Source organism: Canis lupus, chromosome 12, assembly GCF_011100685.1.
Source record: "Canis lupus familiaris isolate Mischka breed German Shepherd chromosome 12, alternate assembly UU_Cfam_GSD_1.0, whole genome shotgun sequence".
In the NCBI taxonomy this organism is placed as follows: Eukaryota; Metazoa; Chordata; class Mammalia; order Carnivora; family Canidae; genus Canis; species Canis lupus.
Genome location: NC_049233.1, coordinates 19,278,536 through 20,200,991, shown reverse-complemented (window position 1 = coordinate 20,200,991; position 922,456 = coordinate 19,278,536). Strand labels below are relative to the sequence as shown.

Sequence of the window (922,456 nt, the reverse complement as noted above, 5' to 3'; positions counted from 1 at the left end):
TAGTAGTACTGATTTTTAGATTTACCTTTGTGTTTACCAATTTCTTTGCCTACCTTTGTTTTTTTTTTCCCCTTACTTTTGTATTCAATTTCCTTCCTTCTGAAATTATCCTATAGGAGTTTGCTATGGACTGAATTGTGTCCTGCTCAAAATTCATACGCTAAAGCCCCAAACCCCAATGTGATTATATATGGAAAAAGGTCTTTAGGAGATAATTATGGTTAAATGAAGTCATAAGGATGGGGTCTTAATCCAATAGGACTGGTGCCCTTTTTAGAAGATGTTCTGTAGGGATAGATGTTTTTGTGATTTGTCCCACATAACCAACCACCTGGACTAGCATATACACAAGCAGGCTAAGGAGTATCGTTTGTGATACTCATGTTGTGTGAATAATCTTGGGAGCCTAGTTCCTTGAAATATATTATGTAGCCTCCAGGTCAGACTGGCCCTTCTGTTCTGGACACCAAGAGCTACAATTTTGTCTCACATCCCCTCCTGCTTCAGTCTGGGATGGCCCCCAGAATGGCATCAGGGAGGGGAGGCAGACACCTATAGCTCAGGGTCCTCAAAAATACAGAAACATGATAACATAGAAATATAGCTTGCTCCAAACTGCATGTAGGTGAACAAATATTTAATTTTAAACCCTGTTGTCTGCCATATGAATATGGCCCTTATGGGGACGATCAGTTGGAAGTCTCACCTGAAGGGAGAATGCTCTGCCCAGGCCTCTCAATCGGTACTCTAACCTGCTGTTTCCACAGAATTTCCCCAGTTGAGGCTGGATGCTGTAAGTATCTGATCTGATGTAACTTTGTCTTATTATCGTTTCTTGCCTTCATCTATGTATAGTCTCCTTTCCTCTTCTGTTTCTCTTAGGTTTCAATAATAATAAAGTTTTCTTACCTTTTTGAGACTGAAATATGACTATTATGAATCTATTATTCGGAACAGAAGAGGAAGAGAGACCCTTCTTTCCTTCTCTCTCTCAATTTCTCCTTTTCCCTCTACATATGCTTATAGGAAAGGTCATGGGAGGACTCGGCAAGAAGGTGGCCATCTGCAGGCCAGAAAGAGAGATCTCACCAGAAACTAAACCCTGTCAGACCTTGATGTGGGACTTCCAGCCTCCAGGACTGTGAGAAACAAGTTTCTATTGTTTAAGCCATCTAGCCTGTGGTATTTTGTTATGGCAGCCCTAACAGACAAATATAGTCTGTTCAACAAAGGTCTCAAGTGTTATTCTGAAAGTCTTTATTTTGCCCTAACTCTTTAATAACAGTTTAGCACGGTATAGGATTCTAGGCTGTCAGTTATTTTCTTTGGGAATTGAAAAATATTATTCCATTGTTTTTTAGCTTTTGTTGTTCTAGTTGAGAAATTTGTGGCCAGTCTAAAAAATTTTTTTGGATTGCTTTTAATATTTTCCCCATATTTCTGGGTTTCATTACAGTGTGTCTAAGGGAAGATATGATTTCATATTCCTTGCTTCAGGTTCATTGTAATTCTTTAATCTGAGGATTCTTATTTTTTTTTTGAGGATTCTTATTTTTGATCAATTCTGAAAATTTTTCACATATTATTTATTTTTTAAATTTTTCTCCATCTAGAATTCCCATTAAATATATTGAAACTTTTCATTCTACTATTAATTTCCCTTAACTGCTCTTTATATTTTTCGTTTCCTCTACTCTTCTGCATTATGGCAATTTCTTTATCTCCACCTTCTAGTTTACTAATTCTCTTTTCATATTTGTCTATTCTGCTTTTAACCAGTCCATTAATTTATTCTTCCAATAACTCTATTTTGCAATTCTAAGAGTTTGGTTTGCTCAAACCTATCTTTCTTTTGGGGTCTTGTCGTGTACTGAGCATTTCTCTACCTATTTATTTTAAGTGTATAGATTTTAGAATATAATTGAATTTCTCTGGACTTTAGTTGTCTAGATTATGAACTGTGGCTTTAAATTAAATGGCCTCTACAACTCTGCATTTCCAATCAATGAAGGTGGCATTGGAGCCTGGCAGTGAATAAAGAATGATTATTTTAAAAGCCACCTTCCCCAGACCTCTAGGGCTTTGTGCCAACATCTTCCATTTTCTCATCTCCCCTTCCTATATTAGCACAGAAAGAAACAGGTGGCTAACCAGCTGAAAACAGGCCAGGAAAAATATCCATCTGGGTTTGGTTTCAGATCAGAGATATTTTTTGGAGACTCATCAAAGAATCCAGTTGAAAGGCTGGAAAAGAGATAAACACTACACCTCTCAGCTTTTCAGAGATTTTTGGATTGATTGTTGTAGTACTTAAAATATAAAATTAGAGTGTTCATGGTTTTTCTACACTCTCTGGAATATTGGAAGGCTCAAAGAAGGATAATGAAGGCCTGTATTTCTTTTTATATAAAGATTACCACAATTGAGCTAGAAGAATATAAGGTGCTGGAAGTGAACTATGGATTATAAATTGGGGTGAAGAGCGTAGGATGTGATCTTAATATATTTCTATAAAGGGAAAGTGAGTGATCAATACAACCATCTCTGCAGCTTGTATCTCAGAGTGCCTCACAAGCATTTCAGATTCTGCTCCTATGATGTCAAATGTTCAGTGAGTAGAGGATGCAATGAGACTCAATCTGTGAATGCTGTGGATACGACCTGTAGGTTCTTAGGCAAATGGAATAGAGCCAATTAAAACTGATGTTTGGCTTACTTCAAAAGGCACTGGCTTCCCCCAACATCCCCCTCACCTGACAGGATGCAGTCATGCTGCTTTTATGATTTATTTCCTCTGCTTAGATTTTTAGAATAAAGTTGATTGAGGCATAATTTATGTACACTTTGCTTTACTGAGGTATAGTTTATATATACTTTGTTTTAAGATTCAACAAATATAATTTTCCTTTCTATTCCATGCTGTACTAGACAAAGTTTTGGAACTAAATGTCAAAGTTGTATTCCTCTCCTACTGATGTTTTGGAAGAGGTGGCTGCCTCTTAAATTTCTCTGAGTCTTAACTGTGAAACAATTATTCATTCTAAACAGAGATCTAAATAAAGATCATTAGCAACTAAATGCTTTTTATAAGCCCTTGAGACATTGTGTGTGTGTGTGGCATATGTGTTTATTCTAAACCAAGCACAGCCTTACTCTGCTGGTCAGTGTCCTCTACAGTCAGGTCCAAGGCAGCCCTGCTTCTAGTCCTACAATGAACTCACTTGCCTTTGTACTTTGCTTAGAATGTCATTGCTGTCACATTTCCCTGCAGGAAATCTTGCCCACCTGTTGAGGCTCAGATCAAATCCTATCCCTTTTCTTTAGCTTTCCATCATCACTCATCCAAATTCATATCTGCCATTTTGAAACTCCTAAGGCACTTTGTACCTCGCCTAGAAGACATGTTGCCTTTTCCCATGATAATTTATGCTTGTGCCTTATTTTTCATACTAGACTGTAACCTTGTCATCTTATTCATCTTGGTATCCTCCTAAATACCTTGCATATAATAAAATACTGGTAGTATTATTTGTAGTATGAATATTCACATCTCAAAGCTCTGTTGGCTGAATAAAAATAGGCATTTAAATAATTTGAAACTTCAAAATTATGATATACAGTTTACTTGAAGGGTAAGATAGAATAAAAACTGATGACAAATAACATCTAATTTACTGTGCCATACATAACTGACACATAATTGATTAAATGAATGAATAAACAAATGTTATAGGACACATATAGACACTAGCCTATCTGTAAACTAACACAAGGTATTCATCATGTCCAGAGAAAGTCTCTTTGTACTTTAAACAGTAAGATGAATAAGAAAAAGTATAATGCACTATGGTAAAATATAATACACTGTCTTTTTAACTCAAGTAAAATATTTTAAAATACTAAATATTTGTTTATTTTTTTTTAAGATTTATTTATTTATTTATTTATTTATTCATGAGAAACACACACACACAGAGACAGATAGGCAGATAGGCAGAGACACAGGCAGAGGAAGAAGCAGGCTCCATGCAAGGAGCCCGACGTGGGAATCCATCCCGATCTCCAGGATCACACCCAGGGCTGCAGGCGGCGCTATACCGCTGCGCCACTGGGGCTGCCCTACTTGTTTGTTTAATATTTAAATAAATTCTACTGAGTCTGCTGGGTCAGATTCTGCATTTGGATCTTAACATACTCATTTGTTCTTAAATGAGTATTCAATATAGCCATACAGGCCTGGGTTTATATCCTACCTCTATCCCTTACTGGTATGGGATTCTGGGATCCTTAAAGCTGTAAGTCCTCTCACCTGTAAAATGAGGATTAAATATAACCACATTACAAAGTATTTTAAAGATTAAATGAGATTATATAGTAAAGTGCTTAGCATAGTGTCTGGCATATAGTACATGTTCAATAAATGGTTGCTATTCTTTTAAGTTAAATTATAACCTATTTCAAGAGATAGATTTTTGTATTCTAAAGTTGTGCTGTCCAATGTGGTAGACACTACCCACATTTGGTAATTGAGCATTTGAAATGTGGCTAGTCTGAATTGGGATGTGGCTAAGTATAAAAATCACACTGGATTTTTTTAAGACTCAGTATTAAAAGGTAAAATATCTCAGAAATACTTTTTATATCAATTACATATTGAACTGATAAATTGGGTTAAATAAAATGTATTGTCAAATTAATTTTCACCTCTCAAAAGTAAAAACTGTTTTTAATTAAAAAAATAGGTACTAGAAAAAACCTTACATTATATATGTGTCTTGTATTTCTATTGGGCAGCACTGAGCTAAAGTCTCTGGTCAAGAAGAGAATTAGGTATACAGATGTTCCACTAATATTTGACTGGTTAGTCGATATGTCTAAACCTCTTCATCATTCATTACAATGGCACAATTAAAAGCACAAGAAACTGTATTTTTTTAAGTGCCCACAAATCAAGACAGATTTACAGAATGATTATTATTAGAGAATCTCATGTGTAAATGAGTTATTTACTCAGTAAGTTTTTGGTGATTTTCTCCTGCAAATCGTTAAGCACTGAAGCAAAACTCTTCAAACAGCTTTAGTGAAATTTTTGCAGTTAAGAATGGGAATGACGTTTTATTTGTCAATAATACCTCAGTAAGGCTGAAAAAAACAAAAACGAACAGAGATGACCTTTCCAGGACTAAGAAACCCAATTGCTGAAATTAACTTTGGCCAATGACAATGAATCACAATTTGAATCACAAATTGTCAGCAGGCCAGCTATGTTGTCAAACCTAATAGGCAAATCAGGATCACTGAATGCCCTCTGGCTCCTGTATTTTACTTGTATTTTACTTTGATCTTTATAGCATGTCTAACTGGAAGGATTCCAGGAAGCAAAGGATGGGGGAAAATGCTGAACACTCTCCTGTCAGTATAAGACATACTGGCTAACTCCAGAGACCATTTGGTCTTCTTCCATAATGTTCCTTAAGCATGGAGCATGCCTCTGATGGTTTTCAACACAGGCAGAACTGGAGCCAGATAACATTCTCTGAATGTATTACTCCTTTGCCGATTGTATTTGCAGCAAACAAGGTCTCACTGAAAGAAATGCCTGGATTGGTTCCATCTAAGCTTTTGCTGGGAGTGGAAACGGGCTTCAATATGATTGAATTGTTACAGAATGCACCAGGGTGCATGCTCCCCTTTCCCCCCAACATCTCTTGACTCTTCCCCAACCACTAATGCCTCTACCACCATCTCACCACCAACACCAGTGGTTAACATTTACTTAATGCTTACTACATGCCAGGTACTTCTTTCTCTCTCTCTCTTTCTCTCTCTCCCTCTCTTTCTATATATATAAATTTTTAAAAATTTATTTATGATAGTCATACAGAGAGAGAGAGAGAGAGGCAGAGACACAGGCAGAGGGAGAAGCAGGCTCCATGCACCGGGAGCCCGACGTGGGATTCGATCCCGGGTCTCCAGGATCGCGCCCTGGGCCAAAGGCAGGCGCTAAACCGCTGCGCCACCCAGGGATCCCTCTTTCTATATATATAAAATCTGGTTATTACCTCACTGAATACTCAAACTGTCCTTTAAACTAGATACCAGGGCAGCCCAGGTGGCTCAGCGGTTTAGTGCCACCTTCAGCCCAGGGTGTGATCCTGGAGACCCGGGATCGAGTTCCACATCAGGCTCCCTGCATGGAGCCTGCTTCTCCCTCTGTGTCGCTGTCTCTCTCTCTCTCTCTCTCTCTCTCATGAATAAATAAAATCTTTAAAAAAATTTAAAATTTAAACTAGATACCACTTCTAATTTTCAGGATGAGGAAACTGAGGTACAGAGTAGTTAAGGAGGCTGCCCACAGTTGCACAACTAGTAATTAGAGCAGCCAGAAAGAGAAATGAGCCTGCTGATGTAGGTTCTCAAGACCCTAGACCACAGCAGCTGGAGAAGATTATGACTAGTCCACAGAACAGAAGAGGACAGATGGGCTTCATCAGGACAAGCCTGGACCTGTAGATTATTCCTTAGGCTGCTCTGGTACCTAGAGGTGTAGGGTTTTTGACCTCTGGTTTTTTGTGGCCTCTGAGTGAGTGCCAAAGTTCTATAATGGTATATGCTATTTTCCTGAATGCCTAAAGCTCCTTCTTAATCACAGAGTATGGTTTCAGGTTTTGCAACACATGATAATTACTCATTGGTTTGAAAAGAGGTACATATCATTTAGTGAGAATAAATCATCTTATCATGGTACCTTTGGGTGCCATAATATCCCAAAGTTTTGTGTCCCTAGGACATGGAAAATGGAAGTATTACATACACTTTGCAATCTTTCTTTCCCACCATCTTCCTGCATGTTTTTGCTCTCCAGGGAGCCCCCTAGTGTTTCTTTAGCTTGGAGACTGGCAAAGGCCCATCAGACAATTGGGTGGAGAGAAAATGGATACAGAGGGAAAGCATGAATGTGAGCAATAATAGAAACCATTGATCCACTACTTCATCAGGTTACATATGCTTCCTCATTCTGAGTGAGTAGTAGAGGAAGGCCTTTGGCTAAGTTCAGGTAGGCTCTGTATGAGATGTGTTATAAATGCTTCTAAAATTTTTTTTTTTTCAGTAACAACCTGATTTTTCTTTCAGAGTAGTTTAGAGGAGTAGGGAATAACAAATGAAACCCTTTCTTTACTCAGAGATCTCATGCCCTCATGAAAGAGAAAAACACCAATTAAATATCCACATGTCCTTCATGATGGAAGATTATGACATTAAGGCAAATGAAGTCTGTATCAAGGACCACAGCATGATTAATTTTAAACTGAATTGTCTTTACAGTTTCCAAGTTTGCCTTGGGCTCATGGAATGTTAGAATAGGATAAATCATTAGGAATTTTCTAATTTCCTCATCTTTTATATGAGGAAACTGAAGTCAGCAGAAAAGTGTGTTAGAGTCAAGGATATGGTTTTCATACTTCCACTCCTTTGGGCTTTTACTTTGAAAATGAAATTATTTGCTTAATTTGTTTGCTTCAACTAAGCATCCTGGTTCTTTTAGTATTAATTTCAACTTGTTTCCAGAGCTGAGAATATTGTCAGTACCACCTTCAATATATTAATAAAATGATAGCTATGATCAAGGGATAAAGGCACTCTTAAGTTAATAAGTAATTATTTCTTACTGTACAATTGCGAACAGATCCTCATCTAGAATTTCTATTTTTTAAAAAATTTTTGCCTGTTAATATATACAAAAGCCAGCAGTCAGATGACCAGCTTTTATCCTTGACTAAGGATCAATGTATCTACCCACTATGATGACACCGAACACATAGAACTATAAACTGTAAAATAACTAAAAATGCATGTTCACATACAAATAGATGCTATATATAAATTTTTTTTTTTGTTTAGGCAGATTATACTTAGAATACTTATTAGGTAGGACACAGTGAGTCCTGGAGACCTTTGAACATAAGCTGATAATTAATTGGCTGACATTTCAGATATAGAGTTAACAGGTGTCTTGTCAGTCACTAAAATTAAAGACATTCTGGAGACAACGGGACTGTTCTTCACGGTGCACCGGGTGGGTATACACATAATAAAAATCATTGAGCTGTACACAAGATTTGCCCATTTTACTGTATATAAGTTATGGCCCAAGAATAAACCTAAAAAATATAGACCACAAAAGACTAAAAACAAGCAACAAACAAACACAAATCTTGGACATGCAATTGATCATCTAGTTGTTTGTCATTTCAGATTTGCTGTCACTTAGTTACGATAGATACCTAAGAGTGGCTTGAAAACACTTTTCTGTTTGTTTCTTCCGTGTAATTAGGTGTCAATGAAGTAAGTTACATTAAAAGATCTTGTGATCTCCTTAGAAGGAGAGAAAGGCTTTAATTTACCCACTTGCAAGTAAGATGGTGCAATGATCCTGTGCAGAATTTTGTGGACTAACACGAGGCCCTCCCTAGGGAGCGGAGTACAATACTGAAAATGTTTCCTCACCTCGCCCTCCGCCGCCGCCTATTTTTACGCTGAACTAAAGAACCTTTCCCAAAGATGCTATTATTCTATGTCCATCCCACAGAGTCTCAAAATTCACCTTTTTTTTTTTTCTTGGAACGCTACTTGCGGCCAGTTGCTTGAGAAACGCATCCAGCACACCTGATTTGAATACGCTTAAAAAACGATTTGCTTTTATGTTTTTATCTCCTTGTGTATAAATTCCCATTCTCTGACGTTTAGGTTGCTTTTATTTTTTTTACATTTTTAAAAATTTTTTAGTTTTTTTTTTTTTTTTTTTTTTAGAATAGGTTACTTTTAGTAAAACCGCCAGGCTGGGGTCCTCTGCGGCAAGTCAAGGTACCGCATCTTGAAAAACAAACAAAAACAAAAAACTACAAAACTTCCGGCAAATGGGGAAGACTACGACTCCCAGAATGCAGCGCGCGCCCCGTCTGGCCCGGCGGCCCAATGACCAGCCTCCGCGAGTCTCCTCTCCGCCCCATTGGTCAGCTTTCCTGTTCGTGAGGGGGCAGAAACACAGGGCTCCGGAGGTCCTGTTTCCCGCCACCGCGAGGCCCGGCTCGGGAAACGCCGAAGAAGAGCAAGCTCTCGATTGGATGCTTGCTATTCTCGCGTAAGAGGAATCAGCCAATCAGAATGTGTATATTCTCCGTGAACCCCTCGCCCCTTCGCGACGTAGCCTCTGGTGGCGGGAAAAGTCCGCAAGTTTTCGCGCCGGGGCGGGGCCGTGTGGAGACCCTCGGCGCGGAGCTGGAGGAGGCGGCTCTGTGGCGGCGGGCATGGCGGGGACTGTGGTGCTGGACGACGTAGAGCTGCGAGAGGCGCAGAGAGATTACCTGGATTTCTTGGATGACGAGGTGAGGGAGGCGCGGGGGCGCGAGACCCTGGCGCTTGGAGCCCCTGGGGCCGCTCTGCTCCACGCCGAGCCGGGTCAGGCCCGTGAGCCCCCGGGAGGTCCGCCGGGGCCTCCGGGCTGTGGCGGCCGGCCGGCGCCTCAGGACTCTTCCGCCCGCGACCTCGCCACGTCTCGAGGTGGAGTCGGTCGGTGGTTGGTGTCCTGTGGGTGCAGCCTTGCGGGAGCCATCCTGTGTCGCTGCTGCGTGCAGGTGACCGCGGGGTCTCGCGAAGGGCGAAGGGTTTCTTTCAACTGCCAAGAAGGTGGCAGAGCTCCCTTTGACCTTTCCTAAATCCCTCCCCACTCTGGATTTGGAGGGAGCGTGGGGGAAAGAATGCTGAAGAGCGGTAGTGACCAGCCACCTTAAAGACCTGCAGGTTTTGGGGACGGACTTCCTTCCGGGCGGAAAAGACCTCCTCATTTGGCCATATCCCTTTTCAGTGCCCAAGAAGGTGCAGAGGAACAGTGTTTGCTAAGCTGGGAAGGGGGGGGGGGGGGTTTGTACGCCACCCAAGATTGGAGGCCGTAGAATATTAAAAAAAAAAAAAATTTTTTATTGGAGTTCAATTTGCCAACATGTAGCATAACACCCCGTGCTCATCCCGCTGAGCGCCCCCCTCAGTGCCCATCACCCAGTCACCCCATCCCCTGCTCACTTCCCCTTCCACTACCCCGTGTTCGTTTCCCAGAGTTAGGTGTCTCTCATGTTTTGTCACCCTCACTGATATTTTCACTCATTTTCTCTTCTTTCCCTTTATTCCCTTTCACTAATTTTTATATTCCCCAAATGAATGAGACCATATAATGTTTGTCCTTTTCCAATTGACTTATTTCACTCAGCATAATACCCTCCAGTTCCATCCACGTCGAAGCAAATGGTGGGTATTTGTCGTTTCTAATGGCTGAGGAATATTCCATTGTATACACAGACCACATCTTCTTTTTTTTTTTTTTTTTTTGTAGGTTTATAGTAAGTCTTTATTTATTTATTTATTTTTTTATTGGTGTTCAATTTACTAACATACAGAATAACCCCCAGTGCCCGTCACCCATTCACTCCCACCCCCCGCCCTCCTCCCCTTCCAACACCCCTAGTTCGTTTCCCAGAGTTAGCAGTCTTCAGACCACATCTTCTTTATCCATTCATCTTTCGATGGACACCGAGGCTCCTTCCACAGTTTGGCTATTGTGGCCATTGCTGCTAGAAACATCGGGGTGCAGGTGTCCCGGCGTTTCACTGCATCTGTATTTTTGGGGTAAATCCCCAGCAGTGCAATTGCTGGGTTGTATGGTAGGTCTATTTTTAACTCTTTGAGGAACCTCCACACAGTTTTCCAGAGTGGCTGTATCAGTTCACATTCCCACCAACAGTGCAAGAGGGTTCCCCTTTCTCCACATCCTCTCCAACATTTGTTGTTTCCTGCCTTGTTAATTTTCCCCATTTTCACTGGTGTGAGGTGGTATCTCCTCGTGGTTTTGATTTGTATTTCCCTGATGGCAAGTGATGCGGAGCACTTCCTCATGTGCTTGTTGGAGGCTGTAGAATATTGGTGGGTAAAGCACCTTGCAGCGTTGTTAATGCTGTGTCTGTAGACAAATAGGAAGGCTCCCTATTCCTTTAAGTCTGGATGTGAGCGAACTCTTTCCTTACCACACAGCTGATGGGAAGAGAAAGTATTTTAGTTCCCTACATAATTCTTAAATGAAAAGGCGCCTTAATATGCAAGGTAAGGTTTTGACAAGATTTCTACTTGTCCCTTTAGATTTCTTGTGAGCTTGTTTTAATTCTCCACTAGAAGTGGAAAAATGACTGCATACAGGAAAGCTGCAGATGATAATAGAAAAATAATAGCATGGACATTGAGGAGATCATTATAACTCCTGCAGCTGCATTTGGAATCTCAGGCTAGTGAGTGAAAATGTGAAGAAATTGGAGGTCAGTTCTTCTGCAGAGATTGATTGATTGATTGATCTTGCTGTGGGAACCACCTCTGTTTAAATACTGTCGTTTTTTTTTTTTTTTTTTTGGATTTGTGGCTGTGATACGTAGTGGTTATTTTGCAGGAAGACCAGGGAATTTATCAGAGCAAAGTTCGGGAACTGATCAGTGACAACCAATACCGGTTGATTGTCAACGTGAATGACCTGCGCAGGAAAAATGAGAAGAGGGCTAACCGGTAAGTGGCAGGGCTTTCCAAGAGGATACCCTGGCTCTGAGTGATAGTGGCTCCCTTTCTCTTCCCCGGATTGATTGGAACAGGCTTCCCAGGAGAGGACCTGGATGAAATGCTTTTGATCCTTGTTGCCTCACCAGCTTCTGTTTTTTTTTTTTTTTTTTTCTTCTTCCCAAAGTAGGTGGTGGGTGTTTTCCTCTCAACAGCTCCGCCTTCCATGTTTAACTGAGTATCGTTTCTGCATCTTTGAGAAGTTGAATTAAAGTTAACTGTCAGTTCTGATGTATTTTCCCAAGTCTTCTAGAACGGCAGGAGAAACTAGGAACTAGATTTTCTTACCACTTTTGGTTTTGACGGTCAATTTTTTGAAATTTTCTCTCTGCCTAATTATTCTCTCTCTTGCCGATGTGCAGCCTCCTGAGCAATGCCTTTGAGGAGCTGGTTGCCTTCCAGCGGGCTTTAAAGGATTTTGTGGCCTCCATTGATGCTACCTATGCCAAGCAGTATGAGGAGTTCTACATAGGATTGGAGGGCAGCTTTGGCTCCAAGCATGTCTCTCCTCGGACTCTTACCTCCTGCTTCCTCAGCTGTGTAGTCTGTGTGGAGGGCATTGTCACTAAGTGTGAGTGGCTTCAAGTGGGGCCAAGGGAACGGAGGTGGGATAGACTTAGAGGGCTGGGAAAGCAGGAAGATAGAGCTACTGAGTAGAGCTAGGTAGTGTAGGGCCTTAAACTGACAGAGGGGAGCTGGAAGCAGCTGTGAGCATATACAGTGATGAGGGGGTCCAGAATGGTGAATTCTGCTGAGCGTAGGGGAGTTTCGGCCCTTGGCAATCTCCTCATTCTTAACTCTGAACTATTATTTCTTGGTCAGGATTGGTTGTACTTGAGGTTTTATATAGAAATGTTGATGTTCTAAATATAAAAATGAATAAAACAAATATTATGGAAGTAGCTTAAACTAGTCAGAAGAACACAGTATTTAGAATCAAGATAGACTTGCCTGGGTCAAGTTCCACCTCTGTTGCTGTCTAGTTGCATGACTTTATATGCATGTGTTCCTTTGCTAGGCTCTCTAGTTCGTCCCAAAGTCGTCCGCAGTGTCCACTACTGCCCCGCTACCAAGAAGACTATAGAGCGACGTTATTCTGATCTCACCACCCTGGTGGCTTTTCCTTCCAGCTCTGTCTATCCCACTAAGGTGAGGGGAATGAATTACTTGGGGTTCTTGGGAAGTTGGAATCAAAGATGTCTGTTTTAATGCAAATAATTGATATCTGAAGTCTTCTAGAAGTAAATCAGATGAAAAGTAAGGATTAATCTAAAGGAAAGATTGATTGCTAGCTAGAGTTTAATATGGAAAGTCTTCAATTCTTTTTTTTTTTTTTTAAAGAGAATAAAGATTCACTTTAGAAAACCTGGCAAATTATAGAAGGATTGAAAAAAGACACTAATCTACATTGATCTTTTAGCAGGGTTATATATAACTTTATCATCTACCTAAAGTAATATGGGAGAGTGTTTATGCTATAATGTTACCATGAAATCTTTGCAGATATTTTACTTTGGGTTTGGGAGAAGAATGGCATTGGGAATGGCTTTTTACTTAAGTGTTCAGATTGGCCTGAACTGAGAACAATGGGAGGCTTTCTTAATGAGACAAGATGATTAATGTTGGATACTTATCTGAATTCATTCTATCAAAGAATACCTGTCCCTGCCGTCAAATTTTAATTGAGAGCCACTGTATCCAAATAATTGTTAAGCACTGTGGAGGATACAAATACGAATGAGACCCAGTTCTTATTTTCAACTCAATTGGTGCAGGAATCTTAACATAAAACAAAAATGAGTATCTTAGAATTATAACTAAAGCATACTTTAGAATCATTGAGTCTATCTGCAGGTGAAACGCTGAAATTCAGAGAGGTTAAGTGACTTGCACATGGTTCCAGTTAGTGATGACCCTAAGGGCTAGGATTCATGTCCTTTTACTTTCAGGCCATTTGCCTTTTTTAAGTCATCCTCTTTTTCATTAAGATCCCTCCTTCTAGAGTGTCTTCATAAGTACTCAGAGAGTACTCTTCTGATGATTACAGGGGCCAGGCTTCTTTGCTCAATACTTGAAATACGTTGGACTCCTGGAGGTCGTCTAGTGTGGTACTGAAGAATATGGCTTTGGAGTTAGACTTGTCTCGAGTTCTGGTTCTGCAATTTCCTATGTGACTTGGGGAACTTACTTAAACCTTGCCAGCTTCAGTTTCCTTATTTGTTAATGTGAAAAATATCTGCTTTACTGAGTAGTTGGGATGATTACATGAGATCATCTCATAAATAACAGCACAATGCCATCTACATAGTAAGCACTCAATAAGTGACAGCTGTTTTGTTTTTAGAAAATTCAAATAGCAAGCAAGTCAAAGTTTAAAATGTTTTTACTAAAGTTTAATATACATACAGGAAAGTTTATATAAGTATACACTAAATATATACCTATAAAATCAGCATCCAAACCAGGAAACAGTACCTTCCTAGCACTCAGATATTTGAGGACCCACACTCCCAAATGTTAACCCTATTCTGATATCTAGCAACATGGAGTACTTTTGCCTGCTTTTATATTTTATCTAAATACTCATATATTGGGCTTCCTTTGTTCATCAGATGTTTTTGAGATTCATCCATGCTGTTATAGGTGTATTTTATATCTTTTCATCACTGTATAGTATTTTTTTTTTGGTGGATATACCACATTTATTTAACCATTCTGTTGATGGCATTTGGATATTTTCTAATTTTTGGCTATTGGGAATAATATTGCTATGAACATTGTAGTATGTGGCTTTGGATAGATGTTTCTGTTGGGTATTACCTAGGAGTGGGAAATACTGTGCCATAGTATAGGGGGAACAGGAATCTTAATTTAGGTGTTAATAGAGCCATGGTTCCTTTAGGATATAGTTGTCCCTTCCATTAGATGATTTGTTACTATAACAGATGGGAATGGAAAAAAACTGGAGAAGACATTTGGCTTTTTTTGTTCCTAGATACTAAAATCTCCGGAGGTCATTTCCAAATTATATTTGCTTCCTATAAAAAATGAGTACGGGGATGCCTGGGTGGCTCAGCAGTTGAGCGCCTGCCTTCGGCCCAGGGAGTGATCCTGGAGTCCCTGGACTGAGTCCCACATCGGGCTCCCTGCCTCTCCCAGGCAGAGAGCCTGCTTCTCTCTCTGCCTCTCTCTGTCTCTCTCTCTGTCTCTCTCTGTCTCTCATGAATTAAAAAAAAAAAAAAAAATCTTTAAAAACAAAAAAGTGAGTATGGCATTTCTAAGACTGGGGTGAGATAATGATGCTTTTCTGTGTGTCTGTTTCAGGACGAGGAAAACAATCCCCTTGAGACCGAATATGGCCTTTCTGTCTACAAGGACCATCAGACCATCACCATCCAGGAGATGCCGGAGAAGGCCCCAGCAGGCCAACTTCCCCGCTCTGTGGATGTCATTCTGGATGATGACTTGGTAGATAAAGTGAAGCCTGGTGACCGAGTCCAGGTGGTGGGGACCTACCGTTGCCTTCCGGGAAAGAAGGGAGGCTACACCTCAGGGACCTTCAGGTAAAGGGGCAGTTGTGAGGTATTTGACATGCTGCTGGCAGCTTGCATTTCTGGTAGTATTCTTGCTCCAATTTTGCCATATTCTGGAGCATCACAACAGACAGGTGGAACAACCTTGCTGCATGGGAGATGGGATACCTCTTTTTCATCAGATAAAACTGGTAATAGTATCTTATGCTAAAAGTGGGAGTTACTGGTAACATGGTCATAGCCTCATGGCTTACCTGGGAGTTCACATATTCCCACCTCCGTCTCATCCACACTTCTGTCCGAAGATCTGTGTGGCAGCAGAGGATAAATTCCGAGGTGAAGAATTATCAGCATATTTGTGTCACAGACTAAGATTAGTCAGTTGCTGAATTCAGAACAATTTGTCTTTTTTCTTTATTGTTTTCCAAATTGCTATTGGCTCTGATGTTAGGATTTGAAAACTGCAGGCTTCCTCTTATTCCTATCTTTGTCCCAGGACTATCCTGATTGCCTGTAATGTGAAGCAAATGAGCAAGGACGTTCAGCCTTCATTCTCTGCTGAGGATATAGCCAAGATCAAGAAGTTCAGTAAAACTCGTTCCAAGGTCTGAGCATCTTTTAGGAATTTGAGGGTGGGGATGGATTTGTTAGGGTTGTGTTTGGCGTAGGACACCTTTTATCTTTGCACTGGATCACGAGGAGGGTCAAGGTTTTTTCTCTGAAGCATGTGGTGTTAGCTTTTAGTTTGACCCAGTCAGTAAGCAAGAGGGTGTTTTTGCTGTTCAGTATTTCTTTTGTGTTACCTGCTGGGTTGCTAAGTGAACCTAAGACAAGTACTAGAATAAGAAAATATCAATGTACCAATAAGTCCATGCAGAAGACAGTAGTGACGCATTGTTACCGAAGTTTAAAATAGGTTATTTTTTTAATTCTCTAATTTGTTTTTCTTAAAGACAGAATGTCCACATTTAGAGTTGAAGAATATACAGTTGACCCTTGAATAAGAGTTGAACTGTGTGGGTTTGCTTACTTGCAGATTTTTTCTGATAAATTCAGTGCTATAAATGTATTTCTCCTTCGTATGATTTTCTTAGTGACGTTTTCCTTTCTCTGACTTACTTATAAGAATACAGTATATAGTACATACCATACAAAATACATTAATTGACTGTTTTTATGTTATTGGTAAAGCTAGTCAACAGTAGGGTATTAGTAAAGGTTTTGAGGAATCAAAAGTTATTTCTTTTTTGTAGTCTGAATTTTTGATTACATGGGGGATTGACACCCCTAACTTCTGTATTGTTCAAGAATCATCTGTATATGCCTGTGTGATAAAGGTTACTGAAAAAACAAACCCAAACCAAACCAAAAGGTTATTGGAATCACAATGCACATTCTTATTAAACCGAAAATGTTTTGAACCCGGCAATACTCTTTTCCTTGAAGATTAAACCTCTAAGCAAGTTTTGGAATTCAGACTTTCTCTATATCTGTTCTGTTAACGGTCTGATCAATGTGATTTGTCATAAGAAAAGGTTTTACAATTAGAAACAATGTCTACATTTGTGGATTTCTTCAAGCATTTTTATAGACTGAAGTATGAAGCAGAGTTCAGCTTCATTGAATCTCACCAGGCTTTTGATGCCTCTGGTAATTCCTTCTTAGGATATCTTTGATCAGCTGGCCAGGTCATTGGCCCCTAGCATCCATGGGCATGACTATGTTAAGAAGGCGATTCTCTGCTTGCTCTTGGGAGGGGTGGAACGAGACCTTGAAAACGGCAGCCACATCCGTGGAGACATCAATATTCTCCTGATTGGTATGGCATTGGAGATTTACATCAGACTCTTGGTCTTCTCTTGTGGAGTGTGGTTGTGGGAATCTATAATCTGTAAGATTGTGTATTCTCTTCCTTTTTTTTTTTTTTTTTTTTTAAGATTTTATTTATTCACAAGAGACACACAGAGAGAGGCAGAGACAGAGGCAGAGGGAGAAACAGGCTCTATGCAGGAAACCTGACGTGGGACTCGATCCCGGGTCTCCAGGATTACGCCCTGGGCTGAAGGCGGCGCTAAACCGCTGAGCCACCTAGGCTGCCCATGTATTCTCTTCCTGGTGTATTTCAGTTCCATCAGAGGGCAAAAGGCTAAAATGAATCTTTTCTTATTATTATTCTCTATTTTTGGGTTTCTTTATTTATAATGTCTAGAATATATTCTTCCATGAATGTTAAAGCAAAAGTGAAAGGATACTATTTACAACCAGTTACTGTAAATTTCTATTATGGCAGGAGCTGTGCTAGAAAAGTAGAACTTGCTGAAGTAGGGGTGGGAGCGGGGCTGGGGGAGGGGTTTCCTAGCAAGTCACCTTGCCCCCACCCAATTACAGGGGATCCATCGGTTGCCAAGTCTCAGCTTCTACGATATGTGCTGTGCACTGCTCCCCGGGCTATCCCCACTACTGGCCGAGGCTCCTCTGGAGTGGGTCTGACAGCTGCTGTCACCACAGACCAGGAAACTGGTAAGAGTTTAAGGGTCTTTGGCAAAGGTCTCACAGTGAAACATGTATAGTTTCTTTGAGTTTGCTCTCAGTACTAGCTTGTACTGGGAAGATACACTAGTAAGGTTAGTTTGAGCCAGACTGTAGAGGATTGAGTATTCTCGGGCAATAGGGCACGAATGATTTAAGTCTTTGGGTGGCCCTCTATGGATAAGAATGTCTCCTAGAAGATACTTTTTGAAGGAGAAAGCTTTGCAAATTGGAAAGAAAAAAGAAGGTTGTGCTATTTTATAAATCAGAGGAAGGGATTGGAAGACTAGTGAAGAGAGAGCAGAGATCCAGCTAGAGAATCACTTGAGGATGAACATAAAAAAAAAATCTATGAAAGAAGTTTGTTGGAGGCTGACTGCTTGGGGATTATTCACGTTGGAGCTAAAACGGTTGACCCACTAGGGTATTTCTCTTAGTCTCTGGGAACTATTGCTCCTCACTATGTTCTCATGAGCTGCAGTGAGTGTTTAGGACGGAGATTGAAATCTCTCCCCTGGTCCTCTACAACCTGAATAGTAACACATATCTTTATTTCCTCATTTTTCTAGGGGAGCGCCGCCTGGAAGCAGGGGCCATGGTCCTTGCTGACCGAGGTGTGGTTTGCATCGATGAGTTTGACAAGATGTCTGACATGGACCGCACGGCCATCCACGAAGTGATGGAGCAGGGTCGAGTCACCATTGCCAAGGCTGGCATCCATGCTCGGCTGAATGCCCGTTGCAGTGTTTTGGCAGCTGCCAATCCTGTCTATGGCAGGGTAAGTGGAGTCAGGCACTTCACTGTTGTCCTCACTTTTGGTTTTGCTGATTAGGTGGGCCATGAAGTTGATTCTTGGTGCCTGGGAGGAATAATAAGCCAAGGACTAATAAGCTCATCCAACGTTTTGTTACTGTCCTTGATTTAGGGCAGTGGTTCCTTACCTTTTCATCCACATCGGAATCCCCTGGAAAGTATTTATTTAAAGTAATTTTAAAAATACAAAGAAGAAAATAAAAGCGACCTGCAGTCTCAACCTAGTAACCTGTATTGTCATTACAGCAAAAATACCACCTGCAGATGTTAGGATGTATAAAGAGAATATAGAGTGCAGTATAGACATTAAAAGCCTTCCTTTTCTCTCCTATATCTTCCCTAAGAGATAACTGCTAACAACTCTTGACGTGTTTGGAAACAAAAACTTAAGTGGGTACCAACAACTACACTGGCTCCTTGTTAACAAATTAGTTTGTTTATCTTTGTTTTTTTTACTATGATGATGATTTGCTAAGGTGTATCTTTTATCTAGCTTTGGGGTTGCTGAATTTTGACTTTATTTTTTCTTTTGGGGGGGGCAACTGTCTTATATTCCATTGTATGGATTTATAGTAATTTGTTTAACTTGTTTCCATTTGATGGGCATTTGGGATTTTCCTTTTTCCCTCTTGCTAATTATGAAATGGAGTTGCAGTGAGTATTCCTTTATGTGCATTTTGTTATACATTTAGGAATATATCTGTATGATATATACCTAGTAACAGAATCACTAGATTAAAGAGTTACATGGATTTTCATTTTGGTAGAGATTGCGAAATTGCCTTTTAAGATTGTACCATAATAATACTTTTAAGTAAGACTTACAAATACTTTATATTTATCAACTTCTTTTATCTTCACAGTAACATTGTAGGTGGTAGTTATTATCCTCATCTTACAGCTGAGAAAATGGAGGCATAAAAGGTTAAGTAACTTACTCAAGAGTCACAAGCTAGAAAACAGCTGAGACAGAATTTGAACCCAGAACCTAACTGTGCTCTGGCAATTTATGATTGAACAGTGTATGAGGATACCGGTTTTGGTGGAGTTATTTATTTATTTATTTGTTTGTTTGTTTGTTTATTTATTTTTTAAATTTAGCTTTTTTTTTTTAAATTTTTTATTGGAGTTCAATTTGCCAACATTTAGCATAACAGCCAGTGCTCATCCTGCCAAGTGCCTCCCTCAGTTCCCATCACCCAGTCACCCCAACCCCCTGCCCACCTCCCTTTCCACTACCCCTTGTTCATTTTCCAGAGTTAGGTGTCTCTCATGTTTTGTCACTCTCACTGATATTTTCACTCCTTTCCCTTTATTCCCTTTCACTAATTTTTATATTCCCCAAATGAATGAGACCATATAATGTTTGTCCTTCTCTGATTGACTTACTACACTCAGTATAATACCCTCCAGTTCAATCATGTCAAAGCAAATGGTGGGTATTTGTCGTTCCTAATGGCTGAGTAATACTCCATTGTATACATAGACCACATCTTCTTTATCCATTCATCTTTGATGGACACCGAGACTTCTTCCACAGTTTGGCTATTGTGGACATTGCTGCTACAAACATCGGGGTGCAGGTGTTCTGGCGTGTCACTGCATCTGTATATTTGGGGTAAATCCCCAGCAGTGCAATTGCTGGGTCGAAGGGCAGTTCTATTTTTAACTCTTTGAGGAACCTCCACACAGTTTTCCAGAGTGGCTGTACCAGTTCACATTCCCACCAACAGTGCAAGAGGGCTCCCCTTTCTCCACATCCTCTCCAACATTTGTTGTTTCCTGTCTTGTTAATTTTCTCCATTTTCACTGGTGTGAGGTGGTATCTCATTGTGGTTTTGATTTGTATTTCCCTGATGGCAAGTGATGCAGAGCATTTTCTCCTGTGCTTGTTGGCCATGTCTGTGTCTTCCTCTGTGAAATGTCTGTTCATGTCTTTTGCCCATTTCATGATTGGATTGTTTCTTTGCTGTTGAGTTTAATAAGTTCTTTATAGATCTTGGATACTAGCCCTTTATCTGATATGTATCTGATATGTATCAGATTTGCAAATATCTTCTCCCATTCTGTAGGTTGTCTTGTAGTTTTGTTGACTGTTTCTTTTGCTGTGCAGAAGCGTTTTATCTGAAGTCCCAATAATTCATTTTTGCTTTTGTTTCCCTTGCCTTTATGGATATATCTTATAAGAAACTGCTTTGGTCAAGTTCAAAAAGGGTGTTGCCTGTGTTCTCCTTTAGGATTCTGATGGATTCTTATCTCACATTTAGATCTTTCATCCATTCTGAGTTTATCTTTGTGTATGGTATAAGAGAATGGTCTAGTTTCATTCTTCTGCATGTGGCTGTCCACTTTTCCCAGCACCATTTATTGAAGAGACTGTCCTTTTTCCAGTGGATAGTTTTTCCTGCTTTGTCGAATATTAGTTGACCATAGAGTTTGAGGGTCCACTTCTGGATTCTCTATCCTGTTCCATTGATCTATGTGTCTGTTTTTGTGCCAGTACCACACTGTCTTGATGACCACAGCTTTGTAGTACAACCTGAAATCTGACATTGTGATGTCCCCAGCTATGGTTTTCTTTTTTAATATTCCCCTGGCTATATGGGGTCTTTTCAGATTCCACGCAAATCTTAAAATGATTTGTTCCAACTCTCTGAAGAAAGTCCATGGTATTTTGATAGGGATTGCATTAAATGTGTAAATTGCCCTGGGTAGCGTTGACATTTTCACATTCCACGGCATATGGGGATACCTGTTTTGGTGGAGTTTTTAAAAATGCAGGTGTCTAACTCCAGTCCATGGTTTCTGAATTCACTTTGGGTTGGGGCTATTGGTCGCTATGGTTTAGAAAGGCTCCATAAGATTGGTAATAATGCATAGCTTGGTTTGAGAACCTTGGTTTTTAGATTAATGGTAACATATTTATGTCATTCTGAAGAATTATATTGGGAAATTTGGGGAAAAAATTGCAGGTCCTGAAATGGGAGTGTGGTCAGAATCATTATTAATGTTACCCACATGGTTGTTAGGCCCTCTGACTGTGAAGTTTCTGCAGGTGGGTAGCCTCATAGGCCCAGAATTGAAAGATGAAGAGGTATACAGGTTCTTGAAGACATGATTTATAGATTATTGTCCATTTTTGTTGTGATTTTACTCATTCCTTTCTGAGTAAGGGACTCTAAAGTTTCCAAATGTTTTTGGCTGAGCCAGCTTGTCAGCTTTATAACAGAGGAGGAAGGAATCATCTTTCAGGGGTAGTCCTATCCTGGGAATGACAGGAGCAGAATAAAGCTTGGGAAGGAGGAGGCTGGTTTTGAGATCTATGATTCGCCTGTTAGAGGCACTTCAGCTAGAAGGTGGGGCTCTTGAGTTCTCACAGGTCTCCCAAACTTCCTTGAGAGAAGGGTTGGTTGCAGGGAGGCTAACTGAATTAAGTATTTTAATAGCTTTAAATAGCCTCCTTGTCCTCTCCCAATTTGATTTTGCCTCCACTGTCCTTTTTCCTTCCATTTCACAGTATGATCAGTATAAGACACCTATGGAGAACATTGGGCTGCAGGACTCACTGCTATCCCGATTTGACTTACTCTTCATCATGCTGGATCAGATGGACCCAGAGCAGGATCGAGAGATCTCAGACCATGTCCTTAGGATGCACCGTTACAGGGCCCCCGGGGAACAGGATGGAGATGGTGAGTGAGGCCATGGGAAAAGTCAGGCTGATTAATGGAGGGGGACGTAAACAGTTGCGGTTATCTTAGACTTGGCCCAGGTCGTGGTGGGTGTTGCCCTTTCTGGGTTGGTGTTGAAGGTGTCCTTGCCTGCATGGCCACTCTTCCTACTCCCTGGAAGTTATCCTGAGGTGTATCTTTTGTCCATTTCTGGGTCTAGGAACAACTCTGAGCATCTTATGTGTGCCAGGTGGTTCCACTTTTCTTATTTGTGGGTTCCACATATCTGTGTGACTTTGCTTTGTTAGAAGCAAATTCTTACTGTCCTTTCTCCCAACTTGGGTTTTCCAGCCATGCCTTTGGGTAGTGCCGTGGATATCCTGGCCACAGACGATCCTGATTTTAACCAGGAAGACCAACAGGACACCCAGATTTATGAGAAGCATGACAACCTTCTGCATGGAACCAAGAAGAAAAAGTGAGCGTTCTTCACACTTTCTCCCTTGAGGGAACCTGAGATTTGTGTCATATTTGCATGTTTTTATGTGCTGCCCAGGCGAGGTCATGCTTAGATTCATAGCCATGTGAGCTTGTTTTCTTTGCTGGATCCCACACTTAATATACCCCTTTCCCTGGCCAGTTACTTGTGTTTGTGGTAATTAGGCTTAGGTTCTAATCTTTTCCTAAAATGAGAAGTTTTGATAACATGTGCTCAACTGATGGTGGGTATTTATGTTGTCCTCATATGTGAAGTACTGCACAAGTCTTGTAGCTGTTTGTGACAAGCTTATGTTGAAGGGACAGCAGATGACAAGCCCTGGGTGCTGTGTAAGTGGATTTGGATAAAGGAGATAAGGGATCAAGTGTTTAAAGCATGAAATGTGAGATCTTATACCTCTGTTTAGGGTTATAGTATGGTAGAAAGCATATAGTTTCAAACCTATCATTTAAGAAAATAGAATTTAAAGTCAGCAAACTGAATTTGAGTCTTTTCTGAGCCATTGTTTTTACCGATTAAATAAGGTAATACCTAAACTCCTACCTGTACTGTTTATCTCACAAATAATATCTAAGTAATAGCCACAGAATTCAATAAATATATGTGAAAAGGTCTTATACACGTTCTGTATGAGTGGGATTTATGATAATGGATTTTAGATTGTATCTCTACCACTTGACCTTGACTTCTGAGGAGAGGCCAAGCCCCCAACCCCCAGTCAGGTGCCAAGGTATGGCAGAGAAGAAGAATTCACTGTGTGTGCATCCAGGGAGAAGATGGTGAGTGCAGCATTCATGAGGAAGTACATCCACGTGGCCAAAATCATTAAGCCCATCCTAACTCAGGAGTCAGCTGCCTACATTGCAGAAGAGTATTCACGCCTGCGCAGCCAAGACAGCATGAGCTCGGACACTGCCAGGGTGAGTCCCCACAGGGAAGATGGGCCTAGGAATTCCTGAAGTAGAAGGCTGGGGAGTCCCTCTTATCTGGGAGCTCTAAAAGCATTTTAACTTAGTGGTTCCTTACCTTTTTCTTTCTGGTCTGAAGGACTTCCTGTATTATAGTTCTAATTTTAAAAAGGAGAATGAAGTGAGAATACCAGAGTTACCTATAACTCATTAATTCAGATGACATTGGCCTCCAGAAGCTATGATTCATTCAGTAAACATAAGGAGCAACTTTTGGGAACTGAACTGGTGTGTGTTCTTAACATGCAGGGTTAAAATAGAAAGAACTATCCTCAGATACCCAGAGAGCTCAGATCTGGGACTAGCAGGCAGGAAGGTAGATGGAAAGATCTTATATGCATATTTATATATATCTACCACAGGGTGGTACCTAAAAGAGAACTAATGTGAAAGATGATTGGAGTATAGATGAAGAAACTATTAGTTTTTCCTTTAGATTATAGAAGGGGTATGAATTTGAGGGAAGAAAGGGTGATATTTGAGCTAGACTTTGACAAGTGATTAGTTTGGTAACCATAGTAGTTATCCAAAGTCATTTCTAGAAATCTGCCTGTGAATTTATCTAAACTTTTTGGGGCAGTATAGTTCACACTGGATTTCATGGCAGCAAGACCCAAGTCTAAGACCATTATTAGGTGCTATAGACATAGACCCTTGGATTTAGACATGATCCTAGGTCACCTATTCCACCTTCACACCCAGACAGGACTTCTACCTTCTGGAATTTCTGCTAAGACTTCTTGACATCTCTAGTGGCAACATGCCTGGTACATCACTGCATTGAAATGTTAGAACATTCTATTTATTAGGCTTAAACTTACTTCCACATGACTTAGACCCATGGGTCTTAATTTTGTTTTCTGGGGATTGTGTATGACCTGTCTTCTTCAGATTAAGCATCCCCTTTCTTTTTAATTGTTTCTCTTGCCACGTGAACACATTCCAGTGTGTCAAAAAGCCTTCTATTGAACGTAAAACACTTGAAAGGAGAAGTGACTAGATCAAGGATCATACAATGCGAGATGTGGGTGTGACAGAAAGAAGTAGCCCTCTGTACTGGTCCCAGGTCTTTTCAGCTAATATTTGGGCCTTACACAAGTCTCTTCACATCTCACAGGTCATAGTTTTTTTATCCATAAAGTGAGAATGTTGGATAATGTTAGGGATGTTTAACTAGGTGAGCACATCACAATCACCTGAAACTTAAAAAGAATACATGTACAGTCCTAAACACATACATTCTGACTCATTAGACCAGAGATGCCATTCAGCCAATAACATGTAAAAATGAAAGAAGCACACCAGTTGGTATGCATCCACCCCCATGAGAACTGCTTGATGAGAACATGCTAGATTTCTGCTCCTCCTCTGGACTTGAATTTATCCAACTTCAGATGACCTCTTCCACACTCCTCCCCTAGTGTGACCTTGCACAAATTACTTGAAGCCCTGAGTCCCATTTCCATCCCATTTTCATCCATAAAACTTGGAGAAGTTAAATGGCACAGTTGATATAAAAGCAAAGTTCCTGGAGCGCTGCAGGCAGACAGTAAAGGATTATTTTTCTTCCTTATTGTAGTCTTTCTAGCCTTTTCTCTTTCCAGCTATAAGATGCCTCATTTTCTTCCCTGTTCTACTATCCCTTTGTCCCTTAACACTCATGTTTCCTTGGTTATTTTTATCTTTGTGAATTTTATGTGGTGTTTATACAGAATACAGAGGTCTGAATCCTTTGCTTTACTTCCTAGAATCATTCTGGTACTATCTTGACATTTTCTGTACAGTGGGAATGATGGGCATGCTTAAGGAATTCTGGACAAATAATCGTCCCTTGTTTTCTTCCCTAGACATCACCAGTTACAGCCCGGACGCTGGAAACTTTGATTCGATTGGCCACAGCCCATGCCAAGGCTCGCATGAGCAAGACCGTGGACCTGCAGGATGCAGAGGAAGCTGTGGAGTTAGTCCAGTATGCTTACTTCAAGAAGGTGAGGGTTCCGATGCTTGTGCGTGAGAGATTTTTCTGAGTAAATGTTGGTGCTTGGGCTGCCCAGCCCTCCCTGGTAACACTTGCATTTAGGTCATCAATGGAAAGCAGCATCTAGATGCATGCCAGGACCAGCTGGAAAGCTTTAAAATACTGATGCCAGATCCCCTAATGACCCCAGAGATTCTGATTTAATTGATGTGTTACATAGTCAATTGACTGCTTCTCTGTCTACTCATACTTCCTTTGTCTCTTAAAAAAGTAGATATTTCCAGAGGATTGATGTTGGTGATCTTCCTCTTCCCTCTATACCTTTTGCATTGCCAGTCTCTTCAAGTATCCCACTGGCATCTCAACAACTCGCATCAAAACTCTCAATTCTCAAACATGGCCTGTCATTCTGTTTCTGCTTATGACATTGTGTTTCTGTCATTTTAGACACCAAGCTTTGGGGCCTTCATTATCTTTTCATTGTTGCCCATCCCCTCCCCATTTTAGTGAATTGTAGCCCTTGAGGTTTAGTTATTGGTCTGATTGGCTTTTCCTGCTTACTCTTTTTTTCTAGGGTGGGAGTTGTCTTAAATTTAAATTAACTACCTGATCTATAAAGAAATGAATTATTTTCCACTTAACCATTATGGGCTGAACTTTCTTTTCATTCATTTCTTTGTTCCTTAAACCATTGAATACCTACTATGTGAAAGGAATTGAACATTCCTCTCAACATTTTTTTTAAAAGATTTATTTATTTTAGAGAGAGCACAAGAGCAGGGGCAGAGGGAAAGGGAGAGAGAATCTCAAGCAGACTCCCCACTGAGTGGGGAGCCCCAAATGGGGCTCCATCCCACAACCCTGAGATCATGACCTGAGCCGACAATAAGAGTTGGATGTTTAACTGAGCCATCCAGGCACCCCACCTGTCAGCATTTTTAAAGATAGGTAGCAGCCTGTTCCTCTGTCCCTGGTTCTGGGATTCAGGGACAAAAGAGGCTCAGTCATTAGACCCATGGAAGTTATTTCTGCTGATGGTGTAGAAGGGACTCTTACTCAGAGTTCTTCATTTAGTTTCTTGGCATGATTGACCCTTTCCGCCCACTCATACTTGGTCTTAGGTTCTAGAGAAGGAGAAGAAACGAAAGAAGCGAAATGAGGATGAATCAGAGACAGATGATGAAGAGGAGAAAAGCCAGGAGGACCAGGAGCAGAAGAGCAAGAGGTAAGACAGAGCAAAGAGAAAAGAGGTAGACTTCAGTTGGCGTTGAGGACAAGGGAGAGGGGTGGATCTGTACTGCTGGTTGACATCAAGTTTGTTTTGGGAAATTCGGGTGCCAAAGACAACCTAGGCAAAGTAGAGAGCTTAGCTAGCTCCTCTATTCTCTGGTATGATGCTTTTTTTTTTTTTTTTTTTAAGATTTATTTATTTATTCAAGATAGAGCATGTGCATGTGTATTGGCGGTTGGGGGCAGAGAAGGAGGGAGAAACTTTAATAGACTTGTGCACTGAGCATGGAGCCTAATACAGGGCTCGATCCCACAACCCTGAAATCAGGGCCCTGAGATCACGACCTGAGCAGAAACTAAGACTAGGATGCCTACCTGACTGTGCCACACAGATGCCCCTGGTATGATGCTTTTGACCTCTTTCTGCTAAGGCAATGTTAAGTGGCAGGAGCACTAACTCCCACAGGTTTTTGAGTGTATCTTTCAAAGCCCTTTCCTCATGGTAACCCTTTCATGCCTGTGGTTGAATTTCTAAGTGGATGATAGAGAAAAAGAGCACTGGGAAGTGGGGCCTGTTTGTGTTCTGGTCCAGAGACCTTTGGTCTCTTTTAAGAAAAAAATTTTTTGGCCTAGCATTTCACTTTGATTGTAGATCTAGTTCTTTTTCTCTAGTCAGAGGTACAGGATGGGTTTCCCAAAGCCTTTCTCTTAACTGCTGTGGGTATTCTAGGAGAAAAACTCGTCACCCTGATGCTAAGGATGGGGGCTCCTATGACCCCTATGACTTCAGTGACACTGAAGAAGAAATGCCTCAAGGTGAGTGAATGTCTCCTATTGATAGAGTTGGTTCCTTTGACTGCTGACCTTAGTTGCTCTGTGTACTGCATTTTCTGGTGGGTGCCCATTTCGTTCCCTGCTCAGGGCCCTGTGTCCAAGAGGTTTGTCCCAAGAGAACCTCAGGAAACCCAATCAGAACTTTGGAAACTGGGCTTTGCTCAGTTGTTTGCTTCCTTCTTGATGAACTGTGCTCTTTGCCAAGCCTGGCATAAGCATCCCAGATAACATGTTGAGGATCTTTTGTGTGACTCAATTTCTTTACCCTGGCTGGCTCCAGAAGAACCCTAGGAAGTGAGGCTGGTCAGACTCAGTGAGGTATGGGCAATGGAGATTACTTGTCTGGTGTTTGTGGAAATGGCCTCACCATATTGTCTTCCCATTATCTGCAATCATTTATCATCTAAAGTGCACACTCCAAAGACAGCAGACTCACAGGAGACCAAGGAGTCCCAGAAGGTGGAATTGAGTGAATCCAGGTGAGTAGGAAATGAATGCCACATGCTGCTGAAGCAAGGACTTATTTCTGGGGAGAGGGTATGAAACAAGCTGGCTATCAGCAGAGCTCAAAATAGTAGGCCCAATGATTTTTAGGACAGTTTATATTCTGATTATAATTTTGAACTTAAGAAAAATTACCAAAAAAGTAGCAAAAATAGTATCAAGAACTCTTTTATACTCTTTACACAGAATCTCCAGTTGTTTACATTTTACCATTTGCTTTATAAACAGTTCTCTGTGGGAATTTTAAATATAATGTCCTTGGGAGTTCAGGTAGGAGGAGAGTAGAGTCTTGAAGCAAGGACAAATTTTTTGTCTTACTGTAACCTTGGGTTCTTTCAGTAGGGTATACACACACATACACACACAAATTTTCTTCATTGAATTGTTGTCCTTTGTTCTGGGGTGAAAAATTGTTACCACTAGAGGTTCAGAAACTGTTTTATATAAACATTTTTTTAGAGCTTTTTTTGTTTATTTTAGAAAGTGTACATGGGTCAGGGGAGGGGGAGAGGGAGAGAATCTCAGGCAGGCTCCTCACTGAGCACAGTGCTGGATGTGGTCCTGAGATCATGACCTGAGCTGAAAGCAAGAGTTGGTCACTTAACCGACTGAGCCACCCCTTATATATAAATTTTTGTGTTTACTGAATACCAAACAAAATCTATGCTTAAGGTTCACTTTTTTTTTATTATTTTGAACTATATTTTAAAGCGCTTTCTGAGTCAGCTTATGTAGATTTTTTTTAATGACTGCGGTTTTTTCCATAGTATAAATATATAAAATTTTATTTGAATTTTCTAATGATGGGCTCTTAGGTTCTATAAAGCTGGTATTGACAGTAAAACATACTTATTACTGTATTCATGCAAATGTGTAGCTATAAAGTTATTTTTAGAAATGGACTTCCTGGGACAAAGGATATGTACTTAAAATTTTTAGTGTGTGCTGAATTGCCTTTCAAAGGTGCTGTTCCAGTTTATGCCCCCCCCCCTTTTTTTAAAGATTTTATTTATTTATTTATTTATTTATTTATTTATTTATTTATTTATTTGAGAGAGAGAAAAAGAGGGCATGCGCTGGGGGAGAGAGGATCAGAGGGAGGGGGTAAGAATCTCAAACAGACTGAGTGGAGTGCAACTCGGGGCTTCTCATAACCCTGAGATCACGACCTGAGCCCAAGAGTTGGATGCTTAACTGAGACACCCAGGTGCCCCCCAATATACATTTCTATGGAAACACCAATTTCCCACATCTTCATAGGCCTCTGGTTTTTAAAATGGTATTATTTCTTAGTATGCAGGAAGCTCTTTAATAGAATGTTGAGGGGATGCCTGTACTATATTAATACTTACATAGATCTTGCCTGAGAGCATTTGGGTTTGTTGACTTTTCACCCTCACCCATCTTTTCCTGACTGGGTAGGTTGAAGGAGTTCAAGGTGGCGCTCTTGGATGTGTTCCGGGAAGCTCATGCACAGTCGGTGGGCATGAATCGCCTCACAGAATCCATCAACCGGGACAAAGAAGAGCCCTTCTCTTCAGCAGAGATTCAGGCTGCCCTGAGCAAGATGCAAGATGACAACCAGGTCATGGTCTCTGAAGGCATCATCTTCCTCATCTGAGAACTTTGGGGCCCTGCCAAGAATGTTTTTTCCATATTCCTCTCCCTGTTCCCGCCAGTCTTTGCCTTCATTCCCTGGATGACAGTGTTAATTGAATGGAAATTGAGGGACATGTGACAAAGCTGAGCTTTGGGAATGGGTAATGAAAGCTGCTGTAGGATAAAAAGAAGAAAGTGGGAAAGGACTATGACTATTTTATCTTCATTCATTCATTCTCCCTATCTCCCACCCAGAATAAATCAAACTATTGTTTGCAGTAAATAACATCTAACTTCTGAGAATATGGGGGGAGCACAGCTGGTTTCTGCTCATCCTTGTTTGTTGGTTGTTTTCACTTTCCTGGGCATGTCTGTCTAGAACAGGTTTGGGGGGCAGCCCTCGTGGCTCAGCGGTTTTAGCGCCTGCTTTAGGCCCAGGCTGTGATCCTGGAGAACCAGGATCGAGTCCCACGTTGGGCTTCCTGTGTGGAGCCTGCTTCTTCCTCTGCCTGTGTCTCTGCCCTCTCTCTCTCTCTGTTTCTCATGAGTAAATAAATAGATAATTAAAAAATAAAAATCATTTAGAACAGGTTTGGGCTGTTTTATGCTGGTAAAGTTCTGAGGCAAGTCACAAAGGCCAAGAAGGCTTGCTTTTTTGTAGCACCAGTGAAAACTAATACATACTTCTGACCTAAATATCTGATACACTGAATAAACTTACCTATTTTTAAATTATACACATGGTCTTAATACTTTGTGCTTTTGTGGTCAGGTTTAATTTTGTTATCCTTGAAAGCTCTGCCCTGCAGGATTTGCTGCTTCCACATTTGCACCAAGTCACCACGTGGTGGCAGCAGGCTGCTGTGCTGTCCTTGGGGGTTAGGTCTTTAGGCAATTTTCTTCCTCAGGGACACCAGCATTTATCAGTTAAACTTGTGCAAGCCAAACTTTGCCAATTCGGAATACCTAAATGGCTACAGGAGGCCAGTGAGTGAGAGTCCAGGAGAAATTGACCCTTTGCCTGCCTTTTTTGAGCATAGATCAAAACTCATATTCATTACTTCACAGAGAAGTAATACCTGGTATATCAGACATCTCAGTATTGTGAGTTCTTACTCATAAAAAGATCCCCCTATGGGGTCTTTTTGAAACCACTTGCGCCTGGATGTTCAGCTCTTAGTCTTTTTGCACAGAAGTTTATGGAGAGGTCAGGATGGGTTCTTCCTGCTGTAATCCTTTGAGTAGCTTCCAAGGAACTTTTTAAGATTACTTAAATTAAAAAAAAGAAATGTGACTTTATTGGGGCCTATGTCGCATGAACTGGAGGATGCTCTGAAAAGGAGGTTGTGTTGCTTCTCCACTCCAAGATTGGTGTACTTCCTCCTCCCTTTTTTGATGAGGGGAACATCTTACCCTGAAACCATGGGGCAGAAAATGGAGAGTTCTAGTTTCATCTTTGATTTTTTTTTTTTTTTTTTTTTGCTGATGTGAAAATCCAAGTCCTATCAGAAGTAATCTAGAGAGTCAGGAGAGGGCATTTGTATCAGGGTGAGGAATCTGAAATTAATTGAGCACTGGCAATGAGTCCTATGTTGTGCTGTACTCAGCAGTGGGTGCAGGTATGGGACTATTTGCTCTTGAGGCCTACCAGTTGGGGATTCATATCTAATGTGACCACAAGAAATTTTAAAATATAATGAGGGATCCCTGGGTGGCGCAGCGGTTTAGCGCCTGCCTTTGGCCCAGGGTGCGATCCTGGAGACCCGGGATCGAATCCCACGTTGAGCTCCCAGTGCGTGGAGCCTGCTTCTCCCTCTGCCTGTGTCTCTGCCTCTCTCTCTCTCTCTCTGTGTGACTATCAAAAATAAAAAAAAATAAAAATAAAAAAAATATAATGAGAGCATATAAAATAACTACAGGAATTGAGGGGGCTATGAGAGTATCAGGAAGGGGTGCAGACTACCATGGGGTACTGGTGTAAAGAAAAGCCTAAGGGCTTTTAGGAATCTCCTCAAATGATCATTTCCAGAAAGGTCCAGCATTTTGTCAGTAATACTGACTCTTGCTCTCCTTCATGCCTGGAGAAAGTGAAGTAGAGTAGGAGAGTAGGAGGATCCAGCAGTCCGAGATCGCTATAAAGGCAAGTTTCCCTTGCTAACGTTTCAGTGCTCTACAAGCTAACCAAAAGAATTGAAGGAGAAGACCATGTATTCTGCAGCCACAGTAGATGCTAATTGTGTTAAATTAACTGTTAGGAACTCAGTAACTCTTTACACTGGGTTTTTAAAAACGTGTGTGTGTAGTTTCCCAACTTACAGAAACATTAAAAAGGTTGGTAAGCATTTAAAGGATATGTTCCTATTCAGTGTCCTTATGTCCTCGTTCTGCTGCAGGAACTGACAGGCTGCTTGTGCAGACATTGACTTGTCTGCAGGTCATTCCCCCTGAGAGTGTTGCTGTGCCACACAGCACTGAGATGTATGATGGCCCAGATTCACCAGGACAAAAAAATACACACTTCATTATCTACATGCTTCCCTCAAAAAGAGATGTCCGTTTACATTTAATTTTGCTATTGAAATAGTTAAAATAATTTGTGGGCCTTAGAGAGATATGTCCTATCTTGGAAAATTTTATGCTAGTTTATCCCTTAGCTCTCCTGGATAAATGAAGTGTCAATATGAAAAGATAGTTGTCAAAAAAGACCATTTAGTAAGAGTTGCTGGAATGGGGTCTCTCCTCTGCCACATACCAAATAACCTAGGGTAAGTATTGAGCTACTTGTTATTTTATCTGTAAAATGGAGGTACTTCATGCCTTGAAGGGTGCTTGTAAGACATAACAGCAAGTGGTAAGTGCCTGCCAGCATGGAAATACTCCATGATACTTCCTGTTATTACTGTAAATTCCAAGTTTCACTAAAAATGTTTCCTTTTAGTGTGTTTGCAGAAAATATGATCCTTTGGTCAAAGCTACTTAAAGCAATCACCCTCTTGTTGAGTTCCTGAATTTTGTTCCTTTCCCTGCCCTTCCATATGTGGCTCTGACTCAGGTACTTCTCACAGGGATGACCCTTACCTCTAGCTCATGAGCCTTCTCCCAAGGATGAGGATCCATCTGCCTGGTGTGGGCAGCCCTCCCCAACAGCCCTGTGAAGTATAGTCATTAGGAAAACACAGAGTAGAAAGGTAAGGAGGAGAAGGGCTCACAGACACCAACAATAGGTTATGCACTTCTCATTTTTCCTGAGTTTTCATACTATACTCAGTGGTCCTAATGATGCCAGAACATTTTTTTTTTTTTAAGATTTTATTTATTCATGAGAGACCTAGGCAGAGGGAGAAGCAGGCTTCCCTGTAGGGAGCCCAATGTAGGATTCGATCCCAGGACTCCGGGATCATGACCTGAGCCAAAGCCAGACACTCAACCACTTAGCCACCCAGGTGCCCTGATTCCAGACTTTTTGAGGCCAGATTTATTCTGTGGGTTTGGTTGGTGGAGTAAGGCAGGTCTGAGTCCCCTGTTTGCTGGCCACCTCCCTAATCCGTCCTGGCAAGAGCTCTGTGGGAGATGTCTACCTCCCCTCCCATCATCGCTCCCCAGGAGCCAGGTATCACCACTTGAACTTCAGAGTCGGGAAAGTGGCGAGTTGAAGTGCTGTGCACAGTTGCACAGGAGATCTCTTCTGAGAGCCTAGACACAGGAAATGAGCCCCCTCTGGGAAGCAAGGGAACTACCTTCAAGTCCCTCTTCTGACAGCATGTGGCTGAGTTAGTGGGCCAGGCTGGGCAAGCCACTTCCTTAGAGGGAAATGCTTGGTTTCTTTATCTGGGAAGGGAGGTGGTTGAAATAGGTGATCAGAGGTCTCTTCTGGTAATGCATGACTCTTAACACCCAGTGTCAGTTCTACCCACAAGACAATGCTCTTGGCCCTGGCACCACTTGGAGGCAGGTCAGAATGAGTCTTCTATCCTCTTGTTAAATATCCTTTTTGAGGGTAGTGATTTTTGGGTTTCTCTGTTTTGTGGGTAGAACGCTGGATGTTTCCATTTATCTCAAGGGGTTTTATTTAATTCCTAGAAAAGTTTTAGAATAAAATCAGTTTTTGCTTAATTTCATTTTAATTTAATGAAATATAAACGTAATTCACTTTCTTTTTCAGATCTGGTGCCTCAGTGATGAATGCTGGTTCCTGCCTGGTCCATTATTAACCAGCATATAATCCTGGCTCATTCTCTTCAGTCTTTTCCTCAAGGGAGGGAATTAAGATTCTAAATTCTTTTCCTAAATATTTTTACTATTAAACCCTGAATATGTTCTCACAGCCTGTAGGAGGATATTAGCCTCTGCTGAGATCTACCATACTGGTAATAGTTCTCCCAGCAGGTACTTTTGATAGTAAACTTAAGCCTTTCTACCTTTAAGTACCAACATTTAACCTTCACATAGAAAGGTCGGCTCATGCCATCTTACATATATGTGCTGCTATTCTATTTAAGTGGATGGAGCCCTGAATGAGAGCTGTAATAAAGCTGGATAAAACCTGCAAAAATATAGCCTAAAGTTGGAGTTGAACTATGTGTATAGATTTATTTTTTAAATATGTTACTGTGACTAATAAAAGATAATGGACTGTTTAGGAAAATAGAGAACAAAAATTATTTTATCATCTTACTATAACTATTATAACTTATTCTTGATAAATGTTATTTTTAAAAAAGATTTTACTTATTCATGAGAGACACAGAGAGAGGCAGAGACATAGGCAGAGGGAGAAGCAGGCTCCCTGCAGAGAGCCCAATGCAGGATTCAATCCCAGGACCCTGGGATCATGACCTGAGCCAAAAGCAGACATTCAACCACTGAGCCATCCAGGTGCTTCTATTCTTGATGAACTTTAAAACCAGTTTTGAAAGTGACACTCTTCCATATACGCAGCAGTACCAGCAAGTTACAGATTAGGCATTTGAGATTGAGATTAATGAATAGTGGTAGGGATTTAGGGAGTAAGAATGTTTTGAAACTTTGATTTTAAAGTCAGAGTTCTGAAAATCCTGCAGAAGAAGTGAAAATACATGTCACATTTAACTCTAGTGGATAATAAAAAACTTAACAAATTAGATTTAACATAGGGATGCTGTGTACAGGTTCCAACCTCCCAAGCAAACTAACTCCCAGACAGCAATTCCATGCACTTAGTGATTGTGGCAGTTGAGGAGGGGTGGCCCTACTAATAGGTGGCCCTACTCATTTGTTAAGAGTTTATTATATGTACTAAGTACCATGTAAATCATCTCATTGAATTTTCCTTACCATCCTCTAAAATGAGTTTTACTCTCCCAATTTTTCCAAAGAGGGAGTGGCCTTAGGTCAGAGAATTAATCCAGGCCCCCTTAGTTAGTAGCCAGTAGATTCCAGATTCAAATTCAAGGCTGTCTTGATTCTTATTCTTTTTTTTTTTTTTTTTGTAAAAATTTTATTTATTTACTCATGAGAGACACACAGAGAAGCAGAGACACAGGCAGAAGCAGGCTCCACACAGGGAACCCAACATGGGACTCGATCCCAGGTCTCCAGGATCACACTCTGGACCAAAGGCAGCACTAAATTGCTGAGCCACCCAGGGATCCCCTTAACTACGGTATTCTAACCATGCTATTGTTTTGCTGCCTTCAAAGGGCTGAAACGGCTCTAGGGAGCTGGAGGTAGCCACAGTGACATCTGTTAGTGGAGCTGGTGTGATAGCCCAGGTGCCAGTGTGCAGAGTTGAAACTGAAGACTTTCCATTATTGGTGATACTCTCAGCAATTTGCCCTTGGAAGTCTATTTGGTAATGATTGGTATTTGCTATTTCCTACCATCTCACAAAGTTTGCTCTGTGGTGAGCCCTCCAGTTGCCAGGACATTACTGTTCTGGAACCTGTTTAAAATTTTTTTTAACTAAAACAACTAAAGTATCATTTTTTTTCTCATTATGAAAACAATCTTGTCATTAGAGAAATCCTAGAAAACAACTGTAAGAAGTAAATAGGAGCACCTGTAATCTAGTTACCCAGAGAAAATATATTTTGGGTTCCTCCCCGACCAGATAAGTCTATGTATATGCCTATACAGTTGGGCACTTGTTAATTAATTTTTCATGATTATAAATCATACTGTAGTGAACAGCCCTGTTGCCAAATTTTTATGTACCTACTTATTTACTTCCTTTGGATGATTTCCTAGAAGTGTAATTGCTGGATAATATGAACATATTTAAAGTTTTTTGATATGTTTCATTAAGTTATCAATTTATACCCCCACACATATCCAACATCCTTGCTGACATTGGATATCTGCTCATCCCCACCCACACCCTATTTATTTATTTATTTATTTATTTATTTATTTTTCACACCCTTCTTAAATTGCCAAATTTACTCTGGTTAGGATTTGAAATTACCTTTTTAAGCTCTCATACTATGTACTTACCATATAATATCTTTAGTAGTATTTGCAATTCAGACTTAATAGAATAGTTAAAAAAATTCTCCCTATCATTACAAGCAGTAAGTGCAAAGAAGGCAACTTCCCACTACCATCTAATCTTTGAGAACTAGAGATGAAAAGTTGGTAGAGCAAGGCATCTTAAGAGCTGTCACCAAAACCATCTGGCCTGCCCTTGTTTCCATTTATCTTGTTTACATCCAGATAAATGTGTGTAAGACAATGTACAAAGGCTAAAAATAAAAAGGGCAGAATAAAAAAAAAATCAAAGACTGATTTTATTTCTTCTCCTCTTCAGAGAACAAGCAGAGTCATTCAGGTGTCCTGCTTCCAGTCCAGATATCACTTAGAAGATGCTGCTCACTCTTCAAGTCTTATCCTCTGACAACTGCTCTCTTCTCCACTGTGCCTTGGGCATCTTTGTTTTAAATTTTTCTCCAGCCTGCCTCTGCACTGCTTCTCTGGGCTTGGGGTCAGAAGCCCTGGTTTGTATTTCAAACTCTGTTATTTGATAGCTGCATGGCTTTGGACAGTTGTCATGCACTTTTAGGTCTCAATGTCTTAAACTTGTGAAATGGAGAGATTTATCATCTTTTCCTCATGCAGCTGTGAGAATCAAATAAAATCAAATATATGAAAAGGCTTTGTGAGCTGCATGGCTTTACCTACAATGTAAGGCTATTAATATTATAATCATTTTCCTTCCTTGACAGCACTTTGTTAAAGAGAAAAATGGCTCTAGAAGAGTTGGAGAGAGGGGCCCCTTTATTTGAAGATAGATAGTGGAGGGAATCAGGAGGCCTTAGTCCAGGCTGGGCTCCTCCAGCAGAGGGGGTCTGGAGGGAAGCCATCCAACCTCCATCAACAGCTGAGAGGGTTGGACTCGATTACCTCTAAAGACCTGCACAACTCTGGAAATCTGTGATGCAGGCCAACAGCAGAGGTAGAGATGCTTCCCTGCCTTAATGGCTACTGTAATGGCTGTTAGGTGAAGGGGTGCTCTGGACACACACATTTGCAGATGTGACAGGTGTCATGCAATAAGAAAGTCAGCAGTTTTGTTCTCTGGGTTATTTGCTAGCATAAAACCTGGGTAATGGGGGCACCTGGGTGGCTTAGTGGTTGAGTGTCTGCCTTTGGCTCAGGGCATGATCCCCGGGGTCCTGGGATGGAATCCCACATCTGGTTACCTGCAGAGAGCCTGCTTCTCCCTCTGCCTTTGTCTCTGCCTCTTTCTCTGAACTGTCCCTTGCAGGAAACCCATTTCATCCTGCCATTCTACAGTGTTTCTTCCAAAATGAGGGGAGCCCTGAGATAATTCTGAGTCAGCCAGTCACTGAGTGAAAGTAAGACATTTTCCAGAAGTGTAGTTACAGTGCTCTTTCTCTGGTCTTTCCCCCACCCCCAAGTTATTCTCTTCTTAACTTGGATCTTTGTGGGAAACATACTTAGGAGTTTTAGCATTTTGGAGTCATGTGATTGTTTTCCATAGAAAGAGGAAAAAACTGAGGAAAAGGGTAGAAGATACATTACTGTATCCACCCACATACACATTCATAAACACCCCTACTCCAAAGGCTGAGATTGTCGGTATGTTTAATTAAAATATCTCTATCTTCTCTCTCTCCCTTCCTTCTTCCTTCCTTCCTTCCTTCCTTCCTTCCTTCCTTCCTTCCTTCCTTCCTTCCTTCCTTCCTTCCTTTCTTTTTTTTTCTTTTCTACCTTTCTACCTAGTTTTCATAGGATCCCAAAATTGAAGAGACCTTGAGGGAGATCCAGGGTAAAGAGCCCCCTGATATACAATTGCCCTCTGGAATGTCTCTACCTGATATTCACCAACATCTTGGTATGACCTTCTGGTGACAGTCTAATCTCTCTCCATTCTATAAAACTTCCAAATACTTGAAAACAATATTATGTGCCTGTTGTTTTCTCTTGTTCAAAATAACCCTCTTTAATAATTTATTGGGCAGCCCATCTGATCTATTAGGAATTGAAAGTAATGTAGGGGAAGAAAAACTTTCTTCTGCACCCTCTTAGGTTCTTGTCCCGGGTCCTGTAATTTAAACTGACAAAAACAGATTTTTTTTAAAAGATTTTATTTATTCATGAGAGACACACACACAGAGAGGCAGAGACACAGGCAGAGGGAGAAGTAGGCTGCATGCAGGAAGCTGCTGTAGGACTCAATCCTGGGACCCCAGGATCATGCCCTGAGCCAAAGGCAGACGCTCAACCGCTGAGCCACCCAGGCATCCCCAAAAGACAGATTAATAGTAGAAGGGGTTTGTTATTTATGCATATGGAGGCCTTATAGAAGAGATACGAAAGACCAAAGAAGTGGTCAGACCTGGGGACTCATTCTATTTTAATGAAGAGTGACGAACTATGGAGAAGTAACTAGACCAAGGGTTGGATTTCTAGGGGAAGTAAATTTTGGGAAGATAGGTATATGGGGGAAACTAATAAAAGATGAGGATAATTAGTAGGATTTGTTATGCAGACTCAAGTTGCTACCTTCACTATTGATAAAAGTTGCCTCCCATGATTAAGAGTTATCCTCTCTCCCTAATATGAGAGAGGGAGACAGCTTTACAAAGGGAAAAATTTATGCCCTGCTTTTAGACAGGGGGAGGCCAGAGAATTTTTCCTGCATTTTATAGTGGCATACTCTGATCCCCTTCATTAGCAAGAAACTGGAAAGAAATAATAAACTAGTGTCAACATCAAATTAAATCCAGTGAATAAGCACTCAGAGTACTAGTTATGAATAGGATATTTTGCTAGGGATGTGGGAGTGGAACATAAAGCAGAAGTCACAGTTGTCTCCTTGAAAGAGTTTAAGATACAGAAAATAAATAAGACCCAATAAACACTTGAAAACTTAAAAAGCCAAAGCACCTACAAATAGCTGTTCAAAGGGACAGTAGGAAAGTTGTCTCTAAGTAAATGCAAAGTGAAATGCCATGAGAGTAAGTTGAGAGATCACAAAAAGAAAAGATACCAGTGGGTTACCAGTCAGAGATGGATTTTGAGGAAGAGGCTAAGAATTTGCAGAGAACCTAAATGCTAAGCAGAAAGAACTGAAAGGTCAGTCCAGGGAAAAGGAACTGGCCCAGAGAAAGCAAGGGCTCAGAAACAACATTCTGTGGAGCAGAAGCTGAAAATTGAGTTTCCCCTCACGTGGCAAGTTTGGAAAGGTGACTTTATTTAATGAACTGGGCTGGTTCCACGCATTAGACTTGGACCAGTGTCTAAGGAATTGGAAATTTAAACTAGATGCAAGAAAGGAGGGCAAGGTCATCTTTCTGATGCTAGACATGCCATCCCAATTCTCTACTCCAGAATACTGCTGGTTGTCAGTGTGACAACAACGGGGAAATCCAGGAGCAAAAGTCACTGATCCTGGTTCCTGTATGACCCTGGTGGAAAGAAGCTGAGGAGAAATTTTAGTGAGAGGAAGCCAGGAAAATTCGACAGCATTTGATAGACACTCACTCGGGCTTTCCCCAGGCATCGGCACCCGGGTCTTATGTTGACTAATTCCATCCACCTCGATGCAGGAAATCAGCTTGGCTGCTGAGTAAGTGAAAGTCTGCACGAAACCTGAGTTGCTTACAGCTAGCCTGTGGGTAGCTTGGTTAGGCCACCCCAAAGCAGCTGTTACGGAATTATGACATGGTACAATCTCACTGTCCTGTATTGCCTTCATCCTACCCTCACCAAGGAACGTTATGGTTCTTAGCCATGAGGGTGTACAGCTTTGAGATTTAAGGCTCAGGTTTTCCTATCCCATTCACTTTTCCAGGGCACTTGACTATTTTTGTTTCAGTGAACGTAATGCATCTAGTGACCCCACTATGATTTTACGGGAAGTCTTGCATTTCTTAAATGTTCCGTCATAAAGCAGTGCGTCCCAGACTTTCATGTGATGTGATTCTTGTGAAAAATACAAAGTCTGACTTAATGGGTTTGAGGTGGGGGACAGAGATTTTACATTTTTTTGCATATATTTTTAGGCACTTTTCTATGTACCTTTACACTTCTGTATATACACGTATACATATATAGTATGTATGTATCTATACATACAGGGTAAGGTCATGCATTATATGAATTGTGTCTTGATATTTTCAACAAATGTTAGAACAGGGGTATTTTTAAAGTTATTAAATTCTCTTGGAAAACAATTTCTTTTTCTTTAATTTTTATTTATTTATGATAGTCACAGAGAGAGAGAGAGGCAGAGACATAGGCAGAGGGAGAAGCAGGCTCCATGCACCGGGAGCCCGACGTGGGATTCGATCCCGGGTCTCTAGGATCGCGCCCTGGGCCAAAGGCAGGCGCTAAACCGCTGCGCCACCCAGGGATCCCAGAAAACAACTTTTAATGATTATTTCTATTTCAGTTTCTAATGGTTGAGTATCTGCCTTCAGCTGAGGGGTCCTGGGATCTAGTCCCACATCAGGCTCCCCACAGGGAGCCTGCTTCTCCCTCTGCCTATGTCTCTGCCTTTCTCTCTGTGTCTCTCATGAATAAAATAAATAAAATTAAAAAAAAAAAAAGGAAAACAGAGAGAGAGACACGCACAGAGAAAAAGGAAAAGAGGGCTTTTCCGTATTTTTTTTTCTTTTTTAAGATTTTATTTATTTATTCATGAGAGACACACAGAGAGAGGCAGGGACACAGGCAGAGGGAGAAGCAGGCTCCATGCAGGGACCCCAATGTGGGACTCGATCCCGGGACTCCAGGATCATGCCCTGAGTCAAAGGCAGAGGCTCAACCACTGAGCCACTCAGGCATCCCACTTTTCTGTGTTTTTTTTTTTTCCCATCCCTGTTGTCCTAAGTCCCACATAATTTGTATGCCCACAAACATTAGTGTATGAAAACCCTGGTGCTGTATTTTCATCTGACAAATGATCATTATTATTAGCCCTTTCTCGTGGTTAAGTCAAAAGTAAAGTTGTTTTGTTCTTGAAAGTCTTTCACAGTAAAAATTTGTTCAACTTAAAAGAGGGGAGTTGGTTGCTATGAAGTGTGATTTTCTGGAGATTCTAGAAAGCACATAATGAGTCTGAATTTGACTTCAAACAAAATAGGTAAAACTCAATTAACAGGCACAAAAAATCCTGGAGCCAGAAATAACCCTTTGCATTCAAAAGGGAGAGGATTATGTGGAGTTTGTAGAGTCTGTAGCTTCACGTCTGTAACAGATGTGGTCATATTACCACATGGTTTTCTTCAATAGGGAACAGAGAAGTAAGGTTATAAAAGGGAATGGGGCATGGACTTTCTGAATGATCTAGAGGTTAAAAAGACAAATAAACCATGTATCTGATTAGTTTGAATAACCTAAGCAGAGGAAGAATTTTTATGATGAGGAGAAGAGCTACAAGAAATTTGAGGATTGGCATTAAAAATCATACTTGAAGGCCATTCTGACCCAGTGTTTTTAACCTATATTCAGTAAGATCTGATTCTCATATAAATAAGTGCTTCAGGGAAATTAGAAAGAAGTGTTTTAACATCATTTGGAGATAAGACTGGGGTTAAAGTAAATATATACTAATAGCCTGTGTTTAGTGAATAAGATAGTGAATGATGGTCTCAGTTTATTTTTTTGTATTTGATTCCTTACAAATATTTTTTAGATTTAGTGTATGATAATATTGTTTAACTATTTTGATAAGGAGTCAGAGCACTGATAAAAAATGAAAATAAGCAGAAAATCTGTAAAATTATTTAATATTCCTATCAGTCAGTTGAGACTGGGATAAAATACTTCGATTTGGAAAGAGAAAGAATGGGAGGTACGTAATAGTTTTGGTCTGGGGGTGCCTGGGTGGCTCAGTGGATGAACATCTGCCTTTGGCTCAGGTCATGATCCTGGCGTCCTGGAATCGAGTCCTGCATTGAGCTCCCTGGAGGGAGTCTGCTTCTCCCTCTGCCTATGTTTCTGCCTCTCTCTCTGTGTCTCTTATGAATAAATAAATAAAAATAAAATCTTAAAAAAATCGTTTTGTAGTAACTTTGAAGACCTGCTTGTGGGGATCCCATAGCCAGCGCATGTGGGATGTTCTCTGATTAGACCCTGATTTTGTTTTTTGAGAGGGGCTCACCTCCCAAGTATTCATATGGTCCCCGGCTCTATCTCTCGAAAGTATATCTCCCCCAATAATATCTGGCCACAGCTGAAATAGTATGGTGAATAAGCCTTCCTTGGGGTCATACTTCCTGCTCCTAGATGCTTACAGGACTGAGAGTTGGTTTGTGACTAACTTTCAGAACTCTCTCGAAAACTTAGTAAACTTTATGTAAGTAGTTCTTTTTGTGGTAGAATTTCCAGGACATCGCCATTTCTTTGCTTTTTCATTCCTGGAAATCTCTCTCCCTCTTTGATTTAGCAGTAGATTACTAGAACTATACCCTTAAATACTCCACAAAAAGAACTGACATTACCCAATTGAAAGGAGTTACTAGATGCTTCATTTTGATTTTTGCCTGTAGGAAGTTTATTTGGTTGAAAGGTGTTACTGGGCATTACTCTCTTAAAGCCTGTTGCAATCTCATCTTTTGTTTTTAGGGGATAGATATAGTTGGGCTTTTTTTTTTTAAGGCTTGAATTCTGGACTCTCTTCATTCTCTTGCCTTTTATTTGTACTCTTGCCAACTCTTTCCTGTATTACCTTGTCAAATGCGGACAATAGTATCTAACATACATAACTGACATTCTGATTTCCAATATCTTCTTCTAGAGCTCTTATTGTACCTCCAGGTAACTGCAGGTAATAATTTTACTAAATGTTTTGCCATTCCATAACATAAGTCATGTAATGTTATGCAATGACCTATGCCCTCTCATTGCATCCTGGTGCCTGACCATTAGTGATCATGGCACTCTTTTAGCTTTTTGTTGTACTCCTGACAACATATCTTGATCAGAGCCAACTTTTTTGAGGATAAAATCTCTCCAATGTAAACTAAATGTGTACATTTAACTATCAATATCCCCAACAATCTCATGTTATTATCGTATTGATTAATATATGTATATTTACTTTCTTTCCCTAACTAGATTTTTTTCAGGATTTTATTTATTTATTCATGAGAGAGACACATACACACAGAGGCAGAGACATAGGCAGAGGGGGAATCAGGCTCCGTGTGGGGAACCTGATGCGGGACTCAATCCCAGGACCCCAGGATCATACCCTGAGCCGAAGGCAGTTGCTCAACCACTGAGCCACACAAGCGTCCCCGCAACTAGATTTTAAACTCAATAAGGTAGAGACTATAATAGTACAGTCTATTTCCTCCAACAGTAGCCCCAACAAACATGTAGCATGACTTCTGTCACATGGTAGAGCATAAAAAGCCTTGCTAGTTTGGATGTTTGACCAGCTATAATATTTTACCACACGTGAGTCTGTAACTCATTTTTGGAACTACGACATCTTTTGCTGTCTCCTTCTGTGGGTTCTTGGACTTGTGTGTAGAGTGTCCTGGTGGTCAGTGAGTTAAATAACAGTTCCACTTGTATCACTGAAACTTAGAGTTAGGTGGTAACAGCTTTGGTTTTGGTTAACAGCTTTGGTACAGGGATAGTCAGTGAAGGGGTTCCACCATAACCAGCTGTGTGTGTTAATCATATATTCATTATTGTGTCCCTAGTATTAGCACATAATTTACAGTGTAAGAAGTAATTAGTAAATGTTAGATGAGATAATGTTCTGGATCTGTTGATTAAGTTTGAACTTGGGGATAGATGGTTACTAGTTTGACATCTTGATGAGTTACTTGTTTTTACCTTAATGAGGGAAAACTGTGACTTCTGGGTATAAAAGGTCAGTTTCCTTCTTACATAAAGGGCCATTTAATTCTCTGCAATGCAGCAAATCCTCTTGTGTTGAATCAGGGACTTTTAAAAGAGTTTATTTATTTATTTACTTAGAGAGTGAGAGAGAGAGAGAGAGAGAGAGAAGGAAAAGGGGTAGAGGGAGAGAGAATTTCAAGCAGACTCCCTACTGAGCCCAGAGCCTGTCTTGGGGCTCAATCTCTGGACCCTGAGATCATGACCTGAACTGAAATCAAGAGTCAGATGCTCAGCTGACTGAGCCACCCAGGTGCCCCAAATTAGACATTTTTAATTCAAAGTGACTTACTTGTTCCTTCTTTCAAGAGAGCTAATGTAGTCTTCTATGTATTGAGATACGGCTCTGTATACAGAGGAGACCACCAAAGAAAGTGAGTCACTCAATACACTCAATTTACTATGCTCTTAAGGGTCTATTGCATATATTGCTTTGGTAGCATGACTGATAGATAATTAGCTATTTTGAAAACATGGCTCTTGATTTAAGTACTAGCTTCTCTGAGTATATGGAAGGGCCTTGGAAATTCTCTATATAGTGGGCTTAGGGACTTCAATCTGCTGGAAGGGGCTGTCTAGGGGACTCATCTTGAATCTATATATGCATAGAAAATGCACTGTTTTAATTTAGGTCTTAGACTTGAGGATGTATATTTAGAGAAGGAGGCTGGTAGAGATCATTGAGAAGGAGAAACTGAAGTTACCCTAAGTCCATGAAGACCTCAGAAAACCATTCTAAAATATATACACAAGTAGGAGAGAGACTAAATATGAGCACCCGAAGTAACAAGGAAGGGAAAGATACCTGAGGGGATAATTCAAGGAAACATTCTTTGGGAGTTAAACTTCTCATTGATCCAGAGGAGAGGTTCAGAGAAGAATCTACAGGTATGGGAAGGAGAAATATGGATTAAAGGATAAATATGGATAGAAGAATTTCTATCAGTATTAGAGGGGCTTCCAGTGATCCCAAGAACTACTGCCTTTTCATTGCCTTCATTTAAAGAAAATGGAGGAAAGTTGTTCAAATATGTTGTAATAGAGGAAAATGACTTACCCTGCTAGAATGTACCCTGCCTTTTAAAAAGAGCATGTGCAATTTTCCCTGATCTTACTGGGGATAAAAAAAAAAAAGGTAAATTACTGTTATTTCAGAAATATCTATGTATCCCTAGAATACATATACGAGACATAGAGTATGTGCTTAATAAATGTTTGTTGACTTAAACAGAACTGAGAAAAATTAACTTTCTGTAGGTCATTTAAAATTATGTTAGAGCATTTAAACGTTCCATGTGCTAATTCATTTTTGTTAAAAAAATCTTCAATCAGAGAGGGCCAAGATAATGGTCATTTATGTTTTATGAAAATGATTATTTATTAAGCATCAGCAGGATTTTAAGCATGAGGTTAAAATAGAATTTGTTCAAGGAGCCTATGAAACCACCTGCAGATATAATTCTGAATCTCTTACTGATGTCATGAATTTCTTTGGATTTGTTTTCTCATTCATAAAATGGAGCCAAATATAGTCCTCTCATTTAATACCAAGGACCCTCTAAGGATGACATATCTCCCACTTAAGTCATGGTTCATATTGCATGACTGGAAAGTAGAACATACGGTATGTGACGAGAGTCATTAGCCATTTGTGGAAGAATGTGAAAGATCATTACAGCAATTTGTAATTTGGTTAATCTCTGTAGTAAATTAGTTAAGAATTTTGCTGTAATATGAGGGCAGTGGGGGTGGAAGAAAAGGACCAAATCTTCCTTTGGTCCCTCTCTGATTCCCCTTCAGGAAGTGGAATAGAAAAAAAAAACCAAATACATTCGTCAGTAACTCTGGGGTAACCACAACTTAGACAGTAAGCAGGTCAATCGAAATAAGGACAGTGATTGCTATAAAACCATCAGGTACTCCAATTGACACAGCACAAGCATATACAGCCTGACACACACACACAGGAAGAATTTACTAACACAAAGCAGACAACCAGAGCAAAATGACAATGGCCATCCTGCGCAACACAGCTATGGTGAGTAAAAATCGTTCCTGTTTAGTAGCAGTCATCCTTAGGATTTTAAGAGAGCAGATTTCTAAGGAATTAGGCTTGATTGGCATCTTTTTTTGGGATTATTTCTTAAAAACAGAACCAACTTTAGTTTTGACCCCTGTATAGTGGAGAAAAAGAAAAAATAACTAGAAGTTATAATGGGGTACAAAACATAGCTCCTAATATGGTGGCTTTTGCATAGGTAGTTGATAGCTTGTTCACCTCTGGTGTCACAGACGTAATCTCCCCTGTGGCTGAACATGATCTCCCCTAAGGATCATGATCTGAACATGCTCTTCCCTGTGGCCATTATTATAGAGTTAGATTAGTCTAAAACTCTTATCTCATAGTGAGGACTTCTAGCCTTTTAGGATATGTACATATGTATTTTAGCCAAGTAAAGTGGGGCCCCAAAAGTTTTAATGATTCCCCAAGACTACAAGTAGACAAAGAGTGCCCAGGATGAAGGAAGTAAAATCACTCAAAGCTGAACTTTGGATAGCTCCCAGAGGAGGGAAATTTGCAGTGTCTCAGCTGATTATTTTGTCTTAGTCCTCATGGAGGAGAGAGGGATGTTAGTATGATGGAAATCTACCTCTCCTGGGTCTAGAATCTTGCCTGGCATTAGTCCGGTAAAGCCTGGGAAGAATCTAATTTAGAGGAACTTGAAAACACGGTTTGGGAGGGTGCCTGGGTGGCTCCACCAGACGGGGGTCTGCAAAATATAAAAAGGAGGTCCTTTAAATAGACATTTCTAATTACCTCCCCTCCCCTCCCTTAACCTGTAAAAAGTATGAGCCTGAGCAACATTAAGCCCAGAGAATGAAAGCAACTTACTTTCAGCTCTTGTTCTGCATTACGTTGAGAGTGGGTGATGGGCTTTATCCGTCCCCAGTAAGAGTTGGTAGTGATGGTGGGGTGAGTAGAATGTGATTTTGACAAAGGGAAACTGGGGAGATTTTTAGCTCTTCTTTTAGGTCTTCACAGAGCACTTTCTTTGTGCATTACTGTAACATCAGATAGACCAATATTTTGATGTAAGTATAAAGAATATATGTTCCAGAGCTAAAGACAAAGAGTTTCCATATTTTCTGTGGTTGTACATAATTAGTGGCCCTGCTTCTTTCAATTAGCATGGATAATTGGAACTTTGCTGTAGTTGGTTTTGTGCAGTGTTTTTCTTAATACTTTGGGTTTAACTGTATTGTTCATTCACTCACCCACTCTTCCATTCATCAGAAAGTATTTGTAGAACATCTGTTCTATGATACACTCTCCTGCAGGAACTTACAATCCAGTAGGTGTCTGTCTGACCTGAACACAAATAGTACCTTTCCAGACAATAAAGAAATGGCACTTGAATGCTCTGGCCTTCAATGCTAGATGGCAAGTGCTTTATGATTCAAGGAAAATGAACATATTCCTAATTGAATGACTTTAGAGGCAGTTCTTGGAGAAGACCACTTCTGAGTGGGGCCTTGATGGAAGGGTAGAATTTGGATAGGTAGAGGTGGGGCAGTATAGTCTAGGTGGACAGATGGCTGGGAGGATGGATTTTGTGGGAAATTCATGAAATACAAAGCTGTGAATAAAAACAAGAACTATCATTAATCTCTTATTTTTATTAGATACATTTATTGGTGATTTACATAGAATATCACAATCTTGTGAATATTATTATAAAGCAAGTATATATATATATATATATATATATATATATATATATATATATATTTCCAGTTGGAAAGAAGAGAAATCCAGAGGTTCTGGGATGAGGCCAAGTCAAGATTAAACCCAGTCCTAGATCCTGATACCTTTCTATCCCACTGTTGAGGAGCTTTCAGACTGTTGGAGGCTCAGTTACCAGGCTAATGAATTTACAACTCAGAGAGGCACTCTAGTACCTTCCAGTATGACTGTTCCCATTTCCAGGTGAGGACCTGAGAGAGCCGTGGTCCCATAAAAGACTGAGGATCCTGAGTTCAACTAGAACATGGGGTGCCTCTTGCCAGGAAATAACACCAGGGTCTCTAACCAACTCAACTGTCTCCATTTTCCAGGCCAAGTCCCTGCTACTGTTGGTGTTGGGGCTCACTCTTTTGAGTGAGGTGGCAGCTCGGAAACATCTAAAGGCAGGGGAAACTGCTCTGTGCCCTCCTCTGGAGGATAATAGTGTGAGGGTTGACATTCGCATCCTCAGGCAAAACCGGGGTATTTCCATCTCAAATGATTTCCAGAATCGCTCCAGCTCCCCCTGGGACTACAAGTAAGTGTAAATGAGACTGATCTTCACATTCTTTTGAAAAAATATGTTAACTTATTCTAATCATAAAGTAGAAAATTTAGAAAATGTAGAAAAAAATAAAAGCCCCAAGATTAACTCTTAAAAACAGGAATCTCACTTTGCCTGGGAGCTCATAATTTTTTCCTGCTGTTTTGGGTGAGGTCCTTCTATGTGGTCAGAGGTCCTGCTATTTTGCTTCCAATTTCTCATTGACTCAAATGCCTTTTCCTGCTTCGTGAATTCCCAGGTTGGAATTTACAAACTTTCTGTGTTGGGAGAAGGAGCTCTTTAAAGCAGCCCACATAATGATCTTTGCATGGGGATATGTGTGAAGCAGAAAAGTCAGTGTGGAATGATCCAGTCAGATTAGAAATCAGTCTTCAAGGAATGGGGAGCAGGGAAGAGTGGACAAGAAAGGCCAGTCTGGGAAAGGGGATGGGAGATGGGGATGAGATATTTGGAGTACTCTCCGGTGATATCGTCTGATGTGTCAGATCTTAGAATACCAAGCACTCATCTATATGCTCCAAATAGAGGCACAAAAACAGATTCCAGGGATAATTAGAAGTGCTTCTGGGGCTGCCTGCATGACTTCCTCCAGGAAGGAAGTGTGTATGGTGGCAAGTTGGCTGGTGAGGCTTTGCTCACTTCGTGACTCTTGGTAGAGAGGGCTAAGAAGGGAGAAACCTAGAAAATGTGCTGGATTCACAGGACCTCTGGGGCTTTGTTTTTCCTTTCCAAGCAACAGGCTTTGCAGACTGTATATCAGGAGACCCACTCGTATTGTCCATAAATCTACGCAAAGGATGAATAATAATTATAATAATAGCAGTGTAATGAAAAATGAAAGATCTGCCATTTATTGAATGCCAACATGTAGTGTTTCATGTGCATTCACATCACTGAAAATTGTCAATAGTCAGATGAAAGAGACCTGTGAGAATCCCCATTCTAGAGTGGAGGAAACAGGCTTAGGCAGTTAAGCACCTGCTGGAGGGCAGTCATGAATCCAGGCCATCTGGCTGCAGCCCTGGGTTGCTCGGAAATGCCTCCCTGCAAGCGAGTGCCCAGTGCTGTGGGGCACTCCTGTCCATCTCTCTCTCCCTTGTCTCACCATCTGCTTTTGTCTGCTCCCCCTGCAGCATTACCCGCGACCCCCACCGGTTCCCCTCAGAGATTGCAGGAGGCCCAGTGCAGGCACTCTGGCTGCATCAATGCCGAAGGGCAGGAAGACAGCTCCATGAATTCGGTTCCCATCCAGCAGGAGTTCCTGGTCCTGCGGAGGGAGCCCCAGGGCTGCTCTCGCTCCTTTCGCCTGGAGAAAGTGCTGGTGACCGTAGGCTGCACCTGTGTCACCCCCATCGTCCGCTATGTGCGTGCCTGAACATCAGCTTGGCCGAGGAAGCCCTGAAATGCCCCTCCTTACCCAGCGCTCTGCAGCAAGTCCAGTGTGGTCCCAATTCTCTCCCCTTCATAGGCTTCTTGGTAAGACCTGCCTGGAATTCTCAAAGCTCTGTATTAGATATAGTGTTAGCTTCTGAATCATAACGTAGTCCTGAGCTGTTCCATCGTCCCAACCCCTTGAAAATGAATGGAGGAGAATGAAGACGCCCATGCCCTCTCTGTTTGTGGGCAGTGATAACTACTGCTTAGCGTGGCAGTCACTGTGATACGGGGCCATCTCCTGGGAATTCTGTTGGGAAAATGGGGCTCTGATTCTGTGTGGATGAAAATGTAGAAAATGTAACCACAATATGGGTATGTGGGAGGGCCTGTGCAGGGTGGGGTGGGAAGGATGGGGATAAGGATCTAGTACACATGTTTATTCAGAGTTGCTAAGTAAAGAGGTTGGCCTGATAACTATAACTCATATTTGTAAGGAAACTGTCCATCTATTTATGATATATTGTTATATAAAATTTTAGGAGAAAAATTAATATATCAAGTACTAATATAATAAAGTATTAATGATTGAAAAATTCTTCAGGTGTTTGTTTCTTGTCTTGGCTTCTATTCACAGAGCTCATACTGCTCAAGATTTTGAAATTCTAAACTTGTCTTTTGTTTTTCATATTTTCTCATCAATTCCTTATCAGAGGACTACTGTTAGAATTGTTTTATTATTATTATAAATATTATATTATTATTATTAGTAGTAGTAGTATTGTGTGCATGTGTGTGTGTATATAGTGAGAACATTTAAGATCCACTCTCAGCAAATTTCAAGTATACAATACAGTATTGATAACTATAGTCACTATATACACTAAATCCCAGAACTTATTCATCTTACAAATAAGTTTGTACCTTTCGACCAACATCTTCCCATTTCTCCACCCCCTCCCCCCAGCTTCTGGCAACTACCATTCTACTCTGTTTCTGAGATGGAGAATGATTTTATTATTAATAGTACTTGGGGGCTACATGGAGAATTAAGGAAAATGGTGTAAGCTGAACTCAGTTTCCCTGGTAACTCTTTACTGCTCCATGTTCCTGGCTACATTATTTTACAAAGTGAACATTTATTGGCCACTGAGCTAGCCACTGGAGATATAGAGACACGTAAGAAATGCATATGGAAGAACCACAGTGTTGGGACTCGCCATCCACAGAGCTCCGGGTCACTGGGGCCATGCAGTCTCTTTGTGTTCTCCTCATTCTGACCTCTGAGACCTTAGGGTTACTAGTTGTCTTTCATTAATATCTTATGCTTCCTGGGGGCACAGGAGCTTCCAGATTCTGGTCTTCGTGACATTCTGGGGAAAATTCAGAGGTTCTCTCATACAACCTTTGCTTCTTTGTGGCACAGCACATTTTCTCCTTAATGCTACCACTGGCTCAGAATACAACTACATTGCCCCTGCTTTTCAGATCCAAGAGAGGAAGTGGGGCACAAGTTCTCACTCCCACCTGAAACTTGGCTTGAGGATAGGCAGGTGGCAGAAGCCTGACACCTATTTTTAACTGGGGTGTGGGCAACTTTATTCTAGTCTAGGTGAGAGTGGGAATAGAGTAGCTGGGTATGCTGGGTCTTCACCGTTGGCTGCAGAATCTTTTGCTTATGGTATAAATATTGATATTTGTACTTAAAATATTCAGGCTTTTGAAATCTAAAAAACATTTCCTGTCATAGCTTGCATCTTCATAAGTTTGCTATGAATCTCACATGTCCATTTTGGTGCTCAGATTTGTGTAATGAATCCTCCTTTCTCTGTTGATTTTAGCAGTAATTGCCTTATCCTGAGGGTAGCACATATAAAAAGCCTCCAAGTGGTAGAAGTATACAGAGGAAGGAAATTGTAGAGGGAAAAATTAGTGTGTGTATCTGAGTGTATCAAGATATTATCATGTTGGGGCACCTGGGTGGTTAGGTGATTGAGCATCTGCCTTTGGCTCAGGTTGTGATCCTGGGGACCTGGGATCGAGTCCTGCATCAGGCTCCCCACAGGGAGCCTGCTTCTCCCCCTGCCTCTTTCTGTATCTCTCATGAATAAATAAATCTTTTTAAAAAAGATATTACCTTGTACACATATACACATGTCATTTTTTTTTTTAAGATTTTGTTTATTCATGAGCTACAGAGAGAGAGAGAGAGAGAGAGACAGAGACAGAGACATAGGCAGAGGGAGAAGCAAGCTCCATGCATGGAGCCTGTTGTGGGACTCGATCCTGCGATGCTCTGGGCTGAAGGCTGGTGCTAAACTGCTGAGCCACCCAGGGATCCCCCAACACATGTCATTTCAAAACAATGTGCTACATACTATGATCAAGGCATGAAATGTTAGGAAGACACAGAGGATGATAGCTCTCCAGGAAATTTTGGAAAGGAAAAGATTTACACTGAGATGAATATGTGTCAGTCTGGTGGAAAATGGGAGAAATGAATTCATAGCACAGGGAACAGTATAAGCAAACAAAGAGGCATACAGAAGCCTGGCATGTTAGGGGAACAGTGAGTAGTCCCATGTGCCTGGATAGTGTGGACATGGGGACATGGTGGGGAATATGTAATAAATATCTCTTGAAAGAATGATTGAATGAATGAATGTGGAACAGTAGGCAAATGGCCCGCTTATGAATGGTTTCGTGTGCTGTATTACAGATGTGATAAGAGCATAGCTGTATCTTATAGTTTTAGCAGGAGTGAACAAACAGGATCAGAAGCTGAGGCCAGTTAGAAAACCAGAGAGGTGGCAGTTTCTCTCCTGTGGTAGATTCACACTGTTAGAACTGGATGGGCTCCTGCAGATCACCTGGTGGACCTTTTGCATTTGCAGATGAGGCCCGAGGAATTAGGGGACTTGTTCAAGGTCACGTGTAGTAGTCAGTGGCAGAAAGGAACTCAATGACTCCAAGTTCATGACTTTTTATGTTGGATTTGCAGTACTCGATCATGTTTCCAGTAAATATCCGTGATTTTTCTGTGCGGCCTAGGGCTGGCTCCGGGAGTGGGTGCAGAAGTACCTCCATATCTCACACTTCCAAGTATGTTGCACACAGTGCCCCCTGGGGTTTGAGGCCTGCCTTACAGCTGCTCTGAGGGCTGGATGTCATTCAGGAAACTGCACATTGTCTCCAGCTCACAAGGTGGCACAACACACCCATAGGTAAAAGGCTCCCTTTGTGGGGCAGAAATCCGTCTCTGGTAGCCAGTTGAGGCACTGCTGAGACAGAATGAACAGCCTGTGTTCTTCAGGCTGAGCCTCGCTTTGTTTTGAATGCAAGAGAAAAGGTCTACGTTGAGCAGTCTAGATGTTCTAGAATACTGCATTGCCATCATAACGTGCAGAGAGAGGAACTTCTCTTTCACATGGAACTTGAAAGCATATAGTCTTTTCTTTCGATATCCAGTTCTTATTTATGACAGCTTGGCTGAGGGGAAATACGTATTCTCTCTGTCTGTCCTTCCCTCGCCCTCCCTCCCCTACTCCCACATCCAGACAAAAATCACCTATGTTTGTAATGCTCCAGGGGCGAAATTTAACTGGTAATTTACAGTGAGGAAAATGGTCACAAAATTGGTTTTCTATTCATTCATTCGTTCATTCATTCATTCATTCATTCATGAGAGACACAGAGAGAGAGAGGCAGAGACACAGGCAGAGGGAGAAGCAGGCCCCATGCAGGGAGCCTGACATGGGACTCGATCCTGGGTCTCCAGGATCACGTCCTGGGCTGAAGGCGGTGCTAAACCACTGAGCCACCCAGGCTTCCCTGGTTTTCTATTTTTTTCTTTTTTATAGAAAAAAATGCATTTAATACTTAGCTTTTGGCTTTGAATCCTGATTCTGTGATTTTCTGGTTATATGAATTTAGGCAATTTAGTTCTTCTGAGAATCAGCTTATTCATATGTTAAATGGGAAATAATATCTATTTTAAAGAGTAGAGTGTAGGGATGCCTGGGTGGCTCAGTGGTTGAGCATCTGCTTTCAGTTCAGGGTGTGATCTTGGGGTCCTAGGATTGAGTCCCACGTTGGGCTCCCTGCAAGGAACCTGCTTCTCCCTCTGCCTATGTCTCTGCCTCTCTCTGTGTATCCCATGGGGAAAAGAAAAAAAAAAAAAAAGTAGAGTGTAAAGTAATTGAAATTTAAAAAAAAAAAAAAAAAAAAAAGACGGGATCCCTGGGTAGCTCAGTGGTTTGGCGCCTGCCTTCGGCCCAGGGCGTGATCCTGGAGTCCCGGGATCGAGTCCCACATCAGGCTCCCTGCATGGGACCTGCTTCTCCCTCTGCCTGTCTCTGTCTCTCTTTCTTTCATGAATAAATAAATAAATAAATAAACCTAAAAAAATAAAAAATAAAAAAAAAGACTTAATACAGTACCAAGGAAATAATAGGTTCTTAGTACCTGGTTGTCCTTAGCCCAAGAAGTACAGAACTTATGTTTCCCATTTGCTTGGCCCCAGGAAACTCACAACCAACTCTTTTGCTTAAATACCACAGCTCTATTATTCCTCGTGGTTATTAAGTTTTCGCTCTTCATTTAATCTCTCTATATACACATATAATTTAAGGCGGTTTAAACAAAAGATCTAGACATTGTTCATATTATTATATAGATCCTTTGTTCAATCCACTTTAAATTAATTTGACAGGAATAGAGGAACTTATAGATTTGAGACATTGAAATAAAATTCCCCTTGGCCCGAAATGTTCATTGTAGTGTACTCCACTGGTATAAATGGGAAGAAAAGCATTTTTTGGTCCAATTAGTCCCAGGAGCTGTACACTTCCCTCAGGGTATGAAACAATACACCATTTCTCCAACACTGAAACATTCTTTTCCACAGGCTGTTTGGTGCCACAAGAATCGCTGAGAAAGTGGTAGCTTCTGAACCTTGTTTGTACCTCTCCATGTGTCATAAAGGACTACAAAGACCCAGCCCTTCCTCCTTGAAGCATGCCTAAGAAGATAGAATTCCTTCAGTTAATGAGAGAAATCACATGTGGGGTGTTGGCCCGCTGGCAGTGAGGAGAAACAGTTATGTATGGAGGGTTTTCCTTCATTTGTTCCTTATGTTCGTGAATATGGTAACCAGGGAGGTGGCACTTACCAACTTATAACTCTGCATCTTCTTATGTTCAAGGCAGGATTAAATTGCATTTGCAACAGAACCTTACTTTCCTTTTTCTTTTCTTTCTTTCTTTCTTTCTTTCTTTCTTTCTTTCTTTCTTTCTTTCTTTCTTTCTTTCTTTCTTCTTTTTTTTTTTTTAGATTTAGAGAGAGTGCTCACACCCGTGTGCAAGCAGAGTCAGGGACAGAGGGAGAGGGAGAAGAGAATCTCGAGCAGATTCCATACTGAGCGTGGAGCCCATTGTAGGGCTCCAACTCATGACCCTGAGATCATGACCTGAGCCAAAATCAAGAGTTGGATGCTCAACCAACTGAGTCACCCAGGCGGCCTGTCAGAACCTTACTTTTCATGTCTGGAGTACTAGTGTGGCCCTGGGGGCTAAATTCAATAACAGTTCCATTGAAGGTTATTAAACATAACAACAATAGCAGCTCATATATCCTCAGTGTTGGCTATGTATACTGTTTTATACACATCTTAATCCTCACATGGCATGAGTTTGGAAAGATTATTATCCCCTTTCTACAGACGAGGCAACTGAGGAATTAATTACTTGCCCAAAGTCACAAGAGCTAGTAAATATTAGCCTCAAGGTTTATTTTTTTATTTTATTTTATTTTATTTTAGCCTCAAGGTTTATTTTATTTTTTTTAACTTTTATTTATTTATGATAGTCATACAGAGAGAGAGAGAGAGAGAGAGAGAGAGAGAGGCAGAGACACAGGCAGAGGGAGAAGCAGGCTCCATGCACCGGGAGCCCGACATGGGATTCGATCCCGGGTCTCCAGGATCGCGCCCTGGGCCAAAGGCAGGCGCTAAACCGCTGCGCCACCCAGGGATCCCTAGCCTCAAGGTTTAAACTTGTATCTCCTGGACTGAAGACCCTCTATTGCCTGATCATCTCATTGGTCCATTTGTGTAAAGTTGAATAAATTACCTAGTACTTCTTCACTTGATTTTTTTCTGTCAAAAATTAAGAACGATTACATTTCTTACATAAGTCACTCACTGGAAGTTCTCAAGATTCATTCTTGATTTACAAGGACATTGGAGATCCACTACTCACTGCCTTTCCAGAAATACATATCTTTTTAAAAAATTATTTATTTATTTATTTATTTATTTATTTATTTATTTATTTATTTATGAGAGAGAGAGAGAGGCAGAGACACAGGCAGAGACATAGGCAGAGGAAGCAGGCTCCATGCAGGGAGCCCGACATGGGACTCAATCCCAGGACTCCAGGATCACGCCCAGGGTCGAAGGCAGGTGCTAAACCACTGAGCCACCAGAGATCCCCAGAAATACATATCTATTTACTAGTACCAGATGCTTGACCTTGATCTTGTAACTTTATAATAGGAATTATGTGAAATGTGTGGTTTAAAAACTGTGATGTATTGGGGTGCCTAGGTGGCTCAGTGGGTTAAATGTTGGACTCTTGATTTCTGACTCATGGTCTCAGGGTTGTGAGATCAAGGTCTTCATCAGACTCCACACTGGGCATGGAGGCTGCTTAAGATTCTCTCTCCCTCTGCCCCTCCTGATCTTAAAAAAAATTTGAAAACTGTGATGCACTACTCTTTCACTAATAGCCCTTAGTGGGTGCTGATTTTAAGAATTTTGCTCAGTAGTGAAAAGAACATATGTTGAAACTAAGATGTGGTTTATGTATACAATGGAATATTACTCAGCTATTAGAAATGACAAATACCCACCATTTGCTTCAACGTGGATGGAACTGGAGGGTATTATGCTGAGTGAAGTAAGTCAGTAGGAGAAGGACAAACATTATATGTTCTCATTCATTTGGGGAATATAAATAATAGTGAAAGGGAATATAAGGGAAGGGAGAAGAAATGAGTGGGAAATATCAGAAAGGGAGACAGAACGTAAAGACTGCTAACTCTGGGAAACGAACTAGGGGTGGTAGAAGGGGAGGAGGGCGGGGGGTGGGAGTGAATGGGTGACGGGCACTGGGTGTTATTCTGTATGTTAGTAAATTGAACACCAATAAAAAATAAATAAAAAAAAAGAAACTAAGATGAAATTTAAAAAAAAGGATGACTCTCATCTGAGCATTAAGGTTGCCTACACAATGGCCACCTCTTCTCTTAAAATATAGAGACATCACAGCAGTATCAGAGATCACAGAGTAATGGCTGAGCACATGGGCATTGGGGCTAGATACCAGGTGAAAATGCCAGCTCTAGCACTTACTAGCTACACCATTACTAGTGACCTTGGGCAAGTCATCTAACCCCTCTGTGCCTTTCTTTTCTCTACTGTAGAATGGGGATGATAGCAGTACCTACTTTTTAGGGTTGTTGAGAGGCTAGAGTGAGATAATATACATAAGGTGCTAAGACTAGTACCTGGTATGGTACATGTATTGTCCAGTATGTTATTTAAAAAGCGAAAAGTCACCCAGTATCGCACCCCAATTATGTATTAGTTTTTATATCTTGTTTTCTCTTCTGCTCTTTTGTCTCATCTGCTTTATACACTGTAACCATAATATATATATACAATCTGTATTTGATATTTTTTACGTTACATTTTACACATTTTCTATGTTTCTGTATAGTGTTCAAATAATTTTTAGTTGTTTCATACTACTCTTACAGATTGATGAACCAGAATTTATTTATTCCTTTTTTTAAACCTTTATTTTCCCCCTTACAAAAGTAGATGCTTGTTGCTATTTTAGTGTCTTTTTATGATGAACTATATAATGTGGATGGAAGAGTATATCTTTATATATGTACAGTTGCCTTCCATGTTAAAATTTTATGTGTGTGCATTTTCATGTCTACAGGCTACGTTGGGCCAGTTACTTAATATCTTTGAGCCTTGTTTTCCTCAACTATAAAATGCGGATGACAATAATACTTGTCCCCTAGGGTTTTGTGGTGTAGATTAAAAAAATAAATATAAATCATTGCAGTAGTTCTAAGTTTACACTAGCTGTTACTAGTAATGTTACTAGTAATGTATTTACTGGTTTAATACACCACCTTAAGCAGAGCCTATGGATACATACTCTCACCCTTTAATTCTTGTTAAGAATTAAGTAAGTAGGGATCCCTGGGTGGCTCGGTGGTTTAGTGCCTGCCTTTGGCCCAGGGAGTAATCCTGGAGTTCCAGGATTGAGTCCCGCATCAGGGTCCCTGCATGGAGTCTGCTTCTCCCTCTGCCTGTGTCTCTGCCCCCCTCTCGCTCTCTCTGTGTCTCTCATGAATAAATAAAATCTTAAAAAAAAAGAATTAAGTAAGTAAATCAATGCATTGGACAAAGATGGATTTATGAGTTGTTCTGGGGTTGTGGCTGTCACAAAACTTAGACTTCCTACTCCACTGGCTTACCTCTGTGGTTTCCTTACATGCTGTCTGTAGGTGACATACCACAGCCCTTTGCATGGCCTAAAGGCAAGGGCCAGACCTTGTTTATAGTGGTGACAACACCAGAAGCCATGCAACCATCTCCCACAACCACATTCTCGTGACTTTGACAGAGATCAGATCTGGAAGGCACCGTTCTGGATGGGCTACATGTGCTGGATGTTGGAGTGAGTGCACCTTGTTTCTTCAGATGGGATACCTTGCTCATGGGAAACTCCAAGCTTCTGGGGTCCCAGGCATTTGCCAAATCCACACTCCTGGGATTTTCAACATCTAGGAGAAAAAAGACACAGATTTCTTGTCAGATCACTCGTCAAAAACCTAATTGCCTTTGATGGTCACTCCAAACCCTAAGTGAGATCCATTAAGAAAACAAGATTTGCTTCTACCACTTGCTTTGGACTGTGTGTGCATAGGGGATGCCAAGCTTCTGGATACTATATTTGAAAACATGTAGAAAATAGAATGAAGTATAAAAGAAAACACATCCTTTGGATCTATGGATCTAAGCTGCTCAGCTTTTGAAATCTACTACTATAATTTAGGTTTAAGAATTTAGATGAATTGAGGTTGTCATATGAGACATATGAGGCATTTACTGGGTGAAGAAATGGTTGAATTACTTTCATTGTACAAAGGTGAATACTAAGAAATTCCCAATTATTTTCATTAGTAGCAGAACCCTTTATAATAAAAGCTAAGGTTTGTTGAATAGAATAGACTCTCTTCTAACTTATATACATTTACTCATTCAATTATGAAAATGCTTTGATTTAGGAACTATTAATTAGAAGTGTAATTGTACAGGAGAAAATGAAGGCACAGATTGAGTGAATACCTTTTATGAGTTTACAATAGACTCTTGTCTGTCATCACTAAGCTACATTGTATCTCTGTAAGAGATCCACCAGGAATCCCTTGCCTATACTGAAATGTCTCAACCATGGAATCTTCTCAGAGGATCCTTTTCTGCAAGTGGTCAGAAAGAACAGGTGAATTACAGTATTTGGTCATTCAATTATAGAATTTTATGGGAAGCTCCCTCCCTGGAAATGTAATCAATAGATCCTTGACTTTACCAGCTTCCATAAATACCTCACATTGTAGTGGCTTTCATCTTGTTTGTGTATAGGAATTCTAGTCCTTTACCAGGTCTTCTTCCTCAGAGGTTTCTGGGAATCTCTGAGCAGCATCCTCATGTCTCTCTAATGTTTTCTGAGGTTGCTTACTTACCTTGGTCAATTGTCTGGCTTTGAACAACCAATCTCTGCCCTCCCATCCTTCCCCTCTTCTCAATGCCCCCTCTCCCCACCAGAAGAGGCCTGGTAACTTCTGTCAGGCTTTATGATTTTCCAAGGCTAGGCTATCAAAGGTTATGCAGCTTCCATCCGGTTTTCTTAAGAAGCTGATTCCAGTGGAAGGCAATCGCCATGTAAGAAGTCAAGCTACCCCGGGAATGCCATGCTGGGAAGGCCATGCATAGATGCTCTAGTTGACAGGCTTGATGAGCTCCCAGCCAACAGCCAGCATCAACTCCTAAGCATGTGAAAGAGCCACCTCAAGCACTCAGCCTAGCTGAGATTTTTTTTAAAAAATAACAATCAAACTTTATTTCCTTGTACATAATATTGATTGACAGGAAGATTTCTAAGTAATCATCCCTTTATTTGGTTTAGATAAAGACTTCCAGTACAGAACACTATTAGAAATTAACCATTAGGAACCATGTAAAAGAGATGTAAGGCACGTACCATATAATGACCAAATAGATAGAAGTAGTTTTAATTTTTCTACAGAATTTACTGCGAGTTACCATGTAATGAAAACAAAAGTAGGTTACTCTAAATGTGTTGAATTTGTTTAGTAATTTAAATAAAATTACATGGCTCCCATTACACAGATAATTCTAAATCTACTCTGAAAAATAAATCAAGAAATATCTATCGGAAGATGACATACCTATCATAGCATACCAAAAATAAGGCTGCTCTCTTCACAGAGTATATGGAGAATGAGTAATCAACCATCAACACAGTGAATGTTCTAATATTTGGGGGAATATTGGAAAACTGTTTGTTAAAAAATAAATTTCTCTCAACATTGTTTATCTCGTCCTTGTAGATCCAGATGAGATTAGTCTAGAAAAGCAGTCTTCTTGAGTCCAGAAAAATCTTCAGTCCAGGATAGTTCCAGGCTAATCAGATACTAAAGAATCTTTACAAAGACAAACAGGCTTGGAAATCACATAGTCTTATTTTGAATTAGCTTCCTTAGTCAAAGGTCTTGGAATTAATGATCAAGTACCAGGATTTTCTGTAACGCACCCAATGCCAAATGACTACTGACTGACATTCTACTTCCTACCATGATGAGTCTTTGATTAGAGGTAGGTGGGAGGCATAAAGAATATGGTGAACTATAAAATAAATTGTGCTCCAATGACCAAATCTCTAAAGATAAATCTTGTTTTTTAATATAAGAAATTCACTGAATCTAATGAATGCTGATTAGAGCAAAGGTAGTGTAAGTAAAACAGGGGCAGGAGATCTCTAATTGCATTGGAAATATATGAAAGAATGAATCATTGTAAGAGAATCATTCTAAGAGAATAATAATTTTCCCAGTTGCCCCACTGCTGTGGATGATATTTTCGTGAGCCTGGGCCACCTTCTCCAGTGAATACTGAGAACCTATCACAGGTTTCAACCAACCAATTTCCATTCCAGCTTTAAGGGCCATTGCAAATTTCCTAAATTCCTCCTTAGTTGATGAATAAAGAGCAGTTTTAATTATACTGGTTTCCTTTGGGATGGTATCCCATGGGTTTAAATCAATAGGACCTTCTGCTGCCAACAACTATTATTTGTCTTCCATAGGACAGACAATCCAAATCATTACTAAGATTTACATTAGCTAACATTTCAATGATCACATCAATGCCTTTTCTCACCAACAGATTTCTTGATTTTATCAATATATTAAGTTCTTGGTGATTAAACACTTCATGGCCTCCATTCTGCAAGACAGTGTTTTGTCCTTCCTCATTACCAGCCATACCCAAAACTTTTAGGCCATAAGCCCTGGCAATTTGGCACACTGCTATTCCAACTCCTCCACTAGCCCCATGAACCAGAACACTTTCTCCAGCTTTCACACGGGCACTGTAGAGCAGAGCTCGGTAAGCAGTAAAATATGGGACGCCGATGGCAGCTCCTTGTTTCAAGTCCAGTTTCTCCCGCAGTGTGTACACAGTGTGTGATATGAAGCAAGCGCATACTCAGCATTGCCCCCAGAGATGGTGGCGGTAGTGAAATCTTTATCACCTTTCTTGAAAGTAGATACATTATCTCCAATATTATCCCAGCCACATCTGAACCCGGTGTGTAGGGTAAGAGTGTTTTTTTTCTGTAAGTACCAGACCGAATATATGTTTCCATGGGGTTTACACCACATGCGTGGACCTTGATTAGAACCTGATGGTCTTTTGGAATTGGTATTGCAACATACGACCGGAGTTTCAGCACTTCTGGTCCACCAAATTAAAAAACTCCAGTCGCTCTCATCAACTTTCCTCCAGTTGCCATGGTGATCTGGTTCTAGAGTGGGGGAGGAAACCTGCGGATGGCTCACTGGGTGAGATCCCGCCTAGCTGAGATTTTTAATTCACTTCAGCCCCAGTCGATATCAGAATGCAATCTCATAAGTAGGCCCAGTGAAAAATTAAAGCACACAATTCCAAGATGTCAAGCAGAGTATTAAGCCAAGTGTGGGGTTCATTTAAGAATAGGGTCCTATGCAACTTCACAGGTTGTACATGCATGAAGCCGGACTGCTCACAAGATCTCCAGAGAACTCCGCTGAGCCTTTCCCAAAGTTTTGTGATCAAAATAAATCAGCACAGATTTATGCTAAAAATCTGTGCTAGAAAGTTGTTAAACTTTCTAAAAGTTCATTTAGCCTTAAATTTGTGAGTGTAAGTGAGCTGGGCTATACCTATAGTCCAATTCTTTTTATTGTTCTGTCCTCGAGTGGGAATTGAAAATTGTGCCTTGGTATCTTTACTGCATTTTTTACTATTTCAACAATATTGCTAGTTAAAAGCTTGCAAACACACATTTGTATGGTAACAAGTAACAGTGCACAGCAGCCCAGGATATTGATAGTTCAAAAGGCATTTTTTTTCTACAAAGGACATAGTCTACAGAGATACAACTCTGCCAACGAGATAAATGGCCTTCAAAATCACCTTCTACAAAGAGAAATTTAATCCCCAGGTACCACAGCTTCCCCAAGTTGTTCCACTTTATAGCTGCATAATTAAAAGGCCTAATTGCATGCATTTCTTAGAAAACAAATGGGAGTTTCAAGACACATCTTGTGCAAGGCAAAAAAAAAAAAAATTAAAAAAAGCTTGCCTCTTGGAAATGCAGATTTCTAGATTCTACTATTTGCACTAAGCTTTCAAAGATTTTAGGGAACTCTTATTGAAGGAAAACATACCTTGCAGTTTATTCTGAAATCGAATAGAGCTGACTCTCTGGTTTTATTTATTTGCCAGAATTCTGCATTAATAAGCACTTTTGTGACCTTAGAATCTGATGGTAAATTAATATTCATAGAGAGAATAATTTTAGGTGTTGCTTTCTTTTTTTAGGTGTTATTTTCTAAATAATCAAGAGATTATTATGTTCCATTGTGTTAGGGTGCTGTAGAATGTCTCTGATTGCTTTCTTCTCAGAAAATCTTGCATGGGAAGTAGGCTCAATATTGACCTCCAAATATATCCATGTCCAAATCTCGAACCTGTACTTGTTACCTTACATAGCAAAAAGGTCTTTGCAGACATGGTTAAATGAAGGTTGTTGAGATGTGAAGATTATCCTGGATTTTTATGGTAGACCTGAAATGTAATCACAAATGATTTTGTAAAAGGGGTACAGAAGGAGATTTGACAACAGAAGAGGATAATGTAATGGATAGAGGAAGGGGCCACTGATCAAGAAATGAAGTTCTGGAAGCTGGAAATGGCAAATTCCCTGGAGCGTTTGAAAGAAGCATATCTCTGCTGACAACTTGATTTTGGCCCAGTGAACTGTAAGGGAATAAATATGTGCTGCTTTAAGCCACCATGTTAGCGGTAATTGGTTGTGGCACTGGTAATAAACTAACAGAGTGGGTGTCTGATTGTTTATTTCTTCTTTGAAAATTTTTCTTGCATGGGAAACTCTTCATCAGCCTGGTTGTTTGATTGCCCCTAAGCATTGTATTCCTGGGCTGGAAGAGCACACATTAGGAATTATTAGGCATGATTTACCTGTTGGTGATCTCTGGGCCACTATCCTTGATGCAGAGCAGGAATTGAGTTTCATTGTGTTCAGGCCTCTTGTTAGCCTATTCTGGACAATGTGTTTTATCTCATGGCCAACCCAATTGAACAGAGTCTTGGGTGACAGCAGGAGGTGCAGACTGGGAAATGCCTCTGACTCACCCCTGTGGTGGGTCAGAAAAGGTGCAGAAGGATGCTGTTTCAGGTTGACTGCTATGTGCCCCGTGTGGGAGATGTATGAAGAGCATTCTGGGACACAAAGTTGGCTTCTCACCATCTGATCGAAACGAGCAACTTCTTACAGTAAGCTCAGGGGAAGGAAGTCAGTGTTGGTGCAGTGCTCCTTCCACGAACTTAAGCCCAGATGTCTGACCTACATTTTCATCCTCCAAAATGACCTTCCTTCTACTGTGGTGGTTCAGGGTTCAACACAGAGAAGTAAACAGTGCATAGTAATCATGTTTGATATTAAGATTATTTGAAATTCTTTGGCTTCTCAAACTCTTCGAGTTTGATATATTAAAAGGCAATAGGGCAAAAAGTTGAGTGGGTCATTATTTGTCTTGGTGGGTGTGATATCTTTTAAGGAAAACTTGCCTCCCTCCACTTCCAGAGCTTCTCATTCTTTGTTTCTGACCTCATGTGGGATTGTCAGCTACGATTGGGTCTCAGGCTTAGCAAAACAGACCATTTTCTATGTGTTGTGGTTTGTGGAGCACTGTGAAGGCATTCTGCCTCCAAAATAGATCTTTGTGTTATGCTCAAATCCTCTCTTCGAAAAATCACTTTTGAGGGCTCCCCTTTTTTAAATACACACCTCCAGGAGGTTGACACATTGGAGTGGTAAGGTAGGCTAAAGTTTTGTGACATCCTCCCCAAACTCTCCTCTTAAGGGTCCAGCATTGTACCAACTACTGGGGAATCAAAGATCAGGAAGCCACGTCTGGTGATATTTTTCTACCTCCAGAGGGATTGCCAAAATTGATATCTTTGTAAGAGATCTAATGTGCTTTTTGTTTATTGGTTTGTTTTTGTTTTTTCTTTTTTTTAAAAAGATTGTACTTATTTATTCATGAGAGACACGGAGAAAGAGGCTGAGACTTAGACAGAGGGAGAAGCAGGCTCCTTGCAGGGAGCCTGATGCAGGACTTGATCCCTGTATGGGGATCATGCCTTGAGCTGAAGGTAGACACTCAACTGCTAAGTTGCCCAGACACCCCTGTTTTTGTTTTTTTTCCAACAAACTACTAGAAATAATAAGGGTGACTAGAAAAGAAAATGACTATATATGATAGAAGATAGAGAAAATAGATGTGGCTTTTTTGGAAAAGGAATGGTATGAAGGGTGAAGTTTCTCTTTTTTAAATTTATTTTTAAAAATATTTTATTTAAATTCAATTTGCCAACATATAGTATAACATCCAGTCCTCATCCAATCAAGTGCCCTCCTTAATGCCCATCACCCAGTTGCCCATCCCCACACTGTCTTTCCCTTCTGCAACCATTTGTTTCCCAGAGTTAGGAGTCTCTCATGGCTTGTCTTCCTCTCCAATTTTTCCCCACTCAGTTTCCCTTCCTTCCCTTATAGTCCCTTTCAGTCTTTCTTATATTCCACATATAATTGAAACCATAAGATAATTATCTTTCTCTGATTGACCTATTTCACTCAGCATAGTACCCTCTAGTTCCATCCATGTCAAAGCAAATGGTGGGTATTCATCCTTTCTCATGACTGAGTAATACTCCATTGTGTGTGTGTGTGTGTGTCTATATATACACAACATCTTCTTTATTCATTCATCTGTTTTTTTTAAAAGTTTTTTTTTTTATTTATTTATGATAGTCACACACACAGAGAGAGAAAGAGAGGCAGAGACATAGGCAGAGGGAGAAGCAGGCTCCATGCACCGGGAGCCCGACGTGGGATTCGATCCCGGGTCTCCAGGATCGCGCTCTGGGCCAAAGGCAGGCGCTAAACCGCTGCGCCACCCAGGGATCCCTATTCATTCATCTGTTAAAGGACATTGTGGCTCCTTCCAGTTTGGCTATTGTGGACATTGCTGCTGTAAACATTGGGGTGCAGGTGTCCTGCCATTTCACTGCATCTGCATCTTTGGGGTGAATCCCCAGTAGTGCAATTGCTGAGTCATAGGGCAGTTCTATTTTTAACTATGGAGGAACCTCCACAGTTTTCCAGAGTGGCTGCACCAGTTCGCATTCCCACCAAAAGTGCAAGAGGGTTCCCCTTTCTCCACATCCTCTCCAACATTTGTTGTTTCCTGTCTTGTTAATTTTAGCCATTCTCACCTGTGTGAGGTGATATTTCATTGTGGTTTTGATTTGTATTTCCCTGATGGCAAGTGATGCAGAGCATTTTCTCACATACTTGTTGGCCATGTGTATGTTTTCTTTGGTGAAATGTCTGTTCATGTCTTCTGCCCATTTCATGATTGGATTGTTTGTTTCTTTGCTGTTGAGTTTAATAGGTTCTTTATAGATCTTGGATACTAGCCCTTTATCTGATATGTCATTTGCAAATATCTTCTCCCATTCTGTAGGTTGTCTTTTAAGTTTTGCTGACTCTTTCTTTTGCTGTGCAGAAGCATTTATCTTGGTGAAGTCCCAATAGTTCATTTTTGCTTTTGTTTCCCTTGTCTTCATAGATGTGTCTTGCAAGAAGTTGCTGTGGCCAAGTTCAAAAAGGTTGTTGCCTGCGTTCTCCTTTAGGAGTTTGATGGATTCTTGTCTCACATTTAGATCTTTTTAAAAAATTTATTTATTTATTCATTTTTTTAAATTTAATAATACATTTATTTTTTATTGGTGTTCAGTTTGCCAACATACAGAATAACACTCAGTGCTCATCCTGTCAAGTGCCCCCCCTCAGTGCCCATCACCCATTCACCCCAACCCCCCGCCCTCCTCCCCTTCCACCACCCCTAGTTCGTTTCCCAGAGTTTGGAGTCTTCATGTTCTGTCTCCCTTTCTGATATTTCCTACCATTTCTTCTCCCTTCCCTTCTATTCCCTTTCACTATTATTTATATTCCCCAAATAAATGAAAACATATAATGTTTGTCCTTCTCCGATTGACTTATTTCACTCAGCATAATACCCTCCAGTTCCATCCACATTGAAGCAAATGAGAGACACAGAGAGAAAGACAGAGACACAGGCAGAGACAGAAGCAGACTCCATGCAGAGAGCCGGACGTGGGACTTGAACCTGGGTCTCCAGGTCCAGTATCACACCCTGGGCTGAAGGTGGTGTTAAACCACTGAATCACCCGTAGTACCGGGCTGCCCACACATTTAGATCTTTCAACCATTTTGAGTTTATCTTTGTGTCTGGTGTCAGAGAATGGTCTAGTTTCATTCTTCTGCATGTGGCTGTCCACTTTTCCCAGCACCATTTATTGAAGAGACTGTCCTTCTTCCAGTGGATAGTCTTTCCTACTTTGTTAAAGATGAGTTGACCATAGAGTTGAGGGCCAATTTCTGGGTTCTCTATTTTGTTCCATTGATCTATGTGTCTGTTTTTGTGCCAGTACCACACTGTCTTGATGATTACAGCTTTGTAATACAACTTGAAGTCAGGCACTCTGATAACCCCAGCTTTGGTATTCTTTTTCAACATTCCTCTGGATATTCGGGGTCTTTCTGGTTTCATACAAATCTTAAAATGATTTGTTCCAACTCTGTGAAGAAAGCCCCTGGATTTTGGTAGGGATTGTGTTGAATGTGCAAATTGCTCTGGGTAGCATAGACATCTGCACAATATTTATTCTTCCAATCCATGAGCATAGAATGTTTTCCATCTATTTGCATCTTCTTCGATTTCTTTCATAAGTGTCTGAGTTTTTAGAGTATACATCCTTTACTTCTTTGTTTAGTTTTATTCCTAGGTATCTTGTGCTTTTGGGTGCAGTTGTAAATGGAATTGACTCCTTAATTTCTCTTTCTTCAGTCTCATTGTTAGTGTATAGAACTGCAACTGATTTCTGGGCATTGATTTTGTATCCTGCCACACTGCCGAATTGCTGTATGAGTTCTAGAAATCTTGGGATGGAGTCTTTTGGGTTTTCTATGTACAGCATCATGTCATCTGCATAGAGGGAGAGTATGACTTCTTCTTTGCCAATTTGAATTCCTTTTATTTCTTTTTGTTGTCTGATTGTTGAGGCTAGGACTCGTAGTACTACGTTGGATAACAGTGATGAGAGTGGACATCCCTGTCTTGTTCCTGATCTTAGGGGAAAGGCTCCCAGTGTTTCCCCGTTGAGAATGACATTCACTGTGGGCTTTTCCTAAATGGCTTTTATGATATTGAGGACTGTTCCCTGTATCCCTACAGTTTGAAGAGTTTAAATCAGGATGCTGTGTTTTGTCAAATGCTTTCTCTGCATCTATTCAGAGGATGATATGGTTCTTGTATTCTCTTTCATTGATGTGATCTATCACACTGATTGTTTTGTGAATGTTGAACCACCCTTGCATCCCAGGGATAAATATCACTTGGTCATGACAAATAATCCTCTTAATGTACCGTATGATCCTATTGGCTAGTATGTTGGTGAGAATTTTTTGCATCCATGTTCATCAGAGATAGTGATCTGTAATTCTCCTTTTTGGTGGTCTCTTTGGTTTTGGGATCAAGGTAATGCTGGCCTCATAGAATGAGTTTGGAAGTAGTCCCTCCATTTCTCTCCTTTGAAACCGTGTTAGTAGAATAGGCATTATTTCTTCTTTTAATGTTTGGTAGGATTCCCCTGGGAAGCCATCTATCCCTGGACTTTTGTTTCTTGGGAGGTTTTTGATGACTGCTTTAATTTCCTCACTGGTTATTGGCATGTTCAAGTTTTCTATTTCTTTCTGCTTCACTTTTGGTAATTTATACATTTCCAGGAATGCATTCATGTCTTCCAGATTGCCGAATTTGGTGGCATATAGTTGCTCATAATACATTTTAAAAATCGTTTGTATTTCCTTGGTATCGGTTGTGATCGCTCCTCTTTCATTTGTGATTTTATTGAGTCTTTTTTCTTTTTAGTAAGTCTGGCTAGGGGTTTATCTGTCTTATTAATTCTCTTGAAGAACCAGTTCCTGGTTTTGATATCTGTTCTACAGTTCTTCTGGTCTCTGTTTCATTGAGTTCTGCTCTAATCTTTATTATCTCTCTTCTTCTCCTTGGCTTGGGTTTTATTTGCTGTTCTTTCTCCAGTTCCTTTAGGTGTGAGGTTAGCTTGTGTATTTGAGATTTTTCCAATTTTTTGAGAGAGGCTTGTATTGCCATGTATTTCCCTCTTAGGACCACCTTTGCTGTATCCCAAAGATTTGAACAGTTGTACTTTCATTTTTGTTAGTTCCTTGAATCTTTTAAATTCTTCTCTAATTTCCTGGTTGACCCATTCATCTTTTAGTAGGATGCTCTTTAACCTCCAAGTGTTTGAGTTCCTTCCAAATTTCTTGTGATTCAGTTCTAGTTTCAAAGCATTGTGATCTGAAAACATGCAGGGGGTAATTCCAATCTTTTGGTACTGGTTGAGACCTGATTTGTGTCTCAGTACGTGATCTGTTCTGGAGAACGTTCCATGTGCACTTGAGAAGACTGTGATTTCAGTACATTAGGATGGAATGTTCTGTATATATCTGTGACATCCATTTGGTCCAGTGTGTTATTCAAGGCCCTTGATTCTTTGATGATGTTCTTCTTAGGAGATCTGTCCTTTGCTGAGAGTGCTGTGTTGATGTCTTCTACTATTAATGTAGTATTATCTATATTACCTATGTATCTCTTTATTTTGACTATCAATTGATTGATATACTTGGCTTGTTTGATTATTGGCATAAATATTCATAATTGTTAGGTCTTCTTGTTGGATAGACCCTTTATGTGTGATTTAGTACCCCTCTTAATCTCTTATTACAGTCTTTGGTATAAAATCTAATTTATCTGATATGAGGATTGTTACCCTATATTCCTTTGGAGCGCCTTTTTGAATGGTAAATGTTTCTCCACCCCCTCATTTTGGGCCTGGAGGTGTCCTTAGGTCTAAAATGAGTCTCTTGTAGATAGCACAGAGATGAGTCTTTCTTTTTTTATCCAATTTAATATCCTGTGTCTTTTGATTGGGTCATTTAGCCCATTCATGTTCAGATTAACTATTAAAATATATGAATTTAGTGTCATAGTATTACCTATATAGTCCCTGTTCCTGCAGATTTTTGTTGGCTCCCTCCTTTGCTTACAGGGTCCCCCTAGATATTTCTTACAGAGCCAGTTTGGTGGTCTTATATTCTTTCAATTCCTGTCTATTCTTTCAATTCTTTACTCTTTAGAGATAAAGAGATCTCTCTTTATGTCTCCTACTATTCTGAATGACAGCCTTGCTGGATAAAGTATCCTTGGCTGCATGTTGTTCTCATTTAGTACCTTGAATATATAATGCCAGTCCTTTCTGGCCTGCCAGGTCTCTAGATAGGTTTGCTGTTAATCTCATATTTCTCCCCATTAGATTAGGAATCTCTTGTTTTGAGCTGCTTTTAGGATTTTCTCTTTATCTCTGAAATTTGCCAGCTTCACTATTATATGTCAGGTGATGATTGTTTTTTGTTGATTTAGCGTGGTCCTCTCTATCTCTTGGGTATAAGTGCCTATTTCCTTCCCCAGGTTAGGGAAGTTCTCAGCTATGATTTGTTCACATACACTTCGTGGTTCTCTCTTTCTGTACATATTCTGGAATCCCAATAAGATGAATATTATTTCTTCTCAAGCTATCATTTATTTCATGAAGCCTCTCCTCATGCTTCTTAATTTTTTTCACTTTTTTCCTCAGCTTTCTTCCTTTCCATCAACTTGTCTTCTATGTTATTCACTCTCTCTTCTATCTCCCTAACCCTAGCAGTTAGAGCATCCAATTTAGACTGCATCTCACTTAAAGTATTTTTAATTTTGAGAATCTCCAGAGTCCTTTATGCTTTTTTAAGAGCCACCAGTAATTTTATAATTTACCTCTAAACTGTATCTCTGACGTGCTCCTTAAATCCACATCCATTAGGCCTGTGGCAGAGAGTATTACTCCAGTTCTTTCTTTTGTGATGAATTTTTCCTTCTAGTCATTTTGTACAGTGCAGAATAGCTGTATGAGCGAGCAGAGTCAAAAATATCAATCACGACCTAAGAAAAATACACCCTAGACAATTCTGAAGAAGTCAGGGATCAAATAAAAGTGAAAGAAAGGAAAGGAAAAAAGACCATTAAAGTGAAAAACAATTTTTTTAAATAGAAAAAGAAAGAAAGAAAGAAGAAAGAAGAAAGAAAGAAAGAAAGAAAGAAAGAAAGAAAGAAAGAAAAGAAAGAAAGAAAAAGAAAGAAAAAAGAAAGAAAGAAAAAGAAAAGAAAAGTGGTGGAGGAGAGAGAATATAGTGTCACAGAGTGGACCAAGAGGGTGATCCTCTTGGTCTGAGTGTATTTTGTTCTGCATGTTAGAAGGTGCTAAATTCTATGTTTATATCAATCAGCACAATAGCAACCACAAGAACGAAAACAAGATAAAAGAAGGAGGCAGAATGAGAAGGAAAAAGAATATAATTTCACAGAGTGGACCAACAGTGTGCTCCACTTGGTTTTGAGTGTATTTTGGTCCATATGTTAGAAGGTACTAAATTCCAAAATTAAAAAACAAAACAAGACCGAAAAAACTCAAATCCATAACATATATCTACAAATTTAAATTTAATACTTTGAAAGGAATTAAAAAAATAAAGACATATCTATGATATAATTATAAAATATGAAAGCCAAAAAGGAAAAAAAACCTTAAAAATGAAAAGTTGATAAAATATTGTAGTTAAGGCAGGAAAAAAGAAATAATACTGGAAATTTTTAACCCAAAAGAAAAACCTCGAGTTCTATTTGCTGTTTTCCCTCAGTCCTGGAACTATCCAGGGCTGCTTGGTCAGTAAACTTGCTCTTCCCCTGTTCTTCCAGCACTTCTTCGGGGAGAGGGGCCAGCTGCACTGATTCTCAGGTGCCTGTGCCTGGCAGAGATGCTGTGCCCTTTGCCAAGTGGCAGACTCCATGTAAAGCTGCTTGTCCTGTGAGGCCTTTGTTCCCTAGAGGCTTTCCTCTTACAGATGAAGGGAGAAAAAAGAAAGAAAAAATGATGGCAGCCAGATCTCCAGCTCCAGAGCCAAGAGCTCCCCTCATGTTCCGAACTACATTCTGTCAGTGTACACTGGCTTAGATCCCCCCTGGGGCAGGTTCAGAGGCACTGATCTATACCAATTGAAGGACACCTGGTGATGGGAGAGCTTTCACCATCTTGAGCCCTTCCTGGTTCTGCCTGTCCTGAAGGGAACGGGGAACAGAGCATAGTCCACTTCTGTCCACTGCCAGGCTCTTATAAGAAACAATCACTTTTGATCACTTTTCTCTCTGTGGGGTTCCAGCTGTTCTCTCTTTACATCTTAGGTTGAATTCCAGGTGTTCAGGATGATTAGAAAGTTATCTAGGTAACTTGGGTACCATATGAAACGAGGATCCCTACTCTTTTGCCATCTTGCTTCCTCAGGTAGGTTCATTCTTTCTCTTCTTTCTCTCTCTCTCTCTCTTATTCTCTCTCTCTCATTCTCTCTCTCTCTCTATGTCTTCTCTTTTTTTCTTTCTTAAGGAAAAAACAAAGTAATTTTCTCCTAAAGTGAAATGACTGTCCCAGGATGGAAAAAGTATATAAGACAAAGGCTGAATGGATATGGAAATTTGCAGATGGTTTGTGGGAAAAGAATATATATATATAAAGGAATATAATGTGCAGTTAAAGTAAGATTGGAATGGGTTTGTATAAGTTAAGAAGAAAAAAAGAGTTTTAACATCAAATGCATACTGATACCAAATTAGAATTTTGTTTCCTCCCTGTTAAAGGACAAAGTTTTCTTGGACTATTGGTCTGCTCTTGGTAAGAAATTGTAAACAAAGGTTTTTCTTTACCTTTAATGGTATCTACCTAGGAAACAAAGGTGCTGTGTTTTGTCTTTACCTGGTCTTTGATTGCTTAAGAAACTGAGTATTTTCTATTAAAAAAGATCAAGTTTTTTTTTTTTTTTTACAACTATGAGACTTTTTGTATAGGTTAAATTTCATGGGAAACCTTGTCTAATAAGAAACAATGTAGACTTTCTTTAGAGTATATTTGTATGAAATTCCTAAATCTGATATGCCCTGGTATCATGTGTCAGTCATCATTTGAAAATGTATGTCAAAGAAATAACCAAATTTCTTGCCAATTGGGAAAATGAGGAACTCTTATCAGATCCTTAACCATGAACATTTTAAGGCTTCTGTCATTTGCAGACAGTTATTGCTTTACTCTGATGCTTTGGCAAAAAGTATTTCTGCAGAAGTGCCTCATCTTCAAGGAGATTCATGGAAAAGACTTTGACAATTACAGATTTCTGGTAATTAAGATAAATTTGCCTTCTTGTGGGAGGGACACTAATGAACCTTTCAAGTATTTCCCCAAGGCTACCTGCATAGCCTCCCAGTACCTATGTGATGGTAACTTAAGATGTGTCCCTATTCGCTTTCCCTATATCTGTCAAATGGACCCCTATGTCAATGATATAAAGTTAACATGTGAATGTTTGTCTTTGTTGCAGGACAAAACCCTGCAGGCTTTTCTGGAACATCTGTGAGGGAGAAGATGTGTCAAGAATCCACAGAAAATTCAAGGCCCAGGCACTGCCATAAAATTTGAGAGTTGTATGGTCAGGTAAGGTGCATGTTGTCCAGAAGCTGTGTTTTATAAGATGCAAACTTATCCAACCCCTATGAACATAAAGAAGATACAAGTCTTTGTAGGGATTTTAGGGGTTTAGAGGTCTTCTAGTCAATCAGAAAACTGATGCCATTGCTTATCTGGATACAAGCCCTAGCTGACCCTTCAGTAGATACAGGAGACTGAGTGCATAGGAAGACTGGCCACCACAGTTCCTGGGTGGGATGGTGTTTTGCCAAAGAAGCCAGATGGCCTTGAAATACAGTGACGTGTTTAATGCAGTAACAATATGTTCTGTATGTTCCAAACAATGTCTAAGGCAACTGTTAAAATGGTCTGTGGTCATCCACTAGAATTCCCAACTGGTAAGGGATTGGTAGATTGATTATATTGGTCACCATCCTTGTGAGTGAGGATTCTAAATATGCCTTGGTCTGTGTGGACACTGCATCTGATTTAACTCAAGCTGTCTTTAGTCACTGTGCAAACCTGGCTGCTGCTATGAGGGGATTAGAGAAGCTGAGTACCATGTACAGATACCTTGTTGAATAGACAATGATAGGAGGTCACATTCCAAAGGTCATGATACACAAGACTGGGCAAAAGAACGTGACATTGAATGGAGGGTCCATCTCCCCTATAACCCTCAAGCAACAGAGTTGTAAAAAGGACAAATGGGATATTAAAGCAGGAGATTAAATTACTAAGAGTTAAAACCACCTTGGCCTGGTGGATTAAAGTATCATCCCAGGCTTTAGTACATTTGAATGATCCTCCAGTAGGACTTCATATGCCAGACTTCAGATCCCTGCCAAGGCCCCATAAAGACATGGAAGTCATGGAAAACATGTATCACCCTGAGTCACACCATGGATCAAGGTGCTATACTGCTGAGAACACCGAGCCCCATCATGCCTGGGAAAGGCAGTATCTACTGGAATTTGCAATTAAATGTCCTACTGGGATAGGTGTTATTTCACACCCATGGGTGAGGGGGAACTACTTTTTCTTACTGGGATCCAGTTGTCCTGCTACAAGTTAGGCCTGTTGAAATGTACCATGCCTGGAATGGGACACATACCATTGGAGAAGGCAAGAAGGTGGGGGTCTCCTAGGCCACTGCCTCATGTCTGTTAAGGCTGTCTTCCCCAGCCAACATGTATGGTATATACAATCCGGTCAAGTTCCTAAAGCTGCCAACTTCCCTCTCCTCAAAGCCACATTCTATTTTCCATTGGTATTCTTTCTCTTCCCTCCCCTCCCCTCGCCTCCCCTCCCCTCCCCTTCCCTTCCCTTCCCTTCCCTTCCCTTCCCTTCCCTTCCCTTCCCTTCCCTTCCCTCCCTCCCTCCCTCCTTCCTTCCTTCCTCCCTTCCTCCCTCTCTCACTCACTTTCTTTCTTTTTTGTTTAGGGCCTCTTTGAACTTGCTGATCTGCCAGTGTTTGAAGAAATTTAGAAAAATTACAACTACAGTAGCAACTCAGGGGTATTTCAGGTTGGGCCATGATTATGAAAGCTTTAACTTTTTCTAGAAGTAGAGAAAAGTTATTTCTGTTTAATTTTTTCTTTAGCTCTGAACTTGAAGCTGATGCTGAGGGCAGGCAAAGGGTTCTAAAAAGTGGGGGAAAGGTCTCCAAAGAGATGGGCATCAGACTAGCTCTCTTTCTGGCTGTGCTAGATTCACTCATATTATTATTCAAGATGAGAATTTTGACTTCGCTGCAATGAAGACAGCACAAGATTTGTTTCTTCCTCTTTCTCTCTGGATCTGAGAGAAAGGGTTATCACCTTCTTGTGGTAAGCAACACTATAGTGAGGCATCAACTATTCAGGAGGGTGTAGAGAGTCTGGTTAACCACACAGCTTACTGAGACACAAGGAGACAAAGCCTGGAGAGGACAGGGCTTGTGGGAGGAGCCTTTGTTGTGACACAGAGATAAAGGCTAGATTATCTGGGACGGGGAGAACTTTATAAATAACAACAGTATCTATTCAAGGACAAAAGTGAAAACCAGATCCTGTACTGTATAGTCCTCTGTCATTTCAGAAACTTTGGCAAATCATCTGAAACCCTTGGTTAAGGAAATATTGAACAGATGTATAAGTTTAGTTGCAGATACTGCACTCCTGGTAGAAAACTGTAATTTATAAAATTAAGTGTAACCTGCAAATATTTCTGTTCTTCTTTTCCAAAAATTTCCCTGGGGCAAAATTCTTTGCTCATCACAGTCACAGTGAAATGGTAGACTGAATGCATAATTTCCAAATATAATTACAATGACAGAGCTTCTGCTAAAATTTGAGCAGCAGGTAATATGAAGGTATATTCTTCAACAATTGACTACTTTCATGTTAGCATGATGCTTTTTAAAAAAATATTTATTTATTCATGAGAGACACACAGAGAGAGGCACAGACACAGGCAAAGGGAGAAGCAGGCTCCATGCAGGGAGCACCACGTGGGACTCAATCCTGGGTCTCTAGGACCACACCCTGGGCTGAAGACAGTGCTAAACCACTGAGCCACCTGGGCTGCCCAGCACGATGCTTTTAATATTCATTCATATTGTTGTGCATCAGTGGTTTGCTCCTTTTCACTATTGAATAGTATTCCATTGTATGCCTGTGCCAAAATTTATTTTTTCTTATACCAGTCAATAGGCATTGAGTTGTTTACAATTTTTGGCTACTATGACTAAATTTTACACCTAAATCTTTGAGTGGACATACATTTTCATTTCATCCTAAGAATAGGATTGTTGGGGCTTATGGTAGTGTATGTTTAACTTCTAAGCTATTTTTAAAAATGATTGTGTCACTTTGCATTCCTGCCAGAAACATATGAGAGTTCCAGATGCCCCCACATTCTTGTCAGCACTTGGTATTGTTAGGTTTTAAATTCCCATCTCTCTAGTGGGTGAGTAATTGTATTTCAATGTGCTTTTCTTTTCTTTCTTTCTTTCTTTCTATCTATCTATCTATCTATCTATCTATCTATCTATCTATCATCTATCCATCTTATCTTTTTAAGCAGGCTCCATGCCAAATGTGGGGCTTGAACTCATGACCCTGAGATCAAGAGTTGGATGCTCTACCAGCTGAACCACCCAAGCACCCCATGAACATGCTTTTATTTTGCATGTCATACTATATTGATTTAAACATTTGGGACACCAAAGAGCTCTGTCCTTTCATTTAGGTGTTATGGTTTATAGTAGCTTGTAAGCACAAGTAGTCAATCCCATGTACCAGCAGTTCTGTCTTAGAAAATTCTTTATCAGAAAAGTTGATTTTTCATCTTTTATGTCAACTTGTCCCGATCTTGTGAGGATTCCTTTGAGCTTCTTCACAGAATATATTGCATCTTGTCATGTGTCCTTCAGTGATCAATCCGGTTCCAGTTTCATCCTTTTTAAGTACAAGTATACCTTTCACCTTTATCTTTCCTCCTGATAGACTGGCATTTATCTTATTCTGAACTCACCCAGGTGATACAGGGCTTTTCTGGCTTTCATGTTTGTGCCACAGTCACTCCACCATAGTCCTATATTGAAAGCTTCAGTAAGTCATCACTGATTCTCTTTACTGATTTGGTGTTATTCACAATGCCCAGTGACCCTAATGGATCTGCTCCATTAAAAAAAAAAAATCTTAAGATGGGAAGCCTAAACAATAGAGTCCTGGACAGCTGAAGTCAGATAATAGGGATTGAAATGTAAATTTTTTAAAACATTTTTATTTATTTATGATAGTCACACACACACACACACACACACACACAGAGAGAGAGAGAGAGAGAGAGAGAATGGCAGAGACCAAGGGAGAGGGAGAAGCAGGCTCCATGCACCGGGAGCCCGACGTGAGATTCAATCCTGGGTCTCCAGGATCGCGCCCTGGGCCAAAGGCAGGCACTAAACTGCTGCGCCACCCAGGGATCCCTGAAATGTAAATTTAAATGCCATCTTTATATAGAGACAGCTGAAGTCACAGATCTTGGGAGTATATCCACATTTAGGGCACAAGACAAAGAAGTGAAACTGACATGGAAATAGAAGAAATTAATAGGGAGATGAGGTCAAATGTCACAGAAACCAAGCCAAGGGAGAGTTTTCGGAAGGAGAAGGTGTTCAATAGGGTTAATCCTGCGCAGAGGCTTAAAAGGAGAGAACCAAGAAGATGCTGCTGAATTTGAAAGTGGGAGGTTATTCAAGATTTTAGAATGTGCAGTGACAGCAAAACAGTGGAGTCAGAAGCAAGAATGCATAGGATCAAGTAATGAGAAAGTGGAGGAAATAAGGACAGACATGTCTTTCAATAACCATGGCAGACATAAAGATACTTCCATCTGAACCATCCTTTGCTTCTTCCGATAGGGGAAGAGGTGGACATCTTTCAGTGCTTTGGATTCTATTTTCCTTTGCCTGAGGAAACTTACTCTCCTAAACTGTCCTCTGTCTTCAACCTTTTGTCTTGAACTCACAACCCTGAGATTTAGAGTCACATGGTCTGCTGACTTAGGCCAGCCAGGTTCCCCTCATATTGCTTTTGATCCATGGCTCTATGTATGACAGTTGTTACATATGAGGAAAAAAGTAAACTGTGTTTGGTCATTTGGATTTGCCTTCAGGGAGAATAACCAAGAAGAGCTGTTCAGTTGAAGAAAGCAGCTGCTCTGTGACACTTTGTAAGCTCTGCTCTACCACCAGTGTTTTAAGATGCTTCCATGTGGTTCCAGCCCTCGTTGTCTGGGCCCATCTGTGTGCTTTCCTTATTCACTTCTGTTTTCTCACAGTGCCCCACCCTCCATCCCACCCGAAGACACAAGAGCACAAGAGGTCTGAGATTTGGATCTCCAGGATGGATGTTCCCCATGAATGTGAAGGGAAGAGTCATTGTTTTTGTTGCAGAACACAGAGTCTGGGGCTTGAAGTGTGAGGATAGGAATGAACAAAAGCAAACATAAGAATGTTTCTTACAGGGCCCCTGGGTGGCTCAGTTGGTTGAGCATCTGCCTTCAGCTCAGGTCATGATCTCAGGGTCCTGTGATTGAGCCTTGCCTTGCACTCCCCAGTTAGTGGGGAGTCTTCCTGTCCCTCTGCCCTTCCCCTTGCTCATTCTCTTTCTCTCTCTCAAATAAATAAGTAACATCTTAAAAAAAAAAGTGTTCTCAGAGAATCTGTCATTCCTTCAGCATAGTCCATCTGAGGTTCTCAGTGACTGAGCCTTGGAACTTAAAGGAAGGAGATGCTATTTTGAGACAGGCCCTTCCCAATCTCAATCTATATCATATTTTCTATTTAGTTCAGAGTAAGTTGGCTGGGGACTCTGTGTACTTTAAGACTCTGAGTGAGAAAATTTGGAAAAACAGTCATTGAGCTGCTTTTGGATGAAAGTAGTGGGCTCAGAGCTTGCTAAGTTATGTCTGAGTGGGTTCATTTGACTGATAAGGTGATTGATGTTCAGAGAATTTAAGTAATCTACCCAAACTCATAGAGCTAAATAACAGATAGATATGGGCTAAACCTAATCCAGCCAGGGCCGTTTGTCGTTTAAGCTCTAGTACATAGTGCTCAGGGTTTATAAACTTAGCTGGAGCCTAAAAAATGTTTGAGATGTGAAAAAAGGAGTTAACTGGCCCCAAAATGTTAAAGGAAACAGATATCAAAAAAGCAAAGTTAAATTTTATATTGTCTTTTTTTAAAAAAATTATGTGCCTTCACAGAATCAAGCATCATGTCAATTAGTTGCATTTTATCACGTTAAATAATTCTATGTAAATTATATTTATTGTTGGATATAGATGAATTTTTTATGGTTGGATCTCATGTGCAGTGAGGCTTCAAAAGGAAGAGTGCCTAAGGCTTAGGAAAGTTGTAACATGGACCTATCTATTCACCCTACCCTCTGGAGAAGCTGTTATCTTTTGCCCTTCTTGGAAAACTTTTATTTCAGACAAATAAAAAGCAAGCAAGAAGGAGAAGATGAAGTAGGGGCAAGGGAGGTGAGGGATAGGAGAAAAGAGAGGGAGAGGTAGGCACGATCAACTCTAGGAAGATGGTCTTATGTTTCCTTTTTACTACCATAAATGCTTAGTTCAAATTAGGCACAGATTAAGCAGCTAACAAAAATACATGAAAGAAGGAGAAAACATTGATTAAAAAAAATTGATGCGTTAAATCTCCCAGTTCCTCTTACTGGAGTTTGATCAGGGCTGAGAAGAGAGCAGCATTCATGGTGCAGACTGACCTCCAGATGGGACCCACATCCAATTAGAAGGGAGATGAAAGGCTTTTCCAGCAGAAGAGGAAAACCCACCCAAGGAACAAGACCAAACATATAATGGCACACATTGACTCAGCTGTTTCTTAGTTTGGTCCCTGTACTCCACCACAATATTAGTGGGGGTTCAGAATTTTCTGCTGACCACTTTTATATATAGTATAGCCAGGTGGCCAGTCAATATAAAGAACAGATGCAATAGCAAATCATTTAAGTTTATTGAGCCATTTCTATACCCTAGACACCATGACCATGCCAACAGTGTAATGAGCATTATCAAGGATATCCAGAATGACTAAAGCTGAGGCCAGGTGTCAACCAGGGCTGCCAAAAGCAAGTTTACACTTGTTATCATATGCTCTGAAAAAGGTAGATAGTTATTTAATGTGAATTTATTTGATTATTAATGTTGGTTAATGTTTCTGCATTGGTTTCAAAGACATTTTGATCCTTTATTATTTTTTCAGTTTACATCTTCTGTCCTTTGAGGAGATGTTCTTAATGCTTGCCTTATCAATTAACATGAGCTTTTCATATTCATTCAGTCAACAAATGTCTACTTGTAGTACAGTATAAGTGTCTACTAGAGTTGTAGTTGGGATGCTTCTGCTCATGCAGGGGTCTCATTTCCCAGCACCCTCAGAATCCATCAGAGGGAAAGAAGACTGGGTTCCCAGATTTCCACATCCAGGACCACATGGAGGTCCACCTGCAAGGTGCCAGACATTGTTCAAGGCACTGGGGAAATAGCATTGAACAAGGCAGACAAATATTCCTTCCCACAAAGAGCTTTGATTTCTAGTGAGGAGAGAGAAACAAAACCAGAATAAATAGGTGACATAGTACACACCATGGAGAAAAAGAAGTCATAGAAGTTGGAGGCAGAGTGCCAGGGTGGTCAGAGAAGCCTTCACTGAGAAAGTGACATTTGCCCAAAGACAAATTCTTTTTTTTTTTTTTTCCAAAGACAAATTCTAATAAGGGAAGAGAAGTTCATGAGGAAGAAGAGTGTACTGGGAGAGGGAACAGCAAAGATGAAACCCTGAAAGTGGGAGTGAGTTTAGTTCTTGGACTAATAATCCAGCTATTAATGTCTTGCAGTATTTGTGACAAATATTTTCTCAATTTGTGGTTTTCCTTTCAGTTTAATGTTTCAATATATAAAAGATTTACAGTTCTGTGCAGCTGAATCTATGACTTTTCTCCTTTGATTTTTCCCATATCTTTAAAAAACTTTTAATTGTGAAATACATAATGTATACAAAAGAATGAATAAAATAGTATGTGTACAATTAAAGAACTAAATAAAAACAAACAAAATCCCAACACCTGAAATCATGGTACCCTAGTTCAGAAGTGAAATATTACCAGGACTTGAGGTTCTGGTGCCCCTCCCCTCCTCCTCTTTCCCTCTAGAAGGAGCCGGATTTTCATGTTCCTTTTGTTCTTGCTTTTAAAAATAGTTTTATCACACTTATGTTTACATCATATACATATATATATATATATTTTATTTTGTTTTTTTTTGTAAATTTATTTTTTATTGGTGTTCAATTTGCCAGCATAGAGAATAACACCCAGTGCTCATCCCATCAAGTGCCCCCCTCAGTGCCTGTCACCCAGTCACCCCACCCCCCCTCCCACCTGCCCCTTCCCCCACCCCTAGTTCATTTCCTAGAGTTAGGAGTCTCTCATGTTCTGTCTCCCATTCTGATATTTCCCACTCATTTTTTCTCCTTTCCTCTTTATTCCCTGTCATTATTTTTTATATTCCCCAAATGAATGAGACCATATAATGTTTGTCCTTCTCCGATTGACTTATTTCACTCAGCATAATACCCTCCAGTTCCATCCACGTTGAAGCAAATGGTGGGTATTTGTCGTTTCTAATGGCTGAGTAATATTCCATTGTATACATAGACCACATCTTTATCCATTCATCTTTCGATGGACACCGAGGCTCCTTCCACAGTTTGGCTATTGTGGACATTGCTGCTAGAAACATAGGGGTGCAGGTGTCCTGGCGTTTCATTGCATCTGTATCTTTGGGGTAAATCCCCAGCAGTGCAATTGCTGGGTCGTAGGGCAGGTCTATTTTTAACTGTTTGAGGAACCTCCACACAGTTTTCCAGAGTGGCTGCCCCAGTTCATATTCCCGCCAACAGTGTAAGAGGGTTCCCTTTTCTCCGCATCCTCTCCAACATTTGTGGTTTCCTGCCTTGTTAATTTTCCCCATTCTCACTGGTGTGAGGTGGTATCTCATTGTGGTTTTGATTTGTATTTCCCTGATGGCAAGTGATTCGGAGCATTTTCTCATGTGCATGTTGGCCATGTCTATGTCTTCCTCTGTGAAATTTCTGTTCATGTCTTTTGCCCATTTCATGATTGGATTGTTTGTTTCTTTGCTGTTGAGTTTAATAAGTTCTTTATAGATCTTGGGTACTAGCCATTTATCTGATATGTCATTTTCAAATATCTTCTCCCATTATGTAGGTTGTCTTTTAGTTTTGTTGAGTGTTTCTTTTGCTGTGCAAAAGCTTCTTATCTTGATGAAGTCCCAATAGTTCATTTTTGCTTTTGTTTCTCTTGCCTTCATGGGTGTATCTTGCAAGAAGTTACTGTGGCCAAGTTCAAAAAGGGTGTTGCCTGTGTTCTCCTTTAGGATTTTGATGAAATCTTGCCTCACATTTAGATCTTTGATCCATTTTGAGTTTATCTTTGTGTATGGTGCAGGAGAGTGGTCTAGTTTCATTCTTCTGCATGTTGATGTCCAATTTTCCCAGCACCATTTATTGAAGAGACTGTATTTTTTCCAGTGGATAGTCTTTCCTCCTTTGTAGAATATTAGTTGACCATAAAGTTGAGGGTCCACTTCTGGGTTCTCTATTCTGTACCATTGATCTATGTGTCTGTTTTTGTGCCAGTACCACACTGTCTTGATGACCACAGCTTTGTAGTACAACCTGAAATCTGGAATTGTGATGCCCCCAACTAAGGTTTTCTTTTTTAATATTCCCCTGGCTAATTGGGGTCTTTTCTGATTCCACACAAATCTTAAAATAATTTGTTCCAAACTCGTTCTATGAGGCCAGCATCACCTTAATTCCAAAACCAGACAAAGACCCCACCCAAAAGGAGAATTATAGACCAATATCCCTGATGAACATGGATGCAAAAATTCTCAACAAGATACTAGCCAATAGTATCCAACAATACATTAAAAAGATTATTCACCATGACCAAGTAGGATTTATCCCCGGGATGCAAGGCTGGTTCAACCCTCGTAAAAACAATCAACATGATAGATCATATCAACAAGAGAAAAAACAAGAACCATATGATCCTCTCAATAGATGCAGAGAAAGCATTTGACAAAATACAGCATCCATTCCTGATCAAAACTCTTCAGAGTGTAGGGATAGAGGGAACATTCCTCAACATCACAAAAGCCATCTACAAAAAGCCCACAGCAAATATAATTCTCAATGGGGAAGCGCTGGGAGCCTTTCCCCTAAGATCAGGAACAAGACAGGGATGTCCACTCTCACCACTGCTTTCAACATAGTAGTAGAAGTCCTAGCCTCAGCAATCAGACAACAAAAAGAAATAAAAGGCATTCAAATTGGGAAAGAAGAAGTCAAACTCTCCCACTTCACCAAAGACATGATACTCTACACAGAAAACCCAAAAGACTCCACCCCAAGATTGCTAGAACTCATACAGCAATTTGGCAGTGAGGCAGGATACAAAATCAATGCCCAGAAGTCAGTGGCATTTCTCTACACTAACAATGAGACTGAAGAAAGAGAAATCGAGGAGTCAATCCCATTTACAATTGCACCCAAAAACATAAGATACGTAGGAATAAACCTAATCAAAGAGGTAAAGGATCTGTACCCTAAAAACTACAGAACACTTCTGAAAGAAATTGAGGAAGACACAAAGAGATGGATATATATATATATATTCCATATATATATATATATATATTATTTATTCATGAGAGACAGAGAGAGAAAGAGAGAGAGAGAGAGAGAGAGAGAGAGGCAGAGGGAGAAGCAGGCTCCATGCAGGTAGCCCGATGTGGGACTCGATTCTGGGTTTTCAGGATCACACCCTGGGCGGAAGGCAGGCACTAAACCACTGAGCCACCCAGGCGTCCCCTTATGTTTATATCTTAAATAACATGTTGTTTAGTTGTGAAAAACCAAGGGGCAAACACAAACCTAGCTAGTGAGAGGCCACATCACCACTATTGCAGGAGGCACCCAGGAGCTGTGCGATCCTTTATCTTGTTTAGAATCTGCCTTTAGCTTTCCTGAGAGTTTGCAAGAGCACCTGGGGAAGGCAGAAGTGGACCTGGGAAACTGAGAGTTGTGGGGTGGGGCAGGGAAGCCAAGTGGCCAGCTGCCTCCAGAATCTGGTACAGAGTTCTAGCTGGGATGCTTCTGCTCATGCAGGGGTTTCATTTCCCAGGACCCTCACTATAAATGAAAGGGAAAAAGGACTGGGCACCCAAATCTCTACATGGAGAACACAGGCACAGGGACCAGGAACACTTCACTTGAAATCTCGTGTGATATTTCAGTCCACCTGGGCTGATGTAACAGAATACAAGATTAGATGGTTTATAAGCAACAGAAACTTATTTCTCACGGTTCTGAAGGCTGTGTCCCCACATGGCAGAAAGGATGAGGGAGCTCTCTGGGGCCTCTTTTATAAGGGCATTAATCCCATTTATAAGTGTTCCACCATCATGACCTACTTCAGTCCCAGAGGCGCCACTTCCGATACCATCACACTAGGGATTAGGTTTCAATGTACAAATTTTAGGGGAAGACAAGCATGTCTACCACATGTGAGTGGGGATAAAGTTCTGTTCTACCACTAAGCATTCTGGATCTTGCCCTCAGCCATTTAGTCTACCCTAACAGATACTGCACATTCTCCATGTCCGTTGGAAAGATAGTCATGGTAAGCAAGCTGCTCTGTATTGTCTATTTCTGAGACTACCAGGCCCAATCTCCAGATTTTCAAATGTAGATCAAAACAAATCCTTTGGTGACAGGGAGATGAATGTCTTAAACCAATCCAGTCAACAGAGAAAGGAGCTCATCAACTCATAGCCAAAGAAGCCAAGTACAAATAAGAATCTGGGATAGGCTTATCCAGCTATTCTGTTCTTAAATTCAAAAGAGAGCTCTGTGGGAGTGGGAATGTTACTGCTAACAGTCTTTACTATGTGTGTCTCTTGAATCATATGGCTCCAATCTAGAATCGGTGCCCTCCATCCCTGGTACACAGCTACCATTCTGGCATCTTCTTTGCCCCTTCCCTATGTTGATTCCCTTTTCCCTATATTTCACATCTTCTATGTCTTACTTTATGCTCTTGTTTTGATGCAGCACATTGTTATTATTTTTTTAATTTGACTATAGTTGACACACAATGTTACATTAGCTTCAGGTATACAATTTTGAGGCTTGACAAGTTTATACATTATGCTGTGTTCACCCTTTACCCATTTTGCCCATCACACCATCTTCCTCTCCTCTGGCAACCACCAGTTTGTTCTCTGAATTTATAGATCTGATTTTGCTTTTTGTTCATTTTTTAAAGTTTCCATTTATGAGTAGAAAGATGTGGTACTTGTCTTTCTCAGTCTGACTGATTTCAATCAGCATAATACCCTCTAGTTTCATCCATGTTGTCTCAAGGGGCATGATCTCATCCTTTTTCTGTGACAGTGTAATATTCCATTATATATATCCCACATTTTCCTGTCTCTTATATCTACTATCAATTTGTATTTGTCATCTATTTGTTACTTTGGTACTCTTCTTCTGTATTCCCAGAGAACATCTCAAATTGGTCTTCTCCAACAGTCCTCTCAAAGACTGGTCTGTAGGTGGTTTCCAGACAGAAAGTACCACCTAGGGATTTTTTTAAAGATTTTATTTATTTATTCATGAGAGACACACGCAGAGAGAGAGCGAGAGAGAGCGAGAGAGGCAGAGACACAGGCAGAGGGAAAAGCAGGCTTCATGCAGGTAGCCCAATGTGGGACTCGATCCTGGGGCTCCAGGATCATGACCCGGGCTGAAGGCAGGTGCTAAACCCGCTGAGCCACTCAGGGATCCCACCTAGGGAGTTTTTAAGTATAGTTTCTCAAACTCCATATCCAGAGATATTTATACCCTTTTAAAGGTGATGAGAAATAGATCAAGAAGGACATTCCAGATCAGCAAGAAGTATAGGCAAAGCCCCACATGTGGGAACAGTTATGCATAGCAATGAGTGCTAGTGGTGGAGAGGGATAAAGTGATCTAGAGCACTGTGAGAGATGGCTTGGGCAAGGTCATGCAGGAGCATTTTTGTCATGCAGTAGAGTCTGTGCTTTATAGTAAGGCATGGGGGTGTTACTGAGGAATGATCAGGGGAGCTATGTGATCAGGTCTGCATTTTAGAAAGAACACCCTTGAACTATGGAGAGAAATGGAACAGAGCAATGATTATTGCATGGTAACAAAACAGATTTGGTTGACAGGTGCATCAGAAAAGTTGGTTGAGAGGTGTAACAGCAATGTTACTTGTTTTGTAGTATGTTAAAACACCAAAACTCGTAAAGAATATTTTTTAAAAATTAGAGTAGATTCAAGATTATTTATTAATAATATCACTCTCAAGTGCAATGTAGGCTTTCTTACACTTGAAAGTGGCCGTGTAACTGTCCAGCTCTTTGGAATCGTATAACTGGGAGTATATCATGACTGAACCTTCACTCATATGTCCTGTGGCAGACGAAATGCTCTGTCTCACTAAATCCCATTTCATTTTCCTTTTTTTGAATATGTAGAAAGGCTACATTTCTCAATCTTCATTGGTATTTGGGTTTGTGTGACTGAGTTTTGACCAATGAAATTGGCTCTTAAAAACTGTACATATAGTTTTCAGCCTTCTCTTTTATTTCTTTGGCTACATGTCCAACAGAAATATAATGCTGGCCACATTTTTAATTTGAAATTTCTAGTAGCCATATTACAAAAGTAAAGGGGCACCTAGGTGGCTCAGTTGGTTAAGAATCTGACTCTTGGTTTTGACTAGGTCATGATCTCATGGTCATGAGATCAAGCCTTGCATTAGGTTTTGTAGTGAGTGTGGAGCCTGCTTAAGATATTCTTCCTTTGGGCTGTGGCCCCCCACCCAAATTCTCTCTCTCTCTCTAAAAAAAAATAATAATAAAATAAAAAGGGAAAAGAAACATGAATTTCGAGTAATTTCAGTTTTAATAATATATGTATATATATTTAAGATTTTATTTAATTATTCATGAGAGTCACACACAGAGAGAGCAGAGACATAGGCAGAGGGAGAAGCAGGCTCCCTGTGAGGAGCCTGATGTAGGACTTGATCAGAGGACCCTGGCATCAAGACCTGAGCCAAAGGCAGACGCTCAACTACTGAGCCATCCAGATGCCCCAGTTTTAATAATATATTTAACCACCCCAGCACATCTCTAAAATATTGTCATTTCAACATTTATTAGTATAAAAGACAGAAAGATATTTTACATTTAAAATATTGAAATGGGTGATGGTGGTCAAAAGGTACAAACTTCTAGTTATAAGTTAAATAAATCCTGGGGATGTAATGTACAGCATAGTGAATAGGGGTAACAATACTGTATTATATATTTAAAAGTTGCTGAGACTGTAGATCTTAAAAGTTATCACCGTAGGAAAAAAATGATTGTAACTGTGTGTGCTGATGGACACTAACTAAACTTATTGTGGTAGTTTTTTTGCAATACAAACATATATCAAATCCTTATGCTATGCACCTAGCACTAATATAATATGTCCATTATATCTCAATTTTTTTAAAAAGAGGAAAATACCAGAATCGCCAGAACTAAGGAGCCAAAGTGGAAAACAAGCATTGCAGTGTTCCACAGCACTAACTCCTTCAAAATATTAAGAGTATTTGTCACAGTCCCCCTAATATCTTATATCCTTCCCATCTGTAATAAGATTGCTCATGCTTTGTATTTAGGAAGAACACATGCTAAGTGTACTGTCACCCTTTCTGTATGAGCCACATATGAAATTATGACCTTCACAACTAATAATTGAGCTCTTGCAAAGAATTGCTCTCAAAAATAGCAAAAAAAATTCTTTGAAATAAGTGTGTATTTTACATATAACACAACTCAATTAGGATTAGCCACATTTCAAATGCTCAATAGCCTAGTCTTTCTTTCTTTCTTTCTTTCTTTCTTTCTTTCTTTCTTTCTTTCTTTCTTTCTTTCTTTCTTTCTTTCTTTCTTCTTTCTTTCTTTCTTTCTTCTTTCTTTCTTCTTTCTTTCTTTCTTTCTTTCTTTCTTTCTTCTTTCTTTCTTTCTTCTTTTTCTTTCTTTCTTTTTCTTTCTTTCATCTTTTTTCTTTCTTCTTTTTTTTTTTCAAGGGAGAAAGAGAGTGTGCTTGCACTCCCAAGGGGGTAGAGAAGGGGTTGGGGGTCAGAGGGGAGAGAGAATCTGAAGCAGGCTCCAGGCCCAGCACCGAGCCTATTGTGGGACTCAATCTCACAACCCTGAGATCATGACCTGAGCTGAAGTCAAGAATTGGACACTTCACTGATTTAGCCACTCAGGAGCCCTGAGACAGTGCAGTTCTAGGTGGTGCTACTACAAGAAAGCAGAACCTCTGTCAGCCTGAGTTCCTGAATGTCTGAATGGAGCAAAGCTCCATGAGAATCCCTGCTGGATAGAAACAAGAACAAGAAATAGACTTTAGTTTATTTGGGCATTGTCTATTACAACATTTTTTTAAAAGATTTTTATTTACTTATTTGACAGAGAGAGAATGAGGAGGGGGAGCAGCAAGCAGAGAGAGAGAGAGAGAAGCAGGGTCTCCATTGAGCAGGAAGCCTGATGTGGGGCTTGATCCCAGGATGCTGGGATCATGACCTGAGCTGAAGGCAGATGTTTAATGGACTGAGCCACCCAAGCACCTCTGCAACAGTTCTTAATTATTTACACTGACCAGGTCACAGAAAAGTTTGAGAATCATTGAATTATGAACTGTAAGAAGCAAAGCCAAGAGACCATTTAGAGCCATATTACAATGCAACTTTCAGTAACTTTGGAGTTAGAGAAGGGAGAAAAGACATAAGAGAACTGATGAGAGGTTTGTCACAGATTGGCTGAGAGGAATGAGTGACAGAGAAATTGGATTATTTCTTGCTCAGATGAGTAAGTAGTTGCTGACATTTGAGTTGATTAAAAAAGGCAGTAGGAGAACTAGCTTGAGAGTAAAGCTAGTGAGTTTAGTCCCTGTTGACTTTGAGGTGCCTATGGACTATTGGTTCAAAGTTTACTTCATTATTGACTGTCAACTACATGCCAGGTCAGGTGCAAAAGGTCTAGCTCTCAAGAAACCACAAACTGGTGAAATAGATAAATCCAATATAGTACATATGAGGAGTGATAAATGATGCCCACAATGCTCTTAGACCCAGAAGAGAGGGCACTGCTCTGGAGTGATGGCTCTTTAGAGGAAATGATACCTAATGGAGTCTTCAAGCATGTGTGGAGCAGTGGAATAGGGCAGAGGGGTCAGGGCAGGTGTTTTAGGCCATTTGCACTTCTGTAAAAAAATATAACATATGAGGTGGCTTATAAATGACAGAAATTTATTTCTAATAGTTCTGGAGGCTGGAAGTCTGAGTTTGAGGGGCCAACATGGTTGAATGAAGGCCTTCTTCCAGGATGAAGTCTTCTTGTATACTCAGCTGGCAGAAGGAAAGAGGGAGTTCCTGGGGTCTCTCTTATAAGGATGCCACTCCCGTTCATGTGGGCTCTGCCCCATGATCTAATCATCCACAGTGGTTCCACCTCTTAATCCCATCATGCTGGGGGTTAGATTTCAACACATGACTTTTTGGGGAGACGTACACATTCAGATCGTAACAGAAGGGGATGAATGGAGGAACAGGAGGGAGAGAAGGTGATAAAGGCTTTCAAGGTAGAGAGGATTACATGACACAGGGCATTGAGTTCAAGAAAAGCATGGTGATCACAACAAGGAATTCACTATGGCTAGAGGGTAAACATCAAAGAGGAAGCAGGAGATAAAGCAGATGTAGGGGCAGGGCCAGGTTACAGAGGGTGACTATTGTTGTGTCTGCTTTTGTGCCATAGACAGATGCTGGAGGAGGGACTGGGGAGGATGGGAGCTATAGCTGCCAGGACATCTGGAAACAGTTGCAGTAACTAAGGAGAGAAATAAGAAAAGATGATGACTTAAACCTGGGCAGGGAGGGAATTAATTTTTTTAAAAAGATTGTATTTATTTATTCCTGAAAGACACACAAAGAGAGGCAGAGACATAGGCAGAGGGAGAAGCAGGCTCCCTGTGGGGAGCCTAATGTAGGACTCGATCACAGGAACTGGGATCACACCCTAAGCCAAAGGCAGATGCTCAACCACTGAGCCACCCAGGTGTCTCAGGGAGGGGGTTAATTTGAGAATGTTCAGAAAGTGAAAGTTAGAGTTTCTTGATGTGTGGGCATTAGGCCTGAGGAGGTGGAAGAGGGAAGCCTCAGGGATGCCTCACAAATTTCTAGGTGACTGGGTAGATGCTGGAGCTAACAGGGCAAGAGGGAGACAGAATAAAAGCAGCACCTACTGGAGGGAGATGCGGGAGGTAACTCCTTCTTCCCACCCATAGAACTCCCAGGCATACAGTCTAGTGGGAAAGAGTCGATCAGGACTGTGGATACATTTGCCCATTTCCTGCTTCCATCCCAAAACAGAAACAAATTTTTATTTTCACCGCCATCATTCGGGGAAAACTGGGAAATGAGCAGCAGGATTTAAACACAAGGTTGGGAAGTATGAAGGTGGTAAGGAACTGCCAGGGCCAGCTACTTGTGGACCTGTTACGTGAGGACCAGGACAGGAGATGGCCAAATCAATGTGGGCACACAAATGACACCAGAAGGAGGGACCCCTGGGTTTGGAACTGGAAAAGAGCAGAGAGAAGTCACGGACCTCCTAGTGGGGCTGGTGCATGTGGGAGAATGAAGGATCTCACAAGATAGACTTTACCAAACAGAGAGAAGTTGGACTGGCCTGAGAATTTCCAGAGGCCTCTAGAAGTAGGGCAAGATAGTGTGTCAGGCCATGGTGGGGGAACAGGATTATGACTTGAAACCTGAAACTACTCTGGGATTGAATATGATTCAGTTTTTATTTTACTTGAGCTAAACATTTCTCATACTTGAAGTTTGTTTTGCCTCACTGGCTCTTTTTTTTTTTTATCCTGGGAGCATTGGATCAGAGGCCAGGAGCAGGAGGGGTAGTCCTGGGGTGTGGCCTGAGGAAGAGGAAAATATTCCTCTCTAGATCTCCAGTTGTTGGCATTAATTTCAAAAGAAGCCTAAGTTTGGGGAGAGAATAGACATTCTAGTCTGAAAACAATGTTATTTTTTTTCCCCTCAGCCCTTCTTCCTGTCAAACTTCAGGTCATATTTTTGGGATGGTCTTGTCTTGTCTTTGTAAGTTCTTAAATAATGATGGGCTGTTTTCACAGAGCCCTTATTTTTACTTGCTTAATTCATTTTGGAATGCTTGTGTCCTCAGCATGGGCCAATAGTATGAAAGCCTCAGTCCTCTATTGTCTGGAAGGCTTATAAAATTGAGTACTTGGACTTGGGTTGGGTGGGAAGCTATTACTCAAAGGCATGCCTTGTTTTGTTCTGTCAGCAAAATTTCAAACTCTTTCAAATAGGGAAAAGCTGAGTTCTCTGAAGTACTTTTAATGAGAAAAAATGAGAAACCAATTTTCTTTCCAAACTTTATTACAAAATTTTTTTATTATGAGGGTTTAACAGAGCAGTTAGACTTGCCATCTCTCTTGTGAAACCTCAACAATTTACAAAATTAATAAATATGAAACTAGGTTTAGTCTTTAGTCATTTTTTAATAGCCATGTCATCCACTTGTAAAGCACAAAGAGGAAAAAGAATCCTTTATCCATGTGTAATACAAACTCAGAAATTTTCAACCGCCATTGAATTCTCTGTAGGATTTCCCTAGGCAGAACAGATAATCACACTCTTTCACCTTTCTATAAAGACCTAAGAAATATAAATAGATCCATAAATAGTTCATATAAATAGAGATTTTACCTGTTAAATAATAAAATTATCAAGTCTGGAATCTGGTCTTAAAAAAGTACAAAATAAGGCATGTAATTCATTAAAATGGAAACTTTGGCCCCCAAGTTATCTCAGGGTCTATTAAATACATAAATAACTTAAAGCCCTTAGAAAAGCACAATAAAAAGCAAAGTGGTACTCAGTGAAAACTTTCATCTTTGGGGAGAGGGAAGGCTCATTCAGATTTTATCTCTGCACAAAAGTGTTACCTCTGAAACTTCAATTGGATGAACTAGTTTAAGAACCCTAATGAGTTTAGTCAGAAATGGGGCTGGGTCTACTTTCCCAGAAAGTCTGCTCTGGGGAGCTGGGATTAGATCAGAAGCTCTTAAGCCACATGGCGAACAATAGGGGTGACACAGGTGCAGCCCACAGCCACCAGCATCTTCTCTAGCCGGAAGGAGTGGGGGCAGTGCTGCGACTCCCTTCGCAGAACCAGGATCTCTTGCTGGATGGGGACGGAGTTCATGTGGTAGTTTATGTTCCCTTCATTATTGACACAGCCCAAGTGGCGGCACTTCGCCTCCCAGATCACAGAGGGGTATCTCTCAGGGTCCTCATTGCGGCTGTAAAGAAGACAAAAGCAAGGGAGGAAGTGAATACCTGGTAAAGCAGGAAGGAAATCAGACAGGAATAAATGAAGGGAGGCAAATTCACAGGGTGACAAATGATAGGCATTGCAAATTCTTGAAGTATTGCTAGTCTGAAAAAGTAGTTTGGGGAAAACTTGGAGTTGTAAGCATATGAAATGTTACAGAAAAGAATGATCCATTTTTCCCAATTTCTTTGAACACCAAACCAAATAAGATAGACTGAGACTGCAGAGGGAATTTCAGTTTGATACAAAGGACAATTTCTTAGGGTCTGTTTAATAGAGAAAGGCCAAGGGAATCATCTAAGATTATGAGAGCCATTAATCTGATTTATTGAAGACTGTCTTTGAAGCAGGGAATTTTATCTGAAAGCACATTCATGGGAGAAAGCCCAGATCTGACACGAAGGATTGGAATCTCTATAACCTTCTCTTCCCTCTCTTCTCCAGCTGAGTGAATGACTTGTTTTGGCTTTTGAACTGACTTATTTGAACTGTTCTTAGTAATGGGAGGAGAAGAAACCACAGTCAGGTGAATCTATAGTCATCACATAACTGAGGCTTATTTGCATGAAATCAAAGCACTATAATCCATTTTGTATTTAGTCCTAATGGGGTCTAAATATTGGTTGTATTAAGGTCATGGCAAATATAATAGGTCTGTTGGTGATATAGATAAAGACTATATAACTCAAAAAGGGGTGGAAATATTCAACATGATATTTTTCTTCACTGGGATTCAAACTATGTTATTCCACTGCTAATCTGACAAAAAAAGGCACAAAAATCCCAGTTAATTACTAGTTACTTTCAACAAATCATCTTAATGGTAGGTCTGGTAAAGAAAATTCAAGCATTAATCCTCTATGATAAATTTCCATTTTTAGGGCAGCCCGGGTGGCTCAGGGGTTTAGCCCCCCAAGGTGTGATCCTGGAGACCCGGGATCGAGTCCCACGTCGGGATCCCTTCATGGAGCCTGTTTCTCCCTCTGCCTGTGTCTGTGCCCCTCTCTGTGTCTTTCATGAATAAATAAATAAAATCTTTTAAAAAAATTTCTATTTTTAAAAAATAAATTAATAGATTTGGGGTATCATAAATATTAGAATAATGACCACCATTAATTTGAGTGGGTTTTTGGTGTTGGTGACACTGAGATCTAATGGATAGGTATTATGGGGGAGAGGTGGTCCTATGCTCTATCAAAGAAGTCTATCGAATAAAGTTTGAGAATCCTTGCTTTGCACAATGGCCATTCCAGATGTGATTGATGATTTTGAGTAAAATAATCCTCAAGGTGACTTAACTGTCAATCTGATGCATAAAAGATAGAACAACACAGAGATTTTTATCTGGGGCCATTACGTACTGCAGATTCCAAGGTGAGGTAGATCGGTTGTAGTAATCTGAGGGCCTTCTGGAGTTCGTATTCCGGTTAAGGATATTTAGATTGACCTTCACATGCTGAGGAAAGTTCTTGTCCTCAGTATTTCGGCATCCTGGATTTTGTGGGAATGCTATTCCTGCCTTTATGATAGCCACCAGGCTCAACAGCAGCAACAGTGACTGGAACTGAATGAGAAGGAGAGGTAGGAGATTGAATTAATGTATGGTTTTTGTTAACAAATTGTGCCGATCACTGTATTGTTAATCATAGAGAACGTACAGTCTGTAATAAATTTTCAGATCAGTAAGATGAAAAACTGGTTATATGACCAATTATATATAATAATGTTATAGACCATGGAGTGTTTACCAGTCTTAAACATTCTCCTTTCAACTGAGGAGAGATACCTTTTTTATTGGTTGGCAGTAATCTTAGTAAAAATGACAAGTCATCATTCTGTCGGTACATGGATCTCTGTCAGGCCATTAGATTAAAATGGCTTTGGTTTTCTGAGAGAAAATGTCCTCCTATATCATTTATCTCTGTCCTAGCATTCTTGAAGTCCTATGTGAACCCAAATGCTCACCTTAGAAGAAAGGCCTGAAGAAAATTCATGTCACATCACATCAGTATTCATGCAAGAAATGCTGGGCAGACGTTCCACCCCAAACTGATCCCCCCCCTTACAATTTAATAGTGAAACCTGCAAATTCCAAAGATAAAGAGAAAATTCTTAAAGCAGCAAGAGACAAGAGATGCCTAGCTTATATGGCGAGAAATATTAGATTAACAGAAGACCTCTCCACAGAGAACTGGCAGGCCAGAAAGGGATAGCAGGGTATATTCAGAGTACTAAATGAGAAGAACATGCAGCCAAGAATACTTTTTCCAGCAAGGCTCTCATTCAGAATAGAAGGAGAGATAAAGAGCTTCCAAGAGGGCAGCCCAGGTTGCTCAGTGGTTTAGCGCCGCCTTTAACACAGGGCATGATCCTGGAGACCCAAGATAGAGTCCCACGTCGGGCTTCCTGCATGGAGCCTACTTCTCCCTCTGCCTGTGTCTCTGCCTGTCTCTCTCTCTGTGTTTCTCATGAATAAATAAGTAAAATCTTAAGAAAAAAAGGGCTTCCAAGGCAGGCAGAAACTGAAAGAATATGTGACCACTAAACCAGCTCTTCAAGAAATATTAAGGGGGAACTCTGTAAAAGAAAGAGGACACCCAAAAAAATACTTCACAAAAACAGGGGCTGAATAGGTATTATGATGACACTAAATTCATATCTTTCAATAGTAACTCTGAATGTGAATGGGCTTAATGATCCCATCAAAAGATGCAGGGTTTCAGAATGGATAAAAAAAAGCAAGGCCCATTTATTTGCTGTCTACAAGAGACTCATTTTAGATCTCAGGACACCTACAGCCTGAAAATGAAAGGTTGGAGAACCATTTACCATGCAAATGGTCCTCAAAAGAAATCAAGGGTAGCAATCCTTATATCAGATAAATTAAAGTTTCTCCTAAAGACTGTAGTAAGAGATGAAGAGGGACTCTATATCATACTTAAGGGATCTATCCAACAAAGGACCTAACAATCATGAATATTTATACCCTTAATGTGGGAGCTGCCAAGTATATCAATCAATTAATAACCAAAGGAAAGACATACTTAGATAATAATACACTAATACTTGGAGACTTCAACACGGTTATTTCTGCAAATGACAGATATTCTAAGCACAACATCTCCAAAGAAACAAGAGCTTTAAATGATACACCAGACCAGATGGATTTCACAGATATTTACAGAACTTTACATCCAAAAGCAACTGAATACACATTCTTCTCAAGTGCACATGGAACGTTCTCCAGAATAGACCACACACTGGGTCACAAATTAGGTCTCAACTGACACCAAAAGATTGGGATTATCCCCTGCTTATTTTCAGACTATAATTCTTTGAAACTTGAACTCAATCAAGAAGAAATTTGGAAGGAACTCAAACACATGGAGGTTAAAGAGCATCCTACTAAAAGATGAAAGGGTCAACCAGGAAATTAGAGAAGAATTAAAAAGATTCATGGAAACTAGTGAGAATAAAGATACAACCATTCAAAATCTTTGGGATACAGCAAAAGCAGTCATAAGAGGGAAATACATGGCAATACAAGTATCCCTCAAAAAATTGGAAAAATCTCAAATACACAAGCTAACCTTGCACCTAAAGGAACTGGAGAAAGAACAGCAAATAAAACCTACACCCAGCAGAAGAAGTGAGATAATAAAGATTCGAGCAGAACTCAATGAAATAGAATCTAGAACATATCAACAAAACCAGGAGTTGGTTCTTTGAAAGAATTAATAAGCTAGATAAACCATTAGCTAGCCTTATTAAAAACAAAAGAGAAAAGACTCAAATTAATAAAATCACGAATGAACAAGGAGAGATCACAACCGATGCCAAGGAAATGCAAACGATTTAAAAAACATATTATGAGCAGCTATATGCCAATAAATTAGGCAATCTAGATGAAATAGACACATTTCTAGAAAACCACAAACTACCAAAACTGGAACAGGAAGAAATAGAAAACCTGAACAGGCCAATAACCAGGGAGAAAATTGAAGCAGTCATCCAAAACCTCCCAAAACACAAAGTCCAGGGCCAGATGCCTTCCCAGGGGAATTATATCAAACGTTTAAAGAAGCAACAATACCTATTCTACTAAAATTGTTCCAAAATATAGAAAGGGATGGGATACTTCCAAACTCGTTCTATGAGGCCAGCATCACCTTAATTCCAAAACCAAAGACCCCACCAAAAAGGAGAATTATAGACCAGTATCCCTGATGAACACAGATGCAAAAATTCTCAAAAAGATACTAGCCAATAGGATCCAACAGTACATTAAGAAGAGTATTCACCATGACCAAGTGGGATCTCCCAAGGATGCAAGGCTGGTTCAACACTTGTAAGGCAATCAACATGATAGATCATATCAACAAGAGAAAAAACAAGAACCTCTCAATAGATGCAGAGAAAGCATTTGACAAAATACAGCATCCATTCCTGATCAAAACTCTTCAGAGTATAGGGATACAGGGAACAATCCTCAGCATCTTAAAATCCATCTATAGAAAGCCCACAGCAAATACCCTTCTCAATGGGGAAGCACTGGGAGCCTTTCCCCTAAGATCAGGAACATGACAAGGATGTCCACTCTCACCACTGCTATTCAACATAGTACTGGAAGTCCTTAGCCTCAGCAGTCAGGCAACAGAAAGAAATAAAAGGCATTCAAATTGGCAGAGAAGAAGTCAAACTCTCCCTCTTTGCAGATGACATGATACTGTACATAGAAAACCCAAAAGACTCCACCCCAAGATTGCAAGAACTCATAAGCAATTCAGCAGTGTGGCAGGATACAAAATCAAAGCCCAGAAATCAGTGGCATTTCCATACACTAACAATGAAACTGAAGAAAAAGAAATTAAGGAGTCAATATCGTTTACAATTGCACCCAAAAGCATAAGATACCTAGGAATAAACTTACCCAAAGAGATAAAGGATCTATACCCTAAAAACTACAGAGCACTTCTGAAAGAAATTGATGGAGACACAAAGAGATGGAAAAACATTCTATGCTCATGGATTGGAAGAATAAATATTGTGAAAATGTCAGTGTTACCCAGGACGATTTACATGTTCAATGCAGTCCCTATGAAGATACCATGAACTTTCTTCAGAGAGTTGGTACAAATCATTTTAAGATTTGTGTGGAATCAGAAAAGACCCCAAATAGCCAGGGGAATATTGAAAAAGAAAACCATAGCTGGGGACATCACAATGCCAGATTTCAAGTTGTACTACAAAGCTGTGATCATCAAGACAGTGTGGTACTGGCACAAAAACAGACACATAGATCAATGGAACAGAATAAAGAATCCAGAAATGGGCTCTCAACTCTGGTCAACTAATATTTGACAAAGCAGGAAAGACTATCCACTGGAAAAAGGACAGTCCTTTTAATAAATGGTGCTGGGAAAATTGGACATCCACATGCAGAAGAATGAAACTAGACCACTCTCTTACACTATACACAAAGGTAAACTCAAAATGGATGAAAGATCTACATGTGAGACAAGAATCCATCAAACTCCTAGAAGAGAACACAGGCAACACCCTTTTTGAACTTGGCCACAGTAACTTCTTGCAAGATACATCTACGAAGGCAAGGGAAACAAAAGCAAAAATGAACTATTGGGACTTCATCAAGATAAGAAGCTTTTGCACAGCAAAAGACACAGTCAACAAAACTAAAAGACAACCTACAGAATGGGAGAAGATATTTGCAAATGACGTATCAGATAAAGGGCTAGTATCCAAGATCTATAAAGAACTTATTAAACTCAACAGCAAAGAAACAAAACAATCCAATCATGAAATGGGCAAAAGACATGAACAGATATTTTACAGAGGAAAACATAGACACGGCCAACAAGCACCTGAGAAAATGCTCCGAATCACTTGCCATCAGGGAAATACAAATCAAAACCGCTATGAGATACCACCTCACACCAGTGAGAATGGAGAAAATTAACAAGACAGGAAAAAACAAATGTTGAAGAGGATGTGAAGAAAGGGGAACCCTCTTGCACTGTTGGAATGTGAACTGGTGCAGCCACTCTGGAAAATTGTGTGGAGGTTCCTCAGAGTTAAAAATAGACCTGCCCTACGACCCAGCAATTGCACTGCTGGGGATTTACCCCAAAGATACAGATGCAGTGAAAGACTGATGAGACACCTGCACCCCAATGTTTCTAGCAGCAATGTCCACAATAGCCAAACTGTGGAAGGACCCTGGTGTCCACTGAAAGATGAATGGATAAAGAAGATGTGGTCTGTGTATACAATGGAATATTAATCAGCCATTAGAAATGACAAATACCCACCATTTTCTTCAACATGGATGGAACTGGAGGGTATTATGTTGAGTGAAGTAAGTCAATTGGAGAAGGACAAACATTATATGGTCTCATTCATTTGGGGGAATATAAAAATTAGGGAAAGGGAATAAAGGGGAAAGGAGAGAAAATGAGTGGGAAATATCAGAGAAGGAGACAGAACATGAGGGATTCATAACTCTGAGAAATGAACAAGGGGTAGAGGAAGGGGAGGTGGGCGGGGGGATAGGGTGACGGGGTGACAGGCACTGAGGGGGGCACTTGGCAGGATGAGCACTGGGTTGTATGCTATATTTTGGCAAATCAAACTCTAATAAAAATATACAAAAAATAAAGATACTTTACTCTAAACCATAGTTACATGTGTATCTATTAGCATAAGTAGGTTTGGCATATAAGACTATGGTATAATAGGAGCACCTGAGTGGCTCAGTAGGTTCAGTGTCTGACTCTGGATTTTGGCTCAGGTCATGATCTCAGGGTCCTGAGATTGAACCCTCTGTTGGGCTCCATGTTCATTGGGGTTTCTGCTGGAGATTCTCTCCCTCTCTTTTTGCCCCTCCCCCATCTCCCTTCTAAAATAAATAAATAAATCCTTTTTAAAAAGGCTGTGGTATAATAATAGAATAATGGAAAGGAAAATCAGTGCTGCAATTAGTTAAATTCTCAAGGATACTGTCCTATTTTATTAGGGAATAAAGGAAAATGCTGTGGGAGAATTATATTAAGTCCCTTGTACTCAGAAAAGCAGATTTTCAATAAACAATCTTTCTCACTGCACAGCATCATGTGACACTTCTCATGTGGTTTAGCCTTAATCTAGCTATCTTTCAGTTTTCATCTCATCTTTCAAACTGATGTATATCAGTTCTTGAAAATGCTATAAAATGACAAGTATCTACCAAAGCTTTTGTTTCCTATCCTGTGTATGCAGCATTCTTGGATCTCCATAGTTAGAATCCAGAATATCAAGCCTGCAGTCCAAAAACATTATCTGGTCTAAATCAACAAAAGCATTGCATATTAGTGTAGGACTCACCATGGATGAAGTTGTCACCAGAGTCATTGTAGTTTCTCCCAATTGACTGGAGATGGATGAGCTTGTGCCTGCTGCGAAATGGACAAAGTGTAGCGCTATCTTCTCCGTTTTTATAGGACTTTGCTCCTCTGTGGTCACTTACGTTGACGTGTTGAAGTGGGTTCAAGGATGACACCATTTTAGTTCAAAGTTCCATCCTCAAATGAGGTCAGAGAAATTTCCTTTCGTGATGGGTAAAGAAGAAAACGTAGCTGGCTCAGGTTTGAATATCTCTTGAGATGGGGGAATGCAGGATTGAGAATTACGATGCCTGGGACACTGGACAAAAGTCACTTTTGTGTTCATTGCAGCTCTGCCATTCATTACACATGCCCTTGGGTACCTCATTATCTTGAGGTTCAATTTCCATTTTAATAGAGTGAGTTTTTGGGGCACCCAAACTCAAACTGAGATGGCTCAGTGGTTGAGCATCTGCCTTTGGTTCAGGTTGTGATCCTGGGGTCCTGGGATCGACAGAGACAGAAAGAGAGAGAGAGAGATTGAGAGGGAGAGACCATAAGCAGGCAGAGCAGGAGTGAGAGCAGGAGAGGGAGAAGGAGACTCCTCACTGAGCAGGGAGCTTGATGTGGGTTTCGATCCCAGAACTCTGAGATCATGACCTGAGCCAAAGGCAGATGCTTTTGAGCCACCTAGGTGCACTATTCTACAGCCTTTTTAAATAAAAAATAACAATAGTCTGTCTCAGTATAGGAAGAGGCCCTGTGCCATCATTAGTGATCAATATGTGTTAACATTTGAGGTGATGGCTATCCAAAGATGTGCATGCCATTTTATTTAATGCCATGAACGTCAATAGTAAAACTCCTTTTCTCTTGATTTTTTAATTTTTTTAAATTTAAAAATATTTTTTATATAAATTTATTTTTTATTGGTGTTCAATTTGTCAGCATATAGAATAACACCCAGTGCTCATCCCGTCAAGTGCCCACCTCAGTGCCCATCACCCAGTCACCCCCACCCCCCCTACCTCCCCTTCCACCACCCCTTGTTCGTTTTCCAGAGTTAGGAGTCTTTCATGTTCTGTCTCCCTTTCTGATATTTCCCACTTATTTTTTCTCATTTCCCCTTTATTCCCTTTCACTATTTTTTATATTCCCCAAATGAATGAGACCATATAATGTTTGTCCTTCTCTGATTGACTTATTTCACTCAGAAAATACCCTCCAGTTCCAATGGATAAAGAAGATGTGGTCTATGTATACAATGGAGTATTACTCAGCCATTAGAAATGACAAATACCCTCCATTTGCTTCAATATGGATGGAACTGGGGGGTATTTTTAAATTAAAAAAATATTTATATAGGAGATACACAGAAAAAGAGAGAGAGAGAGACAGAGAGAGAGAGAGAGAGGCAGAGACATAGGCAGAGGGAGAAGCAGGCTTCATGCAGGGAGCCCACTGTGGGACTCGATCCCAGAACTCTGGGATCATGCCCCAAGCTAAAGGCAGTTTCTCAACTGCTGAGCCACCCAGGCGTCCCCTTTTCTCTTGATTTTGATCTAATAGAGAGAGGAAATAGCTGTAGTGTATCCTCTTGAGTTTTATTTATTTTTATTTTTTTAAAGATTCTTATTTATTTATTCATGAGAGACACACAGAGAGAGGCAGAGACAAAGACAGAGGGAGAAGCAGGCTCCCTGCAGGAAGCCTGATGTGGAATTTGGTGCCAGGACCCTGGAATTACAACCTGGGCCAAAGGCAGATGCTCAGCCACTGAGTCACCCATGTGCCCCTCCTCTTGAATTTAAAATGTGGAGGCCAGATTTTACTTTGAAAATAGGCTAACATCATCAAGCAACATCAGACACTTCAAATGAAAACATGATATTAAGGGAGAATGTTTGTGATAGTCATCTGGAAGGCCTTGGAGAATTGCCAAAGTCAGGATTTAATTGAGATCCAGATTTATATTCAGCTTATCAAGGTCTAGATTATCTATCCCCAACTTCAAGATATTAATGGTATTATGTACCAGAGGCTCAGCTTTGAGCTTAAAGCCTTTGTCTCATAAGAAGCAGGACTTACTATATATGAATTTAATATGATTTATTAACTAGGAAATAACAATCTTAATGTCAACCTGATAGTATCTTTGTTCCTCTCCAGCATATTATTGTTAGGTGTCCACAGTGGCTGTGTTTCTAAGGACCAACCTGAATGATGAATTGTTGGGTGGGGATATTGTAGAGGTAGATACAGGCTTCCTCTGGAATCCCTGTTGGAGGAATTTCTCCTCCTTAGTGACATGATGGATTGAAGAAATGATTGACAATGAGGACATCTGAACAGGGTGATTGTTAATAGGCTGGTGAAGGCTGAGAGATGAGGGATAGAGTCCTCTTCAACATTTGGATTCTGTTTTATCACCATTGGTCATTCCAACTCTTGGGGGGTTGTTCTTCCCTGATGAAGATCTGTGTGAGCAGCTTCTTTGAGGACTTATTTTCTTCTACTTTTGATTTTTGATACTGCCCCATATATGGTCCAGAGAAGACTACTTTATCTGATGGAATCAGATCATAAAACTGTTTGAACATCTTTACAAAATAAACCTAATCTATATGGTCAAAACAACCACTACATTATCCATGTGAGATATTTGATTCTGTTCCTGGTAACTTACAAATAATGCATAATGACTTTATCATTTATCTCAGAAACAAGACTCTCTTTACACATCTTTTCCAGCCCTAAAGCACTGAGATAATGCCTGGAATCTCTGTAAAAGACCGAGTCATGCAAGAAGGAAGATACCTCACAGTACGTCATCTTAAAACAACCGCAATCTATCAGTGTTTCCCCAATCCCTACATTAAAATCCACAATCAAACACATCATATAAGCATGTCAATTTCTCCTTTGAGTAATAACTGTTAACCTCATGGAAACCAAGCCTCCTCCTTAGGTGGGTTTCTCACTAGCCTTTTACTGAAACACTGATTTAAAGTGGGTCAGGAAACTTTCCATTTCTTTTTCGAACAAATAAATTTAGAATTCTATAACTATACATTAGCAGGCACATGCAAATTTGTTTTACGGTGGCCTTCCCTTTGGTAATGCTGACTTCATCTTATACCCCGAGAATCAAGGTCAGCAAATGATTGAAGTTTCAAGTCTGAACGGATGTCGCTGAAAAGTAAGGTCTAAAATTAAACAAGCAAATCAAACCGCACACTAAGGGTGGGCTACCAAGATAACATCGTTATTTTCTTTTCAGAAATTTTGAAGCTAATGTGATTTAGAGACAACCTCAGAACGTATTTAAAAAGAAGCAGATAGCATATGAATTGCTGACTGGTTTTTCTTCTCTAGGAAATACAAAGCATGATATGGTGATGTGGCAACTCTGTGACTAGGAAAAATGGTAAAATCAATAGACAAGTCCAATAAAAGCCAGTATAGTTACTCTAGTTGAGGTTTACATTTGCCTCTGAGCTTCCTGGTAGCCAAATCAAAAAAGTAGATATACTCAGTTACATAGTTCTCATTATGAGAAAGGAAGAAGCTAGCTAACTTCTTAGAGGAGATGGGAGTTTTTCCTATAGTTAAATTTTGAAGAGAAATTTTTGTCTGGGGCTTTTAAAGGGCTCTTGTTTAGTATATTGGTTAAGGACAAGTTTTTGACATTAGACATTCCCGTAATCAGATCTCAGCTCCATATTAGTAGCTGTGTGCCTTTGGGAAAATTATATCCCCTGTGACTCGGTTTCTATACCAACAAAATGGAGATAATAATAAAACATGACTCATAAAGAGTGGTGAGGAATGAATTAGATAATATTTGTGGGATAATATATATGTGTATTAAGTGCTCACTCAATGTTGGTAAAATGTTAACTTATATCAGAATGTCAGGGCATGAGAATTTGTTAGTTTTTGTCAAACTTTTTTTGAGAAAAGAGCCATTAGTTCTGAGGGATACTACATGTCTGATCACTTGAATGTCTATTCTGTGAGGATAGGGGAATTTCTTCAGATTTCATAATGGTCTGGATGAAATAGCCATCCATCCAATGAATGTTTCTCAAGTACCCATTACATGCCAGGCACAGTGCTAAGCTCTGAGGATACAGTAGGGTAGAAAGAGAAAAGGTCCTGTTTCAAGAGGCTGACATGCAGGGTAATTCAGGACCTATATTCATGTTCTGTGCTTATCAGACTATTTGCTAATAATAAAGTAGGCTTTTTAGGTGTTTAGATAACCTGAAAACCAGTGCCCTGGACAGTAGAAACAGGAATTCTGATTAGTACAAAGAATAGTTCCTGTTATGACTTATTAATTTGTCCTTCTGGTTTATATACTATTGTACTGTCAATAAAGGAATTTCGAGGTTTATATATATTGTATTGAACTTAGTGAAAGGGAATATAAGGGAAGGGAGAAGAAATGTGTGAGAAATATCAGAAAGGGAGACAGAACATAAAGACTCCTAACTCTGGGAAATGAACTAGGGGTGGTGGAAGGGGAGAAGGGCGGGGGGTGGGGGTGAGTGGGTGACGGGCACTGAGGGGGGCCACTTGACAGGATGAGCACTGGGTGTTATTCTGTATGTTGGCAAATTGAACACCAATAAAAAATAAATTTATTATAAAAAAGAGCTGCCATCCCGTATATATTTACCAATATATTTTCTATTATCTATCTATCTATCTATCTATCTATCTATCTATCTATCTATCTATCTATCATCTATCATCTATCTATCATCATATACCTTTCTACACATGTACATACACACACACACACACACAGTTCTTTCAGACCATGAAAGTGATATATGCTCATTTATTATACAAAATAGTGAGGTGGGGAGGGAGGCAAGAAGGCAGAAGAGTAGGGGTCCTTGTTTTATCGGGTCCCCCAAACTTAAGCCTAGATAACTTTCAAACCATCCTGAACATCTATGAATTCAACCTGAGATGTAAAGAGAGAAGATCTAGAAGCTACAGAGAGAAAAGTCCCCTACAAGTCCTACAAGGTAGGAGTGTGGAGAGAGGAACAGAGTGGATATATCAGAAAATAAACAGCTGTGGCTGGGAGGGAGCCTCGGTAAGCCACTGCAGGAAGGTGGTGCGGTGCACAATGGGGAGATTTAGAAATCTCCTGAGAGTGTTTTCCCTGTCTGAAAAGTGCTCAGTAGGGAAATAGGGTAGATCACAGGAGGGGCAGTAAAATCTCAATATTCCTGGAGAAATAGTAAGAATAGGGTAGTCTGGGAGAAAGCTCACCACAAACTGTGGTCAGATCGTAGAACGGATGCCTCCTACGTCCTGGTAAAGGGCTGGAATGCAGCCACCCTCCAAGGGCATCTGGGAGAGGCACATCAGAGGCTCAAGTCCAGTGGTGCAGGGCTCTCTGTCCCAATGCCCAGCAGTGGATAGAAGTGAAAAATCCTCTGTTCACTGTTCCCTCCGGTACAGGCAGAACCAGGAAGAGCTTAAGATGGCAAAAGCTATCCTGCCGCTAATCGCCCTTCATTTGGTGCAGATCAGTGCCCCTGCACCTGCCTCCAGGGGGATCTAAGCCAGTGTGCACCTACAGACTGTAGTTCAGGACATGAGGGGAGCTCTTGGCTCTGGGGCTGGAGATCTGGCTGCCACCCTTCTTTCTTTCTTTTTTTCTCTTTTCATCTGGAAGAGGAGAGCCTCTAGGGAACAAAGGCCTCACAGGACAAGCAGCTTTACATGGAGTCCTGCCACTTGGCAAAGGGCACGGCATCTCTTCAGGCACAGGCACTGGCACCTGAGAATCAGTGGATCTGACCCCTCCCCCAGAAGAACTGCTGGAAGAGCAGGGGAAGAGCAATTTTACTGACCAAGCAGCCCTGGAAAATTCCAGGACTTTTCTTTTTTCTTTTCTTTTCTTTTCTTTTCTTTTCTTTTCTTTTCTTTCTTTTCTTTCTTTTCTTTTTCTTTTCTTTCTTTCTTTCTTTCTTTCTTTTTCTTTCTTTCTTTCTTTCTTTTTCTTTTCTTTTCTTTTTTCTTTCTTTTTCTTTTCTTTTCTTTTCTTTTCTTTTTTCTTTTTTTCTTTTCTATCCAACAGTTTATTAGTTACATTTAAAGTTACAGGCAAAAAAATCAAAAAAATAAAGTTACAGGCATTCATGTTGTCCATAAATTTTCCAGAGAACTTCATTCTAGTTTTAGCTAAGTCAATATTTGCTATCTTGTTAAGTACCATGCACACTTCCAGATGCTAATTTTTGGTTATTTTACCATTCAGTGGGTAAGGAGGTAGGTATTCACCTCTAAAAATGAAAAACAAGAGAACAGCACATTGATAAACCAGTCCCCCCCCAAAAATTCAACCCAACTTTACTAGTGTAGATCTCTCTAAACTTGTTAACTCATACTTAATTCTGCAAATCCACTCAGTAGTAATTGCCAATGTCACCTCTGCCTTCATCCAGTATTGACTTGGCTGTTTTAGAACTCTGTAGAAATAAACATTAACTTATAGAAAACTCATAGCAACACAAATAATTCTTTCATGTAGACATGTACATAAATTTCATTCAGTGAAATTTCAAGTGAACACCCTGAACAAGAGGATCCATTTCCCAGATGGCTTTTCCATTCTTATGTCTGGTGCTTTGGTGTGGATGGCTGGAGGACTGGACTCAGCTGCTGCTGTTGACGAGTGAACCTACATGTGGGCTTTTAGGTGGTTTGGAATTCTCAGAACTTCACGGTTGTGTCTTCAGGAGAAATCATCAAGAGACCAAGTATTGCAAAGGACCAAAGCAGAAACTGCAAGTCTCATTTTGACCTCACTGCAGAATTTGTATTTCTTTCTGGTCAAAAATTTCCAGTATTATTTCTTTTTTTCTGCCTTAACTACAGTATTTTATCAACTCTTAATTTTTAAGTTTTTTTTCCTTTTTGACTTTCATATATTACAATTAAATGTCATAGATATAGTCTTCATTTTTGAATTTCTTTCACCTATTCAATTTAAATTTGTAGATATATAAGCTATGGATGTGGGTTCTTTTTGGTCTTGTTTTGTTTTTTAATTTTGGAATTTAGTATCTTCTAGCATATGGACCAAAATACATTCAGAACCAAGTGGAGCACACTGCTGGTCCATTCTGTGAAATTATAAATTGGATGCTCTAGAGGCTAGGGTTAATGAGGTAGAAGAGAGAGTGAGTAACAAAGAAGACAAGTTGATGGAAAGGAAGGAAGCTGAGGAAAAAAAGAAAAAAACAATTAAGAAGCATGAGGAGAGGCTTCAGGAAATAAATGATAGCTTGAGAAGGAATAATATTCGTCTTATTGGGATTCCAGAAGATGTAGAGAGAGAGAGAGAGAGAGAGAAGTACATTTGAACAAATCATAGCTGAGAACTTCCCTAACCTGGGGAAGGAAATAGGCACTTATACCCAAGAAATAGAGAGGAACACCCCAAATAAACAAAGAACAATCATTACCCCGACATATAATAGTGAAGTTTGAAAATTTCAGAGATAAAGAGAAAATCCTAAAAGCAGCTCAAGACAAGAGATTCCTAACCTAATGGGGAGAAATATGAGATTAACAGCAAACCTACCTAGAGACCTGGCAGGCCAGAAAAGGCTGGCATGATATATTCAGGGTACTAAATGAGAACAACATGCAGCCAAGTATACTTTATCAAGCAAGGCTGTCATTCAGAATAGTAGGAGACATAAAGAGAGATCTCCTTATCTCTAAAGAGGAAGGAATTGAAAGAATAGATAGGAATTGAAAGAATATAAGACCACCAAACTGGCTCTGCAAGAAATATCTAGGGGGACCCCGTAAGCGAGGGAGGGAGCCAAAAAAACAATCTCAAGAAACAGGGACTGTATAGGTAAAACTATGACACTAAATTCATATATTTTAATAGTTAGTCTGTACATGAATGGGCTAAATGACCCAATCAAAAGACACAGGGTATTAGACTGGATAAAAAAGCAAGATCCATCTCTGTGCTATCTACAAGAGACTCATTTTAGACCTAAGGACACCTCCAGGCAAAATGAGGGGATGGAGAACCATTTACCATTCAAATGGCCTTCAAAAGAAAGCTGGGGTAGCAATCCTCATATCAAATAAATTAGATTTTATACCAAAGACTGTAATAAGACTTAAAGGGTCTATCCAACAAGAAGACCTAACAATTATGAATATTTATGCCCATAATCAATTATGCTAAGTATATCAATCAATTGATAGCCAAAGTAAACAGATACATAGGTAATATAGATAATACTACATTAATAGTAGGAGACTTCAACATGGCACTCTCAGCAAAGGACAGATCTTCTAAGAAGAATATCATAAAAGAATCAAGGGCCTTGAATAACACACTGGACCAAATGGATGTCACAGATATATACAGAACATTCCATCCTAATGAAACTGAAATCATAGTCTTCTCAAGTGCACATGGAACGTTCTCCAGAATAGATCACACACTGGGTCACAAATCAGGTCTCTACCAGTACCAAAAGATTGGGATTACCCCCTGCATGTTTTCAGATCACAATGCTTTGAAACTAGAACCCATCACAAGAAATCTGGAAGGAACTCAAACACTTGGAGGTTAAAGGGCATCCTACTAAAAGATGAATGGGTCAACCAGGAAATTAGAGAAGAATTTAAAAGATTCATGGAAACTAACAACAATGAAAGTACAACTGTTCAAAGTCTTTGGGATACAGCAAAGGTGGTCCTAAGAGGGAAATACATGGCAATACAAGCCTCCCTAAAAAAATTGGAAAAATCTCAAATACACAAGCTAACCTCACACCTAATGGAACTTAAGAAAGAGCAGCAAATAAAACCCAAGCCAAGCAGAAGAAGAGAGATAATAAAGATTAGAGCAGAACTCAATGAAACAGAGACCAGAAGAACTGTAGAACAGATCAACAAAACCAGGAGCTGGTTCTTGAAAAGAATTAATAAGACAGAAAACCCCTAGCCAGACTTACTAAAAAGAAAAAAGACTCAATAAAATCATGAATGAAAGAGGAGAGATCACAACCAATACCAAGGAAATACAGATGATTTTTAAAATGTTTTATGAGCAACTATATGCCACCAAATTCGGCAATCTGGAAGACATGAATGCATTCCTGGAAATGTATAAATTACCAAAAGTGAAGCAGGAAGAAATAGAAAACTTGAACAGGCCAATAACCAGTGAAGAAATTAAAGCAGTCATCAAAAACCTCCCAAGAAACAAAAGTCCAGGGATAGATGGCTTCCCAGGAGAATCTTGCCAAACATTAGAAGAAGAAATAATACCTATTCTACTAACACTGTTTCAAAGGAGAGAAATGGAGGGACTACTTCCAAACTCATTCTATGAGGCCAGCATTACCTTGATCCCAAAACCAGACAAAGATACCACCAAAAAGGAGAATTACAGATCACTATTTCTGATGAACATGGATACAAAAATTCTCACCAACATACTAGCCAATAGGATCATATGGTACATTAAGAGGATTATTCATCATGAACAAGTGAGTTTTATCCCTGGGATGAAAGGGTGGTTCAACAGTCACTAAACAATCAGTGTGATAGATCACATCAATAAAAGAGAATACAAGAACCATATCATCCTCTGAATAGATGCAGAGAAAGCATTTGACAAAATACAGCATCCATTCCTGATTTAAACTCTTCAAACTGTAGGGATACAGGGAACAGTCCTCAATATCATAAAAGCCATTTAGGAAAAGCCCACAGTGAATGTCATTCTCAATGGGGAAACACTGAGAGCCTTTCCCCTAAGATCAGGAACATGACAGGGATGTCCACTCTCATCACTGTTATCCAACGTAGTACTACGAGTCCTAGCCTCAACAATCAGACAACAAAAAGAAATAAAAGGCATTCAAATTGGCAAAGAAGAAGTCAAGCTCTCCCTCTATGCAGATGACATGATGCTGTACATAGAAAACCCAAAAGACTCCACCCCAAGATTGCTAGAACTCATACAGCAATTCAGCAGTGTGGCAGGATACAAAATCAATGCCCAGAAATCAGTTGCAGTTCTATACACTAACAATGAGACTGAAGAAAGAGAAATTAAGGAGTCAATTCCATTTACAACTGCACCCAAAAGCATAAGATGCCTAGGAATAAAACTAAACAAAGAAGTAAAGGTACTATACTCTAAAAACTCAGACACTTATGAAAGAAATCGAAGAAGACACAAATAGATTGATAACATTCTATGCTCATGGATTGGAAGAATAAATATTGTGCAGATGTCTATGCTACCCAGAGCAGTTTGCACATTCAATGCAATCCCAACCAAAATTCCAGGGATTGTCTTCACAAAGTTGGAACAAATCATCTTAAGATTTGTATGGAACCAGAAAAGTTTCCGAATAGCCAGAGGAATGTTGAAAAAAGAAAATGAAAACTAGGGGTGTCACCGTGCCTGACTTCAAGTTGTACTACAAAGCTGTGATCATCAAGACAGTGTGGTACTGGCACAAAAACAGACACATAGATCAATGGAACAGAATAGAGAACCCAGAAGTGGGCCCTGAACTCTGGTCAACTCACCTTCGACAAAGCAGGAAAGAATACCCACTGGAAAAAAGCAAAACAAAACAGTCTGTTCTATAAATGGTGCTGGGAAAATTGGACAGCCACATGCAGAAGAATGAAACTAGACCATTCTCTGACACCATACACAGAGATAAACTCCAAATGGATGAAAGATCTAAATGTGAGACAAGAATCCATCAAAATCCTAGAGGAGAACACAGGCAACACCCTTTTTGAACTTGGCCACAGTAACTTCTTGCAAGATGCATCTATGAAGATAAGGGAAACAGAAGCAAAAATAAATTATTGGGACTTAAGATAAAAAAGGTTCTACACAGCAAAGGAAACAATCAACAAAACTACAAGACAACCTACATAATGGGAGAAGATATTTGCAAATGACTTATCAGATAACAGGCTAGTAGCCAACATCTATAAAGAATTTATCAAACTCAACACTGAAGAAACAAACAATCCACTCATGATATGGGCAGAAGACATGAACAGACATTTCTCCAAAGAAAACCTACACATGGCCAACAAGCACTTGAGAAAATGTTCTGCCTCACTTGCCATCAGGGAAATACAAATCAAAACCACAATAAGATACCACCAAACGTATATATATTTATCCTGCAATATGTGTGTGGTGTGTGTGTGCTTGTGTGTGTGTGTGTGTTTCCAAAATGCTGGGCAGAACTCTCCACATGCCACTGGTAGCACTGGAAGCTAACTCTGAGCGCTCACCATTTTTCTAGTGGAGTATTACAATGGATTATAATAACCATGTATGCTAGTGGTTACAATGGAGTATTAGTCAATCATCAGAAAGGATGAATACATACCATTTTCTTCAATGTGGATGGAACTGGAAGGTATTATGCTGAGTGAAATCAGTCCATTGGAGAACAACAATTATCAAATGATTTCACTCATGTGTGAAATATAATAGTGAAAAGGACTCTAAGGGAAGGAGGGGAAGCTGAGTGGGGAAAAATTAGAGAAGAAGATAAACCATGAGAGTCTCCTAACTCTGGGAAACAAAAAAAAAAGGGTTGCAAAGGGGGAGGAGAGTGGGAGGATGGGGTAACTGGATGGTGGGCACTTGATAGGATGAACACTGGGTGTTATACTATATGTTGGCAAATTGAATTTAAATAAAATATTGAAGAAAATTTCCCCAAATACTGGGGTGAATGTAGAAAGTAAAGTAAAAAAAAAGAAGAAAGCCAAATTAATCCATAATCCTAATTCTTAGAAATAAACTTGGAGTATACTGCTCCTGTAATTTTACAAGACTGTGATCATTTTAGGTGTATTGTTCAGGTTTTGTTGGTGTTGTTTTAGTTTTTAAAAATACATTTAAAAAACTATGAATATTTTATGTAATGAATTGGGCCATGTTATAATACTGTTTTGTAACTTGTTTTCTCACCTCACAATGCATTCTAAACATTTTGTCCTCATAAGCTTCTTTTGGTTTGTGTGTGTGTTTGAAACACATTGGCTACCTAACCTCCTGAGAAATGAGTGAACAGCAAACCATTTAACCGATTGTCAATTGTTAAATATTTTAGCAGCTTCTAAATTTTCATTATGACTCTGACTTCCCTATTTCATCCCCCCATAGCAGTGACATTCCTACTACCTGGGTGCTCAGTAGAATTCCTGTGGAGTTCTACACTTCCAAAGTGACTGAATTTGACTGAAACCAATATTCTCAGGATGTAAAAACAATGAAATAGAAAGGCCCACAGGGTTAAACATGCTTGGTTGTGAAAGTAGGGTGACCTTTGTGAATTCATAACACTGGCAAATTACAATTGCCTTTGATGATGGCTTGACTCAGAAAGAAGCAACTCCAACTCAAGTGTTAGAAAAGAACAATTTAATCACAAAACCCAACAGGATGGGTTAGAAGAGAGAAGTTTGCTCTGTAGTTACAGTAGTATGAAAAGTGTAATGGTAATAGGACACATTCAGTATTTTAATTGTTATGTCAGATAAATCATTAAATGAAAGGATTGATTTGTTCAGGCATCACTGCATTGCAATTTTCTGACTTTCCTATGGTGGAGAAAGGAGTGAATATTTTGGGTCAAAATACTTCCTCAGCAATTTTTGCTTGGTAAGAATAAATAGAAATTGTGTTAATGTTAACAGATTTGTTAAGGAAAGTACGCTATCTGTCCACAACAATATAATATAATGTATTGAATCTATTCATAGATGGATGACAATAGCATATAATAATAAAAATAATGCTGAAGATAAATTGACAGAAATCTATAAAGCTTCTTAAAAATCCTAGGTGGTTTTATTACAAGGGCAATAGCCATTAAAGTCATCAACAAAAATATTGACGTCGGAAAGGCCTATGAGTATGAAAAACAGTAGCCAACATAAGGTAGGTATCCAATGTCAATAATATACATTTTGTAATATCACAGAGCAAGACTTTTTTGGTATTTATCTATTCATTAATTTAATTTAATTTCTACAAAAATCCTATAGTATATTATTATTGAAATTTATAGAAAAAAGAACAAAGTTTTGGTGAGTTTCAGTAACTAGTCCAAAGTCACCTAATCTGCAGGTGGCCCTGAGATGGGTCACAGATAGGGTTGATTCTCAAGTATGTGGTCTCTTCATTCTGACAAACTGAAAACACTGATAGTGAAACTTTTTTTTTGCAATTTTATTTTTTAAAAATTTTAATTCCAGTATAATTAACATACAGTGCTATATTAGTTTTAAGTGTACAATACAGTGATTCACCAATTCTACATATTACTCAGTGCTCTGCTAGATAAGTAGATTCTTAATCCCCTTCACTTATTTCACCCACCCCCATACACCTCCCTTCTGGTAACCAACAGTTTATCCTCTATAATTAAGAATCTGTTTTTTTGGTTTGTCTCTTTTTATTTTCCTTTGCTCATTTATTTTGTTTCTTGAATTCCACATATAAGTGAAATCATATGGTGTTTGTATCTCTCTGACTGACTTATTTCATTTAGTGTTATAGTCTCTAGATTCATCCATGTTGTTTTAAAAGACAAGATTTCACTTTTTATGGCTGAATAATATTCCATTGCATATATATATGCCACATCTTCTTTATCCATTCATCTACTGGTGGGCACTTGGGCTGCTTCCATATCTTGGCTATTGTAAATAATGCTGCAGTAAACAGAGGGGAGCATGTATCCCTTCAAATTAGTGTTTCCATATTCTTTGAGTAAACACCCAGCAATGGAATTACTAGATAATATGGTAATTTTATTTTTAACTTTTTGAGGAACCTCCATACTGTCTTTCACAATGGCTGCACCAGTTTGCATTCCCACCAACAGTGCACGAATGTTCCCTTTTCCCCACATCCTCGCCAACACCTGTTGTTGATGTTGAAACATTACAAAAATTTATTCTGCAACTTACTCTACTTCCTAAAAGTAAATTTCTCTTATTTTTGGAGCTTCAAAATTTTGAAGTTTTAAAAATTATAAAATTATCTTTTGTTCATCTACTTGCAGGTATCAACCCCCTTCCATTTACCCTTATCTATTACCTGTGTTTTATGACAATTTCTCTCTGTCTGGTGTAATGACCATGTATAGATTAAGATATCTCTAATATACATTTATTTAATGACCCTCCCCCAAGGTGTAGATTTCCATAAAAATAAATGAAGGAGGAGCATAGAGAGGTGTCTATATTTCTATCTTTCACTGAGGGTGGAGGTAAAACGATCAGTGCTTAATTATCTGGCTTAATTTCTGATTAGAAGATTAGTAACCTTTATTTTTCTTTTTCCCTAAAAATGGGGGCATTAGAAGTATAATTTAAGTGTGAGAACCACATATTACATGTTGACTATGAAAGAGATTGTTTTTCTATTTGACCTGAAGAACTAGAACATTACAGTCATTATACATTTCTACTATGGAGGAAAACTTTGCAGGAGTCATGGTTTAGAGCATTAGACTAGTACTGAGCTGAAACCTCATGAACCTGATGCCAAGTGTAAGATGATAATAGGTGAAAAACAATTTTGAAAAATATCTGATGTACATATTATTAAAAATGTTTAATCAAAGTTCAATTGTATTTATATATCATTATTCATATATTTAGTCTGTTATGAATGTGCTTTAAATTCATTTCAAATTATTCACTATTAATACAGTGATAAATATGTTATTAGTTAGATCTTTGCTCAACTACATGTTATTATTATTATAGGACACATAGGGGTTGTATTATTGTCTCTATTTCATTAAGAAAATTTGCAGATTATATAGTTTCTTTCCCTATACTAGAAACTCAGTTGAGCTGGCTTAAGCAAAAACATGAAATAATTGTAAGGATATAAAGATGGCTCAAGGAAATCAAGGATAGGAATTACAGCATGCATTTAGGAGAGTACTGGGACAAGAGCTAAAAAACAAACAGGAGTCAAGCAACTGTTTCCTCAATCTCTCAGTCTCCTTTTTTTTTTTTTTTTTAAGATTTTATCTATTTATTCACGAGAGACATAGGCAGAGGGAGAAGCAAGCTCCATGCAGGGAGCCCGACGTAGGACTCGATCCCAGGTCTCCAGGATCAGACCCTGGGCTGAAGGTGGCGCTAAACCACTGAGCCGCCCTCAGTCTCCTTCCTTAAACTATGTCATTACTCTCTGTGAATACCTTTTCTCTATACTGCTGACTCTCCAAGTTCACATATTCTCAGGTCCACTGATAGGCATTTCTCCAATCCATGCCAGAGTCTCAGGAAAGTCTGATTGGCTTAATTTGAGTCATGTATCCAATTGGCTATCCTTGTGAGGGATCATTTGGTACAACCAGTGCTGCTGGGGGTCTAGCCTTGTGGTTCAGTTAGCCCTATTCTCAAAGAAAAGGGCTGTTGGTTGGGAAGACATTCTAAGTAATGTGTATACTCTAAGTAAATTCCCCCCTATGACAGAGGAAAGACATTTGTAGGTGACAAGGTAGTTTCATCCATACCATCAAATCTTGGCAAAGATGCCCATAGTTCTTTGAGCTTTATTATTCCTGGTCAACCTGAAAATGATTGTTTTTATTTTGTTGATGGCATTATTTTTTTTCAAATTTTTGAGTTCTAGTTAACATACAGTGTAATATTAGTTTCAAGCATATGATACCATGATTCAACACTTTCATACATTGCCTGGTGCTCATCACAAGTTCACTCCTTAGTCCCCATCATCTATTTCACCCATCCCTCCACCCACCTCCCCTCTGGTAACCATAAGCTTGTTCTCTAGAGTCAAGAGTCTGTTTTTTGGTTTGTACTCTCTTTTTCCCCTTTGCTTGTTCACTTTTGTTTCTTAAATTCCACATTTGAGTGAGATCATATGGTATTTGTCTTTCCTCTGACTTATTTTGCTCAGCATAATACCCTCTAGCTCCATCCAACTTGATGTAAATAGCAATATTTCATTCTTTTTTATGGCTGAGTAATATTCCATTGTGTGTGTGTGTGTGCATGTGTGTGTGTGTGTGTGTGTGTATACCATATGTATATCTTCTTCATTCATTCATCAGTTGATGGACACTTGGGCTGTTTCCAAAATTTGGCTATTGTAGATAATGCTGCTATGAAGTTGATGGTATTATATTTTAAATATATATGTATATACTTTATATATGTATGTATATATAGAATTTATATGTATATATGTGTGTGTATAGCCACATATGTATCCATATTTTATATATAAAATATTTTTAGTCTATTTTCATGAGACTTAAACTTATTAAGTTGCAGTTCTTAGCATTGTACAAAGCATATATGGTAGATGTTTAATACATGCCTGTTTATTATATTCTCAAGAGCATTTCCCTGCCTGAAAAGGCTAGCTGTAGACCTATTATCTATCACTTTTAAAAGTAATTATGTTTTATATAAGTCTGTGTAGATCTTGCTGAACCTATGTGGTTTTTAAACTTTTCTTTGATAAGATCTGCTGCATAAAGCATGGGGACCAAATGTGGTAAGCTTAATACCTGAAAGTGAGATATAGGGAACCAGGGTCATATGTGGGCTCAACAGAACATCTGCTAGACATGATGAGTAAACAGCCATCAAGGAAGTGGTTGACAGACCATTTGACCAAGGTGAAAAACTCACTTATCTTCCTTATGCTCGTTGCCAGAAAAGATACTTTGGCAGGGTGCCTGTTGTATACATAGGAAGGCTCTAGAAATGCTTTGTTTTTGGGAGCTAGGATCACAGCAGAAATATATTGCTTAATTTGTTAAATGTCTCCATCCATCCATCCACCCATCCCATCTATCCTCTAATAAACATTTATTGAGCAATTATTATATAAAAAGCAGCAAGAATTAGTTTTAGAAGGAGCACTGGTTAAGACTCACTCAGAGTTCACAAATACATAGGGAAGCTTTGATTAGACACCTCTGTGACCATACTCAAGTTACATAATATTCTATAAAAATCAAGTTTCTCATCTTTAAAATGGCAGTAATAATAATACTTATAAAGTCATGGTAAGGGTTGGAAGAGATACTGCATGTAATGTTTTTTGCACAGAGCCAGAAATATTAAGTATTATTATTTTTAATCATCAAAATCAAATTCATCATCGACTACAATGAGTTCTTATAGGAGCTCAAACTTTAATGCACTGTGAAATATATAGAAAGAAAAGTTCTGCCTGCCACAAGTCATCATTCTAAGGAAATTGCTTCATGTAGGATGTGCCCATAAAATAAAAAGATATCTGAAGGAAGAAAAGATAATCAGAATATTTTGCCTATGTGTTGCCAAATACAACTTTATTTCTACTACTGTATCCAGATGGGCTAATTTTTTCACTTTGCATTTGAAAATATGGACAGTATGTGAACATGGCCTTAGACTTAGACTTACAGAATGAAAAATGGAAACAATTCAGAGAGCTTATCCAATCAGTAGGCATTCTTGAAAACTTGTCTGAATATCTATGCTTTATCTAAACACATTCAGAAAGAGAGATGTTATAACTGCCTTTGAAATTTATCCTTATTTCTAACCAAACTCCTCACATATGTAAATTCAATTAATTTGTTTTGTTTTATCTTTAAGGAATATCTTCCAAGTTAATGAGAACGCTTCTGCTTGCAGACTATCTTGCTCACCAAAACCACATCCATCTTCCTTAATCATTGCTCTAATCAAAGCATTTTTTTAAAAATGTGAAGCTATTATAGGATAGATGAAGTCTGGACTTCTCTGTCATACATCAAGGTCTTCCACCTGAGGGACCGTCCTTCTTGTCCAGCTCTGTTCTTTTTAATTCTTAGCGCTGCCTCTGTCTGGTCATTTTCTGTCTTGCAAACATAGAGCTCCCATTCTTTCAGCAAGTCTTTGCTCCTGTAATTTATTTCTGAAGAAACTAGACAACCTCTCACTTTTGAATAGTATGTGGCTAAATGGTTTGAAAAGTGAGCAGTTATAAATGTTTAAACATTTGCTAGTAGTTCATTATGGAAGAGAAGAGTTGAGAGGGTAAATGACAGAGTTTAGGGATGATAGTCATCTGTTTACACATGAGCTGGGAACTGTGTGTCTTTCTCAGACCAGGACATGGGAAAGATGGGAGGTTCCAAGACAGGGATTCTTAATTTACGGTCCATGGATTTCTAGGAAGTCTATGGACAGGATTCAGAGACCTGGGAACTTACAAAATTACAAGGAAAGATTTATGTGTATGTGCATGTATTTCAGGGGGGAGGATCCATAACTTTCATTAGGAGAAACAGGACATTTGATGAGAAGCAGCTTTGGTTAGGGATTTGACCGGCCAAAGGGATGTAGGATGAAGCTGGGACTGAGCACTGCCAGGATGAAACTCGTCACCTTGTACCACACCGGGTGATGAAGTCTTTGCTTGGATACTGGAGAGAAACTCAAGGGGCAGGAACCAAGGGTCACTAGACTACACCTGTCATCAGCGCTGGCCAGGAGGAATCTGTACAAAATGATCTTAGAACCTCCTGAGTGTCAGAGTGCCCAAGATTAGGCTGAGACTAGAAAAGGGTTTTTTCTTAGTTCCAGAAGTCAGAGATTAGGCAACCACAATTTGGGCTGGTTTAGAGCACTGATTTTGAAGGCAGGATGGAAATTCTGGTTGGAGGAAGCAGGGGGCCATATGGAACATGCTTGTGAGATTAAGAATTGAATTCTGGAAAAAATGGAGATCCTTTTTAACAGGGCCACCCACAATGGTTTCAGGTGGGAGTATCCTTGTAGGTGGAAAGAAGAGTAACTTCTATGTATGTAGACCATTTTGTCGATTAAGAGATTTGTGATGAGGGTTTAGCTATCCAAGTTTCCTATTATCTTATATGTTCAACATTTTTTCTGTGTGCACATTATGTTTATTGTAATTCCTCCTTTCAGTGTTTTGTAAGACTTTGAAGTTGTGAATCTAAGCTGTTTTGAAGAACCAGAAACTTAGGAAAGTGATAAGGTTTTGTGGGGCGGATGAGAGGTACTATCTTATCTGGGCAATGGAAAACATGTGGTGCAGTTAGGAGACCCCTCTTCCTGCAGCTTCCCTCCATGTATGCCACGTGGGTCCCCCACTTACAGCTCTCCCACCCCCAGATACCCACCTGTTGCCTAACTGTCCTTCTGTCATATTTAAATCCATGAGGCTGCAACTCCTTACTGAATTTCTGGCAAATCTCTTGTTTTCTCTTCCTAGAGCAGTGGTTCGTCATCATAAAATAGATTGGGGAGATTTTACAAAATAAACCCTTACCACAGAGTCCAACTGAGGACACATATTGTGTGTATCACTTGTTAAAAAAATGATTTGACATTTATATGTCTGTAGTTTATTTTCCCTAATAATACCCTGAGTATTCACAGGGTTGTTGGAGGCAGACACATGGGTTCAAATCCTGGCTTTTTACTCTGTGCTATTTAATATGAGGTATGCAAGCTTGCTAAACCATGGTTCTTCATCTATAATTGATTAAGTGCTAATAGATGGTAATGTGACAATCACATTATAAGCATTTAAAAATATTAGGTACTGGGGTACCTGGGTGGCTCAGTAAGTTAGGCGTCTGACTTCTGCTCAGTCATGATCCCAGGGTCCTGGGATCGAGCCCTTCATGGGGCTTCCTGCTGAGTGTGTATGTGGGTGTCTGCTTCTCCCTCTGCCCCTTCCCTCTGCTGGTGCTCTCACTCTTTCTCTCTCAAATGAATAAAAACAAACAAACAACAACAACAACAACAAAAAAAACCTTTAAAAATGCTGAATACTAAGAAGAATTGAGTTGGTAATATTTAAGGGTAGAAAGAATATACTTAATATACCTGAAACAATGTATTCTAAATTTGCTATCTACTAAATATAAAAAAAGGAAGGCTTTTTTTTTTTCCCTCAAAGAGATACTTCAGAAATAAATGAATCTAAATGAACTAAGTGGAATTCTCTGGCAAATTAGATCCTGTGTTAGACTTATAAGGTATAAGAGGAGAATGGCTAACAGGTTTCAGGCAATTAAGCCCAAATTAGGGCAAGAAGAAGCATTTAAAGTTTCTTTGTTAAGAAACACTATTAAAATTAATAAGGGAAGAAGGATCCATGGTTTATATCTCCTAGCAGGAAGATCAAGTGTTGCTGAGTTAACAAAATAGGTTAATACTATAACTTAAACTGCCAGATTACAACAGCAGTTAATCTTTGAAGGTTAGTGAACTAACTGGATCAGTTAAGATGATTTTATGACCTATTTTCTAAGGAAATAAAGTTTCAAGTTTACTTACAGAAACTATGCAAATGAAAGAGATCATAGCTCAATAATGACAAACTGAGAGAATGAGAAAGGTAAAAAGATTGTAATTTCCCTACAAAAAGATTTTCCGACCAAAGTTAAAAATTTGACAATCCAATCTCCACGAGAAATAAAAAGATATACATTGATGAAGTTAGCAGATGGTTTAGAAGCTCTCAAGACTTCTGAATATAAGAAAAACAGCATGTAATGGGAAAGATATATTGAATAATAAGAATCTAATGATTCTGAATTTATGTTTCTAACAAAATAGCAATTAAAAAGACAGCTTGGAAAACACATCAAAGATAAATGCTGGAAATGTAGGGAGGAATGAAATTTAATCGAAATTACGTCTTCCCTGTTAGAACAATAAAGATTTTATGATTCGTGTCTAATAGAAATTGAAATATTTACTTGATATCAATACAAATGGAAAGGAAAAATGGTCAGAAGATACAATATTTTGCCTAAAACTAAGAATCTGTTATAGAAATGGATGTAACTGTGTGCTTTGTTCTTCAGATGCCTTTTTTTTTTTTTTTAGATTTATTTGTTTATTCATGAGGGACACACAGAGAGAGGCAGAGATACAGACAGAGGGAGAAGCAGGCTCCTTGCAGGGAGCCTGATGCAGAACTCGATCCCAGACCCTGGGATCATGCTCTGAGCCAAAGGCAGATGCTCAACCACTGAGCCACCCAGGCGTCCCTTTCAGATGCCGTTGATGTAATATTTTGCAGAGTACCAGCATTTTAGCACAACACAGGAGAAAACAATCCTCTTTCTTTCCTATGACACATTAGGAAGCACCAGGTACTCTTATATGTCCTTCGGGCATCTGAGCGAAGGACTGCCAGGCCCCAGAGCCTGGGTTTACCCAAGGCATTCATGGTCATCAGAATACATGCTTCCATAATAATAAGAATCTTCTGAGATGGGGGGGGGAATCCTCTTGGAAAGCCATACCCATCTTTGTTACTCTCTTGTAGCTGCTGAAGAGTGAAAACTTTGTTGCAGATGTGCTTGATTAGGTACATGGCTCTTAGGTGCGATGCTGTAGGAGGGATCCTGAAGGGGGCTGGCGATGGAGGAAAACCAATACAGTTGAGTTTTCTTCAGTGAGATTCACTCCACATTTGAGTGAGTCTTGAGGATCAGAGTGGAGATTGAAAAGTCACATGGGTGAGTGAAACCTTCTTGTTGTCCACAGAGAAAGGAGTCTGAATGTGCAAAGCGCCCGACACCACAGCCTGAGGCTGCCTATGCATTTAGGGAGACTGGAGGCACATTTTCAAAGGATTGTCTGGTCATGACATTTCTGTCACCAGGCAGTCACGATAGTGTTTGGAATGATGTTGTTGGAGGTAAATTTCTTCGCCTATAAGTTTTGCCCAGTCTCTGAAATTCTTTTATTAAAACAAGTGATATTAGGGGTGCCTAGGTGGCTCAGTCAATTAAAGGGCTGCCTTCATGATCTCCGGGTCCTGGGATCCAGCCCCACATGGGGCTCGTTGCTCAGCAAGGAGTCTGCTTCTCCCTCTCCTCCCTGATTGAGCACACTCTCTCTCAAATAAATAGATAAAATCTTTTAAAAAGTGATGTTAAATTAAACACATGGTGGTGGGTGCTCCTTTCAAAGAGACTTTCTTGATACTCCAAGGGCACCTAAGGAGCCAGGAGAGAAAGCCTGGGGGTAAGGGTAAGATGAGGGAAGGTGCAGAGACAGTATTGAAAAGGTAAAGGATAAATTTTCCTGCTCCTTGGTTGGTTCTGAGACCTGTCTTTTGTATTCCCAATTATTGGGGTTGCAGGCTTGAATTAGGCACTCCATGACCTGTAGTTACTCTTTCTTTCTTTTTTTTTTTGTTTTTGCAGTGACTATGTATGTATATATGTATTTATTTATTTAGCTACTCTTTCAAGGTCAGCTGATTATAATCCTGAAAATCTTTAGTCACATGCCCATACCTATTGTTACTAGCTTGGAAGAACATTAAAACAAATAATACTTCTATGTGCATTTTGAAAAACTGGAACTGGCAGAAAAATATTCATGTGAACAAAAAATTCACCAATCACCCCATCAGCTCACAAAAGCATCACAGCATTCACATCTCTTATGTCTATCATCATATGTAGCTGAAATTAGTCTGGATATACAATTTTATATCTGACATTTTAAAAGATTAAAATTTAAAATTGTATGATATAGGTTTCCCCATATGATTAAATATCTTCGTGAATATTTTAGTGAGTGCCTAAAATTTCTTTTTGTGGCTATACCATAATTTAATATTTCCATATTATTGCATAATTAGACTATTTCTAGTATTCTGCTATAATAACACGATGAACATCTCTGCATATAAATCTTTGTCTCCACTTTAGATTATTTTCTTAGGATTCTAAAAGTGAAATTGATAGAGTATAAACATTTTTGGAAATCATGTTACATATTGTCAACTTACTTCCTGAACACCTGGGTTCCAATTTCTATTACTACTACCAAGGAGAGTACACACTATTTAATTTATTGAATGAATTGAATTGAATCCTTCCTGGCACTTTATCATAAGCAATCCACACTAAAAGAGAAAAAGCATAACATTAATAACAGTACATTTCTAGCTAATTGATACAGAAAGAATTGCATTTAGCTATTATGATTGACATTTCCTTGAAGACTAGTATACAGGGAAAATTTCCTTACATTTATTAGTCCTGATTTTTGCTCTTCTGGGAATTATCAGATGCTTTCCTGGGTCCAAATATTTATGGAAGGAACTGATATCTGGTGCTGTTTGGAGGAAGGGTAGCATTTGTAATTTGTATGTGGGAGACTGGCTCTTCTTCAACTTGCTGTTAGTAAAGAAAGTCTCTAAAATGGGCTTGGTCGCAAATGGATATCTCAGAGATCTTCAAAATCTATTGGAATCCCCAATGATAGCAAATCCTTGGGACATAGTGCTTACTTTGTGCCCAAGGATGTTCTAATTGACCCACTAACTCCTTCCAATCACTCTCATGGGTAGATAGTATTATTATGATCATCCCTATTTTTCAGGTGAGAAAAATAAAGAATAGAGTGGCTAAACAATGTGCTGGAAATCACACCACTAGTTGACCACATGACTGAGTGTTGAACCCAACAGTCTGCACCCAGAGTCTAATTTCTTCATCACTATTCTGCTTTGGCTTGCCAAGCATGTCAGAAAGATCTCCCAGACAAGATGTGTGATCCTGTTCTAAGCCTTCTTGGCATCCAATGTTTCTTTTCCCTACTTTGTACTAAATTAAATATGATCTATGCAGTGTTTTCTTAAATGTCTCTTCTGCCAGAAATTAAGCACCCTGAGGGCAGGAAGCTTTTCAGTCTTATTAACATCCTATCCCTAGCATCTATCATGTGCTTACGTACGGTATATAGGCCCAAAATATTTTCTAGATGAATGAATGAATGGTGTCAAGTGTCATCTTTCGGTGGATCTTTGGCTAGGGATTGGGTTAATATCTGTGTGTGGTCAGATAATGAGGATGTGTGTGTTGGGGGGGAGAGAGCTGTGTGAGCACCCAAGTGGATGAGTGTACATACTTTGTCACTTTGTCACTCCACTGGGTGAAGGTCTTGTGCTGGTTTTTCCACTTTCTGTCCATGTTCTCCTCCTTCACTGCCAAGGGCATCTCCAAAATGTTATTTTGCTGTATTCGCAATTGTGGACCTGCTTTTCTCTGGCCTGGAGAAGGATGGATTCTGATAAGTTGGTTTAATCATGAAAGATTACAATATCAACAGATCTTAGTAAGCATCTAGCCCACCTGGAATGAGGAAGCAGGTATGTCACTACAGAATTTGGTGGCGGTGCCTAGGGTGGCTCAGTTGGTTAAGTGTCTGACTTCAGCTCAGGTCATGATCTCAGGGTCCTGGGATCAAGTCCCATATCAGGCTCTGTGCTCAGCAGAGAGTCTGCTTCTCCCTCTCTCTCTGTGCCTCCCTCCCCCCAAAGACCTCTGCTGGTGCATTCTCCTTCTGTCAAATAAATACAATCTTAAAAAAAAAAAAAAGAATTTGGTGAAGGCTAAGGCTAGTTTATGAGCTTCCTGATGTCTGACTCCCTAGTCAGTGCTCTTTTTACTGTAACACATGGATTTAAGTAGTTGTGCTAACAAATTTAAGCTGATTTTTGTGACTTGTTCTAATTCAAGCTTAAGCAATTCACACATTATAAGCACAAGTGTGTAGTACCTGGAGTGTAAGGGGTCAAATTCTCTGTCTCAGACTCTGTTGATGATGGGATGGTGATTCTGAATGTAACCTCCAGGGCATCCTTTAGACCAGTATTGTGCCATAGAGAGCATATGAGGCACATGTGTAATTTGAAAATGTTTTTAAAGTAAATAGAAATAGGTAAAATGAATTTTAATAATAAAAAATGATTAAGCCCAATACATGTAGAACATTATAATTTCAACATGCAATAATATAAAATTAATAGGGGCGCTTGGGTGGCTCAGTGGTTGAGTGTCTGACTTCAGCTCAAGGTGTGATCCTTGAGTCTCGGGATGGAGTCCCGCGTCTGGCTCCTTGTATGGAGCCTGCTTCTCCTCCCTCTGCCTATGTCTCTGCCTCTCTTTCTCTATGTCTCTCAAGAATAAATAAATAAAATATTTAAAAAAATTAATTAGCAAGAAATTAGAAAAGACAATACTTGCCAACACGTACACACTACAATACAATGTCTTATGGAATATAGCAGTTAAAGGGAAATGCAGTTCTACCAAAACAATAAATCAGAGTTTAACAGAGAAGTATTGTACACTGCTTCAATTTTTAAATTTAAGTTTTAATTAAAATTAAGTAAACATAAAATTCAGCCCCTCAGTCCTATTAGCCACATTTCAAGTGCTGAATAACCATGCATAGCTAGTGGTTACTGTATTGGAGAGCATGGCTTTTTAGAGCTCCACGAGAAAGGACTTTGTGGCAACAGATGGCTCTTGCTATTTCCTTGGGGGCTCGTGTGATCTGAAGATATCCCAGGGGTTCTGGGCAATCTGTGGTTCATTCTCAGAACTGATGGCTTCAGAGAGTTGATATTAATTCCTGAGTGCTCTTTGATGGGGTTGGAGATCTGTGTTTTAGTTTGTGTTGGTCTTTTGGGGGTCTCTCCAAACTTACATTAGAGAATACTCCAATATAGCTTGTTCTTCCTAGACAATGGAGCCTAGTAACAACTCCTTAAAAGTCAAATTTCTGGAGCCAAATCCTGGCTATGCAATTTACTGGATATATGCCTTCAGGCATGTGACCTGATTGGTCTTCTACCTCAGTCTTTTCGTCTGTAAAATGGGGATTGTGATAGTACTATATTATGGGGGTTATTATGAAGAGCAAATGCATTTATACATGTTAAGTATTTATGAGTGTGCTTGGCACATACTAAGATCTTGGGAGGTGTTAGCTATCATTATTTTTAATCATAAGCTACATGCAGTCTCTGAAATCCAAGATTTAGCAGGTGCTGTTCCTTCTGTTGTAAACACTCCACCCTAATAAAGCTTTCTATCCTTTAGTTCCCAATTTAGATTTTACTTCTCTTAGTTTTTGAGGGTCAGCCCAGGTGGCTCAGTGGTTTAGCGCCACCTTCAGCCCAGGGTGTGATACTGGAGACCTGGGATCGAGTCCCACGTCTGGCTCCCTGCATGGGGCCTGCTTCTCCCTCTGCCTGTGTCTCTGCCTCTCTCTCTCTGCTTCTCTCGTGAATAAATAAATAAAATCTTAAAAAAAAATAAATGTTTTTGAGAAAGGTAGTATCATTTCCATTTCATAAACCAGTAAACGAAAGATAAGCTAGGTGAAATAAATTTTTTAAGGACAGCCAGATAGCAAATGGCAAAGCCAAAATTTTTTTTTTTTTTTTATTGGTGTTCAATTTACTAACATACAGAATAATACCCAGTGCCCGTCACCCATTCACTCCCACCCCCCGCCCTCCTCCCCTTCTACCACCCCTAGTTCAAATTTTAACTGGACTTGTCTGATTCTGAGCTCATATTTTCAATGGATGGTCTGGTGTACTCCATGAGTTGTACGCTCCAGTGGAACCTTGGACTTGTTAGCCTAGAATTCCTCATGTCTGGCCCAAGGGCTCAGGAGGCTAATTTGTATACCAGCTCTCTGGAGCAAACTTCGTGGCTCCTTCTCTCTTACTCTCTTGAGTTCTACTAGTAGCCACTGACCCCATAATTTAGGCTGGAAGGACTGAGCAAAATCTGGATTCACTCAATTCATTGGGTTTAATCAGATTCATACAACCCTCTGTTCTATATAAACTCTACTTTCAATGCTTCAATTAAAAGACAAATGGGGCTAGAAGCTGCTTTCTTTTCGATGCTTGGGATCTTATTTTGTAAACAACTGCTCCTATTGCCTTGGACACAGCTTATTCACTGTGATAATCTGTGAATTGTATGTATAGTTCTAAGTATTTATTAGCATTATTCCCTAAGCGTAAATTGTATGTATAGTTTCTAAATATTTATTAGCACTATTCCCTCAAAATGCATATTATTAGAGTGTGTTCTATGTTTAAACCTTTGTTATCTGGACACACTTTAGAGTAGAAGCTCTAGAGAGAAAAGGACATTGTCCTACTCTTTGGCAAAGCTTTACAAACATATGTCTGTAATTAGGCATGAAGGGGTGTTCTTTCTGATATTACAAATGGAGGAAGAATTAATCACTTTGTTGTCCAAACTGTACTTCCTATTATCAACTGCTATCATCTGGTGGCAAATTTTTTAAAAAAATTCTTTTTATTTTTATTTTTTGTATATTTTTATTGGAGTTTGATTTGCCAACATATAGTATAACACCCAGTACTCATCCTGTCAAGTGCCCCCTCAGTGCCTGTCACCCAGTCACCCCAACCCCCCACCCACCTCCCTTTCCACCACCTTTTGTTTGTTTCCCTGAGTTAGGAGTCTCTCATGCTCTGTCACCCTCACTGATATTTCCCACTCATTTTCTCTCCTTTCCCCTTTATTCCCTTTCACTATTTTTTTATATTCCCCAAAAGAATAAGACCATATAATGTTTGTCCTTCTCCAGTTGTCTTATTTCACTCAGCACATTACCCTCCAGTTCCAGCCATGTTGAAGCAAATAGTGGGTATTTGTCATTTCTAATGCTGAGTAATATTCCATTGTGTGTGTGTGTGTGTGTGTGTGTGTATATATATATATATATATATATATATATATATATATATATGCCACATCTTTAACCATTCATCTTTGATGGACACTAAGGCTTCTTGCACCGTTTGGCTATTGTGGACATTGCTGCTATAAACATTGGGGTGCAGGTGTCCTGCCATTTCAATGCATCTGTATCTTTGGGGTGAATCCCCAGTAGTGCAATTGCTGTGTCATAGTGCAGGTCTATTTTTAACTCTTTGAGGAACCTCTACACAGTTTTCCAGAGTGGCTGCACCAGTTCACATTCCCACCAATAGTGCAAGAGGGTTCCCCTTTCTCCACATCCTCTCCAACATTTGTTGTTTCCTGTCTTGTTAATTTTCCCCATTCTCACTGGAGTGAGGTGGCATCTCCTTGTGGTTTTGATCTGTATTTCCCTGATGGCAAGCGATGAGGAGCATTTTCTCATGTGCTTGTTGGCCATGTCTATGTCTTCTTCTGTGAGATTTCTGTTCATGTCTTTTGCCCATTTCATGATTGGATTGTTTGTTTCTTTGCTGTTGAGTTTAATAAGTTCTTTATAGATCTTGGATACTAGCCCTTTATCTGATAGGTCATTTGCAAATATCTTCTCCCATTCTGTAGGTTGTCTTTTGGTTTTGTTGACTGTTTCTTTTGCTGTGCAGAAGCTTTTTATCTTGATGAAGTCCCAATAGTTCATTTTTGCTTTTGTTTCTCTTGCCTTCATAGATGTATCTTGCAAGAAGTTACTGTGGCCAAGTTCAAAAAGGGTGTTGCCTGTGTTCTCCTCTAGGATTTTGATGGATTCTTGTCTCACATTTAGATCTTTCATCCATTTGGAGTTTATCTTTGTGTCTGGTGTCAGAGAATGGTCTAGTTTCATTCTTCTGCATGTGGATGTCCAATTTTCCCAGCACCATTTATTGAAGAGACAGGTCTTTTTTTCCAGTGGATAGTCTTTCCTCCTTTGTTGAATATTAGTTGACCATAGAGTTGAGAGCCCATTTCTGGAATCTCTATTCTGTTCCATTGATCTATGTGTCTATTTCTTGCCAGTACCGCACTGTCTTGATGATCACAGCTTTGTAGTACAACCTGAAATCCAGCATTGTGATGCCCCTGGCTCTGGTTTTCTTTTTCAATATTCCCCTAGGCTATTTGGGGTCTTTTCTGATTCCACACAAATCTTAAGATGATTTGTTCTAACTCTCTGAAGAAAGTCCATGGTATTTTGATAGAGATTGCATTAAATGTGTAAATTGCCCTGGGTAGCATTGACATTTTCACAATATTAATTCTTCTAATCCATGAGCATGGAATATTTTTCCATCTCTTTGTGTCTTCCTCAATTTCTTTCAGAAGTGTTCTGTAGTTTTTAGGGTATAGTCCTTTATCTCTTGGGTAGGTTTATTCCTAGGTATCTTATGCTTTTGGGTGCAATTGTAAATGATATTGACTCCTTAATTTCTCTTTCTTCAGTTTCATTGTTAATGTATGGAAATTCAACTGATTTCTGGGCTTTGGTTTTGTATCCTGCCACACTGCCGAATTGCTTATGAGTTCTTGCAATCTTGAGGTGGAGTCTTTTGGGTTTTCTATGTACAGTATCATGTCATCTGCAAAGAGGGAGAGTTTGACTTCTCTGCCAATTTGAATGCCTTTTATTTCTTTCTGTTGCCTGACTGCTGAGGCTAGGACTTCTAGCACTATGTTGAATAGCAGTGGTGAGAGTGGACATCCCTGTCTTGTTCCTGATCTTAGGGGAAAGGCTCCCAGTGTTTCCCCATTGAGAATGATATTTGCTGTGGGCTTTCTATAGATGGATTTTAAGATGCTGAGGATTGTTCCCTGTATCCCTATACTCTGAAGAGTTTTGATCAGAATGGATGCTGTATTTTGTCAAATGCTTTCTCTGCATCTATTAAGAGGATCATATGGTTCTTGTTTTTTCTCTTGTTGATATGATCTATCATGTTGATTGCTTTACGAGTGTTCAACCAGCCCTGCATCTGGGGGATAAATCCCACTTGGTCATAGTGAATACTCTTCTTAATGTACTGTTGGATCCTATTGGCTAGTATCTTGTTGAGAATTTTTGCATCTGTGTTTATCAGGGATACTGGTCTATAATTCTCCTTTTTGGTGGGGTCTTTTTCTGGTTTTGGAATTAAGGTGATGCTGGCCCCATAGAACGAGTTTGGAAGTATTCTGTCCCTTTCAATCTTTCAGAACAGCTTTAGTAGAATAGGTATTGTTTCTTCTTTAAACATTTGATAGAATTTCCCTGGGAAGCCGTCTGGTCCTGGACTTTGTGTTTTGGGAGGTTTTGGATGACTGCTTCAATTTTCTCCCTGGTTATTGGCCTGTTCAGGTTTTCTATATCTTCTTGTTCCAGTTTTGGTAGTTTGTGGTTTTCCAGAAATGTGTCCATTTCTTCTAGATTGCCCAATTTATGGGTGTATAGCTGCTCATAATGTTTTTAAAATCATTTGTATTTCCTTGGTATGGTTGTGATCTCTCCTTTTTCATTCGTGATTTTATTAATTTGAGTCTTTTCTCTTTTGTTTTTAATAAGGCTGGCTAATGGTTTATCTCTCTTTTTAACTCTTTCAAAGAACCAACTCCTGGTTTTGTTGATCTGCTCTACAGTTCTTCTGGTCTCTATTTCATTGAGTTCTGCTTGAATCTTTATTAACTCTCTTCTTCTGTTGGGTGTAGGTTTTATTTGCTGTTTTTTCTCCCATTCCTTTAAGTGCAAGGTTAGCTTGTGTATTTGAGTTTTATCCAATTTTTTGAGGGATGCTTGTATTGTGATGTATTTCACTCAGGACTGCTTTTGCTGTATCCCAAAGATTTTGAGTGGTTGTATCTTCCTTCTCATTAGTTTCCATGAATCTTTTTAATTCTTCTCTAATTTCCTGGTTGACCCTTTCATCTTTTAGTGGGATGCTCTTTAACCTCCATGTGATTGCATCTGGTGGCAAATTTGAGGAATAGCAGAAACCTTCAGTAAGTAATTCCATAGTAATTTTCTCTTTTCATGTTCAGCAAAGTGTATTGAGTGTGGTCATGTGTTTGCCTATAGTATATGATCAAATGAAGCATTTTTTGACAAAGCTAGCACTTATCATAAATTAACACCTTCAATCATTTTTCTTCAGGTTATAATAATAACCGATATTTAATGAAAGTGTATTAGACACCAAGACCTGTTTTAAGTGCTTTTCATGTATTATCTTATTTATTATTCATGAGACATCTGTCAGGTGGATATCATTATTCATTTTATCACATTGTGGCATCCACAGGTTGACTAATTTGTCTACTCACACTGCTGATAAGTGATAGAGCTGGAACAGTAACCAAGAGATCTGTTTTCTGTATGCATGCTCTTAACCACTACTTTACAATAGATGCATAAACTAAGATGGCCAGGGAGGGAGAAGATACTGGAAGTAGGAGATTTGGGTGTGAATTTTAGCTCCACTGTTACCTTGTTAATAATAATTGCTTGGTCCAAAAATGATTTACCTCAACAACATCTGACCTTGGTCTTATTTCCCTTCTCTGGGTCCCATTTTATTTTCTATAAAATCTTGGAAGTGGACGGGATCATTGGTTTTCAAGCTGGTATTTGTGATGTGCTGGTGGTTCCACATGTGATGAGACCAGTGGGAGGGGGATGAGAAGGAAGGGAGTGCTTGGCTGGTGGGATTGGGACCCTCATTCCTACCACTTTTGCCTCCACTTCTGTTACATAGTAGCCTTTTAATTAAAGTTTTGGTTCTAAAAAGACGTTATACTTATGAGAAAATTTAGAAACTACATGCCCCAAGTCTTTTGGGAACTCTCAGAAATACCTGGTAGAGAGAACATGGCCAGACAATTGTGGAGAGAGTCATTGAAACAAAGTTCTACTGATCTTCAGGAGAGAAACAACAGAAACTCCATTTTCATGTGGATTCTTCCAGCCCAGCATTCTGAGATATTGTTGCTTCTCTGGAATATTAAGAATGTATATTTATAATATGCTCAAAATATTATAAAGAGCTTTGTCTATGGAGAGAACCTAGTTCTATATTTGGAATAGGAAACAGGTTTAAAGGCAAAACTTTTACATGAAGACCTTTTAAAACTTTCTCTTTGCAGTGTGTGGGGTGCAGGCTTTAATTCAATAGAAGAGAAGAAACAAAGCAAATCATGTACTATTTGTCTTAATGTTTTTGGCAATTTTTTGCCTACCAAAATGCATTAATAATTATAGACATATTTATATCATTAAAATTTTTAGACATATGTTTCTTATTTTATGTAGTATTTCCTCAGTTATGCTAGACTTTGGTTGCTGATAAAGTCTGAGAGTTTTGGTCCTAGGTGTAGATTTTATGTCACTGTTGAAATCTGTGCACATTCTTACCACAGTACCTAGTGCATAGTAGGTGCCCATTAACTATTGAAGGAATATTGCTGGCTTTGCATGAAGGAACATGCTAGATTGGAAGCTACACAATTTAATTCTTTGGCTTTTGGGCCTACTGAATATTTATTGGCTTATAAAATTGATTTTTTTCCCATTTACTGCTTTCCCCAATTTTATAGATCTGGAACTGATGCCAGGGAAATGGCATTGTTTCAGAATGTTATGGGAAGTTGGTTAAAGAGAATCAAAACTTAGGTTTTCCTAATGCCTCTATGTCAACTTTCCAAAAATCAATTTCCTGAAAGTCATTCATCAATTGATCAGTGCACCACATTTACTTGCTTTTAAATATTCAGTTTTGAGTGACCTACTTTCATAACTTTGTTTTAAGGGTTCTTAAATTTGCTCTGGCCCCAGTTCTTGCTGCTGCAGTTGATTGACATGGAGTAGAAAGAGGTGGAAGATGAATGGAGATGTTGGAGGGCAGGGGTGGTAGTGGTAGTGGTGGTGGTAGTGGGCTCAGTCATTGACAAAAGAATGTAAGGAATCTTTACTTTCAAGAGTATATTAATGTTTCTTTGTGAATGTATTTTCTTTTCCCCTTCTTTGGAAAAATAGGATCATAGGATTCTCAAATTATTAAACATTCTCATTAAATTGTCTCAAAACCTCTCTCTCTCCCTCTTTCATTTTATTCACACTTCTCATCTTCCCCCATGCCATCCAAGGCAAGCATTAAAATGAGCTTAATTTATATCTTTTTGCTTTTGTGTTCTTGTAGCATGGGTGTTGTTTGTGCATGTGTATTTTTCAGTTACCCAAATGATATTATGTTGTAAATTTCATTCAGTTTCTTACCAGCCCACTCAGGATTCCATCATAAAAGGCATTCAAATTATTACTAGCACCCTTTGACCAGTGTTTCTGACCTGATGGTGCACCTGTTCCACATTTCACCCAGCTCCTCTCTCAGTGATGGGTGCCAGGTTGCAGTCAACTCTCCTCTGCCTACCACTGCAATAATAATACCCTTGAACATGTGCTTCTACAGATTCTGGGTGGGAATTTCTTTAGGCTCTATGTCTAGGAGTGGAAACTCTGCATCATCAGGTGTGGTTGTATCAGTTTTACTGAGACTTGCCAGAACTCTCCTCAGCCTTTATTTCTTTCAGAACACAAGGGTTTCTCTGTGCAGATCCAAATGTTTTGCAAATCTAGTATGTGTTAAGTCATATCTCATGGTTTCCATTAACACTTCTGTGATTACTAATAACTTTGAACATCTCTTTTGAGGTTTGTTAACTTTTTAATTTTTTTGTTTTATTGCTGAGCGGTGGAATTTCTTGTATACTATAAATATTAGTTGTTTAGCCTTTGCAATACTTGTTTTATAGTTTGCAAAGCACTTCTGTGAATTTTTCTATTCGTTAATATTTCTGTGGAGTTCCTTACTGAACAGAAATCAGTAATTTTGATGTAATTTGATTCATTCCCCCCTTTTTAATTTTCTGTTTGAGACTTTAAGAAGCGCTTCCTCACACCTAGGTATCAGAGTGTTACTCTGTATTTTCTTCTATTGACTTTAGAACTTTACTTTTAGCAGGTGAGTTTTTAATCTACCTGGAGTCTACCTACCAATTGTATTTCTTTCTATAAAATGATCTGTTTTCTCTACATAATCTTCTTAATAATCCACCTTTTTCCATTCAATATGGGAGCTATTTTGATAGCTATTAAGTTTTCCTATGCAGAGGTGTGCCTCTGAGTTCTCCAACTGTTTCATTGGCTTATTTCTCTTTTTGCATAAATACTACACTGAACTAACTTATGGTTGTGGCTTTCTGATAAGTACTTTCTTTTCCTTTTTCAGCTTCGTTGAGATATCATTGTCAGATAACATTGTGTAAATTTAAGGTGCACAACATGATGTTTGATACATGTATATATTGTGAAATAGTAGCAAAACAAGGTTAACAATTTCATCACATAGTTAACTTTTTTTTTGTGGTGAGAACACTTAAGATTTATCCTATTAGCAACTTTCAAGTATATGATATAGTATTATTAACTATAGTCATCATGTTGTACATTAGATCCCTGGAACCTATTCTCTTATAACTGAAACTATGTACCCCTAGACCAACATCGCCCTGTTCACCCCATCCCCACTCCCTGGCAGGCATCAATCTACTCTCTGTTTCAGTGAGTTTGGTCTGGTAGGCCTTAATATCTAGCAGGGCAAGATATGTACCTGTTTTTTAAGTTGACTTAACTTGCTATTAATAATTATTCTTTCATTATTTTTGGACTAAATGCAGTTGGTTCCTAAAAAAATAATAAGTAATGCACCCCAATGTTTATATCAGATTTATAAACAATTGCAAAAATATGGAAAGAGCTCAGATGTCCATCAACAGATGGATGGATAAAGAAAATATGCTATGTATATACAATGGAATATTATTCAGCCATCAAAAAATGAAATCTTACCATTTGCAATGATGTGGATGGAACTAGAGGGTATTATGCTAAGCAAAATAAGTCAATCGGAGAAAGACAATTATATGATTTCACTCATAATGTGGAATTTAAGGAGCAAAACAGATGATCATAGGGGAAGGGAAGGAAAAATAAAATAAGAAGAAATCAGAGAGGGAGACAAACCAGAAGAGACTCTTAACTATAGGCAACAAATAGGGTTGCTGGAGGGGAGAAGAGTGGGGAACTGGGGTAACTGGTGATGGACATAAAAGAGGGCACTTGAAGTAATGAGCACTGGGTGTTATATGCAAATAATGAATCACTAAACTCTACCTCTGAAATGAAAAAAAAATTTTTTTTGACTTGAAAAAAAATAAGTGATCCAAACTTTATTTGAGATTACATTAAATGTGTAGATTAATGGGAAGAAGAGATCTCTATATGATATCACCCATATGGGTCAAGAGCAAAGAATGCATCTCTACTTATTGAAATCATTCTCAATGTTTTTTTACTGAGCTCTTAATTTTTCAGAAATAAAACATTTCAGTTAAGAGAGTAGTTTTATTGTAACACCAAATGGTGTCTTATTTCTAAAACATATTTTGCAGCTATGGCTGATGTTGAAAAATTCTGTTGCTTTTCTTCTTCTTTTTAAATCTTATATCCTGCTACCCTGCTGAACACTTTTTTTCTTTTCTAATAGCTGGCCTGTTCATTCTGTTAGTATTTATAGAGGTGGGTAATCATATTATCTGCAAATACTCACAGGTTTATCTCTTCCTTTCCAATTCTTAAACCTCTCCTTCACTCTTTTTTTTTTTTTAAGATTTTATTTATTTAATCATGAGAGAGAGAGAGAGAGAGGCAGAGACATAGAGGGAGAAGCAGGCTCCATGCAGGGAGCTGGATGTTGGACTTGATCCTGGTACCACAGGATCATGCTCTGAGCCAAAGGCAGATGCTCAACTGCTGTGCCACCCAGGCATCCATCTCCTTCACCCTTCTATGTCATCTGGGACCACCAATGCCATGTTTGACTGTAGTGGTATGGAGGAGTTTCTTTACCTTGTTCCTTATCTTAAAAGAAATGGAACAAAGTTTCTCCTTAAAGTATTTGGAAGAGGTAAATAATTGTTTTTAGGTGTATAACTTTTACCAAGTTAAAATATAACCTAGTTTGTTAAGAATTGTTTAAAAGTTATGAATAGTTGATGAAATCTGCCAAATGCCCTTTCTGCACCTATTGGGATAATTAGATAGTTTTGCTTTTTTACTGTATTTTGTAGTAAATTATATTGATAGATTTTTAAAATGTTGGACTATGCTTGCATTCCTTTGGAGAGGGAGGAAATGTACCTGTTCATAATATATTATTATTGTTTTATTACTCTTTAGATTTGCTTAGCTGATATTTTACCCAGGATTATCACGATTATGACCATTATCCATAGTCATAAATGAAAATAATAGAATTTTATTTATATCATTCATAAACAGCTTCAGAGTCAAGATTATACTAGTTTCATACAATGAACTGGAAAACATTTGCTTTTTTTTTTTTTTTTACTTTCTGGGCAACTTTAAATTAAATATTAATTCTGTTTTGTGCTCTTCATCTGGAGAGGCTTTGGCCTTTTGGGTGTTCTTAGACCTCCATTTACATTTACTTAATACTTTCTTATTTCATGACTATATTTATCACAAATATGCTTATAAGAAAAATGTATTCATAGGAAGAAAATACTCCTTGGATATTTTTTTCCTTTGGAGATTTTTGTAAACAGTTGGCATGTAGATATTGGTGAAATGGCCTGTTTCTTTTCTTAGCCTTCTATTGAGATACACATTTTTTTGTACATTGAAAACCGTTCTGTTATTATTTTAAGGAAAACAATACTAAAAAGTAGTACTTTTCAATAAATCTGAGAATGCAGGTTCTATGGTATTCATGTATTAACATGAGATGGAGGGAAAGATTTGCCCACTGGATTCTGGTGAGTCAGATGAGGTTGAACTCCAATGGTGCCCTGGCTCTTTAAGGAATTTCTTTCAGCAGATTTCTTTCTATCAAGCAAATACATATGATACCTTAAGCAATAGCACTAATGATTGAAAAGTTAAGCTATTTAGTTTGTTGAATTTTGTTGTATTTCTGCCTGGCTTTGGCTGCAAGAATGCTCCTGGTCAAGTTCAATGCCTGATTGTAGTGCACGTCTTTTCCTGGTTTGGGTTACTTTCTTCATGTACGTGTTTCAGATCATGTGCTCTCCTCTGACTTTATCTTGAACTGCCCCAGAACCTTTCAGACTACCTAAATCTCAAGTACCTGCTTTTTTTTTTTTTTAAAGAGATTTTATTTATTTATTTGAGAGAGGGAGAGAGCACAAAGGGAGAGTGAGAGGGAAAAGCAGACTCCCTGTGGAGCAGAGAACCCGATGCGAGGCTCGGTCCCAGGACCCTGAAATCATGGTCCCACCTGAAGGCAAATGCTTAACTGACCAAGCCACCCAGGAACCCCACAAGTATCTGATTTTGTAATTTCATCATCTTTAAATGGAGATAAAGACACCTATATTGTTGTGAGGCTTAATGAAACTATGGAAGAAATGAGAACCCCCAAGCTGAGGGGCAGATGCAGGGCAACCCCTTGGGGCTCACTTACTTCTTAAATGACTCACTTCCATACACTAGCCTCTGGGAAGGAGCACAAATTCCTGTCTCAGAAGAATTATGAATCACTACATCATGGGCTTTTAGAGTCAAAAAACCCAAAAACCCAAACTACAAAACTGAAGGTTGAACTCTATGTGTTCATTGGGAGAAGTAGGAATGGCATAAATGATAGGAACCATATGTCCCTGTTGGGGGCCGTGGAAGTAATGGATGCCCTTAAGAGGCTCCAGCTAATGCTCACCTCAGCTCTCACCCCCAAGGACACTTTTGGTTTTTCCCAGTCTAGCCTTATTTGTCCTCCTTCTCCTTTAGCTGATTAGAGGGAAGAGTTTCTGGCTCAGCTTCACTATTTCAGCCAGTTGGAAGCTTGGGGATGTCCCCGCACATCACTGCAAGGCTGAGGACTGGATGGGAACCCTGGGGGTGATGCTCAGACTGTGACCTGTTAGGGCATGTGGAATTGAGGCGGAGGCCTCCAGACAGCCAGGGAAACACAATGGGAAAGATGCAGGGGGTGAGCAAGACAAGTGAGAGGAGATAATAGGGTAATAGAAAGATCTAAAGCGAGTAATGTCTAGGGCAGTTTTTAGTGTTTATTCCTCACGCTGGGTTTTTCTTTTCTGAATGTCTGCTTCCATGGTTCCCCTGATCCATTTCCCTAGAGATCTTTCTGAAATCCTTTTCCATCAAGAAGGACTTCTGTGGATCAAGTAGAAACACATTACATTGTTGGAATTTGAGAATTGGTGTTTGAGAAGATATTATTGCTTCTGGCCTAGAAACCCATGTGCAGCGAGGTATTTGGAAGATCTACAGTTCGAGAACACAGTGTCTGTTCTCAATATTTAAAAATATATCCCTTTCAGGGCGCCTGGGAGGCACAGTCTGTTAAGCATCTGACCCTTGATTTTGGCTCAGATCATGATCTCAAGGTCATGAGATTGAGCCCTGTGTGGGGCTTTACACTGAGTGTGAGGCTTGCTTGAGATTCTCTCTCAGTCCTTTCCCTTTGCCCCTCCTCCCTGCTCATTCTCTCTCTCTCTCTAAAATGAATAAATAAATCTTAAAAAACCTGTCCCTTTCTTTTTCTCCAATTTCTTCTCTATCCTTCTTTCTTCACTCTTCTGCACCTCAATTCACACCCTCCTGCCCTCACCCCCTCCTCCCATGTATGTCCATGGTGATGAATAAAGCACATTGATCAGATTCAACAGAGAGTGACTGAAGGCACCATTTGCCACTTGGAAAGGCTGGGAGCCAAAGGAATGTCTGTAACACAAGAAGCATTTTTTTTTTTTTTTTTTAAGGATTCTCTTTCTCTTCCCATCTCTGGGCTTTATTTCTCTACCCTATATATGTGTGTGTATGGGTGTGTTTGTGTGTGTGTATGTGTTGGAGGGGTTCTATTGCCACAGGCAGTGGAAAAAGTTTCTCTTTGTTGTAGAGTGTGTTTTATTTTGGCATATGCCCTTAGCCACCATGCACATTCCAGTTTGGACAAGTGAGGCAGAACAGTGGTCACTCTGGCTAACATGCTTTACTGAGTGCCCTTGGTTGGGGGGTGAGGTGTTTTAAAGTTCAGCAAAGGCAGTCAACAGGTGGCTGTTTTTCCAGGATGCATTTTTCCAGTTCTCTAAAATGCCCACAGTTACTACCTCAGGAAGAGGATGTGGAGGCTGGGGGGAGGGCAGGGGGGAGTGCGGGGAGGATCAGAAAGGAGACAGAGGTCTTGAGGACCATCACATATGTTCAACAGCTGAGTCTGGCAGGGTCAGGCAGTAACAAGGATGTCACTCTGAGCTTAGGTCACTGGGTAGAAGTCTTCTGACCAGTAGTCTGTCTCCATAAAACCTAAAAAATAAAGGAAATGGGGCACCTGGGTGGCTCAGTGGTTGAGCATCTGCCTTCAGCTCAGGTCGTGGTCCTGGGGTCCTGGAATTGAGTCCCACATTGGGCTCCCTGCAGGAAGCCTGCTTCTCTCTCTGCTTATGTCTCTGCCTTTCTCTGTGACTGTCATGAATAAATAAATAAAATCTTTAAAAATAAATAAAGAGAAAAAAGTGTGCAAATTCCCTTAGAGGATACCACTCTACAGACTTCAGTTGCTGTCAAACAACATTGGGGTTTCTTCCTTCAGGTACCTTCTGAGGTCCTGGGCCCTAATTCCACTTTTGGATATGTTGACTGAAGGAGTATTTTTAAAAACCATTGTGATGTGGCCCCTGACAATTCCAATGAGAACAGAGAAAGGAGCTTTGAACCTTTAGCATTTTTTAAAAAAATAAAAACATAAATTACAAGTAACCTGCCTACATCACCTTAATTACATCCTTCTTCTCTGAATGACCCCATAGGGGTGGATACAAGTCTGGGATTGGAGGAAGTTCAGGGATGGGGTGTGGTAAGGCTCAGGGAGGGGTGAGTGTGGCTATATATATAATTTGGTAACAAGGAAAAGTCAAACATTTATTTAATTTTATTTATTTATTTATTTATTTTTAATTTATTTTTTATTGGTGTTCAATTTACTAACATACAGAATAACCCCCAGTGCCCGTCACCCATTCACTCCCACCCCCCGCCCTCCTCCCCTTCCACCACCCCTAGTTCGTTTCCCAGAGTTAGCAGTCTTTACGTTCTGTCTCCCTTTCTGATATTTCCCACACATTTCTTCTCCCTTCCCTTATATTCCCTTTCACTATTATTTATATTCCCCAAATGAATGAGACCATATAATGTTTGTCCTTTTCTGATTGACTTACTTCACTCAGCATAATACCCTCCAGTTCTATCCACGTTGAAGCAAATGGTGGGTATTTGTCATTTCTAATAGCTGAGTAATATTCCATTGTATACATAAACCACATCTTCTTTATCCATTCATCTTTCGTTGGACACCGAGGCTCCTTCCACAGTTTGGCTATCGTGGCCATTGCTGCTATAAACATCGGGGTGCAGGTGTCCCGGCGTTTCATTGCATCTGTATCTTTGGGGTAAATCCCCAACAGTGCAATTGCTGGGTCGTAGGGCAGGTCTAATTTTAACTGTTTGAGGAACCTCCACACAGTTTTCCAGAGTGGCTGCACCAGTTCACATTCCCACCAACAGTGTAAGAGGGTTCCCTTTTCTCCACATCTTCTCCAACATTTGTTGTTTCCTGCCTTGTTAATTTTCCCCATTCTCACTGGTGTGAGGTGGTATCTCATTGTGGTTTTGATTTGTATTTCCCTGATGGCAAGTGCTGTGCGGCCCGGGAGCGCGAATCCAACATTTATTTAATTTTTAAAAATAAAAACAATTTTTAAAGAGTCATGAAACAGTGTAAGTGTCCAAACATGACTAGGCCTTGGGAATAAAGGGGTCCAGGACAGCTGCTCCAAAGTGACCATAGTAAAATGTGAGGTACTCAGGATAACATGAGAAATTTTAAAGGGCAACATTCAAGATGCATAAAGTTATTTCTCTCACACTGATCTTTTTTTTCTCCTCAAGAACTATAAGAAAACAGAAATTACTTTGCATGCCTGCTAACAGAAAAAGCCCATGGAAGTATTTAAATCTGGGAGGAAGAAACTACTTGGGCATGGCCCCCTGGGACAAGCCATGGGATATCAGGAAGTTCAGGATGCAAATACATGTGCTTCTGTATTTTCTAAGTGTGCTCTCCTTAGAATACCTTTTATTTATAATAGTATGCTTTTCTGTGAAAAGAACAAGAATTCCTAATGTTTTAGTGGAAAATTCTATAAGTATGTGAGACTTCCTTATTAGCTCTCTATGAAGAAAAGACCAAAAATTTGGAGGGTGGGGGTTGAATGGAAATGTGGCTACTATTGATTTCCCCAGAGAAAAACTTGAGAAGAAATGAGTTTACACAGTAGGGGGGATTTTAGGGGAATATAATGAAGAGTTTTCAGCAGTAACTTTCCTTCAAGAATGTATGAAGCTTCTTTCCTTAGGTTGTAGGATGGTCGTCTCGGCAGGGTCCACATTAGGCCACAGAGAGCCCTCTTCAGTGACCCCCACCACCTTCTCCCAGGTCCCTCTGCCTGCAGCGATTCCAGGGGTACTCCAAGTGCTGGAGTCATGTCCCAATTAAGCCCTGCCCTTTGAGGAGCCATCAGGCTTTGCCCTACATAATGGTTATGTTTGTAGCAAGGATGGCCTGATCTGACTCACAGAACATTCCCAAATTTCATTTCCAAAGACCTATCTCCAATGACCCATGTTTTTGTCCAAACAGTATTTTCGATTGCTTTAGATGTGGATACCTATGTTGGAAAAGAAGCTGGGGATACCACAGAGCACTACCGTTTTTCATGTAAAGCTTTAAATATCTAAACTTTGTACACGTGTGCCTTTGAGAAAAATTTAAGAAGTATTTACAAAAATCTCTGCTGCTTTTTGTTATATAAGTAATACATGCTCATTGGGCAAAATTAAGAAAATTTAGAGAACTACTCTCGAGATGCACCATCTAGAATTAGTTACCATTGAAACTTCTTTGTAGATGCTTTCATATTTTTCTCAACACACACATAGATGTATTTTTTTTTTAAACAAAATTGGATCAGGTTATTTTGCTTTGGTCACTTAACCATATTTATTTTGTTTACAAGTGAAAGAATTTCAGTAGTAAGTGCCGTAATAGGGATACAGGATATAGGGACTGGGCTTTGGGAATAAAGGGGTCTAGGACATAAATGCCTCTGGGACTCTATATCTCTTCTCATTATGTTTTTTCAAATGCAATTGGTTTATTCTTCTCTCTTAGTGAATGCTGGGAGGGACATACTAGGACTAGTTATGGAGCTTTCTTTACATCTTCCCAAGTTAGCTCTACAAGGAACTATATCCCTTTTTTACAGACCACAGTCCAAATTCCCACAAAAGGCCTCCCTGGGATTGCCTAACTGTGTGTAAGAGCTCACCAGGATTACTTAGCTGTGTGTAGTCATGAAAGGTTTTTGTAGAAAACTGGTGAGTGGAGTGGAAGAAGAATGTTAAGGAGAATTTTAAGGAGAAGGAAGAGGGTCTGAGCTGTTAACAGAGGCAGGGAGGGTTTGGGACAGGGAAATAATAGCATCCTCAATGCATATGTGTTGATAAATTATACTCTAGAGAGTATCACCAATACTCACTCCCCACTGCAGTGTATGAGCTGCCTGTTGGCCAGCAGTCTTGCCAAGGATGGAAATTATCATCTAAAGGAAGGCCTTGATGAATTTTATCTAATGGGATCATCCTGTTCTGAATCTCTTCAAGATACGTAATAGCCCCAGCACTATTTTCTATCAACTCCTGTGGGAAAGAGCGCCTTCAGCACTTTCCATGCTATCATTATTTTCTTCTTAGAGATTACGCTTGCCGGATGTGGGGGGTGGGATCCATTTTGAAAGTGAGCCAGAGTTGTCAGTTGTGACCACCGTGATGTCATGTGCTGCCTCTTCCTGGCACAGGAATGATAAATATACAGGAACATTCATGAAGGGACACAGGCTTCATGTAAGTACAGCTAGAGCAAAACCACATGCCCCACTGGGTGGCCTAACCTAGATTTCTGCCCTGAAAAGGGGCTGTGGCAAGATGAGCAAGAGCAAACCTGGGGCATGATGCCCCAACTCTTGTGACTGAACTGAATTCCTTACCTAATGCAGAGTTCAGTCTTGTGACACTGCCGAGCAAAGTCATCACGAACATTCAAACTTAGCAGAAAATATCCATGTTCTGATGGGTTTTGCCTTTCTTTTTTAGTGGCTAGCAGAAGCAGAGATGCATTTCCTCTTCTAGTTTTATGAAAATCATACAGAAACTTGCATTGAAGTTGTATTCTTGGGGCCAAATACATGGGGCCAAGAATGGAATCTTGGATTTGGAGGCAGGCTGTGGCTGGAACTGCTTTCACGCTGTGGGAAGGTCAAGGTCAAGGGATATTGGGATCGACATATTTACCCCATGTCTTCTGACCCTTGTCAGAAGTCCTATGACCTGCAATAGGTACATAGCTGCTTCCTAAATCACCCAGTAGGAGGGGGTTTTCAAGTCGAGTTGCGTGTGGGTTGCTTCTTCCTAACATAGAGGAAGACGTTATTTATCTTAGACTTACATGGTCCTGTCTAGTTTCATCAGGTATTTTGGCCATAAAATCCCCAATTTGAAAGTGGCCTTTTCTCCTACCATGTGCACCTGCCATCCTTTAATCTTTAGTGACATGACTTCTGCTCTCCCAGAGGTAGAAGGTCTTGTCAAGTCCATCTAGTTTTTGACTATGTCATATTTGTTTTCACATCATTTAACCCTTCTGTTCTTCTGGGTATCTGCTTCAGAGCTCTATCACTGTGCTTTAGGTCCCCTAAGAGGCATGTGTCTAGCTCTGGGGGTGGCTCCATCAGAAAAAGGAGAGGGGACTGGCCAGTATCCCACTCCTTACTACTGGTCTGCACCAGTGTACTGTGTTTAAAGAGAACAGCAGAAATAGTTGAACCAGAAATTCTATGATCCCACAGTTTGTGTTTAGAATACAAAAAAAGAACAGGTGATTTATTAAATAAGTGTTTATTGAACACCAATTTAGTTCCAGGAACATTTCAGGTACATTATCAAAGATAAAAATCCTTAAAAACATATTATGTACCCATCACTAGTTTTATTCATTTCCATGTATTTTTTATTTCATTCTTACGAAAACCCTACAAGGTAGATGCTATTATCAATATCTCCATTCTACAGATAAAGAAATAACCAGAGAGGTCAAGCAGCTTGCCCAAAGTGGCGCAGCTGGTGGGAGTGGGTAGGAATTCTGGGATTTGAGCCCAGGCACTCTGCCTCCTGTGCTTATGCCTAAACTCCACACCTTTGGAATACACACTCTGTGGCCTTCATGTACTCAGGAGGACGTATGGTTACAGACTAGCATCTCAGCACTGCTCACAAATGAAGGCTTCCCAGTCAGGATATTTCTTTAAGATCAGTCCCATGTATGAAGCAGTTTTTAATAGTATATTTTATTACATACTAGTAACACATGTAAGGGTGAATGCATGCTACATGATAATAGAATTAATAATTGGAAAATAAAAAGATCCTGTAAGGAGGTTTTATTTATTTTTTGAGTTCTTTTTTATTTTATTTTAAAAATCTCATCTTCCCTTTGTCAGGTGCCTGAGGACCCAACATCAGCCTTGAGCTGTTGCCATGTACAATAGCAAAACAACAGGTACTGTTTCTTGAGGGCTTATATTTGGCTCTTTGTAACCATAACCTTTTAAATCTTTAAATCAGCTTTAAGTATCATTGTCCCCATTTTATGGATGAGGAAACTAAGGTTTCTGCAATGTTAACTAAAGTTCAGAGAGGCTGTCGCAGAGCTAAAAAGTGAGAGGGGCAGGATCCAAACCTGGGTCTCCCTGACTCCCAGGTATGTACGGATAAGCACCACATCCCCTGTGTGGAGGTGTGGTGGGCTCTTGGCATTGAGACCACACTGTCAGAGCACAGCATGTGAAAACACGCATGCTTCTGGAATTCAAACAACAAATGTTATGAGCTTTAGCTAAGTTCTGGGTACACTCCCAGGTGCACTGTCAAAGAGATACATTTTGGAAAAAAGACAGGTCAGGATAACCCCCTTAATAATCGATAACAATTATTGAGAGCTTTCTAACTCCTTTACATGTATTTTCCTTTCATTCCGCATAAAACCATATGAGGTAGGTGGTATGTTTATTATCCCCATCCCATAGATCAGGGAACTGAGTCATGTGCATATTGCTTAGTGAATAGATATTTGTGCTTTGACTCGCAATTCCACAAATAACCATCCACCTCAGGAAAAGAACCTTACCAATACTGCTGAAGCTTCCTGAAGCCATTTCCCAATTTATCTCTTTAGTTTCACCTCAGAGGCAACTATTATTCCAAATTCCTTTTTAAAAAATAATTTAAATGTTATTTTTAATAGTTTTATCATTTATGCATTTATTGCTAAACAATATATTGCTTGTTTTTTATATAATAGTACCATGCTGCAGGCAGTCCTCTATGACTTGGTATTTTCACTTAAAATGGTATTTGGGGCTGTATGGATGGGTAGAGATTTGATGGCGTGCCATGTGCCAGGCATACTTGGTGGACTATGTGAGAAGAATTATGTTTTGGAACTATCTGTGCTTTGACTCGCAATTCCATTGAATTGTGCCATATTCATGTGTCTAATTTCTTAGACTGTTGGCCCCCTGTGAGCAGGAGCCCTGTCTTCTAGGTCCTATACTCTTCCCCTGGCTGGCACAAATTCCATCCTCAAAATCTTTGCTGAATGCGTGTGTCAAGAGCATGGGAGCGGTTCTAGTTGTGGTTGCAAGGGCATGGACCTCTATGTGCAGAGCATGAGACTCCTCTTTGCTTTTGAACCCAGGGCTCCTCTCTTCTCCCTTCCCAGGAGCATGAGAGTATATGACAAAATCAGAGTCATTCCTTAAGGGAAGCATTAATAAGTAATTTCAGCTTCAGGCGAATCTCTTCTGTTTCTCCAAGGACTGGGTATTGCCAGCCCTGCTGTAGCTGGTTGAAGGGGACCAAACCTCTCAGGAAGACGGACTTGGTTCCGTTTGACCAGCCAGAGCAGGGGGCAGCTCCCTTGGGAGGTGACCGTAGCCTCCAGGGTGTAAGGATCCTTTGGTACCTCTGAGTATCGGTTGTACAAGCCTGCAACATAGACAGAACCAGCATTAGCATGAATCAGATCCCAGTAGCTCACCATGTCCAGGACGCTCTCTCACAGGGCTTGTGAAAGCCACACGAATTTGTACTTTGCATTACATGACTTTGTTTTATCTTCTGTCTTTGATTCTTATTCATTTTCAAATAGAAACAGTGTGAAGAACTGAAATGATATCGAATTGTATGATATGAAAAACGAGCCTTCCATAATTCTCTCTTCTCCTATATTCCAAAATAAGTGTAATATTTTGGTCTCTATTCTTCTGAATATTAAGATTATTTTAAATATTTATGTAATTTATTTCAAAAATTAAAATGTATAATTTTTAATTCAAATATGATGTACAAGTAAAAAAAATCCATGTCATGCATATGTAAGCTATGACATGTAATGATGAAACCAACACCCACAAATAACCATCCACCTCAGGAAAAGAACCTTACCAATACTGCTGAAGCTTCCTGAAGCCATTTCCCAATTTATCTCTTTAGTTTCACCTCAGAGGCAACTATTATTCCAAATTCCTTTTTAAAAAATAATTTAAATGTTATTTTAATAGTTTTATCATTTATGCATTTATTGCTAAACAATATATTGCTTGTTTTTTATATAATAGTACCATGCTGCAGGCAGTCCTCTATGACTTGGTATTTTCACTTAAAATGGTATTTGTGCATTTATCCATATTGATGAGGCAGCTGTAGTTTATTAATTTTCATTTTTTATGGTTTTCTATTATGTGAATATATTACAATTTATTTAGTCATTCTCCCAGCAACAGACATTGAGATTGTTTGGTTTGACAAGTGGGTAGAATTGGCAAAACAGTTCTCAAGGGAGGTGGGGAAATCTTTGATTTTTGTAGTTTCTAAGGGAGAAGTCTGGATTCCAGCCTGTAAGAATTGTATGTTGCCCTTGCAGAGGAAAGCAACATTTATGAGTCTACAACGCTGGGGGTGAGCCTGGGCATTTGTGTAACCTGCCCTCCAGGAGATTCCCATGCAGCTGAAGTTTGAGAGCCCCCGGACTTGTAGAGGTACCCCCTGGTTTCTGCCTATTTCTGGGAAAGTGTGATCAAGAGGGCAGGAAGCTGATGAGGAAGGAGACCTTCCACAGAAAGGCCTCCTGGCTATTGTAATGATGTATTTGAGTGGGTAGGGGATGAGGCAGGCAGAAAGGAGAGTTTGAAGAATGCCAGAAGGCTGTCCTCCTCCCTTGGGGGATACTCTTGCCTATTCTTTTAATTTCCTCTCCCTGATGAAGAGAAGTGGAAAGCAAGTGGCCTGGGAGTCACACTTATCTGGGTTCAAATCCCACTGATGTTTCCTGGTTCTTTTGCTTTGGAGAAGTTACATAAATTCTTGAAACCTCGATGTCTACATCTGTCCAGTGGGGGAGCACACCTACCTTGTCTCCTCTTATTAGACTGAATGATAACAAAGGCAAGGTGCTCAATACAAAATGGGGGACACAGTAGACAGTTTCAGGGGTTGGGGGAAAAGTCCTAGAGACAATCATGCCTGCTTTTGAGGCCAAAAGTTTCATTCTCCACTTCAGGCTGTTCTTCACATATTTCCCTTCCCAGGGCTGCAAGTATTTTCATTTCATCTCTGAAGTTGTAAAGACCACTGATGAGGAAACAGAGCTGGTTTACCTGGCCAAGCGGATTTCTGCCAAGTGGACTGCACCTGGGGGGTCTGTCTGAAATAAGTAAGTTATTGCAGAAGTCAGTGCAGTCAATAAGGCACCGTAGATGTGGCGACTGGGGAAAAGCATGTTGTGGTGTGGTGGTGGTGGTGGTGGTGGGGGGGGGGGAGAGAACAGGAGCTGCAGCAGCTATGGCTTGGCTCTAGATGGTTTGTGCAGGGCCATATTGCAGCTACTTTCTTGTGTGAGTCCCCTCTGCCTTGGCATGCATCCTGCAGCTCTGCCGTCAGGCATCTTACTTTCTTCCTCCACCTCCTGTCAATGACATAGGGGTCTGGGGGCTACGGCCCACGGACTCTTCCTCAGGCTAACCTAGTTCTTGCCCAACCCTCCTTCTCAGCTGCTCCTGGGGAGCAAGGGAGTAGGCAGCTGTGGGGACGGGTGGGGGGGCAGCCAGGCACTACATGTGTCCCACTCATCAAGTCAGGACAGACCTCTTGCAGGGCAATTTCTTTGAGTCAGGACAGTATCCCTCATCACCTCTCCCCTCTCTTCACTCATGTCCTACTCCACCTGCACTACCAGTTTCTGGGTAGATGACATGAAATCAATCTCAGGGGAGGAAAAGGAGAACTATCTTTGGAGCGGGTTTGATGTAGAAGAAGGAAGGGTTGTCACTGGGAAGTAGAGCTTTGAGTCATCTGCCTATTTTAGAGACGTGAAGCCTGACCAACATCTGGACCAGAAGGGTAGTAATTTTCTTTGGAACACTGAGTGTGCCATACTATGCCGACTTCAGAGGCTTTGTTCATTCAAAGCATCGCAATGTAGAGCAGGGTTTCTCAATCTCAGCAGAGGGACACTTGGGGCCAGCTAAGCCTTTGCTGTGAAGGACCGTCCTGTGCATTGCAGGGTGTTTAGCCACTAGATGCCAGTAGAATTCCTTAGCTGTGACCAGCAGGACTGTCCCCCACCCTAGGCATTGGCCAATGTGCTCTGAGGGACAATGCCTCCTGCAGCTGAGAGCCACTGATCTAAGGCTCTAAGTCTCTGTGTTCAGTCCTGCAGCTGCCCCATCCCTGGTCAGCCCCTCACGTTCTTCTGAATTCTCTCTAGTCCCCTAGGAGTACAGGCCAGCATGCCCTGGAAGGCCATTAGACCCCCACCCCGTGTCTGGAAGAGGTAGTGGGTGGCACTGCCTGCGCTGCAGCAGCCTGATGGGGCCCCCGGCCTGGTGTGCTGTGGTGCAGTCACCTGTGAGGGGGGTGGTCCCCTCTGCCTCCTACCACTCTGCATTCGCCCTTTCTTGTCCTCCTCTGCCCCTGCCCTTGTCTTGTGGCTTCTCAATTCTGTCTCACAGTCCCCTCCTCTGCATCTGGGGCATCTGGCCTTGTGTTGGTCAAATCCTATGCTTCTGCTTATGAACTCACAGTAGAAATTCAGAGTGGCCCAGCCCTCATCTCTCTCTCTCTCTCTCTCTCACACACACACACACACACACACACACACACACGAACAGCACGACAGGAAGCAGAGCTGTGGAAGGCACAGGCCCTCCTGCAGCTGGGGTTTAAGTGAGGGAAGGGGTCCTTTCAGCTTCCTCCCTTATTCTGAAATGCTGGGGTAGGTGATAGCATGAGCCTTGGGTGACTGCTGTGTCTCCTCGCGCCCAAGGCTTCACTCTGTGAGTCCAACTCCTTCTGAATGTGGGTTCGGGCCCTCTAGGGTCAGGGCCAGAGATGTAGGGGTTCAGGGAAGAGGAGGGGAAGGAACTCAGCCACCTGGATGAGTGACTTGCTGTTTGAGTATTCTGACCTTCTTGGCAAGCAGCTTCACCCAGCACTGCTTTGCAACAGGGCTGTGATGTGAGGTGGAAAAGGTGGCAGAGCAGGGCCAGGAGGCTTCTAGAGACCCAGACCATGGTTTCCCCATCCTCACAGCACCTGCTGACCTGCAGGGAAAGCCCTGGAGCTGCGCAAAGTGCCATAGACTTGATGGTCCTAAAGGGAAGTGATAGAGATGGATGTGAAGGAATCACAAGTCAGTTTGGTTAGTAGAAAACTCTTATTTCAGGAGCAAAATGACTGGAAGGAGGAATGTGGAGGGTGAAGGCTGACTGTGTGAAAAACTTTTAGGAAATGTGATCTCTCTGCCAATGGGCATGGGGTGGGGGATAGTCTGGGAGGCTGGCACAGCCATCTGCGTGCCTGGAACCTGGCCTCAGGAGGGAGAGAAGGGTGAGTGGGAGAGGGCCCCACAAGATCCAGAGGCTCCTGCTTGGTTGTAGATGGAAATACCTGGGGGCACAAAACCCCCAAGAGGAAAGGGCCAGACCTGTGCCAGGGGCTGGTGTGGGCCTGTGAAGAGGCACTTGCCGAAACCACACACTTCCTTACATTCCATAGCAACGTAATCCGTATGGGGATATAAAGAAGCATGTGGCCTCGGGAAGCAGTCTTGGCCCTGGCCTGGCTTCTCCTGTCATCCAGATGCAGCCCTGCACATCTAATGGTATGGTACCTCTCCACCCTCAGGAAATGGGAACTATCTGGGGCAGGACCACTGGGAAGTACCTCCACCATCCTATCGTGGCCCCCCAGATCATCCTGGAATAACATGCTGTGGAACGGTGGTGCTCTGCAGGCCCAGTTTCTTTCCCTACCTTTTATTCAGAAATAAACATCACCCAAGTGGCAGTGGCCTACTTTGGTGCAGCCATCATCTTGTTATTGTTATTGCTATTATTTTAATAGCTGCTGCTTTATATATGTCGATATGATTCTTTTTTCCTGTTTGGAACCCTACAAAGGCAAAACTTTTTTTTAAAAAAGAGAGAGAGAATACAGCAGAAAACTGTTCTTCATGCGTGGGGAGTGCATCTCCCACGTCGAAACACAGCGGGCCCTCCTGCGCTGCCTATTGTACAGTTGTTGTGGGCACACGTTGATGGGCCGCAGCTGCTGGCCCAGCATTCCAAGCACGATTGTTCATTGTGGGAAGGATTTTTTTGTTTGGCTTCTGCTCCCCCTGGCCCGTCACCTGCCCCACAGTCTGGGAGGCCAGGGTGAGGGTGAGGGATGCTGGCAGCTGTCTTGCCACTCTGGGTCTGGACAGGCCACCCTGGCTGGAAGGAGATGGGGTTTTCAGCTTCATGGCATCTGATTCTCTACTAGGAAACGCGGAGGATGCCTAAAGTAGAACTGCACCCCAAAGGAGGTTAGAGGCTCAGGGCAGTTAATGAACTCTACTAATAAAAGTACTGAACATGAGAACAAGCTTTTTTTTTTTTTTTTCCTGAGCATATTCTGTGATGGGGATAATTTTCTGTGCTTTGCAAACACAATCTCCTTAAATCTTCACTACTCTATGAAGTAGCTATTATTGTTATCCGGCTTCATAGGTAAGGGTCATAGAAACAAATTGGTTTACAGATATATACATGGTAATCCTTAACAAAAAACTAATTTGGTTGGAGGGACAGTCTCAGTCAACCCATGGAGACAGGCCTGGAAGGTAAAAGTTGAGAAAGAAGAAAGGGAAAGAAACACTATGGGCCTTGCACTCTGTACATTTAATTCCTCTGTATTTGTGTACTTGGGGTGCTGCTGCTACTGCTGGTGATGGCTTAGAAACCATAATTTTTTCTCAGGAAAATAGGAAAATGTCCTAAGTGCCCCATTCAAAACCTTTACTGGCTGGTCTTGGGAATTATCCATTTAATCCAATCCAATGACTATATAAGCTTCTGCTATGAGAACTTGGCTCTCCCCCATAGTCAAATGCAAGCTTCATATGAGTGAGAATGTGGGGTTGTTCTTCCTCCCCCAGGTCTGGGGTGGTGGTCAATCAAAAGCAGGGGCTGATGAGAGGAAAGAAATCGGGGCCAAAGGAGATGTGGCTGAAAAGAGGAGACTGTCTCATCTCTTCCAGTGAACCAGGGAACTTACCAGCTAAGTAGTTTCATTTTACCGTCAGATCAAGATCCTCCAAAGTGTTTGGCGTATCAGTTTAAGGAGTGAGGGTTTGCACAGAAGAGAAAGATCACTGTGTTTTTTGGTCCAGAAAACAAGAAAGACTAGCTTTAAAAGACTTGCCATTCATGAGTAAGCTGAGATCCAAAGGTGATTAATTCATGTAAGAATACAAAAGAAAAGATTTCCAGAGAAATAATGTGAGATAAGCAAGATGTGATATGAGATAACTTAACATTAGGGTGTGAATTTCTTTGTCTTTATCAAGTCCAACCTTATATGGTCAAGAGTTTGCTAAATTAAAAGTTTACTTCAAAATCTACAGGAAAAAAATAATAACAAAAAACTTTTAATAATTACTCCGTTGTTCTTGAGTCCAGGAAACTAATTTCTTTTCAACTTAGAATGCACAAAGAAGTGGCACCTGGGTGGCTCAGTGATTGACCATCTGCCTTTGGCACATTGTGATCCCAGAGTCCGGGGATGGAGTCCCACATCACGCTCCTGACAGGGAGCCTGCTTCTCCCTCTGCCTATGTCTCTGCCTCTCTCTGTGTGTCTTTCATGAATAAATAAATAAAATCTTTTAAAAAAAATACATACACAAATAATTTTGAACCTGAAGGGAAAGTTTGAAACGGGAACAAATGTGTTGTCTAAACCCTATGATAAAAGTGTTGTCTAAACCCTTGTGACCCTTTCCCTGATCATCCAATTTAACATGCAAGGAAAGAAATTCATGGAATGGCTTAGAAAATGGAGCACAGGTAGGCTGGAAAGACAAAAATGAAACAAACAACCGCAACAGAATTAAACTGTTTCAGGTCAAGCATGATTAGAAGTAAAAAATCAAGTATGGGAACATAAAGACATGTTTCTCTGAACTTTGCAAAGGGCATTGATATGGAAATTGAATGTAGGTTTTTTTCACACTATCATTTAGTGTCCTGCCTCCCCAAATCTTCTGACTTTAGTAGATAGTGTTAATAGGAAGAATGGAGAAGGATGATGTGTCTCCTGGCCACTTTGTGCTGGGTGGTATTGGTGACCTTTCTGTCCCTTATCCCTGTACCAGATCCCATGCCAGCTATCTGCAAATAACTGTGTAACCCCATCTGCCCACCACAGGATGGGTTGAAGATTAATGGGATAACACATGCAAGGGTCTTGAATTTCTCAGAACAGACTGATGACAATAGAAAATGTCACTCAACATGTTATTGAAAACAAGATTTATTTCTCCCTCCCTCTGTCCTGTAATCAGACAAGTGTTCAAAACCTTAAATGAATAATAAACAGTCCTTTTCCTCGTTCCTGGGGAGCAAGTATCGTTTTAAAGCTCCCAGAATTTAAGGAACAGTAAAAGCAGGATCTAAAGTATAAGTTGCAATCACATGCTTTTTTCCCCCCTTTCCTCTATTTCTTTCTCTGAGCTGGGCAGCATTTGCACATAAGTGACTAAGGCACAGCACTACGGAGAAGTGGGGATAGGGATTTCCCATTCATGGTCAGCAGAAAGACTCTTGGATTTGGGACAAACCTAGGATGTGTTAAGACAGGGAGAACACCGTGTAACTAATGTAAGTAACATGATGTACTCTTTAGGCAGAGGGCAGTAGGAAGGAAGGCCATGGCGTGGGCACCGGTGTATCTGTGCCTCTAGCTCTGTGACCTTGAGCAAACTACTTCACCTCTTTGAACCTCACTCTCCTTATCTGTAAAGTGAGGATAATAATGCTTACTGAGTAGACCTCAATGAGATAGATTTCTGTAAGGTGTCATGAACAGAGAATTAACAGTCTAATAAATGGTCTCTTACTGTGATTACTATTATTTGATATGTGCTTACTACAAAGACGGCAACCAAAACTACTCACTGCATGGAAGTCCCTATATATGCTCTACTTTAAAGAGATTCATTGACATGATAATTGTTATTATGAAAGGGGTGGTTCTAAGATACTTGAGAAAGCTTAAATATTATGAAAAATATTTCCCCCCACAATTTTGGTTTGCCTGTTTTTTATTTAATTTTTTTAATTTTTACTTATTTATGATAGGCACACAGTGAGAGAGAGAGAGAGGCAGAGACACAGGCAGAGGGAGAAGCAGGCTCCATGCACCAGGAGCCCGACGTGGGATTCGATCCCAGGTCTCCAGGATCGCGCCCTGGGCCAAAGGCAGGCGCTAAACCGCTGCGCCACCCAGGGATCCCTGGTTTGCCTGTTTTTTAAAAACAATGTTTGATATTCTCCAATGTCTGAAAAAGATTTGTTAAGGATTCATCAGTGTCATTTCTGATAACAATTATTATAAGGTTCTGAATATCCGGGGCTCCAGTCTCACTTGCAGGACTTTTATGAAAAGAGAGATATGGTGAAATGCTCAGACTGTTCCCTTATTGGCCACAAGGCCTTGGGCCTCTGGCGACAGATCCTTACTCAGTCAGCCCTTTGCTGGATGAGGGAAGGAAAACAGGACTTTTGGCAGAAAAATCACCTGTGTCAACTCTGAGTATCTAATACAGGGAACTTACCTCTCTCCCTACTCCTTCTCCACCCCACAGTCAAGCTTGCAAGTCTTAAATAACCAATAACTATCTCTATTCTTTTTTTCTTCTTAGAATATAACCAGAATTGTATGCTTTTATGGGAACTAGGACCCTGCTAGTGTCCATAGGAGGAGTGGCCTGCTCAGATGCATCCACCCCCAAACCTGAGCACTTGTGACCTTCTGCACCAGTATCATTACTCATGTTCTTGGTAACTGTCCATGAAAGAGAAGCTATTCTGGAGTTCACCAAGGTACAGGCCAAATTATTTGGGGCTTACCATCATCTGGCTGAGGAGGTAGGAAATAAAGCAGAGGCCCCTCCTTTTAAGGCTAAGCATGGGGTAGTATGTCAGGAGAGGACCTTATTTTTCCTAAGGCTCAGCCAGAATGTCTAGCTATTTTTAGAGGCCTGGCCAGTTCTGGGTGTTGATTCCATCATGGGCATGAGTCCCATTTTAACTTCCCAGGGCAGCCAAAAGCAAGGCCACTCCAAGAGCCCATCTTGTCTCCCTGCAGGCATCCTGCCACCTTTCTCTGCAGAGGTAAGTACTGATGGCCTTTCACCATCACTGTTGTCCTTGCCCTGCTTCTCATCAGAGCTGGAGAGCCAGAGCTGGGACTTCAGGGGAGATGGAACAAGGGGTAGAGAGGGAGCCAATGTTATACTAAGGCAGTTACTTATTTATGCTTCCAGCAATTCTGTGAAGCACATTTTATTGGACAGGAGAAGGCTGTCTTCGGCAGGTGAAGAATTTGGAGGCACAGAATAGTTAAGAAACTCACCCAAATCACACAGCTGGCAGATGGCCAACCTACGACTTACAGTTGCTCTCTAACCCAAAGGATACATTCATTCTAACACGCGGTGTTTTCCAACGTTGCCTGATCCTTAGTGTCACAGAGGCACTTATTAACACCCCTTTCCCTCTACCTCACTCCACAGCCGTGAACTTGGAATCTCCAGGATGGCCAGGTGTCCATATTTTTAACAAGCACTCCCAAGCGATGCTCCGCAAATTTGGCTAAGAAGAACTCCTGAAGCATTGCTTTCAAACTTGTGTGAACAAGAGGATCACAAGGGAGCTTGTTAAAATGCAGATTGTTCTGACTTGCTCTCAATAATACCAAAATAAGCCAGTTGGGCTAGGGCCCAGGAATCTGCACTTTTGCAAGCACTTCCAATTTATTCTGTTGTAAGTGGACAGAGGACTTTGAAAATCATTGACCTAATAATATATATATATATATATGAGAGAGAGAGAGAGATGAATGTTAAAGTAAAAAAATTGTTAATACTGGAAAGGACTCATTTTACGAAAGTCTCAGGAAAGTTGTATAGTTTGGATTAAAGGAAGATTTTCTGCAAACATTGTGACAAACGGTTAGACCCAGACACAAGGTGATGCCCCTCCGCAACATGAATGGCTACCTTATTAGTAACAGAAAGGGGAGCGGGCACTCAGGAGCCAGGTGCTCAGCAGCCACCTACAATGTTCTTTTCTCTTAGCCCATCTCTGCTCTTTAAAATTTCTCTCTCTTTAAGCCTCAGTTCAAAAGACACATCCGCCACAGTTTTCTCCCAGTTGTCTCGTTCTCTTCTTAGTTCTTATTGTGTGGACCTGTATCGTGTCTTATTTTGCTGCTCCATTCCTTGTGTATTTACCTCTAATTTCACATACCTCCTCTCATGGGACCAGGATCCTGGCTACTTCCTTTTTGACTTCCTACACCACCTAGTGAAGGCCTTTTGCACAGGAAAGGTGGAACAGGTAAAACAACCCCCACCTCATTCAGAGAGCACTCACTGTACACAGGTACTGTTCTCAGTGCTGTAATAAGTAACTTCTATCAGAAATACTCCTATTTTGCAGGCCAAAGACACACAGCATTGACTGAGAGGTGGTTATTTGTGGAGGGGTCTCTTGAGAAGCAATAGCTCTATCGGCAACTGGAATCACCCGTGTAAGGAGATGTGAGCTCTGTGTGTTATTTTAAAGCATTGTAACCTCCTGATTCAGTGTTTCAGAGTCATCTGGAGGTCTTGGTCAAGCACTTGTGCCTGGCCCCAGCCCCAGAGTTTCTGATTCAGGAGTTCTGGAGAGGGATCTGAGAATTTGCATTCCTAACAGGGTTCTCAGGTGATTCCAATGCTGCTTGTCTGGGGACCACACTTGGAGAACCACTGCTCTAGTTTAGAGTTTCTGATGTTGAACAATTCGAGGGCCAGGAATCGGCCCTTACATTGTGAGCTTCCTGAAAATGGGGAGGTAAGGAAAAAGAGTAAAGCCACACAGAAGCCAGGATGATGTAAATCCTCTTCAAGGTATGATTGTAGGAGCTTTCACCCTTGAGGGTATAGACAGATGATCAACACCCCAAAGAAAAAAAAAAAACACCCCAAAGAGAGGGGAACCCCTGTCTGTGAAGTTACAAAGTTGCTAAATGACCAAGTCACTGAGAATTTTCTGCTTGGGGGCTTGTACACGACTGGGGATCGTCTCTTTGGCTCCCAAATCTTATCAAACAAACCTTGGCTGGAGTATGGTGAAGAATGGATATAAAATGAAGCGCATGTTTTTCTTGGGAAAGACAGCCCAGCAGGGGGTCCATTGACTCACAGGATCTCGTATCATATTTGCAAAGGGATGGCGATGATTATATAACATAATGTAATAACACAGAATAATGATAAAGCTCTTTAGCTCCAAAAACTCTTTTTAAAAAAGTACACCTATTACATTGAGTGAGTAGTAAGAATTATTTCCAGGGGCCATGTCAGAGAAACTGGTTCTTGTCCTAGTTTTCCAAAGAAATACATTGCTCAGGGGCTTAGCTTCTTAGTTTTTCAAAAAGATGTAACAGTTCACGTTGTTTTAGTGAGGGTGTCTTTGGGGTCATCCGAAGAAACCACTCTTTTTGCTGATGGAGTATTTGAGATAAATTACATATTAGAAATAAAGTCCTTTGGGTTACTTTGAAGGAAATTTCAACACACATTCAAAGTATTTTACCAAGGCACTGAAAAGACGAGCCGAAAGTTCAAGGTCATATGCTGTCAAATTTTAATAGGTCACTCCTAAAACCCTAGCTCTTCTTTAGTAATTGACTAGCTCCTAGGGTGCTTGTGCCAGGATCTCCCCCCTCGAGCTGCCCTGCGTTGCCCTGTCCCCCTGTCTCCACACACACCCTCCTTGCCTCTGCCTTTGCTTCAGATGCCCACACACGGAAACAAGTCCACTGTCAGCATAGCCAACAAATCATTCCTACGCACTGAGAATTGGGCAGGGGTGATTTCTCTCATTGATTTCCCCTCGCCCAGCTCTGCCTCATGGACCTGGATTCCAGCAGTCCTCCCCCCCCCACCCCGCCCATGTGATAAGCAGAATGTGGAGCTTCACCTGCTCGCATAGACACTGCCGTGCTGGCTTCAGATGACAGAAGCAGATCGCCTGCAGGGCTTCCCAAAAATTCACAAAGAAAGCAAGACAGATGGGCAAGCAGGAACGGCCAGGGGACAATTAGAGGAGAAAGCAGCACAGGGAACAGCTCAGTACATACCTGGGGGAAAGTTGCAGGCAGGTCCCTCTTCCTCTGTGCGCCTCCTTCCCCTGCAGGCTTCGGCCCCATTGAGGTGTTTAGAGCATGGGTTGTTATTATTATTATTTTTTTTTTCAGAGCTGGCAGTGTTGGCTTGCATTTCTATGCCTTCTTGTCAGAATTCTCTCAAGGAAACAGCAGCTGGTGAGCTCAGAAATGTCAGTCAGAATCTTGGCCTAGTTTGGGGCCTTGAAGATTCTTACAGAAAGTTAAAAAGGTTTCTGGGCCAGTGTCTCCTTTGGGTTTTCTTTCTCCTGCTTCTCACCTTTTCCATCTTCTTTTTTTTTTTCATTTTTTTCATTTTTTTTTTTTTTTTTTTTTACCTCAGTAGCTAGCTACTTAAATTGCCTGCCTGTGTCTTTACTGATGGTCCCCTCCTGGGTATGGCTGTGGGGCTTCTTCAGCCTAACAGCCTGGTGATTTTTGAAGCATTTAACTGGTACCTGTACTCTTATTACTTATTTTGTCTCCTTACTTATTCCCTGTTTTCTTTCCTTTTACCCTTATCTTTCAAATCCCTATCCTAGCCATCTTTGTCTTTTGGTATATATATATATATATATACCCCCTGCCCCGATGAACTGTCATCTCTCCCCGGGCTCTGTCCATTCATCTGTCTTTTGCACAGGTCTGTCCTTTATTGTTGCTTTCTCTCCTTTTGGGTCCTGTTTAGCTGAGATCTTGCCCCCCATCTCCTCACCCCTCCTCCTGCTCCTTGCCAGCCTCACACTCTGCCTTCTCTTGTCCCTGCTCTCCAAGCGAGCCTCCCCCTTTTGTACTCCCCAGCCCTCTGCCCACCCCCAGCACACTCTCCACCTGTTTGTGTCTTTTAAGGGCCTTGGTCATGTCCATGCCTTCTGTCCACCTCAATCACCCCAGTGACGGGCCTCTGAAAGCCGTTAAATTACACCTCTTCAGCTGTCCCATGGCAAGGAGAAATGTCCTTTGCTAAATCCCTTTGCAGATAGGCAAATCTATATTAATGCTTCAGTTAATGGAATATACTGAAATGAGGCATGTATTATTTTAAGGAGTGAGAATATTCTTCTTTTTTTTTTTTCAAGTGAATGAATCCCTATCCTTTGATACTGGGTTTCTTTTAGGCTATGTCAATATATACCACTTCAGATACAATCATTTCAGTTTGTTTCTAACTTGTTTTGGTCATCTTTCAAAGGGGAGGATGGCTGTAGTAGAGCTATAGAAAAAATGGCTAATTTCTGGCTTGACTAGATTCAATAATTTATGTTTAGTGAATGTCTGCTAATCTTGGTGTACTGTGCTGAGCCCTGGAAATGCAAAGACATATCCATGTTCCCTTCCTTGGGAGGCTTAAATAGGTTCTTTTGGAGCTAGAACCTATATCTAGAAAAATATACAAAAAAAAAAGAATATGATAATTGCAAAGTGATAGTACAAAAAATAAGTATTATTAGCATTTAGAGGCAGATATTGTTAAGTGGTGAACCAGGTAGTGACAGCTTAACAGAGGACATGTGGTTTCAGCTGTGTCCTAAAGATAGGGAGGCCTTACATACCTGGAGGGGTGACAGAAAGCCTTTCCTAGATGGGGGAACAGCTAGAGCAAAGGCATGGAAACTGGAATGTCCAGAGTGCTCCAGAAATACTAATTAACCTGTGGCTGGATCCAGTGCTTTGTAGAGGGGTGACCCTGGGGAAGGCCTTGGGCACAAAGCAGCCATGTTGAGGAAATATACTCATAGTAGGAAATCTCTCTCTCTCTCTCTTTTTTTTAAAGAGTCCTTTGGACCACACATTCATAGGTAACCTAATTTTAAAAGAGTAATGCTATGTTGGTATGATATCTACAAATTAAACAAATATAAATTTGGATTCTTTGATAATCATCATCTGGAAAATCATGGTCTGAAATCTGTTGCTATTGAATATGGAGATAAATAAACATTCTATCTCCAAATTCTTTTTCTTATTTAATTCTGGCATTTGTTATGAAGGTCTGCTGTTGAAACTGCTCATCCCACTCATTCACAGTCTGTCTCCAGTTCTATCTTTTTCATATAGCTTGTCCCGAATGCTAGTTAACACCATCTTTCCTCTTTCTGAAGACTCCATCCAACCTGGCTGGGTTAAGTTATTTGCTATAGGTCTATATACACTTTACCATGCCATTATACTGTTTTTTTTTTTTTTCCTTTTAAGATTTTATTTATTTATTTGAGAGAGTGAGAGTGTGTGCAAGCTCACACACTGGGGGTAGGGGCAGAGGGAGAGGGAGAAGCAGACTCCTCACTGGACAGGGAGCCTGGTGGGGCTGGATCCCAGGGTCCTGGGATCACCACCTGAGTTGAAGGCAGATGCTTAACTGATTGAGCCATCTAGGCGCCCCACCATTATATTGTTTTAAAATTTGTTTTACAATTTTTTTTTGTGTTTGTGTAAGTCTTGAATTCACAAGACTATAAGCTCCTGGAAGTCAGATTTATACTCATTTTAATTTCTTGCCTTGTCTTTAGTACAAGGCACACAGTGGGCTCCCAATAAATGTTAAGTAAACCATGTAAAGAGGTTTGCTAAAATTCTACAACAGATTATAAACCCACCAGCCACCCCATTGATAGGTAGACAAACATCTTTTTAATGTTGTATCAATCTTTCAGTTTCTCCGAGATTTATCTAGGATCAAAGAGGGAAGTGATTTTAGGTGAGGAATTCTGACTTCTCTGATAAAGTGCTACTTTTGTTTCCTTAAAATCTTCAACAAACCAGATCGTTGTTTTTGTTTTTGTTTTTGTTATAACGTGGGACTCAATCCACAGTCTCCAGGATCACACCCTGGGCCAAAGGTTGTGCTAAACTGCTGAGCCACCCGTGCTACCCAACCAGATTGTTTTTTTAACCAGGAAAATCGATGAGCGAAGTAGAGACTGGAGTGAGGGGTGACTAGGGTCTTTTGCCGAGATCTTTCCTAATGAGATGCTCTTCCCTGTGGAAATCTCCAGAAGCCAGGAAAAGGGTAAAATTAAAGCTGGTCTGAGCAAGATTGTATTCAAAATTAATCTTGAAGATAATCCCATTTACCTCATTTAATACAGGAAGACACCAAGACTCAGTTAGCAGAGACTTGCCCTCCATCACAGAATGAGCACCTCTTGACTGCTAGGTCAGTGCTCTTTGTATCGCATCCTGACTGCCTCCTATTTGGTAGAGAGCCCTTGAAGAGGTCCCCTCCCAAGCTCCCCCCACCCCCACAGGGTGACACTGGGACAGGGCAGTGGTGGCAGAGGCAATACTCAGACTGACCTGTTTCTGACTGCAGGGTACCTCTTAGAGCCCTCCAACAGTGAGCAGAAATGAGGGGAAACCCCACAACCGTGGAAAGAGTGTTCCATGTTAAACATGGGTCCAGTGCTTTGAGTGGGATCAGCTACTGAATTTCATAAGGATGATAATAATAATAATGAAATCATGGGATGATAATAATAAATCCTTTGAGATGCTGCCAGAACTACATATCACAAGCTTTAGATGCCAATGGGCAGCTGCCTGGCTAAATGTGGTCCCCGGTTGTCAAGGAGAGACCCACCCCGATATGGGAGAAACAAATCAACAAGGGTGTGCAGGGCACACACAGGGCAAAGCCACTTGGAGGTGAAGATTTCAATTTAGACACCACTCCTTAAGGAATTAGCAATTTGAAAATGTGCTCAAAATGTCAAGTTTGACAGAGAGGCATTTATGACTCCATGAACTGGCTTGCATGGATCTGAGATCAAATAAAGTATCGGGTGCCCCAGTTGATTATCTTGTTTTCAACCAAACAATTGACAGTTGTCAGCATTGAAGAGGCTGGACACACATGAAGGTGGTGTTGGCAGTCAAGTTCTGTTAACTTTTTTGTTTCCAAGATGGTTTGATTTCCTCAAATGTAGAAGATAGGACTTTGTTACTTTCTGTGTGATTGCTAGAAATTCCTGAATCTCACCTCAATTTCTTCATCTAAAAAATTGATGTAATAATATCTGAATTACTTCCCTTGTTAGGTTTGTTGGGAGGAATAAATGAAGTAGCTTATTTGCTATGAGATATCCCAAAGTGGTTCTTGGTTGGTTGGCTTTGGTCATATTGGGGTGGGTAAATATTCAGCAGTATGATAAAGGTAAGTTTGAATTTCATTCGATGGTGGATGGAATTGATGGGGTGGGGGTGGGGGGTAGGTTGCTTTGAAGCATTTGTCCATAAATGTTTATTCTAAGAGGAGAATATCTAGTATAATCTTCTCCTTTTGTACTAAAGGAATAAAGTCCTGACTGAGTCTTGGAGTGATTTTGTCCCCCCCTCCATGTTGTTCATGGAATAAGCATCAGAGCTAGGGTCAGAACCCAGGCCCAGATCTTGGGCTCCTGATTCATAATGTTACAGCGTCTGCCAGGTTTGTTCAAGTGAGACCAAAAGAGATAAACACTTATGAGAATTATCTGTCAGTGAAATAATACTACATAAATGTGAAGTGTTATTTTAATGAAATGTGTCCCCCCAAATCCCTGTACTGCAGACAATTACTCTTTGCCCTGGGTAAAGGCAGAAATGTGGGGCCTTGGACACCAGCTGTTCCCCAGGAGGTTTTCCCAGCTGCTGCTAGGGCCAGCTCTGTGGTGGAGGAGCTCAGCAGTGGGGGATTCCAAGAGTGCAGATTCTATATAGGATGGAGCCAAAGCAGGTCAAAGGCAGAACAGTTGAAGCTGTTTGCAAACAGGTGGGAACAATGGAACATTCATTTGGTTAGATGTGCCCTTAAATCAACACAAAGGTTATCCCAGTTGCTTGGTTTGGGAAGACACTGCATATAGTGTTTAAAGGCTTTCTCCTTGTTTCCTTTTTCATTTCCTTCTTTCCTTCCTTCCTTCCTTCCTTCCTTCCTTCCTTCCTTCCTTCCTTCCTTCCTTCCTTCCTCTTCCTTCCTTCCTTCCTTCCTTCCTTCCTTCCTTCCTTCCTTCCTTCCTTCCTTCCTTCCTTCCTTCCTTCCTTCCTTCCTCCCTCCCTCTCTCCCTCCCTCTTCCTTCCTCCTTACTTCCTTTTCCCTCTTCCTTTCTCCCCTTTCTCCCTCTTCTTTTCTTCCCTTCCTTCCTCTCTCCTTTGTCTCTCTTCTCCTTTTCCTAATGTTTATAAATTTAACATTTGAGGCTTGATCAGAACTTAAAAGAAACTATAAAGGCGATTTCACTCTCTTTAGCTTACAAAGGGATGTTAAATGAAAGTTGACTACCAGTCATTGATTTTCCCCCCTGTTTTATAATATGTGATTTCAATGCAGAAAATTTTTTTTTAAAGATTTTATTTATTTATTCATGAGAGACACACAGAGAGAAGAAGAGGCACAGGCAGAGACAGAGAAGCAGGTTCCTCAAGGGGAGCCCGATGTGGGACTTGATCCCAGAACTCCAGGAGCATGCCCTGAGCTGAAGGCAGATGTTCAACCACTGAGCCACTCAGGCACTCTAGAAAAAAATTTTTTTTGTTTTGTTACATATAAAGGAAACTAAGTTCTATCAGGCTTTTGGCCTGGGACAGCTCCATGCCTTCCCACATGTTTTCTCATTTAATCCTCACAAAACTGTTTACCCCAAAGACATGTTAAACTCCCTAACGGCAGAGTTCTTTATCTTTCATATTCTGTCCTGGCTTTCAGCATTTAGAGTATTATTTTATTTTATTTATTTTTTTAAGACTTAAAAAAAAGGTTTTATTTATTTATTTGACAGAAAGAGAGAGAGAGAGAGAGAGAGAGAGAGAGAGAGAGAGAACGAGTAGGGGGGAGAGGGGCAGAGGGAGAGGAAGAAGCAGGTTCTCCGCTGAGCAGGGAGCCAGATGCAGGGCTCCATCCTAGGACTCTGAGCAGAAGGCAGACACTTAACCCATTGAGCTACCCAGGCACCCTTAAGTTATTATTTTTAAAAATGTAACCTATGTCATTTTTATCCATGCACCAGTTAAAATAATTTTGAAAAAAGACATTTTCTCAAACACATTTTAAAATTTATATTTGGGGTTTTAAATGATAATTACTTAAAAGACTCAATTTTTGGCCTATTATACATACTTATATTTTAAATTCAAATAGTATATCATTATTTTAAGTGTATCCAGTGAAACCTAATCCATAGCAATTTGACACTCATCATCTCTCACTAAAGGAATACAAAAGTAAGCTCTTTGAAGCAGTTGAAATTTGGTAATATTCATTCTCTTTCCCTGAAACCTGTTACCTTATTTTATTTGTTAACAACACATTTTATCCTAATGCAGTGCATTATGTTTGAAAATATTTTATTTATTACTCTATCAGATTTTGCTTATTGGTACAAAGCTTGAAATTAAAGTAAACATAAAAAATATTTATTGGAAATATATCTCATGAAATTGATAGGGCTTTAAAAACTTTCCAAACATTTCCATGAGTTCATCTATCCCTGATGGATATTACCAATTGTTGGGGGGAGGTTTGGCATTGACTCTCTTTTATTTTTCCACCTATATTTATGAATATTGAGAGTACTTGATTGCATAACCAAGAAAATGGGAGGGGAAGGAATTTTATGATGGCAATTTCTCAAAATTCTTTGATCCGCACTTGAGTTTTATGCCAGATATTATGCAGTATTCTATTATAAGAATTATGATTCATGATCCTTCACTCACAACTTGCTGAGGTACTCCTTCAATTTTGTTGAAAGCTAGAAAATGGGACCTATACCATTTGCAGAAGAACCTGTTACCCAATTATGAGAGTATTCTGTTGGGAGAGGCAGTCTGCTTGGGCCCTGAGTGTTCCTGAATATTCTTGCGGGGTCTGCAAAGAATGCAAGGCTCCTGCTGCTTTATATCTGGGCCATTTCTCAGGACAGTGAGCAACCTTGAGATGAAGTAACAACTCTCCCCAGATAAAGAGCAGGCTTGCTTCTGCTTGCTATAAGAGTGTTGAATCCCCCAGGCTTCGTGTGATACAAACCCACAGCGTACACAGCATGCACCTAAGTCCACCCACTGACGTGCATTCCCTCCACGAGATTTGGAGGACACCGGAAACCAATGCAAACCAACCAAGCTCATGCTTCTCACTGTGCTGAGGGTATCAAAGGTCATAACCTCTGACCATCAAGTTTCATGTCTTTTGTCTGCTTCCATGAAACCCTCACAGATTAGTTCATTAACTTTTAAGTACGGTAAAATCCCAGATCCTTCACAGACCCTGACATATTTATGTTTTTAATTTCTGGGAACACTACCAAAGAAGACATTATCATGGCTCATTGAATGACTCTTAATTATAGTAGTTACTGTTTCACATGGAGGCAGCCTGATGACTATAATACAATCAAAGTGTTGGGAAAAATAATCTAAATATTGTTAAGTTTAGTACACACTTGTCAATGCCATAGTTTTGAAAAACTCTTTGCAAATTTTATCATGTATTTTGAATATACAGTCCTTAAAAATTGGGAACCGTAAAAAGAAAATTGGAGCCATAGATTTAATTCATTCAAGTTTTAGGAGTCTCTGCCATTATAATCTATTGGCAAAACCAGCCTTTCTAGTCAAACCAATCAGTTAAGATAAACTTACTCAATGTGACCTACCTGTCTTTATTTTTTCAATACAAATAAACAAGTTAATATGCCTTTCTGGGGCACCCATTTTATTTCTGAACACAACAATAAACCATCTCAAACAGCTCAAATTGGTATTATCTCAAACATCTCAGGAAGACAGAATTCAATGCCCCTAACTTCACACCATTCGTTATCCGGGAGATCAGCATCCAATGCTATCCAAAATTCTGGAAGAATTCAGATTCAACCATTTGGTAAGTCAAGCTTGTTCATGAATAAAACAAGGTTTCATTAAGTTTTAAAGCATAGATCTGAGCAATGAAGCCCCTGTTGTGCCTGGGCATTGCAGAGACTCTAAAGGTAGACATTCTTATTCATTCTCCCCAAAGAAAGCCCAAATCAACGCAAATAAAAGGAGGGAAATTTGAAAAATTACATCTTCAGTTACAAACCTAGAAAAGCCTTTGCGTGCTGTAGCATTTAACAGGATTGTTAAATACAATGTTGTTTCTTTTGCTGGAATGGTGGACGTATATTATTAATTGAAAATGGTTGGAACTGTCCTTCGGTTTACCAATCTGTAAGGCAAATATTTTTTATCTCCTTCAATTTTCAACATAATCTGCTGAATGGCTTTTCAGTGAATTACCATTATATCTGAATAGAGAATCAGTTTAATTGTAGGAATGCTATTCCTTGAATTCTGGAACCATGCGCTCACCTGCCTGCTGAATATCTTCCTCCTCATTTCCAACAGATACTGCAAACTTGAGATCTCTAGAACTGAACTAATTTTCAATTCTAAACTCATTTTTCATCTTCAGCCTTACTGATCTCTGTTGACAGCAACTCCATCCTTCTAGTTGCTTGGGCCAAAATCCATCCTGGGAGTCATCCTAGAATCCTATTTTCATTTTTATCCCAAGTCCAAATTATCAGGCAATCCTATAGGCTGGACTTCAAAATATATTCAGAATCTGGTCATTTCCCCCAACTTCCACAATCTCTGTCCTGTTCTGAGACACTGTCTTTTTTTTTGCCTAAATTAATGCAGGGCAGCCCGGGTGGCTCAGCGGTATAGCGCCCCCTTCAGCCCAGGGTGTGATCCTGGGGTTCCGGGATCGAGTCCCACGTCGGGCTCCCTGCATGGGCCCTGCTTCTCCCTCTGCCTGTGTCTCTGCCTCTCTCTCTCTCTCTGTGTCTCTCATGAATAAATAAATAAAATCTTTAAAAAAAGTAATTAATGCAGTAGCCTCCTAACTATTCTTGCTGCTTCTGCCTGTGCCCCTCTACAGTTTATTCTTAACACAGCAGCCCAAGGGATCATTTAAAAACATACATCCGGGCAGCCCAGGTGGGTCAGCCGTTTAGCGCGCCTTCAGCCCAGGGTGTGATCCTGGAGACCCGTGATTGAGTCCCACGTCGGGCTCCCTGCATGAAGTCTGCCTGTGTCTCTGCCTCTCTATCACTCTCTCTCTCTGATGAATAAATAAATAAAATCTTTAAAAATAAATAAAAACATACAAGCAAAAAATAATAAAAACATTTTGCCCATCCTCCACCTAATGCCCTGAAATGGTGCCCATTCACCCAGAATAAAAGTCATTATCTTTACCGTGGCCTACAAGATCCTCCTACATGATTCCCCCCTACCCTTAATCCCCTGACCTCATTCCCTACTATCCTTCCTTTTTGACTTCTCCTCTCACCACTGACTAGCCGCCTTGATGCTTCATCTGCACCCCAAGGGTTCTCCCATTGGGAGGGGTCTTCATTCTCACTACTTCCTCTGCCTGAACTGAATTCCACAAATATTCATATGGCTGACCCATTCACCTTCTTCAAGCTTCTGTTCACTTGTCACTTCAATGAGGCCTACACTGAGAGTGCTATTTGAAATTGCTACCCATATTTCTTGGCTTAGCATGCCCAATTCCCCTTTATACCTTTGGCAGGCTGCCTCAAAGATAGCCCCTGCGATCCTCACCTCCAGGTATTCAGGCACTTGGGTAATCTCTTTCCTTCAAGTAACTTGTTCCTAACTAATAGACTATGGCCAAGTTGAGGAAATGTCACTTCCATGATAGGATTATATACAATTTTAACTTCTATCCTGCTAGCAAATTTTTTGATTGCCCTCTTGACTTGCACATTTTGATGTCAGAAGCTGCTCTGTGGGAGAAGTGTGTGTGTGGCAAGGAAGTGAGGAGCCTCCATCAGCAGCCAGATAGTAACTGATGATCACAATCAAACAATCTGCAAGCAACTGAGTGCTGCCAACAACTGCTGAGGAACCTCAAAATTGGATCTTTCTCTGGTCAAGCCTTCAGATGAGACCACAGACCCTGTACTCTTTGATTGCAGCCTCATGGCAGACGTGAAGCAGAGGGTCCAACTAAGTTGTGCCTGGATTCCTGATCCACAGAAACTTTGAGATAAAAAATTTGTTCTTTTAAGCCACTAAATTTTGGGAGTAATCTGTTACTTAAATAACAAATATATCCTCTGTACCTTTCCCTGCTAGAATATAAGCTCCAGGGCAGAAATATTTGTTTTATTACTAATGTATCCTAATTACTCTGAATAGTGCTTGGAACATAGTAAGTTCTTGTATTTTTTTGATGAATAAATGAATGAATCATTGAACTAATGAATGATATCTTGGTGTCTAGCTATTAAAAATTTCGTCAACTTTCTAGCTGTCACCACAGTATACCAAGAATTAGAACTTTTTCAACAATCATGTAACACTTTCCATATTTTGCAATGAACAGTGCTAATTTGTAATAGGTTATACAAAGTTGACTTTGATGACTATTTGAAAATGTTAAAGTCATTTACATTTTTGCCAATGCCCTTAGTTTTCATCAACAAAAAATGTGTAGTTTTAGTTTTCAAATCCGGATGTTTGAAAAGAAGAGACTGCAAGATAAGTTTGTACCACCCTTAATCTCTAGAGTCACAAATTCCCCATCAAGAGCAGTGTATTTTTTAATAATAGGGGATCAGAGAGGACATTAAGATAAAATTGGCATCACCAGTCTACTTTATATCTAAATTCAACACATCCACATATTGGCCCAAGTGCCCATTTCTTATGTTATACTTTGCAGTGACAGAATTATATCAAGGAAAGAAAGAGAGGCAGCTCTATGACAGTTTCATAGGGCCTTGATTGAAGCAGGTTTTGCAGATTTCTAATATTTCAAATGCCCCCCCCCTTTTTTGGTCATCTTTGAGTTTTTTTTTTTTTTTTTTCCAACTCAGGAAAATTTGCCCTAGGAAGAATCAGGTGGAATTAAATACATGATGTCTTTTTGTTGAGTGCAAAATATCAGGCTCTGAAAGTAGTATAAGAGAATTGGACCAAGGTGGTAAGAAGAAATGAGATTTAGCAGAGTATATGTAGGAGCCAAGGATCTGGGAGTAGTTTCCTAGAACTTTCTATATCCATGTATCTGTTAGGAGATCTTTGTTTACATCCATTTCCAGCACTCTGATCTAATCAACTGAAGAGGGTTTGCTTGGGGTTAGGGTGGGGGCCAGAACGGTTGAGGAACCAAGTGGCTGTTTTCATAGTACTCTAGGCTGACTGCCTTCAAATGAAAGGCTTACCCTATTGTGGCATGGAGCTAAATGAAGAAAATGTTAATCATTCTCATAGCATTTGAGAGTCACAGATTTTATAGAATTAAATATATTTGCATCTAAAAATGGAGAAATAAGTTCACTCCAGTAGAAAAAAATGTCTAAGGGTACAAAAGCAGGCAGAAGTCTAAATAAGAGGGAAAGTCCAAGTGACTAATTTTTCCTTTTTTCTTTGTTTTAAAATGTTTTATTTATTTATTCATTTTAGAAACAGAGAGAGAGAGAATGCATGGTGGGGAGGGGCAGAGAGAGAGAGAGAGAGAATCCTAAGCAGACTCCACACTGAGTGTGGAATCCGATGTAGGGCTCAGTCTCACAACCCTGATATCATGCCCTGAGCAGAAATCAAGAGTTGAGTGTTTAACTGGCTGAGCCACCCAGCCACTCCTGCATTTTTCAATCACAATCAAAAGTTGACTTTATTCATAATGTCAGATTGTCTTCCACTGTTTTGAATTATACTTTTTATTTCAGTAACAGAATGATAGTTTCACATATCACTAACGCCTCCTGCGAGAGTTGTCACATAAGTATAAACAAGCCACATTTCTATCTTTCTAATTTTATTAATATTTAATGTATGTATGATGAACAAAAATTAAGTTTGGAGAATGGTTTGGTCAGAGGGGTATATAAATTGTACACAAGGCAGTATGGCACCCATTTCTTAATCTGTAGTTCTCAAGGATCTGTCAGTAGTATCTGGCAGAGGCCTTTGGTAGCTGGAGCACTTATTTGTGAATAAACAAACAAATACATAAAAATCTCCCTGGGGAGTCTCAGAAATTTTGACATACTTGGGGGAGAATCATCAGAAGTTAAAGTCCTGATGAGCACATAGGTAAGGGCAAGGCACATGACATTTGGGTTCATGACACCTCATTTGTCATTACATTCCAATGTGTGTGGCTGTCCAGTGAAAACTCAAGTTACAGACAAAAATCTTAGTTCTTGTTGAGTGGCAACTGTTGAAACCCCTTCCTTCTTCTCTCTCAGCTGCTTCTGAGTTACCACATCCCACACTCCTCCCCCACTCTTTCCACAAGTGGCTAGGGCTGAAAAGTACCATTTTGGCAATGATTTGGGGGTGAAGTAAACCTTTTTCGTGTTGATTTTTTTCTCAACACAAAATCTATCATCCCCTGTCTCAGGCCTCTGATAGACCTAGTTGAGATGGAGTCCCAGACCTCTTGAAAATCATTTCAAGGAGAAATGAGGGAGTGGTTCTTACAGCAGCAATAGGAAAATGACTAGTACAGCCTGCCTGCCCTTACTCCATTGACAGAAACCAACACTCCCACTTGTTCCCCAGACTTGCTCTGCCCTTAATGCTCAAGACCAGTAAGTTGCCTAGTTAATGTTTAAAACAAAAACCTGTTCAACAGAAAGAAATTCTCCCAAAGGGCGAAAGGCCTTCATGCAGAAACTCCCTTCAAAGTCTTTCCTGGGCAAAGAACACTAGATGTATAATCTCAAATAACTTTTGATGAGATGGAATTTTAGTTTCTCAGGGAAGAATATTATTAGAGTTTAGGTCAGGAAAAACAAGATTCTGAGTAAAAGCCTAGAATTTCTGTGCAAGGGGAGGGGGGTACTGAGAAGATTAGTGGACCCTAGACATCAGTGTGTTCAGAAGAGGGTCTTGGGCCCTTTGAAAACAAATCACCAGATTGGCCATGAGTTGGGTCTACAGAACAACTGGATGTTCAATGGAGAAGTCAGTCAAATAGATTCTGAGAAAGGCCATCTTCTCTGCTCTTTTGTGATACACAAATCATTAACTAGCTCCAACCACACTGGAAGAATGTTTGGGAATTTTATCAACTGTGGTTAATGTGGGCAGCAAGAAAAAAAATACCCAAGTAAATATTTGACATTCAGCCTGTGATCTGAGGAGAGGAGGCAATGGAGGATCCTACTAAAATAAATGGTATTTTATTTTTAATTGCTTGATAAGAATGAAAGAACATTGTGAGAACATGTAAAGTCTATAGGCCTTCATTCTCAGCTTGGAGTGCCTTAACAGACCCCTCATGAGCATTCTTACTTCCCTATTCTGCTAGGAGTTAGATATAGTCCCCTAAGGGATTATACATGACTGGGGTATATCAAAGATCGACCCCACAGCTGGACAAATAAATAGTTATTTGAGGACTTTTTCCTGTAGGATCACATTTCCACCTATGCCGTATCTAGAGAGTAGATAGGTAGGGCTTGTATGCATAGAAAGGATGATAGCTAAAATATGAATTCTTTATTTTGTCCATGGATATATCCTAAATGCTTAGAACATCTCTGTGTTAAATGAATGGCTCTATTCATATGATGAGATGGATAGCCTACCAAGACCAGCACAGTTTCTAATGCATAGGTGCTTCTTAACAGTAGTTGCTTTCCTAGAACAATGCTCTTGTATCTTTCAGGTCATGGCTCCTTTGCCCCTCATCTTAGCCTTTTCCCACTAAAAAATCAATGAAAGGGTGACTCTACCCCCTTTCCTTCCTTCCTTCCTTCCTTCCTTCCTTCCTTCCTTCCTTCCTTCCTCCCTCCCCTCCCTCCCTCCCTCCCTCCCTCTCTCTCTCTCTCTCTCTCTCTCTCTCTTTCTTTCTTTCTTTCTTTCTTTCTTTCTTTTTCTTTCTTTCTTTCTTTCTTTCTTTCTTTCTTTCTTTCTTTCTTTCTTCTTTCTTTCTTTTAAAAATATTTTATTTATTTATTTATTTATTTATTTATTTATTTATTTATTTATGAGAGACACACAGAGAGAGGCAGAGATATAGGCAGAGGGAGAAGCAAACTCCTTGCAGGGAGCCTGATGAAGGACTTGATCCCAGGAACCTGGGATCACACCCTGAACCGAAGGCAGATGCTCAACCACTGAGCCGGTCAGGTACCCACCCCTTCTTTTCTTCTTTTCTAACTGATAGCATTCCTGCTCTCTGTCTTAACGTAGTTGCCCCAATCCCTGCATATATACCCAACCCAAAAGGGAACCACCTTTATAGTTTTACAATGAAGAAAGGGGGAAAAAAAAACCCCACAACTCTATCAGGATACTTGCCCCTGTGAAGTCTGAGTGTTCTCTTCTGTGTGCTCTTATCCTTCATTGCATTTCTAAAGGTGCTTAGGGAACAGAGATGCTACTTATGGAGTGTTTTATAGGGTAGAAGAAGTGAAAAATCTTTATTTCTAAGGAATAATACTTGGCTTAGTATCAGTCACGTTGATATGTCATGTATATATCCCATGCTGGTACAGAATTCAGGAACAGGAAAGAAGAGAGAAATTATAAACTGGGAGAAAATATTTGTAACATGTATATCATCTGAGAAGTAAAATATCCACAATATGTAAAGAGCTCCTATAAATCAATATCATAGTAAAGATTACAGGGTAAAAACAGACAAAGGTTATTTTATTGGTCACTTCCTAGCAGGAAATAATGGCTTACTCAAAGATTTCAGTTAAGAAGTTTAATGAAGGGACTGTATACAGAGATAATACCAGAATTGAGGACAAAAGTAATGGTACTAGCAAGATTAGGAAGCCATTACCACTCCTAGCTCTGGAGGCATAAGGGGAAGGAAAGGTTTTTTGAAGCTTGGAGAGAGCTGGGGTTTCCTGCAGGTTCTGGGTCCTGGATCTGAGCCTGAGCAGACATGCAAGGCAGGGCATAGAAAGGTAAAGAAAGGGTCTGTGGTGGGGCTGGAGGAACAAAGAATAAGCAGGATAGTCATAAACAGAAACCCACAGTTTAAATATAAATTATGTAATAAATATTTAATTTATTTAAAACTCAACCTTGTTAATGAGCAGTGAAATATAATTTTAACAATAAGATACTATTTTCTCACATCAGACTGGGAAAATTGAAATAAAGTATTTAATTTAGTTGGTGAGGATGGAAAGAAGTCAGAACTCTCATAAATTATTGGTGGCATAAATTGATAGTTGTTTTGGAAAGTAATTTGGCAGTAATTATCCATGTAAAAAATACTCTGACCAAGCTACCCAACTTCTAGAAGCAGCTTACCCCCTGAGAGTGTATTAAATTGTTGTGTTCAGAAGGAGACCCCATCCCTGCCCCACTCCATTCCTGGAGACTATAGTCTCTGAGGGAGGATAGCCATTTCTCACTCATTGTTCACAGCTTGTGTCTCAAAGATGTAGTTTAGCAAATATTTATGGAGTGTCTACTTTGTGCTAAGTTCTTTACCAGGCACTCAGGATAGAAAGGGAATACACACGGCTCCTCTCTTGGAGGGCTTATGATCAAGTAGATAAGAAGGTTACATAAACAGATAATTTGAATAGGAAGTGCTAAAAGGGGACACCTGGTTGGCTCTGTGGTTGAGCATCTGCCTTCAGCTCAGGGTGTGATCCAGAGTCCTGGGATCAAGTCCCATATCGGGCTCCCCTTGAGGAGCTTATTTCTTCCTCTTCCTATGTCTCTGCATCTCTCTCTGTGAATAAATAAATAAATAAAATCTTTAAAAAAATAAAGTGCTAAAAGAGGAAACAGACATATTCACAGAATAATATCAAAACAAAGAGGTGGAAGAGTGTTACTTACATGGAATATGTCCTCAGAGAAGTTACACATTTCTATTGAGTTTTGAGAGACAAGCAAGATTTACCCAGGTGAATAAGGGATCAAAGGCACTCCAAAACGAGGGGAGAGCATGAACAAGGCATAAAAGCAGGAAACAGAAGAGTATGTTGGAGAGACAGAAAGTCAGCTTAGTACAGACTAAGATGGAGTAATAGGGGTCAGACTTACCCTCCCACCTTTAAGAAACAAAACACCAGACAAAATATATAAAGCGTGGTTTTCAGAACACCAGATATCAGGTCATGGACAGTGATCTCTGAGAGATGGAAACAAATGAGGCTTGTTTTAAGATTTCCTCAGCTTACTGCTTAGAGTCAGGCACCAGGCTGTAGTGCAGGGACAGGGAGCCCAACTGGAGCCCAGCCGACTCTGAGATGAGGACACAGTGCTAAGAATCCTAGGAGACCAAGCCCAATTTCACTGGAAATTACAAAACACTGCTGAAAGAAATTAAAAGGGATTGGATAAATGGACAGGTATGCTTTGTTTATGTGTTGGAAGACTCTGTGTTTTTTAGATATTAATTCTCCCCAGATTAATCCATAGATTCAGTGCAATCCCTCCAAAATACCTGCAAATAGAGATCCCAATAGAAAACAACAAGTTGATTCTAAAATTCACAAAAGTGAAGTCATAACAACTTTGAAAAAGAAGAAAGTTGGAGACCTGGCACTGCTTGACGTACCTATAATATACCTATAATACTCCCTACACAATAAAGACTTACTATATAACCATAATAATCAAGACAGCGTGGTATCTGGCATTAACACAGACATTGGAACAGAATAGAGAGGTTGGAAATAAACTATATGTATTTAGGACTGATTTTTGACAAAGGTGTAAAGGCAATTGAGTGGAGAAAGGATAGTATTTCAGTGGTGCTAGGACAGAATGGATCATAAGCCTAGATTTAATATTTAAAACTACACAACTTGCAGAAGAAAACATAGAAGAAAATCTCTGTGACTTTGGGTTATAAAAAGATTTCTTAGATACAGTACCAAAAGGACAACCCATAAAAGGAAAAAAAAAAAGATAAATTAGGCTTTATCAAAATTAAAACCTTTTTTTTTAGAACCCACTGTAAGAGAATGAAAAGTAAAGACATAGATTGGGAAAAATATTTGCAAATTTTTATATCTCATAAAGAACTTCTATTCAGAATACCTATAGAATTCTCAAAATTCAACAATAAAAAAACAAACAATGCCTCCTACCACCCCCTCAAAGTGGACAAAAGATTTGAAAAGAATTTAAATTTGAATTTATTGAAGCAGATTTATGGATGACAAGCACATGAAAAGATGTTCAATCTTAACAGTTATTAGGGAGTTGCAAAATAAAACCATAATGAGATATCTATTAGAATGTTTGAAATAAGAGAAGACTGACCATATCAAATATGGGTGAATGTGTGAAGGAAATAGAACTTAAACATTGTTGGTAGGAATTTAGTACAACCACTTTAGAAAACAATTTGATAATTTCTTAAAAAGTTAGACATATACCTACCATGTGATCCAGCTATTCCACTTCTAGGATAAGAGAAAAGAAAGCATATGTCATTATAAGGTGTTTTCAGGTGCTATGATAGTCTTTAAATTCTTTACTCTTTTTTGTTCTTTCCAATTTTTACCAGAAAAGTGGTGGATGGCTGCAATGAGCATAGCATGTCTTTCTGACTTTTCTGGTTTGGGAGGAATGTGGAGAATAGGTAGACTAAATTAATTTGCTCATTCATTTAAGAAATGCTGTGTGCCCATTTTGCTACCTGCTGGTTGGGAATACAGGCAGGTAAAGGGAAAATTATGACAGTCTAGTAGGTGTGGAGACCATGGGAGTGGAGAGCACCAGGCATGAACATAGCAGGGCTATTAGACCTCAGCAGGACAGGGAAGTAACAGGCAAGTAGGAATCAGCCAGTGACAGAGAAGAGGATAGTCAGGCAAAGTCCTAATGGGGAATGCACAGGTGCCATTTTGGATTTCAACCTGGAATTCAACCTGAGGGCTCTAAGGGGTTGTTAAAGGGTTGGAAGTGGGGAAAGCCACTATCTTATGTGTGCTTAGAAAGAACACACCGCCTCAGGGTGACAAGGGTAGAAAGGAGACAAGGCTTGGGGAAGTGAGCGTAGTTAGGAGGTAGGCAATGAGGGTAATTTAGGCAGAAGGTGATGGTATCCACATGAGGGAATGGCTGTGGGATGGTGAGAGGTGGCTGGGTTGGAGAGACAGAGGTCTTGGCTACTATAAGGCAGTTGGAGGGGAGGGAGAAATTCATGAAGACACCCATTTGGGATGGGAGTTATGAGGGCAGATTATGGGTTCAGTTCTAGCATGGTGTGATGATATCCAGTAGGACACATGATAAATAGTTTGAGTCATAAGAGAAAGAGAACATTGTTGAAGATGAATGTTTAGGAATTAGTAAATCTTCACTGTACCATAGGCAAGGAAATTGACTGGAAATTGACAAGTTTTTTTTTTAATTTTTTTAAAATTTTTTAATTTATTTATGATAGACACACAGTGAGAGAGACAGGCAGAGACACAGGCAGAGGAAGAAGCAGGCTCCGTGCACCAGGAGCCTGACGTGGGATTCGATCCTGGGTCTCCAGGATCACGCCCTGGGCCAAAGGCAGGCGCTAAACCGCTGCGCCACCCAGGGATCCCGAAATTGACAAGTTTTAAACGACCAGTATACTGTTCTCTTTGGAAATCAATGCTGAATATCTAGTGTAAGGGCTTTAGCCATGCAGGAAGCAATGACTTTCTGTGAAAGGCCCAAGAAAGAGTTATAGTGGTAGTCTCTGAAGAACAGCTCATCCCATCTATTGTTTAGATACTCTATTTGAACGGTATGGGAGGGAGGGATTGGAGAAGGATTTTTTTTTTCCTTTAAAAGTTTTAATGGCCAGGAAATGGTATAGAATAACTGCCAAGTCACATAAATTAACTTTTTTGTTCAGTTTGTGATCCTGGAAAGAACACTCAAACAGCCAATGCAAACTGCATGGGAATTTCATCAGTGGTCGTCTGGGCATGTGACTGAGCGTGGGCCATGGACCAATCTTTACATGGTCCAGAAAAAAAGGCGGCTGCCATGTTTGGCAGGCTTCAGCTCTCCCTCTATCTCAGGGTTCGGCTCTGGTCTTGGTCTTGAGTGATAGGGATTCTCCGGTAAAGGCTGATCTGTTTTCACTTTGGTGACCTTGGACAGCTCTCCCAGGTCAGGTGGTACCCAGCCCGGTTTGTCCAGCACATACTCAGCTGGCAGGTATTGACTTCTGACAAATGATGTTGACAAACTAATAGAGGATCGCGGGGGTGAGGCTGATAATGTGTCAGGCAGTCACAAAAAGAAACATACAAACAAGACCACCAAAACAAAAGAAGCTTTAACAAACTCAAGAAAAAGCTGCTTTTTATTCATTAATTTTGTCAGCTGTTTCTGTATGTTTGCAACCAAGAAGTAGCAAATGTGAAAAATTTAAGAAAATGTTATATAATTAAAGCAGATCAAGGGGAAAAAACTATCCATTGAGATAAAAAAAAAAAGTTCCACTCAGAGGCACATCTTCCATGCATTTGTGTCAAAATAAACCAAGATGTGGGTAGCACTATCTATGCCACTGAACGGTGTAAGTCCATCTTCTTAGCTTCTTCCTGACCATGGCTGCAGAAAGCCAAGTTCATACTCCATGCTATTTGATGCTAGAGTGGAGAGGGAGAGACCCATTAATCTCACATGTAGAACATCTGCTGTCCTTATGATGGGGGTAGCTGGGAGCACACCTCCTAAGCCCCCACAGATATAGGAGGTCTGCATGGGGCTGAGCTGATGGCTGAAACCAAAGAAGTCCCAAACCTGTTGTCAAAGCAGCTGCACGAGCCATAAATTGCTTGCAGAAGCAGACTCAGTGGCTTTCTAAGGGGAGAGAGTGAAACGGGAGCAGCTATGATTGAGATAGATTTCTCTTTGGTTTTCTTATCCAGCTCAGAGCTACAGAATTCCAGGTTCCTTCTTGGAGACAAAAAAATCCATAGGCTGTATTTTCCTATAGATTCCCTAAGTCAGGCTTGTTTTCACCATCACCCTGGTGAGTAGTTCCACCACTGGGCTGATTACCATTTCCAAGAGAGCATTGAAGAGCCTTCTCATTGTGAGGTCAATAACAGAGCATCCCTTCTCTGGGCCCTGCAGGGGCTCCTTATCATATTGATCTTTATGATGTCATACATATGTTTTTACAAATGAAGAAGAGCAATCCTGTAAATTTATCTCTACTTCATTTTCTTCCCTGGCAGATTACAAATAAAGATCTTGGCCATCCAAGTGGGGTCTCATACCTATCTCTATGAGGGCCACACATCATACATAAGTTGTGTGTTTTTATGTAAGGTGTGTATGTGTGTGTGTGTGTGTGTGTGTGTGTGTGTGTGTTGAGGAGGGATGGCTTATTCATACGTTTTAATTTTATTTTTATTTTTTCACATTAACATTAAACTAAGAATAGTTTATTAATCCTCTCGTGAAAAAATCTGCACAATCACCACAGATAAAGCCACTGCAGAATCTTTACTCCTTCTGTTTCCAATCTCCAGCTCACTTCTTTTTACCAGCACCAACATTGGCTTTTGCAGTCCCCCTGACTTTCTTCATTCTATTCTTGCATTCCTTTCACTGTTTTCTTGACATCTTTTTCTTCTCATTTAGGTCATGTCTTGCAAGTCTATGTTTGGGTTCATTTTTTTTTTTTTGCATAATCCAAGGAATCATAAATCATGCCAAAGCCAGTTGTCTTGCCATCACCAAAATGGGTTCTGAATCCAAATGCAAATATGACATCTGGTCTGGTCTTATACATTTTGGCTAGTTTTTCCCAAATTTCTATCTTAGGTACTGTCACTTTTCCAGGATGAAGAATATCAATAACCATCTGTTTCTGCTGAAGTAGTCAGTTGGTCATGAACTTCCTGATTCGGGTAGTTACTGTGTCATTCATGATGGCAGCCGAACTTCAAGAAGCTGGAGAAGAAAGAAGCCATACATTTGAATTTTAATGAGTGTTTTAGTTTATTTCCTGTTACTGAAGAGTTTTAAAGAAAGGAGACATATAGAAACTCGCACTGGTCATGAAAACTATAAGGGCAGCAATCTTGCATCTTACATAATTCCTTGGCTCCTTTTCCTTCTGTCCTTCCTTCCTTCTTTCCTACCTTCCTCCAACAAGCTACTAAGTAGTCCCCATGTGCCTGTTATAATCCTAGGTGCTGTGGATATTGAAATGAATTAGGAGACTTTCCTATCCTTGAAGAATTGTCTACACTTGTGTATTGAGAGCATTCCCTAAATCCAGAAGGAGGCTTATTTTGTGTGTCAATGACCAATAACCAGCTGCCTATTACATTGGTGCTGCTGCCAATCCACCCTCTTGGACCTGTATTTGGAGTTCTTTCCCAGTTGAGCTAATTGTTTTGAGGTGATCCGTCCGTACTCTAGCATCCGGTTACTGGTGACTAAGGACACTCTTCTCCCCTGTGACTGGCCACAGCTGGAGGCACAATCTGTGGTTATGGAGGTAGGAAAATGAACTGGAATACAACCTTGGGAACTTGAAATTAATTAGGACAACGCCTGAACACAGTGTGATGGCCCTTGTTGAGAATCAATTTCTTTCTCTCCTGCATCATCTATTTGTGCCATACAAGTGTGCTCCAAGATCACCACTAGCAACAGCAAAAACCTGTCATAGAGGCATCTCCATGTGTATACACCTAATCTCAGTTGGTCCACTTGAGACCCCCTGAGCGCCAACCCTATTCCCCCACGTGGTCCCATTTCTGCTCCAACAAGATGAAAGAGACTATCATGAACCAGGAGAAACTCGCCAAACCGGAAGCACAAGTGTGCATTGGTGGGAAAGGAACTGCTCGCCGATAGAAGAAGGTGATTCATAGAACAGCTACAGCAGATGATAAAAAAAACCTTCAGTTTTCCTTAAAGAAGTTAGGGGTAAACAATATCTCTAGTATTGAAGAAGTGAATATGTTCACAAACCAAGGAACAGTGATCCACTTTAACAACCCTAAGGTTCAGGCATCGCTGGCAGCGAACACTTTCACCATTACAGGGCAGGCTGGGACAAAGCAGTGGACAGAAATGCTACCCGGTATCTTAAACCAGCTTGGTGCAGACAGTTTGACTAGTTCAAGAAGACTGGCTGAAGCTCTGCCCAAACAATCTATGGATGGAAAAGCACCACTTGCTACCGGAGAGGATGATGATGACGAAGTTCCAGATCTTGTGGAGAATTTTGATGAAGCTTCCAAGAATGAAGGAAACTGAAGTGAGTCAACTTCTGAAGAAGATAAAACTTAAAGAAGTTACTGGGAGCTCCTATTTTATATTATGACTGCTTTATAAAATTTTGTTCATGGATCTGATAAAATCTAGATCTCTAATATTTTTAAGCCCAAGCCTCTTGGACACTGAAACTCTTTTCAGTTTTTGCTTATACACAATTCATTCTTTGCAGCTAATTAAGCTGAAGAAGCCTGGGAATAAAATTTGAAACAAGATTAATAAAGTTCTTTGCCTAGGAAAAAAAACCTCCAGAACCTGTCATAGCAAAACTTCTTGAAAAAGATGTCTTTTGCCTCCTTCCCATGTTTTTACCTCTTATTCTCTTCTCTTCTTAGCAGTTGGACTTTTTTCCTCTCTGCAGTGAAACTCTTGCAAGGTCACTAATGATATTTACCCTGCCAAATTCAACTATTGCTTTCTAGATCCCATTCTGGCTTCTCTGCAGCCACCATTCACTTGCTTACTCACTGCCTCTTCTCAGTTACTATGTCAGCTCTTTCTTTTTTGCTTGGTCTAAAAATATTAGAGTACCCTGCTGACCCCTAACTCTTCTCTAGTTGTAATATCTCTCTCTTTTTTTAAAAAAGTTTTATTTATTTATTAGAGAGAGAGCATGAGTGTTGAGGTGGGGTAGGGGGGAGGAGCAGAGTGAGAGGGAGAAGCAGGCTCCCCTCTGAGCAGGGAGCCCAATGCAGGGCTTGATCCCAGGAGCTCAAGATCATAACCTAAGCCAAAGGCAGACATTTAATTGGCAGAGCCACCCAGGTGCCCCTGTAGTAATCTCTCTTGGGGGTAATCCTGTATAGCCCTGTGCCTTGACCAGTATTCATCTATACAGATGACCCCAGATTTACCTCTCTCCAACTTTCTACCTCATATATCCCACTTCCCACTTGACTTGTCCATTTGGATGTCAAAGAAGTATCTCAGATTTAACATGGCCAAATTGTAACTCTTAACACTCTATTTTATATTTTTCCCTTTCTCTTCTCCACCTCGGGAGATAACATTCAGTAGTTTAGGCCCCAAATCCAGGTTGGTGTCATCTTTGCTTTATCTTTTTCTTCTCTCTTCACTTCTGGTCTGTCAGCAAGCCTTCCCAAATATATTCTATATCTGTCTCTTGTGCATCACCACTTTATTCCAATCCATCAGTAAGTCTTATCTGGGCTACGACCACTCTTTCCTCCCTTTGATCAATTTGTAACTAATTAGCCATGAGATTTTGCAAAACACTAATCAGAATGTTTTATTTTATGGTTTAGGCCCCTCTAATAGAGTTACATTTTATTTAAAATAAAATCTTAAAGCCTTACCATGATCTCTTCTATAGCTTATGCAAACCCCACCAGCTTCTCTTACGTCAACCGCTATCACTTCTCTCAATGCTCTATTCTCCAGCTACACTGACTTCCCTTCTGTTTTTTAGACGTTCCTGTTCATGTCCACTTCAGGCCCTCTGCAGTTGTTCCTTCATGTGGAATCCTCTTCCCCCATGGCCATCTCCTTCTGGATGTTTTGGTCTCTGCTGATATATCATTGCCTCAGAATATTCCCTGGATATCTAAAGCTGCTAGACAACCTTGTAACCCCCATTACATCATCTTGTTTTATTTTAATTTTAATTTTTAAGTAATCTCAACACCCAGTGTGGAGCTTAAAGTGGAGCTTGAGCTCATGACCTTGAGATCAAGACCTGAGCTGAGATCAAGAGTCTGATGCTTAACCAACTGAGCCACTCAGGCTCCCCACCTTGTTTTATTTTTTATTACTCAGGTTTCTCAAGTTCTGAAGTTATTTATTTATTTATTTATTTATTTATTTATTTATTTATTTTTACTTCTCCTGTCTTCCTCCAAAAGAATGTAACCTTCATGGGAATAGAGACATTGTCTCATTTAATTCCCTATCTCCAGTGCCTACAATGGTCCGTGGTGCATACTGGGTGCTCATAAGTCATTTCTCTGCTCATTATGTTTTACTTCTTTTCATTTTAAGGTAAGTCAAGGTCTTGTGCATTTGAAGACCTACAAGATCCTATACAATTTGCCACCCCGCCCTGTTCCCCAACCACCAATGCCCTGAGCTCATCTTTCTTACTCTACTCTGGTCTCATTGGTCTGCTCACTAAATATTGAACAGTGACACCTGGGTGGTGCAGTCAGTTGAGCATCTGACTCTTGCACCTGACTTGGCTCAGGTTGAGGGTCCTGAGATTGAGCCCTGCCTTGGGTTCTGTGCTGAGGGCAGAGCCTGCTTGAGATTCTCTTTCCCTCTCCCCCTGCCCCTCCCACTGTGCACATTCTCTCTCTGAAATCAGTCAATCAATCAACCAATCACTCTTAAACATTGAACAGACACACACACACACACACACACAAAACAAAACAAAACAAAACAAAACAAAAAAAACAAAAAACATTGAACAGACCAAGCAGATGCTCTAGGGGATTTAAACTTGCTGTTCCTCTGATGGGAGTTCTCTCACCTGAGCCATCTGTAGGCTTGCTCTTCATCTTTCATGTCTTCATCTGGGGACTTCCTTCCCTTTCCTATCACAAATTTTAGCTCCTACCCTGGCATTTCCTTTCTTCCTTCCTTAATTTTCCTCCTTGGCACTTAACACAATCTAACTTGGTATATATTGTTCTCACTGTCCTTGTTTATTTTCACTCTCTCCAGCTAGACTGCAGTTTCTAGGAGGGTTAAGGTTTTTTGTCTGTTTTGTTCACTATTATATCCAATGCTTGGGTAGTGCTTGGTATACAGTCATTCTCAAATGGCAAACATTCGTTGAGTGGATGAAAAAAGGAAGAGCCTGGTAGGTTCCATTACAAATTCTGGACTTTATTGGGAAGCCATTGAATGATTTTAAGGAGATGAATGTCAGATTTCTATTGAAAGAAGATTGCTTTGGAGATCTGTGACAGATGGGGAGAGTAAATATGGTAATTAGGTGACAGGGTAGAAGGAACTTGCAGTAGTTTGGGGGACAGATATTCATAGCCTGGATTAGGGCTGTGGCAGAGGGGATGGAGAAAGGGGGTGAATCTGAGACAGTCAAGAGGCTGAATGTATAAGAACTGGTGAGTGATTAGAAATGGGAAGCTGAGCTGCATCAAGAAACAATCTAAGGTTTCTAGAGTGAGTACCTGTGTGAATGGTTGTTCTATTCCTGGAAACAGAAAACCCTAGAGAAGGAAGAGACTTCAGGCAGAAGATCAAGGGCTCAAAGTATCTGGACTCGCTGAGTTTCGCATGCCTGGGAGATAGAGGAGTGGAAATACTGTGTTGGCAGTTGGATATTCAGGTCAGGAGCTCAGAATAGTTGAGTCATCGGCACATAGATAGTACATGAAGCCATGGCCGTAGGTTATAAACAAAAACCAGTATCAGGTTGCGCCTGTGAGACCAAAAATTCATCGAACGTTTTTATGGTTCTAGCATTTATGGTTGTTTTTCTCTGAGAAGATTTGTTTGCTATGTCACTCCTATACTGAGTGTCAGAGTACTCTTAATCTCCAACCGGAGCCTTAAACTTTCTGTTGAGTCCTACCTGTGACCCTCCCACCAGGGTTAGTCTGGACATTAGTGCAACTCTGTAGTCTCTTCACTGCACTCTGTTTTCGGATTTCCCTGCTGCATCACTTCTGAGTTTTCTCCACCAACCAACCTGGCTGTGAAGAAGATACACGGGGATGGTGATAGTCATCTAACCCAGCTGCAAGTTGGAGCAACTTTTTCTCAAAGCTTTTGGAGCTGTGCTTGGACCACAGTCATTTGATGTTATGTGGAGGCAGAGGACACACAACTAAGAAATGAAGAGCACAAGGCTAATGGAAATGCCTTAAATTGAACACAGATTTTGCTATTGCTCCATAAACATCTTTGACATTATCGTATCTTTGTTTCATTCTGAATTAATGGTGATAGGAAACTATGCATTTGCTTTAGGCTTTTTTATCCTTTTTCTTTTTAAAATATATTTTTTAATGATGTATTTACTGTAAAAAGTTCAGTATAGAAGGGTATAAGTGAGAAATACAAGTCCTGTTTCCTCCTCTCCACCTTTTTTCTTTTTTAACTGGTTCAATTGGTTGTCTTGTTAAATTATGTTTTAAATTCAAATTTGGTTGTGTTCAACAGCTTAGCATGATTCACTCTGGTTCCACTCAGGTTTCTTTGTAGCAGCTGTTTGCCATGAATGAATATCTTGCTTGTGCTGGGGTCTTCTATGTGGCTTCTCTAGGCAGCTTTTGACTGAAAAGCACCTGGGAGTACAATCAGATCTTAATTCTTGGGCAGGAGGTGGTGTGCTCTGAGAACAGGCAGCTGCCTCCCTTTGGGAGGAGTGGGAGCAGGTGGGGGCAAGAGGGCCACATGCCACCAAATCCCTTGCAAATTTTCCCCCTTCCTCAGCAGAGGCTGCCAATAGGGCTGAATACCATAGGGAGATTTTTTCCACTGTGAACAACTGTCCCAGGACAGCAAGCTGGGATCATGTTTCAGGAATCTTGTGTTGCCCTTGAGAAGCCATGCGGATGGCTGTCAAGTGTGTTGGGGATAAGAAGGCTCCAAAAAGAAGTGATGAGTCATGAGGCACTGGGGTGAAAGGGGGTCTTTTGGTGGGGTTGGGGGCAGAGTGCAGTCAGATACCTCCAACTTCTACTTCAACTTTTTGTGAAAGTGAATTATCAAAATGGTAATGACTCACACTTTAAAAAATTAATTATTTGTTTCATCTAATTTTTTCCTTTCCTTGAAACTTTTTTATTTCAATTTAGTTTCCAGTCAAGTTTGAAAGATATGAAATTTATTTAAATTTGAATTATGAAATATATCATAAATGTAATTTCATAAATATGAAATAATTAGGAAATATTTCATAAGTTCAATTATGAAATCTATTTATATTTAATAGTTTATTAAAATTAACTGGACACATAATAATATCACTGTGCTCATTTTCTTTCTAATTGCTCTTTGGCTTTGAACTATATCATTAATCCCTTCATTCCTAGGACCATCCATCCCTTTTTAAAAAATTACACACATTATGCATGAATACATCTTATAAAATTTTCCAATAACACCAGTTCTTTGCATTTGAGGGCACTTTACAGTTTGCAAAGTGTATCACAATTATTTTCTAATCTGATCTTCAAAAGAAAAAAGTCACCTTTATCTGGTAGATGAAGATTCTGAAAGGCAGAGAGATTGAGAGATTTGCCTATGTTCATGCTGAAGTAGGAGTCAAAACAAGATCTTCTGTGTTCTCTATAGTAGCTTCTCTGCCTTTATGCGTACAGAGTGGATCAGATCCCAAGAGGGTCATTTCTCTGGTTTTGGATATCCTTGATTATGTTTTTGTTTGATATTTATTTATTTATTTATTTATTTATTTATTTATTTATTTATTTATTTTTAGAGAGAGAGAGTGCACACGTGTGTGCGTGAGCATGCAGGGGGCAAGAGAGAGAGGAGGAGAGAGAATCTGAAGTGGACTCCATACCTAGCATAGAGCCTGACATGCAGCTCAGTCTCACAACCCTGAGATCAGAACCTGGGCTGAAATCAAGAGTTGGATACTTATCTGAGTTACCTAGGTGCCCCAGCCCTTGACTACCTTTTGCTTTACACCCCCCTGATGCCTTCCTCCCCTCTTCACCCCAGGCTCCTTTACCCTGCCACCCATCACCAGTGAAGATCTAGCCACACTGTTCCTCTTCTAGACCTAACCCCTGTCATTCGGATGCTCCATATCCTCCGGAAATGGCTCTTGCTAATGGGCTGCCTAGCAATGATGACTTTGCTAAGCTGCCTCAATTTCTTCCAGTGATGGAGAAGGACCATCTGAAGAGATACACTGGAGCCAGCACACCTTTTTTTTGACCACCTCTTTGTAGAAGCATACTTAGACACATGGGGTCTTCCCGGCTTAGAGTTCCATGAGAAGAGTCCTATTTGTAGGAAATAGTGGTGGCATTTCATTACCTACTTCTCAGAATGTCTGTAAGCTCTTGCATTTGTCCTATATGCCAGGACTTTTAAGATCAAATATCTCTGCTCCTAGCCCATCTCTTAAGCTCTTTGGTAAATAAAGGATGCACTAGTAATCAGAAGGGTAGACGTGGACCAGGCACCTAGTCCTGGAGATGATGAAACTCTACCAAACTATAGAAAAAGCAATTTCTGAAATCCCAACTGGTGTTTGTGGAATACGTTGCTTCTCTCAAATTAACATACTGGGGCTTTTTGCATTTAACTCTACATCAGATGAGATGAGAAAACATTCTCCTAGGTACTTACTCTCAACATTATACTGTGACACTACTTCATTTTGACACCAGATGTGCAGGTTTTCCCAACATTAAGCCATTCTGTTATACCAGCGGGGTGTCCTACAATTTAACTCAGTTCTAATACTATTTATCTGGAGACAGTATCAGATCCCACAGGTTAAGGCATCAGTCCCACAAGGCTGCTCCCACATTAGATGCCAATTGCAAATCCAGGTTATTACCTGTAGTTCTGACCAACTGGCTATAAATCAGAAGTTCCCGTGATCCCCTCTTCAGGCTCAATTAATTTGCTAGAGTGGCTCACAGAACTCAAGAGAAACATTTCACTTACTAGATTACCAATTCATTATAAAGGGACATAACTCAGAAGCAGTCAGATGGAAGAGGCGCATAGGGCAAGCATGTGGGAAGGAGCAGAGAGCTTCCATGTCCTCTCTGAGGGCACCTCTCCCCTACACCTCCACCAACTCAGAAACTACCTGAACTCTGTTTTTTGGGGGTCTTATGGATGCTTCATTGCTTAGGCATGACTGATTAAATCCTTGACTACTGTGATTGAATTCCATCCTCAGCCCCACTCCCATTCCTGGACATCAGGAGAGTGGGGCTGAGAGTTCCAACCCTCTAATCAGAAGATTGGTTCCCTTGGAAACCAGCCCCCATCCTTAGGAGTTTTTGAAAAATTATCTCATTAACATAATCAGATGTAATTGAAAGAGGTTTGTTATGAATATCAAATGACCTTTATTGCTCTTACTACTGTGGACATTCCAAGGATATTAGGAGCTCTGTGCCAGAAATGGGAAGAAAACCAAATATGTATTTCTTTTTCTTAAAAAAATTATTTATTTATTTTAGAGAGAGTCCATGAGTGGGCAGAGGGAGAGAGAGAATCCCAAGTGGACTCCACACTGAGTACAGAGGCTGACTCGGGGCTTGATCTCACCACCTTGAGATCATGACCTGAACTAAAACCAAGCCTCAGACGGTCAACCGACCAAACCACCCAGGCACCCCTCAAATATATGTTTCTTGTTACAAATCACAATATTACACCAGAAATTCCCGAGAATGTTCAGAAATCCTAGTTGCAGGCAAAATGATAGATCTGTGATGAAATTGTTGTGAGATACTGGAACATCTTAAGTAGGATTCCTTTCTGCAGGACTTCTCAGAGGCTTTAATAACTCAATCTACTTTGTAAGTCTTTATGAGAGGGGATAGTTCTTAGCATTTTCCAAACTTATTTGTCTGCAGAACTTGTTTTTTTATGGATTTATATGTGTATTTATATGTCTTTCTAAATTATTCAGATGTGCAAAATATACTTTCTAAGACTCCTTCAAATGAAAGAAGTTGCTCTAATGCTGCTCTGTGAGGTTGATTGGTGTGTAGATATTTTGGGCTAGACTGGGCACTGAGGTGCATGAAATTTCACATTTTGAATGCCTATCTTTTCCTGATAGGTATTTGCTCACAGCAGTCTGGTTCTGTGTTTATCTTCAAGGGTTCAATAGTGCCCCCCAGTGGGTCCAGTTAGATCCTGGCTTTTCTGTGCAATAGTCCTATGACCTTGGCAGTTTCTACAAAACAAAGTCTTCTAAAGTCCCAAAAAAGATAATACTGTTATCATACAGGATATCATTTAAACAATAATATGACACAATAATATGAGCTTGTTTTGGAACAATAATATTAAGCTAAACAAAATAAGAATAATTCACGATCTTACGGCTCAAAAATCAACTATTAATCTTTAGACATTCATATCCTTCTAGTCATCTTTATTTATATGTATACATAAAAATACATATCTCTCCTGCTCCTAAGTGAAAAAGTTTTTTTCTAGCTTGTGTGTGTGTGTGTGTATTCATTTAAACATCATTTTGAATATTTTTGGTCCTTTTAAAAGAGGCAGGAGGGGACACTTGAGTGGCTCAGTGGTTGAACATCTGTCTTTGGCTCAGGGTGTGATCCTGGGGTCCTGGGATAGAGTCCCACATTGGGTTTCCCATGGGGAGCCTGCTTCTCTTTCTGCCTATGTCTCTGCCTCTCTCTGTCTTTCATGAATAAATAAATAAAAATCTTTAAACAATAAAGGAAGCAGGAGGAGAGAGAGGGTGAAGTATTGATGGAGTAACTCAGGAGCTAAGTAGCTTGCTATGTTTTATGGGTAATTGCATCAATGTCTTCCAAGAGAAACACACTTTATTTTATTTATTTAGTTTTTTTAAAAAATTTTTTATTGGTGTTCAATTTACTAACATACAGAATAACCCCCAGTGCCCGTCACCCATTCACTCCCACCCCCCGCCCTCCTCCCCTTCTACCACCCCTAGTTCGTTTCCCAGAGTTAGCAGTCTTTACGTTCTGTCTCCCTTTCTGATATTTCCCACACATTTCTTCTCCCTTCCCTTATATTCCCTTTCACTATTATTTATATTCCCCAAATGAATGAGAACATACACTGTCCTTCTCCGATGGACTTACTTCACTCAGCATAATACCCTCCAGTTCCATCCACGTTGAAGCAAATGGTGGGTATTTGTCATTTCTAATGGCTGAGGAATATTCCATTGTATACATAAACCACATCTTCTTTATCCATTCATCTTTCGTTGGACACCGAGGCTCCTTCCACAGTTTGGCTATCGTGGCCATTGCTGCTATAAACATTGGGGTGCAGGTGTCCCAGCGGAGAAACACACTTTAATGGCACCCAAAGACAGCTTTCCTGGCTGTGTCAGTTTCCTGTGGCTGCTGTAGCAGTACCACAAACCTAGGAACTTAAAACAATATGGATTTATTATCCTATAGCTCTGTGGCTCAGAAGTCCAAAATCAGTCTCATGGACCAAAGTCATGGTGTTCTTAGAGCCGGTCCCTTCTGGAGGTTCTGAGGGGATCATCTGTGTCCTTGTCTTTTTCAGCTTCTAAATGCCACCTGCATGCCTTGGCTCATGGCCCCTTTCTCAGGTCATGTCAACTTGGCTTCCATTGTCACTTCTCCTACTACTGACTCTGGTCCTCCTTCCCCTTCTATAAGGACTCTTGTGATTACATTTGGCCCACATGGACAGTCCAGGAGAACCTCCCCATCTCAGGATTCTTTTTGAAAAAAGTAATTTTATTTATTTACTTGACAGAGAGAGAGGAGAGTGAGAGAACGAGTGTGCATAAGCAGGAGGAGTGGGAGAAAGAGAAGCAAGCTCCCTGCTATGTAGGGCTCAATCCCAGGACCCTAGGATTATGACCTGAGCCAAAGGCAGACACTTAACTGAATGAGCCATTCAGGTGTCCCCCATCTTTGAATTCTTAAGCACATTTGCAAAGTCCCTCTTGGTGTGTAGGGGAGTATAGTTCCCTACTATGAAAACAGGTTCCAGGGATGAGAATGTGGGTATCTTTGTGGGGAGAGTGTTATTCAATCAATTCAGTCTACCACACTGGCTTTTTCTTTCTTCTACTGCTTCTTATTTTATTTTTTTACAACTTCAGGTAAGAATTATATATTTTTTATTTTCTGGAAATCATGGTCTCTAAAGGCTTGGATTAATCTGATAAAGATGAGATTTTGTCAGAAGGTGGCAGTAAGTCAAATAAAGCTCTCTTGCATCACCTGCCTTGGCTGAAAGTCGCACTTCTGGGATTGACATAAAGGGTTTGGCCATCTATGCACAGGGTTAGGGGGAGCAGACAACTGAGCATTCTTGGCATGGTTCAGAGCTGGAGTCTAGAAGTCGTTGTGTACCATCCCTTCCATGCTGTATTTGAGAACTTAGCATTTCAGAGTGTTCCTGCCACGTCTCTGGTTTGGCTGTGTGCCCCCTTTGAAGCTCTGTAGCAGTTGCTGTCCATAAATAAGGCATGCCCGGCACCATCAAAGTTCTGAGATGAAGGGCATGACTCACAAGAACACTGGAAGTGCAGGGCAATGTTAGGGAGCCATCCTGGTTTCATTCGTCTTCGCCCACCTCCCCTCTATCCTCCCACCTCCAACTTTGTGTAAAAAATACATGAAGGCCCCAGAGAGAATAATCAAAGCTCTGTCACACTTGGCAGACTCTCTCCTGCTTCCCTTTAATGAGAAGGAAGAGGGAAGAAATGAGCATTTGGATAAGAGCCCAGTAGCCAACATCAGTTCAAACTTTTCCTGAGCCGCGGTGCCTCCTGGATGACCCTCTGGGTGGTAACGCTAATGATAACTGCATTTATGGGGGCTCACTTCTGACTCGACTATGCTAGGTTTTCTCTTCTCATCTTTATGACATCCCCCTGGAGTTGAAGTGTAAGAATTTCCATTTCACAGTTGAAAAGTCAGGGCTGCAGGGAGGTGAAGCAGTGCTTTCCCCAATTTTTCACTCCTAGGCACACCATAGACAGTGGTAACATTTGAACTTTACCCTGAGGGAAAATGATAGAGATGCTCAGAGTAAAGGTGGTGGGCCTTGGCCTCCAGGTGCTGAGGTACTATCCGCAGTGTGCTGAAGTGGGTGAGACCTCAGCATACCTTAATTTTCCCAAGACTCCAAGGCTCAAAAGTTGTAGATTGGAAGCCATGTTTGTATGATTCTTGAGTCCAGATTCCTTTGTGTGTGTGTGTGTGTGTGTGTGTGTGTGTGTGTGTGTGTGTGTGAATACTAGGCTCTCTGGAAGCATCTTGACTAAAATAACCACTTTGTCTTTAATTTATCTTCTCCTTCCAGTTATCTTATCTTGCTGCCTGTCTCAGGTCAGGTTCCCAAGAAGCAGAGCCTGTGCCATCCTTGGGCAAGGTGCTTTTTAATACGTGACCGCAGGAGATAATGTGTAAAGAAATGCGGTTGAGGATCCTGCAAGGCAGGCAAAGATGTGGTTGAGCCTGATGGGGGAGCTCTGGAATACCACAGTACCACAAAGCCCTTTTAAATCCAGAACTGGCCTTTTGAACTCCACATCCATCAGTCAGTGGCTTTGGGCTGCTTTGGGAGGAGGGTGTAATATCCCAGGCATTCCAGGCAAGGTGGCTCCCCGGGCTGTGGGGTGGGCACAGCTACAAGGGAACCTACACTCACAGCAGCAGGGGGACAGGTGCACCAGCCTGGGATCTGAGTTGGGCATCACCAGCCTCTACCTCTTGTCTCGGTCATCAGACAACCTTTTGTCCAACAGCCCAAATAGAAACGCCAGGCTCATCGCTGTTATTTCTTTCTGTTACATTATGTCACTGGTTAAGTTCTCTTGAATCTATATTAGAAATGCCTTTCAGGGTGCCTGGGTGACTCAGTTGGTTAAGCATCTGTCTTTAGCTAAGGTCATGATCTCAGAGTCCCAGGATCGAGTCCCATGTCGGGCTCCCTGCTCAGTGGGGAATCTGCTTCTCCCTCTCCCTCTCCCTCTGCCCCTCTCCCTACTTGTGCTCTCTCACTCATTCACTCTCTCTCAATAAACAAATAAAATTAAATTTAAAAAAAAGAAAAAAGAATTCCTTTCAAACTTGTTCTTCTCTGGCTATTGCTGGAGTTCAGGCAACCACTATTTTCCTATTAGTCCATTTTCCTTGAATCATTCCCAAGACCTCATCACATCTCTTCCAGCATCCATTTTCTTCTCCACCGGCCTACACAGATGCCAGTTATTCTTTGTGTCAGTTGATGTCATTTGATGGCCTGAAAAGGATTGGCAGCTTTCCAAAGCCTATAGGATAAAATGATTGTTTCTGTAGCATGGCCAAAAATGCTCTTCACAATTTGGCCCATCCCACCTGTCTATCTGTATCTCTCGCAATCTCCTAGGGCACCTCTGGGTCACACAGAAATGCTCATTTTCCCCAGACATCCACTAAGTTTTTGTTGGATGAATTAATGAATGAAGACTAATGGTTTTGTACAGAGATTCACAGTTCAGGTTAATATGGATAGTTTGTCTCTTTCTGAGGGACTATTTGAAAACCAGGATACCAGGACTGGAAGCTCTGTTTTTAATTCCAAGTTTGAAACGTGTTACCATGGCATAGACTCTACTTTCTCATATGTTCCATTTGTTTTAACTTAAAATAATTCCATGAGTGTCTTATCTGATTAAGGTTTATTTTCTTGCAGGGCACCTGGGGGCCTCAGTTGATTAAGCATCCTACTCTTGATTTCTGCTCAGGTTGTGATCTCAGGGTCTTGAGATTGAGCCCTGTGTGGGGCTCTAGGCTGGGTGTGGAGCCTGCTTGAGAGTCTCTCCCTCTCCCCACTCATGCTTTCTCCCTCTCTTGCTCACTCTAAAAAAAAAAAAAAGGTTTATTTGCTTGCTTGCTTCTTAAATATGAAAAAGTTGGAGATTATTCTATAATGATCAGAATTTTGGCTATTTTGAATCTGCACAGTCTCTGCTTCTGCCCCAGCAACGAAACCATTCTGCTTAACATATTTTAGGGGTCCAAACATGGTTATCAATGTCTAAATTGAAAAGATAAAGAGAAATAATTTATTTCTCAAGGCGATGCTATTGGTATGTACAGGTAATAACAAAATAAAGAGCCAAATATAATAATTTCCCTGCAGCTTTGGTGAGGAGTGGGTGAGCCTGGGCGAGTTTTCCAGGGTGTGAAATTAAGAAGAAGGTGGGAAATGCTGCCCAAAGGTGAGTGTGGGTCCAGTGCCACATGAGCCACCCCAATGCAGCATTATTTTGAAGTGGGCTAGAGGGTGAAAAGCAGGTCTGAGTTAAATAAATCTGTGACCACAGACAGATGTACAAAGAGAACAGGTTTGTGGGGACTGAGGAGGGTCTTTGCCTCAGGTTTAGGGAGCTAGCCGAAGCTGGATCAGGTCACATTGCACCTTTCTTTTTTTCAATGATCTTTTTCTCTATGTATCAACCTGCTTTTTAGAAAAGTTAATTTGCAATGTTAATTTTTTTCAAAAACAAAGATCTTTTGTTTCTTTTCTCTGCACATATAGCTGTAATGTTCATGGCAGTTTAGCTGTTGGATGGGACCACAGAAATCTCTGAGAAAGCACAGGGCTGAGGTTTGGATGTCCACACCACACCGATAAGTTTCAATGTCCATACATTTAAACCTTCCACTGCTGCCTCTACCCAAGACTAGCTGACCCTGCCCTAGTTCTGCAGCTTTCTTTTACTTTGTTTCTCAGTATGTAGCTTTCAACCTTACTTTTGAATTTCCTTTTTAAAGAAAGTCTTTCTCCTCTGTCCATCTGTAGAAATCTCACCCATCCTTTCACATCCCACATAGGTGTCAGCTGCTCCAAAGGCCTCCCTGAAGTGATTACTCTGGATCTATCACTCATTCTTCTTCTATGGTGTTTCCAACATCCTGCCTTATGTTGCCTTGTTTGTAAGTGTTCTATTTTTTTCTTTCAAGTAGATTGAAAGCTTCTGAGGGCAGAAGTTACATTGTGGCCCTCACATCACAGGTACTCCATCAACATTTACTTTTTTTTGCTTAATGGGATTGAGTTAGAGTTAGAAGTTATGAATTCAATTTCTTCATTAAGTGAGAAACCAACAAATGCAATTAATGACAGCACATTTTCCTTATAGGGCTAGTTCTTCAGGACTGCTGCTGAGTGTCTGTCTGCATTGGGATATTCATGTGGGCTAGGAAAGAAGTTTCTTTCTAAGTGTATCTCATTCCACGAAGTCAGCCCTAAGACCACCTTATGCATTGGTGCCTATTGGTCCTCACAGCAGAAGGCATATACCAAATTCAGTTGGAGAAACACATGGGGGTCTGTGATCCAGGGATTTGGGTTTCTAGTCCTTATTACACATGAATTAACTATGACTTTAGAAGAGCTTGCTTCATATTTCTGAGAGTCACAGTGAGTACAATAGCCATTGGACTGTAGTAAGGATTATATGAGTTAATGTGTGAAAAGAAAAGAAAATCTTGAAAAAGTAAAAAAAAAAAATTAGGCATTATTTTAGGATATGAATGTTCCCAGCATGATGTGTCTCAGTGCCTCAGACATAGTCTACATAGCAAATGTGTTACTATAAATCTTGTTCATGGTCTGTGACTTTATTAATTTATCTATTCATCTGTCCATCCATCCATTTGTTCATCCACTATTTCCTTTATTGAATACTTACAGTTTATCACATATGATGTACCAAAATAAATAGGCTTACTCAGCATATGGTGAGCCTGGGTGCCCCACCTGTGGAAGACTAGCTAGCATTCAGACTAGTGTTCAAGGGCAGTAGTGCTCCCCCTGACAGATTACTCAAGGTCAGGATGAAGCGTGGTTCAGAAACCTGATTGGCCAGCATAGCAAGGACTCTCTGCTTCTCAGGTGAGTTTTAATTCACTGAATCCTAAGTGACTGCTCAGTTATCATCCAATGCTCATTGATTTGCTCGTGATAAGGCAGATCCTGGCTGGCGTAGCTCTCCTTTTACACCTGTACCCCAGAGCCAAAATATATGCTTGGTGGCATGGGAATCAGTCCTGGGGACTGGATATAGGATTTGAATGTTTCAGGGCATCCGGTACTACCTGATGCAACTTTCTCTACACGAAGTGGAACACATTAAGATGGACTGGATTTTTTAAAATATACTTTTATTTTTAAATAGTATAAAAGGCAAGAAATTACAAAAATCAGAGTTCCTATGTACCCTTCATCCAGCTTTCCATAAGGGTAACATCGTACACAACTATAGAACCTTTATAAAACTAGGAAATTAACATAGATACAATGCTTTTAACTCAACTGCATGCTTTATTCACATTTAACCTGGTCTGGATTTTTTTTAACAAATAGAAATAAGGTGCAAACTATGAGATACACCTGAAGTGTTATTAAAAAAGCAATAATAAAGATTTGATGAGCATGATTGAAGGCTTTGACTAGAGCAAAAGAAATCCATTTCACCTCCATCAATAATGATGTATACAGAGTTTAATACATCAATAATAATTATTTAAATATAATCAGATTAAGTGCTACAATGAAGAAAAAAGATTTAACAAGTATACAGAATGGAGGAACTCATCTGGCCTTGGAGGAAAGCTTGGGGGGATAGTCATTTGGAGATCTTAGGATGAGTAGAAATTAATAGTCAGGTAACAGGAGTACAGAGTGGTTCTTAATTCAGAGTTTAGAAGATCACGTAAGTGTTTATCCCTGGACCCACCTATTTCTAAGCTTCTTAGGGCTGATTCTGGTTACTATTGCTTCATAACAAACCACCCTACAAGTAGTGGCATTAAACAGCAGATTTATTGTAGTCACAGATTCTGTGAATCAATGCTTTGGAAAAGGCATAGCAGGGAAGGCTTGTCTCTAATACACCATGTGTGAGGCCTCTGATAGGAAGATTCAAAGGTTGGCAGTGACTGGATGCCCAGGGTCTGGAATGGTGTGAAGGCCCATTCACTCATGCGTGTGATGTCTGGAACTGCAAATTGGAGTACCTACAAGAGGTGTCTCTATGTGGCTTGGCTTCCTCCCAGCGTGGCAGCCCCAGAGTAGATGGAGTTCTCACAGGGGTGACTCAGAGCTCTGAGCGTAAGTAAGTGTTCCAACATACAAGGCAAAATTGCATTGTGTTTTCTGACTTAGCTTTGTAAGTCAGGCCGCATCATTTCTGACACCTTCTATTAGTTTTAAGTGAGTAACAAGCCCCTCCGCTTCAGGGGGAGGGAGACGTGGACTCTGCTTCCAGTGAGATAGCTGACAGAGAATTTGTGACCATTTTTGTAGAACTGCCACATTACATATCTTCACAAGTAGGCCATCTGAATGGTGTTCTTTAGATGACTAGCCATAAATCTCACTGAGCAATTTGATCCATTATCTTGTTGTTTTATTGTTGAATTCTGAAGGCAATCTTCTTTCTAGGTTTTTGGAATCCTGTCCTTTTGATCACCTGTATGTCCCTCATAGTAAGTATTGCACTCTCTGCTGTTTTATCAGCTGTGTAACATTTGCCAGGGAAGGGGCAAGTGCTTTTTTATCTTTCAAACAGTTTCCTCTAAGATATAGAACTTGACAGTATCAGAATATTCTGCTGCTAAAGCAAGCACTCCACTGGGCCGCAGAAATGTCTGACTTCAGTGTCACTCATCATTTTAAAATTAAGCATGAGATACACTTCTGAAATCTCAGCTGGGCTTCTGGACTCAGAGAGTAACATGGTACCACACTAGAAAAAAATTAATTGCTTCCGTGTTGTTGCTCCCTGCTGGTATGATTTATTTTAAATTCCACTGAACCCAGGGAGAAGGAGCTTTCCTGTAATTCAGAAACTGACATGTGCTATTTCGCCCACATCTCTCACAGATGCTCCAAATTCAGAGCAAAGGATGTTTCGGCAGTCTGGAAGATGTTGGATATTGCAACATCTATTTTATCCGACAGGACAAGGATCGAGTTACTCCACATAAGTACATTTTATGAGCAACTGAAGTCTACCCCCTTCCAGTGCCAATGTATTTTTATAAAATATTTAATTTTTCTAGAATAAGGTCGAACATGTACTATACTCATTTCCCCATTTTCTTACATGCAGCATGATCAACTGTCTTGCTTTGTCTGGGACTTGCCCTGTTTTAACATCAGAAGTCTCACATTCCAGGAAAGGTCCTAGCTGGGATAAACTGGAAGAGGTGGCCACCCTCCACTTAGATATACACTTAATTTCACTACTTTCCAATTGCTGGGTTTGGTTGGTATGAACATTCAGCTGTGTTGAATGTTATAATCCAATGATGCCCTCAGGGTGATTGAGGCATATCACTATGTGTCTTCAAACCCTATGATGTTAGAGTCGCTAGTCAGCTCTGCTCATTTCTTTGAGGAACTATCTACAGTTCAATGTCACTTCCAAGTGTGCAGCTTTATAAGCTACTGTTCAATGTCACTCCCAAATGTCCAGCTTTGTAAGCTGTTTTTGCCTGTGCCCCACAGGGGCCTTGTTGGTTTTCAGGATTCTCATTGAGATGATGGAGATCACTACAGTTTGGCTTCTGGATAAGTGGGGTCATTGTTATCAAAATAATTTAGTGAGCAAAACTGACTTAAGACAGAGGCAATAATGACAAATTACTTTTGAATAATTTTATTTAGTGGGAAAGAAAATTTTCTGAAGAAATTATGAAGCAGGTATGTCACCTGTAACTTAGACCCTCTGGTGGAACAGATTTGTTTCCCCCCAAATTGGAATGCCTGTATTCATTTATCTTTAGGATCTCAATTTACTTAGGAGTATGATATTAAACCAGAGAGAATATCATTGCTTTAGTTTTGTTTTGTTTCTCCATGGAGAAGGGATACCAGGAAGACTTGAGGAAAAGGAAGGAGGATAAGGGGTCTATTTTAGACAGGTGGAAGAGGAATTGCCTGGGGAGGATTCTTCCAACACAGAAATAGCATAGCAGGGCCATAGCTCCATGGCTGGTCACATAGGACCTGTCCCTGGAGAATGACAGCAAAGTTTGCTTCAGAGCTCCTCTTCCTCATACTTCATCTAAGTAAGATGAAGTTCTTACTTAGACTAAGGGGCCATGTGAATGTCCTGCTCCATGCTCTGCCTCTGCCTTCTATCAGAAACATGTGCGTAATTTGAAGAGCATATAAAAACCAAGTTCGATGGAGAGAAAGCAAAAAAGCAAAATGCACTGAGCATTCTCGGTTTCTACTTAAAACCTAGTTTTGGCTTTTGCGGCCTTCATCTACTCAGTGTTTTTTCTCAGATGGATTTACAAGGCATTCCTGTATGTTTTATTATGCCTACACTGTATAAGGTACAGTGTAAAATGTTCTCTGGGTACAGAGAAATAAAGATAATTATTTTCCTTAAGAAATGCAGCATCTGGTCTGGAAATGACATGTATAGCTCAAATGTTGCCAGGCATCACCAGCCTGTGCATATTCATGAGGTCATATTTACAATAGCATCTAATTTTTGATGACTTGGAACTCTACATTTTCCCACTTGGGAAATTAGTTATCTCTTAGAGCTTATATGTCAGTTAGGTTTCCAGTAGGAAGCAGATGGACATTCAGCCTGAAAAAATAATAAAGGAACTATTCTAAGAGATGTGACCAAGGCTTAGGAGAAGCAATAAAGGATGGTGTGGTACGTGCAAACTAGCAACAATAGGAGCTGTTAGTCTTGGGCCTGAAGGGACAAAGAGAAGGGCTACCAGAACTTGCAGAGTGTAGGGAGAAAGAGAGGCTACATGAAAAGGGTACCCTATCAGAAGCTAAGATTAGCTGGGAAGTAACTGGGGGAAATACACCCCTTTATCAAATCTTGCCCCTCTCCACCTCCCCCTGGGCTCCTGGTACTGTCCTCCATTTGTGAAATCAACCAGAAGCCAATGGGCAAGGAAGACCACTGGCATAGTCCACACAGGTCACCCTTCCAGGGCACAGAGCAGGGTGGAGAAGGATAGAGAGTAGATCTGGGGGGTCAGATGGAAGATCTTAAACACACTGATTTCAGAAAGTTCCTAAGATGATACTCCCTTGTTCTTCTTTTGTTCTGGCTTCCTCTGTTTAAGAACCACAGCCTACAAAATGACCTAGGATTTTCACCACTGACTGACACTTCTGCTGAGGTGACTAATAACATGTCTGAAGTTCTTGCCAATGTGTTTTCTTCCAGTGTACCTGTGTTAGTCTGAGTCCTCTGAGAAATAGATGCTAAGACAGGATTAAATGCAAGGACTTTACTAGGGGAACTGCTAAAGAGAGAAAACAGGGATGAGCTGGCAAGGCTGGGAGAGTTGTCAGACTGACCCTAAGTGAAGGAGAGGTGGATAGAAGTATCTTAGGCTGCTATCTAATCTAAGGAAGGTTCTGCAAGATTGTTGGGGAGCCTTCAAGCCAAAGACCTTATGAGAGGAGTCCTGTACCTTGCTAGGCCTGTCCCATTCACTCCTTGGTTGGGAGCAGCCTATAGAGTGTGGCCTTGGCCAAATGTGGTGATGAACTTCAGGACACAACAGCTAGACCCTTATTTGATTATACTTTCCATAATTGGGGATCTGTAAAGTGCTTTCTCATGGGCCCCCCTCCCCCCACTTCCCAAAGCTGCTAGTCCCCAGGAGTTCAGAGTGATGTTAGAATCCAATAGAAAAGGGTCAGAGAATGACTTTCTCCCTTGACCTCCCTGAGTTTGTTTCATAGCCCTGAACAAAAATTTCTGTGCCAAGGTTTCATAAACTCTCATAGACATGGCTTCCTGTAGGATGGTGTCAATGTCTGGGAGTGGGCATGGCTACCTGTGTTGAGGTGGCAGGGGAACAAGGGTCAGGCTGCCTTCTGAGGAACATTTGTTTTCAACATTGAGTCACAGACCTGAGCTCAAGACTTTATTTAGATTTTCTCTATGAGAGGGAATTTGGCGTATGTTTAGATGTCTAGAGATTGTGTTTGCTTGGCAGACTTAGATCTGTACCTAGATTTGAGGCTCTCAGGTGGACCCGGGAACTCACAAAGGGGAGTACTTGATGGTCCCCAAGCTTCAGGTGGTATATTACTCCCTGTAGAGTTACTCCAAGGTCTTAGAGCAGTAAATGGCTCATTTCTCTTCATTTCTTTAACAGTAGAGCTTGATTGCCCACCAGGAGGCTCGTAAAGCACAGAAGCCAAAGTTATTAGGATTCTTTTGATTAAGAATGGAGAAGCAAATCCACCCATAGGAAAAATGGGGTGCTTTTGAATAAAATCTTGACAGTAAGGCTGGCCAGAAGAATTACAAATATCTATTTTAGGCTATTTACCCAAGAATAGATGAGATTAATTTTTGGAAACCTTTAGCAATAAAGAAGCTGGTGATGTATATTGGAATGGATGGTAGGACAGAAACAGAGAGGTCAGACATGAACCAATGAAAAAAGTGCCTGGTGTTGACTTCCTGGACCTATTCTCTGATTCTTTATCAGGAGTCAAACCAATGACTGAGACCCATGGTCTTGGTCCTACTAGAAGCTGGTGAGTAAAGGTCAAGGACCTCATCTTCTTGGTCAAGAAAGTGTGGTCAGAAGGGAGGGAGGAAAGTACAACAAAGAGGGCTAATGTGCCCTTTCTTAGGATGACTTTGAATAAATTACTTCTTTTTTCTGTTTCTCTAGCCCCACACCCCTGTAGGGAGAGTGTCAGCCCATAGCAGGGAACTCACAAATCATTCCTCTTGATGAAAAGAGGACTAGCCCTCCATTGGCCCTTTGTCTTGGGCCCTGTGTTTGGTCACTGACTTACTGGCAAATTCTTTCAATCACTGAATGCCTGTTTGTCTCACTGGGTGGACTTTTACTTAAAATTCTTGTCTGGGGCACATGCAGTAAGTGGAGAAAAATGTAAGACAGTCTTTGGTCATTAATAAAAGTCCCCGTGGTAAAAGCCTAAGTAGCTTGTGTTAATCATTAAACTCGCCCTATGGTCACTTCTGAACTTTTATTTTGGTGCATTTTTGGCCAGGACACAAACGAGTTAGGTGAGTTACAGTCCAACACGAGGGGTTACCTGTACAGTAGCTACAGGCTGGGCTCTAACCAGATAACATGGCCATGGGTTCTTATCAGAGATAAATGAGGTTATTTAGAAAGGAAAGATCATCTCTCCCATGAGTTACAACGAGACAGAAGCAGAAAAGGTAAGTGCAATTCAGAAATGTCTCTGCTCTCCATTCTCTAGATACTGTACTTCTTGCCAATGTCCTGGTGAACAAAAGGAAATGGAGGATCCATATTAGCAACCTTACTGCTCTGTCTCTGAGTTCCAGAGGGGAAGGTGACAAGGAGGGAAGAAAAGAGGAAGGGGAGGAATGGGAGCAGAGAAAGACAAAGTGAGAAGAGGACCAAAAGCACACAGCTCTTGTTTGGTTGGAAATTCTCTGGTTAAGAGAATTAAGTGGAGGCTGACTTTATCCTTAGGAAGAGTAAGTAGATTCATCATGTTGAGAAAAATTACACTTATTATTGATTTGATTGCTCCATTCTAGAGGAAAAGATGCAGGTCTGAGGATAGAACTTTAAGAAAACCAATGTGTTAAGTATTTACTTCTGTTGTTCCGAACTAGGAAGCAGAAAATATTAAAATCATGCAGTCAGATTGAAAATAGACTCTCCCGTGCTGAGGATATTCCATTGGGTGTAATAGGCAAGTCAGATCCTGTTCTTTTGACTGAGTAGCAAATACTCCTGGGTACCTTTCCCTATGCAGTAGATGTATTTCTGAACATCGGATGTTTTAAAATAGAATTCTATTCCAAATAGTTGTAAAAATGTAGAGAATTTTGCAACTTATAGGAACACTTGTTGAATCCTCTTGGATATCATAAATCTCCTTTCATAAATGTTAAGTAGCCTCCATTCCTATCCCACCTGCTGGGGACTTGAAGGCACATACTCAGATTGTTTCTGTTTTACCAACTCCTAGCACAGTGCCTAGCATATACTAGGAATATAATAAATGTTTGTGGAGCTTAATTAAATATAGATTATTTCATATATTGGGTTATCTTAATCAGGACATTCCTCTAAGTTCATTCTAAGTTCCAAGCAGATATTCTTTTATCTGGGAGTTTTTTGTGGCTTTTATATTTTCTGAAATGGTATAACTATTTTTGCTAGTCTCAGTGTTTTCTTAAAAATGTAAATTAGACATATATTTAGTAATATACACATTTAATTCTGTAAAATTTTAAAACTTGTTATTATTTTTAAATTTAAATTTTAATTCCAGTATAGTTAACATACAGTGTTATATTAGTTTCAGGTGTACAATATAGTGATTCACAATTTTGCATATTACTCAGTGCTTATCAAGATGAGTGTACTCTTAATCCCCTTCACCTACTTCACCCATCCCCCCACCCAACTCCCCTCTGGTAACCATCTGTTTGTTCTCTGTAGTTAAGAGTCTGTTTTCTGGTTTGTCTATTTCTTTCCCTTTGTTTAGTTTTATTTCTTAAATTCCACATATGAGTGAAATCATATGGTATTTATCTTTTTCTGACTGGCTTATTTTGCTTAGCATTATATTCTCTAGGTCTATCCATGTTGCTGATGGCAAGATTTCATACTTTCTTATGGCTGAGTAATATTCCATTATATATATGCCACATATTCTTTATATATTCATCTATCAGTGGACACTTGGGTTGCTTGCACAATTTAGCTATGGTGAATAATGCTGCAATAAACATAGGGGTGCTTATATCCTTCCAAATTAGTGTCTTTGTATTCTTTGGATAAATATCCAGTAGAATTTTTGTAACTTTTAGAAAACTTCAGTGTCAATATATTTCAGAGGATTTTGTCTGTCCTCTGACTTGGGTATGCCAGGAGGGGGTGGGGGAGCTCAGCAGCCTCTGTAGAGCAGTCATTAAGATGTTATCTAAGGCATATGGCTTTTTAGCTGGACTTCCATGGATTCTGCTCATCTTACATGTGTGAAAGCCATTTCTTTCAGATTAGGTAAACCAGGCATAGAGTTTTAAAATATATATTCACCAATTAGAATTTACTGAATACTATGTGGGACCTTTGCATAGAGATGATTGTGGAAATAGAAGAATGGGCTGTAGACCTCTTTGAAGAATGAATAATTTAAAAGAAGAAGTGTATGTGCCACCCTGTGGCAGAGAGAAGAAATGAATATTTGCTGCAGTGGGCTGTCTGCTGTGGGCAGTTTGGCCAGATTACCGATGTCCAATTACAGGTGGAAGCTAAAAGTTAGAAATTGGAAGAAGAGCTCACATTAGAGAAAGATGTCCAGGTGTCCACTACTCTGCTGGCTCTGTGGCTGACAGACAAGGTGGAAGAGCAGGATAATAATAAGGATAATAAGGATAATAAGTTGGAGAACTTTGTGTGCTTTTTTGCAAAGCTAGGAGGGCACAAAATGCCATGGATTAAGATGCCAGCACTTATGACAAAGCCTGATTGGGATCCTAAGAGGTGGAATCCCTGTGGAAGTGAGGAGAGCAAGGGGGAGGATGTTGAGGGGGATGTTGTGAAACAAAGTGACCCATGACATCCTACCTCTGATACAAAGGAAAGCAAAAGCACAGCAACAGCAACCCCAGCCAGCTGGAGCAGCCACCAGTTCAGGAAACACTCAGGATGAGAGAACATACTCTACTACTGAATTTATTGATACAGATGCCAAATTCCAGCAAAGGATAAGTATTCAGGCATGGTTAGTGTGGCAATGGGATAGATACAGGAGGCCGTGTCATTTCTCTGAACAGGCAGGAGACAGAGAAGATGAGCAATGTTGCCATATACTTTGCCTTCTAGCAGTGCCTGAATGATGTTCAGGGGCTCAAGGGACTCAGTTTCTCATAGGTTGGATTATTCTAGCCTGTAGGGAGGCTTAGCCTAACAAGGGGACTTTCCCTGGGCACAAGGTGTCATGGAAATCTATAGACAGGGTATCACAAAATCTTAGGGGATTGAAAATAAGACAGGGAATCTATCCCTCTGTCTTTGAAGGCCCCAATCAGGCCACATTCACTGCAAGGATGAAAGCCAACATACTTCAGTGTGCCCTTAGCACCTGGTATGGGACACTGAGATCCATGCTGAGTCCAAAGGTGGGACAAGACATTTATGATGTTGGGCAAGCCATTGATGATCTAGGAGAAACTGAAAAATCCTGAGAATGGGTATGGGCTGTGGGAAAAGCATGAGACAGAAAGGGGATTTATAAAGCTGTTCCAACTGGCTATAAAGGGTCTAATAAAATTAATGAGGATGTAACTGTGGTTTGATGGGACTCCACCTGAAAAAATTGACTGGCAATCCAATGCTGTGTTGGTCAGCCTGGGGGAAATCCTTAAAGCCTGAACAATAGTTAAGCCCAGTTCCATTGGCCCCTACCATCCCTGGTGCCCTGGCTCCGCCAGCAGAGGCCTCAGGGATACAGTCCTATTTGGGGTGGGTGCCTTCCACACCTACTGTATAGGATGCAGTCCAGGATTGCCTCCAGGTGAGGATGCTGTAAAGGATGTTGGAGGCCTCATGTTTAGCTGACTGTTCAGAGATTATCAAAAGGTGATGACTCCGGTGGATACTGGAGCTGAATGTACTCTAATACATGGTAACCCTCAGAAGTTTTCTGGCCCCCTTAGTGACACTGAGGGTTACAGACGACTAATATTTATGGTTAGAAAGTTCCCTTTGCCACTAAAAATTGGGCGTTCTTCCCCCAAGGATACAAGGTTTTTTGTTTTTTGAAAGATTTATTTATTTGAGAGAGACAGAGACAGAGAGAATGCATGTACACGGGCACAAGGGGGAGAGACAGAGGGTGAGGGAGGGAAAATCTTAAGCAGACTCTGTGCTTAGGGCAGAGTCTCACATGGGAATTCGATCTCATGACCCCAAGATCATGACCCCAAGATCACGACCTGAGCTGAAATCAAGTGTTGGATGCTTAACCGACTGCACCACCCAGGTGCCCCAAAGATACAAAGTTTTAATCTCTTCAATAACGGAACATTGGGCATCTGTATCCCACAAAGTCAAACTCTGCGAACCATAATCGGTGAATTCTGCCTCCAGGTTAGAGGAATCAAACTAATGCCGAGGGGAGATGCCAGCTGGAAATCGGTACATCTATCACCCACTTGAAAATGCTAATTGTCAAACAATTTACATTGAGGGGGACACAAAGAAATAGAAAACCTCTCCAAGAACTGCACTCAGTGGATATTATATGCCCTGCTTGTAATGCTTTCAATAGCCCTGTATGGCCAAGGACAAACATTATATGTTCTCATTCATTTGGGGAATATAAATAATAGTGAAAGGGAATATAAGGGAAGGGAGAAGAAATGTGTGGGAAATATCAGAAAGGGAGACAGAACGTAAAGACTGCTAACTCTGGGAAACGAACTAGGGGTGGTAGAAGGGGAGAAGGGCGGGGGGTGGGAGTGAATGGGTGACGGGCACTGGGGTTTATTCTGTATGTTAGTAAATTGAACACCAATAAAAAATAAATTAAAAAAAAAGCCAGATGGTTGATGGAGGATGATAGTAGATTACCAAAAATTGACTAACGTCATACCCCCCATCCATGTGGCTGTACCCAACACTGCCACCATCCTAGATACTTTGGCCACAGTCCTAGGAATGTACCGTGCTGTTCCAGACTTAGCAAAAGCCTTTTTCAGTATACCACTGGCCAGAGTCCCAAGATCAATTTACCTTCATGTGGGAGGGGCAACAATGGATAATTCAGGTACTTCCCCAAGGCTACTTGCATAGCTCCACAGTATGTTACCAAATGGTAATCTCGGACCTGTTCCTGTTCTCCTTCCCCACATCAATAAAAATGGGCCTTTTACATTGAAGATATTATTATTTAAAATGTGAGGACTAGTCTCCACTGCAGGACATTTTGCAGGATATGCTGAAACATCTTTGTGGAAGAAGATGGGCAGTGAACCCACAGAAAATTCAAGCCCAAGGCACTGCCATAAAGTTTTGGGGAGTTGTTTGGTTGGGAAAAATGTATATTATTCTGGAAGCTATGATTGATAAGATGCAAGCCTATCCAACCCCTAAGAATATGAAAGAAATGCAAGCCTTTGTATGGATTTGGGGGCTTGAGGGGACATTTATTCTGTACCTGACATAGTACCTCAATCCCTTGCACTGCTTAGTAAAGAAAGGACACATATAGAACTGGGGATAGAAACAAGAAGCTGCCTTTGAGAAAGTGAAAATATTAGTGAAGCAGGTTAAAGCTCAGAGCCTCTCCTGTTTGAATTAGAGATGTCTGTGGCTCCATAAGGTAGGGACTGGGCACAATTAACAAAGACAGTGGAAGGACAGAGTACCTCTGGGATATTAGTCTCAGCCCCAGAAGGGGGTAGAAACCCAATTTACCTCCATAGAGCAATAGCTCCTAGCAGTATACCCCATGCTCTTCCAGGTAGAGCCTCACATGAAGGAATAGCATATCATGGTAGAAATTTCCATTCCCATCAAGAGATGTGTTAAAAATATGTTCCACTGACCCACCTCTGCCATAGCTCAAACCTCCACTTTGAGTGGTGTGCCTGTTTGCAGCAGAGAAGCAGCCCACCGTCTCAAAAATGTAGGTGCTACTAGGCCATGTAGAGTATGTAGAGCCTCCAGAGCTCCCCACATTCCTCCTAGGGCTGCCCCTGAGGCCCAGGCAGCCTATAAGAGAGGACATGGGGGAAATTCCTGCTGATGCCTGTATAGGGATGGGTCTGGTCAAGGTAACTTTTCTATAGAGACTGCAGCTGCCATTCAACCCAACACTGACACCATCTGGATGGAAACCGTAAGGAACCTCAATAGCTAGCGGGCTGATCTCAGTGGTTTGGCTGGTGATCACTTATGCATCTTGCCTGTTAACTCTTTGCACTGACAACTGGACTTTACAAAGAGATGAATCCTATGGCTTAAATAATGGGAAGCCATGGGATGGATGATCATGAATAAGCCCTTGAGGGGTCAGGATATGCGGAAAGACATTTAGGTTCATCTGCAAGAGCTGAAATAGTCCTCACTGTCTTCCACATCCCACATAATAAGGCACTGACATCCTGTGGCAATCAGGAAGCTGATGCCCTAGCCCGGGTACAAATTGTAGCAACTGATCCATCAGTAGATAAAGCAGATTGGGTACATATGAAGAGAAGTCATCCTAGCACCCGAATAAGATGGCATATTGCCAAGGATTCCTATTGCCTCTGAAATACAGTGACATGGTTAATGCAGTAACACCATATCCTCCTGTATGTTCTAAACAACACCCAAGACAACTACTAGAGGAGTCTGGGGCCATCCACTGGAGTTCCCAACTAACGAGGAATTGGCAAGTTGATTATAATGGTCCCCTCTCTTTGAGTGAGGGTTCTAAATATGCCTTGTTTTATATGGAAACTGTAACTGGCTTAACTCTAACTATCCCCTATTATAGCACAAACCAGGCTGTTATTATTAGGGAATTAGAGAAGCTAAGTACCATGTACAGATACCCTTACTGAACAGACAATGACAGGAGGTCACATTTCAAAGGTCATGATGTACAAGCCTGAGCAAAAGAACATGACATTCAGTGGAGGGTCCATCACCCCTGTAACCTACAAGCGTCAGGGCTGGTAGAAAGGAAAAATTTAATATTAAAGCAACAGATTAAATTACTAACAAGCAAAATTATTTGACTGGGTAGGCTAAAATACTATCCCAGGCGTTAATACATTTGAATGATAAATTGGTAGGTCCCATTGCCCCATATAACAGACTGGGAACCTTTACTGAGACACCCAAAATGGCAAAGATATGGAAGTCATGGGAAGTAGCCATTGCCCTATCTCTCACTGTGGATCAAGGTGCTATGCCGCTGAGAACACCAAACCCCATCATGCCTGGGAAAGGCATTACCTGCTAGAGTTTACAATGGGATGCGTTACTGGAATGGGTGAATTACTTCGCATTCCTGGTCAATGAGAACTACTCAGTCTCCCCTGGGATCCAACTGTCCTGTGGCAAGCTGGACCTGTTGAAACACACTGTGCTTGGGATGGGACAGGCACCATTGAAAGAGGCAGGTAGATGATATGCACCAGATCAAGTTTCTAAAGCTACCAACCTCCTTCTCCTCAAGGCCAGGTGAGGATGTTCTATTTTTCCACTGGAACAATCATTTGCCCACCCTTTGTCCCATCATTGGCCTGGAGGACATCATAGCACACATAGAAGCCCTTCCTACATTCAGCCAGCAAACCTTAAATGATAACTGGCAAAGTCTGTCCTTACTGAACATAGAAATGTCTCTAATGAGAAAAACTCCCCCACAATAGGAGGGCTTTGGACATTATAATTGCCTCAAAAAGAGACACCTGTGCCATTATCCAAATAGAATGTTGTATGTTCATACTTGTTAGAGTCTGCTAATTAAATCACAAAGACACAAGTGAGTGCTCTGAGTGATTGACCCCTAGTCTAGGGGACTTAGTAAATGAATGGTTTAGATCATGGAGCTCTTGACGGAAAAAAATTACTTATTTTGGAAATCATTATCTTAATCTATGTTTTCTTTTGCATGTGCCCATAGTGTTGCTGCAGTATCTGCCTCTAAGTGCAGCTGGATAGCTGCCAAATGAGCCACCCTGGTGCTAGTGGAAGCCCCTGCTGACTATTCAGGGCACACTGCAGAAGAAGGGGCATGTGAGATGGTTAGGAGGGGTGGAGTGCTGGGAGGAGGAATCATGGAGGGGATGAGACCTCCGGTTGACCAGAGAGCTGACCCGGGCAATCAGAGTTTCCTCACCCCCTTCTCTGTCCTTGAAACGTACACTCCGCCCACCTTTCCCACAGTGACAACCATTTTCAAGGACACAGCCCTGAGAGAGGAATGTGGGGCTGAGACTACCTGCCTGTATAGTTTGAACCCAGTTGAGGCCTCTATATAAACATTGAAGATTGTGGCAGGCAAGTGAGGAGATCTACTCACACTGAGGATGCCCAAGACAAGCCTGTCTGTAAGTTTCTTTGCTTGTTGAACCTGCTGCTTTCCAGCCTGGAGTGGTGTGTCTGTCTTTGCCTCCATCTCTCCTTGCCTTACGGGTAAGGGGGCAGCAAACGAACTACCCAGGGGGACACATTCCATGGAGGAGGTAGCTCCTGAGCAGGTCGTGAAGAAGGCTGGGGTTTAATTACACTATGAGAGAGTTTGGGGAGTGCAGAAGGTGGCCGCAGGAGCCAAGGAAGGGGCTGACCTGACCAAGGTTTGTCTGAGAGGTGATGGGGAGAATCATCTGGCGGAGTGCAGGGTTCACTTTGGAGAGCCATGGCAGGGAAAGTTGGAAAGGCAGGGACCAGATGGTGGCCGACTGGAGAAGTCAGAGACAGGGTTTTGGGTTGGAAATAGAGAATTCCTAAAAGGAAAACTAACATCCCTGAGGTGTCTCCTTTGTGCCAGGCCCTGTGTTAATTTCTTTGTATATATCACCTCAGTTAATTTTTAAAAAATATTTTATTTATTTATGAGAAACAGAGAGAGAGGCAGAGACATAGGCAGAGAGAGAAGCAGGCTCCCTGGGATCACGCCCTTAGGCAGAGGCTCAATCACTGAGCCACCCAGGTGCCCTACCTGAGCTAATCTTTTTTTTTTTTTTTTTAAGATTTTATTTATTTATCCATGACAGACACAGAGAGATGCAGAGAGAGAGGCAGAGACACAGGCAGAGGGAGAAGCAGGCTCCATGCAGGGAGCCCGACGTGGGACTGGATCCCGGGTCTCCAGGGTCATGCCCTGGGCTAAAGGTGGCACCTAACCGCTGAGCCACCTGGGCTGCCCTGAATTAATCTTAATAAAGCCACACCTGGGTGGTTCAGTGGTTGAACATTTGCCTTCGGTTCAGGGTGTGATCTCGGAGTCTCCGGATCGGGTTTCGCTCTGGGCTCCCTGCTTGGAGCCTGCTTCTTCCTGCTTCTCTTAAATAAATTCTTTAAAAAATATATCTCTAAGGTCAAATAAATGTCTTTAAAAAATCCTGAGTATTCTTTTTTAGAAAAATATTTTATGTATTTATTTTAGAGAGAGAGAAAGAGAAAGCAAGTGCTAATGGTGGAAGGGACAGAGGGAGAGAGAATCTTAGGTGGACTCCACGCTGAGTGCAGAGGCCAGATCAGGGCTCGATCCAGTGACCTTGAGATCCTGACCAGAGCCAAAATTAGCAATCGGCTTGCTTAACAGGCAGAGCCACCCGGGTGCCCCATTGATGGCTTTTCTTACCATTTTATGAACGATGGAAGTTTTGCACTGAAAAAACAAAACAAAACAAAACAAAACATTAAGCAGAACAACTGCATGATAAAGGCAATGTTTGAGCAGCCCCAGTGGCGCAGCGGTTTAGCGCAGCCTTCAGCCCAGGGCGTGATCCTGGAGACCCGGGATCCAGTCCCACTTCGGGCTCCCTGCATAGAGCCTGCTTCTCTCTCTGCCTGACTCTCTCTCTCTCTCTTTCTCCCTGTTTCTCATGAATGAATAAAAATATAAAATCCTAAAAATAAATAAATAAATAAATAAAGGCAGTGTTTAAGGAAGATAACCTGCTGAACTGGGCCAGGATTCCACAGGAATGGGGTAGAGAGACCCTGGAATCATGTTGGGGGGGGCAGTTTGGGAGGTCTATTTTGGAGGGTCCAGCTTTTTCTTCCTGTTTTTTTCCCTCCCTTTCTCCTCTGCTGCGAGGACAAGACAGTTTATCCCCCAAATTCCTGATGAAGTTTTGGAATGTAGGTGAAGTTTGATGGGGTGAGTTCAGGAGCCAGTGACCAAGAAGAAATTCTTGAGACATCTTTGGTGCAAAATGATGGTTTTATTAAACCATGGGGACATGAGCCGTGGGCAGGAAGAGCTGCTGCTCTGGGCCTGTGAGGGGAAGCTGATTATATACCTGGGAGTTGGGAGGGGTTTGAGGATAGTGTACTCTCGAAGGAATTTTGGAAGAAAGGTTTCCAGGACCTAGAGGCAGAGAGCTATTGTTGGGAAAATGTCACTTATTACTGTCTAATTAAACCTTAGTCATGAGACTCTTCAGATATATATTGCTGGGCCCTGTGCTTGGGAAATGATCGCCAACACATACCTTGGGGATTTAGAGATAAAGGAAATTTCTAAAGGAATTTTTATATGTTAAAGTAGATTTATAGGATCCTGGGGGTTGGGTTAAGATTGCCTTTTGCCCCTACCAAAGTATTAACATTAAGGCAATTGAGTCTGTAGAGGAATGTCCCTTTGCCTATTTCAAGGACTTGTCAATGTGTTGTCTCGGGCTCGTGCTTTGTCTTCAGCTGGCCCTGTGTTCCCCCATCATTCCCATTAGTACTATTTTTTTTTTTTAAACCCAGTACCGTCCTTAACATTTGCTTTGTTAAACTTTTTACTTTTTTTTTTTCAAAGATTTTTAATTTATTCATTCATGAGAGACACAGAGAGGCAGAGACACAGGAAGAGGGAGAAACAGTCTCCCCAGAACCCAATGTAGACTGGATCCCTGGACCCCGGATTCACGCCCTGAGCCAAAGGCAGATGCTTAACCGCTGAGCCACCCAGACATCCTAAACTTTTTTGTATTGATTGGTGTCTTGGAGGACGGAGACTCTTCTAGAAACAAAACAAAACAACCTCCCCATCCCCCCTCCACAATCACTATGTAAGTATCTTGATATCTAAAAAAATATCCAAAATAATAAATTCTAGGTATTTTTAAAATTAAACTTTTGTTCAATAATGAATTAATTGAAGAGGCTGTTATTATTTACCCATCTCAAACATGCATAAAATTAGTTGATGGGAGGGGGGATGGGGTGGAATAGGGATGATTTTATACAAGATTCTTAGATTATCCTTTTCTTCTGAGCTTGGGAGGATGGTAGGTCCCCATGAAGACTCTAGGGCCATGTTGGTCTCACTTCTTTAATTTCCTGAGTTTTGGCATAGTAAAGTAATTGTATGAGAACAAAAATGATAGTAATTTTTATTTTATTTTTTTATAAAGCGCAAAAGCTACACTGCTCCTGCAAAATTGAAAAGGCTTTTAATGTCTGAGCCATTTTGAGAGAATTGATTTAAGTGGACAGGATGATTGTCTGGCTGATCTCACTGATGAGTATTGAAATACTACTACTGGCAGGTGAGTAGGTTGTATTCTGAAGGGATTATAGATAGAACACAACAAGTTACACTGAGAACCTGTTTATCAGTATTTAAAATATTATTCAGGGGAAAATCTTGAAGTATCTGCTCTGGGTTTAAATTTTCACTGCTTAAAAAGTATTTTTTCTGTTTAGTAATTGAGGCTATATATTAGTTATTAATATATAATTTTATTTTTGAATGGCCAATGGAGGTTGCTGTTATAGTCTAGAGCTTCTCATAATGACTTATAACCTTCTTTTTATAATTCCTTTTTAAGCCATGTGATATAATTCTTTTTAGATCTTATAGCTTTATCTTCCCAAAGAGAATAGCTTATCTTGTCTTAGCGGTTAATGACTGTTGGTATCAAACTCTTCTTTTCTCAAATCATGTCTCTAATTTTCTCTGTGAATTTGGTTATCCTCGCTGTCTTTTTATGGCATTTGTTTTTTGCCTTCTTTAGAAGTATCTAATACACTTTTGAAGGATAAGCATGGGCTGATCTGGCAGGGGCTGCTATAAATAATTGTGCTGATGTGAATGATTCCCCACCAGCCTTGGTTATGCATTATGCCACCTACATAACTGCACATGGAAGCCCTGAGCTAAGTGGAGTTAGCATGGCCTGGATTATCCTTGATCTTTTTTGATATAGGAAATGAAAATGGTTCTATAGATAACATTTTTTCTATATGATCTCATTGAGATACTGACTGATTTTTGATGGCTCTTTGAATTGTCTTTGCCTTGGCTAATCCACATCCATGAGCATCTTCAAAGATAAGAATTTGATTATTATGCTCAGCCAATGATCTCTATGGGAGAACCAATCTAGCCTAGCATGTATAGTCTATAGTGCTGCCCCCCGCCAAGGAAATTCCAGCACTAATCCATGCCTCAGCCTCTCTCTAAGAAAGCAAGGCAGAAATTTGGTATCCTTTGTACAGAATTTTGTATCTATCTGGGAGTCATTCTGGTCATGCATTCAAAAGGAGGAAATCAGAGGATGGTATACTGAGCAGGAGGATTGAAGTAGGGACAGCTTCTAGAAGTTTCTCCTCTTCTCTGAGAAGTAGAATTACAAGAAATAGGAGGTGATTTTACAACTAATGTATGACTACCTAATTAAAGAGTGAGAAAGAGAGAAGAGGTATTATGGGTTTAGTTAGGAGCCAAATGTGTCCTTGAGGCCCTTTCCAAAGGACCTTTCCTAGTTCAGGACATTGAGCTTTTGGATGTCCAAAATAAGAGGATCAGTCAGAAATTCTCTAAAATGAGAGTTTTGAAGGTGTGATCCCCAGACCAGTAGCAAGAGCAGTGCTTGTTCAGAACTGTAAATTCTTGGGCCTTATCCTATACCTGCTAACTCAGAAACTCCAGGGGTGGGGCCCAGCAATCTGTGCTTTATCAAGGCCTTCTGGTGATTCTGAGGAATGCAAACTTTTGTTTTTTATAACATTGGGGAAGCAAGTGTATTGAATCTGAGCTTCAAAACCAGTGTTTTTCTTACTTATCTACAGGGCCTGCCCTGAGTTTCCACATTGAGCCCAAAGAAGGTAGTCTTGCAGGAGGAACATGGATCACAGTCATTTTTGATGGTAGGTTTGTGTCTTACCAAACACAAGTTTCTTATGTATTGATATTAAGAATCCTAAATAAGATGAGTCTTTGGCTAAGGACAGGTGTAAAAGAGGGCCTGAAGGGTGTTGGACCCACTGAGTGACTTCTGTGTTTCCAGATGCTTGCTTGCTGATGTCACAGGTCCTCTTTCTTCTCTCAAACTGTGGGATGGGACCTTAGGGGCCCTAAATGACACGATAGGGAAGCATGTGGCAGAGTCCTTGGCAACTGTTCCCCAGAATCTTAGTTATCTTCCTTGCAGATGGTTTTATATGTGGGAATTTCAAAACTGCAGCTTAGCTGACCCATCTGTACCAGGGTAAAGTGTCATTTTGAGGGCTGAGAAATTCCTGGGTTTATGTGGATGGATCTAAAGAGAGAAAATCCTTTTAACAAACTCATAAATGAGAACATTTATTTATACAGCAGTCATAAATGCATTTGGAAATGAGGAGTAGTAATTTAATCCTTAGGCAAGCTCAGCATGTCACATTGCCCCTGTGCGGCCAAGTTTCTATATTCTCCTATATAGATTACAACTCTACTCAGCCTGAGATTCCCCTTTTTCTTGAGTTTAGGTTTGGAGTTGGAGCAGCTCTATCCTACCAATGGCTCTCAGTTGGAGATACACCTGGTGAATGTGGCTGTGCCTGCCCTCCCGAGCATCCCTTGTGACGTCTCTCCTGTCTTCTTGGATTTGCCAGTGGTGATGTGCAGGACCAGGTACACCTGTCTGGGTATGAGAAGATCAAATAGGGCGAGTGCTTTGCTTATCTTGAGAGTTTTTGGGGGCAAATTAGAGCAACTCCTGCTATGACTACAGTTATCAGCTATTGCTTTAAAGATGTTCCATGTGAATATATTTCTTAAAAGTCCCCTATCAGGACTCTACAGCTTAAGGGAAGATGAAGGTTATAGGAAAGAATTTTGAGAAACTTGAGATATTTATAAGGAGGGCTTGGATTGTGTTTCCAGCTGTGTTTTCTTCTTGTTGTTTGCAAGGAGCTCTATCGCTATTAAAATTTCAATAAGTGGGGGATCCCTGGGTGGCTCAGCAGTTTAGCGCCTGCCTTTGACCCAGGGCGTGATCCTGGAGTCCTGGGATAGAGTCCCACATCAGGCTCCCTGCAGGGAGCCTGCTTCTCCCTCTGCCTGTGTTTCTGCCTCTCTCTCTCTCTCTCTCTCTCTCTCTTTGTCTCTCATGATGAATAAATAAATAAAATATATTTTAAAAATTTCAATAAATGTTACCATTTTGCCATCAAAGAACTCATCTAATGATACACTGTATGTTAACTAATTGAATTTAAATAAAATAAGTTGAAAAAAAGAAAAAATAACTCATTTGAAATAGGCATAATTGTAATGATTGGGCATAAACCCAAAACTAGATAGAAAGGAAATTTGCTTTAGTCCTCAGTGTATTTTGTTTTGGGTATGAATTGCACAGGATTCCGGGTAATCTGTCTTACTCAAGTTTTTGTTGACTTATGAAGTTTCCACGAATTCATTCTTTCCCTACTTATATCTTAGAGATGCTGCGTGAAAGTGGATCACTGCTTAAGAGAAAAAAAAAATGGTCAGTTTCTTCTATTTTCTTCTTTAGGAAGTCTCCCTTTCTTCCATCTCTGCCTACTGAAACCCTAACCTGCAAATGTCACCTTTTCCCCGAGCATACAGATGAGTGTGATCTTCCCCTTCCTTCAGAGGGGGACACATAGGGACTGAAATCCAGGCACCTTCTATAATTTACACAGAAGCATGGCACATTTAGCCTCAGTGGTCCCGTTTCCTCGGCCCTATGTTTCTTATCACACTTATGTCAGTTGTTCCCTTGTTAGCTTCATCATAGAATTAAGCGCATTGGGGACAGGGGATGTATTGCTACCACTCTTGCAGTCCTTATGGTGCTTAGCACAATACCTTATGAGTAGAAGCTGCTCCATAGGTGTTTTGTGAACTGAACTTCTTTACAGCCCTTAAAGCTCTTGGTTTTAAAACCTTGTGGTATGTTTTACTTACATTTTTTGGTCAATAGGGACATAGAGTTCCTGCAAGAACTTGCATGAGAGAAATCAAAACTCTGAAGTTTTATATGCTCTATCTCCTCAATCGTGTCACACTAATGATTTTCAGGTGCACCACTGATTTTATATAATCTTTTTAGAGGAAAGAAAACAGTACGCTCTTACACTTACTCATTGGTTGCAAGCTGAATATCAAATTCAGTTAACACTTAAATGTGAAAAAATGCACATTTCATCATCAATGAAATACCGTCCCATTCGTTATCATGAAGACATATCTGCTTTTACCAAAACAGGCATTATAGCATCTAAATCAGCACTGTCTAATCAAAACATTATGTGAGCCACAAATGTGATTTAAAATTTTCTAGTAGCCACATTAAAAAATCAAAAGAAACAAGTGAAATTAATTTTAATAATATATTTTATTTAACTCAACACATTCAGAATATTATTGCATATGGAATCAATATATAGATTATTAATGATATACTTTATATATTTTTTTGCACACCAAGTCTTTGAAATCCAAAGTGTATTTTACACTTACAGCATATTGTATTTGGTACTAGCCATATTTCGAAGTGGTCAATAACCACATATAACTAATGGATAACACATTGGATGATGCAGAATGAAATACTTAAAGTTATACTGAAGATTTTGGTGAGAAGGTTTGGCGGGGAGGCGCTTCTTAACTGTAGTTCCTTATTCATCATATTCCCGCTCTTAGAAAAATCAACTTGAATGGTCACATGAAAGAGGCAAAGAAATCACTCTGATATCTGTGAAAAGAGAAGAGGAGGTCCTGGACCCCCTTGATATATATATATATATATATATATATATATATATATATATGAAGTATTAATGGACTGCTTGAATATTATGAAGTCAAGAATTTTTTTGGCAATATGTAAAATCAATGCCTTTTATCAGAAAGAGTCTAGGATTCAAGCCCCACATTGCCCCTGACCTATAGTATTTGCATACGTAAGTTCCTTCACCTATTTGGAACTGTCAAAAAAAATTTTAAGGAAACTAGGATTAGATTTTTTATCAATGTCCCTTCCAACTCTTAAAGTCCTAAAAGTTCTATGGTTCTGAGGAACAAGACAGACTTTTTTTTTTTTAATTTTAAAGACTTTCAGTAAAATATAACATTTTGCTGAAGGATCCGATGTTTAAAGTCTAGTAAGTGAGTGGATCTAGATGGTGAAAAATAAACATAGGAATCCTTGTTTAGCTCTGTTTTGAAGGTGTGGGAGGAAATTTGAAGTGGGAAGTGAGGCTGCTGGCTTTGGTAGTACATAGTTTTTGGTTCACAAGGATTTCCACTTTCTGCCCTTAGATCGCTGCTGCCTGAAGTACACGAGGGTCTGTACTACCTGGAAGCGCACACTGGGGGACAGGTGGTAGGCAGCCCAAGTCCAGGACTGCAAGACTGTTGTACTTTCAAGGTGGGTTCTAAGGATGGAGAAATGCATGTTTGCCTAGTTTGAGGGTAGGCCTGTAGTCTAGACAAGCAAGTTATAAATCAGTCAGAATCTGTTTTGTAAGGGTAAGAAGAAAGAGGGATGGTAGTTGTGGGGTTTCTGAGACTATACCAAAGAAAGTTAAGTATTGAGCACTTGTACATCAGGCTCTGTGCTTTATGTACATTTAATTTGATGCTCACAACAATTTTATGGGGTAGCTATTTTTTATTTTGGTTTTACAGATGAGTGACTTAAGGCTGAGAGATGAAATAATGTGCTTATCTCATCATTAGTTTGCCTGTGTCATCCAGGTAGTAAATGGCAGAACTAGGATTTTTAAAAATTAGTTTAATTTTTAATTTTTTATTGACATATCATGTCCTATTAGCTTCATATGTATATGATAGTGATTTGATATTTTTGTACATTGGAAAATGATCTCCATGATAAATCTAGGTTACCATCTGTCATTGTATGGAGTTATTACAATATTATTAACTATATTCCCTCTGTTGGTGGGAATGTAAATTGGTGCAGCCACGGTGGAAAACAGTAAGAAGGTTCCTCAAAAAATTAAAAACTGAAATATGATCCAGCAATTTCACTTCTGGATATTTACGTGATAAAAATGAAAACACCAATCTGAAGAGATGTATGCTCCCCTATATTTATTATTTATAGTAGTCAAGATATGGAAGCAGCCCAAGTGTCTACCAATAGATGAATAGATAAAGAAGATGGGGTATATATACATAATGGAATGTTACTCAGCCATAAAAAAGAATAAATCTTGCCATTTGTGACAACATGGATGGAACTAGAGTATTGAAATAAGTCAGATAGAGAAAGACAAATACTATATGATCTCACTTATATGTGGAATCTAAAAGAACTAGGATTTGAGCCTGCATCTGACTCTAAATCTTCACCTAAATCGAAGCCCATAGAGGAGCCACAAAGATTATCATTGTGGGTTAGTGTTTCATTCTATAGCTGCAATTCTCCTGAGTCTCAGTAGGAGGAAGGACTCAGAGATGTAAAATTTACCTCCCTCTCTGCTTTGTGGTTATTTCTGCTACTCTTACCAATCCTAGATTGAAAGGACATTTGCTGGTGCCATTCTTCTTCAAGTGCAGAGCTGAAAGGAAGCAGAGATAGGGAGACTTTGAGTTCGTGCCTAACTTGTTTTGGAGAAGCAATACACATACTTAATTTTATGTTTGATTCGGCCTGTTGTCCATTTCAGGTTAGTCTTACACTAATCTCTGAAAGGGTAGGTCTTAGACTTTTCATAAAAGGCTGAGGTTTGACACTGCTCCTTTGTCATGGTTGTCATTCCATAGGTTGCCTCTGTTAAAGAGCCATTCATAAAAGCATTACTGATGAATGAAGGCTCCTTTAGAACAAGCCTTCACCTCCTAAATTCATTCCTGTTATGATCCACATTTTATATAGGCGATCCACTTACAGATTAAGAATTTGCTGTCAGTTCACATTTAACAACTTGTTTCTGACTCCAAGAGACTCTTGTTTTCTGGAATTTTGCTTCTGTGAATATGCGGCAGAAAGAAAAAACAAAATCGTTCTTTCTTATTAAGACCCACACCACCACCTCTCCACGGTCTCTGTGAATGTAACAGAAGATGGATGGCCAAGCCCCCTCCCTAATCACCATGTGGTTTTTGGTTTTGATGTTCCTTTCACCCCAGATAGTAGTTTTCCTACTTATTAAAGATCGGAAAAGAGAGCAAGGGGAGACAAGAGAAGCACTTCCTAAAATTGCACATTAAAGAAAACAAGTCCTCGAGTGCTTCTCCTAGCTCGGAGAGCTGATGAAAAATCACCAGGGGATGCAGTTAATGAGAGGCATTCCAAGCTAAATAAAACACGGTGTGTCTCTTTGTTTTGGGACTGGGACTGGGGGAACCATGAGTATTAAAAATTAATTCCATCTCGCCAGTCCACTTCAAAGAGCCAGCTGCAGGCGCTGACAAGTTTGAACAACTCGCAGAAGGTTTATCAAGCAGCTGGTGGCTGTGGCTTCCCTCTCCTAATCTGCTGCTTTTCCTTTTCCCCATCTCGCTGCCTCTGACCTCACTGGGGCTCAGGGATCAGCATGCGGGAAGCTTGATTTGGAAGCTCATTAATTTTTCACTTTGTCGTGTCTCTAGCTTGGTGGGTGAACACGGCCCATTTTCCTCAGAAATGTACCATTTTTATGTCGTGTCAGCTCAGAGGGAATCACAAGTAAAGCTCTTTCAGAGATTTAACTCTGAGCCACCCCATGAGGTGGAGGAATGAGAGGGAGTGATCAAGGAGTCACTCTATTGCCCCCACACTTCTGGTGCAAGGCTCACACACTGAGTGGTAGAGCTTACATTTCAAGCTGGAAGTCCAGAGGCACGTTTCCTTATTTGGTTTGGACTTGATTGTTCTTTTGCCTCAGTTTCTAACGTCTGTGAGAAGGAGCAGTAACCACTGCTCTACCTCACGAAGCTCCTAGGATATACTTCCAATGGGAATGACAATGGCACAAAGGGCGCCCCAGTGAGAGAGAAAGGTGGGGGGGGGGTAGGAAGTTAGGACGCTGAGGTAGGGAATTCATGTTTGGCAGGTGTGTGTGGAATTGGATTAATCCTTATCTTTTGGTGAGATCGGAGCCTGCTCCCAATCGGTGAGGTCACAACATTCTTACTTTGACCTCCTGACTGTACATAATTTCTGTGACCTGTTCTCTAACCGTCTCCTTTAGAAAGGAGGAAACTAGCCTTGATGGCAGGCTGTACAGCCATGCCGATCAATACTTAAAACTCACACTTGCCAAGCCACTGTCAGCTTTGTTGAAATGTCATTGGCCCTCCCCTCTGCTTAGGGCTGTCGATTAACAATGGAGTTATTCTTTGTTAATATTCTTCCTGGGAAGGTGGACTCCTGGAATGCTGGAAGCAGACCATGCAAAACAATCTGCTGTCATTGGATTTACAAGTGTGAAGCAGTGTATTTTATGGGGGAATGAAGGCAATCTAGGTATTTAGAGGAGGTTGGGGGTGAGGGTGGCAGGAGGGGGAGACCAGGTCTTTTCCTGAGTGACATTGGCTCATGGGTCAAACCTTGGTCTGGTTAGTCCTTCCTTCTGCTTTTCTATTTGTTCACACTGGCCCTGGCCATGTAATGCACTATTCTTGGGCTAACCAAGATGCCAGGTGAGATGGAATTTCTGGAGTTGTCCTTTTCTCTCATCTACTTCCAGGCACCGTATCAATCATCTCACTTGATGCCACTCTATTCATTCACAAAAATTTGAATATCTTCTCTATCACAGGCTATGCATAAAGATATGATCGTGACTGAATCCAGCATCGTCCCTACATTTCTGGAGCTTATAATGAACAGAGAATGTGTTTTGGGGGAGGGGGCATAGAAAGATGATTTAGAATGCCATGAGCAGGCCTCCACCTCTTCCATCAGTGCTCTTTTCCTTCTTCTCAAAGAGTAAGGCTGCTTCCCATTCCTTTGAATCATTTGAATCCATTTGAATCACTTTTCTCCCAATAGGCACTGTCCATTTCCCCAACAAACACCTCACTTGTGTGCCTACCCAACTTCCAAATTTTTGTAGCTCGCTAATTCCTGCCAAGGTGTTGGGTGATGATAATTTCAGTTGCAGTCCTTTCAGTTTAAGTAAGGAAACTCTTTAGAAAAATTTTAGAAAAATCCATCAAGATTCCAAGATACCAAGTTGCAATAATGGAATTCTCAAGTCTGGCCTACCTACCTTTCTTCCTGGTAAAATGTGTTCCTGGGTATGGCAGGTGGGCAAGTAGAAACAGACTTGCCAAAGTTTGGACAATATGGTGCAGGACAGAGAGCTATGTGACCTTGTTTAAAATTCCTTTGGAAGAACTAGAACAGTATCTGTCATTTCTGCTTCACAAATAGATTATGAGGATAAAAAGAAATAGGTGTAAGTTGATTTGAGGAAACATAACCATTTACCACCTTAGACTAATATTTGATGAGGAATGACTTTTGCTTCTTGTTTGTGGTTGTGATATTCTAATGAAATGCTCCCTTGGGATGGCCTTTCCTGACAGTTTTCCAGGGAACAGACACCCATTGTTTACCAAGTTACACCACCAAGTGGAGTTCCAGGTAAGAAATCTCCTAAAATAGGAATAATTATGGATCCCTTTGCCAAAGCTACTGCAAACTCTTCTACCTAGGGGGCTGCTTTCTATAAATGGGTGCTTTCTTTCAAGTGCTGTTTTGAAAATAAGTGTCAATCTCTGGTTTATCTTTAACTGGGCTTGGTTTCACCTCTGGACACTTTGTCTCTGTTACTTCACTGATAACAAAAGGAACCCAAATATGAAAAGAAAAAAGAGGCAGGCAAAATCAAACCAGGTCCTGCCAGAGAATGGAGGGAATAGAAATCATCATCGCTCTTAATCTTATAATCATCTGCATGATAGCAAACCTTCATTGAACCTTACTGTGAGCCAAGCACTGTTCTAAGCTTTTGACATGTGTTATCTTATTAGATCCTCACAAGAACCTGATGACATAGGGATGATTATTCTCATTTGCAGATGAGAAAATGAGATACTAAAAGGTTAAGTAGCTTGCTTAAAGTCTGCTAGTCTGCGTATGGCTGGGATTTGAACCCACATGGGCAGAATCCAGAGTGGGCAGGTATATCCAACATTTTGTTCTTCATTGAACAGTGTTGCATACCACATGGGAGGCCAGCAACCCTGATAATTATCCTGGGGTGGTATTTATGAGTTAGAGGGCACACACACATGCCAAGGCCAGGGGCTAGAAGAGAAGAGAGAGAAAGCTGAGATTTACATAAAAGAGGATTGTAGGTAAGAAATAGATTCAAGAATTGCTAAGCCTGCCTTACAACCAACTAGTAAGCACAACTAGGATTATATGTAATCCGCTGTCTGATTCTTGGCAAATCCCTATGTCTACTTCAGATTTTTCCTTTGTTCAGGGTTTCCAGATGGTGTAATTACGAAAATATAAGTCGCTAAATGTTTATATATAGTTGTGTCTAAATGCATAAACTGATCTAGTTTTGAATGGCTTGCTCCAGAATGTCAAAATGAATATCTGAGTCGCTGAAAAATGTTTGTACTTTCGTGTGTGTGTGCATGTGTGTATAGACGCAGATTATGTATGCATGTATTTAAATTATATCCTGAAGAATATATGAATCTGGTATGATTTTATTAATGCAGGTTATTCAGAGATCTGTTGCTTTCCATTTGTCTGAATGATCAAGGCATGATCATGTTTTATTAAAAAGACATGCATGTGGTCTAAAAATCACATGCAGATGTTTGGGTCCCTGCTGGTCTGGGGTTAGAAAGCTCTTGTTTAAATGGCAGAAGGCCACAGGGTGAGGGATGAGGAAGGAGCCTGCCATCAGAGGTGTGAAATGGGATATTGGCTCACCCAGATCTGTCAGGCCCGCCTCTCCTGCTGAGTCTGAGTGTCGCAGATGGTCTCCTCCACCTTCTGGGGGAATGATTGGTGACTGGCCTGGGTGGAGTGGAGTGCTCCCTCCAGGCAGGATCCACACAGCGGCATCTTAGAAATCACTTTCCAGACAATTACTCTCGTTTCATTTGGGAAGCCTGCCCAGAGTGGCAGCCAGGGAGATGGGGGAGGTGGTGGGGACAGGAGAGGTGGGTTCCATTAGCAGCTGAATTTCTATATGTGGTTAACAGTCCTCCACTGTGACATGGAATCCCCTGGCACCATAGGCAGGCTTAGCCATTTCTCAGCTTCTATTGGGCTTCTTTGTTTAGAAATAAGACAGAAACTCACAGAATTCCCAATTTTAGAACTTGTTACCAATTTTTAAAACTGTGCCCATCAAAGCTAGAAATCATGCTCACCAAAGCCAGGAAACCAATAACTTAGCTCTATTCAAACAAAGGGAAATTATTTTGCCAGTTGTTAATAGTAGCAGAGAGCTCCGGACTCTATGCTTTCTTTGTGTCCATGACCTTTGGCTAAGGTCCCTTTCTACCTACTCACCGTACAGTGGCTCTCATACTTCTTGAAGTCTCCCACGCTTCCAGTGCCAGTCATCCTATGACCCCGTATGAAAGTCATCTTGTATTAATAAAACACAAGCACAATGTGAAGGAAACAACTTGGTGATGTTCTTTTGTGACTTTGAATGTGGCCATGAAGAGATTCAAAGCCTACTGCACTCGGTGACCTCATGAGCCCCCCATAGGTATTCTTTTCTTTTCCAACTTTCAGGTTTTACTTACTGACCAAAACCTCTCTCACCTCTTAACATCATTTGTGATGCTCCAAGACTATGACAAGCTGGTCAGATTCTCTAATTATTTGGAAGGCACACATTTCCAGGCTGTAGGGTTGTCTGGTGAACTTTAACTACATCACCTAGCTATGGTGTGTTTGCTTAAAACCTTGCCTCATGTAGTTCCACAGAGCTGAGTTTAGGTATTTTCAACTGTGGAAGAAATCAGCTCATATAGCATCCGGGAGGGGCCCCCAAACTCTTTTTGAGAAAGAGTTACATCAGATTCCTTTCTCACCTCCTGTGAGCAGAGTGGGTAGGGACAGTACCGAGAATGCACCTGGCTGAGAGGGGATTGCTGATGCCTGCACTTCCTCTTGAACTTAATTCAAAAGAGGGGAGTATTAAGGCAATGCTTGTTACCCAGTGGAAATCCCTGTGAGTCACATCGAGGAGCTCAGCAGTAGAAGTCAACTGTTTGTCAGTGAGCAAGGCAGACACCAGCTGTTTGCAGATCCCCAATTTGCCCAATCTTTGAACATGAGCATATGGGTTGAATGAATATGTGCAATTGTCCATCCTTTAAGCCATAACTCTGTTCTATTTCATTCTCTCCTTTCTCAGTTCCCATCCTTTTGGGTCATCCTTGACATTTCTCTTTTGTACTCTGAGATATGGAAACAGTTTAACCAGATTGTGTGATAGGAACCTTCTCGCTTGTCCATATTAACAAGTGTCCAGAGGAAAGTCTATAGAAATGTGAGGCACCCCAAGGCACATTGTCCTTAAATCTCGTGTTAAGTGGATGGTCTATACATAGCCAAGAAAGTAGAATGAGGCAGTGTGTGGAAACTGATACCTTCCTCCTAAAAGCCTCATACTTTATGGGACTGTGAGGAAGACCTGTTATTGTTTCTATGTTCCATACATAGATGATTATGTCAGTGATTGCAATAATTGGTTATTTTAGCCTTTCTAACACGTAGTGTTGATCACTGGATCATACTTGGCACTCTTTTCCTGTTGTACGGTTTTTAAAAGGCGTTAATATTCTGAGTCATGACCAATGCGGCTGTATTAAATAGATGAACCAAAAAGAAATAGTTTATGTTATAATTTATGTTTTGAGCTAAGTGTATTAACTCTTTAAAAAATCTTAAAACAGGAAAAATGATACATGTGTATGGCTGGATTATCACTGGAAGATCAGAAACCTTTGATTTTGATGCTGAGTACATTGATAGGTAAGTGTATGTTTGTTTCGGTGTTCAACTAGTTACAAATATGCTGGATTGCTTCCTGAGACCAGCTTCCCCAATAGCAATAAATTCTGAGCAGTTGGCACAGAATTGCTGTTTTCCTCTTTGCGGTTTATGGTCCCTGGTGAGCTGGGCTTCAGCAAACTTTGTTAATGTAATTGCAACTGGTCGATTAAGTCAGTCCATTTATTTACTGACAACTAGTCACTCTGGGCTCAGCGTGAATCGTGCTGTAATTTCATCTGTGGGTTTTCTTTTGCGATTCTTACCCTGTTCCCCATGTTTCTCAGGCTGAAATAAATATTTTATAAAACGATGTGTGAACCCAAAAGACCATCATAACTTCCTTGTTTGGTTGGTATGCACTTGTGCATTTAGAAACTGTGTTAGCGTGATCGGAGGAAGATATGGGAAAAGGTACTGAGAGTTTTACTGTTTTCTGGGAATGATTGGGATTGCCAACATGACTTTCTTCACCAGAGACTCTTTAAATGGAAAGTGCTACTATTAAATCATGTGTGTTAGGAAAAGAGGAGAACCAGAGGGTAAGTATTAAAGTTGTGTTTGGCGGCAACTTTAGCAACTGTGATTACATGACATCTGAATTAGTTTCAGTGAGGATTGATAAAGTCGAAGAAAAACCTAGTGTTACTATAGCTGAGCAGATTCTATATACTGTGTCTCATTTTCCTCGTCCTCCTAGATGGGGATCTCCTCCTCTGTTCTGTTCCTTCTCTGTGATTCTGCCCTAGTGGAAGAGGACATGATCTGGCTACTCTCGGGATCTAATTCCTGCCATTAAGTCATAGTCTACTTGTCTTGAAAGGAAATGACTCTTTCTGTGGAGTCTAGAAGGCCCAAGTACATACATAATATGCCACATTCACTGCTTGGTCCCATGTCAGCCTGGGTCTGGGATAGAGCTTTGGGAAGTAGGAACATAGGCATAAATTCCACAGTAGTTCTGTGTAGACCCAACATAGCCAATGTAGACATGACGAAGATTTGGGGGGAAAAGGGAGATGCTCCTTCTGCAGTGTCAAATGTGGCCCATGCAACAGTGCTATGCACTCCTACCTGCAGGCCGAGAGTAGATTTAACATCTCCTCAGGGGACAGGCTTCGGCCACCTGCAGAATGCCCCATAAATCCAGAGAATGCTTATAACAATGTTTCCTGTGAGTTTTGCCAGGAGTGTTTACTGGAGCCTTACACTATTGTCTCATGTCTTTTTTCCCCATTTAAAAAAAATCAAGCCCACTGATCTTGGAAGCTCAAGGAGACAAATGGGTCACAGCCTGCTCTCTTATAAACAGGCAGACAGGAAGCTGGTGAGTGTCTTTCCTGCCTACATACATGCTATTAGCTTCTTCCATGTGGGTTTCTTTCTCTCTCTCTCTTTCTCTCTCTCTAGCCTTCTCCCCACCCCACATCTATTTTTTTTTTAAATATAGATAACCCATAACTGCTGACTGCCTTGTTTTTAGACTTACTGGAAAATACATGGTAATTGATTGGAAATGCAAATTGAAGTGAATTCTGAAACTGTTCTTAAGAACAAATAGCTAACACTAAGTGCTCATTCTAGGCCACGCCCTGCTCTAGCACTTTTACATTTAAGTTACCCAATAGCCTTATGAGGACATATAGTTATCCCACTTTATAGAGGAGGAAACTGAGGCACGGAGGGGTCTAGTAACTTGCCAGACTCCAAGTTCATGCCCTTAACCGCTCCACTATAATGACTAGCCAAAGGGGAAAAAAACCCTACGATTTGTTTGTTTATGTATTATAATGACAATTTTTAAAATGAGTGTCTACATCTACATGCTTACAGTTTAGCTAACCAACATTTTGCTGGATTTTCACTTCACTTAGGACTGAGTAGATTTAACCTTCTTGTGAGGCCATCACAAGGCCATTATATACTCTATGGTTCAGTTTTTTAGGACTGGCATTTTGTAGAGCCAAATTCTATAATATAGTTTCTTCCTACTGTCTTCAGTTTGTTTGCTTGGAATTGTTCTTTTTTTGGGCTGACATTTTTTTTCTCCAAATTTTTGTTTAAATTCTAGTTAGTTAACAGTGTAATACTGGTTTCAAGAGGAGAACTTAGTGATTTATCACTTACAATATAATACTCAGTTCTCAACATAACAAATGTCCTCCATTTTAAAAAAATTATTTATTTATTTATCAGAAAGAGAGAGAGAGAACGAGCAGGAGGGAGAGAAAAACGCAGACTCCTTGTTAAGCAGGGAGCCTAATATGAGGTTCAATCCCAGAACCCTGGGATTATGACCTGAGTCAAAGGCAGATGCTTAACTGACTGAGCCACTCAGGTGCTCCACAATTGCTCTCCTTAATCCCTATCACCCATTTAGCCCATCCCCCCACTTTCCCTCCATCAACCCTCAGTTTGTTCTATAGTTAAGAGTTTTTATGGTTTGCCTCCCTCTCTTTTTTTGCCTCTTCCCCTAACTATTGTGTTTCTTAAATTCCACATATGAGTGAGATCATATAATTGCCTTTTTCTGACTGATTTATTTTGCTTAGCATAATACACTCTAGCTCCATCCACATTATTGTAAATAGTAAGATTTCATTTTTTTAATGGCTGAGTAACATTCCATTGTGTATATATGTCTGATAATTCTCACCTCAGGTTTTGATTCTTTCTTTAGCTATCCTCTTCAGGAAGACCATGGTCTTGGGACTCTGCAGTGCCGTGTGGAAGGCAACTACATAGGTCTGTTCAAGAAGTAACACAAATTTAAAGTCTTACCTGTTTCTTTTTTTGTAACAGAAAAATACGATTTTAAGAATTTGTTCTCATAACGATGATAATAGTAACTACCACGTATTGAGAACCACTTAAAAAGCTATACAAACAGCTTAAATAGAAACTAATGTAATCCTCACAATAAGTGGATTGGTGAGTTGGTAGAATTATTTTCACTTTATAGGTGAAAAAACTGTGGCTAGTAGCCAGTGCAGCCAGACTTATGATGTTTAGTGTAGCTGCAAGCCTGGGCTCTTACCTGCTATGCATCACTACATTTATCCCTTATTGTTGTGAGTCAGCACTGATGGTGCTAAGTCTCGGCAGTGTTTCTTTTGGGCACTATTAAAGAAATTCCAGGTTTAGGTGGTCAGTTGGTGATACCTGGTGACCTTGGGTTTATGATAGCAATGGCATGTCTCATACATGGTGATATATGCAGACTCTGGTGTTAATGTCTGTTTATTTTTGTTACAGGTTCCCAGAATGTTAGTTTCTCAGTATTTAACAAAGGAAAGTAAGTAACTGGAAGCAAGTAAATTTATTGCCACCTTATATTATCGATCTCTTTCTTTTTTTTTTTTATCAATCTCTTTCTTATCTTGCTTATTTTTTCGAACCTTTTATAATGTAAAATTCCAAACATATAGGAACAGAATAGCATCATGCATTATGATTCTGAATGATTTTTGCATGCTTTACCTAATGTTGAATTTGTCAGGGGTTTTCCTGAAAAGCGTACTATATTATAGCTGATATTCATCCCATTATGGGACATAATGTGACACATTGCCTATAGCTCACAGCCCCAAGTATGGAGGTTCTCTCTTTCTCTCAAATTTAGGAAGTAATAACACTAATTATCTATTAAAGATCTATTCTAAGCCAGCTACTTCCCAGGCCCCTTTATGCTCATCTTTCCCTAATGCTTGTGATTCTGTGAAGTAGGTATTACCATCACCATACAAAAACTTTCTAAGTCACAAAACACATGTCACCACATTGGTATCGTTCTCTACCAGTGGTAAAGAAACTGTTCTGAAGATCAGGAGACATTGGCCCCCAATCTTTATTTTAGGTAGCCAGTTTAAGAAATGCAATCTCAAATGCTTTTCTCATCTAAACCAAAACTTTGTCTTGGAAGGTCCATGGTACACAAGAATGCATGGCTGGTCAGTGCTAAACTGGACCTTTTCCTATACCAGACATACTCAGGTATGATTTCCTCGCTCCTTCCCTCATGCCTCACTCAGTGTTGGATCCTCCTTCCCTTTCTCCTGGCCATTTCTCTTGGCCTTGGGCACCTGAAGGTGGTCCCATAATGATGAGTGATCCTTGGATTTTGGGTGAGAAGTTGCTTGTGTGAATGTCAGCTTTATTTATTTTTTATTTTTTGGAGATTTTGTTTATTCACGAGAGACACACAGAGAGAGGCGGAGGCATAGGCAGAGGGTGAAGCAGGCACCCTGGGGGCAGCCTGATGTGGAACTCGATCCCAGGACTCTGGGATCACTCCCTGAGCCAAAGGCAGATGATCAACCATTGACCCACCCAGGGGTCTTGTGAATGTCAGTTTTAGTTGCTATGTTATCTATATTTAGTTGCTTGATCATAGACTTCTATACAAAGTTTGTGAATATAAACTGAATGGAAGAAAGGAAGTCATCCTTGTTCTATGTTCTGAGAAATAATAGAAAAGAGGTGGCTCCAAAAAATACAAAAGTGCATCTTTCCAGTTACTTTAACACCACCTCTGAGCATCACCCAACAAATTATGACTGGCTGATACTGATGCTAAATTATAGGGTTGTTATCTGATGAGCAAACCTCTGTGTTAAGAGATGAATGCTGAAAATTGGCAACTTGCATGAAATTGTGAACCCAATTCAATAGTAGAAAGTTGACCACTCAAGAAGAGTGCTTAGATTTGAGTCTTGAAGATGATCATAAAGCCATTGAAGACGAGTCTGTGAGGAAGGTGCAAATCCAGGGACAGCAGGATCAAGCCTTTGCCAAAAGTGCAAGAAGTTTCACAGATCATGGGGCAAATGCCTTTCCCTCTCTAAATAGTCTAATTGTGTAAAAAGCTGAATTTTGACCATTGTCTTTATTTTCTTTAAACAGTGTAACTAGTCTCTTTGGGAGTGACTTTGAAGAAGCCACCTGAGGGGGTGGTGATGGCAAGGGCCACGAGAAGCATGGCTGGCCCTTGCTGACTGTTTTACATGCAATCTCAATATTTATTTAATTCAACCATGAGATAGCTATAGTACTAGTCTCATTTTACAGATCCTGCAGAAATAGACCCAGAGAGGCAAAGAAACCAAAATTCCTAGTGCTAGAAATGCAGATCCAATTCAAAATCTTATGCACATTACCAAGATACAATGGGAAGTACACTTGCCTGGCCACCCAAAGCTTCCTGGTGAATGTGCCTAACACTATTGAACCCTGAATGCCAGACAGGCTGACAGGTATCTCCAATCACATAGCTATTTTTGGCACCAACATCGTCGGGTGAGGACTCTCTTGCACCAGAACTTTCTCATAGCAGAGGAAGCTACAGGAGAGGAGATGTGGACAGTGACAAAGTGCTCTGGGCAGAGCTTCTAAGGGCTGGCATTCAATTACACCTTGAGTTTGGTTAGGTCATTGAGCCTTTCTGAGCTGTAATTAAGTATCTATGAACTGGAAAAAATGGTGTCTGTCCTAACTCAAAAAACTGTCAAAAGAAGTAGATGAGCAAGAGTCTTGGGATTCATCTACAGTTTTCTTCCCTTCTCCTGTTTCTAATCCATTTAGTTACCAGTTTCTGCCAGCTTTACCTCACATCCATTTCTTGATATGGTTTTATATTATTTACTGCAATTAGACCTCCCATGGATTTCTTAAATATGATGTATTCACTCTGTCTCTACAACCATTGCCTCGAATCAGGACCCCATCCTCTCTTGCCCAGCCTGCCACAATGGTTCCCAGGGGCCCTGATGTACCATCTGTCCCCTGATGGTTCATGCTTTACATCGCCACCACCATGCCCTATACCAAACATACATCTGATGCCTCTCCCTTGCTGGGTGCCCTCTATAGGAAAGGGTACCAGATACCACACTCTGGTGTCCTCCTCATCTGCTTCTCTTGCTCCTTCTTTCTTTCTTATATTCCAGCAACACTGACATGAACTTTAAATGCAACTTCTCTCCATACTCAGGCTATTGCTTGCCTTTAAACACCCTTTCCCTTCTTCTCTTTCCTCTACTTGGCCAGTTCTAATTTATGCTTCAAGATTCAGCTCAGGAGTCATTTCTAGACATTTCTTTCTTTCACCAGACCCTCACTCTACTCCTAAACCTCCCCTGTGCACTTTCATGTGCTCTCTCTAATTTCACTACTCCAGAATGCCCAGATAATTATACTGTGTCATGGGCAAAAGCATTGTGTAAGAAATGTCCTGATAAAATCCATAACCATTCATGATTAGCTTCTTTGTATCTTTAGTTTATTGGAGAACACAACTCCTCTTTCCTCTTGAGGGAATGGAACTCAGAATGGTCAAAGTTGGATCATAGGAGAGGAAAAGATTAGAAATCTTACATTCTGGTAGATGGATGGCATATGACAGTGAGGTTTTGAAAGCAACCAGGAGGCAGCATAGAACAGGTTTGAGGTGGTGAGTGCACATGGGGGAGGAGCGTGTGGGTTGGGGAGGAGGCAAGTTTCCCGAAGACAGTGGTGGAATTCATTCTTTTGCTTAGTGCACACTGCAGACTCATGGGTGAACGGAGGTCTTGCCTGGTACATCCAAAGTTGATTCCTCCATAACATATAACCTACTATTCTGTGACTTATAAATTGAGTACTTGAGATCTGGTGACAGATTTCCTAAGAAAGCATCCTGGTATGTAGGGATTTCTGCTGATAGCATGAGTGATTCAGTCACTTTGAAATATTGATCCTGTATTATATGTATTAGTGCATATTGTTATAGATGAGACTTTATATTATGCGTTTTAAATAGCTACTAGAAAAAATTCTAACCATTGCTTGTCTTAGAAAGTTCAAGTAAGGAATACATTATTGATAGCTTTCTATTATTATACTATTCTCTGTGTCACATTCTGGCCTATATTCAGAAGCTTACTCTTTTTTTTTCTTTTGCAGAAATACTATCAGTGTTTCCAGAAACTGGAAGCCTTGGGGGAAAAACAGATATCATAATTACAGGAGACTTCTTCGACAATCCTGCCCTGGTTACCATAGCAGGTAACTAAGTTGAAATGGCTGAAAATAGTTCATAGTTTTAACTGCTGTAGGAGATTATGTATTTCTAATGATATGGAGAGGGTGGGGGAAGCAATTTTTGCCTCCTCGGACTCATCATGCCACCCTGTTCTATGGTATTTTACCTGTTTGGTTGAGACTATGTGGGATCGCAGTCCTGCAGGAACAGAGTATTCTGTGGACACACTCATAATTCATGGGCAATTCCCTCAGGTGTCCTCATTCTGGGAATGAAGAGAAGGGAATAGTATAGCTGCATCTTCACAAACGTCTACTCCTGCTGCAAGGCAACCTCTCTCCCCACTCTCCTTGCTTAGCTCTCTCTATAAGTTGAAGTGGGCAGGAGTCTGCTAGGCAGAGTCTTCTGGAATGCCTACTTGGCTAATCCTTTTGTGGGATTCTTCTAGAACTTTCAGTTCTGCCTGGTGGGAGTTTCCTTCAATTGGCAACACCAACGGTGCAGGAAAATATCCTCACCATCTCATGTCACACTTAACCTCCTACACTCAGCTGAGTGGTTTGGTGCATTCTCAGTGAATGGCACTGCTTAGCCTGTTTTCTTTCTGATTACTGTAAGCTGCCCTGTGTCTGGTTGCCCTGAACTCTCCCTTTCCTGGCCCCCTTCATTTGGGAGAACAACATCCAGTTCATTGCCTGATAATAGGAGCTGTCTACTTCAATGTGGTCATGTTGTCCTGCCATCTATATACCTCTATATACTTCTATATACATCTATATACCTCTCTCTTTCTCTTTTTATCCATTTTTCTAATTTCAGAAATTCTCCTTAGGTGTTCCATGTGATATCAGACACATGTCTCCCAGGAAGATTGAGTGTACCACTAGGGCTCCAGGAAAACGGGCAAGACTCACTGCTCCTCAGGCAGGTAAGGAAGCCACCATAGCTGTTCAGTGACCTCCAATCATGACCATGAGAGACTGGGAAATAGAAATGAGTGTTTGCCGTCTCAGCTGTTTGAATGGTTAGCTTGGTGAGCCCTGGGCCTGTGATACCACTGTCAGGGCTTTCCTTTCAGAGAGGCTCTGAGCTTTGTTCCAATATTGAGTGACACTGTACTAGCCCCAACCAGATGAATGGCCAGGGGAGACCCGATCTAGAAAGCAGAATGGCAGTCAAGACATTGTGGTAGCTACTGGTGGGAAGACCCTAACTTGCCTCCCTTCATGCCATGGGTCAGTTGTGAGCCCTTTGTCTAAGAAGTCGGGGCGTTAGAGTGCCCTCCTGTGCTCATCATGACAGCAGTAGGCAAGGCTAGGGAGCAGGGCACAGTGGAATGCATTTAAATGCCTTTTCTCCTTCCTCCAGGGGCAGCTGTCTGTTTTTTTGAAAAGTAGGGATGTGTTGCACCATTGACTCAAGTTTATGCCTGGTGTGGGCAGAAATAGAGGAGGCAAGGTGGCAGGTTCTACTTGTTCTTTTCTGTTTAAAGCTTGCATGTCATGGCTGCAGATCAAAAGCACACCACCAACGCACCTTTCTGGTAAGTGTTAGAATTGGAAGCTCAAGCATAGTTAGGGACTAAGGGTGGTTGGCATGTCACGTAGCCTGGAACCACAGGCTGCACATCTTGTGTTCCTCACCTGTCCCATGAGGGGCTGACTTCATGGTTAAACTATAGACAGGGAGCTCAACTCCAGGAGCTCAGCACTTACAGGGAAAGTAACCCAGCGTGGGGCAGAAGAAGCCTTTCTAAAGAAAGGCCATTCAGGTGTGAAAATGCATGCAAAGCTTTGGTTTGAGCATTCCCCAGGTCCCAGATCTGCAATTTTTACTCAGGGAAAGCTCCCATCCAAGAAAAGGAAACTCCTGAAGCAAATGATAGGGAGAATGTGTGTTTCCTGTCAGGAAATAGAGAGCTATCCCCTATTTGAGTGGTTCCTGCTTCAGCTACTTGGGTAATGGTAGGATAATTTCCTGAATGCAGCTGTTCTTGGGAGTTAAAGTCCTTTATGAAGACCTCTTGAAGTTTCTTCTGTGAAACTAGGGCAAATTATTATGTAAAGCAGGAGTGCTCTGTGGCCTACAGGGGATGTTTGGCAGCAACTGGTTGTTACAGCTGGGGTGATGGTGGCGGTGGTGGCACAGCTGGCCTTTCTTGAGAGGAGGCTTGAGGTGCCCAAAACATCTTTCCTTGCACAGCACAGGCATGAAAGGAAGCTCTCCATTAATCTAAGTTCTACATTAAAATATTCTCTTATTTAAAGGGGAGCCCTCTTGTACTGTTGGTGGGAATGTGAACTGGTACAGCCACTCTGGAAAACTGTGTGGAGGTTCCTCCAAGAGTTAAAAATAGACCTGCCCTATGACCCAGCAATTGCATTGCTGGGGATATACCCCAAATATATAGATGCAGTGAAACGGCAGGACACCTTCACCCCTATGTTTATAGCAGCGATGCCCACAATAGCCAAACTGTGGAAGGAGCCTCGGTGTCCATCAAAAGATGAATGGATAAAGAAGATGTGGTTTATGTATACAATGGAATATTACTCAGCCATCAGAAATGACAAATACCCACATTTGCTTCGATGTGGATGGAACTGGAGGGTATTATGCTAAGTGAAATAAGTCAATCGGAGAAGGACAAACATTATATGGTCTTATTCATTTGGGGGATATAAAAATTAGTGAAAGGGAATAAAGGGGAAAGGAGAGAAAATGAGTGGGAAATATCAGAGAAGGAGACAGAGCATGAGAGACTCCTAACTCTGGGAAACAAACAAGGGGTAAAGGAAGGGGAGGTGAGTGGGGGCTTGGGGTAACTGGAGGACGGACACTGAGGGGGGCACTTGACGGGGTGAGCACTGGGTGATATGCTATATGTTGGCAAATTGAACTCCAATAAAAAAATTAAAAAGGGAAAAATATGCTCTTATTTTTCTGCTTGTTCCGCATCTATTTCCTTTTTTTTGGATTTAACAAGGAAAAACAGTAGGAGTTTAAAATAATAGCTACCCCAGCTCTCCTTTATTGAGTACTTACTATATTTCAGGCTCTTTGTGTATATATTTTAAGCTCCCTTAGTCTTTTTTTTTTCTGAAATTGTCAAATTGACTCATTTCTTCCCCCAGCCTTATTGAGATACGATTGACTTATAATTCCATCTACCTTAGTCTTTAGTGAATGATCTTGATATTGTTGACCCCATTTTGATGCACAAGAAAATGAAGGCATTAAGAAGTTTGCTCAAAGCTGCACATCTAGTTAGTGGCAGAGCTAGAATCTGAGTCCACAAACAGATGACTCCATTGCTTGACTTTCATTCCGAGTTAGCATGCAATATTGATTATATTTGTACCTTTGGTGTCAGGGTTTGCTTAATATAAAACACAAATTAATAAGTACAATATCCTTGAAAATGTCATGTAATGGTAGCATGCTACATAATTTGTCCCACAAATAGGGGCCATGACATGTGAAAAAATTTAAAGATTGCCAATATTCTGGAGGAAAAAGTGTTGTAGGGAATAGGATTCCCAGGCTGAGCTAGACCTTAAAAGATACTGAGGGGGCACTTGGATGGCTCAGTGGGTTAAGCTTCTGCCTTCGGCTCAGGTCATGGTCTCAGGGTCCTGGGATCTAGCATCAGGCTTCCTGCTCAGTAGGGAGTCTGCTTCTCCCTCTCCCTCACCCCCCAACCCTGTGCTTGTGTGTACGCTCTTTCTCTCTCTCAAATAAATAAATAAAATCTTAAAATACTTAAGCTCATTCTTGAACAGAAGTCAGAGCCCATGATGACGTTGTCCTCCTTTACTCAGTCATAGTATTTGTTTGCTCTGTCAGTTCTCCCCGTGATTGGTTTCTCTTTCCTTGACACTCCCATTAAAAAGGGCTCCCTACCCTTCTGTAGTCCTCTGAAAATATTTCCCCTTATTGCTCCTTATCAAGCATCTTTTTTTCCCAAGAGACTCCGTCCTACAATACACAATATTTACTGCTTTCCAGAACATTTGTGTTATCTGTAGAATTTCTCACGGGACTACTCCCTCTAGGTCTCAGCTGACTCACCTTTGTAGATAGTATCTGGATCAGCTTCACTCTGTTGTCCAAGGTAAAGTAGTTCCCCAATTTGGGGATGGAAGTCTTCTGATGCTTATGAGGCATGCATGTCTTACAGGCAATCGAGGGCTTCTGTTTGAAGTTGGAGAAGCTGTCGAGGGCTTGGATCTCACCGTAGCCACCCCTGGATACCGGTGGCAGATTGTCCCTAATGCCAGTTCACCGTTTGGATTTTGGTTCAAAGAAGGGCAACCTTTCAGGTATGCTGTAGGAAAGTGGGAGTTCATATCAAAAGTGTCTTTACTAGCCTACATGAGACTAGGAGAAAATAAGCAATGAAATTTCCAGGGGAAGAATTCTAACAGCTACCAATTCAACCACAGCTCATGCTAGTGTAACACAAGCCTTTTATAGTGCACACGAAATTTTGATCAATAGATATAATTGATATTTTCTACAAGTCTGCTTACAGTCTGCTTTGGGAGATGACTATTAATTGGAACATTAAGCTGGATAAGCCCAGAAACTTGGTAGAGAGCAGGGTAAAACTTGATGTCGGTACATGGCTAAGACATGAAATCAACATGTTGTTGATGCCAAAGAAAAAAGCAAGAATATGCTCTTTGGTCATTTGGAACAACCACCCGGTGCTGAAGGTCAACCAAATGGCTGGTGCATAGCAGAGGAAGCTATTATGGGTCCTAAGAGACATTGTTTTCTACAGCAGTGACGGCAAATGTGAGTATGGTTTTCCTATTAGTGTTGTTCTGAATATTTTTAATCCCTTCAAGGACATGGTCAAAATGTCTAGCTTTTTAAAGTGGTCATAAAAATATAAAAAGTTGAGAATTGCTTAGACACACTGTTTCCTTAGTGTGCCCTCAATGTATATACAGAGGGATGGATTCTTTACTGTGTGATGAATCTCTTCTTCTTTCAAATCACTTCTCAAAGAGGTTGGTCATGACCCCTGAATGTGAATTCCAGCCATTCTGGGACTTCCTCCAAGGATTTGGCCATTTAAATTTCAACTCAATTGTGGAATGAAAGACTTTGTTCCTTATTCAGGGTATTACAGACATCAAAGAAGCCAAGTAGGGAAGAAAATCTTTGAACAGAAAAGAGTAGTTTCTATTGTCCCAGAAGCCTAACTAACTAGGTATTTAACCACCAATGTATAGTTTTAAAGTGGCAATCGTGTGGTCCCTTGTGGCACCTAATGATACATCTTTATCATAGTTTTTGAGAACTAACAATAATCTTCAAAGGAAAACCTTTCAGCTATATTCAGTATGTGGGAGAATGTTAAGGAAAGAGTCAGATCATCTCAAAATACAAAAGGGCATTTTGACTGTATGGTATCACCTGCAGGGAATTTTAACTGCCATTTGGGGGTGCCACAAGCCAGAGTAACTCTTCCCATTCTTTCTGTCCTTCATTTCTTTAAAATTGTTAAAGCATTGAACTATTTATCAATTAATTGATAAATTATCATTTTGATGAACCCTTAAAATAGTTATTTTCAAAATGATTTTCAGAACATATTCTTGGTATTTATTGAGATAGTTTAATAATTTTCTTAACCATATCTCTAATACTAAGGTCTCTACAATTTATCCTTAAACATTAAAAAATATGGTCATGTTTTTAAAATGTTTCATAAAATTACCTGCAACCTTCTTTGAAGTTGTATGATGTCTTTTAATTCAAAATCATTGACTCATTCGGCTGACTTTTCTCTGTGGGCCATAATATTTTTAATTGGAAAAATAGTCTCTGTAGGTAGTGAGGTATCTGGTAAGCTCCCAGCAAATCACCCCCCTCGTTTGTTGAGATAACGTTTAATGGATAAACCTTCAGATAATGAAAAACTGCTTACATTACGTACAACATTGTGTTCGGTATTGAGAAGTTTAGAAGGTAGAGAGCAAGGTCATGATCTTGAAGAATGACCAGCCTTGTCATGTTCATGTACAGCCACAGAGCAAGGTCAGGCAGCATGTACTAACATTCCTCAGAGTATCTGGTGTGTCTGCTCGTCTTCTGATTCAGTTCAACTGATGCTCATTGACTTATTTCCATGCTCCAGGCCTTCGAAGACAAGTTAGTTCATGAGGAGCAATACTGAGGAAGTATTTATAGGTCTAGTTTGCAGATGAGGAATCATAGTCCCCAATAGGTAAAGTGTCTTTCTAATATTATGCAATTGTCAAACAGCAGGACTAATCTCTGAATTTTTGGGATTTCAAGTCTCATGATTTCTCTGTAAATCCACCTACACCCCATTATGCACGCATCCTTCTTCACCCATAGGAATACGATACTTTAAAGAGACACACGAGTCTGAAATCTCACATAAACACCTGCTTCTGTGAAATTAATGGCTAATATGAGGAAGACAAAACAAAAGCCTCTCTTAATATCACTTGGGGCCATGTCAAGTCTATTACTCCCTTCAAAAAGAACTTCAAAGTGTTATCTACCCATCAAGTAAGATTATTTGGCAGGAAACACTCTTGTTGATTTATGATTATCCACGTATACTTAGAGCTGTGCACACACACACTTGTAATGTGGCTAATCACTGGCTTTTGCCAGAGAGATTATCTAACACACATCATGAAGTATGATGCATTGGAGTAGGAGACAAGGAACAAGGTTTCTAGAAGTCAGAGAAAATTCTGATTGGTGATCTCTCTTTATTTCTAATAATCAGAATAATATTTATTATTAATTGAGTGCCTATCATGGGCCAGGCCCTGCACTGTTAGTAAATGTTCTCAGCTAAGCTTCCAGGCAGCCCTGTGCTGTGGCTACAACTTTCCCAAAGACACATGACTGCAAAGGGAGTCCTGGCCATTGTGAAGGGTTGGGTTGAGATATTGACTGCAAGTGCCACAGGAAGAGCTGTTTACAGAGTACCCTGACTGCTCAGGTGGCACAAGAGTTAAGCGTTTCTTCCTCATTTTGCCATAAAGAAAAACAAAGTATGAGGGAGTCCATTTGTTGGGTCAGTGTTTCGGGTGTGGGTTTCTCTCACTTCTCTCTGTTTCTGTGCTTTCCAGAGCACGGCTCAGTGGGTTCTTTGTGGCCCCAGAGACAAATAATTACACTTTCTGGATCCAGGCTGACAACCAAGCTTCCCTATACTTCAGCCAGTCAGAGGACCCAAGGATGAAGGTATTCACCTCCTTCTTATGTTTTTTTTTCTTCTTCCCTGAAAAGAAAAAAAAAAAAAAAAGGAATAAACTCTAAAGCTCTCATATTCTACTAATAGTTGTAACATGCCACTAAGCAACCAGGGGTTTTAACATTTCATTTTTTGTGTGTGTATGTGTGTGGGGTATTTTTTTTTATTAATTTGTTTTGAAAATTGAGATCTAATCGACATGATTTTAATTATTGAAAAAGAATTTGGTTGAATGTGTTGGCATGTTTTTAAGTACTTACTATAAGCCAGGGCATTAAGCTACCTCTTTTATGTACTTTGTGTCTCATCTTCACAGCATCTCTGTGAGCTAAGTATATTTATCTTCATTTTCCAGATAAGCAAATTGAGACTGAGAAGGATTGTATGGCCAATCCAGGGCCATGTTCAAATTCCTATCTGTCTGCCTCTAAAACTTGTGCGTTTTCCACTGATTTTTGGGTAGAGATGTAACCAGTCTTAGTTAGGAATTTCCAAGTCAGCTTTGAAGGATAAGAAAAGGTGCTTTTAACAAAAAGCCAAAATTCACTAGCGCCATGGACAGAGAACCACATTTCCTCCCTCAAATTATTAACATGCTTCTATGAAATTGCTTTGTAAGTTGGCTAGAGGAACATCATAGATTTTGATGTGGTCGAGTCATTTTAGATTTCTCTAAAATGTCTTTAGACTGGCTTAGTACTATTTTATCCATAGTATCATGTAAAGCCAGGCTTTTAGGTTGGCTGGTTCTGCTCTAAACATGATCCATCCATCCATCTGAATACAATTTATTTTTATTTTTTAAAGATATTATTTATTTATTCGTGAGAGAAAGAGAGACGCAGAGACACAGGCAGAGGGAGAAGCAGGCTCCATGCAGGGAGCCCAATGTGGGACTTGATCCTGGGTCTCCAGGATCACACCCCAGGCCAAAGGCAGCGCTAAACCGCTGAGCCACCTGGGCTGCCCTGAATACAATTTAATACACCGAGATAGAGTGAGGAGGGAAGAAGCATACAAAATCACAGGCTAACTGTTGGAAAAGCAGACCAGTCCAAAGACCCTGTTAGTAGCTGTCCAGACACTTTCTGTTTGAGAAAGAAATGCCCATAAGCTTCACAATGTTGATTATGATATGCTTCTTGGGCCACAGGTGAAAGTGGCTTCTATCAGGGTGGGTACTGCTGACTGGTTTGACGCCTGGGAACAGGACAGGAATGAGGGGGTCTGGCAACGGAAGACTCCCAAGTTGGAGCTGGTTGGTGGTACCAGGTACTACCTGGAAGCAGAGCATTATGGGAGAACCCCCAGCAGGGGGATGAGAATTGGTGTCCAGATCCACAACACCTGGCTGAATCCTGATGTGGTCAGCACTTACCTCCGGGAGAAGCATCAAATCCGAGTCCGTGCCCAGAGACTTCCGGAAATCCAGGTTTGTGTCTCTTCTCTGTGGGGTTAGATTCAGAGGCTCAACTCTGGAAGGAACATAGTTTTGCCTAGTGGAAGGATCACTAGCCAGGAGCCAGGAGATTTGAGTCATAATGATAAATCTGCAGCTAAAGAGATAGGATATCTATCCAAAAGGGTTGTGAGGATGTCTCAAAAAAACGTAGTGTCGGGATCCCTGGGTGGCGCAGTGGTTTGGCGCCTGCCTTTGGCCCAGGGCGCGATCCTGGAGACCCGGGATCGAATCCCACATCAGGCTCCCGGTGCATGGAGCCTGCTTCTCCCTCTGCCTATGTCTCTGCCTCTCTCTCTCTCTCTCTCTCTGTGACTATCATAAATGAATAAGAAATTTAAAAAAAAAAAACGTAGTGTCTTATTAAGATAATTTTAATCATGGTCTTAGTTTTAGGAATTTAAGTTCCAGGTAAATCTTCTTCTGGAAACTTATTCCCCAGAGTAGAGATAAAGTCCTCTAAACTAACACACCCATGTATGCATGCACATTAGTGTACACACAAGTGATTGCATTGTTTTTACTGGTTCAAGTCCTATCTCCCTGTACATGGCGTTTTCTACATCTACTTTTTAAAGGTCAAGGCCTTTAGGTCTCTCCACTGTGCCCCATATTTTCATTGAACTATATCAGTGTACTTTCAGTTCTTCACTTCTTGATATACAAAGATGAGTTGATATGGACTCTGCTTTCTTTTAAAAAAATCAAATTATTTGTTTATTTATTTATTCATGAGAGACACACAGAGAGAGGCAGAGAGATAGGCAGAGGGAAAAGCAGGCTCCCCACAGGAAACCCGATGAGGGACTCAATCCTGGGACCCCAGGATCACACCCTGAGCTGAAGGCAGATGCCCAACCACTGAGCCACCCAGGCCTCCCATGGACTCCGCTATTAAAGCTTACAGTCTAATAGTAAAATATGTACACAAAGAACCATAGAACAAAGTAGAAAGGAGCGAGTGATATAAGATGACCAATCTTACTTCATAACTGAAGTACAGTGTGCCTGTCGGGGAATGTGCTAGGAGCAAAGCAGAGACTGAATAAGCTCTGAGAGAGTGTGGCGTGCTGCGTGGCTGCTCCTGCCCACCAGGCCACCCACCCTGGGAGAGAGCACTTGGTGATAAAGGCTGAACCGGGGCCATTCAGTGGCAACATTGGATCTCACACCCTAAAGGAAACAGGAGACACAGATGAATACAGAGATAGACATATAAATGTTTTCATTTGGTGCTGACCCTTGGGTTTCCAGATATTTGTAGATGATAGTGAGTGTAGACAAAACTGAAATTATAAATAAAAGGAAATAGCCAGTGGAGGAGATCGGGCCCGAGTTTCTCCAGCTTAATTGGTTCACGTCATTTATTCCTGTCACTCTTGACATCTCAGATGCTGACTGTGTCTGGTAGAGGGAGCTTCTTCCTTACTTGGGACAATGTCACTAGCCAGCCAATCCCTGAAAATGCCACAGCCCATCAGGTAGGAACCTTCTTCAAATAATGACAAGTAGGGGAGCTGGGAGGTCTTTATGCCCATGGTATAAACCCTTGAGGGGTTTTTTGGTTTGTTTGTTTTTGTTTTTTAAAACAGATTCAAACAGCCATTGAGGAGTTACTTGCTGTCAAATGCAAACTGGAACCGCTTTCGGCTAACATCCTACTCTGGCTTGGGTTTGAGCAAGGTGTGCTTTCCTTGGTTTGACAAATGCTGATCCTCTTCACCACCATTGTCTTCTCTTTCTTTTTTTTCTGTAAAATGGGAGCAATCTTCATTTCCTACTACCAGAGTCAAGCAAATATATGGAAAGTGGATCTGGACACCTAGTGGTTAAGAGGGTGACTACACGCGTGGGAGGAAGCCACTTGGTGTGGGAGTCAGAGAAAGAAAAGGCATCCTCCCTGAGCTGTCCGATGAAGCCAAGTGCTACCATTCTGCACAGTGGGGAAGGGGCAAACCATACAGGCGGAACAAAAACAGCAAAACAGCATACTTTATTTAATTCAAATTGTATCCAAATAAAGGAATTGTTACATGGAACAGTTGTTTCACCAAATTCTAAAAATGTGAGGGCATGTTCAATGTTAAATATTACAGTGAACTAAATTACAGTCAGCACTCCTTGTATTTTTGCTTCTCAACAGTTTTTCATGCCATAGGACACAGAAAAAATGGTAATAGATTTTCGATGCTCCATGGCAGACAGAATGGGGTTCTCACATCTTCAAGTCTTCAAGCACAAGCCTCACCCGGGCTCACCCAAGGGCTCAAGGGCTGCTGCCATGGTGAACTCATAACTCAGCATGTTGGTAAGCTCTGTCTTATGGATCTCTATGCCAGTCGTCCTGTTTTATGTGCATCCAGGCCCAGAAGGATCCAGCTTTGAGGGGGACCTCACCAGTGGGACAGAGCCCTTCTGTGGGAGGTTCAGCCTCCATCAGCCTCGACGACTTGTCCTAACACCCCCAGCTGCCCAGAAAGACTACTGGCTAGATCGGTACACACATGTAAGTAGCAGTGCTCACGCTCCCAGGTGAGGTGGGTAAGGAGGGGTTGGCATTATTTTCTGGGGTTAGACTGAGCTGTGATTTGCCAATGCATTTTGAGCTGAGGTTCCAGGTTTCTTAACTGCTGTTTCAAATAGTGAACAGACACCTCTGATCCTTCATTAGTTATTACATGGAAATGCCTTTGTCTTAGCTGTGAGACCTATGGATGTTCTTATGTCCGCCAGTATCTTTGCTCGCTAGGTAAGAGTGTGGACCCTACAGTCAGACTATCTGGCTTTGAATTTTGACTCTACCCTTACATCTTCTCAGGGTTTCACTTTAGTTTACTCTTCTGTGAAATGGATAGTCATCTGGTCTAGAATTATGGTGGATATTAAATGAGATAATCCACTGACACACACTGGTTAGGATTCTGTTTAATGCTAGTTGCTGTTATTTATTATAGTTTTTTTTTTGTTGATGGATTGACTGGCACATTTCTTGAATAACTTATATCCTTTGTGTCAAGTTCTAGCAACTTTCAAAAAAAATGCAGTCTGTTTGCTCTTTGGGATCCAGATGGAGCCTAAAAGTTTGGCTAAATTAATGGCGGTGCTTAGGGGTGGTGGCAAGAGGAGTCTCTTTCAGCTCTGAGATCATGTCATTCTTTGATACCCCCTCAAAATTCCATCTCCTATGTGTTTCAGTGTTCAGTCGGTTCTTTGTGGGACTGCAGTGGGACCTGGGATTAGATGGGTCAGCTTGGGGCACCACCCATCTTCCTGCCTGTCTTAGGCAGTACAGGCCCCCAATAGGGGCAATTTTGCCCACTTGGGAAAGGTTGGCAATTGTGAAGACACTTGGTTGTCACACCAGGGGAAGTGCTACTGGCATCCAGTGGATACTTCCTAGGAATAGTGCTAAACATCCTACAATGCACAGGGAAGACCCCTCACAGAAAAGAATTATCCAGTCTGAAAGGCCAACAGTGGAAAAAATGCTAAAATAAAGTCTTCTCGTGACAATTTTACTTAACTCAGAAACCAAGGATGCCACTGAGTTTGAGTTCAGGACTGAGGCTCAGAGGGGTCAAGTGGCTTGCTCAAGGTTGCACAGGTAACTGGGTCGGAACAGGGGTTTTCTACTCGAGATACTCTGAAGTCGTAACTGCCAAACACAGTGGTAGGCATTTACTAACTCTCTGTGGAGTCAATAACAATTTGTCTTTCTCGGGAGACTAGTAAGCTCCAGGAGGAAGGGAACTGGGCTAACTCTACCTCTCACAGCACGAGGCGGTCTCATAGGGAGGGGGTTCTCCTGACTGCTGGAATGACTGCTTCCTGCACTAATCAAACTTGTGCACTTATCTGGTATCCATAGTTGTGCATTGCATACAAAGGCCGGATGAAAAACATCCTGAAGGTGACCGTGTTTTTCACAACTGATTTTCAAAATTTCATTAAGAAGAACATCACCTGTGACTGGAATCTTGTGGGGACTCGTCCCAACAGGTAGCTAATCTGTGGGGAGGTGTGGTGGGCATTCTTCCAAATGGGATGATTAGCTCTCTTGGGGACCGGGGCCCATATGAGGTATTAATGATGTCTTATTCTGGGCCTCAGATACTAACCTGGGGTTCTTCTTCTTCTTCTTCTTCTTCTTTTTTTTTTTTGAAAGATTTATTGATTTATGTTAGAGATAGAAAGCACGCACACAAACAGGGAGGGACAGAAGGAGAGGGAGACTCTCAAGCAGGCCCCAACTCACCGCTGCGCACAGAGCCTCGATCCCACCACCCTGAGCTCATGACCTGCACTGAATCAAAAGCTGGCTGCTTAACCGACTAAGTCACCCAGGTGCCCCTTGACTTGGGATTCTGAACACATTTTATTCCACTAAGAAGTTTGATTTAAGAGCAGTTCGTTGTTAGGAATATAATACTTAGAAGTACTCTGACACTTTTCGCAGGGAGAGAATGATAGAAGATCATATTTGGAAGAGATTTTAGAGACTGTTCCTTGACGTTACAGATGAGGAAAATTGGGACCCAGGGAATTTGTGAATTATCATAATTTATATAGCAAGTAAACAGAGACTCTGCAATAAAATACAGGCCTCTTGATCCCTTGGTTCTGTGTGCTTTCCACAGATGCCTTATGGGTTTGTGAGTGGTTTTAAACTTGAGTGAGTCCAGGAGTATTCATCTTCTCTGTGGTTAGAGCCTAACATATGCCCTGCTTAAGATACATAGTTATGTTGTAATCTGAAAATGCCGCTGACACTGGGTGTCATGAACAAATAATTGCCTTGAAATGTGACTCAGTTGCATGATACCTCAAGCTGAACCAAACCTGTCTTGGTTATGATGCCTGTACCTGTGGCACACAGGGCTGTTTAGGTGCAGGGGTCCTTGGGGCGTCTCTCCTGACCGCTTAGTCCTCAGGCACCCAGGTTTGTGAACTTGGCTCCTTGGGAAAGGGCTGCAGGTGCACACAGAGAGGTCCATTTCTGCTCTGGGCTTGTTTTTCAGCTGGCAATTCACTTGCACTGACCTCTGGGAGACTTGTGTGCACCACTCCATGTATCTCCAGCCACCTCTGGTAGACTCCCCTGTGCTGGTTCATCGGATTGACCTCTTCCCTCTGTCTCAGGAGACAAGTGGGTTCTATGTGGATGAAATTATTATTGCGGACACAAACATAACAGGTGATTATCGAATCTGCTCTTGTCAATGAGCCTATCAAATGCTGACCCCAAATTTTTCTGCTAGGGGCTGCTCTTCTTTTAATGCAGAGGGAACACATGCTTCCCCATCTTGTCTGCCTTGGTTCTGGAAAGACGATGCATTCAGGATTGTGTGCCCTTGGTCCCTTTCTCTCTCTAGCTAATTCCCTTTTCCCCTATTTATCCAATGCTTGCTCTTGCTTCTGTTCTCTTACACCAATTTTACCACTTTCATCCTGAGAAGGCTTGGTTTCCTCATCTATAAAATGGGCATAATCAGGGCCCCATCTCATTGATTTACTGTGAAGGTTGATTGAAATATAGCATGTAGTGAAGTCATTACAGGTCCTGGACCATAGTAAATGCTCAATAAATATAAGCAATTATTATTACTATTATCAGTATTATTATTAGGCCGGCAAGATTTCTTCACCTGTCCATGAATTAATATTTGTCACTCAAAGTGCTGGAAGGAACAAGACAATATCTGGCCTGTAAATGTGCTAATGGTCTCATTTGCACCTTTAAGGCAGAAAAGATAGAGAGTAAGTAACCGCGTCCTCATGAGAATAGGCTTGTCCTGCTTTCTGCCCATCCACATTCCTCCTACTCACCATTTGGAGCTCATGGCCCGTTCCTCCATGAAGTCCCCCTTGATGTCCCTTAGGCACAGCGGCCTCCCCTGGCTTCGCTTGTCCACGAGTCTTAGGGACAGAAAGCTAGCTCATCAGGGGTCCTCCTGACGCTGGCCCAGTATGACATGCACTCAGGGAAGAGAAGCCCATGGCCAGGACAGAATGGTGTCATCTGTTTATTGGGGCTTTCAGGCTTCAAGCTTTTGCTCACTTCCCCTTTTCCCACGTTAGTCTTTCATCTGAAAATTGTAGAGCTGAGGGCAGGAGATCTTGGGGGTGGATGGCAAGAGGACTCACTTTCAGCCCCGAAATCTCATCATTCTGTGATACTCAAAATTCCATCTCTTATCTGTTTCACACACTTAAGCGTTTTGGGACATCTGCGTTGGAAGGAGGTATTACTGATTTCAAACGCTGTTCATGTTATTTCACACTTAGATGATGATAATATTCAAATGATGTGCTGGGGTAACCACCTGAATTTCTCGGGGCCCAAGGCAACTGGCTGGGTCCCTTGGTGTACCCATCCTGGACCCTAAGTGCTGTGCGGATTCCCGGAGTGCTGAGGGGATCAATATTTCAAGCACTGACTGGGAACTTGGGACAAGATGATAAATACTGTTTCCCTTCTCTTCAAACCCCTGAAGCCCAGGAGCCAGAGCCCCTTCTCACTGCCTTTACCCTTTAGCCACCAAATGCTCCAGTACATGGAACCATCCACAGGTGAGGTGAGTGGGGAGGGAGGGAGACAGGGGCGGGTTAGGTGAAACAGCCTCCTTCCCACTTTGTCTAGTTTCCCTGTTGGTGATGATTTTGCTTTGAGGATTATTTAATGGCAAGATGAGCCCTAAACAATTGGGCCAGAGAGTCATAGTTAATTGAGATTCATCTCATCAGCTTCACACTTTATATTGCTTCACTTAATCTCTTCTATGAAAGTTCCTTTTTATCTACTGATGCCTACCACTTACTTCTCATTGAGATTTTGGGAGTCCATGAAGTGGTCCTATTATCTCTGTTCTGTAGAGGAGGAAACCAAAACTAAGAAGGGTTGAGTATCTTGTCCAAAATCACAGAGCTGGGATGTGGGAGAAATTGGAATCTGGATACCAGAGGCAAGCCTTCAATGATTCTATCCCCAGCTGAGCAAATGAAACATTTATTGAGCCCTACTGTGTGCCTGCTACTGTGCTAAATAAGCATGGGACATGCAAAGATGCTGCCTTTACACTGTCCACTGTTTTGATTGTACAGTCTTAGGGAAGATGCGTCCTTTACCCAGGGGAAGAGGATATTCTATTGTGCTGCTCATTTTGAATCTGTGATCCTACTAAACTCTCCCTGCCATGCAGATTGATGTGTTATGATCGCCACTTTACAGATGAGGAAACAGTCTTAGTAGAGAGGTTATGTTAATCAGCCAAATAGTTACCTAATGGAAGTGGAAAATCAGGATTTGAACAGTAGTTGGTTTTAAAGTTTGCACTTTTTCTGCACACATGCTGAGTCCATGCTGTGGATGAGCACCCCCATCAGGTGCCTGTGTGCTCTGTGTTCCTGAAGAGGATCAGCTGTATGTACCCAGAGTTGCCAGAGGCCTTGGGGAGGAAAGGAAGTAGGGGAAAAGTCCACACTGCAGTAGATCCTCTGTGTGGAGGTGCCTCCAATAGTATCAGGAGGGACATTTGCCTAGTGTGAGGCTTATTAAACTTTGCTATGGAATTAGTGTTTGTCTCTCTAAACCATGACCTTACATTTTCCTTTTGGTATCAAGCCGAGTCCTACTGCCTCCTCTTCCTTTGATTTTCATGGTGGCAGATAGGTAGGATCTCTGCTTGAAGTGTGAGTGGAGATCTAAGTAACTCAGCATCTACGGTTAGGATTTTCCACCAGACATCAGCTCTTCCATCTTGAGTCACTTGCTAATGATTGGATCATTGGTCTCTAGTTTCTCAAGCAGATTCTGAAACAGCTCACCCAGGTGGGAATCTGGTAGAGTCGCTCTGTGTGGTGGGATCCCCTCCAGTCTACAACATAAGCTTCTGGTTGGTGGGGTGCGGCCAGGAGCTCCCACTCATCACCGCAAGGTAGGGAGCAGTCTTTGCTCATTTGTCCTTTCTTAGGATTTTTCATTGGCCTTTGGGGACACAGAGGTTGGGACTTTTATCAGAAAGAGCCACCTGACTTGTTGCTTAAGACCATGGTTCTCAGGATTCTCAGTTGTAGGAATGCAGCAACAGACTCACCTGGAAATCTTGTTAAAATGCAAATTACTGGGCCCCAACCACTCTGTCTTTAACTCAGTAGGTTTGAGCTGAGGCCCAAGAATTTGCATTTCTAATGAGCTCCCAGGCAATGCTGATTCTACTGGTTTAGGGACTACACTCTGAGAACTAGTTTCTAGTGAATTTCTGTGTTTGTTTTTTTTAAGATTTTATTTGTGTATTCATGAGAGACACACAGAGAGAGGCCGAGACACAGGCAGAGGGAGAAGCAGGCTCCCTGCGGGGAGCCTGTTGTGGGACTCGATTTTAGGACCCCGGGAACACACCCTGAGCCAAAAGCAGATGCTCAACCAGTGAGCCACCCAGGTGTCCCTCTAGTGAATTGTTTTAAAGTAGTTGTATTTTTATGCTATTCAGAGTATCCCATTCCCACTGTTTACATCCCTCATTCCATCTTCCATATATTAACCTTATTGGAATCTTTTGAGGTGAAAGGAAATACGCCAACGGACTAAACCAGCTATTTCTAAGAACTTAACACCAGATGGCACTAAAGGCCCATAAGAGTGGCTTCTCCTTAATTGTCAACAGAGTCTAGCTGCAGTTCATAAAGCAGTAACTACGGATCAGTCTCCTCCCAACTCTTTGAACACATGTATGCTCTAATTCGTTCTTTCCATTTGTCACTTAAACCCCAATAGGATGAAAGAATTGAGATGCTCTGCCTTTAACATTTTTCTTTCCATCTTTTTCTAACGTGTTCCCAGTTGAGTTCTACTCCTATGACGTTTGGGATGGTGTATAAAAGGCAGGTGCAGAGAGCTTGAATCTGTGGTCTGCCCTCTTTGACTTAGTGTTCCAGGGCCTGTTGGGCAGGAAAGATGTGAAAACCATCAGGAGAATCAAGGAGTGAAGGAGCTATGGCGGTGGGGAGGGAGCCTGCCATATTAGTCAGCCTACAGTCCTGTATTCCAAGTGCCTAAGCTTTAACTCAGAAATGCCAGAGGCTAATTTGGGTTTCTCTGAACAGGTCCACAATAGAATGGTCCTGACAATCTTCCTTTCTGATATTTCCTCAAGTCCCTTAAGTCCTTCTGGAAGCCTCCCACCTCAGCAAGATAGGACCCCCTTGGACTGGCCCCTACTGGCTTCATCCCCCAACACAGCTAGTATCACTCTGTTTCTGTATAGTTGTAATTATGTATATCAACATGTGGTTCTTAAATAATATTGATAAATATAATATATGCTCATTGTTGAAAATTTGGAAAATACAGAAAAAGACTTAGAAGATAAAAAGTCACTCATAATCCCTCTCCTTGGAGATAACTTTTATTGACATGTCAGATTCATATTCTAACTCCCTTTTCTTAAGCAGCTTTTGTATACATATATATGTATATATTTACTTTTTAAACCTCAAATTGGGACCATACATTGCACACTATATTTGGCAACATGCCCATTTCACCTAATGGTATACATTGAATATTCCCCTGTATCATTAATGGGGAATGGTAAGATTTTTCTAAAATATTATTTTATTGGCTGAATGGTATTCCATCTCATGGTATGCCATGATTCATTTGACCCATTTATGGTACTAAAGCAAGATTATGCAAGCAGTGTGTTTGCAAACAGGCAGTAGCTAAGAAGTGGGCCAGAAGGAGTGGCCTGTGTTTCAGGTGGGGATACAGAGTGGAGAAGCATCTGTGGGACAGGTACTGATTCCTCATTTCATGATGCAAATAGCTTAGAGAATATCAAATTCTTTTTTCATTCTGTGCTTCAGGGCCAAAGCTGTGGAGGCTGAAGTTACCACTTTTTTTACTCTGGGTCACTGTGCTTCCAGGATCAGTGCAGGGGCAGGGTGGAACATTCTGTAAGAATCCTAATATTTACACTACACTGTATCTGCTGTGATGCGACAGGGATATATCTGGGAGGTTGACATTGTGTCCTGGAAACATGGCAGACTATATGGTCTTTGGGATGAAGTTAAGTTCTGTTTACAGTGACACTTCTGGATGCTTACTGTGGTTAATACTTTGTTTTTGACATCCCACAGCATTGTGCCCACTGGAGGAGAAGCCAGAAGATCTGGGTTGGTCCAGGTGACAACACAGAGAATACAGAAGACAAGCCCACCTTTAGGAGGATACTTTCACATCCAACTTCCTACTTCAGTGATTCCTGGTAAAGAGGCAATTAGAGTGCACCGATTTCTCATTTCCATTTTTAGGGGCATTCCCAGGCAAACAATATCCTGAGAGATTGTCAGGCAGAGTGATAGTCTTAAAGCTATTTTATTTTCCAGTATTTGAAAGTGACCCTCATAAAATTAAAGATCTATACAATAACCATACCATATTATTGTTAATATGACCCAACATTTGGTTTTGTAGGTGTGGTAACTGAGTGAATTAGCTTCCTGGGGCTGTCATAACAAATTACCACAAGTTTGGTTGGTTAAAACAACAGAAATCCATTCTCTGACATTTCTGAAGGCTAGAGATCCACAATCAAGTTGTCAGCAGTGCCTCGCTCTTTCTGAGGGCTCTAGGGAAGGATCTGTTTCCTAGCTCTTCTAGCTTCTGGTGACTTCCCATATTTCTTGGCCACGTCACTCCCAGTCCTGCTGCCATGGTCACATTGTTTCTTCCTCTTCTTTCTCAAAACATCTTGTCTCTCTCTTACAAGGATACATATGATTGCATTTAGGGCCTACCTGGATAACCCAGGATAAACTCCTCCTCTCAAGATTTTTAACCACATCTTTTGCAATGTAAGGTAATATACACTTTTTTGCTTTATAAGGAAATATTCATAGGTTCCAGGGATTAGGGCATTGACATATCTTTCAGAAGCCAAGTATACTAGAGCTTGCCCAGAGGTCATACAAATAGTTGATGGCAAAGTCCGGATATGAACTCAGGTATTTGACTATCAGGTCAGTCCTATTCTCTCTAGAGTTTCCTAGGCCAACTTCCATGGTAGCCATGGTCCATCCAAGTTAAACTCCATAGTGACACCATATACTATTGAGAATTTTAGTGGTCATAACAGTGTAGAAAGAGGTTTCAGATGTAATTTGCATGACACCTTTTCTAAATCTTTAAGGGTATGCACATTTTACAAAGGATAAGGAATAGAAGTGATTATACTATTTATTTGGTAAAACACAGAAGAATCAGAAAGGAGGCTCAGAAGAATTCAAGGGTGGCTGTATAAAAATTGGCACATGGTCCAAAGTCTTCCGCCTTTGGAGAAGAAAGATGGCTGGGTTTCCAAGACTCTTTTTGTGTGGAAGGAATGGTGCTTTTACCCTAACAGAGCCACTTAGGACAAAATGAAGGCCACGGACTATTGGAGACTGAAAAATGGCTGTGGAAGCGGTGCTCTGTATTTATGAAGTCCATCCCTGGGTCATGAGTTTACCTTATCATGAGCTGCAGTCTGTCTACTACTACATCTACTCTTGATACCACCATGTTCTGTCATGATGCTCTTCACATCACTGCAAAGCAATCCAGGAAAGGCAGCCTTAACCTAGCCTTTAGAAATGATAACAGCCTCAAATTATGTAAATGTAGAACAAGCTTTTTTTTTTTAAAGGATAATTTTGTTTGCATGGTAGAAATTCAGTGGTATTTTATTAACACTCCCTGGCCATGTGGAATTCAGGAGGCAGATCCTTGAGTAGTTAGGAAGCATCCTGGGTTAAGTGTGAACCCATCTTGCTTGGTTGGCAAGCTGAATCTCCTTGAGTCTCATTTTCTTCATCTCTAAAGTAGGCATGAGGATACCTAAATGGCTCACTCACAGGGCTTTTGGGAGTAGCTAATGAAATGGAAACTTTTGGTAAAGCGAGAACTGGGGTTCAAACGCAGGCAGGGCTTAAGCACAGAATGCTATTATTTCTCTGTGGGGATGGGGAACAGGGAAGCAGGTGGTTGGGCTTAAAAGAATTCTAATAGAGAAACCAAAGTTAAATGCCAACATTCCTCAGCTGGGTTGGCTAAGTTTTTATGGGTGTCAGCTGCTGTGTGCCTCCCCGACTCCCTGTGAAAAGTGGCCAACTTTTCTCTGTTCACAGGGCCAGCTAAACTTTTCCAGGGAAAAACCACTGTTTAATTAGGTTTTCAGGCATTACCAGGGTGTCTGGAGTGTACATTTGGAGTTGACAGTGGAGATAGTTTTGTCTGATGTGCCTATGCTCCCTTCTTGCTGTGAGATGGGATACTGATTAAAGAGATCACAATATTTAAAAAGTAGGCATCTACTTGTATTTGCCTTAGGAAACACATGGTTAACTGGACTGGGGTTTCTCTTGAAAGCATAGTTTGAACTTGAGGATCTCCTGCATAGTCAGTAGACATCTTGACATTTATTCTCTGTTATTTTAATGATTAAACCCCATGCTGTGGAGTAATTAGTATCTTTTTTTAATATCAAAACTTGTCCCACAGATGTCCCTGTGCATATTTCAGCTAGTCACCTTCGCAAGCTCTTGCAGAACAATGCTGATAACTTTACATCCAGGTACCTCAACAGCAGTGACCTCACTGTAATGGAGGATCTAAAGTCTTGCTACGAACATGAGTGGACCCTCTCCTGGTCCAGCCAAGTTGGAGATTTGCCCAATTTCATTAGGGTATGTATGGTAGTGGTGTGGATTTGGTGTCCTAGAGCAGTTTTGTAAAACAACAACAACAACAACAACAAAAACACAAAAAACCCCTCAGAATTATCTGAATGAAACTGTCATGAATTATTAATTTTGTTGGAATATTCAAGTAAAGGGGTTCGGTGATCTTCTTTTGGGAAGTTTTCAAGGCATGTTTTGTATCTCATGTTCCTGATAAAGCAATTGCAACCCAACATCTCCTTTCCTAACAGACTATAGGTAGAAGTTGTTGGTCAGTGTCCACCATACAATAATTCTACATCTGTTATTGGATAATTTAAGCAGATGTGATTGACTTAGATTATCATGGAGGCAGATGGCATAGCAGAAGGAAGTTTAGAAAAGGATTTGCTGTCTGTGGATAATGATAAAAGCAGATGCTCTTGCATATTTAGGGTTTTAAAAAATAATCTAATGATCATCTAGCATTTGGTTATTATAAAATGAAACTCAAGATAAAATTTTATCCCTGTTATATGATATTGTGGGTCATCTGGTTTTCAAACAAAATACTGGGATGGAGATGGAGGATGGATGAGGAGTCATCTCAGCACTTTTTTTCCCTTACCTTTTATTTTAATATTTTGGATTGCAAACATATAAAATAGAAAAGCACATAGAAACAAAATATCTCAAGACAGAGAGAAAAGATTGTTTTATGTGCCTTTTTTTTTGGCCATTCTACTTGCAGATAAATACTCCTCTAGTCTACTGGGGCTTTGGTTAGCTGTTACTTACAGTTAGGTTTCTAGGCCTCAACCCCTGTCACCCTATCTTTGCTTTCTAGCTATCTGGTTATCTTAAATAAAATGTGAAAAGACCCTTTATCATTAGATTTAGACTTCTGTTAGATTAGACTTCTATTCTATGACAGAATTCACCAGAAATTTAACCATCTCAGGTCTCTGATGCAAATCTAACTGGAGTGAACCCTGCTGCAACCGTGCGTGTAGTATATGATGGTGGAGTTTTTCTTGGACCTGTATTTGGAGACATGTTGGTTACTGCCAACCAGCACACTCAGGTGAGAGTAAATGGGCCTCTCAAAGTGCAAGTACCAGTTGCAAGTGTCTCAGCCCCTTCCTGATTTGTAATGTGAGCCAGTTTCAAGGATAATTTATCCAATCCATAAAACAGAGACAATTATGCCTATCCTCTTTCTCTTCCATAGTGCATGAAAAACCTTTGAAAATAGAAATGCTTTGCAAACACAGCATCCTACTATTATAATTATCAATGCTATTATTATGGTACAAAAAATGGGGAACCTCTATAGCTACCTAGAATTTATACTTCCAGACAGTGATCCCAGAAAGTAAATGAGTTAGGTCAGTGCCTTTTGTCTTTGAAATATATTTTTTTTAATCTTTCCAATCTGCCCAGTTCCTGTTATAAGTCATCTGCTTTTAATTTGAGAACATTTTAAAAAATGAAAACTATAAAGAATAATGTAACCATCACTTGGGTACCCAAACCAAAGTTTAATAATTGCCAACATTTGGATAAGGTTTTTTGTGTGTTTATGAATAAAAGAAAACATTAAAGATAAAATTGAAGTGTTCTTTGTCACCTATGCCTTCATGCCATCCCCCACCTCTTCTCTCCATAAGCGAACACTATTATAAATATAGTGTGTACTTTTGATCCATGTTTTATAGAGAGAGCATCAAACAAGTCCTATCTTTTTCACTTTCTCCATCCCCAAGTATTGTACCAGATTAATATTGAGATTAACAGTGAGAGGAAGAATCATATAGTCTGTTATTGAGGACTTACCATTCTAGGACAAAAAGACCCCAACCGAATAAATGCCCAAATACACTATTTTCCATTTACATATCCACATAGTATAATTGAAGAAAGGTGCCTATTTTGTTGGCATGTACCAGCAAAGAAAGGACTTTTTACAGGTATCCAGTTGAGTATAATCTCAAGTGATTAAAAGTCCTTGGGCAGTTTGAATTTTATTAAATTTACTACAGAAAGGAAATTTTCTCAAGATTTAGGATATTTGATTATAGAAATGTTAGGTTTCAGCATAACTACCATCATTTTAAGAAAACCTAACATGTTCTGATTCATTCACTAAAGTTTGTACTGGGAAATAGAAGAAAGAAAAAAATGAATCCTTAAACATGTTAATTTGGACAGATTTCAAAAGTGCTTTATGAATACTCTTGAGCACATGAAATTCACACATTTGCGTTTAATTCCTTTGCCTTTTTTCAGGTGGTTGTGCGAGTGAATGACATACCAGCTCATTGCTCAGGTTCCTGTTCATTCCAGTACCTCGAAGGGTCAACTCCCCAGATCCACTCTGCATGGTATTCCCTTGGTATGATTTATGATTTGGCATTGAGATGGTCATGAACTTCAGACTCAGAGTGATTTGTTAGAGGCCATGTACCTGGTGATGGGTGGACAGAAGGTGCATCGATTCATGGGGTGGATGTTGAGTGATGCAGCAGAAAGTATATATATTTTTTCCATCTAAATAAATGGAGACAGGTGGAGGTTTTTTGTTTGATTTTTTTTTTTGAGAGAGAAAGAGTGTGTGAGCAGAGTGAGCACATGAGCAGAGGAAGGGCAGAGGGAGAGGGAGAGAGAGAATCCCAAGCAAGGTCCATGTTGAGCATGGAGTCCAACATGGGGCTCAGTCTCACAATCCTGAGATCATGACCTGAGCCAAAACCAAGAGTCAGACACTTAACTGAGTCACCCAGGTGCTCCCAAGACAGGTAAAGTTTTGATGACCTAAAATATCTTATTCTCTTTGTCCCTTGTTTTGAAATGTTGTTTGATATGTTTTCACTCTTTAAAGTTGATTAGTGATCTCTTATTCCTAGTTTACTAAAATTTCATATGGGGGCTGTACATTGCAATAATAAGTATAGGAGCTCAATATTTGAGTCAGCACTCAACTCTGAATTTTGGGAGAGGTAGGTGAAAGAGAATGAACATTTGACATAGAAAGAGTTTTCTTAAATGAAGTTACATCACTGAGAGATGACTTTGTTCTTTTATTTTTTTTTCCTACTTTAAGATGGTGACATCAGCCTACTGATTTATATTTTTGGAATCAATTTCTCTGGTGACCCCCAGGCCTTGGAGATTATGGTGAACAAAACGAATTGCAAAGTTATTTTCTCAAACCAAACAAATGTGATCTGCCAGACAGATCTACTACCTGTTGGAATGCATCGGCTCTTCATGGTGGTAAGGCCTTTTGGTCGTGCCATCAACACTAGTGGAGAAGCCCTCTTCCTAAGTGTGGAGCCCAGACTGGATGCTGTGGAGCCTTCCAGAGCTGCAGAGATTGGTAATCTGGGGAGCACCCCACATTGCATCTGACCCTCTAAAGCTAACACTCTTTAAAATTTTTTTTTTATTGGAGTTCAATTTGCCAACATATAGCGTAACACTCAGTGCTGTGCTCATCCCACCAAGTGCCCCCCTCATTGCCTATCACCCAGTCACCCAACAACCTGCCCACTTCCCCTTCCACTACCCCTTGTTCATTTCCCAGAGTTAGGTGTCTCTCATGTTTTGTCACCCTTACTGATATTTTCACTCATTTTCTCTCCTTTCCCTTTATTCCCTTTCACTAATTTTTATATTTCCCAAATGAATGAGACCATATAATGTTTGTCCTTTTCTGATTGACTTATTTCACTCAGCTTAGTACCCTCCAGGTCCCTCCACATTAAAGCAAATAATGGGCATTTGTCGTTTCTAATGACTGAGTAATATTCCATTGTATACATAGACCACAACTTTTTTATCCATTCATCTTTCGATGGACACCGAGGCTCCTTCCACAGTTTGGCTATTGTGGCCATTGCTGCTAGAAACATCGGGGTGCAGGTGTCCCGGCGTTTCACTGCATCTGTATCTTTGAGGTAAATCCCCAGCAGTGCAATTGCTGGGTTGTAGGGCAGGTCTATTTTTAACTCTTTGAGGTACCTCCACACAGTTTTCCAGAGTGGCTGCACCAGTTCACATTCCCACCAACAGTGCAGGAGGGTTCCCCTTTCTCCACATCCTCTCCAACATTTGTTGTTTCCTGCCTTGTTAATTTTCCCCATTCTCACTGGTGTGAGGTGGTATCTCATTGTGGTTTTGATTTGTATTTCCCTGATGGCAAGTGATGCGGAGCATTTTCTCATGTGCTTGTTGGCCATGTCTATGTCTTCCTCTGTGAAATATCTGTTCATGTCTTTTGCACATTTCCTGATTGGATTGTTTGTTTCTTTGCTGTTGAGTTTAATAAGTTCTTTATAGATCTTGGATACTAGCCCTTTATCTGATATGTCATTTGCAAATATCTTCTCCCATTGTGTAGGTTGTCTTTCAGTTTTGTTGACTTTCTTTTGTTGTGCAGAAGCTTTTTATCTTGAAGTCCCAATAATTCATTTTTGCTTTTGTTTCTCTTGCCTTCATGGATGTGTCTTGCAATAAGTTGCTGTGGCCACATTCAAAAAGGGTGTTGCCTGTGTTCTCTTCTAGGATTTTGATGGAATCATGTCTCACATTTAGATCTTTCATCCATTTTGAGTTTATCTTTGTGTATGGTGTAAGAGAATGGTCCAGTTTCATTCTTCTGCATGTGGATGTCCAATTTTCCCAGCACCATTTATTGAAGAGACTGTCTTTTTTTCCAGTGGATAGTCTTTCCTGCTTTCTCGAATATTAGTTGGCCATAGAGTTTAGAGTCCATTTCTGGGTTCTTTATTCTGTTCCATTGATCTATGTGTCTGTTTTTGTGCCAGTACCACACTGTCTTGATGACCACAGCTTTGTAGTACAACCTGAAATCTGGCATTGTGATGCCCCCAGCTATGGTTTTTAAAAGCTAACACTCTTGCTAATATGCAGGAATGTAGTCCTGTCACTTGATAAATTCCATATCCCCTACAATTCATAGCTTTTTGTTTTCTGCCAGCAGCAGTTTTTAAATGAGCAATAGACTTTTGAGCCCTTAAGTGAAGTCACTTGCCACATGAAGGATCATAGTTCACTGATGGTGTCAGGCATAACTCAGTCACTGAGTCATGGGACAATTTGGTCTAGTGGAAACAACACTAGATTGAGAGTTAGGACATGTGCCTCGATTTTTGTCCTGTGAAAGTCAGTTGTGTGACCTTAGGAGTTTTGGTTACTTTTATGGGACATAGTTTCCTAGTAACAATGATGATAGGCACAGTATCATTTATTGAGTACCTCTTCTGGGCAATCGCACTCTCTAAATGTCTAGAGCTGCCCCATGGAATGGAATTGTTACTTATTTCTTTTAGATGAGATGGAATTGTTACCCATTTTTTTTAGATGAGATAATGGTGGTTTAAAGAAGAGTGACTTGCCCAAGGCTTTCCAATGGAAAGAAGTGGAGCTAGATGCAAACTGGGATTTTCAGAAGCTCAGTCTCCTGCTTCTTCCATGGTGCCATGCTGTCTTAGCTATGCAGCAGACCTAATGATGCCTAATTCACAAGCCTCCTACTTTTGTGTGAGATTAAAATGAGTCAACAGGTGGGATAGTACTTTGAAAAGTGAAAAAAAATTGCAAATATGAAGTACAGGTCTTATGTACACAAACGTTTGTGGACTGATGTACAGTTGAATACTTCGCTAGCATGCAAAGCCAACTACTATTTGAGTAGAGGGGTATACAGAGGGCAGTGGGTCTTAATAAGTATAGACCCCATAGATTGTAGGTTCGTGCCATGGAAACCAAGGATCTCTCCATGCCTTTGAGGGGGCACAACCAATTAAAAACAACCCAGCCAGGTTGTAAGAATGTCAGGAACATTCATGCTTATATGTGTTAATGTATGATTTTTAGAGCATAGAACTACTTTCCTTAATGTCTCAGATTTTTGTCATTGTTTGTTCACTTGGTCAAAGAACTGTGGCTTAGAACACTTTCTTAAAGCAACATTTCCGGCCACAGAGTCATTGCAAAGGAACAGCTCATTTCTGATTTTACTTTGCCTAATAGAGTGAATTATAAGGTCCCCCCCTGCCTCATCTCTGCACAGAAACAAAGCAAGTTTGCTTTTATTTCTTGGTGGTTTCAGGAAGAGGCCAGATGATATGTGGTGCTCAGGGTGAAAGGTTATATTCTCTATGAACTCAATAATTATTGGTTTGAATTTAGAGTTTAAAATAGTCTTCTCCCTAGATTTATAAGGGGCTTTTGATCTTCCTATAAGATTGCTTTTGAAGTTCAGGTCATATAAATCTTCTTTGCCCTAGCGTGCTTTGCCCAAGCAGGGTGGCCAGCTGTCCTGTTTTCTTGGGACTGAGGGGTTTCCCAGGATACAAGACTTCGAGTTTTAAAATGAGGATGTGAAACTCTTAATGCTAAAATTTGGAAAGTCCCAAGCAAACCATGATGAGTTGGTCACCCTATTAGGGTATGCTGCATCAGCAATGCATAGTGCAGGGATTTGTCTGGTAGGATTGAACTTCATCCCTAGAGACCTTAGTAAATGGTGGAGAAAACTCCAAGAAGGGTTAGTGTCTTATGGGTGCAAGTGAGCTAAGGAGAAAGGGCAGGAGAGAGAGAGAGAGGGAGGGAGGGAGAGGGGCTCTAGCTCCTACTTTTCTAATTATTGGCTATAACCTTCCTCTTCCCTGCCACTTATCTAGTATCAGCTAGTGTCAATCAGTTAATCAACATTATAAAGCCCTGCGCTGGATGCTGAAGATCTTGGCACTCAAAGTGTGGTTCTGGAGCAGCAGTATCTGCATCATCTGGGAGCTAGTTAGAAATGCAGAGTCTCAGGCTCCACCCCAGACCTCCTGAATCAATTTACAGTTTAACAGCATCCTCAGGCAATTTCTATGAATAGTACAGTTTGAGAAATGTTCCTACTGGGGGTTTAAAGAGAACCAGATCAAGGCCTACCAGCAAAAAATTCACAGAATAGCTTAATATGTAATGAATACCTAAAGTAATGTAATCAGTAACATTTTAAATCACCACTTGCGCATATGTCAAAGCACCCCTGAAAGGTTTTTTTTTTTTTAAGAGAGAGAGAAAGTGCAAATGGGGAGAGGGGCAGAGAGCGAGAGAGCGAGAGCAAGAGAGAGAGAGAGAGAGAGAGAGAGAGAGTCCTTAAGCAGATTCCCTGCTGAATGGAAAGCCTGACATAGGGCTCTATCCCAGGACTCTGAGATCATGACCTGAGCTGAAATCAAGGATTGGCTGCTTAATTGACTGAGCCACACAGGCCCTCTTGAAAGGGTTTTTGAGGGAAATCTCGGTATTGTCTTACGTACTTCATTGGCCCATTTCTGTGCTGAGATAGAGTTGCCTTCTCCTTAGGTACAGATCCTTGTGAGGCACCTCAGCTTTCAAAGGGAGTGGTACAGTTTCATCTCCTCTGCAACTTTTAATTGTTAACACCAACAGTAACAATGATAACAATTGATTTAGCTCTCATTCTGTGCCAGGCACTACTAGTACTGGGGATACAGTCCATTAAAACTAAGTACCTGCTCTTGTAGAGGTGATGGGAAGTGTGTAAGAGAAAAATCAAGCAGGGAAAGAGTGGGGGAGCGGTGGTGGCTGTGATAGGATGATCACTAGCTTTGGAGGAGTGACACGGTGGCATCGGAGAATGGAGACACAGATGAAGTCAAGGAATGAGTCCTGGGAAATCTTGAAGAAGAGAGTTTTAGGCAAAAGAAACACCAAATGATAAAGTCTTAAGTCAGAATGAGCTTGTCTTCTTCCAAGAGGAGCAAGAAAGTTGTGGCTGGAACAGCTTGAGCAGAGGTGAGGAATAAGAGATGACTGGGAGCAGGTCAGATGGCTCCAGGGACAATAAAAGGTTACTGGCTCTTGTTCTGAGTGAGATGTGGGCCGCTGGAGGGTTTTTAGTGAAAAAGTAACATGATCTGACTTAGGCTGCTGTGAGAATATTCTGTAGGGAAGCAAAGGTGGAATCAGGGACACCAGTTAGGATGCTATTGCAATCATCCAGAGGTGAGACAGTGTTGGGCTGGACCAGGGCAGTATCTCAGAAATATATAGAGTTGCCCTGGGGGCATTCTCATTTCGGCTGAGGTCTTCTTCTTCTTTTTGAAATTAAAAAAATTGAGATATAATTCCCATGTCATAAAATTCCCTTCTTAAAAGGATACAGTTCAGTGGTTTTCAATGTAAGTATATTTGCAAAGTTATGCAACCTCACCATTACCTAATTGCAAAACATTTTCATCACCTTGAGAAGAAACTTTTCTATCCATTAGGAGTCGCTCCCTATTTCTCCCCTCTCCTGATGTCTGGAAACCACTAATATATTTTCTGCATCAGTGAATTTGTTTATTCTAGACATTTCATATAAATAGAATCACACAGTATGTGACCTTTTGTGTCTGGCTTCTCTGCTTAGGATAGTGTTTTCAAGGTTCATCTATGTTGTAACATGCATCGTTCCCTTTTATGGCTAAATAATATTCCATCATAGAGATAGATACACCATGTTTTGTTTATCTCTTCATTTCATGGTGGACATTTGAGGTGTGTCCACTTTTTGGCTATTAAGAATAATGCTGCTATGAAAGCTTGTGTACAAGGTTTTGTGTGAATGTACATTTTCCATACTCTTGGGTATTTGCTTAGAAGTGGAATTGCTGGGCCATGTAGTAACTCTATGTTTAACTTTTAAGAAGCCGTTAAACTCTTTCCAAAATGACTGCATGATATTGCATTCCCACCAGTAATGTATGAAGGCACCAACTTTTCCACATTGTTACCAATACTTGTTGCTGTTGTTAGAAGCCATTTTAATGAATGTGAGATGGTATCCCATTGCGTTGTTTAAAATTTGAGTATTCTTGACACACAATGTCATATTAGTTTCAGGTGTACAGCTTAGCTTATACATTATGCCAAGCTCATCACAAGTGTAGCTGCTATGTGTCCCATTACTATTACACTATCCCTGTATTCCTTACACTCTGCTTTTTATTCTGTGACTTCCAGAACTAGAGGCATGTATCTCCGCCTCTCATTCACCTATTTTGCCCAACCCTCCCACTCCTTTCCCTTCTGGCAACCACTAGTTTGTTCTGTAGTTATAGTTCTTATTCTGCTGTTTGGTTATTTTTTTTAAATTCTATTTATGAGTGGAATCACATGGTGTCTTCTCGTTCTCAGTCTTCTCTCACTTAGCTTAATACTCTTTGTGTCCTTCCATATTGTCTCAAATGGGGCGATCTCATCTTTTGTTATGGCTGTGTAACATTCCATTATGTATATATACATATGTATATGTATACATGTCATATTAGTTTCAGGTGTACAGGTGTAGCCACATTTCCTATCCATTTGTCTGTTAATAGACATTTAGGTTGCTTCTATGTCTCTGTTATTATAGATAATGCCCCAATAAACATAGGGGTGTATATATTTTTTCCAAGTCAGTGTTTTCATTTTCTTTGGGTAAATACCTAGTAGTGGAATAACTGGATCATATAGTAATTGTATTTTTAAGTTTTTGAAACTTCCATACTGTTTTCCACAGTGGCTGTGCCAGTTGACCTTCCCACCAACAGTGCACGAGGGTTCCTTTTTCTCCACATCCTGGCCAATATCTGTTGTTTCTTATCTTCCTGATTTTAGCTATTCTAATAGACATGAGATGATATCTCAGCGTGGTTTTGATTTCCATTTCCCTAATGATGAGTGACGTTGAACATCTTTTCATGTGTCGGTTTGCCATCTGGATGTCTTTTTTGGAAAAATGTCTATTCAGATTCTCTGTGTATTTTTTAAACAGATTGCTTCTTTTTTGGTGTTAGGTTTTATGAGTTCTTTATATATTTTGGATATTAACCCTTTATTAGATATATCATTTGCCAATATCTTCTCTCATTCAGTAAGTTGATTTTTTTATTTTGTTGGTTGTTTACCACATAGAAGCTTTTTTATTTTTATGTACTCCCAATAGTTTATTTTTGCTCTTATTTCCCTTACCTCAGGAGACATATCTAGAAAAATGTTTGCTAATCGTTGATGTCAGAGAAATTACTATCTGTGCTTTCTTCTAGGATTTTTGTGGTTTCAAGTCTCGTGTTTAGGTCTTTAATCCACTTAATTTTATTTTTGTGTGTGGTGTTAAAAACTGGTCCAGTTTCATTCTTTTACATGTAGCTGTCCAGTTTTCCCAGCACCATTCATTGAAAAGACTGTCTTTTGTATTCTTCCCTCCTTTGTCATAGATTAATTGACCATAAAAATGTGGATTTATTTCTGGGATCTCTATCCTGTTATATTGTCTGTGTGTCTATTTTTGTGCCAGTACCATACTGTTTTGATTACTACAGCTTTGTAGTATACCTTAATATCTGGGACTGTGATCCTTCCAGCTTTGTGTTTCTTTCTCAAGATTGCTTTGGCTATCCAAGGATCTTCTGTGATTCTATACAAATTTTAGTATTTTTTGTTCTAGTTGTGTAAAAATTAGTATTTTTATTTTGATAGGGATTGCATTAAATCTGTAGATTGTTTTCATTAATAGGGTCATTTTGACAATATTAATTCTTCCAATATATGAGTATCTATGTTATCTTCAATTTCTTTAATCACTTTTATAGTTTTAAGAATACAGGTCTTTCAGTTCTTTGGTGAAGTTTATTCCTAGGTACATTATTCTTTATGGTGCAAGTGTAAATGGTGCTGTTTTTTAAAATTTTACTTTCTGTGATTTTATCGTTAGTTTATAGAAATGCTACCAATTTCTGGGTATTGATTTTGTATCTTGCCACTTTACTGAATTTGTTTATTATTTCTAGTAGTTTTTTGGCAGAATCTTTGGGATTTTCTACTATAGTATCATGTCATTTGTGAATAATGACAGTTTAACTCCTTTACCAAAAGGATGCCTCTTATTTCTTCTTCTTGTCTGATTGCTGTGACTAGGACTTCTAGTAATATATTGAGTAAAAGTGGCAAGAGTGGACATCCTTGTTTTTTCCTGACCTTAGAGGGCACTCCCTCTTCACTTTTTTACTATTGAAGATGATATTAGCTGTTTTTTTTTTAAGATTTTATTTATTTATTCATGAGAAACACACAGAGAGAGGCAGAGACATAGACAGAGGGAGAAGCAGGCTTCTCACAGGGAACCTGATGTGGGACTTGATCCCTGGACCAGGATCATGCCCTGAGCTGAAGTCAGACACTTAACCACTGAGCCACGCAGGTGTCCCAGCTGTGGGTTTTTTTTTTTTTTTAATATATAGTCCTCTATTATGTTGAGACATGTTCCCTCTACCTCCACTTTGTTGAGAGTTTTTATTGTCATTTTTTTCCTGCATTTTATTAGGATATCATATGATTTTTATTCTTCATTTTGTTGATGTGGTGTATGATGTTCATTGATTTGTGACTTTTGAGCTATCTTTGCATCCCAGGAATAAATCCCAACTGATTGAGGTGGCTGATTTTTTAATGTATTGTTGCATGTGGTTTGCTAATATTTTGTGGAGGATTTTTGCTTCTATGTTCATCAGGGATATTGGTCTATAGTTTTCTATTTTTTTTTGTGGTTTTTATCAGGTTTTGATATTAAGGTAATACTGGCTTTGTAGAATGCATTTGGGAGTTTTCCTTCCTCTTCTATTTTTTTAATAGTTTGAGAAGAACAGCTATTAACTTTTTTTTTTTAAATTTTTATTTATTTATAATAGTCACACAGAGAGAGAGAGAGAGAGAGGCAGAGACACAGGCAGAGGGAGAAGCAGGCTCCATGCACCGGGAGCCCGACGTGGGATTCGATCCCGGGTCTTCAGGATCACGCCCTGGGCCAAAGGCAGGCGCCAAACCGCTGCGCCACCCAGGGATCCCTATTAACTCTTTTTTAAATGTCTAGTAGAATTTACTTATGCATCTATCTGTTCCTGGACTTTTACTTTTTTGTAGTTTTTTGTTACAGATTCAATTTCTTACTTGTAATTAGTCTATTTAGATTTTCTATTTCTTTCTGGTTCCGTCTTAGAAGATTGTATATTTCTAGGAATTTATCCATTTTTTTCTGAGCTGTGCAGTTTGTTGGCCTATAATTTTTCATAGTATTATTCTATTATAGTCCTTTGTATTTCTGTGGCATCAGTTGTTACTTCTCCTCTCTCATTTCTGATTTTATTTATTTTGATCCTTTCTCTTTTTTTCATGATGAATCTGGCTAAGAATTTGTCAATAAGTTCCTGGTTTCATTGATTCTTTTTCTTTTTTCTTTTTTTTTTAAGTTTCTATGTCATTTATTTCTGCTCTGATCTTTATTATTTTCTTTTTTTCTACTTGCCTTGGATTTTGTTTTTTAAGTTACCTTAGGCATAAAGTTAGATTTTTTATTTTAATTTTTTCTTGTTTCTTGACATAGGCCTGTATTACTATATACTCCCCTCTTAAACTGTTTTTTTTGCTGTCCTGGAGACTTTGGACTGTTGCGTTTCCATTTTCGTTTGTCTCCATGTATTTTTATAAATTTCTTCTTTGATTGCTTCATTGATTTATTCGTTGTTTAGTATCATGTTGCTTGGTCTCCATGTATTTTTTTTTTCAGTTTTCTTCATGTGATTTATTTCTGGTTTCATACCATTATGGTGGAAAGGTGCACGTATTTCAATCTTCTAAAATTTATTGAGGCTTGTTTTATGGTCTAATATGTGATCTGTTCTGGAGAATGTTCCATGTGTACTTGAAAAGAATGTGTCTGTTGTTTTTGGATGGAATGTTCTGTGTATATCTGTTATGTCTATATGGTTCAATGTGTCATTCAAAGACATTCTTATCTTACTGATTTTCTGTCAAGATTATCTGTCCATTGATGTAATTGGATTGTTAAAGCACCCTACTATTATTGTATTACCATAAATTTCTCTATGTCCTTTATGTATTTAGGTGCTTCAAAATTGGGTTCATAGATATTTACAATTGTTATAACTTCTTGTTCATTATGTAATGCCCTTCTTTGTCTCTTGTTACAGTCTTTGTTTTAATGTCTATTTTGCATGATGTAAGTATTGCTACCTTAGCTTTTTTGTTCACTTCCATTTGCATGGTGAATATTTCTCCATCTCTTCACTTTTGGTCTGTATGTGTCTTTAGGTCTGAAGTGAGTCTCCTGAAAGGCAGAATATAGATGAGTCCTATTTTTTTTAAAGATTTTATTTATTTATTCATGAGAGAGAGAGAGAGAGAGAGAGAGAGAGGCATTCAGGTCTCCAGGATCAGATCCTGGGCTGAAGGTGGTGCTAAACCACTGAGTCACCTGGGCTGCCCCCTCCCCCTTTTTAAAATCCATTTAAAATCTATCTTTTGATTGGAGCATCTAGGCCATTTACATTCAAAGTAATTGTTGATATTTTAAAATTTGTTTTCTGGTTGTTGTTATAGTTCTCTCTGTTCCTTTCATTTTCTCTTTTCTTTCTTTGTGATTCCTGAGTATCTATGGTGTTTTGTTTTGTTGGCTTTCCATTTACTTACTTATTTATTTATTTATTTAGGTTTTATAGAGGTTTTGGGTTTGTGGTTATAATGAGGTTCATATATAACATCCCAAGTAAATAGCAGTTGATATTAATTTGATGGTCATTTATGTTCAGACACATTATGAAAAAATAAAAAACATAAATCTCATATTTCATATCTTTTTATTTGTATTTTTATGTCTAATCATGACTATTCCTTTTCCACTTAAAAAGTCCCTTTAACATTTCTTGTAAGCCTGGTTTAGTGGTCATAAATTCCTTTATCTTTTGTTTGTCTGGGAAAATCTGTATCTGTGCTTTAAATCTGAATGATAACCTTCCTTGGTAGAATATTGCTGGTTGTAGGGTTTTTTTTTTTTTTTTCCCTTTCACACTTTGAATATATCATGCTCCTTCTTCTGGCTTGCAAAGTTTCTGCTGAAAAATCAACTGATAGTCTTATAGGTTTTCCCTTGTAGGTAACTGTTTGTGTTTCTCTCCTGCTACTTTTAGGATTCTCTCTGTCTTTAACCTTTGACATTTTAATTATTATGTGCCATGGTGTAGACCTTTTAGGGTTCACCTTGTTTGGAACTTTTTGTAGTTCATGGACTTAGATGTCCATTTCCTTCTGCAGGTTAGGAGAGTTTTCAGTTATTACTTCTTCAAGGAAGTTTTCTATCCCTTTCTCTCTTCTTATTCTGGGACCTCCAATGTGAATGTTTGTTCACTTGATATTATCCAAGAGATTTCTTAATCTACCTTCATTTTTAAAAATTCTTTTCTTAAAAAAAGAATAAAATAGAGTTTTTTTTTCTTTTTTTGCTGTTGCACTTATATGCCTTCCATCATCTTGTTCTACCCTATGGCTGATACATTATTCTGTATCCCCTAATCTACTGTTGATTCCCTCTAGTGTGCTTTTAAATTTCAGTTATTGTATTCTTCAACTCTGATTGAGTTCATTGAGTTTTGCTTCTTAAAATATATTCTATTTACTGAAGCTCTACTGAGTTTTTCCATTCTTTTCTCCAATCCAGTGAGTGTCTTTGTGATCATTAAATTCCTTATCACATATTACTTATCTTGGTTTCACTTAATCTTTTACTGAGTTTTTTTCTTGTTCTTTCTTTTGGAGAGCATATTCCTGTCTCCCCATTTTGCATGACTTACTATGTTTGTTTCTATGGATTAGGCAAAATGGCTACTTCTCTGTGAAGTTGGGTATAGTAACCCCTGTGCAGACTGTCTGTGCTTCATGATTCTTGCTGACTGAAGCTGTGGATGTATATGCTAGTTACTCTTTTAAACAATGAGTTTTTACAAAGAGAATAAAGAAACAAATAATAATGAAATTAAAAAAATACAATGAAAGCAGAAAAAAGAAAAAAGAAAAAAGGAGAAGAAAGGATGAAAGAAAAAAGAGAAAAGAAAGAAAAGAACAAAATAAAGAAGAAAAAATAAAACAAAACAAGACAAATTTTAAAAAGTAAAAATAAAATAAGACAGTATAAATTAAAACAAAGAAGCCTTCACACAAATCCATGACTTGTTTTCTTTTCTTTTTAAATTTTTTGAAAGATTTTAATTATTTATTTGACAAGAGAGGAAGAGCACAAGCAGGGGGAGCAGCAGGAGAGGGAGATGGGAGGCTCAATCCCAGGATCCTGGGATCATGACCTGAGCTGAAGGTGAATACTTAACTGACTGAGCCACCCAGGGGCCCCTCCCTCCACAGCTTGTTTTCTGTGCCCCAGCACTGCAGAGTGGCTGGTGCAGGCTTGTGGCCCTTAAACTTGCTGAAGTCACAAGTTCACCAAGATGACTGAATGTTCCACTTATGTTGTCTCAACCCTATTCTGGTCTAGGCTTTTGTGGCAGGATGAGAATGTAAACTGTGTCATTCTCCAGTCCCTGTGATCTGAAGAGCTTTCTAGCAGCAACTTGACCACTTGGCAGAGTTCTTGTGTTTCTTTTTTATATGCTAGCTAGATGCTCTTTTAAACTACAGATTTTTTTGGTGTCTCCAAGGACAGAGGGATCTGTTCCTGTTCCTTCAGTACTATTCCTCTCCACAGCCATTTGCAGCATTGGGAATGGGGGTTCTTTTTGTTACTGTCTTTCCATATCTCTTATTGTTCTCTTGCTATTCTCTGTCTTTTGTTGTTACTGTTCAGTCTGCTCTCAGTTCTTCTTCAGGTGGGACAGGTATATTAGCAGGTATAATTTAGTATGTTTTGTGGAGGAGGTGAGTTCAGAGTCTTCCTACATTGCCATCTTGAACTGGAACCTATCTTCATTGTGGTTTTGATTTGTGTTTTCCTAATGACTAATGATATTCAATATCTTTTCATTTGTTTATTAACCATTTGTATGCCTTTGGAGAAATGTTCACCCAAGTAGTATATATGTGTGTATATATATATATATATATATATATATACACACACATATATAGTATATATAATATATATATTATATATACTACTATATTACCTACTATATATCTTATATATATAGCAGGTAAGAGTCTCTTACCAGATATGTGAGTTGCAAGTATTTTTTTTCCCATTCTGTGGATTGTCTTTTCATTTTCTTGATAATATTCTTTGGAGCACAAAAGTTATTTTTTTAATTTTTAAAAATTTTAATTCCAGTGTAGTTAACATACAGTATTATATTATTTCAGGTGTACAATATAATGATTCAATCATTCTATATATTACTCAGTGTTCATCATGATAAGTGTACTCTTAATCCCTTTCACCTATTTCACTCATTCTCCCACCAACATCCCCTCTGGTAACTGTTTATTCTCTACAATTAAGTCTGTTTTTTTGGTTTCTTTTTTCCCTTTGTTCATTTGTTTTGGTTCCTAAATTCAATATATGAATGAAGTCATATGGTATTTGGTTTTCTTAGACTGGTTTCTTTTGCTTAGCATTATACTTCCTAGCTCCATCCATGTTGTTGCAAATGGTAAGATTTCATTTTTTATGGCTGAATAATATTCATATATATGTGTGTGTGTGTGTGTGTATATATATATATATATATATATATATATATATATATTTGGAAAGATGTTGTTATAGCCAGTGACAGAGAAATGACCACCTGTTCTCTCTCCTAGGACTTCTGATGACACATTTAGGTCTTTGTTCCATTTTGAATTTATTTTTGTGTATGCTGTAAGAAAGTGGTCCAGTTTTCCAGATCTTGTTGTCCAGTTTTCCCAACACCATTTGTGGAAGAGACTTTTTTCCCATTGTATATTCTTGCCTCCTTTGTTGAAGATTAATTAACCATATAATTGTGGGTTTATTTATGGGCTTTCTATTCTGTTCTATTCATCTATGTGTCTATTTCTGTGCTTACTATACAATTTTGATTACTACAACTTTGTGATATAACTTGAAATCTGGAATTGTGATACTTTTAGTTTGCTTTTTCTTTTTCAAAATTACTTTGGCTGTTCAGGGTGTTCTGTAATTCCATACAAATTTTAGGATTGTTTGTTCTCATATGAAAAATGCTTCTGATATTTTGACCTGAATTGCATTAAATCTGTATATTGGTTTGTGTAGTATGGACATTTTAACAATTTTTGTTCTTCCAATCCATAAGCATGGAATGTCCGTTTATCATTTTCAGTTTCTTTCATTAATATTTTATAGTTTTCAGAGTACAGATCTTTCACCTATTTGGTTAAATATATCCTTAGGTATTTTATTAATTTTGGTGTAACTATAAATGGGATTTAAAAAAAATTCTCTTTCTGTTACTTCATTATTAGCGTATAGAAATGCAATGGATTTCTGTACATTGATTTTGTATCCTGTACCTTTACTGAATTTATTTACCAGTTTTAGGAATTTTTTGGTAAAGTCTTTAGGATTTTCTACATATAGTATCATATCATCTGCAAATAGTGAACGTTTTATTTCTTCCTTGCCAGTTTGGATGCCTTTTATTCCTTTCTCTTGTCTGATTGTTATAGGTAAGACTTCCAGTACTATGTTGAATAACAATGGCAAGAGTGAACATTCCTGCCTTGTTCTTGACCTTAGGGGAAAAGCTCTTAGTTTTTCACCATTGAGGATGATGTTAGCTGTGGATTTTTCATTTATGCCCTTTATTATGTTGAGATATGTACCCTCTAAACCTACTTTGTTGAGAGCTTTTATAAATTGATATTGTACTTTGTCAAATACCTTTTCTGTATCTGAAATGATCATATTGTTTTTATCCTTTCCCTTATTGATGTGATGCATCATTTTTATTGATTTGTGAATGTTGAACCACCATTGCATCCCAAAAATAATTCCCACTTGATTGTGGTGTATATTTTTAATGTATTGTTGTATGCGGTTTGCTAATATTTTATTGAGGACTTTTGAATCTATGTTCATTCAGAATGTCAGCCTCTAATTATCTCTTTTTGTGGTGTCTTTATCTGGTTTTGATATCAGAGTAATGCTGGCCTAATAGATTGAATTTGGAGGTTTTCTTTCATGTTCTATTTTTTTGGAATAGTTTGAGAAGAATAGGTATAAACTCTTCTTTGAGCATTTGGTATAATTTGCCTGTGAAGCCATCTGGTCCTGAACTTTTGTTTGTTGGGAATTTTTTGATTACTGATTCAATTTCATTGCTGGTAATTGAGCTCTTCAATATTTCCATTTTTTTCATGCTTCAGTTTTGGTAGGTTATATGTTTCTAGGGATTTATCCATTTTGTCTAACTTGTCTAGTAATTGACATATACCTTTTAAAAATAATATTCTTGTCCAATTCTTTGTATATCTGTGGTGTCAGTTGTTATCTCTCCTCTTTTATTTCTGGTTTTGCTGATTTGAGTCTTCTCTTTGTTTTGACAAATCAGGCTACTGGTTTATCAATTTTGTCAGTCTTTTCAAAGAACCAACTCCTGGCTTCATTGATCTGTTTTATTGTGCTTTATGTTTGTTTGTTTCTATTTCCTTTATTTCTGCTCTAATCTTTCCTTCTGCTTGGTTTTGGGCTTTGTTTGTTCTTTTTCTAGCTCTTATAGTTGTAAGGATAGGTTGTTTACTTGGGATTTTTCTTGTTTCTTGAGGTAGGCCTATATTTCTTTAAACTTCCCCCTTAGAACCCCCTTTGAACTGCTTTTGCTGAATCTCAAAGATATTGGACCATTGTGCTTTCATTTTCATTTGTATTTTTTTATTTCTTGGTTGGCCCATTCATTGGTTATCAACATGTTATTTAACCTTCATATATTTGTGATCTTTCCATATTTTTTCTTGTGACTGATTTCTAGTTTCATAGTGTTGTGGTCAGAAAAGATGCATGGTATGACATAATCTTTTTAGATTTGTTGAGATTTGTTTTGTGGCCAATTGTATGATCTATTTTGGAGAGTGTTCTATGTGCATTTGGAAAGAATTTGTATTCTGCTGTTTTAGGATAGATTGTTCTGAATATGCCTGTTGGGTCGATCTGGTCCCAGATATCATTCAAAGATACTGTTTCTTAATTGATTTTCTGGATGATTGGTCCATTGATGTAAGGTGACTATTAAAATCCCCTACTGTTATTGTATTAGTATCTACTATTTCCTTTATGTTTATAATTAACTGTTTTATGTATTTGGACACCCTTATGTTGGGTGTATAAGTATTTATAATTGTTATATCTTCTTGTTGGATTGTTCCCCATATTATTATATAGTGTCCTTCTTTGTCTCTTGTTGTAGTTTTTTTTATAAATTTATTTTTCATTGTTCAATTTGCCAACATATAGAATAACACCCAGTGCTCATCCCATCAAGTGCCCCCCTCAATGCCTGTCACCCAGTCACCCCCACCCCCCGCCCACCTTCCTTTCTACCACCCCTAGGTTGTTTCCCAGAGTTAGGAGTCTCTCATGTTCTGTCTCCCTTTCTGATATTTCCCACTCATTTTTTCTCCTTAGTTTTTGTTTTAAGTCTATTTTTTTCTGATATAAATACTACAATCCTGGCTTTCTTTTGACATCCATTTGCGTGGTAAATGTTTCTCTGTTTCCTCACTTTCAATCTATATGTGTCTTTAAATCTGAAATGAGTCTCTTGTAGGCAACATAAAGATGGGTCTTACTTTTCTATCCATTATGCCACCCTATGTACTTTGATTGGAGCATTTAGTTCATTTACATTCAAAGTAATTATTGATAAATATGTATTTATTGCCTTTTTGTTACTTGTTTTGGTGTTATTTTTATAGATCTTCTCTGATCCTTTATTCTCTTGCTCACGTCTCTCACAATTTGTATAGCACAATTTGTGCTTTTAAATTTTGATGAAATCTAGTTTGTCCTTTTCTTGTTGGTATTTGTGCTTTGGTGTCATATCTAAGAAATAATTACCTAGCCCCTTATTACTAAGATTTATGCATATTTTTTCCTGATAGTTTTATAGTTTTAGCTTTTGTATTTAGCTATTTTATTTATCTTAATTTTTGCTTATGGTGTGAGGTAGGGGTCTGTGTTAGTTTTCTAGGGCTGTTTATCCAGGTATCAGAAATTGAATGGCTTAAACAACAGACATTTATTGTCTCACAGTTCTGGAGGCTAGAAATTAAGAATCAAAATGTTAGCAGAGTTGATTCCTTCTAAACCAGCCTATGAAGGAGAATCTGTTTTATGCCTCTCTCCTAGCTTCTGGTGGTTTGCTGGCAATCTTTGGTGTTCCTTGGCTTACAGAAATATCACCCTGGTCTCTGCTTTCATCTTCATATGGTGTTCTCCCTGTGTCTTTTCTGTGTCCAAATTATTCCTTTTTATGAGGATGTCAGTCATAATGGCCCACAGTTCAGTATGACTTCGTCTTAATTGATTACAAGTGTAATGAGCCTATTCCCAAATTAGGTCACCTTTTGAGGTACTGGCAGGTAGGACTTCAACATATGAATTTGGGGGTGGGACACAGTTCAACCCCAAACAGGATCCAACTTCACTTGTATGTGGAACTGTAGTTGTTCCATTTTGTATATATGTGAAAATAGTAGCATAATTTCTTAGAAGTGGAATTTGTTTAGAAGTGACTTGGAGGGCAGCCCAGGTGGGTCCATGGTTTAGTGCCGCCTTCAGCCCAAGGTGTGATCTTGAAGACCCGAGGTTGAGTCCTGCATCGGGCTCCCTCTGCCTGTGTGTCTGTCATGAATAAATAAATAAAATCTTAAAAAAATAATAAATGACTTGGAAGTCAAGAGGTTATGTACATTTAAAATTTTGGTAATACTAAAATATTCTTTTAGAGGTTTTATAGTTTATTCCCTGTAGCAATATATATGACTATATACTTACTACATCTATAGTAGTATAGTATACTACTATATACTTACTACATCTTCCTAGCAGTGTTACCAATTTTTTTTGATATTTGCCTATTTTATAGAAGAAAAATAACATTTCATTATAGTTTTACTTTGCATTTACTTTAAGAGAGAAATTCATAAATTTAAGAAGCATTGTATTTTCTTTTCAGTCACCTGTCTGTTCATCTCTTTAGCCCACTTTTTTTCAATTGGGTTATTTTTCTCTCATTGATTTTATGAGCTTTAAAAATACATCATGGATACAAGCCTTTGTATGTTTGTCTATTTGTTTACCATTTTTGTAATTTATAAATACTATATTTATACAGTAAGTGTATCAATCTTTCTTTTATGGCTTTAGGATTTATAAAATACTTAGAATGGGCTTTCCATCTCTAAATTTACATAAAAATAAGTTTTCCCATTTTGCCTTCTCATTCTTTAATGATTTCCTTTTTTATGTTTAAATATTTGATCAGTTTGGAGTTTATTTTGATGCGGATGTGAGGTAGGATAACAGATTTGATTTTTTCAATACTATTCACTTATTTTATTTACTAAAAAAATTCATCTGTTTTTCACTTAAGTGAAATGCCACACTTATTATTTCCTATAGCCTCTTACTTTTTTGGGTTTATTTCTGAACTTCCTCTTCTGCTTATTGATTTGTCTGTATGTGCATGTTTTATTATTACATTTTAATTATAGTTGTTTTATAAGATATTTTAATGTATGGCAGAAGACCCCTTTGCTCTTATTTTGAAATTCTGTATTCTGTTTATTGCTTTTAATTTTTTAAAAATTTAAAGGTAGCTTATCTAAGTTAAATAAAAAAATTCTGTTTATATTTTTATCAGGATTATTTAGTGCTTTAGTTTATTTAGAAAGATATACCACCCTCATGAGGTTCACTATTTCTACCCATTTTTTAAAGTTTTTTTAAATTTAAGTTTTAATCCATCTATTAAATTCCCCAGTGACATTTCAGAGTTTTCTTCAAATTCTTCATGTTCTTGAATATTTCTTGTCAACATTGTTTTCAGATATTTTATCTTTTATGTTGCTATTATAAATTGCCTCTTTTCTTCAATTTTATTCTCTTCCTCTGAAGATAACTGCAGTCTTGCTCTGAATCTTTAGGGCAAGTTCATATATTTAACTTCAAGGTTTAATTCCATCCACTCACATTCTCCTGAGAGGTGTTCATCAGATTAGATGTTTTGCTCTCTAACCCTGATATGCTTGGGGAAGAAAATCTTGCTTCTGCATCCATTTCCCACTCTCAAGGTGTATGTGTCTTGATTTGGTGGCTTTCCTGCCTCTCTTGTATCCTCTTTCTGGGGAGATGGCAGACTGGAATCATTGCCCTCAGGAATAATAGGTGAGCTTTCTGTTTGTTAGCTTGATTAAGTGTTGGCCCTCCACATGTGTGGCATAATTATCAATATGATTGGTGCCATGACTCTGCTTGCTGATGTCTGCAGCAAGGAGAAGTTTATGTGTTTGCTCTTTAGTGGTTAGTACAGAAATCCTGATGGTGGTGGGTGGTGGTATCAGTCACCTTTCCAGCATCGTGGAGACTAGAGCCTAATATGTATGGTATCAAATCATGAGGTTGGAAGGGCAAAGGCTGTCATTTAACAATGAGGGAACAAAGGCAGCCCGGGTGGCTCAGCGGTTTAGCGCCGCCTTCAGCCCAGGGCATGATTCTGGAGACCGGGGATCAAGTCCCACGTCAGGCTCCCTGTATGGAGCCTTCTTCTCCCTCTGCCTGTGTCTCTGCCTCTTTTTCACTGTGACTCTCATGAATAAATAAATAAAATCTTTTAAAAATTAAAAAAAAAAAAAGATGAGGGAATGAGAGCCAGTGAGTTCAGGGACAATGCTACAAATGATCTAGTATAAGTGGCAGAGTGATCTGTGGCCCTGACTCTGGGTCCAAGTTCTTTGTACCATGATGCTCTCTTTTTTAAGATTTTATTTTATTTTATTCATGAGAAACACAAAGAGGCAGAGACATAGGCATAGGGAGCCTGATATGGGACTTGATCCTAGGACCCCAAGATCACAACCTGAGCAAAAGGCAGACGCTCAAAAACTGAGCCACTCAGGTGCCCCCATGATGCTCTCTTATACTTGAGTCCTTAGAGAATAAGCTTTATAGGATTAGGAGGGATAATATTTAAAACTCTAGGGAAGGAAGAGTTTTCAGAGACCATCTACTTTACTTCTCTGACACTTGGTAGTATTTGTTTTTTTTTAAGATTTTATTTATTTATTCACGAGACACACACACACACACACACACACACACACACAGGCAGAGACACAGGCAGAGGGAGAAGCAGGTTCCTTGCAGGGAGCCTGACATGGGACTTAATCCCGGGTCTCCAGGATCACGCCCTGGGCCGAAGGTGTTGCTAAACCACTGAGCCACCTGGGCTCCCCTATGTTTTATTTTTAAATATTTCCAGGACGTGTTACTCCTGTCTGCCCTTTAAGCATCATTTCTCCCTGTTTATATACTAGTTTATATATTTAGCATCAGTCTTTTCCTGCAGTTGGAGTAGGACTTGTGTTTTGACTAAGGAGCTTCATATTTTAATTAATTTCATTTTATTTCTCTTGTGGATAATTGCTTTTTGTCTTCCTGTATGGCTCTTCATTCCACCTGAAAATGCTTTCTTTATTGCAGGAGGGCTCTGGGCCACCATCCAAGGCTCTGGTTTAGAAGATGTGAGCCTGGTGTTATTTGGATCTCAGTCTTGTGCTATCAACATTACCACAAGCAATTCACGAAGAATTCAATGCAGAGTTCCACCCAGAGTAAGTGGAATCTCCTCTCTGGGTGGGTGGCCATTATTAACATGTAGTGTAAGGTTTTTCACGAATCTTTTCTTAGAACTTAATTAACATGACTTTTTCATCATGAGAGTATGCTAATATTGTTTATATTGCCTATGCTGCAAAAAAGTGGGAGGCTAACTCCAATAGTGGAACTTGCAATTAACATCAGTTGATCTTTTTTAAAAGAAGATACCAGGCAGTCCCAGTTCATATTCTCAATGAATAATAATGCCACAGAATAAATGAATTTATGTAGTGTATATATTGATTTGGAAAACTTCCATATATTTTCATCTCATTTCTCTTTCAAGCAAGCAAGAATAACTTAGTTTTTACAAATAATTTTCTTTTTTTGGCATGGATATGAATAGTGGAAATTAGAAACTTCTAGAATGCCTCGTTTCTAGAAAATATTTTCCTAATTATTCTCTACTGCTTCTTTTTTCCCTTAAAAACAAGTCCCTTAGCTTTCTCTTTCTTCTTCAGTTAGTGCTATCAAAGCCTACTAGGAGATTTGAGTCCACATTCTTCCCTGGTGCTGTTGGCAAAAGTCATGCTCACAGTGGAAGTTGAACTATCTATTCACAGTTCAGTGTCATTAGCATTCTCAGCACATTCATGACCCCAAAGGATGACTGTTTACTGAACAAATAAAGACCCCTAGAAGAAAAATTTCAGAATCATCTTTGATCTCTGGCCCCACATTTTTATCTTATCTAGTTATTCAAATATTATGAAATGCTCACATTTACATATAAACCACATGGAATTACAATATATAGTTGTATGGTAATTTGTTTAACTCTTCCCTATTATTGGACATTAAGATAATTTTCAAAATATTTTATTTTAACAGAAATTTGAGCATCCCACTAACTATATTTTGGAGCATATTTATTTTTCTCAGGATATATTAATCTAAATTCTAAAGCTTTTGGTATGTAGTATCCAGTTATTTGAAATTTCTTTTGGTAAGATTTGCATGGTTTGGATTCTTTTGCTAGAGAGAATAAGCATTAAAAAAACTTCAAATTTTGATCAAAGTAATACATGCAAAGATTAAAAGAAAAATAGTAAAATAATCCTGCTCTCCTGCCCCTCTGGACTCTTCTTCAAGTTCCTTTTTTGGAAATAACTACTTTTAATTCTTTTGAATGTAGTTACAGTACCATTTCTTTGTTAAATCAACAAACTGTGTTTACATTATCATAACTATTTTAATGATGTGGGCAGAATCAGATAATGTATTTTTTCTTTTATAGTTTTTTTCTTAGAGTTTCTAATTTTTTATCCTAATATGTTTTCCTCATAATAAAAATCCTCTATCTTAAAAAAATTCCATCACATTAATTATTCTTTTTCCTTGAGGTTTTCTATTCTCTTGCTTCATCTAATTTTTTTTTTTTTTTTGGTTTATTCTACAGATTTCATCCTAGCACTTCCCTTGATTGCTCTTGTGGGTAGATTCACTCTTTTGTGGCTGTTGTTTATGTTATGAGGCCACAGCCTGAAGAAACATTCTATGTTTCTATGTGAGAGGGAAGACTATGTGAGAGGGAAGTTTTCTGAGTACTTACATGTCTGAAAGTATTCTCACACTTGATGGATAGTTTAGCTAGGTATAGATTTTACTTGAAATTGCCACTTTTTCCAAAACCAATTGGTGTGTTAATTGCACATAATTCTTATTTAATTAGTTGGATGCCACACTCGCCTATTCTAAGTAATTGTCACCATGTATATGTGTGTGTGTGAAAGAGAAAGAGAGTGAGAAACTTGAAAGTAGCAATATACTTAAAAAATAACTTTCTTAAAATTAATCTTTTAAACTAACTCGATATAGGCCTCTCTCAAGTTAGAGGTTTGATTTTAAAAACCATTTTTTCAGGGGAAAGATGGACCCGTTGTGAATTTGACTGTGGTTTCAGGGGACCATTCTGCAGTTCTTCCCATGGCATTTACATATGTCTCCTCTTTGAATCCAGTGATCACATCTCTGAGCAGAAACAGGAGCAACATAGCAGGTAAATACATGATACTGCAGCATCTTTTTCTTTTTAGACCATTGATCCTATAAGAAAGGCAAATAGTGGTCTCAATTATATTGAAGATAGCATTATATTTTGAATGGAAATTATTTTTCTGAAAGCTGGACTGCTGCTATTTTCATTTTAGCTATCACTGAACAAATCTCCTTATATCTACTTTTTTCCTCTGTAATATTGGGACCATTTCCATCATGAAATTGGCATGAGAATTTAAAGGTAACAATTCAATATATACTTATGGAGCACCTATTATGCTGTAATGATAGCACAGACATTTAATAGACTTTAATCTCTGCCACTAATTTATAGGATGATAAGTGGTTGAAGCCACAAACCCCTATCACAGAGGCTAATGGATTCTCTTTAATGCAGGAGGTGATACCCTTTTCATCAGAATGGCACTTTTGGTGAACTACACAGACCTGGATGTGGAGGTTTGCATCCAGAACACGTTGGCTCCAGCTCATGTGCAGATGCCTCAGGGCCTGGAGGTGGTACTGCCCCCATTGCCCGCCGGTCTCTATAGCATCTCAGTCTCCATCAATGGGATCAGCATTCGCTCACCAGGGTGAGGTGGACACTTGCCATTCACTTAGGTCTGCTGAATGGTCTAGTGATTTAGTTGAGGAAATCTGGTTTTGAGTTAGGTCTTCACTTTTTCCCCTTCTTCTGAAGTTAGGAGATAAACACAGGAGAATCATACAGTTGGAAGAAGTCCTAGAGACCCTACTGGATGATTTGATCTCAAGACCAATCCAAGGGAAATGTTTGGATTATTAGTTGGGGAACAGAAAACTTTCTGAGATGAGGATGTCATGGCTTTTGATTAAGGTGGGGGTGAGGTGAGCATTTATATGTATTGGGGGGGAATATTCTGTGCTTTAATTAGAATCTGTGATTAAATCTGACCTTTAATAAGATTGTGTCTAGGATTTTGAATAAATGGCTTACAATTATTGCACAAGCTATGCTCAGATCCTTTTTGCCCCAGAGTCCCCCTGCCTGGTATTTTCCCAGAAGTTTCCTCTTCTCAACCAGGAAGTTAGCTAAACTGTATGGGGCTGATGCCACCACCAGATACCAGCCCAGGAAAGTGCCCCACACAACACTTTCCTCCACCATGTCCTTTCTTTCCTGTGAAGCAGTGCCATTCACATTTGCTTTCCATCACTGCTCTCTGGGTCTGTTCTCTCCCAAATACATGTCTCTTTGTCTTGCACCTCCATTCCTCTCTTTCTAACTCAGTTATTTTATAACAATCTTCCCATTCTCTACAGGGTTGATCTTCATATCCAGTATATCACAGAAGTTTTCAGCATTGAACCTTGCTGTGGGTCCCTTCTGGGTGAGTGGCTCTCATATCACTTATTCAGCAGATCTACTCACTGGATATTCAGGTTTTGCTCCTGGATTTGAGTCAGTGAGACCAGAGATGGGGCAACAGGGAGAGGAACCTTCCTTGTGCTCTGGGAATTGACTGGTGTACTTTGAAGGGTGTAGAAACCGCTGATTTGTTAGCTCCGTGAGCTCAGGAAATTGAAAAATTGGTATGACAAGAAGATATGCCTGGTTTTGTTTTTCCAATGAAAAGAGGCTGAAACATCCAATGGGTAACACGTCTCTAGAGGATATTAGAAAAATAAGAGAAGAGAACCTTATTTTATCCTTTTAGATCCTGGATGTGCAAGGGGAGGAGGAATGAATCTGGTGTCTTCATTTTCCTCTAGGGGTGCAGATGAAGGACCCAGAAGGAGTTAGAAACACAAATGGTGATATGGCAGATGTAAGGATAAGCCAAAAAAATCTGAAAAACTATGCATTTTTAGAAAAAAAAATTGAAAGCTATATATCTGCATGTGAATCATCATTGTGACAGTGCATGCAGTAGTGCTTTATCTTTTTTTGAGTATAGGAAAATCCTTTTTAAAGCTGCCTGTCTAAAATTGAACTCCAATTAAAAAAAAAAAAGCTGCCTGCCTATACCACAGGTTTGGTCATGATATGACCAACCCCTATCCTGAAGACAGGGCTTGCTTGTCCCTCAATTAGAGAGACAAAATCTAGGAATATACTAGCAGGATCACAAGCGTATTTTAATATTTCAGTGGCTCTTGATATATCTCAACATATACACACACACATACATACACACACAGACATATGCCTATATAATATATAGACTATTGGAATATCACATAGAATAATATAAAAGATAAGTATAAGACTTCAAAAAATTGGATTTTTATCAGCACATAAGTTGAATATATACAGAAAAATCTATATATACTCTACATCATAACATATATAATAATATGGAATAATATGTGAGATCATATGGCAAATGACAAGAAGACTAAGGAATTTGATTTTCCACTAATGTAGACATTATACTATCTTTACATGATTATATAGAACGTCATTACAGACTTAACATGCCAGATAACATAGCAGTGACAAGAATACTTCAAGAAATTAGATTTTTCCTTAACGTATAAATTGACAAGAGTGGATTCTAGGATCTATAAATATACTTGAAAATTTTGTCTTAAATATTATAAACATCCTTTCCTATATAACAATTTATATTGTTTTACTATTCTGTGAATTTCAGCTCATCTAAATCCTGCCAAAATGATCACAAATGGAACACTGATGGGGTGAGGTGAAGTCACTGAAGTTTTGCTAACACCCCACCATCCACTTAAATTGCACTGGGGTTTGTGCAGGTGCTGTGAGTTCATAGTTCTGAATATTCACTTTTAAATTTTGTTTTTGATGTTCATGCTTTAGGTGGAACCATCCTCAGCATCTCAGGAATAGGGTTCATCAGGGACCCCACTTTGGTTTGGGTGTTTGTGGGTAATCGGTCCTGTGACATCCTGAACTCAACGGAGACAGTCATCTGGTGTGAGACCCCGCCTGCTGCCTTGCTACCTGATTCCAACATTCCTGCTATCCCAGTCCCCATGGAGATCTGGGCTGGCAATGTGTCCTTTGCCAGAGAACCCTTACTGAACCTGAGTTTCACCTTCCTGTATGAAGCAGCAATGACACCAGTGGTCACTGCCATGAGAGGAGAAATTATAAACAACAGCCTGAGGTTCTATGTGGAAGGAAATAACCTCTCCAACTCAGTGATCCTTCTGGGGGTCTCACACTGTGATCTCGAGACACAGACTTTAAGGAACAACGTGAGCCTCTCTGGGTGCTCCTTTCCTCTCCACAGTTTGGAGGCAGGCTTCTATCCTCTCCAAGTACGTCAGAAGCAGATGGGATTTGCTAACATGTCTGCAGTGCCCCAACAATATGTGATAACACCTTGGATAATGGCCATCTCACCGACACATGGGTCTGCTTGTGGCGGGACTGTACTCACAGTGAGGGGGTTGGCTCTCAGCTCTAGGAAGAGGTCAGTTCAAGTTGACCTTTTGGGTCCATTTACTTGTGTGATTTTGAGCTTGGGGCACCAGACAATCCTCTGCCAGATTAATAAGGTGAATGACTCCTTCCCTGATGTTTCCTTCACTCTGAACGTCACAGTCATAGTCAATGGGCTACCCAGTGAGTGTCAGGGGAATTGCACTCTTTTCTTGCAGGAAGAGACAACTCCCATTGTGGACTCCTTGACCACCAATATCAGTGGGTCTCTGACCATGGTGCTGATTAGGGGTCGGAAGTTAGGCATCACAGCAGTTGAGCCAATGGTGTTTGTAGATGATCACCTTCCCTGCATTGTAACTTTCTTTAATGCAAGCTATGTGATCTGCTGGATAAGTGACTTGACCCCAGGACTCCACTACGTATCAGTTTTTCATGCAAGAAATGGATATGCTTGTTTTGGTAATGTTTCCAGACACTTCTACATTTTACCTCAAGTGTTTCATTATTTCCCCAAGAATTTCAGCATACATGGTGGAAGCCTCTTGACCGTGGAGGGCACAGCTCTGAGAGGAAAGAACAGCACACTGGTCTATGTTGGCCAGCAGGCCTGCCTGACAGTGAGCATCAGCACCGAGCTCATTCAGTGCATTGTTCCTGCAGGGAATGGCTCTGTTGGCCTGGTCATCGAAGTAGATGGACTTTCATACCAGATGGGAGTCATTGGTTACAGCAGTGCCTTCACTCCACGATTACTCTCTATTTCTCAGACTGATGACGTCCTAACCTTTGCAGTGGCTCAGGTCTCAGGAGCTGAGAACGTTGACATTTTTATTGGGATGTCACCCTGTGTGGGTATCTCTGGCAACCACACGGTACTCCAGTGTGTGGTTTCATCCCTTCCTGCTGGGGAGTACCCAGTCAGAGGGTATGACCGCATGAGGGGGTGGGCCTCATCTGTTCTGGTGTTCACATCAACAGCCACTATTTCAGGGAGTGACTGAGAACTTTGGTAAGTCAAGCAAATAAGGCAGGCCTCTTTTTCCTATGTAAGTGAATTAATAGCTACAACTCTAAAAGATAGAAAATCAACCACAGTCTAAAAGACAAATGGAAAGAGAAGCCTAATTGGAATCTTATAGTCCCCATTTTCTCCTCAATCTTGCCTTTGTCATGCACCCTGTAGGAGGCTTTGTTTTTTTATCAAGGAATTTGTGCAGATTCTGTAAGTGTGATTTTATTTTAAATTGATTCCTAAACCCAATTTAATTTGTGTCTTCAATTTCATCTCTAAGAGCTCATAATTTAATCAAATGAGTAGTACATAGATGCCTTCACCTATTTTTAGACCTATATGTCAATTTGAATTATTTTAAGTTTATTAAATATCATTTTTATTGCTTTGGAATATTTCACAGATGAATTCACATTCTAGCAATTGTAGGCCAGTTAGTATGATTGCACTGGTTGAACTTTGTTCTCTTTATATATATATATACACTGAAATTTGCCTTGCCTTTTCTTCCAGTGATGGTTTCAGTTTCTGTTCAGTAAAGCCTTACTACACTTGAGATAGCTCAAATTTGATTGTGACGCAGAAGGTACAGAGGAAATTATGAGAGCTGAATCCTACACTGATGAAGTGCTAGCCAAGCCAATTCTTAGAACAAATTTGTCTGGTCTTGGCTGGGTGGAATGCTCTAAGGCCTGGGATTTGGGTCCTGGTCTGTTAGCAATTGAGCTGGGTACTTTTTCTAAGGACAAAGGGGTTTGGGCTGGATGCTCACTAGTTCCTCTTTCTTCTAAGATTCCATGATTTTTATGATGAGAGAGCAGGGCTACGAAATGCACCCCAAGCAAAGTGGTATCCCGAGGCTTGTCAGGTGGCTGTGAGCACCATCTGGACTTGACCTGAAGGCAGTAGATACTGGAACTCTATCTCAGTGTGGACTAGAGGTTGCCACATGTCTGAGAGTCCAGGTGATATTTACCTTTATTGATTCTTAGACTGAAGCAAAACATGTTTGTTTAGAATTATTATACTTTTACCCATCAGAGATGGGTGCTGTCATGTGGAGCTGGTAGGAGTGTAAACTGGTGCAACATTATTTTAGAGAGATATTTGGCAATATCCATCAAATCTAAAACCTTACTTTTCCTCTGACCTAGAAATCTCACTTCTAACAGTTTGCAACAGTTTTATGCCAATAAATGTACAGTTAGTTCATCGGCACCATTAATAATAGCAAGAGAGGAGAAATAAGGAAAGTATCATTTAGTAAAAAAATTACTAAATAAATTGTGGCATAATCATAATGGAATTCTAAGTAGCATACATACATGTATGCATACTTGGAAAATTGTATATGCTGTATCTTTAATTAAAAAAAAACAAGTTGAATATGTATAGAAGAAACAAGAAGAATCTGTGTAGAAAGAATTTTTAAAAAATAGTTCCATGCCCAGCATGGAGCCCAATGTGGAGCTCGAACTCAAGATCTAACTGGAGATCAAGAGTCAGACACTTAACCCGACTGAGCCACCCAGGTGCCCCTAGAAAGATTTCTTTGTAGAAAAATATATACGCTTAAAAATTCTGGAAGCATTCACAAGAAACCAAACGTGGCTACCTCTGGGGAGTAGCTAGGTGGTTTAATGGAAATTTACTTTCACTGTATAGTTTTTGGTATAAATAATTTAAGAACGATAAATAAGCATTATTTTTCTATATAAATGCTATTACATTTTAATAGATTGTTGACTACAGTTGGAATCTGACAGAACAAGGACTCTAGGCTCTGGAGGCTGGAACTTAGTGGGAAGACACTAAGGATATTCGGGACCTAAAGCCATTGTGTGGATTCTAGAGGGCATGAAAAGAATGATGGGCAGCAAGAAAGTGTGGATCTGAATTTTGAATTAAGTAAAGAAAGAGAGATTTGTGTCTATAATCATGAACTTGTATTTTGTTTTGAAGGCTGCCTGGGTGGAAGGCTTGTGCATGTGTTTGGAGCAGGATTTTCTCCAGGGAACGTGTCAGCTGCCGTGTGTGGCGCTCCCTGCCAAGTCTTGGCTAATGCTACGGTGTCAGCCTTCAGTTGCTTGGTTCTGCCACTGAATGGTCTGTACAAATGCCACATATTTTTTAAGAGTGTATATAAAAATGGTATTCTTTGGTTAACTCACATTTTTGTAATCAATGCTGTAAAGACCTTAATTTTTCTATGTGTTCCTGGGAAGAGGATTTCTGTGTCCTCCATCTAATATATTAGATGGGATTGCCTATTAGAATGTTTTTCATAGTAACTTTAGTCATATTAATGGCAATGGAAAATTTATCACCTGTGTTCTTGATTGTTGTCATACAATGATGGAGAAAGTAATTGTGTGTTCTGAATTTTAGTTTCAGTGACAACCTTAGACATCATGGGGAAAGCAATTTCTTGGTCTTGTTCTGAGGTGGGATTGCTGAAAACATCTGCTTATTGGAGATACTAGTGAAGGGATGGGATCAACAAGCTGGATATCTCTTGCACATTTGCCTGGTGCACCCAGTTCTGGAATTCTTATTGTAGGTGAAAGAGCTGACACCAACACCATCCTCTTATTCTGTAATGCCCAGGTGTTTACTCAATAGAACGCTATGATCTCTCACTGTTTTAAGCTTCACAGCCATCATGTAAATCATGGTACAGGAAGCTGTGGCTTTGTTAGAGAGAAAGGTACAAAGCTTTGATAGTCCCGTGATGGGGCTTTAAAACCCTGGATAATTTCTCACTGAGCTTCAGAAAAAAAGTCAGAGAAGAAATTGCTGTTATCACTATAGGACCAGCTTAGCCAGGTGATTCACTTGTTTGCATAGTCATAGATTTCGTATCTGTGTGCTTAGGAACCATTTGTACACATGCTTTCAGAATAGTGCTTTATTAAAAAAAAAAAAGATTTTATTTATTTATTTATTTATTTGTGAGAGACAGAGAGAGAGAGAGAGAGAGAGAGAGAGAGAGAGAGAGAGAGGCAGAGACATAGGCAGAAGGAGAAGCAGGCTCCATGCAGGGAGCCCAATGCGGGACTTGATTCTGGGACCCCAGGACCATGCCCTGAATTGAAGACAGACCCTCAACGGCTGAGCCACCCAGGTGTCCCTTTAGTGCTTTAAATTATATTCCTAACTTGTGTGTCTGCAAGTTGAATGTGGGTGAAGGATTTACAAAATGATCAAAACATCATTTTATTTGAACTTGGACAAAAATCCCGTGGTGGGTAATTAGTGATGGCAGTTTGCAAGAGATTGTCTTAAACAAGATGGGGGAGGAGGAGAAGGAAGGGGATGGAGAGAGAGAGAGGAGGAGGAGTGATGATCCTTGTTTAAAATACAAACTAGAAATGGAGTTTCCTATTAGCATCATATATATAAGCAAAGCATTATGGAAGAGAGGTGTATTCCACCAAAGATTCCATGATGGACACTTAAGATATAATGGAAGATTTAATTTTAAGGCATTACCTGTTGGCTCCTCTGCTCTACCTCCTGTGCATAGACCAATGCTGGCACAGTGTACGTGCAAAATTAATGCTTGATAAAAGAATAATGAATTGGGAAATTGTGGAAACAGAAAACCAAGATTCCATATTTCTAGGTTCTGATATTTAACAAATAGGGCTACAGTCTTTTTAAAAGACTTTCACACATACACAGCTTAATTAACTTTCTAAAACTTCTTGGTGTTGAAACTGTCAAGACACGGTTTTGATTAGAAGTACAAAATAAAAATCACAGAGGTTTCTGGGCCAGGTAAATTGTGATATTAGAAATTTGATAAGAAGAAGAAGAAGAGACATTGGTATATTTTAAAAGATTTGATTTAATTTTAGAAAAGGACTTTTCAAAATTCCTTGATTTTTAAAAAAGGAAAACAGAAGTTGGAAGCTGTAACTCTAGCTTTTGCCACTAGGTGTCACCAAACACCGACTGATTGTGCAAGAGCAGCTCATTTGCTCTTGGGAAATGGATAATTGGACTTATTTTCCTTTCATAAAAAAAGAAAAAAATCTTTTTAAAGACTTTTAATTACAGTATCTAAAAATAGAGAGGAACTTATGAAAGTCAACTCTATTGATTTCTTACTTAAGATCCAGGATGGTATTCAAGGATTCTATCAATATCCTGAGTTGGATAAAACGTTTTGAGTATAAGTTTGTGTATTTTTTTTTTTTCCCGGAGAGTAAGTCTACAATGAACATCAAATGATCAAACAGAGTATGTCTCACAAATGGTTAGAAACTGCTAATAATTCCCCTACTTCATATAGGATTGCATATTTACCAAGGTAAATAAGATTTAAAAATCTTATTTTTTAAAAGGTTTTTTTTTTAAGAGGACTATTTCAGAGCAGCAACCTACCGTTAGCCGTTAGCCGTGTTTCTCAGTTGCCATTGTCAGAGCAATCCATCCTTTCACTTAACCGATGCTCCCCTGCACACCTTTTTTCAAACTTAATCAGGCCTTCAGAATGCAGAATAATCTTGGTCCTTCTAACACAAGGTTCTTACTATTATTACTAAGAATTACATTATTATTGAGAATATCATATTATTTTTAAGAATTGTTTCTTTATTTGGGGGGGGGGCAGAAGGAGAGGGAGAGAAATTCTCAAGCAGACTCCACGCTGAGCCTGGACCCCGATGTGGGGCTTGATCCCAGGACCCGAAGATAATGACCTGAGTGGAAACCAAGAGTTGGAGGCTCAACTGACTGAGCCGCCCAGGCTTCCTGAGAATATCATACTAATGTTGTTGCTGGAGCAGGCAGCAGTAGCACCTAGGAGTTTGGTAGAAATGCAAATATTGAGGTGACCTAATGAATCAGAAACTTTCCAACAAGTAAATATTTTGGCATTTCTTTTCTGAGCCTTCTCTGAATTCCAACCTTTTTTCCCCTAATTTTAAGTCTCAAACTAGGTAGCTCCTCTTTGTAAGACAGTTCTGGCCCTATTGGGTAGCATCAGAAGATTGCCTGCATAGAAGCTGGCACCGTATTTGTTTTTACAATTGCATCACTGTCTTGCTGGTTTTTAATCTTGCTGTTACCTACGATTGTTCCAAGGTGTTTTTTTTTTCTTTCTTTCTTTCTTTCTTTCCATGCTTGTGTACAGCTGGACATTCCTCATTTGATATTTACATGAGTTTTCCTTTTTTTTTTTTTTTCCTGTGGTTTGCTGCCTTACTATTTTCATTTTTTTTTTTTGTTTATTTCTGTAATTTCTCTAATTTACTAAGGTCACTTTGAATTCTGACCCATGTTCTGAGTTTTATTCCTTAGTGTGATTTTGCACTCTAAAGACAGTGATGTTTCTCATTCCAGGTTGTAGATGATGGCCTAGAACTCCAATTTCCCTAATGATTGTTTTCTTGTTCCCACGCCACGGAGCTCATGTGTTTTCTTTCATCAGTGGGGCAGAGACAGTAAAGGTGGAGCTCTGAGGATGTGCTTTTGCTGCTCTGGTGTCTTCTGTATTTACGTTTCTCTTAGTTAACGCTTTTAACAAAAGAAGAACTTTACTTTTTCCTATGATGGGTTGCTCAAACATCTTATTCACAGGAACTAATATTTTGTATTTTTTTAAATCAGCAAAATCTTTGATGTTCATGTTTCTTGAATTTATACCTTGAATTATATGGCATGACTTCTTCATGGAAACTTTAATTTTTCCATGAGGCATGAAAAGCTAAAGTGATTAAAGTCATACAGTTATATTTTGTGGTAGAATCATGGATTCTGATCCCCAGCCCTGGGCCCTTTTCATAGTCCACCTTGTCAGTTTGCATCCACTTCATCACCTGTAATGAGTTCATTATTTTATAGGTGTTGAGCCTATATTTGCCTGAAGCCTTACTAACTGGAAAGTTCTTAGGTTTTTACACATAAGAGTCCTACTGTCATTGCTGTAATTCCTACAGTCCTGCTGTAATTTATTCTGAACACATTCACAGAGAACCTACTATGTGTCACATGCTTTGGAATGTACCAGCAACAATAATAATATTTGTGTGTGATTGAACAACTGTAAACCTCACATGTGCTTATCTCATGTACCCCTTGCTGCACACAGCACTCTGACATAGGTAGGGCAGCTTGGATTCAAGCCCACAGTCCTTGGTAATTTTTGTTGCATATTTGTTTTGACAGGTTAGCTGCAGAGGTAGAAGACTGAAGAGATTTTCTTTTTTTTTTTTTTTCCTTTTTTCCTTTAGTACGGTTTTCTTTTCTTTTCTTTTTTTTTTTTTTTTAATTTATGATAGTCACAGAGAGAGAGAGAGAGAGAGAGAGAGGCAGAGACATAGGCAGAGGGAGAAGCAGGCTCCATGCACCGGGAGCCCGACGTGGGATTCGATCCCGGGTCTCCAGGATCGCGCCCTGGGCCAAAGGCAGGCGCCAAACCGCTGCGCCACCCAGGGATCCCTTTAGTACGGTTTTCAAACAGAGCTGCTCCCAGACCATCTCATGTAGAGACTTGTTGATCTTCTTGTTAAAGGTTATTGCCAGTCTACCTTGTTGATGCCTTTTACATTGTGTCTCGTGAATGAGAAAGAAATGGCCTAAGGGTCATAGGGCTTCAAATTATTGCTTTTCTTCTTCATACAATATTAGTAGTCAAAATTGTGTAAAAATCAAGGACTTCCATTAATCAAGAGATCCCATCCAGAAAATGAAAAGACTAGCTAAGAACCTGGAGAGGATATGAGTAACCATATAACCTTCTAGGGTTAGTACCCAAAATATATAAAGAGCACAAATCAATAAGAAAAAGACAAATATTCCAATATAAAAAAGAGCAATGACAGAAAGAGGAATTTCACAGAAGAAGAAATAAACATATAAAAAATTTTTACTAAACATATAAAAAATTGTTTGACCTAAGAAATAATAATGCAAATCCAAAGTAAGGTTGCAATGAGATGCCATTTTATTTGTCCTGGACTGACCAAAATTAAGAGTGTGATAATCCCAAGTGCTGACAAGTTATGTAGAGTATTGGAAACCCATTAATATAGCTGGTAGGGATGTAAAATGGCACAAGCACTTTGAAAAAAATATGACACTATCTTGTGAAGTTGAATTTGTGCCTACCCTATGAACAAGCAATTTTCTTTAAGGCATATACCCTAGAGGCCCTAGAGGAAATTGAGTATATGTTTGTAGTAGCAAAACCTGGGAAATAGCCAAAAGTCTATTGGTAAGAGAATAGATAAATATACTGCAGTAATTTCACACAATGCAGTATTGAACAGCAATGAAAATGTATTATCAAGTTTTATGTGATAATTTGAAACTTGGTAAATCTTCAAAATGTAATATTGAGTGGAAAGGAGCAGTCCAAAAATGTCATGTAGTCTATTGTATAATATTCAAAAACAAGTGAAATCCAACAGTCTTTCCTTTAAGAATACTAACTCATGTGAGAAAGTGATTTAGGAAATGTAAGTGGTTGCTTCTGAAGATGAGATGTAAGATGATGGGCTTGACAAAGAGACATAGATTTGAGAAAATCACAATTGTTTTAGACCTTATGTTGGCTTATAGATTCATATGAGTTTTTCTTATTATGATGATTCATATTTACAAAAATGTTACTTATGTTCCATGTGTGTGTTTTGTACACATAATGCGTTTTTAAGAAAAGTAAACTGGTAACTTTATTTCCCTATTGGTCAAGGAGCAACACATGAAAATGCATTTATGTAATGGTATGAGGCCTTCAGTTCTTTCTGTGGTCACCACCTAACCTAATGGTGAGTGTTTCCTGCAGTGTCCTTGGCTTTCCTGTGTGGCCTGAAGCACTCGGAGGAGAGCTGTGAGGCTTCTAGCAGCACCTATGTGCAGTGTGATTTGACTGTCACTGTGGGGACAGAGACACTGCCCCAATCATGGCCTTATCTCTACATTTGTGAAGAAAGTCCCCAATGCCTCTTTGCACCAGATCATTGGACAGAGTCAACGTTTCCATGGTTCTCAGGCCTCTTCATCAGGTAACTCTGTCCTTTACCTTCCTGGCCTTCCCCACAAATGCATGGCCAACTAACAGATGGAACCATCAGAAACTGCAGGCTGGGTAGATGTGGCCCCCAGGGCCTACCACTCTTGTTAGAGGGACCATTCCTTGGTGGATTCCAGCCAGCCTGCATATCAAAGCATCTCCTGTCTTTTCAAGTGTTTGAGAGAACATCTGAAAAATCTGCCCAGTAAACAGCTCGCTTTGTTCTTGCTTAGATTTTAATATTTATCTTCCGATCCAAAGCAACATCTGGTGAATGCCAATGGGGAAAAAGATTAGACATTATGAAAAACAGAAGGCTCTTTTCCCCTTTCTTTTTTCTTTTCTTTCCAAACAGATTCACAAGTATGAAAAAAAGTCATAGAGAAATCCAGCAGATTGCACAATGTTTATTCAAAAGAAGGGGGGATGGGCAGGCAGAAGTACTCTACAGTAGTAGATCTAGGATTTAGAAGTCATAAGCTTATAAAAGTTTTTTGAACTTGACAAATAAATAGCACCACTTTCCAGGTAAAAGCCTCTTTTCTAAACCTATTTAAGGAAAAAGTGTGATCATGTTGTTGACTCAGGGCAGCCTTAATTTCTACTAGCAGTTCTTTTCCCATGCAGTGTGATATTTCAGAGCAAAATGTTGCCCTGCACTTTTTTTTTCTTATCTAGATTGAGTGGCCACATCTGATTGTTTAATGAAGGCCTATCTTTCCATTCAAAATTAAAACTAAACATGGCTAATTACCCAGAATGAAAGAGCTAACCAGCACTTTTCATGGCAGTCTTACTTTTTGATGTCCCAAGGCAGCCTGTGTTTTAGTATGAATTCATCACCAGAGAGAGGTTTGTGTTTAGCCGTTGGAAGAGAAGGAACCTCTTTGGCCAATTGCCTTCTAGAAGGTGTGAAGTACCCTGTTTAGGTCATACAGGAAACGAGATACTGGAGGTTGTACTCAGGCAGGCGTGGGTTTCAGAACTCACAAATGCTGGATACCAAAAAGCACATGTCAGGTTCTGGTTCTATTGAATTTGAAGACTTCACAAAATTCCCACAACTCTTCTTTGAAGTTCTATGTTGTTCTCTACTCAGGAAGTCATTGAGGGAATAGCCTCAGACCCTGTTAAAAGTTACACCCTTCTTATTTATATCATTTAGCAATATGCACAAATAAACCTCTAATTCTCCCTTCCCTGTGTTCTAGTAATTCACTTCTAGGATTTCAAGAAAGCAGTTAGAAATATGTAATATTTATGGAAAACTACATTTTTGGAAGTTTTCAGTATAATAACAAAAAAAATTTGAAATGAAGTCTTTAGTAATAAAGGATGAATCCAAATACTAATGTATTAGGAAACCTTTAAAAATCATGATGTAGAATATTTTACTGAAGCAGGAAATGCTTACAGTATGTTGGGAAGTAAAAGGGACAGATCATAAAAGAGTGTATAGATTTAATCTTAATGGTGTATATAGTACATATGTTTGTATACACATATAACAGGTAATTAGAAACAGGACTCAAAGGATGTATTCTTAAGGGTTGAGTGCCTACCCTAGGTGATTGGCGTATTACATTTATTCATTGCATTTTAATGTTTTTTTTTCAGTGAACATGTACTAATTTAATGACAGTAAATACACTATAATTATACAAGGGGTATTAAGAAAATTATATGCCAAACAGCTTACCCTAGTTCCTCTTAAGATTATGCTTGTGAACCTGAAGAATTACTTGCCATTATCTTTGCAAGGAACCCATTTCCATTAAATGCCTTATCCTATCCTATCCTTTGCCAGCCACTACCTCTATGGATTTGATGTCATTTGACAAAGGTAGACATGTGTATCTCTGGTAAAAATATACTCAGTTCATCCACCCATCTATGCAAAATTTATCAAGTGTCTACTATGTTGTAGGTACTGTGACAGGAGCTGGTAACTCAGTGAGGAATAAGATGGCAAAATTCCTGCCTTTAAGGGAAGAGGAAGAAGCCAGAGAATAAACAAGCTCACATATTGTGATAAGAGCTATAATGTGATAAAAAAAATAATAGAGGACTCCTGTATACAATGTGCTCAGGAAGGCTTCTCTGGAGTATCTTTTGTGGAGCTGAGAAGAAGAGGTCATTGTGGCCAATCAGGCAGTGGGGGCAGCAATGCAAGGCCCCACCACATTTATAAACTGTCAGAGGCCAGAAGGGCAGGAGTAGACTAAGAAGGAAGGAAAGTTCTCTACATGAGCTCTGGGAGGTATTTAAGATCTTGGAGGCCATAGTAAGGAGTTTAGATTCTGTCCTAAAGACACACTAAGTATCTTTCCAGAATCACACAGTCCAGCCTTAGCAGTGTCAGGTCTGGAACCCAGACTTCTCTGACTGACAGTGTACTTGGCATGGTGCTGTGCCTTCAGTGTCAGGGATGAGAGCCTCGACTGAGGTGTGTGATTCAATGAGATTCCAGAACCACCAGTAGCAATTTAAGGCTAAGTGAGGGAGACATAAAGACAGCAAGTGTTTTTGATGCCTATCCTAGAGGGTGCATGCAGGATAACCTGCTTACTACTTTTGGTTCTGATCAGACTAACTGAGAGAGCCATACATTAGGACTCAGGAAACAGGTTCAAGAAGTCTCTTTGCCACTATCCATATCAAAAATATTTGCCACATTCCCTCAAAATAAACATAAATGTGCATGCATGCACAACTGTATTATCTATATCTATGTATGTATGTCTATATATACATGTATATTTACATTTATATTTATACTTAACTCAGAATTATTGTGGAAGAAAACATGGAAAAGTATCTTTTTAGGAAACTTTGAAATTTTGTAAATGTTACTCTATTTTTGATATCATGGTATCTCTGCTAATTTTGATGATGGACTTTCAATGAAAAATAATCTCTAGTGAGATAACCAGGGACAAATACAAAAATAAATATGACCTAAAGCTTTTAAAAAAGTCTAAGCTAACAGAAAATGGTTTTAACTCTATGAGAGCAAAAAGAACATGATTAGGGAAGATGGTGCATTGCCACCGACAAATGAGAGGATTGCTGAGTGGCTTAACCCATTTTTCTCTAGACTTTGCTGATGAAGAGCCTAGAGAGAACAGAAGAAGGCTCATTAACAGGGTAGAAGCTCAAGACCAGAAAAGGTTGTATGGGAAGCTGGTCACGCCTTTCCTTTAGTTCAAGTCTATGTCTTAGATCATTTATATACATGCACATACAGTATATACAAAATACTTGCTTGTAGGATTGAGGATCATTACTTGCTGGTAGTGAACATGGGAGGGGGGGAATACAATAGAGTAGATGGACAACTATTTTTTCCTTTGCCTAAAAAGGGAAAAAGGGGAATTCTGGACATTTAGACAACTCAGCTTCTGTTATCCCTGACAAAATTCTAGAATTCATTACTAATCAAATGGTTTGTGAGTTTTCAGAAACAGAAGTACAGATCTCCCTCAACTTACAACGGAGTTATGACCTAATAAACCCATTGTAAGTTAAGAATACCATAAGTTGAAAATGCATTTAATACCTAACCTACTGGACATCATAACTTAGCCTAGCCTACCTTAAACATGCTCAGAACACTTATATTAGCCTGCAGTTCGGCATAGTCATCTAGCAGGAAGCCTGTTTTATAGTAAAGTGTTGAATGTCTCATGTAATTTATTGACTTCTGTACTGACCATGAAAAACAGAATGATTATATAGAAAAAGGATGACTTATAAGTGTATCAGCTGTTTATTTTTTGTGATTGTGTGGCTGACTGGGAGCTGCAGCTGCCCAGCATCATGAGAGAGGATTGTACTGTATATCCCTGTCCGGGAAAAGATCCAAATTCAAAATTGGAAGTATGGTTTCTACTAAATGCCTATTGTTTTTGCACTATCATAAAGTAAAAAAAAATCGTAAGTCAAACCATTGTAACTCAAGGACCGTCTGTAGTTATCTGGGTACCAATTCATAAGGAATGTGATGGAGTGGTAAACCAACTTTATTTCCTCCTTGTTATATTTATAAGTGATTTCTGATGGAAATATATATATAGAGAGAGCTTCTCAAACTATTCTAACAACTCCCGCCCCCACCCACATGGCAAAAGGAACGTTCTAGCTGCAAATCCCAAAGTGGCCTGACACAAGCATCAAGTGGCTTTGAAGTCAGGTGTTTTGAAAAAATATGTAAACATTGCATTTCTATTTCAATCATGTTTCCATTTTTATCTGAATATTATATTTTAATTTAAAATTTAAATTACTTTTCTGAAACTTTGAGTACTAGTGACACTTCAGAGCGAATGCTGTATTTATCCTCTAGCTCTGTCTACCCCCTAGATCATGGCTCAGCTAAATGGATTTGTAGTTACAAGAAAGGCTCCAGGTCCAAAATGCATTTGGGAAACAGGTCCCTATGAGTGAGACAGCATGTAATTCCCACATTTATATTTCAACAATAATATCGCCAACACCACTACCACCAAAAACTATAACAAGAGCAGCCTTTATTGGACACTTACTGTGTGCCAGATTCTTTGCAAATCACTTTGTAGGCTGCACTTCACCCCAACCCCTCAACACCTATGTAAAATAGGCACTCAATGATTATAACTCCATTTTATAAACATGGAAACCAAAACGTAGAGTCACATCCTACACAAGGTAAATATCTGCTTGAGAATTCAAACCTAGCTGGTCGCTTCCAAGCCTAACCTCTGCATGCTAATACTTCTCAGAAAATCAGTTGAACAAATAAAACATGGTGAAATCCTCAGGTGTTGTGGCTCTGAGACCGAGTTTACAACCATCTTTATGTAAGCATTGGGCTGCAAAACAAGCACAATGTTAGATGTCATGGGAAGGAGGACTCAGGTAAGAGGAGACCGCAGCCCCAGTGGTCAGCTCAAACTGTGTGTGTTCAGTTCTGGACCACATGATGTTAAAATGTGAACAATCTAGAGTAGGTCTAGAGCACAGTGGGTATGAAAGTCCTGACCTGGCGAATACAAAGGTGGGAATATTTTACTGTGAAGAAGAGATTAAGTAGATGTGGTTACCCTTGGTATTTCTAGCAAATTGTGGGAAAAACCATCTTGACATTGATTTGGGAAAAGATGCTCTAGTTTGACATGATTTATAGTTTGTCAAGCAGTGACCTTTTGTCCTTTCCATGGCCCTGCCACTTTTCCTATGGTATCTGCCTTCTTTATGCTGATGTTCAAACAGCATTGTAAAACTTGAGAGTCTTGCTTTAGGAAACAGGACACCTGGGTTCTAATCTTGGAGCTGTCGCACTTTTGTTTTTGGCTTTACGCAAATCTCCCGATCTCTTTAGGTTACATTTGTTATGCCTGTATCTACTTTACTGGCCCAAATGAGATCATACAAATGAAATTGTTAAAAAGTATGGGACATCATGCTTTATCGTTACTAATAATCTTTGAGTTAGTTGCAACAATGCCTGAAACCAGGATTGTTTTTGAATAAGTATCACACCTGTTGGGGACAATAGCCTGCAATATCCACACTTTCACCTCCTCTAGACAGCATATTTTTAGACTTTCTGTAATGCCACACTGCTGTTTTTCATTTTAAATCCAGTCTGGCTTCTCTCCTTAAAGCAAGAGGACTTTTAAAGTGAGTGGCTGGTAGTATAACTGGCACATATATCGAATCTCCTTAGTCTGGGCTGTTAAGTAAGTTTAATTAATTTACTAAGTTAATGTTCCACTGCTAGCAACAGAGCCTCATTGCCATCAGCTGGGGAGAGGGAATTGAAAGCCTAAATGAGCTCATTTTTTCACAGTTGGAATTAGGGACCAGTTAGCCAGTTGTGTGGGTTTTCCAATTTCTCCATCTGCCCTGGGGGGATTGAGGCAATTCACTCCCCCAACACTAAGTGTGAGTAAGAACAGAAAGAGGGAAGGGGAAAAGAAAAAAAAAAAAAAAGAAAGAAAGAAACACCTCTGCCCAACATTTGCTTCCATTTTTGGAACTGAAAGTATTGTGTGCACATTGCTTGTTAAGTTGGGATATGGAGAAGCTTTTGCTAATGTTCCTAATAGATTTGGAAAAGAGAAAGGCCTCAGTGAAAGATATTTACCATGTGCATTTTCATTGCAGCGTGTGCAGATAAAAGGAAAACAAATAAACAATAAAAGAATGGAAACAAAATTACAGAAATTTGCAAAATTTGACAAATGGTGGCCTGTAGTTGCCACAAGCTAATGGCTTGCAATGATTAATAAGAGTAAAAATAATTGCATTTCATTAAGATTGATGACACCCCATTTAACCTCCCCTCTCGTTTCAGCCCTAAAGTGGAAAGAGATGAAGTTCTCATCTATAATAGCTCCTGTAACATTGCCATGGAAACTGAGGCAAAGATGGAGTGTGAGACGCCTAATCAGCCAATTACCGCCAAGATTACTGAGATACGGAAGAGCCGGGGCCAGAGCACTCAGGTATAATCAAATCTTTTTTACAGACTGATTCAAACAGCTCAAATTAAATTTGTAATATTGTGTACATTAAAAAAACAATTTAGTCCAAATGGCAGCGATATATAATATTAAATGCTCTCAAACTTTGAGAAGCGAGTCTAATGCACAACATCTGAATTCATAGTTAACTATGGTTAATCATATATTTTCTCAACAACAAATGAGTGCTGCCTGGGCTCTTTTAAAGCAAATTCTGAACAGATAATCTCCGCAGCGTTTTGTCCTGCTTTCCATGTGCGTGTTGGAAAGGGGCTCTCTGTGGTTTATTTCTTCATGAAATAAATGGCCCCCAATTTAACCAGGCCCCCCTGGAAGGTTTCCAGATCACTCAGCCATCCTCAGTTGGTGGGATGGGGATGTCTGCTGGTTCATCCGGCTCGTCTGTTCCATGGAGAGCAGAGTGGAAGCTTCAGCTCCCGAGTGCAGATCAGAGCTGGAAAGCACTGCTGGGACATTTGGTCTGCCCTCTTTACCTTGATTTATCTGCTTTGAAATCATCTTAAGCACCCCTCCAAGTGGCTCCCCTAAGAATGTGTTCTTAAATGTCCCCACTGAGAGATTCCACAGCCTCCCCAGGGCATTTTCAAGACTTGAAATCAGAGGCTGAGGGCTCTTTGGAAGTATATCAGATAATCTTTTACAACTCTCTGGACTTCTCAATGATAAATGATAAAAAAATAATGTTGATAAAATAATGATAAAAAATATTTATTGAGCACCTACTCCCTTAGGGGCTTTTTTCATTATGAAACCACTTCTCGGTTTTCCTCTTTTTGTCTCCTTTATTTGGAACAAACATTTATGGGGTGCCTATTAGGTGCCACACACTACATGAGATTCTCTAGTGAATGCTGCTTCATTCAATTAAACTTTGCGAATCCCAAACTATACTTCCTGGGTTTGTGGGCATGGGTTTTTTTGTTTTGGGGTTTTTAATAATTTTGGACTAGTGTCAAAAATGTATGCAATGACAAATAACATAACTTTTCTGTTCTTCCTTAACTTCTCTGCCTGTCTCCTCCCTCCCCCATGCCTCACAACCTCCTTATCCTCCCCTCAGGGGCTCCTTTCACCTTCCATTCAAGGAAGATTGCACCAGCCTGCCACTTCTGGCTTCCTGTGTCCCCCAAATACACATTTCCTTTCAGTTCATTGCCAATTTTATCATCTCTGGGACCATAGTCCTCTGATCATAGACTCCACCTTGCTCCTCTGTCCCTTTCTTGCAGTTGGCTGTCAGTAACATCTCAAATGTTTATCATGAGGCAGTGGGTGTGCTGAGTTGTGTTGTGTATCAGTGTTGTGTAGTGTAATGAGAGCTGTGGGACATTGAACAGTTTCTAAGTCTTCCTGGGCAATAATGTGAGTTGTTGGGATGCCCATGAGAGCAATGCCAGTGAATGGGAGGGAGAGGCAGGTTGCATAGTGCTTAAGTATGGACCTTGGAGCTAGACTGTGGGGACTTGAACATATCATTTGCTACCTGGCAGCCTTCAGACAAGTTACTTAACCCCTCTGTGCTTCAGTTTTCTCATCTGCAAAGTGGAAGTAATAATAGTACCCATCTAATAGGATTGATTGGGGGCTGGTATCCTAACATCTGGGCCACTGAAACTGCTCCTCCAACTGAGTAAATTTCTAGTGGTAGCCATTACTGGCAGTGCAAGTTTGCTAGTAGGAGTGCTAGAAAATGATACCGTGTTATTTCTCTGTGGTGCTTGCTGCTTTGACCAGATCATTTTGGTTCTTAGTTTTCATTTAATTTTTCACCATCTCAAAAAGTAATTTTGAATTTTTCAATGCCTTAGTTGTCTTTAAATATTTGTGCAGCATATATTTATTGAGTTATAGACATGTTCACGGTTATCTGCCATTTTCTGAAGGAGAATAGTAACATGAAAAGAGACCCCTTTAGGGGATAATTAGGGAGGAGAGGCCATCTAGGGATTAGGTAAGTCTTAAAGGACATATAGAGTCAATTCACTACAGTAGGAGGGAATGTTGTGTATCATCTAGACAAGGCCCTTTATTCAAGAGATGAGTTCACTGAGGTCCTTAAAGAGAGGTGACCTGATAGAGGTCACACACCTAGTAATTTGGCCTCATAGCCCATGTGGCCCTAAGTCATTATGAGGGAATCTTTAGGAACCAGAAGGGCATGTCTGTCAAAATCTACTTGGCTTGTGTCAGTGTCTGGGAGACTCCAGTCCTGGGATGCATGGTTACCCTATAGATGTTGGGATGTCTGGTTTCCCTGCACAGGTATGGGGATAACACGTCACTTGTATTGACAAACACAGTTGCTTTATCTGGACCTGGATCTGATGAAAACCAGTGCTGACAGGTGCTTAACTAGGACTAGAATTCAGGTCTCTAGCTCTAAATACTAAGTGAGAACCTTGGAACACACATTTCATGGAATGTTAATAAGTATTTTGTGATAAAATGTTCCAAGGTCAAATACATTTGTGAAAGCTGGGTTAAACAAAGTAATAGGGTTCTTTTTTTTTTTGTGGACTTTGAGAGCCTTCCACATGTGACAACATAATGCGAATGTTGAGAGAACTTTTGTATTATCCAAATTTGTTCGTTCGTGGAACACTTTATTTTCAGAATTGAAGCTCCTCTCTGTCCTGCTGTGCTTGCTTTGCAAAATGTTGCTCATGCCGTGCTCTCCCCCTACCATCAAGTGGGGGATCAAAGGTGGGAAACATTACTTCCAGATGGGGCAGCCATCTAGGTCTGCTGAAGTAGACAGTATTTGTATTTTGCCTTCAAGAATGGGCAGGGTTTAGGTTCAGGGTTGCAGAGGAAAGGCATTTCTGGTGGAGAAACCAATATGCACAAGTCTCTGAGGCAAGAGCCTGTGGGAATAGTGCAAAGAACATGATGTGTGTGAATGGGACTAGTGAGTTATAGGTTTGGGAAGTAGGCTGGAATTAGGATGGCTGGTTGAGTGTGTGGCACCTTGAGTTCATCAGGTGACAGGTAAGCTTTGAGGAGGCACTGCATGATCACAGGTGTGCTTTAGTCACACTGATCTGGTTGTGGGGTGTAGGATGCCTTGGGGATCCATGGGAGGCAGGAGCATCTCAACCAAGAAAGTTAAATTGAACTAGGGAAGTGGTAGAGGGAATGGAGAGGAGGAACACACACAATATTCTGCATTTGATAACTTGTGTTAGTCAAGGTGTTCAAGGAATGGAAAATGAATGATGGTAAGTAGAAAATGACATGCCAACTTTCCCAAATGATCTTTTCAAATTTATGAACTCTCTCTATATATATCTCCATGCTCATGACTCCCATATTGTAATCTCCATCCCAGAGCTCTCTCCTGAACTTTAGATTCCCATACCTTAGGGCCTACTGTTATCTTCACTTGGATATGGAAGCGGCATCTCAAGTCTAGGAGATTATAAATTGAATTCCTGATCACCACTGCTTGTCTTCTGTTTCCCACTGTAGTCCTGGACCAAGTTTGTGGCAGCTCTGTCTTTTCAGTTGCTCAGGCCATGGAAGTATCCTTGGTCCTCCAAATTCTATATCAAATCTATCAGGAAATTATGTTGGCTTTACCACTAATCTGCCCACTTTGTAGCATGTTAGCTATCATCATCACTCTCACATTTTACTGAGTATTACAAGGCTTACCCAACTGGTTTTCTACTTCCATCCTTACCTCCCTTCAGTCCAGATTAGTGGGGCCCTGGTGATATTTCAAAATATGTCTGATGATTTCACTCTTCCCAAAAACATTCCAGTGGCTCCCAAATGGTCTTGCAATTAAAAGACAAGTCCTAACATTGACCTAATGGGCCATTCTCTGCACTAATCCCCTCCTCCAATTCCTTTCTGCCTTCACTACTCACTTCTGTCACCTTTGTCTGCTCTGTTCCAAGATTGTTGCCTCCTCGCAGTTCCTGGACCATGCCAGGCTTGCTTCTACACTGAAACCTTTGTATTTACTGCTCCTTCTGCTTGAATACTCTTCCTCGTCCTTTTTTTAAGTACCACTGTTCAAAAAAGAAAAAAAAAAAAGTACCACTGTTCACTTTTAACTTTTTTGCTGAAGTTACTTCCTCGTTGAGGTCTACCATTACAACCCTATTTATAACTGCAACCCAGTGTTGCTCACAAATATATCATGCTTGCAATTTCCCTTACTCTTTCCTGTTTTCTTTTTTTTTCTTTCCTGTTTTCCTATAGTCCTTATCACCTGCCAATATTCTATATAAGTTTGTTATATTTATTTAGCATCTAGCTTTTCCTGCTAGAATATGATCTTCAAGAAGGCAGAAATGTTTGTCTGCTTTGTTCACTGGTATATCCCAACTACCTAGAACAGAGACTAAATCAATTGTACTAATGAACAATATAGAAATGCAAATGATGAGTTAAAACAAGCCAAATCACATGTTGCTTCTCTAATCCTATCCTCTGGTGATTATATCTGAAAGGACACACACACACACACACAGGTGTACATGCATACATTTGCACACAAAGATGTTATTGCCTTATTTATATTGTTCTTCAACTTGTACTTTTTTTAAGACCTCATGGCACTCTGGGATATAAGCTCCTTGAATAGAGGAAATTTGTTTTGCCAGTAATGTTTCCAAATGCTTAGAACTATGCTTAATAAACAGCAGATCTCATTAAAAATTATGGAATGGATGAATGGATTTATAAATGAATGAATACATCATGGTCTTCTTTTCATTTTAGCTCAGGTACATTTTTCATTTTCTTCACAAGACATTGATTGTACCTACCATGTATCATGGTGATACATCAAAACAAGAAAAAATATATGAGGACAAAGAATCTGAAAGAATGCTGGAAAACACTGTAAGATGCTATGAGGCAACCAATGGGCTTGAGACGTTTCTGAAGGACATATTGAGTTGGATGGGTAGAGAAACCAGAGCAGAATAAACACAAAGCAAAGTAAATGTAGAGAGAACTGATATAATATAGCTATACTCTTCTATAGGGCTCTGGAAGAAATTCCAAGCTTGAGTCAGGGCATACCCTTAGGGTAATTAATGAAGGGATTGCTGTGGGAATTACTGGGTTGGCATTTCTTCCTCCTCTCTCTCTCCCTCCCCACCTCCTTCTTTCCCTTTGTACACGATGTGGTTGGATCTATGGCTCTCAAGGTGATGTCTTAAAAGTAGCTCATAGAACAAAGAGGAGTTATTTATTTGGGAGCAAGAGATAGGTTTGGTCTACTGTGGATGTTAGGACCACTGTTAAACGCGGTTAAACCCATGCAACTCTGAAACTCCAGGGAAAGAGGGAGGGTGAGAGCTCAGCATCCTCTCCATTTCTGCCTCCAAGAAATTCCTTTACATTCACTTGACTCATCCAGATGTTTTACCCAGCAATTTCAGTTGTGATAACTGGAAGAATTTTCTCTGAACATCTGATCTGCCATATTAGTGGAAAAAGAAGTCTGAAAACAATGCTGTTAAAGTTATCTGGGAAAGGATTTTAAACCTAGAATCCTATATGCAGTCATATACTATTTGGAGTAAGAACAAAATAAAGACATACACACTATACAGAATTCAGAAAGTTTATCACCCTTGTGCAGTCTCTGAAAAATTGTAAAAGCAATCCAGAAAGGGAGATGATATGGGATTCAAGAAATAGTAATGAACTAATGGTCTCCCAAAAAGCAGATAAAAATTGTTGAAAATGTGGCTGTGAAGATGAACATAGCTAAGAATGTATTCTTAACCAGAGTCAGGGACCTGTTTCACATAGGTATAATCAAAGGAGAATAGGAAAACAGAGACATAAATCTCTTCTTTGATAAAATGAGGAGACATTTCAAACACAAACATTATGTGAAGATGAAAAGTAAGAGAGGCGCAAATGATTTAATGGGGTAGAGTGGAGGCACTCCACTTGCTTTTAGATGAAAAGCAAGACAGTTTGCCCCAAAGAACCCAAAAGAAGCTTTAGGTTTAGAAAAATCTAAGTAAAAGGAAATAGGTCTGAGGCAAGATGCTAAAAGGTATGCATGTGGGTGGTTATTTGAGGTTTTGAATGAAAAAAATCTTCATCAACATTCTCTGGAAACCACATACTTGCTGGTTGAAGCCAAAGTTCAACTTTACTACAAAACAAACAAAAAAACTGTAAAGAATGGTTAGATCCCTAGAGTACTGCTCCTGACTGACCCAACCAGATATCTCTTCTTACTCTCCCTCCAGGATGCAGAGGCATTATTTGTGGACAAATTGAATTTATAAGATATTAATTAGGCACTTGATATCAAGCACAGAGAGATGGAGATGTAGGGTGGTACTGAAATCTAGCAGATGAATGGAAAGTCTGCTTGCTCTTTAGAGAGAGGTCAACTTCTCCTGATCCCACTAAATTCTTTCCTCTGCCCAGCTTGGAATCCTGGCAACCCAAGTTCTCCTCCTTTTAGAAAGGAGACAAAGATTCTTCTTTGGAAAGATAAAATCAAAGTAAAGATCCACAGATTTTGACATTTGGAAGCCTCATGAAGTTCTGCTTACACAGATCATCCACTTAGATTTTTAGTGCCTTACTCTTATATATGAATGGGTGGGCTTCTGGTTTTGGCCATGAGAGAATAACGAGTTTCAGACTACCCTCCTGCCATACCCAACTACATATCTAGTTGAAATGTAAGAGATAACAGCGCAAGGCTGTGATCCTTGAGAGAAGGGGAACACACTAGGAGAGTGGCTTTCTGTCTGGGAGCACATTCCCAAACACAGCGCTGGGAAATAGAACCCAAGAAGAGAGAAGCCCAGTCTCACTGGTAGGAGCTCAGGGCTGCTTAGGTAGGGAGCTAGTAGGTAGAATTTAATGAAATAATGGCCAACATTTTTTCAACTTTGATGAAAATTACAAACCCACAAATATAAGAAGATTAATGAATCTAAACCAGTGGAAACATAATGAAATCCATTATTGGAGTTCTCAGTAATGTTTAGGTGTTAGTTCTTCCAGTTAAGTTGTATGCTCCAAGGTAATATTTAGAGTCAATGCAATTCCAATAAAATATCCCAACAGATTTGTTAATTTCTTTTCTTTGTTCTTTCTTGGGAGGAGGGAGGGAGGGGGGAGGGAGGAGGTAGGGACGTGAGGACGGGACGGCAGGAAGGAAGGAATGAAGGAAGGAAGGATTGGAAGTGGGGTAGGCTTTCGCTATAGCGCCTTTCTAGATTGCTTCTCGCTCTTCTTTCTTCTTTTTCTTTCTTTCTTTCTTTCTTTCTTTCTTACTCTTATTTCTTTCTCCCCTTTCTTCCTTCCTTCAATAGAAATTTCAAGGTTGACTAAAAAATTTTATGGGAACACAATGAATAGCCAAAACTGCCTTAAAAAAAAATTTGAGGACTTAACAGTGCCTGATTTCAAATCTTACCATAAGACTGTGGTAATCTATTGGAGCTTTATGATCTCATTTGAAAGAAGGATTCTCTTGCTAAATGTATGTTTGAAAGCTCTTGCCACAGCATCATGAAACCCAGGAGAGGGAAAGGGTTGAAGGAAGGTGTGATGAGATGTATCAAAAATAATGTGATCAGGAGATCTTTAATAACATTTGAGGTGGTAGGATGGTATTGGTGGAGAAAAACTCAGATTTTCTATGGTTAGGGAGTGCAAATAAATGCAGGTAGGTGGTATTGATCACAAGCAGGAAGAGAAAAGAAGGGTGCAGATGAGTATTGTGACTGGGCAGCACCTTCCTTGTACCCAGAACTCACCATCACTAGCACTAGGGATGGTTTCTTCAGTGAAGGTAATGGATTAAAGCTGTGGTCTTCAAGGATGTTCCTCAACTTGACAAAACGCAAACCCCAAGCTTCTTACCACATCCATTCATCTAGTGACCACAAAGTAACTCCTACATAACCCTGATGTCATATGGTCAAATCACCAGCATCTTTTGGGAAATATTTATATTTTCAGACTTACTTGGGGAATCTTCAGTGTATACGTCTCTTAGGAAAATTTTATTTTTCTTAAAATTGAAGGATTTTCCTCTTGGGAAGTCCCACAGTACCATATCATACTCATTTTAGGAATTTATCTTTTAAAATTATTTAAATTATGTGTATTTATTGAAATATCTTTTCCCTCAACTAGATACTAAATTCTCTGTGAATGGGATGCATATTGGATTCCTCCTTGATGGATGGGTGGATGAAGGTATATATCTGCACTGGATTATTATTTAAAAAGCAAAATCACATTGCTTAATTTAATCTTTACTTTCTGTTGAAGGGGATTCTTCTAGAAATTGGTGTAATACGGTGATGTGCCAGATTTTACATTTGAAAAATAATGTGTATAGCTAGATAAGAGGCCAATCTGAAATGACTTTCCATTCCCTGTTTTTTCCCCTCCTATTACTGAAACACAAAAAATACTTTTCTGCTGTTGTTTCTTCTCTTCTCTCCTTATTATTTTCCTTCCCTATTCCTTCTTTTCTTCTCTTACTTTTTTCTCCTCTCTCCTCCTCTGCCTCCTATCTTCTCTCCCTTCCCTCCTCTCATTTCCTTCTCCTTCTCTCTCTCTCTCTCTCTCTCTCTCTTTTTTTTTCCTATTCCTCTCTTTCATTTCAAAGCATTTTTATTCCTTGTGTATCATCAGTCTTGTGTGCCTGGGGAGGTAGGTGCTACTGAAAGATGGGTTGAGCTGGTTGTTAGGCCAGAAACCCAAGATGTAGGAACCCAACCATTACCTTCCTGTCTTGGAGGAAACTTACAGAATCCCTTGTGCTTCTAGTTTTTCTGTGAAGTGAGGCCCCTCATGTGTACCATTTCCCCTACTGTGAGGGCAGGGTGAGTTGGGAAGGCAAGTGGCTTCACATCTGAAAAAGACTTTCCCTCCTTAAAAGGATGATGCGGCAGGTAGCAGAGACAGATGGGATACGTGATGAACAGGACTCCTTCAGCCTGACTCATAGTTCTAGAAATGTCCTGTCTGATTTTGAGTGTGTGGCAAGTCACTTAACCTGTCAGTTGATTAAGGTTAGTACTCCCTGGCTACCAGGTTTTGGATAGAGGAAGACAATTGATACAAAAGGGTAGTGATAGGAGGAAACTAAGAATTCAAGTGCATGATGCCAGAGTAGTTATGAGCTTGAGCTCTGAATAAAAACTGGATTTGAGGCTGATCCTTCTACTTACTTATCATATAAAATTGGGCAAATTTTCTTAATTTCCTTCCATTAATTCCTATTTCATACACATAGAACACTTAAAGCAGTGTCTCATTCACAGGAAACCGTCAGAATGTGCTGGATATTACTACCTCTGGTTAAAAACAGAGTGGGACTACATAATTAAGAAAGAAAGTGAGTGAGTGTTCTGCAAACTGTTATGAATGGCTTAGGTGTTATAATTTATGGCATTGTTTATTGCAATTTTGTCATAACCAGAACTGGCTATGTAATAGAAGCCTTGCCACATTTTTGAGCTCAAGACTTTGAAGGCTTCTTTCTCTTGCTTTTTCTTTAAGAAGAGGGAATTCAGGCAATTTGTAGCCTGAATGCAGGCTTAAATTCATCTGAACAAATTAATTGTGCCTCTCTGTTTCTCAAAGACTCTTTGTATTAAATGAGTTCATGCCATCCGCCTGTTCCTTTCCCACCAAGGTATTTTAACAACAAATGAGGTTATGATTTCAAAGACTCTATCCCATTTTGGTCCCCAAAAGTCCTTATCATTCTTAGATATTATAATATCACCAAGTAATTATTACACTACCATACAAGAGTTTGAATCATCTTAGGTAAATTTGTTCTTAGCTTTTATCTTAAAATAATAGTTTCTGTTCTCAATGGAAAACAGTGAGCTTTATTAGCCCTGTGAAAATGACTCTATTAATGACAGGCAGAGGGCAGTCCCACTGGGACATGACATGATTATTTTCTTCTGAAGTACAGCTTCGTAAATGGAAACCATTCTGGTCTAAATAAATACTGTGTGGAATTTTCTCAGGGAACCTCATATCATGCAAAAATACATGGACTCATTTTGGGTCTGATTATGGGAGTGTAATGATCAGCTTTCTTCTGTGCCTTTCCAAATATGGGACTTTAGCTAGCCTACCAAGAGGTGTAAGTGCTAAGAAATTGCTTTGGGTAGTAGGATGGCCCATAATATGGCTCTTTGGATTCTACAGGGGCACTGGGGCTTGGTGAATGAAGAACCAGAAATGTTTGAGTTAGTTTGTTCACTGACTCATTGGTGACTTTGGACGATTTAGTTTTCTAATCTTGGTCTCAGTTTCTCCATCTGTGTCATGGGTGGATTATATGGAAGCTCTTAGCAATGGAATGTGAGAACTGTGATATATGAATATGTTACATTATCAGTATATTGAATTCTTCATCTGATAGAGAAGCTTGCTTTCTCAGAGGTTTATTAGTTCATTTCCTGGAGACTTTGTTGTGAATCACCATCTTCCTGAACCTGATGAAGAAGTAAGAGAGCACTCAACCATGAGTAGGCTCCCTTTCCAGGCCATGAAGGGTCTCAGGTAGTAGTTGAACGGATTTCAGAAATTAGATATAGATTAGATGTGTGTGTGTGTGTGTGTGTGTGTGTGTTAGTGGTAGTGGTACTGATGTGGAGGTGTTTGTGTTGGTGGAAACAATATGAGTTTCATAAGTGTTTGGACATGTGGTGTCTTACTAGGCATGTTGAACATTTTTAATTTTGCTGTGAAATGTTATCAGTTTTGAGTCTAATATATATATAGCATTTCTATTTGAAACAGCAAACAATCACCTGTCTTGTAATATAACAGGCAACTCAGTGAATTTGGAAGAATGGGGTTTTCAACTCAGTGATGTCCTCTTTGAAATCTTGTTTGCTTACCCATCCATCTTCTTTTTCAAGATCCTTGCTGTTAGTGCCACAACTCTGAGGTTTGTGCTTTCTCCAAAGAGTCACAGTACTGCCTCAAAAACGCATGTTGTTATGAAAGGAGTATAGAGAGCCTTGTCTAGCTAGCGATAGTACCAGGTGGAGCCCTGAGGGTGAAGAAATTTGGGTAAAAGCTATAGGAAGGGCATCTCATTTTGCATGAGGGAGAATGCAGTCGTTCAAACATCGAAAGTGTCATGGAAGCTGACTTCATCGATTGGACATCCAGCTCTGAGAGAGAGAACTCTTGTCTTTCAGGGGCTTGCTTTAGAGGTGGAGAGAAGGGGGACCAGAAGGAGAGAAACAGGGGTGTTAGGTAGAATTAAAAGAGTACTGAACCGCATTTTGATAAAAACTGTTATGGAGTTGGAGGTCCTCTTGATGGGATTGCCATTTGTATGAATCAATGGATGTTAACTTGTTTTTGAGTCTATGAAATGGTTGTCTCAGGCATAAGCTCTCTTACATAAATTTGGACATTCTGCTTCTTTTCCTACTGGTTCATTTCAGCTTTGAGGGGATTGGACTAATGTCACTGGGCAGATCAATGAAGGGTACATAGGTCCTACTCTGTATTGTCCTGCCATCTTCATATGTTGCTTTGTTCCTGGGTAGGGCTGTTGGGCAGGACCTTTTGTGGCCCTTCATTGTTGACTGAAGTGTGCTGATGACAGACTCCTGCCAGGATACTGATGAAGGTGTATTTGACCCCAACAATGGTTTAAGTTCTCTCTCTGCCTGCCCTTCTCTATGGAACCATCATAAATGCAAATCAAGGTATGTGGTTGAGGGAAGATTTTCCATGAAATATACACCAACAGATCACCTCAGCTTTACTAAAATGAGGGACATGTGTCCTTTCTAAAGGAGGAAGAAAGGAATTCTCTAAAAGCATTTAATGAAGGAATATATTGCTCATAGAAGCTTATACATTAAAAACCATAAAAAATGAAAAACAGGAAAGGCATGTATTGATTCTGTTGATTTGCCAAAGGAACTTCTGGCCTTTCTAGGATATGATAACCACTGTACTAGTTTCTTCAGGTTCTTTTGATGGGGGATGCAGATATAACTCAGGAGGAATCCATGTAAAGTATTTCCTTACTTCCAATTAAGTGCCAAGAACCTCCTACGATTAATGGGTATTTAAGTGATTTTCCAGAATTGTCTCTCTGTTTTAACTAAGAGAATGTATCACAGTTCTGCATTTAGTCTCCTCTGTGATAGCCATCTCTATCTAATATCCAGTTCTCAACTATTTTGAGCACAAGGAAGCTTTGCACTTTCCCACCCTTTTAAGGTCTGATGGGGCATATGAGTTGCTTAGAATGTGAGTAGAAGCCTTTAATTTCTAGGGCTTGGCTCTCTAGCTAGCCCTTTCTTTTTCTTTGCTATGATGACCACATGGCTCAGAGCATGAGGTCAATAACATATAGAGGACAGTTGTTTTACCCTAGAGAATTGCTAACATTTATAGCCGTCTTTGTGTGAGCAAGAAATAAACATTTATTGTATTGTCCAGGAGGATTTGAGATAATTTATTACCGCATATAAGTTAGCCCAGCCCTAGATAGTGGCTAACCATATCATCTTTCACCTTTAGCTTTGTGGCTTTCCCACTACCTTCCACATGGTGTCTTTAATTCTTCTCTCTGACCACATGGAATCATCACCCAGTTAGTGCAATTGCTTGGTCATAGGGTAGTTTTATTTTTAGCTTTTTGAGGAACCTCCATACTGTTTTCCAGAGTGGCTGTGCCAGTTTGCATTCCTACCAACAGTGTAAGAATGTTACCCTTTCTCCTCATCCTTGCCCATATATCTGTTGTTTGCTGACTTGGTAATGAGGTCATATCTCATTGTGCTTTTGGTATCTCATTGTGGTATTTCCCTGATGGCAAATGATGTGGAGCATTTTTTTCATGTGTCTGTTGGCCATTTGTATGTCGTCTTTGAAGAAATGTCTGTTCATGTCTTCTGCCCTTTTCTTGGATTTTTTGTGTTTTTTTTGGGTATTGAGTTTGTAAGTTCTTTATAGATTTTAAATGCTAGCCCTTTATATGATATATCACTTGTGAATATCTTCTCCCATTATGTAGGTTGCCTTTTAATTTTGTTGATTGTTTCCTTTGCTATGCAAAAGCTTTTTATCCTGATAAAATCCCAATAGTTCATTTTTGTCTTTGTTTCCCTTGCCTCTGGAGATGTGATCTAGCAAGAAGTTGCTGTGACTGAGGTCACAGAAGTTGTTGCCCTTGTTCTCCTCTAGGACTTTGATGGATTCCTGTCTCAAATATAGGTCTTTCATTCATTTTGAGTTTATTTTTGTGTATGGTGTGAGGAAATGGTCCAGTTGCATTCTTCTGCATGTGGCTGTCCAATTTTACCAGCACCATTTGTTGAAGAGATGTCTTTTTTTCCATTGGATATTCTTTCCTGCTTTGTCTAAGATTATTTGACCATAGAATTGAGTGCCCATTTCTGGGTTCTCTGTTCTGTTCTACTGATCTATGTGTCTGTTTTTGTGCCAGTTCCATAACTCATACTCTCTTATTTGTCTTTTTATATTTTACTTTTTTTAAAAAAAATTGTTATAAAGACTTTAATCACAAGGGAAGAAACACAACTCAAATAGATTTAAATGATAGAGACTCACAGGATGGCTCACAGAATGGGAAAACTCAGGAATCATAGATATGGCCTGATCCAGCAGTTCAATGCTCACTAGTGGGATGGCTCTGTCTACCAGAGGGTCAGATTTAACCTAGGCCTGCCTCCTTTGTGCCCACAAGATGGCTGTCAGCAGCTCCCAAGGCTACTTGCTCTCGTCTTCATATTGCATGGGAATGAAAGGGTCTTTCATTTATGGGAACAGTCTCAGAAAGAGGAAGGTGCTTTTCCAGAATCCTCCAACAAATATCTCCTCAAGAGTCATTGGTCCAAGTTGAGTTACTTGACCACACTGCCCCATGCAAGGCTTTAGATGAGTGTCCACTGTGGAACTTAGAATGGACCTCATCCAACCAACACCTGGGTAAGACTATGAGACCAGTGATGCCTGGAAGAAAAATCTTGGGGTTATTGATGAAAGGAAGCTGGAGAATGGAAATTGAGGGGAATCAGCCAATGCTTGCCTACAACACCTCACTTTTTCTCTTAATGGCTCTCAATTAAGGCCTCTTCCTCTGGTTCTGCTCACTGATCCTTTTTGATAACTTAACACATTGCTATTGCATGGCATTTTGACAGGTGTGAAAATAAAGCACCTCTTCTGTATAAGAGAACTGGCTCTAGAGGGTATTATGCTGAGTGAAATAAGTCAGTCAGAGAAAGACAAATACCATATGATTTCACTCCTATGTGGAATTTAAGAAAAAAAGCAGATAAGCACAGGGGAAGGGAGAGAAAATAAAATAAGATGAATCAGAGAGGGAGACAAACCATAAGGGACTCTTAACTATAGGGAACAAACTGAGGGTCCTGGAGGGGAGGTGGGTGGGGGATGGGGCAACTGGGGGATGGGCATTAAGGAGGGCATCTAACTGAATGAGCATCTAACTGAACTAAATGACTTTACATAAGACTGATGAATCATTGAACTCTACCTTTAAAACTAATAATATACTCTATGTTAATTAATTGACTTTAAAATTTAAAAACCCAGCAAGATCCCCTTATTAAAAAAAAAAAAAAAGAGAGAGAGAAAGAATTGGCTAAATGAGAAGGAAGCATAGACTTGGTAAATCTCCCTTAGAATTCAGTAGAGTGTTTGCTTTTAACAAACAAGTAAACAAGCAAACAAAAGAATACAAACACATAAAAGCGTATACACCTTCAATAGCATGCAGGACCGCAAAATCAGTTGTTTTTTGGTGATGTGCAGTGTTCCTGATTCAAAATGAAAGTGATTGTTTTTATGATGTACCAGCTCCCAACGGGGGTGGCTCATCATTCAGTTCTATGTGAGACAGCCCTCCTCTAATAATAGAGAGAAAAGCCATCTAAGGAAAGAAATGGTGTGTTATAACATTTGTTTCTCATAATGGGTCCTCCCAAACACTATACAAATACTAATTAACTAAACCTTTCAGTGTCCCTGCACAATGAATACCTATTTATATGGAGTGAAGTTGACAGAATCAATTGACTAAAGCCCCCCCCCCCCCCCCCCCCCCCCCATAAATCTCAAAGTAAGAACCATGATTCCTGGGCTCACAGCTCCTGTACCCATCCCCAAAAAGCACTGCCATTCAACTTCTTTCTCTTCCCAGAGGGGAAAAGTATGCACAGACAAGCAGAAGCAAATCTATTTTGTTTCTGCCTGACCCTGATTAATATGAGTTTGAAGGACACTACTTGATGATTTTACTCAGATGTTGAATGAATGGAAGAACATGACCAACGGAGAGGGCAAGTTACTCTTGCACCAGGAAAATGAAATTATGGTCCTTTAGTCCTCCTCAAATATTGTTGACAGCTCACTCTCAAGGTGCCAGTCAGTGTATTAGTCCCTGGATGGGATTTTTAGATACTTACTTTGATACATAGCAGAAGACTGTGAAACTGTGAAGGTCTTGGATGAAATTCTGTGTTCAACTTTGGAAGGATCGTGTTAACTCTGCAGGTGAATAAGATACAACCTCAACCTGGAATGTACTGTTTGATAGGAGAGTTATAAGAACCCAATAACTGAACTGTGAGCTAAGTGTCATAAATGTGATAATAAAGGCATTGCATTTTGCTATGGAAAATCATTGAAGGTCAAGAAATCATCAGATGGAAAAATCATTACCTGGAAATTCCCTGGAGGGTATGGCATTTTATCCAGGCCTACATTTATTTGGATTATAAGGACAAGGGGAGACAAGGAGCAAAGGTGGATACTAGGGAAGAGACAATTATTATGGAGTCCCAGAAGTGGGAAGACACGGCTTATACATAAGTCATGATATTTGATTGGAATGTAAGGTTTGAAAAGAAGTAGCAGGAAAGGGAGTGACTAGAAACAAAGGTTGGGGAACATGAATGGTCTTGATGTCAAACTAAGGAGTGTGGTTTCCTCCAGGAGAAACTATAGAGCTATTTGAGGCTTTATAAATTTCGCAGCTACCACTTTGTCTCATAAAATACCATTTAGAGCTCCTATTAGAGTCAGAATGCTAGTCTGGCTCAAGTGTGGTCTGACGCCAGGTTAGTTCCAACACAAGTTAACTGCTGTTCTCTTAGGGCTCAGATACAGGGAGAGAAAGGTCAATACTGAGGCAAGAGTAGAAGGAAGTGAGGCATCTTCGAGCTGCAGCCAACAGGGTTGAGGATGGGTATTCTGAAGGAAGTACAGAGAAATGCTGAATGACTTACTGAGTGAGGAGAAGCATAGAGACTCTCGTTGGTGTTCTGGATTCCTGGTAAGTTAGAAAATGCTATAGTGGTCTGAGAGTCGCTAGTCTGGTCCTACCTTCTGGGCATGGATGATACCTACCTGCGAGATTATAGGCAAGTCCTGAGGAAAACCTGTTTCCTCATCTGTAATGAGGAATGGGACTGAATCAGCATTTTCGCATGTGAGTTCAGCATGTGAAGAATATACCATTGGAGAATAAGGCTCTGTGGTCAAATAAGCATGGGAAATGCTACAGACACTCCCATTTCACTCTGGGAGTCATGACACCCAGTGACACATTAGAGGCGTGCGGAGTCCTGCAGAAAGGAACACAGTTTTATCCTGTCGAACTGGCTGTCCCCCAGCCTTCTTTGGTCATAAGAAGTTTATTTATTTATTTATTTATTTATTTTTCCCCATGCAACTCCTATCAGCTCCCTGTGGAAATTTCGAACTATCATTGTAAGAGAAAAGTCTCATTGTCACATTCTCTGATTCTGGGTCATCACTGAGGGTGATGGATTTTCCAGATTTTCCAGATCCAAGGGAGGTATTCTCTTCTACTCTCTGGTTGAGTGCATTCTCCTCCCTATAATGGAGGACTTACCATCATTCCCCAATCAACTTTGCCTCAGAGTTGAGGCAAAAAGTTCTTTCACAATGTTTCTTAAAGCGCTTTGAGGTCTTCTGATGAAGAAGATCCCTGGTGGATTTGTCACCTGACTTCATTAGAAACCCTGCATGCTAAGAAGCTATCAACTTCAGCTTCCAGTATGGAATCATCATATTTCTAACGTTCTCTATTAACCAGGAAAGAGCTGAGGGATTATTTTTTTCTTCTCTCTTTTGCATCTGTATATAATGTAATTTAACCGAGCAAAAAAGACACTGATTGTCTGTCCCACAGGACTTCATTAACTCCCAGCTTCATGGTGTGCCGCAGCAATAATAAGAAAAGGAAAAGTTCGGGTGTTCCGTACCTGTCCACTTCCACCTCTGGTGCATAATGAGATGTCAGGAGTGGTGACACTGATGAGATGTGTGAAACGCGCTGATTGCAGGAGGCGCCCAGCTGCCTGCTTAGCTCCTGGGAGCGGAGCGGATCGGCAAGCAGCATTTTCCCCATTCACCTCCCTGCCACCTGAGCGGTGGTTTTGTTGACCTTTAGCTCTGCCTTCTGCACCCCGGTGGGATGTTATGACAATCGTCGCGGGGCAGATGCCACGTTTATGAGGCTGCCTGTAGCGAATCGGACTGGTAGTGCGGGATCTCCCAGCCAGCCCTCAGGGGAGCCCATTAAGAAATTGCAAGGCTAATAAAAATCATGCTGGATGAAATTGCAGTCCTCTGGTGCCACTCCGTGATGGGTCCAATCTGGTTTTAAATTTTAATGGGGGCAGGGACCGAAGGTTTGAACTGGGACCCTTGTACCGGCGGCGCTGAAAGTTGTACCTTCTTAACCTGGAGCTGGAACCGTTCAGTGAGAGGACACGCTGGCTTCTCTCCTTGTGCGACGTTTCTGCACAGTTGAGATAGGAATTTATTAATGTTTCTTATATGCTAACAATGCACTGCTCCTGGAAAAAAAGGCCTCACTCAGCCAGGTGGCATGCAATTTGGGCTACAGTTCGGGTCCTCTGGCCTCACACTGATGGAAGCCTTGTGTGTCCCTGCCTGAGGGGGCCTTGAAAACACATGGGCAACAGTTCCCAGCTCCTCATCTCAGTCGGATTGTCCTAGGACTTTGCTGTGCTGGTAGCTTCTCGAAAAGGAGACTGGGTGAGCTCTCTTGGAGAGCCATTCTAGCATTTAAATTCATCTTCACACTGGACTCCGTCTAATCCGGACCACTGCATCAGAAGGTAGTTCTTCATCCTTTGCTGAATCTTTTCTTCCAGAATTCGTCACTTCCCCTGGTTACACTAATGGCTTTCACACAGTAAAATTAAACAACCGAACATCTAAGTGCTCTTTTGGTAAGACTGAGGAAAGTGGGAGGAAAAACGTGATAAGGTGCTTCGTTGCTGGGTCTGACACCATGTAGAAAGGTATATTCTGTGTTTTATTGTAAAGAAACACTACATCTACTGAAAGAAGGCGGTAACAGTCACTGAATACTTACTTCTTGTCAGGAACTGAGTGAAGCCCTCAATCCCAACTGCCCATTTAATCCTCAAAATGAAACTTTGAAGTGATTGCTGTTATCATCTCTAATTCACAGATTAATAAGTGCTCAGAAATATTAGTGGCTTATTTCGGGGCCCACAGCTTATGTAAGTGGCAGAGTGGGGACTCAAAGATATAAGAATTCTAGAGCCCATACTATTACTGCTAATTTCTTTTGAAAAAAATATTTCAAAAAAAAAAAAAAAGAAAAGAAAAAAATCTATTCTCTTTTGTAGACATTTCCCAAAATAAATATGTGAAATTACAATATCGATGAGTAGAAGTAAATCTCAGGGTAGTGGAGAAAGCATAGTATATTAAAATTTATCTCCTGAGCTTCAACCTCAGTTATGAGCGTGAGTATGGTTCTGCCCACTTCACCTACCACAGCTTCTGCTTTCTTGTGGGTATTACCCTACCACTTGTGTTCTATGTCCTTCCAGTAAGATTTCCTGCTTCCCTTTTCCTTTCTCTCTGACAGTGATTTGAGGGGAGGTGCCTCTGTGTGTGTGTGTGTGTGTGTGTGTGTGTGTGTGTGTTTAAAGATTTTTATCTACAGGCAGCCTGGGTGGCTCAGCAGTTTAGCACCGCCTTCAGCCCAGGGCCAGATCCTGGAGACCTGGGATCGAGTCCCACGTCAGGCTCCCTGCATTGAGCCTGCTTCTCCCTCTGCCTGTGTCCCTGCCTCCCTCTCTCTCTCTCTGTGTCTCTCATGAATAAATAAAAATCTTAAAAAAAATAAAGATTTTATCTATTCATGAGAGACAGAAAGAGAGAGAGGCAGAAACATAGGCAGTGAGAGAAGCAGGCTGCCTGTTGGGGAGCCTGATGAGGGACTTGATCCCAGGACCCCAGGATCATGACTTGAACCAAAGGCAGACACTCAACTACTGAACCACCCAGTGCCCTGTGTGTATTTTTATATGCATTTATCTTCGTGAGGTAGTATGCGATATAAGGCCCTAGCATTTATATCTTCTCTGTAATGACCACTGGAGGAAAGTTTTATTAAATGAATACATGCATGAACATAATTCAGGTTAATGGTCACTAGAATTGAAATCAATTCCCAAAACTTTCATTGTGAAACTTTCGGAAACTATTTTGAGACTGTAGACATTAGGAACCACCAAAGAATCCTACTATTACTAAAGAAATGGTATACAAAGGGCAGTTTTATTCAGAAGGGCCCTCCCATTTCAAAGAAAGGCATTTAGCCTTACTATTTACTACCTGGGTTTTCCTATGGGTTGCAGAGGTGGAAGATGTGCTTGACATAGTTGACTTTCTCATGGTATCTTTCGGAACTCTTTTACTAAGTCTTGATAATGTAAAATTTAGTAGAAATTACTTATTTGCAGTATAGAGAAAACCTCATAATTTCTTTGCTATGTTATTTTAGTGAAGTAATGGGAGACCAGGTCTGTAGTTCCAGGATGTGCACTTTAATTTTCTTTTTTAAATTTTCTGGGGAATGGGGCAGTACATCTTAAGGTAGAGAGGAGTGGTATTGGTGTGGGAGATATAAGAGTTTCATAAGGTTTAAACATTTGCCAATTTTACATTGCCCTGTAATTCCAGCTTCACTCTTCCTACCATTGTGGGCTCGCTACAATATCACTTAAGTGCTTTAGTGTGCAAAACAAGAGAAAACATGTTTCCATCTTGTTACAAAAATGTTACATGCTGCATAAGTAGAAAATTTAAAAGGAGATAATAGAAAAAGACAAAAAATATCCTTCATAATTTTAGAATCAAGTTTCTTTGATTCTGGCCAAGGAAATGTTGACCAGTGATGTCAAGAGCCATTCAACGATTCCTTGGCAGCTTTACCTTGTAACTTTCAAGCTGGAGCATTTAAAGATGGCAACTCCTGATTTTAATGTCTATAGACATGATGTAGAAGTATGATAATTTGGTGAAGTAATTAAAAGATATTCTCTGCAGGATGAGTAAATTTGGAAAGGTCATAAGTTTAATGTTGACAATGCATGGGGTGATATATTTATGTCTATGACTATATATCTATCCATAAAATTCAGCATTAAAACAATTTTAAAGATTTCTGTGTTCCATCTTAAGAAATCATCCCTCTCAGAATCATGGGAAATTGACCCTATTCTTTACTGGGATGTCACAGACTTCTATGGTAAAATGGGAAGAACAGTACAATTGGTCTATTTAAGGCAATATACTTATTAAGGCCTAATTTTTCTTCAGCTTTTTAATGAACAGTGTGTATTATTTTTTTTAAAAGATTTTATTTATTTATTTGAGAGAGAGAGAGTGCTGAGAGGGGGAAGCAGCAAAGGGAGAAGCAGAGTCCTTGCTGAGTGGGGATCCTGATGTGGGGCTGGATCTCAGGACTCCAGGATCATAACCTGAGCAGAAGGCAGATGCTTAACTGACTGAGATACCCAGGCACCCCTTTTAGAAACAATTTAAAATACAATTGATACTTGAACAGCTGGCTCCCTGTGCAATCAAAAATCTGTGTATAACTTCGACTCCCCAAAACTTAACTACTAACACCGTACTGTTGACTGGAAGCCTTATCAATAGCATAAACAGTTGATTAACACTTGATATAACAGTTGTTTATTATATGTATCACATACTATAGTTGTACAATAAAAGAAGCTAGGGAAAAGAAAATGTTATTAAGAAAATCATGAGGGGGGGCACCTGGGTGGTTCAGTTGGTTAAGCATCTGCCTTCAGCTCCTGTCATGACCTGGGGTCCTGGGATGGAAGCCATCTCAGGCTCTCTGCTCAGTAGGGAGACTGCTTCTCCTTCTACCCCTCTGTCCCTCCCCCCCATGTGCATGTGCATGCAAGTGCTCTCTCTCTCTTTTTCTCTTGCTTGCTCTCTCTCTCAAATAATAAAACCTTAAAAAAAAAGAAAATCATAAGGAAGAGGAAATACATTTACAGTGCTGTACTGTAAAAAATCTGAGTATAAGTGAACCTGTGTTGTTCAAGGGTCAACTGAATATAAAGGTAGAGAGAATAACATAATGAACTCCATGTGCCCATTACCCACCTTCAACAGCTATTAGTTTATTTACTTTTGCTTTCTTCACTTCTAATTGAAGACGTTTTTATATGGGTTACCTTTGAAAATGGAATCTGCTAATGGGAATTTTAAGGATAAAGGCAATGTTTAACCCAGAATGTTCATAGTTGAGTATTTTATACAGAATATATTCAGAGTGAAAAGGATGACCATATTTCACATTTATTGGCATTTATAGGAACAATGAGGCATCTGGAGTTTAGATTAAAAATTGTTCATATATGTGAATATATATATGCAAAGTATTGCATTGAGCCTCTTTTGTTTCTGCTTTCGTTCCTATTCAACTCCTATTTGAAGTTGAGGTCTAAAACTCTCCAGGTGTATTTGCATTTTATAAGAGAATTCTTGGAGACCCAAATACTGGAAGGTATACTAGTAGAAAAATAGACAGTGAGGATAATTTTTGCATATGTTGTGGGGCAAACTTGTTACCCTGTCAGATTCCATTGCCTGAGCAATGACTGACTATTCAGTAACTTTCAGGGAATAAATAGTAACTCAGATATATTGAGTGTTTCTAGGTAGTTGATACATGCTGTATAACTATTATGTGTACATTGTTTTCACAGCACTATGGAGTATATATTATTAGCTCCATTTTACAGATAAGGAAATGGATGCTTCTAAAAGCTGAGAGACTTGCCCAAGGTCGCATCGCTAATAATATCGGAGCAGGGATTGTGAAATGCAGTCTGCCTAGTGTTGAGCTTTCTCTTAACCATCATGTTCCCTGTCAAATAAGTTACTAAAAATGATAGCAAATGGTATGTCAGGGGTGAGGGAGAGAATGAGATAGCGAAAAGATGGGGTAGTCCGGAAAACAAATTTGAGTTAATCAAAATAAATTAATAAAATCTCATGTCTCGTAAAATTAGAACAATGCTCTTTGGATGCTGTATAAGTTCAAGGGCATGGCTTTGTATTTACTAAGGAACAGAAATGTTTCAGTTTTGTTTTGAAAATTTTGGCACAAAAGAGCAAGATGCTTTTCACAGCTCTGGCCCTGGAATATGGAAAGGCTCTGAAAAAAGGGAGGGGCTACCCACACTGATTTTGTATGAAAGGATGTCCACTGGAATCAAACAAAGAAAAATGCCATACAAGGGAAGAAAAGGACTTGGGAGCAGATATTATCAATGCTGGGAGAGGCAACATCTGCGCCAGGTTGTTAAGATGTAGCAAGTCAAGATGGCCGCCAAAGTAACCACAGGCTATGTGAAGAGATAAATGGTTGACCCCAGCCCGTGTCAGCCTACGATTGATGCCACTATCAGCCCTAGTGCCTTCCCAATGATTTTTTTTAAAAAAAATCTTTGATAGAATGTGTTATCTAGTTACTGGCATGAGGGCAATAGCCCGGAGGGGTGAAGGAAAAGGAAAGAATAAAAGGTCACTCCAGGAGGACAATCTCTGTCGGACTAAATGAGAAAAAAGGATCTAGCTCAAAAGGGGAAGAAATAAATAAATAACAATAAAAGCAGCTGCTAGGTGCATGGATGGAATAAGAGAAATCACTCTTCCTTCCTTCCTTCCTTCCTTCCTTCTTTCCTTCCTTCCTTCCTTCCTTCCTTCCTTCCTTCCTTCCTTCCTTCCTTCCTTCCTTCCTTCCTTCTTTTTTCTTTCTTTCTCCCTCTCTTCCTTCTCTCTCCCCTTTTCTTTGAAATTAAGAGAGACCCTGAGCTGTACTGGGGAATTTAGCAGACGTATCTACAGAATTGTTGTTTTCCTCTTCAAAATTTTAAATGGACTGATTGAGATTGTTAAGTCTTTTTTTTTTTTTAATTTCTAGGAGAGATGAAATTAAAGACATTAATTACCCTGCCACTTTGTCTGTAAAATAATGATAATTCAAGAGTGAAAAATCCAAAACAAAATGAAATTCCTCTAGATAACAGAAAAATAGCCTTTGTAAAATGCTATTGTTCATTTATTTGTGGTGGATATGGGAATTCGATCGTGTAATAATTCTCCTGTCTTCCTCCTCATGCACTACATGCACACCCGCAGGTGTGCCCAACATGCATAGTTTTTTTTTTTTTTTTTTTTTTTACAGGCACCTATACACACTTTTGGAGAGGCAGGAATAAAATTGCTTTTGCTCAGTATTTGTTGCACCAACAGAATTCTATTTTGTGATAATAGAAGCTTTAATTGGCTCCCTTTAGCTTTGAAACAAGTTTTGCAGGGGGAAAAAAAAGGAAGAACTGAATTTTCTTGTCTAAAAGAATATGGCTTTAATTAGTGTGAATTTTTTCTTTTTATTTGACCTGGAAAAATCCAGTTTTGTTTTTTTCCCCCCCCCCTTCTAGAGTGTTTATAGAAGGTAAAATGTTGGTTCTGGGGCCAGGGGTCTGAGGGCTGGAGTGGATCCATGCCATTCTCAAAGGAATGTTCTCCTTTGAGAAGTCATGTCTGATATAAAAATATTGGTCCCCAAAAACAACTCTGGAAAGAGTAGAGAAATTTATTTTAGGCAAATTTTTATCCTTTTCTAAGGCCAAAGGAGTTTAACAATGTGACCGTGTGGCCTACCTCCTTGGTTCTCACTAGCCGGTGCTATTCAAGGTCATCTTTAATTGGCACGAGTTGGAGGGCTTCCCTTTTGCTTTGCCATCCCTTTCTCTGTCAGAGGCATCAGTGTAAGGGAAGAGCATGAGGCTTGCTTTTTGAAGACTTGAGTTCTAGTCACAGCCAACACCATCTTACTAAAGAACCCCAACTCAATGACTTCGTTTCTTAGAGCCATAATCGCCCTTATGTACAATGGCAGTACAATGGCAGTACTGCTTCATAATATCTTTCTGCAAAGTTTTTGAGATTTAAATGAGTCTACAGATATGAAAACCTTCCAAAAGTATTAAGGCACTATTCAACTCTGACATTTCTCATATTAATGTGGATTCCAGTGGCGTACTGTGGAGGTAACCACCTGTAATGTGGCCAAGCGCCTGCATAGAAAACTGTAATGTGGCATTTGCAGTATAAAGCAATGAGACAGCGGTTCTTAGAAATTTCTACGATTGATTAAAGTGGAAGCAAGGTGGAGAAATAAAATTTTAGGGCTAGATGAAAAATATATGGTGTGGATTTTTTTGTGTGTGTGCTTTTACCAGTTTCTAGTTTGACAATATAAAATATATGCTGTGTAATTTGGCTGGCTCATAGAATTAATATGTTTAAGATACTAAATTTAAAATTAAAGTTTGTCTTGTCAAGAATTTATCTTCATAAAAATTGAGGTGTAAATTATATTTATTAAAATGCATTGATCAAAAAAAATTAAAAAAAAATAAAATGCATTGATCTTTTTTTTTAAAGATTTTATTTATTTATTCATGAGAGACACACAGAGAGAGGCAGAGGGAAAAGCAGAGGGAGAAGTAGGCTCCATGCAGGGAGCCTGATGTAGGACTGGATCCTGAAACTTCAGGATCACACCCTGGGCTGAAGGCGGGCACTAAACCACTGAGCCACCCAGGGATCCCCAAAATGCATTGATCTTAAATGTATATAGTTCATTGACATATGTATACCATGAGGCCCACTTTCAAGTTAAGGGATAGAAAATCATCACCCAAGGAAGTTGGTTTTGCTTTAACTGTTTTGATTTTTTTCCCTATTTTTGCCATAATTTAAGAAGTGTGAGAAAAGCAGGGATTAAACAATGACACGTAGTAAACACCTATTATTTACTAGGCACTGAATTAGTCTTCACTTTACTACCTCAGTTATTATAATAACCCTTGAAAAATCTCCATTCTGTCGGTGAGCACTTTTTGTTGTTTTTGTTAAAGATTTTATTTATATATTCATGAGAGACACAGGGAGAAAGGCAGAGACATAGGCAGAGGGAGAAGCAGGCTCCCTGTGGGGAGCCCGATTTGGGACTCGATCCCAGGACCCTGGGATTGCAACCTGAGCCAAAGGCAGATGATCAGCCACTGAGCCATCCAGGTGCCCTGAGTGAGGGACTTCTAAGATCACATAGTTATGGTGAGAGTGGGATCTGAATGTGTGTTGCTGACTCCAAAATCTCTTTTCTTCAACTGGTAAGAGAAAACAATTGCTGTGATGTGGGGACCAGAGGATTTTCCACAGAATCAGAGATACTGAAAGTTTATATTTGCAGGAAAAAAAAAGGTCTGAAGAAAAAGAACTTCTCCCTCATGAGGGGAAAAAATGGAGTATAACTTTTGATTGGCAATTCAGTCTAACTTGAGAACTTTCTATTTCTGGGGCTGTTATTTTTCTCATAATTTCAGCTTTCTGGAAACTTGGACTATTGAGACAAGTATTTATATTACTCTAGATTGTTCTTTAGGGCATAAGCTCCTAATATCTGAAAGCATAGCTCTGAAGGCCTGGCTCCACCACTTTTAGCATTTTGTCTTTGGGTCTGTGCCTTTGGGCCCTGACAAGTCTCAGTGTTCTCATCTGCAAATAGGATGAAGAAGATAGATCCCTGAGAAGGCTATTGTGAGGTTTTAAAAGCGTTGTGGAAGTAAAGGTGTTGCTTGGTGTCTAACAAATTCCATTGGTGTTTATTATTATTTTTTTTGGTGTTTATTATTTTTATAATTATTATTCCTCCCAGACTCATGCCTTTAGCCCTGAGCATCTTAATCATTTCAGTTTTTATTTTGATACTTTCCAAATTTAGATCAATTTAAAATGCTACCAGAATGGGGGGCCTTGAGTGAATGACCGAACAACTGGAATCTGGGACTGTATCAGGCATATGCTTGCCCCCTACAGCAGAGGGTTTTCCCGTTCTGCTGGCTGGTGCTCCATCATGGTACCTCCATGCCTTCTGTACCCATCAGAATACTCAGCACCTGCTAATATACTTGTTTCCCATTAGATTACTTGCCCAGGGGGAGTAGTCTGGGCACCTAGCATGGTGCCTGGAGTTTAGTGGGTGCCACACCACTATTTGTTGAATAAATGACATTTCTAAATTTCATTCCTGGACCAAAGTCCTTATTCTTCTATTTTCTTTGGGGAATGAGGAATAATATGCGTGTTAATTTTCTGGGCGGCCAAAAAATTTCCCTTTACATTCCAAGCCATGTTTATTTTGTATGTTATCTTATAAAACAATAAAGGTGCTGCTTCTTTGGCTGAGTATAGGCAGTAGAATAAAATGTTTTCTTGATGCTTCTGCATCATTTGCATAAACATCAGTTATTTTACTTTAAAAAATAATACCTCTACCCCAGGTGGTATTGAAATTGCAGGAACATGTGTGCTCCTCAATAAGTGGCCTATGACTGTGCTGATATGTTCTGGCCCTTCCTTTGCTGTCAACTGTGGGGGTCAGGTGTCACATCTGGTTGCTTCTGTTCTCCTCTTCATCAAGGGACAAGGTAACAAAATCTTAATAGATACATGTGCACAATCAGAGTAAAAAGATTCTAAGCACAGCCTTAAAAGATACTTCTTGAGGAAGTGCATAAGGTTTAGTGTGCAGACACTACGTCATACTCTCCTCCCCTCCCCCATTTATCATCTTCAGGACTTGAGTTTGTGGGGCATTGGCTCTGCACAATTTTCACCATTAAGACCTAGTGCAGTGCTCCTATACAGCTAGAACCAAATGCTATACACTACTTATATTTATGGATCTTTTTTTTTATGGGTCTTTTAAAATATAGGATACCGGGTCATTATAGTTCCGCGCATTTACAAAACAGAGGGATTCCTGTTTATCTTTAAGCTTTTACACCAGTCTGTCAATTTCATCAGTGGAAGTATGCTAAGATGAAAAATAAATTGGTAATGTGACCTGTGCCATTTGCTAAGCCATAGCTCTCAAAAGTGCACTCTGATTCATTGATGATGATTATCAGTGATTTTTTAAAAAAAGCTGCCCATGGTATAACTTTTAGAAATAACTTAGAAGTCTTGTAATATATGGCAATTAGGGAACATACAACAAAGATTCTATATGGTATTTTAAAAGAACTACAATTGAATAATGGATTTTTCTATGAAAAAAATCTAGTAATGACAAAAATATCTTTGGACACAGAGCCCACCTTTCCTGCTTTTTCTTTATTTCTTTACTTGTAACCCACAAACTATCTTCATGATTTGGTATCATCCTTGAGCATCTCCTCATTTCTGTTGTAGGGGTGGCCCAATGTTGGTCTGGTGAAGGAAAGTCTTGAAATCACATGTGCTTTCTAGTTCACAGATTCTGAACTTCCTTTTCTTTGTAACTGAAATTCCATCTGCATTCCTCAGAGGCATTCCAGATTAGGGTCTAATTTCTCCTTTTACTTTTACTCTTCCTTGGTCCAGGAATGCCTCAGGCAAAGGATACCCCTGCATTCTTCAGCATAACACTGGCTTCAGGGAAAGGGTGGTGACTCTGAGCTTCATACTGATATTAGCATCCAGGCATGTTTAAGGTCAAGAATCAATACAGGATCTCTGGCCACACAACAGTGTTCCTGGGACTGTGGCATGAGATTCAGAGTCATGCTCCCACTCTATTTTAATACATCATGGAGGTGGAGGCTGACAACCTGCAAACTTGGAGCAAGAGCAGGGTGTGTATGAGTATATTTTCATTTCAAGTTCATTCCTTCCCTTTCATCGTACTCCTTTTTAAAATGAGTCAGTGTGCCTCCAGCCTTCTTTGGTGAAGAGTAAGTGAATAGCTCCCTCATAGGCCTTTCTGTTGGGGGAAACTACTCGGTTAACTACTTGGTTAAACTACTTCCATTCAGTGAACCAGAATTTTATCTAAGAAGGATCCATGGCATCTTCCTAGCCTCATCAGTCTACTTGCTAAGTTCTCTTTTGGAAAAGAATATTTTTTGTGCTATTGACAAAATACCCCCCAGTATTTTTGTCTCGCCTTTTGAGTGAGCTGAAGTCTCTCTGTGGGTTCATTCCTTTTTGCCTTGTGGCCTGCCCCTTTGTCATAACTCAAAATTTTCAAATCTGTCCTTCAGATCCAGGTGCTATAGAGCAAAGAACTTCATTAACGTTTTCCTGCTCGACTTGAAAAACAATTAGAGTAGTGACTTGAAGGAGTTAAAGAAAAGCCCCCAAACCCTGAAACCAAACAGACATCACAGGGCAGGGATAGCAGGTAAAGTGGTTGCTATAAACACTTTCCCTTGAAAGCTGTGTCTTTTCAATAAACACACCGTTAGGCCCTAGCAAAATATTTCCAGTTGCCTTCATGGGTGGTGCAGCGCTGGAAGCTGTTAGCTCATGCTCAGTTAAATTTCAAATGTCAAAGCTCATTAATAGTGATTTTAGCCAAAGACAGCTTGTAAGGAGCTGTGCAAACTTAACTTCCTCAAATAAAATGAGAAGAAAGATGACCATTTAACATTGCTTTTCCTCCCCCTGCTTTCCTCACCTCCGCTTCGAGTTTGTTTTAGGTTTTATTGACAGTAGGTTTCAAGTTTATATTCCGCATTTCCCTTAATTTGCCTTGTCCTTTTATCCCCCCCTTGGGAAATAGGCCTATTACAAAGGTGTTGCGATGTTTCTTTGAGTTTTAGGAGGAGTGTTTTGTCTGTTTGAAGCGGGCCTGGAGGAGTCTGTGAAAGTGTTAAGGCAGAAGGTTCAGCTTTTGAGGGGGAGAAACACACTGTGATATGATTATGTGTTCAGATGCTGTTTCCAGCCTCGTCTGAACACAAATGCACAGGGAGATTCCGTTGACAAAATAATGGGGTTTCTGAAAGCATCAATACAAGCAATATGAAAATGAAAATATTAATACAAGCAAGCACCCCCGGTACTCAGAATCTGGTTGGTTCTCTCCACTGTGGTTACCTAGAAAATCAAATGAAAACACATTTTTAAAAGCTTGCTCTCAATTTGCCTGTGTGGTCATGACCGTGGGCTGGCCAGCTGTGTTAAATTCTATGACAAAGTAATTAATAATGAAGCCACCAAGGACGAATTTGACATCAGTGAGGCCTCCTCATTGATCCTGGGTTTTGCTAGCAGCACACCGTAGTGTGCGTCCTTCCTCAATCCTACAAGTCTTCCTGGGTGTGGAGTAAGCAAGGCCTGCATTTCAGGGTATGGTGTGGTAGGTTTAAGGAGTCGGGGCAGATGCCTCAGAGGTGGTCTGGTATGGATATCTTGGAACCTCTCTTATTGGGATCCTGTGGCCACAGTTGTCTTGAGGAATTTGGGCTGGGGTTGCACTGTGGTTTTATGTGACTGATCAGAGGACCTCTGTAGAGGGTCATGAGGAGAATATGTAGAATGAAGGTGTAACAAGGGATGGTGCTGTACCAGGGATTTCTTCAGAGGAGTTATGCTGATTCTCTTGGGGGCAAGCATGAGCCCCAAACAGAGGTTTGTGAGCCTTGTGGATTTTTCCCATTTTTTCATCAAAACAAGGGAACAGTTTGTTTAGATTTTTTTTTAATTTTTATTTATTTATGATAGTCACACAGAGAGAGAGAGAGGCAGAGACACAGGCAGAGGGAGAAGCAGGCTCCATGCCAGGAACCCGACATGGGACCCGATCCCGGGTCTCCAGGATTGCGCCCTGGGCCAAAGGCAGGCGCCAAACCGCTGCGCCACCCAGGGATCCCTGTTTAGATTTTTAAAGAAGCTGACTGATTTGGACAAATTTTGCCATGCTACCACAAGTCATTAATTGTAAGCAGTCTACCATCTTGCTGTTAAAAGGAATCTAGTTATATTCTTTAAATGGATGTGTGTTCAGTTATTGTTTGTAGATTTCAATGATATTTGACTCATAGATAAAGGTTTAATACTATGGGATCATGTTGAGTGGGCTATATTGTTTAGAGTACTAAAAGAATGATTTCCTTTTAAAAACCAAGTAATTATGTTTCTGCAAGTAGGATCGTAGTTGAGGAGAGTATTCTTAAAAATACCCTTTTAGCTTTTATCTTCTCTACCTTTTCCTGTAAACATCCAGATTCTGCCCTTTTAAGAAAAGAAACAAGTGTTTGTGCTATTATAAGAATCAGCTTATATGTTAGTTTCTTATAGACAGTGAGCTTCCTGAAAGCAGGGAATTATGTTATTTATCATTTTATCCTTAGGGCCTACCACAGTACCTACTCAATAAATGTTTATTGGTTGAATATAGTAAAACTTCATTAATTGATACATTAACAAGATTCTAGGTGGAATATTTAACTTAAGAGAAAAATCAATTTTATGGACTCTAGCACATTAATTATTTGCATGCAAATGGGAGTTGCAAATTACAAATAAGTGCTATCAATTTATTGAAGCAGCGCTGGAGAAACTTTGCTAGCAGACACAATGCCAGCAGTTTGAGTTCTGCCTTGATGAATATATTCTGTAATCTTCTGAAAAACACTAAATAACTTTAATAGAAGATAAGAAATTATAAAATTCCAAGCAAGAGAAAGCTTTTGGCATCACTGTAGTCCACTGTTTGCTGGCTGCCTGTTCCACATAGCTGGTCTAATTTATTAATTTGGTCTAATTAACTGGTAAGTGCCTGCTATGTGCCATGTATGGTGCTAGTGACTTGTAATACATAGGTGACCATGGGCACCTGGGTGGCTCAGTGGTTGAGCATCTGCCTTTGGTTCAGGTCATGATTCTGGGGTCCTGGGATTGAGGCTGGCGTTGGGCTCCCTGCGGTGAACCTGCTTCTCCCTCTGCCTGTGTCTCTGCTTCTCTTTCTGTGTCTCTCATGAATAAAAAAATAAAATCTTAAAAAAAATTCATGGGTGACCATGATGTAGTCCCTGCCCTATAGAACTTACAATCTAGCAAGGTAAAACATTGATGTAAATATGGACCACAGAAGCAGTAAGAGCAAAGTGCAGGGCAGGTGCTAAGAACAGAATAACTTCTCAAGAGCCTAACAAAGTCATCACAGGGAATTTAAAATGGGGCCAGATCTTGAAAGACAATTCTTCTGTCCAGGAGAGAAGAAACATATACATAAGCATGGTCACAATATGTTTAGGAGGAACTGTGGCTTTTGGTATAGATTAAGGACAGGAGAGTTCCCAGTGGAGGCATGAGGAAGAGCGGGAGATGAGGCTGGGGAGACTAATTATGGGGTGAGAGTTATGTTAGGAAGCAGAGTCATATACTTATTTGAATCAGTACTGGGAATCAGCTGTCTTCTAGGCTTCATACGTGTGTATTCTAAGTGTGCCAGGGGTGGGGGGAGCAGACCAGGTATGTGTGTGCCTGTGTATGTGTGTGTGAGAGAGAGAAAGAAAGAGAGAGTTGGGGGGAGGAGATAGAGGGAGAGAATATGAATTAATGATGTTCATTTTTCTAGAAAGAGAATATTAGCTGTATCAGCTGTGGAGAAAAGAGTGGAAGGATCTGTGCAGAGCAACAGATAAGCTATAACAACCAATGGTCATTCATTAACCATCCATCCATTCATTTAATGAGCATTCATTAAAAATCTGCTGTGGGCCAAGTACTGTGCTAAATTCGACATGTACAAACAGACCTGCTCTCCACCCTCAGGGAGCCTGTTGTCAAGAAGATCCAGATGAGAGACAAACACCTCCTATAACCCACACATTGAAAGGAGCAGAATGAACGGAGAGGCATTTATGAAGCAAATGGTCACAGTTTGGTGACTTACTGGATGTCAGAGGTGAAGAATGGGAGGAGTTGTAGGTGACTATTTTTGGTGTAAGGGAACTCTGCAGTTTGGTGGATAGTGGCATCATTAAGTGATATTTTAGGTATTGATGGATGAGTAAGTGTGTGGGAAGGGGAGAGTAATGAATGCAGGTTTACACATGCTCCATGTAACATACAAATGGAGATACACTGTTGTTACAGTCGAGGAGAGGGTTCAGTGTTTGGGATATCGATTTGAGAAGTGCTAGGAGGTAGATGATAATAGAGGCCATGGGAGGTAGTGACAATATCCAAGGAGAATGGATAGGTGAGGAAGAAGGGATGGGTGCTTGGGGACTGCCAGTGCTTGTGGGATGAGCCGGGAAGGAAGCTGGTCCCTGCCTGTGTGTCTAGACTGCCTCCTCTTCTACCTTGGCACCATTTGATGTCCTCAATGGCCCCCCTCTCCTTTCTACATTTTCTATGTCTCTTGTTTGGTTAGCTCATTTCCCTCGGTATATAATCTGTTTAATCTGAAAAAAAGAGCTCCGAACTTCCCCTAATCTTCCTTGGACCCTGTGGCTCCTTTTACAAAGTGGTTGTATTCACTCCTTCCTGTCCAACCATGCTTGTTGAAAGGGTAACACTGTTGCTGTTTCCAGTTCTTGACCTTTGTTGCATCTTTCCCTTCAAGTTTCTTGGCTTTGATAGCCCCTCAGCGCTGAAATGGTTCTGGCTAAGATCTTCTGCAACTTCTGACTAAGTGAGGACTATGTTTAAATCCTTATTACTTGCTTTTGAATGTGTTAGTCTTGTTGGGCTCTAATCATCAGCTAACTCTAATTCAGTCCAGTGTAATTTCCAAACCTCAAGCTTTTAGACATTTCATAAAGATTCCCTCACCCTCAGATATCTTGGAAGCCTTCAGTCGGGGGAACAATTATTTCTTCTATCTCCTTCCCTACTTCTTCTAGCAGTTTACTTGGGGTGAAGGAGTGTGAGGGTACAAGGGCATATCATATGTGTTGGGCACAGCTACACGTATTCAAGGACATCAGTAGAAGGATTTCCGATGAGCCTACAAAAAAGCCCATGAGAGAGCTAACAACTCCAACAACGTCCATGAACTGCAAGTATCTCTGAATGGTTGGCCCATTGCTTTTTTGCAGTGGGGGGCTTTGCTTTCCCCAGTGGTCCAGCTTACCCTTTGGAAAAAATCTATTCCCTTTGATGGGACTTGCAGTCACCTCTGTTTGTCCAGCAATGACATACAGATTGCTTCCAACCCTGTGCCCTCTTTTCCCTCTGCTGCTGGCCAGGGACAGCTCCAGCCCTAGTCTCTACTATAGACTTTGAAGGTGTGAATCAAACGCGAGTGACTTTTCCATTAAGTTCTCCCATTGGTTCCTTTGAATCTCTTCTCATTTGGCTTAGATGAGGTAGGAGTGGAAATGGAAAATATCACAAGACACTAAATATTGTGAAGTGAAGCAGTATGTGGCATAAGTACAATAGAAGTAAGTGCAAAGCCCAGTGGAAGTAGAAAAAAAGAGGGGAGGGAACAGCTCATTGTGCTTTTGGGTGAGGGGGACACTAGCAAAAGCCTCATAGAAAAGGGAGATGACCTGGCTTTTGAAGACCAAGCAAGCATTTGCCTGGAAGAACAGGGTTGAAAGGTGATCTAGGCAGAGGTAGTAGAGGTAGACCCCCATGACAGAAGGCTTAGAGCTGTGGAATAGCACAGTGTGGCTGGGACCTGCAGGAGATTTCTTTGTGTGTCACACTGGAAGTAGGTGAGTAGAGTCTCCAGAGAGGTGAACAGAGACTATAGCAGAGAGGCCTGGTAGACAGGCACATGCACGCATGCTCACACAAACAGTGGACAAACCCACACTCCGCAGAGCAGTTAAGGCAAACATGTATGCTGACACTTGTCTTCTTTTTTGTTTTTGTTTTTGTTTTTGTTTGTTCCTTTATCTGGTTTTATCTAGGACCTTGAAAAAAGTTATTTAACCTCTCTGGGCTCCAGTGCCCTTATCTGAAACGTGAGGAGACTGAGTGTTCTGAAATTCCCTAATACCTAGCAAGGCTCTACAGGAGCACCAAAACAATTGGCAAAGTTTCATTTTTAATCTGTCACTTGGTCTAGAGAACTAGAGAACCCAAGAGGTTTAATGATTTAAATACAAACAAAAAAGTCTTTTTCCCCCCAGTTTTTAAATTGTGGTAAAACACATAAAATTTACCATTTGAATTATATTCAATTGTACAGTACAGTTCAAATATATTTATATTGTTGTGCAGCCATTACCACTGTCTATTTCCAGAACATTCTCATTTTCCCCAACCGAAACTCTGTAGCCATTAAAGGATAGTTTTCCATGCTTCCTGTCCCCAGCCCGGGGGAACCACCATTCTGCTTCTTGTCTTTATGAATTTGATAGCATAGATAACTCATCTAAGTAGAATCTTATAATATTTGTCCTTTCGCGGCTGGCTTATTTTTCTTAGCATAATGCCCTCAGGGTTCACCCATGTTATAGCATGTCTCAAAATTTTCTTCCTTTTTAAGGCTGAATAATATTTCACTGTATGTATATACCACATTTTGTTTGTCCATTTCTTGTGATGAAGCCGCGGGCTGCTTCCACCTTTTGGGTAATATAAATAATGCTGCTGTGAACATGGGTGTACAGATATTTGAGTCCCTGCTTTCAATTCTTTTTCATGTATACCTGGAAGTGAAAAGGTCAGGTTATATGATAATCCTATGTTTAATTTATTTTTTAAAAAATTATTTATTTGTGTATTTATTCTTTATTGGAGAGAGAGAGAGAGAGAGAGAGAAGTTGTGCATGCACACTTGAGTGAGGAAGGGGCAGAAGGGGAGGGAGAGTGAGAGAGAGAATTCCAAGCAGACTCTACTGAGCACAGAGCCCAGCGTGGGGCTTGATCCCACAACCCGAGACCATGACCTGAGTGGAAACCAAGAGTTGGGCACTCAACCAACTGAGCCACCCAGGTGCTCCATCCTATGTTTAATTTTGTGAGGAACTTCCATATCACTTACATAGTGGTTGCATCATTTTACATTCCTACCAGAAATGCAAGGATTCAGTTCTCTACATTCTCATTAAAGCCTGTTATTTTTATTTATTTATTTTACTAATGGCCATCCTAATGGGGTGAAGTGGTATCATTATGGTTTTTTTTTTATTTTTTTTATTTTTTTTTATTGGTGTTCAATTTACTAACATACAGAATAACACCCAGTGCCCGTCACCCGTTCACTCCCACCCCCCCGCCCTCCTCCCCTTCTACCACCCCTAGTTCGTTTCCCAGAGTTAGCAATGTTCTCATTCATTTGGGGAATATAAATAATAGTGAAAGGGAATATAAGGGAAGGGAGAAGAAATGTGTGGGAAATATCATTATGGTTTTGATTTGCATTTTCCTAATGGTTAGTGACCTTGTATATCTTTTCACGTGCTTATTAGTTATTTATATATCTTCTTAGGAGAAATGTCCTTTGAAATACAGTTGTTTGGGTTTTTGTCACTGAGTTGTAGGAATTCTTTATATATTCTGGATATTAATCCCTTATCAGACATAAGATTTGCAAGTATTTTCTTTCATTCCATGGATTGCCTTTTCACTGTTGTTACTGTCCTTTGACACACAGTTTTTAATTTGATGAAGTCCAGTTTATCTATTTTTGTTGTTGTTGCTGTGCTTTTGGTGTTATATCCAACAAATTGTTGCCGAATTTAATGTCATTAAGATTTCTCATGAACCAAAAAAAAAAAAAAAAAAAGAACTATGTTTTATATAAATTATATTGACCTAAGTTTCATATTAAAATCCAAATCTCTTACATGGTCTGCAGAATTTAATTAAGCTTCATTTATTGTCTGTTTTTGCCTCCTTGCCTCTAGACATTCTTTGGGTACCTTTTTATCATCTTGGTTGCTTAGGGAACCAGGCAAGGTGTCAATTGTAAATTTGTCCATTACATTGTCTATAAATGTTCTCCTTATGTTCAAAGGCTTAAAAAATATTTTCAACAAAATCAAGTTTAGGTTTACTTTGATCTGCTCATATGAGAAACCTAAAGACTTACAGATGAAAAATTACCTTCCCATCTGAATTTGTTGAGTACAGTGGGGAACGGGAGGGAATACCATGGAATAGTTCTTTCTGTTCTGTGTGATTGATAAAGAGGTAAAGTCGTTTTTTCTTAATTTTCTAAAACAACAATAAAAACTCCTTTGGGTAGATCCCAGGCAAGGGAAACTTCAGCTGTAGAGGGGGATGTCAGGAAGTTGTCAAATAGTAAGAGAGGGAAGTGATAGCTGTACCCACATGCTGGCCGGCTTTTTCATGGGATCCACTGGGGTGGCTCATATCTCCCCAAGAGTGATTGCTCCATCAAGAACATTTTAAAGGAGCTCCTTATACTATGTTAAATTAAAAAAAATAAAGTACATGCCTTTTGGTGGAAAAATAAGTCACTTTGATTTGGCTTTTATCCTAACCCTTCTCCTTGATGCTGTGGGTAATCTTGCAGTAGTTGCTTTATTTTTCATTTTTGAAGTAAGATACAGTAGTTCCCCATTAAGTAGTTCTGCTTTCCATGGTTTCAGGTTCCCTTGGTTTCAGTGTCCCACAACAAACTGTGGTCTGGGAAGCAGATATTCCTCCTGACTGTCAGAAAGTCAATAGAAGCCGAATGCTGTGTCACAACATCTCCTCATTCACCTCACTTCATCTTGTCACTTAGGCATTTTATCATCTCACATCATTACAAGAAGAGTGGATACAACATGATAAGATAATTTTCAGGTGGAGAGAGACCCCATTCATACAACTTTTATTACAGTATATTGCTGTAATTGCTCTATTTGTAGCTATTATTAATTTTTTACTGCATCTAATTTATAAATTGAGCTTTATCATAGGTATGCATGTATAGGAAAATGCATAATATCTATAAGGTTCACTGCTATGCATGGTGTCAGGCATATATGGTGGAGGAGTCTTAATGTATCTCCATGGGCAATCTGCATTGGGACAGATATCTAAGCTTTTTTTTTTTTTTTAAGATTTTATTTATTCATGAGAGACACACAGAAAGAGAGAGAGAGAGGCAGAGACATAGGCAGAGGGAGAAGCAGGCTTCCTGCAGGGAGCCCAATGTGAGACTCAGTGCTGGAACTCCGGGATCACACCCTGAGCCAAAGGCAGAGCCCAACTGCTGAGCCACCCAGGTGTCCCAATATCTAAGCTTTCAACAACTTGAGGTAACTAGAGGGACTTATGGAGAGCTTTATTTCTTCCAATTGGGAAAATGGGGAAAGGAGAAATTTCTATTTTCTAAGGCAAAACAGAGGCCACATGAATAATTAATACCTCACCGCATTAAGTAACTGATTTTCAGCGAGGGGCTAATGCCCCAGAGTTGAGAGAATTCTGCAGAAAGACAGAGGGGTTAGGCCTCTGATCACTCTCTTTATTGCTTATTGAGTTAGTCTGGCCTTGATTCCCTGTGTAGCCGATTATTGCTGCTTTCAGGCTCATTTCATAGGGGTCTTTGTGGCTTTCAAACTTCTAAACTTTGAGGAGCTTCTTGAGTGATAACTATGCCTGTGGATTGTTTGGTATTTGTCAAGGGTTCTGAATTTTCTGCCTTTAAAGACAAATATGTAATAAGGAAAGCTTTTCAAATGTTTACATAAACTTAGGTGTATATGTTATAAGCCCATGTTTCTACATTATGTGCATTGTATGCAATGAATTCCAGGTGTAAAGCAAATGATTAAAGTGCATTTTTTTTTCTATCTGGAAATTCTATTGAGCTTTATGAATTTTTGAAAAGGCTTTGAAACCCTTTTGCTTTATGAGGTTTTCCTCTGAAGAAGAGTTTGCTAGAAAGGAAAATGCATACATTTCATTAATCTTATTTACCAGCAGTCAAAAAGATAAATTATATATATATATATATATATATATATATATATATATATATATTTTTTTTTAAAGATAGCTTGAAGCATAGTGCTTTGATATACTAAATAGATGGCAGTTGATTTTTGGATGTTTTATTTTTAATCATGGAGACATTTAGATTATGTCACCACCTGCTTGCCACTACCCATACTGATAACTGGCATAAGAAATTTTGGAAAAATAAAACACAGATATTTTTCCATCATGTCAGAATGGCATGTGGTTTTGATCCTGAGAGTGGAGGGTTTCCATCAGACTACCCTATCTGAAATCTCTGGGTCTATTTCCTCCTTTGCCTGGACTGCTGTTACTGGTAGTTGGTGTTATTCAATTATCTCTACATTTTACCTTGGTGTTTACCTCTAATGTCACTCAAGTCAGTAGATGATTCATCGCATCTGGAACCAATAAGCAGAATTTGGCAGAAAAGGGACAATGTGTGGCGGATGTGTTTGGAGTAAAAGGAACAATGCACTCGAAACTGGACGCTAAGGGCTTAGAAATTCAATTAGGCATTCGTGGGTACAGGGATAGGTACCACAATGCCTGGCCCATAGTTAGCACCCACTGAACATTCTTGAAGATGATGGTGATGATTTTAATTAGCACAATCAATAATATATAAAAAAGGCATCTGCACTGTAGTGCCTAGGCAAGTTCCCTAAATTCTAGATACTTGGGATTTCATCCCAGCTCTGAAACACATCACTACATCTTTCTCCTTCCTCAGATAAGATTAATAATTTTGTGGTAGTAGCTTTAAAATGAATAACCTTTTGCATCATTAAATACCAGGTAATATATACATGAATGCTCAAAGACAAAACATGATGTTGTTTTGATATCAGGAGAGCTAAAAATCTAAATTAACATTTCCTTTGTCCTTCCTAAAGAGTATATTAATCTCTACTCTGAAGCTTAAAGAATGAGGGAGAAGTTATTTAGTCAAGACCGGTGAAGGTATCAGGTAGAGGATAGATTTCTCTGGTCTTAGAGCTTGGTTTTCTCCTGCAAAGTGTTGCTCTCTCTCTCTCTCTCTCTCTCTGTGTGTGTGTGTAAAAGGCAGTCAGATGTTCTTTCCTAAGGAAGCAATGCAAACCAGTGCTAACAAAGAGTAGTGCTATTAAAGTCAATTATATTCAAATACTATTCTCAGAAGTAGATTCAGAATATGGACTTTTAAATATTCTTAGTATCTCCTAAAGGACACACATTCTGGCTGTGTTCAGGATCAGGAAGGTTTTGCATTTCTTCGGCTTACAGACAGAAGGGTTGTGAAGATAGCAGTCTTGTGGCGTTTGTTGGCTCAGTAGTCTTAGCTCCTCCTGAACAAATGGAAGGGCTCTATCAGGTATTAATTTAAACTTCTTGACATCATAAATTTAAAACAATTTATACTTCATGTCCTCTGTGTGTGTGTGGTGGGCCAGGTCACTGAAAGAACAACCTGGCCATTGGCCAGTACTGCCATCCCAGCTTGGTGTGTTGTTATCCACTCTCTTGAGTGATAAGTTCAATGAAGGTTGGTAAACCCAATGAAAACAAATGAAAATGACTCTCCAGAGATGGCCATGATGGTGGCATATTCACTTTCTATTGCTGCATAACAAATAACCATAATCTCAGTGACTTAGAGCAATGCCTACTTATTATTTCAGAGTTGCTCTAGGTTGAAGTCAGAAATCGGGGCACAGAGTAGCTGGGCTCTCTGCTCCAGGTCTTACAAGGCTGAAATTATTAAGGAGTCAACCTTGCTACCAGCTCAAGGTATTCCTACAAGCTCATTCAGGTCATTGGCAGCTTGTTTGCTTGTTATTTGCTTGTTAGCTGTTGGCCAGGGACCATTTTCAGGTCCCAGAAGCTGCTCTTGTTTCCTGGTCCTCTTCATGATATGGCACTTTGCTCCTTCAAAGCCAGTGGGGTTCTCTCTCTTTTAAGGGCTCTCCTGAGGGGGATCCCTGGGTGGCTCAGCGGTCTGGCACCTGCCTTTGGCCCAGGGTGTGATCCTGGAGTCCTGGGATCGAGTCCCACGTCGGGCTCCTGGTATGGAGTCTGCTTCTCCCTCCTCCTGTGTCTCTGCCTCTCTCTCTCTCTCTCTCTCTCTCTCTCTCTCTCTATCATAAATAAATAAATCTTTAAGGGCTCTCCTGAATAGATGAATCCCATCTCCTTTTGATTAAGCCAAAGCCAACTGATTTTTGAACTGAATTGCACCTGCAAAATTCCTTCACCATTGCCCAGACCTAATCATGGGAGTGCTATCTCACTGTATTCACCAGCTCTGTTCCTACTAAAGGGGAGGAGATTATGCTGGGCTTGTCCACAGGGTGCAGGAATTCTGGGAGGGGGGGCACCTTGGGATTCTTTTTTAAAACAGGTGGTATGCTTGAGTTGGGGAATTTGAGAAGGTCTCTAGACACTGCCTTTGTGAAAGCCAATTTTCTACTGGCATTGTGGTGATCTATTCCATGTCTCCCTGGCTTCTACCTATTTCACTGAATCCTGAGCTCTCCTGGAGTACCAAGGCATGCTCCTAGTCTGGGTAATTTCTATTTATGGAGACTTTAATGAGGCTGTTAGTTCTAGCTTCTCATGAGGGGTTCAGGTCTTGGGTGGCCTCCCAGGATCTCACTCAATGAGATGACCTGTACCCTTTTTAAAAATTATTTTATTTATTTATTCATGAGAGACACAGAGAGAGGCAGAGACATAGGCAGAGGGAGAAGCAAGCTACCCGTGGGGTGTGGAACTCGATCCTAGGACCCTGGCATCATGACCTGAGCCAAAAGCAGATGCTCAACACTGAGCCACCCAGGTGCCCCTGATCTGTATTCTTAATAGAATATCCATCTCCATATTCAGTATTTCTCAAAGGTGGACATGTCTGCTGCCAACAAAAAGGCTGACAGAAGACTTGGCTTTGTCTCTTTCTGACCCAAATGTAAGGAGCTGGTATGAAATAACCTCAGACCTAGAAATGTGGCTCGTCAGCTCTTTGCCCTCTATGAGCTGTAGGCATGATTCTTCCAGAGGTAGGAAAAGGAGAGTAGGAGGGAACCACAAAGGAAACCCAATTTGTTGTGTTAATCAGAGACCTACCCACTTTCCTAATTGATTGTTCACTACAAAGTAGCTTGATGCTTCTTTAGCCTGGGAGCTAAATGTAATCAACTTTTGTTTGTTTCTGTTAAAAAAAAATTTTTATTTTTGCCCTTAAGGAGATCATTATTCCTATTGTATGAAGATAGTAGCCCAAACATTAAAAGTAATTAGAGCAGATGGCAGTGAATACTTCTATTGTAAAATACACTGATGTTTATAAATGGGTTTTCCTTCTCTGGCTTCCTTCTTTTCCCTCTGCCGCCACATACTCATTTTGTTTCCCTTCAGGTATAAAGGGGAGGGAAAAGAGAAAAGGAGGGGAAAAAAGGTTTCCCCTGTGTGTGAAACTGAGGAGCTGTCAAAGGTTCATAGCAGGGAAAGTGTACTCCCGTGTATTCAATCACTGAAATTAAGTGTTTTCAAAGGTGGTGTAGTCATGGGTCCATTGCATGGGGAAATAACGTGCTGTAGTCCATCACTTAAAATGTTAACCTTGTCTCTTACTCGTGACTGGGAACAGAAACACATGCTCTGTGCTCGCTGGTTAAATGGCAGTGTGTCAGCTCTGTGGAAAAGGCTAGCATGTATCTGTCAATCTTCTGATTTGGTTCTATGTGCGTATGTGTGCATTGACACATGTGTGGTGCGTGCATGCATGCGCGCACACACACACACGCCCACACTTTTATTTGCATTTATGTAGCCTTCAGAAACCTGGATTATTGCTTATTGGAAAATGAAAAGAATTGAACCAGTTTCCAGCATTTTGATGTATATCATTTACTAAGAATTTTTTATCATTCCCCAAACTCCTAAGTAGCTGTATTATACTGATTTATTTTTAATTATAGACAGTTTTATCTTGAATGTATTTAAATCTCGATGAAGTATATAGATGTCCTGTACCGAGTGTATTAGAGGTACTTGGGCAATATCAATCCTTATTACCATACTGATTGTATGAATTGGAACATACCAGGAGTCAGCACACTTTTTCTATAAAGACCCAGATAGTAAATATGTTAGGTTCTGTGAGCAATTCAATCGCTGACACAAACTAAAAGCAGCTGTAAACAATATGTAAATGAATGGTCAAAGCCATGTTCCAGTAAAAATTTATTTATCCAAACAGTGGGTGGGCCGGATATAAGCTGTAGTTTGCTGATCCTGTTATTTTTACGTGATTCTTTTCTCTGTGGCATATGAAGAACTTGAAACCTGAATGCAGTGGCTTGAAGAAAAACAAGTGTCCCACTGCATCAGCAGGAAGGTCAGAGAGCTGTGCAGTCTTCCTTCGGACAGCCTCCCTGGCCATGGCTGCCCTCTTAGCTGACCCCGAGGCACTCCGCACATACTCCTTCCTTAAGCTCTTCCCCAGATAGCCTCTGGCTCATACTCCACTCCTCTAGTCCAGTCCTTTAACAGAGGTGCAGTCCCTGATCACTAGATATGAAATAGCCCCTTCCACCCTGGCACTTCTGATACTCTTCACCCTGTTCTTTTTTTCTTTCAGAGCATATTATTTATTTGTTTATTTATTTATTTATGTTTTTATTTATTTATTTGAGAGAGTGAGACAGAGAGAACAGGAGCTAGGGGGTAGGGCAGAGAGAGAGGGAGAAGCAAGCTCCCTACTGAAGAGGGAGCCTCATGTGGGGCTGGATCATAACCTGAGTATACACTTAACTGACTGAGCCACCCAGGTGACCCTCACATTATTTGCTCTATATATTTAACTTCACCTCTCTAAAATATAAGCTCCATGAGGTCAGGAATTTGTTTTGTTTTGTGCCTATACCAGTGTCTGGTAGGTAACAAAAATATTTGTTGAATCCAGAGATCCATCTGCTCAGTGGTTCCAGGCAAGAAGACTGAAAAGAGAGAAGAATTATGAAGTGGGATTATACTTGTTAGGTACATGCAAAAATATTTAGCCATTATTATTAATTTTTAAGATTAAAAAAACCCTTCAAATTTAAAGTAGGGTAATATGTGTGTTTTTCAGTTGTGAGGATTCGGTGACACTGTAAGTAAAATGTCTAGCGCTGTGCTTGAGACATGAGAGGCATGCAAGGATCTGTAGCTGTCATTGTCATTACTTTCTCTGGCAAGTGGAATGATCCTCTAGTTTATAATTCAGAAGAGTCATTGTTAGTGGAGATCTGAAGATTCACACAGAAGGGAAGATAAAGAGCGGCTCTGTAAATTTGTTCTGTTTGCAGATTGTCATAGTTCCCTGAAGCTCAAAAGTGTGGGAATAACTTACATGTAAGAAGCATTAACTTAATATAAATATTTGTTGTGAAATAATGGGAGTTTAGGATATGTATAGAACTGAGAGGTAAGCTAGTAAATTGCCCTGTTTTCTAACAGGGACAGTGGGTAAATTTGAACTGGGCACATGTATCTGGCAAAAGATATTGGTGCCATTTCTTTGAGGAGTCAATATGCTGAACGGTGTAGAAGGACTTTCTCATGTTATCTCATACTCATGAAGGGTTTATCAGCACCAAGAAAAGAAAGTGATCACTTAGGGCCTGCATGAGCTCAGTAAGAACAAATTATGCCAAACTAATTTAATTTCCTTTTTGTTCCCTTAGGAGTTATTAGATTATAGGTCAGAGGCTTTATTCGTAATCCTGGATTTGTAGATGGTTGACTTTTCTAAAATAAGCATTTTTTGTTTCATAATCAGCTGAAATAATCTCAGCCTGTGTTAATTTATCTAGAGTCCAGATTTTTAAAAAAAAAAAGGAAAGAAAGAGAAAGTGATTAGTAAGCTGGATTGCACCTATAAGGAAGTCTCCACCAGGGTCAGCCAGCTAATCTGCTGAACTCCCATAGCACCGTGGTTATTATTTTAGTTATTACACATTATATTAATTATTTGGCTATTTGTCTTTTTCTCAATGATAATATGAGCACCTTAAGAATAAGGGTGAGGTCGGGTGTACCTGGAAGAGATGCCTTTACATTAGCTCAAACATAAAAGGTTTGGGATTTTAATTGGCTAACAAGTTTACTATCACCCAACATTATAATACTATTATTAAAATAGCCAAGACTACTAGTTGGGAGAGCAAATGCTATTTAATAAAGGATACGATGACAGTTCACTATTTGGGGGAAAAACAAAAAATGGAAAACCTGTCACCAACATAAATTCTAAATTTGTTGAGGATTAACATGCAGATATGAAACCCTACAAATCAAGAAGAACATACAAGTGACGTTCTATGTCAGAATGAGAAAAGGGTGTCCTGTGCGTCAAATAAGAGGATGTCACAAAAGAAAATATAAAGACATTTGTTTTATAACACTTAAAAACATTTCTATGTGAAAAAAGGTTGAAAACAATTTGTAGCTTCACATCCAATTATTTTAGTTATTAAAATGATACTTTAAATGATGGCATAGTGATTAGGAGCCCAAATAAGAGTCGACTGGGGATTCAAACATATTTTGAGGGTGCCCACCACATGCCAGGCATTGTAGGAATTGGGGGTACAGCAGAAATTCCAGAAGCTCTCACGAAGCTTATATTTTATTAGCGGTTGATGGACTATAAACAAGCACACGGTATTTCCGTGATGATAAAAGCTTTGGAGAAAATGAAGAAAGGTCAGAGGTAGAGAAAATATTGGTCGCAGGGACCTGTCTTTTCCTGTTTCCTGAGCTTGCATATTCAAGAAGGCATTCTGGTGAGGTGTCAAGACAGTTCTTCCTTATCTTTGTCATCCAGGGGCACTGGAACTAGAGAGATTCTCACACTCTGCCTTCTCCAGCACCCCAGCTTGACACATACACTCACAAATAGGTCTCTGCTGTGGTTGGTGTTCCAACTTGCTGATCAATGACTCCTTTCAAGATGACTCTGGTGGTGTTGCAAGTACATTTAAGGTGACATGTAAGATTTGCAGACACTGCACATTCCCTGAAGTTCAGAGAAGTGCTGACATGCTGTAAGAAGAAAACAAATTGCATAAGCTTCCTCGCTGAGGCTGGAAAGTTTTTGCTCATATTTATAAGTATATAAGTTTTTATATATATAGGTCTATTTGAGGTTGTATGTACTGAGGTAAAGATGAGGACATGTTCTGGATAGTTCTTAAATCTCTGTTTCCACTCTCACTTCCACAGTCCTGTGAAGAAATGGTTTTGAGGATGGGGATGAGTAATTTGTTTATCTCAAAGAAGAAAGCTAAAGCGAGAGGTTCAGTATTTTGGGGACTAGAGTGGAAAGAGCTTATATTTAGTGGAAGTGAAACTTGCATTGACCAATGAGCTGGGTTGGTGACACGCAACATAGGCCTTCACCAAATACATCATGCTGGTAACCAACTGAGTGGCTTTCTGTATATTGGCAAGGTGTCTTTTATTTTATTTTTATTTTTTAAAGATTTATTTATTTATTTATTTATTTATTTATTTATTTATTTATTTATTTATTTATTTATTTATGATAGACACAGAGAGAGAGACAGGCAGAGACACAGGAGGAGGGAGAAGCAGGCTCCATGCCGGGAGCCCAACATGGGACCCGATCCGGGACTCCAGGATCGAGCCCTGGGCCAAAGGCAGGCGCCAAGCCGCTGAGCCACCCAGGGATCCCCAACAAGGTGTCTTTTAAAATATCCTTGGCAGGGGCACCTGGGCAGCTCAGTGGGTTCAGCGTCTGACTCTTGGTTTAGGCTCAAGTCATCTCAGGGTCATGAGATCAGGGAGCCGCTAGTAGGGCTCTATGCTCAGCCCAGTCTGCTAGAGATTGTCTCCCTTTCCTGCTCCCTCCCCTCTACCCCTCCCCCCAACCTGTGCACTCTCTCTCTCTCTCTCTCTCTCAAATAAATAAAATCTTTAAAAAATGCCCTTAGCAAAAAAAAAAAAAAAAAAAAAAAAAATGCCCTTAGCATTCTTTTTTACTTAATTGGATTAAAGTAACAGGAATTAGAAGATAGGGATGTTGGAGGGTGAGCCACTCCCACTGTTTTCTGGAGTGTTGCCCTGGTAGTCACAAGACTGCCACTGATGCAGGGAATGATACTACCAGCGTGTCACCTGTGAAATTGTCAAGAGCTAAGATTGTGTGTTTTTACCTCCAGGTTCAGTGACAATTCGTAATTATGGCGATACATTTCTCTTCCACTTCCCCAGGTGGCTGCTAGATAGTTGAGGTGCATTACTAGAGCTTTTAGTATTTAGTCATTGTTTTGTACTGAAGCATGAACCATCAATAAAAATGTACACATCTTAAGATACCATTATTATGCTAAGGAGAACTGTGGGCACAAAGGAGGCTTGGGTCTCTTAAAATGCTTCACATTTACATTCATTTGCAATCTATCACACTAAATAGAGAAACTGAAGGCGAAAGAAAAAAATGGTAAAAGATTTCACAGGGAGACAGAATTTGAGTCTTGGGTTTTAATTTGGGTACAGTCACCATCATTTGGTTTAAATTAAACAGAGCTTGAAAATGCAGAAAGCAATGTGAAAGCATGTGGGCCAAACCCAATGGATGAAACCCATGGGCTGCAGATTTTTAAGTATTCTGGATTTCCACCTATTTGTTCACCTACTCTATCAGGAAGGTGGTTGTACTCACATGCCTGTGTGTGTGTGTGTGTGTGTGTGTGTATTTAACATCTGTAAATGCACATATGGGGTTAGCAGTTGGATGATTCACTTAGAACATTATTTCATTGATTTTCATTGAGCATCTACTATGTGTCAGATATTTTTAAGCGGGGTGGGGATATAGCGACGACCAAAACAAAGTCCTTGCTTTCATTTGGATAAAGATCAATAGATGATAAATACATACAAAATTAAAGATCTTAGACCAGAATAAAGCAGCTTTGGGGAGAGGGAGTGATTGTAGGTTCTATTTTATCAAGGAGTTAGGGTAGGAGGGATTATTTGCTCAGAGACCTGAATGAAGTAGGAAGGGGAGCTAGCAGATATTTTGAGGACTGTGTTCTGAGTTAAAGTGATGAGTGAAAAAATCTGATTTGGGAGCTTACTCTGCATGGGTCCCATCTGTTTTCACTACTGTGGCCTCTGACACATCATTCAAACTCTTTGAGCCTTTGTTTTTGCAACTGTGAAGAGGAGATAATAATATTTAACCTTTCCATTTGGCAGGGGGGGACTGAGTGTAGCAATTTTTGAATTCTGATAATTTTTCTTTATCCAAATGAAAGCCAGGCTGGGCCAAGGTGTTATAACACATGGAGGACAACACACAGGTACTTCAGAACAAGAGAGAAAGTCTTAAAAGTTCACGCAGAGCTGGATAACAGGTATTAGTGCTAATTTTAAGTGTTAAGATGTTCTCAATTAATGGAAGATACCATGGAATGGCCTTCCTTTGACACCCTTACATACCTAATTGTTCCAGATCTTTCCACTGTGAGGGTCATGAGCCTTGGTTTTTTTGTCCTTCTGTAGCAGGATATGGATCTGATTACCAGGTTAATGTCTCAGGAAGAGCTAGGATGCTGAATCCTTCAAACTCCTTAAAACTCATCCATTTCCCATCTCACTGGGCTTGTTGGGCTTCCTTATGACCCTGAGTTTCAGGGGCTGGTTTGGAGGAAACATATCTGGGTCCCTTTCTGGGATATATCTTCTTCTCCTCTAGCCCTTGCCCTGAGTTCATCCTCAAACATTGATGGGGAAGTGGATGGATCATTAACATGACAGTTCCCTGGGCCCCACCTCTTGGGCTTCTGTTTGTCACAGTGGCCAACTTTTTCTGCACTTTTTTTTTTAATGTTTTTAAAATTTAAATTCAATTTGCCAACACATAGTATAACATCCAGTGCTCATCCCATCAAGTGCCCTCCTCAGTGCTCATCACCAGTTACCCTGATTCTCCGCCCCCCACCTCTCCTTCTGCAACCCTTTGTTTGTTTCTCAGAATTAGGAGTCTCTCATGGTTTGTCTCCCTCTCTAATTTTTCCCACTCAGTTCCCCTCCTTTCCCTTATAATCCCTTTCACTATTTCTTATATTACCCATATGAGTGAAACCATATGATGAATGTCCTTCTCCATGTGACTTATTTCACTCAGCATAATACCCTCCAGTTCCATCAATGTCAAAGCAAATGGTGGGTATTCGTCTCTTCTGATGGCTGAGTAATATTCCATTGTGTGTGTGTGAGTGTATGTGTGTGTGTGTGTGATATATATTACATCTTCTTTATCCATTCATCTGTCGAAGGACATTGTGACTCCTTCCAGTTTGGCTATTGTGGACATTGCTTCTATGAACATTGGGGTGCAGGTGTCCCAGTGTTTCACTACATCTGTATCTTTGGGGTAAATACCCAGTAGTACAATTGCTGGGTCATAGGGTAACTCTATTTTTAATTCTTTGAGGAACCTCCACACAGTTTTCCAGAGTGGCTGTACCAGTTTGCATTCCCACCAACAGTGCAAGAAGGTTCCCCTTTCTCCACATCCTCTCCAACATTTGTTGTTTCCTGTCTTGTTAATTTTTGCCATTCTCCCTAGTGTGAGGTGGTATCTCATTGTGGTTTTGATTTGTATTTCCCTGATGGCAAGTGATGCAGAGCATTTTCTCATGTGCTTGTTGGCCATGTGTAGGTCTTGTTGGAGAAATGTCTGTTCATGTCTTCTGCCCATTTCATGACTGGATTATTTGTTTCTTGGGTGTTGAATTTGATAAGTTCTTTATAGATCTTGGATACTAGCCATTTATCTGATATATCATTTGGAAATATCCTCTCCCATTCTGTAGGTTGTCTTTTAGTTTTGTTGACTGTGTCTTTTGCTGTGCAGAAGCTTTTCATCTGGATGAAGTCCTAATAGTTCATTTTTGCTTTTCTTTCCCTTGCCTTCATGGATGTATCTTGCAAGAAGTTGCTGTGGCCAAGTTCAAAAAGGTTGTTGCCTGTGTTCTCCTCTAGGATTTTGATGGAGTCTTGTCTCACATTTAGATCTTTCAACTATTTTTTGAGTGTATATTTGTATCTGGTGTAAGAGAGTGGTCCAGTTTCATTTTTCTGCATGTGGCTGTCCAATTTTCCCAACACCATGTATTGAAGAGACTGTCCTTTTTCCAGTAGATATTCTTTCCTGCTTTGTTGATATTAGTTGACCATAGAGTTGAGTGCCCATTTCTGAGTTCTCTATTCTGTTCCATTGATCTATCACATCAGTAAGAGAAAAAACAAGAACCATATGATCCTCTCAATAGATGCAGAGAAAGCATTTGACAAAATACAGCATCCATTCCTGATTAAAACTCTTCACAGTGTAGGGATAGAAGGAACATTCCTCAATATCTTAAAAGACATTTATGAAAAGCCCCCAGTGAATATCATTCTCAACGGGGAAAAACTGAGAGCCTTTTCCCTAAGATCAGGAACACGACAGGGATGTTCACTCTCACCACTGTTATTCAACATAGTACTACAAGTCCTAGCCTCAGCAGTCAGACAACATAAAGAAACAAAAGGCATTCAAATTGGCAAAGAAGAAGTCAAACTCTCCCTCTTCGCACAGGACATGATACTGTACATAGAAAACTGAAAAGACTCCACCCCAAGATTGCTAGAACTCATACAGCAATTCAGCAATATGACAGGATACAAAATCAATGCACAGAAACCAGTGGCATTTCTGTACACTAACAATGAGACTGAAGAAAGAGAAGTTAAGGAGTCAATCCCATTTACAATTGCACCCCAAAGCATAAGATACCTGGGAATAAACATAACCAAAGAAGTAAAGAATCTATACCCTAAAAACCACAGAACACTTTTGAAAGAAACTGAGGAAGACTTACCGTGATGGAAAAACAGTCCATGCTCATGGATTGGAAGAATTAATACTGTGAAAATGTCTATGCTACCCAGGGCAATTTATACTTTCAGGGCAATCCCTATCAAAATACCATGGACTTTCTTCACAGAGTTGGAACAAATAATCTTAAGATTTATATGGAATCTGAAAAGACCCCAAATAGCCAGAGGAATATTGAAAAAGGAAACCAATGGCAGGGGCATCAAAATGCTGGATTTCAAGCTGTATTACAAAGCTGTGATCATCAAGACAGGATGGTACTGGCACAAAAACAGACACATAGATCAAGAGACTCTGTAGTTTAAGCAGCTCTAAGCTGTCCCTTTAAAATGAAGGCCCAGGATTTCTCTAGTCTTTCCATTTCTGATCTCCTAGGAAATTTTATCCTTTTATAGTGGACTTGCAACCAATATGAGCAATGGTCAGGTTCACCTTCTCTGCCGTTGACTTTACTGTCTTCATATAGTTCAGCCCTTTCCACCTTCTCATCACTGTATTCCATTCCAGTTTCCTCCTACTCATCTGCTTTTCCTCTTCATGGATTTTATGAGAGTGAATTAAGGGATCCTAAGAACATATCATGTATAGCCTTTAAGGACCACTTTGAAATTTTACCCCCTTTTGCATAGCTTCAGTGTGAAATTACTAGAGAGCTAAAATTCTCTCTACTATTTGAGTCTACAGATGGTCATGGTAGGGTTGTGATTCACAGGGCTCACGAAGATGCTCACACACCACCCTTTTTTCTTGTCATGGTGTGGTACTGCTTATCACTATGCTTTATGCTTCTCTGTCTCTTAAATTAAGAGGAGTCACTGAATTTTTTCTCCTTTGTAGGTGTGGCTGCTTTTCCTTATGCAAAAGGCTTGTTGGTGATTGGGTTGGGTATACAACTCAAGACCTTTGTGCTGGGGGGTTAGTACACTCACCTGGAAAATCTACTGGCTCTTCTGGCTACACACTTTTCTGTTTTCTCTCTCAGAAATATTCCATGGTACTATTCTCTGTGTAGATGTAGTTATTGGTATTATAAACATGCTTTCCCTTCTTAATGATGTTCTCCCATCTGCCTCTAATATTTCACAAGAGGACCTTATAGGAAGTTCTTTTATAGGGACTCAGGCTTCACATTTGGTTGGAATCTGGGCAGGAAGAAGAAGTTTGTGGGAAGAGGCAGACACATGTTGTAGGTACTACCTTGAGGGAAACACCTTGTTTATTTTGATTTTATTATACTTATAATTATAGTTCCATAAGTGTACAAGACATTTAGACATGTTCTCGGCCTCTTTGCATGAGTTGAGTACTGCTTTCTGTGGTTTTACATTCCTCTTTTGAAAAACATGTGACTTTAGTGTGACCATAAATCAAAAGGAAAGCCAACAGTTCTGGAAGGGAGACTGGAGGCTGGGCTCATCTCAACCTCACTCTCTGTGCCTCACTCAAAGGTTCTGGGCTATCATTCGAAGTCAGTGGGCCTTTCACCTATGTATTTTGTTTTCAGCACTGATGCACCAAGTTCAGAGGGAAAGACAACAAAAATGTAAAAAAAAAAAAGTGGGGGGATGGATCTGAACACTTGGAAAGAGGAATGTTCCTATAAAACAGGGATGCTTGGTAGTAGAGCCGTGAAAAATGATACCAATTACATAAAACAAAATGCCACCCATCAAGCAGAACATTTTAATTCTCTCTATTCTAGGCTATTTATGACTTTTTGTTCAAGACTCAATACATGTCTGTAAAAATAAAAAATGGAATCAACTCTATTAGGTAGACTGGGGCTTGTCTTGAAAGAAAAAAAAAAGGTAAGAAAACATGAGCAGCATGATATTGTTGGGGAATTCCAATGGCTGACAGAGACATTTCAAGTGTAACTTTGGCCCCTTCTGTATTTTTCCCCTTTCGAGTTAGTGATATGAGGAAGAGAAAGTGACTAATTTTATTAAGACATTTGACATTTTATTAAATTAATTTTCATTTAAGAAGTTTCCATTTAGATCGATCCCCCATACTATCTTACTTTAAAACAAAACAAAACAATAAAACTGTTTTCCAGGGCAACTTTTCCTTACAGTTCTGCCTGAGGTGGTCAAGGACTCACAGCTGGTTTCCTGAAAGAGTGCCACAAGATGGCGACAACGTCACAGGTGGAGAATGGCCAGTTGCTACTGCTTGACACCAACACAAGCATCCTCAACTTACTGCACATTAAAGGTTTGTAGAGCATGGAGGTCGGTGGTGGCATTACTGTATATAATTCTATCACTTTTGGGAAGCAGAAGGGAGAGGAAATTTTTGGATAAGTTCCAGCACTTGCTTGACAACTTATTCTGGGAACGAATTGAAATTTTACTCTAAAGGAAGAAGTGGTCAGAGGGTTAAAAATGAAGCCCCTTTCTTTTGGCTCTTATAAGCACAGAGCTTAATTATTTTATTTTTTAAAATACAAGAAGGTTAGCAGTGTTATCAAAGAATATGCTTCTTTATGCAAGTACTTTGTAGTCATGCTTGTCCAGGGCAGCCCCCACAATACAGAAAAATGCTCTGAAACTGGTTAATGCTGTTGCCTTTGAAATTGCCTGCCAAGAAAGCAATGTCTTCCTGCTTTTACCCTGTTGTGGTTTTGACTTCCTGGTCCCATGGAAAGTCATATAAATAGGCTTCCTTATTGCAGAGCTGGCCACATAGCTCTAGGGTCTGGGAAGTTGGATGAGACTGAGAATTCAAATTTCAACTCCTCCACCACATCACCAAGTGACTAAGTCACTTATTCCACCTCTTTGAGCATTTGTTTCCTTATCTGTTAAATGAGAATAAAAATCATTGCCTACTTCAGTGGCTGATAATAAGGAATGGTTATCAAAGTGACTGTCTTCATTGGCAAATGAAAATAGCTTTGAGAATAGGATTAGTTATGGGTTGCTATAAAACTCTGCACTAAAACCATACTCTTTACTAAAAATATATTTAACACTTACAGGGGCATTTGCTCTTGTTACTGTAAGAACATGGCTACATAAGGGAAAATAAAATATTTTGAAGGCATAAACCATTGTAATATTGATATCTGTTTCGTATGGATGGAATCAGGTTTTTCTGATTAGGCATTTTACATTCTATATTTTAGAAGGTCTTTTTTTTTTTATCTTGATAGCAAGGAAGAAGTTTTCAGGCAAATCAGTTAATTGGTACCCTTTAAGGAAAATGATCTATCAGCTTGGGCTCTTGACCTGTCTTTGTGCATGTGTGTGTATGTGTGTGTGTGTGACCAGTGGCTTTGGGAAATGCTGACTTGTTGATGGACATCAACTACCTAAGGACTAGCAATGATACAGGAAAATTACAGACCTAAATACTCAGTTTAAAGATGCTCTTTGTTGACCTTTTATCTAGGAGTCAAATGCTGCTGGAGGATGGGATGATCTTTAGGCTCTCGGGACTTTGCCTTATATTGATATCATTTGGGAGAACTTTTGTAGCTACAAGTCTTGCCCAACTAAGTCTCTGGATCTCCCATTAGCTCCAGGTAAATGTTCAATCAAGGAAAGGTGTTGATAGGGCCAGAGACTGAAGATGGAGAAGAGGCATCCGAGAGAGCAAAGGGTAAGGCAAGGACATGTGGAATATACACTTGGCTCATTGCTCTTGGAGATTTCAAGATCTGAATAATGCAAATACTTGCCCTGACCTGTCACCTTTCAAAAGTAGTTTTTAATAATATTCCCAATCCAGGCAATATATTTCAGTCTCAAATTATTTGAAATAAGTGAGCTAGGTTTGGAAGAGCAAAACCTCATTCTGTGGAAAGGGAGAGTAAGTTAGCTATAGGATTCCCTCTTTCTCTTGGAGAGTAGGGCCATTAGTAGAAATATGAGGGTAAGTAGAGGACACCAGTTTCTTACAAATATGTACAGGAGTTGTTGGCAGGGAGCAGGGTTGCCTGGAATGAAGTTGAAATTTTTCATATTTCCATATATATGGAAAATTTTCAAATTCCATATATATATATGATTCACAGCTTCTAGAAAGAATGAAAACCAGGAAAGGACACAGGTCAAATTTAATTCAACCAGTGACCTGTGGATACTTAGGAAGTGGCATAGGAACTCTTAAGAGATACGAGAAAAAGTGAAGAATAATACTTAATGTCAATAGTCTGCATATCACTAAAGAAATTAATTAGGGAGCAAATATTTAAAAAGTAACATTTCTAATTCTAAAATGTGTATTACAAGCAGTGAGGCAGAATGTAGTTCAGGGACTCAGGGTATTGAGGATGTAAGATTAGAATTGAGTAGTGAAAAGGAGATGAAGAAGAGCCTGTCATTTATGAATAAGTTTTGACCATCCACATACATAGAGAATCTAAAGTTGAGGGAACTTCTGCATCTTGCTTATTGGAACTATAAATGTCCAGTGGCTTGGGCCAAAAACCTTGGAATCATCCTGGACTTCTTTTTCTCACATCCCATGACAAATCCATCCATGAATCTTGTCTGGACCTTCAACATGTGTCTTATATATATCAGCACCTTCATTGGTACCAACTTAGTCCTAACCAATATAATTTTTGGCTAGGACCATTTCAAATGGCCTTGTAACTGGTTCCCATGTTTATGATTCTTTGCTTTCCTTGGTAGAAGGAAGTCCAGTTTTTATTTGGGGAAGCAATGTATCCATCTAAAATGCTGTATTTTCTGCCCTTCTTTGTAGTTAGATGTAACCTTGTGGCTAAGAGCTGGTCAATGAGATATAAGGCGAGGTGTGGTACAGGACATCTTGGAAATGTCCTAAAGTAGAGTGGACCCATTAGAAGACATGTCCTATTTGTCCATCTTTCTTCCTATTCTTTGCTTCTTGGAATGTGAATATGATAGCTACATTTTCAGCTGCCATCTTGGATAATGAGGTGATTCATGAAGAATGAGGCAGCAGAAAAATGGAAGAAACCCAGGAGCCTGATGACTTTGGAGTTGCCATAGTAGAGTAGCAACTTGGACTGCTCACCTCTGAAATTATTTCATATGTTTAAGTCATTGGTATTTAATTTTTATGCCATATGCTAAAATAAACCCCCAGCAGCATATTGTACACATCCTTTAAGAATATATCAGATCACTTCTTTCTTCTAACTTCTTTCCTTTAACACACTCCAGTAGTTTCCCATCTCATTAGGAAGAGAATCTAAATTTAGGATTACTAACCTCTGATCTCTTCGTTGACCTGTCTTCCTCATTCACTCTGCTGCAGCTCTTCTATAAGTATACCAGGCATACACCTACCTCAGGCTTTGCACATAATGTCCTTTGCCTAGAGTATTCTTTCTCCAGATATTCATGTGGCTCACTTATTTTGTTTGCTCTTTGAGAAAATATCAGCCTATCAGAGAGGCCTTGCTGGTCATCTTTTTGAAATTGCAGACACTTATTATTCTCTATCTTCTTATTTTGCTTTCTTTTCTTCATAACATTCATCACCACATAACATATTATAGATTTATTATTTGTTTACAATCTGCTTCTTCTGCTAGAATGTTCCAAAAGGCAAACGACTTTAGTGATTTATTTACTACTGTCTCTTCAATGTCTAGGACACTGAATATGTGTTGATGTGTTGAATAAAACCATGTGTTGAAGGTTGATGGAGAAGTAAAATGGTGCAGAATTCAGGTCCTGGATTAAATTTAAGAAGCATAATTTGTAAACTCTTGATTTCTTAATTACTACTTTTTCTTTTTTAAAGATTTTATTTATTTATTCATGAGAGACACAGAGAGAGAAGCAGAGACATAGGCAGAGAGAGAAGCAGGCTCCTCACGGGGAGCCCTGTGCAGGACTTGCTCTTGGGACCCCAGGACCATGCACTGAGCCAAAGGCAGACACTCAACCGCTGAGCCACCCAGGCATCCCAATTATTACTTTTTTCTAACTAAATTTTTTCTAATTAATTTTTACCGTCCTTAATTGTTCTCACATATATAAATATTTATGTGTACATGGGTACACATGTAAACACATGTATATGTGCACACACATACACGTATGTATTTACACACATATATACAGACATATACCTATATCCACAAATGTATGTAATTATGAGTTGTGAGAAATGTAAAATCCATTGATAAGTTATCTTTCTGTTTCTAAAAGACATTTGAAACTGCTAAAGGACTCCAACTCTCAAAAATCTGGTTGCTAGCATAGCTCTAAACTTTTGTCTTCTCTTGTCTGTAGTATGTATGAAAGTTCTTAAGAGATAATAAAGTTATTCAAATATAAGATTGAATCATCATTATTATCATCATCAGTGGTAATTCAATCTCTGAATCTCTGTTCCTCTCTCTCTTTCTCATACCCATTTATGGTACCAGAAAAGTAGCTGAGTGGAATTTTCTTTCTTTTTCTGATACCATCTATGGGCCACGATAAAGGACAAAAAGTTTCAAGCCCCCAAATAATTTCTTTAAGAGATTTGAACAAATGAAATAGAAAGTATTATAGTGGAAGCACTTTATCAGCTATTCCCACAGTATTACAAAGGTGACATTCTACATGGAGTATGTATGTACTTTCAAAGGATTCTGCTATGTAAAAGTGAATCAAGATCACCTAACAACTATATTTAGAACTACTTTATGAAAATATTGCATCCTCTATATTATTTTTCCATTTATGGAAACCAGCATCCTAATATATCGAAGACTAGGCCCCTTCATCAGGAAACCCAATAGTTCTACATATGGCCTTCAGGAGTCTTGAATTCTCTGTGCCTTATTTGTGTTTCCATCTATAAAACAGAATTGACATTCTTTTCTTACTAGTACAACTTATATAGTAGAAAGGAGGATTATAAATTTCTTTGAGGCAAAATTTTCACCATTATTTATAAGGCTGTACTTATTGACTCCTGAACTTTATTTAAAAATGGCATCTTAATTTTAGGATCATAAGAGCTATAGTTATATTTATCATTATTTTACCTTAATTAGCAAAATATCCAGAACTTTCATTTATTTACCATCTCTACTTCTTCTTTCCATTTCTCCCTCCTTTTTTAAAAATTATTTTTAGGGGGTACTGTTAAACACAAAAGAGAATTAACCCAATCAATTAATACTAATGAGCTGGGATAGAAATGGGCATATTGCCTTAATTTAGTTAATTATATTTTTCGTTCTTTTATGTTAAGATGCCCAACAGCCATAGGCATCTCTGAATTAAAATTTATTATTTTATCCCAAGTAATTATGATGAGCCATAATAACACAGGAGGGATGTTACCCTCTTGTCAGAGCCATTATGCATCATGGACAAGGATCTTCATTTTGTAGTCTGTAGTTGGAGAAACATTCGTATTTTCTGAATGAAGGAATGAATTCCTCTCTCTTCTGATGGCCAAGCAGTTTGACATAAGGTGGCCTAGAAATGATGGTTAAGACAGGGCCAATTAGAGGAAGATGAATTCCAGGAACTCCTCTTCCCTTGGTGTTGGGCTTTCAAAAGGAAGATATTTCAGTTTCTTACTACTTACAATGCCATCCCTTTAAAATGCTTGAGCAGAAACTTGTTTCTAGTCTCTGTTGCTGCTGAATAGTGCACTGGTTTCTTTTAATGTGATTTTTCTATTTCTTGGTCTGCTAGTGTATACCAAAGCAGTTAAATGCTTGGCAGGCTTTTGGGCCAGAGAGAATGGACTCTGAATCTGAGTTCTGCTTCCTACTAGTCTTGTGACCTTGGGCAAGTTGCATAGCCTTAGTAAACCTCACATTTCTCTTCATGAGTGTCATGCTTGATATAATGGCAGCAACAGTAACAATGATGGCTAACTTTTATTGTTTGCTATTGTGTGGCAAGTCTACGGTGTATTGCCCAGCTCAAATGGATGCTTTGAGTATTAGATGAGGGAGTATATATGTAAGGCCCTTAGCACAGTACCTGGTCCAGAGTAAGTACCCAATTAATGATAGCTTTTGTTTTGGTTTTGTTTTTTTCCAGACTGATGGGGATAACAGAAGAGAAGGCTGAAATATCAGGCCTAAGTTGCAAACTTATTTACAGATAGTGGCTGCTTTTATATACAAAGCAAACTGGATTACTGAAAGAATTAGCTTGGTAATAAGGACTTTGGATTTGCTTTTGCCTCTGTTATCTTCAGAATACATATTGAAGTGCTTTTCTTTCTATGGAAGAGAGGGAAGATACAGAGATGGCAGTAGCAGAATCTGTTTGGTCGTCTCCATTTTCCTTGTTATTCTGACTTCATAAGAGCGTGTTTTTCTGGTGCTTTTTGGCACGTGGTCTTATTTTCTCCAATTTTTTTGTGGTCTACAGTTTTGAAAATACTCAGATCTTTCTAGTCTATTATGTTTGGGATTTCTGTGACATGCAAATGCATATGGGCTCACTAAGATGAGTCACCTTCTCTTGACCCACTATCAAGTTCATTGCAGAGTTTCTTCATCCTTTTTTTTTTTTTTTAAAGATTTTATTTATTTATTCGTGAGAGACACAGAGAGAGAGACAAAGGCAGAGACACAGGCAGAGGGAGAAGCAGTCTCCATGCAGAGAGCCCGATGTGGGACTCAATCCCGGGACTCCAGGATCACGCCCTGGGCTGAAGGCAGTTGCTCAACTGCTGAGCCACCCAGGCGTCCCGAGTTTCTTCATCCTTGCCAAGGATTTGCAGATTTCAGAATAAGGCATTCAGTGCTATACCCAGCACAGCCTTTTTTAATCTCAGGGATTCTCCACTGGGTTCCTTCTAGTGAATACTGAGTCAGGCTCAGTTGCAGTAGGTACATGCTTCAGATAACACTTTGCAGTGCTGTAGTCTGGGAATGCTGTGAGGCAGGGACTTCCCTGGGACATAACTTGTGGTTTATTTGGGCTTCAGGTCTGTGTGAGTCACTGGGCAGATTACCCTAGGCATGTAATTTCAACTTCACAGATACCAGCATGGATTTAAAAGAAATCTAACTGCAGGCAGGCTGGAGTTTTGCTAAAAATGAAGTACCCTGAAATAATACTTCTTTTGTAACTATATAACATCCTAGTCAGCAGGAGGAAGTTTGGGGGGCTGGTAAAATTTGTTACAAATTGGTGAGTTTAAAATAATTTTCCTGAAAGCTGGCTGAAAAAGATCAACTGAACTGCCTCCTCTTCCAGTTGAACCATAGCTACCATTCAAGGCAGAGGGAAGATGATGAGGTATAGACAGTGTAGAAAGGTGGACTTCTTGCAATTTGGTCAGGAAACTGGGGGCCTGAGTTGAAATATGAGGCAGCCACAGATTCTCCTTGAGCTTTGAATCAGGTGCCTGTCCTCAGATCAATGCAGAAAATGCAAACAACGGTGACTCTCTCCCCTTTGTAGGAGGGAAGTGCAGTAAAGGAGTTAATGTACTTTCCTCTCTCTTCAAGCATGGTGCTCCAGAAGAGGCTGGGCTTTGCAGTAGGCAAATGGTGAAGCCGGATGAAGAAGTTGGTATCAAAAGAAATAGCCCAACTTTTTGTGACATCCACCGTTAACTCCCTTTACCTTGTGTGTCTCTATGTGTTTGTCTTTTCCTGGTGACTACATATTTAATATTAGAGTGTATTTTTTAATTCCCTCTATCCTTTGGAGAAGGTGCGGTGTAAGGCTTATAAGCTTAAGAGAGCAGGAACAGGGTCTGCTTTTGCTCATGTCTATATTGCAGGACCATTATATCTTCAGGCACATAGTAGGCATTCAAATAATTGTAGAATGAGTGAACTAATGAGTGAAATTCTGACCTAAAGAGGCAGATTAATGTTAGTCGTGGATTTCTCTATATTCAGAGTCCTTCCTGGTATTCTCAAATGTTAGTGGATTAGTCCAGACAGTGACCAATTTCATTTACTATTTGTGTATCAGGAGATCAGAGACAAAGGCTTTTTACTGTGGGGGACACTTGGCTCTGAAACCCCTTATTTTTCCCAATCAGACAATGGCTTACATTATTTACCTCCAGAGAACAGTCCCAGACGCACTTGATTAGCCTTAAATGAAAGATAAGCCATTGCTATGAGAAAGGACATGCTTTCAATAGATAGGCAAACAGACAGATAGATAGATATTAAACAATTTACAGTTTTATGTCTTGACAACTTGAATGTTGTAACATGAAAAATGCTACCAAATGGGATCAGTCCCTTCCTAGCAGAGAAGCTATAATATTTTCAGTAATGAAAGATAAATATTTCAAACTTCCTTACTTAAAACCCTTCACTGGCTTTCCATTAGCTTTTGAGATCAAGCCTAAACTCCTTAATATGGCTTATAGGGTCCTTCAGGGTTTGGTCTCTCCTTACCTCTTTACCTCATTTGTTGATTAATGATTTCCATATCCTGTTTATCCAGATTGAAAGCAGAACTAGAACTCTGGGATGCTTATGTATCTGGGATTCTTATACATATAAAAATATATCAGAGACCAAGCATTTCATCACTTTTCTTATAGACTATGATATTCGTGGGGGGTCAGGAAAAGATAGGAGGTATTCTGATTTTTTAAATAAGTAAGTCCTATGAGGAAACAACCATGATCTTTCACTCATGAAGTTATTATGCTATATCCAGTTTATGTTTACAATATTCAGAGAACAATTATATTTGGAACTTTTTGAATTGCTTAGAGAAATGTAACAAACTGGAGGGTTTATTAAAAAATGTGATTGGGTCGATGCTAATTTGATCTTTGATAGAAGGGAGGAGATTATTTGAATGAATGAATGAGTACCTTGGTAGTGAAGGAGATTCTTACATGACTGGTAAAAATCAGTCAGTTCTTTAAAGAAAAGATGGGGTTTTGTTGGTTTGTTTGTAGTTTTGTCCCCCCTTGGTCTTCTCTGTTTCTCCTTACAAATAGCCTTTCATTCTGAGATCTTAAGAGACTTTTTAGAAATCCACAGAACAGTTGAGGGCCTTATGTACTTAAATGCCAGAAGCTGTGTTGATAAAAGGAAGTGATGATTTTTTGGAGAGAGAAAGGAATCAAGGTTTAGTTAAGTAACAACAGATAATAATAGCTGTAATGACAAAGGCATTTATTTGTATCCGTGTGTCAGTTCCTTTAAGTATTTCTATATAGTTTCTTTTCCACAAATATGTTTAAATGTTGTAATGTATACAGTTAATTTATAAAGTTTAAGAGTTTTGTGTTTCATAGAAAAAGTAAAAGCTGACTCACAATCTTTATTGTCTTTCTCAAATGTCTAAAAATGGCCAAGCCACTAAAACCAGGGTGTTTTTATTCACCTGGAGCAATTAGACTTCACTTTGATCTTGTGGCAATAGAGACTGTATTTTTCACATTTTTAATTTCAACATCTAGCAGAAAGTCTGGGAAATAATGCAGATGTTGGTTGAATGATGAAGTGAATTAATCCACAATCCCAGCCTTGTATTCCTCCACTTATTTTCAGTGATAGCAAACAACACAAGATATGGACACCTAGATCAATCGCTTTATTTACCTAGAATAGTGGTTCTGAAAGTTTGGTCCCTGATCAGCAGCATCAGCATCACCTGGACACTTGTGAGAAATGCAGATTTGGGGGCCCCACAGCAAACTAACTTTGGGTATGAGGCCCGCCAATCTGTGTTTTAAGACCTCCAGGTGGGCAGCCCTGGTGGCTCAGCGGTTTAGTGCCGCCTTCAGCCCAAGGCCTGATCCTGGAGATCTGGGATCGAGTCCCACGTCGGGCTCCCTGCATAGAGCCTGCTTCTTCTCCCTCTGCCTGTGTCTCTGCCTCTCTCTCCCTCTCTGTGTGTCTCTCATGAATAAATAAACAAACAAAACAAAACAAAAAAAAGACCTCCCAGTGATTTAGATGCATGCTGAGGCTTGAGAACTACTAGCCTAAAACAATAAAGGGAGCCATATAGAACTGTTGGGACTGGAAGACAATTTACCTAGCCCTGCTACTTTTTTCCCCAAAGGCTATGCGACCCTTTGCAAAAAACAGTGAAAACTCTGGCTGGCCACATTGCATGGGCCAATCCTGAGCATGGCACTTTTTGTTAGCTGTAGTTCTCTGCCCTGCCAGGGGAATTGGAGCTGATGAAGATGATTTCTTTCAACTACTATTGTTTGTGGCTCTGAGTTGGTGATTTTGTTTCAGATATGCTTTTTCCCCTCTCCATTGCCCATTTGACTGTAGTACCAGGCTAATTAAGGAATTAGTATGTGACATCTATTTCGAGGAGGCATGTGATTCTTTTCCTGCATCCTGAGAACATTTTTGCCCACACTTTCTAGTTCATATTTTCTTTTTTTAATCAGGCAGAGACATTACAATTAAAATACCGTTAAAGCGATTCTGGCAAGTATTGCAATAAGCATGTTTTTTAATTAAAGGAAGAACAGGGGGATGCATAAGCAGCATCGGCTAAAGGGGAAATTTTCATTCGATATCTATTTTAATTGAAATGAAAAAAAAAATCGGGAAAAAGCAACAGCAGCAGCCTGTGCCTGTGTGTGTGTATGTGTGGCTCGCTCCCAGGTTGCTAGGTTTAGGTGTTCTGTGCTTGATTAATTAGTAGCCAGTCAGAGAGTCCATTCCCTTTGCCCCCAATCCTTAAAGCCTGATTTATGCCTCACATCCCCCATGAATATGTGAGGGCTCAGGCATCTATTTCCTGAGCTGCTAGTGGATAGGATTATGGAGCGTGCACTGAGCTCTTGGGGGCTCTCGTTTGCCAGCCAAATTGATTTTCCGCCTTTCTGGCCGGGGACAAGCCCACCTCGAAGGCTTCCAGGCTCTGCTCCAGTGGATCAGGCACAAGCCTAATCCGGATCTTGCCAACAAAGGAAGCTGTGTGCATCCCCAACATAACACAGGCTTTGGGCTGTGGCTGCCTTCCCCATATACCACCTTTTCCCCCTTCTTTCTCACTTTCTCCTGATGCCCATGTCCACAGCAGCGTGGTATGATAGGGTGCAGCAATGTGCCTGCATCACTCAGCCAGCCCTTCTGACCATCCTGAATGGATAGTCATCTATAATTTTCTGGGGAAAGGAAATTCCACAAGCTTCTGTATCTATCTGACTGTGTAACAACTGTAAAGGTAACCAAAATACAGGCGGCTAAACATTTTAAGGAATTATTTGGGGTTGACACAAAAAAACGAATGAGGGTTAATCAATATAAATAAGTAAACTGGATTGTTTTCCTATACAAATTTAGGTAGTTCAAGCTTTGAGCAACGAATTCTCTAGTTTGGGTTATAGATTAATCTAATTAATTGAGGTCCTCAGATGCCTGCCTGGGTCTTACCTCCATTCACCTCTGGCTTTCCCTCTGCTTGACCCTGGAGTCACTCTCCCTGGGCTCATTTTGTCACCTCGCATTTGCCTAAACAAGTGCATTCTTGCTCTGCACCCTTTCTCCCGTGAGCCTCCTAAAAATGACATAATGACATCTTCATCCACCACCTTCACACTTCTTAAAGTTCTTCCTAGGGCCTCTGTCACTACGACCTTCCAAATGCTCTAATTCACCTAATTCTTTGACCCACACTCAAGAATCTTGCTCCTTTCTCTCCTTATTCTAGTTTTCAAATATTAGTATTTGACAGGTGTTTCTCTTATCTTTCTTCTGCTCTCACTCTCCATGTTCTCCTTGGGAGACCTCATTCATTTATGTCACTTCAACTGTTCCTTATTCAACCAGTATTTGGTGACCACTTGCCAAGTCCCCAATGTGCCAGGCACTTTTCCAGGCACAGCGCTATAGTTGTGAGGGAAATGGACCAAAATTCTTGCTCTCATGGAGTTTATGCCTATAAAGAAAGTAGTCCAGGGAGCAGATTATATTTTTGTGAGATTTGCTGAGCAGCATGGAGAAAAACACAGCAGGAATGGTGGTGGTTGGCGGGATTTTCACATGGCGAGGCAAAGACTGCAAGTCAGTGGGAATAGGAAGGTCAATACATCAGGAGGACTCTGAGCCTGCGGCAGAGCAGAGTGAGATTGGCCCAGAGAGGACCAACCCTGTAGGATTTAGTAGGCTTTGACTCTGAGTGTGGTGGGAGCCATTGGAGACTCTGAGCAGAGAGGGACAGGAGAAAGTTTACATGAAAGAAAAAAGAATCACACTGGGTGCTGTTTTGAGAGTAGACCCTGGGGTGGGGTTGGGGATAGAAGTAGGGAGCTGAGTGGAGAGGCTGTTACAATAATCCAGGGATGAGATGAGAGTGACTTACACCCCAGTGGTAGACATGGAAGTAGTGAGAAGTGGTTGGATCATGGGGATTTTCTGAAGGAAGAAGGCACTAAATTTCCTAGAGAATTGGCTCTGAGTGAAATATCAACCCTAGGATTTTCTGACTGAGCACTTGCAAGAATGGAGTTGCCACTTGCGGCCTTGGCAAGGACTGTAGGATGATCCATGGGACAAGGCGAGGAGATCATTTTCTGGATATACTAAGTTGAGGGTCGGTGAGACATCCAAGTAGAGATCTTTAGAGGTAGTTGGGTGCATGAGTTTGAGCCGAGGGCAGGGGTGGGCCTTGAAGATATAAATTTGGGAGTCATCAGCAATTAGCCTGTGATGGTGTTTAAACCCCAAGGACAAGATGAGACCACCAATGCACTATTCATGGAATAATAGGAAAAACGGTGGAGACACTCCAAGTGTCAGGGTACCCCCAACTGCCAGTAGTTGGGAAAATCAGGAGGAAATTAGGTAGAGGAGGCTGGGAGGAGAGGTTTGAGGGGTAAGAAGAAAACCAGCACTGGCAAGAGACGGGAAGGAGTTTCAAGAAAAAAGGAGTGACCAAGTGTGCCAAATAGTGCTGGTCACTCAGGACAGGTGAGAACAGAGCGTTGAGCCTTCGATCCAGCTGTGTGGCTGTTGCCATTGTGACCTTACCAGGACCAGTTCTGATAGACTGATCAGGAAAAGGCCCACCTGGGGAGGACTCAGGAAAGGGAGAGAAAGAATTGAAGATAGAAAGTATAGCCGGCACTCTGGGTCTTACTGTGGGGTAAAATACTTATAACTCTAAATTTTTAGTGTGAGGGGGAAAATAGCTAGAATGGTGTTGCTGTTTATTTATTTATTTTTTTTTCAAAACAACAGATCATTTTGCGGTTATTACAGAGGATGGCTAATTGTAGGGTTAGCCAAAAGCACGTTTTGATGTGCTTTGCAAACATTAAGCTAGCTGCTAAAAGTCTCTTTGACTTCCCTTTAAAAGAAATAAAAGGGATGTTTAATGGAAAAAAGTGATTACATGTAAAAAGTTGTGTTCATTTATTTATTTTAGAGGGGAAGTAACAATAATGATGGTTGATTGATTTTTATAAAATTACCCAAGGTTACTTGTGGGACAGACTCGGCTTTCATGAACAATCATAACAAGCAATGTAAGGGTCATGGCCACAGGCCGCGTTCAGCCCTGCGCTTTTTTTCAGTGTTCAGAAATGTGGTCAAGCGCTATAAAGTGGAGGAATAAAGTCCTCCCTCTGCCCTCCCATACGCAAGCACTATGCTCTGCAGCAGCCCATGGGATATTTGTTTTAAGCTAATAAGGTGTGAGGATAAAACACTCGGGGCCTTGGTGCAGGGCCAGATTGAGTATAAACCTTACATTCCTTCACACTAGAAGCTTTCATTGTGGTTATCACTTTTAATTATTTCAATTAAAAAGAGCTGAATTCCTCATCACACTCTCTTCTTAATTTACCTAGATTTCCTTATCCTTGCCACTGATAATGAAGGAGGGAGGGCTTTTTAGCCTGGAATAGTGGTTATCATATTAATTAATTAGTCCTGTTTTTAGTACTCTTGCCAACACAAATCATTCATTTTCTTTGGGCCCAGATTTCTCCCTTCATTAGCGTCATTATTAGTTCCCATCAGTAAATGACGTTTTTAAATTTCTACCAATTTGTTTTAGTGTGTTTAATAGTTTGCTTGATGTGACAAGGAACAAAGCCCAGGTTTATAAATTTACCCACTAATCCTTGTAATCTGCCTCAAATCCTGTTTGGAATGAGGCGAGGTATATCTACATTAACAAAATGAAAATAAATCATATATAAACAAGCCACAGGCAAACTTAACTTAGGTTAACACATGTTTTTCCTTAAATGTAACTATGATAATTCTAATGAATAATAAAGTAACCTGGGAGGGTTTGTAGAAGTGGATAGAGTAGGAGCTCTTCTGACAGGGGCTCCTGGGCTCTGATGCTTGCTCTGCTTATTCTGGGCTGAGACAGACCCCCTCTCCCACCCCGCTCTCTGGCCTGTGAAACATGGAGTGTGTAGTGACTTCCTGAGCTTGTTTGGATGGTCATTTCAGATGACATGTATAAAGATTCTGACATATGGTAGGTGTTTCCTAAGTGTTAGCACCCTTTTTGAATTTGTAGTATTATTTGAATTTCTGATTGTGTATGTGATACTTTTCTCACGTGTAACTCAGAGTTCCCTGCAGCATAGGTGGTGTCAGGAAAACATGAGCTCCGTGTCTCCATCAGTATTGGCACACCGGAGTGCATCCTTGAAGATGTAGGTGTTCAGTGTTCTAGAACTGGAAGGAGTCTCAGCGAATGCATGGTTCTGTTCTGTACATGAATGATGAAAAAACAGATCAGCCCCTGGCACTGAGTAGGACAGGTCTGGAGATTAGGGTAATCTGAGGCCTAGCAATCTTATGGGACTTATTGCGGGTCATTCAGAGGCCAATAGATGGAGTCTGTCCCCTGTTTCCACCTCTTGCTCATCAAGGTCAGTTCAAATTTCCTGACTGTTTATAATGGAGGAATCATGCCATGCAAATCCATGGTCCACCAGTTGAAGATAATTAGTTGGGACATTAATGACATGTGGCTGTGAATGAAAAAGTTTTAGTAAACAGGTCACATTTCTTCCCTCTTGTTCACAGCAGGATTAATGATTATTATTGCATTTCTTTTTTTCTTTTTAAAAGATGTTATTTATTTGTTAGAGAGAAAATGCACGTGTGTGTGTGCCAGCACAAGCAGGGGGAGCTTCAGGGAGAAGGAGAAGCAGGCTCCCTACTGAGCAGAGCCCAGTGCAATGCTATGCTGTGTGATGTGGGACTTGATCCCAAGATCCTAGGATCATGACCTGAGCCAAAGGCAGCCTCTTAACCTAACTGACTGAGCCACCCAAGTGTCCCTATTATTGCCTTTCTAATGATTATTCTTGTCATCATAATGACAATGGAAGGGAAAATTAAAGTCAAAATCACCAATAGGTCCTCTGGAAGCCTGGAAGCCATGTGGTGCTGCTCAGAGCATCAAGCCTATAGATCAAAGGATAGTTTTTCACTTCTCTCAGGTTATTTACCTGAGGATGTGATTGCTGTGCCATGTTTCAGAAGGAAAGGTGGGCCTGCCAATGGTGAGACATTGGAAGAAGAGGGTCCAGTAGTGCTACCACAATGGAGGAACTGTGAAAATGAGAAGTAATGGCAATAGTGAGAGACGTACAAATGATGAATGTTTCAGTAGCCGCTGATACGACTGTGTTAAGTGTCTAATAGGTGTCAGACCCGAGACTAGGGATCTTTAAGCATTACTTCAAGAAATCTCATCATAGCTCTTTGAGGGAAGAATCCTTACCACACACATTTTACTGAGGGAGAAACTAGATACCCACATGGGGTATGGTGTTCTAAATCGTGGCTGCAAGGAGAGAACACTTTCAGGGGTCAGATCCACGTAAACATCCTGTGCCTGTTGCTGATGGTGTGTGGCTTGGGCTTTAGGAGGCAAGACTAGAAGGTTTGATGAAGAGGATGAGAGCAGTGGAAGAGCAATGTTGGAGCAGAAGGTCAGGAGTGAGGTGGCTTCAACATCTGACTATTGGGTCAAATGTTTATTGATCACTATCTCTGCATGAAGATGGAGGTAAACAAAAATGACTAAAGGCACGTTAACCTTTTTCTTCTGCCCCTTTCATTCCTCCAGTGCATGTTTGAGTGCTTCCAGTTGTGATTTCTGGAGAACAACAATCTGACTCAATAACTTGGCACATTGGATCTAGGACTAAATTTAGCCACCAAAGGAGTCTTGGTACTCACTGTCGTTCACTCACTGAGACCCCCTCTTACTGCAGAAGAAGCTGCTTTTTGAGCTATTTCTTTTCTGACATGTTGCTTCTTCACATCCTTGGTCTCCCTTTGGTTCATTGAGACAATGTATGGATTTATAGGTTAAATGTGATAACAACATCCTCTCTGAGGAAATGAGAGGGTGTGTGTTGTGTGTTGTGTTGTGTGTGTATCCATAAAGGAAACTCAGATACTTACATCGGATTCTTTAAGGTGATATAACCATTTATTGATTTGTTCCAGAATTATATAGTGAGTGCCAACTACCTAGCAGTCATTGCTCTAGACCACTAGCGGGACAGAGGTGAACAAAACAGAGAAGAGCCCTCATGAAACAGACATTCTGGTGGGAAGAGGGCAGACAATAAATATGTAACTATAAAATATGCCTGATGGTAAGTGTTACGAAGGAAGGAAAGTGTGTTTGGATGAGGGGCTAGTGCCTGCTCTTTTCTATAGACCAGAGAGGGAGGACCTCTGTGAGAAGTTAACATTTGACTAGAATGACAGGGAGTGAGTGAGTCACAGGGATGTCTGACAGAAGAACACTGCAGGTAAGGGACCGACAGGAGACCTGTCAGACACCTGACATGTTCAGGGCACTTGAATGCAGGAGTGAGTCTTACAAGAAGATGGCGCAAGGGAATTGGAGATGGGTTGGTAAACCATGAAAGGCTACTTGCAGCCCAGTATATGGAGACTTGGACTTTTATTCTGGCTGAGATGGGACATAGTAGTGTGGTATAGAAAAGAGGACCCCTGGCTTTTCCCGTATGAAGTCACAACTCTGACCATGTTACAGGATAGAAGAGTCTTGTCCAGTACTTTTGCAAACCACATCCAGGAGGGAGATAGTTTTAGTAACTCATTCAGTTTAAAGTGGTTATTTATTTGGGATACATTAGTTATTTTGGCATTATGCGGAAAATATTGCTTGAATTCTAAGTCTCTTTAAAGAAAAGTATGTTTTAATATCTTAAGTATTTATTCTTACAATATAATTTTATTATAAAATAATATTCTTATAGAAAATTTGGATATTAGAGAAACATATCTGAATTGGTTAAGGTTATTTGATTACAAATAACAGAAGCCAGCTTTCTTTTACAAAAGGAAATTTATTGAGAATGCATTAGGTTACTAAGAGAATTGATGGGAAAGTCTGGAAAATCAGATATAGAAGTAGGATCAGGGCATTTAAGAATGTATTTAAATTCAATTTGCCAGGGGATGCCTGGGTAGCTCAGTGGTTTAGTGCCTGCCTTCAGCCCAGGGCGTGATCCTGGAGTCTGCGGATCGAGTCCCACATCAGGCTTCCTGCATGAAGCCTGCTTCTCCCTCTGCCTATGTCTCTGCCTCTCTCTCTGTGTGTCTTTCATGAATAAATAAATAAGGTTTTAAAAAAAAGAAAAAAATAAATTCAATTTGCCAACACATAGTATAATATCCAGTGCTCATCCCATCAAGTGCCCTCCTCAGTGCCCATCACCCAGTTACCCCATCTCCCCCACCTCTGCTTCTACAACCCTTTGTTTCCTAGAGTTAGGAGTCTCTCATGGTTTGTCTCCCTCTATAATTTTTTCTACTCAGTTCCCCTCCTTTCCCTTACAATCCCTTTCACGATTTCTTATATTCCCCATATGAGTGAAACCATATGATGAATGTCCTCCAATTGACCTCCAATTGACTTATTTCTCTCAGCATAATACCCTCCAGTTCCATCCATGTCAAAGCAAATGGTGGGTATTCATCTCTTCTGATGGCTGAGGAATATTCCATTGTATACATATACAACATTTTCTTTATCCATTCATCTGTCAAAGGACATTGTGACTCCTTTTACAGTTTGGCTATTGTGGACATTGCTGCTATGAACATTGGGGTGCTGGTGTCCTGGTGTTTCACTACATCCATATCTTTGGGGTAAATACCCAGTAGTACAATTGCTGAGTTATAGAGTAACTATATTTTAAACTCTTTGAGGAACCTCCACACAGTTTTCCAGAGTGGCTGTACCAGTTTGCATTCCCACCAACAGTGCAAGAAGGTTCCCCTTTCTCCACATCCTCTCCAACATTTGTTGTTTCCTGTCTTGTTAATTTTTGCCATTCTCCCTAGTGTGAGGTGGTATCTCATTGTGGTTTTGATTTGTATTTCCCTGATGGCAAGTGATGCAGAGCATTTTCTCATGTGCTTGTTGGCCATGTGTAGGTCTTCTTTGGAGAAATGTCTGTTCATGTCTTCTGCCTATTTCATGACTGTATTGTTTGTTTCTTGGGTGTTGAATTTGATAAGTTCTTTATAGATCTTGGATACTAGCCCTTTATCTGATATGTCATTTGGAAATATCTTCTCCCATTCTGTAGGTTGTCTTTTAGGTTTGTTGACTGTGTCTTTTGCTGTGCAGAAGCTTTTCATCTTGATGAAGTCCTAATAGTTCATTTTTGCTTTTGTTTCTCTTGCCTTCATGGATGTATCTTATAAGAAGTTACTGTGGCCAAGTTGAAAAAAGGTTGTTGCCTGTGTTCTCCTCTAGGATTTTGATGGATTCTTGTCTCACATTGAGATCTTTCAACCATTTTGAGTGTATCTTTGTGTCTGGTGTAAGAGATGGTCCAGTTTCATTTTTCTGCATGTGACTGTCCAATTTTCCCAACACGATGTATTGAAGAGACTGTCCTTTTTCCAGTGGATAGTCTTTCCTGCTTTGTCGAGTATTAGTTGGCCATGGAGTTGAGGGCCCATTTCTGGGTTCTCTATTCTGTTCCATTGATCTATGTGTCTGTTTTTGTGCCAGTACCACACTGTCTTCAAGAAATCCAGCATTGTGATGCCCCTGCCATTTACTTTCTTTTTCAATATTCCTCTGACTATTCGGGGTCTTTTCTGATTCTACACAAATCTTAAGATTATTTGTTCCAACTCTGTGAAGAAAGTCTATGGTATTTTGGTAGGGATTTCCCTGAATGTGTACAGTGCCCTGGGTAGCATATACATTTTCACAATATTTATTCTTCAAACCCACGAGCATGGAATGTTTTTCCATCTCTTTACATCTTCCTCAATTTCTTTCACAAGTGTTCTGTAGTTTTTAGGGTATACATCCTTTACTGCTTTGGTTTGGTTTATTACTAGGTATCTTATGCTTTGGATGCAATTGTAAATGGGATGGATTCCTTAATTTCTCTTTCTTCAGTTTCATTGTTAATGTATAGAAATGCCACTGATTTCTGTGGATCAGTGGCATTTTGAAGGGGCTTCGCAGGTGGGAATTGGGGGCACCTCAGCAACGGGAGCTCTTCTCAGGCTCATTTAGATACTACCACTGGAATTGCTAAAATCTAAACATTTCCAGTCTTCTATTCCCTCTTGTTCCAAATTTCCATTTGAAGCCTGGGTACATGACTTAGGCTATGGAAGGATGGGATGCTGTGATTGATAGTCTCACTTAACCCTATTCAGTGGAACAGAGCAACTTCTTAAGGAAAATTGGATCTATTATCAAAAGTTAAGTAAAATCGATGGTGGGGCCAGCTAAAGTGGGGCAAATGTCATGCTGGTAGTCCTAATTACATTTCCTTTTTACCCTAATTCTAGTAATTTTGGCCTATTTTCTTCTATTCCTATTTCTTATTCATTTGTTTCTTTGTATTTCTTTTTTTTTAAGATTTTATTTATTTATTCATGAGAGATACAGAGAGAGAGAGACAGAGACACAGGCAGTGGGAGAAGCAGGCACCCTGCAAGAAGCCTGATGTGGGACTTGATCCCGGGACTCCAGGATCACTCCCTGGGCCGAAGGCAGGTGCTCAATCATGGAGCTGAGCCACCCAGGGATCCCTGTTTATTTGTATTTCTAAGCTTAATTTTATAGGCAGCTTTCATCTGCTGCTAGATGGCTAAAATGGTGACCTTCTCATCCTCATTTAACCGGTCCTAAACTGCTGTCATTTAGCATATTGTCATTAAAAATAACATAATTAGGGATCCCTGAGTAGCTCAGTGGGTGAGCATCTGCCTTAGGCTCAGGGCGTGATCCCGGGGTCCTCGGATTGAGTCCTTCATTGGGCTCCCTACAGGGAGCCCACTTCTCCCTCTGCCTATGTCTATGCCTCTCTCTATGTGTCTCTCATGAATAAAGAAATGAAATCTTAAAAAAAAAAGAGAGAGAGAGAGAAATAAAAATACCATAAATAAAGATATAGTGAAGAGTGATAGCTAACCTCAACTGGCTTAGTAGCATAGTGCTTCTACCCCTGGGTGGTCCAACCTATATTCTATCACTCTTCTAGAAGAGAGAGCAAGATAAAATAAGTTTAAATTTCATCAAAGTATATAAATTGAAGAGGATTTCATCAGACATTGGAACTGTCAAAAGGAGATGAAATTTATCCTCCCAGGGACTGACAATCTTCTCTTTGGTCATTAGGAGGCAAGCTGATTTTCATGGATCCAGGGCCCATTGAGCTGAGGGCACATGCCATCCTCATTTCTGATGGTGGAGAGCTCCGGATTGGATCAGAGGACAAGCCCTTCCAAGGCAAAGCTGAGATCAAACTCTATGGGAGCTCCCACTCTACCCCCTTCTTTCCATATGGCGTCAAGTTCCTGGCTGTGAGGAATGGAACTCTTTCTCTGCATGGTGAGTGAGACACTTGACCAAAAAAGGTGAGGTGGAATGGCTCCTAGACAATGTACTGGTGATGAGGAAAATGGCAAAAACCTCTTAAAAATCTTTGGCTGTTAGGTACTGAGGCAACAAAGTTAATTATAGCATGGACACTATTTCCTTAAATAAGAAATATCAGCTGTTATGATTCTTGTGGCAGACAGAGTATATGTGGTTCCCAATTATTTATTCCTCTTCCTGGAAGAGGATTGTATGCTTCCACCAACTGCCAGGTGACTTTCAGTGCCTCCCACTAGGTGAACCATACTTCCCTATCCCACTGGGACATGGGCTTAGCCTTGGACTTGCTTTGGTCAAAGAATGTGAGTGGAAATGATATACCACATGGCCAAAGAGAAGTTTTAAGAACTGTTACGATACTTTGGCCATCTGTCCTTTTCCTTCTGCTTGAGAATAGCCTGTCCCAAGTAGGGGTGGCTTCTTCAGCTTGGGAACCTGAATGAGGACATTAGGGGCAGAACTGCAGCCCACCTGGGGAATGATCTTTGGCAACTGAAATCATGGAGATTTGTGTTATAACTGCAGCATAGTACAGTGCAAATTGACTGATGAACCATGTACATAGATGGCATCACAAATCAAATAGAGACAACTCTATTGTTGTCATGGCTGTCTTCCCTTCCTATAAGTAGGGTTCGGGTAGAGTTCTACTGAGGAATCCTGCCCCGGAGGGGTTGGGTGCTTATGGATTTCTGGGGAAAAAAAAACAAAAACAAAAAAACAAAAAAACTAGGTTACATGTGCTTCTGCTGCAGTTTTGCCTTCCAATCACCTAGTCTCACTTGGCAAAATGGGCATGTTCATTTTCCTTGAGATTCAAGAAATTACTAAGTGTGCCAGGAGAATATTTAATATCAACTAGTAAGTGGTTAAGTATAAAATGAGGAGCTTTAAGTATCTTTCAGTTGCTACTTATATACTTTTGGTTACAAAGCATGAGCCCAAGGGAAATCAATAGGTAGGCTCCAGATAGTGGCTCAGTCCAGAAAACATGATGTTATCTCTGTTGGTGTTTCTATATTGGCGTGACAAACTAAAACCCCATTACCTATCATAGAATGATTACTCTAGACATGGGCTTGTAGCTATGCTGAGGAATCTGTCATTTTGTTCTGTCAAGGCTCTATTTATTATATAGTAGTCCTCCCTTATCTGTAGGAGACATGTTCCAAAGCCCCCAGTGGATGCCTGAAACAATAGAGTACCAAACCTATAGATAGATAGATAGATAGATAGATAGATAGATAGATAGATAGATAGACAGACACACACACACCTATGATAAAGTTCAATTTGTAAATTAGGCACTATAAGAAATTAACAATAGCTAATAATAAAATAATTATAACAATAGAAGGTAGTAAAAGTTATATAAATGTGGTCTCTTGAAAGATCTCACTATTCTGTACTCACCCTTCTTGTGATCATGTGAGATGATAAAATGCCTCCATAATGGGACGAAGTGAGGTGAAAGACGTAGGCATTGTGATGTAGCGTTAGGCTCCTAGTGACCTCCCAACCATATGTCTGATGGAGGATCATCAGCTTTCAGACTGAAGTTGATCCTGGGTAACTGAAACTACAGAAAGCAAGACTGCGGATAAGGGGGGACTAGTATAATCTCTGGGCCTCAATCATAGTTTACTAAAATGTAGTCTTTTGCCTCTTTTGGCTTACTGTGAGAGGAAACGAAATCTTTTCATCAAGCACTTATTAAGTGTTGACTTTGCACCGGCCAGGCTGCTATATACTGAGGACAGAGTTTGCAAGGCTTAAAAACCCATATCTAGACAGAAATTCCAAATGCATACAGTACTGATTCTTATGTTCTACTTTATGGAAGGACTCTTCTCCCATCTTCATCAGCAAGAACTTACATTGATGTGGTAGTCTAGCATCGTGAGGGTTTTCAATTTGCACATCAGCTGTGGTCTTCAAATGTTTGCGCCAGTCCAGAGGCCACTTAGGCTACCATTCCAGTGTACTGCTGTTTACCACTGAAAAACACAGCAGAAGAACAGTTAAGAGGGCACAGATCAGTACTTTTTATAGACCATCTGAAGGACCCTGAAGCTTAACGGTGGTCCTCTGGTTTGAGAGCCACTGTCCTATACGATGCAGATGCATACCCCTTGCTAGAAATGGAAATGCAAATGAAGAAGAGTGAAGACTCCTAATTCTTTTACTCTATTTCTTTCATTCCAACCCATCTCATGCTCATGTTCTATTATGAAGAATCAGCAAAACAACTCATAAATAAACTTCTAGGAGCACCTGGGTGGCTCAGTAGTTGAGCATCTGCCTTTGGCTCAGGTCCTGATCCCAGGGTCCTGGGATCGAGTCTCACATCGGCTCCCTGGAGAGAGCTTGCTTCTCCCTCTATGTATGTCTCTGCCTCTCTCTGTGTCTCTCATGAATAAATAAATAAAATCTTTAAGAAAAAAAAAATAAACCTCTATTGTGCCTGCATTTTCAAAGTACCCTGTGCTCCTAAGCCTTTGCGTGTCAACTTGACAATTGTCAAGTTAAGAAAATCCTTAGTTTCATTGTTTATAATCAATCAATGTGGGGCAACCAAAACAGAGTAGATGCTTCTAATATGTTTTGAGAATTCTGAAAGTCATAAAACAATGTTGTGGCTTTAAGCCCTGTGATGTTACTGGATACTGAGAGTGCAGACACTCTCCTCTGTTCTCTCCTTCTCTTTCTTCTGCTCCCTCCACCTCCTCCCCCTCTCCTTTCCTGCATTCCCAGGGTTAGGTCATTATTAACAACTGTTTTACCCATTTCCGCATAGCACTGCCAGTGTGGAGGTAACTAGGATCTCTGGAGAACCGCAGCACTTGCACAGTGAACACTTGCAAAGCCAAGCTATTTTCCTCTCTGAAATGATGCCGCCACATCTCATTCATTTGAAGGAAACACTGTGTGGGAAAGAGCGCAGTTAGTGAGAGAGGGTTTGCTTCCCTCAGTGTCTGTCAGAGTATCCCCACCCCAGCCTGCAGCTCATCAGTCCTCCCCTTTCCCTGTCTCCTGAACACCTGAGGTCTCAGAATCCCCTCTGGCGGGGCTGTATAGCATGGCTAAAATCATTACGTAATTTCACTGGCCTTTTCTCAGGGCCAGACGTGGGTCTGGTGACACTGGGGCTTTAGGGAAAAACTAATTTTCTTTTGCTGTCAAGTATGCAAAACGGCGAGCAACTTGATTCAGTGCTTCACACCCAAAGTCCCTAATGGCCTAGCCTTCACTCAGCTTCCTGGCATGATGTAGTGAGATTCACCACCTAGTGCACAGAAGACTTGTCTCCAGGAGATTTTTAAAATCCAGGTTTCTGGGCCTCACCCCCAGAGTCTGACTCACTCGGTGGGCCCTAGTGGGCCTAGAAGTGTGCATTTCAGTGGGATCCTCAGGAGATCTGATTCAGACAGCTCACTAAGTACTCTTGGGGAAATGCTGGTTATTAGCGGTTCATAGTTTTGGAATCAGAAATCTGTCCAGTTCTGGACACTTACCATCTATGACAAATTGGACAAATGAAGCTCCATAAAACCAGGAAAATATGGTTCCCACCTTGTAGATCTACTGCTTATGAACTACTCTCAAGTGTTTGGCACAAACTAACACACAAGCAGAGTTAGTTATGACTATTTTAGTATATTCTTACCTGCTAGCCCAAGCACTGAGGACCCAGTGCCAATTATCTCATGTTTTCTTTTAGTGGGGAGAGGGTGTGGGGCGTCTATCTCAAAATTTGGCATAAGGCCAGCCCTGCCTAGAGATTTTTCTCCTTATTAATTTCCTTGTCTACCCCTTCTGGTCAGAGCAAGAGAGAGGTTTTAGCAATATTACCAAGCATCTTCTATTCTGTTCCCACCATCCAGTAAACACCTTTTGATTTTAATCTCTGGTGGCACAGCTGCTTCCCAGCAGTGGAAAACCACCATTTCTGGGTTTGGTTATAAGAAAGTCTTCTGGAAACCATTTGTATGGGCCCTAGAATAGCCAGAAGCAGAGCACTGCCCAGTAATGAGGCCTTTTGTAGGCATTTTATCCCTCATGTTCAACAGTGAGAGGCCTGACTGATGGGTATTAATTTAGCTCCAGCTCAGGTCACAGAGAATCACACAAATGGTCTGCATGTCAGGACTACAGCTTTCCCACCTTCCCTCTCCTATCACATTCTTCACTGCCACCCCTGGAACCCTTCTGCTCCAGCTGATTTCTATCATGGATTCACATAGCTAAGCAAACAGGCTTTTCTGTTCAGCTGTCATGAGGAACGATGGAGTTGAAAGTGCATTTCATGTTTTTCTTTTAATGTAGGAAAACTCACACACTTGTACACACACACACACACACATAGCACCATCTTTCTCTTTCTTGGGATTTGGGAGTGGACTGTTCTGTTCGGAATCTCTGATGGGTTTCAGATTGCTTAGGAAATCCTGTCAGTGGCTCACTGGGATTCTAAATGTGACTCAAGGGTCTCAGGACTCCTCCAGAGTGGCAGTCTGGGGTCTGGCCAGTTGTAGTCAATAAGGAAATTTCACTCGTGCTTTTTCTTTCCCCACTCTGTCTGCCAGTCCAGGTTCACTACCCCAAACCAAGTGTCAATCACTTGTCACTTTTCAAGGGGGTCGCTGTCAACCTGGGTAACTTGAATTTTTGACAATGTAATTATGGCCCTTGCTTCCACAGTGGGAGTCTGAACAGGATGGTGGGGCTTTTATTGATTGTTCAGCAAGGAAATTTATCAATGTCTCTCACTTCATTTCCAGTTCCTCCCTGAGAAATTTGGCTGACAGTTTCTTAGGAGAAAAAGCAGTCTTATGGCCTTGAATGGACTTCTGCCTTTGTCCTTTTCAGTAAATTACAAGATACAGGCATTAAATATACATGGAAGTTTCTGAGTAAAGCTGGTATGTGGGAGCATGGTTGAGGAAAACACTGGTACAATCATTATGAACCTAAGGATTTGGTAAGGAAAAAAAACTAGTCTAAACAAGCAAGTGTAGATATGGTTTATTTTCCTTCCAAAAGTACCAAGTACCTTTATTTAAATTCCATGCTTTTTATAAATATTGTATGATGGACACTATTTTAGTTGCTAAAGCTGGTTGGGTTGTCTTGAAGCATAGTACCAGGTATGTGGAGTAGACACGCATTTAGAAGCATATTCCTGGTTTTCGCCCTATGCTCTGCAAAATCTAGATGTTTCCTGGAGGAGCTTCAGGGGTTCCTCAGACAACAAAAACCTTTGGGGGGTGAGCAATAATGGTTTAAATTGCTCAAGAAATCCATTTATTGCTTATCTCTATATTTGTGTTTTAAGTAATATTTCATTAGAAGAAAGAGTTCCATTGCTAAAATAGTAATTAAAAGCAACTCTCCTAAACTCATCCTTTTAACTGTGGTGTGTAGATACTTTTGAGGAATTCAGGGCTCCTCTTTGTCTGACTCTTGCTTTCCCCAGAACTGATAGAGCTCAGGGACTTTTCCAACTATCTACTCTTTGATGTAGGGTAAAACTTTCCAGAGCCTAGTTCATCTTAGAATATTTCTTCCAACAATATTTTCAGATCTCTGCTTTTTTGTTACCTGAACAGCCACTTCCAATTCAGTCTCCTCCACATCCATAACATCTCCTCTTGACCCTGCCTGAAATCTATTTCTTCTAGACCATGAGTCTTCCCCTTTTTTGTCTCTTATTCCTTTAGCCTGGAGTATAAACCATTGTGGTGGCATGGCATTTTTGTGTGTAGTTTTACTCCTCTTAAATTGCTTGGTGTTAAGGGACAGAAACCCCGTGCAACAAAGTTAGAACAGAGAACTTATGAGTTTTTGGTCAAGGTGCAAGGTGGACGGGAAGACCATGGGCCTGAGGTATGACTGCCTCCAGGGTCTCCATCCTGTCAGGACTCACTCACAATCTCTCACCTATGCATCTCTATGCTTGTATTGGCTTCACTTGCTCCTACTCCTTACTGGCTACTTCTACATGGTTACTGCATTTTCTGGTTTCATGTGGACTTCAGTTTTCCACCACCAAAGAAAAAAGCTCTGGAAGCAGATGATGTATCCTCAAAAGGCCAGTAGTAGCATAATGCCACATCACAATGCCTGTGTCCTTACCTCACTTCATCTCATCACATAGACATTTTATCATCTCACATCATCACAAGGAGAAGGATGAGTACAGGTATTTTGAGAGAGAGAGAGAGAGACCACATAACTTTTATTACAGTTGATTATTATGATCTATTTTATTAGTTATTATTAATCTATTGTGCATAATTTATAAATTAAACTTTATCATAGGTATGTATGCATAGGAAAAAACTTAGGATACTTAGCGTTTGGTACTATCTGTGGTTTCAGGCATCCACTGGTGGTTTTGGAATGTATAGCCTACAGATAAGGAGGGGCTACCAGAAATGCTATGGTTTTTCTTCCTCCTTTTCGAGGATCTTGGATTTTCTCAATATTAAATAGTTGCTTTGTCTTCCCCTAGCACTTTTTACCACAAACTATTGCCTGAGATCTCATGGGAATCTGGAGCTGGTGGTGTGCAAATTGGCCGTAGGTCTTTGCAAATGGAAGAGGTATATTTTTAGGGGATGTTTGAGAGACTTGAACCTTCCAGACAGAAATCTGACTCAGAACAGACTGTATTTTTCATTAATTACTATCTTAATCCATATTCTGATGGATCTTTTCCCCCTTCCCTTTGACACCACTACTTTGGGCACCATAGCTTTCCAGTTGATTTAAGACATATTTTTAAAAGATTTTATTTTATTTATTCATGAGAGACACACACACACAGAGGCAGAGACATAGGGAGAGAGATGCAGGCTTCCTGTGGGGAGCTTGATTCAGGACTTGATCCCAGGACCCTGGGTTCGCGACCTGAGCCAAAGGCAGATACTCAACCACTGAGCCACCCAGGTGTCCCTACAGTGGATTTAAGATATTTAAAAAGGCCAGTTCCAACTTATCTATCTATGTATCAATCTATCTATCTATTCATGAGAGACACAAAGAGAGAGGCAGAGACATAGGCAGAGGGAGAAGCAGGCTCCCTGCAGGGAGTCCAATGCAGGACTCGATCCCAGGACCCTGGGATCACACCCCGAGCCAAAGGCAGATGCTTAACTACTGAGCCACCCAGGTGTTCCCAACTTATCTACGTTAAAACTTCACTCTCCTTCTCATGTAATGCTTCTTTCTCCTTCTCAAAGCTCTGGCCTGAGACATTTGGAGTAGCAGGGGTTTGGTCTGCTCCTTTGCATTTGTGTCTATTTTTTTTTACCTATATTTTCTTGGTGCTGCGACAGGTAGACAAGGTGAGGTGTGAAGGCTCACTGGAGGCTTTACTGAAAAAACTGTGTCTTGTATCCTCTGCTAGGTGTGGCTGGCTCTCTGGATAAAAGTGGTCGACTATTGATTCTCTTCCTAAAGATTTCTATACAAGATCATTGGAGCCTTGTAGGAGACCTACCCTCTGTTTTCTAGTGTGGAGGCATGTCCCAACCCCCACCCCCAGGTTTGCAATGCCCTTAGATACCACCTTAGGTTCAGTTAAGATGGAGTACCAGAAAACTGGCTCACAGAAAGCTATCTCCCCCAGAATCCACCTAATCAGAACAAAGTTACTGAACTTTGCACAGGAAAGATGTTCCACTCACCACCCCTTGCCCTGCTCAGCTCTCTTTTTCTAATTATCCTTTTTCCTGTTCAGATAGGTACAGGTAACCCATCAACTATGCTGCATGTGCAGACATCTAACCTGGGGGAATGAATCCAGGCTCCTATCCTTGCAGGCAACCCTATGCCTGGTACTTTTGAAACCCCTTTTCTCTAAGTGGAGAGGAGTACCTTCAGTCTTCCCTCTACGGGAAGGAGAGGAAAGGACATGGCCAGTTTACCCAGGCTGATGACTCATTCCCATTTCTGAGAATTCCTTTGAATGTCCTCTTTTAGTTAGTTAGCTCATATAGCCTGAGGTGGGGTCTGTCAAGGGATGGCTCAGATGGCAGAGTTAGATTAGTCTCCTTTTTCTAACCCCCAAGGAAATGTCTGCTCCCTAACTGTTCATGGCTCACTTACAATGTGAGACGTTTATCATCTCTTTGTTTCCTGCTTGGGCCCTCTTGGTTGCTTTAGGGGAGCAGAAGTCCTGCTTGAGAACATGCTACATTTGCACCCATATGAAAGGGTGCCCCAAGGGATATTGGGTTGAAAGGGAGAGCAGTTCGACATTTGTGCTTTTGTGTGTGTGTCTGTGTATTTTGCTATGATTCATTTTGATTTAGGGGTGGAAAGGAAGTAAGATAGAATTGTAGGGAGAAATGGAGGAAGAAGGATGTGGAAAATTTAACACCAATTCTTTGCTTTCTATAATCTTAAATTCAAACAAACTTCAATACAGCATTGGGGTTCTAGTCAGCTTGTATGTCATGGCGGATCGTTGTTATGTGGTCAAGTTATCTTGGAACCCTTAGCGTGGTAGGAGGGCTAGTGATGCATGACTCGTTCTTCCTTTTGAGCGGGGGAAGATCGGTCCTTGACTACATACATATCTCTCAAAATATAACCAACCCTGCCAATGGAAGGTAAGGTGAGAATTTTCTTTATTCTGTGTCGTGCTTCAAGAAAGTCCAAAATACAACTATCCTATGCACAATGGCAGAAATGTTTCTGGTAAAATCTAATTGATTTTTTTTTTTTAACTGAGACAACTTAAAATCTGTAATTCCTTGATTTGGACAAGAGTGACCTTGGAACAATCTATATGAAAGAGTTCCTTAATTTAAGAGTATAAACTACACTTTAAGGAACTTATTTAAACACGTTAAAGTGAACCTGCTGTTTTTAAGGTCTTTCGGATTTTAGGTGTTTACATGTAAATGCATACTGGTAATTAGAAATGAGTTCTAGCTATTCAATAATCCAAGTACAGCAGGAACCCCACTTAGAAACACATTGTAAGATACTTTAGGTTTCTATATATACCTGCAAATGTTGGCATTAGTCAGATCTTTTTTGGTTGCAAGTGACAGAAAACCCAGTTTAGAAAAAAAAAATAAGGGTATTTATTGCCTCATATAACTGGAAAAAAACAAAACAAAACAAAAAAAAAACTTTGAGGCACAGCTGAGTCCAGGTGCTCCAATGAAGTCATCAGGACTTTGTTTCACTGCAACTCTAAGCTCTGCTTTCCTTTGAGTTGCCTTCATTTCCTTCCTTCCTTTTTTTTAATTTTTTATTTTGAGATAGAAGAAACACATGCACATGAGTGAGGGGAGGGGTGAAGGAGAGGGAAAGAGAGAATCTTAGGATCCACAGGATCCACACCCAGTGCTGGGCTCCATCTCAAGATCCAGAGATCATAGCCTGAGCTGAAAGTTGGACACAACTGACTGAGCCAGACCCAAGTTGGATTTGTTTTCAGTCAAACTCTCCTCTCCTGGAGGCAGAAATGGGTCTCTGCAGCTGCAGATGAAAAAGTGACTGTTATCCACCTGCTATTTGACCTCTGAGCAAATTCTAGTATTTCCTTCCATCAACATTCACATCTCTCCTGTTTTTTGCCCTAGTTTTTAACACTAATGTATTACATACAGTATATTTATCATATTTATTGTGCTTGTTCTAGAGTCTTCCTTAGTAGAATGTTTAGATCATGATGGTAGGGAATTTACCGTTTTGTTTTGTTTTATTCATTTACAATATCCCTATAACTTACAATAGGGCCTGGACTCATAGTAGGCTTTCAAGAAATATATATTGTGAACTGAATAAAAAGCTTGAACAAAAACCTCAGGATTAATTTTGGCCCTGTTTGGGTCATAAGCCTATCACTAAAACCACTGCTATGACCACAGAGGTAGTATTCTTTGGGCCAGGAGAGAGCAAATGTGTGTACAAGCACCCAGAACAACACTGTCTGAGGTGGAGGCAGGATAGTTTATTAACATTAGAGATGTGTTATCTAACCAAAATAAGGGAAGGGACAGGTAGAAACAACAGCTTGTATACTTTTTAAACATTTGACCATTTAACATTTTTACTACTTTTACTAATTTGCTACTATAAATTAATACAATTTTATTGGATAATAAATTTCAATTTGTTTAGTTTGGCTAGGGATAAAAAACCAACAAACCAGTCAATTCACTGGTGAAAATGTGAAAGTGAAACCACAATTGATAGAAACATAATTAATAGAAAATTTAGAATTGAGGAATATATAATAACATTTTGATATTTTCTAAATTTGATTATGCCTAGAAAGTGTTAGTAAAAGAATGAAGTTGACTTTAAGATCGTTTTCAGTTAGGAGATCTAGGACAACATGAATCTTTATCTGGATTGGTCACTTTTTTGGTGTAAATATATACATTAAAGGCAATGGCCAGCAAAGTCATCAATCCTGAGTGTAGTTGGCCCTTGAACAGCATGGGGGTTAGGGGCACTGATCCCTTGCACAGTTGAAAATCCATGTATAACTTTGACACCCCTAAAACTTAACTACTAATGGTCTACTGTTGACTGGAAGGAAGCCTTATCAATAACATAAGCAGTCAACACATATTTTGTATATTATATATATTATACACTGTGTTCTTACAATAACGTAAGATAGAGAAAAGAAAATGTTATTTAGAAAATCATAAAAGACAAAGTACACTTGAAGTAATATAGTGTAAAAATTTTGTGTATAAGTGAACCTGTGTAGTTCAAAGCCATGTTGTTCAAGGCTCAACTATATTGGGACTTGGCTGAAGCCATAAAGAGGACCTATAGGGAGCAATGATGTATCACATGACTAATTCTTCTTGACTAAGCTAGAAGGGGATGGGCAACAAGCTTGCTTTCCTTCTCTACTCCTAAGACCACAAAAGACATTGGGGACTATGCTGATTAACAAATGTAAGTCTAGGGCAGCCCGGGTGGCTCAGCGGTTTAGCACCACCTTCAGCCCAGGGTCTGATCCTGGAGACCCTGGATCGAGTCCCATGTCAGGCTCCCTGCATGGAGCCTGCTTCCCCCTCTGCCTGTGTCTCTGCCTCCCTCTCTCTCTTTCTCTCTCATGAATAAATAAAATCTTAAAAAAAAAATGTAAGTCTAGTGTAGCCACTGAGTTTAAGAAGAGAAGGGAGCAGACTTGTCTCAGTGTTCAGGGGAGAGCCTGTCCAGCCTATCTACTTTAGGCCTTGCTAGATTTAGGAGAAGATTCCAAGGAGCTGCCTCTTGAAACTTTTTCCCTATCTCTATGAGGGAGAAGAGGGTAAAAGTGGAGACTCCCCTTTGTTTGGCCTGGTGAATTTTCCATTCCCTAGGACTATGCCAAGTATAACCTAGAAATGAGTGAGGGATTGAGAGGGTGGGGCAGGGAAGAGTGCTGTGGATATCTCTTAACTACTAAGGAAATTATTATTTCCTATCAAAAGCAGAGGCATTAACATATTATAAATTTTAGTACTACAATAGAATGTTTAGGCCACACAAAGATAAATTGGGAAGGTATTTTTCAATTTAGAACAATAGATTTTTTTGAAACTGCGTGCCACTTCCTTCTAAAATCCCAACTGTTAATAAAATGAACTATGGAAAGATAGTATCTAAGGCCTTAAATTTCCTATGTAAGCCCCTATAGTTCCAAAATATTTGCATAGATGTATATATCATATTGGTTCTATTTATCTGGAGAACACTGACTAACAGTGATTTATTCATTCAGGAATAACATAAAAAAATTCAGAGAAAAACTTTGGAATCATAAGATTTTTTATAGGAAATTTAAGGCCTTACATACTATTTTCACTATTTAATCCTATCAACAGTTGAAATAGATAGATAGGTATGTAGATGACAGATATATCATATTAGTTATATTTATCCTGAGAACACTAATACTGTGGATTATAATAAGATTTTTATAAGGAATTGGCTCATGGGATTAGAGAAGCTGAGAAGTCCCAAGATCCGCAGTCAGCAAGCTGGAGACCTAGGATAACTGATGTATATAGTTCTAGTTTGAGTCCAAAGGCCTGAGAACTAGGAGAACAAATGCTATGAGTTCCAGTCCAAAAGCCAGAAGGCTTGAAACCTAAGAGGAGCCAGTGTTTCATTCCAAATCTGAAGGCTGGAAAAGACCAATGTCTCAGCACAGCAGTTGGGCAGGGCTTTCCTCTCACTTAGCCTTTTTGTACTATTCTGATCTTTGATGAATTGAATGAGGCCCACCCTCATTAGGGAGGACAATCAGCTTTACTTAATCCATTAATTCAAATGTTAATCTCATCCAGAAACCTCTTCACAGACATATGAAAATAATGTTTGGCCACTTGTCTTTGGCCTTAGCCCAGTCAAGTTGACACATCACAATCACTAACGTGTATCCCATTTTCTATAACTGACTCTGTATCATATCTTGGACACCTAATCCAGGAAGAAAGCAAGCCTTTTGTCTTGACACATAGTTTCCCAAGGGGAAATACTTATCTATAAGATCCATTTTTTCCTTTCAATATTTCTATAGTTTATTTTCTCCTGCTAGCACATGAGGATCTTTGCTGGCATTCCGCATCTTCTCCAGATGAGCTTGTTCTGACTCAGAGAACACTCACTCACTCATCTTCCTCCTGATGAATGTCAAGGGTTTGGGCTCTGGAAGTAGACTGCTTAGGTCCAAATGCCATCTCTATCACTGGTTATCTGGTGGAACTTGAAAGTCAATTCCTCAATGTTATGGTTTCCATATCCATAAACTGGAATGATTCTAAAACATTTTGACCTAAAAACAGCTTCTTGGCCCTTTCTTGAAGCTCCATCAGGGTCAGCCTACTCTCCTTCACCCCAGCCTCCATTCCAGCCTCCACCATGTCCTTCAGGGTGACCCAGAAGTCCTACAAGATGTCCACCTCCAGTCCCCAGGGCCTTCAGCAACTGTTCCTACATGAGTACACCTGGCACATGTATCAGCTCCTCCACCTTCTCCTGAGTGGGCAGCAGCAGCAGCTTCTGGGGTGGTCTGAACAGCAGTAGGAGTGTGGTCAGGGGCTACAGCAAGGTCAGGGGTGTGAGAGGCATCATGGCTATCTCAGTGAACCAGAGCCTGCTGAGCCCCCTTAAGCTGGAGGTGGACCCCAACATCCAGGCTGTGCACACCTAGGAAAAGTAGCAGATCAAGACCCTCTACAAGTTTTCCTCCTTCATCAACAAGTTGCAGCACCTGAAGCAGCAGAACAAGATTCTGGAGTCTGAGCAGGGCCTCCTTCAGCAGCAGAAAACTACTTATAGCAACAAAGACAATGTGTTTGAGAGCTACATCAACAACCCTTGGTGGTGGCTGGACATGCAGTAGCCTCGGAGAAGCTGGAGCTGGAGGTGGAACTTGGCAACATGCAGGGGCTGGTGGGGGACTTCAAGAATAAACATAAGGAGGAGATCAAAGAACATCCAGATGAAGAATGAATTTGTCCTCATCAAGAAGGGTATAGATGAAGTTTACATAAACAAGGTAGACCTGGAGTCTCTCCTCGAAGCTCTGACTAGTGAGAATAACTTCTTAAGGCAGCTGTATGAAGGGGAGACACATAAGCTGTAATCCCAGGTCTCAGACATGTCTGTGGTCCTCTCCATGGACAGCAGCTTCTCCTTGGACCTGGACGGCATTGTCACCAAGGTCAAGTCCCACTAAGAGGAAATCGCCAACTGCAGCCAGGCTGAGGCCAAGACCATGTACCAGATCAAGTATGAGGAGCTACAGACATTGGCTGGGAAGCAAGAGGATGACCTCTGGTGCATGAAGATGGAGATTTCTGAGATGAATCAGAACATCAGCTGACTTCAGCCTGAGATTGAGGACCTCAAAAGCCAGAAGGTTTCCCTGGAGGCTGCCACAGCTGATGCTGAACAGCATGAGGAGCTGGGTGTTAAGGATGCCAATGCCAAGGTGGTTGAGCTGGAGGCTGCCTTACAGTGAGCCAAGCAGGACATGGCGCAGCAGCTTCATGAGTACCAGGCACTCCTGAATGTCAAGTCACTGCCTACCACAAGCTGCTAGAAGGCAAGGAGAGCCAGCTGGGGTCTGGGATGCAGAACATGAGTATCCATGCTAAGACCACCAGCAGCTACTCAGGTGGCCTGCACTTGGCCTATGAGAGGCTCACAAACCCTGGCCTCAACTATGACCTGAACTCCTTCCAGTCCAGTCTTTGACTTTGGCAGGGACTCTTCAGCAGTCCCTTCAGCCAGGGAAGCTTGTTCAAGGTTGTAGTTGTAAAGAAGGTCAAGACCTGTGATGGGAGGCTGGTGTCTGAGTTGTCCAATGTCCTGTCCAAGGGAATAGCCGCTGTGGTCTCTCCCAGCCTCCCCCATTCTGTGTCTGCCATAGAGACTTTGGAGGAAGGAGCTGTACAGGGAAGTGGTGAGAACAGGAGACCCACCTAGGGCTCAGCCCCAGTCCTCAGCTTACCCTTGAGGGGAGTCTGCTGCCTTGGGTACTCCCTCCTGCCCATGCCTCTAACTAAAAGCCAATTCAAGTGTCTGTTCCAAAATAAAGCTTCAGGTGGCTCTGCCAATCCCCACCCCTCTGCCTGCAATTAAAAAAAAAAAAAACCCACAAACATTTCTCATGGCACTCTATGGTTTAAATGAACTAAAACATGTAAGGCATTTAGCCCAAGAATAAACGTCAAACAACTACTCAGTAGATGTTATTTATTGTTGTTATCATGTGCCTACAGTTTTTTTTTTAAAGATTTATTTATTTATTTATGATAGACATAGAGAGAGAGAGCCAGAGACACAGGAGGAGGGAGAAGCAGGCTCCATGCCCGGAGCCCGACGTGGGACTCGATCCCGGGACTCCAGGATCGTGCCCTGGGCTAAAGGCAGGTGCTAAACTGCTGAGCCACCCAGGGATCCCCCATGTGCCTACAGTTTTGATGTGATAAAGCTGCCTCATTATTATTCTAAGAATGCTGGGATGACATTGTTTTCCAGTAATCCATTACCTAGAGACCTGGTTGTATTCTTAATTTCTCCTTTTCTATCATTCCCTATATTGTGTCCATCACCAAGTCCTGATTTTAATTCTTGGACAATTCATGAACCCAGTTACTTTTCCCACCCCCATTACTCTCGCCTTCCTTCACAATACCACCAACCTGTGTCCAGACTACTGTTTAAGCTTTCTGGCTTATCTGTTAGTTGCCATTTTTGTTTCTCTCCAGTTCATTCTTTACCTTGGAGCCAAGGTGGTCCTTTAAAAGCACAGATCAGTTTATATCATGCTGCTGCTCAGAGAAAGCTTTCCAGTGGTGTCCCAGTCCAAGGTTTCTAACACAGTTATGGTGTTCTATCTGTTGTAGTCTCTGGGTACTCCTTCTGCTGTCTCTGCATGCCCCTCCTACTCTGCCCTGCCTAACTGCAGTGTTCCAGTCTTGGTAAACTTCTCTTAGTTTATCAAATGGTTAATAATAGTCTTGACTTGACATTTTTTACATTTTCTAGTATCAAAAACGAATTCAGTGTTGCTAAGTAAATGGAATGTTACATGGGCTGGAGCTTGTGATTTTTTCCTTCAAAGAAAATTCTTCCATATATATCATCAAAGCAGTACTATAAATAGTATTGCTTTCAGCCTGGTCATGGAGGAAGAGTATTGTTGAATTCGGCATTATATGCAGTGTTTGTTAAAATTGGATTTTACCTACATCCTGGCACTTTATAATTTTCAAAACTCCTTCCCATTCTTTCCTGTCATTTTAACTCTCACAACAACTTTATGAAGTAGCAAAGACTGGGATTATTACTTTTGTCTTACCAATAATGAAACCAGGTCCAGACAGGGAGGTAACACTCATTCCATCCTTTTCTTTTTTTCTTTTCTTTTTTTTTTTTGATTTTTATTTATTTATGATAGTCACAGAGAGAGAGAGAGAGAGAGAGAGGCAGACACAGGCAGAGGGAGAAGCAGGCTCCATGCACCGGGAGCCCGACGTGGGATTCGATCCTGGGTCTCCAGGATCGCGCCCTGGGCCAAAGGCAGGTGCTAAACCACTGCGCCACCCAGGGATCCCTCCATCCTTTTCATATGCTTAAGATACATGTGGCTCACTTCTATTTTGTGTACCCATAGCTATGGCAGAAAGAAAAACTGAAGATACTCCTTTCAGGTTTCCAGAATAGTCTTTTCAATTTTAATTTTTCACATTATTAGCTCTTTTTGTAATTTCTTTTTCCCACCTTTGTAATATTATTGATCGGGGTATAAAGAACCTGTTTCTTTCCCACTTATTTACCTTCAGTATTTTTATGACATTTTCTGACCTGTATAATAGCAAGTCTACAAGTCTTTTTTTTTTTTTTTTTCTTTTTAAAGAAGGAGAGAATCTTAAGTAGGCTCCATTCCCAGTGTGAGCCAGACACGGGGCTTGACAGCACAACCCATGAGATCATGATCTGAGCCAAAATCAAGAGTCTGACACTTAACTGACTGAGTCACCCAGACACCCCAGAAAACTCTTTATGGATGACATAAAAATTTGCCTATTTGTTTCCTGGTTGGTTGGTTGGTTTGTTTGTTTATTTATTTATTATTTATTTTTCCACATTAAAAATGGTTTCACTGAGCTAAAATCAAGGCATACATAGGACTGTTTCCTTTTGGAGACTCTGAAAGCAGAGTTTTAAATTTAAACCCAGTCTTTAATTCAGGGTTAGGCAAACTATGGCCCATTGGCTATATCTGAACCATTACCTGTTTTTGTAAACAAAATTTTATTTCACACAACCATGCCCATCCATGTGTTTAGGTGTTATCTATGGCTGTGTCATGCTGCAGTGGCAACACAGGCCTCCTGGCCTACAAACCCCTAACAACTTTGTTATCTGATTCTTTACAGAACAGCTTTGCCAACTTCTGCTTTAATCTACCTAGAATTTATTTATTTATTTTATTTATTTATTTATTTATTTATTTATTTATTTATTTATTTATTATTAAGTAAGTTACCTGACTTAAATGTTATTTTTCTTCAAATGGTTAGTCAGTTTTCTTGATACTGTTTATTTAACAATGCAGTTTTGCTAGGCTGACAAATGGTCCCAAATATGTTCATGTCTCAATTCCTGGGACCCATGAAGTTTGCCTTATTTGACCAAGGGAACTTTTCAGATGTGATTAAATTAAAGATCTTGAAATGGAGAGATTATTGTGGATTTCCAAATGGTTTTAATGTAAGTACATTGGTCTTTATCAGAGGGACGCAGGAGGAGTCATACAAAAAAGAAGATGGGGTTGAAGGAAGCAGAGATAGTAGGGATACACCTTGAAGAACAAGAGTCCACAAGCCAAGGAATACAAGGTGGCCATTAACAGTTAAAAAGGCAGGGAATCAGATCTTCCTCAGAGTCTCCAAAAGGAAACAGTCCTATGTATGCCTTGATTTTAGCTCAGTGAAACCAGTTTTGGAATTCTAACCTTTAGAACTATTAGGTAATATATTTGTATTGTTTTAAGACAATAATGTTGTGCTTATTTGTTACCGTAGCAGTGGGAAACTAATGTAGCAATATTTCCTTAGAATTTTAAATGTTACCTTTATCACATGCTGAATTCTTATCTGACTTATATACAGATTAACATCTTTTATAAACAACTTTTTAGACCAAATTTAAAATCTGGCAAAGAATGTGAATAGACACATCTGTATAATTAATGCAAATGTCCAGTTAATCTGAGTACATGTGGAGAAGGCTCAGGTTTATCTTATGTTGACAATGAAAGAGAGATTCTTTTTGGTTTTTATTCTACCTTCTCCCCATTTGTAATCAAAAAACACAAATTAAAACAAAAGTGATTTCTTTTTCCATTAGTAATCAAATTGACCAAAACCAAAACCAAAAAAAAAAAAAAAAAAAAAAGTAGTAGAAAGTATGAGGAATGGGCAAACATGTATGCTGCTAGTAAATATAGAAGTTGTGAGTCTTCCTGTAAGGAAATTTGGTAATTATATCAATAGGCTTAAAACGAGGTATGTACCTTGATACAGCTATGCCACTTTTGGGATTTCGTTCTAAGGAAATGATCATGAAGCATGCGTAAAAATTATGCTCAAGAATGTCCATGTTTGCATTATTTATGGGAGCAAAATATTGAGAAGAAACTGAGTACAAAGGAATAAAGGATTAGTATACAAAACACATATCTTTTAAATGGGATACTATGATACCATTATGAAGTTAAATAATATATAATACAGCTATTATTAAGTATAATAAAGAAAACATTAATATATATTATATTAGTTAAATATATTAATATTTACTAAATTAAAGATAATTTGCAAAAATGGTATGTTGAGAATTATAACATAATTCTATGGTATGTACAGAATTAATTATTTATATATGACATTTTGTCAACTTGTGAACATAAGAAAGAAAGGATAGGAAAGAAAAGACATTTATTAGTCATTGTAAGATTGTGAATGCTTTTATTATCTTCATTTTGCTTCTCTGTATTTTTTTCAAGCAACTGGTAAGTTGCTTTTCTAAAAAGAAATTATGTCATTAAAAATTAGCCCTTTTCCCCCTCATTGTTGCCTCCACTCCAAGCAATGATTATCAAAAATACTATCTGGTCTGAAATATACCTGAAGTTTTATATATTTCCTGGACAATGAATAGGAGTGGGAATTAAAGGCATACTGCAGAAGCCTTTTCCTCATACCATCAGGATTTTGCACCTCTACTTTAAGTAAAGGACTGGCCAGAACAGTTCTGTAGGGCCTAAGAACATCATTTATTTAATTGGCCTGAAATCCTTGAAGGAGCTAGGAACAGTGTTACAGTTATTTCCATGTATCTTGCAATTTACTATTTCCTGGGTATGTTGAGCTTTATCTTTATATTCTTCTCAGTCACTTATTCTTAATCACAGTAGCAATAGTTAAGCTCAGATTGGGTAGAAACCAAGGTGAGCCTTTCCTTTATGCCTTTGGCAATGGCCTTCAGTCAAAGCATGGCTCACTGCACCATCCAAGTAACCTTGGTTAGCCTTGGTCTAAACCCCTGTGCCAACAAAATGGTAGACTTCTTCTCAGCATTGGGAGCAGGCTATGCCCAATTCCCTCTCATCACAGTGTAGAAATGTTACTGCTCAGCTATGGATGCAGCCAGCTGATCTGCACATTAGAGGATTGCTCTGTTGAGCTGCCTTCTTCCTGCAGGCACATGTTCCCTGCTCCATCAGTACCACCGGAGATTAACCAGTAATGATGCAGAAGGCTCACAGTGTACACACAGAGCTGAACTCATGCAGGATTCCCTGGCCAGGTTTTGTCTTCAACCAGCAGAGGTATCATAGCAAGTGGTTCTCAAGGGCAGAGGGAAATGGTACATGAAAAATGCCCCATTACATCTCTTAGGTCTGCCAGATAATCTTATATTAACGCTAATGTCACAGTCTCCTCTTCTAAAGTACAGTAAATTGGATCGCTTCCAATTCACAAATGGTTTGAGTTCAAAGAGTTCCCTTGTAAGATGGCTGTCTGGAACTTAGAGTGCATTTTTCTCGAAGAAATGCTGATAACCTTTTGGTTAAGGATGCAGGCAAGCCCTCAAAGGCCAATTTCACCGAAATTTCCTTGCTGTCTAATGTTAGTGGGAGTATAGTAGCTGACCACTGAGTATAAGACTAATTGTGTGGGGAAGTAGGTCCATTTCCACTATGGGATACCAGGGAGACCTCTCTCTCTCCATTTGGGATCTACTATCTTAATTCTTTTCTTACTGAGTACTAGTAACAGAGAATGGCTTTCTCAGTCTCTCTGCCCTAAGAGTGGCTTCTGTGGGCTGGAGGCAGACTCCTGGCACAGTGTGGTTTCTGGGAGCAGAGAGAACCAGCTCAGATGCATGGTGGAATTATAATAGTCAGCCTTTCCCAGTTTCTCTGGTTACCCATCACCCCCTCCTATTGTTAGAGATAGTATATGACTGGAGAATTTGAGCCAAGTGTTGGCATAAAGAAGAAGGAAGGAATGAGAAATGGTAGAAGGGCCGTGTTTTCTCTACATCTCTTTCCTCTCAAAGCCCATATCCTGCTACTCTGTAGGAAGAAGGATGAAATGAACAGTGAGGAATAGAACTCAAGCACAAGAGACACTGGTCAGGGTGCCCAGATCTTAACAATAATAAAAGAGTAAGGAGATGGGGAGGAATGAGTATCTCTTCACTGCATTGTTTAGTTTAGTTATGGGCAAGTGTGTATCTTAATTTTTGGTTTTCTTCCTTCTACTAGTAGCCCCTTTTAGGTTTGTCTTCATCCACTCAGTTTTGGAATGATGAAGTTCCCATGGGCTTAGGCTTGGATATTCTTCATTTATAGCTATATACTCTCTCCCAAGCAATCCCACTCATTTCCATGGATTTAACGTCTCTTTATATATTTCTCTATCTAACCTCAGACATTTATTCTGAGCTCCAGACTTTTCACTTGGATATTCTCTTTAATATCTAAACTGTAACCTGCCTGATGTCTAAAGCTTAGTATGTCTAAAAGCAAATGCCACTAGAATAGAAACCATATGAGGGCAGGGATTTTTGACACTTTTGCTTACTACTATATTCCAAGTGGCTAGGAGAACACATGGAACATAGCATAGTAGGTGTTTAATAAATGTTTATTCAATGGACTCTCTATCTTCTTCCCCAGATGCCCCTGCTTATCTACCAACTTGCTTCTGCTCTAGGCCTGTGAGGCATCATTGGCATCTTCTCCTTTACCTCTACATCTAATCACCCAGTCCTCTTGGTTCTCCTCCAAAAGATATCTCAAATTTTTATGCTTCTTTCAAGAGCTACTGCCTAACAATTAATCAAACTTACCAAACATTTTGTCTGAAATACCGCACTCTTCTACATTTATTTTAGCAGCCTGCTACATAGACTCTCACTTTCCCTTCCCTTTCCTTCACTCAACAGCCTTTTAAAAGGGTAACCTTTTTAAAAACAGAAATTCGATCACATAACTATTTTGAGTTAGATTTAAGTCCTTGAAAACAGGCCAACAAGGTCCTGTGCCGTCTTTCCCAGTCACACTGTGCCATCTCATTTGTCTTCTCCAGACCCTCCTATCTCCATTTAGTTCCTGGAACATATCGAGCTTCCTCTTGCCCCCTGTCTTGTTCATCTTAGGACTTGAATCAGGTTTTTTCTCAACTTCCCAAATGTGCAGTGAATACATTTTCTCACTAAGGATTCTCTCCCCTTAGTTTAATATGTGTACTCATGGTCTTAAAATATCACTAGTCTCACAAAAGTGTGATTTCTTTGTTAGCATCTTGAATATTCCTTTGGTGGTTACTTTTGGGATAAACTTTTAGTTCTTTGGGAGGGCCTGAGAGTCCCTTTCTGAGTGGGTCTTATTCACCTTTCCAGGCTACTCTCACTCTTTCTTTTAATTTATTTTATTTTTTTAAAAGTTTTACTTATTTATTTATGAGACAACAGAGAGAGAGAGAGAGAGAGAGAGAGAGAGAGAGAGATACAGGCAGAGGGAGAAGCAGGCTCCATGCAGGGAGCCCAGCATGGGACTCGATCTTGGACTCCAGGATCATGCCCTGAGCCAAAGGCAGATGCTCAACCGCTGAGTCACCCCGGGATCCATACTCTCATTCTCATCAGCAACACCCCCTTCTGTATATGTGCATTCTGCCCATGCCACAATACAGCAACTATTTGAATGTGTCATGTTGGCCCACACAATCATATACATCATTGCCTTTCCTGGGAGTGCTCTGCCCTTTTTGTCACCTGGCCCACTGTGACTTATCCTTAAAGACCCAGCTCAATCATCACTTCTCCTGGGAAGCAATCCCAGAAACAACCCCTCCTCTTGTGTGAGTGAGGTGCTCCATGGTTGTACCAGTAGACCCTGGATACCCTTTGTCTTAACACTTAACATGGTACATTTGTGATTTTTGTCTATTTCCTGTACTGGTCATGGACCCTGGCAGACAGGGACCCAGTTCTCTTCATGTCTGTCTTTTCTAGTGCATGAGAAATGCTCATCTACACATACAAAGGAGACAGCATTCATCATTTTACTGTGTGTAATATGAAGCTCATGTAGAAATAGGGGGAAATAATTTGCATGTATTTCAGAAAAATATTTCTAGTTCTGTGAATTCCCTTATCTTTCTATTCTGATGTGAACATTATTTTAATGAAATTATTCTTTATCTCCTTCCCTCCCTCTCTCTCCCTCTCCTTCCTCTCCTCATCCTACACTACCTCCCCGCCCCCAGTGATTTGGAAAGGTCTTGGCAGTTATTCACTTGGAATAAAGACTGAAGTCCTGCAAAATAAACAGAGGGCAATTAGTGATTTTAAAGTGTATTAACTCACAAAGATTATTTTCTTTCTCTCCATGCCCATTTGGTAAGATGGTTCTCTGGGACTGTGTAATTATGGATGAATGGCACTGAAATGCTTGGACAATAATTTGTAGGAAATACAATTATGAGTCGAAGTCATTAGTGGGACTAAATGAATAGTTTGTTGGTTAACAGGTCAATGTTGAAAGCCCAAAGTGGTTAAACATTGTATTAAATTACACATTAAGAGCTTAACCCTTTTCATTTGAGCATATTCATAAATTATTGAGCTTTTTAAACTGTATTTGTATGGTTTTTGATTTGTGGTAGAGAAAGGAAGGGAGCTGCCCAACTTGGGTTTTCTAAGAGTTCTTGAAGTGAAATGACTCACGTTTACAATGTGGGCAATGCTTTCTTCATCCCAGAAGCCAGCTAGTTTGCCTTGTAAGGCACTTAAATAACATTTATGAAATAAGGAAAATAATTTTTTGAGTACACTGCGATCTGGGTACAGTTAGTTTAAAGTTATTTCCAGAGGCTGGCAACTTGATTATGTGTCCAGTTCTTTGGTTCTGGATTCAGAAGCCCTGGTTTCAGAACTTGGCTGCTGACATCTCATTACTGTCCAATCTTGTCCCTGAAGCATTTCAGTTGTGTAATCTGTACAATCTGTCAAAGGAAAAAAACAACAAGAAAAAACAAACCGTTCTTACTTTGAGTGGAACTACTTAGCCTAGGTTGGGTTTATTTGGAGTTCTTAATAAATGTTTGTGTTGTTTGTTCTGCTTTGAAGCATATTGGATATTATATAGTCATGTAGGCATATATCTGATGGGAGTTTGCAAGTGAGTGTCCAGAAGAGAGTATTCAAATAGTTAATTTAAATCCTTATGAATTGGGACACCTGGGTGGCTGGCTCAGTGGTTGAGTATCTGCCTTTGGCTCAGGTTGTGATCCCAGGGTCCTGGGATCAAGTTCCACATCAGGGTCCCCGCAGGAACCCTGCTTCTCCCTCTGCCTATGTCTCTGCATCTCTCATGAATAAATAAAAAAAATATTTTAAAAAAGCCTTATGAGTTGAATGCTAATTGTAAGTCCAGGACTGGGTTAGGAATTGTGACATATATGAAGGAAACATGTAAAGTGGTGGCCCTGCATTCAGCTAGTAAATTTTGAGTGGGAGATAAGGCATAAGCACTGTACTAATTATGAAATAATTTAATACTGAAATGTATGGTACGAACTATAGATTACATAACTTGTCTCTCCAGCCCCCATGCCTACCCTTCTCAGCCTATGTATATTTCAGCAGTAATACTAAAAAATTTATTGCCCTCCCCTACCCCCAACTCTCACAGAATCTCCATATTCACTTTTCAGTATCCCCCCATATTGTCATGACAAATGTCATGTGAGTTCATCAACTAGTCTGTCTGTTGCAGTCACTGTGAGACTTCTTTCGTGCACTTTTCCTCCATTTTGGCTTCCTTGGTCATTGTCCTCCCTTCAGGAAGATGCTGAGGGCTGGCCTGCTGCTCCTACTGTGAGTCTGTGCCATGAGAGTACTCCCCACATGGACGCTGAGGGTATAAGCTTTCACTGCCACTCAGGTGGTCAAACCCCTGAGTATTGTGGGAGTATTGTGTCCCATGATGCAGTGTACTGACCACCTCTTTTTGCCACTTGGGGTTCCACTTGGTCACCCAGATACCAAAGCTTTGGGGTGCATGTTTCTCCATGTCGCAGTCATGATTTTCCTCATTCAGCACACATCTACTGAACACCCATGATATGCTAAACACTGTGACAGGCACTGGTGCTATGGTGGTGAACAAATGTAGGAATGGTTCCTGCTGTCCTGTGCACTAGGAAAGACAAACAGAATTACAGTAAGAAGTCAAACTGCAGTGTGTTAAATGCTAGAAAGGAGAAAAGCACCATGATGTGACAGATTATACCAAGAGGTTGGACCTAGTCAGGTGGTCTCGGAGGCTTCTCCAAGGAACCAAGCTGAAGATAATGCTGAAGAAGGAGGCAGAGTGAGTCAGTGCTAGAGTTCCAGGCAGAGAAGCATCAGGTGCAAAAGCCACCTGGAGAGTTCTCAGGCTCAGTCACGGGTCCATGGGCTCAGGAAAGAAGGCCTATATCTGAGACAGACCTCGTCATCCTGTTTTTCCATTTGCTCCTTTTTATAAGCTTCTCCTCTCATGCAAAGCAACTCCAACAAGTGGCCCACTGACTAGCCACAAACTTGGGCATGACTAAATCCCAAGTATAAACAAATCTTTTGCTCAGATACGAACCCCACATCACTACAAGGTCTATAGGAGGAGGTGGACATCATCACAGACTGAAGTGCTCCCTGAAGTCCAATGGAAGAAATGGAGCTTGAGCTTCATTTTGGAAGACTAGAAGAAGGAAGGAAGGCCAGGCATACAGGTGGAAGGGGATAGAATGGGTAAAGGGATAGAGGAAGGAATGATCCTGTTAAATGAGAAGAGGTAAACAGACTTGGCTTCCTGAAATAGAGAGTTTATTACAGTCAAAGACCATAAAGTAGAGTCAGATTACAGAGTCTTAAGAGTCAAGAGGGGAATTTGGGGCTTTGTTACTATTGAGTATTGTAGGCAGATTCTGTGGGTTGTAAGCAAAGAAGGGATGTAGCTAAAATAACTTTGCAAAGCTTTTTAAAAAAGAAAAATACAGAATGATCAGAAGAGAAAAAGGTATATCCAGAGGGTCTAGCTCAGGTAATTGTTATAATTATTCTGACATTCATGAGTTTGAGGAAACAGTAGCTCATCCAAACATCAGTATCCACCACATAGCTGGAAAGATGCTGCTAGCATTGATGAAATATCCAAGTTCAATGTTTCGGTCATACACATAGATATGTGTTATTTTGCCATGAGAATGAATAAGTTATGAGATAATTTTACTGCTTTCTTGAAAACCCTGTCAACAATTGAAAGGACATATGTTTATGTTAATAGTCAAAAATGTACTTCAAAGATGCTATGTGATTTTTTTCATTCATTCTGATGTGACTATTATTTTATTTATAATGATGAGTTGAGAAATATCGCATACTCTACTCTAGGTTCCGTCACTTATAGCCTGCATGTTTGTAGGTGGAGAGTAGGTGTTTTTTGCATATTGATTTATTACTGTGAAGAATTGATCACAGAGTTTAAGAGCATCTTGTCTTTGATAAACATTTTCTATGCTTGGCAGAAAATTTTCTGTGTGGACATTCAAGAACAGATCATAGAAATTTGCATATATATCCATATACATATAAATAGACTTTATTTTATGTTAGTGTTCCCAAAGGTTAAAACATACAAACAAGGAATAAAATTAAAATTATTTTCTTTTGGGATGATTTATGTCTTAATTTCTACCTGCCCTATAATTAGAAATTCTGAACTCTGTAAATTATTTCAAGATAAAATTATTGCCCAAGTAAACTTCAGAAATTACATTATTAACCTAGGGACCCTTCTAAGCCTAGAACAACGTTATTGGTACAAGTGCCCATGCACACACAGGCACATAAATTAAGAGGGAAGTTTAAAATAATTTGAAAATGATTTATTGTCAGCTACCTCTGTAGTTGGGGATTCAAGTATTATTACTTTGCTTTAGTGCAACAAGGGAGGACAGTAAGTTGCTGTGGGCTAAAGGTAAATTATGATCTATTGCAAAGGAGGAAGGAAATGTACTGAGGAAAGAAGAAGGAGTTGGGAATAAGCCATGTATTTTCTGAGGTATGGTTTCAGATAATGGCTTGAAAAAAGTCTTTGCCTTGACCCTTGTTGGGAAAGGCCAGAGTAAACTGTGAGACAGACTACCTTCTTGAATCTTTGATAGTTAAGGAGTATACTGGCATGGGGAGGATCAGATGGATGAGCTGGAGCCTGATATAAATCAAGATTTCTGGAGTCTCAAGTTCAACTTTGCTCAGCACACCCATTGTGGACACACCCACTTTAGGAGTTTGAAGGGATCATTTGATACATCAAGACTGAGAACAACCAATCCAAGGTAGTTTTGATTCCACACTCTACTAACCCTATTTGTAAACTGAGTTGCAGTCTTCAGATTAGAGATCTGTTTTGAACTTTTACATCAGAGAGCCTAATAATAGCCATTTAATTTTATTTGGAATAAGAAATAGGTAGTACAATTTTATTCTCAAAACAATGTGATGCCAGGAAGGGAAAGACTAAAATATGTTTTAGATCTATTATGTGCAAGGTCCAAGCTAAATGTTTGAGTCCTCGCATTTAGACCTCTTAACTCTCTGTGGGGAAAGGCCTCACTACTTCTACTTTGTAACTAAGGAAACTGGAGCCCATCCTTGAGTATATTACCCTTGGTTAGAACATGGCAAAACTGATTCAATTGTCAGTTGAGTCTGACTCCAATTCCTGTATTTTCATCCCATGCTATATTCAATCCTACATTATTTTTATCGCAACATGTAGCAGATGAGAAAACTAATATCCAAGAAAAAGTGAAAGCATTGATGCTTATCAAGCCTGAAGCTTGTTTTCCCAGACTCTTCTTTCAAGGATTCCTTGGTTGAAAAACATGATACTCATATTAACTATTAAAATGTGTAAGGCAAGTTTTCCTCGTTCGGCTTTAGGTTTGCTACCAGAAGTGACTTTCACCCATCTTCAAGCAGCTGCCTATGCCGGTGACACAGTACTGGCTCTGGAGGATGCTGTGGATTGGCACCCTGGGGATGAAGCTGTCATCATCAGCAGAATAGGTGTTGGAGGTGCCAAACCCATGGAAGAGATTGTTATTGTGGAAGCTGTGCACAATACAGACCTTTATCTGAGGTCACCTTTGAGGTAATGAACATCAGCTTGGCTCTGTTTAGACAGATGATGAGGACTCTTTTTTAAAGGTTTTATTTATTTATTCATGAGGGACACAGACAGAGAGAGGCAGAGACATAGGCAGAGGGAGAAGCAGGCTTTTCACAGGGAGCCTGATGCGAGATTCGATCCCGGGATCCTGGGATCATGACCGAGCCAAAGGCAGATGCTCAACTGCTGAGCTACCAAGGTGCTCAGAAGATGAGTTTTTAACTGTGTTGGTGTCTGGACACTTGTTTGTCTTTCAGTGCTGTATTTTTACAGTAAATAATGCTAGATGTGTTGATAAGAAAATTAGAAAGCATGAAACTTTTGAAAGATTTAGACTTTTTTTTAAAGATTTTATTTATTTATATGAGACAGAGAGAGAATGAGAGAGCACAGTGGGAGGGACAGAGGGAGAGGGAGAAGCAGACTTCCCACTGAGCAGGGAGTCTGATGTGGGGCTCGATCCAAGGACTCTGAGACTATGACCTGAGCTAAAGGCAGATGTTTAACCAGCTGAGCCACCCAGGCATCCCTGAAAAATTTAGACTTCTTTTTTTTTTTTTTTTTAAATTTAGACTTCTTAAATAAGTTTTTCCTGTAAGACTCTGCAACTTCTGTCTTATGATGCAATGCACCTAATTTTCACATACTTGTGCCTATAATTCAACTCTTCTGTGTCTGAGTTTGTAAAGAAATAGACTCCCAAAGGAGAATTAGGCTAATCTAGTGGCTTACTATTCTAATAAGATTTGGAGGAATATCTTCAGATGTGTCTTTTCCATGTTTTTTTTTCCTCAGATACTCTCACAACTTCACAGAGAATTGGGTGGCTGGAGTACTCCATATTTTAAAAGTCACAGTAGTGCTGCTCAGCAGGAGTATTACCATACAAGGAAATCTCACTGCTGAGAGGATGAAGCACCTTGCTTCATGCCAGGAGGCCAGTGATTCAGAAGGTAGAGAAAGATTTTTCTGGAAAGTCAATGAGTGAAAAAGAATGTTCTTACTCTCAAACAATATCTAGTATTGTCAGCTTCTTTCAAATGGAACAAACCCTTGACCTTTGCATGTCCATAATATTCTTTAGTTTTCAGAATGCTTTTGATAAATTGTCATTTCATCTCCTACCTTCCACAGCCCTGGAATGAGGTAAACAAGTGTCCACTTGTGAAATTATTTCTCTGGGGAAAAAAATCCTGTTAAATAATTAAATTCAGAGAGTCAGATTAAATTTCCAAGGAAATTTGTAATGAAGTCTTAATTCTCATTCTAGACCCCTTCTAAAATTCTCAGGAAAACAGTTTAATGCTAGAATCACAGACCCAGTCAGCACATTCTTACTGATTAGACTGATAGGGTTCTTGTGTCTGTCCCTACCCCCAACCCCTACTTTTAGAGTTTGTTTTCTGAGTGAACTACCACATACTTTAAGTAAGTGGTTGAAAAAGTCAATTTATCTTCTAGAAGAATAACAGGCACTGAATCACACTGATGTGCCTATTAAACATCTATTTCAGGGATGGTTAGTTTAGTAGGTTATGTTTTGGTTTCCCAGGCTGTAGATTATGAGGCTTTCACATGTTGTGAAGATATCATTTGTCAACTTTGGTTTAGGATGGTGTGGGTGTCAAGGATGACTCCCAGGCATGAGCTCTGGATGGATGATGAGGCTATTTAGTGAGATGGGAAGAGGAACAGCTTTTGGAGTGGGAGGCTACAGATCATGACTTTAATTTTGTACATGTCGAGACAGATGCCAGGCCAGGACCTGAGCAGAGGTGCCTGGTAGTGTCTGGGGCCTGGAAGAAATGTCATGGCTGGAGTTAAAGATTTGAATCATGTCTACATATAGATGCATGTAGGTATAAGTTGGAATGTAGTTGGGTGAGAGGGACTTTGACTCTACCCTCCACCACCCAGTCACCTAGCTCACAAACATATCATTCTGAAAAAGGTTTGGATACTGTGGGTTTGAATTCAATGATTGACAAACTTAACAATTTTGATAAAATTGATATTCATTCTATTCAGACTATCTCAATACTCCTCATATAGGCATTCTCAGATCATATTCTCTAAAACACTGCATTTGATTATGCTGCTAGAGAGACCATACTTCTCGATCTCAGCCATTATAAATCTGTTGGCTCCTAATGGAAAAACCCCTGATTTCATCACAACTCTTCAATGTTATTACAAAATCCTCAAGGTAAAACAAATCCATACACATTTATTAGAAAGAATTACATATTACTTGCCCTTTCTTTGTGTGGGGCTGAAGTGTGGAAATGAGGTAGCCAAATAAATATGGGTCCAGGCCACTCAAAATATCATGGATCCTGGGTAGAAATCATCAAAATTGTGATAAATCTTGCAAATATGAAACATCTCTTCATTTACCTCTTATATATTTATTCCTGGGTGTAAGCAAATTTACTGTGAATTATTCACTGTGGAATGATACATCATTTGATATTTGTGGCCCTTTGGTTTATTAGCATGGATAATAAAGAAATAGTTCAGAGTATGATTTCTTATCCATTCTGAGGTTAGTTCACACCACCAAATGCCATGTGTCAATGAAAGCATCCCGGATCCTGAGGTTACAATACTGCAAAGGTAGCTGAGTATAATGCAGGGTGTTGTCCTCACTAGGGAACTGTCTGGGAAGGAGGTGGTGGGGATGGGAGTGGGGCGGATACCACTCAGTTACTTCTCTGGAGCCCTTTGCCATTTCTGCCTTTAGTAGTTTGCTAAGTCCCCAAATGACAAAGCAGCAAAATAAAGAGGAAACCCCACTGGACAGCTAAAGACTAAAAAGAGCTGTGATTACATTCAGTGCTCACATTTCTGCCCTACAATTATCAACCACGAGAAGGTCATTTTATTGCACACGCCCTCCAGGGGATCTTTTGGATTGAAATAAGCATCTATTTAGGTTGAGTTTGTGGGTTATAGCCAGCCTCTTTGTGACAGTAATTAAGGTGATTGATTTGGGGGCTTCTGGAAATAATAGAGTGAAGGCAACATCATGTCCTAGTTATTGGATGTTTTAATTAATAATCCAAAGAGGAAAATCAAAGTAAAAGGGAAATAAGATTATTAAATGAACAAACAATAATGGTTTATCCTCTGCACTTACAGTACCTTTCATACCAGATGATTTGTCTAGAAGCACGTTGCACATGCTTCAGTTCCCCCCTAACCCTGACTTCATTCTGTGTTTCAGGGAATTTGCAGGACTGTTTATATTCCAAGAGTGAGAAGATGTTGGGATCCAGGGATCTGGGGGCCAGAGTCATCGTTCAGTCTTTCCCAGAGGAGCCCAGCCGGGTCCAGCTGAGGGGAGTGCAGTTTCGGGATCTGGGGCAAGCGTTTCGTAAGCATGTGAGCGCACTGACTCTGGTGGGAGCTATGAGAGGTAAGCAGGTCCAGGCTTATGACTTCTCATTTTTCTCTCTTCTTTGCTCAAGGCTTTGCATGCAGGGGTCATGATACGTGACATATAGGGACATGGGAGTTCAAAGGTGGATAATTATACTCTAGATCTGTGGTTCTCAAATTTTAGTGTGCTTAACAAAAATTATTTGGGGAGTTCACTAAAATTTAGGGCTATAGATTCTGCCCTGAAAAATTCTGGTCTAAGCTAGGCCTCACAATCTGAATTTTTAAAAGCAAACTTTGTGATTCTAGAACAAGAAGTCCAAGGAGTACCCTGTGACAACCATCAGTAGAGGTATAATAGACATGGAGTGAACCACACACATCAGTGTTTTGAATCCTGCTTCTGTCATTTACTAGCTTTTGATTACAGGCAAACTGATACTGAATACTATAAATAATCTGTGCTATGAGAGCCCAGGCACAGAAGAAAGCATTTCCATACGAAGTCGTCCTAACTTGAAGATATCTTCCATCTGGGAAAATGCGAGAGAATGGGCTGAGAACCAGATACTTTTCCTGGGTGCCACGGAGTAGCCAGAGCATGCAGATCTTGGCCAGAGCTAAAGATACAGGAACGGGGATGCCTGGGTGGCTCAGTGGTTGAGCGTCTGCCTTCAGCTCAGGTTATGATCCCGGGATCTGGGATGGAGTCCCTTAGCAGGCTCCTTGTGGGGAGCCTGCTTCTCCCTCTGCTTGTGTCTCTTTCTCTCTCTGTGTCTCTCATGAATAAATAAATTCTTTTTTAAAAAATAAAGACATAGGAAGGGAGCAGGAAACAGCAAATGCAGGTGAGAACAACTAGGTGAAAAACAAAACCAGAACCAGAAAGGAAGCATGTAACCAGATATAGAGAAAGGTTCTGAAACCAAAGTTAGAGAGACATAGAAGCATCCAGGGCAAAAGCTCAATACCAGATGCAGACATGCAGAGATGCTAAGTAATGAGGATAGCAGCTTCCTTTCTGAATCATCCTCCCAACCCCCAGCTCCTCCAATACCCACACGTTCAAGCTTTGCCTTCCTTGAAAGGGATGGTGCTCTGGGAGTGATGTCTAACAAAGAGTATCAGGGCCTCCTTGGAGGTTCAGGTGAGTCTTGAGAGATGCTAGGATTTCAGCAGGCTAAGACAAAGTAATCCTTGAGGTCCTTGAGGGCAGAATACTGTCACCTGCAGCATTTTTTTCCACATCTCAAATTGTCTGCACACCAAGGATGTCTATTTATACTAATTTCCCAGATCTCCTCCACATTATTTATTTTTGACATTCATTTAGGGAGATGGTTCCTAATATGGCTCCTCCCCTAGCACATTGGGATGATCAGTATCTTTGTGCCCTACTCTCTAATTCTTCGGTCTCCTGGTCCTTATCATGCTGCGGAAAGTTTGATGTGGAACCAGTTCTTTATAAATCAGGATAAATCAGAACATATGAGTTCTCAGTTGAACATAAACAAATGCTCAAAAGTCAATCTGCCTCTGCCAGCCTGCTTCAGAATATCTACAGCTTTATCTATTTTTTAAATTTGGTTTTAGTTGAAAAGGGTTCAGTGCTTTAAAAGGTTTGAAAATCGCTGAATGAATACATTATCCCCTATAGGTGCCTGTTAATATGCAATTGTCTTCCCTGGGAGGGGTTAGAAACTTCTGGCATGCTTGCCAGAGAATCTTTTATTGTTTCATGCCCTGAAGACTCTTGAACCCTCTGTGGCCAGTTGCCTCCAGCCAGGGAAGTTAAAGGTGTTGAAATCTTTGCTACTTGTGCAGGTAAATCCCTGAATTCTGCCCATAATAGCTCTAATCATTAGTACTTATTGATTGTTCGAGTGGGCAGACCTAATTGAATGAATGATATAGTAGAGATCTGGAGCCAGGAAAAGTCTGCAACAGGCAGTGTTTCCTACAGAGGTAGGTATGGATGGGTTAACTTATTGGTGAGTAATGTGAGGGTACCATACCAGAGGAGCTGAGTTCAAGGGGAATGTGGAGGCTCTGTGTCTATAGTGACGTTATAGTTGAGAATTTGCTGGATAGCTCTAATTGAAAAGTCAAATTATTCCAGGAAGCAAAATAATTTTTTCAGTACTTCAAACATTTGATATTTATATAATATATCTCCCTACCTGAGAATAATACAAAACTCCTTTATCAGGGTTTATCATTTAATTATCCATTATTATTTTATTCTATTTTATTTTTTTTAAAGATTTTACTTATTTATTTATTAGACACACACACACACACACACACACACACACACACACACACAGAGAGAGGCAGAGACACAGGCAGAGGGAGAAGCAGGCTCCATGCAGGGAGTCTGACGTGGGACTGGATCCTGGGTCTCCAAGATCATACCCTGGGCCAAAGGCAGTGCTAAACCGCTGAACCACCGGGACTGCCACCATTATTATTTTAATGTAAGCTTCCTACATCAAAATAAGATACACAAGTGCAGAATTTACTTAGTTTTGTTCACCTTTGTCTCTAGCAAAATGCCCAATTCCTGAAATACATAGTCAATACTCAGTAAATATGTATTTATCAACTGATCCAGTGGACATAACTTGATGGGGGGGCATAAAATATGCCCATGGAGCCAGGGTAATGATTTTCCTAAGTGTCTATTTCTTTTGGCACAATATAGGTACTTGCCCTTCATTGTCTTAAACCTACCACATTCAAATGTGAGAGTCATGATCCTTAGGTCAACCTCTGTCTTTGCTTACATTTTGCAATAAGAATCTCTGGCTGTCTTGGGCCAAGAATATAATTGCCTGGCAAGTTAAAAAAAATTATGTCATAGCTTGAAGAAATAATGACTGTATCTTCTTATTATGGAAGATGTGATTTGCAAAGATCAGATTTGTTCCTTCAGAAATACTCTTTATATTGTCCTTGACTTCTCATTAGCCACTGTCAGCCATATTGTGATAAGAATAGATACCAAAGATGTTAGTCAATTGGAAACCCTGACAGCCATGAGTCCTTTGGTAGTTTGGCCATATTGTCTCTTTCTCAGATGGTTTTCTTCTTTCTAGCACCTGACTCTCAGATTCTACTTTGCTTATCTCTGGTATCTTTGAGGGACATTGGCCTGAGTTACCCATCTTCTTGATTTGATTTCTTTTTCCAACTCCTCATTTCCTGATTTTCATCATTGTATGGGAGAATGTTCTCAGTTATATTACAGTCTGCTTTGGAAATGATCAACAGAATCTGAGGAGCCATCAAGACTCACTTCAAATGTTTGCCTTACTCTTTCCTCTCTTCAGATTCCTATGTACAAGGCTGCACAGTGTGGAGCTCCTTCAATAGAGGCCTCAGCATGTCAAGGACCTTGGGCCTGAAGGTGGACAGTAATATATTCTATAATATTTTAGGCCATGCACTGCTAGTGGGTAAGAGATTGAGCTTGTTTCATTTAGGCATTCTTGATTAGGACAAATCGTTTTTTGAAAGGAATTTTACCAAAATTTGAATTCCCAATCTATAAAAACTTTAGCCTCTGATCATTGGAAGTAGGACATAGTTAAAATTCTGAATTTAAACTTACCCATGACTAAGTTTAGTTCCCTAAACTTAATCACGAGGAAACTGATCTTTTAAAGATGACATTTCAATTAAGGTTAATAAATATGAAAGGGGAGGTTTTCAGATATACTTTCAGCAATTTTCACAATAATTCAAAGTCACATAAATAAATCTCTATACAGTCTCAAGGAATGTCAAGCCTTGATGTTGACAGGGAGTTAAAAATCCTGAATTCTGTTCTTAGCTTCTCCCATGGCTTGCTAAAGAAGCTCACGTTTGAGAATCTTCTGCTTGATCACTTGTATCTACATTTTTCTCCTAAAGTTCATTCCCCTTGCAGAACCCAGAATTATCCTTAAAAAAACTCAAGTTGCATCATATCACTCCTATGTTTTAAACTCTTTAAGAATTTCTTATTACTCTTAGGATACAATTCTAAGCCCTCGACTTGACTTAGAAGACTCCTTTAGTGATTTTTGTCTCTATTAAGGTTTTTAAACTTGGCCTGCTCTTTTGCTATTCCTCTGTACTCTAGCTACACTGGACTGTTTTAATTCTTTCAAAAGGTCACTTTTTTTTTTTTTTTTTTGCCTCAAGGCCTTCCCACAAGCTCTTTTCCTCTCGTCAGACTCCTCCTACGAAGTTCTCTCCCACACACTCCCAAGTCAAGGACCTTTATTTAAACTCTTTGAGCACCAGTCATTACTTATTGATTTAAAATTACATATCATGTTCATGTTTCTGATCATCTGATTGATGTCTATTTGTACCACCAGATTTCATGTGAACACAGTTTCCTTAGCATGGAGCACATTAATTAGTACACATTAATTAGTGCATTGTAGGTGTATTTGTTGAAAGAAATGAATGAATTCGTAAACAAAAGGTATTTTAATACACTGAAATACAAAAGGAAATCAGAGGTTTTAAATGGAAGTCAGGCTATATTTGTTAAATAGTGTTTTATATTTAAATTAATTCTGTGATATCATCATTGGGAACACATATGTGTTTCATTTAAGAACAATCTGTTAAGAGCTGTAAAGTTCTTAATCCTGAGAGGGAAACTATTCAGTGAGAAAATATGGATCATATAAGCTTGCTTTAAAACAAACTCCAGCTCTAAAAGACAAAGAACTAAAGACAATAGTGACAATCAGGTGCAGGGAGTTCTTTTGTTTGGAAAAGAACACCTACAGGGCAGTTAAACTAACAGATGGAGGGTTGACTTTGTCTATTCTTACTCTTGGTTTGTGTAAGGGAAAAGTTTGCTGAAACCCAGAGCAGAAATTCAGGAGGGTACACTAACAACATTACTGTAGCAGAAAACAATTGTATGGAATAGACATTAACTAGGCAAGGAAGAAAACCTGCAGGGGGAATTTAGCCTTTAGAGCTTTTTGTGAATTTGAGGCTCTTGACATCTATTATACTGCAAGTGATGAAATAGAATATTTGTTTTTTCTATTTGTGCAGTATAGATAAAGTGCTTAATTTCATGCAAAATGGGATTGTAAACCCAGTTCATGAAATGACATGGAAACCCATATACCTAGATACCTAAAAAGGAGAAGGTTCTGTGGGGCTGTTCCTTGTTGATGCCACATATGGGCTAATCAGTCTCTGTGGCATGGTCCATGCTCTTTTATTCTCTTCTATTCCAGACCAGTGCTGGTAGTTGTGGCTGATATGAACAGCTAGGGAAGGGATTGGAGCTGACACATGCATATATGGCATTTGACTATGGAGACAGTCATTTTTTTTATAATAAATTTATTTTTTATTGGTGTTCAATTTGCCAACATACAGAATAACAGCCAGTGCTCATCCCGTCAAGTGCCCCCCTCAGTGCCCATCACCCATTCACCCCCACCCCCCGCCCTCCTCCCCTTCCACCACCCCTAGTTCGTTTCCCAGAGTTAGGAGTCTTTATGTTCTGTCTCCCTTTCTGATATTTCCCCACACATTTCTTCTCCTTTCCCTTATATTCCCTTTCACTATTATTTATATTCCCCAAATGAATGAGAACATATAATGTTTGTCCTTCTCTGATTGACTTACTTCACTCAGCATAATACCCTCCAGAGACAGTCATTTAAGACTCTTCCTAAGAAGTAAAATTGTACCTCTACTTCTTTGTTCTTTATTCTGTTTAAAATGAACTTAGCATTCACTATAGTACTCCAGAACTAAAAAGCCCATATAATCTATATCTCTTTGGTCCATAAATTAAAAACACAAAACCAAATTTAAATAAAGAAGAAATAGTGTGGCTGTATCCCTCATTTTTCTGGGTGGCATAAAGTATGCTCAATGAAGTAACATGACCTTTTTTTTTCTCAGGTACAGACATGGACATAAAATATATCTCTTGGGAGGCTGCCCCTGAAAAAAAACCTGGTAAATATGTAAATTGTTTTTTTTTTAAAGATTTTATTTATTCATTCATGAGAGAGAGAGAGAGAGAGAGAGAGAGAGAGAGAGGCAGAGACACAGCCTGAGGGAGAAGGAGGCTCCATGTAGGGAGCCTGACATGAGACTCCATCCCAGGTCTCCAGGATCATGCCCTGGGCTGAAGCTGGTACTAAACTGCTGGGCCATCGGGGCTGCCCTGTAAATTGGTTTTAAAGCTAGTTACACTCCACTTAAATTGTCATATATTTTATAGACAGGTCTGATGGCAAAATGTTAGATATCTTAAATTGTGGAACATACTAAATGTTTTTTAAATATATGTATATATATTTATATGCATTATTTAAGCTATAACGTGTATTAGTAGAAGCAAGACTGTTATGTAAATTTTAATTATATTTGTGATTCCCCTGGGTTTGATTTATCTTTTCTTAAATTAGACTGGTCAGAACAGGGAAATATAATAAGAAACAATGTGATCATCAGTATTTCTGGCACCGAGGGACTCTCTAGTCCTGAAATGTTGACACCATCTGGGATCTATATCCTCAATCCCACCAACGTTGTAGAGGTAAGATCTGGCTCCACTAGGAAAGTCAGAGCTGAGAGGCCATAACATTCACTACAAAAGTTATTTGGAAGTGGCAGCAGTAGTAGGATGGTATAACATGTTTACTTGTGGCATACTGGTATTGAAAAACAACTTTATGATTTTATGTTAAACAAGTGCTTTAGAATAAATGTAATCATTTCTCTCAGAATTCCTGTGAATACTCTTTGAAGCAGTAACTATATGTAGCAAAACAAAGTAGATATTGATTATTTTCTGGTCCTTTAGATTAATGCACACTACAATATCTTCCTGAGCTGTCTGCTATGCTTGCTGATTTTTGTCTCGAGTCCAATAATAATTACTTATTAAGTCTTCATTATCTTACTATATCAATTGGTCATATTGTTGCCCTTTAAGAGTATTCAGAATGAGAGATCAGCAATCATGAGATGTATGAGATCATGTCAGATTCCAGGACAAATAAAGTACACTCTGATGGTCTTTCATATCCCATTATGTAGTACAACTGAACGTTACTTTTCCTTGGTAAATTTCTCTATAACCACTTTAAGAAATTTTTTTTTTTGAGTACAGTTGAACCAGAGATCCATGAATGAAGAGTTACATCAGCGTAGTTGGAAGGCCATTTAGTTTCCCTTTACAATGAGTCTAACCTATGGATGGATCATCTACCGAGAGGTTAAGGGCCTTAGTCTTCCAGGACATTTGTCTGAGCGTCTATTGTATTGTGGCAATTATGCCAGATTTCTGAGGAACCAAGAAAATGAACTTCTCTCTTTCTCTGATCATTTGTTTTTAATTACCTTCAGTTGAATAACCCCTAATAAAAGTCATGGTTATCTCCTCAACCTTCCTCCAGACTCTTAATTACGCTTATTCCAAGCACAGCACTTACACACCATTTTAGGTGCCTAATAGGGGCAGCTAATATGCCAGTGAGGAAAGGAAGCAGAACTGCTTTAGATTGAAGGAAACCAAACTCTAGGCCCAGAACAACAAGAGTAGCATTTAACTTGTTGGTGACTAGGAGGCTTGTTGTGCCGTTATGCCCACAGCTTTAGGGCCTAAAAAACTCTGTTGCTGTTGTTGTTGTTTTTAAGATTGTATTTATTTATTCATGAGAGACACAGAGAGAGAGGCAGAGACATAGGCAGAGGGAGAAGCAGGCTCCCTGCAGGGAGCCTGATGCGGGACTCAATCTCAGGACCCCAGGATCATGACCTGAGCCAAAGGCAGATGCTCAACCACTGAGCCACCCAGGCATCCCAAAAACTGTTTTTGTATGCCTTCTCACACAGCTTAACTTGACTACATTGAAATACCCAGAGTCAAATAGGTCCTCAGGATTATCCAGTTCATCTTCTCATATGAGGTTGGAATGTATCTAAGTCCTGCATTGAATGGCAGGTGTAATGCCCATCTGACTTTGCTTCTCTGGGTAGTACACTTGTCTGCTGGCATCATTGAGTTGGCTATAGGTGCATGGGACTTGGGGGCCATCTAAAAAGCTGATAGGTTGCCTGCGCTTTGGCAGACTGACCTGTGAACAGTATCAAGTCAGCAAGGACAAAACTGAGTCTGAAGCAAGTTCTTTGTTTCCCATTAGATGCTTTCCATTTTTATCCCTTTATTTTCTCTGCTTATATTCACTTTATGAAAGTAAAAACAAAAACAAAAGCAAAAAAACAATGCATATGTTTTGAGAAGGAAGCTTTAGTTTAAGCTGGTAGTGTAGATTCATTAAACATATTCATTAGGTGTATTCATGGCATTTTCATCTTTGATGACCTTAAAATTCTGCAGTTGTCTTTTCATTAGCTTATTAGCTTTTAGACCCTAGCACAGAATCTGAAGCATAGTAGTTGCTCAGTAAAAATTAAGTATAGTGAATTAATGAATGTAAGTAGAGTTCCATAATCAGAGAATGGAGGGAGGAAAGAGAAAAGTAAAGAATAGATTCCAAGATCCCACAATTATTCTGATCACTGAAAAATAAGATGTTTATCTGATCCAGCATTTAAATCCTGTGGGACTTATCTCTCAGTGTTAAATATTACACAATACACTGCAGTTTTTTAGCTGCATGTCACTGGTGTTGTGCTATGCTGTCTCTTTTGAATCCTGTTGTTTAGAATGTATCATGACTAAAGACGTAGGTGGTAACTGGTGTATGTGGCAAAACTTAAAAATTATGAACCTCTCTTGACCCTTAGGGCCAATGAAGGTCATTTCAGTCATTGAGCAAACGCCAAGTTCATTAAGTGTATCCCATGTGAGTGATCCACAGAGTACTTTGAAAACTATATTTTAGAAATAAGCCGTAGTTCCAAAGGAATGATAAGGAAGCTGTGCAAACAACGATGTGTGTGCATGTGTAATATGTGAAATAGGAAGAAAACCTTCCCTCTTCCAGGGTATTTCTGGTATTTAGGAGAGAAACATTCCTGTACTCTGAGGAATCATTTCATGGGTTGTGACTTCTATGTCCTGCTATGTAAGTGGTTCAGTCAGACTACCCCTAACTGGAAGGTCATCAAGTCTAGGGTATACTCAGGATTTGTATCCTTTTCTCATGCCTTGCTTTGAAGTTTTATTACAGCCTGGCAAAATATTTTTTTAAAGTAACTGTATTTTTGTAATATCTTGGGATTTTTCTTTTCTTGTTTTTTTATTTTGAAATAATTTTAGACTTAGAAGAAGTTGCAAAAACAGGAGTTCCTGTGGGCCCTTCCTTCAGCTTCCCCCGTGATACTGATGGGGAACAGGGCTAGCTGAGGACAAAGTACAAGCTGATATCCCACAAAGGACCCCCATCCAGAGTGGGATATGTATGACATTCCTCAGGAAGCTTTCAGTTGTTTTAATGTGAATGCCCTGCTAGAGGGAAAAGCAGTCTTTAACTTGACAATGACAAGGCCTCCAGTATCTTGTAGGTCCTCCTTAGCATGAAAATCCTTTTGAAATCTCCTTTTTCCTTACCTTCCCCAGTTCTTGGGTATATAACCAGCCACCCCTCACAACCCTGGTGCAGCAGCTCTTCCTGCCCATGGGTCCTGTCCCCTAGCTTTACTAAAACAACCATTTTGCACCAAAGATGTCTCGAGAATTCTTTCTTGGTCATCCGGCTCTGGACCTCACCCCACCAAACTTCACCACCTATATTCCAAAACTTCATTACTATCACCATAACCATTGTCAATCCCTCAGTAATACCATAACTACAACCATAACTGTCACCATATCAACCCTCGCCATAGCAATATCAAAACCAGGATGTTGACAATGGGACAAAACCATTAACTAAACTAAAGCCCTTATTTGGACTTGGAGAAGGTGACTTAATCCTAGTTGCTGGGCAACCACTTCTCAAAGCCTAACCTCTTCTCATATACAGGGGTCTGACTTTGAAATCTCTGGCTTGGCAGACAGACAGGGAAGAAACCATTGATCCTTAGGTGTCTGCAGTGATTTATGGTAACATGTTATTCCCAATTGCCCTGACCCAGAGCCTAGGACCAAATGCTCTGCCACCAGGCAAGGAATTTGCCTTGGCTGCTAGTCAGCCACCTCAACCTGGCACAGTAGAAGGGGATTTCAAGTGTGATATTCCTTTGTAGCTTTCATAGCCACGAGTGGTCTGTCTGCTTCCCTGCCCAGGCTGCAGCCCAACCAAGCCCAGGACAGTTTCTCTCAGAAGCAGAACCTGAGCTTTGTGTCTTTTTGCCAGTGATAGGATAGTCAAGCGTGCTATTCCTGTTTCAGTGTCTGAGGAATTTGAGGTATTCCTCTGAGTACTCCTTAGGTAGTAGCATTGAAAAGGAGTATTGAAAAGTAGTCTACTTTGCCATGCTTTTCACAAAGAGATTGGTGGTGTGGTTCTTTGGTGCTTCATCTATGACATTTAGAGCATTCTTTTATTTCTTTTGTTTTAGATTTTATTTATTTATTCATGAGACACACGGAGAGAGAGGTAGAGACACAGGTAGAGGGAGAAGCAGGCTCCCCAGGGGGAGCCTGATGAAGGACTCAATGCCAGGACCCTGGGATCATGACCTGAGTCAAAGGCAGACGCTCAACCACTGAGCCACTCAGGTACCCCCATTTAGAGCATTCCATTTCCAGGCTGTCTTCCCTTGACTCCCCAGCATTTGAATCTGTGACTCTGTTTAGGGAGATTTCTTGCTATCTGTCTAGAGGCTCCATGGTTCCATCTTTTCAGTAGACATAACTTATGTCAGCCTCAGGTTGGAAAGTCTTTGCTCTCAAACAGCAAGGGGCTGTTCACTTCCAGAGCTCTAGACTATCCCATGTTTCTGTAGGTACTGGAAATTTCCCATGACCAGACTCCTGTTTAGGATAGTCCGTGGAAAAACCCTGCAGACAAGCCCTTTGGAAACATCCATTTAATTTGAGGGGAATTTGTTCTGGTTTGTGAATCAATTTTGTAAGGAATTCTGTGTTTAAAGGCCAATTTCAGTTCTCTAGCTCTCCCTACTCAATAGCTAATGTATATTTAAGAGCTGCCTGAAGGGTTAACTCACTTTTTTTTTCTAGTGATTATAGATGCACACCTCAAGGAGCTGGCTTACTTGGGCAGTTAATTTCTCTCTGGAATTTCTCTTGCTTGAATGTCCATAATACATTGACTTCCGCAAAGAATTGATTTCCACACAAAATTCCCTGCTTGCCTTAAACCCTTCCCCACAAGCCGCCGGCTGCCTGCATAAATATGTGGTTTTTCCTCATGAATCATTTGTAGCATACCCAATTGGAATGGAGAGTAAAAAGGGCTGGGAAGTAATGTGATCTGACTGTTCAAGTACTTCTTTTATAAGAAAAGTGAGCCTTACCAGCTAACGGAAGACCAAAGTTGCAATATCCTGACCAACTATAAATGCACTTGGAAAGCATTTCTATTTATATATGTTCACCCAGATGTTCCATAAATGCTAATGACACTAGGGCAGGTGATTCCACAAATCTATTCCTTTGCTCAAAATATGTACTCTCTGAGCACCTGTCTGGCAAAAGTAATGTATATGAATGTAGTCCATAGAATATATTCTTGAAATCCCGGAATCTTTTTCCCTTCTGGTAGAGTCTTGGTAATGAATGAGCATTTCATTGGTAATGATCTAGAGGTGTACGTGCAAATGAGATGTGCCTTTCTCAGTGTTTATATACTTGCAGAAAAGGTGGGTGTTTAAGAAGTCTCCACTCTCTAACTCTCAGTGCTTATGTACTCATGTCTTTTCCCATGGCTCACACGTGTGATAGAGACACAGTTAATCCACGCAGGCTATGTGGAAGGTTGAGCTTCACCTGGTCTTCTCTGAGGAAGGTTCCAGTTGTGTAATTATAACAGAATCAGTAGCCATGTTACTTCCTTGTGTTTCTATGAGGGCTAAAGAGATAATGGATTTGATGCTAATTAGTAATTATTTTTGGGAATGCGTGATGTCAGATTTAAATGTTTAAAAAACATGCATATCCTCCTAGTAAAGACTGTCAAAGTATTCTTACTGTAATTAACCATGTTTTTATATTTTGGTGGTCTTTCCATCAAAATTTAGAGATTTACTGAGGGAAAGCAGGCATGGGTTGTTTCCACAACCCATAGCACTAGTCTGGATTAGGGGTCCTCAATCATGATAGTATTAGTAGTTTACGCACTAATTCTTTGTTGTGAGAAGCTGTCCTGTGTACAGCAGCATTCCTGACCTCTACCCTCTGAAGATCAGTAGCATCCCTCCCCCTCTGTTTGTGACAACTGGGAATGTCTCTAGAGCGTTCCAAATGCTCTCTGGGAAACAAAATCATCTCTGATTGACAGCTCCAGCTCTAAACTCTGCCACTTCAAGATGATTGGAGTCTTAGAGATGGCCCAGGTTTCCTGAAGTCATGCTAGCATCTTGAATAGTAATTCATCCTCATATTATATGATGTCCCAAAGTCACTTGTGCCGAGTTCCGTGTGGTAGGTGAGACCTGTGATTAGAATCTTAAATGGCCTCAGGAAATTGGAGAAATGCTCGGAATCCAAAATAAGGAAGTACAGGAGAGAAGGGCCCACTAGTCCACAAAGAAAGAAAATGTTCTGTAACTGAGTAAGAAATGAGGAATGGCGGCCTAATTACAAATGCCCAGGATGACAGAGCCTTCCGGCACACAGTGAATAATAAGCTGAAAGTTAAGGAAACAGCACCTTGGTTGTGTCAGCATGTGCTGGCTCCCTGGTCAGGTCTTTGTTGCTCCCTGCCGCCAGGTTTGATTAACTCTGGCCCCCAATAACGCTTCCCCAGAGGCGGGAGACCTCAAGGGACTAGAGCACTGGGGCATTGGCTCCTCTTCTCACATGAGGCAAAAGTTGAGTATTGCTGGTTTTAAAACAACCTGTTAAAAATAAAGACAAAAACAAAAACAAAAACCACAACAAAAAAACCCAACCTGTTTCAATTTTTCCTCCACATTGACTTTGCTTGGCTCTGTGTGCACGTGTGTGCACGTATGTATGCTCCTCGTGGAACATGTAGCACACCCAGAGAGGACAAGTTTTTAAAGTTCCCTTCCATAGGGAACACTGCTATCGAATGATGACCAGTGGTCTACTCAGGTTCAGAGAGCTGCCTTTCATAATACCTCAAATTCTTTCATTTAGGAATTGAAGTCAAGAAAGTATTAGTCTAGAATGACTGAAGCTATGGGCCGAAGTAATTTTACTCAACCTAAGGATAAATAGGGAACAGCTACAAGTAGAAGAGCGTACCTGCAATCTCTACCGTCAGTCCTCCCTCACTCAGAATGGAGTAAAACTCCTGAGCCATGTGAAAGGCTGTGAGAGGGCTCTGGCCTGAGTAACCAGAACTCCCTCCTTCAGTTCTGACCTTTTTTGTGTGTCCTGTCCTAATATCCGTGTTCCCCATGTGTGCATTAGCATTCCATAGGCTTTGCAGACAATCTCAATCTTTTCTTCTGTTGTCGTTCAAAAAACTCATGTCAGCAGCCAGTCCTAGTTAACTTGATGCCTATAATATAATGTGATAGTGCTTAATGCCTTAATGCAGGGGTTTCAGACCCCCCATCCTCCTTAAACATACTCTTCAAAATGCCATGTCTTTTCCTGCTGACCAGTCGGATGTGGCTCAGTTCCTCACCCACGTGTCTTTCTGTGTCCTCTGAGCTGAGTGTGCTATTTTTTCCCCTTTGGTGGGAATGGAAGGGGTTTTATACTGGGATTTGGGTGTGAACAGAACAACTCTTTAGTTAACTCTGACCTGAAAAATGCTCTCCAATTTGAGGAAACCTATATTTGTGTAGCAATACCATAAACTATTCCAGTCTTGTGCACAGATTACTTGGTATCTGAAGGGTTAACTTATTTTTTTCCTGTGAGTATAATGGTGCAACTTAAAAAGCAAGTTTACTTGGACAGTTAATTTCTCTCTGGGATTTCTCTTGCTTGAATGTCCATGCTGCATAGACTTCTGCAAAGAAGGTTGCTCAATATATTTCATCCACTATTAGGAAGGCCAGAACAAACTCTCCAGTTCTGCCCTTAATCTGGTGATGTGACTGCATTGCACTCTACTGTTTACATTTCTTCACTTATGGCATATTGTTTGGCATCTTGATCTGGGTCTTGCCTTCATTTCTCTAGTTTAGTCTATAATCTCTGACACTTTCAGGTTTGGACACAAATGGAACTGGCTTTGAGTTATTAGCTCTGCGACTTTGAAGAATTTACTCAAATTCTCCAAGATTCAGTTTCTTTGTCTGTGAAATTATAATAATAACATATAACTCAGAATTGTTGTGAAAGTAAATGAGACTAAAATCTGGTACCTGGACAATAGCAGCTTCTCTAGAAATCTTAACTATGGAGTATTATTATCACACTAGGTTCTAAGTTAAGACAAGATAAATATTTCTAAGGAAAAGAAAAATTCAACATAAATGCAACTTGCAGGGGTACCTGGGTGGCTCAGTCAGTTAAGCGTCTGCCTTCAGCTCAGGTCATGATCTCAGGGTCCTGGAATTGAGCCCTGCATCAGGCACTCTGCTCAGTGGGGAGCCTGCTTCTCCCTCTCCTCCCTCTTGTGTTCTCTCTCACAATCTGTCTCTCAAATAAATAAATAGAATCTTAAAAAAAATAATAACTTGCACTGAGTTGGATGATCTTTTTGCTGGGGATCTGATAACAGATTCCCATCTTGATTTTCTATGTCTCTATCCTCCTGCAGTTTTCTATAGTGGCTTCCATATGAAGTTGGCTCCCAAGGCAGCTCATGGCAAAATTGCCAGGAAGTGAATTCTTCCAAGTGTCTGTCTCCTCTTTGAACATCTCCTGGAGCCCTTGATGACTAGACAGTACACTGTTAGTATCTCAGTCACCTCCAGAGAAGTCGTTCTCAAAATGGGGTTAAAAGATCACCTCTATTGGTGATCACCACCTGTGGTGCTCAAGATTACAGAAAATTGTTCTTCAACTCTTCACTATCACCTTCAGTGCCTGCTATGTCAGAGTATCTACTGGTGGGGGCCTAGAAATCTGTATTTTATATACTGCCTCCCCCTTTGGGGTTTCCAAACAAAATACAACATATGTGGCTAAATTTAAATTTCAGAAATGTAACTAATTTTTAGTATAAATATATCTTATACAATATTTGAGATATACTTATACTGAAAAAATAGTTGTTTCTTTCAAATCTGAAATTTAAATCTTCCTTGGCCTCTGTGTTTTTGTTTGCTAAATCTTATAGCTCTATCCTGCACATACACTGAAGTTTGAGAAACTGTTCTAGCAAGTCACTCACAACATAGTCCCACCAAGTCCTATAAAAAGGCAACTATGACACTGAAATATTGTTTCATAGAAAGACATTTAATGCCTTGTTGGTTGCACAGCATCATGATCCTTTCTGCTTTCCATTCTCTCTTCTGGGACTTGATGCTAATGTTCAGGATGAGCTGTCCTAGGCCTATAGCATGTACTCTCAGGAGATGAGTTGCTCACAGATAGGACACTCCAGTTTTCTTGTTGTCACACTGGTAGGCCATGTCAACTCCCCAAGTGATCAGGGATGAACTGTGTAGAAACTTCTGGAGCTCCCTTTGTCCCTGGAGCACAAAGCTTAGGCCTGAGGCTGGCTGAGCAGCTTGTTTCTTGACTTCTATTCTCTAGGTAGATATGGGCATCTGGCCTCAGACCAGCCTCTCAGGCTGAAAGAGAAAAGATGCACATAATTGCATAGGAAGTAGTCCAGCAGCTTGGTCTCTTGGCCCTTCACTCCTACTGGAACATAGAACAGCCAACATACCATCTACCTTACTGCCTGGAGTTAGAGGTTGCAAATTCAAATACCCATAGGTGCTAGGCTGGTATCATAAATCAGTGAAAGAGGAAGGGTGGGGACTATGCCAAAATAATCATAATCCAAGAGAGCAGACACTTCTTATCTCCATCTTGTACATGGCTACCCCACAGGAATTTGGGCTCTATATTGTTAAAAAACTGAAAGCCTGAACTTTAATATCAAGTGTCCCAATTTTAAAATATTGGAAGCAAAGTAACAATTTTTATAAACATTGGGTAGGCCAAATAAAAATACCTCTGTATAGAATAATAGACTTTAAGGAGTTAATTTTCTACTCTGTCTTAAAGTATACTAGACAGTGATGATTCTACTGTAGGTGTTTTGTTGAGTTTATAAAGATAATCCATTGTGTTCAGTTTAATCAGAATTAAATGTGGTCCAATGAAGAATTTAGATTTTATATGAACGTATAAAGGACATCAAATTATTTAGATAGGAAATCCTATATAGAAATATTAAGGTGATTAAGATCATCTAATCAGGATAAGAGTACATTGAGGAGATTTAAGTTGTATTTAAGCTCAGGCACTGTATCTCAGAACCAAGACATAGCCAGTACAATCATTGGTCTTCAAGTCAGCCAAATCATTGTTCAAAGGATTGGAGAGGACACTTTGTGTGTAGACTTGGCTTTAAGGTATGCCTTTGCCCCTGTATACTGTTGCATACACTAAAGAGGAGGGCTTGGATTGATGATGAAGTAAGCATCTCACTATGGAAGCTTATAAGAACGCTTTAACATGAGCTATCACTTATTAAGGTGGGCAAATTACAGTTTAACTGAGCTGCACAGAGGAAGAAAAATGAGAGTATACCTGATTCCTGGGGTAGTGGGGGAATGATTGGGGTGTGTGAAGAGTAAAATAGTCTGTGAAAGTATCAACATATTTTGACAAGAAGTAAATAGAAAAGCAGAATGAGCACATAGAAGAGTCTTTCTGGCAACCTTACTGTATCTGAAATAACTATTATTTAACTATGCTTAATTTCTGTAGGGAAACAGGGTGTATGTTGCTGGTTTGGGCTACTTTTTTCATCTTGTGACCAGCCAAACATCACAAGCTCCACTTCTCTCCTTCACTCAGAATATTGCGCATTCTTGTACAAGGTAACCTTGGGGAAATTCATCTACATTTTGGGTATGAGGATTATGGTTTAACTTTTGTTCTTTTTGTACAGCACTCTCAGGGTGCAATTTGGGGCATCGATGTCAGATTTGATGATGTGCCTGTGTAAGCATTTTAGATCATAAAAGTTGGGTATTGAAGGGAAGGAAAGGGACAGGGAGATCATTTGAGAGGGAAGCAGGACAGAGTGCATCTTTTGCACCCAGAGGGGAATTCAATAGAGCAGTTAAAGTTCTAAGGAGTTTGGAGCAACCTGGAGGCAAGGGTGCCTGGCCTCAGGAGCTGAGTTGGGTAAAGAGCCTTTGGGAAGAAGCTCTTCACCTGGAATGGGTACTCTGTAAGAGAGGAGGAGACTTATTCAAAGTCTTTGGTACATGGAGGTAAGGTCATCTGCTAAGAGCCAAGAGCTGAGAAGTATGGTGGGGACATGGGAAAAATGTGGACTTCAGAGTCAGTCAGGCCCTGATTCAAATCTGGTCTCTACTCCTAAACAGTTGGCTTTTTTAAACAAAGAGTCAGATCCCTCATTTGTAAAATTTCAGATCTACACTGAAAGTTTGATGTGATACTTAGAGATGACTCATATCATGCTCCTAAGAGAACATCTGGAATATAGTCGGAACTCAATAATTGATAGCTATAAATAATTATGATAATAATGGTTAGCGATAGTGCTATGATGGACAGTGAGAGGAGAGTGGAATCAGAATTAAGAATGCTGCTCCGTGTTGAAGTGCCAGCTGAGGCTGGGATTAGCACATGTGCCATGAATTTATCATTAAGATTATGAAGTTTTACCAATGAGCTCTCAGCACCCCTGTAGTGTGAGCAAAAAAAAGTATGCAGAATCCTGTGAAAGTGAGATATTTCCAGGAGAAAAACAAAAGCTGGAGGGAGTAAACATGCTCATCTCCACTTTCCTAGCATATTCTAATGGGCTAGGCATGGGTCTCCTGACCCTTAGGAAAGGGTGGACCTCAAGAGAGGCTGGGAGAAAAGACTGGAATCATGGCAGTTTGCATCTGCTGAGATGCAGGAGCAGGTCATGGAGGTAACAGAGAGTGGAGGCTGAGGGATGGGTAATGCTGGTCAGAGAGAAGGCTCACAGGCTTCATTTCCACTCCTTTCTTCATTGCCTTCATTTTATATTTCCCAGTGAGAAAATGCGGGACATTTGAAACATGCAAAGTGGTTGATTTTCACTCTTTGTTTTGCATTCAAGGTATGGTCTCTTTATATACCCTCAATTTCAGCCTCCTTGGGATGATGGCAGGGGCCCCACCCTGTTCCAAAACTTCACAGTTTGGGGGAGTGCAGGTGGCGCTCGGGTAAGCCATGTTCGTTTTTCATTAAATTGTCATTTGTTTTCTCACTGTAATTTATTACACATCTTTATTTAGGGGGAATGGCTAGGGAGTCATTGCAATATTATCATAGTTGTAAGGAGCAAACAGCATCATAGGTGTGTGGAAAAGCTGTTGAATGAACAAATTCCTACTCAGTAAGCCAGGGTCAGTTCATTTCCTTTATGGTGACTTCTCAACAGCTCTAATGGAACCAACAAAATCATAGAGGTTTACGAGCAGGAGGAATTGTAGAGGTCATCCGTTCCTCACCTTCCATGCCTATTTAGAGATAAGAAATGAAGGCTCAGAAAATAAAAGTATTTGCCAAAGGTCACACAGTTAATAACACAGCCTGGTGTAGGATCCAGACTCCAAATGCTGTGCATCTGATGCCTTAATATACTGAATCATGCATGTTTTAGTCTTAAAAAAAGAAATGCTGTTTATCATTGAAACACAAAAATTCCAGCTCAAGGTGCCATTCTTACCTTTATCAACTACATTTTCTTCAAAAGGGAAATAAGTTCATGTTCAATCATTCACTTTTCATTACCACAATGACTTCTTATAAGGAAGCTTTGGATGCTCACTGTTAACAGCAGCATACAAAATTATTCAAGGCCACTATTTGGTGCTACACAGAGTAAATTACATATACTTGGTCTCAGCCATTTAGCAATCTGGAGCCTAAGATGCATAGATGAAGAAATATGTTTACAGGGCATTCAGGAAGTAGAATAAAAACATATAATTAAGTTACATTAAAGTTAGACATTTATTTCACATATCCAACAAGAGGAAGACAATTGTGGATACAGAAAACCCAAAAATATGTAATTAGGGTAGCTAACAGGAAGAATCCCAATTGTATTTAGTGTTTGTTCTTAGTTCTTATTTAACTTTATAGAGTACTTTGTGGCCCATAAACATTATGAATATAGGGGTGACAAATCCAGTAGAAATGCTGACCAAGTGCCATCTTAGGCAGAAAAGTAATTCATGCCTTATAGAGACTTATACTATGTCTCCATGCTCTTGAATAGCCTTCTAAAGGAAATAACCTTCTAAAGGAAATAACCTAATATGAAAATATTAAAAGATGATTATTAAAGTCAGTTTTCTCAAGTTCTGCAGTCAGAAGTGCTAAATCCATGAAAGAAAACACAGATCCTTGAAGATGAAACTCTTGTATACTCCAATTTAATTAATCAAAAAGTTCAAATAATGAGAATGCTTTTGGAACTTTACTTTTATGAAGAGAGTAAAGGAGAGTAATTAACATGATAGCAGGAAATTTAAAAAAGTAACTCCCACCAAAATAATCCTGAAGAAGCATAGAGAGATTTACACTTCCTTATTCCAAAAACTACTACAAGGCAATAGTAATCAAGACAGTGTGATATGGGCACAGGATAGAAATATAGATCAATAGAATGGAATTTAGAGTACAGAAATAAACCCAGAGAACTGATTTTGGATAAGGATGCCAAGACCATTCTGTGAGAGAAATAATAGTCTTCTCAACAAATGGTGCTGGAACAACTGGATAGCCACATATAAAAGAATGCAGTTTCTCCTTATCTCATACTATTTATAAAAATTGATTCAGTAATGGATCAAAAACCTAAACTTTGGACAAAAACTATAAAACTCTTAGAAGAAAACAAAGGGGTTGGGATGCCTTGGTGGCTCAGCAGTTGAGCACCTGCCTTCAGCACAGGGCGTGATCCTGGAGTCCCGGCATCCAGTCCTACATCAGGCTCCCTGCATGGAGCCTACTTCTCTCTCTGCCTATATCTTTGCCTCTCTCTCTGTGTGTCTCTCATGAATGAATAAATAAAATCTTAAGAAAAAAAGAAAACAAAGGCGTAAATCTTCATGACCTTGGATTTAGCTAAATATTCTTAGGTATGACATCAAAAGAATATGCAACAACAGAAAACGGATAAGTTGGACTTTATCAAAATTAAAATTTTTCATGTTTCAAAAGATGTCATCAGGAAAGTGAAAACAAAACCTACCCAATGGGACATAATATTTGCAAATGATATATCTGATAAGGGAATTGTACCTAGAAATAGATCTCTTACAACTCAACAGTAAAAAGACAACCTGACTTAAAATATGAGCAAAGGATCTGAATAGACAATTTCCAAAGAAGATACACATGTATAAAAGATTTTCCATGTAATTAGCTAATGGAGAAATACAAATCAAAACTATAGTGAACTATCACTTCACACCCACTAGAATGGCTAGAATCAAAATGATAACAAGTGCTGATGAAGCTGTGGAGAAATTGGAATCCTCACACACTGTTGGTGGGAATTTTAAATGGTCTAGTTGCTTCAGAGAACAGTCTGGCAGTTCCTTACATGGTTACATATAAAGATACCATATGATCTATCTACTTTACTCCTAAGTATATATCCAAGAGAAATAAAACATAGATTCACAGAGAAACTTTTACTCAAATCTCTATAGCAGCATTATTCATAATAGCCAAAGGGTGGAAACAATGCAGATATTTACCATTGGACAAATGGACAAATGTAATGTGATATATCTTATAGATATATCACATAGATACAATAGATACAATAGAATATAACTTAGCTATGAAAAGAAATGAAGTGTTGATACATGCAACAACATGAATGAACCCTGGAAACTTTATGTTCAGTGAAAGAAGTTGAGTCCTATTTGTGTGATGTTGGGCAAACCCCATGATTTTTCTTACTTCATTTATAAAATGTAATAATATCTAAAGGATAAGTTTGTTTTAAGGGTTAGGTAAGTGCCTGCATGCAAAGTGCCCAGAAGAATACCTGGATCTTCGTGGGTACATAGTAACAGCTCTTATTCTTACCATTGTTAGTAAACAGGAGTAGGTAATAGTGATAGATCAATGTTAACTATAATGTCTCTGGAAACTTTAACATTGAGAAATGCCTTCTGCATCCATCAAAAATGCATTGTGTTTAGATTTAATAAATTTTCATTATTAGATATATTTGACTGTATTTTGGTCATTAGACATAAGGTCATGTATATAGATACTTGTTTAGAAGATTCCATTGGGTAAAATTCCTATTGTATGTTAACATAAATTTATATTTATTTGATGATATTGATAGCTTGATAGCTAATATTTTCGGATATTTTCTCATTTGTTCATCTTAATAACCTTGAGGGAGCTTCACCATTATTATACTCTTTCTTGAAGGTAAGGAAACTTTCTGAATAGGAGTTAAAATACTGCTAAAGTCATACAGCTGGGCAGCCCAGGAGGCTCAGCGGTTTAGTGCCACCTTCAGCCCAGGGCCTGATCCTGGAGACCTGGGATCAAGTCCCGCATTGGGCTCCTTCATGGAGCCTGCTTCTCCCTCTGCCTGTGTTTCTGCCTCTCTCTCTCTCTCTCTCTCTCTCTGTCTCTCATGAATAAATAAATAAAATCTTAAAAAAACCAAACCTTCCTTTAAAAAAAAATTCTCCCCCTTCTCTAGTTAATGACAGGTGCAGGTTGTTTTTAAATATGACTATATTTTACAGAACTTGGGCTGATGCCTGTAATTAGGTCACAACTATTGTCAAGTTAACAGTTCAGATCGTACCTATTTTGTTTAAGCAAACCTCTGTGTCTTTGGACACCTATCATTTTATAAAAGCTGTTGGTACGTAATCAAGCACAAAGATTGATTGATAAATAGGAGCATGATACTATGATAAATCAAGGCTACCTTGGCCTTAATTAATAGGAAACTTCCACTTGAAGATATGAAAGTAAATATGATCCTATTTAATAAAGAAAGGAATGACTATGTTAGGTTAATTGCTAGTCCAGACCTCCACCTTGATTTTAAAGATGGTTGAACTGAAGTCTAGGAAAAGATAAATGTCTTGCCCTAGTTGGTTAATATCAGTGCTAGCTCAAAACCAAGAGCTCTGTCCCCAAATTAGAGGGAATCTTTCCACTCTACCAAGCTAAATTTGTTAATATTCAATCCCTGTTTGGCCCCATTAACCCAAGTTGTCATGAGTATATATGCACATAACATATTTTGAGTCTGTAGTCACGCTGAATCACTTATTTCATATTTATAATTTTCTGATAATATTAGTTAATACATACTATACTGAGCGAAATAGTAAGCACTGGAGTTCCTGGATGCTCTAGTTTTCTCCATTAATTTTGTGTGATTTGACAACTGCAAGTTTATTCTAGATATGTGAAGAATTCACACTGACATTTTTAATATAACAGTTATTATGAGGAGAAATGGAAAGTACAGAGGGGATGTTACCAAAAGGGACTAGTTAGTGCTGACCTCACGGCAACTTTGGGATGTCTGTACAGATATTGATGGACAAAAACTGCTTAAATATGGCATAGCATGCTTATTTATACTTAATCAATAATTAAAGAGGCTATAGGAAGTCTGCGAGAAAAACCAAGCTGCAGACCTTTGCCATAACATATGCTATTATTTTATAGATTTCTAGAAGTAGCAATCTTCACCTGAAAAACTTCCAAGTTTATTCATGCAGAGATTTTGGAATTGACATCTTGGAAAGTGATGCAAATACTTCAGTTACTGACAGCTTATTACTTGGCCATTTTGCCCACAAGGTAAGTGCCTTAGTGTAGTTGTTTTAGGCTGTCCATCAAAACAGAATGTGCTAGGTTCCCTGGTGATCCAAGATATGTAATTTTCATAGCATTCTTCAGTGAATCTTGTGTTTAATTGGTAAAAGTTGGGAGAGCTTTATATTTGTAGCAGTGGTGATATGATAAAATTCAAATATACACAAGGTTTCAATATAATGAGTCCATATAAATTATAAAAGTCATGAGTAGCTTGAAGAATTCTTACTTGATTGCTACTTAGCATCATTTTCATACCAATTCAATAATAAACCTAATAATTTTAGGCTAATTTAACCTCATAAGGATTATGGAATGGCATAACTTCACATTTTCTCTTTGTATTATGGTTTGCCAAGTTTCGACATCAACATTTTGTCCATTGGATCCTTATTCTATTTAGGGTGACCCCCAAAGGAGTAGCATATACTTACATTGTATACAGGGTTTCTTAGAGGATTCCCTAATATTTGCCTAAGTGTGGGTTTCTACATGATAAACAACAGACTATAGATAACTTCTCTGCTATTGCATGGCCAGGGTTCCAAAATGTAGATGAGGTAAAAAAAAATTTCCCAGATGTAGAACTAGGACTACTGGTTCCCCTTAAGGGAAGTCCATGACTGCCATTGGTCTCAGTAGGCTTCAGATCTGTAATGGGTTCCCTAAGTTCTTGTTCTTGAAGGAGTTACATGCATATTCATTTCACATTGTCATAATAATCATAGATGGAAGAGATCTATAGTATTTCTGGAAACCAACAAAAGAGCATTCTCTTCAGTTTGTTCCTCAATACTTGGACGAATTGAAATTTAAATAATGATTGCCCTTTGTACTTCCTTTGGAGGTTATTTTATAGGTATAGGTATAAATATCAAGATTAAAAAAATAATTTTCTTGGGGCACCTAGGTGGCTCAGTCAAGCATCTGTCTTCATCTTGGGTCACGATCCTGGGGTCTTGGGATGGAGCCCCATATCTGGCTCTCCACTTAGCACAGAGCCTGCTTCTCCCTCTCCCTCTGCCTGCCAGTCTCCCTGCTTGTGTTCTCTCTCTCTGTCAAATAAATAAATAAAGTCTTTTAAAAAATAATAAAAAATAATAATTTTCTTACTAGGCTTCATTTTTCCTATCTTTAATCCTCAAATTTAGTTATATCTTTTTTGAACCATCCTTTTCAGGAGGGAAATACCTGCCCATTTTTCCTTTTCTCTGAAAGGATTACCACCTTGAAAGATGAATCTTCTTTTTAGATTGAAGGATTTTCAAGAAAGGATGGAACCTAGATTTAGATTCCATGATACTGATAGATCAAAGGCTCTTAACTTCCTCAGAAATAACCTTAGAGAAGATGCCAAAAACAAAATGAGTCACTAACTGTCCTAGTAAATTAATGTCACAACATCTTAATTGATAGTAAATGGACACTGTAATTAATGGGAGAGTGACACAAATTAAGATATAAATTATGACAAAAGGGTGCTTATCATGAGATAATGAAAAAATAATCCCCCTTCTGGGGTGTGATTCACCATGAATGCAATGTGGCCAAATGAAGATCTCTTCTCCTTAGGAAAGTGCAGGTCAAAAGTCCCTGAATAGGAGATGTTAAAAGGTTTGTTCTAGGAAAGATCTAGAGCCTCGTTAGGCATCCAATCATTAAAAACATGGAATTTTAGAGCTACCTACTCCCTGAGAGTTGATCTAGTTAGAACTCCTGAATTAACAGGTAAAGAGATGGAAGGTTTGGGAACTCTAATGGTAGCCCAAGATCTATGCTTAATATTATGGATCTAGGACCATGGCATATCCTGCCACATGTGGCTGAATACTCTTCCAGTTGCACATGGAAAATAGCTTTGACAACGAGCATTGCCTAATCCAATATTTTCCAAAGTGCTTTTCATGGAAGGCGAGTCCCAAGAGGAGTTCTGAGGAAAGCAAGATTCTTAGGTTAATTACATTTAGGATATGCTGTTATAGTACCTCCATTCCCTGAAATGCATACTGCATATTCACCCTCTAAAGGCTCTGTGAAGTTGTAAGGTCAAAAACAAAAAAGAAAAAAAAAAACATCTATGAATCTCTATTTAATGCAAGATTGCTCAGATTTATTTGGGAATCACTTTATTGTCACATGAAATTGTGTCAGTTGTTAAAAGAAAAAAGGATGACCGACCATCTGTGGTTATAGAACTCGGAATTTAGCTTCTGTCTGTCATGCCTGCCAGTCCTCTAGGAAATAAGATTTTCAGAGACTGTGGCCTATCCTTTCTTAGACCTTCCACCCACACATAATTGGTGACACGCAATTACCAGGGAGTCCTGTCCTAAAACAAACACTAGTTAATTGGACAACTTTTCATTAAAAAGGATTTTTCTCTTTTAAGAATATTTGTGTAGGGGATCCCTGGGTGGCGCAGCGGTTTGGCGCCTGCCTTTGGCCCAGGGCGCGATCCTGGAGACCCGGGATCGAATCCCACGTCGGGCTCCCGGTGCATGGAGCCTGCTTCTCTCTCTGCCTGTGTCTTTGCCTCTCTCTCTCTCTCTCTCTCTCTCTGTGTGTGTGACTATCATAAATAAAAAAAAAAAAAAAAAAAAAAGAATATTTGTGTATATGTTGGTACCCTCTCACTCAACATTACCTTTATATTGTTATATTGAGGTTGGTGGTATAACTTTCAGGGAGGATGGCTTTAATATACCAGAAAAAGAGATGCCTTCTATCACTATGTACCCCAGTCTGGCTGGTCTGTGGTTTATACCTTGTTGTCCTTAAGTCCTATTTCATTAGCATCTCCTTTCACTCTCAGAAATGTCCTGATTTGGATGTGAATTGTGGTCACCCTACTTTGGGAAGTATCTGTGGGACGGTTGCCTTCTTATTGTTACTGAAATTCATTTGAGCAGATAATAATACTTTAACATACATCTTATTCAGACAGATGCTGATGGATGGCTTAATTCTTCTTACTCTTTCTTGGCGGGGGAGGGGGGTTACTTCCTATTTTCTCTTGTGGATTTATCTTCTTAATTTAGACCTTTCATCCTTTTGTTTCTCTAAGTTCTGTTGTACGGTCTGTTGTTTTCTCAATGCACTTGCTCTCCCTGGGCAAAATCTCATTTTCTCTAGTGGCTTCAATTATCCACATGCTGATGTTTCCCATATATTTGCATTTATTTTTACCATCTTACTTTGTACTCTGAGTTGGCAATCTATTTTCTTTCTTTCTTTCTTTCTTTCTTTCTTTCTTTCTTTCTTTCTTTCTTTCTTTCTTTCTTTCTTTCTTTCTTTCTATCTCTTTCTTTCTTTCCCACTTTTCAAACTTGATCTGTCTTGCATTGAAGAATATCTTTTCTATATTTACTTATTTGAAAGTTACTCATTTTGTTATGATTATGTTAGTTATTGGACTTAAATTTTCAACATGCCCTCTCGTCTTAATGAAGGCTACATTACAATAGCCCTGTTAAACTTTACCTAAGCAATGCAAGGAACTGAAACTCCTTAACTTCTTTCTTTCCTCTCATCTTGTATGTTACTTTTCTGTCTTGCTCGTTCCACTTCTTAAAACAAATGTCTTATGGAAATAGAATGTTTATGGAGAAAAGTGCACCAATCACAAGTGAAGAGCTCAATAGATTTTTATAAAGCAAAACCCATGTACATACCACCCAGGTCAAGAAATAGAACATTACTCATTCCTTTGAAGTCCCTTCATACCTCCTCCCACCACAACCCCCCTCCCTAGCTCCACCAGCCAAAGTGGAACCATTACTCAGACCTCTATAGACATAGATTAATTTGAAGTCTGTTTTTGAACTTTATATAGATGGAATCATAGAGTAGTAATTCTTTTGTGCCAGGTTTTTTGGCACAACATTATGTTTGTGAGATTCATTCATGTTTTTATATATTTTTTATATGTTACGATAATTTGTTCTTCCAATCGTTATATAGTATTTCACTTCAGGACTATACCACAGTTTTTTTTTAAAGGCATGTTGCTATTGATGGACATTTGAAGATTTTTAGTTTTGGGCTACTAACAATAATGACATCATGAACATTCTTTCCTGTGTCGCATGGTGTTCATGTGCATGTACTTTTGTTGAATATATGCCATATTATAAAATTGCTGGGTCAGAGGATATCCCTTCAGCTTTAGTGAATAGTGTCAAAAAACAGTTCCAAGGGTTTACAAGTGCACCAGCAGTTTTGGAGAAGGGGTTCACAGCTGTCTCCCTAGTATTGGAACTTTTATTTCTGATTCACACATTTTCCTTCTTTCTGGTTTAATACCTCATTTTTATTAGATTGTAGCCAATAGTAACCTTCTGAACAAAGTGGAGGTCTATGGAAGGTAAATGTTTGGAGCTACCAACAGAACCCTCCCCCCGCCCCCCGCCCTTATTCATAGGTTGTCGGTTATGGAAGAAGAGGTTGAAGTTCATTTTGCCTTGACACTTTGAAGGCAAATGCTCCATTGTCTTCTAGATTCTAGCACTGAGGTTGACTAGTTTAATATACTGTGACCTAGGTCTAGTTTGTAACATTTTAGATCTTCTTCTTCGGAAATTTTTAGAATCTTGTCCCTGGTATTCTGCAGTTTTAAGATGATGTCCCTCTTGTAGCTTTTTGTTCTAACAACTATGTTAGGCACCACATGGGACTTTGCAATTTAGAAAATCTCTCCCTTCTGAGAAGTTTTCTTCAGATATTTCTTTAATAATTCTTCATGTTTCTCTCTCTCTCTCTCTCTTTCTTTCTTTTTAAAATTATTATTATTTGGGTGTTGGGCCTCCTTGATTGCTTTTCTACTTAATGTTGTCTCTGATTTGTCAACTGTCTTTTTATTCTGTTTTCAGGGGTACTTCCTCATTCTTTTTAAATTAAGTTGATTATTTCTGCTCTCTCATTCTTTTTAAATTAAATTGATTATTTCTGCTCTCTCATTTTTGTTTTTTGTTTTTTTTCTTTTCTGAAAAATCTCTTTTGGGGCTTCTTGTTTCATGGATATAATATACTTATTTCCTTGAGGTTTTTAATAATAGTGGTGAACTGTTCTTCTGATTTGTATACTGGCTTTGTTGCCACTGGTTTGCTTTTTTTTCTTTCTTTTCAGCACTGTCTTTCATGGTGGAGGCCCCTGACAAATTTTTGGTGATTCTCAGGCATACAATTATTTTTAAGAGTAGAAGAGTAAAAAACACTAACAACTTGATTAGATGGAGTTTATTGAAGAGATTTTGTGGAAAATACTAGAAGCAGTTTTTGTTTCTTTTTAGATTTTCTAATTTTTATTTTTTATATTAACATCCAGTAAAACTGTTTTTTTTTTTTGATGTACTGTTCTATGATTTTAAGCATATCTGTAGATTAGTGTAACCACCACCACCACCACCACCATAATGAAGACACAAAACAGTTGGTTCAACTCAAAATTACCTGCCTCAAGCTCCATCTTTGTAGCCACATCCTCCTCTCAAGTCTAGCCTCAAGGGAGTTCTAATCAATTTTCTGTCACTATAGCTTTATCTTTTGAATAATCATCTAAACAGAATCAGATAGCATGCAACCTTTTGAGCCTGGCTTCTTTCACTCTCAAATGTCTTTGGGATTTGCCTAACTTGTAAGAAGCAGTATTTTATTCTTTATTATTGCTGGGTAGTATCCCACTATATGGATGTACCACTGTCTGTTTATTCCATTCATTTAAGACATTTGAGTTGTTTCCAGATTTGATGATTATAAATGGAACTGTCATAGTCATTTGTGTAAGGTTTTTGTATGAACGTAAGTTGTCATTTCTCAAAGGTAGATACCTAGGATTTGAATTGCTACGTCCTATGATAAGAGTTTATTTAACTTGATAAGAAACTGCCAACCTGTTTTCCACAGTTGCTGTGGCCACTATGGAAATTATCAGCACTTGATATCATCACTATTTTTTATTTAATCATTCTCATTCGTGTATAGTGCATCCTATTGTGATCTTTTGTCATATTTGTGATTTGTAAATATTTTCTTCCACTCTCTAGGTTGTCTTTTTATTCTCTTATTTTTATTTGTGCATTACAAATTTTATTTCATGTGGTCAGTTCCCTTCTTTTTTTTTTTCTTTCTAAATTACAGGGAAGCCTGTGTATGTCAGCTGGGATCAAAACTCCCAAAAGATGGGAACTGATAATATCTAACACAACCTTTGTTAATTTTGATCTTACTGACTGCGTGTCCATCAGGACCTGTTCGGGCTGTTCCCGGGGACAGGGTAAGTTGTTTGAAGAGAGAAGACAGAAGATAAAAAGGCCAACATTCAAGTAAATGTGATATACAGTGGTAAAACCTTTGTGATTCATCATTTCTTTCGGTTATAAGATTGCATCAGTAGAAACTGCTCCTCTGATCTCCTAAAAGAATTCCCAGAGGAGACTAGGTGCTCCCAATGTGACTCTTGTAGCTCCCCTTTCTTTCCCTGTGATGGCATCTGTCTACTCCATCTTTTTTTTCTTTTAAATATTTTATTTATTTATTCATAAGAGACACAGAGAGAGAGAAGCAGAGACAAAGGCAGAGGGAGAAGCAGGCTCCATGCAGGGAGCCCGACATGGGACCCGATCCCGGGTCCCCAGGATCACTCCTCAGGCCGAAGGCGGCACTAAACCGCTGGGCCACCCAGGCTGCCCTGTCTACTCCATCTTTATGGTGCTGCTGGACTCTGAGCTTCATAAAGGCAGAGACCATGTATCTCCTGCTCAGAGGTTTAGCATTAGTACCCAGCAGCTTGGTGCATACTAGGCAGTTCATTGATTGAATAAGTGGAGTTGGGTGGATAGACATATGGATATAAACTAACACACATGCAATCTTTCCTAAAAGAGCCAGAATTCAGTACTTTATGTTTACAACAGCCCAAGGCTTGTTGTATACACAGAGAAAACTGTAGGAATTCTCGTTCACTTGTTAACCACATCTCTGAGGTGGTGAGAAATACCTTGGAGGACTCATGGGCCAAAGTGAAAAGAAGCAGAGAGCAATCTAGTTGATTTGATCATTGTAAACAACCAAACCAAGTAATTCAAGTAAATATGCTCTTGTGGTTTGAATCACCAATTTAGATAATTGTTTGTTTTTTTAATTAAATGAATAATCAGCAAGTCTCCGCTTTACTTTTTTTCTGTTTAGGCAGAGTCAAAAATTGTTTTTATTTGGGTGGCATCTGAGTTTGAGATTGTAGAAATAATAATAGGAATAAAAAATGCCTTATGGCATTCACTTCAGATTACAATACCTCAGTTCTTTAAAAGCTTCGCTGTTTCATAGCATTTGTAAGACACTGAAGAAAAGCATATGACTCCTTATGACCTTGTATCTCTTCTCACCAGATGATCTGGCCTGAGCTCTTTTATTTGTTTAAGAACTGTCCATTCTAAGTTCTGTCTGAGGAACTGGTGTGTACAAAGATGAAAAACACATAATTCTTCTCTTCCAAGAGTTCTTGATCTAGGCATAAAAATATTAAGCTAGTCACTGTAGTAAGTGACATGAGTACAATCCTAAGCAAAGTCAGTGAAGGGAGCAAGATAAGGGTCAGGCAATATTTTATAGAGATGGCTCTTGAGCAGGGTTTTGAAAGATGAGCAGGAATTCACAAGGGGGCAAATGGCAGAGAAAAGCTTGTAGGAATTAGAAACAGCATATGCAAACATTGAAATTCTAGTAGGGCTGAATGGTAGAGCTGTTGGTGGTTGTGGTATTAGATGAAATATGGAAATTGTAAGAGGTAGAATCCTGGAGTCTTGAAGTGCATGACTTAATTCACTTCGTGGACTCTGTTGGGATGTGGAATGAAAACATTGGGGCCACTAATTATTGATATCTTATTCTTTTTATTTCCCTTTTGGTATATTTTATAATGCACATAATGCAGAAATATTGTAGCATATGTACTGAGGCATGTAGACTCAGTGTTTGCATTTTAATGACAGGGGCGTGGAGTTTAGAAGGCCCCTGCAGCTGAATCAGCAGCAGTACCAATGAGTCACATGGAAGTGGGGTCAGGGAAAGACTGCAAAAAGTGTATCCCTACTGCTAATACTGCTACTGTTAGTATTTGCCCATATGGTTGATTGAATGTTGCTTTTGAAAGAAAATGTTTAAAATGTGAGCCTCATAAGAGATAGGGTTAGGCTCCCTATGAAGAACTAGAGCAGAAAGACTGAAAGACTGAACCACAACACCTTTACAGTTAGTAAGTAGTAATTTAGTGTTCTGCATCTGTATTTCTCATTGTATAGTTTCTCACCCTTGGCACTATTGGTATTTTAGGCTGGATAATGTTTGGTTGTGGAGACTGTCCTGTGCAGTGAAGATGTTTAACAGTATCCCTACCTCTACCCACCAGATGCCAGTAGCACTGCCATTCACCCAGCTGTAGCAGCCAAAAATGATTCTGAACAGTACCAGATGTCCCCTAGAGGACAAAACCACCGTTGTTGAGAATCACTACCCTTAGAATATAGGCTACATGAAGGCAATGCCAGTCCTGCCCTTATTTCCCTCTATGTCTCTAGCTCATACCACAGAGCCTGTCATACAACAGACACTCATGATTTTTTTTCTTGAATAAATAAGTGAGTGAATTGTAACTGTATAAATATGCACTTTCAAGTACTAAAAGCATCCCAGTGAATTTAGCGGTCATTTGTTATAATCGTCCTTTGTGCCATGTGTTAACAGTCTTTCTTTTTTCTAATTTATAGGTGGATTTACTGTGAAGACCAACCAGCTAAAATTTATAAACTCTCCAAACTTAGTAGCATTTCCATTTCCTCATGCAGCAATTTTGGAAGACTTGGATGGGTCTCTGTCTGGGAGAAATAGAAGTCATATTCTTGCTTCTATGGAAACCCTTTCAGCTTCTTGTTTGGTCAATTTAAGCTTCAGTCAGATTGTTCCTGGCAGTGTCTGTGGGGAAGATGTTATCTTTCATCATATGTCTATTGGTTTGTAAGTTGACTTAACCATACTTTTCAGCTTCCCAGTGAGCATCCATATATTGTTCAGGCTGTTGAGGTTTATAGAAAGGAAACTGTTTTCCAGATTCTATTAGAAGTATTGAGTTCTATAAAAATGATATTGGAATACTTTTGACAGCTGTCAAGTCAAAGTCTATGGTCATTTTAGGCTGACTCAAATGGCAGCTAACTAACTTTCAATATCAGTGGACCAGGTCACATAGCCCATGACCTCTTATTGACATTTTGAGCTAACAGCTTCTTCTTGAAAAGACTTGCAACCAATGGAGAATTTGAAAAGTATTTAAATTTGAAGTATTATTTAAAAATTCCAATAATGTCCATTCTCATTTATATACATGTACTCTCCCCAACCTCTTTTTAAGTGTTCAGTATGCTCTGGGGAAGCAATTGCTAATGCCTTCCCATTACTTGCAAAGTTGCTCCACTCCAGTTCATTTTCCTTGTTAATTTCATGAACTATTGGATTCGTACAATACATTTCCTATTAATATTGGAGCAAGGACTCCGTGGTTTTGCTAGTCAAACTACCATTAAGTCAGCAGCTAGGCTGTTTATAATGCATAATAGGATTGCTTCTGCCCTCTTTAATTTCCAGGTAATGATTGCTGAGTGTCTAGGGTTCTATCTTTTACCTATTTCAAATGCATTGCATATATTTAGCCACACTTCTTTCCTTCCATTGTTTTAAGTGTCCTGACTGCATGAATATTAAGCCAAGTGATTCAGCTAGACTATGTTGGCATCTTATTTAAACAGGTAAATTCCACAGTAGGTCAATGTGATCAGGATTACTAAAATGCTAAGTATGCGTTTTGATTGCACATGAAATCAGTATCCTGACATTCTTTTTTCAAAACCTCAGCAGTACGTTGCTAGCATTGACTAGTCTGAAAGCTTTCCCCTTTTGCTTTCTTGACTGTTTATTATTCTATCAAATGTTAATGGGCCTAATTCTAGTGAGCAAAATAGCAATGTAGAAAGAGATTTTCATTTCTAATCATTTCGATTGTGCACAGCATACTTTCTGTTTTCATTCTCAGGGATGCATCCGAGTATTACTTCTATTTTAGTGATTTTACCAAAGATGTTTTTAATGGGTGTTTGAGACTTATATAAGTTATTTATCTCTTAAATACATTTTTTTTTCAAATGGAAAATTAAAATAGATTTGTGTAGTTAAAAAGAACATGAGAGGCTTGAGTATTTATTTCTCTGTATTCTTTATACTCCTTTTTTATGCTCTACTTTGAGACTTACTGGAGACGGTCTCTTAGAAAGGTACTTAGCAGGAGAGTAGAAGGTACAGGCTTCCAGTTATAGAATGAATAAGTCACAGGGATAAAAGGTACAGCACAAGGAAGGAAGCCAGTGGTATTCTAATTAGTGTTGTATGGTGGTACATGGGAACTAGACTCGTGGTGAATGTAACATAGAAAGTAATTGATTCACTATGTTATATATCTAAAACTAATATAACATTGTGCACCAACGTGACTTAATTAAAGACATTAAAAAAATTAAAAATGAAAGGTACTTAGCAATATGGTGTTAAAAGGTTGGGCAGATGTAATCTTGTCGAAGCATCCATTCTTGGAGGACTTTAGGACAGGATACGTGCCTTCATAGTAGGTTATGATCCCAGCACTCAGGGACCTACAAGGTAAAAATGATAATAGTCCTGATACAATATAATGAGTAGATTCAAAATTGTCCTACTAGGATAAAAGACTTATCTTGGTTGGTCTGGAATTTTCCTGGTTTTAAAATAGAAAATCTCATATCCCAGCCTTGAGGAAACTAGGATGGTTGGCCACCTTACCTACTCCCTATGCTTCTATTTTAAAAATTTCAGGTGGATCTAAGGTCTATGAATAAATGCCCAACTACCCGAAAATAATCCTCAGGGAAGTTTCAGCAGGCTCTCAATTATAAGTCTCTTGGCTCTACTGTCCTTACCTCTAGGTTAAGGTGACTAGATTCCATCATTTCTTGGACTTTGCTAGTCAAAGTGCATCAGCATTACCTGGGAGCTCTTTAGACATGGGACTTCTCAGACTCTATTGTGGACATCCTGAATGGGAATTTCTAGGTGATTTGTGTCAAAGTTTTAGAAGCACTGCTCTGAGGTCCTTATAACTTTATTTTTCTATGATCTATCTCTAGCTATTTGTGCTCAGTGACTTGATCTCTGTCCCAGAGCATTATAACCTCATTAGGAACATGTCAGAGCTAATGAGCAATTTGAATTCAGCATAGATACAAACTTTGCTGCATTTCATGGAGAAAGGATTAATTTGTTGTGCTATTTGCCCTGAAGCAAGCACCCTAAGAGTTGATTTACAAAGCTCTCACAGTCACGATCTTTTGGGGTTGCATGTTGATGGAGATCTGATATGGCACAAGCACCCTGCTGTCTTCCCTCTCAGCTCTTACCTCCCTCCCCCAGCACAGGTCCCCCAAGGGCAGGGTGTGAGGCCTCACAGAGCTGCATAAACAAGGCATCCATTCCCCCTTTGCTAACAACCAGTGGCTGGAGTGTGATTTCTTCCTGGGAAAGCCCCCTCTATGGTCCAATTTCACTGTAAGTTCTTTGTTTGACATTGGACACCTTCTGTTTCTGTCCCTCACTACCTTATTTAGGTCTGATTTGTTTCCATATTTGTGGCATTTCCTGTTTTATTGCTTCCTCTGATTCCAGCTATTACAGTTGGGTTGACTGAGACATATGTATATATTTAAGTTGGTAATAATATTTAATACTTAGGTAAAGAAAAATTCCCACCCTCCACAAAGCAGAGTCTAGTTTATGTTTTGTTAAAATGACAGTGTGCTTGATCTGCATAAATGCTGCTTATATTCTCTCACTTACCAATTGTAAAAACATTTTCTTTTTGTAGGAGCCACAGGTATTCTGGATAGTGATTTTGTTGTTGTTGTTGTTTTTAAAGATTTTATCCATTTATTCATAAGAGACACAGAGAGGCAGAGACATAGGCAGAGGGAGAAGCAGGCTCCCTATGGGGAAACCGATGCAGGACTTGATCCCAAGACCCTGGGATCATGACCTGAGCCAAAGGCAGATGCTCAACCACTAAGTCACCCAGGGGCCCCTCTGGATAGTGTGCTTTTTCCGGCTTCTTTCACAATAAGTCTCATTCTACCAACCTCATCCCTCCTGATAAGACAAGGGTGATGTTAGCCCTATTATGTAAGTCAGAACTTCATTTCAAATAAATATATCAGTGATCATTTTAATCCAGAGGTCCCATATGATGACATGCCTCATATACCTCATTGATTTATTGATTTCCCCCAAATTTAGATATTTTCTTCTGTATAGGGCTAATTACATGGAACACAGAAAATATTACCAAGAGTTTGTTGTGTGCTCCTTCTGTGTCTCCCTTGTAAGTTCTTCTCCCTGTCTCTTAAATGCTAATATTGGAGCAACTGGCTAGCTCAGTTGGTAGAGCATATAACTCGAACTCAGGGTTGTGAGTTCAAGCCCCACATTGGGTGCAGAGATTACTTGAAAAAATTAAATGCTAGTGTTCCTTAGGGCTCTGTGAAACACTTTCCTTGCTTTTTAAGTAACACTCTTCTCAGGTAATCTGAATTACCTTACCACTTCAGTTAATATACAGTGATGCTTCCAGATTTTTTTTCCTCTACTGTTGACCTCCAGACCTATTTATCCAATTGCCCTTAGGATCTGCACTGTCAATATCATAACCACTAGCCATATGTGGGTACTAAGCCTTAAAATGTGGCTAGTCCAGATTGAGATGTGCCATAAGTATAAATCATACTTCATGTTTCTAAGATGCTATAGGAAAAAATGACATATCTCAATAACTTGTTTATTTTATGCTGAAATAATAATATTTTGGATATATTGGGTTTAACATATTATTAAAATTAATTCCACTTATTTCATTTTACTTTTTTAATGTGGCTGCTATAAAATTTAAGATTATACCTGTGGCTGGCCTTCATGGCTTTGCATTATATTTCTACTGAGCAGCAATGCTTTCTACTAGAGTAAATAATAGTCATCTCAAACTTGACTTGTCAAAACTGAATTTATGCTCTTTATCCATAGACTGTTCCTCTCTGGGCATTGAGAATTTCTGGATGTTCAGGCAAATGCTTCAGTTTTCTAAACCAGAACCATAGGGTCACCTTTGACTCATTTTTTGCCTTATTTCCCACAAGCACTGCCTACCAAGTCCTGTTCATTCTCTCTTAAAAAAACAAAACAAAACAAAACAAAACAAAACAAAAACCCTTCTTGCATCTTTCTACTTCTTGCCCACTTCACCTCTCTAGTCCTCTCACCTGTAGGATCAAAATAGCCTCTTAGCTGGCTACCTTGCTGTGACCTTATCCTTGAAGTTAGTGAATGCAGATCTTGTCTCGCCATCTATTCATTCCCTTGCTTGGAAATTTTTAAGAGCTTCCAGTGCCTCCCTTAGAGAGTCCCACATTCTTATTGTCTCTCAGGCTCTTCATGACCTGCTTCTTGCTTATAATTGTAGACTCATCTCTCAATGCTCTGCCCTCCCCTCCCTGCAGCCCAGGCTTCGGCCATGCTCAACTATCTGTGCCTTTCAATTCATAAGGTTCAGTTTCCATGAACTCAGCATGAAGGTTATTTTTTTCAGGTAAGCTTCCCTGAGTTTCCTGTACAGGTTTTGGTAGCCCTGCTGTGTGCTGGCTCTCTATATTTGCTCTATCCAATACTCAAAGCTCCTGTACAGCTCTATAAATTGTCTATCTCTTGTAGAACGCAGTAACTCAATAAAATTAATATTTAATAAGTGGATATAGCTTTAAAAATTACGGACTCCCCCAAATTTTCCTCTCATGTTTTTACTGCCCATTTCTCTGTTAGGACATGTTTGTGAGGAGTTCATGCACTCAATTTTTGTTTATAAGACCCAAGATTAAAATACCATCCTGACTTTATTTCTAAAAATTTTAGGAACATGAAATACTTAAGAATGTTCTTTCATAATGTCTTTTGGGCTTTTGCTTCCTGAGGCTATCAGTTGACCAGATGATGTATTCCAACAGCTGATTCCTTCTTCACTCCATTCCTATCTCACCCCGATGGAATTAGCAGTTTGTCAACATTTGTAGTTGTTTTCCTTCCCTGGTGGTTTAGATGCATCTAGTTGTGATGGGGAGAATAAGAACTCAACCCTCAAAATTACCACGTGGGAATTATTATTATTATTATTATTATTAGTCATTAGTAGCAGTAGTAGTAGTAGTGTAGAGCACTCTATAAATATTTCAATTGTCCTAGACTTATTCAAATACCAATAAATCAAACCCTGATCTCTCTCTAGTTAATTGTCTTGTACTGAGTGTGGGAGAAATTAAGAGTTTATAAGGTGTTGTAGTTTGGCCAACCAGTCCCTCCAACTTTATAGGATGTACATAAAATAGTTAAGACACATGCATGTATTTGAAATTATTTTTCAAAGACTAAAGAATGGAGAAGTAAGTAAGAACTATTTGCGGGTACCAGGTGAAACTCCCTACCCCCTTCCTGAGGGGTCTTTTTCTGGACAAATTACCCCCCCCCCCGCTTTTTTGCTTTAGCTCTCACATCAATAAAACAGACATAATGGTATTTATCTCAAAAGGTCACCTGGTATATACTGAGTACTTAATAAATGTCTTTAAAAAGTCTCTATTTTACAGCTGTGATTTACAAAACAACATGTGAACATACTGCTAATTGAATAAAATACTATAGATTTTATGTATCTGAGAAACAAATGCCTGGCAAGGGAATTAAGTGAGCTCAAATGTAACTTAATCCAATTCTTGAAAAATAAGGAATACTTTCCAAGGGTCACATGACATTGTACCAATCTAGCAAAACCTCCCAGCTAATCATAGAATGTAGAGTTATTCAGGACAGTTTTTGATTCATTTTGCTCCAGCACCTTCTACGTCTTTCTTCCTACTTCTGGAACAGAAAAGGTTAATGTTCTTGTTGATCACCTTGATTCTTAGATGTTGCTTAACATCCTCTCCTGTAGTGCTTGCGTTCAGTTTTTACCTATGTAACTGCTCTTAATGTGTCAGTGTTCAAAGTATGAGGCACCCCCTGCCTCTGTGAATGCAAAAGTAAAGAAGAGTTCAAATGGAAATTTTGGCCTAGCTTTTCCTTTAATAATCGCCTAACTCTCTTTCCTAGGGATAAAGGCATAGCATCACTAATGGTATCTATTCAGACTTAAAAAAGAAAGTCATACAGGGAAATTCCAAGAAGTATCTCCTTTCTTGTCACCAGAGGTTACAGAAGTAAAGTAGAAAAAGCTCTAAAAATCATAATGGACCCCAGATTGAGGAATATCTACAACACCACATAGTTGTTAAATTTCATGAATAATAAAGGGGCACAGTAGCAAGCCAGTAAATGTTTAGCAACTAACTTTCTAGAATAAAAAGCCCTGATTTGTAGCATTTGCCCAATTCCATGGTGAAAATACTCATAGGACCTATTCATGGCTACCATCATGCTGTCACTGAACATGTTGGGAAGAGAGACTGACAATGAGCTCCTGAGTAGGGGTCAGTCAGCTCTACCATGGCACTAGAAGTGTGTGTGTGTGTGTGTGTGTGTGTGTGTAAAAGGGATGACAAGTTTCTTAGTCTAACTCCCTACCTGATGTATAAAATTGTTTTTCAGTATCCCTGACAAGTAGTTGTTTACTTTTTGGGGGCATAGCTCCAATGGTAACATTCACATGTTCTGGCTGATTCAACAAATCAAGAGAAGAGATGCAATAGTGTATGAAGGGTTTTCTTAGGTAGGATAATAGGCATCTATTGCTTTTCTTCATGAACTAAGATATAATAAGCAAGCAGTGTTGTCCTAAGTGTGCTGCCAAACCTATAGATGCTACATTTGAGGAGGTGCTAGGTTGATTCCAGGACTTCTCTATAACAAATTATTATTGCTTTAGCAGACTCTGAAAAGATAAACAGAAATAGATACTTGCCTAGTCACAAGGAGTGATGTTGGGTGTGGCTATCAGAAACAAGGATTTTTAAATCACAGGGCTTCTTCTCTGCTTACTGGTTCTGTTTTGCATGTGAATTTAGGGATTTAAAAGTTTGAGGGAAACACTGAATGTCATAGCTTTCTTCCTCTTTTTACGTGTCTTGAAAGGAGAAATATATTTAAGTGTTCCTCAATCAATAAGGGTATATAATAGTTTTTATATTGATACATATAAAATAGTACTGGATGGTGGCAGATCAGAGGTAGGAGAATGGTTTTCTGACAAAGACTTGTTATGAGTACAAGGTATTTTTTTTTTTTTTTTGAGTACAAGGTATTTTAAAGGATGTTCAAGCAATGCTGTGCCACACACAAAAAAATTGTTGGCTGTGCTTAAAATTCCAATTTCACCTTCTTTGTGTAGTACAAAATGAGAGTGACAGCAGCAAGCCCTAATATTCAGGAGATGCAACATCATCTGAGGCTAGTTATTAGGATGTGTATGGCTTAGGAGATGTGTAATTATAAAGGGTTTATTTCACAATTGTTCTGAATTGAGAGCATTTAGAGCTCAATACAATGTTTGTCTTAATACACAGAGATATGGACCCTCAGGAAAAGTAAGCTAATGGTAAACACAAACCAGGGAGTTAATATTTGTTCTCATTGGTATTGTTGATTGCCTGACAAATCCTTTGTGGGCAGTATACATTCAACAGTTCCACACTGTATATGGGCACTAAATTACATAACTGTTTACACAACTAGTATTTTAAATTGATAGTTAGGCTGGGAAATCTTATCAAGCGATAGTGCCGTTATTTTTAAAGGAAAATATCCCTTAATTAAAAACAAGCTTGGTTATTTAAAAAAAAAGAACAAAAATTAAGGCACCCCCTTGAACAGGAAAAGAAAAAGCTTGTAGTCCTTTTGTCTTTTTGATTATATATAGAGCTGTTGCTGATGCAGAGGTAAGGGTTAATATTTAAAATGGACTGGTTGCCTCCTGATTTCTTGCACATAAAGCCATGAGAAGTTCAGAGAGAGACTTCTTCCCCTAGTAATGAAGCTCTCTGCTGCTAATGGCCCATGCAGACTCCCTTGGCTCCTCCAAATTAGAAATACTTTTGTGCTCCTTTGCTTCATTAACAGTAAAGAGAGGGAGATTGGTGGCTATTTAGGGCACAGGGAAATTGGTGGCTATTTAGGGCAAGTGAAAATTGTAGTCATTATCGTTGGTAAATTCTCTTCATGGTGTTCTTTGAGACTTGATGTTCTTTTGGTGCCTTTCAGAAGAGCCCACCATTGTCACTGCTGGCATTTGGCCTAGAAGGAGAGGAGATTATTTGACTTTGGGTTTTTGGCCTCCAGCGATGGTCAATACAAGGTGTCTCACTTACCTATCTATCTCCTGATGGATCTTTGATGTTTTGATTTTCTTTTCAGAATGCACCATTTCCACTACCAGCTATAGTAAAGATATATTTGATAACTTCCTTCTCTACTTGGATTGTATTACACAAAGGTGCTGCACATTTAGTACTGGTAAAATTGCATCCCAACTAAACCTTAGTTGAAATGGTTGGGATGGCTTGATAGGATCAGGGCAATGCATGAGGAAGAAAGAGGAAGATATAATTTAGGATCATGATGTGCTGTGGTGGGTCTCTGGTTGATCAGGTGCTTAGCATCAGATTGCTGGATGCTGCTTGGAAGGAAAAGGGCATCAAAAGGAAGGTGTAATAGTCCCAGAGACAGGTAGAACTGAATGACTCTTAGCATTTGGTGGTTTTACAATATTTGAAGAGGGGGTCATGTTTATAAGAGCTTTTAGAAACCTGGGACTATGGTCTGGAAAAATGGCTCCTTCAATAATTGAAGTCACAATCAATAGAAACTGAACCCAGGAGAGATTGTACCCTAAAAAATGATTTATAAATGTGATACTGATAGAAATTTGAGAAATAATTATGTCTAGTTAGGATGACCAGGAGGACTCTTGGGGCCATGGGCCACACTGCTGAAATTAGGAACCATTTCTGAAACTATCTACCCAAATGATTGTATTGTAACATATTGAGGCAATATTTTCATAACACTCAAGATGGTATGCATGATATCTTAAGAAAAGAATGAGAAACATAGATTGCTAAGGCAAAGTAAGTGACAAAATATAGGTTAGAGGAACTAAATGTGAAGAGACGGATGGATTTGAACAAATAGAAATCTTCCTTTGGTCTATAATTTTTAAAAAATTGTAAAAGTGGTTTGAGAGCACTTGACTAGGGTAAAAGAAATAGTTTATCAGGAAACATTAGCACTTTAAAATTTTTATTCTTTTTACTCAGCATTTTTTAAAAGATTTTATTTGTTTATTCATGAGAGATACAGAAAGAGAGGCAGAGGCATAGGCAGAGAGAGAAGCAAGCCCTATGCAGGGAACTGGATGCAGGACTTGATCTGGGGACCCCAGGATCACTCCCTGAGCCAAAGGCAGATGTCCAACTGCTGAGACACATAGGCATCCCTTTCCTTAGCATTTTTTAAAACCAGTCTTACTAGTAGTGTAGATTGCTTATATATGTCCTATTTTCTGACCATTAAATATAAGTGTTTAAGTCTTCATGGCAAATATCCTATTGATATGGGGGTTGGCTGTATTAAGCTCTGATAGCTTATAATTAAGTTACTTGTTTCTTCAATTGTTAAGTTTATAAGAAATCTTCTTACCCTTGTGTGGGATTTCCAGGTAGTCTTCTCTGTTGGGGAGAAACATCACCGAGTATTGGTTTGGAGTGTACTGGTCCATTTTAACACTCACTCATTCATTCAACAAATATTTATCAAATACTGACTATGTGAAAGGAAGCCTTATTTCTTACTGTGAATTATTAAATGGGAATTCTGATTTATCTATTAGTCTCTCCTGGATTTAGTTCTTGTGATTCATTTTCCAGGATCCATATATTTCTGTGAAAACTGAAAGGTTATATTTTCAGAATCTGAAATACTCAGAATCATTCTCTGAACTAAAACGAATCCCACGTTACACACTGATCATGACACCTACTGTAGCCAACCTATCGACCACTTTGGTATTTCTTGGTTCCAACTTTATCTCCTCTTAACACATTTGTGTTACCTTTATTTCTCAGAAGACTATTTTTAAAATGTATTAGTTGGGCCAAACTGTGCTGGATCATCTCCTGGGACCCTGGGATGTGTGGTTCCAAGCTCTATCAGAGAAAGTCTTCCACCCCGAGCTTTCTAAAGCTTCCTGCATCAGGAAATCTAGGGAAAGAGTAGTCATGGTTATTATTATTATTTTTTGCTTGTTTTTTGTTTTAATTTCCTAATGCTCTGAACATTTTTCATCCCTTTCATTCTATTAGTTAATGAATGAAAGAAGCACATGCATTCTTACAATAAGTATGTATCAAATACTGCATTGCCAGGGCCACAGCTTTGTACCATGAAGAGTTTTAAGTGTGTTTTTAAATAAACTGCTAAACATTAAAACAAATAGTACAGAATGGCAAATCTGGCACATCTTAAGGTCTATTCCCTTTAAAAAAAAAAAAAAAAAGATTTACTTATTTATTTGAGAAGAGAGCACCTGAGTGAGTAGAGGGAGGAGTAGAGGGAAAGAATCTTCAAGGGCACTCCCCGCTGAGCATGGATCCCAATGTGGGGCTCCATCTCAGGACCCTGAGATCATGACCTGAGCCAAAACCAAGAGACAGACACTTAACCTACTGAGCCACTGAGGCACCCCCTGAGGTTAGTTCTTAAATGAGCTGTGGGTAGATGTGACTGGGCTTAGTGATTAGTGGGTTACTGAATACATAGATTATCTCTAAGTTTCACAGTCTTTCATATATGAAAAATACATACTATCTGCCTTCATTTGTTGAAAAAGGAAAGGAAAGCTTAAAGAGGGCCAGTAATTTGCCCAAATTCATCCACCTCATGTACATAGATAAAGATTTCCAGTTTATGGCCATCTAACCATTGTGCCTAAGCATTTCAGACTAAAAACAGTTTCTTTTTATAAAATCCACTGGATTGTAAATTGGCTTTGGATATGGTCATGCCACACCTCACTTTGAAAACCCAACATCCTCCTTCGTCTCATTTCCCTCTACTCTGAGAATTTAATTATCTGCCTGCAGCAAAATGCCACAGTTAAAGATTCTCATGAAAACCAAACCAAATGGGGAAGGACAGTCATAATGTGTATTGATTTTTTTTTTTTTTTTTACATTTGCCTTTTATTTTCTGTCCACTTTGACTTTCTTTTAGGGTCTTAGCATGTGGCTAAATCTGTTATGTTCTAGTGAAGTTTTAAAAATCACTCTGGAGTGGGCTGTGTAATTTGTAGAAAGTAATAAATTTCTAGTGCTGCCTTGTGACATTCTAATAATACTTTTGCCATGCTCTGCCTCAATTTCCTCATTTGCTAAAATGCACTTGTAGAAATGCTTTCTAAAACTTAGGAAATTGGCACCAGCTGCTCTAGAGAGAGTTCATCCAGCAGTCCTACCTTGATATAACAAACATGAGTTGAGTACCCATTGTGTGCAGACCCTGTGCCAGGGTGGAGGACACCAAATGGACAAAATATCTCTAACTTAAAGATCTCACAGTCTATGTTAACCAACAAAAAAACTGACACTAGGTGCGGTGGTAGGACTGAGCCCTGGGCTTTATGCAAGCCCATGGGAGAGGAGCCAGGTTACTTTTTCATTCTAGGGAAGGCTACGGCAGCCATTTCTGCCCGGCAGTTGGAGGTGGACTTCTGAGAGTCTAGGCACATTAGTTTCTGGGTCTCCGTCATTGCTTCCTATGAGAGTATCTAATAACTATATATTTCCTGATGCTGATAAAATAGGTCCATGGCAAGATTCTGAACATGGATATTTCTTTATTAAAATAACAATATATAGTCCTGGCCCTTATGAACTTGTTATGGCATTTATTAGTGGTCTCAGATCTGAATGTTAACTACCTTCAACCCACCAGGCCAGTGGAAGGCACAAATGATCTGTGACATCTGGGGGCTGTTTTGACCCACACAGTGATTGCTAAAAGCTCCCTAGATGTACAGACAAGATGGCGCAAGAGCAAGAAATACATGGAAAGAATAAAAGATGAATTACCACTGATGGGAGAGGAGTGTATTAGAGCCAGAATGGACAAATAACTTACCACCCATTTTTTTTTCTTTTTAAATCACCCTAGAGCTAATGCTCCAAATGTTTCTTATGATTTAACCATAACCGACAGCAGAAATAAGACAACCACTGTCAATTATGTACGTGACACATTGTCTAACCTATATGGCTGGATGGCTCTGCTCTTGGATCAGGAGACTTACTCACTGCAATTTGAAACCCCTTGGATCAGCAGATCCCTGCAGGTAACCCCAGGAATTCTTTCACGGGTATGGTCTATTCTCCAGGGGTTCTTATCTTTCTACCCGTGAAATAGCAGTTTGCAGGAATTAGCATCTTCTGGTGCTGATAAAGAAAACTGCCACAGTGTTGTGACCTGATGAATGTAATCTGAATATAAGATGTGGTGGTTATTTTTTATTTTAATTTTTTTAACTTGAATATATTAGAATCTGTTTGAATCTTGTCTTGAGTAACAGAATGGTTCTGCCTGAAATTTTAACTTTATTTATACAATGAGAAATACCTTCTAAGCATTCTATGGAATTATATTATTAGATAAGGGATTAAGAACCAATTTACCCCTCAGGGAAGTGTTTGTAGCCAGAGAAAAACGTCTTAACAAAGCATTTTTACATTGCATACTGCCACCTTGTGGTCAAAGATTAACTTGCAAATAAAGGTCTGGACGTTCATTGGGGTTGGCTAAAGTGTCAAATGGTTAGGGGCAGTGAAGATAGGAATAGCCATGTGGAAAGTGGGTGCATTTTCTGGAAAAAAAAAAAAAAGACAATCCAGTGGATTTCTTCAAACTTCACCTCTTTCTTTTAACACATTCCTTTCTTCCTTCACATTCTCCTTAAAGTCATGAGAGCAGGTCTTGGGTGTGGTATAGTTCGAGGCAGAGAATCTCCTTTGATCTTCTCACCACCCTTCTCAGAAAAGAGAGCTCTTTCCTTTCCTTGAGGTTCCCATGAGAACGTTTTGGGGAATTTTCATAAGGTGACGGCAGCAGAATGTTGACTGCAGAGGTGGATACTCTTCTGTCTTTCCTGGCTCAGTACTCCCCTGCTTTGTGGTGTGGGGCAAGTTACTGACCCCCTGTCTGCCTCAGCTTCCTCATATGTAAAATGGAGGCAGTAGTACTGACAATGACAAGGAGTCTTTGAAGGATTGAATGCTTTGGTATGAATAGAACCTGAGCATGTAACAAATGCAACAATAGTGCTAGCTGTTGGTGTTATAAAAGAACGGGCCTCCTATCATTGCCTGCCTTTTTAAGTTATGGGAAAAACTGGAAAAGAATTCTAAATCTGGCTCTGTCTTGGCTAGCTGTTCAACCTGGGACAAGTCAGCTTACTTGTCTAGGTTTTCTCCTCTGTTAATTGAAGTTGTTAAGAGACACTCAATGGCATCTTTCAATCCTCATGTTCCATGATCTTGTAGCTCTGGTTAAGAATTTATTATGGAATGGATTTAAGTAAGCCCATTTCCTGCAAGGAGAGTAGTCTAAGTGTGAACTGCTGTATTTCTAAAGTACTCCATCTGTGTTCTTTGTAGCTCTTGGAAAGCCTTCCTTACTAAATGAGCATTATTGTATTGTTCTCTCACTTCAAGTACTCAGCCACATTTGGCAGCTTTGCTCCTGGAAACTACCTCCTGCTGGTGCACACAGTCCTATGGCCTTACCCTGACATCCTCGTAAGGTGTGGGAGTCAGGAGGGACGGTCCCTTCCATCTCTGCCATTACCTGGTCAGGACCAAGGTTGCGACTGGTTCTTCAATACCCAGTTGAGGCAACTCATCTACCTTGGTAAGTATAATTGGATGAGCATTTTGAGGGCACATTGTTGGAAACTACCATTCACTCTTGAATTCCAAACATTTGTGTTATGAAGCTATGAGGAACTGGAAGGGGGAGTTGTATGTTACAGTTAAATGGTTGGACTCTGAAATCAGACTGCCTGGGCAGTTGTCCTGACTTCCTCATCCATCTCCCTTGTGCTTCAGTGTCAATTGAGCCTGACCTATACTTGAGCCCTGGGACTATTACATTTTAATAGCACTACGGTGGAGAGTATGGTAATTCCCTGGTATTGTTCAGTCTTTGCCAAATGGATTGTTGTATATTTTATCTGCACTGAATTGTACCATTTGAATTTTATTTCTGATTTGATCAACCATAAATGTAACCTAAAACTATAAAGACTCAGGATGAACAGAGATCCCTGAGAATCCTTTTTGTTATTAGAGCTGAATGCAGCCATTAAGTAAGAATAAATAGGTATCATTAACTTTAAGTATGACTGTTCACTTGATATATATTCTATAACAAAATTTTAATTGCAAATGGTTCTCCTTCTATTACTTAGCATGCTTGTGAAGAGCCTGTCTTGTCCATTGGTCAGATTTTGTTCATGAACTGCAAACTAATGTTTTTAAAAGATTTTATTTATTTATTCATGAGAGACACACAGAGATAGGCAGAGATATAGGCAGAAGGAGAAGTAGGCTTCTTTCAGGGAACCTGATGCAGGACTCGATCCCAGTACCCCAGGATCATTCCCTGAGCCAAAGGCAGATGCTCAACCACTGAGCCACCCAGGTGCCCCCAACTGCAAACTAATTTAAATGACCCCATAAGCCAAACATGGTAAAGGAACATTTGTGGCATAAAGGGGAAAAAAAAAATCAAGTCATGCAACTACATGTTTTCTTCCCCTTTGTTATCATTATTTATTGAGTTAATGGCAAGTTATACTCTTAGACTATTTATACACATACATGGTATAAATGCAAATCTGCCTAAGTATAAATATTTATATATTCATATTTGTAAATATGAATATTGTATATATTTGTATATCTGTATGTCTATATGAGCAGATATATGATACGGAGGCATTTTTCAGTCTAAGACATTTTTATTAGGTAGATAGCCCTTATTAATTTAAAACATTCTATTTATCAGAATACCTTAGTATCTCCACCTTTAGGTAATGAGTTGGAAAAGGAACAGGAAATCACAGAGGGTTGGTTGAATGTTTAATGAACATGGAGACCCTTGTTCCTTAAGAGGATTCTCAGTGCTCTGTGTACTGGCTTTTGTGGTCATTTGTGCCTTCTATATCCTGTGATTGGGGTAGGTAGGTGGCTAGAGCCACTTTGGTTCTCATTTCTGGGCTGGTACAGTGAGGATATGAGGATTCAGGGGGAACCCAAGCTTGTACTGCTCCTCGATGGTGGTGTCCTGTGCAGCTATGTTGAATTGGGTAGATTCGGTTATATTTTGGACATTCTCTGTGTCAAGTTTACAACATTGTTAGGAAGGCTGATGATGCCATAATGGCAGTGAGGTAGTTGAAGCTGGTATCCCAAGACCCCAAGCAATAGAGTTCTAGCTCTGTGCTGTGTGTTTTACATATTGATTTGTTCGTTACTTTCACTTAATTGTTTTTTGGGACCATGTGACTTTATAGGTCTGCGACTGGGAGAATTTACATAAAATACGTTTAGTCTAAGAAGAAAACAAAAGTCAAGACCTCACAGTCAGTGTGGACATATTCCTGAGATTAAAAAAAAAAAAAATGTGGGGAGAGCTGTATATACAGAAGTTCCATTTTATCTATTGTAGGGAAACTGCTTGACCTCTTTCAGGTCCATTGAATTTCCTGCCAGACTTTCAGGGGTGGGGATGAAGAGACCCTGTTCCTATTCCTGGCTGGCTTTTCGTTCAGAGTGCCGCTTCACTGACAATTGGCTGTGTTTCATTAATTTGTTGACCACTTCTAAGTGGACCATCTTTTTTGTATTTTTTGTTTCCAACCTTACCACATCCCCCAGGATAGGAAGTTTCAAACAAAATCACAATTATCTCTGTTTCCTCCATTTGGCTACTTTGTGTGTGATTGAAGATACCTGACTAATCTTAGACCCAGCCCAGAAGGGAAAAAATCAGAACCCAGGCATTCTAGCTCCTGGCTCTGGATCTCCCCACTAGAGTGTGCTGCCCACTAAATAATCATTGATCACTGCCCAAATAGGGTAGGGGGTGCTAGGCAGGATTGTGGGAGAAAACTTCTCACTGATCCCCAGTGACAAAGAAAAACAATCCTGTACGTAATGTTTTGAGAGTATTGCTCTTCTCTACCAAGGCAAGTTTTGTCTTTCTTTAGCAAATGTCTTTTATGGTATGCAGGTTCTTTGGAAAGCTCATGGCCAGAGATTAGGGTTTAGGATTTTAATCAGTGGCTGGCTGGCTGTTCCACTTGGGGCATGGAATTAAAAATGCTCCATGACTCAATGGCTTCACCTATACGATGAGGTTAAGAATACCTACTTATCTCTTGGAATTGTGGTACAAAATGCCCAAATATCTTCAAATGTGATTAGTATACCCTGTTACTTTACCACAGGTTTTCTCAGTAGATTATTTCTCTGGATTTTTTTTTTTTCTTTTTTCCCCAGAAGATTAACAATGTCATATGCCTTGAACTTAGCATACACGTTGTAACCTTTCCGAAAGGGTCTCATTCTATTTTCCTTGACTAGATTTTGTAAGATAACTGAGATTCACGATAATATGACATATTGATATATTGTTTCTGTGATTGAAATTTAATACCACTTAAGCAATTGTTACCCACAGAATAAGATAACCTCGCTCATTTAAAAATATCTTTTAAGGAGATTGGTTCGGGTTGCCTTTCTAAAGCCCCTGGGAATTTTGCCTTAAGAAGCCACTTGCCTACCAGACCATAGTAGAGCACTGGTGCGCTACAGTTGGTGTGAGGACCCAGGAGGAGCAGTGTTTGATGGGAGAAGTGATTCCGAATGGCAGCTCCGAACTGTAACTTCTATGCCACGCTTGGGAATGGGTGAGACTGCAGGACAAGTGTTCTTTTACATTTTCAGAATCCCAGGAAGCCCATTTTTCCGTTTATGCGATTTGATTAAGTGGCAGCTCTTGTCTCTGCCTTACAGAGCCAGTTCCCCACTGCCTCTTTCCCCGCTGTTTTTTCTTTTTTTTCCCAGGGATGTTTCAGTTCATGGTTAACTATTTTTATTTCTTAGTTACATTAACGCTATGAAATAATTAGTCAGCTAATTAATCTGGTTTACAAGCTTTGTAGGATTCTTCAGCTGCCAGTCAGGCCCCGGCCTGAGGCCTACATCTCGTCTCAGCTCTCTTGCCCATGTGATTCGCGTTGCCATGGCTACTGGCTACATCTGCTGACACCCCACTCTCTATTTATTGCTTAATTAAGAATTTCACGCTCAGCCCTTATCTGCCTCTAAGAACAAGCGCACACTGTTAAGAAATTCCAAATTTAGGCCCAGGCACAAGGAAAGCCTTTCTTGCAGGCTTGGCTGGATGGAGCCTCTCTAACGATCTTCTCGGCATCCCAGCCGCCACCCTTCAATCAAAAATCATTAAATGGGGCAGAGATAATGAGCATGTAGCATATCAAAAGAAGGATGTTTGCTTGGTCCAAAGGAGGAAAAGCTGCTAGGCCCCATGCTCAGCTCCACTTCAAAGGGAGATGAGACCCCCTCATCACTGGGGCCTGATAAAGCCTCATTTGTTCTGGGCTTGACTTATGAAAAAGGTCTGGTGTGTCAGGGTCCCGTCTCACAGACGCAGGATCCCCCCTCAACCTTTCGCCTCCACCTCCACCGGCCCCCTCCCTGGCCTTCCGCACACTCGTGTGTCAGCACTTAGACAGCTGGGTCCCTCCCCCAAAGCATCAGGCGGAGCGTATAATCACTGACTCTCCACTCACAATGGCCACTTGTAGGGGGGTGGCCAGGAGGAGGTCTTCATCACAATAGGAACACAATTATTGCAGCTGCCAGGGAGGGCTATGCTTCTTCCTGTAGGAATATAATAGGACTTGCCCAAAACAGGAGGAGAAGGTTGGGGGTGGAGGGGGGTTGGTAGGGGTGGAGGAGACAATCTTGAGTTGATTATTCATATTCTGACTCTTGGAAGCCCGATGCGGAGCCAGTGGGGTTCCAGCAGCTGCTCGTGCACAGTCCCCTCCTAATAATTGTACATTCTGTCAGGGGTCAACTTACTTTTGACCCTGTCCTTTTCTATCGGGAAAAGGCTCTTTAGGGCAAACTGTTGGGTTGTGGCAGAGAGCATCAAACACCCCCAGCCCCTTCCCCTCGCTTTCTGCCTCGGCCAACCAGCAGCCGGTGATAAATTCCTGTCAGATGCTGAGCCATTCAGAGCGGCCCTGCCGGGCTCGCACAGCCACACTGCGCCGGATGTCATGTGGGGCTCCTGTGGGGCGGCAGCTGAGCGCCCGGCCCCTGCCTACCACCCTCTTCGGACCTGACTGGAGAGAAAAAAGAAGCCACGTCCAGCCAGGCTGGCCAGGGCCTGTCTCCGAAAGGGCCCCTAGCCGAGCTAAAGGCAGGCTGCTTGGCAAGAAGCCGGGGCCATGTTCGATGAGGGCAAGGGGGCTGTGGATAGACAGACAGATGGACTTCGTTGTCCGCAGCCGTCTCCCTGAAGAAGTCGAGGCGCATCACACAGAAGGCTCAGAAGAGATGCTGTCAACCCGGGAGGTCCTGAGAATCGCAGAGTTGGCGGCCAGGAGGTGGTGGGCACTGCCTGGGTTTCTCTTGTCTCCCAAGTGCCCAGGGCACAGGGACGGAGCAGGCCGCGGCTACATCCGTCCGTCTGGTGTCCGGCGGGGCCAGAAGACCCTGTCAGCTCCTGGGGAAGGAGCTCTGCTGGCACATGTGGGGAGAGAGGCCTCGGCCGGCCGCCCCGAGCATCTGGGGAGGGGTTTATAAGCAGAGCAGAATCATACTCCTTCGAAACTTTGCTGCCATCCCCATGCTGAGGCCCTCGAAGGCAATCCATAGCACTCTAGTTAATAAATTAATTTACATTCTCAAGGAAAACTCATTCCCCTGAAGATCTCCAAGGATTTTTGCCAGTAATATAGAGGATTGACTTTGGGGAACTGCACTAACCTTTATGGCAAAAATACAGAGAATGGAAGAGGAGCTGGCCATGGGAAAAGGAGTTTTGCCTCTTGGTTGCAAGCGACTTCTCTCCCAAAAGGAAAAGGAAGGAAAAAAAAAAAAAAAAAAAAAAAAGGAGAAAAGGAAGGAAAGAAGGAAGGAAAACTTAGAAGTCAGAATCAAATATTTTTTCCAGGCATCAGATTAAGGAGCTAATGCTTAGTGATGCTGATGGCTGGCTCTAGTTCACATAGAGCATAGGTGGTGTAACCAGTATTCAAACTCAGCCTTTCTGACCCTAGGTCAGTGCTTTTTCCAGTACACTGGTGTTTTGGTTTTTTTAATCCAAACTTATATATATTCTTATAAACCAGTTCTTCTTCCTTCTACTTAAAGGAAAAACTTGGGCCTTTTGAGGACTTTATGCTTCCTAAACTTTAGATATTTGAAATCCAGCTTCACTCTTTGTCACATCCTATACCTCTTGTACTATTATTTACCTTAGAGTTTTCTTAAATCAATACCCATGCTGTCTTTTTTAAAAAACCTAACCTATTTTTAAGTAATAATATTCATAAAATCATGGGTTTAATGCCCTAGTTGTTTTCTCTAAAATATATTAGCATCCATAGCTATTAAAATAAAACATTAGGGATCCCTGGGTGGCGCAGCGGTTTAGCGCCTGCCTTTGGCCCAGGGCGCGATCCTGGAGACCCGGGATCGAATCCCACGTCGGGCTCCCGGTGCATGGAGCCTGCTTCTCCCTCTGCCTGTGTCTCTGCCTCTCTCTCTCTCTCTGTGTGTGTGACTATCATAAATAAATAAAAATTTAAAAAAAAATAAAATAAAATAAAACATTAATGCCACTAAAATCATCACCTCAGATTTTATATTTTGGGAATATAATACAGTCTGCAAGTTTTGGGTATAACTGATGGAAAGTAAAAAGTGTGAGCCCAGGGATTTCTTTTTTATCTGGGTCTCTTTTCTCACTTGCTAAGAACACCTGCTCCTGAGAACAAGCCACGTTTTTGAGAGAAATTGTAAAATTCCTCAATTTGGAGCTTTTTAAATATGCCTCATGGGCAAACAGCTGGAATGTTTGTTCCCAGGCTGCTCTGTTGGAAGTTCTGGTTCTGTAGATCTGCATGGGGCCCAGGACATCACATATGCCCCATGCAAGTGTAGCAAACATCTCTGAGTCAGAATAGCAATAGTTATTGTTTTCTGAGTTAATTAAGAAGATTTGATTGATGTCTTAGGACTGTAGTTAATGTACATATATCTGTCAGTGTCTTGCATAAGTTCTTTTACTATTACACCTAAAAAAATTTATACCCTTCCATGAATGAATATTACTAGGGCTAATGGAAGACTCAAAGGTGATTGTAGGATTTTCATGTAATGTTTCTGTGAAGGACTTGGAAAGATCCTGTGTTATGAGGGACAGAGTGGCTCTGTGGCTGCCCCTGTGCAGCCGGAATCAGACAGAAGTATGTTCCTGTGAATCAAGCATTAGCTGCCCAGGGACCAGCTGGCAAGTAATTCTCAAAGGTTAAGTGAAAAAGGCTAATTTCTGGGGAATGAGGTCAAGTTCACTTAACAGGGAGGGAGAACAGAGCAGGAGTGTATGGGTGTGAGAGAAAAAGAGGTGGAAGTGGAAGATAGGGCAAAGCTAAACTGCAATGCAGAGAGGGGACCACACCCAACATCTGGCTCCTGAAGACAGAGCTGGAGCCTGGGTCCAACATAGACAGAGACCGAGAAAGAAGGCATGAGTCAGGGAGAGAAAGGGTGAAACCCGCAGACACAGATGCCATCGCTGTTTTAAATTCTCTTCATGAGTGGTCAATTGCTGACTCATACTATGTAAATATGAATTCAATGAGAGGTCCAAATATGTGTTAAACCTCAATGGTGAAGTGCAAATGGGAATATGGATGAAGAATTAAATAGGAAAGGAGCAAAGGCCCACTAAGATGCCACTTACTTTTTCCCTTTTCCTTAATTCTCCCTTCAAAATTACAAGAGAAAATGGGACCTACTCAAGGAGAGAATTAATTTTTCTCTTCCCTTAGTGCCCTAGTGAAGACAAAACCTGCTGGAAACAATACACAATGGTGGAAGACACTAGTATATTTGGCTGAGTAACTCTTTCCTCTTTCTTGGCATATTTCTCACTTTCTTCTGGATCTCTGCATTTATAGCAACCTTACATCATATAGCACTCATCGGAATAATTTGACTAAAATTGACCTAAAGACTTCTTTTCTTTTTGAGGACTAACCAGATAGTCTTACAACCTGGGAAGGATCAACTGCAATGAGGCTCCGTTTATAAACAAAGTAGATTAACCACTCTCATATTACAAATATAAACTCAGAAATCATAAGCACTGAGAAGACATATGCATAATATCACACTCGTGTAAGGCTTTTAAACTCTTCCTGAGTCAATACTTTTATTCTCAAATGATTTTAATCCCTCTTTGTATTTATCCAAATTGGAAACAACGCTTAACATTTACACTGTCTTTTATAGAGTCGAAGCACTTAGCAAACTAGCAGATCTGGTTAAGTTGCTTACAATTCTGAATACTATGGCTCATCATGATTAGGTGCAGCTGTAAAAAGAGTAGAAGCATATTTCTTGGCTTTGGTTAACTGGATGCTACAATAACGAGCTTGCCATGATAACAGTATAGGTAATGACTAGCATTTATATGCCAAGCACTGTGCTAAGCATGTTATATAGGGATTATCCCATCTTTTCTTCCAGATAACGCTAAAGGGTGGATAGGATGACTATCTCCATTTTTCATGGGAAGGAAGTTTCAGAAATGATAGAGAACTTATTAGTTGCTCACATCAAGGAACTGGAAGACCCAGTATTCAAACTCAGGCTGTTGGACTTCAATCAGCACCCAAACTCCTCCCAGTGACTGACTATGGCTCCATTCCCAGGGTGTGGAAATGGTATTTGGGAAGAATAGCCAGCCCTCTGACCCACACTCACATTTCAGAACCAGTCTGCAGGGGGCCATGTACATGTGGTGGTGAAGGAAATCAGACTTTCTCAGTCTTTCCTACTTTTGGTAACTTTTCTCCATTTCTTTGGATACTGAAACTACTCCTTTTCTCAGAGTGAATGGTATTCTCACATTCGCTTTAATAAAATGAGTGATAGCTTTTAACATATATTTTGGGGAAGAGGGTCCCCAGGAGGTGGGAAACATTTGTGCATGTGTAGAGGCTGGAAAAAACAACAACAATAACAACACAGTGGTCATGCAGTTCAGAAGCCATCAGTGTAGAGCTGCAGCTATGATAGCACAGTCACCAGGAAGCCTTGAGTTACAAAGAACAGAGCCTGGGTTAAGTTAGTTCCTGAATGGAAGGACAAGTGGAACAGTCTATATGGGAGTTGGCTATGGTGGGGGTTAGCCTTTTCAGTCTTTGGGTTAATTATCACCATGACAGTTACAATGCATGATGCAATATAAAATGACTGCAGTAGTTTTGAAAAAAGATTTTGTCATGTGCAACTTTACTTTTTTCCTTTCTTTATTTCAGTGGCTCTGTCTTAAGGAAGAGGCACAGGTGTTATGAAATCTACAATTACTTGGAAGCTGCTTTTAACAAGGATGATTTATATAAAACCTTTAAATGAACTAATAATCCTTTACAAATGATTCCTGGAATTTTTTCTAATTTGCCTTCTTCAGAGTTTTATTCTATTATAATATTTAAGTCCTTCTTCATATGGAAGAGTGCTCCTTTGTTACATTCTTTTTCATGTTTTTAGATATAATCTTGTCCATATTCTCTTTTGCTTTTCTTTATAATGGAGTCTATTCTATTATTTTGTCTTTTAGTTCCTTTAAAAGGGTTTTTCCTGTCTCTATTTGCTCAATTGGTTAAATTTGTCAGTTAAGTACTGGGTATTCAGAGTAGAGCCCTATAAATTTAGCATCTCCAGGTTAGTTCATAGTAAGTATCTACATGTCCAGCAATGTCTAGTGTCCTAAGGTACTTGAGAAAAGTTCCTCCCTCTAAGATTTAGAGACAGAGCTAATGACTGATGCAATCTGAAATTTACCACAGTTGATGCTTGATAAATATTTGCTAAATTGAGAGCAAGCTTGGGATAAATGTCACCAATATCAGTATGAGCACGAGTGGGTGAATTAGACATTATAGAAAAAAGAGAGATAAAACATGGGGCTGGTGGCATTATGTTTATTTATTTACTAAGAAAAGTGAGTGAAATATGCAACAGGCTAGAGAAACAATATAAACAAAACCTTGGAAGTAGTGATAAAGTAGAACACAGAGAGAACATGTTGGTCATTGTACCTGGTCTCAAAATATGTAGTATAAGGAGAAAGCCACTTTTTATAGTGGGAAAAATTTTAATGAGAGTAATTATCAGAGTAAGAATAGAGGGATTGGAAACATCTCATCATGGATCCCCTTGGGGATTATTATTATTATTTTTTGTAATCTGAAACTTTTGCTTTGTAATTAGAAAAAAATGATCCTTGGTCTAGTCCATCCTGTGATGAAGGAAAAAGTTTAGGGCTCCATGGAAAGGCAAATGGAGAGCATGGGTTTGACCAAGTCCTCAAGCTTTGGGCCCTCCAGTAGTGGGAGGTGTTGGCTCATGTGACATCTGATAAGGCAGAAAGGTAATTAACCAATAAAAGACAAGGTGTTACTGAAAAGTGGAGTTGGCGCACCTGATTACTAATTAATCAGGCGTGAGAGCACCTTGTAGATGCATTCACTATTTAATTATAGCAGCCTCTCTTGGCAAAGGAGCATATGTTCCCAGCTTAATCTACTGGTTTATACTGACATCAAATTGTCATTATCAGAAAGAATCAGGCCTTTTGATTATTTCCACTAATTTATTGAACACTTAAAATTAATGAACCCCAGGCCTTTTAAATGTGCTCAGTTGGTTTGGAAGATGGAGGAGAAAGAGGGGATGGAAAAAAGCCTTCATTAAAAGGATAATTTGTTTAGATAAAGGTAAAGCAAATACATTTCATGGGTGATCTGAACTCTATTGAAAAACACATGAATTCTAACAGCTAACCCTTCAAAATGATGGAGAGGAAAAAGGATATGAAGTGTGCCCTGCTGACCAACATTGGCCTCCAAAGAACATATGGCTAAAGAGTTTCCCCCCTAATTTATTTATGTGCCAATTCTCTTAGAGACCTCACTGCAGTTGAGTTTAATCAAATAAAAGCAATCAAAATCAAATGTTGGAAATCAATTGTTAGACTAACGAGGACTTCATTTTTTTATTTTGAAAATTTAGTTAGGTTGGGGGGAATTTAGCATAAAACCATCTTTATCACATAGGAATATCTTTTGTATTAAAATGTTCTTTGGGGATGCCTGGGTGGCTCAGCGGTTGAGCGTCTGCCTTCAGCTCAGGGTGTGATCCTGGAGTCTGGGATTGAGTCCCACATCGGGCTCCCTGCATGGAGCCTGCTTCTCTCTCTGCCTCTCTCTCTGTGTGTCTCGCATGAATAAATAAATAAAATCTTTTTTAAAAAATGCTCTTTGCATCACATCCAAGTTTTGGCTTTTTGTATTCAGTTTCAGGTGAAGGCCAAGTTCAAGTGACTCTCCAGGTGAAGGAAGGAGTTCCCCCAACTATTTCAGGTGAGTATTAACCCACTCACCAGATAGAAATGCCTGGTACCACAGAATGTCCTCCAATAATAGTTCCATAAATTGCTTCCATCAAATTGTTTATAACAGGTAGGTATCAGCCCTAATGCTGTCATGTCTAATGACTTGCTATTGTGCCACCCCAATAGCTGAAACGTGCGTCTGCATTTCACAGAAAGATGTAAGAAGGGTACATTTCAAAACATTGGAAAATAAGAATTAAAATGTGTAAATAAGCATATTTCATAAATTATGGGCCATATGTGCACACAGGAGTCCAGATCTGCAGATGGGCCATTAGGCCTCTACCAAATGGAAAGAAAAATTCAGGGTATCTCAAAACTTTAATTGTTCCCAGTAATTTCAGGACATCAGGGTAAACAAACCCTTCCCAAAAGTCATATGGTTCTGTGAAATCTCTCTAACTCATAAAAGCCAAATTCTCAAAGACTAAAAGACTCATACGCACCTTCTAATGTATTTCATTGTTTGTTTTTGTTTATCCTGAGCCAGTTTAACTATGCATTTGCATCAGGGACAAGTCTTTTCAAAGGCCAGGTTTTCCTTTGATTTTCAGTGGCATTTTTGTGATATGTCAGAGCAGAGCCCATGCTAACCAGAAAATCATCTAACTCTTCCATTTAAATTAATAAGTAAATGAAGTAAAGGCAGTAGAGTAAAACTCTGAACTAGATGGACTGGTGGCTAATGCCCCATACTTATTGGACTGGGAAGAATGTGGTTCTTTGTTTTCATAACTGTTTGTGGGTGACCATAGCATTTTGTTCTTTATGTTCCCTGTCCTTTATCCTTCCTTTCCTTTAGGTGGCTCACAACGCATTATTTATTGAGTGCCTCTTGTGCAAGATGTAGGAGGCTACAATGATGAGAAATAGTATTTGACTCCATGAGGTCTTATGGTCACATGGGGATCTCAAACAAATGACTAAATAATGAGTAAATCTCCGTTAAAATGACTGTTACCAAGAAAAGTATCTTGCAATTCTTTCCTCTCTGATAGTTCTGTGTTCAAATTTCCAACTGATTGGATCGGTCTTCATTTGTAGAGAACATATCTGTTGGGGGTAGTTCTCATGCCAAGCCCCTTTAGGGATACTGTTCCATTTGTGGGTGGTCATTCCTCATTCAACCAGCTATATAGTTAGGGTACCATGCCACTCAGTACTTAGTGGGAAGATTTTCGTATTAAGGACTCTTTGGAAGGAGACTGTCAGTGGCCAGACTCCAGGGCTTCTTAGGAGGGGTCGGTTTAACTGAAAGATGTTTCACTTGGCTAATCAATTACAACATGCTAAACAAATAGAAAGCTTCAACAAGTTATAGAATATTAATAAGTTATAGAACCTCACAGGCTATCCTATCCAATTGCCTCATTTTAAAAATAAGGGAATGGAAGCCTAGAGATTAAGTCGTTTAGTTAGTCACACCTATTCAGTGGTTGAACTTGGATGAGAGCTCAGGTTACCCAACTCAGTCCAGTGTGTGTTCTGCTATGCCAGATAAACTCTAAGCTGTTTAAAATATGTTTTTTTGGCATATATTAATTTATGACTTGATTAAAATTAATTGTATTTATTCAGTTTTCCTAGCCTACATAATTTAGAACAGAAAACAATCCTAAACACAGGGAGTTACAGAATTCATATATTACCATTTGTCAGGAAGAAATTTCAAATACTAATATGCTGCCAAGATATTCCCTGATTCCTATTGTGTGAGTAAATGTGTTAATGACAAAATTTAAATATGAGTGTCTATTTTGCTTAATGAAAAGTTCTATGGAAAACAGTAAAGGGGCACCTGGGTGGCTCAGTGGTTGAGCATTTGCCTTTGGCTTAGGTTGTGATCCTGGGGTCCTGGGATCAAGTCCCACATCGGGCTCCCTGCAGGGAACCTGCTTCTCCCTCTACCTATGTCTGTGCTTCTCTCTCTCTATGTCTCTCATGAATAAATAAATAAAGTCTTAAAAAAAAACAATAGAATTATTACAATATCAAAAATTCTTTGACAAAACAATGGAATGATTGATTAATGGAATTCTATCTATATGTTAACTCACTCAGAGATTCAATATGATCTATAATGCAGATGAGACTTTGCTTTAGAGTGTTCTGCTGCAGAGTCTCCTAGTTGACTCAATTGAAGATTTATTCTGAGTGTACAAGATTGTGCTGGACACTTATGGTTAAATCGTGGACAGGAGACTCCAGAACCAGCAGAAATTAGAGTACATATCAGCCAACGTTAAAGAGAGGCAGAGGAGGTGGTGTGATGCAAGTTGTTGAATGGATGCTTAGTGGGTCTGTGGTGAGGATTTATGCTAATTTGAGTCAAGATGATATCGATGTTTCAGAACACTCCAGTGCAAATCATTCATATTCCTCCAACACTGTGCCCTTACTGGTTTCCTCTCAATGTGTGCAATGCTGTTTAAAAAATGGGAGACAGGAAAATGGGAAAAACAACCCACTTCTAAATATTTATATTTAGAAATATAAAAATATTTCTAAAGAGCTTTTACCTCAAAAATGTTTTCTTTTCAGTAGGGGCTAACTGGAAACATGGTGCATAGTTGTATGGGACAATTGATCAGATAACTTATTTATTTATTTATTTATTTATTTATTTATTTATTTATTTAGTATTTATTCATGAGACACACACACACACACACACAGAGAGAGAGAGAGGGAGAGAGAGGCAAGGCAAAGACACAGGCAGAGGGAGAAGCAGGCTCCATGCAGGAAGCCCGATGTGGGACTCGATCCTGGGACTCTGGGATCATGCCCTGGGCCAAAGGCAGGCACTAAACTGCTGAGACACCCAGGGATCCCGTCTTCTTATATTTACCATCCTTCCCCCACAAATCGAAGTTTATTTCCTTTCCTCAGGTTTCTGAGAATCTGTCAGCCCTTCTCCTATTTAAAGTCAATTCATCCTTTTCAGCATCCTTTGAACTTTGTTCCATCAGTAAATGACTCTGTCTTGTGTAGTTAACCTCTATTTTACTGACTCCTTCTGATCAGTACCTGTCAGTTAAACCAAACAAAACAAAACCAAATTCCTGGTCAATGAGTCTTTCTCTAGTTGATATCTCTGCTGCAACTTCTCAAAAGACTAACCTCTTGGTGCAGAGCCATAAAATGCAGGGCAGATGAAGGTTTGAGGTGGAGAGGACAATATTTGGCTCAGATATCAAGTTGGAGACCCCCTTAAATTGTAGCTGTTGCTGAGTGACAGATTTGTAGAGGAAAGCAAGATGAGGCTTCTTCACAAGTGTTGGTCCTGACCAAAATTCATGGAATCGGGTTTAGAGATAAGACTCATTTATCTAAATATTGGAGAGACAGATCAAAGCCTGAGCATCTCAAATCCTAAAACTGTTCATTCCTCAGTGAGCTTTTGGGATGATCTGACCTTGTTTCTTCCCTTCCTCACCTCCTGTGCATTCCTCAGTCTACTGTAATCCACACTACTTACCACCTCGACCATTCTACTGGAGCCACTCTTACCTGGATCATCCATGCTCTGGTTCTTGAATTCAGTAGTCACTCCTTATTCACTCTCTTATCAGAACTGCTGTTGACAAGATCACTTTTGCCCTCTGGACATACTCTATCTCTTAGGCTTTCAAGACATTCCTCTCTCCTGGTTCTCCTTGAACATCTCTACTTCTTCTTGAACTCTTGTAAGCTTCTTGTTCTCTCCCCACCTTTCTATATTAAATAACCATATAGAAGCCTGATGTTAACTATAGAAATCTGATAATTTTGCAAGAGACTGAAATGTGTTAAATTCTCCATTATGTGTTCCCATCTGAAGGTAGAATGATCAAATTCATTCATAATAACAACTTAGAATAAAGATTAGCTTGTTCAATTAAAGACAGTTTTAGCCCTCTTATAAATGAGATTGAAGATGACAAAGTGAAGAATTTGTTTCCAACATCTAAGGTATAAAGAGTTTTTGAATCCTGGTATAGGGTTTTGAAGAGGCTAGTCATTGCCCTTTTGAAATATCACTGGAAATAAGGCACCAGAATATCTCTTTCTGGCCTTTGTGGTGCTTAGTGGCCACTTCAACAAAGCCCCCACCCCATCCCCACTTGAGTATTTAGAGTATACTGTTGGAAAGGAGGCAAAATTGGGAGGAAACTAGGTATTATAGTCTTAGTGTTTGTAAAATATTTATAAAGCCTCTTTCTGAGTGAAGCTTGTGCCAAGACCATGCCTGATTCCCATGATGTGGGGTTGATTGTGTGCTAATTAAATTGCCTAGGATTTCTACTTGACCACAATCTATATACTTCTCAGTTATCCCAGGGCTCTAAGGAGATCATGATTAGGAGGGAGTTGGGTTCTGGTAGACAAAGTAACTGGGTGTTCCCCAAAGTTCTGACCTCAGGCATTTTCTCTTTTCACATTGTAAGCCTCTGGAGCTATCACAACTCTTAGAGTTTCAAATGTGACCACCAAATCTGTTTCTTTGACTCCGAGCTCTCTCAGATTCCTCAGATTCATATCCAATCCCTTCTTGCTGTGTATCCCCACCTGGAGGTCTTTTCAAAGACACTCCAAATTCTTTATGGCCTAAACTGAATTCATCAATGTCTGTCTTAATGGACATCTCTGCCTATTCCACCTATGTTGGAAACTCAGAGGTCATCTTTAGCTCTTCCATCTTTGTTACCAATTGCACCTGGATCTCTGCTTATTTCTCCAGCCTTATCACTTGCCTCCTCCCAGCTCTGTGACTGAGCACTCCAAACTGCTTAGAGATCCTCCACTTAATCTCTTATTTCTTGCCATTACTCCTGATCATCCCTCTGTCTAGAGGGATGCAATTCTCACCACAATCCCCTTTACCTTTGTAGCTCCTAAGGCTTTTAAAATGCAGCTCAGAGGCTCCCTCTCCAGGAAGCCTCTCCTGGCAAGGTTTCACTTATTCTCTTTGTTGGGTACCATTAAAGAGAACTCCCTTCAGAGTTCTATCCTCCCAATATTTATTTAGACAACTTATACAACATTGCTAGCTCCTTTGGGGGCAAGAATGACATTTTATTCCTTTTGGTGTCTCTACTTTTTAGGAGATGTTGGTGGAGAAGGCACTCATTCTTTGTGCTTGTGAAATTAGTATAATGGATGCAAATCTGCCCTCTCTCCCCAGTCATGTGAGATCCCACATCACTTGAGCTCTTGAAACTCAAAGAACATTTGAAGTCATCTATGAATCTTTTCATCCTCTTTTAAGAGTCTCTCTCTCTGCCCTCTATCTTTGTGCTAAGGATCAAACTCCAGAAAAGAATCTGTGGGTGCAGTTCAACATGGTGTTGTGTGTGATGAATACTGTGCGGTCACCACTGGAAATTATTAGATTTGTGTTACAATTCCTGATGAAGAGGCTAGTGAGGTGTTTGAAAAGAAAATCCCATTTGATCATCAGTGGCAGAATCAATAAAACCCAGTTGAGACGTATGAACTGTATGTAAATTACTGTAATGAGAGGTGTCCAGATTATTATCTTGCCTTTAATATGCATTAAGAACTATGAAAAGATTATACCTTTTGACTAAGTGATTCCATTGCTAAGATTCTATTTTAAGAAAAAATAATTGTTATTGGCAGATTTATGTAGATATATTTAACACTGCATTACTTATAATTTTAAAAGAGAATGGAAAGATCCTAAATACCAAACATTAAAGATTGAGTAAATGATAGACTTTTCATATGATAGAATATTATGTAGCCATTAAAATTATGTTGACAAGGAGTTTTAATGACATTAGAAAATGCATGTTAAAACTTCAGCTAAGAACTGAATATAAAATTGCATGTATGATGTAATCTCAATTATATAAAAATGCTGAAAAATTCTGGAAGGAAATGCAAAGAAAAGATTAATGGCAGTTATCTCTACGTAGTGAGATTATAGGCCATTATTATTATTTTTCTTTCTATATTTGCATATTTCAACTGTTCCATGATAAGCATATGGTCATATTTATATCAGGTAAAACACAAATGTTTAATAACAAAAGTAGAATATATTTACTCTAGAAGTAGAAGTAATTGAAGGATTGAATAATTACTTGCTTTACACTGATAAATGATTTTTAGAATGTTATTAAATATCAAAAAGCAGCTACCTTGGGAGGTAAGAATATCATCAATATCTTAAAATAAAGGTAGAATTTTCAAGTTATTATAGCGAATCAGATTTTCATAGTTACTTTGCTATTTTCTTTTTGTTTTGTAGCTTCTACTTCTGCACCTGAGTCAGCTTTAAAATGGTCCCTTCCTGAAGCATGGACAGGGATTGAAGAGGGCTGGGGAGGACACAACCATACCATTCCAGGTCCTGGGGATGACATCCTGATTTTACCCAGTGAGTAAAACAGTCCACGAATTAAATAATCACAGACAGACTGAACTAGGATAATCCAATTGGGGATTACCTGTCATTTAAATATATTGTACAACAAGTATAGAACGTTGGCAATCTTATTTGTGGGCACTTATGTCTACAACCTTCTTTTCTGAATTTTTGTAGGTGACAAATTTCATAATCCTATGAAATCCGGCAAAAATAGCTCAGCTTACCTTCATTAAAGGTAGAATAAGCAGTCACAATGCCACAAGGAGTTAGACTAATCCACTAATGGGATATTCTTCTTATGTGTCAGAGAACAGATTTGCAGAAAATTCTAGGGTCTTTAATTTGGAAAGACAGGGTGTTTGGAAAGAAGCAATTTGCAAGTGCTTTCTTTTCCTTTGCCTTTGGTGGATCTTTTAAATAATAGAACTTTTAAACTTTAAATATAGAATCTTTCAAATACAGAAAAATAATGAATAAGTTCCTCTGTTACCATGATTTTTCAAAGATGCTAGAAAAGGAAACTAATAAATAAAACAGAAAAATAAAAGTCCATGTATGTATGTATACATGTATGTATGTATGTATCTATCATCCATCTAGAACTCTCTTCCCACATAGACACATGTGGAAAAAGATGAGTCTTCAGATAAACAGAAACATAACATAATTATAAAATTCTTTTTAAAAAATATTCATTATTATTATTTTTAAAGAATCTCTATACCCAACATGGGGCTCAAACTCACTACCCTGAGATCAAGTTGCACGCTCCACCAACTGAGCCAGCCAGGTGTCCCCAAAATTCTTTTTTTTTTAAAAAAAGATTTATTTATTTATTTATGAGAGACACAGAGAGAGGCAGAGGGAGAGGGAGAAGCATGCTCCCTGCAGGGAGCCTGATGTGGGTCTCCATCCCCGACACAGATCACGCCTTGAGCCAAAGGCAGAGGCTCAACCACTGAGCCACGCAGGCATCCCCAAATTCTTCTTTTTAAAGAGAGAGTTATTGAAACTCCTAGAAAATCTCTCTAGCCTGAGAAGTAGATGTTTTTCGAAGAACAAATATATTTTCCCTAAAAGACCTAATTTCATTTATGGCTTAGTTCGAATTTCCACAGTACTACTGAATTTAAAAAGATCCATATTGTAAGAAGAAGTTTTGGTCATCTGCAAAGTGATAACAATGATAGTATCCGACATTTATTAACAACTAACAACATGGTAGGAATGATTCTCCGTATGTTAACTCATTGAGCCCTCAAAATAACTTCTTTGTGATGTAAGTGATATTATCATCCCCTTTTTTTTTTTTTTAAAGATTTTATTTATTTATCTGAGAGAAAGAAAGGGAGAGAGAATGCATAAGCTGGGGAGAGGAGCAGAGGGAAAAGTAGATTCCCCACTGGACTGGGAGCCCGATGTGGGGCTCAATCCTGGAACCCCAAGATCATGACTAACTGACTCATGACTCAACCAACTGAACCACCCAGCAGGCATCCCTATCATCTCTGTTTTTACTGCTGAGGAAACAGAGGCCCAGGGCAGTTGAGTAACTTGTAATTTGCAGTTCAGCAGTTAGGAGTTTAAGCCAGGCAGTCTGACTTGAAGGCTATATTCTTAACCCATCAAGTACATCTACTCCCTTTCTAAAAGGACCAAGAGGAAATGACAAAGAGTAGTTGTGGTGCTTGTTTTATTTAGGATAGAAAAAAAAAAAAAAAAGAAGGCAGAATGATTAAAACACTAACTACCTCTGGGCATTGGTGGCGTGCTGGTATAGCTGTGCATAGAGAGATGAGGGACAGGAGGGGGAGGGCTGACCAGCACGAACTTGAACTATTATTATCATCCAACTCCCCTATCATCCACCTCTTTCAATGGAGAATGTAACTTTTTGAATAAACAAGCTCATGACTCATTCCTGTACGGAAGGGAAAAATCTGTTCTGTCTCAGCCATTTCTTTGATGAATGTAGCCAGCGGATTGGCCCTGGGCTATGGTTTTTCCCACTAAGCAAGCTGTTTTTCCCCCACCCCATGCAGGAAGCAAGTAAAGCTTTTGAAGGTTGCCAAGCTTTTAGTATCCTTTGGGACCTTTATGCTGAGAGAGGAGTAATCTTAGCTATCTTGCTTGGCACTGCAGTTGACTGTATCTATCTACTGTGTGCCCTGAGTGTTGGGAGCCCCTGGCATTCTCCATCATTCTTCATTCCATTGTTTGTGCATGGTAGGCTTATAAAATGGGCCTGAATTCTCCATGAAGCTGCTCTTAAATAGCACAGATCAAAAAATAATAAAATAAAATAAAATATAAAATAAAATAAAATAAATAAAATAAAATAAAATAAAATAAATAAAATAAAATAAACAAAATGCACAGATCCGTGCTTTGGAAAAAAGTGGGGTGTTAGGGAGAGGCGCAAACATTGGATGTATAAAGTATCTTTCCATTGGTCCTTCAGTCTTATTGTGAGAATCAGAGAAGTTAAGACCTTTAAACCATGCAATTATTGTTCATTATTTCTGGAAATGGAAAGATCCATGGAAAAGATCCATGGAAAGATCCATGAATGAACACGGGTGTGTAATATGTAATAAATGAAGTCTTACTCTTATTCTGTTGCCTTTTTTTCCTTCTAAGTTTTTCCAATGATGATCTTATAGTGGCCAGCATTTTAATCCATTGTTCTGTTCTTTTTGGAGCTATTCTGACGTACTTTTCCCTTCAGGTTTTTGGCAAACCCTCATATTTTGACCTCTGATGGGACTTCATTTGAATTTACCTTCTCTTTCTACTTGTGGTTTTGTATTCTTGACCTTTTCCTGGCTCTCCTGGTTTCTTTCATTGCCAGTCTTCCTTGAATCAAGTAAGATTATTCACCACTAAGGGTGGCACAAAATAGACAATATATATTGCTTGAGTGAAGTGCACCATCTCAATGTTGCCACCTATAATTTATTTATTTATTTATTTATTTATTTATTTATTTATTTATTTATTTATTTATTTATTTTTTGCCACCTATAATTTAATATTAGAATTAAATATTTGAGTTAGATGGTTTTGACATAGTACAATATAAGATTGTACAAGTCTGTGAAAGAGAACGTCTTCTCCTTTGAGTAGATATCTATTAATTAAGATTTTTATGATGATGACATTGATGATGATAGCAGCAAATATAATTTGACTGCTTGGTGTGTGCCCTGCCCTATGCTCCATTGTTCCACATGGATTTTTTCAATTAATTCTCATAACTACTTTACGAGGTAAATCTGCTGTTGTCCCTCTTTTTTTTAAAGATTTTATTTATTTATTCATGAGACACATGGGGTGGGGCGGGCAGAGAGAGAGAGAGATTGAGAGAAGCAGAGACACAGACAGAGGGAGAAGCAGGCTCCATGCAGGGAGCCCGACGTGGGACTCGATCCCAGGTCTCCAGGATCACACCCTGGGCTGAAGGTGGTGCTAAACCACTGAGCCACCCGGGCTGCCCATGTTGTCCCTCTTTTGATAGTTGTGGAATCTGAGACACAGACGGTTTAGTAACTTGCCCAAGTTTCATCCAGCTAGTCAAAAGGCTGGGTCAGGAAATCAGTTTGATTCCAGAGCCCTCATTATACTGTAATTAAAAACAAACAAACACACATACAGATGCACAAAATTTACCATCTCTGCCTATTCTGATTCATCCAAATCAGATGACATATTATATAGGATTTGTATTTCTCTGCTTATTGTTCATATTGCCTCCTCCGGTTGGAATTAAAAGGGGGAAAAAAACCCTCAACTATTTATTGACTACCTAGCATATGTCAGATACTCAAAGAATTCTATCTTACCACATCCCCATTAGTACATACACTTGGGAAAACTGGAGAAACTTCCCAAAGAGGTATCTGATGTAATGAGACTTTAGTAAAAGCATGTGCTTTGCATCTGGCAGCAAATGTAGTTGTAATTCAAGTTCACTCTTCTTTCCAATTCAGTTTGACCAACATTTACTGAACACTCACTGTGCTCAAGGTACTGTACTGGGTGCTCCTGACCTGGGGAAGGAAGTCAGATATACCGTGACCTCCAATAGCTAGGGATTTAGTCGAGTAATAAAATACAGAATACATAATAATACATCAAATGGCTGGAATTAGCAACAGAAGTGTTTTGAATCAAAATGTCTTGGGTGAATGGAAGAGATACGGCTTCACGGAAGAAGAGGAACTAGAAAAATGGAGTAAGAATCTGAGGGACAGTTAGGAGGCACAAAAGCATATCGGACAGTTAGTGATGCTTCAGGACATGAGAATGGGCTGTTGACTAGGATAAATCTGGGTTCACATTTGGATTTTGACATCATGTGACAATTGTGTGACATTGGACAAGTTTTAAACTTCTCTGACCCTCATCTCTAAAATGCGGACTCTAATTAATATGTATGTCATGGTGTTAAAAAGATGAAATCAGGTAATGTCAGTACACATGACCACTGCATAGAGTATTGGCAGTAATGGAATTAGAGATGAAAGCTGTGATTTTTAATGTATCAGTTGCTCTTTTCCAGCATTTTTCCATTTGGCTGCCCCCCTTGGCCTCTGGTATTAGCGACACTTTGTATTTGCTTTCCAATGGCTTATTATTTAATTTTCACAACATCCTTGGGAGCTAAATAGGTAATAACTATTATTACAGTAAAAACCCATTTTTACATAATACGATTTTAATGGAACTGCTGATTTTACAAAATGAAAGTGACTGGTAAAGAAGATTTAAGTGATACTTTTGAACCTCTAATATAATTTTATGGTGTTTTGTGTATTTTAATTCATTAATAAAGGAAACGTGTAGAACATTCCCATCATTATTCAAATAGAATAGCATAATTTTTCAATAAAATTCTTAGGGTAAATTGCCTATTTCCATTTTCTGGGAAATCAATTTTATGGAATGACCTCAGACCCATCCTATTCCATAAAAATAGGACTTTACTGTACTAATAAAAGATATCACTATCTTAAGTATGGTACCATTTTCCTCCAAGGCGTTCTGTCTTTATAGACATTGGATTTTGAAAGAGCTGTAAATTCTACTCGGTGGTATTATATGGAGTAAGCTAAGGTAGTCATGACGAATTTTCTTTGCATTTTAGTTTATAATTTGCTTCCCACAAACAAGTATATCTGATTGTCTTTGCCTCCTAAATATTGAGAGAATTGGTATAAATGCATTCTAGACATCTTACAGAGTGGAAACAAGTTCTATCTAACATGTTACACAAATCACACTTTCACAAGCATAGCTGGTCAATGGGTGACATAATCCTGCTAACCTATACTCCATGTTTTGTCCTGAAATGACCTAAGAGGATTTGTGTAAGATGCTTCCAGTGCTTTTTCTGAAGGAATTTCAGCCATGACAAAATGACACCCTTTTCATGCAGAGCAGGCTTAATGAAAGGAAAATGTGTTTTAATTCCAAATGATAGGATTCTGTTTTGAAGGGTACAGATATGATATCATATAGCCTCCAGCGCAGTGTGTGTGTGTGTGTGTGTGTGTGTGTGTATGACAGCATTCACTGTGTTCCTTTTCGTGTATTACTTTGAACTGTCTTTATTTGAAGAAATGAATGGGAGAATACTGTGTTTCCTTTATAATAGTTCTTCTGTTTGTTCTGATTTTCAATACTTGGGTATTTTAAATGGCAGAGAAGCTCATCAAAGCCTAGTGATGTTGAAAGATGGCAATATTTAATGCATTTCTTTGTTAAATCACGAGGCATTAAAATTGGTGATATGAAGTTAAATGATTATAAATCAGGAAGTAATATTGGGGGAAGAATTTCTACAGAATGTTGTAATCATAGCATTATTAGCTCGATTTGCCTTTTTCTTACTTGAGATTATAACTAATTGAGGATAAGATATATATAACAGATTTGAGTCTGCAAGATCAATTATAAATCAGACATTATAAAACCTATGTTCTATCTCTGTAGCTTGAGTAGTTTTCAATATTCTGGTCTTGTCCCATTTAGTTGAGTCTTGCAAACCACGACCCCATTTATTCTGGATTACTGGTGAATGGAAAAGGGAAGAAATTTAGACTTAAATCACTGGGGTCCCTTTTATTGTGTATAGTATCAAAATGGTGACTGACATGTTCTGGAAATCTATTTCTACTTAACAAACCACCTAGAAACTTAATAACCTAAAAGCCACATTTTATTTTGCTCTCAATTTTGTGAGGAAGACTAGACTATTCTTGTTTGGGATCTTCCAGGCCCTGTAACCAGATGGTGGCTGGGATGTAGTGATCTAAAAGCTCAACTTGGGTACATAGTTTAAGATGGCTCACTCTTATGGCTGGCTGTTGATGTTGGTTATTGGCTGGGAGGTCAGTCAGGGCAGTCAGCTGAGAGGTCTCAGTTTCTTTCCATGTGTGTTTCACTGTGGAGCTTTTTGGGCTTTCTCTCAGCATGGCAACTGGATTCCAAGAAACAGACAGCTACGAGTGAGTTCTCCAAGAATGAGCAGTCCAAGAGACCCGGGTGGAAGCTGCATGTCTTCTGAGCCAACCTTAGCAACCTTAGAATATTATGACCACCACATTTGCTTGGTCAAGTGAGGCCCTAAAGACAGCCCAGATATAAAGGAGGAGAATTGGGCTCCATCTCTCAATGGGAGGACCAACAGAGAACTTGCAGCTGTTTTAAATCTACCACTGTGTATGTGTTTATGTGTGTGAGTGTGTGTACACGGCATGTAATTGGGAGCAGATGTACCTGACTTAATTCAAAAGGTTAGAGTGTTTTAGGGTCTGCTAAATTTGTACTGTCTTCCCACTCTTGGCAGAATATATTTAGATTCTGTTGGCTTACCTGAATTAGAAACTGAGGAACACCAGGAGACAGACTGGCCAGAAGATTTTAGTTTCTTTATTCTTTACAACCTATACACTTGGTGGTCTTGCCTCTTTGCTGCCTTAAAGTAGGATTCTTCAACCCTCCAAACATAATTATGGGCCCCTGACCTGGGATTGCTCACTTTGAGTGGGTGTTGGATGACAGTGTTTGGGCAGCAGCATGTGTCCAACTCTTTCCATGCACGACCAGAAGCCTTTTCTTGGGAGAGAGGAGTGTGCTGGGGTGAGGGGAACAGAGCACAAATATTTTGAACATTTTGTTTCTCTCAGGGCAGAAATTAAAAGTGCACTGGGATGACAGTCAGACTGTTCTTTTACCTTATTTAGAATATGAATGGGAAAGCTATTCTTTAAGATTTTATGAGGAAGAACAGATGAATATGATTCTTTAAGAAGTAGCTTTGACACAGAAACTTTAATCAATATTATTGTCAAATAAAAATAAATAAAAAGAAAATCTGAAACCAAAGATCAAAGGATCTTTAGATACTGTATAAATCTCCTTCCTTTTAAGCAGTTCCTTGGAGGAGAATATAGACCGTGAACATTGCTTAATGGTAAGGAGTGTTAAGGCCATGTTCTTCCCACAAGAAGGAAAACTCAAAATCTCAGGTTTCATGGGGCAAGTATTTCCATAGACCTCCTCCAAATAGTTTTGAAATATTCAATGTAAATTGACTTTTCATATATCCATTATTTTGAGTATACTTTAGAATATACTATAGAAGCTCACTCTTCAAAGCAATCTAAATGTAAAATCCTTTGCAGTATAGAATCCTTTGATGAACGGAATGGTTATCTAGGAATTTGTTTTATTTTGGAATGTCTCTATGTGGATTTACTTGTATTAAATAAATATTAATATATATATACATATATATAGATACATAGCACTGTTGTAGCTCCTAGGGAATTTAGTGGCTCTCTAATCCAACTCAAATGAGCTAAGGTATTGTAAGTGTTTTAGAAATTGTAAAGCATTGTGAAATGCATTATTATTGCCCAGACTTTTATGGTATTTTGTGCCAAGGATAAGAGCAGAATTTCTTCTCCTTGTTCTCAACCTAGTGTTGCAAATTGCGTCCTAAAATTTATAAGAAGGGATATTGTTGTTTTAGATTTCTGTTTCCTTAAAATAGGATATCTCCAAGACACGGTTGGAGCCTAGGGAATTCCTTCTAGTTGCAATGACCGTGATTCAAATGGCTTCTTACAAATAACAGTAGTAGTACCATAACTACTGACCAAAGCCTGTAACAGTCCTTACAAAGTATGGACAAATCAAGCAGGAGTTGGAATTTAAAAAAAAAAAATTATGACTATATATGTTTTCTTTATAAAAATTAAAGTTTAGTTAAAATAATGGCAGAACAGAGATTTTTTACTTCCTGTAAATGACAAAAGGAGCATTATTTAAAAAATATTAAAATAGGTTGATATCCTTCCATTGATCTCAACTTGTCAATCTTTGCTTGACTCAGTCATGGAATTTGTTTCTGGGCTAATTAGAAATCACTTAGAATCTTCTCTTGGGACCCAAAATCATGTAGGCCCTTACACTCTTTATGGCTTGCTAACTTGCTGGAACTAATTAGAGTTCTACTTTAATTGAGTGGTTTTTCAAACCCTTTGCTGTCATTACACACCTGAGAAACATACTCATTATCATAGTCCATTAGTATTAGTACCATAGCAATTTTTTAGGAGGGGACATACTTCTTCAGGTTTGAAGGTCGTAATTTGGGTGAAGGGGCAGAGTGGCATTGGCAAGTGTGAAGTATGTAAGAAAGAGACCCAGGGCTTATTTTGGTATTCACACCCACCTTGAGAATCACTGCTTTTATAAGTTTACAAACTCCTGACTCCAGGCTTCCAGAAGTATGACCCTTCTGGGCACCTTATGTTCCAACCTGAGAGGAGCCTAACAGGTTTGCCTGTAAAACACTCATACTGCTTTTCCTTCAATTGCAATAGGTGTGATTTATTTGCTACTGTAACAACTTCTCCTACATATCCTCTGCATACTTCCATGCATAGTATAATATTACTTTTTAAAGAAACTATGCATTATCTTCCTTAGAACTTTTAAGTATACTTTGACCTTAACAGTATAAACCACCAGCTTCACAGTAGTAATAAATGCATTGGTGGTTGCAATGAAATGGTGCTGCTATGGTGGGAAGCAGAACTGGCAGGTCTTGGCGTTTTATAATTGTGAAAGGTAAAGACAATGAGTCTAAAAAGAGTACTTTTGTGCATGGGTGAACAGGTAGGGAGGCCATCAATAGAGAGGATGCAAGGGAAGGAATAGATTTAGCAGGGAGGTTAATAAATTCCCTTAGACATATACTAAATTTCATGTGCAGATTCTTGAATGGTAACAGGAAATGTGGACCAGAAGTTTGGGAGGGAAGCCAGTTGGGAATCTGAATTTAGATTTGGTAATCCTCAGAAAAGTTGACTGAGACTGAAGAAGCCTTGGGGATTGGCTCTAACTAGGGTTAGAGCCAACAGGAGAGCCATCACACACCGCTTTAAGGAGAGGATAGGAGGCAACATCTTGGAAGAAATTCTAATTTAAGTGGCAGAAAAGGAAACCAGAGAAGGAGCAATCATGAAACTAGGAAGTGAGCTGGGACAGCAGAAGGCAAGAAGAGAGCAAGACCAAGATGTTGGAGGTGGTCAACAGTAAATGTTCCAAGGAGGACGAGAAGGATGGTATTTATGGGCATCCTGGGTGGCTCAGCGGTTTAGCGCTGGCTTCAGCCCAGGGTGTGATCCTGAAGACCCAAGATCGAATCCCGGGAGTCTGCTTCTCCCTCCGCCTCTCATTCTCTCTCTCTCCCTGTCTCTCTCTCTATCTCTCTCTCTGTCTCTCTGTCTCTCTGTGTTTCTCATGAATAAATAAATAAAATCTTAAAAAAGAGAGAGAAGGATTGTCACTTAGAAATTGCCCAAAGATAAACTATATACTTCCCTGAAAGCTGCTACAAGTCAAATGCAAAATATAATGCTTGTCTTGTCTTACAATTTCATGCATTTACATTGGAAACCTTTATGTAAACTTGTAGAGATCGATGTCTTTAAGGATCTCCCTATCTTTGTGAAAATTAAAGCAATTACTCTCAGATGAGATGGCAGCACTTCTAAGGTGGCAACCAAGTTATCTCTGGTCACTCTCTGGTTAGAATACTAAGTGTTCTAAATTAATAGTCTCCTATGATATGTTGATTCCAATAGAATAGTTCAATTTGTACAGTTCAATCAGTTTGGGAAAATAGACTATAACCTCTAAGATATCAACTGTCACTTCCTGAAGAGGCACAGTATTAGACAAATACAGAACAGGACAAAAATAATTTTTAAAATATTTAGAGGATTGTGCATAATTTTTACAATGGGTTTCATTTGGAGGTGAGAATTGAAGGTCGTATTTAAGACAGGCAGCAGTAGGCCATCAGAGCACTGCTGGTAAATAGTATTTAGAACTAGAGGGTCCTTTTCTTTTTCTCTTTCCATTATGATTCATTTTTATATCAGACTAAAAATTTCCAATATTTTTTCTCTTTTTCTACCGTAACTACAATATTTTACTGGCTCTTCATTTTTTTTAAAATTTTTTAAAATTTATTCATGGAGAGACACACACAGAGAAAGAGAGAGAGGCAGAGACACAGGCAGAGGGAGAAGCAGGGTCCATGCAGGGAGCCCGACGTGGGACTCGATCCCAGGTCTCCAGGATCATGCCCTGGGCTGAAGGCTGCACCAAACTGCTGAACTACCCGCGTTGCCCCCAAAATCACTTTTAATGTTCCTTCCAACCCCATATTCTGTGATTTGTGTTACTACAAATTTGCTGAGAATTAATGAGTTTTTTTCTTGCTTTAAATACATAAACTGATGTTTTACCTAGTTTTATTCCCTCAGGAAGTTTGTCTCATGGAATTAATATTCTTTGAAGAGACACAGGCATTTCTTAAAAGAGAAGGGGACCTGAATGATTGCATATGCATTTTGCCCTCCTGGTTGGGGTTGGGGAAGTAGAGCCAAGTTAGGAACAGCTGCCCATGGGGCTCTTAATATAGAGCAGGGCTTTTTTCACTTGTTCTAATTGAATTACATCTTTTTCTCTTTACTTCATGGTCTGTTTTTCCATGAAGATATTCTTGGGATGTAGAATTAAATAATTCATGATTTCCCAATTATTGGTTTAGTAGGTAGAGTTGCCATTTCTTGAGTTGATTATACATACTTTCCTGAGGTTGCTTTTGGAGTTTCTTCATATGCAGAGCTTTACAGGTAAAATAAGTGTGACCAATGAGAAGGTGATTATGGTACAGCCCAGCCAGCAGGAGCAGGAGTAGCACAGGGGGCTTGCTGTCAACTCCTGAGTCACCATGCTTTTATACAACCCAGGAGTTCTTCACTTTTCTTGTACTCTTGGTCTGGTTGGCAGTCTGGTGAAGCCCAGATCTATTCTCCTAATAATACTTTTCTTTTTTTTTTTTTTTTTTAATTTATTTTTTTATTGGTGTTCAATTTACTAACATACAGAATAACACCCAGTGCCCGTCACCCATTCACTCCCACCCCCCGCCCTCCTCCCCTTCTACCACCCCTAGTTCGTTTCCCAGAGTTAGCAGTCTTTATGTTCTGTTTCATACATAAGATAAAATAGGATTATTTTCCTGACAGAAAAGTGCTTAGCAGGGAAATTGGGCAGAATCACAGGAAAGGCAGTGAAGCCTCAAGATTCCCAGAGTCATTATAAAAGGAGGGGCACCGGGGGAAAGCTCACCACAAACCGCGGTTCGATATGGGTAAAGGGCTGGAGCGCCCTCTGGGGCACTTTGGAGAAGCCAGTCGGGTAGGCAGGCTGGCTCCAGACAGGAGTGGCTGTACCCCATTTCTTTTGGGAGAGGTGGCCCCCAGGAGTGCCAGTCCAGTGGCACAGAGCCCCAGATCCCAGGGTGCCCAAGAAGATAAAGCCAGCGATCCTCCATCCCCCTGGGACAGGCGGAAGCAGGGAGGGCACAGGACAGCAAGAACTCTCCTGCCGCTGCGCGCCCCACAAGCTGTGCAGATCAGTGCACCCGCGCCGGCCTCCAGGAGCATCTAGGCAAGTGCAGACGAAGACTATGGATAGTTACCCAAGGGGAGCTTGACTCCAGAGCTGGAAATCTGGCCACTGCCATTGTTGTTTTTCCTCTTTGTTTCACCTTGTGCCTGGGAGGGGCGGGGCCTCTAGGGAATAAAGGCCTCACAGGGTAAATAGCTCCTACTGAGCTCAATACCTGGCAAGGGGCAGGGCATCTCCACACAAGCACATACACCTGAGAATCAGCACAGCAGGCCCCTCCCCGAGAAGAACTGTTGGAAGAACATGTTTATTGACCAAGAAGCACTGGAAAGCCCCAGGACTGAAGGTAAATAGTATTTAGAACTAGAGGGTCCTTTTCTTTTTCTTTTTCCATTATGACTCATTTTTATATCAGACTAAAAATTTCCAATATTTTTTCTCTTTTCCTACCGTAACTACAATATTTTACTGGCTCTTCATTTTTTTTAATTTATTTTTTTATTTATTTATGATAGGCACACAGTGAGAGAGAGAGAGAGAGAGGCAGAGACACAGGCAGAGGGAGAAGCAGGCTCCATGCACCGGGAGCCCGACGTGGGACTCGATCCCGGGTCTCCAGGATTGCGTCCTGGGCCAAAGGCAGGCGCTAAACTGCTGCACCACCCAGGGATCCCCTGGCTCTTCATTTTTAAGTTTTTTCCTTTTTGACTTCCAAATTTCTACAATTACATGTCTTAGATATATTTTTCACTTCTGGATTCCCTTCAACATATTCAATTTAATTTTGGTTGATATATGAGATATGAGTATTTGTTTTTTGTTTATCTGCCCCATTCTGTTTTACAATGGTGGAAGTTAGTACCTTATCAAATATGACCAACATACACCCAGAACCAAGTGGAATACTGTGTTGGTTCATTCTGTGAGATTATATTCTCTCTTCCTTCCCATTCTGCCCCCCTCTTTTATCTTATTTATGTTTTTGTGGTCAATGTTGGGGCTTTCTATAAGTATTGCTGGTTTATATAAATTTGGGATTGATCATCTTCTAACATACAGAACAAAATATACTCAAAACCAAGAGGATCACCCTCTAGGACCCCTCAGGTAGATGACATTCTCTCTCTGCTACCATTTCCTCACCACCACCACCCCCTTTTTCTCTTTTTCCTCTTTACTTTTTTTCTTTTTATCTTTTCTTCTTCTTTGTTTTTGGTTTTTGGATTTTTATTTTTGCTACTTTGTTTTAAAATTGTTGTTCACTTTAGTAGTCCTTTTGTTTTATTTTGTTCTGTTCTTTTTCTTTCATTTTCTGGTCTCTGACCTCTTTGGAATCATCTAGGGTGAATTTTACTTAGGTCGTGGTTGATATTTTTGACTCAGCCCACTCAGATATCCACTCTGCACTGGACAAAATTACTAGAAGGAAGAATTCACCACAAAAGAAAGAAACAGAAACAGTACTCTCTGCCACAGAGTTACAGAATTTGGATTTCAATACGATGTCCGAAATCAATTCAGAAGTACAATTATAAAGCTACTGGTGGCTCTGGGAAAAAAGTATAGAGGACTCTAGAGACTTCGTTACTGCAGAATTGAGATCTAATCGGGCCAACATTAAAAACAGGTTAAATAAGATGCAATCGAAATTGGATGTTCTAACTGCTAGGGTTAATGAAGTAGAAGAGTGAGTGACATAGAAGATAAGTTGATGGTAAGGGAGGAAGCTGAGGAAAAAAAGAGAAAAACAATTAAGAGCCCATGAGGGAAGGTTCAGGGAAATAAATGATAGTTTGAGAAGGAGGAATATATGTCTAATTGGGATTCCAGGAGAGGTTGAGAGAGAGGACCACAAAGTATATTTGAACAAGTCATAGGTAAGGACTTCCCAAATCTGGGGAAGAAAACAGGTATTCAGATCCAAGAGATAGAGAGGACCCCCCCCAATCAATAAAAACCCTTCAACATTTTGACATTGAATACTGAAACTTACAAATTTCAAAGATAAAGAGAAAATTCTTAAAGCAGCACAAGACAAGCGATTTTTAACTATGTGTGGAGAAATATCAGATTAACAGTGGACCTCTCCACAGAGACCTGGCAGGCCAGAAAGGGCTGGCATGATATATACAGGGTACTGAATGAGAAGAACATGAAGCCAAGAATACTTTATGCAGCAAGGCTGTCATTCAGAATAGAAGGAGAGATACAGAGCTTCCAAGATAGGCAGAAACTGAAAGAATAGGTGACCACCAAACAGGCTCTGCATGAAATATTAAAGGGGACCCTGTAAAAGAAAGAGGGAGCCCAAATAAATAATCCACAAAAAACACGGACTGAATAGGTATTACGATGACACTAAATTAATATCTTTCAATAGTTACTCTGAACGTGAGTGGGCTAAATGATCCCATCAAAAGACGCAGTGTATTGGACTGGATAAAAAAGCAAGACTCATCTATTTTCTGTCTACAAGAGACTCTTTAGACCTAAGGACACCTCCAGCCTGAAAATGAAAGGTTGGAGAACAATTTACCATTCAAATGGTCCTCAAAAGAAAGCAGGGGTAGCAATCCTCATATCAGACAAATTAAAGTTTATCCCAAAGACTGTAGTAAGAGGTGAAGATGGACACTATATCATACTTAAGGTGTCTATCCAATAAGAATCACGAATATTTATGCCACTAATGTGGGAGCTGCCAAGTATATCAATCAATTAATTACCAAAGTAAAGAGATACTTAGATAATAATACACTCATAGTAGGAGACTTCAACATGGTACTTTCTGCACATGACAGATCTTCTAAGCAGAACATCACCAAAGAAACAAGAGCCTTAAATGATACACAAATAGATTTCGCAGATATGTACAGAACTTTCTATCCAAATGCAAATGAATACACATTCTTCTCAAGTGCACATGGAAAGTACTTCAGAATAGACCACATATTGGGTCACAAATCAGGTCTCAACTGATACCAAAAGATTGGGATTAACCCCTACATATTTTCAGACTACAATGCTTTGAAACTTGAACTCAATCACAAGAAGAAATTTGGAAGAAACAAACACATAGAGGTTAAGTGGTGTCCTACTAAAAGATGAATGAGTCAACCAAGAAATTAGAGAAGGATTAAAAAGATTCATGGAAACTAATAAAAATGAAGATACAACCATTCAAAATCTTTGGGATACAGCAAAGGTGATCCTAAGGGAAATACATCAGAATACAAGCCTCCCTCAAAAAATTAGAAAAAAATCAAATACACAAGCTAACCTCACACCTAAAGAAACTGGAGAAAGAACAGCAAGTAGAATCTACACCAAGCAGGAGAAGACGGATAATAAGGATTTGAGCAGAATTCAATGAGATAGAGACCAGAAGTACTGTAGTACAGATCAACACAACGAGGAGTTGGTTCTTTGAAAGAATTAATAAGATAGACAAGCCTTATTAAAAGGAAAATAGAAAAGACTCAAATTAATAAAATCACAAATGAAAGAGGAGAGATCACAAGCAATACCAAGGAAATACAAATGATCTTAAAAACGTATTATGAGCAGCTATATGCCAACAAATTAGACAATCTAGAAGAAATGGATGCATTTCTGGAAAAACAAAAATTATCAAAACTGGAACAGGAAGAAATAGAAAACCTGAACAGGCCAATAACCAGCAAGGAAATTGAAGCAGTCATGAAAAACCTCCCAAGACACAAAAGTTCAGGGCAGATGGCTTCCCAGGGGAATTCTATCAATCATTTATAGAAGAAACAATACTTATTCTACTAAAGCTGTTCTGAAAGAGAGAAAGGTAGGGAATACTTCCAAACTCATTTTATGAGGCCAGCATTACCTTGATTCTAAACCAAAGACCTCACCAAAAAGGGGAAGTAAGACCAATATCCCTAATGAACACGGGTGCAAAAATCCTCAACAATATACTAGCCAATAGGATCCAACAGTACATTAAGAGGATTATTCACCATGACCAAGTGGGATTTATCCCCGGGATGCAAGGTTGGTTCAACACTCGTACAACAATCAACGTGGTACATCATATCAACAAGAGAAAAAACAAGAAGCCTATGATCCTCTCAATAGATGCAGAGAAAGCATTTGACAAAATACAGCATCCATTCCTGATAAAAACTCTTCAGAGTATAGGATAGAGGGAACATTCCTCAGTATCTTAAAAGCCATCTACAAAAAGCCCACAGCAAATATCATTCTCAATGGGGAAACACTAGGAGCGTTTCCCCTAAGATCAGGAACATGACAGGAATGTCCACTCTCACCACTGCTATTCATCACAGTACTACAAATCCTAGCTTCAGCAATCAGACAACAAAAAGAAATAAAAGACATTGAAATTGGCAAAGAAGAAGTCAAATTCTCCCTCATTGAAATGACATGATACTGTCTATAGAAAACCCAAAAGACTCCACCTGAAGATTGCTAGAACTTATACAGCAATTCAGCAATGTGGCAGGATACAAAATCAATGCCCAGAAATCAGTGGCATTTCTATACACTAACAATGAAACTGAAGAAAGAGAAATTAAGGAATCCATCCTATTTACAATTGCACCCCAAAGCATAAGATACCTAGGAATAAACTTAACCAAAGAAGTAAAGGATCTATACCCTAAAAACTACAGAATACTTTTGGAAGAAACTGAGGAAGATGTAAAGAAATGGAAAAACATTCCATGCTCATGGATTGAAAGAATAAATATTGTGAAAATGCCTATACAGCTCAGGACAATTTACATGTTCAATGCAATCCTATCAAAATACCATGGACTTTCTTCACAGAGTTGGGACAAATAATCTTAATATTTGTATGGAATCAGAAAAGACCCCAAATAGCCAGAGGAATATTGAAAAAGAAAACCGATGACAGGGGCCTCACAATGCCGGATTTCAAGCTATATTACAAAGCTGTGATCATCAAGACAGTGTGTAGTGGTGCAAAAACAGACACATAGACCAACGGAACAGGATAGAGAACCAAGAAACAGGCACTCAATTCTATGGTCAACTAATATCAACAAAGCAGAAAAGACTATCCACTGGAAAAAAGGATAATGTCTTCAATACATGGTGTTGGGAAAATTGGATAGCCACATGCAGAGGAATGAAGCTAGACCATTCTTACACCATACACAAAGATAAACTCAAAATGGTTGAAAGATCTCAATGTGAGACAAGAATCCATCAAAATCCTGGAGGAGAACACAGGCAACAACCTTTTTGAACTTGGCCACAGCAACTTCTTACAGGATACATCCATGAGGGCAAAGGAAAGATAAGCAAAAATGAACTATTAGGACTTCATCAGGATAAAAAGATTCTGCACAGCAAAAGAAACAGTCAACAAAACTAAAAGACAACCTACAGAATGGGAGAAGATATTTGCAAATTACATATCAGATAAAGGGCTAGTATCCAAGATCTATAAAGAACTTATCAAACTCAACACCGAAGAAACAAACAATACAGTCATGAAATGGGCAGAAGACATGAACAGACATTTCTCCAAAGAAGACCTACACATGGCCAACAAGCACATGAGAAAATGCTCTGCATCACTTGCCATCAGGGAAATACAAATCAAAACCACAATGAGATACCACCTCACACTAGGGAGAATGGCAAAAATTAACAAGACAGGAAACAACAAATGTTGGAGAGGATGTGGAGAAAGGGGAACCTTCTTGCACTGTTGGTGGGAATGCAAACTGGTACAGCCACTCTGGAAAACAGTGTGGAGGTTCCTCAAGAAGTTAAAAATAGTTACCCTATGACCCAGCAATTGCACTACTGGGTTTTACCCCAAGGATACAGATGTAGTGAAACACCAGGACACCTGCACCCCAATGTTCATAGCAGCAATGTCCACAATAGACAAACTGTGAAGGAGCCACGATGTTCATCAAAAGATAAATGGCTAAAGAAGATGTGTGGTGTGTGTGTGTGTGTGTGTGTGTGTATATATATATATATATATATATATATATATATTCCATTCAATTCAATGGAATATTACTCAGCTATCAGAAGAGACGAATACCCACCATTTGCTTCGATGTGGATGGAATTGGAGGGTATTATGCTGAGTGTAGTAAGTCAATCAGAGAAAGACAATCATCATATGGTTTCACTCATACGGGGAATATAAGCAATAGAGAAAGGGATTATAAGGGAAAGGAGGGGGACTGAGTGGGAAACATTAGAGAGGGAGACAAATCATGAGAGGCTCTTAACTCTGGGAAAAAACAAAGGGTTGTGGAATGGGAGGTGGGCCGAGGGTTGGAGTAACTGCGTGACAGGCACTGAGGAGGGCACTGGATGGGATGATCACTGGGTGTTATACTATATGTTGGCAAATTGAACTTCAATAGAAACAAATTAAAAAACATAAAACAAAAAAACAAGAAAATAAGATTATAAAAAAACCAGTGATATTAATATATCTATCAAAATATTAAAAAAATAAAATTTGTGATATATATGCTTCTTTATTAGTGTGTTAAATGATAATATCTAGTGCTGGTTCTAATTACTATCATAATGTAAATGTTGTAGCTATTCTTCAAAATGTATTGCCATGTATTCCTTCTCTCTTTGTACATGTGTGCTATTCTTCCCCTGGAGAAGTTGGGGCTCACTCCTCTTCTTCTGAATCTGAGCTAGCCAATAGAATGTAGTAGAAGTGATGATCTGGGACCACCAGAGGTACATCATTAGAACCCTTATATAAGAAGACCTTTTTGCCTGAACGTCTTACTTGCTGTTGGGTTGCTCCTTTAGGGTATGGGAATCCCAGGTCATGTGGAGAAGCCATGTTTTTCATACTGATTGCTGGCCTCAGATAAGCGCTAGCTTGTGGCCAACACCAATTTCTAGCCATGTCAGTGATCTATCTTCAGACATTCAGGCCAATTAAGCCCCAAAGGGGGTCTTGCTGACAAGTCTGAGAGATTTTTTTTTCCCTTTATCTGAAAACATCTTAAATCTCCTATTTTGTCCTTAGGTTGGCATTACTCAGGATTTCATGTCTAAATAAGTCTAAGTACTTATTTAGAAAGAATATTCCAAAGTTTTGTCCATTAGGATTCCACATGGGCCCTAGAGGAGTTAATAGCCTCCATGCTATCCAAGAGAGCAAAAAGTGACAAAAACTTCTGAAACTGAACACTGGATCTTTTCTCCCCAAATTGATTTACGTATTCTATCATGCCATTTGCACAGTGTGCCTGACATTAAAGCAGAGTTAAGGAATTATGAATGTATTGATCAACTGCTTACAAGGTATATGATTTATCATGTGCCATGCATTTTGCCTTATGATGGGGATAAAATGGTGAGCAAAGCACTTCTAATACTCACCTGGAAATTACTGCCTAGTATGAGTGACAGCAATGTAATCACACATACAATTATGAACTGATAAAATTAACAACTGTGGTGTAGGAAATATTTAAAGAGTTATGAAACCATATACCATGAGAGCCTGGACTGGAATGGAAGTGAATCCAACTAGGCGAACCATATTATAAGGCTAAAAACAACCATTTTTATATTAACTACTGCAAATAATTAATTTATCCAGAATTTCTCAAATTGTTTCCTATGAATTCATGGCTCATGGAAAAAGATAAAGTCCAATGAGCTTGGAAAATTTTGGACTAAACACAGATAAATAACTTCTTTGCATCTGGTCTTTTCAAAGCCTTTTATATAGTAATACAGATCATGTAATTTCCACAGGAGACGTGGTATATGTTATTTTTCAATGATGTTTAACCATGTAATCCTTTTATTCACAGAGAAGCTCATAAGGCCAGAGTTTTAGGGAAACATTCTGAATACAAAGTAATCTCACACTTAATCTAATCCTTACAAGGGCTCCATGGGGTTGGTTATTCATTTGGATTAGGTAAGATTAGGTCTTCTGTGAATAACAAAGACACGAGAAATAGAAGTTTATGTCTCCTTAAAAAAAGCAGTCTATTCCACAGGGTCAGGGGCTTGGACTCCATTTATCTTCTTGCATCACTATGTGTTGCTTCCATTCCCAAAATCACTCTGTTGTTCCAGTATGGTTGCTGGAGTTCCAGCCATTGCAACCACATTCTAAGTAGGAGGAAATATAAAAGAATTCTTCCTGTAAGTCACACATGACACCTCCTCTTACACCTTATTGGGCAAAACTTATTCAAATGGCCATAACTAACTGGAAAAGAGTCTGGGAAATAGAAACTTTTGACTAGGTAACAAAATATCCAGCTGGAAACTGGAATTTTTGTTAGTAAGGAAAGAGAGGGAAAATACTAAGAGGCAGCTGGTGGTCTCATTTTACAGCTGAGAAAAATGGACCCCAAAAGTGTGCCTAAGATTCCTCCAAGATGGTAGAGAGGGCACAGATTCAAATACAAGCCTCCAGATTCCTTGAGTCTCTTTAATTCATTATACTGTTTACATATTTGGGGGAGGGGATCAGAATAGAGCCTTTGAAAGGATGTGATATAAACAGGTAACAGGTCTAAACCTGGGGATCTAAATAGATAACAGTACTGCTAAGTATATTTTAATGGAAAGATAGGAATATATGTTGGAGATATATCCCCATATTTGGAAATTAGCAGCATTAGATTAACAAAATATGTGAGATGTGATTGCCTTTCACTCTGGATATATTATTAAGACCAGTATTCTGTTTGTCAGGCTGCTGTGCACGCCATGGCCTGCTCAGTGTCAAATGGGTTGTCCTCACTTTTCTGCATCTGTAACATCAGTGACGCTCTCCCAGCCCTGAATCCTGTCTGAAGCCATCTGTTTCCCTTTCTTTAGTTACATGATAACATCACCTCATGGCAATTTGGTGTCTGGATAAAAAACATTGCTCCTACCTAGATTGAGCTGGGTTTTTGTCTGGCTTACTGACAGTGGGCTAATCCCTCCGACTGCACTTCCCAGGCAGTGGGAGTGTGCACAGAGAGAATGTCAATCAAGCCTGCACAAAGACAGTGAACTTATTGCACTCTGTCAGGACTGGATGGGCTGTGCTTAGCAGTGCAAATGGCAGACAGCACTGCTGTCTTGCAGTACATTGTTGGTACCCGTGGGAACTCATCATCTTTATGCTCCCAGTGTCCAGGATATGACACCTCTCCCAGAACAGGGGTGGATGCTCTTCGCATCTTTGTTAAGTAAGTGGATGAGTGAGTGAGTGAGTGAGTGAGTGAGTGAATGGTGAATTGGATAGAGCACCAATTGAAGCCCAGCTCCTCTCTTCCATCTATATTGATGGCACAATTGCTGAATCTGGGACAGTTGAGCAGGAAGTTGCTTGTTGGCAAACACCTCAGGTGGTTGGGCTCTAGTTCTGAATCAGTGTGGACACTGACAAACCAGGTCCCTCCCTTTCCTTTCAGCCCCATCTCAGGGTGGAGGCTTGGGTGTGGAAGTGCTTTCTTCTTGAGAGCTCTAGGGAATGAGTGTCTAGAGCAGAGTTTCCTCTCACAGATGCAGGTATTTATAGTTCCAATTTTTGTCATACTGGCAGTTTTTCTTTCTAAAACCTTGTGGTAAAAGGAAGTGGGCAGGATCCTATGAGTAGGATTCAAGCTTAGCAATACTACTTCTGGCAAAGCAATACAGACATGTTCCTCTGATATAGGGTGAGTTCCAGAGTGCTGACTCCTAGATCCTCCTGAGGGACAGCTGGAAAATTAGTCCCTAGAAATATGACTCTGTCTCTGAGATTTTAGAGTTCTGGTAATACGAGAACAGAGGTTATCCTGGAAGCTCTGGACTCCCCATCACTCCTCAGGTGAAATATCCTGCCTCTAGTCCTCTAACTTCACCCAGGTTGCTTTTCCTGTGCTATAACGGGATGGAGGGCTTGCTTCATAATTTGTGCTAGCCATAAGCCTGATAATGACCCCAGAGAGTTAAAGGAAGGGTATCAAGTTATGATCTAGTGCCTTAATCTCTTATCAGCTACACAGAGATTAATTGGACTGGAGCATGTTATGTCATCACCGTCTTTGATTACTCTCCTTGTCTCTGTTTTCCTTCATTTAGTTGATTTGCTTTCATGAATGGCATAGTTACATCTCTCTACATGCATATATCAGTGTAGTTGAGGGGGGCAGTCTAGGCATTTGTTAGCTGTCTAATGGAGTAGCTTCCAGAACGGGGCATGAAAGATAATCCATGGGGAATGCCTGGGTGGCTCAACAATTGAACGTCTGCCTATTGGCTCAGGGCGTGATCCCAGGGTCCAGGATGGAGTTCTGCATCAGGCTCCTTGCAGGGAGACTACTCCTCCCTCTTCCTATGTCTCTGCCTCTCTCTCTGTGGGTTTCTCATGAATAAATAAATAAAATCTTAAAAAAAAGATAATCCATGGAAGAGCAGATAGGAAATATGAAAACCTTTATTGTAATTTACTTTTTATCCCATCCCTTGAAAGTTTTACTTTTGTATATGTTTTCTTATGTAGATAATAGTTACCAGATTAGTATTGTAATATATGTATATAATTTATCAATTTACCATTAAATTTATAAGTAAAAAATATTGAGAATATATGATTAAAATTTTATTCACCTAGAGAAGGAATATTTGACATTTATTTGAATTTTAATACCATAGTAAATATAGTGTTTAATAACTAGTAAAAATCCTCTTTAAAAGTACTTATGAGTAAAATATGGGCTGTATATGATACACGTCATTCTATCTATCTATCTATCTATCTATCTATCATCTATCTATCTATCTATCTATCTATCTATTAAGATTGATTGATTGATGAGAGACAGAGAGAGAGGCAGAGGGAGAGGGAGAAGCAGGGTCCTCTGAGGAAGCCTGATGCAGGATACCTGGTCATTCAACCGCTGAGCCACCCAGGCATCCCTCCATCTGTATATGATTTTACAGAAGCTTTTAAAATTGAGGGATCCCTGGGTGGCGCAGCGGTTTAGCGCCTGCCTTTGGCCCAGGGCGCGATCCTGGAGACCCGGGTTCGAATCCCACATCGGGCTCCCGGTGCATGGAGCCTGCTTCTCCCTCTGCCTATGTCTCTGCCTCTCTCTCTCTCTCTGACTATCATAAATAAATAAAAATCAAAAAAATTTAAAAAAATGATAGAATATAAAGTTAGAAATTTGACTTCAAGAAGTTTAAACATAAGTTAACCTTTATGGAAATCTGGAAAATTTGGTTGGTCGAAAGCAGCAAGTTTTAATTTTCCTAAGGCCTTAGTCTCTTCTTTTTTTTTTTTTTCTTTTGAGATTTTATTTATTCATGAAAGAGAGAAAGAAAGGAGGATCAGAGGGAGAGGGACAACCAGACACCGTGCTCAGTGTGGAGCCAGACATGGTGCTCGATTGATCCTATGACCCCGAATTCAGGATCTGAACTGAAATCAGGAGCTTGAGGTTTACCTGACTGAGCCACCTAGGTGCCCCAAGGCCTTGGTCTTTTGTATTGGTTTTGTATGTTATTTTAGGAACTTTCTGATGCTTTCAAGGTAAATCTCAAAATCACTTGTTCCACCAGGGAGCCTGCTATGATCTGGCCTCATCACTCACACTTCCCCGTGTGCCTTGCAGCCCAATCAAACCCATCTGCTTACTGCTACTGTGTGGAATCAACTCCTCCTTTCCCTTCCTCTGTGCCTGGCTTTCCTGGCCTCTCCTCCTGGCTCCCCTCCCCTTTCCACCCTAACATTCTCTTCCAATTACTCCTTTTTTTGTCCTTTCACACTAGATTTAGTGTCCCCTCTTTCAGAAAGTATCCGAAATCCCATTTGATTTCATTCTCCTCCCCTGTGTTCCTACAAAACCTGGGGCATATTTCTACATGTGCCTGTATTCTGAAATTATTTACTTGAATGTCACTCTGAGGACAGAGGCCACACCTCATTTGACTTTTTATATCTCCAGGTGAAAGCCTGGGATTCGGCAGGTGAATTTGAGAGTGAAGATCTGCAAGAGTGAGATGCAGGAATTGTCCAGCTAGTTCCTGCTCAAGTATTTCTAGGGACTCAGGAAACTGATGGGAGAGAGATGTCACTGGCTTGCTGAGAATCTTGTCAAACAAGGGATGGGTGGAGGGTGGTGGGTCCCTAAGGACCTTAGCAATTGACTGGGAGGTGCTGACATGGTGGGGAGCTCTGGTGGTCTGCCACAGAACCATTCAGTCTGGGAACCATTCAACTCCAGCATTTATTTAGAACCCTTGCACCAGAAACTTGTCCTTTGTGAGACGTGCTTTCCACCTGTATGAAGCTACTCTTCGCAAGAGAGCTCAGGCTCATTCCTTTTCTTAATGGAGTTCTCTGAACTCTACTATTCCCAGTAGGTACCTCCCATTTGCTGGTGGCCTTACATTGAAGCTACTCCTTCACACAGCTTGCCTCCTCCCTCCTTCCTGCACCTTCCACCTGCACAGTTAATGGGCCTCCTGCAGATCGGCACCTGAGGAACGGAGGGGCCTGGTATGGCTTGCCAATCAGGAGTTGAGAGCACTCTGGGAATTTACTGCCTTCCCAGCCTGCAGGCCTTCCCACAGCTTAGTATCTAGGCGGTTGACACACCTCCTGTGGTTTTAGCTAGCGAGCAGCTTGAGGATCTTCTGTTTGCTGTGAAATGGTTTCAGAGGTTACCTCTTCTCATTTGCATAGTGTGCATGCACCTGTTTGTTTTCTTTTCTGGCAAAAGGAAGAGTGTAAATGGGAAAATACTGGTGCGTTGGCTTCGAGTCATTACGTTGGCTACTGCAAAGGACCCAAGTTTTGCTATTTGTACAAAAGTTAAAGTCTAAATCACAGTACTGGTGAGGAAGTCATTTGTAAGTGAGGGGATGGGAGAGGTATGGTGGGTCTTTTATGCTTCTATGTTTGCACCTGGTATGTATTTAATGCTCTCTCATGGGATTGAATGAATGAGAGTGGCTTCTAACACTGCTTAGGTTATCTCACTCATCTGGAAGCACCACTTGAGAGGAGGCAGAGCAAGCTGGCCACATGGCTCAAGTAAAAAGGGAAGGAAATAGTTAAAGGATTTTAGACTGCTAAAAGAGGCTTTTCCATTTTTCTGGGAAAATAGCAGTTTGCATGGAAATCACAGCTTTTATACATTAAGTACGGTTATGAGTCTCTTCCCCAAAGCTGTGTGAGAAATGTGCTTTTTTTTCCCCCTGGATGGAAGAGCAGAACTCGGATCAAAGGTGCACATATCTTCATGCTAAGGTTTTTCAGGTGACAAAGCGAAGGGGGAGACGTGTTAGTATTCAGAAAATAGAAGATTCCTCGATAACAACTCTGCCACACCGGCCAAGTTCAAGCCTCACTCCAGGAGGAAAACTTTCACCATTTTTTATGAACTCTACTGTTTTAGTATCTTCTCTTTTCCCATTTAATTCCACCGTCTCCTATTACAGGCAGATCCAAATCACATCATGTTAGTAAGGAGCATGCCAGGATATTGCCAAGAGCTGAATGTGCCTTTCAAGATCTCAGGTTATTAAAAAACAGTGGTCAGAGAGACTCAGTTGACACCAGAAAGCCACAAACAATTATTGGCAAGAAATGATATACAAAAATAGCAGAGGTATTCAAATTTAATTTTTTGAGCCAAAAAAGAGCATAAATTATATAAATATAAGGCTATAGAGAGATACGCCACATTGAGGATATTCAGATTCAAGATATTCAGATGGAACCTGAATAAAACGCTCTGTTTGCTAGTAGTTTGAAAAGCTATATGTTATACAGGTGAAAACATACAATAGAGAGAATCATATAATCCCAATTGAGAATAGCAGATATCTGAAAGGGGGCAAGAAGAAGGGGTTAAAGAATTCTTGGATATTCTGCTGTGTGTATCTTTCTATTATCTTGGACAAGAAGGATTTTTCATGTATTAAGTAAGCTTTTTGTGAAATAATAAGGTTACAGAAGTCAAAACTAACTGTAAGGATGTATAAAATTGGGTGTATAAGGCAAGAAAGTAATGTATTAATCCTTCATTTGGGTACAAAGCGGCATGAGAAAAAGTATGTATAGGGCAGCAGGGGTTAGACAGATCTGGATTTGATGCTGACTCAGTCTTTACTGGTTGTGTGATCTAAGGAATGTTACTCCAAGCCAGGGCTTTCAAGTGTGTGGTCTATGGTCTATGGCACCTTGCTTCATTACTAATTGCAGAGTTCACTCAAAATGCAGATCACTAGTATTTTAAAACCATCTCAGGTGATTCTTATTTGCATGTTCAAGTTTAAGAAATTCTTAGTCTTGGCTTCCCTGTGTGTACAGTGTGGTGCCAATGTCACAGCATCTTTATGATGCTTTGGTGATATAAAGAATAATGCAATGCCTGGCACATTAAAAAACTGAATTCATATTGTTATCTTATTATTTTAATGGGCATATTATTATATGTTACTATTAATACCATACTATTATTATATGTTACTATTAATACCATACTGTACTTATTGCCAGTATTATTAGATGCCAATGTTACAGCATCTCTATGAAGCTTTGGTGATATAAAATGAATATTAATGCAATGCCTGGCACATTAAAAAACTGAACTCACATTATTATCTTATTATTTTAATGGACACATTATTGTTGGTAATACTACTATTAATGCCATACTGTAATTACTGCTACTACTATTAACTTAGTGCTACAAATCTTTCTTGCCCATCATAACCATTTATGATGAATATACTTTGTAACCCTCATAACCAACTTATGAGGCACTATTATTATCCTTCCTTATCAGTCAAGCAAGCTGAGATTTAAAGACCATAAAGCTCATCGGTAGAGGTACAAAATTTGGACCACAAATTCTGGTGCTCTTACCTGCCATGCTAAGGATTATTTCATTTCAGATGATTTTTAATAAAATTAACAATATATCTTGATGATACTATCGTATCAGTAAAGAGAAAGCTATCATATCATTTTTGTATAACTGCATAATATTCCAGAGTAGGAATGTAACATGATTCATTGAGCTATCTTACTGATGAACACTAAAGGTTTTCATTTTCTTAGTTTTTTGCTTTTACAAAAAATATAGTAGCAAAAAATATCCCTTCTTGTATAAGTGGGATTTTTTTTAGGCCAGTTGATTCCCAGAGTGGAGTCTATAACCTATCTATATCTGAAATCACTAGGCTGCTTCTTAAAAAAATGCAAAAAATACCTTGAACACATAATAACCATATTATAAATTTTCTGGAATTTATTCCCAATTCATTCTCAAGGTTATAGAATTAATGTTAAAATTAGACAATGTTAGCACAATGAAAGAAAATAGAGGCTAATCTAATTGATATTGATGAGAAATCTTAGCAAACCAAATGTGCTCATACTTTAGAGGACTCATAAATGATTAAATAGGGTTTGATCCTCGGAATGCAAGGATGGTTCTACTTCAGGTAAAACATGAATTAACATAATTCACTGAAGCAAAATTAGAACTTTCTCTCTTCCTTACCGTAGACTGCACTTTGATTCTTTTTTATAATAATGAGTCATAATTTTCACTATATGGAGAACCAGAGAATGGTAAGAGCTTAACTTTCCCTCTTCCCACCTTATCAAGTACAATGACTGTCTCCCTCTACACCGCTCTGTTCCTCTACCCAAGTATGGGATTCTTAAATACTCAGACTGTCCAAACTCCAGAGCCTATAGGGTCTTGTGAGTTAATGATAGAAGTGTTGTCTATTGTAGGGAACTAAGAATGAATGCACAGAGAAAACTAATCTAGGGACGGATGGGATAGGAAGGGCTGAAGGAGGAACAGACAAATTGAAAACAAATTATGGGTTTGAAAAAAAAAGAAAAGAAAAGAAATTATGGTTTTAATATGATCCCATCACAAGTCTCTCAGCATATTTGGGAGAATGAAGGGAAAATTTCTCTAAGTTATTTCATATGAGAGTTACAGCAAATAAATATAAAGTCTAATCATCTTTTTCAAGCAAGACTTTTGAAGATATTTCATGTTCTTTTTTTTCTTAATATACAGGCTCTCTCTTGAATGTGGCACAGAGCTATTTGTATGCCTTGACTAAAGACAAAAGCTAATAATCACAGTGTGTCAAATTTATCTGCTTCCCACTTGAAGGAAAAATGATTACATAGTGGTATTGAGAGGATTTTTCCCTAAGGCTGCTCGATCTATAAAAGAGAAAGTATTTAATCAATTTCAATAACTGCTAAACAAAATTATGAGGTTAGAAGTAGAAGGAATTTTCCTTAACTTGATATAAAATATTTACAAGAAATCCATAGGAAACATCATAAATAGCCATGAGAGATTAACTGCATCTTATTAGAGTCAAGAACAAAACATGAATGCCTAGCATCATTTTTATCACTGGCAGTACAAAACAATGCAATAGAATAAGAAAAAAATATAATAAAGGGCATAACCATTAGAAAGAAGGAAAACAATTATTGGTAAACCTACATCTTTTTTTTTTTTTGAGGAAAATACAACAGATTCAGGTGAAATACTATTAAATAAGAAAGGTTAGTAAAATGACTGGAAATAACACCAACATATGATGAGCAATAGCATTTCTAATTTAAAAAGGCAATAGGCAAAGTATTCTACTTTTCATTAAAAAACATAAAAGACCTAGATATAAACATAACAAGGCACTCATATATCATATGAAAAAAAACCTCTCAAAACTTTGGTGAGTAAGTAGAATGACATACCAGTACAGGAAAACACTATTACAGAGATTCCCTTCTACATGAATCTAGAAATTCAAGTGGTCCTAATTAGAACTGCAGCTAGTTTTTTTTAAAGACAGAATGGGAAAAGGTGATTATAACATCTTTAGAAAGAAGCAAACAGACAACAGTAGGTAAGAATTTTTTAAGAGGAGGTTAATTTGTGGAAGCTTATTCTAGATAAAGTTCAGCAATCAGAGTGGTGTGGTATTGACATAAGAATAGAAAAATAGCTGGAAGTGAATGAAACAAAATAAAGTCCAGAAACAGATCCATGGATATAGGAAAATTTACTCAGTGGTTAGGATGGCTTTTCAAAGCTGTGGGGAAAGACTAAATTTCAGTAAACAATGTTGGAAAAGTTAATTTAAAAAGTTAGATATCCTTTTTCAGCTCCCAGATTAGCACAGATTACTGAGATTATAAAAATTAGCTTTTACTGAGTACTTGCTGTTTGCTATATATGTGCTTTAAACATTGACATTCTTATACTCATAATAACCTTACTATATATATTAGATATGTATGATGATTATCCATACTTTATAGATGAGGATTTAGTTGGAACTGTTACTTTATTAGCATTATACCTTAACAGTTAGAAATCTGTAACTTGTACTTGATTCTCTGCATACTACCTTTCTTTGTATCCCACATCTTCCTCTTTTCTGGATTTACTTTTTGTTTGCTGACACATACCTTCTAGTAATTACCTTCTAGTAATTCATTCATAGAATAACTAAAGAATGTTGATGATCTTGTCCATTGTTTTCTAGCACACAAGACTGAAATCCATTTGGTTTTTATTTTTATGTGGGCAATTTGTTTTAATCTTTGGAAAACTTTAAGGATTTTCTCTTACTCACTTGACTCTTTTAGCATGGGGATATAGTTTTCCTTGACCATGGTAAACCATTTCCTTAATAGTTTTTCTTCCTGATATTTTGCTTTTTTTTTTTTCCTTTGGAAACATGTAAGTAGATAGATAGGACTTTAGGGTATCTTAGTATGTTCTATAAACTTCCCCCCTATGCCCTTATTTTCTATCTTATTATTCTTTTTGTTTTGGGTAGACTCTATGAGCTTGATTTTGTGTTTCAAACTTCTAGCACTATCCATTGTACTATTTATTCACTCTACTAATTAATCAAATTTTGTTGATGATACACAGTGTATGGGAACTATTCGTCAATACAATTTTTTTGGTTAATGATAATTTTAAAAATGCCATATATATAATTGGTTTTTTTCATGGATATAGTTTCTAAAATATCTTTTGAAATATGCTTAAACTAGATTCTTCTATTTGCTCTGTTTTGTGTCTTTTGATACTAGTTCTTGGGATTATTAAATTGATTATTGATTATTCAGGATCTCTCTTTTATGATTCTCTGCTTATGTTTGTATTTACAATTCCTTGTTTGCCTATCCATGAATCCTTGTTTTATTAAGTTGTCTCCAGTGACTCTGGGTGAGTAAAAATGCAATATGGAGATCTTTCTGAAGAGCAGTGTAATCTCTGGAAGGTACTGAAGTTTGGTTTTGTCCAAATATTAATTTAGCATGCAAAATGCTGAAATCAGAACAAATTAAAACATTGTACCAAACTCCAATCTCAATGGCAGAGTCAAAATTTTCCTGGATTCTCAGCTACTCAGCAATGGGAGGCATTTCACAAATATCCAAATGTAAAAATGACCAAAATGGAGAAAATGAGAAAGGAACACTGCACACCAAAATGTAAACTAAGGACACTAGAAATAGTCAAAAAAAGCAAATCAAGTAAGAAGAGACTGCATATTTAACTCTTTTCCTCAAGGCTTTGCTAGCAGTGGAAACAAAAATTAAGTCTGGCAAAAATGAGAAGAGAATTCAAGAAAAGACTCTCTCAATCTCTCTTCTTCTTCTCCCTCTCACACAGACAAATACATATATACATGGGATTACAATTTTGCCTATTGCAAATAAAAGATATAACAAGTTTATTTTTAATCGTGGTTAAATTTTTTTAAATGTTCAAAAACAGTGCATTCACATTTTTCAAAATAAGAAAAAAACACAAAAGATACTCATTGGAAAGTCACCCTTCATCTTCTGTTTTTCATCTAGTTTCATTTCCTAAAAACAACAATATTACTAATTCCTTGGATACCCTTCCAGAGATATTCTGCCTATACAAAAAATTTAAATTATATATACATGTATATATCTTTCCTTAACCATTTCCTTTACATAAATGATAGCATATTATAAACTCTGTTGTACCTTGCTTTAAAAGATATTATTTGAAGATGTTTCTATATTGTTAAATTAAGTACTTCTTCATTTTTAAGAGCTTTATTGAGGCATAATTCACATTCCATACAATTCATCCATTTAAAGTGTACAATTCAAAGACCTTAGTATTTGAGTTGTGCAATAATCACTAATCAGTTTTAGAACATTTTCATTATCCAGCAAAAATAAAAAACAACCTGTACCCCTTAGCAATCACTCCCAGTCCCAAGCAACCACTAATTTAGTTTCTGTCTCTATAGATTTGCCTATTCCAGAATTTCATATAAATGAAATTATACAGTGGGTTTTTATACTTTGTATAATGTTTTCAAGGTTCATCCATGTTGTAGTATGGAACCAGTTTCTTTTTGAGAATGGACAGATGGCTAAAAGACCCCATATGTAAAAAAAAATACATGTTTGGTTTGATATATGGATGTATATACACATATATTGATCACATTAATAATATCATGCATTTATACAGTAGTCGCTTATCTTTATGTATTAATTCTTAACAATTGCTTTAAAATGAATCCTCTTCATATGTTGTTAAGTTAACACAGTTTCTTAGGGAGATACTAAGCTCTGATATATAGATTTATTTCATGCAAAGAGTTCTGTAGTAGAGGTCATTCCTGATTGATTGTTGGCAGGTGGAATCTAATATTTCTATTATCTGATTTAGAGGCAAGCTGAAGGTGTGTCCTAACTTCACCATTTTTCCAAGGTGTTTAATTTTTATGGTTTGTACCAATCCTCAGTTTCCTCTTGAAAGGAAGTGAATACATAGAGATGGTTTGTGCTCTTCTCTTCTCTCCTGTTCTAATAGAGAAACTGCTTTACCTTCGCCCAAAGGTCAGTGTCACCTGGTGTCCTCTGCATCCAATGTACTCCAGACTTCTACATACCTCAGGTGTCTTTTCTCTCTATCTGCAGGCTTTTCCTCCTTCAGGGTACTTTCTAGCAGTATACTTGTATCTTACGTAATTAAAATAATTCCCTTAAGCCCTCATTGACCTCTAGATACAGATTATTCTCTCCTCATTCTGTCTTTGCTTCTGTGGCGATTCTTGAGAACATAAATTTGATAGTTGTCAACTTAAAGTCAGCACTGGAAGCCCGTAAAATCTTTTTGCTTTTGCCAAGTATCAGACCCGTATGTCCAACTGTCAACTTGAAATCTCTGCTGGGGTGACTTAAAGGTATTTTAAACCAGAACAACCCAGAGAGGATCCTCTGTATATATCCTCTTCCATCCCTGAAGCTGCCATTCCCAGTTGCCAACTTGCTCTTCCTCTAGCTTTTCCCATTCCAGTACCTGGCATCATTTTCCATTATCAATTACTTTGAGTTGTTCTTGACACTTCGGCCAAACTTGTATTTTCTGTTCCTAGCTCTTTCTCAAATCTGTCTGTTTTCCTTATCTCTTCTCTCACCACCCTAATAAATGCATTATCACATCTTGGGTAAATCACTGGAATCCCTATTCCTTCTCTTCTGCTACTCTTGCCCTCGTCCACTCTACTGCAGCCAAAGTGATCTTTTTAAATTATGAATTGCTTATGTCATTTCCCTGCTTACAAGCCTTTCCTGGCTTAATGCCATTCTTAGGATAAAGTCTCCAGTTGTTTCAGAGCCTCCAGAGTCCTACCTGATCTTCTTCCTCCCTACCTTTCCAACCCCATCTCTCACTGTCCTCCTCTGGATTCTATAGTCCAGGCACTTCTACTGCTTTTCAGTCTTTTGAATGTATGGGGCTCTTTTTAATCTCCCACTATTTATATATATTACTTTCTCTCTCTAGAGCATGCTATCTCCATAACATCATGCATTTTCCTTCTTATCACTTAGTACAGTTTCTGCTGTATAGTTATTTGTGTGTGATTATGGTTAAATGGCAATTTTCTCTAAAATATTTTAAGTTTCATAAGAACTATGCCTCTCTGGATCACTGAACAGTAGAGAGACAGGTATAGAGTGGATACTCAAAAATATATATTGGATATACAAAGCAGGTGATAGCTAATAATTTTTTTCTGTTATGTGCCAAGAACTGTAATACTTTTATATGTGGCATTTCACTAACCCTAACTATCAGCTCCATGAGGTATTTCTTTTATTTTGGACTTGAGGAACAGAAAATTAGAAGAGCTAAGCAATTTTTCTTCAAGGAATGACTTATGTGGATTCCAACTTTGGTCTGTCTGAATTCTAATCTGGTGAGCATCCCATTGTCCCAGATTGCTTTTGGGGCAATTAGTAATAGATGAATTTGCCAGTGTATTTGCCCTATGCTAATTCTTTATTAGGTAGGTGTCTGTGAATGGAGCTGAAGAGAATGAGCACACAGTTGAGAAGTGACAAACTATAGAAACACTTAGACCCTGGATATGTATGCAGTGTAGGCAGGTGGGGGCATCAGTGGGATTCTGGCCATTAGGGAATTATGAGCAGATGAGGGCACTGAGTTCTTAGGGGGTGGATGGGCACTAGAGGGAAGAGAGAAACAGATATAGTTTTCTTTACTTTGAAACATTACCTAGACCTTCTCATGATTATTTTGGTGGGTATCAGAAATAAATACTAAAAATGATTCAGATCTACTTCTTCCTTCCACCCAACCAATCTCATGAAAATATTCACTCTATGTGGAATGAGAGCCTTGTTTTATTTATATTTGTTTCTTTGACATGGGTGAGTACCTGGCAAGGCAACTTGATAATATTTGCTAAGTGAATGAACGGATGAATAGATATATTTATTGATCAGTAATAATGCTTTTCTTTACATATCATCCTTCTCCTAGGAACTTCTAAATATCTTGGATCCAAAAAAGAGATTAACACTAAAGATGGGGATTTTAGTACCTTTTCCAGGCAACATGGAGATATTTTAGAACATTGGGGCTTTTGGTGAAGGCTGTAAAATCTGGATATTATTATTGAAATACTTAGCATTGTGAGTAAAAGTTCTAGGAAACATTATGGTCTCTGGGACAGTATTTGAATTCAAGGGGAAAGGAACTTATTTTGGAAACCTCAAACAAGAACTCTTTGCATTAAATAAGTATAATTTAGTGGAATTTATTAAAAAATTCTTAATTCGAGAAATTTGAGAATTTCTAGAAAATGTAACCATGGAAACTATGAGAATGTTGACAACAGTGAAGGTCTCTACAGAAGTAATTTTTGTATTTATATAGAATATAACCACTTCATGAATTTAGGAAAGAAAATAGTTTGCACCAAAATGATAAAATTTTGATATATTAAAATCTAGAATAGAGGTAATTTACTCAATATTTATTAGGTACTATATTCTAATATTTCTCTTAGGCATTAATTATGTATTTTTGAAATAATAGATAACTTTTTAAGCAAAAAGGATATAAACATCTTCCTAAGAAATTTAATAATGTTTTAGGGTTTTTTTTGGGTTTTCTTCCCAGTTAGAAGAAACAATTGAAAGCTTGAGTCAAAAAACAACTTTAAAAAAATGAAATCTCACCCTTTTCTGGACACATTGCCTTCTTTCAGGTGAAACAGAGAAAGAGAGGATTTATTTTCAAATAAGAAAATACTTGATGGCGGAAATAAACTTATTGAATACAATGTTTGCTACATGGGCCTATGCCTGAATAGTCTCTTTCAGGAACAAATCATTTATTTTATGGATGTTCATTTTTTTTCTTCAGGGCTAAGGTGTGAAAATATTTGTTAACTAGCAATTGGTCTCATTATTTTTCTTAAGTAAACAGAAACCCCACATCGGAAAATAAGTTCTCTGCTTCCTTTGGCTTTGACACTAACTATAACATGTAAAAATGTGATAATTCCATCTCCTGAGAGCTACCAGTTTATGCCTTTCCACATATATAAGTATCATTCACTATAATTACTGAAGAGGGATTTTGTTCCCAAACTTATGGTTAGTATACATTCATCAATAATTTATAGAGGTAGTCAAATTATGCAGATAAAGTCAAACTGTAGTTTAAATCTGACCTCAGGTTTATCAAAATGTTTAGTTTTTACTTTTAGGTCTTCTGAGGATTATAAGGCCTAGATTTTTTTTTTGAGACTCAAGACATCTAAGCCATCAGAGCACCATGGACCTTCTTTCAAATGGCAACACCAATGAACTTGGGAATGAGATAGCTCTCTAAGAACTTGTCATTTCTTTTGGGTTTATATCCAGAAGCGCAATTGCTGGATCATAGGGTAGTTTTATTTTTAATTCTCTGAGGATTCACCATACTGTTTTACATAGTGGTTGTACCGATTTACATTCCCATCAACAGTGTACCAGGGTACCCTTTTTTTTTAATCTTTTACTAATACTTGTTATCTTTTTTTTCTTTTTGAATGAAAGTCATACTACCAGGTATGAGGTAATATCTTATGGTGGTTCCGATTGCAATTCCCTGATGACTAATTAGTAATGCTGAGCATCCTTTTATATTACTTGTTTATTTGTATGTCTTCTTTAAAGAAATGTTTATTCAGTTCCTTTGCCCATTTTTAAATTTAAAAAAAATTAGTTTAAAAATTTTAATTAAGAGAATTTTAATTTAAATTCCAGTTAGTTAACATACAGTATAATCAGTTTCAGGTATACAATATAATGATTCAACACTTCCATACAACACTTGGTGCTCATCACAGCAAGTGCCCTCCTTCATTCCCATCACTTATTTCACACATCCTGCCACCCTGCACCCCTCTGGTAACCATCAGTTTGTTCTCCAAAGTTCAGAATCTGTTTCTTTGTTTGTCTTTCTCTTTTTTGCCCCTATGATTGTTTGTTTTGTTTCTTAAATTCTACATGTGAGATCTCATTCACTCACCTATTTTTTTTAATTGAGTGATTGCTAGGGACTGGGAGGAGGAGGATATGGGGAGGTAGTAACCAAAGGGTACAAAGTTCTGTTTGCAAAAGGAACAGATCCTAGAGATCTTCTGTACAGCAGAGTGCTCACAGGAAACAATACTGTGTTGTATACTCAAGAATTTGCTGAAACAGTAGATTTAGACTAAGTGTTCTTATCACAAAATAATATAATCAATAAAAAGGGTGGGAGGAAACTTTTGGAAAGAATGGATAGATTTATTATAATGGATACATGGATGTATACCTATCTGCAAACTCATTAAGTTGTATACATGAAATATATACAGCATTATATTGATTATCAATATTTTTTAATATTAAAGTTGTTTTTTAAGTAAGGTAACACCAAGTTGGTCACTCTGAATTCTTTGAGGTCTAGTGGAGAGAGCAGGGGCACAACACCATCTCAAGATTTAAAAAAAGAGAGAGAGCCTGGAATGAGAGAAGGCACAGATTCTTTTCTATTTTTATGAAAACAACAGCACCTTCTGGCATTTTCCTTTCAGAATTTGGGATTCAGAGGATTGATCTGATACAGTTGGTAATTTTACTTAAAGACCTTCCTATTAAATAGATTCAAAATATTTTTGGAGAACAGATGGTATAGACTAGAGGAAGAGATAAACATTGTATGTTAAACATTTTATTGATCAATTAAAATATCATAATTTAAAATGTTGATTCTATTATAAGAGTTATGCACGTCTGTGTGTGATTGAGAAAGAGAGTGTCTATGAGGAGTGGGATAGGTATTTATTATCCAAAGTTAAAGCCACCCCTCCCTGAGGGTCCCCCTCCCGCACAGGCAGGCAGGCAGATGGTTTTTCTTCAAGGTGTTAAGGAAGCTGGATTTCAGTCTTGAATCATGTGCCTCTGGAACTTTGAAAACTGCCTCTTCTGCCTATTTTTAAGACTAGTTTGAGCAAAATATATATAGGCAAAGTAGAATAAAGAAACCACCTGTGTGGATTTGATAAAAAGGCAGATATAAAGTTACCAGCTCTTTGAAAAGAATTTACTTATAGAAAAAAAATGCATCCTTACCTTCTCGCACTTCTTTGTTCTGCTTTTCCTACAGGAGAATGAATTCTTGATAAGTGAATACCATCATCTGTGTAAATTAGTCTACTTGATACTAATTTTCAATCCCTTTAATCTTTCATCTCTGTGAATGATTTATTTGTGAGAATTTCCATTCTATCTTAGGAGTACTTTTTTTTTTTTAGACGTACCAGCCCTTCTCATAAATTGTGTAGACAAAATATTGGATAAATTGTTAGATCCACCAAAAGTTAAGCAAGACTACAAAGGAAAGAAAACACTACCAAACACTGTTTCAAATGGCATTAAAGCTTACTTTTTCATAGGTTCATATATTTATGGAAAAGTATTGTGGGTAAGGCTGAATGTAGAAACAATTATGTTTAATTGTTAATTACGGTAGGTAGAGGAAAATGACAAGCCCACAAATAGTCCTTGTTTGTCCTGCTCTGCCCTTGCATGCCATCACCCTCCCTCAGAAGTCTGAGCTATGTCCAAAGTTGGTTGTAAGCTGTGTTTCTGACAATAGCAGGGTTGTAATGGAAACTGTCTTCACCACCTAAGTTATGGGGCCTGATACAGTGAATACCATACAAGCAGTGGGTCTGCCTGCTCTAAATTATGTCTGTTAATGTGACCCCATCATTATTCCCAGGATCTGTGCCCTTCGCCCTTGATCTCATTTCTACAGGATTTAGACAAGTGTCAGACCCTTGGAATGCTACACAATAGTGACCTTGATTCCTTGACTTTGCTGGAAAATTAAAAAAAAAGTTTAAATCTAGTGTTGAAATGATATGGAATGCTTTATAACCAGATTAGTCCTGATACAAAAGAATCCCTTGCCCTCTGTCAGACATCTGCCTTTTGATTTGGTTCAAGCTTTCTGGTCATAAGTGTAGCTAGTGCATTTATAGAAGACTAAAGCCTCTTTGTTGTTATTGTTGTACTTAATACATGAGGAAATTGAGGATATTCCTCCTTAGGGTTAACTTTCCAGGTATTTATTTTTAAAGCTTTGTCCTTAAAATTGTCAAAATACAACTCTTTAAGGGGGGAAAAACACTGCTTGGCAAAAGATGCTAAAATAAAGATGGTGAGATGTTTAGTGCTTGATAGATGAACGAGTGGAAAGGGGGTGTAATTCAGAACCAAGAGGCACCACCCCAAGGCTGGTCCTAAGCTCCTTTGGGGGGAAAAGCAGTCTTTAATTACATCTGGTACTCGTTAATTCTTTTTGGAGTCTCTTTCCAGATCTGTTCCCCCATCAGCCTCCCATTGAGCAATAGAAATTCCAGATGGTTCCCTCCATATGCCCATGCTCATTCTCTCAAGTAGGATAGATTGGTCACTGACAGAGTAGGATGGAACAGCCTTGGTCAAAGTAAGGCGAGATGAAAACAGTGGGTCACAGTTAATTTAGAGATGGTCTATCATTCATGTTTTTAAATGGGTTGTATAAATAACTTTCTGAGTGATTTTTTTCTGAAATATTTTGAGCAATTTTATGGAAATGAAGCTACGTAGAGAACATGGCATATTGATCCTAATTTTCATACCTGGAACAGAGAGAAATCCATTACAAGCTGTCATTATAGTTAAAGGTTGGTCAGTTTGAACCTGCAGTTGATCTGCTGTGGAGACTAACTTGGAATCTATTGTTTTGCTTGTGTTACTTGCAATGATAGCTGCAGTCTCTGTTATTATGATGTGAAAATTCCTTTATAGAAATATTTATAGGGCCTATGTTTCTTTCATCTTAACAGAATTTTGTTATTAGTCACATTGATAGACTTTCTCTTTTGAAGTACTTGGGAATAAAGATGAGATCAACCTCATATAATGAAAAAAAAATACAGTTGACCTTGAACAACATGGGAGCTAGGGTGTTGATCCTCCACCCTGTGCCATTAAAAATCTGTATAGAACTTTTGAACCCCCCAAATGTAACTAGTAATCACCTACTGTTGACCAGGAGCTTTACCAATAACATAAACAGTTATTAACACATAATTTGTATGTAATATATGTTATCTACTGTAGTTTTTCAGTAAGTAAGCTGGAGAAAAGACAATGTTATTAAGAAAATCATAAGATAAAGGACACTTGCAGTAAATACTGTATTTATTTTTAAAGTCTGTGTATAAGTGGACCCATGCAGCTCAAACCCATATTGCTCAAGGGTCAACTGTATTATCATTATCATTCAACTGTGTATCACATTGTGCTTATATGTTTATCTGTCATCATCTGATAATGGGAAACAAGTCTTACTCATCTCTGAATTCCCACCACCCAACAATATTTGGCACATCTGGGGAAGGAAAAGAAAGAAGAAAAGCTAAATAGATCCCAGGAAATTTCAAAGTGGAGGGTGTCACTGAAAGCAATAAGAGCAATGGTTTTCCTCTTGTCTTCATCCTATAATTCTTCTTATAGCTATTTGATATTACATGTCAGGAGTAGGGTGGGGTTGTGCTCTGTGTTCTTTGCTGCTATTTCTGAATATCTATAGTTCAAGGTCCTCAGAAACTAAAAATGAGAATTGAAGCTATGGTCTCTGTTCTCCTGGTTCTTTTTTTTTTTTTTTTAAAGTTGTAATAGTCTAACAACTTTATTTTTTTAATTTTTATTTATTTATGATAGGCACACAGTGAGAGAGAGAGGCAGAGACACAGGCAGAGGGAGAAGCAGGCTCCATGCACCGGGAGCCTGACGTGGGATTCGATCCCGAGTCTCCAGGATCGCGCCCTGGGCCAAAGGCAGGCGCTAAACCACTGCACCACCCAGGGATCCCTGTTCTCCTGGTTCTGGCAATAGTTAGGCTAGCTATGGTTTGTGTGAAATTTGTTATATTTGGAGTGGATAAGGCAATTAAAAGGAATATTTTCTTCTAAGAAGGATATGTGATAAAGACCAAAAGGGAAATTTTAGATTCTGTGTAGTTGTCACATTTTAACCAATAAGTTTGTTAAAAAGAAGCCTAATATCATGCTTTTATGAATGTGAGTACTCTGTGAATGAGAGAAAAAATTTTTTTGAAGCAGTTTAATCATTTTGTACAATCAGGTTCAGCAGCCAAATTAGTAGTTTGGGCCATGAGTTGGAAGAGATAAAAGGCCAGTGGTATAGAACTCTATTTTTTTTTTTTTTTAAGGTGCTGACTTGAAATAATTTCTGTCTGGGTTTTGAAGACATATAAAACCCATGAACTCATGAAATGTGTGTTAAACCTCAAACATTCCCTAGATATTTCACTCTTTGAATGTTTTTAAAATACCTGAGATTAAATTGAAATATACACATTTATTTGTATCTGTTTAGCCTGTTTTCTCATTTTGTATTAGTTACTAATGTGCTCTTGAATTTAAGGTGTGTAGGGAACTAAACTCAGCAGATCTGGGCAACAATTATTTAATAACTTTATCTTTGATGTCACAATAAGCACTAGGAATTTTTAAAAACGGGCGTTTGCTTCCCTAAGAGAGTTACAGTGGGTGAGAAAGACATAATTATACTCAGAAACAGCCCAGTGACAGTTACCTCCTTACATATACTAATTATGGATATAATTATAATAAGTATTTTAATGTTCTATTATCAGAATGTACAGAGATTTCCATGGGGGAAGTGGTGGGCCCAATGGGATGAAGAATGGAAATGTCTTACTAGCAGAGCTGGAACTTGGGTTGATTCTGATGAGTGAGGGTGGTTCTGATGCTTTTGGACCACAACCATACCTTGAGAACCATCATCCTACTGTCCAACTGAGACATAAGGGAAAGTATATGCCAGAGAATTTATGGATTAGGCCTACAGAGGTCACACTTCAGTTCTGCCTGCATTTTATTGACTACAGCTCAGTCATGTGGCTTTACCTAACTACAAAGGAGGCTAGAAAAGATGGTCTAATAGTGAACCCAAGAGGGAAAGGGAAATAATTGGTTTACAATCCTAGAATCTCTGCCATATAAGCTATGTGGCAGTCTTATAGCTAGGGAAGTAGTTAGGGACCAGGAAAGACAACCTATGAGACATTAATTTGGAAGGCAGGTCCTTAAGAATAGCAGGGTACATTGTTTCCTAGAATGAGACATGAGATTATATTAACAAAATTCCATAAAACCTTTACATGTGTCAGTGATTACGGTACTTGAGATTTAAGCAGAAACATTTATTTGAGATCTTTAATTTGTGTTGAATTACTACTAAGCCTCAGAAAGTAACACTTAATACTTTGGCACACATGAAATATTTACTGTTTTAAATGAAAATTTTTCTTCATGTATTGCCCTATTGTTACTTTCAGACAAAAATCTGTGATTCTTTCTTCTGAAGTTATATGGAAACTCTATGAAAGGGGAGAGGAAGAACAATGGTTTTAAGTTGTTCAGTGAACTCTACAAGCATGCCAAGCTAATTGACAACAGTTCAGTAATGAAAATACCCAGCATTTCTTGAGCACACATCAGAGCTTTGCTTTACATGATAGGAATCTGGAGATTGAGAATAATTTACTAGTATTGTTTAAGCACTTTAGATCTATGAACTCATTTCATCCTCACAAAAAGCCTATGAATGGAGCAGGTATTTTTATTATTCTCATTTCACAGATTAGATAACTGAGGCACAGAGAGGTAAAGCTCTTGTTTCACATGGTTATAAGTAGCAGAGCTGGGATTCATATCCAAATAATCTGATTTAAAACAAATAAAATAAAATAAAACAAATAATCTGACTTTAGGAGTCAAGGTCATAACTATAGTTCTCTACCTCTCTCGAAACTACAGCCAAAGTGAAGGGAAGGGGCATAGGGTAGGGAACTTACCTGTGCATTTGCACAAAAGTAGGCCTGGGAGTTTGGGGCATAAACACTGCCTTTTGGCCATAACACTTGGTTTCTTAGGTAATGGAAAAATGTATTAATCATGTGCTTTTTCTTCCTGCTTCCTTATTAAGACCTAGTCTTTAATAAAATATTTGTTCTGGTTTTTCCATCTGTCCTGTCATGGGTAGCAATGTAAGCATCTCCTGAATTGCCTAGAGAACCCCAGAGTAAATCACTGGAGGAGAGAAGGCAATTCTTGGTTTGCTTATGTGTCTGAGCAATTTCTTTTGTTTCTACAGACAGGACGGTCCTTGTGGATACAAATCTTCCATTCCTCAAAGGACTTTATGTGATGGGGACTTTAGAATTCCCTGTGGACAGAAGTAATGTTCTGAGTGTGGCATGCATGGTCATTGCAGGCGGGGAGCTGAAAGTTGGTAAGTACAGAGCACAAAGATTGAGAATTAACTCTATGAGAAAAGCCTTGGCAAATGGTGGTATCTTCCAGCAAGTTGGTTAATGGAGTTTGGGGGGGGGGGTAAGGCAAAGGGCGAGTTTACTAGTAAAGCTTTTCCTTTACAAGATTTAGACAACATAGACAGAGGTAACTTTGGTCATTCTTGCATGACCACCCACTGTCATCAAGCCATGTTTCTGGCCCTGGGATCCCCATGCTGCCGCTCATAGCAGGGCTCTTGGCTTTCTTCAGGCCACAAATCAATTCGGTCTTCAGTCCTCTGTATGAGAATTTACCTATGTGTCTATTTTTGTGCCAGTGCCATACTTTTTTGGTTACTATGGCTTTGTAGCATATTTTGAAGTCTGCAATTATGATATCTCCAGTTTTGTTCTTTTTCAAGACTGCTTTGGCTATTGAGGGTCCTTTGTGATTCCATACAAATCTTAGGATCATTTGTTCTTGTCTTGTGAAAAATGCTGTTGGTATTTTGATAAGGATTGCATTAAATGTGGAGAGTACTTTGGGTTATATGGGCATTTTAACAATATTTGTTCTCTAAATTCATAAACATGGAATTTCTTTCCATCTCTTTGTGTCATCTACAATTTCTTTCATCATTATTTTATAGTTTCAGAGCATAGGTCTTTTACTTACTTGGTTAAGTTTATTCCTACGTATTTCATTATTTTTGGTGCAATTATACATGGGAATGTTTTCTTAATTTCCCTTTCTGCTCCTTCATTATTAGTGTATAGAAATACAATGGAATTCTATATATTGATTTTGTATCCTGCGATGTTACTGAATTCATTCATCAGTTCTAAAAGTTTTTTGGTGGAATCTTTAGGGTTTTCTATATATAGCATCATGACATATGCAAATAATAAAGGTTTTACTTCTTCCTTACCAATTTGGGGCCTTTTTATTTCTCTTTGTTTCTGATTGCTGTGGCTAGGACTTCCAGTACTATGTTTAATAAAAGTGGTGAGAACACTGTCTTGTTCCTGACCTCAGGGGAAAAGCTGTCAGTTTTTCATCACTGAGTATGATGCTAGGTGTGGATTTTTTCATCTATGGCCTTTATTATGTTGAGGTATGTTCCCTCTAAACCTACACTGCTGAGAGTTTTTATCATGAATGTTTGTTAAATGCTTTTTCTGCATCTGTTGAAATGATTATATGATGTTTATTCTTTCTCTTGTTGATATGATTTATCATATTGATTTATTTGCAAATACTGAACCATCCTTGCATCCCAGGAATAAGTCCCACTTGATGATGGTGAATGATTTTTTAAATGTACTGTTGGATTCAGTTTGCTAATATTTTGCTGAGGATTTTTACATTAATGTTCATCAGAGATAATGGCTTATAGACTCTTTTTCTGTAGTACCTTTATCTGATTTTGGTATCAGGGTAAAGCTGACCTCATAGAATGAATTTGGAAGCTTTCCTTTGTCTTCTATTCTTTTGGAATAGTTTGAGGAGACTAGTTATTAACTCTTCTTTAAATGGTAGAATTTGCCTGCAAAATCAGCTGCTTCTGGACTTTGACTTGTTAGGATTTTTTTTTTTTTTTTTTTTTGTAACTGATTCAATTTCATTGCTGGTAATTGATCTATTCAAACTTTCTACTTCCTCATTCAGTTTTGGAAGGTTATATCTTGCTAGGAATTGGTTCATTTCTTCTACAATGAATTGTCCAATTCGTTGGCATATTTTTATAATATTCTTTTATGTTCTGTATTTGTGATGGTTTTTACTTCTCTTTCATTTCTGATTTTTTTTTTTACCTTCTCTCTCTGTTTTTTGTTTGTTTTGAAGAGTCTAGTTAAAAGCTTATCAATTTTGTTGATATCTTAAAAGAACTAAATCCTGGTTTTATTGATATGTTCTACTGTTTCTTTGTTCAGCTTCTATTTTATTTCTGCTCTAATCTTTATTATTTCCTTCCTTCTACTGGTTTTGGGTTTTGTTTGTTCTTTTTAGCTCCTTTTAGGTGTAAGGTTAAGTTGTTTATGAAGATTTTTCTTGCTTCTTCAGTAGGCCTGTATTGCTATAAGCTTCCCTTCCTGAAATAACTTTTGCTGCGTTCCAAATTTTTTGGGCCATTATGTTTTCATTTTCATTTGTCTCCATGTATTTTTTAATTTGCTTTTTGAATTCTTATTTGGCCCATTCGTTGTGTAGTAGAATGTTATTTAACCTCCATGTATATGTGTTTTTTCCAGATTTTTTCTTGTGGTTGATTTCTAGTTTCACAGCATTATGGCTGGAAAGATGCATGGTACAACTTCACTCATTTTGAACATGTTGAGGCTTGTTTTGTGACCTATTGTATGATCTTTTCTGGAGAATGTTCCATGTGGACTTGAAAAGAATGTGTATTATGGTGTTTTAGAATTAAATGTTCTGAATATATCTGTTAGATCCATCTGGCTTAATGTGTCATTCAAAGCCACTGTTCCCTTGTTGATTTCCTATTTGGATAATCTATCCATTAATGTAAATGGGGCGTAAAATCCCCCTACTATTATTGTATTACTCTTGACTACTTCTTTTATATTTGTTAATAAGTGCTTTATGTATTTGTATGTTACCATATAGGGTGCATAAATATTTACAATTGTTAAATCTTTTTGTTGGATTGCTCCCCTTATGATTATGTAGTCTTCTTCTTTGTGTCTTGTTACAGCCTTTGTTTTAAAATCTGTTTTGTCTGATATGAGTATTGCTACCTTGGCTTTCTTTTCACCTCCATTTGCACAATAAACATTTCCTATCCCTTCATTTTCAATCTGCATGTGTCTTTAGGTCTGAAGTGAGTGTCTTATAGGTAGCATATAAACGTGACTCACTTTTTTTTAAACATTCCATCATTCCATGTCTTTTGATTGGACTATTTAGTCCATTTGCATTCATAGTAATTATTGACAGGTATGTACCTATTGTCATTTTACTACTTGTTTTATGGTTGTTTTTGTATTTCTTCTCTGTTCAGATAAATGCATGTTTTAAGGTCCTTGATACATGTTGTCAAATTGCTTTTCAGAAAGATTTTACAAATTTGTGCTCCCTTCACATATCTCAGAGTTATGAGATCCCTCATGCTCCTTGACATTGCCTTTAAATACCACTTTGTTCAATTCCTCTGAGAGTATAAAGCCAGAGGGAAAGAACTTTTCCTGGGGGGACCCTGACTTACTCTGAACAAAGTAAAATAAGTATAGCAGTGACAAGCATGGGCCCTAAGTCAAATGGCTTGGGATCAAATCCAGCTCAGTTACCTACTTGCTGTTTGACCTTAAGCAAATCACCCTCTGGACACATCCATTTATTGATCAGTAAAGTATATGGCAAAATAGAAACTTCCTTGGAGGGATCTTAAAACATTAAACATAACAGCTTTTTCTACATGTTTGGCATGTAATAGGTATTTGATAGAAGTTTACCTCTAAGAGTTCTGGAAGGAAATAGGTGTCATACTGAATTGGACAATTTGAGGAGATGTTAATGAAGAAAATATTCACAAAAATATGAATAGCATGGGACATTCCCTAGGGCTAGTAAGAGCAGAGCATCCTTACTACCCCTTGCTTTAAAGGAGTGACAAAAGGAAGTCATTGCTGGAATTAGAGATTAGGGGTGGGGTAGGGGTGGTAATGTGTGGAGATGATTGCCAGACAGTGCCATGACCTTTTGTGTGTCTGAGACTCACTCAGACCAGGAAAGACCTATGGGGAGAAATACCTCGATCTTACTTCCTTTTCTCCCTCATCTCTTGCTTATGCTATCATTTAGCTAAACCCAACTGAAGCTCAGAGTGAAGGAGAACTTGATGTAGTGTATGAAAGTCAACAGCATCCTGGGGAACTGAGCAGAGAAAAGAAAGGCAGAGTTTGAAAAAGGAGGTGTCAACAAAAGCTCTCCAACACAATCAGGTTCCAGCTACGATAATACATACCACCCTTTTATTAATACAGCCAAACTTTAAACTAATTTCTCTGTCCAACCCTTCATGCTGTTGGTCCTGCCCACCTGTACTGTCAACTCTAATTCCTATTGTATTTATATGTGTTGCCTCTACAGGTACATATCTCTACATTGTACACTTGTGTAAGGATTATTTTGTTTTTCTCTGAGTTTTAGGGGGATCTAAGTATAATACTTTTTAACTTATTTCTTTACTTTGTCATTTCAATCCATTTTTCCATAGTGGGAAAATCCATTTAGATTTTGATCTTTTCCTCCCAGATTAATATCATTTGCTCATTTATTTAATGTTAAATGAAATTCTCATTCAGCTGATAGAAATACTTAATAAAACTGAGCTTCGTTCTTCTGACTGGAAAATGTATTTCAGGTTAACATCTATTGCTCAGATTAGTCCTTTTTATATATAGATTGTTATTTAGGTCTTTGAGTTCACTTATTATGATAAAAACTTGTTGTCTTAAAAAAAATGTACCTTTGAAGGGAAGTAACACAGACACTTTCCAGTTTTGAATTATACATTTCAAATCTTATTTTAAAATTTGTCTATTCTCAACTGTATTTTTACCTATTAGTAGACAATGGTGTATTATTTTTCTCCCTGCTTTCTGCATGTGTTCCAGGCCTAAAGGTTGATTATTGGAATCCATCTGCCCAATTTTATGTGTTTTATGCCTGAAGGAAGACTTTCAACCCATCTGTCTAATTCTGCCACACTCTAAGGAAATAAATAAAAAGACTGGTTAATAAACAAACTTAATAGATGTGGACATTGGCACAGAGCACTGCCAGAGTATGTCTGCTGTCTGATGCCATCTGATCCAAGTCCTAATACTGTCCTAACACTGGGATTATATTTCTTGGTGGTCCTGCTTCTAAGTCAACTGGTGCTGGTAGAAGGTATCAACTGACTTTTAGTAGAGTAAAAAGATAGATTGCTATAGAATTAGAAGGGATGTGTAAGATCAAAGCTATGCTTAGAGGTTTATAGCTGCATCATACATGCCGAACTCAAGTTCATTTTTTATTCAATGATTGTCTCAATAATCTGATAAAACACTTGAGATAAGCTTAAAGTATTTCATTTGTGTGTCCATTCTTTCATTCATCATGTGTTTGCTCATTGCCTATTGTTTGCCCAGTACCATGGGAGAAGTTGGATGTCCAGAAACCCTGGTTTGCAAGAGATGTCTCAGTAAAATAGTGGAGAAAAACAAGTAAAAACATAATTGGAGGAACCCTATCTGCCAACCTGGCGGGGGCATAAAGATAGAAGAAGAGATCTGAAAAGGCACATCTTTGGGGAAATGCATTATACCTCCAGGAGATTGTATGGAATAGCTAAATCTGAATTACAGGATTTATAGAAGATGGTATCTGATAAAGTTTCTTGACCTTATGTATTATGTTAAGGAGTTTGGATTCTATCACGAAGGCAGTGAGTGGATAGTGACTGGATAGCTTTAGGTAGGGAAGTGATGTAAATAAATTTGGTCTTAGAATGATCACTCCTGGCAGTGTGGATGGTGCACTGGAAGGGGCACAGTGAAATATGAGAAGCTACTGAGGTGTTTTGGGAGATGAAAGGAATAAACCAAGGCATTGGAATTAAAGAGGGGGAATAAATTACAGAAATACCAAGACTATAAAAAATCATTAGACCCTACTGGTAATTTTTATGTGAGATGAGAAGAAATTGTTTAGAATACATCCCACATTTCAAGTTGAAAGATCTGGGTAGATGATAGTGCCAGGATGGAATCACCTTTCTGCTATTTGTTAGTTGAGTAACTATAGGTGAGTGACAGGATCTATCTCTGCCTCAGTTTCCTTACCTCCAAAATGGGAATAATAGTTCTTATTTCATGGAGTTTTATGAGAATTAAATGAGGAGTATTTATTAAAGTGCTTGAATAGTGTCAGGCACATAGGAAGCCCTTACAGTTGTTTGTTGAACACATAGACTTATACACCTCAAAATTAGATTTCTTTTTTTTTTTTATTTTATTCAAAATTAGATTTCAATGGAGTGTGTAAGTCTCTAAAATTTGGGGAAGCACCAGCCTTTTAAGGGTGTTAGAAGAAGCTGGGCTTAGGAAGGAGGATGGAAAAGAAACAGCAATGTAGGCTGAAGGAAAATGAAATGATAAGAAAATAATATTTTGAAACACAAGAGGAATTTACAAGAAAGAAAGAGTGCTCATTAGTATAAGATACAGCAGAAAGAGCAAAGAAAGTAGGAAAGGAAATTGGCCATCTTATTTTGCTTTTTGTGTGTTGGTTTTTTTTTATAATGGCTGTCCAGTATAGTTTTGACACAAAATTGTATTTTGCATGTGGAACAAAGAAAAAATTCAACACATTATTTGAGGGACAGTAACTTTTAATGAGCTCAATACCATTTACCTATTCTTTAACAACTTCATTTTTTTTTGGCTTCAGTATAATCTTAAGTACAACTGAACATATTAAATCTCATGTTTAAAAATGGACAGTAATCCATATTAAGAGTGATGTCATGAAACCTTTATATGCTTTCATGAAATAACTTTCCTTTGGATGATAAAATGTGGGAAATTAGTAAATATTAAGGAGAAAATTATTTCTCTGATATGATGACTGTCCAAAGTTTCATTTATAGATTTGTCTCTGTCTCTGTCCCCGTCCTGCTTTCTTCCCTCCCTTTCTCTTTCATTGAATGCAGCTCAGGGGCAGTCCAGGTGGCTCAGCAGTTTAGCACCTGCCTTTGGCCCAGGGCCCAATCCTGGAGTTCTGGGATCGAGTCCCACATCAGGCTCCCTGCATGGAGTCCTGCTTCTCCCTCTGTCTGTGTCTCTGCCTCTCTCTCTCTCTCTCTGTGTCTCTCATGAATGAATGAACGAATGAATGAATGAATGAATGAATGAAAAAATAAATAAATCTCTTAAAAAAAAAAAGAATGCTAGCTTAGCGCCACAAATTCTTCATGGAATTTGAATACTCAGCAGTAAGCAAGACAGATAAGATTCCTGTTTTAACAAAATTAAGTAAAGTCCAGGTGAGATCTAGGCACCATAGATTAGGTAGTTAGTAAAAGCCTTTCTGAAAAGTCATTGCAACCTCAGACCATAGACCTAAGAAAATGCTAGACTTGTAAAGATTTGGACTACAGGTTTCCAGACAGAAGGAAGATCTAATGCAAAAGTGCCAAGGCAGGGTGGGAATGTGCTTTACATTGTCGTAAAGCAGAGTGGCAGCATAGTAGCTGGAGAATACTGAGCAGTAGAAACGAGTTTCATGAAGAAGGCTGGATGTTAAGCAATGTAGTGTTGCTTTCCAAAGTATTAAAGACAAAAATGAGCCCAAATTGTGCTGGAAATCACTATTTTTCATAATCACATGAGAATAACTTTAACAATATAGAAATTAGTTGAAGAACCTCATAAATATGGCCATTTTGGAGACCTATATTATAATTCTAGTTAAGCAACTTCTTCTACAACTTTTGGAAAGTTCTCTCATTTTTAGATTTGTTATAGTAGTATCATAGGACTCAATGATTCTGTGAATCATCTATCTCATTGCTTGGATTAGGAAATTGAGATCCAGAGGGATTACTGATTTGTTCCCAGGTCTCCTAGCTGATAAAGACCAGCACCAGGATTAGAGGCTATTTTAGTTACCTTAAATACTCATACTTGAAGCCATTGCTCAAGGACTATCTTCACTGTGAGTACTTCCTGACTCCATTCACTAGGTTTCAGTATGTCTTTTCTTTTTGTTCATTCTATTAGTTCATATTTTCATTATTGCTATCATTGTATTGCTATGAAATGGTATGTTTTCAGGAATGCCTTCTATATATTAGATGATAGAATTCCTCAGACATTTTGTAACTGAAATACCTAGTGTAGAGCAGGTTTCTGATACTGTTCTTTGTGACTGATTAGTGTATCCATAAATGAATGGATATTCTAACTCTGTCTTTCAGCTCAATGCCTTTTTCTTATAACATGTTCAGTGTCCCCAGACTTAAATGTCTATCCCAGCGAGAAAAGAATTATGGTATTAATGTGTAAATGACTGCAATGTTTTTCCCCCTCTGTATGAAAGGAATAAAACAATGGTGAAACACATTGGAAAAGTTGGTGATATTTTACACATCCAAAGTATTTTCAATTTTTAGTCTGTTTAGGAGAAGAAAACTCATAAAAATGCCCAACTCAAAGCCTGTTTAATAAACATTGATTTGTTGATTGTTTTAAACTGTGTATTCCTTTAACCATGAGTAGCTGTCTGAACTCATCTTTTTCACTGGTGTCTCTTCTTAGAGGAGACATCATTCCTATGCATTAAAATGTGTTCTTTGTTATCTTAGATCTAGTGATGTTAAGATGCTATTCATCCAAATGTTCAACTCAGTAGAGAGTGATTTATTTATTTCTTCATTTAGAAAGAAAGAGAGGTTAGGGAGGGGCAGAGAGAGAATCTTAAGGAGACTTCATGCCCAGCGCAGAGCCCAATATGAGGTTCATTCCCATGACTCTGAGATCATGACCTGAGCTGAAATCTAGAGTCAGACTCTTAACAAACTGAGCCATCCAGGTACCCCAGGAGAGAGTGTTTTAATCTCATGGTTCTAAAATTGCAAATGGACAACTCTCTTCTGATACTTTGTTTTTATTTTTTTTTTTATCTTCTGATACTTTGTAGGTGGATTTCAGAGAGGGATTACCAGTAATAATTAGTGTCTTTAAACGTTAATAGAACCCTCCTTGATCCCTAGGTAAGCAATGACATGCCCCACACATCAATTTCCCTGAGGACATGGCAGTTCATTGTTTCTTTGGCCTGTCACAACCAGGTCACATGACATGCTGCCTAGCTGCTCAGTAATTATGCTAAGAACTGGGTTTTTATCTTAAAACTTGTCACATATTGTTTTGCAGAGCTAGTGATGGGTATTTGTCAGCCCTGTCTCGCATTTGTAGCCAGGAGCCTAAGGTCATCATTAGCACATGACTTTGATTGTCAGGAAATGAAGTACTAGGTGTATGGAAGTTTCTTTCATTGCTTCCATGATTGGGACTTTCTCAATCCTAAAGAAGAAAAATCCATACACAGTTTATTGCCTTCCAAACTGACAGTTCTGTAAGGCTCATTGGATGATTAAGTAATAAAAAGGAGACAAACCAGAGAAAAGTGTAGATTAAAACATATCCTCTGGCCTAAAGCAACAATACTCAGTAGTTAAACTCATTGAGTAGCCAGAGAGAATCTTGTCGTGATATTTAAAAATAATACATTAAGTTAAAAAAATATGTATACTTTTTTGAGTTGAATCATGATTATAAAATAATACTAATGATCACACACTTAATATGTAAGTATGACTATAAGTATATATAGATGTCTGCAAAATAGATAATTTATGGATGAGCTAATATAAGTCATCAATCAACTAATCAGTTTCTGTTTACACTGACAGTTCTCTAATTAAACCACTTGTTAGCTTGTAAAATAAAAAAATGACACAAAAGGGATGTTACTTCTAAATATTGTACTTATTTAACTAATAAGGATAAAAGCACAAAAGCTTTGTTCTTTACAGATTCAGGAAACACTGAACTCCATTTCTGGGAATCTCTAAGAAAACTGACAGCCAATGTTTAGCATGTGTCACAAAATGAAATTAAGCACAGGAATATCTTTATTTTCAGACGGATATTAGTTCTCCAACAGATAAACACCACTTTATACGTAAATATATATGTATTTGAAAGCAAAACATTACCACAAGGAATGATCCTTCTGTTTTGTCAGGCTATCAGTTTCTACTAAATGATAGCATCTTTCCTTTAATATGTTAATATTTTCTAAGTCAGTGTTTTTCCAACTATATTTTGGATTTTTGAATTTCTGTTACAATAACATAAAATTCCTTAGAAATTTATTATTTTTAAATGATTAAGTAGTGGTTTATAAAATAAATAAAATTACTGTTAAATATTTATTTTTGCATGGAAAAATGAATTATTTTAAGCAAACAGGTGACTAAATGAATGAATGAGTAATCTGTTTCCTTGTTTAAAAACCTCTCACCAGAGTGTTTAAGATAAATTTACTTGTATTTCCTGCAATTCCTTAGGCTTGACATTCAAATGAGTAATCAACTAATGTATTTATCATTGGAATGTCTAGTTTTTAGCACTTTAGAAACAAAATTACTAGTTGGGAAGGGCTTGCCTTCTTCTTAATTTCTAGATTTAAATGTTAATTTTAAAATGTTTCATTTCTCCATTGTTACTACTACTATTTTTTACTATTATTACTACTAAGAGCCAACATTTTAATAAACATTTAAAGCATTTTATGTTACATGCAGACACTGTGCCATGTATCATTAACATGTAGTACATCTTTTAACTCTCAATAAATGTATGCTATTATTGTGCCTACTTTATAGTTGCAGAAACCATGGCTTACAGAAGTGAATTAACAATTTATAAAGTTTTAAGGGTTTTTATACATTTTGTAAGTATGTGAATGGATGAATCATGTATTAACTTTATTTTAATATTCTATCAATTGTTGGACAAAATTACAGGTCTCATCAATGATAAAAATTTGTCAGCCTGAACAAAATCATTCTCAAAGGGATTGCAAATTATCATTACATTGTGCCTACTACTGACTGTTATGACCAATCATTATTTCATTGTACTGAAAGACCCTCTTTCCTATGTTTGTTTGTTTGTTTGTTTGTTTGTTTTCACCCAGGTTTGATTCTATTGGAGAGGAATGTTTTAGTGATGGGTGGGTCAAATGGACACTAGGAATTAAAATCTAATTCATAATAAAATATGCTTCACAATTTAATTGGTTTAGCACTATTTGTCAGTTTGGGTCTGATAGTAAGAACATTCTAGAGGCTCTACTCTGAAGAAAATAACTATAGCAAGACAGAGAAAAATAGTTATGCTCCAGTTAGAAGCTCAATTTCTAAAGTCATCACCATATAACCTACTTCAGAGGACAAAAGAAAATGTGCAAAACTGATTTTGGGGGGTAATTCCATAAACATCTTTCATGTGTGATCACAATATTTCATGGAATTTATAAGGTTTATTTGCTAAGATATACAAATTATTTAGAAATACAATTTGTTGCTTTGGATTCAATGAAAAAGACCTGAAAAGAAGATATGTCTAAAATGTTAGTATATATTAAATATATGTAGTTTTTGTGTATCAATTATATCTCAAGTTGAAAAATATTAATGGTATGGAGGAACAGTAAAACAAATATAATTTTGGCCAGTTTCCATTCTTTTGATCAACAAATACTTATTTGTGAGTGTCCCTGAAACATAATAATCAGTTAATAAAATTTTAGTTATTGTAAAATATGCATATATAGGAAAGTATATGAAATAAAAAATACACAACTAAATTAAACATAAGTCCATTCTAGCAAATATGTAGAAGGATCTCATTATTGTTTAATTTGCATTTCTCTCATTTCTAACATGATTGAGCAATTTAAACATTTTTATTGTCTATTTGATATCTTGTTTTGTGAAGTAGATGTTCTCTTGCCCTTTTTAAAATAATGAATTATCTGTTTTATATTGATTTACTGAAGTCATTTATATATTGCAGAATATACCTTTTGTTAGTTATATTACTGCAAATGTCTTTGCCCATTCTGTGGCTTGCTTCTTCACTCTCTTAATGGTATCTCTAGATAATTGGAAAATCTTTATTTCAATATAGATCATTTTATAAACCTTTCTCAATATGAATTGTATACTTTTAAAAAAATATATTTTATTTATTTATTCATGAGAGACACATAAAGAGAGGCAGAGACATAGGCATAGGGAGAAGCAGGCTCCCTGCGGGGAACCTGATATGGGACTCAGTTCCAGGATCTTAGGATCATGCCCTAAGCAGATGCTCAACCACTGAGCCACCCAGGTGCCCCTGAATTGTATACTTTAATTGAACTGTGGTCAGCAAGCACATACTATAGATTCTGGTCCTTTTAAATTTGTTAAGCTTGCTTTATAGTCACCATATGATCAATATTTGTGACTCTCTTGTGCATGTCAGCAAAATGATATGTATTCTTTGTGGGTTCAGTTTTTCATCTATGACTATTATGTTAGATTTTCCCATCGCATTATTCAAAACTGCTATGTGCTTTCTGCTTTTTGTTTGTTCTGTGAGTTGTTATGTTTTATTTTCCACTGCTATTACTATAGATATACCTATTTTCCTTGTAACTTCTGTCAACTTTTGCTTCCTTTACTCTGCAGCTATGATGCTAGGCACATAGATACTTAAGATTATTTCAACATTCGTGAACTGGGTATTTTCTACTCTGGAGTATTCCTCTTTATTTCTCATTGTTTTCTGCAAGCAAGAAGATTGGTTAAAATGACCTATTTCACCATCTCTGTGATAACATATAAATGAACTCTATTGGCAGTACATGGCCTTTTCTCTCTATTAGCTCACTGCAAAGAGAAGGAGGCCGTCAGGGAGCAGGCGCTTAGGGCATAGTTTGGAAGTACTGAGATAAGCCATGGTATGCTGTGACAGCCCAGAGGGGGCCTCTTAGCCCAATCTTGGCTAACAAGGAAGGATCCCAAAAGAGGTGGCATCAGAGATGGCTTTGGGCTGGTTTAGGGACTTAGGTGACTCAGCTTTTGAGCATGTCAAGGAAACTGGGGAAAAGGGATAGGATCTAAATGGACAAAGTTGTTTTCAATTGTTTGTCTCAAAATCTGCTCAATTGTTTGCTACCATAAATAGATAACACGGCATTGAAGGACCTGGAGCATTCACCCTTGTCCATATTCCATACTACTTCATTAGGACAAGCTCCTTGGGGGAGAATTACTGCAGCAAGGGCTGTGGGCATTGTTACTCACAAAAGAGGGCTTCTAATTCAAAGTCAGAGAAGGCTGTTAGAAATAAATTACAGTGGAACTGAGCCTTGAGGGATGATTAGGAGTTAGACAGGACAATGGTGGGGATGCTAAAGCCTGGGAACTCTCATGTGCACAGAAGAGAGAGCGTGGAGAGAATGGTAAGTAGTTCAGTGTGTGTTGGCTTAGTTACAAGGTGTGGGGAGTCATGTTAAGAGAGTGGGCTTAAGTGTAAACTAGGTTTATACTTGATTCAATCAAAGAGCTTTAGTTAATAAAATAATATAAGGTTCTTTTCCCTTTTTCTTACCTTTGAAGTTCATGGAATCCATTTGTACCGTATTCCTCAAATCATTATAACAGTTATCTTTTGTATACCAGAACTTATTTTCTTCCATCTCCCCAGGTGATTTTAGCATCTGGAACACATTCTGTTTCCCCTCCATTCCCCGCCATCACACTAAGTAATGGCAACGTCCCTTTACTTCTTTCCTGATCCCCTCTGTCCACATGTCTGAGGATGGTACCTATTATGTCTAAGCCGAGGCTCACCCACTTACGAGCTGTGTAATTCCTGACAAGTTACCCTCACGAGAACCTTAGCAATCATCCACCAGAGGGTTGGAAGAACTCAATGAAATCATGAATGCAAAAACACTTGGCATGTCTGCAGCACAGCAACAATGATTTTCCCTCCGTGATGGGTATAAATTTGTCCAGGTTGAAAAATGCCTTTTGCTGTGCTTGAGAGCAGCTTGAAGCAACATGAAAAGGGAAACCCAAAAAGGCACTGCATTATCTTGAGAAGTTTCTCTCAGAGGTGGCTACTGCCATTTAGGAATAAACCCAAGCTAGTGAGACCCCTCACCTTTCTTTTTGCTAGATTTGAGAATAAGAGAGGAGCCTCTTCTTTAGGGCTTCCTATTCACCAGCTTTTACAAATTCAAGAGGCACTGCATTTTAATGTTAAAATAGCATAATTTTCCCCCCCTCTTAGGTCATTCTTGTCTTCTTTCTTCCCAGTCCCAATCCTCTATCATTCCTTCCCCCACATCACAAGAAAAAACAAAAAAAATTCAAACTCTGGTCATTTCAGATACCAAAATATAACGGCAGAGACTAATTTTGCCCAGACTTTCTGTGAACGCTTACATGTGCTGCGTTTGGGGGTTGCATAATTGATTTAATCTCTGATTTTAGAGGAACGCTGAACTCTCTTTGTGGGACTCTGCATACATTTCTCTAGGGCAAAAACTGTCCTACTTTTTTCTCTCTGGTATCTGTTTAGTGCTAGGCCATTCTTCCCCCCAAGAATCTAAACTACCCTCCGTGAAATAAATGAAATCACAGTTGGAAAACGGCTTACTGGACAGACTTAAAACTGCCAGATAAGAGCTACACCACACACATTTTTCTTAACATTCTCCTCCTCCCCTGCTTTCCTTCTTTCTGCTCTAGCACATCTTTGTTTGGGCCGAGAGGATGCATTAGTCACTCAACTGAGGATTGGCCTTGCCTACGTGGAGCAGCAGCAAACTTCAGCAATTCAATGGGAATACACAGGCTGTTGGTGCTAATCCTTGCCCACTGACCTGCAGTGTGGCTCCAGGCAGATTTCCTTCCCTTTCTGAAGCTTCCTTTCAACAGGGCCTCATGGACTAATGGCTGTGAAAGCTAGACTATAAAGATGTAGCAAGCTGCAAACTCACTCACATTGGAACCTTCTGGCTGACCAGGTACATACATGGAATGCCGACCGAGGAGGATGATTTTGTGCCCCCTGAAAGACCACTTAAGCAAAATAAAAGCAGTTTTAAGTTTACCAGTTACTTCATACTTCATTTGGCAACTTCAGTTTGGGTTATGTTTTCAGGAATTTTGGAACTAGAAAGTCTCATTTGCTAACAGATGTTCTTTGTCAACCTGTCTGATCCAGAGTATAGTTTGGGGACGACCTTCACACTAGTTGCTTCTCGAGAAACGAAGTCTTTGTAGTACTTTCTGTATCTTATGATGTGTGTTCTGCAGAAAATACCCTTTGTTAGGTTGATGTGAACACTATTCTGGCAAAATTCCCTGAACAATTCTCATGCTGTAAAAGTGACTGAACTCGGGGCACCTGTGTGGCTCAGCAGTTGAATGTCTGCCTTTGGCTCAGGTGGTGATCCCGGGTCCTGGGCTTGAGTTCCTTGTGCCTATGTCTCTGCCTCTCTCACTGTGTCTCTCATGAATAAATAGATCATTTTTTTTTTTTTTAAAGTGACCAAACTCCTCTGTTTGCATCAATAGAATGAAGTCAAAAGTCAAAAGTAATGCTGACCTTTGTAGGCTGAACGGATTGTCTCCTTATGCTGCTAAAAGCATTTAGGCGTAGCAAAGAACTTAGTACTAGTTTAATAAATTACTTGGCATAAATTATTCAAATTCATCAGTGTTAAAATCAGACTCTTATTTACTAGTTGGAGAAATTCGGACAAGTCCCTTGACTTCTAAGCCTTGTCATGTCTGGGTATTTAAAACTGAAATAGAGTCATACTTGCTTCTCAGGTTTGCTGTGAGGATTAAATGGAAAAATGCATGTAAATTTTAGCAATTTAGACATCCAGCCTCAGACAGTGTATCAGCCAGGTTTTGCTATAATAATGTGTAACAAATACCTCCCAGATCTCAATGGCTTACAACCACAAATATTTATGCTAGCATCAGTTCCAGTTTATGCATTCTATTCAAGTGTGCTACTGAGGACTCTTCATTCAGGCACTAGATGTTATTTAAGGAATTCTCTTTTCATGATGAGGAGCATAATTGCAAATGATCTGGTAAAAACTGGTGAAGTATTTGAAAGCATCAACTCAGCTTCTACCTAAATTTTATTGGCCAAAACAAATCACACGCCAGGCTAAATTTTAGTAAGTCAGGAAAGTATACCCTTCCCTAATGGAGAAAGAACAGTGAATATTTGCTAGTCATACAGTCTACCTCTGAGAAGTTTTCTGCATCCCATTTTCCCCCCTTTTCTTATTTCATCTATGTGATCATTGGCTCTTTTCCATATAGCTTACGTGATAGCATCTACTTTGCATTCCCAAAATTACATCACAATTTCCTTCTCTCTCTTTTAATTTCAAATTAACTTAAATGATATACTTTTCTTTGTAAACAGGTACTCTGGACAATCCCTTAGAGAAAGAACAAAAGCTTCTGATTCTCCTTAGAGCCTCAGAGGGAATTTTCTGTGACCGTTTGAATGGAATTCATATTGATCCAGGAACAATTGGTAAGAATATAATATAGTTTTTTATTAAAAATGAAATGAAATATGTGTGTTTCTGATATAGAAGTACCATTCATAGAACATCTACTAAATTCCAGGCACTCTTCTAGATAATTTATATTTATTATTTCACTTACCTGGTCTTTTGTAACAGTGTTCATTTTACCGTTGTCAAAAATAAGACTCAGAGATGATGAACAATATGCAGAAAGCCACATATCTTTTAGTGTCAGAGCTTAGATTTGTATCCAGATTGTTCAGAGCTTAGATTTGTATCCAGATTGTACCGAGCCTAGACTAAAGAGTCTGTTATCAACTGTAAATACTATTTGGTTGTTGATATATCTTTCAATCGATAGATCTATAGATTGCTTAGAAACATTTGCTGTTGACAGTTTCTTCATTTGATACTGCCATAGCACCAAATTCCTGTTTTAAAACTGACTAGTAAGAGCACAGAAGCTGGGACTGGGTTTGCATAACAGGGATGTGAGAGCCGCTCTAACTCCATTCTTAGGGATAGGTATAAGAGGCTGTTTATTCTAGCATATTCTCACTTTCTTTCTCTGGCATTACTAATTTTCTAAGATCTCAGCAACTCAACAAAATGGAAGCAATTCTATTAGGACAGTGTGAAGTTTGATAGCCTAGTTTCATAATGTATGGCCATTGCCAGAAAGTACTATACTTAGGCGGGGCTTTATTGTTTCTGAAGGATTTTTCATACATGCTTTTATTTTTTAAAGAATATGAGATTTTTGCTTTTTTCAAGTTGGCAAACTAAATGGCTGATAAGAACATTCAATTTATTTTTTGTGTGGTGTCCACTGTGCTCTACACAGCACCACATCGGATTAAACTTTAAGAGCATACAAGGATGCTTGTCTTAATCTTTGACTCCAGCTAATGTTTTTGAAATTCTCTCCAATATTAAATTGAATAAGAATGATATATTTATTTCATTGGATGTTTAAAATTTTGTGACATCATAAGTAAATGACAGGTATTAATTTAAATATTATAAGTTTGAAACAACTAAGAAATGGTTTTATTTTACAGTAAATCTTTGATGATTAGAAATGATCAAGAAATCTACTTGTCTGGCCAATCTAATTTTCTGCACAACTCAAATTTAAGGAAATTACATCTTCGCTAAAATCTTTTGTTGAAAATTTATCTAAATTCCTTCACTTTCCTCCCTTTCCTAGTTTACTTACCCATAGTAAAGAAGCTAGAATTTTTTTAAGATGGTGATGATGATACCATATGAAAAAAATATATATAGTCATATTTGTATGACTATTATTATGAAAGATTATTCCAAGACATGTCCTGAAAGTGAGAATACTTCTTACATTTCCATTAATCCTAATTTTAGTGTTATGACTTTTTTTTCTGAATTAGAGTATGGAAAAAATATAAATAATGACATAAACAGTGGTTAGGTTCTAATTGATTGAGATTTTTGTTGTTGTTGTTCACATTGGATTAAAACCCAAGGCATAGTATTTGTACTTTATAGGTAGTGTTTGGTTCTTTTATTCATATGTTTTCTGCTAAAAATTGTGAAATCTTTAGATTTCAAGATTAGTGATTTGCAAAATATGCTATGTACCAATCCAGGAGTATGTGGACAATCTGGGTTAAGGAAGAAAATATTTTGAACTTCTAATTCAAACATATGTGAATATATTCAAATATCTGTATGTTTTTCTAAAAATAAATAAATACACATGCTTTAGGGGTGCATGATCATAATTTTGTTATGGCTTGGGTTCACGCTCAAAACATTTGAGACCACTGGAATATAAGGAATTGTGCTACATGTGATTTTAAATGGCAATAAAACATGTAAGAGGAAAGACCTGAAGGAATAAAACTGGACTGCATCAAGCATGTCCCTGGTACGCCTTTAATTTATGAGTCTGAAATAAATTATATTTTGAAACAAAGGAGCTAGAGATCTATCCTTTGATATCTATAATACAAAAATATATGAAGTTCAACCACTGAAAACAAAGCTAATAGCACCAAATCTGTTTCCTCAGGGGATAAAATTACCCTTGCCTTTTGGAAAATGAAGCCTATAACATAAAATATCAAAACCAGTTAACTTTGAACAGAATTGCAAATGATTTGGAGTCACTTAATGGTAGAACTTAACTAGTTAGCCATTTAGAGTGGTCCATTTCCCAACTTTCAGATTACTAGATGTGGTGTAGCATTTGTTTCTCTATAGCTTTTGAGAGAATGAGAGTGAGTTCCATAGCCATGTGAGATATATATGATTTTCTGAATATAGAGAACTTAAATATTCTTTGATATGGTGGACATCTTCATATATAGTTTTCATATCACATATCTTGCACAATAAGCTCTCTAGTGGGTTTTCCTTGGGTGGCCTTAATTCCTCTGAAACTTTCTTATTCAACTGTTGATCCTTTTCATTTCAGGGGTATATGGGAAAGTCCAGCTTCACGGTGCTTGTCCTAAAAAATCTTGGACCCGTCTTGCAGCTGACATCGCCTCGGGCAATGAGAGGTAAGAAATGAGAGTAAATTAGGGATGTATTTGCTTGTTTGTTTTACTGATGTCTCAGGTTTTATTATAACAAAAAAAATTAATTAAATATTATATTAAGACTCAAAACTCAAGGATGAACAAATGGTAAAATAAGGGACTAGACGGGATTTAAAAAAACCTCTGTAACATAATATAAGAACAAAACTGAAATCAAAAACAGAGGAGTCTATAGTTTATTTAAGGAGTAAAGTTTACGTAATACATTTTTACTCCTATCAATAAGTCTTTAAAAATATGAATTCTATGAGATAACAGATGAAATGTAAAGTGACATCCTAATAGTCTGAGTTGAGATGATGGCTGGCTAAGAGATAGAAATAAAATAAAAATGAGATAAAGTATGAGAATCTTATAGAATTTAAAATGCAATAACAGAATTTTAAAATGCGTTGGAGGTAGGAAAGAATGAAATTGCCCCTGCCTCAAAGTGAATAGGCACCATTAAGAGTGAACTGATGGGATCTGCCTGCATATGGAAGAGAAGAAGATCAGGAGATAAAAATCATAGAAGAGATGGTATTAGAAATAGAGAACAGAAAATGCAAAGTACATATAGGTAATTGCTCTTTTTAAATAAGCGCCTACAGTAATTACAACAGAAAGTATAATGAAAATTCTACCTAAAATACACATAGCAAACCTGAGAGTAACTTACATTTAATTTGAAGAGATGAACGTCAAAAATAATGATTGCTACATAGCCTCACAGTACAAGAAAAAGTGGTGAGCAAAATAAAAGAAAAACAGAAAGGAACATAAAGCTCGTTAACCTTAGAATTCTCTACACCATTAAATATAGGAAAATAGTGATGTAAAATATATACACATTTAGGGAAAAAATATATACATGTTTACAGATTTCTAATCAAAGAATTGGACACCCTGCTAAGATTACTGTTTGCATGTGAAAACAATACAAAACAAAATAAATGTATATCTTTTGCTTTGTAAGAACTGAAAAAAAATGTAAAAATAAAGTATTTTAATAAAAAGATTAAACTGATTTAAAATGCGTGAATAAAAATAAAATTCAGGAATCTGTAAAGGTACATAAAGTGTCAATTTTAAAGGTAAGCATTGGAATAAGTTAAATATAATACCATAAATATGGCTGTTAAAATAAGACAAAGTCTAGTTATTCTCATAAAAGAAACTACATAAAATTTGAAAGGTTAATGTATTAGTCAGGATTCTGTTGTGTGTTGTATATATGTAAAATATATAATATATATGGTAGTATATATAAAGAGATGTATTTCAAGGAATTGGCTTACATTCTTATGAGGGCTGGTAGGTTGAAAATTTGTAGGGCAGGTTGGTAGGCTGCAAAGTCTTGAACCTTGTCTGGAGGCAGAATTTCTTCTTTTTCAGGGAAACTTCAATTTTGCTTTTAAGGCCTTCCAGCTGATTGTGAGGCCACCCACATCATTGAGGGTTACTTAAGGTCAATTCATTGTAGATGTTAACCACATTTACAGAACACCTTTGAACAAGCACCTACATTAGTGTACAGATTAGATAGAATTACTGGGTACTACAGCAGAGCCGACTTGACACATAAACTAACCATCACAGGTCGTAATTCTCAGATAAAACACTGGGTTTACAACCTGGGACTATGGCCATAGGAATTTGACAATGGGACGTGAGTGCCATATGAAGTAAATATGAGTCAATTTGTTTTAGCAGAATTTAAACAGGATATATATATATCCTGGGTGCTGTGATCCTGGAGACCCGGGGTCGAGTCCCATGTTGGCCTCCCTGCATGGAGCCTGCTTCTCCCTCTGCCTGTGTCTCTGCCTCTCTCTCTCTCTGTGTCTTTCATGAGTAAATAAATAAAATCTTAAAAAAAAAAAAAAAGCTGGGTAATAAATCAACATATAATCACAACTTTTTTTAATAGAGAAAAATAAGACCAATATGGAAAAAAATTAATTAAATATCAGATAAAATGAGTCATTGAAATAAAAACAAGGACTCAATTATAAGAAAAGAAAAATTAAGTGAAAAAAATAAAAACATTTTATATTAATAAAAACTTAATCTCCAGAGATACCTTAATAGTCAGGAAAGTTTTATACCAGATAACATAATATAGAAATATATAAAGTAAATCTCAAAAAATAATGAAGAAATTGACAAAAACAAAAATGATACTGAAAGTTTCTTTCAGTTTTTTTGTTTTCTTTTCTCTCTCTCTCTCTCTCTCTCTCTCTTTTTTTTTTTTTTTGAAGAGAGAGAGAGAGAGAGAGAGAGAGAGAGAAAGCCATGACTGGGAGAAGGGGAAGAGGTAGAGGGAGAAGGAGAGAGTATCCTAAGGAAGCTCCACATTCAGTGCAGAGACATGGGGCTCGATCCCAGGACCCCAATATCATGATCTAAGCAAAAATCAAAAGTTGAATGCTCAACCAGTTGAGCCAGCCAGGCACCCTCCTTTCCATTTTAACCTTTAATTTAAATTAAAAATCATAAAGAAAACATGACAAAGTCTGAATAATATAATAAAGGAAATTTGATTTATAAATACAAAGAATATAAATATAGTTTACCCCAGAATATATATATAGTTAAAGCCTTAACAAATTTTAGTAAACAGAAATGATGTAGAATATGATCACAATAAAAAGTGTAATCTTGACCAACAATATTAATCTCTTGCAAGATTAAAGAGCAGAAAAGAAAAAATAAACCTTTTCCTAAATAATTTTTGTATCAAAGAGGAGATGAAAACTCCCTCAGTAGAATGCTAGCAAAATAGCAATAATGACAGTATTGGATGAGACATAGCCAATATGTCATCACATTAAATGCTTTTATTGCTGAAAAATAAAATACAAAAATACACAAACTAAGATGTCAATGTGAGAAACAAGAAACAAAATAACCAATGAGTCAAATGAAATTAATTTGTGTAACATATAAGGCAGAGATTAGTGAATTAGGAAGTAGAAAAGTAGTAGAATTGAAATTTTTTTTAGAGATAGTGGTTTAATCTTTAATAACTTTAATTATACAAAGAAAATACTATATAAATTCAGAAATGAAAATTCAAATATAACAGACCAAAGAGACTAGAATTATAATATAAAAATGTATATATCTACAGAGTGTAATTGTGAAATTTAAAAAACTAAATTATATGTGAGAATATAGATTATTATAATTGGCTAAAGGAGCATATAACTGAGAGAACCAACAATAGCAAAAGACATGCCATTATCAAAATTTTGTTCCCAAGAATAAATTTGGCTCAAATAAATTGATAGTATATTCTTTCAATCATTCAAATATCAGACACTTTTTATGTTGTATAATCTGTTCCATAGCATAAGAAAATACGTGAAGTTTTTCAATTCATTTTAGGAAGCAAGCATAAAATAATTTTTAATTATTTATTATTTTTATTTATTTATTTTCATAAAATAATTTTTAAAGCAGTTACTAGATAGAATTCAAATAAAGAATACTAGGGTAACACCTAAGGATAAATTAAATGCAAAAATTCTAAATAAAACAGCAACAAATGAAATCCAGTATATTATTAGGAAAAAAATCATGGTTGGGGATGATTTATTCAACTAAAGAAGGATGGTTTAAAATGAAATAATTCCTTAATATAATTTATCTAAGCAATACATATAAAGACTTAGAACATGATTAATTTGGTATAAAACAGAAACACATTTATAAAATTCAGCTTGCATTCTTAGAATAAACAATAAATTAAGACTACTAAAATATTCCTTTATTTCTTTTTTTAAAGGATATTCCTTTAAATCAATGTTTCTTTTTTTTTAATTTCATTTTTATTTATTTATCATGAGAGACACAGAGAGAGAGGCAGAGACACAGGCAGAGGGAGAAGCAGGCTCCACGCAGGGAGCTTGATTTGGGACTCAATCCCGGGACCCCAGAATCACGCCTGGGCTGAAGGCAGGTGCTAAACTGCTGAGCCACCCGGGATCCCTAAATCAATGTTTCTTAATAGAGTGGTTTAGCCATTAGTTGAGGATCACTGCTTTAAATAATAATACAAAATAAATAATTAAAAATCCCTCTCAAACAAGCAACTTTCTATTTTATGGAAAACCTGACATTAAAAATTATTGTGTATTACAACAGTCATTAAATATTATTATTAAAGTTTTAGCCAATGTATTGAGTCAAGAAAAAAAAATGAATCAGTTACTACTATTAAAAGGAATCCAAATTGTCAGATTTTTGTAAATCATATATATTTTTTCCTTGAACCCTAGAGAATCATCTGAAAAACTACCATTGCATTCAGTAAGTGCACAAATTAATAGTTTTTAAATATTTCAATGTAAAATCCTATTTAAATATCAATTTAAAATATCTAAAAATAAACTTAAGGAAAATTATAGGAACAACAGAAACAAGACTACAAAACACTAGTAAAAGGCATAAAAGGAGATTAGAATAAATGGTGATGCATATCATCAATGCAAAGGCTCAAAATTTTAAATATATGAAATATTTTTAAAAGATTTTATTTGTTTATTTGAGAGAGAGCAAGAAAGCACAAGCAGGGAGAGCAACAGAGGGAGAGAAGCAAGCTCCCCACTGAGCAGGGAGCCTGACATGGGGTTTAATCCCAGGACCCTGAGATCACAACCTGAGCCAAAGGCAGATACTTAACTGACTGAGCTGCCCAAGAGGCCTAAAGATATTAAATCTAATGAAGCTTTAACAGCAAGTCAAATATATGCATTTGAAATCTGGTTCACTATTTCTAAGTCTTTTGGAACAATAAACACTTGAAGATAGCCAACATTACCAGTAACTTCTTGAAAAATATATACCTGTGTATATCTTGGGGCACATGGGTGGTGCAGTTGGCACCTGACTTTTGTTTTCGGCTCAGATCATGGTCCCAAGGTCCTGGAATTAAGCACTGCTTTGGCTTCATGCTCAGTGTGGACTCTCTCCCAAATAAACAAATAAATTATATTTGTTTTAATCTGAATAATTTAATCACAGCTTTAATCTGAATAATTATCTTATTGCTATTGGCACCAAAACAGAAAAGAATGCCTAGCAATAGACTCAGGTATGTATTATTACTTAGAATTTGAATAACTTAGCATTTCAATTTAGTTGCAGACTTGTGCTGGAGTAATTGGTAAACACTTTGGAAAACTATAAAATTAGATTCTCAAATTATGCTTCACTCTGAAAAAGTTATAGCTAGATTTTAAAAAATGTAAAAAAAAATCCAAAACCATAAAATTATTTGAAGAACACTTAAGTAAATATTATATAATATTAAATTAGGAAAGACCTCTCATTATAAGAAATGCAACTATAGCAGCACGAAGTCATAGATTTGACAACATAAAAAAGTCAATATTTAAAAAAATCAGTATTTTTGCAATAAATTACAAAATGCAAAGGCAGATAATAAACTAGAAATATTTGCAATTTATAATAGTACAGATGGAGGGCTAATATTTTTATATGTAAAGAATGCTTAGGAATAAAAAAAAAGATGAACATGCTAGAAGAATAATCATTAAAGAGTTTGAATACACAAGCCACAATAGAAGACATACATCTGATTAATAAACATATGAAAAAAAGTTCTTCTCTACTAGAGTTGAAACAAATGTTAATTAAAACAAAATTGAGCACTATTTAAAAATATTTAATTATCAAAGGGGAAGATTATTGAATTCCATGTTGACAAAGGGGAAGAGATATGAGCATTCAAGAAAATATTACGTATTAGCCTAGTTTTGTAAATAAAGTAAAATAACATTTATGTATGCATATATGTGGATAGAGGATGTCTGGAAGGACGTACACCACAGCAAGGATCCCTGTAGGAGAGATGATAGCTGGCTACTGCTTTGGTGTGATTTTTCTCTCTGTACAGAATTTCTTCATAGAGTAGTTATTGCCTTTGCACATTGTTATTGTTTTTTAATACAATTTTTGTATACTCTTACCCTACATCAAACACTGAGTTATGGGGCCTGGAAATACAATAATAAGTAAAAATTGATATGGTCTCTGTACCTAGACATTAATGAAATAAATATAAAGTAAATGTAAAATTACTTATGTGACAAATGCAATGAAGGAGGGCTTTATAGGATTCTGAAAACATGAATATGAGATCTTGAGGCAGTAATGGAGGTTAGAGAAGGCTTCCCTGCAGAGTGATTTCAGAGGTGAGAACTAAAAAATGAGTGGGCTTTAATTAGGCAAAGTGGGCTTGGGTATGTATGGAAAGAGCACTCCAGCAAGAGCAAACAGCATTCAATCATTCAACAAATATCTGATGGGTACTTACCGTGTGCTAGGGTGGCTGTAAGCACTGGAGATGTAGAAGTAGATTTGAAGAGATCACTGTCCTCTGGGACTTTATATCTTCATGGAGAAAGGGACAATAAAGAAGCTAATACAGAAATATAAACAACATACTTGCATATTATAAAATGCGCTAGTAAGGAAATAAACAGGATGATATGATTGAAAACAGTTGGGTAGTGTACAGGGTACCCTTTTAGACTGAAGGGAAGACCTCTTTGGGGAAAAAAATTTGAGCTGAGCTCTCAATGGTAGGAGGCATCCTGCTGTCTAATGAGAATGGACTAGAGAGCTTACTGAAGGAGGGACATCTAGCATTGTCTCTGAAGTGGCCTTTGGGGAGTGGGAGACAGAGAGCAGGTTACTATAGTTGGACCAGAATAAGCAAAGGGGAGAATGGTTATTATATAGTAGATGCCACGTCACATGGTACCTAGTTTAGGTGTGAGAGTTCAGAGGGAAAATCACTGAGGGGTTTACAGAGGGCAATCGATAGACTCTGACTTGTGTTTTGAAAACCACTCTGGCTGCTATATAGATGATGAGTGGTGGAGAAAAAAGCAGAAGCTGGGCTATGAGTTAGAAGGCCAGTTGAGACCAAGTATCATGGTGGGTAGAATTATAGAGGAGGCAATGGTGATGGAGAGAAGAGATGGCACTGTCTGGACATGCCAATGGACTGAATGTTGAGATGAAGGAAGTGCTTCAGATTTTTTTATTGAGCAACTTGGTGGGAGGTAGAAACATGCACTGAGATGGGAAGACTGGAAGAGGAACAGATTTGTCAGGGTGGAAGACGGGACATGCTAAGTTGGAGACACCAAGTGGAGATGTCAAGAAGGCAATTAGATTTGTATTTTAGGGCTAAGGCAAAAAATGATGGGGAGTCATCCAGGAACTAAATGATGCCACTGATCAAGAAGATAGGAAGAGGAGAAAATTGGAGTCTGTAAATGAAACTGGGCCAGTCCAATTCTTCAGAAGTTGATAGAGTCAGCAAAGATGATGGAGAAGCAGAGGCCCAACAGGTGATTCTGTGGTGGGAGGAAGAATGGGCAACATGAGTGGCTTGGAGGAAGGCCAAGTTGGTTGACCTGGAGAGCAGGGACTGAGCACAGTAGGGTTCCCAGGAGTAGTTAGGGGTCAAGGCATATTCACTGGCAATATCAAGAATTTAATTTTTTGGGATCCCTGGGTGGTGCAGCGGTTTGGTGCCTGCCTTTGGCCCAGGACGTGATCCTGGAGACCTGGAATCAAATCCCACGTTGGGCTCCTGGTGCATGGAGCCTGCTTCTCCCTCTGCCTGTGTCTCTGCCTCTCTCTCTCTCTCTCTCTCTCTGTGTGTGTGTGACTATCATAAATAAAAATAAATAAATAAATAAATAAATAAATAAATAAATAAATAAATAAATAAAAAGAATTTAATTTTTTACCCTCCAGGAGCATTGTGTAACTGTTTTAAGTTCCTAAGAGGATAGTATGGATGGGAGGTAAAGCTTGTAATCACATTCCTATATCTAAAAAAAAAAAAAAAAAAAAAATCATTCTAGGTACAATGCAGACAACAGGAGTCAAAAATGTATGTAGGGGCACCACTTAGCAGGTCCAAGCAAGAGATAATATAACCTGTAGTCAAGAGCTGACGTGTCGATGGAGAGAAGTGGGCAGATTTAGATACAGGAAATAAAAATCTATAAGATATACTGGATATGATGGACTCTCTTGGTTTCTGGATTGCAGAGATGTATGTGGTGCCATTCACTAAAAGAGGACTAAATTGGAAGAAAATATTATGAGTTCAGATTTGGTCATGTTGACTTTGAAGTGCCTGATACCCAAAAAGATTTGTGAAGTAGGCGTTTCAAGGAGGGATAAATACGAAACTAATGATGAGGTTAGCAAGTTGGAATCTGGCAAGAGCTGTATGAATGGATTTTTCTTTAAAGGTGTGTTAAGAACCTCATTCAGTCAGAGCTATAGGCTCCTTCAAAGGAAATTCAATTTTATGAATGAAAACTATCTATAGTAATTCGCTACCATTTATTGAGTTCTTATCATGTTCATTTACTCATGTGAGGCATTACCAAGCATTTTACATATATTGATCTCATTGAAATGTTTCAGTGCTATGTTAGGTATTATTATCTGCATTTACACATACAACAACTATATAGAAAAGTTGAGTAAAATTTCTAAGTTTATAAAGCTAGGAGTTCCTGGGGTTGACCGTTTTTTTATCATGATTTGTCTGATTTTATTGTTTGTGTTCTGGTGTTCTATATAATACAAATATTAAAAACAAAATTTCTTGTATCAGTGTTCTGATAAGGAGTTTTTAATGAATTTATATGAATGGTATGTAATTACCGTAGTGCATCCACTTAATGGAGAGCCTTCCTTTTTTTAACCTTCTAAAAAAATGTGAAATACTTGAAGCCTCATGAGAAGTTGCAAAAATAGTACAAGGTTCTCATGTACCCTTCACCCAGCATTCCCTGATGATATATTTCATAACCTGAACATGATGAAATCTAGCAAATTGATATTAGTATAGTATTAACTGAAGTACAGACCTTATTCAAGCCATTTCTTTAAACATTGATCTATGGTTTTCCTTATGTTAAAAGTCAATTTAATAAGTCTTTCTAGTGCATTGTTATAGGAACAGATTTTACTCAGACTTCCTTATGGATTTTTTACCAACAGAATTACATGTCTGAATTTACTTGTGTATAATTGATTCATTTTATGAAGAACACCGAAGTGAAATCTTCAGAGGAAAAATTTCATGTTGTTTATAAACTTAAACTACCACTGATAAAAGTAAGCTTAGCAAGATATTTGAAACAATATTATTTCGTTTGTTACACGTTATAATTTAAATTTATTGCTAAGTTGCTCTTTACTGTCACTTGCTCCAGTTGACTTTGAGGAAGACTGATGAACAACATGTTGGATTTTTTGGACTTTAGCTAAGTCAAGAGAAGTTATACTGAGATTTGTACTTAGATTTAAAGACATTGGTTTTTACTCATTATAAGCATTAAGTAGATGTTTTACTGTGAGTCATTTAAGGGTGACCACATGTTCTTTGTAATTAAATGGTTACTCAATCAATCCTATGCAAAGCTTTTAGTTTTTATCCTGGTCATTACAAGATTTTAAACGGCAGGGACAGGGTTCAATTCATGTTTTAATATGGTTCCTGCTGTGTGCAGAGTTGACTGTTGGTGAGGACAAGGGTGGGAGCAGAGAGACTGTTAGGCCAGTGTTCTAACATTATAGCCATTTAAGTGACACATGCTGGTGGCTTAGATTATGGTAGTAGTGAAGATGGAGATGACAGAGTGGTGAAATACCTGTGGCAGACAGGGGAAACGTGGAATGCTGATAGATTGGGTAAAAGAAAAAATGAAGAATCAGAGATTACCATAGAATGTTTGACCTGAGCAACTGGGTGAGGAATGCTCTGATATACTGAGAAGAGTTGAGGCACCGGGGTGGCTCAGTGGTTGAACGTCTGCCTTTGACTCAAGTCATGATCCCAGAGTCCTGGGATCAAATCTTGCATCAGGCTCCCCACAGGGACCCTGCTTCTCCCTCTGCCTATGTCTCTGCCTCTCCGTGTCTTTTATGAATAAATAAATAAAATACTTTTAAAAATAAGAAAAGAAGAGAAAACTGGGGGAAGGGTAGGTTTATGGGGAACCTTCCTCAAAAGATCTCATATTTTTCTTATTTCTTTTCTCATTTAGTTTTTTTTAATAATAAATTTATTTTTTATTGGTGTTCAACTTGCCAACATACAGAATAACACCCAGTGCTCATCCCTTCAAGTGCCCCCCTCAGTGCCCGCCACCCAGTCACCCCCACCCCCCGCCCTCCTCCCCTTCCACCACCCCTAGTTCGTTTCCCAGAGTTAGGAGTCTTCCATGTTCTGTCTCCCTTTCTGATATTTCCTACCCATTTCTTCTCCCTTCCCCTCTATTCCCTTTCACTATTATTTATATTCCCCAAACGAATGAGACCATATAATGTTTGTCCTTCTCCAATTGACTTACTTCACTCAGCATAATACCCTCCAGTTCCATCCACGTTGAAGCAAATGGTGGGTATTTGTCATTTCTAATGGCTGAGTAATATTCCATTGTATACATAGACCACAGCTTCTTTATCCATTCATCTTTCGATGGACACTGAGGCTCCTTCCACAGTTTGGCTATTGTGGACATTGCTGCTATAAACATCGGGGTGCAGATGTCCCGGCGTTTCATTGCATCTGTATCTTTGGGGTAAATCCCCAGCAGTGCAATTGCTGGGTCATAGGGCAGATCTCATTTAGTTTTTAAAGAAAGATAGTGTTATAGAGCCTTATCCAGTCTCTTGGTCCTATTATTTTTCTGGGTTTCTTCTGTGACATACTTTTCTTCTGTGATGTACTCACTTACTCTGTTATTTATAAGAAAATAACTCTGAACTAAACAACACATTGTCACCTCAACTTTGCCCCAGGACCGTGGCCTTCCACTCTGACCTCATCACTGACTTCATCTAATTTGCTATCTCCTGTATCAAATTAGTGATTATATTCTTTGGATGTACTTTGTTTGGATACTTCTTGTTCTTCTTTCTAGTACATTCCCACTTCAAACATGACTGTTCATATAGTTATTTTTACTAGGCTTCCTAAATGCTTGATAAATAAAATAAGGGTGTACACAGTGCTCTGGAATCTCTTCTTGCTTTACACTCTCCATTTGTCCTGAGAATCCACCACATCTTCTACAGGCTTTTAATCTCCCCTCTAGCATACACTGACTTTCTTACCATCTAGATTATAAAATGTGGTTTTCTGATTAATGATTTTAATAAAAGTATGCTTCCTGGTTGACTGATACTAAGCTACTCAAGGTGTCTGTGTCTTGTTCCTCCAAGTGGCTTCTTCTACAGGAGCAGGAAAATATTGTTTTTTATTGATTGTGTATATTACTCAGCATCTAGTACACAGCAAAACACAAAGAAAACTTCTAGTAAATGCCTGCTACCTTGCATGGATATGTCTTTTCTGGAAATCAGAACTTACTGAGCCTCTTGATTCAGAGGTAGATCATCTAAGAAATGAGAATCTTACATTTATTTTTAAAAGTCACTGTAATTTATCTTGCTTATTACTCAAACTTTATTGCTACACTATGACAATTTAGTTCAAGTAATATTAGAATAAAGAGTTGCTGACCTTATTCATTTATTGGCAGGAGTTCAGGATCATGTGTGTAGAAGATCATGTATGTAGAAGATGGTTCTCTGGTCTAATGAGCTAGTGGGGTCCTGGTCTCAGATTGGCTCTTGCCTCCATGCTGGGAATAGGCACAAGAGGTAGGAACATAAGGTGGAAATAGTGTGGTACCATGAACACAAACTGGAACTTTGAGGGAAGACAGACTGTAATAATTCTTTTTTTTAAAGATTTTGTTTATTTATTCATGAGAGACATAGAGAAAGGCAGAGACACAGACAGAGGGAGAAGCAGGCTCCCTGCCGGGAGCCTGATGTAGGACTCAATCCCAGGACCCTGGAATCACTACCTGAGCCAAAGGCAGATGCTCTACCACTGAACCACCCAGGTATCCCCAGACTATAATAATTCTAACTGCATGATTAGCTAAATGTGTAATTTTGAGTAAAATTTCTGACCCTCGAGTTCTTATTCTATGATACAGCAATAAAATGCTAATAGAGTAGCTAGAAGGATTAAGTGAATTAATATATGTAAAGTGCTTAGCCCAGTTTCTGGCACAAAGTGAGCCTCACGACATGCCAGTTATTGTGGTAATAGTAAAAATAAGTAAAAGCAGCCTTTCTCAATCCATTTGGGAGATTGTGGCAGACCTTCTCCCAACCTCTCCTTATTTCTCTATTTTGACTTCATTTGCATCTATGGAAGAAAATTTTTCTACATTCTGTAGGGTATAAGTGAACCCAGATCTGTCAGGCTTTTCCTAGCTCTACCACAAGAGAGTACATTTTTCTCTCTCCTTAATTTCAATTCTGAAGTTCAGGCAACTATCACTCATGGCACTGTATTATATCATTGAAATCTGATGAGAGTAGAACAAGGGTTTCCACACACAAAAAATAAATGTGTGAGGTGTTGTGTGTGTCAACCTGATGAGAAAGTCTTTTCATAGTGTGTGAATCTATCAAACTGGCACATCGTGCACTTTAAATATCTTATATTTTGTCAATTAATATACCTCAATAAAGCTGATACAATGAAGTCCAAGGGAAGGATTTTCAAAAAAGCAGGTTGGATCCCTTGCACACCCTTTCGCAAAGGCTTTGTGAGGCTCTGTTCAGCAATGCTCACTAAGACACAGAATTAGGATGGTGGTTAAGGAGACCAGTTATCAGAAAAGATATGGTGAGGGGCACATGGTGGCCCAGTTGGTTAAGTGTCTGCCTTTGGCTCAGGTCATAATCCCAGGGTCCTGGGATCCAGCCCCATGTCAGGCTCAGTGGGGAGTCTGCTTCTCCTCCCTCTGTGTGTGCTATCTCCCCCACTCAAATAAATAAAAATAAAATCTTAAAAAAAAGAAAAAAAGATGTGGTGGATTTTGTGGGGGAAAAAGGAGAAAGGAGGCCAGGTACACAAATAGTTGACATGATAGCTTTTCTGACTATTATCATCAGTGTTGGCATCGCTACAGCCATTTTCTTTCTTCAATACTTCTCATTGTCCCATGCAGACTGACAATCCACAGTATCTTTTGATGTCACTGAAGAAAATGAAAGAAGAAATTTTAACTGAAGTTTAAAAACAAACCTTCAGTGTTAGTAGAGTTCAGAAATCTATAGCTATCCCTTATTCCTGGGAAGAAAATATCTTGGCATCCGGACACTCTGAGTCTGTGGTCAAATGCAGCCATCATTATGAAGACCTCCCCAACGTTTAGTTAACAAATCCATTTAAGTGGTAGGTGTTTATATATAGATGCCGTATGCCTGGTTGTAAAAACTTTTTAAATCAAATTGGAAAGCATACATTTTTTTTTTGCTTTTTTGTAATTATGTTCTTTTGACCAAAAGTATTATATTTTCTCAAAACTAGATAAAATGTTAGTGCCAAAATAAAGAAAACTGTGCTGACATCTTGTTTATATATTTTTAAAGGTTTTCTTTCAGGAGACTTATTCAGAGTTTCCTCTCTTTTCATATGGTTTTCATTTAGGTCCAGTTATGTTGCAAACAGCTCTTTTAATTTTTTTGTTTATTTATTGTTTTAGGTGTGTTTTGCTCAGAACAAAAAGGTCTATCCCCTCCCCTGTGGCTGTAGGACTCTTATTAGTATTAATCAGACAGCTGGGCTTCAAGCAGTCCTGAAGGAAGGATTTCTCAAAATGGTTGAAGGGTGACTAAATAATGGAAGACTGTGAGAGGAAAGTGTAGATGTTGTAACTGAAGAAAAACTGATACTTGACCTCCAGAACCATCTAAGTTCTGGACAACAGGGATCACAATATTCTTTGAAGTTACCACTGTTGCTGTGTGGACACAGAAGTGGAAGGGGCCATACTCCTTTGCCATATGTATACAGTCTTTGTGACATATGGGTTCCCAAGGCTCCAAGAGTAGGGGGGCGGAGATGAATTTTCAAGAACCTGCAAGGTTTCAGGAGCCTTAATGGAAAAGGTCAGCTTCAGTTCATTTATATTTTTTAATATGAAACTTGGACTAATAATTTCATTAGTTCTTTTTTCTTTTTGTCAAGAACATTGCTATGTGCTATGCAGTTTATATAGCTCAGTAGCATATTTTTTATTGAGAGAGAGCACAAGAGTAGGGGAGTAGCGGAGGGAGAGGGACAGGGACAGGCAGACTCCATGCTGAGCACAGAACCCAAAACAAGACTGGATTCCAGCACTGTGAGATCATGACCTGAGCCAAAGTCAGACGCCTAACTGACGGAGCCACCCAGACACCCCAGTATTGCTTTTTATTACATTTAGTGGTGGAAGGACTACAAGTCAGACAGGTGAAGCAAAGTGATTTAGTGGAAAGAACCTGAACTTAATCAGGAATCTTGCTTTGTCCTAATCCAACCTCTGACTCCATTCAATGACCTAATTTTGAGGTTTGCTATTTCATCTCTCGGGCTTTAGTTACTTTGCCTTTAAAAACTGGCAGTTGCTTTAATATTCTGTATCTAGGATGTCACTACAAATCAGAAACACAGGTAAGACTAAATTCTTTCATTAAAATTACCACATTTGACAGTAGCCTTTTTTTTTTTTTTGTGACTCACTCCATCTGTCTATAAGGCTCAGTTGTACAGACTAGAATTAGTTATAATTTTTGATTCATAGCAGAGTCATACCATTGACCTACAAATGATCCCCTATTGAATTTATTGTTTTTTTTTTTTTTTTGGTGTTAATACTACATTGTGTATCTCTCCCACCCCTTTGTAGTAAACTCTTTAGGAATATCTACTAGCCAAAATCTAAGTTGTCATTTTTAAAAATGCAAATGACATATATTTTATTTACCATTTTGCCTCTAGCACCTACTATAGTGTCTGGTGCATACCAGTTGTTCAATCAATAAATGTTTCATGATTGAATAGCCTTCACATGGACCTCTCGCCTGGGTGAATATTTATGGGTAGAGGAGAATCTCTTATCAAAGCTTGCTAAAATGTGGACATTAACGAAAAAGGCAGGTTAAAATAAACTTATGCCACTGATGTTGGTAATGACTGTGAATGAAGAATAAAGCAGACATATTCACTAGGAAAAGCTAGGCAACAGTGAAAGACTGAAGAGAAGTTTCATTAAATGTGAGTTTAAAAAATGAAAATGAACAAAACTATCATTGTTTCATATTGTGGTGAAAGCACAGTGTTTGGAACATAACACACTCAAGAAATGCATACTGTTAGTTCCTGCAGTAACATGGGGATGTCAGGGGGGAAGCCTTTAATATTGGCACTTTTCAGATGAAGATAGGAAACTCAGAAAAGTGACCTCTTAAGGTCACATAGCTAGTAAGTGGTACCTCTAGGATCTACATTATATCTGCCTGACCATGAAGGTATAAGCCTTAATACATAATGATAAATTGTCCAAAAATGGCACAATAGTTCTTCAGAAAATTCAAGAAATGATTTCTTGTGAAACATCTTTATTATTCAAACTGTTTCCCAACCAAGGAGGAATATGTCTGTTAAGAAACCATGTTTAGTCAGCATATAATAAACCCTGGAACTTTTACTATTTCTTGTTTTTTTGTCTTGACCTTCATGGCTACAGAATATCTTTGCTATCTTATGTAATATACATAAGCCAGATCATGGACTCCATGAGCATTAAACTTTTCACAAAAGCCATTTTTTCTCTGTCTTGACTTGTTATTTCTAAGTCAATCTCCCTGGTGGGAATTGGTGGTTGCAGTGGATTTCCTTTTCTCTTTGGAGTTAGTAGGTGATCCGTGTTGCACTGCCAGTATACTTGATCCCATTTTTATGCTGTTACAGAATTATAGTAGAGGACGCAGTGGATTGGCGACCGCATGACAAAATTGTCCTTAGCTCTTCTTCTTATGAGCCTCATGAAGCAGAGATCCTCACTGTCAAAGAAGTCCAGGCTCACCATGTTAAGATCTATGAACGGCTCAAATACCGGCACATTGGTAAGGCTTTGTTTTACTGGGTAAGGGAAGTGAATGGACCAGGAAGAATGTGTTCAGCAACCTGACTTATGTCCAATGGCCATTCAGAGGGGATGGGTAATACCTTTCTGCTTTCTAGACTCATTCTAGAAGGCTTTACCTCTATTCCTTCTTTTTTTGCCTAACTTTTAAAGAATATTTAGTTGTGAAGGAATTTGTTGTTGTTGTTTTTTGCTTTTTACATATCATAGCAAGTTTAGAAGTAAGCAAAAAGGTTAAGCATCTGGTTCAAGGTAACTGGGCATTTTCATGGCTAAGCCAGAATAAACCTCAGGGGGACTGAATTTCTAGTTCATTTCTTGTCACACTGAATCACACAATCACTTAAAATTTGGCAGTTATTATAAATAGTGGCTTCTTTTTCCACACTCAGGAATATGTCCTTCCTAACACTTTATGTACTGACTACTACTACTATTAAAAAAAAAAAAAAGATAAAAAGCCAAATATCTTTTTTCTCAACAAAGGTATATTTTTATAGGCTATCCACAGTTAAAATATATTGACATAAATTGTAAATACCCAGGAGTTTCCTGGCTCAGTCCAATAAATACATTTAATCCAAGAACTCTCATAAGTAATAAAACACAGAAATAGAGGGATTAGGGAATATCTTTTTGTCTTTGATATGGGAGAGGAAAATACATGTATGTAACAAGATTCCGTCTAAAACTATTTCTAAATCATACTTCCAAGGATAATTTCTTTTAAAAAAGTGGAAGAGAAAGGAGAAATCTTTGGCAGTCCTTGCCAGTAGGATGTAAGGTGCAGTGTAAATGGAGGGCAGTGGGACACACCAGCAGGGTGCTCCTTTCCTGCCCCTGAGGAGGCTCCTTCAGACAGCACTACAGTTAAGACCTATCAGGAGGGGACAGCGCTGCTGCTCTTCGTCCCTTTACTCCTATACATTGCTGTTTTAGCTCTGTCACCACCTCAGTTGGTCTGGGATTCTTCATGCTCATGAAAGAGGTCCACGGACAATGCACAGCCAAACACTCAAGTCTTACGCCTATGAATTTAAGGAAGGAGGTTGGGGACTCCACTAATTGGACAGGTGTGCCCTGCCTTCCTTGTCCCAGTACCCGCAGTTATTAAGGAGAAATGAATTCTTGCTTGAACACTCTCACTCTGATCCCAAAGAGAGATATGTGAACGAGCTTTTCATTTCTCAGCTGACATTTGTGGAGAATGCCTGAGGAAAAGCAACCTTAATGTTGGTAGGACTTCTGAGGGGAAAGGAGTGTTTTCATTTGTCAGGTTCTCTGGGTCCCCAGCTGGCAATTTCCGAAATAGGTTTTTAAAGTTTTTTTTTTTTTCTTGCCCAATTCCTATTGCCCCAGGAAGCGTCCATGTCATGGAGGATGGCCGATGCATTCGTTTGGCTGCAGAGGTTGGACTTCTGACCCGAAATATACAAATCCAGCCTGATATATCATGCAGGGCGAGACTACTTGTGGGGTCCTTCAGAAACTCCAGCAGTAAAGAATTTTCAGGTAAATGGAATCTTCAGTTACTAAGCCTTACCAATTGGAGCCTATTCTTCTGGGACACTCAGGAATTCCAACTGTGAGAATTTTCATTTCTAAAACAAAATGTTCAAATTAGATGGCTCCTTTGTGCTCTGAGAAGCTATGAATTTTCAGTTCTAATCTGTGCTTAATTATCAGTGTGATGTTAAAATAATATACTAGCGATCAGCACATATGCACATTTTTACCTCAAAGAAAACATTTTCAGCAGATGTGAAATTTCCTCTGCTTTGAAATTATAGATGATTTAATGAACCACTTGAATTTTTATCTCTTTCCTGATTTTCTATTACTCTTTCCCAGTAGCATGCTATATCTGATGGCAGGCCTCAGCTCATGCTATAAATTAATAGCGTAAATTTAAATAAAAATGATTTCCATATTCTAGACTGCTTTAAGGATCAGTTCAATCTTTCTCATTTCTTTCAAGCTTTAACTCTCTTGGAATGCTGCAACGTTATTTGATTAGGACCTTATTCTTAAACTTGTGTTCCTTAGATATTATTCCATAATTGTTTCCTGGTCAAATAAATTTCAGGAAAGGATATCACTGTTGCTCCATCTTAGAAAGTTACTGAATACATGAATATAATAAAGGCTCTGAGAAGGCCTAGAATAAAGGATCTAACTACTTCCCAAATATATTGAGCATGAAACACTTTTGACACATCTGTTCTACCAGTATGGTAAAGGGCAGCGTTTGCACCTTAAGTCAAAAGTTCAGAATTTCTGGCCTGTAGAACAAGCTCTCTCTCTCCATAGGCTCTGTGTCCATGAGTCCTCAACAGCAGTGACATTGCTTCCCCTCTCCCCCCAAAAGACATTTGACAGTATCTGGAGACATTTTACTCGTTACAACTTGGGGGAGCTTCTGGCATCTAGTAGGTAGATGCTAAACTGCCTATAATGCACTCTGTAGTCCTATAAGGTGAGGACAGTCTCCCACAGGAAAGAATTCTCTGGGGCACCTCGGTGGCTCAGTGGTTGAGCATCTGCCTTCGGCTCAGGTTATAATCCGGGGTCCTGGGATCGAGTTCCACATCGGGCTCCCTGCAGGAAGCCTGCTTCTCCCTCTGTCTCTGCCTTTCTCTCTCTCTCTTTGTCTCTCATGAATAAATAAATAAAATCTTTAAAAAAGAAAGAAAGAAAGAAAGAAAGAAAGAAAGAAAGAAAGAAAGAAAGAAAGAAAGAAAGAAAGAATGAATTCTCTGGTCCAAGATGTCAATAGTGCTGAGATTGAGAAACCATACTTTAGAAGATGGAGACACAGGCTAAGTCCTGGTCTTCTGGAAATGAGACAGATCTCTTTTACCTGAAACTGTGGGCGGTCCTGGAACATCATTACAGGATAGAAGTCCAGTTCTGACAGTTTAGCACCAGGCCAGAGCTGAATGGGTAACAAGATTGACATGATCCTGAACTTCTGGCACTGCTGATCCAGGGTTTCTTAAATTATTTCTGGGGAAAGGGATGTTATAGACCAAGATTAATGCAGGTTTTCATGCCTATATTGTTTCATGCGATCCTAAGATCTTTGTGAGAGAGACATTTTTATAGATGAGGAAACAAAGTCTGTAATAAAATTGCCTGCTTATGTGTGAAACTCACTTATGAGCTTGTGAACAACAACTTGAGGGTAAGATTGGGTCTTTCATCACTGGCTTTCTAATATAGTTAACTGTATTAAGTGCTATGTATTAAGTGCTCCATAAATGGGAATGAAGAAAAGTAAGTGAAGAGTGAGAAAAGTCATCCAGCAAGAAAGTATCAGAGGTAACATTTAAGTTCAAGTCTGATTCTGAAGCCCTTGTTGAATAGATTTCTAATTTTGTAATCATTTTAGATTTATGGAAGAGTTGCAAAGATAGTATGGAGAGTTCCTGTGTACCTTTTGCCCAGTCTTCCCTATAGTTAATATCTGACGTATCTGCTACATTTGTCAAAACCAAAAAGTTAGCATTGATGCATTACTCTTAACTAAATTTAGGATATTTTCCAGATATCACCAGTATTTTCCACTAGTGTCCCTTTCTGTTCTAGAATCCAATCTGGTTTCCCACACTAAATTAAGAAATCTTCCATTTTTCTGTAAATATACGCCAGAGCCTGGATGAGGTGAAATCTGCAGGTGTAGGTCAAGGATGCTAGCAATGGATGTTGAACAATTTTAAGTTAGAAAATGTGGCCAGTACTTAAAATTTCTATTTTAAATTGGAGGCCCCTGTCATTCTTTTTCTGACCAATAACATCCAGCAATTTGTACTTAGAATTGTGATCTTTCAAAAGGAAAAATAGAGCAATAGCTGGAAACATAATCATTGCTTAATGTTTCACTTAAATGCTCAAGACATTTTAAGTATTTACTATTGATTAGCTTTCAGCCATTGATTAATATGTACATGAGTAAAATGATCTTATATGATTTATAACTATGAATTATAATCATGTAAGTTTAAGACATAAAAAATCCACAAATTAAAATAATACTGATATATTGCCTTGACTGAAATTCTAGAACCACTTTCCATTCTACAAAATAAGCTATTTATGTATGGGATCTAGCATCTGGTATCCTTTGGGCTGCAGTCCTAGGGTGACAGGTTCCATAGCCCTTTCAGCTGTGTGCTATTGGTGAGGGACACTGTAAAAAATGTTATCATCAGACAAATAGTTTTTGAACATTTTTTAAAAGATTTTATTTATTTATTCATGAGAGACACAGAAAGAGAGAGAGGCACACACAGGCAGAGAAAGAAGTAGGCTCCATGCAGGGAGCCCGATGTGGGACTCGATCCCGGGTCTCCAGGATCACACACTGAGCTGAAGCTAGCGCTAAACCGCTGAGCCACCTGGGCTGCCCAGTTTTTGAGTATTTTGTCATTCTGTGAATATTTCTGCACCATCCACCAGTGCCTCCTTAATTGGTGTCATTTGAGAAATTTAGATATATTGGAATCCTGTCATCTAGCTACAAAGAAAGACATATGTAGTCTCTTTTAAAAAAAAAATATATATATATATATATTTACTTTAGAGAGAGAGGACATGGAGGAGGTGCAGAGGGAGAGGAAGAGAATCTCAAAGAGACTCCCTGCTGAGCATGGAGCCTGAGGTGGGACCCTGAGGTGGGGCTTGATCCCAGGATGCCGAGATCATGACCAGAGCCAAAATCAAGAATCGGCTACTTAACTGAAACACCCAGAAGCCCCAGAAAGACATACATGGTCTTTTACTTCATCCGTCTTCTAGATGATGGTATGATCCTTCATGGTACCCGATTCTTAAGGGTGTTAGTTTCTCCTCTGTGAAAAAGAAGTGGGGAAGGTGGAGGGTTTAGGCTGGACTACTTTTGAGCTTTAAATGCTATTCCTGAAACACCATAGCTCCCTCTATTTTTAGTGAGAGAAAGAACTTTATAGTTCACCTTCGGCAGAACTTTTAAAAAGAAAGAAAAAAGGGGTGCCTGGGTGGCTCAGATGATTGAGTGTTGGACTCCTGATGTTGGCACAGGTCATGATCTCAGGATCATGGGACTGAGCCCCATATCTGGCTCCGAGTTCAGCAGGGAGTCTACTTGGGACTCTCTTTCCCCTTTTGCCCCTTCCACTTGTACTCTCTCTATATCTCTTTCAAATAAATAAATAGATCTTTAAAAAAAAAAAAAGAAAGAAGAAAGAAACAACATGAAATACGAAGTTGGGACCTATGTAGCTAAGGGCACATGATTAACTCCTGGCACATTAGGTATAGCCCCATTGCCTGAATCCCAATGCAAAGCTGCTCCTTTTATTCCTCTGCATCTCCCACTCCCCACCAGCATGCCTGCTTGAGGGTTAACAGTTTATCCTCTGCATGCATTTGCCTCCATCCAAGTCTAATATGTTACTTAAACCTTCTCTACCTCAGTTTCCTTATTGGTAAAATGGGGATAATTATACCTACCTTATAGAATGTTTGTTAAGTTAGGAGTTTAAACACACACACACATGTATGAACACACATGCTATATTGATGTATGACTTAGAACAGTACCTGGTACCTAATGAGTGCTAAATGAGAGTTAGGTGATAAAGTTATTAATCCACCTCATTATTTTCTATAATCATGTTCTTATCTATTTTACCAAGAGGATATACATTGACATATTAGTGCACTATATATATATATATATTTTTTTAAGATTTTATTTATTTATTCACTAGAAACACACAGAGAGAGGCAGAGACACAGCAGAGGGAGAAGCAGGCTCCATGCTGGGAGCCTGATGTGGGACTTGATCCTGGGTCTCCAGGATCACACCCTGGGCTGAAGGCAGCGCTAAACTGCTGGGCCACCGGGGCTGCCCCAGTGCACATTATGTTTTTAAATCAGTCTAGTGGCTGCAGTTCAAACTGTGTTTTTGCAATATCTACTTAAATTAGTACAAATAAATTTCTTGGTAAGGCTAAATAATTCTATCCTCTCTTGACATAAAAGATGTAGAGAATCTTATTATTGTGAAAATGAGACAGGGACCACACTATGGTGAGGATAAAAATACAGGAAATATTTTACCAGATTGTTAAAATGACTTAAAAATATGTTTTATATAATTGAATATTATATTCCTTCATGCAATATCTTTACGGGAATGGTAATAGACCTTTCACTTGGGATCCCTGAGAAGAGACATGCCATTGAGGTGAGTGGCTGGGAATCCATATTTCCTTCATTTTCATCCGAGTCCTTGACTAGCCCAGCAGAAAAATACATGGAATCTGCCAGCTAGCGTGCTCATCTCCAAAGCCTATCTCTCTCTTTCCTATCTGTCCTTCCTCTTCCCCATCCAACTGCCAGACTCTTCAGACTGCACATGAAACCTTGGCAGGCACTCATGTGATATTTCTAATGATTCATTTGTTATCAGCGAGACTCATGGTGTGAAATATAGTGCTGGTATTGAGAATAAACTATTATATTAAAAAAAAACTTTTTGCATCTCCTGATGCCTACAAATGGGCCATCCTTTTGCCTTTTGTAGGAAAAGAGAGAGTACCTGATGATATGCATTTTGTTTGCAGGTGTCCTTCAACTTTCAAATGTGGAAATTCAGAACTTTGGGTCACCACTGTATTCATCCATTGAATTCACTAATGCATCGGCAGGATCCTGGATAATATCATCTTCTCTGCACCAAAGCTGCAGTGGGGGCATTCGTGCAGCTGCCAGTCATGGGATCATTTTAAATGACAATATAGTATTTGGCACAGTTGGCCATGGCATAGATTTGGAGGGTCAGAATTTTTCTCTCTCTAATAACCTTGTGGTTCTGATGACACAGTCAGCATGGTCCACCGTTTGGGTGGCAGGAATCAAAGCGAACCAGGCAAAGGACATCAACCTTTATGGCAATGTTGTGGCAGGATCAGAGAGAATTGGCTTTCACATCCAGGGTCACAGGTGCTCTTCTCCTGAAGCTCGCTGGTCTGACAATGTGGCCCACTCAAGCCTTCATGGCCTTCATCTCTATAAGGAAAATGGGCTTGACAACTGTACTGGTATCTCTGGCTTCTTGGCTTTCAAGAACTTTGACTACGGTGCCATGCTACATGTGGAGAACAGTGTGGAGATAGAGAACATCACTCTGGTAGATAATTCGATTGGTCTCTTGGCAACAGTGTATGTGTCTTCTGTTCCAAAGAGTCACATCGAAAATGTACAGATCGTACTTAGGAATTCAGTCATTATAGCCACTAGCTCCTCTTTTGACTGCATTCAGGACAGAGTTAAGCCTCGCTCTGCCAACTTGACATCATCAGATCGAGCTCCTTCCAATCCAAGAGGGGGTCGAGTTGGTATTTTGTGGCCTATATTCACTTCAGAACCAAATTGGTGGCCTCAGGAACCATGGCACAGAGTGAGGAATGGCCATTCAACTTCAGGAATTCTGAAACTTCAAGGTAGGACGTTTCAGCTCCTAAGCAATGTAGTGCATAGGATCTTCATACATTTGTTCATAGGATCTTCAATAGCGTTCTGAAATTATATCAAGAGTGGTCTAGTGTTTACCATCCAATGGATAGCCTGCTGGCTATTGATAATCACCATGGTGATTGATTGATTTATTTTTTATTTTAATTTTTAAAAATATTTATTTATTTATTCATGAGACACAGACACATACACACACACACACACACACACACACACACACAGAGGCAGAGACACAGGCAGAGGGAGAAGCAGGCTCCATGCAGGGAGCCTGACATGGGACTCGATCCCGGGTCTCCAGGATCAGGCCCTGGGCTGAAGGCAGCGCTAAACTGCTGAGCCACCCGGACTGCCCCACCATGGTGATTTAAATGACAGTGAGTGAATCCTTTAAAAAGTCATTACTTTATTTCTGTTGAAGAACTTTCACAGTGATCATTTGATTATATGACTACTCTCTAAGTAGGTGTTCTTTTTCCTACTATAAGCAGGAGAAAATAGATGCAGAAATTGTGCTTCACTGAAGTTGTTCAGTAGTTGATCTGGCAGCCTGGATTAGAACCAGTTATGCTACAACCTATGATGTTAATCCTCCATCAGATTTCTTTTGTGCTATTGTACTCACTCTCACTGGATTGTGATCAAAACTTTGATGAAAAGTAGAGCTCTTAAGACTTTTTTTAAAAAAACTATTTATTCATGAGAGACACAGAGAGAGAGAGACAGAGACAGAGGGAGAGACACAGGCAGAGGGAGGCAGGCTTCATGCAGGGAGCCCAATGTGGAACTCAGTCCTGGGACTCCAGGATCACGCCCTGAGCCGAAGGCAGGCCCTAAACCACTGAGCCACCCAGGCTCAGCCCCAAGCTCTTAAGACTTTAATGTGTTGGAATACTCTCCTCTTTTGCATGCAATATTCATGTCTTGAAGAACTACAGATATTTTAAGTCAGGGTTTATATATTAACTCCTGTAACTACCATGGATAACTTAAATTTACTCCCAGATAAGGGTTGATATAAGAATATTTAGTTGTGTAGTCTGTATTTGTGGTTGATAGTTTATATTTTCCAATGTTATGATATCTTAACTTTTTTTTCAGATGTCACATTTTCTAATTTTGTGAAGAGTTGCTATAGTGATGACCTAGATATCTGCATCCTGCCCAATGTGGAGAACACAGGAATCATGCATCCAATAACGGCAGAGGGGACCAGGATGCTAAAGATCAAAGATAAAAACAAGTTCTACTTTCCTCCTTTACAAGCTAGGTACCAGTTTTAATATTTATAATAAGCCATGTTTATGAAGTGTTTGGCAATTCCTCTAATCCTTAAACATGTTTAGAAAAAAAAAAAGAATACAGAAAAAAAAAAAAGAATAAAATCATCAATGTGAATAGAAGTAAGTTTTTCTGGAAAGAAATGGTAGATTTAATGGCCCCAGTTCTTTATTTACCTATGTGCATGCCCTTTGATATAAGATTTTTTTTAAAAAAATATTTTACTTATTTATTCATGAGAGACACAGAGGCAGAGAGAGAAACAGGCTCCCTGCCGGGATCCTGATGCAGAACTCGATCCCAGGACCCTGGGATCACACCCTGAGCCAAAGGCAGATGTTCAACCACCAAGCCCAGGTGTCTCTCAACATAAGATTTTTGCGATATCTCTCACAACAGAGGCTCTATTTCTCTCTTGAATTGGGCTCAGCCATGTGAGTTTTCCTGACTAAAAAAGGGAGCAAAAGTGATAGAATGCAAATTTTATTGATGTGTCATTGTTTTATCTTTATTAGAGATATTCCTTTGGAATGTTTTCAAAATCACTGGGAAAAAAATTACCCCAATTCTTGACTCTTCCATGGAGTATGGTGTCATTAGTTTTCGGAAGAAGGCTCAGGAGGCCTTGTGCAGGGACTAGGATGGGTTACTTTCTTTCCCCCACAACATTGGGGAAAACGCCTTTAGCTGGAAGAAAAGAATCAAGAAAAATTGCCCTAATTAGAAAGTTAATATGTTTGGCCCAACATCAGTCCTTTTTTAATACCCATCCCTGAGTCATTTTTTCGGTACCTAAACATTATGAGGTTTTCAATTTGTGTTATTCTGTCATTTTTTCTTCTGCCCAATTTTCCTTAGGTTCATGTCTTACTTATGGGATGAAATAGTTATAAAGCTAAATGATATTAGCTTCTGATTCTTTGTATTATTAATACCTGACACATGGTTGGCATACAATAAATATTTAATATTATTACCAATGGTGCCTAAAATTATTAGACCAGGGGAAATCAAATAAATGCTCTATAATTCAATGCTATAATTGTCCATAACTTGTTTATATAACCCGCCTGACTCTCAATTCTGAAAGTATAGGAACCATGTCTGTTTTTATCACCACTGTATTCCCCAACATGTAGATGTAGGTTTTCAATAGATATTTGCTGAATGAAAACATCTATTTTTACCTTGTTTGTAGATAGCACAAATAGAATTGATATTTATAATAATAATCTTAAAGTCCTGCAAGGCCCCAAAGTTTCATAAAGAAATGATTACATTATGCTCAGTAGATATTAGAGGTAGGAGCGTTTTATTATATCTTGCTTCTTACAGAATTAGCAATTGAGGCAAAGATTATATATTCAGATATCCAGAATATTTGGTTAAAAGAATGTCTTTCTTTTTGCCCATATAACTGGGAAATAACATTTTCTAAAGCTTTTTATTTTGTATTTGTGTAGTACATTATTAATAATAAAATCCTGTTGAATTTTTCTCTCTTTTTTAAAAGATTTTATTTATATATTTGTTTGTTTAAAGGAGGGAGGAACACAGGGAGAGGGACAAGCAGACTCCACGCAGAGTGCAGAACCTGATGCAGGGCTTTATCTCATGACCCTGAGATCATGACCTGAGTCGAAATCAAGAGTCAAATGCTTAACCAACAGAGCCACCCAGGCACCCTGAATTTCTTTTTCATGTCAATACTACCAATATATGTTTTCTTTGTGTTGCTTATCATGGAATGAGAGAGTTATTTTCTGTCTTCACAGGAAAGGTTTAGGGATACTGGTTTGCCCTGAGTCAGATTGTGAAAATCCAAGAAAATACCTCTTTAAGGATCTGGATGGGAGAGCCCTGGGTCTGCCACCACCAGTGTCTGTATTTCCTAAAACAGAGGCAGAATGGACTGGGTCCTTCTTCAATACAGGTTGGTTATATCTGAACTTGATGCCTCCAGCAAAGAGAGCATGCCGGTGAAGGAGCTGGTTTGTTGGCTCGGTTGTCTAATAGGAACAAAATAGCCAGGAGAAGAACTGAGCTCAAGTTAGAGTCTATGCTATCACAGGGATGCTGAGGGATTAAGCAGTGTCACTATAGCATTGTTATTCCCTCCACAAAATCACTTATGTCTTTGTGTAAGGCACAGATTCCTGACATGCAGCTCTGTGCCCAGGTGAGAACATGCTCTCACTAGTATGGTCATCTGAACCTGAAGCAGGATTCTTTCACAGTCGGCCATGGAACCAGCTGCTCTGCCATCTGAGTCCACATTTCTCTTCCCTCTGAACTTAAAGGCTCTTCCTCAGGAGAGGGTGGAAGAGTAGAAGGCACGCAGCTTTCCTTCCTTTCCTTTTTCATTGTCCCTGGGGGGCTATAATCAAAAAATCCGTCTTCTTGCTTATACAACCAGAGCCCATTTAGGGATCGGTTTTAATAACTGGAACCCCAGACAGAGATCATTGTCCTTCTATGTCCACAAATAATGGGACTCTGAGTTTCTGTTGGGTTCAGGTGGAAACTGCTGCACATAAATCTGAAGAATTTCCCCAGATTTCTTTCTGTATCAGTGTTAATTCTTTCCACACTTCTCTTTCTAGTCTCCCTTTCCCTCTTTATTTTCTAAGTGAATGAATGTCCCAGGACAGTGTTCTCAGATGTATTTTATTCCCTCCCTAATCTTGCTAAGTTGAAGGTTGAAATCTTTTCTACTGCTGATGACTTCCAGTTTATATCTCCAGCCCTGAACTTTGGTCTGACATATCCAACTGATTCCATTGGGAAGTACAATCAGCATTTCAGATTCAACACACTCTAAAAGGGTTCTTGAGCTCTGCCTGCACCCACAGCCTGCTTCTTGCCTAGTTGACCCTACCTCCATAATTGATATCATCATTCATGAGGTTATTTGAGTAAAAAATCTAGGAGCAGTTCTTTATTCCTTTTTCTGATATAAATGTTCTCACTTGTAAACAATTATCATCTCTCACTCAACAAGGGAATAGGATAGCCTCCTTACTTGGTCTTCTTTCTTCTGTTTTTATATTCCACAATCTATTTTTCACATGGTAGCCAAAGTGATCTTTTCAACTTTCTGAATGTTTTCCATTCCCCTAGAATGAAATCCAAACTACAAGCCTATAAATCCTGTAGTATCTGGTCCCTGCCTACGTGTGACACCTTTTTGACTTACTTATAGTAGTCTGATGTTGTTGTTTTTTAACGTGCTAAGTTTATCCCTACCCCAGGGCTTGCCTTTGCATTGACTGTTTCTTCTACCTGAAATATACTATTCTCATTTCTTTGCAGAGCTGGCTTCTTCTTTTCAGATGATAGCCCCTCAGAGAAGCCATCTCTGGCCACCCTTTCCAGAATAATTATTCCCCCACTATTCTCTAGCCCTGCTATGCCTGCTTTATTTTTTGTCAGAGTTCTACTACTTGAAATTATATTATGAATATACTTGTTTACTGGTTGATTTACTATTTGTCTTTTAAAATGCAAACTTAGTGTGGGCAAGAATTTTGTCCTGTTCATTGCTGTGTATTTGTGATATAATTTAATATCATATCAACAACATTAGTTGACACATTGATCAAGTGAATGAATTATTGATAACCAAGGAGAATATTAATGTTTTTTTTTTTTTTTGCCACAAACCATTCAAGAATGTACAGAAGAAATTGAAGCTTAAATTTAGGTCATTGGTTTAAGGATTATCCATAATAGGAGATCTGGAACTGAGTCTTTCCTAGGTCTCTTTTTACTTGTTCCCACCTTTCTTCCATTTGAATTGCTGCTACTTTTAGTGTTTGGCATTTATAGAAGTTTCTATATAAATCTTTTAATTACCATACAATTTTTCATGCTTTAATATTTTTGCACATTTCTTTTAAATATTTTCATTGATTGAAGGCTTATCTTTGCAATAGGATGACAAGCTGTGGGGACTTCAGTATAGGTTTTAAAAAGTCAGTGCTGAGTGTGTGGAACCCGCAAAGTAAATATTCATTTGGATATGTTGGTCATATCTGTTAAATATAACCAGCAAATACATTTTTGCACAGAGGAATAAAATTTGGGTAAAATATATATTAAGAAATAATGTGCAAGAGTAGTAAAAGGAAAAAAAAAAGATAGGCAACTGCTCTCTCATTTAGCACTATATATTCAAATAGCTTTCTATAGTGAGTTATTCTGTTGGTTAAGAATCATCCTACTGTTATAGGTGTTTCCACCATGGAGAAAATATCCTCATGTTTTAAGACAAAGTATAGGCATAATTGTAGGGCTTTTCCACACTTGTGGTCTTTGGTGAGGACCACATTTCTGTGGAATCAGTACCAAGGGACATGTGTCCTAGACTATTTAATGAAAAGCACATTTCAGAAAAGAGTAAGGACTGAAGCAGGTCTTAGTGTGGATTGCTCCAGAGGCAGACAGTGAGTGATACAAGGCTTAGAATCTAAAGTTTTATGTGAGGAGGTGATCTCGGTAAAGCGGAGAAGTGGGGAAGTAGGACGGGGAAGAGGATGCATCCAGGAGGGATGTAATCAAACTGGTTACCACTATGGACTGCTGGAGCTCAAGTCTGGGTGGGAGGGGGGTGAGAGGATCCAAGAGACCGTGGACCCATGGCTGAAATGTGTCCCTGCTAAGCTGTGGAGAGACTAAGGTATTTATAGCTCAAATCCCCGCTTATCATTGGCTGAAGTTTGCTTCTGGGCATTAACTCTCCAGCCTCTTGGCTTTCCCTGAGCAAAGGCTAACTATGCTCTTTCCTCTGGCCAGGAACAAACCTCTCTCAGAAGGAAGTGGTAGGGTTTTGCAGTAGTCATCTCTGGTGGTGAAGGTGAATGCTAAAAACATATGGCCGTGGCACTAAAAATGTCTGGTACAAGTAGGAGCTCTAAAATGTTGATCAAATACTTCATGTGTATGGGTGCCTGGGTGACTCAGTCAGTTACACATTTGCCTTTGGCTCCAGTCATGATCCTAGGGTCCTGGGATCAAGCCTTGCATCAGATAGCTCCCTGCTCAATGGGGAGTCTGCTCCCTCTTCCTCTGCCGCTCTCCTTGCTCATGATCTTTCTCTCCTCACCCCTTTCTCTGTCAAGTAAATAACTATACCTTTTAAAAATACTCCATGTGTAAATGATGAGGTGGTTCGATGAACTCACATGGTTGCTTACCGTGTGGTATAAATATGCTGATTAGGCGTAAACGTCCTCTTGCGGCTGGTTGTATATTTTATTTTTCTTAACTCTCTAGCCTGGTTGTGAAGTATGATTCAATGGTAAAACTCCAGCAGGTGTTACAGTATCACATACTGCTTAATATCAATGTGTAGACAAGCATGAGTGTGTGTGTGTGTGTGTGAGATTGAATGTATATAAGAAAATGTATATGACTGACTACTTTCAACTCCTGATGTTTTAAAGCTTTACAACATTTTAAATGAGTTTGCTATAGGTACCAACCGCAAGGATTCCCACAGTAGAACCTGCTGTTTACTGCACTAAAAATACAATCTGTGTCTTCTTGCAACAAAGGAGACAGCACATAGTATAAATGGTGCCTTCCTGGTGCTGACAGGATTATGGGGTTTTCCTTTATTTCCAAAATATGAATAGATCCTCCTTCCCTGATTCAAGTCCCTTTTTATTTTTTAAACCATTCAATTCTATGCCACTTTCCAATTCCCGAACACAATCTGATAGATGAGAAAAGCACAAATTTAATCTGAAGAGGAGTGTCTATTTTGTATTTTTCCTCTCGGAGACGAGAATCTATAATCTTCTGAGGAACAGGAAGAGGAGTGCAGGAGAGATGAAAATGGAGACGACTGGAACCAACTCTCATATTTATTCCAAGTGACATTGAGTGTGACACACCCTTATGTTCTTTCTCAACTTTGTTAATAACCAGTTTGGAGTCCATTGCCTTTGAGGGTTATTTTTAATTTGAAAAATACAGATTGTATTTGCACATATGAGTTCACAGCAAAGCTACCAACCCAGACAGATATCCACAGGTCCCGGCACATTGTCATATACTCTGGCATTAGAAGCAAAAATTATCCATGTGGATCAGTTATAAGGAACACTGTGCCAGTGGGTTTTGCTATCTGTGTGATGCAGGGTGTGTAGCCAGGGGAAAAGTGAGCTGTTAATTTTGATTTGTACTTATCTGTAAGTTTGCATTTGCAGCCAACTTTGAAACATGCATGGCAATAGAGTGCAAAGCAGCTAATCCCAAGCAGGAGATGTTCTGAGAACCATTTGCATTTTATTCTGGAAAGGATTTCTTTTGAGTATGGGAGCAGCTAATGATCTGAAGATCCAAAATCATTGAGAAAAACAAAGTCTTTATTTATTTATTTATTTATTTATTTATTTATTTGAGAAAAACAAAGTCTTGAAATTAAGGTCTACTTAGGTGGGACTAGACAGGTGCCAGAGCTTCGCACTCCAACATCTTAGTCATTTCCAGTCTGTCCCAGGCTACAAGTGGTTGGCTTTACCTCCCAGACCAGTGCGTATGCACGGAGTACCTATATGGTTAAGTGGAAGAAATCAGAGCTTTACTTTAAATGGCATTTAATAATTTCTGAGCCATGATGAAGAAAGTAGAAGGGAGATACAATGGAAGGTAGCATTCCATGAGTGACTTTTGCATGCTACATGCTGAAGTTGACATTTTCATCCACTCTGCAAATGCATTTTGGCCGCCTACAGTCTACTAAGGCTTCCAAGATTGGGAGCTCTAGTTGTGAACACTCCTGCTTTCATCAAGCCTATGTTCCAGTAGAGAGAGATATATAAAAAAATAAATCGAAATACTCCAGAAGTGAGGGGAAGTGTGAAGAAAATAAGGGGATCCCTGGGTGGCGCAGTGGTTTAGCGCCTGCCTTTGGCCCAAGGCGCGATCCTGGAGACCCGGGATCGAATCCCATGTCGGGCTCCCGGTGCATGGAGCCTGCTTCTCCCTCTGCCTGTGTCTCTGCCTCTCTCTCTCTCTCTCTCTGTGACTTACATAAATAAATTTAAAAAAAAAAAAAGAAACTTAAAAAAAAAAAGAAAATAGTATAGGGTTTTGGATTTGAGAGGCAGGTTGAAGGGTGTACATGTGTGCATCTGTGTGTGAATAAGGCAGTTGCTATTTGAAACAGAGTTACATTTCCAGTGAGACCTGAATGAGGAGCAAGGAGTCACTGCTCTGAGCAGAGGAGAAGCCTTGTAGGAATAGAGAACAGCCAGAACAGAGGCTTTGGGACAAGAATGGCCTCAAAGTGTATGAGGGGTGGGTGAAAAGGAGATCAGTGCTACCGGTGTGTGATTAATGGGAACGGGAGTAGTTGCAGGTAGCCAGCACCCAGCTCCTTCCTAGGCCAGGGTCATTTGATAAGATGATATTGGAGGGTTTAAAGAAAGGTGGTGATAAGACTTTGTTCACTGTCTGGAAAGATGGGATATACAGCCATGGAATAAACGGGCTATGGGAGTCAGACTCAGGGCAGGCAATGCTGTTAGGAAGCTACAGCTAAGGGCGGCTTGGGGATGCATGACCCCACAAGTGTTCTGCTCACGTGTGCTGGCACACAAAGTCTTGCACTAGTCTACAGTGAGATAATTACATGAATGGATCAATTAGAAACAACACATGACAGAGTAATTTTATATCTGTTGACACTAATCAGTAGAACTTGGGGCTTTTATTTTGTATGATTTGTCAGATAATTTATATTTTTGTAAAGTATTGGTCCTCAATGGACTGGAAATTTTAAAACAAACAAAAACAAACGAATGAAACAAACAAACAAAAAAATCCCTGTTCTCCTGCCAAATATTTTCCAGTTTAAGAAAATGTTTTAGTTTCAGAAGGTAAATTTAATGTGTTTAGCACAGTGGCTTCTGTAGCTGACTTACCATCAGAATTACCTAGGACATTAAGCATTAATTTGCATGTTGCAGGGGATTCAGTAGGTATGTGTGAGGCCCAGGCCTTTGTATTTAAACATACGTACACACATGTACACACTCACTCACACACACAATCTCCCCAAGTGATTCTGCTGTGCTAAGGTTTGAGAAACACTAGCTAGAGACTAATATGCTCGCTTTGAAGTAGATAGATGGGATGTTATGAAGACAATATTTTTAATTTAAAAAGTGAGCAGTCTCAATCTCTCACGAAAAATAAAAAATTTACTATCTGTGCCAAATACCAAAGGCATAAATATACTCACTTATATACACACTGGATGTATTTCTGAAAAGAAATAGGATATGAACTAAAAAGATATAGGAATATTTACAATCTAAATTCAGTCTTTGAATAGTAACAATTAAACTTTTTTTTTTTTAAGATTTTATTTATTTATTCATGAGAATGCACAGAGAGGAGAGAGAGAGAGGCAGAGACACAGGCAGAGGGAGAAGCAGAGGGAGAAGCAGGCTCCATGCACCGGGAGCCCGACATGGGATTCGATCCTGGTCTCCAGGATTGCGCCCTGGGCCAAAGGCAGACGCCAAACCGCTGCGCCACCCAGGGATCCCCAATTAAACTTTTTTAAACGTAGATTACTTTTGCTAGTACTAGAGTGAGTTGAATGACCTCAAAATGTCACCTTAATAATAAAGCATTGGATAAAAATGAGTTCAGTGCTAAGTTTATTTTTTGAATTCTACATTGAATCATTATATTAAAAACCTAAACTCATGATAAGCTTTTCCCACACTTTCCTTGACGTCATTCCCAGCAAAGTACAGTGGTCTGACCAGGACTTCTGACCAGATCCACCTTCCAGGCAGTTGAGAGTTTCCCACTCTTTGCCACAAGAGGATAAGAAGTATTTTTCAAATGGTGTTCCTTCTTGGTCGCTTCTTGAGAAAGAAAGTTATAAACCATTATGGAGACCTTAAAAGTGACTGGCCTCAAATCAAAAATGAAAGATTAGGTTGATAAAAAAGAAAATAAAGCTGGCATTTGACTGTCAGCCCATGGGGTGATGAAGTGGTTTCCAACTGAATAACGGGAAGGCTCCAGCACGGGAGACATACGCTCAGCTGCTTGCAGACGGAATGGCTAACATTTTCTCAACTCTTTGTTGCTAGATCTCGAAATGTATCTTTTCTTTAAGCTTTCTAGGCCTCTCTTTCTTCCCATTTGTCCTGGGAATGACAGCAAGATGGTATTATAAAATGGGAGAACGGAGAGGGAGGGAGAAAATGAAGGGACAGAATGTAGAGAGGAAATGGTTTGTCTGCCAATATCTGTGCTTGCAGAGGTCTTTTTCTTCTAGCTAGAGGGGGAAATACCATTCTCTTTTCCCAAGCAATTATAGGCCCCCAAAATTGAAACTTGGTATATAGCTCTTTAATCTCAGCAGATATTTATGGTTAAACATTAGACTTTTAGGATTCCAGATGTCAGGGTATTAAAATATAAAGGCACAGTAGAGTCTCAGAAAATATTAGAATCTTGGGGTGTGTGGCTGCAGGGATTTTTCTCCCAAGCAGAAGAGGGTAAAGCTTTCAGTGATCCTTTATGAGACCCAAAGAGCACCTTTCCTTCACCTGATTCTCTCACTCCCACATGACTTGCCCTGTCTCCAGGCCGTGAATGGCGTAACAGTGTTTGATAGCATTTTGAAATCGTCCATACTGTGAGTTGGAATGCTTTTCATGTGTAATTTGTAAAGGATGATGTGAAAAGGCATATGAGCCATGGGAATAATTTCTGTTGCTTCTCCTCAATCTGGACACTGTATTCCTGAGATTTTCTTGATCCTCAAATCTTCCATTAGAAGCTAATACTTGTGAGTAGTCACCATGTTTCTGACTCCGTGCTAAGACCGTCAGATGAATTATCTCATGGAATGCCATCAACAGAATATATCCTATGAGGTAGACATTCTTATTCCCTACCTGATAAAGCTATGGAAACTGATATAGAGATATTAGGTAACTTGCCCAAGCCACATGACTAATTAATAGAAGATTCTGGACTGAACCTGTGTTTTTAACACTACATAATACTGTACATGGGGGATCCCTGGGTGGCGCAGCGGTTTGGTGCCTGCCTTTGGCCCAGGGTGCGATCCTGGAGACCCAGGATCGAGTCCCACGTCGGGCTCCCGGTGCATGGAGCCTGCTTCTCCCTCTGTCTGTGTCTCTGCCTCTCTCTCTCTCTCTCTCTCTCTGTGTGACTATCATAAATAAATAAAAATTAAAAAAATAATAATAAAAAAATAATACTGTACATGGTACCCTATTGCTAAGTTTTTTTTTCCTTTTTTCTTTACATTCTCCAGTGTTAGTTCTCTTACATCTATCAGCCATTCTCACACACAGATTCCTGTCTACACAGAACAAAGCAAGCTGAGACTGTGCAATTATTCCAGCAATTATCCACCCCAACTAGCAATAATAATACTTACCAATTATCGAGCATATTCCATGTGCCAGGCATTATACTAAGTGGTTTATAAACATTCTCATTTATCCCTTCAACAACCTTAACATGTAGGGATTTTTATCCCTTTTCAGCATTTGAAGAAATAGGGGTTTAGAGAAGCTAACTAATTTTTCATGGTCCTGCAGCTAGAATGTGCAGAACCAAGATTTAAATCTATATTTGTCTGATTCCAAAATCTGGGCTTGGAATCACTTCTAGATAATTATCATCTTGTGGTCTGAATCATCTGGTGAGGAACTGCACAGAGGGATATTTAACTCAAGAATTCACATATTTCCATCTTATAGCAAATCAATTTTTAGATTTTAAATTATAACTGTTAATTACCGTAACATTTTTGAAAGGCAATGGTAATAATGATCACAAGAAAGCCTCACTTAGTTCCTCTCCTTTGTATGATATATAGCTATTTCCAATGTGCAAAGTAAATGGACTTTGTCACATCCAAGAAAAGCATTTTGTCAGGGTTAACCCATGGAAGTTGTGTGACAACCATAGAGCAAGCAGTATGAAGTAGAAGCTTTGGTCATGAGATAAAAATTTTATTATGGTAATTTTTCTGTGGCTTCCCCTTTCCTCCAATAAATTGAGGTAGGGTTCTTGTTCTGTTTTGTTTTGTCCAACTTAGACAGATGTTTACTGAAAGTCCAGGGAGAGCAAAGTACTATGTACTACTGGGGTATCCTATAAGATACAGCAAGGTAAATAAGAAACTATCCCTGCCCTTGTGGATGGGTGGAGGGGGGCTAAGCTACAAGATGGAGAAAATTAGTTAATATAAAATTGGCACAATATACACTGGAGAGTCCCTGTGTACCTGGAGATATAGACAAAGGCTCTAGGAAGGAAATAGAGTTTGCCATAAGCCTAGAGCATTGGGAAAAGCTTTAAAAAGCATATGTGAAAGACGCAAGTACAAGGGGGTGTTTAGAAGCAGTAGACACAGTGTGTGGCAGTGTGGCCGCTCCCCTGTGGAACACTCCCTGGCTTTCAGATGCAGCTGCCTTTTATGTCCTTGCTCTACCTATCACCAAATTCCATTACAGCACATCTGATGCTCTGCTGCCATCATCTTCCAAGCCTGTCATCTCACCAGACTATGAAGGCAAAGATCCTTGAATTTTTAGTACAGTCCCTGGGACATAATATATGCTCAGTAAATGTTTGCTGAGTGAGGGAATGCATGAATAAATGGGTGAATAAATGAGTAAAAAAGTCAAGAACTCAAGTTTAGGTTGTCAGTCAACTGCTCCACAATGTAAATCGTATCGATTCACTTAATATATAATTTGTTTTAGCATTCTCAAAGAATGTTCCCTATTCACTCACCTCAGGATATGGTACAAATTGTGGTCGTTGGCTAAATTTTGAAAACTCTAATTCTTCCCATTTTGGAGATCTATCTTGTACATTAAGATATTATAGGATCTGATACGTTCTGCAATTAAATTTAAAAATACTATTTAAGGGATCCCTGGGTGGCACAGCGGTTTGGCGCCTGCCTTTGGCCCAGGGCGTGATCCTGGAGACCCGGGATCGAATCCCACGTCGGGCTCCCGGTGCATGGAGCCTGCTTCTCCCTCTGCCTGTGTCTCTGCTTCTCTCTCTCTCACTGTGTGCCTATCATAAATAAATAAAAAACTTAAAAAAAAATTAAAAATACTATTTAAATTTGTCTTATTAAATATTTCTCAAACTTCTTAACCAGTGAGTACTTATTCATACTACACAATTACTGTACTTCAGAATGCATTATGAGAAACATTAGCTCATATTAATTCATTAGTTTGTAGGGATACATGCCAATTGGAAAGAAATGAGATTACAGGATGTTTACTTTAGATGTTTCCTTGAAGGTTAATATGTTCCACTTCCCATACAATGCATAGATGGTCTCTACCTTTAACTTTCTTGGGAAGTGAGAATTCACTTGCTTACAGGGCTACCTAATATATTTTGAATAAGTTTATTTTTTTATTTTATTTTATTTTTTTAAATTTATGATAGTCGCAGAGAGAGAGAGAGAGAGAGGCAGAGACACAGGCAGAGGGAGAAGCAGGCTCCATACACCGGGAGCCCGACGTGGGACTCGATCCCGGGTCTCTAGGATCGCGCCCTGGGCCAAAGGCAGGCACTAAACCGCTACGCCACCCAGGGATCCCCCTGAATAAGTTTAATTGTTAGGATTCTTTCTGTGAGTTGCACCACCAGTGACCTAGTGTGCCTCTTGGTGTGACAGAGTACAGGTCTAATTCTTTCCATATTACAGCCTTTTATTCAAATCAGTAAAACAACGATCTTATAATAACCCAGTATGCCTTTTGCAAGCAAATAATTCTAAATTCCTTCTGTTAGTCAACATATGACTAAAAATTGTTTTAGGTCTTCATTTTCTAAATTTATTTTTGGTATTCTTCAATTTGTTGATGATTTTTCTAAAATGTCAAAGCCAGAATATTACCTATCTAGACAGCATTGTCCTCTAGACAGAATAATGCAAACCCTAAATGTAATTTAAATTTTTTAGTGTATAGGCTAAAAAAGGTAAAAAGAAATAGATGGAATTACATTTAATAATGAATGTTATTTAACCTACTATATTAAAAATATCATTTTAAGATTAAATATAAAACTGAGATATTTTGCATTTATTTTTTCATATTATGTATTTGAAATTTTGTTTGTATTTCAGAGTTATGGCATATTCAGAGACTATATTTTCATCAGGAATATGTTCTGTGTGTCTAGATTTCATAAACTTTCCAATTGAAAAAGTAGATTCACATGTACAAGTTGTTCCAAATATACCTAAATATTTTCCAATAATTAATCATTTATGCAGTTTAAGTTATAAGTAGCTAAAATCATATTCAACTTAAAATTTAATTCTCAGTTGCACTAGTCACATTTCAAGGGTTAAATAACTATATTTAGCTATGATTACCTTAATGGGTATCTTTCTTCCCTAATTCTGGGAGGTCAAATAAAGAGAAGTGTTTTTTTTTTTTTTTAACCTATTTACTACTATATAGATTACATACTACATGCTTTATTCATCTCTTAAATTTCATTTTTGTAAGTCATTTTTATAGATCGTTAGATACAACTTCGGTTTCTTTGGATTAGACACTAAGCCCAAAATTAGAAACCATTTTACAGACCACCTAACTGGTTCTGGGTATATAAGCCAGTCAGTAAAAGAAAGAAGCTTATCAGAATTATCTGCCATTAGTAGGAGCTACTGTTCAAATACCCAGTTCTCCAAAAAGCATCAAGGATTTCTGAGACTGAGAATTTTACCATTCAAAGACCTTTTACTGAAAAGTCTATTTACTTTTCTATGCTTTGTTATATGAGAATATTGATAATATCAGTGTTTCACAAGAGGGGCTATTTTTGAATATCTGTAACTAAATGAAATTACCTGACTTTTTGCTGTGATAATATACTGGCTCTCTAATCTTCCTTAGTTTTCTTTATTTTTCTCTCTTTCTTTGCCTCTGCCCCATCCCCTATTCCCTCTCTTGAGATTATTTCCAGACTTCATTGAATAGTCAACTGTATTTCTATTTTTTAAATGTTAATAATGGAAAAATCCTGCATTGCTGTGTTCAATCTTTTGGTACAATAAAATTGAAAGATTTAGAAGGCAGAAGCTCAAACTTTAGTTTATTTTACACCTAAGACAGATGGATGTTGCTTGTTTATTTGTATGATTATTTTATATATTTTTTACGTGTGTTTGTGTGTGAGTGTGTGCACCCACATGTGCATTTTAATGGAAGGAAATACTTGAACAGTCTCATCAGTAAATAAAATGCTTGCGCCTTACCAATATGTACTAAACAAGTTTGTGACTCAGACCTTATCATTTCAACATTATGTACCTGGAAATTTCTTTGATCTGGTTCTCAGTTTTTTCTGCATCTATTTTTGCACACTCACTAGATGTAAAAACTAATGCTGCTTTACAATGGTTTGAGTGTAATTATGAAATATATCCTGAAAATAGATGTGTTGAAGGAACAAAAAAACTTTTAAAGATCAGAATAGACCTAAAGTATTTGAGAAATTAGTTTATAAAAAGATGACATTTTTAAATCATGAGAAAGTAGAAATTATTCAATTAATGACATCAAGACATTTGAGTAGTCATTTAAGGAAAAAATTGAGGAGTTTATACCTTTCTTTTTATAAAAATAAATTCCATATGGATTAAAGATGAAAATATTGAATATATAGAATTACTAGAAAATATTGGTGAGATCATACTCTTCTAGTTACAGAGACCTTCCTTAGCATAAATCAAAACCCAGGAAACATTAGATAAATATTTGATAAATTTGGCTATTTAAGAATTAAAAAGTTTTGCAAAGAATATCAAAAACTAAACTAAAATACTAGGAAAAATTTACAACTCCTAGAGAAAAGAGCTAATTACCTTATAATACAAAAGAATTCATAGCAATATTTAAGAACAAAAAGGAACAAACCAATTTGAAAAATATTCAAAGGATTCCCAAAATGTATTTAACAGAGAAAGAAATACAAATGCCAGTAAACATAAAAACAGTCCAATTTCTCTCATAATCAAAGCACTGGGTTTTTCCACTGAGTCAGGCTGCCTGGATTGTATCCGCTTACTAGATATTCAACTCCAAGCAAGTTTCTTAGCCTCTCTGAGCCTCAGTTTCACCACTTAGAAGGTGGAGACATCAATATTATGTGCTCATGATTATTGTAAGGATTAAAAGAGAGAAGCTCAATAAAAGTGTCCACCACTATTACTAAGACAATGGTGACTACTGCTACTATAATTACTATTAATATTGCTTTAGCAATTGTCTTGGCAGTGATTTAAAAAGTTTGATCATTCATCTCTGTGTTGGAGAAAGTGCAGAGAAATAGTCCTCATACTTTGTTCTCAAATATCATTTGATGTAGCCTCTTGGCATCTGGTACCCATCTAAAAGTTCTGACTCAGCAATTCCACTTTTAAGACATTATCCTAGGGATTTTTGTTGAATGAATAAACAAAACGGTAAAACATAACACTGAGAAAGAAAACACTCCCTGCCTCTTAGCCCTCTTCTTTCCTGATCTTCATGCTCAGAGGGAACAACTGTGAGGTTGCCATGTTAAAAAATCATGTATATGTATAACTTATTATTTTAATAAGAATAACGATAGTAAAACTCATTTATATAACAAATGGAATCTGGAAAAATGAGTTGGTTATTATGTAAAGCATGTCAAGAAAAGGGACACAGAAGAAAAGAAATTTTCGTAGACCTAGAAGCCAATCTTTTTACTATGGAATTAGGGACTCCCTGTAGGACCCAATTCCAATTTGCTTAACTCCCTCACAGGAGAAATATTAATACAAATTGAATGTAAGTTCCTGAAAGTAATTGCCATGGAGAAAGGGAGTTGAAGCCGATTTTTTTTTTTTTTAATGTGGCTGTGGATAATAATCTCTTCCCTTTTGGGTAATGTTGGTAGGATGCACCTCTCCTTGAGCGTTGCCTGTGTGGAAACCAGACTTTCCCTACATCTGGGCCATATTCTCTCTGAATGCTTCCGGGGCAAAGGAGCAGACCTTAGAGCTATAAAAGATACAATGTACATAAAATACTTAGTCCCAAACCTTGACTGAGATAAGCACCAAGTAAATACTCATGATCACTATTCTGTTGTCACCATTGACCGTGGCTCTGTCTGGGGCAATGACTTCCAACATTTCAGGCATCACATTTTAATGATTCTTGTGTGCTTCTTTTCTATTGCTGCCATAATAAATCACTGCAATACCCATGCATTGTTTCATAGTTCTGCAAGTCAGAAGTCTCTTAGACTTGGCTGATTCTCTACTTTGAGTCGCTCAAGGACCAAATTAAGGGATTGGCAGGACTGTACTCCTTTCTGGAGTATCTAGGGATGAATCCACTTCCAATCTCACTCAGATTTTTGGTCAAATTCAGTTCTGTGGGATTGTAGAACTGAAGTCCCCATTTCCTTGCTGGTAGGCTTGGAGGTCACACTTAGCTTCTGAGTCTCCTCACTTTCCCTGACTTGTGGCCCACTTAACCTTCGAAGCCGGCAGGGGTAGACTTCTCTTACAGGGAAAAAGTGAGGCTTCGTTTGTCTTGCTTCAGAGATATTATAGAAATATGCAGCTGTTCTGCAGGGTGAACATCAAGGCTTGATGGAAAAATTACCAGTGTAACCTGATTTATTTGATGTGATTATGCAACATTGTAATTCATAACCTGATTTTTGTCTCATTTTTGTAATAAGTTGAAACAAGAAAACGTTATTTTGCTATGCATTTATTTTTTTATTTTTTTTAAAGATTTATTTATTTATGATAGACATAGAGAGAGAGAGAGAGAGAGAGGCAGAGACACAAGAGGAAGGAGAAGCAGGCTCCATACCAGGAGCCCGATGTGGGACTCGATCCCGGGGCTCCAGGGTCGCGCCCTGGGCCAAAGGCAGACGCTAAACCGCTGAGCCACCCAGGGATCCCCTGCTATGCATTTAAATATATCTTTTATTACATATATTTTAACTTCAACTGTTTGCTATACCCCACCTTTGATATATTTATTTCCTGTGCTAGCATTTGCCTCCTCTACCAATTGCCCCCGAGTGAAGGGAAGCAGAATTTAGGCATTAGAAACTCCTGGATGTCCAGTGCCTGATGATGCTCGGTGACACAAATGTGAACTTCCATAATAAAGGAAAGCAGCTCATTTTCCCGGCTCTCTCAGATACTTCGATGGCCCACCTAAATAGCTGAGTATGAGCTAGCAAAAGCTTCGATGAGGGAGCACTGCATTTTGCAGCAATTAATTTTGCAGAGAAAGCAGTCTGTTTAAAGACGCCTGCAGCGCTCACTAAAATGGGGGTTGTTTTTCAAGGCCACCAGAGCTGCAGTGGGCTTAGGCTGGCTCATCAACAAAACAACAATGCTAAAATACGGCCTCCTGGGTTTTGCAAAAGAAGCGACTAGAGGGGCAATGAATTATGCTCACCTGCTAGAGCTGGATGAAGACTGTGATTGTTTAGCCCCCCAGCACTACCCTGCAAGGGTTAAAATGACAGAGATATTAGTTGGCAATGGCTAAAATTGTTGGTTTGAAGCTCTCGGCAATACGCACACTGTTATTTACCGGACTTGGTCGATTTACTTCTTAATGCAATAATGACCTGTGAAATGAAACGTGAGCTAGACAATTGTTCCTCATTGTTTCCAGTAAAACATTCTTTCATACCCCATTAAACCACCATTAATTCCATGTGAAAGAGAGTCACGCACAAGCACCCGATGTTCGCTCTCTCTCTCTCTTTTTCTCTCTCTCTCTCTCTCTTCCTTGGACTTCCTTGCCCCCATGTTCCTGCTTTCTTTTTCTTTTTCTTTAGTATTTTCCCTCTTCCTCCCATTTCTCCAGATAGAGGAGGGACATCATGAAGCACGTGGTGGGAAATTCTTTCGAGGGACATCCTGGGTGACATTTCCCCTGAAATAGGGAAGGTTTCCATTGCAGAGGCTCAATGTGGCTCTCCATTTGCCTTGAATGTGAAAACAGCCACAGGAACAGAAGTTTTTCAAACGTGGAGCACCTCTTTAGGCTTGTTTTTGAAACGGTACGAATGCCTATTTGAGTGAATAGGCATCAATTCTCCCATGCTGGTGGCTGAATAACCACTATGGAGAAAGCAACCATGTGAACTGGTGAGGCCTCTTCACTGGGCTAGGGAGGGGTCCTTTCCTCAGCAGGAACACACAGCAGTCACAGGAAGCCCCTCTGTTTTCCAGAAACCTAACTGTGGACCGCTTTCCCTTTCCTAGGGACCTGCTCTCACTTCAGAGCTAAAAGTCCCAACCAAGAAGCACTGAACCACATGGCTTGAGAGGTGCTTCTCTCCATCTCTTTTCTCCCTACAGCCTCATGACTGGGGCTTGCCTTAATTTCCTTCACTGTGCAACTGGAATGTTTTGCTATCCATTTTGCCTCTTGCTATTTGCGTGGTCACTGCATCACTCTAACTTCTCCTCTTCTGTGGTTAAATCTTCCCTGGCTTCCCTGCAAATGTGAGGACATTTGTGATTTATGTTTAGAGCCCACCAGGATAATACAGGATAGTCTCCCCACCTCACAATCCTTAATCATATAAGGCAATGGTCATGGGGTCCAATGATTAAGGCATGGAGTTCTTGTGGCCATTGTGTTCAGACTAACATGTTTGGTGATTCCAAGAGTCCAAAATGAAATATATATATTTCGTTTTGGAAAGTACAAATTTGGTAATTTAGAGTGTTATCTTTCCCTTTCTCCTCTTGAAAGGGATGAAGGAGAATGGGGAAAGAAAATCTCCTGAATTGCCTAAATGAATCTCTCTCTCTCACACACACATACACACAATCACAACAGATCTGAAATAACATCTCACCATCAATTGTTTTTCTAATATTCTTTGAACATTCTTCACTTTTGGTTTTGGAGGTCAGTTTATCATCACCATTTGAAATTCTCAACCATTGATTTTCCCATGTCTTTCAAAATTGTTCCAGCTGAACCTAAATTGTTCTTGAAGGGCCAGTTTGTAGACATGAACTCTGGCACTGGTCTATATGATAGTATTCAGTCACTAGAAAGGCTACTAAATTCCCCATCTTCCCTTTTTAAGGAGGGAAATAGCCAACTGGTTCATCCCTCACTCTTTCTAGTTTCCTGTTGAAAGCATTATCTGACATTTTGCTATTTTCAGCTGGTATCATGGAGGTCCCAGGAGCAAAATGATTTCTTTATAATCATGCAGCCTATTATACCAGTCTTATAGTCTTCAAGCCAGAATTTTTCCTCCTGTATTAGAATGCCTTTTAACAAAAAGTTAATTAAGAAATAAATCAGTAATTAGTGAAGTAAGTAAATGATTAATGGCTCATTTAAAACAAGCTTCTTTTTTTTCCTAAAAAAAAAAAAAGAAAAAGAAAAATGATTGAGAGTAACCCTTTACTGTTCAGACTATGCCTATTACTGTTGCTATTCCAAATTTCCAAAAAGGTTTTGGAGAACCTACCTGTCTTTTGAGGGGATGCCCTCTCCACTCTAGGACCAAATAGTCTTTTTCCTCAGAAAACCTTGGAACTTACTGGTGATGTCATCATGATACTAAACTCGGGGAGTTCTCAGGCCCTGAGACCTCAGTCACCAGCCCATGCCAGGTTCTTGACTTTGTTGTGAGAAAGAATTCGAGGACAAGTCAGAGTAAAGTATAGCAGAAGAAGCTTTATTGCAAAGTGAAAATATACTGTCAAGATGTAAGAGTGGGTGAGTTTAAGGGAGAGCTTGGCCCCTGGGGTTTGGGTTTCTTTTATTTTATTTTATTTTTTAATTTTTATTTATTCATGATAGGCACACAGTGAGAGAGAGAGAGGCAGAGACACAGGCAGAGGGAGAAGCAGGCTCCATGCACCGGGAGCCCGACGCGGGACTCGATCCCAGGATCTCCAGGATCGCGCCCCAGGCCAAAGGCAGGCGCCAAACCGCTGCGCCACCCAGGGATCCCTGGGTTTCTTTTATTAACAGTTGTTAACAAGGGAGTGGAATATTCATGACTTGAGGAGGAATTTCTGGGAAGCAGGGTTATGTGCTCTTTCTTTTGTATTTGGTCAAGGATTTCCTGTCATGGCATCATTAAGGAGGAGATTTTAGTATGTTAACATAGTACAATGGAAGAATAATATGAGCTTTGGTCTGCATTGTCACCCATCTTGGGCCTATCTGGTTTGATCCAGTTTCCTGTGGTTTTATTTTAGAGTGCTGCCAGGACAGGCCTCTGACTTTCTCATAGTTGGCCATGACTTCCTCTTTAGCGTCCCCAGGGATCCTGTTAGAACCTAACTAACTGCCTCTAACAATCATTCATGTTACATTTTGTTTAGAATGCTTAATTATGTTAGCATGTAATGGTGACTTCTTTCCCCAGTTTGATTATAACCTCCTGGAGGACAGGGCAGATTTATTATGCTAATTTTAGTTGTTTAACCAATATGTGTTCATTCTGTATTACTAAGTAATAATAAGGATGCCTGGCTGGCTCAGTTGGTAGAGCCTGGGTCTCTTGATCTTGGGGTTGAAAGTTCAAGCCCCACATTGGGTGTAGAGATTACCTAAAAATTAAAAACCTTAAAACAATATAAAACAAAGTAATCTATCTAGTGATACTACTATTGTGGTAGCTTCCATTTACTGGGTGCCTCTCTCCTACCAGCCATTGTGTTAGGTGTTTTATATGTCATATCTTTATAATAACTTGCAAAGTAAGCATCATTTTTATCATTCTAAATGAATGAAACAGGCTCTCAGAGTTTAAGGACTCTGTTTAAGATGATATGTTCAGTGATAAGTCAGGATTTATACCCAAATCTGTCTGAATTCAATGCCTAAGTTTTTTTTCTTAATGCCCATGACCCTTTCTGTATATACGCTGTCTGGGGAATTACATGTGAGATTCATCTTTGACCCTCAAGGAGATACTTTAGTATAATAATCCAAGCATCTGACTATAATATGAAGCAATATATGATAAGCACCTGCAAATACCTGAAGAATACTCTGAGCAGACTGGATGGATGGAATTTTGACAGAGAAAGAAGACTGGGAAGACTTGTTAGGACACTGTTTCAATTGTTTAGATTTAGAGTAAATGCATTGAGTATCTGAAAGAGATTGATGGAATTGGAATGGAGAGGATGGTATAGATCAAAGAAATGCAAAAGAGAAGTAGAAAGGGCTTCCCTACTTCTGACTGCTAGGAACTGATGAGAGGAAGTCAGCATGGAATATTTGGGGGAATGGAAGTTCCAAGAGCAAATAGGGGAAGTAAGATAAAGTGAATGATTGCATAAACTTTGCCTTTAGTGAATTTGGGGTGCCTACTGTATGGGATAGGAGCTATTCACATAGGCAGCTGGTGGCTAGAATCTCTAGGATTAGAGACTGGAAGATAAATTGCAGCTAGAGATAAAATAAAAATTATTAAGAATTAGGTGGTTGGTGAAACATTAGGGGGAAAGAAAGATTCCAAGAAGGGAGAAAGCAAGTAAACTGAAGCCAGAGTGTTGATGAATGCATGCCATTGAGGAGAGCCGTTGAAAGTGTGCAAGCAGATAAGTGATACATGGCATTTATGTCTTGTTACAGAAACAAGGAGACACAAAGGTAGAACTACCCACCATGGGAGCAAAAGCTCTCACTGTATGCTTACTTATTGACTTCTGGAGTACTTATAGGAAAATAATAACTGTGACAAAGATGGGGTGGGGTGTCATCTATCGGGAGAAGACTATATGCCAGTCTTGTGCGCTGATGGAGGAAATAGGTGCAGATACAGTATGATGTAGGGGATTTGTTCACCCGGGGTCTTACCAGCCCCTAAGTACTTCCCCTACCCATACTGCCTTCTCCTTTTTAGCTTGGAACTGCTAACTTTGCTGTCAGATATTTTCCTTTGGAAAGTCATTGTTAAGATATACTCATTCATTCATTCATTCATTTATTCAGCAGAAATTTATTGGCAGCTACTGTATACCAGGTATTGTGATAGAGCTGTGTATACAAAATGACATAATTCCTGCCCTCATTTTATTAAGGAAAGTAAACAATAAGAGATAAATATATACATAAAAACAAATGAAAACATAAATTCTATATATGATAAATGACACAAGAGGAGTGTCATGAGTACACTACTTTAGAATGGTAGGGTTCGGTGGTGGGGAGTCAATGAAGGCTGCTCTTGGAAGTAATATTTAAGTAAGACTGAAATTGAGTAGACATTCACCAGGTTGTGTGTGGAAGGGAAAGCTTTCTAGGCTGAGAGAAATCCCAAGGCAGGAGAGAATATTGGAGGAAGGAAGGCCAGAGGCACTGAAGAATGGTGAGGACATATATATGTGAGTAGCCTGTGATGAAGTTGGACAATGGATGAGAGCCAGATCCTGAGGAGTCTTGTGGGACATTTTGAGTGCATGAGATTTTATTCTACTTGCAATGGAGACTGACGTAATTGACTTTGCATCTTTAAATCTGTGGAAGAATAAATGGAGATTTACAAGAATGGTTAACAGAAAGATGAATTGGCAGTTCTGCAGGGATCCAGGTGATAAAAGATGGTGGCATGGACTGCTCTTGTAGCAGTGGAAATCTGCTAATTTTTTGATAATTTGGAAAATATTTAATAGAAGATACAGAACTATGATTGGCAATAGAATTAAGAGTGCTTTGTTCTTCAGAAATATCCCCCTCGCCCTGACCCATGCACATACATCTGAAAGCTTTCCTAATATTTGGAATGCCACATAGATGTCATTCATTGAGATTCACTAAAGTTAAAGCATTCTTTAACATATATATAGTAATATCTCTTTTAAGCATTTTTAATACATAAAGATTTGATGATAACATGTGTCAGGAGCTGTATTAGATACTGGGGATACATATGTGAATAAAGAATGATCCTGTGCTTGAAGAACTATCAGATCTTGCTTTATTTATGAATTTTGTCAAGGAGGTAATGTTTTTACTACAAGAGAGCAATGCCGTCTATTGTACAGTATAATCAGTCCAATTAGAATATGGGGAAATTAGAAGATGGGGAAAAAAATTAGATGGGGAAAGGAATTTACACTTTATAAAGATAGCAACAGATATTATCTCTTTTGATTCTCAAACAATCCTCCGAGTCATGGTTCTCAATGAAATGATTGAGTTTGTCCCTGGGGATATTTGGCATCCCCCAGGGGGATGTTTAGGGTTATCTTTCATAAGTTGAAAATATCTTGAGTCAAAAAATGCATTTAATACACCTAACCTACTGAACATCATAACTTAGCCTAGCCTACTTTCAATGTGCTCAAAACAAATCAGCTCATAGTTGGGCAGGATAATCTAACAAGAAGTTGAATATCTCATGTAATTTATTGAATACTGTACTGAAAGTGAAAAATGGAGTGGTTGCATGGGTACAAAGCGCTGTAAGTGTACCAACTATTTATCTCTGTGATCATGTGGCTGACTGGGGAGCTATGTTCACTGTTATTGCCCAGCATCACAAGAAAGGATTGTCCTACAGATCACTAGCCCAGGAAAAGACCAAAATTCAACGTTGTAATTATGATTTCTACTGAATGCATATTGCTTTCACACCATCATAAAGTAAAAAAACCATTAGGTTGAACCCTTCTAAGTCAGGAACCAAATGTGTTTGAAGACATCGTATTAGTTGTCATAACTGGTAGGGTGCTACTCGCATCTAATGTATAGAGACTAAAGAGGCTGTTATACATCCTATAATGCATAGTGTAGCTCCCCATGACAAGAATTATTCAGCCCAAAATGTCAGTAGGGCTAAGGAGGGTGAGAGACTTTGCTGTAAGTTATTTCCTTTTTTATCTCTAAGAAAAATAATTTTAGCCTAAAATATAATCCAACTCCTAATTTGACACATTCTGTATTATGCTTCATTACTTGTCCTAGAAGTTTTACAATCTGACTGACATTCAAGTTAAATCTGTATTCATATATGTGGTTAAAATTGGCTACTTCTTATGCATTTCTATGAAGCAACCACATGTCAATATATTGAGACCTGGTCAGTAGGCTATAGACTGAATTAAATAAAACATTGAAATGTCTGAATAGCATAAGCACAAAAATACTATAACCCTCGTGCTATATTATAAGTACTTAAATGATAATTTCCCACACCATAAATAAGAATACAAACACATGAACATTGGGTTTGTATTTCCCTTTGTCTTGATATGGTACACTTGTATGCATCATCACACTGATCTGCATTATCAACTTAAAATGCTGTTGCCAGGCTTTTTTATTTGATTGTATCTCCATTTATACTTGTTTCATTTTGTGTGAAGGAGGCGGGAAATATCATAAATCACTTTCATTGAGACTATCTCTATTTATCTACAGATCAGATGACAGATAATAAGTGTTATTTAATGGATCTGATATAGCAAAATCTCTCCATGCTCAACCTCAAATCTCACCAGTAATACCCTTATTGCTTAAACTTCAAGAAGATAATCTGCAAAGAAATTTTTAATGTATTTATGTATCCTTTAGAGATTTTACCTCCTAAACCATAGTGACTAGATCCATATTTCTAGGCTGTGAACATTGATGACAATATTTCATGATTCGGTTCCATGAGGACAACTTTTTCCCCCATTTTTTTTTTCCCCAGGGGAAGTAAGCATCAGAGAATATCAACTGTTTTTATGGTTACTAGAAGTATGGCCCACATCATTGGGTGGATGCAGTGAGGTGTACGCAGTGGAAGAGCACAGCTATTGAGAAAGTGTGGTGTGTGTAGGCCTTGCACACAATGGTCCTCACAGCATGATTTAAAGGACCTTGAAAAATGGTTCCTCTCCCTCCTTTGACTTCAACTCAACCCACCTGCCTTCAGGCCCTGTGTTTCCATAGAAAAGATTGATCATTAAGTGTAATGAAGAATTTCTTGGCTTGAACAGGCCACTATTAAAATGTTAATGCTCTGAGATGCAGCAGAAATGTTTAACTGGTAGCAAAAAAAGACTTAGATCATTTAACCAGAGGTTTCTGCACTGGGGTACCTTGGTGAGATATTTTGACCTTTAGAAATGAGACACATAAGGTAGGTACTTGTAGTGAGGTTCAGAGTAAGTAATTGTTTTCTTGGCTTGAACTTTGCTTACAATGCTGGCTTTATTTCTTAACAGACCCAGTCCCCTTGAATCTAGGCTACCTTCTCTAATACTGCCTCATGCGTTCATGCCTGTGTCCCTTCCACTCTGTTCTCAAAGTCCCCTTTCCTGCCCTGCCTTAGGTGATTGCTGACTCAAAATATCAATCAGGGCAAGGAAGTGAATCAGTACTCTGAGAACCTTAAGCAACATGTAAATATTTGGCTTGTGCCTACAAAGAGGATATTGCAATCCCTGGCACAATAGCAGAAAGAGTTAGAAGGATCTGAGCCTTGAGGACTACTAGGAATTGGATCCAAGGATTTAATGCTGTCAGCCCCGCTTTCTGCTGTTGCTGCTTCTCTCTGCTCCTTGAGACTCTTGACCTCATTCTCTTCTTCTGCCAAAGAACCTTTTTCATCTAGTTCAGCTTTGTAACCCTAGCTGAAAAGGAATTTTGTTTTCTCCCAAAATCTATGTATCAGGCCTAGGGAAATACTGATAATTCCTATTTGTCCTTTAGGCCTCTTTCAGGACAAAGCACTGGGTCCAAAGGAATGGGGGAATATGATTGGAGAGAGCTTGGTTATGGGTCCATTTAGTCAGAGGTCAGCTCCCAAGACCCATCTGAAGAGATACTTTTTGAACCTTCTCCTGACCCTGCAGTGGGAATGGGCACCATTACCTTATGCCACTGCCTAACAATAAATCCAAACCATTCATTGTACTAGATTTGTGTCTTTACCTATATTTACACTGCAAGCTTGCTAATGTTAGTGCTTTTGGAATGTTTTCAGATAAATGCTGCATCTCTCCTTAGCTCTTCCTCCTAAGATTCAGGAGTGTATCAGTGACTGGTGTGAAGGGTGTGGTCAAGCTAAATGACAAGAACGTCATTTCATTCATTTCCATATCACATTTATAGCCCACTTGGGGAAAGCCAGCCCTATTCAGAGAACATTCTAGGTTTTAGCCTTCTGTTGGCCTAGAAAAACACGTGAGTGTTGTGTTTCAACAATTTAAGACCAATAAGCCTATAAAAATAATCTGTGTCCCAGCAAGTGGGTCTTTACTAACTTTCCTTTTTTTATCACTAAAAGTTGATTTTGAAGGATTTTATTGTTCGATGGTATTAAAAAAAAAAAAAAAACTACAATGAGCACCCATGTACCCACCATCATCTTTAGAGGTAAAACATTACAAACTTACAAAGGTAGTTGAAGACCCTTTAGGCCCCTCCATGATTTCAATTGAATTCCCTTCCCTGTCCCTCCCAGAGATCACTATCTTGAATTTGGTATTTCTTATTCCTATGCATTTCTTCATATTTTGTCTTTATTAAATTTGTTTACGAAAGAATGAATAAACAAGCTTCTACTCTGCACGGGAAAATACCAGTATCGGTGACATTTCTCACCCTGTTATCGTCTGTATTCAAATGCCTTTCCATATTGGGTCATACATTTCTCTGCATGTCCTCCCAAGGAATTGGCATTAACTCTATTAGTAATGTTGAATAAATGATGTGAAGCTACAAAGAGACAAAGTGAGAATGTGCTCAAGGACAAAACCCAGCTCCCAATTTTGTTGAGGAAAATGGAATACCTCTAGTATATGTCTTTCATGTTCCTTATCAGACCAAGTGCTTCTCAACATCCTGCTAATAGAATAGCGTTTAATTTTAATTCTAAGCATACCAGATATCTGAAAGAATATACATGATGGATAAGTCAAAATTGTGGAAGTCTTTGAAAGTGATTCAATTCAGAATTTCTGCTTTCTTTTTATGTAGTAAGAATTGATTTTTTGGAATTGTCTGGCCTTCCAGGAAAAAGCATAATAAAGTAGAAGAAGCTTGGGTACACTGGCTCTCCCAGTTACTGACTCTGTGACTTTAGGTATTTATGTTCCCTTGGTCACTTCCTCATCACAAATATGTACAATGATACCTGTTCTGCCTACTTTTTATAGTTGCTTTTAGAAAAAAAATGAGATTAGCTCATGTGGCTCATAAACTGTAAAACACCATAAATATAAAGGAAAATACGTTTGGTGGACATGGTTCTGTGTCCCATGATAGGGGCAGAAATGATGGACATGTTTATTCTGCCTGAAGTAAATATTTTTTTAGACTTGAGGCTCAATCATGAGAACTCTAATTATTTCCATTTTATCTAAGATTTTAGCATTGTGAAAAATGGTCTTCTATTCATTTGCTTTGGCATATCCCTAGTCCAGAATCCAGATGTCAAAATCTATCTACTTACTGATTATGTAAAAAAATGGTAAATGTGAATTTTCTCTTGTATTGTAGCTTTAGGAGAGACTTCAAGGGCTGGGAACATAGCAGCAACAACAAAAAATAATGACAAAAACTTCACCTTCTAGAGTTCCAGCTTTGTCCATGGAACTTTCTGCAATGATAGAATTTTTCAATATCTATGTTGTCCACTATAGTAGCCACCAGCCACATGTGAGTATTGAGCACTTGAAATATGGCTCAGGAGAAAAAGGGACTAAATTATATTTTACTGTATTGTGGTTAGTTAAAATGTAAATGTACATAAACACAAGTGGTGGGTGGCAACTGTGTTGGACAGCGTAGACTAAGACAGTCGATGTTGACCTTGCAAAGGAAGTGGCTAAAATCTAGTACAGCCCCTGCCTACCTAGTCCTCATGTACTTCCAGGATATGTAAGAGAAAATGTACATTCATTGAGAGTTGGAAGAAGCTGTTCTGAGCATTAAGTTACAGATCATTTCAATGTGCTATGAATTCTCCATCTCTTCTCACAGAAGGGCACAGAATAGTGCTTGCCCTCATGTTTCTATCCAAATGAGTTAGTGTTTAAAGCACAACTAGGAGAGTTTTACAGACAGAGAATGTTGCCAGTCATGCTGAAAAGTTGAACCTGAGAGACTGGCTTAAGTGGATGATGCTGAAGAGGGCTCCTCTTCCCAGTTTGCTGAGCAAAGATGGCCAACAGTAGACCAGGTATGGGCCACTTAGGGGAGAGGGTCAGGCATCATTTCAACAGAGAACCACCCAAGAGGTGTGAGGTGACTTTAACTGAGGGGTAGACACTAGACAGCAGGAATTACCAAATAAGTCTTAGACAGTAGGAATAGGCACCACCACGCCAGGCATGCAACTGCAGATCTTTGGTATAAATCCCTGTGGAACCCTCAGGAGGACCTAACTCAAAAAAGACTGTTTTAGAAATTCACAATACTCAGACAACATCAATGCTGGATTGTAAATGTTTTAGTAAAGGAAGACCTCTTCCATCCTAGGTTGTTCTTCCCTCTCTTAACCCCAAGCTTCAGGCTCAACCCTGGAGAACTAGTGGCTTCACAGTGAGTGGAGGAGGAAGAATCAAGGGAGGGAAGTGGTGCAAAGCCAACCACACTTCTTTTCATCACAAATTTCTCAGCCTGAGGCAGACCCAAACTGAGGGAAGGAAGATGTTTTCAAAAGAATTTGAGATTGGATTGGATTGGACTGGAATTTTTCATATGTGAAAGTAATCAGAAAAGCTATGTCATCTACCTAGGGTTTCATCCAGGATCTGAGAAAAATCATTTGACAGCATGAGTTTAAATGAGAATTGGTCAGAAACACTGAATTTCTTCTCTTGCACCTGCTGAGTCCAACTCATTCGATAAACTGATTACAATACTAAGGATAATTGTACATTATTAATGATACATTAATAGTGATGGTGATGAATAGCTAACATTTATCAAGTGTTTACAGCCTGCTAGGTACTCTTCTGAGCACTTTATCTGTTTTAACCCCTCAGTTGAAGACACGTATAGAGCTGATTCCTCCCTATCTGAAGTAGTTCAGAAAACTGAACTGTTAGATTTTTGGTCTCACTGGAAGATAAAAATTATACCTACTGAATAATTACTATCATCTAATATTTATTAAGCATACTTATCAGTTAACCTAATGGAAATTCTAGTCTAGGCTATTGGGCCTCAGTGTCTTGCTTTTTGTCCATATACTACATAGGAGAAAAGGACCCATGCTCACCTATTTTCCTTTCATGAAAACAAGTACATTAATTATAAATAACAAGGAAATGTCTTGCTGAAGCAAAAATTTAAATTTTAAATTGGTAAATTTGAATATTGCAAAAACACTTTGGATACTAGTTAATAACTAAATTTGTTTTTTCTCTTGCCCCAAACTCTTAAATTTAATGTGGGGAAAAGTGAATACAGAACATGGCTCAAATTGACATTTAATCTCTATGACTGCAAATATAGGAAAAACAAAAGCAAGGAGCAACTCTTCATTTCTGACTGCCTGAGTACTCTTGATCCTTCCAAATCTTCTTCCTCTCCACTTTATTTCATTGTTGTTCTTAAAATGAATTCCAAAACCCAAGAGAGGGATAAGACTCTTACCAAGAAGAAAAGGAAGAAGCTATGCTGTTATGGTTCAGTGTATTTTGAACTCTTGAAATTTGGGGCCTATTTATACTTCAAGACAAACAGATATCATGTTAACAATAGCAGATGTTGTAAGGGAAGGATAGAATTTTTTATAGGCAGATCTATGTGGGGTCAGAAGCAATAGGCTCTTCCTGTGGAGGAAGTCGGATGGGCAGCTGCAGTTTGGCTAGAAAAATCTGGTTATTGTATTACAGTCCAGGCTGAGAGCACAGTGCAGTGCCCATCTCTGTTGGTTGGATGCTTGTGCAAATTTGCTACTCCTCACACAATTTTCTGCTTGTCCCAGGCATTACTTCCAAAACTGAGTAGGTGGCTCAAATACAAGGAAAACATCTAACCATTTTGAAGGAAGTAGGAGATGCCTCATATTTGCAAATATGATTGGAAGCATTTATCTTTCCTTCCCCCCCACATCTTCTAAATATTAGCATTTAATAAAATACACATTTCTTTCATTTATTTTGAACTCCCTCCAAAGCCAGCAAATACCAGAACCTCAAATGTTATGATAGGATAGGTTCTTTATTGGTTTGTTTTCTTTTCATTCTTTCTGTTTTTACTGTGTGATTCTTTTTCATTATAAATCCTTATGTTTCCAACTCAAGGAGCCTGACTAATCAGAAGGGCTTCCAGCAGAGGTAGACAAATATTCTCAATGCTGTCCTGAGACCCTACAGATGCAGATAGCTCTGCTATTCACAGGAAATGAAGAAGTCAGGTCCATCAGAGACAAGGGATTTCCTCTTCAGATAAAGTATGTTAGCTGTTGCATATTAGTGATATAAAGCTCAGGAGTAGAGACAAGATGGTTTCAGATGGTGAGGGAAATGGCCCCTTCTTATCCTGGATGCCTCTGAAAGCAAAGCTTGAGACAAAGGCTATTTATTTGGGAAGTGATTCCAGGGAACGAATGTGAGGGGCAGCAGTAATGAAACAAAAGAGAGAAAGCAACTCAAGATGCCTACAGGAGCTACTTGATCTTGTGAGACCTTCTGAGAACTTATGAAATGTGTCTCAATATTAACCATGGACAAAGAGAAAAGGCTCAAGACAAAGTTCATGTCTCTGATTGGTCAAAGGTAGACCCAACTCAAATACTTTCTGGTTATACATGTGTGAATGCAAGGTGGTTCATCATGCAGTAGTATCAGAGACACCCAGATGCAGAAGGCAAGTAGATCTCTCTTTAGATTTCTCCTGCGTAGAACTGAGAGCCATGTCAGTAGCTGGAGAAAGAGTTGACATCATGGAGATTTGACGTGGCATACAGAGTTACCCAACAAAAGCATCCCCAAGAAATGGTAATTATAGGGTTGTGGTTCGGAGTCAATTCAGAAAGATATGAGTTGAGGCTCCACCTGGATTACTTCCCAGCTGTGTATCTGGGGCAAGTCATTTTCTCCTAGTTCCAATTTTCTCATTTTTTAATTAATGGCATTTATCTGGTTGTTGTGATGAGTAAGTAAATCACATAAGCTTAGCGCCTAGTACATTGCACATATTCAATAAATTCTATCGTTGATATTTAATAGTATTAATATTAAAGATATATTTGAGGAGCTTAGTCTGCGGGTCAGACTGTGGTGGCAAAACACCATTTAGAGAAGTGAATAGGAAATTTTTTTTTAAAGATTTTATTTATTTATTCATGAGAACGCACAGGGAGGAGAGAGAGGGGCAGAGACGGGCAGAGGGAGAAGCAGGCTCTATGCAGGGAGCCTGATGTGGGACTCGATCCAGGGTCTCCAGGATCACACCCTGGGCTGCAGGCGGCGCTAAACTGCTGAGCCACCGGGGCTGCCAGAATAGGAAATTTTGAAGAGATGTAAGGTTCATATCTTTCATTGGATAGGTATGATTCCTGTATGGGAAGTGTAGTACAGACTAACGTTCTTTAAGATGACTCTCAGGCATGAAGATCCCAAAGTTATTCTAAATTATTTTAAAAAAAGGAGTACAATGTAAAAAGATATTTTGTTTCAGGTATGTTTAATTTTATTTAAATTCACGGGAAAAAATTTAAACAGACCTGTTACTGATTCCAAAGGAGCCTGATACACTGCAGGAATATTTACTTCCCTTGCCCTCCATGAAATAAGGGTGGTGAACTTGAACTAGACCATTATTAATTTCAATTCTTAAATTTTGTAATCCAAATTAACTAATTTTATCATTCCTACATTTTTATTAGCCAGAATATCTAATTTCCCAGTCATGCCCTCTCCCAAAGTGACTTACCTGTATATAGCATGGACGAGAAAAGACCTTGTAAATATGTTCATCAAATGTAATTCTACTGACTGCTCCAAATTCAAGATGGATTGATTTCCCAACATTTGTTATTTACAATATGGGATGTGTTTTCACACAGTGATTACATTGGAAAAAAATAGGCATCTCCAGGTCAGTGAACAAAAGCCTATTTTAATCATGATGTTCCACAAGCTCAGTATTTCACTAATATTTTTCTGGATTCTGAACATGGTGTTACAAGGATTCTTTTCCCCATATGAAGAGCTCTGCATTTTGATACAAAAGCCACTGTAATTTCTGCTCCAGTGGTTTTAAGAAGCTTTCCTTTCCCGGGGAGTAGGATGTTTCCCCAAGTATCCTATCTTCTTCCAAAGTGGGATGCTTTTGAGAGGGAAAGAGGGAACTACCAATAATTTTGCTGAGATGACAAGTATAAATCATCATTGTCCTGACAGCACAAGGATGTATGGTTGTCCCAATTATATGCCCCTGAAAGTACTTCTGTGGCCTATTTATAGACACAGTAATATGGAAGCTGTCATTTATTTTCATTTTCATTTTGGCTTTTCACCAATGTTTCCTGGGAATCTACCATGTATGACATCTGGGGATATAGTATGATAAACAACATGGTACCTGACTTTGTCAAGCGTGGAGACTAGTTTGAGATGGAGATATTAAATAATTGCAGTAAAGCATCAGTGTGGTAACTGAGGAAGTCCAGGGTATCAAGGGAGCACACAATAGAGGACCCTCAGCTGACAGTATAAGGCAGGTCTTAGCAAACTTTTCTGCAAAGGGCCTAGTAAATATGCTAGGTTTTCACTATTTCAGGCTTTAAGGGCCATATATGGTCTCTTTCCTCCTCTCCCTTATCTTCCTTTTCCTCCTCTTTTTCTTTTAAAATCCTTTAAAAGTTTTAAAACCATTCTTAGCTTGAGGCCTATAATCAAACAAGCCAGGGGAAAATTTGGCCCATGGGCCATAGTTTGTCAATGCCTTATCTAGGAGATCAGGAAAGCTTTCTGGAGCAAGTGACATGTAAGCTGTAGTGTGAAGTATGAATGAATGAGTTAGCCAGATACAGCATAGGAAGCCGGATATCAGATGGAGCAGTAATATGTGCAAAAGCGCAGAGATTATATTGTGTCTTTAAAGGATCAAGAGAAACACAGCCTGGCTGAGAATGGCCCAAGGTGACACTGAGATGTGAGAGTTCTGTTCGTAGAATGTTTTATAATCCATGTTAAGGATTTTAGGCCTAGATCCTGGTGATCTAGACAGATTTACAGAGGATTTTACATGAAGGCGCATGCATCATGATTAGATCTGCATGAGGGCAAGAGAAATAGCAAGGAGTCTAGTATGGTGGCAAAAGTCCAAAGGAGAGATAATGAAACAGCATAGACTGGGATGATAAAATGACAAATATATGGGTTTAGTGAGATTTGTGAGGTGAAATTGGCTGGATTTGTTGATTGATTGAGTATAGGGGATGAGGGAGAGAGAGGCAAGGATGACTTCCAGGTTCTTTCTTAAACTATGAGTTAAACAACTAGGTGTCTGGTGGTAACCTTAACCAAAAATGCACCCTGGAGAAAGAGCAGGTTTGGAAAATAAGAATGTAGTTTTAGACATGCTAAATATGAGGTATACGTTAGATATCCAAGTGATGATATCTAATGAGTTAGATATATGGCTCTGCTGTTTACATGAGAGGTCATAGATTTGAAGATCATCATATAGGTGGGAACCAAGACCACAGAACTTAGTGAAACCACATATATAGAATAAGAAGAGCTTCCCAATGTTGAAGGAATGGCTAGGCAAGGAAGATCTCACAAAGCGTACCAGGAGGAATAGACAGACCTGTGGGAGGAAAATTGGGATATTGTAGAGAACTAAATTCAAGGAATGGAAGCATTTCAAGATGGGTGGGATGGTGCTAGTATAAAATACTACAACTAGGGAAAACAAAATAAGATTTGAGAAGAAATTATTGGATCTATTAACACAGCCTTCATTGGTGATCTTAATACAAGCAGTTTCAGAGAAGACTGAACTCTTCTGGATCAAAGAGTGAGAGTACATAGAGATAGTGAAAGTAAAACCTTGTATCAAGAAGCCCAGCAAGTTGAAACATTGGAGGGGAAAAAAGGAAATAGGATGGTAGCTAGGGCTGGATTTGGGAATGAGGATGGGGTTTGCTAAAATAAGGGAGGTCCTGAACATGTTTTAATGTGCATGAGAAAAAGTCAAAGGACATAATGTTAGGGTACAGGAGCAAGGTTATATGAGAAACCAGAAGGATGTAGGATTCAGAGCACAGCCCTTTGGGCTAGAGGTGGCCTTATATAGAAATAGGAACATCTCAAATGAAGCAATAGAAAGCAGAAAGGATTCATGAAGATGCTGCTCTTTTTTTTTTTTTTTTTTCTTTCAGGCAGAATTTACAGTTCAATATTCTTCCTTATTGTGACTCCTAATCTTTTTAACTGGGAGAATGCCTCCACCATCAATGTCAAAAACTTATGACACTGTCATAATAGTAATCATTTCTTAATTCTCTATTGATATTGGAAAAACACACATTGACATAAAGCTACTATATATTCAGCAAGTCTTTTAAATGAACATACTTTAGTAATCACCATACAGCTATGCAAATTTTTTAAAAAGTGGGAATCCGTGTGTCAAATATTACTTTTCCAGTCTACACAGTGCTTGGTTAACATATGAATTCTCAGATTCTTTGCAATAATTTTGATAATAATAATTCTACTTATAGTAACTTAGCCATGGGTCAGACCCACAAGCTAGGGTCCTAGGCTCAACTGCTGCTTTTGAGAAAGGCAATCTCATATATAAAAGGTAGTAGTACTTCCTTGACTTTCAAAGAATTGAAGTGAAATTAATTTTTATTTCATAGGAGAATCAGATTCACATTTTCTTAGGCATTTTATATAAGTGTTTGGCCAAGGATGGGACTATGGAGAAAAGGCATGAATGGATAGGTGATAAAATGGGACAGAAGTTAGAGCCTGAAGAGGAGTATCATAATTGAATATCTAGAAAGTGGTTTTTGGTGTTTAAATGAGTTTTCTTCCATCTATTCCATTTGCTACTCTTCCTCTACATGCTCCTTCTCTTCTTCCTTCTCCTCCCTCTTTTACTAGCCATGCTACATATTTTCTACCAATATAGACCAATCCTGGAGTGACATAGGATTTATAGATGGTTTATGAACTTGTCCTTCATAGGGATAAGAAAGGACAATAAAATGCAAGTGGAAAGGAAGGTCCTTCTTGGGGCTGCAGTAGCTCTTATATAGGTTAAAAGTATTTTTCTAGTTGCTCATTTGTACATTGGGACATTTATACATTGTACATACATAAATTGTATATGACCTTCTTTCAGTATATGAGAAAACAAAACAAGGATCCAAAGAAGGAGAACTTGGGATGGGGATAGCAGACACAACAGACACAAATGTAAGTGAGTTGTTTCAATTTTTGAAGGAATGTGTAGGGGAGGGAAATTTTCTATCTATCTTAGGTTCAACAAATTAGACCAACATAAGACAGATTAACAAGAAAAAAAACAAACAAGTCTACCAACATGTACATCACCTATATATGTGGAAGACTCAGTGATGAGTAACTCAAGAGTGGTTAGAACTTGAGCTTATATAGCATGTTAGCAAAGAACACTAATTGTGTGGAAAAATAGCAAGATAAAATAAAGAGACTTTGAGTTTCTAGAGGTGGCAAATTGTGGGAGGCAAATATATGGAGAAATTAATGGCAGGCAAGGGTTACATAGTAAAATTTATTATGTGGATTCCTCTGGTATAATCTCTAGGCTGATGGGGGTGTCTAGAGTCTCAGATGATTATTAACTTCAATCCTTCCTGGTAGAAAGGAGACAGATATATCTCTTATCTTTAGGTGAAAAGAGGGAATGCAGAGAGCTTTTTAAATTTCTGTTATTTCTCAATTGTCTTCAGCTTGAAATAACTGATATGCCAGAGTGGCATTTTTTTGTGAGGCATATGCTGCTACCTTTCAAAAGGTACTAGGTTTTACCTAGTAACCACTGTCAGATTTAGATTTCCTCATATCCTTACATCACTTCTGTGATTGTAATGAGGGAAAATTGCAATTGATTCCTATAAGTTTGACCCTGGGGCATTTAACAATTTTAGGCACCATCTATATCTCCTGAGAGATTTCATTTTGATGCAAATTAGTATTACTTTTTTTAAATTGTATTTTTATTCTTAGAGATTGATAATCTATGTATGATGCCTCCCTGTATGTAGGATGTGGAGGATAATTTCAGCTCAACAACATCTGTGATTAAGTGTTCTCTGCCCATTACAGAACACAAGTAATTTTCTGGCATTACTAGTGACTGCATCTGGGGCCAACTCAGGCAAAAACTATGAGGTAGGCAAAGATTTTCTTTGGCTTTTTCCTTCTTACTTCCTCTTTCTACTTTAAGCATCTATCCTGGCCTCATTTCCAGTTGTCACTTAGGTATTTGCACTGTAATAGAAAATTGCTACTAGGAAAAAGTCTTTAAGGCTCATCCAGAGGATTCTTTCCTAGCAAACTTTTAGATGGAAATGGGGCCCTGCAGGAGAGGCATTTTCTGGAAAAAGGCAGCCGTGAGCTTGTGCTGTGGGCAGTACAGACCTGTCACATGACATTCCAAGCACTAGCTCTGAGGCAGGCTCTCTCCTTATGTCTTCAAACTATTCTTGAGGCTCCTTGACTTGGCATCCGCCCATGGTTACTACCATATTTTTCATTTCTTCATAGTTGAACATCTTCAAAAAGAAGCCTGCCCTCATTGACTCTATCTTACTTATCATTCCATCTTCCACTTATTGTCACTTCTTCCCCCATTGCTTCATGAAAATTGCCCTGGCAAACACCAACAAATTGATCAGATGTTTTCTTATGTATATGATCTGCTGAATTTGACTCTGAGTCTGATCCCTGATTCTTAAAATCCCATCCTCTTTATGTTTCTTGGCAAGGCAATGTGCTCCCCTGGTTCTCCAACCTCTCAGTTTTAGAGGAACTACTGAACCCAGGGTTGGGAGTAGGGGTGGGGAAACATAATGTCCAGCAGCATTCCTTGTTTCTTGATATGGGTTATTGGGTTTTCTCAATTCGTATATCAAGTACTATGCAAACAAATATTCAGGCCCCTTTCTGACCTAATTGCTGATATGGATCCTGTTGAATGGAAATTTTAGAGCTACCTCTGGCTAGGTATTGCCTCCCCCTCATATTCACCATCTGAGTCTTCTTCTATTCATATCTCTAATGTTAGTGATCACTAAAGTTTTATCAATAATCACCTTCTTTTCCTCTTTTTTCCCACCCTGACCTTATCAGTGCCCTGACTTCTGACTCCAGGGTCCCAAATCTCTACCTCTATTCGAGGCTCACCTCCCTTCCACACCTGACTATCCAACTACCTATCAGATATCTCCATTCTACCCATTTTAGAATACCTTATCTTCCACCTCCACCCCATATCCAATCTCCCAAATTAGTAGTCATTCTTGGCTACTTTGCCTTTTAATGTGGCTTCCCTTATGCAGTCCCCAAAACATGCTAAATCTCTCTCCTTAATAGCTGTTAAATTTATACTCTTCCGTTTTCTCACTACTGCCTTGGTGTGAGCCTTTATCTGAGCTAAAGCAGTAAATGCTGTTCATTTTACTATTTTAAACCTCTATAATTCTAAAATTTGCACAAGGAAGAAGTGCTTTTTCCAAAATGCAAATCTGATCTGTAAATGTTTGCATAAACCTGCTAACCTGATTCCCTTTATTTTCCAGAACAAAATCTTGGTTTATTAACATAACATCTGATGTGCTTTGTGATCTAACCACCTTCACAAAACTCTGGCTTCCTCTTTCAGGCACCACATCCTTTCACAGTACAACCTCTGGACAGCATGTCCTTCTGGACCATTCTCTTAGTTTCATGACTGTGTCTTATCTACTTATCTAGAAAATAGACTCCATGCTAGAAGGGATTGCGGAGTGAATTCCCTTTCGGAAGGTGTGACTAAAGCTCGTGTCGGGAAGGATAAAGAAAGGCAGAGCATGTATCGTTTCTCACCTGGTTACTACTGCCTCTCATCAAGATTAGGTTGGACTAGCCTGACTCTGAGGTACAAATAACTTCAGAGATGTCCCAGGCACTCTCCAAACTAGGACCATCAGAACAGAGATATGAATAGCCTCTATTCCTCAGAAACAGCATTGCATCTTAACTGCTAGACCCTTCTCTTTATGTCTATTGCCAGATAAGCTTTCCAGGATTTAAAACCAAAGGTGAACCTTTAGTTTTGAAAGTCTTCAATACTTCATCAATCAGGCATGTTGCCCAATGGTAGGTAATATTTTACCACAGGCCTCCCCAGGAGAGAGGAGATAGTAGACTTTGGTTTCCTTCTGAATTTATAAAACAAGTGTGTGGCTTGATGGTTTATTGCCTGTTGTATGTTCTTGCTTTGAAAGATAAAAAAGATACTACTATTAAAACTTTCTCCCTCTTTCTTCTGGCTTGGATTTATAGTGAATGATCTGGACTTTTGTTTGTTTGTTCTCATAAATTCTTGTTTGAATTTTTGAAACTTCCAGAGGGAAATTTTCCATTAGTTAGAGTTCTCAAATAATCAGAATCTTAATTGCCAGTAAGAAAGAAAGCTTGCTCTGACAGGTATCACAATAAAATCACAATAAAATAGCTTAAAAAAAAAAAACCCCAAATAAAATAACTTATTGATTCTATCTTCATTGTCCCTTCCAATTCGAGCAAATCACCTGGAATGTCCACCTCTGTGAAGTTAAACAAAGAAAATGGGTCAGAAAGGTTATTCAGAAGCAAAACTGTAATTCTTAATCAAATATTCTGAAGGTTCAATGTCTTTATTACTAAGACTGCAAGGAAGAAATATACATTTTTAGAAAAACTTTCAGCAATATTTTCATAAGCCTCCATCTGTGTTTATGGAGCACTTTATATAAATTTTTATGTAGCACTATATACCTACTTTTATTGCACACACATTATATGACATTATAGTATTTTATCTATTTGTCTCCCCTCGAATTTTAGTGCTTTGAAGTTAGGGGGCCATTTCTCTTCATGTCCTCATCAGCTAGCACAAATTCCACAAGAATTATAGTAAATATTTCATTGATACCTATTTAATCAAAGGCAGCTCCAAGCAAAAAGAATGAATTTCTGATAATTCTTGATCCCAGAGAAAATTTGCTAAATTTGAATTCTCTATTCTTCATTGAGTTTTTATTTTTTTTCATTGAGGTTTTAGAAGATAAAATATATAACCATTACTAATTACATTCTCTGAGATATGTAAATCTGATATAAGCTTTGAATCTCATCAATAAAAATTGTGGAAATCTGTTTTCTTTCTTATTATATAAGTATGCATATAATATTCACAATTTTGCCTCTGTCTGCAAAGCCTAAAATACTTACAGGAAAGATTTTCTGACTTCTATTCTATAAAATACTTTCTAAGCTTAAGAAACAACTAGTCTGTAAAAATTTCCCTGATGTAACCTTATAACACTAGCCTGGTCATTGAAATCTTGAATTCTGCTTCTCACCTACATTTCTGTCTGACCCTTCTTTTCTACCTTATTTGACTTGGCATAGAGCTGAATGCATAATGGGTACTTCATAAAAAGTGGTTAATTGATTTATTTCTCTAGCTGCTCAGTGTTAGGAAAACACTTTACCTTATGCTATTAGAATTTTAATTAATGGAATCCTAAAAATTCAATGTAACACATATTTATAATGAAGATTAGTTTAAATGACTGGGCTGAACTATGAGAGATATGCTCAGAAATAAATGCTAGAATCATCAGATTTAACTTTCTGCCAAACATTAGAAGTTGGTGAAATCTGTGAAGAACTAGAGGTGATAACTCAGCCTAAGAGATGCCTCTGAATTAACACGTTAGGCCAAATGGGTGGGTTTTTGCTTACTTTTAATTTAATCACTTCAAATGCAGCATTACCAACGACATCAACCATACAAATATTTTTAAAGTTCTCAAAATCAGTTAACTACGTAGCAAAGGAATTGCAGAAGGTAAAATGAAACCCAGAGTTTATGCCTTGGCTATTTAAGGTTAGCATTTTAGTGAAACTTCTCTTTTTCCTTTTTTGTTTCCGGGAAGTCCTTGCTAATTTCACTGATTAAGAGAGTGCATTTTCCACTGCCTGGATAAGATGGGTTTATTGTAAATCCTGCCTAAATTTAGTTTGAATAAACCAGTCAAGAATTTAACCTATGTTTGACAAACTAATTGGCTGGGGGTTTAAAACCATCAGTTATGTAATAAAACTGTATGCAATCAATTAGAGTGAACTGATTATGTTCAGGTGGCTTCATTTCTGAAGAATCCTGTTAGCAGTAGAGCTCTGAGTTACTAGACTAACCCTTAGGAAGCAACTCAGCCTTCTGTATAAGCATGAGGTTTTCAATTCCCCGCCAATTTCACAGGACTTTCAGGTTGCATTTTACCCAACGGAGCAATGTTAAGTGCATGTGAGAGAATGGTTCTGGCATATTATCCTTTCCTTAGTGAATCACAAATGAGCTATTAATATCTGGTTCCCTCTCTAGATGGCCCAGCAAAGGTGCTAGGAAATCTGAGATGGGGACAAATGCAGTCCCTCATGGGCTGGCTGTCATCTAACACTGGGAAGATGCAGATCTGATCCAGAGCCAGCAATCAAAGGAGTTAGAGAATAAGAACCCTGGTATGATCCTTAATAATGAGATAGAAATGGAGAATCTAGACAAGGAGAGAACATTCAGAGAAAGAAGGTGGGGGGAGGGAGATAGGGTCTGATGACACTTTTCAGTAGAGGGGAGAATTAAGTTTTAGCTATCAATAACATTAAAATGCTCTCTCCAGGGGCACCTGAATGGCTTAATCAGTCAGGCATCTGACTTTTGGTTTTGGCTCAGACCATGATCTCAGCATTGTGGGATCAAGCCCTGCATTGGGCTCCATGCTCAGCCTGGAGTCTGCTTGTCCCTCTCCCTGTCCCCCCTAAAATAAATTAATAAATAAAATTCTTTAAAAATGTTCTCTCCATTTTTCAAAAGAGGTTTGATATTTTAAACTATCATAGTTTTCTTTCTGTTTGTATTCTAGTTCTGCTTTTTCCAGAATCTTGCAATTGAAGGGCTTTGTTCAGTTTCTAATATATATTAATTTCTTAGTTTCTAATAAATATTAATTTATCAGAAACACTTGTTAATTTCATTATTTGGATTAAAGCACAGTCTCCTGTGGGTGAGTACCTGACCCTGATCAAACCAAGACCAAGTTCTCCTAAAACATCTTCAGCTAATATTTCCTTTTTTTTTTTTTCAGCTAATATTTCCTATGTAGATCTTTAGGTTGACTACTCATGCAGTTAGTTATTTTATATATATTTATAAAATGAGGACAGACACCAAGTCTGTCCTATCTATAACTACTCCTAGGATATTATTCCTAGGCTAATAGCACTTACCAAATATTTGTTGAACTAATGACTGTGGTTCTGGTCCTTGTAGCAGCCCCAAAAGCATGGAATCCATTTTTATAGTTACCATAGACACACAAAAAAGAATTAAATGAGTAGTTCAGGGAATTTGTCTCCTAACAAATTACTTAACACAGTTTTAGATGATCTTATTATTTGAATACAACACTGTATTATGGTTTCAAATATTCGATATCAAAGCACTTTCTACAAAACAATTTATTGGGAAATAATGCTATTTCTTAGTTGGAGAACTAGTTGCTTTATATTAAGCACATACTACCTTATAACAGTTGATAAAGTTTTTTTTTTTTTTTAATAAAGCCATTTTATTATTCTTAGACTGAAACTGTCAGCCTAGAGTACCAAGTGCTGGGGGAGATGTGGAACAAATGGAACTCTCATACACTGTTGGTAGGAGCAAAATTACAGAGATATTCTGGAAAAGAGTTTGGCAATTTTTTTTAATAAAGTTATACATGTACTTAACATATTCCTGAGCAATCCTGCTTCTGATCACTTACCCTAGAGAAATGAAAATTTATGTTCACACTAAATCCTATAGACAAATGTTCAAAACAGCTTTATTTGTGGTGGTCAAAAGCTGCAAACAATCCAATGTCCTTCAACATTGGTATAGATAAACAAGCCATGGTATATCCGTACAATAGAATACTACTTAGAAGTAAAAAGGAACAAACTATTGACATATATTGATATTACTACATGTAAGATAGATAATTCTCAAAGACCTGTGGGAGTGAAAGATGCCAGTATGAAAAGGCTACATACGGTATGATTTCAACTATGTGATATTCTGGAAAAGAGAAAACTATAAAGCCAATGAAAAGGTCAGGAGTTGGCAAAGATATGGGCATGGTGAGAATATTACTACAGAGGTATAGCACAGGAAGTTTGGAGGCATGAAGGAATTGTTTTATATCTTAACAGTGGATACATTATTGAACTCCAGGTAAATGAGCACCAAAAGAAGAAAAAAAAAAACACCATATGATAATTAAAAAACAAAATCTCTCAGCTTTTAAGATTTAGGTAATTGTTTAACCAATTGAGACAGTCAGGTGGTAACTTTTCAGGTACAACACAATTATGGAAGGTAGAAATTCAGCTATAGTATCATTTTCTAAAATTATTTAAAAAAATTAAATTCTATGCCTAACATGGGGCTTGAACTCACAATCTTGAGATAGAGAGTCACTTGCTCTACCAGCTGGGCCATGCAGGTGCCCCTTTAATAATTTTTTCAAAAAGCATAAAATACTACTGTCAAAAAGTAAACTCTCCTATACTTTTTCAAAATTTGAAGCAGAGTTGTGGAATCTTGTTCGAGCCCATCACTCTGTTGCCCAGTTATGTAGATTTCCCCCTCTGGTGTTTATTCTGGCATTAATTAATATAACAGAATTTGAAAGAAAGATTAGAAATGTGTTATGTTAGACAGAGCCTTGCTGTAAGGGACATGCATATTGATATGCCAGGAAAACTTGGGCAATTTTCTCACTGCTAAGATTTTCTTTTTTTTTACCCAGTCTGGAGTCCAATGGAAACCACGTATTTATTAAATGATTGATGTTTGTGCTCCTTAAGAACCATGGGAATTACCATCCTAGATCACATCATTAGTCTGCCTAGTCTAACATCTTGCTTCTGGCTTAGGTAATTATCTGATGCTTTTGAGGGACATTTAAATCTTCCTTTTAAAGCATTGACCATTGTTTCAAAGAGTGTTGACTCTCATTGCCGAGATGTGGATGAGAAAGCTGGGCTAAAGGAAACAATATAATACAACTAAGTTCTTTTATATTTTTAAAAGCTAATTTTATTTTGACCATTTGATGATACTGCTGAGGTCCCAAATAATAGGAATGTGTTGTGATACACTTGATCTAATTCTCAAGCATTTGATTTTCTACTCTACTGTGAGGCTGCGAAAATTACTAGATACAATCTCACCTAATGGGTTTTATACATTTGAAGTCTCATTTTATATGTGGAAAAGCAAATAAGGTGCTGTGTATTTGTAATATGATTGTTCAGTGCTTATGTGCTATGGTCTCAGAATGAATTATTCCCAACCTCTTCCCAGGAGTTATCAAACTTACATGTCTTTAGTTACTTTTTACCATTTTCTCTCTAATATATTGATTTGATTCCTTAAGAATGAAACAGTTTAATTGGCTAACTAATATAAGTTGATCTTTTTGGTCTTCCTATCACCTAGGTAGATGTTAAATGTACAGGCATTGTTTTAGGGCCAGCAGCAATTTATTTGGCATCTATAGCTTCCTAACGAAGAATTTTTTTAAATGAAGGACAGATAAGAGACAAACTCTTCTGCAAATACCCAAGAGTTGGAACACAGGCATTCTACTCAATGAAAATATTTTTTTGTTGTTGTTTAAGCAGAGGTCTAGCTGACATAAGAACTTGATAAGAAGGCTCTTGTTACATGAGCAGTAAGTGACCTAAGAACCATGTATGTAGAGAATCCTTCTATAGTAGTGACTTCTCAACTGATATAACTTTGCCCTCCAGGGGATGTTTGGCAAATATGGAGACATCTTTGGCTGCAACAACTGGAGGCTGGGGGGAGTATACCTACTGGTATTTATTGGGTAGAGAACAGAGGTGCTGCTAAATATCCTGCAATTTGTAGGACAGACTCCACAACAGAGAATTTATCCAATCTAATATGTCAGTCATGCCAAAGTTGAGAAACCTCAATCTACAAAATGAAGAAAATGTGTTTTTAGCATTGAGCACATTGTCCTGAACATGGTAGGTACAGAATATGTATTGAGGTGATTTTCACAAGGGACTTCTCAAATCAGACTCAGGGCAAAAAGGAGAGTATTTATTATTGTAATCAAGCAAATTGCAAAGCAATGTTAATCTAACAGAAACTTCATGATATACATTACAATTATTTTGCAGCATGTTTGATTAGGCACACATGGAACACAGCTCATTAAGAGGACTATTACCAGTATCATATTTTAACCTGTGTGAATAAGCATTGTTTTCCTCTCTATTATAGTTAGTTTTCAAAGATCAGTCATCAGTTCTTCCTCATCTATTCCTATCAATGACACCAGTTTCTGGGGTCCACATCCTATCAGCTGGGGTTGCCTTGCTTCTATGACAGTTCTCCAGGGCTACAGTTATCAGTTTTGCCTCTAATCTTCTAGTTTGCTAATCCTCTGTGTAACTGTTTGATCTTTAAACTTGAAGGTTATTGGAGCAGAAAAATCCTGCTGATTTCTTCTCTCTCTCTCTCTCTCTCTTTCTGATTTCTGGATCTTGTAAATAAACTCTTTATATTGAGATAGTCAATAGTAGGGTACCTGAACCAGAAAATGATTTTATATAAATAATCAACTGTTGAGGGGAGAGTGCATAGGGGAAAGGATGAGGTATCTCAGTCCTTGGTTTGGGACTAAAGAAAACCACTTCCAGAACATTTGGGCAGATGTTTGTGTAGTCATGCGCCTTTCATAAATTTTGCTATGTTGCTCCTAGAAGCTAGCCTTCTAAAATCCTCAGGCCCAATTCCTCCCTTTCCTGGGCATTAATAATGTATCTATGGGCTATATAGACCAGCAGCTATTCTTGGCTATCTTGGTGTCTGTCCATCACTGCCAAATTCTTTTTTTTTTTTTTTTTTAATTTTAGTTTGTTTGTTAGTTAGTTTGTTTGTTTTTCTTCAGCGCCAAATTCTTAAAGCAGAACTGGCTTCAGATTCAGCCTTCAGAATGCTAAGGGTTTGCAGACTAGGGAAGACCCCTTTCTAAAAGTCATAGCTTATAATTCCTTTACTTGAAGATAGACTTTTAAATCCACTGGAGAGTTTAAAAGTTCAAACTTGTAAATGGAAACTGGGAATGCTAGCTTATTAAAACAAGTTTTCATCAAAATTCAAATAAGGATAGCAGATTCTTTCTTCTTCTGTAGGAAGAGAGGATAGTTTTGGGAACCCAAAAGTGGGAGAGGTTGTTTTTCCAAGAACCAAAAGGCCATCAAAGGCAAACTTTTCCTATTTCACAATTTCACTTTGGGCTTGTGTCATTTTCCTTCTACTCTTCACATCCAGATGTACAGCAGATACAAGATAGTAAGGCAGGAAAGAGAAGGAATTAAGATTTCCATTCTAGAGTTCAGTTACATAATAAAATCTTATACACGTTACAGTCTGCAAAACCCTAGAACTTTATAATTAATGTACTTCCTAGAGATCTCCACATCTATCCATAGTGTTATTATTTTAAATCAATGATATTAAATAGCCATCAGTTATCAATTTCACAGCCTAGGGAAAAAATGTTCTTGAGTATCAATTTCTGAGACTCAGGTAAATGCAACATTGGTTCAAGCTGAAGAACTATAGAAATGAACCCTAGAAATAAGTGAAATAGGTAGAGGTTATTTCTTGATCACCAATAATATAATAGATTATAAACTTCAAGATTTCATTTTTGGCAAGTTGGTCTTTATATCTCAGAAATAACAGTATTAAATGCTATAGAGAAAGGTTAGAAGGTTGAGATTGAGGTTGCATTAAAAAGACGAGTTAAAAGCTTTAATTTATACTTGAGAATAACAAGATATGAAAGGATTTTACGAAAATCCTTTGTTCATTAGATAATGTTTATTTAACAAGAAATGAGTGTTTTCAATGAGATTAAACTAAGGATTTTATTGGAAAGACTTTAAGAAGTAAGGTCTCTGTTCTTTAAACCCTGCTGATTTAAAGAAATATTACTAAATACTTTTAAGTCCATTTTTATTCAGTTCTGTCTACTTGCCATTGGTTATATAGACTTACAGCCTTAAATCATTTTTTTTATTCTTCATTTTCTGTTTTAAAATTTTGGCAAGATTGTTTTCTTTGTGCTTGTTGTTATTTGAAGGCCCCAGCAGAATTCCAATTCTTGTGTAGTCAGTGCTATTGGGAGAAGCCATGATGTCATTGTCAGTGGAGAAGCTTTTAGCTAGGAAATCTCTTGAGTCAACAACGTGGTTGTGTAGCTATATTGAGTCTTCTGTGGGTCTAAAGTGATGTGGCTATCACTCCTGTTTGCCTAGGACAACCCAAATCTATATTTGCTGTCCCAGCATGATTGTAAAACAGCCACTTTCAAAAGTGTCTTGGTTATAAACAATAAGTTACATGGTCACTCCAAACTTAGAAAGATGTATGCAGAGAGTGGTAATGGTTCAAGTAGTTCTTATTTTTTATGATAGAAGTAGTGTGTAGCTTATAAGAAGATCAGTAAAGTTAGGTTATCCAGGATGAAACAGAATATGGTTGGATTTTGGGGGTACTGAGAAAGAAAATATTTGAAGACATTGTTAAAAACTAATAAGCCAAAACATGGAAGAGGAGAAAAGAATAAGCAAGTATTATAACAGCAGGGCTATAAATCATTGGGACAAAGCCAGGTAGTGTGGTGATGCTATAGAGGGAAGAGATGCATAGCAACCAGCACTCAATGCTACTTGCAGAAACACAATAAAGTTCTTAAATAGCAAGAGAGTATAGCATAGAGGTCAAGGACATGGGCTTTGGAACAGACTGCCTAGTGTTCATTTTTCTTAAGCTACTTGAAAATGGAGAAGATGTTTAAACCATATATGCCGCATTTCCCTCATCTGTAAAATGGGAGTAAGAGTAGTACCTATGCCATAAAGTTACCATGAAGATTCAATGAGCTTATGCTTATAAAGCACTTAAAGCAGTATCACATTGTAAACACTTAATCCATGTAGTCTGTTACTGTTGTTGTTGTTATTTTCAGTGAGCAAAGGAGGTAATTGCTATATCCCTGTCATCCAATACTTTAAATAAAACTGTCTCCTGAAGGCAGAATCACACCCAGAACAGGTCTGCAACCACACGGGCCGGGTACCATCCATGTTTCTATCACTTACTTGTTTGGCAAATTTCTGAATTCCTTAGTTGGTCTCTACATCTTTAAATGGAGATAAAAATAGCATAGACTTTTAGGTTTGACTTACTACAGTCCTTATAAAATTATTCCATGCAATCTCAGGGGCATACTCAGTGCTTCAGTATTAGAAGCTGTTCTATTGGAACCTCTTCTAATAAATTTGCATATATGATAAGGAATAAGTAAGCTACTGACTTTCTGGATCTTTTAAATCTAATCATTTCTTAAGTAACTAGGTGTGAGCACATAGTTCCTCTTGAAGCATGGAGTGGTTGCATGGAGTGGATGCAGGAAACACACCTATGTTTGAGGTGTGTGTGAAATGCCTTGAAAGAGAGAATACTTGACACTACAGTTTTGTCATTAAAGAGAGATCATGAGTTTAGGGTCCATTAGCACATGAACTCTAATTTGTCTCATGCTTTCTATCTCTATCTCTCTGTCGTATACTTTTTCTCTCTGTCTTCCTCTGTTGTCTGTCTCTCTCTATCTTTTTTGCGTGTATGAGCTTGTCCACGGGGCATATTTATTAGGAGAAGGAGGCAAAGAACTGAATCCTGAAAAACACCTTCCTTTAAAGGATTGGATGAAGAAGCCTGCCTCCCCGCCACCCCCGGCCGCCCAGGGAAACAATAGTAGTTGAGGAGGCACAGAGATAAGAGAGAAACAGGAGATAATGATGTTCTAGAAATTAAGGCAAGAGGGCATCTCAAGAATAGCAATAGCAAATGCTGTAATTATGTCAAGTAATAAATCAGAAAAAAAGCAACTGGACCTTAGAACTGGATCTGAAGCTTAGGTTCTAGTAACATTACTGGCAATAGTATTGGTAGAATGATTGGGGCAACGTGTAGACCTCAGTAGATTGAGACCTGTCTAAAAGATGAGAAAAGCACAATAATAAGTAACATAAATCAAAATAAAAAGAAAACCTTTATTTTCAAGGAATTTGAGAGGAGAGGAGAGGAGAGGAGAGGAGAGGAGAGGAGAGGAGAGGCGAGGCGAGGAGAGGAAAGGAAAGGAAAGGAAAGGAAAGGAAAGGAAAGGAAAGGAAAAAAGAAAGAAAGAAAGAAAAAGAAAGAAAGAAAGAAAGAAAGAAAGAAAGAAAGAAAGAAAGAAAGAAAGAAAGAAAGAAAAGTGTTTATAATATGGGAAACTTATATATGCTTCTGGCTGATGGGAAGAAGTTTGAAGAAGTTTGAAGATCCAAGAAACAGCCAATGATTGATGAGGGCTAATTTGTGGTGTTCAAGCAGGAAGAGATAGGGATAAGGTCATCTGTGTAGAGGTTAGCTTGGGAAATAGGGAAGATGAGGAGGATATAAGAAAGAGTGAATATTTTAAAACATTAGGGGTAAAAGTGGGAGGATTAATTCTCTGTGTCCTTAAATATATTTGTGAAGGACATGACTTGGTCATGATGGTAGAAAGAGAACACCAAAGCCTTAAACAAACTCTTCCACTAGAGGTGAATGAAAGATGGGTTGATTAACATGGAAGGCTTGATTGAGATTGGAGATAAAGCACTTGTGATAGCACCAAATAACACAGTTCTTGGTTATAGATGGTTTTATTCTTTTTTAATGATGTGGTTTTCTGTAGGTTCTTAAACTTCCAGGAGTAAAAGCGATGGAAGTGGATGCATTAGCTTTGCCAAATTCAAGGATTTTATACATGGATATGGACAGAAAATGAGGGATGAAAGAATGAGAGGTCAGAAAATGCTGATGAGAGAGAGTCCAAAGCAGTAATGGAAGTAAGTAGCCATTATGTGAGTAATGGAAGGAAGTCAGGAGATAGCTGATAGACCAAGGCTAAAGTTTCAGTGAGGTAAGCAAATAGATACAGCAGGAACATAAATACAAATAATTTTTAATTAAAAAGTGTAGTTTTTGATTGGAGGATGAGTTTTCTTTTCTACCATGTCAAAGGTGGAGAAATGAAAGGGCCAGGATCCAACATTAGAGTGGTGATGAGGAGGATGGTTTCTAAGTGATAAAATCAATTACATGCTGAATGTTGAAAGTGATCTCAATAGCTTATTTAGTCCAATATCATTTTTAAGATGGTAAGTCTGAAGTTCTTTTTTTTTTTTTTATAAATTTTTATTTATTTATGATAGTCACAGAGAGAGAGAGAGAGAGGCAGAGACACAGGCAGAGGGAGAAGCAGGCTCCATGCCGGGAGCCCGACGTGGGATTCGATCCCGGGTCTCCAGGATCACACCCTGGGCCAAAGGCAGGTGCCAAACCGCTGCGCCACCCAGGGATCCCTAAGTCTGAAGTTCTGAGAGCTAAGGCAACTTGTTTAAGAACAGTTGATTTTGGGGGCGCCTGCGTGGCTTAATTTGTCAAGCTTCCACCTCTTGATTTCAGCTCAGGTAATAGTCTCATGGTTGTGAGATTGAGCCCTGTGTAGGGCTCTGTGCTTATCCTGGAGCCTACTTGGGTTCTTTCTCTTCTTTCCTCTGTCCTTCCCCCCTAGTCATATACATTCCCTCTCTCTCTTTATCTCTCTAATAAATAAATAAAATATTTTTTTAAAAAGAGCAGTTGATTTTGGCAAAAGTGCTAGTAGAACCCAGTTCCTCTGTTTTCATGTGAGAGTGTGTTTAATAAGCCACAGGGTTCTATACTTGAAACACTGTAAAAGAGGTCACACTATTACAAAATGACTCTAGATAATGCTTAGAAATTAACAAACCAATATGGATACTTCGTCAATAAATCCATAGTGTCAAATTCTGGCAGCCTATTGTGACCAATGACTTGTACATCAGAAAGAAAATGTAATCCCAGTGACATGTGACATAAAAAGGTCACATTGCCTAGCACCAGCCCTTGCTTAACTCTAGCTAATTAGTGGTGCAAAATTTTTGGTTAATTCAAGTGGATGGACCTCAAGGCAATACTATTTATAGAATTCAGTCTGATAGTTACCCTCTATGTTTTAATTAAAAATGTTTTTAGTATTAATCCACATGGTTTGAAAATATAAAAATGATTTCAGAATCACTTTGGAAATGACAGAATCATGCCTTGACTGATATTTTCACTCTTAAGTTCACCCACTATGTGGGTGATTTTGGGTGACTACTGGGTAATACATTGGTTTTATAGCCAACGCAAAGATCATCAAGTTGTGGCAAGGCTATTGTACGAAGATGTCAGGAGAATAGTATTTCTGATAATTCACTCAATCTTTGGCAAGTACTAAAGTATCTGAAACTCAGTTTTTTCATCAGATAAAGGGAAATACCCTCTCTCATACCCACCTTTTATAGTTGTTGTAAAGAGCAAATGACGACAGGTAAAATGGAGGCAAAGTACACAATACAGCAACTAAAATATGGCTTCAGATGCTGACTCTGCCACTGAGTAAATGGATGTTCATGTTATTTAACCTCTCTAAGCATCAGTCTCTTCATCTGTAAGATATGTAATGCATGCAATATATCTCTTCATACAAGTATCTATATTCTCATGTAATAGCAGGAGTTATAATTATTTGAATATTAAAAGGCACAATACAAGGGTAAAGTTCTTTTACCTTCCAGTTCTTGTTGAAATCTTGCTGCAATCCAGGCAATCTGATGAAATCATGTACCTAACTTAATGACCTTCTTGCCTCATGTTTAATTCATTCCCCTCTATGGAGAAAGTACTGGGAATACTATCATCTATTTGGACCTTACATCTGTTTGTCCCTCTCCTTCTCATTCACTTTTTGCAATGAAATAGCTTATGTCTTTATTTGTGGTATTAGGATTTTAGGAAGCTAAGGATATCAACTTTACTGAAAATGAAGGGAAAATGGAATATCTGAGAAAATGTAAGTTCCTGAGTGACATATGGCAACCTTGATACCCAGTCCTTCTTGGAAAGCATTTTTAGGAAAATTTCCTTAGAAAATTTTAAATATATACCTTTGGGGTGCCTGGGTTATTCTGTCAGTTAATCATTTAACTCTTGATTTTGACCCAGGTCATGATCTCAGGGTCATGAGACAGAGCTCTATGTCAGGCTCACATGCTAGGCTTGGGCATGGAGCCTGCTTAAGATTCTCTCTCTCCCTCTCCCACCACCACCACTGTGTGCTGTCTCTCTCAAATATAAATATTTTTTAAAAAATAATAATAATAATAAATTAAGATAAAGAAGCTTAAAAAGGACTAGATGTGGATTGGTGAATGGAATTTGGATAGAATTCTGGATAATGGACTATGGTTAGAATTTGGATATGTGGACACGGAGAGCTCACATAATACATAAGAGGTGTTAGTATAGCAGATATAGAGGTGTTTGTCCTGACAGCAAGTTTTGTTGAGACTCCCCTGTATATACCACCTCTCACCCCAGCAGACTGCTAACTTATCATAGCACTTTTCTACTGAGTCCTTATATGGCTTAATAATCCTTTCTAAGACAGTATTTTGGCAGCTGCTGCCACAGATAGGCACCAGCCCTCAAAGTAAAACCTTTTTCCATGTGGGTTAGCTAGCTAGAACAAAGAAGTTACTTTGAAGAATAGTTAAGTGAAGTTTGCATAGAATACAGAGGAGCAATTGACAAAGGTTCTCGGGGTATAAGGTGAACCAAGTACCCGCAGGTTGATGTAAATGCAGAACAGGATCTCTGGATCATGAAGTTACAAAAGTGAACAGTCTTAGAAGCATTGAGAGACAGGAATAAAAATTTTCACATTTTAAAGAAGTGGTAAAAATTCTTTTATTTTTTCTTTACCTTATTTCATATGAGAACAAGTATGCTCTCAATGAAGTTAACAGTGGGAAATTTTTAAACAAATAAAAGGAAATACTTCTACACTTAGCATATAATCAGTCCATAGACTTTTCTGTTGGGGAAGGTCAGGGAGTCAAATGCTAAAGAGGAAAAGAAAAGAGAGGAAAATCTGGTTAATTTTATGACCAATAATAACATTATAATTATGCCCTAAGATAAGAATAATGAAGTTGAAGCTTTGGGGCATAAAATGATCGTCTCAGAGGAGAGGGAAGGAATTCTCCCACTCTTACCCCTAACAATTTGAATGGCACCAGAGAATTGGCCAGATGCATTATGGGCTATAGTTTTTCTCAGGAGGCAGCTCCTATTAACCTATAAAACCATTCTTGAAAGGCCAGTGACTAGTGTTATCTGGAAAATCCTGTCATTTCAGGAGAAATCAGCCTTGATTCCAAGCAAAAAGAACTTTGTAGTTGGTGGAATGATAAACTTTCCAATTACGGAGATGGCCTAATTTTGCTTTTGACCCAATATGTGCATTTCTCTAAATATAATATTCAGATAACTAACTTAGTGTATGGTACTAGATGGAAATAGGCTTTTGACACAGAGCAGGTCCAATAGAAAGCACATGATGTATCCCTAAGGAATTATAACTATGCTCTTGCTCTTTTCCCAAACTTTTTTCAAAGTATAAACCAGGTACTTAGAGCTTCTACTTTTCTTTCTTGGCATGCAGTATGCTGCTTGCTTTCTTGTATTCCAGACCTTAGTGAAACTGAATTTTTAGCTGTCTCTAAGAGCTCCCAAGTTAGTTTTGAGCTGGCTACAAAGTGGAGATCATTTAGAGTGTAAACTCATCTGTAGCCAGTTCTCAGTGAACTTCCAAGAGAGAGCAACACTCTCACTAAATGGAGCCTCCTTAAGTGGTAGGTATAGTCTAGGTCAGAAAATCTGGGCATTCAACCTTTCCTCTTAATACTACTTCTAAACCAACTGGGACCTTAGCCTTGTTTGTTCTTTATGTCTGTGTACTTATTCGTTTCATTTGCTCATATAAAACACAGATATTGTGTGATACAGAGTAACTGACTCCAGTTAACAGATAACCCCCAAATCTCAATTGTTCAACAAAAGGACAACTTTTTTTTTTTTTTTCCCATTCGCATCTCAACCTAAAGAAGACTGGGTGGCTCCCCTGGCAGCTGTGATCCTGGTGACTCAGGCATTTAGCTTGCTTCTAGTCTGACTCTGCTATTTTGGGGTCCCTACATTCAGCTTCAAGTCCAGTTTCTTTATTTGGAAAAAAGAAATGATAAAAACATACCTCTCAGCTTGGCATGATGACTAAGTAAAATAAGACATGATGAATGACTCCTGCAATACCTGGCCCATAAGGACACATCCATAGAATTTTGATGTTTCTTCCCTTTGACTGTAACAGGCTCTGGGACAGGAGCAAGACTTGCCAAGATAAGTAAGGTGGATATCTGTACTCTGATTGCTCATGATGAGTTCACTATCTGAAAAAGAAAACTGTTTTTTTTTTTTTTTTTTGTACTGGAAACTTGATTCTAAGTAAGTTCCATGACGGCAAGCATCGTGACTATCTTTTATTTTTAACTACATATTACCAGAGCCTAGATCATTATCAGGATAATTATTAATGCCCCAAATATAGTGTTAAATCAATGCTTAAAATGGCAAACCTGTACAATGAATTAGCTAGAAAATGATACTCAGTTCCTGTTTTTTTCTCATCACCCTCCCCTCCTCCAGAATTTACAAAGATTCAAGATGATAAGATAATGCATAGAATGATTATTGATTTCCTGATTCCATACCAGACTTCATCCAAATTGAAGAGTTCATCTTGAAGTATCCCTACATGTAAACCATAGTACATGACTGTTAATAATTTCTAAATCTTACATATAGTTGAGTATAACTAAAATTTTTCTTAATCAGTTATTCTTTCCCATGTTGAATCTCTAGATAGTGTTTATTGGTATCTATAGATATATTTTGTAGTACCTATTCTTATAGCTCCAGACACTACTTTGCCTCCAGTTTTTATACAGCCCTTGCTATGAATAAGCCATCTTGTCTGAGCTCATTGTGCATCTCAGTAGTCTAGTTATGTTTTGTTCCTCCAAATTAAGTTTCAAAATGTCCTTAAAACTCTTTTATCCTGGTGAATTGTTTGTACCAGTTTTTAAGAGGAGCCATTGAACTTGAAAGGTAACTTGGAAGTAGCTTACCTGGGAGCCCCTGGTCCAATATCTTACTTGTAAAAAACCTAACAAATTATTTGTTCAAATGACTGAACAGTACCAGGTTAACCTCATCACGTGTACTATCCACTCTCCCCCCTGGCTCATACCTATTGCCCTCAGTGGGCAGATTGCTTGGGTTGCTGCCTCTTTCAATTCCCTTTCCCCTGCAGTATGTCATAGACATTAATGCAGTTAACTTTTTTACAATTTTTCTGTAGGTAAATATCCATGTATATTGCTTTATAATGTATGATAAGTCAACTGAGATGCATGGTAGTCTGTTGTCAAAGTTATCAAGGGTAAGAAGAATATAAATCAGAATTGCCATCTTCAAACTAGTGTCCCTATCCATCAGATCACAGCACTTGTCTTGGCAAGATACCCTTTGGCTCTCCCTTTGATGGCTGACACTAGGAACATGATACTCTTGTAATGGCCTCTATCACTTCCTGCTTTCAAAGAGCAGTATCAGTGGCAGGCTGTCCCATCAACTTGTACTTCTGTGAGGTTGAAAGAGACCATGTTGTTTTCTGCCAAAAAAAAAAGGACCTGTTTCTTTTTCCCCCAAAGGAGAAGATCTGGACATAGCAAAATGAACACGTAGAGCCAGCTGTATGCATTTTCTACCGTATTAGAACTGCCAAAGACCAAATGCAAGAACTCATTCTGAAAGACATCAGCATGCCAATTCTGGGCTTACAGAAATCTTTTTCTCTAATTATTTCAACAATCTTCTGTACTCAATATATTGAAGAAATTTCATCTTTACATGGCAAGGAAGGCAGGTTTGTGGAGATTTGTGGAATAAGTTTTCAAAGAGCTTTAACAAAGAAGATTGATTCTCAGGTATTAGTTGAAGGAAATATTGAGATAAGCTATATAAAGAAAATTTATGTTTAGAAGGGGAAAAATTCCAGCCAAATATTGACTGAGAACTCAAACATTTCATGTCCTCATCATGTCTCCTGAGTACAAAAAAAGAGAATAAAGTCCTCTTATGCTTTTCATTCCTTTCCCTAAAGCAGGATATATTATGTATGTGCAGAGAAAAAGATACACATGAGAATAGTAAAGATTCTGTATCCATCAGAGTAGGCTAAGTTAGGATGTCATAATGCACAACTTGCAAATCTTGATACCTGAAAATAACAAAGGTCTATTCCTTGCTTATTCTTCTTGTTTATCTCTGGCAAGGGACCCAGGATGAGAAATAAGCCTCCATCTTGTACTTTGCTGCTCACTGCTTCAGAGACAAATTTAGAACTCTTAGAGCAGGGATTGGCAAACATTTTTTTTTTTTGGCAAACATTTTTTATAAAGGGCCAGACAGTAAATATTTCCAACTTCAACTTCAAGTCCATAGAGCTTCAGTCACAATTACTCAAATCTGCTATTACAGTGCAAAAGTAGTTTACATTAGTTTATAATAGGTAAACAAGTGAATATGGGCCCAAATTCACAGGGCCCATCTGTCTACCATTGCACGTGGACTGTTCCCCAGTGGCCGACTGCTCCTGCAGGTCCCCGTGGAGCCACATGTGGCCCCCACGAAATCGCACCACCCGGCGGCAGAAGCTCTCTGTGGAGAGCACATGGGCTTCGTGCTTTAACAGGGTCTCCTTATTTCATCAACTTCAACTGGTTTAAAAATATGTTCATGTTAGTTCTCTGGAGTGTGTGGGTGCTCCAGAACAGGCTGTCCACCCCGGGGGGGGGGGGGGTGGTGGTGGCGCTCTCGGGGACTCGGTGGGCCACCTGGGCAGCAATCGCCGGGTCCTCCCGGTCGGAGCTGCCTGGCCTCAGGGGACACGGCCTCACTGCACTCCTCCCCCTGGAGCTCATGGAACCTCCTGGACCTCATGTGGAAGTTGGATATTAAGTCATGGGTTTGATAGCCAGGCGGTTCATATGCACTCTCTGTTCCGTACATTAACAGCTTCCTGTAATCCTGATGTTTGTTTTTGTACTTTTAAAAAACTGAGCACAGTGAAAAACAAACAAACAAAAGTTGCTATTTATTAAGACATTGCTGTTAAATAAGCACAGCTGACTCAAATCATTATACATATATCATCACACATTAGAAAGTTTCTGAAAAGATATATCAGGATGGGCTTCTCTTGTGGCTCAACTGCATTTTAAATATTCTCTTTAGAAGTCTGAGTAATGGTGCAACCTATATAGCAGGGCCTTGCCCTTTCTGTTCCCCAAGGCAAAATATCCACTTCTGGGAGAAAAATCCATGGTATGAACAAGAGAAATAGTCTTCTTTTTAATGACTGGGAAGTTTGAAAATACTGTACAGGAGGGAAGGTGAACCAATCTGACTGCTTCTTTCATTTCTTCTGAAGCAATTGCCAAGATTTCTGTAGTAGGATTGAAGGTCAGAGAAGTAACACCTGTAACCAAGTTTCAATAAAACTTTATTTACAGTAGCTAGTGGGCTGGCTTGAGCCTATGGCCTATGTTTTGCCAACTCTTTCAATTAAATTGTATGGCCCCCAAAAGTTGCTTGTTACCTCTGCTCAATGATTGATGACTAACAAATGATTCTACTCAACCACAGGAGGATAGGGAAGTACAAACCTGTCACTTCCTGTGACAAGCCTAACTTGTATAGATGTTGATACACATACACAGAAAATGATGAAGAAAGAGCTGAGCAGTTATTTTCATAGTTCCACAATGCTTGATGAAGCTACTGCTCTTTTAGAATTTCTTTGCCCTCTCAGTTTTCTCCTTAACTCAGCAAAACAGACTTTAAAAGGTAGCAGTGTTCATTTTCTATTTAAGAGGCAGTAGGAGTGGCCAGTCAATCACAAAGAGCACTGCTCAGCTCTGTGTTTATTCATCCTTGGTGGTGCTGTGGGGTGCAAATAGCTGGGGTTATCAGCTGCATAAAATCTTCACGTTTGCAACTCCAACAGTGAATCAGGATATGCATCCTAGGAGCCGATCTTGGGAAAGGACTTGGATGTAGTAAGGAAGATGTCTTGTTACATGACATTCTTCAACAGTGAAGGTCCTAGGGCACAAAGTTATTTTCTCACAGACCAATTTTGGAGACATTTCCTAGATGTAGCATTGCAGCCTGTAACCTGGAGCAATGATAAGATGGGGTTGTCTGTTTACTTTACTATATATGGAGTCTCCATTAAGTCTATTTTACCACAGGATGATGTCACTTTATGTATTTGGTTTTCTAGCAAAACTCACCTCCCCAAATCACAATCAACCCTATTTTGCCCGCTCCTGGCTCGTCATTGTTTTATAAAGCCAAATGGTTCCTTAACTTTGGTTGACATACTTCTTTCCATTTTTAGGTACTGCTCTAAAAGCAAAACTGAAAGAGTCCATTTAATTTTGCACAGTTCAAGTCATTCATATTTCTGACTTTCTCCACAGAAACAGTTGACTAGATATATAGAAATATATATTTAAGTGCATTTCTCAGTTAAAACAGAAATTAGGAATTTATTGTGTAGGTAGTAGACTCTATAAGTTGAACTATCTCTGTTATATTAATTATAATCTGCACCTTCTAAAATGTTAAGGTGCTTTCTTGCATATTATCGCACAAACAAAACATGTTAGTGAAACATTTTAATAAATAACTTTTAAAAAGATAAAAACAGAGAGTGGGACATAGACTCTAAGATCTGTTGTTAGTTGGGGATAGCTCCAACTTTTATTCTCCTAATCAATGATTCTTCTATTGAGTATGAGAAGATTCTAGAGGCAAAAGTTACTTGACCATGACAAAGAGCACTACTTTAGAAAGAGTGAAAATAGCCTACAACTCAAAAAATATTTTCAAATCCAGATGATATTTTTATTAACAATGTACTACATCGTATAATTAATTGCAATTGACTTCAATGAAAGTACTATTATGGTTTTCCCCCACAGGTTTTAAATTTTATTTATATTATTTTATTTACTCATGAGAGACACAGAGAGAGGGGCAGAGGCATAAGCAGAGGGAGAAGGAGGCTCCCGCAGGGAGCCTGATACAGGACTCAATCCCAGGACCTGAGGATCACAATTTAAGCCAAAGGCAGATGCTCAACCACTAAACCACCCAGGTGCCCCTCAGGTTTTAAATTTTATTTCCCAGATAAGCTGCCAATATCAAGCTATCCTAGAGAAGAGCTCTAGTGGTTTTAAACCACTATTTTCCAAGTTTCTTTGTTTGGAATAATAATAATGACAACAATAATACATATTAAGTCCTAGCCACTCTTTGATCCTTTTATCCCCTTCTCCAGCCTCTGGCAACCACCGTTCTATTCTCTGCTTCTATGAATTTGAGTCTTGTAAATACCTCATAGAAGTATTATCATGCAGTATTTATTTTTTTAAACTGGCTTATTTCACTTAGCATAATGTCCCCATTTATCATTTATGTTCAGAGCCCTTTAAAACACACTTAATTGTCACAGCTACCTTATGACATACCATTTTTCTTCCCACTTTGCAAAAGTGGAAACTGAGGCACAGTGAAGCTAAGTTACTTGCCTAAAATCACAGAGAGTAAGTATCAAAGTGAGGATTTGAATCTAGGCAGTTTGGACCAGAGTCCATAAGAATAACTATTGAGCTATAAGGTCTTTCTTTCATAGGGACATCTGGGTGGCTCAGTGGTTGAGTGTCTGCCTTTGGCACAGGGCGTGATCTCAAGGTCAGGGGATCCAGTTTCACATCGGGCTCCCTGCAAGGAGCTTGCTTTGCCCTCTGGCTATGTCTCTGCCTCTCTCTCTCTCTCTCTGTGTCTCTCATGAATAAATAAATAAAATCTCTTAGAAAACCCAAAAGACAAAAAAAAAAAAAACATCTTTTTTTCATAGCTGGAATAATGAGGTGGTTATTGAGATTCCAGTAGAGGAGCAAAAACATTTAAGGACTTAAACCAACGAATCCATGTAACTGAGAAGAATCTTTGCTTTTTTTTTTTTTTTTTTTTTTTTTTGTACTTATCAGAATTGACCACAAATCCACAAATTCCCCAAAATAGACTACTTCATTTTACTGGGACTGTAGAGATAGAGGGAAAATGATGACCCCCCCCCCCCTTCTTTCAACAACCTTTTTTGAATAAAGGAAACATGAAAGAAAAGGAAGCCCTCCTAGGCTCTGGTTTACTTTCAACAGGTAATCAGTGGGATGGGGTCACTATTACGAACTCTCCTCCTTCCTACCTGAACTACCTCCCTTGGTCTTTCTTTCCTAAGTTCCTTTGGAAACGCTTTACCATACCTGAGTTCCCCTACATGACACTCTTGCCTTGTGAAGAAGAGTAATATAAAATATCAGGCAAAGGTTTTGTATTCCCAGCCCAGATCTTTATCTCAGAATAAAAGAGGAAAATTTATCTCTTGTGAATCATGGGCACTGAGAAGCTGGGAACATTTTACTGGCAGGGAGGGTTGGCAAAAACAGTCCTAGTGGATTTCAAGTTTATTTGACTAATTCTTTCACCACTTGTCAAACGAAACTACTTTTGTTTAGGTAACAAAACAAGCTGTTTCCTCTGCCATTTCTCCAGTGAGTAGTATAGGCACTTGTGGCGAACACACATTACTGCTAACTGTTATGATGTTTGCTGTCAAATTCATTTATTTATACAACTGCTGTAAAAAGCCTGAGGCCCATAAGCAGCCATGAAAGATTTCAGAGTCATGGTGTGGGGTCATGAGAGGGAAAAAAAAAGTCTCCACTGGTTATGAGAAAGGAACTGACACAGGAAATGGTCACATATGGCGCAGATTTATTGTGTCCGGGGCTTCCCATTCAAATCTCATTACAGCCACAGCTCAGAGCTGGGCATGGCACAGTCCCATTCATTTTAGTTTTGGCATCCAGCAGAATTACTGCTGCAGCTTCAGACCGAGGGCTGGAGAGGTGATAAGTTTATCATTCTGGGGAAAGAGCATGCTCAGATTGTATTTGTAACGAAGGCTGTTGGCTGCTCCTGACTTTAATCTAACCCCTGAACATCACTGTGGTCAAAAATGGCAGGCAAGGGTTGCTAGCAAAAGGAAATCAGAGGGTAGAGAGAAAGGGGAAGTGAGGTGGAGAATATTACCAAACTAATGAAGGAAAAAAGCTAAGATTAGATGGAAGGGTTGAAACCATCTTGCATTTTGCAGGGTTTTATTAATTTTTTGATTGGTGAAAAAAACAGACATTCTGCTTATAGACATGTACATTTCTTTCTTGCACATATTTTCTAAGATCGTAGATAGTATATCTGCTTTGTAGCATTTTCTTCACCTGTAACCTCTCTCTTTCAACATTATTCATTATGAATACTTGCAGCACTTGCCGGTGCTGTTTCAGACTAAACGGCACTGAACGTTATTAATTTGTGATGAGGGTAGTAGCAAAAAAGGCAAAAGGAGAGTGGGAAGCATCTTAAAGAATACTACTTTTTTTAGTATGGCTACTGTAGCAACCTACGTCTATTAGCACGTTTGTTTCCAACATACATCATTTCATTTAAACCTATCCATCAGCCTATGGGTTGGATGCTATTTTCAGTCTCTTTTACAAATGAGTTAACTGGGTCAGAAAGAGGGTAAGTAACTTGCCCTTGGTCTTGCAGGTAGAAAGTGCAATGCAAATCTCTCTGGCTAGAAAAATTGATGTCTTACCTACCAAGCTGTTTTTCCTGAACTTGCATTTACTTTGGCTGTTTTCACTGTAGTAGTCAAAAAATAAAAGTCATAATTGAGACCATACCCATTGGTGTTTGCAGGGCAAATCATAATACAACAAAATAACAAAAATATAAAAGCATTTTTAGGTCACTTATTTTAAGTAGAATATAGATGACATTTCAACTTAGTAAAAAAAATACAAAGTAGTCTTCTGGAATTGATTTGAATGGACTTATCTATAAAAATAAGTGTTGTTTATTTAAAAAGAACAAACAAAAAAAAGATTGATTCAGAAGAAGGATCTATTTGATATGTATCTAATGCTCATCCCTCATCTTCATTGTCATTTTATCACATACTTTCATTTTCTGATCATTTTTCCCTCTCAAAGTAACATTTCTATTAAAAGGACCCAAATATTTGGAGATACTCATCAAGGGATCTTAGTAAAGATAGAAAGATCTTTCACCAAAGGCCATATGGGCATCCTGCTTCAGGTAATGGTTAGTTTTATATAGTTTTCCATTTTTTTCAGATTAGGTTGGAAATGTATTCCCATCAAAAATAGACCTAAGTTCAAGGACTTTGGTGAGATTCCTCATGAAATTGTGGCAAATCCTATCATCTAGAGCCCCTGAAGTCCATCTCCCATTCTGTGTGCCTACAGAGGTGTGCATTTCTCATCTAGCACCTTCCTCTTCTGTGCAGTATCTTCAGTCCTGTACTGCTATTTCCACACCAGGACCTCTCTTTTCTGCCCGCTCAGGACTCCTACACATTGGAAGCCACTGCACCACGCCGATCACCAGCTATAAGAGTGCTGTCTTTTTCAGTAAGAATGATGCCAGAGGAGACTACATTCCTAAGCACCACTGTTCAATGAATTATGAAAGCCAAGCTGAAAATACCTTAATTTTGAAGCTTCCAGTCCTGAACTTTGAATACATTAATTTTTCAATTTAATAAACTTTAAATTTCTCAAATTACATTATCTTATAATGCCATCTGTGTATGTGACTGTACATATATACATATCTATCTTATCTCTTTTATGATTACTAGTACTACCATATTGTAGTCACTCAACAGAATTTACAAACCTCTAATTCTAAAGCAAGCCTATGTTTTCTGTCATCCATATTGAATCTATGATGCATAAGAGCATCATTCTCAATTCACCTTACAGATAAAACGCACAGCCATTATTTCTGAAGTTTAAAAGATAAAACAGAACTCTTAGCAAGAATTCCTCATTCTAAAAAAGTGGATAGTTTTTGTCTATTATTTTTAGTATGACCAAAATGTCTTCCTTCATATTTCTTTCCAAGATTTCAGCTACTCTCTTTGTATATTTAGGAACACAGCTTTGAGATTTTGGAGTCTCCCTTCATAGCCTGAAGGTCTACAACAACATCTATAAATGGGGATCAATTCAACCTGTCTACACTTTATTTGATCTGTGGCCATTTATATTTGTTAAATTAGAAATAATGAGGTGTAAATGTTGTTTGACAGAAAAGAATTGTAAATGATTTCATTTCTTGAAAATAAGAGAATGATTATATATTTTGCTTTTGTCAAAATCTCCTATACTTTACTGTACCATGAATTGGGAAATCTATCACAAAATGGCTAAAAAAAAATTATTGAGGGAAATGGTGATGTTAACCTCGAGGAAAAAAAATCATTAATGTTGATGTATTTCATTCAATTTTAAACATATAAATTTTTTCCTTTTGTTGAAAGGGGAAGATGGAAGGATTCTATGTGCCTTTGAGTCAAAACATTTATTTTAAAAATACTTTTTTTTCTCTTTCCTTCTGACCCATTTTTCTAAATAAAGGATAGAGGTTGTTTCTTTTTTTCCCTTTTCTTTTAATTTTTTTTCCTAGCAAAGACGACCCCTTTGGCATATTTTCTTTTCAAATGTGAAATGAGGTGGAAAATCCTCATTTCACGACAGGAAGGACAAATATTGACACAAAGTTAATATTTGTTAGAACCCTGGAAGCAACCTGAGTATACATACATACTCACACACACACATACCTTCTTTTTTTCTCCTCCTTCACCAGACATACCTAATTCACTTTTTTTCTTGGTTGTTAGGTCTGAGGTCTCCAGTCAAGGGAGAGGAAGATGGAGGATATTGTATGTCTAGGACGTTCTAGGATGTTAAAGTATACACAAAGCCAAGTGTTCATGTGCACACATGCACACACAAATACAACCTGCTTAATCTAATTTCCCCCACTTAGAGAAGAGCTTCTGGACTTTATCACTGTGCTTGTCCATCTTGAATGCAATAGCATATGCCAAGCCAATACTCACTGGTCACTCAGCATTTATTAAGTCCTGTCCACTCTTGCCTGTTTGAGAGGAATGCCCTGGGGTGACTGGGCGGCCGGCCCTGACAGGCTGTGTCACTTATCTCTTCACATTGATTATGAAAGTCAGCTGTGGCCAGACCTTGCTTTTTTTCCTCTTCTCCTCTCAGCCCCTCTTACAAGCACCCCTGCCTGGATTTTCATGAGGAAATAATCAGATTAGGCCTTTCACGGTGAGTTCATATGGAGTTCTCTTTCTCCAGTGTGCTACTAACTGAATAAACGTGTTTAGTGGTAAATTGTAAATGACATTATGATTACCAAAGCCAGCATGGGTTTCATTTAAAAGTGATCAGAATTGCAGACCACAAAAATTGTGACTGGCAGATAAGGCCATTTGGAGAAGTGGGAAAAGAAAAGACAGAAACAAGTGAGAAAGATAATCATTACTCAAAACTAAGCCTTCCCCAACTGAGAGAAGCAAGAGGGAAAGAAATCCAGAGGAAGAAAAGATGGAACACTGTTGGGAAGGGAAGCCAGATTGTCACCGTGAGCTTCTGCCAGCTGTGGCCAGGACAGTAAATGATGATGCCTGCTGGCCGTGTGCACACCCTTCTCTTAAGTCCCGTGTTTTCTCCCCTACAGTTAAGAACCATGCCCATTTAGCAGGAACCTTAATGCATTGCTTACATATGCTTTATTTTGCCTCGCATTAAAATTAAAATACTAGAATTGATTAGCTCTGGAGATGACTTAGGAAAGTGGATGGAAAGAGACTGATGAACCACGCTGTCTCTTAGTGCTAAATTCTGGAGGAATAAAAATAAAATTTCTTATTTATGAACACCAGGGCTGCAAGTTTGGCTATAAAATAATAATCAATGTTACTTGCTGATAATCTTTAGACTGGTGCCTTTGTTAAATGTGTGGTTGTGTGTTTAGAGTTCTGGGATAGTATGCTAAAATATTAAGAAGACCAAGTGGCAATATAAAAAAGCAAATGGACTCTCACCAAATATATGATGTGACAAATAATAACCAATCACTGAAAACCTCTCCATAAGTTGCTCTCTCTCACTGTGTTGAGAGAACTCCTGATGATTGTGGTACTTCTTGGCCAGTATTACTCATCACAGCTGACTCTACAACTAAATACAACTCAAAGTGAAGTTATTTGGATTATGTTGCTTTTCTTTTCCCCTTTCTCCTCATTATTGTTACTACATAATTATGAGTTAAAATTGTGAGTCAGTTTTTTTGTCTATGAACTAGGAATAATAAACTTGCCATGTAGAAGTTTTAGGTAAAGAGGGTTATGGAAGGAAAAAGGAAGGGAGGAAAGAAGAAAGAAGGAAGGAAAAAAAAATAGAGAAGGACGGTAGGATCACCAATCCGATGGCTTGAGGATATCTTCGTAGGGAAGTAAATCTTCCTCTACTATTCTAATCTCTATCCCATCCTGTTCCCCTTCCAGATACCACTTCCATTAGGCTGTGGACCTGCTGTCAGATATTTCTATACCTGAAACTTTCCTGAGCAACCATTTTATAGTAGTTGAAACAACCATGAGATGATCATCTTCTGGCCAACAAGACTAATTTAAGCAGTAACTAGAGTCCCCAGTTGACAAGCTGTGAAATCCATAGAACCCTTCTGATAGTGTCCAACTTCCACACCACATTAGAGAGTATAAGGGTATAGTGTATTTTGTTTAGCATCCCTGCCTTCCGACAATCGCCATCAGAAGTCCACCACACGTTATTTACACCTCCAGAATACACATGTCTTTCCTGATCATTCATGAGGTCAACCAACCTTTGACTCTCTTTCTCCAAATCTTGCTCCTGGTGCTATGTGAAATTAGCTCTGAAATTAGATTCAACAAACTGCTTTCTGTTTTCATAGTGTTCTTTAACCCTTTTGCCTCAAGCCTACCTATTATCACACTCTCAAATCTTCACATTTCAATGTTATTCACATGCCCTATGTCATATCCCTTAAGCAAAAACCCCTGCTTCTCTGTGGCTGATGTCATTAGGCTCACTACCTGTGTCATATTGACATGGTAGCCATTGCTTTTCAGTCCCTGAAAGCCACTGAAACTAGTTTATGGTTTCCTTGTCCATTCTAACTCTGTCATCACTCTTATTCCAGGTAAATAACTCATCTAAAACCTTGACTTCTGTGAAAATAAAGACTACTCAAATAAGAACAACCAAAGAATAAAATTAACCAAATCAGTTCATCTTAAAAAAAAAAAAAAAAAAAAAAAAAAGAACAGCCAAAGGCTCTTTACCTAGATTTGCTATAGCAAGCGAGTTAGCCACCATCACTTGCATTTGGCAGAGGCTCAAAGGCAGAGAGAGTGAGAAAGCTTTATGGTGGAAAAAAGGAAAGATTTCAGGTATATCCTGATTGGGTGCTGTTTTTGGCATGGGGAAGCTGGAGGTGGGCTACTTAGAAGTGTGACATCCTATGCAATTGATTAGAGGCATGTGTTTGGCTTTCTTCATTTGGTCCTCAGTTGGAGAGGGGGAAGTTGACAATTATTAATCAGGTGCTAGCTATTTGGGGCTGATTTTTTCAGAGGTTACTGTTTGGTCATCCCGGACTAGATACAGATAGAAATGTGACCTTCCTCAACTGGTTGTGCTAATAATAAACCGGTTTCTTGGCTTGGTCACTGCTGACTATGAATCAGAGTTGTTTTCGTGTATGGTATGGCTATTGTCTGTTGGTATATTCAGTCTCTTACTGTTCATCTCATCTTCAAGGCTTCTCTAGGAGAATACCTGGCACAGACAAAGTCTTCCATAAATGTTGGTTGTTGTTATATTTTTTCAAGTATTATTTGTATATAACATCCCTTACTTCATTTCTCTCCTTTTGTAGCTGAGATGTGCTATGCTTCATATGATTGGTTCTTTGAAAATATCTTTAATACCTGTGACCCTCTGCCCCTTCTTCTCAGTCACAGGCAGAAACCTAATCTCAGTGAACCCAGTCATCCTGTTTTCCCATGATATCTTATTAAGCATATCCAAGGCATTTGCTCATTGGCTCTCTACAATCCAGGCTGACTTACTGTGAAGGTGGTAAAGTTGAGGTTTCAGGGTCTTTGCTTACACCTTACACCTTGATAGTGGCCTTATCAAGATTCCAGAAGGAATGCTAGCAATGAGTTTGCATGGCCCTATGTTTTTTTTTTAAGGTCATTTATTTATTCATTCATTCATTCATAAGAGACACAGAGACAGAGAGAGGCAGAGACACAGGCAGAGGGAGAAGAGGCTCTGCATGGAGCCTAACATGGGACTCAATCCCAGATCTCCAGGATCACGCCCTGGTCAGAAGGCGGCGCTAAACTGCTGAGCCACCTGGGCTGCCCATGCATGGCCCTATGTTTTTTAAATTTATTTTTATTATTTTTTTTAATTTATGATAGTCACACACACACAGAGAGAGAGGCAGAGACATAGGCAGAGGGAGAAGCAGGCTCCATGCACTGGGACCCCGACGTGGGATTTGATCCTGGGTCTCCAGGATCCCGCCCTGGGCCAAAGGCAGGTGCTAAACCGCTGTGCCACCCAGGGATCCCCTTGCCCTATGTTTTTTTGTAAAATTTGCAAATTTGAGATATTTTAATGAAAATTTAAGCTAACACTCTCCTGGCTCTAAATTCTCCTCCATCATAAGCACTGAGAGGGTGGGTAACAATGGATACAAGCATTTTTAAGATCTAGCTAACAGAGAATTGAGCTGGACATGCACTTGGTATGGGTGTAAAAAGGTCTTTTTTTTGTGATTCGAAATCACTTCTATATAAAGTTCTTACTAGCCATTTATGTCAACTTGCCCATGCTGTGATAAACAGGAGCCAGACTCTGGGTCTCCTGTGTTACAAATGTATCCTAAGGCATGAGAAGAAAGTGAGAGGTGGAGGAGAAGTAGGTTTTTTAATTGACCGTGCCACAAAAGTTATTCTATAAAAAGCTATTGAAATATTACAGCTCATACATGAGGAAAACTTCATAAGAAATTTTCCACATTTGACAGTTCTAAACATGTGGGCCAGAAAAACACTCTTTCATAAGCTGGACAGCCTGAAAATATAATTAGTAGATTATTTATTACAGATTTTTTACAGTGCTATTCCTAGAATAGCAAAAATTGTAGGGTGTATGATTTTGGAGGAAAAGTATTTCATTTGTTTTATATTTTGTCAAGAAGACCTGAAACAAAGAAGTAATTTAAGTATTCTATTTACTTACGTTGGATCAAATGTGTTTGTCTTCCATCTTATGGGGGTATAGGAAGGAAGGCATGGGGGATAATATTTTATAATAACCAATGTTTCATGAAACTTTTTTTTATGTAACTTAGGAGATACTAATTATTGACTTCGTGGAGGTCATGGGAGTAAGTCTCCAACCAAATGTCTCAGCATCAGAAAGCATGTGTTCCTTTTAGTGAGATGTTCACACACAGAGCTTCAAAACACACACAAAAATGAATACATTAGGAATAGAAACAATGTGTGTAATTGGCATTGCACTACTCTGAATAAGGAAGGTAACTACGTTTAAATAAGCAAATAATTCCTACATATTTGAGTAGCCATATGTGCTTAGCATTTAATCTTTATCACATCACAACGCTTAATAATACAGAAAGGTAACTCACTCCTAACAATGAAGAGAGAAGAGACATAGTAACAAAATCTTCCTGTTGACAGGTTAAACATGCACAGGGAATTCAGTAAATGTTTATTGAATTTCTTGCCTGGTTTTTGGGGTTCATAATCTAACTCCTACAAAATTCCAACAGGTTATAAAAATTTGACAGTGACTTCTATTCTATCACCTTATACCTGAGCTTGCTTTGTAAAATAAAATAAATTGTAAAAAAAAAATTCTTTGTAAAAGAATATTTGAATCACATTAGAAATCCTCCATTTTTGTTATTTTAGCTTTAGAAGGCACTTGCCATCAGGAATAGAAATAAATACTCATTTTTCTACATGTGTATTTATATAATGAGTTAGTATAGGAAAAAATGCTTTGTCATAACATAATTCTTTTGCAAACAAATCAATAATATTTTTAGGAACATAAGAAAATTCATATAAATATAATCAGCCATAATTTCAATCTTATGGTTTCATATGAAATAGATGGATTTCTCAGTGTATTGAGCTTTGTCATATATTAAAGGGGGCGAGTCTCATAATAAATTTTTGTAGTATATTCTGTTATTGTTGTCATATGTTGGTTTAAAATGTATTCAAGCTATAGAAAAATGATCTTATAACTAGATACTTGGAAAGAATTGATAAAAATTATTATTTTTTAAAGATTTTTTTAAAGATTTTATTTATTTATTCATGAGAGACAGAGAGAGAGAGAGGCAGAGACACAGGCAGAGGGAGAAGCAAGCTCCATGCAGGGAGCCTGACGTGGGACTCAATCTAGGGTCTTGAGGATCACACCCTGGGCTGAAGGTGGTGCTAAACTGCTGAGCCACCTGGGCTGCCCTAAAAATTATTTTAAAAATAAGAGTTTTGAAAAGGACATTATACATCAATCAACTAATACATATTAAGAAGCATCTACTGTGTTTGAGTTATTGTGTTAAGCCCTGTGGTAATAGGAGATATAGTCCCTCACCTTGAGAAATAACCCCTTAGAAGCACTGACACTTACAAATTCTGTGTAATTTATCAAACTACTTATAGTTAGTAGCAGAGAATGATTGAGAATTGTATCAAATAAGAGAGTGATTAGTTTAGTTAGGGATAGTTCCTAAAATTTAGCAATCTGTAGAGATCACTTTAAAAGATGTTATATCTCCTGAATCAAAACCAGGAGGAACAAAATCAGACATCTATAAAACTGGATAGAATGTGAATGAATAATTGACATGACATCAACATGGCTAAAAAAGAAAAAAAAAAAAAACGTGTTAAAAGAAGGAGAGTGAGCTGTAAAGTTTAGAAAAGGAAAGTAGAGAATCCCTGGGTGGCACAGTGGTTTGGCGCCTGCCTTTGGCCCAGGGCGTGATCCTGGAGACCCAGGATCGAATCCCACGTTGGGCTCCCGGTGCATAGAGCCTGCTTCTCCCTCTGCCTGTGTCTCTGCCTCTCTCTCTGTGTGTGTGACTATCATAAATAAATAAATTAAAATTAAAAAAAGAAAAGAAAAGGAAAGTAGTGGTTTTTTTTGTTTTGTTTTGTTTTGTTTTTTTTAGGAAGGCCCCCTAAATATCTCATTTCAAAAGGATATATCTATAGTAGAGCTGTTTATCAGAATCTCAGGGCACAATTTCCATATCTGTTAAGATCATGGAATTAATTCCCTTCATACTGGTTCCATGTTTTTGAAAATAATTCATGATTTACATTAGGGAGAAATATTATATGACCATATTATATTGACCATAGGGAGAAAACATATTATATGACCATAGGGAGAAAACATATTATGTTAAAAGTGACCCTTCTTTTATGTTTGATAATTGAATCTCTACTTAAATTAATAATTTAGTATTCAATTTAGTGAATTCAATTACTTTAAAGAGTTAGAACAATTTGAATTTTCTGTTTTATTCTGTATCTGTTTTCTTTTTGTCTATTTCATCTACATTGTTGAATTTGTTAGCATGAAGTTTGTTTTAGTAGTTTCTTAACCTTTGTCTGTAGGATCTGTAGTAATAACCATTCATCCCTGAAACTGGTGATTTATGCTCTTCCTTTTTATCTTTATCAGTCTAGTGAGTGGGTTAAATAATTAATTAATATTTTCCAAGAATCAAATTTAGCTTTGTTCACTTTTATTTTTGCTTCTTTGTTTCTTTCTTTTCTATTTCATTGATTTCTGCTGTTATATTTATTATTCCCTTTCTTCTATTTACTCTGGATTTGTTTTGCTTGTTTTCTAAATTTGTAAGGCAGAACCTTAAATCCACAAATTTTGATGCTAAGATTTCATTATTATTCAGATGGAAACATTTTACAATTTCCTTCATAATTTTGACTATTGTTGCTATTATTATTGAGGCAAAATTAAACCATGTGGCCTACTCCTGAAGCAACATGTTGGTAATTAATTTTATGGATATCAAAGGCAGCTTTGGCATAGATTTCTAATCATATCATATGGAAGGAAGGAAATAGGAGAAGGCTAGATTATGCCCAAATGTAGTAATTTGATTTTTTGGTTCCAATCCTGAGGCTAAGTAGGACTAATGGATAATGCTATTTCTCTAAACGTCTTGATTAGCCCCAATCATCCTCAACTTGGGCTCTATTTAGTATCAATACCCCCAAATTACTACTTTATTCTTTTCCTCTTCTTGTATTTTTTTAAAATTCTTCATGTTTAGAGAAAAGAGAAAATGAAGACAATCATATAGTCTGACATCCAAACTTTTTCACACCCTTTCACAGTATACCTCTTCAATTTTAATACACCTCCATACAGGCACCTGGATGGTCAGTCAGTTAAGGATCTGCCTTTGGCTCAGGTCATGATCCCAGGGTCCTGGGATGGAGCCCTATGTCGGGCTCCCTGCTCAGCAGGGAGCCTGCTTCTCCCTTTCCTCTACTCTCCTTTCACCTCCCTCATGCTCACTGTCTCTCAAATAAATAAATAAAATATTTTTAAAAATACACGTCCATAAATTATTCCTTTCCAGCCCCCTCAATCTACCTCTTTTTTCATTGACTTAAATATTATTATCTCCTTCTCCCCTATCCTTTTTCTGTTAGGGAGGCCTTAGTGATTATTCCTTTTCCTTAATTATTTGACTCAACTCTTTTTTTCACTGAACTATTATATCCATTATTACTCTTGATTTTTATTTATTTATTCATGAGAGACAAAGAGAGAGAGAGAGGCAGAGACACAGGCAGAGGGAGAAGCAGGCTCCATGCAGGGAGCCCGATGCAGGATTTGATCCCAGAACTCTGGGATTATACCCTGAGCCAAAGGCAGATGCTTAACTGCTAAGCTACCCAGGCATCCCCATGATTACTTTTAAATAATGTATATTATGTAACATGTACACTTAGGTTATCCATAGCTGTTATTTAATGTATGTACCCTTTCATATTTTATCCAGAGTTCTTTACACACTCAGTATCTAGCACACTTGAGTTCAATAAATGTTTCGTGAAGTTACAGATGATAATAAGGATGATAGATTGCAAATCATCTTTGAGAGATTGTGGTTTGTATATTACTTATTTTCTTTTATTTTATAGGTACATTTAGAGAAGAACAGAAATGTACATACCGAGCCCTGATACAAGGCTACATCTGCAAACAGTCTGACCAAGCAATTCTAATTCTTGACAATGCTGATGCCACTTGGGCAATGCAGAAGTTATATCCAGTTGTATCTGTTACGCGTGGTTTTGTCGACACCTTTAGTAGTGTAAATGCCGATGCTCCCTGTTCTACTTCAGGGTCTGCATCTACTTTCTATTCCATTTTACCTACCAGAGAAATCACCAAGATCTGCTTTGTGGATCAGACTCCCCAAGTGTTGCGTTTTTTTCTATTGGGGAACAGAAGTACCTCCAAGCTTCTTTTGGCTGTATTCTACCATGAACTTCAGAACCCCCGTGTTTTCATAGGGGAAAGTTTCATTCCACCCATTATGGTTCAATCAACTTCCTCATTGCTAGATGAGTCAATTGGTTCCAACTATTTCAGCATCTTGGATAACCTCTTGTATGTTGTCCTACAAGGACAGGAGCCCATTGAAATACACTCAGGTGTCTCTATTCATTTGGCCCTCACTGTGATGTTTTCAGTTCTAGAAAAAGGCTGGGAAATCATCATCCTTGAAAGACTAACTGACTTCTTGCAGGTTAGCCAAGATCAAATCAGGTTTATTCATGAGATGCCTGGCAATGAAGCAACCTTAAAGGCCATTGCTGACAATAAAGCAAAGAGAAAGCGCAATTGCCCAACTGTGACTTGTGCTAGTCCTTACAGAGTCGGTCAACGAAGACCTCTTATGACGGAAATGAGTTCATATAGGGTCCCATCACCAACCATTATGGAAACTGCTTCAAAAGTGATAGTCATTGAAATTGGTGATCTGCCAACAATAAGGAGCACTAGACTGATTTCATATTTAACAAGTAACAAATTACAGAATTTGGCTCACCAGATTATCACTGCTCAACAGACCGGAGTACTAGAGAATGTTCTGAATATGACTATTGGGGCCTTACTGGTAACTCAGCCAAAGGGAGTCACTGACTATGGGTGAGTACTAATTATGATAACATCTAGACAAGGGCTGATTTCTTGGGCACATATTGCAAATGTCAGTCGACTTCCACTGAATCACAGAACCTGTATGCTTAAGATAAGAATAAAAACTTAAAAACAAACAAAAAACAAAAACAAAAAAAAAAGAATAAAAACTTAGAGAGTCACTTATAGACTTAATTCTCAATTTAAAATTTTTTTATTAAATCTATATTTTTCATGACTATTCTATATTTTGTGTAGTTGAAAATGTTCTATTTTGGTACCTCAAAGTGAAAATCATGTAGGGAGAAATTTTTCCAAAGCAGCTTGTTTTCAGTTCATTTGTTCATTCATTTATTCATGTAATGAATTTAAGTGGTAAGCTAGATTCCTGGATTGCTAAGGTGAAACAGATATGATCTTTGCCTTAAGGGACAGAAACACTACCTATCACAATTGAACAAGCTACAAGCTAAAAATTGAGTATTGAGGAGGATGATAATAATTCTTCCTATAGAGCTGGGGAAGGGGCTAATGTTTAGGAAAAATTTGGAGGTGACTAGAAGTTTACTAGGGTAATGCAGTGACTGATTGGGTCTTATTTAGCCTAGAATTATAAAGCCCTGAAGAGGATGCCTTTGTCAAATTGTATGACCAGGAGTATTCCTGTTGCCAACTACATTTATGACACAGACCTGTATAAGATCTGTAACACCCCTTGTGCTATATTATTCTGACTGTAAACACTTATATTTTGGAATCCTCCACCAGATTTCTGTTAATAGATGTTTCAGAATTAAATTTATCTGAATGTTATCTGAATGTTATCTGAATTTAGTGAGTGGAAAAGCATGGGAAGTACACAATAAGGGAAGTCAAGTGTAAATTACTCTCAATTTTATAGATTGTGTTAGCCAACGGATTAATTGACTAGCCCAAGTTCATCTAAAGTATCTCTCATAAAGTAAAGACTGAGTCCCAAGCTTCAATTTTTAGCAGATGCAAAAGAACCGAAAAATGATAGCCCAGGTTGAGAGACAAAAAATGAACTTGTTATAATGCTTAAGAAACATATATAAATGAATATTGCTAGTTAAAACGGGCTAAAGGTGGGCAACATAGGTATTCCCTACAAATTTGTCATCACCACTAGAAAATAAGCTCAAACCAGTGCATATTTTCAGATGATACTGGGTCCCTGGTATAGGTAAGATTATTTATATTCTGATCTATATTATTCAATAGATTTTAAAGCATTCATATTCTTTTAGATTATTCTGATGTTACTGCTTTTTCATCTTATTTGTGGTAGTATTAATAAGCAATTGATATTTAATGGATATTAGTTACTTCCATATGCCATCTTCAATGAATATGGGATTTGGTCTAAAACAAAGTAAAAACAAAAAAAGACACCTTCACATTGTTAGTCATATTTAACTAATATACTTATTGCCTTTTTTATATATAGAGCAATATATCCAAATGAAAGCTCAGCTAGTGTTTTTGTGTCATACTTTACCTGAATTATAACATAGATAGATATTCATCTTCCAGACAGTACATTAATATGTATGAGAGATATCAAAAGGAAACTCAAGCAGTTTTTTCCCTTGAATTCTTGTTGAGTTGAAGGACTTTAGGAATTATCTTAGAATTAAAAAGTAAAAAAAAAAAAAAATTAAAAAGTACTCTTAGTTATGTGGATTGCTCAGAATCTATTAAATCTTGGCTATTTTTACCAACCAACAAACCTTCACCATGTCATCAATGTCATTATGCTATATATAATGAATGCATGGTAATATAAGAATCAAGAATATGAAAAAAAATGATGCCAGTGCATCTTAGCTTGTATTTAAATATCTTTTTCCTTTAGCCCGATTTCATTTAGATCCCATTGAGTTCTTATAGATATAATACATGTATGACTGACTGACTAGAGAGAAAAAGGGGCCAATCCATTGCTAAAATTTATTTAGATTTTATAGTATTGAGCTTTTCTAACAGGTCATCATTCCCAAATAACTGATTTTTGTGTGATGTATAAAAAAAGACTCAGTGAATATTTAGCCTTTAACTACAAGGAGAGAAAAGTCAGAGTAGAAGCAATGGATGTATAGCAGAGGAAGCCCAGCAAGGAGAATAGAACCAGTACCAGTTTAGGTACAGACACATATCTGTGGGCGATCTTTCTATTATGAAGAGATGAGACAGCTTCAGAGAAGAGATCACCTTTATGGCCTACTATCCATCATAGCCATCATGTTTTCACTTTTGACTCAGATATTTCTGATTTAATAAGAAGCTGCCAAACATGTATATTATAGCATCGATTTTCTGTTGGGATATGTTCTATTCCCTTATCTCTCTGTGTCCCTCTAGTATTTTAAGAGAGATTTCAAATGTAAGGCAAAAAGCAAATCTTCTGAAGATAAGGAAAAGCTGCTTCTTAAGTATATCTGAATAAATCTCTACAGAATAAGAAATGCCTTGTCCTAAGGGATTGAATGAAAATTAGCAAGATTTCCCATGGTCCAAAGAATTGCACAATATGCTAAACAACCCTGGAGCCCTATGCAGGCCTCAGGCCAGCCCTGTTTCTTTCAACTTTGATCAGTGTCAGTTGGGACTTCCATTGAACTCACTGGAGAGCCATTGACAAGCTAATGAACTGACCTTGACACAGCAGAATCAGCCCAGAAACGCAGGCCTTTCAATAAAAAACACCATAGATGTTCTCGAGAGGTTCACTCTTGCTAATTTAATGGGTTTGCATGCATTTCAACAAATTGAGGCCATATTGGACATTTACTTTTCAAGCGGAATACTACCTGCTTTCCAAAGTAAAAAACGAAAAAAGCTACCAATTTATTTTTGAGGAGGAAAAATGGAATTCGTTCTATTTTTTAGTTAAATGATACACTGTGAATTGGCCTCTCCTGGTCTTATTCTCTCCTAGAGGCATCTGGATTTAAATTTTGTCCACTTGGCTAAGTCCGTTCCAGGAACTTGTTTTCTACCTTCCAAAACTTCATTGACCTCTTGTCAATACTTCTCTCTTCTTCTTTGTCTTTATCTTTGTTAGTTTACAAAACCATTTATGCTAATGGTTCACACCATTTTATTTATATTTATGCTTTTCAGTAATTTCAGTGGAGTTGGGGGCACAGAGATAACCATAAATTCAATCTGCCCTTTTTAAACTAAGCATTCTCCACAGAAGTCTTATTTATATATTGTTTTTCATCCGGAATCCTGGCAGGACACATTTTATATTGCTTACCTTTCTTTCAGTAGGAACTTGATTTTTGCTCTCAAATGTTTCTCCTTTCTTTCCCTTTTCTCTCCCTTTCCCGTTTAATTAAAAAATATTTTTGGGATCCCTGGGTGGTGCAGCGGTTTGGCGCCTGCCTTTGGCCCAGGGCACGATCCTGGAGACCCGGGATTCAGGGATCGAATCCCACGTCGGGCTCCCGGTGCATGGAGCTTGCTTCTCCCTCTGCCTGTGTCTCTGCCTCTCTCTCTCTCTCTCTCACTGTATGCCTATCATAAAAATATATATATATATATATTTTTTAAACACCTTTAAGTAATATTCTTTGTCCTACAGTAAAATTAAATATATCTGTATCTTTTTGGATGTTTAAATATTGAAATGCCAAGGCTGTTTATTGTTGGCAAAATTTCTAAAATGGCTTCCCAAAGATGTTCTGCCCTGATCCCAAATATCTATGAATATAGTGAGATAGAACTTCATTCAATACAGAACGTTATGTGGCACAGTTGACCCAAAGATAGAATATCCCAGATTATCAAGGTGGGCCCAAATAATAGCATGAGCCCTTTAAAGCAGAGAGCTTTCTCCTCCTCTGGCCACAGAGGAAGACAGAGGGATTCAAAGTGTGAGAAGAGCTTAAAACCATCACTGGATTTAAGATGGAAGGGAGAACATGTTAAAAAAAAAAAAAAAAAAAAGCAGGTGGAATAAATAGAGAATGGACCTTGGCTGACAGCCAGTGGGGAAATATGGACCTCCATTCTACAGCCACAAGGAAATAAATTCCACCAACAATCTGAATGAGTTTAGAAATTGTTTTTTCCTGAGAGGCTCCAGAAGTAAACCCAGCCAAGCCTGTTTGGATTCTTAATCCATAACCCAAAGATAATAAATTTGTATTATTTTAGCCACTAAGTTTATGGTAATTTGTCATGCAGCAATAAAGACCTAATATGCTATCTCAAATAAAGTTCTCTGTTTATGACATTGCCAGGATCCTTGGCTCCTGAAAATGGTTCTAATGAGGGTGAGCAAGACATTGTATGAGTGGCTTTCTGTAAGTTCTTGAGCCCATCACCTTAGCATCTTTTTAAGTTCCCTTACTCTGTAAATAGCAACTTCTCAAATGAACTTGGAATAGAGAAGAGAACTAGCTCAGACCATTGGTGAGACTAACTAGTCTATTGATGTGCAGTCTCATTTAGCATCTTCTCTTGTATAACCTCTCCATATCCCCAGGCACCTGCTTTCTAGGAAACAGCTATTGAGTATATAAGAACAGAATTTTCTGTCAACATGGGAGGACATTCTTCTCAAGGCTGGCAGAAGGTTCATCCTGGAAGAGATTTCTGTACTGCCAGCTTGTCTCTTTCCTCCTTCATGGCAAAAAACAGTGATCTGTCATTGAAGAATGTTTCTGTGCTCTTTCTTCTTTTTGCTACCATACAAATTCACTGCTTTGTTGAGCTAGGTGGATGGCGAAATTGTCTTAATGGTATTTCATATATCTGGCTTTTTAAGGAAAATGAAATGCTTTGCATAGGCAAACTTTCCATTTAATTAAAAATTGTTCCTTTTATCACTACATTTTTAAAAGCATTCATCACTTAAACTAAAAACAAAACAAAAAAATCCCCCACATATTATCGACCCTTATTAAGTGGGAAATAATGTAGATCATTCACATTTTTATTGATGACTCATGGTTATCATTAAAATTATCATTTATTTCACAGTCTTGTTTCTGCAGTGATACCCTTAGGGACCATTGTTCTTACACTAATTGGCCCCAGACCACTAAATCCTTGACTCTACTTCTGCAGGTTATATTTTTCTGCTATTTTCCTTATTATAAACAGGATGTAACTGTAATCCATTGCTACCACTCACATATCTGTATCCAGCAGTTTCTCAATCACATTCGCATGTAGCTCTAACTCTAAAATTGAACCATGCTACCTTAAAATCAAGTAACTAAGATCTCTGTGTACAGATGGTGAAGTTGTAGGTAGATATAATAAGGACTCATAAAAGCTTAGATTTCAATATCTTTTAGTTCCCAAACATTAATTGAATAGCTATTATATCCAGAAAATTATATGGCTCATATGAAAATCTAGAGATTTAAAAATTAATGGAAAGGCAAAACAAACATTTGTACAACTATTTAACAAGAATATGTCATATTGAATCTAATTCTATGTATAATTATAAAGAAATTAATTCAGTATGAACCTGCTTCACCGTTAGTCTAGTTTTTTATAAAATTAACTTTAGTTATATTAACTGTAGTGTATTTTTCTCTTTGTAATAATTATTAGGTGGTCAATGCTTCAATTTATTATTATATTCCCAAGAGTGCCTAAGCATAGAGTCATGCAAATAAATAACCATTAAATATTTGTTGCAGTGAAATGTAACCTGTTTGGCTTCTTCGTTATTCTGATATTCCTGTGTAACCAATATCCTGTATTAAATATCTCCCAGCAAATAAATCTTGGCTCTTGTTTTCCTGGCTGCACTATGACTGCTACAGCACCCTAATGCAAACAGAACATTTTGAATAGTTTGTGTGTGATCTTAAAGAATGTATTCAGAGTTTCCAATATCCCAGATAAGATAGTCATGATAGATTTATTACAAAATATTATTTTAAATGAGTTTCTCTACCTAAAATGCTTAGATTTTAACCCTTGGGTTGACCTTGTTGGAAGATGTGCCATGTTTATTCTCTGCCTTTATATACTCCTGGCACACTGCAACCTACACCTAGGGTTACTGGAGTCTCAATTTGAAATGAGTAATTTCAAAGAACCACAGAGCTTAATAATAAATACTAGAGCATAGCACAAAGCATACCAAATGAGAAATATGCCAGAACTTGAGATTGGCCAGGCCAAGATAGGTAATGGCTTTCCAGAGGCATATGAAGACCTAAGAGCAGAGAAATGCATGATGGGCACTGATCTGTCATAATGTTACTACAGTAACATGTATTAGGTGCTTACCATGTACCAGGTTTGGAACCACTCTGTTGTGCCAGAAGGAAACCATCAGATCTTAAGCCATTTCTTCCCTCTTCTCTCCCTAGGAGTTGACAGCAGCTAAAGGCATCTGGCTAAGTTTAATAGGGAGGACAAGGACTGGGAAATATAAGTAAAATGGTATGTGTGTACTCCGGAAAGTCATTCTTGCCTTGCAGACTGTATAGGGAGTGGGTGGGGGGACTCTGTTCCTGAGTGACAGAGGTCATGGTGTTTTATTTATGTTTGCACATCTCACAGTGCATAGAACAATGTTTGGACATAGTTGGAAGGGTTAACGTGTTTGTGAAACTGAGTTGACTAGAGAGCTTACTTTCTTCTTCCAGGTATGGAATCTTGCAAACTTCTTTGGAATTCCAGTCACCTCATGCATGGCACATATAGATTCTGCTCTATCTAGCCTACTTAAAACAGGAAGAATTGAAAATATAGGACAACTGAAACATTTAATAGAAACATGGGGCACTTTTACAGAAATCTGACTTAACTTTGAGGAGGTGAAGGTTGAAGAAAGAACAATTAAGTATCTCTAACAGTCCTACCTTCAGCCCACCCCCATAGGTCTTGCCCAGAACCAGCTTTCAACAGAACTTATTTGTTTATTTTCCAAGTTTGCCATGCAAATAGAAATAATCCTTTCCTCTTGAAAAAGTAAGCATTTCAGATCTGGCAGATTGAAAATCAAGAGCTGGAGTGAATAGTGGTGATCTCAGAATTGGGAAATGCCTGTATTCTCTTGATCTTTTTTTTTTTTTTTTTTTTTTTTTAGCTTGTACTTAAGCATCATCAAAGGGGGGGAAATTCTTTCACATACTTGACTGGGTATTGGAAGCTGTTAAATAGTGGTTAAAACTGGGAGGATTGGAGGGCACTTTCCTCCCCTATTTTTTAAAGTTTGGCTGTAGGTCCTTCTGCCTGCAGGCTACAGTCACATTAGCAGTTGGAAATTGGATAACGACAGCACAATGACAAATCCAGGTTGCTTGCAATAAGTTGCTAATCCCTTTGCTTTAATATCGGAGCAGCGTCTAATGATGTTTGGACATCACTCCAGTTTACTGACGACCCCACTGGGGCCAGCAATAGAACCTTACAACTGTCTAACAAGGCGTCAGGTGACTCCCGTCGTCACAGCAACGGACACTGGAATCTAATCTTCCTTCCATCCCTTCTAGCACCCAATAACGCCTAGATTATATAAGTGGCCCATCATTGCTTGGTAACTTGAATCAATTAACGTTAATTCGCACAATGCTATGATGTATTGTGATCACTTTCATTTCAGGGAAGGGGGAGAAATTGCTATAAGTCACCTAAAATGAGGTTGTCTGTGGTGCTGAGGTATTAATTGGGTGTCCATATTAAATGCAAAAGGAGCCCCATCGTGAAAGGAACGTGGATGAGTGACTCTCTTGGCTGCTATTGACCTATCAGAAGAAGACAGTGCCCTTTTCTTTTGCTTTTATCTATTACAGTTTTCCCTATTGCGTGTCAAGTTGATGTATTATAAAAAATTCATTTGGTGACCTTTCACCCCCTTAGCAGATTAAACAATTTCACTTCGATGGCATCATTAACAGGACCCTGCATTTAATGATGATTTCTCTAAAAGGCCACGGAGATTCGATTTTAAGCTAACAGATTTATTGCACTATTATAACATATCGTAAAAAACTGTACCACCTACGGTCAGGTTTTAGGATAGAAACTGCTTAAGAGTTTATGCGGAGCTTAAAGTGGTATTACCTTGGGATATGCTGTAGCAGCAAGTCTCTGACCTCCAGTGAGATGCTGTTTACATTTAATAAGAGATGTTTGCTCACAATAAACTTTAAAATGTGTCAGGGACGAGCCTTTCAGCAGGTTTTCAGGCAGTTGACTCCCATCTCTTCATCTCTAGACGGCAATGTACTTACGTCAGGATCTGCGCTGGAGTCTTCTGGCTTCCTTAACCCCATTGCTAGCCTGCACCCTATCCCACATCAGAAAGCATTTAAGAAAGGATTTAGGGGAGAGATAGGATCTGGTAACAATGTTAGAATTTTACAATAATCTGGGCCCCATGGAAGGATAGGATTAATAGCATGGATTTTAAAAATCTGATTTAAATAGTTCCCCTTAAAAAAAGAAAACTTACTCATTCAGGCTAAGCAAACTAATAAATGATGATTAAACTAATGTATGTTGAATTCCCAGTGAGTGGTTCTAGCACAGAGGTCAGAGCTTTAGCCAGTAGATGACCAAAGGGGATTCCTAGGACCACATACGACCACCCTGGCCTTGTTCACCCAGGATTCTCAGGGGAGGGAGAAAATGCTTCCTACAGAAACTTCGTAGTTTGTGATCCACTCAATTTGCTCTTTCGCTCTTCCACTCTTTCCTCTTTTTAGGATGAATTGTCATCTTTGCCTGACATACACCTTCCATGTTAAATAAATATTTTATCCTTTTCTCCTTAGGTGAAAGAGGAAGAAAAAAATGGTTGGGGAATAAAGAAGCATTTAATTGGGGAAGAGTAGCTGTCTCCTCCTCCTCCTCCTCCTCCTTCTTCCTCTTCTTTCTTTTTTAATCAAAGCCTTGTTAGAACTGACCTAGGCTGTTTTGAGAATAAGTCAACAAAGGATGCCCTCTACTAGGGTAATATGTGTGATATGATTTCTATATATCACCATGTAATTGCTAAAAATCTATTGCATGGCTGTGATGCATATACACAATAGGCTTAATAGGACAATGGATATATAATCTATAATATTCTTTTAATAGAGCTGTATTGGTCATCAAAACACCAAAGCTCGGTCACCTGATGGCTCAGTCACTTAAGTGTCTGCTTTTGGCTAGAGTCATGATCCCAAGGTCCTGGGATTGAGTCTCACATTTGGCTCTCTGCTGGCAGGGAGCCTGCTTCTCCCTCTCTGTCTGTCTGCCACTCTGCCTGCTTGTGTGCTTGCGTGCTCTCTCTCTCCTTCTGTCAAATAAATAAATAAAATATTAAAAGAAAAGAAAAGAAAAAACACCAAAGCTTTGGGAAAAAAGATATTTTGAGGTATCATGAATTGCATAACCATTTTATGTTTATTGTATTTTATTACTGAGTCACATTAGCAATTAACATGCTTGTAAGGGGTGAAAAATAATATAGCTCCTTGATTAACGGCTCTAGACCTTGATCATTTGTGAGACCTTTGACAAGTTACTTAAACCCTTTTGAGTCTCAGTTTCTTCTAGTTTAACTGGAAGTACCTACATCACAGTGTCATTTTAAAGATGCACTGGGTTTATATGTGGAAAGCTTAGAATAGTTCCTGGTACACAGTAAGCGCTCAGCATATATTAATTTTAAGGTATTATTCTCCCTAAGGGCTTCATTCAATTAAAATAAATTAATCAATTAATTCCACAGTTATTGAGCCTATTTAGTGCAAGCACACTGTGGAGAATGTAAATATGAAAGGGTTGTTGTGAGGAGTCCTTAAGCTATTTTGTGCAGAACAGTGCTATTGTCAGAGCTTGCTGTCAGGCATCTTTTCCAATTCTTTCAGTGACATCATTTTGGTACCTCGAATCAGCCATGGTAGAAGTCTTTATACCACAAAAATTGGAAAATACCACAAATCAGAGTTTTGGGGGGAGAGCTGGTTTACGAGCAGATTAGTGAACATATCTACACCTTCTAAACATTTTAGTCTGGTAAGGCATTCTTGGGGCCGATATTAAGGAACGGTGATAAAAATCCAAGTTTGTAATTTGTGCTTCTTTCCACTCCCACACACCAGTCCATCCTTTATCAATGCTAAACAAACACAGAAAAATAAATATTTAATTATTGTTTGATTATAAGGTCATATTTTCCATATAATACATTATGAAGTTTCTAGAAACAACAGCCAATGTAAATATTTTCACTGGTAATAATGCACTTGAGAAATTGTTATGATATCTGTAACCTTATGGATGTGTTCTATTTTTGTCAACATGTGCCAGAAATGCAAGCAGTTTTAAAACTGGGAACTTCATATATATCCGGCCCTATGCTCTCTCGGTCCTCGTCCAGCCTTCAGACGGAGAAGTGGGAAAGGAGCTTACAGTACAGCCACGGCTTGTTTTTCTGGATAAGCAGGTAACTGGTTCCTGGGTACGCATCTCTCTTAGAGCTGGGAGCATGTCTTATGGGGCACATGTCACACATTTACCAAGTGGCTGTCTGTCTGCTGCCCTGAGAACCTCTGTGTACTTTGTCGTCTGCCTTCTACCTCACAGCTGAGGTCTGGCTTCCTCTCGCTTCCTGTGAGTGCCCAAGATCTGATGAAAAGTAAAAATAAAATCCTGATACTTTCCCTCCCCAAGCAAATTCTTGAAGCGGGTCTTTCATATCTCCTGGAAATCTAGCCTTCCCAAAGAAATCATTCCATATGCTAATGAAGGAATGTCTGTTATCACATCTGCATTACAGTTTTATGTTATTTTAAATGATGCCTCTTATATGTGGTTAAGTAAATCATCAACAGAGGCGTCTGTGTGATTCTAATTTTAGTGTCTGTGTCCTCTGATTCTATCTTATTTCTTCCATATTTACTAAAGTCATGTGGGGAAGGAAGGGAAATAAAGTAGTGAAATAAGCTTTCTACTCTTAATTGTACATATATACCCCTGACATGATTGCATGGGGAAGAAGGTGGTGAGATTGAGGTCAACACTTGGAAATTTGTCCTTTTGGAAGTATAATCTGGCACTCAGACAGCTGAGCCCTGCTTCCTTTGCTCAATCATACCTTCCTTATTAATCTTCAATGGAAATACCACTGTCCTCTCCTGTAAGGTTGATTTTCTCTTCACCTCTTCACTGACCTGCCCCAAATACTCCTACAATAATCTCCATTATCTTCTCTTTTATTTTTTTTTCAAAAATTTTATTTGAGAAAGAGAGAGAGTGTGTGCATGCACACTAACAGGAGTGGGTAGGGGAGGGGGGTGAGGAGCAGAGAGAGAAGCAGACTCCCTGGGAGCAGGGAGCCGCATATCAGGCTCAATCCCAAGATCCCAGGATTGTGACCCAAGGCAAAGACAGATGCCTAACCAACTGAGCCGCCCAGGTACCCCCCATACTCTTTTTTTGATAAGCTAATTTTGATATATTCTTAACATAAGAAAATATTCATCATTTTCTTTCCTCTACCTATCTCTACTGAATATGTTTCATAAAAAATTCTCTCAGGGTCCTTTACTGTTTGAGATAACTTCATAAAATTCTCCTCTCAATTCAACTCCCCCCACCCTTTTTTCTTATTTCCAGAATCAGAGAATAGAGTCCTTGGGTCCCCCATCAGAACCTTGGGCCATTTCTGTTTCCTTGGAAGGGACATCAGATCCAGTGCTGAAAGGTAGGTACCTGTGACATTCAGACACCTGTTAGTACTACATCTGAAAGAAAATGTTTGCAGCGATTTGAATCTTTAGCAAGGTCAGTAATACTCAATATCATGGGTAGTTTGGAAGAAATCTCCTTTATCCCCAGTCTACAATGCCATATCTGTAAAAAGGAAGATTAGACCGGCAGTAAATACTTAAAAGCCACCTCCTTTTCTCCCTTTGCATGATAAGGACCATTTTGTCATAATCGTATCCTTAATATGATATAAGAAAAAAAGCATGTCCCCAAGACAAGTGATTCTGGTACAGTGTCATGGACTGTCCCAGAGAGCAAGTCACAGATATGATATTATTCCTTTTATTTTTCTCTTAAGATATATTTATTTATTTAAAAGAGAGAGAGAGTACATGACATGGGGGGAGGGGCTGAGGGAGAAGGAGAGAGAGAATCCAAGCAGACTCCCTGTTGAGTGTAGAGCCCACTCAGGGCTTGATCTCATGACCCTGAGATCATGACCTGAGCCAAAAATCAAGAGTCGAATTATTAATCAACTGTGCCATCCAGGCACCCCTATGATGTGGTTTCTATAGGAAAATAGAAATACTCTGTGTTATGAAGGATAAATGCTATGACAAATGCAAAGCACCTGGCCCAGAGTAGGCTCTCAGAGTTTACGTCTCCCTCTCCATCTTTCTTTCTCCTCTATTGCCTTCCTAGTAAGTCCTAGGACCACTGCTAGCTTCATTTATTTTCCCTGCAGCTTGTTCATATAAAAAATAAAAAAAAAACATTCTATTCTTTGCTTCTATGAGTTTGACTATTTTAGATATGACATATAAGTGGAATCATGCAGTATTTGTCCTTCTGTGACTGGCTTATTTCACCTAGATTCACCTATGTTGTCACATATTTCTGAATTTTCTTTGTTTAAGACTAATGGATAGTATGCTATTGTATGCATATATGGCATTTTTTAAATCCATTCATCTGTTGATGAACACTTAGATTGTTTCCATATCTTGGCTAGTATGAATAGCACTGCGATGAATATGGGAGATTTGGATACCTCTTTAAGATCTTGATTTCAATCCTTTTGGATAAATATCTAGAAGTGGGCTTGTTGGATCATATGGTAATTCTATTTCTATTTTTGTGAGGAACCTCCATGCTGTTTTCCATAATGGTTGCACTATTTTGCATTCCCATCAACAGTGTATAAGAGTTCTAGTGTCTCTACATCTTTACCAGCTTGCTTTCTTTCTTTTTCTTTCTTCTTTCTTTCTTTCTTTCTTTCTTTCTTTCTTTCTTTCTTTCTTTCTTTCTTTCTTTTTCTTTTTTTTCCTTCTTTCTCTTTTTCTTTCAATAGCCATCCTAATAGATGTGAGATTGTATTTCATTGGAGTTTTAGTTTGCATTTCCCTGATGATTAGTGGTGTTAAGCATCTTGTCTAACTTTGCTTCACATGTCCATACTACCCAAAGCAATCTACAGATTCAGTGCAATCTCTATCAAAATCTCAATAGTGTTTCTTTACAGAAATAGAGAAAACAATTCTAAAATTTATATGGAACCATGAAAGATCTTGAATACCCAAAGAAATCTTGAAAAAGAAAAACAAAACTGAAAGCATCACACTTTGTAGTTTTAAAGTGTATTACAAAACTATAAAAATTAAAACAGTATGGTACTGGCCTAAAGATAAATGTATAGACCAATTGAGCAGAATAGAGAGCCTAGAAATAAATCCTCACATATACGGCCAACTGATATTTGACAATGGAGCCAAGAATACACAATGGGGAAAGGATAGACATTTCAACAGATAGTGTTGGGGAACTGGATATCCACATGGAAAAGAGTGAAATTGGAGCATTATTTTACATCATTTGGAGTATGTAACTCAAAATGGATTAAAATCTAAAACATAAGACCTGAAACTAAAAAAAAAAAAAAAAAAAAAAAAGGACTTGAAACTAAAAAACCCCTAGAAAAAATAAATGAAATCTTGACATTGGTTTTAGGAATAATTTCATAGATCTGACATCAAGTGCACAGGCAACAGTTAGAACCAAAATTAGAGAGTGCATTAATAACTTTTAAAAAATGAGCTTATCAGCTTTCTTATGTACTTCATGAGTTGGTCAAGACATTTCTATTGGTTTAGGGTTGTCTGTAATTTTTTTTTCCTCAAACTTGTAAATGAATCATCTACCAGTTCAAAATATCTATAAAATTGCTGGTTTCCAAGAATAAGCCATGACTTTACTGTTATTTCTTGCTCTATCCTGGCTATGAGCCTAAACTCTTTCAGATGGATTCTGTAAACTATATGAAACACTAAAATATATAGGAATAAATCCATTGTAGAAATAAATGCTAAATCTTACCTCTCCTGCTAGTTGAATTTATTTTTTGGCCTGAACTGTTACTGTCATCTGGCATAAAACACCTGTCTCTCCTGTTGTCCTTCCATTCTTTGTGATTGTCTTGAAAAAAAAGAAAGATATAAAATTCTTATGATAAAGTTTCTAAGTTAATGAATTATCACTCAACATAGTTTTTAATGAATTAATCCCAGAAGTTTTTTATATCACTGCCTATTTAGCTTATACATTTTGTTTTCCTGCAAAGCTACCCCTCATCAACTCCAGAAAAACAGAATTAGTCCCTTCTGAAAATGTTCTTGAGGAGGCAACTGACATTTCATGATTAAATATTTCATAGCTTCAAAAACCCTGTCTCAGGTTTGTCTCATTCTCTTCCTTTCTTATTAGAGCTATAAATTTCTTTGCTATCTTTTTTCAAGTTGCCTTTCAACTATTTTGGCCTATAAATTCCCTATCCTATCTACTTATTTATTGAGAAACTAAATCTTTTCAGCCTGTGCACAAAAATTATTTCCCCAAACTTTCATAGTTTTGTTACTCTCCTGAGCATCCTGTCCACTCTTCATTTGTACAATTCAACTTTAAAGGCCCAGGTAATGCTGCTTATTCTGTGAGACTCACCTCACAGACTCCATATTTTCCATTCTTCCACTCATAACAATGTATATTTTACTCACTTTGGTGAAAGTAACACCCATAATGCTGACTCATATTTTTGCTATTCTTGGTCATTTTTTTGCCAAAGCAGTTAAGCCTGAAACACCTTAGGTTTAAAATCCCAAGGAAAGAGGACAGCCCAAAATGATAAGGACATGCAAATTCACAGAAACAAGCCACATCATAAAGAAAGCAAGATAGTTAAGCAAAGCAATCCAGGATTGGCCAATATGAAAATTAAACATTCAAAATTGTATTATCAGGTAGTTTTAAACTGCCTGCTCTGATGATGTATTCTGTCCATTCTTCAATGCCACGTAGCTGTTGGTGTCATTTTGCTATGAGATTCAGAAGACATAACAGTAATTCAGAAGATATAACAATCCCTTCTAATCTTAAGACGACAGTGTCAAAATACCAATTTTCTGCTGTTTTTCCATGTTTCAGTAATGTGCACATCAACTGTCCTCACCTAGATACTGAAGCTCACCTACCCCTAATCCTCTATTTCACATTATACCCGTATTCCATGCTCATATAGATAAGAATCCATGCTCCAAACTTTATACACACTCCAGATCTGTCTTTGTCTTTTCAGGCTACTATAACAAAACACTGTAGACAGAGTGGCTTATAAACAACAACTAAAGGGGCACCTGGGTGGCTCCGTGGTTGATCATCTGCCTTTGCCTCAGGTCATGATCCTGGGATCCTGGGATCAAGTTCCATATCAGGCTCCCCACAGGGAGCCTGCTTCTTCCTCTGCCTATGTCTCTCTCTGTGTCTCTCATGAATAAATAAATAAAATCTTAAAACAACAACAACAACAAAAACAAAAATTTACCACTCACAGTCCTGGAGACTGAGAAGTCCAAGATCAAGGTACAGCAAATTTGATGTCTGGTGATGGCCAGCTTCCTGATTCACAGGTGGCCATCTTCACTGTGTACTCACATGGCCAAAGGAGTTTCTTTTTCTCTTCTCTCTTTCTTTCCTTCTTCTCTTTCTTTCTTTCTTTCTTTCTTTCTTTCTTTCTTTCTTTCTTTCTTTCTTTCTTTCTTTCTTTCTTTTCTTTCTTTCTTTCTTTCTTTCTTTCTTTCTTTCTTTCTTTCTTTCTTTTTCTTCCTTCCTTCCTTCCTTCCTTCCTTCCTTCCTTCCTTCCTTCCTTCCTTCCTTTCTTTCTTTCTTTCTTTCTTTCTTTCTTTTTTTCTTTCTTTTTCTTTCTTCTTCTTTCTTTTAGAAGAATACACTTAATCGACTGAGCCACCCAAGCACCCCTAGAGTTTCTTTTATAAGAGCACTAATCAGTCCACAAGGACCCCACCTCCAAATTCCAGCACACAGGAGATGAAGTTTCCACATTGGGATTTTGGAGGGACATGGACATTAAGTCCGTAGCAATACCTTATCCATACTCTATAACTTACCCATATCCAGTACCTCATTCATACTCCATGCCTTACCCCTACTTCACATCTTTAGTCATACTCTACACCTTGCCCATATTCCTTCTTAAAAAATGTGGTAAATATATACAACAAAAGCTTGCTGTCATAACTATTTTGACATGTACAGTTCAGTTACCTATACTCCTTAACCATGCTTCATACCTTTACCCATTTGTTATACCTTACTTAGACTCTATTCCTTACTCATACTCCACAACTCACCATTCTTCAAACATTACCCATACTCATCACCTTACCCATATTCTGTTTTTTTTTATCCATCCTCCATACCTCATTCTGTACCATACCTTACTCATCCTCCATGTTTACTTTGTCCCACTCCTGACACCCTGTCCCAATCATTCATTTTCTTTCAGTTATTCCAAAGATATCATTGACTAGCTTAGAATCATATTGTGGCCATGCAAAATGAATTAAACTGTTTGCTCTTTTATTCAATTAACAATGTCACACTCAGCCAGCTGACTCATCTGGATTAATCTTGGGGGATTCACTGAGGAAGTATGAGGAATGGGCTGAAGTTGTTTCTATGCACACATTTGTGTGTGTGTCATGAAGTAGAGAAACAATTTTACAGAGTTGTGTGTTTTTAGAATGCCCACATCACCAAAGCACCCTTTTTCATATGAGTGAAAGTATCTCTTGAAGCCATCATAAAATGCTTCTCTTAAACTTCAGAAAGAGTGGAACCAAAACAATTTGGGATGGATTACCTAGCTTATTCTAAGTATTTCCCAGTGAAAGACAAAATAACAACAAAACCATATTTGTAGGTCTAGTCTAGTCTTTCATCCTGTAATTTAACTTTATGTTCTTTTGTATCAGTAAATCCTCCTAAATAAAAAAGGAGGTTATAATCAGTTAACAAAAAAGGTGAATTTATATACTGGAAGATAATTATTTAAGAGTCCTATAGACCCTTTAATATTTAATTATAGATTATAATAGGAAAAAATACATTTTTGATATTAAAAAAATAAAGTCTCAACATTAATGATGTTATCAGTTTGCTAATATAGCTAGGGGTGAAAGGGATGACTGTAGGAGAGAATTAGGGCTGGAAAGTATTTTGGAAACCATAGGGCCCACAGAAACACAATCAGTAGCACTCTCTGTTAAGTCATGGAGTCAATTTCAGTCTTGCTTCAAGCCCAGCATCCCATCTCATCCCAAGTTCCCCCAGCCAGTACATTGCTTATACCAGCTTGATCAGGGAGCCTGTCGATGGCACTTGTATATTTTACAATTACCATTCCAGAGATATGATGAACCCTGGAGTAATGTACTGTACTTGGCAACAACTGCCTCAGCTTTTGGGCACATATGCTTCAAATCTGAGAATATCATAGATATATATGGGAATCTTTGTAGAGATCTCTGAGGCAAGCTGGTATTTAACACAAAAGCAAACCCATTTGGAGCTAAAACACTTTCCATTAGGCAGTTTGGCGGCTGTTCTACGAGGCAAACTCACTGTGCTCGACGGACACATTTCGATTAAATGCTGCTTTGTATTCCTCCAAAGATGGGAACAATAAGGACGTTTGTCAAAGGAAAAACTGCAGCAAACGATTTCATGTTGAACATCTGTACTCTGCAGTTCATTGTTTGCAAGAGTTTATTGACCATAATTTTGATGCATATAGGTTTTAAAGAGTAATAAACTGCATTTATCTTGGGCGCCTATCATTTATTTGAGTCTTGGCTTATTTATTTCCATTTTTCTGGGCATTTTATTTATTTCGGGATGCTGAAGAGATGAAGGAAAAGATGTTTTTGAAAAAGGAGTTTTTGTTAGCTCTGCAAAATTGATGAGGAAAGACAATGTTGCCACAAAAAGGATTAAGCAATTGAATTGAAAAATGTAACACTAAGCATATTATATCTTTATGATACCTTTCAGCCTTAAAGATCTCAAAACAATTTATAAACTTTAAGATCACTCTCCTAACTCATTGTCCATCATATCAATCATAGTGACATTTCCAGAGTGAACTGTAGCAGCTGTTAATTAGCAAAGTAATTTAAGGATGGTGGAGTTAGAAAACTAATTAATGGCATTGAGAATGGGATCCTGAGTTAAGTTGCCTTCTTCCACTTTAAAAATGGATGGCCTATTGTTAGAAGACGTAAACTTTCTTTTTTTTTTTTTGCATTTTATTCAAGGAAACCACAGTGCAAGCAACCCAAGTTGCTAAATCAGGGTAGCCTTTCTCAGTCATGATTTGATGCATTGCTGTGGTCCTGCTCTATTGGCCTAACTCTGCCACTACATAAACTACAGATCCCTTGAATAGAAGAGAGTCAGAACCTAGAAAGTGACCACCTATAAGATAACAGACTTTCTTTCTTGACAGACATTTAATAATAAAATAATCAACATATAGTAGTGGTTAGGAATGCAAACTTTCAAATCAGGCGGATGTGGAGTTATAATCTGAACACCGAGTAATTTCACTTCCATAAACTTATCTATCTCCTGTTGTGTAGTTTATTTAAAATGATGTATATAAAGCACATTATCTGGCCTAGCAAACTTTCGATTACTGTTGTTATTATTATTCTCTCTTGGATTATTTGGCTCCAAGATTTATCTAAGAAAAGCCTGATGGATTTCATAATCTCTTTCATTAAATCTTTTTATTTTCCATTATTGTCCAATTGCCTCTTTACAGAGAAGACTTGAAGAAACTGCTCTTGAGTAGGTAACTAACGCTTTGTGTTTCTGTGTTTGTTTGTAGGGTGTACTCAGGCAGAAAGTCAAGATGGTTATGTGAGCTTCTCCAACCTGGCAGTTTTGATCTCTGGGTCAAATTGGCACTTTATTTTTACTGTCACTTCCCCTCCAGGTAATATCAGCAGAGTATGTTTCTACTATCTGTTTCTTTTTTAAAAAACAAAAAATAGCCCCTTCTCTTTCACGATGGGAAGAGCTCCTATCATGAATAAGAAGTCGTCACAGCTTAGAGAAAAAATTCACTTGGTTATATCATTAAGGTTTGAAAAGCAAGAACACATGTAGAAATTAAGCTCCAGAAGAATTCTGGTAAGCAAGGATCCAAATGTACATTTTCTTCTAGTTGTTAAAATTTACTTTGAATGCTTTTCTTAAATTATTATTTAATATTTCTCTGACATGTGGTGGCATTTGGTTAGATATTAATTAGAACATTTCAACTAATAAGAAGAGTCATGGGATATTGAGTTTATATTACGATTTCTGCCCTCCTCAACCACTGCCTCCTCCCAACTCCATAAATGGCAATCATATCCATTCAAAATCCTGGTACTTTAGAAGTAGAGATATATAAGGTGTGTATAAATTGTCTATATGCTCCAGTTCTTCTTGACAAAACCTTGAAGTCTTCCCCCTTCTTGACAATTTTTGCTTTATTAGAAGGCAATACTACTCAATAAGTTTGAAGTAGATAACATGTTAATTAAACTTCAAATGAGCCCATGCAAAATACTCCTCTCTCATTTCCACAAATAATAGAGCCAAGTCTTCTCCTGCAAGAATGTAAGAATGGAGGTTTTTGTTTTGTTTTGCATTTTTGAGGGTTTTTTTTGAGAGTATAGTTTTTGACATACTCTTTTTAAAATATTGGGCTCTAATAGAGACACAGAGTAATCCACTGGGGTGGAGGAGGGGGAAAGGAGATTTAACTCTTCCATTTATTATTGTGATTTACCAGAAAAAAAAAATTCCTTAGCTAAGAGAGTATGAAAAGAATTCTAAAAATGCTAACCCCACATTTGAACTAAAAAAGTACAATTGATATTTGTAATCAGTTATTGATTTGGGGCAGAAAATTAGTCTGATGTGAAAGCCATGCAACTGTGGAAAGCCATTAATACACAGGTGTGATAATGCAAAGTTTTATGAAATACATTTGAATAATCATTACTGGATTTAAACCAGTTAGTTAATGGAAATGGCCAGAAGAATCCCATATTTTGATGTGAGATATCCAAAGCCCAACAACAAATGTTTAAGTAAGTCCACATATTAGTTATCCCTCATGAAACTTAAATTCAAACAGTCATAGTGTACTTCTCAAAAAGTGAAAAATATGGCTCTTGTGAAAATATATAATGAGTATTTGTCAACAAATTTTTTACCTCACAAGTGAGGGTACCAGGAAGATGGCAAATCTGGTTTAAAGAATATTTGAGATTATCTCAGTAAAACAGTAAGCATAAGACAAAGAGCATTTGAGAGATATGGATCACATAGCCAAGCTGAAATAAGTTTGCCACATTGCATACAGGACAATAAAGCTGTAACCTTTGAGATGACATGTCTATTGATACCATTTGCACCTTTACTGGAGCAAAATCATTTGCAGTTTACTAATTTACAAATTAACAAGACTGGGCATAATTAATATTAAAAAATATGTTCCAGGGAATTTGATAAACTTAAAGTCTCCGGTATGACATTGATCAGATCAGTAATCACTTTTATCCCTTAATTCCAAATCTTGGGCAATTTTTCTGCTCTTACTGCTACATAGCTTCAGGATTACCTTCTGAGGTCAAATATATTATTATCAATTTTAATTTTGCAAGGCAAATAGCCTTTAAGTACCTATGAAAGTGTCCTTATGTTAAGTATAGATCCATGGAGATCCATGTTCAGTGTTCTTGACCACGGGATTTCCAAGTATATATTTTGAATGGCAATCCATACAGAGCTGGATATTTTGACCCAGATTTGCCGGATTTTTTAAAGGACCTTTGTCCTTTAATTTCTTCATTGGTAAACTAAGACTAATTACTTTATCATATTTATTGTAAGGAATAAGTTATAAAGCCAGATATAAAACGTGGTGTAGACAAAAACTTCTCAATAACATGATTTTGTGCCAGCCGTAGTGTTCATGTTTACTACACTACTACTTTATTTTAGGTTTCACTATAACTTATAGAAGAGGCTAACTGAAGAATTATCTTGAGAAGTTTTCCTTTTAGGAAGCCTAGGTGGCTCAGTTGCTTGAGCACCTGCCTTTGGCTCAGGTCATGATCCTAGGATCCTGGGATTGAGTCCCACATCAGGTTCCCCAGAGAAAGCCTGCTTCTCCCTCTGCCTGTGTCTCTGCCTCTCTCTCTCCATGTCTCCCATGAATAAATAAATAAAATATTAAAAAAAGAAAGTATTTCTTTAGCATTTTTCCTTAAATTAATCTTCATAATTCTCAAAACCACATCTATGAGGTGAGGCTCTGTCAGAATGAGATCTACAAGCTTTGCGAAGTGGCAGTATCATAGCCAATGAGGTTTATCTGAGGCGCGATTATTACTAATAGAATGATATTTACAGTCTAAATTAGAGGAGAATAGATGGAAGACAGAAAGTCATATGTCTTAGAAGAACAAATCCTTACTCCTATTTTAGAAATAATAAAATTTGAGAAACTGAACAACTAAAGGTCTGGCCAAATGTGTATGGGACCCTCACAAGTCTTTCTAATATGTTGACTAATCCAGCTCACTTATTCAGTATAGAGCGTCCTGAGGCACCACCAAGCGAGAAGGCCTTCTGTGTATTTATTCTACTGGCTTCCCAGCTAGCCAATTTCTCTTCGTTAGCATTCCCATGATCTGGCTGTGGTTTCTCTGATCATTCCTTGGAGCCATGGGAGCTTGTAGGGGATTCTCAGGGGCTGTTGGGCTGAAAAGAGTCTGAGGGAGCCAGGGCTGCTCCTGGCCACCAAATCCAGAGAAACCCTTGTTGTCATTGCCATTGTCATGCCTGGAATACTCTTTCTCCTGAAATTCACATGACTCCGTCATCATTTCACTCAGATTTCTTCCCAAAAGTTCCCTCCAAAGAGAGGCCCTTTCTGCATCACTCAGGCTGTACCACCACTCTTCCCAACCCTGCTCCATCTCCAGTCACTCTCTGCCAGCCTCACTTTGGTCTTCATGGCTCTTACTGCTACATAGCATCAAGGTTATTGGGGTATTTGCTTGTTTGTCTACTGCCTATGTGCTCTGCTCCCCCCCCCCCCATTAGAACCTAAATCCCAAAAGGAACAGGAATTCTGCTGAGTTCAGCGCTATCTCTTCAGAGTGTAGAAAAATCTGGCACAACATAGGCACAATTTGTTTATAAGTAAGGATATTGAGATTATGTCAAAGATTACATTTTTGTAATGTTCTTCTGCCAGAAATATTTGAAAGCTGGTGGTCTATACCCTTAGATTCATATACATCTAAAGTGGATTCACTGACTTTAGCCCATCTGCCATTATATGTGTTTGAAACTCTTCCACAGCCTGATCTTCTATATCTCACTTGGTTCATGCCACTTCCCAGCTCAGAAGTTTTCCTTCTTGACACCTCATTGCCTTCAGAATATGGTCAAGGATCTTTTGCTGACATTTACTGTGCATCAAAATTTATCTCCAATGCTTTCCAGCATTAATTCTGAGTATTTTTCAGCATTAATTTCCTAAACCATTGCTCCTTTCTCCTTTCTGTCTTTATTTGCCTAGGCTTCAAAGCCCTACTTAAATATTCTCTCTTTTGGGTTGTTTTCCCTGACCATATTGATGAGAAATATCCTTTCAGAAAAATTGATTTGCAATATTCTTTTGGCATGTGTCACATTCTGATTTGTATTATAAATGTTTGTACATATATCTCATTTTATCTAGTAGCTTCTAAATATCTTCAGAATGAGAACAATAACTCATCCAGTTAGCAAAGTAAACAATCACTGAGCAATCATTTGAAAATGGATAAAAGCATGAGGCATTTTGTTTTACTTCTGCAAAGCCCTAGTAAAATCCACCCCCTCATCTCTAGGCTAGATTTATCTTATTCAGATGCTCATAAAAAGCAACTAATTAATAACAAATAAGCCAAGTATGTCTCAAGTATAAGATGTACACACAGGAGAACCATTTCTAGCTAATTTTGTTATGGTAGCTTTGGGACCAAGTCAGCCAGGAGTCAACAGACTGAAAACCTGACTGTGACTTTCAATCAAATTATCAGATTCAGCCCAAGGAAAGCACAGAAAAGAAAAACACAATGTCTCCCTGAGAAGAGAAAATAAAAATTCTTTTTTTGCCTGCATTATGCAGATGAAAGCAGAGGTTTGGTGTGGGTTGGTTTGTTTTGAAACAAATCATAGGCTATAACTAACTCATGTTCATAGGCAAACTTTTTTTTTCTTTAACTTTTCATTTTGTATTAAGTATAATTGACATATGATAAGCTATACATATTGAAAATATACAGTTTCATAAATTTTGATGAATATATACTTCCATGAAACATCTCCACAATTAAGAAAATGAACATACCTATCACCCTCAAGATTATACGCAAATTTAAAATTTTAAATTTAAAAATAATATACGTTAAATTAATTTTATATGTTTTTATGGATTCAAATACATTAATAGATTCATGTAATTACCACTACAATCAAGATATAGAACATTTCCCAGAAAAACTCCTTTATTCTGTTCCTCTGTCCTCACATCCTCCCCTGCCACTATGATTAATGCCTGACAATCACTTACCTGTTCTTTATCAGTATAATTTTGTCTATTCTACAATGTCATATAAATGGAATCATAAAGTATATACCCTTTAGAGATGGACGTCTCCCACTTAACATAATGCCTTAGAAGTTCATCCCAGTTGTCACTTTCTTACTAATAGTTTCTTCTTTTTTCTTTCTTCTATTTCTTTTCTCTTCTTTTTTTTTCTTTTTTCTCTCTTCTTCTTTTCTTTTTTATTTTCCTTCCTGCCTTCCTATGTTCCTACCTTCTTTCCTTCCTTCTCTTTCTTTTTCCTGCCTGCCTTCATTCCTTCCTCCTTCATTCCCTCCCTTCCTTTTTTGGTTCCTTCTTCTTTTTCTTCCCCCTTGTTTTTGGCTGAGTAGTATTCCATTGTCTGGATAAACCATAGTTGGTTTATTCATTCCTGTGTTGAAGAACATGTGGGTTGTTTACTGGTTTGAGTGGTTACAAATAGAGGTGCTATAAATATTTGTGAACCAATTTTGTGCACATAAACATGCTTTTATTTTTTTAGATTTTGTATGCTTTATTTATTTTTAAGATTTTATTTATTTATAAATAAAGCACAAGCAGGAAGAGCAGCAGAGGGAGAGGGAGAAGCAGGCTCCCTGCTCAGCAGGGACTCAATCCCAGGACCTGAGCCGACTCAATCATGACCTGAGCCGACTGAGCCACTTAGGTGCCCCAGATTTTGTATGCTTTAGTTCAAAATAATAATGGAATGAGAATGAAATTCTTCAGACTATTAAAGAATTTGAGACAAATTCTTAGAAAGATCCCATCTCTAAAGGAACTTGTCCACTTTGCTCCACCATCATGACCAGAATGGCTTTATCTATTTGCCACTACTCTACTCCTAGTTTTTCAGGTAACAAAATTCTCATGAACATTAGCAAATTCTCCTGGCTCTATGGTAGGAGTCTCTGTTCCCCTGTTTTGATGTGTTACATGCCATTTTTTAAATAGGATACATACGTTAGAGCAAGTAGTTTCACACATTCTGGAGCTGAGAGCATTTCTGTTCTAATTAGTGGAACATGAGAGTGAAATTGAAATTTTGCATTGGTGGAAAAGGTAAGTCTGAGAATAAAAGGAGAGAATTGGAAGAGTGCCCCATGAATAATGGACAGAATTGGAAAGAACAATTGCATGTTATTGTTGGAATTGGATTCTTGTAGTTCTTCAGAAATACAAATTTTGGATTTATTTTTGGTTCATTTAATCGCTTAATTCAATAAATATTTGTTGAACCTACTAAGCGGAAGATATTGTTGTAAACATATCTCTTCCAACATATTTTTATTATATCAGCATCTTTTATCTTATTAATATGTTATTATTGTTTTTTTTAATAGGGGCCAATTTTACAGCTCGATCAAGGTCATTCACTGTCTTACCTGCGGCTCCATCAGAGAAGTCAAGCATCATCTTGGCTGTTTCCCTATGCTCAGTGGCCTCATGGCTGGCTCTATGCTGTCTGGTGTGCTGTTGGTTTAGGAAAAGCAAAAGCAGAAGTATGTAGATTTTGTTTTTAGAATGAAAATATTGGTGGGGAAATGTCATCATGTATAATATAGTAACATTTCTTTTTCTTCCCCCAAAGAGAAATTTTTATGAAAGTGCAACATATTAAACCACATGGAACCAAATTATTCAATGCATACAGTAGAGTCAAAGATTACCTAGCCTTAAATAATAATAGCAATAATAGTGAAAGCTCATATTGATTGAATATTCACTATGGACCAGGTAGTAAGTACTTTATATGCATGGATTTATTTAGTGTTCACAAAAACTCTATGAAGTAGGTATTAAATATTATGTCTGTGTTATGCAGGTGGAGCATGATATACAGTAAGGTCAAGTAACTTGCCCAATGTCGCATAATCAGGAAAAACTAGACAGTTTGGCTCCAGATCCCATTATGTTCCACTGCTTGGATAATCCTCCAAAAAGTATGTTTAAGAATCAAGGGGAAGGGAATCAAAAGAAGGAAGAGAATGCTTGGTGGGTTTTTTTCCCTCTAGGAGCATGAAAACTATATTCTTGGACATTCTCCCAGAAGCAAATAATTTCTTTTAGGCTGGAGACATAGAGAACACTGATGGAAAGGAGTTCTGGAAAAGAAGCTTATTTTTTTTTAAGATTTTATTTATTTATTTATGATAGAGAGAGAGAGAGAGAGAGACAGGGACACAGGCAGAGGGAGAAGCAGGCTCCACACAGGGAGCCTGATGCGGGACAGGATCACGCCCTGGGCCAAAGGCAGGCGCTAAACTGCTGAGCCACCCAGGGATCCCCTAAAAGAAGCTTCTTTTTATCTTTCTACATAGAAAGCAGAAGTGAGGGAGATAGGGAGGCAGACCAGGTAGTGGAAAATCACTTACTCCACCCAAATAAATGGGGGGCTGAAACACTTGTGATATTAGGAGATGCTAGGAAACCAAAGTGATAAGCAAGCATGAGTACAAATGAGGTGAAGCAGAGAGAAAGTCAAAATAAAGAAAAGAAAGAGGGAGAAGCATGGTACCAGAAATAGAAGATTCACCAAGCTTGGGTTTCTGAGAGATGCTGAGGAAGGGAAGCTCCAGGAGATCCATTCTTTATTTTGAACAAAGTATCAGCATGATATCCCCCTTCTCTCCCTGTCTTGATGGGGCTGGGAAAACTGTCTTTCTCAAGAAGAATGGGATTTCATTCTGGGTTGTCACCTGTCATTTGTTGAATGCAGGTTTTGGTCTTTGCTTTTAAATCTAAATGTGGTGTGTGTGTGTGTGTGTGTGTGTGTGTGTGTGCACGCACATGCATGTGTTGCTTTCTGGTTTGAAAGCAAAGATCTTTCATAAGTTTTAATTTCATGTGACTCTGTGAAATACCCTATTTATTTCTTGTCCTCCATTTTACAGGTATGTGTATCAGCAATGGAGGGACTTCCCACCTAGCTCTGCTCACCCCATCTCTTCACTTTTGTTCCCTAGTTACAGAGGAAGCTTCTTCCTGCAGTTACTAACATATCATTACTTCACTATCCTCTTTTTTTGCTCTTTCAACTTTTCAGTATCTGTGGACACATTTCTCTGTATTAAATTCACATACTTTCCTGACTGGATGCAGACTCCTAATTTTCTTTACAAAAATGTAAAGAGATCAGGAAGCACTTTATGAAAAAATGGTAGAGTAATCAGTTCTGTATGAGTAATTTGTATTTTCTTCTTTATATCTTTCTGTGTTTTTCAATTTTCTATAATTAGCATTCATTACTTTAGAATAAAAAGTATCATTCCCCATCTTCCTCATGAAACAGAGTTCTCTGATTCAGCTGTACGGTCTATGTCAGCAGTATACAAAATTTTGATCTGGGGACCTTATTCCACTTTCAGTAATTATTAAAAACCCAAAAAGAATTTTTGTCAATGTGTGTTCATAGATTAGTATTTCCAAATAAGAAGTTAAAAGAGCAAATGTAAAATTTATTCACCTTAAAATAACAATAATACATGCATGTTAACATAATTAACATTATTACATTTAAAAATTATGTTTTCAAATATATATAATGAAAAGAATGCCATTTTTATAAAACTCTTTAATGTCTGCCTTAAGAATTGACATTTTTTTAACATTTTTAAAGAATTTATTCATCTTGTACTTTCAAGCATGCCATTCACCTCATCTCTCATACAAGGAGTATGTGCTCATGTGTTTGACAATTTGGGAATATTAAAACAAATTGAGAGGCCCCTGAGTGGCTCAGTGCTTGAGCATCTGCCTTTGGCTCAGGTCCTGATCCCAAGGTCCTGGGATGGAGTCCCGCTTCGGGCTCCCCTGCATGGAGCCTTCTTCTCCTTCTGCTGGTGTCTCTGCCTCTCTCTGTGTCTCATGAATCAAAAAATAAGCTGGATTCACTTAGCAGCTTCTGCATTACATTTGCTGCAACGTATTGTTTTTTGGCTGAAGTATATGAGGAAAATTCAGCAGCACACAGATACGTAATAGAAGGGGAAGAGTATTTTAATAGACTTCACAGTTAATTGTGGGTAATCTTCTTTGATACTGCACCCAAACTGGCCAAGAGATAGTTACTGAAAGGTACATCTTGATGTACTTTTTGTACTTGGTTACAGGAAAAACTACTAATCTGTCATGTTCTTTGAGTGGAGATTTATCTATGTGTGATTTTGAAACATTATGCTTTAGCCATTTGGAAAATATTGTATCACTGAGTTATAAAAATCTTCCAAATACTGACATACTTCACAGTATAATTTTTTAAAAACTGCATTTGTTAAACTTTAATAATTAGATATCTGCAAAACGTAAGCTGTCCAAAATTCTAAATTTGCCATGAGAGCTTGAATTTTATCACTGGCAGCAAATATTGTCAGTTGTTTCATAGAAGTTACAGGCTGGTCATTCACTTTAAAAAATCTACCAAATATCCAAGTTTGAATAACCAGAATCTGTCTTTTGTTCTTCCAATTTCTTTCAACGTAAAAATGGTGTTCGGTGAAAAAATCAACTATTTTATTATTTCTATTTTTTTTAAAGATTGTATTTATTTATGTAAGAGAGTGAGTGAGGGAGAGAGAGTAGGAGGGGGCGTGACCAGAGGGGCACAAGGAGAAGCAGACTTCCCACTGAGCTGGGAGCCTGATATGGGGCTCATTTGGGAACTCCAGGATCATGACCTGAGTTGAAGGCAGATGCTTAACCTACTGAGCTACCCAGGCACCCCTAAAATCAGCTATTTTAGCTAAACTCAGTCACTAAAGTGCTTTTCCATGAGAAAAATTATCATATGCCATGGCCTGGCATCATTTGAAATTACATTACAATTTTTATTGTCTGCCCTCCAAAGTAGAATAAAAGCTCTGTGAGAGAAAGACTGAGTCTTTCTTACTCATTGTCTTTCCATTGCCTAGAACAGTTCCTGGCATGAGAAATGTATATATATTTTTTATTATGATATTTAATAAATAAATGAATAGAATATAAAACATCCCTTTGGTCAAAAGTAGGAGTCTTTAATCAAATCACACAACTGCATGAGCTCTATGGATTGTTCCAATGTCAATGTCTTGGTCTTGATATCATACTACAGTTATATAGTTTGTTACCAGTGGAGGAGGCTGGATGGGGGTGCATGACTTCTCCCTATATATTTCTTTGCAACTTCTTGTGAATCTATCATTAATTCAAAATAAAAAGAGTTAAAAAGAGCATTGTAACAATCCATACCACCTCAATCCAGTGAAAGCATAATATGAACTGTGAGGCACATGATGTAATTTTCTAGTATCTTCTTAACCTAATATATCAAAATTTATTTCAACATGGAATAAATTAAAAATACTAGATATTTTACAGTTTTTCAAAATCAAGGGTATATTTTATACTTATAGCACATCTTAATTTGAACTAGTCACATTTCAAGTGTTCAGTAGCCATATATGATGGCTGTTGTGTAGTTCAGTATGACACCTCAAAGTTGCCGGTAAGTATATGAGATTGTATTTCATTATTCCTTAAGCTCTGAATACATTACATGCATTTTAGTGTGTGTATATCACAGTCATTTTGTTGAGACATAGAAGAGAAACGCCTTAACACTTAGGACCTGTTTACGAATAAAAATGTCTTATTCTAAAAAACAAGAAACATTCACATTTTTTTCTCATTAATTTAGAAATAAAAAGTGAAGATATTTCTGAATTCAAGACTAATGATCAAAAGAGTCATATTCACATGTCATCCAAACACCCAAGATCACAAGAGACTAAAAAGGAAGACACCATGATGGGAGAAGGTAAGCTTGGACAGTAGGAATGATTCCCACAAGAGACACCTATCATGGATGAGCTGTGGCCTCCTTCTCCCCATGGCTGTCAGTTTCTGAATCAGTTTATTTGTTAGTGGCTTCTTTAGTCTTTGTTACTTCTTCTCAAGGAAATTATACCCCAGCCTAAGAGTATACAAGTCCCGCTGATTCACTCAGCTATTAACCTATTATTCAAGCTGACGTTCATATTTTTTTCTTAGGAGATGATAATTGGTTTAACAGTTGAATTTGCTACATAGAAAAAGGAAAACTAAAGTATAGGCATATCATCTTTCCCTTAGCTATTGCAAAGCTGCCAATCTGGCAACATTATTGAATTTGGGAAATAAGACAGTGGAGTTGCCAAATACCAACTATGCAAATTAGATTGAATATGGAACCCTTAAGAAATGAGTCAGGTTTGTTAAGCTCTGCTTTGTTCTTTAGTCATACTTTTAGCAAAATGCATTATTTGCTTACATTGTACATTATGCCAGTTGATTTTACTTGTTATGTTTTTTAATTGCCATTAGAATTGGTGACAAGCAAAGAAAAGGTAAGCGTTTACTTCAGACCACTGCTTTGCCCTTGTCCTTCTAAGACATAGAAAATAGGAAGATAATAGAAGACAAGATGGATTTGCAGAATATGGATATGGTGTATGAAAAATATTCATATAATTTCCATGGATCTGAAACACTTTGTAGGCTTTACTCTAAAGAAAATAATATTTTTATTTATTCTAAGCAATAGTGAATATTCATGATATTTTCTGCTTGAGAAAGGAATATGATTCCAATGGTTCTAGTACCATGTTTAACAAAAAAGTAGCAATTCAATGTTGTTCTGCCTCTAACTAGTTCAATGAACTTTGGGGTGTGTGTGCGTGTGTGTGTGTGTGTGTGTGTGTGTGTAAAATATCAGTTTGTTCTCCTGTTTGTATTTTTTCACATGGAAAAAACGAAGTTAATTTTTTAGAAATGTCCCAACAAATTAGCCAGCCATACTCCAGGCTAGACCTATACCAGAAGATGGTAGGAGGTTTAGAGTGAGTGGGTATGAGAAGAATGAAGAGAGAGAAAGAGACAAGAATTCTTTCTGGATTCCATCTAAGACCATTTTAATTTGGTTTCTAGAAACCTCTTGTCCATATTATTGCAATCAAATTCAGGACAAGTGTTCAAAAATGCTCATGTGAAATCAGCACTGCAAAGAACAGCATATTCAGCTGCATTCTTAAGCAAACAGCAAGAGTGATGCTAATCTCTCCCTAATCTAATATGGCTATCTACATGAATCTCAGTTGCTCTACTTAAATTAACTACATTAAGCAGTCCACAATGCCTGGGTGTTTTATTAAGGAACATTTTTTATATGGTGACTTATTAATAAATTATCAGGAATGAGATAAGGGGCAGGGTTCCTGTGGAAAAGTTTAGATTGAAGAGATGGGAGTATCAAAGGCCATTTTATTGGGACATCCAGGTTAAAAATAGAAAGATATGTTATCCAAATCCTCCCCTAGGGATCATAGCAGATTTGTTTCCTTATTTTCTACCCTTTGTCCAAATCTAAAGAGCATCCGTTCCAAGGCAAGTAATGATGCATCTCCTACTTTTCTTCAGGAATTATTACCAGCTATGAAACAATTAATTACTGCTAGCTTTGAATAAGTTTGGTTTTGTTTCAATATTTCCATGGCACTTAAGCTTCCCTTTTTCCTCTTTTTCTAAACTCTTGGCCTTTGCTGATCAAAAGATTGGCTCTGTCTCTCATGAGCACATTGCATTCACTAAGTACTATCCTGGCACTAAAATTATTTAGCTGGTGGAACTGAGTGTTTCCACTGCCCAGTAGATTCAGACTGTAAACTCATCATGTTATGGCTTTTATTAAAAATTGCATGGATGCAGTAGGGATGGTGGAGAGTTACAATGGAGAAAGAAAAGAGTGGTGCATATATTCTTCATATTTTACTGTCACCAGCCATACATATAGAATCATCTGAACCAGACTTTAATATTCATAATTGTGCTCATCACTCTGCCAATCAGATCTAATGAATTCCCAGCATTAGCCGGAAAGCAGGAGAATGTGACAGTTAACAGCATGAAAATCAGGAGTCAGATAGAGCAAGTTTAATTCTAACTATCCTATGGCTTGCTTCCTGATCTCAAGGAAGCCAACTATCCTCTCTGTGTCCATCAGCTCCTTCACTGGTAAAGTGGCCATAATAATACTGCCCACACTTATAGTTGTGCAGATTAAGTGAGTTAAGATTTGCACTAAAGTGTGCAAAACAATTGCTGGCATATTGTATGTAATATATATGTGTTATTTATTTTGGTTCTTCTTGTTATTTAAGACTCAAAGCCTTCCAAGCCTGACTCCATCCTATCTTTGTAATCTTACTTTGCAATTCACCTTCCTGCCCTCTGCTCATACTCCCCATACTAGCTCACTCATTCTGAGATGTGTCTAATATCTTCTCATCCATTTGCTTGCACAGTTTCTTCCAGCTGGATTGTTTATCTTCACCTATTAAAACCTTCTAAAGCTTTTAAGCGCCACTAAATACGTGTGTTCTTTTTTTTCCATAAAGTCTTTCCCAATCACTCCTACTTCATTGAAAATTAGTATTTTCCTCTTTGGATGACAAGAACATTAAATGTGTACCTCCATGGTAGTACTTGCTTTTTTAAGAATGTATAGATAGATAGATCTTTGTTCCTACAGGCCAATGGCCCCTAACCAGGGTAATTTGGGCCCCCAAATAGGGTGGTCGCCTCATCCTGGTTATCCCAAGACTTTTCCAGTTTTAAAAATCAAAGTCTTGTGTCTCAGGAACTCCCTCAGTCCCAGACAAATTGGGATAGTTGGTCATCCTACCTCCAGAGGACATTTGCAATGTCTGGAGACTCTTTTTTTAGAGACAGAATGAGCACAAGAGGGTTGGGTGAGGGGACAGAGAGAGAATCTCAAGCAGGGTCCACCCTCAGTACAGATCCCAATGTAGGGCTTAATCCCAGGACCCTGAGATCATGACCCAAGCTGAAGTCAAGAGTCAGATACCCAACCAACTGAATGACTCAGGTGTTCCTGTCTGGAGACATTTTTATTGTCACAGTTTCACAGGGAGGGGAAGATATTTCAGGCATCTGGTGAGAAGAAACCAGGGATGCTATAAAACATCCATAATGCACAAACCACCCTACAATAAAGATTGTTTGCCTCAAGATGTCAATAATGTCAAGGTTGAGAAACCCTAGCAGAAGCTATTATTTGTCTTTGTAACATGTAAATGGAAGATGCTGGAATGCCTTGATAAATGCAGTTAGATTATGTCTCTGAATAAATATTGAATAAGTATTTATTTACCTTATAATATTTATTTAATACCTTATGAGATCTTTGCTGTATAGTTGCAAGGAAGTGATATCTGGTCCCCTATCTGTGATGAGTTTGCAGTATGGTTGGGATGTAAGAATAATACTAGGGGGTAAATGAGAGAACAATCCTAGGCAGCAAATAATTAGATATAAAGCAATTACAATGAATGACATGTATTCAATGAGTTTATAGATGGGAGAGAATGCTCCAAGAGAGAAAGAATATCATCAACTTAAGTTACATGTTTAGTCCCTCTAGCTCCTAAATCATATCACATTGTTTCAAATCCTATTTGCCTTGGTTGTCCAATCTTCACCCACTCAGGTTTATAGAAATGTCAGGGAGCGAATCTAACTTTGCTCTGTCAAAGGTCAATTTTGTATCATTCATTCTCAACTGTTCCCTTGCTCCCCTAATTGGGTGAACCAGGGGCCAATCTCCCAGGAGAGATACCTCAGAATTATCTTCACCTCCTCTTGTCCCTGTACCACCCTGTGCATTTGTTCGAGTTTGACCAATTCCACCTCTGTAACATCTTTGGTTTCCATCTTCACCCACTCTTTCACAGATCTATCATCAGTTCAGTTTCAGTTCACACCCCGCCCCTTATAGATGTCCACTCTACCACTCCTTCTTTTCCCTCCAGGATGGTATCTCCTCCTTTTTTTTTTTTTAAACTCTTATCTTCAAATCTTTCCAGATTTATTTTTTTTAAAGATTTTATTTATTTATTCATGAGAGACACAGAGAGAGAGAGAGAGAGGCAGAGACATAGGCAGAGGGAGAAGCAGGCTCCATGCAAGGAGCCCGATGCGGTACTCCATCCTGGGAGTCCAGGATCATGCCCCAGGCTGAAGGCAGGCACTAAACCGCTGAGCCACCCAGGGATCCCAATCTTCTCCTTTTCAATTGGTTTGTGTGTTTGTGTGTATGTATGTGTTTTGAGTTTTGTTTTGTTTTGTTTTGTTATAGCTAGAAGGAATGATCGATACCCTTCTCTTATCTTTTATAACATTTGCCTCTTGTTCACTTAACACCCTTTAAATATAATATAATTGTGATGTTTGTGTGGTCTAGATCCTTTTGTAAAAGTTCTATATCTTTTCTAATTCCAGCAGCACTATTACCATAGAGCGTTAGGATATTAGACGGCTTATAATAATGGTTGCTGAGTGAAACATGAAGTTAGAGATGAAGTGAAACCCCTTCCTGTCCTTCCCCCTCTCTAGAGAATCCTAGATTCCAGCAGTTTTTTCAACTGCTATAGGAAAAGCCCTCTATCTCTTCTAAAGGAAATGTGGAAAGCTTATTTGGGTTCACAAAATTAACCACAGGATAATGAATTACATCTTTGGGGTCCTAACAACTGGCAAAATGTGACTTCTTACTTCCAGGCAAAATGCTTGCTAGGACCACTTTAGTTTCCTTGCTACTGCCTTCCTCTTTGTGGGACAGCTGCTGCTACAGAACTTAGTGCTTCCTTCTCCTGAGCAAACACTGATCTTTGGTCACTGGCTCCTCCTCCTCCCCCTCCTCCTCCTCCTCCTCCTCCTTCTTTATTCCATGTACCCAATGTTGGGAATTGTAAATTGACATGTAAAAATGGCAAGATATTATGTATGTGTGAGAATAACCATCAACTTTAGGGATTTATGTCTCCAACTTTAGAGTTCTATTGACTATGTATGATGTATTTTATGAATATGAAATAAAAAGAACTATCAGTTTACCTTCATAAGTACAAATCTATAAGAATGACAGGGAGAGGGGAGGTTGCCTCAAGATGTCCAGAAGCAGGGAAAACAAAACATCTCAGGACTACAAATTGTCCCAAGTTCCCAGGAAAGTAAAACTATATTTGGAAATTATTAATAAATAGCATGCCTGCATCATATAATTTAAAATATATGAATATCTCCTAATTTAAAAATGTGAATAAAACCTAGCACTTAATTCCTTAAGAAAACTTGTAAAAATAGGAATAGTTTTTAAAATACTAGGAATAAGAGGCTTCCTGCTAAATAAGATGGAGAGTTCCAATGCTCTTGCAATCAAGATCCAATATCATGTTTAATGATGGAATATTAGAAGTACTAGTCTCATGAAGACAAAAGCAAATAACTCATTATCGCAACTTTAAAATATATATTTTAGAATGCTAGGAAATACAGATATAAAAACAAAACTAAGGCAGTATTAGAGAAAATAGGTGATGGTTTTCAGATGATATAATTGTTTAACAGTAACTTTAAAGATTCAACCATTAACTGCTATAATTTATAAGTAACTTGAGTAGCTTACTCAAATATTATATATTATGCAAAAATAATGTAAAAATCAATGGTATGCAGTTAGGAAACATACTGAAATGCATAATAGTGACTAAAGAATATCCTGTCTTGGAAAACAACCTTAACAAGAGATGTATTGGACTTATATAAAAAATAAACTATATTCTATTGAATTGTTTAATGGGGAGACTTGATTTCATAAGGAATTGCAACATGCTTCTAATTAGATTGACTAATATTGCAAAGACATCAGTAATTCCTAAATTAACTTTGGTTTAATGCAGCTGCAATCATTTTACACTGAATAGAACAGCATAAGATGATTCTAAAGTTCTTCAGAAAATACAGATCAATGATACAAAGCCAATTTTTTAAATAAGAAATTGACTTTATGGAGGAAGGATGGGTAGCTCAAAGGAATAATATTTAGGTTACTATTTTTAAGGCAGTGTGATACCGACACAAGAATATGTGGAGATATTAGTGTAAATAACTTCGATTAGATATAGTTATTAGATATATAAATGTAACAAATGATAAAGGGAATAATAAAAACAAAGGAAAACAAGTGTTAGTCTATAAATGGGGTTAGTAAATTTGACTATTTAGAACATTTCTCAGTTCTAGATTCACATTTCAAAAACTACAGCAAAGTGAGATGCCTGGGTGGCTTAGTTGGTGAAGCATCTGACTCTTGATTTTGGTTCAGGTCATGATCTCAGGTTGTGAGATGGATCCCCAGGTCAGGATCCATGCTCAGTGGGGAATTTGCTTAAGATTCTCTCCTCTGGGGATCCCTGGGTGACGCAGCGGTTTAGCGCCTGCCTTTGGCCCAGGGCGCGATCCTGGAGACCCAGGATCGAATCCCACGTCAGGCTCCCGGTGCATGGAGCCTGCTTCTCCCTCTGCCTATGTCTCTGCCTCTCTCTCTCTCTCTGTGTGACTATCATAAATAAATGAAAAAAAATGAAAAAAAAAAAAAGATTCTCTCCCTCTGCTCCTTCCCCCACCCCCGCTTGAGCTCACACTTTCTCTCTCTGTCTCTCCCTCTTTCTCAAAAATAAAAATACACCAACGTAGATCCCATATGGATTAATGAGTTAAATCAAGTTTACTAAAACATATTCATTGCTGGAATATTATAAAAAAATAAAATGGAAATCATTCATGATATGATATAGGATTAAATGCATTTTTCTTTATCTTTTAATATTCCCATACCTTCTGATTTGCAGTGCATTTCTTATTAAAAATATATAATTTTTCACTTAGAGGAAAAAATAATCTAGATTCATTCATCTTAATTATTGCATTTGTCTTCTTCAATATGTAGGCAGAACGGTTGCTTTTATTAACAAATGAGGAACCAAGGAGGAGTGCATTCTTTCTGTTGGTTGATCAACTGTCCATCTGTCTGCCTTAGACCCTATTTAGGCTCCAAGGTCCAAATGAGTATATTTGACCTTCTATGCTGAATCCAGGTCATCCAACACAGAATGCAGGTCATGGGAAAATATGGGCAGTGAAGGTGATGGGAGGGTGAGGAGAGATTCATTGTTGATGTTCTCCTTGCAAAAGAAGCTAGTGAGTAGTACCCACACAAATTTAAAACAATCACAGGCACACTATATACTTGTTGCCCAAGAAAGTTTTGGAAGACAAAGGAGGTTAAGGATAGCTGGAAAAGTTATAGCTACCTATGGTGAACTGGATCCAAAAATACTGAATCTTCTTTTTAATAGAAAAGGGATATATAGCCCCATATTTTATCTCATTCTTCCTAAAACTTGATCAAACCCACTAGTGGGACTGTAACTGGCATTTGAAATCTTATCTTTCCATTTTAATGGGGACTGTCCAACAAGGTGGAAGTAGAATAGAGTCATGCCAATTCATATGTTTTGATATTCACTATTCTTCCTTCCCTAAAACCCATTCAGCTGAATGCCTTAGGACACGTATCTGCTATAAATTCATTTTTTATCTAATTTGTCTGAGATCTAAGCTTCCTGTGGAGGTCCGAGATCAAAGGATCTGATTCCTTCTGATGTCAGTGCTGACATATAATGTGTGCCGACTTAGTTCTGTCTATAACCTCACAGTGGGAGGTGGCCAGCCTCCCTGGGCACCTTTACACAGTACACTTTCATTTCGACTGGGGAGTCTGTCAGGTATGTTGCTGATTGGAGCTTCCATGTAAATAATTCATGGGAGATTTTTAAATGTTCTGGGGCCCAGAAAGGAAAGAGACTCTTGTGTTAGTCTTTTATGAATAGATGCAGACTTGAAGAACAAGGGAGAACAGATCTCCAATGACGGTCTCTCAAAAACAAGACAACGATATCTTCAAGGGGTTGAAAATAGGTGACTTGCATTGTTTGATTCCTCTTCTATGAAGTGGTGTTGGTTTTACCAAGGGATAAAAATTCGAAGTCTTCTCCCACCCCCTTTTTAAGTTTACTTCTATCTGACAATTTATTCTTCTTTTTCTTTGGTTATTTGCTGATCTCAATAAACTATATCTTTTCTTCTGGGAGGAGCAGTAATTATGGAGATGACACCAAGCTCAGTAGTTGGCATAGGACTGGGAGTAGTAGGGAGACAAGGTTGATGGCATAAAATGGTCCTTCCCAGAACATCCCAAGAGGAAGAAGAGGCTGTCATACAAGGAAAGGTGATAAAAGCAGTTGCCCAAGTAAAATGAGAAACTTTAGTCATCAAGTATTGAGGCATAAATTGATATAGTCTGAGCTGTTCAAGAACAGTTCTGGAAGGATCTGAAGATCCCATAGGGAAACTAGGATAATAGGAAAATTCTCATATCTCTAAGCAGAACAGTCATCCCATAGTTAGGTCATATCCCAAAGCAGATACATGCCAGGGAAAAGGACTCTGGAAAAGCACAGAGGAGATAGGTATAACATGGGTGTGGCAGCGTATTAATTGGTGTATTACAGAAACAATGTAAACAGCATGATTGTTGTCTCTCATTTGACTGCTCCACGTCAAAAGTATATCACATATATTTATATTATGTCATTAGTCCTCCTTTCCTCACCTCACTTCCCCTTCGTCATCAGATTAAATTGAGGCAGGAAATTGATATCCTTTGCCCCAATACTGTCTCTTAGAGTATGATACAGACAAGATCACTGTCTGCTAATGCTCATCAAAACAGCTCTTGGGAAACAGAGAGCAGATATGACACAGGTTAACAAATTAGCATTTACGTTACACATAAAAAAGTGATTAAGGTATTTGAAAGTGAGATATAAGGAAAGCAGGGATGGGAAATGTTCATGACAGTATTGCCCCTTGCCCAGAAACTTAGGATAGTTCTCATCCTTTGTTTTCACCATAAAGCACATGAAAGATGACATTTGCATACATGCATGTATCCAACCCAACATTCTTCCTTAACTCTCTGCTGCTGTCCTCAACTTTGTACAGTATTATGTGGTGCTTAAAGTATAGACTCTGAAGCCAAAAATCTTGAATTCTGTAAAGTAAGTAAGATCTGTCACTACTTTGTATGTGGCCTTGGGAAGTTACCTAATTTCTCTGTACTTCAATGGCTTCCATTCTAAAAGGGAGATAATAATAACACTTACATCAGGGGTTTGTAGTAAGTATTAAATTATACATATGTATAATTAGTGCCCAACATGTGATAATTGCTCTAATTGCTATTTCAGTGTTATTTTCAACTATTAGCCTGTTCCTCTTCAAAAGACACACCCTGGAACGCAAATGAATAAGGGTATCATTAATGGAACAATTTTGAATTCCTTTTAATTTGGTAAAAAAAATTATAATTTAATAAAACAAATTTTTAAAGACTTATTTATTTATTTATTCATGGCAGACACAGAGAGAGAGAGAGAGAGAGAGAGAGAGAGCCAGAGACACAGGCAGAAGGAGAAGCAGGCTCCATGCCAGGAGCCTGACACAGGACTCGATCCCGGGACTCCAGGATCACGCCCTGGGCCAAAGGCAGGCGCCAAACCACTGAGCCACCCAGGGATCCCCACTATTTTTTAGATCAAACCATAATAGCTTAATGTGTATAAAAACATATTGATACATCCCTCTATATACAACGTGTTGTGACAATAAGAAACACATGAGTTAGGAAGTCCTTTCTGAAGGAATTGAGGCATTTGGGAGATGAATAAAAGACAGAGTGTGGAAAGATAGGATGGAAAAAATATTTCAGGCCTAGGGTGTTTTAAGATAATTCTTACAAGTGGAAGATGAGGTAATTAGGGAGAAGAATTCAGACTTCTGGGCTCAGAAGAGGATGCAGCCAGAGACCCAGCACTATGTGTCTTTAAAGTACTTGAAAAAGAATTGGACTTGAACACTCAGCTATAGGGACATTAAGATGTTGAAGTTAGAAAGGATTATACTTTTTTTAGAGCAATGTTTGTAATGAGTAAGCCAGTGTGTACATTAAATTTCAATGAAATGCTCATATGAATGGTTCCTCTGTTTCTTCCTCAAGTTGTCATCATCACCACAATAACAACACAACCGTAACACAACAGCTGAGCTTTGTAGGGTCCTTCATTGTTTACAAGGTGCCAAAACATTGGAACTCAACTGCTTTCATGACAATTTTAGAAGATAGCAGACCAAATTATCCCATATCACTAATAAGAAAACTGCAATTAAAAGGGTCAGTTTTCTTTTTCTTTTTTTTAACTGTTTGACTTTTTTAGGGTTTTATTTATTTGTCAGAGAGAGCACAAGCAGGAGGAGCAGCAGGCAGAGGCAGAGGGAGAAGCTGGCTTCCTGCGAAGTAGGGAGCCCGATGGGGACTCGATTCCCCACCCTGAAATCATGACCTGTAACCAAAGGCAGACGCTTAACCAACTGAACCACTCAGGCACCCAAAAGGGTCAGTTTTTCTAGTCAACCAAGACATGGGTTCAATAGTTTATCCCATTCCAGAACTTGTGCTCTTTCCACCTGCCCTGAGGTCATGTGCAAGTGTACACACACGTACACAAACACACACAGTTAGCACTGGCCAGAATGTGAAAAATTAGGGCCTTTGGTATATGAAATACCTTTCCAGATATATCATATGAGAAAGTTTCCCACTTTCTTAAACATTCCTTTTAACAAAAAAGGAAACTAATGTCAGTGCTAACAGTGAGATAATTTCTACAGAAGATAAAAGCAGAGTGAGAGCAAGCCCATGTTTTCAGGAAGGCTAAAATTTCTTGGGGGAAAATGTAAAATGTATTAATGTCCTTATATTTATAGTATTCATTCAAGAAAAATTCATTAGCATCCATAGCCATCAGAAAGTTGGACAGCCACCAGTAATAGAGCTCGAGAGGAATATTTTTATTTTCAATCGGCTTATTTTCCTGGGCACCAAAGAATGTTTTGTGTTTTTTTCTGATGCAATAGAAATACACTATGTTTTACTTTCTCTAGATTACAAGATTTCTTCTTTCTTCTAATCTCTCATATATAAATGGGGATAGTTTTTAAGTCCTTGGCCCATACGTAGATGTTTAATAAATACCAGTCTTCTTCTCTTCCAAACCACTGTTGTAATGCATACTCAGAATCTGTCTATTCTGCTCTTCAGCATGTTTGACTCTGGCCTACTGTTCTTTATTATATTTTGCTCAGAGTATTGCAGTAGTCTTTCAACTGACCTCCACCAGTCCCTCAGAGTTCACTGACTTCATTATAGAAAAGCAATTCTTCCCAAGATGGGAATAATATGTCACCTCCCTACTCCAAAACCACCTCCCCATCTTCTATGAAATAAATTCCAGACTCCTTAGTAGAATTTTCAGGACTCTATTTATATTATGGCCTCTATCAAGTATGATTACCTTTTTCTTTTACTACCCCTGGCCCCACATCCACATCCATATCCACATCTATATACACAACCTCAGTTCTCAATGTCTGGAGCTATTTTCAGAGTCTCCAACACATTGTTTTTGTTCTTGATACCTTGCTTTTGCATGTGCCATACTGTATATTAGAGTGTCTCCACCATATTATGCCTCAAAATTTGTGAAGTCTTCCTAACCTTTCAGACAGGGTTAAGTAATTCCTCTTTTGTCTTCCCTAGTATTTTACTTACACACTTGCTACCCACACTATAAGACTGTCACCTTAATCAGCATAGAGATCTGTTTCCTGGAGCCCCTGGAAAGCAGTGGTCCATGTTTCTAGAACCTTTGTTATTATAGGACCTAGAACAGGCTCCATGCATTTTCTGATTTATGTCTGTCTACACTACTAGAGCATAAACTCCATGATATTAGACTGCCTCTTGTTCATTGCTATATTTCTAGGTCTACCACATAGTAGGTGCTCAGAAAATAATGAATGAATGAATGAATGAATGAATGAACTAACAAACCAGTGAGAAAATAGATGAGCTCTCCAATGAAGAATTTCTGGAGGCTCAGAATGATTCCTCTTGGAATCTAGTTTGAGCCTCTGAAAAAGAATTGCATAAATAAAATGGGTAAAGAGAGAAAAGAATAGAATTTGGGAAAAATTTGATAAGTTCATTCTTTTGAGATGTCAAATCTGAGGCACTTTTGAAACTTCAGAATGAAAATGTCTCAAAGCTTTAGCAACCAAGATATTTGACAAATAAATGCAAATCGAAGAGCTGACATTTAAGAAAATTGGTGAGAATGGAATATATATACGAAATTTAAGCAAACTTGGAAAAAAAAAAGATACTCCCAAATGAGACATCTAGAGTCTCTCTTGTTGATATTGCTTGCTTGTTTTATTTTAATGTGAATTTGTATAAAGTTTCTATCTGTGCAAAATAAAGATATCTACATGGCTATTAATTTAGGGTATATTTTTTATTAAGGCAAATTGTAGACAGCATCAAAAACGATGCATATAGAGTCCTATTAAATAGTTATGTTAGGTGGTCAAGACCATGGGCAGCCCCGGTGGCCCAACGGTTTGGCACCGCCGTTAGCCCAGGGTGTGATCCTGGAGACCCGGGATTGAGTCCCACGTTGGGCTCCCTGCATGGAGCCCACTTCTCCCTCTGCTTCTCTCTCTCTCTGTCATGAATAAATAAATAAAATTTAAAAATAGGTTTTTTTTTTTTTTAAAAAAAGATGGTCAAGACCAGGCTAGCTAAGTTCAAACTCATATCTACACTTGGAGGCTTTGTGAATTAGGGCAAGTAACTCCACGCTCTCTACCTTTGTTTCTCCATCTGTAAAATGAGGACAATGATAGGACTAGCCATATGGGGTAGATATGAGGATTAAATGAGTGAATGGATATAAAGTATTAAGAACAGTGCTTGGCAGGGATTAGTACTCCGAACATTAGTGATTTGAATTCTGGTGAAGATTATTTATCCAGTCTACCATATTGTAGATTCTGGGTGGTGCTCAGCATGATTCATCTTACTGAACCTTCAAATAGTCTTATGGGGAGGATACTATCAATATAACTGTTTTACAGATGAGGAAACTAAAGTACATAGAAAGTTAGTACAATCCACACATGTGTTCAGCAAGTAAGGGACCAAGCAGGAAATCTAACTATATTGCTTGATTCCAAGCCTGTATGTACTCTTAGCTGCTTTACTCTGTTGCTTCTGGGGACCATCTCTCACATATTTAATACCATAAACATCTGGTTTAGTAGGTTTTACTTAACTGTTTCAGTAGAACTTTATATAGCTCTAATTCATCTTTATTTATTACCCATGTAATATGATAGGTTAGTTAGCTCATTCACATATGGCATGATCACATTTTAAAGGCTTAGAAGTGTTATGGCTTTTATAATACATCCTATAAAGAATTGGGATGGATTAGGGCAAAAGTACCCAGATCATCTGTTTACCCTAGCCAGTACCAATGTTGTACTCTTCTGAGTTGAATATTCATTCTGCTGAATAGGAAAGTAAAATACAAATGAAATGTCAAGGGAAGAAAACTGTAATTAAAACAGAACTGCTAAAATTAAACACATTTTAGTAAACTGTGTAGTAGCACCTGAGAGTAATATGAAATTATACAACTGAGGTCCAGAGAGGCTAAGAGACAGAAAGAAAGTCACAGAGCCAGCTAGTAGGGAAGGGGGAATTTCACCCTGGTTTTGTGACTCCAGTCTAGTACTCCTTCTCTCTTTCCCCTGTTATACAACAATATATGTACACACTCATATGGATACATGTTTATTGATAGATTTAGGTTATCTCTACATATGTTTATATTCATGTTTTACAAAATCAAAGATACTCAAATTGTGAATTTGCCACAAAAACCACAGTGTTAAGTAAGACTGGCTTTTGGAGCTCAAACGTCTTAATAAAAATGTGAGTTATCCTGTTCTGTAAGGCCTGAGCATGGTCTGGTTTTTGCATGTAAGCCACTGTGCTTACAAGGAGAAATCGTTGTTGACCTATCCACATCATAAAAAGTGTTTTTTGGGGAAGTGATATTATCAAATATTCATTTTATTACTTGTATGTATTTATGTATGTATGTATGTATGTATGTATTTATTTATTTATTTATTTATTTATTTAGTGGAGCCCAATGCAGGGCTTGAACTCACAGCCCTGAGATCAAGGCCCAAACTGAGGTCAAGAGCTGGACACTCAACCCACTGAGCCACTCAGACACCCCTATCGATTTTTTATTAGATAACTGATATTAATTATAAATTAGGTATGGGATACAGTGGGGGTTTTATGGGAAAAATATATTTCTAAAGATATTTGGAAATCAATAAGCTAATACAATTCAATCTTTAATTGACAGTATCATTTTGGGAATGCTAAGTATGTAAAGTGAGGGTTCTTAACCTTGACTGATTTGAGAACTAAATTCATTTCTTCCCCTACTTCTTTTCTCTCACAGATATGAAGATTAAGGTCATCATGGACAAGGTGAACCAGCTCCCCCACCAATCACTGAATGGAGTGTCCAGAAGAAAGGTCAGCCGTCGCGCAGTCCGAGAGGAGGGTAGCAGCCGAGAAGAGGATGTTGTACCTGCTCCCAGGATTATCAGCATCACATCCCAGGGGCACACCTGTGTTCCGGGCTCTCCTGATCAGCAGATATACCTGCAAGAGGCTGGAAACTGGAAGGAGGCCCAAGAGCAATTGGTTAGTTATCAGCTGGCAGGCCAAGATCAGAGGTTGCTGCTCTGCCCAGACCTCAGACGAGAGAGGCAGCAGTTACAGGGGCAGAGCCAGTTGGGTCAGGAAGGAGGAAGTGTGGGGCTCTCCCAAGAGAAGAAAGCCTCTGGTGGTGCCACCCAGGCATCCTGTCCTCATTTAGTACACCCAGAAACTATTCAGGAACAGCTGTGACTCGCGCATGAAAATTGATGTTCCCATGGGCTTTGCTGAGACTTCAATTAAGGACAAAGCTATAAAAACAGTAAGTTTGGGGAAGGAAATTGTCCATGGACCAAAGTTACATTTTTAAATAGTTCTTTCCATTAATAGCTGGGTCAAATTTACAACTAGAAGAAAACTATTTTGGGAGACCAGAGATAACCAAATGCCCAAGCATATTATTAGTGAACTCATATTTCAGAGCACTGATTTTTGGAGAAGATAATGCATACAGCTGCCCAATGAAGGAGGGAAGAGATTCTATCATATGCAACCTCTTTAGTCTGTGTGCTGGGAGTTCTAATGAAGACCAGAGCAGAGGGTCAACTGGTAACAAGCTGGGTAAGGATGCTAAAGGCAGTTTCACCTAATTCAAACATTTATAGAATGCTCCTCAGTGTTCAGACTAGACACTTCCAGCAGCTTGATTGTTTCCTTGGCTCTGGATCCAAAAGGCCTTACACTCTAAGAGAGTAGAGCAAGGATGGCAGAGATGAGGAGAATTTCCAGAAACAACTTATTCTCAGTTTTTCCCAAAATATAAACCAGAATTTTTCAATCTCTGAAAGATTCAGAGGCTGTCCTATGTTGGAATTAGAATAGAGAAAGGAAACAGACTCTTCTATTGCAGCATTTTAAATAATGGTGCCCTGGAACTAGTCCCATAGTGGGTACTGACAAAAAGTCATCATCTGCAAGGCATCAATGGGAAAGTATGTCTTACCCTACTATGAGTTTTCAGGAACATCCTTTTGTCCATTCATTAGATGTATTATAGACATCTCAAATCGTAAAGCTGCCTTGAAAGGAGGGAGGCAGCTTTCTCTGTGACATGGTATTGGATTCTGAGGGAGATAACCAGCAGGTGTCAAACTGATACTCTCCAAGAAATTTCAATCCAGGCTGTGTTTAAGAAGGGCATTGATGGGCAATGCGGTCTATAGAAATTTACTCTGGAGGTACAAACTAGCTTCCTGCAGATTAAGTCCTTTTTGTGTTTTGTTTGGGCACTAACAACGTTTAAAAGCATAACAAAGAAAAAAAATAACTTGATTGGTTTAGACAGACTAGATTTTCTCTAGTTTAATTAATCTCTGCTATAACCTGTCCCTTATCTATTTTTTTGTAGTTTCCTGGTCCATGAAGTTATTTGTATTTACAATCTTTAGTATATACATTGAGTCATCAGAGATCTGTAATCTTTTGTACAAAAGCATTTTAGAAGTTAAGACTTTTGAGAATTATAAAATGACAGCAGTCTTAGCACTACTGCTGTGGGTTTGTCTATGCATTCTCCCTTTCACTCCCGTGACTTCTTTTACCACCACAAATTCCAGCCCAGATTTCTTTCCTGAGCTCTACACCAAAGAGTTAGCTACCTACTAAGAACTTCCACTAGATTATCCCACATCCATTAAGAAGTTACATGGCCTTAAAACCTGCTTCTCCTCGTGCTCGCCCTCACACAACCACACAATATCACTGTACTCTGCTTGGAAATCTAGATGTCAATCAGGACTCCATGTTCTATCTTATTCTTTCCAGTCATTTCCCAGCTGTTATTTCTACTCCTTCTTTACCCTTCTTCCAACCTTTACTAGCTTCTTATCATCTTCATTGTGCCAAATGACTGATCTTTCCGGAAAGCAACTTTGAGCCTATCCCTCTGTTTAAGAACAACCGTCATTAATCTGTTAATGCTCCCTTAACAATGCTTGGGATCCCTGGGGCCAAAATGGACTCCTTGGCCCTGAACAGAAGCCAGAAATATCCAGAGTAACTTGCAGGGTTCTAGCATGTGTCATGGAAGTTCAGATTCTAGTTAGAATCCTCTAACCCATAATTAAGCCAGTCTTCTTTTTCTTCTCAGAAAATGGGAGAACTGGGTAAATACTGGAGGCCAAGACAGTTGCTCTTGGGTCATTTATGTCTGGCAATGAGCTGATTAGATAAAGCACCGCTTTCAGCCAACCCTAAACTTATTCAAACCATTAACACAGGTGGCCAAGAAAATAATTCCCAGCAGCGACAGGCCTTACTCTTTATTGAAATAAATAATTGAGAAGTACATTATTCCTCTGTTATTTTGAAGCAACTCTTCTTGCTTCCCTTCTGATTTTCTACATATGGTAGATTCTTTTCCCCAAGATACTGAACAAACTAAAATTCTTAAGAGTTCAAAAATATTTATAAATATTTCTGGATGTTAAGATCAAGAGGGAAGGATGAAGAGAACTAGGGTAGTTTCCACCATCTGTCAAGTTTTAGGGGTGTGCTCAGAGAAGGTATTATACACTTTGACAGAACTTCATGTCTCCCTCAGAGTGACAGACTGAGCCAATCTGACTAGGGTTGTGTCCTGTTGCAGGTTTGCCCATATTGTTGTCCAATGAGGCTACTGAGAACCAAGAGACCCAGACCTTTCAAGGATTTTTTAGTGAATGGCTCTTTTCCATCTAGCAGTATAAATCCAAATGTATGAAATTACTATACATTGAGATGTATGCAAACTCTATGCAAAACTGAGTATGGGGAAATTGAATGTAAATCACATGCAAATATTATTCAACCAAGCTTCTATAAAATCCTACGTGTCAATAACAGTAAAGGATTTTAATTAATTCTATCATTTAAAATTCATGCATTTATTCCATATTTTGTTTCCAGAATTTATAATGTATTCAGTGTCAATTTTGAAAGCACTATACACGGAAGGAATTACTCTACTGAGTGTAGAACAGTTTATTTCAGCCTACACGATAGCACTGCGATGCATTGCAGATATATTTAAGACACAGATAACATTTTCTGAATGTAATCTTTTAAAAAATATAATCCATTTTTATAAAGTTAAATGATACTTAAGTGGTAGAATATGGCGATTTGTGTGTTTACAAATATTCTTCTAACATTTGTTATTTTTATACATGAAAAAAGACCAGGGTTCTCTGCTTGGAACAACTCAAGAAGAGGGATTTCTCTGCCCATCAATCTGGTCTCTTTTGAAACAGAAATTTATTTAATGCATTTGGAGGACTGTCTAGAATTTACTAGGTTTTTAAGAATTTTCTCTTTTCTTATTTCAGTCTCAAAATAATGATTCATTATTATAACCATATATTTTATTTCAAATTAGTATCTTTAACAAAGGGGAAGTTTGTTTCCTTTTGAAAAATGTGGGAAATGGCCACTTCTCTCGCTACTTTATAGATGAAGAAACAATCAATTGCTAAACTTTTGCAAGGGTCCAAGGCAAAATTGGAAATTTGTCTGGACTATATCTGATTCTATCTAAAATGTTCTTAATGTAATGGTATGTCCATCCAGTAGAATGACTGATATAGAAAATTATTCTAGGTATACTATTAAGCTAAAAAAAAAGCATATTGCAAAACAATGTATATATTATGCTTTTACCTCTAGTTTATTTATGTATAGAAAAGTTATGGAAAGATAGCCAATAACCTTTTGAAAATAATAGTTATCTTTAGGGAATGGAGCAAATTTGCACTTCATATTTTATATCTTTGTATTTCAGTGTTTTATAAGACATATTACTTTAATATAAATTTTTAAATTTTAAAAATTTTGAAAAATATTTTCTGAAACTTATGGTTGACCAGAAGTTAGCAATCTCTTTAGTTCTCATCCAAGAGTAGGACTTGCTTATAGAAAATGCATTTAGTTCTTGATGGAAGGTATATATATATATATATATATAGAGAGAGAGAGAGAGAGAGAGAGAGAGAGAGAGAGAATGATGAGTAGGTCAGAAAGAGAGGCCAAAAAGGAATAAGAGGGAAAGGAAGGAAAGTCTCCAACTTAAGAAAGGAATGCTCCTTGGTGGACAATGGTTAGAGTACTAACAAATCTGAATTTTCACACAGTATCCCTGGAATATCATATAGGGCAGGCCACCTAAGATCCCACCATGTGAGGGAAAATCTGTATTTGGCTATGGATTCAGCATTTCTTAGTAAGATTCAAATATAAAAGAGCCACCCTCCCATCACCCTTATGGAGTATACACTGTGGAAGCAGATGCTCACCCTAAGTCATGAGTAGGCCCAACACAATACCCATAGCTACCGAGATGTGCCGACTGGATAGTATGCCTCTCTCTATCAGCTTAGTGCAATACTGTATTCTTCTTCCAGCCCAACTCCATAAGAACTTATTCTAAATCCATACCATGTGGTATTAAGACCTGAACACAAAAGGCTGACTCTTGGCAGCAGCTATCACAGAACACTTATTAGGCAGATTCCGCAGACTCAGAGATTTGTGATAAAGCTTTAAATAAAAAATAAAAAATAAAAAATAAAGCTTTAAATAAAAAGACTGTGGACTTTAATTTCCAAATCATGGATGTGGCCTGAGAAATAAGATGCTCCAAAATTTTCTTAAATTTGGGGATGAATAAATAATCCTGTATGCTTAGCTACAGTTTAAACAACTCTATAAGTGCTATAAACTTGGACTATATGTCTAGTAATACCAAATTTTCTCTTTAGTACTCTTTTCTGTATATCTTCATTCTGTTTCCAAGGATGTCACTACCTCAACTATCAGCTATCTTTCAATATTATCAATCTCTCCCCATCTACTAGATATTCCCATTACTATCCAACATAGTTAAGTAGCTCCCATAAAAAATTAAAGAGAAAGAAAGAAAGAAGAAAGAAAGAAAGAAAGAAAGAAAGAAAGAAAGAAAGAAAGAAAGAAAGAAAACATTCTTTGATTCTATAGGCCCCTTCAGTTCTCTTTTTTCTACTCCTATTCCAGCAACATTGTTTAAAAGACTTTTGTTCACACATTCCATTTCTTCCTCAGTTTTCATGAACTCTAACAGGCACTCCAGGATGCTTTCTGACCATCTACAGAACAGGGACTGTTCCTGGGGCAATCCTAGGAACTTCCATATAGCCAGTTCTAAAGAATAATTCTTTCTCTTCACCCTATATGACATCTCAGGAGCATCTAATCCAAACTTTCTCTTCGTCTTTTTGAACCATTTTCCTCTTTTGGCTTTTGTAATGGCTCTTCTCCTTGATTCCCTCTTAATGTCACTGAAGACAACTTTCTCAGCAATAGAGTGAAGGCTCAAAGCTGGGTTTCTGATCCCAAATCTTGTGAGCCCCTAAGAAGAATATCCAATTGAGTCTTCCAAGTCTTTTGACTTACAGAACTGAGAACTAGTATATGGGAAGTTGATGTGTCTTTCCAAGCCTATCGTCTTAGAAGATGGTTTCAGACATGTAACACCACTTGGCTGAGTATAAACATTGGAATCACAACCTTTGCTTTGCAAAACTGTGGAAACATCATTCCAGTATTTTCTGACTTAATGTTTTAGAGGAGAGGAGATGTCAGAAGCCATTCTGAGTTTTGTTCTTATTTAGGAATGGTTGGACAACTATAAGATCTTTTTTCTAAATTATTTTAAATACTTTGAAAATTCTCTCCATATGTCTGTTTGTATACTAGCAATAATCACTGAAAAGAGAGGATAATAATTTTTTTAAATAAGGGAAGAAAAACTTTAAAGGGAAGGAAAATGTAAGTAAGCCTTTAGAAAATAGATAGGATTTAAATAAAATTTTTAAAAGATGACATTTCAGATAGGGGGAAATATAAATTGGACTGGAAGAGTTACTTATCCCCAGATCATGGATTGTTCAAAGAATGAAATAATGCTGTTAAACACAGGAAATAAAAGCCTGAATGAATAATTAATAACCATTTTAAGCATGTGAAATTATATTAAAATGATGGTAGAAGTGATTTCAACTTAGATTGGGCTAGATGGAAGTATACCCACCATATATGAAGAGATTAGGCATTAGGAAAGAAAATTATTGCTTGAAGAAAATATCAGTAAGTATTACAATTCTTTTTTTAATAATAAATTTATTTTTTATTGGTGTTCAATTTGCCAACATACAGAATAACACCCAGTGCTCATCCAGTCAAGTGCCCCCCTCAGTGCCAGTCACCCAGTCACCCCCACCCCTGCCCTCCTCCCTTCCACCACCCCTAGTTCATTTCCCAGAGTTAGGAGTCTTTAGGTTCTGTCTCCCTTTCTGATATTTCCCACACATTTCTTCTCCCTTCCCTTATATTCCCTTTCACTATTATTTATATTCCCCAAATGAATGAGAACATATAATGTTTGTCCTTCTCCGATTGACTTATTTCACTCAGCATAATACCCTCCAGTTCCATCCAAGTTGAAGAAAATGGTGGGTATTTGTCATTTCTAATGGCTGAGTATAAATATTACAATTCTTTCAGCATCCTACTCTTAAGATTTTTAAGACATGGTTAAATGCTACTTTGCTAGTCTAATAAATATAGTAGGAGGTCATGGAGTAAATGACCTCTAGATATTCTTTTTTTTTTTAAGATTTTATTTATTTATTCGTGAAAGACACAAAGAGAGAGAGAGGCAGAGACACAGGCAGAGGGAGACGTGGGACTCGATCCCGGGTCTCCAGGGTCACGCCCTGGGCTTAAGGTAACGCGCTAAACCGCTGAGCCACCGGGGCTGCCCACCTCTAGGTATTCTTATTTCTTCATCTGTCAAATAAAATCGGGGTCAAAGACATATGGCACCCCAGACAATACTGCCCTTAGACTCAGTGAGGACCAAAGCCCAGGCTCTGGGCTTTAGAGAGCGCCATTTGGACTTCCTCTCATCTGCAGATGCCTTCTTCCCCATAGTTAGAGAATCCATGAGGCCAAGATGATGTGCCTAATCACACACGATGCCCACCATTTCTAATCCATTCATTGACGGCCCAAGACTGAATTTTCTGTCCAAACAGTCCTGAGCCCTCCATCAGGGCTTCCAAAGGCTGTTTAGATTCCTCCTTTGCTTGTCATATCAACTTTAGTGAAAGAAGAACCATTTTGACTTAGTGCTGAGAAATGTGCCAAACTGGCGTTGATATTATCTTTCTGATCAATACAAAGTAATTGTAATTTCTATATCTTATTTTTTCTTAAGGACACAGATTAAGACATTTATAAATATATTTTGGCTTAATGCCTTGCTTGCTACCCTTCTGGATCTCCAGAAGTTTCTTCTAGCTTCTCAGAAACCACCAGCTAACCTCAGCAACTATTCTGTTTATCCTGGGCTGGCACCAAGAGTCACACATAAAACAATATGGCAGGCAGAGTTTTAAGATGACCTCCACTATCTCAGTCACTTGGTGTCATACCCATGATTACATTAAATAGCAAAAACAATACTGCAGTTTTGATTAGAGTTGCTAATTACTTGACCTTAAAATAGAGAAATGTATTTGGGTGGGGCCTAACCTAATCACATGCACCCTTTAAAAAGACACAGATTTCTCTGGCTGGTGGTAGTAGAGGAAGCCAGAGATATGCCAAACTTGGGAAGGAGTCTGTGTCATTGCTGCTTTGAAAATAGAGCAGATGACCTGGCAAGGGATCCAAGTAGCTTCTGAGAGCTGAGTGGCCCACAGATAACAGCACAGAAACAGGAATCTAAGTCCTTTGACCACAAGGAAATGAATTCTGCCAATAGTCTGAATGAGTTTAAAAGCTGATACTTCTCCAAAGCCTCTAGATAAAAGCTCAGCCTGGCTAACATCTTGATTTTGGCCTTGTGAGACCCACCCTAAGAAGAAAATTCAGTTGAGCTGTCCCAGTCTTTTGACCTACAGAACTGAGAGCTGATAAATGGGTGTTGTATTTTTGGTTTTAAGCCATTTTATTGATGTGCAACTGACATGCAAAAAGCTGTATGCAGGGATCTCTGGGTGGTTCAGCAGGTTTGGTGTCTGCTTTCGGCCCAGGGTGTGATCCTGGAGTCCCAGGATCAAGTCCCACATCAGGGTCCCTGCATGGAGCCTGTTTTTTCTCCCTCTGACTGTGTCTCTGCCTCTCTCTATCTCTCTTTCTCTCTCTCTCTCTCTCTCTCTCTCTCTGTGTCTCTCATGAATAAACAAATAAAATCTTTAAAAAAAAAAAAGCTGTATGCATATTTCATGTATACAACTCCATGAGTCTGGATATAAGTATCCATCTGTGAAACTATCACCACGATCCAGGCCATAGAAATTTCCATCATCTCCCAAATTTCTTCACTTATTATTATTATTATTAGTAGTAGTAGTAGTAGTAGTAGTAGTAGTAGTAGTAGTGGTAGTAGTAAGAACAAATAATACAAGATTTATCCTCTTAGAAAAGTTTCAGTATACAATACAGTATTTTTTGGTATAGGCACTATGCTGAATTGATAGATCTCAGAACTTATCTTCCAGAACTAAAAGTTTGTACTCTTTGACCATCACCTCCCCATTTCCCTTTCCCCCAGCTTCTGGCAATCACCATTCTCTGCTTAGTTCTGTAAGTATGACTATTTTAGATTCCACATATAAGTGAGACCATACATTTTCATCTTTCCAGGTCTGGCTTATTTCACTGAGATAATGTTATCCAGGTCCAACCACATTGTCACAAATGGCAGGATTTCCTTCTTTTTTAAGACTGAATAATATATATTGTGGGTATTGTTTTAGGCGGCCAAATTTGTGATAATTTGTTACACAGCCATAGAAAACCAATATAGAAACTGGTTTCACTAAACAAAAAGGGAGCCTAGTCCTCCTCTCTTGTCTTTTCCTGGGCTTCTTCTGATCTCTTTTTCAGCTAACACAAATCACTTCTAGTCCTCCAGAACTTCAACTCCTCCTTCCATCCAGAGATTCCTTCCCAACAGCACGGTTGCCTACTGCGGGCCACTGAGTCCTATCAGTTGTCAGGTGTCTTCCCAAGTTTACCACTGGCACATGCACTCCCTCTTTATAAAATCTGCCAGCTGTCAGGTCCTTGAGCCACTAGAACCACAAGACAAAAAACAAGCCACATTATTCTTTTCTCTCTATATCCTTCTTGTCTTCTCATTTCCCAGTCTGTTTCCCCAACTAGATTCTGACAAAAGTTATTTGCGGCATTCCCATCAGTTCACTGAGTGACAGGAGACTGGTGTCAAATGAGAAAATGAAATGTAAATTTTATTAAACACCCCCCTCTCATCTCTGCGTATCAATCCAGATTCCAGCTGAACATAGCAAATCAAATCCTGTCTATGCCAGGCCTCAGGGCACACGGAAAATCACTTCTCCTTAATACCGTTCCCTTCTAGTAAAAAATATTGTTCTGTTTGGTGAATGAAATTTTTAAATGCAAACCCTGTTTTAATCCCAGTAAAAAGTATTTTTTCAAATGAACATTTGAAAGAGGGAGCAGAAAACAGAAAAGAGACAATTGGAAGGCAAAGGAGAAGGAGAAGGGAATTGGGGAAACAGAATCGCATTTAGCTGTGTCATGTCTGGTGGCTGCGCAAGGATGCATATCTGCAGAATAAATGGTGACATTCTTTGAAAGCTTGGACTATCAGGACATTTATCTACATGCTGTCCTGTCTCAGAGATAATAAAGATCTTAAATCTGATACACCGCCTTGAAATAGCATTAGAAATATAGATGTTTCATTCTGGGTGTGAATATGTGGACAATTACCAGCATGTCTGGGGTTTTGACAGGTGGCATCTGACTGTGTATAGAGAAAATCTTGATTTGGAACCTTAAAAGTGTGATTAGCTTCAAAATGATAAAAGCACATTTTGATTGCTCACTGAAGTAAAAATAAGACTAAGTAAAATTTGAGCCAATGATAAACGTTGAAAGCACCACCATTACTTAAAATACATTCTATTTATGCCTATGCCACTTAATAAATTTAAATAAAAATTACACATACTGCTCTATGTGTAAGAGAAGAATATAATTTAATGTACCTTCTTTTAATTTGCTCATTTTAAGTGGGTAAACCATTTTTGAAATGATGTTTCATCAGGAATATGTTTGTACTTACCACCTGCATAACCCCTTGTCCTGATGTGCCCAAGTCTAAGGGGTTTCTCAGGATATGGGACTTTTAGTTCTAAAGCTAGGATACCCAAGAAAGTCCCAGGAAAAATAGGATGAGTTGGTCACCCTAATATATTACCATTATAATTAATGTAAAATAGTAATTTCTTATGCCTATAATAAATTATTAGTATCATGGACTTATTTTTGTAAAGTGATCTTGAGCTAAATAAACTTATAGATGTATCTGGAAGTGAACTTGATTTGCTCAAACTTGGTAGATAGAGTTCAGACTTCCAAAATATGTGAGGTTGCAGCTAAAGCATTACTATCAATATCTGAAAATAATGTCATTCTTATCCCCTACTTTCCGTGACTTGTGGTTAAGCTCAAAAAACATTCTTCTTGATACAACTAGTCTGTAAAGGAACCTGAGTTGCTTTTCAGATACTTAGGAATGTGCTAGAAGAACAACTGATATTGCATAAAAATATCTCTACTTATATTTTAGAATGCAGCTTAGATGCATTAATGTATTTAAGATCTAAAAATATAAATCAAGTGTTGGGCTAAATAGTGCATTCACTTCCCAAAGGAGCTATACATTTCTCACCTTAGCAGAAGTCTGGCTTCTGAGATAGAAGATGCTACATTTAGTATTAAAAATAATAATAACGCCATGCTCCCTTGTGCACAAGAAGAAAGTTTATATGGTAATGTAGAAATTTTAACTTGAGTTATTGTATTTAGGATCCATAGCCGTTGGATGCTTAATTAGATATGTTTGATTTAACTGTTCTTCCTCTTTAGTATTTTTGTGCACAAGCTAATTAAAATGGAATGTTTTGCTTTAGAAATGGGTATAAATTATATATGTAAAGAGTATAAAGCAGGGCTAACTTGAGGCAAAACTGTGGAATTATCAACACGAATGTTTGGGGCTTGCCCTGACCTTTGTCCTATTTTATTACTTCTAATCTCAGTCTTCGTATCTTCAGTGCTGAGAAGAGCTCATCCCAGATGTGTTTCAAGCTCTAGATCTACTCCTTCTCCATCCTTTTCATCAAACTTAGGCTACTCAGTGACCTGTTTCTTCCAGAATTTCTAGATAGTTTCACAGAATAATTCACACGTAATTCATAATTCATATGCTGTGACATTTGAATATATCATACCCGCTGGGAGTATTTTTATTTTTACAGATTTCTCAAGCCATGGCCTAAAAGAATATATCTAAAGTTGGAGTTCCAATTACTGGAGAAAGCTCTTTTAGGAGAGTTACCTTAAATAATGTACTTGTGTCCTATTGCTGCTATTACCACAAACTTTGTGCCTTAAAACAGACCAAATTTCTTCTCTTAAAGTTGTGGAAGTCAGAAGTCTGATATCTGTTTTGCTGGGCTAAAATGATAATGTAGTCTAGGCTGGGTCCTTCTGAAGTTTCTAGAAGAGAATCTGTTTCCTTGCCTTTTTCAGCTCCTGGTGGTTGTGTGTATGGCTTGGCTTGTGGTCCCTTCTGTATCTTTAAGGCATATCTCCAGTGTTGACTTCACTTTAACTTCTTGTTTCATATCTCCTACAGTTTTTTTTCTGATCTCCTGCCTCTCTACAGACCCACTGTGATGACATCTAGGGCCCACCTGGGTAGTCCTGGGTAACCTTCTCATTTCAAGATCCTTAATCTTGTCAGTTGTATAAGTCCCTTTTACAGTGTAAGCTAACATTCCCAGGAATTAGGAGGGGGATAGCTTTGGAGTGGCCACCATTCAGCCTACCACCAATAATAACCTCGCTGGTTGTTTATGTCTATAGGTGAGATTGCCTCTGTAGGAAGGAAAAGCTATAGTAATGACAATCCTGCCTTAAGCTGAGAGTATAATATTTGGAAATTAAGGATGGAGTCCTTCATTATGATACCTACCTCTATATATACCTTTATAGTCCCTGTGGTAGCGAAGTTGGAGAAGTCACAAAGTGGAGCCCCTCTGTCCCCCTGTCTCCAAGGTCCCCTCTCAGTCATACTGGAGTGGAGGTACCAAAGCTGAAAGAAAGACACCACAGACACAAACATGAAAGTCATTGAGCCTATCGGATCTTGAAGCAAGAGGATTATATTTTGAAGCTCAAAAAATTACAAGAAAGAATACTTGTGTTTTTCTTCATAATTTTCCCTTCCTTTCCTTCTACAATTCATGTCCTATATATTCTTCAGAGTCCAGACAGGGTCTAATTATGATCCCTCATGCCCCAGTGAGATTTTCCTTGCCTGAGATGGTCTATGCTGCCCTCATTACAACATAAGGACATGCCTAGGTGATGAGTGACTGCTGGCATTTTATAGAATGTCTATCTCCCCAACTAGGTTGTAAACATAGTGACAGCAAATACCATGTCTCCTGTATCATTGAATTCTCACCCCTCCTAATACAGTAGGAATCACTGTCCTAATACAATACCTCAGTAACAGAGTGGATACAAATGTTGAATGAATGAGTATATGAAAAAATTTGTTTTCTTAAATCAGACTTAAGGCAAGATCTGTCCTTTTAACATATTTATAAATAAATATTTTTAAATATTTATGATTCTTCTAGGCAATCAGGAGTAGGTGCTCAATAAATATTTGTTAATTGATAATGTAAGTTCTATAGAAGGAAAATTATTCTGGGTTCACTTTAATGACATTAGCTGGCTTAATATTCTTTTTTCTTGAACATTCTATATCCAAATGGTTGGAGTTTTAAATGTAAAATAAATTTAAGATGGAGCTTCCAATATTTTTTTTCTCTTTTATTCTGTTCTAAAATACTACAAGTTAAAAACAAGCACTCTACAGAATTTTTTTTTAAAAAAACCAAGTACTCTGAAAAAAAACAAACAAGTACTTTATACATAAACTGTGGGTAAATAGTATTTTAAAACCTAAGCTTTAGGGATGTCTGGGTGGCAGAGTTGGTTTAGTGTCTGACTCTTGATTTCAGCTCGAGTCATGATCTCAGGTCATAACCTAAGGGTCATGAGATCAAGCCCAAGTTGGGCTCTGTGCTCAGCATGGAATCTGCTTAAGATTCTCTCTCTCCCCCTTTGCTTTTCCTACCACCCACCCTATCCCTGTGTGAGCTCTCTCTCTCACAAGTAAATAAATAAATCTTCAAAAAATAAGTAAAACCTAACTTTTATACAATCACATGATGCTTTAGAAACCATTGGTCAAGATACAATAGCTTACAGTTGATAATGTATGTCATTATTACATCCCTTTTAAATTTTTAATTTAATGCTACTTCAAAGATAAAGTCATTGGATAAAATTACTTGTAACATGTAAAATAAATTTGAATAATTAAAAGCCTTTTAAAACTCCTTAGGAAAAAAATAACCATGGAAAACTCCCCTCAAAACTAAAAACATACTATTTACAATAGGACAAATACAAGCAAGTAATCCTGTGAAAACGTTCAATTCAATAATAATGCAAATTATAACAAAGTGATGCCACATTTCACCCATCCATTTGGCAAACATTTAAAGAAATGACAATAGCTTATGGGAGCACTCTTTAATGCTGGCAAATATACACTCTGATAACCTACCCATGCATTCTCTGTGTGGCTATCAGTTGGTAAAAACTTTATAGAGGGCAATTTGATCATTATCAAAAGACTTTAAAATGTGCATATATTTTATATAAGTGACTAAAAAATAAAAATGGAATGAAATAATTTATTGAAAAGTATGAGGCAAAATATATACTCTTCTCATATACCAAAACAACAACAACAAATTCCCTAAACTATCAACAAAAGAGATAGAACTAAATCAAGATTGGTATGTCCACATAATTAAAGACTTTGATTCATAAAAACTATGTTTTTAAATAATTGCATAAGAATCTCAATTTTTTAATATTAAAGTCAAGCATATAGCATGTAAATAGAGTATAATCACACATAATTTTGTGCATATGCATTTATGCCTTTTTATGTGTGTGTATGTGTTAACAGAAGTAATCTTTGAAAATTTGTTTTTTTTTTTGTTTTATTTAGACTTCAACAGGTTACTTTTGATGGGATTTTAAAAAGTAAGTTTTCTTTATTTTTTTTAAAGATTTTATTTATTTATTCATGAGAGACACACACAGAGAGAGGCAGAGACATAGGCAGAGAGAGAAACAGACTCCCTGCAGGGACTGCCCTGCAGGGAGCCTGATGCAGGACTTGATCCCAGGGTTCTGGGATCATGACCTGAGCCAAAAGCAGACATTCAACCAATGAGCCACCTAGGTGCCCTAGTAAGCTTTCTTTAAAAGAAGACTAGAGGGATCCCTGGGTGGCGCAGCGGTTTAGCGCCTGCCTTTGGCCCAGGGCGCGATCCTGGAGACCCAGGATCGAGTCCCACGTCGGGCTCCCGGTGCATGGGGCCTGCTTCTCCCTCTGCCTGTGTCTCTGCCCCTCTCTCTCTCTCTCTCTGTGTGACTATCATAAATAAATAAAAAATTAAAAAAAAAAAAAGAAGACTAGAGACCCCCAACCTCTGCAGTGATAAATAGAGCCCTCCTCTGCTGACCTTGAAAATGCTTACCTGTACAAAAGCACTTTGTACTGACGTGCTACCCTCTTGCCCCACTGTGGGAGAATCGGCTGGAGAGGACTGAGCTTAATCTGCAGCCAGAAAGAGATCATGGAACCCAAGGCCCCCTTGGCAAGCCCCTCTCATTTTTTGCTGTTATTCCTCTTTACCATTGTCACCCTTGTCCAAAATTAGGGTGAACATAGTCTGCTCATTGCAGAGGTTTTTCCACCAGACCCAGTGGGGAAACATTATTCTTAATACTCTTCTTCCTACAGTCGCCCGACTAGGAAGGAGTGGAAGAAATGTGCAGTACTGTGCAGCTGGCAGAGGATGGAAGGGTAATAAACAGGAGCATTGACTAGACTCAATATTAGTGATGGTGCTGGGGAGCCGTCCTGGCTTTGGGCTGCCCGAAGGCAGTGGTGATCCCCTGCTTGTCCTATCTGTCAGTCTATTTGATCTCCAAATGAATTGCTTTTGATAACAGCTATATAAATGCAGAACTGATCCGCTGGGCCTTCTTAAATGAGACTCCTCGCTTTCATCTTCCAGTCATTTCAAAAAGCAGATAGACTTGTTAGAGGTTTTAATGCAATGATTTATGTTTTATCTTGCCTGGTTTGAGGCAGCATTTATTTAGCACTAAATTCTTCCCAAGCCTCGATGTGAGGGGAGAAACGTTTGAACACACAACATTTGAGGTTTCTTTTTTAAAAAATAAATTCAATAATATGTTTTTCTCCTTTACTAGGAATAGAAAGGCAGTAAACTTTATCTTAAGGAAGGAGGAAGGGAAAGAGTCACCATACAAAATACTCTCACTGCTACACCCTCAGCAAAAATTACAGGGAACTGCAAAGGAAAAATATCAATTCTCAAAATGTGTAAAACAAATCATTAAGGTTTCTGCACCCAATGACTGCAAGAAAAAGAAATCACAATTTTTTTTAAATTTACTTATGACAGTCACACACACAGAGATAGAGAGGCAGAGACACAAGCAGGATCCATGCACCGGGAGCCTGACGTGTGATTCGATCCCGGGTCTCCAGGATCGCGCCCTGGGCCAAAGGCAGGCACCAAACCACTGTGCCACCCAGGGATCCCGACGATTTGATTCAATTAAAAAGAAGACAAGATATTGTTTGCGTTATCTATAAGAGAACAGTTTGTAGAAATCTTAATTATTTTTGTCTCTTATATTTTTCTCTTCTTACACTGCATTTTCAAGATTCTTTCCACTTTTACCCTTTCCCATCATATGAATGAGGAAACTTTTCTTATTAAAGAGAGTAGAACACATTCATACAACATAGAATCTTTGGTAAAAAGTTTTACTAGTTTACCACTCATATGCTATATGTAAGCTTATTTAAGAGGGTGTACTTAAGGGGATAGACACAACCTATTGCATCCCAGGAATGAAATAGAGCTTGATGTCTCCTTCATCGGAAGAATCCTTCCCTTCACAAAATAATAGCTGTTAAGAAGCACAACGCAAATTGTTTATGTGTGTATCAATCAAACCATCTAAATGAATTGTGACAACCTATTTTAAATTATGATTTTCAATCAAATAAATTATGATTTTCACAGAAAATGTATAATCGCCAAAATCTGAATTTTTTTTATTGATTGTATTCTGTTAAAATGAGATCATTCTCTTATGAAACACCATGACAAGTATTCCAGTCATTGTACTAAGACAGCCTGCAACAACATCTTATTAAGAGGAATATATAATAGAGAAAAGGAAACCACATGGTGTGAAATACTTGACATCTCTATCTCTAGGAGGTGAAGTTAATTTTTTGAGAGGTGAGGGGACTCATAATTCAAAAGTATCAGTGCTAACTGGAGATAGGTTAAGACTTTTTCTATGTGGTAGAAAACACATTTGTATCTTACATTGGGCTTTTCCTCTGTAATTTGCTTTTGAATCCCAAGAAAAGATAAAAGAAGCCTTTTAAATGCTTGAACATTTGGTTAAAGCAGCTATCTTGTAGTTCGAGCATTGAATGCAACAGGTTACAGCTGCTAGTGATAATTAGATTGCCCCTACGAATTTTTTTTCTTGTTACTCTTTCTAAATGTTTATATGAATATTGTAAACTTATTACGTTTCTGGAAACAGAATATCCAAGTTAAAGGAAAATTGACAAGTATATGATTTTCTTGGGGAAAAAAAACCTTTATATTAGTAGTAGATTTAAGCAAAGGTCACACTCAGCTCAGAGATAGTTATGACAATTATATTATCTCATATTCACTTTGCTCCCTTTCCATTAGGACACCAGATAGCTTATACTTTTTTTTTAATTCAAGCATTTTGATTGAATATAAAGTATCATATAAATAGCCCTAGGAAAGTGCTTTCTTAAAAGGTATGGTACCATTTTATATTCTATAGAGAGAAATAATTATAATAATGATCTTTCAAAGGTTTATAAATCACAAATCTAAACTGATCCACTCTGAAAATCAAACCATTTAATAAACAGAGTGACAATTATTAATCCTAAATTATACAATGTGAGGATTGTATTGCTATGATTATTTTTTACTCTTGAGAATATTGAAGCTCAGAAATGTAAAGTGATTTCTCTAACATAAGACATTTCAGGGCTAGTTGCATTCTGAGTAAATTTGGCTCTCTTAACTCTAAAACCATGCACCTCCCAAGATACCAATGCTTTGGGTAAAGGGCAGTCAGGCCATTCTTAAGGCTGGCTCTTCTAAGTGGATGCATGATGATGATCTGTGCTCCACTTTTGCATGACATAATCCAAAATTTACTTTGGGAAGAAAATTGTATTATCCAATTATGTTTACAAGAAGATATCCATTTGGGATAGATCATATATCAACTAAAATGTGTTTTACACTTTCTTTAAACTGTGCCAACTTCCTCACTCCACAATATGAAACATATATGCCATCTATTTATATGGCTGTATACTTTCTCTATTTCTATTGTAAATACATTCTAAATACACTTCTCTCCTTTTGTCTATTAAGTTTGAATTCATAGGTGTCTGGATTTGCCATGATAGATTTACAACATAATGGACTTAGAGAATTATAAGGAACTTAAAAATCCTTCCCATCTAATACCCTTGTATTAAAAATAAGGAATCAGATTTAATAGGTTAAATCATTAAATTCTTCAAAGAAACAAAGACAATTTAAAAGTCCCTAATTAGTAAGCCTTCTACTTATCCACTCACACAGTTTTAGTAGTGGCTTTCAAAAATCATTAGACTGCCCTTAAAATTTTATATGAATTTCAACCATAAAGCAACTTCTCTTCCTCCCTATTTTCTCCAGTTGGTCCTTTACACCTGTGCTTACCCTAACAGAGACAGGTGCTATAAATTAGTTTAGTGGTTAGAAAAGGATGCTCTAAAGTCAGCTAATGGGGTTTGAATCTTAACCACCTTACCAGCTCTTCAATCTTGGGCAAGTTGCTTAACTTCTCCATGTCTTGCTTTTCTCTCTTCTTTTAAATGGGCATAATCATGACAACTACCATTTGGATTGTTATAAGGTGAAATTAATTAGTTTATGTAAAAGGAACAAGAACATGCTGAAGGTTGGTAACATTCAAAATATGGTAGCCACTACTATTATTGTAACAAATAAATGGAATAGCATGGAATGCATAATAATCAAAAGGCAACTCATGTTTATCTTTTACCACTCTTTTAAACTTTGTGGGTAGAAAATACCTCTACCCTGTCACGGTATGAAATATCAGACCACATGATTTTTCTGTTCCTCCACAAGTATTATATAGTTCTATATTCACTTTATGATATACAAACACAAATTTATTCAGAAAAAGATAGTGTCCCATTCAAGGTACCAATCAACATTTTGACTTAATTGAAAAGTAACTTTTCTACTTCCAACCAGCTTGCACTGATGGACAGTTTGCATTGGAGAAAGTCGATAGGTGACTTTTGTTTCCTTACCCTGTTCATCCCTTCCTCCTCTCACGAGCTCTGGGACCAAAGTGACAAGTAAGGACAGGAAAGTACCTCTTGATCAGGCAACAGATACCATTGGAAGTTGACTTTTTTCTTCCTTGTTTAAGGATTTCTCCTTTGTATTGAAGTATAATTAACATAGTGTCATATTAGTTTCAGGTGTAAGATATAATGATTCAACAATTCTATACATTTCTCAATGCTTGTTAAGATAATCCTCCCCTAATCCCTTTATCTATTTTACCATCCCCCCTTCCCCTCTAGAGAACAAACTTAAAGTTGATTTTTACTCTTCCTGGGCCATCCTCATTGGGCAGACTTTGAAAGCTGATTTTGTGGTGTTGGAAGATAATTCTTGGTGTGTCTCTTCTGTTTCTGAGCATCTCATGAGCAAAGCCATTGACTGTCTTTGTCCCAGACCATCTTTCCGAGAGTATTTACATCATTAGCATCCTTAGAAGACAGGAACAGTGTTTCCTGCCAAAGAAGCTGATAGGCATATTTACTGTCCAAAAGAAAAGGTTTAGATTCACTGAACTCGGGGTTCCTCTTCTGTAATGCAACCTACTGCTCAGAGAGCTGCCACATGATCTTTTTTTTTTTCCAAATCCCTGTGGAAACTGGGGCTTGGGAAACTAGTGCAAGAAAATGCTGATGCTCTGAGTATTGCTACTGATGTGAGTAATAAAGTCCTTGGTTTCTGACCCCGTAGTCTTGTTCTACCATTATTCATAAAACCCTGGAAAGCAAACTCACTAACTTATAAAAGGGTAAAATTTCAAATCTTTCACAGTTCTTAACAAGGACATATTCTTTGGATCTTTAGTGTCCTCTACTTTGAGAAACCTCTATACTACATTTTCATTCTCAGGTAATGCATTCCTTGTGACTCCCTACTCCCTTTTCAGTGCCCAATTTCCATAAATTCACTATACAGACTCTCCTTCTTAAAATGTATTCACTCTTAGAATAGAACTGAAAATCTCCAAGCTGATTCTCACTCCCCTGCGGCCAACATCTGGTGCATAGAAAGTACTAAGGCATATGTACTCAAACCTTGCAAATGTAAGGCCAATTCCAATATTGACATATGCCACTTTAGCTCTCCTAAGCATGAGTCAGGCACCAATCCTCCATGTTACACTGAAGAGCAAATATTTCAAGTTCTCCAAGTGATTTGACAAAAACCACTTTCATAGGTTAGCAGTCCTATCACTTCCTAGATTTGGCCTCATGAGATGGCAATGGCTTTCTTTAAAGAAAACTGCTCACACATTTCTCCTTATATAAAATCCTCTTCACACTTTTCAAGGATGTGAAATGATATACAGTACAAACATTAATGAAAAGACAGCTGAATGGCTATCTTACCAGACAAATTGGATTCAAAGCAAAGAAAATTACTTAGGGAGAAGAGACATTATATATTGATAAAGGGCTAATTAATTAAGAAGATATAACAATGCTGTTTTTATACGTAACAAGAGACATTAAAAACTGGAAAAAATCTAGAACTGAATGATGCCATCAACTAACTGACATTCATAGAACATTGAATCCAACGGCAGCAGTACTTTTTCAGTTATACATATTCATGGGGAGAGACCATAAAACATACCTGAACAAACTAGGAGGACTGAAGTCAAACAAAGTATGACCCCTGATCACAATAGAATTAACTTAGAAATAAACAATATAAAAATAGCAAGAAAATCTTCAAACACTTGGACATTAAACAACATACTTCTAAGTAATCCAGGGGCCGGGACGCCTGGATGGCTCAGTGGTTGAGCATCTTCCTTCAGCTCAGGTCATGATCCCGGGGTCCTGGGATGGAGTCCCACATCGGGCTCCTTGCAGGAAGCCTGTTTCTCCCTCTGCCTATGTCTCAGTCTCCTTTTCTCTGTGTCTCTCATGAATAAATAAATAAAATATTAAATAAATAAATAAATAAATAAATAAATAAATAAATAAATAAAAATCCAGGGGCCAATTAGGGAAGTTTCCAAGAAAATTATGAAATATTTTGAACTGACTGAAACTGAAGATGAAACTTATTGAAATTTCTGAGATACAGCAAAAGCAATACTTAGAGGGAAATTTATATAGTTAGATGCTCACATTAGAATAAGAAAATTTCTCTTCTAGTTTTATGGTTTCAGATCTCACATTTAGGTCTTCAATCCATTTTGAGAATTTTGTGTGTGTATGATATAAGAAAGTGATCAGTTTCATTTTGCAAGTAGCTGTCCAATTTTCCCAGCACCATTTATTGAAGAGACTTGCCTTTATGCATTGAATATTCTTGCCTGCTTTGTTGTAGATTAATTGACCATGTAAGTATGGATTTATTTCTGGACTCCCTATACTATTCTATTGATCTGTATATTTTTATGCCAGTACCATACTGTTTTTATATTATATCTTGAAATCTGAAATTGTGACACTTCCAATTTTGTTCCTCTTTTTGAAGTTTGCTTTGTCTACTCATTTTGGTTCCCTACAAATTTTAAGATTATTTGTTATTGTTCTGTGAAAAATGCTGTTGGTATTTTGGTGGGGATTGCGTTAAATCTTTAAATTGCTTTGGGTATTTACCCAAAGAAAATGAAAACACAAATTTGAAAAGATAGATGCATTCTTATGTTTATTGCAGCATTACTTATAATAGCCAAGATATAGAAGCAACCCAAATATCCAACAATAAATGAATGGATAAAGAAGATGTGGTATACATTTACAATGGAATATTACTCAGCCATAAAAAAATAATATTTTTCTATTAGAAACAATATGGATGGACTTGAAGGGCATACGGCTACAGGAAATAAGTCAGGGAAAGACAACTACCATATGATTTTACTTACACTGGAATTTAAGAAAGAAAAATGTACAAACAAAGGCAGACTCTTAAATCCAGAGAACTGGTGGTTGCCAGAGGGGAATTGGGTGGGGCAATGGGTGAGATAGATAAAGGAAACCAAGAATACGTTTATTGTGATGACAATGAGTAATGTATGGAATTGTTGAATCATTATATTGTACACTTGAAACCAATATAATACTTTATTAATTAATTATAATTCAATTAAAATAAGAAAATATCTCAAATCAGCAATCTAAACTTTCATCCTAAGAAATTAGAAAAAATATTAAAGGAATAAACCCAAGTCAAATAGAAGGAAAGAAATAATAATAAAGATAGTAGAAGGCAATATAATTGAAAATTGAAAACCAATAGAGAAAAATCAATGAAAGCAAAAACTGGTTCATTGAAAACATCAATAAAATCGATAAATCTCTCACAAGAGCAAAATAAAGACACAAAATACCATTATCATGAGTGAAAGAGTGTTCCTATAGATTCCATTGTATTGTATTATACTTATTTATCACATTATGTTACAAAGAATAGTAAGCGAAACTACAGATAACTCCATGCATATTGGACCAGTTCCTCCAAAAACAGACTAATTAACCAATTCCTCCAAATCTATAGACTGCCAAAACTTAACCAATATGAAGTAGATGATCTGAGTAGTCCTATAATAATTAATAACTTTGAAATTATTGTTTAAAAATCTCCTGAATAAGAATCTTCCATGCCTAAATGATTTCACTGGTAATTCTACAGAACATTTAAATAAGAAATAATGGCAATTCTGGATAACAGCTTACAGAAAATAAAAAAGGAGATAACATTTTCCAACTCATTTTATGAAACTTGCTATACTCAGATACTAAAACCAGATTAGAGCACTTACAAGAAAATTATAGACCAATACCCTTCATGCCTGTAAATATGGGCATCCTTAATATTAGCAAATCAAAGCCAGCAATATATAAAGAAAATAATACACCAAGACCAGGTTGGGTTTGTTTTGGGAATACAGACTTGTTGAATATTCAAAAACACATCAATATAACTCACCATATCAATGAAATAAGAGAAACAGTATGGTCTTTTGATGCAGAAAAAGCATTTGACAAAATACAATATTTATGATGAAACCTTATTTCCAACTAAGAACAGAGATAACTTTCTCAATCTGATAAAGGTATCTACACAAAACCTGTAGGAAACATTACACTTAATTGGGGAAATACTCAGAGATTTATCCCCTAATATCAGTAGTAAGGCAAGAATCTTCACTCTTAAAACTTCTGCAGTGTGTCTTAGTGAAACAAGGCAAGCAAAAGAAGTAAAAGGCATACAGAGTGGAAAGGAAGAAATATAACTGTCTTTATATATGCAAACGTGATTTCTTATGTTGTAAAAACCAAGGCAGTTTCAAAAACTGAGTTTAACAAGGTAATAAGATATAAGATCAGTACACAAAAATCAATAATTTTTCTACATATACTAGTAATATGCAGTTTGAAAACAAAATTTAATGGAACATTAACAGTATTGATTTGAAACCTTGGGAGTTTCCCAGGTGAAACCGAAACTGGCCCCTATGAACAGGGCAAGGAGAGACTGAAGAAAGCAGCAGACTGCTCCAGATTGATAAGAGGCAGTTTTAATAAGCAAGGGAATTTACATACAAGGCTTGTCTTGAGTAGCTGCACTCTTCAGAGTCTTAAAAGTTCATGCAGAGGCATTAACTGGATTCAGTTACTTACTCTGTACATGTGGTCTTAACAATACTTTACTCTCTCAAGGCTACATCTTTGAAGCAGCTCCACCTATTTAATTGGAGGGTGGTGGGTGGAACGTCTATTCCAAGGACAGAAGAGGGGGCAAGGAGCCTCCAATTGCCTGAGTCCAGCCCTTCAAGTCAACTGGTACTCACAACCTCTCAATGACGTCCTTCAATGAACATTTACAAAAATTTCCAGAAAATTAAATATTTAGGTATAATTCTATCATAGCATATGCAGAAGCTGTATGCTAAAAATCACAAAATGCCAATGAAAGTAATATAAAAAAGCCCTAACTGAATGGAGGGACATCAGATATGCTTGGTTTGGAAGAATCATCATAATAAAGTATCAGCTGTCCCCAAAGCAATTTATAGAAATATCACATCAATAAAAAAATTCCAGAAAGATTTTGTATAGATATAGGCAAGATGATTCAAAAATGTAAATGGAAGACAAAAGAAATAGACTATAGCAGTTTCGAAAAGAAGAATTAAGTTAAACTATATTACAAAGCTCTAGTAATCAAGACAGTGTGGTAATGTCAAAAGCCTAGATACAGAAATCAGTGGAAAAATTTAGAGAATCTAGAAATAGATTCATAAAAATAGAGCCATTTCCTTTTGCAAAACCCAAAAAGACAAGTAAATCAAGAAATAAGAGAGTTTTTTCAATAAATTATGTTGGCATAATTGGGCATCCATAAATTTAAAAAAATCACTTTGACCTAAAACTCATACCTTATATAAAATATAACTCAAAATGGATCGTAGTCTTTAAAATAAAGTATAAAAGTATATTTTTAGAAGAAAACTGAGAGAAAATCTTCATGACCTAGATTAGAGGAAAATTTCCTAGACATTGATGTGCTGAATGAAAGGAGCCAGTCTCTAAAGGTCACATGCTGTATGATTCCATTTACATGACATTCTCAAAAAGAAAAATAATATGGAAGGCATATCAGTAGTTGTCAGAGATAGGATCAGGAGAGGATATGACTATAAAGATGGAACAAGAGGAAGTTTTGGAGTGATGGAACGGTTCTGTATCTTGATTGTTATGATGGTTACATAAATACATATACATGTGTTAACATTTACAGTACTGTACAGAAAGGTTAATTTTATGATATGATCATTTAAAAGATAAAATTTAATAGAGTGGATTTCATTTTAAAACATTATTAAATGGGGCTCTTGGGTGGCCCAGTCAGTTAAGAATCCAGATCTTGATCTCAGCTTGGGTCTCGATCTCAGGATCTTGATCTCAGAGTCTTGATCTTAGGGTCCTGAGTTCAGGCCCCATGTTGTTCAGGCTCCGCGCATCATCGAGCCTACCTAAGGAAAAAAAAAGGTATTAAATTTCTGAAAAATACCTATTTTTAGATCCTTTTAGACCATTAGTACATGAATCTGTGTTTATTTTCAGAGTTAAATTAAGATAATCTATTGCTCCTGCTTCAAAACTGATTTTATGATGGTTAACAACTTCTAGTAAAAGTTTACCATTCACTTAAGTTCTTTTATAAGACCTCAACAATACTCACCTTCAAACAAATAACTCATAATTTCAGCTTTTATCTACTATCTTCAAGCTCACAATTTACTAGGTAATAAATGTAACATGGTATAGCACTGAGCATTATTGAACACTCAGCAAATAGTAACTATATTTTTCATTTCACTTTCCTTGGGTATGGAAGAGCCAGAGTTGAGTCTTTAGCATGGTATGTCTTCAAGTCTAGCCCATATGTACTTCTGAGACCCTGTTCATTTGAAAGGATTAATATCATTAAGACTCTGACATGTACATATGTTTTCTTAAAAAAACATATTATGGAATCTACCCAATTTGGCAGAATAATCCTGAATACAGAGGTAAATTTGATTTGGGACTAACAATGGATATATTATTTTATGACAATATGTTTATCTTATAAATCATGAACTATATTATACAGTAGTACACTAATTCTCAGTAAATGAATGGATTATATTTTGGTATAACTTTTCTGAGTCAATGAACATGAAACCAGGATTTTTCTAATAGTTCTTCAGAGATGGATTTTATACTCCTAGGACAATAGGTGTGTATAATTTGGGAGATCTTTTTTGGGCAGAGGGGGCATTTTTGTAGTTGGAGGAAGAAGAGTAGGATATTGATTGATTGATTGATTGATTGATTTTTAAGTAATCTCTATGCCCAACATGGGGCTTGAACTCACAATCCCAATATTAAGAGTTCAGTGCTCTACTGACCTAGTCAGCCAGGTGTTTCTTATTGGTGTAATTTTCTAATAAAATCACTTAGCAGTATGATTTAGCATCCATCACATTTGAATTTTGTAGCATGATAACAAAGAAAGTAGTTTTGCAAAAAATAATTTTCTTTTGCTTTATCTCATCCATTTCTGCCAAATTTCTGGGTATAGTAGGTATAGAATTCTAGACTGGAAATCACTTCCCAAGGATTTTGAAGTCGTTAAACTATTGCCTTCTACTTCTTATTGTTACAGTTTGAAATTGATGCTATTCTGATTCTCACTTCTTTTTCTTTTCAGAGGTTTTTAAAACTCTTTGTTAGTGTTACCTTGAAACTTATTAGTGTGTATATTCTTTTCCTATTTACTGTATTCAACACTCAGTAGACCTTTTCGATCTGGAAGTCAATGAATTTCAGGTCTGACAAATTTTCTTGACTTACTTCTTTGATGATTTCTTTTTGTTTTCTCTGTTCATTTAGGTACTTACATTTGTTAGCTATTGAATGCCTAATATAAATTCTGTAATTTTATTGCCTTTTAAAAATATTTTATTTATTTATTTGAGAGGGAGAGAGTACAAGCAGGGGGAGGGGCAGAAGGAGAAGCAGATTCCTCTCCGAGCAAGCAGCCTGATTTGGGGCTCAATTCCAAGACCATGAAATCATGACCTGAGCCAAAGGCAGCCGCCTAATCTATTGAACCACCAATGCATCCATGTAATTTTATTGCCTTTTAAAATTCATCTTTTTTTGTCTTTTTTCTAGTTTCTGAGAACAGTCCTCTATTATTCTATTCAATTTTTCTATTTTTTAAATACATTCTGATCTCATATTTTTCATTTCCAAGATCTCTTTCTTACTCTTAGAATATCCCTGACTTATAGAATCCTGTTCTTGGTTCATGAAGGCCTGAAAATAATATCTCCTTATCTCAGTTCTCCTAGGATAATAGGCACACACCCATACAAACATACTCTCTCTCACACACACATACAGAGTTTTGTTTGAACACTCTCTATCGTTCAAGTTCTAATTTTTATTTTTAGTTTCTTTTGGTATATTAGAAGTCTACCTTAAAATTTTGGCAATCTTTGACTGTACATTTATATTTAAAATGAGGTACTAAAAAGGTAACTATAGAAGCTCTGTATGCACAAGTGAGCTCATAAGGCTCACTGTAAGTTGATTAAGCTTGATTTGACTATTTGCATTGAATTCCTAATTTACTACCATTTGTAGTTTTTTCTTTTTTAAATGGGGTCAGTTCCTCTAAAAAGAAGTTCTACTGATCTTTACTTGAGATTTATGAGCAAAATTGCCGTTATTTTGAGAGCTGACCAGGGAAAGAATGCTAAGAAATTTTCAACATCTAGGATGCAGCTTTACCCTTCATCCACTTGCATGCCTGAATCCCAACTTTCTCTAATTCAATCTCTCTGGAAAGAAAATCCCCTGTATTCCTTTGAGATTGGGAAAAGATTCTGAGGGCTCAACTATTCCCTTACACACTATCAACCAATTCTCCTTATTTTTGACTACATACCATTGTTCATCTTTCAGAGATACTGGCTCCTCCAACTTCTAGATCTTTTGGGGTTTCTGAAGCAGGTATTCAGTCAGCTGGCTTCCCCATAGAAGTTTGGTTTTAGCTTCTTGGCTCTACTAATTCAATTAAACACATACATCTAGTTTCCATTTCAACCTTTTCTTGACATTTTTCATCTCTTATCATCTCCTTTTCTGTTATCTTTGTTTATGTAAGGTCTTAAGTATTCTCTTCTTCTGCTGTCATTTTAGTGTCCTTTCTGAGAATGCAAAGATAAAATCATGTGTTCAATATGCCACATTGAACAAGACATCTTCACCACAAATATCTCATCAACCCATCCCTTCCTTTACCTCTGTCCTCTGATTCCATTATGTTTTATTTTCCTCTTTTGTTTACTACCAGCCTCTCTGTTTTCAGCTAAAGTCTCTCTTTTTTATCTTCCATACTGCTTGGAAAAGTGATCTTTATAAAAACAAATTCTGAAAATGCCACTACCTTGTGTAAATTCCATAAGTGTACTAGCAGTAGGTAATTTATAACTAAGATACTAGGTCTTTCATGAATCTAGATTCCTAGACTTTTTCCTGATCATGTCCTTGAAATTGTCCCATTCATATTAATCTCCTTGATATTCTCCAAGTGGATTTACTTAATTCTCTACTTAGAATATACTGTCCTCTTTCCCCCCTGACTTGTGTCTATTCTTCTAACAAAATTCAACTCAGAAGTCATCTCAAGAAGCCCATCTTCAACCATGAGTACTTCAGTGTATCTCCACAGTGTCTTCTACATGGCTCACTCATAGCAGTTAGGTGAGTAAGTAGAGTTTTAACACTTTCAATACTATATTCCTTGTTCCAATTAGAGTATGTGACATAAAGTAGACAGATAGTAAATGTTTGATGAATGAATGAATGAATGAATGAATGAATGAATGAGTCAGCTATTGGGTTGGACAGGAGTATGTTGTTGGAGATTAAAGAAAAAATATACAAATACAAGTTTATTAACATAGTACTTCATCTAAATTCATCAAAGTTATTCACCACTGGTTTCTGGAAGAATTCTATGACTGTAGTAACTTAGATTTAGACACTCCTCATTTTATTCTTTATTATTAGGAAAACATTTTAATTGTTTATAGCAAATAGTGATAAAGACAGATGGGGCTTGAGTGGGGAAGTAGTTTAGAATAGATAGAATTAAGAATGTATTGGAAAACAAGAAGTTGTCCAAGGTAAATGATCTCCAGAGTCCATGATTCTTTGATCTGGCAAAGAGACCTTAGTCACTGTTCTTGTTGCATCTTAGCTCTCACACTGCTTTGTGTTGCTGGAGGAAAAATGTTCCTTTCAGGAAACTGTACTGGTTAACTTTGTTTCCATTTTGTTGATATTTCTAAAAGACTATTAGTTGTTGTGGGTGAGGAGAATAGACAAATCCATTTGTTTTTGCCAGTCTTTTGTTGATACATCCCTAGCCACTCTTCAATAGTAAATAATACAATTTTCAGTATTTTTGCTTGATTTTAGATAAAAGGAAGTCAATATCAATTTTACTCCTTGTTTGATTTGACTTTCCTTCCCTTTTTTTGCTTTTGGGTTTAAACAACCTCCTTTTTTTCAGTGTCAAGGAGGTTGAGGAGGTTGCTTTAAAATAAAGAGGGTAGAGGAACAGGCCATAGTGCTTTTGTATTTCCCCCTATGTATCACTTATTAAACTCCTGTTGCCCTGACCATTGTTGCTTCCCACTGAAGTCTGGTTTATTTACTTGAAAATCTGATTTGTTTCATTTTATTACTGTGTTTGCGAAGTAACTGATATCAGATTCGGAGGGAAAGAACTGCCATTTACCAGCAGGCTGTGATGGCTTTGCCTCGGTCTGCACGCCTGATTTTGAGGCCTCGTCTGCCCTGGGGCTCCCACAGAAATAAGATTACTGGCAATAACTGCTTCAACTGCTTTGAATAACAGACACAACTCAGAGAGCATAAAATTAGCATAAACACAGCACTAGTGTGTTCCCTCAGCGGATATGAGACAGGCAGGCTATGGAAAATTGACTGAAATGGGGTCAGACAACGTAGAAATCTGAAACGTAGGAAATACCGCCTAAGAGATATGAGGTATTACTACCTCTCTCGTTTGCTTTTATCTCTCTCTATATATATTCATGCAGTTTTAATGATAAAATGTGAGAACTGATGAAAATTAAAGATGCAAAATCACTACCCCCCTATAATGCCTGCATTATCTTTCTAGACAAATTATTATTAATCATTTCTCAGCTTTTTAATCCTGAGGGTAGAAAAATAAACACATTTTCACAGTCGTTTTAAATTGATTTTTGGGGGATATTAGTTTGAGGATAGAGAGTTTGCTTCAGAGAGGAGGTGAACAGCTGAAGCAGTACAGGATCGTAGCTTGAAACAATTCCTCCTATATCTATTTATCAAATATTAAAATGGAATATGCTGCCGACAAACGCAATAAAGTCTAACATTACAGGGAAAAGAGTGACGCTGTGCATCTCAACAGGCAGATGGAAGCTATGATTTTGCTGTTTTAATAATATGTTGTCACATATGGAATACAATTTTCAATACAGCTGCATATAGATGGGTCTCGTTGCCTATTTATTTTTGGTGTGATGTTGGCAAAGTCTCAAGTTATCAACCTCCAAAATGGAATGCCTTTGGAACTTAGCATTTTCTGATCTTATCCTGACCAAAGATAGTTTCAAAGGTTAATAATATAGCACTTCAAATTTGGATTATGGGGAAAAGATATAAATGTTTATTTTAGTACATATCTTCCAAAAAGACTAGCTTTAGGTCACTCAATCAGAGTCTATACATATTCTCTTTCATAGCATTTTTCATATTTGGAAATGTTAATAGTTAATAGTTCATGTCTGTCTCCCCCATTAATCTGTAAATTCTGGGATGCCTGGGTGGCTCAGGGGTTGAGCATCTGCCTTCTGCTCAGAGCCTGATCCTGGGGCCCGGGATTCTAGTCCCACAGTGAGCTCCCCACAGGGAGCCTACTTCTCCCTCTGCCTGTGTCTCTGCTCCTCTCTGTCTTCCATGAATAAATAAATAAATCTTTAAAAAACATCTTTAAATCCCATAAAGTGAGGGACCATCATTTGCCTTATTCCCTACCAGATTCAGAGGGTCTAGTACTGTGCCTAGTATTTATTTATTAAGCACTCAATAAATATTTAATGATTACAAGAACAAAATATGACTGAGTGACCAGGGATATAATATTGTGAAGGATATTATAAACTTTAGACAGTGATTCTTACAGAGTGTCTATAAAAATTTTGATTAAAGAAAGATGATATATCTTTAAAATATATTAAAATGAGATGTCAAGGAGCCACCCCTGTAACACTTAACATCAAAGATAGAAAATATCCATCACACAATAATTCCAAGGGAGCCTGATGTTGCGAAGTGCAACTGACATGTGACTTGTTTCGTTTCACATATTCATAAACAGTCAACAGTTTAGGTTGTCAAGTTATGCCTGTCAAGTTATGCCTATGTACCATAATGGTATCAGAAAGTTGCAGAGTGCCAGGTACCATCTCACTCTATGCTGCAGAAGATTTTGGTGAGTTACTCCTTTTTATGTTTGCAAGTATTTCTGTGTGTCCTGTCAAGCACTCACTCTGTGGTTAAATAGAGAAAACTCACATTTCCTTTTTGTCTAATGATTATATATGCTTAAAACTTGAGATAGGGCAGCCTCGGTGGCTCGGTGGTTTGGCGCCGCCTTCCGCCCAGGGAGTGATCCTGGACCAGACCCGGGATCAAGTCCCACGTCGGGCTCCCTGCACGGAGCCTGCTTCTCCCTCTGCCTGTGTCTCTGCCTCTGTGTGTGTGTGTGTGCTGTCATGAATAAATAAGTAAAATCTTAAAAAAATGAAGAAGAAGTACCAAAAGGCAGACACCATGTCTAATGTTGCTAGTATCTTCAGATCTTTGCATATTGGTGGTATGTATCTGAAAAGTAAGTAGTATAGACAGTATCCTGACTTACTTCAGCTCCCACTTATGTATAAATTAAAACACACAATATGCACACAAGAATTCTGAAAGATGGAAGCCAATCAAGGACCCTACTATATGCAAATTTAATCTCAACTTAATTTCCAAAAAAGTTCTTTTCAGCCAGAACTTTTCTTCCTGCTCAGGAGTACATAAGCCACCAGGCATGGTTATATTTGTGCATGTGTACTAGATGAGATTAGGAGAGTCGGGTGCTGTGGGTTGAATTCCCTGTGCCCAAAGTAACAGCAATTCACATTTTGGGGCTCTCTTCTTTGTTCATGGGTCCATTTGAGTAAATACCAAGCAGCATAATTGCTGGATCTTAGTCTTATTTCTATATATGGAATTTTGAACAGAAGTTTTGCAAGGACCAGGGAAGAACATATATGTGTGTACATTATTCATATTACAGTCTATGGGCAGGTTGTGAACTATCGTACATATTTGCCACATATAAACCAATCTGATTGATTATATTTTACCACTCTTCAGACTATTACCTAAGTTACATGTACCATCATCTTCCCTGCACATTCTACGAAATTCAATCCAATTTAGTAGAAATCTATAAATGCTAGGGTTACCACATAAGATGGAATAATGCCTGGAAACAGTAATTTTCCTTCCAAATAAGTGCAAGAACAGTGTGTGCATCTAGCTCAAAATAAATGAAAAACTTTTTTAACTTTTAGAATTATGGAAATGTGAGTGGAAAATTGTGTCAGATAATGCCAGCTCCTTGTCCCATGTTTCTGCCTCTGGATACCTTAACTGTGCTTCCTGCCCAGTCTTGGCTATTCATGCACAAACTCTCTCTTCAGGTAAAAGACTCAACAGCTAACCATTGCTTTAAAAAAGTTGATTCTGGGGGTCCCTGGGTGGCTCAGTGGTTGGGCGCCTGCCTTCGGCCCGGAACATGATTCTGGAGTCCCAGGATAGAGTCCCGCGTTGGGCTCCCTGCAGGGAGCCTGCTTCTCTCTCTGCCTGTGTCTCTGCCTCTCTCTCTCTCTCTCTCTCTCCCTTTTTCCCTGCATCTCTCATGAATAAATAAATAAAAATATTTATAAATAAATAAAAAATTGATTCTACACATGTCCTAGTTTCTGCATGGGTAATATGCTGTGCCAGGCACAACATCAACAAGAATCTTAATTCATAAGCCCCCAATAAACATTATATTCCTGGGTCAGAGTCTATGTTCAATGAATATTGAGTTGACTCAACAAATATATACTGAGTACCTCTTTCTCACCAAGTAAATTTCTAGGTACTCAAAGTACAGAATTGAAGGAGACAAACAAGGTCCTTGCTCCCTTAGGGTCCACAAAATTAGATGGTCAGGTGGACCATTCATTAGTAGGATTTCCCCACACCACTGTGTGTTAAGGCTACCCCTGAGGCTATAGTGTAGTGCAGTCTGTTTTTAGTTTGCATCCTCATACCAAGCCAAATCATTTGTGAACCAAGCTTGACCTTTCCTCTCTTCTGTCAGCTGGTTATAAGAGACTACACCCCATGTGGCCACAGGTATGAGCTGATGGAGAAGTGTGATGTAACAGTTATAGATAATAGGAGAGTCTGGGCTGCCTGCTTGTGCAGCTCACTTGTAACCCTTTGGTACTGCGTATGTTTCATCCTAGATGAACCACTCTCATTATTCGGGATTGTTGCTGAGCCTGGACAACCATATGACTTAGTGGCTCTGACCAACCTTAGCTCATGGTGGGTGATTCTAGCTGCATGGTCACTTGATAGTCAATTGGTTGCGTGCTCCTTCTTAACCAGGCCCCAGTAGCACACTAGGAGCTGATTTTTGAAAGGTGCATAATTTTCCAATGCATGTGGCATTGCCCTGTTTCAGAAACCCAGGGGTCTTTTTTTTTATTCCATTAAGGCTCCATAAGGAAGGAAGGCTTAACATGCTACCTTTCCCCACCATATACATTCCAAGCTCATTGGACCTACTGGATCATGTGGCCCAATGGGCGCAGCCACATTCAGAGCCATTCCTGTTTGGTGCTCACCTCAAACCATTCCATCAGTGTATCAGCTCAGAAGTATTCCCAGGTATAGAATGTGCTGCCTCCAAAACCTGATGAGGCCCGCCAAGCATTCTGCTTTATTTTTCGTGGCGGGTGTTGTGACTACAATAGCTTCACTTTAGATAAGATGTTCTTGCATGCTCCAAACCACCACCTCCCTGAATATTTCACTGATGCAGGGGATCCCTGATTACCCAAGCTTTGTCTCACCCTCTGGAAACATGTGTACTACTGCACATATCACTTTCTGCTCCTACGGTCTAGTTAGCAGGATGCCATCAATGAAGTGGACCAGTGTGATGTTCTGTGGGACATCCGGGCAATCCAATTCTCATTATAATAATGCCTCCGTTAATGCTGGACCCATCACTATCTAGTCATGCCCATCACTATCTCTGAGCCCTGATCTAGAGTAACATCTCCTACCTCCTACTATAAGGCTTTCAGTGATTCTGGTGCCCATCTCATCAGCACATTTTCTGTTATCTTAGCAAATGAAGTATCCACCAGACTCCCCTGTAGGACCATAATTTTCTAGTACATTTACAACCTTATACAATGTACATCCACTCAGGCATACTTACTTCTCTGAGCTTTTTGATTCCTTCTTCCTCCATCAGATATGGAAATTATGACATTTACACTTCACTTTGTATGGAGCTTCTGTAAGCCATTCTTGCAACACATTGGCATCATTTCCTGGGTTCCTTGCCAGGAGATTAAATCCTGTGTTGTGGGAGATTGTTCTCCCTTATCCACCATCATATTCCACCAGCTTTAATATGGCATTCTCGGGACCAAGCTCCACATGAGCTCTCCAGGGTCCTGCTGGTGTATGATGGCTAGGTCCTGGAGCTTCTTTGTGGTGTCGTCCTTTACTTCCCTTGGCAGGCACATTTCCCAGCTGACTAATATGTGACTTAAACCTAACCATTGGCTTAGGGACTGTGAGGAAAGATGAGAGTACATCTTGAGTGGGGTACTACTTGATTTGAAAAGTAGAGGTCTCTGTACTATCTTTAAGCAAAGATGTGCCCCAGTCTCTAAAAGGGAGGATAGGCCACTCCCGCCAGCCCTGAGAATTTACAGCAACAGTTGCCAACCTGGGTAATTTCCCTCCACCCCCAGTAGATGTTTGGCAATGATTGTCACAAATGGTTGGGGGGAAGCTAGTGGCTGCTGGCATCTAGTGGATAGACCAGAGATGCTGCTAAATACCTTACAATGCACAAGACAGCCTCTCTGACCCCTCCCAACAACAAACTATCTGGCCCCATATGCCAATAAAGCAGAGATTGAGAAGTCCTGGTTTAGGGGAACTTGGGGGTTTGCGGTGTTCAATACATAATGCTCAATATTTCATCACTTATCTTAGGGTCTCATTCTTCCTAACCAGGTTCTGGATCTTGGCATAGAAGACCAGCTCAGGTTCTCTGAAGTTCTGCCATTCTTATGGATAAATCTTGGGCTGGTCCTTAGGTTGTTCTGCTTTTCAATTGTGCAAGATAGATCTAACGTTATATGTTTCCAAGAGGATTTTCTGGCTTTCATACCTAGCCTTTAATTTATGATTAATCACTCCAAGCCTTCCATTATTTGCTTTCCAAAGATTCAAATATCCCCCAGCAAACCTACTCAATTTCATCGTTCCTATAGCTATTATTGTCTCTGTATTTCCCAAGCGCCTAATATATCACACCCACTAATGCATTTTCTTCCACCAGGGTACCATTGCAATTTACCTCAGATGGAAGTTTTAACTGCTGTCTTGTGCCTTCCACCAGTAATAGGGAACTCCTGCCCACTGGCTGGCAGGTGAATCAGTTCCAGAATCTCATGCCAGCATCTGCTTTCTCTTACTTCTGCTACTGTTATCAGTCAAGTTCCCCAGGAAGGGAAAGGAGACTCCTGGATGAGAACTTGTCTACAGAAGATGTCTTGGAGAGTACTGATGGATTTCTCTCACCTGTGGGAGAAAGAAAGGCAGCAGAGATGGGTGAGAAGTTGGCTCTGGTGCAGACACAGTCACAACAGTGGGCTCAGACATTTCCCAGGGAGCTCGGTAGCCAAAATGGTCTTGCAAGGTTGATCAGGTTGAGATAAGGATACTGGTCCTTTGCGTTCTGCATCATCAATTCTATTGGCTGCCCCCTGGAAAAAGTAAAACTTTGGGTCAAGCAGCTCTCTTCAGTGGAGGGCAATTCCTGAAGAGAGCAAAAATGCAGAGGGTTGAATGTGAACTTGTACATCCCGCAGGTGGGCAACAGATCCTTCAATCCAGAGGGAAATCTGGTAGCAGGGCACAGCATGCATTACAATGGGTAACCCCCTCTGGCTGAATTAAATGGGGTGACTGGTTATCTACTCTCTCTGTAGCTGCAGATGGTAAGGCAGTCAAGGAGAGAGTGAAGTATTTTCAGATTTCTTTCTTAAAAGCTAGAAGTAAATAGAGGGCCTCTTCTCTGCTCTCTGATAGCAAGATCATGTAGCAGTCTGCGGGGAGGATACATAGCGGTATTTTCACTGGGGGCAAAAAGATGAGAACTGCTTCAGCTCTGTCTCAGAGCTGATAAGAAATAATAGTTGATGGATGTGTAATAAGGAAATAGTAATGTTCTTAATAAATATTGCCAGAACTCTTCTTAGAATGGAAACTACCTTTGTTTGGAAAACTACCTTGATAATCCACTTGGGATAGCGTGAGGCTCCACACTTATGAAAATTCACAGGGATCTAAACAAGGGATGGTCATTAAAATGTTTTATATGACTTTTTTGTTATTTTTAAAGGATTTTATTTATTTATTAGAGAGAAAGAGAGAGAGCACAAGCAGGGGAGCAACAGAGAGAGGGATGAGCCGGCTCCTCACTGAACAGAGTCTCATGCAAGGCACATTCCCAGGACCCTGGGATCATGACTTGAGCTGAAGGCAGATGTTTAACTGACTGAGCCACCCAGGCACCCCATGAGTTTTTAAAAATTCATGTTTTTAAAAAGAAAGAAAAGTAGGTTGTTTTGTTCCTCGGAGAAAGCACAATTGAAAAGAGGACTGTAATCCATTAGGACACTTCCTCCCCTTAGTAACAAGAATCTGATTCAAATAAACTTAAATAGCAATATCTTATACTCCAGGAAATACAAAGGTGGTGCAGGTGCTAGGTATGAAATCAGGTATTTTCTGTCTCTTTGCTCTGCCACTCACAGCTTCTTCTTTTTGGTGTGGATTTTATTCAAACAAAAAAAAAGAAAAAAGAAAAAAGAAAAGAAAAGAAAAATTTAATCTAAATGGAGGAAATAAGTCACAGACTCCTCAAAAACAGTACTTGACATGGATTTCTATCAAAACACCAAATGAATGGCATAAGCTAAAATAATTTAGGAGAATAAGAATTACTTTTATCATGTAATGATTCTTTTTTTTACTTAATAAACCTGTTAGTCTATAATTATTCAATATCCACTGTACCAAACTTTTCTTGTACTGCAAGCAACTATTGTTCCCAGTCTATAGATAAGAAAACTCACACCTTGAAGTCTCTAAGGACCCTACAAGTACAGTGTCTGATTGGCTTTGTCTTTCCCAAGATCCAGGAGAAAAATTCATTGCAGATCTTCTAGGTCTTTGAGTATTCCCCATCCTTCATTTATTAATATCTGAGCAACTGCAGAGGACAAACTTCTTTTGCATACCAGACATTTTCTATGAACTCAATAATATATCTCACATATAGTTAGTTTTTCAAATATATGTAGATGTTAGAATAAATAAAATTTAAATTTATTTAAATCATCACTTCATAGAACTTCAGTTTTTTTAAGTATGTTTTCCCAGTTAACAGATACATTTCAAATATAATTACTGTCAGTTAAGGATCCAGAACAATTTTTGACATTAAATCTAGGTCTTCAATCTTTAGAAGATTGGGAAAATGAGGAACCTCTCTCATTTTCTGAGTGTTGAGGTATGAAAGGGGGAGAGTTGTATTCATGTTGATAATTATAAGATTACGTAACAAACCACCAATTTGTCAACCAGATAACCCCTCTCTCTCCACAGTATCCATTCACACAGTCATACATTTATGAATAAGATGGTTACACTGATTCAGGTTTATGCAGGAAATAAAGGTAATTATTATTATTATTTTTACAACCTTGGGTAAGAGGAGAGTGGTTTAAGACAGTGACATAGGAAGATCCTGAACTCACCTCTCCCATAGATATACCAAGTCTATGGCTATATTTAATTCCCTCTGAGAAAAACCTGAAAACTGGCTGAAGAGCTCTTGCACAGCAAAGGATAAAAGGGCCACATTAAGAGAGGTAGGAAAGGCAATGATGTGGTCTCATCAAAAACCATGCCCCTAACCCAAGTGCAGTGACCCATAATCTAGAGGGATCAAACAAACACAGAATTTTCCCCTGAGGAGCAAGGGATTCATATTGCATATAAAATACTCCAAAATTTGGTATCTACACTAGAGAGAGAGGTCCCCAAAACATCTGGCTCTGAAAAGCAACAGAGCTTATATCAAGAAGACCAAAAGGCTGTAGGATATAGAGAGTCCACTCTTAAAAGGCTTTCACACAGACTCTTAAAAGCAATAAGAGAAAAACAATTTGCTACATACAAGGGAACCACCATAAGATTATTAGCTGATTTTTTAGAAAATTTGCTGTCTGGAAGAATGTGGCAGGATGTATTTAAAGTGCTAAGAGAAAAAAAGAAAACTTCCAATCGAGAATACTCTACCTGCCAGTGCTATCATTCAGAACTGAAGGAAAGACAGAGTTTTCCAAATAAGCAAAAACTAAAGGAGTTCATCACCACTAAATTAACTTTATAAGAAATGTTAAGGTTTCCTCTTTAAGCTGAAAAGAAGAGGCACAAACTAATAAGAGTAAAACATATAAAAGTACGGGATCCCTGGGTGGTGCAGCGATTTGGCGCCTGCCTTTGGCCCAGGGCGCGATCCTGGAGACCCGGGATCGAATCCCACATCGGGCTCCTGGTGCATGGAGCCTGCTTCTCCCTCTCCTGTGTCTCCGCGCCTCTCTCTCTCTCTTGTGACTATCATAAATAAATAAAAATTTTAAAAAAAATTTTAAAACATATAAAAGTAAAAATCTCACTGCAAGGAAAATACTTAGTAAAACTGGTGAATTAACTACTTATAAAACAAGAAGGAAGGCTAAAAGACCATAGTAGTTAAATTAACTATAACCATAATAATTAATTAAGGGGCACCTAAAATAAGAAATATAAAAGTTAAAATGGGGGAGGAGAAGATAGAGTTTTTATTAGTGTGTTCAAACTAAAGTTGCTATCAACTCAAAATAGACTGCTATACATATTGGCTGTTATATATAAACCACATGGTAACCACAAAACAAAAACCTATAGTAGATATACAAAAGATAATGAAAGAAGAAACTAAACACAACACTAAAGAAATTAATCAAACCACAAAAGTGAGAGAAGAAAGGAACAGAGAACTACAAAAACAGATAGAAAACAATTAACAAAAGGGAAATAAGTACATACCTATCAATAATTACTTTAAATGTAAATGGACCAAATTCTCCAATCAAAAGACATAGAGTGGCTAAATGGATTAATAAAACAAGACCCATCTAAATGTTGCCTGTAGGAGACTCACTTCAGTTTTAAAGACACACACAGACTGCAAGTGACAGAATGAAAAACAAATTATATGTACATGGAAACAAAAAGAAAGCTTGTGCAACTATTTTTATATCAGACAAAATAGACTTTAAACCAATACTATAGAGGTGCTTGGGTGGCTAAGTCTTGACTATTGATTTCAGCTTAGGTCATAATCTCAGGGTCATGAGATTGAGCCCTTTCCCCTCCTGTTTGTATTTTGCATTCTCTCTCTCTCTCTCTCTCTCTCTATATATATATATATATATATATATACACACATATATACACATATATATGTTCATATATACTCATATATATCCATATATATATATGAATGCTATAATAAAAGGCAAAACAGTGCATTATATAATGATGGGGGCCAATCCAACAAGAGGATATAACATTTGTAAATATTTATGCACTTAACACAGAAGCATATAAAGCAAATGTTAATATACACAAGGAAGAAATTGACAGCAACACAATAATAGTAGACCATGTAGACAGAAAAACAATATGGAAACATTGGCCTTAAATGACATTCTGTACCAGATAACTTAATGGATATGTACAGAACATTCCATGGAAAACAAGCAGAATACGTCTTCTCTTTAAGAGCACATAGACGATTCCCCAAGACAGATTATGGTAGGCCATAAAATAGGTTTCAATAAATTTAAGAATACTGAAATCATACCAAGTATGATCCAAGTATCTTTCCAACTACAATAATATAAAACTAAAAATCTATTACTAGAAGAAAACTAGAAAATTCACAAGTATATGCAGATTAAACGACATGCTACTAAACAACCAATGGTTCAACAAGGAAATAAAAGGAGAAATAAAATATATTTTGAGACAAATGAAAATTTAAATAGAACATTCCAAAATCTATGACATGTAGCAAAAACAGTTCTAAGAAGGTAGTTCATAATGATACAGGCCTGCCTCAGTAAAGAAGAAATATCTCAAACAGTTTAACTTTGCACCTAAAGAAATTAGAAAAAGAAGGGCAAACAAAGCCAAAAGTTAGTAAAAGGGAGGAAATGATAGAGATGATAAAAGAAATAAATGAAATAGAGACTAAAACATAATAGAAAGATCAGTGAAACTAAGAGCTGTTTCTTTGAAAAGATAAAATTGACAAACCTCTAGGCAGACTCAGTAAAAAGAGGGCTCAAATAAAATGAAAATAAATGAGAATTTACAAATGACAGCACAGAAATACAAAGTATCATAAGATATCATTATGAACAATGATATGCCAACAAATTGGACAATCCAGAAGAAATAGATACATCTACAAACATACAATTTTCCAAGACTGAATCATGAAAAAATAAAAATTTGAATGGGCTGATTTCTTGTACGAAGATTGAATCAGTAGCCAAAAAATTCCCAGCAAATAAAAGTCAAGGACCAGACTGCTTCACTGGTAAATTTTACCAAACATTCAAAGAAATACCTATCTTTCTCAAGCTCTTTCAAAATATTGAAGAGGAAGGAACACTTCCAAACTCATTCTGGAAAGCCAGCATTACCCTGATACCAATACCAGACATACCACAAAAAAGGACACCACAAAAAAAAAGAAAATTAGAGGTTTATCCCTGATATACATAGTTGCAATAATTTTGGCAAAATGCTAGAAAAATAAATTCAACAGTATAGTAAAAGGATCACACGTCAGGACCAATGGGATTTTACTTGATGCAGATGGTTTGACATTTACAAATCAATTAGCATGACACGCCACATTAACAAAATGAAAGATAAAAATCATATGATCATTGCAATAGGTGTAGGAGAAGCATTTGACAAAATTCAGCACCAACTTATAAAAACTCTTAACAAAGTGGGAATAGAGGGAAAATACCTCAACATAATGAAGGCCATAGATGACAATCCCACAGCTAACAATATACTCAACACAGGACAAAGATGCCCATTCTCACCACTTTTATTCAACATAGAAATAGAAGTCCTAGACAGAGCAATTAGGTAAGAAAAAGAAATAAAGTCATCCAAATCAGAAAGGAAGAAGTAAAATTGTCATTATTTGCAGATGACATGATTCTATATATAGAAAATCCTAAAGACCACACCAGAAAACCATTATAACTAATAAATGAACTTAGTAAAGTAGCAGGATACAAAACCAATATACACAAATATGTGGCATTTCTATTAGCTAATAATGAACTATCTATCAGAGAAATTAAGAAAAATTCCATTTACAATTCAATCAAAAAGAATAATATATCTAGGAATAAATTTGATCAAGGAGGTAAAAGATATGCGTATTAAAAAATATAAGACATTGATAAAATAAACTGAAGAAAAAAATAAATGGAAAGATACTCATGCTCATGCATTGGAATAATTAATATCAAAATGTCCATACTTCCCAAAAAATCTATAGATTCAATTCAATCCCTACCAAAATCCCAAAGGTATTTTTTCACAGGACTAGAACAAATAATTCTGAAATTTGTGTGGAACCACAAAAGACTCTGAATAGCCAAAGCAATCTCAAAAAGGAGGATCAAAGTTAGAAGTGTCACTCATTGATTTCAAACTACATCACAAAGCTATAGTTATCAAAATGGTATGGAATATAATTGTGAGAGCACAGAAATAAATCCACACATAGAAAGTCAATAAATTTATGACACAGGAGGAGAATGTACAATGGGTAAAAGGAAGTCTCTTCAATAAATAATATTGGGAAAAATGGACAGCCACATAAAAAAATAAAAGTAAGCCATTATCTTATATTATATACAAAACTAACTCAAAATGGATTAAAGCTTAAGTGTGAGATCTAAGACCATTCAATTCCTAGAAGAAAATATAGATAATAATCTCCTTGATATACATCTTGGTGTCAAATTTTTGGATAAGACTTCAAAAACAAAGGCAACAGAAGCAAAAATAGGCAAGTGAGTCTACATCATATATCATACTACATAAAAATTTTTTTGCATAGAAAGGAAATCATTAACAAAATGAAAGGGCAACAAAGGGTACCTGGGTGACTCAGTCAGTTAAGCATCCAACTCTTGATTTCAACTCAGGTTATGATCTCATGGTACTGAGATCAGACCCCACATCAGCCTCCATGCTGAGCATGGAGCTTGCTAAAAATTCTCTCTCTCCTGCCCCTCCCCACCACTCTTGCTTTCTCTCTCAAAAAATAAAAAATAAAAAATAAATTCTAATTAAAAGCCAATCTACAGAATGGAATAAAATATTTGCACATCTTTTATGTAATCAAGGTTTAACAAACAAAATACATAAAAAAATCAACTCAATCACAAAATGAAACCAAAGCCAACAAAAAGTTCAAATAAAAAATGGGCAAAAGTTATAAGTAAACATTTTTCCAAAGAAGACACACTGATGGCTGATAGGCAGATGAAAAGATGTTCAACAACACTAATCATCAGGGAAATGTAAATCAAAACCACGAGATGTCATCTCATACCTGTCAGAATGGCTATTATCAAAAGATGAGAAACAACAAATGTTAGGATGTGGAGAAATGGAAACTCTTGTACATTGTTGAAGGGAATGTAAATTGGCTCAACCACTATGGAAAACAGTTTGAAGATTCCTTAAAAAATTAAAAATGGAATTACCATATGATACACTGTTCCACTCTTGTGTATTTATCCAAAGAAAATGAAAACACTCATTTCAAAAGATATATGCATCCCTAAGTTCATTGCAGCATTATTTATGATACCCAATATATGGAAACAACCTAAGTGTCCATTGATGGATTATTGGACTAAAAGATGTTATACACACACAGGCTACACACTAGAATACTACTCAGGCATGAAAAAGAAAAAAATCTTGCCATTTTTAGGATGGATGTTGAAGGTATTGTGCTAAGTGAAGTAAGACAAAAAAAGACAAATATCACATGATTTCATATACATGCGGAATCTAAAAACAAAACAAATGCATTAACAGAACAAGACTCATAGTACAGAGAACAGATTAGTGGTTATCTGAGAGGAAGAGGATTGGGGGTAATTGAAATGATTGAAGGGGATTTGTTATATGAGGTGATAGATGGTAATTGTGATGATGGATGATGGATGGATGTGGTGACCACTTTGTAGTGGATATAAAACTCAGATTAAGGCAGCCCTGGTAGCTCATCGGTTTGGCGCTGCCTTCAGCCCAGGGCATGATCCTGGGGACCCAGGGTCAGGTCCCAAGTTGGGCTCCCTGCATGGAGCTTGCTTTGTCCTCTGCCTGTGTCTCTGCCACTCTCTCTCTCTCTGTCTCTCTGTCTCTCATGAATATGTAAAAATAAAATCTTAAAAAAATAAAAATCAAATTATTGTGTTGTACACATGAAACTAATATAACATTATATACCCATTTTACCTCAATTAAAAATGATTTACTTAAAAAAGAATTTAAAATAAAAGATATAAAAAACCTCAGATAAGAAGCAAGAGGCTTTTCTTATCTTTCTGATGCCTGCAGAAAATTCTGTATGTGTGTGTGTACACTAATAAAATAGAAATATAGATAAAGCATATTGAAGATATGTCAGATGAAGAGAAATCACTGTATGAAAATATTGACAGTATACTTGATGTTTTCCTCAGTTTTCTTCTCCTTTTGGTGAGATGAAAATTGCTCTGGTGTGGACACTAGATAAAAGAGTAATATTTCTCTGATTTTGATGACAATACTGAAGTCTTAATTAAGCACAGTGTATAAGGAGATCATGAACAGATTTCAAAGTCTCTTCTCCTCTAGGCTTCAAAACATGCGGATGCCACTGTCATTTCCCAAGAAGCCAGTCTTTTGTTCCATAACAAAACTAGCCAAATCTCTCTATTTTTCCAACCCATAGATTGAACACTGTTTCAGAAGCATCACTGAATTAATCTTAAAATATCTTCACCACACATCTACTTATAGTACAGTGCCTAATATTAAATAGGTGCTAATATTTTTTTAACAAATGAAAAACTATATTCTCAATTTCCAGATAAATTCCCCTGATTATGGGGAATTTATGGATTTTCCATGGAAAATCACGGAGATGCATTTTCCCATTTGCACTTTAACAAATTACCAGACACCTTGAATCAGTTAATGATGTTACTATAGATACAGAGAGCAGAACATCTCCAGATTGGTATGTAAATAATTACTGCCATAATAAACCAAATAATCAATAAATAACAAAGTTATTGATGAAGTTATTATTGATTTCTTAAATGTATGCATCAGCCACCACTTTTATTTCCTCAGCTTTGTCTTCATATTGTCAGGAGTTATTTCAACTCATTTAAATTTAATTGATCTAAAATTTTTGAGACAGAATTTTTTTTAAAGGACTCTACTTCAGCATTTAAAAATGATGTGATTTCTAATTTTTCCTATATTTATAATTATACAGATGCATTTCTAAGCACATTTACGTATATTTTTTAAATTAACAAATACTCTTTACCAGTAATTTTTTGTGAACTCTAGAGGAACAGAGTTTAGTAGGACACATTACTTTCAGAAACTCACTACTGGAGCACCTGGGTGGCATAGCTGGTTAAGCAACCAACACTTGGTTTCAGCTCACACAGTGATCTCAGGATCATGAGATCAAGCCCGTGCATCAGGCTCCATACTCAGGCTCAGTATGCTTAAGACTCTCTCCATCTCCCTATGCCCCTCCCCACTGTGATTTCTCTCTCTCTTAAATAAATAAACATATTTTAAAAAAGAAAAAGTAACTAACTCACTATTATAATAATGTATAAAGATGCAAACATACAAATTTAAAATCATGGTTTCATTTAAGTATTCTTAATCAGAGTATGGGGGTAAAAGAGGTATCTAGTAGGTTGAGGCCAATGAGGTAACCGAACATCCTACAGTGCACAGGACAGGCCTCACAATAAAGAAATGTCTCTTGCGAATTGTCAATAGTGCAAAAGTTGAGAAATAGTAGGTTTAAGAAAAAAAGATACTGGATGCCCAGATTAGAATTCAGATCTGTTGACTCTGATGTGACCATAAGACAAATTACATCATTGTGTCCATCTCTCTGTGAAATGTATAACAAGTCCACTTTGCCAACATGGGGGAAATTATACCTACCTTAAAGAGTTCTTACAGGATTAGATGAGATACATTTGGATATCCTAAAATTTTCTGTTAACCTTATACTCTAATAGGAGCTCCAGGCTCCTGTTAAGGACACACCCTCTAATATTTTCTAATTTGTATTTTTATATTTATCCTTTGATAATACATTGTTTGGTTCTACCTGTTGTGGTTTTACATAAACAAATTATTTTCTCACATCATATTTTTGGGGGTTTTCTGTGTTGAAACTTGTAGTTGACTTTATTCATTTCATTAATATTTCATTTTATGAATAAGGATTCATTGTTATTGATAGTATATTTTGTGAATAAATATACCACAATTTACTCATTTTACACTGACAATTACTTCGGTAGTTTACAGGTTTTGCTATCACAAATAATGTCTCCATGAACATTCTGTACTTTTCTAAGTGTATACCTAGGATAGAGTTACTGAGCATCAGAGGGTACATTTATTCCACTTAGATCATTAATGACACTAGCAGAAGATGAGAATTTTTATTACATTAATCCTTACTAAGGCATTTCTATGCTTTTCTATTTGTTTTCTAATTAAAAGACATGAAATGTTTGTGCATTTGGGCTTTAATTTGTTCATTTATAATTAACGAGATTGATCTCTATTTATGTTTATTGTTCAATTGTGTGTCTTAATAAGTCAAATGCCAGCTCCTAGCTATTATACATTTTTTCTTCCTGATTTATAGGAGTTCTTTTTATGTTCAATATACTAATCCTTTTGTTATACATATTGCAAGTATTTTGTTGCCTTTATGGTATCTTTTGTTAAATAGTAAACCTCAAATTGAATGAAACGATCTTTAGTCCATCTGGAATTGATTTTTGTGATGTATAAGCTAGGATTTAATTTATTTTTTTCGCAAAATATAACTGAGCTTTTCTTCCATACCTTGTTTTATTTTTTTTAAGATTTTATTTATTTATTCATGAGAGATACAGAGGTAGAGACATAGGCAGAAGGAGGAGCAGGCCTTTACTAGGATCCTGATGTGGGACTCAATCCCAGGATTCCAGGATCACACCCTGAGTCAAAGGCAGACACTCAACCACTGAGCCACCCAGGTGCCCCACACCATCCTCTGCCCAATGATATGTGACATGAACTTTGTCATACATCGAGGTGCCATAAATGCATGGGCTTGTTTTGTGGCTCCACATCAATTCCCTTGGTCCTTTTATTAGCCAACTCTACCTAAGTCAATACTATAATATCTTTAGAACAAGTAGTTTCTCATTGTTGGTATATATCATTTACCCCTCATGTCATACATTAGTTCTTTTTCTTCTTCAGGAGTGTTTGGCTTTTTTAAAATGCTTTTCCATTTAAATTTTAAAAAGGAAGCATCTAGTCAATTCTTAGTCAATGCTAGCATTTTCACTGAAATGTCATTGAAATTGTATATCAATTTGAGAAAATATGACCGTATGATATTGAGTTTTTGGCTTCATGAACATAGTGTATGTCTCCATTTAGGTTTATAAAATGTTTTTCAATAAAGTATATAACATTTTCATAAAAAGTTTTACATATATTTTTATAGCTTCTTAGCTATGTCATTTTTAGAAAACCATTATAAATGATATAAATATTAATTTTTCCAACTGTTACTGATCTAAAGAAATGTAATTACTATAGGGTGCCTAGGTGTCTCAGTTGGTTGAACAACCGACTTGATTTAGGCTCAGGTCATGATCTCATGCATTGTGAGATTGAGCCCCACATTGAGCCCCTTGTTCAGTGAGGTGTGTCTGTGTGAAAGAGTCTCTCCTTCTGCTCTCCTCCTGCTCTCTATCAAAATAAATAAATAAATCTTAAAAAAAAGAAATGTAATTACTATGTAACATTTTCTAATTAGTATATGGAAAAAACAACGGATGGTTTACAATCTATTGATTATACAGCAAGTAATCAGCTTTCACCTTGTTATAATTTTATATATTTATTATCTACCTTAAAAATAATGTTGATGTTAAAAGATTCTTTCTCATTCTTAGATGATATTCACTAGGATGAACATCCTACTAATACTAGGCATCAAAATTTTGTTTTTATCCAGAATATGTTTCACCAATGAAACCTGTTACAGAGTATTCTCTTTTTATTTTGTGAGGACAACAACCTAACTTAGAATCAAATTCTTAAATGGATGTCTCATATATAGTGACATATAGGAGCTATTACTGATATATTTTAACAAATAAGGTGAATTAACTTATTGGGTTATGTATATACTTTTATTGTAACCTACATAACAATTTGTTTAAGTCAGTGTCTCACCTGATTACATTTATCATAGTCTCTCCTTAAGAGTGAGTGTACTTGAATTTCACAAGAGTGTGATTTTTCTGGTTTGACATTTTTATTGTCGGGAATGCCTCCAGACCTAGAGAAACAAGGTCATTTCTTTAAAATGTTAAACTCTTCCCTGGTCTAAAACTTTATTCTTCTTTGCAGTTTTTTTTAAAGGACTTAAAAAAAAAGGTCCAATTAGTAAATTTTCTGGAGAATGCCAGATGTCCTCTCTTAATTTACCACTTTCACCTTTACTTCCTGTCCTTGCAGCCATACACCAGCAAAGGGAAATAGATAGCTCTGTGTTGTCTCAACAAATACAATTTGAGAAATAATATTTGGGGGAAACCTTGATAGTTTAAAGTCAGAAGATGTACCCAAACTAACTTCTATTACTTATGGGCAGGCAACAAAAAAATCAAATAACCAATAACCCATTCTCTTCCCAGAGCTGCAGGCATTTGACTTACATTTGGGTCCAGAAGCCTTTCTTTAGCTAATTCTGTTTTTATTGGCCAATTCTTTCATTATTTTTATATAAACTAATCAATGTAAGCTCTAGTCTAGACAGCAAAATCAGCAAGTCCCTTCTATGTGCCTCCGTCTGACATTCATGGGGCTGCTACCCTGTATCTCTAAAGGATACATGTTAAAACTTCCTATTATGTTTACCAGAAATAGAATTAAGGATTAAAGGAATATTATATAGTTTCTGCCTTTTGGTACAAAAAATCTGCCTCTATTATTATTATTTCTAGTTTCTATTTTTATTTCTTTTGTCAAGCCTCCTTCATGCAGCCTTTTTAGTACAGTTTTGAACTAGCAACTAGCGAGCTAGTGATAGTTACATAGTGACAAAGAACCCATATTCTCCAACCCATCAGGAGAAAAGAAGAAGCACATCTGATATCCTTTCCTGTAAGTAAGTCTTTGTTAATATTCTCCTTGATCTTTGAAGGCTTAATCCAGCAAAGGTAGAGGGACTCCTGTGTGTTTCCCTCTTTGCCACCAATCTGTGTTTTATGTCCCATTTCATCAGGCAGAGCGGGAGAGAAGGAAGTTTCCTTCCGTTGTTTCTCCCAGGCCAGATGAAATAAACCTGGCAGGAGCAGATGTTAAATTGAAGCCTATGAAAAGTTAACACTATCTTCTGTAATTGAAACCTTAGGGAGGAAGGCTTGAGACAACTGCCAATGGACATAGAATACCAATGCAAGAGTTTATTCCCAGGGGCATTTCTTGTACCCTCTCATACATGAAAGCAGAGTAACCAATAGATGGGCAGACAGTGATGGGTCCATGTGAATAGAAGGCTTCAAAAGATACTCCAGGCTTAGTTCTAGCTGTACCGAACCCCACAGTGAGCCTTTCTCAAAGGTTCTTCCTTCAAGACCTTTCTTTCTTTCTTTTTTTTAAAGATATTACTTATTTATTTATTTACTTCTGTATTTATTTATTTGAGACATGGGGGGGGGGGGCGGTGGCGAGCAGAGACACAGGCGGAGGGAGAAGCAGGCTCCCTGCAGGCAGCCCAACGTGAGACTTGATCTCGGGTCTCCAGAATCACGCCCTGAGCCAAAGGCGGCGCTAAACCACTGAGCTACCCGGGCTTCCCTTCAAGACCTTTCTGAGGCATTTCAGGCAAGAGAGCCCCCACCAACTTGCCTCTCTTTTATCAAGTGGATTCCCTTCCAACTTACCAATTAGAAGCCTTTGTAGAGTGTATCCTCCGTTCCAATGTGTGCCTACATGATGAACACCTACAGCTTCCAACTAGGCCAGAGCTAATAAAAATAAATAAATAAATAAATAATGAACTAAATGTTTAGAAACATGGTCTTTGACCCTTTTTGGTGATTCTTTTAGTGCTATTGTCATATCATTAGCACTCAGCTTCTCCAGATCTTTATCATTAAGTCCCTCATGACTATATATTGGGTTTGTTTTCTATAACCCTTTCACATGGACACACACAGAGTGCTCATTTTGCATAAATCACACTGCTATGTATTTGTTGCCTGTGAGTGTGGGATGTTTAGGCAATGTATCTCACTCCCTACTTTTAAAAGTTAAAAATTCATTTGAAGTTATTATGATTCAAGGATTGTGAACTCAGGCACTAGAATTATTGCTGCACCTCTTCCTACTTGTGTAATCTTGAGCAAACCACTTAACTTCTCAATGATTCAATGTTCATATCTGTAAAATAAGGATAATTATCCCATCTACCCTTTATTTGACTATTTAAAGTGTTAAGGCATGAAAAATACCTTCAACAGAGCCTGGCTCATAGTGAGATCTAAAAACAATTACCTATTGTTGTTATAATCCTTTTACTTGACTTGCATCATATAAACATAATAATGGTTCTAGTATTTGAAGATTTAGGATATAATGACTCACTATTACTAAAAGTGTCATCTACCCTGTGTCACACAGAAAAAATGAGAGCAAGCCCAATAGGATTTTGTTTGTTTCTTTTGTGGAAAGACTCAAGTTTAGTTTAAATATAGTGAACAGAATAGCAGAAAGAAGTACAGGACAAAGTGTAGGGCCAGGATCATCCTCAACCTTCCCTATACTTGTGGGTAATGTGTTTCAATAAAAAGTATAAGGATGTCCAACCACTAGAAAGAAATGATAATTTTGTAAGGTGGTAGAGGTGTTAATTATCACTGCAGGCATTCATATTACACTATCTAGAGGTATCAAATTAATGCGTACACTTTAAATTTACACCATGTCGTATCTGAAACACATATCGAAAAAAATTGTCAAGTGTGATGATGAGTACTCTTCCAAGCAGGTATGCCTAAAAACAACTGTGCGCAAGTTCTGCTGGGAGAGCCATTGCTCCCACCATCATCCCATCTCATCTGCAGGTGAGAGTTATGCTCAGAAGGTTTGTGAACACATCTCAGAAGATGTGAGAGAAGAGAGGGCAGCAGAGGATGGAAGTGGACCCAGAGCAGGGGATGCTGAAGGCAAGACGTGGCCTACCGGTGTCCATGTGTTCCAGCGCAGGCAAAACTGCATGAACGTCATGAGACACAGAGGACAGCTTCCAAAGCTGTTTTCTTCATCAGCATTTTCTGTATTTCCCTCTGTATGTTTCACCTGTTACTAGGAAATCCCCCGACTTCCCCATATCCTTCCCACCCACCCGTTTTACTAAGTCTGTATTCTTTGGCACCTTCAGCTATTGCTCATTTTAATTATTTACCTCATTTGCCTCTTTTAAAAAATATTTTATTTACTTATGAGAGACACAGAGAGAAGGGGGCAGAGATATAGGCAGAAGGAGAAGCAGGGTCCCTGTGGGGAGCCTGATGTGGGACTCAATCTTAGGACCCTGGGATCACGACCTGAGCCAAAGGCAGACACTCAACCACTGAGCCACCCAGGTGACCCTCATTTGCCTCTTTAAACGTAGAGTTTGGGCTTCCGGTTTTGTGCCAGGTCCCTTTGAGTGCTTCCATGCTCTCATCCCTCACCTTAATAGGAGGAAGACTCTGCACAGAAATATTCTCAAAAGTGTAAGTTAAACCCCACTCGGCCTTGTATTTTTGTCTTGTTGGATCCTAAATCGTTCTGGGACATAACCATGCAAGACCTATTCTTAATCATGGCCCTATTAATGGAAGACCTAGGGCACTCTCCCGGTTTAAATTTTGCATTCCGCTCGATTCTTGCAGTGTCACACAGTCTTTCTCTTTTCCTCTTTCATTTACTTAGATGTGACTTTACAGAATGAGTGAGGCATCTGCAGCCAGGGGGCAGATCTCTCAAGCAGCATAGTGTATCCTTTTCAGAATTTGCCAGTGGCATTCGTCTGCCTGGCATGGAATTGTGAATTACCTGTACCCTAATTCCCCTGCTGCCACCAGCAGGGCATCCAAAGGATAGGCGATGCTCCCAAGGGGTTTCACCTCTGCAGAGAAAGGTAATAGTAGGAATCCACCTATTTATACATGGGCAGAGTAGGGTGAATGGCCGTGACAGGTTTTCCAATTGTTAACTTTTCATCCAGTTTTCCTTTCTCATCCACCAGGGGAATAGGAGTTTGGCTTTGGGAAATGGAGTAGATTTTTCCACAGTGCTCCTCTTTTTCCACTTGTGAAAGAGAGAAAATGCATTTGAGCAAGAACTTCAGACACAGTAGCTTCCTTGAATTGTAAATAGAAAACACAGAATCAGTTGGCTATTGTGGCAGTTAATGAGAAGGAGAAATTATTTTTGTATTTCTCACAAAACTCCTGGCTCCCCTGGGCCTGGTACAGTACTTAGGAAAGATGATTTTGAAGGATTTTTCAGTTTTGTATTTTGTTTCTAAGATAATGGATGCTCTGTGAAGATCAGCTTCCTCTCAACAACTCAGAAATGTCTGTATTCTTAAAACTAGACAATATTTTATTAGTAAAATTGCATTATTTATAATTAGATACTTACCTTACTATTTATTTTTAAAAATGGAAAAGTATAGAGATCTTGGCTAGGCATTCAAGAACTCTTTAAATTATCTTTCCAGCTTCTCTCCAAATACTTCTCAATATTAGCCAAACCAGTTGGCTTTTTTTCCCATCAGCATTTTTCAAATGTTACATCCTTATCTTTTGTATTGTCTTCTCACCACTGCCAAAATGCTTATTATTCAACACCAAGTTCAAATTTCATATACTGGGTTACTTTTCCTGAACATCTCAACTAAATATAATCTCCCTGTTCTGCTGTTTGCTTAGATAACTTCTAGTCATTAGAATTTTGCTTTTGCTGTTTGCTTAGATAACTTCTAGTCCTTAGAAAGGATTCTGGCAATTTCATATAATGCAAATATTCACCAACTTTGGAGTGCCAGTAAAATGCAGCTTCCAAGGCTCTATCCTTATGAAATTCTGACTCAATAAATCTTGGGTGGGCCCCTGGCATATGCATTTTAACAAACATGATAAATGCGTCTGATACAAATCATGTGTTGAAAAGTTTCAATGTGATGTTTTATATATTTTTTTAGTTTTTTTTTTTAAGATTTTATTTATTTGACAGAGAGAGAGAACAAGCACAAGTAGGCAAAGTGACAGGCAGAGGGAGAGGCAGGCTCCCCACTGGATCCCTGGGTAGCTCAGCGGTTAAGCGCCTGCCTTCCACCCAGGGCGTGATCCTGGAGTCCCGGGAACGGGCCCCACATCGGGCTCCCTGCATGGAGCCTGCTTCTCCCTCTGCCTGTGTCTCTGCCTCTCTCTCTCTCTCTCTATGTGTGTGTGTGTTTCTCATGAATAAATAAACAAAATCTTTAAAAAAAAAGATTTAAAAAATATTAATCAATATTAATAGCACTAATTTAGGGGCATCTAGGTGACTTAGCAAAGCGTCTGACTCTTGATCTCCGCTCCAGTCTCAATCTCTGGGTCATGAGTTCAGGCCCTGCAATGGTCTCCATGCTGGGCGTAGAGCCTACGTTTAAAAAATAATAATAATAGCACTGATTTATGTAGTTCTCCTTAGACATGTCAAAATCAATTTTTTATGCTAAGTGCAATATTAGGAAGAAGGTTGATCTGTAAAGTTATTCAAAAGAGAAAAAGCGGCAATATTGGAGTTTTTTATGACAGCAAGAGGACAAGAAGAAGTTTCAAACTAATGGTTATAATTAAATATTGATTTACTCGGGGTCAGATACTCTCCTAATATTTTGGTACACTTCCTTTTAGGGGACACCTAGGATTCTTTATTTTCTAAATGTCATCCCTTGTGGTAAAAGTGAGTACTGAAAACTGAAACCTAAAAATTATAAGGCTGCCGTAGGACATCTTGTTGAAGGGAAACCAATTTTCCTGGTGAGAAACTTGGTTTCATTTTTTATTTTATAAATGTTGGCTTAATACTGATTACGTGTCATGGAAAAGCCCCACAACATTCGCTACATCAAATGCTGTGAAAATTATCCAGCTCATATTATACCTCTAAGCACTTCACCAAAATGTAATAATTTCCTGAAACATAAAAGAAACTTTTCCCCATCTTTATTTTTTGTCAAGTGAGAGTACTGTGTTTGTACTTTAGTTCTCACTTTCCAAACTAGAGGCCCTGAGTCGCCTTGATTTCTTCTCCCTGGTAGTGAAGCTAGAGCTTTGAAATCTCTGCCCCTAGGATCACTGGTTCCAGCTTCCTGGGTGTCGCTGGAGGAAAACCATCTCTAGTTGTCAGACAAAATGAGAATCCAAATCACTGACTTACAGAACGAGAAAATCCACTTTCTGGAAGGTTCTATGGCTGTCTTTCCCTGACCTGGAAAGAATTATGTAAATATTCTATAGAAGTAGTTATAAACTCTCTTCTGGGAAAGATGGCTCCACAGCCTCCCTGAAGCCAGCGGAGATGGCTTGACATCTGCTCCTGGATCTAGATTCTTTTTCCTAGTGATCACCTCACATGTGGTGCTTTCCTATTTAAGCTCATTACAATGTACCCTAGAGATGTGGGTCAGTGGAAGAACTTTAAAATGGACGCTCATTCCCTCTGTGGATACACTGCCAACAAGAGGCACTTTGCAAACATGTCTGCCCAGGTTGCTGAGGTCCCATCTCTGGAGGTTAGTAGTTTTGACTTGATATTCCTTGAGGACTTTTTTCCTTTTTCTTCTTCTTCTTTTTCTTCTTCTTCTTCTTCTTTTTTTAAGCTTAACACTCCTGAGTGAACATGCTCTTTTTTGAGAAGTCTGAATGACTGCTACGCCTCCTGGTTAGCTGTCTCTTATCATGACTTAGTTCACACACTGTGTCTTAAAAGAGTGGAGGTCTACCTACTATACTTTGGGTCACATTACACCTTGTATTGCCTTCCTCAGAAAGGCCTAACTTTGGTTTCGTCATGCTTCGTAGTCTTCATAAGAAAGTTCTAAGACTTTCAGCTGCCTTCCCAGCAGATTGCCTGAGGCCTTATATCCCTGAGACCATTTGCAGGTTGAAAGTATGGTGATAAAAGTCTTTGTTTTACAACAGAAGGGGTTAGATACCAGAGTTTCTTTTCCCAAGACTGATGTTCTATAGAAGTGATTTTTTTTTTCTCGATCTCTATTCTCACCCCTTCTTTTCGTTGCCTTATTTTCTTTTTTCTTTTCTTTCCTTTCTCCCTCCTTCCCTTTCATTCTCTTTCTCTATCCCCCACCCTGTCTCTTTCCTCTTTGGTTTTCTTTCTTTCTTTCTTTCTTTTTTTTTCTTTCTTTCTTTCTTTCTTTCTTTCTTTCTTTCTTTCTTTCTTTCTTTCTTCTCTCTTCTCTCTCTCTCACCTTCCTTCCTTCCTACTAAAATTTGGAACAAGATTATTTTTGGTATCTCACTTGAGAAACCATAGTCATTCCTCTAACTTTTCAATTTTCCAAATATATATGTAACTTTTACTCACCTTCTTATATACTATGTCTTTCTTTTCCTACCCCTACATGTCAAGTATCTATTTTCCCCTAAGAGTATCATTTGGTGGTCTTTATTCCTTCCCTCTGAAGATTGCCTAAATATCCATTCTTCAAAAGGATGTTCTAAGTCAGTCATGGCTATCCCAGGGTTTGGTTTTGTTTTGTTGTTGTTGTTTTTGCCAATGATTGGTTTAGAAATGGGCATGTGACCTCATACTGGCCTATGAGATTGGAGAAGTCCAATAGGGGCTTTTAGGAAAGCACAGTTTTGCAGAATTTCCTTTTTACTGGGCAGTCTATCAATGCCACATTGGAAAAGTCATAATTTTTTTACAAACAAAAATGTATTTGTATAGGATAAGTAGCTAATTTGCTTAATTACTTGAATGTTGAGCAATAAACTGCACCATTTAATTATTTCTAATTTTTCACTCATATATATGTTTTTAGAGAATAGTCACTTCTTTTAAAATGTTATTTAAATTATATTCCCAGAAGTGGAATTACTAGGCCAAAACTAGACAACTTTTGTTTCTTAGTTTCCAAAAAGTTTATACTAACTTTAGGTGCCATTAGTAGTCTAGAAATTTTGTCTATCCACAACTCTGAAAGAAGCAGGCATCATACCTTTTTACTAATTTGCTTGAATGTGCTTTTCTTTGATTCTTGGCGAGTCTGAACATTTTCCCTCTCACATCTGTTAGTTGTATTTCTCTTTGGACACTTCCCATCCATTTCCTTTCTGACAATTATCTATAGGGTCTTATTTTTCTCAAATAAATATGTGGGAGCTTTTGATGTAACATAGTTATTGGCCCTTTCCTTATTTGCTGAAAATACTGTGTACTTTCCCACTTGGGATACCTTATTTTGACTGCAAAAGTTTGAAGCCTTAATGTCATCAAATTTGTTTATTCTTCCTACATGATTTCTTTTACTATTTTCCAGGGTAGAGAGTCCTCTCTCAAATCCCCCAAATCCAGTGAATATTAAATTCCTCATCTGGTTTCCCAACATTTTATTTTCCTATTTAATTATTTTATCCAACTGGAATTACTTTTCACCAGTATTTGGAGTTTCGAGTCTTGATTTTTTTTTTTTTCCTGAAATGCTAAGCAGCTATTCAACTACCATTTACTGAATAATCCTTTGCTTCCCTGCTGCTTTGATAAAATAAATCTTGTATATAATAAAGTCTGTTTTGAAGGACTCTCTTCTGCTCCATTTAGCTTTGCTTTGTAGTTCTCAAGACACTTTAACATACATTATCTCATTTCATCCTTCCTACCCCACACTGATTGCCTGGTTCACCCCCTGCTGCTTCCCCTGCAATGCAAACATCAAACAATCTGACTTGTCCCCTCTCCCTCTTCTTAGATGGAAAACAAAACCCTGAAAGGTGAAGCCACTTATTAACCAGCCCTCCCAGCCATTTAGTATTGGGGAGAAATGGAAAATTTCAGTCTTCACTTAGCCCTGAGCCCTGGGACACCTCATCCTGACACTGGGGAAAACATGGATCGCCATTTGTTTGGGCTTCAGGATCACATGCAAGGCTCCTTTGGGGTTCCCACCCCTTAACTTCGAACTAGGAAGCATTGCACACACACGTTCACCTGGCAGGATACTGGAAGCCTCTGCTCCTCCAGCAGAGGGCAAACAGGCAGTGGGCGGTGCGGAAACAGCCCCCCTGCATCTGTGCTTCGCAGCCTGCGTGTGCTTGGCACTAAGAACTCTGCTTCTCTGTCAGTGCATTTGTGCGGTGACACATATTCTCCGGTGATTAGATTAACGCTGGCAAAGCCAATATGAAAAACCCACACAGATTACCACTGTCACCCGCAGTAATTACATTTATTCATTTCCATTTAGCCAAGTTTTTACAAGCCGAGCAAGGGGCCAAATAAGCAATAAACACAGAGGCAAGAAATTAAAATGCTGATCTGTTTGCTGTGAAAACAATCAAACTATCATCTTTCTTTAGGCACCTCATTCATCATCGGATAGGGCCACACTGGTGAAATGGAGGTGGGGAGCCTAATGTTATTACATGTAAATTCACTAACATGAAATTACTGCCCTTGATGTGATTTTACTAATAAATTAGTTCATTTCTACCTTTTCGCTAGAGACTTTAGGGACCGTGGAGAATGTACATGTGTCTCGTAATCTTGCCTGCTTTATTTCTGGCCAGCTAGCTGCTAAATTTCTATTTCTTTTCACTCCCTCCCATCTGATTCCTTCGTTTCCTTGCTATGCCTTATTGGATAAACATGCCATACAATTTGTTGTCTTCACATGTAGTTTAGAAATAAGCAGCTTAAGGACAAATTCTCTTTCGCAGGCAATGAGAACAGCATCGGGAAGCATTATGAATATAATGGGTCTTGCAGCTAGTTGGCAGCTATTATTAATTCATTGTTGGGTGTGGTGGTTTTTCTCATTTCTGTATAAATTTTCAATTTGAAAACAGAATGGAGCCAAACTTTGCCATGTCAAGTTGCTATTGAAGCAAGGAAATCAATCTGCAAGCAGCTCCCTCCACTTGCTCCCCTTCTGCTGTCTTCAGAGTAGCAAAGGGAGCACAGTGGAGGGGCAGCCAATGGCTCACAGAAGACTGATGTGGAGCCGCCGATCCGCTCCCTCTCTGGGACTTGCACGGTGCTTCCCTTGCTTATTGTTAATGGCCCATGTCCGAATGTAGAATATTTCACTTATTTTTTAAGATTTCATCTGCTCAGCTGTTTATTCCCAACCCAATCTCGCAATTCATTTTTTGCAAGATTACGAATGGTTTCTAAGAAAGTGATTTTGATGCTACAGATGAAGAAGTGGAGATACTGAGAGAACTGGAGAGGGAGGGAGAGACGAGGCTTTGTGGGAACCCCTTCCCCCTCCCAATTCTCTACCTGCCCCCAAATGGAGATTCTGTGAGATATGGTTCAATGCTAAGCCTTAGGGAAACATAAAATATGCACAATAGTATATTCATGCTTTATACAGTAAAAATGTGTTAAAAAAGAGTTTCTTTGATGCAGTGATTCAGTGAAAATCCAAAGCTCAGTAATGGTAGACATTATACATAACACTCACCTCACACATGATCATTGGATAGAGTTCCCTCATCCCCTCCATAGAGTTCTGAATAGAGTTCCCTCATCCTTCCAATTAATGAAATTGGCATATTGAGGAAGAAACCAATATGAATAGGAAATAACTTTTATGCTTTTTGATTTGAATTTAACTCCATGTGAAGTTATATAATGAGGGAGATTGTGCATCTAAATTTTTTTCTTTTTTTCTGGAAGAAAAATGAGAATAATCTGTTTACCTAGAATGATTTGATAATTGGCTAATTGACTATTTTCATTAATGAGTGAAATATTTGGGGATCCCTGGGTGGTGCAGCGGTTTAGTGCCTGCCTTTGGCCCAGGGCGTGATCCTGGAGACCCGGGATCGAATCCCACGTCGGGCTCCCGGTGCATGGAGCCTGCTTCTCCCTCTGCCTGTGTCTCTGCCTCTCTCTCTCTCTCTCTGTGTGACTATCATAAATAAATAAAAATTTAAAAAAAATTAAAAGTGAGTGAAATAGTTGGATCACCTATTTGAAAATAACTCTAGTCAATACGTATCTATTAATCAATTACTGTGTACAGAATCCTAAGCTAAATGTTGTGCCATAAAACCAAAATAAATAAGTCCTGCTTTTGGGGATTTAAGATAAGATTCTTTTAGCTCCTGAGGCCACCATAGGGACCCACATCTCTCTTGGTACACCCAGAGAGCCTTAAACTTTTCCTTCATAGTTCTTCCTATACAGTTGGACATTTTATTTTATTTTATTTGTTTGTTGATTTCCTTAGTGTCTATCTTCCCAGTTTGAGTATATTCTCCAGTAGAGCAGGGACTGTTTCAGGATTTTCCATAATTGTGTCCTCATCGAGCACATATTAAGTATTAAATAAATAGATATTGGACACAGCTAAATAAAGTACTGGAGGGAAGTTTTCTCAAAAGGAGAAAAGTGCTGCTTGCCAACTAGATACTTGGAATAAAATAGATGATGTCATCTGGAAGCTCCAAGGGTTATTAGTCAATTAAGCATCTGTGTTGATAAATTCAAGGTGTTACTTTTGCTAAGTCATGATTTGTGAGGAAGTGTGATAGGCTCAGATGAAAGACTTGAGAAAATGGGGAGCTGCAGACATGTGTGTGCTCATGTGTTGGGCTTTGGATTCCCTCCACGAGAGAGGAACATACTGTAATTTCTCTCTCCTGCAATGTGCTGTAAGAATGAGTACCACTACTCCCACCATTTCCCTCCTAATCCATGGCTTTCGGGGGTAATCATGAAGATTAGTACATGGATGCACAAACCCTCCACCACATACACTAAGCAAAGGTGTGGTTTGGTGTTGGTTTAATAATATAGTGTTATCTTGCTCAACAACTGTAATTTCCATGTTCTTATTGATTGTAATTTATAACATCATTAGCTTTCTAAACTGCCATTAACTAATGATGGACTCTGTGGGCTAAACAGCTCTTTGAAATCAGTTACTGACAAGTTGGCCCCAGAAGCATTTATCAAAAGGGTAATGGATCCCTATTGGAGTGACAATAAATTAGGTTATGCTCTTATCGAATTAAACAATGGATGAAGGAAAATTAGCTATCAATAAACATCTATAAAGCCTTCCCGATTATTCCCAGTCAATTATATCAATTAGAGATCAAACAGGGGACCCCTGCAGTACGTTAAATAGGACAAACCAGAGCCCAAAGAGGCCAAATTGTGTTACAAAATGCAACACCAGGGGCAGCTGCAAAAGAGGTCATCATTACTGCCATTGACAAAGGGGCTGCTTTATTAGAACATGGGGTATCGCCTGGAGGCTTGCTTCTGGCTAAAGGACAAAGACTCCCTAATAAAGGCAAAAAGAGGGAGAGAAGCCAGAAAGGAAGAACTGGAGGAAGGAAAGGGAAAGTTATGTGAAGCACAGCACACGGTAGGATGAGAAAGGGGCTGCAGAATTGTCGGTGTATGGGCAGCCTATCCTTTCTGATACAATGAAATTAAAGCTTTCGGCTTGTAAGGATGTTTCCCTAGCTCTCCGCAAAACAATGACTTTTGTGGAAGCCATTATCATTTTTAGGAAGTCTTAATCATGCATGCATATAGATAAATGTATGTGTGAGTATAGACAGATACACAGATATGTGGATAGATACATACGTAGATATACAACCACACTCCTCTCCATTTCATGGGCTAAGGGTTTTAATAAGCTTGAGCTGATTTTCTTTAAATGTCTTGATTAAATTAGAAAGCTTAAGAAAAATGGAACAAAATGTTTTCAAGTGATTTGAAATCACTGTTGTGGTTCAAGGGGAACTGGGAAACCTGATTTTTTCTAATAGTCATACATCAATTTCCTTATGCTTCGTGCAATAGATTCTCAATAAACACTTGTTGTTCAAATCTGACAAAAGGCCTGAATTTTACATACAGGGAAGAGGAAATCACAAACACAGAATAGTGTAGTGGTCATCCGGGGCTGCGAATCCAAAGTTCTTCTGACATATGTGCCTTTTGGTCCTGCTGACATTTTTTTTTAATAAGGGATGTATATCTTTTTGCTCCATGTCTTTGAATTTTATGGACATTTATCATGTGTTTTAGACATATTCCACTGTTCCATTCCATTGTTCTCCAGTGAGAAATCGCTCACCAGGAGCCACCACCGATGCTGTGCCTCTGCACATTTTGAACATTTTTAGGAACCCAAGATGATATCTATCTAAGAACCTTAAATAACTTATTCCCATGTATGACCCTTACAAAGCTCTGTTGGGGCTGGCTTTACAGTGAGCGGAAGCTAAAAAGACCTAAATAGAAGCTAAATAATGAGAGGAAGGAAAGACTTGGGGAAGTCAGCATGACTTGATACGATGGCCTTGGAGGCGGGCAGTGAGTCTTGAACTCAAATTCCATTTCTGCCACTTAAAAGTTTCCTTGTCAACCGATTTGCTTAACTTTCTCTTTATTGTATATGGGGATGCAAAATTAAAGTGTGCATAGTTGTCCTGATGGTTGGAGGTGATGTCTGCACAATGCCCACTGTACCAATCTCCTTTTGGATTCTCCCAACTTGGAGCTTTCATTCAGCCTCCGTATCTGTGAGGTAGAGCAAGGATCCCTGATATCTTGCTGGGTTGTAAGGCTCAAAGTGATAATTAATTGGGACAACACTATGTCAACCATAAAGCACTAACCAACTGCTAGCTGCTATGAAAATCATAACCATTACTGCTATCTCTCAGTCTTAACAAGAGAATTGGTTCACTCACCTAAATACACATTTCGGTAAGACCAAGTATCTTATTCCTTTACTGTTTTCAGGATAGATAAAATTAGGGGAAATGTCCACAGCTGCAGAAAATGAATTTGCAAATGTAGGCAACTACCTAAGATTAGATTCTCCAAAACAAAATACACTACATTGAGTTTCAATAGCTCAGGAAAATGTGAGATTTATTTCAAAATATCTGAGAAGATGACTCAGTGTGTAATTGCCCTTTGTAGTATAAAGAGAATTTAAGGGTTGTGTTTGTACTGAGATAAAAAAAAATTAAGTTGGGAAAGCTACGTCTCAGTGTTGGCATTGCAAAAGGGTCTTGGCAAATGCTTGGCAACTATGGTCTTTCCCAGGGAAAACCATAGTGCTTGTGTGTGTGTGTGTGTATGTGTGTGTGTGTGTGAGCCACCTGTGCCTCAGTTTCTCCACCTACTAAAGGGGCAGAAGATTGTTATGACCATTAAATGAGATCATACAAAGTGATCCCCAGAATGCTGGAGAAACAGTAAAGGTTTCATAAATGCAGGTAGTGTTTTTATTGTTAATGATAGTGAGTTAACATGCATCAAGTTTCTACTGTGTGCTAAGCACTTTAGATCCTTTTCTTTTGCAAACTCTCTTGAGTCTTTGTTTCCTCATCTATAATACGAGGATGGTAGTACTTATTTAAAAGTTAGTGAGTGCTAGGGTGCTTAACGGGATCAGTTGATTAAGCGTCTGCCTTCAGCTCAGGTCATGATCCCAGGATGGGATTGAGCCCTGTGTCAGGCTCCCTGCTGAGCAGGAAGTCTGCTTCTCCCTTTCCCTCTGCCCCTGCCCAGTGATAAACATTTATCACTCGTGCTTCCTCTCTCTGTTTCTCTCTCTCTCTCTGTCTCTCTCTCTCTCAATAAATACAATATTTTTTAAAAAGTAAAAGTTAGTAAGTTCCAATCTTTTAAAGATGACACACAGTTTGCAAGTGAGGGACCCAAGACTTACCAACTGCCACACTTGTTCTACTACCCCTTGCTGTCTTCCAGCAAGATCTGTTGTGAGCCCTATCTTATAAATGTTTTTTTTTTTTTATGTACTCATTACTTTTACTAAAGCTTGGACCAATCCTTTAAAGGAACTTTATAGTTATTAACTCAAAGGAAATGCCAATTACGCTTAAGAGGAGAAAGGAATGTTAACTCCTCATCCTTCTTGCTTTAAAAATGAGTAACTACACTTGCCTGCAAATAATGGAGCCAGTCTTTTCCAACATTTATTCTAAATCTTTTGTGTTCATGGGTGGCATAGCACAAGCCCTTACTACTAATAAGCATCAAATGCATACATGCAATCTCACAAGCGGGATAAATTAATTGTAAAAAGATACGGCCCTTCCCTGGAAAAGTGGGTAGCTTAATAGCTGTAAAGCTGCCTGGAAAAGAATGGTTAATCTCCACTCTGGGGATATGGTAATCTTGTAGTGATAGTGGCATGCCTATGTCTCTATACAGAGGCCAGAATTGGTAGGCATGCTCAAATATATATATATAATCTAAGTTTTTTTTTTATTTCTACAAACAATGATTTGTTCAGATTCTTTCAACATGCATAGAACTGTATTATACACCAGAAGGTGTCAGTGTGGGAAGGGATGATGTGTCTGGGGGATAGTGGGATAGGCAAGGACCATAAGTAATTATCTGAATTTGAGAAGCTTGCAAGTAGGAAAGAATGAACATATATGGAATATAGGTGGAAATTTTTAACATTTTATCAATTTAGGCTATAAGATAGTAAAGAAAAAGGGATTATAATACATATTAACTCTTCCAAAATGCTTATAGACCCTCTCAGTTACATTGGATTGACTTGAGTCCATTTGCCAGTAACATCCTTTTTTTGTTTTGTTTTCTTTTGTTTTTGGCAATACAGCTGCACTGTCTGAGTGGTTACATGTGGACACCAATTGCAATATTTCAGCATCTCTCCCCAGACCACATTTTCTTGCTATTCCAATAGGGGAAAAGAAATAAAAGGAAGAATTTACCAAATTCCTATCAGGCCTTCCAGTCTGGGATGCGCTTCCATCTGGCCCTATGCATGTGAGGCTTTGCTTGATGGCTCTATGATCTGATAGGACAGCCTTTAAAATATACAAAAGAAAAAAAAAACAACTACTTAACACAAATGCTTCTTAAAGCATAAATATGTATTTAAAACATTTGTAGTTCCACTTTACAAAATGCATATTAATGTTAGCAGTAGACAAAATGATACACAATAAAATGCAGACTTTAATTCAATACAATGTCTAAAATTAGCGAGTTAAATTAGCTACAGTAGTTAAGGTTTATAAATTAGCTTCAGTGAAGCTACACAAGATTTCTGAAAGAAGCATTAGCAGTAGAATGTGCATTTATCACTCTGAAATAGACACACTCTGCCACGTTGCTTTTGAAATCATCTGGGCGGCCTTGAATGAACTTGTGGCAGTTTCATTAAAGGCTTGCTAGCATAATTTGGTCTGTGATTTCAATTTGTTCAACTGGCCACTTTAAAGAAAGTTAATTTCTCTGCACGTTTAAATTTACTGCTTGGTGCTCCTACATTTACACATCAGATTTCTATGAACAATTTCTGCTTTTGATCCCTAGGACTTTCCCCTAGACTCACTTAAATACATGTCTATTAAGCACCTACTAAGTGCTGGATATGGTTCTCTGCCCTGAGGATACAGCAGTGAACAAAGCAACAATTCCTGACCTTATATGCTTTTGTTCTACTTGAGGGATACTAATGATAAGGAGGTAAAATATAAATAATTTTATGCTTATCAAAATGTCTATAAGAAGAGTAGAGCAGAGTTAAAGGATGAGAAGCATGCACGGTTTGGGAAGGGAAAGGAGTGTTGAAAAAGTCTATGAAGGCCAAGGAAAACTCCCTGTGAAGACAATACTGAAGCCCAGACCTAAAAGAAATAAGAGAGAGATCCACGTAAATATCCAGGGAAACAGAAGACAGAAAAAATGGCAAGTGCAAAGGCCCGGGGCAGGAGTATTTCTGAAGTGCTTAAGGAACAGTGAGGAAGCCTGAGTGGCATAACTGGGAGACTATAGGAGCCAAGGTCAGAGGGGAAGGGGAACACACTAGCTAGGAACATGTCAGCTGTGGTAAGGATTTTGGCTTTTACTGTGCAGGAGATGGAAGGTAATTGGAGGGGTTTGGACAAAGGAGAGATGCTTGTATTTGACTGTCTTTTAATCTTTTGAACCAGAGATCAGTACATACAGTCAGATGAGTGAACCAACTGGTTGCTGTGTGATCATATAAAGAAATAAAGGTCCTAAGTGTGGTTAGAGGCAGTAATAATGAGGCAGAGACCTTTCTGCTCTCTGCAATTAACTCCGATGTTCATGTATAGCCAGCAACACATCTCCTCTCCAAATTTCCTCTTTTCCTAAATCATCCAGAATTTAAGATGAAGCCAAGCAGCAAAAAGTCCTTGTAAGCCTCCATTCATTGATTCCACTAACTCCAAATGTTTTATTGAAATAAAATTTTGCTTAATAGAATACAGAACTGAAAATGACCCTCCAAAAAGGCCCAGTCCTAAATAATAAAAAAAGTCTCTTAAAGCAAATTCCTTGATTTTTTTTAGAACCCACACATGTTTTCCTTCATATCACTAGCTGCTTTGCAAATGGCATGTGAAAATAGTCAATGGCAATGTTTTAACTATCCAAGCTTCTCTTCACCTGGAAGGCATCTAGCCATAAAAAAGAAGTGACATATATATTTGCTAATCTTCACCTGGTATAAATTGTTGCTATCTTAGGCAAGTGACTGCATATCCTTTGTAGGACAGGACTGTACACAGAAAGTTTGATAGTAAATTTTTTTTCTTAAATCATGGAATGTATCAACAGCAGTATTCATGAACTGAATCGGGTCCTGAAACTAAAAGAAACGTGGTGCCATATAGATGACTATGGGGACTTCTTGGCTTGTTTGATGACAATAAAGCAGTCTCTGATTTTTGAAGGGGGTAGTTTCCCAAATTATCTTCTTATCCTATAATTTGGAACTTTAAAGACATATTCCCTGAGAAAAAAGATTATTGATAGTGTTTGGATTCCCAGGTGAGCTCCTGAAGCCTCCTTAGCCCCAGAGGATGGTTAGATTCTAACAAAGATGTGATGTCAGAAATGCTAGCACAGACAAAAGGCAGGAAGGTGGAGAAGGAAGAGGAAGAAGAAGGGTTTCTTCCCTCATTCAGAGGCATTGAGACAAACCAGGCCACATTTAGAGATTGATGATTTGTCAGGTATCTGCCCCCTCTCTTCCAATAGACACCTCTTTCTCTTACCCAGCAGCCCTCTTCCCTGGCCTTCAGGGCTCTTATGTCTAATATATGTCACTCTCTGGCCTGCCTTTCCCCGAAGTGAGCCACAATTCCAAAGGACTCATCTCACCTCCACCTCAAACAAAATTCCAGTGTCTTCAAAATAGCTGGTTGTAGCTACAAGTTGGGAGGAACGGTGACTTCATTTCAGTGAGCAAGTGATTGATAAACCTCATGTATGAAGTCTATAAAAAGGGGGAAAGGGGGAAATTGTTTTTGCTAAGAAATTTAGGATTGGTGGAATTTCTGTCAGTATGGCAATATGAAGTGAAAAAAAAAATGTCACATTAGTAGAGAATGGAAGAAGGAAGTCCACCAGGAAGCTGTGCCCAGAAGTTGGGTTTTCCTTAATGGGCCTTGGTTTCCTCACAATATCCTCTCCCTCTCATTTTGGGCCTAGGTCTAGAGTTTTAGTTGTGCACAAACATACAACAGAGGTAACAGTGTTTATTGTGACAGATCTGGGTTCCATGTGCCTGGGAATGTGGGGGAAGAGGTGGGCGAGGTGGTGATATTTCATTTCAGTGTCAACTCCAAGGATAAACACCCCCAAATCCCTGAGAGCCACTTATGCTCACTTATGTTCACTTTACTCTGTTGTTATGTTTTTTCAGACCCAATGAGTATGAGTTTTGAACAAAATAAGCTGTTTTAAAGGCAACTTATTGTTAGCCTCATAAAAACAAAGCATTATGATAACTTATATGAAGAATATAAAGCATTTCTCGCATCTTCTATCATGTCTTGGTGTCTGCAAGCTAGCGATTTTATGACACTTTTCTTTTTAAGTAGAATATTACCTTTCAGCTTGGAAATGAATCGTAAGCCCCAGAAGTTTTCGCTCCATGGAAATAAATAAGAATCATGCCTAAAATAAGAACCTAGGATAGTTATCGCTTTAAAAAAATAGCAGCTGAGCCACTACCATAAAACAAGACTAGAAGGATTCCAAAAAATAGTCGATTTATAGCTGCACTCAGTGGCATAGTTTAAATTCCAGAGCCTCCAAGCATATTTTTGCATAGAAACTTAGCTGTAGTGTCTGCCGCTCCTTCTCTATGCACCCCATCTCGCACCCCCACTCCCACCACAAACAAAATGCCTCTGTCATAAATCAGAGGTCTGTCCCACTCTCACAGCCCCTTACCAACTACTGGGAGTGCCCAGGCAAAGAGCACTCATAGCAGGGAGCTCTATGAATGCAGTTGGAAAGGAAGACTTGGACTTTTTATTGACGATTCTCTTCCTCCAATTTCCATTGCTTTAGCGTAAGTTGCTAACAATCAAATTAGTTAACATTCAGGCCCTTGAAACTTGTGAAGTAATCACTCCTTTCTAAAGAGCACAGTGGGGGTAATTCTTCGTTTTATTTGTTTTCTTTTACATTCACTGTATCTCTTTTTTTCCCTTCCTTAATTCATGCTCCTATGGTTTTCCCCTCTGTGCCCCAGCTATATATTGCTTTGAAAAATCAATAAATCCTTTGCACATAATAATGCTTACCTACTCTACCTCACAGGGGTGCTGTGATGCGTAATTAATTAATGTGTGTAAAGAGCTAGGGGCTCGTGCGACGCGAGACACCCTAGAAGTGGGAAGAATCATTATTAATAAGTGTTATTACCCAATGCCTCTAGATGTCAGCAAAACATCTTTTTAAAAATATAATTGGGCCGCTAGTTTTGCAAAGCCCAAGTTCATTTTTCTCCCGTGTAGGGCAGACACAGAAAGAAGGGCATCAGTGGCAATGCTGGTGGAGCTTCTTCTTTTGGCCAAAGGAGGCTCATTTAATTTAGAGTATGAACTTTGAATAGAAGTAAGCATTGGAACAAAGCAGCACTTGAATGCCTTGAGGTCTGAATGGGTGGCAGGCTGCGTCATTTTCTGGACAATCCGTATGAAAGATCGGTCTTTTCTCTAAAAATAGCATTTCATTTCCTCATCTCTGAAGCAATTGGTGTTGGCGGTGAATGGATGGGAGAAGAATATATAGATATATAGATATATAAATAAGTATCTATATCTCCTGTTTGTGCATATTTGAATGTGTGCACGTTTTCTCTGTCCACATTTGCATATGCATATATATATATATATATATACAGATGTGCTGGCTTCATTCCCTGACAGTAAGGTGAAAATGACAATTATGGCAGTTTTCCACAAAGCGCCCAGACTGATTTGCAACAGAAAATACAGAGCAACCTAAATGACCAACTACTGATGCTTATCTCAGTAACCAGTTATTCACCATGTCTGCTTTCTTCTTGTCCATCATTTGGTCCATCCAGGGGGTGGAATTGTGAGCTGTGATTCAGGAAAGGAAAGCCATAGCCAGAGAAACCTACTGAGAAACTCCTCAGGTGTGCGAGTGCTACGTGGTGGCCAAGTGTGAAGGAAGACAATAAACTCAGTTGGGAAAGAGCATTCCATTAAACTTATTTTAACTCAACTCAACACACCTTGGTTTTGTGATCGGCTGCGATGTTTAGACCATTTAGCTTAGCAAGTACTTTTTAGGGAGGTAAAAGTTTTATTTCAAAAGTGTTCACAATTAAAAAAAAAATGGTCCCTGTGTGTTGTGTTTAAGTCAATAGAGGAAGTTTCAAATTATTTTTTTCCATTACTCAATATCACACAGACTTTATTTCTCAAGGGAGCTTCGCAAAGAAGAGGTTGAACTGTTTATTCTGGTTTTGTGTTAGGTGATTAGGGAAGTTTTTTAAGGAGTCTGGCTTCCCAGGGCAGAGCAGATACCAGCCCCAGGCTGTGCACCTGTGCACTCATACGCACCTCTTGGGCAAGAGTGGAATTGCCCTGGATGAATCTGGAATAGCTTTCTCCAGCTAGACCTTGAGTCTCTGACCACTTTGATAGGATGGAACCAGGTGGGCTTGGCATTGACAATGAATGTGATCATTTGCTTTACTTAATTGCATCTCATTCTTGTGGCTGACAAATATGAGCCCCAGAGAGGTGACCAAAGAGAGAGAGAGAGAGAGAGAGAAGGTATAGCAAGACAGTGAGAGGAAATACAAACATTGTTTAATCAGAATTTTCTTTAGTAAATTTAAAGTCACATCTAGAAGCATGAATCACATAGAGCATGGCTATTATTTCGGAGGGACAGACATAAAATTCCACCAGAACATTTCAGAAAGACTCAGATATGAGAATTTCCTCTAGGTGTGTGGCTGGTGGCTGGTGGCTGGTGGCTGGTTAGAAAGGTTTCAGTGCACATCTGCCATCAATCCCTCTCTCTATTTAACCTCCCACCCTATCTCCTCCTACATTGTTGTCCTGCTCCTCCTAACAGGTCTCCTTACCTATGCAGAGATTAAACCAATCTTTCAGTTTCCAGGTTCTCCTCACGGGATTGTCATAAGGCTTAATTAAATAGTGTTCATAAAGCATTCGGCTGTTCAGGTGTCCCTGGATAAAATGCAAAGCACAATATTATTGTGATTATTATTAATTAGGATGATCCTGTCTGAGGCAAGGGATGTTTCCTGCCAGCTTCTGAGAGTTCCACCATGGCCTTTAGCTCTGCAGAGAGGATTTGCAATTAAGATGGCTGAATTTGTAATCCTTGGTCTTAGAGGAATCTTGGAGAACAAGACGGATGCCAGAACTGATGACCAGGAGTTGCCAGGGTAATTTTTAAGAGGAATAATTTTAAAAGGAAAGTTTTGCAAACAACCTACTAAGGTCCTTAATTCTAGTATTACTGCCTCCAGAATAATCAGGATTTTTTATTAAAGGGCTGGCTTAAGAATCCTAGGGTATGTAGTAGTGATTATTAAGAACCAACATGGGGTCTCCTAAAACAAGCAATTTCTACAATATCCAGTTATTCCTTTGGTAGGTTCTTTACACCAAGAATTAGGGAAATATAACCGACATAAAAGCAAGACTCCAGGGAAAAATTTGAAAAAACCCCACATGAGATCTTTGGTGGACAAGTTTGAGGACTAAAGATTATAAATGCATATAGTTAGCATGCAAAGAACAGAAACCATAGGGAACATGTTAATGGATAGGAATGGTACCAGGGGGCAGGGCTTCAATGGGAACTCTGCTTTGTCTAACATTTTAAATGGATGACTTAAAAATGTCATTTTATTTGGAATGACAATGAATATATTGAATATTTTTAAAATGTTAATAACTGGGGCTTGATAGACTGTCTTAGAATATGAAAATCAGCATGAATGAAAATAAAGCTCTTTGCATCAAAATGCCAAACTCTGGGCAGAGAGAGACATAGCTAAGCACAGAATATGTGAGTTTGGACACTCAGCACCTGTCTGTGGCAATCAAAAAAGCAAGCTACAATCCAGACTTCATCAACCAAGTACGTTGTTGAGTGCTAGGCAACATACAAGGGGAAGACAACAAACTGGGACATGGTCTTTGAGGGGAGAGGCTATACCTTATGCAGAGTGGTATCACCACAGACTAGCTTACCATGGGACAAAGTCAAGACTCAATCAATGTTGAACGAACAAATTTAGAATTTGGAAAAATGCCATATGAAACAGGACTGATGAAAGTTATGGTATTTAACTTGGAAAAGAGAAGACTTGGAATAATATGATCACTATCTCCCAGTATTTGAAGGAAGATTGCCATGTGACAGAGAGACAAGATAGGTCTTAAATGGCTCAACAGATCATACAGGGAGTAGGGGATCCAGGGGTACTCAGTTGTACCCTTTGGTGGCAACGTTCACATAGAAAATGGCTCAGGACCCTGAAGATGTGCAGTCTGCAGCCCGCACAGCTGTATAAGCAACACTGAGAGTGTGTAAGTTTGAAATTTCTTCCTATTTTGAGCCAGAATGAAAGCGAGCTTTACAAAGATACTATGAGCTGCCTTCAAATCTAGAGATAAACTGTTGGCCTGGTTTTCCAAATCATGGAGTTTGTAAAGATGTTCCAGGAAATTTCTGTTTTAAAAGGTGGTAATGATGTCAGTTTCAATTTCAATTAAAAAATAATTATCTAAATGTTTGCTCTTAAAGAAGGAGGAGCCTGAACATATGCAAAAAGGGACATAAATTTGCATGCTGACTGATTGATTCTATGAGCCTGTGTGTGATCCAGCCACATTTTATATGTGAACCATTACACATTTTAAAATCATTTTTACTCTTAGACATCAGGATATAATCTATACAAGCAATACACATAAAAATGCTGGTATTTTACTTTTAATACAAATTAGTGAGGAGAATAATTATTATTTAATTATTATTAAATAATTTATTATTTAATATATGTATAGTGTGCACCATATACCAGGCACTGTCCTAATTGCTTTAAAAATACTAATTAGGAGCCCCTGGGTGGCTCTTTTGGTTGAGTGACCAACTCTTGATTTTGGCTCAGGTCACGATCTCAGGGTCATGGGATCCAGCTTTGCATTAGGCTCAGCACTCAGCAGGGAATCTGCTTGGGATTCACTCCCTCTCCCTCTACCTCTCCCCTACCCAACCTAAAATAAATAAATAAATCTTTTTAAAAATAATACAAAATAAAAATATGAATTAACTCAGTTTTCTTAATAATCTCAGAGGGTGGGTGGGCACTATTATTATCCCAATTTTATAGATGAGGAGACTGATGCTCAGAAAGGTTAAGTCACTTGCTTAAGGTCACACAGCTAGAAAGTGGGAAAGGTGGATTTAAATTCAGGTGCCCAGCTCCAGGATCCTCCTCTCAACATCACATTATGTTAGCTCTCCCTGAAAAGGCTACCCAGAACCCACAGGGCACACTTACCTCATCAGAGTTCCTGCATTACCTTGTCTCCAGTCTTGTGAAACACATGTTGGAAACACAGCACTTATTATGGCCAATTTGGCTGTTCATTTGTTGGGAATAGACTATCCATATCTAAGATGTATTATTTACAAAGACAATGCAAATAATAGCCAAAATCCTTCTCCATTATCTTTTCCTTTAGAAACACAAGAAAAAAATATTTTAAAAATAACAATTACTTGAGAATAAAGCATATGAATTCCAAATAAGAAGTTATAATAGCATTTTTAAAAGATTTTGATGTTGTAAAACACTTAATTTTTAATTCATGTTTTAATACAGATGCCCCCAAACCAAATTCAACACATTTTTAAAAATTAATTTGTACACAAATGATGCTTTTTCTTACATAATTAAATAGTAAAGTAAATAGTGTATATGTATTAAATGGGGAAAAGTAAAAATTAACTCTTTTGTGTCATAAATATTATTAAATATTATATTGGAATGTATCAATTTTGAATTATAGACTGTCCTTAAATGAAACATTGTTTTAAAATCTCCTTCTCCTGTGCCATGAAACATTGATGATATGATTAATAAATTACTCAGGGGGTTCTCAAGATTGATTATATTTTTGTGAAAAGGATTCCCAGTTTTAAAATGAAATCCCATTCTAGACTAATCAAGAATAGAAATGAAATTGAAGTCACAGGATGTTGAAGGCCTTTCTCATACGGTATTCTATGATATGACATCACCACATTTTCACTCAGTTTGCTTAGGGGGCGAGTTCGTGATATTAATGGGAGCCTATCAGGTTTATTCAAATGAGAAAATAGCCAGGACTTTGGGGATTTTCTAAAACATAGAGCCAAATTCGCTCATAAATTTATAGTTTTGGAAAGAGGGAGACATTTTAAAATGGCTTCTTCGATCTATAACAGTTGTCCAAATCCTACTTATTTTTCAGTTCCCAATGATAATTTCAGCACAGCCAGGCCATTTCTGATTACACCACCCTTCTTGATCTTCTATAGGACTTAACCTGGACTCTTAGTCACCTGGTGACTTGCATTATTATTACAGGAGGGACTGCTGACTTTCTCTTATAATCTCCTTAAAGACATTTGCCATCCTCAGGGCACCTGGGTGGCTCAATTGGTTAAGTGTCCAACTCTTGATATCAGCTCAGGTCATGATATCGGGCTTGAGAGACTGAGCCCTGTGTCAGGCTCTGCTCAGTGGGGAGTCTGCTTAAGACTCTCTCTCCCTCTCTCTTCCCACCCTCTACCCACTCATGTGCACATGCTTACTCTCGCTTAAAAAAAAAAAAAAAAAAGACATTTGCCATCCTCTCTGGTATGGCTTTAAATTTAGGTACCTGGCTCCAGAGTCTCCCTCCTTTTTAATATCTTTTGAATGTTTTCTTTGGAGTATGATTATATATACCTCAGTGCTATGCACATAGTAGGTGATCAGATGGTTTTGGCCTTAAACTGAAGACTAGGTGATATTTCCTTAATCCTACATTTCCTTACCTTACTTTGCTTTTAGCACGCATATAAAAAATAAAAAACATCACAACCAAAAACAACAGTGTGACTATTTGGAGACTCTGTACCCCGACTCTCTGCTGATTGGACTTTAGTGGAAATAAAAAGGCAGCCAATGTGCCTGAAGACTTGAGGGCAGGAACCCTCTCCTAACTGGGAAGATTCCTTTGGGTCTCTTTGCAATTTGTAGTGCTAATTTACTGCCTGAAGTATTACCAGAACCATCTAATCTGTTTAATTTCATAAAGTTTCACTTCCTTTTCCTCCATAAATCTCCTCATTCCCAGTTTTATGCCAAGGATGACTCCGAGGCTGCATTAACTAAAAGAGTAATGGAAAGTGAGAAAGGGACTAATGACCCAAAGTTTCCTGGGAGAACTTTAAAACATAGCCCCGAGGACTGAATTTCTGATCCTCGTGCTCTCACTGTGTTTCGAAAACCCTGGCCCTACCTACAAATGTCTTCTTCACTTTAATGTATTTCTGTCACAGTTTGGTTAGAAAACTATTTCTGTTTATTGAAAAATAGCAGCAAAAAATCAGGAGAGGACGGAAGTTGGGGATGGGAAGGCAAGAACAAAGACAAACGCAATTGAACTGCTGCAGAAGTAGGACAGAAAGAATCTAGAAGATTCAACTGGCCCGATGATCTCTCTCTCTTAGCTTTTTTTTTTTTTTTTTGCCAATTTCTGTGTGTGTGTGTGTGTGTGTGTGTACACGTGTGTCTCTCAACAAAAGCCTAAACAGTTAAAAATGGAGACACTCTATGCCACTTAATAGCATCTCTGTTGATCTTTCTCCAGTAGGTGTAAGCACTGAGAGCAACAGCACCTCTTGTCACCAGCTGTGGATGGGGAGTGGCTGCCTCAGGGGGAGCTGAGCCTAAAAAATCCACCACTGAGAAAAGGCAATAACAGAAGTCTGTTGCTGTCTAACCTGCCATATAAATGAAACAATCAAACAAGACAACAAAGGAAACTCCAGTAACCACCAGAGGCAAAAGCAGTTGGTGTAATATATCCTGGCTTCAGTGACTATTTTTAGTGTCTCTTCCCATCTACCCCCCCCCCTTAAAAAAAACCCTCTAATTTAGATTAACTGGAGAAAAACATTAAATAATTCAAGAGAGTCAGAGATAGGGAGTAACCGAGAGACAGGGAGAGCACGCATGTGAATGAAATAAAAAACCACAATGATACCTTGAAATGTATGTGTGAACGTGCTTGTAATCAATGGATATTGGTGATTGTTTAAGAATCAAAGGAGAGGTCACTCATCAGTTTCATCCTCTGTTCCTTTCTTCTCATTCAGGAGTCTGTGCTGTACATATACTAAGTCACTCAGAGAAAGGATTTTCATGAATGGAAGGAAGAAAAATAACCATTTATCCCCATTTTTTTTTATTAGCTGACTGCCTTGAGCTCCCTCTGGGCACATTAATGAACATGTTGGACCAGAAGATCCAAAACTGTCTCCCAGAACTTTTGTGGGAAAACTGTACACAAATGTCACTGAATTATTCTTTGCCAAAGCATATGTTTGTTTTTTAAAGATTTTCTTTATTTATTAGAGAGAGGAGAGAGAGAGAAAGCACAAGCGGGGGGGGGGTGTGTGGGGGGCAGAGGGAGAGCGACAAGCCGACTTCCCACTGATCAGGGAACCCAATGATACAGGACTTCATCCCAGGACCCTGAGATCAGGACCTGAGCTGAAGTCAGAGGCTTAACCAACTGAGTCCCCAGTCACCCCAAAGCACATGATTTTTTAAAGATATTTTATTTTATTTAAATTCTATTAGCCAACATATAGTATAACACCCAGTGCTCATCCCATCAAGTGTCATCCTTAGAAAGCACATGTTTATAATACCACTCGATCAATACTCTAGTGTCAGTGGGCAAGGATGTTAACTGAATTTTCAATGAAGCTGTGGAGTCTTGGATTCCAGGAAGATTTGAATACTTCAAACACAAATCCATGGAATTTCATATGTATAATTATTTTAGGAGGACTCTGGAAATGATCTTGTTGGCATAATCAACATCTGAGAATAACTGAGGCAGAATAAAACTTCCTCACAATACTGTCTCATTGTATCTCATTTACTGCAAAAGGCTGCCTCCCAAGAATTAAGTCCTGATGAGACAGCCTGCTTACTTTCTCTCATTACAAGGTGACATTTGTTCCAATAAGAACTTCTTCACACTGTACCATTTTGTTCCATCTGGTCAAATCTTAAACACTATAAGGTGTTGGATCCCCTTTCACTAATTTCCCCCACATGTTCATTAATGGCTTAATTGAGGGTACTCCTCTGAGAGGCATTTACCTTAAGAATATCTGATGGCAGGATTTCAGGCAGCAAGTCAGATGAATGGTGGTAGAATGGAGCACCATGGTGGGGTATTGTGCTCAACAAAGGACACCATGAGGACGTTGGGGGAAGGGAAAAGAACTTCAGAAGTGAAGAGAAGGGTTCTATGTAGGAGAAAGATCATCTTTCAAGACTGCAGTCTTTAACATGATGGCCATGAGCACAGGTCGATTGCAGAAGGTACTGAGGGAGGCTGCCTACACCCCCTGAAGTGGAAGCCCTGTACCTGGACTAGGTCAGGATAGGAGCATAGGTAGCAAAGAGCGTGAGAAAGCAGAAGTTGAGCTAGCTATCTAGAAAATAGCGATCCAGAGACACATTAAACACTCCTTCAAAAGAGACTCAACAGGAGAAGATCCCAGGAAAGAGGACCATGGCTATGTGAGCAACTGTGAGCCATGGCTGGAAGGGAGAGTCCCAGAGTCACAGGAAAAGGACCATGGCAGGATTTCACAGAATCTTGTGGTCTTTTATGTGGCAGGGAGGAAATGGTTGAGGGCAGGTCTCTGGTTTAGTTACCAAAAGCAAAACTTCCATACAAGAGGGATGGCATGAAGAGGGATGGCATGAAGTGCTCTTTCTGGAGATCTAAGAACATAAAGCTTTTTCTGGAGATCTATCGTAAGTGCATTTCAATGCATTTCCATAATTTTATTGTGTGGCATAAAGTCATGCTCTTTAACTTGAGTTTATTTATTTAAGGGCATGGTATGATAACTTATTCGTATAATATGTAGAATTAGCCTCCATGCACAATAATGGCAATTCTGTCCCTGCAGGTGGGCAAGCACCTGACATAGGACCCTAGACTATTTTGGCTCTGAACTATAACAAATAATCATTTGTTTGCAGTGATACCCCCCATGCTTATTTTTCTGGAATAATATAAAGTCTACCCTTTTATAAGCTACCCAGGGCTGCTTTTTGCTTATTCTATGTATTACTCTATGCCTTTGTAGCTCGGGATATCTGTCTATCTCTTTCTCTTTCCCCCACTCCCAAATGCCTCTAAGTTTGTTTTCTATTCATTCATTCCATGTCTCTGTGTTTCCCTTACAGATGATACAAGTATAAAGTTCCCAGATGTAAAGTTACCCACACTTAGCAGTAGTCATTGCTGATATTTACGGATATTTTGGACATCAGGGACAGATAGTAATCATTGCTGACATTTATAAGGCGTCTTTGGGTATGTCATAGATATTAATTCTTTCACTCCTCACAATGGCCCTATCATAATAATTAAGCAGCTACCATGACAAATGAGGAAACGGAGTCAGATGTCTTCGAACCAGGAAGTGGTAGCTCTAGGATTTGAACCCCAGCAATCTGCTTTGAGCCCACGTCCTTAAACTTTACACAGTATTGCCCCCTTGATGAATAGCTTATGTTCAAAAATAGCCCCTTGGGGAACATGACCTTAGGTTTATCTTTAATGCTTTACAGCTCATAAAACTCTTTTGCATACGCTACTTCATCTCTGCATCCAGGAAAACATCGAGGGTGTTATTAGAGAAGTGGAAAGACTTACTTTTTCAGGATTCCGCAGAACTAAGGTTTGGATCCAGTTTTTATGATCTAAATTGGGTGCTTTTTCCACTTTTCTGCTGCTTTAACTGCAGACTGGGGCCTTCTGCTGGCAGGATCCAGATGGCTATGGAGGCTGCATGGACAAACTGGGCGCATAGGAGGAGGTAGAGCAATAGACTGGTAAAAGAGGACATAAGGCAGATAGAAGAGATTTGGTGGAGGTCTAACTTCAAGAAAGCCCAAGAGCTTTCAGTGTATGTAGACATACAATGTCAGTGTAGACATTCATTAAAAAAAAAAAAAAAAAAAAAAAAGACCCTTCTCTTAAAAAGCATTCTTTTTGGTCAGGCTTTTAAAAAAGCTAATATGCATGGGAATCACCTGGGGATCTTATTGAAATGCAGATTCTGGCTTAGGAGGGCTGTGGCCTGAGACCCTGCTTATCGAGCAAGTCCCCAGGGATGCCCTGTTGGCTGGTCAGGGACCATACTGCCAGTGGCAGCTTCTCCTGCCCTACTTCTCTGAAACCCATGAATGTTTTTTGAATTCCCCACCAGTCTAGCAATTCCTTTAGGTCACAGTCAACCTGGCCACCTCCCCCTGGTAGAAGCCTGCTAGGCTAAGAGAGCCTAATTCGGAAACTCCAATTATGGAAACAAACTACAGCTTTCACCCAGGAAGCATCTGCGTCACGTGGCCATTAGTCTCAGACACCAAGGAAGAACTTAACATCTTTCTATGAGTTAATGAGGCAAGGGCCATTTACTGACAAGATCCCCACCCCAACCCCTCCCCAAAAAAGAGAAGTTTCTAGAAGTTTTTTCTATGCCTGAGGACACAACCTGCCCTGAGTGACCCACATTGAGGGATGTAGGTAAGCTAGGAACGGACCCCTACCCCCAGTGCCAGCCCTTCCTCTCCCCTGGGTGCCCAGAGTTTTCACTCACAGATCACACAGGACTGAATGGCGCTCCTCGGGTGCCCTCCCCACTTTGACACAAGCCCTTTGAAATGATATTAGCGCTGGCTAATGGTCTGTAAATGTGTCAGAATGATGCCACCCAGTGCCACGGATGCCATTTTCCCTTGTGAAGTCACACTGGCTGCACCACAGCAAGCCAGAATATAATTAGTGTTAATTTGGGTTTTCACTGAATGACTACAGCACAGTATTCATGGTCTCTACTCTTTGCTTATTTGGGGGACTTTTTTTTAACGTGCTCTGGGGTTGGGGCAGGAATGTTAGGGTGGGGGCACCGCAAATTTGGCCCCTTTTTTGGCAGATGTCTTGCAGGTGCTTGATCACTATATGTTAGTGAAATGTATGCAATTTGATATTTTTATATTTCTCTCATTTTTAATTTGGTGGCTCTAGTATGTCTAGAAAGAATCCCAGGGAGACAGATATTCTAAGTCCCTCATTCTATCCCTCTGGGCAAAATAGCACCCCCAAATTTCTAGGTAGACCCGTACCTATTAGCTTTATAAACTAGTTCAAAAGACCTTAAAGGCGTAAATATGCTTACCAACAACAGAATCTGATTCATGTAATAGTGCCATTAATTTGAAGTACATTTCTAGTGCACTAAGGCCCACATTATATCTTCTTTTTAAATTAATATTATATTGCTCTATTTGGTTTCTTTAAGACTGGATTTTTTTTTTTTTTTAGTAATTTCATGGGTGGTCTAACTTATTAAAAGTTCTTATATAGCCCTGTAAGTTATAACACCTTCAATGAGAAAGCTGATCTGAAAGTATAACTTGCAATTTTTGTTATGACTTGGTTTGCCCATTTCTTCTTGTGTGGATTTCAGGAGAAATAGAGAATATACAGATCCACCACTCCCAATTTCTCCTATCTACCTGGTGATGGGCCAAACCTGGGTCTTCCACAGGTTATCATGTGATTTTGCTTGTGGAAATTTCCCAAGAGCTTGTGTCTACATGTTCAAAGTCTTGCAAATAAGAACTCTCCAGATGCTTTGCTGTGCTTGGTGTGTGTCAACCTCTGGGGACCACCAAGTAGCAGAAGTATATCTAGTGCACAGTCCTCCAGAGCTAGTAGTGAATACTTTGAAATACATCATAGAGAGTCCCAAATATTTCACCTACGATTCTCAAAAAAAAAAAAATACCTGGGAACAAATCATTCTGACTTTGCACTCCAGATTTTATAGCTTACTAAGATGAAAGAGATATTGTATGTCATGATGGGGATCTTTGAACAATGGTAGGGTTATATCAGGTCAGACATGATTTGCCCTTTCTGAGGAAAGCCAGTAGCACAGCACTTCAAGATTTAGGTTGAACTCTAGGCTGAGAGTGGCCTATGTGAAGGTACAAATCACTTTCTCATGCTGGGTCACAGTCCTATGGAAACACAGAATTGCCTCACAAGTAGGGACCCTACTGGTGCTGTAGCTGCTACATCCTTTACAAAGGACTATTTTATTGTTACTAGGGAAGGCAAGTCCCAGGAATTGTAGCTTCTCCTGGTCACTACAGGTATAATGGATCAGAAATTAAAAACCTCATAGATCAGGAGAGCGACAGCAGAGAATCCAGGTGATAAAGAAATCTGTGGAACTTAGACCTGAATGGAAGTTTAACTGAAGAAATTTTTTTTTTTTTTTTTTTGGTGACTGAAATTCCTGAAGAGGTATTAGCATACCAAGATCTCCAAATGAATGAGCCTTCCACAGGACTATGGAGAAGAAACCCCAGTGTGAGGAAAGGACACCTCAGTCATACATATGCTTTCCCTTTAATACAGCATCATGGATTCTCAGGCTTTGAATTTTTCTAAGAAGCCAATATAGTCTAGTTTCTGTGAATCCAAAGCATGGACCTCTACTAAGGCATTCCCTATAGGTAGTTATCCAACTTCCAGGTGAATTACCTAAGGGATAAGAGAGTCTTTCTCAAGGTAGTTTATTTCCTTCCTATCTCCTAGGACAGTTGTGAGGCAACTAATATGGTGGCAAAGTTCAAGCCTTGACTCAGCCCTGCAATCTTGAGCAAGTCTCTCCCTCCCTCCCTCTGCATCCCAGTATGCTTTCAGCTGAAGTGAAGATATAATAAAAATTTTCCATTAGTTAGTCTCTTGCAAAGTGTAAGAACAGAGACACATTCAGGCTAACTTAGTTAATGATGAAGTATGGAAGAGCAGGTAACCATCTTGTAAGCTGCAGGGTGAGGCCTCCCAGAAAATCATTTGGCAGTCTGATCATTTTGTGATCTCCCAAGCAGGAAATTTCCACTCTCCTCTACTCTAATGGACCACCAGTATAGCGACATCACTTCTAGCTCTGCTTCCATCAACCCTGGTGCTGACAGTCTTACTCCCAGTGTCTCCAATTCACAACATCCCAATCCAATTGATGGGTCCAGTCCCTCACGATACAATGATGACAATCCTGAATCAGCTGAGCTCTTGCTGGTGATTCTTCACAGCCAATTACCCTTGGTTCAGACATTCACAAGGTGACTGGAAAATATTTACTAGGCCCTTCTGCATGTCACACTCTTCTTTAGGCACTAGGGCTTTAGGGGTGAGCAAATCAAAGTCCCTGTTCTCTCAACAGGGAAGAGAGATAGTAAGTGAGTGAACAAACCAGTAAGACAGTTTTAGACTATAACACAATTTTTGAGGAATATAAAAAAGAGATAGGAGAAGAGATTTGGTGGTGACCGCTGAGCCTCGGATGGTCAGAAAAGAGCTTTCTGTGTGTGTGTGTGTGTGTGTGTGTGTGTGTGTGTGTGTGTCGGGGGTATTTGAGTTGAACCCTGAAGGAGTGGAGGTAGCATTCTAGGGTCATGAAGAAGGGTGCTTGAAGCAAAGGGAACAGTTACTGCAGAGGTCTGAGACTAGAAAATGTTTGGTGTGGCTAAAGACAGAGAAAGGGCAAGGGGTCTGAAACTAGAAATTGAGGAGACAGTGAAGGGGCCGGACAAAGCAGAGAGGGGAGAAGGGGCTTGCAGGCTATACCAAGAAGCTTGGATTTTTTAAAAAGATTTTATGTATTTATTCATGAAAGACATAGAGAGAGAGGCAGAGACATAGGCAGAGGGAGAAGCAGACTCCCTGCAGGGAGCCCAGTGCAGGACTCCATCCCAGGACCCCAGGATCACCCCTGCGCTGAAGGCAGACGCTCAACCACTGAGCCACCCAGGTATCCCAAGAAGCTTGGATTTTATGCTCATTGAAATGAGAAGTCATTGAGTAGTTCAAGGAGGAAAAATTTTGTTTGATTTTGCTTCGAAAAGATGAATAAAATCTGAAAAAAAGATCCTAAGGGTTGAGAATGAATACCTAAAGGAAGCTATTGCAGTGGTTCAAACGAGAGATGATAGCTCTTCAACTAGAGATTTAGAAGTTGCAATGCTAAGGAGCATTTAAAATGAGGATTTATTTTGGAGCTGAGCCAAGAGAATTGTTTTTGATTCAGATATGGAATACGAGGATAAGGGGGAAACAAGATGACTCCTAGGTGTTTTATTTAAGCAGATGAGCGGTTAGTGGTACTATTTATGGGAGAGTGAAAGACAGTAAGAATTCTGGATTCACTACGTTAAGCTTGAGATCTGAGTAGAGATGTGACATGCAAACATGGTGCAGGGATGCTGACAATACTGACTCCATCTTTGGCCCTCTAGCTTGTTCCCTTTTGCTCAGTGACCTCTTTTTGGCTACATGTTCTAGGCACCTTGGAGATGAATATATATACCTTAGAAATGCCTCCCGGGGCTGGGATGGGGGGAGGCTTGTTTTGGCTTCCCCTGAATCTGTTAGAGATAACATGATCTTTTCCCTTCCTGATGCACAGGTGGTGCCACAAGATCTAATTAGAGGTTAGCTGTCACTTAGGTGCACACAAGCCCTTTGAGGTATGTGTGAACCTTTGGTCTCACTATGATGATGCCCTTCTATGTGTCCCCTTGCTCTTTAAAATCTGGGGGCTAAGGTCTGGATTTTGCAAAGCATAACTATGCAGCTACCATGAATTGTCCTCTGTCTGATTCCCCTAGTCAGTAAGTTACCCTGAATAAAACTCTGTGTAAACTGGGTGGAGTAGCCTGTTTTGTTTTCTGGTCTTAAAGTGCCATCTCAATTTGGGGGATACTTTACTGTCTCCAACATGTCTTTTACATGTCTTCCAACATATGGCATTCGGGGGAGAGGTCAAGCTGGAAATGCAGACTGAGAATTCATCAACCTAATCATTGCTCTGAAAGTCGGGGCTCTGAATGAGACCACTGAGGGACAAGGCATAGATGCAGAAGAGGGTTTGGGGGTACCCCAACGCTGACAGGGGCAAGAGAGATGAGGAGTCAGCCTACAAAAGAGATAATATGGCAAGACTCATGGAGTGAGGAGACTTGGAAAGAGCTTGTGGTGCAGAGACCAAGAGAAGAGAGAGTTCAAGGTAAATGTGACAGACGATTCGATACACTGCAGAGAGGCCAAGGGTTTTACACAGGCCCACCACAAGCCACACAATGAGTGCATGTGTGAGCCAGTTGATGCGAGGTCATCACACTGTCCTGGCTTTCTCCAATACCTGTCCATTCTCTTGCCCTCTTACTAGGGCTCCCCTAGCATCACCAGGATCCTTTCTATTCTTACACTCAGGAAGGCTTCCCTGAATTCCCCTCCCTGCCACCACCACCCAGTGTACTTAGTAACCCTTTAAGGCAATTTCCTATATGCAATGCTCAAATTGCACTTAATACACAGTTTCATAATTATATATTTGTCAATTACCCCACTGAAAAATTTTTTAAAATGTGCTTTTTATCTCCTCATTTCCAATGTCTGGCTTGACCCAAAGTTGCTCAATGAGTTTGATGAGTTGAAGTGCTCTGAACTGAATTTGCCCTCTCTGGACTCCCTCGATGGCTCCAGGTCTTCCAACTGGGCTTGTGTTATTAACACATCCCCATCGGGTCTGAGTGCACTGTCCAATGGCTGCAGTCCTCCATCCATGGCCAACAAGGAAGGAGAGGGAGTCATGAGCTGGTGTAGGCTTAAATCTCAAGTATGACCTATAAAATAGTCTTTTTTGCATACTTTTGTTTTGCTCATTTCTGAGTCATATAGGCTGGATCTTCCACCCAAAGCAATGTATCATCAGAGCAGCCAGGGAGGCCGTGGCCAATTAGAACCCTGGAACTTGTTTATCAGTCAGTCAACAACCGTTAGCGGAACCCACTGGGATGCAGGGTACTGTGCGCGGCGTGCAGCAGCAGTTATATTGGAGTTAGGCTGAATTAGTTTCATTTTCACAAACATATAAAGTCCCTACGAATCCTCACAAACTGTTAATTCTACTCTTGTTTTACGAGTGGACTCATGGGGCAAACAGATGTAAACTACAGCAGACTCTAAAGAAAAAAAATAATAAAGTGATTGTGAATTTAGCACAAATACTTCTGCAGAGGGTGCCTGGGGTGCTCTTGTAAACTCACTCTCAGAAGGCAGCCTTCAAACACTGCCACCTGTCAAGTATTAACCAGGCTAGTTTAAAAACAGAGAGCCCAGTTACAATTTTAACTAATGTAATATCGGGGATTCCCAGCTGCCCATTGCTGTGAAAAGAACCTAGAATCCCAGGAGGACAATTGGAATAAAGTGGAAACATTGGAATAAAATATTGCCACCTATAGCCGTCCAGGGTATAACTTACTGGACAAAAAATATTTATACTGGATATAAAAAATATTTATATCTTGGTGTGATTACATATGCATATACATATACATTATACAAATCATTATAATTCATTATACAAATCATTATATTATATATACAATTGTATATATATGCAATTATAGCTGATCTGCCCTAGTAAGTCAGCTTTTCTAGATGCAGTGAGAAAGCTTGGGGAGTCAAACTCTTGTGTTCAGATGTCAAGACTTGTATTTTCCCACTTATTTACAACTCATTATTAACTATAAAAGAGATGGAATGGCATCTTATAGAAAGAAAGTGTTGTGTCCATGAGCCTGATAATTAATTCTAAATCTTTCTCTGGAGTTGCTGATTTGTGGTTTCTTATTAGATGACCTTTTCTCTTAGAGCTTTGACAAAATCCGTGTGTGGACTATCCCATGTCTCCTCCCAATTTTTTATTATCACCTGATTTGTCATGTCTTGGCATAAAGGATTTGGGGGGTTGTGGCTCATATATGCACATGCAGTTTCCCCTTCTATTCCTCCCTCTGAACTGGCCTCAGCTTCTCAGGAGTCAAATATTCCAAGAAGATGCCCAGAGTTCCAGATGCTACAAGAAACACTAGCATGAAGCTTTACAAAGTTATTGGTCAAAATGATGAAAATGAGACCCCATCATCACTCTGAAAATCAACAAGAAGAATATAACTGGAGATAAGGCATATGATGACTGACAAGCAATGCAGGCTTTAAAGAAAGTGTCTTGGGGATCCCTAGGTGGCGCAGCGGTTTAGCGCCTGCCTTTGGCCCAGGGCGTGATCCTGGAGAGCCGGGATCGAATCCCACATTGGGCTCCCGGTGCATGGAGCCTGCTTCTCCCTCTGCCTAGGTCTCTGCCTCTCTCTCTCTGTGTGACTATCATAAATAAATAAAAATTAAAAAAAAAAAAAAAGAAAGTGTCTTAAGGAATATCTGACTCTACTCTACATGTGTTGGACACATACTGTGAATGGTGCTGGGCCTTGGATAGGCAAATATCAGCACAGGACACAGGCCCTGTCCTGGAGGAGTTAATGTGCATGTCATATAGACAAACATCACATGCCTAGTAAACATTGACTTTCAGGGTTCTGATGTCTGCTCTAATATTGGTATTCTCTGCAATTCTCTGTTTAGCTTTTCCTAAACACATGCAGTTGTTTGTCAAAGACAAAGTAAAGAAGCTCATTGTGCAATCTTGGACATGACTAGATGCGTTTCTTAGAAATCTCTCAACTTCTGGGGACTGTGGCTTCAGGAATTAAATGTCAGACGTCCCCTCTCTCCCTGAGTAACCAGTTACTCTTGTGGCTCTGCCTGGGATGGTGTTTTTGGAGGCAGCCTGAGTTTGGGTTGGACTAAGTTACTGTGGCAGAGGAGAGCAGCATCCTGGGGCTTCATAGAGGGTGAACCCTTGGAATCCGTGGAAGCTGAAAGTTTCTGAAGAGGACTTCTGATAATAAGGGTGAGATATCTATTAGCCTTCCAGAAACAGTGGAACCAGCAGTTTCCCTATATCAAATGCAAGTGGTAAAAGAGAAAAGATTAGGTGCTGTTTCACCCTGGGTTGGCATGTCCTGGAGAATATGTGTTATTCGGTGAGGTTCAGTGAGTGAACCCCCAAAATCATTTCTGGGTCTAAACATCCAATTATTTTCTTAAATTTAATCATGCCTTCTCATCCCATTGCTTCCCACAGCTCTTCAACACCATTCTATCTTTCAGGTAAACTTATCTCTTGAATTCTGACTGGGAAAAGAAATCAGAAGACATATACTGCTAACTCTTAATAAATGCAGTCTTCAGGGACGGAGTTAAAACATAGACTGTTCCAAAGCCCATTCTTTTAAAAGTTCTCCCTAATGACCCTGGGTTTTGTGCATTGGGATTCCAGATTATCACTTACTCAGTGGCTCTTCCTGACAATTACTACAAGCACCCTATCCTCAGAATTACCAGAATGAAGAGGAGATTCTAGTTATTGGCAGGAACATCTGCTTCTAGAGCCAGACTGCTCATCCTTCCTTAGCAATGTGACCTTGTACTTGTCTTAATTTTTTGAGCTTTCTTTTCCTTGTCTGTAAATAATAAGAATAGTGGAAACATAATATCAAATTTATAATAGTGAAGTGAGCATCAGCTATATGTAAAGGAACCTATCATAATGTCTAACTCGTTTTTCTATGACTGAGTTCTTTTCTATACCATTAAAAATAAGTTAAAAGATACACTGGAGGGAGAGGGTGGGGGATGGGCAAAACAGGTGAAGGGGAGTAGGAGGTACGGGCCTGCAGTTATGGAATGAGTAAGTCATGAGGATGAAAGCTACAGCATAGGGAATATAGTCAATGGTATTATGATAATGTTGTATTGTGAGAGATGGTAGCTACACTTGTAGTGAGTGTAGCATGATATACAGAGTTATTGAATGACTACATTGTACCCCCAAAATTAATGTAACACTGACTATCAACCATACGCAAATACAAAACTAAAACAAAAATAAAATAAAATATATACTGGATATTGGAGCACCCGAATGTCTCAGTTGGTTAAGTGTAGGACTCTTGATTTCAGCTCAGGTCATGATCTCAGAGTCCTGAGACAGAGCCCTGTGTTGGGCTCCATTCTCATCATGGAGTCTGCTGAAGATTCTCTCCTCTAACCCTCCTCAACTCATGCTCTCAAGCACTGTCTCTCTCTCTCTCTCCAAAATAAATAAATCTTAATACACACACACACATGCACACACGCACTGGGCCTTTAGTAACTTCTGCAAAAAGAACAGTCGATTGGGTTTTTCCTCCCTGACAATTCCCACAAATCAGAGATCTCAGTGTTTCAAGGTAGCTGTCACTGTTTCAGGCATATGGTGTACTCTCAGTACATATTTTGTGAATGAGTGGATGAATAAAGTATAAAATGTGTTGCAATATTAAAAAATGCAAGTTAGAGATACAATGATAGAACAAAACCAGTAGATCCTAACATGGGCTTGCTTTACTCTTACATTGTTTTTAATTTTGAGAAGTTACAGCTATACAGAACAAAACAAAACCCCACAGCCTTATCAGGAGTGAGCTCCCTTGTTAAACTGCTATCACATCACAGTATGCCACAAGAGGTTAGGAGGGCAAGGGCTTGGAGTGTTACCTGGGATGGGCAGGTGTTGGGCTATTGGTCTGCTAGGTGAACACTTAGGACATAGAGGGTGATTTATACTCTAGATTGCCCTCATCGACTGAAAGAACATTCAGCTTCTAGAAGCACCTGGCTAATTGCCAGGGAAGAGCTTACTAGGCCAGCTAACCTGATTCACTATGTCATTATCCTCTCTGTGAGGGACTGCTTCTATCTGTAGCTGTTTTACAGAGCAGGATACTGACCTAATGATCTCTGGACTCACGCCATAAGCTAACAGTGGCCTGGCCAATGAGCTCTGCAGCAGGATATCAGCTCTGTAAAAATATCTGAAACTGTACAGTGATTTATATTCAAGCATTTATATATGGGTCATCATGGTGAATATTCAATGCATAACCACCAGTCAGGAAATATTAGAGGCCACATAGTGTAGTAATTAAGAATGTGATCCATAGAGTCAGACTTCCTAGGTCTGTAGCCAAGCATGCCCTGCACTAGCTGTGTGACCTTGCACTATGCTAACACTCCTTATGCTTCAGTTCCTTCAGTTGCAGAATCAGTGTAACAAAAGTACTAACCTCGTATGATTGCTGTTTCAACTAAATAGGATAAAGCATCAAGGGGCAGGTGGCCAGTAGAAATCATCTGTCATCACATAAACGAAAGGGTGTTCTCTATTGCCCACTAGTTCATTAAATAGTAACTTGTGTTATGGAAAAATAATTCGAGACTTGAATAAATTGGATGAACAGTGCATTAGATAAACTATAGATAAAATAAATATTAGTCATACTACAACCACGAATTTCAGGTTTCTAAATTGCTAAGCTCCTTGTCTGATAATTACATTTACCAGAAAAGATTCCCAAGTAGGTGCTCAGCAAATACAGTTACTGTACTTAGAGCCACAAAGCTTCTTTTAAAATTTTTTGATACCTATTTATTTATTTTAGAGAAAGCATGTGTGAGAGCATGAGTAGGGGGATGTCAGAGGGAGAAAGCAAGAGACAAAGCAGCAGACTCCCCACTGAGTGTGGAGCCCAGAGCCTTATGTGGTAGCCACAGAGCCTCACAAGCAGGCACCCCTTTATTGGGCTAGAGCAAAGTGATGTTAGGGACTAGCACCATCCTCATACACAGAGACTCCCAAATTGCCTTGTACCAGAGGCAAACTGCTTTTAGTGAATAGCTGGGTTAGAGAGCAGGAGAAAGAGATAAGCCCATCAAAATTCGGGTGTCCTGAACTATCTCTGGAAGAAGCAGATTCTTCAGCTCAAGCCAGTGTCCTGACCTAAAAGGCTTCCCATGAATGCCCCTAAGACTCCCCTTTGTTAATAAATGGCATTTTATTACTTAAGTCAGAAAAATATATAGACCACTATCTCACAGGTGGTGGACTGTCAACAGCACATGTGATAATTTTGATTCTCGGAATAGTTTACCACATATTATAGGTCTAATGAAGGTATTCCTTTATTGCAAAGGTTACCCCTAGAGAGGTATAAAAATCAATTACAATTGTGCCCCAAAATTACACAAGAAATATTAGGTTGATTTTGAATGTTATTATACTTAGATAATCCAGCAAAATTCAGTTGGTGGAAAACAGTATATGGCCTACTGAAGCAAGTACGGTAGGTGGAAAACTTAAATCTGCAATTAACTTTTCATTCAAAGGGAATCTAATGATTCATAATGTAGACCATAATATCCAAATAATCCTCACATCTTCCTGTTTTAATCTATGCTAGTATGTAATAGTCCTGGGACTTAGTGAAAGTCAAACCTGTCACTGCTTTGTTGGGTATCTGTACACTTACTTTCATGGAATGCCTAATTCTTTGTGATAATTCCACTTTGGATCACATTTCAAAACCTATCTCATAGCATACAGAATCAAATAAAAAAAATTGATAGGAAAGTGTTTCCTTCTTCTGCCCCCAAAATGACAGATTTTTCATCTACAAAGTCAATCTCCTACCACTTACGATTTTAGGAACACCATGGAGAAGTTCCACTACTTCTCTTTCCCTCAAAATAATCCTCCCTGTCCAAGAGCCTAATTGACCCTATATTTCTTTGGGTTTTGAAGCTGATATTTAACATGAGCAGATGCCTTCACTTGTATTGGTTGGCAACAGATTTACAGTGGGTTTCAGGGTATTGGGCACAGATCTAGTGTTTGGGATGAACTGAGAAGATAAGGTGTGGAATGATGTTGGAGGTGAGGCTGGGAGTGCAAGCATGAGCAGGCATTGGTGGTTGAAGGGACCACTGAAATATAAAGCATTAGTTAGGGCTGCTTAGTTTTAAGTAACAATCACCTCATCTTCTATAACCAAAAAAAAAAAATAAAAGGATTTACAAGTTCATATGACTGGGAAGTTCAAGGGCCATTCAAACTAGAGTTTTATCTCTCTCTCCATCATTTGGCTTGTCTTTTCACTGTATGTTGGCTTTATTCTCAGGCAAGCTCTCTGCACTGGCAGAAATGCTGGCCCTGGCAACACTAAGAACTTGTGAGCTGAGAAGAAGAGTTCATTACTCTCTCTGATACAAATTTTTGAAAATTCTGGGCAAGGGCTCCCATTTGCTGAGTCTGGACTCAGTATTTCCATCTTCAGATCAGTCACGGCACTCTGGGAAATAAAATACTATAACTGATCCACAATTGGCCAATTGCAGGGGTAGAGGACAGAGAAAGGGATGATGATGATCATTGCCAAATTCACCAGGGCCCCACAGAGAGGAGAGGGGTTCCCTGAAGGTAAGTGTGCTAGGTGGGGAGTCCAGATCCTGACCAAAAACTTATGTGCAACTATTTAGACTCTACCAAAGAAAATTACAAGGGCTCTACGTGGCAGACCTCATGGGGAAAGTGGCCCTACCCACACCAGACTTGGTGCACAGCCAATGGACTCCCTCCCCTGGCTAGCCATACTCTTAGGCATGTCTATATTCCTTCGTCCGGTCCCAGGTCCACAGAAGCCTTTTGTTAGAGGCTCCTTTGGCTGCAAGACTACCTCCGTGTCTGTGTTGATCCATCTGATCTTTTACAGGTGCCATGCAATGGGGAGCAAGCAGATGAAATATGGATTAGTTGACACTTTCTCTGGTTTAGCCTCTTGTTTATGCTATTGTAGTGAGTGATTAAAGTCTTCACTATTACTTAAATTTTGGCTTTTTGTAGTAATCAGCGACTCTGACACCTGACTCTGACACCTCTCTCAAGCTCAACTGATCTCCTGATAAATTGGCACAATGATCAGAAGAATTGATTAGACACAATGCCAATTGTGGAAAAACAAAAGGAAAAACAAAAGGCCTGAGAAGCCCACAGGTACCTTTGGGAAATGCTATTAGAGTCCGTGGGGCATCTAGAGGTGTGTGACAGATCATTTTCAAGAGTCTGAGATCCCGTGGGGTACTTACCAATGGGTCTTGGGAAGTGCTAGTGGATCCTGAAAGACACTTCACCACCATGCCACTGGATCTCAAAAAGTGCTACCAGAAGCTTCTGGGCATTGTTTGTGGGTGCTAGTGGGTTGTATATATAAGCTTTTCAGTTCTGAGGGAGATCATTGGTTATTCATTTTGGCCCCTGACTCCCCACCTGAACTCATTTGGTAGGTCAGATTAGAAATACAGCAGAAGAGTTTGGAGAAAGCTAGGGAATAGTTTCTTCCTAACCACTGTGTAGAGCCCTCTGACAATAGGACCAGAGCTGGTCACTGGGGCTCCTGTGAGCTGAGGAACTCCAAGCAGATCCAAGATACCAATAAACTTTACCTTGTGGTATAGCAGCACATGCTAGAACTTTAGAGAAAAAGAAAAGAACAAATCAACCATTCGAGATCACGTTAGCAGCCTCAAAGAGACCTTAGAGCCTTCCTTAGATCCTCTCTAGAAGTAATCTTGTTGAAGTTAGTAAAAAGGGAGAGGGACCAAGACATTTGGATTGGTCCCTCCAGAGCAGATTCTCTTGACCTCAAACTCAACAGTAATATTCTAGGACTGTATGTTAAGAGACAGCTGACTGAGCCAGTGGAATGCAGAGTGAGGAATTAGAGACTATAAACTTAGAATAATTCTCAGATTCTGTAAGAGATTCAATCGAGAGGAGTGCCCACCCTTTTCTTAAAAAAAGAATTTTTGTCCATGGACTCATTTCTGGGATCTCCAAATTTAGATTTATAATAGTCAGTGGAAGCTGCTCAGGAATGGGCAAATATTCACAAATGAAAATGTCTTAAGAAAGCTCTATTATATATTGTGTAGCTTGTAGAGACAATGATCAGAAGAAATAAATACTTTAATCCCAAAGAATTAAGAACTGTTAGTCCTATAGACCCAATGTAAGTATTTCCAAGGCTTCCATTGCTTTAATGAATTAAACTAAGTTTCTTGAAATATACACAGTATCCATACAACGAATTGCTCTAGACACTTGAAGAGGATAAAGGGGCTATATAACATAATTCCTCACCTCAAGGAACTTAGTGTTTACTTGAGGGTAACAGAGGATAGAATGTATAGAAACAGAAATAAGAGATGTTCAGTCCATAATGACTTGCCAATGTGAGTGATAGAGGTCCTAAAGATTCTAGAAATCCAAAGAGGCAAGATTAAAGTGAAGGAATAATCAAGGAAGACTTCCTATGCCATGGTCTCACTTCCTCCTGCTGCCTCTGACACTTCGCTCCATCTACATTCTCTTCTTCATCTCAGCCAGCTCCCCAATTATGAATCTGTCTCTCAGCACACAGATATTGAAGTTGATGCTTCTGTTCTCTGTCTCCTCCTCACCACTCTCTATAAGCAAGAGTCATCTTTGACCAGTCTCCATTTCTTTACCTCTTCCTGATATTTTTACAGGCATAAAAAATGGTTACTTTCACATATAACAATTACATTTAGCAATATGCCTCATCAATTTCTTGCTCATCTTTGTCTTCTGTTGAGGCAGTGTATGTAGTAGTTGAGCATGTGTCTACTAGAGCCAGTCTGCTGAGGTTCAAACCCCAGGTCTGCAGGTTTCTAGCAGAGGGAAAGTTATATATCCTTCTTGTGAATCAGTTTTCTCAACTGTAAAATAGAGGATAATAATAGTACCTGTCCTGGATTTTTATGAAAATTAATTTTAAAAGGGGGGCCTGAGTGGCTCAGTAGATTAAGTGTCTGACTCTTGGTTTTGGCTCAGTGAGGGTGAGATCGAGGCAAGGTCACAAGATAAAGCCCCAAATCGGGCTCTGCCCTCTGTGTGGAGTCTGAGATTCTTTCCCCATCCCTCTCCCTCCCCCTCTGTTCTTTCCCCTGCTGTACTCTCTCTCTAAAATAACTAACTAAATTTTTAAAACAATTAATTAAATAATGTAATCACTCAGAACTGTGCTTGACAGAGAGTAAATACTCAGTAATTGTTAGCTGTTATTTTTATTATTCTTGCTTTCCACCTGACTTTTCTTCCTGTTTAAGAATATCAGTTAATGATTGTTTTAGTGAGTTTGAGGTAAACTTTCCCAGTTTTGTATGTTTTAAGATGTTTCTTTTTTCGATCTTCAGTTTAAATGATAATACATTTGGATATGGAATACTTGGTTGATAATTATTTTCCCTCAGTGGTTTGGAGATATTATTCCAAAGGCTTTGACACTTATTGTCACTTCTAGGAAGTCTTTAGTTAACTTAATTTTTATTAATTTTTAAGCAATATGCTTTTTCTGATAGCCTTTGAGGAGTTTTCCTTGTCTTTAAAAGACTACACACTTCCACTGGAATCTGTCTGGATGTAGCTTTATTTTTATTTATCCTAATCAATGACTGGAATGCACTTTTGATTTATATATATACATTTTTTATTTTGGAATATTCCATAGTATTTATCACTTCTCTGTAATTCTCAGCATTTTCTTCTATGGGAAGTCTTATTAAATATTTGTTGGACCCATTCAATCTTTATTCAGTAAACAGTAACTGACATTTCATATCTTTATCTTCTTATCTCTTGGTGCCAGGTTCTGTGTTAATTCTGCATTAGTTCTGTGTTAATTTTGGTACAGTTATCCTTCCTTTATCCCAATCCAGTTTATTTATCAAATTTTATTTTTTATTTCAATGCCTTTATTTTTTATTTATAAGATTTCTAGTTGTTCACTTTCTAGATCTTATTTTATTTAATTTTGATCTATTTCTGATTCATTTCTTGTTTTGTTTTAAGTAGGCTCTATGCTCAATGTAGGGCTTGAACTCATGACTCTGAGATCAAGAGTCACATGCTCCACCAACGGAGCCAGCCAGGCATACCTGCCTCTTGTTTCTATCTTTCTTTTTTAATGGAAGACATACTTTCATCTGTCTTTGAAAATCCCAAACATGAACTTATCTGGGTTTAGTTTTTCTGTTTATTAGTATTTGATTTTTCAAATTTTGGAACTTTAGTTTGCAGGTTTATTTTGAGTGGTGTGTCTTCTGTTGTTTCCACTCTTCTCCCTCTAAACTTCTTTCTTCTGCTAGCTTCCCCCCTACACAAGTCCCCTCTTTACCTCCTTTGTAAAATGAGATCTTCTAAATATGTTTTGGAACTCTTAGTTCTTTCCCTCACCATTTATTTATCTGAATTGTTACCCAAGTTGGTGTAATATTCCAGATTGTTTCCTTGCCTTCAGTCTCATGCCTTTCCACCAGATTCTCTTCCCCTAAGTCCTACCCTTTTTTTGTGTTCTCTGCACTTCTATTAAAGTGAATTTTCCAGGAAAAGGAAACATGATCACCATACTCACCTCCTTAATGTCCATCAATGGCTCCTCATTGCTTTTTTATTTTCAGAATGATGGTTTTTGTATGACTCACAGAGTATTTCATGGTGGGTTTCTGGCAATATTCACCAACCTCATCATTTACTGTTGTCCTCCTTAATACCATGACTGCCATACTGAACATTTTGCAATATCTTGAATTTGCTGTATTTTCTCAGAATCTGTTATTTTCTCACTCTAATCCTTCTGATTACAGTACTCTACCCACATCTCCCTTGCTCTACCCTTACGCTCTGTCTGGTCATGCATCAAAATACTATTCAGATATGACCTCTTCCAGGGAACTTTATAGATTTATCTTCCTACTTATCTTCTGTCCCCTAAAATCGGCTTCAGAAGAATTTGTACCCAGCTTGCTTCCATCATCATGTTTATTTGCTTGCTGTCTTCCCCATTACCTTTTGGGTCTCTTGGGGTCAAAACTATTTCTTTCCTTTATCTTTTTAAGCTTTGTATTGCCAGCACCTAGCATAGTACCTACCCTGAAATAAGTACTCAAGATTTGTTGAATTAATAGGCAAATGTTAAATACATGAATGAATGAATGAATGAATGAATGAATTAAAGCCAGAGCCATTCTGGTGTCTGCTACATTAAGGATAGGAAAACAAGGGAAAGACTGGTGGGGACTTTTCTTCTTTTATTCTTTTCCAGGATAAAGAATCCTGGAACTTATTCACAGAAAGGCCCTTTTAGAGTTCCTGGACACCAACATTATTGACAAGGGACTTACTTGTCAATAAGGGAGATTCACCTTGTCATATGGAGCCCCACATATCTCCTGATAGATGGTATGTGCCAGGTTCCACCATAAATGTTGAGACACAGGCATGAATGAGCCACAATTTCTCCCAAGTCATGGTCTATGGTGGAGATACAGATGGATAAGATGATAATGCCAGTGCAACAGAGAAATGGCTACAATGGAAGAATGAGTGAAACATAGAGAGAACACATGACTGCTTATGGAAACCAGAAAAGGCTTCATGGAGGAGGCAATTTTTCAAGAGAATTTTCAAGGATGAGCAGACATTTTGAGTGAGAAGTAGATAGAAGATCTTGAAGATGAGAGAGGTGAATAAGACCATCGGTTAGAGCTCAATGTGCTAAACACATTGGGATATTTTTAAATTATGAGATACAGAGTACCACAGACTCCAAGCTTTAGTATTTGAAAACCTGGGCTCAAGTCCTGGCTTCCTCCTTGACCAGGTATGTTACCCTGTGATAGTCTTTGTTGAGCATGATGTCAACTTCGGCAAGGCTCTTACTATTTCTGAGTTCCAGTTTCCTCATTTGCAAAATAAGAACAGCCTTTTTTTTTTTTTTTTTCCCTGAAGTGATTAGAAGCATCAAATTAGTTAATGGTTGTCAGAGCTTTTTAGAAACTCTGGAGTTTTTCTTTATTTTGATTAGGATAATAAACATTTAACTAAATAAATGATGAAGTCTTTAGATTTAGCCGGAGTGCTGATGATTCAATAGGTCACATAGATTTTAATGTGCTGCAGCTTAGAACCAAAATAAAACCCAAATAATCTAAAAACAAAATCCCTCATACTCTCCCTTCTTCCTGAGAGCTGAGCAGTCATCTTTTTTCTAAGTATTCTGATCTTCAACGAACTGGCAGTGCTTCAAGGCCCAATTCAGGCGCTTCTGAGTTCAAAAGTCTCAACACTTCTAAAAAGGATGAAATTTCCATTTCGCAAGTGCCATTGTGCCACAAGGGGGTAGGGGTGCTCTGTGTAAGTCTTTGCCATGTGCTCTTCCTAGCCAAACCTTTTGACTAAAAATATGATTTATATAAGTTGAATTTTAATAACTGTCTTCTATGCCATATACATTTCTACTAACATTTTTCTTATAATTAACATCTGTCCAGGAGACATCAGCAAAGACGTCAATGTCCAACATATCTAAGGTCTGTCTTTCTGTCTAAGGTTCAGCAGGACAGTTGTAGAGGGGCCAGAGATGGTGACCCTAGGGTTGGGAGATTTGGTTACAAAGGCTACCTTTCATTCATCTGAACAGATAGCCACAGGGCAATGTGAATCCTCCACAACTGGATTTTATCACAGCAAGTTCCTTTCAATGTGCGCACATTAAAAAGAATGCAATAAAAAAAAAAACTTGTTTTTTTTCTCTTCTGTTCATTACGCAGTTCTTGAATGAAGAAAATAAAATGATTAGATGAAAGAGGAACCGACTAATCCCTTAAAGCATGCATTAAAAAGTTGTTCACAGTGTGTTTGCCTCTTAAGCAACATGTTTAAAAAAAAAAAAAAAAACAACGAGTTGAAACACGCAGGAGTAAGGCTATGACATCATTTCTGGATAAGGTGTCTTTCCTCAGTGCTGAGGTTGTCCAGGGCATAAATCCAGAGGTAGTCTGTGTGGAAGAGAAAAACACAGCTGGGACACTGGGGAATTCCCCCCAGGATCTACAAAGCAAGTCCGATCATTTACCTCCAGTGTTACGGAGCTAATAGATTCCACCTGCAACATGCTGGCTATGACACCCCCTTTTCTTCCAGGGTCCTGCAATACTGAACCCCTAGCTCCCACCCTTTCTTTGTACTTCTTGCTCTTTAGCTTGGGATATTATCCCATCTGTACCTTGGGTTCAGATGGTCTCATTTGTTTGGTGAACTTCAACATGATGTCATTAGGAATTCACATTGTTGTTCTTTAAGGGCTCAGAGAGGAAAAACAAAGCTCTGCGTACCCCGTGGCTTGGGTGGAGACGCAGGCGGTCACAGTGTTTCCCCATCCCCACGGTGGCACACAGCCCTTCTGGGCCCACGAGCAATCTGCCTGTAATAAGTGACAGATTCCGCCTCCTCTAAAGCAAAGGGCCAGAGGAGAGCAGCGCAGACCTAGTACAATAGCGAGGCAGGTGCTCCGGTCAGACTCCACTCTACCAGGAAACGCTTCTGGAATGCATGACCAATTTGGTTTCAGAACAGAATACTCGCTTTAATGGACAGAAAACACTAACCTTTTCTTTTTCCTTTTCCCTTCCCTCATACCCCCACCCTCCTGACTCCCTACTTTCAGCCCCCTTTCCACTTAACCCTTTCAAAGGAGAAAGGGCCATGCTCCAATCTGCACACACCCATCCATCTATGTGTTGCCTTGCTGACAACCCAGGAAGAAGAGTAAAAATTCATTAGCCAGGAGAACAAATCCGTTCTCGGATAAGGAACACAGTGAAATGATGGGGATGGGAGTATGAGTGTATTATTAACTTGGTAAAACCAAACAACTACAAGTTTCACTTTTATTTCTGGATTCTCATGCAAACTTAGGAAGCATACTTTTAGAGAAAGGAGTGGGGTATTAGAAATCTGGAAATAAGGGCTCTGAAAGGAAGAAATACACTATGAAATTTGAAATAGTCAAAATCACAGTAAAATCACACATCCTTTTAGAGACAACATAGCATTTGAATGCAATTTTAAAAATCTCACTTTAAGGAGTGTCAGGTGGGTCAAGTCGGCATAATAGTGATTGAATCAGATAATAAATAATGATATTATCATCATGACATCGGGGTTTGCTCACACATATAGGTGGCATCACTGGATCATGTATTATTCAATATACCCATTTCCCAATATACAAAAGAAAGTACTATAACTTGGGAGGGGATAATTATCCAATTTTCCAATTAAATTCTTACATATGCCTACCCTGACTCTATTGACAAAGAAGATGTAAGGAGTCTTGTATGGTCTCTTTTCCACGCAACAGTATTTGAAATGCAATGATAGAGAGTAACGTATATTAACAGTAATAAGGGCTTCCCCTCAGAGAGTTATTGTAACTTATCTTTGAAGTTAAGCTCATTTATCATGGGGAGAATAGACCCCAAAAAGTACAGCAGCCGCGGCATCCTGCCCCAGGCAGAGTTAGAGATTTCCAATAGCTGCTGTAAAGAAACATTTTGAAAATGCGCATTCACTACTGCACCAATAAATCTTAAAACAGAAGAGTTTTAATTACAGAGATGGCAAAACCAAGATTTTTCAAATGAACCCAAAAGTATGACTTGAGAGAGCTTCCCCCCATATTACCCAACCTTTGATAAATTTCCGTGTTCTTCATCTGGGAACAAAAATCTGCTTTTAAGCAGGACTTCTGGAGGATATCTTCATTTGTAACATAGTAGCAAGAGAAACAATGGAAGTGAAATATAGTAAGCCAATCTATATGCATGTGTGAGGTGCGAAGAATATGATAAGTGCACTGTGAATTCTTTGGGGGCATATTGCAGATTGTATGTACAGAAGAACGTGTTATGCATGTGTATGCAGCTTCCTTCCATGTATATATGGACATGTGTTCCTATATGGCTTGATCCTCAATAGACTACTTCTTTAAGGAAAGAAAAAATATTAGTGTCATTTGTGTCCTACTACCAAAAATGAACTCTTTTATTTCTAAAGGAAAAAAAAATTAAGCCTAATGAAATTAGGGGTTGTTTAAATCAGACGCAATTAAAATGCACACATTTCTTTTCCTGGAATCTGCAATTGTATTCAACGTTTGCAGTACAACGCCTGCCTGTAGGATAAATAATTTAATGGGTTTTGTGATTTGGTACTAAAAGCATAACAAAATCCTACAGCTGTAGCCTCATTTTTTCTCCACACTCAAACTGCTCCCTTCTTAAATTGCATATTTTTTACAATTTTTTTAAGAACACAAAGTAGGTTCTACATCTTTGAGAACCAATTTCCGACATAATAGGTAATTGCACATAATTACAGGAGTTTCAGAAACTGAAACAAGAAAAAAAAAATCTCTCTTTACTCCAAACCTTCTTTCTTCAAGATCGGAGTTAAATCACCATCTGATTCTGTTCAACTTTGTCTGCCCTTTATTACTATAAATGATGTATGCTGAGAATAGCCCAACGTGAAAACTACCTGAAATGCTTCTGTTTTCTGGTCATTCAATATTAATTTAGCATTTTGATGATACAAACATGAGGATGGGTTTTTATAAATTGCTTCATTTTTACATGTTGTGTGCTATAATGCAAAGGAATGTGGTCCGTTTAAGGCTTTGGAATAGTGTGGGCTGCATTTTTTATTACCTTGCTATTTTCTGCATCTACACGTCGAAGTGCTTCCTGATATGCATTAACCTTCACACACAAAATGAGACCAAGGACCAAAAGAACACCTGGCTTCCATTGCCCAAGAAAGATGACGTTGAACTTTCAAAAGAGGATATGGCAGGCAAGTATAAGAGCGCACAAACTCTGTCTTCCCTCATCTTTTCCTATTTCTTCAGGGATGTGATTGAAGTAGGGTTGGTACCTCAGGCCAAGGTAAGGTCTTGCTCCAAGGCCTTTGTGGGTGTGAGAGATTCACAGCTGAAAATCAAAGCCTATGGGGTTGTCTCCCTGATTGTGGTAAGCTGGTGGCTACCTTTTCTCTCTGCCCCCTCTCCCTGACAGGAGATTGTAGATCAGAGGTTGAAAGCATTGTCAGATTTCCTATCTTTTCCCACCTTTCCAACTAAAAAAGACACATCTCATTCAGCGGATGGGTAAAATTAGCCAGAATGTCTTTTTAGTTTCTGTTGTGGCTATGAGGGCCGCCTAGTGGCTTACAAACTGGTAGCTGCTCAGGCTCTAGGAGGAAGTGGGAAAGGGACTTTAATCTTAGAACACAGAAAATGGACAGAATTCTATTTACAGGGTGCATCTTCAACTTATTTCTTTATATGCTATGATACCCGGATCTCAGGGTCCTGGGATTGAGCCCCATGTCGGGCTCCCTGCTCAGTGGGGAATCTGCTTCTCCCTCTCCTTATGCCCCCCTCCCCACCATTAGTGCTCTCTCTAGCTCTCTCTTTCTCTCAAATAAATAAAAAATAAAATCTTTTTTAAAAAGTGCAAATCAGAAGTGTACAGATATAGTTTTTCTTAAACCACATGCTTAAAAATCAATGGGTTAAGCAAATATATAGGAAGAGTGAAATTTATCAGAGAGCTCAGGTCATACTCTAGCCAATCCAGGGGACATTATGGATATTGGCGATTCAATATTCATCTCTTTATGCAGAGTTAGAAATGAGGGAACAGGTCTGTGGGCCTGATCATAAGGACAAAGTTTGAAGATTCTAATCCTCATTGATTAGTAAATGATTTCACAATTCATAAAACCCAGTTGATACAACAAAACATGAATAGTCAAGGAGTCAGCATTTCCAGAACAAATCACCTTCAACTTCAAAATGTAAATAAGACAAGACAGTGTCATTCCTCCCATTTTGCAGGTCTGAATGATAACACAGATGACAGCAGATCAGAGATGGGCTCAGAAGATAATACTCAAGAGAGGCAGTATGGGAGAAAAACAATTGTCTTACTCTTAAAGAATCTAGAGTAACTTCCTTAAATAGGGACTTTGTAAAAGTCTCTGGACCTCATTTCTCTCAACTACAAAATGGGAATAACAATAAAATTAATGAGTCTATAGGAAGGCAGGGATTGGACCACATTATCCCTTTAGTATATGTCATGTTGTGCTTTGATTGTTGGCATGTCTATATCCTGTTACACTGTGAGGTTTTCATCCATGTCTCCCTGACCCTTCCAGAGTGTCTGGCACAGAAGCATTCCATAGTATTTGACAAATGGCTAAATGATGGCAGGGTTAACTCTCTTGAGATTCCCAACCATTTTAGGTCTGTGACCTTATGACAGTCTATTCAAGAAAGCAGAAGTTAGATAAGCCCTTTTGTTTTGCATATGATCTTACAATTGCTTCTTGCTTAATTCCCCAAAGGCACCCCATCCAAAAATGATTGAATTATTGAATGTGCTGAACTTGTCAGACATTTTTCTTATATTCCGTGTAATGCCTTATACAATTTAGGAACTTAATAAAACGTTGAAATGAGTTGATAGTAAACCTATAACTTAAGTCAAAGTTGGCAAACTAGCCCAAGAAGGCTTAGTCCCTACTTTTGTAGAAGAAAAAAAAGGCTTTGTTGGAACACAGCCACATTCATTCATTGATGTTTGTTCATGGCTGTTTTTGTACTATAATGGCAGAGTTGAGTAGTTGCAACAGAGACCATATGGCCCGCAACACTGAAATATTTGCTATCTGGCCCATTAGAGAAAACATTTGCTAACTCTTGACTTAGAGGATTAACTCCTTTCTCCACTCGTATTAATTAACTCCTTTCTCCACTCGTATTAATTCACGGAGACTGTGAATTCTGGTCTTTCATCTCTGATCAGAGAATTAAGATCAATTATATTAATAGTAATGTGATTAACAGGAGTTACTCACCATGTCCATGAATAGACCCTTAGCTAAAAGTGAGCTAGTTTTACCATAGGTTCCTCTGACCTCTCAAGTAATAGAGGCTCTCTTTTTCCATCCTCATCAAATAGTTCTCAAGAAACACCTCATTGTCTTAATTTTTAATTAATTAATTTTGTGACATGGCAAGTTGCAAGCTGCCAATGTATAAACTCTTATAAGATCAGATAACAAATATTTTTTAGAATGTCATTGCCTAGACATGGATGACTCCAGGAGATGGGAAGAAAGGTTAGTTTGGGAAACAAGAGTAAAAGATCTAATAATATATGCCTATATATGTTAAGAGAATGAAGTTACTTTTCATCATCCTAAAATCATCTTTTTTTTCTCCACATAATGTTTATTATTGTCAGACTTTTGAAAGTGATATTTTAAGATTTTAGAATGGAGAGTAACATCAAATATGATTGTGTTTATTACTGTATAAAGGCATTCAGGGTATAATTTTAGACTGTGTAGATTGTGGTTTATGTATCACAGGCAAAGCATGTGTACCCATTTTGTGGAGACACATATGTGGATTAGGGTTAAATATTGACATTTTAGCTAGTATTATAGAAAAGCTCTTATGTTCACAATATGATGTTGTGAACCCATAAAATATAGTTACTGGATTAGAAAAGAAGCAGGCAGCAATATTTCAGAATCCTCCTCAAGTTTAAACACACAGTCTAAATCTGGGGCTAAAGGGTAAAGATCTGTCTACATGGACACAAAGCATGTTGATAACAGTGAAAAAAAATTAGCATAGTTTCTGAATGGAGAAGTTATGACCCTGGGGTTAGTACTCATACACTCAGACCCTGACTTTCAGTCTTGGCTCTCTTCTTAGACTATGAGCAACTACTTACAGGTTACTTAACTATTCTGTTCCTCAGTTTCTTCATTTATGAAATGGGGATTCCACTAGTGCCTCCTGGTAATATTGTCTTAATAAGCACCTGAGTTGATATAGGTGAGGCTTTTAGAATTGTGCTTAACTTGACAAATGACAATTACTACTTCTGGTCCCTGAACCAGCATGAGCCTGTCCTTTCAGAACCTTATTTATATTTTCTAAAATGGAGTTTATGGAAGAATCATTTATCTACCTTATAGCTTTCATTTTTTGTTACATATTTATGGATGATGTAGGAAGAGGTCTAGAGACTAAAGATGATAGGGGAACTGGGACAGTCAAAGCAGAGATGATAAAGCTAGCAAGTATAGCCATAGGTCTGCACAAGGACCTTAGTATTAACACACACGTGGACACAAGCACTCACATACCCACACACCACACATGTATGCACACACACACATCCACCCCATGCTTGACATCAACATTTTGAAGAAACCTTGATGTTCCAATCTTAGACACCAGCCTCCAAGGAGTTCCTTCTTTTTTTTTTTTAATTCTATTTATTTATGATAGTCACACACACACAGAGAGAGAGAGAGAGAGAGAGAGAGAGGCAGAGACATAGGCAGAGGGAGAAGCAGGCTCCATGCACCAGGAGCCCGACGTGGGATTCGATCCCGGGTCTCCAGGATCGCGCCCTGGGCCAAAGGCAGGCGCCAAACCACTGCACCACCCAGGGATCCCCAAGGAGTTCCTTCTTAAGGTAAAGTGAGGTTTGTTTTCATTCTCTTATACTTGTTAAGGAAAAAAAAAAAAAAAAACGACAAGAAACAAATCTTTTCTGAAAATATAACAACCAGATTTTCCCATGCCAATAAGCTTTTAGGAAATGGTAGCTTTTAACAAAATACTCCAAGGCAGAGGTTAGAAGGGACACGTGGATTCCAACACATCTAACCTTATCTGAACATACAGAGAATCCAAATCTTTTTCCGCAGGTAAGTGTAAAATTAGATCATACAGAATAATCTTAAGAGTTACTAGAAAAATGAGAGTATCTGGCTGGTGCAGTCAGTTAGGTGCCTGACTCTTGATTATAGCTCAGGTCATGATCTCAGGATTCTGATGTTGAGCCCCTTGTCAGGCTCCATGCTCAGTGTGGGAGTCTGCTTAAGACTCTCCCTCTCCTTCTGCCCACCTCCTCTTCACTCACTCATGTGCCCTCTCTCTCTAAAATAAGTAAATAAACCTTAAAAAGTAAGAGTCACTAGAAAAACAGTCGATATCTTGAAATTGAGTTTTTGAAGTAAAAAAGATTCAGTGGAATTGCAAACTCTTGAAAACATTTTGCAGTGAGCTGCATTTATCATTAATTAGACTCATCTATCAGAGGTCATTGGATGTTTGGGTGACATATTTCCCACCACTGTGTGAAATGAAAGTTTACCACACCCTCTGTGCTTTTTAAACAAATTCAGTTTAGTTTCCCCCAAAAAAGGTTTAAAGGAGATGAAGACTTTTGGAAACCATAACACTTTGCCCTATGATAGTTTGTCTTAAGAAAACTATTTCATCAATCCTGTTGGGGTATTGGAGTCACTACTGACCACATGATAACATAAAATCAGGAAAAGAATTTGCTACAAATGCATATTTTATAACCATGCTACCTACTTCTAGTTAATGTTACACGCGCTGTGTTAGCAAAGTAACATTTTTTTAATTAATATTTCAGCTCTACAACTTACTATGTAATCTTGAGAAATCATTTAATACTTGTGAACCTCAGTTTCTTTAACCCGTAAACATAATATTACTTATCTCATTGTGTTATTGCAAAGACTAATCAAAATACTCCATGTGTATTAGTTATCTATGTCTGCATAACAAATTACCCCTTCCTCCGAAACTTACTGGCTTTAAAACAACAGGGACAGGAATCTAGCCATCGTGGAGCTGTGCTTCCTTACTCAGAATCTCTAACAAGGCTGCAATCAAGGCTGGGGCAGTGGTCATCTCAATGCTCAAATGGAAAAGAATTTACTTAGACTGATGACCATATTAGTTATCCACTGCATATTGGTCAGAAGCCACCTCCAGTTGCTTGTCATGTGGGTCTCTCTCTCTTTTTTTTCTTAAGACTTCATTTATTTATCTGAGAGAGAGCACAAGCAGGGGGAGAGACAGAGGGAGAAAGAGAAGCAGACTCCCCACTGAGCAGGAAGCCCAATGCAGGGCTTGATCCCAGGACCCTGAGACTATGACCTAAGCCGAAGGCAGATGCTTAACCGACTGAGCCATCCAGGCACTTCCCATGTGGGTCTCTTCATAGGACCATTCACAACATGGCAACTTCCTTCATCAGAGTGAGCAAGTGAGAGGCAAGAGTGCGAGCCAGACAGAAATCATAATCTTTTATAATCTAATCTCAGAAGTGCTTTCCCATCACTTTTGCCATATTATATTCATTAGCAGTAGATCACTTGATCCAGCTCATTCTCAAGTGGGAGAGATTTAAACATGGGCCTTAAAACCAAGGGGTGGAGATCATTGGAAGTTTTTTTTAGAAACTATCATGTCACATAAAGTTGTTAGCACACTAGTTAGCACAGAGGAAGTGCTCAATATTTTTTCTCTGAGTCAGGACATATTTCTAAGAATTTTGCTCTAATGGCAAGTCTAGAAGCAAAGAGGTATGAGGTCAGGTTTAAAAATTGGGCTTAAGGTCCTTGTAAACTGACGTAGCTTCTCTTTGAATTTCTGTATTTGTGCCTCAGTTTCTCTTCTGAATATATATTCAGATAAAGTATAAAGTGATTATGTGAGCTAAAGCAAGTGGGATGAGCCACTCAGAATTTACTGATGAAGAATAATATTAATATGGGCATTGTTATTCTTCGCAGTCCTCCCAATCCAGCCATAGGGTATGTGGGCTGAAACCAGAAAAAGGAGAGCTCCATGTGTCCAATTTGTTTCCCAGTCTTGTCCTAATGCCCACTCCAAGCAAAACAGGAAACTTGCTGGCATGTTCAGTGCAAGAGTAATGTCTAACCTACATCTCTGAATGGCTCGTGTGGATTTCAGATTCTCATTACATCACTTCTAGTGCCCTGACTCCACTTCTTCAAACTCAGTGACCTTCCTACTCTGTTTCTGCAGATGCCTGAATGTCTACGTGTCAGACACCATCACTCTGCACCTCCATCTATGTGATCTTAAACTCTGAAATAGCCCTCCCTGAGTATGCCTTTAGCACTTTCTCATTCCTGTCAAACTTGGTCTTCATCCTTATGGAAAACTCCAACCACAGCACTCTTTCACTCAGTTTTGTCATCTCACTTTTTCCTTGCTGTTCTTTCATTTTGCAACCTGGGATCAGCAGTTTAATTCCCTCAATTCTAATCATTTAAATCCTCAACTAGATGTCTTAAATTCTGAATTTATGCCATTTTCCTAATCCTGGGTTAATCCTCCAATTACTTCTGCTGCTCTAGTTTCCAGGAGACTAAGAATTCTTGAAAGTTAAAAAAAAAATGTTGGGGTGCCTGGGTGGTGCAGTAAGTTAAGTATTTGACTCTTGATTTTGTCTCAGGTCATAATTTTGGGGTCATGAGATTGAGCCCCAGGCTCTACACTGAGTGTGGGGTCTACTTAAGTTTCTCTCTTCCTTTGCCCCTCCCCCTTCTCTCTCTCTCACTCTCCATCTGCTTCTTCCCTTTCTCTCTCTCCCCCCTCTCTCTCCTCTTCTTTCTCTTCCCCTGCCCCCAAAATAAATAAATATTTTTTTAAAAATCTTGATTTGGTCCTCTGCAGTTTTTGCTGGGTAACTGCAACAATGATTCCCAATACTATATAAAGGTTCATACTTTAGAGTCAAGTAAACATGTTTAAATTCTGAGTCTGGCAATACGAACCTCCTCAAGTTATTTTAATTCCATGTCTCAGTTTCCTCATCTGTAAAAGGGAATGGAATACAACTAGAAGATGAAACAAAACAAAAAACTACTTTCTATGTTTTTTTCTACTTCAAACTCTCTGAAGCATTTCATTGTTTTGGCCACTGGCTCCTTTATCAACATTTCTTCTTCCTCCTCTTTTTTTTTTTTTTTTTTTTTTTTAGGATTATATTTATTCGAGAGAGACAGAGACAGAGACAGAGACACAGGCAGAGGGAGAAGCAGGCTCCATGCAGGGAACCTGACGTGGGACTCAATTCCAGGACTCCAGGATCACATCCTGGGCTGAAGGCAGCGCTAAACCGCTGAGCCACCCAGACTGCCCAATACTTATTTTACTTTTTGTCACTGCACTATCCTGGTTCTTCCTTTATTTAGGTGCCAAGCCCTTGACAAGTTTTTGCATAACTTTTTATAATGTGCATTATAATCATGGTTGGTATGTTTTACTTAGTATCTTCTGATCACAAATGCCCCCCCCCCCAAAAAATCACAACAATATTGACCCAATTTTATTGTAGTACATTTGGCCTGTGCATATGATTAATAGTTAATAAATGGTATTGAGTAGGGATGGATTTGATATTTAAGATACTTGCCTACATGCTGTTTAAATGTTGGCATTCATTGTATGTATAAAGCAGAAGATCAATTCTCCTCTCCAGTTTTCTAAATGCCATTCCCCAGTCTGAAAAATCTGAGGACCATGCTTATTTTGGTTCATCTCTGATTGGTAGCTGTTGCTTTACTTGTGAAGAATATATCAAAAACCAGACTCTAACACCAGAAAATGAGCTTACTATCCAGGCTCGATTTATCCCGACTGCCACACTGTTTGATAATTTCAGATCACAAGATCATAAAACACAAGAAGTCGTGAAAAAAAATCACAGCATTTTGCCCTCCCCGCCATGAGATTAAAGTAGTTTTCATTTAGAATTGGGAAATGACACAAAAGTAAAACTAGGAAAAGTGACTAAAAGTATTCCATTATCTAATATCAAGATATTACCTTGTTTGTAGATAAACTGAGAACACTCCAGCAAGCGAACTGGATAGCTCATTTTGATATCTTACATTGTTGAAATTCCTTCCAGCCAGAGCTTAAAAAACTAATATTTGATCATTTTAATTTTCAAATGCTCTGACACCTCTCTGCACCTTAGGAGTCAACTGTAAACTTATGAATCTAGAAATGATCAATTCATATTTCTTTCCTTAGTAACTTCTTATCAGAACTTGCCTGAAGCAATGTATCTTCCTTAGTGCATGTCCAGGAAGTCTGAAGCATTTTCTCCTTTGTGACCCAGATTCTCTGATCTGTGTGTCTATATCTAGCTTCCAATTATGTAGAGCATCTCCTTGTACATGCTGTGTAGTCCTTATTAGTAACTTAGAAAAACAAGTAGCTAAAATATGATATGCTGTATTCTCCAAAGGACACTTGAAGGAAACATGTGATCTAGTATATGGGTTTGTTTGTGGGTTCTTTGCCATTTAATACTTACACATAAAATACGAGTAACCAATATTTCTCTGGCTATTTCTCTCACTGTTCCATGTAGAACACCTGCCCATTCCAAAGTCCCAGTTTTAAAGTACACTTGGGAGTTTTCAGAGGGTGCGTCACATGTGCCCGCAGTGAGTTATCACCCGCTGCTGCAGACAGGTCCCACTGCCACGTGTTCTAGGCACCCCATTGTCCACTACACACTCATCTTCCTCTGGACACCACATATTCCTACTGGGTATTGCTGCCAAGGCGCAGGGAATCTAATGGTGTCAGAGCCACATGAGTGCTTGAGGGAAAGTAGAGGGAAGATCTCTCCTATCCTATCTATGGCCTGCTCTGCTAAAAGGATGCCGGGGCAATGCTGCGTTGCATAGAGTTTTAATTCAATTAACTCTTCTCAGTCGCTGTTATTTTTCCTGCTTTCTCCCAGACCACTCTAGCTTCACAGGATTCAAACATGACCCAGCTGTTATTCTGGCTCAAAGGCAAGGCTGAAGGGCAACAATGTGATACTCAGATGACTGAAGCTTTGTTTCTTGGTTGAGTTTGTCTTGACAAACCCCATTTTACTGGGTTGTGTTCTTTCCCAGATGTTTTCTCAGCCCTTGAGGCAAATAAACACCTGGCAGCTTAGCCCTGCCATTTCACCAAGCCTACCTGGGCACATCAGAACTCTCCATTTCAGCTCACGCTGCAGCCCCTGCACTGACTTACATGAAGTGACATGGGGGCACCAGGGTGACTCAGTGGTTGAGCATCGGCCTTTGGCTCAGGTCGTGATCCCAGGGTCCTGGGATCCAGTCCTGCATTGGGCTCCCACAGGAAGCCTGCTTCTTCTTCTGCCTATGTCTCTGCCTCTCTCTGTGTGACTTTCATGAATAAATAAATAAAATCTGTAAAAAAAAAAAAAAAAGAAAAGAAAAGAAAAAAAAGAAAGAAATGAAGTGACATAACATAAGAAAATGCTTAACGCTTAACCCAGAGCAGGTGCTTAGGTGATGCTCTCGCCTGGTGCAAATACTTTGATTACAAGGAATGTCAAGCTTCTTCAAATGGCAATATTATTAAATGTGAATTGGTTTTGTTCCTTTTTTACAGAATCCTAGTTAGTAGAAGAGAGAAGAAGAGAGAATACTTGATTTTGGCATGACTCAGTGTGGATAAAAGACATGTGATTAAATAGTTCAGTCATTAAGTTTAGGGGGCAGTGAGGTGCCATTTGTAGAAGAAACTCAAAGAGAGAGCAAAATTGTACGCTGAGGCCCCATAGGAGTGCGTCACTGAATTAGGGGCCTGTTTTGATGCTGTGATTCCCTGGAACACTTTGTTCACCCCACAGCTGTGTCTTTCAAACATTTTTGTATGAGACTTTCAGCAACAAACAGATTTTTAAGGGATAACTCAGGACGACCCTCCCACACAAACACATATGCATATCTTCACATGTATGTGTTTGCATGTCTGTAGAACAAAAATAAATTTCACTAAACAACATCCACTCTCTTTACATGTAACATATTGTTTCTGTACTGTGTTGTTTTTTTCCTTCTTCTCCTCCTCCTCCTTCTTGTTTTTCTCTCTCTGTGTCTCTTTTCACTGCTGTCAATCAGATCCATCAAAGGGTTGTCACTGCTGTTTTGAAAGCACAGCCCAAGAAGAGCTCATGAGGCCTCAGAACAAGTTAAACCTATCTGAGAATTCTGGGGAAACTAGTAGTGACCTCCAAAAGTCTTCAAGAAGCCAGGTAGGTAATAATCCACAGACAAGATGCCTTCCGTCTAGCTCTAGCTCAATTTCACAAGCTCGAACATCAGGCCAGGTGGTCCTGTGGCTTTTTAAAAGAGTCTCCTCATTTGGCAAAACGCTGTTCAGTGAGAGCACAGGGACTAGGCAGGGGCAACTGAAATTTATGACAAATCCAACCCAACTTCTCAACTTGTTTGTTATCTATGCTAGTCCCCACCTTTGGAAGTACTGAAGGTGCCAACAATGAGCCTTCTTTCTGTCTGAAAAAAATGAACAAAGAGCTCATTAGGCGACTATTTCTCTCGTGTTGTAGGTGGGGAAAAAGCCTGAGAGAGGAGAGAAGGCCAATAAAGAAGACCTGTAAGCGTACCCGGGTGGTTCAGTTTGTTAAATGTCTGACTCTTGATATGGGCTCAGGTCTCAATCTTGGGGTCACGAGTTCAAGCCTCACACTGGGCTCCACACTGGGTGTCAAGCCTTCATTGAAAGAAAAAAACATCTTGAATTAACTGTTCCATTCATGAGTTTCTGGGACTTTGTAGTTAGTTCTTTTTCTTGGCCCCCTACAAGAGAAGGGAAGCAGTTCAGGGAGTCTCACCATTTGGAAGCTCATAGAGAGGAATTCTTTTCATCCTCCACCCTTCATCTTCTACACAATAACCTTAACCAAGATTTACACATTCTAAAACCCATGCATGTTGGGGACAGGATTCTCATTGCCAGCCTGCTGATTCTTCCGGGGCACCTTGGATGAACCCCACTGTGTCCCAGCATCCTGGGGGCAGGAAAGAAGAAGGGTCCTTCTGCTTAGATGATGAGAGGACTCAGTGCTTGCCCTTCATGGACCACTGGTAGGAGAAAATGAGGGCAACCCCTTACAGTCATCTAATACCTTCATCTCATCTGAACTGTTTTCCACAGCTCTCTATGGATCTTTCATTGGTTCCCTCCATTGTTCCTATGGAGAACTCCCTCTGTAAACTCGCATTTCTCAGACCTCGAGGTGAAAAAGAGAGACTGCCCCTTGTGTGCATGCACTGATTGGCAGCCATAACGAAAAGCTGCCCCAACAGTATACACATATCCATGGAGTGAGAGTGAAAATCTTTGCCCAGGTCTGCTCAGAATGGAGGTTTTATTCTCATTAAGACTGTTAAAATTATGATGGTTTTTGCAATAAGATGGGATGGCAGTCTTGAGGAAATGACCTCATAAAACACATTTTAAGATGTGTTTCTTTTTAAAAGACAGGGGAAAATGGATATGATTGCTTTGCTTTCCAAAGTTCCAAAGGCTCAGATGAACTGATGGCCTCTCGCTCAGCATAGAGCAAGGCAGACAGTGCTGCATCTGCAGCCACCTCAAGAACGTGTGTGCCTCCTTTTCTGGAAATTTGAGATTTCACACTGGCCATGTCGTGGTGCAAGGAGGAGTCAAAATTGAGATCCATATTTTGTGGCTGTCATGGTGTGACATGGTGTAAGTATATGGACCGCTGACTCTGCAGTGTGACATTTCCTTGTGCCAAAGGGACCCCAGCTCTGAGATATCTGGATTCCCAGCAACACACCCCTATTTCCAGGCTTCTGTCTACCCCACAAAACATCAAAAGACTGTGTTAAGCATTATGCTCTGCTCAGCAGCTCACGCGTTGTGCGTACTTGCTGGTAACTGTTGATGCAGCCCTTTCACTGGGAGTCAAATGGACAGACATCTCATAGAGAACAGGACCCTGTCAGGCCACTGGGGGACCATTCCAGAAGTTGCTGCTTCAGTGTGTTAAATGGTAGCCTAGGGCCCGGCAGAGATTTCATGCTGCTTCCTAAACTGCCTGGTGAACACCCAGGGAGCAGCTTAGGTGAGAAGCTGCTTCATTAAACAGAGAAAGCTCAGTTTGAAATAATAAGGTAATGTCTTTCTTATATTAAACCGGCTGCTTATTTCCAAGTATTTTACAAACAATATCTCTGTCACCCACAGAACATCATGGTGAGAGACTACGGGGAACTGTTCCTATCTCATCTGAGAAATAGCAGATAGCTGGCAAATGACTCCTTATCCCACAGCAGCCATAGGAGAAAATAACCGTCTCTTCAACTCCCTCTAGCTCAGCTTTGCAGATCAGCCCCTCGCTCGCCCTCTGGGCCCACCCTCTGCCTCAGCCCCTCCAGCACAGTGCCTGGGCAGTGCTCTCCTACTGTCCTGCCTTGTTACTCACACCACTGGCCTTCTCTCCACTCTTTTTGCATAAAGCTTGCCAGCCCTTTAAGGCTCAGATCAAGTCCCACTTCCTTATTCAAGATTTTCAGGAGCCTTCCAGCCTGGAAATTCACCTTCCCTCCTCTGACAGCATTACATTATGTTGAATTCACTTACTTCCTCATCATGTGATCATGTTTTATCCTCCCAACTAGAAGAGCAGCATCTTAAAGGCAAGGACAATCTTTGAAATGCCTCCTTCTATCATCACCAGGCCCCTAGCTGAGCTTTGCTCATGACAATCTCCCAATGCATACATGTCCACTCTTGCCATAGTTACTAGGTCATGGCATTTCACATACTCCAGATGGAAGCTTATGTTTAGGGAGCTCAGATAAACCTAACATTCAGATACTATTAGATGGCCCTGCCTTCCTGAATTATATTTACTGCTCAAAATAAGTGGTTCCACTCTGAATATTATCTTCCTGGGGCATGGGCCAGGCCAGCCAAAAGGCAGAGGAATGTCTGAAGGGGCAGATTAATGAGCAATCAGAGGAGAGGTTGTGGATGCCCATTCAAGTTCTTGGAAAGTGTCTGTCTGTGGTGTGATGAAAGGGGCCAGAGGGTGAGAGTGGCTCCACATGTCCCCTCCCTCCTGCTGCTGTAGGCCTGAAGAACAATGATGAGTCAGGGAGGCAGTGGCACGTGGGAGGCAGCTGGCTCCAGCTGATTGAAAATAGGCCATTTGTCCTGTTCAATGCAGATGCAGACAGGGGTCCGCACGGTAGGCGCTGCAAAGCGGGACCAGGAGGCAGTTGCATTTATGTGTGCATGTGTGTGAGGTGAAGCTCTCCTTTGCTTTTTAATTGGTTTTCCCTACTCAATAAATGACCAATAAGAATAGCCTATGATCTCACCAGTTTTTCTAGCTGGTAAAAACATAAGTGCTCTAGGGAAAAAACAAAAACAAAAGAAACCCCAAAACAAAAACAAAAGAAACCCCAAAACAAAAAAAAAAAACAACCCTTGGATTTGAAATCTAGGTGTTGGTAAGGGTCCCACCAGGTATTTCTTTCAACCCAAAGGAAGAAGAGTTGATCAGAAGTAGTTAAGAGTGCCAATGCTGTTAAAGGTACAGCTGAATATTTTGGTTAATTGGATATCTGTCCTCAAAAATATTGCTTCATTAAGCAGGCATTTGTAAGGGTTAGAAATCTCTGCACTAGATGGAGATTTTTACTGAGGTGGTATTTGCAGCTGGCCCTGATAATCTGATCAGTAGTAGCAACTGTTAGGGGCTACTTACAAAAAGTCAGATGGTCAGTGCCTACAGCATCAGGTACCTCGGGTTCGGGGGGAGTGAGATACAGTATAGTCAGACTCTATCTGGGGAGATGCTATACACAGTCAAGTCCTATAGGAAGATTCAGTAAACTGCTGCTTTGTTTGTTTTTTGTTTTTTAGATTCCTTGTACAAATGATGTCAGGGCAGTGGCACCTGACCACACATACCCGTTGTTGATGGCAGAGAGTGAGAGACTTAAAACACTTTATCTCTTGTCTTTCACAAGGATATTATGAAGGGACATAAGCTTTCACTCTGGCACCATTAAAAGTCATCCGACGAAAAAGAAAAAAAAAAAAAAAGAAAAAAAAAAGTCATCCAACGGAATGGAATGTGGTCCAACCTCCTCATTTCTTGTGAAGAGATAAGTGAGGCCCAGATAAATTAAATGGCTTGTCCACAGCCATTCAGTGCCGTTTGTCCCTTCAATCTGTGCCAGATTCTTTGCAAGGTCAAGGACAGAGCTCAACCCACCAGCTCTCCAGGCTAGAATTTTGTTCCACTATCAGTGCTGACATAATCTGTCAAAGCTAGGCAGTTGAGAATCTGCCAAAGAGAGAGTCTTCCTTCACGGGCAGGTGTCTCTACTTCTGCAATGAGGCTAGTGATTCTGACCCAAGTGGCCAATTATCTGCTGGCGGCATTTATACGAATCGTTGATCCCTGTCATTGGTCTGGAGGTTGAGAGTTGGCTTATGTGTACTGGGCTGGAAAGCCCCAGCCGTTGAGGAGGTGTGCTACAGAGTTAGAACGGGATGGTTTTAAATTGCTTCCCAGGGCTGCAAGGCAGTCAGTGCTACTCCTGGAGTCCCTACAGTGATGGCTCTTCAGCTTTTCCTCTTGTCTTGCTTTTTAAAAAAATCTCATAGAGGTTATTGTAAAAATATCCCTATATTCTACTTTAAAATTGCTCTCAGTAATTTTCTTAAAATAAGGACATCAATTTTTCTTACAGAGTTACCTCTTGCATCAAATACTGTGTGCTGGTCTCTGATGTTCCTTCAGGAAAGCCTAAAAATTTAAGGGCAGAAGAAATGTCCAGTTTGTTCTGTTTCTCTTTGTTCTCCATGCTTTCAACTCAAGGTTGCTACCGGGAGGGGATTTGGGGATGCAAAAATCAGTAAGACACGGACTTGTGCTTCAAGAAATTTCCATCTTAGTATAGGAGATAACAAAAGCATATACATAAGTTCAATTCAAGGTAGAGGAATTTAAACAATATGAAAAGCACTGAGGAGGATCTCATCATTTCCTCATGGAGCCCTCAGCTAAGGACCCGAGGAAGAGGTCATATTTGACCTGAGCTTTGAAATGTTGATAAGATATGAACATACAGGCAGGTCAGGGCAATCATCTCAGGCAAAGGTGCTATGGAAGCTTCTTGATACCTTTTGCCAGTATAAAACTCTTTTTCAGAAGACCAAAGCTTCATTATGTTCATAATTTTTCCAAAAAATATTCTTACATCTAATTCTTGGTTTCAGATACCTAGCCCAAATTGTCAATAAAACGTACACTGAGATAGGATTCCAGTTTGTCACCATAAAATACAGGAGTGGTCTCTTGGAAGCACATGTTCTGGGTCTTTAGTGAAGTAAGGATACTAGAACACTTTCTGGCAGGGCACCTGGGTGGCTCAGTGGTTGAGCACCTGCCTTCATCTCAGGTCATGATCCTGGGGTCCTGGGATCGAGTCCCAGTCAGGTTCCCAGCAGGGGGTCTGCTTCTCCCACTGTCTATGTCTCTGCCTCTCTAAGTCACTCATGACTAAACAAATAAAATCTTTAAAAAAAAAAAAAAAGAGAACATTGTCTGGCACACAGAGATACTCAATACAGGATGATATTCCAGACTTCTCAGTATATCCAGGCCCAGTTTTCAAAGGTTGACATCTGAAACTAATGTAACATTGTATATTTAAAATAGTAAATTAAAATAAAATGAATAAAAGCTTAACATCTATTAACTCCTTAACTCCCATAATAATGGAGGGGCATAACTTCAAGGTAGGTTTCTCTTTTTACCCTCACTTACAAATGAGAATACTAAGACACAGAGTTAAGTAACTTTACCAAAATCAGGCATTAGATGTTTGAATCAGGATTTGAACCAGGCAATCTGACTAGAGTTTATGCATATAAACACTATGTCAGACAGGCACTTCTTTATATAAAAACAATTGCTTTCTGAATTATTTTGTTCGTCAAGTCTTCATTGAGCAACTACTATCTTCTAGGCACTAGGTTATGAGCTGAGAATGAGAAGAAAGTGCTGTTTCACCTTAAACAGTCTATCCAGAACCTTGGAAAGGGAAGCCATTATTTAAAGTGAAGCCAATTGCTAACAAAGAGAGGACTGGAACTAAAGTCTTTGGGCTTTATTCATTTAGGTCCCATATTAGAAAGGAATAATGCTAAAAACCACAAAAGATGCGCTACTGAATCTCAGCAACTTAGCATAATATATTTCTCACTTAGTAATCCAAAAGGATGTTCCTATTTGGACAACTCTCCAAGTGAGGATTCAGGGAGTCAGGCTTTTTCCATTCTGTGTTTCTGCCATCTCTCCAAGTTCATCTCCGGGGTTCATCTTTTCCTATCAGCTAGAAAATGCGAAGATACAAAGAATCATGCGTGGGAGGATTTTATGGGACAGGTCAGGAAGTGGTATACATCACAGGCACTCAAAGTCCACTCAGTAGAAGTCAATCACATAGTCAAATCTAGACACTATGGAGATGAAATGTAGGCTCACTGGGAACCCAGAAAGAAGGGAAGATGGATTGATGATCACCTAGAGGTCTCCATGACATATCCCTACACCATCAACTTTCCAATTAACGAATCTCCAAATGATACCACTGTTCTGTTTGAGACTGTATATAACTTTTAAATCGAGAAATGTTATGGAGATAGAATAGGATCTATCCTGTAATCCTCTAGTCTCTCTCCTGTTAGTCAACAGAGAGCTGTTAGTATATAAGGGGCTGGAAGGACAGGGCATTTACTTAATAGAGCTCCAATTCTTGGCTCTTTATCCTACTACTAGATATGGACTACTGTGCAAAACACTGAATAGAAATTCAATTGTTTGTGCATGATTCCATCTACTTCAACTACTCAGAAAATTTATGCCAAAAATACGTCATCAAAGGTATGGAAGATGCAAAGAAGATTAACAACATTTATTGAGAGTTCACCAGGTGGCAGCCACTCTTTCAGTTCCTTTGGTGTGACTGCTTTGAATCCTTATAAAATGTCATTATTAGACCCATTTAATAGAAAGAGCTTATTGTAGACTAGAGCTTAAGTAACATGCCAGTGTTGCATATACATAAATGGCAAAGCCAGGATTAAAAACCTGTTATATCTAATCTCTAAATTTTTAGTCACCCTGGGAGTGACTGAATTTGTTCAGTCTGAACAGGCAAAACAGATAATTTAATGAGGGAAATAACTCAGAAGGTTTCAATTTACAAACCTGAAGTGCCCAGGTAATGTCTACCACTCTCTGATGAACTCTACCCAGACAGACAATAAATGTTTATGAAGCAAAGTCATCTGCAAGCAAAGGAATTATAGTAACTCTGTGTCTCAGGAGGCAGCTCATCACAGATTGTGCTCATTAATTAACAACACATCCTGAGTGTGAATTGTATGCTTCTCACTCCCAAGTTATGCAGTGATGATAAAAGTCACAGTTTCTCCCTCAAACGCTCCCCCTCCCAACAAATGCAGGCTTAGGTGTTTCTCCCAAGAGCAGCTCTATAGATACCTACTGTTATATCTATGTCATATGCTTTTGTACCTGCTGTTTTATTTGACTATATCCTACCTATTCTATTAATTCATGGATTTTGTGCTTTGCTCATGACGATTCCCACACCTCATCTCATTCCTGACATACAAGTGGCTCAGAAAGTACACTCTGCAATGAATGGATAGGTAGATGGTATAGTTCTGGGGAAAATAATGAGTAAAAGCAAAGGCATTAAGACACAAATTAGTGAAATTGAGGAACTAGTAACAATTTCTAAGTGAGGTCAGGGCGAGGAATAGGGGATATTAAATAAAACAAGATAAGAGCCAATTCAGGACTAGGAATTGTGGGCTTAATTCAAATATATGTATATATATACATTAATGTGCTTGATTGTTTGAAGATAATAGTTGAGGTGTCAACTTGGTAGATAATGACCACTTCAAAGCAGAAACCTTTTCTTCCATTATTTAATTACAAACCACTCCAGTTTCAGTGAGAGGTCATGGTTAAAGGCCAAGAGAAGGCTTTATTTTGTGGGACTGAAATGAAGGTGAATTATTTGAAAACTTAAAATCTTTCCAGTAAAGAGTTCCAGTATATTTGCTAACCTTTTGAGAGTGGATTAGGATTCTGTCATAAAGTAAACATTCATGACTAATAAAAAATATAATATATGATCGTTTAGTTCTTCATTACTGGTATTGCCTGGAGCACTGTTGGGTAAACACTTGAGGAATATATTTTGAGTGTGTTTCCTGTTCAGATATAAATCAGAGTTTACATATGATGGGGAATGAGAAAGGAGGCAGGAGGAAAATCACGTTAATTGTGGTAGGTTAGGAGAAGTACTAGGATAGAATTTCAGAATTAAGGAAATCAGGCCATCCTCAGAGTCCTGGTGAAAACAAACAATTTATTCTACTAGGTCTTCTCAGACTTCACCTATACGACAAAACTGAGGTTGAGCGAAGGCCATGAAAGTGCTTTGTACTCAGAATCAGAATTTGTTCTAGATCTAGCTCTGCTGCAAGTAAGCTGTGAAACTTTTGTCAAGTGACTTGACCTTTCTGAGTCTGTTTCCTCATCTGAAAAATGAGGATTTGAAATAAGACTACTAGACCAGATAATCCAAGAAATCATGTACATCCTCAAATAAGCTATGAAGTTTTCAAAGCACATAATTTAATTTTTATTTCACCTTGACTCACAATACAACCTTTGGAATTATCTAGTATTCAGTTATCCAACATTAGACCCCTGGAACTGGAATCCGAAAGAAGAGCAGATCCTAGGTTGCCACGCTAGGGTTTCTTAGTGATGCCCATTTGGTGGAATTCAAAAGAGATGATCTTCAATGTTCTACCAACTTCAAGGTCCAGCATCAGAAGCTAGTAGGAGGCCATATTGGCAGATGAAATTGTGAATTGGGTACAAAGCCAATAGAGATGAATGTAGGAGAAGGTGTCGTATATGCCAGCTGTATTCGTTTTCTATTACTGCTGTAACAAATTAACCACATAATTTAGTGGATTCAATAATACAAGTTTATCTTACACTTCTGGAGGTCAAAAGTCCAAAATAGGTCTCATTGGGCTAAAATCAAGATGCTGGCGGCCTATGTTTGTTTTCTGAAGACTCCAGGCAAGAATCCATATCCTTGCCTTTTCCCGCTTCTAAAGCCTGCCCATGTTCTTGACTTATTGATCTCTTGCTCTATCTTCACAGCCAGCCACATTGTGTCTCTCTGACCCTTATTCTGTAGTCACATCTTCCTCTTTCACTATTAAGAGCCTTCATGATTTTACTCAGCCCAGATAATTCAGAAAAATCTACTTTAAGGTCAGCTGATTGGCAACATTAATTCCACCTGCAACCTTAATTCACCATAGCTATGTAACCTAACAGCCCAAGTTTCAGGGGTTAGAACATGGGCATCTCCAGGGGGCCATATCTTGTTTATCATACCTGTTCAACAAGGTCTAGGGGAGCACGAATATTTGATTACCACATCCCTGTTTGGTATGCTCCAGGACTACAGCCAGTCCCTACTAAAATGTGTGTGTATTATAAAAACAAACAAACAAACAAACAAAACCACATAAAATAAAAACTAGACTTGGAAGTTCTAAAGAATTAGTATGAATCCTTTAACAAATTATTTCACATTTTATATCTGAAAAGGGACATAATAGTACATAGATAGCAGGATTGTTTTGAGGATTAAAATATTTGATAAATTGAATCTAGTTTCCTCATATGTTTCTATCTATAACAATTATGATATATATGAATGATTGTGTTTTGTCTTTCTTTTATTAATTTGTTTTTATTCTTCAAGACTAATGTAAATTATGGTAGAAGTCTTTTTTTTTTAAAAAAGATTTTATTTATTCATAAGAGACACAGAGAGAGGCAGAGACATAGGCAGAGGAAGAAGCAGGCTCCCCACCGGGAGCCCCATGTGGGACTCAATTCCACGACCCTGGGATCACGACTTGAGCCAAAGGCAGATACTCAACCACTGAGCCGCCCAGGTGCCCCAGTACGGTACAAGTCTTGATAATTCATTTCTTTTTAAAAATATTTTATTTATTTACTCATGAGAGAGAGAGGCAGAGACATAAGCAGAGGGAGAGGCAGGCTCCCCATGAGGAGCCTGATAGGGTACTCGACCCCAGGGTCCCAGGATCACCACCTGAGTCAAAGGCAGACGCTCAACCACTGAACCATCCAGGCATCCCAATAATTCGTTTCTTGATTGTTATAAAGTCACATCTAGTTTTGATTTTCGATGCACATAGGAAAAGAACAAGCTTTTAATTATCCTTCTGAGGAAGAGCACATAATCCATCATAGTTTTTCAAAGAATATATAGGTTTATTGGTCCAAGCAAGACCTAAACATTTATATATGAAGCCTAAGACTAAAATAAATCAGGCTCTTGGCAAGAGACAATTGTATTATACTAAAAATGAGCATTTCAACAGGAGATAAGAGCTGACTTGTGTGACTGGCACTAAGTCTGGAACAGTGATAAACATCTCAGTGCCTATTCAGCATTCCTATCCAGGAGATCCAAGGACTTCTGCTATATTGCTCATCAATCTTACGATGAAGAGACTCATCATATACAGAATCTAACACAATGATCAAACATTGAGAATTTTTCCAGCTCTCATTCTGAGAGCATTACTGAAATAGGAACTGGTCTTGTTTGGCCTGTCCATCAGTTAGTTTTGTCTTTGTGATTAAAAAATGTAAAAAGCAGGAAATTTTACTCATGCTTTTACTTCAATGGTCACACTCATTGTGACCACTACATTGTCCATTACAGGGTATCTTAAGTTGGCAATGGTACAGTGTCTGTGGTGATTGACTACGTAATCACCAAATCAAAAGAAAACAGAGCAGTGTTGGGTCAAGGTTGAGAACAGGTAGCATGGTGAATGAAACTCTGAGCCAAGAAACATGTCTTCAGAGGACATTTTGGCTATGGCTGCCTGTGTTGAGTCCTCTAGGCTTCACACCTTTGACTATGCTGATGCTGCCTGGCTGGCATTTCCTGTTCATTAATTATAGCATTATACCGACACATCTTTTTGCATGTTCAAATGGTAATAAACATGAATCATTCATTCGTCTGCTAATACTTGACCTAGCTCCCTTCCTCTGTTTTACTGGATGATATTAAACCAAAAGGAAATGGAATTGCTTTACTCAAAACCACAAATAAACTTTTTTACCTCAAAATTGTATTATTATTATTGTACTACCTACTGGTATTAAATCCTAGTATCAGTAAATATATTAAAAGCATACAACATATAAATATGATAAAAGGGGACATATAAGATTAAAGAAAGCTAAGACGAGCTTTACCTTTAGGGAAATTACACAACTTTTTTTTTTTCCATTGTATCAGTATAGAAGACATTTCTTGGGAACTAAAAATGGACTTTGGAGACATACAGTATTAGGAACTTCAGATTTGAGAGTAAGATCAAGCTAAAGTCATTGTTACTCTAGTAGGAAAAAAAAGAAATGTCTCATTTTTAACATTTTTATTCTAAATGTCCGTGATGCTTCAGATTGCTAGAAACTGTATTATACACGTAATGTGTCCAGAGCACATTTAATGGAACACTGTCACCATGCCTAGACAGAGAATGATACCACTTTAAAGAGCTCATTTGGACTTATGTTTAAGGATTTGTTTATGGAATCTTTTAAAGGAAAGATAAAGGCAACTTTGGTAAGATTGGGGAGTTGCCACAAAGAAAATCTTTTATTCATTGCTCAACAAAAATGGATTACAATACATATGAAAATATTTTAGGTAAATCAAATATCAGAACCATCTTCTAGGGAGACTCTGCCCAAATCCTTGTTGATAACTGCACTCTACATTATGAGATTTACTCATCCCCCCCTCCTCTCCTTTATCTGTTGACCCCTACCAATTTTAGAGTGAATTCCTACAAAAGCAATGACTTCATCCTATTGTTGTCTAACTTGAAAGGAAAAAAAACATGAGAACAATTCCTTCCTATGGCACAGGGAAGATGGCAATGGTTTTCAGGAATACTTTTATCTTAGAGAATTGTGCCACAAGAGAGGCTATGAGCATGTGGGCACCCAACACTCTTCAAGAAGATATTTCAGTGCCAGGAAACTCCTTTTGACATCCCATACTAAAGGTGATCCACTTACTACACACACTCCCATGGCTGGTTATGGATCCTGGAACAACTTAGGAGATTCATGAGATAAGACAGGCAAGATACCATACTTGAATTATTTTTCCCTCTGTATTATATTCTGATAATAGCACTTAGCACTAGTGAAAAATGGGTTTGTCGATCTTATAATATTAATCAAATAATAAAATCTTCTGTGTGAAAGAACCAAATGACCATTTAGTTTGTTCACTAAAGATCATGAAAGGCCTCTGGTTCTCTGTTGTCTTTGGCTGGCTGTTTCATTATGCAGCCCAGCTTTTTAAATCTCTATAGTGAGTTATAGCTTGACACTACCTTTCAAAACTGCCTTTCCAGAATTTACTTCAATAATAACTTGAAATTTCATCAACTGAGGGATTATTTTTAGGTCATTTCATTTGGTTTTAGGGGTACATTCATTTGTAAATATTTTTTCTTAGATATCCAATTTCTTTTGAAATTTGATCTCACTACACTAAATTCCAAATTTTTGGATTCTCTCAAAAATATTTTTGAAATAGGAAAAACGAAGGATGCCTGAGTGGCTCAGTAGGTTAAGTGTCTGACTCTTGGTTTTGGCTCAGGTCATGATCTCAGATTGTGAGACCAAGTCTTGTGTCGGACTCCTCAGTGAGCATGGAGCCTGCTTAAGATTCTCTCTCTCTATCCTTCTCCCTCTGCCCCTCCCCGATCACACATGTGCTCTCTCTCTCTCTCAAAAAAAAAAAAAAAAAAAAAAAGGTGAGAAAAAAGAAAATAAAAATTTCAGTTTGGGATTTTAAGAGGTATTAGATACTTCCTGTGGTTCTTTTATTAATTCAGATTTTATTTGTGTGTACCTTGGCCAAGGCCCCTCCTTGTCTCCTTGAACTTTGTGCTACTTTAACAAAATATACCACTTCTGTTTGCTTTGCTTTGCTTTATATATTTACCTTCTTAGGCTGCTCTGTATCAGGATGTATCTTTATGCTGGTAGAATCATGATCAATACGGAAAGAAAAATTCAAATCCCAGCCAAACTAGGCTTCTCAACCTGCGTCCCACATACATTAAACTCTGGAGTCACATTGTTATGGGTGGGTGGGCCTCTCACCACTCCAGGAAAAAATTAGAAAACATGATATACGTTAGCATATTTTCCTTCAGCCCCCACAGCTCCCCATTCTAGGGAATTTGGGGAGCTTTTGTTTAGCTGGTTCTCTGATAGCTTACTAGGTGACATAAACAGCCGTGCAACCTGGCAAGAACAGATGGAGACATGCAAGTACTGTTTGTTAAGAATAAAAAGAAACACTAGTCATTTTGCTTATAGCAGCTAGCCTGCATAATCCCTTTACCTTCCACTTTCCCAATTTTGTAATCAGGTGTTCTTACTTTGATTTACTACTAGGGAAGGGTTGGAAAAATGTGAATTGAAAGGGTAAACTTTATCCTCCCCGCAAAACTTAATTATGGAAATTTCAGACTGGCCAATATTTCTGCTATAAATACTTAGACCAATGAGATCCCACACTTGTTTCAAAACTCATTTGTGTCTCTGTACAGCAGTATGGCTGGACCAGACCCAGTTGGGGTAAAATCAATGCTCACTTTATTTACACCAGTTTACTCAAAGCTGTTGTTTTCTTCTGCCCAGTTCTGTCACTCCATATTTCTCCAGAAGAACCAGTTGCATGCAGGAGGCTGTCTAATGACTCACAACATATTCCAAACCAGACTTGTTTTCCTGCAAGACTTTAGTAGATTTCATTTCTAAGTGTAGAGTCATTGCTTTATGAATTGCTAATACCAATTTGTCTTTTCTTTCTTTCTTTCTTTCCTTTTTTCTTTCTTTCTTTTCTTTTTTCTTTACTGAACAATAAAGGGAATGGTTAGAGCTTTAACAACCAAGACATAAATAAGAAAAACAGCTCGAAAGCAGAACACTGTGTGGCTGTTAAACGATCAGCTCCTTTCAGATCCTCCATAAGGATTAAGGACTAAATGAATCTTTTCACATATTGTTACTCGGACACAAGGCACAGAATCAACTTCATTCTTCTCCTTTGAACCAAAACGACAATCATACTGGGAAGCCCCCCCACCATCCCCTGAGTCAATTAAAGATCCTGTTACTGGAGTTATTTTAAATGGGTGTGTATAAAGCGCTAGGGGACAGATTGTAGGATATAATCCTCAACTGACAGAGGGGAATGTACTAAAAGTCCCCCAGGAGATCACCCATCTTGATGTTTGTGAGACACATGGTAGCAGAGATGGACAAACCAATTTGAATGAGATAAGAAAAGCCAAGCTTTTTCTACCCTTCCCCCAAATCCTCAGCCACCTCACAAGCTGAACCTTTCAAATACACTTAGTGCTGAGGCAATTTGACATGGGTGGTAGATTAGCACACCCACACAATACAAACAGGGAGGGCACCTCCTTTATTGACGCCAACGTCGCAAAATCAGCTGCTGCATGTAGGCCAAAAGCCAGCTTGGAAAGACCAGAATTGTATCCTTAACTCTATCTGTCTTTATTTTAGGGCTCAACTGGGAGTCCAGGAGAAGGAAGTTCTATAGATTCTTGAAAAGTCCTGAGATGGACTAATTTTATGAAAGAAAAAAAAAAAATCTTCAGAGTTTGCTTTTTTTTTTTTTCTTTGCTAGATTGTGGTGGTATTCAGGAGCCACTGGTAGGGGAGAGCAGAAGGGGGAAAAGAGAACAGAATTCACCCAAATCCAGATATAAAAGCAGAAATCTTGCACATTTTTCTAATTTCTATATATCCTCTTATATTATTATTTATAACCTCACCATTCTTGTACCTTTACTTTCCTGGTTATATCATAATGCTCACAGGAAGAAACAGAGGGAACGTGTCCCCACAGGCATACACAGTTATGGGTTTCAGTGTCTGTTCCTGTAGCCCTGTCCATATACAGTAGGAAGGGAAGGCTCACCATAATTTCTGCTGAAAAAGAGACCATAAGCATAAAAGCAGAGGAGTTTGGCATACCTCTATGATCTAATAAGGCTTTCTTGTTCTTTAACCTCTCACAAAAATAACAGGTTAGAAAATTATTTGAAAGTGAGTTGCTTAGAGGCCAGTTTCTCTTAGGCTGATGACGATGCATGTTTGTTTCCAAAGGTTTCATGTATACGAAGCCCAAGCACATACTCAAGCCCATGTGCCCACTCTGAAATGTACCCATTCTACTAGGCTTTATCTTCTTCACCTGACATCTCTTTTTTCTTGCATATACCCTCCCCAACCTCACATCAAAATGAACCGGTGGGCAAAATTTTAATAGCACCCATTTGAGTCATTACTATAGGATGTAGAAAATAAAACGGAAGAATTTTGTTTTCTTCCCCCACCCCTAGATTTTAATATTTACTTTAATTAATAGTAGCCCTATACGTTTTTTTGAAATCACAGTGTTACATTTTCTGTCAAATGACATTTAACTCACTCAGATTCACCACAGAATATGTTGTTTCTTCTTAATATTATCAAGATTTTCATTAAAATAGAGAATACTTGTGACCCAGGGGTTGGGATAAGAGACAAAATGTAGCTGAAAGAAGTAAAAACATATGAAGTGGTGAAAAGAATAAATGCTAAATGTGAATATGCACAGTGTCTCATACATGGTCTTTTCAAGTGCAGTTAGAAAAAGGAAGTTAAAAACAGCCTCTCCTCAGGAATTCGCCTCTGAAGAAATAGATATGAAGTTTTGGTCAGGGTATTGGTGTATTCACTTTATGGAAAACCCAGATTTTCTGAGAGCAGGGATTTTCCCCAGGAATTCATGAGCATTTTTTAGAGATGACAAAACTCAAATCCAGAAATGGAGCTGATAATCTGGAACCAATAGACATGCTAAAGTCACATAAGTCCTTTCAAAACATGGTGCAAAGCTACCATAAAAATTTTTCAGCCTTTGGTTGGTGGGAGTGGGGGGTGGGGAACTTATGCAATTCCCTTATGAAATTATTTTGTTCTGCCCATCTGCATTAACTCATGCTATCAGAGTATATGTCTCGAAATTCTCAAGTACTGCCTGATAGTTCCACTAACCATTTACTGGTTTCCAGAAAGCACCTTTGATTTTATAGAATGCTACTATTTCAACACATTCTCTATCTTTCCTTTTCTTTCTTTCTTTTTTTTTTTTTCATATATTGCTTATATCCTACTGACACAAGAACATCTTTTTGGAAATAATCATGTATTTTCCCATACCTTAGCCAATTACAAATAACTTTGGAGGTGTGGAAAAGAGGGATAAGATCTTTATTTTGGGACCTACTTATTAGCTTATAAATTGCTTAATAACAATAACATTAAAATTACTAATTGTAAAATAAGTTCAGAAACGCTTTTGACCATCTCTTTGAGTAAATAGGCACTAAGGAACTCATAAATCATGCGTCCTCATGCACTCATTTGCAAAACAATGGCCCAAAATATGTACTCCAATTATTTACGTACAGTTCCGCTTCTGTAGAAGAATATTCTTACATCATTAAGGTAATTATTCCGATGGTCTTGTATGCTGAATAGATGTGCAGTTCAAAAAAGGTAACATTTTCTTTCAAATATATATGATTCCTTTTTTGTCATCTTTGTGCGTTATTAATTAATGATTGTTAGCTCTATTTGTATATGTATATCGGTATGATTTCTACTCTGTGTCATTAAATTACTTGGTTTACACAGTCTGCTAATGTGCCTAGCACAGAGCCTTGTGCAGAACTGATAGCAAATTAAGTTTGTTTAATCATGTGTCATTTCCCGTCCTTTTTTGTTTATTCTTGAAATGTGATGGAGAGTTGAAGGAGATGAAAGATTCATCCTCCATCTGTACTAAAGGAGTCTCTTCCATGTTTGAATGATCTATGTAAATGAATTTCTGATATACACAGTACAAAATATGATAGCACACCTTCCCAATTATGGTCTTCATCTTGTGTCTAATAACAAAGAGATAGTATAAAACCACCTTTTCTAAAATGGCAGTCAAGTTTTTAAAATGTTTTCCTACTTAGTAGACAATTTTTTTTCTAAAAACTAAAAATACAAAAAGAAAAACCAAAACAAATAAACAAAAATCTAAAATTCTGCTTGTTTTGTGTTCTCTTCAATTTCTAATTCCATTGACTTAACTTCAGTGCACAGAACTACCCTCCCACCTTGGGCAGTCAATCATGCCACATGGAGCAAGAGCCCTCAAGCTGGGGATATTGGATACAGTGAAGAAAATACTATAAACTGTAAATCAAAGATGATGTCTAGTTTATGAGAATTTTGCCTGAAGACACATTTTTATTCCCTAAAGCCTCTTTGCTAAAGCATTTATTACAGATCCTAATTCCTCTTGCAAACTTAGTTAATACTCATGGATATCTTTTGCATACAGAGCAGGGCACATGCCATCAGAACTGATGTGTCTGTCTGGCAAGTACAGAGCGGAGCAGAGTTGATTATAGAGAGGAAGGCGGACAGCTGAAAGACAAGCTGCCTAAACAAAATGCAGCAAAACTGTTTGCTCTGTGAGCCATTCTTGACATCCTGCGCCTTAGTAACTCCTCCTTAGGACCATTCGCTGGAAAGTTCACACTTTGAGAAAAAGTAACCCTCTACGTTCTCCAAAAGCAATTCATAACTAGTTTTGAAATGATTAGAAAACTTTTGCTCTCTTCCTTCAAGTGTTTTTAATTCATATTTCTGAAGTTTTCTGGCTTGATTTCACTTGAAAGTCAACATTCTTGGCCTCCTCCCCTTGTCTCAGCGTGTTTAAGTTGAGATGGTGCTCTTGCTTCTTGTTTCCTTAAAAACTCTTGCTAACTCCCTGGGTATGTGTCTTCTGTTCTTCTTTTGGGAGTTCCCAATAAATAAATACATATCCTGATTTTTCAAATTCACCAAAAACTAAAAGCTCACTTTCTTTACGTGGGAACCAAATTCTTTTCATCCACAAAGGTGTCTTATATTTGTGCCTTCCCAATGCCTGGAAAAATCAGGCTTTGTAAACTAAACATGTCCTCCATCCTTCTTCACCCCCAGCTCCACATCAAGACATGGCTGACTAATCCTCAAGTCCACAAGTTTGGTTGACCCGCCTGTGTGTGATCACCTGTCACATCCTGCTGCAACAGATCTCTGTCTACAGAGATTTCCATACCCTACTTCTAGTTTTTGCCCACTGACTTTAAGCAAAATTATCTACAACCAAATTCTGAACTTATAAAGGCATATGGATAGCTTCTTGAGAGTCAATTGAAATATATTTTGACCTGGATGGGAGAAAAATGTGTTGTTTCTTGGAATATGCAACATTTTCTCAATGCTCAGAAAGATTTTATTTTTATTTTTATTTTTTATTGCACTCACATACATGTATCTCTTAGGAAAATAGTTCTGGAACCCAAACCAGCAAACCTCATTCCCTTTTGCCACATCTTACTTCAGTTAGTGTTTGTTTTGTTCATTGGGCAGTTGCCATGTACTACCATTTTATTGTTGTTTTTTTCTCTCTTTTGGATGACATTTCCTTTTAAATCCAAGACCTATGATGGTGCCAAGAGTTATACCTCTTTTATATTAGCTTTTTGGATTCCCGACACTGGTTTGATCATTTCAATCATCCTTGGCACTAGGTATTGCTTATGTGTATGTGATTGTGCTGCTGATACACAGGCCTGGCATGAAGCTCTGGCTCAAGATGGTGAAAATCAATGAGAAAAAGAACTGCTCACCGATGTATTGTAAACAGTCTCTTAGGAATTCTATCCTGGAGGTGAATCATCCAGGAGGGGAAAGCATGTCTAGCTTCAGGTAGAGCCTTTCCCTGCTTTTCCCTGGCCCAGTCTCCTTAAACTGATATATATAGGGCCCAGTCAAGAAGGGTCCTCTGAAATTTTCAGCACAAGCAAGTAAAGAAGTGAGGAGATATTTGCTTGGACTTCTTTGGAGTCCTAAAAAAAGAAAAACCAAAGTCATAGGCTGAAGGACATCTAGATTATGAGAGTTAATTTAGTTAATTTAGCGTCTTCAGTATAACAAAGCATCTTGCACTTTCCCTCCTGGAAGGAAAGTGCTGGGATTCAGAATTCTATCTTTTTACCTCTCCATCACGTACTTTCCCTCCTTTCAATGATGCCCCTCTCAGGTTCCCTATATCCATGTGCTTTCTCTCTCCCCCTCATCTATTTTCCTTCTCATCCTAAAATTTTTCATTTAAATATTAGATTTTAGTTCGCACAAAAGAATAATGACTGATGACATCTGTGTGTAAAGAATGCAAATGGCATGCGTGATCTTTAAAAATATGAAAAAAGACTGGAACAGTTACTATGAATTTTGGGAATTAACATAGGGAAATAGAGTTAGGGGGAGAGGAGCTTAATCAAGATCCCTAACATCATGTCAGGTAGGCAGTACTGTACCCTGTCCATACAGTCTCTGCTTGAGAAAAATGGTTAATTTTATGGCACTTTTCCATGAGGATGCTCTGTCCCCTGCTGTACACCAGCTCTAACCTTAAAGGAGATAACACATATGAAAAAAAAATATATGATTAACTTCTCTGAGAATCAGAAGCATTCTAATTGAACGGTGTAATCCAAAGAGCCATTTTATACTCCAATAGTTCCACATTCCATGTCAGACTTCTGGTGTCATCCTTCAAATTCTCTTCTTTTAATACACAGCTCAGATTTGGTGATTCATAAACCACCTAAGATCATCCATCTTGCCTGTAACAAGTGATCATTCATCCATTTTACCAACAAATTGAATGCTTTTTACTAGCTAGGAACTCCGATAGTTCATAGAATAATGTTTGTCAACCAAGATGTCCTACTGCACTGCAGTGTTTATTCATATACTCAGTAAATATCTTTGGAGCAGGCACTTTACACCAGACTCAATACTTACTACTGTGAACACAACAGATATCATGGCAAAGACCTTCTTTGCATGTAGTGGGGCATTATTGTTTTTTAACAAAGTATTTCCAAAAACTTTTGTTACAAGGAATTTTCAAAAAAATTCCCAAGACTGCACCCTCACTTATTTGCATTCCAATACACCTTTCCAAGAAGATATTTGAATTATTTCCCTATGTCCCTCCATGAGGACTTCATCACACAAGAGAGTATTAAAATTAGTATTTTGTGCATGAAACATTTTTGGTGGTGACTTTTTAATTAAACTGAGTAGGCTTTAAAATTAACAACCCCCAAATCCATTAATTTTATATACTAAATTCAGAAAATGGTCTTTTGAATGATGGCAATACTCTGTACTTATTTGATTCTTCTTTGGTAGAAATTGATCACCAAATGCTTGAAATTTGGCAACTTTCCTAGCAAATCCAGACATCAGAGTTACAGTATTGGAAAAAAAAAATAGAATTAATAACCATGTTAGTCTTTGCTGGACCTTGTTTTCCTAACTACCAGGACTTTCCTTTTTAAAACCAGTATCTCCTGCCACTCCAAATCTACCTGAAGAAGGACTTGCCAGGTGCTAGGGGAAGGCTCAGGGCAGTGATATTATCCTCTCAAGGGCCTTGCATCGTCTAGCCTGCTTCATTCCTGCAGGACCTCTCTTGTCTGGGGCCCTCACTTCCTTTCTTATCCCTCTTTGTAATGGCCCAGTTTCAGCCTTTCTTCAATGCATGTTAACACAACTCTTTGATGTCAACAGAATTAATTAAATTATTCATTAAAAATTTCAACCAGTGGTGCACATTTTCATAGAAGCTCGTGTGAAAAGCTACCCGCTGAGGACTATGTGTACAGGAGTAGTAGGCAACACAGCCTCACTCCAATGAATTTTCTGTTAAGTTTCAGAATCTCACAAAAGTGTAAATGCTGCACGTTAGGGATGATTCATCATGAATCAAAGTGATAGAAAAAGATGGAAGAGAATGTGAATGCTGGGTAGTCGGGTAGTCCAACACTTCCCACTTGGGAAATTGTTTAGCACATTCCTAATTAGGGCCATATTTTATTAGCAAAAAAAAAAAGTGGCAATCAATCAAGCAAGGACATTTCTGGTGGGTATCTCTCTACTGGGGAGCCCACTGCTCTATGAAGATCTATTACGCTGCACTGCTAACTTTGAAGACTGTTGCAAGTACCATGTAGTGATCAAAGAGGGAAGAGGGAGAATTTAAATGATGCCAGAATCTTAACATAACATCTGTGGGTAACTTCATGAATCCCAGATAACAACAAGTTTCTCAATATTTCCAGGAATTCAATATAATCTTCAGTAAAAATTGTGGGAACTTAGTGGAGTAGCAACAAAGGGGATTTAACGCATTTTAAAAGGTGAAAAAAAAACATATTGTCTGAAATGATTCGATTTAAAAGTGGTGAATTGGAGATGTCTGAATACACATAGACTTAGATTTGCCTTTTCCAAGAAATTTAGTCAGGCTTAACCACTTCTTATAATTTTTAACTTGTTATATTCTCGACTTTAATGCATAGGATCCCACATAATTCTGCCCTTGCTTATAAATTGTGTGTCAGTTGTTGGCTGTGTTTATGTCTCATTTCCTTTATCATGTTACGAACTAAAGCAGCAGCGTGTTTCCTCCTCACCCTGTGCCTCTTTTCGCATCGAAGGCTGCTGAGCTGTGCGTGGTGTGCAGTCAGAAATGCCTATTGAATGAACTTCTTGTCTATGTTGATCCTATTAACCAGATAATTGCCTAATCTCCACTTGGCTTTGTGCTCTATAGGCACAACATAACAGGTGAAGTGAATAAAAGCTCTCTTCAAGCAAATACGCTCATGAATGGGGTCTTTTTCTGAGAGGGCATGGTCGCCTGTACCTCTGGAAGACAATGATCATCTCACACCAATGAGCAGATTAGACTCAGAGCAAAGTTGACCCAAAAGATCAGATTTAGTATCAACACAAACAAATCTTTACGGAGGAGAAAGCAGGGGGAGGCTGCACACCCAACAGCACTTTTCCTTCCCATCTCCACTTTTCTCTGAGCAAACATCCGAACCACAGACATTCCAATCACCATCAACACTGTTTACTTGGGCTGAGGCAAAACTCAATAAGATCGATTCCAAGTTACAGAGCCAGATATACGGAGGAGGAAAGCTGTGGTATGAATGCAAAAGAAAAGAGAGAGAGAAGAAAGGAAAAGAAAAGAAAAGAAAAGGGATCGGTGCTCACACAGACGATAGTCAGGTTGCCAAACATGTCATGAGTTTGTGGTGAATAATCCACCTCTCAACAGATCCATTGTATCTGAGTTAATCAGATACAGTTAACCGGCATTTCAGGGGACGTCCTACTATTCTTGAAGGTCGAGATTGTCCGCTTGAAGAAAGTTATTCAAGCAGCTACCTGTACATCTTATATCCCGACTCTTGATACATTAAAAAAAAATAAATACAGAAATATGTGGCCCATCGTAATATTTTCATATTGGGTAACTACAGAGAATATTTTGGCAAGGGTACTTAATCTAAAATGTTCAATTTTAATCAGTTTGAACTATGGTCTGTCTTTCTGTGAACTGAAAGCCACCAATCAATTTTCCTTTATCTTTTTTTCTGTTTTTCTTACCCAAGGCAATGCCTTTTGTAAAAGGGTATTTATTTTTAATGGATTTTTTAATGAATTTTTCAGTCAAGCTATTAATAATGCCATTAATTATAGGCAGCTTGTATTAAAGTGCACACTGGCCTCTTAATCCTGACCCCCAGCTATTGGCTTGCAGCTAATCCAGCCTGGTGCTTGGCAGAGAAGGGCAGGACTCAGCCAGCGGCTGCTAGGAGACAGGACGGGGAAAGGCAGGACCACAGGATAAGAGGGAGGAGGGCTCAAATAGAACGTTTCGTCTCTTCTTTGCCAGAGGGCCTGAAGTTTAAAGCCAGATGATGTGTGAGTGGGGTGGGATAATCCCATGGATGCCATGCAAGCACTTAGGAAGAACTTCCCAGTGGAAGGGCTTTGCTCTGCCTTCAAGGCCTGGCCGGGTTGATAACCCCACAGGAACACTGCGCTCCCTCACCTGAGGCGGTTATGTGCCACTGCCTGGGCTTCAATCTGCTTAAATCGACCAGACAGAAGCCTCGGCCACATAATGGATTCCAATCCCTAGCTTTTTTTCCTTCCCCGCCCCAGCATCCCAGGGTTGGGAGAAGTGTTTAATCACCATTTGCTTTCAAGATAATTCAAGGTTCCAGGATCTCACCCATTAGTGAGAATGCTGCTGTGGGTTTATGGCGTGGGGTGTGTTGTGTATTTTTAGGAATGTTGGCAGGTAGCACAAGCAAACTATCAGGTTTTGGTGAGCAACAGCAAGCTTTTGGGTGTCTTTTGCTGATTGTTACAGTTGACATGGGAGCTCCATTTGAGAGAAGGAAGCCAGTTATCAGAAGCTGTGGGGAAAAGGTTGCAGGGGGCAATAGCAACCCAAACCAGAGAATGGAAATGTCAACGCTAACAACTAGGGAACAGTGCAAGTAGACATACAATAGCGAAAGCACACAGCTAAATGGGATTTTTATCATGACCAAGAGACAAAAAGGCAGGAAAAGAGGAACTCAGGGTCTTCCTGGCAGCAACTTATTTTGTCTCTCAAAAAGGAAGTGGTTGCCTGTAATTGGTATGAGAGAAAATATTGTTTCTAATAACAAATCCATTCCAATCAAAATAAACAATAACCCAAGTGGCATTATTCTATGAAGGACAATGTTAACAGCTGTCTTCTGGTACCATGATTTTGACATGAACCAAGGTGAAACCTCACTTTTAATAAATACTCCAAACAAGCCTGGGTTCCATTGTCTAAAGAAATTTTCTAAAGAAAATTTTAAGGGGTTTATTTCACATGGGACTGTGAACTAAATATTTATGCTATTTTGTAGAATGGAAGAGTTTCATGAGGACCTGGTTTCAGAACCAATTGGTTTATTAACGACACCTGACTTTTATTTTTTTCCAACTATAGGCATTATCAGTTTCTTATCTGCCTACAAGGATTCTTGCCATTAAAAATAAAACAATATATTAATGGGTTGTTTTGATAAGGACAAATTTTAAAAGCATCATCACATTAGATTAAATTCCTTTTCACGTAACCAGTGTATATTACATGGCTTGTGTGTGTCTGGTATTGTGCCACATTTTGTGGATGGAATGATGAACAAAAACAGCATACTTCTACCCTTACAGACTTAAAAGTTAACCCAGGTACCTTGGTAATGCCAACATCTACCCTCCTCCTCAAAAGATTTTTTTCCCCTAAGTCTGCCAGAACCATAAAGGTAATGAAAATTAACTGCTACCACCAAATGTTCCTAAAGAATACTGGACATAGATTATAATTTATTTCCTCCATGACTTCTGCCTTTGATGAGTGGAGCATTTTTTGATGAACCTAAGAGCTCCATCTTGATTCACCTAAGACAATCTTCTCTGATGATATCTGATGAAGTTATCATATGGGAGAGTTTTTTGGGGCATTAGGTCACTGACACTGGGAGCTGCTGGACTTAAAGATCTGTCTGTTACATCATCTGCCAGGATATATACAGAAATTCCCTCTCTAGTTCATCATTTTTCTGACCTAAGTCCATGCTCTTTTAAGCTCTAGGTGCTTGATGGTCAAGTTGTATCCTGAACTCTAGACAGAGTAAACAGAAATGTTCTCCATATGCCCCAAATAGTTATTCAGTTTACCTTATTTTCTTGGTATATGGGAAAATTTGGTTTATGATTTCAAAGGCTAAAGAGTGTTCTCCTACGTATTACCAATAGTTTATATGTTTGCCTTCCCACCAAACTAAATTGGGGGGGGGCGGTTTCTCTTCTCAATATTTTCAGTCTAGCACAGCAAAAGACAGAGTTGCACTCAGAACTCCTGAGTGAAGAAGATAGTAAATGTGAAAAGCTTCTTCACTTCTTCCTGAGTGAACAAGATGGTAAATGTGAAAAGCTGAAGATAGTAAATGTGAAAAATCATAATAAATGATTTGAATATAAAGTAAAATGTAGGGAATTTAGTGTTCAGGGAGGTTGGTTCCTGGTAAATTGTAGTTGAAAACTGGATCCTTTTATTCTTTATTTGACACCTAACTTAAACCTCCACAAGCTGGATAAACTTGCAGATGTTGTTTAACCTCTCTAACCTACTGTTTACTCATCTTTAAAATGGGAATAAAAGTCTCTACTTCTCAGAGTAATGAATGCAAAGTCCCCATAAAAGACAATGTGTGGGAGTTCAGTATATGGTAGTAAGCTTATTATTACACTTGTTGACTCCTGACACAGCATAAATTAAAACCACATCACATGGCATTCTTTCTGGGGGTGGGGGGCGCATGCCCTTTCCAGGAATAAAAACTATGCCTATTCCTTGATTTAACTCCTATGCTTTATGGCATGTGCTTGATTTAGCTGGAGATAAGCCCTCATGGTCTGTCATTTGACTATAACATCTTATAGATCTTGAAGCCATCTTCATACAATTAAGAGATGCAAAGGCAAACAGAATTCTCTGCTAAACATTACTTATGTCCTTCTGAGTTCCTCTGTGATTTTCTACATGCTTAAAAATATGCAGACTCATTTTTTAATCCAAAGGCATAATGTTACAGATGGCTTATCAGGGTTCAAACTCAAGATCCATCTCAGTCGAGACAAACCATTCCACTCAGTGTACTGTTGCTCTGCCACCTGACTGGAGATGAGGAAAAGACTATGTAGCTTTAATTTTATGAGCACCCAACCTGAAACTCACTAAAGGAATACTCTGTACTCACGTTTCTGAGCCAGGCATTCTTCTCACCAGATTAATGGGTTTGTAAATTGTGTCTTAAAACAAGCAGTAGAGTGAAGATAGATTACTGGTGACAGACTCAAGATGTTCTGGAGGCCCAGGCTATGTGGATGTGGCCATGGTGCCTCTCTCAAAAGATACCACAGTTGGAAGGAGCATCACTGTTGGTTTAGTTGTCCCAAAGTGTTGGTGGTTTTCTATGTCTGGTGTTCTGTATTAACTAAAACTTTCAAAGTTTTTCAGGACAAATAAAACCATAAATTCGCTTAGCTGATTTCAAGTCTATGGATGGTTTTATAATATATACAAAATTCTTCCCGTTTTTTCCTCACTTTTTCCTGGGAAGCTGGTCTTCCTGTTGCTATGATGGGGACAACTTGAGAGTTGACTCAAAGCCCAACATTTGGTATTAACTTTCTTATAAGCCAGACCAGTCAGAGCCCTAGAAGGTTACAAGTTCATTTAGATGTTGGTAGCACACATCAGAGTTGTGAATAAGTCAGAAAGTTGTTCTCTTATGCAGCATTCATTTTAGAATAGAGGACTCAGAGGCCTATTTTTTTCTGATTAAAAAAAAAAGCAACATTTAGTTAATTGAGTAATGTGTCTCAGTGAATATATATTGTATGTCTCTATTCATGCCAGCTCTTCAATGTCTTATTCCAATTTTAGCTGCAGTTTTCATAATTTTATATTTGTATTGGTTATATGTAAATAAAAGTACAATTTCTAGGACATTTTTCTAAAGAAAAGTTTTGTGAAACAAGTGGTATAATCCCTGAGTTTGGCTTAAATTTATATGACTGGGTCATTGACTATATTCATACTTCAGTGTGACATACTGTTGTTTTACACACTGTGGAAGCTGTTACAAAATATAAATCCTACACTTAAACAGATTTAAAATAAGTCAGGTACAAGATAAGATAAATATTTCTGAGATAAGATTGAGAAGGATCTAATTGTTTTCCTGAGGGGTACCAAATAAAACAGAATTTTTTGGTACATCAAGGTTGGAATTATCAGACAACGCCTTAAGGAACTTAATTTTCTAATGCTTCTGACCCTCTTGCTCCCACATCCACTCCCAAGTAAAGAGCGTAATATACTTAGTTTCTGTCTGAAAAAGAAAGCAGACTGTGCTCATGGCTGGCATCCTGTAGAAAAGTTATGACTCACTTTCCCCAATTCCTTGTTCAATATGCTATGCCACTCTGTGAGATGGAATGGAATAAGCCCCTTGCTTTCATATGGCACCCTCCCTGGAGTCTACGAACTGCCTTTACATCATTCATTTCTTCACACTATCCATGTGATAACCGTATGCAGCAGATAGAAAAGAGACTGTCATCACCACCTTATAGATTAGGAAATTCAGGCTCAGAAAATTCAAGGTAAGTTCACCATCCTATAACTTTGAGTGTCAGAGTTAGGATGTGATCCCAGATCATCTGAGTCCCTATCCACTGTGCTTTCCATCATACCAGGCAATACTTGCAGTACTTACAGCTGATAGAAGGTAACTTGACTTCCTATAATGTGTGAATGTGCACAGCTATGATAGAAACTGGGTTGGTAAGTTGAATTATATGAAGTCCAACTTTCTTTGCAACCCTAGCATTCTAATGGTGTGTCTGGACCATGCTGGAATATTTAGTTAATGCTGTGAGGAACATAAGGATCCCAACATTCCTCACAGGGCTTCTGGTTCTACATCAGATAAGAGAATAAGCCATAGCATCTGCAGTAAAAGGCTGTAAAAATTAAAAATAAATCTTTTTACAAAATCTAGTTCATAAAAATTATAAAGTAGCCAACCAAGGCAGGTAATTTCCCTGAGATGTCTTAGAAAATCAAATAGTAACCCAAGAATTCTGAAGGAAAGATGGGCTAAGATGAGTTAGCCTATTCCAGGTCTATCCAACTCAGTCCCTCATCCACCTGGTGGTGTTTGTGAGGGGTGGGGGAGGCCCAGAGGATGATGCAAGCTCTTTTACAGTATCCAACTGTAGGTGAATGATATGGGGAAATGACTCCTGTTCAGACACAATCAGGAAAAGGGAATTCCTTGTCCTGGAGTCTTTCCTTTCATCTTTCAATTAACTTGTTAGTAGGGCAAACTAATGTGTTGCCAAACTCTTCCCCCTTTGTACATGGTCAGTCAGGTCGCTTACTCTCTTCCTCTGTCTTCTGTAACCCTCAAAGGAAATGTACTTGATAGGAGGACAGCGTTGCCAAAATTAATTTCTAATAGGTAAATCTATAATTATTTCAAATCCTTGAAATAGTTGCTTGTTTCTCTTGTTCATTTTTTTAAAAGATTTTATTTATTTATTCATGAGAGACACAGAGAGAAAGAAAGAGAGAGAGGCAGAGACACAGGCAGAGGGAGAAACCGGCTCCATACTGGGAGCCCCATGTGTGACTCAAGCCCAGGACTCCAGGATCACTCCCTGGGCCAATGGCAGGCGCTAAGCCGCTGAGTCACTGAAGGATCCCCCTCTCGTGTTCATTTTTGCCCTTTCTTTCTCATCCATCTTGATGGTGTGTCTTTAAAAAAATATTTTTTAAGGCTTTCTGGAAAAGAGTTCAATATTGTTCCCAATTCCACTACTTTCCTTTTCGTAGGGAAAATTCAAATGGCTGATGCTTTATTTCATGTCACTTGCTAGTCAATTCACTTTGACAGAGCTGGGTTATGGATTCAAGGGAAGGAAAGAGTAAAAGAACAAAAGGAATTCAATTCAATGCTTGAGATTTTCTGTCTTCCCAGTGGGACTGTGATTTTGTTTGTTCTTCAGAGGAATGATGAATACTGATGAGACTAAATTTAAGACCCACAGGGAAGTTGTATGTACTATAAAATTCTTTGGGTCCCTAACAGGGTAACACATTTTATGATTTCAAAAAGTGCTGATGAATTTCAGTAAAGACCAGTGTAAATTTTTTTTTTTAAGGCAAAGTAAATAGAATGCCCAAGGGATTGACGTTTCTCTCATTTCTCACTTCCTCTGGTTTTTTTTTTTTTTTTTTTTTCTTAACTCTGGAAGCCCCCACCCTTCCAACATTTCTCCAGGGAGAAATACAATTCCCAGGGTTGTAGCAACAACAAAAATGACAATCAGTGAGCTTGCAGAGTAAACAAAGGCTGTGCTTGTGTACAGAATCTGTTTTATTGGCCCAATTTAACAAACTCCTTCCATCTCGTCCTATGAATAGCGAGAATTGGGACATGGTTCCTGGAATCCAAGACTGTGTTATGGATTCCAGGCAATAGAAAGCAATTCAAACCTTCAGTTCTATCTGATTTCACTCATGCATATAGATATGGTGGTGTATGTAATTGTGGAATAGGTAGTAGAAAGACACATAGATACATACCTAAGGTGATTTGTGAATCGTATGAAATCATGATATGCTTAACCTTTTTATCATATAGCTTGTCTGGCTATAAAGAATACTGGAATATCTAACAAACTTCAATATGTTCTTGAATATATAGATTTTATTTTATAGTCACCTTCAAAGGACAAATTGACAAACATTTATCTTTCTTTCTTTAATTTTATCTTTAAGTAATCTACACTCAACGTGGAGCTTGAACTCACAACCCTGAGATCACAAGTCACATGCTCTACTTACTGAGCAAGTCAGGCACCCCTTGATAAACATTAATCTTAACTCATTTGAATTATCCACAAGAAAAAAAAAAGCTGTAAGTATTACTTCTTCATTTGTTTCATTACAATCGTTTCCCCATTGGCAGCGAGAAATTCTAGTATAGTACAGTCTAGTTTATCTAGTCTAGTTTAGCCTATCAGGGGTCAGTAAAGTTTCAGAAAAGATCCAGAAAGTATTTCAGTCATGTGGTACAAACCAGTATTTGTGGGCCATGTGATATCTGTCTGAACTACTCAATCCTGTCCTTGCAGTGCAAAAGAAGCCGTAGACAATATGTAAGCAAATGGATGTTGTTGTGTTCCAACAAAACTTTATTTATAAAAACAGATGGTAGCCTACCCATGGGTCATAATTTGCCAGCCCCTTTCTACTTCATGATCTATTAGGTATGGTGTGGAGAAAAATGCCTCCTCAGTTTTTGAAACTAGTATCAAGTTCACATGATATTATAGTTAATATAATGTGAAGTAGAATTCTTCAGTTAATCCTTCATCTGTAATATTACTACCTAGAAGGCTATTATTCAATAAGCCTGAATCTGTCTTTCTATTGACTGTCAAATCAAGAGAAACTATATTGAACATGTATATCAATAAGGCATCATGCTTGAGTCTGTAAAGAAACAAATGTATGAGATCAAATTCTAGATACCCCAAGAATATGCAATCTGGTTAGAATTGTAAGGGATTAGCCCCTTACTGCAATACAAGATATGCTAAAAAAGCAAGTCATACGTAAGGGTATTGATAATGCATTGTATTGAAATCCAGAAACAGTAGCAGTGATTGGTAAGGTAGAAAGGATACTAAAGTATCCCCAGATGTCAGTCAGTGTGCTTTAGCTTTCTATATTTCTCATATAATCCTGGACATTAACCTGAAGCTACAGCATTGTTCTTTTCACTTACCTCAGGTAGGAAATTGAGCCTCAGGAGGGAGGGACTGACCCAATCCAAGGTATTTTTTATCCCTGTTTGCCTTTTTCCTTGAAGTCGTGGTAGCTCACCTAGGAATGTTTGATCATCTTTGCTCAGTACAATTCAGAGGAGTACATGAGAAACTACTTTTCGTCAAGAAGCCAAAGCAGAGACTGCCGGTGTGACTTGTCTCTAGTCTTGCAGTAACTTTACAAAAGAGCTGGATTGGAATTTGCAACTGTATATTTTGAAACCCCAACAGCACACACCACCATGTAAAAGACCAAGATCTAAACCATGGTAACCTGGTTAAAAAAAACGATGAGTGGGACATGAGCTTAACCACTGTTGTAAGATTGGCATTTGGACTATTTTGAATGAAATGTCATAAATAGACCAGTAAGTATAGGAAGGCTCTGTGAACTGTTAAATTACCATGGGATGGTTACTTTTGCAAACCCTCTGCAATTCTCCACTACTGCAAAATGAATCTCAGATGCCGTGGAGATAATTATAGCAGTTATCTGCCAGTCTTTAGATTTTCAAGCTCATTATAAATGTCATTAGCTCATTAGGAGATAAGTCATTTCAACTCTGGATCTGTTTTCTCATCTGAAATGATAAAAAACTGCACCAATACTGATCACTAAGGTTACTTCCAGTTTGAAAAGCCAAATTCAACTGAAATTCTCTTACTTGCTGTTTTCTAAGCCTTTGTGTTACATACATGGGGATAAACCCACCCATCAGAGCCTTGTTCAAGCACTAAGCCAAAAAACACATGCCTAACCCAGAGCACGTAGAGACAACACATATGCTAGTGACTGCTAACATACATCTTTTAAAATAAACAATTATCTCCTTGGGGTTTTTTTATTGAATTAGAAATCCATTTTTTTACATATATCTCATGACTGTTGCATTTTTCACGAATACTCCAAAGCCAGAGTTATGAAGATGTTGGAGCTAATGAAAAGGCTTCAAGAAGACAAAGTTCAGGCATGTGTCTTCCTTCTGAGCAATGCTGAGTAAACCTGAGGCCCAAGAGCAAGGAACCAGTTCACCAGGAGCTAATAGTTTCCTATCTTTCCGTTTTAGGAGATAGATTAAGGAATGTGTGGTTTGTGCCCTGTTCCTTTTTCTTACATTACACATATTATTCATCACAGGAAAATCCTGCCTCGACCAGCCAGACACATTGCTGGGCATCTCTATACTTAGCACAGGGAGTCTGATCAATTAGTCCATTTAACAGGAGCTCCCCAGCCAGCCTCCCTCTGGAAAATAGGTGAGAAATTCTTATATTCCTCTCAATATGTTAATCAGACAACTGGTATCACAGTTCTCTAACTGTGTAATACCAGTCCCCCTTGGCAGATATATTTTATTTGGATAATGATGTGAAATTTAAGATCTACGTTTCAATTGTGCAGAGCCACAGGCAGTTGTCAATTTTAGTGACAGACATAGACCTCGAGCTAAATTCCTGTGCACAAGCAAAAATTCCAACAAGCGTAGCACAATTCTGGTCCCTTAATAGAAGTACATTTTCTCCCATCGAGGGGCAGTATTTTTAAACTGTTCATCACATCTCTTGGTACCGGCAAATCATTAATGCTCTCGAATATTTCCTTTAACATGGGCATTGGTGACTTGAGCCATCAACCAGCCTGACAGAAAATCAGATGGTTATAACCTGATAGCCTACTCCTTCTCTAGAACAGTGCCAAACGTACACCATCCTTTATCCCTCTGCAGCTTCTTGAGCAATGTTGCTAGTTAATAGATCCAAACTCCAAAGCGAAAAGAAGAGCTCACACATGCTGAATTTCTGAGACCTTAGCATCTACGTACTGAGGAGAATTCCCACTGCTGATCTTGCTGTTGGCAATTACATTAAAGAAACAGCCAGCAAGTGAACTCTATGGCCTGGGGCAGCGGTAATGTGATGAGCGGCCTCTCACCTCTAGGTCACTGGTTCAAACCCGACCGTGGCTAACGGGGGTGGGGGGAGGGGGGCACTGGATAGTGTCTGGTATTCTAGGTAAAATTACTTGTTAGACTTGTGAAACACACATCAGATCCTCAGGCAAATGTACCAAAATAAACATCACAATTAATCCTAACCCATTGGCATTATGATTTAGCACTTAGTGAGTTTTAACCAGCAAAGTCGAGAAGGGAAGAAAAATAAGTCTGCAAAGTATGTGTTTCTCCTACAGAAATGGACTGCTTTGTATGTGTCCTAAAGGTAAATAAACTGGGGCTTTGTCTAAGTGGAGAACAAGGGAATTCCAGAGAAAAGGCTCCTTTTCCCCGAAATGCAAAGCAGGGACATCAGCAAAAAGAGCTGAGTTTTCGCAGCTCCAGCACAGACAGGGAGAGCCACTGTCTCCCCCTGACCAGCTTACCCACTCCCACCCACGTGCCAATCTGGTGGCACAAACGGGAAAGCAAAAGATGTGAGGGCAGGGCCAAATACCATTGTTTCCTCCCGCGACCTGATTTCCTTATCTGTCATGTAAAAGGTTTAGGAAAAAAAAAATCTCTGAAGCACCTACTAGCTCTGTGAGTCTGTAATTCTTTCACGGAGAGCTCTGAGCTCTCATCTGCAATTAGTTTTTAACTCTCTGATTAGGCTACTGTCACCACCATGCTCCAGCGAAAGCACATCCAAAGTCTCTGACATGAGACCCACACAGGCTTGGGAGTCACCAGGACAAGATCTGAAATTTGTCTCTGCTCGTCCCAGCTGTGTCCTTCTGCAGGAGACTTCCTCTTCCAGAGCCCGAGACTCCTCGCCCATGATAGAGGGAAAGGCTCCCTCAAAGCTTGGTGGGGATTGAAGAAAATAAATAAAAGAACCTGGCACAGTACCTGGTATGTACGTAGTACATATGCAATAAATGCTAGACATTTTACTAGTAATTACCTTTCACCATCCCCAGAAGCATAAGGTTGGTATTTCTTATTCACTCACTCCAGGGTTCCTGAGATTTGAACTTATTTTTTATTTATCAGATCTATGTAGTCAATAAAAGTGAACTATGTAGTGCCAACTGTTTTCCATCACAAGCTCACTTCTAAGTAAAGTGAAGATGCCCACTCTACTTACTTGGAGGGACTTCCAAGACTTGGGAGGCAAAAGAAAGTGCTTTGAATATGCTTAAGAAAGCCTTTAGTTAGGAACGAAGAAACAAGGTATTTTTAAGACCGACTTTTATTTATTTAGTTTTTAAAGAGACTACTGGGGAAAAAGTCAACTTCGAGCAGGTGATTGGAGATGGTTTTACGACTCATGCTCAGTGTCTTTCTGCACTGGACTTGTCGTTCTCCAGTCCATCTTCTTATATTTCTTCCAAGTATATACACCCACGTTAATAACTGCAATGACTTAGCAACACTGCATGGATAAAAGAAAATCTTATGGAAAATAAATGAAGGTCTCCCTTGACTACTTCCATTCTTATCTTCTGACTCTAGATCTAGAGCAAGATTTTTCGACTTTGACACTTTTGACACTTGGAGGAGGATAATTCTTCATGTGGCGGCTGTTCTGTGCTGCTTAGGTTGTTCAACAGAATCCTTGGTCTCCAGACACAATCAGCAGGTACAAACAGCATATTCTCATTTGTCTCAAGAAAATGTCTCTAGACATTGTGAAATATACCTTGGGGTGCCCAAATCAAGCCAACTGAGAGTCCTACTCCCCTCTTTAAGCCATCTGGGAAGATAACACCAGTGGAAGATGAGCAGTTGGCACTTTCCCGGAGAGCAAGGGAGCTCCAATCCGTACTGTGTTTACTCCACTTTCAAGGTATTTGTAATGATTGCTTGTCTTTATGGTCTCCAAACCCTGTGTGGAGCTATGGATAGGTACATTGGGTTTTAGTGGTACCTTTGGGTTTAGAAACAGAAACTAGAGTACTAGCATTTGTTTTTATTTGGGTTTTTGAGCTTCTGTCTATTGATCTTTGAGGTCTTCCAGATAGAACACACGAGACCATGCATTGAGTGGTTGATTTTTAAAAATACATTATTATACATATTATATATTATACATATTACATATTATACATATTATTATAATATGTATTTTTAAAATCAACCACTGGATGCAAAGAAACAATCCAATCATGAAATGGACAAAAAATATGAACAGAAATTTCACCAAACAAGACATAGACATAGCCAACAAGCACATGAGAAAATGCTCTGCATCACTTGCCATCAGGGAAATACAAATCAAAACCACAATGAGATACCACCTCACATGAGTGGGAATGATAAAAATTAACAAGACAGGAAACAACAAATGTTGGAGAGGATGTGGAGAAAGGGGAACCCTCTTGCACTGTTGGTGGGAATGCGAACTGATGCAGCCACTCTGGAAAACTGTGTGGAGGTTCCTCCAAGAGTTAAAAATAGAGTTACCCTATGACCCAGCAATTGCACTGCTGGGGATTTACCCCAAAGATACAGATGCAGTGAAACACCAGGGCATCTGCACCCCAATGTTTATAGCAGCAATGTCCACGATAGCCAAACTGTGGAAGGAGCCTCGGTGTCCATCGAAAGATGAATGGATAAAGATGTGGTCTATGTATACAATGGAATATTACTCTGCCATTAGAAATGACAAATAACCACCATTTGCTTCAACGTAGATAGAACTGGAGGGTATTATGCTGAGTGAAGTAAGTCAATCGGAGAAGGACAAACATGATATGGTCTCATTCATTTGGGGAAAATAAAAAAATAGTGAAAGGGATTAAAGGGGAAAGGAGAGAAAATGAGTGGGAAATATCAGAGAAGGAGACAGAACATGAGAGACTCCTAACTCTGGGAAACAAACAAGGGGTAGTGGAAGGGGAGGTGGGCGGGGGGATGGAGTGACTGGGTGATGTGCACTGAGGAGGGTACTTGACGGGATGAGCACTGGGTGTTATACTATATGTTGGCAAATCGAACTCCAATAAAAAATATTTTAAAATATAGGTATGAATCTTATTTTGCTGGAATGCTAATTATACTCATTAAAAACCTGAAAGCTTTTAAAAAATAAAAATGCATATTATAGCAATTTTCAATAAAAATCCAGAAAATAATGAGTGTAGCAGAAATCCAGCCACAAAGGAACACCACTGCAACAGGAAGTAGTAACTCAGAGCCATAGCATAACAGCTGGAGCCAGAGAGAAGGAAATCAGAGACATAAAGGATGTCTGCTTCACAAACAAAGCTGTGTACTTTCAGAACTCTAGGACAATAAATAGATTCAGTGTTCTCTTATGATTGACTGGCACTTAAACTTTATTATGAGTGAATATGTCAAGATACTAACAGAAAAGTGCTGCAAATATGCAAAGAAAATTATTGCACAACAGCCTCCATAACTCAGAGGGAAGAAAATGATAAATGACCCAGCCACACCATCTGAGCAAGAATATGAAACTGGTTAAACTGGACTGGAGAGCTGTCTGCACTCTGCACCTCCCAAATGCAGGCACTGTTCTGGACCATATGTAAGGACATAAATGTGTGCCATGTCTTGCAAATATCCTCCATTACCAGGTAACTTTGTCAGATACTTTGGCAGTTTGCCGAAACCTCTTCAGGTGTGTGTTGTTACATGTCAACTACAGAAATGTGTTACTGACTTTTTTCCCCTGCTTTTTGTGCTATGCACTGAAATAGTACACTCACAGTTGTCCTTATCATCTAACATATTTCTTAAGAACCAGACTTAGATGAGACTGAGGAATGATATATTTGGTAATTCATACCTTTAGACTTCCCCACTTTGCTTGTGTCCCTAGTCTGGGGAAAGAAATAGGATGATAGGAAGAGGGGATGAAGGAGATAAGAAAGGTGAGCTACATTAAAATATTTTCTACCCATTTGTTGAAAGATCCCTGAAAGATTCCCTTCCCCCTTGTCACTTGCCAGTCCTTTACTCCTTGCAAGAGAATGAGGTGTGTTTATCACTTCGGTGTCAACTAAGGACAATTCCCTTATTCCACAACAAGATTTTCCTTCTGTAGGAGCTCTTCTGGGACTTGGAATTAACTACCTGATCAGCCATTTCTCCCCAATATCTTTTCCTTGCTCCCCATGAGGAATCTAGAAATAACCACTTCTCAACCCTCCCCCCAATTCCAAACTCCACCAATGCATTGTGCTGTTCACAAATAGAACATAGTACAAGGTCCTTTTTGAATCAAAGACAGCCATGTTGAACCTAAACTTGCAAAGGAGTCCCCAAAGGGTGGCTGGACCTCTCCCTGGGAAGAGAGGACGCTATTTGGATTTACATCCACATAGAAGTTATAGGCAGACTCCTCTGCTTCCAAATAGAAGAGCAGCAACACATACATTGTAAGCATCTCAAGATTTCACAAAATACTTTTCACTCTAACAATAGTTTTGACAGGAACTATAAAAGGAAGTTGTGCCTGGGATTTAAACAAGGCAGGATGTTGGCTCCCAAACTTGCTTTCAATAGAGATGGAATGAAGATGAGCAATTGCCCTTAGTTAATACAACAGCTAGAGAAATTGTGTGGGTTGTTTCCGAGTGATCTGTAAAACAGAGTAATATCAATTTTCTTACAGAGTTGCTTTGAGGATCACATGTGATGGTCTACAAAAGCATTCTGAAAATATAAAAATGACATTTAAGTGTAGCATGCTATTAACAACAATGGTTATTTGTTTAAATAGCAGCTCAGTGTCTAACGCATTATTTCAGCAGATCAGAGATGTGGAATGAAAGTAAGTTGGGTGATGCTCTGAAGCACATGTTCTCTCAGCTGCTACCTGTCAACGTTGTTCAAGAATGTGGTGATATGTTAATTGCATTCTCCTCTTCAGGAGTCTTCACCACCTAGATCACCATTAAGTGCTTGAGGTTATTCGTGGCTCTGGGCTTGTTTTTGTCACAGGAGCAAAGGAAACCACTGAAGAGGGTGCAAGGTATGTGGAAGGATCAGAACACCACTCTGCATTCACATCTTCATTATAACTCTTGCTTACTTTGTGACATTTTCTATTTGACAATTTTTGTGAGCCCCATCCTACTTCTTAAGGACTTAATATTAGAGATAGATAATTATCACATGGACTTGAGCAGTTCAAGTGCAAATATTAAAGGAACAAGTAAATAGATAACTCTGTGACAGATCATATGCTTAAAAAATCTTGGGGTAGAGCAAGGCTAATGTGCATCATCAGGAAGAAGAGTAAAGAAACCAGAAGACTGCTCTTTATTTAATGTCCCTGTGATTTCTCTTTGGGAACCTCCTTAATTAGAAACATTTATTTCTTTGACAGTAAGGACAGAATCTCTACATTTCTCTGGCAATAAATATCTCTTCTCCCAGAGAAAAATTCCCACTTTTCAGATACTAAATGCATAATTTCTACATTTTACTTATTAAGAGAGGAAGAAAAGGAAGGACTCCTTTCTGATTATACTACTTTGTATTATTACTCTAGGCAAGAAGATATTTATAGAGAATAAATATCTAAACTACTTAATTAACTAATTAATATATTTGAGTTAATACTTGTCCCAGGCATAATTACCAACATGGTACAATTTCTTCCTTTTTAATAATGACTTATATTTAAAGTTACTAAAACAATGATTTTTAATATACATCCTTAAAAAGAGAGGGGACACTATTTTTGCATGAAATCTGTATTCGATGACACTTGAGACCATCCTCATTCTAAGGGGTTTCTGCATATTTTAATAATATCTAAGGCTGAAAGGCTAAAAAAGAACGACTTTTTCAAATACTGATTATCTTGTCCTCCATTGTGTTTCTTTTATTTCATGAAAGGTTTGCGTTTTTCCTAAGTTTTTTGAGTAATAATTTATAAGAAAGAAGAGAAAGCACTTTATAAAACAAAGTGGCAACCAGTACTAAATTATAGCTAATAAACAGAAAGTCTCCATAATAAGAGGAAGTCTGCTAATTTATAGCCAATTCATTATAAGGCTAAATATTAATACATTTCCGTTCTGCCTTCACTTAGAGCTGGTTCAATCATGAGCCTCATCAATGACCATTAGGGGCTCAAGTTAGGTCCCATTCAAAAGAGAAAAACACAGACCTGTTTCCCGCTCCCTTGGGGCTCAGAAACTAATTTATAAAATAATAATGTGGGCAAAGGCCTTACAGACAACAGGAAAAAAATGAAATCATCATCTTTATAGGCAATATTTTGCATCATGTGCTTGTCCCATATGTAAATATTTTTAGAGATAAGGTAGCAGTACTCTACACATAGTAGACATTCAATTAATGTTTCCTGATTATAATTAGGAATTATTTATGGTTTTGTGGCCCAGAGCTATATTTCTAAAGCTCTAAAATAGACCCGCTATTTGGTAGAAAACTGTTCAAGGAATCTGCAAGTGGTCAAAAGCCAAGCTTTTGGTCAAAAGCTCCACCCCAGTCAGTGTTCTAGGCCTCCTTAAAAAGACTTGCCAGACTACAGGGAGTGTCATGTGCCTATAATTGTTCCCCTCATAAAAATGCAGAGAACACCACCATTGTTCTTTAAGAGAAAGGGAAATGACAATAAGATTAAAAGCGGGCGGTGTTGATCATTACAGCCTGAGAAAAATTTTAATTCTCCTCCCAATAACTACCCTCCCCTGACCTAACAAATATCAGAAACCAATGGTACCTCCTTTGCCATTAGTTTCTGGATTCAGAATTCTTCATTAAAGTTGAGGGATTAAATATAGCACTTCAGCTAATTAATTATAGTTTGATCATTCTGACACCTCCAAATGACTCAGCCACATACCTTGAAGCTTTGTCAACTCAATTGCATCTTTATTTTTGTTGCCTTTAACCAACAATGAAGACTAATGCCACTCTTTCTAGTTCTCAATCACCTCTACAGAAGTGCTCCCCTGGCAATGTGCAAGGACAGACCTAATTAATCCCTCATCTGCCCTCCGTGGTGTCTATACATCACACTGGCAGTTGGAACTGCTGCTTGTTTTAAGGCTATTGCTGGAATGAAAAGCTCATCTGTTTTTCAATAATTTTACCACAGGTGGTGATTTGTAATTAGAAAGGGCAGAATCCAAATTTTGGTGTGTGTGTGTGTGTGTGTGTGTGTGTGTGCGTCTGTGTGCGCACGCACCCGCGCGGGCCCACTTGCTCATGCACTGGCATGTGCACGCGCTTGCATGTGTTCTATTTTACAATGGGCACTTATTGTAGAAGAGAGGAAAAGAATAGAAAGCAGCAGCACAGCAGGAGAAAAACATTTACTTTTGCATGATGCTGAACAGCAAGATTTTCAAAGAAATGTTTTTGTTGTGTTCATTCCTGTTTTTTTCTTTTTTCACATGGATAGAGTCACATGCAGGTTAGAGATCAAACACTTGGAGAAACTGGAAAAACTCTAAGATCCAGGAACCCTTAGGACTCGCTGGTGTTCCCCGGAGGGGTAGAGGCTTGTGGTGAGTGCATGAAGGTACATCAAGGAGGGTCAAGGTGAAAACCTGCTTTGTCTTTCTTCTCACTTGGCTCTCTGGTCTCACTCTGAGCAGAGGCACGGGCATTCTCATTTTCATCCTAGGGGAAACCTGCCCTAACTGGCAAGAGAGTTCAGCATAAGCAGGCAGTCTGGCTAGCTTTAGCAAAGCAGCAGGGAGAGATTTGCTTTCAGGTGGATAAAAATGCTGTGATAAAGGTAACTTAATTTCAGGACTTTATCCATCAGCAGTCACTACATCACCATCCCCTGACACTAGCCTTGATCACTTTCCCTGCTCTTTTTGGCCTATTCAGATTCTATTCTTTAAACTTCAAGGCACTTCCAGGAAGCCTTCCTCCACCATTCCAGCCTGCCATTCCTCTTATGCAGACCACATGGCTTAAGGCTCTTTTTCTGGCCTGAAAGATGAACAGCCTCGATTTCCAAATATCAGTGAAAGCATCAATATCTTGCCTCTCCGAGTAGACTGCATATCTATGGATGGCAAGGGGACTTTTTAGGGTTTCCTCTTAGTCCCAGAATCATACTATGTAGAGCTAGTTTATGTAAATATCATTATACTTATGTAACGTATGTTCACATGTATATGTATTTAGATACATATAATTCATATATCTCAAAGTGAAATGGTCTTTATGATTCCCAGTGTGAACTGCGAGATGGAGACTGAGACAGTGCCTTCACTCCTCGCTGGAAGAAGGACAGTAATATCCAACTGTGGCAGGAAAGTAAAATGTAAAATACCTTAGGATTTTTGTCCAACAGAATCTTCCAGGCTGCAGGTATTATGAATTACTGGGAATGAATTATCAGCTGGTGTTTGTTTTTAAGAATAATCGGTTACTTTCTAAGTAGAATTTTCTTTGGGGAGGGTGAACCCAGAAAAACTTTGGTGTGGATTTTTGCTAGTCATAAGCTCTACAATTATGGGGTCTGGTTGTGGGGTAGATGTGGAGAAATGGAACACTGACTCTACAATGGTTTCTGCCGACTGACATTTGTTGGCCTGGAAAGAAGCTATTTCCACCCTTTGGTACCACATAAAGACAACGGCACATCCTACCGTAGAAATATGAGATCTATGTCAGAGGTCAGGATGCTCTTTCACATCACAAGATTTCCACATTGAAAGAAAATCCATGCCTTGTTCTCTAGGGCCCTCTCTCCACAAGAGCAAGCTTACAGACCCTGCATAGAGCTGGTGGAGAAACACTTCCCATTCCACCATGTCAGATTTGTGGGAATCTGTTGTGGGAACCTGGTGATTTGTGGGAATTAGTTCATCCAAACAACTGAAAGGCATCTGAATCCTATAATATCTTGTCCTTCCATTTAAAGAGTTACTTTGTTCTATACTAATATCCTCACATTCTTAATTTAACAACATGAAGAATATTATCTGCTCTGTTCATTTGAAAAAGGGGAAGTGGAAACTATAAATGCAAAGAATAGCTTGGATCTTTTTTTTTTTTTTTTTAGCTACTTTTTTGTTTGGGCTTTATAGTTTAGACCTTGTGGTTTTGGGGGTATTGTTTTTTCCAAATACAATGAATCACTGTATATATATCTCTTAGTTCAAACTGCTTACCCTGTTATTAATGTCTCCTCCTATTTTATATGCAATATTTATTTTCAGCCTGATTCCTCACTGTTTCCCTACATGGATTTTCCTCTGTAATTAGACTTCTGTTCTCACACCCTGCAGACAGGCATATACATTCCTGTTTCTGGGCTTGTACACACAATTCCCTTCACTGAAGACACACTCCCTATCTCTTCTCATCATGTGAAAATCTTACTTTTTTTAACCAGACTATTCCAGTTGACCATGGTGCCCGCTTTTTCTGACCTCAATGCTCTTAGCTTGTGTACAATGCCATAAAGCTCTACTCTCAGTACCAGGGCAGTAAATCACGTTTTGCCCCAAGACATTTCTGTATTTTTATATTTATTGTTATTTTATTCTGGTAGCATCATTTTATACATCAATGCTTTATTTCCCTAATTAAATTATAAACATGTCTCTTCTTTGCCTTTCACAGTGCACACAACATTCAATAAATGTTCGATAATCTCTCTTTAAACATGATACTGTCATACTAATTCCTGAATCTACTTTAACCAGAGAAAGGAAAATATAAGATATTGAACATCTCTACAAAAGGATCAGGGACCTAATCCCTATACAGTACAGAACCAAAAGTACTGAAAAAAATCATACTTTTGCAGAATTAAGAAAATAGTTCATACTTAGACCTAGATGGAGCTGGAAGGTATATTAGAGCTAATTTCCTCAAACTTCTTCTTTCAGTAAATGAGAAGACTGAGACTCCAGAAGAGACGACTTGATTTTATGTCTTTTTTTTTCTTTAAAAAAAAATTATTTTTTTTTCTTTTTTCTTTTTTCTTTCTTTTTTTTTATTTTTTTTATTTTTTTTTATTGGTGTTCAATTTACCAACATACAGAATAACCCCCAGTGCCCATCACCCAATCTGGACAAGATGGCCCATAATATTAGTACAATTTAATATACTTCATATTTTTCAAAGTATTTTTATATACATCTATTTTTATCATAGCATTGTAAGACATTTCTTCTTCTCCTTCTTCTTTTCATAGCATTGTAAGACATTTCTTCTTCTCCTTCTTCTTTTCTTCTTCTTCTTCTTCTTCTTCTTCTTCTTCTTCTTCTTCTTCTTCTTCTTCTTTCAGATTACAAACTTCTAGAAGTTCATGTGCTCAGTCCATAGCAGAGGCATGAGTAAGACTTGCATACTTGGCCATTGCCCCCTGGGTGTTTTCTTCCATTCCCCCGAAGTCAAATATCTATTGCCAACTCAGAACTTGTCCTACACATATAGACACACATACAGAATCCAAGTGAACAGAAGTTGTGGGGCTGAGGAGCAATTGAGATAAAGAGAGAGAGAGAGAGAGAAATATTTCCAGGCAGAGGGAAGAATATGTTCAAATACTTGAGCTGAGCTGAGAGGGACCAGATGGACTCTAAAGAAGGAAATGAAGGCTGCAATGTTAAGGTAGAGTAGCAGAGAAAGAGAGAAGTTGTATGCATGTGTGTGTAGGAGAGGGTGATCCTCTTCTTCACATTTCCATTTAGATGTCTCAAAAACATTCCAAACTCAATATATCCAAAACCAAACTCACCATGTTTACCAAACAGCCTCACATCTGATCTTACTCCAACATTTCCTCCCTTGGTGAAGAATGTCCCTATTCATGAAACTGAAAGTCTGACACTCATCCAGGGCATCTCTAACCCATTGTATCAATTCACCACCAAGGAGGCCTGGTGATTTTTCCATCTAAATGTCTCTTCACTGCATTCAGTCTCTCAGTGTAGGCCATCTCCATTCTGGCCCATGATGCTGTTTGCTCTTGCCTTATTCCACCAATATCTTGGTCGGAGTAGTTCAGCTCTGACCCCCCACTCCTGTCTGTTCTTCCACATTATAGCCAGGGCAACCTTTCAAAAATATATAAGTGCAATCATTTCACCAACCTGCAAATATCATGCAATAAATTTCCATTTCTCTAAGCACTGACTACAAATCTTTAATTTTAGATCAATGTCTCTTGAACTTTAATGTGTGTACAAATCACCTGGAGATCTTTTAAAAATGCTGATTCTGATTTGATGCATCAGGCTGGGCCTGAGATTCTGCATTGACAATAAGCTCTCCAGCAAAGCAATGATGGCAGTCTGCAGATGACACTTTGAGTAGCAAAGGTCTAGAAGCCCACCACCAGCCTCAGGAGTCTCTCCTCTGTCACTCTGTTTTCTAGCCACAATGGACTCTTTTCCATTCTTTGAAGTCAGCATGTTCCCTTTCAGCTCATGCCTTGAATGTGTTCTTTCCTCTACCTAGAGTTTTTCTTCTCTATCCCCATTTTTCCTACCCCACATTCCCAGGTCCCTGGCCTTCTCTTATTCATACCTTAGAATTTACCTTCCGATCCATTCTGCTGCCTATACTTTTTTTTTTCACAGTACTTAACACAACTCATATTCACATTTTGTTTTTCTTGAGAAAGAGAGAAAGAGAGAGAGAGAGAGCGAGCGAGCACATGTGCATGCAGAGACAACAGAGGTAGAGGGAGAAAATCCTAAGTAGGCTCCATGCCCAATGCGGAACCTGTTGTAGGGCACAGCACAGAGCTCGATCCCACAACCCTGAGATCATGGACCCAGCTGAAATCAAGAGTCAGACACTCAGGTGCCCCTGTATTCACATTTTTAAGTTGTGTGATTATTTGCTTAATGCCCATATTTCTCTATCAGACTCCAAACTCCACAAAGATTGAACTTAGAAGTAAAAACCAAGAACTGTGTTATCAGGGGTCCAAGTAGCTTTAAGGGTCCTTCTTCTGACTCTTTAGGACAGAGTTGGATATTAGAAAATAACACTTCCTACTGGCTGGAGTGGCAGATGAGCACCAGACACCTGGATACAGGTCAAAGATAGCAAGGAGTAGAATTTTCTGCAGTAGCAACTGAGGAGAGAGAGAGAGAAAGAGAGAGCAAGAGAACTTGAAGCACCAGAGGCCAAGTGTGAGCCACAATGTACCAGTCTATTTTGCTTACCATTAAATCCACATCTTGTCCAGTCCTTGGCACATAACAGAATTCAGTAAATACTCTCTGAATAAGTAAGTACATATAAATAATTAAAATACATATCTTCAGATCTAGTGACCCCTCTAAATCAGCATAATGTAGATATAGTGTGAGTCATAATGTGAGCTAACTACATATGTAATTTAAAATTTTCTTGAAACCATGTTTAAAAATGTAGAAACAGGTGAAGTTAATTTAATATTTTGTTTAACCCCAAATATTACATATTAGCATATAATTGATATTTCACATTCTTCTTTCTTTTCATGCTAAGTCTCTGAAATACAGGGTGTGTTTTATGCCTATAACACAGTTCTGTTCAGATGAACCACATTTCCAGCGCTCAACAGATACATATGGCTACTGGCTACCATTACTGGACAAGACAGCTCTAATCCATTTGGCCTCTCCCTACCTATCTCAAATGAATATGTAACCTGGCACATACAAGAAAGGAACCTCCAGAAAAGAGGGTAGCCAACAACTGCAAACCCACAGCATCCCTCAGCCCACACCTCTTAAAATGAAGTCATCTCTTCCCCACTGATGTATGCTGTGTGTGTGCACAAGTTCCTCTCAGGTAAGAGCCCACACATAGTGTAAGCAACTCTCACTACTGAGAATGTAAAACACAACAGCAAATAGAAAGTAAGTGCTTTTATTTCTGTACCAATACACCTGAAGGGTAGAAACAGTTTTTAAAACATTTTGTACCTGATTTGGAATCTTGAGGAAGGTGATAGAAGGATTTCTGGTTTTACATCACTTGCATGCTTCTAATGAGCCACTGACAATTCCAGGTATCATCTGCAGCCCGTATCTATTTACATGCATTAGTACTGGCTAGTGACAAGGAACAGCTCCTAATAAAAGATTGAAGACAAATTCTGTTTGACTGCTAAGAAAGCCCTTCATAAATACATGTGTAATTTTGGAATTAATCAAATGCACTCCTTGATTGGTGCTGCACATGGTGAAAACTATCATATACGTTGTGTGCCAAACACTGTATATTTCCGCATATAGCTCAAAGGATCTTAATTCTCCATATAAACTGACTGGCTACTTATTATTTATTCAGTCTATTCATTTATTCATTCTTTCAATGTATTTATTGAGCACTCTTGTGTGCATGCTGGTAACTGAAGACACAGTGACCCCCAAAGGCATGATACCTGCACTTTACGGTCTAGGGAGTCTAATCTGGTGACAGAACTCTTGCATATTATTTATGCAAGGAATTTTTACGTGTATTTTAGAGACACTGGAAAATAAGCTGCTAATTAAATACGACAGGTGTTTGTGTTAGGCCTGTAGAAGTTGCCCATGCCAACAAGATAAGCCAATGTTTTCTAGGCCCCACCCCCAACATTCCAAAAGAAGGTCACTTTCACGGTTTGTCTACAGGTGTGCCGATCAACATTTCAATCGACCATGTGACAGGATCTCAGTAGCTTTCCCCAACACCAGCTGTCCTCAGTCTCTGGGCCATTAGAGGGGAAGGCCAAGGGAGAGATGTCTCATATAGCCTCAGAGCTCGGCCTCAGAGCTCAGCCTCAGCCACTGCAGTTCTGTTGCAAGCCTTCACTGAAGCCATCTTGCTATGCATTTCTGAGGCTTAACTGTCCACTTTTTCTGCTCACCCAGTGGGATAGGCCCAAACTAGGAATCTGCTTGCCAGGATTATTCTAGTCTCTTAGTTTCCCTGCTGTCACTTTACAGAACTCCTTGCCATCTTTTGGGTGTCTCCAGGTCTCCAATGTTCCCCTTTTCCTTGGTCAAGAGGCAATTACACACTCTTCTAGTACTAACACCCTTTCAGAAGGGATGCTCACAGCAGAAATTCTAGGGTCCCCAGTCATCAGATCTTTTGGTATGTGCCACTACACAGTCCTAGCATGGGTCTATATTTCCCAGTGAAGGGGCTGGTTAAGGAAGGTTTGGAAGTCTTCCCTTACCATATATATCCTGAATCACTATTAAATCTAAACCACTTTGCAGACACATGCTGCAAAGGAACCGATAGTTTTTCTCTTGATTTCTCTATTACCCCACTGCACTCTGGATTCAACCAAACCCTCCCACACCACCTCCCCGAGATAAGCTGATATGTGCATACATTTAAACTTCAATGGTAGTCAAGACTCAAGTATTTACTCTCAGAGCTCCATGGCCATTGGTTAGACACTTGTTGTAAAAGACACCACAGTGTCTTTTAACACTGTGTGCAAGTGAGGAGCCTATGTATGCCCAGAGAATGTGAGGGACTCTCAGGAGGTGTCAGCTCTCCCTGCCGAAAAACCCTGTTACGTCAGATGCATGCACTCTTAGTGTGTTGGGACCTTGGTGTTCATAAAGTTTAATCAACCTCTCAATTTCCAGCTTCTATTATTATGGATAGTTTAAATTTCCCTTTAATATATCCCCCAAAAGATGGCAATGGAATTTGTGTATGTATCAGACTGAGTCCGACATTCAAGTTAATTTTTTGTGTATGGTGCATTGGAACACAGACTATATAATGCCATCCTAAGTAGTTGACTAGTTGAGAAAGGAGCAATCATTAGAAGAATGGGGATTTTACTCTATGTGATCATCAAGTTAAGTAGCAAGACATTGATCCATTCTTTGATAAGCTGACTACTTATTTAGAAGCTAATAAGTATTTGTTATACACCTGCTCTTTGAAACTAGGCTTTTTATTGGGTTAATTTCTTTGAGACGGTAAATATATCCTTACATAGATCATAACACTCAAGGTGTATTTTTCCTGATAAAATAAATGAGTAAAGTTAAGGTCATATATAGGATCACATTTTCCCATTGATGTTTATAGTCATTTTAGAGAAACTTTCATATGTGGAAGTTAGTAAGGAAAAACACAAAAAATTTCCAACTTTCCATTCTAAATGTATTCTGCTTTATTAGTATATTGCCTTTGTGGCTTTTATTTTCCTAATAAATTTTCCAGGAATTAGGCGGACGAATGGATGGCCCACATGAACTCAAGATATTCCCTAAGGAATATACATGTATGACTATGTAACTGGAGATCCTTTGGACTTCATGGGATTTGCCTATCACATCTGCAGTTCTGGCAACATTAAACTGAAAAAGTTAACTGAAAATTTGTATTCTCTAATATCTCAGATATTATAAAGTGTTACTGTTCCTCCCATTGTGGTTCTCTGCTTTCTGTAAATCTTGGTAGGCATCAACGCTTGCTCCATTAATAATAGAGTATCACTAAACTCAGATCTGATGTAGAAGATAATCTTATCTTTGAGAACTTCAGTAGGGAGCAATCTTAAGTGAACTTTCTGCTGCTACCCTACCCTCCTCTAAGCTGCTGGGATGGGTAATTTGGACTGGCATCGTGTGGGAGACAGAACTTGGCATCTTTCCTAAAGAGAGTCCCAATCTTCCCCAAGTACTTTCATGCACAATGAGATCATTTCCAAACAGAACATTCAGTGGTATCCATATCAACTGTAAGCATCCATACTATTTTCCTACTCTCTACTTGTAATCACCTCCTATGTGCATTGTGAAAATATAGATGATTAAGTAGAAGAACAATGCACAGTCATTGCTTACCTTCTTAAATACCTACTCCTCCCATTCCTACTGGAAGGAAACAAGATTGAGAAGAGGATGCCAGTGCACATGCCTCTGGGCATGGCTTCTCCTCCAACTTTGGGATTCTTTCCCAAGTTCTAGTTTTACTACCTACCTGGTAAAGTAAACAACCAAAGGATTTTCTGAACATTTCTGCAAGGCTACCATTAAGATTCTCTATCAGCCCTTCTCTGTGTATGTTTTATGCCTTAGAGACTATTTGGCAGAGCCAAGGAAAGCTTATAAATCACCTCTGGGTGACTTGGCCAAAAGTCCAACAGTCTCTCATTCCCCAAGTGGTTTACTTTGCCATTTATTTTTAGTCTAGTATCAGATGAGGTGGTTGATAAGGTGAAATCCTAACAATCAGCTGACCATGGTCTGACGTGGCTGCAGACTAAAGCTGATGTGTGCTAGGCCTGGTGACAGCCGCTATGCGACAGAGCTTGTTGGAAGCACAGGCAGGGCCTTAGGTTGTAAGTGTAGGCCTAACCCTTCCAGACGAATGGGAGCTGACAGGAGTGATCCCTGCAACATGGAATGGAGTCACGACACAAAAACAGTGACATGTTTGAGATTGAAACACCAGGCACAGATATGTCACTTATAATGGCCAGAGAAATGACAGGGGACTCACACTAACTCGACTTGATTTCTGTTTAAAGATGTCCTTTGTGCTAAGAGCCAGAGCTAGCTAGGAGTCATGTATTGGGAAAACTACTCCCTCCCCAACCATGCCCACCCCAATTTAATAGAAGCTACAAAATCACTGGCATTTTGTGTCATTGCAACAGTGATCCTTGACCCTGGTTTCATATTAGAACCACCTGACCATTTAATGGCCTGGACCCTGGGAGGGAACTTCTGATTTGATTGGTGTGAGGGGGTGGGGTAGTGGTAGTGCAGGCGCTGACATGGCCTATCAGCACCTGCAGGTGATTTTGATATGCAGCAGTGATTGAGAACCACTACAGTAGAGGATTGAAAATGAAGAATAAATGCCCTGGAAAATGGGCATAATTTTCACTATAATAACACTATGAATCTATATTACCCAAGAAGCTCAAACTCTTACTATTTTATTATCTCATTATTATATTTTTAAATACTGGCACCTAGCTAAGCAAGGTTGAAAGAATTATCTTGTCTCATCCAACAAGTCACTTGGTTCTAGGAACACACATTTCACCCCCTTCCTCTGTAATGCCCTTACTTTGAGCTAGAAGTTAATATTAATTGTGAGCCCCAAACAAGTGTTACCTTGACCCTAGCCTGATTTGAACTTGGAGTATTTGAGTGGAAAAGGTATATTAGAGTTGTTTAGTCAGTAATACAAATGTGTTGCTTTTTTTATGTGGAGGTGATACAGACCCACAGATGTTAAAATAGCAGATACTTTCTAATTTCTAATTTCCATTTTAACTGAGGTAGTAGTTTCCACTTTTTTTTTTTTTTTTTGCATTTACATATTCTAACTCAGAGGTGAGGAAGGGTGTGATTGGGATGGATCAAGATTATGACAAAGACCAAACTGAGTTAATCCTTTCCTCTTCCACTACCCTGGCCTCTCATGTAGGATTGAGTCCACACATCAAAACCTGTCTCCCAGAAGAATCCAAGAGATACTGTTCCCTTAGCAAAACTGTTAACCATAACTTATCCGAGGGTAATTTATATTTCGAACATTATCTCTAATGTAGACTGAAAATAATGGAGACATGGGTCATTGTTTGGGGTGCCCCCATGGAACTCCACAACACAGGTAGCTATCTTTGAGTAGCTCTGAACATAGTGAAATGTGAATGAAAATTAATCCTTACATCTTTCTTCTGTGTAGCTTTACAGGTCAGGAGAGAATATATATATGCATAAAGTAGAGGTGGGTTAAGGGACTTCAAATCATATCACTATCACTGCTTCCTTAACCTTCAGTAATCTGCCTAGTAGTAATTGCTACAGGGACATGAACATGAAACCAAGAATCAATGTATTAGGAATTGGAAGCAAAATTATAACTCAAACACTATTTTTTACCAATCCATTAAACATCAACAAACCATAATTTCTGCTTTGTATTTGTTAATAATAATAAAAAAGTGAATAGTGAAATAGGCTATTTGTCTTAGGAAGAATGGCCGTTTTATTTCTTGCTTGTGAGGACCAATAAGTTAAGTTGAGAAATATGATTGCCACTGAGATATTCTTCAAATATAAAAGTTTTTTCCAAATATACCCAGGTCTTGATTAGAAATATGTAACTTATTCATTTTCATCCACCTGAAAACAGAATAATAGGCAATGTCCCAATTTTTCATTATACCAATTTTGTGAAAGAATTAACCTCAACTACATTATGGGTAGGATGAATTGTGAAATTTAGTCACCAGCTCATGTCAAAACCTATAAAGCAAAGTAACTCAGCTAAGCAAGTAGATGGTAAAAGATCACACAAGCCCACAATAACTGCCTCCATATTTGCCCACACCCCCCAAATTCACTTACATCAGAGAACCAGGTTACATCATCAACAGCTTAGCTTGGGATTGCTCCACTGATTCTAGTATTCAGAGGTGTCTGCTTCACTCTTGAGTCCTCTGTTTTCAACCCCATCAGGACCTCTATTGTGGTCCCTGTTTAAGAGACTCTGACATCCAACCTGCACAGACCAGGAGTGAAAGGTCATGAACACTCATATCCAGCATCTTGAAATGTGCATCCAGATTCCATCAGACAGAGGCAGGCAGGACAAAGGGAGCACTTCAGCAAAAGGAGACCATAGACTACTGTTTAAATATCCTTGTATAATAATCAACCTACCCAGAGTTAGAATCTGCAGAGGAAAATCACTGGCTGTGCTCAAGAAAATAGATATACCTGACTTTTCTGGAATAAAGAAAAAAAAATCCAAGTGCCAGACAAAGAGAAAAAAAAATTAATGAATTCAGGCTAACCTCAGACTTCTCTTCCTAATTGGAAATGTTCCCTATTGAAAAATATTCTGTGTAAATAGTAAACAAAGAGATGAAATTTATAATGAAATATGCTGCCAAAAATGTTTTAAAGGCAAGACTTCCCAAAGTTTAAGGTGGCAAGGAGAGAGGTACTCAATACTGTTGGAGGCAGTGTAAAGTGTTTTAGAAAACATTTTGGTTTCTATGTCAAGACTCTTAAAACTTTAGATTAAACTAAGAGAAAATTTATCCTGAGGGTGGAATCGGAATTTAAGACAAAGATTTGGGTATAAAGAGATGGAGCTCATCATGATTGGTTAAAGCAATAAAAGTGTGATAACTGAAAATAACCAAAAATTAATAGATGAGATAAATTAACTGTGGTACTCTTTTCTGTAAGGTTAGTATATCGTTCTTAAAAATATTTCCAGATAATATTTTACAAAATTGCAAAAGCATCCATAAGATAATTAATGATAATGCAGAATACAATGTACACGTAAAACAATTCTAAATTTAAGACAATCTACATTTAATATGAAATAATAAATAATCTGAGCCTGATCCATTTTGTTTTTCAAACATAGGAAAATCTTGGATGGGACTTAATCACTATACCTTGTGGTGGCTGTCAAGCATTATGTCTCTGAAATCATAGGTCCTTTTATTTTTTTTTTTATACCATGCTATTTAGTTCATTTTTCTATCATAAACTAGTAATATTTTATGCTGAAAAAATAATTATATCTATTTCTAAGCAATAAAAAAATTCTTGACCAGCTAAATTTGATAGCTAGTTTCCTTGCTCTGAGAAGTGAGATAGCAAAAAACTTTCAAATAGAGCCAGAAAATGATAAAATGTCAAATGATTAGTATAGGGAATATGTCCTCTGGAAATTCAGAAGAGAGAGAGAGTTAGTTTCTTGGGGAAAATGGAACATCTTATGAAACAGAGTTGAAGTCAGATCCAGAAGACCTTGAATGCTAGACTAAGGAAGATAGACTTTATTCTGATGCAAATAGAAATGCTTGAAGAAATTTTTGTAGCCCTAATTAATGAATAGCCTTTGTTCTTCTCCATTAAAGCTGGTACCTTGAAAATGTATATGCATATGTGTATTCATATCTGAACGTATGTACACTGAATGTATTCACCCCTGGGCAGGAAATAATGTCTCTATAAAGAAGAAACAGGAGGAACGATTAAGGCATTCGTTAATTAGGGTCCATTTACATTTCCAGAGTCAGCTAAAATCGTCCACTTATTTAAACGGAAATCTCCTCAGTTTATTACAGTCATTATTACTTGGCAGTAAGAGATAACTGGTTTGAATTTCACAAGTAGAGAAAATTGCATAGTCTGTTGCTTCTCTCAGGGGTCACTATTAGTCAATGTTTGAAATAAGAAATTGCAGTTCTTATTAAATGAAATTAACATTTATTGAAAACCTACTATGTGCAAGAGAGTTGGATAAATCCCCTTTATAATCTCATTTACTCCTCACAGTGACCCCTCACATTGGTATTTATAATCCACACATAATGAAGGAGGCAGAGAAAGAGATGAAGAAAACAAAGTAATTGGCCAACGTGAGCCTAGATCTATACTCAGAACTGACCTCTCACCATTCAGTGTAAGCCAATGGATGATAATGTGTCACACTAGAGCCTATCCATCAACTCATTAACTCATTTTCTGATATTATTGTTGAATTATATATTTTTGAGAATATGTATATAGATATGCAATATATCATGTCATTGTGGGTATCGTGTGCATATATAGGTATTATAGACCTGTATGTTTATGTGTGATACATGTATATATTTATATATATAATGCATATATATATGGATTATAGCAACACAGTACACATAAAATTATAGCAACATATTGAAAACTTGTGCTATGCTTTTTATATTCATGTGTTATGCATAACTATACATAAACATATATTAAGCGGTAATACATATAAATTATATATGAATGCATATGCATATATCATCTACACATAAAATTATATATGAAATAAATTAAGGCAGCTGTATTATACACACATGAATGGATAGAATTATTTTCCTACTGTCCTTACCTAGGAAAGAAACTGACGGGCAACTGGAGAACCTATGTTATAGCTGAGGAAACATCACCCCTCCCTGCAAAATTAGTCCTGACTCTACCTCCAGGATTGTAGCCCTAAAGAAGAGCGTGTTAACGTTCACCTAGAGTCGAGGGGTGTTGTGTCCCTAGGAATGACCTGAGAACCCCCAGGTGTCAGTGTGAAGGGACCTGCTTCCTCCTCTCTCCCAGCCCTTGTGCCCTGGTCACCCAATACCTGCCTCTCCAACACTCACCCAGTACAAGTCCCCGGTTAAAGGAGGGATGGAAGAGCACCATCAGCCCTGACTCTAATTCTATTCTATATACTCAAAAGATCAGCTCTAAATCTGATCCCTGCGGTGAAAGGGCAACCACCTACTAGTTAAATTCATTCAGCTCTTTATTCAATGAAATGATGTAGCATTTTCATCAGTGAACCAATTGAACAATCAGCCCTGCAAAAAATAAAGCATCCACGAGGATAGAAAAGAGCCCTTGGTGGGAGTTTCTGGTTCTGCACAAAGGCTGCGGAGGCTGAGCTGTCACTCCCTTTCTTCATCCCAGTACCCCATGCATAGCACCAGCTCTAGCGTGAAGGGAAATTTAAAAGCAACTAAGTACATATAAACATTTCTCATTCATTATCTGGGGTTTCTGCTACTGGGTGACATATCATTAGTCCTAGTGTAAGGCAAGCTTTAAAAACGTAATTACTTAATCATGCAGTTAGCTTCCCATCAATCCTAGCAGCATTTGTTCTTAACTAGCTTTTAAGAACAAAATTAGGAGTAATTTGTAAACAAAAGTAATTGAAGAAAGGCAGATATTGCCAAGGTGTTGACAGCATTAGCAGACATTATTGTTTCCCTTAATGCCACCACAGCACTGCAGCTAACAATAGGTAGCTGGCAAAAGGCAGCATGAGGGAATTAGTAGGTGGTGAGCTGAGGAAGCGGGCACTAGGCAGACTGGTCCTTCCTCAGCCCTTACAGAGATTCAGCTCCAACAGGTAGTGGACCCCGTCCTCCTACATTGATTTGCTTTAGAATTCAGTGACTTGGAGATTTATGGCATTTATATTTTTAGCATGATCATACAAATAAACTCATCATAGTTTTCACACCCTCTTATTAAATATTGAGCCCAAGAATTTTCCCCTGAAAGGTGCAATGCTATTTACATAAGCCACAGATATGCAGTTTCCATCTCGTGAGACCCACTCAGGCAAGTCTGAGTAATAACAAAAAAGGCAGAAGCCAGTCCTTTCTCCAAAAGATTTTTGCCTGTCCTAATTTCTGGTTACTTGTAACAGGTTCAGTGAACTTGTAGTGCACATCACTTCTGGGCCAGACAGGGTGCTAAACACTTGAGAAATAACAATGCATAAGAACTGGACACCATTTTCAAGGAGCTCATCATTTTGCATGGAGAGAAAAATGGAAATAAAATGTGATCAGAAAGGTTTAAACCAAGTGTGTCAAAACCCAACAGTTGGTTTCTGACTTTGTCTGCTAGTGTTGAAGCTCACAGGGCTCCAACAGAAAGTGTGATGAAAGTTTTGGAGTATAAACAGGGATGTGAGGTCCAGGAATGAGGATATTCCTATCTTTAAGCTATAAATAGTGTAACGGAGTCTGAAATAAATCAAATTAAAAAATCAAATACTAAAAATCATGCACGTAAAGAGCGGCAATTTGAGATTCAGATCTAGGTACTTTACTTTTATTGTCACTGTTGTTATGATAATGAGTCCAAATATTTTTCCAGGATACACTAGGATTCAACACAAGGAGTCTAGGACCCAGAATCCGAACGCTCAGCTCCAATTCTGCCTCTGTAGCCTTCTACTGTGTGACTTTAAGCAAGTCATGAAAATTTTCTGAGCTTTGGTGTTTCCATCTGTAAAAATTTATGTCTTGGGACCTTCATTCTGTGGCTGCAAGGAGTAATGAAAGTGAAAGTGCTTTGTAAATTTTAAATTCAGAAGGAAGGTGTTGAGACAGTAAGATTCCACCCATATGAAGTCCAGGAACAGGCAAAATGACCTGTGGTAAGCAAAATTAAAATATAGTTGGGCCTAGAAAGTTAAGAATTGGCTGGAAAAAGGCACAGGGTCAGGTTCATGAAATTATATATCAATTGTCAATATACATCTAGTTGAGCATTTAAAAAACTGTGTACTCCATTGTATGTAAATGGTGCCTCAAATTACATTGAAAAATAAGATATTTCCACTAAGGTTGCTTGGGTTTTGGGGGGTTTTCTTTTTGGAAACTAAATACAGCTTTTCACATCGATTGCCACTATCAAGTGAATTGAAGACTAGTGTCCAAAATGGACACCCTAAGGGATTCGTCTCATATATCATTAGAAATCTGGAGAGAGAGCCTATACCTTTACATCCTAATTTAATTCAAAATAGATATCACCACTTCTTCACATCCTTAAAATCCAAAGCATTATGAGCCATCATAAACTTCCAAGCATATTAGCAGAAGATAAAAATTCATTTCTTTTTATATTTGTCAATGGGGTAAGGAGAATGTCAGAATTTAAATGTACCAACCAGAGAATAGTTATACTACTAAGTGTGATCTGGGGATAGACATGAGAGGACTTTTGATCTGCTGGCATATAGGAAAACAGAAATTGTTACCAAAGCAAGTATGATGTCTTTCCACATCTCTCTGGGCTGGGTAAACGCTAGCTTATTTCATTTTTAAAAAGTGATTAGAGCGATTTTTAATCTCTATAGGTTTTATCATTCTAGCATAAATAAGGGCAAATAAATATATTTTTTCCTGGATGTTCAAGGCATTTGGCCTTCAGAATCATTAGGTCAGAGTTTACATATATGTGTGTGTGTGTGTGTGTGTATAACATAATTTATCTATCTATCTATCTATCTACATATATATATTACATATGTATATGTACAAATTACTATAAGGATATATTTATAAAATGGCCTTAAAAAAAGAAACAAATCCCATCATTTGCAACAACACAGATGAACCTGGAGGGCGTTATGCTAAGTGAAATAAGCCAAACGCAGAAATACCATATTGCATGATCTCACTTATATGTGGAATCTTAAATACTCAAACTCCTAGAAGCAGAGTGTAGAATCGTGATTACCAGGAGCTGGAGGGAGAAATGAGACATGAGAGATGTTGGTCAAAGGGTACAGAGTTTCAGTTGTATAAAATGATTAAGTTGGAGATCTAATGTACAACAATGTAACTATAGTTAACAATACTTTTTTGGATACTTGAAATTTTCTAAGAAGATAAATATTAAGTGTTCTTAACAGACACACGCAGAAACAGCAACTATCATTTATGGGTATGGTGATGGGTATATGAATTAGCTTCATTGTGGTGATCATTTTGCAATGTATATGTATATCAAATAGTCCAGTTTTATACCATAAATACATAAAACTTTTAATTGTCAAATATCCCTAAATTAAAAGGAAAAAAAAAAAGACTCCCATTCAAATGTGGGGGGAAAAGGAATTATTGGGCAAGTCTTCATAGTCAAAGGCAAATCAATCAACAAGTTTCCATTGAATGTCTGCTATGATCTCAGAATAGCAGAGTTAAAAAGGTTGAGGTAATTATCCAGATAATTATCTAGGCCCCAAAGTGACTTTTATTGGTTTACATAGATCATCTGGGCAGAGGAGGCTTTTCTCTTTCAACTATCCATAAAACGAAGTCACTATATTATAAAACTGGCCTACTTTTTTAAAAGATTAGATAAAAATTACTCATAATAAATGTAAACACTTTGGCTGGAAAATTATTCTACAAATCTTTAGAACTTGAGGGCAGGGGAAGTGTATCAGCTTTGGTTAATGTCAGTTAGGTGAGGCTTGAAGAACTCTCCAATCATGAGAACTGCCCAGCATGTTTTTCCTTCTTCATCTCACTTTCCCCTCCCTAAAATTCTTTTAAATGTGCTTATGGTGCTTTTGTATTTATTACCTACCTTCTCCAAAGTAAAATCTCAGAGGAACAGAAGTCTATCTGGTAGTTTCTAGAAGAGTGTCACCATTCAAAAACAATAATTCAATAAATAAGTGAAAGACTATTCTTGTATTCTGCTTCACAGCCCACCCCCTCGACACTTGTGCTTAAGCTTTCTGAATCCCTTGTGTCACCTGGGAAAATGTAGATATTCTCTGCATGTTGGGGTTATCATAACGATGAAAGATAGTATGTGTAAAACCCCTAACACACTATTCAGTTGATAGATGTTATCTCTCTGAAGACCTCATGTACCAAATATAAAACTATGCCCTTTGTTAAGATGGTGCCTGAGCTGTTGGCCGCATTCATTCTTCCTCCAAACTGAGATATTCACTCTGTGTGTGTCATTTGGGCCTAACCTACATGGAATCAAGCAGGAAGAAAAAGAATTGACATTATCTACTAAATGTCAGATGTGCATCAGCATACTTAATTTTCAGAATAGCTTCATGAAGAAACCACATTTAACAGTCAAGCAGATTCAGGTTTAGAGAAGTGAAGTGACAGGCACATCACACACAGTGTATAATGCAAGTGGGCCTGTGGAGCCCAGGAAGGTCCTACTGCAACTTTCTTTGCCTGCCTGCCTCCCACCAGACTGGATGCTTTTGAGGACTGGGATCATGTCTTTAAGTTACCCATGCAATCTCAAAGATCTATCATTATACTGCATATGCCTACATATATCTTGAGCAAATTTTGGCCAAGCAGATAAAACAAAAAAAGGAATGAAGCCCAGTATTCCTTCTAATACATCCTGCACCCTCACTGAGCTCTAAGACTAACTCTCAATGCTGTAATGATGGGATACACAGGGCAAAACTCTAGGAAACACATGGAGAAAGCCCCATCAGGATTAAGGATGGTGCAAATCTTTTGTTTCTTTCCAGGGAACACACTGTTCAGAAAGTGAAAGGATTAATTGCAAAGGTTTATCCTCAAAACATAAAAGCAAACAATTGGTACTAAATGTTCTAGGACCTTAGAGTACATTTAGGAGACTCACTTAGCATCAATAAATAAATTAATCTACTAGTATTTATTGTGCTGAGCCAGGGACTGCAGGGAATAATAATAACAATTTACATTTGGGTCTACACTTATAAATGATTCTTGACTATTAATCTACTTTCTCTTTAATTCTCAGTACAACTCTGCAAGTTGGGCCTTATTTGCCCACTAAATGTTACAAAAGAGAATACTGACGTTTTAAAGTTGTTTTGATTTCACTGGGTTGCATAGTGGGTTAGTGTCAGGACCTGGGTTTGAACTCATGCTTCAGATCCACACTTAAGCTCAGTCATCATCACTGCTGAGAAAAGAGGCTTAAGATATAGACTCTGAATTCCAAGAGTCAGAGACCTAGTCGTAATGACACCACGGTGCCTGAGAAACAGGACAACGCAGTAAAGAATAATGAACAGATTAGAAGGGAAGACAGAATAATGAAGGTGGCAGACACTGAAAGAGGAGCATAACCTTCCAGAAAGGATTTTCTTAAGCTGTGCTATTTCATAAAATTTGGGAACCAGAAAGATGCTACATCCTTCCAAAATCTTATTTTTGTGTGTTTCTGAGATAATTACCCGTGTAGAGAATAATTCCAGTAAAAAGCAAACACTTGTATCGTGCTTTGCTATTTTTTTTTAAGATTTATTTATTCATGAAAGACATAGAGAGAGAAAGGCAGAGACATAGGCAGAGGGAGAAGCAGGCTCCATGCAGGGAGCCCAAAGTGGGACTCGATCCCAGATCCTGGGATCACACCCTGAGCCGAAGGCAGATGCTCAACCACTGAGCCACCCAGGCATCCCCTATGTGCTTTGCTATTATAAGACACAGTACTTCCCTCTAGTCAAGGAAAAAAACTGGTTTCAATGAAAATGATGGATTTAGATTTGAACTAGTTACATTTAAGAAGTTGCTAGATTATCCAGTAAAAACAATCAGTTGGGGGTAGCCCCAGTGACTCAGCAGTTTAGCGCTGCCTTCGGCCCAGGGCCTGACCCTGGAGACCCAGGATCGAGTTCCGCATCGGGCTCCCTGCATGGAGCCTGTTTCTCCCTCTGCCTATGTCTCTGCCTCTCTTTCTCTCTGTGTCTCTCATGAATAAATAAATAAAATAAAATCTTAAAAAAAAAAAATCAGTTGGGTCCCATATTTAGGTAGAAACCAGAGCTTCAAGCTATAGCACTGTGATCTCTTGGAGGACAAGAGCTAGCTTTAAAAATTCATCTTATTTTCTCACAGCCATCTTTTTTATTCTGGACTCCACCCCCATTTTGCTGGCATATATCAGAGCTAACTAAGTATATATAAATTGATTAAATGAATAAATGCCTGATCTAATAATTATATCTGTTACCCTACCTGCAATCACAATAATAACAAAAAAAGGCTTTGGAAGCCCTCCTCTCTTTTGAAGAGCGATAATTCCAGGTAACAAGAAATACAACACAACTCACTGTCATTTTCTTATTTTCTTCTGTTTTCATGGGAAACCATATTTTCAGGCAAACTATTTGCTGCAAGTCAGATCTTCTCATCTTTTGTGGGAAGATGAGAGAAGCAGGCAGAGGCACAAACATTCTAAAATGCAGTGAAGGCCAATGTAGATCAAATGTTAATTCCCTCGTGTGCAATGTTTTTTTTGTTTTTTTGTTTTTTTGTGTGTGTGTGTGTGTGCAATGTTTTTTGTTTGCTTGCTTGCTGTTTTGTTTATTTCCAGAAAAATATCTAAGACCCTTCCACCTATTTCAGGACTCCCAAACGCCTTGCAATTTGCAGACCCTTCTGATCGCGGAGGATGGCTCTTGTTTAAAAACTGCACAATGTAAATGGTATCTAGTATTTAATGAAAAGCACTGAAATTGTTATATGGTACCACAGATTCACTGCCGAACATGTCATGAGGCAACATTTTATAGGCGTTGTAAAATCTTTTTACCACACACAGCTGCATTACCCAAAATTACTCAAATCTGCAGGGCATCTGAAACTCACTCTGTAACAGTAATAGGCTTTGCTGCTTAAAAAGTGATTATGACTAATGCACAAAAACAATTATCACTAGACTTAATTGCCAAGACTTAAGATATATAGCTATATATTCCTTCTCACTGAAATTTGAGCAATCACTAGGAAAAAGTAAGATTTTCAAAACTTACAGAATTCTGAAGCAGGACTGGGAAAAATGTTTTTAATCTGTCAGTCCATACAAGAAAGATTTTATTGGCGTTATTTTTATAAGTCCTAAAATTCTACTGTTTTTAATATGTACTGTGGGCTAATTGGAGAAATTTTCAAAAATATCGATGAATAAAACTGCTCCATAGGGCTGGCTGTACACCAAGCAGAGAGGTACCGTGAGGCCCTGGATTGAGAAAGGGATAGAATATGATAGACTAGGTTTCAGCCCCGAGCAATCCCTTCTTTTCCCTAAATCTTACCCTTTTGCTTTCATACAAAGAAAACTTTGGGCTAAGTATTATTGAGGACTCTTCTTGTGCAAACCTTCTGCAATTTGATCTTATGTGACCTAAAGTAGCAGGAGTTTGCTGTCACCTTTGTCCTTCTTCTGAGAGGAAGAGGAGGAGAATGCTAGGGAAAGAGGTGATATTTTTGTGCCTTGCCTTGAAGAGTTTTGGTGTGAAAGAAAGTGATTTTGAGTCTTTCAGCAGAATGGACAGTCTGGTATGGTAGAGACAGCGTGGTGGGGAGTTACAGAAATGGTTCAAGAAAGGATTGAAAAGGTACACTGCCTTCATACTAGAGAAATTTAAGGTTAATAATGGTAGCTCAGAAAAGTCCACATTCTCTTCTTTTACTTATCTGGCCTCACTGTGGGTCTGTCTGTTCTAACTACAGAATGTGGCATGGAGGTGACCTGTCACTTTGGGGCCTGGTCCACAGAACATATCCCGGGCACTCTCCTTGTACTCTTTCTCTTGGCCAACCAAATGGAAGCCTTGAGCAACAAACGTCTGGGTTTCTCAATAATTGTGTGAAGCAGAGCCACCCCACTAACCCAAGCCACTCAGCACTGCTAGATGAGCAAGAAATATGCAAAGTTTGAATATGGTATCCCCAGTGGAGCATTGCTGATCAACACAGTCAGCTGCCACTCACCTGCAGAGTAACTGCTATGCTGTGGTGGTGGCAGAGGTGAGGGTTGTGGGACGAAAAACTGGTTCACAGTGAAAAGCAATGAGGATAGACTCTATTTTCATGAATTCAGCAGTGAAAGGACAGACGAGTGATGAGAGGGAATAGCTGAGCAAATTGAGCATGTTGTTGGGAAGCCAATGGCTAGGAGTTCAGGCTGTGGAATCAGAACTCATATTAATGCTTGCTAAACATTTTGCCACTGAATCCTCGTATTGACCCTCTTAGGTGGATACTCCTATTAACCCCATTTTAGAGATGAAGAAACTACAGCTTGGAGAGCCAAGCATAGTGTCTAGAGTAATTTATGATAAAACAATAAAGCTGCAATTTAAACCTGGGTTCTATCTGACCCCAAAACATAGAGTTGACATCAGTCAGGTTGTGGGACAACTAATAAAACATCTTCAAGATTAGGCACGTGCCTAAAACTGCTCCACAGTTGAGCTGGCCCATGTTATCTGGGAACACTGACAGGAAGGAAAGATAGTCAGAGGCCTCTGAGCACAAAGCACCATGGGCACTTTGATCACTGGGCCCATTACTGCCCCACACCACTTGAGGTGAAACTAATGTCCCTTGCCACAAAGCAATCCCGAAATAGCTACTGGAGACTGGAAGAACAAGTCATCCCTAACTCATGTCTCTGTCTCTACAGGTTAACTGCAAATAAATCATCACTGCACTTTTTTTTTTTTTTTTGCATTTTACTAATTTCTAGTTTAGTGTAGAAAGCAAAAGTCCCTGTGTAGCCCCTATAGGCTATCACTGGGTGGTTTTGATAGGCTCTGGTTGGACGGTTCAATTAAGTAGATCTTTTTTGTGGCTTCCACTGTTCCTGAAATCCTTGTCCAGGCAAAGACATGTCATTGCAGGAAAGGACTTATCCAACATATATTAGTTGAGTATTTACAATGGACTAGGCAGTTTGCTAGCAAAGTAGGATCCAGGGAAAACCAAGACGTGGCTCCTGTGTTCGAGGAATTCCTAATCTGCTAGAGAAGGTGCACAAGTAAGAGGCCATTTTGTTATGGTGTAAAGCCTGAGGGCATGGAACCAGAGACAGGATGTATCAGTTTGCCTCCTAACTCTTCTAGTTACTAATGGAGTGGATTTGGGCATCTTACTTCCCTTCTTGGTGCCTTTGTTCTCTCAAGTATAAAATGGGAAACGCTGCCTCATGGGGTTGTCAAATTACTAAACGTTAAAAAGATAAAAATGAGTAATTTGCTCATCAACCTCATATGCTCATTAACTTCAATATACTTGAGGTAACTAGTGTTAGCTTCTTCTTCTTTTTTTTTTAAGAAATTACATACCTCAGACTCATTGGCTTTATCACTCTAGGTTCCCATTGGAAGTGATAGCTGAGTTGAACATTGAAAACAGCATGAACCAGGAAGTCAAAGGTGTGAAAGCCTTCTAGGCAGAAGGTGATATGTATGTGGAGATTGTGAAAGAACATATTATAATCTTAGGGAAAGAAACGCCTGGGTGGCTCAGTAGTTGAACATCTGCCTTTGGCTCAGGGCATGATCCTGGTCCCATGATCAAGTCCTGTGTCAGGCTCCCTGTGAGGAGCCTCCTTCTCCTTCTGCCTATGTCTCTGCCTCTCTCAGGTGTGTGTCTCTCATGAATAAATAAATAAATAAATAAATAAATAAATAAATAAATAAAGTCTTTAAAAAAAATAATCTTAGGGAAAGTCCAAGAAGTCCTATCAGCTGGAGAGTCGTGTGTCTGAGGTAGATGATACTGATGAGGCTGGAAAGGAAGATAGGATCCAGGTCACGAGGAGGTTGTAAGTCAGGTTCAGAGGTAGACTCATTCCTAGAGGTAGGTGGAGCCACTGTCATATTTTTAGCAAGACAGTGATAGATGGACACCAGTGGATTAATGTTGGATCAACAGCCCTAGTAGTTGACTGAGGCAGGAGCATTTGATGATGATGGGCATAAGGGCATAAGTGTGTGTTAACTCCCAAAGACTTGCTTTTATTTGTTCTACTGGTATGTGCAGATATTAAAAACCAGAAACATCCACACAACAACTGAGAAAAGTGAAGCCCTATTAACAGTGAAGCGCCCTTTTAGCCACTTTAGATTCCACCTTTCTCTTAGCCTCTTATAAATTTAAAACAGGAATGAGATTCTGTTTAGCCAGCTCTGATAGTCTCTTTAGAGCAAAACACTAAATTCAGTGCAAAGGAGTCAAAAAAGCAAAAGGCAAGGCATTTGATATTATGTTTTAAGTGAAGGAGAGGAAAAAAACACATATAGACATACATGGAAATATATGTGAAAATTAGTTCTTTTTTTAAGATTTTTTTTTTATTTTTAAATAATCTCTGCACCCAACATGGGGCTTAAACTCACAACCCTGAGATTAAGAGTTGCATGTTTTACTACTGACTGACCCAGACAGATACCCCAATAAAAACTGGCTCCTAAGAAAGTGATCTCCACATCTATAGCAGTGTCTCTTCAACATAGTCTGCAGGCACCAGCATCAGATTTATCTGGAACACTTGTTTAGAATGCAGGTGCCTAAGTTTGAATTATGGAATGAATAAGTCACAAAGATAAAAGGCACAGCATACGAAATATAGTCAATGGTACTGCAATAGTGTAATATGGTGATAGTTGGGAGCTACCGTTGTGGTGAGCATAGCATAATGGATAGAGGTATAGGATCACTATGCTGTATACCTGAAACTGATGGAACATTGTCAACTATACTTCAATTTAAAAAAAAAAAAAAAAAACTTGTAAATGACTGAGCTCCACCAAGACCTGATTAACCAGAATTTGTGCTTTTAACAAGTTTTTCAGCCTCCCTGCAACATACCAAAGAACACCTAAACTATACCATTCCTTATTTTATATAATTATGCATGCTTACATGCATCTGTAATCAAAGAAATAGAATTACTATTTATTTGTTCGGGACTATTCTGTCCCCTCAACATTAGGGAGAAATGACTCTTATCCTTTTAGGAAATTCTCTTAGGGCACTAAAATCATTTCATCTTGTGGACCCAAGTTACCACTACAGAACAAGAGAACTGAATCAATTACCGGTTTAAAGGATAAGACACTTCAGTATTTTCTTGCCATTACTGTAAAGTTTGAAAGAGAACCCTGCTTCTAAAATGGCATCAATTTAGGGACAGCCTTTTTGGCTTTTCACCAGCCAGTATTATTGTCTATATATACCAGGCACTAGGTCCCAAACCCATGGATTACCATGAACAATAGGATATGATCTCCACATGAGGAAAACCATGGTCTTTTCTTCTTCTTCTTCTTCTTCTTTTTTTTTTTTTTTTTTGGTCAGAGAAGGAGATGGCATTTGATAAAGATATGTAAATATTACCAGATGAACACAATATTAAAGATATGCTACAGGGGCTTTGGGAGGCCAGTAGTTGAAAACCTTAACATATCAGGGAAGGTTTCACACAGGCAGTTGCTTCTGAGCAGATGCTGACAAAGGGGAGAGATGTTCTTCCCCAAGGGGTCAAGTGGAGGAAGGGAAATGCAGGCATAACAACTCACAGAGGTCACAGCTTCAGGGAAACACTAGTCTCTGCAGTTACAGCAAGGGCTCCCAGGACCCACCCTTCTTTTAAAACTTGGATGGTCTGACCAAAATAGTCTTAACAGATAATCAGATTTGCATCATTTATGTGTGAATAGGAATACTATTCCTTCAAACATCAAGAAGGAAAACACATCCAAATAATTTTGCTTGAAACACAGGCAACACCCTTTTTGAACTTGGCCACAGTAACTTCTTGCAAGATACATCCACGAAGGCAAAAGAAACAAAAGCAAAAATGAACTATTGGGACTTTATCAAGATAAGAAGCTTTTGCACAGCATAGGATACAGTCAACAAAACTAAAAGACAACCTACAGAATGGGAGAAGATATTTGCAAATGACCTATCAGATAAAGGGCTAGTATCCAAGATCTATAAAGAACTTCTTAAAAAAAAAAAAAAAAAAAAAAAAAAGAACTTCTTAAACTTAACAGCAAAGAAACAAACAATCCAATCATGAAATGGGCAAAAGACATGAAGAGAAATCTCACAGAGGAAGACATAGACATGGCCAACATGCATATGAGAAAATGCTCCGCATCACTTGCCATCAGGGAAATACAAATCAAAACCACAATGAGATACCACCTCACACCAGTGAGAATGGGGAAAATTAACAAGGCAGGAAACCACAAATGTTGGAGAGGATGTGGAGAAAGGGGAACCCTCTTGCACTGTTGGTGGGAATGGGAACTGGTGCAGCCACTCTGGAAAACTGTGTGGAGGTTCCTCAAAGAGTTAAAAATAGACCTGCCCTACGACCCAGCAATTGCACTGCTGGGGATTTACCCCAAAGATACAGATGCAGTGAAAGACAGAGACACCTGCACCCCAATGTTTATAGCAGCAATGTCCACAATAGCCAAACTGTGGAAGGAGCCTCGGTGTCCATCGAAAGATGAGTGGATAAAGAAGATGTGGTCTATGTATACAATGGAATATTACTCAGCCATTAGAAATGATAAATATCCACCATTTGCTTTGACATGGATGGAACTGGAGGGTATTATGCTGAGTGAAATAAGTCAATCGGAAAAGGACAAACAGTATATGGTCTCATTCATTTGGGGAATATAAAAATTAGTGAAAAGGAATAAAGGGGAAAGGAGAAAAAATAAGTGGGAAATATCAGAGAAGGAGACAGAACAGGAAAGACTCCTAACTCTGGGAAACCAACTAGGGGTGGTGGAAGGGGAGGTGGGTGGGGGGTGGGGGTGACTGGGTGACGAGCACTGAGGTGGGCACTTGACGGGATGAGCACTGAGTATTATTCTATATGTTGGCAAATTGAACACCAATAAAAAATAAATTTATAAAAAAAAAAGAAATCAATTAGCATCCTCATTTACTTTGTCCTGATAAAGAAAAAGCCTACATTTTCTTTACATTTACAGACATTACATTTACAAAAAGAGACATCTCAAGACATCCTGTATAAATTACTAAAAGGAAAAAAAAGCATTATATTGTAATTAGGTTAACTCTATTTCCTCACTCCGCCCTCTGGCCACATCCTTCCCAAATAGATCACTGTGTAAAAAAGTAGCAGTTATTCAAAACAAAAATATGTTGGTGTATCTTGCAGCCAAATGAAATGGATCGACAAGGCACAACAATAGGAACCAACCTCAAATTGATAAATTTGTCCAGTAAAAAAAATTGTAGCCTGAGCAGCTTGTTGATCATTTTAAATGTTAATGGTAATATGCTTCTTTACTATTGAGATATTTATGACTGATGGTGTGATGCTATTTAAATTTACAACATTCATTAATTTTAGCTGTTTTTCATCATTAGGAAAAATAATTCAAAAGAAACTTCAATATTTTCCAAGTGCAGCATATGAAACAACACCAGAGTGCTATCAAGCACAGAAGGCCCCTTCCACACACTCAATTCTGCCAAAACCAGGCCCTCAAAAGTAGACTTTCTCTTAGCAATTTCTTGATTGTACTCAGATTTCCAAAGACTTAAAATAAAAAGCACTCTTCTAATTCCTCAATTTAACTTGGTATCAGAATATTATTAGTCCCATTGTGGTTATGATTAGTAATATATAAAGGCTACATTTATGCCCCATGTAAAAAAGGTCATATGACCAAAGTGATTTTTCCCCTTGAGTCTATGGGTGACTCAAGAGCATCGTAATGTTCACATTTTATAACAGGAAATAGAAAGTTAATTGATAGCTATTTAGAGCCTTAAAAAAAAAAAGATAATGAAGAGTTACTTTGTATAAGATTAAAAAGATCATGGAAAATAATTTCTTAGGCCCAACTTCCATGTTGGTTGTTGAGCCAACAGACTTCTGGCGCTAATTGTTTACTTAAACTAAGTCACTGTAACTCCAAGTCAAAATGTTTTCCATAATTTGATATTGGCTTCAGCCTTTTACCTCCCTGAATTGATGGGCATGAAGGTTCCACAGGATATCCGTTCTATTTTTTTCCCTTGTTCTAAAAAGATTTTAATGTTATGTGAAGTCAGGGGCTTTATTTTATTTTTGTTCTGTTCTACATAATCCTGTCTTTATTCATGTCTATGGATGTGGAAAGAGCTACATTCATAGCCATGCTTATCTATAAACTTATTGCCTTGTTCATTCAGAATAAGATTAAAGAACCACAGTTTTTATTACCAGATACTTAAGCAGTAATGTACTAATATTAAGTATGCACTATTGCCAAAATTAATATGTACATAACAAATGAGATAATAAAACTTGGATCATTTTGGCATTTTAAGAGGAAGGGCCCTCACTGTGCAATGATCGATTAATCAATGAACTGTCCCATGTTTTATGCTCATGAATAGCTAACTAGCTGGGATGTAACATACATATCTACAGAATCATGGTGACCTAAGAAAGCAGTCACCAACTGTCTACTGGTAAGATGAAACTCTTTTCCTTGACTAACAATGACAATAAAATACCAAGATGAAAATGCTTGAAAACTGCACAAAGGAGGGGGAAACATTGAGAGAGAGCTGTAGAAGATAATGCTTGATCAGGCATTCTTCATGGTTCTTAGGAGAGATCACTGAGCTCAGTTCTGGAACATCTAGAACTGTAGAGGGTGACTTATTCTTGAATTTGAGCCAAGTGTATGCGAGTGAACTGTGCCTATTTCTATTTTGCAAACAAAATAAAACAAAACAAAGGCAGGAAGGATGGAAGGAAGGAAAGAAAAAAGAAAGGAACCTGAAATTTAGGGAAAAGGGAAAAAACAACAACAGGAAGTGAGGGATCAGTGATTCCTAATTTACCTAATTTGGCACCAGGAATATAGCTGTAATAGATAGTAAACATTTTGCCAAAAGAGACTGTTGTGGTTGACTACTCTGTCTTGTAAGCCTTCCCAAACTTTGTGGCTTACAATAATTTGTTATGTACCACACATCTGTAAACTGACAGCACTCATCAAGACTCTTACTTAGGGACTCTCATGGAATTGCAATTGGATGTTGGTTGGGACTTCAGTTAACCTCAAGTCTTGACTGGACTGGCCATCCAGGGTGGCTTCCTCATGGCTGGCAGCTGTCAGTGGGGGTACCCAACACATGACTTCTCTAATTATTTACTAGCTTTGGTTTCACATTGTGTGGTGGCTGGGATTTTAGAGGGAGGATTCCAAGGGATTCAGGGGCAAACTAAGAAATCTAATGACCTAGCAGCTGAAGTATCAAATCCTCATTTGTGCCACACTGTATTGCTCAAGCAAGTTACTAACTCCAGCCTAAATTTAAGGAGAGGGAAAATAGGGCTCTATCTCGACATGTAGCAGCATGTGTATGTAGAGAGGAAAGGAATTGATACTAGCCATTGTTGAGACTCTCACAAAGGCCTTATTTCCATATTGAGCATGCCAGATATAGGCTGTAGATCCTTCATGATGGGTATGGATTCTATGCACAATGATGTGGCCACAAATTTTGTTCTCAAGGGGAACAAAAAAATGAGATCATGTCACCCATCCATTTAAAACTAACCAATGCTTCCATTATACTAAGAATAAAATTCACACTTATCACGGCCTGCAAAGCCCTATATGGTTTTCTCTATTCCAACTTTCTGTACATAATATTCTTTTTTTTTAATTTTTATTTATTTATGGTAGTCACAGAGAAAGAGAGAGAGAGAGAGAGAGAGGCAGAGACACAGGCAGAGGGAGAAGCAGGCTCCATGCACCGGGAGCCTGACGTGGGATTCTATCCCGGGTCTCCAGGATCGCGCCCTGGGCCAAAGGCAGGCGCTAAACCGCTGCGCCACCCAGGGATCCCATATTCCAACTTTCTGACTTCATTTCCTTACACTCTTTTCCTTGCTTGCTTTGCTATAACCATGCTGACTTTCTTGTTTTTCTTCCAACAATCCAGGCTCATTCCCACTTTATAATCTTGTTAATTTCTACTGCCTATACCTGCCCCCAGATCTTTATGCATCCCATTCCTTCACTTAGTTCAAGTTTCTGTGCAAGTATCTCTTCAGGGAGAGCATCCCTTAACCATCCACTTTAATTTAACTATGATCCACTCACTGATCACTACATCATCACCATCCAAAACTACCTGTCCATTGGTCTGTTTAATTTTGGGTGTCAGGCCCCAGATTATGATCCCCACTAGAGCAGTGGTCTTATCCACCTCCATATCTTCAGAAGAGTGTCTGGCACATAGTGATATTCAATACATATTTGTTGAATATATGAATAAAGGTAGATCATGCTCAAATTTTCTTTTAATTTGATTAGAATTAGAAATAACCTAAATATCCTTAAAAATTATGCGGGCCTTATGTATAATTCATTCAACCTTCAATTTTACCTTTGATCATTCAGATGAGATATAATCTAAAAGGAAGAGAGTCATATTCCCTAACTTACCCTTATACCTCTCATCTGTTCAGGACTCATCTCTGGTTAGCCTATGGTTTTCTTTGTTTCCACTATGCTACCCAAAATAAAGCAGAGTATCTTTCTGCCCTTCCCTTTTTTGAATCCTATATGGTCTTTAGGAAACTACAGACAGAGGGCTTAAAGAGAGAAGATAGGAAAGGTAGCATTTCACAACCTTTCAAAATTATTTTTGTATTCATTTTTTGATCCCATATTGCCTCTTTCTGCTTATCATTTGGCATCTGTTGATTTTAAATCTACATTACAGCCTCATTAAGCTGTACTCATCCCTTTGAAAACTAGATTCTTACTCTACTTTCTACCTTTCTGGAATGCACCTTCCCCTTTTGTTCCTCTAGCTAAGTACCTCTCATCCCTGAACACTTATTTCATGTCCATTTGGAAAGACTGACATTAACCACTATCTCCACTTCCCATTTACCAACCGCTTCTGGATTAGATCTGCACTATAGTGAGGTGAGCCTTGTCTCCTCATCCAGCTGAACTCTTTGGAAGCATGGATGTCATCTTGTTAGTTTCTAGAATATTATTGCCAAGTCCGATACCTGACATATAGTACACATTCCATAAGCACTTACTGAATTGGATCAATTTTAATTGCTGCAAAGTATAAAGAGAATAATAGGGAATTAGGACATTGGGAGAAAATGTCAAGGAGCTAAGAACACACTGCCTTCTTCCTTTACACACAGTAATTTTTTAGTGCAGACTCAAATATATATGCTTTTCTAGAAATGTCACCATTGTCTAATACATTAAGGAAAGAACTGAAACTGAGTTATTTAGAGCACCGGCATGAAGTCAGGCATTTTTATACTTCTTTTTTGCCACACTCACCACTCCTCCTCTTGTTCATTGGCATTTTTCTTGTTCAGTCTGTGAGTTGCAGGTACGGAAAATAGGCACCAGGTGAAATCTATAGAATTCTATGCTATCTCTGACAAAATATGAGATTGATCTATGCATTTTTATAATTGTAAATTCCCTCTGTTTCATATCTACTTAGATGCATCTACATTTGTGAAAATATATCTTTTGTGTCTGTGTTTTTGGAGGTATCTTTCATATGCATATAGAAATTGGATGTGATATCCATCTCCAACACATAGAGCTGTGGTTGGCAAGGAAAGTTCTTACTTGAAAGGAAAGAGATTGATGTTGCCTTTCAAGAAATTATAACTCTTCAAAAAATATTGCTAACATGGTGCTTTTCCACTTTTTTAAAGAAAATGAAAACAGAGCCGTCTGCTAGCAAGCTAGTTAAGTTGTAGCCTTTTCACTGCATACAGAAAGCAATTTGCAATAGTACCTAAGTAACCTTCATTTAGCACAGCCATTCATCACCTTGTTAATAGCACTATTAAGGGTCCCCCTTTGAAACACCCCTGTGATTGAAACTTTCTAGGTGGGAAAGATAGCACAAGTCAAAATAACAGATTTTGCTCTGGCACAATGCTTGCAATGCTTGTGACTATTATGTTATTTTACAATGTGGCTTGATCAATAATTGTTGAACAAGGTTATCTGCAAAGTCTGAAAGATTGGGTCAGCTGGTGGTGGAGGATGGCAGATGAATTAAGTTAATGGAAAGACAAAATTAATGGTAGAAATTATGATTTTGTGGTAGTTTGGAAAATTGATGATTGTGCTTTTTGGTCCAAGATTTCCTATGAAATGCAAGTAGTTGATTAAGAAAATACATCAAATTTCTCTGTACCCATGTGCCTTCACTGAAAGGATAAAGCTGGTGCCAAGTTTTTTTTTAAATAACACAGTGATAGAAGGTTTAATGTATACTGCAGAAGTATCAGACTGAATCTGGCATTAATCCTTTCATTTCTAAAAAGAACACAAACACCCAGTCCCCTGCCTTGTTGTGCCCACCACTTCCATTGGTGCATGTCTATTAGAGGCCAAGACAAATGTACCATATTTCATTGCTTCTCAGGTATATGGCTTACTCTGTAATCTAATGCCAACCACCATAAAATTCAAGCTGCAGCAAGTAACCTTGCACAACAGGTCATTCACATAGCTTTGTCCCTTTGAGTTTATGGGAAATAGGAGGAAAATCGGTAGTACATATAAAGGCTTGGTGTAGACCATCAAATCACTCTCCTTGACTAATAGTAGACTGTTGGTCATCATTTGTGAAAGTCAGTTCTTAGGTCAGCCCGGCAAAAAGAGTTTCTAATAGATTTCTTAATGTCTAATTTTTTTCATACTTGACACCCATGAGAAATATTTTTTTCCTAAACTTATATATATATATTTTTTTTTTTGCCACCATCAATTAGAATGCAGCATTTTTATTGTAAAAGTCCACATAATTAGGCAAGTCCCTTTGTGAAAAGGTTTTCAAATACATAGATGGGGAGCAGCTAATAATTAAGAATTAGATTAAATATATATTCATATTGCCAGTACTATGCACACATTGGAAAGCTAGCTTTTTTGAGTGTCCCCATTACAGAATACATTTCAAATTGACAGTAATGTTTCTCACCATTGAAAATTTGCCAACAACTCTCCCAAAGAGTCAACATTAAATATGTTAACAATTCAAAACATGAAAATAATTAATTCTGTTTACATGTGTTTGAGGTTATATACTAGAGCACTGATATAGTAAAGGTGTGTAAAATTGGCAGCTAAATGTGTTTCAAGATTCACCCAGATGACTCAATGAGGACCTTACATGGTTTTATAACAAAGCCACTCTTTCTTTTCTACTCTTCAGATTATCTATCAAGTTATACTGGCTATGATTGAATTCTAACTTCATCATGTCAAAACGGGCACTTGCGAGGTGGTGGCACTCCACAGATGCTGTAATAAGAACAAGATAGAAGAGCGGTCACAGACGGTCAAGTGCTCCTGCTTCCCGGGGCAGGTGGCAGGCACCACACGAGCTGCTCCATCTTGTGTGGATGCTTCAATAGTGGAACAGAAATGGTGGTGCCATATGCAGCCATGTCTTGAGGGAGAGGAGTGTAAAGTTCTCCCAGACTGGAAAGGATGGAGCTGTTCCTCTGGAAATAAAGTGAAAACAACCGGGGTAGCTGCTGCTTCTGACCCATTTTCTGTACGTCCCAACAAGGGAGAAAAGGCAAAGAATAGACAACCCTTGTTGGAACATCAATATTTTGCATACATGTTCTTCATTACCCCAAATGTTTAGTCTGGAGAGAAAGGAGGACGCATCACTGGTTTCCTGAACCCTATTTCTTACCTTAAAGGTGGAAACTTACAACTGCCTGTGACCTCTGTAATTATCTATTGTATATCTATTGTATTACCTTTAAGAACTCCTAAATTAAAAAGAAAGGAAGGGAAAAAAAAGTTTTTTTCATTTATCACATCAGGCCTCATATAACATCCCTTATATCCTCTACTAGACTGACAGCTCCAAAAGGGCAAGGTGTTTGTCTAATTCAGCTTTTTATGTATGTAGCAATGGGAGGATACAATGCATAGCATTATATATGAATTCATTTAATAAAATAAGAATGAATGAATTTTGAGACCGTATGGCATGCATTCAATTTTAAATGTAGAAAGCCAGATATAATCAGTTCAAACCTGAAGTTATATTGAAAAATAGTCTAATTTCAGTCACTTGATTTTGTGAGCAAAGGCAAGTCTATAAAACATTAGAAACCAGAACTTATATACTTGGTATTTTACCGTACTTACTTAAGAGAAATTCAAAATTAGGTGATAGAAGTGTCAAATGTTACTAATTGTCACACTGCTTTGAGAAGAATTTTCAAATAAAATCTGCCCTCAGCAACTAAAAAATAGCAAGATTGATTAGCTGAGTCTGCCATTGGTACAGGGAAAAGTAGAGACATGCCCCTGAAATTCCAGATCAGATTCAGATAATTTTTTTTAATTTTTTTATTATTATTTATTTATGATAGTCACAGAGAGAGAGAGAGAGAGAGAGAGGCAGAGACACAGGCAGAGGGAGAAGCAGGCTCCATGCACCGGGAGCCCGATGTGGGATTCGATCCCGGGTCTCCAGAATCGCGCCCTGAGCCAAAGGCAGGCACCAAACCGCTGCGCCACCCAGGGATCCCCAGATTCAGATAATTTATTTTTGAAATACTAGAAATGGAGACAACAAGGCAGAGTCATCTTCCTAAAGTCCTATCAACAGCCAGTTGTTTCCAAGGCTCTAACTAAGGGCTCAGTTCTCAACACCCTAGGAAGGGCCATTGCGGGGGAAGAGTTAAATAAAGAAGATTCTATGGGAAGAGTAAAATTCTTCATCCAACCCAGAAGAGCCAAACCTCTAACCTTGAGCTGCCAGCCTGCCCAGAGGTTCTATGGCTGTCACACCCACCGGATACAAAACTACAGGGATGAAGATAAGATAAAAACACTGGAGTGGAGAAAGAGGACTCATCCTAACAAGCCCAACCCTCCTAATATAATGAAGACTATGTTCACAGGCACAAGAGTTAACAGGGAAATCCTCAGGGGGTCCTCCAAATACCAGCATGTCTCCATGGCCACTTCTAGAGAAGCACCACCAACCACGGGGAGCTCTCCCTGGTGCTGCCACAGCATAGCCCTAAACCCTAATTTCAACACGGTTCACTACTCAGCTCTAATCTCCCTTTCTAAGCCTGGTTTCTCAGATACAAAACCAAATCAAACCCCATTTTTAAATGTTTTACTATGGAAAATTTCACACAAATTAAAAGTAGGGAGAGGAATTGATAAAATCTCTTGTCCCCATCCTCTAACGTCTGTACTTGGTCATGCCTGATGGTGACTCCCTAGTCCAGCTTGCTATTTTGCCACATGTGATCAATCCCCCAGCCTCAGTCTGTAATTTAGTCTGATCCACACCTCTGTGATTCACCATGACCTTCCCAAGAATTCTATCCCACCTCAATTCCAGACCAACAGGCTATAGCTCCAGAGTCAGTCCATTCATTCATTTGTTTTTAATTTCGTTTCCCAAACCTTTACTTAGTACCTACTAGATATTCTTTGCTGTTGATCGGAGGTCAACAATTGATAACCCTCAGCTTTTGTCCTGGTGGAGATAATATATGATGCAAGAGAGGTCTATCTATCTGCTAAAGGATGTTAGGAAGGAAAATGTGGGTCTTCTCCACTATGAATGAGACTGGAAAGTAGTAGCAGAGTCAGGACTGAAATCTAAATCTAAAGGTACTGCCTTTCTATGATATCAGTTATCTCTGAGAAGCACATGGTAACTTTTGATTAGGTACCTGTTACTTACTAGCCTAAAATGGAATTGAGCCAGTATTCTGAATGAAATAATTATTACCTCAGTCATGGGACACATGAATGAACAACTCCTTTCAAAGGAAAGCAGGTAATAAGTCCCAACTACAATAGAATCAGAAATGTGCTAGGAAATGGGATCTTCACACAACTTCTAAGCAGTGAGAGTGATATTGCAGGGAAAACCACATTATGAGTTACTGAGAGACAGGAGTTCTAGCATTGCCTCTGCCTAGAATTAGATGGTGACCTTCAGCAAGTAATTACTTTTCTTTAGATCTCTGTTTTTTCTACTGTAAAATAAGGAGTTGGATTTAATAACCTCCAAGATTTCTAGTAGCCTGTATGACTCTTCTGTTCCATGGTCTGATTTTAAGGTAGCATAAAGGACTGCCACCACCTCATAGCTCAGATGACCCATGTGTTGTGATTATTCCCCTGGACTCTACTTTCTGGGAGCTGACACTAACAACTATTATGGGGCTTTCCACAAAGCCCTGCCTTGTAATTCCTCATAACTACATCATGCATTGTGACTGTCAGAATTCTCTCTCACACTCATCTCTTCCTACTTACACAGCTAGGTGAAGCAGCTATTTGTGCTCTCATGTTTTTAGAGGAGAAAACAGAGGCTATCACCCCCACCCAATACCACTTGAAAAGCCATTGTCTTTTCCACTGCTTCTCAAGTGCCCACATAGAATCTACCTTTCTGAAATAGATGCCAGCCAACCATTTCTGCTTTCTTTTTTTTTTTTTTTTTTTTCTTTTTAAAATCTCTTTGTTAGACCAGATGCTAGAAAAGGACTAGTCAGGGGTTTGGGTAAGTATAGACACATCTCTGGCTCTGACAAAGATATGTGCTTGAATGATTATATATGAAGAGTCCTTTTAATCACATTTTTAATATGCTAAAGGCCTATTCAATAGAGAAGACTTCTGTACAGTGAATAATTACACTTTATGGCACTTCCTACCCCCAGTGATTTGTTCTGGAAACTCACATTTTCTATTATAATGTGTACTAAAGTAGAAGTATAGCTGCATTTTAATAGGATCCACATGGGCTTCCTGATGAGAACTTGTTTTGCAACATTCTACTGAATTTGGGGGTTCAGAGATGAAGCACCTTGCTTTATTTAATGTTATTTTTCCTGCTGTAGCACCTATTTGGAGGCCCTGTATTTCCTGGCAGCCATGCTGTTCTTACATCATTTTAAGTCAATTAAAATTATTAGTGTAGTTTTAATAGCCAGGGCTCCCTGAGGCCAAGTAACAAACGGTGCAATTTGAAGAAAATTGAATAAATAAAATAAGGAGGAGACAAATGAAACAATAGTCAAAGAAAGGAATAAGGAAAAAAATTAGTCTATTAGCAAAGCCACCTACATTAATAATAATAATAATAATAATAATAATAATAATAATAAATCATTTGAAAAACTAGCCAATACGCAGGACAGAACCAGACTTAAAAATAGATGAAACTGGTTACAGCTGATGATACTGTGCTTTCAAGAACACTGGGAAAATCTCCAGAGTCCACCCCATCCTCAATAGCCTTGCTGGCATTTGAGAAGACAGGATTGATTCCTCTATCCTCCGCTAAGTTACCCTGTGGGAGGGACAATGCATTGTGCTTTATATTTAAGTTTTACAGGATGGACAGGATGTTTTTTTTATTTATAAGTTTATCACTTCCTTTTCACTTGTAAGTAAGGCAATTGTACCCACCTATTTGTACAATCTTTCAAGTGCCCATAATGTCACAATCTCCACTTCCAGAAAGGAGTCAGCAGGGACATGAAAATATATATACATTTTTAGGACATGAAAAGGAGAAAGGAAACACAGATTGGGGCAATAAATTTAAGCAAATTGAAGCAGATTTCAGTAGTGGGGACAGTAGTCAGGGTCCTGGGATAAGAGGTTTTCCCAAATGCCATCTGAATTACTTGCTGGCTTTTAAACTTTGGACAAGTTATTTAGCATAACTTGAGCACCAAGATCTGAGCACCAAGATCTTCATCTAAAAAGTGGGGTTAAAGGAAGAATCTATTGTAGGAAGATGTTGGGATGACTAAACAATATCATATAAGCAAAGTACTAAACGCCGATCCTAAAGCATGACAAATGCCCAATAAAAGTCAGTCATTAGGGATCCCTGGGTGGCGCAGCGGTTTGGCGCCTGCCTTTGGCCCAGGGCGCGATCCTGGAGACCCGGGATCGAATCCCACGTCGGGCTCCCGGTGCATGGAGCCTGCTTCTCCCTCTGCCTGTGTCTCTGCCTCTCTCTCTCTCTCTGTGACTATCATAAATAAATAAAAATTAAAAAAAAAAAAAAAAAAAAAAAAAAAAGTCAGTCATTACTGTCATTATAGTTTTTCACTCAACAATGGGGATAATTCCTGAGACTAAATGGAAATATACAGAAGGATGAGGCTAGCAATCCTAGAGGCCACACTAGTGATTTTCTGCATTTGATGAGGTTTAGGTGGCCTTAGCACTCAGCTATACACAATTAGTGTCAGCCAACATTTTGTGAGAGCTTCATTTGTGCCAGATACTGTTCCACATGCTTTCTATGAATTTTCTCACTCAATCTTCAAAATGACTTCTGATATGTGCTATTACTGCATAGCCATTTCACAGATAGAGAAACCAAGACATGCAATGTTGGAGTATCTTGTCCAGGATAAGAGAACTGCATAGCTAACAAAAAGTAAACCCAAGATTCAAACTCCCAACACAGTGTGGCTGTGTATCCCTTGCCCCCTGCCAGTACATTGCATTACTGCTCACACTGGCTGTAGCTCAAATGGCTGATAGAGGTGTCATGGCCTACTCAAGCTGTACCACATAGTCCTGGATTTGTGTGGAGTGTGAACCTGTGTGAGGATGGAGGGCTAATGTCCAGTGAGCGGAGGCAACTTTTTCTAATCTACTGGCCTGGAGGGGCCAGGGTTCTCCAATTCTCATAAAGAGCCCTGCCTGGACCAGGGCAGGCCTTGGGCCTATGCTGCCCCTTCTTCACATGTCCAGCACACATTCAGCCTATAGAGCCAGGCTCAGCCCTCTCATCTACAGCCAGTATTCTGTTCTCCAGGCGGTATGCCCAGGAAAAGACTAATCATCTGAAAGCGTTGGCCATGGGAACAGATGCCCTGGTGTCACTTGATCAAAGAAAACAGAATTGTTAATGTACCGGAGCACTCTTGTTGAGGAAATGAGTCACTCCACAGAGCCTGGCTGCTGCAGCATCACACAGAAACTGCATAAAAACGCAAGGGCCACTCTCAAGTGGAGGAGAGCTGGGCAGATGGCCAGGAAAAGGTGCAGAGGGTGCCAGACTCCTAATAAAAGAATGGCTTCATAGTCAGTCCTCTCACTGTAACTGTCTCTTCTGCTTTCTCTTTTTAAAGCTATTTTTCCTATTGTAAATAATCCCATTAAATGAGGACCATTGTCTCTCTTTCCACACAAGAGGCCCATTCAGAGCCTTTAGCAGCAATGAAAGGGAAAAGTACACACAATCAAAAAGATGAGGGGTGTGGTGTGTTCCATGATGAGGGAAGCAGGAGGAGGGGGAAGGGAGGAGCTGGGTTGAGTAAGGAAAGGCCCAGTGTGTCAACCTGCCCAGCCATTTGGAAAATCTCTTGTGAAATCTCCCCACAGTTAATGCTGGTTACGGTGGCGGAGAGGGTTGTGTATAGAATTTTTACTTGGGGGGTTGGGAAGGGGGGGTTGCGCATAGAAGGGAAGATGGATTTAGGGTGCAAAGTCTTATACTTTCTAATATCTTTGAGAGTCAGACAAATAGGCAGGATAATGACTGATGCAAACAGAAGACCAGATTGAGTGACCAAACGAAAACATTTTCTGTAGCCTTTAGCACAAAGATACTATATAGTCAATTAGTGTTAGTTTTTCTGAGCAGCTTTAGAATGAACTTCTCTGTCATTACACAAGGTAGACATTTCATAAGATGGAAAATCAGCTCATCTTAAAAAAAAAAAGATATTTTAAAAGGCTAATGAGAAAGTCTGAAGTCCTTTTAGGAGTTGATTCTTGACAATTCTTACAGTTATCATTTTAGAATCAGGCATCAATATCAGATTGGCCAATCACCGAATTTTTCCTTTAATTTTCAAAACACAATGGACACATTTCAAGGAGAGGAAAGAATGAGCTCAGGCATCAGCAGAGCATGTTGGCTTAAACAGAAGACCCTGGAAACAGACTGCATGGGTTCAGATTAGCTGTATCATTCATTAATGTGTAACCTTGAGGAAGTTACTAGACTTCTCTGTGCCTCTGTTTCTCCTACATAATTTGGAAATAGTAATTCAAAGTACCATGGAAGATTGTTGTGAAGATTCAATGGGTTAACAGAGGTGAAGTACTTAGAAGAGTAGCTGGCACATCATTAGTGCTCAATGAATGCTTGGGTGTTATTATCAAAGAATCACTGTCAACTGGGGAGCCAGCATCTCACCATACATTGTCACCTAAGATAATCCATGAATAGATAAGACATAAGTTTCTCCCTTTTACATATGGCACCATTAACGACTACGATTTTGTTCAGAACAAAATTGCAAATTGTACCTGTGTACTCTGTAACCTTGAAGCATTTGAATGTAACTTGTCACCCAAGGTGAAAACAAAGGTGCCAGTCATGAAATCTTTATTCACTCTTGCTGCTGTTTAACTAGAGTTATCATAAAGAGACACTGAATCAGAATGGTCACCTCAGGCCCCATTTTTGGAAATTTTAGTAATATCTGATCAGTGACCTTGAGATGAAGTAAATGAGTGCTATTAAAAGGTCTGTGAATCATATACCATTATTCTCTGACTTTCACCCCAAAATCACCAAGCCAAGCTGAAAGACTATTCTTTGCTGACATCCTTAAGATTATGAATTATGCTTTAGTGACTTTTTCTCTTTGAAAGTCATCCTTTCTTATATTTTTAATGTACTTTCCCTATGTACAAATGTTTCTCAGGCCATGGTGAACCTCATTAGTCATGAGATTGAACACTACATGGATGTCACTTATTGAGGCTGCTTTCTGTCTGAGAAGATCTATATATACCACTGTGGTCATGTCCTCATTGCTCAAGCTATCTCATGGGTGGTAGGGTTAACATGCTGTACTTGCTCACATATTTTTAGACTACCTGGAATGGAACAAACATATCAAATGTGTTAAACCCATCTAAATTATTACACATATAAAGTAAAAGCTTAAAAAAACTCAAAATATGGAAGCCTATAAAAATGCTTTAAATGTGGATAGGAAAAAAGGGTGAATCTCAGAGCAACAAGTTTTAAATAGTACAATGCTGCTCATTCAAATCCATTATTTGGAGAGAAGATGTGAATAAAAGCAATATTTAGTTCAATCCTATAATAGTGGCTTTCAATGAGAAAGATCCAGCCTTGGTTGTGCTTTGGAAGTTTGCAAGGCTAATTCGATTGCCTCAGTGACTGAGTGTGCTACTGGAATTTAGTGGGTGAGATCCAAGGTTGTTAAGGTCCTGCACTGGGTGGATGGTATGACAAAATGAAAAGTTGTTCTATATCCCTGATGACATTTTTTGTATTCTAGTGGACATCCATATATACAAAGATTTGGTAATGTGTTTGGCATGTTATTCCTACACCAGTTAGGGTTATTTCCCTCTTCCTGTCATAATATGCTAATAAATCTAGTCTGTTATTATGTTGCCTAATGCTAGTTTTTAGTTTAGTCTTTGCTTACATCTCTGTTCTTTCATTTTCTTGTGTAGCTTGACTGGAATGGCTTCTGATCTTTTTTACAGCTCTTAATCCAGAGTTAGTCATTTTAAGTGGGGGCAAAAAAAATCTAATTCATCATCACAACCTCTAGTATAGTCATGCCCAAGATTTTCCAAATTGAAATACCTATTATTTTATTATCAATTACTTTCTTTCTATTTCTCCTTTGTAAAGGACATTTTATTAAATATTTAAATTATATGTGGAGTCATACTTTATTTATGAATTTTCAATTTAAAATAGAAAGAACATACTTATATGCATATATTATACAATGTTTTATAAATTGTTATGTATGTTACATATACATTCTGAAATATGCTATATGTTTTGTTATATTTATATAAATATTTATAAGATATTAATATAAATATCATACAGTATAGGTTCATATATGTTATAGATACATATGTCATATAGGTATACATATTACATGTGCATGGTGTAAATAGTATTTGTCACATATGTTATATGCTTACTGACTCACTTAAACGTGTTACATATATGTATATATTTGTGCGCTATGTACACGTCTTATAATGCATAAGTATATACATACATGTCATATGCATGCCATGCCTGTTGCCCATATTTTACATATGTGTATGAGCTAACATCACAAATGTGTGTGCATGCACACATGTGCTGTACAGATATGTGACATAGATTTTAAATACATACATGTGTGTGCCTCATACATATACATGTTGATGGGTGTAAGTGCTTTGTACCTTCATGTAATCTATGTTTTCTATATTTATTTATCTTTTGTATAAGTAACATAAAAGGAAGAATATTTAGAACATATTTTTTTGTGATAAGAAGATACTCCCTGAGGATAAAGTAGCTGGAGAGGCACTGCTGTGATGTTTATTTAATCTCTCCCACAAATGGGCAGTGATGGATTTGCAACTTTTAGGAAATCCATTGTATTTTTAGGGTATATTTCAAAGGAGATTCAACAAGTCTAGAAATATTTGAGAAGAAGAAAACAGCAATTATATGAATGAGGTAATATAGTACTTACTGATTCATCAGCATTAACATGACCAAAGCCGTGTTGGAAACTAGAACATTCTAGCCAGTTTGCTTACATCCCATCTTTTCCCATTTGTAGGTCTGAGCCAGAGGCAAAAGGCCCAGAAATACCCATGACTCTCATTTGCATTTTCATATTTGCACATAATTCAATTTCCTATATCCAGCTAAGGCTAGCATTAGAAGCGCCCAAAGACACAGAAAAAGAGCAAGAGTTAGAGAAATTAGAGATATAAATTCATTGAAATGTACTGGAGGTGGAACAGGCCCAGAAGCCCTCATGGGAGTGCCAGCTCATACAGAGTCTGGCCCCCAATCTCCTCAGAAATTCTGTCAGTTGACAGACACCATGTGGATCTTCTACCTCCTTATCTTGGCATACAAGTCACTGCATTATCATATACAAGAAACTAATTCCTGTTCATAAGGCTTGATGCTAAGTGTGACTCAGATATTAGACCATCCAGTAGACCAGTAATGCTCCTCCATAAGTTAGCCCTGAGGTTGGTAATAAATTGTCCTCTTGGGCTTCATCTGGTAACAGAAAATAGAATTTCTAAGGTTGAAGAAGTCTTTGAGTCAAGTTGTAGCCTAGTCAAAGCTATAAGATACATTGAGGCCTAGACTTATTCTTTTGCCTTGGCTTTTTTTTAGGACAAGTAGAGATTTTTCTTCCCAAAAGCTTAGGGAGGGCTTGTAGATTGTATTCCACCCTCTAGTTGTCCTGGTTCTCAGAGGTATCCTTGCCTAGAGGTGAGCATTATTATTAATTTTAAGCAGGCTCTACATCCAGTGTGGAGCCCAACATAAGGTTTGAACTCACAACCTTGAGATCAAGACCTAAGCTGAGATCAAAAGTCAGACACTTAATCAACCGAGTGACCCAGGCACCCTGAGAAATATATTATTAAGAGCTGCTGAAGCTGGATGATTAATTATTAACCTAGAATGATCAAACCTTTAGAGGATGTCAATTCCTTAGATCACCCACATTTAGTCTTTCAGGCAATCAAATAGGTAATGAAGAGGACAAAGAGAAGAGATGCAGGAAAAGGTATCAACAAATTCTTTGATATTTTACTGAAAGCCTGAGATCCTATCCTTGTGAGCACATCATGAGCACTTTAAAGTCCTAGCATTGACCTGTGTCCATTGACCTGTGTCATCCCAACAGTTCCATGACTCTGCATTAGTCTAAATACTTTTCACAGGCAACTTTAACCCACTGGAAATGGCTGCCTGTAACTCAGCTGAGAAGGATTAGAAGCCTGACTCAGGCTGCGTAGAGGTGCACTTGTGTGTGCAAGAGTGTGTGGGTGTGTGCGCACATGTGTGCATGTGTGTTAACAGGGTACATAATGCATGATCCCTCAGAAACATTCCCATCCACTGGGGTAGAAAAGATTTGAGCTACAGAGTTTCTCTCTGTCTCCATTCAAAGCATCAGAATATCATTCTGACGAGATAGGAAGGGAAGGTGCTATCCTTATATATTATATATAAGGATACATACATCCTTCCCTTCCTTTTCTTTCACTCAAAGAGAGATTATAAATAAATAAAAAGGAAATACAATCCATCTTCTATCATGTGATCCTGTCTGACTGGATTGTAACTCTCAGTTACCTAGAGCTCTCCTGGTTAGCCTGGCAGTGTGTGCCTGTGGAAGACACTTTTGCCAGTGGTGGATGTAGCCAGGAGAACCACAGGTGGGGGCAGGGGGCTGATATTCCATGTGGTGAAAGCATGAACCCAGAGGAAAGGAAGGATACAGGTGGACTTTTAAGTATATATTTCCTCCTCCTGTTGTATGTTTTGTAGAAATTGTCTGTTAAAGTGTTTCTGCTCAAGAGAGAAGAGTAACAGAGACTGTGCCTTAATTAACTTTGTATCCAAAAACTTCCATGTAGTACCTGTCAACCTGTAGGTACTCACTCAATAAATAGTTCTTGTTTGAATGAACACATAAGTAGATGAGTGAATGTCACTGGGCCTCCATTTCTTCATCAGTAATCTGGGGACAACACCACCTCCCTCTGGGTTTCTGTGAGCATTTTGTATTATAATACACACAAAGTGCCAAACTCATAGAAGGTGCTCAATTGGATGCCCATCCAATGCCCCACAACTTAGGACCTGATGGAAACTAGGGATATGGTTGCACCCAGCCAAAGAAATATGCAGATTTCAGTGAAGTATTCATCAGGCGTCACTACTGTCTAGTACGACTTTAGGTTTTTGAGGACTTGTTTTTCCCCTGTGAACTAGGGACATATGTGATTTAAGTGAGTATGGTCATTGATGTTAGAATAAATGCCTATAAAGATTTTTTTTCACCATTTGTATGTGAATCTTTGTTTTTGCCTCTGGGTATCTTCATCTTCTCCAGTGGTACCTAGACACTCCAACATGACGCCCTATTTTCCATTTTCCATTCCAAGCCCACTTTTTACTCCTATCCATCCTTCCCTGCCCCAAGACTACATCAGTGGGCTCCCTTGCTGGCTTCCACTGATTGGATTCAGCCAACACAGGTGGGAGCAGGAGTGTGGCTCGGGATGGCACTGGCAGGGGACTGAAGGATCATAGGAGAATGGGAGGAACATCATGTTCAGGTGTTTGTACCCCAAATTATCTTCCTGCTGAATCATCCCAGGTTGACTATCTGTGTACACCAAAAGCTACAATGTCTGTCATACTGTCTTCTATGCAGGTCCTGATAACTCCTCACTCCTCTTTCCCATTCAGTTGAAGGTTGGTAATGGCTCCCTTGCTCCCACTTGGCCATGAGGGGCTGTGGTATCTCTGTTCCTCCTTTACTCTTTGTAAAGAGTCTGCATTAAATTAATCTCCATTGTAGCTTATGTGTGTCATCTTTTCCTGTTTTAATCCTAATGATAGAGTATCTTTGCTTCTAATCTTCTTTTTTAGATACTATTTTCTTTGTGAAATATATTATCAGTATAATGACTATGGTAGGCAGAGCAATGGTCCCCAAATGTGTCCAGCCCTAATCTACAGAATCTATGAACATGTTACCTTATAAGACAAAAAAGGCTTTGCAGATGCAGACACTGAGTTGAGGAGACAATGGGGATTACCTGGATTGGCCCACTATAACCACATAAGTCCTTAAAGAGCAAAGAACCTTTCCTGGTTGTGTTCAGAGGGAGATGTAAGTATGGAAAAAAAGATTGTAAATATACATTGCTAGCTTTGAAAATAGAGGAAGGAGGCCATGGGCCAAGGAATCAGGTGGCCCCTAGATGCTGGAAAGTGCAAGGGAATGTGTTCTCCCTTAGAGCCCTCAGAAAGGAGTATAGCTGTTGACACTTCGACTTGAGCCCAGAGACAACTATGTTGAACTTCTGACCTATAGAACTGTAAGATAATCAAGTTGTATTGTTAAGTTATTACTAAGTGTGTGATAATTCCCATGATTGCAACAGGAAACTAATAAAACAATATAAATATTCTTTGGGATCCAGTCCAAAGATCTTCTACTCACTCAGGAAATGATGATCACACAGGTACCTGGATAATACTAAGTACCACTAATGAAAGGGCCAAGAAAAAAATAATACGTACAAAATTTGAGAGACAGTAAGAAGCTCTTCTGTAGAAAAATGTTTCTCCTGCTGCTCATATATGAAACAGCACTATTATACAGTTAATTTTCATAAAGGTAATACTTGCTATTAAAAGGCAAATGCCTCTGAGAAAGTTGGTGCATTAACACTTACCAGTTATTAGCACCATAGAGAGAGGTCGATGAATGTATAAATGTAAACTATTACTGTTATTAATAAGACTCACTACAAGAGTAGTAAACATCTTTTTCAGAGAGGTAAATGCCTTGTCGTAGGTTCATGGAGGAATGTGATCAAAACATGCATGACTGGGACACCTGGGTGGCTCAGCAACTGAGCATCTGCCTTTGGTTCAGGGTGTGATCCTGGAGTCCTGGGATTGAGTCCCACATCGGTCTTCCTGCGTAGAGCCTGCTTCTCCCTCTGCCTGTGTCTCTGCCTGTGTCTCTGCCTGTGTCTCTCATGAATAAATAAATAAAATCTTTAAAAAAAAAACATGCATGACTGCATGTAGTGAATAGTCACGTCATCTTAGGGAAAATAGAACATGGTCATGGCAGAGGAAGATGAGGGATGAGGACAAAAGAGATTCCCAAGTTAGGAAAACTGAAAACCTAGATCCTGGGAGGTGGGTGAGGGATTAATTTAAAGAATAGAACACAAAAATGAGGATATTGGGGGGTCAGAAATAAAATACATTTGATTTCAAATTTTGTCTAGGTCTGTCCTTGACAAGGGCAATATCCCCCCTCTTTTTTTTTTAAGATTTTATTTATTTATTCTTGAGAGATACAGAGACAGAGGCAGAGAGAGAAATAGGCTTCCTGTGGGGAGCCCAATGTGGAATTTGATCCCAGGATCCCGGGATCACACCTTGAGCCAAAGGCAGACACTCAACCACTGAGCCACCCAGGTGTCTCGGGTAATATCTTCTTAATAGCCCATAAAACCCCCTCTGTTGCACCCACATCTTTCTGTGCTGTGTTTTCTTATTAGGCTTGATTTGACCCATTTATTCAACAACAAAAATTTACTATTATGTGCTTATCAATATGTGAAATGTGGACATTTTAGAAATAAAATGCAACATAGTCCCTACTCTCCAGATTTGCTCTAGCAGAGCAAAAAGCATGTGTGTCTGTAGTAAGGAGATAGAAAAAAAAAGGTGGGGGGGGGGTGGGGGGAGTTGAGGCAAGTAGTAGATTCACCCCCACTCACACTCATGCAGGAGGGAAAATCTGAACAGTAGAGTTCTGTTACCCATTAACCCTCTACTTGCAGTAACGTGGAGGTAAGAAGACAACATATACCAAATACTAGTCTTGAGAACGATGAGGGGAATCTGCTTTAAAAAGCAGGTTGGTGACAAAATTTGAAGGCCAACATTAAGATCTTTCAAGATTTTCAAATATGCTTCCCAACAGAGCATTCTAAACCATACCAGGCTCTCAATTCTATGTTCCACTATCATTTTCTAAGTCCACAAATATGATTCAGAATGCTGACTTTCTCGCAGCACTTGGTAAAGTTTTAATGGATAGATCAATGGATAAAAAGACTATAATCAAAAATTCTAATTAATATTAGGAACTACCGTAGATCAAGAAGACAGTGACTCTAAAAACTCATTTCATATTTTTGACCCTTTGTATATAATAACCTCTTGCTTTGATTTTTATGGAAAAATATTAATTCAGTGGGCTTACACAGACATTGCCATAGTCTGGTAAGTTCATGATGGACTCAGAAGCTTGGGAAGAATTTCAAGAGAACACCTAATCCCTCCTTTTTACAAAGCTGGAGCTAATAGACAATTATCTATCTGTAAGAATGTAAATAGACATTAGACTATAAAATAGAAAATTTCTATTGATGTTAATGTGGATCAAATTTGCTAGAGAATATGAGTACTTTTAAAACCAACACATTTGAGGACTAAATCTCATCTAGTGAAAGAGGGGGTAGGGTGAAAGAAGAATAAGAGAAGTGTTAAGAAAGATAGAAACAGGGGTGCCTGGCTGGCTCAGTCAGTGGAGCATGCAACTCTTGATCTCGGGGTTGTGAGTTCAGGCCCCATGTTGGGTATAGAGATTTACTTAAAAAATAACCAAAAATAAAATAAAATATATCCCCTAAATTTATTTTTATATATACACATAAAAATATAATATTTATGAATATTTATTTACACATGATAAATATTTATAAATATTATAAGTATGTATACATATAAGAAATATGCATTATATATATAAAAGAAAGATAACAAACCAAAAGTAAGTAGAGTGGGCAAAGTTATGACAAACCCTCAAATACTTACTTCCTTCTCTAATTTTCAGAGCTTCAAACCTTCTAAATATCATACATCAAATGAATGTCTCCTCATTGTGTTATTGGGGAACACACATTTCTTTCCATTATACTTCAGACGTTATTAATTAGTCTGGTGCAATGTTATTATAAACTGTTGTTGATTATCTGACTTTTCTGGGCATGTGAGTGATGCCAGAATGTCAGTTTTATATTAAAAAGATGTCGTTTGTGAAAACTAACTACAGAAATAAAGTATGTGTTTAATTAGGGCTTTAATCTTCACTGAGTTCATTTTTTAGAAAGGGGGTGGTGTCCTGGATGCCTATGGGCTTGATAATGTTTTCCTAAAATGGTTCGTATTCCTATAATAAGTATTAGTAAACATCCGTTTGTGTTAGTAATTAACTTTAATGGCTTGATATTATTTTACCTCTCTTGATTGTATGTTCCAGTCCAGATACTTATAAATGGTGCCATCTATATATTTTGCTGAGTTAAAAGAGAAAAAAAAAAAAGCCATATAGAACTGCCCATGTAGCAGACACCTTTGAGCTGCGAAGAGAAGGAAGAGAATTTAAAAAGTGAGAAGGAAAGAAAGGAAAGGAAACAAGACAAATAAAATCCCATCAGAGCCAGGGAGCTGGGAAAGGAGAAGAAGGCCACACAGTGTTGGACAGAGGCCAGAATCCACTAATACCAGGCCCTACGTGTGTAGAAGGGGGCTTCCAGGTCTCAGTGACTAAGGGCCATAGGCAGAGTGGTTGAGCCAGCCTAAAGCTTGAAGCTGGTTCTTTCTGTGGGGAGGGTGAAGGTAAAAGGAAATGTCAGAAAATTAAGCCCACTACTAAAGGTTGTTTTCTTTTACAGATTTCCAAGAAAAGCTTTTTTTTTTTTTTCCCCCTGGTTAGCAGGCCCCATTAATAATGAAAACCTATAGGGTACCTAGGTGGCTCAGTGGTTGAGTGTCTGTCTTCAGCTCAGGTCATGATCCCAGGGTCCTGGGATCGAATCCTGCATCAGGCTCCCCGCAGGAAGCCTGCTTCTCCCTCTGCCTATGTCTCTGCCTCTCTTTCTGTCTCTCATGAATAAATAAATAAATAAATAAAATCTTATTTTTTTTAAAAAAGTGATGAAAACATACTCTGTACTCGGTACACCCCCTTCGGCCTTCCATGGGTCAGGCCTGTGAGGTTTCCTTCTCTCTCTCTGCCATCCCTCACCTGAACACCCTCACCCATGGAAAGAGTGGGGTGGCTCCTACAGAGCAGGTCGCTGGTGCTAGGTAGAGATCCATTTCCCCTCCTGTGTGTATAAGAAGAGCCAAGAGAGTAGAAATAAAATCAAGCCTAGGGGGATGGGCCCTAGTGACTTAGAAGGGCTGAATGTGGCTGGTTTCAGAAAAACAAGTTCCTCTATCTTTTGTGAGAATAATCAGCAGGTATTAAAAAAAATAATCTCTTCCAAAATAGGTCAAATGTTGAAACGGTATAAAAAATTCTATTTTATTCATTTTCTTGTTCCACCCATGGTCCTGGAATGCTTGCTGACATCGCCCCACTTAGGGTTCAGATTCCAGAGAGTGCCCTTGAGTTCTAATGATAACTGTAATGATATTTTGTGGGTTCCCCACTGCTTAAACAAAGACAGAATTTATAATGCGCCTCAGAGCATCAAAAATGGATGTTAGAAAACATTAATATTACTATTTTTATCACTATTTAGTGAGCAGTGCTGGAAGATATTAATATTACCATGATCATTATTACGGTGAGATAACGAAGACGCGGAACTCCATGTGGCAAAGAGATTGTTGAGAGGGAAGAAAATGGATGAGCTTATTTTTCTCTAAGTTTTTAAAATCAGGCTCAACTGGAAAAATCATTGCAAGTGGCTAACAGAGTCAGGAGTCAGGGTAATTAAGTGGGTAAATGAGGCCTGTGTCATTTGAATTTATGCATTTTCCTTCATCCCTTTGTTTGCTCTGCCTTTCTCTTAGCTGGGTCTCCACCGAAATGTTGTTTATTCATGGAGGGCATGCCACAGTTTTTAATACTGGGGGGAAAATCTGAAACCCTTCATCCGACTGGCCAATGTGTAGACTGGAGAGAACACAAGGGGATCAAAGTGATATGAAGACAACAGGGGTTTCATTAAAATGTTCCGTACTCTGCCTGAGGACAGAGCAGTGAGAAAAGGGTGAAAAAAAAATCATCTAGCCCAAACAAGTTTAACTTAAAAAAAAAAGCAACGAACCACCTGTGGTCTCCTTGGAAACAGGCAAGCACACCCTCCAGCCACCTTTTAATGAAACCCCAGAGCCCCTTTATTAATTTATTAAAGAATCTATTTTCTGAAGATTCATAAACCACATATAACTCATATTCCAACACATCTCTACTATGCTAATAGAATGCGCGTCTATGAATAATTAATTATTTAATTAGTAATAATTAGAGGTTGTTGTATAGGTCAAATCATTGGACTGACAGCATGCTATTGTCAAAATGTCACTTAAATTAACGGAACAGCATTGAAACACAGAGTGATTCATCGTTTAGGGTGGTTACTCATCTACCCACTCCCTTCTCCACAGAGGGAAAAATGGCATTTTAAGATGTGTAGAACATGTGAGATGGAGCATTTAACATTGAGCATTCTACAGAAAGTGTGTAGCCTTCAATCCTTGGTTAGACACGTGGGACAGGGTGAGTTAAGTAACTGAATTTGTGACATCCAGACACTACAGCAACAGTTCGTGGGTTTACACCATTTACATATCATTTCTAAGGCGCTGTCTATTGCTGGGAACTAAATGCTCGTAAAGATCAAGATGCTCAGAGTGAATAACTGTTCAAATACATTTAGGTACATCTGTTGGGTAGCTCGGGCGACATAATCCTTAACGATGATTTTTCTAAAATAAGCCAATATTATTCTAAAATAAGCCATATTTCTAAAATATGCTCTGGACTGTGCCAGGTCTTCACACTGGCTTTCGCGTGGCATTCAGTCTGAACTCCAGCCCTGCTGAGAGAGATGCTTCATCCCCACCAGACAGATAAGAGAACTGAGAACAGATCTTCCTAAGCTGTGAAGCCAGGCTTTGCACTTACTGGTCCTGTCACTCTAGCTATGTCAATCAAGCTCTTGAGGCCCCGGTTTCCTCACTTGTCACATGAAATCCAGGATAAGGATGACTTTGTGAGGATTCAATGACATGGCCCATCTAAAAAAGGCTGAGCTAAACACCTGAGTCATGATGAGTTCTCAATAAATTGTAGCTATTGCTATTTCACATTTTAAAGACCACTTTTCTACACACAGAAGAATGCCATAAGTCATACAAGGTAGACATTTATGGCCTCTTTACTCAGACCAGGAATCCAAGCCAGGGATAAGCCAGAGGTCACAAACATTTTCTGTACAAATAGAATTTTTTTTAAAAAGCAGGTAGCAGACTGGATTTGGCTGGGGAACTGTAGCTTGCAAACCCCTGGTCTAAGCCATGTTGATAGCAGGTTGGCACATAGGAAGCACTCCATGAATAGCAGCTGGACTCATGAAAGAATGAATGAATAAAAAATCTGGGACAAGACCCCAGGTCTTCATCTTAGTGCCATACTTGGCCCAGATAGCACCCCATTAACTAAATTTACAGTAACTTAAAACAGTGAAATTTACTTTTCGATTTTTTTAAAAATATATATTTATTTATTCATGAAAGAGAGAAGCAGAGACATAGGCAAAGGGAGAAGCAGGCTCCCTGCAGGGAATGCAGGGAACCCGATATGGGGCTCGATCCCAGGACTCCGGGATCACGACCTGAGCCAAAGCAAATGCTCAACCAATGAACCACCCAGGTGCCCCTACTTTTTGATTTTTATATGCAAAAAAAATTACTTGTGAGTATGCTGCTGTAGATACTCTTTAAAGGATTCCCATAATGGGACCTTTTAACAAAGGAAATAGACTATTAAAAATACATAAGCTTTTATAGACTTTTTTTTAAAAATTTATTTATTTATTCATGAGAGACACACACACACACACAGAGAGAGGCAGAGACACAAGCAGAGGGAGAAGCAGGCTCCATGCAGGGAGCCCGACGTGGGACTCGATCCTGGAACTTGAGGATAATGCCCTGGGCCGAAGGCGGAGGCTCAACCACTGAGCCACCCAGGTGTCCCTTTTAGATACTTTTTAACAAATATGTACAGCCTCAGAATTGGCTTCAGCTTAGAGCTGACTGATGACAGAATATAGAAAACACTGCCTTCTAAAAAAAAAAAAAAAAACAAAAACAAAAAAAAAAACACTGCCTTCTATATCAAAAGAGCATAATTAATTTCGTTCATCTTTCTCCTGGTCTTCCTTCTAGGTGTAGCAAAATATTTAGAGTAGGCTGAGGTAAAGAGCCTAAAGCAGCGCTGTGCCCCTTCTCTTCTGATCCTAGCTGGAGCCCCACACTCTTCCTTGTTTTCCTTCCCCTGGTCTCCCACGATCCTGCCCTTCCTCGTGGTTTCTTCACAGCCTCCAAGATGGAGAGGCAGTAACAAACTCCTTACATAGGGAAAGTCTCTGAAGATGTGAGCAAAGCCCTGTACTTCAATTATTTAGTCAAAAGAATCATGTTAGAGGTCTAAAATAACAACAGAGCATACAGCGAATGAACCAGAATATTTGTGGAGTTTTATAAATACAAAGGTGCAGCTGCTACATTAGTGGATATAAATGAGAGAATATTTCCAATTGAAGAAGTCAAAATGAACTGGACAACAATATCTAGGAGTCAGAATCTACTCCCAGAAGATACTTCCAGTAATTTCCATGTGTTTGTTGAAAATTTGAGCCAAGAAATTGTAACAAAGGGAAGCAAGTCATCCTTTTCCCCTATTGAAGGAATGCCAGATACCTGGGTTATTATAAATATAGCAACTAGAAAAATCTACTGAATTCCCTACTATTGAGCTATCATTTTATATGCTTTACAAATAACTAGATGCAGAAGATGTAACTGCCTATGTATAGGATTAGTGAAAAAGTAACTGTCAGGTCAATTAATTCGGCCATACAAAAGCCACATGCTCCTAAAGCACATACAAATGCAACCAACAGCAGCTGAAAGTTGAACATCACAAATACAGTGGCATAAAAAGTCAAACATTTGAGACTCCTGGATGGCTCCGCGGTTAAAACGTGTCTGCCTTTGGCTCAAGGCATGATCCTGGGATCCTGGATCAGTACCATATTGGTAGGGAAGCCTACTTCTCCCTCTGCCTATTTCTCTGCCTTTTTCTCTGTGTGTCTTTCATGAATAAAAAAATAAATCTTTTTTAAAAAGCCACACATTTATTACCTCACGGTGGTTGTGATTCGGGAATCCTGACACAGCTAAGCTATGTCCTCTGCTTAGGTGTAGAAGCAGCCAGGTCCGGGCTCCCAACAGAGACTCAGTTGAAGAAGGCCACATTTGTGCTCCCAGAGTTCACTGGCAGATTCCATTTCCCTGTATCTGAGGGATGCATGACAGCTTGCTTCTTCAAAGCTAGCAATGGAGAGAGACACACACTCTCCAGCAAGTCGGCCAGCAAGACAGTCTACGTAACATAGCATAATCCCATCACCTTTGCTAGAAGTAAATTGTCAAGTACTGCCCACATTCAAAGAATGGGATTTATACAAGGGTGCAAACGCCAAGAGTCAGGGATGATGGAGGACACCTTCAAATCTGTCTGTCGTGACTATATCATGTTTCACAATAGAAATATGCTTTGAGGGTTACCTGGATGGCTCAGTGGTTGAGCGTCTCTCTCTGTGTCTCTCATGAATAAATAAAATCTTTAAAAAGAAAAGAAAAGAAAAAGAAATATGCTTTGAACATGAAAACCTTGTATATACCAGCTTTGTAACCCTAGAAAAGTTTCTTAACATCTCCAGAATTCACTTCCTCTTATGAAAATTATAGACAATAACACTGCGTTAATAAGGTCATTGCATCTAAAATATATGTGAATGTGCTTTGTAAACACTAACTTCAGTGAACATGAAGTGGTCAACCAGGTTCCCCTTTTCTTTGCATCTTTCTCTATCTTACATACTTTCTACTTATATTTTCATTAGACCTAAATCTCTAGGATAACTAGATTCTGAATCTAATATCTAAGGAGATTTAAACTTAAAAATTCTGGGATGATACCTGTAATCCATACCAAAGTATGAATAAGTAATTTTAAAGGACAGAGTTTTCCCCTCCAGAGAGATTTTGGGTGAGTGGGATCAGCCCCACATTTCTCTTCCTGTGTGGTCGTTTTGGGGGCCCATCATGTGGCCAAGGCTGGTAACCAGTTGCTAAAGATCCATGTTTCCCTTGCGTGGTGTAGGGGTGTGGCTGGGTAGCAGCCTGGCCTGAAATCAAATTTTGTAGCCCTGTCTTATATGTGGGCAGAACTCTGTGGCTGGGTGCTGACCAATGGAATGTGGGGGGGAAATGATGCACATCACTTCCGGGCCAAGACCGAGAAAACTTCCAGGAGATCCTCCACTCTCTCCTCCCCTGGATGCTGACACATTCAGAGTGACTTTGGAAGCTCAGTTTGAAAACAGCAGTCTCTGTCATCTCCATGTCCTGTGTAGAACATAGTTCCCTCCATCACTGATTAGACTTTAAGTTGAACAAGAAATAAATTTGCATTACGGTAAGCCACAGATTTCTGTATTTATCTGTCCTACCAGCCAATGTTGCCTTCATATGTACATACCTTAAAAAGGGATCGGAGGGATTTTTTAAAATACATATACTTCCTCTAACACAGTGCTTCTCAAACTTTAATATGTATAAAATTGACCAGGGGTCCTGTTAAAATGTTGAGTCTTATTTGGTAAGTTTAGAGGAGGGTCTGACTTGCCGCATTTCCGAACAGGCTCTGACATGATGCTGAGATTGGAACACACTGGTAGTAATAAGGTTCCAACACAATGGTTCTCAAACTAGGGTATCAGAATGCCCTGAAGGGCTTGTTAAGATATGGATTGCTGGGTTCCTTTCCAGAGTTCTGAGTGAGGCCCAATAATTTGTATTTCTAACAAGTTCCCAGACAAGGCTGGATGCTGTTGGTCCAGGGAGCACATTTGAGAACCACTGCACTAAGCAATTCTGGTCCACACCCTTTCCTGGCTTCTGTGAGAGTCATTAGTCCTCAGGTCAGTGCATCATTTATTACAAGTATGCTGAATAAGAAAAGAACCCTTACGGACCAATACCTTCAAGTATTTATAATCACCTGGTGTACTTTTTTAAATCGTTTTTTGTTTGTTTGTTTTGATTTGTTTTTTAAAATACTGATTCCCAAGTCCCAGCCCAGACAAATTTAATCTGAATCCTGGAGGGGAGGGCAAGTATTGGGCATTAATGTTTTTTTTTTTAAAGCATCTCATGTAATTCTATTAGGCAACTAGGGTTTAGAACCACTGCTTTACAGAAATGCCAAGTGTTAGCAATCTGAGAGACAGACTCTTGCTATTCCTTAAACTGTTAACTATTGATATGAAGACCAGGCTTATCTAATTCTCTCTCTAACCAGTGGGAGAGAGCTCAACTTCTTGAACATATGGTTTGTATCAACACTATTTGATTAGGTAACTCTCCCCCCGCCCCATTGCCTTTGACAAGAAGTTAAGTGAGGCTGAATTGATACAAAAGAAACTCAAGGGAAGTTCTCTAATTAAAAAAAAAAAAATGCAGGTGAAAGCTAATGAGAACAGGAAAGAAAGGGGGGAAGGAGAGAAATAAGGGATGACTGGCTGTCTGGAGACACACAAAGAGAAAAAGGAAGAAAAGGGAAGAGAAAGATGCATGCAGTAGTTTTTTCTGGGGAAATGGAAATTATTTTGCTCCAAGTCAAGAATTATTTCCTGATTCTGTCAGAAACCATTTAGTAGTTATGCACATTGGTGCTAACTAGAGTGGCTAGAGTTGGACCTCATAGTGCTCTGCTATTAACAAAACCAGGTCAAGAAAGATGTAGCAGTAGATTCCTTTGGAACGGACACCAAAGGAGAGGTTTTCAGCAAAGACAATGACTCAGGGTGATTAAAGTACATTCATATTTCTCCACAATCAATTGCAGAAACCACTCACTTCCTGGCATACACGAGCTACCAAATTATTCAGTATTATAGGAAGACCTCATCTTCTGAGATGCCCATACATTTTTCCTCACTGAGGGTTTAATGGATAATGGGTGTGATTGGTCACATCCTATCCTTGGGGTCACTAGCTGTGCACTATTCTGAATCAAGTGGGAGGTAGTACTCCAATCGTCATCTCAATGCCTTATCCTGACCCCTATGCCTGACAAGATCTCATCTTCCCAGTAACATCCCACGTAGCCAGCACATGAAGCCAATAAACAAGTCACATGGTGGCCCTTCCCAATGGAATTTTATGAAATTAAAAGGAGGTGGGGACAAAACAGCACTATGGTCAAGGGCATAGGCATTGAGTTTATTCTCATCAGGCTTTCAGTTGTGATTATGTGACTTATTATCTGTGAGAATCTGACCAAATTTCTACCTCTCCCCATGCCTATAGCTTCAGCCACTAGACATCTGGTTGCAAATTATTTGCATAAAAATTAAAAGAAATGATAATTCATACTTGTAAAATACCTAGATATACCTAGACAAAGGATTATTTCCTTGTGAAGGTATTAGCAAATATCTCCCACAATATTTATGTTTTAAATATATAATAAAATACCACAATAATAGTATAAACAAAATATTGAGGAAGCTTTAAAAATGGGGGATCTGGGAAGTGGGGTGGGGCAGTTAATCATGAGAAAAGTGAAAGCAGGTGGGAGTGAGCCAAGGTCAGGAGCTAGATATGGGCAAATGCATGGTCCAAACCAAACACGTGAAATACCAAGAACCCAAGTTCTAGAGATTACTGGCAACTAAGATGGGCAGGAGGTGGTAAAGAGCAGGACAAGATACACAACATTGTAAGGACTGGTTTGTTGTCCAAACTCTTACTGATTCAGGGCCCAGAGAAGAGAATATCACATGGGGTCTATTCCTCATAAAGACACAACACAAGGTAAAGTGATCAAAAGGCTGAGCATTAAGACTTCAGCAAATGAATGTTGTTTGTTGTTGTTGTTGTTGTTGTTTAATGAGTGTTTATTGCACATCAAGGCTTAGAAGTTGACCTTTCAATATTAAAAATACTCCTGAAAATTGAAGAAGAATATCCCTTGGGGGATAACTGAGCTCCCTGTGCCCTGCATGTTCAGAACTTCTCTGAGAGAGCCTGACCTGAGGTTCTCCCTATGCTAGGAACTCTTTTGTCCAAAAGCTTTGCATGTCAGGCAAGACAACTATCTGGTTCACTGCTTACCAGTTCCTGGCTCACCAGTGCCTCTTATCTCTTTCCTTCTGGGTTTAATCTCCCTCATACCTACTTTAGAATATCTCATTCAGCAACTTTCTGTGAATGGACATCACTCAGTCTTTGTCTAAATGGATTTCTAAAGATGCACTTTTCCCCCCACTCAGTTCTATGAACACATTCCTCTTATTATCTTCTTACCTTCATTTTGTTGATGAGAAATCCTTTCTACATATAAATGTTCCTTCCTCGGTTCTTCTTTACTTCATATTTAGTCTCTTGCAGTTTTTCCAAGATAAGTCTTTGTGTGGATGTATTTTTATTTATCCTGCTTGGTACTCGTTTTACTTCTTAAGGTTCATTTTTGTCACCTGCTTTAGTAAATTTTCACTCATTATTGGTTAAATGTGGTCTGATCACCACTACCCTTATTTTCTGATTCTTCTCAATTTATGCCTCAGCCTCCACATCATTTTGTTTTTCCTCTCAGTGCTGCATTTGTTTTTTTGGTTTTTTTTTTTAAAGATTTATTTATTTATTTATTTATTTATTTATTTATTTATTTATTTATTTATTTATTTGAGAGTGTGAGCTGGGGGCCAAGAGAGGCATGAGCAGAGTGAGAGGGAGAAAGAATCTTAGGCAGACTCCCCACTGAGGGAGGAGCTCATCTCACAACCCTGAGATCATGACCTGACCTGAAACCCAGGGTCGGAAGCTCAACTGACTGAGCCACTCAGGTCCCCCTCCATGCTGCATTTTGAATAATTGCCAAAATATGTCTTCCTGTTCATTAATGCTTTATCTAAGTTTAATCCAGATGTTTAACACATCAAATTTAGGTTTCATATGATTTCAATGACTATACTTTTTGTTTCCAGAAATTGTGTTTGGATCTTTTTCAAATATGCGTCTTCTAGTTCATAATGGGTTCTTTTCCCTATGGCTTCCATGCTATTTTAATTATTTAAAACATTCTTAAAGTCTCTTTGGATTTTCCCACTATCTTGATATTTTAGGATCCATCATTTCCTCATGTGGTTTATAATTTTTATTGTGAACTTACCTTACGAGGTTTTATTCCCTCCTGGCGGGCTGGAAATTGTGGCAGTCTTGCTATGGAGAACTTTGCATTTGTTTCTTGCTGGCACTCTAGGAATTTCTCTGGTGCAGGATACATTTTACATTAATTTATACCCCTGAGGAAAGTCCTGTAGTGAAAATGCATGTAGTGAAAATTATAGTCCACACCCACAGCTTGTGCAGGCAAGCCTAGTTTTTAAATTTCTCTTAGAAGACTCTCTGTCCACCCATAGCCCAGGGCAGAAAAATACATTCAGGTCACTTCCCTGTGCTGGTAGGAAGAATCCTTCTAGTGCTATCACTTAAGGGTTCTGACTTTACGTAAGTTCAACTTCTCTATCTCACACAGGCTTAACACCACATCGCTTGGCCTTATTTGGGTGTAGAAGCCCAATTCCTTAGCCCTTAAAGCCTCTATCCAATCTGATATATCCCTTTTTAACATTGATGACATCAGTTCATGAGATTTGTGTTCTGGCTCTAAATTCCCTTTCCATTTGTGACACCAAGGGGACTTTTCCCTTACTTCCTCCCTTTTTCTTTCTTTCTTTCTTTCTTTCTTTCTTTCTTTCTTTCTTTCTTTCTTTCTTTCTTTCTTTCTTTCTTCTTCTTTCTTTCTTTCTTCTTTCTTTCTTTCTTTCTTTCTTTCTTTCTTTCTTTCTTTCTTTCTTTCTCTTTCTTTTCTTTCTTTCTTTTTCTTTTCTCCTTTTCTTTTCAGCTCAGTTATATATTTAAAGGTTTAGCCAAGTCTGACACAATGGGGAAAATGAGAAGTAAGGGACAATTCGGTGATCTCTCCTAAATAACAAACTGCTTCCTTTGACACTCTTAAGTATTCTGCAACTACATGAGATCAATCTTTTGGCAATAGTGATATGAAGTGATTCTATCCTATGACTGTGATCCTATCCTATGACTGTGACCAGGCTGAAATGATGCCATGTGTTTCATTGTTGTGCCCTCACTGCCCACCACATGCCCTGCATTCATTCTTCCAAATGCAGTGCTGGTAACAGGAAGTGCTGGTGACAGAAAGGGAGCAAATCAAGAGTAGGTGGCTTCTACAGAAAGTACCCAGCTACGTATTAAAGGCAAATACTTGTCAAAGAACCAGGCACCTCATTTCAAGCCAGAGTGGCCACTACAAACCTGGCTAGGTGTCGTGAAACATTTTGTTTCCTATTGTCTCTCTTTTCTATTTTCCTGTCTCCAACCACTTCTACAGCCTGACCTGGAAGACCTCAAAACTACCTACTCTAATATTATAAAATTTCCAAGTACACCTAACTGAAGAACTTATTTGCCATTTATATCAGTCAGGATAGGTTAGGTTAAGGTGTCCTAACAGAAACCCAAGAGTGAGTGGCCTGAAACAACAAGATTTATTTCTTGTTCGTTCACATAACTTTCATCATACTGATATGTATCAATCTTCATAGTTCAAAGCAAGTCATATGGCCACAACTAACCTCAAGAGTGCAGGCACTATTCCTACCACATGCTAGAGAGAAGGACTAGAAATATTTGGGAAACAGAACTAGGATTACCACACTAACATTTTGCTTAAGGACAGAAATCCTTTGGGGACTACTCTAATTATCATTGCAGAGAAGACACTAGGCAGTGCTGTCTCTGGAGAGAGAGCTGCCAAAGAAGAACACCATGGCAGCCCTTAGCAACTTACTAGGCTTCAGACCAACTCTAAACAGCTAGGGGCTGGAAAGGGCATATACTATGTATTACATACACCTTGTCATAACTGTTTTAGCTTATTTGATTCAGAGACCCTCCACAAAACTAGACTTTTCTTTTTTCTTAGGCTAACTTTTCATATAAAACAGTCATATTTCCTCCTCAGAACTACAAAGTTTATGGTTTATGAGTCAGTTTAGCTGTATATTCTGAGAAGAAAATATCACTATCCTCATTTTATATATGCTCAAATTAAGACTAAGAGAAGAGGTAAAATTAGGTTTTCCTCAGTTTGCTCACCTGTCAAATGGAACTAATCCTATATACCTTGTAGGTCTCTTGTGGAAGAGACAGATATAACATATATAAAATTTACCCAGGATGTGAGTACTCAGCAAATATTCATTCCCTTTCCAGTTCAGAGATATGGGAGATCAGTCAGGGATAGACTGGCTGGTTTCTTAACAAATGTGATGAGACTTGAGCTACAGCATTTCACTTCATATAAAAGATTTTTTTTTAAGATTTTATTTATTTATTTATTTATTTATTTATTTATTTATTCATGAGAGACACACAGAGAGAGGCAGATACATAGGCAGAGGGAGAAGCAGGCTCCCTGCAAGGAGCTGGATGCAGGACTCCATCCTAGGACCCTGGGATCACGCCCTGAGCCGAAGGCAGACACAACCATTGAGCCACCCAGGTGTCCCCGTATAAAAGATTTTATTTTATTTTTTTAAAGATTTTAATATTTAGTAATATTTAAAATCAGCCACAGCAACGACAAAAAAATCATATGTACCCAGCTCTTAAAAGGACATTACTTCTTACAACATAAAAAGTATTTAAAAATAGCATTACTATGTGTGCGTTTCCTTACAAATATTAACTCATTTAATCTCACTATATGAGATAGGTGACCATTGCTGTTATAATTTTATAGGTGATGACAGTGGGGCACAAAGAGGTTAAGCTATTGGCCCAAGGTCACACAGAGATGAACTGAAATTTGAACCAATCTGGCTCCAAAATCCATGCTCTTAACCAGTAGAATTTCCTAATGCAGCAAACAGAGTCTATTTAGAACTACAACTCCACATGAAAAACTGATTATTTCTACTGCTCAGAAGCAGTAAGTAAGTGGTATGTAGCATCCCTAACAAAACTGGGATGTGGCACCCTCTTCCTTCTTGATATCACCTCCTCACACAGTGGGAGGTGTCTCAGGCACACTGTGATCCTGGTGACTGATGAGTTGGAAGGCAGCAGTGTTTTAAAATCCATATGTCACTTTTCTTTTAACATCTGAGTTTCCACAAGTTCTTATCTACAGATGGCTATGAAATTTACAGACGTTTTTAGTACCTATTAAGTATTTTATGCAATCTTTAATACCTTGCATCACAACTGGATCAAACATACTGCAATCCTATTTATTGGGTGAGCAGCCTAAGCACACTGTAACAACTGGGCTGGAATTTTAATTTATTTCACTATTTAGATATGGCCTGTCTTCCTTTTAACTCTACAGATGCTACAAAGAAAACCTGTAGATCTAATTTCAATGAATTGCACAAGTAAATGTACTATTAAAATAATTAATAATTATCCAGAGATTGGCCAGATAATTCAGTGTCTAATTCTCTGTCAAGTCTTTGTCAAAGTCAAAGAGTCCTTTGTTCATTTCCTTGCGCACTGGGTTTCATTTCTGAGGTCATTTCTAAATGGTTCTAGACAGATATTTTTGTGAAGTGATTGGGGACGTAAACAGCCAAACAATAACTTCCCAGAATTACATAAAAACCAGGAGGTATTCTATATGTTGGCAAATCGAACTCCAATTAGAAAAAAAAAAAAGCAGGAGGTATTGACTGAGAGAAACTGCCCAGGTTGAGAAGCCTTCCAATGAGAATTTCTGCCAAAGGAGACCACTAAATAAGTAATCTGTGACATTCCTTTATTTGCATAAGCACTTCACCCCCATACAGGTGACTATTCCAAGAGAAATTAAAAGTGAAAGAAATATATGGAAAGAGACCTAGAGTATATTTACCACTGCCTAGAAAGGAAATCTAAAGTAAATAAAACACAGCCAGGCCCTCCAAAAACACAAAACTCAAAAAGCTCCTCCTTAATTGGCATTCAACCAATTAATTTTAATTAGACCTCAAGCCCCTCCTACTTACCACCCAGTGGTTGAGGGGTTAATGGAATTAGGGAGGGCTACCAGGATAGCTGATGAGTGATTCTTGCATGAATAATAATTCCTGAGTGGGAGTGAGATGTGCCACCTCCCTCCCCATCTCAAGGTACTTCAGGCTCAACTGGATATAAAAATTAGACGGTGTTCTTTCTGCTTCATACATCACCCAGCAGAACACAGCTGGCTGTTTGGCTCCGGGGCAAACACATTTGAATAGACAAAAATACAGGCTATGTTAGGGTAACTTGACTGAATTGCCCTTCAACCTGAATTTTCTTATTCGTTTTTTTATTTATTCATTTAATTGTTTGACAAGGTAGGAGGACTTTGAAAATTTCAGTTCCCACAACACCCCTTCTTTCAATAAGAAGCATTTCTATTCTGAAATCTTGTTTTATCATTGATCAATAACCACAGTCAGCATCATCTCCACGGATATGAATCTCAGAATGACAAGGGAGCTGCTGGGTTCTGAATTTAAGAAGGCTTCATTCAAAGTGGCAACAATCCAGGCTTATTCAATGTACCTCCCCCTTCTTCTCTTCCAACTTTTAGGAATCATCATTGCTTTACAGGCCTAATGCCAGTCTATAAAGTTATAATCTCCTATAAAGCCTATGAAAAGTATCCCTGTAAGAACCACCTGCCCCTCTTGGGGTTGTGGGGAGCTGCCCTGCTCACTTAGGGACAGCTTGGTCTGCTGCCAAGTTGAAGATTTTACTGGCTGACCATTGTTCAAAAGTAAACACAGGATTTTCAGAGGGCAGGGGAGATGAATGCTGGAAGATAAAAAAATAAAATAAAAATAAAATTTAAAAAGGAGAAAGGGAGGCATATAAAAGAAAAAAAATGGGCCCCTGGAATTGGTGTTTCAGTGCTCTTGCCTCTTCTTTCCTGTAGCCAGGATGAGTAAAGGAACAAATCTCCCATTTTATCAAATCACAACACAACTCAATGGAAAATAAAAGAATTTACCAGCCCTGCTCCCAGAACTTTGTAGGAGAGAACACTAATAGATTGGCCTTACACACTTCACTAGAATCAGATTAAAGAGATGAAAGAAATAACAGGGGGACAGACTCTACCAAAACAACAACAAAATTCTTTTCCCCAACTGTGATGAAATTGACTCTAGTCTTATGCAAAAATGTATTTGATAACAGCTCTGATGCTTCAGGGCATGTGAACAATTGCTGAAATACATAAGAGAGAGGGAGAAATTGTGGGTTCCTCCCACAAAGAGAAAACTACTCTAAGAGTTACGTAATTAAATTTAGATGCATATTAAGATTATAATTTTTAACTTTAAAAAGACCAAAGTTGTTCCTTTTTAAAAGTAATCTATGCATGATTTGTAAGCCCATGTGATGCTTCTGTACCTTGAATGTTGTCTTATAGTAGAAGAGTTTGTTCATTATTTTACTCTGGGATATGTATGTCTATGTATATATTATGCACATGCATACACACTTTAATGAATACTTTCTGTGCACACAAAAAAAGACATTATCTTTGCATAAAAGCACATATAGTGTCAATAAAATTATTATATTAAATTATCAAAAATATTTTTGAAATCTACATTTATTTTCTTCCCTCCCTGCATCTTTTAAAACTTTACTCTTAGATAAACTAGTATTGACACCTCAAAATAAAGAGAAACCAATGAGTATCATGATTGCATAACTATTTTGCTCCTTCTAGTTCTAGCAGTTGATCCAAAACCCTAAAAAAAAATCTGTTTTAAATCCATAAATGAGTTTTTGCATGACACAGGAGTGTAGGGATTTGGGCCAGAGAATATGTGGCAAGTAAAAACGAGTTTTTACATGGTGCCAGCAGAGTGGATATTTTCAGAACTGGAAGGTGGCCAAGAGTGTGGATCCAGGAAATTGGAGGGGGGTTGTCTATTGACTCCTGCAAAGAGATAACCTCTGTATGCCTGGAGGATTTGGATCTATTCAGTAATTGGTTTTGAAGACAGAGGGGGATGAATCCTTGACACCTCAGTTTATTGTAGTGATTCTCAATGGAGAGAATAATAACATGATACTTTCAAAACTGCACATGGTTCTACCCATCCCAGAGATTTTAATAGTCTCTATTCAGGAAAACATGTACCCCAACAGCAAAATCCTCTGGAACTTTGTTGAGTGGAATCAGAATCACAGGCTCTCATAGTTAAGAAGGAGTCAAGGAATCACAGAGCCCAGGCCTTTGGGATAGGCATTGCCATGAGGTTCTAGTAAGGGTTATTTTTTTTTTTAGCAGTGTCCACAGACACTCACTTGACAGGGCTCTCTACAGACCCTGGCCTTTTGCTTCCACTACTTCTTTGCTGCCAATGCCTACCTTGCCGTTGCTCTCCTTCTCCACTCCTCTGATCTCTCCATCTTACTGTACCTACTCTACCATCCCAAATCTAACCCTCTTTTAAGACTAGGCTCACAGATCACCCTCCTTAACTTTCCATGTCTGAGTTAAAGGCTTCTTCTTCCTGTCCTCCTGGCACCCCAGGTTCCTGTCTATGCACGTTAGCACCTCCTATAATTGATTTGTTTATTTACTTGCTTATGTTCCCATTATACACTGAGTTTTGTAAGGTCAGGGAACAAGTTTTATTTGCCTTTGAAATCTTCCTCTTAGTAGGTCCCAGTGCAAAATAAACAGAAGTATTTATGGAAATAAACTAAAATTCTAAAACAGGTTTTTAAAGATACAAAATGACAATTTAAAAAGACATAGCAAAGAAGAAAGAGGAGAGAGAGGAACTTGAATTATTCAATGATCTTAAGTAATCACATCTAGGAAATATCATAACTATGAGCTATAAATTATTGTCAAAACTATACTTGAAAATGGAGTACAGATGACTACCAAACAGAATATTCAAGTAAATATTAAAGGTAATCTAAATAGATACTACTGAATTGGATATTTTGCCTTTGCATACATTCAATTTGGCATGACTTTCATTGTTTAAACAGGTGCACTTTCTGTTATCCCTTGCATCACCAAAGCCACAACAACCTAAGGTGTGGGAAGATTTCTGGAGTCTCTATGATCCTCTGTCTTTCCATTTTTTTCCTGGCTATGCCAAGCCTGAATGACATGGCTCACCCTACTCTGTGAATTTTGTTTGGGAAGATGGATTAGGTGAGTTTAGAAGACAGAGATGGAGAAACAACTAAATAGTTAATATCCACCAAGTGCCTGCTATGTGCTACAGAAATTTCCAAAGAATTCTACGTATACCAACAAATGTAAGCCTCATGGTGACTACTCAAGATCAATGTTTGCATCACCAGGTAAGGAAACCAAACCCTAGGAGTCATTCTTCTAGAACTACACAGCAGGTGGAGAGCAGAGACGAAATAGAATCGAGGCCTACCTGACCTCGTAATTCATGTAGGATTCCTATGCCCTGTGACCCCCAGTCCCACCGTCAGACTGGTCCAGGGAGAGTAATGTCCACCACTAAGGGCTGACACAGGAATCCCCTTCTACTGAGACAACACACAACAGAAATATTCAACTATACTCACAAAGGAGTTATATGACATAGTGAATATATTAATCTGAGGTGATAAATCTAGAAAATTGCACATATAAATTCATTCATTCAACCTTTATATCCATGTCTTCATTATAGGAGATCATCCTTCCTGCATCTTATACTGAGAAAGAGGATTTAATCCCATCACGTTTAATAGAATAACTGAATGAGTGATTTTACTCCTTTTATGTTATGTTTAAAGTGTATTGTGGTTTGTGATCATTTCCTCTTTTCCCTTTCTTAATATTTTTTGGCTTAAGTCTCTACTCATTTCCTTTCTCTCTGTTAATAATTTGGAAATTGCTTTTTAATGTGAATAGTTATTATTTTCTCATTCCTATGATATCAAACTTTTATTCTTCTATTATTATATTTGGGTTTGAGATGCAGGCTTCCAACTCCTCCTCATTGCACTGCAGCTCAACAAGATCAAATATTCCTTCCAGAGTCATTTTCCTATGTCCCATCCTTCCTCCCAACTCTTAGATTTTGTTGAGATAAATTTTAGTTCCAGGTTATTGGCTTTGTTTTCTCCCACAACAGAATGCCTCCCCTGTTTCGAAAACTCATTATTTAACAAATATATTTTTTTCTGACAGTTCTCAACCATTTATGTTAACTTCCATATTGCATGATTTGCTGCAAATTGTGCAGCAAAATTTTCACTTTTCTCCATTTTTACCTTGCGATCATGGATTAATCAATTATGTAAAATATTTTTGTGAATTTTTCCCTAGATCAAGTCATCTTCATTTAATTTCTCTCACTTTGTTCTAAGTGGGCACTGTTATTTCATGACCTTGGACTTCCAGAATTGTAGATGAAAACTCTCATACTACTCTAATCCCTTCTTCTATGTACATGAATTGTTCTTTCTGGGAAGAAACTCATGATACTTTCCATTTATCCTCAGATTAAGTCATATCCTGGTTGTGTGTCTTTTATTTAATTCTGCCTGAGACTAAAGTCAGCTCAGTCAATTTCCTCATTCAAGTTCTTCTGAAATGAGAGACATTTTCTTCTATGGTCTACATAAATATCCCCCTTACTGTCTCTGGAACTCCCACTGATGACATGTTAGTCTTGAACCTGCCCTCTCAGCCTCCTGCTCTCCCCTCGTGGTTTCTTTATCTCTGCCTATTTGTGGGATGAGCTGTTTCATCTGTTGATCTTCCACACTCCACTTCTGTTTCCAACTCCACTTCTGGTCTATCTTTTTCTTTTTAAGATTTATTTATTTATTTTTAGAGAGGGAGGGACAGAGGAGCAGAGAGAGTCTCAACCAGACTCCCCACTGAGTGCAGAGCCTCACGCAGGGCTCAATTACATGACCTTGAGATGATGACCATGAGACCATGACCTGAGCCAGAACCAAGAGTCAGACACGTTAACCAACTGAGCTACCAAGGCATCCTCAACAGGGTCTATCTTCTTTTTTCAAATCCTCTATTGGACTTTTTAAGTCATGGACCATGTTTCCTAAATTCAAAGCAGAAGTCCTTTTTTATGCTCCAATTTTATTCACTTGAGAGTTCTAATGTTTTTTATGAAAGATCTTACTTGGCACTTTTTATTGTCTCTACCTCAATGGGGGCTACCTGTTCCAGACAATCAGATAGGTTTTCCCCTCTCAGATTGCTAGTGCACTTGAGTTGTAACCTGTCTCTGCCTCATTATAAGCTTCGGGCAGTCCAGTTAAACTTTAAGATCTTTTGAACAATAGAAAGCCAGAAAATGGCAAATAGTTCACCCTTTGCCAAGACTTTCTGCTCCTGGATCTCCTAGCAGTATGTAACAGCTCTCTCCAAATCTCAGGAACTGGGAGCAACTCCACACACCCACATAACTGCCCTTACCCATGCCCTCCAGGGGCAGTTGGATGAGGCAGGCCTTCCCAAGGTGACAGAAAATTGGCTGGTGCAACATTTCCTAAAGAAAGTTAGGAACCAGTCAGGAAGATATATCAGCTAACCAGTCTGGAAGATACAAAATTCTAGACTTTGCCTCAGTCCTAAAGGACAAAGAAGACTTCCTCTCTACAACTGGTAAACTCTTTTCCCAAATAGAACCAAATCCTGGACCTGCTCTTTCCTTATAAGTGAAATCTAAGATGCCTCCAGGGTTTACCTGGAGACCTTGCTCCTCCTCATTGATCTCTCATGCTACAGACTAAAACAGGAGGGAATGAGAGCCAGGGCCATATGCTCTGGTTGCTGTGTTCCCAGAATTTCCTCAAAACATACTTACTGAGCACTCATGTGCTGCCAGTGGGACATGTTGAAATGGAACCGTCAGAAGCATTCATAGCTTTATCTGGAACACAATATTTCATGTTTATTTGTTTTAAAAGGTTGTTAAAATTACGGTTAAAGAACTGAATAGTTCTAGACAATCTGTGAAAGATAAATAACACAGGAAGAGCAAAGCTAGAAATATTCTTGTGTTGCATAAAATGTGCAAAATTTGATTGATAATATGCATTTAAGGGGTAAAATCATGAAGGACATTTTAGAATGACTTTTTTCTGCTTGAGTGGGCTTCAGAGCCAACAGAGCAAATTCACTAGTACCTCATAGATTCCCAAGAGAATTTGTGATATAATACCTATTATTATCATTCCCTTAACTCTGATGAGTCCACAGTCTAGGTTAGGTTAAATGATTTGCCAAATAAAAAATAAATAAATAGTGAAACCTAAATCTGCCAAAAGCCAACTCCAGTATACCATGAAAATTCCTACCATACAATCCCCAATAACACTGAATAGTGATAGCATAGCAAAATGCTAACTTTAATCTCCTAAAGCAATGGTTCAGTTTCTGCACTGTAACAAATTGATAAATATATTTTAGCAGAGTATGCATTAACTTTCTAGTCCAGAGACAGATTTACAAGCAGATTCTCTTTCCTCTGAATAACTGTGACTGTATACAAAGTTAGACAATGTAAGTACAGAAAACACACCAGCTTTCATGTCACCTTCCAGCTCCTACGATCTAGTAGGGAAAAATGAGGAGGGATCACTACCGTGGAAGGAAACTGGGAATTACTGTCACTTGTCTTTCTGAGAGAAGTGTACTTATAGATGGTAGAAAAGGATGTAGAGTTCCTCTGGAATCTTATGTGTCCTAACAGATTGGGCCTTTTTCTCTTCCAGCAGGGGAGGAACAATGTTCTCATCAACAGGTGTCAACCAGGGATCCCTGGGTGGCACAGTGGTTTAGCGCCTGCCTTTGGCCCAGGGCGTGATCCTGGAGACCCGGGATCGAGTCCCACGTCCACGCTGGGCTCCCGGTGCATGGAGCCTGCTTCTCCCTCTGCCTGTGTCTCTGCCTCTCTCTCTCTCTGTGTGACTATCATAAAAAAAAAAAAAAAAAAAAAACAGGTGTCAGCCACATAGTATTAGCACACGGACCAGGTAAAGGTCCTGTTGGCATTTGATCCTCTCCAGGTATAGGGCCAGTTGGCTAGTGTTGACACCTATCAGGGGTTGCCAGGCATTCAACAGTGGAGCTGCCAACACACGAGTAATTCAACCATCCTTTAAGTATCCACAACTAACCATGTAAGTATGAAGAACTAACCTATGTGTATATCCAATTCATGTTTAAAATGGTGTCATAAGCAAATTGTATCAGTACATATTATATTTAAGTCCAATAGGTTTACCCAATTAAAGGACAGTCCCGTTAGCCAGGTCATAGTGTTATTTTTAATTGAGGGTCCTAGTCCCCAAAAGGCTTTTGTTTCAGAGAACTAATTTACATACTAAGTATACATAAATACATATCCAGCCTTAGGTTCTGCACTACAAGGGTTTCTCAGCTACTGCATAGTCACTACTTTTCTTTAACTCTTACCTTCCTTTCTTTCTCAGCTTCATCATTCCCTAGGTGCTTTCCTATTTGAGCGCTTCATCTCTAGAAGCATATTATTATTTTCACAACTCCAGATACCACATTTATGGTAAACTATTTCTAATTCTAATTTCAATTAAGTCTTTTTAAAAAATTCATACTCATGCTATTAATAGCCTTAGTTTTTTCAAAAGAAAAACTCATTGCACACATCCTATTTCATATGAGTTTCTCATTTCTGAGGGAACTTCTCTAAAACACTCACAACACACAGGTACAGGACCCCTGAAAGCCAGCAGGTTGAGAATAGATGAGGTAGGTTAACTTACTGCCCCTCTGATTACTTCTAAAGCGACCATTGCTTCTACATTTGATACTACACTGAGCCTGCAGTAAGGAACAGATCACAGTGGGGGAAATGGAAATGGTTATATTTTGCTGGTGAGGCAGTTTTTCTACAGACTTAACAAAAGGGCCTAGAATCTACAGAAAAGATAGTCCCTAGGCTGATCAAACTATTCTTATATAGACCCACTATAGGAAATTGAGTGAGAAAAAGAAACTTTCTTAAGTTGTCTGTTCTAAAACCTCAAAAATAAATACTTTTTAAGTGCCTTAGGTTTCAGTTCCTTCTTTTCTTAGGTATAAACATAATGTAATGTATTCAAACTTTATTCTTTTTTTAAAATTAAAAAAAATAATTTGTTCATTTTAATTCCAGTATAATTAACAGTGTTATAGTAGCTTCAGGGGTACAATATCATGATTCAACACTTCCATACAACACTCCGTGTTCATCATACAAGTGCACCCCTTAGTCCTCATTACCTGTTTAACTCATCTCCCCACCCACATCCCCTCTGCTAACCATTAATTTGTTTTCTGTAGTTAAGAGTCTATTTCTTGCTTTGCCTCTATTTTCCCCCATGATCATTTGTTTTGTTTCTTAAATTCCACATATGAGTGAAAACATGTGATATTTGTCTCTCTCTGACTGACTTATTTTACTTAGCATTAAACCTTCTAGATCCATTCATGTTGTTGCAAATGGCAAGGTTTCATTCTTTTTTACAATCAAGTAATATTCCATTACATATAGACTCACATTTTCTTTACCCATTCATCTTTTGATGGACATGTGGATTGCCTACATAGCTTAGCTGTAGTAAATAATGCCGCAATGAACACAGGGGTGCATATAGCTTTTCACATTAGTGTTTTGTATTCTTTGAGTAAACCCAGTAGTGGGATTGAGTAAACCCAGTAGTGGGATTATTAGATCATATGGTAATTCTATTTTTAATTTTTTGAGGAACCTCTATACTGTTTTCCATAGTGACTGCACCAGTTTACATGCTCACCAACAATGCACAAGGACTTCAATTTCCCCACATCCTCCCCAACACTTGTTCTTTCTTGTGTTTTTGATTTTAGTCATTCTAAATGGTATAAAGTGATATCTTATTATGGTTTGGATTTTCATTTCCCTGATTAGTGATGTTGAGCATCTTTTCATGTGTCTGTTGGACATCAGTATGCTTTCTTTAGAGAAATGTGTGTTCATGTCTTCTGCCCATTTTTTCATTGGATTATTTGTCTTTGGAGTATTGAGTTGTGTAAGTTCTTTATATATTTTGAATATTAACCCTTTATAGAATATGTCATTTGCAAATATCATCTCCTATTTAGTAGGTTGTCTTATTTCATCAATTGTTGCCTTTGCTGTGCAGAAACTTTTTATTTTGATATAGTCCCAATAGTTTATTTTTGTTTTTGTTTCTTTTGTCACAGGAGACATATCTGCAAAAATATTGCTATGGCCAACATCAGAGAAGTTACTACTTGTGCTCTGTTCTAGGACTTTTACGGTTTCAGGGCTCACATTTAGGTCTTTAATACCTTTTTACTTTATTTTTGTGTAGGGTGTAAGACAGTGGTTTAGTTTCATTCCTTTGTATGTTGTTATCCAGTTTTCCCAGCACCTGTTGTTGAAGAGACTTTTTCCCTTTGTATATTTTTGCCTTTTTTGTCGAAGATTAGCTGACCATGTAATCATGCATTTATTTATAGGCTCTGTATTCTGCTTTATTGATCTATATGTCTATTTTTGTGCCAAGACCATACAGTTTTGATGACTACAACTTTGTGGTATGTCTTGAAATCTGGGTTTGTGATAGTTTGTTCTATCACAATCAGTTTTGTTCTTCTTTTTCCACATTATTTTGGCTATTTGGTGCCTTTTGTGGTTCCATACAGATTTTAGAATTATTTGTTATAGGTCTGTTGGTATTTTGATAGGAATTGCATGGAATCTGTAGATATCTTTGGGTGGTATAGACATGTTAACAATATTTGTTTTTCTAATTAGTTCCTTATTTCATGGTCTATTTTATTCCATATGTTATCTTTTTACTTTTTTACATCTTGTTACTTAACTTCTTACAATTTTTTTTTCTGTTTTTTCTATCAGTGGGTAACAATTGTTTATAAAATGAGAAGAGGAGACTAAATGCTTATGTAGTCTGTATTCTACAGATATATAAAATACACCACTGTATAAAAATAGAAATCTATGTATGGTGCTCATATAATCCTAAGTAAATATTAAGAGATTTTGAAGAATTTTTTATCATACATATTCCTACATTGATCTAACATTTAATATTTCTCAAAGTCATTAAAATTTTTTTCCATTGCAAAAGTGAGGTAAGGCAGATGTTAAACTTAATTTAAAAAGGCAAAGGCAGAGACAGTGGTCAAACTTAAAGTCCTAAAATTAGTGATAGAAATAAAATAGCACTTGAGTTCCCGTCTCTTTACATCAATGTCCTTGTACAAATATTGAATAAAAAAACATACTGGTCATCTTAAATTACTAGAGGTCACAGTGCCCTTACAGATAGGGCTGACCAAAAGGTAAACTGGCAAATAGGAAAAAAGGTTCAGTTATTCTTTGGGGATCTTCCCAGGTCTGGTCACATCCCCAGATCTTTTATTAAGCCATTCCCTTTCTATTTTTTTTAAGATTTTATTTATTCATGAGAGACATAGAAAGAGGCGGAGACACAGGCAGAAGGAGAAGCAGGCTTCCCACAGGAAGCCTGATGTGGGATTCAATCCCAGGAACCCAGGATCATGACCTGAGCCAAAGGCAGACGCTCGACCACTGAGCCACCCAGGTGCCTCTCTCTTTCTGTTTTCTAAAGTGCAGTGGAAAGCCCTCATGTCTGTAGCCACTAACTTTGTTCCTTGGTCTGAAGGCTTTGTCCTATGCCAATCTCTGCTTCCTTCATGGTTTCTCCTATCTCCATCAAGACAGTTCCAAACCCCCAGGCAAGGACTCTGCCCCATTCCCAAGCTCCCAGGCCTGAGGCATTGTGCATCAACCTGAAAAAAAACAGCTTATATTTGCTGACAGACCAATGATCCATCTTTCTTTCCCCAGTAACACTATGTGCTTTTTGGCGAGGGTTCATTTGGAGATAATGCCTCGCTTTTCAAATTCCCAAAGGGGAATTTTCAAGTAATATGATAAGGCAGCACCAAGGCAACACCAAGGCAGCCCAGTTTGCCCAATATCAGGGCCAGATGATTCCCTTGCATCCTAGACTGCCTCACCCTCCTCAGACAGGTAGAGGGGACTTTGCCTTAATGTACATACCTACCAAGGTGCTAGGAACATGACCTTCTGGGAAGAGGATGCTCCCTCCCTCTCTGCCAGCATTTCCTGGTAAGGTTAAATCCTTTATAGGTTTTCCATTTGCCCCTCCAGACTCTCTTAATGTGAGTGTGGTAAATAATTGTGTACCACAACCCCACTTCCACAGAGTGCCACCTTACCTCTACATGCATCACCAATAGCAATCATATATATCTCAGAGCATTAAAAAGGGGGAAGGGACAGACTTAATGTGTCATTTTATTGGCACAGAAATCCTTTCTGTATTAATATGTGTTTTTCAATATACACTTATAGAAATTTAAAAAAACAAATATAGAAATTAAATGGGAAGCTAATTGAAGTCAGTTGTTATAAAAATATGGTTGGTGTGAGCATGGCAACATTTACCTCATGAGGTGAGGGGTTTTTATATGCCTGACTTATTTACCTGATCCCAGAACAGCAAATCCATAAGTTCCTAGTTTTAGACAACATCAATAAATGTAAATATGCAAATCTAAAGAGATGATTTATTCTGAAAATCTAATAGATTTAGCACATAGTTTACCTCTGTCGATTGATTCCAAAGCTACTAAATTTAATATACATTTTCATCTGTGTCAACTGATTGATCACTATTTTTTAAGAACAGGTGTACCAGGGAATATTACCAACCTATGATGCTGTTAGCCTATTGGACAAACACAGATCCTACTGCACAACGTTCATGAGGCACCTTTCTCTGAAACACAAAAGAGGCCAAGGTCAGCCTTGGACTAAATATGGTTGTTCATATATCCTTTATAAAAAAAATAAAAAATATATATTCTGTACTTTGTCCTAGCTTTTGTATATTAACAGTTCTAAAGGTTTAAAGTGGTTCTGAGCTCTACTCAGGAAACATAAGGAGTTCAGAAATAAAGAAAGACACTGTACATCCATCCACAGAGTGACAGGTCATCAGCTCTCTTTTCAAGTTCACCAGATATTCTAATCAATTAATTAAATCATTGGAAACCAGCACACCTATTGCAATTAACACTGCATTTTGCCATGTGCCATACATATACCATGCCACAACATTTGCCATTTACTCTTTGTTTTTAAACACAACTGTGCTGGCCTACAGAATCAAGAAGACCTGACTTCATGGCTCCACTAAGTCATTTATTGAATATAGAACCTGAAAAGGTCATTTAGCCTCTAAAATTCTTAGTTTATTTGTATGTAAAATCAACCTAATATAAAACTTACCTTATAGAGAGAGGATTAAATAGACTTATTACAGTGTCTGGACAAATACAAATGTTAATAATTATTACTAAATAGTTCAATTATCCTGACTCTATTCACTTTCTCCATAGGAGTGGGTATTTCGTCTTCCTTGGTGGTAGGCACTATAATCCTCTTCTTAGATTATTTGCAAAAGTGAACATTAACAGGTAAGCTCATATTATCCATAGATTTCAACTAGAATATTCTTCCTTCCTTTTTACCCAGCCCATTTTTTTTTGCTTGCATATTATGTTCTATAATTCTATCCTTTGGGGTTGAATTTTTCCATGCATGATCTCAGCCAAAGGTGATTTTTTTTATAATGTTGAATCAAATTCACTCTGTCTAGTTTTGAATTAGAAGCAGATGAAAGTAACTTATTTTATTTTTCTGCCTGAAAGAAACATAGGGCTGTTTTTGTGCCCAGATAATTCACTAATAGCTGAAAGTATCCAAATATCTCATCTTCACTCAGGAAGTCTCCTGGCTAATTATGAAAATATTAATTAAGTTAGGGGCAATTGAAAAAAGTTACTTTTGAACCTGCTCAATGTGAGCTAGTATTAAGTTACTACTGTATTTGTGTGGAGTCAGGTTTCAGAAACATCTGGGAAAAGATTCCCATCAAATATAACTATGGCTTTATGATCTTCTTTCTCTAGGGAAAGAGATAGGTATTCTACTGTCAGTGAGCACACTTGATCTTTGGAAATTACTCAAAAGTTAAATTTGTCCAAAACAATTCAAAACTAGGCCAACATTCTTTCATAATACATTGGTCTGTGTTCTGGAGATTGTCCATTTGCCCCTGTGGACCCACTTGTCCAATATTCCTACCTTGCTCTGTACCCAGGGAGGCTGACCATTCCGGACAGCATCCATGGATTCATTTGTCCTAGGGCTTTTAGTTGGTTTCAGCCAAAGTGCAGCATAAGTACAAGCTTAGAGGATGAGAAGAACATGAATTTGGGGATGTATTCCCTGTTCTATTTACGCTAGGTTGCTGTAGGCTGCTTGCATCCCTCTACCAAAGGCTCCTGTTCTGATCCTTTTCCATATAGTTACTCTATGTGGTCCTGGATAGTCATGCCCTCATCTCACTCCTGTTCCCCTTTTACGCCTTGGGGTATAATTTCCTGATGTTAATAGCTCAAGACACTGCACACCCCTTATTGGTTTCCTTAAACCTCACTCATGCTGTTAATTTAGTCTCTATATTAAACTTCTAAAAGTATCCATTTTGACTGTGCCATAGGATACTTAGTGTTCATTTAAGCCCATTCAGACTCTATTCCCTCTGCCTAGCATACCATTCCCTGCCTTACTTGCTTGCTTGAGAATACTCATTCATCCTTTGAGACATAGCATCAAAGACAGCTGTTCTATGAAGCCTTTCCCTCTAGTCCTCTAGACAGTGAGGCATGCCCTTCTCTAGGCTACAGTTTTGAGACAGGTAGCCTGGGTTCAATCCCTGGCTCTACCATACTGGTTGTATGATATGACACTCTTTGGGGCCTCAGATTTTTCATTTATAAAAAAGAAACAAATAATAATGTCTTCTTCATAGGATTGTTACAAGAGTTAAATTAGTTAATACTTTTAATGTTCTCAAACACTACCTAGAACATTTGAATCAATAAACATTATTATTGCTGTGATTGTTATTATTACTCTGAATCTATATCATTAGGCTGTTCATGCTACTTATCTTGATCTCCCCGGCCTTGGCCTAGGACTAGTGCATTTCAGTTAAGTGTTTACTGAATCTTGGAAACAATGGGTCTTAGAGTGAACATTCTCTTCTCTGGGCGGCTTTTCATTTCCAAGGAGGGGGGACACTGAATGCTGCGTGTAGTTATAAAATTCCATTTCAACTTTCTTACGGAGTTGCATTTCAAAAGAAGTAAAGAACTTGGACATTGGAATTATATATACTTTGGATTCTCTGGGAAACCCTTTCAGGTTAAAAAGTTATAACAAATGAAATGACATGTAAAAAAAAAAAAAAGCTTCCAGAATTTCCAGTATATGATACTATGCTTTAGAAATGCACACAGGGTTGAAGAGAATCCAGGATATACAGCACTTCAAAGGAACCAACATAGGGTTGGTTGAGAGAATGCCTAAGACTGCTGGTTCTCCAGAAGCCAACTTTTTTTAGGAAAATGACTGGTACCCTATCCATTGTCTGAAATGAGAAAAATCTGAGAATCACGTCTTCTCCTTAGAGGTTACTGCAGGTCACAAGCTGGTCTGCAACAGACAAAACCCATTCACAGGAAATTAATTTGCTGGACAATGTAACAAATTGATTATTGAAGTGAAAACTAAATGTTCAGGTAAGTGAACTATGCCCATAAATTGAAGCCAAATGAGATTCTCAAATCTACATTAGATCCTGTATTCCATTTCTGGGATATTTATATCCCCACACAGATTTTCTTAGGCCCTTTGTTTCATGTCTAGACACATCCACCAAAATAGCCCTGGTTGTCCAGAAATCAAGTCCAGCCCTTCCTATGAAAGGAAAATTTTAAAGTATGAAGAGAAAGAATGAATAGAAGTTAATTACATACTGTTTCCTACCATTCGTGAGGTGATTCACTAGGAAGTTTATATGCATTATTACATTCATTAATTATAATCACATTAACAATAATCTTATGAAGTGGCTTAATATAACTTTCACTACACAAATGAAGAAACTGAGGCCCAAGGATAAGTAATTTGCTCTGGGCCACGCAACTAATAAGCTCTACTTTATTTTTATCGCCACTTACATTATTTTTATCTGATCAGAAGTTTCCAACCACAGGCAACACCTTCCTTCCTACCCCCAAGGAACATTTGGAAATGTGTGAAGCATTTCTGTTTTACATACATTTGCCTGAGTTCTTATGGTTGTTAGTGTGTGGCCATGGATGCCACACACCCTGCAAAGTGTGGGAGAGCTCTGCACAGAAAAAAAAATTAATCTTCCTCAAGTGCTTACACATACTATTTGAAAAGGACAGTGATTCTATTCTAGAGGTAGATGATTTCTGTCTAACAAATAAACTATTAATTAAGAAATAGTTCATTTGTCTGAGTTTATTTTAATCAAATATATCTATCCCCATTGTTAAGAATATTTGAACCTAGACACAGTGATTGAGTATAATTACAGCTCAAAGTACAGATATTTGACCAACTAGACAGCCTGTGCTTACTGGTCTCAGATCAAACTCCAATTTTCATTGAATTGTTTTTAAACAACTGAAAACAAGAGGATCTCACAAAATCTTTAGTTAGTAGTCACTGCTAGAATTGTTCCAGTGAGCCTGGTGAGGCTGACAAGTTAATGTATTTCTGTTAACAAAACCATCATATTTTAATACAAATTATCAGTAAATAATCTTGTATAGAAACTACAATTTGAAGTTTCAGCAAATACACCACGACCTTCGTATCACAAAATGCTGCCTTCCAAAACCATCACTCTGAAGCTGACACATGCATTCCAGTAATGTGTCTCTATTATTTCAAATACATTTGCCATTCCTCTCTGCAAATGTTTCCAGAACCTAGGTACGTTCCTTTCAATACCTTCAAATGTGTACTCTGTGAGGAGTTGTCTGGAGTCAACTCTTAGTCCATAATATTCCATTTGATTGAATTAGACAAAAATACATCAGTCACATCTCATGACAGGATAGAGATGACAAGGTAGAAAAAAATCTGCAAAAAGATGAATGACCTTCTTGATAACAATATTCTTTGTTAAAATTTAAGTGTGACTATATTTCTCAAGCTGACAGCCCCATGTGCCTCAAAAAACTAAAACTGAGGACCCCATCCAAAGTGGAGCTCCAAAAATGTGGCAAACTTCATTAGAATGGATGCACAGGATAATGTTCATTTAAACATTTACCTTCTATTGTATCTCTACAGAAATTAATTTTATTATGTTACCTTCACACTTTGTATCTATTCACACAATTTGCTTTGTCACCTTATTTGCTTCTTATTTTGGGGTACACATTTTATTCCCTGAATAAATAGCCTTGAAGAACAAAGCAGTCCCCTCACTCAGATCAAGTGGAATGATGTGCACGTTGGAAGCAGCATCAACAACATGACAGACTAGAGAGGCAGAGCCATCGGGTTAAGCACTGCTGAAGACTCCAATCTAGAACAGGAAACTTGTAGGGACAGATGACTTCTCTTTTTTTTAGTTCATCAACCTGTCACACTGCTTGTATAAGCTTAGACTACCACACAATGAGGGGGCAAATGCCTCTTAAATGTAGTAAAGGAGCCAGACAAATGGAGCAGTGAACAAACACAGAATGGGCAGACAGGAAGCCTCTGTTCTGGGCTACTCTGCAAATTCCCAGTTGTGTAGCTTTGGGCAAATCCTTTGACATTTCTGAGCCTAAGCATCCTCAGTGTAAAATAAAGACTTTCAGCTTGTTAATACCCATCATTCTTTTCACTTACATGTTGTATTGTTTTAAAGAATCAGAAGGAAAATGATCTCCTATAAAAGATATAGAAGCTAGCAAATTCAGCAGCCTAACTGAAAGAATCTGTATTAGAGATGCCTACCAGCTTTAGGAGTCTAGATTCACAGCAGGAATTGATTTATTACATCACAACCCTTACAAATGGGGCCACGTCCTCGGCTCTTCTCATAAAGCATCTTATCCCTACTTCACTGTTCACCTTCCAATCAAACTTTAACATTTATTCCAACTGAAGTCAGAACTATTCCGAAATCAACCTAGTTACTCATTTCCTTCGAAGTTTTCACTTAAGGGGATTTCTTGACTTGTAGGAATAAGTCCCAGGATTTCCCAAACATGAAACCAGGCAGCCCTTCCTTTTGTCTAACATGGACGTCCTGCATCATGATTTTAAATCCTTTCCCTTTGGTTCCCTGACTCACTTTGAATAGAAACACATCAATGTTTTAGTCATTCTCTCAGACTTTATGATTCACTCTATAGATAAAGTGTCCTTGGGAGGAAACCAGAGGTCATTCTTGCTGTCAAAAAAAATCTTGGTCAATATTGAAATGAGAACTAATTTGATTTAATCTAAGTTGACAGGGGTAAAAAAAGCTCAGTACTGGAATAAATTCACCAATGATATCAGAATCAGGAGACTCCAACAACAAAAATACATCCCCAGTCTGAGGGCAGTTCTAAAGTATTTGGTAACCAGAGAGCACCAAGTAACAGATATAAGAATTCTATGTGGTTGTTTTCTATTTATGACTACAGAGAGTACCATTTCTTCAAATGCTACATTTTATAATCAATTACTGTTCTGGTGAAAAACACTTTTCTGTTTTGGGATTAACAAAAGTGCACTTAAAGGATCTAACAATAAAAAAAACAACAAATTATCACATCAGTTTATAAATAATTCTATAGAGTTTATTTTATGTGGTCCTTTTTTAGAACAAAGGCAACATCCTTGCACTCCATCGTGGGTGGTTTATTATATTGTTGGCTTGGTTCCCATACTGTAAGTAAGGAAATGCTATTTAATGATAATTGACATTGTTATGGCAAATGTTTTGATTAGTATCATAATCAAGAATCTTGGTTACACAATTATCATTATTATTCCCATTTCATCTTGATAACAAGATGGGTCACTTAGCGATCCCAGAGACCTTTGGACTTAACCATTGATTGCCTGGTGGTAAAATCAGAATTGTGAAAGTATGTGTTAGAACTTAGGCAACATGGTGATAGAGGGACCAACTTATCCCAGTTTGCCTTTGCAGTTTTATCACTGAAATTTTCACATCCTAGGAAATCTGTCACGCTCAGGCAAACTGGGACAGCAGCTCACCGTATGTGGTGGAGTTGGGACTAGGCTGTAGGACTCAGAAAACCTGGATCTGATCGGATTCTGTTGCCCACAACCTGATGGCATCTATCTGACCTTCAGTTTCCCATCTTTTATAATTTCATGTCTTTAAAAACATATTTCTATAGTAAAACACTTGTATCCTGAAAACTACAAAGTTATACACAAATATTAGATCTTTTCACTTTTATCTTATAAACCAGCAGCCTGAACAGATATGCCCATCTTCCTGAGAGCCGTGGACTGCACAGTTTCTGTTTAACATCTATTGATAATAGATCCTTTGGTTCATTGAGGTGATGCTTGGGGTGAGGTTTTGTTTTCATAGTTGTTAAGCTTACTTAATGCCCACAGAAAAGTTATTTTCTCTAATTAAATTTGAGCAGTTGCGTGGATCGTGGAGAAGAGTACTGAGTTAAGTTCCATCTCTATCATGTATTAGCAGCGTGGCTTGGGATGAATCATCTTTCTTAGTTTCCTGTCCTCATTTGAAAAACAGACAATAATTCCTGCAAAACATATCTCAGAGGGTTGTTTTGATCATGAAAGAGTGTATGTAAAAATGTAAAATACAGTGATATAAAAATAGGATGGAGGGATGCCTGGGTGGCTCAGCGGTTGAGTGTCTGCCTTTGGCTTAGGGTGTGATCCTGTGGTCCTGGGATTGAGTCTCACATCAGGCTCTCTGCATGGAGCCTGCTTCTCCCTCTGCCTATGACTCTAACTCTCTCTGTGTCTCTCATGAAAAAATAAATAAAAATTTTTTAAAAATAGGATGGAAAATGAATATTATTATTTATTTTACTATTTTTAAAATCATAGATATCAATCCCAGGATACATACTAGGAATCTGTCCTTCAACCAGAATATCATGACATTCAAATGTTCTAAGGAGGAATTATGAACTTATACAAACAAAGAATGATAAATCTGGAAAGAATCTTAGACACTATCTGGTCCAACTCTTGAAGTATAGGCATGACACTCTGATGCCCTGAAATTCAAAGTGAATGCAATCCATTTCCAGCTAATTAGAGGAGTAGTCACACTTGAACTCCAATCTCTTGACTCTGATTCAAATCTCTTTTATTACACCTCTTGGTTTCTCCTCCCAAAGCTTTAAAAGTCGATGTCAATTTTGTACCTGTGGCTATTTATTTTACACATTTTTATTTAATTCTCCCAGAAATATTAATACCTCTCAGTCTAAGAATCCATCAAGATGGTTGTGAAATAATTTATATACAAAAGGATTGGATATAAATCTTTAATTATTTGGTCAATAAGCAGTCTGTAATATAGAAAGAATCAAGTGTAAGGCTAGGATGGTCAGCATCTAGCCAGCCTTTCCATGTCCATATCCATGACTTACTACACTTTTTTCAAGTAAGACTCTAGGGTGGAGGAAGATAGAGGGAGGAATTGGGAAATGAGAAATAGATACAGGCTAAGCTGGATGCATAAGCATGAGAAACAAAGCAAATTATCTCTTGTGTACATATTTGAAATCTCACTCAGTCTGACTTGCCATAGAAGATGAAAAAGTACTCAAGAGAAACTGCATGGAGTTAGAAATAGAGTCTGCAGGAAGTTATGTTGAGGAGCTGGAGGAGAAAAGGAATGCCAGAACTCTGGGTAAACCTCTAGGGCAAAGTGCTCAGCAGATTGGAGCTAAATCAGCAGAGGAAGGGATTTCCATACTCGAACGGAGTAGAAAGCCTATAAAATATAAACACTGAGTCTTATCCTCAATTAGTAGGTACAAGGGGGTTGCTCTATGAATCTGCATTTCAGCGGTTGATTCATGGTTACAAGGTCCATGATCTATACTTTGAGCACCATGCTCTGGGTATTCTTTTAGTGTTTCCTTCACCCCAGCACCTCCAACCTCCTTCCATGCCTCAATAACACCTTTCACAAAGCCAAGACTCTAGACATGCTTTATTTGGAATCTAAAAGGGGAAAGGACAACTGGATGCTTCTCTGAAGATAGGATGAAGCCCAAACTCGGATCTCTATCTGGATGATCCAAACATGGTAGTCATCACATAAATGCTCACAGTATCCCAGGCACTATGCTAAAGGCCTTACACACAATCTATCAGCTGAGCCTTATGATAACACTATAAGGGGTACAGCAGCAGCATTAGCTTCAGTTTATTTCAAAGGAAAACTAGTTTTTAAAAGGTAAAGCAATTTGCCCAAGGTTACACATCTATGAAGCAACAGAAATATGAGTCAAACCCAGCTCTCTTTGACTTCAAACTCCATGTTCTTAATCCCTGTATTTATTGCTTTTCACCTGTTATTTTTTAGGCAAGCCTTCCTCTCCCTTTAAAACTCAAATTCAGGTTTCACAGATTCCTGTCTCTCAGGAGCAATCTCTCCCCCAACTCTGTTGCCATCCATAACATTTTACATAACTCAATTGTGTTTGCATTATACTCACCAGTTTATACTCTGGTCTCTCCGGCTCAATTTGAGAGCTCCCGGAAGACAGGAGCTACATTTTATTCTGCTTTGCATCTCCTTGCCTAGCCGCCAGTATCAACACCATAAGTAACGGCTGAATTGAGCATTTAGATAATGCTATCTTTTTAAGGCAAAGTTTCTATGAAGTATTGTTGTTATTGTTGTTTTCAATGCCAAGCTGGCTTTGAAGATTATAAAGCTACAATTTGAAAGTGATGGAAATTAAGAGAGGATAATGATTAGAGGCATCTCCCCCCCACCACCATCCCATGAGAGCAAATTTAGAGGAACATTCTTGAAGTTTGAAAGGAAGTTCTTAACTGCAAATGAAGTAACATGTGGAATTTATTATGCCCATTATTTATATGAGCTGAAAGTAAAAATAGGAGCAGGAAGGGCTTAGATAAATTCAAAGATGAGAGCTGCATAACAAATTGTTAATAGCAAATTAGACTGGTTCAGGGCACATCCAGAATTTTTTCATGAAGGAAAACTGTCCTCTTCCTCCTCAAAGGTCCTTTAGTTCCAATATTGAGAGCTGAATGAGGAGTTAATAGGAATTAGTCAGATTTAATTGGCTGCTTCCATCTACACACACACACACACACACACACACACACTTTACTTTTTTACTTGTATTTTGATCCCCTCATATGTTGAGCAAGAATTGGGCACTAGGGCTAAGACACTAAATCAAGCTGTTCCTAGTTCACAATTGACACTCCGTAAATATTATAGAACAATAAGCTAGAGGACATAAAATGTGGTTACTTTTCCAGTGGACCACAGAGGACATTTCCAAAAACATAGTAGGACTCACATGATTTGACACCAGTGCTATAAATCACTAGAGTGGTTTGTTCAAAACTTCTTGATCAAACTAAGGCATCCAGGATGACTAAAAAAGAAAACACTGGGGCACCTGGGCGGCTCAGTGGTTGAGCATCTGCCTTTGGCTCAGGTTGTGATCCCAGGGTCCTGGGATGGAGTCCCACATCGGGCTCCATGCAAGGAGCCTGCTTCTCCCTCTGCCTGTGTCTCTGCCTCTCTCTCTGTGTCTGTCATGAAGAAATAAATAAAATCTTTAAAAAATAAGAATAAAATAATAATAAAGAAAACACGGATCATAGTAATCAAGTTCAATTTACCGATATTACAGGATCATTCCCTAAGAATTTCCTAGTATCGACATGATTGGGCATAGGTCACTAAGAAGACTGTAAGTCTTGAAGGTCTAACAAAAGTATTTTGAGTGTCCCTTTTCCCTCCCATCTGAGTCTCTATGAACCCTTCCACCAAAGGTACACCATTTTATTTCAGAAAGAAGTAGGGACATAGCACACTCTCCCTGGATGGTCCTTCCTGGTTACTTTGTTATTGACTACGGAACAAATTATCCTTAATAAAACACTTATTTATTAGACTTCCATATATGTACTTAGTATTAGCTATTTCATCGAGAGAGGCTCTTGTGTTATGTATCATATCCATTTCTCCCAAAATCTTATTATTGCATGTAATTTTACTTCCCTCCAGAACTAGCAGTAAAGCTGGTTAAGTTGCAATTACCAATACAACTGCAATATAAAATTAGATGTGTATTTCCACAGGCCCTTCTCATTTTGCCCAACTCTCTGTGGGCATGGATAGCACAAAGTTAAAATGCTTAAGATCAAGGTAATCAGATCATCACTAACTAAGTAAAATGTAGTTGCCTATACAAGGTAATTCTGCTCCACCTGTGAAGAATGAAGAACCTGTAAGCAGTGCTACTGCCTGCTGTCCCTGTTGAGTTATTAGCAGCAAAAGAAAGAACCCTTGCCCTTGGCACATAAGCTATCACACTTGAAATAGATTTTTCCAAAAGTGCAATCTGATCATCCTTGCTGAATGTCTGTAAACTCAGAATTATCGTTGGAGTTCCAAGGTGGACTGAGATTTCTAGAAATAAAAGGCCCATGAGAATGGGGACATGTACATGCATGCACACGCACACACATACACACACACTCCTTAGGGATTTTCAGTGTGACCAGAGAAAGGGGCAGGCTGTCTGCTTTCATCAGTGATGGGTTATCAAGTATTTACAGAGCCTTTAAGATGTAACTTATGCTGTCCTGGGCATTGTGGGAGGAGAGGAATAGTAGAAAAATGGATAGCACCATTCCTAACCCAAAAAGGTACACAGAATTTGTAAGAGAGGCAAGGCAAGGCACAATTACTAAATAAGATGACTTGTAACAAATGCTGGTATGAGTCATATCCATACAAATTCAATTCAGCAAAACTTTATTGTATCTCCTAAAGTCAAGGCCAAGGCCCCCTGTCAGCTGTCTCAGGAGATAAAAGGAGCAAGGTTCGATTATATTGTAAAGAAGGGAAGGAAGATTCGGGAAATCATATCATTTGGGGCCTGAGACAAAGCCTTCTGCTCAGCACCTCAGCCCGCTAACTGATGGAATGGGTATAACAGTTTCCCAGGCAAATAGCAGCACCTCCGTTTTGCAGATGAAGAACCTGAGATTCAGAGTACCTGATCCAGTATCTTCCATGCAGCTAGAGCCAGGATTCTATCCAGGGAGTCCCATGTAGAGTTGCTCCTCACGCTAGACTACCACTGAACTTGCAAGTCAGGCCAGAGGTGACCAAAGGCTGGCCCAGAGATGGTCTGCGATACCCCATCACCGGTTACTTGGCAAAATGGAAAACACAAAGCCAATATTGTGAGTTTTCCATAAATATACATGGATTAAGTTGAAGGGACTGTGTATATAGATGAAGTTTTCTCCTTTCTCCTTTTTGTGCTATTAAACATCCATTTAGAACATGATACTGCCAGCGGATGGCAGCTGTTGTTACTTTCCAAACTCCTTTTGTTCTAGAAAAGTAAACTCAAAACTGGAACTCTGTGTCAGTTCCTGCTGCACTGTTTTGAATTTTTCTTTTGCACGGTGTTTGAAACCTAAAATCTGGGAAGTACTCATTGAACAGACAATTTTGGGGTCAGTCTGTGCACACAGTTTGATGATATGAAAAATGCTACCAATTTTCAGCAGATTTTTAAAAGGACGAACAAAATTCTGGAAGCTCTATACCATTTCTTTTTTTAGTTTATGCCATTTCCCTGGCTTTAGCCCTATACTCTTTTCTGACTCTCTTCCCTCCACATTTTTTTAAGCAAATTGCTCAAACCACAGGAAAATACCCCATTTTGTTACTCCCTAGAACCTACTCCCCTTTACACATCTTACATGATGTGAGGAATGAAAGTCACTTAAGTGAAAATAAGACAAAACTGTTGGTGAAGCACACCAACGGGAAAGGGCTGTTCCTCCAAGTGAGTTTATTTTTTCTACTTTAATGGATAAACACAGCCCCCTCCACTTCAGTTTGCCTTCCTGATGATATAAGGCAGCATGGTGGCCTCCTGCCTCAATGTCCACAGTTCGTTCTGTCCTCACTTCTCCCAAAACATGTATCAGGCGGGATAGAGAAAGGAAGCTTCATATATCAACAATGGGGAAGAAAGGAATCTCATGTTAGTGGCATTCGCCATGTGGGTCTGGCTAATAACAAAAACAGGACAGTGACAGGAATGGTGGTAGTGAGCTGCAGATGAGAAAAGTTTATTGCTCAGCCAGAGAGGCAAGGACCTGGACTTTTCTGATGTTGTGTCTTTTACGCCAATGGCATGTTTCCCTCTCCCAAACTCAAAACTTTGGATAGATCCCTAACAAGGACAAAGAGTTACTTGCGGTTATGTGTCATCTTGGTAATGGCAGTGAAGTTGCAGAACTGGTATTCCCGGGTCCCAGCCCTCCTGAACTTGAGGCAACACCAGGACAATTCAATCCAACATTTGCCAGGCACCTGAGACGTGCAGCCCCAGTGAGGCAGAGGCTCGGAGCTAGTTAAGGGGAAAGATCTTGCTTATTTGCCTTTGTATTCCCCACTTCTAACATGGTTCTGGTGCCTAGTAGGCTCACAGGAACTTCTAGATAGTAGATAGATAGATGATCAATCGATCGATAGATAGATGATAGATACAATAGGTTTTCAATAAATACGCATGAAATAACTGAATGTACTGTCTTAACCTAGTGCATTATTTGAAGGTTAAGATTATCAATCATGGGTGGAGGATGGGGTAACTGGGTGAAGGGCATGAGGGAGGGCTAGGATGTGATGAGCACTGGGTGTTATATCCAACTGATGATATACGCAACTCATGATGTACTGTATGTTGGTAAACTGAATTTAAATTAAAAATAAACATACTTTTGAATATGCAAAAAAGAATGAATCAATCGAAGTGTTCCTTTCTTTAGGAAAAGTTTTAATAGTGTCATGACTATTCAAGGTTCATTGTAGTCTATATGTCTGTCTCTGTCATCGCTCTCTCTCCGTCTCTTATCTGTGTAGGTACATCTGTATCTACCTACCTACCTACTTATCTGTCTCCAGGTCTTTCTCTCTCTCTCTCTCACTCCCTTCTTTTCCTCCCTCCTGTCTTTCTTTTTTGCTGACCTTTTCAGTGGCTTGAAAGAGTCATAACAGAGGAGTTTCAGGGGGAAAAAATAAATTCTTAGTGAAGGATAAGACCAATTCCTATATCCTGGCTTCACTTTTTTGCTCTTTCCATTTCTTTTCCAGCACCCAGCCCCAGCCCCCCTTAGTCCTCTGGCAGTAGAGCCATGGCCTCATAAGCACTGGGAATGCTCTGTGGTCCCAGTCATTTATTCTGTTCCTGAGATTCTCTGGGAAACCACCAGGAACAGAACACAAGGAAGGTGCTAGGGTTTACTCTGGAGGGCTTGAGAAATTGTCCGGCATAAAAGGAAAACTCTAGGCAAAAATCACCCATGTCTTCTATTAAATGAGGCTTGTCATCACGTTCAAAGGACAAAGAGAGCCCTGTTTCATTTGCCATAGTTTCTTCAATTTGTTTCTTTTTTTCCTTACATGCCGCTTTCTAGGTTGGCCAGGGTTGTTGAAGGAAAGAGAAGGTGCCACAGTTCAGCAACCTCTAATGTGAAAGTGAATGATTTTCGATTTTCCCTCGGTACGTGACACTCCTTACTGACTCCCGGGAGCACACCCTGTCATAGCCTGCTCACGCTTCCCACACCAGCCTCCCACTGACCTGTGACATCCATAAGCCGCAGAAGGCGAGCCTCATAACCTGCAGCCTCACGGTGCATAGGGCAGGCACCGCGGCCTCCTGCCAGCACCGGGCCGGAGCCAGGACCTCGCTCCCGGGTCCTGCCCGTACTGCACAGCGCGGCAGATAGACACCTGCCCTGGCTTTACCACTTGCTCCTGCCTCCCTGGGATACACATTCTACCAGGAATAGCTCCTTTCTCGTAGCCTCATCTCCACTCTCTCTGCAGGACCTGTCACCCCCAAAGAAGCCCCACACCTGGCTCACAGTGTGAGCAGAGCTTCCCTGGAACATCTGCCTGCTTTTGCCCATCTCTTAAGCCCTCGATCCAACACCACCACTTCCATGAAGATGTGTTCGAATTGCAACAGTTGTAAATTCTCTCTCCCCATATCCTAAAGTGTTTTTTTGCTGTGAGCATCTGACAAATAAGCACTCAAACTGAATTCTGTCATTTGTAAAACAGGGCACATAATAATTACCAGTTATGAGGAAAAAATAAAATAACATATGAACACCTGGCATAGAGTGGGCAATCAATAAATCTTATTTTCATGTATTAGTATATTGCAAATTTTATTTTCATTATAGTTATATATATGTGTGTGTATATATATACAGCTTGTATATATATATGTATATATATACATATGTGTGTGTGTGTGTGTATATATATATATAGCTCATCTACAATACAACATTAGCTCCCAGAGTGAAAATACCATCTTATTTATCTTTATAAATTGTCTAGCATAGTTCTTTTCATACAGCTTCTTTAAAATATCTATATTGAATGAATAAATTAGCTCTCTGCCTCAGTTTTTTCATCTGTAAAATGGGAATAGAAATAGTTTAGTTATTCCAAAGCATTACTATCAGAATAAGTTAAAATGCTACATGTAAAAACCTACTGAAAACTAAAAAGACCAAATGCTAGGCAAATATGAATTATTATTTAGTATATTTCTATAGTATATGGACACAAGTGAAACAACATTGCCCAATTTATCCAGTAGAGGGCAATGACACACACATGGATGATATTCAGATTCTTTGTAGGACTCCACAACCATAAATTAAAAAGTGAGAAACACTTTGGTATCACGCAAACGAAATAAAGTGCTTTTTCTGTACTTAGCTGCTTCTTTCATCTCTTTTACTGCTTTGTCTATACAATTTATATGTGTAGAAAGGACCTTCGACTCCATTGGGTATTTCCAGTGTGGTTCAGTGACCCAGTGTTGCTCTATTCAAACTTCCACTTGCCCATTTGTCCAGGGTGAGGAATGATCCTGGTCTAGCCAATGGGAAAAGAATGCTGTTTTCACTGGTTTTATTACCACGATCATGCATAAACGCATTTCCACAGGGCCAATGAGGGCTTGGTCCTAATCTGGAAAGCAGCCTGGAAGGGTTTCCACGCTGGGGGAGGGAACAGAGAAGGACTTGGACAAACAATGCTGACTATTGTTTCCTCAGCCTGCTTTGGCTCCCCCTCGTCTGCTCCATTAAGACACTGAACCCATTGACATTTTCTTAGGACAGGCTAAGTCTCCCGGAGATAAGGGAATGGCAGAGGGTGGTGGAGTGTGAGTGCAGGCACTAGAGTGTACACACCGCACGTGCTTCTATCCTCCACTCCGTTCTGAACTTCCTAACTGTCAAACAGAAAGATGGTTTGAAGATATATAGTATTTGTGGTATTCGCCCTTGAGGGATTCAACTATTGATAGGAGGCAGTAAGATATACCTTAGATTAACACAATCTGAATGTGAGTAGTCCTCTGTGTCAGGCACTGGGGTAGGGAAGGGCAGATGCTACAAAGACCAGAAGAGAGTTAGTTTATAGTCAGACCAGAGAGTAGAGGACCCATGTGAAAGCAACCAAAAATAAATAGATGCAAATGTGGTAATAATAAAAGTAACTACAGACAGTTATTTATAATGCTTATTTTCAAAGATATAAATTTGTTCTAACATTTGTTATATTATGGAATGATTTGAGCATTATGTGAATTTTCCATCTGATTATGTGCACGACACCTGCAGGAAACACTAAGTGAATGGAGAAAACTGCACCCAGATGAACTGAGCAGTGTAGGAATATCCAAAACGTACATGTATACACATGCGACTGCGCGCACACACACCTACCGAAACACCGCATCCTCTCCCTCAGCTCACTGTGTGGGTTCTGGGCCCCATGCACCATCTCTGATATTACAATGCTCCCTCAGCTTGCAACTCACTTTCTTCCATCAAGTTACAAACTGAACCCTTCTTTTTTTCTAACGATTATTTTAGAGGGTGTGAAGGGGCAGAGGGAGAGAATATCCAAGCAGACATCTCTGCTGAGTACAAAGCCCAACATGGGGCTTGAGCCCACGACCCATAAGATCAGGACTTGAGCCAAAACCAAAAGTCAGATGCTCAACTGATTGAGCCACCCAAGTACCTCAAGCTAAATAAACCCTTCTGACCCTTACTTCTACCAACAAATTTTGGGTCTCACTCAAGACCAAGTGTGATATTTATTGCAGTATTTATGTATCTCTTAATCATTTTACATGTGTAGAATTGCTCTGCTATTTTCATTCAGTCTCTTTTTTGTCGTTTTTGTATTGATGTGTCACTTAAAGTTTGTATGTTGTGTCCCTAATCCCATTTTCCCCGTAAATCCTATGGTTTTCTTTGCTTAATTTTGTCCAGCACAGTGATTTTTAGGGGAATATATATAGCATTATTGAATAACTGACTCAATAGCAAGCTGTTGAGTGCATAAAGCAAGGAGCTCCTGGGGAAGAAGAGAAGAGGCCCAGGAATGGCCTTCCACAGAGACTAACATGGAAAATCACAGCAATATGGAAGAACACGAGTATCTCTTTCTTCCATTCTTTTCAACTTGCTTCATTAGAAGACCAACAACAAACAAACAAACAAAAAAGATTAAATGGTTGTAAAAATTCACTTAATACAGCAGAGCAAATACATGAAAAATAACTTTTCAACATTAATCAGAGAGAAGACAAAGTACGTGTTGGTGTTAGGTAAGCTTACATGAGGCATGCCTTAAGTTCCATATAAAGCTATTCCAGAGCCAACCACATATTTGTCTCAGAGCCTCCTAGCCATCAATGCCCGGCTTTCTACTGGTCTGAGGTGATCCAGAGAGGATTTTGCGAAGCCTATGGTGCAATGTACAATATGGTAGCCACTAACCACATGCAACTATGACATGTGAAATGCAGTTAGTTCAAATGGCTAAGTGTAAGATAGACACTAAATTTCAAGGACCAGCTTACACACAAAAAAATAAATATCTCATTAATAGTTTTATAATTATTATACATTGAAATAATATTTTGTAATAGATCAAATACATTACTAAGATTTATTTTACTTGTTCCTTTTTGTTTTGTTTTCAACACAGCTACTAGAAAAGTTTAAATTACATGTGTGCCTCACATCTGTGGCTCCCACATTTCTTTCAGACATCCTCGATCCAGAATATATAGGCTACATATGATTATAGATGATCATCCATAACAACCGATTTTCTGAATAGTAGTGAGTTCAAACAATGCTTCTTGACAAATGTCTGTAGTGAGGATTTATATGTGGTTGCTGAGAGAAAGAGCCAGTTGTTTTAGCAATCAGCTAAAATGAGGGCAGCATTAATGTGCTTTTAGGAAAAGCAAGAAGCCTCATTCATTCACGAACCAAATAAAAGATTATACTACCTTTCTGGAAATGAGACCCAGGAAAAAACAAAGATTAATCCTCAGGAGATGGAGTATAGGGTGTGTGTATTCAAACACTTGCCCAAGTCTGCGTGTGTTTGTGTGTATGTGTGTGTGCGTACATGCCCATGTATGTTTCCTTCTATGTGACCCATGTGTATTCTTGTATGTGCATCTCTGTGTGAATACCTACCTGTGTGTATGTGTGTGCATACACGTGTCCTTATGTGTGCCTGTGTGCACACTTGTGTGCGTGAGCTTTTATATGTATCTGTCTGTCTTATATGTGGCCATGTGTGTCTTATAAGTTTGCCTGTGTGCATATGTATATCCTTCTGTACATGTGTGAGCACACAGTGTGTTTCCTTGTGTGAGGTGTGTGCCTATGTGCATGTGCCTCTGTGTGTGCATATAACTTATATGTGGTATAGATTTTTTAAAAATTGGGTGGGAGGGAGAAGTAAATATAGAAAGATATACTCAGGGTCCAGAGGAAAAGATCAGATTTGGAACTCATCCTATGGATACTGACAAATTTCAAACCAGAAAATGCTAGGGAAATATTTTTTTTTTTGATAGCTCATATTGGCTATAGTAATAAACCAACAACTGGACAGGAACACTTCTAATGAGGGAAGGGACATCTATAATTTTTAATAACTTCTTAAAAGTTAGATAACATGATGTTTAAAGGTGATATTCTTATACTTTATAGAATGCATATCCTTTTGCCTTAGGTATCTAAAACCCTGAAATGAAAGCTAGAACTATCCATTAGCATGTCAGTCCCACAGGAGGGTGGATTAATACAACATGCACTTAATCATTAAGTTTGGGTAGCCTCATTTTTTTTCCCCTCCTTATCTGCAAAAGCATTTCATAAGCTTTGTTGTGTCATCTTGTGAGAAGGGCCTTAGGGTTCTCCTTCTTCTTTGACTGAAAAACAAACAAGACCCCCATGTGGTCATAAGCCTTGTCCTCCGCTTGCTAGAGTCAGAGCTAAAAACCGAACTCAGAGCTCAGAGCAGAGATAATGATTCAGAAATCTACCTACTTCTCTGCCCTAAATACATGTATGGACAGGAGGGATGAAGGGTTTCAGAGAATGGGAGGGATTTGCTGCCTCCTCTCCACTGCCACTCAATCACTTTTACCTCTGGCCAACTCCCTTCTTAATCCTCTTAATCTGGCCCATTTACACAAACACAAAGGGATGATGTCACCATACTTGTAGTTAGGGTATCTGTGCCTTTCAGCAAGGTTAACATCAAAGGATATACTTTTCATACCCATAGTCTTGAAAAGTGACTAATTTTAACTGCTCAGGTGCTTCCATATTAATGGGCTCTCCTACATCAGTAGGAGAAAGAAAAATCTTGATGGAGCCCCAGTAAATCTCAGGAATTCTGATCAATCTTCTAATTGTCATGTCCTTGCCTGGTTCTACATTGGAATGTTACCCAGGGCTTACAGAATATGAGTGACAAAAAGATCCAGTCTTCACAGACTTAAGTGAAATCATTTAAGTGTTAAACATGCCATTGACTATTTTAACTGTTAGATGAAAATAATCAGTCTAAACCATCTGACAAAAATACACATGGAATATCGCATGGGACCCAGTAGAGTAAGCCCTAGACTGAAGAAGGTAGATGATGTGAGGCTGTGAGGCACTGGACCTCATGACATATACAAGCACATGACATATACAAGCACAGAGAGAGAGGTCCCACGCTGGATGAATCGCCAGACATGGATCTTCAAACTCATGGATCCCCCGATTTTAAAATGTCTGTAGTGGACAGCGAGTGGTGGACATGTTGAGTGAGAGACACCACGAGGGGCTGTCAAAGGGTTTTAAGTGACTTCATCAATTTCATTTTGTTTATTTACTTTTACTCCAGTAGCTGTGGTTGGTGGAATACCAGTGGGGGTGAAGTAGGAAGGTGTTAAGATATTCTAGACAGATGGCAGTCAAGAGTTTTCAAATCAATAGAGGTGATTATGGTGAAGAAGAGAGAGAGAAAAAAAAAAAAGTTGGAGCTCAGGCATGTAGGAGAGAAGACAGAAAGAGACAAGGTGACTCCAGAGTTTGCTAGCTGAGATGGCCGGCTATATGGTAGGGCTACCTGAAATGGAAAATATAGGGGGAGAACCAGAGTCCACAGGATGAGGAAGAGTTCTGTTTTGAATATTTTACATTTGTAGTGGTTTGGAACACCAGCAGGAGACATGTCCAGGAAGCCATGGGGTGTATGGTTCTGAAGCACGAGACACAGTTTAAAGCACATATACAGATTAATGAGTTATCAGCCTACTGAAATAGAAGAAATGATGAATATGGATGAGATTAATCCACAGAGCAGATCGATTAAGAAGAGCCATGACTGAGCTCCAGTCCAACTCTGGGAATCTCTACATTCCAGGCATTAGTGGAACAAAAAAGGAGCCCATGAAAGAGACAAAAGGGAAAAACAGAAACAGAAAGGAAGAACAGTTAGAGAAGAATCAGGAAAGCGCAGTGTCATGGAAGCCAGTGGAGTAGAAGGACCACAGAGGACCTGGAAAGGGCTCTAAAGTTGATGCTTCTGTGCTGAGTGCTGAGTGCCAAAGAGGAATTACTCCGGGGAGAAGATGGGGCAGGGCATACCTGAAGGGAAGGTCAACTTTGTGAGCTGCCAACACTCCATGGATGCTCACTACCACAAGTCCACAGATTCCTCTCTCAACAGCATCATGCATAGCATGATGTTTTGTGCTAAGCAAAGACTTAAATGTGTTTTGAAGTGAAATAACTTCCATAACAAAACAAAACAAATTAAGTGACCAAAGTGTGCTAGTCAACAGAAAACCAAAATCATCACATGCATCATATCGTTTAAACCTCACAGCAGCCCATGTCTCAGACAGGCTTTAACATAAAGAATTTGAGGTTGGGGGCCCCTGGGTGGCTCAGGTGATGATCCTGGGATCCTGGGATCCTGGGATCAAGTCCTGCATCAGGCTCCCCACAGGAAGCCTTCTCCCTCTGCCTATGTCTCTGCCTCTCTCCCTGTGTCTCTCATGAATAAATAAATAAAATCTTAAAAAAAGAAAGAAAGAAAGAAAGAAAGAAAGAAAGAAAGAAAGAAAGAAAGAAGAAAGAAAGAAAGAAAGAAAGAAAGAAAGAAAGAAAGAAAGAAAGAAAGAAAGAAAGAAAGAAAAGAAAGAAAAGAAAGAAAGAAAGAAAGAAAGAAAGAAAGAAAGAAAGAAGAAAGAAAGAAAGAAAGAAGAAAGAAAGAAAGAAAGAAAGAAAGAAAGAAAGAAAGAAAGAAAGAAAGAAAGAAAGAAAACTTGAGGTTGATAACTTGCCTGGGGTCATACTGGGAGCACACGGCCAGTGAGAGACTTGAACTTTGGGTCTTCTGAATTCAAGCCCTTGCTTTCACAGTTGTATTGCATGAGCCAAGTTTCTTAGGGTAACTCCTTATATCTGGCACATGTACAATAAAAATGTGGGGTCATAAAATATTCAGGCCCCAGCTAGGCTTTCCTCTAGGGTTTGTGGTGTGAACTGATATAGCTGATGTGACAACACCGACTTGCATCTATAGAAAACGGGAGCCTTCCACTGAATTGCCTTGAGGCCATTCCCCTTTGTGAAGAGTTGCTGTTCCCACAGTTGTCTATCCAGTAAAAATACACCCCTTCTTCCTCACTGACAAAGCCTCAGTGTTGTTTGGAACAGTGATGTGCTCAGCACCATTATTCACCTCCCTAGATTCCCCAGGCCAGGAGTCGCCACATCAGTGGGTCTAGGGACAGACCTGCTTGGCATGCTCTCTGCGCTCTATTTGCAGCTGTGCCCTTCCTCCTTAGAATGAAAATACAATGACTGGAGGTACAGCCATCATTTTATGAACGTGAGGACAGAAGCCATAGGCTAAGGATGGTGAAAGAGGAAGACAGAAGGCGGCTTGCCTCTAACGGCAAATTCGAGCCGTTATACCTACCTATCTATCTGCGTGGCCTATCTACAGACTTTTTGTTCAGTGTGAAAATAAAAGTCCTTACATATTTAAGATGCCGACTCTCAGCTATTCTTTTAACTGATCCCAGCTGATACGAAGAGCATCCGTCCCAGTGTTTCCCAGTACCGTCAAGCCTCCTTTGTTCACGGATGTTTCCTACCTTTTGGTACCTGGGTTTGAAACTCATGATTTAGAGGTGCAAAAGGATTGATTTCTTCAATCAAGGGAACATGTGGGAGGCTTGTGTTTAGGGAAGATACTTTCAATCCAAACAGTTGTACTTCTTTCAAAATAAACCAGATAAGCAAAACTGTAGGATACTTCAAAATCTAATAGAAATAACTTATTACCACAGAATAGTACTTAAGAGCTCGGGCTTTAGGTGTGTCTGGGTGGCTCAGATGGTTAAGTGTCTGCCTCCTGATCAGGTCACAATCTCTGAATCCTAGGATCAAGCCCCATGTCAGGCGCCTGGCTCAGCAAGGAGTCTGCTTCTCCCTCTCCCTCTGCCTCCTCCCGGCTCATGCTCTTCCTCTTTGTATCTCTCTGTCTCAAATAAATAAATAAAATCTTTAAAGTAAATAAGTAAAATGAAATAAAATTTAAAAAGAGTTTGGGCTTTGAAGTTATACAGACTGTGGCATGCATTTCGACTTAACTTCTCTGAGCCCTGATTCACTTGTCTGCAAACTGATAATTATACCAATCTTATAGTGTTGTTATAGGGACTAAACAAGAAAATGTGTGTAGAATGCTTCAAATAGTGCTCGGCACAATCAACATAACCTCTGTTAATGATAGATCTTAATATTGAAGAAGGTTATCTATCCTGCTTCCAACATAAGCCACTTTGCATAAAGTATGTCCTTCCTCATTTGCTCCTGCTGGGTCTCCAGGATGAGAGTGGGCTGTGATGAACCACTCACAGTGTTACCCCAGCTTCCTGGGGACTAATGGAGAGGGGCAGACACAAAGTGTCTCAAGGCAAAGTCTGAGAAATGAATTGAAAAGAAAATATTAAGCCAGTGGCTTCCTCAGCAAATACTGGGGAGAGAGGGGTGGTCTGATGGAAGTGGGGCAATTCGGAGAACACAGATCACCTTCAGGTTAAAATTATGGCCATCGTTGGGTGATCTGCCCAGAATCTAGGACAGAAAGCTCCTACATTCAGTTAATGGAAGCAAAGCAAGTTGTACTCTGCAGTGGTGGTCAGAGATCCAGGACAATCTGGCACCTCCTACTCCCTCACTTCCCGTTGGCTCTCAAGAAAGTAAGATTCAACATCTCTCTTGCCAAGATGCCAAGTTATCATATGGGCCTTTTGGAACTTTCTTGTGCAACATGAAGATAAAAAAGATAATCATCCTTATTTGTAAGCTTAAGTGTATTGTTCTCTAGTCTAGGGCTCTTAACCCTTTTAAAGTCTCAGACCTCTCTGAACATCAGATAAAAGTTATAAACCTGTTTTACAAAAATGCATGTAGACACCCACCAAATTTTGCTTATAATCTTAAGAGTTTTCGGAGCCCTCTCTCCCCAATTCAATCCTTGTGCCTGCTGTGAGTTCACAGACTCAGGTAAATAGTTCTGACTCTAAGGAATTTTTTTCTGTCTTTGTATTAACCATCATCAGTCAAACTCCTGTAACTTCATATTTTATTTTTTAAAAAGTTGGCAGTGTGAGAAAACAGTGAACTACCCTTTCATTGCCTTCTACTACGGCCTGGCTTTCTAGACTTTAGAGCTGTGGTGAAACAGATCTAGTTTCAGGTTTGTTTCTCAAGGGCTGAAGATTTTTTTCATCTTGTTAGGTTTTTCCTGTTATATATATGTGTGTGTATATACACACACACACACATATATATGTAAATAAAATATGCATGTTAATATTTTTATATATAAATAAATAAATTATACAAATAAATATATATATATATATTTAAAATAAATTTTAGGGGCACTTGGGGGGCTTAGTCAGTTAAGTATCTGCCTCAGCTCAGGTCATGATCTTTGGATCAGGCCCTGAGTCTGGCTCCCTGCTTAAGCAGGGAGTCTGCTTCACCTTCTCCCTCTGCCTCTCCTCCTGCTTGTGCTCTCTCTCACTCTCTATGTCTCTCTCAAATAAAGAAATAAAATCTTTTAAAATAATAATAAAATAATTAAAAAATAAATTTTCTATAAATTAGTTAAATATATATAAATAAAATTTAAGTGAACTACCCTTTCATGTAAATAAAACATAATCTATATATATTTTTTGTAGTTGTTAGCACTAGGCTTTTCCAGAAGTCCAAGGTAGAACTATCTGGGCTTGTTTTCTCAAGATGGTGGTAGGCCAACCCAAAGGCTTAGAGTTGGGGCAGTTTTTCAATAGTAAAAGGGTGACCAATGGTTCCTGCCCATTGCTTGTGTCAGGATAATCCATGTCACCAGCTGCCTCAGTGGAGTGGGATGCTTCTTGTTCATTGCTGCTTTTCATACTGTATTTTGTCATTAGAGGTAATCTTAAGACCAAATTTCTACACTTAAAGACCAATGTGAAAATAAGGGATAGTGAAGAACCCTGTATTCTCATCCCCAGTCCCTACCAGAATTCAGTGTGTTTAGAAATAATCAAATAGCCCAGTGTTAGCCTCGGGTAAAGTTGATTATTGATTGCTGTTTACCACATGCCACGCACCTCTCTACAAAGACTGACATAGAAAGAATATTTAGAAGTTCATAAGGTAGAGCCCATCACATAGTAGGTACTTACCCTATTGTAAGTGTTGAACCAAAGGTCACATAATTAAACACACTTAAACTGAAACCCAGGTGTCCTGGCAACTTTCCATTGTGCCACTTCTGACACTGTAATGCAACCAGGTTTCCCAGAACATACATCACAACTGGGTTCGGTATTACTGGGTACAGTGAACCTACAACATGGAAAAGTCAAAAGATTATACTATTTCTAACTGTCAAATTAGACCTTCCCAGGTCATTTTAAATTTATTTTAATATCTTTGTTTTCTGCCTCTTCCTCTATCTTTTGGTTACTAGAGCTCTTGGTTTGGGGTTCCCCCAAGTTATCAGATCTACTGTGCATATGTGAAAAACACAGTCAAGACACAAGGTTGGGACACCTGGGTGGCTCAGCGGTTGAGCATCTGCCTTTGGCTCAGGTTGTGATCCTGGGTCCTGGGATCGAGTCCCACATCGGGCTCCCTGCAGAGAGCCTACTTCTCCCTCTGCCTGTGTCTCTGCCTCTCTCTGTGTCTCTCATGAATAAATAAATAAAATAAAAGACACAAGGTCTTTTAAGGATTTCCAGGTCACCACTTCCTTTGTGTGCTCCACCCCTTTATCTTCTCCAGTATCAAAACCTGCCCTTAGGGTGGGATCAATTAGAATCCCTTTCCACCTTAGTGGGGATTCTGAAGCACAGCTCCCCCTCTCAAGGGCATTTGCCTTTCAACTTTAGCTCTACTAATGGCATGTCTTCCTGTGAAAGATATCAGATATATTAGCTCTTCTTCTGTTTGTGGGGGCAATACTTTGGGGTAGGGTGGGGTTCAACCTGAATCCTCCTACAGCTTCTGAAATGGGAGTGCATTGGGGCACTCGCCACTCCAATTTCAGGTCAAATCTTCCTGAAAGGACTTTTCGCAGAGAGTCCCTGAGTCTCATGAAAACGTGACTGTTACCCTCCTCTGGAAACACTGAATACTTTTAGGGCACACTGAAATTTTCTGCCTGGAAGAAGCGGTAAAATGGATTCGCTCACCAAGGGTTACGCTTAAGAAGAGTCTGGAAGTGACAGGTACTTCTAAAAACTATTTGGAAATTGTGTCTGCCCGGATTTATTTTCATTTATCAAATATTATTTTGCTACCGTACCTAAGGTGGTGTAACTAATGTCTCCAATTGCACATCCCCACACCCTGGCCTCTTGCCTGCCAGCCCTGTGGGAGAAGGGCGTCAAGTGACATCAGCAAGACTGCTCTTTAATAGCCGGCATTATTTTATTAAGGAAAATTTGTATTGCCCTTTTTCCCTCACAAAAGTGCCAAGTGGACAGATTTTGATTTTCCTTGGCCAAGGGAATTAAAGACCAGGGAAGTGGCTTTGCTCCCCCTCTGGCACTTCTACTGCAAGTTCAGAAGGTGTCTGCTGAATCCAATCACTCTGAGCAGCTAAAATTTCAGGTTTGAATTTCATCTCAGAAATGCACAAAGCCTGGGAGTTGGTGACAGTATCAGAGTGCGGGCTATTGTCAGTTACCTGCTATTCTGTTGGGACTCACAGCTGGCCCAGGTGTATTCCCCCCAGGTAAGGCAGGAGGCCCTGCTGAATGCCACATCTCTTTGTTGCATATTATCTTGTTAGTTAAGCTGTCAAGAAAGTTACCAGTAAGGAGGTTGGGGGTAGAAGGACACACAGAGTTTAATCCAATTAAAACTTCACTGGCTTTTCCACATTCTTGGTGTCCTGGCTCAAACTAGGAAGAACCTTTTCAATGTTGGGGGGGAAGGGGGCGTCAGGGGGGTACAAAACTAATCTTAAATGTTGATGCTGCAACAAGGCATAATATAAAGCATGAGGCAACAGAGAAAGGATTTGTGGCATGGGAGGTAAAAAGAGCCCACTTCTAACCGTTTTTGCAAAGGCCTTTAACCCAGGGCTGTTTCTGGTGAAAAACTCACTGAACAAGCCAAGCAAGAAAGCTCTGGTAGCTTCTACCCAAGAGAGGTCTTTCTCAGCAGATGTTTTGACCTGACTTCCAAGAAGGGATTTGGTGATCCCAGGAAGATCTTTCTTTCTGAGGGCTACAGGAAACAATGACTGCAGCGCTTGATGCCTTGGAATGAAAACTAACAAATGTGTTCAGATTTAAATCTACACCAGCACATATTGACATATATTGACACAGATGGTATACTTTAGCGCTAAATCTATTTTTCTTTGCTCACAATGGGAAACATGCAGTGCGAGCTCACTTGACAGAATGGGCTCTGAACGAAATCTGCATTCGAAGCAAACTTATGCATGAAGCCTGCTCAGTGTTGTGCCCAAGATTGCGAATCCGAGAAACCGCCAAGGAGCCGACACCGATGCAAACACACGAGGGTTTATTACAAGCTCGAGCTTGGGTCCAAGTGTACCCGACGCAGTGGAGCAGGGACTTGGACCCCGAGACCAAGAGGCGTAGCAACTTTATAGGGGCCAATGGGATTGTAACATACGCAGAAAGTTGCAGTCCTGTCGGTCCACACGCAGGTGGCCGATTGAATTACATCTTACCCTATAGTATCCACTTGAGCTGGCCTATTACTTTGGTCAGAATTGGCGGGCAGTTTTGGAGGGCACAAGGCGGGGTTACATTGTCATGAGCCGATTTCCAATTAGGGTGTGCCCAGCGGCTTGACTAGGGTGGGGCAGTGCCCTAAGCAATAAGCGGGTCATGTGGGGGTCATACAGGAGGTGGGGGGTGCAGCACAAAATGGAGTTAGTCCTGCTCTGCTTGTCCAAGGGTTGGGGATTTTTGTTAAATTTCCTGGGTCCCACACTCAGTCTTTGAATGTCTTCTGAAAGGAACCCACAAGGTGAGCAGGAGCCAGACTCTGTTCTCTCCTGGGTAAATGGAAGGAGGTGAAGGGCCAAGGACTGTGGAGTGTGGGCAGTTGAAGAGAAGTTCTGCTTTGATGAAAACACTTGACTTTGATAATCAAAGACTATTTCTGTTTCAATTTTACAGAAAGGATGCACACTGCAAGAGATCCTGATGCTTTCAGAAAATAACGCTGTACACTCCTTCAAAAACAGTTTTGTACCACAGAGCAATATCCAAGATACATTGTTAAGTGAGAAAAGCAAGTGGAACCACATGATTGCATGAGTTAAAGGTTACTCACACACGCATGCACATGCACACGCGCACACGCACACACACACGACTCAATATATTCGTAATTGCCTGATACACACAACACTATTCATACTGCCCATCTCTGGGGAATGGGAGTAGAAGAAGTAGAAAATTATTTTACAAGTACATTTTTTTATAATGTAAAAAAAGAAAAAAAAAAAACAACTGGAGTTCTAACAAAACATCAAGGGGGATTATGACTAAACTGAAGTAAAGTTACAGTACTGGATGTTCCTAAAGACCATGACAGCCCTGTGTTCTCAGTATCATAGAAGAGTGTGTGACTAATGATTGATATTAATTACTGCCTAATTACTAAATTGAGGTAATCTTTTTTTTTTTAAAAAAAAAAGTAAATTTCAAGCTTCATCTTTCTAAAAAGTACTCTTAGAAAGTTTTGTTGATAACAGCTAGGAGAACTGTATTACCTTTTTTATGAGAAAAGTAAAAAAAAATACCTTTTGTTAGGATTTGTATTATTAGTATATTTAAGTGATTCTTAAACAGAAGAAAGGTTGTAGACCCATGTGATAATCTAATTTCTAACTGTTCTAATTCTATACAGAAACTAAAATCACTAGCTTAAAATGCTGCTTATTGTTTGCAGGGAGAGCATGGTCCATGAAACTTGAAATCCACCCAGGCACCATGTCATCAGTGGATGGTTATACCAGGTATGCCTTATCAGAATTACCTATGGAAATTACCTGAGTTTGAAGCAGTGCAGAGATACGGGCTATGGAGGAATGGGAAGACTATTTTTAAAAAGCTTTACAGATGAGCTTTGCCCAAAATGATCATGTCTGCCCATTGAGATCTCTGAATCTTTGGCTAAGAACCTCCCATGTAGCTTTCTCGTTTTTGCTTTTTTGCTGTTGTGTTCTAATGAGTAGGAAGGAATAAGGAGCTCTGAGGGAAGGCATTTGAAATCTGTGGGGAGTGATTTCAGCAGCAAGCTGTAAATGAGAGTAGGCCCAGGCATGATTCCTTGTGATTAACTGAGAAGCACCCCCTGGGGACCTTGCAAGGATTGAGTATCCAGGTGAGGCACTGCAAGTAGCCTGAGGCCACTGTGGTGTGGTGCCATCTGAGGATAACCCCCAAATCTTCCAAAAGATAATGCTTCTCTAAACATCATCCTTAAATCTCTCCATTGACACTAACTAGTCCAAATCCTTCAAAACCTATGAGTTGAGGCCAAGACTTTGCTACACCTCAAGCCACACAGGCTCTACAGTGTCTCCATGGTAGCAATTCTCAACTTTGGCTGTACAGCAGAATCACTTGGGAGGTTTTTAAAATACTGACACTGTGGTCATACCCTCAACCAGTAAATCAATATCTTTCTCAGGTGAGACCCAAGTGTTTACATTTTATAAAGTTCCCCAGGTGATTCAATGTGCAGCCACTACTTTTCAGTCCTTCCTGGTGAAGCTTTCCTCACAGCATGCCTATAACTGGGGAGGTATGAGCAGACTGAGGTTGTACCTCTGGACTCATCATGTACATTTCCTGCACCATGGATAAGCCTTTCAGTTAGTGAGACTGACTAGTTAACATATTCAAAGTTTATGGCATGGGGACGCCTGGGTGGCTCAGTGGTTGAGCGTCTGCCTTTGGCTCAGGTTGTGATCCCGGGGTCCTGGGACTGAGTCCCACATCGGGCTCCCTGCATGGAGCCTGCTTCTCCCTCTGCCTATGTCTCTGCCTCTCTCTGTGTGTCTCTCATGAATGGATAAATAAAATCTTTAAAACAAAAAGTTTATGGCGTGAGACCAAATAAGGACACCTCATCAAGACATCACCTCATTTCATTCTGCCACAGTCCTTCCTGTTTTAATCTCTCTCCACTTTGATATTAGTGCCGAGAAAGCAATCCCTGTGACTCAAGAGACACAGCAAAGCTTCGTGGTCGTTACCCAGGAAGTAACCACCTCATATTTTAGGACCTACATTAGCCCAAGTAATTGTGAGTGAATTCTACTATTCCAAACAGTTGATCAAAAGGCCAAAGTACCCACAGACATTTAGTGATTTTAGGCTGTGAATCCTCAAATATTTTAAACTTTCTAAATTAACCAGGGCTCTTTCCATTATAAGTACTAGGAACTAAGCTCAAAGTAGCTCAAGCAACACATGCAACAAATGGCAAGGATAATTTACTGGCTCATCCAGAGGCATGGCTTAATCCAGGTGCTCAAAAAAACCCACACTTCTCTTTCCAACAGCATTCAACCCTGTATGCTTTGTTGTGCACTGCATTTTCAAGTCTCTTCTTTTCAAGTGGAAGGAAAATGGCCATTAAGTTCTGTCCTCCATGGTCCCTAAAATCATTAACCCTGACACACAGAAAGAACGTTGCTCCCAGGATGCTTATAGTACACGTAACAGAAAGACTAGTTCTGTTTTGGGATTCCTCACCATGGACAGAAAGATAAGGCCCCACGATTGGCCAGGTGTGGATCACACATGACCACCTTGGTAAGGGCAGGACTGGCAACGGCAGTCTCACCGGAACCATAGGGGAGGAAGCACAGTCCTTGCACAGAAAAGAAGCTGTCACATGAATATCCTATATTTATTAACAAGTAAATTGTGACCCTACTCCATTTTTTTTTTGCCAAGTATATAATTATATAAGGTAGCAAAACTACCTTTCATATTATAACCGATTGCTTTCAAACAATATGTATTATATAGTAAAATGTTATAGATAGGTTTGTTCAATTCATAAATATACTTTTTATTATAATATAACTTAGTGTTATACCCTGAGACACTAGACTGAATTTCTATTTGCTATAAAAAGCAACTTTTTGTGTACAACGGAGTAATTGCCATCAAAGTTCTTCCTTAGTCATTAACAAAGAAAAATATCATTATAAAATAGATTTGGTAAAAATGTGTTTTATTGTTTTCTTATATTTTTTGAAAATTTTAGGAGTGTATAAAATGTAAATTAATTCAATTAAAAATTAAAAAGTAAGAATTCATATAACCACCAATATAACCACCAATGAGGCCAAAACACACCACACTGCCAGCCCTGTAGGATTCCCCCATGGGCCCCCCAGTCATGACACCACAGCCCCCTCACTGTAGCTAGGGACCATCTTTATCCTGACATCTATGAATGGTTATCACTTTCTCACGTCCCTTATTAACTTTACCTCTGATACAGGCATCCCTAAAATTGTGGTAACTGTTTTTGAACTTTACATAGGTGAAACAATACATACACATTCTTTCATGTTTTGCTTCTTAAGCTCCATTTGTTGACAAATATTCATCCATACCAAAGGTGATGCAAATGCCATGGGTCTGGGAACTGCACTTTGAGTACCACTGCTCTGGCTCTTGCTACTCAGTTGGTCCACGGACCAGCATCACAGACATCACCTAGGAGATAGAATTCTACACTTGGAAATGTAGAATTTCATAAACCACCCTGAATCTATTGGATTAGAATTTTAATTTTAACAAGATCCCCATGAGCTGGATGTATACTGAAGTTTGGAAAAAATTGCTGTTACATTATATACATCTTGAAGTGGCATTTTTTCTGGGTCAGAGCAATGTGGGTATTTTTAACATTTCTAAGTAACATCGAACTGTTTCTTTTTTTTTAAGATTTTATTTATTTATTAACGAGAGAGAGAGAGAGAGAGAGGCAGAGACATAGGCAGAGGGAGAGCAGGCTCCATACAGGCAGCCCGATGTGGGACTCCATTCCAGGACTCTGGGATCATGCCCTGGTCAGAAGGCAGACGCTCAACCTTTAGCCACCCAGGTGTCCCCACCGAACTGTTTCTTATAGCAGATTTAGAATATACAAATCAACCACCAGAAATATGTATATTTTCAGATATTTTTCAAATTGATAAGGAAAAAGACAGGACAGTTTACTTTTAAACTTAAATAAAACTTCCAAAAATGCTTGTAACTTATCATCCATAAAACATCTTCCCATTACCTTAAATCTGTGAAAATATTAAAGACTATAAACTCTTT

General features: G+C 38.9%; 4 protein-coding genes, 4 long non-coding RNA genes, 2 other non-coding genes and 5 pseudogenes across 23 annotated transcripts; 7 read left to right on the top strand and 8 right to left on the bottom strand.

The window, feature by feature from the left end:
• Window positions 1-9,173: 9,173 nt before the first annotated feature.
• On the top strand, window positions 9,174-30,542 carry MCM3 (minichromosome maintenance complex component 3). The gene is made up of 17 exons (XM_038554301.1): window positions 9,174-9,386; window positions 11,489-11,601; window positions 12,012-12,220; window positions 12,668-12,798; window positions 14,974-15,212; window positions 15,679-15,787; window positions 16,848-17,001; window positions 17,571-17,702; window positions 18,281-18,489; window positions 22,042-22,216; window positions 22,547-22,673; window positions 23,464-23,614; window positions 25,510-25,650; window positions 26,762-26,865; window positions 27,601-27,686; window positions 28,114-28,183; window positions 29,631-30,542. Exons 1-17 carry the CDS (start codon window positions 9,309-9,311, stop codon window positions 29,827-29,829), a joined length of 2,427 nt encoding a protein of 808 aa, XP_038410229.1. The 5' UTR covers window positions 9,174-9,308; the 3' UTR covers window positions 29,830-30,542.
• Window positions 30,543-46,176: 15,634 nt separating this feature from the next.
• Window positions 46,177-50,059, top strand: IL17F (interleukin 17F). Its single transcript, XM_038553377.1, is given in 5 exon segments — window positions 46,177-46,203; window positions 47,461-47,518; window positions 48,154-48,487; window positions 49,648-49,684; window positions 49,686-50,059. Coding segments are annotated over 5 exon segments (660 nt in total). The 3' UTR covers window positions 49,890-50,059.
• Window positions 50,060-60,462: 10,403 nt separating this feature from the next.
• On the bottom strand, window positions 60,463-62,064 carry LOC100687519 (annotated as a pseudogene).
• Window positions 62,065-91,699: 29,635 nt separating this feature from the next.
• Window positions 91,700-100,092, bottom strand: IL17A (interleukin 17A). The gene is given in 3 exon segments (NM_001165878.1): window positions 91,700-92,643; window positions 94,037-94,239; window positions 100,056-100,092. Coding segments are annotated over 3 exon segments (468 nt in total). The 5' UTR covers window positions 100,083-100,092; the 3' UTR covers window positions 91,700-92,405.
• Window positions 100,093-145,807: 45,715 nt separating this feature from the next.
• MIR133B (microRNA mir-133b) lies at window positions 145,808-145,891 on the bottom strand. Its single transcript, NR_128724.1, has one exon. It is a non-coding gene; the product is annotated as a microRNA mir-133b (primary transcript).
• Window positions 145,892-150,012: 4,121 nt separating this feature from the next.
• Window positions 150,013-150,072, bottom strand: MIR206 (microRNA mir-206). The gene has a single exon (NR_049233.1). It is a non-coding gene; the product is annotated as a microRNA mir-206 (primary transcript).
• A 26,935-nt stretch (window positions 150,073-177,007) lies between these two features.
• Window positions 177,008-177,722, bottom strand: LOC111098160. The gene is made up of 2 exons (XR_005367404.1): window positions 177,469-177,722; window positions 177,008-177,314 (listed from the first exon to the last, which is right to left on the bottom strand). It is a non-coding gene; the product is annotated as an uncharacterized LOC111098160 (long non-coding RNA).
• A 484-nt stretch (window positions 177,723-178,206) lies between these two features.
• On the bottom strand, window positions 178,207-178,606 carry LOC100686222 (annotated as a pseudogene).
• An 851-nt stretch (window positions 178,607-179,457) lies between these two features.
• Window positions 179,458-180,183, top strand: LOC610215 (annotated as a pseudogene).
• A 20,519-nt stretch (window positions 180,184-200,702) lies between these two features.
• Window positions 200,703-670,587, top strand: PKHD1 (PKHD1 ciliary IPT domain containing fibrocystin/polyductin). The gene is given in 70 exon segments (XM_038554300.1): window positions 200,703-200,869; window positions 211,171-211,423; window positions 211,769-211,903; window positions 213,429-213,506; window positions 214,107-214,251; window positions 216,907-217,015; window positions 221,128-221,185; window positions 224,485-224,563; window positions 225,834-225,908; window positions 227,262-227,326; window positions 227,837-227,876; window positions 228,504-228,574; window positions 231,521-231,622; window positions 232,432-232,527; window positions 235,780-235,921; window positions 238,727-238,841; window positions 240,005-240,283; window positions 241,702-241,791; window positions 241,903-241,993; window positions 242,674-242,816; window positions 244,179-244,309; window positions 245,329-245,504; window positions 248,106-248,244; window positions 250,451-250,578; window positions 252,852-253,036; window positions 253,971-254,093; window positions 255,299-255,404; window positions 256,113-256,388; window positions 276,585-276,715; window positions 278,625-278,760; window positions 279,157-279,352; window positions 280,062-280,129; window positions 281,575-283,154; window positions 283,156-283,174; window positions 285,140-285,283; window positions 290,973-291,192; window positions 297,538-297,688; window positions 349,861-349,950; window positions 349,952-350,018; window positions 370,346-370,558; window positions 397,658-397,868; window positions 398,682-398,839; window positions 401,113-401,304; window positions 404,600-404,725; window positions 407,202-407,258; window positions 407,714-407,844; window positions 418,219-418,331; window positions 419,573-419,678; window positions 424,192-424,326; window positions 430,477-430,612; window positions 433,104-433,350; window positions 445,648-445,825; window positions 447,198-447,393; window positions 458,174-458,239; window positions 464,528-464,656; window positions 506,775-506,912; window positions 523,006-523,119; window positions 525,570-525,657; window positions 541,568-541,722; window positions 543,102-543,254; window positions 548,351-549,229; window positions 550,362-550,530; window positions 552,317-552,474; window positions 622,338-623,352; window positions 633,649-633,784; window positions 634,957-635,044; window positions 642,290-642,397; window positions 648,445-648,603; window positions 652,776-652,895; window positions 667,480-670,587. Coding segments are annotated over 68 exon segments (12,225 nt in total). The 5' UTR covers window positions 200,703-200,869; window positions 211,171-211,423; window positions 211,769-211,851; the 3' UTR covers window positions 667,935-670,587.
• Window positions 383,480-385,069, top strand: LOC102157177 (annotated as a pseudogene).
• LOC119874371 lies at window positions 644,794-644,914 on the top strand (annotated as a pseudogene).
• Window positions 670,588-692,269: 21,682 nt separating the features above from the next.
• LOC111098282 lies at window positions 692,270-745,524 on the bottom strand. Of its 3 annotated transcripts, XR_005367837.1 has the most exons (10): window positions 745,438-745,524; window positions 744,492-744,667; window positions 739,049-739,226; window positions 736,592-736,697; window positions 736,059-736,217; window positions 730,911-731,006; window positions 716,817-716,900; window positions 702,731-702,954; window positions 694,880-695,141; window positions 692,270-692,411 (listed from the first exon to the last, which is right to left on the bottom strand). It is a non-coding gene; the product is annotated as an uncharacterized LOC111098282 (long non-coding RNA). The 3 variants fall into 3 exon arrangements; XR_005367838.1 differs by lacking the exon at window positions 716,817-716,900; XR_005367839.1 differs by lacking the exon at window positions 736,059-736,217.
• Window positions 745,525-794,955: 49,431 nt separating this feature from the next.
• Window positions 794,956-921,836, bottom strand: LOC106559576. 12 transcript variants are annotated; one of them, XR_005367829.1, is made up of 10 exons: window positions 921,685-921,836; window positions 915,293-915,455; window positions 890,691-890,757; window positions 884,745-884,810; window positions 875,027-875,171; window positions 874,162-874,331; window positions 827,294-827,447; window positions 821,888-822,036; window positions 821,141-821,197; window positions 819,157-819,386 (listed from the first exon to the last, which is right to left on the bottom strand). It is a non-coding gene; the product is annotated as an uncharacterized LOC106559576 (long non-coding RNA). The 12 variants fall into 12 exon arrangements; XR_005367830.1 differs by lacking the exons at window positions 819,157-819,386; window positions 821,141-821,197 and adding exons at window positions 820,506-821,049; window positions 916,801-916,910; XR_005367833.1 differs by lacking the exons at window positions 819,157-819,386; window positions 821,141-821,197 and adding an exon at window positions 794,956-795,565.
• LOC111098281 lies at window positions 889,460-890,848 on the top strand. The gene is made up of 2 exons (XR_005367836.1): window positions 889,460-890,084; window positions 890,668-890,848. It is a non-coding gene; the product is annotated as an uncharacterized LOC111098281 (long non-coding RNA).
• Window positions 921,837-922,456: the final 620 nt, after the last annotated feature.

Excerpts from the sequence above, each read along its gene's own strand:
- MCM3 (XM_038554301.1), top strand. The coding sequence starts at position 9,309 with ATGGCGGGGACTGTGGTGCTGGACGACGTAGAGCTGCGAGAGGCGCAG. Across the intron at positions 23,615-25,509 it reads TGAGCTCGGACACTGCCAGG|ACATCACCAGTTACAGCCCG; the intron begins GTGAGTCCCCAC and ends TTTCTTCCCTAG. Across the intron at positions 25,651-26,761 it reads AGTATGCTTACTTCAAGAAG|GTTCTAGAGAAGGAGAAGAA; the intron begins GTGAGGGTTCCG and ends ACTTGGTCTTAG.